The following is a 1,153,433-nucleotide window of genomic DNA, read 5'->3' on the forward strand; positions in this document are numbered from 1 at the left end:
GGATCTTGGCCTTTCTAATTATTTTTGATTAGCTGCTAGATACTGCACTTTGTTGAGTGCTTAGATTTTGTCATCTTTCCTTAAAGATTGTTGTGCTTTTTCTGGAAGACAGTTTAATTATTATGGATCAGTTTAATCCTTTTGAGGCCTGTTTTTAGATTTGACAGGGTAGATACTGACTAGTGTTTAGGAATAATTTATTTCTACTACTCAGATATAGCTCTCTGGAGTCTCTACTGACTGCTCTGAGGATTACCAGGAAGAGTCCACTTGGGGCACCTGAGTGGCTCACTCTGTTAAGCGTCTGCCTTCAGCTCAGGTCATGATCCTGGAGTCCTGGGATCAAGCCGCATGTCAGACTCTTTGCTCATCAAGGGCCTGCTTCTCTCTGTCCTCCCAACTTGTGCTCTCTGTCGCTATCTCTGTCTCTCGCTCTCAAATAAGTAAAATCTTAAAAAAGAAAAAGAAGGAACAGTCTACTTCAGTTAGTCAAATTGAATGTCTCCTTTTCCTATGTGAGCTCTGGAAATTCTGCAGTTTACAGTATATTGGTCATTTTTTTGCACGGCTTCACAGTTTTGCTGTATGCATGTACAGTTTAGCTTTAGCAAAAGACTCAAAGGGACTGCTATGCAGATTCCTAAAGTTCTTTTTTAAAATTTTTCTTCATCTGGAATTTTGCCTTTCAACTTCTAATTACTTTACATTCCTGAAACTATTTTTTCTTCATTCCATGAGTCACCATGCCTTACTTGTGATTGTCTTCATTCTACTACAGTCCTGATTGTGCCTCTGGAAGGAGAACCATGGTGCTCGTCAGGCTCGTTTCTATCATTTCTCTTTTTTTTTTTTTTTTTTTTCAGGAATCACAATTTTACACTGTGTATTTTCCAATATCTGAAAACAGAGGTTTCATGTATTTTGTCCAGTTTTCTAGTTGTTTCCAGTAGGAAGTTCAGTACAGACCCTGCTATTCACTATGATTGGAAACAGAAATCTTGTTACATTTTTAAAATTAGATTTTATTTTTTTAGAGCTACTTTATGTTCACAGCAAAATTGAGTGAAATTGGGAGATTTCTCATATACTCTTTGTCCCCACACATGCATAATCTCCACCATTATCAAATCCCCTACCAGAGTGGTACACTTACTGTAATTGGTTGTAATATATATAGTATAACCTACATTAACATATCATTATCACCCAAAGTCAACAGTTTACATTAGGATTCACTCTTGGTGGTGTTCATTTCAGAGTTTGGAAAAATATATAATGACATATTTGTTGTTAGTGATCCATATTCAAGGCTACTTCAATAGGTGTATATAGTGATATTTGTTATTTTAATTTGTATTTCCCCGATGGCATATGATGTGGAGCATCTTTTCATAGGCTTATTTGTCACCTGTGTAATCTTCTTGGTGAAATGTCTGTTAAGCATTTTAGCTCATTTTTTAAATTGAGCTGTTTAGTTTCTTAATGTTGAGTTTTAAGAGTTTTTCACATATTTTGGATAACAATATTTTATCATATATACCTTTTGCAAGTATTTTTTTCCCAATCCGTGAATTATCTTCTATTCTCTTGGCATTATCTCTAGTGTCTCTAATTTCAAAGTAATCCAGTTTAACAAATCTACAGAAAGAGAAATTAAGAGAGAGAAGGAATATGTGTGTTGATTCCTTGTTGAGTAATTTATACAGGGCTTATGTTGATGTATGTGGAATCATCATTAAGCAGCATATTTATTGACATAGACATATGTTTTCAAGTGAAAAGAATAATATGGTATGAGGCTATATACATAAAAAATCATATGCCAGTCTTTCTTTTAGTTCTGTAGCATTGGGCAAGTTTTTTTTTTTTTTTTTACCATATTTTTGTTGGTTCTCACATCTGTAAATTAGGAGTAATAATAATAATAATAATAACCTCCTAGAATTTTGCAGAATTCTGTGAGAAGAGACTTGTTGCTATGAATTAGCGATCTGATCTTCTATCTCAGCTTTAGAGAGTTTAGGGGTTCTGCCAAAGTCCCTCCAGGGTTGGGCAGGAGATGAAAGGAGAATGAGTGTGAGTGGGGTCCAACACTCTTCTCCTTTTTTTTTTTTTTTTTTTTTGACTTAGGCAACTTCATTTTATCTGTTTTATATAGTACACTTCTGAAAAAAAAAACACTGAAAAAATTGTAATGGATCAAATAGAACATGTCCTACAAATTTTTGAAGTACATCAAGCCTTATGAAGATGACTCATTTGAACAATGAGAAAGATATGTGCAATGAGCAGAAGAGACTTTTCATGGAACAAACATTATTTGTCAATTTCATTAGAATGATTAATGAAAATCTTTTTTAATAAGACCAAATACCATGATGACCCAAGATCCATTAATTATTGTAGAAAACTTCTGAATTTTACAGTGACTTTCATCAATTTTCTTAGTCTACAGACAAAAATTATTATCATATTGCATCTCATGTTCTTAGAATTTTGAAATTGAAGGAACCCTGAAGTATGTTAGTGCCAATTTTCACAAAGCAACCCAATTTTAAAAGAACCTGTAGAATTTGTTGTCCTGAAAGGAGAGGCTTTTCCAGACACGACTCACTGAAACTCATTTGCCAGCTCAAGTTGGAGTCTCATAGCCTCTTTGTAATGCTAAGATTATAAACCAGATGCCTCCAATCAAGACCAATTCCAGGAAATGCTGGCCCAGCTTATACTCAAAAAAATGCTCAGAACTTTTTGGATTACGCTCATCTATTCATGGTGAGTTAGAATTAGAAGGAAAAGGATCTTTCTTTAGAAATCATTCGGTATTTCTTAAAAATCTTCTTTTGATATCACATGTTTATTTACCCAGGAAGTATGAATTAAAAGTGGATTTATAGAGGTGGTGATTTTGCAGGGTTTCTGATTCAGTTGAGGCCTTGGTAAGTGGCAGATGCTTTATCATGAAGGCTAGGGGGCATGTTGCAGAAACAGTAGGATTTCTCCCTGGTACCAAGTGAGTGCCTTTCTGATGATGCAGCCTGGAAGCTTCACACTTCAAATCCGAATGATGGGATCTTCTAAGTGGCAGATACATAGCTCTTTCTATCTTTCAAATAATGAGTGCAAAGCAACCACAGAGAGAAAAACTCAGATGGAAGTTTTAGGGCCTGTGCATAGAGACATACCAACAACAATGTGGGTAAGCAGTGATGTTAAAGGAAGCAACAGTAGTATGAATAGAAGGTTCAGGGGAGGGCAGCCCAGGTGGCTCAGTGGTTTAGCACCGCTTTCAGCCCAGAGTGTGATCCTAGGGGCCTTGGGGCTCCCTGATGGAGCCTGCTTCTCCCTCTGCCTGTGTTTCTGCCTCTCTCTCTCTCTCTCTCTCTCTCCCTCTCCATCTCTCATTAATAAATAAAATATTTAAAAAAATTATATTAAGAAAAAGAAGGTTCAGGGGAATTAGAAAGGAGCAGAAGAGTTTCATAGCACAGAAACCAAAAAGGAAGAAAAATGAAAAAAAAGAAAGAAATCTCCTAAGAAGTGTACATGAGAAATTGTTGTCTTCTAAGTTATTTGCAGAAGGATAGTATCATTTGCTGCAAAATAATACTGTAAGAAGAGAAGTACAGCTTAGTTGGCAAGAACAGGGACCAAGAAATGAAGATATAGACTGAGATAAAAACCCAGTCTCCATACCAGAAAACTGTTTCCATCTCTAGGGTAGAGGGAATCATGGTTAAAATGAACCTTAAGTTGTATAATGTCTTATCTATACTTATAATGAAATGGAGTACATTTAAGTGATTGTTTGGATAATAGTTTATCCATACTTCAGCAACTGAGAAATTCCAAAATCATTCATTTTTATCTAAGCCCTTGTTTAAGAGTGCTAAAATAGCTATTTGTTTTTAAGGATGCTGTCATGTTGCTGCTAATAACATTTCTATTTGTAATAGAAACAAATGAATATAGTTGGGCCCAAGCTTTTGTTATGCTCTAGAATATTGACCATTTACCTTTTTTTAGAAGTAACTTGTGCCCCCCTTCTATTGAATTAACTAGAGTATTTTATGTTGTGACATTTTTATTGGTGCCTGGAACATAGTAGACAATAAATGTCGATAGAATAAAGATTGGTTGCTTTCTCAACCACCTGCAATGTTTTCCATACTATATATTAAAAACTGGTAATTAAGGGATCTCCAAAAGATCACTAAATTTAAATAAAAATAGTACTTGTGTTTTCCTTCCTGATTGGGTTTTCTAGTCCAGAAATTTAAACTGCTTTACTTCTGTATGAATTTAATAGACTAAAAAAAAAAATGAAATTCTTCTAGCATTTTCATAATTTCAACCTAGTTCCAAAATTCACATTGTTGGAATTGACTAGCCAAAAGCAAATTGATGCCTGGCCCAAGTTAACATGATAAGCTTGATTTAAAAAAAAGTAGTCAAAATAACATAATCAATTGTAATGGTAGGCATGGTTGATAATTGCTGTGTTCAAAGTCTAATCTTAAATTTACAAATGGTTTAGAAACAAAAGTACAAAAGCCATTATTTATTAAAAGTACTGTACTTCAAGAAGTGTTGTTTCACCCATTGTTTCCGATGATTAGGGAATTGTGATCCCCTCATTGTGTTAGCTGTCCAGATAACTTCTCCTGGTAAATATAACTTTCTGTGGTCTGGAGACAGTGTTACAAGGTGAGATAATCATTTCAGAATGTCAATAAAACTATATTCCCTAAAGGTAAAACTAATGAGGGAATCTTGCATGTCATTCAGCTTTTACCCATAGGAGATAATGTACCATGAAGATCCTACTGCTTCTTCATCACCAGCGAAGACCTCCTTCTTACCTTTGTCTTCGCGTCTTATTCCATTTTGAAATACCTGCATTTGTTGGCTTCTCTGCTACTGGGCAGAGAACTTCCATCACAGCATGCATTATCTCATAAGAGTAAATGTTAGTCGGCAGCCACAGTGTCAAACATCAGCCCCTGTTCTGTGTCTCTGTCATGACATTATGACTCATCTTCCTCAAGCATCATTTTCATATGGTTGGAAATATCTTAACTTTGAATGAAGCCAGGGTTTGGCCCTGGTGCCTTTGTTAATGATTTTCCCAGCTTTCATAACTCATTTTAGTGAGGGACACAAATTTGGTGCAAGAAGTTTAATGTAAAATCTATTGCAGCTCCTCTCACCTGGTGCATCCTTCGCACAGCCCTCAACTTGAGGTCTTCATATGCTAACATATTGATATTTTATCATTACCTAACATATTGGTATTTTATAATGATGCTAATTCAAAGATAATTAAAATCACATTGTTACGTTTAATTATGACCAGAGGCTCGTGAACAGATTCATATTTTATATTAAATAAGGAATTAATTCCTGCAAATAATAATAAATGTTCTAGGTTATGCAAATAACATTGTGTTTGCAATATTAAATTAATCATACCATCCTTTTGGTCATTTTTTATCAAACAACCAGTTATGAATCATTCCACTAATAGATTTTTGTTTTTTGAGGATGGGATCAGTATTATGGGAAATTAAAAAAAAAAGATTAATGTATGAACTCTATCTTCAGGGAATTTAGAATCTAGTAAGTAGATATATCAAATAAACTTACAAGATACAAACACAAAACAGAGAGGCCAAACATGGGCATAAAAAGGAAAAATTATATCTGTTTTAAGGTTTCAAGTATAAGCGACCTAGAGAATTGAGCATTAATGAAAAAGACATGTCAAAAGAAGGAACTGATTTGATGGGAAGGAGGAGAGGATGAGTTTGGTATTGAGCATATTTGAACGATGTTTTGATGTAATGGTTATCAAAGTTCTTGGTCTTGGAACTCCTTTGCTCTCTTAAAATTACTGAAATCTCCAAAAAGAACCTTTCTTTATAGGAGTTTTCTCTATCAACATTTACAAGGTTAGAGAATGAGAAATTTCAGAAATTCGTGTTAAATAATTTAAAACAACAGTCAAGTCTTATATATCAACATAATTAATATATTTTATGAAAATAACCATATTTCTGAAAAAATATTAGTAGAGTGATAGGTATTATTTCAAAAATTTTTGAAAATATATTAAACCTGTGGATTAATAAAAGACAGTTGGATTCTCATATCCATTTCTTCAATATCACATATAATGTAGATTCTGGAAAACTCCACTTTATACTCATGAGAAAATGAGAGTGAAAAAAGGAGCAAATAGAGCCTAAGTATAATTATGAAAATAGTTCGATCTTGGTCAGAGGACATGCTTTATATGGCTTGATTCCTTCATATATGTTGATACCTGTTGTATTGCTCAGAGCATAGTATATTTTTGTAAAATTTCCATTTGCATTCGAATAGAATGTGTATTCTTTTGTATTTAACTGGGATTTTCTATAAATGCTAATAGGTCTATATGGTTGATAGGATTGCTCAAATCTGTATTCTTACTGATTGTATAATCACTTTATTAATTAATTCTATTAATCATTTTAAGAGCCTTTCTATAATTATTCTATTCATAAATTCTATTAATTATTATGATAGGGTTATTGGTGTATCATTATAATTGTGGATTTCTCTATTTTTCTTTGTACTTCTATCAGTTTTTGCCTTGTGTGTTTTGAAGCTCTGTTACTAAGTGTGTATGCATTCAGTATTGTTAAATCCTCTTAAGAATGTAACCCTTTATCATTATGAAATGACCTTATTTATCCTTGTCATTTCTTGCTTTGAAATATTAATTTGATATTTATGTAACCACGCTGGGCCTTTTAAAATTACTATGAGCATGGAGTATCTCTTTTTCATGTTTTAGATTATAAACTTTTTTCTTATATTTAAAGAGTGCTTCTTGTTGGCAACATTTAGTGGTGAGTTATTTTATACTCAATCTAATAATCTCTCTTTTTAATTTCGAATATTTAGACCACTTGCTTTATTTTTTTCTTTTTTTTAAATTTATATTCAATTTGCCAACATATAGTTTAAGACCCAAGGCTAGATCACTTGCTTTAAACACTTTTTGATTGATGCTGTTAGGTTTAAATCTATCATTTGCTATTATTTTCTATTTATGCCACCTGCTCTTTGTCCCCCTCATTTTCATTTTCTGTGCTATTATAGGTTAAATACATGCTCTTATGATTCTTTCTCCTTTGTTAAATTATGAACTATAATTCTTGTTTTTTTTTAACATTAATCCTTGTTTTAAGATTTACAACATGCAGGTGTAGCCACAGTGTATCCTCAAGTGATGTCATACCACTTAATATATAGTGTTAAAATCTTACAATAGTGTATCCATTTCTTCCCTCCCAACCCTTATTCTGTTGCCAACTATTTTAGTTTTACATATGTTTAAACCACTTACTGTATTCTTTTTGTTTAAACAATTTTGTTTTAAGGGGCACCTGGGTGGCTCAGTTAAGTGTCTGATTCTTGATCTCAGCTCAGATCTCAATCTCAAGGTCATGAGTTCAAGTCTGCATTGGGCTTTACAGTGAGAGTGGACCCTACCTAGAAAGGCAAAACACAGTTTTATTTTAAAGAGATTTATACAAAATTTAAAAGTACTTATATGTTTATCCATGTAGTTACCACTTTCAGTGCTTCTCATTTCTTCGTGCAGATTCATATTTCCACCTCGTGTCATTTTCCTTTATTCTGAAGACTGCCCCTAATTCCTGTAGTATGAATCTGCTGGTGATGGAAACCTTCAGGTTCTACACATCTGAAAAAGTTATTACTCTTCCTGCATTTTTGAGAGGTATTTTCATTGGTTATAGATAAAAAATTTATTTCTTTGAGCAATTTAAAAACATTTCTCTCTTATTTTCTAGTTTACATTGTTACAAAAAAGAATTTTACTTTCCTACTTAATTCTTCTATACATAATGTGTTTTCTCTGACAATGTGAAAAAAATTCTTGTTTTTTATCATTGGTTTGGTTTTTATATACTTTGGTATAGTTTTCTTCATATTGATTGCATTGCCATTTGTTGAGATTCCTTTATCTGTGAGGTTTAGTTTTTATTTAAACTTGAAAAAAGTTTGGTCATTATTTCTTCAGTTATTTATTTTGTGCCTCTCCCCAGAACCTCCCTTAGGAACTTCAATTATACATGTAATAAGTGATTTGGAGTTGTTCTGCAATTCACTAATGCTCCATTAATTTCTAAAATGCTTTTTTTTGTATTGTTTTGTTTTGCAGAGTTTCAATTATTTTGTCTTCAAGTTTAGTTAATTTTTCTCCAGTAAAGTCTAATCTCCCATTGATACTATACTGTGCATTTTTATCTTCAGCCATTGTGGTTTTCATTTTTAGAAATTCAATCTAAATCTCTTTTGTCTCTTCCACGTCTCCACTTAATGTTCAATCTTCCCAACAGTTTTTTGAAAACAGGGAATAAAGCTATAATACCTGTTTAAATATCCTGATCTTCTAATTGTTATAACTATACCAGATGTGACTTTGTTTTGATTAATTCTTTTTTATACTATAGGTTCTATTTTCCTGCTATTTTGAATGGCTGATAACTTGTTATCGGATGTTGGACACAATGAAGTTTTTTAAATAAGATGTCAGACATAGTGAAGTATACCATATTGGCTCCTGGATATTTTTGTATAACTCTGTATATTATTTTTTCCTATTTATTGAGATCTAATTGACATATAACACTGTATACATTTAAGATATACAATGTGATGTTTTCATACATGTATATATTGTGAAATGTTTATCACACTGCAATAAGTTAACACATCCTTCATCTCATATAATTACCATTTTGTTGTTGGAATGGTGAGAATATGAAAGCTTTATTCTCATAGCCACTTTCAAATATGCAGTATGGTATTGTTAACTGTAGTCACCATGCTGCACATTAGATTCTCAGAACTTATTTATCTTATAACTGAAAGTTTGTACCCTTTGACCAATATCTACTCCATCTCTTAACCCTTGGTAACCACCATCCTACCCTGTTTCTATTGTAGTCAATTTTTTTTTTCCTTTAGAATCTATGTATAAGTGGTACCACAAAATATTTGCCATTCTCTGTATGGCTTTTTTCACTTCCCATAATGCCTTCTAAGGCCATTCATGTAATATATATATATATATTTTTTTTTTTCTTTAACCATTTTCTTTAACCACCTCTCTGTGAACACATAGGTAGTCTTTGTCTTGATAAATAGTGTTGCAATGAATAAGGGAATGTAGATCTGTAAATTTCCTTCAGGCATGTATTTCCTTCAGGTATAGACCTAGAAGTGGGATTGCTGAATCATATGATAGTTCTATTTTTAATTTCTTGAGGAATTTCCATTCTGTCTTCTACAGTGGTTGTACCAGCTTTCATTCCCATCAGCAATCTACCAGGAATTCTTTTTTTCCACATCCTTGCAAGTAATTATTATCCCTTGTCTTTTTGTTAATACCCATTCTCATAGGCATAAAGTGTTATTTTGTTGTGATGATTAGGGATGATGCAGGATATTGAGCTGATTATTAGTGATGTTGACCATCTTTTCATGTACTTGTTGGCCATTTGTATGTATTTCTTTAAAAAAAATGTGTATTCAAGTCCTCTGCCCATTTTAAAATTGGTTTGGGTATTTTTGTGTTTGTTTTGGTTTGGTTTTGGTTTGCTATTAGGTTGTATGAGTGCCTTAATATGTTTTAGATATCAACCCCCTATCAGATATATAACTTGCAAATATTTCTCCCATTCCATAAATTGCCTTTCATTTTGTTGATTGTTTATTTTGCTATGCAAGAGTTTTTAGTTTGATGTAGCCCCACTTGTTGATTTTTGCTTTTGTTGCTTGTGCTTTTGATGTCATGTCCATAAAATCATTGCCAAGACCAATGTCAAAAGGTTTTTCCCTATGTTGTCTTCTAGGAATCTAATAGTTTTTGTTCTTACATTTAAGTCCTTCAACCATTTCAAGTTAATTTTTGTATATGGCATAAGATAGATATCTAATTTCATTCAATATCTAATTTTCCCAACACAAAATATTGAAGAGACTGTCTTTCCCCATTTAGAATTCTTGGTATTCTTTTCAAATATTAATTGACCATATATGTGTGGTTTTATTTCTGGGCCTTTGATTTTGTTCCACTGGTTTCTCTGTCTGGTTTTATGCTCCTGCCATATTGTTTTGATTAAAATAGCTTTTAATAGAGTTTGAAATCAGGAAGTATGATACCTCTAGCTTCATTCTTTTTTGAGATTGCTTTGGCAATTTGGAATATTTTGTAGTTCTATACAATTTTAGGATTTCTTTTTCTATTTCTGTGAAAATGCCATTGGACTTTTGATGAGAATTGCATTGACTCTATAGATGGCTTTGGATAGTATAGACATTTTAACAATATTAATTCTTTAAAAAATTTTTAAAAAGATTTTATTGATTTATTCATGAGAGAGAGAGAGAGAGAGAGAGAGAGATTGAGAGAAAGAGGGGCAAAGACATAGATAGAGGGAGAAGCAGGCTCCTCACAGGGAGCCTGATGTGAGACTCTGATCCCTGGACCTGGAATCACACCCTGAACTGAAGGCGGACGCCCACGCACTGAGCCATCCAGGCGTCCCTAACAATATCAATTCTTCTGATCATGAACAATTTATAAGTATTTTTTTTTCTCCTAGGATGCAAAGTTATTTGGAAAGATTTTGATCTTTCTGGGTCTTGCTTTTGAGGTTTGCTAGTCAGGACTCTTTGCTCAGTCTAGAGCTAACTATTTTCTGCTACTGAGGCAAGGTTTTTATGAATACTCTATACAATACCCTGTGAGTGATGAGGCTATCCAATCTGGCTGTTGGAACCAGCACTATTTCCAGCCCTATGTGACTGTTGGGCACTATTATTTTTTAATTTTTTTTTCTTAATTTTTTCTTCCTCAGTCATCGGTGTTCCTTACTTATGTTCTGATTAACACTCAGCTGAATACTTGATGGGGATCCTCCAAAGATCTCTGGAATACTCTATTTGTGCAGCTCTATTCTCTTTGATAGTCATTCCTGTTAACTCCCTAGACTCTCAGTTTCATCTCTTTATATCAGGACATCTAACAGGTACTGACTCAGCAACTTTCCCCAAGGAAACTGGCTGTAAATGTCTTCATAACAGTAAGCTGAAGCAATTGTAGACTCCACATCATTTTTTCCCACTTTGTCAGGGATTGTCCTTCATTTCCTGATAGCCAGTAGTCTTAAAAATTATTGTTTCATCTAATGTTTCTACTTCTTTTGGTCCTCCATCCCTCCTTTTAACTTAAGGTGGCTAGTTAGACATAGGAAAAATTTGGGTAGGAAAGCAGTATCCTTAATCCATTTTTTGCTACCAGTCCCACAGAAATTTCTGTGGGAAGACACCCATCTTGTCTCTTGCTATTGCAGCTCCTTTCAATTGCTATTCCCACTTCTGGAACAAATCATAATATTGAATAGAAGCCAGGAACTGCAACCGGCACTCTTCTGGTTTGTTTATGGAAAAGATGGTTTATCACCAAGTGGTTATTGATGTAATTGAGATGGCTAGAGAAGCAGACTCCAGTGAGCATCTAGCAACAACTCTTAGGCCATAGTATAACATCATTTCTATTTGAATAGGAAGGTTGTTGTTACCACTGCAGAGAAATATCAAGTCTGGAAGTGCTAACTACAAAATAAAACCGTCTGTGCCATAATCTACTTCAGCAAAATGGGTTCCTCATATTTTGTGTCTCCTTCCCTCATTTCAAATCCAATTCATAAGGTAGTATATTTAATTAAGAGATGATTTGACATAGTGATTAAGAACATGGAACTTGAAGCTGAAATTTCTGGGTTTAAATTTCACCTTCACTACATTGCCCCCTTCTGTGCTTTAGTTCCATTGTCTACAAAATAGAGGAAATATTATACCTATCACATAATTTGTGAGGACTAAATGGTAAGCACTTAGAACCCTTCTGGTACTCACAAAAATGCTAAATAAAGGTTATGGATTGTTTTATTATTGTTGTGAGCAGCAGCATCAAGGATGTCTAGCTTCATAGCATTTTCAGCATAAAAAGATCCACCAATAGGATGTCAGAATATCTATCCTATCCTTAGTATTGGGCCCCATTGTTCTAGATACCAGAACAGTTATAGTCATTGATGTAAATGTAAATTTTACATAGCTGTAGATATTAATTTGAGTACCCTCAATTTATAAAACCCAAACAGATAAGTTTTTGAAACTAAAACACTGTGGACCACTACCTATAGTGAACTCATCGCAATCATATTGTGTAGGGACCTATTCTTGAGGTGGCATTTCCTATATCTTATTTACTTCTTCCCTTTAGCCATACTGTATGTAGGTTAGGTAGTAGTAATACAATGGAGCATGACTGAGATAAATAGGGAGGTGAAAAGAATTGTAACCCTGAGTACTAAAAGCAAACTTAGAAGGGATGGGAAAAATGGCATAAAAGGACAAAATTCTATATGGTTTTAAGAATATGTATTTTCATAAATTAAATAGTTTCAGTTGTTGACATTTAACAGTGGAAACTAACATATAATTAATTGCAACTTAGTGTGATGATTACCATTGTATTATACAAGATGCAATGGAAACAGAGAAGAAATGCATTTCATTTTCCAGAGGGAGTCAGGACCAAGTATACACGAAAACAAATCTTAGGAGATATAGTCATTGGTTTTGAGGAGATTAAGGATCTACAAGGCTAAGGTACTGGAAGATATACTATTAGTAATACTGAATGTGCTGAAGACAATGTTAGATAAAAGAAACTATTTTTTTTAAGCAGGAAAAATAAATATAGGGCTCAAGGAATATTTTAAGGGTTATTGCAAGAAATGTCACAAGCAGTGCAAAAGTAATTGCTAATGCAAATAGTTATGTAGTTCAAAGGAAATATATGTGTAAATGTAAAGTTTGACTTATGTTGAGTCAGTGTAGTAATGCAGAGACAGGCAAGGTGAAATCTAAATAATTAAAAGAGAAATCAAACTAAAGCAATGAATCCTATTTTAGTGCAAAGAATCTTTTATTTAAAATATTTTTTTATACCTGAAAATTGACCCACGCACATATTATGACAATAATATAAAGCAGTTCTCCTTACCAGCTGCTGAAGATCTTTTTTCACTTTTTACATAGAAGAGGTCAAGGGCAGCAGAACTGCTAGAAAATAATACCAAGATGAGGAATAAGTTTAAAGATTGCTATTAAATCATACAAGGTGTGTTTAATCAAATGTAAAAATGTTTTCCTCTTTCTGGGAAGAGTATCATAAATGATGCAAATGAGTAAATTAACATATCCATTCTAGCATAAATAACCATATAGTGACTTACTGTGGTGAGAGACTGGCAAGAAAAAGGTAAAATATTTTTGCTTAAAATAATTATAAACGCTAAAAAATGTATTTGAGTATTCACAACATGAAAAATATAAAAGTAAGGAAAATCATTCCCTCTCCCTCCCTTTCTTTCTGTCAGAATTGAAAGATTCTTCTCTCAGCACAGATTTTAAAGCTAGAGTAAAGTTAACTTTGGAGCTAGAATTGGTCAGGAAAATGGCTACTGGGACTTCATTATACTTCTATATACTCTATATACTTTCTCAAGGGGCCCCTTGTTTCTAAATCTCCTAGTTAGATCTTATTCATTATTTACCATTTACTTTATTTTTCTAATCCTAAGTTTTTGTACATAATGATAAGATTTCATTGTCTTCCAGTTTTTTTCTTTTTTTAAAGATTTTATTTATTAATTCATGAGAGACACACACACACAGAGAGGCAGAGACACAGGCAGAGGGAGAAGCAGGCTCCGGCTCCCTGTGGGGATCCAGATGCAGGACTTGATCCCAGGACCCTGGGGTCATGACCTGAGCCAAAGGCAGATGCGCAACCACTGAGCCACCAAAGTGCCCCCTAGTTTTTCTTTTTAATCTGGTGGGCACTTTTCATATATTGATGGTTTATCTCATTTATCTCATGTTGTCTGTCCTTCCTTTCTCCATGTGTCTTCCCTCCCTTTCACACAAATGTTAGACATTGTCCACGGTTGCCTGCTCTCAAGTCCCTTCTGTCTCCTTTATTTGTGCACCACGTTGCGTTTCTCAAATTTACCTAAGTCTTCAATAAATTGTCACTTTTGAGACGTGATCTATGTAAAAAGTTATGCCTAGTTTGATGAGTTTTGATAATTGTATAAACTTGTGTAACTATGACTCCAGGAAAGACAGAGATAATTTCACTCCAGAAACTTCTCTCATGCTGTTTCCAGTCAGCTTAACACCTTTGAGAGGTAATCAAGAACTATTGTAAAACTGTGTATTAGTTCTACTTGTTCTTAGCTTTCATAAAATAAAATCAAATAGTATGAACTTTTTTTGTGTCTAGATTCTTTCACTAAGTATAATATTCTTGAGATTTATTCCTGTTGTTGAAATTACCAGCACTTTGTTCATATTTATTCCTGAGGAATGTGCTGTTTTGTGAATATATCATAATTTGTTATCCACTTACCTCTTGATAGATATTTGGGTTATTTCTAGGTTTAGCTATTATCATTGAAGCTGCTATCAATATTCTTATATAAGTCTTTGTATAAGCATATTTGTTCATTCATCTTAGGTAAATAGTAGAATTCCTAGATCCTAGGTTAGATTTATGTTTAACTCCATGAGAAAATTTCAAACAGTTTTCAAAAGCAGTTGCACCATTTTATACTCATACCATTGAAGGATGAGAGATTCAATTGCTCCACAAATTTGCGAACATTTATATTATTATTTTCAAGTCTTACTTATCCTACAAAGTGTAGAATGATGTTTCAGTGTAATTTTAATTTGTGTCTTCCTAAAGATTAATAGTGTAAACACTTTTTTTTGCATGTTTATTGACCATTTTGTATCTTTTGTGAAATGAAAATTAAAGTCCTTTGACCATTTAAAAAAATTTTAATTTTAACTCCAATAGTTAATATACAGTATTGTATTAGTTTCAGGTGTGCACTATAGTAATTTAACACTTCCATACATCACCCTGTGCTCATCACAAGTGTGTTCCTTAATCCCCATCCCCACACCCACCTCCCCTCTGGTAACCATCAGTTTGTTCTGTATGGTTAAGAATCTATTTCTTGGTTTGCCTCTCTCTTTCTTTTTCTTCCCTTTGTTGGTCTGTTTTGTTTTTTAAATTCCACATTTGTGTGAAAACACATAGTATTTGTCTTTCTCTGATTTATTTCACTTAGCACAATACTCTCTAACTCCATCCACATCATTGCAAATAGTAAGACTTCATTGTTTTTTTTAATGGCTGAGTAATAAATACATATAATAAATAAATACTAATTCTTTATCCATTCATCTATCATTGGACACTTGGGCTATTTTCATAGTTTGGCTATTGTAGGTAATGTTTTTGTATTATTTGGGTAAATACCTACTAGTGCAATTGTTGGATCAAATGGTAGTACTATTTTTTACTTTTTGAGGAAACTCCATACTGTTTTCCAGAGTGGGTGCACCAGGTTACATTTCTTTTGGCCACTGTTAAAATAACTTCTCTCTTTATTATTATTTATAATTTTTTATATTTTTGTATATGAGTTCTCTTTCTGATATGTGTTTTGAAAATATATTTTCCTTATCTGTAGATTGACTGTTTTATTAGTGGTACCTTCTTTCTCCAGCTTTATTGTAGTATAATTAACAAAGAAGATTATAAGATATTTAATAAGTATGCAATGGGATGATTTGTTGCAGACACATTGTAAAAGAATTATTAAAGGTACATTTGGTGTTCAAAATTTTTACTTTAATGAAATAAAATTTATCAATTTTTTTCCTTATAGTATATCCAATTTAAATTGTGTTTAAGAAGTCTTTGTCTAGAGAGTGACATCAGAAAGATGGTAGAATACAATATCCCCAGCTTGTATCCTCCTGTAGCAACAATAGTGTGTCAGCCATCCACAGAAAAAAGTGCTTTCTGGATCTAGGTAGGAAGCTCCTCTGGTGTTAAAACCAAAGAAGGCCATTTCAAGAGAGGAGGTCCATGTCTAGCTGGCAGGCTTGCAGACCATAGTCATAGCTATGGATCTCAAAGTTGCTCTGTCTCTCTGTGGGCTCAGCTATAACAACTCTGTTTGGCCTTGGTCTTGCCACCAGCACCAATTTATCCCTGATATATAAGGAGGCTACAACACGTCAATAAATGTGATGCACCACATTAGCAGAATGAAGGGGGACGCCTGGGTGGCTCAGCGGTTGAGGGTCTGCCTTTGGCTCAGGACCTGATCCCAGGGTCCTGGGATCAAGTCCCACATCGGGCTCCCTGCAGGGAACCTGCTTCTCCTTCTGCCTATGTCTCTGCCTCTCTCTGTATCTCTCATGAATAAATAAATAAATAATTAACAGAATGAAAGATAAAACCATTGATTATCTCAATAAATGGCAAAAAGAATCCCCACACATTTAACAAAATTCAACATCCTTTCATGATAAAAACCCTCAATAAATTAGGTGACAAAGAAAATACTTCAGCATAATAAATATCATATAATAAATACAATAAATGCCACATAAAGTAAGCCCATTACTAACATCATAGAAAGGCTAAAAACTTTTCCCCTAAAAACAATACACAATACCACTCTCACCACTTCTATTTACCATAGAACTGGAAGTCCTAGCCAGAGAAATTAGGCAGGAAAAATAAATAAAGGGCATCCAAATCAGAAAGGAAGAACTGTTACCATTTGCAGATGAAATGAACTTATGTATAGAAAATTCTAAAGATTCCACCAAGAAACTATTAGAAGTAAAAAATGAACTCAGTCAAGTTGTAGAATAGAAAAACAATATACAAAAGTTACTTGCATTTCTCTACACTAAAAATGAACAGTCTTAAAAAAATTAAGAAAACAATCCTCCTTATAACTGCATCAAAAAGAACAAAATACTTAGAAATAAATTTGACCAAAGGGGTAGAAGATCTTTACATTGAAACTAATAAGTCGCTGATGAAAGCAATTAATCACAAATGGTTGGAAAAATATCCTGTGTTCATGGATTAGAAAAGTTAAGATTGTTAAAATATCCATACTATCCAGAGCAATCTAGAGATTCAATGCCATTCCAATGGCATTTTTCTCAGAAATATAAAAACACAAAAGACTCCAAATAACCAAAGCAATCTTGAGTAAGAGGAGCAAAACTGGAGGCATCATACTTCCTAACTTCAGACTATATTACAAAGCTATAGTATTCAAAACAGTATGGTACTGGCATAAAAACACAGATGGAGACCAATGGAACAGTCTAGACAGCCCAGAAGCCAAACTACACATACACACTGAACTGATCTGTGACAAGGACAGCAAGAGTATACAATAGGAAGAAGATAGTTTCCTTTAAAAAATGGTGTTGAGAAAACTGGATATCCACATGCGTAAGAATGAAATTGGACCTTTATCTTACACCATACACAAAAATTAACCCATGACAGATTGAAGACTTAAATGTAAGAGCTGAAAAAAATGTAAGACCTGAAACTTAAGATTCCTATAAGAAAACATTGGGGAAAACTTCCAGATATTGGTCATAACAATGATTTCTTGGATATGACACCCAAAGCACAGGAAACAAAAGCAAACAAAAAAGTGAGATTACATCAAACTCAATGAAAAAGCAACCAATGGGATAGAAGAAAATATGTACAAGTCATATATTTGATAAAGGGCGAATATCCAAAATGTATAAGTAACTCACATAACTCAGTATTTAAAAAAAAGATTTTAAAATGGGCAAATGATTTGAATAGACATTTTCCCCAAAGACATAAATATCCAACAAGTAATAAAAAAGTGCTCAACATCTCTAATCATCAGGGATATGAAAATCAAATTACAATAAAAAAATCACCTCACATCTGTTAGGACATCCATTATTAAAAAAACAAGAGATAATGAATGTTGCTAAGGATGTTGAAACAAATGGAACCCTTGTACACTGTGAGTGGGAATATACATTGGAAACTATGATAGTGTTATGGCAAATATAATAGATGGAAAACATTATAGAAATCCTTCAAAAAATGAAATTTCTGTATGATCCAGCAATCGCACACCTGGGTTAATATCTAAAGGAAACAAAATTTCTATTTCTAAGAGATATCTGTACTCTTATGTTCATTGCAGCACTCTTTACCATAGCCAAGATATTGAAAAATACCTAACTGTCCACTGATGGATGAATGGATGAAAAAAATGTAATACACACACACACACACACACACACACACACAACTGAGTATTCTTCAGCCATATAAAAGAAAGTCTGCCGCTTGTAATCACATGGATTGAACTTGGAGGATAGTGTGTTATGTAAAATTAGTTAAACACAAAAAGACAAATACTATATGATCTCATTATATGTGGAATTGAAAAGAGTCAAACTCATGGAAACAGAATAGAATGATAGTTGCTGAGGGCTGGGAGGTGTTACGGGGGAATTGGATACTGGTCAAAGAGTTCTCAGCTATAAGATGAATATGTTCTGGTGGTCGAATGTACAGTATGGTGACTCTAGTTAATAATACTGTATTACATATTTGAAATATGCTAGAGAGTAGATCCTTTTTGCTCTCCCACTCAAGAAGGTAAATATATGAATTGATGGTTGTGTTAGTTATCTTGATTGTGGTAATTATTTCACAACGTGTATGTTTATCAAATCTTTGTACACCTTAAATATATATTGGTTTTGTCAATTATACCTCAATAAAGCTGAAAAACAAAGAATATATAAGGGATCGTAAGTACTAGAATTATGAGTTTCATGCATTTCCAAGAAAATGTTAAATCAAGTTATACATTTTACGCATTTCTATAAAAGATGACATAAATGGAGATAACAAAATTCTTATATTATGTGCACATAATGAGAACTTTGACAAAATTGTTAATGCATGCTATCATTTCAAAGAATATTTAAGATTAGGTGTTGCACAAGAAAATTTGAAATGTTCTAAAGTCTTGCGGGTCTTAAATAAAACTGAGATTTTTTTCCCCAAATTTAAGAGCAATCCTAGAAATTGATATGACATTACCAATAACAATCTGTGAAGCTGAAAAAAATGTCTAAAAAGAAAAAAATAGAAATGTTTTTCAACTGTAATAGAGGAAAGTCTAAATTATCTTTGAGTTTTTCCTATAGAAAATATTGCAAAAATTGTCTTTTGAGACAGCAAATTGCAGCTAGAAAATATTTGGGAAAAACTATTATATAAATATGCCAAGAAGATAATTAATGATGTATCTATATGTTTCCTTGATATTGTGATGCTTGTAGTACTTTTGGCATTTTAAAACTTATTTAATTTTCATTCTGAATGCATATATTCATTCACATGTAAAAAGGAGAGAAATTTCTGCCTTCCCCATGTTTATAAGACTATTTTCCTATAATTTCTAGTAGGAGCTTTATGATTCCAGTTTTACAGAAGATCTAAGATTCATTTAAAAATAATTTTTGTAGAGTGAAAATAGGGGTCCATTTTGGTTTTCATAGAAATTTACAATTGTTCAAACACCATTTGTTAAAAGAAAAAACCAAAGCTCTTTTTTTCTAATTGAAGTAACTTCATATGTTAGCAAAATTCATATATGTGTGTATTTTATACATATTTTCTGGACTTTATTTTATTAAGTTGATCTTTAGTCTATCTCCACCATTTCTACACTCACATGATTACAGTAGCTTTTAAAATGTTTTAATATCAAGATTTATAAATCCTCCAGATTTTTTTTTTAAGATTTTATTTATTTATTCATGAGAGACACAGAGAGAGAGAGGCAGAGACAGACACAGGCAGAGGGAGAAGCAGGCTCCATGCAGGGAGCCTGATGTGGGACTCGATCCCGGGTCTCCAGGATCACAGCCTGGGCCAAAGGCAGACGCTCAACCACTGAGCCACCCAGGCGTCCCAATCCTCCAGATTTTTAATTCTTTATATGATAATTTTTTTCCTGTTTCTTTTTAATCTCCTGCTGGTACTTGCTATTGGCTGAACTCAAGCCAAAGTCAGTGAACAAGAGAAACAGTAAATATAAACAATGAAATTGGTCTTATGGGTTATAGACCAGGATGGAGAAGATCAGGAAAAGGATGTGAAGGGGCAAATAGAGGATATCCAGCATAAATTATTTATCTGATTTTTGTCTTGGCCACTTAAAAACAATTATTCTCTTAAATAAATTGAACTAAGTTCTTTGGCCTCATGTTCTATGTATCCAAAGACTTTGCAACATATGATAAACTCAACCATCCTACAACTCCGTAGTTCTAAACATACAGAACTACCTCAATTTATACATGTTTTTATTCCAATACATAATTTTGCATATATAGTAGCTATTTGTTCACTCATATTATTTAAAATAGAGAGGAAGCTTTATAAACTCAAACATTAAGAGTTTAGCCTCTTATTTTTATTTAGTGGCTCCTTAATATATATGCGCAAATTCAATATATGTACTCAGTATATTCAAATAACAATAATAGATATGTTTTATTAAAAAAAGCCTTTGTACAAGGTACATAGCATAACATTTATAGGTAATTTTCTTGTTTAATTCTCATAATACCATATAAGAGAATTATTTTCATAATTAATTTCTCAATGAGAAAACGGAAATTAAACTGATTAAGTATATTCAGAAGGATCATATAACTAGTAGTGGTACTTGGATTCAAGTGCTGGGCTTTCTGACATGAAAGCCTGCTCTCTTGTTGCCTTTTTCTGCCTTGATAAAAGAACACGAAACAACACAAGTTTAAAGACTGTCTTTATTGTTAGAATCCAGAAGAAAAAAAATGAAGAGAAAATAATTCACATTTTCAATTCCAATATGAAGGTCAACCTAAGTGCTCCTTTAGGCAACTTGCCCAGGCTCTACTGTTTCTTCTCTGTAACTGGTTCTTTCACTCATTTGGCACCTCTCTCATATTGAACTATGAGTCCACTTTCAACATTTTTCTGTTAGTGAAAGAGAGAGAGAAAGAGAGAATATTGAGCTTTGAGCCTTTTATTTAGTTATAGTTATTGAAATATTTTCAGGAATAAAGGCTGCAAATCTGTACTCAAAAAAGGGCTGTTTGGTATTCAAAATACCATCCATGTCAAGGTAAGAGCATGTTATTTACAAATTTTTCTTAAGACAAATGCCTACGATGTGTCAATGTCATCTTAAAACCAAAATGCCTATTCCTGTTTTTGATCTGCTACTGCATTAGAAGTGACAAAAAATTAAAGAGCATGAATCTCGCTCTGACTGCCCATGCATTGTTATGTATAGATGGAGAGAAGCCAGCTCCTTCCATATTAGCATTATATGACCTCACTGATCTACTTACTGGGGCACGATATTTCTTCTATCTATTTGTTGGGAAGAATCTGTGTGTGTGTGTGTGTGTGTGTGTGTGTGTGTGTGTGTGTGTGCATGTGTGAAAATCAGAAATAAAAGGAAAATAACAGGGTAGATAATGAACTGGAGAAAAAAGAGAAAACAGCACCCTTTTTTGGATCTATAATCACAGAGCAAGAAGGAGAGGAGCATTTCATTATCTTTACGGTAAAGTCTCTAACGGTTATCATCTTAAACTGACATCAAAACAAATGTCTCGAACAAGTCATAGGACCTGTTACAGCAAATAGGCACATAGATGTCATTATTAATGAATTCTCTGTCATGGGAGATGTTCTAGAATTAAGACAACTTTGAAATATATTGATCATATGGTACCAAAGTAGAATTTTAATGGAATGCACTCCGAGATCCCTTGCAACTGTTATTTTATAATCTTAAGAGTTGCAAGGGTTAATAAGTGATTCCATCTATATAACGATGAATTTCTGAGATGCTGAGAGAAATTTCTGACTGTCACGATGACAACAGTATAAACACATAGCAGATTTCTGGTCTTTCCATTGTAATTCACAAAAGAAATACAATTTTAGAATCGTAATATTTAAAAATCATTATATTCAACAATCCATCTTACAGATGAAAAACAGAGACTCAGAGAAGCAAATCGACTTATTCAGGGCCCCAGAGCTTCCTATTCATAGACCTGGTAATTAAACCATGGGTTTAGTCCAGTGTTCTATCTTCTATGCGCTAAAGATGGTTTGTAGTTCCAGTGTGCAAGAAAGGGCTACGAAGCTTACTACTTCTTAGAACATCACTGAGTTACATTAGCTATTAATATTTTATTCATTTCATTGCTCCATCAATACAGTGAATAAACTAATATCTTCTTCCCAGAAGTCATATAAATGTTGCTTCATATTTGTAGTATTCAAATGATTATATGGAAAGAAATCCATATATTTCTCATATTTTACACTTTTATATATGAAGAAAGAGATAAAATAGAGAATTTTCAAAAACAAAGCATAGGCTCACAGGAAACTTGAAGTTTATCTAGATATTTAATAGATGGTACTACTACTACTAAGTATGAAGAATATATACTCTCATAATTCAGTGGCGTTAGTAGCTGGTTATCGTTAAACGCTCCACATCAGTAGGTGGTTGCAAACATTTTTAGCTGTAGAGTTGGTCACCTGAAACAAGGCTTCCTGATAATCCATAATAATCTGCAACCAAAGCATCAGGTGAGAAGCCCTCTGCTCCTTGGAGTTCTATGAACTGTCTATAAGACCTCAATTGATCTCCATGACTTATCCAAATCCAAAACTCTCTCGAACTTTCTTCAGATATGCAGGGGATTTGAATTCTCATGATCTCCTCCTCTATTACTGGACCTCCTATTTCCACACTCTTCTCTCTTAAAAATGCAACTCCCTTGCCTATTTCTGCCCACAACCACAATCATTAACTACAACATCCGCTTCTCACAAAATATCCACAAATATGGCATGACTAAGGTATTTCTGATGTGTGGAAGAAGCTGAGTAATGGGAAAAGGTGGAGTAGTCTCTGTCTCTCATGCAGTCAACACTGTAAGATTGAAATTTCTGTAGTTCTGTGGGTTCCTCTCCTGGCTGCTTCCCCATGCAGGAGTTACTTCCTAGGTCCCTCTCTTCACTGCCCCCTATTTCCTCCTCACCTTCCTTTCCCCTTATCTCTCCGAAGGAAAAAAATAATCTCTGCTTGTTCCAAACAAAGAAGTTCCATTCTTTGCTCTCTTTGGATACCCTGGAAGTTTATACTAAACAGTTATGATATTTCTTTTCTAATCTGAACAAAGGCAGTGTTCCTTAGCAATTCTGGGGTATACCTTTAGATAATCATTAATTTGCAGGTTTTCCAGTTCTAAAGTAAACTTAGGGAGGCTACAAGGGGGCTAGATATCTAGAATCCGCTTATGATAGACCCCAAACCACCAGGAGGATTTGCTGGAGCGAATTCTGAGCCTCTACATTTAGGTGAAAAGATAAAATAGGGTTTGCAAATATCCATTCCTCCTTGAATGTTATTCGAGGTATAATTTTATCAAGGTTATTGTGTGTAAAAATTTTAACTTAAATAATCCTAATAATGAAAAGTACAGCGCTTGAGAGTTGCTAAGTCATTTTATAAACATCATTTCACTTAAGCTTCACAAAAACTTTCTAAGATAAATAGGTAGGAAATATCATTAGTTCAGGTTTTTCAGATGCCAAGAGAGTGAGTGACTTTAAAATGGGATTTTAACCTGAGTCCTTCCACATTTGGTTACTCAATTTTACTTACACTTTTCCATGTCTCACCGCCACTGTTTCCTAAGTGGTGATCTCCCTCCTGTTTTGAATTTCTCCAACTTCATCCCCTCTTTGCAACCAAAGGGCTATTTTTAAAATCCAAATCTTCTCACTTTATATTGCTATTAAATTGTTTTAATGCCTTCCCATTGGCTCCTTGATTAAACTCAACACGGCTTATAATCGCAAGCTCTGTCTCCAAGGCTCTCCCACCCTCCTCCCCGATGTTCTCACAATTCTAAGTCATGTACAATCATGTAATTCCTCAATTATACCAACTCCGTCTTTCTGTTTTAGGACTTTGGACAGGTTGTTCTCTCTCCCTAGAAATTTTTTACTTCTAATCTCCACCTCCTCTACTAACCCATTTTATCACAAATTGTCTCACTTTCAATGTCTGGGTTGAGTGTGGCAAACCATACAACATCGCAGCACCACACACATTGCGCTCCGACTACTTTTTCATTCATCTGCTTCAGCTGGTTTCATGAGGGTGGTGGCCTTATCACTTAAGAGTCGCTGAATGAATTAATTCAGGCGTCAGCAAATGACACCTGTGGGCCAGATGTAGCCCGCAAGCTAAGGAATTTTAAATTTTAAAGGATTTTGGCAAGAAAGAGAGTAAGAGAGAGACAAGGAAGAGGGGGGAATAAGGAGAAGGAAGAGGACATACATGGAACTCAAAGGTAAAAAAAAAATAATTTCTTACCTATTTTTTTTACAGGGAAAGCTTGTCCTTTGTAATACACTGAAACAATTAAGATAATTTGATTCTAAATCCTTGACTCTTAACGAATCAGGGTCCTTCTTAAACATCTTCCAAATACCTTTAAAATCTTTTGATTACAGGGGGAAAGTCACCAGTTATATGCACATTCTAAATGTCAGTTCACCTCATTGATTAATAGAAATAATAAAAACCTCGGCTGTGTATTGCCAGGTAACAGTGGCTGCTAGTAGCGTTAACCAGCTTCATGAAACGGATTCAAAAGAGGTGCCTTACATCTGCCAGAAGTATGATGAGCTTGGCAGACTACACAAAAAGTGGAAGAAAACTGTTTTTGAGAGCAAAATCAACCTGGTAATTTTGACTCTTTTATGCTTTGTTTCCCAAAATATTTTATACATCAATTGAGAGGCCATATGCGAAAGAGGAGAAACAAAGCTTTCATTTTAGTTGGCGGCATATCCTCTACTGTTTTTACAAGAAAAGTGTGGTCTAGGTAGTTGTCAAAGGAGGAAACAGTTTTTTATTTCCGCTGCCTTTTAACATGCTTTCAAAGTTGTTATTTAAATAGCTGGCATTCTTAACGTCTATTATGCAGCCGACCACGTGCAGTTTTATGTGTTTTGCTGCTAACAACCATAGTTTCTTCTTCTCTATCCAAATGGAGATCCTTACCCAAAGGTTTTCACTTTCCAATCTCTCTACTTAGCAAGTTTGTTGCATGCTTGCTGATTCTCCAACACAGCAATTTACAGATTGGGTGATTAAATAAAATAGACTTGTATTGGTCATTGATAATTCTATTTTTTTTTTTTAAGATTTTATTTATTCATGAGAGACACAGAGAGAGAGGCAGAGATATAGGCAGAGGGAGAAGCAGGCTCCCTGCGGGACTCGATCCGGGGACCTGGGATCACAACCTGAGCTGAAGGCGGATGCTCAATCACTGAGCCACCCGGGTGTCCCTGATAATTCTATTTTGAAATATTTTGGCCCCAGGGTTTTTGTAAAATCCTATAAAGATAAATTATTGTACACAGACATTTCATGATGGAGTGTTTTAATAGGCACTGGACAATAGATTATGATAGTTTTTGGTTAATTTTCTTTGTAATATGCATACATTTACTTACATAAGTCATGTCCCTGGAAACTATAGCCCAACAGTTTTACAGTGTAATTTGTGAAAATGTATCCTTTTTTCACTGGGTTGCGTATTGAAAGTCTATCAGCTTTAGAGTGTGATTTATTCCCTGTTAAGCCACAGTATGACCATTCAAAATGATGAACAGCAATCCAGTCAAATCTGACCTATCAGAATTGGTGGGGGGTGAAGGGTCAAGTTATTTGAAAAGAGGGATGAGATAGGCCCTTTTCCGAAAAAAACCTATTACTTTACTTTTTATGGTGGGAATGATTAAAATATTGATTGCCTGTAGTCTTAACATATAGTGAGCTAATAAGAAAAATAAAATCAGAATTCTTGATTCTCAGTTAATTTCTATATATTACTTGCAGTAAGCAATATGTTAGTCTAGCCCTAAGCCATCGGTCAGTACCCTTGACATATCTTTTACTGGGAAGGTAATAGAAAATGCAAAATCTATTATTGGTTAGTCTGGAGAACTTAAATCATAGATTCACCATTGAGGAATTAGGTGCAATTAGGGCTCAGAATACAGTAACTGACTTTTATTTTTTAAATAATTCTCATTCATTTACTCAATCACATAGCATGTGGAGCACCTAATATATACTATATTTCAAGATAAATAAGATGGTGTCTTTCATCAAGGAACAGTTTAATTGGGGAGAGCAACCTGCAGTATTATCCATGCATATAGTGTTAGAAGTATAAAAAATGGCCCATAAAAAATGCAGACTAGTTAGGAAATAAGTCTATCTAGTGCATTTCTTATGAGGTTCATATTGGCAAATCACCAAATAACTGATGAAAGGATAGAAGGAAAATATGTTTGAACTTAAAAAAAACACCTCACAATTTTCCAAAGAGAACATTCAAACACTCTAAATATTCTTTTGGTGTTGTTGTTTTGTTTTGCACCTGGACAGGTAATTAGATTAAAGGCAAGAAAGACCTGTCAGAGGTTAGTATCATAACGTTTAGTTTATAGCTTAAGCTCCTATGATAAAATGTATCGTACACATTTTTGTTTAGCAAATTGATTTCTAGAATATAGTGAATAGTTGTTAGATGTGAATGAATTAGTTTAATAATAATAATAATAATAATAAAACTAATATTACCTACCTTTAATTGAGTTTTAGTTAAACCCTACTGAGTGTCTTAAATCTATTTTTTCCATTAAATCCTTTCAACAACATGTTGAGCTGGATGCTATCATTAGCACTACTTTATAGACGATGGAACTAAAGCACAGATGTGTTAAGTAACTGGAAGGGCAGATAAGCAAGGTATTGGTCAAAGTTGATTGACTCAAAGATATACTTTTAATCACTGTATTTTACATAGGTAAAGGCAAAAGTAATTATATATGAAAAGTCAATAACAAAGGACGTAGGCTTAGGTTGATACACTATCATTTGGGCATATTCATTCACACATATTTCTTTGAAAGTAAAATTCAAGATCTTTTGTTGTTTTCCCTGAGTTTTTGACCTGCTAAATCCTAACTGTGCAATTCTGCTCTATTTTATGTGCTCATCTGAACTTGGGTCAAATCAGGACGGAGTAACTTTAGGATAAAGTGGGAATGCATTGTTCGAGACAAACCAAGATGGGGATTGATGAGCAATAATTAAATACTAGATACAAAATGTTTGTGGGTTAAACTATATGATATAAAGTCAGATTCTAGCTGATAAATAGTCATTTTCCTCCTTATTTCTTGGAAAAATTGTATATAACTGTTGCCAAGAATCACACACTTGGGCGAATTTTGAAGTTAAATGTCCCATTTTCTTTTCTCACACATACCTCTTGGACTACTTCTAGGAGACCATGTGTCCTTAGCACCTTTTTAGCCCCTTGTGAACTTTGATTTTAGGATGCCCTGTGTGGTCCATCCTATGAGTAAGATCACTTCAATATTCCCATTTTGCCTGGACTTCTTGGGGCCTCTCAGGACCCAGAAGCCTAGTTTTACATTTTCACCAAAAACTGAATTTTGATTATAGTATCTGTGTTAATTTCCTATTGCTGCTGTAACAAATTACCACAAATTTGGTGGTTTAAAGTTAACACAAATTTATTTTCTTACACTTCTGGGGATCAGAAATCTGAAATGGGTCTTTTGTGGCTAAAATCAAGGTGTCAGAAGAGCTATGTTTTTTTTCCTCAAAGCTCTAGAGGAGAATCTGTTATTTCTTTGTCTATCTTCTAACAAGCTGCCTGCATTCATTGGCTCATGGCTGCATCAATTTGACTTCAGCTTCTGTTGTTATATCTGCTTCTCTAACTCTGACTCTTCTCTCTCTTTCCTGTATAAGGACCCTTGTAATTACATTGGATCCATTTGGATAATCTCTCCATTTGAAGATCCTTTACTGAATCACGTCTGCATTTTCTTTTTTCCAAGTAGGGTTCTGGGATGAGGATGTGGACATCCTCGGAGGAACCATCATTCTATCATAGTATCTTTTATTTGGGACAACATGTCAAAGCAAGCTCTCCTTGTTTCATATATTCTCTCCCTCTCTCTCAAATAATAAAAAAAAAAAAATCTTAAAAAAAAATCTATGGTGTGAAACAGTAATCAATTTAAAAAATGACCAGTCCTTCCTCCCTGTGCAAAAACACAGTTCTGCACAGAAACTATGAAACAAGCAGACCTTGCTTTGGGTAGGTTGGTGCTCCAACACTCACTAAAGGTTTGTAAAATATCATTTGATTATCCTTACTTTTATTTTCTTAGGGAATCATTGACATGTAAAAGCCATTTTATTGTTATAGAAACAAGTAAGAAAATTTTTGTTCTTAAAAAAAGTTGCAAAACATATTTCATTTCTATATTTTTAATTTTAATTTGATTATTATTTTTTTAGGGAGGGAGGGATGGCAGTGGAAGAGGAAGAGATCATTATCTGATCCAAAATTAAGAGTTGGCTACCTGACTGAGCCATTTAGGTGTCCCTCTTTTTAATTGTTAAGATGAAATAATGGACATCTGTGTATAATGGTTTTGATTTTATTTAAAAAGAAAAAGATGAACTTAGCTCCTTTCTGTGAGCTATTGTGCCAATGAGCCTTCATCAACTGAGCACTATGAGACCCTGATATTACATCTTGAAAATTGTCTAGATTTATCATAAGAGAACCTCAACATTTATTTAGTTAGGTGCAACCAACATCCACTTACTGCCTGCTGTGAACTGGGCATTACACTACAAACTAGCACTGCGAATATAAATGAGATATAAACCTTGACTTCAAGATGTTTATATTTCAGCACAACATTCAAATTCTATTCGGATATAAGAAGAACACGCCTGCCTAGTGGTAACACCTACATAAATACATTTGGTTCCTGTCCTGGGGAACTCAGAATCTAATGAAGAAAGCAGGCAAGTGAACAAGAAATGTGTGTTAAATGGAAGAGCTTTAGCATGGACACAATCATCAGGCAAGTGGCCTTGCAGGATTGGTGGTATGGGCCAACTTACTGTACTCCAAAGTGTGTTTGCCACCCTTGTTAGATCCAGAAACTGGGCAATATCGATGTAATCAGGGGGAGATGATCAACCTTTCAAAAAGGAAATAATGACTAAATTCTGGACACTAATGGATAAATCACTAAAGATACTCTTTTGCAATGGCCGGAATAGAATCTTCATATTCCCTTTCCAAGATACTGTCCTTTCTAATGATGAGGAATAATATCAGAGACTTATACAGAGCTTCCTCTGGGCTACATATTTACTTATTCCATCCTCAACACAACCTTATGAAGCAGAGTAATAAAGATGGGAATCAAGTGTTATGGAAACAAAAGAGTCAGATGTAAATGTTTTAAGGCCTTATCAATAGACACATGTGAATTCATGAAACTCATGTTTCATTCCAGTATGGCTTATAGTAAGATTCCTCCAAGTGATGGAGGTGATCGCATATATAGATAAGAACATATTTAATTTCTCTCATTTCAGGATTTATCTGAAAGATCTCTCAGTGCCATCCAGTTGTAAAAATGGTTATGATTCCATAAAGAACCCTTCCATTTCCGTGTATATAAAGTTTTTGTCTTAATTGCAGAGTTAATGTTATTTCCCGATGTAGCTATTAGAGTTAATCTCTATGTACAATTTGCTTATTACAGTAAAGCTTGGCTATCTGGAGACCAGGCATCCTAAAACCTCAGGCTTTGGTCCAAATCTGAAGACAACTGGAGAAAACATGCACACACAGCATCACCTCTGCCCATTTCCTTTCTATCATGGAGACTTGTTTCCTGTAGACACTTGAAATAAACAAATGAACAAGCCTGGATAAAATGAGGATTGAACATTACAGCCTCATGTTGTAATTGATTAGTTCTTCAACAGGAAAAGAGGAAGATTAAAGTCTAGGCAAAATGAGATTTGTGTGTGTGTGTGTGTGTGTGTGTGTGTGTGTGTGTGTGAAAGGGTAGCATGTATTATGTAAAAGGAAATAATGAGATTAAAAGGGAGAAAAGAAGAAAGAAGGGAGAGAGCAATGGGAATTAATAGGATCTTTTCTCTTACTGATGTTAAGGAAAATGAGAATTAGGAGAGGAGGGGTCTGTAACTGATTCAGGGAATCCTAATTAAAAACAATGTAATAATAAGGCCTGAGGGACAAACTAACCCAGAAAAATCTTCAGTAGAAAAGGTCTAGATGCTAAAGATGAGTGGAAGATTAGGAAAAATGTTCAATCTCCTAGAATTAGAGGCCAAAATCAAAACTAGAATGGATCCCAGCATTGAAACAAGACAGCAAGGTGAAAAACAAGTAAACTGAGATATAAAGCAAAGGAGAAAAGAGTTCTGTGTAATAGTTTATAACTCAGCAGCACTTGGGATTTCCTTTTGGATAAGCAGGAAGTCTTTGCAATGGTGGCTAAGTAAGTTTTAAAGAGTCAGCCACGGATTTACCTGCTGTCATGATTACATATAAACAAACCTTCAATTGAAGGTTATGGACAGCAGATACTGAAACAGTGATGAGCAAGGTAAAATAAAAAGGCAGCATGAGATACTTTCTAAAGCTCAAATGTTCATTTCTTAACAGGATAGCGTATTACTGTGTGTGTGGGGAGCATTAGGCAGCATCTATGCATCATCACTACAGACTTCCTGACATCACTGACACTTCAGTGCAAGTGGTTTTGAAAGGGCTCTGTCTCCATTAAACTGTTGAAACCACCCATCGCAGGAACCATTGACCCTATGAAGGGTGAGATCACATGTTTGGTATCTATGGCTTAAGACCATCTCCTATTAAGTGTGAAGTGCCACAAGGCCTGCCTGACTTCCCACCAACTACCCCAGGCTATGTCATTACCCATATTAAATCCTGTGGTTAATCACTATACCAACTCCTGTATACACGCTTGATTCCATTGGGTTCTCTCCCTTCATCAGGGCAAAACTACCATCTTAGTTATTATTTTTTTAAAAGATTTATTTATTTATGATAGACATAGAGAGAGGCAAAGACACAGGCAGATGGAGAAGCAGGCTCCATGCAGGGAGCCCGACGCGGGACTCGATCCCAGGACTCCAGGATCACGCCCTGGGCCAAAGGCAGGCGCAAAACCGCTGAGCCACCCAGGGATCCCCTACCATCTTAGTTAAACCCAACTCTTTGCCAGCTTCACGCCTGTCTCTGTATAGCTGAATGTGACTGAAGAAAACACATAACCACACTGCGTTAAATGCATGACTCCAGCCTCAACTGAGTGCTTACTACCATGTCACGATAATATCATACTTCCACAATTTGATTGCCTTCTCACTCTTCAGAGTGAGAGTCATCTAAATCCTTGCTACTCAAAGCCTAGGCCATGGGCCTACAGCATTGTTATTACCTGGGGGCATTTTAGAAATGCAAAATCTCATTCCTCATGCCAGACAATTCTTATGCACATTAAAGTTTGAGAATCACTGATCTTCTGACTTCTCTCTTACTCTGCTCTAACCACATTGGCTTCCAGCTATTCCTAAAACATTACCAGGCACACTTCTGCCTTAGTGTCTTTGCACTGACTCTTCCCTCTGCTTACAATACTCCTTTCTCAGGTATCCATGTGCTAATTTCATCATTTCCTCAAGCTTTGTTCAAATATTACTATCTTACTGAGTTCTAACCTGACCATCCTATGTTATTCTAACTCATTCTCCTTGTCACAACTGATTACGCCCTGTATGCCCCACAGTTTTCATTTCTATTGTACCCGTCACTTTCTAGCATACTATGCTATGTTGTTAGCAAAGCTATTTATTATTTATTATCCCTCTTACCTCTCTTGAATAAGCACAACAGATAGACATTATTATTCCTGCTACAAACAAAGGAGTCAGAGCTCTGCAAAATTAAGTCATGTGTATACATACATATGGTGGAAGTTTGGTGGTATAAGTGGTACACAGAACTATTTGCTTCTTTTTTTTAAGATTTATTTATTTATTTACTTATTTATTTATTTATTTATTTATTCATTCATTCATTCATGAGTGACACCCAGAGAAAGGCAGAGACATAGAGGGAGAAGCAGGCTCCCCAGATGAAGCCTGATGCAGGACTCGATCCCAGGACCCCGGGATCACACCCTGAGCCAAAGGCACACGCTCAACCACTGAGCCACCCAGGCCTCCCTATTGGCTTCTCAATGCCTTATTCTGATGGCCTTCCTTCAGTCTACCATCCTTGGGCATGTGGAAATAAGAGACACCACCTCCTTTCTCAGAAAGTTCATAGTCTGGTAAAACAGTCTAACTATATCATTACAACAATATAGGATAACAGGTAAACCAGAGTTAGAGAACTTTGTTAAAGGAGCACATGTGAAGCATCTCGCCTGGTGTATTGGACTAAATGTAATAATCGAAATATTTCTATTGCAGGTGAAGACCATTTCTCTAGCAATAAGCTAAGCCATGAAACATTATAGTTAAGACTCCTTCTCTCATAAAACGCTCTGGGCACGAGCAGCATACTAGTTAGGTAGCTCAGGGAATTCATTCTACATCAACAATTACAAAGGAAAGCTGAAGAGCCACAACAGAGAAAGATCGGGCTAATTTTGAAACCAGAAAGGAGAAAAGCAGACCGAGGAAAGAAAATCTGTACTAACATCTAAAATGGCAGCTGTAAAAAACTGATAGCAGCAAATAAATACATTAAATTCAAAGCAAACAAACTGATAGCAGGAGGCCTGGCCCGGTGTGATAGTCCAGAAGAGCAGGCCAGCCCTTAAGAGTCAGACTGAACACATTCCAATCCCATTCCTACAACTCCCTCACTGTGTGAATCCTTCAGGCTCTCCAAGCTACGTGTTGAAAAACAGCAACAATAGTGAATGTGTAATTGTACTGCCAAACTCACAGCGTTGTGGTGAGGATTAAGTGCTAGGCACTTTGCTTATCATGTATTCATTTATTTATTTATTTATTTTTAAAAGATTTTATTTATTTATTTGTTTTTATTTATTTATTCATGAAAGACACACAGAGATAGAGAGAGGCAGACAGAGAAGCAGGCTCCCTGCAGGGAGCCTGACGTGGGACTCGATCCTGGGACTCCAGGATCACACCCTGAGCTGAAGGCAGGCGCCAAACTGCTGAACCACCCAGCGATCCCCAGGTTTTATTTATTTATTTGACAGAGAGAGAGAGAGAGAGAGAGAGAGAGAAGAAGCAGGGGGGTGGCAGGCAGAAGGAGAAGCAGGCTCCCCACAGAGCAAGGAGCCCCTGTGCATGGCTCTATCCCAGGACCCGGGAATTGTGACCTGAGCCACCTAGGTGTCTGCTTAGCATGTATTTAATAATAACAGCTGTTATTGTCAATCAATAAAATCTGTATCTGCCTAATGCAGACATTCTTGAGCTCTCTATCAGAAGCTTTCGGAAGCTTTAGTTGTGAAGACTCTGAGTCACTATGGGTCTGGGGTCTGGGACAGGCATTTGTATTTTTTAAAAGCTCTGCAGAGGATGCTCATGCATAGCCAGCATAGAGCTAACTAATGCAGCCTCCATGTGCACATTGATTTTCAACTTCATGCCTAAGGAGCGCCTAATTAGCAGGTTGCAAATGCAGATTCTCAGGCCTCTCTCCACAGCATTTGTGATCAGTGGATCTGGAGGGGGACCCAGGAATGATAGGATGAAGCAGGACCCAGATTGTACCTGGAAATGCACGGGTCCCAGCCATCCTTTGCGTTCATGGTTCTCCATGAACAGATTTGAAAATCTGCCCTAAACTCACCAGGGGGGTGGGGGTGGGGGGTAAAATATTTTTAAGAACGCATGTGGACTAAACCATGTGATTTTTGAAAGGATATTTTAGTATTTTAGTGATTCAAACATACACATAACTTAAAAAGTCAGATTTTGCTCTTCTAAATCATCCAGAAAAGTACTCTAAGACTGTGGTATTTTTTTTTTTCCCTCCACAGAAGCATTTCTACCTAGAGTCTCCAGAAAGCACAAACAGCTAAGCGGTACAACCTGGGTAAGGGAGGCTGGAAGTAATATCGGGTGTTGCAATCAAGTAATCAGGGCTCCACGTTTTCTGTGCAGAAAGGGATCTTTGTGAGGTGGGACTCAAATAGGAAGCTCCAATAACATTTTGTTGAACAGAAATGGACCAAACTGCCCTCTTCCTGCCAGAAGGCTTAATAAGCTAGCCTCTTACGCCCTCGCACAGTTCAGAGGGGCCCAGAGAGAGTCAAAAGGCACAGAGAAGAGAGCGTGCAGAGCGGAAAGGCCATTCCCAGGCAATAAGTGGCTGTGGCTGGCATTTTTCAGAGCTGTTGCAAGAAGAGCAAATCTTCTTAAATCCCAGAATTGTGCAGACAATGGAGTAGCTACAGGTTATAGAAATACCACTGATAAAGCCTCCAAAGAATGTGAATGTAAGGCAGCTCTCTCCAGGGAGTGTGAGAATTTTCTGCTATTAAAATTAATAACCTTGGTTCCGATCTAATACGGGACATAGAAAGTGTGAGATGCAGAAGAGGTCAGCAGATGGCAGCACCAGATGAGGAGGAAGAGGATCCCCAGGGCCTGGCAAAGAACCATTTCCCTTATCCCCTGCACCTGGCAAGAGGGAGCGCACATGCACACTGTGCTCATTTATGGGTTTTGATATACATCCATACATTGACAGGGGTTTGTTTTTGAAAACTGTTTATGGCTTTTTCTAAAATCCACGTGTCCTCTTACCTTATACTAATCCTTTTGTTTCTTCACCTGTTTCCACATAGATGGTTACCTTAAAAAAGCTTACTCCTTGCTACGTGCACCTTACACACGTACAGTCCAGCTGTGGGGCAGTTTTATAGAGCTAAGGTAGTCTCTTTGGCAATATTAAAAGAAGAAAAAGTAATCTCCTTTCTTTGTATATGATTTTTGCTTTAAAGTTCCATACTCTTATTGGTAGTTGCCAGAAAATAGCATTGTTCTAGAACTTTCAATTATGGCGCGTATTCGTAAGAATCTTGGAGGCTGTTCATGCAAAAGTTGAAGATTTCTATGATGGTGGCAAGGGTTGTAATGGAAAAGAAAATCATGAGCCATTTTACCAAATGTCCAACAAACAGAAATAATCAGAAGGTCACTGGGTGACAGCAGAAAAAAAAAATTGGTACCAAAAATCACACATCAAATGAAGAAAGATTTTGCACTCAAGAAAAAAAGTTAATACATGGAGAGGCAGCAATGGTGAGCTAAGAGAGTGCCAAAGTGCCTTTTGCTCTCGGACGTAACAGAACCAAGGTGTATGAGTGTGAAGAGGCGGTACTTGGCTGGTCTCCAGGGAGGCTATGCCCTGGCTTGGTTTTGGTTAGTGTGAGGAGGCTTGAGGAAACACTGCGTGAAGAAGGTGTAGATAAATATGTTCATCACAGAACTAGGATTCTAGAGAGTCCCAGGATTAACTGAAAGGAAAATCAGCCTGAGTCGAAAAGAAGAGCCCACTGACGTGTATGGATAATGGGATTGACAAAGTCGTGTCCTACGGTGTCTTGCATTTGTCCAGTGGCCAAAGTTAAACGTGGGAAGGGACATACTTAATAATGATAGTTTTTGACGCTGCATTTCAGGAAGATGTGGCTATTAGATTCAGCATGCAGACGGTATATTCCTGATTCTTTCGCTATGTTGGTTAGGTGTGGTTTGCTTTAGGATTTGGGGGTTGATGGTGATTTCTCCCTATGGGCAAAGCCAGGAAAATATTTGCCTGTTGAGCTCTTTAAGCTTCAAGTGTAATCCCAGCTGCTCGATAAGATGAAGAAGCTATTGAGGGCATTGAAGTTGGATAAAAATGGTCCTTAAATACAATTTTTTTTTTTGTCGGTGGTTGTAGGATATTAGTTCAATCCTGAATTCTTACCTCATTATTTCATTTAATCCCTAAACAATCCAGCAATTTGTATATGATGAATGATGAGGCTGAAATAATGGTGAGAGACCTGTAAGCACGCCCAATTTCTTCTCCACCGGAGGAAGACATGGGGAGGTCATCACTCGTACCTGGAGTTCTATTAAAGGTGGATTTAGGGAGAGTCTGAAGAAAAGCGTGGCCCACTGTCACATTAGCAGTAGTACAATATCTTCTTCAGAGAGGGATCAAGGCTTTGGTGGTTCAAGAATATACTTTTCTCAAAACACTCCAGCAAATGTTTGAAACAATGAGGAATATTTTATTTTCATATTCATCACAGAACACATAAATTTGGATAAGTCTGCAGGCTGATAATGAGGTATACGGTCATTGTGTCATTGACATTAAAATTATTGATAATTTTTTAAAAAATAATGGCAGTAAAAGCCCAAGGGGTTATACAGCAGCTGTGAAGAAGGTGATTGCCTAAAGAGTAAGAACAACATCACTTGGCAAGATATGGCCCTTTACTTGATCGCTAAACTTAAATTACATTGCCCAGGAAGTCATTCAGCTTTATGCATTATTAAATCTTTATTTTAAAAAAGAGCAAAAGATCTACAATATGACATTAGAGGGGAAGAAATGCCAGTATGCTGTCACACTTATAGCTGGCATCATCTGCAATGGAGAGCCCCCCCCCCCACTATCTTCTATCCATCTCCAGGGGCGATGGGCCTTCTTCAGCCTGCTCTGGGGGTGATGGTTTTTGCTGCCATTCCTTCAGTGGCTTTTGTTCCATAGGATCTGGCATCTACGTTTGGGGGGGCGGGGTGCTTCCAGCTTTTCCTACAAGAAGGACCTCTTCCTTCCTCCAGGGCTGCACCACTGGGTGAAGCTTTCTTTAGTCACCAACCCCGCCAGGGCTCTTTCTCATTAGCATCCGTTGGAAGCCTGTAGAGAAGAGACGGGTAAGTGGGTGCAAATTCCCCTTGTGTCTGGACTCCCACACAGTGTGTTCTCCTGTGAATTGCCTTTAGCAATTTATGACCATTGTAGTTGAATTCTTCTCACCCCCTTGTGTGCACCTGGCACCCACCTCTTTCTCTTCTCACACTCTGGACCACAGGTCATGTGTGTTCACGTCCTGTCTCTGTTGGAGAAACCTGACTTTCCTTTGACTTCACGCAACTTCACTGTCTCATGGGTTTAAGAGAAGTTATGATTCTGTAGTTTGTCAGGCGTTTTCTTGTTCTCAGGGTAGGAACTATACTCTCCATGTCTCCATGTCCTAGGCAAAAGTGCCAGACTCTGGAGCTTTTTTTCAATATTTAATATTTGCTGTCTTGCTCTTTCTTTTCTATGTTTTGGGTGAAGTCTTCAATACTGCCTCTGAAATTTTCCAGTCTGGAGTTTTTCTTTTTTTAGTTGTTTTTAGTAATTATAATTTTCTTCCAGGACTACTTATTTTTTCATACATTTCTGTTCTTCATTTATATCTGTTTTTGATTCCTAGTTTTTGTTTTTTATGGGTGTCATTTCTTCTTCTATCTCTTTGATAATATTAAATGTACTTAGGTTAAAGTGATTTTTAGATTGCTCTGTTATTTTCAATTACCGTGAGTGAATTTGTTTCTTGGATTGTAGTTTTTGTTAATTGATTTTCTCAAATAATAGTTTGGTTTTTTTTTTTTTTTGAATACTAATTTGCAGCCTTTTTTTGAGGAGTTGCTTTCTGTGTGTGTGTGTCTGTCTGTCTGTCTCAGCCCGTTGCCTCTCCCAAGTGATTTTATTGGTCTCTTTATTCCCTGGGTTCTAAATCCAGAGATGATCTCATTTCTCTAACATGGAGCTCTTGCTCTATATACAGCAACACTGCATATCTCATCTCCCAGCCAGAGAATGGCTTGACCCACGTCCAGGTGGCACAGCTGCCTTTTGACCTGCTCACAGAAGCAGACCTAGGTAGGGGTCACTCTTTTTTTTTTATCAGTTCCAATCCCTAATGTCACAACACAACCTGGCTCTGGTCCTTGGCTGTATGGGTAATACTTTGAGTCTCTTTGTTTGCAGGAGTTGACTTCCTCCTGGCTTCTTGAGTTCTTCCAGACCTGGAAGCCAGCAGCCTGGGGCCTTCACCCTTCCTACCACTGTGTGTTTCTCTCTATTTTGAACTAGTGGAGACATTTATCATGTCTTTGAGTAGCACCGCTGTATTAGTGTTCTCCAGAGAAACAGAACCAATGGAATGTTGGTTGTCTCCCTGTATATATGTGTGTACATAGATTTATTATAAGGAATTGGCTCAGGTGATTATGGAAGCTGAGGACTCTCAAGGTTTGCTGGAGACCCCGAGACCCAACAGTATGGTTTCAATCTGAGTTTGAAAGCCTAAGAAGTAGGAAGGCTGATAGTAAAGTTCTACTCCAAGTCAGAATCTGAAGGAAGGAGAAGACTGGTGTCCCAGCTCAAAGACAATCACGTAAAGAGAGATAATTCTCTCTTGCTTACTCTGCCTTTGTGTTCTACACAGGCCTTGAGTGGATTTGAAGAGGCCCACTCATGCTGTGGAGGACAATCTGGTTTTAAATTGTTAATTCCTTAACATTAAAAAAAAACATTTTTTAACATATTAAAAATATATTTGGTTACTGATATAAATTTGATGCAGGGGGAACCCCTTAAACATTGATCTCTCAGTGCCATTTTGACCAGAAATCTATATGAGATCAATTTTATTTCCATTTAGTTGTACATAGTAAACAGTGTATGGTTAAAAACATGAATAAGCACTAGGGCCAGTAATACAACTTAGATAATGGTACACAGTAAATAATGCAGGAGATTTTACCACAAAGGTATAATTAGTATGTGCTTAGGATAGAGGTAAATACAGATCCTAATCCCAGCAATTGCTCATTCTGTGGTAGTTCATGACTTCTCAAATTTTTTTCAAGTTCTTTAAACTCAGTGCGTCAGTCTCCTCAGAGATATAGGGGAGATAGTAAATAGTACCTATTTCATAGGATTGTTGTGAAGATCGTACAAACATCCTTGTATTTTTTTGCCCTGTATGTTAATTTCTTCATCTCAGCTCTCTTGATGGCAAATCTTGTGCATTAAGTTCTTTACCTGCAGCCTTACAAACCTAATTCTGTAAAATGGTCAAGTCCACTCACACACACACACACACACACACACACACAGGGAATTTGAATATGTCTATTAATCACATTGTATTTAGTTTCTAGTTTTAATGACTGTTAAGTATGTATACATATGCTGCTTAAAATATTGATTGTTTGGTCCTTTCAGATGTTCAATACTGCTCTACAATACACACTTACACAATTTATAGCTGGCTTTGAATCTCGCATCACCAAACAAACAAAACCATCCAGCAGAAACTCTTTTGACTTCCCAGGAAATCTACAAGTTTACCTGTATCTACTCATCTCCTTGTTAGATGGGTGATATCCTTCCTCTTAGCTTTACTTTCCAGGGCCTTCTGCCTTCCTTAAGAACCATAGCAATCTTCCCCCTCTCTGTGATCATCAGCCTGAACTTCTCTACTAGCTTCTTTCCATCAACATTTCAAAATAATCTCTCCAATGGTAAAAACAAAGCCCAAAAAACAATAGCCCTTCCTCTGACCCAATTTCCTTCTTAGGCTACAAATCTATCTCTATCCTCATCTTTACAAACTTCTTGAATGAATTTTCTGTAATTGCTGTTTTCATTTTCTCTCCTCTCACTGACTATTCAACACACTTCAGTCTGGTTTCTGCTCTGAATATTCCACAGAAACCATTTCCACTGGAGAAACCGATGTCCCAGTTGGACTCTGTTCAGTCCTCATTTTGATCCCTCTCATCAGGATCTGATGCTCATTACGCCTCTGTCCCTCAGCCACCCACTACTCAGCCTCCAGGTTCCTCTTTCACCTGGACTCTAAAATGCTGTTGTTCTTCTATTCTAGGCTCTTCTCTTTCCTGTTTACTAACTGTCCCTAGTGATCTTTCCCAGTCACTGGTACAGCTCCAATCACCATGCACCTGCTGACAATTCCAACATGTATATCCACACTGTCTCCTGAACTTCAGACCCATAATCAATCCCTAGTTGTTTTTATCCACTTGGATTTCATAGGCACTTAGAATTCAGCGTATCCAAATGGAATGAATTCTTTTCCTCCCCTGGTACTGCTATTTCTTCAGAATTCTCTATTTAGTAAATGGTACAATCAACTGCTCATTTCCTCAAGCAGGAAATCTGGAAAGAATATTGAATTCTCTCTCTTCCTCACCTTCTTCTCCACATCCTATCAATTCTAGCTCCTGGATAGCTTTCACAATTTCCATTTCATCCATTTCCACTTGCCACTACCCTAGTATATACTGCCATCATCCTGGTTTAAGGGTGTGAACACCACTGAATGGCTATAACAACTTCTTAATCGCTCTTCTTTCTAACACATTTATTTTTTATATTATTTATTGTTCATTTTCATATATTTATGTATTCAAAAATGTTTATGCAGTATTTACATGTGCATGATAACTCAGGTGCCAAATTTTTAAAAAGGAAAAGAATCTGGAATGCCTGGGTGGCTCAGTGGTTGAGCGTCTGCCTTTGGCTCAGGTCATGACCCCAGGGTCCTGGGATCGAGTCCCACATTGGGCTCCCCCTGCATGGAGCCTGCTTCTCCCTCTGCCTGTGTCTCTGCCTCTTTCTCTGTGTCTCTCATGAATAAATAAATAAAATCTTTAAAAAATAAAATAAAAAGGGAAAGAATCTGCAAATCACTTTTCCAATAGGGTAGATGAGGAACACATAAAAATCACTATGAATCACTTAGGGATGCCTGCAATGAGGGTATAAAGTGCCAGAGAAGTTCAGAAGAAAAGTACTACTTTCATCATGAGGGGAAAAGAGAGGAGGTTTCATGCAAGAGGGGATATCTGAGCTGAGCTTCACATTTTTTGTCTTGAGAATATTGGGTTGGAAATGATGAAATGATAAAGGGAAGGAAGTGCATGAAAAGGGAATGCTCCAGGAGGAGAAAACAGAATGAAGTTAGACCTGTAGGGGGCCAGTGTGCAAATCATCAAGTCTGGTTACCAGGCAGGGTGTTAAGAGGTGTTTAGTAGAAGATGAGCTGAGAAATAAATGCTTAACATAATTCATGGGAATGCATTGTTTCCACATTCCCTCCCCCTCTGCACACTGCATTTTATTAGGAACATATAGAGATGGAGAGGGCCATATCTGTAATTCTTAGCAAATTGCAGCAGGGAACAGATCCCACTGGCCTCTACAAAAATGAAGTGTGACCCAGAATAATGAAATGACCCTTCAACGCACATTACTCATCAAGTCTAACAACTTCTGAGTTACATTTTACGTGGTTCCTCCTCCCACATGCAACCTTTACAAGAGAAAATTTCTATCAGAATCCTTCTAGGCTTTACATCACCTCCCTGTATTTGCAGGGGCAAATATCTAGCACCTTCTAGTGACCAAAATGTTCTAGTTAGTTCTAAGGGGCTGCTACATAAATAAATGAAAATCTTAGCATATAAGGATATGGTAAGGTAAAGCCTAAGATTCCTTTTCATAATGACATCACAAACATCCAGTTCTAACGCATTTCCCATTGTGAGAGCACTAGAATAAATATGAACCTGCTACTAGAGGCTGGCGATCGGCTTCACGAATTTAGAAATTATAATTATCATTTTAGGTATCAAAGACAGTACTCTTATTTCTCTGAAACAGAGAAAATGAGAAAGAAATGTGAGAGGGCAATTGTCTCCAACTTGAATCCCAAGATACTTAAATCATCTCTTCTTTCCTTTACGTTAAATATTTATATTGATTTCCTAATACTGTAAGGGACACTTAACACCTCTATTTATATATAAATGACTGGAAGAACACTTTTAAACTTTCGACTGAAGTAGATTATTAAGAAATAGGCACTAGATATTGTATGAGGAAGTATTTTGTTACTTTTATGTAGTCCATAAATTACCATCGAACAGATTTAAAACAAAACACAGTAATCCATTATAAACAGGAAAATCTGAACTAATGTTTGCCACTTTAAAGTTAAGCCTATCATTTAAAAAAAGGTATTTTCCTATAAAATCTTTTGTTTGGTTTTGGTTTCCTAAGACTATTTAAGATTATTTTTTTTTCTTAAGAGATTTGCCTTTAAAATTCCATTTATTTTCTGTATCTCATTCTCTTTGACTTTTCTTTTTTTAAAATATTTTATTTATTTATTTGACACAGAGAGAAAACCAGAGAGCACAAATGGGGGGAACAGCAGAGGGCGTGGGAGAAGCAGCAGGCTTCCTGCTGAGCAGGGAGCCCCATTTGTGGCTGGATCCCAGGACCTGAGGTCACGATGTGAGCTGAAGGCAGGTACTTAATGACTGAGTCACCCAGGCTCCCCATCCTCTACTTTTCTAGACCAAAATCTTACATTGAACCATTTTTTTTCTTAATAAATTTGGTATATCCTATTTAATATTCCTCTTCTTCAAATATGTTCAATTCCCTACCAAAGAAGGGAAGGAAGGAGGGAAGGAAGGAAGGAACAAAAGAAAGAAAAAAAAGAAATAAAGAAGTCATTTCTTGACTCCACTACCTTTTAGAATTCAGACTAATCTTTCTTTATAGGTGATCTAAAATTGAAATGCTTTATCTGTTTCTTCTTATACCTCACTCATTCACTTCTTCATCTACTCAATTCAAATAAATACGCATTGAATTTCGATCACTTTTAAGAGCTAAATCAAATACTTGCACTTAAACAAAGCCTTTGCTGAAATCTATTTCCCCCTTCTCTCAGATACGCTTCATCCTTTCCCACTCTGAATTCCCTTTATTTTTTTGTATTCAGTGCATTGTTTTGTTTCGTACTTTGGTTATTTGTGTTTTCTCTAACCTCCTAATCAAAGCTCTTTGAGGTTAGTGACTCTGCCCTGTGTATCTTCTTGTCTCCTGAATGTCTAATGAATTACTTAGACAATTCCCTACAATGAACATTCATTAAACACCTAATATATGCAATGCATTAGCTTCTAGAATTTATATTTAATCAGGCAGGTTTAGGGGAGGAACTCAAAGTAGCATAAACAAACTGAACAAAGACTCAGAAATTAGGAAGCATGAGATGTGGTTTTGCAATAACTAACCCGCTTCTGCTAGATAGAAGGAACTGGAAAGGACCTAACGGGAGAAAAAAACTAGGAGCAGCATGTGGCAAACCGTCATCATGACTATAGAGTAGGTCTGCCCGGAAAGGCTTTTCACCTTTCTTCTGGTAACCATTCTAGGCTTTTCCTACATCAGTCTCCACTACTTGTGTAAATCTTGGTGGGCTCTCTTACCTGGTGTGTCCTGGGCTCCATTGCCTGTGACCGAAAGGAATGTATCATCCAAGCAAAACCACTTCAAGTCCTTCATAAGATTTCTTTCTGGAGTTAACAAAGCAATTCTCTCTGAAAATGCCAGGTTGAAAGGTAGTATCTGGAGTTGCATCTTGTCCCAGGAATGAAGAGAACCTGCCTGAAAACAAAGCAGAGGCAAGCCAATGAATGAAGAAAAGGTAAAAGAAAAATTTAATGACCTCAGGTAAAGCCTTTAGATACAGTCATGGTGAGAGTTCAATACAGCCTGAACTTCTCAGTTGTATAACCCAATAAATTATGGTTTTTGCTTCTCAGGAATTTGCTTGTTTTACTTAATTGGGCCTGAGTTGAGTTTCTGTCAGTTGCATTTTAAAGAGAGTCGATTATGTTGAAAGGTAGTCACTGTTTCTACTATAAAGATGGAAGAACATTGAAAGTCTTGACAAAAGTGTTAGGTGATTAAAGTTATATCCGCTACGTATCCATTCTCTGATTAGTCTTCTTAACTCCAGAGGGCTCCCCTTTTGCTCTCTTCACACTGATTCCTGCAAAAATGTTGATAGATTCAACGGTGCTTTCTCAGTTTGCTTTTTTCTTGATTTCATTACAGTGTATGATGATACTGAGAATCTATTCTCTCAATTGAGTCTAAGGCTAAGAAAAAAAGGAGTTTGTGCCAGAGTTTAGCTTGAACCTGGCTTTACTGTGTTTTAGTTGCATGATCTTCCACAGTTCACTTAAACATGGCTTCAGTTCCCTAATCTCTAAAATGAGGGTTAGTCCACTCCCCTCATCATTTAGTGGTGAGGATTAAGAAAGATCATACATGGAGAGGGATAGAAATAAATTGTTCGGTGTGGGGTAGCTATACAGTGTGGAAAATAAAATGTGTAATTTTTCGCTCTGTCTCAACAGGTAAACACTGATAAAGTTTTCTGGCTAAATGCTTTCCTATCTTATTTTTACATTCATGTACAACATTTTAATTTCTTTCCTTTATTAGAGAATAATATCCCAAATAATTAGTATCTCCTTTTGAAATATTTCAGATGTATACTTACTTTTCCATTCCAATTGCTACCATGTAAGGTTTGACCTGATGACCCAGAAAGATTTCTTAGCCCCTATCATTTCCTCTTCTAGTCTATCATGTATTCTGCTGTTAGATTAGTCTTTCTAAAGCATGAAATTTTTTTTAATAAATAGGAAGCTTACATTTTTTTCCTACTGCCAACTGTACTAAGTGCAGGTTCCTTTGCTTCATTTGCAAAATCTCCCACATGATTTCACATTAGTTTTTCAACTACATACCATTTCTTCGTTTTACTTAGCTCTCTGAGGGTATAATTTACATATAATAAATTTTCTCCATTTTAAGAGTAGGGTTTGATGAATTTTGGCAATTGTGTACAGGCTTAGAATCACAGCTACAATCAAAGTATAGACATTCCCACTTGTCTCAGAAGCTCCCCTGTGACCTTTTGCCATCACTAGCTACCCAGCCGTGCCCTAGGCAACCACTGATCTTCATTACTATAGTTTTGCCTTTTCTAGAATTTCTTATCAGTAATATTATAAAGCAAGCAGTCTTTTGTGTTGGACTTCTCCCACTTAGCATAATGTTTTTAGATTTGTTTTTGTAGCATATGGGTTTTTTTTTTGAGATTTATTTATTTATTTATTTGACAGACAGTGTGTGTGTGTATGTGAGCTGGGGACAGGGCAGAGGGAAAGGGAGAGAGAATCTTTAAGCAGACTCCCTGAGGAGCATGGAGACAGAATCAGGGCTTGATCTTAGGACACTGAGATTATGACCTGAGCCAAAATCGAGACTCAGCCATTCTACTGACTAAGCCACCCAGGTGCTCCTGTAGTGTGTTTTATAATACTGTGCTCTTTTTTGTTGCTTTGTAGTTTCCAAAAATATGGATGTAACACGCTTTGTTCATTCATTCATCATTTATGAGTATTTAGTGTGTTTCCAGTTTGAGGTCATTATGGAAAAGTGTTGCTACAAATGTTGTATAGGAATCTTTGTTCGGACCTATTCACTCATTTCTTTTGGTATATGCTTAGGAGTAGCTTTGGTGGGTCCTATGGTAAGTATATGTTTATCATTTAAGAATCTGAACTATTTTCCAAAGTGGATGCACTTTTGTGTATCACTGGCAATATGCGAAATTCCAGCTACCATTTATTACTCAAGTATTTTTTGGCTCCATTCTGTTGTTCTCCTTTTAAGATTGGCTTATACCATCTATTTTCTTTCAATTTTCTCCGTTCTTTTCTTTGGCTGATATCTATTGTTCTACCTTCAAGTTCCCTGACTCTATGGTCATTTCCATCATTTCACTATTAAACTCAACCAGTGAAGTTTTCATTTGTAATATTTTTCAGTTCTAGAATGTCCTTTTTGTTCTTTTTGTCATGTATATTTCTCTGCTTAAATTTCTTATTTTTGGGGAAGCCTGGGTGACTCAGTGTTGAACATCTGCCTTTAGCTCAGGGCATGATCCCAGTTGGAGATCGAGTCCAACATCAGGCTCCCTGTGAGGAACCTGCTTCTCCCTCTGCTTATGTCTCTGCCTCTCTGTGTCTCTCATGAATACATAAATCTTTTTTAAAAATTTCCTTTTTTTTTTTTTTTTTTTTTTACTTACTGCAAGTGTATATTCTTTTTACTTTAAAATCCTGGTTGGTTCATTCCAACATTTAGATAACCCAGGATTTGGTCTCAGCTGATTTTCTTTTTTCTTAAGAGCACATTCTATTTTCCTGAATTTTTGTACGTCAGATAATTTTTGGATCACATCTTGAATTATATGAATATTAAGTTATGGAAACTCTGAGTTCCATTGTTTTTCTTCCGAAAAGTATTATTTCTTTTATTTTAGCAGGTAACTATCTGATTTGGACAATGACTCCAATACTAACTCAAATAAGTTCTTTAACTGAGCTACTATGAATCTCTTGCACATGGATGTGGTTTAGGGGTCAGCCAAAGATGTGGGCAGATAGAAGCTGAGCATCTCCTGCATGTCTATTTTATCTTCTCTGAGATTTTTTTCCCTCTTTCTCAGTTTCCCCTGGATTCGGTCTTGTGATTCCCCAAACCAAGGAATCACAGGTTTTCTCATCACACTGACTCCTCCTGGCCCCAGGCTAATACCTGCAAAAATGAGAAGTCTCTTTCTGCAATTCCTCTTCTGTGTGTGTGTATTCCCTAAAAGAATCTGTATGCTGCTGTTTGCTTTAAAGGACCTTTTCGTAGCTTTTTTGGCGTTATGTCCACGGTTTATAGAGATCTTTGACTTTATAGCGGTTGTCTTCAGGAAAGCTCAATCCTCAATTCTGTTTCTCTTGCTGTAGCTTGGATTGTTACTCTCTTTCTCTGCTTTTTCTCTCCCTCTCTCATTCTTTCCCCCTCCCCTCTATGTTTATTGAAGTTTTACACAGTTCTTGACATCAAACAAACCACCTTCTTTTTAGATTAACAATATAGAATGCCTAAATTTCAGACATTGACCAGTAATCTTCCGCTGAAATAGTTTTTTCCTGAACTTATATTAACTACAAACTTGAGTATTTGAAAGCCATATTTTCATATCTATTAATACCTTTTAAGTTTAGGAGGATAATGTGTAACAGTGTTAAGTTAATTGAATTGGAATCAGAGGACAGAGTTTCAAGTTTAAACTATTTTGCCTTGGATCTAGTAATTTTACCACTGGGTTTTAGGTTTTCCATCTTGAAATAACTTTACTAAAAATATTCCTGTTTCATAAAGTTCATATAATTGACAGTGCCATTTACCTAGCTTAAAAAATGTTTTAGACTTTCTCTCACATTCCACAGCCAGTTAGTTTCTAAGTTTTTCTTGTATTAATGCACTACTCTAAATTACTTTTTTGTTGTTTTTGTTATTGCTGCATAGTTGAACCACCTGCATCTTTTTCGTATACTATTGCACTAATTTCATAACTGGCTTCCCTGCCTCTTGGCTTTATAAAACTCTGCTTTCCAATCCACTACCTTCGCTGCTACCTACAGACAGACTTCTCTATAAAGCAAATGTGATCACACACCACTAGGGGCCCTGACTAAGGGTCAGATCCAAACTGCATTGCCTGAATTAAAGTCCCCTCATTATCTGACCCTGCTTACACACAAGTTCATTTTTTGCTACTCCCTATAGACCTCACATGCTCCAGCTAAACAGAACTGCTTGCCTTTAATAATATATTTTGCACTCAAGTGATCTCATGCCTTTGTACATGTTGCTCCTCTGCTTGGAATGTCCTTCTCTGGAAAGTCTTTTTTATATTATACACAAAGTCACCATATCATGTAGGTATGATCCTACCTCAGAGACACTGTACAGGTGGAGAAACACAGTGTTTAGAATCCTTTTGATCCTTCAATAATAAGGTAATAAGTACAGACAGGCACTGAAAGGATGGGTGAGTGAGAATTCATTTACCCAATAATACAAAGCAATCTTAACTTGTTTAAGAACCAAATACATACTATATTATAAAGGTCATTTTAGGTTTTTATCACTGTTCCTATAAATTTCAAATTTTTAAATAATTATCAAAAAAGAACTTTAGAGCCTTTGAAAAAGAACATTACCTAGATTACGCAGTTTAAAATCATTAAAATCTGGGAAATGAGCAAATGCAGAATCTAAGTCATACATAATAAAGTATCATTGGCCCTTAAACGACCAGCTTATTTTTGAAAGTATGGTATAGTATCATTGCTTTATGAACACATTCGGGGCTAATATATGCCCATTCTAAACATTATCTCAAAAAAGTGGGGCCTGTGTCCTGTAATTACGGCTTTAATGTATTTTAAGTAAGACATATATTTTTAAGAAATGTCTTTCAAGAACATCTGAGCAAATTCTTAAGTCTTTATGTGCAATTGTTGGCTGACGTTAGAGATAGTCAGTAATCATGCCTCCAAAATTGCTATTAGTGAATCAAATTAACCACCTTCATTCATTTATTCATTCATTTATTCATTTGTTTAAGTATGTATAAAGCGCCATAATGCATCCGGTATACTTCTAGGTATTTGGCACAGAGCAGTACACAAAACAGACTAAATCTCTGGTTTCATGAAGTTTACCTTCTGGTGTGGAGAAGCAAATAATAAACAAATAAATACAATTAGGTCACAATAAGTATACTGAAGCAAATATAACAAGTTAAGGAGACAGAGTGAATGAGGAGAATGTTATTTAGATAGCAGTGAAGACAACCTTTGAAAGTGACATCTGAACAGAGATCTATAGGAGAGAGGGACTCATATAGCCATCAGGAGGAAAAGAGAGTTCAGGACAGAGGGAATGGTAAGTGCAAAGGTCCTGGAGTGAGAGATTGTTAGGTACCCAGTAAATAAGTCAGGAGGAACAAAAGATCTAGAAATAATGGTAACATAAGATAGACTGTGCAACTGCATTATGGGGGATACGTATTACTTGTATTTAGAGTTAGGGAAAATAATTTCTGGCTGAAAGAATCTTTGAGGTAGTATTTTTGATAGTTCAGTTGGTAGAGATGGTGATTTGGCTAGCCCAAGAGAAGAAATCTTGAGAACTGGGCTTGGAGACCAGTGAATTACATCTTTTAGGGGAAATAGATTAGGTAGAGAAGTCGTGGGAGAGAAAGCTGAATAAAGACGTGTAGAATTGAGAGTTAACTTTGGATCCTGGGATAAGAAGTTTGTATTTCACATGATAGGAATTACAGATTTGTTACGGATTTTCAAAAATGGTTTGACTTGGGAAAAGCTAGATTAAAAAAAAAAAAAAAAGATGAATTTGGCCATGCTGTATAAACTGCATGGGATGGAGAGTTGGTTGTGGACAGACTATAGAGTTGGAGACCAGATGGATTGTGGCCAAATAGATAATACATACAACCAGACTATGCTGGTACTCTTAAAAGTTAGGATTTATCTTTTCTGCATTAATAACATCTATATCTTTTGTCTAGGTTATAACAAAAAACAGCCAGGAAGCTGTGCAGGTGGTATACTTGGCAAATGCCATAACTTGACAGATTATTCAGCTCCATTTTTTATTTCTTTCAGAGCTGAAATATGAACTTCTACTGCCCCTATAAAATCTTTCACAGTATATTATTTATTTTTAGCCCATTTTGAGTAAAATACATATGATTTATGAGGAAAGTTGAAGTAAAATTTCATCCAAGCATGATATTTTATTAGTACTTTTCCTTCTGAAGCCCCTTGGAAAAGAAAAAAAAAAAGTGCTAATCTCCTGCTATGAGTCTTCGGGATTTTCCAAAGAATGAGTAATACTCTTGCATTTTTTTTTGAACTTTAGGAGAGTATGCCATTTAATTTCTCTCTCTCTCTCTCTCTCTCTCTCTCTCTATATATATATATATATATATATATCTACTCGGAGAGAAGATGTTCCCACTTAATGACTTTCTGGACTAAAAGCAAACCGAGTCTATATACTACTGCACTGAGGTATCTGAAAATACACTATAATGTATGCCTTCAAGCCTAACTTTCTTTTCCAGTATTTTCATTTTTTTTTTTTCTGGAAAAGAAAATTTTACCATCATGACAATTAGGTCATAAACATATAAAGGTGATTTCACTACTCCTCTAGTGATATTTTACCCCTTCCCACTTAATAGATTAGCTCTTCTGAGCCAATATTTTCAGAAAATGTTAATACTTTATGTGTTATATTAGGATCTCCTTCCCAATCCACAAATGAGCAGATGTGTTTGGGGAAATTTCACAAGGTTTTTTGTTTGTATTTGACGGTACAGAAAGTTCTAGTATTCATTCCAAACTGTATCTGACTGGTTTAAGGCAGCAAACTAGAGCCCAGTTAATGGCACAACCTAGAAGATCACATGATCAGTTCACACTATGAATTGGATTCAATTTCCTACATTTTATTGGTGCCTTCATCACTTTTTCATGTGTTTAATGTTTTCTTTTCTATCTCATTATTCACCTTTAGTATGATCCCCTATACAAAAATTGGGTCACAGAACACAGATACAGGACCATAAGAAAAAGAGAAGGCTGGGAGAGTCTAGCAATTACTCTGTAACCACTAATGGCTTCCATGCTACGTGTGCATCCAAATTTCATGATCAGCTTTTAGTGTAAAGCCCAAATATCGCTACGTATACTAGTGTTTGAATCAGAAAAGACATCACATAGACACTAAAAATAGAGTGAACACTGAAAAATCACCTACTCATGTCAAGCGCTTTACATGCATTATTTTGGATAATCCTCACAATATTCCCATGGAGTAGGTACTGTTATTATCTCTATTTTGCAGAGGGAGAATTTGAGGTTTAGGGAGATTAAGTAACACAAACCAGGCAATAACAAAGTTGGTGAAGATCCAGGATTCAATCTCAGGCAATTTGATTCCAGAGTATCAGCTCTTAACTGCATACCCACAAAAGAAAAACATAAAAAGCAAAACTTCTTGCTTTCATTGCTTTTGGCTTCAAATGATATAGGGTGGGTCGATTCCCTCAGGGTGTTTGATTGAGAAAGTGGGAAAGATGGGCAAAGGGAGTGTAGCTCATTTGCCTGTATTCACAGATTGTGGTAAGTGCTGTTTATAAGGCAATTCTATTTTGTTAGAATTCTTGGGATTTTTTGGTAAGACTTAACTTATAAAAATGAGATAATAGTGCCCAGTTGATAAAGTGTAGTAGCTGTGAAAAGAATAATGAAAAAGCACAATAGAACCTATTTAGGATTAATCTCATACCATAAATACCAAATATTAGAGATGAAAAACGTTCAGTCTATTTTCCCTTAGGGTTCTGATAGTAACCTCAGCTGATGCATTTAGAAAGTGATCCCTACAATCTTGGGATACAAGAAAGTATACAGAACTTTATATTTGTAAATTACAATCAGTTTTATTACATTATCTTTATTTCTTTTTAAAAAGTTTGATTCTTCAGTTTTTTTTTTTTTTTTTTTTTTTTTTGGATTCTTCAGTTTTTAAAATGATGCCTGGTATCAGGCTACCTCAGCTGTGTAGCCTCCTGAAAGTTGAAGAAATTGAATCAGGCACTTTTATTGATACTGGAATAGATCCTCATTTCTCATTTTTCCTAGAAAATTCCAGTGAATTTAGAAATTTCAGAGAGTTTTTCATAGGATGTAGACTTAGACAGCCTGGGGCAAGGCAGATCTTTCACCACGAATCAGCCCCATGTTTTAGTTGGATGAGATTCACTTTCCTAGGAGCAATAGTGAAATCTACTATTTGTCAACACATCAACTAAAGGTGACTTAAAAAAAAAAAAGAAAAAACAATGACAAGACAGACTGAATGCTAAAACTGTCAGCAAAATGTACCAAATTCCTTCTAAGAAGGAATGATATGCCATCTTGAAGATTCTTTCTACAAACCTGGTTACCTGTGCTGGAACTCTAGGTTTCTTATTTAGTGTTATTAATTAATTAACGAGTGAGTGATACTTCTGAGCAACTGCGTTGGAAGCGTTGATTTTAAAGTTCCTTTTCTTTTACCTACATTTCACAGATTATAATACACAGGGAGATTTGAGAACTTGAAGCAAGCGCTTTTGCAATAAGAAAAAAACCCAGTTCTCTAGGCTAAGCGTCACTGATTTTTTCCTAGCGATTTCTCTCCTGGTGGATTTCTTGTTTGTATCATTACACCTCGCCCTCGAGTCCCCTGATGCTTGGGCTGTCAGGGCCCTGGCCCCCAATTCAGTGGCATTTAGAAATCCCCGGGGGGGAGGGGGGCAGCGGATCGGGAGGTGGGTAGGTGTGAACAGTGTGAACAGTGTGGTGCAGGAGTCCCTCCCGTCGCAGAAGCCAGCGCTCATTAGCTATGATGAGTCTTTTTTTTTTTTTTTTAATCCCCTTTCGGGGGCGAAGATGCTGGAGCAGCCGGGGGGACAGGCCGGAGCAGTGGCGTTTCCTCGACCCCGTGCCCACGGTCGGGCCCGCACCTTGCGGGGCTCGGGAGCCCACTCTGCCGCCGGCTGGCGGACGCCGACACTAAGGGGGACTTGGTGGCCAGACACCTGCCGAGGGACAGACCCCGAGGAGGCGCTGGGAGGCTCGGCCTCCAACCGTGAGCTCTCAGTGGCCGAGCCCCGGCGCCGGGAGGGCAGCGTGGCGACGCCGAGGCCTGGAGGCCCGGCCCGGTCCCCTTGCACCTGCTCCGGGGGGCTCGGTGCACGTCACGCGTGACGCCCGGAGCCCTCCCCCCCCCCCCGCCCCTGCAGCCCTGAGCGCCGCGGGCGGTGGAGGCTCGGCGGCCGCGGGCGGTGGAGGCTCGGCGGCCGCGGGCGGTGGAGGCTCGGCGGCCGCGGGCGGAGGCAGGGAGGAGGGCCCGCACCCCGCACCCCTGCGACCGCGGCCTGCGCCGGGGGGAGGGGGGGTGGCGCGCAGGGCGGGGACGGGGGATGCTGCGCCCCGACCCGGGGGAGGAGGGGTGGCGGCGGGACGGGGTCCGGGACGCGGGTGTAGCCTGGCTCCGACTCCTGCACCCAGCAGCGCCGAGCGGGGGGCGGGGGCGGGGGCGGGGGGAGGAGGGCGGGCTGCGCTGTGTGTGCGCGCGTGTGTGCGCGTGTGTGCGCGTGTCTACAGGTAGCAGCGGCGGCGGCGGCGGGGACCGGAGCAGGGCCGAGCTGCAGCCACCTCCCCGCCCGTGATCTTTGGAGGCGACTGCTCACTTAGCGGGCGGATCTGCACCCTCGGGAGATCGTCTCATCCTCTCCATTTCCACGCGTCTTAGGCGTCTTCCAGTTCCAAGTGTGTGTTTTGGGTATTTCATTAAAATTTTTTTTTTCCCCCTTCTCCCTCTAAATCTCCTCGGGAATTCTGCGCATCGAAGCAGGTGGCTCCTGATAAGAGATCTTTGGATGTACTGGGCTCGCCAAGTTTTTCCCCTCCGCGTCCCCTCCCTCCCCGGAGGCATCCGCGGGGCTCCTCTTTTTTGGATTTCGATGCAGAGAACGTGTATATGTGTGTGTGTTCCGGCCGCGTAAGATGTAAATACCCAGATGCGCGTCCCAGCGCCGGGTCCTCGCCTCTCCTGCCGACCGGGCGGCATGTGTCGGAGCCGATGGATAACGAGGACACTATTAACATTCTTTTGAGCCGGTTTTTTCAAAAGGGGAGGGAGCGCGAAGGATCGCTTAACATTCGGCCATCGCTTGGCTGCACACTAAGCATCACGAAGTATTTATGGTTGCAGAGCAGGTGCAAACGGGGCTTAGAGAGAAAGGTAAGGGAGCCTCGTGCGTCCGCCGACCCCCGCGCCCGCCGCGACCCGGGGTCCCCGGAGCGTCCCGCCGCCGCCTCCCGCCCCCTCCCCAGCCCCGCGGCCCTGCCCTGCTGCTCCGCCGCGCGCTGAGCCCCCTTCCCGTGCCGACGGGGGTGGGTGGGGGGGCTGGAGGTTTAACGGTCTGCCCGAGCTCGAACGCTTTGCCCCCTCCCCCCGCACCCCGCGCACCCCGCGCACCCCACCCCGGCCCAGTAGCCGAGTTTCCCGGCCCCCCGCCAGCCGTCCTAGGAAACCCATTCTGCCTCCTGGACAAATAGTGCGCCCTGGAGAGCTGCTGCGGGCGGCTCCCGGGGCCGACGCCGTCGCCTCCGTCCTCCGGCCAACACAAAAGCGATGGTAATGACAATAATTAATAAAAATGACGAACTTTAATAAACCGGGTGGTTTCATTAGCCTTACGGGGCCGGGTGGGGGTGTCCTGGAGCCTCCCCGACGCTGGTTTTCCTTTCAAAACGCCCCAACACCCCAGGAGAGCCCCCCGCGGAGGAGAACCGGCGGCCGGCCCCGCGCTGAGCGGATTCCCGTTCCCCGGAGGGTCGCCGGCCCGGTGCGGGGGGGGGGGGGGGGGCGGGGTGCGCGGAGCCGGGGGCCGCGTCCTCGCAGTCGACCTTTGGGGGGGCTGGAGGCTCGCCCCCATCCCCGGGGCCTCCGCGCTCCGCGCCGCGGGTGGGGGTCCCTGCTCGGCTGCACTCTGCTCCCCCGGCGCTGTCGGAGCAGACGCGTCGTGCCCCCCCCGTCCCCTGCCCCCACCTGCCCCCACCTGCCCCCACCTGCCCCCACCTGCCCGCACCTGCCCGCGGCGCCGTGAGCCCTCCATCCCGAGGCCCGGCCGGCGCGCAGGTGCAGGGGGTGCTGCGCGCGGGGCGAGGGGGGCCGAGGGGCACCACGCGGTGCCAGGAGCAGGGCGCCGCGCAGGGGGGAGGCTGCCCGGGGTCCCCGGCTGGCCCGCGGGGGGCGGGGGGCGAGGGGGGCTCCTCCCGCCTCCTAGTTCCACCGGGTGAGAAAGTTGCTGCGCCCCGCGCGGCGCCCCGCGCGGCTCCCGGGTCTGCGCTCGGGTCGAGCCGGGTCCCCCGCGCCCCAGCCCAGCGCGGAGCCCCGGGGGCGGTGGGGGGCGCGCGAGGAAGCCCCGGGGACGGGCGCCCGGCCGCACGGTGCAGGCGTCCCCCGGGGCTCCAGGCCGTCCAGCTCCAGGCTTTGTGAGTAGACGTGGAGAAGAAAAGCAAAAAAAGCAAAAAAAAAAAAAAAAAAAAAAAAAAAAAGCAGCCCACCTGCGGGGAGCCCAGGAGTGCGAGAAGCGCGGGGACCGCGCATCCCGGGGCCCTTCCAGGTGGCCGCCGCCCGCCGCCCGCCGCCCGCCGCCGCCACCCCGCTGCTTTTTTCCGTTTGCAGGACCAGGGAGGGAGAGAGGTCCGCGCAGGATTTAGGGAACAGGGATCCGCGCGGCTAACTCAGCCTTGTGTCTGTCACTCTGCATTTTCCTAGGTACTTCTAGTCTCATTTTCCTTTTTCCTTTTTTTTTTTAAATGCTGGCACTCCAGTGGGTGATGGGTTGCTTAAGGGAATTCTCAGGCTGCATCTGAAAAATGACACGATGCATCCAGCCCTCACCCATGCATGGGTCGTGCTTGATTAGAAGTAGGATCGTGGGTAGGGAAATATCCCTAAGGAAAGGTGTGTGGGTACCTGTGTGTCAGGGTGAAAGCTGTAAAAAAAAAAAAAAAAAAAAAAGGTCTCGGCGGCATTTCATTCCGTCAGCCGTTGCAGCCCAGCGGAAGAGCAGCTCTCTAAAGGAGCTCAGAAGCGAAGGGCCGGGCAAATATTTAAAACAGTAAACGTTAAGTGCAAAAACATGAAGTTTGCCGTCGCCCTCGGCCGAGAAGGAGCTGCCGGCCTGCTACCTGCGCTGCTGGGGGATGGAGCGAGGGTCGGAGGAAGTGGAAGTTAATCATCAGCCAGGCCTTCTGATTACAGGGTCTGATTAAAATAAGTAAGTGTTTTCTGGAAGCCTGCTCTCCTACGGTTAGTCTTTGCAATCCTCCTAACAGAAGCAGGAATTGAGGGAGCCGGTCTTCTGGCAGACTCTGCCAGGGTTCTGCAGTGTGGGGTAAAGACAGCCTTCTGGAGCTCCCCTTCCTTCCACGCGTGCCCTCCGTTCACCCCCAGAGTCCTTTCTGGCAGTCTTCCCTGCATCCCCGTGGGGGGCTTCATTTGTGAAAATTCTCACTTCTGGTTCCGTAGGGCATAAATGTGTACGTTTGAGTTGCTTGGAAATTGGAATGTATCCTCGCAGCAGGTAGGCAGAGGGCTCCCCACCAGATGCTGGGGGGGGGGTGCTGGAAGCCTCCAGGACCCTTTGGCAGGGCCAGGTGACTTCCCTGACTTTCTGGAGTCTCTTCCAACTCTGAACGTTTCATTTTTTCCCCCACTTTTATTATTTCTGCACGGTGATCCAGGGACAGGATCCACATCTTCCTTCAAAGTTCCTTAATTTAGTTAGGATTTTTTTTTTTTTTTTTTTTTTTTTTTTACAGCATGATTAAATAGCTGTGACTACAGACTACGGATATAAATCTAAGCTCTCTCTGAGTGAAAACAGTTCCTTTCCATACAAGTTATTGACAGCTTTGCGCGTGGGGTAGGACTGATACAGATTTAGGCGTGATTGACAGATGCCTCTCTGGGTTTCCACCTATTGAAACAAATAATTTTGAACATTTAGAGCAAAGCACTGTAATCGTTTATTTCTAGAATCCTTTCTTAAATTCTTTAAACAAAGGAATTATTTTATGAATTACCTAACGGAAACCAATTTGTGGTTTCTGTAAGCAAAACACAATTGGCATTAACAGTGAGATGTGAGGCCGCAACAGCTCAACACTACGCTTTTGTCACATTTTAAAGTGTTTTGAAGTGAGGTTTGGGGTCTCTTTCCATCTTACTAGATTGTAAACAGGAAGATATGATTCCTCAGTCATATTTTAATTATTTGTAGATGGAATCCTCCAAGTCCAGTTCACCACACTTATTTTGTTTCCTAAAACGCAGGTCTGGTCTTGCCAATCTCTTGTTAACAGTAGCCAAATGGTTCCTTATAGCTTGAATGTTAGTGTCTCGAATGCAGATGGTTTGCTATTCTTTGTACAATTTACTCCCCAACTTTACTTTTTAGATTAAAATACTTTCCACCTAGAACTCCTCCCCAACTTACTCTTTATTTCATTCACGAGGCTCTTACTTGTTATTTTCCTCAATAGTACAGGACATTTTATCTTCTGAACTCCATTTATACTAATGTTTCTTCAAGGATGGCTTCCACCCATCCCTGCCACCCCCCCCCCCCATTGTAGGATAGAACATTTTATTTCCTTAGAGTGTTCTTTCCTGCCCCATCCTGCTTCATTCCTGAATCCTTACTCTGAGTTCCCACAATGTGTTGTTTACACCAGGAGCAGCCCACCTTTGCTTGGCCTGATGCTTGGCTTCCTCAGTGGATAGTAAGTTCCCAGAGGTAAAAAAACAAAACAAAACAAAACAAAACAAAAACACCAAACTGTACCTGATTTATCAGTTTATTCAAAATGTTTAACCCCATGTCTGAACATAAAGTGGACCATAAGTGAATGACAAATGTATTATTTAGAAATACAGTTTGGCTCTGAGGCAACAGAAAACCTGGCTACCCGTGGTTTAAGCAAATAAGGGTTTATTTATCTCACACAATAAAAACTCAGGAAGAGACAGTTGCTTAAATAAACATTTAGTCAAAGAATAAGACTTCTTTCTTCACCTTGGTGCTCTTCTCCTTATGGTCTTAGGATCGCTGCTGTGCTTCTTGCTTCTGTGGCTGCTTTCTAGGCCCAAGAAACATGACAAGACTGCTCTAGGTTAGGATTTTTCAGCTGGCACTATAGTCATTTGGGCCAGATAAGCCTTTGTCTTTATTGGGGGACAGGGATTATCTGCTTCATTTTAGGATGTTTTAGTAATGTTTCTGGCTTCTACTCATTAGGTACCAGTAGCACACCCTACCCATCCAGTTATGACAACTGAGACTATTTCAGACATCACCAAATGCCCTCAGAGGTAAAATCTGCCTCAACTGGCAACAATTGCCCAAAGTCAGAACGGGACAATTCCCTGTTTCCCATTTCCTTTGTTTCTTTGTGTTGCAGTGGTGGTGAGGATCTTTTTGGTTTTTGCTTGATAAATTGTAGAAGACTCTTTATGTGATTCTTGAAAGAGGTGAAAGAAAGAGAAGAAAGAAGAAAGAAAGAAAGAAAGAAAGAAAGAAAGAAAGAAAGAAAGAAAGAAAGAAAGGGGGAGAGAGAGAGAGAGAGAGGAAAAGAAAGGGCCAAACAAGCCTTCTCCTTGAGCATTTTCTTTTTTTGTGATGTGGACATTCTTTCTAGAGACTTCCATTCTCCTATCACTGCCAGAACTGTGTGAAATGGCTACTTCCAGGTACATGAAAGGTTGGGAAATACATATTTTTATTTTTAAGTATTTTATCTTAGTATTTTATTACTGGCATACCAGTACCTGGAAGAAAATCAGAATCTGATAAGAGAAGGGGAAGTGGATGTGCAGTTGGAAACTACAAGTGTTTACCATTACAGCAGGATAAAATAATATGTGAAATTCACCTAAATACTTTAGAAAGGAGAACAAGAAAAAAAAAAAGGAAAGCAAACAGTCATAAAAGAGGGTAGATATAATTTTTCACGTGCTATAAATATTAACAAAATGATTTGGATCCTTCTGGGTGATATTTTCGTTGGGAAATAGCTGGGCAGGATGGGGGCATCTTGCTCTTCCTAACGTTTGTGTGTGTGTGTGTGTGTGTGTGTGTGAGTGTGAGAGAGACAGACAGACAGCACCCCATCTCCTTCAATCTACTGAAGAAAGCAATAAAGGTTGCTATTCGTATTTATAAATTAGGTAGTGGTCGATAGTGAGATGTGTCGTCAAAGAAGACAAAAATGTGAGTGTGGTTTCAACACTCCCTTCTAATGCTTGCACGTGCTAGTAATGGCATCAGGTAAGGTAATTTCTTGTAGACCTATGGTAACACAGGCCATAGCAACTACATTAGATTGCTCAAAGGATGCCTGGGTGGCTCAGTCCGTTAAGCATCTGACTCCTGATTTTGGCGCAGGAGGTGATCTCAGGGTCGGGTCCAGCCTCGCCCCACAGTGGGCTCCGTGCTCAGCAGCGCGTATGGGATTCTCTCCCTCTCCCTTGGCCCCTCCCCGGTTCACATCTGTGTGAGTACTCTCTCTAAAGTAAATACATATTTTTAAAAATTAGATTACTCAATTATTTACCTCGCTGTGGTAAAGGCGTACCGTTGGGCATCATTATAGAGAAGAGGTCTACCTTCCAAAGACCTATCAACGTTGCTGCGATGGCCAGTAATCTTGTCTGATTGATTGTTTTTTTCCCTGCTTTTTACCCTTGTCACTCATTCTCTATGAATCTATTTAATGCCCATATTTGCTCAGATTTGTGTAGAATATAGAAATATAAAATATGGTGTCGATTAAGAAACTTTTGCCTTCAAGTTAACAGAAGACCCAATGAAAGACTTTAGGAGTAAAGACTTATTATCTCATAAAACGCGGATTCTGGAGGTATTGCAGGTCCAGGGTCAGCTAACTCAGCAGTTCAGAGATAGATGTCAGGGCTCTAGGACAAACTTGCCCTTGTTCTCTTGGCTCTCATCTTGGAGAGAAGATCAATAGTATGGCTACTAGAGAGCCAAACAGCCCCAGTCAAGGCAAAGAGTAGCAGTCTTCTTCTATGGAAATGAGAAGGAGAAATTTTTCTGGAAGGTTTCAGTAGACTTCCCTTTATGCCTAATTGACAAAAGCTATGACACATCCCACTCCTAAATGAATCAGTGGCAAAGAGGTGATGCATTGACTGATGGATTTTGATCAAGCATGGTCGTTCCCCTAGGGCTGGAGGAGAGGTCTCCTTTCCCTGTGGATATGGCAAGGCCATACTTAAAATCAGAGCTTTTGTTAACTGGGAGGAAGGAGGCAATGGCTGTAACCCAGGGTACCTAATAGGGTGTTTTGTAAACATCATGCTCTATCTTCCTTACATTTCTTATAATATGGAAGACTTATCTTAGAAAACACACACACGCATTACATAGTCTTTGAATCCATGGACATAAACTGAATACGTGTCAGCTGCATGTTTCTGATATAGAATGATTCCTCTCATGAAGTTCCAGAGATTTAAAAAAAAAAATTACTGCCTGGAGATTCAGAAAATGTAGGAATGGGACCTGGATAGAAGAATTACAGACACTAAATTATACTAAATTTCAAGTACTATATTATGCTAAATCCAAAACCCTACCTTTTCAACTTACACCTATATTGTACAAAATAACCACAGTTAAACTGTTTCTGTTTTAAGTAGATTGTGTTTGTCACATGATCTTATCATCATAATTCAGGAATAATGTGAAAAATGGCTGAACCCTTTTGCCAATTACTCTCACGAAGAAGGACTTGATGTCAGTTATGCCCAGATTAAAATGACCTCGCTGCTTTTGATAACTGTTTCCTTGGAAGGCCTAGGGGAGGGTTTTCGGTTCACATGCCAGTGAGTGTCTCTCTCATTGAACATTGTGAGTCTTTTTTTTTTTTTTTAAACAAGGAAAGCTTTATTTTCGATCTTTTGTCTGACTTCATGGAAGCACAGAGCCAATTTTGTGTTCAATTGAACAGGGGTTCTTAACCATCTCCTTTTACCCTGGCTCATTATTTGAATCTGTGTTTTTAACTTAAACTTTGCTCTAAGATTTTATTGTATTGGGGCTTTTTATCATAGATAATTTGTGCTTCAAATTATATTTGGAAGGAGGGAGAATGTACATGTATTTGTAGGTATGCATGTGCAAACATGCTGTCATACATCACTAGATAAATGTCTTATGCCTTAATGAATGAATCTATGTTAAAAAATTAGGCAATATTGAGTGCAATGAACTGCTGAGTCTTGCTCCCATTAACATGTGCAGTAGGATTTCATGAAAAGGGGATATCAGCGGTGTTTGAATCATTTTGATAGAGAAAAACATTGTAGTTCACAGATTGATGGTAAACTAAGGCAGGGAAGGCAGAGAAAGTATCAATAAACTGAACTCATTATACGTATTTTGCTCTGCGATCAGGATCGAAGTTGTTTTTCACCCTCCCCCTCCATAGCCCAAGAATTTCTGTAATCTCATTACTATCCAATAACTTTCTCACCAGTGTAAATGGGCAAATATAAACTTTAACACCGAAGCCACCACGTAAAAGAACCATGAGCTAGAAAAGAATGGATTTGATCTCTCCGCTTTATTTCAAAGCAAATGTCGAGATGGGCCCAGGCTATCTTCTTGGTTAACCGCCAGCTTTTTAGAGTGCATTTTCAATGTCTCCTCTTTCTGTTGCCAGTGCTCCATTTCTGAGCTCCACGCCTGAAGCCATTTGTGCCACAGCAAACCCCTCTGACCCCGGGCTGCTCACCTCCAGGGGAACTAATATTTGAATCAAGCGTAAAATGATAGTTAGTACCTCCATCTGTGTTTAGGCTCAGAAACCGATGCTGCTTCTTTTTGTTTTAATAGAAAGTATGTTTGAAAGTGAGAGCATAGTGAAGTTTGGTTTTAAATAGATCCACCTTTTTTGGGCACTCTTGAATCAAGTGAAGACCCCTGGGAGAGCATGTTTTCTAAGTAGGTGTCTCTCTGACCTTCTCTCCTCTAGACCTGGGCAGTATCTCATACTTCGACATCCACTGTGAAATCATTTTAGTTCACAGCATTGACCCTAGATATTGCAATTTCCTAAAACTTTTCTCAGAGTATGAAATGGTTAATTATATATCGGATACACTGTGTCTCATCAAAACTAAGAAACACCTGGTTACAGGACATATCCTGATTTTATGTACACCTTTGAAAGAAGAAACACCTCGATTGAATCATTAGATGTTTCTTTCCTACCATTTAAAATTTTTATTTTATGCTTTTGTAACAAACAACCTAGACTTAAAAGATGTATCTTTTTATTCTATATCAATCTTGTACACATATAAAAAGTATAATATTAGTAAATATGTTGGTTTAAGAATGCAAAAAGAAACCTTTGTTCTATTTAGATTCTCTTCTGAATCATTTTTTTTCTGACTCAGAGCCATCAATATTCATATTTTTTCTGACAATAGTCTCTATGTGTTGGTGATATGCCATTTCTTAAGAGTGCTCCATGATCGTCTTCAGCATTTTATTCCAAGCAGCTGATACCTTCTGAAAGGTTTAATGCTGGTGTTTTGTTATTACAGAAGGTGGCGACTGAGAATTTTCAGATGACAATCTCATATTTCTCTCTTAAATTGTCTAGAAGTGTCAAGAGCAGTGGTTGTCTGGTTATGGCAAGAGGAACACAACCAAGTTTTACGTACAAAGTTAATGGCAGCTATGCCTCCACTGCTGCTTGCTTGGCTATAGGAATTATAAAGTACATCCTGATTTCAAAGATGTTAAAGGTCAAAAAAAGTGTCAGAATCAATGAAATGTGGCAATTTTAATGATACACGTGTCCTCGTTTTTTAAGCGAGCTAATGCAGTAATGATTATTAATTAACCAACTATTTAATTAATCGTTAAGCATTTGGACGTGAGAGATTGCTACATAATTCTTAGACAGAATGATTAGAGTCTAATTCTATCCCTTCGTATTCTCCACCTCCCCTCCTAGTTTGTAATATATAAAGTATAGCTAGTCTTCTAAATAGATGATAGTAACATGAAAAAGCATAAGACTAGGAATAAGAGACCTATGTTTTATAGAGCAGACTCTTCTAGTAACTTTCACTTTTACAATTCATTTACTCTCCCTGGGCCTCAGTTTCCATGTTTAAAATGTATAGTTAGACTAACTGAAATTAAATGTGTCTTTTGGCTCTCAGGACCTGTTTAGGGTAAAGATAATTGTTAATAAGGAATGTCCATAATACTAATATGTATTTAAGCTGTTTTATAAACATGTAATGATAGAGAGGTGTCACTTTAAACTAGTCAGTTTAATATATATCATAGATACTGTATAGCTTTAAGGTTTATTGTATGGCTTTAAGATTTTACAGTTTGGGGAGGTTTGCACACACGTATCTTATTTGCTCTCTAAAACAACTGTGAGCAACGCAGAAGGGTCAACAGAGCAGTTAGGATTTAGGACCCTTCTCCTCAAATATACTGGAAGAAAAAGATTACTGAATAAATCAGAGCCAAATAAAGCACGCAAAAGTGGGAAGAGGCAAGGAGAAAATGCATTTTCCATCAAGAACAAAGAAAACTTACACAAGGAATTAACTATCACTATATATAAATGTTCTGCTTAAAAAGAAAGTCATCAGTAAAAAGCAAGAGAAAATTGGCAGGTAAAAATGAAGTTTCCTTTTTCTTTTTGTTTTATCATTACTCAACCACATACCACCGATTAAAAAATATGAATAAAAGGAAGAGGAGTCTTGGGTTGGATCAGTCAGATGCTACTATTTGTGGATCTATCTTGACAGTTCTTACTGTGCAGTTCCACAGACAACAGTGTTTCTTCTCTGTATTGTATTTGAAAATTGCCACTGCTCTTAAGTGGCCAGAAAGCTGGGTACTTACTTTCTGATGAATAACAAGCTCTCCAGAGGTATGCCACTCTCCTTTCTCTCATTGTAGTATAGTCACCACAAAGAAAACACTGTTGCCTCTCGCCTACCTATTTTGCCATAAAAGTGAGTTGATTTCTAGAGCATGAAGACAACTCTTTTTTTTTTTTTTGCTAGATATTCTCAAAGCTCCTGTTTAATACAATTAAAGTATAGAATACATAATATAGCTGAAAGTAAGTGGATTTTTGTTGAATTTGATTAATTAGACTTTTTTAATCCTCTATCTAGGCCACTTTGTCTACTAGAAAAATATCCAGGGGCACCTGGGTGGCTCAGTGGGTTGAGCATCCAACTCGTGATTTCAGCTCAGGTGGTCATCTCAGGGTCTTGAGATCCAGCCCTGCCTCTGACTCCCTGCTCAGTGGGGAGTCTGGTTGAGATTCTCTCTCTCTCCCTCTGCCCCTTCCCCTGTTCTCTCTTTCTCTAAAAAAAATAAATAAGTCTTTAAAATCAAGAAGAGAAAAATAACCATGATACTAGTATTTAAGATGGAGAATATGGTTTAATGGTTTATAATCTTAGACCATTAAATAGAGTGTTGAGATTATAGTCACATTGAAATCAGTATTTTATGACCGAAGGGGAAAAGCATAATTTTGACCCTAGAGAATATGTAAAACATATTGTAAAAAGGAATAATTCCTTTTTTAAAAAATTTTAAAATAAATATCCAGTAATGTTTCCATGTGAGAAGCTGAAAGGACCAACATGGTTTTTTTAGTCAATTTTAGGCCAGCTTCTTCAGTTTGCAAGTGACAAAGTAGGCCAAGATAAGAAATGCCTTGCTGAGTTTATTACAGTGACTGAACTTGGACCAAAACATCCCAATCGTCATGTAATACTTTCATGCATCAGTTTTACATACAGGACAGTAATGCGTATATCAGCATCACACATATATGTGATTATAGAATTATTAGTTTAGAAATACAGGGAGATAATTGACAGAAGTCATAAAGAAGGGTGTTTTATTTTTAGAAAGATTTGGTAAAAATAAGAGATTGGGGTGTGAACAAATGGAGAAAAGAGAGCAAAGCATTACTTAAAGAAAAGCAATAAAAATTAGGAATATGACATGTAGCAGAGGTAATTGATCACTTAAGACTTTTTCAAAAGTAAAATAAATAAGTAAATGAGACAACCCACATTAGGAAGTACTATTGTAGAAAAGAGAGGTGCTTATTGAAAAGATACATCGGATTCTGTGTTTAGTAGTTTGGTTTAGGACTTCTGCAAATCACAAGTGTCAATTATATATTTACCTCGAGATAAGCAGTTTGTTAGGAACACTGTTCACGTCACTCATATCAGAAGAAACTCATTTTACCAGAGAACAAATTATTTGAAATGGAAAATATAACTTTCTGAGTATGTGCCTATTAATATAACTGATTAATACGAAATCAGTTTGAGATCACTGATTGATTGTCAGTAAGCAAGGAGATTCTTCTTTTCATAGTCTGTCCCAGGTACTGTTTTCTTTTTTTTTTTTTTAATTTTTTAAATTTATTTATGATAGTCACAGGGAGAGAGAGAGAGAGAGAGAGAGAGAGAGGCAGAGACACAGGCAGAGGGAGAAGCAGGCTCCATGCACTGGGAGCCCGATGTGGGATTCGATCCCGGGTCTCCAGGATTGCGCCCTGGGCTAAAGGCAGGTGCTAAACCGCTGCACCACCCAGGGTTCCAGGTACTGTTTTCTTATCTGGGTGGCCTCTGCCCAAAATATACTGGAAACACTCTGCTGCCCAAAACACCTTCTTTCCCTTCCACTATTGTGCTCTGATCAGTCTTTTCAGAAGCGCTGATTACAGGACATTTATAATCAAAATGTCCCATTTGCTTAAGAGAGAGAGGCTCTTGCTGGTGCTAACTTGTCATTTAACACCCAGTGACCACCCTCATCATTACTTTAAAAATTATAACATTTCTATGGCCTAAGAATTGAAATTTCAAGTGAGACATATTCCTCTGTTTCTACTAAATTGAACATGAAATCAATACGTCCCTCCCAACTCTCCTTGGAGCCACCTTTTGTGAAAAAAAAACAGCAGCTCATTTTGGGAATCAGTGCCTAGAATAACCAGCACCTGGAGAGCAGACAGTGACTCAGTTAGAAGACCATGTGCATGTTTTCTATAGAACTCCATAAACATGGTCACAATGTCTCGTGAATTCAGTGCATTTTGACTCTGCTGGTCAGAAATACACTGGGTGTTGTCCTAGTATTCAGTGGAGAATGTCGTTCCCCCACCTGTCTTCTCTAAAACTCCAAAGAACCATGAGACCTCCCAGGACCACCTCTTATGGGGCCTTTTCTTTACCATGCATGCCTGAAAAGAAAAAGGGAGTGAGATGATGCTACTATAGGGCAGAAAGAAGGCCCAATCCCTGGACTGGGGTAGTCTGTTAGGGAGATACAGACAGTATAAAGGGCATCTTTAAGTTTGCAATATCCTTTAAGTCTAAAGCAATATTCAAGCTTGCAAAACCATTATATATATGTATATATACATAATATGTTTGCATATATAATATATATTTTATATTTATTTGTGTGAGTATGTTTGTCTGAATTTTTTCCTTCCGCATGTGATGCTCAGCTAACATAAATGAAGTGTAAAATAGAAATGTATTGATGGAGAAGGCCAGGAATATTAGTTTAAAAGCAGGACCATTGCCAATGAGATGAAGCCTTGGTTCATGCCAATTGCTTACCAGAAGGATGCTTTAGCGTCCCACAGGGAGGACAAGAGGCAATCCCTGGAGAAGGTGGGGGATTGAGAAGCTGCGTTGTGAGAAAAGGACTGTAAAATAAACAAGAATGGGGCAAACTTTTCTGCCTCTCACGCTTTAGCCCACAAGGTGATCCTGTTGCTAAGATAGTATTAACATGTGTGATTCCGTGTAACCTTCACGTTTTTTTTTTTTTCATGGGTTGATGATGTCAACCTTGTAGGGCTTTGTGGGATTAAATGAAATGATGTATTTAATACCTTGGCTTGGCACATAAAAAAATGTCTCAGAGAATTCTTGTTACCATGATAACCCTCCACACGTGTACACAAACACGTTCTCTGCTCACTCAATAATAACAGTTTATCCCACACTTTTGATATGCCATGTGTTGCTGGGCACAGTGAAGAAGGCAAAAATAAGGCAAACCTTGTCTCAAAGATCCTGAGGATCCTTGTTTTTCTCCTCCCACCCCCAAGCCGTCGAAATGAAGATATATAGGATGCTCTACATTTCTGTTTTGGCTAATGCGGGGAAGATGGGACTGTTTTTATTTTATTAACACATGGAAGGAAGGATAAAGCATTTAGAAATGGTGAAATTGGCAGCTTTAAAAAAAAATTCAAGGACTCTATCAGCATTAGAATGTGAAAACATTTGAGTCATAGGCTTGCTAGGGAGTGAGTGTTTAATAGGCGCCTTTGTAAAATCTCCAAACTAAGCTGTATCATTTTCTATACATGCTTAAATCTCTTAATTACAAAGCAACTTTAATTATACATAAAGTATGCCTCTTCAATCATGTTTTAATCACACATGAAAAAAAATAAATTTATACCAAAGTTATTTTCTGCATTCCAATTCTGATTTTTAAACTCTGGCATATTCCGAACCAAAAAATTGCATTAAGCTAATGTTTATGCTTGCACATAATCCCACACTTTCAAGGCAACACTTAAAATATTCAGAAGAGCTTCATAAGAGGGAGTAGTTTAATTCTGTTGTTGACTCAGAGCCATTGTTCTTCACAGTTACAGCTCTGCTGGCATAGGCTACATATGGTCACTTGTTTTCTCAGTGTACAGAGTGATAATGCATTAACATTCTGGCTGGCGGGAGAGGATACGCTGTGTTTTAGAGGAATCTATCAGGGAGGATGTGCTGCCTCCTGGGCGGAAAGGAGGACGAGATCGACAGGGGAGATCCTGCAGAAGGCCTTAGAAGGATCCCCGTGGCTTTAATTGTGGCCACTGACCTAGGAGCCTACCTTTCAAGCACTGGCCGTCTTTGGATAGGACTTGATCCTGCAAGAGGGGGCACTGGAGACAACTATGGATCACAGCCATGGAAGGAGATTTTTGCCTGCTTCTTCCCCAGCGCCTTTCAAAAATGCTCTTCTGCAGCCTTTGGATGCCTTCTGCAACGCAAATTTTACGACCCCACTTTTGCTCTAATTACTGCTATGCGGGCTGTGGGTTAAAGTGGAGCTTTGGGCTGGTGACTGATGGACTCAGAGGCCCATTAGAAGCACTTGAGTAGTTTCTTGGAGCATCATTCAAGTAGTTTCTTAGGGGCTCTGGCCAGGGTTTAGTGAACATGACTTTTCTTTTATCTTCTACAGTTTCCTTCGGTGTATAGGAAATGAAGAAAAAAAGGCCAAGGAAGATAGTGTATCTATTCTTATATCATGAAAGGTGTCACCTTTCATCTCATTTTATTCCAAGTGGGATTGTATCCCAAGAGACGTTTCTGGTGATGCAGGCCCTGTGGGCTTCTACGCACCTTTCCCAGCTAATCTGGTTTACATCTGTGATCGTGAATAATACAAAACAAAACCACTAACACTAGTAGCAGCACCAGAGGGAGCCACTTACACGGTTTGTCTCGAGCATCAGCAAAGCTAACAATAAGGGTTGAAATGCAGAAATATTAAGATTTTTATTGTATTTTCTAAAAAAGAATGGCAGAGAAGTTGATGATATGTAAAATCTGTTAGCGGCGATTCCAAATTACGGGACTAGTAGCAACCACTTCATTTCTCCCACTTGAAATATTTGTGAATGGTAATTGCCTGGCTGCAGTCCAGAAAGTAAATCATATTTCAAAATGTAAAATTGTATTTGGAGCAAGAGGCATTTTCTCTGATCCTGCCATTGTCCCTTTGGAGAATACTATTAGCAAGTTGGTGTGTTTGAAACTTATGCCAGTTTACTGTTTTTGTAATGTAAATGATGCTACCAAAAATAAAGACGAAGAATAAAACTCTTGAGATGCACATGCCAGGACTGAAACACATTCTCTTTCCCCTCTCTCTGTCTCTGTTACACACACACATGCACGCATGCACGTGCCTATTTGCTCTAGTATTTGTTGTAACCCAGTAGAAGAAGCATTGCTGTAGGGACATCGGGTAAGCTTGTCTTTGGGTCCCTTTGGGTCCCTGATTTGGAAAAATCAGTCCACCTAAAGAAAAAAGAGGCACGTGTCTTTATTAGCACCCTGACCTTTCTCATGCAGGAGCAGCCGAATGCATACAGTCCTGGGGATACTCTCTTAATTATCACTCTGAAAGGATATTTCAGGGAAATGTATTGATTCCAGCTGTCTGTTCTTGGAAGGGAGGTTTCTAAGTCTTCAGTTGTTTTGTCTCGACAAGTTCGAACTCAAATCATAAAAACATTGGAAAGGCAGATGGCTATAGTTCTTTTAAACAAAAGGGCTTTATTCTTATTACTCCTCAGCCCCCTCCAGCTCTGATCGAATCAGGTGTATCTTCTTATACACAATCACACGAAAGAATGTTCTATAAAGTAAAAGGATCTCCACTGGCTCATGGAATGGCACTTCACTGACCTGATTACAATAAACTCCGTAGTGCGTAATGTCGGCAAGGAATGCTTTTTTAGGTTCCTGTCCGTGTAACAGTCCTTCTCTTCGAGAAAGCACTTGATTATTTGTGGTGTGTGCTGCAGATGGAAAGGAGAAAATGAGAGTGAAGATTAGTTGCACTTGACTCTGGTGGTGTTTATCTTTCTTTCTTTATAACAGTCTTTCATTCTTTCCCTGCATTGCCACCCAGCCAGACTGCTCCCCTTAGGAAGAGCCTGTATCTCGGCCATTTGTGAGGAAAGTGGTTGGGGAGGGGAGTTGGGGGCATGTGGAATGACTGATCAGGTGTCCTGCCCATGGACTTGAGGTATCCACATTGGCCTCCTGAGGCAAAGCCACATTTTTGTTTATCTTTTGGTTGTTTGATCTGCCTTTCTTTTTTCTTTTTCTTTTTTTAAAAGATTTTATTTATTCATGAGACACAGAGAGAGAGAGAGAGAGAGAGAGAGAGAGAGAGAGAGGCAGAGACACAGGCAGAGGGAGAAGCAGGCTCCATGCAGGGAGCCTGATGCGGAACTCAATCCCGGGTCTCCAGGATCACGCCCTGGGCTGAAGGCAGACGCTAAACCACTGAGCCACCTGGGCTGCTCTTGTTCTGCCTTTCTATTTATTCTTCTATCCATGCATCTGTCTACTTTATGTAAATTTTTAAAATAGTACTTCTCAGTGTGGAAAGAGGTACCATTAGGGAGGAAAGGACATAGAAAGTTTGCCAACTGCCAGGAGTCTGGCAAGCATGGATTAGCCCTTCTTCAGGGACGCTTGGTCCCCAGATGTCTGGAGAAGTGCTGTGCAGGGACAGGAGATCAGTTGGGAAGCCCTGTCCCTAAAGATAGCAGTTGATCTGTCCACCCCATGGGCAAGAAGAGAGAAAAATACCTCTTCTCCCTGGGAAGAAGATGAAGGAGAAAACAGTAGTGGTAGTGGTATGGAAGGCCACCATCAGAGGCCACCATCAAAGGCATGAGCTTTGCACACAGAGGGTGCCCCCAAAGTGCCTCAGTGGTATTTCCATACTGCGTTTGCAATGAGATGTGACCTATTTGAACAGGAAGCCCAGAGAGGAGAGAGGCATGTAGGACCCGAGATGGTCATTCTCACACTGCTGTCTGCAAGCTCTGCCTGGCAGCAACATGGTAGCCGTATCACTGGCTTGAGACCCGGGAGACTGCCTGAACATTGATTGAAGTGTGACAAAGGAGACAACGTATCCTACTTGTCTTAGTCCATTTGGGCTGCTATAACAAAAATCCCATCGGCGGGCAACTGAAACACCATTTTCCCCCTCATACTTCTGGAGGCTGTAAGCCCCAAATCAAGTTTTCCAGGAGATTCAGTGTCTGGGGACATCCTACTTCGTGGCTCATAGCCATCTCCTTGCTGTGTCCTCGCATGGCAGGAAGGGGAGGAGACCTCCCTGGGCATCTTATAAAGGCACTAATTTCATTCATGAAGGCTCCATCCTCCTCACTTAATCACCTCCTGATGTTTTCACCTCCAGATATCATCACACTGGGGATCAGGTTTCAACATATGAATTGGGGTGAGGGACCCACAAACATTCAGTTTGTAGCAGTAGTCTGCTTGGTAGTCCCTAAGAAGCCAGGCAAGGGCGGGGGACAGGGTGCGTAGAAGATCCAGTCCTGCCCTGGAATGATTCAGTGGCTCCCCTTGAGTTAGACCAGAGAAGGAGCCATCCCCAGGCAGCGAGGGTACCAATGAACTTAAGGGATCCGTGGTCCTTTCTTTGTAATCTTCCCAGAATTACCACCATCCTTTGTTTAGCAGAGGGCACATGGAGGCTTAGCTTGCCACCTCAAAGGAAATCAGGAGCTTTAGATAAGAAATTAGAAGAAGCATTGTGTATTGTGTAACATAATTAGTTCTGTCTTCCCCTCTATTATTTTTCTCTTGTGATTAAGAGTAAAACCCTGGAGGGGAAAAAGACCCGAACATTTATGTCTTTAGGGGGGAGGCAAAGAAGGAAGATTTAGGGAGCAAAGTCTCACGTTGAAGTCGGATTTGTTGGAGCTGGACCACAAAAAGTGGAGCAAGTGGTGTTGAGAAGGCCGAAGGGGTAGGACCTAAAAAGATAAACAATGAGCAACAGTCTGATATGGAAGCGGATTCTAGGACAGGGCAGTGGAGACGCCCTAAGACCCACATATGAAAAACCCTATCAAAGAGATCCACTTAGAACCCCTAAAAAATAAACTGAAATAAGGGCTCAAATAAGGTGCAGAAGAAGACCAGGGGCACTGATGGAGGAAACTGCAAAGTGAGCAAAACTTCTCCTTGGTCTTTGACTCAAATGTTTGTCAAACAAAGTGAGAACATTCGGAACGAGAACCGCATTTGTTTTTCAAGCTAATTATGATTAAAGGGTGATTTCGAAAACTTAGATTTAACATTCCTCCAAATAATTATAGTAACTCAATGGTATATGGTTAAATTCTGGACCTTCGAGCAGTGCTTTCAGTGAAACATCCTTTGTCAACTGCAAAATAGGCAAATTTATAGCTCCCTATAATATAGGGATTGCTATTTAAATCTAATTAGATGGCAGGGGTGGGAGGGCTGATTATTTAAGGCCATTGGCAGGCATTATATCTCTTTCCTGATGCTTACTTATTTATTTATTTTTAGTCCTCAACCAGTAATTTAGCAGTATGAAGACGAATCTTGCTTGTTTCTGGAAGAAGGATGGAAAGAGCTTGATTTAGTGGTTAGAGCTTAGGACTTGAAGTTGGATCATGTACATATAAGTTCTAACTTGTGCGCCATGTGTTGATGATTGGTGGAAGCTGCTTAACCAGGCTGAGTCTTAATCTTTTTTACCTATAAAATGGGAAAGACAACATAGCCTTGCCTGTTTTATAGCACAGTTGTAAGGATCGAATGAGTCAAAATCAGAGTCTGAAAAGGCATTTTATATACTATTAAGCTCTATATGAGTAGAGGATACTGTTGAATATTACAGAGCAGAAGGCACCATCCTATAGAGGAGTCGGGCAGTGGAGGGAATCAGGGCATGTGTCTTTTAGTAACAGGGGCCTATCTAGGAATCCTAACTTTACAGTCAAATTATCTATGCCTCGATTTCCTCATTTATAAAGGAAGATAAGGGGAGCTCTTCCTTTGGGTAGATAGCACAGTAATGAAGAATAAAGGAGAATGTACGTAAAGTGCTCAGAACAGAGCCTGATGCCTAAGGAGACATAAATAAAATAAGTATTAACTAGCTGTGATTATTGTGGTCGACTCCGCTTGGAAATAATAAACCCATGAGCTTCACAGAAAGGGATCCCGAGGTCCAAGCACTCTATTTCTATATCACATTCACATCAATTTATCTAAGTATGTAGTTTGAAGTAGCAAAGGACTGAAATCTGTATATTTTACAGCTAACAATGTACGGGAAGTACATTAATTTTTTTTTTTCACTCGGGTGATTTGGTGACCCAGAATTTAGCATTGCATTATTGGGATCTATCTATTATCTATCTGTTTTGTTTGGTGGCTTGCTGCATCCTTTAGCACACATCTGTTGTGTCACATGGTCCTCAGGAGGGTGAATGAAGTCTGACCCCAGTGAAGAACTTTTGGAGTAGGCCTCTTTCCCATGCTGCGGCCCCAACCATGTTTACTAAAGCCATGAGGCAACGAAATCCACGGGTTCACAGATGGTTTATAGAAGAGAAGGGCAAGAGATGTTTCTTTTTTCTGTCTCTCTTTCTACTCTCTGCTGCTTTTTACTTTTTACCTTGTTTTCTATCCTAACTTAGCCCTGTCCACATTTTCCCCATCCTTTCTCTTTTTTTCTTTATTATTAGCACAGATAATTCTCTTTCAAGGACTGTTGTGGGTAATATTTAGATATTTTGAATAATTGTCAGGTTTTTTTTTTTTCTTACGGTTGCTCATGATTGGGCAGGATTGCAGATGAATACTTAGAAGCGTAATGAATGCAAACTTTACTTTTTACCCTGATCTGTGTTGACCACCCCCAATTCCTAGCCTCTACAGTTCTTTCCCAAAGCTAACGTAAATAGAGCAATAGCTAGAGCTGTAGCTGTAGCAAAATCCCACCTTTTCCAGACAGTGCAAGGACATGACATAGATTCATAAAGAGCTCTGGAATTTGGAGATGCACCAAGTTAGTGATAATTTGACTTTTTGGTTGGCTTCTGAGACCTCATTCTTATTTTGCTGTTCTCCACTTAGGAAATGGATATCTGCTGGATTCTCTGTAAATAGGTGCTTTGACCGAGCGTGTGACCCTGAGCCTTACTGAGGTCTTGGCACCCCTTCACGATAGCTCTTTGTCTTTGTGTGATTGTACCTGCTTCTAACTTCCCTGTCACCATGTCTGCCCTAGCATTGGATGTTTTATTGGCCTCGGTTCCCTCCCAGCCCTGTGCCATGGCCAAGGCTGGCATCTCAAATACCGCCCTGAGCTTTTGCAGCCCATCATCTTCTGTTTCTGTCGCCCTATCCAGACTCCGTGAAAGGGAGGCCGTCTGGTCCAAATGTCTTGTGTCTCCCCACTGTCACCGTCACATTTGTATGTTGACGTTGCAGTGTCCAATGTGATGGTATTAGGAAATGGGGTCTTTGGGAAGTGATTAAATCATGAAAGTGGTGTCGTCCCCAGGAATGGGAGTAGTGATTTTATGAGTCCCCACAGAGCTCTCTTGCTCCTTCCTCCATGTGAGGAGACAAAGAGAAGTCCGTGACTTGGAAGAGGGCCCTCACTGAACCCATCTGGCACACTGATTTCAGATTTCCAGCCTCCAGACTGAGAAATTTCTGTTGTTTTTAAACCACCCAGTCTGTGGTATTTTGTTATAATAGCCTGAATAGACTAAGACAGGAGGACTTGTGGTTCTTTTGCTGTGTCTTCCAAGTATCAAGCAGATTGAGAGCTTAGCCCCAGTGGGCTCTCAGTAAATGTTTGAAAGACTGTTGGACCACTCTGATGCCTCCCCCAGTGGTTTGTTCCATGCTACTGGAAGACTTCCTCTCAACCTCTGCCGGTAGGGTTGCATAGACAGGGTAATAAATGCTGTGTTTGAGAAGTGCAGGTGATGATCAGTGATAATGTGACAAGGGGAAAAATAGTAGGAGGGAAAGGCACCTGAATTCAGTCTCCGAAGAAGAGTAGTTTACCAGTTATTGGGGTCCTGGAGTGGGCTAATAAGACAAGTAAAAGCAGGGATTTTTCAGGATAGGTAGTATGGTAGACAGTGTTTTTTGTTTTTTTTTTTTTTTTTCCCAATTGTGTTTGCCATTTGGCTCCAAAAAGTTTTGCTTTGACCTATAGCAGAGAAAAGGTATTGCTTTTTTAATTGCATGCATTGAGCTTTAGAATCAGGTAAATATGGTTTCTAATCCGATCTCTGTTTCTGGCCATTTTATGGTCTCAGTTAACTAACCTCTTTGAGCATCAGCATGTTACTAAATTTGAAATACATTGGTATAGAGTGGGTTCAATGAAAGTTTGTTGCCTTTCATTCTTAACCCTGCTTTTCATGGACAGATAATTGGCTTGTTTTTCCAGAAAGTTTGCAATACCTTTTACCAGCAGTTTGATAGGCTATTTTTTTTTTTTCAGGTGATGGGACTTCTACCCTTTCTCTTTTATTCTTATTCCTCATGCTTTTGTAGATTTTTTTTTTCACAATACAGACTTTAAAAAATTAATTTCCATGTCATGGACATACATCCTTGTTGAGAAGCTTTTGTAAATACTTTTCCTGTTTATCTTTGCATTTATTTTTCATTCTATTTTTTTCACCAGATTTTGTTTTCATACTCCACCATTTTACATTTATTTTATTTCGTTCTTCTTCTCATGTGTTCTTATTCCCTAAGGTTCCTGTAGGATAAAGAATTTAGACATTAAGATGGGAGTCTTTGGAAAAAATGGCTAATAAAAATTCAGTGAAGGATGAGCACATTTTCATATTGTGATTTGGATTGGCAAAGACTTGGCGTGTTTCTTTGTGAGGATTCCACTGCAATTGAACAGTCAGATGTTTATAGAATTTGTGATAATCAATCCAGGGATATTTAAACTTAGGGCAGAGTCTTCCTTAGTGAGAGACAAGAAGGAAGGAGAAGTGTGCTGAGATAGGATTGATAGTCAATAGTGACTAGAATCTCAAGTTAGTTTGATTCATTCATTTTGTTGAAGGTATTTATGGTGCCAGGCTCAGTTCTAGGCTCTTGGGTGACAACAGTGAACTAAACAGACCAAAACCCTTGTACTCATGGAACTGACATCCTACTTTAGGGGAAACAGACTATAAACAAAATGAGTGAGTGATTTTTACAATACGTTCAAAAACGGTAAGGGCCACAGAGAAGATAGTAAAACAGAGAAGGGGTGTGGGGGATGTTGGGGCCTGAAGAGATCATTTCTAATTCAAAATGAATTGGTCAGAGTAAGCCTCACCAACAGGTGATAGTTGGAAAAGACTTAAAGGGAGTAAAGGAACAAGCCATATGTGCACCGGGGAGAAGAGCTCTTCAGGTGGAGGGAACAGTCAGTGCCAAATTCCTACCGTGAGAGCACGCCTGGTTGAACACCAAGGAAGCAGCTAAGGCTGGAGTTTGGATGATGTTGGGAGTTGTCTCCATACAGATGGTATTTGAGCTTTGAGACTGGGTTAGATCACCAAGGAACCAAGCAAAGAAACTTGCCCAAGACATGCATTCTGTTCCCCAAATTTATAAGCCTTCAACAAGCTCCGTATCCCTCTGAGCCTCATTTTCATGTATAAGATGGAAATAAAAGTATTTTCCTCATAGCATGGGAGGATTAAATGAGATAGCAGGTAGAGAATATGTGACACTTCATTGGTGTGACTTCATTCTGTTCTTTCAATGATAGCCCACCCTCCAGAGATGGCATTGAAGGACAAGCAGTGCACCAAGGAGCGTCTTCGTCCATGCCATGAATTCTTTTCTTTAACTCACATTTCTTTTTGTTTTCTAAATTTCTAAATGATTGATTCAATGAAGAAAATATTGTCTTTGATCCCCAAACAGACCCCTCTCAGGTATTATCTTGAGACTTTGCATAAGAAAAGCCGTGTGAAAACTTACATGCCAAACCACGTGTCTACTGCTTACTTGGATATCATACTAGGTAGGACATGTAGGAATCAAGACTGGAAATGAGGGGTGAGGAGTTACATGGTTGAAAATAATAATTGTATCCTTTAGAATTTGATATGATTAAATGGTTCAAACACAAAGACTACGTCACCTTAAAATATATAGTTGAAGTGAGTCCAATGCACTTTGATAGAGATCTAAGAAAACCCAAGGGTTTATTCTGAAGTCTACAAATATGTTCTTGGAATTTCTATAGAATAATCTCTTTTGTTGTCATGTATTAAACTGCAGCATTTCACCTGTCTGTTTTAATTCCACGCATGTCTATATCAACATGTGCTCCTACCACCCTAAAATTAAGACTTTTTGTGAGTATAAATTGATGACTTTGGGGATCCATTATTTGGAACTGGTACTTGGTGTTATTTTACTTTTTATCGAAAATGATCTACCTTTTTGTATTAGGTATCAATCATTTCAAAGTTCACTAGTGAAAATTATTTAAAATAGTTCTTGATATGGGGGTCCCTGGGTGGCTCTCTCTTTTTTAAAAAGATTCATTGATTTATTTGAGAGAGAGCTAGAGAAAGACAGCAAAAGAGAGTGCAGGGGGAGGAGTAGAGGGAGAGGGAGAGGGTCTCAAGCAAACTTGGTGCTGAGCCCTGAGCCCAGAGTCTGATGTGGGGGGGCTAGCAGATCTCATGACCTGAGCCAAAATCAAGAGTCCAGCACTTAACCGACTGAGCTACCCCAGGTGCCCCCAATAAAATAAAATCTTAAATTAAAAAAAAAAAAAAAGTTCTTGATGTGATAGTCAACTCAATTCTCTAAATAATCTGTTTATATTTAAAAAGAATGTTTTCCTATTTTGTTTAATTATCTGAATCATAAAAGCATTTTTAATTTTATAGAAACAACTGCTCTCTCTATAAGTTAGTAATTCACATTTTATCATTATGTAGATTTAAATTCTGTCTTAGAAAATATGTATCAAATATTATTGCTAATTCTTTTTGGTTGCTTAGTTTTATATTATACACTACAGGGATCCCTGGGTGGCACAGCAGTTTAGCGCCTACCTTTGGCCCAGGGTGCGATCCTGGAGACCCGGGATCGAATCCCACATCGGGCTCCCTGCATGGAGCCTGCTTCTCCCTCTGCCTGTGTCTCTACCTCTCTCTCTCTCTCTCTCTCTCTCTGTGACTATCATAAATAAATAAAAATTAAAAAAAAAACCAAAAAAATATTATACACCACATAGTAATGTCAAAATTTATAACAAGATTGCTTTCAACGACTTGCCATTTTAAAGATACAATATTGGATTTTTATCAGTTATACAGTTCTTTTGTAACTAAGTGGTTCTGCTACATGGAAATTGTATAGCAGATATTATAATACAAAATATGAAGAGGAATGTATAATATGAAAAAATTAAAGTAACTACATTCTTTAGATGCTTCCTTTCTTCTTTAATTAAACTTTTTTTGGGGTAAATTTTCTCCCTCCTTATGAATTCTCAGATTGTTTTTCCCCACAACTTTCATAGCTTTTATTATTTTTATTAAATAAGAAACACATACTCATCTTCTCACAATTAGAAAAGAAATAGTTGTGCAGATAGAAAGAAAAACCCCAGAATCCTATCATCCTGGTATAATTCGTTTTACCTATTTTCTTTCTCTGATTTTATTTTGCTAATTCTTTCCGAGAGAGTGTGTGTGTATAGTATTTGAAAATGTGTGTGTAAATACACATCCACTCTAATTTATTTTATTTTTTGAAGATTTATTTTTTATTTTTGAGAGAGAGAAAGTGAGAGGGCAGCAAGGAGGGACAGAAGATGGAGAAAGAGAACCTCAAGCAGACTCTCTGCTGAGCAGGGACCCCAAATCAGGGCTCCATCCCGAGTCCCTGAGATCATGACCTGAGCAGAAATCAAGAGTCAGCCACTCAGCCCAGTGAGCCACCCAGGTGTCCTCCCCCCAATTCTTTTAAATACAAAGATGATCTGTTAATTCTCTCTCATATATTTACTTATCATATTTATATGTCCAATACCAGATGACATAATTATTAGCTCATTGTTTTAATGACATAATTTGATACCTAATTACTTCATTTATAAAGTTGTTTCTAGTACCCCCCCCCCCCATTATCAGCAAGAAACATTACATATGCATTGCACAGTTGTTTGAATGTTTCCTTAGGGACATTTCCTGATGGGGAATGCTTGGGGTGAAGGATATGCACGTTTTCAGTCCATTGAGTACGGGTTCCCAATGTGCCCTCCCTAATGGTGGTGGCCATATGTAATCCCGCTGGCAAAAAAGTTTGTTGTGCCCTCTTTGAGACTGGACATTACATTTTTAGGTGTGATCTTCTCTTTTACCACCTAAGTTGTCTGAACTATGATTATTAATGATTTAGACACTTTAAAATATATTTATTTGCCGAATGAATTCCATCTTTGAGACTTGCCTAATTTTTCTAATCTATTGTCTGTTTATTCTGTTTATGGGAATATAGATCTCCTTTATGGTTTTTTCATCAACATCAAGCCTAGATTCTGTGACACCAAATTACATGTATATTAATCTACATTTTCTTTAGGTAGTTTTATGTTTTGAGTTTTTCACGATTAAATTTTCATGTCACCTAGAATTTATTTTGTTGTGCGGTATAAGGATTAAATAATAGTATCGAAGAGCCCATCTTTCTGTAGTAATTTGAAATGTTTTCTTTATTATATACAAAATACTGACATGTACTGGCATCTTCTGGACTCCTTCAGCTTCATTAATCTGCTTATTTGGAAAAATGCCATTTTGTTTTAATTTATTATATATTTCTAATGTTTCTAATATAAAGCAATACAGGTCCTGCATATTAGTCTTATTTTTCAAATATTTTCTCGCCTTTTTGTCCACTCTTTCTTCCAGATGGAATGTAGGATATTTGTTAAGTTAAAAATACTATTATTAGAATTTTATTAACCAAGGAGATTTTAAATAATCTCTGTGCTGTTGAATTCCTGAATCAGGAACCCAGTTTATCAATTATTTTTTTCAAATAATTTTTTGTTAAAGACTTTTTTATTTTGAAACAATCTTAAACTTATGGGAGAGTTGCAAGCAGAATACAAATGCCTAATTTTCCCCTAAGCCATTTGAAAGTTACCCATCTCTCCTTCAAATACTTTAGTGTACATTTCCTGTAGCCATCTAAATCAGGAAATTAGAGTTGATACATGACTCCATCTAATTCTCAGTCCCTGTTAGTTTTTGTCAATTTTCCAATAATGTCCCTTATAGATAACAAAAGGGTCCAGTTTAGAATCATGTTTTTAGTTGCCATGTTTCTTTAACCTTGTTCAATCTGATATACTTTCTCAATCTTTCTCTGAATCCATAAACTTGGTGCTTTTAAGGATTACGATGCAGTTGTTTGGTAGTCAGTTAGTTTGGGTTTGTTTGGCGTTTATTCATGTTTAAAGCATGCATCTTTGGGAGGAACATCACAGACGTGATGCTACACACTTCTCATTGCATTCCTCACAGATGGTATTTGAATTAAGGTGATGTTTGCCAGTTTTTTTCCTTGTAAAGTTCTTCTTTTCCCCTTTGTAATTAATAATTATTGTGAAGGAGATCCTTAACACTGCGTACATATTCTCTTCCCAGCTAACTTTCAATTAATTAACTATATTTTTTATCAGGATGTACTCATGATATTCCATTTTTTAAATGTGTTATGTTGTTCTCATTTTTTTTCTTTTCATATTCAGATTGTCTTGTATTTGGCCAGTAGGAGCACTTTAGGGTGGATCTTGAGATCCTTTGACATGGCCCTATCATGCCTGGAGTAATACCTTCCTTTCTGGCACAGTTAGATGTTCCAGGTTAATCTTGTACTTTCACTTCTTCAGTCCTGGAGCCAAGCAAGCATTTCTCCAGGGAGAGTGGTTTCCTTTTTTTCCCTTATTATTTTATGATTACTACTTTGGTTATTTATATTGCATTTTGTTTCTTTAAGGAAAAGAGCTGTTTTGGGCGAGTAGGAAGCTAGTATCTGGTTTTAGCCATGCTGATTTTCTTATCAAAAATCTAGCAAATACATATACAGGTTTCCCTTGCTATCCAAAAATAGAGCATTCCTATGAATTTTTTTGTAAGCTGAAACAGCATAAAGTGAAAGAACATTACCATTAATTGAATGGAAAAGTTTTTCAGTGTTCCCAGACCCCAAAAATAACCTCTTGTAGGCTTTTCTGATATTTTAGGATACATCTTGCTAATGAATACACAAAACAAATAGAGGGAGTGCTCAGATGCCCACACAATTCACTGTGGCTTGATGCTGGGTGTAGGTCCTGGGGAAGGAGCTTTGGTGGGGCTGCCCTCGCTGCTGCAGTACGTGCTGCCTCCCTGACGGCCCACTGCAAAACAAACGCTGAATATTATTTTCACTTTCACCATTTTTCTTAAAAGCAAAAGTCCTCTTCAGATTCCTTTCAGTTAATGAACACAGGTACTAATGCACATCTTTCATATCAGTGAGTTGCCATAAGGTGAACGTTTGAAGAGTGGGGGATACCTGTAATAAATAAAATATATAAAATATTTATAATATATAATATATATATAAATGTTTTTATTTGTACAGCATATTTAGTGACAAATCTAATTAAATCAATATCTGGAAGGTTTTTGTTTTCCTTTTTGGTAAATAATTATTTTGGTTGAAGTTTTTTGATAAAAAATAAACTGAAGGGCACCTGGATGGCTCAGTGGTTGAGCGTCTGCCTTCAGCTCAGGACCTGATCCTGGGGTCCTGGGATCAAGTCCCGCATTGGGCTCCCTGCATGGAGCCTGCTTCTCCCTCTGCCTGTGTCTCTGCCTCTCTCTGTGTGTCTCTCACAAATAAATAAATAAAATTTTTAAATTTTTAAAAAATATATAAAATAGGCTGAGTTTTAGAACAATCTTAGTGAAAAATTAAGTGGAAGGTATACAGATTTCCCATTTAGCCTTCTCCCACACATATATAACGTCCCACATTTTTTTTTAAATGTTAGAGTGGAGGAGGGACAAAGGGAGAGGGTGGGGAGAGAGAACCTTAAGCAGGCTCCATGCCCAGCATGGAGTCGGACACAGGCTGGATCTCACGACCGTGAGATCATGACCTGAGCCGAAATCTAGAGTCAGATGCTTAACTGACTGAGCCACGTGGGCTCCCTAACCTCCCACATGATGAACATCCTCCACCAGAGTAGTACATTTGTTAAAATCAATGAACCTATGTTGACAAATCATTATTTCCCCAAGTCCGTTGTTTACATTAGGAATTAATTCTGCGTGTTGTACATTCAATGGATTTTAACAGATGGGTAATGATGTCTGGTCACCATTGTAGTGTCATACAGCATAGTTTCACTGGCTTAAAAATCCTTTGTGCTTTGCATATTCAGTGTTCCCTCGCCACTGAATTCTGATGTCTCTTGATCTTACTACTAGGCTCCATAGTTTCGCCTTTTCCATAAAGTTATAAAGTGGAAATCATACAATATGTAGGATTTTCAGATTGTCTTTTTTTCATTTTAAATTTTTTTCCCATCCTTTACTAGCTTTTTCTCTTTTTAATGCTGAATAATATTCCACTGTCTGAATGTAAGACAGTTTATCCTACTGTCCTACTTCTCCTACTGAAGGACATTTTGGTTGCTTCCAGGTGTTGGTAAGAATGAACAAGGTTGCTATAAACATTTGTGTAGACCCAAGTTTTTAATTTCTCTGGATCAGTGCCACCAGCATGGTTGCTAGATTGTATGGTAGGAGTATGTTTAGTTTTGTAAGGAATTGATAAACTATCTTCCAAAGTAACTGCATCCTTTTACATTCCCATCAGCCAAGAATGAGACTTCCTATTGTTCCACATCCTCAATAGCATTTGGTGTTAGTGTTCTGATTTTGGCCCTTCTAATAGGTATGGAGTAGTATCTTGTTTTAATTTGTATTTCTCTGATGATCTATAATGTGGAACATCTTTTCCTGTATTTATTTGACATGTGTATATCTTCTATGGTGAGGTGCCGATTAAGGTCCTTGGCCCATGTTTTAACCTGGTTGGTTATTTTCTTGTTGTTATTAACCTGGTTTGGTTATTTTCTTGTTGTTGACTTTGGTTAGGTTGACTTTGGTTGGTTATTTTCTTGTTGTTGAGTTCTTTGTATATTTTGGGTAAATGTCCTTTATCAGGTATGTCTTTTGTAAATATTTTCTTCCAGTCTGTAGCTTGTCTTCTCATTCTCTTGGCAGTGTGAATGCTCTGCACAACATAAGTCTTTAGTTTTAATGAAGTCCAGCTTGTGAGTTTTTTCTTTCACAGATTGTGCCTTTGGTGTTGTACTTAAAAAGTAATTACCATACTGAAGGAGTGACTGTGTCCTTTTAGAGGAAAATAATATTTAAAAGCCAGGATCTGGGCGCTAGGTGCTACTACTGGAGTGTCCCTCCTTTAGGCTTCTCAATGGACACAGCTGGGGAATACACCTTTACACAAATTTACAACAATATTTCTGTATCTTTCTATCTAAAGCAATGAGTTTATGTTAACAATTCAAATTCTAATCAGACAGCACAGAATCCGTTCTAGTTTTCTCCCTTTCCATATTTGTAAATTTCTTTTTAAAAAATATTTTATTTATTTGTTCATGATAGACACAGAGAGAGAGGCAGAGACAGAGGGAGAGGGAGAAGCAGGCTCCTTGTAGGGTGCCCGATGTGGGACTCAATCCCTGGACCCTGAGATCACCATCTGAGCCAAAGGCAGATGCTCAACCACTGAGCCCCCTAGACGTCCCTCCATATTTGTAAGTTTCTTATCTATTAATCAGAAGCAAAGCTCTCGGCACATTATTTCCTCATTTGATCAATTCTCCTATGTGAAACCAGTCTCCCATTGCTGCCACCACACCTTCCTCTGCATAGACGCCTTCCTTATGCCTCTTGGGCCCCGAGAGTGCTCACTGGACCCCCCACCCTTCATGAACACCCTCCTCATCCAGTGTGGGCTCTAACATCTCATGTCTGCGCTGACCCCTCCGTGGATGCCCTCCTCACCTTGCTCGTCTCCTGATTCCCCACAACTTCTTACCCTGCGGGTCTGACACCTTGTTCTCGCCCCTCTTGGATCCGTGCCCTGCCCTATGAGGATGCTATCTTTAGGTTTTTTTAATCTTTTTTTTTAGGTTTTTAGTAAAATGACCCCATATGTCTTACCTCATTACTTAATTGTTTAATAAGGAAAATAAGAGAGTCAGATCTCTCGCATCCTTCAGTAAAATGTCTACTTCGTTGTTAGTTTTCTTGTGCAATTCTTAAGCACCTTGTGGTTTTGTTTGTATTGTGAACATCTATTTTTTGTTTTCACCTAATTTTTAGCATATAGGAAGATTTTATTTATATGCTGAGTGTTTAGTTTATAACCAACCAAGTTCTTGAGCTCTTCTATATAGATTTAATCATGTTCAATTTGGGGATTGCAATTTTATCTTTAAATAGTGATCATTTTGCTCCTTCTTCCTATATACTTAAGTGGACTTTTCCTGTAACATTGATTTCCATATCACTTTATGCATAATGGAAATTTTCTTAAATAGATCAAGATTCTTTGCATTTGGGAAGCTCTTGGTTTAGTTGGTGTAATTTGTATTTGTAGAAAAGAGTTATTTAAATAAAAATGTCTATAAAATTAATTGTTTAGTGTTAAGAGATTTCTGATTTATATTATGATTAATGTATCATATTAAAATATGCAAAATGAAGAAATTTAAAAGAATGAGGTCCTTTTAAATATATTTAAGAATCAGCTAACATACTGATTGATATTTAAGCTTATTAGATTTTTTCCTTCCAAAGAAGTAGAAAATACTCAATTGCAAAGAATTCTAAAATCAACTTTAATCCAAAATCCTTAACCAGATGGTAAGACCAGGTAGGATGGGGAATTATGAAAATAAAGCAATTTATCATTGTTGATTCATATCAGAAAATTTTAGGCCTACTTGAGTTACTCAAAATGTTTTTCCTTCAAGTTTCCATTCATTTCCTAAAATCTTCTAATGTTATCAAAAGCAAAGAAAAGTAGATCCTAATTTTCATATTCTTGCTCCTGAAATAATACATGATCTCTTTGTAGCAGTGATTTTCAAATTTTCACATGCATATGAATTACCTATGTATGGGGGCTGGGAATTTGCATTTTAGTCAAACACTCCAGGTGAGTCTAGATCCATGGGCCTCATTTAAGAAACATTGATTTAGAGTGAGACATGTTTAAATAAACATTTCAACTAGTTCACTTTTGTTCTTTGTGGAGACAAACCAAAGTATTTTTTCTAGCGAGGATATCAGCATTCAGGGAATAGAGAGCATCGTGTGGTCACAGTTAACTGCATGCTATATATATACTTCAAAGAGTCTGTTGATGTTCATCATTTCTCTGGGACCAAGACCTAAGTTACTTGAATGTTCCTATCCCCCTTTTTTTTTTTTAGGTTTTTAGTAAAATGATCCCATATGAAATAGTTCTAGAAGGAGTTGCAGAGCTCCTTTGCTTTTAGTTATTGATGCAATTTTCAGTATTTAAGAAGCCTTCTTCCGGGCAAGAGTAAGTTTACAATTACCTATGAATAGCTACAAAATCGTGCTTGTTCCTTGTAAGCTCCTAAGTATAGCACATGTTTTGGAGGAAATTATTTGGTCATTTGGTCTAATGAAAAACTGAAAAGGTGGCTTGAAGTTTGCCCAACAATCTAAAATATGTTGTTGTTCAATTCTGCATAGCTAATGCTCCACTTTCTCTGTTGGTCCCTTTGCTTTCTGTCACTTCTGAGGATCAGAACTGTGAAGCTTGAGGCCACTCAGGTTCCAAATTTGTGACAAATCCTCCAGGGCTCATTGGACTGGCAGTAAGTTTTCGCAGTTTGATTTTCTTTCAACCATTGAAGTGTTAGAAAAGTAGTAACAAAGGCTCCCACGGAAAATAGTTTTGTTTCCTGACTATCCTCAGTAGCCATGACTTACCTCTTTTGTTCCATGGATTTTTTTTTTTTTTTGGTCAAATAATTTTGATAGTTTTCTCCATGTCATATATGGCATGGTTTTCACAAATTGGCATAAGCCTTTAACTGCTTTGTGAGTGTAAGCCACTACGTCTCACATTCTTCCTCCTTCTATTGCCATCATCTGCCATAGGAAAGTTGATTTTATTTTTAAAAATCCTTTAGCCTCTTAAGCTGTTATTTTCACTTTAAATATATGGTGTTTTATGTTACAAAGTCAGATTCCTCTTTTAAAATAGTATAGATATGTATAAAAACCCCATGCTCACTGAAACATTATTTTGTTATATGTTAGCAACAGTTCAATAAAAGACAGTCATTTTTAGGGAGAAGTGTAGTGTAGTCTATTCCATTCACTCATCAAAGAAGGAGGGTAATAACATTTTAAATGAAGGAGAGATAGTATGAAGAGAAAATAATGGTTTTGGGATCAGAAAGAAACACCAGTACCAAATTGGCATTGCTTTTTGTAACTATTATCCAGAAACTAACTTGATTGAAAGATAAGAACAAACTCAAACAATACGTGATCTCCATTACTAACCCTATTGTTCTTCCTTTATTTTTGTCCTGCTTTTCAGCATGTCTAAAACTCCCTTTTTATTATTATTTTCATTATATATATTTTTAAGATTTATTTATTTATTTTAGAGAGAGCAAGAGCAAGAGAGAGAGCACATGTGAGTAAGAGGAGGGGCAGAGGCCAGAATCCTAAGCCGACTCCCGTGGAGCCTGACGGGGGCTGGATCCCAAGGCCCATGAGATCGTGCCCAAATGGGAGCTATCTGTCAACTGACTGAGCCACCTAGCACTTACTAAAAAAAAAAAAAAAAAAAAAAAAAAAAAAAAAAAAAAAAAATTATTATATAGCTCTCACTGAGAAAGAAATCAGGTTTTTTTTTCTTTCTTTTTTTTAGCATTTTATTTATTTATTCATAAGAGACACACAGAGAGTGAGGCAGAGACACAGGCAGAGGGAGAAGCAGGCTCCATGCAGGGAGCCCGACATGGGACTCGATCCCAGGACCCTGGGATCATGACCCGAGCCAAAGGCAGATGCTCAACCACTGAGCCACCCAGGCGTCCCTAGAAATCAGTTTTAAATGACCAACATTAAAAGCAAACTAATTTTTCATTGCTGCTACTCAAAATGTTAATGAAAGCATCTAGATATATTTCTCAATATTCAAATTATTTCACAGCACTTAGAAGCAAACCTAAGACGGCTACTCATTACACATTTTCTCTTTGCTATGGTTAGTTGCTCTCAGTCCTTTGCAAAGAATGCATGGCACACATAGGAGTTCCGGGATATATTTTAATGACTTTGAATTTCCCACCACTCATGTTCTAGCTCTTGTAATTCAAGGATTTCATGCTATCGGCAAGACACGTGGAGAGTATTCTATTTTTGTGGCCAGGAGAATTCATCTTTAGGCATGGTTTAACTCTGTCCCAGTAATGCTGTCGTGTATCTACTAGTTATCATCTGTTTGTGACCCTACCCCACCCAGATCTACATTCTCCCTTTCTCTGTCTTGCTCTGTGCCCTGGAAGGCTGACTTTGATGAACATTCACCAGGCTGCCTTGACAGCTAGCTTCCGGTTTAAATCCGACACATGCTAGTCAGCGGCAGGGATGGAGGGTAGGAGAGAGAGTGGGTAATTTTTTTGCCATTCTTTCCCACCACGTGCCATGGTTTTTTTCTTTCTTTTTTTTTTTTAATTTTATTTTTTAATTTTATTTTTTTTTATTTTTAATTTTAATTTTAATTTTAATTTTTTGCCATGGTTTCTATTAGTGACTGCATCCTCCCATGACTACCACTTGGGCTGGTCATGCGTCCATGCCTCCAGCTCTAACTGTACTTCAGGAACACTTTTTTCTCTTTCCCCATCTTGCCCTAGGGCAAGAAACAGCTTCTTTCAGTTGCTGTTCTCTGGGTGCTGAAACATTCGTTTTTGGTTGCCTTCACTCTGCCTACACCTCTATCAGTGGTTCCTTTGTTAAAATTCCTTGGTTCGGATTCTGATTCCTGCATGACTGACATAGCATGTAATAGCAATAAGATACACCATATAACATATTTGATTGTCAAACTCTATTCTTGGATATAGAAATAAGGTGGGAAACCTAAAGAAGATCCTTAAGATGTGATCTGTCTAGAAAGTACTTACATTTTTCTCAGCTCCTGCTTTTCCAGTTATTGCAACCAGATTCTCAGCTGCTGGCATTACCTATTACCTCCAATGCCGCTGCGCTTACTGTGGCAATAGGTACTCTTTTACCTTCACTCCTATTGCTAGGACTCCATCACTTACCACGATCAGAAGCTCTTTTTTTTCCTTTTTTTTTTTTTTTTTTTTTTTAGAGAGAGAGAGAGGGAGAGGGGGGTAACAGAGGGAGAAGGAGAGAGAGAGAATCTTAAGCAGGCTCTACACCATCGTGGAGCATGATGCAGGGCTCTATCTCATGACCATGAAATCATGACCAAAATCAAGAGTTGGATGCATAAGTGACTAAGCCACCCAGGCACCCTGATCAGAAACTTTTTAAGGTGGGATGAGGGAAGATAAGGCTTTTTCAGGAACATAAGTGAAAGGCAGTTGAAGTTGCAATAAAATATGCATTGGAATTGATCCAGCACTCCCTTTTACGAGGGACCGTTGATGGATATGACATTATTTTTAATCCCAGTTGTGTTCTCTGGTTCAAAGCTTGTAACTGGCTTTTCCTACTCTGACTTGACTCTTTATTTAGTTTTATTGGACTTAGCCACTTGTTTGGCTACTCACTTTTGATGCCCCGTAAAGCTCCCCCAGACTACAATATGCCAGGTGTCAGGTGAGAGCCACCATCTTTGTCTCCCCCTGTTCCCAACACCTTTAGTCTTGGTTTGGCTTCTGCTAATCCCTTTACTTTGATCATTACCACCCCTTACTCATCACACCTTCCTCCAAGCCCACCACACACCCTTGCGCTACCATCCTGCTGCTTTTTGGTTTGCCATCTTTGCCTTCCTTGACTCGGCCTTCCCTGTTATCACTCACTCTTCAACTATTGCCATCATCATCACCACCAACTCTGTATTTTCCACCAATTGCCAGTTGAATAGTTTGTTTCCTTCTCAATTGCAGCCCTTACACTGAGCTCCCAAATATCTAATCCCCACCGATGATGAAGTTTGGTATTTTGGACTTTGTTTTTAACACTAGGGATTTAATATAAAGAGAGGAGCTTACTCCTCAAAGATTCATTGTTTGGGGTTATATCAGATGCATATGGGTGTATTTTTCTCTTGAGCAAATAGATCACTTTGGTTATTTTGATTACTTGGTTATTTTGAGAAAATTTCACTTTAACAGTATATTTTTTCTTCCTTTGGACTCTATTTCCAAACCAAACCCCTATGTATTTGCCAGTGGAGAAAATCTTATATCCCAGATTCTTAAATGTTTTGTGCAGTAAAATTTCTATAACAGAAATCGAATTTCCTGGTTAAGATAGGAGTAGAGTTTAAATAAGGTGATGAAGAAAACATGTGTCTTATATATGTTGTCTTTCCTACTAAAACTATATAAAAATTATCACAAATTACATCTTTATCTCCTATAGCTCCACTTTGTGATAATTCCTTGTTTATTTGGATTCTAGTAAGACATGATGGGTTAAATTATCTGCTTATCAACTTTTTTGTGTTGATTTGCTTATTTTCCCCTCACTTTTTCTCTGACACTATGGATTTCAATCAAATTACAAAATAATAAAAAAACCTTAAAAATTAAAAAAAAGATAACTATGAAATGAAAGAAAGAACCAAATGAAAGATTTTCCAACTTTCTTCAGAAAATTCTGATCAAATTTTGATCAAAAAATTGGCTCAGTGGTTGAGTATCTGTCTTTGGCCCAGGTTGTGACCTTGGGGTCCTGGGATCAAGTCCTGCATCGGGCTCCCCACAAGGAGCCTGCTTCTCTCTCTGCCTGTGTCTCTGCCTCTCTCTGTGTGTCTCTCAGGAATAAATAAATAAAATTTTTTAAAAAAGAAAAATTTCCCCAGATTCTGGGTTAATATACCACGACTCCTGGGATCAAAGATCCAGTATGCAGTCTTTCTTAAACAGTGTATAATATGAAACTCTTATTTAAAAATAAAATTAACGTGATCCTGAGATCTCCTAATAATTAGGAATCATTGAGAAAAAAATTATTTATTTTTATAGTTTTTTTTTCCAAGTTTAGGGTTACCATGTTTAAGAAAGTCATATACAAACTGGATTATTTAGGGACCATTTAGTGACTAAAGAGTTTGAAAATGGGACCTCTGATGAAAGCTTAAAGGAATTAAATGATTCAGTACAGAGAAAAAATGAAGGTACACTTGCCTTTGGGGGTTAAGTTAAAATCTTCCTTTTTCTTCCTTGAATGTTAAGAAGAGGGAATGTTAAGAAGAGTAATATATGTTAGCAAGAAAAGTAAAAGCCATAGTTTCTATGTGGACATTTTTAGAATTCTCTTTTCTGAAGTTCTTCAAAAATAGACTTAACCTGGAGAAATTTTCCAGCATTTTCCAATTTACAGTCAGTAGAAACATGGTTTTTCAGTTATATTTATTTTTCTAAGGTTTCTTTGGTCAAAGATGTTTGGGAAATGTAGCATATTATACTCCCTTTTGGATATTGGCAATACACATTAGCATATTGTAGGCTCTGAGAAGTCCTGGAAAGGTAGGAACTTCTTGAGGTCTGTTTAATGTGTAGGCAGCAAAGTTTCTTTGCAGAAGGGAAAAACCCCCTTTTTCCCCATAGTACACATTACATTCTTTACTTTGTTCTTAAAGAAGATCTGTTTAGGGAGCACTGGTTTAAAGCCTGGAGAGAATGAATTTCCAAACCTGTTGAGGCTCACTGTTGACTTTTTTTTAAATTTTTTTATTTTTTTATTTTCTTCACTGTTGACTTTTAAGATTGTATTAAGAAATGGTTATGAACTTGTGGATGGAGTTTAATCCACAGGATGAATGGGAGTTAAATGAGAAATATGTAGGAAACTATACAAGGGAATTACCTTGAGGTTGAGTAAATGCTTTATGCTTCTATTCCCATGAAATATGGGTACCAGGATGTAAACACAAGGGAAAATGTACTGGTTCCACGTATTTGGAGAACCTGAGGTTTATTTTATACTGTTAAAAGTATTCTTCATGCTCCTCCAGAATAATGTATATGAGGTGTATGTTAAATCCATTAAACTACCAGGCCGTGATGTAAACGCCTGGATGCCTTGCACATTAATCTTAGTATTCTGAAATAAACCTCAAGAAATTTGTATTATAGAAAGTCGAGGTGCATCTTATCCCTTTTAACTTCAAAATCATGACACTTGCATTCAAATTATGTAAAAATATGTGTAAACACCAATTAGCTTAAATTTGGAGGAATGAAAATGTCCTTGTAGGTTGGAAAAATGCCAACATTTGGGAGCTTAATTCTGTTACCGGGTTTCCCCCATACAATGATTTATGTTGAGTACATTGTCAACTTACTCTTGCTTTAAAAATTGTTAAATATAGAAAATCGTAAGTCTATAAAGAACCAGAAGGGATTTTGAATGTATGAAGAGTATTGAGTTATTGTAGTTGTATTTAAAGTTTGTTAAATGGTTATTTTTCCCTTTGAAATATTAATCCTATTGCATCTAATTCTTTCTAATTATTTTCATTCTAGTGTTAACTTGGTTTAGTCCTTCTTTTTAATAAAGTAGATTACATTTTTCTTGTATCCAACTAAAAATAATGTGTTACATTCAGCTATCCATTCTGTGTGTGTAATCCAAGGGAGGATAGACATCTACAGACTAATTTTTATAATTGTACTTGTTACCTCATAAATGATTGTGTACATATGTCTGTATCAAAGAGTTTAAATTTGATTTCAGGTTTCTTGTATATTTTCGGTAATTAGTAAGTCTTAACATTAGACTTAAAAGCTATAAAATATTATTTTCATGATTATATTTGAAACTTCAAAACATTATATTCTTTTTGAAAGGTGCTTGATTCATTCTGTCAAAGTTTTATAAGATTTCATGATAAGCACTTTGGAAGACTGTGTAGCCAAGAGATCCTGAATGTAAGGATATTAATAACTTGGCTACTAGCAGTAGTTTTACAAGTTTTAAAATTTACAGTCTGCCAGATTAATTATAGTATGACTTGGTTGAATCACTAAAACACACACACACCTTTGATTAAGCCAGAAACCTTCAGGATTAACAAAATATAACTTTATGAGTCTATGTAACGAGTTTAGAAGAAATGATAGAGTGGTTTGAAGTCAGCGTATAATAAAGCATTTGCATCACTTATCTTTCTAGGGGAGGCAATTAGTTGTGAATTTTAAAGTGGAAACACAAGATTTAAAATTGAATGCCAAATTTTAGTTTTTTCTCTTTGATGACACAGTACTCATGAAAAGATAAAATGAAGCTTTTTATGACTAAATCATTGTTTTTTGAAACTGTGCTTTACTCCCAATACTATGTTATACAACTTTATCCTGATTTCCACTGCCTTGAGATTTTTCTAAACATTGTTTGCTAATTAGGAAAGCATTTAATGAGAAGGGAGAAAAGAGTAAGTGACATATATTTGTATTTTCAGTATCCATAAGATTTGGCCTCAAGTCTCTGTATAGACTATGTAGAAGTGCTCTATTTTTGCTGGTTTATAGCAGATCTTTTAAATTTACTTCCAGACTTGGACTTTGCATATTTAATTTCCAACTTTCATCAGTATTTACTTTTCTCAATTTAGGAATTTCTGTTCCTTTAGGGGGAAAAAGGTATAAACATTACTGTTAGGTTATAAATTTTTTTCTAGTGAACAATTTCATTGTATTTTCTCAGTGGAAAGGCTATTATGCAAGTTAAACTCATAACCATTAAGCACTGAAAATTGTAATGCTATAAAGAATCAAATTCTTTCAAGGTAGTGCAATTTTGAAATAGATCATTTATACCTACTCATACTCGTTCATTGACAGCATGCCACTTTGTAAATAACAACTCACTTAACTGACCAGTGAACATACTTTCTTGGGCAAGAAGCTATATATGATTATATTGACACTGGTATTAATTTGCTCATAATTTATGCGTCAGTTTGTTTTTGGTGATATCTATCTATATATTTTTTAACTTGAAAAAATCTGCAAAAAATCCAGTTTGAAAATAGAGCGCGTACAGGCACCTTTTTAAAAGCATTGGCAACATTACAATATGAAGGTTCTAGAAATTCAAAATTACAGTCATGTTTATAAAACTCCGACTTAAAACATTTTTTTCAGAAAGTCCAGTGCTTGTTTTTTTAAGGTTATTATAGAATCCATTTCATATTTGATATTATGTTGTATGCTTAGATAAAACGACTGATGGATTTCTGTGGCTACCTGTCCGTGTAGCAGAAGGAGAGCAGGTAATGCTGCTCATCTAAGTGGATAGGCTCTAATATCCATAAAATGGAAGATAAAACTTAGGCTTCTGCTTGAATTAAATGAGCCACTGATGTAATTTCATGCAAGTCCGGTATACATTTATTCCACCTTTACTTCTGCCATTTTTTTCTTCCCGTCTTGACGAGGTGACTTTTGCATAGTTGATTTATGATCTGGATATTACAACTGTTACTTTAAGTGCAGATGTGTCGACTTTGGTCTTTAAAAACTGCCTGCCCCTGATTCTTACCATTCTGTGAAAGTAAAGTCCAAGACCAAAAAATATATATTCTTCTTTTCACTTCCTTCAGTTTGGTTGCCTTAATGAAAATGGATAATGATCAGAAAGACTAAAATTTGAAAATACTCTTATCATATCATTCTTTATATTCCCTGCCTTCAAAGGCTAGATGTTCACAAATGTAGGCTTCAGGATCACACTGAGATAATTAGTTCATTTTTCATACACCTACACACATATACACATATATACACACAAATATTCACATATATATACATCTACATTACATTTTATGGTTTTTAAAATCATAAAAACCTGCTTTTGGTGTTTTATTCTGCTGCTTTAGAAATGTAAACTATAAGGAAATATATAAAAAGCTCATATGAAGAATCATCATGGGTTTTTGTCAATCAGTACCTTTTCTTTTATCTGATATTACGGTAGAATTATCTCTTACATATGTATGACCTTCCCAGCTTAATTAAAGCTTAATTCCCAAGCCCAAAACAACTCTTCAAGGAAAGCATACGTGTTTCAAATTATAGAACTGAAATCGGAGACTTGGAGAGATTAGGTAATTTGCCAATGATCACACAGCTAGTAAATGGCAGAACTGACTCCAATTCTAAGCTTGTTGCCTTCCCCATGTGGTGAGCTCAGTTGTTATCCTTTGCACTAATACACTAATGCTTTTAGAACCTGCTGAGGTATGTTAGATGATTTTCTTCCACACTAAATGGCTTCATATGGCTACACCTTTGCATTGTGCTTTTTATAGATCAGCAGCCTTCTTCCCCATTCTTGGTTGATTCCACTAGGGTTTATTTTCTTTGTGCTTGCACCAGGGCAGCTGAGCACTGTTGGAGGAAATCAGAAAACAGGGAAGTTTGGGAACACTTTAAATTCACACTGCCCAACTACAGCTGAGCCCTCAGCACAATCTAGCCTTTCTCTGGTCTCCCCCTCTGTGTAATGAGCAGCTCAACTTTTCTACCTTCGGCAGACGTGATTTATTCACTTCTCCCTCACTATGAGCAGATGACTCCTCTTTCTGCTTTATAGAGAAAAGAAAAGAAATCAGATAGAAATTTGGTCAACTTTCTTGCCAGCATTCACATTCACATTTTTTTATTGCTCCATTAAAATGAAAGTCATGCTTTGTGGAATACTTACACTATGTAAACTTTCTTCTAGATGTTGTGTATGATGTGAACAAGCCAAACTACTTTCTTGGTCTCATGGAGCTATCATTCTATAGCAGAGACAGTAAACTCATATACAAGTTAAATATAGTTGGCAATTAAAAAAAAGATAAGTTCTTGGAAGAGAATAAGGCAGGTGATATGAAACACAGTGGCTTGGGTGGGAAAAGGCAGATTTTACTAGGGTGGAAAGGGAAGATGCCTTTTGGGAGGTGGTATTACACGGTGATTAAGAATGTAGACTGAGATCTGGATACTACCAGTTACAAGCCGCATAACCCCGAGAAGTTTACTTCAACAGTTTCTGACTTTCCTCATTTGTAAAGACCTTTATAATGGGATTAATATGAAGATTAAATATAAGTAATGTATTTAGAATAGTGCCTGCATTATAGGAAATGTTCAATGATCATAGCTATTGCGTCTTCCAGATACCACTCAACGTACCCAAAAGCGTTCATTTGAAGAGGGTGTAAGGAAGGGGCCATTCACAGAGGTGTGGGCTTAGCAAGGAGAATGAGCAGGAGATGGCAGATCACCCAGATAATGACAACAGTGGTAATCCATTAATTTTTACCTTTATGTCTGACAAACAAATAGTGGTGTTACTTGCCAGGGCCTGGTGGGAAGAAACAGTAGCTATAGCACAGTGGGTCATGTCCCTAACATGCACTGTGGTCATGGGGAAACTTGGCCACTGTCTAAAGAGTGGCTTGGCAGGGGGGACCCTAGGGAGGGAGAGAGTGGGTAATACCCTGACCTCTGTCTTCCTGTTTTTTAGCCTTTCAGCAGTTCTTAGTATCAGGACACTCTAGCAGAATTCAGAGATAAGGGAGTCTAGGTGAGGCAAGCAGGGGAGGTCATCCTTCCAAGGCGCAGAGGAAGGAAGAGGAGAGGCAGACACTTGGCAGTCAGATACCATCCGATGTTTGACCTGAGTCAGATCATTCTGAGATGAGAGGGAATAGTGCCAGAAAGAGAGGACATCAATGCCCAGAAGCAAGGTCACTACATGTTATCGTGCAGATGTTGTACCACATAACTCTAGGGCTGGTATTCGTAGGGGCAGTGTCCACAAAAGCAGAGATAGGAGTGTGGTTCGAATGAAATAAGTAAGGGATATGGAGGAAGAGATGCAACTGGAGAGATGGGCAGGACCAGATCATCTAGGTTTTTTGTTTTTTTTTCTTCTAGGTTTTTGTAGATCATGCTAAGGAGTTTGAATTTTACTTACATGTAATATGAAGGTCTTAAGGATTTTCAATGAGAAAGTGGCTTGATCTAATTTGTATTTATCAAAAGACAATTTTGGTACTACCTGCCGATTGAATTGTGGGCATGCAAGTGTAGAAGCAGGGAGATTGTCATTTGGTGAGAGATGAGGGTGGCTTAGGCCAGAGTGGAGGTCATGGGGAGATAAGTGGACTGAATATGGATATGTGGAAGGAAAGGCCCTAAGGTTTTCTGGTTGACTGCATTTGGGGGGAGTTAGCAATGATGAAGAAAGAGGAATCATGGATGATTCCAGGTCTTTGGTTTAAGCAACTACGTGTATGAGATTGGCATTTCCCAAGAGTTAAAACCTGTAAGTAGAAGAAATGTATGTGTTTTGCATGTATGTGTTGGTGACGGTGTAGGGAAGTTGGAGGGAGTGATAGGTGGTAATTACAGAATCAAGAGTTCTAAGGTGTCCATGAGGCGAACAAGTAGACATATGAAGGAGATAGTCCAGCAGTCGGTGGTAAATTAAGGCCTCAAATACATGTTAGATGTCGTCAGTATATTAATATTAATGATATTTAATGTTATGGAGAGGACTTTAAAGAAGAGGATTAAGGCTTGAGCCCTGGAGTCTACCTCAATGTTGAGGGATCCAACACAGATGTAAACAGCATAGAAGAGTGAGAAGAAGCTGATAATGAGGTAAGAAGGAAACCAAGAGTGTCTATGACACATAAATAAATAAACACATATAAATATGGAAGTGTCTCTAGAAAGATGGAGCGATATCCAGTGTCCTGCAGAGCTGAACATGCCGCCTCCTGCTTTCATTCTCAGGAAGCTCACCCTGAAGATCATTCTTTTTCTGTATTGTGCATCTTCTGCTTTATATTGGATTCTTCCAATCATCACTTAAATATATTCAACTATTTCCTCTCTTACAAACAAAACCCAAACCAAGTCAAACCAGAAACCGCAAATCTCTCCCCATCTCTCCAGATCCAGCAACTTCCCCATCCTTCAGTATTTCAGTCATTTCCAAGAGCTGTCTAAACTCTCAGTTTCTAGTTCTTTATCACCTAGACAGTTCTTAATCCACTTAATTGAGTTGTGATTCTTTGGATAGCAAGTTACAAAATGCCCGGCTAAAAGTTACCTAAAAATGAAGATTTACTTTTCTGTATAAGAAGAGACTATATGTTTAATTCAACAATTCAGGGCTGTTGATGCTTTGTGATCTTTTTGGGCTTTCTCTCATGGGTACAAGGGAGCTACAGCTGTTCTGAGGGGTTGTCTTCACATAGGACTTGCGAAAAGTTTCACATTTCATTAAGGAAGAAAAACCTTTCAAGAAGTCATCAGCAGAGGGCACTCAGGTTCCTCTGGCCAATGCTAGAACAGGTTCTCTAGCTGCAAGGGAGGCTGATAAAGTGGGGCTCTGGCATCTTTAGCCTCGCTGGTAAGAGACAGGCTCTGTCAACAAGAAAGAAGAGGACAGTGACTGTCAGGTAGGCAATAGAATGCTGGCTGCCACACTACTCAAATAGTGCTTCTACTGGATTCCCCGAAAGAGCTCTCACATTCATTAATGATAGCAGCTCCATTGTGATTTTTAGTTCTTTTTTGTTTTAAAGATTTTATTTATTTATTCATGAGAGACACACAGAGAGAAAGAGGCAGAGACCCAGGAAGAGAGAGAAGCAGGCTCCATGTAGGAAGCCCGATGTGGGACTTGATCCCAGGACCCAGGGATCACACCCTGTGACAAAAGGCAGATGCTCAACTGCTGAGCTGCCCAGGCATCCCTGATTTTTAGTTCTTTCTTCACTTGACCTCCCTTCTTTTTGGAAAAAACAAAAAACAAAAAACAAAAACAAAAACAAAGCAAACCACAAACCTTCTTCTTTGGATTCAGGAGCACACTCTCTGCATTCCTTCCTTATTGTCTACTTCTCAATGGCATCCCATTGTTCTTAGGATAAACCCAAATTCCTATCCTAGCCCACCAGCCTGTGCATGTGTCGTGCCTAGATCCCCTGCCATTCCTACTCTGCCAAACACCACATCACTCCATGATTTCTGCCCTCCAGCTACTTGGATCTTCTTTCAGACACTTGGACTAGGCACCCCTCCCCAGCCCCAACCTTAGAGCCTTCCTACGTGCCATTTAGTCTTTTCCCCTGGAATGCTTCTTATCCCTTCATCCAGTTTATGCCTGTCTTCCAATTTCGGTTCAAAAGTCACTTCATCAGGGAATTACTTCCTAAGTCTTAAGTGTGCCCAATATTGCTCCCTTTTGCAATATTATGGTTTCCTGTACTTTCCTTTTGTTCCTTTCATCAGTTTGTATATTTATGAGATTACTGATGAATGTCTCCTCCAGTAGACGAAACTACTTGATCCTATAGTAGTGTCTGTTTTGTTCATCATTTTATTCTTAATGCTCATCTCATTGCATATCTCAGTTAACTATGTAGTTTTTTAATGAGTGAATGAACAGATTTCATGTCTTTCAATTAACCACGCCCACAATCCTAATTTCCTGTTTCCACTTTGCTGGGAATTAAGCAGATCCTCAAGTCCTTTCAGGTGCGTGTGTGTGTGTGTGTGTGTCCCCTCATGTATGTGTATATGAATGTCATAGCAAGTAGGCTTGGAAAGAAGTATTAACAGCTCTCTGGTAACTGACACATAAACTCTATGACATTTATTTGGTTGATCAGAGCCTTACATGCTAATTTTCTGGTTCCTGAGTTTGTTGTGGTAAGCAGAGACTAACAAATAGGTGGCTTCTAGATCAGTGAGATATTATTTAATTTCTTATTGAAAATAAGATCATGGGAAATTATGGCAGAGTTTTCTTTCCTCACATTTTTCCCTCATAACTGAAATATTCTGAAGAAATTACTATCTGCTTGCACTTAAAGGAGAAAAATAAAACTATTACCATTACTATATTTATGATAATTTTGTGCTCTAATGATAAGCCATATACAGACCCATTTCAAGAGAGTCCTTATAATAGGTTTGAGTGAGAGCAAGTCCTAAATAATTTGGAGTTAAACACCATAATAGCACTCTTTGTAAAGGTGTCACATACATATTTTAATTTTATTTAAAAAGCAATTATAATCAGGGATTTTATTTATAAAGCTATTACCCAAGGTTATTGGGAATTTTTGAGCTTTTATTTAAAATAAAAATATTGTGTGAGAAGCAATTATTTTTCTAGCAAATGTAGATGAAAGTTGGCAACACAGAATTATTTTTTGCAATAAGAATTCTTAAATACATACCTTAAACAGTAATTTTAAAAATCAATATTTATTAATTACCATATTAATTAGCACGTATTTAGAGAACTAATGTAGGCTAGAAACTGTGGCAGTAAGTGTTGATTACAAAAATCAGAGTTGGAATACTTCTATAAATCATGTAGGAATTTTTATGTGCTATAATTATCCTTTGGACTTATAACAGTGTATTATAGGTATTCTTAGTTATTTGTGAAATATTCCTAAGATTGCTGAAAGCAGATCAAAGGAAAGAAACAAACAACACTGAGTTAAAGGATCCAATGTGTTTCATAATTAAGACAACCAATGTGGCCTCCAGAAAATTAAGGGGGCTTAGTGCTTAGTTTAGGAGAACAGACATATGTAAAAATGACAAAAAAAAAAAAAAAGGAATAGTCAAAGAAAGTACTCTCTAATCCTTTTCTTTTCCAACACTGGCATCCCTTCCTCTTGTACCAGTTCAACTAGTTAAGATTGAAATATTAAAATGTTGGATGATGTGACCCAAATATTACCGCAGAGCTCAAGAACCCCAGGTGTGATTTATTGAGTTTTCCTGGGGACCAATGGAGGTGGAAGTACTTATCAGTAGGGTAAGCAGTTGGCTGTTTGTATTTTTTTTTTCTTTTTTGCATTGTATTGTTTGCTAAAAGTGAGATATAGTCTATATTACACATTTCTATTTTCCTGGCCCAGGCAAAAGTTGGATCTACAAAGGGTAAATAATTTTAATTTGGTTGTAACCAGATATTTTGGTGTCTACATGACAATAAAAGAGAGGTTTCAGGTATAAACAGTTTTAGGGGATAAACACTAGCTCCAGGTGACTTTGATGCTCCCACAATATAAAGAGCTGCCTAGGAATTCTCTCTTTCTAGACCTAAAGCATAATTCCACTCATTCTGTTACCATCTTACAGAGTTGGGTTTGACAGGGACTTAGGAGGTTACCCAGAGACATCTAGACAGCATCCCCAGAGAACGGTGGACCAGAGAGAAAGACAGCAGTAGGGAGAGACAGGAGTTTACTCTAGAAATTATTGAGTGCCAAGGAGGTCCATTACAAGCAAGTCAGATACATCTCCCAGTCAACTCCAAGCAATTAACACTTATATGAGCTTTGATGTAAGGAAATCAATCAAACAGATTGAACTGTCTACGCATGGCTGAAATCCTTGATTCTGAATTAAAAGGATGGTAAAGTACCAAATTCAGCTGGAGCTTTTAGTGAACACTTGGGGAATTTTATACTCTAGCTAACCGTATGGGTTTCTAGTTCCTTTGGGAAAATAAAGGCTCCTGGGTGCACTTGTACCTGTCACCTCAGGTGTTTCTGTTTTCATTTTTTAAGTTCTTGCATTAGCCAGACATTGGGCTATCTTTGACATGGATCACATCGCTTAATTCTCAAATGGGAAAGATTCTATTATCGTGACCATTATAGAGATATGGGAACTGAGGCTTAGAGAAGTTGTTAACTTACTTAATTTCACCCAGTTAGAATATCACTTGGCCCCAGTGCTTGCTCTTTCATAAAACCATGTCATACATGTAGTAGTAATTTTTTAGTGTGTATTTGAGGAAGAAAAATAATAACTCACAAGTTAGCATTAATACCTTCCTTTTAATATTCAAGTTGGTTTTGGGATTGTTCTATAAACATTTGTGATTTGATCCACAATTATTATCACACCACATGTCACATACTCACAAAGGAAACTAGAAAATTTCTCTCCTCAAGTGTTTTCTTTATATCTTGAAAGTATACTGTAATGTTGTATGAAAAATCCCTCTCCTTCCCTCTTTCTCCTTCCTTTTTCTCTTCACTCATTGTTTTATTTTATTTTTTAAAATATAGGTTGAATCTCTTTTAAATAATTCATAGTTGTATGAGTTTGCTCAGTGCCTCAAGTCTTCTGTAAAGTGGGCATAAGAATAATACTTCATGGAATAGCTATGAGAAATAAATCGGATAAAGTATGTGAAGTGGTGTTTCTCAGACTATCAATGGTGAAATGGAAGGACCATTTTCCATAAGGAAATTAAAAATAAAAATTATAATTAAATGTCAAATTGCTATAAACATTTCTTAAAGCTTACTCTCATTTTGTACTGGTTGCATCGTAGACTGATAGAGGATAGCTCTCGGAATGGCAGTAGTCCATTAGCCATGTTTTGAGTAACATTGATGGGAAGTCCCTGAAAGAGTAGCCAGCATAGGTGAAATACTCCACATGTATTTGCATTTCCATTGCAAAACAATGTACCCATGACACTCTTTGTTCATACTTTTCTTGCCCTTTGTCATTCAAACTACTCTTTTCTTCCTCAGGTTTCTCCCTTAGGCTTTTACCATTTCCTCCTCAACCACCTTTATTGCTCTTTCTCATTTATTTTGAAAGTCCTTTAAAGTTTAGCCCTTCGATTTGAATCTCCCTTTTTGCATGCATCTCATTGGATTGTTCATTTCATTAGAAGGTCACTTCTAATCACTCCAAGTGTGATCACCAATTCACTCCTCCTGGCATCTTTGGCTTCCTCCCCTGGTTTTGTGTTCTTCCCATACCCAGTCTCCAAGTCCGGTAACTCTTTCTTCAAGGCGACTTTAATCTTTAGCCTTATTTATTGTACTCCCAGATTAAGACAACAACTTCCTACTGGTGTCTCTGCCATCATTTTATTTGTTTCATATTATTTTGTATGCAGTGATTATTCTTCACCATTTTAGTACTACCTCTTCTCTGCTTCAAATGATTGACATTTATCTATTCTTTTTTTTTTTTTTTTCTTAAATTTCTGTCAGTAGTTGGTAACTTGGTGTTTCCAAAACAATTCCAAGAGGTGTTTATGTTCTTCTGAGGTTTAACTCCAGCAATAAGTTTGGTACCCAGCACTTCTGTTCAAAATTCAGAATCCATCTCTTCACTTCCTCCACCCATCCATAGTTCATCTCTCACATTTTCTGTTAGGACTGTTTATAACTCTGGTCATGCACAATTGTTTTATGTAGGAGAGGCATAATCTCCACCTCACCCTAGTCCCACTGGGATGCTTAAATCTAGCTCTGAGAAGAAATTTGTCATTCCAAAACTATAAGCTGAAGATCTTTGGGGAGTGCTAGAATTTTTTCCAGGTGGTCTGTGACTCTGTATGTACCCCCAAACATTGGTATTATTAACTGTTCTGAATAATTACAACTCCACCTTCACTAATAAGGATTATCTTGCTCAAAGATTTCAGTAGAACATTATTCATTCTAAATAATTTGAAAACAAATCATTACAAAATATAAACCAGAGTATGCTTTTTCCCAATTGCATTCAGAAGTTTTCATAGTCCACGTTTCCTTTGCCCTTAAAACCCCTTATTCATCTCTATTTTTTTCTCCAATCTATTCAGTACAATTCTATTACTCCTGCTGATGTAATTTTCTTATGATATTTTACACTGGGCACCTCCAGTTCCACATTTCAACCTTAACCACAGATGTTGATGGTATCACGGCCTAGAATTTTATCTTGATTAGTATTCATTTGTTATTGTTATTGCCATTGTCGTCTTCACCATCATCGAAGTTGGCAATACAGCTGTCTTACGTTAAGCCTAGCATTAAAGACGCTTACAGAAGTGTAAACCAATACTAGTCTTCTCACCGAATATTTTTGTTTTTAAAAATATGATTTTATATAAAATATACTGTTAATATACAGTAGATTCATTATTGTTACTTAAAGATGTGGGAATACACAAATATTATAAATTTTTTGAAATTTAATTTCCATTATGGTAAATACCCATATATTTATCCCAAATACAGGAAAAACTCTTTGGAGTATAGACATACCTCATTTTATTACACTTTGCTTTATTGCATTTTGCAGATACTGCATTTTTTTACAAATTGAAAGTTTTTGGCAACCCTGTATTCAAGCAAGTCTATCTGCACCATTTTCCCAACAGCACTTGCTCATTTTGTGTCTCTGCATCACATTTTGGTAATTCTCAATATTTCATATTTTTTCATAGCTGTATTTGTTATGGTAAGCTGATCAGTGATCTTTGATGCTAATATTGTACTTGATTGGGGGCCCATATATGATGTCAAACTTGGTCAATGTGTATGTTTTGACTGTTTCACTGACTGGTTGGTCCCCTGTCTTTCACACTCTGGGGCCTCTATATCCTGAAACACAGCAGTATTGAAATTAGGCCAATTAATAACTCTACAATGATCTGTAAGTGTTCATGTGAAAGGAAGAGTGACCCATCTCTCACTTCAAATAAAAAGCTAGAGATGAGTAAGCTTAGCGAGGAAGGCATGTTGAAAGCTAAGGCTAAAAGCTTGGTCCTTGTACCAGTTAGTCAAGCTGTTAAAGCAAAGGAAAAGTACTTGAAGGAAATTAAAAGTGCTACTCCAGTGAACACATGAATGATAAGGAAGCAAAACATCTTACTGCTGATATGGAGAAAGTTTTAGTGGTTTGGATAGAAGATTAAGCTAGCTGTAACACTCCCTTAAACCAAAGCCTAATCCAGAGTGAGGCTTCACTCTCTTCAATGTGTGAAGGCTGGGAGAGGTGAGGAAGCTGGAGAGGAAAAGTTTGAAAAGGCTGGTTCATGAGATGGAAGGAAAGAAGCCATCACTATCACATAAAGTTCAAGATGAAGCAGTAAGTGCTGATGTAGAAGCTGCAGTGAGTTATCCAGAAGATTTAGCTAAGATGAAAAGTGAAGGTGGAAACACTAAATAGACTTTCAATGTTGATGAAACAGCCTTCTATTGGAAGAAGAGACCATCTGGGAATTTCATAGCTGAAGAGAAGTATATGCTCACTGCAAAGGCCAGGCTGCCTCACTTGTTAGGGGCTAATGCAGCTGGTGACGTTTACTTGAAGCCAATGCTTATTTACTATGAAAATTCTAGGGCCCTTAAGAGTTATGCTAAATCTACTCAACCTGTGCTTTATAAATGGAACAATGCAGTCTGGATGACAGTACACTTCCTTACAGCGTAGTTTACTGAATATTTTAAGCCCACCATGAAACCTACTGCTCAGAAAAAAAGATTCCTTTCCACATATTACTGCTCATTGACTGTGGTCTTCCAAGAGCTCTCATGGAGATGTACAATTAGATTAGTGTTGCTTTCAGGGATGCTAGCACAACCTCCTTTCTTTAGTTCATGATTCAAGGAGTAATTTTGACTTTCAAGGCTTATTATTTAAGAACTACATTTTGTTTTTAGGCTATAGCTGCCATAGATAGTCATTCCTTTGATGGATCCAGGGAAAGTGAATTGAAAACATTCTCGGAGGGATTCTAGATGCCATTAAGAGCCTTTGTGATTCATGGGAAAAGGTCAAAATATCAATATTAACAAATTAATATTCTTCTGGAGTTTGGAAGAAGTTGACTCCAACATTCATGGATGACTTTGAGGGATTCAAGACTTTAGTGAAAGTAGTAATTGCGCATGTAGTATAAATAGCAAGAGAACTAGAATTAGAAGTGGAGCCTGAAGATGGGACTTAATTGATGCAATCTTATGATAAAACCTTAATGGATGAGTAGTTGCTTCTTGTAGGTGAGTGAAGAAAGTGGTTTCTTGAGATGGAAATGACTCCTGGTGAAGATGCTGTGAAGATTGTTGAAATGACAGCAAAGGATTTAGAATATTACATAAGTAGTTGATAAAGCAGTGACAGGGTTTCTTTTAGAGGATTGACTCTAATTTTGAAGAAGCTCAACTGTGGGTAAAGTGCTATCAAACAGCTTCATATACTACAGATAAATTGTTTGTGAAAGGATGAGTCAATCAATGTGGCAGACTTCATTGTTGTCTTGTTTTTAAAAGTTGCCACAGCCGCCCCACCCTTCAGCAACTGAGGCAAACCCTCCATGAGCTTTCAATTCACTGAAAGCTTTGATGGTTATAATTTTTTTTAGCAATAAAGTATTCTAAAATTAAGATGTACATTATTTTTTAGACATAATGCTCTGGCATACTTAATAGACTACTGTATCGTATAACTTTTATTTGCACTGGAAAACCGAAAAACTTGCTTGACTCATTTTCTTGTGATATTTACTTTATTGTGATATCTGGAGTTGAACCCACAATATTTCTGAGATATGCCAGCACTCAATAATTCTTCAAGAGCCAGAAAAATGTCCAGAGACCAAAAAGCTTGAGAACTATTTCTCTAGGCATTAAGATGTAAGGGCCATTTTGCTACTATATATCTGCTCGTACTTCCTAGCTGCATAAGTAATAACAGATATCCTTTACTGACAGTACTATACTATAGAGAGTCATGTTTTATACGTTATCTCGAATCCACATAGAAACCCTATAAATTAGCTTTCTTATTCTCATTTTACAGGTGTGGAAACTGGGGTTTAGAGAAATTAAAGAATCCTTCAGATTTTCCCAGAAAACTAAGTTGTAGAGTCAGATTGCTGGTTGACCCCAAATTCTTAGTATCTCTTAATATCTAACACTACTTTTTATAAATGCATATTATTCCTGAAACTACTTCCTGGACCATCAGTTGCAATTTCATACACAAAGAATTAATGAACAACATGATTATTGAATAGATAAGGACAGCCCATTTTTCAGGAGCCATTAATGGCAAAGGTTAATCTTCAAATGATCTATTTATCTTTAGAGCTTTTTTTTCTAAATTATTTTCAGTTCTGGATTGCCTCCTGTAGCAGTGAGATATTGGTTTTGCAAATCAATAGGTTTCAAAGAATGAACACAATTCACTCAATCTCTACTTAAGGTAAGCTCTCGAAGCTTAATTCTTTATTAATTCACCAGTAGATCCTTAACTTGATCTGGAAACATTTCATAATTCCATTTCCCGATAATATACTTAGTCATTTCTCCACAGAGGAATTAGGATTTTCATACTTATCAGTGCATAATTAAGCTTTGTTCAATTAACTGGCCTGCTGCCATGCTTGCAGGGTGCTGTGTCCTGTAACTCAGGAAACTGACACAGCATCACAGAGGATGCTGGCTTTTGTAGACTGAGCCAATGTTGAAGACAGAATGCTTAGGGAAAAAAAATGAATAATTGATTTTATTTGTTCCTGAGAACTTCTCGGAGGAAGGAGCTCTGCAGGACAACTGACTCATCTTGTAGCAACCTTATATAAACTTTGGGAAAGATCTTGGTAGGTAAGACCTACCAGGGAAGCAGAGAGCCAAGAAACACCTCAACCTAGCATACAAAAACACAGGAGTAATCTAGGGAAAGGGATTTGTAAAACAAACAAACAAAAAAGAAAGATAACAAATTTAGTTTAGTCAACTTTGATGTAAAGGCTAGACTTTCAAACGGAAATGTCAAATAGAAATTTCTGACTGAGCATAGGGAAAGAACAAGATGGAATTTATAGAAGGGAATGTTTTAAATTAGAGGTGAGAGATGAAGCCATGCTTTTTTTGAATGGAAACCACAAAGAAATGAGCTTAAAAAGATGACTGCTAAATCTTGTACAAATCCCATGTCAGACTGAGGAAAAGAGGATGATAAAAAAATGGCAGAAAATAAAATGTGGTAGAGCATACAATTGGAATATGTGAGTGCCTCCAAGTCTAGTGAGAAAGAAGTTTCAGAAAAGAATCTTCCACCAACAGTATAAAATGTTCCAGAGAAGGCGGAATAAAACAAGAAAAAGAATATCATACATGTCAAGAAGGAGGTCATTGGAGGTCAACAACTTGTGAGTCGTTGGTGTAGGACCTAGATCCCATGTCGGGATCACACAAAAATGGAGATAAGATAGCTTCAGGATCTAATGGAAAGAAAACCATTATAAATGAAGAGATGAAAATAGACGAGTTTCTAGAGAAGGCTGATAAATGAGGTGAGGGTGATGCATGGCTGACTGGAGAGAAAAGCTTCGTCATCATCTTCAGGTTGTCTAATCAACACATGAAACGTATGTTCATTGAGCACCTATGGCATACAGGCACTGTTCCAGGTGTCTGACACACACCAGTGGAAAACGTAAACCAAAATCTCTTTGCCATGAAGCCTGACATCTTTTTTTGGATACTTAACGAGTTCTTGGCCCTGAGGCTAAGTGAGCACCATTATCGAAGAACCATACTGTTGTGTATGAGCCATGGTGTGCAAAAGACTGGGGAAAAAAAGGTAAAAAATAAAAAGTCCTGAAGTAGTGTTTAAGGACTTCCTAAGGGGCAAATATTCCCTTCTGTTTTGAGGTACAAGGTGATACCATGCTGTCTCCAGGTCCTGGAGTGTCCTGTTTTGTTTTCTAGGTATACTAACACATCTCTGCCTTTACGTGATTTGTCTGTAAAATTGAGAAACTATTTTTCAGTTATTATGGGGAGGGAGCTTATTGTTGAATAATTTTGGTGGAACCAAAAACTGGAGAAATGTAAGCTATCAAAAAATCACCATAAGTCATAGATCTTTATATGTGAAAACAATTTTAAATTTAGATGTGAAAAACCACAGAAAATTAAAAAAATAAACTCACAGATGGCAGACAACTTTTAGAAATACTGTAATAACACCTCACTTATCTAACATCATCAGGGAATTAGCTGTTTCACATAAGTGAATTTTCCTATTAAATAGAGCTTACAGATTTAAACATCAGGGCTTTTTAATTTTAAACAAGTTTATGTAGAAACTTTTAAAAAATGGGTTAGAAAATTCCTTGCCTTCTCTATTTTTATAACATATATTTTGAGTTGAAAAATAATGCATGATCATTATATAACACTTTAAAATAGAGACATATAAAGGAGGAAATAAGTCCATTCCTAATCCTATCATCTAGAGGTAATTAATATTAACATGCTGGTTTATTTCCTCTCCATCTTCTTATTTGCAGTCCTATTTTTGAAAAGTTGAAGTATTTTGTATCTAGTATATGACACATGAATTTATTTGTGAGCATTTTTCCACATCATTAACTATTCTTGGAACATATGACTTTTAATGGCTGCATAAGATTTCATCAAATGGATATATTAGAATTATTTTAAATATATGTGTACTGTTAGTCATTTAGGTTGTTCCAATTTTTTTATAATCATAGTTTGTGCTACAATGGATGACCTCATATATCTCTACGTATACCTATGGTATTTCTTTTTCTTTTTTACTAGTTAAATGAAATTTTATTTTATTTTACCATGAGTGGATGATGCATCTTTCCAATTGCTACTTTTTAGAAGTTTTTATTTAAATTCTAGTTAGTAAACATATAGCATAATATTAGTTTCATGTGTACAAAATAGTGATCCAACACTTCCATACAGCACTCAGTGCTCATCATGAGTGCGCTCCTTAATCCCCATCACCTATTTCCTCCATCCCCCATCCTAGTTCTTTATAACAGTCTGTTTCTTGGTTTGTCTCTCTCTCTCTATCTTTTTCTACTTTACATTTGTTTTGTTTCTAAATTCCATGTATGAGTGAAATAATCTGGTATTTGTCTTTCTCTGACTGATTTATTTCGCTTAGCATAATGCTGTCTAGCTTCATCCAGGTCATTGCAAATGGCAAGATTTCATTCTTTTTTATTCCTAAGTAATATTCTATTATATATGTGTGTGTATATATATATAAATAAATAGAATCATACTATATTCTCTATAGTAATATCTATATTACTATAGAATAGAATATAGTAATATTCTATTATATAAGTATATGTGTGTGTGTGTGTATATATATATATATATATATATATATATATATATATACACCTTCTCTTCTTTATCCATTAATCAGTCAATGGAAACTTGGGCTGTTTTCATCACTTGGATATTGTAGATAATGTTGCTATAAACATTGGGGTACATATATATCCCTTTGAATTAGTAATTTTGTATTTTTAAAAAAGATTTATTTATTTATTTTGGAGAAAGCGAGAACATGGGAGGATGAGCAGGGGGAAGAGGGAAAGAGAGAATTTCAAGTAGACTACCAGCTGAGCACTGAGCCTGACATGGGGCTTGACCTTATGGCCCTGGAAACATGACCTGAGTTGAAATCAAGAGTCAGCTGCTTAACTGACTGAGCCACTTAGGGACCCCAGCATTTTTGTGTTCTTTGGGTAAATGCCCAGTAGTGAGAATGTTGGATCATAGTGTAGTTCTATTTTTAACTTTTTGAGGGATCTCCATACAGTTTTCCAGAGTGGCTGCACCAACTTACATTCCCACCAACAGTGTGAGAGGGTTCCCCTTTCTCCATATCCTCACTAAAACCTGTTGTTTAATGTGTTGCTGGTTTTAGCCATTTTTACAGGTGTGAGGTGATATCTCATGGTAGTTTTGATTTGTAGTTCTTTGATGATCAGTGATGTTGGACATCTTTTCATGTGTTTGTTGGCCATCTGTGTGTCTTCTTTGGAGGAGTGCCTGTTCATATCTTCTGCCCATTTTTTAATTGGAGTATTTGTTTTTTTGGATGTTGAGTTTTTTAAGATCTTCATGTATTTTGGATACTAACCCTTTACCAAACATGTCATTTGCAAATATCTTCTCCATTCTATAGGTTGTTCTTTAGTTTTGTTGATTGTTTCCTTTACTATGCAGAAGTTAGGTATTTAATAGTAAATTTTTTGGAGGTGGAGCTAGTGAGTCAAAAGATAAGGTTATTGTTTAAATTTTTAGTGCAGTTGATTAAATTTTAGTACAAATTGTTCACATTTTGACTTTAGAAAGATTATGAGCACTAATATTTATACAAGAAATATATGAGAGTAGCCCTTGTTCTGTGTTCTTGCCCCCAGCGAGTATTACTGTCTTTGCCATTGTTTTCAAGCCATGTGCTGCATATCATAGTGACTCAAAGTCATCATTGTATATGTGAGATAAATGAAATAATGTAAGGGAAAGCAGCTAGGATACTGCCTGGCACATAGTCACTATTTAGTAAATAGCTACCTAGGTCACAGTTGTGGGTTGATACAATAAAAGTTTATTTATTTATTTATTTATTTATTTATTTATTTATTTTTCAAGATTTAAAAAAAATTCATTAGTGTGAGAGAGAGATCGAGGCTGAGGGGCAGAGGAAAAGAGAGAAGCAGACTCTGAGCTGAGTGGGAATCCTGACATGGGGCTTGATCCCTGGACCCTGGGGATCATAACCTGAGTGGAAGACAGATGCTTATTTTTCATTCACATTTCATTATGAGTCAGTGAAGAATCTGTTCCATGCAATCATTCAGATATCCAGGTTTCCTCCATCTCTAGGCTCCACCATCACTTAGAGTCTCAGAATCCTTTTTCTTTTCTTTCTTCCAGATTTATCGAGATATAATTGACATATAACGTTGTGTAAAGTTAAGGTGTACAATGTGATGAGCTGATACATGTTTATTGAAAAGTGATTACCATAATAGGGTTAGTTAACACTTCCATCACTTGACATAATTGTGTGTGTGTACGTGTGTGTGTCCAGAGTATTTAAAGTCTCTTTTAGCAACTTTCAAGTATATAATACATTATTATAGTGAACTATAGTCACCGTGCTGTATTGTGTACCTATAATAAGGGAGTTCTGTCAATGCAGTTTCATATCATGGTAGAAAAAACTAGATATAAAACTTCTGAATGTTGTCCACTGCAATTGAATTAAAGATTAGTGCGTAATATGGAAATTCACTGGAACTGATTGAGGAGGAACTGATCTGATTTGGTGTATAACTGGGTTATGGTAAAAAAAAAAAAGCACTTTGGATTCCATTACTACTAGATGTATGGTCTTAATCTGAATTTTTTTTAAAAAGAGTTACCTATTTATTTGAGAGAGAGAGAGAGAGTGAGCAAGTGGTGGGAGGGGCAAAGGGAAAGATAGAGAGAATCTTAAGCAGATTGTCCACTGAGCAGGGAACCTGATGCAAGGCTTGATTCTAGGACCCTGAGATCATAACCTGAGCTGAAATCAAGGGTCAGCTGCTTAGGTGACTGTGCCACCCAGGTGTCTCTAAAAATGCTTTATAATATAATATTCTGTCTCCGTCATAAGGTTATCAGGTTAGGTGAGATAAAGTATTCAGAAGAAATAAAAAGTGTTATTGAAACTTAAAGTAACGCTGTTTTATTAGTATTTTATTAAATAATATACTATACTTTTTTGCAAAGTCTTCATTTGTAATCAGTTTTTCTAGTGTTACTGGTTTGCATATATTTTACACAAAACTACAGTAATTTATTCTTGACATGACAATAGGTAACGCATCTTTAAATAGTTACTAAAATATCTCTTCAAAGAGAACAATTTTTAAAATTTCCAGCCAGGCTTTGATCAGGAGTAGGCCAAGAGAAACATAGCAATACTTCTCTGACTGTCAGTTTTGCTACATCCACTTATACTGATGGTTGCCTCTCGTTCTCCGATGGTAGCTGGGGAAGCAGTCCCGTTACGTAGGCTGTTGTATATTTAGTTAGCCAATTAATAACTGTGGCATTTCAAAATTCTTCTTGTAGCACTTGTACCTGTAACCTTTAAAGATTCAGGAGAATATTCCTAGGATAGCTGGATTGGAACTGGCATTTGGGGGATATTTGTGAAGCAAAATGAAGTCTTCCAAATGTTGGTATATATACTCTGAAATACTTCTTTTTATTTTTTCCTCCAAAGGAATCCAGTAGCATTTTGTGCGTTCACAATGTCATGTAACCACCACCTCTATCTAGTTCTAAAACATTCTCATTACTCCAAAGTAAAAAAACTCTTACTAAGCGATTTCTTCCTGTTTTCTCTTCCTCACCCTAGATTGTGGCAACCACCCATCTGAATTCTGTGCTTTTTAAAACTTTTTACTTGGAAATAATTTCAAACTTATGAAAAGTTGCCAAACAAAAATAGTACAAAGGGCATTTACATATACTTTATCCCGATTCATCTACTGTTAACAATTTACCCCTTTTTCTTCAATATTAATTGTAAATGTGTTTATTTTTATTTATAGTTATATATATGTACATTGGTATCATTTATCTTCTGAACCATTTTGAAAATATCCCTCAGACACCTGTGTGATGTGGACAGATTCAACTTGAGAACTGACTCACCTTCTTTTACAAGCCACCAGGGCCGCATCTAATGCTCAGATATGGCTGTGTCTCTCATAGGCTCAAAACCCAATGAAGACTCCCTTCTTTTTTTTTTTTTAATATTCTATTTATTTATTCATGAGACATACAGAGAGAGGCAGATACACAGGCAGAGGGAGAAGCAGGCTCCCTGCCGGGAGCCCGATGGGGACTTGATCCCAGGATCCTGGGATCACATCCTGGGCTGAAGGCAGACGCTCAACCTCTGAGCCACCCAGGTGTCCCAAGATTCCCTTCTTGTACAGAGTAATTACAAACTGCTTTGCAGGGCACGAGCATATTCTACACTCTGCCTTCCATCTCCTGTCCCTCCTAGTCCTCTGCACCACACCTCAATCTGTCATCAGCAGCTCCTGTACTGAACTGCTTCTGATTGCCCATGCCTTCTATCATTTTTCTGGGGAGTTCTTCCTCCAGATAGATCCATCTTTTTATCTCCTTGCCAAATTTGCCCATGGTTCAGCTTAAATAGTTTTGTTACATCTTCCTGACCTCCTTCCTCTACCCCCGAATACAGATAGCACTTATAGCATAAGGACTAAAGCATGATATTGTCTCTTTGAATCCTGGTTCTGTCACTTTTGAGCCTTGTGAGTTTATCAATTTCCTTGTATTTTTTCTGCTGCTCACCTGTAAGGTGAGAATAATAACAGTACCCGTTTCCTGAAGCTGCTACCGGATGAAATGAGATAGATAACACTTCTAAGTGTTTAGGACAGTCTATGGAAAACAAGAAGCGTTCTATAACATGTTAACTACAGTTTTTACAGACAGAGCTCAGGATATTTTGATTAGTTGTTTATGTATCAGTCTCCCATGTCAGATTATGAACCTCTTAATTGTTAAAACTCTTGTTTATACATCTTCCTCTCTCCAGCCCAGCCTTCAGTACAGTTTGCTCTTGAATAATAAATACTGCTAATTCTATAGGTAATGCCTTTCTTAGAGTAGGCGGGAGGTATCTCAAGATGACACAACTTAAAACAAAGGTGAAGTCTGCACTGAGGAGTCTTTAGCTCATCACTACTAATGTAATCTGTAATGAGCAAACAAGAATTGTACATTTTTATCTAGGAAAAAAAATCAAGTGAAAGAATAAGTTGATCTCCAGAAAAAGGAATACAAGCCCTTGTCATTTCAGCAATTTATTGAGGGAAGACATTACACTTTGGGATACATCTGTTGGTTCAGGTCAGCCCCAAGGAAATAAAGGCAATTTCCAGGAAATGACTCTCGTGCAGTGAAGGTGGCAGAAATGTGAAGGAGACCGACTACAAAGAAACACATCCATTAAAATAAAAATTCACAATGAGCCAATAGCACTTCAGAATCAGACAGTTGCTAAGGTCAAAATCTATAGTAGATATATTCGTTTTCTAGGACTGCCACAATAAGGTAGCACAAAGTAGGTGGCTTATGTAACAATTAATTGTCTCAAGGTTCTGGAGGCTGGAAGTCTGGGGTCAAGGAGTCAACAGGGTTGATTCCTTCTCAGGGCTGTGAGGGAGAGTTTGTTCCATGGGTCTCTTCTAATTTCTGGTGATTTGCTGGCAATCTTTGGTGTTCCTTGGCTTGTAGATGCATCACCCCTCTCTCTGCCTTTGTGTTCACATGGTATTCTCTCCAGGGTGTGACTGTGTTTAAGATTTCCGTGTTCATAAGGGCACAGGTCATATTGGATTAGGGCCCCTATCTAGTGTAGTGTAGTATGACTTGGCTTCATCATAACACACCTGCAAAAACGCTATTTCCAAGAAAGTTTACGCTCTGAGATTCTAGAGGGTTAGTACTTCAACATATAAATTTTGGAGTGACATCATCAAGCCAGAACAATAAACTTAAGGGAATATGTCTAAAGTTCATTAAAGGCAGAATTTCAGCATTATTTGATTTTGTTCTACTGAGCGTTCAATGTGACTGTTTTTAATGCTGCTTTTCAGAACTCAAAGCTAAGAGTAAATACACTTAATGTTTCTAACTTGTATCTATATCTAATATTCCTGTGGATTATAGAAATTTCCTATCCAAATAGATAAGTTTATGATTGCTTAGAGATCATGAACCTGAACTTTGCTGAAGTAGGCAGGTTTGCAAATTTTAGTAGTGTTGACATTCGAAGAAAGAAGGTAATGAATTCCAGCTTCCAGAAATTCAGTCTGATTATTAATGGAGAAGTGTTTCGGGTTATTATAAAATTCACCAAAGTAAAATATTTAGAGAACTGTGGAGGTATCATAGAATTTAGGGACATGGGGAACATGCAATCCTTCTTTTAAGAAAAGATAATTACATCCAAAAGAAAGAACATAGCATTCTTACTCCCTAAGCACAGAGACAGGATGCTGGTTACACTGGTGTAGAAGATAAATTTGAAAAAGCTTAGCTTCTTACTGTGCTCAGTAGTAAGATCTCTTAAAAAATGTGACTACAAACTTCAAAATATGTTTTTCTTTCTTTTTCTTCTTTTTCTTAAAAAGAAAAATCTCTATCCTTTCTATTATTTTTCCTTATTTATAATGTCTTTTTGAATAATTTCATTCTTTTATCTACTAAATCTTGCCCTATATAGAACGTTTATATGTGAGCTATACAGGAAATGATGTCCTTTGCCCAGAAAGGATGTTTAAGAGTAAAATTTGTAGCTAGGAATTATATTAAATACTTAAAATGGAGAATAGCTTCATTTAGCAAATTGTATTTGAGTTAACCTTGAGGAACTTCCAGTATCCAGCATTGTAGATATATCTAGCATACCCATGCCTTGGGTAGAAGGAATTTATTAATATTGCCAACCACCTTGGACTTATTAAAATTAACCTCTACTCAACATTTTTATCTAAGAACTAATATTTTGCTCTTTTATTATTACTAAGGAAAGAAGAGTCCTTACCTGGAATGTTGAACACATAAAGAATGTCACAAGAAGACAAGTTATGATGAATTTAATTATTGTGCCTGCAGTATTGTTCTTAGCATTTTCAATCATCAACTTAAAAAAAAAATCCATTGTTTATTCAGTGTTAAGGCATTTCTGTTCAACTCTGAGTTGTTGGCCCAAATAAGATAACAAGTTGTTTTTATCTGTCCTCTTGGGAATCTTTTGTTTGATGGATCACTCATCATGAATAATTAAACAGTGTTGGATTGCAAATTCTATCAAAACACAATATGTCAAAGACTAGTATTTATATCACAAAAGACAGATATACTGAGGAAGCAAGTCTGCTAAATATAAAGCTTATTTTTCAAGTATGTAGTATGAAGAATTTTTCATATAATGAGAAATCCAAATCCTTGGTAGCCCAAGAGTCAGTAAACACACAACAGAAATCCATGAAAGGCCTGTTATCTTTCCTTACATTAAGATTGCCTATGAAAAATTTAAATGTTGTCTTTAAGTTTGAGAATTTAAGCCATTCCAAAGTAAAATAAATATTAAAAAACAAAAACCAAAAAATGGTTGTGGCACCTGTGGCTCAGTCAGTTGAGCATCTGCCTCCTGGTTTCCACTCAGGTCATGATCCTAGGGTCCTGAGATCTAGCCAGGGCTGTGCCCTGTTCAGTGAGGAGTCCCCTTCTCTCCTTCTCCCTCTCTCATTGCCCCCCCCCTCCCCGCCAACACACTCTCAGTCTCTCTCTCTCAAATAAATAAATCTGAAAAAAAAGGAAAGTTGTATTTATAATTACTGCAAAGTGAAAATCAGTACTGTTTCAGAAGGAGCACCTGGCCTCCCTAGAATAATGAAGCAAAGCTTCAAAGAAGGCATTATTTTCTCTGTTCATTTTGGATATTGGCCATTGGGTTAAGAGTAGAGATGAATTCTCCACTGTGAAAAATGATCATTGAAATTCTATAAATGCTGACTTGCAGAAAAGATGTTTAGAATATACTCCGCGTTCTCTGCCTTGACCTTCAAATATGGACCTTGAATTCCAGGAAGAAAAAATCATACACCTGAAACTTTAGTGAAATAATTGCCACTTAAGAAATTTGAACCTTGAGTACCATTCCTTTCAGATACTGATACAACATGGTGTCTTCCAGAAAACTATGTCACTCCTTTTCTTCAATTTTCCCACTTGCAATTGTCTGTTTGTAAGTAGGACTATTATATAATAAAGTATATATTTCTTTTTTGCATTGGGCAATAATTCCTATTGTCTTTTACTGTGTGCATTAGCTATTGAGTCCCCAAAGAAGTATTCTTAAGTCAGCTTCTCAGCATCTTTTTTTCTGGTCAGGAGGACAAGCCTGCTGTGTGCTCTATGGCTGTCAGGATGCCAGGGGGCTAGTAACGCAGCACTCCCTTTAACGAGGTGGCAGATTTCCTACCTCCGAAATTAAGAATGTTGGTTTCTCTGGTAATTTGCCTTTTGCTTATAAAAATTCTTCTAGTAGCAACAGGAAGAGTGCCACTGTTAGACTCAAACCTAGAACAAACTAGAAGTAAAATGTATTCTTAACCTGGGCCAGGTCTCTGATGAAGTTTAGTCCTGGGTGTAAGTTTTCTTCTTCTTCATCACCTGCCCCTTCTCCTCCTTGATCAGAGTCTTATTTTGAAGTTTAGTTCGTCTCCAGCTAGCATGACTTAGAGTCCTCTGTACTTTATAAAAGAATTGTCCTTCTTCTACATGAAAACAAACAAAATAAACCTGAATTAATACTTTGTTCTATGAACTATTCTGCAATACATAGATTGGAAAAGTACCACATATTCTGCGGAATACTACATCATTTTAAAACAATTCTATTTCATTTTCTTAAAAAATATATCTAATTTTCTTAAAAATATGTGTATCTAGGGGCACCTGAATGGCTGGTTAAATGTTTGAGTCTTGATTTCAGCTCAGGTCATGATCTCATGGTTGTGAGATTAAGCCTGGCATCAGGAGCCACGCTGGTCATGGAGTCCGCTAGGGTTTGTCTCTCTCTTCCTCTCCCTCTGGGTCCCATATGCGCCCTAAAAAAATATGTATCTATCTTCATAGATATAGATAGTTCCATGTAAGTATAGATATAGATGATACATACATATATAAATATATATCCACCCATAAAAAATACAACTTATATAGTCAAGATTGTTTTTAAGAACAGAACAGAAAAACTTGAGAACCACTTGCTTAATATAATATTTTAGGAGTTAATCTGATATGGTTTGATTAATATATGCATACTAATTGTCACAGTTTTCCTTGGTTGTGTATTTATATGCATATGCACATAATTTGTTATGTGTCCTCATGAAATGGGATAAGTTATGCATAGCAAGTTAACATGGTTTCTGATATTCTAGTATTATATGTAATCTTATTTTATTATTTATTTATTTATTTATTTATTTATTTATTTATTTATTTATTTATAAATAAAGAGAATGAAGAGGGGGAGGGGCATGGAAGAAGGAGAATTGGGATCCCAGGACCCCAGGATTATGTCCTGAGCTGAAGACAGACACTTTACCTGACTGAGCCACCCAGGCACCCCTACATGTAGTCTTAATAAAATGCAGAATCAAATTTACTAAAATGAAGTTACACTCTGGCTAATCAATTTTCAAAAAAAGGATAGAAAATAATGACACTTTGTTATTTACTAATTAATTTAAACTGTCAGATGATCACCTCTACAACTATTAAAATTTATGAAAAATGGAAGATACATGCAAATGTAATGTTATTGCAATAACTTGACCATGTAAATGTCAATGCCATTTACATATGTAACATATTGTGCTAATGCTTTAAAATTTTTCTTAAATGAATTTGTTGTTTTTTGATATTAATAAAATCCTTTATGTGAGATAACTATAGCCTCTGCACGTATGTATGTGTATGTATTTATGTATTCATTACTTAGCATATGATTTCACAACTCACTTACCTGCCATTTAAATATGTAGAGTTGTTCATTATTGGTTTTATTTCTCCAACAAAATGTAGGAATTAGAATGAGCTGATCAAAAGTAAAACATCTCATATGCTATGCTAATTTTTGCTTACTGACTGTATTAGAACAAAACTTTTTGGGAGCAAGCTCCTCAGATCCTTACATGATGACTGATATATGATGAAAATTTTACAAATATTTGCAGCATGCATTAATGAGTGATTGATTTACTTAATGAACAAAAATTATTACTAGTCATTCTTCAAGTGTATGTTTCATCTTTTTTGACTGAGCATGTTACCCTTAGCAAAATTAGAAAATTTTGAAAGTGTTGTAAATGCTTTAATCTTTGTATCTGAAACAGTTTCTAAAATAAACCAACTGCTAAATGTTGTTAGAAATCAGTTAATTGGGTCCATTTATTAACTAAACAAGCACTGTGCTTTAAAAGGATTGGCGTTCAGTCCAGCTAATGGGATGAAAAGCAGGAAGGGAGTCATTTTCTTCTCTGAGAAATTAGTGAAGTCGACATAGTGTTATGATATTTTATGACTGTAGTTCTCTGCCTCCAGTGTCTCATAAATATTGATTACTTGGGAATAGAGTGAGATAAGCTAGAGAATTACCTAAGGAGAAGGCCAAGAAGAGAACAAAAACCCCATGTGGCCGGAAGACATAATTCAACTCAGAAATAAGCTGATGTCTCCCTTTGACCAGCAGAGCACAGCCTGAGCAGGGACTTTGTCCTCTAAAGATGGCAGGAATACTAAAAGTTGAATATAGGTTACTAGGAAGATTTTAACAAAAAGTCAGAATTTTCTAATAAGCTGTATAAAATGATTTTTAATCTATTAGTTTGTAGTGGAAGAAAGGTTTGAGTAAGCTTTATATTGCAGCTTTTAGGACTTAAAATTATTAGGCAAGATAACTGCATACATAATTACAAATCTATTTATTGACTGCTTGAAAAATTATTAAAAAACTGTTGGGTTTTTGGATCTTTGTGAGACTGCTTGTCTCTGAAGTCGGGGTTCCAGGAAGCATAAATAGGATTGGTAAAGACCTAAAGGCATCCAGCATCTAGAGAACTGTGTAATAAGTGGTTATCATAGGTGATGGGAATGAGACTGAAAAAGTAGGAAGGGCTAGAAGATGAAAGTTCTTGTATGCTTAGTAAATATATATATGCCTTATCCATCATTAAAGTGGAGTGGAAAAATAAAGTTGTATTTTGAAGGGTCATTCTAACATCTCTATGGAGGGTAAATGAATAGGGCTTTACCAGAGATAGGCCAAAAATAAAATATCAAATGTGGTGGGGAAGAGATAGAACATTTATTTATTTACATGTAGAACATAGAATCCATATACTATTGAGTTGGAGAAAGAGGGAGAAATCTAAGGTGTTATCTGAGTCAAGGTTGTGGTGGGAATAGATGGTGGTAACATTGACCAAGATAAGGAAGAACAAATTGGGAGAGAGTTTGGCAAATTCATCTTTTTATTTGTTGAGGTTGAAGTATCTGTGTAGCATCTATGTGGAATGAGCATTGGCAGCCAATTGGGTATATTACTCAAAATTCAGGAGAAGTCTGGACTAGAAACGTGGACATGGATTTCATTTACATATGATGAAGGGGGGGGGGGGAATGAAGCCATGGAAAGTGAGATGAAGCCATGAATGAAACACTAAATAGTGATACATTTTAAGGGATAAGCAAAGAAAGGGAGCCCCTGAAAGGACCTGTGATTGAATGACAAAAGAGAAAAAGCAAAGAGAAGGGAAGCATGGAAGACAAAGGAAGAGTAAGTTTCAAGGAGTTAGTAATCAACAATGAGATTGAGTGAAACAAAGATAGAAAAATGAAAACTGGATTTGAAAAAATAGTATGTCTATTTTGACTGTTGCATAATGCATTTCAAGAGAGTAAGCAGGGTTGAAACCAGTTTAGAAAGTGGAGTAAACAAGTATAGACTATACATTCCAGAGGTTTACTTGTAAAGGAACGCAGAAAGAAAAGGAAGTAAGTAAGTCAGGATTATGTCATGGAACTGCATGTGTTTGCATGCAATAGAAAAAACACAAAATTGGAAGGCATCATTTGAAGACGTGGAAAATTAAGGTTATGATGGAATGATTTGGTGTGGTAAAGTTCCTCAGGAGATGGAATGAAATCCAGACAGGTGAATATATATCTAGCCTTGGGTAAGAGTGAAGACAAAGGAAGTAAGAAAATAAAGAAGGAAATGGGGAGGGGAAGGAGGAGAAGATGGAACTGATATTATAAATAAAATCTTAACCCAAAATATCACAAGTAAAAAAGGGAATTTATTGACTTTCATACTTGTGTGTTTCAGGGTTGAAACTGGCTTCCATAGAGCTAGATCCAGAGGGTCAGTCATTGCAGCTATGACAGTCAGGGTCCCTCATGCTGTATCATTAGTTTTGTGGTCACTGAGATGTCTAGATTCCACTCATCTCAGTTTAGCAACCTCATGGGAAAAGACTCTTCTACTCCCAGGTTTTGGATATCAAACCAGAGAAGTGCTCTGCTTGACTTTTTTGGGCCATGTTCCTGCTCCAGATCACAGACAAGGTATAGGTGGGGAGCCATGGTTGACAGCCCAGTCAAGACTACAGGGCATGGGATTGGGATGGGGAAGGAACTGTCAAAACCATAGGGGACAGGGAAAAATCTGTCTCAGTGAAGAAAAAAGATCTGATATGATATGAGAGTGGGCTTAAGATTGAGGTAATAAACACACAGTCATCTGTATTTTAATTTTTTTTATTATTTGTTTATTTTGTATGTGTGAAGTTGACAGAGAAGTTATAAAAGTGAGACAGACTGGAGTCAAGTAGAGGGCAGTGATGGAAATTGCAACTCAATTTGCAACTAAAGAGAACTAGAAAGGGATCTGACCTGGATATGTGAAGTGAGGGATGAGTTGTAGGGTGTTTATTATAAAAGATCCTTATAAAGATGCAAGAGTTGTTTCAGAGGGATCAGTATATTCTAGTGCTGCCACAGATTTTTTTTTTTTGTATGAACGTAAGGCAACTCCTCTTCTCTGACCCACTATTATTTTCTTTTTTTCATTTTGTACGATTGAAATGTGTAAAGCATATGAATCCCAAGGCTGGCCGCAAACTAGGAATTACATTACGGATTTGCAGACTCAGAATCAGATGAATGACATTAAAGTGATGTAGAGGACAAATGCATGACTTGCTTCTTGGAAGAGAAATGAAGAATAGGTTTCCATTTGAAATTAATATCTAACTTCCACTGAACAGAAAATGTGAAATAAACCAAAGTTCACTTTCCATTCTCCAGTTTTGAAGTATAGTAAGGGTGAACCTGCTATATTGGTGACGCTCCACACACAAGCACTCAGATTTAAATAAACTGATGGAGACTATGGGAAGAGGAACAGGTCCAAGATGTTACTGATGGGGTCTGGATAGATACTAAGACAAATTTATAGCAGTTATTTTACGTATCTCATTACATAATTACCCCGTCAAGGACATCAAGAGGATTTAGTCTGATTAAATTTGTAGTAAATGTAGTAAATTTTCCAATTTATCAATAGGAAATCTCTAGATAACTTGGCTAGGTGATAGTTCTTGCTTTTTAATTATTCCACTTAATTAGTCAATCACTTATCTAGGTCTCTAAGCTCTTTCAATAGATGTTACTTGAATTTAGTAACTATGGAATCTCTCAAACTACCTAGACCTCAGCCAAACTCCAAACTGTTTAGTTCATTTGTTCATCACGAGAGAGAAGTAAAGCAAGATCAATTGAGTAATTGAGTAATTAGTGTTTTATGAGCACAATGAGCTCGTGTGTACGTGTGCGTGAGCATCTGGGCATACTCCAACCCTTGTATTGTATTAATTATGTGTCGGTCTTCGAAATACTTCACATGTATTAACTCATTTAACTCTTAATGAATATGCCTTGAGATAGTTACTAGTGTCATTATTATTAGTCTAGTAGTAGTATTCTTATTTTTCAGGTAAGGAAATTAGGGCATGGAAAGCTGACATTTAAACCAAGGCAGTGTGGCTCCAGAATCCATGCTCCCAATGACAGAGTAATTATGTTCTAAACATATGCACTAGTAGTGAAATTTTATATAAAAAAATTCATTTTTTTCCACACTTGTTAAGATTCACTAGTGATTCATAACGACTAAAGAAATATTTGCGGGATGCCTGGATGGCTCAGCGGTAAAGCTCTGCTCTCAGCTCAGGGCCTCATCCTGGAGTTCAGGGATCGAGTCCCACATCAGGCTTCCTGGGGGAGCCTGCTTCTCCCTCTGCCTGTGTCTCTGCCTCTCTCTCTGTGTCTCTCATGAATAAGTAAATAAAATCATTTTTTTAAAGAAATATTTGCAGTGGAGTACCTCCTGTTTTAAGACATTTATTATTTTTCTGACTCTAAGGTTGTAGGAATCATGGAAAAGATGAAAAAGAAATTAAATATTACACATACACTGTTGTGCAGAGCTAATAGCTATTATCAATATGGTCTATTTTGTTCTGGCCTTCTCATAAAGATAGTGATTTTTTTTTTATGTTATGTACTTTGGATCACATTTTAAATAAATTTTTCTATTTTACTTCTTTCATCTAATATTTGATGAGAACCATATATATATGTCCCTACATATTCTTTGAATCAAGTATGTTTTTGTATATAACACTTCGTACGGGTGTATCGTGATGTATTAAATTGGTCTTTTATCGTCAGGTATTTTCTGAAGCCAGGATTTTATTATCTTAAGTAATAATGTGATGATCATTGTTATGTATCTTGAAAAAAATTTAAAAATAGTTACTTGGATGTTGAAATACTCAATTAGAATATATGAAGATTTTTAAGGCTCTTGGAAGACACTCCCAAATTGCTCTCCAGTAATATTATTATGCCAGTTTACATTCTCACCAGCAGAGTGTGAAAGCACTCATCTCATCACACTCTAATTAGCATGAAAAATTTCAATTTAAAAATCTCTGGCACTTTGATAAGTGACAAAATTAAATTTCATTGGTACTTTAATTTTCATTTCTTTGATGTTAATAAGATGAAACACTTTTTTAACATTTGTTAGTCATTTTTATTTCTTGGATGAATCGCTGAGGTCTTTTTTTATTATTTATCTCTTTCCTAAAAATTTAAACATAAGGATTTTGTTTTTCAAATCCCTTTCCACCCTCTCTAAATTGCCATTGGTCTTTCTGATGATGTTAGATGATATTTCACTTGTTTGTACTCAAATCAAGTGGATATTTATGTGTAATTTTAAATTCTGAGGGCATATATGGAAATGTCTTTCTTATGCTTAGATTACATTAATCTCTATACATGTCTAGTGGTTTTATATTTTCATTTTTATAATTAAACTTAACACACCTGAATTTTTCTTCTCTATAAGGCGTGAGGTAGAGCTTACATTTTGTCCGAAAGTACTTTTGAAATTACTAACTTATCATGCAATGCACTATTTCATTATATGTGATTTTTTCCCCCCCACATGGATTTGCTGTTTCTTCTGGTTTGGGTTATCTTTTGTACTCCTAGCCGTCATTGCCCTCATCTCTACAGCTTCAATCAGAATTGTCTGGGGTGTGTGTATAGGCTTTCCTGTCTGCGTGGATTGTAGGAACATTTTCGGTTTCCTTAGAATATCACACAGGAATTTCAATTAAAAAATGTACTAAATCCCTTGGCATTTTGAATGAGATCTGTTGAATTTTAATGTTTCTCTTGGAGGCTGTTTTGGAGAGGGTGGTCAGGGAAAGCCATTCCCCCCATCCCATCCCCTACCCCCAACTCCTTGCCCCTGGGAGTATCGCCTGCTGGTTGGGCATCCCTCATGTGGATGGCTGAGATGACAGCCCCGATAGCCCCAGGCAGCCAGAGTGAGGGAGTGGGTGAACCACAGCAAGGAGAACAAAACCCAAACAACACAAACTCATAGAAAATCTATCTTGTTCCACAGAATAAATGCTCCGGTCAAGGCTTCACTCTTTTACAGAGAAGCAGTATTAGGAGAAAACATCAGATCAGGGGGCCCATGAATATATGAAACAAAATCACATTTGGTCTATTATAATCTCATTGAATTTTAAGATTTCTTTAAATAATGAGTGTAGACGTTCTTGCTGTATATATCGCAGATGTTTTCAGTGATAGCTATCACAGATGTTTTCATGCCGTTTATAGTTGGAGATACCTCCAATCTTATTTCTGCTTATTATTTTGGAATTACAGTCAGTGCTAGCCAGCAGCTATCATATTTAATGCCTTACTTTTTTAAAAAGCATACACGGTGCTGTATCGAGAGTTTTAAAAAATGTTTTGATGGTTGAATTTCAATTTGACTTTTTTCCTTTGTAATGCTGTATTTTATTTACTGTATTTTTTGATATTTTGAGGTGAGATTTATAGGCTTCACCAGACTATCAAAGGGGTTCATTGCACAAAAAAGCTAACAACCTTGGATTGTATTTAACCAGTGTAGGGATTTGGAGCAAAGGTTGTGGAGAAAAGACTTCATAAAGCTTGTTAGTCCCCCTTCTATCTTTTATCCCTCTAGAGACAAAGGGCTCCTGTACCCCCCTGCTGTGCTTCCTGGATACCCAGCCCAGGGCTCTGAGTCACTGAGGCTCTTAGAACAGGCATTATTTAGCTCTAGGCAGTGGTAAGAGGGAAGCAAAAATATAATACTAATTGTTCTTCGCTATTTTATCCTCCCACACTCATGGCTGGCTGTTTCCTGCTGAAGATTCATACCTGAGCAAAAGTGCCCTTTTCAGTTTTAGAGTTTCTGTTTTCTGTCTCTTTACTAACAACAAATATCTGATTTATTCCATTTTAACTAATTGGGATATATTTGAATTTCTGTTCAAATAAAATCTTCTTCCTTTTAATAATTTCAAGTTAATATTATTTCTTAAAACTATTCCTAACATCATAAGTTACAAATTTAATCTTTTCTGATATATGCATTTAAGCTTATGAATATGCCTCTTAGTACTGCTGTAGATATATCCAACAAAACCTATATAGGTAGCATTCTCATTTATCATTTCAAATCTATATATTTAGTAATTACCTTTATGACTTTTTCTTTGACCCATACATTATTTAAAAGTATATTTACAAATTTGCAAACCATGATAAGGGGAACTGGGAATTAAATTTTTTGTTATTTTGTTGCAGTGTGGTTTGTATGATTTCAGTCCCTTGGTGTTTGCTAAGAGCTGCTTTCTGCACAATTTTCGTAGATGTTCTATATGGGTTTGAATTAATATTAACTCACTAATTGTTCTGGCTAGGGTTTCCTACTTGTTCATTAGATAAAATTATTTGTCTTTTCTAAAGCCTGTATGTCTAATATTGTTTTTGTTTGTTCTTTTCTGACAAATATTAAGACATTTATGTTAAAATTGACAAATTCTGTTTCCATTTTTGTTAATTTCTCCTTGTAAATCTTTCAAGGTTTTTAATTTATTTTGTAACAATATATTGGGAACAAAAAGATGAAATATTATTATGGCTTTCTAGTGAATTGTTCTTTTTTATCATTATGTAATGACTTATTTTTTCTCTAATATTTCTTTTTTCCATGTACTGTATTTTCTCTGAAATCAATATAACTGCACCAGCTTCTTTTTCTGAATATTTGCCTAATGTCTTCTTTTTAATTCCTTTCTTTTATACTTTCTCTATGTTTTAGTTGTCTCTTTTTAAAATAGCATACAGCTGTCATTTTTAATGTATTGCAAGAGTTTCTATCTCTGAACTGATGAATTTATTTAAGGTAGATTCATTGTGGTTTTTGACTCATTGAATTTCTTGTTTTTTAACTATGTATTTTATAATTACAAGATTTTGTTTTATTTTATTGTTGTTTTGTGTGTATATGTGTGTGTTTTGTTGCTTTTTCATTCTTTCCTGCTTTGTGTTTGATGACATTTTATTTATTCTATTTTGTACATTTTACATTTATATTTCTATTTTTTTCAGTATTATACTTAAATTTTTTAACATTCTTACTTGCCAAAATAGTACCCAACATTAAACAGTAACTACAGTTTTCTTTCTAATGATGTTAGAATCTCAGAAACTATTTAACTTTAATCACTACTGCCTCACCATTTTATGTTTTATTTCAACTTGTTATAGAATTTTAACTTGTTTTGATACATGTATACTTCTTACGAGTCATTAAAGCAATATGTGACTGCAGAAAGAGCTGAAAGTTATAAATGATAGCATTTGTTACTGTAGGATTTTCTGTATATTTGGATGTTTTCTGGACAAGGCTAAAATTAGTGTGCTTATAGCTGGTTTGTGTTTCTATTAAAATTATTAAATTATAAAGAGTTTAGAATATAGTGGTGAATAAGACATAATTACCTAATAAGAAATATGGTTGACAAGGGAAGATTTTTAAAACATATTAAACCAGAATTCATAGCAAATATAATAGTTCACTGTATCTGAGAGCCTATAGAAAAGTAAAAAAGGCTGAAAGAATACCAAAGAATAAAGGAAACAGTAACCTCTGATTAAACTATTTGCACTGAATTATTAAAGAAAATGATTGCATGAATAAGTTGATTTTTTTGCACTAAGCAACTAGACAATAGGATGGTATTTTTCCAAATTTGTTGTTGGTAGTAAAATGCACAGACTTTTTAAAAAATGCATTCACACCTCTCAAGATAAATATACTTCATTTTTAAATTCTGGAGAGGCAAATAAATTACCCAAGAAGATGATACCAACTCAAAGTAATAAAATATTCAAACAATATTCATATGAACTATAGTGTTCTAAGCATAATTCTTCTATATTTCTCAGGAATTTTCAGTCATTTCATATTTCTCTCTGCAAATTACTTACACAGCCTTTTGGTTTGTTTTATAAAAATAACTTAGTAAAAATGCAAATACAGTTTTCTATATCTGAAAATTCATTGCGTTAATGCAACCCTCTGTTTTGGGCTTAAAACCTGGAATACTGACATTCTAACATAGCAAATATGAATATCTCTCTAGGAGTCTTGACAGAGGAACTTTCTGGATCTTTATCCTTATCCTCTAGCTGCAGGTCATTGTCAGTGGTCCCTGAAGCATCATATTATCATACATAAATGAGTATTTCGCAAATAGTAAAAAAATAAGAATTTCACTTATTGAGTTTATGTTATATGCCATACTCTGTACTAAAGTTTTACCTATAGTAAATTTCATTTACTCCCCAATATATGCCTATGGGTATTATCAACCTCATTTTAACAAATGAAGAAATTGAAGTTCAGCAACATTAAATATCATGCCCCAGGTTACGCAGCTGTTGAGTCACTTGTCTGAGAATTCAACCCAGGCGTGTTTACGAGGTATGAACCAGAGTCTCTGCCTTCTGGATATGTGCCATATTTTGCCTAAGTAGTAAAGGGATTCATTTTTACATGCTCCCTGGTCCAAAGAATATAAAATGGCATAATTTCAGCATCTAATAACAACCTGCAATTTATGTTAATCAGTTGAACCTGCTAATAAAAATGGAGGTTAGTTACTCAACAACTTTACTGTATATTCTTGTCTGTTGCAAATATATATGGAGCAAGTGATGTGCATGAATTAAGTATGTACGTAATAATATTATAAAAGCTGATGTTTTCAAATATTTACCTTGTGACAGGCAAGGTAAATGCCTTACATGCTGAAGCTCTTTCAATACTTATAACAACCAAATGAAAATGATACTCTTATTATTCATATTTTATAGATGAGGAAATTGAGGTATAATGAGGTTAATTATCTTGTCCAGGTCCACACGACTAGCAAGTGCAAAACTGGAATTACAATGCAGGCAGTGAACCACAAGAATTTAGATCTTCAGCCACTACTCTATAAAACAAATACACATAGAAAAAGATTTAAAACATGAATAATGAATGATTACTTTAAATATATAAAACCCCAGCATTTCCTTGGGGTTAATATTCTTATTTTTTACTTTTTTGGAAGCTCTAAAGATTTATAAAAGTTGAAAGATAGCTATAATAAACTTGCCTATAATCACTTCCTAGATTCAGCAATTACAGTATTCTTCTATACTGTAAACATTGATCTACAAAATGTTCTATGAAATCCAGACTTGTCTGTTTGGTGGCTTATGTGTGTTTTCAACCTGTTCATCTAATTTCTGTTTTTTTGAATTCCTTTACATCTTTGTCAATTTTTAGTATTACTAGTTGTGTGTATGTGTGTTTGGTATTTTGTTGTTGTTTAGTTTTAGTCATTCTTGTAAGTGGGTTTAATTTGGTTAATTTATGGTTAATTTGGTTAATTGTGGTTTTAATTTTCAATTTGTCTTCTGACTGATGATGTTGAGCAATTTTTCATGTACTTCTTGGCCATTTGTGTATCTTCTTCAGAGAATTGTTTTATTTCAGATCTTTTGCCCATTTTTAAATTGGTTTTCTTTATATTATTGAATTGTAAGTGTTCTGTAATATATCCTGGATTCTAGTCCTTTGTCACATATTTTTCACAAATATTTTTCTCAGTTTATTGCTTTCTTATTTATGTTCTTAGGTTTTTTTTTTTTTTTTTTTTTTTTTTTTGTAGAACTTTTGATTTGATGTGTGGAACTTTTTTTATTTTCTTTTTTGGTTTGCCTCCTGTGACCTACCTAAGACATTTGACTACTCCCAAGTTATACAGACATTCTGTGTATTTCTCTAACAACTTCTAATTTTAGATTTTATATTTAAATATATGGTTTAAATTATGTTTATGCATGATATCAGATAGGGTCTGAAGTCATTTTTTTTTTCCATATGGATATCTAGTTATCGCAACACTGTTTCCTGAAAAGGCTTTCCTCATTTGGTTGCTTTTGCATATTTGTCGAATATTAGATGACTAAATAAATGGAAATTTATTTCTGGGCTTGTTATTCTGTTCCATGGATCTATTTCTCAATTCTTATGCTGCTACCATATAGCCTTGATTACTGTAGAATTATGTGAGCTCTTGAAGTCAGATAGTGTAAATCCTCTCAGGTTGTTCTTTTACTCAATTACTTGGACTATTCTAAATGCTTCACATTTTCATGTAAGTTTTATAAGCAGCTTGTCAATTGTTTTGGCTGTTCAGATCCTTTGTATATACATATAAATTTTATAATCTGCTTTCAATTTCTACAAAAAAGGCTGCAGGGATTTTATTAGGGATTGTATTAAATCTATGGAATAATTTGGGAGGATTGATATCTTTTAATTCATGAACATGTCATATCGCTCCATTTATTTAGAACTTTCATTTCTGTCAGCAGTGTTTTGTGGTTTTCATTGTCTTGCATGGATCTTACACATCTTTTGTTAAATTTATTTCTTTATATTTCACACAGTGATGTTATCATAAATGGAATGGTGCCATATTCATGCTGTCCCTTTTCTGTGCTCTGGAGCACTGGTATCTCCTGGAAGGAAGCTTTTATACTTGACTAGTGCCCTGATCTTTGTGACTACCACTCAAGGGATACCTTTTGACTGTCTGGCTCTGAAGGTCAGGGGAGCTTGAGCTCCTGGTCCCATGGGACTGCAATAATTGATGTTGCCCAGAAAGGAGCTCATACCTCTGTCTGGCACTCCAATTTTTGCAGCTGCTTCCAGGGGCCACTTCTATATTGTTTGGCTTTGGAGGCCAGTGATGCTTATGCCTGTGGGTCCCACAAGACTATATAACCAATGAAGAAAGAGTTCTTAAATAGCTAGTACCGCCAGAGCACAGTGAGAGGCAACAGAGCCTGGAGCTTGTCTCTCTATGAAGAGGACCTATTAACTAATCATCATCACTGAATTCTGAGGGACAGGCTTCTAATTAAATATGCATCTAGGGGCAAATCATAATCCTCTCAGAGACGTTGGAGGGCAGGCACTATCTTTGCACTCTCCTTCTGCCATATTTCAGAACACCACTATCTCTTAGGAGGGAGCCTTATATATGACTGGTACCCTGGTTTTTACATTTGGTGCTGCAGTGTTTGCAGCTCTCTGGGGCATGCTCCTTCATTACCTGGCTGTAGGGCCAGTGGTAGGGAGGTGAGTTTACATTTCTGTGCTTTAAGAGAGAAAGTTCTTGGCAAGCTGCCACCCCAAGGGCACTGCCGAGGCAGCAGACTGAGCCCCAGTTTTTGCAGTTGTCACCTAGAGAACAAAGCCAGATCACCTGGCCAAGGGAGCTTATGCTTGCAGTTCCGTAGGACTGTATATATTTGCATTAAAAGCTGCTGCCTGAGGGTCTGGCTTCCAAGTAGCCTGAATCTCAGTGCTCAGATTTCCTCCTAAGGGACACTGACAGGTCTTGGCACATCCACAACTACTGGAAGCCATTACAAATATAATAGGCTGCTTGGATAAACACAAAAGTTTCAGAGATAGCAAAGAGTTGGGACAAGGTTGAATTACTACACAAGCCCAGTACTTCAAGATTGGGAGAGATGACTGATCTTCTGTAAGAAACTACCACAGAGTGTTGAGAAAAATGAAGAAATGGAGGAATACGTTTTAAATGAAAACAAAACAAAACAGGAGAAAACCTTAGGAAAAACTCTTGATAAAACAAAAATAACTAATTTATCTGACAAAGAGTTCAAAATCATGTTAATAAAGATGCTTACTGAAATTGGGAGAAGAATGGATGAGCACCTTGAGAACTTCAACAAAGATACGCACAGTATAAGAAAGTACTGAACCAAAATCACAGACCTGAAGAATACAATAACTAAGCTGAAGAATACATTAGAGGGAATCAGCAACAGACTAAATGAAGCAGAAGAAAGGTTCAGTCAACTCAAAGACAAGGCAGTGGGATGCACCCAGTAAGATGAGCAAAAAGAAGAAAGCTGTGTGAAGATAGCTAAAGGGCTTCTAGGACAACATCAAATACACTAACATTCCCATTGCAGAGGAACGGAGAAAGGGAAGAGAGAAAGGGGCAGAGATATTGTTTGAAAAAATAATGACTGAAAACTTCCCTAATCTGGGGAAGGAGACAGACATCCAGATGTAGGAAATTCTGAGAGTTCCAAACAAGACGAAGCCAGAGACCCACATCAAGACATAATAACTACAATGTCAAATGTTAAAGACAAGAAGAAGATCTTAAAAACAGCAAGAAAAAAAAAAAAAAACCCATCGTGTTACATATAATGAAACCCGCTTCACTTCCATAAGACTATCAGGAAATTATTCAGCAGAAACCTTGCAGTTCAAAAGAGAGTGGCAGGATACATATAAAGTGCTGGAAACAAAACAAAACAAACCAAAAACAAAAAACGTTCCAACCAGGAATACTCTACTCTATCCAGCAAAGTTATCATTCAGAATTGAAAGATAAAGAACATCTCAGGCAAGCAAAAGCTAAAAGTGTTCATTGTCACTAAAGCGGTCTTACAAAAAGATGTTCAAGAGATTTTTTTTTAAGCTAAAAAGAAAAGGTACTAATTAGTAACAAGAAAACATATGAAAGAATAAGACTCACTGAAAAGGTGAATATCTAAAGGTAGTGAATTAATCACTTATAAAGCTAGTAGAAAGCTTAAAAGACAAATTAGTGAAAATAACTAGATAGCAATCATAATGTTAAGGAATACACAAAATAAAAAGATGTAAAATGTGACACCATTTTAGATATAGAGACTCATTTTAGATATAATAGCACACATAGTGCTGAAAGTGAAGAGACACAAAAAGATATTCCATGCAGATGGGCACCAAAAGAAAGCTGGTGTAACTATGCTTGTATCAGACAAAATAGACTTTAAAACAAACACTATAATAAGAAGCAAAGACGAGTTTTAAATAATGGTAGAACGATCAGTTCGACAAGAGGATACAAGAGGATATAACATACAGAAACATCTGTGCACTCAACATAGAAGCAACTAAATGTATAAAGCAAATATTAACAGACCTAAAGAGAGAAGCAATAGACAGCAATACAATAATAGTAGGAGATTTTACTACCCCACTTGCATTGATGCATAGGTCATCCAGACAGAAAATCAATAAGGAAATATTGGCCTTAAATGGCATGTTAGACTAGATGGCCTGACAGATACATAAAGAATACTTCATTCGAAAGCAACAGGGTACACATTTTTCTCAAGTGTCCATGGAATATTATCCAGGATAGGTTATACGTTAGGCCACAAAACAACTCATAATAAATTTTGGAAGATTGAAATCATATCAAGCATCTTTTCTGATCACCAGAGTATGAAACTAAAAATTGATTATACCAAGAAAATCTGAAAACTTACAAATATGTGGAGGCTAAACAACCTGCTACTGACCATCCAATGGTTCGAAGAAGAAATAAGAAGAGAAATAAAAAAACATACCACTAGACAAATGAAAGTGGAAATATAATGTACCAAACTTTGTGGGATGTAGTAAAAACAATTTTAAGAAGAAATTTAATAGCAATAAATTTCTATCTCAAGAAACAAGAAAAGTCTAAATAAATAAGTTAATTTTATACCTCAAGGATCTAGTAAAAGAAGAATAAATGAAGCCCAAAGTTAGTAGAAGGAAATAAATAAAGATTAGAGCAGAAATACATGAAATAAAGACTAAAAAATGATAGAGGAGATGAATGAAACTAAGACTTGGTTTTCTGAGAAGATAAACAAAATTGACAAAGTTTTAGCTAGACTCACTAATGAAAAAGAGGACTGTAAATAAAATCAGTAAATGGAAGGAAGTTTCACAACTGATTGCACAGAAATACAAAGGATTATAAAAGACTATTATGAACAGTTACACTTCAATAAATTGGACAACCTAGAAGAAATGGATAAATTCCTAGAAACATACAATCTATCAAGACTGAATCGTGATGAAATAGAAAACCTGAGCTGACTAATTACTAGTAAAGAGATTGATTGAATCAGTAATCAGAAACCTCCCAACAAACAAAAGTGTAGGCAGATGGCTTCACTGGTGAATTCTACCAAACATTCAAAGAAAAATTAATACCAACTGTTCTCAAGCTCTTTTTAAAAAAATATTTTATTTATTCACTTTAGAGAGAGAGACTGAAAGAGAGAGCAGAAAAAGGGAGAGGGAGAAGCAAACTCTCTTCTGAATAGGGAGCCTGACTCAGGACTTGATTTCAGGACCCTTGAAATCATGACCTGAGCTGAAGGCAGATGCTTAACCAGCTGAGCCACCCAGATACTCCTCCTTTTCAAATTTTTATAAGAAATACAAGAGGAGGGATATCTTCCAAACACATTTGTGTAGGCCAGCATCACCTCAATACCAATACCAGGCAAGGATGCCACAGAAAGGAAAATTATAGGCCGATACCCATGATTAATAAACATGCAAATATCCCCAAGAAAATATTAGCAAACTGAATTCAATAATATGTTAAAAGAATCATCCATACACCATGATCAAGTGGAATTTATTCCAGAAATGCAAGGATAATTCAACATCTGCAAATCAGTGTGCTATCCACATTACCAAAATGATGAAAACCATAGGATCATTTCAATAGATGCTGAAAAAACATTTGACAAAATTCAACATCCATCCATTTCTTTATTTATTCATTTATTTTAAAGATTTTGTTTATTTGTTCATGAGAGACACACACACAGAGAGGCAGAGACACAGGCAGAGGGAGAAGCAGGCTCCATGCAGGAAGCCTGATGTGGAACTCGATCCTGTGACTCCAGGATCACACCCTGAGCCAAAGGCAGATGCTCAACCGCTGAGCCACCCAGGTATCCCTCAACGTCCATTTATGATTAAAAACTCTCAGCAAAGTGGGTATTGAGGGAGCATACTTCAACATAATAGTGGTTATATATGATAAGCCACAGCTAATACTATACACATGGGGAGCTGTAAGCCTTTACTCTAAGGTTAGTAACAAGACAAGGATTCCCACTCCTACCATGTCTATTCAACATAGTACTGGAAATCCTTGCCAGAACAATTAGGCAAGAAAAATAAATAAAAAGGATCCAAATTTGGAAAGGAAAAAATAAAGCTGTCACTATTTACAGAGGACATGATGTTGTATAGAGAAAATCCTAGAGACTCCATCAAAAACTGTAAGGTTGCAGGATACAAAATCAAAACACAAATTATGTTTTGTTTCTATACACTAAAAACAGACTATCAGAGAAATTCAGAAAACATCTCATTTACCATTGCATCAGAAATAATAAAATATCTAGGAATAAATTTATTTTTATTTTTGTTTTTTGGTTTTTTTTTGCTTTATATATGTATTTTTAATTGAAGTTTGATTTGCCAACATATAGTATAGCACCCAGTGCTCATCCCGTCAAGTGCCCTCCTCAGTGCCCATCACCTAGGAGTAAATTTAACCAAGAAGGTGAAAGGAATTGAAGACGAATAAATGGAAAGATACTCTGTGCTCATGGACTGGAAGAGTCAAAGTTGTTAAAATGCCCATACTACCCTAAGCAATCTGCAGATTCAGTTGCAATTCTTATCAAAATTCCAATGGCACTTTTCAAAGAACTAAAGCAAATAGTCCTGAAATGTGTATGGATTCACAGAAAAAAACCTAAATAGCCAAAGTGATCTTGAGAAAGAATAGAGTTGGAGGCATCATGCTGTCTGATTTCAAACTCTCTTACAAATCTATAGTAATTAAAACAGTATGGTATTGGCGTAAAAACAGACACACAGAATAGAGAGAACAGAATAGAGAGCCAGAAATGAACCCGTATGTATATGGTCAATGCAATCATGACAAAGGAGCCAGGAATATACAATGGGGCAAGGACAGTCTTTTTAATAAATGGTGTTGGGAAAACTGGAGAGCCACATGCAAGAGAATGAAACTGGACCAGTATCTTCCCACATACACAAAAATGAACTCAAAATGGATGGACGACTCAAATATAATGTCTGAAACAATAAAACTCCTAGAAGAAAATGTAGGTGGCAAACTCCTTAATATAGGCCTGGGCAATGATGTTTTGAATTTGATGCCAAAAGCAAAAGCAATAAAAGCAAAAACAAGTAAGTGGGGACTACATCTACCAAAAGCTTCTGCACAGCAGTAGGAACCATCAATGGAAAGGCCACCAATAATAAGAGAAGGTAAAATCATATATCTGATAAGGGGACTAATATCCAAAATACGTAAAGCTCTCATATGACTCAATAGCAAACTGAAAACAAAACAAACAAAAAACAATACTATTACAAAATGAGCAGAAGATCTGAATAGAAATTTGTTCAAAAGGGGGATCCCTGGGAGGCTCAGTGGTTTAGTGCCACCTTTGGCCCAGGGTGTGATCCTGGAGACCCGGGTTCGAGTCCCACGTTAGGCTCCCTGCATGGAGCCTGCTTCTCCCTCTGCCTGTGTCTCTGCCTCTTTCTCTGTGCCTCTCATGAATAACTAAATATAATCTTTAAAACAAATTGTTCAAAGAAAACATGTAGATGGCCAAGAGGTACGTGAAGAGATGTCCAACATGCTCCACATTCGCATGAGGAAAATGCAAATCTGAACCCTGATGGGCTGTCACCTCATATCTGTTAAAATGACTGTTATGAAAAAGACCAGAAATAACAAGTGTGGGTGAGGTTGTGGAGAAAAGGGAACCCTTGTCCACTGTTGAGCTTTTATAAACTGGGAGCCACTGTGAGAAACAGTACTGAGGTTCCTCAAAATCTTAAAATGAGAACTACCATATGATCCAGCAATTCCACTTTTAGAGATTTATCTGGAGAAAACAAAAACACTGACTTGAAAAGATTACGTGTGCTTTCATGGCCAAGATATGGAAACAGCCTAAATGTCCATTAGTGGCTGTATGGATAAAGAGAATGTGGCTTGTGTGTACAATGGAATATTATTCAGCCATAAAATAGAAACCTTGACATTTGTGACAATGTGGGTAAAGCTTGAGGGAATTATATTAAGTGAATAAGTTAGGCAGAATAAAACACATACCGCTTGATTTCTTTTTTATGTGGAATCTAAAAAAAAAAATCTGAAATTAAAAAACACAACACGCAAGCTCCTATGGATAGAGAACAGATGGGTGGTTGCCAGAGGTCGGAAGTGGACAGGGAGGGAAGGGGATGAAGGGGATCTAAATAAATAAATAAATAAATAAATAAATAAATAGTAGGGAATGATATACTTTAAACATGAAGTCATGTGTGAGAATGATAAAAAAATAAAAAGATAGAAAAAGAATAAGTCTCCAGTCATAAGCAAGGACATTGCCCGTGGTGTATATATATATATATATATATATATATATATTTTACTGCTTTTAACATTAAATCTGCTGCTTTACTCAGCCTATGGAGTGTGTATCTTTTCAGATTCTCTAAATTAAACTTCAATATTTAATAATGAAGGTAAATAATTATTTATTTAAATTGTTTTGCATACCAGTCTACACACACTGATAGTCAATGTAAAATAGAACGGTAGATCATTTCTGAGTTCCTGAAAAGGTTCGTCGTTAAATGCATTTATGTAGGAATCTTTCTAGTCAATCTGGAAAAAAATTATACGTTTCAATGGAATTTGGTAGATATATTGTAGTCTCTTAAATCAGTTACTTTAAGAAGTAGTTTTAGAGGATGCTTTGAAATTAGTGGAAATTGTTGGTGCTAAGTATATATTTGTTAAAAAACAACATCCCGTCTTTGAGTGTAAAGCTAAACTTATAAACTGAGGCACCTTGTATTCATTCGCAGACTCTATAAGAAGACAAATATCAGATCACCTATAAGCCTTACTTAATTCCTGTCTAGTTTCTCCCCATAATCTGAGAAAAATGTACCAAAATCAACTATTATTGTGTGAATGACCATATTCCCCTCTAATTCTGTTCATTTTGTTTCAGCATTTTGGAGATTACTTATTAGGCCCAAATTTCTTTGTGAATGCTTTGTCTTCCTGATGAATTAACTCGTTTATCACCAGTAAGTGTATCCATGTGTGGATATACTTATTGTGTATCTCCCTTTGAGTTGAAGTCCATTTATCTGATATATAATGGAAAATCCCCATTATGCTTATTGTTTGCAGGGTATATTTTTCTGTATGCTTCTATTTTATATTTGAAGCATATCTTTTGTGGCTAGCATTTGGTTGAGTCTCTTTTTTATATATTTAGGTAAACTCTACCTTTTAATTGGGAAGTGTAACCCATTATCATTTGATGTAGGAATTACGGTTGATCTGTGAATATTATTTTATTATATTTCTGTTTTTCTTTTCTTTTTTTTTGATTCCTTTTTCCCTCTTTTTGGCCTTCTTGATTATTTAAAATATTTTTAGATTTTTAAATTTAATTTCTTTGTTAGTGTTTTTTACTAAATCTCTTTGTATTATTTGTAGTGGCTCTAGGGATTCAAATATATACCTCTTCAATATATGTCTGCTTAGAGTTAATATTGTGTCACTTTATAGTGACACAAAAACATAGAAAACTTGAATCCATATAGGTCTATGTACCCTTACCCTCCCACCTTTTAGATATAATTGTCATATATATTATATCTACATATGCTATAAACTCCACAATATAATAATATGATTTTTACTTAAACAGTTATATATTTTAAAGACGAGGAAAAATGTCATGATTTGGCATTGGTTCAGCCTCACTTGTTTTTTCTCTTTTTCTTCTGCTCCCTCCATTTTTGTCTCCATTATGTTTTCTCTCCTATTTCCAATTAATTCAAATAATTCTAGGAAGATTTAGTTTTATTACTTATTTATTATCTTTCTGCCATTTTGTTATTTCTTATATTGCAGATTCTGGCTGCAAAATTAACTGCTTCCTTATACCTACAAAGTTCATAGTTCTAGACATCTTTTTTTTTTTTTTTTTTTACAAGACAAATCTCTTTGTGCTCTTGTTCTCTTCTCTTCTTAACTTCTATGGATTTTGTTGTTACCAAGTATGCTTAGATTTTCATATCCCTAGGCCCCTTCTTACGTTTCTCTCTAATAGAATTCTATTCTTTCTTCATCACCCAACTTTGAGAATAAAGACCATGTCTTCATCCTCCCTATGCTCGTTCAGGCAGTCCTTTATTGGGTACCTATTTTGTGCCTGTATAATTTTGAGCATCTAGGATAGAAAGATGCATAAGCTGAAGTGTCTGTTTTAGCTTTTATAGAGTACACACTCTTTCATCCCTCATCTTCACTCTCATCAGTCCCTAAGTTGATACACTGCAATAAACAGTGAATCACTTAATTGACTATTAATTATATAAATAGTCTATAATTAGATGCACCTTCATTTAAAAATTTTTGTTATACTGCAGATTCTTTCTAAAGCTGTAGTAAATTATCATCTATGCAAAATTCAATCTATAAACTCCCGGCCTCTATTCACATCACTTTGTTTAATGTCTTTTTCTTATTTAACCCATAATCGTCACTACTTCTAGCAGTCCATCAATAGTTACCTTAAATCTGGTGAATGAGACTGTTGTAAAATATCTTAGTAATTTCTAGTTTATAGTAGTAGCCAAAGTTCTCAGAATAGTGTTTCATAAACTTTAGTGTATGGATGAGTTCCCTGAAAATCCTGTCCAAAAGAAGATTCTAATTCAGGAAGTTTGGACTGGGCCTGCATTTCTGCATGATGGCTACTAAGTGATGCCTATATTCCTGGTTCAAGAATTGTATTTTGAGTAGACAGCTTCTAGAGTATTTTGGGATATTGAGGACAGGTAAATGTTAGATCAATAAATATTTCCTCATCTAATAAAAACTAAAAATGTAGTTTTATGTAAGCATACAGAGTATTAAAATTTATATTCATTAAAAAGACAGCATATACTGCAAGAGAACAGGACTAACTTGAAGATGTATACACATGCACTAAACTTTATTTTTCTTTATTTTGCAGAAAATTGGAACTAAGTAGGTATTTGGATTATTAAAGAGATAAATATTTTTATGCGGACATGGAAAAATCTGAGATACATTGAACTCATGAGCAATGGAGAGACTAACTACATGGATCTTCAATCGGGCACATTAATATTTAGCTTTTCTGGTGTTAACTCATCACAATTGGCAGACATGCTTTGATTTTGAGGTTGGAATATGAATATAAATGTGACTGGTGGAGAGAAAGAATAGAGGATTTTTCTTAATGAAAGTATATAAAAATAACTTGGTATGGCTAATTAATATTATTTGTATTTAAACAGAAAATAGAGTAAAATTTCATAAGAAATATGATTTCTTGTTTTAACTAGAGTTCTTGTTAATCTTTATTGATTACTAAATCCCTTCTTAATCCAACTCTGAAATTTTGAAGACTTGGGGTTTCTTTTAATCTACCAGCAGCTTTTTTTCAGCTTTTCTTATTCTATTCTTTAATTTTTTTTTTAGTATAGAGTACCATTACTTCTAATGTGGTAGGGAAAGAAGGCACTTCTTCCCACACCACAGTGTGAGGGCACTGTTCCCCACAAATCATCATAAATACATTTTCTTTACACAAAGGATATTTTCTGACTTTGTCATTGTTTCTTCAGAGTCCACTTTATGTCCTATGCTATACCTGTATAGATACTCGATAAACCAGCAGTATCTACTCATAAGATAACTGAGACACTTTGTCTGAAAATCTTGGTTTAAAATTATACACATACATATATATATCTATCTCATAATATAATTTTTAATGCACAATAAATTTATTAAACAGTCACAAAATGATTTGTAAAGTACAGAAACTGTCTTTGAATCATTCATTCTCTGGAAAAATCTGGAAAAAAATCTGGAAAAATCTTGAATATGAACTGGTCAGAACTTTTGACAATTTACAAGTCAGTCATAAAATGAACTTGTGTTAGAAAAAAAAAATCTGTATCCAAGGCCTAAGTATCCTAAACTGTTTTAAACGTTTGCTTAAAATAATGATCTTGATTAACTGTGTGCTCTTGCTTTATTTTACAATGTCTAAAAAATTAGTCTACATAAACAATGTTGCAATAAATATCTTTATGCATATAATGATATATCTGGTAATTTTAATAATACATACTCTTTTGTTGGTCAGAAGATGGGCACGTTTTATAAGGCATTGGCTCTGATTAACACCTCACTTCCTTTTAAATTGGCACTAATTTACAATTCCCACACTGCAGAGTGGTGTGTGCCAGTTTTCTTAAGACCTCCCCCAAAACTAAATAGGATCATTCCTTTAAAAACCCTTGTGGAGAGGCCTTCTCTAACTCTTCAGCTAGGGTTTAATCCCCTTGCTACAAGCTCCCAGGAGAGCTTACTCTCCTCATACTTCCACAGGTTCCAGAAATAATTAGGTAGTAGGGTCCTAAAAAATATTAAAAATAAGCAAACAAATAAATAAAACAAAACCTAGAGTCTACTTCTCCCACAAAACTTCTCCTTTATCATATTGCAGTAGTTCTGTTTATTATCTTCCACTTATGTTACTACTGTTATTAGTGATTTTTAATGACAGATTTTTGTCCAGTTTTGACAGATGGGGAAACCATGAAAAATGGAAGATAATTCCAAACATATTAAAAATTTATTTTTACTTTTGGTGCATGTTAAGAAAAACCCTCATAATGTAAAGAATATAGATATAAAAATTTTATTGAAAGAAAGTTGGTTTCTCCTTAGCTCATTAAATAAGTGCTGAACAATCATTTAAAGACTATTGATTGGAAGAGTTCCAAGTTATTAGCCTACCCAGGGCACTCATATACCTCAGTATAGTGTTGGCCTTATAAATAATAAGACATCATGCCTGAGGACCCACAGTTTGCAATTCCATGGTAGATCCCAACATTGTATCCTCTCACTCATTCTTGATTTAATAATACCTGTCATGACCTAGACTTTGAGGTTGCTAGACATTTACGACTTTATATTTTAATGCATGCTGTAATAATTTTTTTCCACAAATATTTTTGCAAGTTTAAACGTTTCAAGTGGTGAGTAGTTCATTTTGACAGCAATCAAACTCTATTATCAAGAGTGGATTTCTATTCTTCAGTGTTCTGAAGTGATTATTAATTTTTTTGGCCATAAACATTAAAGTCTAGTTCTTGGCAATTTTCCTAGAGACTTGGGGAGAGAGTATCTTATGTCTCAAACCTCTAAAGTATATAAATAAATCTCCAGGTCTAGAGGAGTAATTTCAATGAAATGTGATACCTTTATTCATGTGTGAACTCTTAGATGACACAAATTAAGTTGATTTGAGGTTTGTGCCATGTCAAGCCATGTATTTAATAAATGCTTCCAGAGAATATGAACTACTATTCTCATGTTGCCGTGATTCTTTGTTTTTTACAAGAGAACTACATACTTTAGCTAATGTTTTCCTCACGTGCACACATGTTTTAAGTTCATCTGTGTGTTTGTTATGCCAAATATTTATTATATTCTTTATACTGAAAAGTATATGTAGGGATTTTTTTTACATGAAATCAGTCACCTGCAGAAGAGGTATTAATAATTTGGTGCAGCATATAAATACTAAGTGTACAACAACTGGGAAAGAGAAATCGCAAATGGCACATATCACTGAATTTTAATTGATATTCTGTTTTCCAGCAGAACTTATAAGTTCCTATAAGATTTTCACAAAGGGGTTTCTTGTTAAAACATTTAGAGGAAGCAGTGATCAAATTAGCAATAGAAGCTAAAAATGTACTTCCAGGTGTTGGAGACTTGTATTTTTGTAAACTAAAGCTGAATTATAAATGATTGCAGTATATTTGTGAATTATATAATTTTATAGACCTTTCATGACTTATGATGCCTTATGTAAAGAATCTCCTTCTCCCCCACAATTAATATAAGAAGATATGTGTGTAAGCATATGTATACACATACATATATAATCAACATACATCTATGTGACATATGCGATTTATATATGTATACGCATGTGTATGTGTATAATTAACCCTAGTTTACAAATGAGAAAATTGAAACCTAAAGACATCAGATGACTAATCAGAGGCTTCACAGCTATTAAGATCCATATATAACAACCTGGATACTTAGAATCTTGGGTAAAGCCTATCAGGTACGTATATATGAGGCAGTATGTAAACAAATAGAACAAATCCATTTGCAAATATTTGCAGACTGCCTACTGTGTGCAAAACAGGGAAGGAAGCCCATTTTCTCGTCACTCAGCTGCACTTTCTAAATCCCTTGGCTGTTTTATAGTTGCATTTTCATCATTATAAAGGCATGACCCTCTCCTGGGCTTCAAGCCAAATACTGAACAGCATGAGATAATGTGCAAAGGCTTATTCTTGTCATCTGATAATTTATAAAAGCAAAATTGTCCATAAGAAAGATTTCTATAAATGTGTTTTATATAAAATAATTTGTAAAAGATTTTACTTTTTGAATTAAACCATTTATTTTCACTTATATTTTAAGACTGTTGATCAATTTGGCCTACAAAGTTGTTATAGAAGCAGACATTCCTAGTGCCTGCCATTCTCCCTGGGAATGCTTGTCACTTTGTGGGAACCACATTATCTTTTCGTGGCCACCTGGGGATAGTTTATTAATTTGTTGGTTTACCAGTCTCTAATTATCCTGAAATACTTAACTGCCATTTCCAAAGGTGCTACAGGGAACAGCACTGTAAATCTGATACTTGGTAATTTTCACTTTATGATATCTTTCATGGGAAATTCTGAATGCATATCTTGAAGGGAACCTTGGCTGGAGTTCCTTTCTCCATCACTTATTATCCCTCATTGAAGACACTTTGTTTCTTTGCTCGCTGAAGAGAAAAAAACAACACACTTGAATTATTGGCAGCAAAATAGGAAAATAGCAACATGAGAAATGTGTTAATTAGGAGGTCTACAATGACACATATCTGTCATAAACTGCCAATTAATCTTGATGATAAGAAATATAGTCAACTTTAGTTACCAATAATTCCTGCTTCCAGAAGATCTTGACAACTATCAGTGGTCAATGCAGTTTCTGACTTTGCTTTTGTTTCGTTGAATCATCCTTTTACCTCACTTCAAAATTTTCATCTGTAGACTATAGGGAATATTATTTCTAGTTATTGAGCATGATCCACGTATTTGCTTATTTGTACATTATATAGAACACGCATATCGAGCATTGGGTGAATTCATGAGGAAATGTGTGGAATATGTTCCAAGATTCCTAAACTGATAGATCGTGCTATCGTGTGCTTCAGCATTTCCAGAAGTGGTGTTTTTGTTTCCTTTGCGTGAAATTTATTTCAAACTCATTTTCTCATCAGCTTCAATAATTCAAAATATGGCTCAAAAAGGGGAAAAAAGGAGTTTGCAAAGTGCTTATCTTGCAGTTCAAATGTTCTGATGGTATGAGGACCCTTGAAGTCTCTTGACCTCACACTTGCTCTCTGCACTGATCTGCTGCCATTCACAGCCCAAGGTTAAGAAAGACCTGTTTACACTGTTTTCATTTCTCCGTTTCCGTTCACTCTTCAAACCACTGTAATCGGGTTTCACATCAACTCTGCACCAAAATAGAATTGATCAGACCTCGATGTCACCATACATCATCTCTCCTTTCTCCTAATTCTTGATCTCTCAATAGCATTTGACCTAACTGGCCACTTCCTCTTTCCCTTATCTTTTCTTCCTATCACTTTCATTTTTTTTTTCTTTTAGAATTCCCTGCAGGCTTGTCCTCTAAAATGTGACTATTTATTTCCAGAGTTCCTCAAGACTGAAAACTCCTAAATAGATACATTCTGAGTAGGGCCCCAATTCTAAGCGGCAGGCTCAGAAATCCAAGAGCCTGCTTGACATCTCCAGCTGGATGTCTCCTAGATGTCTCCTGTCGAACAAGTCTGTACCTGAACAAAGTGTATCTTCCTCTGGTGTGCCCCACCCTCCCTTCAGATCAGCCTTTCTTCCGTGTGCTGAGTCTCAGTACATGGTATCCCTCTTCAGCCACTGCTTGAGTCAGAAAACAGAATCAGGCTGAACGTCTCTCTCTTTCTATCTCCTTTATCAAGTTAGCACTTTTAACTTCTGAATCTGCCTTGGATTGGCCTATTTCCAGCTTGTAACCTGAATTCACATCACTCCCGTCTTTCTCCTGGATTAGGTCTGCGTTGGCAGGTTCTCACGGAGGAACCTACATCTAGTCTAGCCACCACGTGGCAGCCAAACGTGAACTCTCAAGAACACAGATCTGTCCTGTGGCTTGCTGCCCTACTTAGCACTCTGCATGGGCGTCCCATAATTCTTGGGAAGATGATCATATGTCTGATGTAGTCCATGGTGCCCTCCGGAATTTAATTCCTGCCACCTTTCTAGCTTTATTTTGTGCTCTTCTCCTTCCAAGTGTCTTTTACTATACCAAACACCTTTCTGCCTCAGGACTTCAGCACATTGCATTTGTCAATTTTGAAAGTCCTCTGTACCCATTGAACCTCATCTCGTTTCCCTTTACCATTGGGTAACCACATATTCTTCAAAGCTCAGTGAAAAAGTCAGCTCCGCAGAAGCCTTCCCCAACCATTCAAGATACTCTTGTTATACAGTCTCATTGGCAGTATGTTCCTCTCTGTTGTTGAATTTAGTGCAATCACTAAATAATGGCTGAAATAACTACTTGTTTGAAGTCTTTCTCACCTGCTATAATATATGCTCCATGGGGAAAAAAACAAAACAAAACAAAACAACTGCATTTATGTTGTTCTTGCTGTGCAACATTCAAATAATACCTTGCCATGAAAGCACTTTCATGTATATTTACTTAAAGAATGATCAAATGAATAGTAGCAATTTAAATGATAACTGACACTAGGTATTGATAAAACTACTGGCACATAGTAGGTACTTTAATGTCTTTATAAATAAATCAATGAATATATTTTTTAAAATATATATGTTAATTTTTTAAAAGATAAAATTTTTTAAAAAATTTATTTATTTTTTCATGAGAGAGAGAGAGAAAGAAAGAGAGAGAGAGAGAGAGGCAGAGACACAGGCTGAGGGAGAAGCAGGCTCCCTGCAGGGAGCCCGACGTGGGACTCGATCCAGGGACTCCAGGATCACGCCCTGGGCTGAAGGCGGCACTAAACCACTGAGCCACCTGGGCTGTCCCTAAAAGGTATAATTTTTAATAAAAAATTATTCTTGTTTAAATAAAGGGTGCTTCTGATAAACATTGAACTCTGACCAGCTTATTTACTATACCTTTTATTATCAAAATGATGTTTGTTATCTTTTGGTTTGGCAAAGGATTTTTCTGCAAGGATTTTTTTAAAGTAAGCTTTATGCCCTGTGTGGGGTTTGAAATCACAACCCTTAAATCAGGAGTTGTATATTCTACGGACTAAGCCAGCCAAATGTCTCCTGAAAGCATACATTTCAGAGAAAATAGTTTTGAATTCTTGGATGTCAACATAGTAAAGCTTATAGTTACCATTTTATATCCAGGAAGTTTCTTCTCGTCAGAGTCTACATATTTTAGATTTTAACAAAGTGAGGTTGAATAAAATTTTCCGCAGCTTTTACGTCTAACTTATTTTGTTATTATGTTATTCCAGAATTGTTGTTGTTGTTGTTGTTTTAAACTCCCAAGAGTTCATGGACAAATTCAGTATCCTCTACTGAATTGTAGCATTTCCTCTAATGAGGAATTTAGACAACAGACACACTGGTATAGCTCTAACTGTGACTTAACTACAGAAATTAAAAACTTTCTATATCATGTTCTAGTTGTTGCAAACTTTTCAAAATATCATTTTATGTGATCTCTATTTTGAAATTAACGGTAGTTTTTTGACCTGCTACTATATATTTTTTTTACTTCATGTGCTCATATGCACATACAATGCCTTATTATATGTTTGATTAATTTAAAATATTGATGAGTGTAGGATTGATTGGTTCCTTTGGAATTCTATGTGTTTTTAACATGAATTTTAAAATATTATTCTGGGAAGAGGATTCTAGGTTTTACCAGACTGTCAAGGATTCTATAGCACATAGATGCTAAAGCAAAGCACTCTTGCATTATACTATTTTTTTTTCAGTTGTGTCATTCATTGTGTTTAATGTTCATTCAGAAAAACTCTTGGAGGAGACTCCAATCTTCAAAAGAAAGATCAAAATGTAAAAGAATGCCACAGATCCTACATTCAAATTCTGTTGTAAAACTTCATTTTTTTCAAACTGTTTTGTAGGTTAAGTTCTTTGTCTTAATATGCAATATTCTTTTCCATCTTTATTCTGCTTTGTGCCCAATGCTTTACTTGTTTCAGGCTGAAACTGAGGTTTTGAAGTAGAATTGGGTCCCTGAAACTTGCTACTTCACACCTCTCTGCAGGGAAGTAATTCTTTTGGATTAAATTTTTCACTTCCACTGTAGGGAATAAATATGTGTTTGCTGATGATGAGAAAGAATTAACCTCAGGCTCACTCTATTCTGAGCCACACAATCTATGCTTCTGAATAGAAGGAGATTGTAAGAGGCATCCTTATCATTTTGTCACACTGAGAGTGGAGGAGTTGATTGAGGAAACTTTTCATGGTTGGTAAAGGACAATCAAATCCATCCAATTAAAATTAAAAAAAAAAATGAGACCACAATTGCCCTTTGTCTTTCAAACTAAATTTTGTTGTCATTTGAGCTGAATTTTCCATTTCTTATGGTCATTAACCACCCAATAAGAGATAATATGGTTCAATTCTAGGATTGCCGTTGAAAGGCTATTCCAGTATTTCCATCATGATATATTGGCCTTAAACAAACTAGCAATTAACTATCTGTTTTAGTGAATTTTACAAATAATTGTTGATTATTTTTGTAAGTGTAGGAATTTTGTTTCATATATTTTGTTAATGAAGTTCTTTTTTAAAAAAAATTATTTACTTTATTGAGAGAAGAGAAAGAGGGAGAGCACAGGTGATGGGGAGGGGCAAAGGGAGAAGCGGAGGGAGGGAGATGCAGACTCCCTGCTAGCAGGGAGCCAGAACTGGGGCTTGATCCCAGGACCCCGAGATCATGACCTGAGCCTAGGGTAAATGCTTAACTGACTGAGCCACCCAGGCGCCCCTAAAGTTATTTCTAAATACATGATATCTTTTCTTGCTTTCATAGACACACACGCACACACATCTGCATTCTAAAAATTAATTATGACGATAAACACTGCGTTCTGTCAATTATGGTCCACTTTTTCTGACACTTTCAGATTACTAATGACAGCAAGTGTTGGTATTGGAAAGGACATTGGCTTCAAAGCGAGAGAGAGCTGGGCATGATTTCTGGCTCTTTTGTTGGGTATGTAGTTTTGTGATCATGGGCAATTTATTTAACCACAGCTCAGTTTACTCAACTGTAAAAAGAGTGTGTTCACGCTACCTCATTAGTTGAATGAAATAGTAGATGCACATTGAGAGGTACTTATCTGGTACCTAATAAATGGTAGTGATAGTATTAGCGTGTTGTAGAAGTCTATCATCAAGACAACTGAATACTTTGTGCTCTTTCCTCGGTGAGGTCGACTCTAGTGTTCTTTTGTCTACTTTTAGTGGCTAACATATCATTGCTGAAAAGGAAAAGGGTATTTGTGCTTTGTAGCTCCTTCCTTATTTTTGCTTTGGCCTTTTCTTCCTCTGTGTAATTTTGGTTCATAATTTTTAGTGTTATTATCAGCAGTTCTGTCATTTTATAGACAGGCTCAAAACATTTGATCAGTGAATTAGTGAATCATGTTATGAAGAATGTGATTATTTTTTTTTCTCTCTCACAGATCCTAATGTCTTTTGGGTGATTTTAGGTTTGTTTAGAGGCTTTTTCTGTTTGGTCTCTTTTGAGATTATGGGAACTGCCATGAATAAACAAATTAATCAGGGCTGTTTTCCTGTATAATCTGCAATGTCCCCTAGCATCTTTAGGTCATACAACTATGGGGACATCTTTCTATCTTTGAGTGTTCCAGAGGGTAGTGAGTTGGGCAGGGATGCATGATTTTTCCCATCCGGGTTCCTTTAGCTTATAGTTCCTCTCCTCTGGAGCACACTACTCCTGCTTTCATCTGTGACTCTATGCTGGAGCTGTGGGGTACTTGTCAGTTCCCTGAGCTATTCAATATGCTGTTCGTGTCCTGCTTGCTAAGGGAGAAGTCCACAGCTCTTCAGTTTTCTCCCCGCAGGAATACAGTCCTCTAGTCATATCGAGCTCTCCTCTCTAGGGCAGACTGCCGTAGGGTGAGATTGAAGGAGGCAGTATGAGTCCTGGTGGGGTCGAGCCCAGCCTAAACTGTAGGCTTGGATGGACTGCACCTTCTGACACCCTGACCCTGTAGCTCTAGTTCAACCAGCCTGTCTTCACCAGATGTCTTCTTACTCATTTTCCCACAAATTCCCTTGAGAGGCTTGCTGCCTTCCTAACATTCTCACTTCATAGATCCATCATCCCAAGATCATCAGAAATATGGTGCTTCTGAAATAGGTCAGATTTTTTTTTTCCCATAGGCCCATATTTATGAATATTTTGAGGGGCACTTGGATGGCTCACTCAGTTAAGCTCAGGTTATGATTTTGGGGTCTTGGGATCGAGCCCTGCATTGGGATCCTTGCTCATGGAGAGCCTGCTTCTTCCTCTGCCCCTCTCCACTTGTGCTCTATCTCAAATAAATAAATAAAATCTTAAGAAAAGAATATTTTGAGACAGGAAATTCATCAAATATCTCTAATAGTTAGGTTCCCCTCCCTCTCTGGCCCCCCACTCTAAACAAGGCACAAAGTTACATTCTAATATAACTTTCAGCTCTGGCTGAGCCAAACCATGGCTACAAAAATAAGTTTGGCAAATCTTGTTACTTCAACATTTAGATATTTTGAAGAAAGATTTTAAAAGTCATTTTCATCCTATTTGAAGTTTTTACCATTCACTATTCCTGTTATCCTATCTTTGTGGATTTGCTATTCTTTTAGTCAATTTTTTTTTTACTCTCAAAGATATATTTAAATTATAAATAATATTTCTACGTTACTGGATTTTTCATATTTTTATTTTCACCAGCAAACAGTAAGTCAAGATATTTAACTAAACACCATATCTATATGGTAGCAGTTATAAAAGTTTTAGGCAAATTTGTAAACATAAGAAATCATAGTTTACATGAAAATATAAATTTCATGTAGAACTTTGTTTGAATTTTAAAAATACCATAATTTACTTTCTTTTTCTCTGAATACATTAATTGATTGCATTGATGTGTTTTTCATCAAAACTTACTCTTTGGAGAATGGATTTGCTTTAAAAGAATTGTGAGAAATATCTGACTTTAATGTTAAAATGACCCATGCTATGAAGGAGATAAGCACAGGGAAGTGGACTTCAGTACACAAAACAGAGTTTTTAGTCCTAGGAATGGATTTGATAGGAATCACATTCAGCCATAATGGGAATTTGTATATAGAGCAATGTAGCAAGGTAAGTTCTTTACTTAAGGGATGAAAATCCTTTAAGCAGACTTAAATAGCTTCTAGTTTTGCTCCATTATGATTATGGTTTTAGTTTATCATCATTTGCTCCTAAAGTTTATTTTATGTCTCTGTGCGAAGGATAGATTTTGTTGTTTGTTGGTTTTGTTTTGTTTGGGGCCTTTTTTGCTATTATTTGTTGTAAGCTATTTATTTCTTAATGTTTCGCAGTTTCATTCAACATACATTTATTCCATGCCAAATCTGGAAAAGGCTTTGTTAGATACTATGGAGTGACAGAAATGAATAAGATATGAACTTGTATTAGCTCTTAAGCTACTGAGGCAAAAAGACCTATAGGTAGCTAATTTGTACAGAGCAAAGGAGCTGAGAGCTGTCGTGAGTATGCAGAGGGGCAGTTTGACAGTGTGGAGAGGAATATTTTTGTATTTCATGAGCAGATTCTTAAAAAAGAAGTGGGATTTTTGGTTGCTGGACCTAGCATTCCATTAATAGCTTGTGAATAATATGGATTATTATTAGAGATCTATTTCTTGTATTCAAGTATGATGAATGGAAGAAACTAAACATTTTAAATCTAAAAATTGTGGCAGGTGAAAAACACATAAGCTCTGTATCGTAGGCGCTTTTCTTTGGGAAGCAATATAAAATGAGGTCAGAGAACAGGGAAGCGGCTTCATCTGAAGGCTTCTCCTAGAATCACTAACATTGGAGTTAAAATTAGATAATTATTTCAAATAAATATAGCTTTCATCTCAATGACTGTGCTTAACAATTAGGCAATCTATCTAGTCAAGAGAGACATGAAGTTTCACATTGGTAGGCACAGATAGGCGCTCCATAGTTGCTCTTTCTTGCCACTGTTTGCTGTTTTGGACAAAACTGATTACCTGAATCTGAACGTTTTTGTTTCAATTTTTATTTATTTATTTTTTTGGGGGAATGAATCAAACAGATTTTGAATGGCTTAGGAAAAGACATTTATTTTTATTTTAATGTTTACTTTTTTTGGTCAAATACTCCGAGTGTTTTATGGGCTTATGAGGGGCCTATTTAGAAATCAAACAGAGAAAAGGTTTTAATAAAGCCATGTTTCACAGCATCTTTCTAAATCTCTCACTTACCCATTAGCTCCATTACCAAAGCACGTGCCATTTTGTTTTTGTGGAACTTTGATAAAAGTGTCCCCATTCCCTCTTTTAATTGTTGGGTCTGAGCAAAATATTAATCGTCTTCAGTATTAGGAAATTTGCACGAGATGGTAAGTCAGGTGTTTAAATTTAGAAAAAAAAAAAAAGTAACAACCCCCAAAATTAGAGCCATGCCTTATTATTCACTCTTCCTCTCCACAGTACTGTGGGAGTTTAGCATATTATATTTATTTCTGTACAGATTTTATAAATCTATATGCTCTTTTGGTGGTAGAACTATCTTTGTGTTTCTTGCAACAGATACGTGGTCCTTGCATATGACACTTGATAACTATTGGACTAATTAAATACATTGCTATTTGTCTAGAGTCGTATATAATCAAATACTCATAGTGTCATATGGTTCAATCTAAATTCACTGAATGAATGAAGAGATGAATGAATGTTCTTCCAACTATAGTCTGTGGGGTTTTATCACATAACCTAGAACTTTCACTGCATAGTGCACCTTACTAAACCTTGTCAATTGAGAGCATTGCTCTCTAAGCTCCTTTGGTCATGAACCCCTGTTATGAAGATATTCTTACAATCCTGTGCATCATCCATTAATCACCTGGGGTATGTATCACTGCCATTTTGGAAAACACCATTCACGTCTGAATTTTCTGGTTCTCTCAGACAATTACAAGTTTATTTTAACTGATCTTCAAAGTCAATACTTTCTGAATAATTTCATCCAAAAATATAATTTCTGCGTAAAGATTTAGTGTGGATTCCAATCAAAGTTGGGGATGGGGTGTTTCTCATATATACTAAACACATTAAGCAACAAAGAGAGGCCTCATTCATTCAAGCAAATTCTTCCTTTTGCAAATCAGTTTTATTCTATTTATTATCATTTTTTTTAAGATTTATTTGTTTGAGAGAGAGAGGGAGAGCAAACAGGAAGAGGGGCAGAGGGAGAGGGAGAGAATCTCAAGCAGACTCCACACCAAGCAGAGTCCAACCTGCAACTTGATCTCATGATCAAGTGCCCCTGCAAATCTATTTTAGTGCAATTAAAAATTGCCATTTTTATTCTAGGTTATGTTGTTCCAATTTGTATCTATTGAAACTTTCATAAATTGCAATATATTCTACCTAGGATTTATGATTTACAGTTTGTTCTACCTTGTAAAATGTTTTTATACTTTAGCCTACATTTATTTCTCCTTAAAAATCCTAATAGCATGTATTACCTAATTTGTACAGCCATAGCCATCAGTATGTACTGTTTTTGTTGGGAAATCTATGGGAGGGGTAAATGTTTAAATGGGATGATCTCTAAGTTTGATTCTAAGATCTGGTGCTTCTTAGTTTATGAAGGCTTTAAGACTTGAAAGTGGCCTTTCTCAATCTGTGTAAGCAATAACCACATAATCAAGATTATTTTTCTATTTAAAAGAAATAAAGTAAAAAACAGCTGCTGGAGGAAAATTAGAGAAACTGAGACTCTCAGTTCTTCCTTTAAGTTTGGCTCCTTTATTCAATGTGTTGATTGATATCACTCACCTATCACTTAACTTGATACTCTACTCTTGGCAAGGGTTACCCTCCATTAGGCTCAGAGGGTGATATCATCACTGTCCATATGATTAAATGACAGTTACTAATATGGATTTCCCAAATTGTGTAATATCTTCCTACTATGTCATCACTATCCCCATTTTATAGCCAGAACACAGGCAAATTTGGCTGTACAGTGAAGAGTTCAGATAGATAAATACAAGAAGGGGAGGTTTTAATTTGGCATTGGCATTGTTTAACATTCATAAAAAATTGTTTTACTGCCCAGATGTTGGAAATTTATTAATTATCATATTGGCTCTTGGGTCTGGTTCTTGCAAGAACTATAGTAGATGCCAGAAGCTAAATAACCTTTTGTCATTCTGCTGAATAAAGGATTGTTTGTGCTCTCCAGTTGATGAATTATCTCTGTGCCTTGTCATTATAAAAAGAAACTCATCTTGTTCACTGGCCTGGTAGGAGATGAGAAGGCCCTAGAGAGAGCACAGAGAGCTTTTCCTCTCACAAATCATATGTAGGATGCATGCTGTAGGTCCTGTCTGGAAATAAATGTGGAAAGAACTCAGGACAAAGCATAAAACTTGCACAGTTACTACTAGTTGATATATGATAGATTATTACAAATTTACAGAATTAAACATCTGCTTTTACCCAAACTAAATTATTTTAAGCCTAGCAATCAATTCTAGTACAGATACTTGTGCTTTTCTGTATGCTTTGGAAGTAAGGGGAAGCTTAAAATTCTAATGGAACTGAGACAATGCCAATAGTTTTATAATTATTAGTGCATGACAGAAATTTATGGAAACATTTGCTATCAAAGTATATTATGGTGTATTGAAGAGAAAAATTAACTTATGCCTTTAAATTACTATGTTCCCACTAAACAAAATGTGTCAAAATCTGCAAAGTGGATAAACTGTTTTGCTGTTTTTTTTTTAATTGAGTAAACTTTATTTTTTTTTTGAGAGCAGTTTAAAGTTCATAGTGAAATTGAGCCCAAAGTACAGAGAGTTCCTATATAATCCTTGTTCCTTCACATGCACAGCTTTTCCCACTATTGATGTTCTGTCCCCACACATGCATAGCCTCACCCACTACTGATATCCCACACCCCATGGTACATTTGTTATAATCAATGAGCCTACACTAACACGTCATTATCACCCAAAGTCCATAGTTTGCTTTAGGGTTCGCTCTTGGTGTTCATTATGTTGCTTTGAACATATGTATAATGGCTTCTATCCCCCATTATAGTATCCTACAGAACAGTTTCATTTCTGTAAACCCTCTGTGCTCTCCTTATTCATCTCTCCCTCCCCACCCCAACCACCGGCAACCACTAATTACTGTCTTTATAGTTTTGCCTTTTCCAGAGTGTCATGTAATTCGAATCATAAGCATTTTCAGATCCGCTTCTTTCGCTTAGGAATATGCATTTAAGTTTCCTCCGTGTCTTCTTAAGGCTTGATAGTTCATTCCTCATTGTCTGGCCGTGCCACAGTCTGTTTGTCCATTCACCTCCTGAAGGACACCTTGGTTGTTTCCAGGTTTTGATAAGTATGAATGAAGCTGCTATAAACATCCATGTACAGGTTAGACGGACCTGTTTTCAACTCCTTTGGGTAAATACTAAGGAGCATGACTGACAATTATACAATAGGAATATGTTTAGTTTTATAAGAAACTCCCTTGCAAAGTGGCTGTACCATTTAGCATATCCAACAGCAATAAATGAGAATTCGTGTTGCTCTGCTTCCTCATCAGCATTTAGTGTTGTGACTGTTTTCTAGTAATCCTATCTACAGGCTTATCTTTTTTTTTTTTTTTTTTTATCTTTTCAAAGAACCAGCTTTTGGTTTTGTTGGTTTTCTCTGTTGGTTTCCTGTTTAGGATTTCTTTGGTTTTGGGTCTAATTTTTATTATTTCTTTTCTTCTGCTTTCTATGAATTTAATTTGTCCTTTGTTATTGTTGTTCCTTTTCAGTTATTAAAGAGAAACCTAGATTATTGATTTTAGATCTTTCGTATTAAATACATGTATTCATTGCTATAAATTTTCCTCTAAACTGCTTTCACAGTATGCCATAAATTTTAATAATTTATATCTTCACTTTCATTCAATTCAAAATATTTAAAAATGTCTTTTGAGGGAAAGGAGAAAAAATGAGTGGGAAATATCAGAAAGGGAGACAGAACATGAGAGACTCCTAACTCTGGGAAATGAACAAGGGCAGTAGAAAGGAAGGTGGGTGGGCGGTGGGGGTGACTGAGTGTCGGGCACTGAGAGGGGCACTTGATGGGATGAGCACTGGGTGTTATTCTATATGTTGGCAAATTAAACACCAAAAAATAAAAGATAAAAAATAAATAAATAAAAATTTCTCTTGAGATTTTTGTTGTTGTTGTTGTTGTTTGGCCCACGTATTACCTAGAAATATATTGCTTAATCCCCAAGTATTTTGGCAGTTTTCCAGCTATCTTTCTGTTATTGATTTCTAATTAATTTCCATTGTGATCTGAGACCAGGCATTAGGTGATTTTTATTATTTTAAATATGGTAAAGTGTCTTTTATGGCACAGAATGTGGTCTGTCTTGGTGAATGGTCCATGAGATCTTGAGAAAAATATGTAATATGCTATTATTGGGTCAACCAGTCTGTATATGTCAATTATATCCAGTTAAATGATGGTGCTGTTGAGGACAACGGTGCCCTTACTGATGATCTCCCTGCTGAGTCCGTCCATTTCTGATAAGAGGAGTGTTACATCACCAGCTAGAAAACTGAATTCCTCTATTTTTTTGTAGTTCTGTCAGTTTTTGCCTCTTATGTATCTCAATGCTTTGTTGTTAGGCACATATACATTAAGAATCGTGGGCCTTCTTGACGTCTTGGCTCCTTCATCATTACCTATGACCCCTCTTTATCCCTTATAATTGTCCTTGCTCTTCCATTGCGAGCTCCTAGTGCCTATTGAAGGAATGAGGAGGGAATGCAGGAGTTAGAAGGGGAGAGCTCTGAAGTCTTTAGGTGGACTCCCCACACTCATTCCTCAACCAAGGTAATCATGAATTCTGCACACATAACTCACTAATGAAATTGCTTGTTCTAAATCCAGTGAGCTAATTTTTGTCCTTATCTGTCCCCTCAACTGTATTTGATGCATACAGACTACTCTCTTCTCTTTTAAAATATCCTCTTCCTTTTCCTGCTGTGTTACTACAAGCTCCTTATTCTCTCCCCCCACCCCCGCTTAACTGTTTCAGATATTTCATTCTCTCTTACCCCATAAACTGTGGTTTCCTTTACAACATTACTTTAAAACCTCTTCTTTTCTCCCTTTGTGCACTTCCCAGAGCAATTACATTCACTCCCATGGCTTAGGTTTCAACTTTTACAGTTAAAATTTTCACATCTATCATTTCAGTTTGGGTCAATCTCCATAAGCTACAACCAGCATATTTAGGTGTTTACTGGAAAGCTCCACTGGGAAATCTTTCAGACACCCTAAACATAATGTATAGAATATTAAATTCAAAGATTTTCTTTATTACTTAGTCCTTTTTCTGTATTTCTTATTTTAGTGCATGATGTCAGTCATATTATGTTGCTCTAGTGAAGAAATTTTGAATAATTCTTACCTCCTTTTCCTTCTCACTTCCAATATCCATTCAATCACCAATTTTTGTATTTGAACTCCTCAAAATCTCTTGAATCGATTCATTATCCCCCTTTTCAAATCCATGTCATTATTATATTTCATATTTGGATGGGGTTGCCATCATTATCTCCTAATTGTTTTTTGTCTCTCCAGTCTCTACTTTCAAATATCTATCCTCTAGCAAATTCTTTATATGTCCTTGTTGAAGTTTTAACCATGTTCATCTTCTTTCAAAAAGGGCAATGGATTTTCTGTCCTGTCAGTCTACACTCAGGTTGTTTTCCTTGACTGGAACTCATTCTTATGATCAGTTCTCTCCTAGACATTTTTCTTGGGTAGCTTAAATGTTACTTTCTCTGGAAATCACTTTATGGACATGCAAAGTGTGTGTGAGGGGCTCCTTCTACAAATTCCTATATCTTCTTGTATATTCTGTAGTATGAGGCTTATCACACGGTCCCTTTAGTTGTCTGATTAGTTGTCTCCTCCACTAGACTGCAAACTCCATGAAAGCACAAACTTTGACCTTTTTCACTTGTGTGTCCCTGGAATTAGACATGGTATTTGGCATGGATTAGGTAGTTAAAAAGCATTTTTTTAAATTTTTTAAAAAGATTTATTTATTTATTGATAAAATATTATTTATTATTATTTATCATCTATCGTCTATCAATCACCTATCAATCATGTCATTAGTTATATGACATTACATTATAAATAAATAAATAAATAAATAAATAAATAAATAAATAAATAAGACAAACAGAGACATAGGCATAGGGAGAAGCAGGCTCCATGCAGGGAGCCTGATGTGGGACTCGATCCCAGGACCCTGGGATCACGCCCTGAGCCAAAGGCAGATGCTCAACCACTGAGCCACTCAGGTGTCCCTTAAAAGCATTTTCTTAAGGGAGGAATAAAAACTGAGACAGCAGTCAGAAAACAATAGGAATAATTGTAGAGTTTTATTTGTTTGTTTGCATTTTTGAAGTTCTCCCTTACAAAGATTTATGGTGTTTAAACAGAAAGAAAGGAGAGGCTACATTTGAAGCTACTGGGAAGGAAGAGAAGGAAGGGGAGAAGTATGAGGCTGCTTCTAAGGACAAAGGTAGGAAGAAAAGCATTTGAGAGAAGGCATACCTCTTACATTAAATATTTAAAATTTTTTTTGTTTATCTTCTTGATCTAACGTATACCCATGGTACAAAATTCAAAAGTACAACAGAATGTACAGTGAAAATTTAACCTTTTGTGTCTCCTCTCATCCAATGATCCTTTTCCTCAACCTTGGGGATAATCATTGTGATCGATCAGTTTTCTTTTTATCTTTCCCTATACGGTCTATGTATTCCTAAACATCTATATGTGTTTATGTATGTGATTTTAAAAATGTATCTTTGAGTCAGAAGCATAATGCACATTTTTTTGTTTTCCATTTTGCTCCTGCAATTATCTATCATCTATTATTAATCTATCAGTCATCTATCACCTATCTATCTATCTATCTATATCTATCTATCTATCTATCTATCTATCTATCTATCTATCTATCATCTATCTATCATCTATCATCTATTTATCTATCATCTATCTGTCTATCATCTATCAATCACCTATCAATCATGTCCTCATTAGTTATATGACATTACATTTTTCTTTTTAAACCTTCACAGGGTTCTATTATATGGATGGGTCATATTTTATTTACTCTCCTCCACACTGATGGACAATTCTGTAATAACACAAAGCACCACAGTGTATATCCTGTACAAGCATCATTTTTCTCACATGAAAAATAAATAATACTTAAAATTAAAAATGTTAGATCAAAGGGTACATATATTTTTAATCTTGAAATATCTTACTAAGCTGCCTTTGTTTGAAGCTGTGCTAGTTATCCTCCCACCAGCTGCATTTTCAACTTTTATAGGCACTGCCACCAATGCAGTATATTGGCAGACAAGTTTATTTTTGCCAAACTAATGGATTAAAAATGTCTCATCTTAGTTTTAATTTAAATTTCTGCTAATATAACTGGGATACAGTGTCCTTTTCTATGTTTAAGAGCCATATGTTGTTGATTTTTTTTTTGATAAACAGTCCATATGCTTTGCTCATTATTTTTAGTGGGATGGGTCTTGTGATGATTTACATCAAAGTTATATATTGTTATAAATATTTATATATAACATAATTATATTTAAGAATTTACAACTGTAACTGAATATCATAGTTTTATATATATAGTTATAATCACATATCACAAAGTTATACCTACATGAGTGTGCATTGTCTGTGATATGAGTTGAAAATATTTCCTCCATTTATCTTTAATCTTCTGACTTTGTTCATGGAGTTTTTCCTCCCTTTGGAGAATCTCTTAATTCTCTGTAGTCCTATTTATCGGTTTTTATGCTCCTGCATCTGAGTTTTGTGTAATTCAGAAAGGTATTCCTCACTCTAAATTGTTTTAAAAATTTTGTTTTATTTGAGTTATTTATTTTACATTCAATTACTTAATTCAGCAGAACTTTATTTTGTTGTAAAATATATGATTATATCCAACCTTTTTTTAGATAGTTTCCCAGATTGTCATAATACTATTCATTGTATGATACATATTTTCTTCACGGACTTGAAATGCCATTCTTTTCCTGTGTCATTGATCATTTGCTAAGTTTTCATCTGTGATTTATCTATAGGGTTTCAACTCAGCTTGGTTTGATTCCTCTTCCTGTCTACTTCCCTGCAAGGACATCAGTCTTTTAATTATCAAAACCTTATATATATTTTTTTTATTTTTTTAATTTCTATTTATTCATGATAGTCACAGAGAGAGAGAGAGAGAGAGAGGCAGAGACACAGGCAGAAGGAGAAGCAGGCTCCTTGCACCGGGAGCCCGACGTGGGATTCGATCCCGGGTCTCCAGGATCGTGCCCTGGGCCAAAGGCAGGCGCCAAACCGCTGCGCCACCCAGGGATCCCAAAACCTTATATTTTGATATCATTATAATATAGTTCTTTCTCATTGCTCTTTATTTTTTGCTAGCTAGTCATATGTGGTCTTTCGAGGAGTCTGTGAACTTTAAAAAATTCTGTCAAATATTTTTATTTAAGCATATTAATTACATAGATTAATTTACAGAATACTAAGAACTTAAGGAATTTCTATCTTCCCTGACAAGAATATAGTTTCTATTTCTTTTAATTTTCTTTGTTCCTTAGAGGTTTTACATTTTTTCCCTTATAGAGAACTTACATGTTTCTTGTAATTTATTTCTACGTAACTGGATTTTTTTTGCATGTATGGGAGTTATTGATTTTTGCAATTAATTTTTCACTGTCATTAATTATCTTTGGATTTCCAGACAAAACAATTATATCCATATCAAGCGATACATTCACCACCTTCCTTCCAATTTGTATTTCTTTTCCTCATCTAATTGTATTGGATAGTACCTCCCTATCTATGACAAAAAGTTTGTGTAAGGGTGGGCATTGCTCTCTTGTTTCTGACATTAATGGGAATGTTTCTAGAGTAAACTCATTAAACACATGTTGTGGGCTTATTGTTTCAGGCAAGTATATTTCATCATATTAATAAAAGAATTCTCGATCCCTTATTATTAAGAATTGTAATTATCATCAGGAATGGATTATGATTTACATAAAATGTAACATATTATACAATCTCATATCTAATATACTATAAAGAATCGTATGTTTCACCTTATATCTATTATGGTAAATTGCACAGATAATTTTTTAATATTTAAATTTCCTCACATTTCTGGGAAAAATCCTACTTAATCTTCTAACATGCTGGTGAATTCCATTGTACTTAGACTGCTATGATAGGAATAGATACAAAATTATGTTGAGGTGGGATTACGCAAATGCGGGACCTTATTATTAATAAACGTGGTCATTTCACTAAAGTAAGGGAATGATAATCTATTTAATTACCAAGAATTTTAAAAGCTCATGCTACAACAAGGTAATGTTTATTGGGGTTAGGAAAATGAATAGGATGTTATTTTTATCTTCAAAGACCAACACATAGCCAAGTGTGAGGAAAACATTCAGCAAATCATAATTCAGTGTAGTCAGTCTTTTACAGAGATGGAAACACAAGGATGTTTGGAGGAGTTGAGGAGGGTATCACAGGTGGTGACATATGATCTGGTTTGGAGGAGCAAGTTTAAGTTTGCCATGAGAAGTGGAAGGAAAGAAATGCAAAGCAGAGGGTGGCACATGGGACATTTCTCAAGTCCTGATGACATGTTGGAGACTGAAAGCTTAATGTAAAATATACATGGAGCATCAGCTAGATGTAGTTTGCTAGAAAACAAAACAAAGAGATGGGTTTTCAGGTAACCCATACATAGAAGTACCAACTTGAATTTAAAACATAAGCTTTTATAGAATTAAGTTTACCAGAATTACTGAATATAAAGGCTGCAAGGAACCTTAAGACTCCTTTCATTTATATGGCCACCTTGGCTGATAGAGAAGGCCTCCTTCTCTAGCTTGAGAGCTAGGGATTGAGAGGGTACTAGAAGCAACCAGGATATAAAAAGTCATAACAGAAGCCAGTATGTGCAAGAGCCTAAGGAGTTTTAGGGCATTATGGACATTTAGCCCAGAGAAAGATAAGAATTACTCCACTACATAAAGAGAGGCATTGAGAATAAACACATTCTGATGGTATGAGACAAAGAAATAAATCAGATAAAGACACTGTGTAGCTAGTGTTTAATAACCACTTGCTGAATGCATGCCAGGCACTCCTATATATAATATCCCTAAACTTCCCAGTGGCCCTGAGAGACAGGTATTTCATAAGTGAAGCATCAGATACACTATAGAATATGCTTAAGTCACAAAGTTGGTAAATGATAGAACCAAGATTAGAGCCCATGCCTAGCTGGTTCTGAAATATAGTGAGAGAACAAAAGCATCAAGCACAACACCACAAACTTGAAGTGATGCCTTCTGATATCACAGTCCTATATATGGCAATGCCAATGTGGGACTTATGGGAAGCCAGAGATCAACATGGAGAAGTGTTGAAGATCTCCCTGGAGGACTAGTCTTTCATCCCTACAAATTTTATCTATAAAGCCCAGTCCTCCTTGTGGCTATGATATGCCTATGAGCATTGGACACTACATGTGGTAGTGACTCTCAAAAAAAAAAAAAAAGTGGTAAAGCCTAGAATCAGTAATGAACCTATGGGTTGATCGCTTGTTCTTTACTAATTTTTAGGGTCATTAATTCTTGGCCCCTTTTCTGATCATCCTTGTTGTATCTGTTTTTATAGAAAACTTGACCTCTGTGCTTTACATATAAACTCCTATGCATCAGGACTTTGTTATTTCCATAACCTCCCTTAGGAATTGTGAGCCTAGGATGCCTGGGTGGCTCAGTGGTTGAGCATCTGCTTTTGGCTCAGGCCATGATCCCAGAGTGCTGGGATTGAGTCCCGGGTTCGAGTTCCGCGTCAGGCTCCCGGCATGGAGCCTGCTTCTCCTCCTTCTGCCTGTATCTCTGCCTCTCTCTCTCTCTCTCATGAATAAATAAATAAAATCTTAAAAAAAAAAGGAATTGTGAGCCTAGTAATAATAATAATAATAATGCTTATGTGGCACTTAGTACTTGCTCATTACTGATCTAAGCAATTTACATATTGTAACTTATTTAATCCTCACAGTAATATTATAAGGTAGGTACTATATCCTCAGGAATAGAGCCACAGAGCTTCTAATGGTAGAGCAGGATTTGGTCTCAGATCTTCACAATGAAATTAATTTGTAGAAATTAATGTAGAAAGAATTTAGTTAATTACTTAATGTAGAAAGAATACTTCCTACATGCCAAGATATACTAAGCACTCTATCTGCATTGTTATATATACTTTACACTTTATATATGAATACTTTATATTCAGTAACTCTGTGAGGTGAGTATTATTATCCTCATTTGGTAAATAAGACAAGTTAGCATCATAGAGTTTAAACAAATTGCTAGGTGGATCTGGGATAATTTTGACCCCAAAAATCTGTGCTCACTCCGTCTGTTCCTGGAGCCCATCCCTTATTCTGAGCTAGCTCCACTCATCCATGTTGGGTTGGGTCATGAGAGAGAGAAAAGAATAAAGGACACCGATAGGTTCATTGTGCTGTCATCCCTGATAATGAAGAGAGAGAGCACGTGTGTGGGGGGTCCGGGGGGCGGGTGATGAATGGAACAAGAGGCTAAACTTTCCTAAGGGAGAAATCTTCCCAGCTGGACATTAGTAGATAATACCCTCTCACACAAAAGCTATTTATGAGGGTAATTTCCAGAGGTGAGTTTAGTTGGATTACTTCCAGATATTAACCATCTGAATGAATTAAGAATTACTATAATCTTTACTTAATTTAGCACTTTTGACTGAGAGCTGTTGGTGTTGGTCTTTTATCAGCAGAAAAAACATTATTGAGTTAATTGTCACTTATGGTGTTAATCTGCTGGTTCTTTAATTTCTCACCTTTCTACTCATAAGTCTGATTTGATGATAAGCAAATGCCTGCTCTTTTGCTTTAATTCTGAAAATAGGGTCTAAATAATTACTTCGTAGACTATGTCTTTACACTTCATCACTTTTCCTTTGTCGTTTGCTTAGCGTATAATTATATTTAAAATATTTTTTGGTTTTAGTTGAGATTATTTTCACTGCTTGATGCTCTTCTTAAAACAATAGATTTCTTAAAGTATTTTTGATTATCTTGGATTTGCTTTAATTGACATGCCCTTCCAGTTCTTCAGATTGCTTGAACCTTTCAAAGCTTTTTTTCTTACAAAATCCTTGCTTGTTTTTGGTATTCTATGACTTACGCTGCTCCTCACTTTTAATATATACTATTCTGTATTACAAAAATTATGTGTTAATCTATTGTGACAATTTTTGAAACCTACATACATTCCATAAATTTGTTTACATATATTAACCTGGAGAATTGACTTTGCCTTCATAACTTTTTATTTGATCTTGTTATTTTTCCAAACACCTTAATGTCAAGATATTTGTGAGAAAATAAGTGAGAATATACAAGAGTATAGTGCTTGCATAAACTTGACTTTTTTTTTTTTTAAGAATTTTGGCTTGGTATAAACTTAGAAAAATAGTATGTAAGCAAAATAACATGGTACTGTAATGGGTATTCCAAAAATTTCTGGATTTTCATATTATTACTTATTCTGTAGGATATTTAAAAACACAAGCATTTATGGTATTCAGTTTTAAGAAAAAATTCAATTTTTAAAAAGTTTTCTTCCTTTTTAAGTTATTTCTAGTTCATATGATAAATTGACTTTTTATTCATTTTTATTTTTCCTAAAAATTTTATTCATTTTTACTTGTGTTAAGAAAAAACATACATACTTCTATAGAAATCATGTTATTTTTCAGTCAAGTCCTCATTTCCTTTATTCCCCACTAAACTCACAACTACCTGTAAATCCCATGCTTTCTTTCATTCAAAGTCAAGGTAACCAATTATTTAAACATGTAATTCTCAATAGATCAAAGATTTCATCTTTGATTGGCAGCCAATCTAAAGCCCTGCCTTACATTTTATTCCTTTAAGCCTCCAGATAGGGTATTTGATCCTTGTCTAAGTCCTTTGCTCTTTTTTGCCCTCATGCCACTCATCTCCTTGTAAAATCCTGCATTTCATTATTAGCTTCACACAGACCCACAAATGGCTGTTTTCTCTTATTAAGTTTCCCTGGGCTCTTAAGCTAAAATGGAGCTCTATTTTATAGAAGTGCATTTCTACTCATACTATTACTATTGCCTTCCATTCATTGCTTCAATTTCCTCTTCACTAGATTTCTTTTGAATTTTCTCTAATTTGGTCCCTTAACTCATGAACTCACCAAAGCTATACTTCCAAATGTCACTAATAATCATTTCTTGTTAAAAACCCAAACCTTTCACACTGTTCTTGCATTTCTTTTGCTCTTGATTACTTCAGATATATTTAAAACTGTATTCATGGCTTGTATTTTTTTTCTCAGCTCCAGGACCTATGAGTGCTAGATATTTGATGTGATCTCTTTCAGATATGTCTTTCAAAGTTGTTGTTGTTGTTGTTGTTTTTAATCTTTTATATTATTTGGTCTCTTGAGGAACAACTGTGGATTTTTCAAGGTATAGCTGAGCCTTCTACTCTTCTATTTTCAGGAACTAGCAAAGTGAAGGATAATTAGAGCTACATTTATATTCTTAATGTCCTGTGCTTTCCTTGTTCTGTATTTTCTCATTGCCCAGAGGACATATCCACTAGGATAACCCATTGTTATCTTCAAGCAAAACAACGTATCAGCTGTCTCCTATTTTCAAGTCATTTGTCCTTTGTATGCAGTATGTTTCTTGAGGAAATCTTAGTGATTAATTAGGTACTATGTATTGTCTGAATCACCATGATAAGCAAAATCTGCTCTGTCCAGTACAGTAGCCACTAGCCATTTGTGGCTATTGAGCACTTGAAATGTGACTGGTGAGTAATTTCACCTTATTTCTTTGTGCATTTTTAAATGTAGCTAGTAGAAAACAAAATTTCATCTGTGACTCACATTTTTCTTTTTCTTGGACAGTGCTGGGCTAGGATAAACTACAGTCACAACCACAAAATCTTAGTGACTTTCACCTGCAAAGATTTAATTCTCCCTCATGCTTCATGACTGTTGCAGACTGACTGAAATTTATGTTCTGCATCCCCTCACTTTTGAACTCCGCTTGATGGGGCAGCCGCTATCAGACTCAACCAGTCAGTGGGATAGAGGGATAGAGAACTCTGGGGATCTTGAACGAATAATGAAATGCTCGAACTTGGAAGTGACATTTTATACAGCTACTCCTGATTCATTGACCAGCACAAGTCACGTGGTCCAACGTGGCAACAGTAGGATCAGAAAATGTGTCCAGGAGAGGGAAAGCCATGGAAAGTGGCTCTAATAAATACTACACAATCCTTTGAAAAGTTCTTTCTGATTGTTTTTTTTTTCTCCATTGATGATAGTCTCTTAATTGCAAGATTGCCTCAATATCTGTTTCCCTATGCTTGGCTATTTGGAAATGCTTTATGGCAACTATGCCATTTTTATCACATAATGATAATTAATAGATAATCTTTATAGGTAGCCTGAATTATTTTCAGTTTCTGTTTAGAGCATAGCCATTGTTGGAAAAGCCATGTGAAATTGTCATAGTTCAAATTAAATAAGTATTAAAAAATTTAAAAAAGGAAACATTGGAAAGTTATCATTTATTCTCTTTGCTTACATATTGCTTTCTTCCTGTTTTTTTTTTCTCCAAACCTAGGGACTTTGTATTTTTCAGAACATACAGAGATATATTCCCAGTTTAGCAGACTTCATAGCAATTAACACACTGTCAAGATCTGTAATCACTAGAAGAACAGAAAATCCTGAGTTTGTTGTTACTCCATGAGTGTGAGGGCAGCCACTCTTTGTATAAGACACTGCTGGTGTTGGTGTCACTTGGTTCTTCTGGAAAATAAAGCCTGTATCCTTATTTATTTGAATTCCCATTATGCCTTTTTTCAGAGAATTAATGTAAAATCCTATATGAGGGGGCCCACTCTCCATGTAAACAATCAAGCCACATTTTTGACCCAGGCATCAAAAAAGATTCTGCAAAGGATGATAGTGAGAGGGGCACAGGCTTTGGAACATGGACTCTGTAGCCAGGAAGCATCTCTGTGCCATCATTTGCTAAGTGACTTTAATCAAAGTATTTAAGCATATTAAACTTCACCTTTTGCTCTGGAAAATGGGGAGAATCCTTACCTTGCATGATTCTTAGGTATCTAAAAGACTTCTGGCACATATTAATTCTACAGTAAATTCTGTTGTTATGAGAAGAGCCATAATGTAGCATCATATCCTAATTGGTGGCAACATAAAGAGCGTATTACTTTTCACAGAATGATTTCTTTGCAAAAGCAGTGTTCTCATTATTAGTTTCTTCTCGATAGCATTTTCATTTTACTTTGAAATTGTACAGTCTATTCCAATTTGTCCTTCCACCTGAGTCTTGATGTAGCTTTACTATATGTTCTCGAACACATTAGGTAGCCTTTCATTTAAATCACTAGAGGCTTTTTTTCATGCTGACCCCACAGCTGGGTCTCTGACTTTGATCATTTTTCTCTCTGTTCCCTTTACCCCATAACACTTTGCATATGTCACCTTCAAGGCATTTGTTACATATACCCTCAACTATACTCTTGTATGCATGACTTAACTGCTCTATAAATCTCAAGTTTTTTGGGGAAGAAACTGTCACAATTAAAAATCAAATAAAGTGAATAGAAAACATTCTATACTAAGTTCTCTAATGCCTTCGTCTCAAGTTAAATTTCTAAAGGACATGAAGAGGGAGATGCTATGTTAATCTTGTTTTATAGATAAGGGACATTGAGGCTCGGGCAATAAGTACAGAAGGTGATACCATGAGGAAGGATTCAAATCCAAGTCTGCCTCGATCTGAAACTCAGATTCTCAACCTCATTTCCTGCTCTTACCCTGCCCACCTCCTGTGGAACTCTCCACCCCTGTGATATTCAACATAGCTTTGATCCACACTTTGACTTGAGTAATAAATTAATTCAAATTTTCTTAACCACTAATGCTTTTATTAGTAGGCAACTCTTAGGTTATTCGTAAAAACTGAAAGTATCAAAGTATTCTTAACTTAAGAACCTCAGAAAGTATACTCCTATCTCCCATTATCTTAGTGAAAAAAGACCAATCACAGGACATGGTAAGAGAGTCTGTTTCAGCTGGCCAGGAGTTGCTTTCTAAGCAGCAATGCCACCATCTTGAGTTTTCCTCATGGCTCATCCACATTATAGATAACATTTCCTCTTCTATCTCCTTTTCTATCTTTCTTTATTGCCTGCTTCTTACTTACACTTTCTTTTAGCTTCATTATGTTTTGAGGTATCTCATAAAAATACATACAGTTTAACAAAATAACAATGAATAGATGAAAAAAATGGAGTAAAAGAAAATAAGAGTAGAAAAAATATTAGAGTTTTGCTCACAAGGATGCAAATGAATGGCACTAATGAAGTGGGAAAGTGTGGGAAAAGACTAAATTTGACTCTGGTTTTCTTTAGATCAAAGTAAAGTTGAAATATAATCATGTATAAAGTTTAGTGTTACTAATATGGGAAAGACCACTCGCTCAAGGAAAATCTGCCATACACAGGCATGTTTTGCTATAATGAAAAATATCTTGTATTACCTTCAACATTACTTTTTTCCATGGTTACTTGATAAGTTTTGCTTTGTGACACAGCAGCACAATGAAACTTATTTATTAAAAAATGTGTATTTGGTCTTTCCACGAAATGTTTAACTTATTCTCTACCACATTTAGACCTCAGGCTACAAAGGACTGAACTGGGGAGGGTACTTTGAGTATTAATGAGATGTAAAATGAAGGGAAAATATAAAAGTGGGATTGTGTTTAGGCTACCAAAGCCATGAGAGGCCCAAACTGGAGTGAGATGGTCAAGCCAGTTTGGGCAGTCACCACCACCAGTATACGACTCGCTTCTTTTTGTGATGATGGACAAGACCTGTTTTTCATAACAGTTTCATATATTTTTAATACTTGCTCACATTTCAATATAGTTTCTCCGGCAACCATTGCTAGCCTTTGGTTTTCTGTTATCAAAATAACTAGGAAAAACAGAAGGTCCAAATGGCTAAGGCAGTTTTTTGAAATTTCAAAATATAGCATGAGGTTTCAATATAGCTGAGGCCATGTACAGATGAGTTTTGGCAGAACTGAGAATATATTCACAGTCATCAGGTCAGTTGTCATAATCTGAAACTGATTAAATGATTTGCAGAATCATGTGGCAAAAGAAAAGAGGAAGCCCAGGTCCTGGAATTCTTACAAAGCAAGGCACTGTGACTAGACAGCAGCAGGCAGTGCCCCCCCTATCAGGTGGGAGAACAGAAACCAAGTTGCTTCTTGGAGTGCTCCTTTTGAGTAGTGTTGGGGCCACAGGAAATTTGATTGCCTTGGTGAATCCCTCTCTCCATGATCCCATCTGCCTCTCCTGGGTATGTCTCTGGGAATGGGAAGATGGCCATTGATCCAGCTGGCATCTGATGAATCACCGAGTTCTTTTGAAAAATGACCAGCATAACCTCAGGTTCCTGCTATGTTTTAATCACAGTCAATTTTTGTGATGGTTAATCCTCCCCGATAAGGATTTAATTCTATTTTAAGTGTGATTTTGACTTCATCTTAGTTTCCATTTTTATTACTGTGTTTCTTGAGTTAATCACTGAGTGATAATTTGGGGGACAAAGTAAACAATCTTTTGAACTGTGATGTATAAATAGTAAAACATTAAGACAATATTCCCAGTGGGTCTAAAGATTATCTTCAATTGTCTGTCAAAATGCAAATCTCTGGTTCCCACTCTGGACCCACTGAAGTTTGAGAATTAGTACCTTATATAGATTAGAGCAGAAAAGTGATTCTTCCTTAATCATTATGGTTTTCATTATTTCATGTTTTATTCTGGTATAACAATGCTAAAACATGGCTAGTTGTCTTTCGATGAATTACCGTACCCCTTATGGGAGCTATAGGCCAAGTAGGCTTTCTCAACTGGGGCTTCATGAAGAATTAAGCCCTGATGACATAAGACTTCTGTTATATGTAAGGAATTAGCTTCTGTCTTATGCCTCTAGAATGATACTACTTATGTACCACCTCAGGAGAATGGAGAAAATAATTACTCAATTTTCTGTGTTCTGAAGCTCAGAGAAAGAACCCCATTGAAAAGAATTAAAATCATTCTATCGAGTTTTAGATTTGGCATTAACAAAGACATGATATTCATATTATTTAGGACCAATTAGAAGCTTGCTATGTCTTTTGATGTTTTAAAATATCTTCTTATCAAAGTAAGTCATACACATGTGAAAAAAAATCAAATGGCATTTTTGCTGCAGTGACAAGTAACTCCAAAATTTCAGTGGCCCATAATAGCAAAGGCTATTTCTAGTCCATGCTGTATATCATAAGTTGTCAGGGGAATAGCTTGAAACATAATTCTCACTCTGGTACTCAGGCTGATGATTAGCCACCAAAGATCCTGATGAATGTTACAGAGAAAAAAAAGGAGAGGGTGATGAATCGTGTACTGGCTCTTACAGTCACATGCCACTAGAAGTAAGGACACGTGCCACTGTCACTCACAAGTCATTAGCCATGACTAGTAATATAGTTCCATGCAATCTCACCAGGACCAGGAAGTGCAGTCCTGCCATGTTCTCAGGGGGCAGAGAATTGGGAATTTTTGGTGACTAACACTAATAATTACAAGTTACATTGAAAAGCAAGTGTTGATTGCCAAAGTCCTCTCTCTATGCAGGCTCTATCCTCAAGTGACAACTATTTCTATATTTGTGTTTAGATCTTCTGATGCATATTTTAAAATGATATATTAATATCTCTTTTTTTAAAATAAAAAAAAATCTACTTCTGCATTGTGCATTGACTTCCTGCTATGAAAGAAGAGTGTAGTTCATTCATACCATCAACCTTCTTCCTGCTTCCTGCTTAGACCCTTCCGCTCCTATTATCTTGCCTTCTGAGAAAGTTAATTGAAGATGTGCTATAGTAGGAAGAAGGTATACTAAGAAAGATGAATTCATAATATCAAGGAAAGAATGATTTTAACTTAGAGGCACAGTAACATGCCATTCCTCTGTGATAGCCAGACACTGCCTTAGAGAGCAGTAGGACAAAAGGTTTTGGACAGAAGGCTCTGGGTAATAAGAAGAATCTATAAAATATGAAGAATGATTCCAAATTGCACAAAATTGAGACTATGGTAAAGGCATTTGGTATGGAAGATTTAAAGAGAATTCATTCTAAATGACACAAGAAGGTATTTTTCTTCTGGAAGTATTGGACTTCTAGGGGATGAAATATAATCCCAGTATGTGACTCAAGGTTCTGACAAACTACATTTGCTGCAACAGCAGCATAGTAATAATATTTATTCACTTTAAAAGTTTGGAACTAATCTAACTGTGTAAAGATGGAAGTAAATCTAAGGCTATCAAAGCTTGGGTAGAGCCAAAGAAAGGACGAGGAGAGGGTGGGAACCTTAATATAATTTCTCATTCTGCAAAAAAGGGAATCAGTAAATATTGTCGATGATACGTGGCATTTGAAATGGAGATTTACCTATGCTGTTTGAAACTACAAAGGTATCAATAATCATATGTAGATGGGAAGATTAACTTCTTGGGAAAGAAAATAAGAATGGTAAACATCCTGATTTTTGCATTTCTAATAATGTCTTTATTATACTTTCATAAACAAGCAATAGTTTCATTTTACATAGAAATCTGTTTTTTTTTTTCATTTGTAATCCAATACATGACTTTGAAGGTTTTCTTCTCTTTCTTTTCATAATTTTGTTATTACTGTAATCCAGTTTAATTCTTGTTTCTTCATGGGTGACCTTTTTTTTTTTTTCTCTTTAAAAGAATTTGTGATCTCACCCTTGAACTTCATGTTCATTTTTACATAGATAGATCTAGATTTTTTTTTTCATTATTTTTGTTGGGCACTTTTTTTTTTTTAAAGATTTTATCTATTTATTGAGAGAGAGAGCACAGAGGGAGAGTGAGAGGAGAAGCAGACTCCCAGCTGAGCAGAGACCTGATGCAGGGCTCAGTCCCAGGACCCTGAGATCATGACTGGAGCCAAAGGCAGCTGCTTAATGACTGAGTCCCCCAGCTGCCCCTTTTGCTGGGCACCTCATGGGCCTTTTCAATTGACAGGTCATATCACTCAGCCTGGAAATTCTTCTGATACTTCCTTGATAATTTTACCCCTATTCTCTCATTCTTCAACTCTGGCAAATCAGACAAAGGACTTTCTTGTTTGACATATTTTTGAAATATGTTAGACACATTTCTTTACATTACATATTTTCTCTTATTTCATCTTTTATATATATATATTTTTTTTTTCTTTTTCTTTCTAGAATATTCCTTAAATGTGATTTTGATGTCTCCTATGTAAAATTTGGAAATTTTACCTTTTCTAAGAATTCTATCTTGTGGTTTTATTAGTCCATTTTTGTTGAATCCACTACTTTTTCTCTGCATGCAATGTCTTCCTAGATCTTCCCAGATACTAGTGAAAACTTTAAAAAATCTTATTCTGTTTCTAAATTCTTTTCTCTCTTTTGAAGTTCACTTTTCTGTTTGCTTGGTTTGACCTTTTACTTTTTTCCACATTGCTCGTTTTCTTTAAATGTCCACTAATCATTGGTCACCTTTAGTGGTTAGAAATGAGGTAAGTAGGGTTTCCTAGAAGTTCTGTGAATGTGGACAGAATTGATCATTAGCTTTCTCTTTATGGTGAACAGCAATAAGCCAGCCTTTTTACTGGGGGAGGAGAAATGTCAGATGCTCAGTTTTCTTCTAATGCTTCCTTTAAAGAAGAGCCATGTTTTGTTTTTGTTTTTGTTTTTGATCTGAGGTAAGTGATGAGCTACTGGGTGTTTTGTTAGATCAGGTCTTCTATTTAGAAACCCTCATTCAGTCCCCCATTTTTTTTTTTTTTTTAGTTTCATGTCTAATCCTTTAAGTGTTATTTTATATACTATTGCCCTTTAATTTAAAGATGTCTTTAATACATCAACTAATACTCTAAGTTGGCATTACATGCTACATGTCTATTGTCCTTTCCATTCTAATAACTATAGAATACATCCTTTCATGTCAATAGTTGTAGCTGGTATTAATTATCTCTGGAATTCTGAATATTTCTTCTAACTTTACTCCATCATGTTCAAATGACCTGTCTTCAGCTCTTAATTTGCAGTAGATGGTCTAGTAGAATGTACTGAAGAAAAACTCAGTATTTAAAACTCAGTATTTACTACAGCATTTTATCTAGTTCTCTTGCTACACTGGTTTTACACACCTTAGGTGAGAATATTACCTAACTTAATTCTGTCTGATTTCTTAATTCTGTCTGAAATATCCATTATTGGTTGTTTTCCTTGCACACTAAAATGTTAGAAACTATGTCTTTGAACCAGAACTCTTCATCCAGAAAAAAAACAAAAAAACAAAAAAACAAAACGTTATTATATAGCTTCCAGCTAATTTCACAGCATATGTTCTGATTTTCTACTTTTGTCTATTAGCATAGCACTTAACAGTGATCGACAAAGATAGCAAAAACGGATGTACTGCTAATGAAATCTGTCACTGGATGTGGGGCTTCCCTGGCACAACTTAGTAAAAAACTTTGAGCTTCTTCAAGAAAATGATTCTTTGCCAGCAGTGTTCTGTTTTTTTAAAGCAGTAGATGAACTCCTGATATATACGTAGGAACATGTACATTAGCATCAAACCAGTTCTTGGACAATTGTTTTGAAAATTCTTCATGACTTTGACAAGTGTTCCTTGAGTGGAAAGCATATCATGTATTCTGAAACATGGCTAAAATATATTAAACCAAGTCAGATATCATAAATGAAATTCTTATAAGAGTAGCCAAGGAACCTTGGATTTCTGAGAATAAGACATTGATAAGATTGATGATGATGATTCATTAATTTATATATGAAATTAAAAATGTTTATTGAACTAAAAAATCTATGCTAGTCACTGCATTAGAAGCTAGAAATAAAACGGTAAAGGAAATGGATGCAATCCTTGCCCTCGTGAAGCTTAGAGACAAGTAAAGAGTTATAAATCACTGTGATAAATGTAACAAAATATTACTTGACAGGGGAACATTGATGAGTGACAGTAAACAAAGACTTGAGTGGAGAAATAGAGATCAGAGAAGTCCTCCCATTGTAAATAATGTCTTAGCTGAAATCTAAGTGGTGTACAGAAATCAACTAGGCATGAGAGCTCAAACATGTGTGTTTTAGAAAAAAAGACATGTGGAGAATTCCAAAGCATGGGTAGGAAAATGATATAATTGAGTAACAATGATTTTGAGGGACTGAAGTATTGTGTTGAATTGGGTGTGAATGTGGAATTGGGTGTGAGTGTGATAAGTCACAATAATGTGCTAAGTCATAATAGGGACATTGTCTTTATCTGAAAAGTAATAGAGAACTCTTAACTTGATTTTAAGTAGGGAAGTACCATGAGTTTGTGAATGTGTGTTTATTACTCTGGCTGGTATATGGAGAATGATTTAGAGAGAAGTGGCAACAGAGGGCAGGGAGACAGAGGGCTATGCATTTATTTGTGTAAGAGATAAGGAAGTGGCAATGAGGACAGAGAACAAAGTAGATGTCATAGAATTTGTATATTCTAGTAATTTATTGGATATAATGGATGAGGATTAAAGGTCTCAGGAAGCACCATATTTTCTTGGGCATCAAAATGGTTATCGGTACCATTCTCTGAAAAAAAAAAAAAAAAGATATGTGGAAAGGATTGGGTTTGAAGAAATCCCTTGAGTCAAGTTTGGGATATACTGAGTTTAAAGTACTTGTGAAACATCCAAATAGGGGTATGTGGCAGTTAGAAAACTAGTTTTAAAATAAGATTTGACCTAGATATATAGACTTGGAAATTTTCAGTATGTCGGTGGCAAAAGAAGGCCCAGAGTTCATGACACAATCCAGAAAGAGACTATAAAATGAAAAGCGAAAGGGTCCATAAAAGAAAACTGAGGAATCCCAACTTTGAAGAGAGGGTAAACCTAGAAGGCCCTAGCGTTAGGAGAAGAACAGGAAGGAGCACTGTCATAAAACCAGGAAGAGAGAGATGTAGGAGGGAGGGCGGGCATAATCAAGAATGTGGAGTCAGGGATCCCTGGGTGGCGCAGTGGTTTGGCGCCTGCCTTTGGCCCAGGGCGCGATCCTGGAGACCCGGGATCGAATCCCACGTCGGGCTCCCGGTGCATGGAGCCTGCTTCTCCCTCTGCCTGTGTCTCTGCCTCTCTCTCTCTGTGAGACTATCATAAATAAATAAAAATTAAAAAAAAAAAAAAAAAAAGAATGTGGAGTCATACTGACAGGCCAATATACGATGGAGTGTAAGTTATCTTTTAGATTTGCTACAGGATGGTCATTGCTGGCACTGCAAAGTTTGTATTGTCAAAGATGAACAGAAGTCTGGGAGGTAGTGTAAAGGCAGAGATGGAAACAAAGGTACATCCCAGAGGACTAATAACTGAGAAAGTATGTGAGCAATGGCTTTCTTTGAAGCTCTGTCAGGTAAGAATGGAGATAGTTAAGCGAGGTTGATAAATAGATTAATTTTTAAGTAAAATTTGATGGTTTCTCACAAGAGTAACAATCAAAGAAAAATGCAAATAAATTAGATTTCGTTAGATTGCTAAGGTCCCTGATTCTTGTCAGGCTATAGTTGCATGATTCCATTATATTTCCTCTCTCTGTTATGCGTGGGCATGATAAGCCTCAGCAGTTGGGTTGTGCTATCAAATCTCTGCGTTATTGTTCAACTGACAATGGAATGATAACAAATGTCCAGTATCATTCCTTTACATGTTATTTTACTTACGCGCAGAGAGTTGAGCAATGTATACAAATCTGCAAACAATTATTTTGCATCTTGAATAAAGAAAATACTTAAGTATCTTACAGTCCTCAATGTAATGAGCAATACTCTTTCTTTTTAAATGATATTTTAAAATTAATGCATCAATATGCTTTAGAAAAAGTAGACAGTACAAAATTAAAAGGTATAAAATAAAAATGCAACCTCTTCGTGTAAGCCCCCAGCTTACTTCTCAGAGGAAACTATCTTCTCAGAACTTTTCCCTGAATCTGTAAGTAAGATGTGCATTCAGGGGAGGTTTATCCACTTTGGCGGCCCTTGTTAATTGAATTTGGGGCTAGAGTGACTTGAATTATTTAAATTGTTCTTGGGTACAATAACTATTTTCTCCTGTGAATATCTCAGTGAATATCAGTGTGAATCTCTCCAAATCTTATTTTTGTACTAGAAGCCACCCCACCATCAGCTGTCATTTGTGTTTTGTCTCATTCTAACCTATAGTCTTGTATTCACTCAACAGGATTATAGCCCATACTTTGAAGGAAGTACTTCATCCTAATTAGTTCCACAGGTGCCTTTCTTTTAAAAGGGAAATAGTTTCCATACTGTCTCCAAAAGAATGTTTTTGGGTCATTATCCCTTTGATAAATGAACTCACTGCTGAGCGGGGGTTTCCCTAAAGGGTCTCTGTGATGCACAAAAATGCTGTGTTATAACTTTTGATCCATTATTGCCTCAATTTTCTCAATTTATCCAATATTATATCCAGATATGCAGTCCCAGATCTCCGATGAGCCATACTGATGCTTCCTTGTTGATTTTATGTACTTATTTTTCCTCAGGTTGCTACTAAACATAAGTTCTTCTCTTCATACTAGGTATTATGTGTCAGCTTTTACAGAATTAGATTGTTTATGGCATTGGTATGAGAATAAAGTGCTTACAGACAATGGATTAGTGGTTTGAAGCCTTCCCAAGCTATCAGTAGTCAAAAGTTGTTAGTACTCTCTTGGGGTCTATATAAAATGAAGGTGGTCTGATTACAATTCCGGGCCAGCAGGAAGGAGCATGATTTCTGTTACAAAGGGCAGGAACAGAAGTCTTGGTAAGGAGACCAGATGTCTCCTTTGAATGGCTTATAAAAACAAAATCTGAGCACATTTTAATTTTTTCCCAAAAGCTCTATCCCCCGGAGTAGTCGATAGTGTTTCATTCCCACTCAGAAATCATTTTCTCCCACTATAGTAGTTCTTTAATTTATTAACTTACTCATACACGGCTTTCTCCAACAGTCAAAAGCTCAAAAAGTTCTTTGAAATTGTTTCTATTCTCCTTCTTCCAGAATAAGGCCTGCTAGAAACACCTTTGTCCCCTCACTTCACATCTGCAACCACCTTGTTACTGATATTTCTCTGGACCCCATAGCTTATCACCTTGTCAAATGGGATCTATAAATCTATCTTGCTTCTCTAAAATTAATTGGCTGGCCGATAAATCAAGGAAGCTTTGTGCACATTTGACTAAGTCAAGCTAGGATATAAAAATATATATAAAATGGTTTTTAAATGCTTCCTATATGAGCTAGACTTTCAAATTTTGCATTCCTTAATATAATAAGAAAGTGAAAGTATTGAGGAAATTAGAATAAACTGAAAACTGTGCTTGAAAAGTGGAGTGTTTATGTAATACTAGCACCTAAACTTTTCCATCTGGATCATGTGATGGTTCTGTGGTGATTATAGAAATCATATAATATATAATATGATCTGCCTGTAGACCTAATGATGATTAGTTAATTTTAAGACAGTTCTCTGAAGAAAGGTACAATATATGATTTATTTTTAATGATAAAAAACAGGATTTAATATTATTTATTGAAGCAGTTCTCAAATGTTTTTGACCAAGGCCTATAAAAAGATGTTTGATTTTATATTAGGATCCAATATACAACAACATACTGGCATGTGTGTGCATGCATAAATAAATAAATATATATATATGTGTATATATATATAAATATAGAGAGAAGTTTGTTATGTGTACGTAAATGGCATGAAATACAGATTTTATTAAATGATTTTTTAAAAAGATTTTATTTATTTATTCATGAAAGACACAGAAAGAGAGGCAGAGACACAGGCAGGGGGAGAAGCAGGCTCCCTGTGGGGAGCTCGATGCGGAACTCGATCCCAGGACTCAGGGATCATGACCTGAGCCAAAGGCAGACGCTCAACCATTGGGCCATCCAGGGGCCCCTCATTAAATGATTCTTACTTTATTAACTGCAGCACCTTCCAACATATTATATTCTTTTCTATTCTGCTGTGTACCATTAAAAAATACCTGACCACATCCCATTAGATTTATTTGATGTCCAATTAATGGGTCATACATTGTAGTTTGATAAACACTAATTTATCGTGACTCCTTGAGAATCATGAATATATATTATGTCCTTCCTACCACAATTGCTTTTATTTCAAACAAAGATTTGTGATAAACCATGTTATGCATTGGACATTTTTTTAAACCACTAGCAGTGAATTTCTGTTAGATTAAATGTACCACATTTTATTAGTGAAGACTAAAATTATGTTCACCTTCGTTGTGGAACCAAAGAGTCTGTAACTATCCCCCTTTCACACAAGTAGAGAATAAATCCAGATAAATTATGTGTTTGAAAGGAATATCAGGATTTTTCTTTTACTTATACTTATCTGTTTCCTGAATAAATGAAAGATTGCTTTCTAGAGTCTTATTCCAGCCTACTTACAAGCTCTAAATGTTCCTTAGCAAAAGACAAAAGAAGACATTTCAAATTTTGGTTAAGTAAAGTGATATATAATATGTTTCATTTTGTATACCTATTTTAATGTAGTGTCAGTGAGCCATATAGGCTGTTTCCCTCTGTTTACCGGTCCATATTCTTGTGTCCATGAAAAAGTCGCCTCTCATTTTATCTTAGAATTTACTTTCTCCCCGAATGAAAACAATGCTTCCTCTTTTTTTATTAGATTAAATTATTTACAGGAGGGATGGTAAATCATGCAATGCTTGTGATAAAAATTGTTTGCACCAGTTCTTTATGATGCTCATATTACTGGTGGAAGATGACCGTGCATATTTCTGAACCAAGTTTAGCCAGCTGACAATGTTAACCCTTAGGATTTGGAGGACAGCCAATCCTTTGTAAATTATACTCATATTTCCTCTGCCTGCAAGTTACCAAAACTGTTGGTAACTCTATTATAGAAGTCAGTCACATAGTCTTTTCTAAAAAGCTAACCTTTCCCAGTGGGCCATGATTGGTGACATAACCTTATCTTCTACCTCAATGATGAATTCTACAGGTCACTGGCAGGTGATGGTATTCGAAATGCAAAGGTGATGAGGAGATTATGAGGATCTGTGTCACTTGAGTTAGACTCTGAAAGCTGGAAAGGAGTCCTGAATCCTAAGATTTGACTTTTAATATTCCAGTTGAACTTATCCATGGTGTCTGTCCTGTACAGTAATGCAATTTGTTGTAAATTTTTCTTTAGCAATCTCCCAAGTGAAGATTTTTTCCAGGTTAAATATGAATAAGAATTATATTTGGACAATGAACATGGAAATAATTTTGTTTTTAATAAATACATGCAGAGATTTAGAGCAAAAATCATCCATGATGTTCTCTTCTGCCCTTGATAAGGTATGGGATCCAATATCTGCCACAGTTGGATGGACAGCACATTTCGGCACACATGCATATCAAAAATGCCAAAGAAGGATCTTCTCTTGTTATTATGTCCTCCATCAGTCTTCACAGAGGACTGAAGTTCAAATAGAATAAGGGAGTAAACTAAAGAAAGGACTTAAATGAATTCATCAGTAACAATTATGTTAGATATTTACCTTACATTTCCCCTTCCACACACTCATCACAGAAAATTTGCAAGTAACCTGGGAGTCACCATAATTGTCATATGGCCACTTGGTATTTAAGTATATTTCTAAAACTATTGAAAAAAATAGTGAAAGCATTTGCTAAATTCTCACTTTACAAACCTAAAAACCACTTTTGTAACCTGCAATATCTTTTCTTCTTTTTTCTTTTTCCTTTTCCTTTCCTTTTCCTTTTCCTTTTTCTTTAATAAAAGCACTTGTTAGCATTTAATGAACCTCCCTCCACCTGGCTTCAAGCTACCAGAACACGGCACCCCCACCCCCCATCTTAGAACTTTGTAGTAGCCCAATCACACCACATCAATGATAGGAGCTTCTCTAGTCTTGTTTTTGGCAGCTTTTACCCATGTCTGTTCCCTTACCAAGGTCTATGGTTTATCAAGGTTGACTGTTGGGCAGAAGCTCTGGTTCCTCTTTTTTTTTTTTTTTTTTTTTTAAGATCTTATTTATTTATTTATGAGAGACACACAGAGAGAGGTGGAGACATAAGCAAGGGAGAAGCAGGCTCCCTGCAGGGAACCTGCTGCGGGACTCATCCCTGGACCAGGATCATGACCTGAGCCAAAGGCAGACGCTCAACCACTGAGCCACCCAGGCATCCCTCTGGTTCCTCTTTAACTGGTAATGTCTCATCCAACTCTTCCAAAGCAACCTGGGTGATATTTGTCGAAGTTGGTCCTGTGGTGATGCATGCCACAAGCATTACCCAGGTATCCTGGGTGGTTCTGGTGCTTGTCTCTGCAGGTGTGGCTGTGGCTCCTGTGGCCCTGAAGTTTCTGGGTCCTCCTCAGTTTGGATGACATGGTGGTAGCCCAGACGAAAGAGCCCTGCAAAGTCTTTTTGAGGCCATTATGCTACTACTTAGTGAAGTTAATTTTACTAACACAGACATTAGTGTTAGACCAGTGACTTGAACAATGCAATGCAAATTGCAATTCTGTCATGAAACATCTTGACATTGAGAAGTTCTGACTCATTAAAAGATGCACCATAATTTAGTCACTTATAGCTATATTCTGTAAAGAATGCATTTCTATTTTAATTCTCTGACATTCTTAATTTTTCCTCCCTACATATGACGACTTCTCTTTTCTCATCTCAAGCATTTCTATGGATCTAATCAGATTTCTTCTTTTACTGTCCTATCACTTTATCTGAAAAAGGTCATTCTAGTTCTAATCACGTTTGTCCCACCCTCATCGATGACTTTTATAGTGTAGGGGTCACAGAATGAGTGGGCTGGAGTTGTGAAGATGAGTGGAGGTGAGGACTACAAAAGTAAAGGAAGTCCAGTGATAGGAAGTATAATTTTCAAGTTCTTACCAAAAGATTTACAAAGGAAATGGCAAGCGTTGGAGGAATTAAAATTAAGGATCATGGCATGTTGGGGCAAAAAAACTGCAGAAAAACAAACACAGGGCTAAGCCAGTCAATGTTAACTTAAACTAAACCCAGGAGCTCTTAGCTCTGCTAAGGTCTGTATTATGAATTCATTAAATTGGTTGGATGCTCTTTGCCACTTAGTTTATGTGTAAGATTTGACTAGCTTAAGCTAATTGTTAGAGTAATTGTTTTGTGTTTTTTAAAAAGCGTTTTTGAAAAATTCTTTTTTATGATCTCTGATCTTAAGAAGGCTTATTTTTATGCCCTGAGGATACTCAACATTTTAAAAGATCCTCTTGTCCTTTACTTATGCTTGGATCTCATTTGATGGAATCTCCCAATTTTAAAGATTGCTATAATTACTTTCTTCAAGAGAAAAACTATTATGTATTAATATGAAACAAATTTCAAAGACAGGCAGGGTTGTTTTGTGATCATGGAGCCAAAATTATCTGGTTCCAAACCTCAATTTAACCATTTACTGCTCAAGTAACCCCCAACCAAGCGATTTCACGTCTATCAACTTCTGTTTCTTCATCTGTATAATGTTCTCAATTATACTTACTTATTTAGAATTCTGTAAGCATGAACAATGATAGTACTTTTCATGAGATGAGCACTCAGTAAATGGTAGTAGTAGCTGTTTTATTGTTGTAATTAATAAAATCTCTGCATATAGTTCTTAGGTGCTATAGCAAATTAGTAGTAATTATAATTTATATAACAATTTATATAATTATATAAATTATTATAATTCCTATTAGTAAATTAGTAGAAAACTAGGTAAAACAAATGTATCCAAAATGACAGAGGATACAATTTGTAAGCCAGCCATAAGAGGATGACTATTAAGTAACAGGTGATCCTTTTCTTCGAAGAGAAAAAAAATTACTTATTCCATATTGAATTAGACTCACCATGGAATATTCATGTCTACAACACATGAGAAAATTTCTGTAGTATGTGTGCCTAATTCCCTGGAGAATAAATTCATTTTCACCTTTGTGAAAATGGAGAGAAGGCTTTTTGATAGTAAAAGTGAGAGCCGGCCAGCAGGGAGGAAAGGAAGCCTACGGAAATTAGACACTTAATTAACAGGTAGAGGGTTAGAAAAGTTATGGTAGTTTTAATTACCACACAAGTTTTGAACAATTATTGGCCTCTATATTATCCAGGATAACTAGAGAGAATATCTTTTTTCATAGCTCAAAGCATCCATGCACCAAATTATAATTGTTAGTAGTGGAGAGGTAATATAATAATATCTTTTTTCTACATTTTTCTTGCATTAAACAGCATCACTTGTGTTTGTGTGTGTGCGTGCACGCACATACTACTGTTAATGTTTTGCCTTAATTATGTGTTCATATAAAATATAGTAGTGTAGAAAAGCGTATTATATTTTTGAAATTTAATGAAACCTGTATAAGAAATTCTATTTAGATCCTGTTACTCAAAATGTGATCTGTGGACCAGTAGCATGGAAGCTTGTTTAAAATGCATACTCTCAGGATCTGCCTCAGAACTACTGAATCAGATATTGCATTTTAATAAGGTTTCAGGTAATGCAATACGCATGAAAATTTGAGAGGCATTGGGTTAGGTCACAAAGCCAGTCCTGACTTCGGAGGTTCTTCTACCTCCAAATTATAAATACTTGGAGGGTTAACCTTGCAATTCCAAATTTCTAAAGTGATGGGGATCACCACGTTTAACTAGTACATTGAGAAACAAACCTAAAAAAAAAAAAAAAAGAGAACTAATTGCATATAGATATGTGGGAAAGGAAATTAGGTTGTTTTCCAAGCTGATACCAAAATCCAAAGAATTGACATGAAGCTGTAAATATGTGGAGGACTGTCCAGGAGATGAGGAGTGGAACTAACTTACATAGGTATGGAGAGAATTGCTAGGATTAATGAATAGATTTTACAGCAAAACATATTTTGGCATCAGATAATTGAACTGTGCATGTGAGCAATACATTATCTCACAAATGATATCTGCTCATCTCCTTTCCACAAGCAAGAAGTTATCCAGTTATTGGTCAGGAGCACTGTTGAGTCTGGTAAGAGGTTTAAAAATGAAAGATCTCCAAAGAATGACCTCAGAGATGACTTTCAACTTTAAAATCCAAGGATTTGTCCACCCCGGTACTAACAATGCCTGTGAATAGTTGGATACGTATGACAAGTGAAAAGAGGACTGTTTGAATGAGCATAAGTAGTGGTTAAGTTTAACAACTAATAAGAATAATCATCTCCACTGCCTATGCAGATTTAAGAGGCAAATTACATGTTTAACAAAGCCAAGGAGCAGAGGTGCTCTTAGCTATTTTGTAAGGACCTGGGAATTCATTCATTGAGCCCTCTGCTGGCTGATAAGCCCGGCAGCATTGATTTTTAGACAGGAAAGGAGACTAAGCTTCCTCCTTGGGCATAACTGGTTGCTGTTTGTACATGAAAGAGAGGTAGCAAGAGAGAGCAGAGAAAAGTTGATTAAGATTGCTTCTGAGAGCTGCAACTTGTTTGATTCTCAGAAGCTTATTTTTTACTACCTTGTTTTAGCAGTTGATTCAATTGCTGCCGTATGGTGACACCAGCCACTAACTTTTACCTATTTACGCAGAATCAACTTCATTTCCAAAACCATGCTGAGAATTAGAATTCTGTAAAGCTTCAAAAAGTATAATTGATTAACATTAGTTTCCTAAGCTAAAAATGAAAGATAATTTAAAAGTACTTAAGAAGAGAAACAAAACCCATCTAAAGTTTTTTCGCGTGACTCAAAGTGTTAAGAAGTAGGTTTGTTTAGAACTGAATCAACAATGAAGTTCAACTCGTTATTGTTTTCAGGCTGTGGTGGTGATTTTGAGGTTAAAATCCATCATATGAGAGAAAAATACTCCATTATGGAATATTTCTGCCATCCCTAATGGAATATTTCTGTTATCCCCCAAATTCTTATTGTGCTTTTTTTCCTAGTCAGTCTCCAACACCTGCACATCCCAGGAAACTACTCTTCTGAATGTAATCACACTTTAATGATCATAGATCTATATTGCTAAGCATTAGCATGATTAATAATCTATACTAATCAGAGATTAATATAATCTTTAGGATCATTAATATAATCTATACTAACCTATTAGTATATAATTACACTAATCGGTACTGATTATAGATTAGTATAGATTAGTACAGATTAGTATAGATGAGTATTAGGCAATACTGAAATAATTTCAACATAAATGATATGTTTGGCTTCTTTGGGTCTGAAAGACTCACCCAGATTGTTGACTTTATCAGTAAACTGTTCCTTTTTTGTTGATGAATGCTATTCTAATGAATAGCATTCTCTATTTGTTCTCTTGAAAATAGGCACTTAAATTTGTTTTAAGTTTTTGGCTCCTATAAATTTTTGCTATGAATTTTTCTCTTACGTAAGTAGGAGTAGAATTCTGGCTCTTAGGGTCAATGTGTAACTATAAAAAAGTGCCAAATTGTTTTTCATAATAGATGAATCTGTCTGTGCTCCTATAAGCAGTGTATGAGGGTTCCTGTTACTCCACACCCTTGCCAACATTTGGTATTTTTAGTCCTTTTAATGGTAACCGTTTTAAATTGTATTTCCTTGTGGTTTTATCTTGTATAACTCTAATGACTAATGATGTTGACGACCTTTATGTATACTAACTAGTCATTCATATGTCTTCTCTAGTGAGTGGTCTGTTAAAATATTTGAACCTTTTTTAATGTGCTATTTATCCATATATTTTTGGTTTCTTAGGATATTCTAGGTACAAGTCTTTATCAAACCAAGAAAAATCCCTGTTACTGTTGGCTTGCTTATATGTATTTTTAAATCACAAATGTGTATAGGATTCTATAAAGTTCTTTTTCCATCAATTGTGATGTTTATATGGCATTAACCTTTGTTTTTAATTTTTTAAAATATTTCATTTATTTACCAGAGAGAGAGAGAGAGAGAGAGAAAGAGAGAGAACATAAACAGGAGGAGGGGCAGGGGGAGAGGGAGAAGCAGACTCCTCACTGAGTAGGGAGCCTGATGTGAGGCTCTAAGGACCCTGGGATCATGATCTAAGTGGAAGGCAGATGCTTACTGACTGAACCACCCAGGCGCTGCCCCTGGACCTTTTAAAGTAATATTGACCTTTAACTGATAAATTATATTGAATGATTTTTGTTGTTGTTGTTGTTAAACTTCTCTTTAATTACTGCAGTAAATCCTACAAGTTAAGGCCTTTCTTTGTGTTGCTGAATTCACCAGTCAATATTTTGTCAACTACTGTTGCATCTATGTTCAGAAGGATTGTTAGTATTTTATTCCTTGTGATATTCCTGCCAGGTTTTGGTATCAGGATTATGTAGAATTCAAAAAAAATGAATTGGTATGGGTGACATAGCGGGTCAACTCAAAGTACAAAGATGCTGAAAGAGTATTCCCTCACCTTAACTTTCAGGCAGAGGAAAGAGTTTGCACTTTCAGATATTTGGGTTTATTAAATGTGGATCTATCCTTAGCAAAGCCCCAGAATCTAAGGTGGTGGAAATACTACACTGTATTTCTCATCCAAGCTGCATTTTTGGAAAAATCCATGTTGGAAAAATTCAAGAGGGAAGAATTGATGACCCAGACTATAGACATTTGAATCTCTTTCAGGATATGTATACAATCTACCTTTCCTACATTGTTGTCTGAGGCATCATGGCTGATTCTGACCTGTCCCTGAAAACTCTGTGGCAGACCCACTGTGTGTCTGCCCAGCCAAGCATTTAACCCAATATGTGGCAGCTACTGTGCTCATGGCTCACTTATTAAGTGTTCGTTCTTGTCTGGAATTTGCTTTATCAAGGATTCCTATGCTTCACTGACCACATAGAATATTATGATTTTTAATTTACTTAGTTTTTCCTTATTTTTTGATGGTAGAGAAGATGTTTTGATTTCTCTTCATCCTATTTGGAAGTAGAAGATCCCTGCCACAAGTAGATACTTTAAATGAAATTCTCTCTGCGTAGATATAGAGGTAAAGATACAGAGAGAAACTTAGATATAAATTTAAAGGAAGGTTTTAGCTTAATATGTGTTTTATGTTCCAAATGCTAGAATGATTTTATGTAAATTATATAATTAGAGATAAATATTAATGGATTTTAAAATAGTATATGAAATATTACTTTCCATCATGAAAAGAATACATCTGGTCATTAATGAAAACGTTAAAGTATATTATCATTTGACCTCAGTGATAACATTATTTTGTCTGGGTCAGCTTTATAGTAAATCTGAACATTATGACTTTTTGTGTAGGGATATTTAACTGTACAATTTTAACAAGGAAGTTGAGTGAAAGAAAGAGTAAAAGAGGAAGAAGAGGGTGAGGAAGGCGGGGTAGAAGGGACGGAAGGAAAGACAAAATGAGAAGAAAAGAAGGAAAGGGTAAAGGAGGGCTAACTGGTTATTTACCCCTGTGATTTTAAAGCAATCAACACATTGTTTTTTTGTTTTTTTCATTGTTTAAGGACCCTCCAGGTTTAAGTCACTGATAGCTTTTCTGCAGGTCTTAAATTTTGGATTAGACTTCCACTTTCCACTTAGAAAATATGATAGCAGACATTAAATATGTTTGGCAATAATATAAAATCAATTGAAATAAGAGACCAAGTACTGTGTCATAAGATAAATATTAGTTGAAGATTTTTCTCTGCAAAATAAGTGTGACATTGCTCAAAATAAACATATGCATTGCTTTATGTTAACTAATTCATTGAGTTGTTAAAAATTTATTGAGCCCATATGACATATTAAGCATTAAATTAGGTGCCATGAGAAATACAGAGATTATTTAAGACCTCTGTCTATAAGACATTTAACCAACCAGCAGGAGAGATGAAACAGGTACACTAACAAGTATAGTATAAGGTATAATCTGTGGAAGCCTACAAAACACTGCAGAACAATGTTTTAATAGTTCAGTTTTTTAAGTTGTGTTGCAAAAGGATTGAAGCAGGTGGGTCATGGGAGGTCAACACAGTTGGATTTTTTAAAGAGTGAGAAGTATGACGACATTCCAGGCAGCAGTAAGAATGTGAGCTGAAGAATAAAGGAGAACCATTGAGAAGCATGGTCATGGAACGAAAGCCAGTGCAATTTGACCAGATGCTGGGGAATGTGGGGGATACAATTAGAGATCATCCTAGAGAGAAGTAAACAGGATCAGAGTGTGTACATGCGTGCAGACATGTATGTCTTGGCAGTGGAGAATGCTGTAAGGGTGCTCAATTCGACCAGTAAAGATGACAAAAACGTAAATTTATGTAGCACTTTACCAATTATGAAGAGCATTTATGCATCATCTGACTTCATTTTCTCAGCAGCGACCCTCGCTTTTCACTGCTAAGTCTCCTTTGGTGGTTTACTCCTCTTCAACTAGACATTTTAACACTAGAGTGGCCTGAGGTTCCATTCTTGGTTCTCATTCCATGTTTTTACTCTCACTTTCTTGGCTATTTTATCCAGTCTCATGGCTGAAAATAGCATCAATATGCCATAGTTTTTCAAAGTTATATCTCTTTTCTGAGTTCTTTTGAATACCTGATTCATATTAGCAGATACAAATTAGTACTGCATTCTGGACATCTTGATTCAGATATCTAATAAACTTTACCTAACAAATCCAGATCTGAAATCTTTCTCTTTACAACCTGCCCACACCACATACACAGAAAGCCTACTCTACCCACAGCTTTCACTACCTGACATGATGGGGAATCTACTGTTGCAATCACTCTGGCTATGGTATGATACGTTGCAGTGGTAGAGAAGCCTGTTTCCGATCTGGGTCATCTGAGGACATGAGCTGGTTACAGCACAAGCCTGCAGCTTTGCAATCCTCAAACATTGTATAATGGAACACAATGCACCTGCTCAGAGTGAATTATTGTTAGAAATTCACAAACAACATGGGATTATTGATAATGTACATGCACTTGTTAGTTGAAAAACCTCAACTGGTCTTTTAGAGATGCTCTATCTTTACTTGAAAAGCCAATGCATGAGAGATTCTGAATAAATAAGTATTTATTTCTGTAGGGAAAGCTAAGGGAAGTTAAATATAGGTGAATGTGCACCAAAAGCCAAGGAATGATTTAAATTTATCGACCATCAAGAGACTTTTATTTACACCAAGTAGTAAAGTTATATTGCTGAAAAGATGAGAAAAGCAACAACTTAATCTAATTAGGGATCCCTAGCATTGCCAGAACTTCTGATTCTCTCCAATCTGCTTGTATCTGTTTGCCCTCAAATAGATTTATATTTTACAAAGATCTTTGAAAATGTGATAATGTTATGCAACAAGGTTACAAACCTTGGAGTCATCCTTGGGTCATTTCTTTTTCTCACACCCTTATATATTCAGGAAATCTTTTTGGATCTAAAATCAAAATTTATTTCCATTGCTGTCATCTTAACTAGAGGCATCAACATTTCCCATTAGGATTTCTGCAGTAGGCTTTTCACTGGTCTTTCTGTTTCCACCTTTGCCCCTCTACATCCACTTCAACAAAGCAACAGATTGAATCTTTATAAAAGAAGATTTACTCTTGTCTTATGCTCGACATCCTGCAAGGGGTTCCCATTTCACTCAGGATAAAAGACAAAAATCACTATAATGGCAATTGAAATTCTACTGATCTACCTGTATTACATACTGATCTCATCTCCTAAGCCCCCCTACTCTACCATCTGCAGCCACACCGGTCTCATTCCTGCTCATAAACATATGGGTATACCAGCCATACTCCCCTCAAAAGTTTGCTTTTTCATCACACCTTCCACCTATTGTAGGCATAGGTTTCTTTTTTTATTTAAAATTTTAAAAGATTTTATTTATTTATTCATGAGAGACACAGAGAGAGGGACAGAGACACAGGCAAGGGAGAAGCAGGTTCCATGCAGGGAGCCCGATGTGGGACTCGATCCCAGGACTTCAGAATCACGCCCTGAGCCAAAGGCAGACACTCAACCACTGAGCCACCCAGGCATCCTGCATAGGTTTCTTTAAACATCTCTGAATCTATTTCTGTGCTCTTTATAGACCTGAGTGAAGAAAAAAATGGGGATATAGGATTAATAATAAATAATACAGATTTCTATGTATCTTTCTTGTTTAAGTAAAAAGATATTTACGTAGAACTGTGCTGATCTTACTGAGAAATGAATATTTAAGGATATCATACTTTACTAATTGTGTTAAACATGACTAGTTCTCATTAAGACTTTCAGTTCTCTTTTCTATCTAGCGTCATGGGAGGATTACACTTCCATGACCTCTTGAAGTTTGTTACCATATAATTCATTTTGTCCATATGAAGAGATGTTAATAGATAACGCTGTTTGAATATTTAAGAGCCAGTGTTTAATTCTCAGGCTCTCCTTCACTTTGTGAATTCTGGGCTCATGAAGAGATAGCAGCATACCCGAAATGGTTCTACCCTCATTCCTTGAACCCTTCAATAACCACAAAGACCAGAATATCTACTGAATCATGTTGAACATGTGCATGCACAAAAAAATCAATCTTCATAGCTATAAACAATCTGAGATTTTAAGGTTGTTATTATAGACTTGCCTCACCTATTTTGAAGGATATATTTATTATTGCTTTAATTCTTTCAACTTATTTTACCAGAATTATCTCTTATGAAGAGGCCAGAAGGCTAACAGGAATTTCTGAAGAAAATCCATTCATTCACTCAATTAATATGTATTAGCTACTTCTGTTTTTTAGACATTGGGAATATAATGCTAAGCAAAATTTCCTGTTTTCATGTAGCTTATAGTCTAAAAGAAGTTGGGGTCAAGTGTTAAGTGGAAAGAATTATGGGGCCAACTCTTGCCAAAAGGGAAATCCCGGATGAAGAGGATGAGACACACTAGGATTACGGGGCAGAGCTAGAGGGGACGTCAAGCTAGGTTATAACAATGTGAGGATGGAAGGCAATAGAAGAGAGTATGACCAGTCCTGGGAAATGGGCCCTCTGAGGATGAGGAAGAGGGCAGGTGGCTGGATGAAGAATACAAGAGTAGTCACCTCCAGGTCTCCCAAGTAACTAACTAGAGTAAGACTGGCTGCCTTATAGGTGGAGGATGAAGTGGATGTGAAGGTGAAAGCAAGTATCAGACATTGAGGCAGCATGCAAATGGGAAGAGGGAGATTTTCCGAAAGTTACTGGCATTTGAGAGCCAAGCACCAAAATTTTATTTTTCAAACTCTACTAAATTCCAGGACTTGGACTGCTGAGTTCTACTCATTCTACTTTGTTGAAGCTAGAGTGCATTCAGAAAGCTGATGACAACCTGTAACAATTATGAGGGGCCTAGAGGGGGGTAGGTCCTAAAAAGTGGTAGAAGAAACAGGCAGTTCCCCAAAGAGGTAGATTTATTACTTAGCCAAGGGAAATAGAAGACAGTTATAAGATATCTGTCACCATAGATAAAAAAGGAGTGGTTCCAGAAGCATGGTTTTGAGACATGGTTTTTCTTCCTGGTCATACCTGTTACCATATGAAGGTAAACTGATTTATACCATCCCCCAGGGAGCTTTGACAGAAAGAAGTGTTCTGACAGACCTGGCAGTTTCCAATTCAGCAGATTTCGTTGGAGTGAAGATGAAGCAGATGTTGCAATGAGAATTTTATTAGGACTATAGATGTATGTACTGAGGAACAGTTCTTTTGATTGAATTAAAACAATATCAATTAAAGCTGTTTTAGGCGTATTAGAATTTGGTGAATCAAACTGATTTTTCCATTTATTATGAATAGAGATTTAATCCCTCACTGTGTTCATCCTCTTCAAACTAAAACAAACAGAATTATTCATAGAGAAAGAAGAAGGGCTAAGAATAGAGGCCTTATGTAAAGAATAGCCTATAAAGGTTGAGGTATAATGGAGAGATAGAAGCCTACAATTAATGGGAATGAGAGTTGGCTGGTGTTAGTTGTTACACAATAGTGCTTTATCATTTCAAATTGATCTAAAGAGATCCTGAAAATATCCATCAACATGTCTGGTTAGTAAATGGGTTACCTGAAGCACAAGTTTCATGAGTCATGATTTCAGTGAGAAATAACTTGAGGATGGATATTGAAGCTACAGACCCTGGCTTTTCCTCTAGGCTTTTAATTTTTAGGCATTACTGACCTTCCCTAGGTCAGCAACCTAGTTATAACCTAGCTATAACTTTAGCTTATAACCTTAGCATTAAGACAAATTGCTTCCTTATATGAGTTAGCAGGTCACCAAAACATGTATAATTAAACAAACCATATGAAATCAAGACTAAATTATTTGGGAATTAAATAGTGCTTGCAAAATTGGATTCTTTAGTGATACCCATTAATAAAGTTTTATGAAATCCTTAACTTTGGAAAAAGAATTTACTTTCTAAAATATTATTACTCTCTGCCCATTTTACACCAGCTACTCATCCTCCAGATTCAGTCTTTGTTAACTATTTGCCCAAAACTTCCTCTTTATAGGCACCCCACAAATGAGTCCACATTTCCTTGCTTGTGTATTATTGATATCTCTGCCTCAGCAGTTATCACATTGACTCATGCCTCTTTATTTATTTGGGTGTCTTCTTTTCTGAACTGCAAATCCTTTGAGAAGGGACTGTATCTTAGGCATCTCTTTATTTCTAGGACTAGGTATATTGCCTGGTATGTCTGAATTTTTAAGAACAAATGAAATGCAAAGAATTAAAAATTTCCCAAGAAAACGTAGAGATGGCCAACACACACGTGAAAATATGATCAACATCACTGATCATCAGAGAAAAGAAAATCAAAGCCACAATGAGATATCACCTTGTACCTGTCAGAATGGCTAAAATTTCAAAAAAAAAAAAAAAAAAGATAAGAAACAATGAGCATTGGCAAGAAGGTGGAGAAAAAGGAATCCTTGTGCGCTGTTGGTGGGAATGTAAATTGATACAGCTGCTGTGGAAAATAGTATGGGGGTTCCTCAAAAAATAAAAAAAAAATAGAAGTACCATATGATCCAATAATTTCACCACTGGGTGTTTACCAAAGAAACAAAAATGCTAATTCAAAAGATACATGTACCCCATGTTTATTGCAGCGTTATTTACAACAGCCAAGTTATGAGTGCGGCCTAACTTACTATTGATGGATGATTGGGTAAAGAAGTTGTGGTGTACATATAATGGAATGTTCCTCAGCCATAAAAAGGATGAGTTCTTGCCATTTGTGACAACATAGATGGACCTAGAGGGTATAATGCTAAGTGAAATAAGCCAGAGAAAAACAAATGCCATATGATTTCACTTATATGTGAAATCTAAAAACCCAAAACAAATAAATAAACAAAATACAAATCAGACCCATAATATGGAGAAAAAAACTGATAGCTTCCAGAGGGCAGGGAAGTGGGGGGATGAGCAAAATGAGTGATGGAGAGTGGGAGATATAGGCTTCCAGTTATGGGACAAATAAATCACAGGAATAAAAGGCTCGGCATAGGGAATATAATCAATGATATTGTAATAGTGTTGCATTAGGACAGTTGGTAGCTACCCTTGTGGTGAACATGGCATAAAGTATGGGGATGTTGATAAGCATAGCATGAGATAAAGAGACGTGTGTACCTGAAACTAATGTAATATCGTGTGTTAACTATACTCTAATTAAAAAAAAAAAACAGTGATAAACTAAAATTTTCCTGCATTTTTAACCCCCCCGCAAAAGAAATGTATCCTTTGTAAGTTAAATGCATAATGAATTATCTTTTTTAAGGTGGTGTCATCACATGACACTAATGTAGAAGAAAAGATTGGAAATGGGTTTCATTTTATGCCTCCGTGGGATCTTAAATTCATTTAAACCCTTTATCCTTATATATTGAAAAAGATGATTATATCTATAGTATCTTTCTTTTATAATATTGGTTTTCCTTATCTCTTTTACCTTGCATCATGGTTAAGAGAATTGAATAGTTGTGTGTGTGTGTGTGTGTGTGTGTGTATGTGCATTTTGAAAACTATGAAGTGGTATACATGGAAATTTCTATATCTACATTAAAAATGGTCATCTTGGATAAAATGAATAGAGATGAAGTAGAGAAGGCAGATTCAGCAATTTCAAGACACCTATTTGATGTCAGAGTTGAGTGTATGTAATTCAAAACCAAATCAATTTTCTTTTGGAGTACTCTTAATTTCCATAAATTTGAGATACTGATAGAAAAGAAGGAAAATTCTGTTTTTCCCTTTAAAAATCTTATTCAAATAAAACAAAAATTTTTATGTTCTTGTTCAAAATTCTTCAAATGTTGACATTTTTATGTAATTGAAATAGGAGCACAAATCTAATTCTGAATATTGTTGTGTTTAGTTAAGTTGTCTCCTGAACATTTTTCCCTGTTGCTATGTAATCTAATAATGTTTATTAAGTACCCTACCATAGTTTACTTAAATATTTTATTAATTCTGTATATTTTTATTGCTCCTAATTTTGCTCTTATAAATTATATTGCAATGAGCATCTTTTCATAGGTGAGTCTTTCTTCTTTTGGGTTATTGTTAATCCATAGAAGAGAAAATCAAATTGTTGGTCTAGGTTTACCTCCAGCACTCACCAACAGAAGAAAGGGAGATATTTTCCTTCAAAACAAAGAAATCTCTTGGACATCATAATCCTGAAGCTAAATTATTACAAATAACAACTTAAGATATTTCATGAATAATCAAAACTATTAAACAAAAAATTGTTTAAAAAAATTAGGGGAATAAATATAGCCTCAGAAGGAAAAGGGATTTCCAGGACTTACTTCTTCAACACTGTATGTTTCTTTTCTCAGTACTTTTGCCTGAGGTAAAAAATGCAAAAATACAATGGAAATATTATGATTCCTAAAAAGTACAGTAAAATTATTCTCCAACCAACAGTATTTTACACTAATAATGTACTGGGTTATCCAGTCAGTTTTATGATAGCGTTGTGAACAACTTGAAAATACTTTATTAAATGTAATTTTAATAAAATTATTATATTAACTTTTCCTTAAAAGCAACATAAGTAAAATAAACTAAGGGGGAAACATGGAATTGTGAGCCTTCATATAAATGTCTCTCCATTATGTATTCATTCTTAAAGGAGCTATTTTTACTTCATCTTTCAGTTTATAAATTATCCTGCAGCCCATGTGCATTTGGTTACTCAGAGCCTCTATTTACATTTTTCATTTCAATATTAAAGTTCCATAAAACCTTTTTTCTTTTAGTTGTGTTTTTAGAGGAACCTATTGGTTTCCTTAAGATAGCAGTCCCTTGAACTACTTTAAGAGTAACAGTTTAGGGACGCCTGGGTGGCTCAGTGGTTGAGCATCTGCCTTTTGACTCAGGATGTGATCTCAGAGTCACAGGATGAAGTCCCATATCGGGCTGCCTGGGAGGAGCCTGCTTCTCCCTTTATGTCTCTACCTCTCTATGTCTCTCATGAATAAATAGATAAATGAATGAATGAATGAATGAATGAATGAATAAATAAATAAACTTTTATTAAAGAAAAAGAATAACAGGTTGACTTTTAAAGTACATATTTGTTTCTTTAAATATATTTCCCTACCAGGTCTTCTTTTCCCATTTATCTGTTATTCCTTTTTAATGCTATTGGTTTTCCTAAATGCTTGCTGTTTCTGGTTTTCTGTTCAAAATTATGAATAAAGAATTAGATTGTTTAATTATAGGTATCTGGCAAGGTTTTTCTGCCATGGTAACAGAAAGTTCTAGAGCTGCAAATTGGAGTTGCTGAGGATCATGGCTGCCCTATTTTCTGGCAGTATGATATAGCATATGCAGCAAGTTCAAGTGAGGCCTGCTTTCCTGGAATATATACCACACTGTCCTACATTCATGTTTCTTTGTAAGAAATTACTTAGAAAATAGCATTTATTCATTCTTGCATTTCTTGTTTATTGTGACACTGAATAGTTTCAAAATAAAGGTGAATAAAGGTAGAAAAAGTCAAGACTCTCTCCTCAAAGAGCAATTAATGAAAGTACAAGTATGTTAAGAGGTAAAGAAAAGCATCGGTTAACTAAGATTGCTACTTAACTCAGTTTGGGAGTGGGGGAGACAGAGTAGGGTAGGGGCGGTATTGAGGGCTGGGGTTGGTGGGTAATGTTATGGAGGGGTCTCTAGAGTCAGTGCTGACTTCAATCAGATTTGATGAATCTGTGGAAATTAAAAAAGTGAATAGGTTGAGAAAGAGGGCATTCAAAGAGAGAACTTTCCAGACAAAGAGAAAACCATGTGCAGAAGTCTAATGCTTAATAAAGGGCATGGTAGGGGCAACTGGGTGGCTCCGGTGATTAAGCGTCTGACACTTAATCTCATCTCAGGTCTTGGTCTCAGGAGAATACGTTCAAGCCCCAGGTTGGGCTTCACACTGGGCCAGGGAGCCTACTTTAAAAAAAAAAAAAAAAAAAAAAAAAAAAAAAGGCTTGATAGATATGAGAAAACCACATGTAGTGTAGCTCATCTGGAGAAGTAATGTATGGCAGGAGGGATGGCTGGACAGGAAGGGAGGTGAGCAACTTAGAGATAGTGGACAAGGCTATTTATACCCACATGACCTTGAAGATATTATAACACAGGAGAAAGAGGATTTGATTAGGAATCAAGAGACATGAAGTCACTAACGAGGTGAGCTTCTCGGCCAAATCAGTTGCTTTCTGAGGCTTTTGTTCCTTATATATAAAGACAGCAAATAGTTGTCCAATGGTGCTGCAAGTTGCCCCCGTGGGGCCTGCTACCCATGGGGATGGAGGAGCATGGTGGGCAGGGCTCTTGGTCCTCTTCCTCTTTCCCTTCTACTGTATCAGCTCCGTTTTTACCTGAAATATTTGCTTACAATTTCATGTGTTTTGTTGTTGTTGTTGAAAACAACCTCCACCAAAGCATTTTGATTGCTACAAGAATAGGCTATCTGAGATCTTTCTGCCAATTTAGGAGAAACAGCAGTATGTGCTATTAGAATGGAAATTAAACTGGAAGTCCAAGGTCTGATTCCTACATGTAGCAAAGCGCTGAGTGGCCATAAGGAGGTCAATTTCCCCCAATTTATTCAATCATGAAAAGGAACAAATATTATCTGTTCTCTTCCTTCAAAAAGTTTTTCTTTCAATACTCAAATATAATTAGATATGTTAAAGTACTTCATGAACTATATTTTATGAATGATTGATATTCTTAAGGAAGATATTACCTATGCTGAAAAGTGCTTCATTGTATGCAAATCTCATATCAAAGATGCCCCTGGCATGAAGACTCTGGTGATGTAATGGAAGTGTCACACTTAGGTCACACTTTTCTTGGCTCAAGTTCCTATACCTAGAAATGAGTTAAAAATCTCTGTATGAGGGTTGTTTTCTCCACAGCTTTCAAAATGTATCAAAATGAGTTTTATTAAAAGAAGAAGTAATATTACTGAACATTATGTAATTCATTGGAAAGTGATAGTAACCCTATATCCCACGATGTTTCCTTGAGTTATTAATTCACTCTGAGCATGTATTAAGTTGAAATACTACGGATCTGCTATCCATCGTATGCTGCAAAGTTCTGGAGAGTAGGGTTAGGTGTTTGGTTTTCTGTTGGTGGTAGTGATGTTTTAACAGAGTATTTTCAAAAGCAGCAATCCTTTCTCCTATTAATCCCGGTCATCCCCAATAGCAAACTTAGACATGTGTTAAAGGATCTTTCTTTACACAGAGTGAATAGGGAAAAGAATAAAGATGGAAGGAAATAGATAATTCTGCTTTTCCACACATATTGTAGCCATTTCCATATTGTAGATGAGGAAAGAGAAACTCAGGGGGAGTCAAGTGTCATGAGCAAGTGAAATACTTAGGAATTGAATCCAGATCCATTTGATAGCAAATCCTATGCATATCACTTAAAAAGCTTCAATATTCGTATGTGGCATCTAAAATATACTCTCAAGGTCAGTATTCTTAACTTGGGCTACATGTAAGAACCATTCAGGAGTGTTTTAAAAATGTTGGAGACCTAGCACTAACTTCAGAGATTCTGATTTAATGGATTTGTAGGGATCAGAGAGGCAGGTCCCAACACTGGTATTTTTTTATTTTTTATTTTATTTATTTATTTGTTTTTATTTTATTTTATTTTTATTGGTGTTCAATTTGCCAAAATATAGAATAACACCCAGTGCTCATCCCATCAAGTGCCCCCTCAGTGCCGGTCACCCAGTCAGCCCCACCCCTACCCACCTCCCTTCAAACACTGGTATTTTTACCACTTTTCCCCTTAAGCGATTCTAGTGGGCAAATGTGGTAAGAACCACTAATCCTGGTAATAATTAATACAGAAGTGTGTCAACGAGATTTATTTTATAAACAGATGGTTTTGGTGTCTATGTGAGGCATAGATTGAAAAAAAAAAAAAAAACGGGTGAGGGGAGTGGAGGCCAGTGAGGAGGCTGGCAGGAACCATGCAGATGTGAACCTATTTGGGTCCATGTCAAGAAGACCAGTGTCATTTGCTGTTCTTGGATAAAAAATCTTGCTCTTACCTTCTTCTCTATGATCTGTTTCTTCAACCTTAGTTGGCTCTTCTGCGGTCGTAGTCAGCTTGGATCACACTTTCCTGGTGCATCTGACTACATCTTTCAGTGTTGGTCCTGCCTGTGGTTTCTAGGCAGCACCGTTTCCTAAATAATCAGAAACCAACTCTTCGGCTAGCAAACCAGAGTGTTGGCTGCAGCAGCCTGGGTAAATGTTTACTCTCAACGGGCTGGTCATTTAAAGAGGATTTTGCTAACTGCTCCCAAGTTGAAAGCTTGGCAATGCTCTTCTCTTGTAGCCCCTCACTTCAGTACATCGTTTTGCCTTCCCAGTGGGTGAAATCACCATGGTGTCTTGCTACAATGGAACACCCTTATCCTTTACTGCTCTCCAGAACAGTCAGCAGCATCGGCCCTATATAAGGCAGGGTGACTGAAGTTAACCCAATCTTGGCATTTTCCCTGCCTCTTGAGAGGTGCATGGGGCATCCCTTTACCCAGTGGTGACCCCTTTTTGTTTTGGGGAGTCCTTACAACTGACCATTCCATTTATATGAACTCCGGAGCACTGAGTCATTTCTTCAGGGTACAAACTCTTCAGCTCTGAGCTTACTTCCCTTCACAGTGAAAGGAAGTACAAGAAGCTTGGATTTAAATTTGAATGCAATCTTAGCTTAATCCTTTGTTAGTGGCAGCAGGACATTTAGTGTGATTAAGTTTCTGTTTTCTGTAAAAATGGGAGAAATTATATGTACCCTTCAAACTTGAAAGACATACATAAGAATAAGAACCAAGTACAGAAGATGCATTAAACAAATGAAAATTGACATTATTTTTGTTGTTATGATCATTAAATCTTCGTGCCTTCAAGAGTCCTTATGATCAAGGAAGTATGTAAAAATGTTAGTGTTTGTGATAACCACATGGAAATATATATATCCTTATTTGTATGTCATGCATATTTTGTGATATGTATATTAAAATATTTTATATATTTAATATAATATTTAATACTATATTATATATAGTTTATTTATATGTATATTAAAAATAAGGTAGAAAGGGGGGAACAAGAGAAAAGGGAGACAAGCTATATTGAGACTGGATTTTCTTTTCTGTTTTTATTACTATTACTATTATTATTACCATTATTATTTTGTCTGCTATATTGCTTCCTGATATATTTGGGGAGAGAGAAGATAGAGAAAGATTATCTAATTTTGCCAGGATTAGGAGCTAAAAAAGATTAAAGAGCATTGCCATTACATCATAAAAGTTCACTTGAACTTTTATGTTCAAAAAATTGAACATAAATTATGTTCAGCAGCCCAAATTAAGATTGATATTGAGTTGTATTGAATGGTCTTAAATTTAGATTGATTTTGAAGCTTTTATTAAAACTATTCTATTTACAACCCAAATTTCTTTGTAATTCAATTAAATACTATCAATAAGAAATACCTTTTGATAAAAATATGGTTGATTAATTAAATAGAAATATTTATATCAGTGAGTGAATTAAAAAGAAAGAGACCTTGGTTTCTATATTGCAATAGAGGACAGGGAATTTGGATGTCAAAATTTGATTAAATTGAATTAAAATTCAATTTAAAGTTTACCAATTAAATACTTTATATCAAACTCCTTATTTAGAAATAGTTTGAAAAAGCATCATTGAAAAACATAATTCCAAAAATAGTTAATGGCTTTAAGTAATCTATTTAAAAGTCCATGGTCTAAGGTAGGCTCCTATTAAAGCATCTCATTCATACCTATCATTAGACTAATTTGCTTAATGGAAAGGCTTGATTACAAAACAACTTCTTTCAGAAACTTTAACCCTCAAAAAGGGAAAAGAGAAGTGGACATCAAAGAACATTCAGCAGATGCTACAGAAGAACGATTGTTCAACTTTCAAAGGATCTACTCAACTACATCATTCAGCCTATACTTCACAGTTCTGTCTGGAAGAAAATTATGAGTTTTCTTTTTTTAATATTTTATTTATTTATTCATGAGAGACACAGAGAGAAAGGCAGAGACCTAGGTAGAGGGAGAAGCAGGTTCCCTCCGGGGAGCCCAATGAGGGACTCCTGGGATCATGACCTGAACCAAAGGCAGACGCTCAACCGCTGAGCCACCCAGGTGCCCCTATGAGTGTCTTTTTCTAAAAGGTTCTTGCATGAAGTCAATATAAACAGTTCAAACTACATTTTTGATCTGCCATTCCTATAACTCTAGTGAAAAGATTTTATTCATATTTGTCATACAGTTAGTGAATACATATGAACCCATACATGGGTTCTAGAACTTCAGTTAATGTCAAGAATAGTAAGCATCAGTTTCTGGAATTCTATTTGAAAACCAAGACACTTAACAATTTTCATGGCACTTTCCCATGGTGACTCAAAGATATTAGATATTAGTTCCAAGAACACATCTTCAAGTATTTTTAGTATCCTGTTAGGTAACTGATTTGGATCTGGAATCTTAAAACTAATTTAAATCACCTTCAGGCTTTCTTACCATTTTCTCACCATCATATATTTTTCCAGTTCAAACATCATTCTTCTCTATGGAGAAATTGGAAGCTAGGGCTTAATAGTTTTGCTTTTCTCTTGGTCATTTGTTCATATTACATAGTTGGCCCCAAGCAATGTCATTCTTATCCTATACCTGGTTATCTTTTTGCTCTGAAAATACTGGATAAATTTCTTTTCTATTATCCTTAGCATTTTTCACAAACATCAGTCAACTCAGTATCATTAGGTGATCATATTCTTCTTTCATGTTCTTCTTTTGTTTTTATTCCTCTTCTGATCTCTCTTAAGTGCATTTCTTAGAAAACTGGCTGTAAACATCCTGATTTCTCTAGATGCCTTTGTGATTCTTAGACTAGACTGTTCTAAGTAAGAGAATATCAGAATAATCTATATAATAATATATGAGTTTTCTTTTTATTTATTTATTTTTAAATTTGTATTTATTTATGATAGTCACAGAGAGAGAGAGAGAGAGAGAGAGGCAGAGACACAGGCAGAGGGAGAAGCAGGCTCCATGCACTGGGAGCCCGACGTGGGATTCGATCCCGGGTCTCCAGGATCGCGCCCTGGGCCAAAGGCAGGCACCAAACCGCCGCACCACTCAGGGATCCCTGAGTTTTCTTTTTAATTTGTTTCTTACAGTCTAAAGCTGTGCTATCCATTATGGTAGTCACTAGCCATATATGGCTGCTGAGCTCTTGAAGTGGAATCAGTCCAAACTGAGATCTGCTCTAGACACCTAGATATCCAATTATATACGTTTGATTTGGAAGACTTTTATAAATAATATAAAACATTTTATTAATAATTTTCAGTAGTGATTACATATCAAATGATTATATTTTTATATATTGGGCTAAAGAAAATATATTAGCAAATTTCATTTCACCTTTCTTTAAAGTGTGTACTAGAAAATCTAAAATTGCATATGTAGCACATATTATGTTTTTATTGGAGAGAATTGATTTTTCCTAGACTAGTTTTAATATTTTTAACTAAGTGCATTAGCTTACTTTTGCTGCTGTAACAAATCACCACAGCTTTGTGGCTTAAGACAATACAAATTTGTTAAATTGTGGTTCAGGAAGTCAGAAGTCTAAAGTGGATTGGCAAAGGCTGCATTCCTTGTGGAAGCTCTAGAGGAGAATTCATTCCTTACCTTTCCAACTTCTAGAGGCCACCTGCATTTCTTGGTTTATGACCCCTTCCTCCATCTTCTAAGCCAGGACTATTGCATCCTCAAATCTCTTTCTCTCTATCTGCCCCTGATTTCTGCTTATCACATCTATTTCTCTAATTCTGAATCTTCTGTCTTCCTTTTATAGGGCACCTTGTGATTACATTGGGCCCACTTCAAGATCCTTCATCATACTTGCAAAGTCATTCTTGTCATGTAAGGTAACATATCCATAGATTCCAGGGATTAGGATGTGGACATCTTTGGAGGGCCATTATTTTGCTAATTATATTAAGTCTATTAAATGCTGTGCTTTTGTTTGTTTGTTTGTTTGTTAACTGAAAATTTTGAAATTTGGTTGTCATCAAATACTTTAAGGATAATGACACTTTAATACCAACAACCAACCAAAAAAAAACCAAGTCTAAAGTGGCATGGTACAGTGGTTTCTCATCTAGCAGTGCCACTGACCTCGGTGTGGCCTTGGCTACTTTAGTTATTTGCTTTCTTAGCTTTTTTTTTTCCTATTTAGCAAAAGGAAATCTGTAATTGGACAGCCACGTGCAGAAGAATGAGACTAGACCATTCTCTTACACCAGACACAAAGATAAACTCAAAATGGATGAAAGATCTAAATGGGAGATAAGAATCCATCAAAATCTTAGAGAACACAGACAACACCCTTCCTGAACTTGGCCACAGTAACTTCTTGCAAGATACATCTATGAAGGCAAGGGAAACAAAAGCAAAAATGAACTATTGGGACTTCATCAAGATAAAAAGCTTCTGCACAGCAAAAGAAACAGTCAACAAAACTAAAAGACAACCTACAGAATGGGAGAAGATATCTGCAAATGACAGATCAGATAAAGGGCTAATATCCAAGATCTATAAAGAGCTTATCAAACTCAACATCAAAGAAACAAACAATCCAATCATGAAAAGAGCAAGAGAGATGAACAGAAATCTCACAGAGGAAGACATAGACATGGCCAACATGCACATGAGGAAATGCTCCGCATCACTGGCCATCAGGGAAATACAAATCAAAACCACGATGAGATCCCACCTCACACCAGTGAGAATGGGGAAAATTAACAAGACAGGAAACAACAGATGTTGGAGAGGATGTGGAGAAAGGGGAACCCTCTTGCCCTGTTGGTGGGAATGTGAACTGGTGCAGCCACTCTGGAAAATTGTGTGGAGGTTCCTCAAAGAGTTAAAAATATCTGCCCCACGACCCAGCAATTGCACTGCTGGGGATTTACCCCAAAGATACAGATGCAGTGAAATGCTGGGACACCTGCACCCCAATGTTTCTAGCAGCAATGGCCACAATAGCCAAACTGTGGAAGGAGCCTCGGTGTCCATCGAAAGATGATGGATAAAGAAGATGTGGTCTATGTATACATTGGAATATTCCTCAGCCATTAGAAACGACAAATACCCACCATTTGCTTCAATGTGGATGGAACTGGAGGGTATTATGCTGAGTGAAGTAAGTCAATTGAGAAGGACAATCATATGGTTTCACTCATACAGGGAATATAGAAAACAGTGAAAGGTATTTTAGGGGAAAGGAGAGAAAATGAGTGGGAAAAATCAGAGAGGGTGACAAAATATGAGAGACTCCTAACTCTGGGAAATGAGCAAGGGGTAGTGGAAGAGGAGGTGGGTGGGGGGTTGGGGTGATGGGCACTGAAGGGGGCACTTGACAGGATGAGCACTGGGTGTTATACTGTATGTTGACAAATCGAACTCCAATAAAAAATATACAAAAAAAGGAGATCTGTGGAGTTTATACAAAGACTATAAAACTGCAGTTCTTTGGGCCACAGTTCAAATGTACTCTAATGATTAGTTTGAGTCCTGGTAAAACTAATTTCAGCCGTAAGATTTTTCCTGTATCCTTTATCAGATTTGTAAAATGATGAGGATGTGAACTGTTAGATTTAATATACTACAGATAGTCAAGAATTATACTTTCCTTTGATCTTACAAATTTTCTGCTGATGTGTAAACCATCTGTCCGAAATGTATCAACTTTGTGACATAACAAATCTTTATTTGAACTTTTTAAACATTGTTTTCTCTGAATAACCTACTTAAATCTAGGGAAGATTTGGGAAATCTTTAGCGGAAAAGCCACAGTGCTTAGGCTGAGAGTCATGAATTTGAGAATGGATGGCTGGAAGGTTGAACAACTTCTTATGCATTGAGGATAATACAGTTTGACCTTTCTTTTTAAATATATCATTCTTATATGATTACTTTGTTCTATTTTTTTGTTTCTAGGTCATCAGAAATAATTTTTATTCATGTACAATCAAAAAGCAAGCTCTAAAACCAAATACAAGTGATTTTAGGAAAATTTATCATTTTGAAACATTTGTATATAATTTCTAGTTTGATGTAAATGATAAAAAATTAAAGAGGTGGACTTGTGTGTTCAGAGATTCTCAGAGACGGAGAGAGTCAAAGAGAAAGAGAAGCAAACACATGTACATATAAGGAGAGAGAGAGAGAGAGAGAGAAGATTGAGAGAAGAGAGAGATCCATTCTTTTTGAAGATGTAATTTAAAGGTCTTCTTTACTTAATATTTTAGGAAATATGAAACTAAATATTTTGGGATAGGTAGATGATGCTCATTAAATAACTAATTGAACAATAATGAAAATTCAGGCTAGTGTTTACTTTTAATTGTGTAATTAGCATAAAATCCTATGCAGAGAACGAAGAGTACCCAACCCATGTATGTGAAGTCAATGAAATGACACTGTATTAGAATGTAACAGAAGTCTTCCTTTTTCTAGATTGAACTACAGATCATTAATTTTCATGTGACTTTTCCATAATTAAGTCAGTTCATAGTAAACTTTACTAATACTGGCAATATTGATTCAGATAAACTAGTATTATAAAATAAATCTTGATGCTGTACAATAGGATGGTTTTCTGGTTTTATTTATTCAGTACTAACAAAATATTATGATTTTATATAATTTAACTAATTGTAGGCTACTCTTAAATGTATTAAAATCAATCATGGTACGATGGAATTAAAAACAGCTATAATAAAAAAAAACAGCTATAATAGAGAGTCTGCTATGAATTTATTAGAGGGTCAGTATAAATATTATTTGATTTCACAAATATATAAGAATCTGTGTTCTAAAATAAAATATTGTGTAAAATAATAATGTAGTAATCTATTAACAGCTAAACTCTTTGAACCTGGAAACGTACATATTTTCATGTAAGGAATAACTGTACCGATTAAATACATAGATGTAAAAAAAAGTGTTTCTTCAGAAAAGAAACAGAACAGATTCTTAATTATTAGTATAATAGCACTAAAATTCAGAAATTTTTAAGAGTTCAAAATGATTTAAATTTGTTTCAAAAATCTAGATTATTTCTGACTTTGACCCCTGAACTATGAAAATATGTTTTGGAATCTCAGAATAATCTTCATGAAGCCCCATTTCTCTAGGTGACAGTCTCATCCCAAAATATCTAGTCTTGATCATTACTTCCTTGGTTTCCATTACAGGTCTTCAAACCATGAAATATAAAAATGCATCTGGTAAATTTAGCATGCAAGCAGGTGTGTTCTCCCGATACATACCTGAAATATTCAGTATCAGTCAAGTGTTTTAAGTAGTCTTTTCTAATTAAGCAGGATTGTCTGAGCAGATTCTTCCCTGTAGAGAGAACCTCTTTATAAACAGCTACCTTTGCAGTAGTTAGGCCTGTGATGTTGCAATACTTTTTATTTTTATGCTTTTCATAATTCCCAGTTGCCATTCATTTAGATTCAAGTCTTGAGCACTTAAAATGAGGGTACATCAGGGGAGTTCTGAAGATGGTAGAAGAATATATTTTCCCAAGACTTGTTTTAGAAAATCTGTTTTACAGTATTTTATGTTACTTCTTTTCAGACATAGACCACCAGTCTTTCATAACATCTTAAAATGTTTACTACAGGCAGAACTTAATTGATTTGACCTGGTCACGAAAGATGTGCTGTTATATCAATTATCAAAAAAACCCATCATAACCTTCTTTTCATAATGACTTCTGTATTAAAAGCAACAATTAAATGCATTCTCATCTGTTTTTTAGTAGAACTATGCCATTTCTTTACAAGATCCATTTGGTATTAATCAATCATTTTTCATTTGTTTGTGTAAAGTGCAGAAACCAAAATAGGATGTGTAATTCCACCATAGGTTTCAGCAGAGCTGAAATTTTAGTGTCAGAATCAAATTGGAATCCCGTATTCCAACTGGCACTCAAATTTGCCCAGTCTTGGCCTTTATTTCCCATTATTGTTAGTCATAGTAATTTTTTACTTCCCTCCTCTCTTAATTTCATTTTCTGAAGAGATATTATATTAGCAAGCCTTTCCAATATAGAGAATGCATTTGTTTCCAATATAGAGATTGCAATCAACTAGCTTCACACGTTGATCTATTAAGGCATTCATTCACTAATCATTTTTACTCTGGGGGATACACAGATTGAGTAAGTTTCTGTCTTGTCTGTAAAGTAAATCACCAGGGAGAGAAATGAGTTTGATTCGTATTTTTATGCTCAGTCTTCTTCCTTTCCTTTACCTTCTCATCCTCTTGCCTCTTGTTTTGCTCTTCTTCCTTCATTGACTACTTTAACCTGTCACATCAGTTTGACTTAAGCACACTGAAAATGCACCTTCAGTATTATATTAGTGTCCAGTATCTCATTGTCAACATAGGTGGTGAAGGATTCATTCAAAATATCTACTAACCATTTCCAGTGAACAAATGAATTATCAATAGCTAACGAAGGGTTTGTGGTGGTGATTTGTTTTAATGTTACCTGTTTTGTGAAAAAAAAAAAAAAAAAAACTGTCTTGTGAAATGCTTTGCACTACGCCGGGCAAGTAGGAGGTATTCAATAAGTGGTTGCTGAAAGAATATGTCAACCTCTCCAAATTTTGGAAATATTAAATTTGCTTCTTCCCCCTTGTTTATTCTATCACTGAAGGACATTAAATTGCCCCTTCTCTGTGTCTATTACAAAGCTGCTTTGGCTATTGCCTAGGAATGCTGTTCTGAAAATTGATTGATGATGTGTCCAGGCATCTTTCTTGAGTCCAATGTGAGTTGAGGGGTATTAACTGCTAACCCAACTCATTTTACTTCTGATACTGGGCTCTAAAATATTTTTTCTTAATATTTGATATCTTCTCCAATTTTGAATGAATTATGAAAAATACTGTTTAATGATTTTGAAATGAAATTTCTAGTTCTTATATTTCATATCAACAAAACCTCCCTATTTGAATTTAGGTATATATTTCAAATATTCTGGAGGAATTCTCTTTTGTATTGTAGTTTGGCTGGCTTAGGGCTACCCTGGCTTTGATGGTTTCCAGTTAACCAGTCAGAACTGAACATGATCAGTTCATTACCTATTTTACAGTTTCAGAGACCTGGTTACGCTATGTGAGATCAAAGGAAGATACAAGAAAGAGTTAGTTGAGGATTACATTTTCCCCCTATTTCAACCACACTTTTCTCATTTAGGTGGTGGTTTTCGTCTGCTCCCTGAAAATTTTCATACCTATTATGGAAGTAAATAAGCATTGATCCCTTTCTACTTCTTAGAAATAAAAGGTACCACATACTTTTAAAAGAAAGCACATTATGATATTTCAGACTTCCATACTATTTCCTTTCACTTCTACATATATGTATTCTAATTAGAAATTTTTCGGATACTGTAACGGGTTCATGAAAGTCATCTAGTTTAAATAGTTCATTTTAATGAAATAGTCCAGACACACAATTCATATGTAATATTATAAACACTTGTGGACTCAAGATTCAGTCTGAGAAATAAAGCACTGAAGATTCAGCTCAAGCGGAATGTCATCCCAATGTCATTAACCTCCATAATTCTCAGAGATAACCTCTACCCGGAATTTCAGGTTCATCGTTATCATGGATGTTTATGTGCTTTTGCCACATATACATATGCTCAAAATATATGTAATTATTTTTGCATGTTTTAAAACTTGCTACATAAATGGTATCATCCCACAGGTATCTTTCTGCAACCTACTTTTATGGTTGCTGCTTCGCATTGCACTTTTGAGATGCATTCATGCTAGCTCAAGTAGCTATAGTGCATTCATTTTTCTTTTTATTGCTTCTAGTATCACAGTATGACTATTCCAAAAAGTACTTGTCCACTTATTTATCCAAAGGTGTTTATATTTTTTCTTCCTTTTCTTTTTTTTTCCTCTTTCAAGTAATTCTGTAATGGATATTTTTTGTACATGTGAAGAGAAGGACATAGGAGTAGAGACATTAGATTTTAAGAAATGAGAATCATCAGCTATCTCGAAACTGCTCTCTGAAATTGTTCTAATATGCTTTCCATGGTTTCTTCACATTCTCATCATTCTTTCTTATTGCTGGACTTACAGATTTTTGCCAGTTTCATACCTGTGATATGGTATCTCATCGTTTTAGGTTGTATTTTTCTAGTAACTAAGATATCTTTTTCAGATGCTTATTGGACGTTGAGAATTCTCTTATGCTAATTGACTATTCATCTTGGCACATATTTTCCTATTTTTTTTTTTTTGTCTATAGACTTGTAAGAAAGCTTTATGTACTTGGATACTAATCCCTCTTTGGTTATATGCAAAGCAAATATTTTCTGTCGGTTTATGCCTTGACTTTTTTGATGCACAAAAATTCTTAATTTTAATATATCAAAATTAAAATTTTTCCTTTATAGATTTAATTTTTATTATTTTAATGTTTAGTAAAACCTTCTATTCCTGTCTACCCCAAATCACAAAGCTTTGTATCTCTATGAGGTTTTTAAGTTTTGCTCAGTATCCTTAAATACATATTTAGGTGTGAATTATACTTTTTTCATATGCTTAATCTATCGTCTGAATAATTAATTTTTCCTCACTGCTCTGTAATGCCACCTGTTCTTTATCAAGTTTCCATAAATTCAGGGATATATTTCTGAGCCCCCTATTCTATTCCATTGAACTAAATTTCTATCCCTGAACCAAAGCTACATTGCCCTCAGTTACTGTCATTTTCTATTGTCTTAATAGTTAATATGGAAGTTGTTCATATCTTGCTCTTAATTGTATTGTATATAAAATTATGTTGACAGGTTTGACCCTTTGCTCCCACAAACACATTTTAAGATTAACTTTTCAAGTTCCATGAAAAATTATAGTGGGCTTTTAATAATAATTACATTAATTTTATAAATTAATTTACAACATTGAGTCTCCCATCCAGGACCAGGTACGTTTGTTCATTTATTTTGGTTTACTCTTCAGTTTTAATAGATAAATTGGCCGTGGGTCAAAAAGTGACTGCTCAAAGTCACATAGTCCATTAATAACAAAACCAGTAATAGGAGGAAGGTCTCTTCACTCCTTAACAGTTCAATACACTGAGAAGTCTTGATTATTAAGCCCTCTAAAGAAAAAAGATGGTGGAGTCCTTGCGGCCATTGCACCCACTCATGGAAGTGAATTCAACTTCCCAAGTTGACTAAGTCCTAATAATCAGGGTGTGGTCAGAGAGCTTGCTAGAAATGCTGAATCCCATCCCTTCTCTTCCTACCAGACCAGAATCCTCATCTGAAAGATTCCCTGGTTTCTGGTAAGCACAGTCAAGTTTGTGAAGTACTGCTTACCAAAGTGGAATCTTGAAATTCATTGCATTGGCTTTTTCTCTAAAACCTTTCAAAAATGCTAGTCGGAATCTTGAGATGATCGAATTGCAAAGGGTTCAGATAAGCAGCATTGAGGACTATGCAATGACCCCTGGGGTCTTGCTTTCTGACCACAGGCTCACAGTAGCCATGTCTGCTCTGCTGAATGAATATCAAAAGTCTGAAATGAGAAGGGATTTTTTTTTTTAAATATGTATCCATAATCCTATAACCTTAAAGAAAACAAAACATTAGGCTTTTTTTTTTTTTTTTTCTGAAAGCAGCGTATCTCAGGAAGAATAGGGTTTCTCCGAGTATCTGTAGTTATTCAGGAAACAAGTGCATTTGCTTTGAAATCACTAGCTGCTCCAAATTGGCATTTTAGCTACTAAATGCCATTGGGGAAAATTCTGCTGGGAAAAAAAAATATGGAATACTGACTGGGGAGACAGAAGCACAGAAGATTCAGTCTTTAAAGTAAAACAAAGGAGAAAGATCAGACGATGTTTTCAAGTGGTCATATACTATTCATGTTCATCTCCGTTCTTCTTCTCTAACTCCTGGAGCAGCCAGTTATCTACAGGGGGAGGGGGGAAAGGTGAGGAGAGGGGATTCAAAAAAAAAAAAAAAAAAAAAAAAAAGAAAAGAAAAAAGAAAAAAAAAAAAGAAAAGTGAGATTCCCTGCAATATCCTCTCTGGCCACTAGGGGTACCTTTGTACCATTTTTCATCCTGCACCGATTTGGAGTAGAAACCTCTATTAGGGGAAAAGCAGGGTCCTCGGCATTTTTTGCGAGCAGTGCACCCAGAATCCAAAAAGATTTTTTTTAAAAAAAAAGAAGAAGGAAGAAAGCAGCCACAGTTCTCCCGGTCACCCGAACGGGGCCACGAAACCGCTTCCCTGGACATCGGCGCCAGGGATTCGTTTTCGAGGTCAATTTCCCATCGAGATAAATCTATTGGATTAGTAGGATTATCTGATTGCAGCCGAAAGAAGTAACGTTGTTTGATCATTTGTATTTTCTTGCCTGCTGGTCGGATTTGCATGGAGGTGGTGGCTCTGGGTCCCGAGAATCCTGGATCGTGGTTTCATCTGGGGAGAAAAAAAGGATCAATCGACACGTTTTGGAAGTGTCCGTGGGTGAATTAAAAAAAAAAAAAAAAAAAAAAAAAAAAAAAAAAGGAGGTGTGGGGGGGTGGTGGTGGTGGTGGTGGTTTTGCAAAAACTGGGATTGCGGCTGCTTAAAGAAGAAAAATAAATTGAAAAAGGAAGCGTCTTGAATTCTGCTACAAGAATCCCCAGGGCTCAAGATCCAAAAAAAAAAAAAAAAGAGAGAAAAAGAAAAAAAAAAAAAAGGGGGAAAAAAAGCAGAAAAAGCGTCTAGAAGCGGATAAATACTTGGACCGATCGAGCCTGAATTTGACGGCGAAGTGGAAGGAGGAAGTGTCTCCTTGAAGGGCCGGAGGGGCACTAAGGGAGGACCAGGGGGCCTGCGCGGCTCGCTCCGGGAGGGTAAGTCGGGGGGTCGTGGGGGTCGCGGGGTGCGGGCGGGGTGCAGGCTGGGGGCTGGCGGTCGCGGGGTGCAGGGGGGCGCAGGCGGGGTGCTGGGGGTCGCGGGGTGCAGGCGGGGTGCAGGAGGGGTGCTGGGGGTCGCGGGGTGCAGACGGGGTGCGGGCGGGGGTCGCGGGGTGCGGGCGCGGTGCAGGAGGGTCGCGGGGTGCGGGCGGGGTGCGGGCGGGTGCAGGCGGTCGGAGCTCCCGGCCCCGGCTCGGCGGCGGACCTCAACTTTGCACCCGAGACCTCCGGCGGCCGAGCCCGGGCCCCGCGCTTTCCCGCGGGCGGCACTTCCCGGGGACCGAGCGGCGATGCCCGCGGAGCCGCCTGTGCGGGCTGCGCTCCCCCCGGGGCGGCCGCGGATGCTCGGCGGCGGGGACACTGGCCGCTTCCGCGTTCCCTGGCTCCCCTCCCCCTCCGCCCCCCTCCCCTCCCCTCCGCCCCCTCCTCCCCTCCCCTCCCCCTCCCCCTCCCCCTCCCCGCCCGCTGCTGCGCTGCAGGGCCCCTGCCCCGGGGGGACGCCGAGGTGCACGGCCGGCCGCGCGGGGCTCGGGATCCACTTGCAAGACTTCGGCGTAACCCGGCGCCGGGGAACTTTGTGGGAGTTGGAGGAGCCCGGCCGCCCCCGCCCCCGCCCCCGCCCCGGGTCCCCCGCCCCGCGCTGCGCCCCCGCCCCCGCCCCCGCCCCGGCCTCTCGCCCCACCCCGCGCCGCGCGCCCTCGCAGACCTCTGCGCGCCTCCCGTGCAGGCCGTTCCAACCCCTGCCTCCCTCTCTCCCTGCCTCCTTTTTTTTTTTTTTTTTTATTTTTTTTATTTTTTTATTCTCTTATTTTTTTTTTTTTTTTTTTAGGCCCTCCTCCCTATTGGCAGGGGGAAAATCAATGTCAGCGCATAGGATTACAATGAGGCCCTCAAATGAGTGGTGTTCACGGACTTAGGAAACTAAAAGTTGCTCCGCAATCCGGAAAAAAAAAGCCTGTTCTTGTGAACCGGTTTGGGGACCCACAGGGGTTCCGAGCAGGAGCAGTCACAGATGGACTGATGGGTTTGGAATGTGTACCTAGATAGGCTAAATATCTATTATCTAAGTAGGTATCTAACTATCTATTAATGAATTACTCCCCCCCCCCACCACCCCTTAGTACCTTCTGACACCTCAGCATTATAATTTTAGTTGGCTCTTCCCATTTAAGGCCAATTCGTTAGATCCTAAAGCTTCAGACATCAAGATCCCTTAGAATAAAATGGACCTAGATAATTGTTAAGATAGAAAATAGTGATTTTTTTTTTAAATCCAATTTTATCTCTTAAAGAAAAGCATCAAATATCTTTTCAGGGGTTTCTGTTTACAGATTAGGATATGAATGGAGATACTTTTATGGCCTTAACATTGAAGCCTCCCCATTATGTGTGAATTCATGAAAGGCCACTCTTCAGTGTCATCTGAAGCACTCATCATCCCCCTACTTATTTCAGCAATTCCAAATGCATCAGACATCCTGGTATATTAAAAGGGGAGCCTTGCCAAACTTTCTTCCCGGTTTCGTGTATGTATGTGTTTCCTAAATCTGAGTTCTGAAACAAGCACAGTGTCATTCCTTTTTTTTTTCTTTTTAAGAGGAAATAGCAAAATAGAAAACTTTTCTCCCAAAAATTCTATGGTGCAGAAATTAAGTATTTCCTTTTTTTTTTTTTTTTTCAGATTTTGTGTAAGCTTGTCTAAAGGCCACAAAAAATAGAAAACTACTTTTTATAAGCCCAACTGTTAGTTTCAGGGAGAAATCTGAGAGGCTAGATTTGCCTTTCTTTTACGCAGCTCTAAGTCACGTGGTTCATGTGCAGGGTGAGCTAGAAGAATGGATGGTCTGTGTATTGGTACATTCTAGCCACTGATCTTAGCCCCACAGTTCAATGATAGTGAACATCTTTTTTTTCAAAGTTTGAAGTAATAAAAAAAAATGTTAGCTGGTAAATAACAACATTAAATGATGACAGTAAATATTTAATGAAGATGAATGGGAGGTGAGCTGGAGTTGTTCCTTCTGGGCTAGTAGAGAATATAACGTTGGTACAAAGGTAGATGGAGAATATGAAACACGAGAAAGAAGGTACTTTTAAAAGTTAATTCGGATATTTCACAACCATTGAGCTGGTGGTCATGACATTCGCCATAGTGCTAAGCAGAAGACTCCGCTTAAAGTGTCCTTGTCCCCGCTGAGTGCTATTTTTCTCGGTCAGGAATCATCAATACTTTCTATTCTCTTTCACCAGTGGAAAAAGAAAAGGGGAAACTTTGTCTTACTCTTTGGTTTCTGTAAGCGGTTCCTGCACAGAACTCTGGTGACTTTGTAGGTAGTAGATCCACTTTGGAAGGTCAATAATGATGGAGATAAAAGTAAAATTACACACCACAGAATTTTTTCAGACTGTAGCCAATAAACAAAACCAAGGTACCCAGTTATAGAAATCCTCTCTACCAAGAGAGCAGATCACTCTATGAACTCCTGAAAAACTTGAGCATTCACTTAGAAAATTCATTACATCTTCCTCTATCTTATCCAAACACATATTTTTGGTTAAGATGATTAAAGCAGGATGGTCTTGATCAGCTTTTCCACTTTTGATTCAGAGTAACATAACATGTCGTAGTTTTGGATGAAGGGATGGAAGCTCTCAATTCCCCCAGAAAATTACAAACCCAGTTCCTGAGGTATGTGACAAGAAATAGCACTGGGTTCCCCAAAGCTCATGACTATAGAAAAACTGATGTTGCATTCATTGGAGCTTTGTTTGACAGCTGCACCTGCCCCTCAAAAGCCTTCCATGTGTTCTAACTCACCTAACATTCAGTAGGAGTGAAGGTATTTCCTGCGGCTTCTTTCTATGATTTTGAAACGATTAAATACAGTTAGTTACATACTATTCTACATTAATTCATTTTTTTTTGAAAAGCCTCTTAATTGAAAGTAAAATGAAAAGGGCAAGAGTTTTACATGAATTATTGAAATTTAACACATGGCATCCAAAACCGTAGATTTTCCATCTCTTTTGCTTTCTTGAGAAATGTCAAAATAAAACAAAAGTTTTGGTTAATTTAAAATTTCAATTTTTTAATATCTTAAATTTGTGAGGCCCAGAAAATTAAAAAAAAATAGTGAACATTCATGATGAATCTAGAATGTCCTTTTTAATACCTTTTATTATTTTTTATTTTTTTATTTTTTTTTATTTTTTTAATACCTTTTAAAAAGATAATTTAAAATATTTTGATGTAGCTACCATTCTCAACCGTTTGTAAGAAGAGTGATTCCTCAACAGTAACATACTTGATTCTCTTGGCTTTGTTATTAATGGAATCACGTTAATGATGTTGAACATCACTATGTTGCTATGAAAGGATATGAAGTATTTTTACCTTTAAAATTCTGCTCTTCCCACCCCCCCCATCAAAAAAAAAAAAAAAAAAAGAACCCCACCTATTTGGTAGCAAACCTGTGTGAGACAGAAAGATTACTAACTCCAAGCTTAAGTGAAGTCAGAGAAAACTAGTAAATCACTTCAGGGATTTGAAATTATTAGACATTAAACTTTTGGGGGATTTTATATGAATTCGTTTTATAACAGTCAATATAATCTCTTCTGTGCCTATTTCCGTTGCATGTAAGAGAAATTCTAGTCAATGGCAACACGCTTTACTGCTGCCATTACTGCAGACTTTATAGATCAGAGATGTGTCAGCATGTTAGCTTTAGCAGTAATGCCTCTTTTGTGTGAAACCTTATGGGCCTTGCAGGCAGTCTCTCATCCTGACACTCATAAAACGTTCAAGTCCTCATATTTATTATTTAATTTTCTTCCTATATATAGCAACAGAACACTTCAATATATGAATATGTAGCCAAAAAGAACCACAGGCAAGCGTCAATGGGACTAATGAGTTTTAATAATACACATATTAGGGGCTCCTAAAGGAAGTTTAATCAAGAAAAACAAGTTGAGCATGAAATTCATTTTGGAACAAAAGCAAGTTAAGTTATTGCTACAGATGTAAAATCAAAAACCACAGTGATCCGTCCCAGGAAATAAAGTTCCCGCCTGAGACTGACTAGACCTACTAAGTGCAGTTGACATCTTAGGACCTGCCTTTAAGTTGATGAGCTTGGTTGGGTTTGACTCCTGGAATTGAAGCATATATACTTTTTCACTTTTTTCTGGTGTCTGTAGCATTTAAGTATTTTACCTGTGTACCCAGTCACACTTTTTGTACATGATCCTGATGATCCTGGTTCCCTTGTGATAGGTCACACAGTAGGCTTTTCTTTGTCTGTGGTCTTCTCTGACTGCAGGTACGCCTGCACCTAGAGCTACCCCAGGAGCCCATGCCGTCCCTTTGGGTGTGCTGTCGTGGTGCTTCGGTTTCTCTATCAATTTACCTGCACCTGTAATTCTGCTTAATTTTTGACATAATTTAGAAAGTAAGCCGGCATTTGTTTGCCTGCTTATTTGTTTATTTGGTAGCGCCAGTGGGGAGAAGTAGGACAGAAGTCAGGAAGCAGATAGAATATTGGGCAGATATCTTCTTAGAGTGTGATTTTCTTATATTTTGTCTGTATCTAAATGACATAGTCATATTCTGAAAAGAACGGAGATGTCAGGCAGTGATATGAAGGTTTTATATATGTGCCTCAACAACTTCCTTTTTTTGAAACAAACATCCCATTGATGTACTAACTTATTCTTTTATACAGATGTTTGTCATCACTTAAATGTAACAGTACTTTTTTCTTCCTGGAAGCACCCAGTGAAAGTTGAGTCATAGAAAAAAAGAGGTTAATTGTAACATTTCATGGTGAATTGAAAATTCTTGCTGCCTTTTTTTTTTTTTTTAATAGTTTGGTGACTACTTTCATACTGTCATATGGGGGCACTCACTGTGCTTGGAAAATCAGCAAGGTCACCCATGAAATCAATGAATATTGTTTTGATAAAAAAAAAAAAAAACTAACCTGGAATTTTCACTGAGATAAGATTTTCCCGTAAGATACCCACTCCTCTTAGGATAGAATTCACCAAGAAAATAGTGATGATGGCATAGGGCATTGACTAATAGTTGTCACAATATTCACACCTAAAAACGGTACTCGAGCCATTTAATAGTTAACCATAGCTCTACAAGGTTCACTTCAGTAACCATTATGCTTCAAGTCGGTGCATCTGTCATTTGTGATTTAAATCTGTATTACTTAGTTGTCTAAAACTTTACACAAAGTGATAGTGTTATCTATCATTTTTTTTTTATGGGTAAAAAAACAATCACTGGGTTCCTTACATCTTTAACTATGCCAGGTATCCTAATGCATATGTTATCATGAGTATTGATATAAAAATTTCCCATTATTCAGACCCGCGGTCTTCAGTAATAACCTCTGAGCAGTTGTTGAGGATACAGAGGTAAAAAAGTTTGCACACTGAAACAGCACAGTAGTAGTAGTCTGTGTGACTTCCATGACTGCAAGGTTTTTGTCTTGTGTTTCAAAGCCGTACCTGGCACATAACTGGTAACCAATAAATATTTGTTAAGTGGGTGAAGAGATGGGCTCTAGGGCTTTGGACGTTAACAACTAAATATGTAACCTCTTGCTTCATCCTTGGTCTCTTCATTTTTGCCTTTTTTTCCCTTAACATCAGTCAGTTGTTCTTTTGAACAACATATGCAAAATTCCAAAAGTAGAAAGGAATATATTTAAAGATTGAATTTTAATCAGAGACAAATGATAATTGAGACTTTGTAGCGATTTTTATTTATAGGTTTTTAAAGAGATTTTGATAAATTATTTTATTAAGGCGTACAAGTACAATAGGGTTATTTCTGGTTGTAATTGACCAAAACGTGCATTAGAGTTATTTTCTGCCATGAAGAAAATGTGATCGCTCAAGGAACTTTGGAGGGAGAAAAAATTAGTCAAACATTTACAAACACTTAGAACATAGACAGTGAGTCTTAAACTACAATGAAGTTTGGTGTTTGGGCCATTATTCGAACCCTTTTCTCATTTTTTTTTTTTTTAATGCTTTATAATTCTGAGCTCCCTAGTCAATTTTATTTAAATGGTGAATTCATTGAGCAACTTAACGTTCCACATGTATGTTAAATTCTTGCAAATATTTATTTATCGCCATGCTGCTCATGGTCCGTGAATAGAGCATTTTTGGGGATTCTGTGATTACTAGTACTAATAGAACTGTAATATGAAGGGAAAAGAAAAGACGTGGACGTCTGAAGAATATTGCAAGTGTAATGTTTTTTTCCCCCTTTGGGGCACTGGTCAAGCTCTAAGCCGGGTCAGGAGTGACAGGAAGCCATTATCATTGTTTGGTGCCTTATGTGAAAGGAGTTGGTGGTCTTAGTCCAGTTCCTAGTAGACAGTTATTCCTTAAACAATAGTCACTATAGTGTTTGCCAATTCCAGCAGAAGCCTGGGACTGAATGGGCACAAAGGTTTAACTACCCCTTCTCTGCTAATCATCCTCCAAGAGGTCAAGATTGACACAGCCTGGCACAGGGCCACACCGAGAAACTTAGCACTGCCTCTGCCAAAGTTGTAGCTATTCTCTGGCAACAAGGGCTTTTTTTAAAGAGGACTTTAATTAAGCAGGGCACCAGGAATGGCAATTCTCTACTCTTCCCAGGCACAGCAACTCACTAGAAACAAAAATAAGCTTAGATAGCGACTTGAGAATGTAGCACTGCTCTTAGATTGTTCTCTCTTCTCCGTAAAGCTGGTGGCAGCCATAATTAAGTTGCTTCTGGAAGCAATGACTTGTGACCCAAAAGTGGCCCCTTTCAGACAAAAGCATCAATTTAATATCAAGGGAAGTAATCAGCCCTACCTTGCTGTCTTCCCTGAGCTCTTGAGTGATTATTCATTTTCTTCTAAAGGATCACAGGGTCGCCAATTGGTTTTAAAAATATGTCCTGCAGTATTTTACATATACATTAAAACTGTTGCTCACACTTTTTTTTTTTTTTTAACATCCTGTCTTATGAACTTATGAATTCCTGTCCCTCTTACCCTTTCACCTTGTTGTTTGCTTGGAAGTCAGGACTATTAAGTTAGATTTTAGATTTAATACTTAGAGATTCTGAGTGTGAATTCAAAGTATACAGGAAGTAAAAGTCATTTTATACAGTTCAATGTTAGATGGTTTGTTTCAGCCACCTCTAGGGCAAAAAAAAAGAAGGTCTGGTCTCCGATATTCAGCCATTAGTTGTAATGATGGCCATAGCAGAAATACTCAGATGTGAATGCAGAAGGAAACATTATCACTTTGATATCTCTTTCTTTGTGGTGTCAGGAAAACTACGGCATCTCAGAATCCCATTTTTTTTTTTTTTTTTTTTTTTTGCCAGACAGCAGTGGAATTAGCTACCAGTCTGCATGGCCATCCATGTACGCCCTTGCACGTTGAGGAATTTCTATTATACTCTAATTTGTTTCTACCTCTTCTCCGTCTTACCGTCTCTTGCTATAACTCTAATTAAGGTAATGCCTTTACAGGGATCAGACGTTACAGATGGATAACAGCTGAGGGTAGGGTTAATTGATAAAAAATAATGTAATAAATGAATGGGTTATTCTCGAAGACTAAGGACAACCTATTTATGGCATTATCATGATTATAATTCTTCTAATCATACTGGGGATAGGATCTTATATTCCTGAAATGGCCCGGAAATTCTTGAACGGTCAGCTCCTCTCCAGCATGACGCCCTACCCTGCCCTCAAAGTCTTCACTCTTTGTTCTTGAAAAGCCCCACCCTTCACAGCATTTTGGGCTTTCTCTTTCCCCCGTCCGTCCCCTGATTTTCACCTGCTAACTCTTACTCGTCCTTCAGAACTGCTTTTTAGGAAGATCATCCACCCTGGTCCAGACTCATTACATCTCCCCTCAGAAGCGCACGTGGTGGCTCAGTCGGTTAGATGTTTGGCTCTTGGTTTCCGCTTGGGTCATGATTTCAGGGTCATGAATTTGGGGTCATGGGATCTGAGCCCTGCGTGGGGCTCTGTGCTCAGCGGGGAGTCTGCTTGGGATTCTCTTTCCTTTTCCTGTCCCTTCTCTTTTCTCTCCTCTCTTTTCTCTCCTCTCTCTCTCTCCTTCTCTCAAATAAATGAATAAATCTTAAAAAAAAATCTTCTTTTTGGGATTCTCTTTCCTCTTCCTGCCCCTCCTTTTTTCTCCCTCTGTCCCTCCTCTCTCTCTTTCTCTCTCCTTCTCTCAAATAAATGAATAAACCTTAAAAAAAATCTTCTTTGGAGAACCCTGCATTATCCATCCTTCTTGGCGAAGTATTTATGACAATAGTTATTTGTGTGACAGATTTCAATAAACTGCATCCCCCCCATTGAACTTCAGTCTCCATGAGAATCAGCACTGTGCCCATCTTGTGTACGTGGGCCTCGCCAACGGCTACCCCTGAACAACGTAAGAGAATGAGGAGGAGAGCTATGTTATAAATTACTGTGATCGAAAGTACTACAGATTCAGTTACGAGAAGATAATAGGTGCTTTGAGAGTTGAGAGAAGGGAGTGTTTTTGTGGCTGGAAGGATCTGGGAGGGAAGTACTGATATTTGAGCCAAGCTTCAGGGGAGGCTAACTAGGGTTCCTCCAGGCAAACATTGTCCAAGCGAACACTTTCTAGGGAGGAAGATCTTGGTGAACAAGTTGGGCTCTCAGTTCACTGGCTGCTGCTCCCGGTGCTGTGAGCTGCCTTCCAGTAGTCTTGTGTTTGCACCGAGATAGTTGGCTAAGGGTGTAACCTTGGCAACATACTCCTCGTTTTTTCCTTGCTACTCTTGAAAATATTTTATTGGTAAAATTTTTTCTTCTGTTACTGTCAAATTTTAGTTTGCCTTTTCTCCTTGATAATGTATTCTCTCTGTTATTTTCTTACATCACTGGAGAGATTCATTTACAGTGGAAGTAGCTTAAGGAGAAAAAAAAAACAAATAGAACTGCTTATATTTTCTTTGGAGGAGAGGATGTTAAGTTTGGGAATCGACTGAAGCCAACCTACCCTCCTCCTCCTCCTCCTCCTCCTCCTCCTCCTCCTTCTTCTTCTTCTTCTTCTTCTTTTTTCTGAAAAGGATGCTCTGGAAAAAAAAATTGAGAAGGGGGCAGGTTTTATCTTTAGAGTCCATTAATTCTTAAGCCTTATCTCCTTCTATTTGTGAGAACTCACTAGGTTCATAAAACTGTGGCCTTGTTTTATTGAAAAATGTTTCAGTGGCTTTGTGTTCCTGATCTTCCATTTAATTATCTGTTACAAAGAGATGGTAATGATCTCTACTTCATGGTATTTAGAGACAATTAAATGAGATGATGCAGTTAGCTCACAGGCTGGCCTCAGTCTGTGCTCAGTTGGTGGTAGCTATTAATCAAGTTATTAATTAATGGTGATTATGAAAGAATAAGCTTGTCGCCACAGTGGTTCTCAATAGCTACATGGTGGTAGGGCCATGACATGGCCTCTGGCGTCCCTTGAAGTTTGATGTTCCCATCTCAGAGTAAACCTTCATAAATCCTTGGTTCTGTTTCTTACTTTTTCTCCTTGTACCCTTCCGGTATGACTTACCTTTCTACCTCGATGCAGTTTATCTATTCAACAATGGAATTACCACTTCTCATAACCTTTGCTCCTTGAAGCTCTAACATTCTTGACTTGTTTATCGCCAATCCTAACTTTTTTCATTTTCACTCTGGCCTACGTTATGGAATGTTGCTGGAAGAAGTCTCAATACCAAAATACTTGGAGATGCTCTAAATTGTGCTTATTAATTAACCCCAGCAGGCTGATCAACAGCCTTTTTATTTTCCTCTTGTTAGTGTCCTGTGTGTTTCACTTTCCTCAAATGCTAAAACTGAACATATGACTTAATTGAGTTGGTCTCATCAGGGAGCAAAGCAAAATGTCATGTTTCATAAAACTTTAGGGATGTTCTTTGGAGTTAGGCAGTCCTCAGCTTGTTTCTTGCGTCTGCCTTTCCCTAGCTTTGAGGCTTCAGGAAAGTTATGTAACCACTTAAATTATCATTTTCCTCTTCTCAAATAACAGTACATGGCTTGTAAATTGGTGGTGGGAACTAAATGAGACATGTGAAGTGGTTTGGACAGGGCTTGGCAAATAGTTGGTGATGATAATGTTAATTTGCTGTTATTTTTACATAAATGTAGTGTATTCGCCTATATTTTAAGTTGAACATGGTAATAAAATTGTTTCTGGTTTCTTTCTCACCATTTAGTTCACTAAGGTAATGGTCCCCACATTTTTGTTGTGATTATACAATCCTAGGTTTATAATAACCAAACCAAAAAAGTATAAAATATCTACATGCAAATCCTACATAAATATCTCTATCAGATTGTAAATCATACTCCAAATAGACATTAAAGGATGAGAAAAATAAAATCAGTATTTTTTAGTATCTTTTGAATCTTGATGCCTTCATTCCATCATTCATTAATATCCCAAGACGTAGAGATTCTAAGGGCACAGTTCACAGTTCATGAAATGCATATAACTCTGTATTTCAAATTGTTTTCTTGATGTTTTGAAAATCTTTGTTGTTTTTGCATGTGATTAGATAGCTGTGGTGTTGGGTCTTGCAACGTAGCTGAAGAGCTTGTATTAGAAGTTGGAGAAGTTTCATGTCTGCTTGTTTCTTGTTCTTATGATTGTGTCACTAGTATTTCCTTTAGCAAAAATTTATCTTTTGAGAGGCATTTAGTTCAGCAGTCCTTTCTGTGACAGTTACTTTAGTTTCAACATGATGAAAAACATATAAATCTACTTATCCAGTGATGTTACCAGTGATGTTAACTCTAGTATAAATCACCATACGGTTGGAAAGAAACAATAACAACAAAATTGTCTCCGTTGGCCAACCCACCATGTTATAGACTGTACACCTTCCCAAGAACATCTCAAGTGCTATAGGCATCACACAACCACGCGGAGATGCTGGTATTTAAACCATATATTCACATTGGCAAAGCTTCATTTCTTTATCTTTAAGCTTTATGTAAAAAAATTATGATACGTAGCTCAGGATTTACTTTCCTTCTCTCATCTGGTCATCTTGTGGTTAAGGTATGGGCACAGTGCTTTGGAGATCTCTGCTCCACAGCATTGCCAGCTTAATTTTCTTGTGAATAAATTTGATAATATTCTTCCCCTGTTAGGAATATTTAATGGCTTTTTATCATCCTGTGAATAAAATCCAAACTCTAGCTTTTTAATAAAGGGCTTGCTTGATTTGGCTGTAACCTGCCTTTTCAGTCTCATTTACTGAACCTCATTTACTCTGACTTCTGGCCAAACTAAACCATGCCCTCCTCAAACATTGCTGTGTCTTTCCTTTCTGTTGTAGGTCGGGGTTTCCCAGGGCAGAGGAAAAAAGACTCTGAGATGGAGGTTTACCCGCAGGAAGTTTATTGGGACATGCCACTGGGAGGGAGGGAGGGAATCACAGTCAGTGCCTCCCTCTGCACCCTTTCCCAGGGTGGCCCCTCGGAAGAGTTGGTCTGCTTTGGGACAAGAAAGCCAGGCCTTACACTGGTGTGGACCAGTCATTGGAATGTGAGCTCTTCCCATGGAGATCGAGCACTACAGTATCCACTCCATATCCTTTCCATATTTCTAGAATTTACCCTCTGACTGGGATCTCTTCCAAGACCATCCATGTTCAAATCTCTTTGCTAATCCGTTAACTAGAAGTAGACCTGTCTTCTAAAGTCTTAACAGCATTTTCTGTTGCATTTGTTTATTCATTCTATTTTTAAGTACTTACTAATACCCCTTAATTATACATTGGTTCCTTTAAGTGTTCAGGTACAGAAAGGACTCCTGGGACTCAAATATTTTATACTCCTTAGAAAGCTTGGTTACAGGGAACAGTACGAGAGAGCAACAACAGGAGAAGGATATCCATTGAATGGGTTCTGGACATCTCAGACCAGGCTTCTTTGTTTTGTTACTGCAAGTCACACAGGATAGTCTTTGTCTCCAAGTCACTTCTGGTAGGCATGTGAAACATCGTGGTATAGGAATCCCCACGTCTGCTGATGCTCAGATTCTCTTATAGTGAGCTGGTCACGTAAGCACATTCCAGTTACATGGGTGGTCTTGGCCATTGAGAACACTGCAGTCCACTGAAACCAGTTATTAGTAAATGCAATAATTATTAAATTATTAGTAGTAAAACCAATTCTTCAAACCACTGATTATGATTAAGCACTGGGGCAGGTTGATATATTCTGACCTCAAAATGAGTCATAGCCCCGTAGGTATAAAATATTACTTACTTTTGGATAATACAGCCAATCTTCATTATTCCTTGATCTGTATTTTCAAATTTGCTTATTTATTAAAATTTATTTGTAACCCCAAAGTCCATACCCAAGTGCTTCTGCAGTCATTCACAGATAGATACGGGAAGAGTAAAAACTTTGGGTTGACCTACGAGCATTTTTTTCAGCTGAGATTATTCAAGGAGATACCCTGCTTCCTTGTTTCCGCTCTCCTATAGAGAAGGACAGAGGACAGAAATGGGAGAGGTGGAGCTGTGCAGTGAAGAAGCCGGAGCTCTGGGGCTAGTTGGACGGGCTTTGAATCCCAACTCTGGCATCTGTTAGTGGGCTTGCCTCAGACAAGTCACTTAGCACTTTTGTACCTTGTTTTCTCTTTTGTGAAATAGAGAAAATAGTCTAGGAGGATGAATTGTTTTTAGGGTTTAAGATTATAATTTGCAACTATGTGAATCATTTATAACTGTTTAATTTGTAATTGAGATTATAATTTATAACTATGTGAATAACTTCCAGCTATTTCCCTAGGAGCAATGGATCTATGTTCTGTAATTTGGTATTTGCAGTGACTTTGTAGTACATAACAATGGCAAAGAACAACAATCAATTGTATGGCACTGGGCAAGCTCCACACCACTCTGGTGAGAAGTCCATACCTGCTGAGGTTTGCCTGAATTATATAAGGATTGTCAAATAGATTTTATTGTGGATATGAAGTATTACTAAGAAAACAACAAAATCCTTGCCCTTGAGTAAGAAATTCAGTAGTGAGGGGAACTGGGTTCAACAATAAAACAAATAAAAAACAAAAACAAAGCAAGATAGAAAATAAATAGGTAACACTTTTTTGAAAGACACATAGGAGGCTCCGTCACGTTATGAGTTAGTTACAAACTTCGTGCTGGTTCCCACTTCCCCATTCATCATTTATTTGTTGAACACATGTCACATTTCAACATGCATTAGAGACAATTTTTTTTTTTTTTTTTTTTTTACTGTGACTTATCCCTTTAAAGTATTATAACTCCTTAGGAGCAAAAAGTCAACTGTACTCTCAGAACATCAAGCACACTAGCTTATATATTGTAGATATCCAATAAATGTTTGTTGAGTGAGTAGAAGACTGGATGAATGTGCCACCCACCGTGATTATGTAAAGTTCCAGGAAGTTCTCTACTCTCTCCAGCGTCATCTCTTTGGTCTGGGTTACTCAGGAACAAACTAGTTCCAGTGATTATAATAAATGAATATAAGTGAGATAATCTATTGCCATTTTTGATGCCTTTTTAAAATATTATTTATGTTTAATTTTATTTTTTCTCAGTGGGACCACACATGTTGCAACCCAAAGGGAGAAATTTTTTGAACTCGTACTTGTGCAAACTGAAATGTCTGACAGAGCTAGTCCTGTATGATTTGATAGGTTCCCCTCCTTCTCTGGCCTGCTGAATAAGGTTTTCTGATCTTGTTATTTTAATATATTTATTATAAAATATTTCAAACACGTGGAAAAATACACTTGCATAATGAAGATGTAGTTGTGTGTGTGTGTATGTGTGTGTCACCTGACACTGTCAAATCTTAGATTTATAAAACTTGCTAGTTAATAGTTAATTAATTGTGGTCTTTTAAGGCCTCACCACAGGTTATAATTCATAGTGCCAATTAATTAATTACCAATTAATTAATAGCATTAATTAATTAACTGCTTGAGTAATTTCATACACTTTTCTCCTTATCCAGGAATGACAAGTATTCTGTTACTACATATTTATGAGATCTGTGAATAATATATAGCTTCGTTTTGCATATTTTATGCTTTATTTAAATAACATTTTACTGTCTCTGATCTGCAACTCACTTTTTTTTTTAAGATGTTATTTATTTATTCATGAGAGACACAGAGACACAGGCAGAGACACAGACAGAGGGAGAAGCAGGCTCCCTGTGGGGAGCCCGATGCGGGACTCGATCCTGGGACCCAGGGATCACACCCTGAGCCAAAGGCAGACGCTCAACCGTTGAGTCACCCAAGCATCCCTGCAACTCACTTTATTTAAAACTTTTGAGATTTATCTAAGTTGACATATTTAGGTCTGGGTCCTTTATTTCCACTGATGTATAGGATTCTAATTTGTGAATATATCGTAATTCATTTATCAATATCTATTAATGGGCATTTAGGCTATTAGGAAGTTGGAATTTTTTGTTACCCATTATTACTTTAGCATAACCTTGTGTAAACACATATGAACAACCAATCGCTGCATTTGATGTAAAACAAAAAGGTAGAAAATGTAAAGCAAAAAAGGTAACAAAATAAAACCTAAACTTTCAGTAAGAACAGGGTAATCCATTTAAATTTCTGTTTCTATGAAATTGTTGGAGTATTTACTTAGACTCTGTGCTTCTGAAGGAACATAAAACACTTTTGCAATTCAATTTTAAGTGCACTAGGATCAATTTTTTAAAAAGTGTTAATTGTGCAGTGAGAGACTGTTACCAGGTGCACTGATCAAGAGGACAGCTTTTAAATCAGATGCCATTGGGCTCCTATTGATTCACTGAGAGACCTCGGGCAGGGTGTTTAACTTCTTTAAGTCTCAGTTCCTCTCAGTAAAAAGCGGGTAACTCTTGAACCCATGTTATAGGGTTATTGCAAATGAGATGTAAATGCATAAAGCTAATGGTTTGGCATACAGTTATAAAGCACCTTAAATAAATAGGAAAAAAAAATCTGCCAACAAATTTGAGAGACTATATATTTAGACATATATATACATATATGTGTGTGTGTGTATATATGAAGACATATATAGACTTATTTACATAGATATTTAAAATGTCATTAATTTAAGCAAGCCATATTTTTACATTCGACTCAGACAACTGTTATTATTATAACAAAAGTCTCTGAAAAATCTTTGGGATCAATACTATAATTCCCCATACGAGTGAGCTGGCGTAAAATGGGACATTTTTGTGACCTCATTTTTGTAACATTATTAGAATTAGAAAATTCACCATGGCATGCAGAATTCTAATTCTTCACAACCTGTGTTAAACAAAGTATCACATCAGTGGGAGACAGGAGCCCCTTTCTTTTTAACACGGCTAAGGCTTTGCGAGTACAAAAAGGAGCATTATTTTGTTAATAATGAAACAAGTACTTTTTATTACAAATAAGATACCAAATGTATAAAGAAGGAATTTGTGGAAATCACTGTACTTGGAAATTGGGCTGAATGAAAAAGGGTGATGAGACTTTTAAGGTGCCACCACAGGGACTCTATTTTGAGTGTCAACATGATGCTTTTTAACACCAAAACGTGACTGGGAAAGACAGTCATGCTGTGGCCCACTGTGATTCTGCACAAGAATACGTATAGCGTCCTCTTAGCAGAAATGGGTTTGCGTAGCTAAATCCTCAGTCCATCCTGGAGTGCCAAGGCAGGAATGGGCTGGGTCTAAGCCTGTCTTTTGTATGTTAATGAGCTTTCACAGCAAAGGTTTATGAATTAACACAGAAGGAAGGATTCTTGAAGAAAGACATTTATCTCCTTATTGCCTTTTGTGATGGATTGTTCAGAGCTGAAGGAACACCGGGCCTGAACCAAATCTCCTGCTGCCCTATATAGTTTGTACAATCTCTTTTTCAATAACACCAAGTCAGGGCCGCCCCACTGCCAGACCAGCACTTCTTCGGGAATCTTCTCATAATATGACAGGGATAGAACCATCTGTAATACAAATCAACACTATTATTTTCAAAGTAAGCACTTTAAAAGGTTGCTTGAACAAGAAAAGATGAATTTGCCGAGTTGCATGCTATCTTGGAGTTAAAGTAAGACTACACCGTGAATTGCATTGCCCTGAGTGTTACGTTTTATCCTGATGGGTTTTAAGCTGAACTGGGTAAACAGTATGAGATGTTCTATTAGTGTTATTAATATGCAAGATGCAGTGATTAGGTATGATTATTTTCTAAAACTACTGCCCTCTATTTTTTTATTGTTCCTTTGATCTCTAGCGGGTAGTGAAAACAAAATTTGTAACTTAAAATATATTATCTTTGATGTAGAAATTAATTTTTGTGTTGCAGATTTACTGATTTGTAAAATGCTATCATTAGATGGTAAAAAAAAAAAAACTTTAGTCTGCAAAAAATGATGCCACTTTCTGTTTCTTTTTCAAAATTTGTCTAAAGCCATTTTATCTTTTAAAGTCTTGAATCTTAATTTAGGGTAAGGGACCTATATCCAATGACTTGATGCAAACTTTTGAGAAACAGCAAGGAGGTTGAACTTACAAGATATTTGCACTTAAATGATCATAGCTGAACTCGGATTAATTTTTTTATTCTAGCATTAGCTTTGTTTTCTTCTATATAGCATAGGATTGGGGTCTTTTTGTTATATATATATATATATATATATATCTCCACTCTTACAGTTTGTCTACATTCCACTAATTTCCTACTGATAATTTTCAAAAGATTTTCTGCTTTGAAATTCTAATTTTTAGTATGTTTGCTGATTAATTCTGTGGTTCCTTGTGATTGAAGACTGTCAATAAAAGGACAATTTCACATATAACCTTCAGCATTTTGAAAAGATGGTGTACTGTGAAATGCTCCTAAAACCGTATATTTTGACAAGGTCCACTTCCACTTAAACGTGTATAAAGTCAGCAGGCACGTTTCTCAATAATGTAATAATCAGTTATTTCACTTGTCATCTCACATCAAGCCGTCATTTTCCTATGGTAGCTTTTAACTTACCTGACTCTAGCTGCTGTGTATGTATTTCTGTAGCTTGTAAAACATCTAGTTATCGCTCTGTCTATTTTAGCTTTTTCGTTCTAATGATTTATTTTCATTTTCTTTAGGATGCAGACCTGCCGCTAACTGGATTTGATTTATAAGAGGGGAATCTACAGTCAATGGCCACTCTTGTCACGTTGCTACTATGGAAAACAGAGTGGTCAATAGGATATGGTCTGATAAATAGTGATGATTGAAGATGTTACTTCAATCCATGTGAAATCGATGGGAGATACTGGCTGCGGAAAGAGCTTCCTGAGCTTTTCTTGACGAGCTTGACTTGAAGAAGTCGGAGGTGTGAGCTACCACTAAACAGTCTTCTCAAGCGGATACAAATACCTTTGCCTCGCTGAAACCAGACAACTACACAACTAATGTGGGACCATGGCACTGCCCAGATGCATGTGGCCAAATTATGTTTGGAGGGCAATAATGGCATGCTTGGTACACAGGGGATCGGGTGCCTCATTGACTCTCTGCGCGTTGGGATGTTTGCTGCAGGCTGCCCATGTGCTTTCACAAAAATTGGATGATGCAGACCCACTGGTGACCACCAACTTCGGCAAGATAAGAGGGATTAAGAAAGAGCTCAATAACGAAATTTTGGGACCTGTTATTCAATTTCTTGGGGTTCCATATGCAGCCCCACCAACAGGGGAACATCGTTTTCAGCCTCCAGAACCACCATCTCCCTGGTCAGATATCAGGAATGCAACTCAGTTTGCTCCTGTGTGTCCCCAGAATATCATTGACGGCAGATTGCCAGAAGTCATGCTTCCTGTGTGGTTTACTAATAACTTGGATGTGGTTTCTTCATACGTACAAGACCAGAGCGAAGATTGCCTATATTTAAACATATACGTTCCAACTGAGGATGGTGAGTTTACTGCAGGAAAAGCAGGGAGATAAATTTATATTTTCTTTTCTATTCTAAGTTCTAACGATATTGATTCATGTGTACTGGTAGCATGCATGGCTTTTCCTGTTGGCATGTAGACATATTTTACATGCTTGCATGCCGCTCTTTTTGTTTATGTGTGTTAGTGTATCTGTTCTTATTTTTTTTCCTGTGCCTACTCATTTTTTTTCCTCCACAGCACGTATATTTAGGTAGAAATGGGTTCCTAATTTCCATTTCCTACCGAATGACTTCTGAGAAGATGCATCAACATGTCTCCATTGCATGTGCAGGCTCAACGAATCGGGGATCTTTCGCACTCAGTAAATGCAGGAGCATATTAAGTTAGATAGTGGTGTTGCATGTTCCGGCGGTCTGTGATGGAGCGCCATGTTATTTTCTAGTCTTCTATTCATTTTTCAGTAAAAAGAATATCCAAGGAATGTGCCAGAAAACCCGGCAAGAAAATATGTAGAAAAGGAGGTATGTATAAAAGTGGAAATAAAAAATGGGGGAAAAGCTTGCAGAGGAAGAAGATATTCTCCCTCAGGATGATTTGCTGATACTGGGAAGTGAATGGCTAGGTGATATTTGGAATTTCTTGAAGCCTGTCAAGGAACAGAAAGATGATCAAGGAGAGCTGTAGCTGAGTAGATGATGTTGACGAACCTCATTGGTGGTGCCTTGTGTGCTGGTGCTGGTGGCATCAACAGGAATTGAATCTCTGCTCTGAGTTGGTGTTTAGAGGAAAAGATACTCAGGCTATGACACTACCCGCAAGGAACCCAAATGATGCTGCCTTGCCAACTGGTTGATTTTTTCTCTGAACCCTGTTCTCCAGATAGCGATTTCTGTTCCTCTTAAAACTGATCAGTTCAGTCACAAACCTAGTTTTTTGCCTGTTTATTCTTAGCTACTTGTGAATGCCCTATGAACTTTCTCATATCGGGGTAAATTTGCCATAACTGCTGGGCGATTACCGTTATTAAGTAGTAGTATTTTCCCCCCAGATAGTCTATATTTTCAGTTCCTCTTCCAGAAAAGAATGAGATTTTGCAGATTTTTATCCTAAATGTTTACAGTCTTAAAATTACTTTAACATTTTTGTATTTATGTTAAACAATTTAAAACATAGGGAAGAACATGATTCAGAAGCTACAATTAAATCAACCTTCAAATCATCCTCTAGCCAGATTGAGCAAATGTAGACACTGACAGCTGCAAGCTTGCATCTGAATGTAGCTTGTCCACACTCCATTTTTATATAACATCCAGTAAATCACTCACAGGAGAGTATGATTTTCTATGGCAGTAAATCATCTAAGTGTTATTTTGACCTTATTCATAACTTTGTAGAATTTCCAATCTTCATACAGAAGTCATATTAATATTCTAGCGCTGTACATTCTATCTCTCTTTGCACTTCTCATCTGGCTGGACCAAGTCAGATTTCATTACAACATCCTTGTGGGGCAGGGAATGTCTAAACTGTTCTGTTTTACGAGGATTGCATTATATGGAAAAGCTTCATACAACAGAATTCTCAACTGCCGATCAGAGTATTTGCATTAAATTGAGTTTTGTTTGGTTTTGTTTTTATTTTTATTTCTTGGGCCATACTAGTAGAATGGGATTTGACCTTTGTTTTATTATTGATGCTGCAATTTGGGTTCAAAGCACACTCTACTTGAGAAGATGGATATAGAGGGAACAAAGTGTTTTAAACGACTAGAACACAATCTCTTGTTTTTCCCCAAATGAGAATAACTGCAGTAATTTACATGCCTTCAACTAATGTACAGTACTGCAGTGGTTATTATTATGCAGCTTATCAAGCATGTGTAATTAGCTAAGTGACTTTCACCTCCTATCACAAAGATGTTGATTCACAAAGTCATAAATAAAGATGCTATTGAAGAATGTATAAATAGAGCATAATACATGAAAATATGTACAATCAAGGAAATGAGAAGGATACCAAAAAGGTAAGCTAGTAAGCGAGAAAGTGACCTTTCCTCTCATATAACTTCAACGGAAAATAGCTTCATTAGAAAATTCTTTTTCATTGTTCTTTGGATTGTTGGCTCCATCGGCTATATGAGAGAGTTGGCAAAGAGTTGTGTTAGGTTGTGCTATTTACTTTGGCAAACTTTGAATTAATTTCTAATTAGCTTGAGGATAAAATCTGTAGATACTTCAGTCTGTGTGGTGTATAGTCTAAATCTATTGTGTTTTTATGTTAAGCAGCTTAAAAAATTATTTTGCGTGGGTATTTAATATATACTATTATTATTACATAATTTTTGTTCATCTACTAGCTATTTGTATGTTACCCCAAAGTCTAAATAACAAAGATTTTAAATGTAACTTTCTATATAAATGGCCTATTTAAAACTAAACAAAACTAAAATTTAGAGCTTGACTTTAAGCAGAGGTGTAACTTCCCCCGCCACCAAACTTTTAACTTTTTTTCTTCTCGATCATAGAGAGTCTTTTTTGGTCACTTCAAGAAATCATATTATTTTAATTCAAGAAAATACTAGTCATTTAATATCTATACAGATAGGAACATCTATTGCATATGGATTATAAATTCTTCAACAGAATTCTAGAAGTTTATAAATGATGATTCAGGAACTATAAGAATAGGTGTGTTGCATGTTACAGGTGTTAAAGATATTTTCATTTGTTATTATTTATCTTTTTTTAAAAATTGCGGATGGTCACCTTCTGAGGCAGATGAACCCCCACCCCATGCCAACTACACTAAAATCTGCACTTACTGTGTAAATCCAAAACTATTTCTTAATTGCCTAAATCATGTACTCTTCAAGGGAGTCAGTAATGAATGAAACAAAGATCCTTCTTCCTGCGGAACTTACTGCATTCAAGTAAGTTTACAAAGAACAAACCATCTTCTCCACTTTTGTCTGTATAACAGGAACAAATCTTTTACTTCCTCCAAGAGATGGCTTGCTATAGTATTTTTTTTTAAGGATTTTTTTGTTAAAAAAAAAAAAAAAAGGATTTTTTTGTTTAATTGAGAGAGAGAGAGAGAGAGTGAGTGGGAGGGGCAGAAGGAGAGAGAGAATCTCAAACGGACTCCGTGAACAGCTTGGAGCCAGAAGTGGGTCTTGATGTCATGACCCTGAGATCAGGAACTGAGCTGAAACCAAGAGCTGGATGCTTCACCGACTGTCCCCACTCAGGCACTCTGCCTTGCTATAGTTTCAAAATAGAGCTTTTATAATATTTTCCTGTGCAGTTGAAGAAAAAAAAAACATTTTTATCAATAGGCTTCCTCTCATTTAAAAGAGGTCCCAGTTGCACTTTTCAATCTATCTTTTTATATTTCCCATGATAGTTTTAGCCATATGTTAATTACTCTCTAGATATTTCTTCAGGGTTTTATCTTGCAAAATTGAAAGATGCGTGCTTAAAATGGGATGACGATATCAACACCGGGCCAAATAGGCAGATAACATGTGACTGAAACTGAAATTTGGATGTAGAAAAGATATTACTATTTATTTTACAAATAAGAAAGTAGGTTCTGGGGTTAAATGTTCTGACCTGCTTTCTATTGCTAGTAAGTGGTAGTTAGGTTTGGTCCTAGTTCTTGCTAATATCAGATGCATTACCATAATGTTACATTACCTCTTCTAGAGATTTCTATAGCAGAGGCTCATATCTCTCTACCTTCTTGATCTCCCTTTCTTTTTTTTCCCTCTTAAATATATTGTGAATTCTTTTTATTCTCCTGTTGACTCTATTTTAAATGGATTTAATGCTTGCTTTAATTGAATTGGGTCAAGTCCATGGTAGCAAATGATTTCCAGAAAACATGTTAATATCCTTTTTGTGAATATTCTAAAACCCTACAGATAATTTTCTTATTGTCTAGACCAAGATCCCAACATATCTCTCCTGGCTACTATCAGGAATAGCTTTAATTTGCTTATGTTTCATTTTGTTTCTCTAGTTTGCTGTCTTGTGAGAGTTGCCAACAAACAGAAGAGTGGTCAAATATTAGGCAATAAACATGAGAAGGAGGAACAAGGGACCCAGAGAATCCACAAACAAACTGATTGGTTCATGGATGCCCTAGAGTTGTGTAGCTTTGTGTTTCTCCCGCACTTTGACTACTATTTGCATATAGCTCTTTTGAGATGAATACAGAATTGATTTTCATTTCTGCAGTGGTGAGAAATTGCTAACCTACTTTTTTCATATACCCCAATTTTTAATGTACAGAAAGGTAGAATGAATATTAATAGGTGGGTCTTGCATAATTTTTTTTACTTCTTGAGCATTTCATTCTTGATTTTCATGAACTATTTTACATTTACATTCTCTGTTTAGTAGTCTTTTCCTGAGATAATATGGAATTCATTCAAGAGCCTTTCCACAACTTTAGGGTCTATCTGGTTGTTTGTTGAACACAGACACTGATTTTTTTCCCTGATTAGTTGTGTATAACAATACTCTTTCCATTGTTAATGTGTGTAAAAGAAGATTATGTTCCATAGTGCCCATCCTTTTTGCTTACACATTTTTAACCAATTTATCCATCTAACAAATATTTATTGAGTCCTTACTCTGTGCTGATGATATTAATGCTCTAGGATCCAGAGATAACAGCAGTAAAAAAAAAAAAAAAAAAAAAAAAAAAAGTCCTTAACATCCTGGGGCTTACATCTAGTGTGTGGAGACTAATTGTAGAAAATAAACAAAATCAACAGCTAAAGTTAAGAAGATGAGAAATCATCAACAGAGTATGGGGGATCAAGAGTGCTGGAGTGAAGGATGACAGTAATTTTAAATAAGATATTTAGCATAGTCTTCATTCCAACGAAGACCTGAAGGAGATGAAATGGATATTTCTCTCCAGAAATATTTCTCTCCAGACTTTCTCCAAGAGCAGAGTAAAGAGCTAGAACAAAGGCATTAAAGGTGAAAGTCTGCATTGTGTAGGTAGGGAACAACTAGCACTATAGTATATCTGGAAAGGGTAAAGGGAGAGAGGCAGTGAGATTCAGAATGATCTGACTTTTATTAAAGAGTCATGCCAGCGCAGCAAAGGAGTCAGTGAACAAAATGAAAAGGTAACCTACTGAATGGGAAAAGGTATTTGCAAATGATATATCTGATAGGGGTTAATATTTAAAATATATAAAAAACTGGCAACTCAACACCAAAGCACACACACACGCGCGCGCGCACGCAAAACACAACCCAAATAATACAATTGAAAAATGGCAGCCGCGCCTGAATAAACATTTTTCCAAAGAAAAGATACAGATGGCCAACAGACACATGAAAAAATGCTCAATATCACTGATCATCAGGGAAATGCAAATCACAACCACAATGAGGTGTCACCCTATACCTGTCAGAGTGGCCAGTATCAAAGAGACAAGAAAGGACAAGTGTTGGCAGGGATTGTAGTGAAAAAGGACCCCTTGTGCACTGTTGGTGGGGATACAAATTGGCACAGCTACTGTGGAAAACAGTATGGAGTTTCCACAAAAGAAATTTAAAACAAAACTATCATACGATCCAATAATTTTACCACTGAATTTACCCAAAGAAAACAAAAACACTACTTCAAAAAGACATATAAGCCCTATGTTTATTGTAGCATTATTTAAAATAGCTAAGATATAGAAGCAACCTGAGTCCATAGATGGATGAGTGGATAGAGAAGATGTGAGAGATATGTGTACGTATATATGGAGCCGTATTACTCAGACATGAGAAATAACGAGATCTTGCCATCTAGGGTAATATTAAGAGGGCTGGAAGAAGAAAAGAAAAACAATGGACACTGAAAAAGTGTTATGTACGAGATGGGAGGTAAACCAAGATTTTTTGTTGTTGTTGTTGTCTTAGAAACTAGGAAAATACATCAAAACAGTGATGACAGAGTGATCATATCTACCAGAGGAACTTTTGTGGGGTATATGGGTCTGACCACTGGAGTGGGTCTAAGAGAAAATGGGAGATTTGGAGTCTCTGAGCATAAATGGCTATTTTAAGAAGTCTTGCAATAAGAAGGATCAGGGAAAAAATGGGAATGTAAGGAAAATAAGTTGTTTTGTTGCTGTAGGCTAAGATGAAAGAAATAAAGACATGCTTGTATAGTAGAAAGGGAACAATGAAAAATATTGAAGATGATAGACTGCTAGAATGACATTTTTATAGAAATATGGGATCTGGTGCACAGTTGGGGGCTTTGGGTTAAAAAGAGCATAAACAGATAATTTAAATTAACAATGCTAAGAAGAGCACATGAGTAGAAATCCACGGGTAGAAGTGGTAGTGGGATTCTGTTTTCATCTGATTGTTTTTATTTTGTTTGATGTGTGATATTAAGGGGAATGGAGATAGATTTAACATTGGTGAGCTCTTAGTTTCTTCTAGAATAAGTGCTTGGCTGGCTCAGTCAGTAGAGCGTGAGACTCTTGATCTTGGGGTTGTGAGCTCAAGCCACACATTGGGTGTAGAGATTACTTAAAAAAACTTAAAAAATTTGTCCTAGAATTTAGCATTATTAATTTAATATAACAATCTGAGTTTTTTTAAAATTTTTTTAATTTTTTATTTATTTATTTTTTTACCATATTACAAATGCAGACATGGAGGACCAAAGAAGTTAAGTATCTTGTCTAAAGTTAAATACTTTGTTGGTGCCCAGTTATATTTCCTCTGAGGTGACTATTTGCGAACAGGGAATAAAAACCATACAACAGCCACAACAACGATCTGTTTGTGTGGGGTCCCAGATGGAAGAGAAAATGAAACTGGTGGTCAGTTTGCTAATAGAAAAAAATCATTATATACTGGAATGATGACCACATCTGCTTCATTTGGGGGTTTGAAGATGAATGGGAAACCAGATTGCACCAAAGATTTGGCTCCATATTTGAATTAGGAGCCTTGGACACATGTGGTTAAGTCTTCTAAAACCTAAACAGTTTAACTTGGAACTCTGAAATGAAGTAGATCTAAAGGGTTGTAAAGTTTTAAAAGAACAGCATCAATTGTGCCATTGTTTGCTGACAGGCAGAGAGAGTCCTCTGGAGCAGATGATTAAAAGACCATTATAGTTGTCCAACTCAATTTTTCCAGAGAATAAATACCTTTTTTTCTTATAGAAACTGGACTTGAAGTCGAAAACATTTAAGACTTATGTTACCAGCAAAAAGAGTTATGCCACAAAATAAATCCTGCGTAGAAATTGCTTTTCTTTTCCCTCTCCAATGTATAAAAAAATAATATCTTTCCTGTATGTTTTGTTTTCACATCTAGGTCATGCTACTGGCTTAGTGATTATGACAAAATGATTGCTTTAAATCATTTCTGTATTACTTAGCATTACAGATTTTGTTGATCATCTTTTGGCTTTTAAGATTTCTCCTGTGAATGTTCTTTTTCCTTCCTGTCCTGGTAGTACGTGCTGAAATAGTCTAGGAAGTGACCAATTTCAAAAGTCACTCCAGCATATAAATTCGCTAGTGCAGTCATACGAACTCATTCTAGATTTGATGATCTTAAATTTCTGGACTAGATGGGGATGCATACATTCGAATAATAAATTTTCTTATAACCATTTGGAAGAGGACAGAGTGCTTCATGTAACATTTCCTGTATTAGTTTCCTACGGCTGCTGTAAGGAACTGCACAAAATGCGTGGCTTAAAATAACAGATTTAGTGTCTCACGGTCCTGGAGTTGAGAGGTCCAGAATCGAGGAGTTGACAGGGATAATGATTTCTGGAGCTTCTGAAGGAGGATCTCCTGGCCTCTCTCTGAGCTGCTTTCTGGTGTTGCCCAAGGTCCAGGGCATTCCTTGGCTTGTAGCTGCATCACTCTGATTCCACCTCTGTTACTACAGGACTTTCTTCCCTGTGTGTCTCCCCATGTCTCTGCGTCTTCACATGGCTTTCTTGTAAGACACCAGTGACAGCATTTATGGCTCATCTTAATCCAGTATGACCTTCTCTTAATTACATTTTCAAAGCCTCTATTTCCAAATAAGGTCATCGTATTACTTTGCTAGCGTTGCCCTAACAAAGTATCGTGAACTGCGTGGCTTAAAACACAGAAGATTTTTGCTTATAGTTCCGGAGGCTGGAAGTCTGAGGTCAAGATGTTGACCGGTTGATTCCTTCTGAAGGCTGGGAGGAAGAATCTGGTCTAGGTCTCCCTCCTTGGGCTTACAGATGGCTGTCTTCTCTTTGTGTCTCTGCACACGACATTCTCCCTGTACGTGTGTCTGTGTCAAACTATCCCCTTTAAAAATCTGTTTATTAAACTGAGGTACAATTGATACATAACCCTACATTTGTTTCAAGTGTACAACATAATGATTTGATATTTCTTCGTATTGTGAAGTGATCACCATACCAAGTCTAGTTCACATCATCACCATGCAGAGTAACAATTTTTTTAGGATTAACTCTTAGCAACTTTCAAGGATGAAAGACAGTATTATTAACTGTAGTCATCAGCTATTACATCCCCATGACTTACTGGAAGTTTATACCTTCTGACCTCCTTCACCCATTTTGCCCATCCCTCACCTCCACCTCTGGTAACCACCAATCTCTTCTCTGTATCTCTAAGGCTGTTTCGTTTGTTTGTTTGTTAAATTCCATGTATAAGTAAGATCATACAGTATTTGTCTTTCTCCCTTTGGACTTATTTCACTTAGCACAATGCCCTAGGATCCGTTCATTTGTTAGAAATAGCAAGATTTCATTCTTCTCTATGGCTGAATAGTACTCCTGTGTGTGTGTGTGTGTGTGTGTGTGTGTGTGTGTGTGTCTGTATCACATTTTCTTTGTCCATTTAACCATCGATGGACACTTGCATTGTTTCCATATCTGGGCTGTCGTAAATAATACTGCAGTGGACATAGAGGTTCATAGACCTTTTCCAATTTTCATTTCTTCAGATACATACTCAGAAGCAAGAATTACTGGATTGTGTGGTAGTTCTATTTTTATTGTTTTCAGGAGCTCTCTTACTGTTTTCCATAGTGGCTGTGCCATTTATATTCCCACCAACAGTGCATGATGGTTCTCTTTTCTCTACATCCTCAACAATACTTGTCATTTCTTGTCTTTTTTATACTACCCACTCTGACAGGTGTCAGGTGGTATCTCATTGTGGTTTTTCAATTGCATTTCCCTGATGATCAGTGATGTTGAACATCCTTCCATGTACTTGTGAGCCATCTGTGTGTCTTCTCTGGAGAAATGCCTATTCAGAGTCTCTGCTCATTTTTAAGTTGGGTTGTTTGTTTGTTTGTTTGTTTTTTGCAATTGAGTTGCCAAATTACTCCTTTTTATAAGGACATCAATCAGATGGGGTACAGTCCATTCTAATGACCTCATCTTAACTAATTACATCTGTAAGGACTTTATTTTTAAATAAAGTCACGTTTTTAGGTACTCAGGGCTAGAACTTCAACATATGAATTTTAAGGTAACGCGATTTAATCTGTAAGTCACATTCTGAGATTCTGGTTGGACATGAATTCTTTTTTTTGTTTTTTTTTTTTAATTTAGATTTTATTTATTTATTTGACAGAGAAAGAGTGCACAAGAAGGGGGAGTAGCAGGCAGAGGGAGAGGGAGAAGCAGACTCTCCAATGAACAGGGAGCCCGATGCTGAGCTGGATCCCAGGAAGGCAGCTCAAGGAAGCTACTTAACTGACTGAGCCACCCAGGCGTCCTAGGACTGAATTTTTGAGGAACACTAAGCACACTTCCAATTTCTTAAACTGAATCCCCAGAAAGATTTCAAAATGATGTTATCATTATACTCATTTTATATACATTGAAAAATTATTACTTATTGAAGTTAAATAACTTACCCAAGGTCACATGGCTGCTCCTAAGAATGCTGGGACTCCTTTTCAAGTTAGAACTGAAATGTGATATTCAGGCCCTCCAACAGAAATAGATTCTTTCTACTTTCCTGAGAAGTTTCTTTAATTTGTTTTTAAAGTATTTTTCTACCAAGATAGGATGCTATGCATTAGTTTAGATACTTTTAAATATGCAAGTGTTGGACTCTGTGACAAAAAGTTTCAGGTTTTTTAACTTTCCTTGAATTTTAAACATTTTATCCAGATGGTTGCTTACATGCAAATATGGTTTTTGTAACAATTAAGATCCTATCAATTTAATACTGTAGTAGCATTGGTTTTCAATACTGTTTCATTTGTCATATTTAGACAATTGAACAAAGTTCTTTTTAAAATATTTTTTTAAAATTTAAGACCTATTCCTTTGCCGTAATCTGTTCATCTGGTATCTGTGTAATGATAGCATTAGGCCAATTTAATTATAGCCTTTAATTTTCATTAAAGCATGTAGAATGTTGCAAGAATTAGTTTTAAACAATGACAAAAAGAAATCTTAATAAAAGGAGTTGGGGGTCACTGCAGCCATAGTTATGATTTGGAAAATCATAAAATCAACAGTCTTAATTTTCTGCTCCTCATTTCAGGACTAAAAAAAAAAAAAAAAGAAGTTTTCATTTTTCCTTTCATCTCTTTTCTCTGAGGCAAAGACTTTTAGAGCAGTTAGGCCACAAAGGGAAATGGCTTGTTGTCGCTTAGTCTTAGGAAGGTGATACAAAAGCACTTTCCCTCTCTTCTCTTTCTCTCCCGAAAGATTTTCTATTCTGTTTCTCAAAAAAAAACAAAAAACAAACAAACAAAAAAACAAAAACAACAAAAAAAAAACCAACCCTGCAGAGCTCCTCTTTTAGAATCTTCTTTCCAATTTTCCCAAATTGGAAGGTGGAAGGAGGTTAAGGGGATAGAGGGATAACGAATGCAGGACAGGTATGACATGAGGACTAATGTAACCCTGCCAAGTGGATCAGAAGCGTTTGTAAAGAGAGCTATTCCCAGGAAAGGAAGAGGGAGGCCTGGGTAGAAACGCTAAGAACATGCATGCTTCTTCTGATCTGGATTCCTGGGCCTCTCAGGAATAGGTATGTCCCCGTGAAGGGGATCTCCGGAAAGAGGGGTGCCTATGGCTAGGGCTAACTTTGCATTCCTGCTCAGTTCCCACTCAGCATCTTCCCCAGCTCGTCGTCTTTCCAGGCCCTGAGCAGCTCAGGCCTCAGCTTTCACCAGGAGGAAATGATAGGAGTAACTTATAGGCCAGGCGATCCCGAGGTTTCTGAGCTCCCTCCGAGCGAGGCAGCCAAGCAGCCCAGCAGTGCCCCTGTGGACCTGCCCCCAGGCTCCCACCTGCATCCCCCCCCCACATTCTCACCCAACCCAACACCCCCAGGGCAGCTGGGCTTCCATTCCTTACACATATAGGCAGTCCACCGGTACTGCCCAGATACTTTTTTTTTTTTTCTTTAAAGAGGTGGGGAAACGGGGTGGGGAGGAGATTTCCTTTGTTTTTGAAAAAAAAGCTTGGCAGTCATTTATTTAGGGAATTTATTTCAAGGAAAACGGAAATATCTATAAATTTGAATTCTAAATAGAATTTTTTTTCTATAATGATCATGTAAATTATTTTGTATTCCAACTTGATCTGAAAGGCCAGGGATGAGATATGAGTAGTTTTTCTGTTTTTATATTGTAAAGACCTTTGGCCACTTGTGCAGTATAGCAAAGGCGTTTTGAGGGAAAAAACAAACAAACAATACCTTGTACAATGTTTACCGGGGCCTCAGACTGTTGTTAAGTAGAATCTTTGACTATCAGAGTGAGGGAGAAGGCGAAAGGCAGGAGAAGCAAGAGAGAGGTCTTTCGTAGGGATTTCTTTTATTTAGTCGAAGGAGGGGAGGCATTTTTGGAAGGAGCGGGATGGAGGGAGACTGAGGGCAGGACGGGGTGGGCCGCGGGAGGCGTGAGGATGAGGAGGGAGTGCGGAGGGCGTTAGGGATGGGAGGAGGGAGGCGGGCGGGAGGTATGTAGTGCGTAGGATTTTCTGACTTGAGTGTATTTTTCTTTCTTTCAGTTCGTGCAATTCCTTCCTCCCTCCCTTTCCTTCCTTCCTTCTTTCCTTCCTTCCTCACTTCCCTTCCCTTCCTTCCTCCCTCCCTTCCTGTCTCCCTCCCTCCCTCACTAGTGTTGTCTCTTTGCTCTGGTTTGTGCTCAATGTCCAGAAGGCACTGCCTGAAATTTCCTACCTGGCTGTTCCTTGTGTCTCTCTTGAGCCTACTGTAGGCAAAGGATCCATGTCCTAAACTACTGGAGGCTCAGTCGGCCAGGACAGACACACTTCCTCTTCGCCCTCAGGGTGCTTCCTTTGCCACCTTAGCCCTCAGGTAACGGGAAATCAGACCTTCCGTTGGTGGCCGTGTCAGTGAAAGAAAAAGTGAAAAGTGAAAGTAAGCCTTATTTGTAATAAAATCTCCGAACAAAATGAGGAGCTGGCCGTTTCTGGGGGGTGGGGGGAGCGAAAGGTAATGGTGCTGCTCTTTGGCACCGTGTGCCCTATAATAAAACATTTAATTAAATCTTTAAATGTCTGTGGAGCACAAAATATGCACATCAGAATAAAACACATCGGGCATAACCAAAACTATAATTATGTCAACCCTGTGCCTGAGCCCACCTTAGCTGCTCTGCCAAGAATCAGTGCTTTAAAACTTTCTATCCATCTGTTAAAAAAGAAAAAAAAAAAAAAAAAAGAAGCACCTGCATCGTACCTGTAGAAATCTCTGGCAAGGTTGGGGATGCTTTGGCCACTGACACGGCAGCTGCGGGGCCCCTCAGCCACGGGCCGGGCTTCTGCTGAGCGCGTCCTGCGCAGGGCCCGAGGTGCGCAGGGCCCCAGGTGGGCAGGGCCACAGGTGCGCAGGGCCCCAGGTGGGCAGGGCCACAGGTGCTCAGGGCCCCAGGTGGGCAGGGTCCCAGGTGCGCAGGCCCCAGGTGGGCAGGGTCCCAGGTGCGCAGGGTTCCCGGTGTGCAGGGCCCCAGGTGGGCAGGGTCCCAGGTGGGCAGGGCCCCAGGTGCGCAGGGCCCCAGGTGGGCTTCAAGGGCTCCGGGGAGCTGCCCTCCGAGCACCTGCTAACCCTCTGGCGGTGGATTCAGGAGCAGAAAGGAGCAGGGAGGAGAGTGGCCTGGGCGGGGAGCGGGCGCGAGGGGATACACGGCAGACGTGTCTGTGGCTCAGAGGTTTTGTGCTAGAAACTTGGGCCTGAGGTGGGTCCCCAGGAACAAATACTATAGGCCTGCGGTGTGTGGTGCGTGGGGCCGTTTTACTGACTTACTCCAGGTTATTTCTGTGTTTATTCAAAATGTGTGTTTGTGGGAGCCCCTGGGTGGCTCAGTGGTGGAGCATCTGGCTCAGGTCATGACCCTGGGGTCCTGGGATCGAGTCCCCCATTGGGCTCCCCGCAGGGAGCCTGCTCCTCCCTCTGCCCGGGTCTCTGCCTCTCTCTCTGTGTCTCATGAATAAATAAAATCAAAAAAATTAAAAACATAAAATAAAATGTGTGTTTGTGTCAGTGGGGGTGGGGCATGTCGTGTGTATCGATGTTTCCTCCCCCTTTGCTGGGGTTCCCAGTCCTCCCCCGCTCCTGCTCCTGCTTTGGGGCCTTTACAAACACCCCTGCCCGCTTCCCAGGGGCCTGACGCTGTCGGGGCGGGAGGACGGAGCAACCACATTTCAAAAACCCACAGACAAAATACTCGTTTGTGAGAGAAAAACCAAGAGGCTTAAAAAGAGTGTGTGCAGGATGACAGCTTAAATATATAGGTTTTGTTCAAGAATTTTTTTTTTTTTCAGTTTTATATTCTGAGTAACTGAGGCCGCAGGAGGGGTGGATCCTGACTGCTTGAGGTGAGCCCCTCACGTACTGATTTTGAAGCTGATGGGGCTTCCCTGGCAGAGGCCAACCCCCTCTCTTCACAAGGTGACCTCTCGGAGGTGGAGACGGCGCCCACCCTGGTGCTCGGGGCCTTGCAGACATTATCCTTCCACCCTGTGCACCTTCTCCTTCTCCGCCTCCCTCATCTTCATCGGGAGCCTCCGAGTTACCACAGTAGCCTCAGACCAGGTCTTCCCATTGCCCTTCCTGCTCCCGAATCCCACTCTACGCGGGCTGAGCCGCCAGTGGGATGTTTTCCTTTGAAGTCTGAAATCAGATCATCGTTCCCCTTTCTCCGTCCCTGGAAGAATTCCTGTTGCTTTTAAAATGAACGTAGGGCTCCGTGGCCTGTCAGAGCCTCCAGGGTGACCCCTGCCGCGTCCGCGGTCTCCTGCCCTCTATTTCCCGCTTCCTGTCTGCATCCTGGCCTTGCTGGTCTCGTCTTGGTGTCCAGTCTCTATCCCACCTCAGGACTTTTGAACTCGCTGCTTTTTTCTAACTTGCATATACGACGTCTCCCTCTTTGCCTGTCTAAGTCTTATAATTCAAGTCTTGGCAAAATGCCACTTTGAACGCTCTGCTAGGGTAACCTCTCTTCACCCAGGTATTCTTTTACATACCCAGGATTATTTCTTTCATTAAGTTCTTATCTCCAAATGAAATCATCTTGTTCATTCACGTGCTTACATATTTACTCTCTGTCTGCCCCAGAAGAGTTTTCTTCTTCGCTGCTTTGTCCCCAGTACTCCCAAGGGATCCGATAAATATTCATTGAAAACCTAAACAGCCTTAAGAAACAATGTACGTCGTTGGGGAGAGCCTTCATCTCCCACCATCCGCATTGACTTGAGCGACCCTACACCTGCTATCATTTCTCACCAGACAGAGCAAGGAAGACTATATTCTCTTCCTCTCTGCTCCACAATCACTATTTTGTTTATGGCTCCCAAAATGAAGAAAATTTCAAAGCCAACATCAGAGGCCTTAACTAAGAAATAACAATGTTCAGTGTCTCAGTGTCTGACAGATATAACCTGGACTCTGTTGCAAGGGCCCTGAGGGCTGAGTGGCTGCCAACAGCCGAGGCTCTTGGCTCTCTGCCTGTGCATGTTACTGCCAGCCTTATTGCCTCTGCACTGAATTTATATTTTAATACAGGACGCCAACAACGCATTTGTGTAATAGAAGCACAGAGAATGATTTTCCTTTTCCAGGCCAGAAGCTTCATTTTCCCTTCCCACCTTCTAATTTAATTTCCTTTTCCTCTTACCTAACCCCAATCTCCCTCCTGTGACAAATATATCTTCTCTTATAATTATTTTACTTTCTTTGTCCTTGTTACACCATCTACCTCAGTAATGGGACTTCTTGCCACTGTTTCTGCTAAGGCATGTCACCTGGGGTTAATAAACAGGAAGAACCTGAGCACTAGATGATCTAAGAAGAGGCCTAACTGGATCTGTGTAAGGGATTTTCTATATAACATGAAATAGTTCCTCCAGTGGTCTGTGCTTATGATTTAGCCTTTAGTTGGTTCAAATCACCATTACCTGTACATTTATCCAGAGGGTCATTTTGTTCTTTTCTTCTCTTATTAGATATTAACAACTACCAGCTTTCCCCAGGAAAGCCAGGAATCACATTATAAAATGGGGCGAACAAGAAAATGAGACGTTATTGTATATATAAGACCACAGGCAGAGCTTGTGAAACATGGTTGGTGCCCATCAATGGTTGATAAATGAAGGAGCATTTTGAGCCTGACAGATAATGGGCAGCTTAGGTTACTGAGATAAATGGAGAGGCATTGGCTTTTTTAGTGGACAGTGGAGGCTGGATCCAGGGCAGTTCAGGGTGGAGAGGGATGGTAAGTAAGAGCATTACAGACCTATACTCTGTGCTACAAGTCCAGTTGCAAGAGGTGAATCCAGCAGTAACATAGACCAGATTTGTGTCACAAAACACATTGCATAGAGGATGGAGGAGACAGTGTTACATTCCTGGCAGTGATGGCTTCATGGGAGGGCGATCTGTGCAGGCATACTGATCCCTGTGCTGAGAAATGGCTTCATACTTAAATGTTCCACTGTCTCCATCTTGAAATTCATTATTATTTTTGAACAAGGGATCCTACATTTTCATTTGGCACCGGGCCCCACAAATTACACAGCCAGTTCCGCTTCCTTTTTTGCTGGTGTTTTCCCCATGCTGCATGCCCACTGATGTTCATATAATTCTGTGAGATAGTAAAACAGAACCCCTCTGTGTGTATTGGAAAGTTCGATTAAAACTCTCAACTAAAACACTATGAACGCTTGCATTTGTACCCTTGCAGTCCCCTTCACATTTGAGAGGAACAATGAAAATGCTGTAACTTGGGGAAACAAAAGATCGTTTTTTCTCTTTTTCCTATTTTTATGCATTTGTCCATTTTCTCACAAGATGGTTATGAAGTATTTAATATGGCCTAGAGACTATGCTAGACACTAGGACAAAAACAACCAGATGTGGTGTTTACTCATAAGGGGTAAGCAACTATTATGCAATACCTATCAAGGACCAGCCATTGTTTTAAGGGTTTTATATAGTAGCTTGCTTAATTCCCACAAAAACTGTATGAAATCACTACTATTAATATCCTCACTTTGCTGATGAGAAATGTGATGCACGGATAGGTTATATACACTGTACGTGTTCCATAGCTAGAAAGTGGCATAACCAGGATTTAAAACCAAGTAGCTTAGCTTTATTGACTGTGTCCCTAGCCACTAAAGCAACACATGATAGAGGTGCTATGAGGGAAGGAGACAAAGGTTATGCATGGTAGGAGGCTGCCCAAAGGGGGGAATTGACAGTTCTATCTTGGAGGGAACCATTGAGGAAGGTTTTGTCACAATGATCTTACTTGAAATGGACTGTGAAGCACGAGGAAGTAGTGTCTGTCCATTGAGGGAGAGTATGTACTGGGATGAGGTGGGAGCTGGCTTGGCCAGGTGGAGAGCAGAGAGGTAAGCCTGGAGCTCTGGGCAGTCCCAGATCTTGGGTCTAAGGAGCTTGGAGGTCTTATATAGGTAATGGCAAATCATTAAAATTTTTAAGCAAGGATTTGACATGATCAGATGAACACTATAGAATATTCTCTCCGACATTATAAATGATAGAGTCTATGGATTAAAAAATAAAAGTAGAGACAAGTAGAAGAGTATTGCAGTGGTGTCTCAGTGACCCTGAGGGCCTTACTCAAAGCAATGGCTGGCAAGTAGAAAGGAGGAAATGAAGGATAAGAGATGTCTTTTGCCAGTTCAGTAGGATTGGGGTATTGGCTGGTTGTTGGGAGGGCTGAGGAAGGGATGGTGTGTAGGATGACTCTAGGATATCTCACTGCCCAGTGCCTTCCTTCTTGACCTGCTGTCCTTACCAACCCGAACCAGCCTTCTCTAACATAGCTTCTTCACCAGGACTCAAGAAGGGAGGGAAGGATAGAGAGTAAATTAAAATAAAGAAATGATGTCTGAGAAATGGAAAGTGTCCATGGCAAAGGAGAAAGAGAGAAGGGGAGGGGGAGCTCCAGAAAACAAATAGAAGGACAAGATGGAATAATGAACAAAGTTTTAATCTCTCAAATGACAGATTAAGGCAAACTCTTGAATATAATGCCACATATATGTATTTATTTTACTGAGTCATCTTTTAAAAACAGAACTTGAGGGAAAGATAAGAATGTCAGAACAAGACAGAGGCAGGTGACAGGGATGTGTGGCAACGAGACAGAGGAAAGAGTCATAGCTCTGTAACCTACCTTTGATTGGGGCAAGCTTGGAAACGAGAAGGAAGATATGCATGGACAGCAAATCACAAACTGTCAACTGGAAAGAAAGCAAAATCATCTAGCGAAATGTAAATTGCCAAAAAGAACAGACAGGTGCATAATTTATGTAGATTTGTATTAATGACTAGACAAATGAACATAATTTTTCAGAACACTAGTAACTCAGAAAATACATGTTGATTGAATTCAATGTGTATTTTTGGAGCATTTACCTTGTGGGCTGCTACATGCCACATACTGGAATACAAATCCAGTCTGGGCACATTAGTAACGCACACAGACATATACACACTGAGCTTAAGCACTTACCATCTAGTATGAAGGCAAATCATAAATAATCAGATATGGAGACTAAGACTAAAGAAGTCATTAGTGGGATGAAATGTTACGCATCTTAATAAAAATTCAGGAATTCATTCAGGTGAGGGGTGGACAGTGAGCAAGGAGGCACCGGCAAAGTTGAGTGCAGATTGGAGACTTCATGGATCAGAGGAAGGCGATGTTGTTAATAAATCATATTTCCAGATTTACTTGAGGGATGAGCTTGTGAAAATTCCAGCAAAAATTAATCATGTGGAATGAATTTACCGTCCTCTTTACGGCTCCTTATCAATTTGAAGGCTTAAAAAAACTGTTTATACCTTTGTAGCATGTTCAAATAAAATATTAATTTCATCAACACACACACACACACACACACACGCACACAAATACTCTGAAAAAATCCTGCATTCACATTTTACCAAAGAGGAGCAAAAAGATGATGCGTTTTCTGCACTAAAATTTCCCTATTGCTGTCATTTTTGAGCTGTGTATAGCTCTAGATTTCCAAAAGAGAAATGAATAGGGTACATAATACTATTCTCAGAAAGAGGCCACCCACTGCCATAGACTGTGTGAGTGTAATTCTCATTGACAAGCCAAGATTGAAGAATGTATATGAGGCCAATTGCACAGACTCCGTCTGTTTTTCCAGCTATTTAACTGTTCACATCAAGTGCTATGTTTGTTTGCATGGGAGGGGAATGGACCCAAAGAACTTGAAAGCAGAGAGGCCACATCGCTCGCTGGGAGAAGTACAGATGGGACTGGTGAGGCTTTTACCTGGGACTCCTACACCTAGCTCATTAAAACCACATAAACCTCAGAGAGAGCCTGAGAATACAGAATGTGGGACATCAAGTAGAAAATTATCTAAAGCAATGGCAAGAACATCTGGCAAGATCAGAGCATGATAGAATGTGCAAATTGCTCTTTGATGCTGACCTGCTGGAAGAGGAGAAATAATCCCGAGCAAAAGAGAGGTTAAAAATAATCCAACTCATTTGCAATTTTAGGGAAACCGAAGTTTACGTTTGTTCAGCGATCATGCCGGTCACTTTTCATATTACGATTCCAACAGGAAAATTACTTATTTAGGGAATTTCTGAAAAATAGAAAAGAGAACAAAGTTACTAACTGACCCAGTTAGTAAACACAGCAAGTTGCCATATTTCCTGCCCAATAACAGATGCAAGCCTTAGGGGAGCTGCACGCTGCCTTCCAGATCATTGAACAAATGACTTCTTCAGTGCACTAATTATACTGAAAGAGTTAAAAGAGCTTCTAACTGCATTCTACACCCAAGGGAGGGTTGAGTCCCAGGGAAGTTAAGCTAAATGAAGAACCAGACTATGACTATTCCTGAAGCCAAAAATGCCAGCAGCCTGTCTCATCACTATTTTATAGCAACATATGACATTTATTCCTCCCAGTCCACCTTGTTAGCCATGTCCATGTTGGTGGCCAGCCTCTACCGTGCCTCCCACATAAAACCTCAGTGGAGATTAACCTTAGTGAAAGTTAAATGCTTCTTGTATCTTCTGAAAGTCAACAAGAAAGTCAACAATGCCGAGTTGATGTGGGCAGCAGGGGTGCCTATTGACTGTGTCATCAAAGAGCTTAGGAAAGCTTGGGTTAGGACAGGTTACTTATATAATGTAAATGTAAAGGAGTGGGGTAAGTTTCACGAAAGACGAAAAACAGAGTCTTGGAGGGAGGGATGATACCTAACCATGGATGTGTTTTCCATGAGTTTAGAGAGTGGACAATCCGAAAATTTTTAGGTGACCTGAAAGATTTAAGGTGACCTGAGATAATGCAGACTTGTGATGGGGAGGTATGGAAGGAGACGATGTATCAAGAAGAAAAAAACAGGGCCCAGAGAGGCGTGGAGGTGGGAAAGAGCGAAGGCGTGACTGTCACATGACTGGAGTTGGGCTGGGAAAGAAGTAATGAGCATCAGGAAGGAAAGATTGATTGGGAATTTTGTGAAGGACTTTGAATGCCAGTGTTAGGATTTTACATTTAATTTGCTAGGCAAAGGGGAGCCACCAGATGTTTGTGCATAAGAGAATGACGTGATTAAAACTGTTTTAGGAAGATTAATTTGGCAGTTGTCTTTGGTTAGATTGATGTTGTAAGAGGCTGGCGCTTGGAAAGAAAATGGTTAATAGGCCTTTACAGTTGTGTTATCTGATAAGAAATTGAACAGTGAGTTCTGAGAGGAATTTCAAAGGAACTTGAGGAGTTGCAACGAGTTTTAATATAAAAAAGCAAAAAAAAAAAAGAAATTGATCAGTTGTTTTTAAAAAAATCTTATAAATATTTACATTTTCCTGAAGTCCCATTAATATCTATTTAAAAGGTACCAAAGATTTGGCAATAAGGAGCACTATTAGCTTTCTTTCTTTCTTTCTTTCTTTCGTTCTCCGGAGGAGGGAGGAGGGTCGGGGGGGGGGAGGGGGAGGGAGGGGGGAGGGAGGGAGGGAGGGAGGAGGGACGGGGAGGAGGGGAGGAGGAGGAGGAGGAGGAGCGAGGAGGAGGAGGAGGAGGAGGGGAGGAGCGGAGGAGGAGGGGGAGGGAGGGAGGGAGGGCGGGGAGGGGAGGGGAGGGGAGGGAGGTGGGGGGGAGGGAGGGAGGAGGGGCGGAGAGGGCGGGGGGTCTGGGTTGGAGTGAGGTGGGAGGAAAGGGAGTGAAGGAAGGGGGAGCGGGTTTATTGTGTGGTGCGTGGAGGGGGGGTAGTGGGTGGTATAGTGAGTGTAGTGTAGTGGGTGTTGAGTTGTGTTATTTGGGGTGGGGGGTTTTTTTTAAGGGAGGGGGAGTTTTCCTGCCTTTACTTTTCTGTCCTTCCTTGCCTGTCCTTCCTTCCTTTCCTTCTTTCTTTTTCTTTTTTTCTTTTCTTTCTTTTCTTTCTTTCTGTTTTTATTTCTTTTCTTTTCTTTTCTTTTCTTTTCTTCTTTTTTTCTTCTTTTCTTTTCTTTCTTTCTTCTTTCCTTTAAAGGAAAAACAGTATGCTGGAAGAACCACTATATAGGGTTAAAAGGGGGAAATGTGCTCCACCCTCCAGCTTCCTGTCTGCTTCTCAGCTGTGGAAAGAACGCTGGATACAGGGTGTCCTATTCTGGCTCTGTCCTTGCTTTGTTGTGTGACCTTGAGCAAGTCACACCTCTCTGGGCCTCAGTTTTCACTTGTGTGAAATGAGGGTTCAGGTTCCATGACCCCTAGAGTCATTTCCAGATTTCATGTTTTCCGATTCCTTGTAAGAACAAAGTGAACTGCAGTGGATAAAAAGGTTAATGTCTGTCTGCATTTTCTCCTGACTCTTTCGCTGACTCCCCAAGAACTCCAGAGAGGAGGATGAGTTGAGGATTTCAGTTCATGCATGGACTTCAGGTAGCATGAGCTTGTTTCATTTGTTGCCATAGCTTAAATGCCATCCTGTCATAGCTTAAAAGCTCTCTTGTCATTCCACGATTGCTGTTTTTCCCTGTTTACAAGAAGCTAAACTTTTGCAGATGCTTGCTCCCTTGTCTTACAAAGAATTAAGAATACATTTTCTTTATATTTAAGAAGACTTGGAATACCAATTTAAATAAATTAGCTGTGGTATAATATTGGTATATCTTACTTTCATTGGGAATAATTTAAATCAGCTAATGTACTGTAAGATACTTTACAAATAGGAATGCAACACAGTGAGATGCAATGCAGCGCGGTAAGAACAAACAGAAGCCATTTCAATCAATTGGCTAATTAATTAAATTAATTATAACAGAACATTGAGTATTAAGTAACCAATGGTAGTGTTTTCAAGATTAATTGATAGCTCACAAGTCGTCTGATTGTTCTTAACTAAGAAGATGATAAGGCTTATAATTTTCTTTCATATTCTATTCATGCTCTCTATTTGTATTTTTTTTTTTTGGGGGGGGCTTCCATATAATTTTGTAAAAGGCTTAAGAGGACACCACGGTCAATATATTCCAGCGAGAACCTTCTTGAACTCTACAGTAATTGTCAGAGATTTTATCCATGTCAATCTGGGTAGACAGATGTAGAGAATGAGTGAGTCAAATATTCTCAACTCTACCCACTTACCATTTCCCTGATAGTAATTAGAGAATCATCAACTTTCTGGATTTGCTCTATTATGTTTACATAGCATTTAGCAAATAGAGTTTGAGTCATCAGGGGACTGGGGATACCTTACTGTTAAAAGTGCCACTCCCCCACCCCTTTTCTTAATTTTGTAGAAAAATGGGCAGATGATTTAGAATGGTGAAGGATTGGGGTAAAATAAAGCCATTATGTAGATTAGGAAAAATACTCTTGGTATGGGTTTTGGAGATAAGGTAATGTGAACCATTTTCTGAGATGGTGGACAAGTTCTTTTGAACGAGTTTTTGTGATTATGGATATTGGAAAGACCATGCCTCCATGCCCACCCCCCTGCCCCAACTCCCACCCTTCCTCAGATATGCTTATGACCCAAAACGCCACCCTGGTACAGTTGAATAAAAAATTTGGATTTATTTGTTGGTTTCAGGAACCTTGGTTAAATGGGGATATGTGTACATTAACTCATGCCTCTTCATCTTCTCCCAAGTCATATTTCCAAGTGGGTGTGGTATGCTTGGGGAAAATCTTGGTCTGTCCCTACTTTCTTTGGGAAGACACAAAATACATGATTGTTTCAAGCTACAGCTCATGAACCATTTATCAAATAACCTGTTTTGCACTATTTATGAATTAGCTAACAAATGTATATCTTAGCTATTGATGAAATAATAAAAGATATTATTAACTAATCAAATAATAAGGTAATCAAGTAGTATTCATCCAACCTGCCTGACCTATTCACTGAAATCTGCCTAGAAAAATCTTAGAATGTTTAATGTAATAAAAGAAATATTTTTAAAAGGTCCACAGATACAAATCAAATGACTTTTACCAGAGTTACTAGTTTGAAAACTCAATACAAAATTATAATAAACCTGTTAAGACTATGACTTGCTTATAATATAAAAGATGATAGAAACATCTTTGAAATTTAGCATGATTAATTTTTTTTTGTAGCTAGAAATACAGCTTTGGTAATTGAATTTATATTAGCGTTTATATCAACAGTACATTCAAATGTATGAAGTTTCATCTCTGTGTACAGCCTGTAGATTGGTGCTAATAGAACTTTCTGCAGCCGTAGACGTATCTTAGATCTGGTCTGACTGACGTGGTAGCCACATGTGGCTATCAACCATTCACAACATGGCTAATGTGACTAAGGAATGATTTGATTTTATTTGATTTTTATTAGTTGCTACCATTTATGTCAGTGCAGCTACAGGATGAATGTTAGTATCACAAGAGGAAAAATAAAAATCATCTAGGATTTCCTAATATGAGTAAAAATTTAGTGTCTGTATTTTGATAATTTTTTAATGTAAAGGGAAATAACTAATTTTTTATAAGAAAGGAACTTATTCAAATACACTGTGTCAAGTATGATTATTTTTAGTTTCGGAGATTTTCTTTAAGGACAGAACACTAAAATTTAACTAGCTCTTTGTAGAATTTTTTTTTTCTGAAAATTGAATCTCAGTTTTTCAAAGTTAAAAGGTATTCAGAACAATTCGTTACATCAAAGACTATTTTATGTATATGAAAGGTTCTTACTAATATTTTTTTCAGAGACATATATAGCTAAGTTTTTTTGGTTTTGTTTTTTTGTTTCTGGACCTAATGTTTAGCATATTTTCTCCCAAGGATATACGCCAGTGTGACCACATGCCCTCAGCTATTCTAGAATTGACCCCTGACAGACAGCTTCATTATTTGGAAATAGTTTTATCAGCTGTGGGTTTTTTGTTTGTTTGTTTGTTAGTTTTGTTCTCAGCTTACAAATTTGTCATACAGGTTCATACAGTTTGTTTTCAGAGATTTTAAACTGACCATTATAACTGTTGACTTTTCAAATCATTTTCTAAGACTGTGCTTATGATTCATAATTTATTCTTCATTTTCAAAACCTAGCTGTTGCCAAAATAGCAAAGCTATCCCAGTGGATATATTTCCCTGGGGACCTCTTGAAAGTCACTGACAAAGACACAAAAACATTTCCATAAGACTGGTTCTTGAGTAAAATCATGTCATCAAAAGTTACGTCTTCTTTTCCTTTTTTCTTTATGCTGACCTCCCATGGTTTTATTCGAACACATTATATAGAAGCGTTTGCAATTCGTGATTTTCTAGCATATTGATCTCAGAGCCACAATGTTTATTGCTTGCATATTGCATTGTCTCACCTAGTATTGGGTATTTTGTTTGTTTGTTCATTTGTTCGTTGGGTTCACTCTTGCTCTTGGTACAAAACTTCTTACTTTTAAGGTCATTACTTCACTCGTGATTTTCTTAACAGCAGCTTGAGTTTTTCCTAATCTTTAGGAAGGTACATGTCGCCTACTTTGCATAGGTTTTTCTCACAAGCACTCATGCTTTAGGTTATTCAAACAGCTGGCTCTACATTTCTTCCAGGTGAGACTTTTTCTTTCTAATTTCCTGTTTTCTGTTCAGCAAAAGAAATCATTTCTGAAAATCTGTATGCATTGGCTGAAATCTGCTGTCTTCCTGTGAGGCTTTTGTTGCAGTTATACTTGATTCCAGTATTTGTCCATTGAACCTCTCTCTTCTCTCTGTATTTTTCTCTTTTATGTGAATGCTTGTTTCTCTTCCTGACAGATATTGCTCTCATTTTCTATCATTTGCATGGTGAGTTAGGCAGTAAAAAACAGTTTTTACTTACCTGAGCCTGGCTTTCCTGGGTGAGCAAGCTTCCTGGAGCCCCTTGGTCATCTGAAAGGGCTCAGATTCCTCAGGTCTGGGATGACCTTGCTCAATAACGTGCTCCTCGTGGTAAAGACTATTTTCTGTTCCTGTTTATAGATGTGAGAATGTCATTTGGCATTTACCTTAAAATACGCTCACTCAGGTGGGGAAAAGGAAACACACACATAAAACCTCCCTCTTATTCTTTGATTATTACAGATTTTTTTAGGCCTGGAATTCATGTGAAAATGCCTTAGGTTTTGCCTTTTGACAATAGTCATTGAGCATCCAAGCTACACTGAGCAATGTATTGGCCTTGAGCTTGGTTAGAAATGAAGAAATCCATGTAAATATGAACATAAGGAAAGTACAAGTCTTAAATATATATTCTGTCCATACGTAAAACATTGTGTGGTTTCTATCAAATAAAACTGGGATGCACCTTTGAGATACTTTATGCTATGTCTTCAGTTTTTAAGAAAACCACTTGTTTGGGGCTTGATGTAACTTTAAAATTTTGTAGTAATAACCCGAATGTAATATTTTAATTGCTTTCTCATAAGGTCAAAGCACTTTGCAGAACATTACACAAATAACCATTTTTACTGTATAAGCAATTTCAAGATTCCTATAATCCTTTTCTTTTTCTTTATTCTTTAATTTGATCACAACGGTGAAGGACATACCTGAGTTGTAGAATATCTTGTTGCCTTTTTATTTTTTTTTAATGAGTCTTTTAGATAGGAGGATGTAATTATTTCTTTGTGCATGTGTTTGGACCAAATTCCCAGACTGGGGTTGATCCAATGTTAATTAGATTGGCAAACACCATCTCTATGTTCCCAAGAATTAGACTTCCAGAATAGCAAAATGACCAGTAGACAATTATGTTTTAATTAAGAAATATTTCTCAAATTAAAAAAGAAATATTCTTCATTCAGACTTAGCTTTTGTTACCATTAAAAAGGAAAATCATCATTTAGGTTCAAAGGAAGAGCCATGTAACAATGGGTTATAAAATATCCAGTAAAAGGTTGTTTGAAACTTGGGAATCCTTAGATAAAGGGCTTTTTAGCAAGTTGTATATCAAGTTTCTATTAGACAACTCCCTTTGAATCATGTATGCATAACTAATCCCTTATCTCCAACCCCTTCACATCTTGTTTAATATTGCTGGTTTAATCATCTGTACCTTCATTGCTTAAAAAAAAAAAAAAAAAAAAAGCTTGACTGTGCTAAAACATTGAAGAAATCAATCTCTATTTCAGACTTTATCAGACTTGTATAATTATAGTTGAAAAAAGCTTGAAAATTCAATCAATTCTTTTTCTAACCTTTATAGAAAGGTGTTTTTTTTAATACTGCATACCAAAAATTTAGAACTTAAAAAATGCTGAAGGTTAAAGAAGGCAGGAATTATCTGAGAATGATTTTCTTTTTTACTGATAAAGGAAAAGAGAAAAAAATGCATGACTTTAGAGTAAACTATGTTTCTCAGTTACTTATGAGACATGCCTGAGAAAGCGAACAAAGGCACAGCCAGTCAAGTGTAATTGGGGAGCTAAGCTATTTTGGAAGGTATTACCAAATCTACACAGACAAGGAGAAAAGTATTTTCACCGAAGTGCTTAAATGGCTGCTGTTCTCTCCAAAGTCTGAGGAAGATTTTCAAGGTGCAGAACTAATGTTTCCTTCTAATGGCATCATGAACAGTGAACAGTAATCTTTTTTTTAAGTAGTGAATATGAAGTTCTATAATCCCTAAATATAATTATTCACATTCTTACCCGAATTTCTTTACTTGGGAGTATGTCTACTATATTTAAGAAGCTAGAAACCAAAGGCCATTTCAAAATAAAGCTGAATATAATCTAAGAAATAAATAAATTGCTATTAAAGTATGTGTAGATGACAGTGTTCTGCATTTTCCCCAAAATCAAGTAATCAAGTACATCCCTTTCAGGCAGATCCCACTGACCCTTTTATAATTAGATTTCTCCCTTTTCCCCCCAGTAATCCACTTTAACATAATTCTTATGTGGTATTATCATTCTTCAGAATTGTTTCTCTTCCACAGAAAGAAGGTGAGTCCTTTGCAGGTCTATTACATCTTCCAGGACATCTCTTACTAGGCACCAGTGTTTTTTAAAAGTTCCTTTAGTGCAAGTTAACGTAGAACAATATTCTTCTGACATGCCTTTTGCTTAATTTTTTTTTTTCAAGTGCCTTAAGCCTGTTGACTTTGTTACCCCGGTTAACATTGTATGCAAATACTAACGTGTTGGAGTTTGGAAAGGGAGACTCTTGGGATGGAACTTGAAGAGTATGGTTAGGAAATGGAGAAAAGGCATGTGGTTTAGGGGAAGTTAGTCCAGATGGAGAGCCTCAAAGAAAATTCCAAGATGAGAGCCAGTAGTTAAGTTGCTTTCTCAGGACATAAGGAGGTGTCGTGGCAAGCTGGCCTTCCCAGTGATCTTTCTGGTTTGTAATTGTGTAGGTAGTTGTAGATTTGAACGTTTAGAGAGAGACAAACTCATTCTGAAAGTGGTTATTTCAAATCAAATGTGTGGTTCAAATGGTTATTATAAGCAACTACCAGTATTAAATGATCACTGAGTAAGACCTATTCTGTTACTCATGCTGGTAGATGATCTCGCACGTGGAGAATATAGATTTCTTGTTTTGAGAAAGATTGCTTATGATGCAATTGGTCCATCCTTTTCATGTGTAGATTGAAAAAAATCTCGAAGTTTCCTTTTTTTGGTTTTTGTTTTCCTCATTTATTTTGGGACTTAACTCTTCTTTAGTCTTGAACAATCAAAAGCAACAGAAGACTGTGCTTGATATATGTGTACCTACATGTCTGTGTGCGTGGGGGGGGCGGTGGGTAGGTGAGTGTTTGTGTGAATTGATGGATATATGTGAGGAAGAAGGAAATGCTACCAGGAACAATGGTTTCACTTCTGTCTTTGTACTTCACAAACGTTGGGTTTTGTTCCAGAGTAATTTTTAAAGGATAGTATCATTTGACAATTCAATAAAGTATATATATATATTTGTAGTCACGTATAACCATGGTAACAGAGCAAATCCAGTCTAACTAGGAGTAAAATCTACTTTGGAATGACAGTTATTTACTTGAAGTTATTTTCCAACGTGCATTCCAAATAGGTGAGTATGGGTTGTCATTTCATAAATTTCTGGTCGTTATTTTTCTTTTGTTACGTATTAAAATTAAGTTGTGGCACAGAGACCTTAAAAATTATGTTTTTGGAATTTACAATTTCAAGATGGAGTTTAAAATGTTCTTATTTTGCAATAAACTCTAATATTTTTCTCCTTTCTTAAACCTACAAAACTTGATCCAGGAGCAGACTTTTTTTTTACAGCTGTTTTCTAAACCCTTGGAAAATGGTGTATATAAAGGGAATATTGCCATAACTTTAAATCCAGCAGTGCTGGAGGCAGCCTTCAATCTTCATGATTTTCTGATAACATAGAAGTTTGTTTTCAGATGCATCTGCAATGCCTGTCTAGAGGATTTCAGATTGTAGGAAATGAAGTATCTTACTGTTAGAGAAAAAACAAGACAAACACACACATTCATTTTACTGAGGGCAGCAATAATGGAAATGGGTTTAGTATGATGAACATATCACTTAGTGCTTCTTGAATTTTGTTCGATATTTTGGTTATAACATGGGGCTTCCCAGCTGGTGGTTGTAAAAACATTTGTTCTGCTTCATTTTTTCCCCAGAGTGTCTGGGAAACGTAGGTATGAAATTTTAAGGAATAAAGAATGTCATATTGCTTCCTTTTCAAAAATTTGGTACATCCTAGTGTTGTGGAAAATGCCTAAAGTCATCATTGAGCTTATTTATCTGAAGAGGTGGCTTTTGTTGATGGTCTATATATACACACATGAAAAGAATTGCCATAAACTAAGTGCAGCAGAAAAAAAATGACCTTGGTTTACTTTTAGCTCTTGTCATTTTATGCTTCATGTTCAGGTGACGGTCAGAGAATTCAGTCAATCAATTATTAGACACTTGAATGCAAGCTCAGTGCTTGAATAGTTGCGTGCCCTGCCTCAAGGAGTTGGGACTTTTCTTATAGCTGACTAGGCTCCCACTGTCCAGTCTTCCTCTCTTGAGATAAAGAGGCAGGGAAAATAGCCCCAGACATTTGTGCTTCTCTAATACTGCAGGTTCACCAGGTACGCAGACAGGATTTTAGATGACTACACAGGTTTTGCCTTGAAGGGTGGTCTTTATCATTGTTGCCTTCTCTAGGAGGGATGAGATGAGATTACTTTTGTACTGCTCCCGGAGCAATAGGAGTCTATAATTTGCTTCAAGAAAATTTTTTCAGTGGCCAAAAGTTAAAATGCCTTTGACTTTTGATAACCATGATATATTTATGAAAGAGATTTGTGGGAACTAAAATCTGAGAAATGGGGGAGGGAGGGCAGATCATAGAAAGCTTTGTAGGATACTTTAAGGATGTTAGCTTTTAGTCTGTTTGAGATGAAGAATCTCTGAAGGGCTGTGAGCCAAGGATTGACATGAGCTTTCTTTCGTTGGCTTCTTTCAATCTGTTCTTAATACCGCAGCCACAACTGGTATCTTAGCATGACATCTTAAACATAACCTGATTATTTGATCATCCTTTCACCGAGTCTAGTTAAAAACCCTTCTGCGGTGTTCATTTGGGGTTTGTATAATACCCTCCATGGTTTGGCCTCTGCCAACTTCTGGAGCTTGATCTGGTTTCTGCACTCACCTTTGCTAACTGGACTATAGTCCCTTTGTCCTTTTAGCATTGCTAATGATTCCTCCCTAGGGCAGTTTCCCCCACTGTGTGCTCTTGGCCACATCATATCTATACACATATGTGCAGCCTTCATAACAGTAAGTGACAAGATGGGTGTTTATAGTTAATCTTAGGAAATGGGAGATTTTGTAAGCTCCTGAAAAAGAGGAACTTTATAGCCCAGGGGCTTACACCTGGAGGGGAAACTCAAGAGGTATGTAATTCAAACATTTACCATAGCATTCAGAAATGGTAACACGGGTTCTCTGCGGACATCTCTAGCGATAGGCGGGGGAATTGCCAGCGATGAAGGAAGCCTAGTGCATGGAGCTACTAGAAACAGCTTTTGTGAGGAAAGGATGTCTGGTGAAGTCTTTTTGGTGAAGAAAATTAGGCTTCTAGGGCCAGCAACAAAAAGAAACTTTCTGATTCTTATAATTCTCACTTAACAGTACAATATTTATAAAAAAAGAGAGTATATTGGGCTGGATTTTTTTCTTTCTTATAACCCTTTCTGATCCCCCATAGCTTGTTAAACCTCTTATGCATAATCCACTTATATTAGCTTATACTCGCAATAACACTGCAAGACATTGTTCTGTTGCCCATTTTAAAAGAACTTTGAGATGGTGTGATAAATGACAACTTGTCTAAATAATTCCCTACTAGAATGAAGACGATCTGCTCAAGCCTTTATCTGCCAATAAAGGTAACCTTGCCTAAATCCATGCTTTTAATTAAAAACATCATGGGCTTTTAAATTTTTCAAATCACTAAAGAAATACATGTTCTGTTTTATAAGAAAGGCAAATAATATAGTGCTGGACAAAACATTAAGTCAGAATTCTGTTGACTTCTTTAATCTCACTAGATAATTTGTTGACAGTATACATAAAAAATATGGTTAAAAAACAACAAAAAGTAAAACTGCCTATGATATCTTGAATAAAAGAAATGAATGAGTAAATAAAATCTCCTCCCCCATTGTTCCTCATCTCATCCCACAGATGCGATCACTGTGAACAAATTCATAAACCTAAATATATTTCCATGTTACTGTGCCTCATATAATGTGTTTTTCCATACATATTTCAAATATCTATCATATGATAAAATATATCATTTACTCTTTTACAAAATGAGGTGACATAGGAAATGTTATTCAGCAATTTGCTTTGTTAAGAATTGACAATGATATTTCCCTCCCCCCCAGTAATTTTGTATACTTTTTTTTCTTACTAATTTTTAATACATATGTAAGAGGCAGAATGTACCATGATTCATTTAATCATCCCTGTGTTAAAATTGTATTTTCCACTATACACTAAGTATTATTTTAGTTAGTGCATTTATAATTCATTTATTATTATTTATAATAATAGTAAATAAACTATTATTAACAAGAACTATGCTTTAGGAAGATCATTCTGTCCTCAGGGTGTGGGAAGAGTTGGAAGTGAGAAAGTTGGTCTACAAGCAGAGCAATAAGGTGTTTTTTTTTTTTTTTTTTCCCTATAATGGTCCCAACATGAGGTGAAGTAAGATAGAGCAGGATGGGACAGAGGAGGGGCTGAAAGTGAGGGCTGGAGGAAACACGGTCCGGTCCATAAAGGAGCTCTTGAGATGACAAGAGAGCATCCAAGTGGACGTGGGGAAGACCAGAAGAGAGTGCTTGGCCACCTCATGTAGGAATGTTACTATGACGCCTGGATAGGTTAACATAATTTTGGATCTCCTCTAAACTATAACACACTTTAAAAAATAAAGTTATTTGTAGTAAAATTCTATTTTGCTTTTCACAGAGTCCATGAACATCTATTTTGCCTAAAAACACTAATAATCACATAATACCATGAAAATTAACAGGTAATGGGTTATCGTGTGTTCCCACCTGCCGTTTCCTTCTTATACACACACCATCCACTCTCTTCCATCCTCTTGTGAGTCAGGTATTGCCGCCCCTATTTTATTTTGTTTATGTGGCTCAGAAATGCTAAGTAATTTAAGTTTATAGTGAGTTATTATCTTTGGAGTTACTGCCTCAGCAGGTAAGGACAAGGGAACTCTGTTTACTATCAATTCTCACTAGTTCTCTAGTAAATATGAAATAAGGCATAACGGCATGGAAGTAGAGCCTTCGCTCCACTGTTGCAATACTATTATTTCACTGTTCTGTTTTGAATTTGAAAGTCTGGTTTCTTTTTTTTTTTTTTTTTCCTGCTTGTTAAAAGAAAAGCAATCACAAATAACTGTGTCTTAACTGTTTTCATATTAGGAATAAATAAGTTATTTCTGAAGAAAATGACTTCAGAAGATGCTTTTCTGGAAATGAATGCTCAGGCTACTCAAGGAACTGACTAAAATTAGAATTCTCTTTGTTTGGGTTCTTTCTATATTTCAAAATGATTTTCCTTTATTATCTTAAACTTCTATCTTTAGTGTTACTGATACAGGAGAGCTTGGTTCTTGTCTTACGGAGTCTCGTGGACACAGGAGAGTGAGTAAAGGGATAGAAGTTCATTAAGTAAAGATACAGAGAGAGCTCTCAGGAGTGTGAGGGGTCCCAACAAGGTTGCCACTGAGCGCTTGTAGGGTTGGTCTTCTATGGAGAACTGACTGGGAAGCTTGTGGCCTTGAGCTTCTTGTGCCGTCCTGGTTTTAGTTAGGACTGGTGAGAACATCTTTAATGGCTTAGGTCTTCTTTGGGGTCTGGTTATTCTCTGTTGGTCACAGAGGATGTCATAACAAGACACCCTCCCTGCCTACCCCTAGGGCAAGGTGGTCTGGCCTGCTCCTTTATCTCTGGTTTCCTTACATCTTGGCATTCTGGGGATTTCTGTGAGCCTGTGTCTGTGGCCCCTTACCTAGCCTGGCCTAGCCCTGTTTGTCCCTAATTCATTGTAAATTAGAAAACATATTTTATATCAATGAAAACCTTGAAATAGCATTCATTCCCCCCCCCCCCCCCGCCAAGTATTAGCAACTGTGTCTGGGGGGAGTTAATTGGATGACATGTTTTTGAAAGGACTGAGTCGTATGTTAATAAAAGGAGACTCACATTTCTATTGACTTCTTTTACACTTGAGTCTGTTACTAAACAAGCATGGAAGAAGGCAGCGATCGAGAACATTGGGCCGGCTTCTGACGTGCAGTTCGAAGTAGAGGAGAACTGTGGTTTACTTACTCGCCTTGCCACAAGGCATCAGGGGTGGCAGGCTTTTATTCCCAGCTTCCAAATTGTTTTAATGTGGTATGTGGTGAATTGCCCACCTTAGTTCCTATATGTCTACTAAGTAAACAGTAAGAAAAGAACTTAATCATGACATTTTTTCATTTGTTGACTAGTTGAGTATATTCAGTGGCTATAAGGGGAAAAAATGCCATACATCAATTTTATCTGTGATTCTGCCTACCTCAGCGGTGTATTCCTGCATAGAACTTCACATTGGATCATTTCCAGTGGTGCCGGAAGAGAAAAGAAAGGGGGGAGGAAAAAAATGCTATCAACCACCTTTTCCACTGCATAAGTAATAGAGCAATGAAGTGGTTTCTATTTCACTGGGGGATATTTCAGAGCCCCAGAGAAAGACTCAAGTGCAGGAGTTGAAAGGCTGTGATAAATCCCTCAAGGACATTATAACCATCGTAAAGATTGCAAAACTGAGGTTCAGAAATTAAGTGTCTTCCCTACGTTCACAATTTTTCCATGGCATTCCTCTCTCTCTTTTCCTTCCTTCCTTTAACTTTGTATTGTTTTATGAACCGGAACACTCCTCATAACTCATCTTCAGTGTATCCCCCGCCTCTCTTTTTTAACTCTATACTTTTGGGACATTCTTTGTTATGTTATAACTAAAAATTTTTAAGCCATGAAGATTAGGTTCATGATCTGAAACTTCAGAATATGATTATTATAAACTTTTTGTTCATTCCTGGGACTACTTGGAAAATAGTTCTATGGGGATTTAATGTTAGCCTGACATAACTTTAAGAATGGATGGAAGTTGTCTTCTGGATAACATAGTGACCCAGATATTTCTCTTGAATTTGCACACTAGTGAGGCCATTAATAAGCCTCACAGGAGATACTATAATAAACAAAATTAGAAATCTAAAATAAAGAATTAGGATGAAAATGATTTCTAGTCAAAAGAGGTAATAGAGGACGTTTAGGTGTCTCCTGACAGTGCTGTGCCTAAAGCTGTATAAAAAATATTTTAAAATATCAGTTGTTAACTTCATGATTTAAATTACAAATAAAGGATGCCTGGGTGGCTCAGCAGTTGAGCATCTGCCCTGAGCTCAGGGCGTGACCCTGGGGTCCTGGGATCCAGTCCCACATCGGGCTCCCTGCAGGGAAGGGAGCCTGCTTCTCCCTCTTCCTGTGTCTCTGCCTGTGTCTCTGCATCTCTCATGAATAAATAAATGAAATTCTTAAAAAATAAAATTAAGTACAAACAGAAGTACTACAAGTAGAAATTCTAGGAAATTTGCTTGTCTCTTTATATTAGTCTAATAGTGAATAAGATAATCGAGGTAACCTAATGATAAATTCATAAGAAAATTGTTAACTTGGCTGAACAGCAGACACTGGGTGATACGAAAACTCTTTATTCCCAGGGATGAACTTGGCTGTGTAGGGACTCACCTAGCTGCATAATCTGAAGGTCAAGGAAAATAATTAAAGAGGCCAGTAAGATGTTTTAGCATATTATACATGGAATGATTTGGTGACTGTATCTAACAGTTTATAATGAAATATCTTCAAAAATATGCAGTCTAAAATATTAAAAATAATTTTGACGTCCTCCTTCATTTGTTTCACTATTTTAATACATAAAGATAATGATCATAATAGCTTGTAATTGACCTCTGAATAACATGCAAATTGAATGATACACACTTGATGTGAGTCATATAGAAATTTATTATTTTTTTTAAGATTTATTGATTTATTTTAGAGAGAGTGCGCACAAGCAGGGGGAGGGGTAAAGGGAGAGGGAAAGTGAGAAAAGCAGACTCCCTACTAAGCCCAGCGCCTAAGAAACAGCCCGAGAAGCTGGAGCTCAATCTCACAACCTGGAGACAGTGACCAGAGACCATGACCGGAGCCAAAATCAAGAGTCCAATGCTCAACTGAGCCACCCAGGCGCCCTTAGAAAATTATTTTTACCACCACTCCTTCAGATGTAAGTTTTTGATCTTCTTTTGTTTTATTACTATGAAATGGTGGAAGTAGTATTTTAAAGAACTAATCTAATGACATTTTAGTTACTTAAGGCTGTCACTATAATCAAAATTTGGTTTTTATGATCCTTATTGCTTTCACAGGCTAAGACAATTGGGTTAAGATTTTGCGATACTGTGACATTATGAAGCATGTCTAGACAGCACAGGTGTTTGTTCTCTGGTAGCTGAGTTCAAGAAAATTTCTGTGATGTCTTAAAATACAGAATTGAGTTATGGGTGAGAAGACGCTGCTATATTATTACATAGAACAATGAAAATGGTCTTTGGTGCCAAATTACCATAGTATGTGCATAGGGTATAAACTTCAGTGGGGGATTTTGCTTCTCTGTATCTGTTTTGGATTTAGCCCCCTGAACCCAGATAAAAATCACCAGAGACGCTGTTTCGTTCTTTACCTTTCAACATTTGGAAGTAAAAAGCTGTGAAATTTGATGGTAAAGTACTCACTGCAGTTGAAGAGATACGGTAGTGGGTATATCTGTAGATTTTAGCAGAGATGTTTGCTTTCTCTACATCCTCCAGAAATCTAAAATATGAGGTATAATTCTTTTTTAACTTAGGATAAAACTCGAGTTTTATGCCACTTCATGTTCATCAGTAAGTTCTCTCTTTCTTTTTTCTTCTAACCAGTGAATAAATGGGGAAATGCATTTGTCAGAATATTTCTTTTATGTGACTAACCACAAAGCTGAAAAAGCCTAGCTGTGCCTCTGTTTTGATGTTCCAGGCTGAGAAAGTGTAATTGTGGCTGTGAAATGAAGTGAGTATAAAACGAGTTTGATGGTTCAGTCAACTTCAGTAGACAGATGTTAATTTTATCCTTTAATTTTAAAAGGTTATGCAAAAATCATTTTAAAATTAAAAGGACAAGGACACCTGGGTGGCTTAGTCAGTCAAGCCTCCGGCTCTTGATTTCAGCTCAGGTCTTGATCTCGAGGTGTGGGGTTGAGCCCAGAGTTCGGCTCTGCACTCAGTGGGGAGTCTGCTCGAGATTCTCTCTCCCTCACCCTCTGCTCCTCTCTCTGTCTCAAAATTGAATAAATGAGGGACGCCTGGGTGGCTCAGCAGTTGAGCATCTGCCTTTGGCTCAGGGCATGACCCCGGGGTCCCGGGATCAAGTCCCACATCCGGCTCCCCACAGGGAGTCTGCTCTCCCTCTGCCTGTGTCTCTGCCTCTCTCTCTCTCTCTGTGTCTCTCATGAATAAGTAATTTTTTTAAAAAACAAATAAATCTTTAAAATTTTTTGAAAAGCAAGATACAGATAAGAATTATTAAAAATAGATATAAGGAATTTTAAAATAAAATTTGAGATCATATTCTTCTAAATATTTTGCTTTTATGTTTTAACGGTTCTCTTCCATTACCCTAAGTATGTGATGTTAAGTCTTTAATCTCTCTGATATTGTTATTTCTCTTTTGTAAAATGACAGTGATACCTGCTACACAATTCATGGGTAATTAAATGAGAAAGTATGAGAGAATTTTAACGAGACCCTTTGCTGGTAGTAGTAAATTGTTTGATTAGTAGTAAATTATTTTATCAGAGGCAGAAGCTCTATGAAAGAAATTTTCTTTATGGAAATACTGATTTTTAAAATGTGACTTATAATTTCATAGTTATATGATAATTTCTCCTGTGAAAACATTGTGAGAAGTAGCCAGAGTAGCTTTGGAGGGAGGAATTTTTTTTCATGTATTAATTTTCATGTACTAATTATAGGCATTAGTTCCTTTCTGAACTGATAGAAGATAAGCACATAGTGCAGAAAGGTATTACCACACACAGAAGGCAATAGTCCATAAATTGGAGAACTATTAATAATAATAATAATAATAAAAATAATAATATTTAAAACTCTAAGAAGTGAGAATTTAATGAAAAGTCCAAACTTTGCTCCAGGTTTTATACCATCCATACTTTTGAATTCTATCATATTCATATTTACTGTTACCAAAGGTGAATTATTTCATATAAAATGAATTATGGGATTTTATTTTTTGAATAAAGAACAGAGAGGTGCTTATAAAAATAGAAAAATAAATCAAAACTTTAACATGAGTAATTGTTATACCTTTGTGTTATTCCTGGTCTGTTTTGTGTGCCAAATAGGAATGCTGAAAGGATCATGAGTGCTGTAGGGATGGGGGAAGTATTATTGTTGAGCTTGAATCTTTGATATAAGATACTTTTCTGAGTTAGAATTTTTTCATTATATTTGCATTCTGACTCTAAATGTGAATGGGACAGGACATGGCAAATAAAGTATCTAACCAAGAAAAAGTTTTCTGGCTGATATGTTCTTTCTGATCCACTCCAAGTGTTTTTTTGTAGTCACTCACATTCAATCTTTGTTTGATTATTTTTTCATTGTTAAATCAGTTTAGACATTTTTAGTAAGAATATTACCTAGGTGATGTTGTTTATCTCTACCAGAAGGCAAGTAAGGTCAGGATATACTACTAATAGGCAATGCTATAGATTTTGGGGGAAAAATACTATACATTTGGAGACTTCATGAAGATAGTGCCCATTATATGTGACCACTGAGATGTGGGATGGCATTTATCCAGCTCAGAAGTGGATAAACTAGAGCCTGTGAGCCAAATCCAGGCTTCTTCCTATTTTAGTAAATAACATTTTATTAGAACACCTATGCTCCTTTGTTTACATGCTATCTGTTGCCATTTTCATACTACAATGGTAGAATGGTTGCAAAAGAGATCATATGAATTGCGAAGTCGAAAATATATTATTATTTGAACATTTACGGGGAAAAAAAAACCCTCTGATTGAGATGCTTTTAGTGAACTGTTAGGAATGTATTTCTTTTTAAATGTCATAAGTTTACTTCTCTTCTGACCAAAATGAATAACAAAGACTAGCTTTATTTCCTGCCTAAAATAACCAAAAAGAAAACAAAATAAAACTAGATAAAGTATATGAAACAAGGAGTTATAAGACCATGTATGTCAGACAATAGTGAAAGAGAGCAATCCCAAAGAAACAGGAAACAAGCAAAGCGAGTCCTGCAACCATCCCAATTTATTGTTTTGGGAGAGTTCTGGACAACAGCATAGGGAAGAAAAACCCAGATAGAAGCTAACCAAGTCCCAGGGTTGGAGAGATGGAGTCCAAGAAGTCAAGGTGGCTTTGGCGTACAGAGGTGAGAGAGCCCCGAGATCTTCACAAGGCCTCCCTCAGGTACTCCGCACAATGATTAGAGGATGCATGTGAGGAAATATCAGAGGCCCAGGGAAGGAATTATCCCAAAGTATTAAAGTGAACAGTGCTAACAACAGTACTAACAGTACTAACAACCAGAGTGATATAATGGCCATATATAGAACATTCCACCCAACCTAGAGCAGAAGAGATTCTTTTCAATTGCACACAGGATATTTACCCAGACAAACCATATGTTGAGCCACAAAACAAGTCCCAGCGAGTATTAATCTTTTTAATTTTTAATTTTTTTTAAATTTTTATTTATTTATGATAGTCACAGAGAGAGAGAGAGAGAGAGGCAGAGGGAGAAGCAGGTTCCATGCACCGGGAGCCTGATGTGGGATTCGATCCTGGGTCTCCAGGATCGCGCCCTGGGCCAAAGGCAGGCGCCAAACCGCTGCGTCACCCAGGGATCCCAATTTTTAATTTTTTAAAGATTATTTATTTATTTATGAGAGAGAGAGAGAGAGAGAGAGAGAGAGAGACAGGGAATGAGGAGAGGAGCAGAGAGAGAGACAATCAGACTCCTCGCTGAGTGGGGAGCCCGACATGGGGCTCAATCTTAGGACCCCGGGATCATGACCTGAGTGGAAAACAAGAGTCAGACATTGAGCTGACTGAACCACCCAGGTGCCCCCTAAATGAATTTTAAAATTAAAGTCATGCAAAGTATGTTTCCTGACTTTGATGGAATTAAATTAGAAACCAGTAAGAAAAGTCTCTGGGAAGTTCCAAAATATTTCTAAGTAAATAATATTCTTTTTTAAAAAAAGATTTTATTAATGTATTCATGAGAGACACAGGGAGAGAGACAGAGACACAGGCAGAGGGAGAAGCAGTCTCCATGCAGGGAGCCTGATGTGGGACTCGACCCCAGGACCCCAGGATCCTGACCTGAGTCAAAGGCAGAAGCTTAATCTCTGAGCCACCTCGGCATCCCAAAAACTAAATAATATTCTTATAAATAACATATGGATCAAATCAGATAAAAATGACTGCCTCAAAGTATTTTAAACTGAATGCAAATGCAATATATCAGAATTTATGGACTGCCTCTGAGGCAGAATATAGGGGAACATTTACAAAAATAAACTCATATTAGAAAAGAAGAGAGATCTCAAATTCATGGCATCAGCTTCCGCTTCATGAAACTAGAAAAATAGGGGAAAATTCTAGTCATGTTTAACATCAAAACATGCTAAAAGATATTTAAGATATGTATTCTGAAAACTGAAAAATATTGCTAAGGGACAGTGAAAAAGACTGAAATAAATGGAGATATCCTTTGATCATTGGTGAAAAGACTTAGTATTGTTAAGATGTGAGTTTTGTCACTAATGATGATTCTATGTAATGCCAATAAAAACACCAGCAGGGTTTTTTTTTTTTTTTTTTTTTTTTATGTAGACATTAACACCTGATTTGCAAATTTATAGGGAAATGCAAAGAAACTAGGATAGCCAAAAGGAGCTCTGAAAAAGAAAAAGTAGAAGAATTAAAACTACCTGACTTAAAGAAAAAAAAAATTGGTAAGTTCGATTTCACTAGAATGTACAACTTATGTTCATGAAAATACACTGTTAAGAGCCTGAACAGAAGTGCCACACATGGGGAGAAAATATTTGCAAATCATATGTCTGTAGAGGACTCGTGTCCAGGGCGTATAACAAAAATCTGAAAATGCAATAATAAGAAACCAAAACACAAAAACTGGTCAAGATATTTGAATACTTCACCTAAGATTTAGAGATAAGCACATGAGAAGATGCTGAACCTAATTTCTCACTGGAGAAATTAAAATGAAAACAACGATGAGATACCGCTGCACACGTATTAGACTGGAAAGTGAAAAAGACTGACCATGCCAAGTCAGTGGGAGGTGTGAAAGAATGGAAACTGTTGTATATTGCTGCGAGGAATGTAAGATGGCACACTGTCTCTGGAAAACAGTTTGTCAGATTCTTAAGAATCTTCCCAGACACATACTATTTGATCTAATCATTCCACTCCTAAGTAATTAACCCAGAGAAAATAAAGCATGTGGTGTTCATGAAACAATTAGTATTGCATGTTCTTGGAGCCTTAATTGTACTAGCCAAAAATCTAAAACAACCCAAATGTCCATCAAAAGGTGAACAGATAAACTGTGGAATATTGATAAAATGGAAAACCACTCAGAATTAAAAAAAAAAAAAGAAAAAAGAAAAACTACTACTATAAGCAACACCGTAAGTGACTGCCTAATTTCAAAATGATTATGCTAAATGGAAGAAGCCAGGCTCCTCTCATTGAAAAGGGTATATACGGGATAATTCCACTTATATAAAACTTTAGGAAATGCAAACTAATCTATAATTACAGAAAGAATATGTGTGGTTGCAAGGAGTGCACGGAGGGGGCCCAGAGAGGAGATATAAAACAGAAGGATTATAAAGGAATATGGGAAAATTGTGGGGAGGGATGAATATGAATGCAAATGACCAAATTATACATTTAAGTACTTGCAGTTTATTGTGCGCCAATTATACCTAAACAAAGCAGTTAAAAAGCAATGTCGAGTTCGCGTTACTATCTCAAATTCAGATGCAATGCCATAGGATTCTTTCTCAACTTTCCACCTTCTGTGTTTGTATTTTCATTCTCTCAGGGTGAAAACCAGTTCTTTACAAGATCAGAATTAGGTACTCATTCTATTTTTCAACATAGAGAGAGAGTTCGTTTTTGATCACATCTACACTGCTAGGACCAAAAGAAAGCCCAGGAAGTTAAAAGTTTAATCTTACATCTCTGGTGTCTGATAAGCAAGACCTGGTCAATAAGTATTTGCTGAATGCAATGATGGGAATCATAAACCTTTATTAGCAATCTGTGAGTTTTCAAATGAAAACATAATTTCATCTTAAAAAGCAAGAAAAAAAAAAAAGAAATTTCTTGTAGTTCTTTTGGTCCTTAGGATATATACTCATTAAGATACTCTGAAGGTGTACAATTAGAAAATTGTTTAATTTACTTAAATGTTTATTTTTCTTTGTGCAGTGAGGCTGTACATTTGATAGATAGATTTGGTACATTTGTTTTTATTTGTTTTTAAGATTTTATTTATTTGGGCAGCCCTGGTGGCTCAGCAGTTTAGCACCACCTTCAGCCCAGGGCGTGATCCTGGAGACCCAGGATGGAGTCCCACGTCGGGCTCCCGGTGCATGGAGCCTGCTTCTCCCTCTGCCTGTGTCTCTGCCTCTCTCTTTCTCTCTCTCTCTCAGATAAATAAATAAAAAAAATTTAAAAAAGATTTTATTTATTTGATAACCGACTGAGCAACCAAGGTGCTTCAGTCTAGTACATTTGTGCTTTGATTGAATTTGATGATCTGCCTCTTTCCATCCTCTTTAATTTAATTCTTCAATGTGTAAAACATTTATATGGTCCACAGGGTAAAACTATCTGAAAACATATACTCAAATCTTTGTTCCATAATAATTCCCTTCATCTGCAAAGAAAGATAATCAGTTTCTTAATTTCTTTTTACAAAAAGAAGCAAATTCATATGTATGTGCATGTGTTTGTGTGCATACACACAGCCTCATTTTGTATTTCTCCTTTCTTACTCAAAAGGTGGCCTACTGTACAATACCTATCGACTCTCTTGCAGTTTGCTTTTTTACTTAATAATACACCTTGGATATAACATTCAGTTCATTGACATCTTTTTCATTCATTTTCAGCTACATACTTTTCTTTCATCATTTTTTACTCAAATCTGTTTTCCACAGATGACATTTAGATGGTTTTCCTATTTTGCCTTTGCAAATAATGACAAAATGAATAACCTTTCGCATATATTGGTTTTTAGTTTTGGAGGTTTATTTCAGGATGAATTCTTAGAAGCGGAATTGCTTTTGTTGTAGAAGATATTACCAATTTCCCCTCCATGTGGTTGTATACTTTACACTCCCACCAGCAATCTGTAGACTTACCATTTTCTTAAGCTCTGCCTTTGTGTGTGTTTCCAAACTTAGGAAGTTTTACCAATTCGACAGATTAGAAATGGTATCACATTTTTGGTTAAATTTCTATTTTTATGATCATGAGGTTGAGCACCCTTTAACGTGATTGTTTTAAAAATGACTACCCACTTGTCTCCACATATTTTGTTTAGAACGTCTTTTTCCTCAATGATTTAAGTAGTATTTTTTAGTATACACTAAATTTCCATATATTCTTGCGTATATTTTAGGTCTTTTATTTTATTCCATTGGAGCAGCATCCTATAGTTTTTATTGCAAGATTGTAGAGTATGTTTTCATATAGAGTAGGACTGGTACCCACTACTATTCTTATCTATAGACCTCCTAGCTATCCTCGCGTGTTTGTTTTCTTATATAAACTTTATCATCAACTTGTTTAGCTCAAGAAAATGAAAACAGCATTTCTATAGACATCAGGTCCAATTTACATATTGATAGGGTTGATTAAGCGTAGCTGAACATTCTTCGCTATTCATACATGAAGATGTGAAGTCCTATTCCCCTTTCCTTGAGTCTGGGCTGCCCATAGTGACTTACTCTTCTAGCAGAATCTAATCGTGTGACACCCTGGGGCTTAACAACTGAGGCAGAGAGAGCTGAGATACTTCATAGGTCTCTTGGGACCTTCTGAGATCCAGAGATCATGTTGTCCAGGAACATTGTTGTCGAGGAAGCCCAGGCAGCTCAGTGGAGTTTCCAGATGGGCAGGAATCAAAGGTCCTGGCCAACAACCCTAGCAGGGTCAGCAGGTGCTACCACCTAACCAGCCATATGACAGCATCTTCTTAGAAGTGGATTCCACAGCCCAATGGAGTTACTTTAGCTGATGCTGTGTAGAGCAGAGTTGAATCCTCCCCACTGAGCCCTATCAAATTGGGGATTTTTGAAGAAAATGAATAACTGCTAAAGGTCACTGCTGTTTTAAACCACTAATATTTGGTGTAGTTTATTACATGGCAGCAGATTGTCAGAGTAATCATGTTTGGGAGAGTTAAATCTAGATAGATAATATTTTAACTTCCCACCTTGAACTGAGATGGCATTGTAAACTCTTTATACTTTAATTTCCCTACCTTACTTTATCAGAAAAAAAAATGTTGGGAGGATTGTACGAGAGTATATTTGAATAAATGTTTTACCTTAAACACATCAGCAGTACTAGTGACATCTTCTAAAACATGGATCCCGAATAGCATAAGGTAAGATGGTTTTAGTAGAAAGAATAATTTCTAACTGTTAAAAGAAATTTGTTTATTACTTTTAATCTGTGTAGTATTCAGGGCAGTTAAAATGCTATATATAGATCAGATTCTTGTTATAACAAAATAGAAGGTGAAACCTATAAAAAGAAGAAGAGATTTAAGGATTACACTTTTTTGGGGGGGTAGTCTAAGTTTCTTTCTTTTAACATTTTACTATTTCTCAAGTTGAGTGATTGACATAGATGTTTGATATTGTGTTTCTCCTTTCCCCAAAACCTATTATTAAATAAAAGAAATATCTTACAATTGAGGAACCATGTACACATCATGAAGAAGTTTCTTTTATTTTTTTCAAAATAAAGTAAGCATCTATAGATAGGTGTCTAATATCTGCGAGAAGATTCTTCAGGCATTTTGTGTGAAATGGCAAGTCCAGATAGACATATATCCCAATTCACGTAGGAGGTGAGGAGTTAATACATGGCACTGTTTTTGTTTGTTTTGTTTTTGTTTTCTGTTAAGAGATTGCCTTAGAATCAGTAGTGTATGCAGTGGTCACAGATGCTGGAACCAGATTGCTTGGGTTCCAGTCGCAGCTCTTCCACAGTAGTGAAGTAATTTGGGGACATTTTGCCTACATTATAGTTTGCTATGAAGATTAAATGAGCTAAAATTTATAAAGCACAGAGGAAATAATCTGCTTACAGAAAGCACCAAGCAAGTGCTTAAATAAAAGGCAGGGAGGATCTTGGAAGGAGGGTGGATAGCTAAGTATTTTAGGGAAAGAGAGAAAAGAAAAATAGGACTGACCACATTGTAATAGGATTTATTTAAACAGCTGCTGTTCATTTAAGTCAACTCCTGTTCCCTCACATGTAGCATCTTTGAAGCAGAAATGAAAGGTGCTTTTTGAAAAGTTTTCAATCCCTTAGAAAGTTCCAAGGTCTAAATATATATGAACTTTTTATATTGTAGCAAGTTGTTCTGTTATGTACACACTTTGGTACAGATGGCTATTTTGAGAGAGTGTAAGCAAAACTGGTTATAACAAATGAATTTTGTATTCCCAAGATTTATTTTTCTCTCAACGTGTTATCATTTTGAGCTACATTTTTGGAAGCATATATGACAGGTGTACTTACCAACTGTGCCTGAAAGAATTATGTTTTGAAAAAAAATCTACCACTGAAAATCTCTAGCTCCCTGTTCTTCCTTCATGTTGAAATTATTCCTGCATGAATTTGTTTACTTCACATTTCTCAGGTATATTTATTTATAATTTATACCCTGCCTGCTTCTCACATGATTTTAAGATAGCTTTTTAAAATTCATGTATAATAAGACAATTAAAATAACACAGTTCAGACTCATATGAATATGTGTGAGGGAGGAGTTCTTGGTGGAAAAGTACATATGCCTTAATTCTTGGTAATTTATATTAAATTTAGTTCTGAACATCCTGATAGGCGAGATAAAAAGGGGCACTGATAAAAAGAAGGACTATTCCAAGTTAATTAGAGCGGATCACTATTCTCTTTTTCTTGTCCTAAATTCTGAAGAGTGTTCCTTGCATTATTTTTACCTGTCCAGGAAAAATATCCTCTATAGAACTTTTATAAAAGCTTCAGAGATGTTCCTCATATCTCCCAACACACCCTTAAGAATGTCTTTTAGTAAAAGCGTTAGTTAATTTTGGGTTCGGGGTCATTTTGTTGATTTTTGGTGCAAGCTGGCTAATATGATCCAGTTGTATTGACTCCTGCTCTGGTGAAAATTAAAATATTTAATAAAGTATTTATTAAAAGCCCCTTCACCACCTGCACTGGAATCACTAGAATAATGTGCTCTTTATTTTTTAGCTATTCGGGACCTCACCTTAGTCTTCCTCAATCAGAATTTTTGGGACTTGGTTATTGTAATTAAGCTCAAGGTTTGTTATGAGCACCAATGATGGCAAATCACTTTCTTGGAGAAGTAGAACTATGGGAAGAGATCTAAGGATAATTTAAGCTTTATAAGATATCTGAGATTTGAAGACTTTGGATGCCACTATTAAAAGTTTTACAACTACTGAGTTGATTAATTTTACCTCAGTTTCTTCCTCATTTAAAAATAGAGAAAACTACTTTGCATTACCTACTGGAGGCAACTGTGATGATTACATTAGATAACAAATGTAAAAAAATGCTTGAAAACCATGAGAAAAAGAGTTTTTATTATTTTTAAAACATGTGGTTTAATAATCTAACTACTAAGGGAGTTGTATGACACGGGAGCTTTGGGATCTCATGGTGTTTGACTCCTGAGTCCCATTCTTTATGGTATCTCAGGTTGAAGCCTTAAGTCCTGACGATGAGGGTATCTGGGGATCCTTCTGCTTCTTAAGTCGACTTTCAAACAATCTTGCTCTTTTTAGACTTGGACTCACCACCCTTCCAATTACTTGTGTTGCCAATTCCTGGGACATTTGGAGTTCTGTAGTGCAAATTGGATTGGTTTTTTACCTTCTCTACTGCCAATTTAGGAATCAACTTTCTTAGCAACTTTACTTCTTGGTTTTTGTTTGTTTGTTTGTCTTTGGGTTTGTTTGCTTTTTATTTGTTTGCATTTAGCTTCCAAAATAATACTATTGTTTGCTCTCTCCCTCTCTCTGTCATTATTATACGATTTTCCTCTTTCAAAGGCTCTGAACTGTCATTTTATGGGGTGTCAGGGAGTAGTGAGGACTGCTAATACAAGGTTTTTTGCTTTGAGTTTATTCTTTTAAAGTGTAAATGCCTTCTCTTTAAAATCATTAGTTGGAAACTTGATTCACATTCTTAGAGTGTTTTAAAATATGGTGCATATATTTTGCCTCCAGCTAAAAATATTAGAATTATCCCACTCACTCCAAAGCCCCAGGTCCATTCATTTCAGTCTCAATAACATTAAATAAGTAGGTAAATAAATAAAAACACCAAAGCTTTTCTGAAAGAGGGAGCCATGAATAATGGATGTCAATATTTTGAAAAGTACCAATTGATAGTCCTTGTTGGCTATGTTCTTCCCAAAAGTTTCTTATGATTTCATGTGTTTTTTTTTTTCTATAAAAGCTGATAAATAGGACAGCAGATGTATGCCTAAATCTACTACAGGATTGATAAACCTAAGTTTGAAAGTGCATAGACACTTTCACCAAAATCTAGTAGGGGAGATTGAAAGAAATGAGGTTTTATAAACCCTACCAATAAAGTAGATAATTAAGGAAAGAAAAGGGGCATAGCTTATATGTCGAAGTGAAAGCTCCTTAGCAGATGCAGTGACAATGTATACATTAGTAGATGCTGTGGGTGTACGTATTTATACCATAAGTCTGAGATATCACATCATACAACTCTTAGCAATCAGGAGGATCTTGGCCTTTGCAGAACCCCACTGTTTCTCATTTTCCTTAGGTCTGTTGCTACCAGGTGTGTGATTAGGAAGCTATAATGACCTACCATACTTTTTCATTGACTCTCTGTTGGGTGTAATTACATAAATTACTTTATGGAAAGAGAAGTCACTTGGGACAAACAAGTTTTGATGAGAAATAAACAGTCTGTATTCTTAGGGTGGAATCCAGGATAATGACCTAAAAGAATCTAAGTTTTTTTTTTTTTTTCTTTTTACAGCCTAGGGTCATCCTAGTCTAATCTCTATACTGAAATATCATTATTACTCTAACTTTTTTGGAAATAGCAAGGAACACTCCCATTTTATCAGATGGCTTCTGATATGTCTACTCTCAGTCGTGTATCCTCTTATAGAGCCCGCAAAAATCAGAGTGAAGAAGGTATCAAAATGCTCATCCTACTTTGCTTTGGTTCAAAACTAAACTAAGACTTTCTTGTGCTTTAATCTTGCTACCCACCTCACAGGGTCCTCTATCACTGTATGAAGCCATGGTGCTGATTCTAGTGCTATTACACAGTGGTATCTAAGTGGAGGCTCCCAGTAATCCACTGGGCCATAAAATCTCTGTGGTTTATAATGTGCATTGTAATTTACTCCATCTATGTGATATGTACACATGCAGGGGATGGAGGTCCATTCTCAAATGTTTGTACAACTATTTAATAAAGTTAGAAACTAATTCAAAGAGAATAAATATCCCAGGTAGCCTTATATGATGCTTCTATGAAGACAGGCACAAGACTATTGTAGTTCTTTTGCTCCAATAGAGAAATATAACAACGGGAACTTGAAGCCTCAGGTTGTGTCATTAGGCTGATGAGCCCTTCTGTTGCCTCTATTTTTATATTTTAACCAAAGAATCTTGGCCTACTATTAGTGTCATTGTGATCAATAACCAGTGAAAGTTATAATAAAATATCCGGTAAACATAAAACACAAATATAGAAAAATTTTAGAGTTCAGAAGAGAGCCAAATTAAGATATATCTATTCTCATATTATATTTGATGATGATGTATAAACCGTTAAAACCAAAGCAGATTAAAGAAAATGTGTTTGTACTATATATATATTTTTTCAAGTAAGCAAGTGGAGCTTTCTAAGTCTGTTCTATTTGCTGACTCCTCTTTTTGCTGAAGTGTCAACTCTTTGTGAGAGCTGAAATGACAATCACTGCGTGACATAACCATCTACCTGGCGTATACAAGGGTATGTCAGAAATATTAACCATGTGGGAGTCATTTAAAAAGCAAGTAAGTATGACCAGAATCATTTAGCACTTAGAAACTTCCAGAGCAGCAGTTTAAAAAATAGCCTTGGGCCACAGAGTCTTCTTTGCCAGCTAACATATTGGGTTTATTATATAAAGGGGACATTGTGATGCTTTGATCCCTGATTCACACATTTCAGAGCATTGCTGGCTTCAAATCTTGATGTATTGTTGCTATTTATTTGTGACTTTCTGAGCTTGTTTGTCTGCCTTTTTTGGGTGTCTTTTCTTCACTGCTTCATCATTTGCATGCTTGCGTTTGTTTTTAGCTAGAGGATATATTTGTGTGGTCCTATATTTTGTCAAAATTTCTTGTAACAGTAGGCCCCCACCTCAATATCAATATTGCGTATTAAGTAGGATGCCTGAAAATCATGTATTTCTGTTCTGGATTTACTTCTTGTATTTATTTGACAGATAAGCAGGTTTCCTCCTCTGGCATTCTGTTGGCTTATGTAGGTCATCTGTCCTAAATATATAGCAAGAGAAAATGCGGCATATGTTCTAGTAAAATGAGTGTCATTCTTGCCATTCTGTAGAAACCTCCATGACTTGAAAACAATGGAGGCAGGTGAATTATGTTTCACTGTGTCAGCCCCAAGCTAAATTGAGCTTTATCTTTTCCACACAGTGAAAGCATCTAGAGGGAATGCAAAGTAGTTTCCATTGTACAATGAATCACTCATTAAAGTTAATTGACATCCACGGAGCACTTGTTTCAGTTATCACAGCTATTGGGGCAAAATCTGGTTATCGAAAGAAGGCAGAAAAGAGCAGGATCCCCTCCGTCCTCGGGGTGTACATTCCAAGACCTCCAGTGGAGGCTTGAAACTGCAGATAACACTGAACCCAAATATACTATGTCTTTTCCTATACATAAAGACTTAATGATAGTTTAATTTATAAATTAGACGCAGTAGGAGAGTAACAATAATAATAACAAGACAATTATAACCATATGCTGTAACAAAAGTTAAACAAATGTGGTCTCTCTCTCAAAATATCTCCGTGGATTGTACTCACTCTTTTTCTTGCGATGATGTGAGATGCCTACATGATGAGCTGTCACAGTGCCATAGCATTAGGCTAGGACATAATGTTAGGCTACTATTGACCTTCTAAGGGTACTCAAGTGGGTCATCTGCTTCTGGACTGTGGTTGACCACGGGCAGCTGAAACCACAGAAAGGAAATCAGCTAAGGGAGTACTGCACTATGGCACTGGGCCAATTTTAACCTGCACTAGTTGTTTGACTTATCAAGGTTTTACAGTGGAAGGGAAATCCTGAGACATGCCTCTGTTGCTCACAGAACACTAGAGAAGAAAATAGGACCAACACTACTCTTAAAAAAGTTTCCCCCCTTTTTAAAACAAGCAAACAAACAAACAAACAAACAAACAAAAAAAATGTGGAAAGAAATAATTTCATATGCCGTGAAAAGGAAAGTTCTTGCGTCTATAGAAACCAGTGCCAATAAATAAATAAATAAATAAATAAATAAATAAATAAATAGCACTGGAAAGATACTGTAAAGAACTCTGCTGAACAGAAGAAGCTCCTAGAGATGTTAAAACCACCCACAAATGAATCAGGAAAAAAGAAAAAAAAAGCTGCAGTTGAAAGATGACTAGAAATGTATTGGTAGAGCTGGGAACTATTTCGACATGCTCCATTTCTGAATGTTTTGTCTTTTCTGTACTCAAATGTCTGGATAGGGTCAGGACCAGAAAATGTTCAAGTGTAGAGCAATGATCACATGGACTCCTGAAAGCTAAGTTCCTTGAAAATCATCCGTTTCAAATCTGTAAATCAGTGCCATTCTTTTCCATTTTGAGCAGTCTTTTTTCCCAAAGGAATCCTGCCTGATGAGTAGGAGTGCATTGTTTGAAAGAACTGCAAAAGTATTTCTTAGGTGTTTTTCCCCTTTAGCAAACCATTGGGAAGATGGAGGAGTATTCAGCATGAGGTATGCTGTCATTATATTTATTCTAGGCCTTTTCAGCACTGTAATTTATTTCTGTGCCAAAACAATATGAATTGTTAAAAAATGTACTTCTTCACAAAATGAAACAATTGGACGGGATTCTTACTAAATTATGCACATATCTTAGCTAAGAAAATAGTATTTCCTGAATAATAAAAATCATATCTTTTGGCAAAAACAAAATTCTTAAAATCCTTATCAGTACATTTTTAAGGGCTGTTCTCCCAGTTAGACCTAAAATAAACTTTTGAAAAATTTCAATAATTCCCTGAAAGCTCACCACATCTTTAATTTAGAATAGATTACGTCCACCATCTCTTGTTTTTTAAACTTAGATGCTTCCTTCTGGAAGTGAACACTTAAATGGAATCAGTGTCTAGTTTTTAGAAATACAGAATCACTTTATTAAACGTGGAGAGTCTTACAGAATCAGTATGGCCAGATCATCACATTTCTATGAAAAAGAAATGAGCACCCGGGGTAAGGGAACCATTAATAGTCTAAAAAAATGAGCACTATTTGGAATTAGCAATTGTCTGTCCTGTGATCCTAAGGCAAAGGATAAGGAAGTTTCCAGTCATTGAGCATCCATGGCGGATAAAGCATTTTTATGAGACCTTCACATGGATGTCTCAGAGCCACCGTGCCGGATGGGTAGAACCATCGGGTGTATATGTCATAGATGAGGATACTGAGCTGCAGGGAGGGTAAGCTCATTCAACTAGAGAGGAGGTCTGTGTATGAGCCCAAATGTAAGGGTCTCTACAGTTTAATGCCTTTCCCTCTAAATCACACTCCTTGCAGTATCTATTGTTCTTTCACAGTGTTTCTTTCTTTCTTTTTTTAAAAAATATTTTATTTATTTGAGAGAGAGAGAGAAAGAGAGAGGGAGAGAGAGTGAGGGAGAAGGAACAGAAGGAAGAGGGAGAGGGAGAAGCAGACTTCCCGCTGAGCAGGGAGCCGGATGTGGGGCTTGATCCCAGGACCTGAAGATCATGACCTGAGCCAAAGGCAGACACTTGCCCACTGAGCCATCCAGGCGCCCCCTCTCATACTGTTTCCATTTAAACATTTACCAAACTGCTTAGATTCCCAGTGCCATAGGAGTTCTTCAGTGTCAGAAGCCACAACTTGCACATCTCAACATCTCAGCGCTCATCAAATATTCAGTATTAGTGACGGGCATATGGTTGGTTCTTACAAATATTTGTTAAATACATGCCAACCGAGGTTGAAAACATTCGCCGAGTACATCTTCTTGCATTTGTCAAACAAAGGTGGTGGAATGGCATACCTGTCAAAGCATTTAGATATTCTGAAGATCAGTGTTAAATAAATGTGTAGTTCTATTTCTGCTGAAGTGACAAGGTTTACATAATTGACACCGAAGACTCCAACATGTGTAAACAGTGCTTAACTTACGTCTATTCGAGTCACCTTACCAAAAAAAAAATCCTTTAAGTATGTGCTCAGAAATAATACTGTCTAGAACAACGTGAGAAAAATTTTAAAAATATGTATTTCATTTTATTATTATTATTATTATTATTTTTAAGACATGTATTTTAAAGGAAAGCATTTACATTTACCAGTGTGGTGAGTGCATTTCCCAATGTGCAAAGGGAAAAAAATAAACCATAAGTAAGATTTAGGATAGTAGTGACCAAATCCTTTTGGTATATTGTTTCCATAATATGAGGTTTGTTATCATTAGATTCACATTTTGGGATTCATAATTGGTATTAGTTTCTAGCTTCCATGGATATTATAATGAGAGTGTTGCCCAAGTGTTTTGTTTACTTGCCTGACCTCTTCTCCAGGAGCACCTGGGGGCAAAGACTGACAATATTATTCATCTATGTAGCCCTGCAGGTGGTTAATGGGTGAATTCATTCGTTACCATACTTTGGTACTCATTGAGGACGCACATTGTAATATAGGGAAAAAAAAAAAAAAAAGCATCATGCCTGGATTGGAAACACTAGTCCCAAATCTTTTCTTAAATGTCTCTTGACTTTGAGTTCCTGATAAATAAAATCATAACATTGCAGGAGTTAGAAGAGTTTTTTCCCACTTTGACAGTCATATTCTATTGACATAGATAAACATAAGCTTAAGGATCTTCTTTTTAAAATTTCAGTTTCCTATTAATAGGACGCAATGATGTGATTCTGGACCAAACCATAAGCTCTGACCAAAATATGTATCATTTTAAATGAACTATATTTAGTAAGAGATAAAAGTTATACTATGAAGGTCGTTGAAAGCAAGCTTAATGTATTCATGTTAAAACAATTTACTGTTTTTGAAGGAAAATTGTGTTAGGTTAGAAACAATACAGTTTTGTTGTAATTAGAGGATGTCAGAGTTTAAGGATCTTTTCTCCTGCACAGATATATGATTAACAGATCAATCATTCCCTAACAGGAACTCTCTTGATGATGCAGACTTTCTTTGAAAATGATCCCTCTCTTTTTGGATGTGTCATAGATTCATTGCTATCCTGAGGGTGAAAACTCTGCTCCAGTGACAAATTTTTTAAAAAGTCTACATTTGAATGAATAATAACTAAAATTATAATAAAAATGAGCAATGTTATAATAGTAGTTTTTTTATGGTATCCATCACCAGAACATCTTGAATTGTAAAAACCTCGTTTTTAATTGCACTTAGAACTATTAAAAACACACATTAATGAACAGAAAACACGTTATCCTAACTCACATAAAGAGCAAATGTTAACATTTTATTGTATATTGTTCAAGATCAATTCCTTTGCATATATTCGAAAGAGAAACTTTTTGGACTAGAAATACAAAAATTTAAAGAACATGCACATAAAGTAATAATTACATTGTATTCTATATGTTTTTTATCTTGCTATTTTACACCACAGATTGCAAACATCTCTGCATGTCAGTAAATCTAAAGAAAATATAATTTGCATAGCTGCGTATAGCTTTTTATGGAGGTAACAATTATTTGTTGGGTATTTAGGTTATTTCCAATTTAGTTTTTTAAACAATGCCACAATGGAACACACACACACACACACACGCACGCACGCACGCATACACACATATAGCTTTATGGACTTTTCTGATTATTTCATTGGGATAAATTTATGGAATTAATAGGCATTCACACTTTTTTTTTTACATTTAGAAATATAACTAATTTAAACTTACAGAAACATGGTCAAAACAATACAAAGATTTCCCCAATATCCCTGACCCAGTTTCCTTTAATATTAACATGTAGTGTAACCATAGTACACTAAATGAAACCAGAAAATTACGTTAGTGTGATACATTATCTAAATCCTCTTCCCCTTATGTAAACTGTGGAGGCTTGTTGAAGCTGGCCTGTTTTCTCTTTCTTTTTTCTGTGCAAAGATCCTGTACGGGTTCCTACATTACATTTAGTTATTTCTCTTTAGCACATTCCAATCTGCAACACTTCCTCAGTTCTTCCTGTCTCTCATAATTTTTGACACTTTTGAAGAATGTCAAAAGTGTCAAAAGAATGCCAGTCAGTTCCTTCATAGAACGTTTGTTCCTCAATTTAGGTTTGTCTGATGTTTTCTTATGACTTGGATGAAGTTACACATTTTTGGCAAGAATATGGGAAAAATCACACTGCATCCGGTGCCTAGCACCAAGGGTTCTGTGATGCCCTTGGGTCTTCTCACTGGTGATGTTATCCACCTTGAACATGTGCATAGCGTGGTGTTTGCTGTGTTTCTCTACTGTAGAGTTACTATATTTACCTTTGTAATTAATAAATGTCTTTAGGGTGCCTAGCTGGCTCAGAGAGGAAAGCATATGACTCCTGATCTCAGGGTTGCAAGATTGAGCCCCATGTTGGGCGTAGAGACTACTTAGAAAAATAAGATCTTAAAGAAAATGAGTATCTTGGAGAAGAGACTTTGAGATTATGCAAGCATTCTACTTCTTCTCATTTTTTTGCCCACTAATTTTTAGCATCCAGGAGTGAGTCTTCTCTGTAACAATCATTACTATGGCATTTACCCAATACTGATTTTTCCGTTTTTCCTCTAGCCTGATGCTACACTTTTTAAATCATTTGTTTTTACTTTGTTATGGACTATTTCAAAAGTAAAATATTCAAAAGACAGTAAAACAAGTATCTATGCATTTCCCAACCTGATTTAATAAATTGGCAATATTTGGTACGTTGACTTTAGATCTTTTATTTCTGCACATGATTTTTTTTGTTTTGATTTCTTGTTTTAGAAATAAAACATAACAGGGCACCTGGATGGCTTAGTGGTTGAGCATCTGCCTGTGGCTCAGGTTGTGATCCCGTGGTTCTGGGATTGAATCTTACATTGGGCTCCTTGCATGGAGCCTGCTTCTCCCTCTGCCTGTATCTCTACCTCTCTCTAGGTGTCTTTCATGAATAAATAAATATCTTAAAAAAAGAAATAAAACATAACAGATATGGATAAATTCCCTCCTTATTGTCCCTTTACTCTCCATTCCTCTCGAGAAGTTGGCATTTGTCAACCACATGCATTTTAAATTACATACATGCATATATATTTGATCATAAATATAAAATATTATGCATTTCAAATTTTTATCTAAACCACATCATACATAGAAAACTACATATACTTTCTCTGCTTGCTTTTTATCTGTCAACATTATCATTATATCTTTACATTTATCAGTGTTGATACATATAGGTCTAGTTCATTTTAACTGTTGAATAGTACTCCATATGTTCTGGGAAATATGCTTACGATTCAACATTTATTTAACACATTTATTGAGCAGTTATGATGAGGTCAGAGGATTTTGTGTTCTTTGAATTCAGAGAGGATCCAGGAAAGGGAAAGAAGATTTACATTTTAGGACAAATATTGTGGCATTGTTTGTAATAGATAACACTTGGAACCGTGAAAACATCTTAATTTAATAATACATTATATTTTCATCAAAAAGAAAAAAGGCAAGGTAAATATGTGAGGAAATGGATGTGCTCACTTGAAGACAGGAGTCCTTTCACAATACAGATGTGTATCAAATCATTGAGTTATGCACTTTAAATGTCTTACAATTTTATTTATTAATTTTGCCTCAGTAAAGCTTAAAAATAATGTTTTATCTCATTCATTCATTTATATAATCTACAAATATGTATTTTTCATCTGCTGTAGGTACTAGGGACACAGTGTGCTTTCCTTAAGAAGCTTATAGTCTAGAAGAAAGATAAAGGCTTGTGAATACTTGACGAAATGCTATAATTGGCATCTTTCCAGATTATCATGAATTCAGCATATAGGCAGTGTTTCTCAAATTTTTCCTAAGAAGAAACTAACTAGACTTCACAGAAGAAGTGATAATTACCAAATCTTGATATTGGAAGATAGCTGGCAGTTTGGTTGGGCTTTCAGGAGAAGAAAAAAGAAAAACAAGGTGTTAGTAGAAGTAACGCAGAGGGACGCACACACAATTAAATTAAAAGGCACGTAATTTGAAGTGAGTGTGTAGGATGGCAGGTAGGGCAGTGAGAAGGATGGCTCGGAATGAAGAAATAATATTGAAGTACAGCATATATAGAAGCTGTATCTGGAGAGGACTTCCAATTATTGTAGTTTCCTGACAGAGGCTCACTATGCGTGCCCTAGAGGATGATAACCATGAGTGACAACCTGGCTTGGCCCTTCTTTAGTGGTATGATCCTAGCAATTCACTTCCTCACTAAATCCTTTTTTCATCTCTAATATTGAAATACTAATATTTGGTTCAAATGGATGCTATGAGGATATAATAGATATGACTAAACCCCATGCATAGCACATAGTAAGGCATCATGAATATCAAAGCTATCATTATATTTGCATGCCATGTTTAATTTTTTCCTATCAACGTGAGGAAGTCATAACAGTTATTTTATGTAATGAAATAATTACTTTTTTAAAAAAATTGGGACGGGTAATACTTTATTTTCATTTTGAGTTTCATTGAAAAAAATGATGTCACCTTTTTTTAATCCATTACCTTTCATATTTGTGGGTTTTGTTGGTAAGAACATAAGTTCTATTCTCATAGCAATTTTCTATTATATAATACAGTATATCAACTGTAGTCACTCATGTTATACAAAGATCCTTAGACCTTTTCATTTTACAGCTTTTAAAAATAAGTTTGCATCCTTTTACCAATCCCTCCCTATTTTCCCCACATCCAGGCCTGGCAACCACTTTTTTACTCTCTGTTTCTATGAGTTTGACTTTTTTAGATTCCACTTGAAATAATCCAGACAAAAAAGACAAAGATTGTATGGGACCATTTATAAGTGGTTTATTTATTTAGCATAATGCCTTTAAAGTCCATCCATATTGTGGCAAATGGCAGGATTTTCTCCTTCTCATGGCTGAGTAATATTCTGTTGTGTTTATATGACATTTCCCTTATCTGTTGATCTGTTGATGGGCGCTTAGGTTGTTTCTGGATCTTGGTTATTGTGAATAATGCTGCAATGAATGTTGGAGTACAGATATCTTTTCCACATCCTGTTCTTATTTCTTTGGGATAGAAAACCCAGAAGTGGGATTGCTGGATCATATGGTAGTTCTATTTTTAATTTTTTTAGGTACCTACATACTGTTTTCCATTGAGGCTGCACCACTTTACATTCCTGGAATTATTGCATTCCTATTTTAAGACAGAACAGTGTGGTAGCAATTTGCATAATGACTTGAAGGGACTTAAGAGACAGTAAGACTTCTTAGGAAGGTGTTACATTTGTTGAGTATGTAGAGGGCAATGTGGTATATTTTAATATATTTTTTGTATTAGTGTCTTAGGGATGTTGCAACAGAGTACCATATGCCGGATGACTTGGTGATTACTACCAGAAATTTATTTTCTCACAGTTCTGGACGTTAGAAATCTGAAATCAAGGTGTCAGCAAGGTCATGCTCCCTCTAAAGGTGCTAAGAAAAGATCTAGGTTGTGGTCATTCTTTGGGTTTTGGCAGCCTAACTCCAGTATTCTTACGGAATTCTCCCTGTGTCAGTATCTTGTCTCTTCACATGGCTTCCTTTTTATGACCCCTGTCATATTTGGATTGGGGGCCCACTGCACTCTAGAATGACTTCTTAATGGACAGCTTTTGTAACATCCCTATTTCCAAATAATATCACATTCTGAGATGATGGGGGTTAGGACCTCAACATATGAATTTGGGAAGACATAATTCAATGCATAGCATCGTTCTTTCTGACTTCAGGATCAGATGGTTCTTTCTAGGTCTTCCCCAGGACTATGGTAATGATTACAAGTAAGAATTCGTAACTACTTTTCAACTATAATGTAAGCTTTGTAACAGGACCAAATGCCTCTGCTCAATGGTGCTTCTCAAAAACAAACCTCACCATTCAAATACTGGGGCAAGTGTGAGATAGTATCTATAACATTTCTTTATTGATCCATGTAGTTCTTGGATCAGATAGTTTAATCAAGTGATGTCAGGTTTTAACAAAACAAAATATAAATTTTGTTTGCAATATAATGAAAGCTATGTGAGGAATATGCATGCATATGTATACCTGAAATTTAACATACTAAAAAGATACGTTGTTTTTATTATGGTGGTAAGATTATGATTTTTTTTTCTCAAAACTGTCTTTTGGTTGATTTTTCCCATAAATAAGGAAAAAGCAGATAAATCCAAAGTATCAGCTGATTTAGTAAAACTGATAGTTTTGACTCAGATCTTGGTTTCTATGCAGTTGAAAACTATCATCATTATTCTGAGCACATAGAAGAAGCTTAGAAAATGCTTGGTGTTGTGATGTGACTATTAATTCTACATCTCAGATGTGGCAGGGAAAGTGAGTAGAGTACTGGGTTGTTTTACCAAATCCATTTCATTTTTATGTTAACTACTGGCCCATTTCTTGAGGCTGACAGAGATAAGTTTAAATTTCCTTAGTCTCATTTTAACTAAGAGTGAGAATGAGGAGTGATACACACCTCATTCATTTCCAGGAGGATGATAAAGTTATCATGACAGTTTCTTCTTTCTGGAAAAATAACTGGACTCAAAAAATATCGTGCTCTTGAGAGTGAAGAGATGAGAATTAGAAGTATGCCATAATTATGAATTATTTGTGATATTTTCAGAAATTCCATAAGTAGCTCAATTTAAAAATAAAAAAAAACCGGACAAAGTATATGAAGTTATTTTGGAAACAAAATGTCATTACTGAAGGTGTACTTTTTCATATACTGAACTAATAAATAGTTCAGAAAGTCCTTTGCATATTTATCAAAATGTCATCTTCAGGTACTGGGTTGGAAAATTAGTAACTGCTGGAGTGTGTGACTGTTGAAAGGTGTTACTATATGCAGGGGCCTCAGTTTTTAGCTTCTGGCGTAAAGCAAAGATGTTAATCATAAGTGTTGAGATTTAAAATGTCAGAAGTTCTAAGCATAAAACTAAAGGCCAAAAGTTAAGCATCTATTGTACTATAAATCCCAATGCACAGAAAGAAAACAAAGCACTCTAAAAGTACTCCCATAAGTACTTATAATATTTACTATGTAGCTAAGAATCAGAGATAGCAAACAGCTTTATAGAATATAATGGCAGATTCCTTAATTTTATTCTTATAAAATGGTTTACCTTGGCTTTTTGGATTGTCTGAGGGATGGCATATTGTTAGTGCATGCTTCACACCTATACCATTTATTCTTAAATACATATGTGGCTATTAATATGTTTGGGAAAATAGACTTTTGTTTCCCTGACAAAATTCCTAGCAAGTGGAAGAAGTAGCATAAAACCTCTAATGAAATAATGTAGAATTGGATCATTTACCTTACCATTTACCATAACCACACTGGAAGAGAGAAGACCTAAGTAAGATTAGATTTGTAACCATATTTCTCTCTTACATTTTGCTTTTTGCTCAATTTCCCAACACTGTCACACATACTTTACTCACTTGCTCCTCCTCATAATGCATTATGAATTAGATAGAAAATCCCATTTCATGGGTGAGAAAACTGGGCCTCTAGTGTTTCTAAGTATCTGATCCAAGGGCAAACACTAGCTAATGCTTGAAAGACCTGGGACTAGAATATGGGTCTTCTAGAGGCCAGTGTTCCACTGTAGAGTCTTGTACATAAAGTGATATTTTGGATGAGGATGAGGACTTAGAGCCCAGCAGAATTCAAACAAGCAAGGAATAATTTGTTTGTAGTTATGAAGTCGTACTGGTCTTTCAGGTTTTAGCATATTCACACTTGAGTTTTATATGCTGTCCTTCTTCCACAGAGAATAGTGGAAATATTCACGTGTTACTAATCTATACCTGTGAGCTAGCACAGAAGGACTATTATAGTGAATAAAGACTGACCCAAATAATACTTCAGTGACTTGCATAAGATCGTTATTTACAGATGAGTCGGTTCTGATACCTGATGATGCAGAAATCCTTGGATACAAGGAGGTTAAATATTGCTGAGTTCTCCATGGCTGTGGACAAGTTATTGTACCTCTGAGAACCTCTGTGCTCCATTACTACAATGGGATGCTGGGGATACCTCTTGGACGGAATTGACCTAATGATTAAATGTAAATTGCCAAAGAGAGGCCTGTTACATCTTAGAAGACAGTCTTTCCCTTTCCTCCCCTCCCCACTACCTAAGACACTTCATTATTTCAGCCTAAGTTATGTTACTTCAATCAAACCCAGTCACTATTTACCTCATTACCATATTTATAAGTATTTTGTAGTTTTATCCTCAAATTTAAGCACCTTTCATAGTGTAGCTCTTTCAACTGTCTTGTTTTATTATCCTTGCTGAAAAATAGAGGTCATGTCACTATATAATAGCCCATGTGGTTACGTATTACTCATTATTCAGGGAACGTTTGAGAAGAAGACAGACCTGGATGGACTCACTGTAGGTTTTGCTCATTTTTGCCTTGTCAGTAAACAGTTGATATCTCAGAATTAAGGAATTTGGAATGACTCGAGTTATATATTTAAAAATTGTTATGGTGTGACAAGGGAGCTGGTTTGTGATAGATAAAGGTTTTCTTTAAAGGATTAAATGGAGATTTTAGGAAATTTTATGTGTAATTCAAAGATTTACACTATCAGTATCATTTTTTTCTCTCATGAATAATATAGAATAACTGTACGTGACCAAATTGGCATTTTCTTGATGCTATGAAAAGTACCCCTCGGTAATTGAGCAAAATAAATTGCCAAAACATGAAATGACCAAACTGTAAAGAATGTCTCCAAATACAGTGATTTCTGTGAGTCATATGGAGTCATTCCTTTGGCAATAATTAGGTACCTGTACTAGTCACTCCTGATGTGACCCTTATTATATAAGGATGCGTCATGTCATCCACATAGAGGAAGATAATGTCTTCCCATTTGCTATGGTAGATCCTTGTGCATTTACTCTGAAAGCAGTAAACATTAAGAGAAAAGGCATTAAAATATAGTCTATCTTACTATTTTTGAAATACTGGTCTGGTCAGTTATGGTAGCCTACCTATTGACTATAATTTTTATAGTAATATTAAAAAACAAATTTTTCAGAAAAAGAAGGGAGTATCAAGCATGGTGTCAACTATCTTACCTACATTATTGCATTTAGTTCTTAGAACAACCCTATAAACTCAGTGGTATCTCATTTTACACAAGATGACACTGGGGCTTGGAGGGGATAAGCAACATGTTGATGTCACATAACTAGTTACTTAGGCATCAGAATAAAGTCTGCAAATGACTATGATACCCATTTTGTTGTTTTGTTGGTTTTCAGTGATGTGTAATCAGCTAATAATTAGTAGTGTCTGAAGAGCTATGCTAAGTCTGAATATCTATGTTTCATTTTCTGGAGTGATAAGAGGTGAATGAAAAATATATACAAAATAACCTTTTGGCAGATTTCGATAAAAGATGAAAGAAAGTATAAAAGCAATCAATAGTAGAATGGTCTTGTCTAATATTTACTTATTTCACATATAAATTATTTATTTCTCACATCAAGAATATTTATTGATCCTTTATTGTGAACCAAGAATTTCACATTTGCATTATTATCCCAGTTTTACAGATGAGGAAACAGAGGCTTAAGAAATTTAAATAACTTACTTACCCAAGTCACAGAGCCCTGGAAAAGCTAAGCTTTGAATAATGTCTGGATGACTACAAAGTTTGTGCACTTATATCACTATGTTATATCTTGGGCTGAAGAGGAAACCCTATAGGGGAAAAATGTGGTAAATTCTGAACATGTTATCCAATGCTATAGGAACATTTCTTAAAGAAATAAAAGACTATCCTTTCAGAAATGAATGGATGACTTTATTTGCATAAGAAACCATTACTGATAAATTAGGACAATACTGTATTAAAGATGGAAGCCCATTAATTATTAGAATAGCTTTTAAAATGTCTAGTGTCAAGACCTTTCCTAAAATTATTTTTCCCACTTTATGGTAAATGAGACATGATAGAATTTAGAGAGTCCCAGTAGGGATGAGACACAGGTTCATAAAATTGGAGAAAATGATCCAGATTAGGATACATTTTCTGGCTCCCAGGAACTTGTAAATAGGGATTTGAGATCTACTCTATTATTACAAAAAACTATTTTTTTCCATGCTTTTACATCTTCATGTCTTTTTTTCTTTAAAAAAATTTATTTTTTTTCTTTCTTTAAAAAAATTTAAATTGTGATAGGAAAAACATAATAGAAAATTTACTATCTTGCCAAGACCAGACATTTTGATTAGCACATATATGCCTTTAATTTGTAAAATACATTGATTATTTATATATGGTGTCTGTTGGTCTTTAAGAATACAAAGTTTGGGATTTGGTGTAAAGGAGGAGAAAAGCAGTAAAAGGGAAGAAATTCATTAAAAGGGAAGAAATCCCTTAATCAGGATTTCTTCCTGTTGATTAAGTGCTTAGAAATGATTGCACTGATGTCCATGTGGATATTTCCTAATGAAATATTTTTATTCTAACATGGATAAATGTCAATAGAAAACTTTTTATTTTTTTTTCTTTCTTGGTCCTGTAAGTAGCTGATTTTCAAAATGCCAGAATCGGTAGGCCCATTTCATTACACATACATCTCTCTCACTTGACCAGCCAGCTCAATCTCCAGAACTGATCATTTTAATGCATTTGGGAGCTTCAGGTAGTAGAGTAAACTGAGCAATTTATTAGAACAAATAAACAACAAAATAAAGCTCCAAGAAATCCTTAATTGGAAGAACTCCTCTGAAAATCAAACCATCATAAATAAAAAATGTGATTATAAGTAGGAAGGGTAGCACTTTACCCAATAGTTTTAACCAATTCTTTTACTCTTGGTGGCTGCTAGCACTTTATTAACTACCATTTGTTATCAGGAACCAAGCTACATATTTTGTAAATATGTAATTTAATATTTACCAAAACATTAAAACAGGAAAAAAAAAGGTGTGTACATGGAAAAGGTTAAGTGACTTGTCCAAGATTATATAGCTTACTATTGAACCTGAGTTTGCCTGATGCAAAAGCCTACGATCTTGTCTCTTATGTCCTTATGCTGTAAAAGATATAGCAATAGTAGATGCCATGGCATACTACTCAGAGATAAAAAGTAATGAGTTATTGATGCGCTCAACAACTTGGATGAAACTCAAAAGAATTCTGCTGAGTGGAAAAGAAAGTCAATCCCAAAAGATTGCATACTATGTGATTCCATTTATATAAAACTGACAAATTTTAATATGTCAATTTTAACATGTCAGATGTTGATATGACAAAATTATAGAAATGCGGAACAGATTAACGGTTGCTAAGAGCTAGAGAGGGAGTGAATGTGGGAGGGGGTAAGAGGGAAGAGGTTGTGGTTATAAAAGAGCAACATGAGGGGTCATGTTGGTGATGAAAGTGTTCAGAATTTTGACTCTAGTGTAAGATACAAGAACCTGTAAATGTGATAAAAGTGCATAGAACTACATATACACACACAAGCACACATGACAACGCACATCTTCACATGTACATGCCCACATACATGTGCAATACACACATACAGAGAAGTACAAGTGAACTGGGGAAATCTGAATAAATTACATGAATATCCGTATCCCGGTTGTGATATCATACGATAGCTTGGCAAGAAGTTACCATTCGGGGAAACTGGATAAAGAGTAAATGGGCTCTTTCTCAATATTTCTTTCAATTTTATGTGAATCTATAATTGTCTAAAAAAAAAGAAGTTCAACTTTAGAAAGGGTAACAAAGGGAACCTGGAAAGAGAAACCTCCAATGAGTTTTGGGGTCTCCTGGTCTTCCTTGCTTTTCAAACAGCCAGAGAACTGAAGTAGTGATGCCTCCGATAGATTGTAGAATCTGAGCAGGCTAACAGGCAGATCAATAGGACTGAACATTAATAGGGTACAGATTGAAACTGGACTTATGGGGAAAGCCTGGTGGTGGGTTCAGAGCCCTGCGATATTCTAAATCAATGCAAATCCCATGTAAAGATTTTAAGCCAATCTACCCTTCTTGGTAGATTGGCTTGAAATCTTGGGCCTTGGGCCCTTACAGTAGCCATTCAGCCCCCAATAATTGCTAAAATATAGAGATTACACATGCTGTCTTCTCCAGTTAATATAGCATTTGTGTGTGTGTGTGTGTGTGTGTGTTTCTAGGTAAAGGTAACATGTTAAATGTATGACTGATTTTATGTGTATACCTTTGGTGCATTCTTCATTTAAACTTACATATTGCAAATAATTCAAATGAAATTTTTATTTTTATTTTATGTAGTAGTCACTATAAACTCTAGATATTAAGTGAATATCCACCCTTAGCGTTGAGAATGCCTAAACTTTCACTACACACCTCAACATACTTCTAACAAAGCAATTGTTATGCTTTCTTATAATTACTTGTTTTCATGTTTCTCTCCTGACTAGACATTGGGTCCTAGAACTGTAGAACATGTCTTCATTTGTTTGTATCTCTCTTCTTTTTTCCCCAAGCCCCATTGTCTAGCATAATACCATGCAAATAGTGATGCTTTATCAGTGTTGAAATAATTTAAAAATGAATTGGGGGGGGGAAGAGTAGAAGTCATGTGACATAGCATGCATAGCTGTTCAGAGGATATTAAATTTCCAAGAAAGGGGAAGCCTACAGAATGAGAACCAAAAGACCTAAGGCCCAGAGAAAGAATATTTCTCTTTTTTTAAAAGATTTTATTTATTCATTTATGAGAGGCACAGAGAGAGAGAGAGGCAGAGACACAGGCAGAGGGAGATGCAGGCTCCATGCAGGGAGCCCGATGTGGGACTTGACCCCAGGTCTCCAGGATCACGCCCTGGGCCGAAGGCAGGTGCTAAACCGCTGAGCCACCCAGGGATCCCAGAATATTTCTGTAGCCATCAAACAAGTACTTTGTTGAGGGAACAGAGCAGGAGTACAGATGTCCAGACATCAGTAGAGTGAAAGGCGGCTGACTGTAATCTGGGCTAGAAAGGTAACTTGAAGACCAAGATTCGCATCTAGCTATACGATTAGGAAATCAGCCAATATATGGAATGGGGTCTTCCACCAGACCCAACGGTAGAGCCATCTTCCATCTGCTGGAATATTTTTCCAACATCCAGACTAGTCCAGAAACATCTACAAAATTTAAGCTTTACTTGCATATTACTCCACCCATCTCATATTGCTTTTGTCTGCTTTCATTGCTTCATTTGCATATGTCTTAATTTATTAATAAGTTTACCATTTATTTTTTAAAAAGATTTTATTTATTTATTCATAAGAGACAGAGAGAGAGGCAGAGACACAGGCAGAGGGAGAAGCAGGCTCCTCCCAGGAAGCCCGATGTGGGACTCGATCCCAGGACCCCAGGATCATGACCTGAGCCAAAGGCAGATGCTCAACCACTGAGCCATCCAGGCGCCCCTAAATTTACCATTTAAATTTGCCTATAAATTGGCAATTTCTTCAAGTTGCCTCTAAATTGAAGAGAGAAGTTAAGTTTTACTTCTATAGCAACATTTTTGGTTTGTTTGTTTTGAACTGGGACAGTTTCTTCAGAGATGGACAGAAATACTGTTGCCCACAGACAACCTTATAGATTTGATAACTATATAACTGTGATATATAAAGCTTATGCATTCTGAACATATGATCTTTAAAAATTAATATAGATAGAAATATTGATATGGCTATACAAATATTTTGATCCATGGGAAAAACTACTATAAATGGACAATTTTACTATCAGCCAGACATTGTCTGCTAACCATTACATAATCTTCCTAACAATCATCCTTTCATTGTGCATTAATGTCCACATTTGGTAGGTTCAGAAATTGAACTTTGAAAACATTAATTGATTGAGAGCCATATACAAATACTTGAGATGTGATTAAATTTGATTGCAGATTTCTGTTCATTCTGTGATGCCAAACAGCTATTTTCAGCCTCCATTCCCTCCTACCCCCTCTCCCCAAAAAGACCTAGAGTAATATAACTTAATTTTCAGTTATATACAGATTCTGGTACAACTTTTTATTTATGACCAGCTCTGTGAGTGGAATTGTGTATGTGTAATTTCCTCAGTTTTTCCCTTATCTTGCTATATGTGGAAGCAATTATGATATCAGCTATTGAAACAGTTTCTGAGTTGAAATATATCTAGTCAACTTGAGTGCCCACAGGCCTTTAATGTGGTGAGAACACTTCATTCTCACAGAGACTCTGATGTATCATCCAACAAACATTTGCTAAATGCCGACTATTTATCAATACTTTTTCTATATACTGGGGAAACTGAGATGAAAATGATATGGTTCCTTGCTCTTAAGGAACTCATAGACTGGTAGGGGAGGTATGTAAGAAACAGTAATGAAGTAATTAGCAGACTAGGCAAAAGAAAAGGCCTTTGGTTGTACCAAGAAGGAGGAACTTACTTTTCTTAGTTACCATGAAGCCATGGACGAACTGGGGCAAACTTCAAAGAAAGTGATTCTTGACCTATGAATTGAAGGAGCAGTAGAAATTATCAGATGGAAAAAGGCTGGAATCACTCCAAATGGAAAGATCCATGCCATGGAGGTTTTAGGGCTACTATAATAGTTCACCATTACTATAGTGACTTATAAATAAAGAAGTAGAGGCCGTGGTTGAAGATGAGGCTTAGAAACATATGCTGAGGCTAGATTTTAAAAGACTTTGTACACTAGCCAAGAGACTTAGTCTTCATTCTCATGGTAATGAAAACCATTCATTTAATTTTTTGTTAGGATAGTGATGTGGTCAGATATGAATTTCAAAATGATCACTTTGGCAACATCATGGAAAAGAGATTAAAAATCTTGAAGGTGAAATTCTAGCTAGGAGACCATAGACCTTATCTTTGTGAGAAATACTGGGGCCCATCAACAAGCCATTGACAATGTGAATTGGGAAGATGGACAGATTTTCAAACTGTTTAGGAGAGTGTTGTTGCTTTATAGCATGTTGGAGTTGAAAAGCCTGTGATAACTGGGTGGTTCCATTAACTGGGAGAGAATATAGTGAAGTAGAGCAAGAATAGCTGGGAATTAAATAAATTTGGTCTAAGTATGTTGTTGAATTTGAGAATACTCTGGAAACCACCAGTTGGTATTGATTGACCCAGTCCGTCAGTTCAAAGATTTCCATTGTGCTATGTTATGTAGCCTGATTGCAAATTATATACAGCTAAATTTTAGAAGCAATCTAGAGTTGATGAAACACAAGTAGCAAATGAATTTATTGAGGTTTTTGGTCAGAGAAAATGTGATTCATCAGAACTAGTAAAAGATAAAAACAGGAAGATACGAAGATCAGTAGAGGAAACAATTTGAGGAAGGAGTAAAAGATGGTATAATAAAATGTGTTGGCCTCAAAGAGGACAGACTTTTTCAAGAGTGGATTTATTATATTCTTAAAGTTGAAGCCAGGAGCCAGGAAAATGCCTGAGATAGTCTCTGCCTCTGATTTTGTAATCATTACACCATGAGAAACCAACTGTTTGAACACCATGACTAGATACTGACCGCGGATCGCTGAGACATTGAATCCTGCTCTGGGTCCTAAACAAGACGGCATGTTTTATGTCAGAATTTCTTTGCAAAGTACTTGCTCAGGGAATGATTAATTATGATTAAGAGAAGAAGTCAGGGCATGTTCTATAAAAGAGAAAATATTGGATTAATACTTGGAAGGTATATAAGATTTTGGCCAAGGGAAAAAGAGGAAGGAGAGTCAGAGGGAAATGGTTTGGAATAGCAAACGTTTTGAGGCTAGACTGAAAAGAGATGAGGATAGTGATTTTCCTGCATGGAAAATGAGATTTTAAAAGTTTTTTGCTTTTGTGTTGTTTTTTTTTTCCCTATCAGGATTATGAGTTTTGTGATAATTTGTGTGAATATGCTGCAGGCTTTTTTAGAAATTTTACTTTGTATATTGCTTATTGATAAAATACTTTGTCTAAAAGTAACCTAGCATTGATTTGAAAAAGAAGATGCTATTTTAGGGATGATCAGAAGTATGCATTTAGTATAAAAAAATCACCACTGTCAGAGTTCTAAAAAATCCTAAAAGTAAATGCAAAAGTGAAAGATAATAATATAATTTTTTATTATTAAGTAAATAATAATAAATTTTTATTAAAATAAATAATAAATAATAATAAACTTTAAATATAATCATCATGTTTTTAGGCCGATGTTCTCTGGACATTAAAGGTGGCAAATTTTTAAGATTCTAAATAACTAAATTCATTTTAAATTCTAATTCCCTGAATGTCAAGTGGCGGGATGAATCAAGGTTATGATCTTTGTGTTTGTTCAACGACTCTATTTTATGACTATTTTATGGAATAAAAATATTCCAGCATACATTTGAAAGATGTTGATGGCAAGTAATTGAAGGGGGAGGTAGTTGGTTTTCGGTCCAGTCAGACCTCTGTCACTAGGGTAAGGAAACTGAAGTAACGTTGGGGGCTGAAAAATATATATAACTTAGGAATATATATATATGGTATATATATTATCAGAACATTCTTCTAACTGACTAATATCTACATATATATGGACTTTTATATATCACATATATTGATTATATAAAAAATATATATTTACATGTTTACATTATGTATACACTTGATATATATAAGGTCAGAGAATGTTCTGAGCCAAGAACTGAAATAAATGCACCCTTTCTGGTTCCAACGTAAGCAATTTGATGCCTTGGAATTGGAAATTGAAACATGGGAAACTGGGCCAGATTTTCTTTCTGCTTCAGGCTATATTAAAAAGAAACAACAACAAAAAAATCTAGAACAATTCATCTTAAAGATTGCCCGTTTGCTTCATGTTAAAACAATATTTTTCACGAGAATAATGTTTACCAGTAGGGATTTAAGCTACATATTTTTATTTGAAATTTGTTAGGCTATGAAATACATGATGACAGGATTGGCTGTTAACTTTGTATATGTTCAAACTACTCTCTCTTCAAACTATATGCAGCATTTTCTGCTCTGTGAGATGAGATAAACAGAAGTTGTTTTATATGCTGAGCACTATTTTTTTTAATATGGTAAGGAAATAGAAACATGAAATCTTTGTTCCAAGCCAAGGTAACAAAATGACTTTATGGTCAGTGTTTGGATATGAAAGGGGAATAGAAGAAGATTGATGTTTGGATGGATAATAATTGACTCTTAGCTGTTCTCACTCTTCTAAAGCAAGGATGAATTTGCACTGATGCTTCCTTGCTGTCACTCTAAATAATATATTTCTGTGGCTCAAGCTGTTATCAGTAATTGTAAGTAGGTATTTTCGTGACAGTCAGTCCTCTGGAGTCGGCATGATGAATCTGTCCTTGGCCTCTACAACCTTCCCTTGCTGATGTGCTTGAGGTTTGCATCTCTGCACTCTCTACCTCCCAGGGTGAGATGTACATGGTCTTTCTGGACCTTTTTTTTTATGGGTTGCTCCCTGAATAAGAAGCATTTGAATGATCTGATTAAGCACTTGGGCTCTGGACTTAGACTACCAGTAACTAACTACTTGATGGAACATCAAGGCAAGTTATTTAAGCTCTCTACACCAGAGTCTTACACCGAGGATGGGAATATTGACAGTAACCTGCCTCACAGGAACCTACCTCTCAGCCTGACGTTGTCAAACACCACGCATGTAATGCCCTCAGTAAGGTGCTAATAAATGCTCAATGAGTGTTCAATATTGTGTTTCCTATGATGTTTGGAAATTCATTTAACTACTCCAGTCAACCTCCTTACTTCTAAAACTATGTGAAATGAACTCACAAAGACCTGAGAGACGGTTTAGACCCTATTTCGTAGGAAAGTGGGCTGTGAAGTTTGTTAGACCCAATTTGAACCTGACTATGCCATTTACTAGTGTCTGTCTGTGGGCAATTTATTTAGACCTTCTTTGGTCAGTTGTTTATTTTCAAAATAGTGATAATAATAGTAATATTCTCCTCATAGGGTTTTGAAAGAATTAGATGGGAGTGTGTATATATACCACTTCACACAGTGGCTGATATAGTAAATTCAAGAAATGATACCTGTTACTGTTAGTATTATTTTGAGATTTTTCATTAAATGATTCCATTTATGACATCATCTCTGCCCATGTAGAATAACAGTAGCTATTACTACATATGCCATGATTCTCCATATTTAAGAGATCAGGTCTTTTAAATTGCTGCCTGAGGTGTCAATGAATTATATACTGGCAAGACACGGATGTTAAAACCCGAGGTTCATATCAAATTTAGATATCTCTTTAGTTGAAAAAAATCCAGCAAAGCTATTGTAATTTAAAGAGTTTGCTCCACCATGAGAGAATATTTAAAGATTTTTATTAAATTGTCATCCTGTATAAGTTGCTGTTCTTGCAACTGTTGACAGAGATTAAAGCTGTGTTTTTCATTACAGGGCATTCTGTATACAGCATGCATATTTGTGGTTAGTTTTACAAAAATAAATTTAAATTTTGCTTCCTTCCATTTAGTATTAATATGCAGCTGGCATGTATTTATAAATGATGTATAAGCAGCTATTTTTTGCTCCTTTTAAAATACAGAGATTTCATTTGATTTGCTTTTCTTTCATTTTTATCCCCTTGTGTCCTCAGTGGAAGAAACGATCATCCCTATAATTTCAAGTCCCCCTTCCTTTCCCCCTCCCCTCTCTCCATGATTTAATACTGCTTCATGTACTGTATGTCTGAAAACACCATGCTTAGTGAGTACTGGTCATACCTTCTTGGGGAGTAGATTTGAAATTTCTCCGGGTCCCACTAGGCTTCCCCCAGCCTGTCACAAGTGAGGATGAGGAATTAACTCTAGGTGAGGGAGTGGGGAGGTATATCTCCTAGTGACAAAACAATAACTGTTGCTGGGACTTGTAAAAGGTAAAGAATGGGAAAAAATACTGGGTTTGATAACCTAGAGGTAGTAATTCAAAATAATATTTCCTTGGCCTTTCCCCCCTTACTTTCTATTTCCATGGCAATAACTATTTTAATTACTCAACTTCTAGCTACTTACTTGTGAGTAAATAATTTGTGCTTACTCAACCTTAGATTCCTGTCCATACGATTAAGACACGGTCATTCCCTTTACTTGGTTGATAGGATCAAATAAAATAATATATATGAAGGCCCAGGATAGACTATAAAGTTGACATAAGGGGGTGTTTTGTACTATGCTTTATACTTTGCAAATATTTTCAAATGTAATTAGCATTTCAACCTTAAGAGATGCCTATTGTCATCATTTTGTAGATGAAGAAACAGAAGCTAAGGACACTTGCTAGTAACTATTTATAGAATTTGAGTTAACCAAGATCCAGTCAATTCCAAAGCTGGTGGTTTTTATTTTTTTAATCAAAATATGCAAATAGAAGATATTATTATCATTACTTAATTTTATATAATGGAAGTATTTTATTTTATTCAGTGTGTTAAAATGCAAACCTGCCAAAACAGATAATAATTGGGTGTGATTATTAGCTTTTCAAAAGACTTCTTTGCTTTGAAGACACAATAGTGTCTTTTTAAGCAGAACTTTTTTTTTTCTAGTGCAATTAAGATATGATTTGTTTTTCAGAGATTTCATTCATGTACAAATTTCCAGCAACATGTGTTTTGGCTAGATCAGTGTGCCCTTCCAGTTCTTTTGCACTTTGAGCTCAGGAAATAGATGAAGCACATTTACCAAGGATAAATGTGAAAGTTCAAAGTCAGAATTTACATAGTGTACTTTCTAAGTCTTCACAATAGTGTAAGTCTGAAGCATACCTGGGTGATAGGATGTGAAAGATGTTTATTGCCCTAATTTACTTATAGGCAAGCCATTAGCTTTCCAAGCATCTGGGCTTTGAAGAACTAGACCAACAGAAAATATAGTTGTGATGTTAAAAACTCAGTTTTTTAAATGTGCTAAAGTAGTCCAATTAGATCCTTGAGGTTATTTGATGTCCCATTTAGAGCATATTGGAAATGACAGTTACTGAATCAGATTGCTGTTTGCTTCTTTTTTAAGATTACATAGAGAGAATTTATTTTTTTTTTAAGATTTTATTTATTTATTCATGAGAGACATGGAGAGAGAGGCAGAGACACAGGCAGGGGGAGAAGCAGGCTCCATGCAGGGAACCTGATGTGGGACTCGATTCTGGGTCTCCAAGATCACGCCCTGGGCCAAAGGCGGCGCTAAACCGCTGAGCCACGCGGGCTACCCATAGAATTTCCCATGAAGTATGTCATGGAGAAGATACTTGGAATTTGAAAGTTGGATATAGTTTAATTGATTATTTATTCATCTCAATTTAGTATTTTCCTGGTCATAGTAGTTAAGATCATAACTAAACTATTCTAAACCTTAATCAAATGAGCAATGGAATATTCTAAAGCCTTTAAAGGTAAATAATCCTTGCCCTATATCTGATGATTCAGAAGTTATTATTTCTAATAAAGTTCTTTTGCATTGTAGATAATACATTACTTCATACTGATAGAACTTAATTTGTGTAACCATTTTAATCCTCTATGTCCCAGTATGGTGCCAGATGATTCTTTCCATGATGTTAGCCCTTATTATTAGATCTTCCAAGGGCTTTTCTCTTTAATAATGGAGACTCATTTAATAATGTATGGTTTGTGTTACATAAAAGATAATTACAGGATACCTAGTAGTTACTCCAGTTGAAAATCAATTTAAATAAGTTGCTCCCAATATTATAATAGACACAAAGTGAAGCTTATTGGTAATTACTCATTATGAGACAAAATGATTAAGAACCCCACGGAAAAGAAGAGAACAGATTTGAATCATTTTTTATGTATAGGTAGGACATACTCCCAGGTTTTATGAGCAATGTGGCTTGAGGTTACTAATACCTTAAGAAAATTAAGCGCTAAGTGTGTCTTAACTGCATCAATAATTTAAAGTGTCCTAAACACTATGGTAAAAATGCTCCCAAGATTCCTACTCAAACATTTTGAGACCTTAAGCTAATAGGTATTACTGTCCTCCCCCACTCCCTGCATAGAACACGGGCTACCAGGCAGATGTCGAATCTGAAGAAAAGAGGATATTAGGGCCCAATAATCAGAAATAGGTTGGCAGTCAATGATTCACAATGGTGAGCTCTAGGTTGATAGAGCAGGAAGATGGCTGTGTCAGATAAGAACTCAAATCCAGGAAATTCAGTAAGTCAACCTGAAAGTATCAAGATCGGGTGATCATGGGTGCTTCCAAAGCAGAGATTGGAGCTTTCTATATATGCTATGTCAGAAAGGTAACTGTGATGAGGAGGCTTAATGTGAGCATGGACAAAGCATTTCCCATTTCTTTCTTTTTTTTAAAAGATTTATTTTTACAGTGAGAGAGAAAGAGAGAGAGAGAGAGATTGCATGCTAGCAGGAGGAGGGGCAGAGGAAGAGAGAGAGTACTCAGCAGACGCTTCAGGGAGCGTGGAGCCTTTACCTGGGCCTTGATCTGTTGACTGTGAGATCATGATCTGAGCCAAAATCAAAAGCCGGATACTTAACTGAGCCACCCAAATGCCCTGCATTTCTGATTTCTCAGCCTCAGATGTCATCATTTGACTAAAACCAAATTAATACTCACTTAGTTGAGAGGATTAGAACTCATGAGGTGTGTGTGTAAGGGAGGGGAGTAGACCGTATCAATCTATAAAAGGTAAAAGGAAGAAGGAGGAAAAGAGGCACAGCAGATTCCAGCAATCATTGAACATGTTCAGATGTGGAGATGCTAATGACGAGCAAGTTATCACCAAATTTTAGAACATGTTATAAGGAAATACACAGACTTAAAACTCAGGGCCAGAACTTGTTCTTTTGGTCACAGTACACAATTGATTTTTCACAGCATAACTCTGGAACAACAGTGAGGTAACTGTGAAGCTGAAGAAATTTGAACTCATTCTTGAGTTGTCGAATTCAAAGTTCTCTTAATATTGTACTATAATGAGGAAGTGAACACCAAGTATTTGCTAAAACAAAACAAAATAGTCACAACAGTGTAATGAGTAGAAGTTCCTTTTAGTTTCTCTCCTCCTTTTTTTCATTTCAAAATGCGTTTTTTAACTTTATTTTTATTGAATTGCACTTCTTTATAAGTCAGATTACTATACTCTTGAAAATTTTAAATCCAAATTATGCTCCCTGGTGATTTCCTAAGGATGGCTAATTTTTTTGTTTTCATCCCTATGTAAATTTTTGTAAACTTCTAATCAGAAGTGTGTTGTTGCTTTACCCATGCTTCTCCCAGCCATTTAGATGAGATCAATAACCTCAATATCCTGCATGTAAATACACTCAAGGACCTCATATTAAATCTTAATGGTGTGTGTGGTATAATGATTTGTGTCAAGAAGGAGTGATTATTATGGGTGGGAAAGTGTGTAGTGCTGGGACAGTGGTAGTCTGATGTCATATCTGCTGTCCTTATAAAGAAATTCCAAGTGAAATCCATAATCAGATCGTTTTCCTTGGATTTTGGACTTAACTATATGCTTGTAGAACCATGATGAATTCCTCTGAAGTGGTAATTCTCAATATGATCAGACCCAGTAACTCGTTTGTATGAAATCTTTCGTAATGGATTTTTAATTATACTGAAATGAACTTGATAGATGATATTGTCTACCTACACATGCAAGTTTTAGAGCTAATTTAATAATGATATCTATTTATATAAATGCACGTGCATGGCTTCACTAGAAGCCAGTTCAAGTAGTTAGATGCTTATGCTTATACATAGGATTATTAAAATGAAAAGGTTAAAACGCAGACAGATACAGGTATGCCACGTTGGAGACTCAAATACCATGAGCAGCTCTCCTGTCAGTCAGCTGATTTTCCTATATGCCAACCGAACTCTTGATAATGTTCTGAAAAATAAAATACCAACTTCTCTGCATTTCTAAAATAGTTGTATTTTAGGAGAAAGCATTTTTATGTTAAACTGTGAAAAAATAAAATATATTGAAATATCGATATGTAAAAAAGAGTTAAGATATGAGCTTCAGTAACTATGCATAATTTTCTTGTTTATGTATGTCCAGCAAGGTACTTGAAAGCTGTGTAAAATGTAGGATAATTCTTCATTCTACTGGATTGCTCTTGAATGCAGAACATTTAGCAAGTAGGGCCCAACAATCAAGGAGAGAGACTCCTAAATTAGACAAACGAAACACAGGCTAATGGATACAACCACTGTTGCTGAGAGCTGTTGCTCTATACCAGTGTACTAGGTTTTAAAATCTTGATTAAACAAATAAATAAAATAAAATAAAATAAAATAAAATAAAATAAAATAAAATAAAAAAATAAAATCTTAAGTTTCAAGAAATATTAATTCCTTAAAAAAGGTCTAAAACAAAATAGAATGGTAGAGGATGTAATAAGTCATGCTAGTATCTAAAATGCTTGATACTGAGAACATTCTGCAATTTATACATTTAGGAATGTATGTATTTGTTTGGGTTGTAGACCCAGACCAGATCTGAGTGAGACACTGCTGGTCATGTGGCTTGACTTTGCAAAACCCTTTTCTACATATATTAAATGAGGCTACATGACATATTGTTATGTGAACATGCTTTGTGAACTGCTAAGCCAACTCTGAATGTTAGTGATTATCTTCTGGAGATTTCCTTACATACTGACACAGGGATTTGTTAATGGCTCCTGAGAAGGCAACGAGATCCTCTTAATTCATTTGCTCTCCTGGGGTAGTAAGTTTAAGTAAGCTTATACGAAGTTAATGATTCATTAGGCTTTGGATTTTGGCCTACCAAAACAATACTGTTTCTTTAGGATTTTGTGTTCCATGGAGTGCTACGTGGCTGTGCAGTGGAGAGCAGCTAAAAGGTCATTTACATTTTCTTCTTAATCTTTGCAATACACTAGAATCAAAGAATCATAGCTATTTAGAGAGTCCTTTAGTTGTTTCAGTCATTAAAATAAAGCCCTTTATCAAACACTAAACATATGCCAAACACCATTTATTAAAGATATTGTAGACAAGTCACATGGTTTGACTCTTACTCTAACTGGATGTGTAGGAAAACTATTCTACTGGCTAGAAATTAACTAAGTGTCCAATCTGCTTTAAACATTCAGAATTAGTCCTCAAAATCTCATGGATGACACTACTAATTTCTGAAATGAACTTTTCTTAAGGTCTTTTTTCTCTCCAGAATGATGTCGGGGAATATTTGGGAAGGTGTTATGCATAAGACTTGGTGAAAATTCAGGCTTCATGTCACTGTCCTGTTGTCACATTTCATCCCTGTACCTTCCACTTGGGTGTACGATTATTTATGACTGACATCTGCAGCTAGTACAGTTTACATTTTGCCCTGATAGACCTTGATCTGCTCTGACTTCTTATCTTCTCCCTATTCAGTTCCAAGAAAGTCAGACCCTACTTTATGCCCTGATTCACTTCCATCTCCTGCTTTGGAATCCTCTATTCTTCTATTCCCCTGGTAGACCACAGAGCAGGCCTACTGGTTCTCAGCTCAATATCTTGACCATATGGGACTGTGCTTGCAAGAAGGCAAAATCAAGCTGGAGAGCCTCTCTTTGCTTGGCCACTCCTGTGTCCATGGGTATAAGAGTTAGATGTATTGTAGGACAATATGGAGTAGCCCATGAGGTGGCTTCCTCCCAACATTGTAGAGAGTAGAGTAATGATAGATGGCTAGTAGAAGCCCAATCTGCTCTTCAGCTTATTCCCACTTCCTTGATGCCCCTCCCTATATTCAGACAGATCTGGGAAACTCAAGACACATCCCTGCTAAAATGGCTCTTCTACTTTCCTTTCCTCCTTTCCAGATAAAGGAGAGTGGGATTTGGTCCTATGGTCTCTTCCTGTTGGCCCTGCCAAGTCTGACTCTTGATATGCTAAAGGAGGAACCAAAGGGATTTTAACAATTATCTCTCAAGATAATGGCCGGGCTTGAAAGCCTCATATGTACTACAAAATCCTATTTTGAATATCAAAAGCTGAATTTTATCTTGATTTTTTTTTCTTTTTGTATTGTATCTGTAACAAATTCTAATCTTCCCATTCTACTTTGTCCTATTCATTTAGGTAGTCTGAATGAACTATAAACAAATAAACAAAAACCTGTTCTAAAAAATGTACACTAGAAAAGTACATTAATAATTTTCAAAATGTATCTCCAGTAAACTATGCATTTGGGATATAGAGGTGGAAGGGATAGATATGATTCCCATCCTTATTCTATTTGAAGAATGGGTACAAGATAAGTAAATAGAAAGAATATCAATTAGAATTAATGTTACAAACAAAAGTAAACAGAATGCTACAGTGGGAAACATTGAGAGGTTTGAAGAAATTGCTTGCTTCTGTTCTTTTTGCTTGTTTATTTTTGAAAGAGAGAGAGGTACCATGAGTGGTAGGTGGGGAGAATGGCAGAGGGAGAGGAGGAATCTTAAGCAGACTCCATATCCAGTACAGAGCCTGATGGAGGGCTCCATCTCACAACCCTGAGATCATGACCTGAGCTGAAATCAAGAGTTAGAAGCTTAACCAACTGATCCACCCAGGTGCTCCTATTCTTTTGATTATAGTTGAAGAAACTGAGACTTGGAACTTTCCAAATAGTAGTCTATTAGTTACTGTAAGAGTCATGAATGGAGGCATGACTCCAGAATCCTTGCTGAGTGGACCCATTTTACAGGTGATAGATACTTAAAAAATAATAAATAAAATAACATTTCTCACATGAGTCCAAGTCAGATTGGCTTTTATAAAATGTTATAAAATATTCACAAAGCCTTGGCTCCAACTAAACTAGGCTCCTCACCAACTGCACCATGACTTACATATGCCATTCCTTTGAGTATTTTGTTTCTCATTCCTAGAATCTCATCTTTTTTCACTTCTAGGCGTTATAATATTTTCCAGCTCAGACACATTCTTATTTATGGATTCAACTCAATTAACACATCTACAAATAAGCTCTCAGTTCTCAAAATCACCTCCTTTGGCATTTTTCACATACTGCCTGAATTACAGTTCAGTTTTCCACTAAAGTGAAACCTTTTTGTGGTCTAAATACTATATACTGTAAATGTATATGGTGCTTTGCTCACAGTTATCAGTGACTTTTTGGTGAATGAATATGTAAAGTGTGTGATTAAAGTCCATGATTCTGATTCTGGATTCCACAGAAATCCCTAGTATATAAATGGTTCAAGAACCTCATAATCTAATCTAGTTAATGAAGGACATGGTTTCTGCTTCTGTTTACAGCAACAATGAATGCATGTAAGAATAAAAGCACAATGAAGCATAAAAATAGATATCTGACTAATTTTGTATATGAGGAGATCAGAGCCAAGTGTGGGTAGTGAAGAGCGCCAAAGGCAGAAAGATGTGAGTTTAAACCACTTTTGAAGTATGGGCTGAACAGGTTATGGTACCTTAGGGAAAGTGCCTCAGCAGAAGCTGTAGGCATTACAGAAGTTGTGGAAGGGAAAGTACTAGTTCTGTGTGGACTATATTAAGTTGATATGCCTAATAAATATTAGCTGCAGAATCCAGGAAATGGGGGGTGAGGAAGCTTTGAGGTCTGTAATTAGGAGTCTTAATCATATTCAAAGGATAATCAAGAGCCATTGTTGGCTTCTGAGAAGGGAACTTGAAATAACAGGTAGTACTCCTTCTCTTGTCCTTTGCTCATACTGTTTTCTCATCTGGATGATTTCTTTTCCTTTCTTCTCAACCCCTCTTTAGCTCATTTTTTTCCCCAAGGATTAGTGCAGATCTTTCCACCTCTGAAGATTTTCTAATGATTCTAGTCAATGCACTCTTTCTCCATCTCTCTCTCTCTTTCCATTCTCCTCCTCTCTTTCCATACCCTGTGTTTATTGCATTCACTACAAAATTAGCACCCATTTTAATTCTTTCTTAATTATAAATTGACTTAATTATAAATTGACCCTTTAAAATTTTTTTTTGGTCTTTTCTATAGTCTTACTCAGGAGTCCAGAGATTCTTGTGTCCATATATGAAAAATAAGGTCCTTGCAGCCAAGAATTTTATATTATGTTCCTGTATATTCCAGCTAGAATAGATCTAGGTTTGTGGGTGTCTAATATGTATCTTTAACTTAAAGTGAGAGAACCTGGGACCCAAATATCAACTCAGAGATAAATAAGGTTTAAGGATTAGAAAGCACCTTGGAGTCCTCTCCAGAATTTGCATTGGGATCAAGTATAAAATCAGTACAAATGGTTTGTGTCACATTTTTGACCCTCAGTGGTGTTATCTAGCTTGATCATATGTTAGACTTACCACATTGGGCTCTGAGTAGTATTCATCTGCCCCCAAAATAAAACTAAATGAAACAATGACAAATATTCCCGGTGAAATGTTTTCACTATTGAAAAGTTTTGAAAGAGAGTTGTTGACTTTTATAGTAACTTAAATACAAGTTAAATCCTCGTTTGTGGAAGGATTTTGTTATGTGAAAGCCAAGATTGTCAAGCACAATGCATCTTTTTGTAACTGAGTGCAAAATTAATTTTATTGCTCTGAGGTACACATAATATTTTGCATACTATTGATTTAATATATCAGAAATTAGTAGAATATATTTTTTCTGCTGGCGATAATCAGTGAATAACATTCAATGTATAAATAAGATTCAATGTACTACCTATTCTATCAAATTCTGACATCATAATTCCCCTTGTATTTAGTTGCCAGAAATAGGAAATCCTCATTGAAAATTAATATTTAAAAAAAAGAAAATTAATATTTTGTTAAGTACTTTAATGTTTGAAGAAGAAGATTGTTCTGATAATAACTTGGTAGATGTCATTACCTCACTTTCATGGGTAGTCACTGTCTTTTCAGGTGTAAAAGGAGTAAGCTATAAACCTTATTTGGCATTTATCACTTCTCAGTGCATGGAAGAAGTTCATTTTTAATCAATTATTTTTTAAAAGCAATGATATACACTCACTTTTCTAGTATAAGGATTAGCTGACAATTATCTCTACAACCCCCAAATACTACGTGATTGCAATGTAATAAAGCCAGTGATCAGCTATGTCTTTGAAAATATAAGATACTATATAAGTGCAAAATATGACTTTTCAATCACATTTCTCTAAATTATACAGGTAAGATTGGACTTATCAAATATCTGCAGTGGGTGTCGAAAATCCTTGGTAATGTTCTAGTTTAACTTTTATATTGAGTATTTTAGAAATGTGTTTGATAGCTGAGATTTGGAAGTGCAGAGAAAGCTACAGAGCCCTGAAGGCAAAGATGAGCTCCTTGAATTTAATATGAACAAAAATGATAATACTTATTCTTAAGAGCTAACTTTTTTTTTTTTTTTTGCAAGATACGCAGAAGTCTTTAGCTGCATTACCTCTAATCCTCAGAGTACATCTGTGAAGATAGTCTCTGTGAACAGGGTTAAATGCATTGGAAAGGACATGGATAGAAATAAAGAGAGGTCACTTTCCCATTAACGGCTACTGTATGGAGTCAAAAGTACGTGACTGATTTCAGAAAGAGGCGATTACACAAATATCTTCTCCACCAGTGGGACAGTTCAATCAAATCAAGTATCCTTGCTGTTTCGCGTGGTACAAATTTGTGGCCTAGAGAACTTTGTTACGTGATTTCCTTGAGAATACACTGTAAGTGAGAGTAAGAACAAGAATTATGAGAAGCTGGCTAAGGAATCTTTCTAAGGTAATTTGATAAAAAAAAAGTAATAGAGTGATTTGACATCTTGAAGCAAAATGAGATGAAATGTTGAGGATTTTGCACTATTGGAGGCAATATTTTTTTTTTTTTAATTTTTATTTATTTATGATAGTCACACAGAGAGAGAGAGAGGCAGAGACACAGGCAGAGGGAGAAGCAGGCTCCATGCACCAGGAGCCCGACGTGGGACTCGATCCCGGGTCTCCAGGATCGCGCCCTGGGCCAAAGGCAGGCGCCAAACCACTGCGCCACCCAGGGATCCCCTGGAGGCAATATTTTGGATGGTGATTGGATCATCTGTAGTCAGTCCTATTAAGGACTGGGCATATGTTTTAATCATCAAATTCAAGGAGGAACTAAAATAAAATTTACCTACCTCTTGTACTTTTGTATTTCCAGTAAGGACTTAAAAAATTTACCTCTTTGCCATTATAACAAATTCCTTCCTGGACAGCTGGGTAGCATGAAAATATAAGTTATCAGAGTGAAAAACAAAGGAGAATATGGAGTATTTGGGGAAATAAACAATAAATGACCCACCCACAAGTATTCAAATCCAGTTGGGCTGGAAAAGCAAACATCTGCAGACCCAATTTTAGGCTGACCTTCTGATATACATCAAAAGGTTCACCCGAAATGCTGATTCTAATTAGTAAAAAATATTTAGTTCTAAATATTAGGTTCTAAACTACAAGCTCAAACTTGACCAATACTTCAAACACTGAATAAAAAGTCACCTAAAATATCAATATATTTATAAATTAAATTATTTATTGAAGAGAATTTCCCTCTCCAAGTATCACTTTGACAGTCTGGTTATATTCGTCTTTTATTAGAACTTTAGCTCATATTAACCCTTACTCCCCTGAATTTAGAAGCATGAATTAAATAAATTGTTTTCCTTCCAAAATTAGCTGTGTAACAGAATCACAGGTAATGTTTGCAGGGAGAAGATGGCATGGAAATTTATGAACAGAAAAACAGGAAAATGTGGTTAAGAAGCATTTAAAAAGAATTAGAGAAAGTTGGGAGTACTGGAATGCAGAACAAGATAAAAATGATTAGAAAACTATTAATACGGAGGTATTAGTTTAATACATGCTAAGGATGAAATTTGTAGAGGAAGAGTAGAACAACACGCTTAAGGACAACACACTGTCAAACATAAGAAGATATAAGAAAATAATGGGGAAAAAACAGCCCTTGGAAAGCACACAGAGTCCAGAAGAAACCAAATTCTAAAGTATCAGTAGGAAGTGGTGAGATAGACCCGCCCTACTAGAGATTTTGTGGGGATACACATTGATTGCTGCTGATTGCAATTGTCATGAAACTCAGTAGCTTTTCTCTTTGTGCTCTGAATGAAATCCAATCAATTGTCTGTTATCCTTCTATGTGTTTAAGTCAATGATCCATTGTGGGCAGGATAGGAAAAAAAAAAGATATGATAGATGAACCACCAAATAAAACACTACATAATGTATGACAAGTACATACTTTCGAGGTGCTAAACAAACAAAATGATCTGGACACTTGGGATGAGGTGCTGAAGGGTTGTGACCAATTGCAGCAAGGTTCCATTTAAAGTCTCAGGGTGGTTTGTTATATGGGGCACATCTATGGGTACATCATTGAGGGCTGTAACTAAATTGATGGATGAATTAATTCAGCAGGACACATTTCGTTATACTGTTTTGTGCTACTAGAGAGGCAACATTGCAGAAGTTTCTGTTCCTCTGTCGGAGTGTACGGATTGGATAAATAAGACTGTTTTTGTGTGTAGTTTCTGGTATCTAGAGTGAAAACCTGACGTTGAATAGGCACCACTGAAAACATTATTTGCTTGATTGGGAATTGAAAAGTAAGATTATTAACTTAGGGCCGACAACGTACTATACAGTGCTTCTGATCAGAAGATTGCATAGGTACTTTTGTGTTGCCTTTTATTGACTGAGACACAATACACCCACAGGATCTGCACAACGAATTGCTCCAAAGAATATTAAATAAAAATTCCAAAGGTGGAGAATGGAAGTATATTTTATTGGCAGCCCTCCACCGAACTGTAGACAGATAATTGAGATGTTGAAAATTTCTAGATTTATCAGATTTTACTAATTTTTTTTAATTAGTCAATAAAAAAAATCATACATTGTATGGCCTAAATAAAGAATTCATTTTAAGGTAATTTACTTTTTCAGGAGAAAAAGAGAAAAATATTTACCTTCAGTACCTAGACGTATTTTGAAAATATGACTGTAATTTTAAATATTCTATCAAACTGAACGTTATTAGAACAGTCAGTCCCCAAGTTTCAAAGAGGTTGTGTTCTAACATTCACTTCTTTGTCAATAGCTTGGAAAAAAAAAAACACATTTTATGTAGAAAATGGTGGTTAGGTTCCCAGACTGACCTACAAAATCCTCCTCAAGAGCAGTACCACCCACAGAGATACATTCATACTTAGGCTTTTATTACCATCCATTTATTGTTCTGGATTATTGATACAGTTTACTGGCAAAACTGGGCCTCATAGTCAAATCTTTTGATGCTGTGATTTTCCACTGCTATTTGCACCAGTATGCTACCTTTAAAAAGTTTTGGTTTTGCTTTGTTTTTTAAATATGATACCTGCTACTAGTTCAACAGTCTACTTGATAGTAGATTTTCTCCAAGCCGCTATCATGGGAAGCGTATTGAGCTTTATTCAACCTTGTGTTTATCACTTCCTGCAGTAAAACCTTGAGCAAATTTTCTCTTTCATTCAGTTTTTCTATCTGTAAAGTGTAGGCAGGAATCCCTGTACATAGGATGCCTTGTGAGCATTAGAGAAAGTTTAGCACAGTGTCCAATATATGTTGAAATACTCAATGTGATAGCCATTTATTTGCAATTCCTTCTGATCCCTGAAAAAAAACTAAGTTCCAACTCACTTTACCAAAAAAAAAAAAAAAATCTATTAGATTATACATTTTAAGAAGAGAATGAACAATAGGACAGTGACGTAGTATAGGAGCAACTGGTCACCAGAAATAACCACAACCAAGGATTGAAACATTCTCTCTCTCTCTCTTTTTAAAAAGATTTATTTATTTATTTATTTATTTATTTATTTACTTACTTGGGGGTGAGGTGGGGGGAAGGGACAGAGGAGAGAGAGAGTCCCAAGCAGACTCTCTGCTGAACTCAGGGAGGGGCAGAGGGAAAAGGAGAGAGAGAAGCCCCAGGAGACTCCTCACTGAGGATAGAACCCTAGGTGAGTTGGGGGTGGGGGGAGGGAAGAGGGAGGGCTGTATCTCATGACCCTGGATCATGACCTGAGCCAAAATCAAGAGTCAGATGCCGGCTTGGTGGGGGGAGTTGAGGAGGGGTCTGGGTGGCTCAGTTGGTTGAGCATCTGCCTTCTGCTTGGGTTGTGATCCTGAGGTCCTTGGATGGAGCCTGCTTCTCCCTCTCCCTCTGCAGCTCCCCCTGCTTGTGCTCACTCACTCTCACTCTCTCTTTCTCTCTCTCAAATAAATGAGTAAAATATTAAAAAAAAAGAGAGAGAGAGAGAGAGGGAGATCTTTAACTGACTGAGCCAAGCAGGCGCCCCTAAACATTCTCTCTTGATCTTCCTTCATGCTTGTCTCTGTGTCTTGACCCGCATGATTGCATCACAGTCTTTATTCACCTACAAGGACTTCTGCAGACATCATGAAGTGGACACCTAAATAAAGCAGTGTGTTTCACAGAAGCACTCAGTCAATAGGAACAGGTTTGTTGTGATGGAAAACGATAGGTTTGTCTTGAAAGTGGACAGTCTCCTGTGGCCTCAGAGTGACCCGAAGTATTATTTCTGGCTGTAATTACCAAAACATATAATCAGAAGTATTGGTCCTGTACTAGTTTTGACCACGGAGAAATTTAAGTGTTTCTCTTAATTTTTGTGCTGTCTCCTATTTGCCAACTTACAGATATGTTTTTTAATTACAGTAAAATTTCATGGATAGCCATAGAAAAACCGTATCAGAGTTAAGCAAAGGTTTGAAGTGGGCTAGAGCAGGGCTCAAGTCTTATTTTTATGGTCAATATTTCATTCTGTGTGTCCTTAAGCACTTTATTTTACTTTTCTAAGCCTCGGTTTCTACCTCTGTTAAAAAAGAAAGTGGAGGGGCACCTGGGTGGCTCACTTGGTTGGGTGTCTGCCTTAGGCTTGCGTCATGATCCCAGAATCCTGGGATGGAGCCCCAAATTGGGCTCTCTGCTCAGTGGGGAGCCTGCTTCTCTCTCTCCCTCTGCCTGCCTTTCTGCCTACTTGTGCCCTCTCTTTGTCAAATAAGAAAAGAGGGGGAAAAGAAAAGAAAAAAAAAGAAAAAGAAAAAAAGAGATGTAATTACAGTTACATCTTACCTTACAAGACCTCTTGTGAGAAATAAATAAATAATGCATGCAGAGTATTTAGCATACAGTATTTCGATATAGGTTAGTGATGATACAGATGATTGTAAATGAATTGCTGGACCCTTTTATCTTTTGTTGTCTGCTTTATGAAAATTTTAAATAAGGTTAAGAGGACAACATGCAAATGTCTATGTTATTTGTTAGACAAGGAGAGGGAGAAAGATTCTCCATCCATTTTTTTTTTATGCCAATTCTCCCTTATAGGTTGGGCCCTTTTTGTGATTAGAGGATTAATTGCTCACTTTTTTAGTGGCATATTAATTTTTTTTTCCGGATTCCTAGGACCATTTTGTAAATGTGCACTCCAGTGCATTGAATAGCAACCAGTGTCCTAAAAGAATTAAGATAAGGCTTAAAAAGCTGAGAAAAAAATTTTTTTTTCTGTCTGCTTCATTTCTTTCTGCCTTCTCATGTTTTAGTTTATCAGATCTAGACATCCTTAGGAGAATCATTGCTTTGTTGCAGAAGTTTGCTGATTTGTGGAGCCTTGTACTTGGTTCTGCAACTATTTAGAGGATCCATAAATGCTACTTGATGAGAAGGGTGCTGCTGTTGTTTTTCTAAGAAATGGAAATTCAGGAAAAAAGGCATCACATTGCAATCTTAAAATATCAAGTGGGAGATTTTTTTTTTCCCCCACATGCAAGTGAAAACAAAATCAGGGCTCAGGTGTTCTTCCAGATACCTATTCTTCCATTGATGAGAAATAAGAGACCTCCCAAACCGCTCCATTAAATAGATTCTGGTCACCTAATGGATTCATGCACTTTCTAATGGGAGAACAGCGATATCCCCTTTTGATGTGTAAGGGTTCACCCACTGATGGCAAGATGCCTTAAAATGATAGTTGCTTTTCAGATTCAGCTGGGTTCAATATTTGTTCAGTTCTCACTATATATTTTGTTGTATGCCATGCCCTGTGGAACATACAGAGAAATATGTCCTCAAAGAGCAAGATTTTTGCTAGGTAATTTTTTCCTAGATTCTTGAAAAAGTCTGAAATTCTGACTCTGCTGCCCATACACATGAGGCAAGCTTTCCTTACTGAGTGAATGATTAGTTTCAAAAAGCCTTCACTTTGCTCTCTGTTGGTATTAGTTGCCTCTTTGGAGTTAGGAGAATGCCGGTGATGAAATGGGAAAACTGTTGGACATAGTGCAATTAGAAAACTGAATTCTGGGCTCCCTGGATGGCTCAGCAGTTTACTGCCTGCCTTCGGCTGAGGGCATAATCCTGGAGACCCGGGATCGAGTCCCACATCAGGCTCCCTGCATGGAGCCTGCTCCTCCCTCTGCCTGTGTCTCTGCCTCTCTCTCTCTCTCTCTCATGAATAAATAAATGAAATCTTTAAAAAAAAGAAAAAGAAAAAGAAAACTGAATTCTTAGCAACAAAAATCTAGAACCCTCCATCCTCTTAATCATGGCAAAACCATTTCATAGCTTACTGGTCTATTTTTTCATAGCCGTAACAATGATTGAATCCTTGCAATAGCCAATGTTACGAATATCTATTCATTGTCTTGTGTAAAAATGAGAAAATTAAGGCAAAAGCCTGTTTAAACCAGTTCTAAATAACAATTTTAGATGAATTAATCATACAGTGAAGCTGACAAATACATGTTTTGACTGGAATTGTAGAATTACTTCAGCAGTCCTATGTGTACTTAGCTTAATAATAGTAAGATTTGTCATATCACTTGTCACCATGCTGCTTCTAATTAATTGAAGGCAATTAATATAAAATTAATCTAAATTTTCTTTTATTTGGACTAGTAGCATTACTTGTAACTTGTAACATACTGGTTTTAATTTTTTGCTTTTACATACACCCTTCTAGCCTTTCCTCTTTCATTTATAGTTGTAATCAAAACTGCTAATGGTGTGGATACTAAGATACATTTCCCTTCCAAAAATAGGACAAGGCCTTATAAGTATGGGATACTTCATTTAAAAAAACAAAAACAAAAACAAAACCACCTTTACAAAGCCTTCCTTTAAAACAGACACATATATGACTCTGATTTAAAACTTAATGGCAACTTGTGAACCATAGAGCTGTACGCCATTGATATTTTCAGTAGCTTGATTATTAATTGTTATAATGTGCTCCATTTTTTTATTTCCTGGAATATGAATAAGCATTTTCCTAGGAGAAAGGAGAGATTTAAAAAGTAGGCATCGCCTCTATCTTAATTTAATTCTGTATTCTATCTACCTTACCTATTTTTCCATTTCAAAGCCCAAATTTCACGATGATTTACCAAGTTTGAACATAAGATAAAAGAATCCAAACTGAACATTAGCAGTCCAGTGTTATAAATGTACATCCCTCAATTTTAGGGCAAATCTGAAATCAACCTGACATTAAATACGTTAGCCTCCTCTTGTCAAGCGCTTTTCTCTTTCTTGGCTTTGACCTAAATTTTCAACCTGATATTCTTATTCAAATGTGTCATGAGGGCAGCCAGATGGCCTGATTTTTCCAGGGCAGAAGTAAAAACTGTTCTGCTTTCTCGTGGAGTATTTGAAATATTTTGCTCTTGCAGTGAGTATAAATGTAAACTTCCTGTCTCCATGAACTAAGCAACAGAAATAGGTTTAAAGTCACAGATCTGAGTTCTGGTCTCCAGTACTGAGTCACCACGTACTCTCTGTGGCCTTGACTTCTTGGTTTTCATTTGTGAAAATGGGAATTATAATATTAGAGAGTATCCCATGACCTAAAGCTTGGGGAAAGAATAATGTAGAAAGGTATAGGAGTAACAGCAGGCGATTTTTTTGAAGACTGGTTAATAAGAGACACTGTAAAGTGTCTCCCAACAAATGAATTCTCTCCCACCAGTGGGGGGAAAATTGCCCACCGATGGAAGGTTAGAGGATGATAAGATGAGAAAAAGAAAAGAAAGGAACTTTGCTGGTCACAGAGGTACCATTTAGTAGTACTAATTTATTAAGCAGACCTTTGTGGCTAAAAAGAGCTAATTCACCTACCAAACTGAGCAAATTTACATTCTTTTTATCTGAAGGATTGAGACTCTGCATAGCCAGTTATTCATCTTTTGGGAAATAACTGGGTAAGACATGGGCAATGGAGTAAATCAGCAAAATGAAATGTATTCCCAAATGCCAAAAACCACAGGCTCCTGGGAAATATACTAAAATATTATTGTTAATTGTATATCTATAAAAATTCTTGTAAACGCAGTCATGTTAATCACTACTGTAGAAGTGCTATATTCCCTTACTTTTTATAATGTTCCATTTCTTGGAAAAATACAAGATAATTGTAAAAGCAATCAAAAGAGCCAGATTAGTTCGTTTTAATTAAATCTTACAAAAAACTGCCTTGTTAGAGATGTGAACCCTTGTTTGTGACTTTCTCGAGGTGAGAAGATATACCCAGACCTCTGTATTATGGTAATGTACTTTGTACTCTACAGGTAGAAACAAATAAATTCCACCATCATTAAGACTGTTTGAAAAAAGCTGAACAGTGGTGGTTTATGTTTTCATAATGAGTTTCTTGCATTGAGTGCAGAACTTCTGTTGTATTTTCATAGAGTTTTCATAATGTCTGTACATAATGAAACGCCTGTTTTCTCCTCTTCGATGAACCATCTTCAGGCAGAAACCTTCATTTGTGTTTTTGAAGTGTAACTATTACCTGGATCCAATCCAGTCTCCAAAGATTTCTGTCACATTTATTTTTTTGCGTGCAAAAGATTTTCTAGAAAAGCTATGACTGAAGCCAGACAACCCAATTATTTAGAAGCCAGGGTGGAGTGCTAATGTGTGTGTTTGGGAGTGGCTAATAGAAATCTTAAAATCCAGAGCTCACAGCGATGCCAGAAAATCCCATTACAGTTTATCTACATTTTTCTGAAGCATGTAGTCAGAATAATGGCCCCACGTCCCAATCAGGGGAATTTGTAAATATGTCACTTCATATTGTCCTATGGCAAAAGGGACCTTGCAGATGTGATTAAAGTATCTTCAGGAGACGAGGTCTGTAGCTGGGTGGAGCCAGTGTAATCACAAGGGTCAAGAGAGCCGGTCAGAGAAGGAGTGAAGAAGGAAGGAGAAGGCGGGATGGTGCAGCTTTGAGCCAGGAAAAAGAGTAGCCTCTAGAAGCTTTAAAGGGCAAGGGAGTGATTCTCCCAGAGCCTCCAGAAAGAAAGGTGCCCTGCTGACACCTTAATTTAGCTCAGTGAAACTGAATTTGGACTTCTGGCCTCCAAAAGTGTCAGATAATGAATTTCTGGCATTTTAAGCCACTGAAATTTGTGGTAACTTGTTAACGGGAAACCGATACGCGATAGTTAATATGACTTTTCAACTTTAGAATATGGAATTCTGAAGTCCAAATTAGAACACAGTGATTCAGACTCAACCCTGAGTCATACCCTCCGTCCTTTCCCAAATAATAGAGCTAGAATAAATCTTAGTGATGCAAGCCTCTTGCACTTGAGTAACCAAAGCCAGAGGAGATAAATGACTTGCTTTTGGTAACGTAGCTAGTTAGCAAGAGATGAGACTAAATTGGGGGCTATTCAAGGCCCTTAGACTACGGACTCATGATTTCTGTCATAGTGCCTCTGTCTCATGGTATGAAAACATTGGCATTCAAAAGGTCAGTATTTAAGACCTGTTTTCAAATGTTGTGATCAAGAGTCGGGGTAAAAGTGGGCATGGCAATGATGGGATGGAGCTGGGGAAGAGGTCACTTCAGGACGAGAACTTCCGTATGTCTCCTAAGTTCCAGACTAGGCAATCGGTCATGAACTGATTAGCCATGGCCCCTACCTTCTTGGTGCTTGTTAGGAAGGCAAAATAAACAAGTATAATTATAACTAATAACTTGCAAGGACAAGATTCTGCAAAGAAGTCTTCAATCACTACATCCAAGGGATTTGCCTTTTTATCTGTGTGGTCTTTCAATAAGATAATGACCAAAAAAGAATTTAGTTTCATCGAGAGGCCGCCATATGATTTTTTGAGCTGTTGTTCTTGTTCCTCAAAGATTTAATAATCGTCTTTTATTTGAGGGAAGGACATATACATGTGTTTTTCAATGTCTTTGGAAACATACTTGTGTATAGTTTAGAAGCCCTGGTTTGTTGATGACACTTTACTGCAATGCCATCAGTTTCTATGGAGACACTAACTATTGTGCAGTTAGGGGGAAAAAAAAGACTCCTCTGCTTCCCTGTGGCTTTAAAACTGTTTTTACTTGTTTTCCTATTCCACAATTTCAGAAACAAAATTAAAATGGTTTTCTTTCAAGCAGTATTACTCGAATGCCAGTAAGATTCTCTTTTATTTCACAAAGGCCATAAACATTTACAAATTAAATACGGTCCAACAGAAAAAGATCTTTCCTGACCATCCCATCCTAATGGCAAAGATAGTGTTTCCTCTTTGTGCTTTATACATCTAGAATTTTCTTGGCGTTATATTACTTAAGGTTTTTTTTTTAAATAATAACATACATTAAACACTACCAATAACTTCAACTTTGGTATTTTGCACAGCTGTGGTGTGTAGATAACTTCCATTTATATTAACTGAAGTTACATTTGCATGCTAGTAGGAAACTACCCTTTGCAGAACCAAATTAGTACAAAGCCATGTGAAAGAACAAATCTTTTCTACTTAGAAGAGGCATGGCGATTCCACTTAATAAAGAAATTCCACATAAACGTTTGTATCCTGGATTTTGATGGGTCCATTCTGCCTTCTATTGCACCAGTCATTTTAAATAAGTTTTTTTTTTAAACTATTTGGTAAACAGCAGATAGAATTCCATGCTCTGACTTCCCTTTTTACACTGGCTTTATTTACTGGGTGGATTTTTAAAAATTCATTTTAATTCCTCTATAAAATAGGGTTCTCTGCCTTAGTAAAGTTTTTTTTTTTTTAAGTTCTGTAAAATGCTGGATTACGTACATATCAGTAAATATTACAGTTGGCAAAGGCTTAAAACCATTCCTAAAAATAGTTTTAAGAAACTAAGGGGAAAAAAAAAAAGCCTGAATTTATACATCCAAGTGTCTTTCAATATCAGAGTTACATGTTAAGAGTTAACAGCGAATCCGTGGAGATGTTGTCGTACTTTGCCATCTACGTACTTTTAAGTAGCACGAGGTCTTTCGGCATAATTAGCACAGAATATTGAACCCCTCCAGAAATATGGGATTCGGCATTAAATTTACAGTCTTCCTTATCTTTCTGAGTCTAATCATGTGTGTAGAAGACTAATTGTTATTGGCATGGTCTTTATTGCTCATAGCTTTCTTTTATTTTAAATGGAATGGTCTGCTTTGTGAGAAATAATTAGGTTTTATAGGCCTACCTGCATAGAGCCTTTTGTTGAATGTCTTATGGTTTTGCCAATTCAGATCCTGAGAGCAATTAGAGCCTGTGGCAGAGCTGTTCCTTAAATCACGCACTTATTGTGTTATTGCCTGCTTTTTATTTTTTACCTGCAGTAGCAGATGCAGAAGCTTCAGTTACTTGTGAGGACACAGCGTAATTGTCAGCCATTGCAAAACTTGGTTTGGGAGGCATAAGCGATGGAGAAGAAGATGTTGTGTAAGTCTGGCACAAGGCAGCGTGTCCTGATGTCTGACATTGTCCCTCCAATAATTATGTCCTCAATCGTACCAGGAAAAGCCGTTATCCATTCTTCATAAGGTGGCGTGGTGATTTCATTGTCTAAAAGAATGGTCAGAATTGGCCATTTTAGTATGTATGAGTTTGTTCAACCTGAATAATTTATCTGCTTTCCATTGCCAGTTGGGAATTATTTGTTGCTCAGTGAGGTAAATAATAGAGGCACTTTTTAAAAGTGCTCATACCAGTTGTAGCAATCATTTCACTTATGAGAGAGATCAATTTATATGAGTCAGAGACTCACTGGTGAGGTCTGATGGAACTAGTATCTAAAATCTTGCAAATTTTGATAATAACTTTAATAATCCTGCAAGGGTTTTTTTTTTTTTTTTTTTTTTTTGGAGAGAAATTTGTGTTGTGGTGGAAGTTTTTCTGAATTATTTTGGACAGTTTGCCTACTTACATTCCCCATTATGTAGGAGGACTCAATCAGATTATTATTAATAATTTAACGATGATGAAAATTACGGTCATTTCCGTGCTAGAATGCCCCTAGAAAGTGCATGTTACCTTGGGGTTATTTGTCGAAGAGCGGTGATGGGTAGGTATTCATTTTTCCAGAACACTTTCACCAAGTGGTAGCAAACTGTGTGTATACTGTTCCACTGGAGTTGAACTTAATCGTGTTTTATCCTCTCTGTATCTTCAACATGTTAGCCAGTTACCATTTGCTCAGGTAACTCTACTTCTGCTACCATATAATCAATACCAGTCAAGGTGCTTTCAATCTTGACAGTTTTCTTTACTGAAAAATTACTTTGCATGGGATTTTTACTATTCCAGTTGACAGGCCGTCTTCTCTCAAATCTGTGATGTCAGGCATTATCAATCCCAAAAAGGCACTGACAACCTTAGACATATGCATGTACAAGTCAATATTATTTTTCAACTAACATTCTTTGGAAACTTTTTATTTTTTATTTTTTTACTGAAATAATAGAAGCTAGGAGAATTTGTGACCTAAATCTAGTGGCAAACCTAAAGCTAAGTTTGGAAAGATGCCATATGAATTTTCAGGATCCACAGTGAAATATGCTGTGAGGAGTTGGGTGGGCCTGTCATTTTTGATATATAGGTCATTGTGAAAATATTTTCATAGCAACCAGTGGTACTAGGATGTTTATTTTCTGAACTTCTTTTCCTTCTTTTGTTCTCCCGGTCGTTCCTTACTTCCTTTTGCGGCAGGCCTGAATGGAAGGGGAGGCCTTGGCCGTGACGTGGTTCCTTATGAAGGAAGCGATGAGGCTGCAAGGAGGAGGGCTGGGAGGAGTATGGAGTGCGGAGTCTTTCTTTTTTCTTTCGGTCTTTCTTTCTTTCTTTTTTTTTCTTCTTTCTTTTCTATTCTTTCTTTCATTTCTTCTTCTTTCTTTCTTTCTTTTTTTTTCTTTTTCTGTTTTTCTTTCTGTCTTCTTCTTGTTTTCTTCTTTCTTTCTTTCTTTCTTTCTTTCTTCCTCTCTCTCTCTTTCTTTCTTCTTTCCCCAAATAAAAGAAGAAACAGGGAAAATACCTTTATCACTTGGCAGATTCCATTTTGAGTAATGGATTTCAAACAAGCAAAAATGCGTATTGTTGCTTTGAAGGATACCTAAAATTTTTGAAATCCTAAGAAGGGTTTATAGTTGTATAAGAAAATGGTTAATTTAAATTTTATTAAAAGGTGATTTGAGGGATTATTTTCTTAGGAAGAAGAGATGAAGAAAATAGAAAACCCAAGAATAAACTTAGGAAATGGAAAGTTTTATTTGAAATACTTTGGCTTTTTTGTCATGAAACTGAATGGAATAATTACTCCGTCATGGAGAAAACCTAGCCTGTTTTCATTTTGTCTTATATGAGTGTAGTTTCCATTGAGAGCATTATCCTTTAAATCTGCCCATGCTGTTCTGGACATTTTGGCCACAAAAAAGCTTCTTTTGTATTCAAGGTATGTAGGCCTTAGGAAAATCAGTTGTAGTAGTGTTGTTTTGTGATCTCAAGAAGATTAAATATAACCAAGGAAAAAAATCTAAATGAGGTTGGGATTATTTGAGTAATTTATCCCTTTCATGCAGTACAGTTTGGTAAGATTTATATGCTATGAACTATGACAACATATAATAATTAAACCTCAAATAATTAAACTAGAAATAATTTGCACACTCCTTGCAAATATTCAAGCGATATTATTATTGAATAGAATTTGAAAATTTCTTGTAGTCCTATTTTCAGAAATAAATATTGTTTATGATTTGATATATATATATTTTTTTGATATATATTTTTATGCATATATAAATACATTTTATCTACTTAAATGCAGGCAAACTGTATTTACTGTTCCATCATTTGTTTTCTTTACTTAACAGTATAATGAGGATTTGTTAATACATATAGATCTATCATTTTTAGAAGTAAATGTTCTGTAATTTATTTAAACAATTCATTTGCTTAAGATTTGGACCGTTTTCAAATTTTCTCCATTACAAACACTGCTGTAATAAATGTTCTTATTCATATAACTTTGCATACTTGTCCAATTATCTCCTTAGCATAGGTTCCTGGAATTAGATTTGCTGGCTCAAAGATGTTCAGGCAGTTACTGTTTTACACCCCTACCACCAATGTGTTAAGATTTGGATTTCTCCATCCCTTGGTAACATTGTCTTTAACTATCTTTTTTTTCCAGTGTTGTTCTGACAGGTTAAAATATATTTGATTATTTTTTAAATCTGCTGCTAGTTGTTTTTAGTAGATCAGTTGTCTTTTCAGCCATACGATTTAACAGGCTTTAACTAATGTATATTTACCTATAGATATAGATCTAGATCATATAGCTAGAGATGTAGACATAGTTATAGATACAGGTACAAACCTAGATTTAGACATATGCAACACACACACACACACACATACACACACACACACAGGCTCTTTTTCCTATTGCAAGCCTTTGTTTATGCCATTTCATTCACCTTGAAACTTTGGTTTCTCCCTCTTGACCTTGATTCATCCTGGAGAGCTGAGCTCATAGTTCACTATTCCTATTAAGCCACAGCTTTTCTTTGATTACTCCTCTCAGAAATCTTATCTCCCTCCTTAGAGCATCTGTGATGCCTTGCACTTCTCTGGGACATTTATCCGTTTCTTTGCAATTTGGCTTAGGTGTATCTCAGCTTTAGCATTAGTAGGTAAGCTCCCTGGTTGCAAAAAGTATGTCTTGCCCATCTTTTATCCTCCATAGATATCTTATGATCTGTTTACTGATTTGGAGAGGGTAGGAAGTCAGTATTGTGCATCTACCAATTTTTATTGTTGTCTGCAACAAAAGGTATGATTTTTGTGAAGTATGATGTTCTAGTAAAGAACGTGGGATTTAAAGTCTGAGAATTTGCCCCTTAATTGCTATGTGACTTTGGGGATGTTCCTCATCTTGTATGAACCTCAGTTGAATTCATCTGTGAAATGAAGGTAATAATAATATACTTCACAAAGTAGTAATGAAGAATAAGCAAGATAACAGTTTGATGAGTGTCTTGTACATTTTTCTATAAGCAGAAATATTATTATTACAGCTAAGATGTGATCCTTTATGTAAGTAGAAAATAAATAAGAGACCGAATCCCCCTTTCCTGATGTGTACCCAGTTATGTGAATCTTAAGAATAAAAATAGATAACAAGGTTTTACATGTAAATGTTATAACCATATGCATCAATCAGAAAGCAAACAGGGTTATGCTTTCTTTCATGTATGATAGAAGAGTTAAATTAATGGCTAAATATAATTAAAAAACTGAAAAAATTACAGCGTGCCTGTTGCCAATACTAAGCCCAATGAACTGTGAGATAGGGATGTGGCAACACTAAAAAATCACCTCAACATCATTGAATATTAAGGCAATTTTGCTACTTATCCTTAGAAATAAAATAGCCCTTGCAATTACGTTTTGTAATTTGTTATTGGTTCAAAAATTAATGACTTTTATTGTAATAAATGGAACATCACAGGTGACAAAGCACAGTTTTAATTAACAGTGACGGGTAAAGCTCCTTACCATCAGATGGAATTTATACTAGCGGTTATATAAGAAGTTATGTTTTGATCATCAGTTTTACATTGAAGTTAAGAGCACTAATTATATAGTCCAGCCCTTAAATGTTTTGTAGGGTATGAGAAGACATATAAAAATTGTAAAATATAAAAAAAAAAATTGTAAAATATGTTGAGGAGGCTGGGTGGCTCAGTGGTTGAGCATCTGCCTTTGGCTCAGGGTGTGATCCCGTGGTCCTGCGATCGGGTCCTGCATCGGGCTCCCCGCAGGGAGCTGCTTCTCCCTCTGCTGTGTCTCTGCCTCTCTCATGAATAAATTTAAAAAGTCTTTAAAAAATTGTAAAGTATGTTAAGAAACTGTTAAGTATGTACTTGTGGCCTATCTTATAGATATATTTTCATAATGACATAGAATTCCAGGTTTGGTTTCAGATTTCTTCTACTCTTGCACTTCCACACCAGACCCTGGCTGAAGAACAGTCCCCTCATCCGTTGCCTGATCTGTTACCTTTCCACCCCAGGCTCAGTGCCACACGAGAGCTTTACCTCTAGTAAATCAGACTCTAAGCCCCTCCACAACAAGACACAACCCCAAAAGGCTGTGTCTTGGCCAACCTTCTGATCTAGGGAGATACATATTCATAGAAAGTTCTACCTTCAGGAGGATGGAATAGGAAAGAGGCCTGCACAGGTCCTGTATTGGGCTCAGGAGCCATCGGGTCTGGAAAGTTCAGAGTCTTAAACACCTGGAGAATAGTCTAGAAGATGGACTGTACACAGAAGATGAAAATAGCCACTTGGTTCAGCAGATTCCTTGTCCCCTGAAGAGTGCAGGATATCAGGGAGCCATTGGACATCTTACAAAAGTGCAGGGCCCAGGGGTCTGCCTCACATGGGTCTAGGGGTGGTAATGATCACACAGGAAGCACTTGAATATATTTCAGAGATGAAAGTTAGATAATGGCACACATATCTCAATGATGATGAGCACTCAAATATATGGGTTTTAAGCTTTATGCACTTGAGAAAAAAAGCTTTATATTTAAACCAATGAGTAGTTCAGTATATTAATTTTTTTAAAAAACAGGGTTCTCAATAATGTGATTTCTATTGTATTTTGGTATTGTTTTATTTTTAACATATTTGTACAGCATGTAGTTATTGAAAAATCTAGTTTCTATATGTTGGAGACACAAAAATCTCAAATAATCAAAACGTATGTAGCTGTAGCCGTGAGTATATGCACTGATCAGGAGATCCTAGGTATTTGCTAATAGGACCGATAACTAATCTGGGATACTGCACACATGTATCTAGAAAAACAGAAAACAAAACATTAGATGCACATGCACTAAATCGTTAACAGTGGTTTCCTTGAGAGTGGGGTCTATGTTTTTTAAAACTGTGTTTGTGTTTTTAGTACTTTTGTAATGTTTTTAAAACTAAGGTCTTATGACAGACTTCAAAAGTATAGATACCTAACTCAATACTTGCACGTTGAAAATTAAAATATTTGTCCATCTGACATTAATTTTGCTTTCATGCCGTGCCAAACTGGTGATAGACATCTCTTTAATTAAATTTGACACTAGGTAGACACAACTAATTATAGATTTTCCAAATATTAAGTGAATGGATATATATCTAATCTGACAACGTAAGAAAATTAAGATGAACATACTAGAGCTATCGTGGAAAATACCAGCCATACATAAAATAGAAAAGGACCAACAAGGTGCCCAGCTTGCCCTTCTTGACTTCTTTGTAATTGTAAATTCTGGAATCTCATTACTGCCATGTTTAACATTTAATCTAATACTCTATTATTATCCATATTCCTACTCACATTAAAAAAAAAATCTCTGCATAGATTTCCCTGGATCTATTTCCTTTTTACTTGACTATCTAGTACAGTCTAATTTTTTTCAGCATTCAATATGTAAACCAAGTTTTAAATACAATGTTTCTAAATTATTTCCAATTGTTGCCTACTAAAAGTGAGTAGTATTGCTTATAAGTAATTTAATTTTCTAAAAGTTGGTTTATGAATGTTAAGTCTACGCCTGCAATGACCATTGAATGGCCCACAGCACACAAGTGTAATGCCTTGAAAAGCAGGGCTTTTGTTAATGAAATTTTAATAATTAAATTTTTAATTGCATCTGTAAACTTTTTGTTAACTGAGCTTCTTTTAACAATAAAGTCCCTTTATATCTGAGACACTTTGGAGGTAATGTATACTTTGGAGGCATCAAATTCAGGCTTAGTGGACTTACAAACGTAACAAGAACCAGTCAAGTCTCCTGAAGGAGCAAATTGGGGTAATCCCTGCACAAGTAGGGACTCATGGTTCCTGAGATGACCTGGGAGCACATACATCGCTTACGGGGTTCAAGTTAAAACTAATATTTTAAAGTAGTATGTTAGTGAAACTAAATACTCTAATGGGCTAAATTTGACCATCTGGCTTCAAGTTTGAGACTCTAGAACTCAGATTCCCATTTTTCATACATTAGTTATTATTCATATTTTAGCTACACAAACAAGGAGGTGCACAGATTGCCATATTGGAGAAATAGGAAAAATATAAACTCATGAGATACAGACAATCAAATAACACTGACTTTATGCTAGGTAGCTAGTGTCGTTGAGCTGATACTGGCCATCTTTTTGGATAGAAATGATTCAGGATAATACCTTATAGATATTAAAATTTAGATGTTTTCTGGTTGAGAACCAACAGTGGGCTTTTAGTTTGTTTCTGAGAACAATGTGGGAAAAATCAGTGCGCCTTTGCTTTTCCAGTCAGAGACCCGGAGGTTAATCTCCCAAGTTGAAACCTGGAACATAAGGAAGTCCCCGATGAAGCCCGAGGTGTTGAAGCCATCACCTGCTGCGTGTCTGTGTTTCCTGTGCGAATGCATTGAAGGCAGGAAGGCTCATTATTTTTGTATTTCTAGGGTCAGGTCAGCCAAAGGCTTAAAAGAAAAAAATGGAGGCTGAAGGGACTTGTTCTCTGGCCAGGTGTGGGTCTCTCCATCATTCTTACCTTCTTTGTGCTCTTAGGGGAACCCACTAAGGATGCTGGTTGCTTATACTCGTTACTGGAATTGGCCAACCGAGGTGAGGTTGAGTCCCCATGAAATGCCAGCCCCGCTTCCCGAAGGGGGTGAGGATAGAGACTCGACCTGACTGGCCACGAGGCTGTCAAGTGCCACCCAATGTCTTGAGCCCTTTGTATTTCCCCAGAGCGGGGACAGTACTTTATCCGGTGTGGAGTGGCGCTGAGCCCAAGGCTGACCTCCACGTGAGTCTACGAGTGAGCCATAGACCACCGTGAGGGCCCAGAGCAGTGCAGGCCATTTTCCTCTCAGATCCCTTTTGTTAAGAACCACCTGAGCCATTTGGTTCCCACTTTCAAGCAGCTTTAAAAAGTGAACCGTTACCGGTCAGGAAGGACATATTCCTACGGCTGTACTTAATAATAATTTATAAGGTGTGTAATATAAGCGAACCACTATGCTGAGTTTTTTTGTTTGTTTTTGGCCTTTCACCTATCCGTATAGTGTGGTGTAGGTTTTATACTGAGATCTCCAGATGAGGAAACTGCGATTTGGAAACAGTGAAATGCTTGCCCAGGAGCACGTAGCTAGTCCGTAATCGCAGAATAATTTTCATGGTGTGATTCATCTCACTCATTAAAGAGCTTTGACGTTTGAGAGTCTTACTTTGCACCGTGATAGAATAAAGACAGCAAAAAGGGACGAGGTGAGCTATTTGGGAGGAAGGTTTGTGTCCCTTCTATTACAAACAAACTTGACTTCACTTTTCTCTGTTCTTTGCCCATCGAATGATATACAGAAGTTGTTATTATGCTTCCTGATTTTGCATTGCTAAGAAAAATTAAATTACTTAAACAAGTAGCATCCATCGTTTTTGCAGATAGATAGCTCATTAGTCAAGAATATATAAACTGTTCCACACGCTGCTTCCGCTGAATGTTTAAATTGAAAAAAAAAAGAAAAATAAAAAAAAGAAAAGATCCTTGTCCTGTTCACGGCATTTTTTATATCATGACACTAGGAAAACAGGGTTTCAGACTTCTTTTAACAAAACATTTGTTTATTTTTTTATTGTTTTTAAACTCTTCTGAACCACACACGTTTAAATAAAGTTAGCAATTGTATTTTAAATTATTGGAAGGGTTTTAAATGTGCCTAATAAACATGTTTACAATAGCCAGCGATATTCATAAAACAGTTCTCCCACTAACATAAGATTTTTGAGTTTTTTCGCAAAATAAAATCGAACGAGTCTACATTTTTATTGGTTTCCTGTCTAAACTGACTGTATATAAGATGGTAGGTACAACGACTTTGAAGGTGTAGAAGAGGGATTTAAAGGAATGATTCTTTGTGGATCTTTATAATTTCTGGATTGGACTAAAATATTTCTTATTTTCTAGAAGGAGGGGGACATTTTGGAGATATATTCCTTTTACTCCCTAAATACACTGGTGCTTATCAATAGGATAATTTTTGTTCGTGTATAATATATACCATCTATACGTAATGTCTGCCTTTCAGTTTGAAGCACCACTATATAATTTGTAAGAAAGTGACTTATTTAAACTCTAGTCTCTCTCTTACAGGGGCCTGTATGCTACTAACATATAGGAGATAAGAGGCAGCAGGGTCTTTGCCTCTAGAAGACCTTGGGATGGCACCCCTTTGGAGCTCATCAGAGCCCATTCAGGTTTATCCCAAGGGATCACTTGATGCACTTGTCTGATACTCCTTCTTCCCAGGGGCTGAATGCACAGTTTCCGCAAGACACCCAACTCCTGCTGGCTTGAGAAAAGTGTTATTTTAATGATGATTATAATGAGCTCTAGCGTCGCTGGGAGCCAAATGTATCCTTAAGTCCAAGAGAGAACACTGCAATCAGGGTGAAGTATAATGTAGCTTAGATTATTATTTGATAAATTGGCCTTTTAATTAGGATTTTTTCCTCCTTCTATACTCATTTATTGCCTACTCCTCCAAGGTGAATAATCGCTATGTGTCTTTATGAAGATATCACAGCAACGAAGGCACATTGGATGCACTGAAAAGAGGGGACCACCTCACACCGCTTATCCTGACACATTAATCAATGAAACCGTGCCTTTGATCCCAGCACCTGAATGCATTTCCAGTATTTGATTTCGCCTCCGGCAACCATCGCAAGTTACTTTTTATTAAGTGACTCCAGCCTCAGCAGATGGTATTTAACCACTTCCAAGCCCATCCCTGCACTGTATTGTCATGAGAGGTTCATTAAGGAAACATCTAATGAAAAGAAACTTCAGCCAGGCAGTGCAGTGTGATGGTGCCCCAGCAACCCTTAGAGCCGGTGGACTTTGAGCTCAGACTTTATAAAGTCTCTTAATAGAGTTTGATGTAATCTGGTCTCAAATTGCTATTTCATCTTCTGCCGGAATTTAATGCAATTGGAAGCTTTATGAAAAAAAAATTACAATTACATAGTTTTTATTTAGCTGTTTAGATCACTTAAGGGAAATACAGTGACTCGATGGTTGCATGGTTGCTCATTTCCATTTTTACAAAAAAAAAAAAAAAAAAAAAAAAAGGACATCAAGCCGGATAATATGGAGAGTACATGACAGGTAAGAGACTAGAAGGTTTGGTCCCAGCTTGCTATGTAACAGCACTTGACCAGTGGCTTCCAAACTGTTTAGGCTGTCATCCATAGTAACACATTTTCCATGGTGACACTGTATACATAGTGCATGTTAAGAACTGAAAACATGTTTCCCAGAATAGTACCCTTTGTGCAGACTGTGACTCTATTTTCTCTGCTACGCTATGCTATTTCACTCAAAAGAAATGCTGGTCACAGATCACTACGATGATTTCACAATTCACGAATGGGTCTCGGTTTGGAGGGAGAGAGATATACAATAAATTTCTAAAACTTCCTTTCAGTTGTAAAAATCTGTAACTCTGGAAAATGCATGTCGATACGACTCTCACATATTAGATTCAAGTCAGTGACTATCCTGAATGAGCCAGTAGATGCATTGCTTGCCTGTGTGATCCCATTCACTATATGGCTCTATCTGATGCAAATTGTTTCTAAAATAGATGGCAAGATGTAAGAATTTTAAAAATACTTTTTACTAACTATCAAAAAAATGCTTGTAATAATACTGAAGTTTTCCTTTACGATGCAGTAATGTGTAAGCATTAAGATTAGGGAACTGAATGTGAAAAAAACTTTTTCTTGAACCATTAAAATTAATTAGTTCCTTATATTGTTGAGCCACAGTTGAAGGTAACTTATACAATGAGATGCACTTTTCATTCTGTTATTCGCCTTGCCCTGAGGATAGACTAGGCTGGCATGGACACTTCATGAGGACAGAGACCATTTATGTCTTTCAGCCTTGTGATCATCCCCCCCTCCCACAAAAAAAAAAAAAAAAAAAAAAAAAAAGAAAGCACCATTCCAGGCTCAGTCCATGCACTTGTTCGATATTGTTTATATCAGTATAAATGGTTGGGCAGAGGGCAGATGGATGGATGGGTTCATTTTAGTCAGGATTGCCCTAGGTAACTTGAAAATAGCAAAGTTTTCTGTCCATCTCTGGCTTTCCTTTCTTTTAGTTCTTGGTCTTAGTCCTCTTAGTAAGTATACGTATTCTGGTCTCTTGTTTGCCTAAAAATCCTTTCTGCATCTTCCTGTTTACCTAAGCTTTTTGAAAATCTAAAATATCTGCTCAGTATCTGATTCCTGACACCATTTAGTTACACACTAATTAATTCATGCCAAAGAATGAAGAAATCTCAGTAATGTCTTATGGCGTAGCTGCTTCCAGGAGAGTTTGCATCTCAGCCAGCCTTCTGGGACAAGTCATTGTCTTGGACGGTGGTTTTACTAATACTGTCAGAAAGATATGGGAGAGTCAAAAGGGTCCGTTGTCAGTGTCCTCCTGTAAATAACCTCGTAGAGTTGATGTTGGAGCTTTCCTCAGAAAGTACTGAGGCTTATGCTGGGGACAGAGGTTAATGAGAAATACTGAAAATAGCAAAGTGTTCATATATATGTACATATCTTATCTATCCACACACACACACATCCTTTCTATAGCCTAGGATAGGGTTTTCTCAAACTGTGGTTGTGGATTTTGGCATGCTTCTAGAAAATGCCAATTTCTGAGTTGTAGTCCAGACTTGTTAAATCAAAATTTCTGAAAATAGTAACCAGGAATCTTTATTTTATTTTTTAAAGACTTTTGTATTTATTTGAGAGAGATAGAGAGAGCATGAGCAGAGGGAGGCATAGAAGGAGAAGGAGGGCGTGAATCCTCAAACATACTCCCCTGTTGCAGAGCTAATCCCACAACCCTGAGATCTTGACCTGAGCCGAAATCCAGAGCCAGGTGCTTAACGGCCACCCAGACACCTCCAGGAATCTTTATTTTAAAATAAACTCTCAAGTGATACCTATGCATACTAAATTGAAGATCCAAATTTAAACATGGTTTTCATGTTGAAAAGTATCTGTGATAACTTGTCTGAAGCTAAGTTCCAATGTCCCTTTATCCAGGTGACCCAAAGGTCATTTATATTTATATTTATATTTATATTTATATTTATATTATTTATATTTATATTTAATTTATATTGTGAATGGGCCTTGGGACCATCTAACATGGAAGGACAATTTATCCAATAGGAACTTCCAGAAAATTCTAGCCTACTTATCAAAAGTCCACCTCCATAATGGGCAGAGCCAACTTCCAGTACATCACAAATTTGCTTAGGAGAGACAAAAGATTTTATTTTCTTTAAAAATTTCATTTATTTATTTGAGAGAGAGAGAGAGCGCAGGCAGGAGAGCAGCAGGCAGAGGGAGAAGAAGGAGACTCCCTGTCCAGCAACTAACCCGATGCGGGGCTAGATCTCAGGACCCTAGGACACGACCTGAGACGAAGGCAGATACTTTACTAACTGAGCCACCCAAGTGAACAAGAGATTATAAATGAAAAGAGACGGTGGATGACTTTTTAATTTTGTTTCAGCTCAGAAGCAAACAAAAACAGCAAAACTCCCATTATACCACACATTATTAGGAAGTTAATTTCACTAAGAAGAAAACACAGCAAAACTAAATGTTTTATTTATATTTTTATGCAAATATATTTTGGATACTCTAGTCTTTTAGATTTTCCATTTGAGTCTCCCTGTAGCCAATGGTAACAGAGTTAAATTTATTCCCTAAATAAATATCATTATTGAATACCTACTAGATAGCAGACATACTGCTAAGATCTGGAAATGGAGGGATAAACAAAGACTTTGCACCTGTTCTCAAGGAGCATATGACAATGCGAAGGAGATAACTATTTGTGAAATTAATTTTAATGATATTGAAGTACAGTTGGAAGGAAGAGAAGTGCGTGAGAGGCAGACCAGGATGTCTGATCTGATCTTGGGGATCAGGAAGGCTGCCTTAAGGAAATGATATTTAATCATAGTGTTAAAGAATAAACAAGAAGGATTTGACCAAAGGGCCAGGTACACAGGCAGACAATGTGAGTGAAGAGAGTCTGTCTTTTCATTCTTAAAAGATGTGTTTTTTGAGCGTTCATAAATAGCACAGCTTATTTTTTTTCTAAATAAACTATAATTTCTTTTTAATCTTTTAAATATTTATTTATTTATTTATTTTTTAAACTCTAGTTTCAGTGGTACATAATCATTTCTTTACTTTCTACTTCCGAATTTTTCATTTCTGGTCACCAAACTCTAAAGTAAAATATAAGCATGTAATAATTTATAATAATAATAACACATAATAATAATAATTATTAATAATAATAATAATGAGTTCAGGGTACTTATACTGTGCAAAATACAGTTCTTCATGTATTTATGAATTATTTCATTTAATCTTTACAATAAATAGGCTTTTCTAAGGCAAAATATACTAGATAAATTTGATGTAATTATTTATACAGATTATTACAGAAGACCCAGAGATAGTAGAGGATTTTAAAAGCAATAAAGTATATTTATTGCTGCAAGAGGAATTATAAAATAATTTTGCATCATCTCTGCAATATCGTAGTCACTAAAGCATGGCTTGCTCTTCACTCTGCATAGTCATTTAATCATCTAAACAGATTGGAAAAGTGACCCCCATTTGGCCAGGAAGAAGTACCAGGCATGCACTGGAGCTGAGTAGGAAGCTGCTGTGACTTGATGGACGTCGTGAATATATGCTGGGCAAAAAAGAGATCCCAGTGGACCTGAGTTAAGTATTTAATAATTAGGGGTTTGGAGTCCTTGCATTTTTCCAGGATCTGCTACAAAATAGTAAATGTCTTCGAATGAAAAGATACCTTGAGCAATGGCACCCCTAAAGGATTAGTAAAATAACAGAGTTAATTGTAAAATTGCTCCCAAATTAGGTCCTATGGCTGGGGTGACTTTGCTATCTCAGTAGCAAGCTCTTGATAGCTTTCTGAAAGTCATTGTTCTGCACAAGCTTTCTTTCTTTATCTTCATAAATGGCCTCAGACCTGCACTCATATATTAAGCCGCGAGAGACAATAATTAGGAAAGGTTCACTGTAGACACACCAAACCCAAGGCCTCCCATGTATACTACCTGTGAGACCTCGACCTAATTAATTACTTAACCTCTCTGTACTTCACTCTCCTCATCAATATAAGGAGAACAATAATATTATCACTATCAGGGATAATGTCAGTAACTATCATAAGATTTTTGTGAAGATCTAGTTACTCACTTATTCATTCAGCAAATTCTTTTTTTTTTTTTTAAGATTTTGTTTATTCATGAGAGACACAGAGAGAGAGGCAGAGACATAGGTAGAGGGAGAGAAGCAGGCTCCCCACAGGGAACCTGATGTGGGACTCGATCCCAGGACCTGGGATCACGCCCTGAGCCAAAGGCAGATGCTCAACCACTAAGCCACCCAGGCGTCCCTCATTCAAGCTTCTTAAGAGCCCCTACTGTATGCCAGGCACTATGATGCTTTGTAATGGAGGAAAGACAGCCAATAAATAAAAGAATAAGAAAAGTACAAAATATGGAAAAAGTAATTTGAGAGATGCAGAGGTGTTTTAAATAAGCTATGTAGGGAAGACTTCTCTAACAAGATGGCATTTAAGTAGAGACCTGAAAGGAGTGAGCTAATGAGTCGTACAGGTATGTGTGCGGTGGGCGCATATCAGCCGGAAGGTACTGCAGAGGCAGAGATTTTAGCACGAGTGTTCCCGGCATATTCAAAGAACTGCAGGGGAGTCATTGCAGCTAGAACTATGTGAGCAAAGGAGAGAATTTTCAGAGATAAGTTCAGAAAGGTATCAGAAGGGTAAGAGCATGAAAGGGCCTTGTAGAACATTATGAGGACTGGCTTTTACCAAATAGCATCAAATTTAAGACACTTTTGAGGGTTAGTTTTATTGTTATTCCATGCATACGTTGGGGGGGGGAAGCTTTCCATGTAAACTATGGTACCATACTTTCTAATCAAGTGCAATTTTTTTTTTATTTTGTATTTATTTAAGGAGCTCATTTAATCTTTTTTTTTTTTTCATTTAATCCTAATGAGACAAAGATTCTTATATAGGCCATGCTGGTCTGCCACTGTCTTTTTGCACCCACACTAACTTCTAATTTCAATGTCAAATCACAGTGGAAGCTTCTTGAAGACATTAAACTCAAGATGTTTCAACAATGCCTATTAGTCGATTAAAGTGATGGCCCTATGAACAGCTATGTCCAAGCTTATGTAGGTAAAGACCACTGTCGTCCCCACAGAGAAGTAAGGCACATCTTACTTTCAAACATAAAAAATAAATGTGCATTATAGTAGGTTAAATATGGAATGTAAATGGAAATTCAGAGGAGGGTGTTGAGAAAGGAGGTAAGGATTTAATTCGGAAATCACTGTTGCTCCCTTGAAACTAGACTGAGTGAAATGAGCAAAGATGGAAGCAGAGAGCGGCCATGGCATTTATTTCAAAAACAATAATTCAGGTGGTGGAGTGTGAAGTGGTAGTTCGGAAGTGGTGTGACATGGTCAGGTTCTGATATATTTTGAAGGTAGGGACTGACAAGGTTGCTGATAATTTTATAGAGGGTTGGAGAGAACAAAGACATCAAAGTGACCCCAAGGTTTTTGACTTGAGATGGGGAAGACTATGGGGGGATGGATCGGTGTCCATAGAGAAAGTCAAGAGTCTGATTTTGGACATGATACATTTGAATTGCCTATTCTTCATTCAAGTGGAACTGTTCAGCAGGCGGTCAGAAAATGAGTCTGGAGTTCAGAGAAAAGAGAGAAAGTCTAGAGATATAAAATTGACATAAAATGACTCCATCATAGTATAGCTGCTGTTCAATACTGTGAATCAGGATGACATCAGCGAGGGTGGTGTTTCTCAATATTTTTGGTCACTACCCACACTTAAGACAACATTTTACATCAAAAATATGCACAAACTACACACCGGAAAAAAGATGTGTTATTTCATGTAATTTTATCTTGCCACGTATGACAAATTTTATTTTGTTCCTGCTTCTATCTTTGTTCAAAACCCAAGAGTCACTGCACGTTACTCGGGTTGAAAAACACTGGCTTAGAGCGTGAGTGAGGAGAGAGGAGGGAAGGGGTCCCAGGACTGGGCCTCGGAGCGCTCCAACGTCCTGAACTCCGTTGCCTTGTGTACAAAGATCTTCCGCAATGCCTAGCTTAAAAAAAATTAAGCACTCAAAACATGTTCGTTTTTATGATTAAAGTAGACTTCCTTCGCCAAATATCCCTTGACTTATTTTTATCAGTTGCATAGTTAGAGGGCTCGGGCCGTAGCATCCAGGCCAAGAGAGAGGTGCTGTGTTCGGTTTCTGCGGCTCATCACTAATCCCCACAAACCAAGATGCTGAAAACAACACACATTTTGCTGTGTCACTTTTGGTGGCGGAGAAGTCCGGGTACAACTGAGCTGAGCTTTCTCCTGCAAGGATCCCACTAGGCTACGGTTCAGATGCTGCCCATGGCTGTACTCTCATCAGAAACCTGACCAGGGAATGAATGATAAGCTTCGAAGGTCCTCAGGGATGAGCATCCATCTCCTTAAGTGGTAGGACTGAGGCCTCCACTGACCTGCTGGCTGTTGGCTGGGGCCTACGCTTGGCTCCCAGATGCCACCTCCTGCTCCCTGTCGTGCGACCCTTTCCCTAGACGGTTCAGAGCACGTCCTCTTACTTCCTCAGGGACAGCGGGAGAATCCGTCAGGCTTCAGTCCTTATATGGCATCACGTCATTAAATCAAGAGAGTAAAATCATTTTTGTCAGGCTCTATTGGGCAGTAGGGAGTCATTGGTTGTGTCCACTCTCAGGGAGAGAAGACTGCTCACAGCCTGACTTATTGGGGGTCACTTCAGGGTGTGTCCTTCCTCCTTTCTCCAGATACTCCTCACAGTCTGGAACTTGTGGCCAAGTGTGAAATGTCTGTTCTTCATCCTGATTATGAGATAGAATAGTTACAGACTAAGGGTAAAAAGAGTCATGAGCTCTATTCTTAGTGCTTTCACTTTTATGACATGAAGGTAACTAATCTTTAAACCTCAGTTTTCCCATCTTTAATTTTTTTTTTTTTTTTTTTTTTTTTTTTTATGATAGTCACAGAGAGAGAGACAGAGAGAGGCAGAGACACAGGCAGAGGGAGAAGCAGGCTCCATGCACTGGGAGCCTGATGTGGGATTCAATCCCGGGTCTCCAGGATCGCGCCCTGGGCCAAAGGCAGGCGCCAAACCGCTGCGCCACCCGGGGATCCCAGTTTTCCCATCTTTAAAATGGTGTTGGCAGCGTCTTTCCAGCATCTTTCCTCACAGGACTCTCATGAATATTACATGAAATAATTCATATTTTTATTTGGAGCTATAAAGTAGTAACAATATAAAAGACTATAGATTGACGTTGTTTTTTATTGTGATGGTTGCGCCCTGGTTCTCTGAGCTTTCGTTGGCTCTCAGGTAGGCTACAGCAGTGTTGTGAATGGCTTATAGCCTTTCGCCTTGCCCTAAACTTTGTCCGCAGCAAGCTCTCAAATATTTATCGAATGAACAAACCATGTTTTTCTCCATTTGGTTTATAACTAGTTTTGTTTATCTTGGGAGCCGTAGGTAGTTTTACCTTCCTTTATAAAGCCTGTTTGATTTTTAAAACAGACCACAAGTGTTGCAGTTTGTACTAAAGGACTACTTTATTGCTTTTTTTTATTACCTGAAAAATGCAACAAAAGTTTAAAATTAATAACAGTCAGTAACAGGGAATAGGGATAATAAAAGTTATGTTCCTTGCTTCAGAAGCAACTCGCTTTCCATTGCCTTATTAAAAAAAAAAAAAAGTCAGAAAACTTTCTGGTGGTTTATCAAGGGATTTTTTTTTTTTAAAAGAAGAGAGAGAAAGAAATAAAAAAAAATTTATAACTTTTCTACTCAGCATCTCTTCATTGAGAACAATATTGGGGATTTCCTTGATTTGGGTGGTTCCTCAATTCTGTGAAGGCCCATATCCGTATTTGGGAGGAGAAAGTAACAGTGAAACATCCGGGGGAAAGATTTACCAGGATGTAGCAGGTCCAGGGACCATAAATATTCATGGCACCAAGTCAGTTACTCAAAGTGACGAGTGACCGCTCCCAGGTCATTTAAGATAATATACAGTTATATACAAAGCTGGCTTTCGGGGGGTGGGGAGAGGTGCAAAAACAAATGTTTCTTTGCAGACTAATGTGTATTTTGCAATTATTTAAAAATATAAAAACTTTCATGAAACATAACTTCCAATGCTACTCATTAAAAATAATAGTCTTTCTAGTATCTTCCATTTATGCCCATCACCAACCATCTAGAATGCGAGTTTTATCTCTTTTTAGCATCTCAGTTGATCTTCTAGAAATTCTATTGACACAGTCCAGGCCTACCTTTCACCATCTGCTGGATATTTCCCAATGAATATTCTTTTTGCAATTAAAATTCACTTTGGTGAAAGTCCATTTCTAACCTTACAGCCTCGCTGCTGCCCGACCAGTTTCCCGTCTTTTATCCCCACAAGTGCATCAACACCTGGTGTATGTGGCCACTGCCCACATCAAATAAGTATTTATCCTCCATTCGGAGAAGACTTTCTCATGCACTTACAAACCCTTCCTACCTTGGCACATTAATGTGAAGTGCCTTTTGAGATTAAGGCAGAATTATTCTGCATATTTTTTGGTGTTGCTGAAAGGGAATTTGTATACTTACTTCCCTTACTAAACAAGAAGTGAATGAGGGCAACTGACCCAATGGACCAGACTTCCTGAAGATGAGGTTCTCTTTTTATTTATTTATTTATTTATTTATTTATTTATTTATTTATTTATTTATTTATTTTTTAAGTTTTTATTTATTTATTCATTAGAGACAGAGAGAGAGAGGGAGAGGCAGAGACCCAGGCAGAGGGAGAAGCAGGCTCCATGCAGGGAGCCTGACGTGGGACTCCATCCCGGGTCCCCAGGATCACACCCTGGGCTGAAGGCAGGCGCTAAACCGCTGAGCCACCCAGGCTGCCTGAGGTTCTCATTTAGTTTTAAAAGAAAGTGTATTTGGATGGGTGAGCAGATCATATCAGGAAAGTCTTTCCAGTTGGTTGAGGAGCTTAGATTCTGCCTAAAAAATGGAGAGGGGGTAACCCAGTAGGTTAGGTGTGATCTCAGCTCAGGTTGTGACCTCAGGGTCATGAGTTAGAGCCCTCTGCTCAGCAGTCTGCTTGAGACTCTCTCTCTCTGCCCTTCCTGCCCATTCTCCCTTCTCTCTCTCTCAAATCAATCAACCAACCAACCAATCAATCAATCAATCTTTAAAAAAATGGGGAGCCACTGATGGCTTACTGATCATGCAAAAATGTGAAAAATTAAGAAATTAATCCCCAGTGGGTTGTGTTACAATTCAAAAGTCTTGAGACAGTTGCTGCTTTAAAGGCGATTCTTTTCACACTGGTGCTAAGGTTAGGTAGACTTAGAAGTGAAAAAGGATGTTAGATACATGTAGGAGAGGAAAATTGCTAGACTTAGTGTCAGGATTTAAGTGAAAAATGGATAAGATGTGGCTAGACTATGTAAGTCCTAAGAAAAACAAAAACAATGACTTCAGTAGAAGTTCACTTAAAGGCACATTTTGGAAAATGGGAAAATTATATTTTTCACATGGTAGGTCTCGGTAGACATTGTATGTATGTACGAGAACATAATACATAGCAGAGGTGACTGTCTCTTTACATTCCATTGGTTTTTTGACTTTTCTCTTATTTTGCTTAAAGCCACATGAGCTTTAGAATTTGTTAAATATCTGTAGTTGGTTGAATAGTTCCCCCTCCAAAGTTCATTTCCACCCAGAACCTGAAAATAATGACCTTACTTGAAAACATGGTCTTTATAGATGTAATTGGTTAAGATGAGTTACGCTGGATTAAGGTGGGCCCTTTATCCATTGGCTGGTGTCCTTTTGGGACAAGGAGACACTATACAGAAATGCACATGCATGTAGGGAAGAAGGCCATGTGAAGACAGAGCCAGAGTTTGGAGTGAAGCAGCTGTAGGTTAAGGAACGGCGTGTATTGCTGGGAGACACCGGAAACTGGGAAGAAGCAAGGGATGATTCTTCTCTGGACCCTGCCAGGGAAGCGTGGCCCTGCCTGCAGCTCGATTGCAGATTTCAAGCCTCCAAAATCGACAGGATAAGATTCTCATGTTTCAAGCGACCACGTCTGTGATAATTTGCTGTAGACACTTCTTAGGGTTTTATTCAAACGAATTCACAGAAATCTGTTTTGGGGGGGGGACACGATTATTGTATTATTTTTAAATAAGCAGACAGAGGCTTTGAAGGAAGGATGTTTGCCCAAGGACACACTGAGGGAGCTAGGATTCTTAAAGTAGCCGTTGGACTCAGAGCCACCAAACAATGTACCTCTTCTTCATTCTTTCAGGTTCTGAGCAACTCATAGTACATGCATTTTTAAAGTTTAAAAGTCTCTGAAAAACATATTTTTTAAAAAAATATTTATTTGTTAGAGAGAGAGATAGCAAATAGAGGGGAGGGGCAGAGAAAGAGAGAGGAGAGAAGCAGAGTCCGTGCAGAGCCCAACTTGGGCTGAAATCCTGACCTGAGTGGAAATCAAAAGTCAGATGCTTAACTGGCTGAGCCACCCAGGTGTCCTGAAAAACATTTTTTCTTGAGTAATCAGATTCAGCAATAGGTCAAGGGTTCCTGCCCCAGCTAAGACATCTTATTTCTGTGTTTAGATTTCTTGGACTTCTTGTGGGCCATGAACTCCTTGGGGATTACAGTAACTTCATTCTGTTTCCATCTCTCCCAAGTCTTCAGACTTTGGTATCTAAAGATTTTTATAATCTTTCACTTTTTTTTTTTTACCCAGGGACATAAGTTGTGTGGGCGGCTTAAAATACACACATTCCCATAAGCTTGAAGTCACAGTGAAACAATATGCAAAATATTTGAGCTTTCCTAATGATTCTTCTTAATTTATCATAATGTCTTTGATGGAATGCAAATCTGCACTTTGGAGTTTCTGCTGTTCATGGAAGGTATACTTTGGCAAGTGAACTTTTTGACTTTCGAAGGAAAATATCAACGACATTAGATAGGAAGCTTTACAAATATCTTTTATAGCCATGTTTGTATATTTTAAAGGTGAATGCAATTTTAAATTTCCAGGTTGCCCACAAATGTACACATCACTGGACTCCTACATAGGTGGTTCTGTGATCTAATCATATACAATTCTTATTTATTGCCAATTTCTATATTATAAATATTTCAAAAGTCACATTTTTCACTTGTTTCATTTGCATGTCTCTTTGTTTCAAAGATTTCGCTTATGGGACTTAGAATTTCTGTGTGAGGCTGGGAGGCACAGTCTCCTCTGTTTGCCTTCTAACTCTGAATAGTATTCAGTGCTGGCAAAATATTGGTTTACAATACAGTCAACAATTATTTATTGAACACCTACTATTGGCCGATGCTATTCTAAATATTGAAAATGCAGCGTTGAACAAAAAAGTAAAATATGTGTACATGCTTATGAATATGTTTGCATAAGAGGTAATCTTATTAACGTTATGAGAAATGTTAGGGTATAAGAGAAACAGTAAAAAAATAATGTTTTAGGAAATATCTTGTAGGTAATATCATTGATTTCAGACCCAAACTTCCATGTCTCATGCTTTGTCTAACACAGTGCTGTCCCAAATAAATAGAATATTAGCTACAAAGTTCAGCCACGTATGTAACTTAAAATTTTTTATCAACCATGTGAAAAGAAGTAAATAAAAATAGGTGGAGTAAATTGTTACAGTATATTTTTCTAACTCAGTATTTCCAAATAGTATCATTTCAACAAGTAATGTAAAAATTCTTTATGAGATTTTATGTATGTTATATGAAATTCAATGCTTATTTTACACATATAATACATCTCAGTTCAGACTTAACCACATTTCAGGTGTTCAAAAGCAACAGGTCGTGACTATAGTGGGAGGTGCCTTGATTTTTTTCCCTTGACTTCTCCATTTGAAATGGGGACACTGGTTAAATCATATCTTTCTTTTTTTTTCTTTTTTGATCAACATTATGCAAGTGAAAAAGATGGGGAAAATAAAAAAAATATTTTCTATCATTTTCTCAAATATTCCAATATAAAATCAAAATATTGAATTTATTAAAAAGACTTTAAAAGTATAAAGCTAAAAATGTTCAGAGCTTACTTATAAGAATATCAGATTTTGATATCAGGAGTAAATAATAAGATCTTTGAAAATATTGAGCAATCAGATCTCTGATTTATTCTCTTTGAAAATAATTGAGCAAACAGTCGTTGATATGTTTAGAAAATAAAAAAAAAAAAGCAACCGTTTAAATTTGGAAAAGGCTTCCTCAAAGCCATGATATGCACCTAGAGGGTCCTTGGCCAGCGAGTGAGCGGTTCTGTCTCTTGAAGCAGCTCCGTGGAGTAATTTTAACACATAACCTGTGACTATTTTCATCACGGTATCTGCCACACTGAGTCTCAGATGACAATTTCTGTTTTTCTTTGGCAGAATTCAGTACTATTTTATGTATAATTTAGCTCGTGTTATTACTAGACAGCGGTAAGAAGAAATAGGAAATTTTTTGCAATTCTTAGTTTCATTTCATTCTTGTTGAGTTTACAGTTTGATGAGTTTTATACATTTGTTAATTAAATATGGCATGCTGGGGACTGAAAGGAGAAATGAGGTACTCTATAATTTTGTTCCTAATATGTTGTGAAATCATTTAAATATAAGATGGGCTATGTTCAAAAAAAAAAAAAAAGATGGGCTATGTTCAATTTTTACATCTTTACTTCAGAGATGCATAAATAGTATGAAAAATGTAGGAGGTTGGGATCCTGGGTCCTATTAGGATTGTGAGTTTCCTCATTGTGAGATGGGCACGTGCTACCTCTCCTGCGGAACTGTTGAGAGGATTAAATGAAATAAATATGTAATGTATAGCATGTGCGAGTATTACAGCAGGCTCTTAATAAAGCTTCGTTATTTCTTCTCCCTTAACCTCAACTTAGTTTATTTTTGTTAAAAAAATATTTAAAAAAACAAGTTCTTTCTTTAGTCTGAAAAACAGCAGATGAAACATATTTCCTTCTTACTTAAGAAAACTGATTAAAAAAAAACCACTAAACTTGGTTTAAAAAAACACATCAAGAAGAAAATCCGGCTCCTATAATTTATGTAGGCGTATAAATGTCTGAGCAAAAAATGCAAAATAACGTGGATTTAGTTACTTACATCAGCGTTGGTTACTTGAAGTACTCAAAAAACAAAAATTGAATTTTTTTTTTGGAATGACCGTATTGCTCTTTGCCAACAGATTAGTCAAAAGGTAAACTCCCTGAGGAATTAACTCAATAAAAATCATAAAAGAATAATCATTATGGTTTAAGAATAGCTAATGTATGTTTTTATCAAGAGAAGTACAGACTAAATTACTGTTTACATTCATTCTTATGCACACCTCCAATTTATCAGTGGTTAGGATAGTATTTTAAACTAGTTAAGATAAAATATTGTCTGTCATTTAAATTGCTTGAATCCCCTTCACTAGGACCCTAAATGCCCCAGTAGGACATCTTAGCATAACTAGATGTTTTCTGTCTTTTAATTACTATGACTAATTTTTTACAGCTCAGTTACAAACCCTTGAAAATAATGAATATGGTGACACAATCTTAATTATAATGGTGCAAATAACACCACTCTAATGCAGTGTGAGGCTTACATTGAAAAGGAATTTCCCTGGAATGGAAGCTCCTCTGATTGCTTTCCACATCACGTTTTAAACAAACACTGTGGTGCTTTAGCCATTACTTGGTTGCCTAGGATACACAGTTAATGTAGCCCTAAGATTCTGCTACTAGTTAGGCTTTGAGGCCATGCCTGGAAGTGCTGCATATAGCTGGTTTTTAATACATTAGAAAAATTTAACAGCAGTACTTGCGGGGGGCTGGGGAGTGGTGGTGTTTGATTTTGATTAATGAAATAACTATTTTTTGAGTACTTACATTGGAAACAATTATTTTTATTTCAGTTTAGTTTGATTTTCTGCGAGAGCGCTAAATATGACTGTTTTTAAAACAAATGCAAAATTGATTCAGTGACCTAATTCTAAGACACATTCTCCAATAATATACTTTTTTTTTGATTATTGAAATACTGGAAAAGATAACTAGCTAAATCACAGGGAGTCATTTCTATAAGTTTCTTCATTGGATAATGGCTTTTATTGTTAGATTTTTATTTCGTCCGTGTGGTTAAAACGGACCACAGGTTATTTCTTTTAAGATGCTGAAAGGTTCATATATTATCATAAAAGTATTATTACGAGAAAAATAAACGTTAGCAAGACAACATTTGTAACCTAGTAGCTAACGAGGGTATTGACGCAGAACCACAGAAACAGACATAAATGTCAATATTATGTGTATAGGTTATTATATCTTTCAGATTAATAACTTATCTTTCAATTCCTGTAGTAGTGAATTTTTAATGTTTCACCAAAAAGTAAGTTTGGGTTTAAATGTGAGTTGGAAACATAAAGCTAATTTTAAAACTTAGCAAAACTTTAGGTTGGCTCATTTAAAAAAAAAAAAATCAGTAGTTGTCTTGCCTTATTTATCCCTATGAAAAATTGAATTGCCTTCTTGACGGATTCGAATGCTGACCAAATTGGCAGTCATTAAGTGGGAAGATCCAGTCCTGAACCAGCAGGTGGTGCTTGAGTTATAAGTGCATTTAGAGTAGAGATTAAAATAAATAAATAAAAACAAACAAACAAAAAATCATGCAAAACCTTCATGAATGGTTGCTCTTAATCTTTGTATATTCCATAGGGGCATTGCATTTTAGAGGGGAAAATATCATTTAGGGCTTCTGAATTGTCACTGGAATCGATTGGCTTAACTCCTTTGCATGGTCTCACTGGCTCCTTTCCCTTCTCTGGGATCCTTGTTTCCTGTTCTACGGTGGCTTTCCGCAGGTGTACTGTCAGGGAGGAAGGGTGACATGTCCCCCCGACCTCCCCACCCCCCTGAGCAGAGCACCTGGGTGGTGGGAGTGGGGCTGTATTACTTCTACAGCCAGGTGTACAGGGGGAGGTGCAGGCATGTTACCAGCTCGTGCAAAAACTCTCTCACCTGGGAGCGATTCCAGGAGGCTCCTAACTTTACCTTGAAATCTTGGTGCGTGTTTATGGCTCTACTTCTCCAGTTCCTTGTTTCGTGCCTGCTGTCTCTCTTTGCCGGTGTTTGTTAGCATGCAGAGCTCCTCGTAGTGACTTCATTGTCTTAAGGCCCCAAAATACATGTGGTCTGAAAGGTAACAAAATCATGTCCTTTGACATTTGTCACGGTAGGAGGGGTTGGTGGTATTTATGTACTAAATCCTCCAGAAGAGTTGTTCATTCGGCCACATTCAACAAGAAATTAAAAAATCATTGCTTTTGGGCAGATTGTACATTTTCTATTTAGAGGTACTAATTCTAGCGAATGAGCATAGAACCTAAATAGCTGCTGGTTACCTAGTGTTAATTCCTTCCATCAGCCTATCAAGTGTATTTTACTGATTATGCTTTAATTATTAAATAGTACATCTTTAAAACGCCCTAGATGTCTGTTATTGCCACAGAAATAATCAGCGAGCAGATTATAACTGTGTTTCTTAACTTTAGAGAATCCCCTTTTTGGCTGCTTTTGTTGAATAATATTTTGTTTTGTAGTATTATACTTTGGAGGTCCTAGGGTCTGATGTATCTGAACCATCAATTTCTGATGCTTTAGTTTCGGATCCTTATATTTCTAAAGTGATAGGTGTGCTGTTTCTCCATCCATTCTGAATTTTACTAGATAATCATTCAACCGTAAGGATAGTGAATTCATTTTAATAAGCCATCTGAATAAATCATGTTTTACCCTTAAAAAAGCAATTTTCTCTTAGTTTTCCCTCAGTAGGAATTTTCCCTGCAAGAGTTAATATTTTTAACCAATTATTATAAGGGTTTCCTTCTGAACTCTGATTGGAAGTGGTTAGACCAGCTGGTATCAGCAATGGTAAAGTGGATAAAATAATAGCCCTTCCCTGAGATTATGTACAGACCTCCTTCTGTATGATTAACATGGTAGCATATCCTTTTTTGCAAAGATTTTTCTTTTCCCTCTAAGAATTAGACTTAATACAATATTTGTGAATTATAAATCAAGCTATGCAAATAGGGGTCTGCTAGGTCTCTGATAAAGGGAATGAATTTTGTTTGCTTGCGTGAGATCTACTGGTTTCTATATCATATGAATATTCCAGTTTCCATGTTCTTATGATTAGGAATACATATTAGATACAAAATGTAAAGATCATTTATTCAAATTCCAGCTGCTATTGAAAGAAATAATAGCCAAAATCCAAAGTCCACACAGTTTTGGACCGAGAGAGTGAATATTTTGTTATTTTTATGCATGGAAACTTATTGTCATGCCCTTTCTATGTATGGGTCTTGCACATCGGAGCTAGTGAAACAAATGTCTCCTTTCCCAGCTCATCTCTGGCCACTTGATTTCATTGCAGAACTAGAGCGAGACATGTAAACTACTGATGAAACAATTCTTAACGTCCCAGAGTGCTGCAAATAAAACTCAAAGGATTAAGAGAAAGACTCCTCTTACCAGTTTATAAAAGGACTAAAATTTCTTACCGGCTCATGAATTATATTTAACTTTTGATTCTTCTGCAGCATAGAATGCTTGTTTTCAAGCTGGCTGAGTCCTTGCTCACCAGGCCAACTCTCCTGTCTCAAATCTGCATAGAGATAAGTTTTGAGAGGAGCAGAGTCCCTTTGGGGATGAAATTTGCTTTTGCTATTTTTGTTATTCCTTTTTCACAGGAGGCTGTATAATAATTTTCTGCTCTAGGGTCTTGAAATGACATTAAAGATTGACAATTCAGTTAGACCTGTCGCTCTCAGGGCCACAGTTGACTCATATTGCACTGGGGAATGGTGACGTCCACATGATTTTTAAAAAATATCTTTTACATAGAAACATTGTTTTTCCAATTACAGGTGGCATTTCAAAAATGCTTTCCTGTGTTGTGTGTCATTCACACACGTTATAGAAATATATTTTATCTTTGCATGCTCTCCCTCAGGGGGGTTTGGGTCTTTGGAGTAGCTCTTAGAAACTTCATTCTCAGGCAGACACCAAGCGGATGGAAGCACAGAAAAAATGGAAGACCTCACGGTTTGAAAGATAGGCAGGGACTAAAGGGAGTGGGTGCCCTAGGTTAGAGATATGTGGAATCTAAGAAACAAAAGAAATAAGCAAAGGAGAAAAAATGAGAGAGAGAGAGAGAGAGAATCAAAACAAGAAACAGACTCTTAATGATAGAGAACAAATCTGATGGATCGGGGGCGGGTGTGGGAAGATGGGTTGAATAGGTGTTGGGGGGATTAAGGAGGACACGTGTGATGAGCACAGGGTGATGTATGGAACTGTTGGATTACTGGATGGTACACTAATATAACACTGTTAACTAGCCGGAATTAAAATAAAAACAAAACCAAAAAAAAGAAAAAAGGAAAAAGGATTGTGGAGATAGGTGAAAAGAAACTCAACTTTATTTTTAAACTTTATATTGGCTACTTAATACAACACATAAAATTGATGATGCTTTCCACCCACCTTCATTTCTTTTTGTCCTTCCTTCTTTCCCCCTGTGCTCATACATGGAGGTGGTTGCACTTCCTTGGGTGTTTGGCCTTCTTTCTTTCCCCTGCCTTGTCCATGGTGAAATTGCTCAGTGACGTCTGTGGCCGAAGGAGGAGGAAGTTTCTCCTGTACCCCACGCTTCTTCCCTGCAGAGCCTTACAAATGTGATCACTGAGCTTGGAAAAAGCATGTGAATTCATTATGTATATTTTATATGTAATGTGCTGGGAAGTGTAATATCCAGGGAACATGATTTACAGACAGGTATGCAAAACCAATATCAAAGGAATCGAGGAGAAATGAAAACCAAGAAACATAGTTATAGACTAGAACATAGTTATAGCTTGTGACTAAGCTTTCTCCCTTTTGTTTTTATTTCTGAACAAAATGTTTTCTTTCTCACTTCATAGAGACTTCTTTTTTTTTTTTTTTTTTTTTTCAGAGGAGTGGTTTGGGAGTGTGGGGAGGACTGCAATGTGAGAGAGAAGCCATTAGGTTACCAAAATGAGTTTTCACTTGGAAATTCATGTACTTCTGAAATATTTAGAGATGCTAGTAAACCATTTATTAAACTATAAAATAACTTTACAATCTCAACTTAATTCATCTACAATATAATTGTGAATTCAAAGTAGGAATACTCCTATGTATGTTGCATGTACATATACCTTAGTATTGGCTTATTATTGATAAATCAGTACTATAAACATTTGCATAATATTCTTGTTTAATAATGAGCAATGTTGGCACAGATGGCTCATTGTAAAGCTTATCTGAAATTTTAATGCTTAGCAGTAAATCAGAGGACCTATTTATGATTTCATTTTGCCTACCCTAAAATGGCTATTAATTTTTACAAAGAATCTCTCAAATCATAGCCATGTTACTAAACCAAACCTATTTGAATTAGCAGATCATCTGATAAGTACAACAGCCAAAATCTACTCTGAATCTGTTTGGAACTCAGATTTCTTTTGCTTGGAGGAATAGTAGGGATCTGTATTAGCTGAGTTTATACACTAGTTATCAAAAGACAACTTCCTGTACTGTAACATGATTGCTAATATAGAATATTAAAAAAAATGGGGGCTCCTGGGTGGCTCAGATGGTTAAGTGTCTGCCTTCAGCTCAAGTGATGATCTCTGGGTCCTGGGATCAAGCCCCAAATCAGGTTCCCTGCTCACATTTTTTACATATTAAAAAATGTAACAGCTTGATTGAGATATAATTCACATGCCACACATTCTTTTTTAGCTTTTGATTCAGTGGTTTTAGTATATTCACAGAGTTGTGTAATTATCATCACTGTCAACTTTAGAACATTTTCATTACCCCCCAAAACACCCAAATCTATTAGCAGTCCCTACCCATTTCCTTCCCAACTCCCCAGCCCTAGGCAACCACTAATCTTTTTGTGACTATGGATTTGCCTATTCTAGACATTTTCAAATAAATGGAATCATAGAATATTTAATTTGTTGACTTCCTATCAGTTTTTTCAGGATTCATCAATTTGTAGCACATATCAGTACTAGATTCCTTTTTATTGCCAAATGATATTTCATTGCATAGATATGCCATATTTGATTTATCTATTAGTAGATGGACTTTGGAGTCCTTCTACTTTTGGCTATCATAAATAATGCTGCTATGAATATTTATGTAAAAGAGTTTGCATGGAATGCATATTTTCATTTCTCTTACGTATATTCCTAAAAATGGAAGTGCTGAGTCATATGAAAACTCTATCCTTAATCTTTTGAGATAATGCCAGGTTGTTTTCCAAAATGGGTGCACCATTTTACGTTCTCAGCAGCATCGGGTGATGATGATTAGAGCTTTTCTGTGTCTTCACCAACCTTGGTTAATATCTGTCATTTCAACTACAGTCATCTTGGTGGAAGTAAGGCAGTATTTCATAGTGGTTTCAATTTGCATTTCCCTGATGGTGAATGATGCCGAACATCATTTTTACTGCTTATTGGCCATTTGCATATCTTCTTTAGAAAAAGATGTATTTAGATTTTTGCCCATTTATAAAGTTTTTCGATATTCTCATTATCGAGTTGTAAGAGAACTTCTTATATACTAAATACAAGTTCCTTATAAGATACATCTTTATAATTACTTTCTTGCATTCTGTGGATGGTCTTTTTATTTTCTTTTTAGTATTATTCACAACACAAAAGTTTTAAATTTTGACGAAATCCAATTTACTAATTCTCTTTGGTGTGGATTTACTAATTCTCTTTGGTGTCATTTGCACTTTTGGTGTCATCTAAAAGAGGTGTTGCCAAACCAAAGTCAACAAAGATTTACTCATATATTTTGTTCCAAGAGTTTCATAGACTTTGCTCTTACATTTAGGTGTGAAAAAAGGGTCCAAATTCATTTCTTTTATGTATGAATACTCAGTTGACCCAATACCATTTGTTGAAAAAATTGAAAAAAATTATTCTTTCTCCATTGAATTGACTTGGGCCACTTGTTAAAAATCAGTTACTGGAAATGTGACAATTTATTTCTGGACTCTTAATTCTATTCCATTGATCTATATTTCTATCCTAAGCCAAAACCACACAATTTTGCTTGCTAGTAAGTTTTGAAACTGGGAGTTCTGAGTCCTCCAACTTTGTTCTTTTTCTAGATTATTTTGGCTTTCCTGAGTCCCTTGAATTTCCATATAAATTTTAGGACCAACTCACCAATATAAATAAAATAGGTGGAATTTGGTGGGAACTGTATTGAAACTGTAGACCAATTTGGAAATCACTCCTGTCTAAACAATATTAAGCATTCTGACCACATGGACATGGGATGTCTTTCCTTTTATTTAGGTCTTCTTTAATTTATTTCAATAATATTTTTGTTTTAATTTTCAGAGTATGTTTTGCCACTGTTTTGTGACATTTATTTCTAAATATTTTATAATTACTTTTGAAGATATTATAAAGGAATTGTTTTCTTAATTCATTTTCTGATTACTCACTGCTAGTATACAGAAATACAAGGTATTTTTATGTTGGTCTTGTAGGTTGCAAAATTGACTCATTTAGTAGTTCTAATACATCTTGAATGGATTCCTTAGAATTTTATATAACAAGATAGATTATCTACAAATAGATGTAGTTTAATTTTTTTCTAATATGGTGGTTTTTATTTTAATATCTGGCCTAGTTGTCATGGTGAGAACCTCTAGGCCAATGTTGAATAGAAGTGTCAAAAGTGCTTGTCTTGTTCCTAATCTTATGGGGGAAAGCACTACTAAGTGCTTACAGTAGAAGTAACTGAGAATGTATAACTTCTCTGTTCTTTAACACAAGATTCCCACTTTCATCACCTTCTTAGGTGAGTTTAACACTTACAGAATGGATTATCTTTGCACATGGCACAGAATGAACACGGCTCTGTTGATGAAGTCAGGACCTGCCAATTAAAATGATGTCATTATGATATCATTAGTTCTGAGTATTTTATAGATCCCCTATGTAAGGTTGAGGAAACCCTTTCTATTTCTAGTTTTAGTGTTTTTATCATGAAGAGACATGGGATTTTTTTCAAATGCTTTTTCTTCATATATTGAAGTAATCCTTGGATTTTTGTCCTTTGATTGGTATGATGTATTACATTAGCTGAATAAAAACAACTCTCAAATTCTTGGGATAAATCCTACTTGGTCATGGTGAATGTTCCTGGAATAGCTTGCTAGTATTATGTTTTGGAGCATCTTTACCTCTACAATACAAACGCTTTGCAAAAACATGCTTTGCTATAAAAGATATAATCAGACCATATATCTGCTCTTGCCTTATTTCTATTCTGCATGTTTGGCATTAGCAGCAAAAATGAAGAGATACAAATTTGAAATATTTGCTATTTTTGGCACACTTTTACATTAGTAGCATGGCTAAAGAAATATATGAAATACCAAAATCATGCCAGTGCTAACTGGTGATAGCCAGAAAAAAAAAAAAAAAAAAAAAAACATTTTGAATCTGAATCTTGGTATCCCAAAGAGTAGATGTCCCTGCCTCCATTGTGCGGTAAGGGGGAAAAATTATAGATCTAGAAATATCATTTACCTAATCTTATCAATATCTATCTATCTATCTAGCATCTATCTGATCTTTTCACAAAAGGGAAGATCTCTTAACACATATTTGTTAAGAAATGCCATTTTCTAGGGGTCTAGACTTTACTTGGTAGGTGATGCAGAACCATTGCACTCTTTTGATTGAGGATGTGCAATAATAGAGGTTGTGAAATCTGGTTAGATGGAAAGCATGTGTATGGGTAAATGTTTTAACTTATACAAAAGGCTACCTACCAAAGGTCCTGGCTCTAACAACCAGCCTAGTAGATCTTTTGGAAAACAAAGGGAAACATTGTTTATCTTGTCAATAGAAGAGGTTTGCTTATATTAATTCAGGATTTAATAGCAAGCTAAGCCATAGGGAGCTGCTGTCATGATGAAAAACGCCACTGGAGTCCTCCCGGAAAAGGTACTTCTGATGTAAAAGACCTCAGGGAAAGGTTTCTGGGGAATCCATAATTAAATGTCATATCACGGCAAGGGCAGAGGGGAAAAAAATGACTCTACTTGGAAAACGGTAAAATACGAATGTCTGGTCAAAATATTTTTTACTTTGTAAAAAAGGCTGACTCTCTACCTGGTGGTTCTGGACTTCCAAGCAAGAAGCCTCAGTGAATAAAGTCTTTGTTAAGAAAACAAAGATAGTGAATACACTTCAGCATTGCTTGTCTTGATAATGATGATGGAAATTCCTAAATTCTGGGTGGAATTCTTTCTTTCTGGATTGATGGTCAGAAGAAAAATTGAACAGAATGATACAACAGTGACTTGCTTTCTAATGGAAAGTTTAAAATATAGTGGGGATAAAGTAGTTGCAGCTGCTTTTTTTATATATTCCCTAATTTAGTTTGTTCATTTAAAAAAATAAAAAAGCACAGGGAAAAAAAATCTACGTTGGCTTCTGGTTGTGTAGTCTGATAAGAGAGTGCTGTGATTCAAAAACAATTCATTTCTCCTGATGGGTCCAACTCACTGTGATAAACACATAAAACATGAATGTAGGTAAATTAACACACAATGCTACCCCTAGGGGCTGCCATGGAAGCCGGATAATTGAAATGGCTGGGCATCAGCTGAACAAGTTAGTTGGAAGGAGTTCAGTGGTTTTATACTATATTGGCTTAATCATACAGTAGAAGCAATTGAGAACGTATAACTTCTCTGTTCTTTAACACTGGATTCCCACTTTCATCACCTTCTTAGGTGAGTTTAGTGCTTAAAGAATGGATTATCTTTGCACATGGCACAGAATGAACATGGCTCTGTAGATAAAGTCAGGACCTGCCACTATGAGCTATATAAACCAGTATCCTGGTCACAGCTTCTCTTTAATCCTTCACGCAGTTCTCCTTTCCCAAGAAATGCTGATTGGAGAGAGAAGAAAATGAATCCTAGGCAAAGAGAAATAAAGGAATAGAAGTAAAAAGGAAAATCATTGAAGTTTAAGAATTGGAAAACACGGAAAACAAAATTACGGTGACAGGCAATGATGTCTAAAACGAAAATGTGCTTCTTTTGCTTCATACCACAGTTCATAGGCAAGGAAGCATCTATATGTTTAATTCTTGGATGATGGCAGCTTTTGGAATTAAAGGAGAAAGGGAAGAATAAACTGTTCTCAAAAACTAGAAACGGTATACGTAAGGTGGAAGAGGTAAAGGCTAAAGAACAGCACTGACCAACAAGAACCAAAGAAGAGTTGATGAGATACGAAATCAGGAAGGATTGTTATTATATTCTGTGGCACTTTCAAGACCTACAGAAAAACAGTTTTGACCTTATGAAACATACATTGTACTATTAGCATCTTAAAACAAGCTAGTAGACTTATGAAAATTCAGTATATGGTCATGCACTCAGTTATAAGAATGACTGAATACACCGAAAATTGACTAAGTCAATACTTTATAAACTAACGGAGTTTATTAAAAACAGTTATTAGTACATAAGTATTGCATCTTAAACGTCATAAGAATCATCGCAGTCATAAGCCATTCACTTGCTGCTTGACTTCATTAGTGGCCACCAACTGTGTTCTTGTGCACAACACAATGTCTGGCACATAGCGGGCAAACAACAACTATTTCTTGAGTAATGTATAAATAAGTTCTAGCCAGTGCCTTCACAGAGCTGGTGATCTTCTTGGACCAGCAGACACTTCTTCCATGCCTAGTATGTGCTAGACAAAAGGGACTCTGAGCTCATTAGCGTCTACTCTGTTTCCTGTGGTCCCTTTACAACAACTTTCCAGCTCATAAAAACATAATCGTGATCTAGTTAAGAAAGTCCAATATGCTTATGGCTGAGAAAAGCGAGAAAGCTTCTGTCCCTGAGATACTTGAGTGTGTATCCATATATACTGCCTGCCTCTGATCATGCTCCATTCTTAGAAGCCAGCATCCTTACTCCACTCTCTCTAGGTCCTCTGGTGAGTAAGCAGAGCTCAACCAAGTCACAGAGATGTCTTAATTCATTCTATGATGTTCCTATCTTTCCGTAATATGATTTATTTCTTCCTTCTCTCTCTTCTTCCAGAATTTTGTTCTACTTCCTTCTCTCCAAGGATAACTATATTATCTCTTCTTAGGGATGCACAGTATATCCATTTTCCTTTTAAAGGATGCAGACAGTTTTAGTGAAATTAAGGACAAGCAATCATCAACAGAGACCCTGAGGACTAAGAGGGAGAGGACAGAAGAACTGAGATTCTCTCTTAATATTAGGACCAATGTGGGATCCCTGGGTGGCTCAGCGGTTTGGCACCTGCCTTCCACCCAGGACGTGATCCTGGAGTCCTGGGATTGAGTCCCAGGGATCGAGTCCCATGTTGGGCTCCCTGCATGGGGCTTTCTTCTCCCTCTGCCTGTGTCTCTGCCTCTCTCTCTCTCTCTGTCTCTCATGAATAAATAAAAAATATTTAAAAAATTAGGACCAATGTCACTGTACCAAGTAGTAAATATGGAATTTTTTCTACATCCCAAGTGATTAAAAGTAATTAATGCCTTTTCCAAAATACTGTTTTTCTTAATGCAAGAAAGTGAGAGAAATGTTTTCAAGCTTCCACTGCACGCTATACATATACTACTACATGCTACATATATTTTATACACAATCTCTTATTTAATCTTTCAGTGATCTTTTTAGGTAGCTAGCACATTCCCTTCTTACAAGGGAGGAAACTGTCACAAAGATTAAGGTATTTCTTTAAGGACTCATGACTAGATATATTAAGGATATAGCTCTAAACTCATATTCTCTTTCAGAAAACATAATTGACCATATAAGGAAATCAAGATTTAATTTTTTATATGACATATTAGTGTAACAAATTCTACCTGAGTTCAGCATACATTTCTTCACTTTTGATTTGTGCTACATTCCTTTGCTAGCAGGCAAAAATTGTGATTCTGTTCTCATGAAAGAAATACCTGGTTTCCTCATTTTAGTTGAGATTTTAGAAACCTGTTCCCATTGGTCATCTCTGATGTAAGAAAAACAGAAAATACACTTAATAATATTCTGAATAAGTTACTTCTTTAGATTTCAGATGGGTCGTTTGTATTATACTTATAAAATCATTGGAGCATATTTGTATTTAAATACATCTTCCCCCAAAACTTCACTGTAGAAATTGCCTGGCTAGACCTATGTTACAATAGCATCGGCTTTGCTACTGTGGATCAATACAGGGCATCTTTTGGTTCCCTCAATACGGTGCGTCTACCAAAACTTATATACAACTATTACTGAGACACTTCTCCAGATGGGACTTCTCAGCTATCGACCCTTAAAGACTCATAATAAACCTACACTTAAGCAATATGTGGCAACAGTTGAGTTCTGCAGTCTAAATTTAATTTATTTTTGTCATTAATATTTGATAACAGCTTTAATATTTAAAAATCATGCCCATATGTAACGAGGAGTGGTGATATGTGTAGAATCCTGAGTAGCTTGTCCTGGAGTGTAAACTATGTTCTCCGTAAGAGAACATAGTTCTCTTAGTACTATGAGTACATAGTGACTAAGTACTCATCAGCTCAAGGGATAAATACACCATTTACTCTATCGTGTTATATTTCCTTCTTTGAATAGCTGCTTATTATTCATGATACTTCATGTTAGCACTTTGTATTATCAGATATATCAGAGCAAGTACTCATATCTTTGTTCTCTTTAACACAGAACTTGAGAAGAAAACAGGCCTTTGTTTTCTTTAGACTTTCTTCTTACTTTTTTTTTTTTTTTTTTTTTTCCAGCTTTGAAGCCATATTGCCAACATTCTGTTTTCTGTGTCTTAGGGAAAAAGGTTTTTTCCTGGCTGGGGTGCCGGGGATAAAATAAAAGAGACACAGCAAGCTGCTGGCCTGTGATTGGGCCATTGGATAGGAGGAAGTATAAATTGCTCAAGAATGAACTCTGAGTCTCTGGGTAGGTTTTCTGTCTCTCCTTCAGTGTTAACTCCAGCCTAGACAATTTCTTTGACTGCCTGCAGAATCTGATGTTCAGAGGTAGACAGATTTCATTTGTTAGAAGTTTAATGTTTAATATAGTAAAACCTGTCAAAGGAGGCTGTTGTCAACTATGTCAGATTTCTGAATACTGTAGCATCACCATTTTTTTAGACTTAATATAGTTAGGAAGATAAATTGCTTTAACATAAAGAGGCAGGATGATATAATAAGGAGTGGTGGAAAATGCATGAACTATGTCCTCACTGATCAGGTTTGTATCTATGTTCCACCCACTTTAGTTATGAAACCTTTGACCATTGGCTTCATTCTCCAAGATTCTGTGAAATGGAAATAATAGGACTCACCTTGAAGGGTTGTGAAGAGAAATATAGAACACATCAGGACAATAGATGCTGAGCAATAGGTGTACAAAGATTTTTTCCCTTATTTTTTTTCCTTTTCCTTTAAACAAACATTTATTGAGCCCCCAAACACTATGTGTAGGTCTAGGGGGTCAATGATAAGCAGAAGCAGATGTACTATCTGCCCATAGAGACACATACCTGAGTGAAAAGAAACTACAACACAGAATAGTGATCCAAATAGAAGCATACTTTCTCAGTAGAGCAGGTGCTGAGAAAGGGACGGAGAGATGAGAGCTTATTTTAGAAGAATTTAAGCCTGTTATGAAGGTCTGGGAAGACTCTGTAGAGGGTGACAATTGAGTTAAGATCTAAAAGATAAGTAGGATTTAACTAGGCAAAGTGCGGAGTGAAGAGCCATCATCATCATCATCATCATCACTACTACCACCATTATAAAATATGAACCTCCTTTCATTTTTTGCCCAGAGAAGTAAAATCCACCCCAAGTTTTGTAATCCATTGAACTTTGCTGTGCATGTGCCTCACATTCTTGTCTTTTTTTTTTTTTTTTTTACTTTTCCCTATGCATGTTCCAGCCTTTGGTCGCTTGTGGAAGCCACTAATCAGCAGTGGCACTGAAGTGGCTGTTATTATTCTTTTGTCTTCATTGCTCTGTTGGGATGAGACTGACAGATCTCCATCCGCTATTGCACATACCATCCAACCAATTAAAAATCTCTCTATCCTTCAGCAGAGTCCTATCAATCACTCTTTGTCCACATTACCAACTCCAGATGTTCCCGACATTGTTAACAGGCCACCTGTCTTTCCTTGCACTAAATTGAAACTGGGAGGTACAGCTGGATCAGTGGTGTGCATTCTTAATGGCCCATTCCTGACCAGGGCAGATGAGCCCTGTGTAAGAGCAGACACAATGGCAGTTCTCTGCATCTACCGTGAAATGTCTATGGAACTTAGTGACTTGATAATTCAGCACTTATCATGTTTTCTGTGCTTAGAGTTGCCTTGCTTGTGACTAATGACCTTATTACGGTTTGAATGAAGGGAAAAGGAAAATGGGAAGCAGATAACAGCTTTCTCTATGCACTGAAAGAACATATTTTTACTTCCCTATCTTCATGTACTCATCCAAATATGTTGCCAAATATCATTTCTTTAGGCAGTAAATCCTTGGAGATCCTATCTAGTTTATGCCTAATTGGATTGACATTTAGTAATTGGTTAATTTAATTAAATAAATTAATGATCTTATTGTCTATATAAGTACATCTAAAGTTTTTCTTTTCCCCCCACAGCAAAGAATTGGATATTTATTTATTGTAAACAGACATCAATTCAAGCAAACTTGGAACTGCCTGAGTTGCATCAATGATAAAAATAGGGAGGAAAATAATGTGCATTATTTAAGGACTAAAAAGGAATTTTAAAGATCACTGAGTCCACACATCTTGTTTTATAGATGATATTATGTGGCTTGCCCAAGATCACATGGCAGGCATTTATGGGGCTCTCCAAGAATAAGGTTAGATGTTTGGATGGAATGTGACAGTTATTGTGTGGCTTAGTTACCTATTACCTGGACATAGCTACTCCGGTGGGGGAAAAGAGCCAGATTTCTATTTATTTACTTTTGACAAAGGCTTTTTTGAATCATGAACTATTAAATTAGATTAAAAGAGATTTCCGAGCAATTATAAGTCAGATGTGTTCACTTTATAGACAGAGAAATGGAGACTCAGAATACTGTAATCGCTTATCCAAGGTGGGCAACTGATTTGCAACCAGGGCTCTGGACTCAGTCAAAAATAACTAGTATTCACTGAACGCCTCCTCTAAGCAAAGCATTGTCCTAGACAGTGGGTTATGGAAGTAATTGTAAAGTTTGCTCCCTGAGGGTTGATGTCTTGTTTTTCTGATTCCTAGGCAGCAGAAGGAATGGAAGGCTTATACTCATCCATTAAAAGTTGATCTCGTTAAGGGGACATTATAAAAATCCTTCAATTTTTTCTCATTATTCTCAAGATAAAGATTAAAATCCTTAGCCTAGAATCTACCTGACTTTCTACAACTAGCCCTTCCCTTCCTAGCAATTCTGACTCATCTTTTAATACACGGCTTTCCACTCACTGGGCTCTGGCCACAAAACCTTCACCCCTCTCTATAGCTACCCTTAGGACTTTCACATGCTGCTGCCTCTAAGTTACCTACTTCTGCCTTATTTTCAAGTCTGAGTCTAAATACTCTTCAGGAAAACTGTTTCTGACTGTCTATTCTATATTAAGTCTGATTTGTTATATATACACTTATTAAGCATTTTAGTTTGTCCTTCATAGTCACAGATGTAATAATAGTTATTTATGCGCTTAAGTTCTGTCTTCATCAGTAGAAGGTAAGTAATCCCCAAGAAACAAGGATCATACCTTTTTGTTCAGCATGTCATCCCTAGCACACACAGTGGAATGTGGCACGTAGTAGGCCTTCAGCAATTATTTGGCAAACGTCTGAATAGATGGATGAATCTCTCTAAGAATGACTTGTCAGTGCTGTATTTGATTGGCAAGGGAAAGTCCCATTCTAATTTCAAAGGTATGCCTTCTCACAATCCCTTCTAAATCCTTTAGGAGATGCTTCTTCACACACTCAATCATTCATTGACACAGATTTACTTGTTACCTGCTGAATAAGACTGGGTATCCAAAAACAAAATAATATACTTTTTGTTCCAAAGCAATTCACAGTCTTATTCATTTAGGGAATATTCTTAAGATATGTGCAAACATTGGGGTATGATACGAAGTCTATAAAACAAAATCATCTTTCTCTTGAAAACATATATTTAAGAACCCCAAAGCATATTATTTGTTGATATATTACTGATGTAGAAATAACTGCATTGTTTTACATTCATTGTAAGAATGAAGAAATATTCCATCTTGAAGTGTACAAGTAATAGAAAATTTCAAGTGCAGAAGAGAAAAAAGTTGTTTTTTTTTTTTCCTTAGATTTACTTTTGCTGCTGGGTTTCCTATTTTCACAAGAAGAACATTATATCTGGTTACATGGAAAAGTGGAAGTAACAATGAAGGAAATGGTATCCACCTAGTATGTGTAGAATAATCTTTGACTCTTGGTGGCAGCTTCTGGAAAGAGAATGCAATGGTGGGATGGGTTTTCCTCAGAATTATTCTTCAATATGTGTGAGAAGAAACTGGTTGAATTTTTCATTTTGGCATAAGCATTGACTGCCTTTCCACATCTAAATAAGAGAGGGAGAGTGAGGAAAGGATGGATATGAGGAATTAGCCTCATGGCAACTGAGCAGGTCTACATATTATCACAGCATCTAGAAAAAATATATGCACCTTTTCCTGTAAGATCACCCATTAACTACTGAACACTACTGGGCCTTATGCTTTTTACTTTTCATCTAGAATATTTAGCTTTGAAGACATCTACCTGTCTATAAATGTGGTCATGATAAGTCTGGGAAACATATTTAAAACAGTTGTAACTCAGTGTTGGGATATTGACATAGATCTGAAAAGTAATTCTCATGGTGGCTCTAAATTCTTCTCAATGTAAGTGGTAAAAGACTTTTTCCATAAGAATCTATCGTGGCTAGGTTAACTAGTTATTTACTGATAACACTAGTGTCTGATATTTGACTCGCCTTTGAAAGTTTACCAGGTGTTTTTATATACGTTTTCTCATTGCATCTCCACAGTAATTTTCTGGAGTATGTGAAAATAACTATCAGCATGTTGTCCTGATTGAATGACAAAAGTTAATAAACATTAAAATAGGAGCTCAAATCCAGATTTTCAGATGTCAGGTCTTATTCTCTGGGTGTAATATGATTCATGTCTATTAAATAAATAGCCAGATAGAAAATACTTTCAGAAACTTAGTGTATAAACTCTTAAGACACATTGTGCATTAGATTCTGCTGTTGCCAGGATTGTCCCATGTTACTACCAGTATCATAATGGTAGTATGAAATACTGATGCTAGTAATAAAGTCTTTAAAAATGATTTAGAAATATTTAATTTGCATATACATGTTAGTTTGGTGTAATTCTTAGTAAATAAGGCACATTTTATATACATATATATATAATATATATATTTACACATGCTATCTCCCCTTAGGATTCATATTATTGGCATCAGTTGCTACCAGTTTTTGGAAATACTTTAAAAGTTAGAGGAGAAATAATACTCTAATGATTTTCTGTCTAGCTAATAAATTTGTTTTATGTCCAATATTATTTTTTTCAAATATTTTTTAAAAAATATTTTATTTATTTATTCATGAGAGACAGAGATAGAGAGGCAGAGACACGGGCAGAGGGAGAAATAGGCTCCATGCAGGGAGCCCAATGTGGGACTCGATCCTGGGCCCTAGGATCAAGTCCTGCGCTGAAAGCAGATGCTCAACCACTGAGCCACTTAGGTGTCCCTGCATCCAATATTATTTTGAAATAATTTTTATTAGCATTTAATGCTCATCTCTTAATTAAATACTTATAAGTTGAAACTATTACTCTTAAAAATGAATTTTACTTGGTTATATATGGCCTACCTAGCTCTAGATTATTCCTTGTATTTAGCAGTGGAGAATTAGCTGTAACATGTACTTTGTACATAGATGTAGAAAAATGTGCCAATTTAACCTGAACTATCTAAAAAGGCTTTTTGGAACAAGTGGGAGTATAAATAAATAAATAAATATAAAAATAAATAGAGATGCATGCAAAGTAGAGGTGGCATTGAAAAAGTGTCACGACTTTAGCTTATACATATGCTTCAATATTTTTCACAGTGATAGAGATCATAGCATTTATATCATCATTTGAGGGAATGACATGTCCCCTAGAAAAATGATGAACTTAGGACTTGGACCTGTGTCTGATCCCCAGGTCCCCGACTCACTATATTTGTGACCTTAAGGAGCTTTTTATCTTTTCTATAAAATAAAGATGGCTGATCCCTTGGAATGATGGAGGAAATGAAATGATTTTGTGTATATGCACACATGCACACATACAGTGTGGTAGTGCCCAGTATAATGTCTGACCCTTACTCAGTACTTAAAATATATGAAAATATGTTCACTTGTCTTCCATTTAAAGGCAAGGAAGAAATTAGCATTCTTATAGCAATGGCAAATAGGAGGATTCCTTCATAATATAAAATATCAACTATAAGATTAGAAGATACAAAAATTATTAATAATACAATTCCTCATATATTGGCTAATTTATCCATTGTGTTTCAATTTACATAAGTAAGTAGAGCCTGAGGTGGAAATATCTTGGAGAGGTGATTATTGAAGAAGTGCTCATGCAAGAAATGGCGTGAGGGGAGCAGGCTGGGGTAGGAGATAAAGCTAATAAGCAAGGTGGTCTTAGTGGGAGCTGACCTTCAGTCTGATTCCACCAGGAGCCCTGGGAGCACTAATTTCTCCACAGAGCTGGCCCCATCTTGAGGTGAGAAGGGATGGCCTTTTGTCCCACATGTCCATTGTGGGGGAGGGACCTGTCAGGGATACAGTGTAATCTCTTGGGCAAGGTGGCTCTTGTTTTCCCAAATACAATTCTCCAAAGAAAGGGGAAGCCGTAACTATTAGCAGCCAACAACCACAGCAACTGAAGCAAGTTCACTTGCTTGATAAAGGACATGTGGGCAAGATTACCGCAGAGGCCAGAGCAGTATCTGATTATACCCTGTCCCTTATGTAGGCCAAAGAAGAGACACATGGAGCAGTGGCTGGGAGAGTTCCAAATTAGAAGCTACCATCATTCTCACACAGGAGTTACCATCCTCGCACTGATGTGTGACAATGCTCAAAGAGTATTTTCCACCAGGAAGCTCATGTGACCCTTTCATATCCAGAATGTTATTGAGGCTTCCTCATCTAGGCACAATTAATTTAATTATTGCCAACAGCGTTGAACTCCATCTTCTGTCCCTCTCATCTCCTTGGAGCTAGGTGAAGATATATGGCTCAAAACCTTGTGATTGGTCTTTTTAGTATGGCTGGCTCTTAACCCTAACATGCCTTGTTAGCATCAACTATCTGGTGTGCCCCATGGGGCCCTCCATGATCACCTAGTTAGGAAATCTAACAGGAATGAGAGGAGGGGCACCATAAATACAAAGGTACTTTTATCACTCAGGAAATTTCAGAAGATTAAAGGAACCAGGACAAGGACCAACCAGACCTCTCTATATGAAACCAATTTTTATACCATACCTATGCAATTCTTTAAAACAGCTTGCATCTTACTATGATAAATACATCGCTACATGATTTATTGGACCTGAATTCTCATGTACACTCCAAGTTCAGGTCTGCTACGAATTAGCCCAAAGTCCTAGCTCCTCTCTCCTAACATTACTATTCATGAATGTGATTTAACCTACCTCTACAATTCCCATAAAGCAAGCATCGGGAGAAACTCCAAAGTTTCCATAAAGGAGAGGATTTTGGCCGTAATACAGTTGGAAGAGTGAGAGATTTGTGTCTAAGTAACCTCTGAAAGCTACATTTGTAGATCAAGTCTACTGTTTGAGTAAGACTGCTTATTTATTTGCAGAAGTTTGGATTGAGGCATGAAAAGGCTAATTGAGATAATGAGGTGGCTACCCCTTGGTGCTGCCCCTGGTTATATAGAATCCTGCTTATTTGTGGCCCTGTGATTGCAAAACATATGAAGTCATGATGTGCATAGAGCATGATTGAGTTTTTGTGAATGAAAAAAAAAAAAAACAGGTCTGTTTAAATGCATGCTTATGTTTTGCTTGCATATGTGTAGCATCTTCTGTGTGGTTGATGTTATCATATATAAGTGAATATAATACCTGGGCATCATTCAGTTGGAGTCAAAAGTTCTGGTACGTGGATTCATTCCTTCTGTCTGCAGTCCCTGTTTTGGCACCTAACTGGATCTGTGCTCATCTTTTCTTGGTCACACTCTTGTGCATACTTTCCTCAACTCCCCCCCTTTTTTTTAATTCATTTACAGTCCTTCTGTTTTATTTTTTTCTTGAGGAAACCAAAAATGCTATAGTAGAGAAAGAAAAACCTTAAGTAGACTGTATTTTATTTTATGCCTAATTTGTTCTGATTAGTCAAAGACTAAAAAGCAAAGGTAAAAATATAAGGTAGAAAACCCTATGATTGAATTAAATGTGCAATGTGTCTTTGAAAAATGTTTTTCTCATTTGCTTTCTCTCTCTCTTTAATCTGAGCATCTTTTTGTGAGGATTTAGAAAGCAAACTTGGCATAAAGTCACAGTGAAAACCAAAAATGATTTACAGCCTGCTAGATCTACAAAGTCATTTTTCTTTATTATCAAATAATTTACTCGAAACACTATTGAACAGATACATCAGGAGCCCTATTGGCCCAGAGTGGATTAGTTTGTCTTTCTCGGCATAGTTGCTTCATCTAGAAAAGAAGATTGTCCTGACTGAAAGATCACTAAGGATCTCTTCTAAATGTAACATCATATATTTTACATCGGGTTACATAACTGGAGAATTTGACATAGTCCTGAAAAATTTAATTAATACAGACCAATAACTTGTGATTTAATTAACTGGAAAAGACACCCCCACCCCCAAACTCCAAAATAAAAGCTCAGCTTTCCAGTTTGAAACAATGCCAGTGATCCTTATTCCACTTGAAATACACCGTTCCCTTGACTTGTGTTTCTTCTCCAAAAATCAATTGATAGTAACGTGTATGTTCAAAACATTTCTCTTCCAACAAAAGATTGTTATAACCCATTAAACATTATAGTCACTGTGCGTCATGACCACTACATATTAACTAAAAACAGAATGAAGTGTTCCTTCAGTATCTGATTTTCTAGGAATAGCTCCGTTTGTAAAAAAAGAAAAAAAAAAAAAAGCTAACCATACTATAATAACAACTTCAAAAATTGTAATAAACTGGCCAGTGGAAATGTTCTTGGTAAATTTTTGTATATGCTTTGTCTAGTGATGGTCGGTTGAAAATAACGATGCCCAAACTAAGTAAACTTGAATTTTATCCCCATTCTCCTGCCCTTTGTTTTCCTCTGCTCTGGTCAGAAGTTGGTCCAGCTGGAAGTCTGCAGGCTACAGTGAGTTGACTCTGTCGTCCCATCAGAGGTCTCCTGAATGTGGAACCTGCCCTGCCCTGGTCTGCCTTGTACCAAACTAATCTTTATCCATTGCCCTTCTTCACCTCAGCACACCTATTCTCTCCTTCTACCTCTAGGAGCCTTGCTCATTATCTTGGGCTTTGTGCCGAGGCCTGTTTCGTGTTGTCCGGTCCTTGTGACTTTATTTTCCTCCATTCTTAATGCTATTTTATTACCACGCCAACACTTTTCTCATGCCTTAGACAATACTTTCATGCTTCCTATATTTGTTTTAAACTCAGGTAATGAAGTTCCTGGTGAGGGCGTTTCACTGGATGGCATCGCCTCTGCAAATTGGAGGTTTGCAATGAACTAAGATTGAAAACGAATTTCCTTGGCATAGTCAGAGTATTATCTTTTGTACTTAACAAAACTTAACAAGACATTAGCTTACAGAATGAATGGGATTTGCCGGTTTTCTAAGAACTAGAACACAGTGTGGTACAAGTAGTAGTGGATATGTACCAAAATAATTTTATATCTATTGAGAATTCAGAATGCACTTCTGTGCCTCAAAGGAATCATTATGCACACTAATTATTGTTGTACACTGCAGAAATAGCAGTTAGTAGAGGTTTCTTCTGATAGAAGGGCAGATAAATCAACTTCCCTGTAGTTTAATTCTTTGGATGGGGCATAATCCTTTTATGCAAATGTCGGTCTTCCTGCCGTTTACATTGAGGTCTAAATTCCAACAGAGTTATGATGTGTGGAAGAAAATTCAAAGCCAGAAAAGTTCTTTGTAATATACTTGACCCTGGGATCATTAGAACATTTCAGCACAACTCAACTGCCTGGAGAAAGAACAGTGCTTTAGAAGTACTTCAAGTATGGCATTTGGGGCAAAAATCGCAGTAAGCATATTAGTTCCAGAAGAACATGTTAGAACAAACAACCGAAAGGCCAGGTGTTTGAACATGTGACAAATAGGTTCCTTGAAACTGAATTCTTGCTGAAAACTGTGGAAGTGTAGCTTTGAATTTCAAACTATGATCCCGAGATGACCAAAATAGGGGCAAACTGCCCTGTAACAGGACTGTACTGGGTGATAAGAATGTTTAGGGCAAGGACTGACCATTTGCTTTTTTGACATGATCCAATTTCAAATGGATTAAATATTCTACATTTTCACTCTTGCTTGCCAAGGAGGGTCATAAAACCACATAGCATTTTTGTCAATTATCTAATATACATAAAAAAAATAGGCAAAACCGTCATAACCTGTCAATTTAATCCAATATTTGTTTATTGATTTTTTTAGTTCTTCACAAAGTGCTTTTACTTTGATCCATCTTTATTTGCTATATATATATATATATATATATTTATTTATTTATTTATTTATTTATTGTAAAAGTAAAAGCACGTGAGCATAACTATCACATCTCCCTAAATGCGGGCATGTCGCATCCATTTATCTGGTTCATTTAAACAGTCCTGAACTAAATTACCTCTGTGAGTGAGGGTCTGGTGTGTAAAGAATCGGATGCTGATAAGACAGTCTTCAGTGGAGGCATAAACAGTGTAGATAAGCAAATCAGCAACTCTGTTGTACACAGACAAAGACCATGTTCCTAAAAGAGAACACCCGGGGCAAAGTCATGGAGGTGGGAGCATTTAAGGAGATTTGGAAATGAAATATAATAATAGCTACTAATCACTGTTCCAGAAGCTATGCTAGAGCCTTGCGGACGTTCTCTAATGGGAGTCCCACAACCATCCTTCAAGTTAAGTTTACTCTCCCTAAGTTGCAGATAAGAGGCTGAGGATTAAGGGGTTAAATAACTTGACCAAGTTGATACATCTCGAAAATCTTGGAGCTGTGATTTGAATCATGTGTTCACCCCAAGGCGCATGCTGTTTAAAAACTCTGTCTTCGTGTGAATGCTTTGGCACAGCTGGACAGAACGGTCTGGGACAAGTGTAGAATGACAGTCTCTTTGCCCAACTGGTAAAGGCCTTAGGGACCATGTACATTCTATTTGTATTTTCCTGATTCTCAAAATTTCATCCATAAGTGTAAGTTCTTCCCAGGGTTATGAAGATACTGAATACCCCTCCTGCCAGGCTTTTGAGAAGCAAATAACAAATGTTCCCTGGTGTCTTAAAAATATAGATTCGAATTCTTGACTTGATGTCTCTTAAATGGAAAACATACCCAATTTTTTTTTTTAAATTTATTTATGATAGTCACGCAGAGAGAGAGAGAGAGAGAGAGAGAGAGAGAGGCAGAGATACAGGCAGAGGGAGAAGCAGGCTCCATGCACCGGGAGCCCGACGTGGGATTTGATCCCGGGTCTCCAGGATCACGCCCTGGGCCAAAGGCAGGCGCTAAACCGCTGCGCCACCCAGGGGTTCCAACATACCCAATTTGTAATATGTAAACTGTTGGCCTCCTGGACTTTTCTCCTCTTTTGCACTCCACCTTGTTATCAGTGACCCCTCCTACAGGCGCACCCTATACCTTAGCTTAAGCAGAAATCCCTCTAGGATCTTGCCTTCAAGCATTCCGTTCTCTACCTTGTTTTCCCCCTCAATGCTCCAAACATTACCTATTCTTCAATCCTACCCAGAAATACAGTTCTCGATTTAACCAACTTTTGTTTCTCATCCTATTAATATCTAATTCTACCTGTTTAGACGGCCTACATATTCCGCAAACCTGACAGGAAAAGTCACATACACTACCAACTTCACGGGGCTGCCAGTCACTGTATCTCAGTTTCTCTGTTCGTTCTCCTTCCTCCTTTCTTAGTGACTTTTCCTCTCCTCAGATCTTCAACAGTTCCTCTCTAGTCCTCGCTCTCAGCTGATCACCTTGCTCCCTATGTCAGTGAGAACACAGAAGCAATGAAAAGAGAACGTCCACTCTCCCCCCTCTACTTACTATCCATCCCCATTTCTGCCCTTATACTCCAAGAAAGGCCAAACCTTTGACTTGTATACTGGGCACCCTAGCCTTTTGACAGCTCCTGGGAATTGTTTCAGAAAATCTCACCCAAACCCTTTTGTAACACCATCCACTTACCTTTGTTAGATCATTTCCATCAGCATGGGTACATGCTACAGGGCTCAATCCTTAAATTTCTTCTCTTTAAAGCTATACTTCCTACCTTATTTATTTCATCTAGACCCTTGGCCTTAAATATTATCTATTATCTATGAATTTATGATGCTCAAATTTAAATTCCTGCTATAAGCCTCTCCCTCAATTCAGATTTGAATATTTTTCTTCATATTCTTCAACTTTAGTTGAGTATCCAATATTCATCTCAAACTTCAATATTCATGCCCAAACTGTTCTTCCTTCTACACTTGCTTCTTGGTCTTCTTCCTCTTAGAAGCAACTCCAAACTTCCAGTGGCTCAGGTCAAAAATTTGCAATCACCATTGACTTTCATTTTCCTTTCACATCCCATACCTTATCTGCCAGTAAATTGTGTTGGCTCTACCTTTAAAGTATATCTGAAACCTGATCTCTTGAACCAAACACCATCATCTCTCACCTGGATTATACTTTCCTTCCCGTCCTTGATCCTCTAGACCTATTCTCAATTCAACAGCCACAGGAATTACATTTAGCCATAAGTTATATCATGTTATTCCTCCCCTCAAAACCTTCCATGGCCTCTGTTCCTTCCAGAATAAAAGCTGACACCCACACAGTGGGCTACAAGGCCTTACAAAGTCTAGCTCCTGTTGCTTCTCTGAGTCATCGACCTACCCCCTATTCTTTTACTATGCTTCAGCCATACTAGCTCTCTTACTCTTCCTTAAGGCATGCTCTAGTCTTAAGATCTTTGTGAATTTCAATGTTTTTTTCTACAAAAAATGCTCTTCCTCTAGTATCTGCATGATGTGGTCAGTTAATTTTCTCATGTCTTTTCTAAAGTATAATCATGTCATGAGGCTTTTTCTAATTATGCTATATGAAATGGCAATACCCCTTTCCTCTAATACATTTTATTCTTTCTCTACCATATTTTTCCTCCAGGGGATGTATCACCATCGAAAATACTCTGAAGTTTACTTATTTACATGGCTTATTGTCTGTGTCTCATTAATAATTTTATTAGTGTAAGAATTTTTTTGATCTCTGTGCACTGATGCATCTGGGCTTAGTATATAGTAGGCATGCAACAAATATTTATTGATGAATAAATGAATAAATCTGTAGGAAAATAAATGATAATTCTTTTTTTAAAATTATTTATTTATTCATGAGAGACAGAGAGAGAGAGAGAGAGGCAGAGAGGCAGAGACACAGGCAGAGGGAGAAGCAGGCTCCATGCAGAGCCTGATGTGGGACTCGATCCCGGGTCTCCAGGATCAGGCCCTGGGCTGAAGGTGATGCTAAACCACTGAGCCACCCAGGCTGCCCATAAATAATAATTTTATCACAGATATAACTAGGGCAGGACAATAAATATTCAAACATATTGTCCAAATCTTAGCCCAAAATAGTACCTAACCTCCTTAAACATTTAAGAGTTGATGAGAAAAGAATTCTGTTAATAAGCTACAGAAGATGATACAACTAGGAAAAATCAACATTTTTTTCAATACCAAATGAAGTAATCATCAATAGATAAAACCATTGGATGAAAGATTAATGAGGAATCAGATGTCACCGTCTTGACCTACTGTTCAATCTTAGAATCATTAAAATCAGGACAAACCGACATTATGTGACATATTCATCCTGAAATGCTGGGAAATGAACTATATAGAATCACTTAAATATTCTTTATTTAAAAAATTGTACCTGAATTTAATGAAGTCTATAGACTTAACTGATGATTTGCAAGAAATACAGGTGGTTGAGGGGCAAATTAAATTACATTAATAAAATACATAGATTTAGAATATAGGACACTCTACTGAAAGAAATACAACTCAGTGTCTCAATTGACTTAATAATTAAAAAAAAAAGTTTAGTGAGGAAAGACAGTTATATTAAAAGAAATTTGAGATATATAACAACAAATAGTAATGTTCAGACGTTGTTTATATTCTGATTTAGATAAAGCAACAAAAAATAACATTTTAGAGATAATTAGTATAATATGAAAATGGTCTGGTTGTTAGATTATACTGAGAAATTATTGTTAATTTTATCAGTTGTGGAATAGTCAAGTGCTTACGTAAATAAAACCCCATATATTTGGAAATTATATACTGAAGCTTATATGTATGGAAGATCTAATACCTGAGACTTCCTTTAAAATATTTTATAACAAAAGAAGAAATAGGTTATATGATAAAAGAGTAGCAAAATCTTGATCTTTATCAAACTTGAATGATGAGTTCTGTGGACTGAACTGTGTTTCCTTCAAATTCACACATTGAACCCCTAACCCACAACAAGACTGTATTTGGAGATAGAGCTTTTAGGAGGTGATTAAGATTAAATGAGGTTGTAAAGGTGAGCTCTTAATCTCATGGGATTGGTGTCTTTATAAGAAAAGGGAGGGAGAGAGGTCTCTTTCTCCACATGCATGCATGCGCCAAGAAGGGGGCACATGAGGACAGAGGGAGATGGCGGCTGTGCAAACCTGGAAGAGAGTCTTCACCAGAAACTGAATCAGCTGGCCAGTTGATCTTAGATTTCCCAGCCTCCAGGACTGTGAGAAATATATTTCTGTGAAGACACCCAGTCTATGGTGTTTTGCTATAGCAGCCGAAGCAGATTAAAACAACGGATATATGGGAATTTATTACATTAGGCTTTCTAATTTTATGTATTTTGGAAATTAAAAAAAAATCTGCTGAAAGTTTCTGACCAGTGAATAAAATAAAATGTTATTTGAAATTAAAGTTGTGATTTTGTGCCTCTGCTCCCAACCCCCCCATCCAACTGACCTTGTAGCTTTCCTGCTACTGTGTTATTCGCAGTCCTTCAGGCTACAAGAGAAGTCCAAGATGCTTAGCCAGCCAGGCTTTCCCATAATTGTGCTCTAAATGAATTTTTCCAGAAATGTCTCCTTCTGTTCTCTGTAACATATTCTTCTACTTCAACTGAAAGAAACCTTACATCATCAAAAAAGCCCTTTCTCCATTTATATTTGTAATGATTCTTCTAGTTGGGCTCCATTTTTACATGAAAATAAAAGGCAACCAAACAGTTATTATACCCAGTTAGATGTAGCTAACTAAGTGAAGCTTTTGTAGGTTCTGATATCAGCCCTCAATTTTTCCTTCCTAGGAAAGTGGTAAATAACTTTGAATCAGCAACTGGGGATTCCTTCTGACACCATGGTAGGTCCTCTCCCATGGCTGTCACACTGGGTGCCCCATTGATGCAGGGTGGTTTCCTAGCTTCCGTGCCTTTATTATGGGTTCTTAGTTTTGCACATAGATACTTGTAAGATGTTCAGTCCATAACTAAGTGTTATTTTTCTTTTACCTTCCACAATTTCTTCTCCTTTCCCACCACCCATTTTTTTCAAACACACCCCTAGGATCTTGGTATTAGCATTCTACTTTGCCTTCTTCCATGTTCTTTTAATTCATGTAATTGCACATGCACAGAGTTTCAACTTTGATTTCCAAAATAGAAATATTTCATCTATACATCTCTGCATCTTGATTTTTCTTATTTAATAGTTCATTTCAGAAACCCATACATATCAGCTGATAGAGATTTGACTCATTAAAAAATAACTTCATCATACATTTCAGCAAAGATAAACCACAACTTATTTAACCATTTTCTCACTGACAGGCATTCACTTCTTCTTTTCTAGTGTTGCTACTAACACAGTACATCAATGAACATTCTTGAATATAGTAGTGGTTTTACTTCTTGGGAGTGAGATCACTGGTCTATGTGTTTTAAGTCGAACACATGCTTTCACATTGCTTTTTGAGAAGTCTGTGAGACTTAACATTTCTATTACGTGGGGGAGGATGTTAGGCATTATCTCGCTTTTGACCAAATGCCATCTGCATGAGAAAATTTTCCTATCTCAACAGTACCTTCATCTGCATTTCTCTCATTCTCTGAGTGGGCCACCGTACTTGCATGTATCTATTGGTCATTTTGATTTGCTCTGTATATTATCTATTCTTATTCTTTGGCCTGATTCTTAACTGAGATGTCAGCTTTTTGGTTATCAGTTTTAAGAGCTTTTAGTATGTTAAATATAATAATGCTTTCTCATTATCTGCATTATAAGTGTTTGTTTCACAGTCTATTATGTATTAACTTCTTAAGATATAGTTCTCTATATAGAAGTTTTAATATTTATGTAGCAAATATATTCATTTTTTGTTTCCTAACTTGTAGGCTTTTTAAAAAATATTTTATTTATTTATTCATGAGAGACACACAGAGAGAGGCAGAGACACAGGCAGAGGGAGAAGCAGGCTCCTTGCAGGGAGCCCGACATGGGACTCAATCCGGGAACCCCAGGGTCACGCCCTGGGCTAAAGGCAGAGGAAGCTCAACCCCCAAGGCCTCCAGGCATCAGTTTTTTATCTTATTTATAACAAACTTTCAAAGTTTCTAGGCTGTGTATATAGTCTCCTAAATGTCTTCTGAGATTTTTATTGTTTTATAATTGTACCTTTAATCAATAGGAATTGGGTGAGACTGGGATCCAATGTATTTTCTTCTAATGGAGAATCAGTTGTAATATCCATTTACTAAATTAGACCATTCTTTTCATATGAATTGAAATACCTCCTCTGTGATCCATTATATTCCACAATATACTGTGATCCATTTCTGAGCCATGTGTGCCGTTCTGCCAGTGGCTTTAAAATTTTATATTCATATAAAACCTTCTCTTGACTAGTTGGGAGTTCAGTCTTCTTGCTCTGAGGTCCCATAGCACTTTATTTTTACTTCTCTTAAGGCATTTACCACTTCCTACCTCAAATTACAGTTGCTTGTATACACGTCTCCTTGATTTCACTTATAATCCTTGAATGGAAAATGCCCGTCTAATTTATCTTTGCACCCTTCAGGTTTTTGAGCAGTTTAAAAACTTCTGACATAGCTATTGAATAAATACGCTAATAACTAAACACACATTGTTGAAACCATAATAGTTTCACACGGTTTTATTTATTTTTTGGGTAGTAACTCAGTGTTTATTCTGTGCTAAAGCAAATCACTCTTGGTACCTGTTTATCTCAGTTCCTTTTCTCTACTTCTTGAGAGAATGATCAAGGGCAAAACTCAGTTTGTGGTTAGTCAGTATTTTGCTCTGAGTTTCATGAAGTGGCTTCCAGGATCTTCCCCCACAGATGTGATACAAGTTTAAGAAATTTAGGATGTGTATTTTAGTTTTGCTTGACAGATATCTTTTTTAAAATTAAGTTTTTAAATTCCAGTATAGTTAACACACAGTGTTATTTTTAGTTTCAGGTATACAAAATAGTGATTCATCAATTCCATACAGTACTCAGTGCTCATCATGATAAAGTGCCCTCCCTAATCCCCAACCCCCATCACCCCCAACTCCGCTCTGGTAACCATCAGCCTATTCTCTATAGTTAAGACTCTGTGTCTTGGTTTGTCCCTCTCTTCTTTTTTTCCTTTGCTCATCTGTTTTGTTTCTTAAACTCCATATATGAGTGAAATCATGTGGTATTTGTCTTTCTCCGACTGATTTATTTCGCTTAGCATTATACCCTCTAGCTCCATCCTGATTGTTGAAAACGACAAGATTTTATTGCTTTTTTTTTTTTTAAGGATACAGATTCTTAGAGGAAATATTTAGATTTTTTTTTTTTTTAAGATTTTGTTTATTTATTCATGAGAGACACAGAGAGAGGCAGAGACACAGGTGGAGGGAGAAGCAGGCTCCCTGCAGGGAGCCTGATGCGGGACTTGATCTTGGGACCCTGGGATCAGGTCCTGGGCTGAAGGCAGACGCTCAACCACTGAGCTACCTAGGTGCCCCCCGGTTTCATTGCTTTTTATGACTGAATAATATTCCATTATACATTTTGTACAAATACATGTATGTATATCTATATCCATATCTATCTATCATCTATCTATTTATCTATCATCATCAATCACATCTTTCTTTATCCATTCATCTACCAAGGGACATGGGCGGCATCCATAATTTCACTATTGTAAATAATTCTCCAATAAACAAAGAGGTGAATGTATCCCTTTGGATTACTGTTTCGTATTTTGGGTATATACCGAATAGTGCAATTACTGGATCATAGGGTAATTCTATTTCTGACTTTTTGAGGACCTGCATACTGTCGTCCACAGTGGCTGCAGTTTCATACAATTTTAGAAATTCAGAGTGACAGTGATTCTAACCAAGATGTGGCAGGTCATTGTTCCTGATTTACTTCAGAAGTTCTTCCTGCAGTGAACAGAGTTAAAGAAAGAAATTTTATTTATATAATCTCTCAGTGTTTTATTCATCCACACATAAATCCAGACCATGTCTTCATGTATAGTTCTTTGTACTATATGAATATATAGCAGGCAGTTCAGTTAAACTTAGTTTTATTTAATACATTTTTTCTACTTATTAAAACCATCAATGATAGAGATAAGTTCATAGGTCTGTAAGATCCAGAAAACCTTGATAATATTAAACCAAACCAGATAAAAAGCATATAGAATGATTTATTCACTTTTTTTCCTTAATCACAGCTTTTGAGATGCCAATTTTGCTGTAATACAATAACAAATGACAATTATGGCAACTAAAATTTCTAACTCACTAATGTGTTGGCATTACACAAATCATGATATTCAAGTCAGCAAAATAGAGCAATTAACAGATGCTTACCTGGAGCTACCTAAAATCGTGCCGCTTTAACTCTGGGCCTATAACAATTTGTAGAGGAAATGTTTTTGGTAGCCTCTGGGTAAAATAAAATAGGAAATTCTACTTCATTCCCAGCCATTTTGTGCAGTACACTGAGAAATGCTGAATGCTGACTCAGTCTTGCCCTTTTTGACATAATGTTTTCTCTCTTTATAATCAGCATATAAACAATATAAGCCAGTTTGCAATAATTTTTAATACTCAAATTAGCATATAATGAGAATCCTGAGTTGCAGTCCTTATGTTAAAAAAACCAAAAACCTGAGTTGCTCGTTCTGATAGGCTACTCAAAGTCCATTGGGGCGACCTACTGTTTTCTCTCTATTGAAGAGTGAGAGGCTGTCTCCCTGCAGGTTGGCAGGGGTTCCAAACCTTGAGGAAAGATTGATCAGATAAGCTGCACTTAGTGGTACTGACAGATAGACAGGGAGCAATAGGTAAGATGTCAGGGAGCCAGTGTCAACAATCGAGTGTGACTCAAAAGTGCAGTTGCACTGGGGCAAAGCTGAGAGGGTTCTGATGAGGCAAGTCAACTGGAAAGGTTGAGGAAACATTGCCACCTTTTAACTACGGCTATTTCATTTTGGGCAGCACCTTCTGAGATTTCTTATTAAGTAGATCATCACATCTCTCATATCATGGGGCTCTTGATTATTTTAATAGACTTTTTCAATGATCACAATTTCCTTTAGAATTGTTCCTTCTAGCCTGGTGGCTTCAAATTTTGCAAAGTGCCCAAATAGGATTTTGGCCACTATTGTGTGTGTTGGATAGATGCTCTTTTTATATCCTTTACACTTTTTTTTCTCTGATTTAAGCTTCTTAATTGAGGTAGATAATGGAGATTTTTACCAGGAACAAATCAGTGACAGAAGGCCAACCGAATAATGAGCCAAGAATGATCAGTCTATGAGGCACCTGGGTGGCTCAGCAGTTGAGCAGCTGCCTTGGGCTCAGGGTATGATCCTGGGGTCCTGGGATGAAGTCCCACATCGGGTTCCCCACAGAGACCTGCTTCTTCCTCTGCCTCTGTCTCTGCCTCTCTCTGTGCCTCTCATGAATAAATAAACAAATAAAATATATTTTTTTTAAAAAGAATGCTCAGTCTAATATCAAAGTCTTTGATTAAATCCTTGGAATGGGCTAACAGTGACATCTAGTTCTCAGAGTTCAAAGCAAAGAAGTAATACCAGAAAGCAATTGAAGGATTAGAAGAGACGGATGGGCAAGAAGTTGTAATATTAGTCAGTAATATTCAGGCATTATTCCAATTCAATCCTAATTACTTATTTATTTCTCCAGGACTGGAAATAAGCCAAGGGGGGCTTGGGTGTTCCTGAGCTTAGAGGAGAGGCAGAGAAGTGACTCCCTTGACTAGAAGGGAAATAACAGAAGGTCAGTGTTACAGTAGACCCCAGAGAATGATATTCTCTGACAAGCAAAGGTGCTGGGTCTAACTTGCCTTCCCTGATAATGAGGCACTTTTCTTGTTTTTTTAATAAAATTAAAAGCAGTTCCCTCTAACGGTGGGTTGCTAAACATGGTGTCCATCATAAAAGTGATGATGCACATAAAAGTGAGGCAAACAAATATTTGTACCTTTTAAAAAGGATTATACATAAAAAAGTGAACAACAAAGAGTGTGAGTGATTAAAATATAAATGAGATAAAATACACCATAGCTATACAAGATATGCAAATGATGTGATCTTTTTACTCATTTACTATGTCTTAATGGTGGGGGAAATAATGTACTTCCAATTGATACTAAAAAGAAACTGTTTTATTATGTTTACTACACAATGAGCCTGCCTAAGGCATTCTCTAGTTATGTTATACATTATTAACTGTTATAAACCATTGCTCTGAATAGCACCCAAGAGGCCTGAAAGTTAATGTATCTCTTTAAGTGCTTTAGCTCACTAGGAGAGAGTAACTTAGACATTGAAAAGTGACTGCTTGTTTCTTGAGTCTGATTCTGCCAAGATTGGGGTAAAGTTTGGGGTGGGGTTGGAACACATTGAGAAACATGACAGGAAGAGGAAAGGAAAGGGTTAAATTCATTGAACCAGAAACTCCAAATACTTGTTTTATGATATGATAGGGTATCCATTTCAATAATTATCACAGATTTCTCCAAATAATAGGAGAATATGTCTCTAGATGACTCTCTCTCTCTCTCTCTCTCTCTCTCACACACACACACACACACACACACAAACACACATCTTTGGCAGGCATGAGGCATGTGGTTTCATGTTTCTCCAGACCACAACCTATTCCTGCTTTAGCTGCTAATAAGTAAATGGGAAAATGGGCAAGGTTTGGGGAACTTACTTCCTTTTTTCTCTTTCCCCCAATCTGTTAGACTTATGTGGTGAGAAAACTTGTCTATATTTCCTATACTGTTAATAAAGACAATAATTAACTGTTGATTATTTAATGACTGCTCTTCCAGCACATGATGTAAGATAAGCTCCTTTTCCTTTAATATTCCAGCCTCCACTAAGACTGTATAAATGCATATTCTCTTTTGTGGATTTATTTCTCCAACAAATATTTATTCATGCCTTTATTATGTGCCAGATAATATGCAAGGGGTAGGGAAAAATAATATATTATCCAGGTCCTTTTGAATAAAATTGGAAATTTAAGAAAAAATGAGGGAGAAATTAATGGTTTGGGTTTTTAGATATATATTACAATTACAGTTTTGGTTTGATAAAGCATTTAATATTTTTTAACTTACCTTCCTCTATTTCTCATTCATTCTGAATTTTTTCTAGATGTATGAAGCGCTTTTTTTCTTTTGATACTATGAAGTTTTGTATACTCTGAAGTTCTGTATTGCATTTATATACATGATATAGCTTAAAGAGTTTAATATTAGTTAACAGGTAATAGAATTGTCCCATGCCTTCAACTTGTTCTTCCTGAACTTCTTGCCAGCAAACTCTGCTTTCATGTATCATAGAGATACAAAAAAAAAAGAGAGGTGGGGGGAGATGAGGAAGAAAAAAATTGAAGAGGGAGCACAAAAATTGGAAGAAAGTTAGATGAAAAAGAGGGAAAATAATAATATGTAAAAGAAGACAAAGACTTTCAGAAGTGGGAACACAGAATCAATAATGTTAAAAACAGAAGCAAACTCACACTCCTTTATCTTTTACACATCAAGCATAGTCACTCATTGTTTCCTATGGGTAGATAGCCATTTATATCTACACATTTACAAGAACATCTTTACTATGCCCGATACTTTAACAAATGTCTGAGAAACTGCATTTAAGAAAATATAAAACATGGATGGGAGTTATGATGATGGAGTAGTAGAGGGACCCTGGGTTTCCTCATCCCTGGAATACAGCTAGAGCAACATAAAATCATTTTGAACAACTAGGAAATTGATCTGAAGATTAAGAAAAACAATTTGCACTGTTGGAGGGAGAGAACGAGTCAGATGCAAGGTTCAGAGACATGAAGTAGGGGAGAGAAAAACTGCAGTGCCTCAGAAGGGTGGGACACCTTTCTGCAAAGAGGTCACGAAGAGTGGAAGAAAGCAGGAAAGAGAGCAGCATACAGGGTTTGCACAAGGTGCTGTGGTGTGGGGATCCCATGAGTTGCATGGGGAGAAAATGTTCCCCTTCCTGGAGTACATTTGGACGAGGGTGAATTGCCTCTCCAAGGACAAAAGGCCTGCCACGTGCCATTTGAACAGCCATTCAACAGCAGGGAACAGAGGTACATGCAGAGGGCAGATAACTTGGTTCCAATTTTTCACTGTGCTTCCCAGAAACTCTGAACACTCATATAGGCAAGTGACTGCTTTTCTGGGGTAAAGCAGTGCTGGGCGCAGTACCGTGAGGCTCTCCTGGAAGGAAGCAGGTCCCTGCATCACAGGGTCCTTTAAGATTTGTTGTTTTGTGTCCTAGCTGCTGGCCAGACATAAAACACAGGAAACTTGTGGCTCTGGACATACTGATGGCCAGGGACACAGGAGAGAGAGTTTGCTTTTCTGTGAGAGCCTCTTGAACAATGGTGGTCACAATTCCCCTCTCAAGGGACAAGAGGGTGAAGTGAGACCAGATTCTACCTTCCTGTTCACCAGCACCATGGGACTTCAGAGAGAAACACAGTGTCTCCAGGGGAGGCTGGAGTCTCTTAGACTACTCCTCCCTCCATGCCTGGCAGGGGCATCTTTAAAGGTCAGGTCTTATTGCGAACCAGAGCAACGGTCCTATCCCTTAGAAGACCAATGCAGGCCTCCTGCATTCATCAAGGCTACTGACCATAGACCCAAAACATTAGCTTCAGTTCTGGTGGAAATAGGACCAGGATTTTTTTAATGTTATTATTATTTTTTAATTTTAAAAATTTTTAAATTATTTTATTTTATTATTTTATTTTTTTTCTTGGAATCAGGCTCATAGTTTTTGTTCATTTGTTGATTTGTTTATTTCATTTTCTCATTTTTGGGGTCAGGCTTTCTATTTTTTTAAATCAAGTTTATCTTAATGAAGAAATCAAAGCATACCTAGTTAAAGGTCCAGACACTCCCATTGCAAGCAAAGAGGAACTCTGCAGAGGATTGACCTGTGGGAAAGAGCAGCCAAAAGAAAAAAGGAAAATGCTCACAACATACACCAAAAACATTTCATGAAACACCAGGCCCTGGATAGTGTAGGACCCTTTCTTAATATAGTATTACTCTCAGAAGCAGGAAACATAATGAGCTCTCATAACATGAAAAAGATAGAAACCTAGACATAATGACAAGATGGAGGAATTCCAAGGATTTGTTCAAAACAGATACAAGCAGATATATCTGAACAAGAATTTAGAACAACAGTCATAAGAATACTAGCTGGGCTTGAAAGGAGCATAGAAGACACCAGAGAAACCCTTGTTGGAGAGATGAAAAACCTAAATAATGTAGTCAGGCCAAACTAAAAAATGCTATAGCTGAGATGAAAAAATCAAGTGAATGTAATCACATCAAGGATGGAAAAAGCAGAGGAATGAATAGGCGATATAGAAGCTAAAATTATGGAAAATAATGAAGCTGAAAAGAAGAATGAAAGAAAACTATTCAATCATGAATATAGTCATAGGGAACTCAGCAATTCCACAAAGTGCAGTAACATCCATATCCTACAAATCCCAGAAGCAAAAGAAGAAGAGTGGAGAAAAAGGGGCAGAAGGTCTATTTGAAAGCATTATGGCTGAGAACTTGCTAATCTGGGGAAGGAAACAGTCATTTAAGTCCAAAAAGCACAGAGGACTCCCCTCAAAATCAACAAAAACAGGTCAACACCAAGATATATCATAGTGAAACTTGCAAAGTACAAATATAAGGGGAAAATTCTGGAAGCAGCTAGGGACAAAAGGTCCTTCATCTATAAGGGAAGATACATAAGGTTAGTAGCAGACCTGACCACAGAAATAAGGCAGGGCAGAAGAAAGTGGCATGATATATTCAACACACTGAAGGAGAAAAATAGGCAGCTAAGAATGCTATATCCAGCAAGGCTGTCATTCAGAATAGAAGGAGGGATAAAGAATTTCCAGGACAAGCAAAACTAAAGGAGTTTGTGAACACTAAACCAACAATGCAAGAAATATTAAAGGGGACCCTGTGAGTGGGGGAAAAAAAAACCAAAAAAGCAATAAGGGCTGGAAAGGAACAGAGGCATTCTACAGGAGTAGTGACTTTACAGGTAATATAATGGTACTAAATTCATATCTCTCAATACTACTATGAATGTGAATGGACTCAGTGCTACAATCAAAACCCATAGCATATCAGAATGAATAAAAAAATAAGACCCATCAATATGCTGCTTACAGGAGACTCATTTTATTTATTTATTTTTTAAAAAGACTTTAAAATATTATATTTATTTATTTGAGAGAGAGAGAGAGAACACAAGTGGGAGGAGGGGCAGAGGAAGAAGAGGAAGGACAGACTCCCTGCTTCATAGGAGCTGGAAACAGGGCTTGATCCCCAGATCCTGAGATCATGACCTGAGCTGAAGTGAGATGCTTAAAAGACTGAGCCACCTTGGCAACCCCACAAGAGACTCATTTCAGACCCAAAGACACCTCCATATTGCAAGTGAGAGAGTGGAGAACTATCTATCATGCTAATGGACAAAAAAGGAAAGCTGGGAGTAGCCATACTTATATAGGATAAACTGATTTTAAATCAAAGACTGTAATAAGAGATGAAGAAGGGCACTCTATTATAATAAAGGGGTTTATTCAACAAGAAGATCTAACAATTGTAAACATTTATGCTCCCAACTTGGGAGCAGTCAAATATGTAAATCAATAACAGACTTAAAGAAACTCTGATAATAATACAATAATAGTAAGGGATCTTAACACCCCACTCACAGCAATGAAAAAATCTTTGAGCAGAAGATCAACAAGGGAAAAATGGCTTTGATTGAAACCCTGGACCAGAAGGATTTAACAGATATATTAGAACATTTCATCCTAAAGCAACAGAATACCTATTCTTTTTGAGTGCACATGGAACATTCTCCAGAATAATTCACACACTGGGTCACATATCAGGCCTCAATCAGTGCAAAAAGATTGAAACCATACTATGAATATTTTCAGATCATGTATTATGAAACTTTAAGTCAACCACAAGAAAACTTTTGGAAAGATGGCAAATACATGGAGATTAAAGAACATCCTACTAAGGAACGAATGGGCTAACCAAGAAATTAAAGAAGCAATTAAAAAAATACATAGACACAAATGAAAATGAAAACATGACAGTCCAAAGCCTTTGAGACAAAGCAGAGGCAGTCATAAGAGGGAAGTATGTAGCAATGCAGGCCTTTCTAGAAACAAAAAAGTCTCAAATACACAACCTAACCTTGCATCTAAAATAGCAGGGAAAAGAACAACAAATAAAGCCTAAAACCAGAAGAAGAAGGGAAAGAGTTAAAATTAGAGCAGAAATAAATGATATAGAAATTCTCAAAAACACAGTAGAACAGATCAATGAAGCTAGGAGCTGGTTCTTTGAAAGAATTAACAAAATTAATAAACCCTAGCCAGACTTGTCAAAAAGAAAAGAGAAAGGACCCAAATAAATAAAATCATGAATGAAAGAGGAGAGATCACAACCAATACCACAGAAATACAAACAATTAGAAGAGAAAATTATGAGCAATTATATGACAACAAATAGGGCAATCAAGAAGAAATGGATAAATTCCTAGAAACATATAAACTACCAAAACTGAAACAGGAAGAAATAGAAAAATTTGAACAAAGCCATAGCCAGCAAAAACTTGAATCTGTAATAAAAAAAAAAATCTCCCAATAAATAAGAGTGTAGGGCCAGATGGCTTCCCAGGAGAATTCTACAAGACATTTAAAGAAGAATTAATACTTATTCTTCTTCTGAGGCTGTTCCAAAAAATAGAAATGGAAGGAAAACTTCCAGACTCATTCTGTGAGGCCAGTATTACTTTGATTCCAAAACCAGACAAAAACCCCACTAAAAACGGGAATTGCAGACCAATATCCCTGATGAACATAGATGCAGAAATTTTCAACAAAATACTAGCTAATGAAATCCAGCAGTACATTAAAAAGATTATTCACCATGATCAAGTGGGATCTATTTTTGGGCTATGGGAGTGGTTTGATTTCAGCAAATCAATCAATATGACACACCACAATTATGAAAGAAGGAATGAAAATCATATGATCTTCTCAATAGATACAGGAAAGGCATTTGAGAAAATACAGCACACTTCTTGATAAGAACCCTCAAGAAAGTAGGGATAAAAGGAATATAAACATCAGAAAGGCCATATGCAAAAAAAAAACCAAAACAACAACAACAAAAAAACACAGCTAATATCATCCTCAACGGGGAAAACTGAACACTTTTCCCCTAAGATGAGGAACACTAGAGGAATATCCACTCTCACCACTCTTGTTCAACATAGTATTAGAAGTCCTAACCTCAGCAATCAGACAACAAAAAGAAATAAAATGCATCCAACTCAGCTAGGAAGATGTCAGACTGTCACTCTTTGCAGAGGACAAGATAGTCTGTGTATACAATCCAAAAGACTCCACCAAAAAATTACTAGAATTGATACATGAATTTGGCAAAGTCCCAGAATATAAAATCAACATACAGAAAATTTGCATTTCTATGCATCAATAATGAACCAGCAGAAAGAGAAATCAAGGAATCAATTCCATTTACAATTGCACCAAAAGCCATAAGATACCTAGGAATAAACCTAAACAAAGAGGTAAAAGATCTGTATGTTGAAAATTATAGAACACTTATGAAATAAGATGAAGAAGACAGAAAGAAATGGGAAAACATTCCACGCCCATGGATTGGAAGAACAAATATTGATAAAAATGTCTATAATACTTAGGGTGCCTGGGTGCCTCAGTCAGTTAAGCACCCAATTCTTGATTTCAGCTCAAGTTGTATCTTCGGATAGTGAGACCGAGCCCTATATTGAGCTCCATGCTCAGTGGGGAGTCTACTTCTCTTCTCCCTCTCCATGAGTCCCTCTCCCTCATTCGTGCACCCTCTCAAATAAATAAATATGTAAATATTTTTTAAAGTGGATATTCCTCAAAACAATCTACACATTCAATGCAATCTCTATCAAAATAACACCAGCATTTTTCACAGAGCTAGAACAAATAATTCTAAAATTTGTATGGAATCAGAAATGACCCCACATAACCAAAGTACTGTTGAAAAAGCAAAGCAAAGTAGGAGGCATTATAATTCTGGGCTACTAGCTGTATTACAAAGCTGTAATTATCAAGAAAGCATGGTGCTGGCACAAAAACAGACACATAGATCAATGGAATAGAATAGAGGACCCACAACTGTACGGCCCATTAATCTTAAAGCAGGAAAGAATATCGAATGGAAAAAAGACAGTCTTCTCATGTGTTGGGAAAACTGGACAGCCACACAGAAAAGAATGGAACTGGACCACTTTCCTACACTATGCACAAAAATAAATTCAAAACGGATGAAGATCTGAATGTAAGATAAGAAACCACCAAAATCCTAGAGGAGAAAACAGGCAGCAAACTCTTTGACCTCAGCCATAGCAAGTTCTTACTCTCGAAGTGAGGGAAACAAAAGCAAAAATGAACTATTGAGACCTCATCAAGATCAAAATGTTTTGTACAGACAAGGAAACAGTCAACAAAACTAAAGGGCAACCTATGGAATGAGAGAAGATATTTGCAAATGACATAACTGGGAAAGGGTTAGTATCCAAATCTATAAATAACTTATCAAACTCAACACCCAAAACACAAATAATCCAGTTAAGAAATGAACAAAGGACATGAGTAGAGATTTTTCCAAAGAATACATCCAGATGGCTAAGAGACACATGAAAAGATGCTCACCATCACTCATCATCAGGGAAATACAAATCAAAACCACAATGAGATACCACCTCACACCAGTGAGAATGACTAGAATAAACAATTCAGGAAACAGTTGTTGGTGAGGATGTGGAAAAGGGAATTCTTCTACACACTGTTGGTGGGAATGCAACCTGATGCAGCCACTGTGGAAAACAGTAAGGAGGTTTCTCAAAAGGTCTAAAACAGAACTTACCCTATGACCCAGCAATTGCCCTAGTAGGTGTTTATACAGAGGATACAAAGGGGCACATGTACCCCATTGTTTGTAGCAGCACTAGCACCAATAACCATATTATGGAAAAGCCCAAGTGCCCATGAATTGATGAATGGATAAAGAAGTGGTATATATATGCAATGGATTATTACTCAGCCATCGAAAAGAATGAAATCTTGCCATTTGCAATGATGTGGATGGAGCTAGAATGTTTTATTCTAAGCAAAATAAGTTTGTCAGAGAAAAAGAAATATATTATTTCACTCATATGTGGAATTTAAGACAGAAAGCAGATGAACATAGAGGAAAAGGAGGAAAAATAAGATAAAAACAGAGAGGGAGGAAACCGTAAGTGACTCCTAATATAGAGAACAAATTGAGGGTTTGTTGGAGGGGAGGTAGCTTGGGAGATGGACTCAGTGGGGGATGGACATTAAGGAGGGCACTTGTTGGGATGAGCACTGGGTGTGATATGTATGTGATGAATCACTAAATTCTACACCTGAAACCCATACTACACTGCGTGTAAACTAATTTGAATTTAAATTAAAAAAATTATCCGCCCCCCCCCAAAAAAAAGAAATACAAAGCACTATTCTTATGTTGTTTTTAAACTTGATTTTCACTAAGTATCATCACTCTTTGAAATTGCCTGGGAAATTTTTGTATTCTCACAGATGAGTTTCAAACAAATGGCACAAAACAAGCAAACAAGCAAGGAACAGTAACAATAAAAAACCACTTACTGTTAGAATGGGGGAAATTTTAGCAGGGATGCATTATGAGAAAGGTCTTGAGATTACAGTAGAATCTTAAATATGGATTAAAAGTGGAAAGTGCTCATCAAGGACACCGTATGATTTTAAGTGACATTTTGGAAACTTAATTTGCAAGAGAGAGGTGATAATTACACTCTACCTGCTTGGATCTAACTTAGGTTTTGCAGTCCCTGCAGAGGGAGGTGGACAGACTCTACTCAGTTCAGAGGGCATGATCGAAAGAGTGTGGAGCTGCCCCCTATGAGATTTGACTACTGATTAAGCAAAATGACAGCAGAACCAGGGGGGAATAACATGACTGCCTTGACTTACCTGAAGGGCTGCCACATGGAGTACGTAAGTTTTTTTTCCTGTGGCCCCAAGGGGTTAGGTGGAAAGACTAAAAAGTACTTCCTAGCTCACTTTTCAGGGGGGGTTTCTTATACTTAGAGATGCCAACAATAGATTAGGCCACCCCAAATTACCAGTAGTCGTAATTAATGTAATCTGGAAAACTATTTGGTAAAATTCTGTTGAAATGACTTAATTATCAGTCATTCATCAGTTAAATGAATCAATTTCTACATCTTGTCTCTAAAGCACAATTTTCTGAATAAGAATAGAAATAGAAATATAGAGTTCTCCAGTCCCTCAAAATATATATTTATTAGCAACTATTTTAGTACAGTTTTCCTGGAATAAATGATTTTTATTACCTTATGTCAATGAAGCCATCAGTCATTTAAATTATTTTTATAGCACCACATGATGCCGTGTGATGTCTCTTGTTGAATAAATTTTGTCTTATTCAGTTGAAAAATATCTTTATGTCCATCATTAGAGTTTTAAGATGGATAAGTGAAGACATGTGCCAGAAACTGCACATGTTGATGTGTGTGTACACATACATTTGTATGATGGAGGCTGTTTATTTAGGGATGAAATTCCTTCTGGCTCACAGAATTCCTTCTGGTTCATGAGGATTAAAGAGAATCAAAAGGAAAAAGAAATCCAGTAAAAACTAAAGTTTACTGGAGAATGATATATGGAACAATGTGTTGTCAGAATCTAAAATAATGTGAAGGGAAAATTCCATTGACTTGATAATAAAAGGTAATTGGACAGACATGAGCTATTTCTGCATGGCGGTCTAAGTAGATTGAGAAAAAACTGATAATGTTTCTAAAAAGATGGTAAAATGTCATGCAAAAAAAAAAATAAAAAGAGAGAGAGAAGATTTGCTGGTAAGACTACAGGAGAGAAAGGAAGTGGAATTCCTTGTCTTAGAATTGGGATCTTTCCTCCTATTGTCCTCTCCTTTCTCTAGAACCCAGAAGAGCCAGCAAGCATGTTGGTAGGAATGGCATCCTGCTCCAGAGAATTCTATTCTATATACTCTCTTCAAGCCATAAATTCCATTGGTCTAGTCTTATAACTGTAACTTTGTCCACCTTCCTCCAATTACTAGGGTTTTGGAATGACCACTGATCCCATGCAGAGCTGTACACTTAGGTCATGCGGTAAGAATAGCAAGAGAAGTTGTTTCACATGCTGTTATTATCTTCTTCAGTGGGAGAAAAAAGGTAGAATGCCTTCCATTTCCTTTCAGCACCTTTTATTCCAATATATATTTATTTTGTCAGGGGTCCCCTTCCATCACCTTGATAATTCCATCATTTAGTTCCTTTGGGGATAGGTCATGCTCAGGGTTTTAGTGGCATAGAAAGCCTTCGTGGAAGAGGAGAAAATCTTCTATTTTGTAAACCACGACACACATTATTATTATTATTATTATTATTATTATTATTATTATTATTAAAAGATTTTATTTATTTGTTCATGAGAGACACAGACAGAGGCAGAGACATAGAGAGAGGGAGAAGCAGGCTCCCTGTGGGGAACCTGATGCAAGACTCAATCCCAGGACCTGGGATCATGCCCTGAGCCAAATGCAGATGCTCAACCACTGAGCCACCCAGATTCCCCCAAACATATTATATAGATGCATATACACACACACACACAAACACTTAAAATTTCATTGTTTGTCTTTTCCTTCTTTTCCTTATATTTTTTCTCATTCATCATATTTTCCTTCCTCCTCCTATTTTTAGAATTAGTAGCAATATTAGTAATTGTAGTAGTAGCAGGAGCTATAGTATTATATTTTACTATTGAACAATGACCACATGTTAGTTGTGTGCTTGTAATCTTACATACATTATAGATTGTCCTAAAAATGGCCCTATAATGTTACTACCTCTTCATTTTATGGGAGTAGAAACAAAGGAAATCAGGTTAAGTCACATAGTAGGGCAGGAACCTTGCGCAGAATTATTCTAGGAGTCAGGGTAGTATTGAAGCTAAAAATTCACAATTTATAAAGTTAGGAACTGGCCTGAAAGAACATTGAAAGGAACAAAGGATAACACATTTTACATATGCAAGTAATAATAAACATTTTCCATTTGTGTAATTTAGAAATTAGTTTATAAATTAAGGCAGAGTATAAACTAAGGGTTATTTATAATTCTCATCTTGTGTAAATAGTGTCAGTAACTCATGATTAATTGAAAAAATGATTATTATCAAATTTTTATTTCAATAAATAATGATTTTGAGGGGCAGCCCCGGTGGCCCAGGGGTTTAGCGTCGCCTTCCGCCCAGAGCATGATCCTGGAGACCAGGGATCGAGTCCCATGTCGGGCTCCCTGCATGGAGCCTGCTTCTCCCTCTGCCTGTGTCTCTGCCTCTCTCTCTCTCTCTCTCTGTCTCTCATGAATGAATGAATAAAAATCTTAAAAAAAATAATGATTTTGAAATTTTGATTCAAAGTTATCTGTTACATCACTCCCTAAAATTATCTCCTTCATTGGTGCTCCGTTCTCTAGATCAGTAATGATAAATAGTAATTATAGTTTATCTTGCGAGGGTACTTTAAAACTTCAATGATAAGTGGCTGTAGATGTTTAATGTGTAATTATCATGTGGAAATAATAACCTGGAAAAACAAAAGAAGGGGCTGGTGTGTTTTCCTTCAGTGTTGAACATGTGTTTTCTAATAGACACTGAACCAGAAATGTGAAATCGGTACTTAAAGCAATAGGATAAGCCTACAGGGATTTCCCACACTTGATGACCAAGTTTATTTATAGCTTGCTTCTTGCAATAAGGAGACTCTAGCTCATACGTGGCACCAATTGGCATTGAACATATGTTGGCGAATGAATAGTGGAGAACATAAACTGGTAGTTGGCTTATACTTAGATTAAAAAGTATTTTCTTACATATAGGGAATGATGGCCAAGACTTGGAGGGTACAAAGGTATTTACAAAAGGAATAGGCGTTTTTACTGGAAACAAGTGAGAAACGAGAGTCCTAAAGAATTATTCAGTTTTTAATACTGAGTCTTTGAGATCTCTCCATGATAAATGTATTATTTGGTTTACTTTATCCAGCTAATTAATTAAATAATGCAATTGTTTTTAACAAGTAAGTACACTGTTAAGTAAACAAGAGTGGATCCAGAGTAAGCAATACTCACCCATTCAATTTGGAAGAGGAAGGCACACATTGATATTCTAATTTTATGTTTTAAAGTTTCTTTTTTTCTCCTCTAATTAAGTGATAGTTTCAAGATCCAGAAACTAGCTTAGAAAAATCAAGTCTTTTGTCAAAATTCAACAGCCTTCACAGTTGATGCAATTCCATCCATAATCACTTTACTTTATGCCTTTGAGTAATTAAATTTTTGTAATTTAAATAGTAATTTTTACAGTTTCCTTTGAACATTTAAAAATTAACTGTATTTAAATTTCTCATTTAATTTCAACATTTCATAAGTAGATATTACTCAGAAACAAGTTTCTATACTGACTTCTATTTTTTTCTATCTCAAATTCTCTTTCAAATTTATATTGTATTCATGAAATACTTATAAAATTTATTTTATCCTTTAGAAACTGGAGATTAGCTGGCCAGTATATAATCATTTGATTTTCTAATACCTGAGTTTGACCAAAAAATAATAGTTCTTATTTAGAGAGTTCTTACAGAATATCTGATTGTTACTATGGGAGAACAGGGATGTTTGCTGTGAAGCTGTCCTTCTCTTATTGAGAATGAATTTACTTATCTGTCATCAACTAAAGATGGTTCAACAGGAAGTGAGAGAAAAATTGCAATTGAATGAATGCACTGAGCAGTTTATTAATGCATAGATGAATAGCCCCTTCACCCAATCCCAGTAAATACTCTTGTGCAGATTTGCTTCCTAGGGTCTTGAGAAGACTTTGATCTCAAGGATACTCTTAAAAAATACTCAAACTTTAGGGGCAGCCCGGGTGGCTCCGTGTTTAGTGCCACTTTCAGTCCAGGATGTGATCCTGGAGACCATGGATCAAGTCCCACGTCGGGCTCCCTACAGGGAGCCTGCTTCTCCCTCTGCCTGTGTCTCTGCCTCTCTCTCTGTGTATGTGTGTCTCTCATGAATAAATAAATAAAATCTTAAAAAAAATACTCAAACTTTAGAATGGTCACCATTCATCAACTTACACCTTATATATTACATGCTAAATATTTCTTCAAGGCCACTTTATTTAAAGATTTTATTTATTCATGAGAGACACAGAGAGAGAGAGGCAGAGACACAGGCAGAGGGAGAAGCAGGCTCCATGCAGGGAGCCGGACATGGGACTTGATCCCAGGACCCCAGGATCATGATGTGAGCCAAAGCAGATGGTCAACTGCTGAGCCACCCAGGAGTCCCTCAAGGTCACTTTTTAATTAGCTCTTTCTAGCACTATGTATCAAAATGAAAATTCTATTAAATTGTATTTATATTTTAATTAGTTTTCCTCCTTTTAAACACATACACACACACACACTTATATATAATAGCCGATCAAAAATAGTAAATTATTGTCTCAGACAAAACAAAACAACAACCCCAAAACCAAAACCAACATTTTGATTGATCTAAGTAGTTTTCCATTCCATTTGAGAATCTTTAGGACCCAGAAAGTGCAAATTTGGAGGCAGAGTTGTGGAGGCATTAACAGTGAGCTTCCCTCCACTGCATCTATCTTTTTTCACAACTGATAGAATATCAAATGTACCATAAAACTCCTCTGCCTAAAATCTTTCAGTGGTTCATGGTTTCTTCCAAGAGAAAGGCCAACAGAATTAACATGGTTTACAAGGGTAGCCATGACCTGGCCCATTCCTCATCCTCTACAATTGCTTGAGTTATAGTGTATGCTCAAGTGACTCTAACCTCTATGCCTCCTGAACCCCACTCCACCTCCCCACATTCTCTCCAAACACACATAGTATGCCCCGTGTTTCCTGCCAGTCACACTCCTCCTCAGAACCCAATATTCAGCTCAGGAACCTCTCTTGAACTTTTCATCATGTGCTCCCATGACAACACACATATGTATGGAGTAATACATGCTGTGCATGCAGCTGTCTGTCCTTCTGGGTGCTTCGCTCTTTAAGAAATGGGTCTTTGTCTCAAAAATCTTGTATTTATGGTGATTTATCCAGTGTCTGGCACAAATAATGGAGGGCAGGATTAGAGATTGGCTCTAAGCTGAAGAGAGATACAGATTGGAAAGGCAAAAAAGTACAAGGTTGAGTTCATCTACTTAACTTTCTTTTATCCATATGCCAGTGAATGAATAAAAAAGGAATGTCTTATGGGTTTTGATTTCATCTACCTAAAAGAAGAGTTCAGAGTCATTTGGCTATTTCTACACTCTTCCTTCATCCACCCCATTGGACATATTTTAAAAAGGTGGCATTTCCCATACAAGACACTAGAAAAATATCCAATATTTTTTTCTTTTTCTTTTCAATGTTCTTTATGTTTTCCATATACAAAATTGACAATTTTCAAAGCTCAAAGCAATTAATGGAGTTTTCTAGTTTGTGATGTGTTCCAAAGATACAACAAAGCTTAGAAGCTATATTCTCTTCCTGGGGTTCTGGGAAGTGGTATACCCTAATACTGGGAATTCTCAAGCTGGTGGGAACCTTGAGAGGACTGGAGTGAGTCCTTATTTTACAGATAAAGAAATATTTTTTTTTCATTTTTCCATCATCCATTCTGTGGTTGAACATGCTAGGAAAATGTGTGGTGCTGGGGCGAAAATGAGTAAGCATGCTCTTCAGGGAGTTCACAGGCTGGTTAGAAATAATGACATATTGTAAGATAATTGTACAAGTAAAATGTTTAAAGAACTTGGAACCAAAGGGGTATGTTGATTTGCCCGAAGTTGTAACCACAGATAATTGTTGATGGGTCTAAAGTGTAGAGTACAAACGAATGTTCCTAACTCCTATCCTTTGCTCTTCCTAAAATTAATCATTTTAAAATTTTGTAACCTATGTTGTGATATATAAATATCTTAATTACTTCATGGCTACCTCCTGATATTTTACTTTTTGGGAGTATAACATTAAATCAATATTTACTGCAATATATCCAAAATTCTAGTTCAGGGTTGTTTCCCATGGATTCCTAATTCCTGTGGGAGGAAGTATGGTGTAATGATAAAGAGAACAGCTTTGGAATGAAAAAAAAAAAAATTGAATCACAGATCTAGTCCACTGCTGACAAGATATATAACCTCAGACAAATTAATTGACCTCTTTAAGTCTTAATTTCCTTACCTGTGCAATGGGCATGGCAATGTTCCTCCCATATAAGGCTTTTAAAGGAACTGTGATGCAATGAACATTTATCAACGCTCAATAAAATGAAAAAGAGTGTCTCCTACTTTTGTCATTTTGCCATGTAAAGCCCTTCAACCTTTATAGTAAAACTCTTCAACCTTTTTAGGACAGGTTATGAATCAGAAAACATACTACCAATAACAGAGTCCTTGACAACTGAACCTGGAGTTCATTTTTAAAGTAAAAATCCTTTGCTCACTCTCCTGCTCAAGTTGTATCCTCAGCTTCCAGTGGTTTTTCACTTCTCAATGTCTCTATGATTTTTCAAGTTTCATCTCAAATGCACTTCTACAAAGAAGCCTTTACTGAGACTGCACAGAGAAATCTAATCTCCTGTTTCTCTCCCTTCTCATAGTGGTTTGCTGTTACGTTCAGATCCCTTATTGCAAACATCTTGATTTTACAACCGTCTACATTTCTATCTTTCCATAATACAATGAGATCTCTGAGTATATGGAAGTGCTTAGCACATTTTTGTACCTAGTAAGTTCTTTAAAAAAAAAAAAAAAAAGTTTGTTGAACTAAACTGAAAAGAAAATGAAGAACTTTATTAATTTTGTGATTCATCTCAATTTTTGCAATTGTATGTCATCATTTAAAATCAAACCTATAAACTGAAAAGCAGATGTGATACTTAGGGTGCTGGAGCATGAGGAATATTATAATTCTAGACAACTGTAGAGGAAGTAGTTTTTTTTTCTTTTCTTTTTTTTTTTTACTGGAAAGCAGTGATAAATTCACTAATTTTTTATTGGTGGAGCAAAAGAAATATTCCCAGAGTGAATAAATACTCAAGGAAAAAACTGAGAACTTGAATCGTACAAGATTTGCCTGTGACATTGTACTTTTAAAATAATAAAATAGTAAACAGAAAGTTGGAGCTTCATTCATTCATCCGTTAATTTTTTTTCAAATATTTGTTGAGCTTTTAACAGGACTCTGAAATTCGAAAAATTATTAAGACTCTATGCTCCAAGATCTCAATATTGTTAAAATATGATAACAACTTTAGATTTATTAGTTAAAGTATTTACACTTGATTTTTATTTTTATAAATTTTGCTATTTGTTAAGCAAACTTATTTTGTACTTACGGTATTATAAGGATAGACTCCTTTTAAGAAGATGTGGAAATGGAATATTATAATTCTAAAATATATGTACATATATATGCACACATATTTATATATATACATACCTTCAAATGGCTAAGCATTTTAATTTTAACATTAATGCTATGATTAACTTGCAATCTTTTCAGTCTTGAATGTAACCAAGAATAACCAAGAATAAGATTAGTCTTGAATAAGAATAAGTCTTGAATGTAACCAAGAATAAGATTACAGAAATGTAATCTTATTTTTAAAAATTCTGTAATTCCCTTTGATTAATATACTGATCATTTCTGAGGGAACAAAACCCATGGTACATTTTTATTATTCACACAAAAATGTTTTTCAATAATCTAAAGGGATAAAAAATTTAAAAAATTACTGGCTCCTTTCCATTTTTTTCTTATGTGGATATTAAAGTTTTTGACCAAATGTAAGGTATTCTCACCATAAATAGTTTTTTTCTTTTAATTTGAAAGAATACTTTTATTATCCTGAAGTAAAAATCATCTTTTCACAATTTGTATATCAAATAATGAACTTTTAGAAGGCATCCAGTTTCACATTGCAGTTGGGAGTCATACATTTAAAGTACACATATAGTCACATACATAATGTGTATGATGATTTCAGAAGTTGATAAGTACTATGAAAAAAACATGGTAACGTGACAGTGACTCAGGTTTGAAATTAGATGTTTTGGGAGAGAAAAGCTTCTCTATAGAACTGGTATTTAAGGTGTATTAGAAAATAGAGTTAGTCGCGTGAGGAAAAGAGAAAAGAACATTCTGGTTAGGGAAAGTAGCCCATGCAAAGTCATGAGGGTGCCGTATAATTGCATGTCTAAGAAAGATGATGAAGGACAGTATGGCTGGAGAACAGCAAGGAAGGTGGAGAATAGGAGTTTCCTTCAGGGAGCAGTGCATGTGGACCGTGGTAAATGGTCTGGGTTTTTATGTTTTAAGAGATTGGAAGAAACTGGAGGGTTTTAAGCAGGAGAGGGACTTACTGGTATAAACTGATGTTGGTACAAGCAAACCTCAATGTGCGATCACCCTATTTATAAGGCTTTTAACATAGACAAAGCAAGAAACATTAGTGGCTCAAACAAAAAGGAGTAGAGGTGGAGACTCTCTACTCCTTTCATATAGGTATAGAAATATGTGAAATATGTGTTGGGGAAGAATAGAGCATCTTGCCAGAAAGGGAGCTTCAGTAGCCAGTCTTCTGCCCGTGGCCATCCCTAGTCTTCCTCTAAACTTTCAGCTGCCCAGTTATCCTATCTTTTCAACACAAACTCCATAATTCAACTTGTTTGTTTGTTTGTTTGTTTGTTTGTTTGTTTGTTTGTTTTTAAGGGACAGTGACTCCTATTTTCTGGTTTGTTTAAGGTTTCCCCAACTGCTGCAACTGTCATATCCCAAATAGCTATAGGGTGGGTTCTCAGGACTCCCTTCTACTTCTGGTCCTCTCTTAGTGCTGAACCCACTTTTGTGATAGTTTTCTGTGGACATTTTGATAGTGCTTTCTTTGTTCAATCCAACCTGTACCGCATCTTTCCAAGATTCCTTGGTGTGCCTAAGTACATTGGCAGTTTTATTCTATTGTTTTCTTGGAATATCTAAATATGTGGGAAGCGAGAGAGACTCTAGCTTTTATCTAATCCACTGTCCTGAACTCAAACTCCTCTAATATAACCCCCAACACACACATACACACACACACAATATGGCTTATCTTATATTGATTTAACATATTCCTTACTGCTACAATATTTAAACCCATTCACATCTTTTCACTGCTCCTTTAATGTAGTATCTCCTAGTTTTGAAAGATTTTCAGGCTTGGTCCTTTACTGCTGAGTCTTCCTCAGTAATTAAGAATGTTGTTTAAACTTTTATCAGTGTGTCCAAGTAGTGCAATCTTAAGTAAATAAAATCTATTTTTTAAATCTCCTAAATTGCCCATCTCTTTCTCATCACAATGCAAATTTACATAATTGAAAAATGCTTGCATTTTCTGAATATTTACAAGAACTACTAGGTTTTCTAAATTTGTGTTGCATTTATAATTAAAATATAAAATGCAAATACATAAATCTTTGAAATATGACTACTTATTACATATTCAGATTATATAATTTAAATTATTTTATATCTTTATATTCTTTGTTACTCTTATATTACCAGTTTTAAAATACATATATTTCTTCTTATGTATATAATCTTTTAATGGAAATATTCTATTCTCCCTTAAGACTTTGGTCTTTGGGGAAGCCTGGGTGGCTCAGCGGTTGAGCTTCTGCCTTTGGCTCGGGACGTGACCCTGGGGTCCTGGGATCGAGTCCTGCATTGGGCTCCCCAGAGGGAGCCTGGTTCTCCCTCTGCCTATGTCTCTGCCTCTCTCTGTGTGTCTCTTGTGAATAAATACATAAAATCTTTAAAGAAAAAAAAAAAAGACTTTAGTCTTTGGATTTGAACAGACTTGGATTTGAATCCTAGCTCTGCCTCTCGATGACCTGGGTAGAGTACTAATCTCCATGATACTTATTTTTCCCATCATAAAGTTGAGATCCTGTCTGTTTGAATGGGGTTTTGCAAATTTGCACATTTAAAGTTCCTTTTACAGTATCTAGTTCTCAGTACATTGTTCTCCTTATTGGTTTCATGTTGGATTTTCATTTTGGCATCACCATTTATTTGTTGTGTAATTTCAGATAAGCAAATTATTACTTCTGACAGCATACAATTTTGAGGTTAATTAAATGTGAGTGGACACTGGGGTACCTTAAAAACAATAAGACATTTAACAAATGCAAAGTAGCAAAAACAAAACTAGAGTAACACTTTTTTTTTTCTTTTTAACTTAGGTCATCAAAAAATATAGCATCATTACATAGTCATGAAATAAAGGGAAAGATAAAGAAAAAGAGACATTGATCATGAGGTAGGGCTGCACAGGACTGAGGCTACAGGGGATAATCATTACAGATAGTAGCACCCGGATGTGAAAACATCAATCCTTGTCTACCTACTTCAGGTTTTCTGCTGGGAGTTCTTTACTGTGGATTATAGTCAGTTTCTACCAGCACCATTACCTTGTCCATCCAACCAGTATTATTCCTATAGGTTCCTTTCCCTTCACTTCATCTCAAAAACATCCAGGTGAAGAGGTCCCACTTGTATTTTTCTTAACTAAATTTCTTCCTTGACCATCAAATGAATGAAATTCAAAATACCTGCAATTTCCTACAAATACGCAGGTACCAAACAATACTTACTGAGAAATTGTCATATTTTACTGTATCCTTTTGCTTGTAAACTATATCAACTGGTTTTAGGAAGCCCCTAAGCTAAATATAAACAAAATGACAATAAATGAAATTTCATTAATATGGATTATATGAGACATTTGGTAAAATATATTAAAAGAATCATGGCTTGGGATCCCTGGGTGGCGCAGCAGTTTGGCGCCTGCCTTTGGCCCAGGGCGCGATCCTGGAGACCCGGGATCGAATCCCACATCGGGCTCCCGGTGCATGGAGCCTGCTTCTCCCTCTGCCTGTGTCTCTGCCTCTCTCTCTCTCTCTCTGTGACTATCATAAATAAATAAAAATTGAAAAAAAATAAAAATAAAAAAAATAAAAGAATCATGGCTTATTTAAAATTATAATTGCAGGGGTGCCTGGGTGGCTCAGTCAGTTAGGTGTCTGCCTTTGGCGCCAGTCCTGATCCTGGGGTTCTGGGATAGAGTCCCACATCCGGCTCCCCACTCAGCATCTACTTCTCCCTCAGCCCATCCCCATGCTTGTGCTCTCTCTCTCTCTCTCTAACAAATAAAATTTTTTAAAATAGAGATAATTACAGTCTTATTCTTCTTAGTTTTAATATTTAGTGATATTAGCTACTTGAAGAGATTTTGTTTCCTTACTGTTAATAAATATAATCAGTTGACATTGATGAAAAAGTTCAATCCGTTCTAGTTTTGACAACCTAATCTAGCTATGTGTTTGGGGACATCCATTTATTTGACTATTTCTCAGCAATTGCCTTTGAATGTCACATTTTCAGTATTTTATTTATTTTATTTATGTATTATTTATTTTTTAAATATTTTATTTATTTATTCATGAGAGGCAGAGAGAGAGAGAGAGAGAGAGGCAGAGACACAAGCAGAGGGAGAAGCAGGCTCCACACAGGGAGCCCAACGTGGGACTCAATCCTGGGACTCCAGGATCACGCCCTGGCCCTAAGGCTGAGCCACACAGGCGTCCCAACATTTTTAGTATTTTAAATGTGAAAGAAGAAAGCCAATTAAATGATTAAAAAAGAATTCCCTTATATATGATCATTCCCTGATGGTATATCAGATTCCCCTGAAAAGCAACATGAGTGATGTGGTCATTATATGTTTATTTTCCTTTATACATAAATAATACAGGTGACCCTTTAGTGATTCTCTAATAAGAGTGGCTGCTTTTGGAAAGCTCAATGCAGATACTTCTCTGATCCTTTCTCATGATTCATTGAAAAATAACTCTGTGAGAAAGTTGGATAGATGGGTTTCAATAGCAATAAAATAGACTTTCATGGGGCAATATCAACTGAACGCAGACCAAACCTGTGCCTCTGACTTTATTACTGCTAAAATCTTGTCATCCAGTCCAGCAAACTGTGTGGACTGTGTAGATCACACAGATGGGTGCTAATAAATTCGAATTTTTAAAAATAAAATTCAGTCAAAATATAGTATCTATATAGCTTAGAAGGCAGTGATAGTGATTAAAACTAGTATATAAACTTGTCAAATAACCAAGTTGTACATCTGAAACTAGTATAACATTGTGTATCAACTATACTCAAAACAATTAAAGAAAAAAAAACCCTATAACACTGCTGTACATTCGGGTTCTTCACTTATTGGCTTAAGTTACTTAATTCTTTTTAGATGTATCAGTTTACTTACTTGTGAAATAGGGGTAATAACAGTACCTGCTTCTTAAAGTTATTGTGCATCATAAGTAGGCCATTCATGCAAGATTGTTTTCTCAGTGTCCAGAATATACTAGATAATAAATGTTAGCTTTATTTGATTTTATCCCAACCATAACACTGACTATACAGGTGACCCTTAAACAATACAGAGTTTAGGCACACCAGGCCTTCCCAGTCAAAAATCCCTTTATAAATTTTAACTCCTCCAAAACTTAACTACTAGTAGTGTGCTGTTGACCAGAAGACTTGCTGATAATACGCAAGTAACACATATTTTGTATGTTGTATTATGCACGATTTTCTTTTCAAATATATTTAGTTTTAATTGGAGTAAAGTTGACATATGGCATTCAATTAGTTTCAGGTGTACAACAAAGTGATTCAACAATTGCACACATTACAAAATGTTCACCACAATAAGTATATTGCCATATTACTAACTATATTTCCTATGCTGTACTTTTCATCCCTGTGACTTATTCATTTTATAATTGGAAGTTTGTGCCTCTTAATGCCCTTCACCCATTTTGCCCAAGCCCTACTCCCCTTCCTTTTGGCAATCACTAGTTTGTTCTCTATGAATCTGCTTCTCCCTTTGTTGCTATTGTTGTTTGTTTCCTTATTTGTTCGTTTTGTTTTGTTTTTAAGATTACACATAAGTGAAATCATAGGATATTTGTCTTTCTCTGTCTGGCTTGTTTTACTTAGCATAACACCCCCTAGGTGCATCCACATTGTCACAAATGGCAGGATATCATAACTTTTTATGGCTAAGTAATATTCCATTAAGTATAGTGTGTGTGAACTATATTTATATGCACTAAAACATAAAGTTACAATTGCAGTTTTATTCATCTCTTATTTTTAATATTTAACAATAATATATATGTGATATATATATATATATATATATATATATATATATATATATAAACATCTTTTTTATCCATTCATCTATCAGTGAACACTTAAGTTGCTTATATATCTTGGCTCTTGTAAATAATGCTGCAATAAACATAAGGATGCGTGCATCTTTCTGTATTAGCATTTTTGTTTTCTTCTGTTAAATGGCTAGCAGTGGAATTACTGGATCATATAGTATTTCTTCTTTCTTTCTTTCTTTCTTTCTTTCTTTCTTTCTTTCTTTCTTTTTTTTTTTTTTTTTTTTTTACCTCCATACTGTTTTCCAGAGTGGCTGCAACCAGTTTACATTCTAACAACAGTGCAAGAGGGTTCCCTTTTCTCCATATCTTCGCCAACACGTACTATTTCTTGTCTTGTTGATACTAACCATTCTGGTATCTCATTGTGTTTTTGATTTGCATTTTCCTGATGATTAGTGACACTGAGCCATTTTTTCATGTCTGTTGGCCACCTGTATGTCTTCTTTATTACGTACTGTATTCTTACAATAAAGTAATCTAGAGAAAAGAAAATGTTATTAAGGAAATCATAAGAAAGAGAAAATATGGCTATAGTGCTCTATTATATCAAAAAAAATCCATGTATAAGTGGACCCACACAGTTCAAACCTGTGTTGTTCAAGGTTCAACTGTATTTTGAATACCCAAAGTAGTGGTCTAATGGATTTTGGAGTGAATATTTGTAAGTAAGTGGTAGACTTTATTTCTGAACACTAAAATGACTGCTTTGAAGTTATTTTCCAAAACTCTTTTCCAAATTGTTCTGTAAGAGTTCATACAACTTCTCCAAGTATTTACTTCATATAGGAAAAATCTAGCACATTTATGTCTGATAATAGGAATAATCATCTCATTAAAAGACCAACACTTTACCTATATACATTCCTAAGTAGTACATTCTTAAGAAGTACAATCCTAGGAAGCACTAATCAAATTCACTTTTCAGTTGAGGTGTTAAAGTTCATCTCTATTCGCTAAAAGGCCATTTTTGATATAGAGACTGAGGTTGCTAAGGTGTATTTTTAAAATAGCATACAATTTATTTAGTGTCTATTTTTATTTACCACTTTTTCAGGGCCTGTGATTACACATTCATATTTTAAAAATGTGAGTGTTTTGCTCATGTGGATCCACTTTATCTTTTCTAGTTTGGGGAAATCTCTTATTTAGTTTGAAGGTAGACGACAAATTGCCCAAAGGAAGTACCTCAGTATCCCTATCACTGTTGAAAAGTGGAAAAGACTAGAGCCTTGGGAAATATGCAGCAGACTTTATTAGGCAATGGTTTTAGGAAACAGAAGTGAATTTTTTGTGTGTGCCAATATTTCCATCTTATTACAGATGGCTCTTTCTGGCAGAGGATAGGGGCAGAGGGAAGCCAATAAATTTGCCATCTTTTCCCTAAGAATATATGAATAATATAGCATATTGCTCTTAAAAATGAATTTTGCTGTCATTCTCTTAAAAATGAATTTTTGCCATTATTCCCTACTAATATTCGTTTTAGTTCCTCTGCAACCTTAACATTGCTCTACAAAGACAATATTTAAGCTCCATATTTCTTGTAAGGAAAACCATATATCACTATTGAGTAGATTTTTTTTCTCTCAGCCTTTCCTTTCTTAACAATGAAGTTAATGCTCCAAAAATGGATGGCAAAATCATTTTTAACTGGCAGTTGATGTTTATTCAATAAGCAACTTAAATCACTTCATGTTCTTTAAAAAAAAAGAACAAAATTAGAATTTAAGGTTACCTTACAAAGAATAATATGGGTAATTAATTGATATGATCAAAGATTATGACATAGTTTAATAATTTACAGTGGTAAAATTATTCTTGTGTAGTAAAAGCAATGGAAACGTGTGCAATTTAATATGCATGTTAATATATCACTAATACAATAACCAATTGAATGGGCTAACATCACATTTAATGTTTTATTCATTAAAATGGTAAATATTTTATATAACAATATTCTTTAAATAAGAACTAATCATATTCTACATAAATATTCTGTGGAAATAATAAGATTGTAGAAACAATAAGATTTTGATAAGCCAGAAACTTTGAGTTTTGATTTTCTAGTTATTTAGATATTAGTTCAAATATTCATTTTCTTTTAGCACTTTTAAAATAATCTTTCTAGAAATATTACTTGTTTTTTCTCTCTTGGTAAGTACACTGCAGTGAACACAGACTGAATATTTGGCTTCAATTTTATTTTTACCTTTATATAAGTATCTGAAAATCCTCAGGATCAACATTCTGAATATCAGTTAAAATTATAGTATATGGCACCTGTAATGATTTTATATAAAGAGAAGAGAGTCACTGGAATCTTTAGAATATTTGTTGCCTGCCACCCCTTATTTATTTAAAAAAACTTTTACTGAGTTTCTTAAATGTGCCAAACTCTGGGCAGGGCCAAACCCTGGGCAGCAACTTCAGGTATCAAGATGAATTTGACAGATGTTCAAAATCTAATGGAGAAACCAGATGAGCATCAAGCTAACTGAAAGTGGTATGACAGGAATGATTAATGTGGCTTAAACTATTATGGGACATAAGATAAATCTACATATTACCAAAAATTATAAAATTAAACTGATTTCATTTCAGTTTAAGGAGATTTTGAGGAGACCCATAAGCTATTATATAGGTCCCATGTGTCAGGTTACCGTCCAGATGAGTAGCAGAAAATGGAGTAAAATAATAAAAAATATTTTCCTAATTTTCCCTCATTAATGACAATTTTTGCAAGATTATGTAAACTGTCCATAAGCTGACTCTTCATTTTATAATTTCGTATAACCATTTTATAAAATTTCTGTCCTTTCTTTTTTTGCCAAAAATTGCTCTTCGTTTACCTACAAGGTCTGTGAGTCAGAGAATTAAAATACATGAATAGAATTTCAGAATCATGTGCACAAAAAACAAAACACTTTCTAGACAGCTTTCATGAAATCTATCACTTTTTATTTGAAAAGTCCATATTTAAACTTAAGGTTGACACTTTGTCCTTAATTCATGCTGCAGTGCTTCTAACTTCCCTACATAATAATGTGAGCTAAAGAATGTATTAATCTACGGTTCCTACTGGTGTCACGTGGTTCACGTACTTAGTGGTGATTCTTACATGTTTCTCTCTGGATACATAAATACATGCATACATGTCTATGTATATGCTTTTTGGGATCACAAATGAGTTAAAATGTCACACTTAGGTCTAAAATATGAACCTCAAATCAGATTCAGTAGTTTATCAGCTGAAATGATTTCTGTGGTAAGTGAAAATAACTGGAAGGCTCTAAAGGTTCTGAGAAGGTTTCATTAAATATATACACTCTTCAATTGCCCATTGGCACCTTCAATGTCACATGCACTGGTAATCAAGACAATGGCATGTTTCTTGCTAATCCAACCAGAATGTCATTCTGAGTGGCTATTTTATTGATGAGGTAAAAATCCAGTACATTTATCCCTGTAGTTTAAGCTCCCTGCTAGCTTTTTAATTAATTGGAGAAATTAAATATTTATCCAAAGAGTCAATAGATTTTGGCACAAATAAAGTCAAAGTTTCAAAGACTAATGAGTAATCTAAGAGAAGGAGACTTTAAAGATATGTCTAGAGTGTTTACTTGACTTGTCCAACTTTAGTAGCAAATTAAAAACCCTGAACATATGAGACTTTAAGTGATAATAATGATATATTCATGATTTTAAAAATTGCAAACATTAAGAGTGTAAGTGAAAAAGTACAAAGTTCCACCTATTTCCCCATATGACATACTATGCTCACTTTCTAGAGAAAACAGCTCACAGTAGTTTATTGGATATCCTTCCAGGAAATGTCTCTTTATATTTAACCATTTGTGTGGTTAATCCTTTTTCTATATAAATGGGATGATGCTTTTCGTTTATTATGAAATTTCCCTTTTTTTCCTAATTATATGTCTTAGATAACTTTAATGTCAGAACATATAGATCTATTGAATTCATTTTAACAATTGCACAAGACTGAATTTGTTCACCACTCTGGATGGATGAACGTTGATGGGTATTTTAGTTGCCATTTTGGTTTTTTATCATCCCCATTTTTGGACTGACTCAATGACTACTTTTTTTTATCAAGGCCAATTATTCATTTCTGGATTTGAGGATGGGTTAGGATGGTTTCCATGAGAAACATTAGGTCAAACTTGAACAGTAGAGTTGCCACCAGTAGTTAGTGATGTGACTTCAGACAGGATGGATTATCTTCCAGTGTTTCCATGATTAGATTTACAAGATGGATATATTTATAAAACAGGAACATTAGCCCTTGATTACAAAGTGCTTAGAAAACAGTGAAGCAATCTCTGTTGAAGTGTTTTCGTAAAAAGTAAATCTTTTTAAGATGTAAAGTAGATTGAACACCCATGCTCTTAGTAGAGTCATAAAATAAACTATTAGCTCAAACCTAAACAATGCTATGTGACTTGGTCATGGACAAAGAACTTAAGATAATTTTATTTTATTACCCTTAACTCATTCTGAGATTTAAGAGAAGTTTGAGATCTCACTGGGCAACAGGCAAGAGATAGAGTAGGTGCATCTGCCTCTCCTTGCTCCTTTAGTTACCGTGAACCCCACAAAAGCAATTCTACTCTCAGGAAGGCTTCTGAAGTTTTTAGTTATCTTTGCATATTGTTATCTACTGTATATTGTGGATAAAGATGAGTAAGGCGAATCAGCCATAAATTTAATTGTTTTGCCATGGGGCAATTGGGGAAGATTGGATCTTGCAAATACATATGACACCTAACAACATTCCTGACAGGTTTATAGGCACTCAAATGTTGTAATTCCCTGAAATAATATAGATAAGCAAATTAATTGTACTGTAGTAAAGACAATGGAATTATAGTAAAAGAAGTTCTCAGCAAGACATTTGTTTTACTATAAAACCATAAGAAAATTGTAAGAAAAACTGAGTTTACGTGTATATGTGTGTGAGTTGGTAAAGTTACAACTTAAAATGGTAGTTTGAGCAGTGCATTCTTTCCAAACGTTCAGATCCTCCTAACGGCTCTTATTTTATGAATGTTTGTATTCTATGGATTTTTGCCCCTGAGAGTAAAAAGTGAAATAAGTGTAGATATTTTATCTCTTTGTTCCATGCCTCAGGCAGCCCTTGGGAGGTCAGGAAAGGGAACAAGTGTGGCCAGATGGTTTTTACTGTGTGCTCAAAGTTTGCCTTGACCCTTCTGTTTGCCGGTTCCTCACCACCCATCAATTAAAATTGGTATGGGAACTTTTCAATATAACCTTATATATATATTTCTACTAAGCTTTATTCTTTCCCCCTCGGTTTAAGTGTTCACAACTAATTAGATTCTTTAAAAAAATATCTGAAATCGCTGTGCAGCTATAAAAAAGATGAGGAAGTTTTTCATCTACTGATATAGAAAGATCTCCCGGATATACTGTTGAGTAAAAAGAAAGAAAAAAAAAAAAAAAAAAAGAAAGGGGCAAAGCAGTGAATTTAGAATGTTATCTTTTATGTGAAAAAGAGAAGAAATTAAAATACATATATAGCTTATAATTGCTGTGTCTGTATAAATAATTTCCTTGAATTTGTGTAGAGACTATGGAAAGGACACATAAAACCAAAGAGTGGGAATGGGGCAGGCACAGGGGAGGGAGCTAAGAGTGTTTGAGATGGACCATGACTTTTCAATACCCTTTGTATTTATTGATTTATATTTTCAACTTTGTGAATGAATTACCTATTCAATAGATATGATTAAATGGAAAAAAAAAAAAAAAAAACAACAACCTTGTTTTAACTCCACAGTGCAGGTAGCAAAGCACACTGGAAACAGCATAGACTATAAACCTGAGGAGTGTGACATTTTGTAGCACATTTGCCTCCGGGGTCTATAACTTAGGACAAGTCGTGGAGACTCAATCTTCCTCCCTTCAGTGTCCTTACCTGCTGCAGAGGAAGAGGTTGCAATAGATTATCTCCTGCCCTGGCTGTCATTTCAAGCTATATTTTAATTGATCAACGGTTGTACATAATCTAGTGCTACTAGATTAGTGCCATAGGCCACTGAAAGCGTAGAAACAGATATCCTAAGGTATTTTCCATCCAAAAAGTTGTCCTAATATTTCTTAGAAGAGGTCCATTCTATACTCTTCCTCTAGCCATATTTTTAAAAGGTAGGGACGTTGCATAAAATAATCTCTCTTACAATTGATTATAGAGCAGTTTTCCTTAAAGGCGTTCAACTTTTCAACAAAATTTTAACCTAAAAATATGCCCTGATAAGAGTCATAGAATGATGAAGCACCAACTATGTGCTAGGTAATGTGCTAGGAACTTTACTTCTGTAATTTTCACGCCAGTCCTACAAAAGTTGTTCCTCTATCATCATTTGTACCTGAGGAAATAAGGCTTAGCGACATTTAGGCCATGGAATAGACAATCTATGTGTAAAACTTGAGTGTCAACAGAATATATTAGGAAAGGTAAGGAAAATGAGTATTAACATCTCTCTGTGGAATATGTTAGCCGTAGCCCTGTCTGGAGGCAATGAAAGACTAGATAATGTCCTTGAGTCTCTCCCCTGACAGACTGGGCTGGAGAGAGGGTGTGTCATGGGAGCTTCTCCTCTGTGCAGCCTCCCACGGGCGTGCCCCACAGAGGGACGCCCTGGGGCGCTCACTTAGTGATGCTCACACGCATGGGAGCAGGCAGGCAAGAAAAACACACACATAGGCCATACCCAGAGGCACAAAAAGAGAAGGAGACACATGTAGGATGTATGTGAAACCCAGAACCCGTGCCATCAGAAACCCAGATGCTGAGACACCCACTGTCAGGCCTCTGATACAGTGACGGAGGCCCACCGAGGAACACAGGGAGTGGGACCCCAGGTACCAAAGACACCCAGGAACAGAGAAAGAGTGTCCCTTAAGTGGAGACATGGAGACATGCATACAACAGATGGAGAAGAGCACGCCCTGGGCCAGGGGCACGTGTAAGCAGAGCCAGGTATGCAGAGAAGCAGCAAGACGCAGTTGGGCAGATCTCATATATTCAGAGCCATGGACACACAAAACAGTGAATGACGTCACTCCACAGAATGAAATCTGCTTAACTAGACGGAAATTCACACGCACTTAAACACACGGAGCAGAGGGGACGTCGGCGCCCAAAGAGATGCACACACACACACACACACGCACAGACACACACACACTAAGGAGGAGAGAGATGTGGATACCCCAGGCTTGAAGACAAAACGAGTAAGACTTTAGTTCTCACCAGAATAGTTCAAAAGCTTCCCTGCTTCCCTGGCTCCCACTCTAGGCAGGGGGCCAGCGATCCCTCTTTTCCCAGGACACAGATGGTGCCGCCACCCTTAGATCACTGTGCTATGTTCTTATTGTATTTTTATACTTCTGTTTATTTCATTATGTTCTGGGAGCATATTTCTCTCACTGTTTGACATTTATACCCCTTAGATATTCCTTGATAATTTTTACATCTTCCTTACATGACATTCCTTAATTTTTTCCTAGAAGTCTGTTCTGAACTATTTCAGGTCGAGTTCATTGCTTTGTCTAAAAGCTGTTTCTTCCTGCCAGCCCTAGTTTTACACATACAATGCATCCCTGTTCTATGAGACCGTGAGGTGAGTCTGCTCGGGAATACGTGAACCTCAAAGAATCCAAACTATTTCAGGATTAAATACATTTCAAACAAATACGATGCGAAATATTTCAAGATAGAGGTTATTTCTTGCCCAGATTTCTAAATACTAAAGCAAAGGGATGGAGCCATTTCTTACTGTCAATGCCATGTAGATGTATTATTATATATGTATACATGGGTTCATATGTATGATGTATATGTTTGGATACCTGTGTTTATAACATATCTATCCAGATCACTCATCTACCTATCTATCCATCTATCTAATCTGTCTCTCATCTAAAGTATTGTCACAAAATAAAGCTTTATTTGGGAATAAGCCACTGTGTTTCTTCCAGGTATTTTCTTCTCAAGGAGGAGGCACCATGTCAGTCACATGGGTATTTCTAGCTGGTGTGTGTGGTACCTAAGTATCCTAAGCATGTACGCGATGTTGTCGATTTTAGATCCATGTAGACCTTTTCATTTTTCTCCTCAGTGAGAATTAAAATAGGACAAGATTCAAAAATCCCCCAAATAGGAAAGGGGGCTAGATCCCAAGTTTTCCTCAAAGTGCGTTTCCTAGAACGCATTCATCATTCCTTTGCTGAACTCCAGACTGAACCTTGAACAATCTCAAGAGAAGAGGAACTCTAGACTGAGCCCTGAGCGATCTCAAAGGAAAGAGGCGATAGGAATTGTCATTTGTGATAAGATCCCTGAGTTTTTTTTTGTTGTTGTTGTTTTTGTTTTTTAATGTACACATGTTGGAGAAGCACTGTCTAGAGAACTGAATTTTACTGATTTTCTTACAGGGATTAATCTGAAAAATATGTTTAAATACAAAGAGAGGGTCATGAGGGAAAGGGCTCTGCTTTGAATCTTGCACAATGTAATTGTCCTGAATATTTCTATCTATTCATTTTTATTTCTTTCCTTTTGTTTTTAATGCTGAGCCATTTTAGTCTTTTCTATGTACCTGTCCTATTATGAGTTTTGTCACTGCTCTTCCGCTTAATAAAAAATTGTCTGCAATAATTAAGCTGCCGCAGAAGCAAATTTTCCATTTCGACAAAGTAATGTTGAAAATCATTCATTCTCAGTGCGAAATTATCTTTAGGTGAATCACAAAGGATAAATGAGCTCATTATAAGCAATTAAAACATTAGATACTATTTCTTAACATGAACCAGAAGGGGTGAGTTTACTACTAAATAAATACAGATGCATCCACATTCAAAGGAAAAAAATGTAGTAATGGTAACTTAGAAAACACATATTGGGGTGATTATTCTCTTATAAGAAGGATTTATTTATCCAAATAATTCACCACAGGGTGCCAACATTGTAGCCTTTCTTAGTGTATTTCAAATTTAGAAACTGATTCATGTGCAAATTTCTAAACACATCTCTTGCCTAAAGTCAATTGCATATTTTTTTTTTTTTTTAATTTTTATTTATTTATGATAGTCACAGAGGGAGAGAGAGGCAGAGACATAGGCAGAGGGAGAAGCAGGCTCCATGCACCGGAAGCCCGATGTGGGATTCGATCCCAGGTCTCCAGGATCGCGCCCTGGGCCAAGGGCAGGCGCCAAACCGCTGCGCCACCCAGGGATCCCCGCATATTTTTTTATTGCTTTAAATTTTAATACAGCTGTTTCTAGCTTTCTATATTAGAATAAAAATTCTGCAATATTAAAGAAGTGGCTGTTTATCTAAATGTGAAATATTTTACAAAATCGAGTGTGATTTCTATATATTTTTTTTAAAAAGTGCTTTCGTTGTAAAAATACTAGAGACCAAATGCAAAAGTTTTCATATTTATATAAGTAAATATTTTTTCTTCAAAGGCAATCTTAACTGCCAATAGCAAAATACTAGTATTGGATATGTTATCTTTGATAAATATTATTATTCCGGGTTATCTTACAAAAAGTAGCTTGATTTGAGGCATTTTAATAGCTTAAAGGAAGAATGAAAATGCAGGAAAGGAGAAATCAATAAAACATGGAGCCTCTTATCCCATATTGATTCTTATAATCCAGCAACCATTAAATACTTGAGAGATAAGCCCCTTTTAAGATCACATGTTTATATTTTGGAGATCAAATACCTTAATTTTGCTCATGGGCTTCCCAAAACACAATCCATGCACAACATAGGATGTAAGCTTTCAGTGGCCATGTTTCCTATTGCAGGTGCTCTTAAACTGAGCATCTTAAAGTCACATTGTGAGTGGAATCACTCTCAAGCAGCTATTTCTTGCACTCATTTTTACCTTCTACAAAAATTTTTGGTGTGTTAAAAGTATAAAGTATTAGATGTACTAGCTTATCCCAAACCTGTCAACTCTCTCCTTAACGAGTAATTATTACAATGGAAATAAAGAGCTGCTATGGCATTTTGCTTTTAAATTCTCTGCACTTTTTTTTTCTAATGCTACAAATTCAGACCTGAGATTTTGCCAAAAAAGAAAGTGTTTTTAAAATTCTCATTAGCTCGTAATCAATTTCAAATCTATAATGGCTAAATATTAAACATATTACTAATTACATCCAGAACCTTTACTTTTTCAAGGCACCAAGGAAATACCTATTTTTTTTTCCTCTTGCAATTTGTCAATTAATATAGTTTTCTAAATGTTGGATTTAGTGTATTTTAATACTAATTTTTAATAGACCCTTAAAATATGCCAGACGCTGTTCAAGAGCTACACATATATTACCACCTTCAATCTCAGAAACCATGCTATGAGCTTTTTCTTTCTTCTTTCTTTCTTTCTTTCTTTCTTTCTTTCTTTCTTTCTTTCTTTCTTTCTTTTCTTTCTTTCTTTCTTTCTTTCTCTCTCTCTCTCTCTCTCTTTCTTTCTCTTTCTTTCTTTCTTTCTTTCTTTCTTTCTTTCTTTCTTTTTTTTTTTTTTTTTTTTTAGCCTCCATACCTAGCACGGAGCCCAACGCAGGGCCTGAACTCATGACCCTGAGATCAAGGGTCAGATGCTTAACCGATTGAGCCACCCAGATGTGTTATTTCTGTCTTCAATCTACAGATGGAAAAATTGGAGGCCAAAGTTGTCAAGTGACTTTCCAAATGTCTGACAATGGGGAGGATGGTGGAGTCAGAGTGTGACATCAGGGATCCTGATTCCAGAACCTGTGTTCTTGATAGGCACCTACGGAAGCAAGATGATTTTAATTAGAAAAAAAAAAATGTATACATGGGCTTTATTCTTTAAGATAATGTAAATATTCTTCTTTTGAATACACGATGCAGCCAGTGCTTTGGTCAGTCTTGACATTTATAGTGAGCAGTCCCCAACTATTTGCAGCTCAGTTAATGCCAATAATATATAAAGCTTTCGTATTACACATGAAAGACGTTTGCAGTGTGTTCACAAACACCATATTATTTGATTCTACAGCAGCTTCCCTTCCTTCCTTTTTAGAAGACATCGCCTTCCTTTTTACAGCTGAAGGAAGGCTCAGAGATATGAAGTGACTTGAACAATGTCTTATACTTTATCATCTAGTTAAGTGGCAGGGCTCCAACTAGAACCCAGCTGTGTTATTAATTTGGGCTCTTACTTGAGAACCCGACAGCTGTCATTCTGAAATGAACCATCTCGTGCTGCTGAGGCCTCCGGCTCCTGCATGAGCAACTGCCTCACAGTCTGGGGCAGGGGCCTGGGGCCCACACCCTGGGACTAAGTAACAAACTGAGGTTCAAATTTCATGTTCTCCATTTGAACAAACCACATTTCCTGCCCTTTCTAGACTGTTTTGTGCCCTGCCTACTTACCCAATGTTAGGGACGAGACGTTTATAAGATTTGGTCCTAATGCAGAGCATATTACTTGCACGTCGTTTTATTTTATTTGTTGAATTCTGTATCCACAACCTTGCTTTTTTTTCTCCTCATACCATAAAAGAGTTACCTAGCATGGTTTTATACTTCCTCACATTTGTAATTGTTTCATTTCTATTTTTTTTCTTCATCATCTCAGCGAACCTAATGCCATGTAAAAAATTAACAGCGAAGTTTACTCTGAGTGGTTAGAGTCTCAACTATACATATCTACGTATATACATCACATAGATCTATGGCTATGTATGGATACACAACTGTGTGTGTGTGTGTGTGTGTATCCCATTAAAACACTCTTAGATTTTAACTGCTTTTCTATTAATCTCTGTAAATTTTATTGACATTTTATGATACCTTATGAAAGCACAGAATAAGTCTTTTTTTAAGATTTATTTATTTATTTATTTATTTATTTATTTATTTATTTATGATAGACATAGAGAGAGAGAGAGAGAGAGAGAGAGAGAGGCAGAGACAGAGGAGGAAGAAGCAGGCTCCATGCCGGGATCCCAACGTGGGACTCGATCCCGGGACTCCAGGATTGCGCCCTGGGCTGAAGGCAGGCGCTAAACCACTGAGCCAACCAGGGATCCCCACAGAATAGTCTTAATGGTGTGAATTCCAGAAAAATATAGAACTTGTCTCACATCCTGGCTCCTTACTTATTAGATAGAAGATACTGGAAAAATACAGTTTTTCTAAGCCCCAGATTCCCCTCCCAATCTCCCCACAAATGGAATAATAATTCTGAGACTGGAATAGTTGTGAGGAGTCAATAAGATAATCCTTATGGGGTAGTTGGGGCACCCGTATGGCACAGTTGGTGAGGCATCCGTCTCTTGGTTTTGGCTCAGATCTCACCTGGTCTTGAGATTGAGCCACCATTGGCTTCTCGCTCAGCATGGAGTCCACTTGGGTTTCTCTCTCTCTCTCTCTGCTCCTCCCTAGCCCCCACACCCTGTGTGCTCTCTCTCTCAAATAAATAAATAAATATTTTAAAAATTTCTTGTGGAGTGGTTAACATAGCATCAGGTTCTTTGAACAAGTTCATTAATTTCTATTTCCCAAACTGAGGTTCAAATTTCATGTTCTCCATTTGAACACGAAGATATGAAATGAAGATAATCACTGCCTATCTCATAGAAATAGCTAATACTTTGCTTGGCCGTTTACTTTGTATCATGTAAGCCATTTGGTAAATTGACTCATTTAGTTCTTACATCAGCTCTATAGGGAGGTACTGTGATTAATTATGTTTATTTTGCAAATGAGGAAATGAAGACAGAGAAATTAAGATCACAGAGCTTGTAGTAACTACAGACAGGATTTGAAACCAGGTAGCATATTTTTAGAAACTATCATTTTAATTACTGTGTCATATTCCTTGGCTTATAATTAAAAATATATGAAAATTCATTATATGCTAGACATGTAAAAATAGATGCTCAATTTATGACTCATTCAGAAAAATTCTTTCTACCAAGTTGTCCTTGTCAAAATGTGGAGTTATGTATAACTAGCAGGAAAATTATTCTTACATGAAGAAGTACTTGAACATAATCTTCCTGGAGATCATTGGTGGAAAATAATGTTTATATAGCTATAACTATTGCTATGCACCTTCTAGGATGCTTGGCGCTCAGGAGACTTCAAAAATCATACATACGATTATCTTCTGAGGAATAGTCTGGTAAATTTGTTTCAATACTTTTCAAAGTGAGTATGAAATACCATAATTACCTTTTTGTCAGAACGCTCTGGTAATAGACTATTTAGGGAGAATGATGAAATATTGGACTTTAATTAAATGTTTCTACATTAAGCAATGGGGGACTGGGTCAAATACATAAGTTCAGTGAAAATAGTTGCGATATCTCTACTTTAGACATTAGTACATATTAAAAGCAAATTAGTGTTACATTGAGACAATATGGTGATAATTATCATTATTATTTTTGTACTCTCTTTATACATCAGGCACTAAACTAGGTATTTCATGTCCATGATCTCAAATCCTTATAACATAGCCCTGTTAGGTGGAGATTGTCCACCTTTACATTTAAAGAAACTGAATAATACAGAGTTAAGAAAGTTACAAAAATCACATAACTAATAGCTGAGCAGGAACAGCCTAATTCTAAAGTCCTTTTTGTTCAGCACATATTGCACTAGGAGGCACATGTGTGAGTGGACGGGTGTGTGTTTGTGTGTGAGAATATGTTTTAAAGATTTGATTTGAGGCAATAAATAAAAGAAACATGAAAGGCGAACAAATACTTAATTTTACATCTCTATATTAAGCCCTTTACTAGGCACTTTGAATTCTTATTATAACAATATTGAGGGTGAAGTGGCACTGTGTTCCTGATTTTATGAAGTTAAAAATACATGTCCAAGTTTATACAAGTAACACATGAAAGAGCTGTTTCCTGACCAATTAGAACATAGTCACAATATTAAGTAATGTTAGTATATATTTTAGGAAATACATTTTAGAGTTATAGACCTCTAGGCTTGGAAATCTCTTTGAAATTAATCTAGAGGAAATATTAAAATACTAAAATTGCTAGTTATGAAGGATATCAGCCTATAGCACTCTAGGTGGGTGCTGGGAGCACCTGCTATGCCAAACATTAATTATGGTACAGTAAGGGGACCCGAGGAGTGGTTAGAGCCAAAGCATCTTAAGTGCTGGAGTAGAGGGACTTCAAGGTTCTAGACGGTAGTCGTATAACCGATCTATAGAGCATTTCACTGTCATCAGCCTCTACAGCCATCTATTCCCCTTAGCGATGGTTTTTCTTTGAAGTTAAGTTGATTACTTTAATTTTTTCATACTTTAATTATTCCATACATCATTCAGTTTAGCAATATATAGTACTGGGAAATTGTTTTAATAACTTTTTACTTATTTGGTTTAAACTCTAGGATCTTTGTTATTCCAACTCCGTTGTTTTGTTTTGTTTTTCCCTTTTAAAGTCATTTCTATAAATATCTGTTTGTTTTTTAAGATTTTATTTATTTGAAAAAGAGGGAGAGAGAGAGAGAGCACAAGCAGGGAGAGTGGAAGAGGGAGAAGCAGGCTCCTCGCCAAGCAGGGAGCAAACTTGCAGCTGAATCCCACGATCCCTGAGATCGTGCCCTGAGGTGAAGGCAGACACCCAACTGACTGAGTCATCCAGGCGCCCCTATAAATATTTATTTTTATTTCAATTTTAACCTCAATGACATCTAAGTAAAATATTGGTTAGAGGAGTACTAAAGGCTTTATAGTTATAATGATGGTGGCCCTGTTTTGTTTATTTAAAAGATATCTATGCTACATCCGATACCTTCACATTCATTTTTTTCCCCTTTTTCTCTGCTTGTCTTTGTCATGTGACTTAAGGTAAAGGAACTAACGAGATCAAGTGATAGGAAACCTGAAATCTAGACTAAGCTCTGCTTTTAACCAGCATTGGGGCCTGAGAAAAATGAGTTAACACTTTTTTTGAGGATTTGTGGAGTTTGGAGGACTGTGAGGACTTAGTCAGTAGGGTCCTTTCTAGCTATAGCATCCTATGACTCTGGGCATATAATCACTGGATTCATAGGTGGTTTTTTTTATAATAAACTTATCATTTGTTGTATCAGGCAAGCTTATTATTTATTGTATCAGGCAGGAGGGAGCACAGGAGATTGCATGGTAAGGGAGAATCAATCCATGTGGAATTGAATGCGCAAGGAGGAAAGAGAATGAAATAGTTCACTGAGGACGAGATATTTAGCGAGGAGAGACATGTTTGAGACTGGAAACTGTCCCAGTGTCACTTCAGGGGAACACACACAGTCTAGCTCGTTTAGGACTTTAACAGTAGAGGTCTTGACCTTACTGACTTATTTCCCAATGAGACGCACTTAGAAAAAAAAGATAAAAAATTACTGGCTCAAATTATTTATCTTATTTATGGAGAAAAAATCTAGTAATGTCCAGGAAGTAAGATATTTTCACAGTCAGGTCTTGCTGAGCACTATAGAACTGTCTCTAGTTCATATCTTGAAGACAACAGTTCAGGCCAAAACACACAACAGTACTCCTTCTTCTCAATATGCAAAAATATTTACAGGGTATATTAGATGAGGTTCCCTATTCTTATCATCCTCCTTTCCTCCTCTTTGAGGTGAGCTGACTGTAGCTAGAACTTTAAGAAATCAACTGTATAAGACAAAGCATACAAGAGGTGAGGGTGAGGTCATTTTTGTGCAACAGTGACAAGACTCGCAATGGAAAAAGATGTACTCTGTTTTTTTTTTATTATTTTCTTTCTTTCTTTTCTTTCTTTCTTTCTTTCTTTCTTTCTTTCTTTCTTTCTTTCTTTCTTTCTTTCTTTCTTTCCTTCCTTCCTTCCTTCCTTCCTTCCTTCCTTCCTTCCTTCCTTCCTTCCTTCCTTCCTTCCTTCTTCTTTCTATTGTGGGAGCATTTAGTTGTATACCTTAGCAGATTTTTTTAATGATTTTATTTATTTATTTATGAGAGACACACAGAGAGAGGCAGAGACACAGGCAGAGAAGCAAGCCCCATACAGGGAGCCCAATGTGGGACTCGATCCCCAGACCTGGAATCACACCCTGAACTGAAGACAGATGCTCAACCACTGGCTACCCAGACATCCCAGCAGATTTTGATTATACAGTACAACAGTATCAACTTTGGTAACCCATGTTATACATTTCAGACCTTACCTATTTTATAACTGAAAGTTTTTACACTTTCCCCCCAAATCTCTTCCCATTTCACCCACTCTCCAGACCCTGGCAAGCATTTGTTTTTTACTATTTCTATGAATATGACTTCTATTTTCTTATTTTTAATTTTTTTAGAATCCACATATAAGTGATACCGTACAGTATTTGTCTTTTTATATCTAGCTTCCTTCACTTAATGTTCTCCAGGTTCATCCGTGTTACTAAAAGTGAAATAATTTTAAGTCTGAATAATATTCCATTGTGTATATATACACCACCTTTTCTTTATCCATTCATTTGCTGATGGACGTTTAGATTGTTTCCATACCTTGGCTATTTTGACAATGCTGCTGTGATAGCTCATCGAGATCATGGTTTAATTTCCTTTAGATATATAACCAGAAGTGGGATTGCTAAATCATAATCATATTGTAGTTCAATTTTTAACTTGTTGAAGAACCTCCATACTGTTATCTACACCAGTTTGCATCCTTATCAACAATGTACAAAGGTCTGCTCTACTCCAGATTCTCATCAGCATTTCTTATTTCTCATCTTTTGGTAATAGATGTTCTAACAGAGGCGAGATGATATCTCATTATGGTTTTGATTTGTATTCCCTAATGATTAGTGATGTTGAGCACCTTTTCATGTACCTGTTGGTCATATGTAGGTCTTCTTTAGGAAAAAATGCCTAGTTAAGTTTTGAATGTTTTAAATTGGGTTGAGTTGTTTTTTTTTTTCTTTGCTCTGTTTTGTTTTACTACAGAGTCGTATGTATTTCTTGTATATTTTATGTATTAACCCCTTATTGAATATGTGGTTTGCAAATGTTTTCTCCAGTTCTGTCGGTTGCCTTTTCATTTGTTGATAGTTTCTGTGGTGTGGAGAAGTTTTTCAGCTTAATGCGGTTCCCTTATTTATTTTTGTTTTTGTTGTCTTTGCTTTTTAAAATTTTTATTTATTTTAATTTTTATTTATTTATTTTTTTGGTTTTGGTATCCAATCCAAAAAATTATTGCCAAGGCCAATGTCAAGGACTTCACTTACTATGTTTTCTTCTAGGGGTTTTATGATTTCATGTCTTACATTCAAGTCTTTAATACATTTTGAGATTATTTTTGCGTGTTATATAAGATAGGGGTCTAGTTTCATTCTTTTGTTTATTTCTCAGCATCACTTATTGAAGAGACTATCCTTTCTCTGTTCTATATTATTGGCTCCTTTGTTGAAAATTAATTGACCACATATGCTTAGGTTCATTTCTGGAGTCCCTATTCTGTTCTATTGATCTATGTGTCTACGTTTTATACCAATACCATAGTGATTTGATTACAATAGCTTTGTAACATAGTTTAAAATCAGGAAATATGGTGCCTCCAGCTTTGGTGCTCTTTCTCAGAATTGCTTGGGCTATATGGGGTCTTTTGTGGTTTCATACAAATTTTAGAATTATGAGTCCTATTTCTGTGGAAAACACCATTGGAATTTTTTTAAAGATTTATTTATTTATTTATTTATTTATTTATTTATTTATTTATTTATGAGAAAGAGAGAAAGAGGCAGAGACACAGGCAGAGGGAGATGCAGGCTCCATGCAGGGAGCCTGACATGGGACTCGATCCCGGGTCTCCAGGATCCCGCCCTGGGCTGAAGGCGATGCTAAACCGCTAAGCCACCAGGGCTGCCCACCATTGGAATTCTGAGAGGGATTGCATTGCATCTGTAGATCACTTTAAATAGCATCGACATTTTAACAATATTCTTTCAACTTATGAACATGGAATATCTTTCCATCTATTTATGTCCTCTTCAGTTTCTTTCATCAAGGTCTTATAGTTTGCAGTGTACAGATCTTTGCTTCTTAAATTTAGTACTTCATATTTTAACCTTTTTGATGTTGAGTGAGATTGTTTTCTTTTTGATCTAAGTGAGATTTTCTTAATTTTTCTTTCTGATATTTCATTTTTATAAAAATACAACTGATTTTTGTTTATTGATCTTTTTTTCCTGCAACTTTACTGAAATTGTTTATTAGTTCTGACAGTATTTAGGTGGAGTCTTTAGGATTTTCTACATATAAAATCATGTCACCTGCAAATAGAAGTTATTTTACTTCTTCTTTTCCAACTTGGACACTTGTTATTTCTTTTTCTCCCCTATTGCTTTGAACAAGATTTCTAGTACTATGTTGAATAAAAGTGCTGAGAATGGACATCCTTGTCATGTTCCTGATCTTGGAGGAAAAGCTTTCGTCATTTCACCATTGGCTATGATGTTAGCTGTGGACTTATTATATGGCCTTTATTATTTTGAGATACATTTCCTCCGTGTATTAGTTTGTTGAGAGTTTTTATCATGAAAATATGTAATGTTTTGTCTAAATGCCTTTTCTACATCTATTGAGATGATCATTTTAGCCATCATTTTGTTAATGCAATATATCATATTAATTAATTTGTTAATGCGGAACCATCTTTGCATCTCAATCCATCATGATATATGATTTTTTTTACGTATTTATGAATCTGGTTTGTTAATATTTTATTGAGTATTTTTGCATCTATGTTCATTGGAGATATTGGCCTGTGATTTTCTTTTCTTGTGGTGTGCTCATCCGGCTTTGCTATCAGGTAATGCTGCCTCATAAAATGAGTTTGGAAGCATTCCATCCTCTTCGATTTTGGGGAAGACTTTAAGAAAGGCTGGTATTAGTTTCTCTTTAAATATTTGGCAGAATTCAGAAGAGATGTATTTTGTAAAGCCATGTAATGAAGAGATAAAATCTGGAAAGATTGAGGAGAGTCTTACGGTTCACTCTGGGTCATTTAGCCTAAAATAATAAAGAAACAGTATAAAATTTTAAAGTAATGAAACAATGGAAATGGTGTTTAATGAACACTAATCTGAACTGCATTTTTTTTAAAAAATTGAAATGACTTGTTTCCATTTTGAATAAAAAAAATCTTTTTTTGCTCATGAATTTCTAAAACATCAAAATGAGTGTTAAACTATATTTAGTTTTCATCTGTCTTGTTATAGCTATTTTAAAATTCACAGTACAAGTTTTTTGTATACGCTCTTGAGTTCCTGTTCCCTTGGAACGCTTGCAATTTTAGTCTTAGAAGGAGTTGAATGTGTGTACATTTTAGCTGATGGTGATTAAATCTTTTTCTTTTTGGGTTTGCCACTATTATTATCTGCAACTTTAAAAACCTATGGCATACAAAATGGCTTGGGAGACAGTCTAGAGTCTAGATGACAGTGGGAGCAATAACTATGGGGTTAGTGCAATAATTCAGGCACGTGATAATATGGCCACAGACAAGGCCAATAATAGAGAGTTTTGGAAGAACATGACAGGAATAAAATTGGAGAAGCAGAGGGAAGTTATAATTCTGGAAGTAAAACCTATAGGGGAGGTAAAACTCACCTTGAAGTAGACCTGGTGGCCATTCCATTTATGCTGAGAAGGGGGCTGATATCCAAGTAAAAATCATCTACAGAATATCTATCTTTTTCTGAATATAAGAGTACTTAAGATATGTTAATTCTCATTTTGTTAATTTTTAAGCAAAATGAATATAACTTTAAATATGTGCTTAATAAAAAACTTTAAGATATTCATAAAATTTTAGATATGCTGGAGTCTTAGATTTCTCTTTTTGGTGATATTAATCTTATTTGCAAACAAGGAATAGAGAACAGTTATAGACTCTTTTTCCATCATCTAATTTCTTTTAATGAAATTATTTTCATCTGATAAGAATATAACGCAGGCTTCTGTGTAAAATATTCTCTGCCCTGTGATTTGGAGTGACTTCACCCATTTCTGATTTTCTCTTTAAGATTCAGATAGGGAAGAATTTGTCAGTGTGTGCACAAACCCTTTAAAGGCCTTTCTATTGATTTTAGGGTTAAGACAAAAATCCACAGGCTAGAGATGCTGCACCTCAGTCTCATCTCCTGTTACTCTCTGTTTCCCTTTGTCAGTCTCACTAACCCCAGACTCCCTCTAATTTTAGGGCCTTTCTTGCTGGAATCTTCTTTCCACCCTACCTGCCCATTCCCAGCCTCTTTGCTTGCTTAGAATGGAGCTATGCTTCAGGCCTCAGACTATATTGCACTTGCTCAATGAAGATCTCCTAGGTTCAGCTAGGTCACCTTGCACAACCTCTCAGAACACCAAGACTTTTTTTCTTAACACCATCTGTAAATATGTGTTTTTGTGTGTGATTATTTACTTAATGGCTCTTTATCTGACGAGATTAATTTTCATGAGGGCTAGGGTCTTGCTTGTGTTGCTCACCATGTACACTGGGGATCTGGAATAATATATATTTGGAAAAGCTGGACGACTAAATACTGGCAGCCACGCCAAGGAATTTGGACTCTTGGTGCCATCTCAGTCCTCAAGCCCTACTGAAAGAGCTCTGAGCATCTGGTGGCACTTGTGTCCCCACCATACGCAGGCACATCTCTGGATAATATGTGGAAAGGCAGGTCAGTGGAGACTATGATTTCACAGTGTGCAACAGGATTTATACAACATACAGCTACGTTGCTCCAAATGAGAAGGGGGCATTATTCTGACATTCTTCATGCTATAAAATACTGCATGTGCATTTTTTTAAAAAATCAAACAAATGTAGTGTTAAAAAAATAATGAGCTTGTGCAAATTTAGTGATGCTCAGATTAAGAGTTAGCCTATTTTACTTACTTTTTATCTACTTAAAAATATTTCCCCAGATCCTATCATGTTTGTTCTAGACAGGATTTGCTTTTGACTTCAAAGTATTGTAATAAAGATAATTTTATGAAAAAACAACTTGTTTTTCTTATTAATATGAATGAGCTCTTCTCAATGTATTGGATCCAAAATTTCTCTTTCCTTTTTTCCTGACCTTAACATCAAATTTTCTTTTCCCTAAAAGTCATGTTTTAAGCGTGCTCTGCCTCTGAAGAACTGAATCTGTTTTTTGTTCACGTAGGTGTTTTCTTCTAACACAAAAATAAACAAAGAGCATGTCTGCTGCTTTTATACCCTTGGAACCTGCTCCTTTCTACAGCATTTGAACCACTAGCCTAAACAGGTAGCTCTCCGAAAAGATACTCAAACATCATGCAGGGCATAGTAGAGCCACCAAAATTCACACAGATAGAGATTCTTTAAAAACTATGAATTCTCTCGAAGTTTGCTTCCAATATTTCATCACAGCAGTTTGCATTATATTTTTATTTTCTCAAAATGCATATTTGTGACATTGCACAATAGAAAAAGTATTGAGAAAATTATTTTCAGCTATGATTTCTTTATTCATACAATTGATGGTTTAAAAAGTGTGATAATCTTTAGTTAATATAGTAATATCAAATTAATGAGTATTACTCTGAATCAGTCACTTTCACTCATTTCCGTATTCTCAAGAGTTGTGTATTGTAGTTATATAAAATTCACCAAATTTCAATAGGTAAAATTTACTACCTTTTTAACAACTCCAGCTGTTGTGATAACTGATTTCTTTGAGTCATTGTATTTTAATGTTTATCAATTTGGAAAAAAATCAAATACAGTAACACACTACTGTCTTTATTGTCAATGTCCTGAATTCTGACATTGTCTTCCACCCAGAGTAGACATAATTAGATTCTTACATTATTGATTCTAGTTTCTTAAAGACTAAGAATATTCCTGAAAAGATTTAAATGGCCTCCAATGGCAACATCCTTAAATTTCCCCATTCTGTGGAAATAGCCTTAGGAATTCCATGGAGTCAGTTTACCTCCAAGTCTGGTGGGGAAAGAATAGAGCAAGGTCATTAGCCAGGGCTCTTCACCTATCACAATGGAACTCACAGGAGCCTGGAGCTCTAAATAATCCTAAAATTTTCAAAGACTTGTTCTCCTAAGAAGGACACATTTCTCATGGCCAGCTTCCTAAGTCAGGAGCTAATAATACCCTCAACCTGCTTGCCTTTTGCAGATATGTGTGACACAAAGTACAGATAATTTCTGCTGAATTGAACCCATAATGAAGGAATTTATAATCAGTTCTAATGTATTTGAGACCTAAAGTATATTAGCCCTTCATCAAAGAGAATGATAAAAAGCGGCATTAATATGGGTGGATAGTAATTATTTCGAGGCCTCATAATTATTCTCCGGTTAACTAGAGAGAAATGCTGATATTTTTATTCCTTTTTTTAAAAAAATAAAAGGCACTGTGGTCAGATCCTAAAATATAAGACTGCATCATAAGTCCTTTGTAAAGGCCAACATTTTGAATTATGCTTATATTAAAGGCAAAGAAACTCTTTGGGATTTAAATGAGTTCAGAGTTCATGGTTAGGAGTTCCCTTTACCTTCATGATTAGGAATTCCCTTTACCTTCCTAGTCCTGCTGTTTCCCCACTGAATCTATTTATTGCCTATAGGAGATATAAAATATAGTAATTACTCTCACTCCCTTTCAAAATGACATGAGGTCCACTTTCCTATTAACTCTAATGAGAGTTATGTGTGCATTCCTCAAGGAGGACAGATCCTATAGAGTTTCAAGGTAAAATAAATCACTTCTCCAGGTTTTAGAGGGCCCATTCACTTTATATTTTGGTGCTTTAAGATACCCATTTAAACTGCTAGTATTGAAAATGCACTGTTTGTAGTTTAAAAGAAGCATAAGCTATGGTTGGAATGTTGTTAATGATCGTGGCTGTGTATTTTTGCTGAAGGATAAATGATTTTATTTACCCTTTGGGGAAATAATGTTAATCAATTTATAGGAAATACATGGTCTCTAAAATGTAATTGTCTAATTTTCATAAGGAAATTAATGACAGTCACTTCTTACTATATTTTCCTTCAATTAAAAAAATTTAACATCAGTAACTATATCAAATTATGTCAGTTTAGAATAAACTAATAATGACCTAGAGTTGCTCATCTCCTAGAAAGAAGGGAGCTCAAAGCAATGGTTGTTTTCCTTCCAGCCTGGGAATAAGGAATCTTGAGATCATGTAGGCATCGGTTTCTGTGAACCGTAAACATATGTTTACTCTATTGGAAGCTTCCTTAGAGAAACCAATGTTGAGATTTTCAATTTGCAATGCTGGACACTCTCAAATATCTGTTCCCTATGCCTTTAGGCATATGAGATCAAGGAAATCTGGTGGTTTGTTTTCTTTTTATAACCATTTTTGCCAAAAACTGTTATCAGCCCTCTTCTTCCCGGGGAATCTTCAAAAAATCAGATGTGTAAACAACTCTCGATGTTAAGAAAACCCAGCCCAGTGATGCAGGAATTATGAAACCCATACTGTGGGAACAATTTAATATCATACAATAATGAGATTTTATTTAGTATTCAGTAAGTGAAATTCTTTTGTTGGGAGAATTTGACTTAATCTTTCTCTAAGATAATGATGTCCCCATCTATTTATGATGCTGAATATCTCTATCTGTTTTTAACTTTCCAGATTTACTACAGTAGAGCTGTTCCATACTGGGCATGTCTGTGATTATTATCCCACAAAAGTTAAGAGGCATGCAGCTTCCTGAGTAGGAAAAGTGATCATAAATAATGTAGCATAAAGGGTGATTCAACCATTCTATCCATGGAAGAGTTGTCTCATTGTATATGCAGTATCGTTTCCATGGCTTCCCTACTTATGCAGACCCAGAGTCAAATAGCAACTGAGATCTGTGTCCCACCTGCAAACAAGAAGCAGATCATGTTTTAATAAAAAATTCTCTTACTATTACATCTTGTGCAGACCCAAGAACCAGCAATTCTTCTTTTTAAAATCTATTTGAGGGAGGAAGGGTCAGAAAAGGAGGAAAAGGAATAGAGAGTCTTAAATACACTCCAGGCTGAGAGCAGAGCCCAGGTCAGAGCTCTATCTCCCGACCCTGGGATCAGGACCTGAGCAGAAACCCAGAGTGGGTGCTTGACCAACAGTGCCACCCAGCAGCCCCAAGAACCAGCAATTCTGTGTGTGTGTGCAAAATATGTAAAACTACTGCCTGCGTGACTGTAGAACCTGAATGATTTCATCAAGAAGTCCTGTAAATTGCCTGGGTACCCTAGGACAGGAAAGAAAGACACTTCATCTGAATTGTTCAAAAGAGGCCTGAACAAAGTGACAGGAGTGACTTAATTTAATTGTAATGGGTTTTACATCTGTCTCCAAAAGTTAGTGAACTGCTGACTCAGCAAAAAACATGTTTTGAACTTAACGCTAGCAGTTTCTTAATAGAGCCAAGAATTCAGCAAATTAAGTAATCTAACTAAAACCGGAAAGTAGATAGTGGTTTGGGCAGCAATAAATAACCACCACTGCATTTAAATCTGTGTTGCTAACCAGTAAATCAAACTATAACTTCCATATAGCAACTTTGAAAATAGAAATGCAAGAAATCATATGTGTTAAAGTCTGTTCATTTACTGCCTACAGTAGTTAAAGAAAAATAAAAAGCTTGAAAACATAATTTTCTAAGCCTAATATTTTGCATGATATTTTAAAACTGGAAATATTTCAAGTATAGTTTTTGATACAGTGATTTTTTTTTAATTCAAATAAAAACTATCTCTATTTTTCAGAAATGTAGCAACATTGTTGCATGGATATCCAGTAACACTCAGGGTATTTTTTGCACCAAGCAGGGTCATATTAAAGAAATGTAGATCTCTGTGAACTTGTGACTGAGTTCCAATTAACATAGACTTGTTTTCGTCTAGGTTTTCTCTTAATGGAATGATTGCTTGCAAGAGTGACTATAAAAGTGTATCATTCAATTTATTGTGTATAGCTCCTCTGTCTATATTTGGAATGACCTTGAAATGATGACCTTTCAATTGAGTAGTCAACGGGTCCCTTCAGTTACATCGTTAATTTCTCCATGTCCAATATTTTGATCTTTGCCAGTTACTACTATCTTTCAAGGCTGTTTCTCTGAGCTGATGAAACATAACTGGACTATGTCTCTTTTTATTTTTTTCTCCTTTCCATTTTCTGGGATGGTGTTTTTCATTCTTTGAGGGTTCTGATAATAGGTATAGTTTGAATTACAAACATAATGCACAGTAATCGCTGAAAAGACTCAGAAGTCTTTCTTGAAATGTTTAATAATCCTTCCCTAAGAAATATGCTTACAGTTAATGCCTGCTTCTTTTCTATTTATATTATTGAAATCAATACATGACTTTCGGTCTTTTTCCCCCCCTTCCTTTTTCTATGACTGTTATTTTATGCATGACAAAATTCTCTTGCTTACTGCTGTGTTTGGCTGTCTTTTAACTTGAGTGTCCTGTGTTTGTAATGATTGCTTTTTGCATGAGGATTATGAAATGTCATACAAATTAAATGGTTGCAGAAATGAAAAGAAATGTGGGGCTTCACTTGCTTTTTGTGTGTGCGGAATATGTCTATTATGTGACACTTAAAATTACTTTCAAATGGCCTTTGACTTCCCCTTTGGTGTGCTCCTTTATTTTAGCAAATTAGCATTGTTAAGTATAATAAAACATTTATTAGACATTCACAGTGTTTTAATACAATTATTATCCTAAAACATGATTCCTTTATAAATAACTATACTGGACATGAAATTGCTTGAGGGCATAATTCTGTTATATTACTAAATTGCTTATGAAATGTAAGCCCTGACTCTGTAACTAACTTAATAAGTAAATACTGACTTCTATTGATGGTACCTTTGCTCTACAGAGTGTTGAGATTATCTGTTCATACTTTTGTGCAGGTTGCAAATGTCTTAAATCCACAGCTAATATTTAATTAAAACACATGGGGAAATATTTGTTTAATGACAAGTAATTTTAAAAAGTCACAGTTTTGATAAATGTATGATATAAAAATGTGTAAAATCCAAGTGTTAATGCTCTTACAAAAAATTTAGGAGCAAAAAGAAAAAAACACCCTAAAAGTGTTCATATTTCTGTTTTCTCTAATGTTATTATATTGTCCCAAATTAAAGATGAGTTTGGCCTACTTTCTTTATTGTTGTCACCAATTCAAATTAGAAAAGACACTGAATAAATTAAGTTCTTTCAGCTAAAACTGTTTACTTTTTTGTATGCAGTGGATATTAAAAAAGAAATATCATTTCCTTTGCTTATGACTTGAGTTTCAAACCATAATGTATTTTTTTATGCTGGATATATTCACAAACCGAATCTTCTATATGATATTTTGGGGAAAGGGATTCTTTTTTTTTCTTAAAAAAAATAGATAATCAACTTTGACTTAATCACTTCCCCGCTCTTTTTGGAAATACCCTTGAAAATTTTAGTATTTACATTGATTTTTTTTTTCCCCTCAGTCTTGTTTATTCTTGAATTGTCTTTTTTTTTTCCCTCTATTTCTCCGTTCTCAATCCTAGGTCCCCTTACAAAGAAACAGACAGATGATTTAGGTGATAATGACGGTGCTGAAGATGAAGGTATTTTTTTTTCCACCAAATCTATTTGCATGACAAGGGCCTCAATCACTTTTTCCACCCCTTTCTATTTTTTTACTTCTTGTCTTTTTTTGAAGAGTTGTTTTTAATTCCCGTTTTTGATGTGTTTTGTCTTCTTGCTTGTTGTTACACATAAATAGACATTTTTAATTTTTTAAAAGAAATGAATGTTAAGTTTTACATTTTGATGCCAACCATTAAAATGTTTTAGAAAGAGGGGCATTTTTTTTGTTTTCTTGAACTGACTTTTGATATGTTTCATCCCATGTTTTGACTGAAATTTGTCCATATTCTTTGAACTAACAATCTTTCCCCCTGTAGTCTCTCTGTACCCATTCTGCATGTTTTCTAATCTATGTAAATATTTTACCCAATATCAAAATGTGTTTCCTTTTAACCTTTGGTATTTGTTTAAAAAGAACCCCATGCCCAATAAAATGAAAGACAACTAAAAGCTGATATAAAGTGTTTCTTGAGCAATATAAATTATCTGACAAAAAAATGTTTTCTATTGATTTGCTTAAATATTATATAAATAAATTCAATTGTGTAGATAAGAAAGACATCCTATCTATTTAGATAACTATGGTAAACACTGTGCAATCACTTCAGTACTCTGGGAAGATTTGATGGATATCCTTTCATTTCAAAGGTACATCATTTCTAGACGGGCAAGTGGAAGTGTTCTAATTTTCGAAACATTGCTGCTGTAAGCAATAAAATATTCCCTACTTCACTAATATCAAAATTGTTTTCTCTTTCTAATTTTCTTATAACATACAATTCTGATATATTCTGTACATGTAAGTATTTGCTAGATTGATTTGACATTTCTCATTCCTTTGTGTATCTTTACCTGGTGTTAGGTGGAGTATCCAGAGGGGCCCTCTGATATTTTCAGTTCACCTTGGTTCCAATTAGGACTTTTCTTTTTAATGCTACCCTAGTTATGATTCTTAGAGAAATGACTAATGTTATCATTTCAGAAAATGTTATCATTTTCTGATAAGTAATGTTATCCCTGGTTTAAAAGTAACTCCCAGCACCCTAGAAATTAAGTCTCATAAAGATATCAATAATACAGTAAGAATGGTTTTCCAAAATAAAATAATCTACAAGCTGGTCAGCAGAAATGTTAGTTATATTAGTTACAACTATGAATGAATATATCCTTACAAAACAACTTGAATTATTTTCATTGAGATATATATTTAATTAACGACTTCACTGTAGAAAATTATAGAGGTAAAAAAAAAAGAAAGAAAATTATAGAGGTGAAGTATTGAAAGCTTAAAAGTTATATTGTTAATATTTTTATAACATTTAAGAATTATTTTGATTAAGTAAAATTTATGACCTCTGATTAAAAATATATTTACCATGTACCCCAACAGAAAATTAAAGTTTAAATGCAAAGCAGTCATTAATATTTGAAATAAATCATTGTAGCTGTCCAAGAGTTATCATTTTGAATGCTAAATAGTTAAAAAATAAATGTATAATATCAAAATGTTAATTGTGTTTTTCAAAAAATAATTGTTGGAATAATCAGAAGTTTTCAAACATTCAAGACATTCATTGACTTTGTTCTCACAGCTCTAAGAAGACTGCTTCTACTCAGGGGCTTTGAGATTTGCTGAGCCCTCTGAAAATCCTTAACTACTAGGTATTTGTTATCTAAATAATACTTAAGTATGAAGGACTTCTTAGTGTGTAGCTTTGCAAACTCTAAATTTTCTGAAAGTACTCACAAAGTTAGTATACATAATTTTCCTATTTAAAAAATATTTTGATTGCAGATTTAATGTAGTTCTTTTCTTTTGATAAATAGCATCAAGTAAGACATTTACATGTTTACAAAAGATACCTCTGAGCCACCATAGTGAGCTAAGCCCTATAAATGTGAATCTATTTTACCTACTCATTTAGAAGCACATTTAACATTTTTAAATAGCCATTAAAAATGTACTAAACCTGTGTTTAAATTGGCAGGTAGTATTCAGGTTAAGTACTAAGCCAGTCAGTCACAAGAGTTATCAAATCAATAAATATTTTTAAATGCTCAGAAGTGTAGAATATAAGAGCAATCAATTCAAGTCGAGTTCATTCCTCTGGGCTGTCCTTTTGGATAATTGTTTAAACAGCAAAGAGAAGGAAGATAAATTCAAATATTCTTCAGGATTAAAAAAAAAAAAAAAAACCTTTGTAGAAAGGTCTGAACAACTTCAATTCCTTTTATAACTCTGTTGTAGACATGAGCATGAATAAAAACCAAAGACAATTTTCATATTTAATTTGTTCTAAATTATGAATCAATATCACTCCTAGACATAAAACAACACATATAAACTACTTGGTAAATTGCTCTTTTTACTTTAGTCAAAAATCAAGTTACTTATTCTCCGTTATTCCCTGATAACTCCAATCCTTTTCTCAGTTTTGAGGTCCCTATCTCAGCCACTGCATTCAGAGGCTACCAGAGGCATTGACTGGGGTGCCCACCATTCACTGAAACTCACCCAAGGCTTCTTAGGGGAGCAGTATTCAATACTTCTAATTCTTCTTTATGTCCCTACTGTTATTCTTTTGCCATCTTTAGGCCAAACACAATTGTATCACTTTTCATTTTTTATAATAACCAAAAAAAACTACATATTTCATAGGCTTTTTCCATAGTTTCAAAAAGACTAATCTGAAGTGATAAATATGGGTCAAAGCAACACCCTACATTTCTGCCAATTTATTTTGGGAATTTAAGAGATATTTTAATTTTTAAAATTGTGCTGAGAATATCTTAATATTAATATTTCAATACCCAAATGCAACTTTATATTCTAAATAGAACTTTTTTAAAATTGCTCTTATAGATTTTTGTATGTTTTTTGACTTAAGATTATATTTAGCCAACACTCCTATATTCTTTTGCTAGTTTGTAAGGAGGTTGTCACCTGAGTTTGGTAGAATTAGAAAAGCGAGATACAAAAATATCTTGAAATATCCTGAAATATATCAGAGAAATATTTAACTTAATGTGTTTTTTAGGAAATGGAAACCAGTAAGTGTATTTAAGGACTTATGTGACTAATAATTATTCATTAGGACCATTAAAAGGAATTGTGATTTCTAAACCCTTGTTGTCAGGCACAAATAAATCCCCATTAATTACTCTAGATCTATTGACACTTGCTACCTTGGCTTAAAATTTTGGTTTATCAGAAAGAAAGATAAAGCAGTTATTAAAATTTAAAATAGAGACAACTACCCAGTTCCCAAATCTATCACTTTTTTAACTTGAAAAACTTACATTCTTAGCCTAAAATATTTAGAAGGACAATAACCATCAGTGTATTATTTCCCTATTACCATCACACTCTTTTCAGAGACCTAGATGCTTGACAAAGCCTAAAAAAAATACACATAATAGAAAATATAAACATGCTTTATGAACATTTCTGTTTTTGCTGTACCTGAACTAGTGTTTTAGTCTCTGAGAGTGGTTTTAACTTTAGTAAGTCTGTAGCAGCTGCTTAGGCAAAGTCAGATATCTTAGGTGACATCCACCTTATTTATAGAGAAAAAAATATGAGACAAAATTTAAAGGCATGACTTAGCTCTAATAAATTCATCATAAATTACTAAAGTATGTCTAATATGTTTGCACTAAAGATATAATGGTTCCTAATTTTTTTAAAGTGATGGCATTAGCAGATGATATTCAACAGTAGGCTATATATTAGTTTATAAGATTCTGTTTTTTTTCAAATCAGTGTAAATATAGATGCAATTTAAACTACTATTTATTTCATATATTATATTTAAGCTATTTACTATTTATATTTACATCAAAAAGATCTGTATACTATGAAGAAAATTAAGTCTAGGATTGACCTCTGTGATAAAACACTATCATAGTACTCCAATTATCCTATAATAGAAATATGACATCTTTCTAAACTTTAATAGCAATTTTAAGGGTTGTTATATGCAAGAATTTTACTTATTTTGATAATTAGTACCCCTATATCATTAGCTTCACGATTACTTCAAGCAAAAAGAAATAGTGTTCAGAAGACATTGTTAGAATTTTATATAACTTTCTAGAAAAGAACTGCTTGGTATATTAAGTTTTTAAACAAGGCTGAAATCTTTGAGAAATTTGAAAAGACAAATTGGAAATTAGAATCAGCCCAAACTGTCAGTAATTCTTTCAAGTCTAATTTTCAAAGAAAAATAGATACCACACAAAATAGCTCCTAAGATGCATTGTCATATTTTCACTGTTTCCCAACAAAGTCCACTTCATTCTGTTATTAGATATAAAATGTGGCAAGTCTTCTCAATGTGTGACTGTATTGTTTTCCAGGTGAACAGAACGGTTCTACCAAGATTTCATTACTGTTCACAGTTGGTGCTTTGTAATTCTATGTAATTTTAATTAAAGAAGAATTCTGAAACAGCCTCCCTCTGTGCTACCTACAAGCATACAATTAGCAGAGTACAGTGTCTGCTGTGAACAGTCAGTTAATGATTTCAGTTTAATAATTTATTATTGCTTCTTCGGTTGCCAGCCATACTAGAAAAATAAGCTAAAACTGTATGTAGCAAACAGGCATTTAAAAATGGAGAACAGTTAAAAATGTCAAAAGGATTGTTTTCTCTGTGTAAGTCTAACTTCTCCGCAAGCCCCCAAATCTTTACAAATGAGTGGATACCATTTTCCCGCCCAAGGATGTAAGAAGAAAATAAATTTAGTTTTTACTTCTAAATGTAGTTCTGTCTAATGGATAGTTTCTATGTCAAAGTATCCTCCTCTCATCACTTAAAAAGCTAAGACACTCTTCTCAAGTCACCCTTGGAGGGAGGAGAGGGGATTATGGTAAATATATATACTGGTATTAAGTCAAATTTAAAATAATCCTTTTAAAAAGTCTCTAAATTCTGCAATGAGCTGTTTACCTAACTTGAGAATCTGGACAAATGAGTTGAGCTGCAATTCCTGATCCTAATAGAATTTTTAATATAAGGAAAGTATTTTATTATTACAGTAGAAAAAATAATCGCCCTTTTCACAGGAAATGTAAAGCAGCATCCAAATAATCACCAGTTTTTTTTTTTAATGATTTTGTATTATATTAGTCCATTCTGAAAACTGAAACCTCAATTGTAAAGATGTGGGAGATTTAAGTTTGATAAAAAAGGTCAAAAGCAAAGGAACAAAACTATACTTTTAAATGTTTTTTAATATTGGCATTAACAAAAAGACAATACACTCATCTAATTTAGTTTCAATTGTGGGTAGAAGATAAAATGGACTATTAATAGAATTGTAATGTTTTATATATGTATGCATTCATCATCATATACATACATATATAATATTTCAAAATTCAATAGTTAAAACAATGTTTGCCAATATAAAGTTAAGCATCTATTTCTTAATAGGGCATTTTTAATACCAATTAAAATTATCTGTGGTTCCCTTATATACTATTTCTAGATCCTTATGGAAAACTACAAAATTCGGGCAAAGTATCTTAGAAAAGTAAACACAGTTGATTAAAAGTCAGAGCTGTAGAAGATACTTTAATATCCTAAATTTGAGCACTTTGTATCTGGGCTTAGCTGTATAGATATAGTTAGTAATAGTGTTATAGAAATAGAAATAGTATTCTATTTCATGTCTATGTGACAAAATCATAGAGCCAAAGTGGGACTAAGAAGAATACAATAATTACACAAAGAGGGAAAAATATAGTTTAGTTTACTTTTTTTCTCCAGAGAGTAGAGTCATTGGAGTGAGCTGATAACCCAGACTCAACTTAAAAAGATTATTTAAGTGACGGTCCCCTAAGTGCATCAACGACAAAAGTACAGACTTTACTGCCTAAACATTCATCTGCCAGTTGGTACTTGAATAGTTGAAACAAAACTTCTTGCAACCTAAAACACAGTGTTGTAATTATGTTCACAAATTAGAGCATAAATTATTCAATTTAATTATGATGCATTCAATACAACCTTTATAGTAAATAAGAAATGGAAAAACAAGGTGTTTTATTCACAATAGCAGTGATAACATTGTCCTTAGCATATGGCTTATAAATTCCATACGAGGTCTATGACATTCAAAAAAATAATAATTCTAAGATCCATTATCATTTTTTCTTGTTCTACTGTCACGTTAGAAATTGATCAAAAAGCACTAAAATTCACACTCATTTTTAATTTGTCCAAGTTTTGTAATTCAATTTATAATTTTTAACAAAATTTTAGCCAGAAAACAGTGAATATCTATTGCTCTTTTCACAATAGCTCGTAATATGAATTGCTGAAGAAACACTTTAACAAAACAGCAATTTAAAGAACTATATTAAAATCATGCTCTTTTGTCCCTAAAATGGAAAATGTATTCTCTGCTTCATGATGTGTGTTTTTTGAGGATAAGGACAATTGCCAACCATTTGTTTTTCAGATATTCGGGACAGTGGGGGTCCCAAACCAGTGATGGTGTATATCCATGGTGGCTCATACATGGAAGGTACTGGAAATTTATATGATGGGAGTGTCTTGGCAAGCTATGGCAATGTGATCGTCATCACAGTCAACTATCGACTTGGGGTACTTGGTAAGAAGTCTCTTTTCTTTTCACCATTAATCCATGAAGTATGTGATAGTTTTGTTTTGATTTGTTTTGTTTTGCTTTGCTTTGTTTCATTCATTGTTCTATGCTTGTTGACTTTGTTTGAACCAAAATTTTTGATATTTTCATTAAATTCTATAAGTGTCCATAAATTGCTTGATGGAAGACAGCTAGGGTTGATTTTAAAATTTGAAAGTGAAAGGTAGTGAAATTATTCACATTGTTGAGTAATGTTTTTCCTGGTTTCACTTTAAAACCCTGTGAAATGCAGAGCCTGTCTAAAGAAGAATTAATCCCTGAACACATTTTTCCTTCTACTTTTCTTTTTTACAATGCCATAAAATGACCTGAAATTTGACATGAGTTTAGAAACAAGTTTATAATCCTCTTCGAGGATATGCATATGGACTGGTTTTGGGGAATGGTTGTTGTTGTGGTATAGGTTTGAGTTTTAAAAAATATGTCAGATCATAATTAGATATATTTGTCTAAATGTATTTACCCTGAATTATTTGATTATTTGATTTCACAAGGTGATAAAGAGTTCAAGTCAATAGTGTAGACATATGTGAAACCAAATCAAATTGGAGAGCCTTGGTTTAGAAGGAAACTAGAGAAATATTATTTGTGAAATAACATCAAGTACTCTGAAATAGGCATATTGCTTTATGTAATAACCCATTATTAAAAGATAAACTTGATATTTTACTTGTGTAAGTTTATATTTATAGTATTGCCACAACTTTGGGAGTAAAATTATCATTTAATAAAGCACCTTTATTATGCTATTTTAGTTAAGAGTATTTGTTAAAAGAGTAGAATTTATCACAAAAGATTTTTATCTTTTTAATCTTAGTTGTTCTCAAAGTCTTATCACATACTATACACTTTTTAAAGGCATATAATTTGTGTTCTTATTTGCAACAAAGAGGCACTTCATTCTTTCATTCTTTAAAAGATTTTGAAAAAGGAATTTGATTTATGTTCTCTTTTTTAATAATTGTTCATATCATATATTTTGGCCGTTGAAAATTGTTTTTTCCCCCTTCTATGTAATTATAAGCCTATGTTCGTGTCAATCTCGAAATATTAAAAAAAAGAATAACTTTAGCCAGTCAGGTTTGTATGTCTTGGGGAAGGAAATATTTTAGCAATACAAAGTGAAATCTTGATCTTTTTCTACTTTGTTATTTTGAATTTGAAGTATGGTAGACAACAGATATACAATGGCAAATGTAGGTGTAAAATACCTATGTAACATTTTCCAAAAACACGCTAGTTCCACACAGTGTCTAATCAGGCTTTTCTTCAAATGTTCTTATAATTTCAGTGGGCAGGAATGAATGTTTTCCCACCAATGAAAACTGTATATTGGAAAGATGTATAGAGATGTTCATAATCATCTTCTTAATTTTAAATATCAATGTTTTCCTTTGGTTTTTATGCAAGACTTTAATGTGAGAATTTTCAATATTTTAATAATTTGACTTTAATTATATTATTTAAGCTCAGTTGTTTTTATTGTTACTCTCATATTTTTCTAAATTTCTCAAGTTGAAAATCCTGAAACAGTGACCAATTTGCCAATTGAAAATTTAAAATTAAATGCCACATTCTGACAACAGTGTTTTCAAGGGCTTAATCATACATATTTATTTTATTTAAAAAATCCTTTAGCCACACCTTATGTTGCCTCACTCTGTTATTAGTTGTATTCACATAAAGTAAAATTCCATAAAATGAACTGTTCCATTAATAAAACTTTGCCTGTTTTTTAATGTATTCGGAATTGATGAAGGCCTGACTTTGATTCAATTTGAATCCTATATGTACGTTCATATCCTATCACTAAATACCATGCTTTAAATGACTGAACTGCAGGACAATAGACTAACTAGCTACAAAATGAAGAAACCAATCAATTGCTTGATCTGTATAATGGTAAACAGAGTTGGTGTTGATGATGGATGATTTTCTCAGTGCTAGCTAAATACTTGTTCTGCTCTACTGCCGTTTAGGATTTCACTTTCAGTTGGTTCCTTTGTTGCTATTAAACACATCATAGACTAAAAATCAGCATCAAGAAGCAGATGTTCCTTTCTAGACCCCTCAACCTGATAAAGTACAAAACTCTGTGAAATTTTTAAGTACATCTTAGAACACTAGTTCTGTATCCTGGTGTATGTATCCTGGTCACTGTCTTCCTGAAATGTCTTCACAGGCATTGGGCCTTGTGAAAATATATTTAAATGAAGTAATTCATGAGAAATAAGTTATGGAACCGTTTGTTTCAGCACACTCTGCATATGTGGTATACCACAACCAGATCAGCAGCTCATCTGGTAGGAGACCTACAACAATAAAGCCTATAGGGCTTTTTTGTTGTTGTTAATAATTTGTCTGACAGTAACAAGGTAAGCCGAGGCTTCTTGGGAATGGGATCCAAAAGCAATGCTGTTTAGTTTGCATTTGGGAGTGCTGGAAATTAGTAGAAAATAAGATCTGGTCCCACATTAGAGAAAATCTTGAGCTGTGCTTTGATTTGGATGCTTTGATGTGACGGATATGAATTTGGGGGTTCAATGTATAATTTGGCTAACTACAAGACTATTGCTCTCTGAAGACCGGCAGAAAAAAATCAAGATGTCTGAAACAGGTAATGTAATTAGTGTTGATTTGAATTTGCCATCCCAGAGGAGAAATATTACAGGTTTTATTTGTTTATTTGTTTGTTTTAGCAATAAGTAAAAATGTGATCATGTGTTAGTAATAAAATTCATACAGCTATCTAGAGGCAAGATTCCAGTTTAAAGTATTTCATGTTGCAAAAGAGATTTCGTTGACTGCAATGAACTGTTCCATTAATGAAACTGGCGTAGAAATGGCATAGAAGAAAATATACCTCCTATTATAGCATTGCTCTAACAAAGCTAGGGACGGGTGGGGGTTATTTTGTCAACTGAGACCCTTTTGTGATTTCCTGTGGAGTAGTAATATAGACTATCACTGTTATAATATTGGAAATGCTGTTGATGATCATAAGAAAAGCTGCTAAAAAGGTTGAAAAAAGGGGAGGGGTTCCAGGTCTATGCCTGTTAATCTCACTTACCCTGCGTCATCTGAGAGGTCTCTGTAACTGTGTCTCATTCAGTCTCACACACCCAAGTGAACATTTAGACTTTTTTTCACTTCTGGTTTTAAACATTCTTTTTTCTTCAGCCAGTTTTAACTCTTCATCTCTGTTATTTAGCATATTCTTGCATAGTTCCTTAAAGTATATAAAAAAACAATTGTGTTAACAATTATAGTGCATAGTTAATAAAAGTATTGTAATGGAAACCTAGGGAGAAATGTTTTGATTATATGTCCTTAAAGGAGGGAAATAATATTAAATATTATGCTTGTAAGTGGGATAAACATATGTGCTTATGGACAAGAAGTGGAAGGAAATATGAAATAAATTGCTCACTATTAGGATGAGATATTGTGCAATTAACAGTTTTGAAAATAGAAACTGTCCAAATTATATGTTTTCAAGTCTCAGAAATGAAAAAAAAAATACATTAACTAATTTAGTGTTAAAAAATGTGTCTCAACTGCCTCTTTAAATTTAGAATAAATTTAATAGTTATTTTTAGAGAAAATGAAAAAGTTTTATACCACTGTTCAAATCTAATTTAGGTAAACAAGGCTTTTATCAGATGGAAATTTAATGTTACTTTTATCTTGATATGGATATTTTGAAGGTAATTATGTTTTCATAGTTCTAGCTCATGTGATTTGACAAATTTTAGGAGTCTAATGCTGTACTTAGTAATCTAATGGCTATACCACTCCTCTCTGGGAAAAAAAAAAAATTGAAGTGCATCTACTGTATTTGAAGCATTACACTTACTTTATAATGCTGTTTAGAGCTAAATCATTTAAAACAAGCATTTTTAAATTTTTTTGACTTTACAGCATATCAATGTTAATGAACACAATTTTTATTCTATTAGAAATGGCTAGAGAGAATTGGTGACTTTTATAATTATATTCTCTACCCAATGGTAATGCTTCAAGTATTATTAGACAGGTGACAGGAGTAAATATAACTTTGCTGGTGGTCAGTCATCAGAAATATAATACTTGCTTCCAATAGCATACATCTTCTATGAAGGCCAAAAAGTAAGAACAATATTGTCCTTATCTTTAGACAGTTTTCAATCTAATTGAGAGGAAGAGTACTCAGTAGAGAACAATAGTTGATATTTTATTCTGTATTTTATGATAATTTATAATAATTTTAAAAAGCATAAACTATCAGATGGATCCCTATGGATGCAGTGGTTGAGATATTTGAATCTGAGCAGTCCAGCAGCAAGGAGATTTGGTTAAAAAATGCTTATGATTTTTAAGAGAAAAGTATATTGATTTCTGAAGTGGTACAATGTTTTACATTATTATTGGTATTTACTCTATCTTGTTTCTTTTTGCTTTGTTTTAATTTCTGTTTGGTTCTAAATCCTAAAACAAATAAAAAATCTTTAAATGTGACTATATATTTGAGAATAGTATGTAATAAAGTATTAAATTTTATAAGATGATCCAAATGTTTTCTTGGGAGGTAGAAGACCGAGTCAGGCTGTCCTTGGAGTCATAAATGTCTTCATGGAATTGGTTTTATTTGAGCAAGATCATGAAAAGTAGTTTGTCTCTGGGATTAACTGAAGGGAAGAGAGAAGCACTTTCTTTCAGTATCTCTTTATTCATACTCTTTCTGCTTCAGAAAAGTGGAGATAATATGTGACAAAAGCACACATATATAGGTTGCACATAGGAATACATATACTATAGAGAAAAGATACAGAAACTTAGGCCATGAATATGTGTTAGAATTGAATATAAATATATATTTCAATTCCTAGAGGGAAGGTAAAAATGATAATGGATTTAATTTCATAATTATTCTTATCAGATAAAGAAAATATACATATTAATCTGTATAAAAAGACACAGCTTTTTCTCGTAGTGTACTCCAGCAAAATTTATCATATGGCTTGTTTTTATTTAACAATGAACAATATTGGAACCACGTGATAGTTTTGATGTCATTAGAAGGTACAGATATATTCTCGATACCTGATTACCTATATTAACCTTCAACAATAGCCAAGGATATAATAATAAATGCCCACAATTTCTATAGTGTCATTTCAACAAAGACCTAACCAAATGCAATTCGAGGAAGATATTTGGTGATTTCACTTATAATAGGATAGAGCTAAAAACCAATTGAGAGCAATGGACAGTTTAACTTGGTCCATAGATTTATTTTCTCAAATATCTTATATCAACTGGGTTTTAATAAGGGCTGGATCGTAATCAATTTTAGATTGAGTGCTAAAATGAGCTACTGGAGTAGAGGTATCGTTTATCCTTTGGAATAAAGAAACTTAGGACAGATAATGCTACAGAGCAAAGTAAACCATTTGTTAACTATTTTTATTCCACTTGCTTTTTTCCAAACTGATTTCAAATGGTTTGCAATAAAAGTAATTATTTAGTTATGCCAACGACTTAGAAATAATCTGAAAGTAAACAGGTCAATTAACATAGGTGTTAAGTAAAAGAAGTTCATTTTTTTTTTAAAAAAAATGTGTTTTTGGTACAGTCACGTGTAGAACTATTCATTAATGTATTTATTCATTCAGTATAAACTGAACAATATTATATATCAGGCATTCTACTAGTTGTTAAGGATAATGTGAAAAACAAGACAGGCATGATCCCTGCTATCCAGTAGATTACTAGCCATTCGGGAAGATAGAAAATAAATGAATAATTATACAATGACATCTTTTACGTTGATAATGATTTAGTGTAAAGTCGATTTTCTTTACAATTACCTGGATGATAAGTACTAGGGAAATGACAAGTGCTAATCTTTCCTAGACACTCAGAGGAGGTTTCTCAGAGAAAGTGACATTCCAGTTTCGATTTCTCGTATTCTACTGGGAAAGGCCTTGTCAAGGTTCCTGAGGACCTCCAGTTTGTTGATTACATTGGCCACTTCTCTGTTTTTAACTTACTTGATCTCTCCATAGAATAAGAGACAGTGAACTAGTCCCTCCTTCGCATGCTGTTGCTTGGCATCACCCGGGATTGCCTCCTATCTCACTGTCTGCTCCTTCTCAGCCTCCGTCCCTGACTCCTCCTCTCTCACCCTGATCTCTAAATGCTGAAATGCCATTAAGCAGACTTTTTGGCTCCCTTCCTTTTCCTTTTCAATATCCTCCTAGGGGACTTCATGCATGGCTCTGAATCTCTTCTAAGTGACTTCCAAACTCTATCATAAAAGCAGAGTCCCGGCTGAGAAGGGAGCCTGATATATGGGGCTGGATCCCAGGATCCTGAGATCATGACTTGAGCCTACAGCAGACACTTAACCCACTGGGGCCACCCAGGTGCCCCCATATTTATATACTTCGGCCTGTCAACATCTCCATGGGGATACGTAGGAATATTTCAACTTTAATGGCTAAAACATGTTGATTTGCACAGGTACGTTTTCATTATCTTCTACATCTAGGTTATTATAATAATTGCAACAATAGCAATAATAATAATAGTCACACTCATTGAGAGTTTATTAGATTCCAAAAGCTGTTTTAAGCAGTTTATATTAATTGCATTCATAATTTTCTGCAATAAATCTAAAGAGGTAGAGTTGTCATTTTCCCAGTTTTGTAAGTTCAGAAACACGTGAGTAGAGAGGTTAAGTATCTTATTTGCAGGCATTCGGGTCAAATGGTTTTAAGTGGTGGAGCCAGGCTTCTAACCCAGGCAGTCTTCTCTTGGACACAACACTGTGCTGGTGGCATTGGCACTGCCATCCTTCTGGATGATCAAGGAAAAACTCTAGATTTCCATTTGTCTCTCTACACTCAACAACCAGTTCAGCTTCTTTTACTGAGTTGTTCCAACATGCATCCTGGATCAGTCTCTGTCTTTCCATTTCCCCTTTTACCAAGCTAAGCTAAGGCTCCTTGAACCTCTTATGTTATTTTCCTCTTTCACTTTTGCTCCATGCCTATGATCCATTCTCCATTCAGCAAAATCAGATTATCTTTTTACAGTATAAATTATACCAGCCCACTTTCTGCTCACCACCCTCCAGTGGCTTTCCATTATTCACTTAAAATAAAATTCAAACTCCTTCCCTGACCTAACAAAACCTTTCATAAATCTGTATCATGTATCTATATCTCTCAGTGTTCTTACCTCTTATACCGGTATCTAAGCTCATTTCAAAATGTTCTTCCTCTCAGTTCCGGCCATCTTTTGTTCTTTATACACAACAAACTCATTCTCATTTTTGATATTGTACACTTGCTATTCCCTCTGTCCCAGAGCTGTGTGGGACTAGTTGTTGCTCTTCTGATCTTGATTTGAACGTCTTTTCTCAGAGCAACCATCCATGTTCAACCAATGTCCTTTTTAAAATTCTTTGTAATCATACCTGGTTATTTCCTATTTATGTTTGGTTTGCCTGGCTCTCCAAAGCCTAAATTAGTCCCTGACACACAGGATTTGCTCAGAAAATATGTGTTGAATGACTTTAATGTGAATCTGAGCAGTCCATAGGTACTAATCCAACATGGTCGTTGAGTGGAGGGTGAAGCGGAGTTTCAGGAGGAGAGGAAAATCTGGGTGAAAGCTAGAGGAAGAGGGAAGTTTGTGGTGTTGAAGGGGCTGAGCAAACCCAGCTAGAATGCTTGGAGCAAGGGGTAGACAATGGCAGATATGGTTGAAAATAGGCACCAGGCTGGGCAGTGTCGCCTCAAAGATGTAGGGCTTCTAAGAACAATGAGAAACAATGATAGGACATGGAGCAGATAAGTGATATGATTAGATTTGCATTTCAAAACGTGTGTCGAACAGGCCCAGACGTTGATCAAAGTTGACAATCTGCTATGGATACAAAAAAACGTGGCTAGTGCCTCATTAAAGTGAGATGCTTGGGAAAGTCTGTGAATAAGGCAGATATTTTGCTCATAGAAGATTAGAGGACCAGCTGAGCTTTGGCTGACTCAGGTGAGTATGGGGATCTGTCTTTTATACAAAAAGCAACATAGAGATTTTGCCAATAGTCGGTGAATGAGAATGGAATGAATCAAGACAACATTTTGCATTTTTACCACAGCTGCTTATGACTTATTTTGTTTCTAATTATCTTACATCTTTTAATAATGGAATGAATTGGACCAGTATTATGGAGAGCTCTTTTGAATTCCTATTTTGAAAAAGTATGAATCAATATGATCTGTATTATTCCAGAGACTGGCCAATATAAGAGACTGTAATAATATAATGTCTCCTTATTTGTCTTTCCATGTTATTAATATAGCCTTATATAAGCTCTTAGTTGTCCTAGAAAGGAGTTTTGTTTTGTTTTTTTATTAGTTCTGGGAGGAAGTTGGGAGTTTGTGGTTTATGATTTTCTTGAGGCATTAAGATCAGTCATTTGGAAACAGACCTTGGAACATAGAATAGAAATTTCCCTCATTCCTAGTCAAGGTGTTCTCTGGATCCAGAATTGGACAACTATTTTCCAGCACTCAAAAGCCTGCAGATAACAAACCATAAACAAAAAGATAATCAATTTCCTTTTCATCTTAATTCTGTCATTCATTTATTCATTCATTAATTCATAGGCATTTGATAAGTGTCAATATAGGTTCCCAGTAGCTGGGGGTCCATGTGTTCACAATGTTAAAAAAAAAAAAAAAATCAGACTCTATCCTTCCTCTCTGGATTCCACAGTACATACGGAAGATTGACAATAAGCAAACCAATGAAAACTATTAGTACAAATTTTGATAAGTTGTGTTTCCAAAAGGATCAGGGTATTAAGAAAAAAGAATATTTGTGGAAGTTAAATGCAGAATGAGGGCCTCAGGAAACGCCTCTTTGTACCTCTCAGGCTAGCATAGTCATGGGTTTTGTTTTGTTTTGTTTTCCCCCATGCATTTACAAGTTAAATATTAAAAGACAGACAAAATATTTTGAAATAGTTTCAAAAGATGCAAAATTAGAAGCCCAATAAGCCACTTAAACTAGCAACTGTGGTAAAAATGCAAAAATCCAAACAAACAGACCACCCACAAACAACAAGGCAGGATTGTCTATTTGAATTTAATAAGCAAAACTGGTTTGTGAAATACACCTGCACAGGGAAAGGATCCCTGGGGAGCGACTAGCCCTTCACTATTGATCTATTGAATGAGAGTATACCTATAGGATTGTCCAGAGGCAATTAACGGTTTTCACCCTCACCTGCCCTAAGTTGCCCAGAAAAGCCATGCAGTATTATAAGTTAGTCACACATCTGATTTTTTTTTTTTTAAGGGAGATAGGATTATCTTCTTCATCAGTGTCAGGTTTTTTCCAGTTTGTTCCAAACCAAGTGAGGCCTTGGATTTTGCCTTTTAGTGTAATTTGTTTTTAAATGATCCTTTCCTCCCTCCGATGATCCCTCAATAAGAAACCCAACGCCATACTCCTCTCACTTTCCCATGACGTACGAAGTGCCATGATCTTTGATATTCCATCCACTTTTACTACTTTGTCTTAAAAAAATATGCTGCAATTTCATCTGCCAGGACACCTTGTCATGCCTTTCTCTTTCTAAGGTTCTTCTTGAATAATTTACTCCCATAAACATTTGGAGATTGTTCCTTTTTCCTTTGTCTTTCTATTTTTAATCGACACAGTTCAATTTTTTAAAAATACCTTGTATTTGTCTCCTTTTTCCTATTCCTGTTGCTCCTAACTACTTTCCTTGGTTACCAGCTTTTCCAGCTGACCCCTGGGCCTCCAAATCCAAATTTACGTGCCGAAGTACATTAAAAATACTTTAAAAACGTAACAGATTACCAGTTTTCTTCTTGTTTTTTTGTTTTTTCCCTGTGCTCTGTATCTCTAAATATTTCTCACCAACTCTGGGACCCATTCCAGATTTTTCCTGCCATTTTAGGTCTGCTGAAGTATGTTGCTTCTCTTCTTAGCAAATTGTATTTTCTATTAGTTTCTGGAAAGTCCCTTACATTCAAGCCAGGGTAGCCTCCTCCCTGCCTGCCAGGATCATTTCCAACTTCTCACTTGCTAAATGTACCCATCCTGTTCAATCTACATAGCCCAGCTATCGCCCTGCCTTCTACGAAACTACCTCAGGCCATTTTGATGTACCTCTTCCATCTACCTCCATAGCGTGGGCAGCCTACCCTTGACTTTGGCATGCATAAAACCAGCTCCGCTTGTTATTTTGCATGTATTAACTGCTTACTATCATAGATGCCTTGCCACCCAAACTAGAAAATAAATACAAAAAAAAATACAATTTCAGTTTTCAAATATCCTCAAGACTGGCAGTGTGCTCTGCATACATAATTCAAGAGCCATCAATAAACATGCAAGTTAATTCACTTTGTCCTATTCTTTTTTTTTTTACTTTGTCCTTTTTTAGCATATTCATATCCTAGGGTAGAAAGTAGGTAGAAGGAGCGATTGATAGAGAGAATGTGGGTAGTAAGGAGTACTAACAACGTGCACGCAGGCCTCATGTCTGATCCCACATACATAAGGTGAGGTCTTGGTGGTGGTAGCAATACTTAGCCCCCAATAGCAGTAGCACTAAAACCCCTCGATCCTCTGGGGAAATGCCCTGGGTACTGGGGCTGTAATGCATGACAACAGTAATTTATTTCAAACTGAGTAGCAGTTTCTGAATTTATCATTCCTTAATGAGTTGCATTATTCTGTTTTTCGTGTAACATATGATGAGTGAAAATGTTGGTGCTCAAGAGCGTTAGATAAACATGGAAATGATGAGACACAAGTCTTCGAATTAAAATCTATACAATATTAAAGAAAGGATTATTATCGACTATGAATGGGATGGGCTGTGAAATCTGTTTGGAAATTCAGTTTAAGGTTGTTATTTTGTAACGTCAAGGGAGAAACAATTTTGTAATTTCTTTAATTTTGCCTTTTGATACTTCACCTGTTTTGTTTTGTTTTGTTTTGTTTTGTTTTTTACTTCACCTGTTTTGAATTTAATTACAGCTGCTCGATTGTTGCCACAGAGGTTGGGGTTGCGGTTAGGGTGAGAGAATTTAGACTTGGCTATTGATTACACACACATCCACCCATTTTATCTAAGAGAATAATTAGGACTATAGATTTAATTATTTTTTAGAAAAACTTTCCAAATACAAGACAAGTTGTATTTCTCAACTGATTTATGTATTGACAAAGTCACCGTTTAAGGCTTCTCTTAGGAGTTGAAGCATATTCCTGAGAAGAGACACATCTAAGAGAAATACTAATTTCTGTCCTCGTATTTGCAAGCTTCTTGCATTTGAGCTTTGCAAGAAGTAGCTTTTCTATAAAACTCAGTTATCCTAAGAGACTATGTAACATACTCAAGTAGAAATAAATTATTAAAAATATTTGTGTTAACATGATTATAATTAGCCGCATTTTTTCTGACAGAAAAGATGTGGCAAATTATAATAATAATATGTAATGATTTTTTGTCATTTAATTATGCTAGAATTAAGTTTTTTTGACTTTGAATGATAATAAACTTTAAGTAATATGCATGTTTTTTTTAAATACAAATAAAAAGATTGCCCAACTAGTTTTCCCTTGAAATATACCATAGATGTATCTGCTTTAAGTTAACAAGAAATAGGTTTTTCAGAGTGTATTTTTGACCCTTCTGTTTTAAAGCCAACGTGTAATATTTAGCAAAGCAGACAGTTTTTAGTCTACAGTTCATATTTGGGTTTATTTTCTAGAAAATGTTTAAAGGGACCACAGGCATGTGTAACTTTTCCCTAGTCCCAGGTTATTCTGCATTCAAATGAGTGCTGTCCACATATTCCCTTAATGATATTTTGTCGCAATTTATATCATTGTACTATTTAGAAAGGCAATGAACTACATATTTAATAATCTTACATATTTTTACCCTTCCATTGTCTAGAAAGTATTTGTAACTGGTTATGAGAGTGTATACAATAAAATTATGGTCAGGTATAAACAATGAATCAAGTCTAGAGAAAAGTGAAGTCCTGGCAAAGACAAAAAAACGTGATCTCAAAACATTTCCAGAGTTGATGATTTGCACTCTGAGCTGGAAACTCTACCAAGAGTTCTCTATTTCTTATTATCAGAACGGGTGTAAAACATGGCAATTCTTCAGAGAAATCGAAGGTAGTATAAGCACCAATTTTTTCAAAAGAAATTTCTAACGTGGGATTTCATATTAGGGAACAATTATAAAAACCGAATTCTATGATGAATTGCTTAAAAGTAAGCTGCTAACGCCTGTTGTTTACGCTTAGTCATCGTCATCCTTAGGTGTGCTTATTTACCTGCAGTCACCTACCTGTGGGTTGCCTCCCCTCTGCTTGTCGCTGGAGTCCAGCAAGAGGGATCTTCCAGAGACAGAGCACATGGGGGCAGGGGAGATGGAAAACAAAGCTACATAGAGAGGTGGGTCTCCATGCTATGTGTTCTGTAGGTGAATTTTCTAATGGGATATTTGTTTTGTACGAGGAAAGCTACCAATTATTTTACTTTGTTAACCCATTAGTATGGGAAGGCTGAGTCAGTGGGTTTTCATAAAAAAGAGCTTTTCTGTGGTTGGCCCAGATCATCTGCTATTTTTAAGAGGAAAGGATAATTTACTTAGTTTTTTAAAATGGAATTATATGGTCAAGAACCCAAATTTGTTGCTTTCTGTCATTCTCTTAAAAAGATCAACTTGCTTTTTTATCCTTCTTTGCTCTTTCCCGGCTTTTGCTTTGGGTTCAGTTTTTACAGAGAAGCAAAATATCTGCTATTTTTCTGAAAGAGAATTAAAATTGGGTAACTATAATGTAATATGGACGTTAACTCCTATGTCAGTAACTGCATTAAGCTCAATAAATCCCAATAAAAAGTATCTTCACATTATGTTAAATTTGTGTGTATTTGTGTACCATTTATAGGTTAAAGAATTGATCTATTATTCTAGTCTTGAAAGCTAACAAAATTTATAGACCTATTCTTTAAATATTCCTTTTAGAAACCTCCGTATTTACTACTTTGCTTCTGGGCCAGATGTCCAATAGAAATATAATGCTGTCATACATGTAATTTTAGATTTTATAGTAGCCATATTAAAGAAAGTAAAAAGAAAGACAAGATTAATTTTAAAAAATATTTTCTTGAGCCTAATATTCCATTCAACCAAAATATCATCAATTTTAGGTGGAGTCAACATAAAATTATTAATGGAACATTACACATTTTTCACTCATTAAAATACTTTTATGCTTATAGAACATCTCAATTCAGCTACTACATTTCAACAGTTAAAGTGGTCCTGCCAAAATAATACAGTTGTGTCAGAAAAGAGTACTTGACACTGCTCCACTTTTAAAATTTCAAGTCAACTAAAATTAAATAAAATAGAAAATAGAGTTCTTTCATAACACAGGTCACATTTTCAAGTGTTCAATAGTCTAATGTGGAGAGTGGCTACCTACTGGAAAGTACAGCTTCAGACTGGAGTTACTTTCTTTTTTTTTGATTATACTGACCAGTTAGGTGAATTTTTAAAGCAAGAACCCTCAATTCATTAATATATTAATAAATTATATTCCATATACTATGGTATTAATGGATTATATATTAAAAAAATACACAAGACAGAAATTTTGAAGGCAAAACAGCACTTTAAAATAATGGTTATTTTGGGATCCCTGGGTGGCGCAGCGGTTTGGCGCCTGCCTTTGGCCCAGGGCGCGATCCTGGAGACCCGGGATCGAATCCCACGTCAGGCTCCCGGTGCATGGAGCCTGCTTCTCCCTCTGCCTGTGTCTCTGCCTCATTCTCTCTCTCTCTCTCTGTGACTATCACAAATAAAAAAAAAAAAAAAAAAAAAAAAAAAAAAAAAAAAAAAAAAAAAAACCTTAAAATAATGGTTATTTTACCTTATTCGTCTTTAAAAAAAAAATTATTGCCGTGTAGTTGACTCCTAATGTTACACAAGTTTTGAGTGCTTACTCATCTTTTTAAACACATCTTTTAAATTTAAAGCTGTATGCTTAAACAAGCCTTATCATTTTTAAGATACTAGTTTTACACTTTGTTATCCAGAGATTTGGAAGACTGTTTCTAAGATCATTTAAGGTTTAGTTTTAATGACTTATTAGAGCTGAAAAAGATGATTTACAAAGACACCAAAGTACACATTTAAGGAGAAGTTCAATGTTATCATAATATATTCAAAACCATATAATAGTCTCCCTGACAGTTCTGAAGACTGAATTCTTGTCAATTATGATTAAATTGTCATGATTTCCACCTTGGAATCGAGTTGGTTATGAGCTCATTCTTAACACGTACACACACACAGTTTCGGCTTTGTCCTTTTTGTGACTTATTGGTACCTGCAACACCTTCAGTCTGTGGTTTGTTTGCAGGAATCTTTTGAAGCCACTGGTGCCCAGTGAGTGCTAGTTTTATTAAAATTAGATGACACAAATGATAAATCTACCTGCGCAGGCTCATGTAATCTGCAGCATGGTTTGCAACAACGGCAGCATGCGAGGCTGCCAGGCAATGTCCCGACTGCCCTCAGGAGTCCTCATGCACCATAGATGACAAGTTTATATGACATGTGCCCTTAAATGACATATTTCCTTCATATACTCAAGAAAGGCTTTCGTGGTCATTCTATGTGTGTTAGAAAAGTTAGATTTCTTTGTTTTTCTTTTATAAAAGATAATTAGAAATATATGTCTTGCTGTTTTCTTCTGACACTCCTTTAGATCATGTGACTGACCATGGTCACTGTGACTCCCTCGGGTCACCACTTAGCATTATGAAGACTTACTGATAGTAAAGTCAAAATATTCCTTAGCATCAGGAGTATGATTTGATATTGTTTACTGATATTTTGGTTTGAGGATTTTTCTCTTATTGGACATTGGGAGCAGTTTCAATATAGCTAATATAAGTAACTAAAAATATCGTTCATTCTCTAACATTGAATACCAGAATACACTTTTTTTTCTTTTTACAGATTTTATTGAAGTATAATTGACATGCGGTGTTCTATTTGTTTTAGGTGTATCACCTAGTGAGTCTACCTTTGCACACATGGCAAAATGATCACCTCAATAAGTCTACTTGTTATTTATCGTCATACAAAGTGAAAACCATGTTGGTGACTATATTTCCCCAGACTGTCCATCACAGCCCCCTGACTTATTCATTTGATAAATGGAAGTTTGTATTTCTTGGTTCCGTGCTCTCATTCCACCCTCCCCATTCTTTCTCCCCACTGGTAATCACCAATCTGCTCTTCGTATCTGTGAGTCTGGTTTTTATTTTGTGTTGTTGGTTTGTTTTGTTCTTCAGATTCCACACGTGAGTGGAAATCATACATATTTGTCTTTCTCTGACTTATTTCATGCAGCTTAATACCCTTAAGATTCACCCATGTTGTAGAAAATGGCGAGATTTCAATCCTCTTGATGGCTGAGTAGTATTCCATTGCGTATACGTAACAATCCTTCTTTACTTATTCACCTATCAGTGGACACTACCATTGCTTCCATATCTTGGGCTATTGAAAATAATACTGCCATGAACACAGGGGTGTGTATATCTTTTTGAATGAGTGGTTTTATTTTCTTTGGATAAATATCCAGGGGTAGAAATGCTGAATCATATGGTAATTCTATTTTTAATTTTTCAGGAGCTTCCATATTGGTTTCCATAGTAACTGCACCAGTTTACATTCCCACCAACAGTGCATCAGGGATCCCTTTCCTACCTGTACTCAACACAGCTAACATTTGTTTCTTTTTGATGATGGCCATCCACTGGTGTAAGGTGATATCCCATTAAAATTTCCCAGGGATTAGTGATGTTATGCAGCTTTTTGTGTGCCTATTGGCCATTTGTATGTCTTCATTGGAAAAAAAATGTGTATTTAGATCCTCTGCCCATTTTGTAACAATCAGATTGTTTGGAGTTTTTTGTTACACGGTTGTATGAGTTCTTTATGTATTTTAGACATTAACTCCTTATTGGATATATGATTTGGAAATATCTTCTTCCATTCAACAGGTTGCCTTTTCACTTTGTTGATGGTTTCCTTGGCCATACAGAAACATTTTAGTTTGATGTAGTCCCATTTGCTTATTTTTACATTTGTTGCCCTAAACTTTGGAGTCAGATCCAAAAAACATCTCTAAGACCAACGTCAAGGAGCTTACTGTCTATGTTTTCTTCTAGGAGTTTTATGGTTTCAGGTCTTACATTCAGGTCTTTAATCCATTTTGAGGTAATTTTTGTATAAGGTATAAGAGATTGGTTCATTTTCATTCTTTTGCATGTAGCTGTTCAGTTTTCCCAATACTGTTTATTGGAAGATAGCAATGTTCACCAGTATACCACCGATACCCAACAAATACCATTTATTAAAGAGATCATCCTATTCCCATTGTATATTTTTATTCCGTTTTCACATATTAATTGACCTTATATGCATGGGTTTATTTCTGGGCTCTCTATTATGTTCTATTGCTCTATGTGTCTCTTTTTATGACAAAAAATACTATTTGATTACTAGAACTTTGTAGTGTAGGTTTAAATCCAGGAATATGATACCTCTAACTTTGTTCTTTCTCGGGATTGCTTTTTTCACTGTTCCCTTTCTTTTGTGGTTCCATACAAATTTCAGAATTATTTGTTCCACTTCTATGAAAGATGCCATTAGAATTTTGAGAGCAATTGCAATGAATCTGTAGATCATTTTGTGTAGAATAGATATTTCAACAATATTAATTCTTCTAATCTATGAGCATGAAAGATATTTTCATTTGTGTTTTCTTTCATTTCTTTCATCAATATCTTTATATTTTTTCAGTATATATGTCTTTAACCTTGGTTAAATTTATTCACAGGTATTTTATTCTTTTTCATGCAATTGTAAATGGAATTGTTTTCTGGATTTCATTGTTAGTGTATAGAAATACAACAGATTTTTTTATATTAAGTAGTTGATTGTTTGAGATTTTCCTGCTCTGGATCAGGCCTATATTGCTAGGACTTCCTCTCGAAGTGCTTTTGGCTGCATCCCATAGATTTTGGTACATCTTTTCTCTGTTTTCATTTGTCTTTACTTATTTTTAAAACCCCTCCCCCTTTGATTTCTTCAATGACCCAGGATTTGTGGGTAGCATGTTATTTAATTTGTACATATTTGTGAGTTTTCCAGTTTTTTCCCAGGCAGTTGATTTTTACTTTCATACCTTTGTGTTCAGAAAAGGTGCTTGCTATGACTTCAGTATTCTTGAATTTATTGAGACTTGTTTTGTAGCCTTGTTTTGTAGATCTATCCAGGAAAATGTTCCATGTGCACTTGAGAAGAATACATATTTTGCTGCTTTTGAATGGAGTATTCTGTATGTATCTCTTAAGTCCATCTAATCTAATTTGTCATTTAAGGTCAGTGTTTTCTAAAAGGAGAGAGAGAGAGAAAAGAAAAAAATAAGGCCAATGTTTTCTTATTTTCTGTCTTGATGATCTGCTTATTGATGTAAGTGGGATGTTAAAAGTCCCCTAGTATTATTGTACTATTATCAGTTTATAGCTACCCTCTCTTTCTTTCTTCTCTTTTTTCTCTTCCTTTGAGGTATGATGTTATTCTTTAGCGGTATATTTAGATTACTTTCTCACTTTCTTTTGTGTGTTTACTATAAATTGTTGCTTTGTGGTTACTGTGAGGTTCACATGTAACATGCCATTTATATAACAGTTTATTTTAAGTAGATAGGAACTTAAGTTGAAACACATTTCAAAACTTGATATTTTTACTTCCTCCCACCCATATTTTATATTTTTGGTGTTGTATTTTGCCTCTTTTTATTTTATATATCCCTTAATTAATTATTATAGTTTTAGTTAATTTTACTTCTTTTGTCTTTTAACCTTCATACTAGCTTTATGAGTGACTTCTCCACCACCTTTACTATATATTCACTTTTTGCAATGAAATTTTTACTTTTGTGTGTTTTTCTTGTTAATTTATTTTCAGCTTAAAGAAGTCTCTTTTAAACATTTTTTTTTTACATTACCAGTTGAGTGTTGACGAACTCCTTTAGCTTTTGCTTATCTGAAAAATTCTTTATCTTTTCTTCAATTTGAATAATCTTGCAGAGTAAAGTATTCTTGGGTGGAAATGTTTCCTTCTAGAACTTTGATGTGGCATGCCACTCTTTCCTGGCCTGCAAAGTTTCTGCTGAAAATTTGGCAATAGCCTTACAGAATTCCCTTGTATATGATAATTTTTTTGTTTTGTTTTGTTTTGTTTTTAAGATTCTCTATTTTTAAGTTTTGACATTTTAATTATAATGTGTCTTGATGTATATCTCTTTGGGTACATTTTATTTGGAATGCTCTAGGCTTGAATGTCTGTTTCCTGCCCTTTATTAGGTAAGTTTTCAGCCATTATTATTATTATTTTTTAAATAAGTTTTCTGCCCTATTCTTTCTCTTCTCCTCCTGGGACCCTTATAATGAGAATGTTATTCTGCTTGATATTTTTCTATTGGTGTGTTAACTCATCTTCATTTTTTTTTTCTTTTTTCAATTATTTTTTCTTTTTATTGCTTTGACTGTATGGATTTCAGTGTTTTATTTTCCAGTTCACTGATTTGTTCTTCTGCTTCATCCAGTCTACTGTTGAACCCGTGTAGTGTATTTTTTATTGCAATTATTATATTTTTTATTTCACTGACTTTTGTTTGGTACTTTAAAAAAAATATATATATATATAATATATAATATATATATCACTGTGTTCATCCATTCTTCTCCCAAGTTTGGTGAGCATGTTGATGACCATTACTTTGAATTCTTTATTAGGTTGATTACTTATCTTTATCATTAAGATCTTTTCCAGAGGTTTGGTCTTATTCTATCATTTGGAACATATTTCTCTGTTTCTTCAATCTGCTTGATTCTAACTGTGTTTGTTTCTGTGTATTAGGTGAAACAGCTACTTCTTTCCATCTTGATGTATGGAAAACCTGAAGTCTGTCTGTCAGGCTGAAGCTCCAGGATAAGTAACCAGGCCTTTCTCACAGGAAGACTGGGGGCATGTTTCAGTTTACTGTCTATACAGTATCCTGGGTGTGTTGGCCTACCAAGACTTTTTCCCAAATGTTATAGTCCCTTGGAGCTCAGGAGTTGAGTCAGCCTTTTTTGCCACCAGGACCAGGTGAACATGGAGCATCCCCAGGGTGGTTTGTGCATATCTCTAGACTTTAGCAGGGTAGCTGGGAGAGGGCATGCTTATCCTTGTCAGAAAGGGAACAGGAAATGCCTTGGCTGCACATACCCACAAACTTCAACAGTGTTGCTGGCAAGTGTTCTTTCGGTGTGCATGTGCTCAACCCTGGTTTTAAGGCAAGAGAATGCCATGACCATTTGTGTTCAACCATCTGAACAGGGGAATCGGGAATCACTGCAACTGCCATGTTTTCCAGCTTCAGCAAGGCATCAGGACAGTAAAATGACTGCTTGCCCCCACCTATCCTAGCAAGTCAGTAGGAAATGCTTTGTCTGAGTGCACTCCCTTGTACTAGCAAGGTTAGTGGAGAGCACACAATTAGCATCCACCAGTACCTCCAACTCTGGAGAGACCCTAGTTGTTTCCTGCCCATCCAGCAGGTGCCCCCAGATCAACAAATGCATCTCCTTCAAATACAGTCTAGGAGTTTTTTAAACTGATGCTTTTGCTCTGGATCCCTAGGTGAGTCAGGCCATATATGGTCCCTTTAAAAGGGGAATCAGTTTCCTATAGCACTTCAAGTCCCTAGAATATCAACCCATTTTTTTTCTAAATCAGGCATTTTCGGAAGCTCATCTTTCCAGTACAGATTCCAAGAGTTAGTATGCCTGTTGTGGGGCATCAACCCCTTGTTCCTCCAGGGAAAGCTCCACTGATGAGATTTCTCCCTACTGTGGGCCCTAGTGGCAGCAGTAGGATTTTTTTTTTGCTGAGATTGTGTTGCTGCCTCTCATACCCTTCTCAGTGTGGTCCTTTAATCCTTTGTTGTGGAGAGCAGTTCATCTAGTTTTCAGATCTTTTTCAGAGGGAAATGATTCATATGTAGCTGTAGATTTGGTGTGTCTGTGGGAGGAGGTGAGTTCAGGATCTTCTATGCCTCAATCTTGGAACCCCCTCAAACACCATGATATTCTTAAAGCAGATTCAAAACTTTTTATGGGTTCTTTCAGCTTTGTGAATATATAAAAACTCCATCCAACAATCTGGCAGTCTTAAAGTAGGCCCAAATAGCCACTTAGACCTCCTCAAACTGTGCCCAAGAGAAGAGCACAGAAAACTGTGCCAACTAAAGAACAAATGTAAGAGTGGAGGAATTAAGATCTCTATTTTAAAAATATTCCTCATTTTCATTCACTTCATAAGAATTCAAATTATGCTTTATTACATTTCAGACTATGATACTCTGCTGAAAGGGACTGAGAAAGCTTTTTAGTAAAAAAACATTTTTAAGGAATGCTTTAAAATGTTGATAGTATGATTAGTTTTTATTTTTTAAAGCTATATTTAAAGTCTGACCTTTATTTTTAAGTGCCATGATGATAATGAGTGATAGAAAATATTGGGTTTCATATTTTGTGATAGGAAAAAATGTAAAAATATGACATTTCTCTCTATTGCAACTTGATTATGGTTTTTATATCATTTGTTCAGCCTTGCTATTTTTGTAGTGACTAATATCAGTAAAATGTATTCTGTATTTGGAATTTTCTTTTATTCTGTTTTTCCCAAAAATATAAAGCCTTTTATTTGTCAAAAATAATTGATATTTATACCCTGTTCTCCAAAGCTCAGGAAATTCCCAGCCAAATTAGTTGGATGATGATCTCCATTCAATGTGATTTTTATTTACATGGTACTTGATATGCTGTCCTCCGCTAATGAGAAATAGATCTGAGAGGATTAGATACAAAGAATGGTAAAATTGAAAACATCATACTCCTCATTTTCATCTTTTCTATCAGATCCTAAAAGGCTTGAGGTGTCCCAGGTGAAAGATTAGCAATCTTCTACTATAATGTATTCTCTCCAGGTAGCTGAGAGAGCCTGATCTTAATCTGTGGTTTTGGCTTTTTAAATTTGCCTGTGGTAGAGCAAAATGCAGTGCATTTGAATCACAGCTCTGCTGAAATAGGCAAGATTACCCCCACTGCACTTAAGATGGATGCTCATCTCCTAGTTTTCTTATATACTTGAACCCATGATCATATCAATGCACAGAACTGACAAATTCATGCAATTTAAGTTAGAGTAAAAATGTAGTATTTTTTTTTACACAAAAAGTACATATTGTGTGTATGTGTGTTGTGAATGGAAGGATGTTTGTCTCTTACAATAAGCTAAATTCTTCTGCAGGAATAAGAAGTTCAAAATATTAGTGGCTTAATATGACAAAATTTCTTCTTTCTCATTAAAATTCTTCTGGAGATACAGATGACACTCTTGATCAATTGTCCTCCATGTGACCTTTCTGTAACTCAGACTGCCTTGGTCTTGATCTTATGTTTCTGCCATCTCAATACATTTCCCAAAGAAGAGGAAGATCACAGAATTGCATGCAGCCTTTTCATTGCCTCAACTCAAAGTAAACATAGGGAAGCAATAGAACATGTGATGGATCATTACTGTTTCTGCCATGGTGCCATGGTCATTTAAGGCAACATTTGTACTTCATGTGTCTGATTTCTCAGAGATTTATTCTGAGGTTCCATCTGAATACTTTGTAAAATCGAATTTTCAGTGTTTTGAAAGTAAGATCTTCTGGCAGAGGTGTTAATAGGATTCATTCATTTGAAAAATAATTACTAAATTATCAATTTACCCCAGGTAGACACTGAGGATAAAGAGGAGTAAGCCATAGTCTTTCTGTTTTCAGGAATCTTACTTCTTTGTGAAAAGGACATGTAAACTTCTAAATTATACTGGTATATACATTCTCTCATTTATTCAACAAGTATTTATTTATCACTTATTAGGTGTTGGTTCTTAAAATAAGAATCAGGACAAAATTTCCAATTTATAGTGACTACATTCTAGACTAGGGTAGGAAGAGGTATATAGGGAATAAATACACCAAAAAATTATGTTTAGAGACTAATAAGTACTATGAGGAAAATAAAGCACAATGATGCTCAGAGTTGAAGCTAGAAAGGCTACTTTAGATTAAGTAATGCACTAAAATGGGGCTATGGATGCTGAGCTCTGAGGAGCCAGCCATTCCAATATCCAGCAACACAGCATTCTAAGGTGAAGACCCAGGAGGACCAAGTTTCTTAAATTGTAATTAGTCTGCAGAAGGCTGACCAGTGACATTGAGCATAATATAGCAGGAGAAAAGTGGTAAGGAATGAATTTGGAGATGGAGGCAAAAATGCAGATTTTATAAGAACTGTAAGCTGAAGTAAGGATTCTCGCGAGGAGGTATAAATAAGCAAATTGGTCCTATTATCTTAGAGTCGGGCAGGGGGTCAGCTAGAAAAACTGTTTTGGAAAGAGGATGCCTGAGCAGGATTTTAAAGAATGGACTATGAGTCAGCTGGCCCAGAAGAGTTGGGGGTCAGTACATCCAAGGTGATGGCACAGTGTACATTATTATTAGAACTGAAAATGAGAGGAATAGAATAGTAAAGATATATCTGACTGTGAAGAGAATTTGGAGGCATGGGCGGCAAAAAGACAATACCTGAAGACCCCCCACATTGTCTTTTTGTGCCGCACAAAAATGTAAAGCAAACAAAATCATACCATTTCCCACACTATAACATTTCACTTGCCTAAACAAAAGAAAATTAAAGGATATCTTATAATTTTAATGATCTCGAGCTTGCTAAAATTATTTCATTTCTATGATTGGAACTTCTTCATTATATGTATATGCAATGGCATGATTTGAGTTGCTGTCATATCATGTAGACACTTATTGAAACATTTATTAATTTTGACATTGCAGATTTCTTTCTTCAGTATGAACCTTGTCACAGTTTTCAAGACTTCAACCACTTTGTAGACCCTTTAAAAGCTTCTGAGACTCTTTTTAAAAGGGAGGGCAGGGGGAGCTGAGAGTATGTGACCTGAAACAGAGGTCTTCCCTTTTTGTGATTAAAGGCAGGTGATTCTCAAGTGGTAAGAGCTCTTCAACATTCACCCAGCTAATAATCACAGGATACTCTTCCATGATAGATGCCATTAGATACCAGAGACACAGCAGCAAATCAAAGAGGCAAAATCCTCTTCCCTGTTGTGCCTCCTATCCTAGTGAGAAGAGAAAAGCAATAAACAAAGTAAAATAATGCATTAGATACTGATAGGTGCTAAGGAGGAAAATACATCATAGAAGGTAGATGGGAAAGTTGGAAAAAGAATAGCAGATTTTGAGAGGGTAGCCAGAAAAGGCTTTCAATAAAGCCCTGATGGAGATATCTGGGTGAAGAGTGTTTTAGGAAAAGGAAAAAAATAAAAGCTAGGGAGATGAGCTGAGAGGGACTCAAGTGTTCAAGAAATGGCAACTCAGACGGCAGGTGAGTCAGATACGGCTGGAGAGTAGGTGGGGGCAGGTGATGTAAAGCTACCTCTAGAAGGATTTGGTGATTTTCTTTTTTTCTGAGTAATATGGGAAGGCATTGAAGCGTTTTGAGCAACAATGTCATGACCTGAGTTACTTTTCAACTGTCATCCTTTGGCTTCTGTGTTGAGAATAGATTGGAGAGGAGCAAGAGGGTACACAAGGACACCAGGTGAGAGGCTACTGCAATGATCCAGGCAAAATAGGGTGGTGGTTTGGACCAGAGTGGTAAGTGTAGAGGCTGTGAAAAGTGGCTAGATTCTGCATGTTTTTAAAGCAGAGCTGACAAGAATTGAGGGATGGATTAGAAGAATCAAGATGGTTTCAAGGTTTTTGTCCTTACCCACTGCAAGAGAGAGTTTCCAAATCCCCAGAAGGAGAAAATGGTGTGAAGAACAATTTTGTGGTGGCAAGACAGGAGCTCCCTTTTGGAAATCAAGTTTAAAACACCTATTAGGTATCAAAGTAGAGGTTTCTACTTGGTTAAAAAGACTCTACAAATTGAAAGGAGAGGTTTGGACTAGAGGAGAACAATTAGGAAAATTATTGGGTTTCCATAATCTAAATAATCATGATTTTCAGGGTTTGAATTTCTTGGAGGATTTTAACTGATTTGTTTTCTCAAATCCTTTTCATTTAGATTTCCATTTATTCTTCTGCCCCCTTATGTTCTAACAGTTAATATTCAGCCCTTTTTACCTAAAATTTGGCCTTGAACATAAATCATATATCTAAAGCTCTTTAAAAGCTACTATGATGTTTTCTTCTCTACCTGCAGCAAATAGTTAATTCTTCCCAAGATGCCCTGCTGAGTGCTCATAATATTTCCAGATGATTTTTAGCAGGTTATAAAATTATTGGAGTTGATATATACACATCATTTTATCAATATGTTTCCCTGTGTTTAAATTATGTTCACTTGGACTTATCTGAACATGTTAGAAAGGTACCTTTTTAATATGGTAAGCTATGCATACAGCCCAACCTGGACTTATCAAGATTTATAATTCTCTAATTTCATAGGTCAGTTAATAGGATTCCCATTCAGCTCCCAGGCTGTCATAACTTATGACATTCAAGTGTATGTTTCGGTACGGTTTTAGCCAAGGGAAGTCATGTAGCTAGTGAAGCAGAGAGAGGAAAGAAGATTGCCATACTTGAATCTGTACCATCAAAATGACAAAATGGGTCTATAATAAACAATAGGTTAGTGCTTGATATGCCTACAGCATCAATTGCAATGCACAACAGGCAAGTTATTTATGAAATGAGCCTCTTGAAAATATATAGCTCTTAAAATATGAATCTCATTTCTATGTCCTTTCCAACAAAATAGATTGACATTACTCATCTATTTAGAACACATGGTTGCTTTATTATTTTTTAAAATATGATGACATCGTGTAGCTAGAAAATATTGAAGAAATCTAATCCATGTAATAAATGGAACACAATTTGTTTAAAAAAAAAACCCTCTGTTGTGATATTTAGTTTTTACAATTTAGGAAAAATGTGATTTTTCTAGAACATAAAGCAATCTATGCTAGTGTTATTTGTCTATTATTTGCATTATATAAAGAAGTAATACTAATACTAATGATGAATTAACTGTCAGATGCATGTATTGACTCTAAATGTTGGTCAGTATAGCAAACACTCTAGGAGGAGCATGTGAATAACTAGTCCATGTCTACCTTGTATTCCGGAAATCTGTATTTACTTTTATTTCTGCACGAGGATTGAAATTCAGAACTTTCAAGGAGACTGATGCAGAGTAACATGAATAAAGAATATACTGGACCACGAGCCTTCTTTAATAGGAATAGACAGATCATTTCAGGTTTGATCTAGAGTTATAGTTCTCAACTTGGTCAGTCCCAATATCTACCTTAAAAGCCAAAGTTCGTGATCACCCTAACTTTCCTAGAAAAAAAGTCATGTTTAGTGTTGTATTGCCTACTTACATATACCTTTTAAAAAATATATATAACAACCCAATCTTCTTTCTATAAACTAAGAAAGGAGATAAAAGGGGAGTAACTTCTAAAGAAATATGTGTTTCAAAGTGCAAGTTTTGCATCAGGATCACGCTTCAAGACATAGTGAAGTATTCATATGTCTTCCCCTATGAGTACAACCACTGTGACCACACAACTACAAAGGCAAGCGGACAGATACTGGTGTATTGTACTGGTGTCTCAGACACCATTAGTGGCGTTGCCATTGGGTAATGCCATTTTCTGAAATAGAATAAAAGCTTTGATAATATTTAAAAAAAAAAGAAGTATAATATTTGTACAAAGTGTCATAACTGTCGTTTCCTTTGTCATGCGGAAAATAGAGCAATTTTTCATTTTACATGGTAGTGCCATGCGTTGCGTGACTGTCTAGCCCACTTCATATCAATTAAAAATATATTTACAAATTTGTCAAATCTTTAAATTGACAACAGTTGATCTAGAATTTTCAGGGACTTACTGTAGATTCTTGCTGCATGTCACAGCTGTACATCATTTCTTGTAATTCAAAAGTAATACATACATAATTTGAACAGAAATACTTAGATTCCCTTTTCTCTTTGTTGTTTTTCTTATTTAGTTTAGAATGGCCAACTCATCACTAATTCTCAATAGTTTCATACAGCTTGGTCTATGTTCTACTTTATTCTTAAAAGAAAGAGATTTCTCCTGACCATTGCAGCACTAACTTTCTCATGTTTCTTCCAACACGTATACAACATTCTATTAAAATTGGAAAAAACTTCCCTTACGTTGCCTATTCAGTGTATTGTTTTTTCCATATTTCACTACATCATCCCTCCTCAGTTGTTTATTGAGGATTATTATCTTCTATCTTCTATAGGATTATTATCTTCTATTATATGCTAGTCTTTAGTTATGCCAATTTTTGTATTTTTACTCCTGCAAAAAGAAATGCCTCAGTTTGAGACCAGTATTTGCTAGAAAAGTTTATATAAATAGTAAACAACTTTATTAAATTTACATTTTTTCCTTTATGGTTTCAATTTTCTGTGCCTTCAAAAATCAAGGTTATTTGGTCTTTTTTAAAGATTTATTTATTTATTCATGAGAGAGTGCACACATATGAGGGGGAGCAGAGGGAAAGACTCTCAAGAAGACTTCCTAATGAGTATGGAGTCTGACATGGGGCTGGATCTCACGACCTCGAAATCATGACGTGTGCCAAAATCAAGAGTCCAATGCTCAACCCTCTGAACCACCCACACACCTCATTTGGTCCTTTTAAATCAGTTTAATAGGGGATCCCTGGGTGGCTCAGTGGTTTGGCACCTGCCTTCTGCCCAGGGCGTGACCCCGGGGTCCCGGGATCGAGTCCCATGTTGGGCTCCCTGCATGGAGCCTGCTTCTCCCTCTGCCTGTGTCTCTGCCTCTCTCTCTCTCTCTCTCTCATGAACGGATAAAATCTTTAAAAAAAAGTTTAAATCAGTCTAATATTATTTTTAAATAATACTTTATAAGTAATTTTTAAAAATTTTCACTATTTTTATGGTTTATTTTGCAATTAACATAAATGTTTTAGGATTTATTTTGGTATATAGGAAATAAGACTTGCTTTAGACTATAGAAAATAAAGATCAAGCTTTTCCCCTCAAAGCCATGTTTTCCTCAAATGGTGGACCCAATGTCATTTTGATTAATTTATCTATTTCCCTCTAATTTAAAATGCTGACTTTTCATATCACAAATGTGTATTTTAGTCACACGTGCATTCATATTCTGGACTTTCTGGTCTATCTTTTAGAATAACTCTGTATCTATATGCCATGTCAAAGTTATTTATTGTAGTTTTATTTATTGTAGTTTTATTATATATTTTGATGTTGGGCATAGCTATCTCTGTCCATTATTCCTCTGTATTTTAGAAAAATTCTGACTCTTCTCCTTGTACTATTTTTTCTATGTGAACTTTTGAATCCACTCATCTAGCTTTAAAATTTTATATTTTTGTTGGGATTGCATTAAATGTTTACTTAAGAAAGAACACCTTTCATCATGTTGAGTTATTCTATAGAAAACGGATAGAGTTTTCCATTTGTTCAAGTAAAGCTTATTTGTTTAGTGAATTTTCACATTTCCAAATAACCTAAAATTCCTCTACATTCTGTAACAACAGTGATTACCCCTCAGGGAGCTTGTCTTTTCCAAACACCATGCTACAAGTTTTATGCGTTTTATCTCATTTAATTCTGGCACCATATATTTACTTAAGTGAGGAAATTGAGCATCAGAGAATTAACTTACTTACCTTCACAGCGAAGTAGGAAGTGGTGCTGATTATCACAGCCAGGTATACATGAATCAAAGCTCATGTTCTCTCTTACTACAGTGAACTTTATTTACCTCTGCTTAATCCCTCTCACTTACCAACGGGACAAAAAGGCAAAGTGTATCTACAAACTGATCAGAGGATGAACAAGGAAGAAATCTTGTGTGTCTCACTTGAGAAAAAGTGCATCCCTATGCCCTGTGTTGTGCCAGAAGCAAACCAGAATAAAGGTCATTCGTTGCTCTGGAGACAATGAATGTAGGTAGGCTGCCCTATGCTGCCAGTGGATGCATACCTGCATGTTCTGAGAGCTAATAATTTCCCTTAATATGTCACAGGAGGAAATATTTTTACTAATAAGTAGACCTTTCTCTACTATATTTGGCTATTTGTATCACTGTGGTTTCTCTTGAAGTAGGTAGTGATTTTTCAATTACTGAGCATTGTAAATATTCTTTAAAAAAAAACATTGCTATAAATGTTTGCTGCACCTTCATATATGGTTATTGTTTCATTATTATATCATCCAAGAAACCATTAAGTATTGATAATGCATAGACAAAAAGAAAAGGTTCTCAGTAAAAGAACGGTTTAATTCCTTGCTAAATTTTCTTGGAGTGATAGTTTAATTTTGCGGTAGAATTTAAGTCCAAATCTTTTCTTTGGGAAGACATTTCATTGTCAATGATCTTAGTCAACCGACTATTCATTTTTGTAAAAATATAGTATATATTGAGTAATACATGTGTTGTATGTAATATATAAATAAACAGAAAATAATATATTCACCATTTTACACACACATATTCTTTCATCTATTCCTTCATCTATCTCTAAGAATGTGTAAATGCAACAGATACATAAAGCTTGAAGTTTTTATTTTATTTTATTTTAAAGAATTTATTTATTTAATTGAGAGAAAGATGGGGGGGCAACAGGAGAGGGAGAGAGAGAATCTCAAGCAGACTCCACATTGAGGGGCAGAGTCCAACACGATGCTTGATCTCGGGACTGTGAGATCATGACCTGAACTGAAATCAGAAGTTGGACACTTAACTAAGGTACCCAGGCACCCCCAAACCTGAAGTTTTTAATATTGAATTAAAGTTATGAATCATAAGACCTTTTTTTCTGGGAGTAAAAGAAGTTGTCTCTTGTTGAATCTTGGATATGAGAAATTTAGAACAGGAGAATAAATCGAGCTCAATAGACCTAAGGAATTATAAATATAACGTATTTGCTTATAGCTTTGGCATTATGAATTGTTTTCACAGTTCTTATCTCATTTAATCTTATAAGATTTCAGTACAGTTGGCAAGGTATGCATTAATTCCATTCTGCTTTGTATGTGGGATGTCTGAGACTCAGCGACGTTAGCAAGGATACCTCCACTGATAGTTCTTGCCTGCTAGAGCTGGACCTTGAAACCAGGTATCCTCACACAGCCTCAAAATGTAACTTCACAGTAAGATAAGTAATTTTATAAGGTTAAGATAAACCCATCACATAATCTATACCGTCATGATTATAGGGGATATTAAAGACACCGAGATGTTTTGGAGTATAACCCTAACTTTATGATGACTTTAAATCAAGTTTAACCATGGTGACAAATCATTAATGATTTAAGAGTCTTATAACATTATTATAAGACATGTTAGAATTTTAAAGTATTAGTCATACTGTGAGTTACTTCTCCTTTGGGATTAGTACCATATTACCATAACTACTATTTGTGTTATTGCTACAACTAATACTATAGAAGTAATAATTATTATTCCAATGATAACAGTAATAATAATGGTCTTTTGATTTATAGATCTCACTCTACATGCAAGGTGGAGGATTTTATGTTTGTTTTTTTTTCCTTTTTTTAATTTTTTTTTTTTCTTTTTTATAAGTTTGCTTTTTAAAGAACAATGTGTAATGGTGTAATGTCCTGACAATACATTCTCACCAATGGAAAAATTAAACTTAAGGAAAGAAATTATGGTTTTATGGAATTTTCTTTAACAACTCCTTCTAGGAAATTTAAATTCAACTGGCCTTGTTAATTTTATACCTTAATATAGTATTATGATTTATGAAAGAACTTTCTAGACTTCTGAAATTTGACTCCCATCTCCTTCATCACTGAGAAAGAAGAGTTTTCCAATCCTTATCACTATCCCTGTATCATGATTTTTCTACATTTAGACTGTGGCATCAAAAGTTAGGACAGTATAGCATTTCATGTAACTTTGAGTTAAAGTGAACATTTCTTGTCTGGATTTTTTAAAGGCTGTCAGCAAAATGATAATGCTCACATGGAAGAAGGGATCCTGAATATAAATACTTGCTAGATTGATCTAAAGGCCCTATATCGATCTGCTGGGTAACACGGTATTTATTTCTGAAAAACACCATAATGTGTGCTATGAAAATCATCTAAAATATATTTACATAAAAAATGTAACTACTGCTTTGGAACTTTTGAATCCTCTTAACATATTTATACAATGGACCAGATAATTCAAAAGATGTATGTTGAACAAACAATTTTCTTCTTGTTCCCCAAACTATAGCTGAAAGTGATAGGAAATAGGAAATTAAGAATATTCCATTTCATTTTTAAGTCACCTTCTTGCTGGCTCATCCTATAACCAGTTTATTTTTTGAAGACAAAAGCAGGTTTTTAAGTTCTTAACGCATTTAAAATTAAGTAAAATCATACATATACTTTAGAATAATATTCCTATTAATTTTTAAAAGTTTCTTATATTTAAATGGTCTCATAGAAATTTTAGAACAAAGGAAAATCTGCTTCAGGACAGTAAACATAGACAAGTTTCCATTCTTTCTGAGGCAATCTGAATTATAAAAGAATGTCTATTATAAAAGTATCTGAAGACTCTGAAAAGCCTTTGTTCCATAATGATATTCATTAATGTACAATATGCTGAGCAAAAGGAATAGCTGTCACCTGAGGTAGACTCTCTGGTTATCTGAGCTCAGCACAGAAAAACAAACTCAGTGACATGCTGAACATTCAAATTCAAATTCCACTGTATAAGATGTTCTACATTTGTATCCATATATTGAAGTGCTAATTACTTCTTTCTACTGCAGAGCATTTTCCCGGCATACATTAGTATACATTTAAGTCATTTTTCTTTTTAACTGTGGCAAATCAGAAAAATCTGAAAGAATAACTAGCCAAAATGTATGTGTGTAGCTCTAGTGAGTTTCCATGCAGAAGAGGGAGATGGGAAGGGAACGGAGAGACCGAGTGAAATTCAAGACAACAGGTATTTCTGACCTGAAACTTTTATATACTTTGAAAAGTCATTAAATCAACTTACATCTTCGAGTAGGTTTATTGAGGTATAACTGGTATACTAGAAACTGGACATATTTATTATATACAGTTTGATGAGTTCGGACATACGAATGCAACCACAAAACCAGCCCCACAATCAAGGTATCACTCAAGGTGTCAATCATATCCACTACCTCCGAAAGTTCCTTTGTGTCCCATTTTTGTTGTTGTTGTTTGTGGTAAAACACTTAATATGGGGTCTACCATCTTAATCAATTTTTTAAATGCAATGGGCACTATACTGTACCACAAATATCTAGAACTAATTCATCTTACGTAACTGAAACTGTATGCCAATTGAAAAACAACTCTTCATTCTCCTTTCCCAGCCCATCCCTAGTAACCCCATTCTAGTCTCAGCTTTCATCACTGTTTTAAAAACCTCAAATAAGTGGAATCATACAGTATTGTCCTTTTGTGATTGATTTTTCACTTGACATAATGTGCTCTAGGTTCAACCGTGTTGTTGCAAAACAATTTCCTTCTCTTTTAAGGCTGGATAATATTTCATTATATATATATGACCCATTTTCTCTGTGCATTCATCTGTTGATGGACACTAAGATGGTTTTGGCTGAAAAAATTTTTTACTAGTTTGACTTTGATTTGACAAAATAGGAACTAGTGCTACACAGGTAAATGATAGGGAATGATGGGAAGATTGAGTCTAGAGCCAGATTTTTTGATTCCCAAGTCAAAGCTTGTCCCTCTATATAGTGCCAAGTTGACCTGAGCATTTCACTTAGTATGAACATTTGAAATTACGCATCACCTGGTTAACTTCCTAGTTTGACCAGGAAAAATGGAAAGACATATTTTAGTCATATACTATGTAAGAACAAAATTTTATTTTTATCTGTTTTAACGTCAGATTTAGCCAAGTACACAGCCTTATAAAATAGGTATGACCCCAAATTTTGGATACTTTAAATCTATCATATTTTGGATAATTTACATTTATTTTATTTTGTTTGGCCAACTGCAAATTCATGAAATATTTTATTTTGAAAGTTCGCTTTTACCCCAGTAATGTTTATTCAGTTACTGATTTAGGTCATCATATTTATCAAGTAAAAATTTGCTTAGTAATTCTATATCCCACTGAACTCTTAAGTTCTTGATTTAGTACGATAAATAACTTTTGGGGCAGCCTGGGTGGCTCAGCGGTTTAGCGCCTGCCTTCAGCCCAGGGCGTGATCCTGGAGTCCCAGGATCGAGTCCCACATCGGGCTCCCTGCATGGAGCCTGCTTCTCCTCCCTCTGCCTGTGTCTCTGCCTCTCTCTCTGTGTCTATCATGAATAAATAAATAAAATATTTAAAAATAAATAAATAAATAAATAAATAAATAATAAATAAATAACTTTTGTCAACCCTAGGCATAAAGTCATTCTGCTAGAATGTAGGTTTAATATGAACTGGGGATTTGTCTACTTCATTCAGTGCTGATTCCCAGCCTTAAATTCCTTACTGTCATACAAGAACCTTTCAAGAAATATTTGCTGAATGAATGAATCATTCACTGCTGCTTTTCCATGGAACTTGTTGTTTTTGTGTTTTTTTTTTTAAAGAGGCTAATGATGTTGGTAGAGTTTCAGAATATTTCCAAGAACTTCTGAATTGCTTAGAGAGAGAGAAAAAAAATGGGACTTATGATTGCTGAGGCAATGGATTCTATACTCATAGAGTGAAATTGTCTCTATGTTTGGAATCCTGAGAGTGTGCGAATAAAAATATGATGTGCAAGCAGTCTAGTTTGACTGATGCTTCACATGAAAAGTCTTACTGATATTGAACTATATTTTTTCTTCTGCATATATTCATCTGGTTCAAGATGTTAGAGTATATGTGTTATTTTTGTTGTTGTTGTTCAGGAAACCATTTTTCTTAGTTTAATTTCATATTATCAGGAATTGAATTTTAAAGAGAAAATTAAACCTTCACAGTATTCTTTCTTTAACTTCTTGAATCAGATGACAAATTTTTTTTTTTAACAGACTAGGATACAAGCCAGTAAGTTACTTCACCTTTGGTTAATGTGAATAGAAAAGAAAATCCATCAACATTTTCTTAATTCGTTGAACTTAAATCCTATAAAACAATAGTCATTGCTCTGTCTGTCACTTGTTACTTTTTTTTTTTTTTTGCCTAGTTTCAATTTAGAATTTTCACAGTGTATAAAATTGTCATATTCTAAAACAATGAGTTTTTACCCAGCGATGATCTTGGTCAAGTCATCAGCGAAGATGACTCTCTGAGAAGACCCTCTGAGAAGCTTTAAAAACTAATGTGCCCCCTTTTTTTTTTTCAGTAAGAACATTTAACATGATATCTACCCTCTTAACAAATACTTTAGGCTGTGTGGATAATGTTTAAGTAACCCAAACATAAATGACAATTGGGGAGGAGAAAGTTTAAATGAGCTGATAAAATCAGTGCATCATTTCAGGAAATGTGTTATTACGGCTGTAGCTAATAGCTTTACTATTTTTTCTCCCCACTTAACTGAAAAGCAACAGAGGCACAGAAAAATAAAAGTAACTTGAAATATTCACACTGCTAGTAAATGGTTCATGTGGATATTTGAGCCCAGAGACAAATTGAGGCAGATTCCAGCCTAACTAACATGCTGTTTTACAAATTAAAACTTGGTTAGGGTGTGTCTTAATACTGAAGTTGACAGACAAATTGAGATTGGAAATCTAGTGACAGTTTTTGAAGCAAAAATATGTGCCTGGACTATTATTAAGAAAATAATGGTAGATAATAACTAGGTACATAATGGTGGGAAATGAGGAAGAGAATGCATGGTTCCTGCAAAGAAGGGTAGGAGAAGGCATTAAGACTATGGACATGGTGGGGATCCCTGGGTGGCTCAGTGATTTAGCTCCACCTTCAGCCCAGGGCATGATCCTGGGGTCCTGGGATCCAGTCTCACGTCGGGCTCCCTGCATGGAGCCTGCTTCTACTTCTGGCTATGTCTCTGCCTCTCTCTCTCTCTCTCTTTGTGTCTCTCATGAATAAATAAATAAAATCTTTAAAAAAAAAAAAGACTGTGGGCATGAAAAGGAGGGGGGTTTGTCACTTGTGAATGACATTACAGAACACCTCAAGAATAGATGGAGGAAGGAGAAGCCAAAGATGAAACAGTTTTTTGATATGCCCCACCTAATTTTTAAAATTCTCACAATTTGACTTCAACTTAACTGTACAACTTCATTTCTTGCAGCATCTGCATGAGTATCATAGATGCTTCACTCTAAAACTTACAACCATGGAATTTCACACCGTGAGCATAAAAGCGATTAGGTTTATAATTATATTTCCCCACTTTTTTTTAGTATCTATGCAATTCTAAAATTCTTGGACATATTTGAAAACTCTCCCACGTTAGTTATGTCTGTATATCCCAAATCAAATACTAATCAATTGTGATTACTTCATAGTAGCCCATAAAACTGCTTGTTGTAATATTATAAGAGGATCATTAATTTCATTCCTTTCAAATGGGAACATATTTTTCCATTAAGATATCTGTGGAAATTTTGTACCTAGCACCTGAAATAGTCGAAATCAGGACTATCTTGGCATTTTTCAATTCTGTGGGACAGGAGAAGGTTGTTCCAGGGAAGTGAGGGATGAGTTCAGTCATTAACACGCTTGTTGATTTAAGTTTATGATGAGATAGTGAGGCGGAGATGGCCAATAAAAATAGTAAACACTGATCTGTAGTTCTGGAAAGAGCTTTTGGTTGAAGATGTGCATGTGGGCAGCATCCACAGAGAGCATAGCTCAAGTCTTGGGTGCAAGTGAAATTGCTGAAGGAGAAAGACTGGAGAATAAAGCTTATCAACATAGAAACTTTGGAAAACCTATAGACATAGATGGAATCACAGCAAAGACGATGGATCAGCGTAAGTGAGAAGAAACAGAAGTGAAGTGATAGCCAGAGGTTGAAATTCTGTGAAAGGGAGTGATTTTTTTTTCTTTTTAAAAAGTGGTTTCTTTGTTCTAAATTCTAGATGTTTAAGTTCTCCATTTGAAGCTCCATCCAATGTTGCCAAGTAAAAACTCATTGAACAGAAAAAAAAAAAAAATTGTCCCTACTGTGTTAGATTCTGTGGCCTTCCTGGGGTGCATTTTTGGCAAATTAATAGATGATCCAGGGCTCAGTGCTCTCAGATTAAGGCAAATTGGCCCTGGTTTTTCAGGGATATTTTTGAGAGGCACATTCCCAAGTAATTTAGAGTGGGAGTTAAACATAGTTATAGGGGGATGTCTAGGTGCCTCAGTCACTGGGTTTCTGCCTTGGGCTGGGGTCATGATCTCAGGGTCCTCAGATGTGCTGTATCAGGCTCCCTGCTCAGCCGGGGAGTCTGCTTCTCCCTCTGCCACAAACAAACAAACAAACAAACAAACAAACAGAGACGGGGATTACCTGGGGTATCAGAGATCAGGGAAGATGAGAAGGGGATACAATGGACCCAAGCCTAGAAATATTCATTAAGGTCCCACCAAACTTGCAAATGTCTTGATTCTCCTGATGCTACTACATTCAGGACTCTTAGCTGGAGAGATGGGGAATGTGACTTCACACTATGCCATCCTCTCCCATTTGCACAACTATTCCCAGCCATAGAGCATCCTACTAGGGAGAGACCAATGATGTTTTACTTTACTGAGGAGGAAATTGAGACTTGGGAAGCTTAAATCATTTACTCAAGGATAAAATGAGTTAAGTGTGTTCACAGTTTTACCCCAATCTGACTCTCTACTTTCCAGATGTCAGCATCACTGAACTCACACCAATACATTCCTCTGCCCTCTATGTGTTACTAAATTAGATGGAAACTTCTCTCCTAATAGACATATGCATAGTGGGGAAACATTGCCCTTCTGTCTAAATTAATCAAGAACCACTCTAGTAAATATCTCCCTGAAGTATCAGTAATTGAAAAATTTTAAAGCCTTCCTTCAGTGAATATTTTTTTTCTTTTCTACTGTTCTGTCTATACACAAGAAAGGAAGATGTTAAATTGCCCACACTGCTTAATAATATTCCATAGTAGTCGCCTTAAAATATATATATTAAAGGTGCCTCTCTTAACACGTCTTCCTTTATCTGATTAAATGTTTAGAGAACAACTGTTTGAAAAGATGAACTCGCAAAAGACAGTTAAATATGTTCTTGCTTAAAAAAATACTGCAATGAGAAGGTTATTTAAAGATATCTTGGGATTGCATTCTGAGATGACAACTGATGAATAGCTTTGTTTTGCTCTTTTTTTTTTTTTTTTTTTTGCCAGAAAGACTGTTCATACATTACTTAGATCTCCCAATGCATTTTTCTCACATCTTAAAGATGGTAGGGTTTTTATATTACTTACCAAATGCAAATTAAACACAAAGGGAAAACAGACATTTTGATCAAGTCCTCAATTCTTCAAATACATGTTTCCCACCATGACTGCTACCAGCTGTATTACAAATGTTATCTTCAAAGAGAGTGGTTTATTCCAATGAGGAGTTTTTTAAGAGCTATATTATTGTCTTATTTTAGGTGCTCCAAAAAAAGATTTTCATTATAAAATTGTAAGTATGTAGAAAAAGTAAAACTTTCTTATATTATGAAATTCATCCCACTTTTACCTTTTCTTACATTTTTCTAAAATCCATCCTTAGCTGCATGGGCACATTTTTTAGAAATGATAAAAGGTAACTCTACCAATTATTTCCTTAAAAATAATTTACTTTCGTTCAACCAGTGAGAATAATAGGAGAAAAACTTTCATGCAGTGCTCTTTACTTGCATAATTCAAACATTTAGTGAGGATTTGAAACAGGTCAGGCAAATACAATGTCAAAGAGATAAATGACAGTCATTCAATAAACAAAAGTATTCTGCTCACCATGAGCTCGTGGTTTAATGAAGGAAGTTAGCAACAAACATGTGTATTAGTTTCTCCTGTACTGAATGCACATTTACTATGTGCCATCGATCTTGTTAATGGAAGAACATGATTTCCCGAGTCATTATCACCCAGATTTAGATTATAAATTCTCCAGTTACTAGTTGGAAGACTTTTAGCCTGTTACCTTAATCCCACTTTCCTTTTCCGTAAAATAGTGGTCGTTGTAATATCTAACGTAGTCATGATAATTTAATAAAACAATGAGGCTAACAATCCTAGAAGAGTGCTTGGCACACAGTAAGCATGAAATCAATATTAGCTATTAATAACTTGAATCCTCCACCCACATCTATGAAGTAAGTGTCATAGTCTCTGACAGAACTTCAGAGAGGTCAGATCATTCTCTCAAGGTTGTATCCTATAGAGGAGAGCATAATTCATCCTCATGTCAGCTCACCAGACTCCCAATTTCACTGGTCTTTCTACTGGTTTTCAAAGGAATTTTAATATTTAGAAATCTTCCAGTCATTTATCTCACAAGGCAGTAATAATATAAAACTATATTTGGTTTTTTTTTTTTCTTACTGCAAATGTCATCTTTGTGAATGCTAAAATGTCTTATTTTTCCATTGCTTTTAACAGTATGAAAAAAAAAATGCCATTTTCCCCTAAACGGCTAAGAAAGAGAAGATTTAAAATAGCCAATAAGCCTTCTAGAATACTGGCCTGTATTTATTGAAGTATAAACATCATCTTCCGGTCTGAAATACTTTGTTGATTTTCTCAGCTATTTTTTCTTCTATTTTTACTGATATTTTGTTTAATCTTAATGTGGATTGTTTTGCCTCCTATTGGGTTTTAATGAGATGTGACTATTTTCTAGCTGTTGTAAGATTAAAAGGTGTCTATTGATATTAAAATTAGTTATAATTACCTGCAGTTGATTTCTTTTTAAACAAAATTCATATAGAATTGAAAAGCCATTTTCCAAGGTGTGTGCATGGGGGAAGCAGGCAGTGGAGAGTTGCATATATAGATGAGAAACTAGTTGAAGAGTCCATAACCTAAAATGCATCAGAGACGTAGGACATATGTAATGATTTTATATACTGCTTACCATCAATTCTCCGTAAATTATAGACGTTCTTAAAAATATATATTATATAAGCTTTACAGTAACTGCCATAGAGTGAAAAGAGTTTTGTTTTGTTTGTTTTTTGTTGTTGTTGTTGTTGTTGTTTTTGCATTCAGGGAAGTGTTAAAGTTTTTTTTTTTTTTTCTCTTCAATTTGATAGACACCATTTCATTTGAACGACTTTATATTTGGTACCAGATAGATATACACTTAATTTTAATTCACATTGGTTAGTCACTTTTGTAAGTCTCTACTAAAGTTGATAGACATTAAGGAATTAAAATGTTTGAGAAACCCTGGTCGCCTTATCAAGAAACCAGAACTCTCTGTGTGACACTCAGGCATTTGAATTAACAACGAATTAGGCAAAGCAAGAGACTGCAGAGTGACAGTGGGTCCTTCATCCGAGTGTGTTTGAACAATGGACAAACAGGTGGGATTCATATGTTACTAGAAGTTTGTTTGAAAATTCATACCATTTAACTAATATAGAATCTGTGGTATGCAGAGTGGGAGGTTCTTTTTAGGATTAGCATAGTGTCAGGTAGGTATGAGTTCCCTGCTGTCTTAAAATACTGCTTAAGCCATTGCTAATTACTTGTCCCTAGTCAAGCCCTATGGAACAGTGTGGGAGCAGGGACGAGCATAGTGTGATATAAAGGGTGCTGATTTAGAAATGATCTTTATTCTGGCTTTAGCCTTTAGTGTGGATTTAGATAACTCATTTCCCCTACTTGAGGCTCTTTTTTCATATGTAAAATTATGACAGCTAAATCAGATGACTTCTGTGTTCCTCTACTGTGATAGAATTCCCAGAACGTATGACTATGAAAAATTTCCACTTAATAGATGTATTCTTTCAGAAGTGTGATTCATTGACACCCCCAAGTGTATATGAGTTCAAATGTAATAGAGTTATATATATGAAAATGAAATATACTTATCCGAGCTTAATATCGTCTCTAGATTAATGTGTTTGCTTTAATTATATATACTACATATCCATGTAATACCTGCTGTAGAAAACTGAAACAATCCAGGAAAAAAAAATATAATGAAGGATATAAAGATCCCTGATGTCCCTTTTATATTCTCTTGGATCTCTTTCAGATTCTTTTTTCTGCTCTGTTTGTCTTTTAAACTTTGATATTGCTTATACCATGGTATTTTTATTTAGCTTTATTTTCTTAAGGCTTTATTTATTTATTCATGAGAGACACAGAGAGAGAGGCAGAGACACAGGCAGAGGGAGAAGCAGGCTCCCTGCAGGGAGCCCAACGAGGGACTAGATCAGGGACCCCCGGGTCATGACCTGAGCCAAAGGCAGATGCTCAATCGCTAAGCCACCTGGGCTTCCCTATTTAGTGTTATACTATGCATTAATATCTGGTTGGTCAAGACTTCTTTACACATATCCATTATTTTTGTTCATCATTTTCCTAGTTATGCTATTTTTCCCAACAAGTTTTAGAACATCTCATCAAATCCAACCTCCTAAAATTCATGATAGGCTTTTTATTTATTCTGTAGTCAATGAAAGTATTAAATTAATGAAGATAAACAATTTTTAGAATGTCGAGTCCTTCATCTCTAACAATAAGGTTTCTCTTATTTTCAATTCTTTGATGTTTATTTCAATAGACATGTATATCTAGGTCGTATAAATTTGTGGTTATGTTTATTCCTTGACTTTTATGCTTTTGGTTACAGGCATATTTGAGACTATTTTTTTAAATTATATGTTACAAATGGTTACTTTTCTAAGGTAATTTATAACCAGCCATGTTAAAGAATAATCTTATAATTTCTAATAACTTTTCTAATAACAAATTTTCCATGTAAACAGCCAACATATTTGAAAATATCACTAATGTTATCTCTTCCTTTCTCTGCTTTTGTTAACTAAATTGGGACCAGATCTAGGTCTATTTACTGACAATATTATCCACTTCATAAACAATGCCAGTTACCTGGAAGATACCCAATAAGAAATTGTGAATGTATTGAAGATTTATATCTCGTGGTATGGATTTAAACAAAAGAAGGATCACCCTTCTGTTGTGCCTAATTTCAGGGATGCCTCAAGAATGCTATCATTAGGATAGACTCAGTCGTTTGGTCGGCATAATAACCTACTCATGCCAAAATGTTAAAGAATCACTCATCCACTTCTGATGTGTAGAGTCATTAAAAATAGCTTTAAAATTTTATCAGATGCAATATGATTTTGTTTAGCATTTTTCCCCCTTTATATCTGTTAGTATGATAAATTAGAGTATTTCCAGTTTATGTAGGGCCTAAATCTTCTACACTTTGAAAGGCCCTGAAAGTAACTAGTTATTCAGAATGGTAAAGAACAGCCACAGTGGTAGGGTCCCTTAGGAGTACAAGATACTGAATTGAAAGCTTCCTCAGATTCCTAATGAGTCTGTGTCTTGGGGTGAATTATAGAGAATTTCTAATACTTAACTAACCTTGTCTTTCTGAGGCCAATCTGTTGGTCATGACCTACTATTTGTGCGGTGACCCAATCAGGCGGAGGCCCACGGCACAGAGCAGTAAAAGAATTCACTCAGTGCAGGACCAAGGAGGTCGAAGTTTATGGAATACACTGCAGGGGAGCAATGGGCAAGATAGCAAAGGAGAGACCACCTGGAGGCCGTGGTGGGAGGCTGTGGTTAAGGGGAGAAGGTAAAAGGTATAGGAATTGGTCAGCTCGGGCTTGTGGATATTTTGAGGACCGTTGCCTAATGGGCTTGTTGCATTCAGCCTCTAAGTCACTGTGGGCCCTTTTACATTCATTACACAGGTTTCCAACGCTCAAGCTTGTTGCCTAAAAGCAGCCTCTACACTATTCACTAAATATCTTGTTTAATTCTATTTATTATTAATACATTTATAGCTTTTGCATCACTGTTCATGTAAAATTGTTCTATGGCATCATTTCTTTGTGAGACACATTTGTGAAGTTGTGAAGCTTATAAATCAGTAACATGTTGGTTTGGTAAAAACGAATAAGAAATTGCCTTTTCTTTCTTTGCATTTTCTGTATTCCAGTGGAGTTCAGTGTTCTTGCTTACACTTATAAAAGCCTTTTATATTCTTGAACTTATCAATAACAACCTGACTAGATCTATTTGGTAATTTTTTTTATAAATAAGAGCAATATCACTTTACTTTGAAAAAGGTCATGTTTTTAATCTCATTGCGCCGATACAGATAAAGCACAGAGATAAAGATGCTTCCAGTAGTCTCAAGCGAGTTTATTTGTGCCTATATTATTGTTATTTCAGTATGATCACTGGTCACAGATTTAGGAGAGATGCACCAGGTCCTCTGCACATGTATATCCATGTCTTCTTCACTTTGCACACGATTCTATTTTTTAAAACACTATTGTAATCACAAGCAACTCATCTCATTAGGCAATGCCCTAAATTTCTCCCCAGATTTTAGGTATGGGTTGTCAGCGTGGTGGTCCCATTGTAGACAGGATAGCAACAAATGATACCTTTATGGGTTGGTTGGTGGCAAATTAGTCTGTAGAGCGGAGAAATAATTTATCTCTTTCATATCTCGTAATGCTCCCATTGCTGAGGCTTATGGGGCTTAAAGAGAAAAATTGAGTTTAGGTATGAACTTCATATGAAATAGTTTCAGCACACCAGAGAAGTCAGGAGACACGGTATGACCTGATTTTTGACCAGTGGTAACTACATTTTAAAATAATAGCCTTAATGACTTCTTCTTCCAAATCCAGTTGCCTCTTCAAACGATGTACTTTTGTATTCAAATGAATAGATCTAACATTAGATCCAATATAAAATAAATATAACAAATACACAATAGAGTGTCTAACGTGAGGAAAATCGCATATTAGCATTGCAACATGATGGGTAGCTGAATTTCATAAATGGATGGAATTAGATTGACACACTTCTTGTATGTATTTACTAGGTGCATTTTTATCTTCTTTGACATGGTACTTAATACATGTCTTTTGACAAACTAGTATAATCTTAAAAATTTGCATTACTTAAAAAGACAGACTATATAAGCCTCATGATTTCTGCAGATTTTTAGTGCCATTAGAAATATCACATTATTGATAAATATTTGATAAATATCATATTTATCAAATATTTGATAAATATCAAAATAATCAATCTGACAGTGTGATAGGAACTCAGGGGCATCAGTAATAATATCTTTTTTAAAAAAAACAGTTGAAATTAATGAAATAATAATTTTTACAAGTTAGTTATCAAAATGTGTCTACTTCCTAAAAATTATTTCTAAAGATTTATTTATTTATTTGAGAGAGAGAGTGCTCACAAGTGGAGGGACCGGCACAGAGGGAGTGAGAGAAGGAGAGAAGCAGACTCCCTGCTAAGCAGGAAGCACCAGGCAGAGTCAATCTCAAAACCCTGAGATCAAACCAGAGCCAAAATCAAATGTCTGATCCTTTACCGACTGAGTCACTCAGTGCCCCAAAATATGTGTGCTATTGATGGTGATGTATCTTTTTTACATAATTGATATATAATAGTTAATATATATTTAATATAATATAATTAAATATATTCATATTGTAATGTATCATTATACCCTAAATATTTTTACTCAATATGTAAAATACTGTCTTTAATGTATTTGTAAATGTTAATTATAAACACATTATTATAATGATCATGTGTTTAAGAAATGTAAACAAAAAAAAAGGAGGTAAATTTTACCATTCAAATATCCAGTCTCATTTTATCACTTTATGTTAGTTTTTTTTTTTTTTTTTTTTTTTTTTTTTTTTTTTTTTTAGGTAACTGTACCTTTAATATGGGGAAAAAAAAAAAAAAAACCTCCATCCATAATTCAAATATCTATTTTCTTTACAAAATATATCAGTATAGCTTTTAAAAATGATAGCTACTTAGGCATTCATTTTAATTAATCAAATTATATTTACTAACTAAATTAAATGTCTTATAACCATTCTTCCATTTCAATATATAAAAAGCAAAACAGTGCAGAAGGCCAACTGTAAGCTTTATTTTTTTGGCTTTTCCCAGGAAGATCATTTCCTATGAAGCACATAGGAAAGTAATGGAAATTGTAACGAAAAAAAGGTGGGCTATGTGAGTATGAATCTGTTCTAAGTTTCTGTGTCTATGTAATACTCACTCATAACCAGAGCTAATTTAGCTATAAGATGATGAATAACTTATTTAACTCTTTTTTAAATCAATGTCTGCATTCATTATTTTATTATCTCAGTGACAGCCAAAGAAGAATGTGCATAGTTAACTCAAGATTATTGACTGATTAAGGGGCCCCTGGGGGGCTCAGTCGGTGAAGCATCTGCCTTCTGCTCAGGTTGTGACCCTAGGCTCCTGGGATCCAGCCCCAGGTCGGGCTCTGCTCGGTGGGGAGCCTGCTTCTCCCTCTGCCTTTGCCTGCTGCTCCCCCTGCTTGTGCTCTCTCTCTGTGTCAAATAAGTAAATAAAATCTTTTAAAAAAAACATTGACTATGAAAAATTAGGAAGTTTAGGGGTCGATTAGCATTGAAAGTGCTATTTACTGGGGAAAGATACGGAGAAATTGATACCTGACCTGAGGCTTAAAAATATATATAGTCTTAAAACAGAGGGGACACGGGCAAAGGCATTATTACCATTTTGCTAAGATGAGGTTCAGCAAGATTAAGCTACCTTCCTACTCATATCCAGTGACTTTGAGAGTCAACAAGACCAACAGCAAAAACAAAAAGAATCTTGGATCCCCACCAGGTTGCTTTTTAACATATACACTGTGATTACAAGATCTAAAACCAGAACAAAAGAGACTAAATATTTTGTTCAAACTCATGAAGAATTATTTTCAGTAGAACAAAGTATCACAATTTGCCTGTTATATATTGACATAATATCCCACATTTTTCACTGTTTGAAGGAAGGAATAACAAGTTTGTCACTTTAGATTGTTTAACAAACACTATTTTCCAAAATGTGGGTGAATATTTTAAAAACCATTATTATTAATGGTTGATGATGGTGTTTATAGGAGTGGTGGTATTAAAAACTTATATTTTAAAATGTAGTCCTCTGTATGTGATGCCAAGTTACTGACTAAAGCTGACCCTTCTGAAGGGCTCAATAACATGAAAACATTTTTGATGCTCAAGTTATTTTTCTTAGAATGCTTACATATTGTCATTCAAGTGTGTATGTCCGAATAAAAATACAATTATGTTAAAATATTCATGAAAATATCTTAAATTTTTACAAAGAGCTGTACCCTATTATCTTACAGATGCTTGTTTTGGTAAATGAAGTAGATGCCAACTAATAACAAAATATTCCTGATTTTTTAAAGTTGAGACTATGTACTTGGCAAAGGAGTTTTCTGCAGTAAGCCCTACATATTTGAAACATTAATTTTAGATGCCTCTATGGTAACATAATGTATTCTTGTAGTCTTCCAAGATGTGCCACATTTTGGAATATTTCCTAAGAGTCACAAACCAAGAGACATGTCGTAAGCAAAGTAAAGGATGACCATGGTCGTTTAGAGAATTGCCAACACTAGCACTTTCACTAAACTTCTTTTATTCGACACACTTAATTTGAATGTCAAGCAACACTGTAACTATTTTTAAATGAAATTCTAGATAAATTTGAGTATTGCCAGTCCCCTCCAGTAGAGGCAAGGCAACATCCTAATTCAACTCTATAAATACATATGCCAAATCTTTTCTAATTTGTATCGCTACTGGTGCCTGGGCTGTAGATTGGGACCATATACCACCACATCCCTATCATTTAAGAAACCATGTAATTTAAGTTCCCCCATTACATTATTAAAAATAACAGAATGATACTGTTCAGAATCTTTCATCTCCCTGGATCTTTACCACCAGGTCTTATTTATCCACTGAGAGCAAAAAAAGTCAAGATGTTATTTCTGTTACTCAGTTGGGTCCAGTATGGGATCTTGAGGCATCTTGGGGTATTTGTCAAGGGTATAGCCTCTTGTTCTTAGGATGGATCAAAAACAGAAGCTACTTTTTGAATGTTATAGAGACTTCGCCTCTCGGGACTATTATTGCAGCATGTTCTGGCTATGGCAGTAGTAGTTATAGTCACATAACTAATAAGGAATCAGTAGCATTTTGTAGCTCTTTTACTACGTATTATCTACTGTACCCTGCACTTTGCTTAGGCCATCTCATTTAATCCTTACAACTACCTGTGGAATAGGTGGAGTTACTCCTATTTTGCAGCTGAGCATAATCGTGCTTTCAAAAGGTCTAAAAATTTTATGTAGTCATATAGTGGAAATGGGACTATAAGGCAGATGTCTCTCAGGTAAAAATTACCTGCTTATCTACAGATCACAAAATCACTATTTAGGAACTGTGTTCGCCAACAAGAACTCCCTTTGTAGTCAGGAGCTATTGTCCAGCAAAAGGAGAAATGAGTCTGTATGCGGCAGGTGTGACAGCCAGGTTCAAGCTGGGATTCAAAACCAGCTCTGCAAAAACTAAGAGGCTGATGATCTTTCCTGGAGTTTATTTGCATAAATCCATATGCATGGAGACTGTTCCAAGGAGAGTCTGAATAAAATGAGAGTTGTTTTGTTACATGGAGGTCAAGGGAGTGGGACTAGAGTGTGAAGCAAATGTCATGAGATCCAAATATCACCCGAAAGCCAGAACTTGACAAATACAATTTCATGATTGTCTTTGAGACTCGGTGTAAGATGAACTTCGGTGCCCAAGTTCACAGGGACGGACAAATTGCAGTGGAGTCACCATTCTTCCACACAGAACTTGATAGGGCCTTGACTCCTGAAGCACCCAGGGGGGACTTGGGAATCTAGAAAAGATTCTTTTGGCATTTTCCAAGGGAGTTAGTCAGAAAGAAAGAAGAAAAAAAGAAAGAAGAAAGAGAAAGAAAAAGAAAGAAAGAAAGGAAGGAAGGAAGGAAGGAAGGAAGGAAGGTACGGAAGGAAGGAAGGAAGGAAGGACTGTAAGAATAAAGAAAGCAAGCACGAAAGCCAGACTACCAATCAACAATACCATAAAGAACTAAAGCCATAAAGACATACTCTAAATACCCGAACGACACACGCACTCACTCAATCCGACGCAACTCAACTCAGCCCTTCCTCCCTCTCCCTCTTGAAAGAGAAGAAAAGAAAGAGAGAAGAAAGAAAGAAAGAAAGAAAGAGAAAGAAAGAAAGAAAGAAAGAAAGAAAGAAAGAAAGAAAGAAAGAAAGAAAGAAATCCAAGATTCTTCATACAGCTTATGTTCTTATTATTTAGGACTCCCTCTTGAGCTCAAGGAGAATTTCATGTTAGAATTACTGGCAAACATTCTGGAAACATGTAAGGATAACTACCAAGGGCTTTGAAGTGGGCCTTGGGTGAGGGTACTTAAGCAGATGGAAGCTGAGAGCCATGATAATTTGGACACGAATTTTATTGTTGATCAAATTTGAACCCAGTGACTGCTGACGCCTGGGATCTTGGCACTCCCACACTATTTGTGACCAATATCTTAAAAGAGGAGATGCCTTGATGTCTGAACTTCTGCCAATTTCAGTGTCTATACAAGGTCTTCTTGACCTAAAACTCTCTCCCATGTTTGTCTTTGATATTTTTATCATTTATTTTTCAAAACCTAAGTCAACGTCCAATTTTCCTGACTGATTTTCTGCCTCCCCCTCTTTTCCATCCTATAGAGTGGGTACAACATAAATACTTTTGGAATTGGCAATAACAATATTTAACAAGCTCTGAAAGGAACTCACAAATATTTAAAAAAAATCATAGGAAATTGTGTTGCCACCTTGGAAGGAGAAAAGAGATAAAAATACTTAAAGACTGGCCCTCTGAAATAGATTCTATTTATTGATCTATATTGAGTAGCTTCAGGATGTTACTATTTTCTTATTTTATTATCCAATGACTTCAGGGTCCCTCTATTCCCTATCCCACACAATTTTTTTAAAAAATCAACAATGACCAAGAGTTAATAATAGAAAAATTATGAAAAAATCCATATAAATCTCAATATTATCTTGCATGCAAAAACAACATGTCTGTGAAAAAAAATTTTTTTTTTTTTTACATCTTGCTGTTTCAATGACCTCATTTTGCAATTACCTCTTTGTTATCATCTCCACATGCACAGTGAGCCTGGAAAGAGATTTTCAACCTCTTCTCTTCCATTTTGAATTCCCAGAGGACAATATCGTGCTGGATTTTAAAAGATGCATGAGTGAAGAAAAATGAGCTCTGTCAGATTTCTCTGCTTTGGACGGAGTCATATATTTTCCTATATCCATACACCAGACAAAACAGAAGGATAGAATGATCTGTCATTTCCTGTTCTGGAATGTTTAATTTCAGATACCTTCTTCAGGGTCTGAAAAAGCAGTTACCTTCTGTTTTAAAATTATAATCTAGCAATCAAGCCTATGTGGGGCCTTGGTAAAAATGCTAAGATTTGATTTACTTCAGGGAGTGCTGCCATTTGAATAGGTTTCCAATTTCTGAACTCTCTTATTTATCAGAGTGGTTGATTAAAATGGGTCATGATTTCTAACACTGGTTATCCCATTGTAAACACACAACTTTAATATCAAAAGGAGTTGGCGTCGATGGTTCCCATGATGATTCTTAACTCATGCGTTATTTGATTTCATTTATTTGGAATGCCAGTTTCAAACCTTTGAGTACTGAGCCCAAATGAAATTTTTATATGAGACTCCTTATTCATCATTAGTACTAAATTGCATGTATAGTTCATACGAGTGGCTCTGGATTTTTCATTACTACAGCATCCCGGCAAAATACTTATTCTAGGTCTAAAAATGATCTTCAAATCATTTATTCATGTCTTCTCAACCGTAGAAACCACACTAGTAATGTCAGTGGTTAATTGAAATCGTGGATCATGTCTTAGTTTGAAAATGTCTGTACAGCTTTTGTCTACAGGAAAGCCTTTTACAGTGTTGGATTGGAGAAAAATCATAGTATATATTAAGGCTGTTTTTCTTCTTATTAAGAATATGTATATTTGCTGTTCTATTTCAGTATGGTTTAATTTTCTTTTGTTGTTGCTGTTGCCTTGCTTTGTACAGCAATGAAGTGTGAAATACTTCAGGGACAGAATAAAAAGAAAAGAGAAACAAGAAAAGGAAGGAAATCTTCTCAGTTCAAGAGATTTGGTATTTTATCTAGTTTGACAGTAAAATAATGAGGTATTTTGAGCATCTTCCTAATAACTAACACTATGAAAACTATATTAAGTTCTCAAAGAGCTTACAATCTAGTTCTACCTTAATAAAGTCACTGTCTTCCTGTTTGTGTTCGAACAGGTTTGCTTTGGGGCCTCCTTCATTTTCTTAGTCTCCCAAGCATATATAACTATGATTTAGCAAAGTTGTTTGGGCTTGTTTGTTAGTCAGTTTCCTTGTACCCATAGCTGGCCACACCCATTGCATTCAGAGACCTCCTTGCAGGTAGGAGTCGTGCAAAACATGGTGAAGGGCTCTTATTTTACTCTTTAGGAAACTATACTGTCATGGAATGTGAATTAGGGAGGTAACAATAAAAGAAGCACTTGGTAACATATTTTAATCCATTGATATAGTAAATAAATCAGTAAATTGAAACAGCTTCGCCCCATTGAAAATTTGAGATTTCTTGGGGCATCTGAGTGGCTCAGTCGGTTGAGTGTCTGACAGGGTTTTGGTTCAGGTCGTGGTCTCAGGCTCCTGGGATTCAGCCTCAACTTGGGCTCCCTGCAGAAAGTCTGCTTCTCCCTATTTCTCCCTCTCACTCTGCCCCCCCCCCCCGCTTCTCTTCCTCTTCTCTCTGGTCCTCCCTGTCCCGCTGTTACTCTCTCTCTCAAAAAAATACAATTTTTTAAAAAACTGAATTTTCTTCTCTAGGTTTCGGTTTTCTCATCTGTATATTTAGGGAGTTGAACTGGATAATATATAGATCGAGATTGGGTCTCCTAGTTTACATATTTGAAAATTTTTCTCAAAATGTCATATGGAACACATATAGTAAGTAAACTTGATTTCATTCAAATTTTTAAATTTTTGGCATAAAGTTGGTTTTCTCTTGATATTTCCAAGTCTCAGTTATACCAAGTCACTTTTACTTTTTATTCCTAATCTTTAAAAATGTGTGTTTCTTCTTTATTTTCCTAATCAAAACTGCTAGAAGTTTGTTTATTTTATAAATCTTTCAAAGAGTCAACTTTTGCTGTAATTAATTCTCACCATTTTTTTTCCTTTCCCTTGTTTTCATTATCATTAGTTATAGTTTATGTTTACTTTCTATTTCTTTTTATTATTTGGGGTTTTTTTGTTATATTTATGATTTTTTATTAGAGTCTTTAATTCATTAGTTTTGGTTTCTCTTTCTTATTTTGTATTTACCATTAGTAATATTTCATTATTTAACATGAACCTTTAGATGTGTCCCAAATATTTTTATAGATAATATTTAATTATTATCCAGTTCTAGATATTTAAAAATATCCATTATGATATCTTCTTTGATCCTTGCATTATTTAGATGTGCTTTTTGAGTATCTAAATTTCTGACAATTTTTAGCTACTTTTAAATTTCCTTTTGATTAGTTTTTCTAATCGTAGTTTCTAGACTGTCAATTATTTTGCATTTGTTTAAATTTCCTTTTGTGGCCCATTGAGGATTAGAAAGATTATTTCATCCTATAATCAAAAATATTTTCTAAAATTAATAAATCAAGGTAGAGATACAAATATAATAATAGCAGGAGGAAAAGTGAGTGTCGTTAGTACGTTAGTTAAAATGCATTTGAAAGACGCCTGTGTGGCTCAGTGGTTGAGCATCTGCCTTTGGCTCAGGGCATGATCCTGCGGTCCTGGGATTGAGTCCTGCATCAGGCTCCCCGCAGGGAGCCTGCTTCTCTCTACCTCTGTCTCTGCCTCTCTCTGTGTGTCTGTCATGAATAAATAACTAAAATCTTTTTTAAAAATGAATTTAAAAGGGCAAAGAAAACTGTCTTTGTGAGCAGTGTGAATCAGGTTGATTCATTAAAAATTCCAAAAGGCAGGGATATTTGCACTCAGCCTTCTATTCTCTTATAAAGAGAACTGCTCTCTAGGGAGATGAAATGTAAATATTTTTAATTAATTATAACCTTATTCCTAAAGAAGGATCTTCCCTAATGTCTGCCTGCCTGTTCTGCTTTGTATTAAAATATTAAGAAGGGCTTACCCATTGATATGACATAAATGTACACATTGCTAAGGAGGAAGACACATTCAAGGGTCAGGCCTGTGGGATAGAAGCTTTTAAGACTGTAAAAGAAATCCATGTTAGATGCCTCTACTAGCCAAAATGAACACAAATGCACAGCCAGAGAGTACTTAGACATCTTCGTTGAGCGGGCAAAGTTTTGATGATATAGGCTTATGTGTCCTTCTCTATCGTTCAGTCATAACATATGATTAATACATTAATACCATTGATCTGTTTTAGTGTTTTTTGGTTGGTGGTTGTTGTTGTTGTTGTTAGCCTACTGCCAGAGCTAATTGAAAACTTCATTATAACCCCAAATTTAAAATGCACACTAAACCTTGACGATATAAAAATAATAATAATTATAAAGTAACAAACTGGATGTTAAAAAAGGGAATGAGAGTTTGAAAGAAAAGTATTTCTTCTTGTCTTTCATAATATAAAGTCAATAGACATGTTACTTGGGCAAATCAAGAAAAAATAGTTAAAGTATAAAAATCTTAAAGTCCTGTGGCAACCACAACACATTGTTTTATAATGATAAAAATATTTTATAATGATAAAAGAAATAGCAGATATAGAGCTTAGAGATGCAGAGGAAGGGGAGATAGTGTTTTAGTCTCTTACTAAATTCCTTATTTTTCATACTGATAAGTTAATAGATACTGTTAGGAGTTGGTAAGTCAAGTGATTGGTGTATATGTGTAAATAACTTGTATATATACAACTATAATAATGTAACTATACAACTATAATAATTGCAGTATTTAACAAATAATAAAAATTAAAATGAGTGCCAACAGAACAAATGAAAATAGAAACTTTAGGATGGTGAGATGAGAGACTGGAGACTGTGTGTGTGTGTGTGTGTGTTATTGAACTTTTAATTTTATATCCTTTTATGTGGTTGGAAATATTTAATCATGGACATGACTAATAATATATATTTTTTAAAGATTTTATTTATTTATTCACGAGAGACACAGAGAGAAGGAGGCAGAGACATAGGCAGAGGGAGAAGCAGGCTCCATGAAGGGTGCCTATGTGGGACTCAATCCCAGGACTCCAGGATCATGGAGCTGAAGGCAGAGGCCCAACCGCTGAGCCACCCAGGCGTCCCGACTTATAATAATTTATTTAATATCCTTTATTTGATAAAAGAAACCCCTTCATATAAATAATTAGCTACATCTGTGTGTATTGATAAGGAACGAGAAATACAATGCATTTGTAAGTAAAATAAATACATAATACACACAATTGTATACATTTAGAAATGGTAAAGATGCATTTATTTGTATTAATCAAGCATGAAAAACATTCAGAAATGAACACATCAGACTAATAACAGTGACTTTTCGTGTAGTGTTTTATTTTGTATTCCATAGTATTGTTTATAGAAATGCTTCACTACTATAATGCATTGATTATACAATAATGTTTTAATAGTAAAAGTAATTGAGATCCTAGATAACTTTGTTGGCAGGATACCCAACTTAACTCAATTTCTCTGGGCCCCCAATGTTCAGATTTTCAGGTCTGTGGGTACAAAAATTTTCTGCGCCTTGCTCACTGCTCTAACCCCTGCTCAAGTTAGTCCCTGAACCCATAATATAAATCTTTTCCATATTTCTGGAATGAATTAATAAATGTAAACAGAGTGCTTAATATAATATGTGACATATGGTAGGTATGAAATAGATGAAAGCTCGTTTTGTTAGTCTATATGAGCCAGTAAGAATTAATAGCTTTTAGTAATTAAAATTAAAAGTCATTCCGATAGCAATGTGAGGGAAGCTCGATGGAAAACATTATTCCTTCCATTATTTTCCTATCTGTAGATTTTAATTTATCTGTTTGTATACACATTCCATTTTTTAAATTAGAAAGCTATAAAAAGTTAAACGCCAGATTGCTTCAGCTCAAGATGTAAAATGAAACATTTTCATTTGTGCCTTTATATTTTTCTCAATGGCATATACCTGTCTTTCTTTGTGGTTCATATTTAATCCAGATTTCTCCAAAATGGATAATACATTTCCTAAAGCTTCTTCATTATCATCTTTCATATCAGCAAAGCAGCAGCAAATCTTTGCTTACTTTTAGGTTTCAGAATTCTAATAAACAAAGTAATGCTTCTTTTTTTTCTAAGTCCTATCTACAATAAAATCCTGTTGAGTACAAGAGTATATAATGGCATTTACTTCCTCAATTAATTTCATTGTGAATGTGCTAGAACTTGTGTCAATGAAGTCATTCTGAACATCTTTAATAGACAATAAGCCTCAGTCATGACCAGAATGAAGAAAAGGGAAAATATGCACATGGGCTGATTTCATGGCTATGGCTTCACGTGAGTTTCCATTTCCCTTCAGTGTTTGGACTCAGGCTGAAACCAAAAATAAAATTCAAGATGCTAGAGGGACTTCCCTGCTTTGACTTAGCTGTAAGCAACTCAACAGTGTTCCTGGCAGGGCTGGCACGTCACAGAATGGTGGTGACCCTGTTACTGAAACCTAGAAGATGAGGTCTGGAAGTCTTCGGGCTGAAGAGAACTCCATGAGCCATCGATGAACCTTCATCTTCATCATTCATCATTAATATTCATCTTCATCTTCATCATTAATGAAGGAAAAATGATCAGCCTGTTGCAACAGACATAGATAATTCTCCCTTCAAACCCAAAGTACAACCTGACATAGCTGCTTCTGATATTTGGATGATGGTGGGGAGAGGAAAATTGGAAGAGTAATCATCTGTCTCAAATGGAAAAATTATGATTAGAAAGGAAAAATTTAACCATTTGCTTTGATATAAATAAAGTTGTCAATCCAATGATAAACTGTTGAATGGCTTGTTTAAATGCAAAAATTTAGCATCGTGTTAATGAAATACGATATTACACTCCGTAGTCTCACAAGCATTAAATATGACAGGAAAAATAACCTCTTGTCTCCATTTTAGAAATGAGGTATAAGTAACATATTATAAATTTGTCCTAGTTCATGGATGTGACAGCTAATAGATGCAAATATTGGCAATTTGCTTAGTAGATTATCATTTACTGTCACTTTTTTAATTAGAATGTGATCTTCCATTGTCTTTAATCTATTTACATCAGGGATGACAAATTTCTTTCCCTTAAGCAAAATCTTTATTTATCATAAGGCAATTTTACCAAAACTGTTACACGAAGAGGAAACCATTATAGGAATCATTTAACTTTTGAATTTTCAGACTACTTGGCGTCTTCAAAAAATAATAAAAAACATTTTATTTTTAAAAAGAATGAATGAATATGAATGTTCTTGGAGAGGCAAGGGTGCAAAAATAAAGCTTTTTTCTGTTTATCTTAAATATATAATTATTTTGCCATTATTTTTATAATCATGCCATGAAAAATTTGAGTAGACTTAGGCCTTGTTTATGAAAACAACTAAAACCGAAATGCAGGTATAATTAAATATTTCTAGTCAGCTCTGGGGGCAGGTATCATCTCCATGTTTTTAGCAGTGGCACACAACAGCTCACTAACCCATTAAGGGGCTATTAAAGTAAAAAAGTTCTACTGGTAACGAGTTATTTGTAAAGAGGCTTGAGAATGTGAGTGGTAGGAGAGAGATGGAAAAAAGAAGTTCAGGCAGTCTGAATCGTCTTTTGAGAGTAAAAAGACTACATGGGATTTGGCTGGATATGATTTGATGTCTTGCTATCAGACTCTTTTGCAAGTATAACAGAAAGTATATAGATGATGCTTAACTAGTGAAACTTTGTTTAAATTATTTCTGATCAGACTCTCAATTTAACGGTATAATTAGCTGGTACTAATTCCAGAGTAAGATTATAAATTCGGTATGGTCAAAACTAAGTGCTACTCCATATTAGGTGACGTCTTTTAAGTTTATTTTAAATAAATAAATAAATAAATAAATAAATAAATAAATAAATTCTTCATTTTTATTCCTCATGATAAATATGAGGAATATAATCAATATGGGAAGCATCATCAATATGAGGAATAAAAGTGAAGAATTAACACAATAAAGGTTATATTTATAAATTTTATTATTTATGTAAAATAAGCTTAACATAGCCCACTATTCATAAAAATGTTTCCTTAATTTCTAAATTACCTTCTGCCCTTTGATTTCCCAAGGACCTAAAATCCAGGTATATTATGTGATCAGTTATTTATTGTTGTTTCAGTGTCTTTAGGAGACACATTTCCTCACCTCCAAAATGCTCCAACCTCATCTGCTGTGCTTAGTTCTTATGTAGACGTCATAATAGTCCACATTTATTGGAATATTATGTGACAAGACCATTCTAAGTGCTTTATATATATATTTTTTTTTTCCTGAATGCATCCTCATGAGAGAGGTACTGTTATATTTGCAAGCTTACAGGTAACAACCTGGGGTGCAGAATGGTGAAGGAATGTGATCAAGGTAGCCCACCTAAGAAGTGGAAAAATAGAAAAGTTGGGGTTTCAATCCAGGTAGTTAGACTCTAGAAACATTTTCATGAATCTTAAATATGGAGCTTTCATATTTTGAAATATAGATGATCCTTGGAAGGATAACCCCAAGGGTTAGCCATTATTTATGCATCCCAGTAAATGACATGAAGGAAGTCTTTGATGACTATACATTTAACACTGGAAGAGAGATGGCTTTTTTTTGGGGGGGGGAAGAAATATGGCAAAGAACCAAATGCTAATATCTTAGAAAGCGAAACCCTTACCTCACAATTTTGATTAGAAAAATGTGTAAGAGCTGCCCTATGTTGTTAGCCATGCAGGCCTGGAGTCTGAGAGAAGTAAGGTACGGCAGGCTTCATCTTCAGTTGACTCGTCTAACAGCATGAGGCCTGCACCAGTGATAGAGCTCCCTAAAGGAACCACACACCTATCGCATATTTTTTTTTTTTTCCCTTGGACCTGACATCTTTTTCTTCATCAGGGTAATTTTATAGCTTGAGAGGATGATTGCGGATGATCTTTGCAGAATGCTCTGCAAGTAAATAACAAGGCCGCTCATTACTTTGACAATTACTTTCTTCTATTTCTTTTTTTTTTTTTTTTTAAGTAGGCTCCCTGCCCGATGGGGGGCTTGAACTCAAGATCCCGAGGTCAAGAGTTGCATGCTCTACTGAATAGCAAGCCAGACACCCCAACTTTGACAATTTCTAATGGTGGGGCAGGCAGTTGAAAACAGTAATGACAGCAATTAGATAGTGATTATTTTTCTACATTACATAACTGATATTAGCAAATGTATATTGCTCTGTACATGAATGAATGAATGAAGAATAGGTAATGAGAGGGGGAAAGAACATAATGATGTTTTGCTGAGACATTGGTCCTATGTTTACTATCATCTATTGCGAGTAAAACTATATTAGAAATTGAATTTTTGGCAATTGTTTTACATAGAGTTGATTTTATAATCTTAACTAAGTTGTAGTCAATATTGAATTTGAAACCTCAGCAGCGTCCAATTGATTTGTTGGTTTTAGGTGCAAAGAAATCTCATAGAGGATATAGTACCTGTGTTAACACATAGCTGGTGAAGAGACCTCTTTTTCAGTAAAGCCATGTTTTCTGATTGAAGAATATCCACGAGGGTGGCAGTGGTGGTGGTAGTTATATAGCACTCGTCTAGAGATAGCCGCCCTCCTGAACTTAGACACCATAGGGTTTAACTTATTCCAGAAAGATGTGCAACATTTCTAAAACTTTATGAGGAGAGAGAGGTAAAAATGGAGAAGAGCTAAGACTTAGAAAATTATACCATTTGTAATGATGTTTGGTTGTTTGATTGTGTGATCCCTGAATGTTCATGGTTTAGTCACAGAACCGTCTTCCAACAGTACAGTCTGTCTGTATTGCTACGAAGATCTGAGCAGCACTTTAAGGTCATTTTGTGATCAATTAAGCTCCCTTAAAACTGATTTATATAAAAAGTGTCAAATAGAATTTGAAACGTAACCCTCTCTGGACCAAAATCTATGGAGATGTTGTCAGATTCCAGAAGAGCAGTCAGTCATGTGTTTTTCCCAAATTTAGTTTTAACCTAGCCACAAGTGAATTCCCTGTATCTAACCAGAAAGTAGAGGCAATCATGGCTGATAGCTTGAATGCCTACATCTAGTAAGCAGGCTGTATTAGATGAAAAAAAGAAAAGTGCATTTTTCTGTTTTTGCTAATCTAAAATTCTTTGCACAAGATTACTGACCCTGCCAATATGCGTCAATTCTAGGATGGTTCTGGCTTTTGTTTATCTTTATAGGTAATTGGTTTTTATGGTAATTTGCTTTATGAATCGTTCTTTTTCAAATATATTATGAATCTACTTTCCAGAAATTAAAAAAAGCTGTATCAGTTATTAAAGAAACATGCAATGCAGGTTTATTTTCTCACTTCATTATTTGTTAGTAAATTAAAATATTAGTTACTATTATCAGACAACTACTTATTACGAACATTGTGAACAAAGGTTGTTTATCATTATTACATGGTGCTGATTGAGAGGATACTTAAATCAGTTTTTCTTTTTTTATGATTTTATTTATTTATTCATGAGAGACACAGAGAGAGAGAGAGGCAGGGACACAGGCAGAGGGAGAAGCAGGCTCCCTGTGGGGAACCCGACATGGGATTCGATCCTGGATCTCCAGGATCCCACCCCGGGCTGAAGGCCACGCCAAACGGCTGAGCCACCGGGGCTGCCCTAAATTAGTTTTTAGTTTTATTTATATATTTATTTTTAAAAGATTTTTTTTATTTATTTATTCATGAGAGACACACACACACACAGAGGCAGAGACATAGGCAGAGGGAGAAGCAGGCTCCCTGCGGGGAACCCAATGTGGGACTCATCCCAGGATCCCATGATCACGACCTGAGCTGAAGGCAGATACTTAACTGGTGAGCCATCCAGGTGCCCTATTTTTTCAATTTTAATAATGCGGACACCTTTGACCCTAGGAAAATCACCTGAAAAGGCAGAGTGATGTGGACATATGATAGGTTGAGAAATTTCAGATTCATTTATTAAGAATACATAAATGTCTGTATATGCGTTTTAAAGTGAGGTGGGTCACTGATGAATTTGTTTGAACTGAGGGTTGCTCTTGCTTTAAGTAGACCAGCTGTATCCCTAGAAAATGTTCTTATGTGGCTATTCCCATTAAAAAAAAAAAAGCTACTGTCTTAAAATCTTGATCCTCACATAGACAATAGTCAGACCTTGGGGAGTCTGGGGGGCTCAGTTGGTTAAGCATCCGACTCTTGGCTTTTGCTCAGGTCATGATCTCATGGGTCCTGGGACCAAGCCCCTCATTAGGCTCTGTGCTCAGTGGGGAGTCTGCTTGGAGGTTCTTTTCCTCTGCTCCTCCCACTACTCTTGCTCTCTCTCTCTTACTTTAGAGCAAATAAATAAATCTTTTAAAAAATAGTCCAGATCTTATATACATATCTTAGCTTTCTCATATGCATTGTGAAACTGTAACTTTCTAATATTTCCCAATTACACTTGTAAATGCCATCCGATTCGTATTTGTGGTTTCTTTTACATCAGTAATTGGTAAGCGGTTAGTGAAAGTGCAGCGGTTGGAAAGTCCTAAACTTTTCATCAGTTACAGAACTCTGTTGGTCTGATGACTGAGTGCAGGGAGAAGTAAGTGAAGTGGGTGAGTCTGGGCAATAAATAGAGAAGGTGACTGGAGAACCATGGGAGCTGGGTCACCAAGAGGTTAAGGGAAGATATAGAAGTCAATAATATTTTAATTGTTTGTGCGTATATGTTCAATCCACAACTATAGCTTTATCAATATATTAGAGGCTAAAAAAATGCTGTTGTAGCTACCAAGAGAGTCTGGTATATATGACATTATATAGAGTTTACTCAGGTTGTTTTCGAGTCATTAGAATACAGTAGATCACAGAGTCACAGCAGCCACCACTCACTTATTGGTGAATAACAATGCACTTGGGCATCGTGTCCCTCGTAGTGGTGGTTTCCACATCTTTGAGTGAATATAGAATGATTCCCGTTGTGGTGAAAGGAGAGATGCAACTGGATATCAGGCAAGGTCTGATTACTTAGAAGTTCTACATGTGGCCACGTGGGCTGTGGCTGTCAGACTTCACCAGGGATATCAGCCATTGGAGTCCTATCACCCCCGCCCCCCCCCCAAAAAAAAAATGATGCAGTAGTTCTGTTGGGACACGACTTACATTTTAGCAAGCAGTGCAGGGGATCTAAGACAGGTGTTCCACTGACCACATTTTGAGGTATTATAGTTCCTAGTTGGACTAAACCCATAGTATTCTCTTCAAAGTATGAAGAGAGAGAGGGGGAGAAGAAGTGGGCGAGAGAGAGCACAAAGAGAGAAGTAAAAGAAAAACCTTAGAAATACCCTCAGTTGAGCTGAAAGGCAAAAGTTATCAATCTATTCTCAAAAAGCACAAGATACCATCTTCTACACGTAAATGTCATTTTTCATATTTCTGAACATATTTTTACTGACTGATAATTCAGACTTTTAAGGAACATGGCACTAAATCAGAAAAGTTAATTCCAACGGCCTAGGATATCACTTGGCCACACTGTTATTGTTTTTCAAGTGCAGATAAATGGTGAATAGCATTAAATATGAACTTTCTAGTTTAAATGGCAGCAGTGTGCACTGCTATTAAAATTGCAACCAGATTTGGGAAGAAATAAAAGTAATTCCTTTCAATTAGTGATTGCTCATATTTGATGAAGGTGAGCTGCTTTCTCAACATGGAGATGAATATATGCCCTTAAAACTAGTTCTACATATAAAAATGCTACTAAAGAAAATCCATAAATTTAATGAAAATGATAAGCAATCCTTAACTTTGTGATATGATCATATTTAGGATTTCATATGTATGCTAACCAATTGCCTATGGAAAATGTTAGTTGGTCTTATTCCCTGGACACTAGAAACCTATAATCTTTTGTTTATAGGAAATATGAAGGTCTGCTTTAAATCCATACCCAAGAACTACACTTAAGAGGACACTTTATTTTCTATTTTTTAAATAGGAAATGAATGAAAACATCAGTCTGTGGGAAGCCACATTTGCTGGTGGTCAGGTCATTAAGCTCACCTGACCATGTCGGTGAAAATCCCGGGTGTGGGAGAAGGAGCCCTAGAATGGGCACAAGAGAGAAGCACTTCCTTCTACTTCTACCCCCACCCCACTTGTTAAATTGGTCCTAATGGAATTAATTATATACACTATGTGTTATATTATATATAATTCCTATTATAATTTATAGCATATGTATCGCAAACAAGGCTCTAATTCATTGTCCTTTTGACTGGTGTTTTTGTTGCTGTTTGCATCAGATGCTTAACAGAGAACAAATTACAATTTCAGTCTGTATCGAGAATTCCAGCCGCCAGAGGCATCTGATTCAGATAAATTGAGCACACATTTGAAAGAAAGTCTTTTATTCTAGACACGGCTGACTTCATTGCTAGCTGTGATGTTCAGCAATAGATCTAGAGGCTGGAAGAGAGGAAGTGCTGACCAGTACAAATACATTTCGGTGTGCGAAGCATGCTAGATGATCAGAAAGTCCAAGTCCTCCGAGGTTTTAGTGGAGATTCTTATTTTTGTATTAAATAACCGTAGGAACTGTGATACACGTGACCGTGTGTCTCTTCAGACCCGTGACTGATTTGCATATTTATACTTTGCCATTATGCTTGTATCTTATTTTAAATCTGAGCTTTTAAAGCAATTGTGTAAACACTTCAACTAGGTGGTGACTATTTGTTGAAAGAATGAATACTTGCCTAGTTTGAGGCAATTGGAGAAATTAAAAACACCTAAAAAGACACAAAGGTTTACAAGCTGGTTTTAGAGAACGAAATTTCGTACTTAACTTAACTCAGAATTTCTGATAGTTCCAGCAAAATGGGAACTGGTTTGGTGTTGCTCTCTGTTTTGTTTTGTTTTGTTTTGTTTTTTGAAAGAAAAAAGAGCACCCAGGATAAGAGACTTACCTGGTTCTAAATTGAAGATCGTATCAGGCTGGAATGTAGTTGAAAATATATCATTTTCCAAACGACACAGAAACAATCCTCATGCTTCTTATATTAGCCCACAGTGTAAAAGGAGAGAGTGAAATTTTGTGTTTACTCAGTGAGGATTTTACATTGAGGAGCCACCAGAGGCAGGAAGATCTTTTTGATCTTTGTTTCCCTAGGATTTAGCAAAATACCTGGCCCATAAGAGGGTCTCGGGAAGTGGTGCTTGAATTGACATATCTCAGTCTCAATCAAAAGCAAGTTGGAGACAGATCACCGTTTTTGGTTCTCCAAAAGAACAGTGTAGCCCTACCAGTAGCCAAACATACGTGTGACACCTGAAGCTCAGAAGTGACATCATAGGCCATGGTGGGACCAGGGTCTTGGTAACTTATCCCGCAAGTCCTTGACTGGGTAAAGCCTGCATGTTACTACTTTTATTACTTTTCATCTGGTAGAAGAAAGGTCTAGAAGCCATGGCTGCGTGCCTGCCTTTCTGCTCCAGGCACTATGTGAAATGGCCAGTCGCTGTCTTGATTCATCCAGGAACGTTCAGGACACTGTGTAGGATATAAAAGCTTTCAAACTTCAAGATATTCAAATAAAATATGAAATATTTATTATTTCCAGGACCTTTCATTTGCAAACACTCTGGTCTGTAATCGAAATACATGAAGCCTGGTTGGGTGACGCACCGGCCAGGGGTGAGGTGGTGCCAGCAGCTGCAAGGCGGCTGGGGCACCTTGCGGCCCCTCTCGTGGCCTGAGAGAGGGTGGGGGACAAGGTGGGCCCCTCATCTACGCCACGCAGCCAGGAGGCCAATCCGATTGACCCACTGGCCCACCAGCTGTTCACATGAAGGAGCCGGTGGCCATAGGGGGTCTCTGGTGTGTCTCCACGGGGCCTGTGCTGGGATTGGGACGCAGGCGAGCTAGGCCGCGGAGCTGAATGAAAGGAAGGAGAAGAGCGGGAGTGGCACCGAGGGCCTTCTGTACGTCTGCCACCTTCCCTTTATCTCTGCAGGCAGACAGGGCCCTGGGCAGGCGCCCAAGTGACCCCTGGATTTGTCCAGTGGTGTCTTAGCTAAGGAAAGCAGCTATTGTTTTTTTTTTGTTGTTGTTGTTGTTTGTTTGTTTTGCTTTGTTGTGTTTTTAGGGAATTTATTTTTCTGCTACTTTTACTGTAGAAAATTCTTTCACCAGATGTGTGTGTGTGTGTGTGTGTGTGTGTGTGTGTCTGCCCTCCTGAAGCTCCTTAGTTCCCTGAGGCTGAACAGAGGCCCCAGTGCACAGAAATCTTCAGTGTTTGGGGTGAGCCCAAGTGGCTTCAGGGCTATCAGAATGACTGCTTTTCTTTCCCACGGAGGCCCTGAAGCTTGCTTCAAGGGTTTTAGTGTTCTGTTTCTATTTGGCTTCTCTAAATGTTAAGTTTTGAAGTGAGTTTTAAAGCTTATAATCTCACTAAGTATCTGTAGTTTATATCTCTGCACAAAGGGTTTTCATTTGAATAACGTCTGGAACTTCCCTTCATCCTCCCGCAGCTTTGTCTTTTGTTCTTGATCACACAGAGAGACAGAGAGGATCTAGGAAAAGCAGGTGAAAGGAGACTCGAGCCAGTTCTTAGAGTCTGATGACATGATGTCACCCACTGTGTACACGATGAAATGTCCCCAGACCCCCGGTCAACAATGCCTAGCATATGAAGGAACTCAATAACAACTTGGTAAATGCAGGAATGCATGTGTGGCGAATCTTAAAATATTGTACTTTTAATCTAAAGAATGCTTTCAAATCTTTTTTTCTCTCAATATCATGAAAATTAACCTCTAACTATTCAAAGCGTTGCCTATAAACTATTTTAAGATATGGAGCTATTTGTAGTTCTTGATGGTTTTTTGTTCTTATCTATATAAGAACAAGAAACGAGAATAAGAAATATTTTTAAATTCTTATTTTGTTTCATTGTGGAGATTATATATATTATATATATAAAATATATATATATTTATATTTTATATGTATAAAATATATATATATATATTTTAGTAAAAGGTCCTCCTATATTTTGCAAATGTTTCTAAAGTTGTCTCTCATTCAAGTTATCATGGCCTGGTCATCTATAGAAGTTTCATCTTTTAAAATTATCACCACCTGAGTACAAGCCAGGATATCCCAAGATGCTCTGTGCAGGGATACCCTGGCTGGACAACATGTAAAGATGCTCAACATCACTAATTACTGGGGAAATTCAAATCAAAACCGCAATGAGCTATCACTTCACACCTGCCAGAGTGGCTAAAATAAAAAAGACAAGAAATAACAAGTGTTGGTAAGAATGTGGAGCATGATTTATAATAGCCAAGACATGGAAGCAACCTAAAGTCGTTAGATAGATGAATGAATAAGGAAAGGTGTGGTACACACACACACACACACAGAAGTATAACACAGCCATAAAAAAGATAAGATCTTGCCATTTGTGACAGCATAGATAGACCTAGACATTATGCTAACTGAAATAATCAGAGAAACAAAAATATCATATTGTTTCACTCAACTATGGAATATAAAAAAAAAGAAAATGAGTGAACAAACAAGCAAACAAAAGGCAGTCCCTATAAATACAGAGATAGACCTCTAAGTACAGAGAACAAATTAATGGTTGCCAGGAGGAGGGGTGGGAGGATGGGCAAAATGGGTGAAGACGACTGGGAGATACAGGCTGCTCACTTGGAATGACTTGAATAAGCCATGAAAGTGAAAGATGCAGCATAGGCAACATAGGCAATATAGTCAATAGCATTGTAATGGTGTTGTGTGGTGTCACATGGTCGCTACGCTTGTGGGGGGCACAGCACGATGTACAGAGAGGTTGAATCACTATGTTGTACCCTTGAAACTAATGTAACTTTGTGTAGCAACTATACTAAAAAAAAATAAAATTATTATCACCTGGATTCAGACACGGTATTTTCTTTCCCCAGATATATATCCTGCTTCTTGGATTGCAGACTTTGGAATCATAAATTTTGCAAAGTAGAGTGGGGTCTTTTTGTATGAGGATTTGCTTGATTTTCTTTCTTTCTTTCTTTCTTTTCTTTTCTTTTTTCTTTCTAGGGGCGGGAGGCTTGAGGGGGTTAGGTATTTCGTTTGATTGCTTTCTTTCTTTCTTTCTTTCTTTCTTTCTTTCTTTCTTTCTTTCTTTCTTCTTCCTTCCTTCCTTCCTTCCTTCCTTCCTTCCTTCCTTCCTTCCTTCCTTCCTTCCTTCCTTCCTTCCTTCCTTCCTTTCTTTCTTTCTTTCTTTCTTTCTTTCTTTCTTTCTTTTCTTTCTTTCTTTTTTTTCTGTTTCCTGTCTTTGCTCCAGATGTTTGTTTTGTGGTTGCCACGATGAGATTTGCATAAAGTGTCTAATGGATAAAATAGTGTTTTTTATGCCAATAGCGATTTGTCTTCTTTTACTTATATAGGTTCCCTTGCGTCCCTCCTCCCCTTTTATATTTTTGTTGTCACAAATTATCCCTTTTTATGCTATGAGTTTGTTACCAAGTCACATTAGCTATAGTTATTTTAACACTTTTTTTCTCCTTTTGCTTTTATCCTACAAAGTTTAACCCTCTGTTCTAAAATAGAGCTACAGTCTTCTGATTCTAGCTATTTACTGCCTTACTCGAAAATTTTAGCAGTTTTGGTTTTTCTTTGTTTTAGCTAGAAGAGCTCCTTTCAACACTTCTTGTAAGACTTGCCTTGTGGTGATAACTCCCTCAGCTTTTGTTTTTCTGGTAAAGCCTTTATTTCACCCTCGTATCTGAAGGATAACTTTGCTGGATAAAGTATTTTTTACTGGCAAGTTTTCTTTCTGAATAATTTGAATACATTGTTCACTGGCCTGGCCTAAGAGTTTCTACAGAGAACTCTGCTGAGTGTCTAATGGGAGTGCCTTTGTACATTACTGCTACTTCCCACCTGGCTGCCTTTAGGATTCTTTTTTATCATTGACTTTTGAAAGCTTAATTATAATGTGTCTTAGGCAGGGTCTTTTTGCATTGCAAAAGCAACGTGATCTATTCGCTTCAGAGATTTATATGCTCATTTAGTTGTTTCCCCAGGTTTGAGACATTCTCAACTATTATTTCTTTAAATAATACGCCCTCCCTGCCCCTGCTGTCCTGTTTTCTCTTCTCCTTCCTGTATGCCCATTATCCTTATGTTGGCTTTCCTAATGGAGTCTGATAGCTCTAGCAGGGCTTCTTCACTTTCAAAAAATCTTAATTTTCTCTCCTCTTCCACCTGAATCATTTCCAGATTCCTACCTAACAGATCTGCTCTACCTGAGATCTACCTAACATCTAATCTGCTCTATTTCCAGTGTTTTCTGGTGCATTCTTCAATTTCATTTATGGAGTTCTTCACTTTTAAGATTTTTGTTTGGTTCTTCTTTTAGAATTTCAGTATCTTTGGTAAAGTACTCCTATTCATTAATTTCATTCCTCACTTTATTGAACTGCCTTTCTGAGTTTTCTTATAGCTCATCACATTTCCTCAAAACAGCTATTTTGAATGTTTTCACGTAGATCGCAATCTTCCATGACTTTGAGTTTAGTTACTGGAGAACCTGTCACTTTCCTTCTGTGATACTGTATTACCATGATTTTTTTTTAATGATGTTTGATGAGCTGTCTCTCTGCCCGCGCATTTGAAGCAGCAAACATGTTTCTTATTTAGGTAAAGTTTTGCTTACTTTGGTTTTAATAGTTCAACAGGTTGGCAATTAGAGGCCTTCCTTTTGTTTTCCAGCAGGTGGCACTAAAGCACAAGTTTTTGGTTTCTCTTACCAGTGCTGCCTTGTGGCTACGTTCAGGAGCCTGCACGTTCCACCCTCTACCCCATCTGCCAGAGGGGTTAGAATAGTTTATACTGTTTATACTGCCACGGTTGGGGGGGGGGCACTGCCAGGGTCATGGGGTCTCTGGCATCATCGTGAGAGGAGGTAGGGTGTCACAGAGGCTACCACCACTGCCAGGGTCATCAAGTGTCAGGGTCCTAGCCCCTGTTGCTGAGGTTGACAGGGTGGCAGGATGTGTCCTCTGCTCCTGGACTTCCCTTGGTTCTAGCACCTCCATTAGATCCATTCCACCCATTCACAGATGTGTGGTGTGGGAGTCCTGGTGTTCTGCGCAGAGGATCCTTTGCAGGGCTATGGATGTCCTGTGCCTTAAAGGGGAGAGACAAAGGGAATGATGACTCATGCTGTCATGATGCTGATGTCACTCTTATAAAGGTAAGGATTTGAGACTACCTAATAGGATGTGCTGAAAATAAATTTTCAGATTTATCCTATATTCCTTGATCATTCCCCTTGTGACTAGTGGTATGTTTTTGAAAAGTAATGGAAAGGAGGGAGCAATCTGATTACAGATGGAAAAGACAAAACAAACAAACAAAGAAAACCTTGATTCCTAAGAAAGTTGCCCTTTTAAATTAGTGGCTTCTGAGGTGTGTAGGGAGTATGTACACTACAGGCAATATAACTACTCATGTCTAATAACTTTAGCAGGTCATAGGCTGGGGTTTTCAAAGACAAAGCAATACTGAGGGTATAAACCATGCTCCCTCGTTTACTCCTGGAGCAAAGCGAGAAATTTTCCTCCTACTTCTTCATGCCCTCTCTGACGTTGACATCCAGGACATCACCATCACAAAGAATAACACAGAAGGTGTTTGGCAACCACTGGGATGTGTGCTTTGGTGGGGCAGCACTCTGGTCTGAATGTCTGTGTTTCCCCGGCCCGCCCTAAATTCACACTTTGGAAGCCTCATCTTCAAGGATGACAGTATTAATAGATGGGGACTTTGGGGGTGATTAGATCATGAGGGTGGAGTTCTCATGAATGGGATTAGTGCTCTTATGAAAGATGCCTCAGGGCTCCCCAGCCCCTTTCCCCATGAGAACACAACAAGAAGTCTGCAACCTGGAAGAGGGTTCTCTGTCGACCAAGCAGCAGTCCTGAGCCTGGACTTCCAGTCCCCCTGAGCTGTGACAAATAAATGTATCATTTTATAAGGCCCTCGATCTGTGCTGTTTTGTTACAGCAGCCCAGGGGGACTAAGACAGGCTGGATAGAAATTCATGAGCCCTTGGTAATTGTCTGTTGTACACATGACAGTGACTTTCAGCTCCCCCTTACCGTCATACAAACCTCACTCTGTGAGGCAAAATCTGAGTCTGGAGCCTCAATTCCTAGGATCTGTATTCAACTCTTGCCTCTGAACCGTGCACCGAGTTTCTCTCACATTTAGTCTTTTCATTTATAGAATGCATGTAATAAAAATACTCGTTTTGCATTCTAAAAAGATCTGTTTGAAGCATCGGATGGTAATAATACATGCAAAAGCCATTTATCATAAATTGTGAAATGCAAGGCAAATACAAGGTAATAATATGATAATAAAAATAAACATACAGAACATTGTACTAGCAAATGAAAATTAACTCAGCAAGATTTTTTATTTATTCAACACAATTTTAAACAAAAAAAATGCACCACTGTTTTTTTAAATGAGAGTCCTAATAATGGCCTAATTTTTTGTAGTTATGCTTTCAATAGGTTTTATAATATTAAACAGGTTAGAGTCCCTAAAATATAAGAAAACTTCTGACTCTGTAAAATTCTAATGAGAGTTCAGGGTTTCAATTCAGTTCCTAATCTAATGACAGACTTTTATTCTCATCTGATTAGCAAGTAGAACCTCAGATATGTTTGTAAATGAATCTAACTGCCCAATAAAACTTAGGCTACACTTACAAAGCATTTAGGACAGGTCAGGCAGTGGTAGGTAGGAAGATTTAAAGCTTACCACATACCTTAAAAGCCTCTCAAAAATTTTTGAGAAAAATTTAAAACTGAAGATACTGATTGATGAATACGATGGCATTCTAAGTATAATAATGGTGATAAAAAGCTGAAAAATCAAATTGATTCCCCTGGAAGGCAGGGGCATATTAAGAAATGTCAAGTTAGTAGGGGTTCTTGGAGGAAACAAGATGTATAATTTTTGAACAGTAGGTTATGATGGCTGTGGAAATCGGTAATTCTGACAGTGCATTGCATCAGAATAGGTTAAGTCACTTCTACAAACTACTCTTTCCTCCTCATAACTCAACCTTCGAATATCTGTATCTGATAGTTTAAAATTTGGGGGCAGTTTCATTTTATTTTTACAAGTTAGCAAGAATCAATTTTAATTAACTAAAAATAATGTTCAGGAATTTGCGTGGATCAAGTTAATTAATGAGGAGACTCAAAGTCAACAATAACTAGAGATTTTTAGAGGGATGTTGTTGGCTTACATTATTATAAAAGAAATATAGAGCATTGCTAAAAGTAGTGTGATTTAAAAGCTATTATACATTTCCTGGGCACCTGGGTGGCTCAGTCAGTTAAGCATCTGACTCCCAATTTTGGCTCAGGTCATGATCTCCACACTCAGTGTAGAGTCTGCTTGAGATACTCTCTCTCCCTCTGCCTCTGCCCCTCCCCCACTCTCTAGCTCTTAAAATAAATTTTAAAAATAAAAATAAAAACTATTATACAATTACAGAGCTGGGCAGGAAAACATAAGGTATACCTGGTGCATCTTGAGTTATCAAAAACTAAAAACTACTAAAAAAATAAGGAAGGGATTTATAAAAGGCATAGTTGCTAACCTAAAAGAGCTCCCAGTGGCCAAAGTTGGAACAATTTAAGCAACAAAATAAATAGCATAACCAAATACATAGAATAAATGAATCAATAAGTAAATTTTTATTATTTTTTAATTTTTATTAATTTTTATTTTTTTTAATAAGTAAATTTTTAGATTATGCCCCCAAACTAAAATAAATACCCATGAGTCCATACTGACACAAATACGTAAGTGAATCAATATATAAATGGGGTTGAAGTGATAGCTCTTTCTACAGAAGAATTGCAGTGAATAAATGTGGAAGGAATGAGAGAAATAGAACATCCCCATTGGAACACCAAAGAGATAATTGCTTTACTCAAGATCTACTGATGGATCCCAAAACTGGTGAGTAAAAGTCTAAACAAAAACTAGATACTTGCAGTGGCAAAGTATCTCCCTCCCCAAATGTATAATCACAAAAGGAGAAATAACATTACAGTGAAGAATCCTGACAAACACGACATTTACCAAATGGTCAAGGTTAACATCAGTGGTAAAATACGTGATAAATTCCAGGGCGATGCCCTGAGAAGGGCACATCACCTTTCTGATATCTTTTCAAATAATATCTAAATTCAGTCTAATAATTAGGAAACATTAGATAGACTCAAATTATGGGACAATATATGAAGTAATTGACGTTACTCTTCAAAAGGGTCAAGGTCTGAAAAGACAAGACTGAGGAACATATTGGAGGAGACTAAGAAGACATGACAAGTAAATGAAATGCAGGGTTCTGGAATGGATGCTTGAATGGGAAAAAAAAAAAAAAACATTAGGGAAAAACACTGGAGACCCTTGAATAAATTCCATACTTTAGTGAGTATTATGCACGCAGGTTAATGCCTTAGTTTTCATAAATGGTCTATGTTTATGTAAAATGTTAACATCAGGGAAAGTGGGTGAAGGATCTATGGTCATTATACTATTTTTGCAATTCTTCTACTAAGTCTAAGATTATCCTAACATAAAAATTGGAAAATAAAAGCTATGATAACAAAACTTGCAATGCGACGGTAAGGTAATGACTAGCACTCATGTAGCAACATGTGTCAGGCACTGCTTTAAGGGCCTTACCTATTCTATATTAACTCATAAGGTTTACAATATTACCTTGTAGCTGTTATTTTAAAGATGAGAAACCCAGGCAGAGATGGTATGTTTGTTTGTTTGTCTGTTTGTTTTTTCCTGAGGTCAGTTGATAGTGGAGCTGGGACTTTAACCTAGGATTTTTGTCTCTAAAGTAGATATTCCACTGTCTGATGGTCTCTAAGATAAGTGACTGACAAATAGTGATGCTATCTTTGCTTTAAACATCTTGGTAATTTATTTCAGAATTTGTGACACATCCTTTTGGATATCCTGAGTATTAGCAAATGCTTGTCCTTTGAGAATGTGTTTGATCTTTAAAAATCATTTGGGGCCAAATAAGCAAGGTAGTTTGAAATAAAAAATAAGGTGTGGTCATACAGGAATGACTCTAGCAGTCTTTTGTCTTATTATAGGTTCTATTTTTAAACTTTAAAGAAAAGGTTTTAATCATCTCACTCTATTAAATATATAACATGTATATACTGTTTTGCAACCTGCTTTTTTTTATTAAACATTAGATCATGGATATTTTTCCTTAGCTGTGATTACCCATCTGCCTCATTTTTAATATGAAGAACATTTAGTTCTGTGAATATATTAGACTTCATACAATCAAATATCTATCTTTTGGTATTTAGTTTTATTTTATTTTATTTTTTTTAGAAACCATACTGCTGTGAGCATCCTTGTACACACATTCCTGTATTATTTTTTATTTATACATTTATGAATTTACCCATCCTTTTTCTCCTTCATTAATTCAAATATATTTATTTATTTTTCCTACTATGTGTCAGGCACTCTTCTAAGTGCTAGCGATACAGCAAAGAACAACAACAAAAAATGCCATCTCTTTCTCTCAAGGGCCTTATGCTCCTTAGGATAAATTCTTGGAAATGGAATTGCTAAGCCAATAGTTTTATGCATGTTTACATCTCGTGGCCCACTTGTCATGTTATTGGCTAATGAGGTTGTAGCAGTGTACAAGCCCCAGAAACGTTTGAGAGTCCGGGTAAACCGATTCCCCACAAGTTCTCTGTTTTTCTTTTGATTGGATACTTTCTGTTAATCTACCTTCACATTCACTTAGTCTTTTGGTATCTTCAATCTACTGTTAACTCTAGCGAAATTTTATTTCAGATATTGCATTTTCCAGTTCTACAGGTTCATTGTTTGATAGTTTGTGTTTTTCAGCTGACGTATGTATCATTGCGTTAATATAGACCACAGTTTTCTTACTCATTCCAACACCTGGGCCACTTTACAATCAGGCTTTATTGGTTGTCTCTTTATTGAATATGGATCATGTTTCTTATTTCTTTTCATGTAATTTGGATTATGTTGCGGACATCATGAATTATATGGTGTGGAGACTCTAAGTTCTTTGATATTCTTCCAAAGATGTGCATATCTTCCTCTAGAATCTGTTGTTTCGCAGCTATTGTCCGGTGTCTTCAGACAGTTGTGCGCATTTCCCAGAGTTTATAGTTGTCATCTTTGGGGCATCAAGAGGAGCCACTTGGCCAAAAACATAATTCCAGGTAAACTGATTCTTGAAGCATTTGCTACTGTATTTTAAAATATTTTGACCGTATCAGAGTATTATTTTGTAGGCAGACCATTACTGGACATATAAATTCTTTGGACTTTGCTTAAATTTCATTACTTTGTGGCTGGGTCTTATAAGTAGATATGCTTTTTTTTTTTCCTTGCTCATTTTTAAAACTATTAATGTGTTTGGTAATCCAAAGAGGTTTTCTTTCTCATAAATTAAATCAACATTTAAAAATAATAAATTTACATTGCCTTTTGCTAGGAATTCTCTATTCTGTAATTGATAAGAATTCTCTGGAGCAGAGGGAAATACTTTTAATTTTTAAAAATTGAAAATTAGTTAGAAAACTCAAGACATCAACTGCTATTTATGATTTGTTTCCTAAAGCCTAATTTCTATTTCTGGACATGCTCAAACCACCTGTCCTAGTCTTAAAGTTTTATCTTTATGCACTATTTGTAATGAGGCACAGTAGAATATAGATGGTTTCAGATTTATGATGTGCCCTACATCTGTTCATAGTGATCTTCATGTAAGAAAGATAAATATAACACTTTCTGTACTGCTAATACACTGGTAGCAGTGAGTGATGGGAAGTACTGATAGGTTACTTAATGCTGCATACTTGGGAATGAGTTGAAACTTTTACACCCATACTACATGTGCATATACGCAGGACCCTGGATTCTATCTGTATCTGTGTATATATTTTTATCCCATATGAATTAAAATCAGATTATCTAATGATCTACCAATACAGTAAGATTCAGGTAAATTGTCACGATGTTCATGGATTCTGAGGATCTTTCCTGAGGATTCTAGTGAGTGTTAATGTTTCACTGTGAAATTATGTTGTACATTGGTCCCTGCCCTCAGTTATATGATTTAATATAATTTCTATAATCATCTCCACACATGATTTAAAACAACACTCATGCTTTGTATTCTGTTATTTTTTTTCACAAATATATCTGTCCAGCTCCTTTGAAGTACTTTTTATAAGTGAAATTCAAAGTGCTTGTGCTAGATATAGTACATGATAGAGAAATGAGAAGAATGACTAAGTCATTTATTGTCACTACCATATTAGAGTTTGAAGGAAAGGAAAACATTCTAAGATGTATTGTAAAACTAAAAAAATAGTGCTATTAGTCTAGAAATATATCCTGTTATATATAAGAATTTGATAAGAATTTGATAAACTGTATGTTAAGTGTAATAAATAGCGTTGCAAATCATGGATAAAAAGGAAGGTCATTCAATAGATGGCTAAGCGATAAATATCTAGAAGAGATACAATTTATAATTTCACTATTATCAATTCACTAAATATTCAGTTATGCACTTTGAATTTTTCTAAACTGCTGAACATGGAAACTAAGGAAACAGAAAACACAAGGAGGAAAAAATTTTAATTATCTGATAGATCATTTTCAGAAAATATTAAAAACAATACAAATTTTTATTAGCTAAAGGATTCATAAATCCTGAAAATATATTAGCACCCAGCAGATACATGGACAAAGACCAAAAGTGAGCATTATAAAACATGTGAATAAATCTATAAAAAAACTAATTAACTCTTCTTATATTTAAAGCAATATAAATTGAAATGACATTAAAGATCTATTTCCAACCCCCAAATTAGCAATTGTTAAACAATAATACTGTCATTTATACTATCAGTTGCATTTTGAGTGGTAAAATTTTTTTTTTAATTTTTATTTATTTATGATAGTCACAGAGAGAGAAAGAGAGAGAGGCAGAGACATAGGCAGAGGGAGAAGCAGGCTCCATGCACCGGAAGCCCGATGTGGGATTCGATCCTGGGTCTCCAGGATCGCGCCCTGGGCCAAAGGCAGGCACCAAACCGCTGAAACCCAGGGATCCCTTGAGTGGTAAAACTTTTGTAGAAAGTAATTGGAAGTTTGTATCAGGAACCATATACATGATAACATTATTTGTTATTATTTCCTTGACAAAGAATGTATTAAGAGGAAAGAATCCAAAATATGAAAACAATATACCTCTGTAGGGATGTTTGCTTCAATATTATTCAAGATGGAAGTATTTCACGCCACTTAGAGGCTCATCAATGGAAAAATATTTAGGTAATTATGGTACATCCACACCGACTCGTAAGCAGGCATTACAAACCATGGTCACTTGAATCCTATAAGGTCATGACAGTGTGTTTATTGTATACTGTGAAATGAAATACCAGCATAAAAACTATAAAAATAGTCTGATTATACTGTGTAATAGGACACTTACAAAAAGGAAATGAAAGTAAATGCTTCAAAGTTGTAAGATTTATATGCATTATGAAAGAAAGATCATGAGTATTTTTTGTTCTCCATCCTTTACTCCTCAAACTTGCTGTTAGATGAATATTACTTTTTAAATACAAAAATAAATGTTAAGATATAAAAAGAAAAAGACAAAAAAAAGTGCATCTTTAATACTAGGAATACCCTACTGTGCATTCTACATCTTTAATTGTTTCATCAATTTTTTTAGTCACTATTTTTCCTTTTTCACAAAGACAAAAAGGTTTCAACAGGGAGCAAGTGCAAGCGTTTCTCTGGTCCTCGGGATTTCTATAGCTCTTAAATTATAAACTGAGTCCTTATGCTGTATACAAGGCAAAATAATTTAAAACCAAAAATAATTTCAATAATGCATTTTGTCAATAAAATCTAAAATATGGATTAGTGTAAAAATCAAAATGATGGACGAAATACTTCAGTTATATAAATATCAGCCTGGTGTTTCAACTCAGGAAATTCCTGGGGAAAAAGTAGCCTCCTGACTCCATGGGAAATATAACACATGCATGACCATAGACCACTGAAACCAATAAAAATAACCATCAACCCACCACAAGCCTTTGCAATCACACCATTATGATTCCCCTCATACTATAAAATAGACTAGATATAGGAGAGTTCAAGAAAAAAAATGGATTTTTAAAAAATATGGCTCTTTGATTAGATTTTACAGTGTGTCAGAGGCAAAATATTTCTGTTTCCTCGTCACCAGAGTCAGTCTTGAGATTTTCAGCTTCCAGCATGTTAATCAAAATTCATCACTACCATTAATTTTTTTAAGGCATAACTCTTTCATCATGTCTGGGACAAAGTGCATTTCTTTATAATCTTTAAATGTCTATTTTTTTATTTAAAAAAAACTTGTAGATCTCATTCAAGAGTGAGATACATACCTCTCTTATTGTTAGGACTTGATCACAATTAAGAAACTTTAATTGGGTGGAGGGCGGACCTCAGTTTTGTTTCATGGATTATAATGGCCCTGGAATCCCTAAACAGTTCAGAATCCAGACCTCAGACAGGTTATCAGACGATTTTGTCTTTTTTGAATTCTTGTACCATCGTAGCTCAGCACTTGATGCAAAGATAAAATCTTGTCGAAATATGAACTTAACGTTTTTAGCATAGTGATCGTGATAAAGAATATTTGGTAAATTTTGTCTAAAACATCAAATAAATATTTTATATTTAGAGCTGGAGAAAGTCTTGAAAACCGTCCTCCAATTCCCATTCTCCATCTCACTAAAATTGAAAGCTTTGACTTGCTTTAGGGCAACGGCTAATTAGAGGCAGAGTTCTGACAGAAACCTGTCTCTCAACTCCTATTCGATGCTCTATCCAATACATAATGTTGCAATTGAGGATAATTTTAATTCTAATGTTCCGTGGTTACTTTTAAAACACAATCACTTTCTAAATATACTAGTGAAACATAGTTTTTGCTTTCTAAAAATAACCAGCTCCGAAAGCAATCATTTCAAGTTTTATCATTATATTAATAACTGGTTTTTAAAATTGCCAACCAACCTGTATTTGTAAAAATTTTACTCAGAAGATCCAAAACAACAAACACAACAGCCACCACCACAACAAATCACCACCACTGTCACCAAAATGTGGGTTAGATTCAAGGAGATAATTTAGGAACTTTAGTCACAACTTTCTGTCTTTTAACTGACATTCTAACTGCATCCCATTTCTTAAAATAATGTAAATATTTAGCATTATAGAAAATTCTTATTGTAAGTGACAGTAGCACATGTTAGTGTACATGATCCACGTACATAAGGCAAGGAATAAAGTTTCTGTGAACCACAATACCCTCTTTATTTTATTCCTGGGACTCTCAATTATAAGCGTATCTAAACCATCCAGTCCAATAACAATTGATTTAATAATGGAGATCCTAAAGCAAAATAAGATACTGGAATGCTTCTGAACATCAGAGATAGAGTATTGAACCTATTTCTACATTATGCTCATTTCAGTATACGTGAATTTTTTGAATACATAAAAAACGTATATTATGACAACTTAATCAAATGAATGTTTGATTCCCCAGAATGCCACCTAAAATAATAGATTGAAGAACGTTTATTGTGAAATATGTGTTCCCCCCCCCCCCCCCAGATTGTATACCAGTATAGTTTTTTTTCTTTAGGTGTTGAAGAGGACATTGGGTTTTTTGGAGTATTTCAACTCCGCAGTGTCCCAATTAAAACCAAGACTCAGAGATCCTCATTTTGTTACCTTATTTGTCATTTGCATATGGATTACTGACAGCTTACCATGTACAAGACATGCACAAAGACAGGCTTATTATGATTTAGTTGTTAATTAAGTGTTTTGGCTGGAAACTTTCGATTATTAGGGTAGAATAGTACGTTTCAAACCCGCTCTAGATTTTTTCTGTTTGTGTTCACTATTTGCATGTAGAATGATTTTGAAACTAAAATTGAAGGCTTCTAATTTTATGCAGAATGACAGCTATGTATTTCCATAAATGTATGAGCATTTTGATATGAAACTGTTATTTCTCATCTGAAGTCATAATTGTTCAGTATGAAAGTAGGCCATGGGAATGAATAATAATAATAATTTGCCTTTTTGAGATCATGGCAATAATAAGCATAATTTTCGGAGCTGCATATAAGCAAAAGGAGCTTTGCCTGTAGGCAGTATGACAAGATGGTTATTGAGGGGAGGAGGATTGTGAATTGCTGGCAGGTGGATTACCCATCTTTGCAGCCATCTTGCTTTCCTGCCCTTTCTTTCTGCATAACTGTAGCTCCTGGCTAGCTACCTGCCACTGCTTTACTGAAGACTGTGACAAAGAGAGCAAAATAGAGGTCAGTGTAGGAATCCCAAGGGGTTAATACCTCTTAGTATAAAGTTCGGTGGCATGACCATTTAGTTGTGACATGCCGTTTCTAAAGCAATCTGTTTCCTTTTAGAAGAATCCATTCCTCTAGATTGTCAAGAAGTAAAAAGGTTTTTTGTTGTTGTTAAATGATGTTTTAAAATCCTGCCCAATTTATATTAAAGAAAGTAGCTAGGATGGTTGAGACTGAAAGACAGTGATACATGAAAAGGAATAAAAGAACACAGCAAACATAAGGTCTGGCAACAACTATGATAGTTGTTTGGCTGCCAACAGCGGTAATAAGAACTAGTTGTGCTAGTTGAGAAAGCTGTTTAATTCAGATGCATCCAATAAAATACACATCCTTCAAAAGAGATACGGTGTTATGAATTTATACGTCGAAAAGCACCATCACCAATTCCGAAGCTGAATGACTTAAAAAAAAAAAAAAAGAAAAAACCCACACACTTAAATTCTTTAAGCTCATAGACATAGGAAAGAATGTGTCAAATTGTGGAAATCAGTAGGGATTTTGCCAAAAATAAAGGGCTTACTGTTCGTGTGTGTGTGTGTGTGTGTGTGTGTGTGTGTGTGTGTCTTTGATTAGGTAAAATCACATGAACTCGTTTGGTCTCTGGAGCATTTTCTGGTGATCCGGTAATCATTTTCAGTTACCCCACTTAGCTGTAGAGCATAGGGTAGGAATCTGCAATCAAAAGCCGTTCTATTTAAGACTGTGCATGTATTAACCCGGACGGGGAGAGGAAACACAATTATAAAAGCAATGGTATTATCATTTACACAGGGGACTCTCTCTCGTGTGTTTGGACCATGATACTAACCTTCATTTCTAGGACCTCCCCTCTCAGTTGTTTTTCAGATAATGGTGGGACGTTTGTTCAGAACCACCCACACACATTTGTCTAACTCCTGGGTGATCAACAGAATGCATTTGTGAAGAGCCTGCCTGGATCCGAGACACAGTCTGCGCCTCTAGTGCAGAGATTTGTCTCAGTGCAAAATCGAACTGGCCTTTATGGATATTGCATTAGCATGGTGCACAAAACGTTCACCTGCCTTACTTTTGAACCCTCTTTCCTGACCCTAAACGAATGCTTTTTGGAGATATAAATGTGTGAAAGGTGGTCATTTATATAAACCTGGAGAAATACAAGGATATAGCATTGGAAGAAAATTGTTATTGCACTCTGATCTTGAAGGAAAATTGATTTATTATTATGAAATAACAAAGTACTCTTAAGGCTAAAACCTTTTTGCCCTATTTCAACCTGACAAAAAGGTTTACTTCCAAGTTATAAACCCATCCACAGCGTGGCCTCTAATGGAAAATCTGAGAGCTCCTTCACACATGGCAATAGAAGGCACTGTGCTAATAAAAGGCTTCATTAAAATATGGTCGGAATCTGTGTGCTATGGCAGTTTTCAGCTACAGATTGAAAAAGAATTGGTTACACCTGTAATGAGAGTTCAATTACATGATCTTGGGGGAAAAAAAAAACTAGAAGGAAATTAAATATTGAATCCTTCATCATTGAGTGTTTATCTTGAAGGAAATAATGTATGGACTGGAGAGGAGAGCAGTGAGGACCCACAGACATGGCCCCTCCTCTGTTGATTCTTTACTGCTAAGTAGCTTTTTTCCAACCAAACCATTTCTCCCTCCATGTTTAGGTCCATGATGAAATAGGATGACACAAGACCACTTGCTCCACACAACGCAGAAGTGTTGGAAAGGTTGACAGGTAGAGCCAGAGAAGAACTATGAACTCTCTTGACACAATAGTCATATTGTACACTGCTCATTCTCTCAACTATTGATCGGGTGTCGTGGCCTAAATAATGGAGACCAGGAATACGTACCTTGATCTCTCAGTCCCCAGCTGGGAGCATTGTGGGCTAATAACAATATCTCCCTAGATTCTCTTTAACTTGATGTGGTATTTTGTTGGATTTTCAAGTTACCTGAATAATCAGAAAATCATTTAAGATATTTATAGAGCAGAGGGTTTTCAAATCCCCTTCAGAGAATTTCATTTGATGAAAGCCCAAACCTAAAATAGTTTCTTTTTCAGGTGTGCTCTGCCCTTTGCCCAGCACATCCTTCCTCCCCTGTATACCTCCTTTGACCTTTATTTCTGCCTCCAACATTCCCAAATCCAGTCTTGCCTAGCTGAAATATCCACAGACCTTGAACAATGGGGGTGATTTACCTCTGGCCAGCGTCCAGGGCCATTCACCCACCTCCCCAACACGATCTCAAAATTTACCGGGACGGTGGGTGTGAGTGGCTGCCACAGAGGGATCCTGGGGACTCCTCGAATCCAACATATTCAAATTTAGAAAAGTTGAGCCTTTCTAATACCTAGTGCTCAAATGAAATCTAATTATACTATCCCTAAATAAACCCTCCAGCTCTGTCCTAATCAAGTCACAATAATGCCCATCATGCAGAAAAGACAAAATTGCTTCCTGCACACCGCCTCACACCTTGCAGTGAGTAATAAATACTTGATGAACGAATGTGCAGGAAAGTGCGCTAAGTGGCCAAATGCATATTCTATGGCCAAGGTCAGAGCAATTATGTTTTTGGAAGTGGGCTTCACAGGGAAGGAACAGTTACCTGAATCACTGTTCTACTTAAACACATAAATGAAAAGGCTTTATTTCTTATGGAAGCTTGATATTTGAGAGAGGTCATTTTTACTTTATTAGTATTTACCTCTTTTAGGTATATTTTATATCCAGACAATATTTAAATGCCTTTTTTTTCAATTCTCTTATTTTTCTGTATCTTCATATTAGTTTCCCTTTTCTGCTTGGGTCTGTGAACACATACTACTCTATGAATCTCTGTGTCATATCCTCCAGTAGTTTCCTCATCTCTGTCCTCTGTTTTCACTTTATGCAGCTTTTTTCCCCACCCCCCAGATATGCTGTATTCTTTCTATTTTTTTTTTAATTTTTATTTGTTTTTTATGATAGTCACAGAGAGAGAGAGAGAGAGGCAGAGACACAGGAGGAGGGAGAAGCAGGCTCCATGCACCGGGAGCCTGACGTGGGATTCGATCCCGGGTCTCCAGGATCGCGCCCTGGGCCAAAGGCAGGCGCCAAACCGCTGCGCCACCCAGGGATCCCTGCTGTATTCTTTCTAAACATGAGTTGGTAAGATGAAAGGAGAGTGGAAAAAAAACATGATTGAGATTTTCCTGCGCGTATTCATTGTACATCACTTCCTTCTCACCTTCAGAATAGTGCAGTTGGGTAAACCTTAGCTACTCCAGTTTACGGATGAGAAAACGAAGTCTCAAAAAGTGTGCACCTTCCCACAGACTGGTAAGGGTCAGCAACAGAAAAGGACAAAACGAACAAAACATGACAGTTAAGTGAAAAATAAGACGTGATATTAAAATAACCTTTTTAGAACTACATATTGGGACGATTTGTCAATTGGCTGGACACTGAAAGGGTCTCACCGAGCTCTTTATCCCAATTTTGGTTCAGGAGCCACAGGGCAGGAAAACAGGAAGTTGCAGAGGAAGGTGACTTCAGTAAGAGAGGCGAAGAGGAGGTGAGGAGTGCCTAAAACCTACGGCCTTAACCCTGTGGTTACATTTCACGCTGACTCAAGGTCTGCTGCCCTTGACAGCCACCATGGTAGGTGGCGATGTTACACTATCCTGGAGATTGGAGGAAGCTTTATTATAATTTTTTTTAATATCTGAAGTTAATCTGTAGTATGGTTGTGTATTTCCTGCCCCTTGTATACCTGCTAGTTACGTTAAATTTTGACCCGGCATGAGAACCAGGCAAGAAACGGGAATGGGCCATTCGTACCTCTCTGAGAAGTCAGATCCAGAAATCCAAGAGCCCTTACGCCTCCACCTAGATGCCTCTTGCGCTATAAACCCGGCATGTCCCAAACTGAATATCTTTCCAACCTCTGGCTATTCATCTTTCTGTTTTTTACTTTTTAAATGAATGATAACCCCGTGCACCCAGTCACCGAAACCAGTAACGTGGGAGTAAACCTTGGGAGGCAGTGACATAGCGGCTAAGCATAAAGCTTGTGTAGTAGGTGGGTTCTAAGGTCTGCTGCTAACAGTGTAACTTTGAAAAAGTTACTTTATCTCTTTAAATCCCAGTTTTAAAAATAAAAATAAATAAAAATAAAAAATTAAATAAATAAATAAATAAATAAATAAATAAATAAATAGTAAATCCCAGTTTTTTTCATTGGTAAAAGGGATGTTACAATCACGCCTTTTCCCAAGCATTATTGTGCAGGTCACTTGACATAACCTAAGTGAACTGCTTAACACAGTGGCAGGCATCCATAAAGACCCAGCAAAAATGGATTATGGTGATGACCATGTTAATTAATAATGATCTTTGACTTTTTTCCTCAACCACCCTTTAGGAAAAGTCACCAAATCATGCACATTCAAAGCACATTCAGATCTTCACTCTGTGTCTATCCCTTTACCGCAGGCTCTAATTATTTTTTGCATGACCATTATTGTATAGACCCCTAACCTGTGTCTTTATTTCTTGCTTCACCCACCTCCATTCGTCCTTCATGCAGCCCTAGAAGCATAAATACAATTTTGTTTCCCTCTGCTTTAAATTCTGTAGTAGTTTGCTTCGTGTTTATAAATCCCAAACTCCTTTGTATGTCATAGCAAGTCTTGCATGATATGGACTCTGAATATTTATCTCACCACATCTTTGGCCTCCTGCCACTCACACCCTTGATTCCCGTTGATGCAAAATATGAATGAGAAGGAACCAGAGTCATTTCACTTCTTCGTGCCTTTCCTGGTACCCTTACATCTGTCTGAAATGTCCTGCTGTTTTATGCAACTTTCAAACTACTCACTGGATTCCCATGGAGCACCTCCACCTCCTCTTTACTACCATCCCTAATCCCTCAAAATAAATCGGTTGCTTTCTCTTTTATGACAAGCTATCTTTGGTATAGACTTCCGTCACAACACAATCACAGGTCACTGGAGTAATAATCATTCAGCAGCGACAGTAATAATATATAGCTAGTCTGATCCTACTGGATGCCAACATCTATCACACCACCTAGCAGAAATCTGAGTGGAAGTCTTGGGGAACCAATGGAGAATAGCGGGCTTACCAAGAGGAAGAAGGAAGGCATTCAAGCTAGTTCGTTGCCTAGTGTAATTCATTTCCAGAGACCCAGGTTTATAGGGATAAAAGTCTTTGATAGCCGGCACGTTTTGGGGGTGGGAGAAGGAGTATCCAAATCATTCAATCTCCTGGAAGATTAGGTAAATGGATTCTCATTCTTTGGTGCTCATTAAAGACAAGCTTTCATAGATACTTCAGAAGCATATATAGTATATTAGCTCTCCACTGTGGCCCTACAAATTACCACTAATATACCAGTTTAAAATAATACACATGTGTTACCTTAAATTTAAGTCCAACGCAGTCTCACTGGGTTAAAACTAGGTGCCAGCAGGATTGCATACTTTACTGCCGGCTCTAGGGTAAAATCTGTTTTGTTTTGTTTTGTTTTGTTTTGTTTTGTTTTCAGGTTATTGACAGAGTTCAGTCTCTTGCAGTTGTAAGGCTGGTGTCTGGTTTCTCAGCCTAGAGCCGTCCCTAGTTTCTAGAGCATCCCACATTCATTTTGAATTGCTCTTGCTTATGCTTCCATCTTGTATCTCTCTCTGATCACAGTCTTTTAAAGAACTAATATGATTAGATCAGGCCCATCTGCATATCACATCTGCAAAGTCCCTTTTGCCATGCAGGTAACATATTCACAGGTTCTTGGGATTTGAGCATGGTCCACACTGGGGGAGCATTATTTTGCTCCCTCTATATAGAACCCAATAACTACTGTCAGGCTGGCCCTTCTGAGAGCAAGAAGACTTATGATATGTAGAATAAAAGTCTCCCTGGTTCTGGGAAATAGGTCATTTCTTTTAAGTTGAGTCCTCTGAATATCTTGCTGTGAGGTATCTGAAAAACCTAGAGGTAGACTTGCATCTCTAGTGTTGCAAGTTCTTGAGATTGCTCGAGTGAGTTTCTCATGCCCTGGGAAGGCATTTTACTTCCCTAGTACTTAGGGCTTTATCTGGCATGTGTTGGTTTGATTTACAAGACAATGTCTCCATTAGGAATTCTCTGACATTGCCTCTGCTTTTTCATTCTCCTTTCCATTCCAGTCTCTGATCGCAGTTCCCATTACCCAACAGACATTGGCATTCTTCATTAGAAGGTGCTATCCAGCCCTGAAATCTCCAGCTTTCTCCATCCAGCCTTCTGATCTAACATCATTCCCAACCTCCCTTCTCACCTAGCAGAAAGTCACCTTCTCCCTTAGCTAAAGACTGTGACTCTCAACTCTCATTTTACTCAAACACTCCTTTCTTTGTCACACTCCTTTTTCCTCCTGCTTGAACTGGACTGTCGATGGGTGTTCCCCAAATGCCTTGATTCTCGAGCCTACAGCTAAACATATCCCATCAGATCTTCACAATAAACTACTCTGATGTTTTACCAAAAGCTCTTTCCCGGGCCCCCGGGTCTTCTTTGTCAGAATCAGCGTTCTTTCATCCAGAAGCAACTATCTTACTTATTTTCTGCAATTGGCTACTACCTTCTTGAAGCTCTATTCCACTGACCCTGTAGTTTTTCACTCTTTCAATTTTCACTTTTTTAAATTCCTTACCGTCTTTCTTGGCTTTTTTGCCTCATAACAAGATCCCCCAAGATTCAGTTCTATTACTTTTCCTTCTGGCAACCCTAGTAGAGGTCATCACCTGAGTGACACCTGGATGCTTTTGTAATAAAATCGTCGAGCACCCACTATCTTCCTAAATAATAACCTCTGCATTAAATTGAGGTAAGATTTGGAATTGGAATCTCCTCCTGAAGGGTACCTTTTTTTTTTTTTTTTTTTTTTTTTTTTACATTTCTGTTGCCTTCTTCAGGTGCTACAGATCTCTCATTAAACAAACACCCTGGCTGATGCCCACTGCAGCTTTGGAGAACCTTGAAATTAGAATCTGAATCTGAATATTGAAGATTGGATAAGTTATTCAGCTACCAAGGATAGTTTCAGTCACCACCAGGCACGGCTCATCCTAAGAAGAGATTTTACTTTTAGACTGTGTACCTTAAATCCAGTGGCAATTTACATTTCTATCTCATTATGTCTAGGTTAGGTATAATGTCATACTGATACTCTCATTTGAATGTAAAACAAGTAAAGCATTCTTGCTCTAATAGAGAAACCAAGATAAACAATAGATATCTTACAAGAGGAAAGCTTGTTCACTGAACTGGATAAGCTTTAGGGACTCAGTTCTATAAGGAAGCCATAGATTTTTTTTTTTTCTCTCCTTGCTGCGAACATCTACCACTCATGTTACAAATCGATATTAATAGAATAGCATGATGTTCTTGCCCCCTTTAGACTACATGAGTCATTGCAATCAATCAGATTTGCATTCATAAAAGCCATGGTGTACTGTAAAAAGTTAATATTGGGGAGAAAAATGAATTTAAAAGTCATACATAAAAGAAATGCATTTTGAGATTATACTTGAGTTGCCATGAACATAGAAAAAATATCTAACAAAAGGTTATATCTTAAAAATAAACTTCAGCTGACATTTATAAATGATCATTTCTCTGCTAAATTTCCCTCTCATTATGTAACAACTTTAAATCTTGCTAAAAGATGTAAACTGTCAAGACCTTTATTTGTAAGTTATCTTGAAGATGTGTTTTAAGTCCAATATTTTGGCATATTTTAATCATTTAGAGGATTTTATTTTTATTGTTTTTTGGTGCAATTATATTTCATTGTACATTTTTACTTTGCATTTTGCTGAAGTAAACATTGGAAGTTTAGTTTTTCAGTTTCTCTTTGAGACATGAGCAGAAAAAGTACTCTGATTTCTTAGTACAGTATATACTTTGATGTGCTGAAACTAAGAAGAGCCAAAAGCATGCATCTTTTTCCAATTCTGCATTCAAAGATGGCACATTGGTGGCTTAAAATGGGCTGCAGTTGGGAATATTCACACGATGGAAATCAGCAAATGCTGTAAATCAGGGCTTTTCTTCCCAGAAAGCTGGTTAATAAGCATTAGCCAGGAGGCCATTGATATTAGTGTATGTATAGCTCCTCTAACAATACAATTAGCTGCTATGTCTGGGGAGCACTTGTACTGGTTCCTTGTGTTTCATAGTGTTGTTGTCTTGTGTGTCTTTGTGGTCTGTTTTGTGCTGTTGCTTATTTTGTTTGTTCTGCAGTTAACTAGGAACTTACTCATTTCTGCTGTAAAACTGTCACCGTGAACTGTGAATCCTTTTTTAGTAGTAGGGTGGCATACTCCTTTGACAAGGCACCAACTACAAATAGTCACTGTAATAAACATACTATCAGCCACACAATCAATACACTTTCAGAGAGATCCAAGGACATTGAGCATACCGAACCTAAAAGAAAAAATGAAATTGTCCTGTGAGTCATTCAAATAGAGCTTTAAGAGAACATTGAAAGTGATTGTAGCAATAAAAATCAAGTTTGATCAATGGGGAAAGAAGTCAGTTGTTTCCAAAAATAATAGAGTTATTTGAAAAGGTTAACTATTAAAATAATTAAGCATAGAGAAAGAATGATAAGACATATGCATCTCTGAAATTTTTAACAAAATAATATTGACAAGGAGCCAATCCCATTCCTTCTACCTTTCCTTCAGTGCCTCCATCCCAATCTCCATCAAACTGTGGGTTTTGGTTAGTTTAGCAGAAGCAGAAAGCTTTAGAGGTTTGGGAGGGCATAGCTTACATAATATAAAGGATAGTCCCAAATAACAAAATTTTTGCTGAACGTGATTCAGAAGCTGGAAGAGAGTCTGCGTTTATGATTCTTGCAATTGAAAAGAACACATTAAAAGTTTTCAAACTAAATGGTCAAAACAAAAAAAAAACAAAACAAAAAAAAAACAAAGTGATGTGCATCAGTAGAATAATTAAATGCTTTCTCAGAAACATTTTGAATAAGCCTAAAATATGTTTCTTCTCTGAAACTCTAATTGAGAACGTAAGTGAACTTTGACCACCATTTAGCAATTCCTAGTCAAACTGGACTGGCTAGGTGAAACCAGGGCCTGACAAGCTATGGCTGGTAGGCCAAACCTGCTTGCCATGGATTTATATAGCCCCTAAGCAAAGTATGATTTTTACATTTTAAGTGAGAAAAATCAAAAGAAGAATATTTTGTTACTGGTAAAAATTACATGAATTTTAATTTCCATAAAGTTTCATTGGAACATTGCCATGCACATTCTTTTACATTCCTTGTGACAGTTTTCAGGCCATAATGGCAAAGTTGAGTAGTTACAACAGAATATAAGGCCTGAAAAGCTTAAAACACTTACCAAATGTCCCTTAACAGAAGTTTGCTTAAGCATGGGCTAAATTACACTTTTTTTAATGTGGTGTTTGATTCCATTCCTTTGACTTGAGTCAAGTTAACAAGATCAACAATTTTCTTAAGGATATCAAATAGCTACATAAGTTAATTATACAACATATAAACAAGGAAATAAAATGATGTGTATGCAGTCCACTGAGTTCATCAGAGATCATGTGTTCAGATTTTCCATTTCCTCTCAATCGTCTCCAGCCAAAGGCTCTTCAGCAGCTGGTAGATCTTCTCCTCGTGTTCCCTCCTCACCCAAGCACAGAGGATAAAAGGGCAAAGCTTTTTGGAAGTATTTTTTAAAAAGGTCAGTATAGATAATGCTCAAGGCAGAGATAATATTAAGAGGAGACCTTGTAATTTTATTGTATTCTATTTTTCCGTGTATTATAAGCATTAATTTATCAAACATACACTTTTAAAATATGTCCACGTTTTATAAATTCAATTTTGGCATTACTTTATTTTTTAATACCAACAGCCTCAAATGATTGAATCATCTGGACCTTCTCAGAGCCGGGCCGTTGCTCTGAGTACATCTGCTACACTGTACATGTGAACATACCCTAATGTCATTTGTCCTGCTTATATGCAAACGCAGGTAACCAACCAGAGGAAGAGAACTAATTATCTCCAGATTAAGGCTAGCCAAATATAAACAAAAATGGATTTTGAAAAATCATGAATTTCTCCCCATGAATCCTTTTTTATTACTTTCCTTATATTGCTAAATATGGTCTTGAATAATTCTCTCTCCATCTCTGTTCCGTGTAGGTTTTCATAACTATAGGTACAGGGAGAGAGGCAATCTAACTTCTCATTTTTAAGAGACAAGATTTACTTAGGATTATCGACCCAAATCTCAAACTATCTTGCGATCTTCAGAGTTTCAAGGGAAGACAGACATGCAAAGTACAAAGATTTGGGGATAGAATTGACACTGAGAAAGGATAGCGTTCATTTTGACCAATAAACTAATCCTAATACATCAGTGAGACAATTCAGATTTAATTATCATTTGCTTAGCGTTTTATCTTGATAGGAGAGCACGTGATATATCCTCCGTATTGTGGCAGAGAGAACTAGGTAATTATGAAGTGACTATTTTAAGGTCACGAAAGCAATCACTAACAAAAGCCCCGTTTTAAGACTGTCTTCTGACTCCAAATTCGTATCTTTTGCAAGTGCTTGTCAAGTCTATGGTGCAGAATTCAAGCAAAGCTCCTTAGAAATTCTCTTAGGACTTTTCACGTCTGACTTAAAAATATTCAGTTAATGTCATTTGGCCCATCCGAATCTAGAGTATAGATGCATTTCTCCTGGCCTCCCAGGAAAGCCTTCTCCGGGGCTTCGCATGGCCCCGTGACGGAGAACACAGTAGGAATCCACGTGAGAGTGCTCCCTTAAGATGTGCAGGTATCGCTGTGGCCCACGGTGTCACGTGGGGACGGAAGAGAGAAGCACAGTAAATACATAGACTCCCTTCTGAAATCAATAACTAAAAGAAATTGAAACAAAATGTTTGGAAGCTAGTATGGTACTTTTGTTGCTGTTTGTGCAGATTTTGAAAAATAATGTGTTTTCTCTCAGAGGTTTGGCATTTCTTGCTATTGCGTCTTAGATTTGAATAATATAAAATTACATTTAAACCCATTTGCAATCTCATTTTGGAATTGATTCTGTTTGTTAGCTGCCCCCTACAGAATATTTCTTATTTTGCTTATTCAAAATTTGCATATTCTGTATATAAAAGTTAGCTAAATGAGATCCTCATTTCTCAGGTTCCCTGCAAAATGATAAAGGGTTTTGTTTTGCAAAACTGAGGTAGGAAAGAGTGGTATCCCTCTTCAAGGTACTCAAGACATTTTGAATTGATCATTTCATTTTGCAAACTAAACTGGGAAATAATCTGAATTTACACAAGGGGCTTAATTTCTTTTTGTAGACTAGGCCTGAAAATGCTGTAGAATTTTATTGATTTGCTTCGAGAATCACCGCACTGTCCTTCAAGAAATCCGAGCTGAATCGGAAGGACGTATTGCAGTTGCTGTGTCAGAGATGGAGCCATTTGTCTCACAACATTACACAGTATATATTGAAACTTCAGATACATTTTGCTTGTCTAAAATACAACGTTTATATTTAAGTCATCTTAATGACAAGCTAGAATAAAAACTAATGATCAGATCTTCTGGTGTAGATTTGATTATGACAGCTTTGCTCTTTGCTTGGCATCCGAAATTCAGTTCCTTATTCAGATAGCCCTTGACTGGGTATTATTTGATTATCCTAATCAGTGTTTATACTTTTTAAAGAAACCTTCTCATGCTTCCCAGTCTGCAGGACCCCATATGTTCTACTTATGGCTTGGGTACTTTGTCTTTAAATTTTTCCAAGTCTCCCAGTTTTCCTCCTCCTCTTGTTCAGGACCCACCCACGACACAGTGGGTTTAGAGGATCTCAGCTTCTGTCCGGGGTGTTGGCCTTCCCACAGGGATGGACACATGACTCACCCATGTCCTCACCTCTCCCCTTGATGTGTGAGGATTTCAGGATTGACATAGAAATAAAATAGTAGACTCTTGGCACAAAAAAAAAAAAAAAAATGTAATTTTAAAGAGAATTTGTATAAGGGTAAAGAAAAATGTGATATTTCAAATTTATAGGTCAGCTTGATTCCTAGGAATTATTTGTATATAGACTTGCTTTTCAAAAGATGGAAGATTTTAAGATTGTATTTATTCTTATGTATGACCTTTCAGTAACCAGTGGCTGTTCCACACAGTTTTAAAGCTGGCAAGCCTCTGGCAGCTATATTTTCATATTTGATCATTGGATATTTCAACAGATTGGACAGCGTTACTCTTTTTGTTTGTTTGTTTGTTTCTATTGAGGTAAACATAGAGTAGGCATGGAATAGTGCCTTCTGGCTTGTTTCTAGGCCAGCTGAGAACATGATTTTAGTTGTATTTGACTATGACTATTCCGTGAACCCACAACATCAAGTCTAGAGATGATATCAGGAGCAGCCATGTCACAAATGTGTGTTTTGTGACTACTGTGTGCCGGGCACTGTTCTGGTGTTGGAAACAGAGCATAAGTCTCCATATTTACCCTGAAGGGCTTTCATAGCGAAAGACACATAAACACAAATAAAGCACCACAGTTAGTGCTATAATAAATATACTATAAGAACTCTAGGGCTTACCCCCTAAATTAGATTTGGTGGATCAGGACATTCTGTGCAGATGTTCACTCAGTGTAAAGGTCTAGGCTTTCCACCTTTACACCCGCTTAGCACAGAGAAAAGCCTCATGAAGGAAACAGTGGCCAGGTCAGAAAGGGCATTGCATGGTCTATCAGAAAGTTTTCCTGGGGACGGGACTTGGGGAGGCACCACTGATGGGCTTTTAGGAGGACTATGGCCTTATCCGATCAGATCTGCAACAATCAAGGAGATTGGTGATTCGATGTAAGGGGAAGACATTGAAATGTAGAAAAGACGACGATTAGGAGAGAGAACAGACCTGGCTACTGAGGGAATGAGAGGAGTGAAGGAACCAGAGACGTCAGGGTTAATCGTGGCCTGGACAGATGAGGAATTTGACCTCGGGAACGCGTGCTCTTATGTTAAAAAATAAATAAATAAATAAATAAATAAATAAATAAATAAATAATAAAAACCTTTTGCACGATAAAGAATGATTCAATCTTTGTATTTTGACTATTTAAAAAAACATAGATCTAAATATTTATATAAAATATAAACAAGTTTCTTTAAATCCTTTAGCAAGCAAAGCTCTCTACTACTGCGTTTTCATATTTCCTTGCTCGAAGGGACAGATGGCAGGTGCAGATTGGGAAGAGGTGATTAAAAAGTGAGAATTATCTATCGGTGAGGCCAGGCTTACCTCATCCAGGCAGCTGTACCGCAGGTAAAGGATTTGGAGGAGAAGGTAGGACACTATACCTGTGGGTATATCCCTTCTGAAACAACGAAGCAGTTGCTGAAAGCTAGGACAGTTTGTCTTCTATTTTAAAGTCTCAAATGAGAGTCAGTGTCAGTCTCAGCCAAATTCCTTGAAATACTGTCATACATTTCAGGGAGCTGTAAGGAGATCTTTTATTACATCCTTTCAAAGCCTGATGTGCCTTCTAGAAGTTGGCTTTAAAACACTTGTAGTCCTTTCTTCCCCCCCAAGCACAGACTCAGAAGGCTATTTTTTTTTTTTTCATTTTCAGGTAGCTACAAAGTTTATTTTGAAGTAGAAATTTACTTTCCCAAGAAATATTGAAGGTCTTCTATATAGAAGTACAATTTGAACTTCAAGAACTTTGTAATATATTCAACTTGTGCGACTTTAGGCTGCCGATTTTATTTTTTGAAAAGTCCAACTATCTGAGGTTTTTCGTCTGCATATAAATTCTTATGGGTTCCTTTAGGAGCTACCTGTTATTTGTTATTGCGTGGCCTTTTTAAATAAAAGAAGTATGCTGTAAAAATCTCCTTCTAATTTTTTTTTCTATCTCCTTTTCTTTTCATCTCTCTCTTCTATTCATTTCCAGTCCAACAAACATTTATTCTTAGGCCAAGACATGTAAGTCATTGTTTTAACCTGGAAACGTGAAGAGAGTAAGAAAGCTCTTCCTACGGCCACATGGTTAGACTCTCTCCCTGCTTCTTTCTGTGTAACATCCACCTTTTCTGTTGTGCGCCTCACTTAATTCTTTCTTTGTTGTCTCGTAAATGGACTTTTTTTTTTTTTAAGATTTTATTTATTTACTCATGAGACACAGAGAGAGAGAGAGAGAGACAGAGACCCAGGCAGAGGGAGAAGCAGGCTCCATGCAGGGAGTCCGACGTGGGACTCGATCCCGGGATCCCAGGGTCACGCCCTGGGCTGAAGGCAGGCGCTAAACCACTGAGCCACCCAGGCTGCACTGGACTGTTGTTTATATGGGAGTAGATAGCATTTTTTTTTCCATTTAGCTTTCAAGTAGACAAGCCCAAATGTGTGACATGCAGGCCCCCAGAATGTTTTCCTCTTCAGCCTGGCAGCTGGAGGGAGGTGTGATGACACACCTTGTCATTGCTTCTGGATCACTTCTTCTGGGAGGGAATGCCTTGGACCAGGTCTGACTATATATATTTATAGTCAGATATATCTATCTATATCTATATCTATATCTAAAGACACGTTTGCATTTGTGTGCTGCTTGGTAGTCAACAAAATCATGGTGATAACATTTGACAGAAAAACACCAACAGGTGCAGAACAAGAGTGAGCCATGCTCAGGTAGGTGAAGGATGAGCTTGCGGACACAGACTGTCCAAAGCTGGAGGCACCACTGTGCTCCGTGAGGAGGCCAAGCCGCTCCGGCTTTCCAGGCCCCATAAAGACCCCAGGACTGTTGCTTCCGCCATTTTCTTGAGATGACAATCCTGTAAGACCTTTAGAAAAGCTCCCCTTTCTAGCTCCCCATGGGGTTTTGAACCCCCTTCGCTCCTCCTCGCAGTAAAGGCAAGCTCTGGCTGCTGCCCGCTGCAAGTGATTGCTAACAATCCCATCACAATCCCAGCATCTCCCTGTGGGCCTGCCTAAGCCCCCTTTCCCGCCTGGACCATCCCTATAACAGACTTAGGTCTCAGGCCTGCTGAGATCTATTCCTACAAGTTTCAAATTCTCTGATTTTTTTTTTTTTTTTTTGAGAGATGAATAACACTGCAGACTTCTTGGTTATTTTTTGTTCCCACTCTGTGCAGTTTGAATTGGCAACTTCAGCCCAATTGTTAAAACAAGTCTAAGGTGAGGAGAGCCAAAGACTTCACGTTCACTTCCAACCCCCATCTGCACTGCCCGTTTAGAGCCATGTGTTGAGGAGAATTCCAAAGCTTCACGCTGGTTCAGTGAGAGCGAGCGAGCTCTGGTCTGGAGGGATAACTTCCGCGGGCGACGGAGGGGAATAATGGCATGTGTTCCTGACATTTCCCATCCCTGGCCTAGTGCTATCCTAAATCTTGAAAAGAGAGGAAGACGTACCTCTCGTGTGGCCCTGGGGGGGGGGGGGGGGCACACCTCGGCCTGTTGGATGCCAGCTGTGACACTACATCTGCCAGCGACGATGGATGTGATGCGGAGCACATCACTGGGGGCATTTCGAGCAAGCACAAAAATGTTTGGTAAAAATAACAGAAGACTTGGATCCAGCAGCACTTGCTCCGGCAGATGTGCCTCTGTGGTTGCAAGGAAGTCTCAGCGCGTTGCCCGTCCCCGCAGCCAGATGACGTCCTGACACGGTAGGATTTGTGGCGCTCTGGGAACTCCTGCCGTAACAAAAATAAAAGTCAGGGACAATTGGTATTGATGTCATTACTGAAATTATATTCTTAAAAAATAGATATTGCTTGTAAATGAAGAGAAGGAATAGAGAAAAATAGAAATCATTTGGTTTGTAGGAATAGTGGAATTGTGCAATAATTACTTTTCTTTCATTTTTAATTTTGTTAACATAATGTCTGTACAAACATTTTGTAACCTCTCCCGTCGGTGTGTGAGTGGTCCTCGCGATTCCGTCACGAGGAGTGTATTCCCGTGGAACACCACGGACGTTGAACTCCGCAATGTAAACAGGTCGTGGAATTAAAGACCCCTCGAAGGGAGGAGGGATGCTAGGGACTTGGCTCCCACTACCCTTGCTCTCTAGTTGAGGGGTGAGGAGACAGAGGCATCCTGACTAGTTGGAAAACCAGTATCTATCCTCTAGTTACTACCAACTGCCTTATAGACTGGGAAACTCCAAAGTAGAGAGGTTGAGTCAGGTGTTTAAGAGCACACGAAAAAATAAAATAAAATAAAATAAAAAAAAAAAAAAAAAAAAAAAAAAAAAGAGCACATGGCCTCGGCCCAGATGCGCTTTGCACAAGCTCCCCGAGTGCTCTGCGTCTTAGTGTCGTGTTCACCATCCACCACCTCTCCTGACAGCTGCTCCCTGCCACGTTAGGCCCCGCCAGCATGCAGGGAACCAATGTGTGTCTTGTGCTCTGCTTCACGCCACTCAACGCCTCATGGAACTTACGCACCTACTTTGTGGTGGTCCTCAGAGCTGTGAAAGGGAGACGGCCACTGCCCCGAACTGCTCCCAAATACTACCGCACCACCATCTGTCTAGACAACCTATCGCTTCTCGTGAACAGATTTGTGATGGATTATGACTCTACTTTCCATCATTCCCAACACTGAGCCACTGTGTTCTCTGGGCTATTTCGGGTCTGCTTCCTCTGTAGCACTACATTTCTTTCCTTTCTTTTTCCTTCTTCTTATGAAATATTGAGAATGTCCACCTTTCGAAGGCTCTCTCGGATTAATTAATAACTGCCTGAAAAGGTCTTTGAAAACCTGAAATACTAAGCAAACTGTAAACTATTTTCTTCTATAGCTTTTGTCATTTTTCCCCCCGAGGGCATGTGGAGGGGTTCCCCATTGTCCGGGCCTAGTCATCATTATAACCCAAAGGAGTGGAATTGGTGGCAGGAATTATCTTCTTCTTATTGTCCCTGGTCGGGTTCAGCAGGCAGGAGAGATTCAAATCCCAGGAAGCCTAGAGCTCTGCTTCATTATAAAGAAATGCCACCACCTGCATTTCTCAGCTCACTTTCTGAAAGGATATTTAAGTGGAAGAGCCTTTGTTATTGCTGTTGTTATTGTAGTTTTGGGGTTTTGTTTGCTTGTTTGTTCGCAGCAAGCCCTTATTATTCACATCGAAACATACTGTCGGGTGATACCCTCTGACTTTGAGGCACCTTGTTCAATAAGTATTGTTCCTTCCAGTTGTTGGAGAACATTCATGGCACCTCCAGAGTCCAGATTCCACAGACGATTCCTTTAGCACCAAGGACAAACACTCTTCTTCCCCACCTCTTGACATTTCTGTCTTCAAGCTGAGTCATTTTCTCTCTTCTTATCCCATATAAAGTGTTGGGACTGACAGTAAAAGAAGAGTATCCTAGAGAAGGTGTAACTTGTAGCTGCTTCAATTATTTTTCACCTTTCCACCTACTAGAGAACTAAAAGGAGAAAACAGGGAACATTCTATGGAAATATTGATAAATATATGTCAGTTAAAGCTACTATAGTAAAGAAATCAGGGAATATTTATATCTACTAAATTAGGGGGGCAAAAAGCATTAAATGTGGATACCCAGACTAGTGTGCAGTGAAAACATCACACTCTGTAGTTGCTCTCAATTCAGGGCTGTACAGTAGAACCCCGTGGGCGGTTTTTCTGACTTACCGATGCCAGCCGTCCACCTCCACGTCCAACCCTCAGGGATGGAGCAAAACATGCTTTTTGAAAGTCATTTTCATAATATTTAAAGGACTCCAAAAATGTTTGCATTTCCAAACCTCATAATCACACTCGTGGTAAATTATCCTAAAGAAATAACTCAAAATAAAGGGAAATGACATGAGAAGCATTCACAGTTATTTATTATACATAAAAATTTAAACAGCCTAAATATTTAATGGAGGATAATAATTTCTGTCCCCATCGCCACACACCCACCAATATAACACCACCTGCCTGTGTTGGGTTTGAAGTGTAGAGTTGGTTCTGGAACCAGGCCGAAGGCAGCCTATTGGCAGCAGATTATCTGTGACTCTAGTGGGGCTGGCAAAGTCAGGGACAATTGGTATTGATGTCATTACTGAAATTATATTCTTAAAAAATAGATATTGCTTGTAAATGAAGAGAAGGAATAGAGAAAAATAGAAATCATTTGGTTTGTAGGAATAGTGGAATTGTGCAATAATTACTTTTCTTTCATTTTTAATTTTGTTAACATAATGTCTGTACAAACATTTTTAATGGGAACTATTGGCAGGCTGAAGAGATTTTGTTTTAGCTTTATCAATTAATCTAAAGATTAAAATGCAATAACATCAACCGGCCAGACTCAAGGAACTTCAGCCCAGGGCCTCAAGAATCACCATTTGTTTCAACTATCACAGACTATCTCTTCGTACCAGTGAGTGGAAACGGGAAAATGGATCATTCTTCCATTACTGGCACACATTTGAATTAAGACGTTGTCTCCCAGGATTAATACTATTCATTTTTAGGAAATGACTAGCATATGCATTTTGTTCTATTAGCTAGTTACTAAGTCAGGAAGTCCTTATGGAATGATTCAAGGCAAGAAGGATTTGATTGAGGGCAGCAGGGGAGGCTTCATTAAGATATAGTAAAAGCCCAGACTTTGGCATCCGACACCTGGGAAAGAGAAGCATTGCAAACTTTGGTTTAACCCTGGGCTTGACTAGTTAACAAGGCTAACAGGCTGTTGGTCTTCAGTTCCCTTCCAGATACTTTTGTTGACAAATTGCTCCCAGGGGCCTGCATTGCAGATCATCCTTTATCGTAGGACTTGCCCAGACAAAGCATTGCATGCTTTGGGACTTTGCCTTAACAAAGTTTAATTTAAAGTGTGTGTGTGTGTGTGTGTGTGTGTGTGTGTGTGTGGTTTTGTGCCAGGTACAGTCCCCGACATCCTAGACTTTATTATCTCACATCAAGACTCACTTGTTCAGTCTCCACTGTTGAGCAATCAATTCGCTTGAAGATGCTGATTATTGCAAATGGATGATATTGTTGTCTCATCTACAAGGTCAGGGGGTAGGTGAGAGATTTCGGAGCATTAAACCCGAACGTCAAAAAAAAAAAAAAAAAAAACAAAAAAACCCGAACGTCATTGTAGTCTTGATCCAGGCACTTGAGACCACCGGTGTTGGTGGTCTGTATGTCTCCTCTTTTGCTTCCTGACGGTTAGTGAAGGTTCCAGCGGATGCAGTGCTTCTCAAATGTGGGAATAATATGGGAATGCGCCGAATCACGGGGCAGCCTGCTAAAATGCAGATTCTGGTTCAGTGGGGCTGGGGTGGTGCTTCGGATTCTGCAGTTTCTAACAGGCCCTCTGATGATACAGGTTGTGTCACTTATCCATGGAATAAATATACTTTGAAAAACATGGACTAGGGAATGAGATAAACCCTGATGAACACAGGAGGAGAAATGTAATCTTTTCCTGCCACTATCTGAATATCAGCCTTCATTCCCCACTTCCAGTCATTCTAAGTCTAAAATTTGAAATTTGCCACTATTTTACTCTGCTCCACAGAGATTTTCTTTTTTCTTTCTTCTTTTCTTATTTCATCCAGGAAAAATTATGCGGATAATAATGTAGATAATTCCTTAAATTGCTTGTATTCATTAATAGCCTTTTATTTGGGTTTTATACGTGGTGTGTGCAGATTTACATGCAACCTAAGTATATATATTTCACTGGATTTAAAATTTTAAAATTACTGAATTTTTATGAATAATATATGATGCTTTCAGCTAACGTGGGTATTATGTAAATACTTATATGGAAAAATAGAGATGATTATTTTGGTAACAAAGTAGCTTAAAGATTCTATATTCAGAGTCAGATACTTGATTTTCAGTTTGGGCTGTTTTAATGTCATTATAACTTTGACAATTTTCTTATCTTCTCTGATCGTTCTTCATCATCTGTAAAGTGGGTGTGATAACATTGTGAGGGAGTGTTGAAGGTGAAAGAGAAAATTTATGTGAAATACCTTGTAAACTGAAAGCATATTATACATAATTGCTAAATGTTAATTAAGTTTTCATAAATCTTGTCTGGAATCGTGGCATGTTTTATTACATTTCACATGCCAATATCAATGAACTGTATCAAATTTAAATTTAAGTATAAGAGACAAAGAAAAAAAAAAAACACCTCCCAAACTCATTGAACCTCTAGAGAGAAAATAAACTGTTATAATATCGACACAGAATTTATTAAGGAAGTAATCCCCTAAACAATAAAAATGTGCTAATTCTTGAAAAATAATTATTTAAGCTATTACAAGCTCCAGTGCTTTTATAGCTAACATTTTTTTCTCTAGTTTTGCTAAATCTAGTAGTTTATCTCAATTATTAAGTGACACTAATACATAAGTATCTAAGAGGTGAAATAAATCCCTATTAACCTTGCAGAGAAGGGCTTCTGAAACAATGATCAAACTTCCTAAGAATGCAAAAATACTCCTTCACTGTGATAATCATTCAGAAACAGTGACACATGTATCTAATGAGTGAAAAATATTAATTTCCTTTTACTCTCCCCCAATATATGTAAATGTTAGCAAGCCTGCTGAAAAGGTTGAATCAGAGATTAGCTCAAAACTGTCAAGGAGAATATCAAAACGGCACCTTCTAGGGCATGTAGGCAAACCAAATACTTAGTGGCGACAGGCTAATTTATCATAGTGCAGTCGCCATGGCAACAACAGTTCTTGGTGCCATGTGACCTAAAGCAGTGTCTGTTGACTGGCTCTAACTGATTGTCAGTTCAGCAAAGGTTCCACTGTTTCCAGTGAAAGGGAAGAGAGAGCATTGATACTTGTTGAAAAGGCATAATAATAATAGTGTATCTCAAACCATGAAAGCGTCCCTTTGTCTCCTTGACATTTATTTTTATTCTGGTTAAAGGGACCCCTCTAATTTTTGCTACACAAAGGCCCCTTATTTAGTCACAGATTAAATATGTGTTTCTCTGTTTACTAAGAATTCCATCTATGCCAATAGAGCTGCAAACAAATATCTAGGTCTTCTATGATCGTAATATTTTATTTACCATGTGCTAAATTTGAGCAGCATTTTCCCCAATATTTTTCACAAAACCATAAGAAATCTGCTGCGTGAAATATGAACTAATCACTAAATTTCCCCGCATATAATTTTCTCAGATATATAAAAGGGAGCCCGGCAGTGCTCCCTTCTGATCCGAAAGAGCGTGAGATCTTTGGGAAAGGTAGACAATAGGTTTGCACATAATTTTTCTTGTCTCTTTGTCACCGTTATTTTCATTGATGGGTAAGTAACAAGGCCCATAGAGGTAGTCACACTCTTTGATTCTACAATTCGACTCTTGGGATTATATCTTGGGGAAATTCCACTAAATAAAGAGCTCTAGACATAGGGGAGAAAGAATGAGGTCTGGAGTCAGATAGATATGAATTTCAAATCCTGGTTCTGCCACATGCTCACTGAGTGCCCTTGGGGAAGTATTTTACCTCTACGAGACTCAAGTGCCCTCATTTGTAAAACAGACTTGAGAGTATCCACCCTGAACAGTGATTGGGAGCCTTATAAATCATATGTGCTCAGTGTCTGGTCTCTGCCTCGTGCATCCATCAGAGCTCTCTGGCTGTGGTACTTCTCGGGGCAGCAGCATCTATGCAGCAAAACCTCGGAAACAATCTGTAGGCTCCAAATTCAAAATGGGAGTCAGTAAATTCTGTATTATTAAGTTGGGCATATAAACAGAATTACATATGATGTGATCATTAAAATTTTTACTTTATTTTTTGGAAAAGATTTATTTATTGGACAGACAGGGAGAAGCACAAGCAGGGGGAAGGGCAGGCAGAGGGAGAGGGAGAAGCAGGCTCCCTGCTGAGAGGGGAGCCTGGCACGGGGCTGGATCCCAGAACCCTGGGATCATGACCTGAGCCCAAGGTAGGCACTTGACCCACTGAGCCACCCAGGTGCCCCTAAAATTTTGATTTTTAAGACTGACTTCTGGAGGGACTTTGATGAAGAAAAAATCAGAGTATTACGAAGAGCGGAGGGAGGATGATGGGCTTCATAATACACTATCATTGCATTACGTATACACGTAGGAGGAAGGCAGTTCGCCAAACGAAAATAGTATAGGTTGCACGGTTATAATTTCTGTGTTAGTATAGAAAACCTCTTTTAAGGCACATTACTATCTTTTCAATTAAAAAGGACCATGAAACGAAAGAATGTAGAGGTTGGAGCGGTGAGGTGAGCCCCTCCCGGAGTCTACAGCAACTAGAATGCATCCTCCAGTCCCTCTTTCTCTTTGACAAAGAATACTCATTCACTCAAGCTATGGCAGACAGGAAAATGTAGTTCTGCTAACACTTGTGAACATTTCCTTTATGTCCCCAGAGCAGTGCTGCTTCAAGTGAGAAACAGAAAAGAATTTGTAAGAAAGAATCCATGTGTGAAAGAATTCCAGTTTATGTACCAAGGAGATAGAGTAAGTAGAAGAGAAGTGGAAGAGCGAAAGCAATTTGCAAGGTTGCATAAAAGGTGTGGCTTGCATTTGGAATACATTTTCTTTCGAATTTACTATTTAGACCTCAGATCCCCTGGCATATGGGAAGAACAGCTGTGAGGCCACATTCTAGTGTTTTCCATAGGACTAAAAGTTCATTATAGCCTCAAACTAATGATCACGGGAACTAAGAGACACATGATTTTCTAGCCGAGCTTTTTTAAGTAGCAGTAGAGCAGTTCATTGAGTGCCAGGTTCAGTGCTGACAGCCCAGGAAGGAGTGAGGAAGACAGATAAGAAGGCATTGACAGAGGCAGCTGGGGGAGTCTCGCAGTGAATGCTGACATGTTCTCCTCTCTCAACATTCTAGCTACACTGGCTAGAGTCCAGGTACTATTATCTACTCTGGCAAGGACAGGCCACATTTCACTTCATGCAAAAAGTATGTCAAGCAGAAGAAGTCAGTAATAGCCAAAGAAAAGTGCTTGGTGCTTTTTTTTTTTTTTTTTTTTTTTACAAAATTCTTATCAAGACCGTTCTGCGTCTAACCAGGAGGTGATTCTTGATTTACATGAGGAGTGTCAGTTAAATTGCTGTTGTTGCTCTTTTAGAACAGAAGAATATGTATTTTAAAAGATTGAAAGAGTAAACTGAACCCCTCTGGTGCTGGTTTTAGTGAAAAATCCCCCCTCATTCATTGCTGGGGGCCTCTCCTGAGGCCGCCCTCATGCCAGGCCCCAGGGGACCTACGTGGTATGATCAAAACAAGGTTGTGGTACTAAACCTCTGTCAGGTCTGGTGGCCGCCAGCATTCTCACTGACAAGCCAAAGTGGCCTCTAGAAATTTGGTGGCCCCCGTGCTTCCTTATGGTAATGAACGGGTCATATGTTGGGTCTGTGGTTTTGCCTCCCTGGTTCACCCAAAGACCCGGCCCTGAGTTCTCATTGCTCTCTGACCCGTGGCTCACTTCCCATCGCAGGGCTAGCCACAGACCTCTCCGCCTTCCCAAATCCCTGGGCAAATTACCTTCAGGTCCCAAGGAACCTGTGCTCCACTCCAACCCTTCCTCTCCCCATTGCCTCTTCTTCAAAAGGTTTAGGCCTTTGTGAAGCAGAAGCCAGTAGGACTTACCGGCTCTGCCTAACTTGTGGGCAGCCTTCTTGATCCCCAGAGGCAGCAACATGGAGGCTACCCGAGTAGAGAAAAGGAAAAGGAGAAGAGACAGAGAGAGAGATAGTGTCATCCGCTCAGGTGTACACCTTTATGGTCCAAAGTACAAAGTACAGAAGTTTTGTGTGTGTGCTCGTGTGTGTGTGGTTATTGCTCTGTGCGAGTGAAAGCATGGAAGCACAGAGTCATTGAGACAGGGAGAGATTGAAGCAAACATGAATCAATAACCACAAGATCACCAGGTTGAGTGGAGTAACGATTGGAGTTGCCTGCTACAGGCCCTGGGCACTAATGCTCGGTCAGCTTTAGAGATCACTGTTTCATCAATCAATAACTGTTTCAAGTTTATGTGTTTTGACTTTGTTTTAAGCTAAAAGAATGCCATGCCTTGTTTGTGGTGATGTCCGTTAGATGGTGTGCCTGTATTTGGATGTGGCGTGAGATTTTACTTCGGGTGACGTATACTCTTTGTGCATTTTAAAATAATTGACGGAATTATTAACAGCATTACTTGTAACTTTTTAAAATCATTTAGGCCTTCAGTTCAACTTTGGCCTTTAGATAAGCTGGTTTGGGAAGCATATTCACAGGGTCCGGATCACAGGCATGGATTTCTTGGGAGCTGGCTAACCTGACTCCATTCCGTGATTATAGATTGTACTTCTAACCCCAACCTGTCAGTTTTAAATGCATTTTTTTTCTGTTCTCCAGGGGTATTTTGTAAGAGTGTGTGAATAAATCAATGGAAATCGATTTCCAATTGGAGAAAAACCTCAAATTTCATGGCCTACGTCTTAGGAGTAACCAGTACCTTTGCATACGGGAGATGTAATTAATTCATTCATTTTCAAAGGTAGCTGTCTACATGGATGTCAAGATTAAACAAATTTACATTAAAAACATTGTTTACTCTTGACAGATCAGTAGACTGAAGTCTACTTCTGCAGGCAGGAAGTTCATTGCTCTTGAATGATATCCAGTTAAACTTATCAGCATTTTCCGAGATGATTCAAGAAAGAAAAAATAATATATATGTATATATTCTCCTGCTAAGGATTCTTTACAACTAACCGGGTAACTTCTAGAGTTATTTTCCACCCTTGGTAATACAATCTATTTAAACTAAGAAAGTAAAGAAGGCCCATTTTGTTTGTTAAACCACGCAGATACTGTTGTGAATTGGAGGAGACGTGTCAGAAATAGCAATAGGGACTGCAGTTTAAGAGGCTCACGTCATGTAACTTGTCATCCACTGCTCCTTCATTCTGGCCCTGACTAACCTTTTAATTTTTTTTTCCCCCAAGAATCATAATGCTTACGTTTTCCTCTTATTTTACTTCTGCGCCCAGTTGCCTTTCGGCTACCTCACTATTGCTGACTTTAATGTGCGAGCTATTGAGAACTGTAATGATACCTGATAGCTATGCCGTTTCACGTTGCAACACAACATAAAGCAGTAAATAAGGACAGTTAAGGTCCCATATGAAATACATTAAAACCTTGATAAATCCCATACTTTGGAAGATATTAACATTGTATTGAAGACATTGGATCTATTGTATTATGGATCTCTAAACCCAGTTGGTAAAATGCACCTGTGGCATCCTAGAACTATTCTGTTCATCACTGACCCGTCCACCTGTTGATCACCATCAGTGGAGAGACATTGGAACAAAGAAATAATAAGCTCTAGTTTGAGGAAGTACGTAGGGGAGGCACTTAATTACAACGCCGTCTAATTACAGTTGACCCTTGAATAACACGTGTTTGAGCGACACGGGTCCACTTATACACAATGTTCTTCATAAATGCAGTGAAGTGCATTAAATGCACGTTCTTCTCCTTGTGATTTCCTTAGTAACATTTTCTTTTCTCTATTATAAGAATTCAATATTGAATACGTATAACACAAAAAAATATGTGTGAAGCTACTGTTTATGCTATATAGGTAAGGCTTCCAGTCGGCAGTGGGCTATTAGTGGTTAGGTTTTGGGGGACTCAAAAGTTGTAGGTGTATGTTTGACTGTGGGAGGGGGATTCAGACCCCTTAACCCTGTGTGGTTCAAGGGTCAGGTGTTTTGTATTTACTATAAAATAATTGGATACACGGAAAAAGTCTTTGTAAGCATTGTTATAATGTGACAATAGAGAATTGCAGGAAAGTCTTTGGATATGATGACCAGTTTATCACTGGTGACTCTCACTACAGCAGTTTCAGTGGAATGGCTCTTGTAATGCTATTTTTTTTCTTTTTGCAGAGCCTAAAAATGTGTATTTTAGTGAGGATTACACAAAATATATGGAAAATGGAGATAAGGCTATCTTTTCATAAATGTGCTTGAGGTTGATCAAGTTATAATATAGAATGAATGTTTCACTTTATCCATGAAGGATATCCTACTCTTGTGAGGTTGAGGCCTCATTGCCTCCTCAAGAATGCTGAGGACAAATCTGAAAAACTTTAATAAACGTAATTTTTTTGAAGATAAGAGCAAATGAAATGTTCTGGATGGTTTCAGTGATTGGACCAAACTGTCAAAGGAAGCAGAGAGCAGGAAAGCAGACTTATTTGTGACAATTTAGGTGCTGGGTTTTTGTTTTTGTTTTAATGCCCCAACTTCAGTCTACAATTGCAGAAGAAGCTGATTTCCAGCATGCTATTTTTTTTTTTTTTAATTTATGATAGTCACAGAGAGAGAGAGAGAGAGAGAGAGAGGCAGAGACACAGGCAGAGGGAGAAGCAGGCTCCATGCACTGGGAGCCTGATGTGGGATTCGATCCCGGGTCTCCAGGATCGTGCCCTGGGCCAAAGGCAGGCGCCAAACCGCTGCGCCACCCAGGGATCCCTCCAGCATGCTATTTAATTAAATGAGAATAACTTAGAAAGGGAAGAAAGATAGACAGTGCTTAAAAACTAGTTTTAGCAAAAAAAAAAAAAAAAAAAAAAAAATCTGAGTAAGGCACTCGAAAAGGGGATTTGAGAATCTATATGACAATATGTAGGGCCAAATTTAGAGATGAAAGATCTAATTCGGGGCAGCCTGGGTGCCTCAGCAGTTTAGCACCTGCCTTCAGCCCAGGGTGTAATCCTGGAGGCCCGGGATCGAGTCCCACGTCAGGCTCCCCACATGGAGCCTGCTTCTCCCTCTGCCTGTGTCTCTGCCTCTCTCTCTCTCTGTGTCTCTCATGAATAAATGAATAAAATTTTTTTTTTTTAAAGACCTAATTTGCAGAACCAGCTACTGCCTCACTGTATGAAGAGCAAGTGCATGGATTTTATCATAAAGGAAGAGTATAAGGAGAGAATAATCTTTTGGATTATTTTATATTTTTCTGGGTCAATACCTTATCGTGACTATTAGAATTTGTCCTACTAGAAAAAAAATAATTTGTCCTACTTGGAATTAAATTAACTGTGTAATTATGGACAAACTTTGTAAGGCTTGGATGCCTCTTTTGTAAAAATGGGAACATTAAAATACACAAAATATTATATGTGATAGTGATTGATTGGCATAAGACTAGGCACAAAATCAATATTAATTTAATATTAGTTTAATGTTACTTCCATTTCTTATGTAGACATTGTTTCTTCACTTCTTAAGAAAATAGCAAGAGCTAGAATATAAATTGAATACCAAAGCAATCTCATGTAAAATTTTTAAAAAGTAAACATATATATTTTTTTACTTCTAGGTTTTTCTAAGCTCTGGCCTAAACTGCCAGTCCTGAGTTCTCTACTGATGGTTGGGTCAGTTGTTCCCTATTAAAAAACATGTTCAGACCAAAAGTAAGGCAGAAATGGGGAGCCTGATGGCCTTCACCCTGTTCAAGAAATCTCATCTCTATGACAGGTTGAAATATCATCTGAAGTCAGGAAGGAAGCACTTTAAAATTCTCGCAGAGCAACCTCTTGTTCTTGTTTTGTCTTTTCTGTTTTTGTTCTTTGGTCTCTTATTTCAATGTATCTTTTGTGAATGACATGGGATTTTAAATCAACAGACTATGGTTCAAATCCTTTCCCTTTTGTTTGTCCTTCTGCAAGTTAAACATAAATTTAGTCCGTTACCAGGGCACCTGGGTGGCTCAGTGTTTGAGCATCTGCCTTTGGCTCAGGGCATGATCCCGGGGTCCTGGGGTCGAGTCCCACATCAGGCTCCTCAAGGGGAGCCTGCTTCTCCTTCTGCCTTTGTCTCTGCCTCTCTCTCTCTCTCTCTCTTTGTATCTCATGAATAAATAAATTTTAAAAATCTTAAAAAAAATAGATTTAGCCCCTTATCCATAAAACTACAGTATGAACACCTATCTCTAAGGGTTGATTCCAGAATTAAATGAAATAACATATGTAAAAATGTTTGTTTTATTGACATAGTAAATATTCAGTCAATTATAGTAAATTTTTAAATTATTTATAATATAAATAAGACATTATTACCTATCACAATGTGTGATTTGTAACTTCTAAATTATATTTTGCATGGGATCTTAACTGTATTTATTTAATGCTGCTTGATGTGTTACAACATGAAATGACCTACTTATCAGATACATCACAGTTCTCTGTAGCTTGTTATACATCTCTAAAAATATTAGACAACAGAATTTTTAAAATTTATGGAGCATTCTTCTTCTAATTCATTTCTAGTCTTCACTGATTCTATCAGTTTTCTATTGAGGCTTTAACAAATCACCACAAACATAGAGGCTGAAGACAACTTAAGTTCATAATCTTGCAGGACATCAGAAGTCCAAATATCAAGGTGTTGGCAGGGTTGTACTCCTTTTGCAGACTCTGGTGGGAGATACATTTCCATGCCTTTCCCATCTCCTAGAGGCTGTCTTCATTCCTTGGCTTGTGACCCCTTCATCCCTCTTCAAAACCAGCGGCCTAGCATCTTCAGATGGCGTTTCTTCTCTCTGATCTTTGCCTGTTTCATCACATCTCCTCCGATTCCCACTCTCCTGACTCCTTCTTTCTCTGACAAGGACCCCAGTTATTTTACTTTGTCCATCCACATACTCCAGGATAATCTCCTCATCTCAAAATGCTGAATTGAATCATATCTGTAAGATCCCCTTTGTTAGTAAAGGCTATGTATTCAAGATTCTGGGGATTAGGAAGTGGAAATCTTAGTGGAGTCCGTATTTTGTCCACCACAGTAAATTTAAGGGAAAGGTATTTATTCCTTTAGAACATTAAGGGCATATTATGAAAAAGACTCGAGTTTAATGTTCATATTTTCCTTTCCAAGTATAAATCAGAAAAGATATAGCAGAAGAAATTCTGTTGGATTTTTATCCTATGACAGACTCGTGCAAGGTAATTTACATAATTTACTTAAGTTATTTAAGTCACATCCACTTTATTAGTCAGTTTGTCATACCCTATTTCATAGAAGAGGAAACAGGATTTATAGGACGATTTGTCCAAATCACTCAAATCGTGATAGAATCAAGAATTTAGAATAAGCCAGCCATTTTTAAAGTTTGCATTTTTTTTTAATTTTTATTTATTTATGATAGTCAGAGAGAGAGAGAGAGAGAGAGAGAGAGAGGCAGAGACATAGGCAGAGGGAGAAGCAGGCTCCATGCACCGGGAGCCCAACGTGAGATTCGATCCCGGGTCTCCAGGATTGCGCCCTGTGTCAAAGGCAGGCGGCAAACCGCTGCGCCACCCAGGGATCTCTAAAGTTTGCATTCTTAACTAGATCATGATTTGCCTCTAATTCCCTAGAAAGGCTTAAAATATAAATATAAATATATATTTAATGTAAATAAATAAAATATAGAAATAAATAAAATATTGAGATTCCTATATTGCTTTCCATGGCTAATCACTTATCCATTTCACCTGTGATTTTATCTTCTACTGAACTAAAAATGAAAAACACGCAAACAGAAAATATTTTTCTCTTACATACATAGCTATTAAATATGAACAATTTTGCTAAAAAAGACTAATTTTTCTTTCATAACAGCTAATTAATAATTTTACTAAGATATGCATAAATCTTAGAAGATATTCAGTCAAAATTAAAAATGTTAATGTGGATTCTCAAGAGCTTTATAACTTTATTTAATCAAACAAGTATATGAGATGCCATTTAATGTTTTTAGGTTTCATAGAGGGACCCTACATTGCAAGCTGCCCAGAGTAGAAATGAAACATTGAGAAATGAGAAGCAAACCTTATGATGTGGGCAGTTTCGATGCTGATCTTCCAGTCTGAAAAGAGAAGCTAAATACAAGTACTTTAAGAGGAAATGGAAATTAAAATACTGAATTATTACTAATGGTTTTCAAGGTACTACTCTACTATGTAGTAATATAGTCTACTACTGGGATCCCTGGGTGGTGCAGCGGTTTGGCGCCTGACTTTGGCCCAGGGCGCGATCCTGGAGACCCGGGATCAAATCCCACGTCGAGCTCCCGGTGCATGGAGCCTGCTTCCTGCTTCTCCCTCTGCCTCTCTCTCTTCTCTCTCTCTGTGACTATCATAAAATTTAAAAAAAATTAAAAAAAAATATAGTCTATGACTATTTTTTTAATGCCAAATGAATGATCCTTTGAATTGCATGTTTCATTACTTCCTAAAGCAAGTGTATTAGAAAGACAGTGGAAGTATCAATGTTATTTCACCATTGAGAGTACTCATTTGACAAGTATGACCAATCTCAATTAGAGTTGAAAACTCTAACCTTTTGTTCCCTTTAGATCTGGGCTAGATCTTCTGACACAAGAAAACCAGAAGGCACATTCTAGTAGAAGGATTACTCAATGTAACTGGAGCAGATTGTTCCACTGAAGGAGCAGCTCTTCCATAACACCTAACAGCTTACTGATTTTGCTACTTTCATCTTCAGCCATCTTCAAACTTGTAAGAATATATACGTGCCATCTCCTGTGGCATGTTACTCCCTCCCAAATTCAAACTAGGAGCCACTAGGTCATCTCACATTCTCAAAAATTTGCCGATCTGTAGACCAAACTGTAGATTTTTAATTGTTCACAAATTCATTTAATAGCAACCTAAATGAAGGAGGAAAGATTATTGAGGAAAGGAAGAATTAAGTGCTCCAGGCTTCCCAACATTTTATATTTTCAGTTTGTTTTGAATAACAGAGAGAGATGCAAGGAGGGAACAATGTCTGAAAATCATTGTTCTAGCACTTTATATCTGGTTGACAAATGCATAAACATATTTAAAATTAGAAGCTTGTAGTTTCAAATATTGAATTATAAACTCAAGGAATATAATATAAAAATGAATTGGGTTTCAGCATATGTATTTCAATTTCAAGATCTATTGTTGACTTATTTTTCAACTAAGATGCTTTCAAGTCTTGAGAATTTAAATTAGTTCAACCTGAAAAATCCTTCAAAGCAACTTGGAATTCACATAGAGTTCATACCAACAGATTCCATTTCAATGTGATGCTTAATGTATATACAGTAGAAAATAATGCAGTTAACTTTAGTAATCTATTGTTTTGTTTTTAGTTATTTATTTTTTTCTGTGTTTAAGTTCAGTTGATCCTGGCAATGTGTTTGGAGACATTCAAAATGGCTTTCTTTCATCAGTCTAAAGGCTGAATGTCTTTTGTTTTGATTGTGATCAAATCTCATTTATTTTACTACAGGAAATAATCATTGCTCAGCAACTCAAATTTAATTGGATTTATAAATATGAATTTTCAGTTCATTTAAGAGATTATCAAAGTGTTTTTCCAAAAGGATTGCATTATCCTCACTGAAGGAAGCAATTAACGTGTGTATGAATTTTATGAGCTGTCCCACACCATACAGTAAGTGACTGTCAAGATGAGAAAAGAAACTGAAGACTCTTAACAACTAGTGTGTATTCTCACCATGGCGTTCCTTCATCTCTATAAAAACCTTGACAATACAGGTATCAGAAATTGATATCATGACGAATTAAGTGCTGTTGATCATTACTAATTGTAGTAGGTGGGGTTATTTGAATCACTTGATTGACTGAAACAAACCCCAGGGGCATTACTAACCTTACTTAACACTCATCTTATATCATAGGCAGCACATTTTCCCCTGTGCCACTCTGAATGCATTATACCAAAAGCTACAGCAGGGCCAAGCTCAGAGCCTTAGAAACCAGGGTGGTGCTACTCACTTCCTAGTCTTATTTAAAATGTCTTGATAGTGGTTTTCCTTGATGATTTGCTAAATTTATCACTTAAAAAATAATGTTGTAAGGAAACAGCCACATTGATCCAAATGAATACAACCAGAAATCTTTAGGGAAAAATATAGAAATGGATTTCCTTTTTGACTTGGAATATAAACCAAGTTGTATAAAGAACTAAATATTTATTTTTATATATTTTGGATCAATTTACATTAAGAAAGTCTCTTTGGACTTCAAATGGAAAGGATCAAGCAAACATTGGTTATTTGTCAAGACTGATAAAAGAAAAAGATATAAATACAGTTCAGGCATATGCCTCCAGTTGCATGTTTAGTAAAACAAATTCAAAGAGAATTATTTAATAATTTGTTTGCACGGCATCGTCAAATGAGTGATTTAAAGTACATGGCCTAAAGGTTTGGAGGAATTGTTTCCTGGAAGAATACAATAACTTTAGATTTTAGGGGGGAATTGGGCACTCAGGGGAGAATTTGATGGCTTGTTAGACATATATTTGTGAGAGGTAGATTTGGAATGACTAAGTAATGAGGCAATTATTTCAATGAAAGTCATTGTCTTCAGATAAAAACAAAAACACACTGAATTGGCAACATGTGCTAATCAAATATATATTAACTTACCAGCAAATTATAGTAACCATTTTAAATAATTTAATTCATATTTTCATTTTTGTCTAATATCAGTTCAAATGGTAAGATAGCTCAATATGAAGAAAAGAAAAATAAAATGTATTTTCAGAACTCTTCCCTTAAACAATACAATCAAGATAATAAAATAATTTAAAACACCCAAATAAAATGATATTTTGATAAAATTTTCTAGATAACCAATCAATCCTGGAGGTCAGTGGGCTACAGGCCAGTAGATCCGAGGTCACGAACTTGAGACCCACGGGCACATTGTTTGCATAGCCAACATCGTGCCTCTTCTGATTATTGATTGCTGCATAACAACCCAACCCAAAATGCAGTGGCTTATGCAGCAATTTACTTTTTGAGCTGTCTCATGATTCTGTGATTGAGCTGGGCTCAGCTGGGTGGTTCTCACTGCTTCTCATGTGTTTTCAGTTAGATGGTCTCCTGGTTCCAGTCATCTGAACAGTTGGGTGGGATTCACACCTAAAATGGCTTCTTCCCTCAAGTCAGAGGCCTCTGTGATCCTCTGTGAGGCCCCTCTGCAGCAGAGCAGCCTGGACCTCTTTACAGTAGCCAGAAAGCCGAGATAACAAGTCCTATTTAGGGCCAGCTATGTCCTCTGTGAAGGCCAGTGCAAAATAAAAATGTAGGCCCCACATTCTACCATGATTATAAATTTCAAGATGAGGAGAGCACAGCATTCAGCCAAACCTGAGGCCCTTTGAAGCACAGGATCCTGTGTGACTGTGCCGTTCACGTGCTCACGAAGTGGGCCTCGGCTCTATAAAAAGGTATGTCTGCTGCTGACACAGTGTCACTTGTGCCAGCCCATTGTGGGGGAGTATTATGTACAGATAGGGCCTAAAGAATTTAGAGTGGCCATCTTCGAGGTAAGCTTACATGGTACTTTAAAAAGAATTGGAGTCAGTGACCAATATTGAAAAGCAGACTATTTTACATTTTTTAAAACTCCGTATTTTTGTTGTTCATTAAACAATGGGAAACTCTGGGAACAACTATTTGTAGTTAAGAAATGGCTAGCTCTTTCAGACAGACCATGAAAGCTCCATTCCCCGCAATGTGTACCTGACACCTTCATATTTACGTTATGTCTCTGGCCGCTGCAGGCATTTGGGTTTGAGACCTTTTTGTGTTAGAAGCAAAAATGTTGTTTTATTTTTTTTAATGATGTAAATATATACTCCAATAACTACTGTATCAAACCATACACATACTATTCTAGTTTTCTGTTTATTTTAAAGTTTGATTTTGTACATCTCTTTTCCGTTTTGATTTCATATTGATTTCCTTTTCTGGAAAACTATGGGTTTAATTCAATAAAAATACAGTATGATTTACTTAGACAAAACATGAATAAACTACAGAGCGTTGTATTATCTAGCAAGGGCTAATTCATACTTAATTTCATATAGTAAATTTTTTATCACAGTGGCATAGATTTTATCTAATTATTTTAATTATGTCTGGTCTTATTTATGGATATTAACCCGTAACAGTATAATGAGCAAGAGAAATGAGCAAGAGAAAAATTCCGACCAATAAAAATCTTACAAATCATATTCTACAGATTTTGCAGAGCAATTTGATGTGGTGAGATAATTAAAAGAAACCAGGATTTGGATATATTAAAGCTAATGTTGCTATGTTAAATAATCCTTGTTAATGCCAACTGATTTACGAAGATTTATCATAATTAATTTAGCAATTATATTCACTATTTTTTAATATATTTAATAGTACCTTCAAAATAAAATCTCTGTATAGATGTTAAGGAGATGCATTTTTTAAAACATTTAACAGTATGGAAGCACAATACTTTACCTTTGTAATTTTAAGTTAACTATAATTCCCACATAATTATTAAAATTGAAAATGCAGTCCAATTGAATTGATAAGAAAATTAAACATCTTACAAATACTACATAATTCATTTTAAAACCAATCAACTCACAATTTAGTTGCTGTGGCTAATTATTTCTCAACACATTTTCATATATAATGTTGACTTTTTAAGAAATAAAGCTCAAATTTTAAAAAAGGCACTTTTCTTCATGCATTCAAACATATTTATTCTCATTCAAAAATTGAGGCATTAACCTAGGAAATAAAGACATTAAAGTTATGTTTTATAAAAAAATTAAATTTAAAAAATTAAAATCATATTTTATAAAAGCTATTATACCTTCATCAAATTATTTAAAATGTCATCCTTCATGAGCATTGACCAAATTTCTCCAAGATGGTTTATTTATATAAATTTTGCACACTTCTTTAAGTCTATGGAGTTTCTTCTCAGAAGAGGGAAGATGGCAGATTTGAGTAAAGTACTGGCATTTCTTTACTGGGAACAGCTAACCAATTTGCCTTATTTTCTAATACTGGGTATCTTCACTAGCAATCAATTGTATTAACCAATAAATGATGGATTGGCTTGGGAATGTGCTTGTGGTAGAAGTATTATGCTGTGCCCCCTTTCTTCTTTTATAGCTGCACTTCATGAAGAATGGCATCCTTCTCTCACCCCCTAAAGTTTACTGATGTCTATGACTTAAAAATCTCAGGGATAGGGATGCATGGGTGGCTCAGTGCTTGAGCATCTGCCTTCAGCTCAGGTCCTGATCCCCAGGGTCTTGGGAGAGCCTGCTTCTCCCTTGGCCTGTGTCTCTGCCTCTCTCTGTGTGTCTTACGAATAAATAAAAATAAAAATAATAAAATAAATAAATAAAAATATCAGGGATAGGTTAAACATCTTCCAAGATGAAGCAATCTTGAGGAAATATTTGTAAAGTATTCTGAGTAATATATGATATAATCACCCTCTTCCAGCTCCTGGAAATCTTCAGTATATATCTGATAAAAGATTAAAAACAAAAAAAATATTCAGTTGCAAAAACAAAAACAAAAAAAAAATAGGATATTGGTAATTGTATTGAGAAAGAAAATGGCTGAATAAAAAACTCCTTTAGAAGTCAGTTAATTTTAAGTTCTTTCTTTTCAGTAAAATTGAAGGTGATGCTAATTGAGTTGTCAGCCAGGAGATCATTAACAGTAATTTTTTATTATACATTACAATGTGATTTCTGGCACATAATTTGGAAGGAGTTCAAAGAACTGAATGGTATTTTATAACAAAACTCCTGAGATTCTCGTTTTCTTATATATGTAACTTAGGTTTTTTAGGACTAACATATATAAAAATAAAAACTAATAATTAAATTTATGTTGAATACTATCTTACTAAAATAGATAGGAATTGAGATAAAAATTCAGTTATGAATACAAGAACTAATTGAGAAACAAAGGTCATTTATCTCATTAAGAAACATTTTTATTTTTATGTTTAGTAATTATCAAAATACATTCATTTTGTTCAAATATATACTAATAAAATAATACAAAAGCTAAATCTTGAAGGAAAATACTGACACTTGGATTCTCATGATCACAGAAATTTTTTGTTTTTATTTATATACATATTTTTGGAAGAAATTTATAAGAGGATCTTTCATATGTAAAAAAAAATATTCCATTAAAATGCAAGTGTTATGGAAGAAGTGAAATAAAAGTTCAAAGAGAAAAAGGAACAATGCAAAATATCTTAACTACTTATTGTATGATGGTGCTTATTAATAAGGTGACATTTAGAATCAACTAAATACAAATTAAAGTTCAATCCTTTTCACCTTCCAATATTTATGGTATATTGGAAATCATATATTTTCAAATTAAATTTATGAGGAAACATTTTAGATGTTAAATGTATAAAAGTATATACTTTTTAAAATACCCTTTTAGAAGGTGTATGGGCAAAAATGCTTAAGAACCACAGACCAGTGAAAACTGAGGTAATCATCTGGTTCAAATATGACATGATTATTTGGAAAATTAAGTATGTACTCCATGTATTTCATAAACATTTTTTTTGGAATCTTATCCAGAATTGCTTTAGAAATATTTAGTGTCATGATCCTTAAAAACCTATTTTTGGGGCACCGGAGTGGCTCAGTCAGTTAAGTGTCCAGCTCTGAATTTCTGCTCAGGTCGTGATCTCAGGGTTATAGGATCAAGCCCTGTGCGAGGCCTTGCTCTGTCTCGCGCGCTCTCTCTCTCTCTCCCTGCACCCCCACCCCTCTAGAAGAACAACAAAACTATTTTTAATTTTTTGTTTTTGGTTTGTGGAAATTCTCTTTGACAAGTTGGTATTCCTCTTAAAAATTAAAAAAGAAATAAGACCACACAGCATGTAGAAACACACTAAGGGCCAGAACTTTGGAAGTTTCTTGGGAGGATGCTAGAGGAAGGAGGAGGAAGCCAGAGATATTAATTACAACACTATTTACTGTACCACAAAATTCCCTTTTGTAAATGTTAATAATATAATCCATTTTAAGTACTTAATTAAAAGGTGACATTTTAGAAAGCTGCACGTGGATCATGAAAGTAAGCCATGGAGGTTTTTTGACGATGTTGGTATTTCGATGTGAGTTTTGGACTAACAGTATTTTTAAGAAAAAAAAAAAAGAAAAAGTTCATTTAAAAAAATTCAGAGTGGGAACTCCATGATTGACAAAGTCCTCCTCAATGCATTCGAGGAGGAGGAGAGAAATTTCTGAGGCAGCTGCTTTATTTCCCCAAGTCAGAATAATTAAAAAGGCATCTACCTGGACCAAATTTTGGGTAGTAACAACCATTATTGCTGAAATGTTTTCCTTAGCAGTCCGCCTCACAGAACCACGGTGCCACCTCCTGCAAACTGGAGAAGTGGAGGCCTTACGGTCCCGATTCTTGATGTGGAACAAAAATAAAGAAAGCCTGCTTTCAGTGCAAAGCCCATCTGCGCAATGGGAACGGGGGGTGATATTAGATTCCCTCCAAAATGGATCTGTTGACAAATACATATTTGTAAATATGTTCTAAAGAGACAAAGGTGAAGCATTTCTATCTTTAAATTTTATATTTTAAAATATACCACAGATATAAAAGGGTGCAAAATATATATTCATAGTTTGCACAATAATAAATGAGCCCCAGATTAAGAAGTAGAACATGACAGTACCTTTAAAAATGTATTTCTTTTTTTAAAAATAGCATGTATGTCATTGTTCTGATTTCTCCCATTCCACTTAGGATGCAAAAATTTTCAAAAATTATAAGTGTCATTCAAAACTTCTTTAGCTGTCATTCATTCTTATTTTAGTGCTGTCATTTTCATTAGAATCAAGCTGTATTAAAAACTCTAAGATCTTACTATAATCTAATTCCATTTAAGAAAAAAATTTCAAGTGACTATGCAATGAAATACCTCTAGATCTTCAGGTCTAAAGACTTTTTTTTAAAGTATAATTTCATCCTTTAAGTGGTGTGGGATTTTTTTGTTTTCATGTTATCTGTGAAAAAACAAAGAACTGTGTCATAAAAGATGACTATTCTGTCTGTAAAAGAGTTGGAAAAGATGCTTTAATTTTACTAATTGTAATTTAAGTGTACTATGAAGCCTCAGAAAAAGGCTAGGTTTCCAATCCTAGTTTCCCTAAGATATTACTGCTTTACTTCATCATTTTCTAATCCTAAAATAAAAATTTAAAAAAAACCGTCTGTAGCCTCTCAGAGAATAAAGATCACCTGAGTCTGTTTTGCAGGGATTTGCACAGACTGATCCCAACCTTATCTCCCCCTAAATTCTGAGAATAATCTGCTTCAAATAAGCCTCCATGTTTTATATGTTCACATGTCCCGCATTCTGGACCACCCATCTAGAGTCTGTCCACATTAAAACAGTTCTCTTTCTACATTAGCACCCAGTGAATTTCATTTATTTGATCACATGAGGTTTTGATCACCCATACTATCTTTGGTTGTGTCCTGTAATATTCTTTTACTTTCCACATGTATATGTGGCTACATGCTCCATGAGGTCCAGGAGCAGATCCATATTCGAAATTTTAAGACACTGTGTTTGGCGGGTGGGTAGAGACAGTGCAGGTATCAGTCCCGACTAAGATAGGCCTTGAGCTGGTGTTACCAAACCTCAAGGAAACCCAGTACCACCTTCAAAATGTCATGAGGGCTCTATTACTGTTTTATTGCATGAGTTGATTTTGATTGGGGATAAACAAAAAAGCCAACCGAGTCTTTCTTACCTCTTCCCCTTTTAATAATCTCTGACGATTCACTTTTTCTCCCCATCATTAAAACATTCCTCATAGCTTTTCCAGACATTTTGTGAACTAATGAATTTTATCATTCTAAGTATTTCAAGTCTAGCATAGTCTACTGTCAAAGCTCAAATATCCCATCAAATTGCAATTCTCCCCTTCTCTGCCCTTGAGCCCAACCCAGGCTCAACTACCTATAGGGGGTCGGGGACGTGGTCAGTTACTACTGTACATACATCTCCCGCCATTCACTGTGCTACTCCTGGCTCTTCCCAGAGAGGAAGAGTAGGAGAGGGCATCCAGGATCACACACAGACTTCCCAGAGTATACCCAGTGTAGATGGATTTCCACTATTTATTTTTGTCACTGTGACCAAGGAGGAGTTATTCTAAACAACTGAATATAGAAGGATGTCAAATATAGATTTGACATCTTAGTTACAAGTTACCTAATGTTAACCTTAAGAATTGGAGGGGCGCCTGGGTGGCTCAGTCGGTTGGGTGTCTGACCTTTGGTTTTGGCCCAGGTCATGATCTCATGGGTCATGAGATTGAGCCCCGCATCAGGCTCCGTGCTCAGTGGGGAGTCTGCTTGAAGGAATCTCTCCCTCTGCCTTTACTCGCCCCCAAATAAGTATATAAATCTTTAAGAATTGGATAGTGTTCTTTTCCTTTTATATGTGGAAACTGAGACTCAGGCAAGTTAATTAATTTGCCCAGTGTCACACAGTTGTGACAGAGCATTCTGACCCTTTATTCTTTGGAATCACCACATAGCCTGTTTCAGGAAGCCAGTTAAACTTTGATAACTTCCCTTTTTGTCATGTGAAGAATGCTGTGAACCCCTACGGAGTGGTCATGATCACAGAGGGCAATCATGGACAAAGCACTTGAACTTCTTGAAACTCAATGATCTCATCTGTTAAAATAAAATAATATTAATAATGCCTACCTCAGAGACTTATTGGAATAATTAAGATCTACAATACCCACAGGCAGGGACTATATCACATAGTGCATGACACATAAAAGTACTTAACGTTGGTTGAATTGAATTAAATCTCACAGATAATATGATTTTTGCCTTGATTTTCAACTTAATGTTTGTCTTGTTCCTCTCTCTCTACAATTAACACAGAGGCATTTAGAGGTACTCACAATCAGGAGGGTCCAGTAACTTTAGAGGGGAATCGAATTTGAAAAGAAGAGGTCAATTATTATTACGAACCTTATTCCTATAGAGTTCCGTATTAAAGAACTAGATTTTCTTGTGAAAGTCAAGTTCTACATATCCCAACGAGAGGTTTTATATCAACTTGGCAAATTAGATACATCCCATTTATTTCATGTTTCATGCACAAAAGTTTCATGAAGTTTTTACTTTCCTCTGATTGGAGAGGAGCAAAATGCTCCTTGCATAATTCCATGGCTCACAATGGCTTCAGATGGAAGAAAAACTTGTAACAGTTGCAAGATGATCAGCTATCTTCTTGTCATCAGGGGTTTACAATCTGAGCACCATATGGTTGGTGTCATTTATTTTACACTCCTGCATATTCTTCTTTCTTGCAAATTACCAGCTAAGTTGTATGTTCACCTTAAAGGAATTCAAAGTATATGGCAGGTTGTCAGATTTGCCCACACGGTATCAGATGTCAGACCACCCACTGAGAGTTTTAATTGGAGTTACCTTTTGCTGAGTGGATGGGAATTATGTGACTTTTGATTCTGCAGTTATAATGGAATATTTTATAGACGATCACTGTCATTTACGCAAAGAGAGAAAAGAGCAACTGAAAGTTTCCTTTTTGGGAGGAACAAATCTTTTTATCAAAGTGTAGGTCTAGCCAGTAAGCTCGTTTAAATTAATTCTTCCTTAGGACTCCCCCCGATGACACCTGATCACAAGAGAACTAGCAGGTGCTTCCATGGTGAGAAGAGACGATCTGTCCCGGCATCTGCACTTGATGCTTTTAGAAATGATGAATGTTTTAGCTAGGAAACTCTGCACCTCCTGGGAGATTTATACTTCAATGTCATCTATCAAAAATGCAAATTGCATATTACTTCAGGTTGGGGCTGATTATTCTAATTATTATTATTTATTATTTTTGAGCACCATCAGGGCTGCACTGGGCGACTCTAGTGGAAATGTTCCAGTTAGAGGGAGGAACTGTTATTTTCGTATTTCTTAAGCGACATAGATTTGTATGGCTAACATTTTAGCAATAAAAAGCAAAATGTAAAACTGCAGCCCGCTGTGAAGGGAAGTCTACACATTGAATGAACACTGCAGGGACATACTCATAAATATTCATTAAACAGGGTTTCATTGAAAATGAAATTTAAGTACTTAAGGTAATGCAATACAAGTCAGTGAATAGCTCTTCCACCTCAGCTGAGGAAGCAGGAGAGAATGAGATAATCTAAGAAAGGAGGATAAAGTTTAGACCATGCCTTCTGTACTCCAAACTCTGAAGTAGGAGAATGGAGCGTTAATTCAATTGTACTTACCTGGTGCTTCTGATGGCCAATCTTCGTAATAGAAAGTAACGGTGTTTTTTTAAGCATGCTCTCATCATACAAATTGGGGAGATGGTTTGAAGGTCTAGAGAGTTCCTGTAGTAGAGGCAATGACATGTGGTCTCCTGGAAATAGCATTGCTCAACCACTCAAGGTGACTTGCTTCTTAAAATCTGCTTGGTGAGCGCTATGATGTTGTTTCCAATCTATAAAATGAAAATACTGCTAATCCTCGCCTCACGTGGTTTTGTTACGGAGAGTGTGTGTGTGTGTGCAGAGGTGTTTTATACATGATAAAGCACCGTGGAACTATCCATTGTTATAACACCTTAGCATTCACTTCAGTATACTTGTGGAATGTAGGCCCGATCTCTATGATTACTTATCTGTACTGACATTTTTTCATCCATTGCCTCTATTCTTTTCTCTTGTGAGTGATGGATTGATAAATGAATTCAAATACCTGATCAATAAATATTAAACAAGAACTGATTATATCCCAAGCATCATTCTAGAGGCTCAAGATAAAACAACACACAAAACAAATGCAATACCCCACCTGTATAGGGCCTATGTTTTATTTAAAGAGTGTCAACAAGAGGCTAACATCATAACTACAGAGCAGATTAAATTTGTTATAGATGAGAAGTGCTTTGGAGGAAAACAGTACGGAAATGGGTTAGAGAGTATGGAGGGTGGCAGAGGTAGGGGGAGCTGGGCATATAGTATTTTCAAAATTGATCGGCCATGGAAGACTTCAGTATGGAAATATTTAAAGACATACTTTGAAGTAAGTGAGTAAGCAAGTCCTGTTAATATCTAGGAAAGAGCATTCCAGGCAGAGAAATCAGCAAATACAAAGGCCCTGTGGCAGAAGTATATCCCCAGTGTGTTAGGAGCATCACTAACTCCTGAGGGATTGGAAAGAATGAATGAGGAAAAGAGTGGGTAGAAATAGGGTCAGAGAATAGGAATCCAAATACCATATGGACGTTTAGGTTGTTGAAGAATTTTACCATTTGCTATGCTTGAGTAGAACAGAGAGTTTTGAAACGACATGTGACAGGACTTGACATATTTTAACAGAATCAATTTGCCTTCTTTGTAGAAGAGTTAGATGGCCAGTTAAGAAATATTGTAAGGAGCACCTGGGTGGCTCAGGGGTTGAGCATTTATCTACCTTTGGCTCAGGTTGTGACCCCAGGGTCCCGGGATTGAGTCCCACATCGGGCTCCCTGCAGGGGGCCTGCTTCTCCCTCTGCCTGTGTCTCTGCCTCTCTCTGTGTCATTCATGAATAAATAAATAAAATCTTAAAAAGAGAAATTATTGTAATAATTCAAATGGTACATTGGAGGAGGATAGTAACACTGAGAAGAGTGAGAAGTGCTAAGATTCTAGGTGTCTTTGAAGATACTTCCAAAATAATCTGTTCATAGTTAGGATGAGTGATGTGACAGGAAAAAAAAAAAAAAAAGGAGTCAGGATAATTCCAGAGTTCTTCACCTGAGCAAATGGAAGAATTGGTTTCTGTTACCCGAAGGTAGATTTTGTTTTGCTTCATTTTGTTTTGTTTTTTAGTGCATTTGTGTCTGGGTGAGCATGTGGGTACATAGGGTCAATATTAGACAAGTTACTTGCTTATATTTTTTCCAGTTATTTGTAATGAGTTTTTCTGTTCCTGCTGTTATCAAGCAAAAAGTAGTACTATTTCAAATTGATTTATGTTGTTGTGGCAATAGGTTAGTCCTTAATTTTTTTTTAAAGTTGATTCATAAGGAACAAATTGGGCTATAACTCCTCTTCCTATATCATTTTTTGTTATTTATTACTAAACTATGTATATATAGGGAAAAATAGGTTAGTGTGTTTTGATTAATTCCAGTATACTGGTGAGCAATGAGTTCTATCCAGTCAGAAAATAAACTCGTCCTCAATTAGGTGATCTGTGAGAGAAAAGGAAAGTGTGATCCTTATGTAAAAAGTGTGATCAGATTTTTCTACAAATTAAATCTGGGAGAAGACTAAGAAGACAAAACAGCGGTGATATTACAGGTCCCAGAACCGTTGAGATAGTAACATCACCCGTGGTGACCCTAGTATGTGTGCGTGAACGGATTCTTTGGGGGTGTGGCAGTGGGTGGAGGGAACGAAACTGCTAAACCGACAGGACTACGAAAATGGTTTTTTGTCATTGACTTTGATGAGAATGATGGTTTCCTCACATTTCTTCCAGGCTAAGGAGAATGAATGAGGTTAGCGCTCTTGAATGCTGTCTGGGTAACTGGCTGAGGACCGGCGAACGACTGGTAGGCATGCAGGATGAGTCAGGTAGATGTGACTCATCCCGACACTGGGTGCCTCGGGGAGCTGCTGTGTTATAACTTTAGCTGATGTGTAAGTGTGGGAGTCTTTGCGAAGGTTCTTTTGGTATGAGCCACCTGAAAGCAAGGGAAATGAACTTAAGCTCAAGGTGGCTGGTGTGGGATATATTTGGAGGACACTCAGAGAATCACAGGAAGTCCCAGACAACAAAATCTTGAGGACAGGTGACAAGGAAACTCAAGGAGCCTGGGGACCGGTAGTAGAGCCACCAGGTATGAGCAAAATGTTGGCATCTTGGGGAGTCATTGATTGATTGAATGGAACTCCTGAAAATCAATGCTCAAAAACATGAGAAGGAACGCACTCAACTTCCAGAAGGACGTTGGAGTCATCCAGGGCAGTTACAGAGCTTAGACTAGAAAGGACCATGGAGCAGATGGTGAAGTCTTTATAAGTTCAGTAAATGGCAGGAGAAAGGGGCACAGAAGAATGGTGGTTTGGAAGCCGCATTGCGGAGAGAAGGGACGTGCTTGCCCTCACGGGACTTGAAGTAAGAGGGAAATGAGCCTCGCTAGCAGAGCACCTCGCAGTAGAACACGATTTGGGTAAGACGAGAAGTTAAAAGGAACTGTGGATGAAGAGAGTTTGATGGCTACAGATGGGGATTCTAGAGAGAGGGCATTGGGAAGGAAGTGACAAGAGAGGGCAGAAAAATAGCTACCTTGGATGCTGAATAAAGGGAACAGGCATTTGAGACAGATTATTTAACTGGCCACAGAATTGCAGGTGACTCAGACCTACTGGTGCTTGGGAGAACCTCAAGCACTTAGGAGGAGTCAGATTTGATGTAATTAGTTATTGCTCCTTCTGGCCTTTTCTATTTCATCTTTCAGAAACATATGATGAGACGATAATGACTATCAGATAAATCAACTGAGCTTTCTTGTGAGATATTATTTACTTTCCCTTAGTGTAGACACAAATCCCATTAGGCAGTGACTAGGTTGTTGCTGTGTTCAGAGTGACATCAAGGAGACTCTCAGTGCACTCCCTAAATGTTCATCTCAGATATTTCACCAAATTCTCAAAGGTTCAGTTGGCTTTTGATAGATTTTCTTTCTTTCAAGAGACTTGTCAGATCTCAGTCTTTTTTTATAAGTATATAATGTAATCGAGTAAGGATGTTTTTGCTAAGAACAATATAATAAACAAATATTTCATTCATTGAAGGAGAGATGTTTAACCTGAATAATGTATGACACTGTTCTCGGTATGGGAGGTGGTACGGAAGGCATTGAGTCACTTTCTAAGACCTTCCGATGTCCTTAGAGAAAAAAACATACACAAGTAAAGCAACTATCTATAAATGAACAATTTTAAATAACATCTAACGATTTACCAGAATCGTGAAAGAAAAAGTTGAGACATTTTACAGCCTGTGGCAGATAAATAAAACGATGAATACCTAAGTCCTTCATTCTACTTTGTTGTTTTATGAAGAGGTTGCAAGAAAAATTGAAGAGCAATATAAATACTACCGATATGCATTTGAATTATAAGCAAATATTTTCGTTGATTATATGCTAACTATAGATTGCATTAATATTATGATAAAACTCAAAAAGTTTCTTTTTAATGAAGGATAAGAATTACTTTGAACAATTATTCACTTCTCATTAGATTGCTTAGCTTTTGGGCACTTTCTGCAGCAGAGATCACATTGTATACTTTATCTTTATTCCCAGTAATGAAGCTTTTCCCCTTATCTTTTATATCCTGGAAAAGCACACTCTGTAAATAAGTTACAGTTTTCTTGTTTTTAATCAGTATTCTCAAAGTTGTTTTTTTTTTTTTTTTTTTCTCTCTCCAGAAAACCTCTTCATGGATCAGTCTTTTTTTTTTTTCTTTTTTTTTTCTTTTTTTTTTCTTTTTTTTTTTTTTTTTTTTTCATGGATCAGTCTTGATCACAAAATTAACCTTTAGGTAAAGATCAAACCACAGGAAGGGTTGAGGTTATAGCTTTGCCACCAACACATCACTGTTTAATTATCTGATGAAGTTGACTTCAAAGCTCAGGAATATCTCTTTAAAAGATAAAAGATTATGCATGCCTGGGGTGAATTTTCCAATAAAAGAGCCAACACTTAGTGAAGGCTTATGGCCAGTTCCTATTCCTAGGTAAATTTTATTTTCAGGATTTCATTGCTCATAGTAACCTTGTGAAGTAAATACTGTTATTGCCACTATACAGATGGAGAAGTGGGGCTTAGTGGTTATTGGTCTGTCCTAGACCTCGTTCATAAGCAAAGCAAATTTTTCAGACAAGCCATTGCCCTTAAACTCTGGGCTCCTCCCAAGAGTTCTGGATTCTTTTCCTTTTTAACCCCACTGCCTCGTCATTTGGCATCAAATACAAACTAGCTGTCGAGCACACAAGTCTTTTCATGATCTTGCCCACATCAGCTAATTTACAGTTAAACTATCCAAGTCTTATAAAAGTCAAGAGACTCGCCTAAGGTCCTACAGCTAAAAAATATCAGAGATGGGATTTAGCTGCAACTTAGTGAATGAGAGGTATGGTTCTTGTTTAAAAATCTTGGGACAAGAATCAATAGTAAAAGTCTAATCTAAAACTTTTCTTTTATGCAGTCTGGCATGAAAATATGGATTTTTGTACCTGCCCTAAAGGTCAGTAGATGCTAGTCTTATTGGAACCCAGGAGAAACAAAAAATCCAATAATGCCACTCCTCCACAAAGTTAGCCAAGTTGTAGTCCCTTTAAGTTCAGAGAGGCAGGTTCCATTTATGTTATGAGAATATGGAGTCTACATAGTGCTCACATGCGTAAGTGCACACAAACACACATCCACTCACATACATTTCATTAAATTGATTCGGACCCAAAAAAAAAAAAAAATCTGTTAAAACCAGAAACTAGGTTTTCAATGGACCAATTAGTTTGAGGTTTTGTTTTGGGTGTGTGTACATGTGTGCTTAAGTTTCTTAACCAGCTGTTAGTGTTCAAAGCTTTGTTTAGTAACCAGGACACAAAAAAAAATTATTAGAATTCGTAGACTAAAAGAAAATATTGAATTATACCATGTGGGAAGGTTATGACTAATGCAGATTTTCAGACTCCAAAGATTTATCTATCCCCATGGACAGTGTAAAGCCTTCAGCAAATGCTGTTCTGAGCAAGTTAAAATTTCTTAAGCATATTTTTAAGAGTAATACCTCAGGGAAAACATTGAACTAGTTGCCAGAACTTCTCATAGACATGGATTCTGTTGTGCAAAATTGTCATTTACTTCATAAAGATTTTTGGATTCACACATTACTATTAACCCTGTAAAAAGAATGGTTTCCTCTTTTTTATCTTATTTTTTTCAAATGTTTAATATTTTCACCTGCAACTAACACGAGATTTTATTTTTTAAGAGTAGAATCATCTTATCTTAGATGTAAAGATAGTAAAATCCACCGTGTAGGTCAAATCCACGATGCTGCCTAGCTTTGTATGGCCCACAAACTAAGAACCCTTTTTACATTTTTATGTAGTTGAAAAACAATCAAAATTGCATGCAATTTAAATTTCAGTGTATGTAAACTAACTTTTATTGGAACATAGCCCTGTCTGTTCATTTAAGTATTGCTTATGGTTACTTTTGTGTTATAATGGCAGCAGGGAGTAGTTGAAAAGAGACCCCGTGGCCCTCAAAGCTACCAACATATTTAGTATCTGGACTTTTACAGTAAAAAATTGCCAAACCCTAATCTAAGACAGTGGTTTTTAAGTTTTCAAAAGTACTTTCAATGTGAAAGACATTTGTTTCCCTTTTTTTTTTTTTTTTTTTTTTTTTGCCAAATGTGAACCCCTGTTCATTTACTTTTATCAGGTCTCCCTCAAGGTCTGGAGTACTCATAATGTCAGTAAAGTTGGTAACTTCAGCTATCAGGATGATTAAAATACTTAAAACAGGAATATTTTCATACAAGTAAATTTTCTAAGCAGAGGCCTCTGTTGAAAGGAAGCTTCTGGAAATCTCATTCTTTAAAGAAAAAAGTTGGTCTTCCTCAGGCTATGTATTATAATCAAAAGAATATGAACTTTGATTCAAATTCTCATGAAGGATATTTAAGCTGTTTAATACAATGAATGGGGGTAATTATACCAACTTCATATACTTGAAGTATAAATGTAATAATGAATCAAGGTTTTGAGGATAAAAATATAGTATTTCAGCTTTGTGATAGATAGAAAATGCATTTTAATCCCCCTTTGCTGTGTCTACTCAATGCTGGGTGGGCTCTCTGACAGCTTACGGCAAAAACTAGATCTAGAATCATATGTAACCGCTCTCACAAAATAGGCTAGGAGTGAGTGGTTGGATTTTGTGCCGTTTTTATACATTTCATTCATTTGTTCTACTTTTGTAGTTTATAAATCCAGGCTCTACATTTGCTTCCTCCTTAAAGGCATCATTTTTCATCTTAAGCATGGCCATATAGGTGTCTGCCTCCTACACTTCCTAATAAGTACCATGCATTTCATGTTTATTACACTGTGTTTAATTTGCATTATTTCAGGTCCCTACACCAGGAGTTTAGAAACTTCAGGTTAATAAACACTATAAAAATTATTTCTCTCATTTATTCTGGCATTATAAGGGTAATTACATCTAAGCACAGTGACACTGTTGTGGACCTAGGTGGATGACCAGAGTTAAAATGGCAGATGGCAACCCATGGACATAGTTATTGGTGTTCGCTGCAGCATTTTCACCAAATTTAAATTGAAATTCTCAGTTGAAAAGGTATCACAAGATCAAAGAAAAGACTCTTAAAACAACACTTGCATAAGCTTTCATGAATTAGTATATCGACTCTGTCATTCTTTCTATGCCTTATTTTGTTGTATCACAATGGTGATAGCATGGCAGCCTGGAAAGGAAGACTCTTGCCTCAGGTTTTCACTCAAACCTTGGTACTCTTGCTTCAGAATTCAGCCATCATATGTTAGGCAGTGAGTATTTCAACAAATTGGAAGATTTTGAAATGACTCTAGTTTTACTAGATCTGTCCTGGATTAATATATTTCTTGGTTTAAAATGCAATAGAAAAAATAAATAAATAAATAAATAAATAAATAAAAAAAATAAAATGCAATAGAAAATAAAACAGTTTTTTTTTTTCTTAATTACAGGAGCATGTAAAATCATCTAAAATCAAACTCATGTGAATACAGGGACATACATAGAAATATAATGCAAGTTTTATGAGTTTACTTGTAAGATAAGCTTTCAGATTTTGGAACTAATAACTTTCTTTATTCCTTTTCCATCTGCTTCCTCTGATTCCAGAGGAATATAATGAGCCCAGATCATATAATGAGCACAAGACCAATGAGATTATTAGAGATAGGAGCAAATTTAGGATACATTGACTCTAAGTAAGGGCGTAAACTATTAGTTATGAATACATAACCTTTGGTTAATGGTCTGTGACTACATTAGCTGCTCGGGTGCCTTTTGTTTTGTTTTGTTTTTTAATTATAAACTGAATTCCTGACTACTGAGCTTTTGAAATAATTCACCCACCAACGAGGGGTATTGAGATATATACGGTGAAGAAAGGTTCTGACTCACAGGACAAAATCAGTAGACTTTATGAATTGTAGTAGTGGCTTAAATTGGGAGATGTGATTTATCAGAATCCACAAGTTCTCAATAGTGATATTACAAACAGCAGGCATACCTGGATCAGGTCTTTATATTGCAAGTGATTTATTACTGCTGAGAATTAAATATCCAAAGTTACTAAGTTTTTTCTTAAATTAGAATGCAAAGGGATGGGGCTAGTATACAGGAAAAAGCATATAATCTGTGACTGCTCTTATCTGTGCCATATCCCTTAGTAAGCAATTGCTAGAGATGAACCACTAATAGCTTCTATACCCTTGATAGCAATCTATCTATGATAGATATCATCTATAACTATTTATTTATATCTCTGTACTGTTGAGATATTGTCAAAATGCGGTTAGCCCAAGATAGGGTAGTAGGGGCAAATGTCTTTCATCAAATAAAATGAAGCAGTTGCTCTGGTCAATTAAGAAGATGTATGTCAGTGTTTACATTTTACAAAGTCATTACTAAATTACTCTGTTAACATTCCAAAATCTGAAATATTATTTTTGTAGCTGTGATCTAATAATATTGTTGCTTTGGTGTTAAAAATAACCCTTCTAGGAAAATATAGCACTAAAAATAATTAAACATAAATCAATCATTAAGTTATCAAATATTTATTGAGCATCTGTTAATTGCCAAACACTGGGATACAACGATGATTAAAAGATTCTTCTCCTCAAGGAGTTTGCTTTCTAGCACAGGAAACAGAAAAAAACAAACAAAAAAAAAAAACAAAAAAAAAAAGCCATAAAATTCTGAATACAATTGAGTAGTCACTAGTGCAATGCATAAGAATTCTGATTCTCTTTCTGAATCCAGAGTAGAATTATACTCCCCGAGGTGTGGCCACTTGAATAGTCTTAACTAATTAAATGTAACCAAAAATGTCTCCACGTGAAGAAAATGTAAGAACCAGAGTGACTCACCACCGTCCCTCCCATGTCAGGCTGAGCACCGAAGCTCAGGTTCCTCAGAGGACCTCAGCCACAGTGGCCATGTTACTAGAATGAGCAGCTGGACATGTACAATAACCAAAAAAAATACTTATTTGTTGTGTTAAGCCACTGAGACTTCAGAGTTCTTGGCTACTGCAGTGTAACTTAGCCATCGTGGCTGAAACTACTATTACGTATAAAATGTCAAGGAAGCACAAAGGAGGAAGGTCTCGGAACACTTACTACTTTTAAGAAATAGCACCAAATGAGTAATTAATCATTAGGGTAGTTTCCCCAATGCCATAGCTTGACAGGAGGCCTGGAAGAAATACTTTCTAGATTGGACAAGTCTCCTACCTCTCCTTTTCTATTTTGCATCCCATCTGATCACCTCTGCAGAGGCAAGTGCTAAGAAAAAGTGTCCCCTCAGAAGCTCACAGCATCAGTGACTTATGAAAGAGGTCTTTGGTGGCAAGAGCAGAGTTTAGGGATGGTGAGCTAAACCTCATGCAACTTTTACCTGCCAGCTAAATCGGGGATAATATCTGGGCGTGAAATGAGTACGTCAGTGTTTCCCAATCCTAGCTGCTCAATGCAATGGCCTGAGGAACAAATTTTAAAAGTGAAATTTCCTTTTTTTTTTTTTAAGTGATATGGAGCACAAGGGAAATACAAGCCAAACCAAAAGGTTATGAGATAAATAGGATGAATCTCTCCCCTCACTGGACTGTAAGTCTTACTCCAAGAAAGGATTAGCGTAAAGAATTTTCGTATGCATCCAAAAATATGCAATGTATTTATGTACTTGTGTAGCACATGAAAAAACATATACACAGTATGCCCTTTTAATCTTTTATTTCTGCTAAGATATGTTTACTGTTCATACTCTTTTGCTTGTTGCTTTTCATCTTATTGTCTCTGCCTGAGGAGCTTCTTACAGTTCAGATTGCCAGGCCTCCACAGGCTCTGACTGAATATATCTAGAAGAAAACTCCAGGAATCTTTATGTTTAAAAAGCTGTCCAAGAGAACACCAATAAAAGATAAATTTATTATTAAAAAATAAAAAAAAAAGCTGTCCAAGGAAGTCCAGGGGTCAATGGTAATGGACACTCCTGCAGTAGGTGATCTGTAAGATTCCTTTCAGTTCTAAGAGGTTTAGATTTCAAGATATGTCCACAAAAACTATAAAACTGCAACATCGTCATGGTCTATTTAATCTTGACCATTGAGTAACTTTGACCTTGGGCCCTCTCTGCACCTTCCTTCACTGTTCTTTACACTAGGGAAGCATTGTGTGCCTTATACAAAATGGGCTTCTATCAATGAATTGTTAGCAGGATATTTTGTAAAAGCAACCCCCAAAATGTCGAATATGCACATACTAGGAAAATTACTGTCTAAACTATAGCTTAAAATTTCAACTAGAAATGTTTATCTAACAGTTCTTGTGAGCAGAGCTCAACTGTGTTGGCCTCAACCAGCAACATTGATTTTCCATGTTCTTCTCCCTTCAGCTGAAAAGAATCAAGTTAAATCTGTAGGGAATGAAAACTAAACAGCCCTTAACATGAAGGTCCACGTCCTATTGCATTTATCTCGTAGGTTAAAATCATTCATTGATCGCTAATCACCTGTGGTTGTTTACACACAACAGGTTTCCTGGATAACACAAAACCACAAGGAGGATTATACATACCACAGGAAGCAATCAATAAAAAAGGCTCATAATGATCTTCCTGAGAGGAAACTGAAAGATTTTCCCTTTGTGACAGTCTGTATATGTGTGATAGGATTGTCAAAACAGACATAAGGGTTTCCAGCTGGCAGAAAAATGTTTTTAACATTTTGCTTTCATATTCACTTTTCTTGTCTAACTATAATGATATTAAAAATGAAAAAAAAGTCTCCTTGAAAGTTTCTTTTAATAGAGAATTCAATTCTTGCTTTGAATTTTTGCCCAAATAATCGTGACATATGCCTTTGTCACCTTTGGAATATTACTGAGTTGTTGTTGTTTTTGTTTTTTTGCCTTGCGAATGTCTAAAGCACCTGATCCAGTCCATTTTTATCATCTAAAAGAAGTTGGATGATATTTATCTCAGGGCTTTAGAAGTGGTTCTTGAATTCAAAAAGATTATTTGGTCTTAAACTTAAAGCACATTGTGTGAAGTCAACGAAAATATATTGAAACTTATGTTTCAAGCACCGGTCTAGGAACAAAAATAAACAAATAAGGCCACGAATACATTAAAACTCATTTTTAAAAGTTTCACATTCCAGTAGTTTTATCTTGTTGATTCTGGTCTAGGTCTGTATTTTACCTAGCTCTCATTGGAGGAAATAATGGAACCCATTAGCTCAGTCAACATGAGTTTATCTTTCCTGAATTTCGTCCTAAAACTGTTAGCATCTATTTAAAACTGCAGATTTGATGTGCTCCATTTTGAAAAGGCTATCTGAACAAACTAAATTTTAAAATGAAGCATTCACTCCAGCTCCCAGCAACAAGGATGAAGAAAACTGACCCATCTGAGAACACTTGTGCCTAGGGAGACGGACTATCTAATCTGAAATTCCTTGAGATCTTCCAATAATATCCTGTTATTTCCTGATTTCATAAAGTAGCCTCACAATTTCTCCCCAGATGACACTTGGTAGTCACATAATTCTCTTAAACAGTTTAAGATTATTAAATCTCTGTGTGTATTTATCAACCAGGTGTTCTTGGAGCCACCCAGCTGCTTATTCTTATACATTCCTAATGATACCAACCTCTACTGTATTATCCAAATACTGACTATATGGCTTCAATGGTCACCATTTACTTTCCCTGCTTCTGAAACTTCACAAGTCTCACCACATTTTCCATAATTACAGAAAATTTTAAAAGTTTTAATGTTACACTTGGTATAATCTGATAACGGGGCTTTTGAGGAGCTTTCAGGGTTTAATTACGGGGAGAAAACAGTGGAAGTTCTCTAATTGTTTAAATGTGTATAGGCTCTGAGAGCGAATGTCAATATCTGCGTGCCAGAAAGTTTTGCTTGCTGTTCCAATTATACTAAGATCACAGTATGGAATCATAATTTGCTCCCCAAACTACCCAGGCCTTCCAGAACACTGCCTAAAATTAAATCTTTCGCTTGTGCATGGCTTATGAAAAATTGAATGGCAGTTCATTTTCACAACACATGACAAACATAAAAGAAATTATGAATTAATTTTAAACTCTGCTTAGCAGAGTCTTATCAAATTGATGGCACCCTTTGTCTCACTGAAGTCAAGCATCAGAGTTGATATGCTTAATTAGAATCAGCCATCTCTAAATATTTTAGAATGACAGCTCGGATCATCATATTGGACCCCCCTCCCCATGGTTTGAAGCCTAAAACAAAACAATTGGCTTAAAAGGTTGACTGGATATGACTTTCACTTCATGCACTACATTAAGCACATCAAAATGTATTATTATGCTAGATGTTCGAATAAACAAAATCCAAAGGCTTTCCAGGGCTTATTTAGACAGAGGAGTGGATAGAGATTAGGTGGGTAGATAGATGTAGGTAGGTAGATAGACGGATTTAAAAAAATTCTGTACAGACTTGTGTGCCCTTGGCTCTCAAATAATTTTTCTTTCATTTGTTTCAACAGAAAACAAGCCGGAGTTAGAGCTAACTGTCCTTCTGCGATAATCTTTGGATTATTCAGGGGCTAACTATGCATTCAATGCATTTATTTAGACTTTGCCTCTCCCATTTTGACCATTTTGCTACTCATTAGATGTCGTTGTCACCTTCTCATTGACTAAACATTATGGTCAGGAATATTAGGGGGTGGGTGGGGAATTATACATATGAAATTACATATTTTGGCAGTTTGTAAAGACTGTTCTACTCTTTTAAAGCCAAGAGCTATGACAGGTCAAGTTTAGTCACGTCTGCTTAATTAACTCATTAAAGTTAACACCAGAAAGAGAAACTCATTCTCATGGTGTTGGTTCGAAGTAGAATAAGAAATGTGAACCTCAAGTGTATTATTCAGTGGGGCCATCATAGGAGCCGTTATAAGATAAGGGTGAGATGCCTCAGGTTGGCTCAGGTGATTATCACGTGGGTCAGATTTTACTGTATTTCCAGCATATCCTTGTCTCAGAATAGCACCAAGAATTACTGAAAGTGTAGCATGGCTTAATAATTCAAGGTTTAGTTTTATAGCTCTTTTTTTTTTTTTTTTCTAATTTAGAAGGGGGGAAAAAAATTTCACCTCTAGGAGCAAAACGTGACCAAAAGAGATGTTAAACTCACATGCCTGTGAGAGCCGAGTTGTATCTGTTTCCCCTTTTTCCCCATACTTTATCACAACTTCTAATATTACCTTGCATGACTGACTTTAATCTTCTACAAAAATAGTCATAGTCAAGGCAACCATGAATGATACAGATCTGGGCGTTAGAGGTAAAACTAAATTTTCATATATTAATTTAATTAAAAGTGTTTTTTTTTTTTTTTTCTTCTCTCAATTCGCTTTTTGGACTGACACTTTAGCATCTTGGTTGCCCCTGAAAGTAATAAAAGACATAAAATACTTAAACATTTTTCCTTTGGAAGCACTTCCTTATTACTTTTTTAAAGGGACCTTAAAAAAAAAAAAAAAAAAAGGACCTTAATACATTGCTCTGCTTCTTGTAACCGCAACGGGATCCTTGCTGAGTGTTCTTTCTTTGGATTTCAGAACTAGACATTTCTTTAGGTGCCACCCTCATGAGAAAAACAAGGCAACTCAGGAGGACACCTGAGGCTAGAAATTAACTGTAGTGAAAGAACGTTCGCAGGCAATGATATTTGAACTCTTTTTCCTTCCTCAGATATTAGCGTATCTGCTTGCCCTTGAGGTGGGTAACGTTTTGTGTCTTCTGCTTTGTATGGATGGGCACTCTAAGAAATTGAAAATGAACCGATTTTTTTAAGCTTTTTGGAGGAATTCAGGTTTTTAGGGTTGGGGGGGTGGTTTGTGCTTTTGTATTTTACAGACAAATTTCCTTCCCTACCATCTGATTTTTTTCACATCTCCTATTATTGCCTGTAAAAGTGAGAACAGCCTTTAAAGAGCCCAACAAAGCTTTCCAAGTGTGAAGCTGTGACATTTTGTTATTCCAGAACCACTTCAGAAATCAATGTTGTATTTCTACTTAACATTTAATGTTTTGCAGCTGCTAAAGAATTATTCACTAAGTAGTAAAACAGAGGAAAATCAATCTCTTTCTAACATTATTAGTAATAAGTATGTTTGCTTATGTTCTCCAAGAGAAGTGACAGGAACCGCAGATAATAAGCAACTATTTGACAGACATATATAAATATGCCAGCCGATATTAGAAAAAGCAAAATACAAAATAAGGGACTGAAACATTCCATCATTTCTTATTTAAAAACACCATTTTGTGTCCAGTTGATATTAATGGAAGGGTGTGGTCTCTGTGCCAGGGGAAATAAAATAAATATCCCAGGAAGGAAACACTGGATCCCCATTATAGAGGCAATTGGTCCTTGTAAGATAATGTATGTTCGTAATTTATTTTTGATAATTCCAAATTGAGCCCAATTAAAATGAATTGTGAATGAGCCTATGGAAGAAAAATACCTTATTAAAAAAAGGACAAAAATGGAACTTTCATCTGAAGTGTCATTTACACGGGCCCTAGAAATGTGTGGAAACCTTTCTCTGCGGCATCTCCTAAAGCTCCATGTTGGGCTGCACAGAGCATCTGGGAGGCGAGCCTTCTGGTCCTGGAAAGGTTGACTGGGTTGACGTGTTAGCAGTCGTCTGTCCCTCTCTGAAACCTAGGGCGTTCACTGTTTGCGGGGGGGGGGGGGGGGGGGGGGCGGGTTTGCTGGCAAGGCTAAAGTGGAAGTGGGATGTGATTCAAGCTAGAAAGGAAGATGCCCCCCCATCAAGTCTCACTGAGTCTTCTTATTACCAATATTAATTTAGCTGGAAGGTTGTGGAAGTCCCTTGCAGTCTTTCACCTTGCTCGATCATCCCCCTGCTATTTGACTACACCTTGCTCCTTTCTAGTGCTTTCCAGATTAACAACTTGATGCACTGTATTTTTTAAAATATTTATGTACGTTTTTAAAAAAAATGTTTTATTTACATATTTGAGAGAGAAAGAGAGCAAGAGCAGGGGTGGGGAAGGAGCAGAGAGAGAAGGAGGAGTGGACTCCCCCCTCGAAGGCTCCCAGGACCTGGAGATCATGACCTGAGCCAGAAGGCAGGCCCTTAACCAACCGAGCCGCTCCACTGGTTTCAAATTGTTGTTCACCCTCCTGGATTGTTAGTTCCTTGGAAGAAATGGCCATGCCAAATTCATATTTGTTGTCCAGGGTTGCTATTGAGTAATCATTATTTGTATAAGTGAATATATGTGTATATAATAAAGAGAAGAATTTAACCAAAGCTTTTCAGTTGCTCTGTCTGAGAGTTCTCTGGGTAACCTTATATTTGACAAACTTTGATGGTGAGGTGAGAATGAGACAGAGGCCACTTTCTGAATAATTTCGATCCTTAAGCCCCCTTTACCTGGACTTAAATGGAAATTTGATTGGATTGCTTTCATCCAATCTGGGCTTCATTTGACCTGATTTGAAAGTCAATAACATGATCTGATAGAAGGACTCTAATCTATGCCTCATCTGCTTGATTTCAGCAGTCTTTCAGAAATTCTGCGATAGATGGGTATTTTTCATCAGATCTCTGCTCCCTTCGGAGGGGGTGGTGGGAACAGGAATCAGAAATCTCTCTCCGGTGACGTTGGTTGCATCTGTGCAGCTAGCAGCATTGCCTCCCACACCTCTATCCTAACAAATACATTTTTTGATGTGGGTGTAAACCTAATTTCCCTGTGCATAATGTTAGTGCCTCTGGAGTGTACAGAGCTGGCTGGAATCTGCACTAAGTGGTTTGGAAATAAAGGCTTTCCTTGTCATTATTTGCACAGTCTGTAGTACTCAGCTGCCAGCCCATGCCATATTATTTGTGTGATGCTTGGTGACAGTCTGTGTTGAGTTTTAGCTATGATTCTTGACATAATTTAATGAGCTGGAATGCCATTTTCCCTTGTAAGAAATATGCACATATTTTCAATGCCAATGAAAAGTTGTTTATTCTACACATATATTATTTTTCTGAATCCGAGATTTGACTCTTAACACATATTAACATGATACATTCAGTATATAAATTTACTTTTTTCCCCACTTGTGTTTACGAGATGTTGAGTCTTCAGCGTAATTGAGGGAAAAAAATGTACCCACTTGGTTGCACAAGGCTTGCTTTTTTCCTTCTCTTCCTAATTAGCTTTTAACAAGCTGTCAGTCTTCCACTCTATATGTTGCATTTGTAAGGAAAGGACAAGGATGGGCTGCAGTCTCCGTATAAGGGTAGACCGTACTTCTTAAGGGAAGCATCTCTGGGCTGTCAGGGTGGGTCTTGGCACGACAACTTTGAGTCAAACACAATATGATTTTTGCCTGGTGCCATAAACCAATGCTGAGTACATATTTATGTGTCTGTGTCATCTGTCCCTTTCCTTAGAGATGTCACCAACCTCTTCCACATAGACCCACTTTCACATAATAGGAAAAAGCCTGCTCAATGTTTCTCCTTCTGTTAAATTAGATTTTTAAAAGAACATTTTTTTTCTGTCTGATAATAGAAGTCAGATAGTCAGATAGTCACTGATTCAGATAGTCACTGAATCTAAAGAAAAGTAAGCAATTCAAAAAATTTTAGCCAATAAACCAAAATAACTTGTTCATCCCCCCCGCAGATAACCGTTTTAATACTTGGGTGCATTCCTTTTGTGGATTAGGTAAGGGCTTCTGTATGGTTGTGTGTGTATTTAGGGGTGCATCTATATACAGATATCTATTGTGTTCTTCACAGAAAGGGTAGCATTTTATATAATATTTTTGTAGCATGCATTTGTGTTTAATGTTTATGAACCTTTCCATTATCAGTAAGCATTTTTACAGCATGACTTTTGTCACACTCTTTCACGTGGCCCTTGTGATCATTTACCTAGCCTATCCCCCTATTAATGGATATTTAGCTTAGTTCTCAACTTTGGTTATGCATAAATTACCTCTGTGCTTTTCCTGGATCATGTCTTTTAGGGCAGATTCCTAGGCGTGGAATTACTGGATCGATGGCTATGTACATGTTGGATCTTTGATATTTATCACAAATTGCCCTGCAGGAAGATTAAGTGTTCTTATATTCTTCCCTGTGCACAGGCTTCATCTCACCGAGACTCACATTGTCTTTAATCATTGCCATTATGACAGGTGAAATATGGGTCCTTTTTAAAATTTACACTGGTGAGTTTAAATGGTTATCACATGTTTAATGGTCACTTCATTTTAGATAGGAAAATTCAACTTAGGTAGCAGCTCGGTGTCTCGTCTGGGGAGCAGCACCTAAAGTCAGGTGCCCTGGTCCTCGATAATGGTGCACCCAAGTCTTGTGACCCTTGGCAAGTGCCTTCACTTATCTGCGTAATGTGGACAACAGTGGCAGCCCTCTCACAGATTGTTAAGATTCATATATTCCCACATTTAATAATAGTAAGAGCAGTAATAATGTCATAAACATCTCTGTAGTCCTTACTATGTGCCAGGCATCGTCCTTAGCACTTTTTATATGTTAACTCTTTTACTATATCATGGAGGTGTATATAAAGCATTTATCGCAATGCATGGTACATCATAAACCCTCATAATTGTTATTTTTTTAATTATTATGCTTTTCTCACAGTGTGTACTGCACATGGGCTGTTATGGATGAAAAGTCATTTTATTTTTTTAAAAAGATTTTGTTTATGTATCCATGAGAGACAGAGAGAGAGAGAGAGAGAGAGGCAGGGACACAGGCAGAGGGAGAAGCAGGCTCCATGCGGGGAGCCCGATGCGGAACTTGATCCCAGGACCCCAGGATCCCGCCCTGGGCCAAAGGCAGACGCTCCACCACTGAGCCACCCAGACGTCCCAAAAAGTCATTTTATCAAAACATCTTCAAATTATCCACAGAAAATTGCCTTAGAGTATCCAATACAGATGTTAAATAACGTGAGCGGCAACTTAAAATTTGTTTCTGCTTAATGTAAGACAAATTTATGAAGAGAATGGATGTTTAAAAAATAGTGTATTAGGTAATATAATGATTGCTGACACATCCAGTGCCAGTATTCGACGTTCATACTCATTGCTACATTTGGAATATACGGATAAATGAAAAGAATCCAGCAGGTATCTAGTGAACCGGAATGGTGGAGGCACTCTATCTGGACAGTTAAAAAAGCAATGATTTCACCAATTTACTCAATTGTAGTTATCTATTAGTATTAGAAACTGAGCAACTAAAAGTTTGAACAGGTAACTGGGTTCATTTGCTTTTCAATGCCCAACATGTGGCGTCAAGTTGAGATGAGGGACTGTGTTTCAAAGTTTATCATTAACATCTATGGCCCTCTGAGGCGATAGTAGGCAGCGTAGGGAGGTGTCCTATGAGCACACATTTTGTTTCAGTAAATCCTGTCTTTAAACCTCAGATCCACCACTTAGAGTTGGTTGGCACTAGGAATGTTGCTTAAATTCTCCAGATTCTCATTTCATCTACAAAATGAGAGTATTTACCTGAGAGGCTGATGTGGAAATTAAATAAGGAATATCAAGCACATAACACAGGCACAACTAACCAAGTGTTAGTTGTTGATTTTATAATTACTGCAAGGACAATGATAGATTATCCAACGTGTGTTCTGTTGATGTGTCAAGGTTTGACTTTGAGGCATCTGTAGAACATGCAGATGTTCTATATGTCCATACAGGTCTGGTGGAGAAGACCAGAAGTAGGTGTGTTTGCCTGCAACACAGAAGAAAGATCTGAGTTTTAGAAATCAATCTGCTTGGTAGGAGTGTATGGGCGAGTAAATGCACAGAAATAAAAGTTTCAGGAGAAGGATGGTCCTTGAAAAAAGTGGGAGGGAATATGACCAGGATATCAAGAGAACACTTTCCATAGGTAGGAAAAGTATTATGGTTATGTCATGAGAGAAGGCAAAAGGTGGGTGTAGACAGATGCATGGATATTTACATATTTGTCTTAAACTGTTCAGGAAACCTTAGTGCCACTTCTTTTTTTTTTTAAGATTTTATTTATTTATTCATGAGAGACACACAGAGAGAGAGAGAGAGAGAGAGAGGCACAGACATGGGCAGAGGGAGAAGCAGGCTCCATGCAGGGAGCCCCATGTGGGACTTGATCCCGGAACTCAGGGATCACGCCCTGAGCCAAAGGCAGATGCTCAACCACTGAGCCACCCAGGCATCCCTCTAGTGCCTGTTCTTATGAATCTTAAAAATTAATGTTTTCCATCCTGATTCTTCCCATAGTTTTATTTTAAAGTGATCCCGTGTCCGTAAGTTTTGGTCAGTTACAATAAACTGGCTTGGAGTGGCAATCCAGAAAGACTCATGCTAAAATAAGGCCATTTGGGAAAATTTACAATTAGTGTGTTTTTAAAAACATTTTTTAAAAATGGAAGATACAGTTTGCTCAAAAATTTTAAATCATGGTTTTATATGCTAGTTTGTTCTATGTGTGGACAGTTCTCTTCACTCTTTTAACTGTAGTCGACTCCTGTAAAAAAAATAAATAAATAAAAAGGTAATCACTCAGAAAGAAAAAAAAAAAAAAGCTAAACAATTAGATAATCAGTCCTTGGAATTTGCACTTGGAAAAACAGCTCCTAGCACATTCTCTCCAGACATACAGTTCCCTTTAAATAAGGACAAGATGTCTTTAGATGTCTTTTATTATAATTGTAAATCTTCAAGGTATAAATATTTTTTTCTGAGCATATTCTTAATTTTTTTAATAATTGGCTGCCAAAAGAAGGGTGCTTTAATTAAGTATGATGCAGCCTTTAGTCATTTTTCTCTCCTAGCACAAATAATATATTTAAGAAATATAAGACTTCTTAATCTACAGGGTAGAAAAGAGCAAGACTGCACATAAAACATAATTAGGAAGATTTATCTTCCTATATGACTTGGGGCATTTTGTAAGTCCTACTCTGCTTATTTATATTTTCAGAAAAATCTTCTTAATAATCAAGGCTATAAATGTCAATTTATATACTCTGAAGTAAAAGAGGCATCTGAATTGTGCTTTTGAAACCTTGTCTTTACTGCTTTCAGACTAAATATGATGAATTGTGAAATAGTCTTCAGTTGGTAAAACCAAGTCTTAAAAAGTGAATGCATCCTATAAACATTCAGCTTAAAAAATACTAGAGAATATCTGTATAATATTATGTCAGAAAGTGAAGCGTGACATTGTGATAATCCTAAAATGAAAATTATATAAAACTAGAATTTATAAAAATTTATCACAGTAGATTTGCCAGAGTGTCACTAGACTTGAAGGTGTCAGGAGGAAATCATTATGTCATGCATTTCTGGATCAATTACTTTTGTGGCTTCTAATAAATTTCATCTTCTGATTTTTGATGGATATTTAACCATCTGCTTCTGGAGTGATTTCTGTTTACAGACCTGGAAAATGCTTCAATGGAGCGCTTATTAAGTCTTAGCAATGGAGAGATACAAAGAGTTGTTGTGTTGTTATTGTGGCTAAAACAACTGTTCGGACCATATGACCACTTTATATTAAGCCTTGATATCTTTTTGTAACTAAGAAAATTAAGGGAATTTGGTAAAATTATTGTTTTCCTCTATTACCTATAAAATGCTCCAAAGAATAGTTAACAGAGTCATTTATGCTAAACTTTTAGGCTGCTTTGAACAAATGGAACAAATTAGTAAATACTTTAAAAATTTGTCTCTGTGAATGTAAGACTTTTATTTAGCCAAGTTTGGCTTCACTTACAAATATTTAGGTAAACATTTGCTGACATAAAAATACAATTACTGAGAACTATAAAATATTTTTTCATGGGTTAAAAATTATCTGGAATTGGAATGCTTAGTGTATGTTGTAAATTTAATTTTATTAAATATATATTTTTTATGCAAAGGACAGTTTAAAAAAATATGCTCATGTTCAAACTTATTCTTAAGAGGTCTTCAATAATAAAAAATAGACATGTTAATATTTATAAAACTAGATTTTATTTTTTTAAGGAGATTTCTTTTTCTTTTTTTTTCTTTTTTTTTTTAAGATTTTATTTATTTATTCATGAGAGACAGACAGAGAGAGAGAAAGGCAGAGACACAGGCAGAGGGAGAAGCAGGCTCCAGGCAGGGAGCCCGACGTGGGACTCGATCCCAGGTCTCCAGGATCACACCCCAGGCTGCAGGTGGCACTAAACTGCTACACCACTGGGGCTGCCCTAAAACTAGATTTTAAAGGGAACTATATTTCCATCTAACTAGAAAAAATAAATATTAGAAAATTTTCTTTGGAAAATTGGTGGTGGTTTTGCAGTTTATTGAAATTAGTCCAATATATGTATATATTGTCTGATAAAATCAGACTATGGCTAAGACTTTTGCTTGGCATTTTTAGTGGTATTAGTTATTATATTAATAATACTGAAGCCACAGCATAGGCGATCTTATTTCTTCTCTTCCTAATGGATGTAACTATTTTTGTTTTGTTTTGTTTTTAAAGGGGGGGGGAGGAGTAGAAAGAGAGGGAGAAAGAGAATCCCAAGTAGACCTCACAGCAAGCCTGGAACCCCAGCGGGCTTGATCTCACAACCTGAGGTGAAATCACAGTGCTTAAATGACCGAGCCACCCTGATTTCCCCAAGATGTGGTAACATTTTTGAGAGCAAGTATCATTCTCTGTATTCTGTGTGGTATCTCATAGCATTTTTTACATTTTAATGCATGTCTTTATGTATTCACATAATTTCACCATGGTTTAATGTTAAACCATTTTATGTAATTCTTCTCCAGGATGATTCCTGCACAGTGGAGTAGAAAGTACATGTGTCTGTAAACAAGGGTATTTTGTGATGGGCCTCTACTGTCACACCCGACCTTGTATCTAGCCTGATTTTCCTTTCTTTACCTAATGACACTATTTTGGCAGGGGCATCGGGGTATGTTAGGAAAACACCTCTTTCCCATTCCACATGTTTTAGGCATGTCGTTTCCTCTGTACAAACCCTAGATGGGCATGTGGCCCTGACCTAGCCAATGTCTGTTCCACCCCCCAGAGACAGGTTTATGGATGGGCCCACGTCCCAATCAGAGCCAGTGAGTCTCCTAAGTCCCAGACTTTGGTCTGACTCTTTCCACTGAGTCACTGAGATGGAAAATGTAAGCCTGGAACTACTGGTAGCCATATTGTCCACAAGAGGAGAATTCCTGCAAGAATATTTGGGACATGGTTTGATTCTTGAATCCTGTCCAATTTAATCTGGTGATATCCTTGATTTTCCTTTATATCAGCTAATAAATAACCTTATTTTTGTTTAAGTGTGCTCGAGTTGGATTTATATTGCTAGCAATTGAAAGAGGCTTGAACAGCAATCTATGTCATAATAGGTACAGTGGTGAGCTACAAAGCAGGTGGCTGCCATGATATTCTATGACATCCCTCTCAGAAGTCAGAGACTTTATTTACAGTCACATGGACTTGGTTATAGAGAGCATATTATGTTTATTATATCAGAAAGACCATAAGTATTTGTTGTTACCCTTCACTTTATTTTTTACTTAAGTATATTTCAAATACTGTAAGTATTTTTTAAGGTTCTTAAAATTTCTTTTCTAGAGGCAATTCACTGTATTTAATCATATGATTGCGAAAGAAAGCAATTCACATTTATAAATCAGGTTACGGTAGTAGGTTCTCTTACCTAATTTTTACCCTAATCTTATTATCATTATTAAAATTGTTTTACCACAAGACGCACTTTGTGTAAACAAAAGTGCACTTATTGTCTTACAGAAAGAGTTTTATAAAAAAAAAGAAAATGCACTGTCATTCTCTGAAGTAAGTTTTGTTAACTTTTAGAATTGTTATCAAAATGAGTGTGAAACTAGGATGATATCCTGGTTAATGATGGACAGTTTTGAATTGCTTGGGTCTGTTTCAATTTATATATGTTTTTATGATCCAATTATTAATGATTCTTCATTTTACTATGAAAACTATCCCAAATAGGGAAAAAAATCATATGGTCATGGCCACCAAAGATACCCTAAGGCCAAATGGTAAAGGAAAAGAGCTTGGTGATGAACTTGTAGACTTTTTGCCAATAAGTGAAGTATCTGAAAGACATTTTATAACTACAAATAGTGTATATGGAAACAATTTGTAAATTTTAAAGTATTATCATCATTATACTACTATAATTTATTGAAGAGAAAAATAAAAGAAATGTATATGCTTGTTGCTGAATTTTGCTCTCCTTACTAATCTTCCACAAACTATTATTCTTAAAAAACAAGAATCAAATAGGTTATGGGGATTAAGGAGTGCACTTATCATGATGAGCACTAAACAGTGTATGGAATTGTTGAATCACTATATTGTACAACTGAAACTAATATAGTGCACTGTATTTTAACTATAGTGGAATTAAAATGTTAAAAAAGCTTTAAAAATATAGATGACAAATAGATACAGTCACAATGAAAAAAAAAAAAAAAGAAACAAGAATCACATCTGACCCACATCGGTTTATCTACATCAGTGCATTCTATAGCATTCTTTATTATCTACATCAGTAGTATCAACCACCATAGAGAAGAGATTTGAAAAGTTTTTCAGTAAAGGGCCAGATAATAAATGTTGTAGGCCTTACAGGTCATATGATCTTGGCTGCAACTATTTGATTCTTCCATTGTAGCACAAAAGTAGCCATAGCTAAAAATGTTAACAATGAGCATGGCTCTGTTCCAATAAAACTTTATTCATAGTCGCAGAGACTTGATTTGTATATCATTCTCACAAGTCATGAAATAAAATTCTTCTTTTGAATGATTTCAACCATTCAAAATATAAAAACCATTCTCAACTCATAGACTTCAAAAAAAAAAATGGTCGGTGGTCTGAATTTGACCTCTGAGCCATAGTTTGCTGACTCTGTCATAGAATATAGCATTAATACTGTGTTCTCTCTAGAATTAAAAAAAAAAAAAAGAAAAAGGTAAAGCATTGTGTGTGGCATTCAGCAAACTCTTCCAAATGTGCTTCAAGATACTTATAATATGTCTGAAAAGAGGTGTTACATTTTTTTCCCTTAAAAAATACAGATTATTATAGTACCTGGAAAATTCTATAAAAACAACAGCTTCTAATTGGTTTTTACATAAAGAGTCCATGACAAATACACTGTCAAAAGAATGCTTTATTATGCAGAGATATGATGTCAGTTTCATGTATAACCAGCTTCCTTGCCAATCAAATAATGCTATAGATAGGTGTGACATCATGTCTGGGCATAATCACAGTTTGACTGATAGGTTGGAATATGAAATATAAACAGGAAACTGGAGAATAATTGCTTGACTTAAGCTTTCAGGTAAAAATAGTTCAAGAAGAATATTACTAACATATGAATGTATTAGGAACTATTTTAAAATTGTTTCTTCTATAGCTGTCAAGATACGATCTAATAATGAGAGAAACAACGTTGGAAATGTTTAATATCATTTAATTTATGTTTAGTCAAATAGTTCATCTTGAATCCATTTATGTTACATATATCAATACTATTAACACAATTAGAGACCATTCAGGATGCTCAAGAATAAATATGGCTTATCAGATGGAAGTAAATTTAATGTGATGCCAATTATTAACAAAAAATAGAATTAATGTTCTATTTTTTACTAGTGAAGTTAATTTTCTTTTTTAATATAAAGCTACAGAGAAAATGCTTCTAGAGCTTATGGAGATGTGAATGACATTAAAATAAAATCACCCAAATTTGATGAGGTAGAGTTTTTTTTTTTTTTTTTACCTTATTATAATACTATTATCTAACCTACAGGTCTTATTAATATTTTATCAATTATCCCAAGATACATTTTTAATTTATTTTTAAATGTATTATCTAGTACTTGATATGTAAGAATATTTGAAAATTATGAAGCATAATAATAAAATGATCATCTGTCAATCGATCATTAAACTTAAGATCTAGGACGACAGTCAACAAACCGTGTGCTGTATTTAGATAGTAGGTCAAATCCAGTCCACTGCCCGTTTTGGTAAATAAGGATTTATTAGAACAGTGACTTGATGGGACAGAGGTTAAATGCATTGTTACATCATGTGGTTTGTCTAAGCTCTTCTTAGAAACAAGGAGATTAAAAACAGAGTTGAAAAGAGACTTATTTAAGGTCACACAGCAAATTAGTGGTAAATCAAGACAAAAATTCAGAATTTTTTCATAACAGTATTCTACAACCAAAGGAAGCAAAACAAAGCCAACTTGTGAACTGAGGAAAGAAAATAACAATATCTGAAATTGGCCAAAAAGTCCTTTATTGTTGTCATTATCTCCTTCTTCTTCTTCCTCCTCCTCCTCCTTTTGTAATAAGCTAGTTGTAAGTTATTAATGTTGCAATTTAAAAGAAGTTAAATATTACTTGTAGCTTTTGCTATCCTATAAAAATGTATTTTATATATTTTCAATTAAACTATATTTTATGACACATTAATTCCTACATGGAGGTCCTCACTGTTTATTTGAATATTTCTGAATATTTCTTACATACTAAATACACTTAAAGAGTTGTATTCAGTTGTATTTATTTTATTCCAAATAAAGCATGATTATATTGAAACTTCTTATTGATAAATAACATTAAACATAATCTTCTCGCTCATGAATCCTAAGGAACATTTGTAAAATCTTGCATAGTAATAAACAGCTTACAGATTTCTATGGGGATGAGAATATTCATTTTTCCCACTGATTTGAGCATATGGCAGACTTTCTTCAGAAAATTCACTATTTCCTACAGAGCTCGATATATTTTTCAATGAGTTGATAATCTGGTGAGCATCATGAAATGATGATTTTAGGCCTCTGTGTGAAAGGCTATCAATAACAAAAGATATTAGAGATATAGCTATAAAACTATGATTAATGCCATAAAATTACCAAAAAATTATCATTTGAAGGGTAAAGTCATTTAATGAGAATTAAATATTATGTAACACAAATCTTTTAAGTATCTTAACATTAAAAGTATATGTCTTTCTGAGAGAAACAAATGTGTTATTTATTTGTATAGAAAAGTTATTTTGGTTAGACCAACACTAATTAATTATTGTCTACATTAAGGCAAAAAAAGGCAATATTATGAAAATTTTCTCCCCCAAACAGATGCTCAAACCCTACAGATCATAATGCATATTTAAATATCGAAGCTCATTATATTTTAGATATAGCTATGGTATATTGGGAACTTTTGAAATATTGTTGTGGTTTTTTTGGTTGGGGGAAGCTCGTGGGTTAAAGTCAAATAGTGACAAGTGAAAGAAATGTGATCTGAAGCAGATATTGCTATGTTTCCTAATATTCATGCATGTCTTCTTGAAGAACCCCTGATTTTTTAGCACAGAGTAAAAGCTGTACTATTTAAGTCCCTAGACAATCAGTACTCTCATTTAAATGCTCCTACATAATTAATACATCAGAAAAGTAGTGGTTTCCTAAAAGTTTGAAAGAAGTTGCTTTTGAGCCATTTTGGTCCTCAACATTTTTGCCAATTTTTCTAGTTTCTTCTGTGATTATTGATATTCCAAGGCTTGTGTTGTTGTTGCTTTTGGTTGATTTTGGCTAACCATATATATCTAGAAAATCATCATTTCACTGAGATTTGTGTTAGGTTACATGGATTTGTATATCACATTCTCAAACTTTTTCTCAGATTCTGTATCTTTTTTCTTCAGATTATACTTTCTTCTTTCTTTTTCTCAATATTACATAAGGCCAGAAGTCTGTCTATTTTATTACTTTGTCAAATTATTTTCACTGATCTTTTTGGCTTTATAATTCATTAACTTACTTACTGCAACACATGTCTTTCCCTGTTTTCCTTGTTTTTTTTTTCTTTTATTGAATTATCAATTTATTTTTTAAGATTTTTTGCTTAATAATAAAACACTTGCAGATAAAATTTTAAAGTTAAATCTTTGACCATGCTTCAATTTTTCAGTATGTAGTATTCTCACTGTGACAGGGTTTTTTTTACTAATATCTAAATGGAATTTTCAACTCTCGTTGGCTGCAGCAGTGACTTTATGGAAGGTTTTTTTGTTTGTTTAATTTCAGGGGATTTTGGAAAGGTTGCAGTTCTGTAACTAATTTTAATTTTTACAGTGTTGGGTTTTAGAGAATGTGGCCTACGAACTGTCTACCAATGGAGATTTATTTAGATTTTTTATATTTACATATATTTGCATGAAGATTTTTTAAAAGACATAAGATATATCTTTTAATTATAAATTATATAAGGAGAAATATATTACACATATGTATTAATTGTTTTTCACATCCTTTGCATCCTTCTATGTTCAGATTTAAAATAGACAGTGAGGCAAGTTATTTTTTCACCTCTATTCTAATGTTTCTATTTTCCCTTTAAGTTATAAAAGTTTTTTTTCTTTATGTATGTAAATATATTATTCATTTTGTACATTCTCATGTTTTATCTATCTTTAATATATATTTATGGATCATCAATGTTGCAGTGTCAATGTCTGAAATACCACCAAAATTTATAGTATGCTTCCTTGTCTTCACATTGAATTTGGATGATTTAGCCTTAACAGTGTTTTTATTTTTAATATTCTTATGGTTCATTCTTTAGGTGTGGTTTTATGGATAGCATTTGGATTTGGTTTTGTGAACCAATTTGCCAACCTAACTTCTACTTTTGTGATTCTTTGATATTTCATATATATGCTTTACATTACTTATATGAACTAGAATATAAATTCCATCAATTAATCAATCTATCAGTCTAATGATCTGTACTTTTCCCAGCCAATCTTCTTCCCCATTCCTTCTTGCTCTTTTTTTTTATGAGACATATTAGCTCTGTATGTATTTTTTATATAAATTTATTTTTTATTAGTGTTCAATTTGTCAACATATAGAATAACACCCAGTGCTCATCCCGTCAAGTGTCCACGGGCTCTGTATGTAGATAGAAATATCATCTGATGGAAATACTTAAAGGAGAACCTCAAAAAATCAGTATGCAGAACATACACCAAAAATAATGTAGCACATCTTGAATTTAGGGAGAATTTTAATCTACTCCCAACTTTACCAATCACAATATATTGTAATTTGTTTTTTTTTTATCTTTATTTTTTATTTATTTATTTATTTATTTATTTATTTATTTATTTATTTATTTTATTTATTTATGATAGTCACAGAGAGAGAGAGAAGAGAGAGAGGCAGAGACACAGGCAGAGGGAGAAGCAGGCTCCATGCACTGGGAGCCTGATGTGGGATTCGATCCCGGGTCTCCAGGATCGCGCCCTGGGCCAAAGGCAGGCGCCAAACCGCTGCGCCACCCAGGGATCCCAATATATTGTAATTTGATTTCCCCTTGCATCTCAGGGCAATGTAGGAGTTTTATGAAAATACTGTTTGTACAAGTAGACTATTTTTCGAAAGATCACAAAGTAGACGAGTCATCTGTAATAGTTGGAATATATACACATGTGATTAATTCACTTTTGTGTGCTACTAAAGATGATGAGAGAGAAGGCCATTAGATACAGATATGAAGTATAAGGTGGGTGCAATTTTTGTCAACCTAAAGAAAACCCTATGACAGGACAGAGGACTCAGAGTACAGAAGAGATGGGGATGGCAGCCTGGATGCAGACAGGGGAAGGCTAGACTCCACGATAAATGGAGGGTCTGAGGATTCAGGGCCTGTGATGATTCTTCCTCCCTTTCGAAAGAAAAGAACTTCACAAGCTACCCCCAGTGAAAGAAGCCTCATCAACCACTTCTGCCTTAAACCTTAACAGGGGCTGACCCTGCTGTCTGCTCAGCTATTCTGAGCCCCAGAAGTGACCCCCACTGCTCTGTCATCCATGGAGATCTTCCTTAAACTATCTCTTTTGCTTCTTACTTTTTAACTTTCTGCTGATCTGAGTAGAAAGTGACAGGGAGACAAAAACAATAAGCTGTTCTGAAGCGCCTTGAACATTTATACACAGTTCATGAACAGTTTTAACTGGGAAAAGAGTTTTAAAACTGAGATCAGACTCTGGAAATGGTCTGGGTTTACAACAAGGTGAAGTTCAGAATAAAAACTATATATAAAAATATGTGTATATGGACGATATATGTATATGCACATATGTTTAATTTACGTCAGTTAAAAGTTAGCAGGAGTTCCTCCCAGAGGCAGGCAACTGATGTGTCAGGCATAGTTGGGATGTTTTGTTTTCTGTGTCTTTGGAGGTCATTGTAGGGAAGGGTCACTACATTTCTTAGTCAGGTACCATCTTACCTTGGAAACCCAATGAAAGGAGCATTTTACCCTCTCTCCTACAATACGATGTGTTAAGTCAAACACCCCTTTCAGCCTGGGCTTACTCACCCAAATGTACCCTTGGTGAAACCTCTACCACGGGCTGTCACATTTTAGTCAAAGCTTTCAGCCTGGACTTTTTTAGTGCTCGCTTTTACCTGAACAAACTTGAAAATGATTTCGTATTCTGAAACACATGCTAGAGTGGCTCAAACATTTCCTAAATAGTCATTTCTTCTTTCAAGAATTTAGGGAAATTTAGTCCCACAGGTTAAAGTTCTGAAATGATAAAGAATTTGCTATGCCATCACTAGGAACTTTTCTATTAATACCAAAGCGTGTGTTAGTCTCATTAACTAACAAACGCATTCTTGGATTTGACTCAGTAACTACAAAGTTATTCTTCTGATATAGAATAGCCTAAGGGTGCTTTCAATTAAAATTTTGAAAGCTGATGCTCAGTATACCATATCCGTCTACAATTCTAAATTAAGCTGGGATCTCTCATGTTGAGTTAGTCTGTAATCTTCCCTTTCACTGCTATGTAGCCGTTGAAAAATGTTAATTTAGTAAATCAGATTGAGTTCAACCCTAAACTATTATTACTATAGGAAATAAAGTTAGTGGTAGTTATGATCGAGTTACAATTTATGGAACCTCATAATCCTACTAGTAATAAAAATAATAATTCCAGCAATAATAATATTCTATCATTTATTGCACTCTTGCTGTGTTCCAGGCCTTTTAAACGCATTATCTCATCCGACTCATGCCACAGCTGTGTGAGAGAGTTATCATTTCAATTGTACAATCAGAACAGCTGAGGTGAGAAAAGAGTATGGTTTTAACGAACACAGGGATGGGAGCCAGCGAGTTGAGTGGTGGGGTAAAAGGGGTAGTTAGAAAAAGGGCTCATTAAAGAACTTTTAAGACCTCACAAGTAACATTTTTGTAGGTTTATAAATTACTCTAGTAATGTAGGTATGTCTTCGATAGTGTGGAAAGGTAAAGGAAAACACAGAAGAAAATAAAAAGGACCAATCCCATTTCATGCTTTTGTGCTTAACATGATTGGGAGATTTCCAGAAGGTGATTAAATATATTACTTAAATGTAGGAGTTTGGAGTTCAGGAAAGGGATCTGGATTTTAGCTTTGAAATCCTCAGTATGTAATTGAACTTGAAGTTTTGGATATGAATAGGGTATTTTTTATTTTTTTATTATTATTATTATTTTTATTTATTTATGATAGTCACAGAGAGAGAGAGAGAGAGAGAGGCAGAGACACAGGCAGAGGGAGAAGCAGGCTCCATGCACCAGGACCCCGACGTGGGATTCGATCCCGGGTCTCCAGGATCGCGCCCTGGGCCAAAGGCAGGCGCCAAACTGCTGCGCCACCCAGGGATCCCTGAATAGGGTATTTTTTAAAGAGTTTTATAGAATAAGAAGAAAACACAAAAGATAGGATTTGGAGAACATTAATACTTAAAAAGCAGTAAAAATTAGAGATGATATGACAGGACAGGGTATTATCACCAAAACTAATGGAAGAGAGATTTTATGATATAGAAAATAGCCAATAATGTTGAATTCTGGGATCAAGTAAGAAGATAAGGCTTGAAAGTGTCTATTGGGTTTGCCTATCAGTTCAAAAATGAGCAGAGTGGAGGTAGGCAGGCTTGACAACCCAGGGCTCTAGTGCATTTAGGAGTGAATGGTAAGTGACTAGGTGAGGAAGGAAATGGAAACTTTATAGAAGGCCAGGCATGTAGAGAAGCAGATTAAGAGGTCAGTCGCTAGAAATCAAGAGAAGAGCTTTATTAGAGACATTTAGACACATTTATCTGTAGATCTGTAGAGAGAGAGATAAAAGTAAGACAGAGAAAAGGGGGATGATACCAAAATGAGATCTCGATGAGTCAACAGGATGCCCTCAGAAGGCTGCCCAGATGGTTGTGTAGGGCCCTGAGTAGAGGGAAGACTGGATGCTGACATCAGCTTGAACCCTGCTGGACAAGCCACATCAGCTGGAGAAAGAGTGCTTGTTTGTTAATAGTCCCAACAAATGGGACTTTTTCTTTTTCTGTTGAATCTTCTCAGAAAGGACACCTTTTACAATCTACCCTCCCAGAAGAGATACTTTTTCTTTTTCTCATTTTCACAATTATTTGCTAGAAGCAGTCAAAATTTTAGCATTAGGCTGGCATTGTTTTACGTATTCTGAATAGTGATTGAAACACAAAATCCTGCAGTTCCTCTCGTTACCATACTGAAATTGGAGAAGGCCGAGAGGACCCCCAGATTGTCTGCCGCAACTCGGACATGTTACATTTGAGCACATTCAGGGAGAGTGGAACTTGCCTAGGGCCAGGGAGGTAGTCAGGGGCAGAGCCAAGACCAGGATTCACTTCTGATTTCCAAATCAGTGTTCTTTCCACTGTACCGGAATAAAAAGACTATAAACCTCACGGTTTTGGTGGTCAGATGTCAAAGCACGTTTTGATAGCACCCTGGGTAGGGAATTCACCTGGTAGGAGGTGGAGGCTTGAAATACATTCCTCTTACTTTCTGAATTTGCCCTGCTGTGTGAACCACCTGTAATGCTGACTTTTCATTTTTAATAATGGTTCTTTCTAAATGCATTTTTAAAAAGGGCATATGGCGATTTGATTTTTTTCTTATGATTCTCTTATACATGTATGGCCTTGAATCCACATAATTACTTTTTTGGAATTTTATGCTACGGCTTTTAAAAAATAAGAATAATGTTTGAGTTACAGTAAACATTTTCAAGAAGATGGGATTGAGAATCACGTGGATCAAATTTAGAGAAAATTTTGGATTTTGTGGTAATTGTCGAGATACGAGATCTGCGTGACCATTCTGAGTAAGAACATGCATAATCGTAAAAAGCTATGTGAGACAACCCTGAAGAGTAGCAGGCTGCCATCTTGGTTTATATTTTCAAACTTTGTTTTCCAAATGTATTTCTTAATTTATTGATAGGTATTCTCTGAATAAATAATTCTGTGGTCAAATGGTGCCAGGCTTTTAGTACGCTGTCCCCAATCTCACCTTGAAAATGTATAACGCAAAGTTAAAGCCCTAGATAGTCTTGCAGTAAAGAACCCCTGTTATCTTTATTGAACCACATTTTCCAAATTTGTTTGATCACAATTTGTTTTCCTTTTGTTTTGTGGAACATCCATTAGCATCCCAAAGATAGAAGTGTTCCTCAATTAGGAGAAATTTTTCAAATTTTCTTGTTAGATTGTTTTTTCCTTTAGGATCTTTCATTAAGTAGCCACATTTTTAAGACATTTTTGAACACAAATATCTGTATTGCCCTCAAGTAAAGGTGTGTTTGATGTCCTAAAAAAAAAAAAAAGAAAATAACTGCTAAGCAAAATAACAAAAGAGAAAACATGACATATTTTGCTGTTGTGCATGTAAATATTATCAATACTGACACTGTTAAAAAATAAGTATTGAAAAATACATATTTTTTGCTTATGCATTTTAAGTAAGCTTTATGTCCTAACATGGGGCTGGAACTCAAGACGATGAGATCAAAAATCGCATGCTCTACCGACTGAACCAGCCAGGAACCCCTAAGTACACATATTTTATTTCATACACATGCATATTTATGTATGTAGATGTTTGGGGGAGGGAAAAACAGTACAATTATCCGTCTTTACCTGGGCTTGTAATCTTGCAAATGCTTTAATTTTGTACAATTTAGTAGTATTTACCTTACTTTCTTTATGAGAATGAAATATTTTGACTTTGGATGGCATCAGCTGATATTTGAGATAAAGATTATTTCCACTGGAATTTGATTTCTTCTCCCTTTCCATAACAATAGTGACAGTGATCTATTGCCTAAAACCTCACCTTCCCTCCATCCCATACTTACTATATGATCAAGTAAAAAGTCCAAAGCTGTGCATTTCAAACCTCACTTCATTCACCTTGTTAGTAATAATAGTATGTTTATTTGTTTTTGTTTTTTATCAAAAAAGTGTATGACATGTAGTTAATCTAAGATGCCAAGATAAATATATATGTGAATGATTTGTTTTGATTTGTAATACTGTCGTGAAGTGGAAGTTCAATTATAGACGGGCTAGCATCAGAAATAGTTATGTTATCAAAGGACATAAAAATAATTTAAAAATAAACCAACAGAATATGTGAATTATTTGTACTACCTGTTTTTTACATTACATAAAAGAATGGAAACCTGTTGATATTAATTTAAGAATGTTAAGATGCCACAAGTGGTTGCTGAAAGCATATATATTCCATACACTGACTCCATCTGTTGTGTATTATCAGGGTTAGTAATAAGCAGACGTTATGAGTTGTAATGCTTATTTGTTTCGCAGAATCAACCTTGAAAATCTAATAGATTTAAAAAGACAAAAATTGAAAAGAACACTATATAAAAGAGATGAATTATTCCCTTAAATAGTGGCTCTATTGCCGTCTCAGTAGTAGACCTTGGTAAGCCCCCAAATTGAAAGTGGCTTGAAGAACTACAATGCATTTTGCAAGATAAACACAGCGACGATGTGCTCCAAACATGTAGGTTCATTCAAAGGGAAAAGTCTAGAATGAACTGCTAACAATGCCAGAATCTCTCCAGTACATGAAGACTAACATTTTAAAAAATTAAAAAGAAAAAAAAAAAAAAAAAACAAATCGTACAGGTTCTGGAATAGCTTCATCACCTTTGCCTACAAGTCCTACTTAACATCTAACGACAGGACAAGGTCAAGGACAGCAGGATCCCGGGGCAGCAGCGTGGAAGTGGAGCTCACTGAGACGCAAGCTCGCCGGGGGGCCCTGGATGGGAGCTGGTACCAGTGTGGCCGGATGGCGACAGAGCCCCCGGAATGGAGTCCTTGTAAGCACAGTGGGCAAAAGGTGCTCTCCATGGCCTGTAAGCCTGGAGGCCTAGCAGCGGCCAAGGGAGCAAGTGGCGCAGCAGGGCCCGGGCCCCCTCCCAGGCCCCATCCCGGGCACCTCCCCCCGCCCCCCCCTACCCCCCGCACTCCAGAGACAGGTGCACTGGCATCCTTTCTCTTTGAAATAGTTTACATAGAGATGGGTCTTTATTGTATTTGTCCAAACAATTGTATTACATTGGATTTATTGGTGACCTTTAGTGTATTGTATTGGTGACCTTACCACCAAGACTTGTCACAATCTGTGCTTTGACATCCTCTCAGGTGCCTTTTTTTTTTTTTTTTTTACTCTTCAGTGGCCCCAGATTTCTCTATAACCTCTGTTTAAGTTTTCATATTAGTATAGAGTTCAGGGTCTTAGAAATGTTGACTGACTTTCTGTCTCCTTCAGCATGTTCTTCGTCACCCTTACCTCTTGCTCTCAAAGTCCACTGTTGCCCTCAGTCCTTCCGAGAAACATTTTATCCCCTTTCCTTCTGTCTTATCCTAGCTGTGAACTCACCAGCCACATGAACCCTTACTTTCATAGGAGCCAAAAAAAAAAAAAAATACAAAGGTTCTGTAAATATATATCATCTTTTTTCATCCTTGTTTCCATTTCTCTAAAGACTTTTTTTTTTCTTTTTTAAAAACTTGACATTGGGATGCCTCGCATAAAACCTTAGCCCTAGGATTATGTATTCCCAAACTAGCAAAGTTGATTAGAACACATTCAAGTTCAAGTTTCTTATACTAATGAAGCCAGGGGTCAGGGCCTCACAAGCGTTGCTGGCAGGTGACGTGTGCCCCAGTAATATACAACTCAAATGTGATATGAAACTTACTGGGGTTTTCAACATTCACTTGTCCCTTAAAAGTTGAGTGGTTCACACTTGTGTGTTTCCTATAAATAAATAAATCAAGTGTAAAATTACATTTTAAAAATTCCGCAATCTTTGAAAACATCTTGGAGACTTTCAGTTATGTAATATTAGAAAAATAGGTCATAAAATGTATGACATTCATTTGTCATGGCCACCATATCTAAAACTCTGGTTTAGGAACCACCCAGGGCATGACTTCCCCTTACAGAAATGCATCCTTTAAATACTGACTGAATTCTGAATTGCCATCTTACCTGCGACATATGCTATATGCTTACTGGGCTTTTCTTTTGCCTTTCAAATGTAGTTCAATCTAATTTCTTTTAACACTAGATATACGATATACTTCTGTTTCTATTTCTGTATCTATATGTTTATAGATATCCTCAATTTCAATAGCTTTGAAAAATGAGTGAGTGACAATTTTTAATTCTTTGACACAATACTTACTGACACTTGTAATAAGGTGTACTAACCACATACACACAAACACACACAAAAAAAACCCTTTATATCCAGAAGATATTCAATGAATACTTTATTGAACACTAGGCTTTCTGCAAAATTATTACAGTGTGAACTTTGATGTGTTCACTTTCCCTAATACTCTACAATTACTTAGAAATAATTTTTGAAATGACCAGATTGTTGACTGGATGAGACAAATATGTAAGGACATTTTAAAAACTTCTTGTTACTGTCAGCTTGTTGATATATACTTTTCATTTCATTTTTATCTCACAGTCTAAAAGAAAATAAAATTGAGGATAATTTCAACATCAAAATGTGACTAAACAAAGGGAACCAAATATAAATTTTAAGAGGCTTTGGTTTTCCTGTTGTCAAACACAAGGACGTTATGCCATACAATATGATTTTAATTATTTGATAAAGGAATACACACTAGTTCATATGGAAGACAGACTACATCCTAGTATTAAATTTTATATAGAGTTTATTGTACGAAGCCAGACAAAGGGTTTGTAAGTAACATAACTGGCAAATGTATTTTGCAGGAGAAGTAGGGTATTTCTTCAAATGTTATTATAATCCTTATTCATAGAAGCCAAGAATTAAATACCATTAGTAAATATATTTAGTATTATCTAAAAAGTAGATAGTTTAGATTCTAAATTAATACATAGATGACATAGAGAAAACTAGAGCAAGAATAGGGCTGTCCCTTGAGCAGTCTGTCCCAAAGATCCTTGACTTAAGTGAGCTTGTTTTAGGATTAAGCTATAGGCACTTCAGGGCTGGATTCAGTGACGAGTCTCCGAAGTACCAATTTTCTATGATGTTAAGTCAGTAGAAATCATGTTCTTAAAATGTAATATGTCAGCAGAGAACTTACAGTTGCTACAAAAATTTGGGAACTTGATTTGTGTTTTCACCACTTTTGTACAGAAAGATGCCTATGGGTAAAATACAAATCATTACAAAAGGGAATTTTGACTCATCCCAAGTAATTGCCCAATAATTTATTAGAAATCTCAGAGTCCTGTGCCATGAAGCACGATGAGGATATTTGTGCTAAAACTGTTTAATTATGAAATAAAACCTTTTAATGCCTATTATATCACTATAATATTTTACGTTAGGTATATAGTCATTTTAATGTATTAAATATAGATGCATATCTTGTGTTTCATTTATGACAGAACTTCTCTTTGAACTCTTTTTAAATAGATTTTGATACGTAAAACGGTAGGAACAATTAAGGTTGACTTTTCCTAATACAGATCTCTAAATAATACAGATCTCTACTGAGCACCCATGATAAAGAAAACGCAGTCCTTTTTGCTAGAGTCCAACAGAACACTCACTTGTGTTTAGCGGAGGGCGAGACAAATTAAATGTAATGCTCTGTGGTAAGTTCTACAAGAAAAGATGTCCAGAGTGCTTTGTGAGAACAGAGGAAAGTCATTTGTTAGGTGACGAGCATTTGAGATAGAAAGAAAGGCATTTTAACGAGAGTTGAATCCAAATGCAAGACGTTCGGTGTGGCTGCAGTCCAGATGTTTTAATGGGTAAGTAGGAAGAGATTAAGTAGGAAGGGATGCAAAAGCCAGATAATGAAGGACTTTGCATATAATGGAAAGAAAGTTGGAGTTTACCTGAAGCTATGAGGCATGAATTAAAGTTGAGGATTTATAGAAGGGAAAGATGCCAGAGCTATTAGAAGAACACAGCATAACCTAGTGACTAGGAGGACCCATCGAGATCTGGGTTCAAATCCTGACCTTGTCAACTAAAAGTTCTATGATTGGGCACATTATTCAGCCTCTGAATCTAAGGGCCCTTATCTACAAAATACCCGCCTGGTACATAATTACTGTGCAACAAATGGTAGTTCTTGCTGCTGATGCTACCTGCGACTTCTCCTTTTTAAAAAGTGAGATGAAACACTGAATACTAGAGGTAATGGAGGAATTGAGTGCTACTGGAGAATTGACGGAAAATATAGGAAGAAGCGTGGGTTTGGAGTTTGGTAGTTTAAACATGTTAAATTGGAGATGGCAAGTGAAGAGCTAGCGAACATCAGTTTATGAGTTCTTGGCAATGGTGTGGTGAATGGTGAAACTGCCTAGGAAGAGGAGATAAGCAAGAAGATGTCAAAGGCAAAGACCGGGGTACATACTCTAATATTTGTGGAATTGTCCTCAAGAAGAAATGAAGTCTTGGAATTGAGAGAGGAAACCATAAAGGGAACTAGAGAAATGCAGAGTCACAAAAGTCAAAGAAAGATTCCAGGAAGGGCATTGCCTATGCTATGGATTGCCAGTGGAAGTCAACTTTGATAAGGGCTGAAAAACATCCATAGAAAAGAGCAAGACTAGGAAGTCACTGGCCTCCTTGAGAGAGGGAGAGGGACTAAAATCAAATTTTGATGGGATGGGGAGTGATTGAAACATGAAGAAATGGAAAAAGAGAGATTTGACTGGAAAGAAAGAGAGAGGCGTGATGCCGAGAGGGGAAGTAAATGATGTGTTTTAGTGTGTTTTAATTTGAGTGTGTTATCACACCACAGGGGAAAGAGCTGATTAAGGAGAATAAGTGCACAAGAAAGTGGTGAATAATTTTGTAACAGAATTCTATGTGTAAAACTCCCCCAAAACACTGAGAAACAGGAGTTGTAAAATTCTAAAGTGAGGCACCAGATTCTTTTGTAGAAATGTCAGTTTAGGTTTCTTGGGCTTCCCTGGGGCCATGATACAGGTGCCTGCCCATCACAGGGACAGACGACTGGTACCCAACTCACATCAAGAAGGTTAAGACCCTCCTTTTCACATCTAGAAAGTACCTTCCAAGAGTTTTTCAGGGCCAAGGATGTGTAAGGATGACCTCTGGACCAGATATAGACTGCAACAGAGGAAGTCAGAAGCCAAAAAGGGAGCAGTTCGTTGGCCACAGAATGAGAGTTACAGCAGAAAGTGCTCAGCTGAGGAGTTTCTGAAGATCCTACAAATGTCCCCCATGAAGAAAGAAGAATCCGCTTCCAGCATGTAAGAGGGCTAGAGAGCATAAGGCATCTTAAAACAGCGTCAATCAAGTAAGCGTGTCGCCCTTTCCCTTTCCTAGTAAGAGACCAGAGAGTAAGAGCAGACTAACATATTCCTATCCTTGATGGCAGGAGATCTTCCTGCCTGCTGTAGGAGAAGCTTCTACTTGGATGAAAGTTCAGAGTTTTGATTATTATTTAGGACTGGATTACTAGTTAGTGATACTCTATTTATTATTTAAAGTGATCTGCTCTCTCTACTGCCTACAAGTGACCAGAGAAGTCATGGGGCTGTTTGGATTTTTATGGTGGTGATGGTGATGGGGAGAGACTCCTCCACTGAATGAATGTAAAGGGACAAGAGGATACAAAAAAAGGTGTGTTTTAATGATACGTAAGTCCTGTTTATTTGACCTACTGGTACATAAGGACTGGCTAAATGAGTTCCCAAAGGAGTGTGAGTGATGGCGTCCGCATTTAGCAGAATAGACCTTGAACAGCAAACCTTCACATATATGGAAGACCAGGAGGTAATGGGAGAGGATGGCGATAACACTGAATTGGATGGAGGAGGTGGGAAAATGGAAATGGGAGAAATTTGACTTCTGGAGCCTCATCTTCTCTGGGAGGTGGTGAGCTTCCCTGCTGAGAATGAAGAGTAGTGGTGAGACGGGGGCGGACAGGAGGCTTGAGAGACTGGGGCGGTTTGAAGTATGGTTGTCAAAGTGGGGTCTGTGGATTAAGGGCATCAGTATCTCTTGGGAACTTGATAAAAATGCAAATTCTCAGGCCCCAGCCAGACCTACTGGAACCAGGAAGCTCTAAGGACAGGTACGTGTTTCGACAGTCTACGTTTTAACAAACCCCGCTGGTGATTCTCATGTGCACTGCAGAGTTGGAGAACCACTGGAGAAGAGTGGTTTAAAAGCACAAGTTCTGGGGTGTCCGGGCAGCTCAGTTGCTGCCTTCAGCTCAGAGCATGACCCCAGGGTCCTGGGATCGAGTCCCACATCGGGTTCCCCGCAGGGAACCTGCTTCTCCCTCTGCCTTGTCTCTGCCCCTCTCTCTCTGTGTCTCTCTTGAATAAATAGATACAACCTTAAAGAAAAATAAAAGCACAAGCTCCATGTTTACAGCACAGAAATGTCACTTATTAACTGAATGCCTCTCGTAAATTATTCAACCTCTCTGTGCCTCAGTTTCTTCAGTTGGAAAATGAGGATATCTCCGAACAGCCAACGCAGAACTCTTGTGAGGCTCCATGACCCGATGCATCTTAAGTCTTTAGAATAGTCTCTGGTATACCGGAAGTGCTCAACAAATGTCATGAATTCTTGTTATTGTAGGAAAATGGGATAAAATGCTGGTACCTCGGTAAGAGTTGGTAGTTCTGATCAGGCTGGTGTTGCTGTGCAGCGTGACATTTGCCCCGTGAGTGGCACAGGCTCCCTGTTTTGGTCTCTTGCCACAAGACTCTGGCGCAAGAGCTGAGTTGTCTTTTCCTTTTCGTGCAATGTCTTCAGCAGCAGGAGGCATGTGCTCAGGGACTGCTTGATGAGGGAACAGAGGACGGAACGGAGGGAAGTGAAACGAGGCGCGCGGAGCGATGCGTATGGAATCAGTGGAACTCTGTAAGGGTCGTGAATAACTATATGGTAACTCATTTTTAAGGAATAAAATCATGTTTTGACTTTTTTTCAAGCACCTGAAGGATTTCTTTGAAGAAATACTGCTAGGAGACCAGCAAATATAGTGGTGTGGTGAAAGACAATTTGTGTGTTGACGAGAAAAGTCTGGTTTCCAGGGTATTTGAAAGGAAATGTCAATTCGCACCGATTATTTTTCCATTTACTTAGATCTACATGGCTTCATTTTTCAAATGTTTAATAATGTTTCCCAAGACCCATATCCTTTGATCATGTTAGCCACCTAGATGAGTGCCTGGCACTTCTATGCTTAGTAGAGATGATGAAGCTGCATTTGAAAATCTCCTATTTGTCTTTTTCTGGTTACCCTCTAATAGGCTGGAAATGTGTAATAAAATACCCTAATGACTACACCTTGAGAACTAAACCCCATTCTAATTGTTTTGATGCTTGGGCTAGCAGGATAATTGATTGACACTAAGACCACTCCGTAAACAGCCAGCTAACAGAATTAGATTAATGAAAACATATGGTAATTACCACTGTGCAGAACAACTTAGAATCTACAATGTAGCCTCAGGGTAAATAATCAAAAGTCTGATCAAAGAGCAATTAGAGTTAATAAAAGTCTTATTGTGCGGTTAGGATTAAGAGAGGCTGAAAGATAAAATTGTAAAGTTTTAGGAGGGTATTTGATGAAAGATTTACTTCACTCCTGAAAGAAAGTTGTGGTGTTCTAGAGTGATCATTCAGTTTTTAAAAGAGAGCTATCATGTTTGTTTTTCTTTCCATCGTGCTTAAGAAACATCGAAGACTTTTCATACACAATTGATATTTTTTATAAAACACGTGTACTTTTATTTAAATGAGTCCTCAAACTCTGACTCATTCATTCATCTGACAATTACTAAGCATTTACTATATGCGAGGCTTTAAATAAAATCTCTTGAAAAGAGGTAAAACAGCCACAAATCCTGACCTTTAAGATTAGAGCTCGGTGAAGAACTAAAGTGTGTTTTTAAAAATCTATGATTCAAGGTGAAGAGGAGTGGAAAATTCTTTAAGAAAGGTACAGATAAAGTACTCGCAAAGTTAAAAAAAAAAAAAAAAAAAAAGGCGATTACTTTTGCAAGGACTCCAGAGAAGGAATGCTTCCTCATTCTTAAAAGTTTGAAGAATCTGTGTTGGTAAAGATAGGGATGTTTTGTTTCACAGTACTCCAGAGGGCGGGCCCTACTTTACGTTTTGTCAGCCTGTGTGCATTTTTTTTTTATACACATATATTTGATTTTTATAGTCTAGTCTTGTTTCCTAGATGAAACTAGAAGTAAAGCCATGGATTGTAAATTGTAAATATTAGGCTTTCCTCTCTTATTTTGATTCAGGAACAAATAATGATCTTCTCACAGGCTCCCCTGAATATTTAAGATTAGGTTCAATGAGCTCAAAAATATAGTGGTGACTCATGGTCACACTTCTCTAGAAAAAGAAAGAACATTGGCTAATGGAATTTATGCATACCCAGGGCTGGGCTTTGAAGTGGTGTCAGCAGTATAGAGTGCTCACTCCTGGAGAGGAGTATGTTTATACCTTCCCATTCTTTAGATACGTCCATTGTTTTTTTTCTACATACCTTCTGCTAAAAATGATCTAGTTTTTGTCTCATCCATTTGGAGATTTGGGGTGAGTAAAGGAATGAGTTTACATGAATATCTGTGGATGAGGCTCAACCCAGTTCTCCTCCAGATCTCTCCCTTTTTGCTCCTCCACTCCTAATTGCCTCCTTCCTTTCCAATCAGACAGTAGTTGGTTGGGGAAAGCGGTTATGGGAGGGATAGAAGGACAGGACAAGAATTATTGATCCAAAGAAGGTGGCAATTTGATGCTATGTAAACAATGGGATAATACTGATTGCACAATGGCAAGCTTATTGATTTCCAAGGAAGGTGAATATCCCAACAAAAAGTTAAAAGTGTAGTAGTTCTTTGAAGTGTGAAAAATAGGGATCCCTGGGTGGCGCAGCGGTTTGGCGCCTGCCTTTGGCCCAGGGCGCGATCCTGGAGACCCGGGATCAAATCCCACATCAGGCTCCCAGTGCATGGAGCCTGCTTCTCCCTCTGCCTGTGTCTCTGCCTCTCTCTCTCTCTCTCTCTCTCTCTCTCTCTCTGTGACTATCATAAATAAATAAAAAAAAAAATTAAAAAAAAAAAGACTTGAAGTGTGAAAAATAAATGTAGAATGTCTTTGAAAAGATGAGAAAGTGGAGATACAGAGAAAGTACCTGACTTCCTCAAGGTTGCACAGCTAATAGAAGTTATTATCTAGAGATGGTATCTTCTGACTCGTATTCCAGTGCCCTTTTTACTCTGAATGTTCAGCCCTTCCTTGACCACCCAACCAACTCCCTCCCACTGCAGCTACTGTCTATCGTATTATCCTTTCTCTTTTTTGTGCTATTTTCTATTTATGTCACTAGGGCTGATTTTCTTAAGTTTGCATGTTTATTCACTGTTTCTTTCCACTAGAAATTAAGTCTCCCGAGGACAATAATACATCTTGTTCATTGTTGTTTCTAAATCTGGTCATCACTACTGTATCCCCAGCCCCTGGTACACAATTGGTGAATCCGTAAGAAATATTTTGATTGACTACTCTACAAAGTGGGGTAGATGGTGATACATCAGGATGATCCCAACTGAGTAATATACATTGAGTGCGACAGGAGCTCTGGAAATAATATAAACACTCAATAACTCTACATTCGGGTTTTTTAAATTCTCTTATCTGACTATATTATAAGATTCTGTTCTTCTCCCTCCCAGAAAAATGCACATCCAACCTACCATAAAATTTTGCATATATTTTTATAAGAGATTTATACGCTCAAAATATTCTTGTGGATATACTATAGAATAAACAATTCAACCAATTAACAGCACAGCCTACTAGCAGAATATCCCATGCCAGACCCTGGGGAGTACAGCAGTGAGTAAGATGTGGTCCCTTCCTTTGGGTAGTTTATAGTTTCATTTCATGTAAGACTTTTCTGGAATAACAGAGTCAGAATTTTAGAACTATTGTAGAAGACATACGATGAAGTCATGGTCAGCATATTTAAGTGATTAAGCTACTCAAACTGTGAGAAAATAGTAGTTAGGATTAAAACACAGATTTTCTGGTTCTCATTACTTTTTTCCACTTTAAAAGGCTATGAACTCTAGTAATTGTTTTACTGCTTCTCCAACATGCATAAGTATGCCTTCTTATGAGACAGTTTCTCTAATTTTCTTAATTTCAGTAGTTTTTCTGGGCAACACTAAAAGTGTGATTCTATAAGCCAATGACTCTTTCCCTGACATGTATCCTTAAGGAATCCAGGACCTTTTGTGTTTCTTAACTCATTTTCTCAAGTAAACATTGGCAGTTTTTTTATCTTTCCTACTAAGTTCATTTTCAGCCTCTTATTAATTTGATTCTTTTTAGCCATTTGTTAATTTATTAAGTGTGCATATGTATATGTGTATATATATATATATATATATATATATATATAGTCATTTTACTGATTTGTATCCAGGTGCTAACACAGTATTCTAAACTCAATCATCTGAGCACTATAGCAAAGAAACTCATTCATTCATTGTTTCATGCATTCCTTCTTAACAAATTTATATTGAGTATCTACCATGTACCAGGCAGTATGCCAGGTATTATGGATATAACAGTGAGAAAATACAGTCAAAGTCTCTCTTTTGTAGAGTTTCCAGGCTAGCGGGGTGGAGGAGAGACATACAAACAAACCCATGTATTTACATCTGTGATGAACACTAAAATAGAAAGATATCCAAGCTATGTGAACCTATGACAGGGCTATATGACATTGAAAAAAGTACATTAGGGAAGATTTCTCTGAGAAAATAACACTTCACCTGAAATCTGAAGCATGACCAGATGGCAGTTAGACAAATAAGGGAAGAATGCTTTCCAATGGGGATGCTGGGGAAGGGGGTGGTACATGTGCACAGATTCAGTGATGTGAGGGCAAAGGATAGGCAATACAGCAGTGTAATAGCGTAACCAGAGTGCAAAAAGTGAAAAAGAGCTTTATCTGAGTTGGCGAGGTGGATAGAGATTGGACCATGTAGGATCATGTACAACACATTAAGGAGTTTCTTAATTCTAAATGAAATAGGCAGCCACTGAAGCTTTTAAAGCAAAAATTAAATTTTTTTCATATTGGAAGATGAGAGTGTCAAAGATGAGGTTAGTGATCTTGTTTGTACTCCTCGAAGTCTAATGGTGGTATTTACTGAGAATGGGAACAATAGACAGGGTCCAGACTCTGGGAAAGTGAGGAAAGGAAAATCATGCATATCAATTTTGGCCATGCTGAGGTTAAGATGTCTTTTGAAATACCCAGAAGGCAATGTAAAGTAGGCAGTTGATTATACAAATATGGAACTCAGAAGACTATTATTGCCTAGAGGTATAATTGCATGAATCAGTTGTGACTAGATGATAATTGAATCCGTGAGCATGGATGAGATCACATAGGGAGAAAATATCAAGTGAAAAAGGAGAGAGCTAAGGAGCAATCTTAGTGGAATGTCAGCATCTTGTGGCTTGAAGGAGGATGAGCATGCTAAAAGAGTAGAAAGGAGCAGAAAAAACAGAAAAAAAAAAAAGGAAAACCGAGTGAAAATTGTCTTGAAGCCAAGGGAAGAGAAAGTACCAACAATATCAATGTTTATGAGTGACGAAGCAAGGTCTAAAAGGTCATGAGTCAAGTAACAAATAAATGGTACTTATTGACTCTGGTAATTATAATATCTCTCACTGATCTGGCTTTATGCAAGCCCTGATCAGACAATACCAATAAGAACCACATGTCTTCTTCAGCCTACTGTGACATTGGCTTATCTTCATCTTTAACTAATTGGATGGAAGGATGAGTGATAAAGAAATATTACAGGTAGATAACAGACCTCAGCTGTGCAACTGATCATAGATTGGCATTATTAAGATGAATAATATATAGGAAAAATAGTTTGGGAGGGAAATTTTTAGTTTAGTTATGGGCATTTTGAGTTTGAGAGATATGTGAGTCATCCAAGGCAGATGTTGAATAGGCAGTTAAAATGAAAAGAAAGTGCTAAATAGTCATGAAAGTGCATGGAATTACCTATAAAGTCATAGAGAAACGGAAGAGTGCCTAATACCTAGCATTGAGGGACTCTAGAATTTAAGGATTAAGTACAGATGGAAGAGCCATCAAATTAAGAACAAAAAGTAGCAGTCAGAAAGAAGAAATATCAAAAGAATATTCTATCACTGAAGCTAAAGGAATACAGATTTTTAATGAAATGGCCAACTTTGCACATACTCCCAAGAATCAAGTAGAATGACAACAAGTAAAATGAAAACCAAAAGTATCCAATTTAATTGACAATGAAGGACACTGATGAAATCAGGAACTGTTGCACTGATCAACGATGGGCAAAAGAAAGTAGGGAGGGGAGGATTAAGTCAGATGGAAGTGCATCAAAGAGTGAATGGAGGGGCACCTGGGTATCTCAGTCCATTAAATGGCCCACTTTTGACTTCAGCTCAGGTCATGATCTCAGGATCCTAGGATTAAGCCCTGAGTTGGTTTTTTGCGGGGGGGGGGGGGGGGGTGTCTGCTTGAGCATTCTCTCTCTCCTTCTCTTCTTCCCCCTATGTTCTCTGTTTCTCTCTTTCCTCCTCTCAAATAAATACATAAATCTAAATATAGAATAAAGAGTGAATGGGGAAATAAGAACTGAGGAAGGATGTTAAACTGTAAATGCAGATAACTCTTTCAGAAGACTTCACTGTAAAGAGGAAGAGATAAAGTAGTAGTTGAAGGAGAGGTATCAAAGAGGTTACTGTGTTTGATTAGAGAGACACCCGGGCATGCTAAATGTCGATAGGAATAATCCACTAGAGAGGGAGAAATTAAAGATATATATATATATATATATATATATATATATATATATATATATATATAAAATAAAGGAGATATCAACAGATGGGAAGGAATAAAATTCAGAGTACAGATTTGACAAGGTGGGTACCAACTACAAGGTCAGAAGATTATTAAATGTAAGAGTTTATTAAAATAATGACTCATAGGACCTAGACTGAATAGGGAAGGTGTGACGATAAGATGTATTAATTAAGATGTATTAATACATCCTAAATTACATCTTAAATTAAGATGTATTACCAGACTACATTGAACAAAAATAACATCATTTTGAAATGTGTTCTTCACGTTTCCATCATGTTATTTTTGCCTTTAATTCTTATTTTCTATTATTTAATCATAAAATGTTATATCTCATTTCACTTTCCATTATATCATAAAAGTATTCCATGTGCTATATAGTCTTCATATTTATCATTTTTAATAACTGCACAAAATGCCACTGGCTTGATGCATTATAATTTACTCAGCTATTCCCCTTTTGTTTGACATTTAGTTTATTTCTATTTTTTCCTCATTATACCTTAATGAACATCTTTGGGAATATAGTTCACTCTTGTCGGATTGTTTCCCTAGAATATATACCTATGAGTGAGATTTTAGATCAAAAGATAAAGACATTAATGCAAATGTTGATACACTTTCAGAAAAAAAAAGTTGTATAATTCCATATTGTTCCAGACTCTTCTCATCTTTGCCAACATCAAGAATACATTTTTTTTTAAATTATATGTAAAATGACACCCCTGCTTCAATTTGCTTGGGTGGGGGTGGGAGGTATTTCATATTAGTGTGAGTATTTCTCCAATGTTCGTGTACTATGATTGCTCCATTTTTATTTTGAGGAATATCAATTATTTCCTAACAATTTGTTTTTTTTTAAGAAATAAATTCTTTATAATTTTATCTGTATATTCTTTCCAGTCCACACTTTCTCAATGATTATAATACAGTTAAGTTTATTATATGCAAATCTACATAGAATACTTAATTATGCAGTTATATCCTATCTCTATTTAAGCCTGTATTTCAGAATATATAATGGGCTGAGGCCGTAGGGATTGTCATCCTATAAAACTTGATTTGAAGCTCAGCTCTGAATCTCTAGTCGTGCTGCTGATGACTTACACCTCAGAGTTTCCTTGGCTGGGGGTAGTAACAACTACAGTATAAACCATCGAGGATTAAATATAAAGCACTTAAATGCTATTTTTACCAGTTTGGCTAATCAGTGATTTAGATCATCAACCAAGCAAGTTAGGGTAACTGATTTTATTTTAGCTTATTTTACTTTTATCATTCTGTTGTAGATTCAGCAAGAATTTCAGTTGATAGTGTTTAGATGGTTTCATGGCAAAAATAAAAATATAGAATGGTAAAATCTTTAGTGGGAATGCTGACCAAATATATTTCCATACGAAGTTGTATTAGCACAAACTGTGAAAAAGTTTAGGTCATTGCCTCCAGTTGTTACTAATGGATCATGTAATTCCAGCTCTTTCCATATTATATGAAAGCAAGAATCTTTTCATTCAGTGGGTTACATCTACTATTCAGTAGCATTGGCTAAATAATATCTTCTGTTTCTTATTTTGCTATTTAAGGTCATGGTTTGATGTGCTATTTATTTTAACATTCTTGGGTTTCTCCTTTATTAAAAAAAAAAAAATTAACACACCTAGGTAGTAGTGTCCGTTCTTTGCATTGGATACCTCTTTGTGTCCTTTATGGTGGCAAGCATATTTTCTTACATATAAGCACATTCTAGCAATAACACACTATTTATATAGCACTCTTTAATTTTCAAAGCATTTTATAAGCATTCATTTTTTTTGATTAACAAATGTTGACTAGACTCATACACATATGAGTGTCATAATGCAGAAAATCAAATAAATGCCATGCTGCTTTTTTTTTTTTTGCTTTAAGTAACATGATTTCAATAGCTGACACTTTTGAACCACATTTATGATCTTTGAAATATCCTCACACTCATTTTTAAAAATGTTTTTGCTTTGATTTTTACTTCAAACGTGTAAAGGATAGAGAAGAGATATTAGCGTCCTTAATTTATGGATGGGAAAACTAGACATAAATGACATGTTGTATAGTGACATGAATATAAGGTAAAATAACTGAGACTAAAGCTCAGCTCTCTAACCATTAGCTAACCATTCACGTATGCCACTCTTTGGTTTGATATAAATGTAAATGCCAAGAAAGAGACTCTCAAGTTTCTGAGGATTAAAAGAAATAGATAATTTTGCTGAGAAACATGCTAAGAAGCCTTATCTAAGAGAATAAAGAAAAAAGAAATTGAATAATTTTATATTAAATTATTCCTTGTTTTTGTTTTTTGTTTTTCTTAGGGAGAAAAAATATGGCTAATGGGGGAAAAAAAAGAAATCCAATAGCTTTGCTGTCATTCTAACTCCACCGTGTATTTTTAAATGCCTGGTCTATAGAGCTAAGGAAGAGCCCACAGATAAGAAGCCAGAGGATGTCATGGATAGTAAATTTAGAGTAAGGGCAGTTAATTCTATCAGGTGAAGGATTAGTGATCATTCGAGAGAATAAGAAAGTTTAGAAATGATAAGCAGTGAATGAATTGATTGATGATCACAGCCAGACATACCCTGTATCAATTTTTGAGTCAAACTGCTACCTGTCATATTGGTAAGGCTGATCCAGTTTTCATCTCTGGCGCTGCTGTGAGTTGCAGCGGGAACAGTGCTGACACGTACCTAGAACAGTTAAGCACCTCATAAATACCAGACACTCTTTTTGAAGTTAAGTTTTGATTGCGGTTTACTTTAAAGTATATATTCCAAATTTTGGATCATGCATTACATTCCCTTGACACCACCAAACTTTTCTTTATTACACGGCAGCGGGATGGCACCCAAAGATGTTGGTCGCTAGACAAAATGAGTAACATGTGAGCAGTCATTAAAGATACTGGATAGTGTCAGAACAGTGGAAAGACTACTGGAACTTTACTTTTTCCTCGTAAAAACATTTTTGTTTCTATTGCTCTTATTCTTTCTGGAGAAAAAAAGAAACCAAATACAGAATAATTAAATTTAAAAATATATGTAATTCAGTTCTTCTGTTTTTTATTATTATTTTGGATAAGCGTTTTATCATGTTTGCCGTAAGTATTGTCAATTTTCTTATATTTCCCCTTCATATTTGAAGGCAGCTAACATTACAGATTTCCCCTGCTATCTGAAAATCGGGCATTCCTATGAAAATTTTCATAAGCCAAATGGCATAAAGCAAAGAAGCAATTACCATTAATTTAGATGGAAAATTTTTCTTTAGCATTCCCAAGCCCCCCAAATAACCTCTCTTAGGCCTTTCTGATAACTTACGGACACATCTGGCTAATGGATGCACAGGATAAATTGAGATAAAGCACAGATGCTCACAGACATGTTTCGAAGCTATCGTGTCTTGATGCTGAGGTAGTACCTGGGGAAGGAGCTGGGAGGCACCACCCTGCCTCATACTTCCTCTCTCACGGCTTGCTGCCAAACAAATCCCAACCAGTATTTTTACTTTTTGCCTTTTTTCCCTAAAACTGTAAGTCCTCTTTGTGGCTCAGCGGGTTAAGCATCTGACTTTGATCTCAGCTCAGGACATGATGTCAGGGTCCGGAGATCAAGCCCTGAGTCAGGTTCCACACTGGACTGGAGCCTACCTGAAATTCTCTGTCCTCTCCCTCTGCCCATCCCCTGTGTGTTCTCATTCTTTCTCTCTTAAATAAACAAATAAATAAATAAATAAATAAATAAATAAATAAATGTATGAAAAATGTTGGGTATCTTTTGCTTAGCTAAAACCGGTACAAATGTAGGTCTCTTGTGAAAGTGAAGCGTCATAATCGGAACTTTCTAAAGTAGGGAGGACACCTGTGCTTGGTCTTACTTGGGCATGACAGGAGCATAGCCAATTGGCATGTACTACAGACACTAGTAAGTTATTTTACACCAAACATGACTATAGATCACCCTTTCTTTAAATTTCCCTGAATCAGTTGATTTGTTCTCAAGTTGCCCTAAATATAGAGGCCGTGAGAGGAGAGCAGTGGTCCCTCTCTACTCAGCAGATGCTTCTGTATTTCGGTGTTGAGTCTAGCATATGTCCAAAGAATCAGTACAAAATTTTAAGTGCTTTTCGTGGATTTCCTGAATCAGAAACACCTGGATCTTTATTTGAAAGGCGGATCCCTGAGTCTTTCTTGGACCTAACAAAGCAAAATTCTTGTGGGATCTCAAGAGTTGGATCTCAATGCCCATTTTTCTTTCTGCCCCTTGATGTCTGTGCTCCAGCCTCTTTTAGTGTCGGACTCATGCTAAGTATGTCTCCACCAGAAGCCATGCCCGGCCGTTCTTCTGCCTGGGTCTCCCATTTACCAATTTCGATGAGAGGTTCCTTCTCCTCATTCATGTGGCAATTCAACCAGTTTTATGGTCTCCTCCATAGAGCAGATCCAATGACTACCCAAAGTAAGCCCCTACCCTCCCAAGATTTTCTTCTCATCAATATGCTTTCCGTGTGTCAAAGTATTTAACAGTGTCGCATATTATCTCTTTACTTATTTTTAAATAAATTTACGTTTATTTTTAAATATTCATTATTAAAATTTAACTATTAAATTTAATTATTAAGTCAAATTCTTTTCTGCTAAAATTGAAATTCTACTAGCACCAAAACGTGTCTCTGCTTTGTTCACTGCTCTATTTGCAGAAGGTGCTCCAATAAATACTTGTAAAATAAATAACTGAATTTTTGGACAAACTTCCCAGGTTACGTCCCAGATCTTCAGATTTGACACTGTGGGACTAGAAGAAGTCTCAGGACTAGTATGGGTCTCTCAACTAAAAACAAAACAATGTGATGGTTCCGGTTCTTCTGAATAAGCAAATCTTCTCAGAGGCAAATCAAATCTTAACTGAAGCCCCCAAGAGTGCTCAGTTCTGTGGAGAGGCCCTGTGGCAGTGTGGAAGGTCACTGGCTGGGGTTAAGACCTTGGCTTTGGGTCTTGGCTCTGATAATTCATCGTGTATCTTCATTTGGCCAAATAACCAGAGATTGTAGTGGTAGGACTTCCCTCCTGAGGACTTTATCTCAGAGTCTACATTTCTGCATATGGAAAACAAGGGAATGAGACCACACTGGTAGCCCATACTAGGTTCTACAGAATGCTAATGCTAGTAAGCTAAATATTGGCTCACTGAAAATAATGCAAGAAATTTCAAAAGTTTGTTAGTACAAAAATGTAGGAAATTCTGAGTACTAGATCTCTCTTGGAGATGCACAATGCACGTTTGCCATTTTTAAATACTGAAAACCCTCTGGGGAAAAAAAAAAAAACCATTTACATTTATTTAGCCCGGCATTCATTAAACTTATCTGATCAAAGCATTCTTTTTTATTCTGCAACAACTATGAATTCCACAAAATTCTGCGTGAGAAATGTTGGACTAGATCATCCCAAATCTATCTTCTGGCTCGTGTGGTCCAAAATTGTCTGGCATCACCCTTCAAACATGCTTGCCATCCCCTCTATAAACTCAGCAATTTTCATCTGTCTACACATCTGCAGTAAGAAAGAAATATGGAAATTTGAACCTTTCTGCTTTCTGTGCTGAACTAGCTAGTCAACATCTGCAAAGCTTGGAGCCTTCCAGGATGAGATCAGCCCCCTTCTTTTAGAGAATATGTAGGCAGCCTTCCTACTCCATCCCGGCCTGTCCTGAATCCCAGAAGCCATGCAAAGATGAAAAGGTTCAGGACAAAAGAACCTTTATCTTGGTGGCAGGAACCCATTCTCGTGCCAGATAATTGATAGAGAAGATTTTGCCTTTTTCTGTAGAAATTGTGTTAGAAAAACAACAACAACAAAAAAAGAATTTGAAAAGTTTCCCTTTGACTGTCATTGACACAATATCTCCGTATTTCTGATAAGTTGAATGAATCTGCTCAAGAAATTTAGGTAGCTCTAAAGTTGTGCGTTTGGTAATAACGTGATTTTGGAAAGAAATGTTAGAGCCCCTTATGGGTTGACTTGTGCCATCCCAAATGTATATGTTGAAATCCTAACCTCAGTACCTCAGAGCTGGAAATAGAAAGTGGTTTGGAAAGAGGATCATCACAGATGTAATTAGTCGAAAGTTAAGTTAGTAAATTTTATGTTTTGCTTTGTTTTGTTGGTTTTTGTTTTTTTAAGTTAGTAAGTGAAGATGAAGTCATACAGAGTAGGGAAGGATCCTGATCTGATATAACAGGTGTCCTTATCAAAAAGAGGAATTTGGACACCAGGCCAAACACGCACAGAGGCAAGGCGATATGAAGAGATTTGGGACTAAGACGGCCACCTACAAGCCAGGAGAGTTCTGGAATAGATCCTGCCCGCACAGTCCCTCAGAAGGAAACAACCCTGCCTACACCTTGATTTCAGATTTACCACCTCCAAAAATGTGAGCTACACATTTCTTTTCTTTAGCCCACCCAGCTTGTGGTACTTTGTTTCAGTAGCCCTAGCAAACAAATATAGGGTCTAAATGTTGGAATCAGTTCTCTTGGTCCTAAGTGGACACTTATCCGATGGCCAGACAAATTCCTCCCTCCAGAGTACCAAATGCCTGAGTGGTCCTCGAGCATGACAGAGCAGGTCAGTGAGCAATCTTCCTTAGAGCACTTTCCTTAGTACTTGTGCCCTGGAATTACGGGTATGACTCAAGTCTTGGAGCAGATCCCTTAATGACATTTCGGCAAAGCCTTCCTTTACTGTTCTAGTGTATTTTGCTTCAGTCAAAATAAGCAAAGATTGGAAAAAATTACAAATATTTGGAAAGATAAAAGGCAATGAAATTACTTTGAAACCCACTTTGTACAGCTCCATAAGGTTGAGCAAACAACATTTTGGGCAAAACTGCCTAGATTTTGAAAGTGGATGTTAGAAGTAGGTAATACAGAAAATTGAAGCGAATTTTCCTGAAATCCCTGCTGCCACTGCCAACGTTCTTTGAGGATTGGTCTAATGCAATTCCTGCCTCTTCAGCCCAACACAGAGACGTCAGGGCTTTAACATGGCAGTTGTGACAAAGAAATAAGTCAAATTGTTCTTGTCACTAATTAGTTCAGATGTTACTTCAAATTCACTGAGGCCCTGTTATTGAATCAAGAAATCTAAATCTGAGGGAATCAACTGTGAGAATGCTACCTCAGTTGGGAAAATGAGATCACCATTTGAATTTTTGCAGTTGGAAAAGGAATTTCATGTCCTTATTTAATTTCTGTTTGGCACCAATCTCAATATAAAGGGGTTGACAAAAATATGGAAATAATTATAATATGAAAAATATCAAGGCTTGAATCCAAAAGTCCGTAAAAATTGCCATGGCTTGTCCTATGTTTTGTTTCTCTGTTTACAGTTCCCTCCCATACCTTAGTGGAATGATTTGATCTACAATACCACCATCATCACCTTTGCCTTTATTTTCACCAATAAAAGTCATTCAGTGCCTTATCCTCCAAAAATTGTGCAAAGAGCAATGTGCAGACCCCGCTCTGCCCAGTGGTTATTTATAATTGTATTGTCGTATTGAGAATATGCCATACTGTGATTCAGTTGGACTTAGCAAATGACTTAATAATTCTTTTTGGTTTTATCAGCAAAGGAAGGTCTTACTTCCTAATTCTCACTTGCTTTGAGAATTAATGAGATTGTCAATTAGTCATGGCTTTACTGTCAAATGTTCCGAATGTCTTTCCTTATCAATGCCAATAATTTAAATTATATTCCCATTTTATTAAAGCTAATAGTTTCTACTCAGATAATGTGACCAGAGCGACAATAAAGATGCACAGCTACTTTTTTGGGAAACGTCACTTTTTTGTACCATGTAGGTAGAAAGATACCCAATTATTGAATAGGCCCACTTTTGAAATGTAGTTTCATATACTCAAGAATCCATTTCTTATTTCATTTCCAAATACTTAAAGGATTTGGAGGCACAAACAGTGGAGTAGACAGGAACAAGTCCATAAAGTATAATCTTTCTAGTCTGATAGCTCCAGTCAGGGGTCTGGGACTCAAAGTCATCCAGTTGGCTTTTCTCTGTTGGAAAAGTTACAATAAATGGCAGGCCTTATTTTAAATGTTTGTTCTTTGTGTGGAATAAGCATTCTGTCTGAGTTAGGGGCAAGCTCATTCTCTATAATGAGGTAAAAGTGCAGAGTTTTTTATTCTCTCTTCTACCGTGTTTTCGTCAATCCTTTATAATAACCTGCTGTGTCTTTGCAGGGCTTCTCATAGCCACATTTTCCAACCAATTCTAGGATAAATGAAGAAAAAAAAGCAGGTTGCTTTGATTTTAACTGGAAAAATCAAAGTGGAAACACTTTACCTTTTTAGCATAAGTCTGCCTATCAAGGAATATTAATATTTGTTCCAATAATTATTAAAAATGCTTTCTGGAAGCACAAGTTTCCAGGCAGAAGTTAACCTTTCCTCCTTTACTTTCTTTGTTCCCTGCTCAACTTTCCCGATTTCCATATACCAATAATTCTGTTTTGAAAATGCATGTATCCTAGATAATGATAATGCTTATCTATTACCTTCTCCCTTCCAGATGCAGTCCTTGAATAGGGAGTCAGGGTTTATTTTATTTTTTCTCTGTTCCTTTTTCTGCACTTCCATGTTGGAGCAACCTCCTTTATGATTGACACATTCTTTTTAAAATTATATTGATGCATTTAGTCAAGTTATAGTCTAGTGTAACTTTAACACTACTTGGCATATCCTTAATCTCATCCACTGTAATGGTTAGAATATGTATAGCCAAAAGTAACCGGAAATTTCACTCACCTTAGCTTAAAATATAAGGACATTTAAAAAGAAGCCCGAGAATTTGTAGTCTCAGGGCAAGTGTAGCAAGCAGTTCAACTATGTCATCAAAGACCTTCTCCCGTGGCACCTGGGTGGCTCAGTGGTTGAGCATCTACCTTTGGCTCAGGTTGTGACCCCGGGGTCCTGGAATCCAGTCCTGCATTGGGCTCCCCGCAGGGAGCCTGCTTCTCTCTCTGCCTGTGTCTCTGCCTCTCTCTGTGTGTCTCTTGTGAATAAATAAATAGAATTTTTGAAGAAAAAAAAAAAAAGACCTTGTCTCCCAACTTCCCCTTCCTCCATGCTCAGTGTTTTCATTTTGCATCCCATGATCCTCACACCAACAAGTCCTCTTGGAGCATTGTCTTAGAACCATTCTGGCACTCCAGCTCTCCGTTACATTTTACTTCTCTTCGGGCAGACCTGGTTCACCAGCTCAACTCTAAACAAATTATTGACATAGAAAAATAGAAGGGCAAAACTGATTTAGAATGATCATGATCCATTCTCAGTGGCTGAGTACATTACCCAGGATGAGAGTGGGGGATGGGTTCTCTTAACAAGCCAGAAGTAAAAATGGCTGTTAAATAGGCAGCCAAGGGGTGCCTGGGTGGCTCAGCGGTTGAGCATCTGCCTTCGGCTCAGGCTGTGATCCTGGGGTTCTGGGATCCAGTCCCACACTGGGCTCCCCGCAGGGAGCCTGCTTCTCTCTCTGCCTGTGTCTCTGCCTCTCTCTGTGTCTCTCATGAATAAATAAATAAATAGAATATTAAAAAAAAAATAGGCAGCCAAAAATGACTGCCACACCAAATCCCATTGGATAACTATATTCTTATACTTTCAGGAAAATACGACTTCCATTATTAACAAGTTTTTAGAGTGAGAGGCAACCTTAACAATTTTCTCCATGTACTGCTTATATTACCTTTCTCTTTCATCTAGACTCTACCTGTTGACTATTCTCTTTACTTTCTCTATCATGAGTGAACAGATTTTTTTTAAGATTTTATTTATTTATTAATGAGAGGCCCAGAGAGAGAAAGAGAGACAGAGTCACAGGCAGAGGGAGAAGCAGGCTCCATACAGGGAGCCTGACATGGGACTCGATCCCAGATCTCCAGAATCAGGCCCTGGGCTGAAGGCAGCGCTAAGCCGCTGAGCCACCCGGGCTGCCTGAGTGAACAGTTTTAAAAAGGGATAGGTTAACAGTACCTTTATAGAAAAATATATTTTGTTGATACAAACATATTGAGATTGCAACTAGTTTGAAAAGTTTTGCAAATAAGCATGCAAATGCTTATTTGCTGTTATGACTTGCATAACAATTTCAGTTTACAATGTTCCATTGCCTTAAAGTTTTATTTTTCAGAGGGTTTTAATCTATTCTGAATATTATTTGATGCATCTAGTATCATGAAAGTTGTTTACTCTATTGGCAACTTGATTATAATGGCAGTTCAAGCAGTATGTGCCTTCTTGAGATAATGTCATTATAATTTAAAGGGAAAATTAGTAAACAACTCACAGCTGTTTGATATGAAATGTGTGTGTATAGTTATGAATATTCATAAATATTTTATTCTAATAAAATACATTAATTTTATTTTCTCCTATAAAGTGGTAAATGATATTAGAATATAAAAATCCTTTTTGAACACTTTATTGTTAAAATATTTTTCTAAGCATATACTCATTTTTTTAATAGACTTGATTGATTTTTAAGAGCAGCTTTGGGTTCATGGCAAAACTGAGCAGAAGATACAAAGCTTTTCCTAGATCTCTGAGCTCCTACACACATATAGTTTCCCCCCATTATCTATATACTACACCAGAGTAATACATTTTTATTACAACTGATGAATATACATTGACACATCATTATCATCCAAAGTCTATAGTTTACATCCAAAGTCTATAGCGTAGTCATGGTATTGTAGACAAATGTAAAATGGCATGAGTCCACCATTATAGGATTATACAGAGTAGTTTCACTGCCTAAAAATCTGCTATGTTTACCTATTTACCCCTGCCTCACCCATGTGTTTATTTTTGAAATATTAAAAAATCTTAATAATTGATATAAATTTAACAGAAAATAACTTTAAAATCAATAAAAATATACTGTCTGTGTCTTATATGCATTTGAGAAATGGTATATGATTCAATAGCCTAGATCTGTATGAATGCATTCAATGTCAAAGCATAGTGCACCAAATTCTATAATTAACTGAAAACCTCTAGAGCAGAGCTGTCCAATTGAACTTTGTGCGATGATAGAATTGTTCTATATCTTCACTATCTAGTAACGTAGCGACCAGCCACGTGTGTCTTGAGCAATTGATATGTGATTATTGTCACTAGGGAAAAGATTCCTTAATTCTATTAAATTTCAATTATTTAAATTTAAATAGCCATATGTGACTAGTGGCTACCATATTGGACATCACAGATCTAGAAGGAAATATAAAGTAGAAAAAAAATACTTCCTTTGGACATAATGAAGGCTCTAGACACCTCGTCTTTGTGTGGAGATGGTGTCTAGTACAATAAGCCAAAAATAGCAGAACACAGAAGACTTACCTGGAGAACCAGTTTTACATGAAGAGGCTCAACACAGACATACTTGTTCAGTAGGCTTGGAGTGGGGATTAGGATCAGCTGAAACTGTTAATAAATGTTCTGAGAGCCATACTTTGAGAATCAGTGTGCCAACATCTGCCCATATCCTTTTCCCTGACTGGCCATGAGGACTAGCATCAGCAGCTGCTCTCACTTGAATAGCGACTTGCAAACATTTTTGACTTTTTGCCACCAACTTATAGTCCGAAACAAATTGATCATTTCCCAGAACACACACACACACACACACACACACACACACACACACATCCAATATACATATTTATGATCATGTCTGTTAATGTTTGTTTATACATATGTATATTTATTTGTATGTATGTTTGTAGACTACTCATAAATAAATACACATAATGCATATGTAATACACACAAAATATATACATTTCACAAAATCATATTTGTTTTTATCAGTGCAATGAAATCTAGTCTTTTAAATCATATTTCTCTATTTTTAAAAAAAAAATCTGGTCATTATCCATTAAGATGATTTACCACTCAATAATGTGTCAGAACCCAAATGGACAAACATTGTGCTGGATAATTATGATTCAGTGCCTGAAGCTGTGCCTAGGTCTGGTCAGCACTAAGCTGTGGGCACCCCCTCATGGCTAAGAAATTTCTGACTTTCAACAAATGCACTGGTAGCTTTTTCTTTTTCTTTTGAGTGATTCAAGAATAAACCACCTATTTATGGTCTAACTGGCAGAAAAATCAAACACATATGTCCCATGTTCGAATTATTTGCATAAGTAAAACAGGCTTACCTTTTTAAAGTATGATGATGAATTTTTCCAAAAATAGATATTGTGGTGACTTTTTTTATGCTAAACAGTAAATGAATAGCTTTCGCACACGCTAGGGGTATGTTATGTTAGTTTTTAATATATTCTTTAATTTTTGCAGAAATATAAGAATATATTAATGTCCTATATATAGTCTGAAATTATCGTAAGAACCTAAATATTTATCTTAAGCCCTTAAGCCAATTTTGTGCTTATTTGTTTAAAAAAATAGCCTGGAAGATATTTCTTTGTACAGCAATCTTAGTCTATTTTTCTCACCTTTTGGAATGGACCCTAATTCTATCCATGTGGGTTACAAATCTGAAGCAATTAAAATTAATGATTGTGTACTATAATAAGACAAGAGGCTATTCAATCCCTGGCGGACAAAAGGTTCTTCATTATCATTTATTATTCCTCCTGTTTCTGGTTAAAATATGTAAATAAACAGAAGAAGGACACTTTACAGGCATTTTCATTATTTTGATGTCACTAGGACAGTTTAAGACTCAAAATGAGTGGTCTACACACGGTTGGATCCTATATTCAGTGATATAACCCTTTCATTAAAATATCTAAATTTTGTTGCGGAGCATGCAAACTTTCTTAAAGATCCAGTGCTCCAAGGTTTCACTTATGTGCGGCTAAGGCAAATCACTCATTTAGTTTTTCATGTTGCTACTTTTGGTTTGCAAAGGGTATACCATGTGTGCACTAAATGGTCCATTCTGTGCTAACTGTATTTGCAGCATAATGTCAGATCAAATTTGGACATATGATTCATGCCTCTTGCACAGAGCAGACAAGTTATTATAGCATGAAATGAAAAGAGCTACTAGGAGTTAGGTCAAACATTGAGAGAGAGAGAGAGAGAGAGAGAGAGAGAGAGAGAGATGAGAGAGAGATGTGTGTGTGTGTGTGTGTGTGTCCGTCCCAAGAATGCTATGGTAACTTTTGGTCAGTAGATGGAGTTGCAGATCCCAGACAGTATTTTCTTTAATCCTTTGGCCTTATTCAAAGTAAAATATCTGTAGATGTATATAATCCAAGGGCCAACTAAGAGTAGCACAGCATTTTCATTCAGTAATTTAGTAGTAACATGTGTGTGTGCGTGTGGATGTGGGTACACACAGACATATATGCCCAATTTAAGAGAAGTACTTTTTTGTTTCATATTATTATAGGTAAATATTTTGCTCAATCATGTAAGTAGATTGCCATAAAGGATTTTGGATGTTTAACTTCTATGGAAAAAATAAATTTAAAAAAATGAGTTTCATATTTCACTTGAAAAATTGTAAAACACTTGGGCACCTGGGTGGCTCAGTTGGTTAAGTGTCTGCCTTTGGCTCAGGTCATGATCCCAGGATCCTGGGATTTAGTTTGGCATCAGGCTCTCTGCTCAGCAAGGAGTCTGCTTCTCCCTCCTCCCTCTCCTCTGCCCCTGCTCAAGTGTTTGCACGCGCTCTCTATCTCTCTCTCTCTCTTAAATAAATAAATAAATAAATAAATAAATAAATAAGTAAATAAATAATAGTGAAACACATAAATTGATATGTTGGTAGATATTACGCAGGGAGAGATTCTTTTGTGCGAAAATTTTTATATTTAGCCTTGAGAAAAAGCAAAAAAAACCCAAAAAACAAAAAGTCTAATTAGTAACATATTAACTCTGTTTTAATATCCATTAAAATTTAGTTCTCTATCTTATATCTGATGGCAAAATTTTGAGGTCATGTGTGATGCATGCCTCTTTTACACTGAAATATTTTGTTTCGCAAAGACATATGCAAAATTATGTGACAGCATTAATCCTTTATTTCTTTCTACCAGCATCTAATTTCTTGGCTTTAGGTTGTCACTGGGGACAAGTGCTTTCCCTAAAGGAGACTGATATTTTTGTTTTTTAAATTCTGAACGGTTTTGGGAACACCATGAGCACTTCACAAATGTCAAATAATTGTAATAATTATTTGTCAAATAATTGTAATAATACAAAGCAGAGGCTAGACTAACATCAACAGCTTTCCGGAGGAAATGCCTGAAACTTTACCCCTGCATAGAGGAAACAGAAAGAGAGAGATAAAGCTAAAGGAACTGGGCACCAAACCTTCAAATACTATTAGATACTTTTAAAAATAATATGGACCTTAAGTGAAAGTTTCTAATGTTTGTGTTTATCTCCCATTCTTTCATGTTCATCCTGTGGATTTTCATGAACCAAAGAATTTATCTTTGCTACTCCTGACTTCTTAAAAATTATCTAGCAAGCAGCCGAATGTTTGCAGCGTTTGAGTGCAAGTGAGAGAAACTAAGCAGAGCTAGTTTAAGCTGAAAGGAGGTTTTATTAGAAGATGATTCAGGAATCATGAAACCCAAAGGCCAGAATGCCATTGTTCCCAAGAAAGGAACTGCACCCGGTGACTTAGAGCCTGATAGAGTTTTCTGCTTCTCTCTGTGCCTTTCCCCCTTCTTTCTGGAGACCAGCTTTCTCTCATTCAAAGGCACCTGGAAGAAAACTAGGCCACTCCTTAGCTCCTGAATTTATATGGTTCAAGCTCAGCTACATAAAGACAGAATGAATAAATCTCTATGAATCCCAATCCCAAATTCCTGGAAGGGAGATTCTGAGCTAGACTAGGTCAGATGCTACCCCTGGACCAATCAAACATGCCATCCCATTGTACAAAATGGCTGCAAAGAACCTTCTACCATAAATGAAGTGAGGACTAAGAAAAAGATGACTGTGAATTGATCGGTCTTCCAAAATGACCCTAATTAGTGATAGGCTGTTCTGTGTTTTATTTTTAATCATAACAGACTTTAATTAGTTCCAAAATATCAACAAATGTGTATTGAATGCCCAAGAGAGTACACTATCAATCTAAGCATTAGTCATGTTTTTAATTGAAAGTAAAATTTAGGATCACAAATTGATGTCAATAGAAAATCTCTAATTTCTGCTTTTATTTGGTGGTTGTGGCTGGGCATCTACACTTTCCATAGCAATTCCATAGTTTCTTGCCATTCCACATGTCTTAAATTATTTCTACTTCTATTTTGAGGTGCTTATCCCATATGTAATAACAAAGAAATGTTATTTTCTAGAAATGGGTCTTCTCAAACTTTCTAGTGCATCAGAATCACCTGGAGTGTTTGTTAAGTCTCAGTCTCACACCCAGAACGTCTGATTCAGTAAGTTTGGAGTTGGGTCCCAAGAATTCCTTCAAGGAATTTCCTCAGGAAAAAAAAAAAAAAAACTTACAAGATATAATATAAGCCCCAAGTCCATACAAGGCAATGTTTTTCCAATAGTGGGTTGTGATATATTAGTGAGAGGGGAAATCAATTTAGTAGGGTATATCCATCTTTGGGGGGGATGGAATAGGATGAAATATATCTTATATGCAAAGTAATTATACTGTGAAACTTTTGTTTCACAAGAGAGGTCCTAGCCATAAAAATGTATAATAAACTGCATTAAATCATTTTTAGAAGTGGGTAAGATATAAATGATAACAAAACTTCATTATCTTAGAATGGGGCTTTAGGGTACTTTCATACAAAAGTATAATGGAGAAGCAACCTATCCTGTAGCCAACATAGAAGTAAGTGATCCAGCAGAGGAGACACGGGAGAGCCTTGTTAATTGATAAGATTCTCCATCTTTGGAGTGTTTCAAAAGCCATAGCACTTTTATGCTGGATGGAACATCCAGAATCAAATATTACAGTGACTTTTATTAATCTATGCTTCTAGACTTTTCGGAGTACCTTAAGGTTTCAGTGGCTGCTGAGAATTGCTAATAAAGGCCAAGAGAGTGAGGCTCTTGATCTCAAATCCTACTTCAATTGAGCTATCAAATGGGTCCTGGTTAAGTGTGTTTATTGAAAGATTTCTATATTCCTAGCACTGTTCTAAGCACTGTCCTTCTTCATAACTATCCGATGAGGATGGTAATATAATCATGCCCTCTTTCAGTTGAAGAAACTGAAGCATGGCAAGTTTAACTTGCCCAAGTTTCCAGATTGTGTTCTTAATCATTACACCATAGCTACCTCTCATAGCATAACTCCCCCAGAGCACAAACAAATAAAAATAGTGAAGGGTTATTTCTGCCAAGTGACTATCCAGCGAGGGCTACATTTGTCACCCACACCTTTGCAGTTAAATAAAATAATGTGATTAGTTCCTGCGGTAGCTTGAATAATGGTCCCCAAAGTTACCTACTTGTTAGTCTGTGGAACCTGTGAATGTTAATTTTGTGTGGCAAAAGGGACTTTGCAGATGGAAGAAAATTAAAGACCTTAAAAAGGGGGGAGGGCAAAAAAAATCTATTTTTAAAAGATTTTGACCTAATTCAACCACCTAATTTAAGAAGGAGACTTTTATATCCCAGTGAAGTAAAATACTGGAACTAGGCTACAGGAAATCCAGAGCAAGAACTGGGACCTACAGTTCCTTCAATGCTGTTCCCGCTAAATGAGGATTCAGCCAAGACCTTGCCCATTGAAAATATACTTTGACAACTACATGTCCTGGTGAGCAACATAATACCATGAGTATAAATTTCCTCTACGGATCGAGCTATACTGGAGATCCGTTGAGGGGATCAGCAAAACATCCTGGTGGGTACCCTTACTGTACTCATCTGATGCAGGGGGAAAGTGAAGTACAACAAGGATAACAGTTTTCCCTGTGTTACTTCTTTAGGAGGAAGCACATGCAGGCTTTCCACCCACTCAGGACAGTATTTATCCCTTGCAACGCATCCACTGATATTTCACTTGCCAGGTACTCCATTGTCATGTTACTTTGCATTTGGAACATTCCTACCTCAGAGGCAGCTTTCCCATTTACATGTAATTTATCTAAGTTTAAGGCACACTCTTACACCTTTGGAAAGAAACTCTGTGTGCCTTGAGTGTTTAAGTGGAAGAACTAATAATGTTACGACTTCTCTTTAGCAGGCGGCTAAAATATGTTAAGGAGAAATGTCAAAGTGTGATCTCAAAGTCAGGCTTCACTCGACTCTGTGTATGAAATAAAAATATCACTTTTATTAAAGCCCAAATTATGACAATTTCATCCCTTCCCTGCCCACCAGGGATTAGCCACCTATAGTCCAATTATTTCATAGAGTCCCCAGAACACTGACATGTGTTCAGAATAAAATCGACTCACACCGTTTTATTCTCATCAGGGAGTCACTGCCTATCCTACCACAGTTCCCCTTGGAACACCAACGGTCCTACTGATTTCAGTGCAGCCGACCCCTGAGATATTGGTCTGATTCTCAGCTCTGGACAAAGATGAAGGGAACATCATTCACTTATATGCGCCCTCCAACTGCACTCTGAATGCTATCGCCTAAGTCTGAAAGTGTGATTACTCATAACACAGTCTATGAAAGGTCTCTTGCAAATAGTCTGCTGCTGATCTTCAGCCTCTAATTTCCTCTCCGTGGCTGTACACACCAGTAAAGGAAACATGATTACTTCTACAAGGGCCACCAGCAGTCTTCAGACGTAGAGCGTGCTGTCTCCATGCTAAGGAACCTGTCTCTGTAGGAGTCATTATTTCCAGAGATGCAATGCAACTCTTTTTGCCCCATAAAATAACCTTTGTTACCTAATGGAACAGTCGAACTCCTTAGAGATACAATTGACTAGGTATATCCACTTCGGGGGAGCTTGGCTTCTTCATATTCTCATAATAGAAAGTCTGGTTGGTAGTTTTCCCAGAACACAAGAACACTCTGCCCCAAAAGGGATTTCGTGGAGTTTTGAAGAAAACTTTAAGATGACATTTTCTCCCCAAGTTCTACCCAGCAGAGTTTTAAAAATTCTGAGACTGAATTTCATTTGAAGGACTTGGTTGGAGATAATATTAGTGGAATTCTAAGAGATGATCTTACCTTTGACATCTCTGAATCGACGTCATAAATAGCTAGAAATATAATTTCAACTGTACATCTTATATTAATGGAAAAAATTACTGAGAGTAAGATACTGTAAATAATAGAAGTTTTATAGAAAATAATAAAAAGAATTAAAATCACTGACTGGGGGCACCTGGGTGGCTCAGCAGTTCAGCGTCTGCCTTTGGCTCAGGGCATGATCCCGAGATCCGGGATCGAGTTCCACACTGGGCTCCCTCCAAGGAGTCTGCTTCTCCCTCTGCCTGTGTCTCTGCCTCTCTGTCTGTGTCTCTCATGAATAAATAAAATATTTAAAAAAATAAAATAAAATCACTGATTTTAAAGAATTAAAACTGATTAAAAGAATATAAAAATTTTCAAGGGTTATAGCTGAAGAATATCTTTATTTGACTACTTCCACTTTATATTTTAAAATCCTAATAACATTTTGGGAGTTTACCTCTTTATTTGCCTTTTGAGCCAATTTATAAGACAAAGAGATCAATTTACTTTCTAGTTATACCTCATTTTTGCCTGAAGCTGGTATTACCCAGCAGGATCAGTATTTTATTCACAAAAGTAGTTTTAATTGACATTTAACTAATTCCAAAGAATTGAATTCACCCTTGAAGAATAAAAATGTATCACTAATAAGTACACAGGACAAAACATTTCAATGTACAATGGCATCTCCAAAAGAAAAGTAAAACTTACTTTAAACAATGTGGTAATTGCATGGCTTCCTAGAGTTATTAATTTGGGGAATTAACAGATGTTTTCTTTAATAATATGGCTAGATGTTTAAAAACTCATTCAAGCAGGGATCATAATAAAGCATTGCATGAATGCCTTAAATAGTTTATCTCTAAACGTATAAATACTACTGTGCCATTCTTTTGATGTCGGACCAACAAATTGCACTTGTGTCCTGGTCCACTGATGTAAATTCCTCTCATTCTTTCTCATCTATAATACCCCGACTGTTTGGGGACCCCTGGGTGGCTCAGCGGTTTAGTGCCTGCCTTTGGCCCAGGGCGTGATCCTGGAGTCCCAGGATCCAGTCCCACATCAGGCTCCCCGCATGGAGCCTGCTTCTCCCTCTGCCTCTGCTCTCTCTCTCTTTCTCTCTCTCTCTGTGTGTGTGTGTGTCTCTCTCATGAAGAAATAAATACAATCTTAAAAAAAAAAAAAATACCCTGACTGCAAATTCCCAGCTTCCATTTCTTCAATGGGGAGTAAATCTTCAAGAAAGTTGCTCATCAATGTAAGAAAAAAATTACTTCTATATTTTTCCTATTTTGAATTATTTTACTGCCATACCTAATTCGCAGCAACTTACTTGAATTTTTTTCAAAAAGATACAGGCACACATATAAGAGATCATATGGTATTTGTCTGACTTATTTTACTTAGCATAGTACCTCCGAGGCCCAATCATTCTGGCAAGATTTTATTCCTTTTTACTCTTTATAATGGAATAATATTCCATTATATTTATGTGGGATATTATGTATAATATAACATATGCCATATGTGTGTGTTTATCACACACGTGTGATATATATCATAACTTATTTACCCATTCATCTATCAGTGGACACTTACATTGTTTCCATGTCTTGGCATTTGTAAATAATGGTGCAGTGAAAATAGGGGTACCTTGTGTCTTTTTGAATTCGTGTTTTTGCTTTCTCCAGATAATTACTCAGAGGTAGATTTGCTGGATTATATTTTAGTTCTATTTGTAATTTTTTGAGGAGCCTCCACAACACTGTTTCACAACAAAGAATTATCCAATCCCAAGTGTCCAAAATGCTGGGGTTGAAAAAGCCTTATGAAGAAGAAATATTTTAACATGAATAAAAAAGATGCCTTAGAAATAAAAATGAGGGAGTTTGGAGTGAAAGTGGATGAGTTAATTTTATAAAATCACCTAAACATATTTTTAAAAATACTAATGCTCAGGCCACTCTCAATGGAGTGGGACTCTGGGAGTGAGGTTAGGGTCCAGAATCAGCATTTTTTAAATGTTTCCCAAGTGATTCCAGTGGCATTGCCAGTTGAAAACTGCTGGCTTAGATGAAACCACGAATAGGTAGAAGGAGGTATGAAATTGGACCATGAATATGTGTTCCCCAGAAGCAGAAAAGTGCTAAAGACCACAGTGAATTTCACATTAAACTTGCTGTCTGGTGAGAAGTCGTTCTACATCACCTTCTGGAAAGAAATTTCAAGGGGCAATGGAGGTATGCAGCATGGTGCTGCCCCAGCTTTTCTCATTCATGGCTCTGTTTGGGTCAGAAGTATGACTGTTCATAGCAAGAAGTTGTTTTGTGATTTTTTTTTCTTTTATAGGTCAGGATTTTAAGGTGGGTTGGGATAAAGATTTTTGAGTAATTCATTTAAACACAGAATATCAATACTTTAGTAAAAGAAGATTAGAGAAGTATATGGAAGACCTCTATCTTAGCTCAGGCTGTTATAACAAAATACTATATACACTAGGTGGTATATAAATAACAGAAATGTAGTTTTTGGAGGCTAGAAGTCCAACATCAGGGTGCCAGCAAGTCCCTCTAACAAACTCGTATAATGAAGAGCAAAGCAGAAGAAGCAAGTTCTCTAGAAACTCTTGTAAGGGTACTAATCTCACTCACGAAGGCATCATCCTTGTCACCTCCCAAAGATCCCTTACCCTAGTACCATCATATTTGGGGTAAGATTTCAACATACGGATTTTGGAAGGACACAAACTTTCAGTCTATGACAACCTCAAAGGCCTATGAAGAAGAGCATATAACATAACAAAGGAAGTAGCAGGGAATTGAGGAGGAGTGAGGCTAGAATGGCAATCTCTGAATAAGAGACAAGTTGGTGGGCTTTCTACGGAGGAAGGGCCTCGCCTTTAAGGTAGAGGAGGTGGGAAGAAGGCCTCAATGTTTCAAAGGAAAAATAATGACATTACTTAGAAGAATAGCGTCAGCAGTGAGTGCTAAGGACTTTCAAGGAACAGAAAATTTCAAATTTTTTTTGTACGTTTTTGAAAAGAACTTCTTTAATTTTACATGATATGTTTAGCAAGAATTATTTCAGAATAATCGATAACAGAAAAACACAGTTCTTTAAATCCTTGTTAGTCAATGAGTGGTCTGTGGACCAGCAGCATCAGTATCACCTGGGAACTTGCTAGAAATGCATAATCCGAGATTTCAACCCAGATCTACAGGTATATTGTATGCACATTAAAATTTGAGAAGTACTGCTTTGAATTATGGAGTAGATGTACATTAAAACAAAATGAATTTTGAAAAGCCTTTATTTTATATTCCAATTCCTGCTTAGCCTGAAAACAATTTTAAAAGATTATTTTACCTAATAGATACCTTTTCCAACAAAAATGCATAAAGAATATTTTTAAACTCTATCATATCTCTTTCTGTAAATTTCAGTGTAAAAATAAGGTTTGTTAAAAAGAAGCCAATGGAAAATAAGACTCTTGAAGAAAAAGAAAAACATATCCGTCTTTCTCATCTGTAAAGCCTAAATGATTAGATGCCTTCCTCTGAGTTAATATGATAAGAGCTGGTATTGTTATACAATGGAATTTATCAAGATAATAATTTTGTTGAAACTCAGATTTTAGAAGTACTTTATATAATCAACGATTATATGTACTGTATTTAATGGGATTTGTTTGATACAAGCATGCTCTGCAATAGCTTATACTTTGCATGGAATCATAGTCTTATAAATGACCTAAAATAATTCACATTCAATTCTGCAATTTCTTCCTCTGTGTCTATGGAATTAGGTTTTGATTATCAGTGTCAGTTAAAATATGTTTCTCAGAATTGAATCAAGCACCAGATCCATAAGCGATGATCACTTTCTATGGTCTGGAGCCCATAGCCCAAAGAGTCCTGTTAGCTTTGTTATTATTATGTCTGTATTAATATTGTTTAATGTCATTTGTTTAAAACTATGGTTAATAAAACTATCAGAACACTCTTCCATAAATTTTTGCTAAGAAAGTTCTCTACCAAGCTAGGCTCCTACAGTTAACTTTGTAAAAACATAACCGCTCACTGCATTACCAGTAGCTTGGGTTTAGGATTAGCTTGTTAGTATTTGTCAGGATAAATTTGCATCTTGATTCTGTTACTTCTCATATCAGCTATCCTTCCGTGTTTGGCGTCATCTATAAATTTTATGCATTTCTTATTTCCTTATTTAATTAACTGACCAAAGTGTTCAAATCTGAAGAAGTGCTCTGCTCACGTCAAGATATCCTTGGTGTCTTCTGTACTAATAATAGCAACTATATTAAAATTAAATTAGTTTAGAAGAAGGTTCTGTGTGATCTATGCAGGCTTCTTCTATTTAGTTTGTTACTTGCTGAATACAAAGATGCTAATTTATAAGCAACCAGAAAAATATAGTTCTACTATACCATTTAAAATGATATACCATTTTAAATTCCATTTAAAATGGAATAATACTCATTAGGATTTCAAAATGCAGAAATACTTTAATGCATTTAGTCAGACAACAACTCATTCCAAGTATTAGCATCTATTGTTTAAATAGAGTAAAAGGCTGCATCACAAGAGGGAGAAGTGTGGGCGAGTATGGATACTGCGGGAGTCATAACAATGTCTTACCTTATGCTCCTGTTAAATCTCAATCATGACATCATTTTACTGTAAGATTTTTTTATTTAATTAACTTCTGATTTTATAAATTATAGTTTTATTACTTCTGGAGAAAATGATAAAAGCCTCTAAAGATTATTGAATGTATTTAAAATAACAAGCCTGCCTGGGTCAAATCCAATAATTAATATTTCCCTAATGAAAATAAAATGAAGATTTCTTATTGTTAAACAGTATTATATGCTATCTTCACTTATTAATATTGCTTCACCTCTCCAATGTACCTTTTATTCAAAGATATAAAAGTCGTTATAATTTGATCTCTATTTCATTGATGGACAAACTGGGATATCAGAGGTGTAATGACTTTCCTTGAATTGTGTGTCCCATTAATGATAAAGATAGTTTTATTATAATCTATGACCTCTGATATCAAATAGCTAACTCCATTCTTTACCAAATTGCTGACGGCCCCTGAAAGTGTTTCTAGCTGGAAAATCCATAGGTTCCGGGACCAGTTCTGTATTTTTTTTTTTCCTATCATATCTTTAGAATTCTAGCATTAAGTGCCTGGAATGTAGTAGAGATTCAATAAATATTTGTTGGATGAATGTACCCATGAAGTTTAATATATATGACTCTTCCATTTAAGAAATGACTCGTATTGCAAAGTCCAAAGGCATAAACTTTATCTATTCCTTCAACTTGACCCTTTTTATATCTTCTGATGAGCACTCACATAAACCCTCTGCTGCATTTGTGCTAGTCTCAGTATATACAACTCTCAGCTTTTCACACACAAACACATGCTTTGCTCAGTCTTATCCACAGGAAATTGCTCATGCTTGAATTGTCCACCCCAAATGAATTCCTTTTTACCATCAAACAAATCTACATAGAGAAACAAAATGACTATGAAAAATGTGCATTATGCAATTAGATGCCCGAGGTCAGATCTAGCTCTTTGATTTACTGTCTATGTAACATTAAATATGATATTTTACCTTTATGTCATATTTCTCCATCTGTATGTTGAAGATTATGATAGTGTTTACCTCGTAAGGTGTTATAAAAATTAAGTGACCAAATACTTAACAAAGTAAACTTTATTGCATTTTCTACTATATGTAAGACCTTGTTTTTATATTCCCTGTGCTGTTCAACTTCCTTGCCAGCTTCCTCCTTCATCTCCTCTATAACCTACCCCGCTTTCTTCTAGACTGATAAGATTATCGATATTTCCCCAGTTGCCAAATCTAATGACCTTTCTCAGACTTGCTCTTGTTTACCTCATATACAATTTTAAAGACCCCACTGACGTTGTGAAAGCTTCCTCCCCTAACTTCATACTTTGCTGTAGGATCTCTTTCTACTCCTCGAGACTATATTTCTATTTTCAAGGCTTCTATTTCTATTCTCTTCAAGATTCTTACCTTTTTGTGGCCCTTAGTATACAGACATTTGGTCACAAAAACAAAATCAATTTTACTTTTGTTTTCATTATTTATTCTGTCTCATATTTCCTACCATATGTATACGCCTCCTTCCACCCCCAGTGGCATTATCTTTAATCAGGTCATTGGCTGTTTGTATTTGAAAACATCTGTCCAATAGCTTCTCATCCTACAGACCTCACACACAGACATGATCTATCTAAATCATATGTTCTAATTGTGTGTCCTTCTCTTGATCACAGATTTTCAGTTCTTTCCAGTTGCTATCCAGCCTCTACTGTATTTGATCTATTCACCTTGTTATGGACTGAATTATATCCCTCCCAAATTCATATATTGAAGCCCTAACTCCCAGTATCTGGGAATATGAATGTATTTAGAGATATGTCTTTCAAAGAGGTGAAAATTAAGATGAGGTCATTAGGGTTGAGCTCTAATTTGATAGAACTGATGGTCTTATAAGAAAAGGGCTCTCAAAGAGACACCATGGATGCATTTGCACAGAAGAAAGATCATATGAAGATACAGTGAGAAGGTGGCCATGGACAAGCCCAAGAGAGAGGCCTTAGGAGAAACTGAACCTGTTGATGCCTTCCTCTTGGACTGCTAGACCCCAGAACTGTGAGAAAACATTGTTTAAATGACCCAATCTATGGTATCTGTTATGGCAGCCCTAGCAGACTAATACACATCTCTTATGTTCATCATTCATGTTAAGTCCCATGCTTTAACCTAAACTAGTTACTATTTCCCATTCTGTGATTTGAATCACACCATTTGCCCATTCTCAAATGCTATGACTCTCTTCCTATCAATTAGCAATTATAAAAAGCGCTTCATTGTGGAACATTTCCCAAATCTGTCTGGAGTGTGACTTCCCAGAGCACTTTGCTTCACCCTCCTTTATGGCACATGTTGCTTTATACCTTAGGATAGCTTATAGCTGATCATGTGCATATTGATGACCCTAGCTTGGAGGTTGATATCCCTGTTCACAGAATCCACGTCCAGCAAGATGTATGTGTACGTGTCGTCCTCTGTACTTAGCATACCAACTTGATGAGCAAAGCATTGCTCAGTGTAATGAAATAACTACTTGTTCAGGTTCCCAGAGTCTCATATGTATAATCCCATCAATATTGTAAGCTCCAGAAAGCATCTGTGTTCTTTTCCTAACCCCATAGCAGAAGTGATTCCCTCTTGGCTCTTCAGGCAGGCGCTCAGGTTTGCTTATACAGGCATGCCCATCACTAGAGGAGGAGAGCATGCTCCAAATGTGTGCAAAATACTGATCTTCACTCTATAGTACAGATAGCACTTTGCAGAGTTAGGGAGAAACTCAGATTGATGTAAGACAAAGGGACAGAGGTATACCCTTCCTATGTAATCACCGACCCAATGAGGAAACTAATTTTCTTCATAAAACTTAGGGTCCTTCCACAGTTCTAGATGCTCAATGTTCTTAGTTAGAGTTGAAAACTCCTTTTTAAATTACAGCCTTTTCTTCCTTTTTATTGACTCAATTTTATTAATTTATTCAGATATTCATCCAGGAGTATTGAGCATCTTCCCTGTGTTACTGTGTTTGATTATGAAAGATACTACTGATTATTAATTAAAAGATCTAGCCACCTGTGTGGCTCAGTCAGTTAAGTGTCTGACTCTTGGTTTTGGCTCAGGTCAAGATCTCAGAGTCATGGGATTGAGCCCCATGTCAAGCCCTATGCTCAGAGATGCTCTCTCTCTCCCTCTACTCTCTTGCTGTTCTCTCTCTCAAATAGATAAATGAAATCTTTAAAGTAAAATAAAATAAAATAAAATATATAACAGCTACTGAGTATTTATTATGTGCCAGTCACCATGATACATGCATTTTGTGTTGCATGATTTCTTTATATCTTTACAAAACCTAAGAGATACACACTATAATTTTTTAGTAGAAAAGAAAAAAAAAAGCTTAGAGAGGTTACATAACTTTGCCATATTTGCTCAGCCAGAAATTAGTGAAATCGGAGCATGAATCATGGTCTCTGACGTCTGGGCCCAAACTCTTAACAACTCCGTGTACATAGTTTGCTTTCTTAGAAATCTTATTATCGGGATCCCTGGGTGGCACAGTGGTTTGGCGCCTGCCTTTGGCCCAGGGCGTGATCCTGGAGACCTGGGATCGAATCCCACGTCGGGCTCCCGGTGCATGGAGCCTGCTTCTCCCTCTGCCTATGTCTCTGCCTCTCTCTCTCTCTCTCTCTCTCTGTATGACTATCACAAATAAATTTAAAAAAATTAAAAAAAAAGAAATCTTATTATCTAGTTGGTAATGAGAGGACTCAGAGATTTCTAAATACCTGGGTTAAATGAAAGTAGTATTTGTAAGCTGAGTTCCATAGAATAGAGAAAGGTAGAAGTGAATCATTCTAACAGGCAACAGAAGGAAGTCATGGGAGTCCTTCATCAAGAGGGCAGTGAGCATGGAAGATGAGTGGGACTTCCATAGGCAGAGGGCATCTGTGACTCAAGCAAGGTAAGAGAGATGTGACCGAGTGGACAGGACCGGGCACAGAGCTGGGTGATGCTACCCGAGTGGGTTAGAGAAGGTTGGGATTACAAAGGACCTTAGTGACTATGCTAGAGGAATTTGAACATTTCTGGGAAAGTTAGTAGGGAACTACTTCCCCCACTAAATCAGCTTTTTATGGATATGATAGAATGACAGCTTTAAAGATGGCTGAAACACAGGCCTTCAAAAATTTTTTTGTAATCAAAACATGGTGCCTTGAGAACCAATTCTGTGATGCTTAAGGCCAATTCAGTCTTTGAAGTTCAAATGAGCATGAATGCAATTAGCTGTTTGCTTCTTTAAAATGAGGATAGATCTGTCTAATGTAGCTTGTAATTTGCCAATTGTTTGTAAATCATGTTCTCCTGAAAATCACTGAAGTTATACAAAGGGAAGGTCCTTTCAGCATGTTCAACCCACATACTGACAGACACTGTTTTCCAAAATATTATTTTATTTTTTAAAATTTACAACATAATACAAAGGCATGAAACTCTTCAATCGAATTAAATGTTATTTAAATGCTTTAGGAATAATTCTGTTAAGGCATCTACACATAGTATTATCTGTTCCATACACCACGTTTCTTCCCACATGTAGTCACAATCTTTCCTATATCAGATTTTGCATATCAATTTGAACTGCTTATTAGTTCAACCTTTTATAGAAGGTAAAATGTTAAATGAAAAACTTGAATTTGTGAATTAAAGTTTGCCTTCCTCAAAATTTTTTGCTTCTTTATGCAAATGGATGAGTTTGTTGATGATTCATTGCACTTTCCATTCAAAAGCATTTTACTTAGTGCCATTAGATTGCTGTAAAAAAATAAGAGGCTAGAAAAATTAATACCATATCTCTCTCAGATTTGATGATGGGACATGTAGGTAAAATCTGAATCTCAGCCTTCAAGGTCAAAAAGGGATTTCTTGCCTGATTCAATTACTGCTCAATTTGATAGCAATAAAGGAGTTAAGAGCATCTCCTATAATTTGGCTAGACTTTCATTATAAAAATAGAACACATTAACAGGAAACCATTAAACACAATTTACGTGTGAATAGCCCCCTCAGTGGAAGCTTTGTTTCTGCCATTTACAGGATAAAGTAAAGGTAACTGTTTCACATCAATTACCAGTCACTGCAGACAACATACTTTTATTAACTCTGTGGTAAAAGCATTCATATTTATATTTCAAGAATGACACAAATCCATTCTTTCCAGAATTAATCCACATCCCGCACAATTACTGCCCTGACATTTATTGGAGTAATAAATTGGCTTTAGTGTTTGTTGGCTTTTCCCCTCCTTTGACCATCCTATTTTGCTGTATTGTATAATGTGCCTTCATTTTTTAACTGACTAGAGGGAAAATGGTTTCAATTTCACATTAGTGAATGTGGCCCATTTATTTTAATTTCCTTGGTACCCTTAAGAGAAAAAAAAAAAAAAGTATCTGTATTCAGAGTTTCAATTCAGAACAGTAGCTATAAATGCAAAATGCAAACTAGCTTTGCAGTTTAAAGCTTCTATTTATTATCAAAGTTTTAGGTTATGTTCCTTGGATCCGTAACTGCTGAGATGAAATGGCTGTAGCTGTGTGCAATGAAGAGATCCAGGTTCAAGTCTGGACTCTGCTTCTCTCTCTTCCTCTCTGAAACCACAGGGCCCTGGTAGTTCTGTTAACTTCTCCAGATCTTATCTCCTCATCTGTAAATTTTGGATTCTGATGTCTCCTTTCACAATTATCATAAGGGTGAAATAAATATATATATATATATACTGAAGCTCATACTGTTCCAGACACTGGTCTAAGCACAAATTACCTCAGCGAACAAAACCTACAAAAGTTCTTTTCCCCTGGGACTTCTATTTTGTCATATAAGAAAAACTGCAATTTTATGGTATAGAGTAGGTTCTAATGATTTCCAGACCTTTTCAAACTATGACTATAAAGTGAGGTGGCATTTCCTTTAAATGCCAAATTTTGATAGATGTCAGACAAGAGCTTCTCTTCAAAGCATCCTTCAGTGCTTCTCTGAGTCCCCAAGGACCCATCTGGTATAAACTAAGGGAACTTGTTCAAGTTCTCCCCTTAGGTTATTATGACAGTTAGCTTGTGCTGCTGAGCTTGTGCTTGGCACAGCCCTGTACACCCATGGTCCTCCCACCACTTCCCTCCCTTACCTATACCCCAGCCTCAGGCAATACCAGGTCCTCATCACCCTACTGCCCAGTAAACAGAAAAAGAATTTACCCCAACTCCATTCTTGATGAGGCCCATTTCTCTAGTTGTTACTTTCAGTCCCTTAATTTCATCTCTCTCTCTCTCTTTCTCTCTCTCCTCTCTCTCCTGTCTGTCTCAGTTTGAATGTCTGGGAAATCTCATGGGTTTCAGAGAAAATACCTTTTCCTACTCAAAGGCCACATGCCCTTATCCTCAGCTTCTCTCAGAGTAATTAGCAGAATGTAACAAAGCATCCTCCAATCATTCATTCTTGACAAACACTACTAGGTGTCTATTGTCTAGTCCACCTCCTCTTTACCATTTCTCCTCCAGTGAAGGAGTTCTCCAGTCCTTCCCACAATCCTTACCTTAGCTTCTTAGCTTTGGAGTCAGCTACTTAAAGATTGCAATTCTTTCTTCATCATCACAGTTTCAAAGAAACTGGGGTCAAAGTTTGATCATAGCTCAGCTCTAAGATAAGAGCAACAGATGGTCTACTCCCTTGTACAGATCTTTGTAATGTTCAATAATTTTTTTTTATAATGAGCTTGGAATTGTAGATATCATTTTCAAGGGATGTAGTAGAGATGCTAGATTTGGATATAACAATTAACAATTAAACAAGGGCTCTTCTTCAGTCTTTTGAGGATGTTTGATATGTTGTTGTAGAGGAGAAAACAATTTCCCATCGCCTTTCTGAGCTCTTATTTGAAACCCTTGTAATAAAAGACAAAGTAATAAGAGAAAAACAAACAAGTTGATTAATAAGTATACATGAATACATGGAAAATACCCAGAGAAAAAAATGAGTAATTGTTTTGGTGGCTTAGAATTCCACTTTATACAGCATCTTCAACAAAGAAAGGTAAACCTGTAGAAAAATGACAGGACAAAGCAAAGTAGTTTCTGCTTCAAAGAGCAAAGATAAGGCTAATTAGTACAGTTTGTTATATAGATTCCTCTGGTTCTTTCTCCAAGCTGATAGGGTCTAAAGTTTTCTCTGAGGACTAATTTTTGTCTTTCTTGGTAGAAAGGAGACAAAAGACACCTGCTTTGAGGTGTAAATGTATATATAGCTTTTTTTTTAGGCAAATGGAAGAAGGAGAAAGCTATTTTTTTGTATCTACTTTTTCTCAATTACTTTTAATTCAAAATAAACCATAACCCAAAGTGACATATTTGGGGGTAGCACAATCTGCTATGATAAATTACCAAATAGAGCACAAAAGTTTAGATTAGATCAGTAAAAGTGAACCAGATAGTGAGGAGGGAAAGCAGGTGCTGTATTGATCTTTATATATGGGGAATAAATGCATCAAAATTGTTGTCTTCAAATATAAAGGACAACTTTTGCAAAAATATGAGAGGATACTAAATTCAGAAATGAGAATAACTTTAAGTTGTGATACACGTGACAGGTGAAGTCTTTCAAATAACTCCTCCAGATTTTCCACAAAGCAATGCATATTGAATGAGTCCAATTCTTGGTTAAAGGTATTTGGGGAGGATAACAACAGGCACTTCAAATTTTGAGTGTTCTTGACTAAACTCTTTATTTCCAGCAGTCCTTGCCCTGTGAGTATTTCATTGTGAAGAATTTGAAACTTTCTAATGCTGCATGATTTACAGATACCTCTTTTCCCCTCAAAATAACAACACAGTTGAATTTAAGAGCAATATGCTCAAAATTGGCCAAAATCATCTTTTATAATATTAAGATAATAGTATTTTAGTAACCCAGAAGCAATTATATCAGTGAGTGAATTTATGTTTAGGAATATCAATTCAATGCAATGATGTAAACTTTGAATTAGCTACAAGGTCATCTAGCAATTGTTTAGTATTATTGGTAATTGAACAGCATTTAAAATTCCACAATAAAAGAATTCAAGACTATGTGATGCCTCAAATACATTCTATAAGGCAGAGGAATCATAGTACCTCATCTTCGATGAGTGTTTTCTAAAGATATGGTTGATACTGCCACATGTTTTAGGCAAAGTGAAACTATTGAAGATCTTAAATATTGAAAAATTAACAAGATAGTTAACAGTGCTTCTCAAAGTTTAAAGCAACTCAAGCCCCATGGGAAATATAAAAATAAATAAATAAAAATAGCATTGAAACATCTTAGAATAGGTAATCCAGGGGTGCCTGGGCGGCTCAGTTGATTTAGCATCCAGCTCTTGATTTTAGCTCAGGTTATGATCTCGGGTTCATGACTTCTAGAACTGTGTCAGGCTCTGCACTCAACGGGGAGTCTGCTTCCCCCTTCTCCCTGCCCCTCTGCACTTCCCCTTACACATGTGACAGCAGGATCTCTCTCTCTCTCTCTCTCTCTAATAAATATTTTTTTTTAAAAATAAGTAAGCCACATTGTTCAACATAAATGTATAAACATATGATTTATTATTTTTTGTGCTACATAATAAACACCAAACTTACTAACATACTAAACTTTGTATTATATCATCCCAACCTACCTTTTCAGATTTTCCGTTTTAAGTTTAAGTTACATCTGGCAAACTTGTCCTTGAGCCCATCTGTATCATTTCTCCCTTTCTACCATCTGTCAACATTCCATTTACTGTTCAAGGCCTTATTTGTAGGTTACCACTTTAAGAAGAAATAATCACATACCCCTCACCTGATACACTTGATGCATACTTTTATTAAATACTAATTGCTGTCTTTCCATATGATTGCATTTCACTCTTTACCTTCACTCCTGAAATCGTTAGTTTCCAGAGGAGAGAGACCAACCATGCTTTATCCCTCTCTTTAATCTCTTAATGTCATAAAAGATACAGCTTTTGGAGCCAGACCGACAAGGTAGGATTTTGAATCCTAGTTCACGAGTGTTACACCCCAGAGCAAGACCCTCTATTTGCTCATTTATAAAATGAAGGTATTAGCTTACCTCTTAAGCTTATTATGGCAATCAAGTGAGATACCACATGAAGCACTTGGCATAGTACGTAACCCTGAGTAGAGGCTTCATAAATGGCGATCACTGTTCTTGAGGCAAAGGTAGTAGAAAATAATTCATTTCCAAGTCTATCAGAGAGGTGGTGAAAGCGAAAATGGTAAGTAATAGGGACAGGGCTGGCGGACAAACTGAGTAGCTGAAGAGAATTTCCACCAACTCACATATTTGAGTTGTGAGTTGAACTCACATACTTCTCACAAAGAAAAGAGCATAGTCTTATCCTATGTCTTAGAGTGGCAGTTTTATTGTTCTAAACTACATGTTTGCTCTTTATTTCTGTAGTTCTTAAGATGAAAATATGTTAAGCCATTATTTTAATTTTTGGCCATCAGTTTAGAAATCACACATTATATTCTTACAGAATCTATTATCTAATTATAGGCTATATATAAAAAATATTTGAATATCTAATCATAAATTCAATGTAATCTCTTTGTGTCTTGGATTCAAGGATGCTCCTTTTCTTTGGGTATAGAGAGAGCACCTCTTACATGAGAGTTTTACTACTCATTTCAGGGAAAAATCAGAAAATCCTTTCTGTACATGTCATCTCTCAAATTCCTCCAGCTTAAAAAATTCAATGAGCCAAATTGCCCGATTTGGGAGTAGTGTGTACTGAACCCTGTCATCTGCTACCCTATTGTTAGGGGCCTTGAAACTATACTAATTATTGAAGGATGAATTTAGTTGAATAGATGAATAGATCATGGGCTCAGAGTGTTAAGACATTATTTAGCTTGTTTTTCCACTCTTCTTTCTGCTAATGTTGGGTCTAGAGCTGTTTTGTTGTATTTGTTGAAAAGCTGTTTATTCTTCATTGTTGTCTAGGACTTTAACAGAAGACTATGGTTGCTCCATGAACATTTTATTCAAAGTCAGGTTTATGATGCAAATATGTATATTTAATCTCTGGAACATGTATCATTTCTTTGACAGCCTGCCAAAGTATTCTAGTTGGTTGAGAACCATACATATGAGTCGTATCTTTAGCAGAAATCATAAAGATTGGTACAGTTTGTAGTCATTTTAGAATGGGCTTATTTAGAAGGCTCTACGTGATGTCTCAAGCAGTGACAGCAGTTTCTAGATTCATTTAAAAAACATTCTTAAAACAAAATTAAAATTGCCTTTAGAGGACATACACAGAGTTCTCCATTTAAGTCTATGAAACAGTCAAGTGATGCTAATTGGCTTCTGCACTTTTTCTTTTCCTCTGCAACCTCATTTTCAGACCAGGAAATACAGAATTGAATATTATCTTTAATTAAAGTAGCCAAATACTCCTATGTATAATTTAGATCCCATACAATGTGGATTGTGTGTGTGTGTCTATTAAGTTTAATATATTTTTTTAAGGATAGGGCCAAACCAATAAAAATATATATGAATTCATTTTGGAATATAAGAAAGAAAAACTGAAAAATAGTCCTAAATATAAGCAAATATTAGCTAAAAGGATGATGGCCATCATGATGTTTATAGTATCAAAAAAGAAAACTTTCAAATGTCATAAAAATGGAGTGTTAATTAAATCGTATATTCAATAACACCATATATACAAGTAGTAGTAAAAAAAATGTATATTGTTGAAGTTAAGCAAGGAAATGTGTCACCAGTACATCTATATGCTATACAAGTAGTTTACAAAATTATATGTACAGTGTGATACTATTCTGTTGCAGGTAAACACTTCCAAATATACAAATATAACTAGAGATAGGTAGACAGAAAGGCACCATTATCTTCACAGTGAGAATCCCTGGATGGTCAAATTATCTGTGATCGTTTTTCTTTTTACTCATTTAGGTTTTCTACAATGAATATGTATCACTTCCTACTAGGAGAATGGGAAAAGTTAGTTTTCACAAAAAAAAAAAAAAAAAAAAAAACAACTCCATAGGTGCCTGGGTAGCCCAGTCAATTGAGTGTTCTACTCTTTGATTTCTTTCAGGTCATGATCTCAGGGTCCTGGGGTCCAGCCCCAGATTGGTCCTGCTCAGTGGGGAGCCTGCTTGTCTCCCTCTCTCTCTGTTCCTCCCTGCCACCCACTCGTGTGCACTCTCGCTCTCTCTCTAAAATAAATTTTTAAAAAATATTCTTAAAAAAGAAAAACTCCAAAGAGCTTTATTTTCTTTTAGTATTTGATCTAAACTGTTTACATAGTTATGCACTAGTGCAAATGATTGACTGCAACCGTAACAATAACTGGAGAATAGGAAGCATGATAGAAACCAATCGAACAATAAACCTTGATTCTCACTGTAACTCAGCCCTCAGGGTCTTTGTCACTAGATTGTATATGATGAGTTTAACAATGTTCAATGGCTTGCTCCTAAAACTTGAAGTAATAAAGCTTCCAGGTTGGAGACTTCCTGTTACTGAATTTTCTGCTGTAATATATTGTGTTACGGTAGCTTCTGTTCCACTGGTATTTTAATGCACATATCTTCTTGAAATTTTTGTTAAAAAGACAAATATCTTGGATAACATAAGTTTGTAGGTCACACATCCATCCGAACCTGTCATTTACCCAAATTGCAAAGCCATCATGTGTAATTTGTCTCAATTAGCAATTTTATAGTTTGTAATTAACTTTACTGTTAATTGATTCTCTCTGTAATAAATGCTTGAGGAAGTAAAATGAATATGATCTGATTTTTTTTTCTTTTTCTTTTTTTTTTTTTTTTTTGGTCAAAGAGAAAAAATTTAACTCGAGGTTTGAGCAAAGCTGCTTTGCCTTGGAAGGACGAATTTTTTTTCCTGCCAAAAATGACTGCAAGTGATTGATGGGAATTTGTACCAGCTCTTTTTAAAGATTGGAAATTATGTAAATAATTTTAGTATTGTTTTATTTTCTACTTTTTAAATTCTTTTTCTCATTAAAAATGCAATTTTACCTAATTCTTTAAACGTTGATGTCTAGGTCTTGATGTACTACTCTTCCTAAAAGATGTAATTAAATGTGCTTTCATAAAGAAATCTATTACAGTAACAGTTTGAGGAAGCCTGTATAAATTTGTAAAGGATTAATTTTATATTATATCTGAGTCATTCACTAATGCAAATGCTAATTTGAAAGCTTGGCTTGTTGTTGAATGACTGAATATATTTCAGTGAAGCAGTTTGGGTTATGCTCTCTAGCAGAGGAGAAGAACTTTCAGTTTAAAGACCTCGTTATGGTTATGAATATATGGAGGGACGGGTAAAATGCAATTAGAAAACAATACCAGCAAATTAGCATCCATATTCTTACATGAATATTTGGAATTTGAAAGTAATTTTGTATCCTTTAATTGGCACTAAACGCCAAGATTTAGGGGTGTGGTCCATGTTTTTATGTTGTGTAGCAGATTGGAAGACAGAAAAGGATGGAAACGACTTACTCCAGAAAGAGATGAAGCACATGTAGGGAGGAAGACATTCTGCTCTTAGGGTCCCAGACTGGGTCTGCACATTTCACTGATAAAAAGAGGGGGTGAACAGGAGAAAAGCATGCAAAGTTAGTTAATGTAAGTTTTATGTGACACAGGAGCCTTCATGAGGAAATTAAGACCTGCGGAAATGGTTAGCCTGAGCGTTTTTATTCCAGGTTTGATGAAGAGTGAGAAGTGGTGGAAAACCGTGATAGCACAGCAGGTAGGAGGGGCCCCTGGGGGGCTCAGCGATGGAGAGTCTGCCTTTGGCTCAGGGTGTGATCCCCGGGTCCTGGGATCGAGTCCCACGTCGGGCTCCCTGCACAAGGCCTGCTTCTCCCTCTTCCTCTGCCTTTCTCTCTCTCTCTCTCTCTCTGTCTCTCATGAATGAATAAATAACATCTTAAAAAAAAAAACAAAAACAAGACAGAACAGAACAGAAGGTAGGAGCTAAGGGCACTACCCCAGGGGAAGCAGCAAGGCTTGTTCATTCAGATTCCTCTAGGTCTCTTCCAACTTTGGAAATAGTATGTTCCTTTCCTCCGGGTCTAGGGAGGGCACCTCTCCCATGAGGGTCTTCTGACCTGCTTCAGGACCAAGAAGAGGTCAGAGAGGCCTCTCAGCACCTGCCATCTCTATGACCTACCTCGGGGCAGGGGATTTATGGCAATTGAATTCCTTTGGAAGCTCTGCTTTTAGGCAGATAAGTGATTTCAGGAACTCAAATGCCTTCAGTTCAAAATAAAACTGGTGTGAAAGCGGCTTATTTGGACGGGGTGTCATATCCTGATCCCCTTCAAGCTCCATTCCTTTCCCATAACTGACGTTACCGCTGTGTGTATCTCTTTACTCAATCATTGCCCCTCTGTTGTTCTTTTTCCCTTGATTTCTTGCTTTTGATGAACCTCTCTTGGCTCTGGTCTCTGGTAGCTAATGGATTGAGAAGAGTGGGCAGTGGTGACAAGAAACTTAAAACAGGATTGTGTGGGGAGAGGGATACGTGCACACTGTAGGTCCCCAAAAGCAGTGGTCTCTACCTCCCCGTATCTCCGAAGAGGGATTTACAAGGACTGATACTGGTCAGTGATTATGCATTCATGGGTGAAATGGAAAAACAGTAACTGTAATCTCATAATTTTTTTTCATGAAGTTAAATATATTCCATTTAAAAAAACTGTCCTTTATTTTGAGGTTACAAAGCTCTCCCCTTTAGAGTTAAAAATATCCCTTCATTTAATGAAACGATGGTGTTGGTAAAAGAAAGTTTGTTTTGTGTTTTCTGGAGAAAGCAATGCGATAGAAATTCTGTCTTGGTCTTCTAAAAATACCTATGTGTATATTTTAATCTCAACTTGACTATTCTACAGAATACAATAATCTTGGAAGCAATGTAACAGAAACTAAGAGAAGAAAGACAGTTCCTCTCAGCATTCAGGTGAAAATGTGTGCCTGGAAACTGTCAGCCAAGGGGATTCCAGCCTTGTGGGTAAAGCAGATCAGAGAGTAAGTCCTTGCAGAGAAAAGCAGGGGATCGGGGAAGAGAAAGAGAGTGAGAGAGCGAATGGGCTTGAGAGAGACTGAAAGAGAGATTAGGAAAAACAGAGAGATCCAGTGGTCATCGCATGTCTCGTTCCTGATCTCGGAGTCCAGCTCTTCTCTTAATTTTAGTTACCTGAGATAATTTATTCCCTTTTTGCATGCGGTAGTTTGAGTTGGGTTTCAGCCACTTGCAAACAAGAGTGTCCAGATGAAGGAGTTTCTAGAAAGGGCTATTTCTAGGTCCTGGGATGGGTCTTTGGATGTTTTCTTTCAAGAGCAATACCCACAGGCAGATCTGGGAATGAGAATCCCAACCTAGTTGGGTTGGTTGGCACAAGACTGAGGGGGGCCTTCTCTGCTATCTTCCTCTTACTTTTATAGGTTCCATTGCTTGGTGTTCTGCAGATGGCTAGTAGGTGGTGGTGTCGGCCACCTTTGACAAATTTCTGATGCTCCATTTTCTCTCTAGGTTTCTTGATGAATGCTTGGTTGATTTTCAACTTAGAACAGACCTTTTTTGACTGCCAAGCACGCCCTGGCAGTCAGGTGGGCAGCTCCTGTCTCTCCTCAACCCTAATAAAGCATTCTCCCTTTGTTTATTCAGTTTGCTTTACACAGCATTTTGTTCTGGGGCTGAGTTGGAATTTAACATGATTGTCACAGTGACATAAAACAATTTCGAAAATCCCAGAATTGCAAGGTAAGAAGGGAGACATGAACATGTAATTTTTCAAAAGCTATAAATACAGGAGCAAGGAGATTCAGGGCTTGTATGATTTTTAACACATTATTTTCATTTACTTGTCTGAAATCATATGCTGGAAATCCTTTCTTAAAATATGTCTGGACTTCCATTTTTCTGCCTTCCCTTCTAATGACACATAGTTCTCATATTTCTCTTATTTTAAGGTCAATTAAATAATAAATCCTCCTTTATTCAGATTCAAGTAGTATACAATTTGCCATAAGTCAGATAGGAAATTTTTTTGTAAATTTATGTATATTTCTCCTCGTGAAGTAGAAAATGTTTTTTACAGAAAAAACCAATACTGTAAGCATGATTATTAAGGTAGTATCTAATTTTCGAAGTACTTTAAATCTGCATATACAGGCAAACAATCGGTATGCTAATTTTAGAACTTTCAGACTTCTCTTCTGAAGCACCTTTCCTTGATAACAGGCTAGTAATTATATATGCATTGTCATATTAATTAAAATTTAGATTTTTCAGTCATTCTTACTGAGTTTACCTCAAATAGAACTAAATTGCTAGGTTTGCACCAATATAAGTTTACACCACATAAAAATCTTAGAGTTGTTTTCGAAATAGATCCTGATGGTTAGAGGTTTTTAAATTCTTTTCTAAATGACTTAACAGTCTCACATCAGAATGCATCTCTAATGAATGCCATTAAACCAACATTTTTGGCCAGCAGTAGGTTATCTCGCCTCTAGAAGGATAAATTTCCCATTACTAAGATACCATTTATGGAATTGTTTGTAGGGAGATGAGGCATCTTTTAAAAACAGCCAAGAATATGGACCCTGGAGAGTCAGAAAAGAACTCTCTGGAGTGGAAGTCGTGAGGTCAGTTGATGAAACACTGCTGACCACGAGTACTAAGGCAGAGCTAGACACAGGTTGGGGAAATTATGAGTCTAGATTTTCTTCTGGAAGAACATTCATTTGACATATAACATATTATTTGTCCCTGGTACAAAGCATCTCAAGATCTTTTGAATCTGCTAATATATTCCCACTTGCTATTGCACTTCAGAATCTTATAGGACCTGGAAGGGGGCAGAAAGGGATTTCTGGTGCTGCTAGTGGTCTCTTTTATTTATTATTTATTTATTTATTTATTTATTTATTTATTTATTTATTTATTTTTTAGTGGTCTCTTTTAGATCTGAGTGTTGGTGTCACAGGTTTTTCACTTTGTGAAAGTTCATTAGGCTATAATTTAGGATTTGGGCGCTTTTGATGTATATAGTATATTAAATTACAATTTCGCTTAAAAAAGAAAAAAATCTAGAAGGAAGCTCTAGTCAATATGGAGGAATTGCATAAATTACTAGGAGAGGGAGTTATTGATGAATATAGAGGAAAAGGCAAAAAAAAAAAAAAAAAAAAGAATGTAAGAGAGGCAACATGCCGCTGCCCAGTGTGGCTCCCTGCTGCGGCTCACATTTACTGAGCATCTACTGAGTGCCAGGAATCTGCTCCGTGCAATCTATATAACATCTCATTCAGTTATCCCCAAAACTCGGTGAGTTAAGTTTATTATGTTCAATATACAGATGAAAAAATCAAAGGATTCCAGGATCCCAAACCTGGTGTCTGCCAGAGGTGGGAGTCTGCTTGGAGACAGGCTCCTTCTCCCAAGGTCCATAGAAGACTCTTCGGTAAGCTTAGGAGCCCCCTCTTCCCGGGCCTCTATAATGCTGGCATCTGCTTGCTGTTTGCAAGGCTGAGAAATGGGATATGGGTAGAAAGGCATAGACCGAGTGTCGTGAAATCTCGAGGGGATTAATGCCCATTAGTTCCTTTGAGGTGGAGATGCATCACCGCAGCGTGGAGAGGCGCTGCTGTTGAATTCTGAGCCCTCTGCCAACAGCCATCTGCCTGAGCTCTCCCCGGCGGGCCGCCGTCCAGGACGGCTGTGCCGCTGCAGTCTCCGAGTGGCTGGAGCACTGTAATGTCTATGTTAATCGCTGGGAAATAGCAGCAGCAGCAGCCAGACCACTCCAATGGAACAATCCGAATCAGGGTAAGTTTGATTGAGCAAAAAAAGTCATGCTGACTGTGTGATGAAGGGATGAAGGGGCAAAACAGGTAGCAGTGACAGGCCCTGCAGTCAGCTGCTGCGGATCTGATGTGAAGGGCGTGGGAAGAGCCAACTGTCAATAACACCCGGGGTGGGGGGGGTCAGCACCTCTCCCCACACTCCTTGTGTACCACCCATCGCATGTAGAAACTTCGGAAATGAGACACACTCCTGACATCGTAAGTCACAGGTTAGTACACGTGTACTAACTAATGTAGAGACAAGAGAAAACGGGTTTTTACTGCAAACATCCCAACAGGGCAGCAGGGGCTTTCTTTGTTCACCACATGCAGAAGTTCATCACTCCCTGGGTGTTCCTAGCATCCCTGTGATAATGACTCGGACTTGACCGTAGGTAAACTGCCACAGTAGAGCATAGATCATCGGTAAATCAGCAAATATTGTTGAAGTATCCGCGGGGTATGAGGATTGGAGTGTTGGGTATTTGGGGGAATAGAGAGAGATCCCAGGATTCCTGCCAGTAAACGTTAGCCTGTTAAATGAGTACTACTGGTAATGAGCATTACTAGGAGCGCCACGTCTCTCTTTAGGAAAATAGGTTATCTTCTGGGCAGAATTGATTACTTTTTCAGGAATGAGAAAGAGGCTAGGATTGGGAGGACTTGAAGTTTATGGTACATATATAACAACTCACAGAGTTACATTTTCCATACCCACTGAGAAAAATTTGCTGTTTGTACACAAGACAGTCATTTGTATTTGGCCCTCCATAGATCACCGCAGGGTATTTCTGAGAAAAATAAAATAAAACAAAATTTTAGTTATCATTCAGAGCCATGCAAGAATCTGAAGTCTTCTATCACACACTGAAAGGGCTGGTAAAAGTCGGTTTGCCCACCAAAGGATCACCACAAATCAACTCGAAAACACCAATGGCTCTTTGAATCCTTTTATCTGCTTATTGACAACATAAGATCACCACTGTGCTGTCAATCCAGCCGTCATTAAGTAGTTGGCCCTGCAGTGCTGCGATTTGGATTTTGTGGCATCTTTCGCTTAGAAATCTTTAAGAGAGAAAATAAGCACATTTCATTTTCTCAGCATTTGATTGCATAAGACAAACAAATAAAAATTAAATGTCCATCTCCAAATCACGCCCATTGTTTTTCATGAGCCCACACTGTTCTTTCCTCCTCTGGTTCTTCCTGGCCAGTAATACCTCTCCTCATAGTAATATTGGTAACTGCTACTTAGTATAATGCCTCCAGTGGGCCTGGAATTAGAGATGCTTTACCCATATTATTTCAATTTAACTACATTCTCAGTTCTGATTAATAATAAAATTCTGCAGATTTTTCTAGGAATGTAACTTTGAAAAACCTGATTAACAAGCATGTAGGCCAACTTAGGTTTTCCAAATGAGGACACCAATACAGAATCATTAAGTACCTAGTTTATAATCTTTTGATTTAGTGTTATGAAAGTATGACTTCTACATGACTCAAAAAGCATAACCAAAAACACAAAGCATATACAAGAAAATTCAGATACTCTGTCCAATGAAGGCTATTATACACAAAGCTAAAATAAAGATGGCAGTTCAAGATGGCAAAAAATGTATTCAGCATTTAAAAGGGGCAAAGGGGGTTGTTATCTAGAATATACTAGGAACTCCTTCAAATCAACGATGTCAATGACTCCAAGAGAAAAAGGGCAAAGTATTTAGAAAAGGAAAGTGCCAAAAGAGAAGCCCGAATGGATATGCAGATAAAAAGGTGTGTAAGTTCACTAGTAGCTGGGGGGAAATGCAAATTATAACAACAAAAAGGCATTTTATATCAATCAGGCTGGTAAAAACTGGAAAAGTGAATAACTATCGAGATTGCTAAGGATGTGGGAAGGTGGCCACATTTGGGCACTACTGATAGGAGTGTAAACCTGATTAGCCTTTCTAGAGAAGAGGTTATCACCGGAGAGAAGGATTTATAAGACTGCCATGATGTTGGCTACACAGCAGAACTGAGCTACACAAAACTATATTTAAAAAATCACAAAGAGCAACTTGTATCTTGTGGGAAATATTTTCTTTTAGGTGAGAAAAGAGGCTATTTTATCAGTGGTTTCAAACTCTTTCCTAGAAACTGAAACCAGTAGAAAAATGAAAAATATTTTTCAGATATAGTTATATGCTTAGTTCTCTATTCCCAGAGGCCAAAGACTGTGTCCATTATTGTGCCTTGAATGTATTTGATGCTAATAAATAGTTTCAGATGAATAAGTGAACAAAGTTTTAATGGAGAAATTATATATATATATAATATATATATTTATATATATTATATATATATATTTAGAGGGGGAAGTGGGAGGAGGTGTAGGGAAATTGAGAATCTTTTTTTTAAGATTTTATTTCTTTGACAGAGGAAGAGAGAGAGACCACAAGTGGGGCGAGGAGCAGAGAGGCAAGCAGACTCCCCCATGAGCAGGGAGCCTGATGTGAGGCTCCATCCCAGGACCCTGAGATCATGACCTGAGCCAAAGTCAGATGCATAATGGACTGAGCCACCCAGGGGCCCCAGAACAAAATCCCAAGCAGGCTCCTTGCCCAGTGCAGAGCCTGACTCGGGGCTCGATCTCACAAACCTGAGATCATAACCTGATCAAAAATCAAGAGTCAAATACTTAAGGAACCGAGCCACCCAGGCGCCCCAAGGAGATAATTTTTAAAATTCTAATATCCTATGTATACATACAACCACTGTGGCTAATCTTAAAAATAATGATTTTTTTTTAAAAAGGAAAAAAAAAAAAACCCTCAGCTAAAATGTAGACTACATCCCAAGCACTAGCCATATCAATAAAGAATAGATGAACATGCAACATTATTACATATTTTACAAGCATAACTCAGGTCGTATATCAGCATAATAGAGCATGAGGTGGGGGAATTTGGATTAAGGAGACAAAAGGAATGAGTGAATGAAGGAAGGAAGGAAGGAAGGAAGGAAGGAAGGAAGGAAGGAAGGAATAATAAATAGCATTAGAATACTTGTCGTGACCACGTGCCATGAACTATGAGTTGGTGGTTAACCCAACTCTCTGCACTTGAGATCCAAGAGCCACACAGATCCCCTCCCTTACACAGCTTTTAACAGCAAAGACGGAACTTGAAGCCAAGTTACAAGACTCTCCGTCCCTAATCCTGCCCTCTCCCTATATCGTGTACCGCTCTTATACTAAGTAGTGCCACACTGCATAATTTAAAGGCACTTATTAAGCGACATTTGTGTACAAGAGATGGATTGATGGAGTCCTAAGTGTTCAAGAAGAATATAGCTTAGGAGGGTAAGCCAAATAGAACTTGGCTAAGTGAGGTCCAGGTCCATTAAAAGAGAGAAAGAAAAAGAACCCCCTAAAGACAGAAATTGATTTTCACTAAACCTTTAAAGCAACATAAGCCTATGCGAAGGTTTCCACATAGCCTGAACACCCAGAAGGAATTCCAGAAAACGTTATTACCCAGTGGTGTGCCCAACAACTATTCCTCCTGACAACTGCTCCCTCCTAAAATTCATCTTCCTTATTCTCTCTACAGCTCCAACCTTTCTCTCTCACGCTCTCTCCTCCAACTTTTGGATTTGTTTTAGGTTTTCCTCTTCCTATCAGAGCTACTTCTCTTTCTTATTTTGTGCTCTTCAGCTCCACTAACGGGCAAAACAAAAAGCTAGCAGGTAGGGTTCACGGGGAAAGGTTATAAATACTTACACAGGGCCACAATCCCTTTGGAGCAAGAGGTATTTCAGAATTTCACATTTTTCAGGTTTTTGGAAGACATATGGTCCATAAAAAAATATGACTAAGGAGACTGGACTGCACTAATGTCATAGCAATTACATTATTCTTTTTTCTCTAACAAAACATACGAATATTCATACTGTACGGGGTAGCGATGTTAGTTCAGGTCAAGCTTTGCCCCCAGATAAACTCAGGTTGGGTCAAGTTTTGCTGCAAAATGAGTTTTTAAAAGCTTGACTTTTATCGCTTTTTTGAATCATGAAATCGATACGGGAATGTGGTTCTGTACATGAATCTCAAGGATCACCATCATGAGTTAATTTGTATAAAACAAGCATTCACATGCTCGTTTAAAACCAGAGGGGGAAAAAAATAAAAAAATAAAAAAATAAAAATAAAACCAGAGGGGGCGTAAAAATTGGGGGGTGGGATGCGCAGAGAGAAAACAAAGAACAAATGTAACAAGTAGAGAAGGCAGACAGACGAACCCAACAATAAGCAGTCATGACTTCAGTTGTGGATGGTCTGAACAGACCAATTAAGGGGCAGGTGCTGAGAGTGGATTTTAAAAAAATAAAAGCAAGACCCTAATATATGTGACTTTAAATACGAAGGCTTGGGTCACAGTTACAGGGTGGAGGGAAGCAGGCCCTGCTAACCACGACCTCAAGGCCGCGAGGGTGGCAGTGTTGGTTTCAGAAGTAGGCCACCGCAGGTCGCGGGACCTCACCACCCATTAAGGGGAACGTTACGGATAAAGCACCTACTACGTATCTTACATCTTGACCAACCTTTTTTCCCGCCTCAATTATCTCATTTATTCCTCATGAAAATCCAACTGGTATATGGCACCTGCTGCATGTTTGAATGCAAAGATGAATAAGACCGCAAAACCCAGCAGGCGCCACTTTCCTTTTATTAACTCATCAGAACAAAAAAATCCGCATTTGACACCTGCGAGCGGGCGTGTTTCTGGTCTCGTGTCCCTTCGATGATTGCTGTGACCCGAGGCTGCTCCAAAGCGCTCGGCCTGTCGCTGTCCACAGCCTGTCCCACGTAGGCCACCGCCCGGGCCCCGAGCGAGGCTGCTGCCTTGGGGCCTGCCCCACTGGGTGCCCACAGACGCCCACCCCCTCCGGCAGCGTGGAGCTGCACCTGTCCCCCAGACTGGGGACCCGGCTGGCAGCTCCCCATGAGCTCGTCTCCACTCTGTGCCCCTCGGGGTCCTGCAACCCTCTGGGCCTCCAGCCACACGGGTCCTGGATCCCTTTACAACCATGACAGACTTGGTGTCCCCTCATTATTGAGTGTCCTTAGCAATCCATGAACTTATGCAAGACAGCAAAACAGTAATTCCGTGTTATAAATACTGTGTGGTTTGGGGTTTGGGTTTTTGTTTTTTTTTTTTTTTTTTTTTTTTTTTTTTCATTGTTAATCAGCTATAGAACCCTAGCAAATATAACCTGGATCAGACTCCAAAAACAAAAGGGAACAAATCCAGTGGCATCTGGACATCAGTGCCATGGGCCTTCTCTCCCCTTCTTGGCTTGGGCTTTTTTGTGCATTTTAGTTTTATGTAACACACTCTTATTTAGTGATTATTACAGGGCAGCCCTGGTGGCTCAGCAGTTTAGCGCCACCTCCAGCCCAGGGTGTGATCCTGGAGACCCGGGGACGAGTCCCACGTCGGGCTCCCTGCAGGGAGCCTATTTCTCCCTCTGCCTGTCTCTCTCTCTCTCTCTTTCATGATTAAATAAATAAAATCTTTAAAAAATAATAAAAACGTAGTGATTATTACAGGCCAGGTACTCTTTTAAGTACAAGTATGAACTCATTTAATGCTCGTGACAACTGTGTGAATCAAGTCCTTATTTTATTGACAGAAGCACAAGAAGCTGAAGTAGTCACAGGCGAAGTCAGCCCAGTTAGAGAGTAGCAGAGCCGAGAGTCCAACCAGGGCAGAGGCGCCGCACAACTGCAGTGGTGACCCCCTCGGTCTTATGTCACCTGACACTCCATGGGCCATCCCCAGTGGCGAGTTCAGCACTACTTGGAGCCAGACTCCTACTTCCACAGAAACCCTTTGCTACCCTCACTAACAAAGCATGGTAAGGACACACTAGATGTTTAGTGATTGCAGAGGAACTAGACAAGGCATAAAAGGGTCCAGTCCTGACCCCAAACTAACAGTGAAGTGGGACAGGGAGGTCTTGTGAGTGGTTCATGGAAGCCAAATGAGATTTACAGTGTTAGGGAGGAAAAACCTGGCAAAAATGATATTCCCCGGAGTCACACTAACTTAACAACAGCATCAGGTGAGCGAGGCGGCCTGGTGCAGGCAGAGGACACGGGCTGGGGCATCAGGTGCCAAGGGCTGGTCTTTGTCCTGTCCTGGAATCATCATAGTAGTTGAGGCGTCGGGGCCGTAGCCCTATGACCAGAATATCACCCTAACTAACCCTTTAAGCCCCGGAGTCAGACACCCCCAGGCCCCCCGGGCTTCCCCTTCCCCTCTGTGCCTCTCTGAGGGGTGAACACAGGCCCTTTGCTTCCTCTCTTTCATCCCTTGAAAGTAGTGAATGGCGTCAAGCTGGGCCATGAAACCCTCCTTGGATGCGCTGCTTCCCACTGTGGCTGGGCAGTAGGTGTGGGCCAGGCCCTGGGAGTGTGGTGAGGGGTCCAGATTCTTGAAGCCTCAGGCTGGCGGGAAGGACCGAGGTTTGCAGGGCATGGTAGTGGAGACTGGCCAACAGAAGCAGCGGCTCGCCCTGGGGTTGGAGGGGGGGGACCTGGGCAGGATGTGGGGGCCAGGCCCAGCCTCAGCCTGCTCAAGGTGGCCTCTGCCTCACCTGGCGGGGGTGGGGGGGCTTGTTACAAGTGCATCTTCCCTGGGGACAGCAGTGAGAGCCCCCAGGGAGGGGATCCGGGATCCACCATGGCCCGGCTTCTGCGGGTGGTTTCAGTGCAGGTGACACCAGGACGGGGGTCACCTCCTGGCTGCTGTCCTCCCAAGGTGAGGCCTCCTCACCCCCAGCTGACTCTCCCCAGGTGTTCTGTTCCTGCAGCTAGTGGCCTGCAGGACAGCCCCAACCCTGGGTAAGCATGGGGAGGGTTCAATCAAATGCCACCAGTCTGGACGCCGAGGGTGCCTAGAGCACCCAGGGAGCCACGTGGAAACCAGCTCCCCCTGGTGACCCCTGGCCTCATGGAAAGAGGCCTCCAGCTGTAACTCACGCTCCACGGGCCTTCTCAGCTTCTAGACCGAGTGTTGTAAGACATGACTTCTCTCCTCTGCTCCATTGGGGAACAAGCGTGTGTGCCAGCTTCCCGTCAAGGGGGTGACCTCCACCGGAGTGACCAAGTTTGAAAAAACTCTGTCTTGATGTTAGACATCACCGTGTTGATGAAAGTGAGAGCAATGTATGCTCCTCTGAGCCAAAGGCTCCCTCGCAGAGAGCTCATGGGGCCCCTGGGGGGCTCAGTCACGTAAGCGTCCACCCCTTGATTTCCGCTCGGGTCACGATCTCAGGGTGACCATGGGGCTCTGTGCTTGGTGGGGAGTCTGTTGAAAGATTCTCTCCCTCTCTGCTGCCCCTCCCTTCTGTCTCTCTCTCTCTCTCTCTCTCTCTCTCGTGTGCCCTCTAAATACATAAATCTTAAAAAAATTGCATAGAGCTCATAGGACAAGTATATTAAGACAGCGCCATCGCACAGAATGCTATGAATTAGTGAGTACGATGAGGAAATAGGAAGTGAAACTATTTGGATATTAGCTAAAGTTGTTAGTTGAGGATAACCTTGATTTTATTTATTTATTTATTTATTTATTTATTTATTTATTTAAACTTGATTTTAGTGTGTGGATTTGGGGCAATACGGTTTTTAAGGGTGAACATGTCACTAGTGCTATTTTCTGCATTTGCTGTACCTTTTGTTTCCTCCGGGATGAACACGTGAAAAGAGTAATTAATAGCCAGAGATGGAGGCTGAGAGAGTGGTTTTGAGCACATTAATTGGGTGGTAATTCCAACAATAACAAAGCACAACCGACAGTGTGATGAAACATTATTAAAGAGGGATGTTATGAGGACTGTGGTTTTAATAGACTGAAGGAGGAATTATTGATGCAAAAAGTAAGGGCAGAGACGATGCCTGATATTAATGCTTCCAGTAATGATAAAAATATATTGAATGAATTTTATGGCACAAATACATTTGCAAATGTGGAAAATTATGTTTCTTATTCAAAGAATGTTATGAGGCATGAAGCCTCCTGAAGAATATTAACTAAAATAAGGTAATAAAGAGAGAATGTGGTAGCCAGTGTGAATCCCGACAGTGTAATTCTCATCAGACTTTAACTCTGTAAATCTCATTTGGCTTCTATGAGCAACTCATGGAATTTCACCATCCCCACTGGGCTGTTAGGTTTTAGTCACAATTGACATTTTTCTAAATGCAATGTCTAATTATTCCGTTGCTAGTGGACAGCTGTTGTTGTTTGGTTTTTGTTTTTTTCCACTCAGTGTTCTAAGCGGATTCATTGAGGTGTCAGCCATTCCCTCTCCCCCTTGGCCCTCAACTCATTCACCGTATCTGGAAGGAATTAAACTATATCCTTTGCCTTTCTTGTGATGTGGGAAATGGACCCTACTTGAAATACTTCAGAAAAAGATTCTCCACAGTGAACCACTTCTGTAACTCATCCTAAGGATGGTCTTTGCATCATGTAGGGCTAACTAATAATGCCAAGCTTCTTTTTATCTTTCTTCTACAAGGACTGTTCAGGTTGCTCCCACCTGTGCCTTATGTTATGGAATATTACCTCTAAGGATACCTCGCGGTATCTTTGGTTAATTTAAGGAAATCCCTTTCTTCCAAAAAACTAAAAATAGCTACTACAAAGAGTTAAAGATTTGTTTGGGGGGAAAAAAATATGTTCTGGGTCTGCGGCCATCCTAAATCTCTTACGTTTCTTTTCCTGAGTGTCCAGGTTACTTTTCATAAGTCCTACATATTCTTTTCTTTTTTTTTTTTTAAAGATTCATTTTAGGAAGAGAGTATGGAAGAGGGGGGAGAGACAGAGACAGGGGATGCAGAGTCTCCGCTGAGCATGGAGCTGGAATGGGGGACCCAAGGGGGAGTTCGATCTCACAATTCTGGTATCATGACCCCAGTGGAAACCAAGAGTTGGATGCTTAACAGACTCAACCATCCAGATACCCCAACTCAATACATTTTTTAAAAAGATTTTATCAACTTATTCATGAGAGACACACACACACACAGAGTGAGAGGCGGAGACACAGGCAGAGGGAGAAGCAGACTCCCTGCGAGGAGCCCAGTGTGGCACTCGATCCCAGGACCCCAAGATCATGACCTGAGCCAAAGGCAGACACTCAACAACTGAGCCACCCAGGTGCCCCCTAACCCTATACATTCTTGAAGAGGTCTTCCTTTTCCTTTAGGAAGCCTAGAGAACTAAGGAAATGTACTCCAGCCCCCTTTATCTTTTTCTGTCCATATACACACTACCCCAAATTGACTAATTTTGCATTTTGAATTGTCCTTGAACCTGTATCATGTACACAAGTCTTTGGGTAAAGGACACATGGCATTTTTCTTTTATAGGCTCCATACAGCCTATCATAGTCTTGAGCATCAAAAATTGCTTGTTGTGAATGTAAACATAATTCTCTTAGCTAGCTGTAGTTTCGACCGAAGTTGCTGCATATGGTATGAGACTCCTCGGGTACCAGAAAACAAGAGAGGATCCCTCAGAAGCAGGTCATTTACAAAGGAGGCATCCAGCTTCCAGTGCCAATTACCTCATAATTTTTACCTAAAGATCCTTAAGATAATTACTTTACCTCAAGAAAGGTGATCTATGGGAATAACTAAGATCCTTAGGCTGATATTTGTATTTTCAAAGCCTGTCCATTGGCTCCAAGTGACTTTTTTTTGTCCTTTGAGGATGAAGCGTTAAAAGGCATCCGGTAAGTTGCATTCGGTAAGTTGGTGGAGCCATTGGAGCTTACTCCTTGCAAAAGACAAAATATATACACCTGAAAAATGAAAACAGCAGTAGAGTGCTTTCCAGAACCAACAAACACAGCCCGGCTTCCTGGCAGTGCGGGTGCCATGAGCCTGGAATCATTTGTGTCCATGGTGCCTTTGTAGGCCTGTGACCGCCTGTGCTTGGGAAGATAAGGAACGTTGAGAGGTAACAATTTTCTGCTTAAGAATGTGAGAAACTGAAGCAAAATAGGCAGGACCTTCATATTGCAGCAACGGTAGCTAGAAAGTTTGTTGAATTTGAGCTATTGATAAGCCCAGAATAGAAATAAGGCCAATCCTCTGAGGTTCCGACCACTTTCCTGAAAATGATCTCTCTGAGGGTCAGTATTCACAAGTCTCACAATACAAAGGCTTTTTCTTCTGTCCTAATTCTCCTTGACCTTCCAGAGCAGTTGACATCGGCTCCTGACCATTCAGGAGACTCTCATGTGACATGTGGTCCACTGCATTCTTGCATTTCCTTATTTTGTTTGTTTTTGTTTTGTTGGCTCCTTCTCTCTTTTGAGAGAAAAGGGGTTGGAGGCCCAAAGAGGCCGACAGTCCACTCGGATCTACTGATGAGCTCCGTGTGTTGTGAGAGGACCGAGGGAAAAGAAGGTCTGTCTCTGGGAGACGTCAAGGATATCCTTCAGAGGAAACTCTCAGCAAGTGACTGCCAACCACGTAGAGGAGGATGAGGAGCTGAAAGTAAGGGTGGAGAATCTAAGTGGATTGGAGACTCCTCTGAACGGAGCTTCCTGTGACCCTGACGGGGAACACAGGTGAAGTAAAGGAGGAAAGAACCAACGCTCATTGGAGATCAGTGTTGTGCAGACCACTTCATTCATTCATTATAAAAGGAAAAATTGATAAACTACATCAAAATGTAAAACATCTACTCATGAAGGGCCACCCCTGAGAAAATGAATTGGCATCTCACAGAGCAAGAAGACATATTTGCAAAACATTTATCTAAGATGTCATTGTCTCACTTTATCTCTGGAACACTTTTAGGTAGTAATTATAATTACCCTTTTTTAGAAGATGAAAGAACATCAGAAGGTTTTCATTTTTTTTCAACAATTTTTTAATGAAAATTTCCAAATGTCAATAAGATTGACAGAATTTTAGAGCAAACATTCATATATCTATTACTATTTCCACCCTTTTAATTGTTGAGTAGTATCTGTCCCAGTATACCATGGTCTATTTCTTCATTCTCCTGTTTTTGTGTTTGTTTTTTTAAGTAGACTCCACGCCCAACGTGGGGCTTGAAATCACAGCCCCGAGATTTAGAGTCCTGTGCTCTTCCAGGCAGGCGCCCTCACTTTCCTGTTAATGAACACCCTGGCTGTTTACAGTTTGAGGTTATCATGAATAAAGTTTCTGTGGACATTATTGTAAAACTCTTTAAATAAACATATATTCTTATCTTACTTGTGTAAATACCTAGGAATAAAATTGCTGTGAGGGATTTCTCCCAAGTGACCGTACCATCTCTAATTCCTATAAACAATATGTGTGAGTTGGAATCGTTCCACATCTTTACCAAAATAGATGTGGTCAGTTTTTTTGTTTTTTTTTAACATTAGTCACTCTGATAGGCATTAGTAGTGGTATCTCATTGTGGTTTTAATTTTCATTTCCTGGTGACTAATGATTTTGAACACTTCTTCACGTACTTATGGGATATTCCTTTATCTTTTCATGTTAAAGGTCTGTTCAAATACTTTGCTCATCTAAAAAATTAGATTATTGGACTTTTATTATTCAATTGTAGATCTAAGAAACTCTTGTCTAGCTCCAAATCATATGAATATCCTCCTGCATTTTTCTCTAAAAGCTTTAGTATTTTAGACTTTACAGTTGGGCTAATGTTCAAATTAAATTTTATATATGGTGTGAAGTAGGTGTTGAAACTGATTTTTTCCATGTGGGTATATAGTTTTCTATTACCCTTTGCTGAAAAGACTTTTATTTTTCTATTTTATTGCTTTGGTTCTTCTTAGAGACTTTCAGATAAATTATCCAAGAGTTCACAGTTAGTAAGCCAAGAAAACAAAGAAACTAAAGTTGAAACTCCCATTCGACTGAAAAAGGTCACTTAGGTACTTTTCCCCCAAAATTGTGGCTAATGAAAAATGATGCTAATAAAAATAGCCGAAAATTGATAATTAAGTTTCTCAGCATAGATTATCTCATTTAATTTTCAGATTAACTCTAGTAAATAAATACTTACGTGATGCGCACTTAGAAATAAAGAAACAAACTTGGAGTGGTAAGATAATTTGCCAAAGTCACACAGCTCATAAGTGACAAAACCAAAAATCTTGACCCCAGGTCTGTTTGAATCTCTAAACTGCCCTCCTAACCAGTGTGTAGATTGTCCCATAATGAAGACCAGTGTGCCCATCATACACTATTCCTGGTGGGGATTGACTTAGCATCAGCATTGTTCCCACTACTTAGAAAGCAGGCACATTTGAGCCTACACACGGTCTTGAGAAAACTGTAATGCAGACTAGCATTATTTTAAATGGTATCTTAATGTCTTTAAAGACTTCTGTTTTTATCCTTTCATTATGCCTTATCTTATATTTTACTGAAGGTGTTTGAATAAATCTACTTGCAAATGTGATTTAAAATTGTGTAGCAGAGAGTAAGTACGGAAAAGCTAAGCTTTTAAAAATTTTTTTTTCTTATCAATTGAAAAAAGGCAGGCTTTTTAGTCTTCTGAAATGATTTCTCTAACGAGAGTTCTGATCTCAAGTCAGATTTTCTTACTTTCAGGAAGTCTGAAAAAAAGACGTCATGATGTAGAGTTACTACTAGGGTAAAAACTGCATGCCTTTTGGAGAATATTTGAACATTATACTCTCAGTGTTTCAAAAATGACCTAAAGAAAAGGTGCTATCTCAATATGTGTGAGATTTATTGCAAGCACATTAATAAGAACTGTTCCTACTCTTTTGCAAAAGCATGTGAAAAATTGAGGCTCCGCACTTTATTTTCTTAAATATAATTTAGCAGTGACTTGAAATTGCTTTTATACATAAGAAGATGAGAATAGTATTTCTTCAAATGGACTCTAATACAGGAGTTTTGTGCTTTAAATAATAATGGAAAATTGGACATTGGTAGTATAATGTGTTTTGTCTTGCTTTATTAAGAGCAGGCACTATTGGCTCTAATGGAAGCCAAAAAGGTTTTTCTTTTTTTTAATTGTTTTGCTTTGTCTGCTTGTTTATGCATCCTGTAGCTCTGCATCAGTGCATGAGAAATGGGGCTGTGCAGAAGGTGTGGGATTTACTCTCGTAATCTAATAGGTACAGTGGCCCCAGTGTGGACTCTGTGTACCTCCTGTTTCTGTGTTTGAGCCCATATTGGTAGGTGCAACAAACATGCTTTTCTCTATTTACATGGAATAAAGAAAATAATTTCAATGTAACTTTGGAAGTATTTGTTTCCTAAGGATTATATTTTAAGAAATATAGACGTACTTTAATTCATAAGGCATGCCCTAACTCATGCTGCCTACTTTTTTAATACTGAGGTGAAGAGCAACAACGTTGTCAAGTTAATTATATGTTTGTGAAGTATCAGGGGTGGATTCCACTGCTAAACAAGGTATTGGTTTTTCATTCCTTAATTTTATTTAGTGCAGTTATCATCCATCCAACAAATTTGATAGGAGCTAATAGTAAGTATCTAAGAAATCTGTAGTGTATTGGAAGGATTTTTTTTTAAGTTTCTGAAAAATTAAAACCAAGTCAACCTTGAATTTAAAAGTATAATTATTAAGATAGTCATTGATGATAAATAGGTGGGTGTTCTAAATTTTTAAATATTTCTACCTTCACATTGAAAGAAGTACTAAAAAAAGAATAGAATAGATTTCATTGGAGCAGAGATTCTTCATACTTTTCTACTTACTATGTTTTCAATATTTAGCCTATATTAAGCACAAAACAATATCGCTAATACTCTGAATATTAATGTGCATTTAAACATTATTGTGTTGCTCTAATTTTGAATACTGGCTGCCTTATATACTTTTATGAAGTGCATATTTTTCCATTTTCCCCATGTTAGGGAGAAGACCAGATTCCATTAACAGAAATTTATTTTACAATAAACCCTAAGATTACATATCTATTCTGTCAAGTAAAGGATTACAGTTTTAGCCAAGGTCAGACAGACAATTCTGTATATAAGTGAGATGGTGACTGAGAATTGAGATATGAGTTAGGATTTAGTAAGATTGAGAATCATCCAAATCCACTTATTGAGTTGCTGCCATATGCACATACTATTATATTTGCTTGAGAAAGTTGCCAAAAAAATTTTAAGACAATTTCTGTCCTTGGGGATTTTGCAAGCTGATAGAAGGATATACAAATAAATATTAATAATATATATACAAATACAAATATATACAAATAAATCTTAAATACACACACACACACAGGTACACAGCAATACATATCAAAAAAAGAGAAAGAAAAAAAGAAAGAAAGAAAAAGAAAGAAAGAAAGAAGAAAAAAAGAAAGAAAGAAAGAAAGAAAGAAAGAAAGAAAGAAAGAATAAAGAAAGAAAGAAGAAAGAAAGAGAAAGAAAGAAAGAAAGAAAGAAAGAAAGAAAGAAAGAAAGAAAGAAGAAAGAAAGAAAGGAAAGAAAGAAAGAAAGAAAGAAAGAAAGAAAGAAAGAAAGAAAGAAAGAAAGAAAGAAAAGAAAAGAAAGACCAGAAAAGTCATGGTGTGCTATTGGGAGCCTAGAGACCTTATATCTAGTTCAATCTCTATCCTATTTTACTTATATATTTTATAGTTTTATTCTGTTTTATTCACCTAAAACATTCAACATAGTCCAAAAATAGATATAATTCACAAGTTATTTTTTTAAAACAGATGATGAAATTTATGTGAAAGGAAAACATTGGTAGGAAAAAGTAATTTGAAATCAAAAGGGAGGGATACGTGGGTGGCTTGGTCAGTTTGGCATCAGACTCTTGATTTTGGCTCATGTCATGATAAATTGAGCCCTGTGTGGGACTCTGTGCTGAACGTGGAGCCTACTTAAGATTCTATCTCTCTCCCTCTGCTCCTCTCCACCCCCTTCTCCAAAAAAAAAAAAAGAAAGAAAGAAAGAAAGAAAGAAAGAAAGAAAGAAAGAAAGAAAGAAAGAAAAAGAAAGAAAGAAAGAAGAAAGGAGGAAAAAACCAAAAGGAATGCTAGGGTTCAAAAAATAGATGCTGTGAGGTCTTACACACTTGCTATATGTGGGCAAAAACTGGAATATCAACTTTCTAGAAGGCAGTAAGGAGATATGATCAAGTTTGTCACACAAAGTGTAACTAAAGCCATTGCAAAAGGAGCAACCCATCTATTCTCAGAACTCAGCAAGGAAAGAAATGGTTTTTATGTATCTTCAAGAAGAGAACATTGTGAGAGAGAGTCGTCATTCTCAACATTATTGTTCTAAACACGACAAATTTCATAGGGCTGTTTTAAGACATCCTGTCAGATGGGCTGCTGATTCAGTATTAACTTGATCTGCAGATCAGTTGTGTCGTGTAATTTTGGCTCACCGAATGCCCTTTCTAAGCTTTAGTTTCCCCACGTGCACACGAAGACGATCAGATTGATTAGGTGATTTAGAGAAGAAATCTTGGCCTAATGTGCCAAAGGGAGGTGAAGTCATTTGTGTAGATGATGGAAAGGAATCTTGGAGGAAGAGGTACTAAGTTTAGTTACATATAAATTGACATCCTAGCAGAAATTTTAAGCAGTCATTTGGAATCAAGGCAACAGAGAATGATCAGGGCTGAAACAACAACAAACAACCTTGAGGTTAGTGTCATGTGTCACAAGGTAGAGCTATCAAAAAAAGAATTTCTCCTTGAGGGTATACATATAGGGTAAGAAACAAGAACCAATCAATGGAATGCATGTGCTAATCCATAAGGAATGCAAGAATTAAGAATTTTAATTAATTAAGAATTAAAAAGGGGAACCAACAACAGTGATATAGAAAAATAGAGTTCAAGAATTTAAAGAGAATACAATGATAAATGATGATTTTATGAATTGTAATGAAAAATAGTACTTGAGGATAGGATACATTGAGTATGATGAAATACTATTAATGAATTCAAGATAAATACATACAGAATTTTTATTAGAAACGTAATTATAGACCCTAAGTAACGCTGAAGGTTTTGCAAAATATAAGGCAAACGGTTATTGCTTTAAACAATTTTATATTCCTGAAAAACTATTTTATATTCCATGAAAAGTGATTAAAAACAAAACAAAACAGAAGGTAAATTAGATGATCACAAATGCCAAAAGGCAAGTACAATTTTCTGCACCTTTGAAAAAAAAATAGGTTACATACAGCTAGCAGATCCAGGATGGAATTCATGGAAGTAAAATATTCAAAATGATCCCCAAAGTGACAGGATCAGATCAGAAAAAAAAGGAGACAAGCGTTTCTGAGTATCCGAAGGGGCATAGGCAAAGACTTGGAAGTGGGAAAGTTTGAGGCTTTCAGGGAAGAGCTAGTAATGCGTTGGTCAAGTAGGGTATGAGAGTATATATGAGCAGTCATTGCTATATTTGAAAAAGTTTGGGTTGACACCCTCAGATGCTGGTGTAAGAAAAGTTAAATTTAATTTCCTGGGTGACAAGAAGCTATTGAAGGTTTATGAGCCAGTAAGTGGTATGATCAGAGAAGTTCCTCAAGAAGACACCTCTGCCAATAATGGACAGGACAAAATAGGACAGCATCCAAGCAGGGAGAGTCTGGGGACGGGAGGTCAGTAGGAAGTCTGGGCACGGCAGTCCTCGAGGTGGCCTGAACCCGGAGAGCTGCAGGGGGAACGGACAGAGCAGGACTGAGAGAGCTAACAGACTTGACCAGCAATTGAATGTCAGTCTGTAACTACTGGAAAATGACAGCACGACCTAAGGCTAATTCCCTATCTCCAGTGCCATCTTTCTTACTTAGGAAAAATGGATTATGGTGTTTTGCTTCTACCTGTCTCAGAAATGCTGTCAGAATTGATTACACATATTTCCCCTAAGTAATTTAAAGTGCTTTAATTCATTGGAACTGGACAGTATGTAAATACGATTATTCATTATGTATAAAAGAGGATACAGAATGATGGATGTGCCCAGGCCAACACGAGAGAACTGTTTAAGCATATTGAGAGAAAAGCTAGATAATCAATATGATGCTTAATGTGAGGGCTAAAGATATTGATAGAAGGATTCTGAGTAAAAGGGAAATAGAAGAGGATAATGCATTTAGGAGTTAAGAATGATGAAAGAGGGCTATGTTACCTTAAATACTTTCAAGAGAAAAAGTGAGTATTTTAGGTTCACTGCTCAGTATTAAGAAGAAGAAAAAAGTTTGAAATAACAATTTGAGGCCGTTCGTAGCCCTTATGAAAAGGGATAGGAAAAATTATGCATATAGGTGTACATGCTGAATTCTATACCAAAAATGATCAATACTTCTACGTACAGCTGCGTTATAGAATAGCCTGGTATTTTAAAGACTAATCACTAGAGCTCTCTAGATCCAGAGGTCAGTGAGTAGAATTCAAAGTGTGGGCGCTGTTATAGGCTATTGTGGCATTGATACTAGGGGGTAGCTACTTGGAATGCCCTGAAAAATCACACTTGGCTCGTGTTTTTAGCTGATCCCTACATTGAAGACCATGAAAAGAGTGAAGTCCCACTCAGTAAAATTTGGATTGTGAAACTTTTTTTTTTTTTTTTGCTTTTTCCCCGGCATAATTATGGATCAGATTGACCTACTATTTATCACAGCTTGAAAGTCTATGATAAACCATTAGAAAACAGTGCATCATTTTGCATAAAATAAGCAATGCTCGGTTTGACAGCTAACGTGGTGCAGAGAGGAGGCCATGCTGTGATTTGAAGGATGAGGTTGGTCTCCAGGGCCTTCCCTGGCCTTTACTGGAACCTTATCACCCCAGCTATTTGGCCCTTTCCTCACCAAAAGTTTATTGATTTATTTTTCTTTTACTCAGCTCATAGTATCTTTAGAGTAAACTCAGAAATATTCAAGAGCAAACAAACAAACAAAAAAAGAAATGTTGAGGAGCATTCTTGAATTGGGAGGAGGGAAGCTCTAATGGTGAACCGGGGACTAGAGCTATTTATTGCTCTAAGGGTCAGAAGTGTTACTGCTGGAAAAAAAAATTTAAAAAAAAATTAAAAAAAAAAAAGAAGTGTTACTGCTGTCCGGGTGTCTGAGTGGATCATGAGGACTCCAGGCAGAGAGGAGAGAGCTCTGGACTGAGAGGTCAGATATTGGGAGAGGTTTGGTTGTAGAATTCTAGAACCAGTGAAGCATTGTCAAGGGATGCCTCTGGTACTGCTTGCAGGCATGTGGTCAGTACAATTCCTAGGAACCGCAGGGGCATTTCACAGGAGGTTAGGATGTGGTGGGTGTATGAAATTGCCAAGCCCAGAGTTTTCAGACCAACTTCTATGAGAATCCAATGTTTCTCAGACTTCCCTCATGGCCAAGTGCAGGACGTAAGAAACCAAGAAGGAGGGCCTCCAGGCCCCCACCTTCTCGTTCTACCACACTGGCTCTGCTGTTGCTCGTTACATATTGGGGTTCCAGGTATTAGGAAACAAGAGATTCTACTCTTAAAGGATGTTTTCTGAGCTAAAGTAACCAAGATTCATGGGGTCAAGTGACTCCCCTAAAGCTGGTTTCCAGTTGCAGGTGCCTTAAACAGTGTTATGGTGCTGAATTGTGAAGAGTCCCAAGTGGATTCAGTTTCGTAGCCCCAATTTAAGAGACAGACTAAATGAAGATTTGGCACGTCCCCTCTCAAGGGGTCGCCAAGTCTGGGCTTTTGCTGATGAGATGTTCCCGTCTCTCCTTTGTGTGCTGGTCAGCCACCACCTGCGCCGAAGAGAGCTCCCATTTGCCTTGTGTGCATCGGCTTTCGCTATAGCGGACTTCACTGGCTGCAAGGCAGATTTCTTACAATCAATTCAGAAAGGCTCTGACTTCCTCTTACCCTTATGTACGGCAATCAACTCTACACGGATGCCTGGAAGAAGCTTCAGGGATTGGAGGACGTGAATGGGACTGAAAAGCTTACAAACCAGGGCATGTCACAAAAACTGAAGGGAGGGGATAATCATGGAACTTGGGGTTAAGGGGAGAACTAATGGGATCAAACTAATGAAAGGAAATGTTCCTCGAGAGTAAGTGTCATCAACTTCTGTGAGAGCCTCGGAAAGACTGTGGAATTATGCTTTGTGTTATAAAGTTTTTATCCCACCCACCCAGATGGAGAGTGTACCCCGGCAGACAGATGAGCTTCCTATGCTTTGGCTCGATAGAATTTTCCATTTGTCTGAATAAAGATGCGATGCAATACTATTGAAAAGAGATGTAGATTTATGTGCTTGACAGTAATAGCTCCAGACACTTGGGTTCTCTGCCTTTCCAGTGCCAATAAAGATCCTCTTCCTCTGTGGAGAAATTTAGTTTTTCATGTAGCATAATCTGTTTTAACACTTAGCTCGAGGCTCACAAACTCCAAGCAACTCTTCAGTAAGATGTTAAGTTCTTCTTTTACTTGCAGCCTCACACTCATATTGAGATGTCACTGGCTTATTTATTTATTTTTTTTCCTATGAACCAGTTTGTGAATGTTCCAGGTGGGAAATGTAAAATGAGAGTATCATTTCAAGCTGGGCCAAAGGGGGGGGACATGTGTTGGATAGGGGCACAGTTATTCAGTGCATTAATCTGTAATACATGTGTAAGACTTACTGTGACATTATTCTGGGCTCTTTTGATAGCATGTTTTGATAGCAGACTTTTCCTTTTTTCTCAGTAAGAATATTAATTATTTTCTCTGGGAACTTCATTGAAGAGTTAACAAGAGAATTGATGGGCTTTTCTTTTAATTAAGCAAGGGATATATTTTAGAATGCATACTTTATGATAAATAAGCATCAACACTCTAAAAAGCCATGAAATAAATAAATAAATAAATAAATAAATAAATAAATAAATAAATAAATAATAAATAAATAAAAGCCATGAAGCAAAGTTCTCTGGGACCTGCTCGTTTTTCAACTTGAATACATTTTTGTGAATGGCTGCATTTTTATAGCACATATTTCAATGCATTAAGTAGGGTGATATACAGGTATATTTTAATAAGGCAATACAAATCAAACAGAACTAACCAAATTTATGTGATGGGGAGCCTTGAGGCTAACATATCACTGTATCATTTATTTAAACTCTCATCTTAGTAGCCCTTAGTAGGATAAAGGTGAGGTAATTGGGTGCTTCGATTAGAGGGTGTACAGTTTTAGCATCTGTGTCACTGATATTAATGGCAGAGATCTGTGAGGTTTTCAGTACTGTGGATTTGACAACGAAATTCACAATCAGTAGGCTTCTGAGGAGATCCCCCAATTTGGCTTCATCAGGAGGGATTATTGCATTGCATTGCCAAATGCTTTGTGCGAGGAGCAGCAAGGCTCACTCTATCAAAAATGCTTCTGACGAAACAGATGTGGCAGTAATGTTTCAGAGCTAACTAATTGCTGCCTTATCTGGGGAGAACCATTTTGGAGTGGGGTTATTTGTGCTCCATGCCTATCCTTGTGCAATTCCCAAAGCGCACGGGTAGGACTCTGTAGAGTTACTGCATTTCATCAGCTCAACGCTGCCTTGTAGCAGGATGGCGGGGTGTGCAAGGAAGTGTCCTGAGGTGGATGCTAAAAAAGTTGGGTGGGTCTCTTGCCTTCAGGATTTAATATCATGTAATGAGGGGCCAATTCCTCAACATCCCTGAGTTTCAGTGTGCTCATCAATAACACAGGAGTAAAATTCCTTGCTTTTTTTCCAGATCTCGGTGTTGTTATGATAACCAAATATGAGGATGAAAATGAAAGTATTTTGTAAACTGTGAGGCAAAAGATGAATGATCATTGTTATTTTTTTTTAAATCTATTCTCTTCATGGTCTTAACACAATTTTACTGACTCTAAATGTGCCATTTTAAACTGGCTCCATATTTATATGCAGTTTTGACATCTTAATTGATTGTACTTTTTTTCAGCTGGCTTTCCTGGACTTCTATTCATTTGAAACCATTCCAAGTAAACCTTTGTACACTTTTGAAGTCATTGTTTTTGATGGATTCACGTATGGAAAAAGAACAATAGGGCGTGGGTAAAGCTCAATGATCATTGAGCTCCAAATGCTAACAGAATTGTTTCCCTCTCGGCTTTGGCCCCTCCTTTTTCGTCTTTTCTCCCCCTGGAGCCATCTGTCTATAACCTCTTTTTCTGTTCCCTAAGCTTTGTCTTTCTCTCCCAACCTTTCCTCTCCAGTTCCTCCTTTGTTTCATTTTGCTGCTTTTTCCTGGGGTGTCTAGTTATCAGAAAAGAAAATTCACAACATTGCCTAAAATTGATTAGAATTTTTGCCTTCCTTTAGTATTATTGAAAATTCTGAAATGTTCGATATAGGGAACATATTAATGCCAAAGTTCTTAAATATTTTTGTCCCGTTCAATACAAATCTGAACAGCTTTCTGAAATTTAAGCAGTCTCGAACAGATCACTGGAACTTTTAGAGGCTAATTGATTCGAAGTATGACCTCACTGTGAACTACAGGTATGGCTCCTTCCTCCGTGTCCACTGACACAACTTGACAGTAGAGACAGGGTCCATTTCATGGCCATACTATCCCCAGTGCTAGCTTGGAGCTCTAAGTCACCAAACAAAGTGGAAAAATGACAGATTAGACGAATGCATCACAAAAGTCCCCACTGCTGCATGGAACCTAACTGGGCTGTCAGTATGCAGGAAGGCACACACACGCACAAACAGTGTTCAAAAGTATTCGACAGCACAAACCTGGACAGTTGTGGGGAATACAGAGTTGCCTAAGTTAAACTCAGTCATCGACAAAGAGTTCATGATCTTAAAGGATAGATTAAGTGAATTCTATAATAAACGTGTTCCCTTGATCATCTGGCCCTCCCTCCCCTCTCTTGGTTTTTCGCCATCCCAATTTGCTGTGCATCAGGTGTTCTGAATCAGCGCTTCTCAAACTGGGTTGTACAACCTGTTGCTTTTGTCTGTTTTGCTTCTAATCCAAGTGGACACGTCCATGGGCCTCCTGCAGGTGACAAGTACGGTGCTCGTGCCACATGGGATTGGCTGCCCTCGTTGAACAGTACAAGAACTGACCTAACCATATTCAGGGCAACAGCGAGGCCACTGGTGCTTTCCTGTCACAGCAGGGTCAACTCTCCATAAATGTTTCTGTTCGCTTACTCCCAATCTCTGATTTTATTTCTCGCAGACAGTCTGCCAGTGAGGTGGTGGATCACAGTTTTAAGTAACACTCTTCTAAATTAGTTGCAATTTGCAAACTGTGTGCCACCCTCTGCCATTCCACTGTGGTGTCTCCTTCCTGGAATGAGCCTGACTTCTCCTGACTAATCTCTGACTTGCCTGTCAAAACTCAGAATGTCAAGCTACCTCTTCCAGAAGGCCTTCCAAGACTTTGACTCCAAGCCCCACTACTCTGCTCATCTTCTGCCTGTATCACTTGCATTTGACCAAGTCGGCTCACTCTTCTGAGTATGAACTTCTCCAAGGCCTGTTTCTCTCTCCAGTGTCTAAAAATGCTTGGTGGTCGTCACTGACATTTAACATGGGGGCACTGAATAAATGAACACCAAATGGACCAAAGGGCATATAAATGGCTCTGCCAACACAGAATAGGAAGGTATTAATTCTTGTTGAAGAAAATAGAGAAAATTTCACTCAAGAAGCAGTATTTGAACACGCCCGAGAAAGAAGAGGAAGGTAGTAGGCATTGGAAGGAGAAACGTATTTTAGGCGGCAGCAAGGGAAAAAAAAAAAAGGCATTGATCATGAATTTGTGATCAGATCAAGAAACTGTGACTTGTCTTGTACAGCTAGAATTGTGGGCCTCTGGCAGATAAAGCTAGAGAGAAATCTGGAGAAGGAAACATTTGGATTTAACTTGTAGGATGTGTGAAAACATTAAAGATTTGGGGCATTTTAGAAAGATTCATTCATGTGTTCAGTTCACAGCTCGTAAGCAACAAATGAATGCCACGTATTCTGTTCTGTCCTGCTCCTAAAACATAATCCCCATCCTCACACAGCTGGTGGGATAGCCAGACAAGCAACAACGGAAACTATCTCAAGATTTTTGACGAGAATTTAATGATTTAACATGTGTAAAACAGTTAAACCTCACTTGGCACGTTATATGCATCCCGTAAGTGTCATCAATAATTCATTGTCCCCAATCTTGACTTTTTGCCTCTTAATGTTATCAATAAAATCACAACATTCTTAGTGTCAGGTATGTCCATTCAGCAAAATCAGACATTGAATTTGCTTTGTTGGCCTCTGTTAGAAGTAGGTTACAGCCAGTTGTATCTGTCCCGATAGAATCTAAGTATAAATTGTGTTTTTCTGTAAGTACTAATATGTGTTGAGAGCAGATTACATGCCAGGTATTGTGCTCAGGGCTTTATATGTGACTCTTCTACGATTTAATCCTCACATCCCTATGAAGCGGATACTATTATTACCTTCTTTTTAAGGTGAGGAACCTAAAGCTTAAATGAATTAAGTAATTTGTGCAAGAGAATTGGAGCACAGGTCTATCCCCAGAAATCAAGCCCTAACCCTGCCATCTCAGAGCCTATTTATCCAGAAATGCGTTTGGGTATTTTTCATAGGTATATAAGGGTATTGAGCGATTCTTCATGTCTGTGATTGCCCCCCTACTTTGTGTTTCATTCTCTGAAATGTATTTTCTTACTAAAAGCAGAATGGGTTTGCTTTCTCTCTTTTTCAAGTTTAGGTTCTGGGGATTCTGAAGGCAGTTCATATGGATGGGAAGAAAGTTGAACTGGAAGATCTTTTTTAATTTTTTCCTTCTAGGAATATTTTTTTCTCTTTCTTGAATTATAGGTCATATTAAGTTATTATCAGTCACATGTCATTTAAGCAAATAGTCTATTTGGATTCTCTTTCCTACTAATTCAGGGTGATAATTTTCTTAAAAGATGAGTAAATCATAAGCCTTTCATTGGAGGAGGCTTTACTTCCAACAGAAAGAAGAATTCAAAAGTCTCACCATAGACGTTCTCTTAGACCAGTATATATAATGGGATATATAATGGGATTTTTATAGTCACTCCTCAAAGATAAATGGCCACTTCTGTTTTTATTTTCCTGTCATGAAACATTTAATAAAGCATTAAATTTCTGTATGTCATTTGCAGTAAGCTCAAGTGCTACATTTCAGACTAAAGGAAACCATTCTCCTTTCAGACGGTTTTAATAAATTGAAAAACCTTGTCATTTATTATGGTAAACATGAACTTGATCAAATTAGTAATAAAGAGTTTCTAATTCATCTTTGGTTGCTTTCATTCCTCTGGGGAATATAGATTTTTTTTTTTTTATAAAATGGCTTTTAAGGCACGTATATGTATTTTTTTTTCATTTTTCTACCTTAAGATTAATTACTTACTGATTGACGTCTTGAGTTGGGTCCTATTTCCCTCCCGCCTAATTACATCCAATCATTTCGTTATCCTTCCGTGATTTCATGACAATTCTACTGAAAGTATTGTGACTGTAGATTGATGTTCCACAGCTTCTTATATTCTCGTAATTCAGGGCCTATTAATGGCAGACCGGGGAAAGAAAACCTAAGAACTTAATTGGTTTTAAATTGCCCTTAGATTGTAATTAGCGGAGAAGAGAAGTAAGTCATAACTTAGGTATTTTTTTTTAATCACAACAGAATTTAGAGGTGTTGATCTGTCAGGGCACTGTTTTTGGTAGGAGGGAGGGAACCTCCTGGTAATTAGACATGGGTTACTGCTACAATCCTTAGCAAGAAAAAAAAAAAAAAAAAAAAAAAAAGCCAGCACCTATGGACATGGTGATGAACCTCAAATATGGCAGCAGGGACTCCTGGCAACCCATGCTAGCAATCTTGTCCCAGGTCTAGGGGTGGCCAGGGGGAAAGGTAAAAACTGTAATTGTCTAGACACGTGAAAATTTTCACGAAGCCACAGGGCATAGAAATGAGTTGCTTGGCAACTGGATTTGAGGAATGCCCTTCCATAAAATCTTCTAAACTTCCACATATATTATCTTGACCACGAGAAGCCAGCTCTGGCTAAAAGTGACATTGATCCTACCATGACCTTGGTGTGGATGTTGGTGGGAGGGCAATCTGGCTACCATCTATCACACCTACTATTGATTTTTCAGAGTTGGTTGTGGTTATCTGACTTGCCAGGTGCAGTCCCTTTTTTTTCCCCCTCTCAGTTCTCCATCTGCATCCCTCTTATAACTCAGTCAAAACGGGTGACCTTCCCAAGAAAGCATCTTCAGGCAAGGGAACTGAATGAAGTGTTTGAACTCCCTGAGTATATAATTATGGATCTGGCTCTGCTTGTGGAGGGTAAACAATTTCCTTTAATTTGCTCAGTCCCTCTACCTCTTGTACAATAAACAGGAGATGGTGTTGGATGTTGAAGTGGCATCTTTGTGAAGTCGGATGTGGAAGGAAGGGTAAAAGATGTGGATTGGCATTATCCCAGGGCATTGGTTGTGATTTTGAGAGAAAGAGTTGTAGCTAAGATGATTTCTTTACATTTGCAGTGAAGTGACTGTAGAATGCAGTAACAATACAGATGGCAAGTGGTAACAAGGCAGGTAAGAATATATTTACCAGTATTTTTTATGCCTCCTTTGTCAAGTGAATGAGTTCAGAGCCTTTTGTATTATTATTCATGCATAAGCAGTCTGTGCATGGGGAATTAGCTAGAGAGGCAGTTTTTATTTTCACAGTTGACTTTTTAGAGTTATGAAAATTTAACTTCTTTAACTCCATTTACTGGTACACCGTTTTGACACCTTCTGTAATGAAATTTTATGGCAAAGTGAAGCATTTGTACCGAAGAGTACCTGTTTCAGTTAAATCAGATAAAAGTGCATGAATTGGACACACTTCCCATCTCATTGCAGATGAATCTCACTTTTACAGATTTTGGAAAAGAGCATTAGGAGTCCCATGTTACAGCACTAATAGAGAGATTCATGTATATCAGCCTGCCTCTTTCTTGCCATTTCCCAGGGCCCATCAAATTGTCTGAAATTCAGTAAGTAGATATTCATATATTTGTTGAAGATTTCAAAGGTAAATAGATGAATACTAATTTAAAAAAAACAACTTAAAGATTTTGTCATAAATCAACCTGCATATGTTTTAAATATTAACAAAAATATTAATAAATCTATTATTATTAATTTTACCTGACCTACCTCTGCCAGTGTATGTAAAAATGGTTTAGAAGTGGGCATGTACTTTGTATAGTTATTACGAAAACAATGTCTTACTTACAGAAATCAAAACTATTTTCTTAAGATTTTGAAGCAGTAAATTTCAATGGGGAAATACATAAAGAATTAATTTGTTGATATCCTCGTCTATAGATAATTTTTATTGCCAAAAGCTCAGCATTTTCTTGGACAAGATTTTGAGGACTCTTAAAGGAAATGCCAGGTCTTTCACATTTAACCCTGCAGGCTTGAGGATGAAATGTGAATAATCTCAGCTACAAATATATTCACAAATGTGTATAACAGCTGTATGAAGAGAGAATATGAACAGTTTCCCATTGCTGTTTAATACTTTTCCGAGCTTTCACAATGTGCCTGGTGCTAACTGAGCACCTCAATTATTCTCCATCTGTGCTCACTACCAAGGCTGCCAGCAGTCATACTGCATAGGATCCAGAGCCTATGGCAGACAGCCTGATGGAGTAAATGGTGCAATCTAGTATTTCTTCCCAGGCTAGCTCAGCTAGTTAATCTAGTAAAAGGATCACTAAGCATTGACTTAGACTATGAAATAAAGCCATGAGTCGTCATGGCCCTCAAAGGCAATTTTGCATGGAAAAGATAGTGTGTTACAATGCTGTATAGAAGTATTTTCAGTGCCAATGGGAAGGAATGGCAAAGAATGGAGCTTACTGTGAAAGAAAGGTTTTGGTGGGAGTGTGGGGGAAACTTAAGTAATCAAATTTTTGGATTGGTTAAAAAATGTATCAGCTTCTATTCCTAGTTTTATTCCCCATAAAATACTGTGTTAAACCAAATCAGGTGGCCTTTTCTGCAGAAAACCATTCTTGCTCTTTAAGCTGATAGTCATTTTTTAACTTATCGAGCCTCTTGGTGAAAATGAACATCCATGACTTCTTGCAATATCTGAGTCAAGTCATATGCTTTATGACGATCACCATTACCATTTAAAGAAAATCCATTAAGTAGCAAGCTCTGTGCGAGAAACTCTATATGGATTAGCTCTGTGTGCTATTACAAATTGACAGGAAGGAACTGAGACACAGAAGTAATTATGCCCGATTCACATGGCTAACAAGTGTCTGAGCTGGAGGTTTGAACTTGGCTGCATTGGCAACATAACCCACATTCTTATTTCAATGTACACACTGCATCTAAGGGCTCAAGGCCTTCATGAGTTTAGAATCAGTTTTTGTGGCTTCTGAACTCCCATCTTTGCCCTCTATAAAACTACTGCTTGATGTGTGAACTGGAGGAGAGGCACCCGTAGAAATTACTTGGCGTTTTTTAGGCATCGAGTATGGTCATCATGGTACTACCAATGTTAGATTGGGGGGGGGCGTGGGGAGTGTCTTCAATTCAGAGACTCCATTATTTTTCATTTAGTTTTCACATGGTTCTCAGTATATACTCTATCATAAAAATTTGAGTTGGGGGACAAAAGTAGGAGGAGGAGCAGTGAATTGGACTGTTTCTCCTTTTCCGATTAAACCTGGACAGTCCTCTCCAACTCATATGCTAGCAGATCACACAGCTTCATTCATGTATAGTATAACTTGGACTTTTTGAATTGATGTGAAAAATAGAGAAAGAAGAAGAAGAGGTAGGATAGGAAAAGAGAAAACGGGAACCAACTCTGCAAGTGATTTAAAATTGCAAAAAAGAGAACCAGATCATATGTTCTCTTTCACTCTCTCTTTGAGCAATAAGCTTTAAAGCAAGTGGAACTAAGCTTTTTCTTGAGGCTCTTTCCTTTTACTCTCTTCCTCCTCAAGCAAATATTCATTCTTCCTGAAGGAGATTACTGGTAAGAATCAAATTCTCCCTTCTTCTTTCTTACCACATCCCATTCCGTCCTGAATTCAACTTGCTTGCTCCTAGGCCTTCAAGATTCCTCCACTTTCAATCAATCATGTGAAGAGCTATGCTATAATTTTGTGCTTTTCACATTCTTAACTTACTTTACAATGGGATTTGGAGGTGCTTTTTTTTTCTGGCTCAAACTGATAAGAAAAAATATATAAAAGTGTTGGCTTCTTGAGCTTACACCAATGTTGTGAATTATATAACGAAACCTGTCTGGGTTGGAATTCTAAAGCTATTATCCTTCCAGTACTGAGATAGGACACCAAAGGAGCCATTTAGGATCCCTAGCCTTTTTATATAGCTTGAGAAATCAGGTTCATTTCTTCTAAAAAGAGGTTTTTTGAAGGTATTTAACTTATCACGTTGTCAATATTTTGCATTCTAAGCCCTTGGGAGACATCCTGAATCCTAAGATATGATTTCTCCATAAGGTTAGTCTGCCTCTTAAATGAGTTCTCAATATCTATTCTAGTGGTGTTTGAAAAGTTTTCACTTGGGATCTTCTGTGACCTTGGTGTTGTGTGCCATTTGTGCATCATTAAAAGGTTGTAATGAAGTTCCGCCGCACACAGATTGTAAAAGGTCAAGCAGAAAGTTGGGAGCCAATGAGGTTGGGAAGAAAAATTGTGCTTGCTGCAGAATTTGAGGGATTCATTATATTGATGCTATGGGGTTTTCAGCAGAGTAATAACTGGGTTAGCAATAGAATGTAAATCTTCTCAGCCACTTAGTCTGAATCTGCTTCTTCTTGATTTGTGGGGATATATTTTTAACAGAGTACAAGGAAAGTCATTACACTCCGAGGAAAGCCAGTGGAATTGGTAAATGCATTGTAGAAGGGCCAGCCAAAAAGAAGAGTAGAACCAGAGGGATAAAGCATATCAGCCTTCCTGGTTGCCAATATAAGAAGTATTGTCAACCCATATGAAATAATTGTCTCAGAAGAACATTGCATAAGTGATTAGTTTAATTCTTAAAGGGACACAAAGAATTGTTTTTAGCTTCAGTGGTTCAGAGTTATGAGTATAGCTAATTAAAAAGCTTAAAATAGCTATCAACAGAATTAATTAAAAGGATTTAAGATAAAAGTAACATCAACATAGCAGCAGCTGCAAGCCAATTTGTTTACTAAGGACCAGCAAGGTAAGCTAATAAGATCTTGGTGCTCTAAAAGGGGAAGAAACACTGAAGTTACCTGTTCTCCGTTGAATATTCTTTGGATGCATTTTTCTTAAAATGGAATTCTAGAAATTATGTGCAAAAGTGCAGCAGTTGATTGCACATCTCACAAGCGTACATATGGAGTGAGATAATTTCTTCTTTAAACAAGCCCCAAACCATCTGTTGACTTAAGTCAACTCTCTGAATTTTACTTGGAAATAATTGGAAGCCTAGATATTCCACAAGACTAGTTCAATGTGTTTCTTTAATTTATACATGGGCTTTTAGGAGTACATGTGAAGGAAAAGGGACAAGAAAGCTTTTCTAGAGAAGGATAGAATCATTAACACTATTAGGAGTTTCAACTTGATTCAGATTCATTGATCTAGATGGAGTGATTAAAAATTTTAAAAGAAAATTGACTTTTTAGAAAGCTTTTGAAGTTTGGGAGTGTGGGACAATGAGAAATTACTGATAATTTTATCCCAAAAGCTTATTTTGTAACTATCAAGTGTTAAGGCCTATAACTTAAGATTGAAGAACTTCCTATTAATTCTATTTTCAATACGTGGCATTCTATTCTATATGGAAATTGATTTTTTTCTGTATCAATATCTGTTAAGTGACCTCCTTGGCCCAAGTAGAGTGGGCCTCTTATTGTTCACATATAACAATCCCAACATTTCTCAAATCTTTGTTTCCTAAAAGTTCTAACTGACTAAAATATCAACTAAGACATTATAATTGAGTGGCTTGAAAGTATTCCTTGAAAGGAAAACAATAGTTGTATGAACTGGAATGTTATAGCACAGACCCTTGAAACTAGAATGATTTCTGTATGTCATTTGTATCATTCATTCACATGGTCTCATTGTTCAGAGAAGAAAACTAATTTTCTATCTGCTTTTTTCTTAAAAATGTAAGTATCACTGAAATCACTGCCTTTATCAGGACAGAAACAATTATTTTCTACTATGTTATTTTAATCACTTTAAAAACTGCCTTTTCTATTAATATATATATACTAAAAACATGCTGGCTACTAGTTTAACAATTTTAGTATGATAATAATGTATAATAATTATTACATTTATTTTATTTTCTCCTAAGTATAACCTTACATTAGATACTGGTAACAACAACCAGGGTCTTTGTCTTAGCAATAGTACCTATCTTATTAATTCATTTATTCATTCATTCACTTATGCATCCAACAATTTCTTAGCAATTGTTGTATACCAGGCTGTAGAAAGTTTCCTCAGTAAGAGCGTCTTATCTAGTTTAGAAGCATATATTTAGGAAAATAATTACAATCCAACATGGTAATGTGTATAATGTAAATGTATAGTAGTATATATAGCAAGTAGAATAGTTAATAAAAAATTCTTTGTTAGAGGAAGTCAGGGTGATTATGAGAAGTAAGTGTGAAATGTTAAGGGTATGGCATTCAGAAAACACTCAGGGCTCTTAGAATTAATTGATTCACCACTTACCAAATAATCATTGAAGCTTCCTATGTGCCATCTGCTGTATAAGACTCTTCAGATGTAAAAGTAAAGAAGCTTGCCTTCACAGAGCTTACTGCTCGTAGAGGAGGAAATAAAACATTACAATCCAATATGATAAGTGCATAAGTAAAACCCTGTATGATGCTTTTGGTAACCTGGAGGGGAGGGACTAATTCACTTCTTAAGTGGATGGGGAAGACTTCACTAAAGGAAAAAGGTAGAGGAAGAAGCAACTGGTGTAGATGAAGTGGGTTTTCTGGACAAGGAAGTTGATCCAAGCAGCAGGACTAAAAAATATACCAGTAAGGTGGTCGGAAAAGGCACGCCAAGGGAGTTTAATATTAGAGTATGCATTTCAGGGAGATGTTTCAGGGTGAGTTAAGAGATAGATAAGGTTGGATAATACCATGAAATTCCTTAACATATGGGCATGCAACTCCTCTGAAAGACATAGCTCTTTCATTTTAATTTCTAGTATTGCAGATCTAAAATAATATGGCAAATCTTTGCAACAACATGGATGGACCAAGAGGGTGTTATGCTAAGTGAAATAAGTCAGACTGAGAAAGACAAATAGCATATGATCTCAGACATATGGAATCTTAAAAAAAAAAAAAAACAAATAAATAAATAAACAGACAAACAGAGAGCAGAACCAGACCTATAAGTACAGAGAATAAACTGATGGTTTCCAATAGGAAGGCAGGGTGGAGATGAGGTAAAATGAGTGAAAGAGAGTGGGAGATAGAGGCTTCCAGTTTTGGAATAAATAAGTCATGGGAATAAAAGGCACAGCATAGAATAGTCAAGATACTGTAATAGCAATGCTTACTGACTGACCGTAGCTACACTTGCGGTGAGCATAACATAACGTATAGAGAAGTTGAATCACTAGGTTGTGCAGTGGAACCTAATGTAACATTGTGTGTCAACTATACTCAAATAAAGAAAAATTTAAAGTAAATAAATAAAATGGCAAAGTTAAAGAAGACTTTAATATGTCATTCTTTCTCTAAGGACAAAATGACACAGAAATAGAAGAACAAAATAACATAATCAGGTAGATATAATAAATATATATTGAAATTTACATCATGGTAATAGAGCATAGGCATTCTTCTCAGGTACTCTTGAAACATTAATAAAAATTGACCATTTATTGGGTTATAACAAAAACTTTAGTGTGCTACATAAAGCTTTAATAATATCAACATTTTATCAAAACATAACAAAACTAAAAACTAATTTAAAAAAGCTTGTTCTACCTGAAATATTCGAATTCTCTATTAAACAACTTTTGAGGAAAAAGGGAAATACAAACCGTAATTTCATAATTTTCAAAAGTTAATGCTAATATATCACGTATTCAAACTCATGTGATACAAATAAAGCAGTGAACAGAGGAAAATTCATAACCTTAAATATTTGTACCAATAAAGATGAAAGACTGGTATAAATTAATTTATTTCTCAACCCAAAAAGGTAGAAACACAACAACAACTCAAGCTTGGGAAAAAAATAAAGAAAGAGATTGAAGTTAATTAAGTAGTAAAGGGAAAAACAGTAGAAATAATAAGCACATCGAAAATTTGGCATTTTGAAACATCAACTAATTAACTGAACCACTATCTGCCTTGATTGAAGAAAAGGAGGACAATAAAAATAAAAGGAAGCAAGATATATCTTATGATATATTAAAGCAGAAAAAACTAAAAATCATGAGATTACTCTGCTTAACTCTGCAAATAGATTAGAAAACTGAGAGAGCATGGATAATCTCCCAGGAATCACAGTGTGCATGAACTATTATACATTCATACAATGGAGTACTATGAAACCATGGAAAATATTGAGAAATATCCTAATATAAAGAATGGTTTCTAGGATATATTGTAGATTGAAAAAAGCAAAATTTAAAATTGAGTTTTTAAAAGTGTAATTTTAAAGCAAATTTGAATAACTAGATAGCATAATAACAGATTTGAATAACTAAAAGAGCATAATGAGATCTTCAAAGGGCTGTTAAACAACAGACTTAATGCTAACTTCACCACTACACAAGTAATTCTTAGACTAATGATTCACGGACTCCCTAAAAAAAAAAAATTTGCAGAGACAGTTTATTTTTTTTTCTTCTGTTCCCCTCAATTAGAATGCATAATCTAGTAACTAAAGTAATTTAAAAATTAGGACAGTTTTTTTTTTCTTTTTAATTTCAGAATTGTCCAGCTCAAAAAAAAAAAAAAAAAAGTGAAGGTATATCAAGATAGGATATTTGACGTCCAGTCAGTTTATTTCAAATATGCATAAGGAATCTGTCAATTTATTCCAATGTATTCCAAACCTTTAAAAAGTGTCTTAATTAGCTTTTGCTGTTGACTCTTATATCAAGTCCATCTAAATTCAGTTTTTAAATGGATTATGGAGCAAATCTGTGTATGTGTGTGTGTGTGTCTCTCTCTCATAGAGAGTGTATCTCACTATTTTGGTTGTTTTTAGGTCATGGATAATTCTAATGTAGTAAAATAAGTAGTGTCTTGTTAGTAAAGATGGATTATATGATCTGGAGGTAAAATCAAGTCTCTGTGACATACTTTTTCTTTAAGTGATAAAGTTAAATTGGTCCTTGCTAGGAGCAAGGTATGTTTTGGCAGGACTTCATACCTGAATGATTTGTTTATGTGGGAAATTCTGACCTATACACAAAGGATCAGAACCAGCAATCTGTTCAAATGACTGTTCTGATGTTTGATAGAAGAGAGATTTGATAGGAAGTAAATTTTTCAAATATTCTCACTGACACTAATGTGTTTTCCTCAGATTGTGATGCTCTTGGCCATAAAAGTAATAACACAAAGAAACTTATTTGACACACCTAATCTAAAACCTTTTTATTCCCTGTATTTCTGAGTTCTTTTCCTTAATAAATATTATAACTATTTCTCTGGTTCACTGGAAGAAGTTGCCTTAAGTAACTACTTCAGATAAAGGGGGAAAAAAAACGCAGTCACAAAGGAAAATAGGTAAATAATGATGCTGTGTTTAAAGTTGTCAGAGTTGGCAAATCTTGATCTTTTTTCTCTACAGCTGAGAGAATAAATTTGATAAATCAACGTTTCTACCTCCCAAGTCCCATTAAATTAATCATAGTGCAAATGGGAATTTAGTAAAACTAAAATGTATTTTGAGAGTGTATTGTTACTGATTGTCGAAGCAGAAGTAACTTTTACTTCTACTGAGTATTAAGAATAGTATATCGATAATTGTAAATTCAACATCTAGAATTGATTCTCTTCTGTTTTGTATTAGAAGTTTAAATGCTGTTTGTTTAGAAAATGTGACTCAAAAGCCCTTGTGGAAAGTCAGTGTTACTTTTCTTCTCAGTAACATTACTGAGTTAGATGAAGTTTTCATTGGGTTAAGGTAGGCAAATCTAAGTAGGTTTCTGTGAAAACAATTGTTCCCACGTCTCCTCTATATTAATGGGCACGCAGTGTTCTACCAGAGAAATTTCAAAGTTATACGTCCTGTGCAGACCAGCTCCATTGCTGAGTTTAAGTCATCTGTTACGACTTGTGCCCGGCCCCCAAATTTCTGCCCTCAGACACCCTTTAAGAAATGGGATCATTGCATCTGTCTATTTGAAGAAAATAGTTTGGGGCATTTGGGGAAAAATGCAAAAAGACAAATATTAAAGAACGTCAATGTGGAATGTTCTTCAGAAAATGATCTTGAGAATCAGGACACAAAAGACCTGAATAGCACATTCTAGTCCTTTACTTTGAAGCTCTATTGGATTTCCTCTCAGCAGGCTGGCCCGAGGCAGTACTGGGAAGTAGGTGAGGTGTGAGGACGTTTTTCCCCCTTGTGTTATTCTTTCTAGCAATGTATGTGCATTTGCATTTTAACTGGGCTCTTGGCATTGGCGTTTCTGGCACCTTAGAAATAGCTGAGAGGAAAAGTGTTTCTGAATAGGATGGCCTTTTAGAGCTCCTTTAAGTTCACTATACAGTACCATACAGTACACTATGCAGTACAGCACTGTACGGTACTCTAAGTAGTCGGGGGCCCTATGGTGACCATAAGTTAGGTGGCACAGCAAAAAAGTTGTATGGAATGAAAATATTGTATGAAATACATGGACATCTATTGGCAAGCTTCGTCTGTCCCAGGCTGCTGCCATGAACCCAGTGTTACTAGATACTCTGACCTCTACCTATATACCCTCATTTCTAAACCACATTTGTGACTGATTTGAACCTAAGTAGATTTTGCACTTAGAATTAGCAAAACATTATTTGCTTATCAGAAATGTTTACCTTACATTCATTTTACTTGTAGGCTTTCTTAGTTCTTTTTAAAAATTTTATGGAATTAGAAAACATTGATATACCTGAAAAGAAGTTATATTTGATATAGAAATGATCCCAGCCACAAGTTTATTTTAATGGATCCTAATTCCACTTCTTTTAAACTTTTTAACGAGATATATATCTAAGATAATAGATGGGGTAAAAACACATTTTTTAGTTTTTAAATGTGAAATGTCAAACTAAAAAACATTTTGTTGAACAAGTATGTTCCATATTAAAGTGCATGGTAGATAGAGTGATGTGATACTAGATATTTACTTACACCTATCACATGCCAGCTAGGGAAAAAAAAATGAGTTGGTTGGGAGAAAAGAGTTATTGCTATATGTTATAGCAATATAATATAGTTATGTTATATAGCAACTATAATATAGTTATATTGTATACATTATTATATATACATATATATTGGGATGAAGTCAAGGAGGATATGGAGTTGCAGAGAAGATCACATTGGAAGACGGGAGACTTGTATTAGCTTTGGAGACGTAGAAAGAATGGGGCTTAATGTTTCTGAGAAAGTAAGGAAAAGCCTTATATAAAAGTCAGAACACATGCAACTTTGCATAAGGCACAGAGTAAGTAATATGTTATCTGTAGCAGAACCTCATGGTGAAGTAAGGTTAAATACTTGGGAAGAACTTATTGCCTTGGATGCTAGGCCAAATAACTGAAAGCATGTCCTGAAGGTTATGATCCTGGATGTAATATATCAAAGTAGTGTCTTGGAGATGTAACCCTGACAGATGAGAGAGACAAATTAGAAGGCTATCAGAGTGACCAGACCAGTGGTGATAATGGGAATGACAAAGAAGGGAATATCCTGGGAGACATTTTAAAAAGTAATTAATGAGACTTCCTGTTAGTATAAATATAGCACATGAAGAATTTGGAGGGAGGCTATGATAGGAAAGGTACCTACCCACATGTGTATCATACATTTTCTTCTTCTATATGGTGAAAGTAAGACCTTTACTATCTATACATACATCTTCTGGAGCAAGGGAGTACGTTAAGGTTGGATTGGAGGAGAAATCCAACCAGTTGAGTTGATAGTAGTATATGGAGAAGTGAAACTGGAGCACATGCAGGGAGCTCACTGGTGGTACAACTGTCTAGATAGCTTCTGCACTGGAGATCAAGAGAAGATACAAAAAATATATATATATAACCATCCTAGTGGGCCAGGTAAGCTACAGGAAAGTAGTTTGAACCTGAGTCTTATTATTTCTGAAAAAGCTATATAATAGAATGGTTATTACCATAAGATTTGGAAGCCGAAGACCAGGTTTTGAGTTCTAGGCCTAAGGCTTATTAGTTAAATGATCTGGGTTGAGTGGCTTAAACATCACTGAATCTCAGTATCCTCATCTATAAAATGAAAACAACAATAGAACAGCCTTATAGGGTGCTTAGGAGGATGAAATAAGACAGCTAATGTACATTATTTACTGTAGAGTTTGTCATATAGTAATAGATCATTGACATAAATATTGTTACTGTGGTGTTGGTAAAATATGGACAAATGAGCAAAACCGATGACTTGGTAGGTGGTTAGAAGCAATCTGGAAGTCTGACTTTTTCTGCAACTCTCAAAGAGAAATACGACTGTGAAAAGCTGAATTTAAAAAAAGCTAGATAGAATATTCTGCCTATGATTTTTTTTTATTAAATTGAAGACAAAGGACTGTAGCTATGGATTGTGGTTGGTTATTATTTGCCAGATAATTCATAGCATGCACCTCACAATCCCTGACATTTTAATACAAAAGTTTGTATATTAAATATCAGAACTTTAATTTAAAACTATTGTTATTAGAATGTCAGGAATGGCTAAATATATAAACTGATAAATTACTATGAAGTTGTACTCATCAAGAGTAAAGGACATGCCTAAGATTTGAAATTTTTTTTAAAAATGAAAGTCTAAGTAGGAAAATGTTTTTAATTTCTTGGTGACCATGTGGAAGAGTAACAGGAACTTGAGGCAGCTTTCAGTTTTCTGTTACTAAAATATTTGATCAGAATTTTGTTAAAGGCAGCTGAATTTTTGATCCTGGAAGACAGAGAAATATTCATAGAATATTAAAAGATTTAGGTATGTAAGGAAATAGAATCAATGAAGGCAGAGGTGATGAAAGCTTAGGGTTTTTTTGCACGGAATTTAAGGCAAGAATAGGCTATTCCTTCTAAGAAGGTGTCAGGTGGGCATATGGAAATATAAGTCTGGCAAGCAGGTAAGAAATATTCTCAGTTTATTTAGTTATTCTTTCTTAGAGAAACCATGCTAAGAATTTCTGAGGATATAGAAATAATTTTCTGCTTTTAAGTATCTTACGTACAGGTTACAGAATCAGGAAAGCCTTTTGAAGGAGCTGGCAATGAAATGACTTCAAGAAAGATTTTTGATAGGCAGAGATTAAAGAGCATTCCATGTGGAAGGGATCCGAATGAATAAAAGGATGAACGAGGTGCATGGTTGTGAACACAGAAGTAGAAATAATTATGCTACTTGGCTGTAGAAATGGACAAATATAACATCTTTGGAAAGTAAGTCTAGGGGAAGAAAAAAACACTTTCATATTATTGTATCTAATCCTCACAGTTACACTGAGTGGTAGTTGGCTCACTCTTGTCATTCTACAAATGAGAAATTCGAGAATCACTGATTTATCTAAAATCACTTAACCAGAAAGTATAATAGGAGGACTTCCAATCCTGAAGAGAGACACTATGTCCTTGGGGGAAAGCAGCAAAGGAGAAGGCAGTTTTGATCTTGGATGAACTGAAGGATGGCATTGTTATAGAGAGACCGGAGAGAGTCAGCGGAAAACTGACTTTGGCACAATGACGAACAGTTTATTCTGAGCTGGTTATGTAACACATGACACTAGGACATCCAAACCGAGATTGGAAAATGTAGACTCAGGAGTTACACGTTGACAACCTACAATGATAAAGTGATGAAAGTTGTAGACACATCAAGGGTACTGATGGCAAAATAGAGCCTGTGCTACGATGCTGAGGTCTGAGCCGAAATGCGGCAACACCGGTGTGGATGCTGCTGGCTCGGTAGAGCTGTCTAATTGCTTCCCACAGTATTTGCAGTCCAGGGCAGGCATAGACAAAGAGGACATTGTGGGTGAGGGGAGGGTACTGGTGTGGCTGCTTCAGCATAAAGGGTCAAGTATTGGTTTGGGAGCCCCACAGAAGGAATTGACCGTGGAGTCCAAAGTGAGTTCATAGCCAGAATAGCTATGGGGAAGCTACTGGTATTATTCAGTCTTCATTCTGGTTAAGTGTATTTGAAACAAAAATGACTCAAACTGAAGATGACATTAAGATATATTGCTGCTCCCAATGTAAAGGGTATTACATTCCCTTTATTAATAAAGTGAGTGACTGAATGAAATTTGCCTTCTGGCGTGGAATTTTATCCAAGTGTCAAATAGCTTCATTACCTAAATAATTCTCTATGCTATGTTTGTATAATATTAACATAAAATATATAACTCAACTATTTAATTAGATTCTCAAGAGAATAACAGATGAATAAAAAATAAAAATTTTAGATACAATGCATTCAAGAAGCATTGGCTGTCAAAGCTGGACCTACAAAAAATTTAAATCCATCTCTTTGTTTTGTTTTTCTTTTCAAATGAAAAAAAAAAAAGAAAAGAAAAGAAGTGAAGTTATACTAGGGGTACAGAGGACATTCTTTTAATACCAAACAATGTTCTAATAATTATAAAGTTTATGTGCAACTTTTACACATTTTAGTATTTTATTTCATTCAGATTAACTAAGATTTATCCTGCAGATATCTCAATTTAACTTTTAAAAGATAGAATTTCAGAATTCCTAGATGTGGAGGCCACTCTAGAGCACCTGATACTGTCAGGATGAATGTTTAAGAGTGTATATTTTAAGCATAGAGCTAATTAAATTTACCTAAAGTCATTTCCTCCACTGGTAGAAAATTCTAGACCTTGAAATCACTCCTTTGGATTAAAACACTTATTCTCTGCTTCACTTGTCTTCCTTCTGGAAGTCTGTATAGGTAGCAGTGAAGCCTAAAAGATTATTTTCAACATTTTGGAAATCTTCGTGAAAACCTTAATTTACTTCTTCACATTTGGTTGAAAGTATAGCAATCCTAATTTCATGCTAATGAGAAGCTCAGATTAATTTTACTGGTATCACTGAAATTTCTGGGATGTGATTGGTGGAGCTGACACACTCACCGGAATCACACGTCTGGTCATCACAGCATCCATTTTGATGACTTTCTTCCCCAAAAATTAAAAGTGGTAGTCAGAATCTTTCAAAACCTGCAGCTGAAAGAACAAAGCAATCCTTTGTAGTTTGAAAAAAAAATAAGAACCTCTATTTTTTAAAGCGTTCATAATATGCTGACTTAAAATGTAAATGTGGCCTAGATTGAAGCAATAGTAAACTGTTGGGTCCCACTTAATTTAAAAGCAAAGATCGGTTTAACCAATAAACTAGTAGAAAGCAGAGATGAATGCAATATGCAGAAAAAAAAGTGTCAATCAAATTGAAAGCAGTGGAAAGGTCAGGAACAGGATTCTTCTGGGAATGTTTGTAGCATTATTTAGAGCCAGTGTAGATGGAGCATCTCAAAAAACAACGTGACTCCAAATGGAGGATTGGAAGTGTCAATCATAACTCTCAGATGCTTCTGCTCTAGGACTAGCTCTGTTTAAATACTTGGAAAAATAAAGAGAATTAACCAGATCTTATGAATCACCATTATTGCCCATTTCCTATTGGCAAAGATGATGGCATGCTAATATTTATGATTAAGCTCCTATGGTTTAGGTGTTGCTCATGATTATAATTTTCACACTAATTAAATGGTATCTATTTTAGTAGAAACATAGACATGAAAAAGGAAATATTTAGTTCAAAGCTGTTTCTCATAGTTATAACCAATTGAAAGATGAAAAAAGTGAGTTTGACTTCTGGGTTATTCCTTATTTTCTTGTCAAAAACATATTGAAAATATGGAACAAAATGCAAGTTGTATTTAGGATGAGACGTGGTTTTAACTTCGTGTTTTAACTTTGAGCAAATGACACACAGTTTACTTTTGTAAGTGATAGAAAATAAGGTCAGCACCATCCTAGTGTTGACAGCAGAGAACTAGCAGCGTTGTCCTGTGATGAACGTTGATGTAAGCTCCTGGGCTTCCCGGTGAGGCATCATTAGGGGAAACGGTTGCGGATGATCCTCAATAGGGATCACATCATACTTTCTGAAAATGCAATGATTCCTTTTAGCCAACGCTTCCTTTTTGGCTTGGAGTTAAGCAGGCCAAGACATAGCCTTGCCCAGATATCACCTACCCCCGAGCCAGCAGCTTTTAATCAACCTTAGGATTGTACAATGCACAGTATTATTGCAAGCGTAAACGGTTACCTTGTCCACTTAAATCCGAACCAACCTCATCCATCACTCTAGGGCTTCCCAAGATTACTTCACCTGAACCAAGGCCATTCCTGAATTCCTTAGAACCAGAGAAAGTTTAGCTACCCTGATATCTCTTGGAGTGAAGCTAGTAGACGTAAGAAGAGCTGTAAGCTATTTGACAGAAGAGTACAGAATCTACCATGAATATTTATCCTAAATTTGAGCGACATTTAAAGGGTGTTTTTACAGGAGTCTAAATGTTTAACTTGTCTAAAAAATGCATACAATTCTATTAATATTTGAAAATGTATTATTTCCATGTCCTAGGATCTTAGGGAATTTAAGATATAATCAATAATTTATTTTAGGGATCCCTGGGTGGCGCAGTGGTTTAGCGCCTGCCTTTGGCCCAGGGCGCGATCCTGGAGACCCGGGATCGAATCCCACGTCAGGCTCCCGGTGCATGGAGCCTGCTTCTCCCTCTGCCTGTGTCTCTGCCTCTCTCTCTCTCTCTCTGTGACTATCATAAATAAATAAAAATTAAAAAAAAAATAATTTATTTTAAAGATGTATACTGTCAAGATAAGTTATTACACGAAGACAATGATTTAAAACCCCCTAATATTGGCTGATTGTGTTCCTTAATCAATCAGTAAACAGCAAATCAATTTACATGATAATCAGAGCCCCCAGATTAGACACAATTTTGATTAAGCGGTCCTTTAAAGTAAATGCCAGACATGATTGAAAATGTCACAAAATTTATTTCTGATACTCATGCTAGCGTGTAACTTGTCCAGGAGTTACACATTCTAATTAAAGGCAGAATGGAACCACATATGAGTAGACATTTCTGGAAATTAATATGACTTTTCCCTTAGTTCTTACCTTTTACAAATACTGGTAAGCATTTGTATTAAGGAATATCTTAGGAGAAAAATAAAATTTACTACAAGATATTAATTTTTTACCATTAGAGATGAAAATAAAGAGAACATAGAAATAATCTATATGTGGATTATTGATTCTTATAGATACCAGTATTTAGATATTAAGCTTCCGTGGAACTGAAAGTAAGCTATTAGGATCTTAATTTCATTGGTTTGGTTAATCTGATCAATATCAAATCATGCATAGAAATAGCTAATTTATACTGAGAATATACACTTTACATTGTTGTATGAAGAATCATTGTGGGTGTAACAGCATCTGAGATAGTAATTAAACTAAGCAACAGCACTTTATTTTACATATCTCTGCCCACACTGTACCATTCAATTAGCTTGTAACTGCTAACTCAATTAAATTATAATTTATATTACATATAACATACTATACATTATATTATTTGTCTGCCATATATATTTTGTGTCCAAAATTTGCCCAGCGATCTTGAAACAAAATACTTTATAATTTTAAGAATAATTTCCTTTCAAATGCATATTGGTTTTAGAGGTGATAGAGGCAATGCCATTCTAAGTTTCAGAACATATTTAAGTCTAATCTTCAATCTTTAGACTCAATTTCCTTTTATTCATTTAGCTGCTTTGTGGGCATCTACGTAGAAAGCTTTAGCCTTCTTCCCATCACTATTCACACAGCAGTGAGATTCTCTGAAAATTCACAATGGCTAGATCTGCGCCAGATTACAGTCCTTCCGGATGGGTCAGAGAAGACCCAGACAGACTCCATCATGTTCAGCCGAAGCTTTTATCTCAACTGGAAATACTTCTCTATGTTCTCTTTGCTTAACAAACTCATATGCATCTCTTGCAATCCATGTAAATTGTCCTATCTTCTGTGAAGCTGTTCTTGAAGCTGCCAGGGAGAGTTAGGATTAGTTCCTCCACCCCCTGGGCCCATAAAGTATGAGTGTGTGTGTGTGTGTGTGTGTGTGTGTGTGTGTGTTTCTATTTATGCTCACATGCATGCATATGTATGTGTCTGTAGAACAATTTGTGGTTGTGGATTTAAGGTGGCCAGCCCACAGATTTATTACCAGGGATAACTTGTGATATTACTGAAGTCCATTTGAGTCATCCATGCTTTAAGTAATTTATATGATGCTAAAGAAGCTAAATATTCAGGACCTCTTATTTGCACAGGCCCCTTGTGAGTACTGAGAGTTATTGGGAGGCATACGATGTTCTAAATTGAGAGGGGCGGTTGAGTTCATGAACCATCTGCCTAACGGTGTTGCTGGCAGACATTTCAGAAATACTGAATCCCCAAGATCTCAGTATTTGTTGTGTTTTATTTTCTTCTTCTTCTTCTTTTTTTTTTTTTTTTAGCTTTTATTTGTTTATGTAATCTCTACACCCAGCGTGGGGTTCGAACTCACAACCCTGAGATGAAGAGTCTCATGCTATTCCAACAGAGCCAGCCAGGTGCCCTTTATTTTTCTATTCTAAATAGTATTTATTTTGTACCTAAGTTAGGGTTTTGATTTTTGTTATTTTCTTGTTATTTGTTATTTCCCAAATAATATAAGTTTCAGAGACCACAAAACCTCCTCTCTTGAAACTGCAGAGAGGGTGCAGGAGAGTGTGGCCCTGAACCAGTGAACGAGCTTAGCATTTGTTTTGCATTGACCACGACGTTCAATAGGGTCTCAGTGGGTCTTGCTGAGATCCCACATTAGAACTATAAAGGCCTTTGAGATTATTTTGGTTTTCCGTCCACGTGTAATTTTTGCAAAAAAATTACAAAAAAAAAGTGAAGTTTCTAAGGATTCAAAAATAAAGACATGGTAGTAGGGAAGAAACAAACACACTGAAGTCGAGGAGATCAGACTTCAAGGTCCAAGCCACACGCCTAGCCTTCGTTAGCTGGTATGATCGTGATTCTAATCAATTTACGATTTCTAATATCTTCTTTCTACATGTGTGAATTGTAAGTAATGATACCTCTCTGGCAGAGTTTGGGGAAGATTAGAGATACATATTTAAACTATTTCATGTATTCGAGGAATCAAAAAATAACGTAACTGCCTTCAGGATGACTTGTTCTATCAGCAAACATGTTTTGGGAAATGGTTCTGCGCATCTCTCTTTCGTAATTGCACGTGTAGCCATGAGAGAGTCTCCGTCTAGGGCTAATATACCTTTCTCAGCTCTCTTTATAGCAGGTAGCTTCTGATCTCATCTGATAAGCTGGAACTACTAAGTTCTATTTTGATGAGAAAGACCTTTCATAGCATAAGATATTTACCTTACCCACTGAGAAAATACCAGGGAGAAGGCTGGAGGAGGGCAGAGAATATTTTAAACCAAAACAATCAAACACGTGAGTCAAGAAGATTTCTTGTTTAATAACACTTCCCCTGCCTAGCTGGCTGTGCATTTCAGATGGGGAGTAGGCTAGTGTCCCCTCTCCTCACTGCCCCTTGCTTCGAGAGAGCACCACCACTTCCCTGAGGAGGCCAGGAGATGGTTGGCAGCTCAAGAAATCATGGACGGTGGGACCTAAATAATTCAAATTGCTTTTATGCACAACAGCTCTGGGTATGCCTCTTATGAACAGTTAGCCTACAGAACTCCCCGCAGCTATTAACAAAAGCTACTGTCTTCAAACTATGACATTTTAAACTGATTTCCAGGAGAGAGTTTACTTCATGTACCTTGTATGCTCAGTTCACTGCTAACTCAGCACTGACACATCAAGTGACAAATTACAGAAAAAAAAAAAATAGTTTTGTTTTGTTTTGTTTTCCCAAGGAAAAACATATCTATTCCCATTTTCAAAATGAGATTATGTAGAACATACTGTTGGAGGAAATAAGGCATTATACGCTCAGAAAGTGTTACTCGGAAGGCATCAGCCTGGATACCCAAACTTTACAAGGGTCTAGTGCCCTAGTAGAACAGTGAAATCTGTAAAAACATGTTCACTAACTCGGTTATGAAGTGAAGCTTGTTTAAGGGAAGCAGTTGACTTTCTAAAGTGGTGATAATAGATCAGATAAAAGTAATTTTATAGATGGTTGCAAATGCTAAGATAATAGGCATGTAACATAAAGAAAGTTGGGGTGTTTAGGCCTTTGTCTTCTTTGCTCTGTTTCTTTGTTAACAATCGTCCCGTAAGGAAGGCTTATTTTATATAGCTCAAAATAGCAAACATTTGGTCTCTAGAGAGAAAAGCCAGAAAAATCTCACAGATGTGCAGTTACTCTCTAATGAATCATAAGGCTATTTCCTAAAGCTGAGGCAGTGAAGGTGGGGATGGAGGAACAAAACCCAACCATTGAGCATTCGTGCTGTATATGATTTATAGACATATGTATGCTACCTAAAGACTTCCGTGTACAGAGAGAAAACACTGCTGAAAACCTCTTCAGTAAAATATTTTTAAAATCTAATACGATGACTCCATCGTATTTTGAGAAAAAGAGCTACTATTTAGTGAGGTTTTCAAAGGAGAGCAACATATGTAAGAAAGGCCATTTTCCTAATTGCATAGCACGTAATGTTGGAAAAGGATGACTAGCATGTGTTAGATTCATTCCCGTTGGAGTAAAGTGTAAAAAACACCCCGTTTTGTTATGTCCTGACTGAGCACAATTTGCTCGATGAGGAAAGAGAGGAATTCGACAGCACTTATTTAAAGTATTAAAAAACACACTTATTTAAAGCATCAATAGTGATCAATCGTCCATCGGAAGAGGTCTGGGCAGAAATTTAGACTATGTGGTTTCTGAAGTTCTGTGTTGTCTTAATTTTGTTTTCCTATCCATATATAAATAGGATTCCTCTTCACAAGAATGCATATGACATTTCAAACAAGCAAACTTAAAAAGTCGTGCCTAATGGAAAGAACTTACCTTCTGGAGTCATGGAAGGGCCAAACTTAAATCCCAATCGCTGTTTCCAACCTAGGCAACAGAACTCTGGTTCTTTTTTCACAAGCTCAGCTTAAGGCTGGAAATTACTTTCCCGGTTTTGCATCATAGTATCTGAAAAAGGAAAGGACTGGCAATTTGTTTACTGCTGTTTTACATTAGAAATGATGTTCGTTGTGTTATTTGAAGAGGAACTTCATTTCAATCATTCTTTAATCTTGCAAAACCCTTTCCCACCCTACAAATCAAAAAGAATGTTTATTTCTAATAGCTGGATTTCTTCTTTTTTTTATTTTTTTTTTAAAAAAAAAGAGTTTATTTATTTATTGAGAAGAGAAAGGGGGCAGGGGGTGAATGAATCTTAAGCAGATTCCATGCTGTGCACGGAGCCAGATGCGGGGCTCAATCTAGTTTAAGCCTGTGTTACTCTCCATGTACTACCTCAGATTCTTTTCACTCTGTTGGCATAATTTCTGTCCAAAAATTATTTCACCTCTGCCTACATCCCCAAATATACAGCCGATAAAACAGAGATGCTCAGTCACAACAGGCAGAATAAATTAACCCTTTCCTATAGTTCCTGTAGCAATTAAATGCCAGAAATCTGGCTGCTGTATTGGGTGGGCTGCTGAGATTGAAGATCATTTTCATCGGTAGGTAGGCTGCATCCTTCTGCTACACACTTAACCATGAGTTGTAAACTGCATGAGAAACAAAAAAGTCTGCATTGCTCCATGTTGGTGTGATCAGAGGGCAAAGGCATACATACTATTTATTTATGACTTGGGGAAAAGGGGATACTTAAATTATAAGCACTTACCTCGAATTATTTAATCAAATTTCAGGATTTTCTGCTTCCCAGTTTAGCCCATACCGGAGAGCAATTGAGGGGTCTAATATGAGCTGTGTAGGCTGGAAGACTGATATTGAAAAATGCACGATGGCCACAGTATTATTATTATTATTATTATTATTATCATTATGACTAGTGATATGCACTAAAATGAGGGTCTAAGAAATATATTTTATTATTCAAATTATACTTTTGTACCTGTTTCTCTATTTAAAGTGAAAATATTAAGCGACTTTAATAAAAACTTCAAGTCAGGGATTTTCTGATGAGGCAGGCAAGCCACACATTTTTATGAGATGTATCCATATATTACCAATACTTTCTTGATATGACTACCCAACCCTCCATCCTTATATATCCAAACATTCTTTTTAAAATATAAATATTCTTTTACCTAAACTCTTATTTAAAACAGGTCATCAGGCCAGTAAGAGATTCATTTTTTTTTTTTTAAGTAGCCATTTAAAAAGAAAGATGGTAGATACTTTCAACCTGCAGCAATCATTTTTTTTCTGTGACTTTTGGTTTAAAATTAGGCCAGGATGTAAGCAATGGTGGCAAGTTATTCCACTGATAATTATTAAATACCCGCCAATATTATTAAATGATCATTATTAAATATAATGATCAAAAAGACTACAAAATAGATTGGGGAAGAGTTTTTGAAACATAGTCAACTGAATGAAAGGATATACAATATACACAAAATATAATTGGAGCTTTGTTTTAAAGTGCTATGAAATGTTTTAAAAATAAGAAAGTGCACCAAAATATTAACAGTTTATTTTCATGTGTATGGAAAAACTTCTGGCCATGTGTTTTATGTTCTTTTCTATTTATTTATTTATAGTTTTCCTTAATGAACATAGATTATGGTCTTAAGTGAAAAATAACAGATCCATGACATGCATGGGTTAACGTAGATTTGCGTGGTATAACAGAGTGGGTAAGCCTGTAGATTCTGGATCCAGATTGATCGCGCTTAACTGGTGACTCCTCTTCAGCAGTCGTCTCAGTTCTCTCTGCCTCCCTCTCTTCATCCATAAAATGTGCATACTTAGGCTTTTAACTCCCCTGTCCATTATAACAGATGTGTCACTATATAGAAAGCAATGGAGACAGTGCCTCATACATAGTTGGGAATCAACAGTATCAACTATTATGATTAAATTTGTAATTAAAAATACATCACAAATCGAGGACAACCTAACATTCAACGTTCTCTGAAATCACATAACTGAGATTTAGAATTTGATTTATAATATTCAGTTACACCCCCTATTTTGAGGTCACTTCCTTAAAATCTTATCTATTTGGAACATAGTTAAAAATATAGATTTTAAGCCTTGAATATTAAAATGGATGTCAGAGTTCATGTACTGATGCTAATGTAATCCGTTCTTTAAAAACTCTCAAGCCTTCAGAAGATTTCTTCCTATTCTCCACCTAATGCTGATACTCTGGTCACTGTTTTCCCCCCATCAGCACAGCAGATAAGGAACCGATGGAAAGATGGTGGCCATTAATACCAGGCTCTCCCAATGGGAATGAGGAGAGAGAACCAAGAGCCACATAGTGAGGTCAGGGATATATCAGCTGTACATTATGAAGCAAAACAAAACAAAATGAAGTAACAACAAAAAGCCTAAAAACTATTCATTTATGGAAAGATAAACAGCTTCTGAAGGAAAAATGTAATTTTGTATTTTTTTTGCAGTATGGTGAATATGAAAAGTTGATGCTTCTGCTGAGCTGTTATCATTAAGCTGCAATTAGAATTCACTATCTGATAAAGCAGGAACTTTTTTTCACACATTTTAGAAGTTTTTTTTAATTTAGTACTTTTGTGTGGGATGGGATGTGGGAAGAAATAATTACATGAAATAGCAGATTCCTTAACAATTTCAGATAATTGAGTACTAATACAGAAATTCCAAAACCACAGGTTTTTTTTTTTAAGTTTTCTCCTTTTGAGTATCTCATGTTTTTCTAAGACTGCGCACTTACATTACAGCTATCGTCAATTAATATAACTAACCTGTATATAACTTGAATATATATAACTTGAATAATATAACTCGAAGAACTAAGTAGTTCTTCAAGAAGATTTATGAATAGATTATAATAAAAGTTTATATATCTTCTTATAGGACTTTTCTCCAGGTTTTACTTATTTTATTTTTTTCAGCATGCTTCTTTCCACTTTCTAGAAAGATGGTACAGAGTGAAAAATCAGGTGGGGGGTGGGCATCAACAGAGATTGAATGTATAAATCATATTCTCATATTCTTTGTTCTCTAAAAATTCAGAATACAAAAGAACCCAGAAAACCAAAATAAGGGAGTTACAATGGTTGTGTTTATCAGTATTCAAAGATTAAAAAATAATGGAAAAGATTGTCTGGCCTAAATAAAAGGATAGGGATGTCACCCTGTTAATAACTTCCCTGAGAAAATACTGTTCCTGACATTTAATGCTCCAAATTCTTCCTGTAATCTTTGTTCCACTCTTTCATATGCTATAAAAGTCTATTCCCCTGTAATTCAAACATGATTCATGTTTTTAATACTGGAATGATGAGCTTCGTCTTGAAATCTTGCTAAAGTTAACACCAAATATTTAAAAACCGTGAAATATCTCTTTTTAAAAAACTCTATTGGATGACTAAATAATAATTCACCTTTTTTGTCAAAACTAAAACTGTTTTCTCATTTATTAACCCTTTAAAAAAATCACCACCACATTAGAAACAATCCTTGAAAGAAAAACAACATTATCATATTTAACATATACATTGGTTGTGAAATGCAATTCAATTTCAGGAAAGTTACAATTATAAATATATAAAAATTATTTCTTAAAAATTGCTCCTTATGAATGGGTGGATGAATACATATGTGATAAATGTGATAAAGCAAGTGTAATAAAATGTTAGGTGTAGCTGTTTTGTGAATGCTTATTGTAGTCTTTTGACTTCGCTGTGTATTTGGAATTTTTTCAAATGAAATGTTGGGGGAAACACACTTCTTAGAATAGACCAGTTAAAAACTCCTAATTCAAATTAGGAAAAAGGGCATTATTAGACCTTCAATTGCTTCACTGAATTTTCTTTCTATTATCACTCATTTACAAATATGTTTTTGTGAGGTTATATCTTATAGATTGAGTATGATCCAAATCATTTCTTGAGCAAAATATAGGCTCTTCAAGTGATTTGGCTCTTATCCATTGGGACTTGTTCAAATTTTCTTCTTCTCTGATACTCAGCATCTCCTCCAGGATAATTTTCATAGCACGTAGCTCTTCTCCTGTAAGGTACCTCCCATGTTTTACGTATATAGCGGTCATTGTGTCTGATTCTTAACATTTTGAGGGAAGATTCTTTGTGTTTTGTCTTCCACGGCAGAGAATTACAGAGTACGAAGGAAAGATAGCCTGAGGAAGAAAGGAGTGAGGACTTTTTTTTTTTTTTATCATTTTTTATTCCTTGAATTAAACTTCTAATTGGTAAAGTTTTAATTTTAATTTATTGCTAGACAACTTATTGAAAAGTGAAATAGCTAGTATACCTGTTTGTCATCAGCAAATAGATTTTTAAATTTATCTGAACCTAAGTTCAGTTTTTCAAAATCAATGTATTTTTTTCATAATTTTTAGCACACATTATTTGAGGTCCTACCAGAGTTAAGAAAAATCTTGACTGTTTAAAATAGTCTTCCAGTTTCCAATACAATAGTAATTGTCAACTATTTTTGATAAAAATGAGCATATTTGGGGGTAAAATCATTAATATTCGTGATTTTTAAAGTCAACTTGTACAAAAATATACATATAGTGGAGACTTAGTCCTTTCTGACCAAATGTACCAAATATCTCACAATCGCCTAGCTCAACTGCTATCACTTTTTTCCTTTCATAAATATTCACTGAAGCACATTTATGTATATGTTTATATATGTATATATACAGGTTTGGATTAATATGTGATTGTTCAACAAGTGATTTTTAGTTTTTTCCTGATCTTGAGACATTAACTTAATTATTAATAATTTGAATATGCACTCTTAAGGAAAAAAAGTCATGTATGTAAAAATACTCATGACAGTCTGCAACATGACAGGATAAAAAGCCTTAGCAGAACTGTAGAGATGTGAATATAGCATAATGTTAAATTCAGAAAACAATGTAGATTTTGGAACTCTATATGAACAATATAAGCCATACACTTATTTAAAATAACTGAGAAGGGCAGCCCCGGTGGCTCAGTGGATTAGTGCCGCATACAGCCCAGGGGGTGATCCTGGAGACCCATGATTGAGTCCCACGTCAGGCTCTCTGCATGGAGCCTGCTTCTCCCTCTGCCTCTCTCTCTCTCTCCTCTCTGTGTATTCTCGTGAATAAATAAATAAAATCTTAAAAAATAAAATAAAATAAAATAAAATAACTGAGAAGGAAAACTGAAAAAAATTCTTTTAAGTCTTTATTTTAATCACTCCGAGCTCATCGTGACAAGTGCACTACTTAACCCCGATCACCTATTTCATCCCCCCCACACTCTCCTCTCTGGTAACCAGCAGTTTGTTCTCTATAGTTAAGAGTCTTTTTCTTGGCTTACCTGTCCCCTTATTTTTTCCCTTAGCTCATTTGTTTTGTTTCTCCAATTCCATATGTAAGTGAAATTATATGGTATTTGTCTTTGACTTATTTCACTTAGTAGTATACTCTTTAGCTCCATCCATGTAAGATTTAATTCTTTTTGTGGCTGAATAATATTCCATTGTATTTGTATACCACCTCTTCTTCATCCTTTCATCAACTGATAGTCGCTTGCACTCCACCATACTTTGGCTATTGGAAATAATGTTACTACAAACATAGGGGTTCATATATTTCTTTGAGTTACTGTTTTTGTTTTCTTTGGATAAATACTCCGTAGTGCCACTGCTGGGTTGTAGGGTAGTTCTCTTTTTATTTTTTGAGGAACCTCCATACTGTTTTCCAGAGTAGCTGCATCAAGTTTATATTCCTACCAAAAGAAGGAGAGGATTCCTTTTCTCCACATCCTTACCAACACCCGTTGTTTCTTTTGTTATTCTTTTTAAAGATTTTATTTATTTATTAGAGAGAGAGAGAGAGAGGCAGAGAGAGAAGCAGGCTCCATGCAGGGACTCGAGTGGGACTCGATCCCAGGTCTCCAGGATCATGCCCTGGGCTGAAGGCAGCGCTAATCCGCTGAGCCACCAGGACTGCCCTCTTTGTTTTTCATTTTAGCCATTCTGACACTGAGGTGAAATCTCATTGTAGTTTTGATTTGCATCCCCCTGATGATGAGTGATGATGAGCATCCTTTTATGCATCTGTTGGCCATCTGGATGTCTTCTTTGGAGAAATATTTGTTCATGTTTTCTGCCCATTTTTTAATTGGATTATTTGGTTTTGGGATGTTAAGTTTTATAAGTTTTTTAAAATATATTTTGGATACCAATCCTTTATTGGATATGTCATTTGCAGATACCCTCCCCCATTCCTTTGGTTGCCCTTTAGTTCTGTTGATTATTTTCTTTACTGTGCAGAAGCTTTTTATTCTGATTCAATCCCAATAGTTTATTTTTGTTTTTGTTTCCTTTGCCTCGAGGACACAACTTTACTGAATTAGTTTATCAGTTCTAGCAATTTTGGGGGCAAGTCTTTCAGGTTTTCTATATATAATATCATGTCATCTGAAAATACTGAAAGTTTTATTTCTTCCTTGCCATTAAAAAGCAAAAAGTTTTATAGCCTCTGTACTTTTGTGGTATAATACATGGTCTTTTCTCCCACATCCTATTCTCCAAAAAAAGTCTCAAAATTTTTCAAAATTCAAAGTATTACCTTATTTGAAATAAATTTTGAAAAATATAACAAGATAACTTATAATATAGGAATCTATTGTTTTTCCTATTATAAGTCAAAAGATTTTGGCAAAATCCCTTTGAAATTATTTATATTTTATAATTTTTTGTGTAATTACACAACCTCAAAGACAAAATTCAGAATATCTTTTAGCATCGCAATGTAATTAATCTGGGCATATGATATGAATTTTTTTTCTAAAAGACACTATTTTCTTTTCATAGACAAACCATTGTTTTTGTCTTCATTTTTAACAATCATGTGGGGATTTGAAGAACCAATCTCCTTATGGCCATTTTGTTTTATATCTAGCATAGCAAAAACAAGCTGATCTACCTTTTTATGGTAGTTAAATGTAAAGTTACAAAACTGTCAATGCATACATAAATTGCTAAAGGCATAAAATGCCTCTATTATCCTGAACGACAGAGATAGCATGAAAGAAAAAAATATATATATATATATACTGTTACCAAGTTTTTCGAGATTTAACTACCAAACATTCCTTTACTCTCCCACTCTTCAAAGCCAAACCCAAATATGAATTTTAGATCTTCTCATACATTCATTCTCTGGGATTTTTAATGACTCTATATCCTGACCTTTAAATATAATGAAAGTTCTATGCCACAGCTATACCTAGAAGTCACTGCAAAATTAATGTTAGCATGCTCATATTTGCCCACGTTCTTATAATCCTCTTCATAATTGATTGTGGATCCATTGCCATTCTTTTCTCATTTGAATAGTTGTGAGTGAGAATTGTGGTGATGTATGGAATTCTCTTAATCCCCAGCTACATAACAGGGAAAGAAAGCAAACGGGTTCTCCATCCCAGGAAGGCTTTTTGTGTGTGTGTCAGCTTTGCTTTTGTATTCCTGCAGTCTGGTACCATTTGCTGCTCAGGGCAGAGACTTTTAAATCATTACGAATGCAAGCAAAGTTTTAATAGGTTTTACTACATGATATATATTTAGCATTCATTACATTTTGTGTTTTTCCCTATAATGTCATGATGTAAAAGAAAGTAATATCCTAGAGTAATGGAAAAAGACACCCATTTTGTTTCAAGATTCATTTCGTATTGACATTAATAACATAAGTTAATGGTTCATTTGAAGAAGAATAAGCAATTCATTCCAGGGGCCAACAGGGGTTCAGATACTTCCGGAGAGAAAGCAGTAAGATTCAGAGGCAAGTGAAAGTAAAAAGGTGACTAGAAGGGAAAATAGATTACTTAGAGGCCTTGAGAGAATATGCAAATGAAAGACATGTTAAAAATGTCTATTTTGCAAACTTTATTATCACAATCCAGCACCTTGTTTATCGAATTGTCAAAAGAAGGGGCTGGGAGGGGAATAGGGAAAATCATTCATCAAAACAAGATTTTTTAACTCCTTAAAATTAAATTAGTATTCAAATCTTCCCAGACATATTAAAGAGGGAGGCTAAAATGCACCACCAAGCACCAGACCCTCTGTACCGGATACCCATTTTATGACAGATTTGAAATAGAAGTTGAGGATAACACAGAATAGGACTACGATCTCTTTTTAAAAAATCAATAGCTTTTAAAATCCCAAATGCTCTCACTGCTGAGATTAATAAAGACTGAGAATCCATCCTGAACACACACAATGACTTCTATTACAAAACGAAAAATGAAAACGCTGCTATTACTGACACAGTCAATAGATCCCACCTCAATGCATACTGTAGTTTCCAGATTTTTAATTTAAATGCATATAGTTCCTGGGACTGGAGCATGATCAGCATTCATTCACTTCAGAAAATAATGGAAGATGTGGAAGTCTGTCCCATAAATAAACATATAACCTGCTTTGGGTACCATTTGCTTAAAATATTTTCCCTGGAAACTTATCTAGCCATTCTCAGTATGTGGTTCTTCCTCTAGCCTGCACTTCATTACAACTTTCTTTCTTTCAACTACAACTTGATCAGAATATCCTGCAGGTTTGAGGACGTGTTGTCCAGAGTCCATAGAAACAGCAGGCTTGTTCAAAAATTAGAGAGGATGAGGGCTCCTGGGTGGTTCAGGGGTTAATCTCCTGACTTGGGCTCAGGTCATGGTCCTGGGGTCCTGGTATCTAGCCCTGAGTGGAGCCTGCTCTGTGGGGAGCCTGCTTCTCTCTCTCTCCCTCCTTTCCCCATCCCTCACTTGTGTTCTCTCCCATGATCTCTGTCTCTCTCAAATAAGTAAATAAAATCTTAAAAAAGAATAAGAGAGGATCTAAATATTTGCATTCAGACTTTCATAAGTTCAAAGAAGTGCACAATTTTATAAACACACAGTCTTTCCCAAGTACCTGAAAATATTTCTTACCCTTTGTGTTTATGAGATTTTGGGGTAAAAGAAAACTCTACTTAAAAAAATAAAGAAGAAATTAATATATATTGATCTAAAAGATCTTTCAACAGCACTTTTATTCTTATTATGAAGGGTGAGGCCACCAATAAATCATTCAAGAGAGCTCGGCAGCATTCACATGGAGTGCGCAATGGATCCATTTAATCCAATTAAGTTCAAGAAGTAATTCTCTCACTGATAGGCATCCAGAATTTCTATGTCAAAGTCACAAATGCATTCAGAGCAAAATATGCTATGTAATATTTGCCTTAGAGACTGTATAAACAGGTCATTTCTTTTTCTTTCAAGATAATATGTGGGGGACCCAGGTTCTTGTAGTGGTGCCTTCACTATATCTAGATTTATCACTACTTTTATTTAATCTGTTACGTTAACTCTTTATCAACCAAAAAGCTATCCAATAGATAAAGATGTGCTTTTCATTAAGAACCAGCCATCATTTGTCTCATAACATAGACATCCACTCAATGCATTCATCTCTGAAGTGAGGAATAAAGAAAAAAAATTCTACGCATGAAAGATAGACTCAATGTCCACGTGGGGAGAAGTCAAGCTGCCTATTCTAAGGGAAGAGCATGCATTCCTATGTGTAAGAAACAACATATTCTATATACTTAATGAAAATTAATTTTGCGTTAGAATTTTAAATAGAAAAAAAAGAGAAAAACAAAATTACTTAAGAAAGGAATTGTTGGGGTGCCTTAGTGGCTCAGTGAAGTGTCTGCCTTCATCTCAGGTCATGGTCCCAGGATCCTAGGATCAAGCCCCCATCAGGCTCCCTGCTCAGTGGGAAGCCTGCTTCTCCCTCTCCCTCAGTCCATCCCCCGGCTCATGAGCTCTCTCTTTCTGTCTCTCTTTCACTCTCTCTCTCTCTCTCAAATAAATAAATCTGAAAAGAAAAAAAAAATCTTAAAAGAAAAAAAAAAGGAATTGTTTATAGCTTTAGAAAGACTCACAAAGATATTTCAGGGAGAAATACACTCGGATCAATTCATACAGAATGAGAGTTGGTCATTTGGGAACCAAACTAAAAGGAATTCCCCATCACCAAACCAGTAGAATTCAGTTGGAATATAGGAGCACATAAGGACAAGAACCTTAAGAGGACTGGCAATATTTGTACATGACCCTCAGGGAGATTTAAGAGAACAAAGATTTTTTTTTTTTTTTTTTGGCTTATTACAGCAATCTTCCAGAAAGCTCAGTGATCTTTGGCCCCTTTCTACTGAAAGCGTGGTCCTCAGACCAGCAGCATAGATCTCTTGAGGGGGCTAGTTCGAAATGCCCATGTCAGGCCCTCATCTGTCCCATCCGGGTGACTCTTCCTCACTCTAAAGTTAGAGCAAGAATGTTTAGCTTTCAAAAACACTTGCTTTTCCCTCCTGATTTTCACGATTGTGGATAATTTTGCAACATTGCTAGACCACGAGCTGTCGTACCCGGAGGAAGTAGAGTGCTGAGGCAGTGAGGTAGATTTGTGCTTTTCCAGACAGCTCTGACCTGCCCAGAGCAATGATTGATCTTGGTTGACCAGGTGCCTGAAGGAAATTAACCTGGAGTTGTGAAGCCAAGATGAAATTTGTGGTGATCCCTAATCAATCTGGCAAATGGATGATTCAGGGGCTTCGGTTGTGGTCATGTCTAGTTAAACCTTTTAAAACAGCTATGGGTTTTTATTGCTTTGTGTTTTGGTCACCAGTGCTTCCTGTGGCTTCTAGATTTATTTAACAGTTGCAGAATGTATTTTCTCTCTGTGAAATTTAAAAAAAAAATATTTGGGTGATTTATGTTTAATTACACCTGATGATAGGAAATACTTTCCAATTACTTTAAAGGAAACCTCACATTAATAATAAGCTTGCCTTCGCTCTTTGCCTATTGCAGAAATACATTCTTTAGCCAGTGTAGTATAGTATCTAGCCAGGGACCGTGCTAGATGCAGAACTATTCTTTGATCTTTCACAGTGTTTTCTTCTTTAAAACTAACAAAGAGATCATGCTGTGGTTACTATCATTTTTAATCTAGAAATATCATCCTTTAACAGTAGCTCATTGAATCATTTATTTTTCCTTGCCCTGGGAACTGGAAAAACATATTCATGAAAGTGTTAAACTTTGGTTTTCTAAAAGGAATACATTTGTGGGTTTGCAGGGGCTTGAGGGGAGGTTCTTTTGCCTTTAAGATATTATGAAACCTTATGAAGCTTACCTAATTTCAGTTAACTTTATAAATATATTTAAAAGGATATTTCTAATTCATTAATTACTAACCGATGGTTCCTCTGCCTCTTTCTGCCATCTAGACTTTAATAATACCAGTCCTATTATCAGCCTCCTCAAATATGGCCAACTCCCCCCCAAAAAAAAATTAATTGAATCTAAGAATACTGTACTAAGGAAGTCTTGGAATAAATTAGTTGAAAAATAATTCTCCCTCTTGGAGCTTGTAAGTCTCTTATAGAATAGAAAAGTTTATCTAAATTATAATTATAAATAAAAATGCATTGAATATAAATAAGAATGAAGAGAGAAATAAAATTAATTTTAATGTTATATAATATTTGTCATTAAAATTACTATGTTTTGTGCAAAGCACTCCTCAGGTACCTAGTAGCCACATGAATATGTGACATAAAGTGGAGTTGTTCTCAGAAGAAATCAAAACAGGTAACTCTTCCGAGCTTGTATGAATAGTGGACTAGCAAATGAAAGAATGAAACTCTGATCTGGGGAAAGACACATGAGATAAACCAAGGCAAGAGGGTCAGTGGAGGAAAATAGACAAGTAGGAAAGGAAAGAGAGAGAGAAAGTAAATTCACCAAAAAAAAAAAAAAAAAAAAAAATGGAGGACAGGTACCATCGTATGACAGATAGGATTTGTTGTCTTTTTAGCAATCATAAGAGGAAGTGTTGTGGGAGCTCATGTGAGAATTTGGGGACCTCAATACATCTCTTTTTTCCATAGGTCTCTAAGAGCTGTGCTTGCCTCCCATTAAGAACTATCATCAAGATAAGTTACCATCTGATAATGTAAAGAAACTAAGTGAAACTGATACCAATAAGTGGGTCTTTGTTTCACATTTTTTAGACAAACCAAAAAATGACATTATTCATTGCATTTCTCTCCCTCTCTCTCTTTTTTCTTTCACTTCAGAGAGGAAAGTGGGTCTCTGTTGCCACATAAGCACTTTAATGCACGGCAATTCTGGTCATCTCATGAAGATATATAGTGAGTCCAGTCGTGGTGTCCCTAAAGAGAACTTGAACATTCAGCTTTATGGTTATTCAGAAGTTATGGACACTTCCCAATTCAAATGTGGCCCATGGTTTCTAACTTCGAATCTGTGGTCTAGCTCCCTTCCCCCAATTTTTAATCCATCAAGTCTTTAAATTCTCTGAGTCATTATAAGATGACCGGGGTCTGTACCAGGATTCTAGAAGGGAGCAGACCCGCAGCTCATTGTTATTCCCCTGAGCTAGCCAGTCCCAGGGACCATACCTAACAACAGTGACTGCAGAAAATAAATCAAACCCTGGGACAGCTTTAAAAAGCTTACTTTTCTTATGAGAATGAAGCTTTAACCTTGCCTGGCACATCAGGGATCTAAAGGAATACAATCTTCCATTTATTTGCATTAACCAGAAAGGCATTGTGCCAACGTGGAGCCTGATTTTCAGCACACAAGATTTTGCAGAAAAGAAGGAAAAGGAAGTATTGAGATATTATCTGAAATAAATTTAACCAGATACCAGAATCCAGTTATGGCTAAAAAGTGCAAGCAATAAGGGTACATGTTTTCAAAATAGTACCTTCTTTAATAAGTGAGATCCCACATAGCCTGTTAGGCGATGAGAGCGGTTTAGAGGTACAGCTTCCAACTAAGCAGCTGCAAATGCATACGCCAGCGACAGGCGAGATACTGGTTAGAGGAAGGAAATAAAGGCAGATCTGAGTGTAGTTAAGAAAACAAATTAAAACAGTAGTTTGTCTTTCTGAAGCAAACTAATTAATAGTCACACACTAATTCATCAATAATGCTAATGCCTATCAGTAGGTTAATGCAGCACGTTAGCCAGTTTGATATAAATGAAACCATGGGAAACATTTATTTAAGGTATGTGTTTGATTGGGATTGCCTCTTTTTCAAATTTGACCTTATAACTAAATTATCCACACTTCGAATACAATTTTTTTCTGCTAATTGGTTTACATGTAATAATTAGACAATCTTTGTAGCCAATGTCAGACTAATTTAGTTAGTATCTACTATTATAAAGATAAAGTTTGTTTCTTCTCACCCTTGAAATATACCCATTCTCAAGTATTTCATAAACGTATTTATTTTTCTCACCAATGACCTTTCCTCTCTGTGTTCTCATGCCTCTAGAGAGAGCAATAGAATTAAACTTAGTATTATGATCCTGGAATTTAAGTAAGGAAACTCTGTTTCCCATTGAAATTAACTTGAGGAATTTATCTATATAAAATATCATACATTTATATAATGTTAATATAATAGCTACACATTATATATTCATCTAATATAAATAACATATTATTTAAATATGTTTAAATATTATTTTATACATTATTGGTATCATTGTATAATATATTTTAAATTATATATAATTATATATGAATTTCATATATAATAAGGATACACGAATATAAATTTTTATATATTTATAATATATAAACATATTTATATATTATATAATATAATAAGGATACACAAATATAAATAAGGATATTTATATTATATATTATATATAAGATATATTTTATATTTATTTATGATATATAAATATTATAAATGTATTTATAATATATATTATTTATATTTGAATATGTTATTTTTATTAAGTTATTTAATTATATATAAATAATATATATCTTATGAATTATATAATTCTATATAAATATGTTTTATATTTTATATAAATAATATATATTTCATAAATAGAATGTTTTCCATCTAATATGTATAAGCATTTATATTAATTTATAATTAATTTATATTTTAATTATAATTATATTTTAATAATTTATAATTAATTTATATTTTAAGGATGCATCATCTCTTGTGAGGCCCTGTAGGTACAAGGTGAAGTTACCATTTTGCAGCTTGTTGGAAGTGTGTGTGGCCAATGACCTAAGTCCTTCCAATGGCATTATGCCTTTGTTTTCCCACAGAGGAATTGAGGCTTACTCTTATACCATTTGCCTTTTAAGATTTAACAGCTATCCATTGGGTTTTGTTTTTGTTGGGTTCACATTTGAAGGTTACACTTTCTATTAATACACAATAAATCTCTCTGGGAAATTCTACATGAAGCTTTCATTATAAAGCATAATTATCCCGTGGAATGAAAGTGGGATTTTAGTAGTATCTGGACTATATTCATCTGCAAGTGTAATGTCCAAGAAATTTTCTTCTCTCTGAGCCTCAGCTTCCTTTTTGATAAAATAAAAATAATAATAGTAACATCTACCTCGCTAGATTATTTTAAGAAATAAATGGTTGTGTAGAGAGCTCTTTGTGAATGGTGAAGTTGAGGTGTGTATGGTCATCAATAATTTCACCCTAAAGATTGCTATTACCAGTTTTGTTTTATAAAGAGCAAATAAAATTTTGTATCCCCATCTGAAATGACAGATCTTAAAAATATGCATTCCTTGTTGACTAGTCTTTCTAAATACAATGCTTCCCCATTCTCTACCACAACAGAGTTCATGTGGACTTCACCTTGCTTGTCTTGTAGTGCACATCTACTTATCTGGTGAAGGATGACTCCTGCATTTTCTTCAGTGGACTCCTGCTCTGCTTCATTTAACTGAGATGCTTCAAAATGGGAGGAGGAGTAATATCAGTTAAATGCAAATCAGAAAAACGTTTATAGTTTCAAAGGAGTCCTTCGTTCTTTGTAAACTTCCCTCCCTGTTCCAGTCACTGGACAAAACTGGCTTCTTACTTGACACATCCTTTAGCACTCCTTTTAGAGGTCTCTTGCATTGCAAACTTACCAAATCTACCAATGTCATCTCACACCACATTGTTCTTGCATTCCTAAACTTGACGCACTCTTATGGGCCTCAGGATCTATAGATATGTGCGTTCACTTTGCCTAAAATAATCTTTGAATACTCAATTTCTTTTTATCTTTTGGGTCTCAGAATAGATGTCACCTCCTCAGAAAGGATGTCTCCGAATCAAAAACACGTCTCCCTATTTTACCCTTTATTTTCCTTCAGTGCATCTCACTTGTTCTCACGTTGTATATATTTGTTTATCTACTTATTTGTTGTTTGCCTCCTCCAGTTGGACTATAATTCCATGAGAAAAGGTTACCAGGTCTCTTCTGATCCTCTCCATATAGCTAAAAGAGCGCCTGGTTCCTAGAAGACAGCCAATAAATACCTATTGAGTAAATGCATACATTAATAGAGAACAGAGAAGATGTCATTTTAAGTGTCTTTGTGGAAGTTCCATTTGTCCAGAGACACATCTCAGATGATTGGATTAGATAGTTTTAATTGCTGACAGAGCATCTCCTTGCAGAACTCTTGCTAACATATCAGCTCAAGGAGCCTTAACCTCCTCAGCTCATTGTTCTCTCCTCCCTGTAGTCTCCACCAAAGCTGCTTATCCTTATGCACTGCCTGTCTCTTGGAATGACTCCATCCACCTCCTACTCTAAGAATAAATTTGAGGATCATATTTAGGTCCTTCATCTTTGTCACTCTCTACATCCAAATAGATTTCCCCATCTGAAAGTCTCTCAGATGCATTCTTATTTCATGTTCATTTGTCTCTTACCTGAAAATCTGCATTAACTTCTGGCACACGTCCATGTCTCCTGTTCCTCCATTCTTATTTACATGGTAATATCTCTTATTAAATTATAAAAATCTTAAGGGCAGGTATTCTCTTAGAGATCATGGTTCCTAATGTAGCAACATACACATGGCCAATTCCTGCTTAGCTTTCACTTACTTATCCTAAAATTCAGTAGTTTCCATCATTCATTGTAAAGCCAAGTTATAATTTCTAGTAATTATGACGTATATTGGAAAAGTTACTTTAAAAATATCACAAATATCTTCACATCCTTTGTCTCATAATTTAGCTGTAATTTGGTAATCGTTCAAACATTGTCATTGTAAAACCTATAAAGCCTGATTCTTCCCTCTTTCAGGCAATATGCCCTGAGAGTATAAACAATAATATCTGTTATTTATTCTTTAGGATTCCCTTGTTATACCCTATTAAACATCTATAAATATCCTCCCTCTGTGTTTACAGAGAAAATAAATTGCTTTTCTGCTCAACATTCCTTGGCTCCACGCATAACACACACACACACACACACACACATACACACACACACACACACACAAATGAGTTGAGTATATATTTTCATCTAATAAAAGGAAGTGTGGTGAGCCAATCACAAACACTGTAACTTAAAATCTCAGCAGCTTTGAGACTAGGTGAGCAATAGTCCCTCCTTTTGAAAACTAATGAGAATGGGAAGAATCAGAAGGCTGAGGCTGAGCAAAGATTGGCCTCTCGCACCCAACCATTTCTCTCTGCCCTGGGGAAAGGGCAAAGAGAGTCAATCAGGCACACGGCCATTGTATCAAAGGTTCTGGACCCCTTTGGGACATTTGCGTATTTATGACTAGACAAGCCTTTCCTGCCTCAGCACCCTTGTCATGTTGTTTCTTCCCCGTCACCGTGACAGATGTAAGATAATATATAAGGGTCACTTACTGGACAGGGTCTGAAAAATGGACAAAATAGATCTTGAACCTGGTGAGGAAGTTTCAGAAGTAAAAGTTTTAAAGGTGCTTTGTGGAAAAGAAATTACATCAGGATGGAGCTAGATTAAGCTTAAGAAGAAAAACCTAATTTTGGTAACAAACAAGTAGCCAATGAAAATCAAATTAAGGGTAGTCCTTACACAGCTTATAGATTACCTTCCTGGAAAGTCACTAGAAGTTGCAATGATGTATGCTAAATCAGCCTGCATACACAGGATTGGAGAGTCACTCTCCGTGCAGGAGCCCATATACACATATAGTGTGTGTGTGTGTGTGTGTGTGTGATGATATTTTATAGACACTACCATAAGCACCACCTGTAAGAAATCAGTTTTCAGACGTTTTTAGTAGTAGTTTTTCATGTGACACTTTTAATGGATCCTGAATGAATAAAATAGATAAAAATGGAACTAGTGTGATTAAAACAGTTAATGGGAAATATTTGGAAGCCTCACACATTAGGTCTTTCCCTCTCTCTCCCTTGGTGACCCTTGAGTGGTCCTTCGTGCAACTTGGGCTGATTTAATCAAGAACAAATTATATCACCTGTATACATTAACAGTATAAAACTTCCTAACATGCATGAAGTATTAATTACCTGTATAATGTTTATATTTTTTGCAGCAACAAATCAGAGAGTAAATAAATATTTTCACAAGAGATATTGAATTCAGGAAGGTTTTGAGGGAAATTTGGTAGGTGTTTTGAAGAAAATGAGACACATAGTGACTTATTTGCATAAATTTTCCTCAGAGGGCATGGGCATTAAAAGTCAAATGGTTCTTCTGCATTTAGCACCAGAATCCCATCACCCAGAACTTGGATGGCAAACATATTATGACCATAAGGGTCACAAAGAATATCACAAGGGTTATGTCAGATTTTGGTACATTCACAGTGACCTTAGATTAGAATAGTCTCAAATTAGAAGACAAAAAAAGACCCAATCATGCAATTAGGGAATGCTATTTTTTTTCTCGAATTATTTGGTGTATCTAGCTCTATTAATTTCTAAGTACCCAAATGTGCAGTTCTTTGGAAATTTTACTGAAGTAAACGTCTATTAATACATAGAGGTCTGAATGGCAAAGCTGGGAGGTCAGCATTTATTCTCATCACCTCCACTCCCAAAGAGAAGGAATGAGAAGGGTGGTTTTGAGGGGTCCCCAGTAAACTACAAATACTTGAAGGCAGAGACCATGTAATATTGTCACCATAGCATCAACATTTAGTACAAGCCCCGGTTCATTGGAGGTTCTCAATTTTACATTAATATAGAAACATTAATTTTATGAATGGATAAACTCAAATTGTGCCAACAATTAGAACTCTTGATAAATAAGCCTATCAATAAAATGTTGTGGAACACAGTGGCACCAGTATTTTATGTCTCTGCTTTAAATTAGATCACACCCTCAAATACTGATGGGTGAGCAGGTGAGCAGAGGGCATGGTTCCCCCAGTCTGTGCCTGAGAATGACTCCTAAGGAAGCCAGTTCTACAATCACACTCGTTTATCCAGATTTACTTGCTTTCTTTTAAAATCCAGACTTCCAGATGACAGTCAGCTCATCTAATCGACTAATACATAAGGATTAATAAATAGATGTTAATACCAACAGAATAGCTTAACATCGAGATCTCCTTCGTGCATAGAGAGAAAATATGCATTTAAAAATTACCCGTAAGCCTTATTCAGAAGCAATCCTAACTGGAATGATAGGAATCATGGAAGACAACCGCAAGAGATGATATAACTAAATCTCTACTTTACAAAAATAGATAGGAGGTCAGGTTGAAAATGGATAAATTATAAATGTGGAAACTCCCAAATAAATACCTAGATCATGAAGAACGAGCCCTTGGCTGAGATAGTGTTTATAGCAATATTTTGTGACTTTTCAAATAACAGAACTTAACAACAATGGAAAAACCAGGAAAAACCACCTAGTCTTTTTTGTGTTATTCAGGCTTTTGTTAGCAGTGATCATTTTTGAGACAATTTATTGAAATCTATTACTTCGGTGGGCACTCTCAACATTGTTCATCTTAATTGAGAATATTTGTTAGAATTTTTTTAAAATGTGATTGCATTTGTAGAAACCTCAGTGACAGTGGTATTTAGAAACTCTGAGACTTTCAGAGGTGATACCTTACAAGGCAAATAACATCTTTTCGGAAACAATATCCTGGAGTGAATTAAGTCAGTAAGTAAATAGCGTGTACGTGTGTGTGATTTTTTGAACCAATGACTTTTGCCACCATATATTCGAAGGGATTTCATTTCTCCATTCTGGGAATGATTTGAGGGTTAATGAAACAGTGGGTCTATGAGCACCATTGTAGAAAGATGCTAGCTACATATAAATGATTATAATTATCCAATTTTCTGAATGTTTTCTTAATAAGCAGATGGGAAATTTCCGTTCATGGCAAGGAATTTCAAAGGCTTAATCATTTCATTTTTGTAACTATTCAGATTTTCAAGTATAGCTCTGCTTAGAACTCAAATCACTTTTAGAAATCATTCATATCTATTCCTCAGGGCAAAAATCAGTGAATGGATGTGAATAACTTTGGATGGTCTACACACCAAGCACCAAAGTGAAAACTTGGCAGTTGTTCAATTTATTTGATCAGCGTAGATTGTCAGATGGAATATTCATTGCCCAAAAGGGAGCTTTTAAAATTGTTTGGATTTGGATCTGCAAAGAATTGTTTTTATGTATTAATATAAAGTACGTGAGTCATTTCTATCAAGTCTGTGTTAAAAACAGATCATTCTCCCAGTCACTCACTCAACCTTTTGAATAGTCAATCATTAAATCCCAAATTATTTCAACGGATATGAACATGGGGCACAATTATGTAGTGTTTTGGAGTCAGCGTACCCAGCTGTGAATAAAAACATAGTGCATAATGGAGAAAGTCTTTGCTCTGAGTTTACAAAGAAAGCAGTTACAAAGAGTAACTGAAATAGCTCCTGGAGTTTCATGGAGAGATCAAGTGCTGCTGGAAGTGGTCAGAGGGGTGGCACAGCTCTAATTAGCAACAAGGACACCCGCTCATTATCACTCCACACCACTTCCCCCTAATAAGGTGGTGATTCATAGTCAGTGGGTAAGTGGTGCGGTCACCAGCAACTGCCCACCACTTCACCACTGTAGCGCTAAGCATGCGCCTGGATGAGCCGTTTTCTCTCTCCTCCAAGTACTTTCTTTGCTGAGGTGGTATTAACATTCACCTGATAAAATCAAACCAGTTCCCCATAAATGTCAGACCAAAGCAGACACAGTCACAGGAAAAATAAAAGGAAATTTAAATACAAATCGCCTTCATAATGATGCTAATTTGTTGCTACTTGCAGTAAAGCTCTTAATGAGATTATCTAGGATTGAGCCTGTGTCCATGGAGAGTTTCATTAACCTCCCCAGACATTTTTCCTTCATTTATGGCTATGTACTTAGCATGTTTGATTATCTAGATTTCACATCTTGTAATTCATAGTTTTTGCACATCTGCAAAATTTGTTCTTAGGATAAATGAGAGAAAAGTCGAAGTATTTATGGGCATGATAAATTTTTCTTTATGTAATATATGTATGCTTTTGTGCATGTGCCTCTATACCCACCCAGCAGATTATCTGCTGGAGGTAGAGGAGGTGCAGTGGAGAACATTTTTATCAAATTCAGGAAACTAGCTACCTCAAGTGCTTTTTCAAGTATGGTGGACAATAAGAAGATATAAATGTCGGATGTCTGGTGGCGTCTGCTTTCTGTAGTCCTATTCAGCAGTGATACTCCATTTAAACTGAGTGCGGAACAGTATTTCTCAGACTTTCCTGTGCATCCGGATCACCTGGGCATCTTATTGAAATTTAGATTCTGATTTAGTCAGTCCAGTGTGAAGCCTGAGTCTCTGCATTTCTAACCAAATCTCACGAAGGCTGCTGGGCCATAAATCAGTCATACTCTGAGTAGCAAGAGTATGGTATACTAAAGCTATTAATAGGTAGACTCGCATCCCATTTAAAGAACTGAATATAGAGCCTATGAGTCTTATAATGAAGACCCAAAAAGAGAGTAATCCCCTCAAAATACAGAAGCCATTAGAAAATTCATTAATAGGAGCCTTTATGCATATATTAGAAACTTTGGCTCTGTTAACTTAAATAGGATCTCATTAAATGAGTGAAAATGCCGGAAAATGAAGATATCAACTAAGTCGGGTTCCCTGCTGTGAAATTCTGATAGTTAGTCATGTTAAAGATAAATTACTTTATTAAAACTGGACATTTCTATTAAAACCAAAAGCAGCCCTTACAAACAACTGTATAAATCAAAAAGTGATGTCCAAGGGAAAACAGTAGGAGTTAGGAAGCGGACTTTTTATCCCAGCTCTGCCATGGAAACAGCTTTCTTTATCTACAAATTGAAGATGATAAACATCTGGCTCAAATCTCATAAATATGTAGTGAGGTGTGAATATGAAAAATCCACATGTATGCATTTTGAAGTAACTTATACCTAAAACATTATTTAAATTGCAAATATTATTTTCTGCTGTAGACAACAGATCATGATCTAGGCCACGCTAGAGCCTATGCTAATTTGCAGTGTTTATTGTTTGTTTATAATCTCCAGGTTTTCATACATGGGAGGAAGTGGGAGAGGGTGGTCATTTTTTTATTTGGCAGTGCACTTTTTTAACTGCCCTGATTTCACCTGAAAAATATGCTTACAGTTTCCATAGGCTCAGATTTCTTTCATTCATTCATTCAGATTTTTTTCTTTCAGTTTATTGAGAAATAATTGAGATACAGCACTGTATAAGTTTAAGATGCACAGCACAATGACTTGATATACATATATTTTGAAGTATGTATATGATGGATGTTAACTAAACCATAAGTTTAGTTAACATCCATCATCTCATATAGATACAAAAAAAAAGTTGTTTTCTTTGTGATGAGAACTTCAAGGATTACTCTCACCGAACTTTCAAATATATCCTACAGCAGCCTAACTAGTCCCCATGCTGTAACTTACACCCCCAGTACTTAATTATCAGAAGCGTTTACCTTTTGACCACTTTCACCCAATTCCTCCTCACCTTCTCACCTCTGGTAATCACAAATCTGATCTCTCTCTTCTCTCTTTCTCTCTCTCTCTCTCTCTTTTAGATTCTACATACATCTAAATTAGGTTGCCCAGTATTTGTCTTTCTCCCCCTGACTTTCACCTAGCAAAATGCCTTCGAAGTCCATCTGGGTTGTCACAAATGGCAGAAATTCCTTCCTTCTTTATGTCTAAATAATGGCCCGTTGTGTATATATCCCACTTTTTTCTTTACCTGTTTATCTGTCAGTGAACATTTAGGTGGTTTGCATGTCTTGTTTATTTTAGATAATGTTGCAGTGAATGTGGGCATGTATCTCTTCAACATAGTGAATTTGTGTCACATACATACCTACATACATAGAAGTGAAATTGCTGGAACGTATGGTAATTCTACTTTTAACCTTTTGAGGAACTTCCATAGCGTTTTGTTTTGTTTAGTGACTACCACTTGACAATCCCACCAAGAGTACACAAGGGAGCCCTTTTATCCACATTGGCGCCAGTGTTTGTTACCTCTTGGTTTTTTGAATTTAGCCATCCTAACAGGCATGAGATGTCTCCTTATAGTTTTGATTTGCATTTCCCTAGTGACCCAATGATTGGTGATGTTGAGCACCTTTTCATGTACCTGTTGGCTATTTTAATATCTTTGAAAAAATACCTATTGGGATTCTTGGCCCATTTTAAAATGGGGCATTTATTTATTTATTTATTTGCCATTGAGTTTATGAGTTCTTTATATATTTTGGTTATTAATCTCTTACCAGATGTATGGTTTGAAAATATTTTTTTTTCTTATTCTGTAGGTTCCCTTTTTCATTCTGTTGATGGTTTTTTGGGTTTGGTATAGCCTCACTTATACTTATTTTTTATCCCATTGCTTCTGTTCTAGGTATCATAACAAAAAAAAAAATCATGTCCAGGACAAAGAAAAGCATTTTCCCTATGTTTTCTTCTAAGACTTTTATGGCTTTCAATTTTAAAGTCTTTAATCCATTTCAAGTTAATTTTTGTGAGTGGTGTATATGATATGGCTTTCAGTCTTTACATGTGAATATCCAATTTTTCCAACACCATTTTTATTGGAGACTATTTTCTCTCTCTCTATTTTTTAAAAAGATTTATTTATCTATTTGAAACAGAGAGTGTGTGTGTGTGTGTGAAGTGGGGAAGGGCAGAGGCAGAGAATCTTTAAGCAATCTCCCTGCTGAGCATGGAGATGTGACCTCACTCACTACCCATGAGATCATGACCTGAGCCTACACCAAGAGTCGGGCACTTAACCAAGGCCCTCCTGTCTATCTATCCTTTCTCCATTAAGTATTGTTGGCTTCTGTGTCAAATATTAGTTGACCATATATGCTGAGATTTATATCTGGGCTCTCAAATTTGTTCCATTGGTCTGTCTTTATGCCAATTCTATACTGTTTTGATTACTCTAGCTGTAAAACATAGCTTGAAATCATGAAATGTGATACTCCCCCCACACTGCCTCCCAGTTTCCTTTGCCCTCAGGATTCCTTTGGCTATCTGGGGTCTTTTGTGATTCCATAAGTTTCTACTTCTGTAAAAAAATGTCATTGGAGTCTTGATAGGAATTATATTGAATCTATAGATGGCTTTGGGTAATATGGGCATATTAACAATATTAATTTTTCCAATTCATGAACAGTGAATATTTTTCTGTGAACTCTTCAGTTTATTTCATCAGTGTCTCAGAGTTTTTAATGTAGAGATCTTTCATCTCCTTGGTTAAATTTATTCCTTGGTACTTTATTCGTTTTGATACTATTGTAAAAGGGATAATTTCCTTTATTTCTTTTTTGGATAATTTGTTAGTGTGCAGAAGCACTACTGATTTTTGAATATTACATTTATATTCTTCAACTTAACTGAATTCATTGATTAGGTGTAACATCAGATTCCATTTAAATATGTGGTAACATTACTAGTTCTTGTTGAAGGCTGTCTATGGAGTTCTGGGATTAAAGGAGAGAATACATTTCTATATCTGGGTAAACAGCCACAGAAAATGATTAAAGCTTGGGGCACCTGGGTGGCTCAGTTGGTTGAAGCATCCAACTTTTGGTTTTAGCTCAGGTTTGATCTGAGTATCATGTGATTGTGTCCCACATCCAGCTCTACACTTAGAGTGGGGTCTGCTTTGGTTTCTCTCTCCCTCTCCTCTGCCCCCCCTTCCCATAAGTAAATAAATCTTAAAAAAAGAAAATGATTAAAGTTTATTTAGTCATAGATATCATTGATTATTCTAACTTGCAGTATATATGCCATCAATTTAATTATTTAATACAATACGTGAAGAACTTAAGAAAGAAGGCTTTAATTAATCTCAGAAGTAAAAAGTTCAGAAGAATATGCTAGTATGAAATAGGCTCTATTGTGAGAGGAAAATGTATTGTTAGGCAGCTTGTGTATCTCAAAAAATGATAAGCTCTGAAAATATCTGTAGAGCTAATTATCTCAGGCAATGAATTTTTGTTCCAAAAGTTACAGTGTTTCTCAATGTTCACTTATGGGATGGGATGCAGTTCTGACATTTTTGCTGAGTCAGGAACATCTCAGGGCAACTGTCAAGGTTGATACATCATCTTTAAAGATGTGCCTTAAACCTTTGCTATGACCCATGTTGACTCTTAGACATTTCTGTGGGTGGAAGATATAATTTAATTTATTCAGGTTTTGCATTTACTGAGTGTGGGATTTGTCTTCTTTGTGAACAAAAAATGCGAAGAAAAATCTTCCTTGAGCTTTCCAGGGTTCTGCTAGAAATGAAAACCCACAATGTGACCGCAGGCTCTTGTTGCTGTTTCTGTCTTGCCATGCCACAGGAATGCAACTTTGGAATCTTTTAACGGCCTCACATCTTGCATGAATCAATAAATTCTGATGTTAAAAGGGTTTATTCTAATTGCAGTTATTCTATTATGACCACCGTGAAGTATAATTATTTTCATGAATTTAATTTAACATACTTTTATTAAGCTTTGTCCCACTGCTGGAATCATCTTCCAAAAGTGCATAGCTAATCTCGTCTCTCGGTTTCAAGTCCTGCAGTGGCTCTGCTTCCCAATGCTTTTGAATGAAGTCACACCTCTTTAGTGTAGCATACAAGGTTCCTCAGGATCTGGCCATACCTACCTGATTTACAATTCAATTTCTTGACTCTCACATCTTGGCTTCCAGGCATATTGAATTCTAAGCTTGGTTCTCCCAATGGCCATCCCCTCTCAAGCCACCAGTCCTGTACACAAGCTGTGGTTTATATCAAAAAGTTATTTTTTGTTCTTTCTTCAGAATCTCCCAATTTCAGTTCAAAAGTCATTTCTTGCCAAAAACACTTGAAAATCCCTGGAAGGGTAAGAAGGTGCCCCCCTCCATTTCTCCTGGTTTACTAGGCACTCCTAACTATGTCTATTTTCTCAGCATTCCATTTGGGTAGCGATCCCTTTACCTGAAAGTACAGTATATTATCCCAATTTGAGTAATACGAGGCCATCACACTTCTAGAGATTCCCTTGGACAGCAAGTAAGAGGCAAAAAGCATGACTGTTTTTAAGCCACCCACTTTCACCTTCTATCAACTATGTGATGTGAACACAGGTACTTACTTAGCCCTCTTTGACCTTGATTTCCTTACTCATAAAATTAGAACAATGATAGTCTACTTGTAATAGTTTGGGATTTTAAATTCAGTTATGTGTACAAAATGCACAGCTTAGTTTCTGGTACATTGTAGGCTCTCAATAAATATCAGCACTTTTTTTTTTAATTATAATGGCTCTATATTGTAATTACACATTACCTCCTTCACTGGACTATGAACTTCTTGAAAACAGACTTGTGTATGTCGTTTATCTATTTTTCCTTGAGGCCTAGCATGCTAGCTGCCACGCTATAGATTAATAGTAAATGTTTATCAAATGGATGAATGACTAAAAGAATGACTGACTCACTCACTGAATGAATGAATGAATGAATGAATGAATGCATATTACCTGCCCTGAAGGGAAGAAAAGTGCTTTTACATGAGCCATAGTATATATCAGAAGTGCCCTACTAAAAATAGATAATGAGATTAGTAAAGAAATTCACTTGTGTCCACCGGGGTGATTAGAGGGTATTCACAGAGAAAATGGCACTTGAATAAAACTTCAGCGTGTCAGAAAGGTGTGAGAAGAAATGGCATTTCAGACGGAGGGCATGGCCACCATCATTTTCATTATACAATGAGTAGCTTAGTAAATAATATGTCCTGTAACTTTAAAAAAAAAACAATAAGGAGTTTCTAAATTTGAAAGCAAAAGTTCAGACTTTCTACCCTCTGAAGGCCTTTTGTGGTTGCCATTCTGTTCGATGACAGAGGTGTTGCTCACTGTGATTTCTCCTATGTCGATATGCAATTAAAAACACAAAATCACAGTCAGTCTCTTTTTCCTCTTGGTTGAACTGCAGAATGTTTGTGTATCTGTGCGGTGGGGGGAGTGAAATCTTCGTTTCCCCCCTTTTGCTTTTTAATATGATAATCATCTCTTAAAACTACAGGAGAAATTAATAAAGATCTTCTTGCTAAAATTAGAAGGATCTATTTGCTTTGACAAGTTCTAACTGTTTATAGTGTCAGATTATTTTCAAAATATTACAGATGTGGAAAAGGGGTAGAATTAGTTTTGAGTAAAATTATGGCTTGTCGGCAGATAACACAATCAACCTTTCAAAAGCAAACACCTCTTTCCAAGTGGTATAGTTGTTAGGAAATGAAAGCCTTATTCAAATGCTAAATAAGAAAAAAATGATGATAGGAATAGAAGCTCCTCTGAAGAAAAAAAATAGAGAGAGGAGGATTTTAGGCCTGGTTTGCAAAGAAATCCCCACTTGCAGGTGCTACCTCGTTGTGGATTGGGTGATTGGGTGGCCTTGACGGTGTTGACAGCCGATTGGGGGGGGGGATTCCAGCTAATGGACAGCTAATATCATGATTGAACGGTGCCCGATCCATTTAAGGATAGAAAATCAATAGTCTATTAGATTCGCAGTGTTTGCCTTCATCGCCGCGGCTACACTAATTAAGCGCCGCCTTAAGATGAAGAGGAGCCTGGAGAATTGAACTGGTAATGAGATTCAGGCTTGAAGTAAATGAAGCAACTTCACCATAAGGCACACTGACAGACAATTAAACCTCTTTATCAATGCAGCTTTCATCCAGAAATAAAATCTCATATGGCAGCTATAAAATAAATGGGGGCCCGGGAAGATCTCTAAATCTTTTTCGCAGCTTGCGGTTGTACTTCTAACTTCAACACTGTTTTGACATTTGGTTTATTTGCATTGGAAGTTAGTCCTAGTGAGTAACATTTCATTTTTCTACATGGAAGTTCCTAGGGTGTCGCATTTGTTGAAATGTTTTAAGAAAGGTTTTGATTAAGCATAAAACCGATTAGAGATAAAAAGCAATTTGCTCAAAAATTTTTGGACTGCAGAGAGGGGATGTTCTAGGGGGTAATAATTGCTATTAACATTTTAAAAATCCTTTCAAAAATATTTCAACGTGGTTAATTTTACAGATAAAGACTCATTCCTGCTTATCCGAATATCACCTCTTCCACAAATTAAAAATTTACTGTGGGGAAGGATCAGCACCAGGAGCCAGAGCATCGTCTCATCTGAATGTCTGGAACTGGGGCAGATTTTATTTTAAACACCATGATGGGAGTTGGCAGTTAAATGTTGTGGTGAATGGGCAATTTTCAAATATGCTGTTACAATACAGTAAAATAATATAACCCATCTGCATTTTATAAGAAAATACGCCTTTGAAAATAGGCCTTTTGTTATGTTGTAGCGTATTAGTGGTATGGTGAAGTGCTGTGCATAACATAAAAAATATCATTACCTATTAGAATCAGACCTAAATCCCTCACTTCCAATGTTCTGGAATATAGTTGGTACTGAATGGCATAGCTGTATGTTTACCTGTTAAATTCCATACACACGTTCTAAGAATCTGAAGGGAAATGACCAGATCATAACTTCTTTCTTTTTCTCTTTTCTCCGTGATGACTAATTCTATGCACTCCACACAACTGATATTTATTATATTTATTATTTTGCTTTTCCTACATGTAGGTTATTGGTAACATTTCCTAGTTTATCTTCTGAGTAAAGGCAGAAGTGTAAAAACACCTGCCTGTTTCTTCGCATCTCGTAATGATATTTCACTTTATCTTTTGTTTACTCTTATATATTTAGTACCATTTTCCATTTCACAGTCTTTCACAATGGCTTCTCATTTCTTCTTTCAGCGCTACAAATCATCTTTCTTTAGTCTTTATTTCCTTATTTTTTCTGCAGTTGCTTGGTTATTTTTCCCTCTATCCATGTTCTATGGCTTGGCTTTTTGAGCTTCAAAAATATTATAGCAATACTTCAATCAAATTTACCATGTGAACTTTAGAAATATTATGATAATATTTCACTCAAAGCTGTTTTACTCAGCTTTTACTGATCATATATTAGATATATTGCACTGGGGTATATTTGTAGAAGGATACAGATGTGTGCAGTCATCCACCTATTTACTCAAAAAATATCTGTTGAACATTTAGAACGGAGTATCCTGCATGTATCTAATACCATGGAGCATTATTGGAAATTGAAAGATAGTCTTACTAGCTATAAATTGTGTCTTTGAGTATTTTATAATATTTATTTTAAAAATTCAATATATGACATGATGCAAGTTAGACACATGAAAATTAAATATAATCTAAAGGATACAGGAAATAATGGAATGAATATATATTTGATGAGCTGTAATGGTACGTAGAAAGCTGAGAGTTTTTGTTGTTCTAACTCAGATTACAAGGCACTTCAGGGAGGAGGAGTGCCATCTTGCAAGTGAGTAGGATTTTTGTAAGTGGTGAAGAAGTGGAGACATATCATATACTCATGTTTGTGAAGATGTGCGAGTCAGCAGAGTTGGAGGTAACAGTTTCTTTTGGCAGGATCGCAGATTGTGTTGAGAAGGATAACATGAAATTAGGTGCAGATCATAGAGGGTATAAACTGCCATGGTGAGGAGTTCAGAAATTATTCTGGAGCCAGTGTGAATCTAGCAAAGTTGTCTTTTGATTAGGAAATTACATTACTTGATCGGAGTTTTTAAGATATGGCTTGTGCAAGAGTGGGAGATGACGAACAGCGTAATAAGTGTTCTCAAATTGTAACCAGCAGCAAAAAAGGAAAAGAATGCAGATTCACAGATTTTGGCGAGGAGGCTATGGCATGAACATGGGTTTAAAAAAAAATAACTTGTATTTTGGAAAGTAGGGTAGAGCTAAGGAAAAGGAGAGACCAAAAAGTATGTTAGAAAGTCTCATTTTTAAGACTTAAGTTTTGACTCTGTGTGAAAGGTGCAAAGGGGGAGGAATTGAAATGGAGTTTCTAGCTTGATTGTTTGGATCAAAGGATTTTGCTGTTCACTTAAATCAGTGACACCAGATCATTTTCATTCTGGGCAAGTGTCTTCAATCTACTGAGGAGATTGTCGGTTGCTGTTTTCCTCTTGAGTATATATGTCAGTGAAGTTGGTTTGGGAGCATTGTATGAGTGGGCGCAATATTCCATGGCCACAAAATGTGGCTGGGTCACATTGGTAATCTGCTCAAGAAGGTAGAGGATTAGTCTTCGCCTAGGATGCTTGAATCCCTGAAATTAATGCAATAACTGCCATCGATTGGGAATCTGAATTGTACGTGACGCGGTGATGAGATGTTTACATTAAAATATCTCATCCATCTTTTGATGGACACTTAGGTTGCTTCCTTACTTGGCTATGGTAAATAGTACTGCAGCGAGAAAGACAGATACCATGTTATTTCACTCGTATGTGGAACCTGAAAGACAAAACAAATGAATAAACGAACAAGAAGCTGAACAGATCTATAAATACAAAGAGTAAACTAATAGTTGCCAGAGGGAAGGGGGCGGGGAGTGGACAAAAGGGACAAGGGGGAGTGGGAGATACAGGCTTCCAGGTATGGAATGAGTAGGTCATAGAAATGAAAGGCTCAGCACAGGGAATAGAGCCAATGATACTGGTGTAGTGTTGTGTGGTGACAATTTGTGACGAGCACGAGATAACGTAGAGAGAAGTCGATGCACTGTGGTGTATACCTGAAACTAATGTAACGCTGTGTGTCAACTATACTCAAATAAAATGATTTTTACAAAACCAGATCTATCCCTCACACATGAGCACGCATGCACACACACGCACACACAGATATCTCATTCAATCCTTGATAAGAATCGTTAGTCTTCTCTTTACAAATGTGTAAAATGAAGTTCAAGAAGTTCAGATCATTTGGCCAAAGTCTCACAACTAGGGTCATGAGAGAATAAGTTTAACTGATGTTAGAATCTTTAAGAATTATTTTGCTGCATTTCACCTACTCAAGGAAATTAACAGCCACGATTGCTGTAACACTGTATTTTTTAATGCAATGTTTTACTTGAGATAATGCTAGATATGCATAGTTGTTAAGAGATAGTTGTTGCCCTTACCAATTTCCTGCCATGATAATATAGCAAAACTACAGTAAAATATCACAGCCAGGATACTGATGTTGATGCAGTCAAGATGAAGAACAATTCCATCGCCACAAGGGCCTTTCATGGTGTCCTTTTCGTAGCCACACCCCCCTCCCTCCAGCTCCACTGCTCCTTGCTCCTTACCCTTTGGCAACCACTAATCTGTCCTTAATCTATAATTTTGTCATTTCAGGAACATTAGTATCATGTAGTAACTGAGATTTGGGTTTGGCATTTTTCACTCAGACTCAATCTCTGGAGATTCATCCAGGGGTGTGTGTGTGTGCACGCGCATTGTGTGTGTACACATGAGTTTTGTTTTTTGTTTGGCTAAGCTTTTAGAAATAACTGATTTGGAAAGGGAGAAATGAAGAATGACTAATAGCATTACATAATCTTAAAATAAGTATCTTCTAATGGTCTTAACTATCATGATTGTACGTTGGGGCTGATTTATCCTTCTGGAGAAATTGTTTAAGATTATAAAACTCCTTATTTAAACTTTCAAAAGTATTCCCCCCTCCCATATCTTTTTGCAGCCTTCTATTAACTGGGCATTATTTCTTGTACATCATTTTCTAATGTGGATTTGACCAGCTTTGAGAAGTCGCTGTCGTATGCTGTCAGTTGGCCATTACAGCTTTTGGAAGTTGCTTCTGAATTTTTATTCTCTGTTCCTAACTTAGAAGGACTCCATCCTCTTTTTTTTTGACCATGCACATTTTACTAAGTCACCTAATTTTCATAAACATTTTATTTGTCCTACTCTGTCAAAAAAAAAAGTTATCTCTTCTTTCCTTTGATGGCATTTTTCTCCCGGCTGACCTTAAGACTCCATAAAGAAACTGACATATTAAAAATATTCTTTTATCCTTCTTTATTTTGGATTCTTTGAATTTTTATCCAGGGTGGAAAAAAGTATTAGCCATTAATGGGTTGTACCTTATTAGAATATTTATGATAAGCAAAGATGTGAAGATATTTTAAGCATCTAAAAATCCATTCCCCAGGTTACATTTGGTGTTACTCTCTAGGAACAAATCCTTTGAAATTTAAATGTGGATCCATGTCTGCTGATGCCGTAGCGTTTATGTCTGAAGTAGAATCAGAAGCTGTCCACGAGTTTCCTAAACTGCTTCTCCCTTGGTCGATTGAACAGGGAGAAAAAATGCAAAGACCTTTTTGTGAATTAGAAACATGTTCAAGAACTACAAAAACCTAAAACACCGCCTTCATTGAATTCCGTGGAATGCTCCACTTTTTTTGGTTTTCAGAGTGGTACGCAGCACTTGATTTGTCATTTTTAGAACCTTCTCCCAGTACAGAACTTCCCCGACTTGTTAAAGCCTGAAACTACAGATGTTCACTTGGGTGGCTTCTCCTGCGTGAACATTTCCCTGATTTGTAGTTATTTAATTCTCTATTCCATTGAATACTGTGCTACATTTCCCTGTAGATTTGTACTTTCTTTTCCACATCTCTACCTCCCACATGAACTAATCACAGCATTCACTTTGGTTGCTCGCATTTTTACTGTATCTTGGTTTTATTTCTGTCTGGCTGTTTTAAAGGGATGTTTATTTCCTTTTATTTTCTCAGATAAGGTAAGATACTACCTTATCCAACATCTAGGAAAAAAAAAGCCTAAAAACCTGAAACTACTGTAAAACAAATGGTTTTATTCCTTTCTAATTAGCTTCTCAAGCGTTATTCCTTTGGGTTTGAGTACTTTCTAAAAATTAATGATTGTTATCAAAAGAGAGTTAGCTATTATGACACCAACCCCAAGGACGATGCCTAGCATGTAGTAAATACTCAAGAAATATCCAGCATAGGGAATTTCCTCAAAAAGTTAAAAATAGAACTACTTTATGATCCAGCAATTGCATCACTAGATATTTACCCAAAGAATGCAAAAATATTAATTCAAAGGGATATATTTACCCTAATGGTTAGAGTAGCATTATCTACAATAGCCAAACTGTGGAAACAACCCAAGTGGCCATTGACTGATGAATGGGCCTATTCCATTCCATCAGCCGATCGATGAATGGAATATGCCCATACATATTCCATTGTGTATATATATATAATATGTATATATATGAATATATATGTGGAAAAAATATATATACATTATATATACACACACGCAATGTGTATATGGAATTTGACTCAGCAGTAAAAAAGAATGAAATCTTGCCATTTGCAACAAAATGTATGGAACTAGAGGGTATTATGCGAAGCAAAATAAGTCCGTCAGAGAAAGACAAATACCATATGGTTTCATTCAAATGTGAAATTTAAGAAACAGAACCAGCATAGGAGGAAAAAAGAGAGAGAGAGGCAAATCAAGAAACGAAACTCAACTATAGAGAACAAATTGATGGTTAGCAGATGGGAGGTGAGTGGGCAAAATGGGTGATGGGGAGTAAGGATGGTGATGCACTTGTGATGAGCACAAATGAATAATAGTTAGGGATAAAAAATGTTTACTTAATGTAGGCTACCAAATATGTCATTTGGACCGAAGAATTATTTTCTAATATTATGATTCTTTGCTTAAATTACCTGGACAAATACTTCAATTTTTCAATATATTTTGACTATATAAACATAGAGCCTTGGAGCATTTTCTTTTAACCCAGAGAGACCTAGGGTAAAATGTGGATAGGTTAAACAAATTTAAAGCACTAAACAAGAAATACATTATTCCAGAGAACAATCCTTTTCTGGCTTTTGGTAAATAGTTACTGCTGCTTTTTAAAGGTCGCATTCAGAAACACCCAAGGCAAGTGCTGAGAAATATTTATTGTCAGTCTTTCTTGTACATGCTTGGGCACCACCCGGCACTAAGAAGCTGTAACTTTGTCCTCATGGGTCAACCAGAGCAGATTATTTTTTTAATTTTCTTTTTTTTTTTTTTTTGAGAAAAAGTTATTATAAAGGGTTGAGATTTTATGGTTTTCTTAAGGATTAGGTATTGCTTTTGTTAAATTCTCATCTCCAGTCTAAGAAAGGAGATACCAACTCATATTCCCTTGTATTCCAGGTGAGGTAGTGAAATGGACAGAGGGTGGGATGTAGCAAATGGTGTGGCCTGGAAAGCACAGTCCCAAGGGAAAGTAGTAGCTGCTTCTTACCTCTGGTCTATTGTATGTAAAACTTCGGGCCAAATATCTCCAGAACTTAACATTGCTTAAGAGAACTTCAGATTTTTAAGAGATACTTTGGATTTCTCCCAGTCTCTAAATGGTGGTAGCTATTTCATGTGTTTTTAAACCCACTGTGACCAAAACAAATGGATTATTTTAATATGCAAAATACAAATGAAACTTAACAATATATTAAATGAAAAATAGAATTGCCAAATATTTCGTTTAGCCTTTTTATTTTCGTAAAGTTTAAAGTTACAAAATCTACCTTTCATAAATACATACATATTTAATAAGACTCCAGGAAAAGGAAATCAATGGCTTGATGAACACAAGGGATACAGAATGGTAATTGTACTTGGTGGAGGAAGGAAAAGAATGAATTATTGGATACAGGTTATTATTAAGGTCTTATGATTTAAGTGGGAGACCGATTCCTGAGTGATATTACATTACTAAAAATAACCAATTAAATGAGAACTAAATAAATGAGTGCCACATGCAAACTTACAGGGGAACTATGTAATGAAACAAGGGTCAAATTCTGTGCATATTAAACCTAAATAAAAATATATTAGACTACGCCAAATACATGTACTGTTAGATTTACCAGTGAACCCAGTCCTAGAATCACCAATTTTCAACTCCTGTTCTAAGAGAAGGACCCAGCGAGCAAGATGATTATTATGTAGGTGAGAAGTTGATACATAAGACAAACAGCAATTTAATAGAAGGACCCAAGAAATGTCACAAAGTAATATCTGAACAATTGCCAAATTAATATATAAGCCATTGATACATGAATTAGCAAACTCCCTAATGGCTTGGAAAGATTTGTAAATGAAGTATGAAAACTAAGCCTTTTGATATATAGGTAGCTCGTATATAGGAACTTCACAAGGTCAAATTTTCCAATTGAAAAATAAAGTCACCTGGATAATGAAATAGATCAATATCAATTTAAACTTTCTTTTACTCTATTACAATATCTATAAGTTAAAAAAACTCCCTTGTACTTCAGAAAACTGTTATGAATATGAGAATTAATTCACAAAATAGAGTTTGAACTCCTCGCAGGTAATCATTAAAATAAATGTGGGAGAACTCAGTATTATGACTATTCTGAACTGATCATTGCAAGTCCTATTTCTCTTTTTTTTTTTTTGACCCAATGCCATTTCTGTGATATTTGCTAATATCACTCTGTTCTGCTCACTGTTCAATAGATCCACGACACAGATTAACGGCCCAAGTCAGATGCAGAATGTACTTTATATCTTCAGTTGTATTGAAAAGTCGTTCTAAAATGTCACTCATTACTCCTGCTTCTCTATTAAAATGATGAATTCAAACAGTAGAAGACAAAAGCAAATTGATTTAGAAGTTCTTATTTACAAACCAATAATACCACATTTTTAAGATATGTTAGCCTGTCATGCAAATATGATTTATTCTTTATTTTTGGCCTGTTATTGATGAATCTTGAATATGGCACACTGGTTAGCATATAGTAGGCACTCAATAAATAGTCAGTGAACAAATGAATTAATGGGTTGGCCTTTTTCTCTTTGAATTGATCCTCAAAACAACTTGATACAAATCACAGCATTTGTACAGCTAAACATAAGCATGTAGTTCTGTGTATGCTTTTCATAAAGTGTATATAAAAATATGCCTACATGCACATAGTACCCTCTATAATTTCTGCATCCCATTTTCAAGGAATATTAATGTTATTATAGGATAGAAGCATTAGAGAAAGAATATGAGAACCGTCAAAAAAAGAAATAATCTCACCACTCATACAAGATTTTTGGTGTTTACTTTTTATAATCTATACCACAAGTGAGTGCTTTGACATCTTTTTCCTCACTTGGATGCATCACTCCTAAGAGCATTTGCTTATCAACAGTACATAAGCTCCAAAAGACACATTTTCACATGCCACTAGATTAGGATATTAGTTTCAGATACTTTCAAAAAGCTGGTCTTCAAAGAATCAATGCCATACAGTGATTTTGAGCCTCAAATGCTTCTGAAGAAAAAAAATGATAAGGTAAAAGCAATGCAAATAAGAAGGATAGGCTTTATTTTCAAAATGAGACAAAGTTTCATGAGACATACTATTTATTATTCAATTCAAATATATTCTACTGTAGTGTTTATTACTGGAAAGCATCAGTAAAATGTGATTTAAAATGTTGTGGTGGGACAACTTTCTTATCATTCCTGCCTCCCTTATCTAGAGTAAATTTAAATCCCTTTCTGTCTCAAGGGCTTTGTAACAATTACTGTTTTAGTGACAGCCACTGGAGATGCCCTGTGTTGTTTCGGATCTGGTAACAAGAATTAATGAGCTTAACATGTACATAGCTAAACAATTGCAGCTAAGGATCACCCTAGCTAGGTTTCTATCCTCCCCTTGCCATTTATCAGCTGTGCAACCTTGGAGTAATCACGAACCACTCTGAGCCTCAATTTTATTATTTAAAATGTGAATACAAAAATAATAAAATAAGAAAATTAAATTATTAAATTAAATTAAATTAAAATAAAATAAATAAAATAAAATAAAATAAAATAAAATAATAAATAAAATGTGAATGCAAAGGACAGTTCTGCCATTGACCTGTTGTATAGATTTAATAAAATGACCTGTACACGTCTTATGTGCCTAATATTTAATAAACATATAATATATACATAACAATAATCCTTAAAATATTTCTAATATCTTGATTAGCACAGTTAGGTTTGTATTATCAGTAGCTGAACGTGCATGAATCCACTTAAATCCTAAAGGCTGAAAATGGGAAGGGTCTGTATCAGCCTTCTGATACAGTCTGTATCAGTATAGTCATACTATAAATCATTGGAAATCAGGATTTATAGCATCAGCTCAGAGAGAACTTAACTACCACCCAGCAGTAGTAGGTGCCACTCTAATAGAGATAATTTATCATTTTGCCAGAAGCTCTCTTCTCCAACTTCATCTCCCCCTCCTTCTCTATTTTTAGATTGAGTGGTACAAATATTAGCTAGGAATATTCAACATATATTAAATGGGACTACTCTTATGTAACAGAAATATATCTCTGCATCATATTTATTGAGACCGAGGCACTGGTTTTAATTTTTCTGTGTTGTGCATGTACAGGCTCTGGTTTTTATGCCACGTGATCCAAACTGCTGTGTTTCCTGGCTGTTTTTACCCACATGGCTTTTAGGGCATTTAAGTTCCTAGAAACACAGCTTGCAGTAACAACCATATGTCATAAACATTAAGGGGGAGACTTTATGTAACTCATTAAAATACCAATCTACAAATATCAACATAAAGCCCCTAGTAATATGACTGAAGTTGTAAAAATGATCTCTTCTCTCATTTTGCATAATCTTCCATTTTAAAATAGCATATAAACAATTCCAAAACTCCCAGGAGTACTCTAAATATTGTAAAGTGGATGCTTCATACCAGTTTAGCTGATGCCTCACTCAATGAGGCTTTCAGTATCAACTAGACCAAGTCACACAAATAATTAATCTGTCAAAAACAAAGCAAAACAAAGCAAAACACTCCACAAAAAAAAAAAAAAAAAAAAAAAAACATGACTCTGTTCTTTTGAAATCTGTTTCCTCTTAAATTACAAATTCGGGAAACATGATTTTGCTCACATAGCTTCTAGTTGTGTTTGTCAAATTTGTGTTACGCCGTGTACTTTCCACGCACTTCTGTGTAACCTGCGAAGTGCTGTTATCATTGTCCACCTGAGCAGAGGTACCCTGCCAATGCATCTGTCTCCCTGTGGCCCATTTTTACCCCAGCTGGAAGGTTCCCCACAAATCTTTTAAGTCTCCCCCTCTCACACCATAAGGACTCCTGAGCCCTGATCGTCTCTGGCTCTCCAGAGTCCTTGGTCTCAGAACCATTTTACAAAATAGGAAGCATCATTATTCTCCTTTACAAGGCAAGGAAATTGAGGTTCAGAGTAATTCACTCAATATTATAAAGCCAACAACAACAACAAAAAAAAGCAAAAGTTGAACCAGAACCTCGGTTTTCCAAACCTTGATGGGAACATCCATGCTGCCTGGTTAGCAAAGGACTATTGACCACGCTGACATTTAGAGTGTTCCCAAGATTGTGGACTGTCTCCTATGATTTGGGTTTTGCTTATTTGCAGATTAAATGCCAAAGTCAACCGAGTATGAAGTAGAGGAGTACCTGGAGTTAGATTTGGGTTCAAATCCTATAATGCTGTTTGCTAGTTCTGGGACCACGGAGAGTGATTTAATCACCAGAATTTACTCAGTTTGCCAATCGAAAGATCAAATGAGATCACTAAAGTACTTAGTTAAGCACAAAGACCGACATTTAAGCTCCATAAGTGATAGCCATTATTTTGTAAAAATTAAAGCACATGGGAAAATAGGTTTAGCTATCAGGCATTGCTTGGGCTCCAATCCTGGTTCTTCATGTCTCTAATGGCTGCCTGACCTTGAGCAAATCTTACTTTCTGGATATTGTTTTCCTCATCTGTTAAACAGATATACGAAACCATATTACAGGATCCAAATAAAGATAAATGATTCACGGAGAAGTCCTTGAAGCCAGCGAGCCCAGAGGTCATGGAGATAACTTTTGAATCTCTGATCCAAGAAATGAAAGGTATGAGAGTCTAGGACTAGGTGATAAGGGAATGGGTAGCAGGATTAACTTGAACACTGGACAGAAATAAAGGAAGCCTGGGGCTATTCCTATGTCCCAGATGACATAATGAAAAAGTCATAGCCCTAGATTTAGAAGATTGGACGGATAATTTCTCCTCTACCACTAATTTGCTGTGTTGTCCTGAAGATGTCACTTCAGTTCTTCGATCTTCAAAGCCCCCTCTGCTCAGTGAAGCTGTGGAACTGAATGACGTGAGACCATGGTCATCTCCAGCGCTAAGGTTCTCTGTGTCGATTCATTAGACAACAGCATCATTCATACAGTATATTCCACTAATTACTTAATATTCCACTTGATGCTTTGGGGTGAGGGAATGAAATGTTTCCATAGAGAATTCTGTATGTGCCATTTATCTTCTGAAATTTTACAGTGAAAACCTCTGGGGAATATTAAACCTCTAGGAAGTCCAATAAAAAGGAAAATCCTTAACCCCTCAATTTTCAAACTTAATAGCCTCCATGGAACCTGTATATTCACTTTTATAAATGCTGTGGGCTTTGGACAATTCAAAGGTTTAGACAAAAGTAAGAGATTTTTATCATCACCATCCTCATCACCACTGTTACCACCGACCGCCACCATCATCATCATCAAAACTCAACATTACTACCATCGTACATTTATGAAAACTAGCTCCATAGAGTGCACAATGAATTGAGACATGTAATATTCTGGGAATACATGAGCAAAAATAGAATTTGGAAACTGTAGACTCACATACCAGAAAGCTAAATGTTGATTTTTGGATTTCAATTTAAACTTGGTGCAAGTGTAGAATTCAAATATTCTTGGATAATGGCAATTGAAATAGAAGGCAGGTGAGCCATAATCCAGTCAAATTTCATTTTAGTCATGAATGACTGTCACTTATAATATTTTCTCATTTCTTCAAAAAATTAACAAAATTATATATACAAAGTGATTTCTATTCCATAGAAGGGGAAAGTGTAAGCTGCCATTGACAACTTTATAATTTAATAATACACAATGCTTGAAGCACTTTAATATCCCTTATTTTATTTAATATTTGTAAAAATCATATGAAAATAAGCTTGGCAGATATTATTTTATACATTTTATGGACAAGCAAACTAAGGATGAAAGAAGTTAAGTCACTTCTTTAAGGACATAGATAATTTTGAATTTTTAATGATCATTAATTTTTAGACTTGATGTCCTATTTTGTTGTGCTGCCATTCTCTTCAATTACATCTATAATAGGCATTTATCAAAAAACTGGTTCATGTGAAAGAATGAAGATTTCAAATGACAGTAGATCAATGTTTCTCAAGTCTTTTATATCATAGCACACAAGGAAAATCACTAGGACAAATGAACCAGCCTGCTTCTGTCTGGTGAGGAATGGCCACGAGGGCTGCAGGAGGTCAATATCTAATATACCTGCAATCTCTTTGCAACACACTATCGCACTGCAGCCCACCAGCTTGGAAGCTCTGAAACCCCTACAAAAGATGTGATTGATTTAACCAAAGATTAGAAGGAAACTCTATTACTTTCATTTCCATAGATTATTTTATTTTATGAGACATTACAAATGCCCTTTATTTAACATATAATCTTAACACATACTCAAGTCCAACACTCTCTTTCAGGAACTGATTCTAATCTGGCTTCAAAGGGAACAAAGAAATCCTTTATGCAGGGAATGAATAAATTTGTTTCGCAAGGAATGTTTTCCTTTTTTTTCCCCCTTTCTCTTTCTCTGATAATTAAGGTCGTGCCATTAATAATTATTTATTTTTTTTGCTGATTTTTCATCTACTTTTGAAACTGCTAATTTTCTTCTTTTAACTTACTTTAATTTTTAAAATTCGCAAATGGCCATTTACCACTGTTTGGCAATTTTTTTCGGGCAAAGAGAACTGCATTTTCTCTAAATTCCTCTCAGATTCTAATCACTTTTTTCTTAGTATCATACTTATTTGTACACATGTCACTTACTTTCCTAGAGGAAGCATCTGGGCCTGTTTCAGCCGTAGAGCCCTCAGAGAGCTTACTATAGTACCTTTCACATTGCATCCGAGCTTCACGACCAAACCCATCCATTTTCTTAACACTTATAATTGGACACTGACTATGAACCCTGCTGTATGCAGGCTCTGGGAATTGAAAAATATATAAAGATGTGTTTTAAAGTGTATATGATTTAGTGATAAGATTAAGGTTATATAATAATTTCAATGCATTGAAGAGTTCTAAGGTTCAAGTCTTTAAAAGTATAATTTATTCACTTGTGGTGGAGAAGGAGCTAAGTCAGGAAACATTTCATGAAGGAGTAAAACTCCGAACTTATTCCTGAAGGATTTTTAGATGTTGAACAAGCACATGGGAGTGGGATGGGGAGTAGAAAGAAGGATGTTTCTCGTGTCCGCCTGCCCATGTGATCTAAAAGAAAGAAAAGAAGATCTCTAAGCATTTGGAAAGTTCTGGAAAGAACTTACATACATGTGGAATGCAAAGTGAGGTACTGGGGGTCTTTTGTTCCATACCAAAAGCAACGCTGTGGGTTTTCCCACTCACACCCCTGGCTTGTATAAGGTACATAGTTGGATGTGAGCAATGCCTGATGCTTTCCAAAATCTACAGTAAATAACCCTATGCATTCTCAATCGTCTTCTCTATAATCTTTTAAAAGACAGTAATAATTGATATTCCATCTCTAGGTAAGGCAAAGGACATGGGAAAAGACAATAACTGGAATACGTTGTTTTCCTCATGCTTAAAATATGTATGATTCAATTAAAATAAAATTATTACAAAAGTAATGCATGCCAGTTACTGAAATCTCAAATAACACAAAGGTTCTTAGGGTAAAACTGAATGCCTTCCTTCACCCACACAACTCATAACCCCATGGTTCATCTTCAGCCGACACCATTGCGTGTTTTGTATGTCATTTCTATGTCTTTCTAAATGCACATGTTTCTCAGCATTATAGTCATTCTAGAACGTGCTTTCTTCAGTTCGTTTCCCTGCAGCAGTACACATGGGTCTAACCTCACTGTAGTTAACCACTTCGTAGTACTATATGGCTTGGATTTATTATAATTTCTTTTTCAATCCTCTTTGCCTTAACATTTTGTGCAAATCCATTAAATTAGACAATATTCTAATTTCGCATGGATCTGGGAAAGATTTGTCAGGTGCCTAATTTTTCTGTGGATTTGCATTAGGATCCTCTGTTCTATACCACATGCTCTTGCTCGGGGCTCTAAGACTGCTTCAGAACAAGCATTTCTTCTTAGAGAGATTACAAGATTACTACATGACTTACTTAGAAGCCAATCCTCAGGTGGTAGCAAGCTCTTTGTGACTTTGAAAGTGCTCTGGGAATATTTGCCAAGGACTCATCGTTCTAGGATTTATTTATCTAAATTAGAACTTCCCCAACTGTGTCCTGTGGAGTACTGATACATCTCAACAAGTGCTCAATCAAAAAGAATTCCTTGTCATATGATGTAAGTAGCACCCCAGTTTCCCTTGGACATTCGTGGAGCACCAACTTATAATAAAAGTCAGGAAGTTCCTGTAATAAAGAAACTTATTTATCTCTGTTTAATCTAGTTTTTCTTAGTGTGAATCCTAAACCTTTTAAAAAATAATAGCTCTATCTCATGAAATACTGTAGCCATAGTTCGAGAACCACTGGTTCAGATGCCTAGATATTTCATGGAATGTCCATTAACATTAAAAGTAACAAAAGTTGAGAAACTAGATTCCAAATAACACAAAATAGAGCTAGGAATAGCATTAAAGATAAGTATGTGGTTGTGAGGATGAAATGAAATGATGATATGAAGCACCAGGACATCAAGTGTACAGGCCAGTGTTCAAAAACTGCTGTCTTATGATTATTAGTTCTACCTACCTTAGTCATCTCATTGAATCGCTTATTAATTTGACTCTCTAGAGAATAACCAGTGACCCATTTTAGCTTCTTTAGGAATTTAAACTTTATCCTGTGGTATTGAATAATAATTGGTGATTTTTTTTTTTTAAGATTTATTTCTTTATTTGAAAGAGAGAGAGGGAGTATGAGTAGGGGGAGGGGCAGAAGGAGAGAATTCAAGCCAATTCCCTGTGGAGCCCAGCATGGGCCTGAGCCAAAACCAAGACTTGGAAGATCAACCTACGGAGCCACCCAGTTACCCCAATAATGAGAGATTTTAAAGCAGGATATGACATGGTCGTGTTTCAGTTTTAAAAAAGATCTCTTCCTCCCTTTCTCTCTCTCCCCATCTCCTCCCTCCTCCAGAGTGGAGGTGGAATTGATAGAGGAAATTTAAACCCCCACGAGGTAGAGTTTTAAACCTCAAAATATCAAGCTTCTTGACCAAGGCACCACACTTTAAAAGTGCTAGACCAAGACTAGAACGCAGATCTACTTAACTCTGAATCCAGGCTTCACTTCATACCACTAGGCTGCCCAAGTTCCCGGCTTTGGGTAAGATAGGGCCCCGCAGTCGTTAGTCGGCCTGCAACGTGTCTGACTCTGACCTGCAATGTATCTGAATCTTCAGAGCAACAGGCCTTGTTATGTTAGCTTTTCCCTTGAGTAATCTAAATAGTCTGAAGCTTTCAAATTCCTGTAACTTATGCACTAGGAAGTGCCTCAGAGCCACAGAAATTCAAGTGCAATTTGAATGATACCTTTAGAGTCAACTGGGTAGCCTTGCATGTGCCCTCCAGTTGGTAACACATCGAGGGTTCAGGCCAAGCACATATGCTCATTATTTTTGCTGTTTGGGAGCAGAGACTAGTGACAGCATTTGAAAGAGCAAAAGCAGTGAGTTCCGCCTGAGAGCCACTTGACCTTTTCAACTCTACTTGGCCTCCCCTCTGTCCATAGGTCCTGAGTGGAATGAGTGTGCCTGAGAGTGCTATTGTCTACAGCAGCATTTTATTTTGAGATCACTGACCAGACACACTTTTCACCCAACAAGGTGACCTGTGCTTTGTGTGAAAATGCTGTGTGCACAGCACAGGGCAGCACAGGCCACATTGATCCACATTTGTATTCCAGACAAGCTGGCAAGTGTATAAAATTAATGCAATCAGCGATTGGGGCTTGAGCTTCAAGTAGCCCTAGAAATTAGTTCTAAGGTAGACTTTCAGCACAGTAAAAGAAGAAGAAGGAAGAAAAACAACAAAACAAAACAAAACAGGAAGAAAGCTTTGTTCCTTAGCTAGGGGGATGAAATTTAGTTCTGAATAGATTCATTTCTGGATGCTCAATCTCCAGTTCTCACCACTGAATTTTTCATCAAATATAAACAACTCCTACACCTCCAAGATCTCACACAATGAGAATTATACACCCATATATTAAAGCACCCATCATCTAAGGTACATAGGATTTTATGGGGACAAAATCATAAACTAGAATATACTACCTGAACATATGTTTCTAATTTCTTTCCTTTGAAGAGCTGGACCTACATGTGCATATAAATATGAAAAACCAAACTCACTATTCTTGCACTTGTCATTTTCTTCTTTAAATCAAGCAGACTTTCCTGCTTCTAATTTATACTCACACTCTCCTCCGTCTATTCTTTTACCCTATTTTATATAGGATTTTCCCATCTTTTGTAAGTAAAGACTTCTCTTTCCCCTCTTTGAAATCACTTCACCTCTGGGCCAGCTCTTGATCATGCTGCCTTGGAACATCCTGTGGAATTAAGAAAATAGATGAAAAGAAAAGTGAGTAAACATATTTCCCAAGCCTAGTGATATTGCCCATTTTCAATCTCCGTAAAAACACTAAGTTATTTAATATCACCTGCAACTAATTATTTTTCCTCTTTCAGGAGGTAACCTCCTTAAGAGTAAAATTTTTCACTTAAAGTTTTAACCCATTTTGAAAACTGGCTTTCTGCATGTTCTATAAGAGCTTGAGCATGAAGGTTTAATAACCATAACATAAAAATAGCAGGGTCATACAAAGGAAATGTAACCTTGCTGCGTTCTTTCTTGCTTTAGCTGAAAGAAGGCTTGTGCCCTCTGTTAGCTAAAAATCCACCAGGATCCCTTAGTCTTTTATTATCTTCTACCTAGAGGGGAAGATTATTTTTTTCCATCTCTCTGATGACATTTTCAAAATAATTCTTGTTCTTTAATAACCTCTTCAGGGAGAAGGGAAGAATGCAATTTACGACATCCTCGTGATTATCATGTGGCAAATTTGCCCTTCAGATTTAACAATGACATTGTTTTTAAGCCAAAACCTAGAACTAGATCTCCAAAAGCAAAGATCACTTGCTCTGGCTTTGCCCTCACGTGGAAAATCGTTCCTAGCCTTGCTTATTTTATGGTTTTTAAATAACAGAAGATTTTTCTCTCTCTCTCTCTCTTTCTTTTTTTAATAGCTGGGTCTGTCATGCCTGCATACACTGGTAGCTTTTGTATTAAAGATGTATAAAGAAAATTTGTTTTAGCACCATGTTATTTAAAGACAAAGAAATAAATAGATAAATAAACACAAATAAATACCTCATCCTTCAAAAGTGATAAGGAGAAGGCTTTTCAAGATAGTAAGCATACATGCTTGACCCTTGAACACAGGAGTTTGAACTGAATCGCTCAAATTATACAAGGATTTTTTTTCCTTAGAAATACAGTACTGTAAATGTATTTTCTTTTCCTTATGATTTTCTTAATAATATTTTCTTTTCTCTAGTTTACTTTATTGTAAGAGTACAGTATAAATATATACACAAATGATGTTAAGTGACTGTTTATGTGATCAGGCTTCTGGTCAGCAGTAGGCTTCTGGTCAACTGTATTAGAAATTTAAGTTTGGCGGAGAGTCAAAAGTCATAGGTGGATTTTTGGCACCCTAACCCCCATGTTGTTTAAAGATCAACTGTATTCAAACAATCACTAATATTCGAGCACAATTTGAAAACACTAAGGATGAGAACATCAAATGCTACTGGTTACGCATTTAAGTAGTGGGGAAATGGAACTACAGACAATTTACCTTAAGGTAAATTCACCTAACATGAGGCTCTTTAGTGTAGATTCCAACTGTAAGGGAAAATTCTTTTTCTCTTCTATTCTCAGTGTTTGTGATAACAGATATGTAGAGATTTTCCCACACCAAGCAGTTCTTTGATTTTCAGCTGACAACGACGGGGTATCCTACTAATTTACCTCAATTCTGATACTGTCTACCTGGAGATAGTATCAGATCCTACTGGTTAGATCAGTCCCTTAAGACTGCTCCCACTGAAGGTGCCAATCACCAGTTCACTTTCTCACCCATACTTTGACCAACCAGCTATAAATCGGGATTTCACAATCGCCTCCTCGGGTTTGATAATTTGCTAGAATGGCTGATGGAACTCAGGGAAATATTTCATAATTGATTGTAAAAGGATACGACTCAGAACCAGCTAGATGGAAGAGACACATAGGACAAGGTTTAAAGAAAGAGGCATGGAGCTTCCCTGCCCTCTCTGAGTGCACCACTCTCACCACTGCCATGACCCAGAAGCTCATCAAATCCCGTAGTTCAGTACTTTTATAGAGCTTAATCTCCAGCTTCTTCTGCCCCCAATTCCTTCCCAAAAGTTGGTGGGTGATCTGAGAATTCTACTTTCTAAACACCTCGTCTTTCTGGTGATCAACCCCATCCTAAGTCACTTCATTGGTATAAACTCAGATGTGTTTAAAAGGGGCTCCTTATAAATAACAAAAGACACTTCTATCACTCAGGAAAGTCCAAAGATTCTGAGAGCTCTGTCCCATGAACCATGTACAAAGACCAAGTATATTTCTTATACCATGTCATCTCATCAGGATTCACAATGGAGAATCACAAAGTAAAGAGAACTATTTGCAGGCAGGTTTTGGAAGTGAAAACCAATAATAAAAGGCAGAAAAAAAATAATTGTCACCTGAGTAGAAAGAGCAGTGATATTTGTTGCTCTGAATTATAGGAGAAATAGGTGAATTATAAGGTGATAGACAGCTGGGAGTCTATATAGTCAATATAATACGGTAGTCAAAGATTTCTGCCTGTGAGTCATCAATGCTGAGATTGTGGTCAACCAGCTGTTTTCCTTGTTTGCTACCATTTGTTGAACATAAAAAAAAATCCATCAACAAATATTTATTGACTATCTATTTTGTACAAGGCACTGTACTAGAGAGTGGGGATAGACTGGCACTGGTGAATAAAACCACATAGTTTTTGTTCTATGAAGCAATATTCAGGAGAAAGTGGAAAAGAAACAAGTATATTATACATTATATATTATGTATAGTATGTAATATATCATGAATATTGTAGGAAGTAGAAACAGAGTTCTTGTGAAAGCATGTAAAAAAAAATACAGATCAAGTTTAGTCTGGAAGTTACTCTGAGAAAGTTTAAACTAAAATTTACAGTTTAACCAGCAATTTACTGGGCAAAGATGTAGAAGGAATAGCAGGTACCAAAAGCTTGACCCAGGAAGCGACTTGGTGCATTTGAAGAACTTGACAAAGCATAGTCTAGCTGAAGATTATTGAAGGTTATAGAGAATAAATAGTATGAGGTGAAGCTGGAGACATCCTTAAGTGGCAGATTACAGTGTAGGCAAAGATTAAGACTTTTGTCTTCATTTTAAAAGCAATAGCAACCCATTAAAGGGCTTAAAGTAGAGGTATGATATGAGTAGATTTTCAGTTTTGAAAGAACTTTTTAATGGCTATGTGTAGGATGACTTGGATCAAAAAATAAAAAGCATATAAAATTCTATAGTTCAGTCTGGAGGCAAAGTTGGCTTGTACAAGAGTGCAATGAGGGAGGAGAAAAAGCCAAAGTTTTAATTTAAAGTGTATTTAAAATATATTGTGAGAATCTTAACAATCAATTTGATACACGGGGACAGAGAAATGAGGACTAGGAAAGATGACATCTGGCTGTCTGGCTTGAACAACTAGGAGTACCATTTACTAGCACAGGAAAGTAGTGGAAGAGAAGATTGACTGGGGGCGTCAGTGTGATGTAGGGAGTTCAAGATGTGGACATGTTCCCATTGAGATGCTGGTCAAGTAAATAGACAGTTGCATAATCCAGTTTGAGACTCAATGGGAAGTCAAAGTCTGAAATGTCGCCTACGGAGTTGTTGGAATATATATGTATATGTCACTCTTGGTTGTACATGAGATTGTACAGAAAAAGAGTATACGGTGATAAAAGAAACAGGCCTAAAACTGAACCCTGAAAAAAAAAAATCAAAGAGTAGCCAAAGAGGTAAAAGAGAAACTGGAATCTCGGGCCATAGGGAATGAGGTTGTTTCAAGAGAGCTGTCACCAGTTACCTTGACTGAAACCACTGCAGTCAAATAATGTGAGGCAGGGAGGAAAAAAAAAAACAAAAAAACAAAAAACAAACAAAAAAAAAAAAAGAAAAAAAAACTTCTTGAATTGAATAACATAGAGGTTTTACTTTGGGACAGACACCAGACGAAGGTGCTTTACCTCTAACTGTAATTCTCACAGTGCAGTAGGTATTATTGCCACGGGGTAGATGGGGAAGCAACATCACTGTTCAAGGTCACACATAAAAAGTGGTGGTGGAAAATCTAAGGTCCAACCGCAGGTCCAGGATGGAGAGATGGAGCCCTATGTTCCTGCTTTGCCGCGTAAGCCCTTGCCCGAACTAGTTTTGTTATTTCTCTTGTTGCTGTTTGTTGTTTTGGTATTAAAATCAAGGGCACAGAACTGGATTCAGTTTATTCTTTTATTGCTTTGTGTGTGTGTGGTAGCCTTGCCTCTCCCAATAGATTTATGAGTTTGCTAAGGGCCAGCGCCAGAGCAGAGTGTAAAGAGGAAAGAAAATAGACTTTGCAACCTGACAGACCTGGGTCATAGTTTAAAAATTATAATGTCCATGAAGTGTCTAGTGGAGTGACAGGTACAGATGAGCCAGGTGGCGAATGGATGTGATTTTTATTATTATTTTTTTGTTTCCCTTTCTGCCCAATGTGCTGTACGGGACAAGATTAAATAGATATCAGATTTAATTCTTAACAAACTATGAAGTGCTAATGCATTCTTCATCCGTTAATTGTGTCCACCATAATTGCTAACATAGTTTAGGAGTCAATCAACTGCTGGTAATGGAAACATGCCCTACCCTGGGACTGAGAAGAGAATAGAAAATGAGATACTCTGCTTTCCCTTAACCCTCCGCAAATGCCACACTGGAAAACGAGACCTCTGCAAATCATGAGCTCCTCAAGGACAAGTTCTGTGATTTCTCTAAGCTTCCATTTCCATTGTACTTAATCTAGCATCAGGCACATGGTATTTACACAGTACTTACTAAAATAAAATAAATAAATTGGATGTTGATGAAGAGGAGATTTCTTGGCCTCCAAAGACATTAGAAGTTTTCTCTCCTGAACTACAAAATGTCATGTGCTAGCATGGCATTCTAACTCCTTAACTACTGCTCTAAACTCTATTTGTAATATAGTTATATATAGTTTATGTGCATATACCATACAATATATCTTACCATCCTTTCCAAAAATGTCATGGGAATTATATGATTTCAGAGGTTAAGCTTGACACATGAACAAGCTAAAAATACTTCCTAGACGGAAGCCAGGGCTTAATAAATATTTTCATCATGATGACTCATCAAGCTTAATAGGTTGGAGTACTGTGTGAGAAATCTCATTTAAATGGTTCAGTCATGCCCAAGAGTGTGGGAATTTATGTGGGCCTAAATAATGTAGACATTTAAAAACTTCTCAATCGTCTGTTTCCCCCCTTTTTAAAGCTTTACAAGTATAGTAACAACCACATAATCCAAGTGTGTGCTCGTTTTCTATTCTTCAGGCATTATAAGACCATAATATCTTAAAACCACTTGATTCCATGTTATCCTTCTGTTATTTTCTGGAGTATTTGTTTACCTGTAATAGCTAATTCTATGAACAGAGTGGCAGCAGCACTTGCACCTTCTGACTCTCTAGTATTGTGAAATAGCACGCTTCTCTCCCTTGTCCCATGCCCCTGCCAAGCTGGTCTCTTCAATACTTTTGAACAGTTCCATTCTCTCACCTTACCCAGACGTGTCCCTTATGCACCGCCCCTCACCCCCCAACACGTTCTATTGTGGAAATTCCACTCCTTTCAAGGCTCAATTCCAGGACTACCCTATTTATTTATTTATTTATTTATTTATTTATTTATTTATTTATTTATGATAGTCACACACAGAGAGAGAGAGAGAGAGGCAGAGACACAGGGAGAGAGAGAAGCAGGCTCCATGCACTGGGAGCCCGACGTGGGATTCGATTCTGGGTCTCCAGGATCACTGCCCTGGGCCAAAGGCAGGTGCCAAACTGCTGCGCCACTCAGGGATCCCCAGGACTACCCTCTTAAAGAATGTACGTGTAGCAGGTGCTCTATAGAGGCTTGAGTTGACTTTAATAACAGCATTTTTTTTTCTAATTTAACCTCTCATGTACTATTATTTGTCATGAATACATTTGGCCCATTAAATATCTCCTTCTAGAGAAGAGGTGTGTATGAGTAAACTGTGAGTGTATTACAGGCCTCACGAACACCAGTGTTCACAGGGATCAAGGCAGGTAAAGGAAATGAGTACAGTAGGTCTGGTGTTCAGGATATGGACGGGGGGTGGGGGGCGGTGTTGTGATGAAATAGAGAGCATGTACTTGTATACAGAAGCAGCTGCTGATATTTTTAGCTGATTTTTGCCAGATCTTTCTCTGTCATCTTCTGAATACCTAGAAATGTGCCTGGCACATAGTAGAACCTCGATAAATATTATTGAATGAATGACTAAATTAGTGCTAAAAGAAAAACCGTTGCTTCCAAATTTCCCAATTTCTCAATAAAGCAGAGAAATCCAAGATTTTTGTTGGAACTATTCTGAATTTTTAATTTTGATGACAACTCTCCATTAAAATGAAAAGCCATTCCTGGCCAACTACATCTACAAGCTTGACCTGAGAGCCAGTAATTTCCTACCCATCCTATATTTGTTTTTTTTTTTTAAGAGGGAATTCATTTATAATAATTTTACAAAAGGGTAATAGCTCAAATATTACTTCTAGCTTCTCTCCAGCTGGAGTCATCAAAAAATACTAAAATAATCATGGAAAAGATAATGTGGAGGATAGATAGGAATTACATTTAACATCTTCTGAAACGTTTTTATTTGGATTCTCACTTGATCCTTACAACAGCTCAGTTAAATGGAAAGAAAGTAGCTTTCAACTCCATTTTACTGCTGTTGAATACATCCAGTCTTTCCACTGCTGTTCTGATTGAATGGTGATTATTTATTGACCCATTTTAAAAGCAGCCCCAAAGTCCATGTAGTTCTCGTCTTTGTACATTTAGTCAAACTGACTGACCTCAGAGAACTCAGAGTGCAGTGCTTTTACCTGCTCAGTTGGTAGCTTGTAACTTGTCCATTTTGGGATGAGCTATTTCAGTGGGCTTCATAAAGGAGCCACCTGCCTGGACATTCAGGAAGGCTGGGTTCTTTAGATATGGTGCTGCATAAAGCAACCTGAAAAGAACATCATAAAGCATGTCCTGATTGTTGCCTTCCTCACAGCCTCATCTGGAAAATGTGTCTGCCTGCCAAATACAGCAGGCTCAGGAAATCAAAATAGAAATGGGAAACAAAGGAAATTAGAGACAAATTTATTTTCAGAGTGTGTCCTTGTCCTGGGAAGAGCAAAAGAATGCCGCATCTGTTTGAGGTCATTATCTAGACATTATAGGTAGCAATCTTCAATTCAAACATGTCCAAGCATGTATAGTTAGCCCGCTGTCAAATCTGGAGATGCGAGACCTAATACAAGCCGACAAGTGTCATGTAAAAGTGGATGACTTTCCACTCCTTATTAAGCCTTCATTTGGCTTTAGATGTCTTAGGCTGCCAGGAAAATTTTCTATCCTGTACCTTCAAGACGTAGAAGTAGTGGGGCCCGAACAACCAATTTTGGGGTTTAGAATTTAAAGAGATAAGAATCCCAGACTGTGGTATGGAATGGATTCGTAAATATGTTTCAACACACCCCCTACCATGTACACAACACATGCACGCACACACACACACACACACACACACACACAAATGCACACATTCATTAATTCACTAAATCTAACTAATAAAAAGTGTTAAGTGAAGCTGAAAATGCATATATCCTTAGGAAATGAGAATTTTCTTAAATTCACAAAGGTGAATTTAGCAATCAAGGTGGATATGGCACTTAGATTAAGATGGTCTTGTTAGGTTCGTTGAGGACTTTGACATTTTTATAATTTGCACTGGCTAGACATCGGCTGTGCCACTGGCTGGGAGGGGACCCTTGCCAATGAAATAGTAGAACTTTACCTTTAAGCCTAGGACTGGGAACTATGTCGGTCTATACCACTATGTATGTAATGAAATATTTGTATTTGATTACAATTGCTTAAAAACATGCAAAAATAAAGGAACTAAGGTGCTTCATAAAATATCTAAATATAAGTTATACAGGTCTTAAGTATAATTTTTCCATGTCTACCCCAACACACATTTGCCATTCAGAAATCATGTGTGATTTTCACACTATTTTCCAGAGTGGCTATGTGCAACTGATGAATCTCTAAATTCTGTCCCTGAAACTAATAATACACTCTCTGTTAATGAAATTGAATTTAAATACAAAATTTTAATGAAAAAAATCATGTGTAATTTTAGAGTAAATAATGTCTCTAGATTGCTGTGCACAATTGCCGGGTAGAGGGCAGAGGATACTTCCTTGAGGTCATATTACTGGGTGGTGGACCCACCACATGCCCCTACATCTTTTTCCAGTGTCCAAACCAAAATCTGTTCCTTTCCTGGTAGCTGTAAAGCCTGGAAAATCCAAATGGATCAGATAAAATATAATAAATATATAAAAATGAATATATGCCTTCGTGCCTTTATTCATTCCACAGTCTTGAGAACCTGTGGTATGTCGGGTGCTGTGGTATACAAGGGACAGAGAGATAAGAGAAAGAGCTGGGAGGTGGTGGCTGGGCCACAGCCTGGCGAAAGGTGTGCCAGATGGAGCAGCCAACAAGAAGTAAAGTAAAGGGACAGGACGATATGTCAGCAGAGTTGTCATTCATGAAGACAGGAAAATGGGGACTAAGGAGAAGAGAAATGAGAAAAGACAATAAAAACTGAGTTTAACAATTTTATCTTTACACTGAAAGGTTAGGGCCTGCAGAATAGCCCTCAGTGAATAGCAGAGAATACCTATTCTGAAACTACTGTGTAGAAATTGTGTTTTGTAGCGTCCGGCATTCAGCTCCTGCCACATGCTTTCTGGGACAATAGTTTAAAAATTGTCATGAGGATGTAGGGTATATATTGAGAAAGATCTTCATGTGATTCTTCATCATACCCTCTTCCTAAGAAGAGAAAAAAAAATAGTGTGATGAATATATTAATCATTCATTTGTTAAGCTTCATCTCTTTATTAAGCCAGGTCACCAAGAAGCTTTTAAGCATCATCATGCATTTTAACTCCTCCTGGAGATAGCAGGAGACCCTGGCCTTTCTCCAAGGCTAATAGCAGAAATAATCATCCATGGGAACATCTCTGCATTGTTCAAACTATTAACAATAAGTGCATTGTCTATTACATTGTCCAAAATGATTTTTATATATGTTTTCACACGTATTCCTGTTTGTCCTCCAGATTCTTCTATTAGCCATGAAACCTACATAACCCACAGTGTTTACCTCTTTATTGTGGACATTGAAAGCCCAGAGCCAAGTTTTGATTTACACAGACATAATTTTTTTTTCATATTAGTTGTAGGATTTGGAGCAAGTTACTTAAACTCTGAGCTTCAGTTCTCTCATCTGCACAATGGGAATAATAGTGATAATGTTAATAGAAGCAATAACAGTTATACTTTCTGAAGATAATTTACTTTTTAAAAACTCTAGTTAAATTGTGGGAATGTGTATATTCCAATTTAACTAGAGGTTTTAAAAAGCAAATGTGTGTATGTGTGACTGTTTAAATAAAAGATAAACTGTTCCCTAGTCTCTGAAAGGCCCTCATCAGGAATCCACATCCCAAGGTAAGCACTTCACATATTATTGATGAAACTAACACCAGAAAGTTCGCCAATCAGGATGAAGGATGTTAGACATCGACATAGTGAAATGACAGGTGTTTAAAGTTCACTGTTGCCTGGAAAGACGGTCGGGACATCACTGCCCTTTCCTAAGCAAGTATTGGTACACAGGAAACCCAACATCTCAGTACTTTCAAAATTGTGTTCCAGATCTGAACCTCCATGTAGCACTATGTCAGTCCCATTTCATGGAGCATTTTGTTGCCAGAGCCAGCTCAAAAATTGGCTGGTCCTTCCGGTGCTGCAGTTGCCTAGAATGTAAAAGAAAAGGAGTTTTCATTCACAGTTTTTTCTAAAGTTTCTCAGGACAGAGAGAGAGAGAGAGAGAGAGAGCTGTCTTGAACTTACAAGAAAAGGATATATGATGTTTGTGTCTGCTTACCAGTCAATCCTTGTGAAAGAATTCGGTGTAAGATTTGCTATCATCGCTATAAACCACCTGGCAGCCTGGAGATGTATAGAACTCCACTTGCCTCAGATTGGAAGGCTAAAGATATTTACAAAACAACTAGACAATTGAGGGTGAAGCCATATCTAGCTTTCTGGTAGATTTATGGAAGCTGAAAAGCAATATATGCTAAAACGTTCTAGAAACTACATTTAGGCAAAATAAAACTAAATAGTCAGATTTGAACAAAACAGAATTAACCAAGGAGCTAAATGTGCAGCAACAAGTAGATTAGAATGTACCGCACGTAGTACAATTTAGCAATTCTACTTCTAGAACTTTTGAGAAAATCACATGACTAAATAAAAATTGAAATACAGTTATGATCGCTGTTGCATCGTGCACAACAGTGAAAGCTGGCAATTCTCTGTTACTTTCAACAGATTATTATGTAGTAAACTGTAGTACATCTATACAATGTGATAATTTCCATCATTACAGTGCTAATATAAAACTATATTATTGACAGAAAAAGATGTCCATAAATACATTAGATGAAAAAGCAAATTATAAAAACAGTGAAACAGCATCACTGTATTTTTCTTAAAATATACATGTATGGAAAAGGTCTTGAATGATGCACAATAAAATATCAGTAAAGAATATACCTGAAAAGGAGTAAATAAGGGACATTGTTATTCTTTTTATGATTTTGTATGTTTTGCTAATGACATAATCAATATATGTTTACTCAGAAAAAAACAATAGAGGAGAATTTCATATTTCTATCTCAAATCATAGGATAGAAAATCAGCTTGTGAAGCCAAGCAGACAAAACCACTTGGGTAACTCTCACTCACAAACTCAGATCTGCAGATGAGTTGTGCTTCTTAATTACTCAGGGAGCCTCCAGCCCTTTGTACTCATTCAATTCTTAATTTTGACAGCGTTGAAATGATCTGCACTAGAGAAATTAAGAAATTCTTTCCACTTTTGAAGATCCAGTTGGTCTTTCTAATTAAACCTACTTTTACAATCTTACTATTCAGACTTCCAAGGTGTTTACCGTTTGAGTTATCCCCCCACCTCTGTTTCTTGTTTCTTGTTAGGTGATTCTAGCATGCTTATCAAACTGTTTCAGATTCTCTTAAAAAAAAAAAAAAAAAACATGAATGAAGACCACCACAATGTATATGGCAAACTATGAAGGTTATCCTCTTCAAACTTACTTAAATCTGTTAACTAATTTTCAAGTATCTTTTGCATAGAAACAAATATGTTCTGCAATGTATTCAACATATCCCATCTGCTATCTGTTTATTTTTATGAGGATCTGGAGGCTCCCAAATGAGTTCAAGAAAACACATTTCTATTATTGGTTTGGCTTCCTTTTTGTACTTCCTCTAGGATGTCACTTAACTGTGTTTATGATAATAATAAAAAGTGCTGAGTAATCCCCAGTGAAACAATTGATTCTATTAATGGATTACTGATGGGTACTGAAACCATCATATGAAAGTTTGGGTGGTTAACAGAACAATCGTAAGGTTCCAAAATATTACCCTACAGATTACTTGCTAATTACAAATGGAAAAACTAACCTTTACTTGTGAAAAAATTCTGGTGGAAACCACCTTAATCAAGAGACTAAATTTAACTTCTTTAACTGTGGAAGAAGCTGATTATGTGCTTTCTGGAGTAATATGAAGTACAAAGTATTGCCCGTAGAGTAGTCTTATCAAGACTGTTGCACTTAAATCTAACCAAGCCATTGGATATAACTTTCAGTTCATGGGAAATACAGAGGACAGAGCAACGGGTCCCTAAACATGAGGAAGAAACAATATGAGAAATCCAAAGTGTAGGCCGTTCTACAAAACAATCACCCTGGTCTCTTCAAAAAGTCACTGTACTGGGGGAAAGCAAGTGGGAGGATGCTTAGACATAACAAACAAATGCAATATGGAAAGATTTATTGGATCTTGGTTTGAAAAAAAATAGCTATAATAGACATATTAGGGACAATTGAGAATATCTGAATGTGAATTGAACATTGAATGATATTGCAGAATTACTGAATTTTTAAGTGTGATCATGATATCATGGCTACAAAGGAAAAATATGCTTGTTCTTAGAAGATGAACACTGATTTAGTTGTGGACAAGGCATGTTCCTCTCAAAATGAGAGAGAAGAGAGCAAGCAAATATAGCAAAATATCAATAATTGTTGAATTTAGATAGTAAACATATGAACATTCATTTTACTATTATTTCAATGTTCTGTTTGAAATTTCTCATACTAAAATGGGGGATCAGAGAAGTTAAAACCAAAAAAAAAAAAAAAAGGAGACAAGCCCTTTATATGAATACTTGGCATTCGGAATGCACTTGCAAACCCATATCATAAAATTAGGGTATTTAGAATTTTCCTTTCATGGTTCCTTTCTTCTAAAACTGCTTCAGAAAAAACAGTTTGAATACCCTTGTGAGACTGGCCCTGTCTCGGGGGATTTATGGATTTTTTTTTTTTCAGTCTGTTTATAACTTCCTGTAAAGCTTCTGGAACCTTTTGGATTAATCATCAATAAACATTTACTAAGCACTTCCCAGAGATCAAGGCACTCTACCAGTCACAGTGGGCTTAATAGTGTTCGGAGTAGACTCAGTCACTGCCTCGGGTGTCAGCAAAAGGATTCTGTTTTTTATTTAGTAATGAGATTAATTTAAGTGATCTCAACTGGGAAATTCCATCTAACAAATGACTGAATATGTCCCAGGTATAAGATTCTGTGCTCTCTTCCAAGAGTGTGGATGAGATTGCTTTAATCCAGGTAATGGAGGTTGAGACAGTTATAGGGGAATGTTTACTAAGCGTGGGATTCAAAAATCTGCTAGGATCACTCTGTCCTTTGGCCACAGGTAAATTAGGCTCCATCTTTACTCCCTGATGTGTGGAAAGTCCAGTGCCCTCCCCAAGGTTGTCGTAAATTCCTGGGTGCCGTAGATTCTCGTGGTCTTCTCAGGCTCTACCCATCTGATGGTAAATTAATTCAGTTCTTCTATTCATATCAGCTCAATCCCACTCCTTGATTTTCAATAGGAAAACAAGGATTGTATATACTCATTAGAATTTCCTGAGAGATCATGTGGTCAGTAATGTTGCCAGGTGGATTGAGGAGACCCTTGGCCCCTGAGGCCTTCCTCCAGCCCATTCTCAGGATGTCACCAAAGGTTCTTGGTCCCCTCACAAGAAAGAATTCAAGGATGGACCAGACACAATGGTCCGATGGTACAAGTAGGAAAGTTTATTAAAGTGAGTGTGCGCTCTTTTTTTTTTTTTTTTTTTTTTTTTTGAGTGTGCGCTCTTGAGGTGGAAGAGTAAGCGAGCTGGAGCTCAGGGGAGAGCTGTTTGCCCCAGGGTTTGGGTGTCTATCTTTTATTAACAGTTGTTAACTAGGGAGTAGAATATTTATTACTTGGGGAGGGGATTTCTTTGAGAACAGGGTTTCATGCCTGTTCTTCTTCACATGGTCAGGGGCTCTGGCCTTCTCTGTCTTGGGCCTGTCTGGTTCCACCAGGCTTCTGATGGCTTTGCTTTTGGAGTATTGCCAGGACAGGTCTCTAACTCTCCCAGTCGCTACCCATGACTCTCCTTTTGCTGGTCTCCAAGCATCCTGTTAAAGCCAAGTAACTGCCTATTCTAACAGTGACATTAAAGGATGAGGAAGGAGTCATATGTAGCCAAGAAGTTAAAACCTTCACAGGTCATAAACAATTCCAGATTCTATCCCGTTTCCTTATCTTCAGGTCGAGCCTCTGTGGGAAAATGTCTTTCTAACCTTTAACATCCAAATTTCCAATGACCTTTTAGGAAACTCCGTCCATTTAATCTCTCCTTCAGGATCCATCCCCCTCTTCCCAACAGTACAAGTTCCAAGTCTAAGAAATTCAGTGTCAATTAATGCCCAGGTCACTTGTCAGTCAATTTTTAGAGGGTTTTGCCATTTGAGTCCAGCACAATTTTGACTTTTGTTGGGAGAGATGTGGAGGGTAGAGTGTTCTTCTAGGGTTTCCTGGGCCCAGTTCCAAAGTGGGAAGAGGGTTCTCCCACACATAGCTCCAGCAGGCATCAGATTCCATAGGTTAAGGGCTCAGTCCTACAAGACTGTCCCCCACTCTCCACTTCAGACCCCAGTGGCAAGCCCCAGCCTGCTTCCTATGCTTCTGACAGACTGGCTGTAAATCAGAGGTTCCCCGGAACTCCTCCTTGGGTTTGATTATTGCTAGAGGAGCTCACAGAACTCAGAGAAACATTTATATACGAGATCACCAGTTATATCATAAAAAGATATAACTCAGGAGCAGCCAGATGGAAAGAATGCAAGGGCAAGGTATGAAGTAAGTGCCCAGAGCTTCCGTGTCCCCTCCAGGCACAGCCATCTCCCGTATCTCCACATGCTCACCAACCCAGCCCTTTCAGCTATTTATAGAGACTTCATTACATAGGCCTGATTGATTAAATCATTGGCCATTGGTGATTGATTCAACCTCCAGCTTCTCTCCCCCTCCTCAAAGGTCAGGAGGTGAAACTGAAAGTTTCAACCCTCGAATTACCTGGGGTTGTTCCCTCAATCCCTCACCCTTAGGTTACCCAAGAGTTTTACAAAAGTCGCACCATTAACATAGAAGACACCTTTCATTAATTGATTGATTAATTAAAAAGCAAGAAAGTAGATACCTTTATTGCTCTTATCACAGGAGATCCCATGTGTTTTAGGAGCTAGGAGCCCTGGATGAAAACCAAATACACATGAGAACTATATTTTGGGCCTCTGAAATGACATATGTATTTCTTATAAATCATAAAATTGCAGGTATCAAAGAGATGGAGAATGAGGGACGCGGCCTTGGTACTCTCAGTGAGGTGAAAATAGTCTTCGGTGAACAAGACCTCCCCGTCGAGTCCCCCTGAAACTCTTCCCTCCAGTGTGAGCTGTAGACATTCTGAATTACTGTTCTGACTGTGAGATGGAATTCACATACTTCCCAAAGAGAAGCAATAGCTTAATGGGGACAGATTGTTAAATCCCAAGAGAGAAAACCTTGCCCTGCCTGCCCTCTTAATTAGCAAGGCCATCTTCCTCACAACGGAGTGAATCTATCTTGTTATCACACAAAACAGTGCAAATTTTAAATCTCTGCCCCACCGTACACCCCAAGCACGCACACTCCTTTATTTGAGCTTTTATAAGACTTGGAAACAGACCTGGGCAGCATTCTTGGTTTTCTTATACCTGACGAAGCTTCGAAGCCAGTACCAATAAAGTCTGAGACAGTAAGTTCTTAGGCAAGGCCTTCCTCCTCTTCAGTTTGTTTTTTTTTTGTTTGTTTGTTTGTTTGTTTTTTCTCTTCAGTTTTAATCTTGAAGGTGATGGGTGAAGGAAGAGGACAACTTGTATTTTACTGTAATCCTGAGACCAAGAAGGAATGGTTGTGGTTAAAAAACAGAAATCGAAGAGTAACAGAGTAAAAAGAGAATCAAAAAGATCATTATAGAAAATGATGGGTGGTTGGGGATTCCTGGGTGGCTCAGTGGTTGAGCGCCTGCCTTGGACCCAGGGCCTGATCCTGGAGACCCAGGATCGAGTCCCACATCAGGCTCCCTGCAGGGAGCCTGCTTCTGCCTCCGCCTGTGTCTCTGCCTCTCTCTGTGTGTCTCTCATATTTAAATAAGTAAAATCTTAAAAAAAAAAAAATGGTGGCTGAGAAATCCAGTTTGCAGAACACAAAGGAGTGACTAGAACATAAGGAATTGGTGAGGTAAAAACCAAAAATTCTGCTTTTTTTTTCTAAACATTTTATTGATTTATTTGAGAGAGCCCATGAGCAGGGTGGACCTGCCCCACCACCGACACCGCTGAGTGGGGACCCCGAAGCGGGGCTCCATCCCGGGACCCTGAGATTCATGACCTGAGCCAAAGTCAGATGCTTGACTGACTGAACCACCTAGTGCCCCCAAATCAAGAGCACTTTTACAAATTCTAAGGGTAAAGCTGAGCAACATGGGAGAGCAGCATGGCCCATATGTCTGGTTATCAGTTCAATACTTTCATGCACATAAAGCAATTTCCTTAGCTTTTTGATTTGATTTTTTTTTTGAATTTTGAAAAAATTCAAGAAATCGTTTAAGGAATCTTTATCATTTAAATGATATCTCCATTTAAGACTGTGAGGATAAAATAAAAAATCTATATTCCTCTGTGAACCTGAATGAGATGTGCCTTTATTGAGCCCTTGTCATCCTTATACGAAGAGGCTGAGAGACCAGCCCTACGGTGGGCCCCCAACGTGACGTGACATGAAGAGCCTGAGGGGTATGAAGTAGTAAGAGAAGCCTGGTTATCCTGCTCTTTCCACAGGGCCCCAAAGGAGCTTGCAGCTTGTAGGTAGGTGACCTGGCGCCTCAGAGGGAAAACTCGTGTGCCACCAGGCCAGTGGGCGCTGGACCCATTGTCATCCACGGTGACATGCGTCCTGGGCAGGCCTCATGGTGGGGGCCCAGGGGGAGGCAGAGCTGGGTCTGTCTGCTTCTGCCTCCCAGAGAGCAAGCGAGGTCCCGAGGGGCCCCCACACACCTGGCTGCTCTCCTGGCCTGGCCGCAGCCCTCCGCGCAGAGGCCTACTAGTTCTTCTCTCTTTTGAGAAGCCATGGCAGCTACTTCTGATCCAGAATAAAAGGCAATTTAACGTTCTGCCAAAGTTCTGAGATCATTAAAACCATTTCCCTAATGTCTTTATTGTAATAGCTATCGTTCCCACCGTCCCACATGTAACATTATTGTTTCTTAAGATTTCTAATGCGTCTTAATCAGACATTTCGTTTCCTAAGTTAACCATTTTTGAGGCGATTGCATGCAGATTATATTTCTCAGAACCTTTATCTTATAAATCATTTATTAAGTAAATGTCTGAAAATACTGAGTGGATGAGGCAAAACTTTTATTTTTGTGTTTTTTGGCAAATCAAATCGGGAACAGTTAGCTAGAACCTGCAGTAGGATCATTTTCTTTTACATCCTACTGATAAGCAGATGACGTTAAGGTGTAAAGTGGTTCAAGATAAACAGTGTTAAATATGCTTGGAGGAGAGTGGTAGTTGCCTAGACAGTATGTGGCTTAAAGCAAATATTTTTCTAACATTCAGAGGGTTTTAATGATTTCTGTTAATAACCCAATTATATTTCATTATTTACTCTGGTTCTAGATGCATGGCTTTAAAGTTCTGTTTTGACTTTTAAAAGGCTATTTTGTCACTTCCAGATTTTCTCTGGAACAGAAAGGGATTCAAAATATGGCCTATCGGGTGGCAGGGAATACGAGAGCCAGCGCAGCAATCGTCACTGTGGTCATTGGATGCTTTAGCTTCATTTAGAATAAAAATTAATGTTTACCTATGGCTAAGTATGTAGCAAAAAAAAAAAAATACAGAAGATGAACTGCCTTGACTAAGTAATTATTAATGATTTTAAATTTTAAGTAGCTTCTGAAAAAGCCATTTCTAAGATTCAGACGTAGATCAAATCTGGTGAGATGAAGAAATAAACGACTGTTAGAGCATCATTGAAAATCAAAATTCAGGGATCCCTGGGTGGCGCAGCGGTTTGGCGCCTGCCTTTGGCCCAGGGCGCGATCCTGGAGACCCCGGATCGAATACCACGTCAGGCTCCCGGTGCATGGAGCCTGCTTCTCCCTCTGCCTATGTCTCTGCCTCTCTCTCTCTCTCTCTATGTGACTATCATAAATAAATAAAATTAAAAAAATTTAAAAAAAAAAAAAAAGAAAATCAAAATTCAATAAAGTGAAAAGCGACTATAATTTACAGGCCATTGTTCTTAAATTCTAAAACTCTACCCTTCTGTTTTCTCACCAAGTACAGCTTAATTTCTGTTCTAATACGTTTAAAGCTATACACACACACACAGAGGGCTTTGATCTTTGCTCAATCTTGAAATAATTCCCAAAATTGCAAGACTGGGACAGTCTTCAATTACTGAATATTCTGCAACTCATGGGATAGGGCGGATGTCTGTAAGCTACAAAAGCATATCTCCGATGTGTTGGTGGGATGTTCACATTAATATTCAGAACAGGAAAACGAAGGCACATAGCAATACGTGTCATGTTACCGGCGTCTGTTACCTCCACTTTGAGATAGGCAGATGAACACCGAAGCCTGTCTTCATGAACCTGTTTTAGTGTGTCTTGGGATTAACAGATTTGGTGTTTGAATTGTGAGGTGGCAAAGCCAGATAAAATCTAGGGGGAAATTTTGCACTTTTTGGGGGTAGACACGGGAACATAGCTCTAACAGTGAAAATTACCCAGATACAACGTTTTAGGAAACGCACACCTCGTACAGACCATCTGATTGAGAGAAACCTGGGGAGGGGGTTCTGATAGAGGCAGAGGAGACATACCGTTTCCTTGACATTTTTCTCTGGGTTCAGGGAAAACAGCTCAGTTGACATGACTCAACTAGCTCTCCTCCATTTGAAAATATGTCTGGTCAAGGCAGGTCTTCACAGCAGCTTTGTCTGAGGCTTTAGGGCAGGGAGTTGGGCTCCTGCGTTAGCTGAGGTCTCTAGGCTCCTTAACTATCTCTAGAATCAAGTACTACCAATGGGGGGGCAACCATTCGTGACCCCAACAGCACCCAAACCGGCCGTTGGGGCCCTGGCTCAGACTTCCCACGAGCAGAGCTTACAGTGATCTACCCCTGCAGGTCTCCTTCTGTGCACCCCACGCCTGAGGATTAACTAGGATACACATTATTGTGCATGAAGTCACCGTTTTTCGACTCTTGGTGAGGGGGTATTCTCTGGCAAACTCATTCAGGGCAAACAAACTACGAGAAGAAAACAGTAGGAGTTTGCACCTGAAGGTACTCTTCACGCTATGGTCCAATGGAAAAACTAGTTGGATTGTACCAAAAAGGGCAAGATCAGTCGTACACTCATGCATTTGTTCCACAAACGTCTGCCTATGTCAGCTCCCAGCCAAGTTGCAGCCTCCGGAAGGTTAGAGGTTAGTCCTGACATTCTGTGAACGATGCGGAGAATGTTGTACTCAGTGTCTGAGATCCACTTGCTTTCCATGCTTTCGATCATGAACGTACTCTTCAGTCAGGACACTGCCCCAGCGCGGTGATCCTTTGGGCTTCTCTTTCTTAAAAAGTGTGTGTGTGTGTGTGTGTGTGTGTGTGTGCGCGCGCGTGTGCGCAATTTTAGGCTATCCCGTCAACAGTGGAACTAGTTTTCCCCTGTTCAAGCTGGGGATTCGCAGGGGAACTACGATTACAGGCTCTTTTCTGTTCCCCATCAGAACAGAATGCATTTGTAGTCTCATCTGAAAAGAAGAGAAATATCTCAAGGTTAAAGCTGTAATCTTTCTTCTTCATCACTTACTTACTCAGTACTAGGAAAATCCCTACAAATTGGTCATGAATTTAGTTTTCCTCATAATGTAATAGCACCTTACTCATAGCAACTCAACCCAGGTCTGTCGAATCATTGTCCTCATATACAGCTTACCAGTTTGTGTCCAGCAATTATTAGTTAGTAGGAGGTAAGAGGATGACTAACATCCAGGCCCTGCCCGCTGAGTGCTTAAGATGACGAAAATATTCTCATTAACCCAGAGCAGAGTCAAGGCTTTAACTAGAAAAAAGGAAAGTTAAAGAAAAAAAACTGCAGTGATTTGTTTTTCATTTCATTTTCTTTTAAGAAGTATTTCAGAAACTGTTCCAAAGTCAATTATACATTAATTCATTCCATGAGAAGAAGATGATAAATCAACTTAGGTTATATTATAGGTATACAAAGGCTACGTAACAAAGCTAAATAGGCAACTTCACTGCAGGGCTTAGTACATCGACGGTTCAGAGGATGCTAATGTGCTGGGTTTCCCAAACTAATTTAACTATAAAGTCTTGTTTTTCTAGAATACGTATTGAGTCACAGAGAACACATGGGTTCCATCGAATAAAGTTTGAAAAACACTGCTCTAAATGATATTTCTCTGAATAATATCTCCTGGAATGTGTTTTTTTATGTAATTGAAAATAAAATGAAATATACCAGCAAGAGAAACACAAACATTTATAAGTAGATATGAACTACCCCGTTTCCTAAGGCTGCTTAAACAGACTTTAACATTAAGAATGAAAACGCTTTGTAGTTAAGAGGACTGGTTTAGGGGTCTGGGTTTTAATCTAGACTCTATGTCACTTATAGCCATATGACCTTGGGAGAGCAATACCAAGTCTGAACCTCACCTTCGTCTCTTCGATGGGAATACTATCTACTTTGGCAACCTTGCTGGGTCATTGGAAATCCCAGATGAGGTCATGGATATGAAACAACTTTTAAAACTCCTACATGGACGGACTATTACTTTGATCCACCAGAAATACTATGTGTCAGTTAATGCCTTGGGATAACAAATAAAGACACGTAACGAATCGGTACAGACATGTTAATTTTGACATTTCTTTGGGTAAAAAATATACATACCTCTGAATCATTTCACCTGTTTTACATGTGGGGAAACTTAGATTTTGAAAAGTTAATCATTCCCTCTAGTCTTCTTGAGCAGAAAGGAATAATACCAGCTCCTGATTTCTAGAAAGATAATAATAGGTTTATTTGTACATATGGTGTCCAAACTGTTTAGGGTCTCTTGGTAAGTAGCTTCCAGTTACGAGGAAAAAAATGTTGGTTGTCAAAATTCATGCAAATTATTTTTAATAAGATTGCTCTTTATCTGCTCAAGGTTGAACTCTAAGTTGCAATTTACAATGAATGAAATCATTGTTTTTACTTTACAATTTATTCTTTACTTACTACTATTACTACTTCTTACTACTCTTGGATTAAGATTTATTTCATTCTGCATGTAGTTCTAAGTGTTTTTATAAGATAATGAGTATATTGCTTAATTATAAATTTGTATTTATTTTCGGCTGTTCATAAAAAGACAAAAAAGGGAGAGTGGGCTGCTGATGGTAAAACAATTAAATCATCTAGTTGTTCAATTAATTCAGGCAGCAAATTTGAAACATTTTTGTTCAGTTATTTGAACTTCATTCTCTACTTGTTTTATAATCCTGCTAAGGAATATATAGTCCACATGTGCTTTTGTGCATAGTTTCAAATTCTTGTTCAGAAAAACTAGATTCTGTATTCTACTAACATTACCGTATATAGCTTACCGTATATAGCTTATATTTACATGCTAGATGTTTTTTTTTTTTAATTAATAGACTTCATGTTTTCAATGGTTTTAGGTTCACAACAAAATTCAACAGAAAGCACACAAGATACCCATTAACCCCTGTCTCCACACATGTGCAACTTTGGGTAAACAAACATCCTGCTCCAGAGTGGTACATTTGCTACAGCTGATGGACATACACTGACACATCATTATTTCTCTACGTCCATGGTTTAATTAAGAGTTGCTCCTGGTGTTGTGCACTCTATGGGTTTGGACAAAGATATGATGCCAAGCATCTATCATTGTAGTATCATATGCAATAGTTTCACTACCCCCAAAGTACACTGTGCTTTGCGCCCATAATCCCTGGCACCACTGTTTTGACTGTGTCCATAATTTTGCCTTCTTCAGACTGTCACATGGTTTAAAATTATAGGGGTGGAAAGCTTTTCCTTTTTTCCCTTCTAGATTCTTTGGCCGGTCTAATAATTAAATTAACAAAATAGATTAACAAGAGAAAAAAAAAATATGGGAAACTCAAAGATAGGAGGATCCAAGAAGTGACCAAGATAGGCAGCTTTTGTATCTTTTTGGCCAAGAAAACAGAAGTTCGTGAAGAATTGACAAGACAAAGAAGTTTGGACTTATGGTGGTAAACAAGTGAGGAAGCAGCAAGATTTTTTTAAGCAGCCTTCTCATCCTTGAATTCCCAATCTCTGACAATAAGGATCCCTTCTACTCTCCTGGTATAGGAAGGATACCCTCGCACAGGAGATTTAGTTTCTACTTCCAGGAGGAGAAGGACAGTCTGAGGGCCCTTCTTAACCCAGATATTTCCCAAGTAACTTTAATTTAAAATAAGTAATATGCCAAAGGTGGCATATTTGCTCCCCTTCAGAATCATAAAGATGTACAGCTTTTTCAGATTGGCTTCTTTCACCTGGTAACATGCATTGAAGCTTCTTCCATGCATTTTCATGGCTTGAAAGCTCATTTCTTTTAATCATTGTATAATATTCCATTATCTGGATGTACCACAGTTTATTTATCCATTTACCTCTGAAAGACATCTTGGTTGCTTTCAAGTTTCAACAATTATGAATAATGCTCCTGCAAATACCTGTGTGCAGGTATTTACTTGTGGACATAAATCTTCCATTGATTTTGGTAAATGTCAAGGACCGTAATTAATGGGTTGTAGGAGAAGAGTACTGTAGTTTCGTCAGAAACTGTCAAACTGTGCTCTAAAGTGGCTTACCAGTTTGCATCAGCAATGGCTGACATTGATCCACATCCTTGTGAGCATGTAGTGTGGTCAGTGCTTTAGATTTTGGCTGTTCTAATTAGTGGGTAGTGATATCTCATTATTGTTGTCATTCACAAGCCCCTGATCTTTTCATATGCTCACTTGTCATCTATATATCTTTTTTACTGAGATAGCTGTTCAGGACTCTTGTCCATTTTTTAATTGTGTTGTTTCTTTTCTAATTGTTGGGTTTTGAGTGTTCCTTTTTACATTTTGGATAACAGTCTTTTATCAGATATGTCTTCTGCAAATATTTTCTCCTAGACTGTGACTTGTCTTCTCCTTCTATTGACCAGATAGTTCTCCTCTGTAGAAATAGTAGCTATATCTCTAAGGTGCTTTGTTATATATTACTTATTTTATCCAACTTTGAAGAGGTTTGATTTTGGACAAGCCAAGATTTATTATAAGACTTTAAGCATCAAATTGATCCATGGTTTTTTGCCAGATGAATTTTATGCTAAATTGACTATTTCTAATGTATTTTCCAAGTTTATTTTAGACACATTCACTGACTAGAATTAGCTAATATACTTTGTAAGGTACCTATCATTTCTTTCACACAGAACTTAAGCATCAAATAAATTAATCTTTACACTCAGTTTCAATTTAATATAGGTAGTGGTAAAACGTATACTATATGCCGGGGGTGTCTCAAGTATTTTATATGTATTATTTCATTCAACCTTCAAAATCTTATGAGGCAGGTACTATTATTATTATACCCATTTTATGGATGAGGAAACAAGGCAAAAAGAAAGTAACTTTCTGAAGGTCATATAACTTGTGCGTGGGTGGAAATACCATTCAAACCTAAGAAATATGGTCCAGCAACCCGGACTTACCTATTACTTCTCATTACTGTAGGTCATGCTCCTCCTCTCTGGAACATTAAAATTCATGATTGTTCTTGGTTAGTCGCTACCTCCTTCAGTTTTCTAGCTTGTAGATTTTTCTTTTTTAAGCAAAATATCAGGGTTCTGTTTTGTTTGGTTGGGTTTTTTTGTTTTGTTTTCTTTTTTTATTTGTTTGTTTTACAGAGATTAAATTTTGAGGAAAGAACCGAGGAGGAAGAAATCATCCCAACTAGGTTATTTTTTTTCCATAAGTGTTTATAAATTGTAGAGCCAAAAGTTTAAGGATTTTTTATGACTCTGTGATTGGAAGAAAAATTATATTAGCTAATGACTCAATTCTTGAGAACGATGTTAGGAATTTATTTTTAATTTCTACATTAAAGTATTATCCTTTATTATTTCTAAAATAATTAAACAGCCAAGTAGTACCATTTGAGTAAAGGCAAAATTTTAAAATACATATGTTAAATGTTGTTTAATGGCTTCTTGGCTCATTTTATAATTGTTGTTACACTTCACTTAACATTTTTCTGGTCTTTCTTTGGTAATTAAGTACTTCAGGCTTTTCTGTGCCATTTAAGTAATAGTTTCTACACTGTTTTTCATTAAGAAATTAACAAGAAAAAGACATTCCTTTAATACAAGCAAATTATTTTTCAGGCAGTTAACAGGAATAGGATCATAGTCTTTAGGAAATTCATGAGTAATTTTCCTACCCAGTGATGGAATAGATGAGAGGAGTGTTGCTGAAGCACTTCCTAATCTTTCATCTTGTCACATTAGGATTCATTAAATGCCAAAATTCAAATGCGTCCTTTGGGGGGGAAAAAAAGTTGCACATGTCCATGGGCAGCTATGCAAGGAAGAGCAATGGGTACATGTACAAGAAAGTCGGTTTGATGAGAGAAAGTGGTTTGACTCACTGGAGATACGTAATGTTGAACAAATCCACCTAAAATCTAAGAACTTGAAGAGGAAGAGCATGAAACATATATACCTAAAAATGTCCCCCCTCCCCAACAATGCTCCACAATTAATTTGTATAACATATCTGCTGGTGATTCCTGAAAATACCCGATAAGTATATGTAGTGCCTACTAGGTCTGAGGCACTCTTCTATCTTGAGCATTGAGCCAAAGAGATCAGGTGCCAGCCTCTATGAAGCCCACAGTCCAGGAGGGAAAGGGAAAGAGACAAACAATAAATGGGTCAGCAATAAATGAGTATAGTAATTTCAGATAGTGATAAGCTCTAAGAAAATAAAACAGGATGAATATAAAAGGACTGATGGCCTGTTGTTTTAATTTAAAATATTGCATGCATAAAAATGTTATTATTTAGGGACGCCTGGGTGGCTCAGCGGATGAGCATCTGCCTTTGGCTTGGGGCATGATCCTGGGGTCCCAGGATCGAGTCCCACATCGGGCTCCCTGCACAGACCCTGCTTCTCTCTCTGTCTGTGTCTCTGCCTCTCTGTCTCTCTCTGTGTCACTCATGAATAAATAAAACCAAAAGAAAGTTCAAAAAAAGTTATTATTTAATACTCTTATTATATTATTTATTGCATGTATATACTGCATATGTAAAACTAAAACACACAGGTCCTTAAAATCTGGATTCAGAAAGAAAATATCCGAAGCCTCTATGTACCCTTCTGATCTCAACGCCTCCCTTCTCCCTACATCTAGAATTTGCTACCATTTGAAATGTGTGCTTGTCATTTTAGTTTCCTAATGATTTTACCATACACATGTATACCTGAAAATATCTTATTTTGCATGTTTAAAATATTACCAAAAAATAAAATGAGCTATTTTTTGTAACTGGCTTTTTGTGAGTCTACATTTTGTTCTGATGTGCATCCAGGCTGGTGCCTATTCATTTATTTTCAATGTTCTGTATTAAATTTCAGTGTGTGAGTCCATTATGGCGTATTTATCCATTCTGCTCTCTATTGGCGTTTGGATTGTCTCCAGGTTGTTTGCTTCTTATTTGTTTGCTATTACAGCAACCATAGCTCTGATCATTTTTTATGATACGTTTAATCTGACACATATGTATTTCTTTATGGATATGTGCCTCGATGAGGAAGTTCTGAGTCACAGGCTATGTTAGTATTCAAATTTCCTAGATTTCTTTTCTGTGTTTTTAAGTAGTGGTACTTAGGCACACTGGAAACAGGACGCCTTGCATGAGAATATTCTACACAAAGAGAATACAAGCGAGGTTCCAAAAATGGGATGAAATTTATTGTTTTTTTTTTTAATTCAATTTGCCAACAGAAATGTATTGTTCTAAGAAGAAAAAGAAGGGCCAAGAAGCCAAAACAGAGAAAGAAGTCTAAAAGTTAGGAAAGGGATCAAGTGGAGCCCTATATGGCCTTTGAACTAGTGACCCGGAGAAGGTGCACATGATTTTATGCACCATACCAAATTGTTGGTAACTTTCAAATGTACATGCGTTTATTTTAATCAATAATATGAGAAAAATTTTAAAATAAAATCAAATAATAAATAAATAAATAATATGCATTGATGACATATTAATGTATAATATATAAAGTATAACACATATTTATATAACATTGATATAAAATGATTTATAATTATAATTTATAATTTTATAATAATTTATAAAATAAAAAATATTGCATATATATGCGATTTACAAACTGCTACCGGCTACCTGGAGTATGGAGAAAACTGTAACCAGCATTAGCTGCTGGGAAATTTGTGTTTTATAAAATAGCTCCAAGTTATGAAACCAAAGGGAAGATAAAGCAAAGGTACAATGAGGGATGTTTGGCCATAACTTTACAATTATTATTCCTCCAACATATGATGCCGTTGAGCTCCCTCAAGACGTGCCCCCTAGAATCTCTCTGCTCCAAATGGACTCCGTGGCTGTGGAGCCTCACTATGCAGCAGCCAGCAGAAAACACTGATGTTAGAGCAAAACTCACTTTTCTCTATTCAGAGTTGACTTTGCAAGGTGCTAATGGAAACCACCGAGGTCCAAAGCCTCTCTGCAACACACCCCTTGGCACAATCCCAGGGAAACAGCTTAAGTATGACAATATGGTCAGTTATGTCAGGCTCCAATGTGTCTATTTTTCTCCATCAGAAATGAGCTCAAGGGGCCACCTGGGTGGTTCAGTTGGTTGAGCATCTGCCTTCAACTCAGGTCATAATCCGGGAGTTCTGGAATCAAGCCCCGTGTCAGGCTCCCTGCTCGGTGGGGAGCCTGCTTCTCCCTCTCCCTGCTTGTGCTCTCTCTATCTCTCTCTCTCTGTCAAATAAATAAATAAAATCTTTTATAAAAAGGAAAGAAATGAGTTCAGGATTTGATAACAAATTCTTCACAACAGAAATTAATTACTGATTAATAACATCTACAGAGCTGAATAAAAACAATGTCGCCTGATTAATGTGTCTACCTTGTATCCACAGAAGAAATAAGGTGTTTAAAAGAAAACAGTTAGACAACACAGTTAAACAAAAAGGCATTGACAAAACCTATATCACACTCTTTTTTGAGTCATCGGCCTTGAATCTCTTGAATCTCTGACATTGCTACTTGCATTTTGTAGCACATTGATTCTGTTCCAATAACATCCCCCTTTTTTATAAGACTAGTCAGTGCCCTAAAATTCTAAGGTGTGACCATTGTTCTTAGTCTGTAAAGTTACAATACATATTTGTGAATTTTTGCATTGTAATGCTTATGGGACATAATGTGTTTAAAAAAGATGTTTACATCTAAACTCCACATCCACCTGAAATATGAGTATAATTTCATTAAATGTTATAAGCTCTAGTAGGAGGAGACAATAGACTATAGTGCAGTGCCTTTAAACTTTTTTTGATCAAATTTCACAGTAAGGAAAAATATATCATTTCTAGTATGTATGCACACGCGTGCACACATGGGCTCACACACACACACAAACCTTGTAACGGAAGGACCTTGCACGGAAAATTTCAGAATCAAAATTTATCATTAATATATGCATGACCTAGATACAACTAACTCTATTAATCTATTCTATTCTATTCTATTCTCCACTACTCTGTCCTTCCTTCCACCCTTCTTTCCTTCCTTCCTTCTTCCTATCTTTCTCTCCCACGGCTACAGCAGTTAGGAATGTGACTCTGAAATCAAACAAAACTGGCCTCAAGACTTGATTTCACTACTTTGAGACGTTAGGGAAGTTATTTAATCTCGACCTATAAAATTGGATTAATAATAGCAGATACTTCCTATGTCTTTTGTGAGATTAAATGAAGTAATGCCTATCAAGCAATCAGTACAATTTTATAACCAATAGTAACTGCTCCGTAAATGTTGGACATCAACAAAAGGGTTAGTAGTTTTAATTTTAAATCAAAAGCAAATCCTTTTGGATGTTTAGGATGACTCAAATAAAAATTTATATAAAATAACTGACACAAATCTGAATTACAAAGTGGACCTTTTAACAAAGTCATCCGCAACGTATAGTACACCCTTTTCTTTAGTAGGATTTATATAAAGCAGGTTCAGGAGAAACAGAAAATCCATGTCATGGAAACGTCTTTTAACAAGGGTGAAAAACATGTTTTTTAATAGAACTGGAAACCTTTTTCATAGGGATGGTTTATGGATATCCATAACCAATGAACCCTGCTTGATAGTTGAGATCAGCATTACCATCCATCCCCAGGTACAGAAAGGGCGTTCACTCTGTTGTCACCAATATTTTTTATTCGTGCTAAATCCACAGACAATCAAATTGAATTGGGCTGTGTGTGCCAGGACGTCAGGGGTAGCACGCATGCACGTTCCCAGTGCCTGGAGAAGTCCTCTGTTGGCCAAGACAAGGCAAGTCATGTGCAGTGGGACCTGCGTGAAATCAGACCACAGAGGCCCTGATCTAGGGCAAATTGTTACAAAAGAGGCTGAGAATCTGAATTTTGTGGCATAGCTTTCTATTTTTAGATTCTGGCAAATAATTTTTTAAAAATTAAACACCGTGTGAGCAAAACACATTGCTGGCTTGATCTGGCCCATAAGGTGCCAGTTTATAGTCTGTGATATAATTCAGCCCAAAGATTCACACTTGCTGAAACCAGAGGAAGGGAGGTGTAGGAATTAATTAGATTATTGTGAATAAGAGTTTCTTAATATATTTGGAAAGACCTCTACTTCAAACGCTGCATATGAATAATACATGATAATGACATGAATATTATTGTACTTTAAACATAAATGTACCACCACATAAATTAAAATAGCTTCTAAATCCTCCTCTTGTTCTTAGTTGCAGAACAAATTTGCATGCCCCAATTGCCAACATTCTGGTGTGCTTTTAGCAGAGCACTTCTACAAAAGAATGTGTGTCATTCAGTGAAGAATGTGACATAACAGGGTTTCAAGCTACTAAACTGAACAATGAATTTTTAATTTTGTCAGTGACAAACATCAGCTATTCTCCAATTTGATTAAGGCGTATAGGTGTTTTCCCACTTGTAGACGTTGCATCCTTTTTCTGGTTTAAAAAAAAAAAACAGGAAGAACTTAGAAAAATGTATCTCTTAGGGATATGTTGGTTTTCTGTTCAGTTTCACTAGTTGAGACTACATTCAAAAGTGACATAATATGTCCCAGATAATACATTCGTATAGAAGCCATACATTGCCTGTGGACGTGGAAGGGTATAAGTAATTATTCCCAAAACGTAGGTACTTCTGCAGGTGCATAAATAAGTAAATATAAATTCGCAACACTTTCCTCTTTGCTAATTTGGAAATGTATGCCCAATTGCCACAAGCTTATACCTACATTTATAGTTTTTCCTTTCCTTCCTATTCTCTCGCCTTTATTTCTCTGAATCCATTTTCAAGGAACCTGAATTAATTCTCAACAGCATAACCGAATCTACTAGTATTTAATTGTGTCCTCCCACTTAAGTATATAGATCTGTTTGATAACAGACACCATTTACACTTCTACACGTGTTGTAAGAAATTTATACGTGTTATAAGTTCAAGTAGGACTTATTATTAAATAGAGGTAAAAGATAAGCTATTGAGCATTGCTGATGACTTTATAATAACTATTTGTGTGGTTTCATCCTTTTGTTTATTCATCAGATGTTTACTTAGCACCTACTCTAGGGCCTGACCCCAGTATAAGTGTAGACAACACAGCAGCAAAGCACATATTATTATATTACATATTTCCACAGTTATATTATTCTGTTGTTATGGACCCTTACAGATCTACCAAATGAAGTACAAGCTGCCAAAGGATACCATTCAAAACCGGTTACGATAGTATTCAATCTCTTTCTGACGTGATTCCCTACTTTCCTTCTATGTGTATTAATGACCCGATCCCATCTGATTATGTCATCACTTCAAATACGTTTATTTGCAAGGGCCCAGGGAACAAGGAGGCTGTAAAAGTATGACTTCATCCAGCCGTCATGACCTCATCTAGCACTCAGACTTTTATATTCAACAAGGAGGAAAAACTTCCAGGATGGCTTTAAATTCACCCTTGATTCCGTTGGTCAGAACTGGATCGCAGTCATGCTCCAGCCAAAACCACTGAGTAATCCACCAGCAGTGTCCGACACAAATGCTTATTTTGTCACCCAAACAACTGTTTTCTCTTAAATGTTCATCTTCTCTCGTCCTGTTCCTTTGAAATATCTTCTTCCTCTGACATCTCGACCTGGAAAGAGTCCACATTTCAGTAGCCTGCTTTATCCCGAAGCCTTCGTACTCCTTCCCAAATAGGAGTAACTCCTGGATTTTGAGTATTTAGTGTCTCTTCCTCTCTAGCTTTTCTTCTTTGTTTAATACTTATCAGCAGCTTATCAAATCATAAACATCCTTCAGTGTGACGACAATTTGGTTCTTCTGTTTATGACCTTCAAAACCTTTTATCACTTTCTTAAGATGATATGGGCACTGAACAAATATTTGATAAACTGAATAGAATTCAAAAATTTTAACCCAAGGATCTCTAAAAATATTTGAAGTGATTTACAAGTCAAAGCTAGAACAATATCTGATAGGTAATAGTAAAACAGAATAGAGACTAAAGAAAACAAAATTGAGTACTACAAGAAACCTGGATAAGCAGATCGCAGAGGTTGGGTAATAAATTTATTCGAGAGCTTTTGAACAGCTAGGCAGAAAAAGGAAAACATGCTGAATTACACAGATGTTGCATGCTGTCAAATGTGACTTACGACCTTGTCTTTCCTTGTAAATAAACTCAAGACCTAGCTATTCAATATATGGATAGCTTTTAATCCTTATTGATGGATAATCTCTACTCTTTTGCCAGGAAAACTTAAGAGCATTATTTTCCCCCATCCTCTTATACTCTGGAACTGAAGAGGAGCAAAACAGTCACAATGTAATTAAAAATATAAAAGAAGGAACACAGCTATTAAGTTGGATTATATGTAGTCTGGACAATCCATTAATATAAACTTAGTCCTCTAAAATATCAGAAATTGAGTCACGTATTAATATTTTAAGTACAAATATTTACTAACGCCTGCAAAAAAAAATCCCCCCCCCCTTTTTTTCATATTGAGAGTCATGTGTTTCAGCACAGTTGATTGACAAACAAATGCCCCCAGAGCAGTTTCTTCTCAGTCTCAGTACTATTGACATCTTGCGCCAATGTAATTATTTGTTGGGGGGGGGGGGGTGTGCATTTCAGGATGTTCAGCAGCATTCCTGACTTATACAGCCTTTCTGTTGTGACAACTGAAAATGTGTCCAGACCTTGTAAATTGTCTCCTATAGGATAAAATCTGGTTAAGAACCACTGTTCAAAGCCAGTTCCGTGTCCCCAGGGTTATGCTGGGAGCATGGGCTGCAGGTAAGTCGGAACTAGGAAAGTCACACAGCCCGACAAAACATGAAACTATGTGCCTACTGAGGCCTCTTGTGTAATTGCTGTGAAGGCTGTAGTTAGAGGATATGCCCAATCTCCAGAGATTGAGGAGGCACATACGGGAAGAGATGGCAGATCACTGGTTCTCTTCGGAGTCGAAACTGTAGATGGAAAGAGATTAGAAAGTTCTAATATCGGAAAATGCAATGGCATAAGAAAAGATTAAATAGTCAGTGATCCAGTTCTTGCTAATCGAAATTCTAAACAAAAATGGGTTCTGTTGTCTGTTATCGCTGCGTCACATCAGTTATGCCACTTGACACAGTCCTGGCAAACTAATGGGACTTGGTCTGGCTGGGCATTTGTCCCTAGTAGCATTTTCCCCTAATAGAAGAACTCTCCCCCGCCCTTGAATTCCTTGGCCATAGACATGTTTTTCTCCAAGTCTGGAAACATCTCTATTGCTCACCTAATTCCCTCTTTCTTTTTTTATCTGAGTGCGTGTGTCTAACAGAGCTGGGCTGCAGTGTCATATGCCGACAATTGGCCTTCACACATAGAGAACAACAAAAGCGATCTTCATTTTGAAAGACTGAGTTATATAAAAGAAGTTAATTCCTTACTCTCACTTTTAACCAGCTTTTAAAAAGCTGTTTTTGTATTAAAACTTGGAAAAAGGGGTTTATCAAACAGAGAGGTTATTAAATAGAAAGACTGCTATCTCTTGATTTATCAATCTATGCTTGTTAATAATTTAAAATTTTACTTTTAACCTTTATTGCCTCCTGCCAACCTTTGCAGGCTGGAATGGTTGCTGTCATATTGAACATGCTAGTCATGAGCACCATTTTTTAACAAAATTCCTCCAACATCGCCATCATAGTTTATGTTTGTTTACATTTCTCTGGAAAGTTGAATTGTCCTCAGGCCTCTAAGTTAGAACATATTTATGTTCCCAAATAAATTTCTCATGAGAACTTATCGCAGACAGATTATATTTCCATGAGTCTCTAGAATATTTGTTCTTTGTAAACCCTTACAGCCTTCAGAAAACAAGCACAGCTTGGTACAGACTTTTTCAGATCATTGTGTTATGTTGATGGATTTCCTTTGTGAAACCTAGTTCTTAAAAAGGTTTTGGCATTAAGAGCTGCTTGACTGATTTAGACCAAATATGTTGCTGAACCATTTGTGTATTAAATGAGATCCAGATATTCCTAGAGTATTTCAAATTGTCAAGAGTTCATCGTCAGCTCTTTAACTGATTCCCACATTACACATGGACCAAAATATTTATTTCAGAAATCCGTTTCTAAGTTAAAAGTTAGCTGAGGAAAAATATCCTATGAACACTTATTAGCATTTTGGGGAGACCTCATAATGTGAATAGAAATGAAAATGGCTATGAGGGAAAGAATACAAGTCCCCGAACACCTTCTCGTGTCACAACATTGTGAAAAGGCTTTAATCACAAATCACATGCAAAAGCAGCCAACCAGAATAGGTCTGAATTTTATATTCTTCTTTATTGCAAAATACAGTCGTGAGAAATAAATAGTATTAACTAAAACTCTGAAATCTTCAAAAAAAGGCAGAACTAAACATTTCATCTCTACTTGTCCCAAGTGTACCTTACACTATTCATATAGCAAAATTTATATGTAAAATATACTTATCTATCTGCCTGCCTGTCTATATGCGTAAATATACCCTCAGAATCATAGTTAGCGTATTTAGGATTCTTCACCAGAAGGGGAGAATGGATGTTCTCAATTTCAATGAAGCAAAATAATTTAAAGATGATTGGTACTTTGCTTATCAAATATATTAGGATATACCTACCGTTCAGGCCTGCACATAGTATTCACTGCATCCTGTGAGTTTTACCATATTACGGGAAAGCTGCTTTTTATTTCATATTCAACTAAGAAAATCCAGATAATTAATATAAATGAAGATCCTAAACCATTTACTTCTGTGTACCACATGCCACCACCACCACCTTATTATCTGTGCATAAGCCTGTATGATCATCTCTTAAAGTTTATCAAATTATTTTTTTTTCTTTTGCATTTAAGACTGCAATTGGCTGATAGGCATTAAGGAGGGCTTGATGTGATGAGCACTGGGTGTTATACACCACTGATGAATTACTGAACCACATCTGAAACTAATGATGCACTGTAGGTTGGCTAATCAAATTTAAATTTTTAAAAATCCAATCTAAAAAAAAAAGAGAGAGACTGCAATAGCCTTTCACGCATTCAGAATACAATACAAATTCTGTTTCAGTCTCTGCTAGGTTTTGTATGATCTAGCCCATGCCAACTTTCCAACTTTACCTCATTTCTCTCATCTCCCTCTCTCGCTGTGCCCCAAGCAGCCTTAAAGCACCAGCTTAGGTCCTTGGTATGGGCAACGCGACTCTTCTATTAGTGGACTTCCTCATCTTCAAGTCTTAGTTTAAATGGCACCTCCTTGAAGAGGTTTACCTTAATATGTCACTAACTTATTAGTCTTCCTCAGCACTTCATAGAACTTACCACAATTTATAATTTTGACACTTGTGACAGGTGCATTTTATAAAACAATGGTGAATGTGATGAGTATACTTAATGTAAGCTAGGCTATGCTTCCAGGATGATTTTAACTTCTATTTCACTCCGGTTTGAAAAAAAAAAAATGTGAAAGTAAACATGGAGATACTTTCCCACACACATTTAAAATACCCACAGGTGTAGAAATGTGGATGCTCTTCAGCAAGTCGCACTGAAAATGGCGTATAGTTTGGCTAGAGGTCTTCACCATTCCTTCCTTCACCTTTAATGTCAACTCTACAAGTTAATAATCATATTCATATTTATACTTAACTTTTTACGATTTAAAAAATCTTTGAAATGCTTGTGATTTTATTAAATTTAAATTGAGCTAAAACTGGCATAGCATCACAGAATAAAACCACAATATGTGGTAGCATGAGGTTTTTCTTTAAAATCAGCTGCATTTTGAACCTCTGGGATTTTAAATTTTTACTCAAACATTGTTCTATGTTTTTTTATTGTTGCATTTCAGTTACCAAATTTCAATTACCAAATGGTCGTTTTTAAGGCTATTTTTAAAACAGTCGTAGGGGGCGCCTGGGTGGCTCAGTGGTTAAGCATCTACCTCAGGCTCAGGTTATGATCGCAGGGTCCTGAGATCGAGCCACACTTCAGGCTCTCTGCTCAGTGGGGAGTCTGCTTCTCCCTCTCCCTCTGCCTTTCCCCCAGCTTGATCTCTCTCTCTCTCTCTCTCTGTCTGCTCACTCTCTCCCTCAAATAAATAATACCTTTAAAAAATTAAAAAAAATAATGAATAAAACAGTACTAGATTACACTGGCTTAAAATGTCTGTCTATATCAAATTATCAGAATAATTTGAATAAGAAACCATGAATGGATATGATTTAACTACTGAATTTATAAATGTAGATGATTTGAGTGAATTTTTTCGCCTTAAAGCAGTCATTGTTTTTCCAGATGCTGGCCAATTCAACATGGCTGTCAATGGTTTTTTGGGTTTTTTGTTTTTTTTCTCCTATAGGTGTTTTCTATTGTCTTTGACATTTACAAAAGTAGGAACCACAATGTAACCAATATAATATGTAACTGTGATTCATTTCCATAGGTGGTTAGTGGCCCATGGAAAATTTTGAAGGTAAATCCTCTTTACTGAATTATGTTAGGTTATTGCAGAATCGAGAAGGAATCTAGAAGTACCTTTAGTTAAGATGGGTATTTTTTCTTCTCGAAGCAGAAGTCAGTGGAAGGCATCTTGGCCAGAAGATGGATTACAAAAGAGATAGTTTGTGCTTCATTTTATAAAGATCTCCAATATTAAACTGATTTTAAATAAATTTCTTTATTAGGGCGATAGTAAAAATACACTTTAATATGCTATAATGGAAAAATGAGATTGCGTTTCTGTCGAAGCAAGTGGCAGTCTTTCCAATCCAATCTCGGGCTCCGGGTCCTCAAATAAATTGTTCTGTAGATGACATAAAGTAAGTGGTTTGGTCCTTTCTACACAGGATTTTTCAGATCAGGCTTTTATGAAGGAATATTACTACAAGGAATTTTACTGAACCAGAAAGTGTAAATGAAGGATAATTGATGAAATGTGTTGAGAAGAGAGCAAAATGTGAAATGCTGCTGAACTAAAATGAACTTTGTTTTGTCTCCAGGGCAGCCATGACTTAATGAAATACAGCTATGAACACAATAAATCAAACTTTGTGCAGAAAGTTGACGATGAAAGCAGTTAAAAAGAGACTGCAATGTCCCCAAAATAGAATATATGTGTGTGCATATGTTTGTGTGTCCTGTATAGGTTTGTTATATATGTGTTGTGTGTACATATGTGTTTTACATATGTCATATATCCATACATAAAATAATATGTTTTTTTTTCATTTTCCCTTCCTAAATAAGTCCAATAATTTTGGAATATTTTTGTTCCGCAGTTATTGAGAGATCAAAAGTCTGTCATTTTAACATCAAATAGCATAACTTGGATTTTTTTTTTTTATTAAAAAAACTTGCCCTTACTATGTCTTTTCTCAAAGACAAGACATTGGTACACTAGGTGGAGGCTGTTTATGTTTCTTTCTTTCAAGAGAAGCTTGACAGATGCTCCCTGGAGAGAAGCTCGGACTCTTTAAATTTTTATTAGGCTCCAGTATTTGAAATTTGGAGAGTAGACATTAGCCTTTGAGGTGCAGTGTTTGATGGTATGAATCTTTTAAGCTGTAGTACTGCAAAAGAAGATTTTAGAGATTTGCTACAGACCATTTATCAGGGGACAGTGAAGCATTTGTGAACAATATACAGTGAAAATATGCTTGCAAACTTTTCATTAAACAATATAGGAAAATCTTACTGGTATGTTTTTCAGGTTTCAATGATATGTCAAATAACATAGCTACTTAGGATGCAATGGATTTTTTTTTCTCCATTTAGTTCTTATTTTCAGACAAAAGAAATGTCTCCCTGGCTAGAGTTGCTTTATATTATAGAAGTCGTATATATGGCATAAATTGCAACAAAAATAAGCAAGAGCATACAAAGTGAATAAGGAAGTATCAAAATCAAAATGAATAAAGAAACGAGGACAGCAAGAACTAGAGTATGTATGTGTTCGCTTTTTTTTTTTTTTTTCCTGGTAATGTAAAGAAGACCTTCCAGGGTTTCCAGAGAGCAAAGTAAATCTGAAAGAAATCCCTTTTTATAAGCCTTACAGACAAGAAAGTTATTCCTTTAATTTTTTTGTCCTTACAAGTGTTTCTGTCTTCATTTACAATCTGGCTACAATGCTTTGGAACACCCTTTCCATGACAAAGTAAACCAGCAGGAGGCCAAATTTTGGGCACATGTTGGTTATTTTAAGTAGCATGGTACACTGGCTCTGAGGGGAAGACCTACCAGCTTTAACCAGTCAAGGCATAAAGAGCAATGGTAGTAGCTTTGGTGAAAAAAAAAACTGTTTTTCTTTAATAATTAGCATCACGCTCTGCTTTGTTTCTGCTCTAAGGCCTGTGTGTCATTATGGCAGCTCAAACTCATTGTTTGCTGGCTTTGACTTCAGGAATCTTTGAAGCCAGTCAGCTGCCTTAATGCTGTAGTAAACCTTTTTAACAGCTATTCCCAGAACAGTTCATTTCTCCAGGAAATCTGTCTAGGAAATATTTCAATCAGGGTCTTTGGACTCCCAGAAACATGTTCATCCCGGTGGCCTGACATCTTAGCTCAGACTGCCATAACCAAATAATCACAGATGGGGTGGGTTAAAGGGTAGATAGTTATTTCTTACAGTTTTCGAGACAGGGAAGTTCAAGATCAAGTTCACAGCCAATTTAGTTCTCTGATGAGGTCCTCTCGCTGGCTTGCAGCTGGCCACCTTCTCACTCTGTCCACAAGTGGAGAGTGGGGAACGGAGAGGGAAAGAGAGGGGGAGAGGGCTTGGGAGGGAGAAAAGAGCTGTCTGGGGTCTCTCAAAAACACTAATCCCATCATGCGGGTCCTACCCCGATGACCTCAGCCTAACCTGATCATCTCCCAAAGGTGCTGTCTCCAAATACCATCACACTGGCGGTGAGGGCTTCAACACATGAATTTGGAGAAATGATGCAATTTAGTCCAGAGCACCCAGGGTTTTCTTTGAGGCTTATTTTGTTGTTTTGTTCTTTTAATGCTCCTAGTTTCCCAAATAAAAATAAGATGATTTAATTTAAATGGGATATTTAAAACCCCTTTTAGTGCTCGCTTCAGCAGCACATTTACCAAAAATCAGAAACCCCTTTCATTCGGTGACTTTATATAATTACTCCTCTGTCAACAGAGTGAGGTTTTCATGTAAAATTATGTTATGAATTACATAGATTTGGTACCTGCGTATCAAAGATAATTGTTTTAAGAATGATGTTAATTAGGATAGTCTAAATATAAAACCTGAGGGGGTATATCTCACTTAAGGAGGTCCTCATACTTAAGAGGTAAATATAGTTTGCAATAAGCAAATTTGAAAATGTGTGCTATGGTAATATTAATGGAGTCTGAGCTTTGCACAAAATACACAATCAATGCCAACATTTAAAACAAAATCATCAAAAACAACATAATCGCAAAGCTAGCTGACCAAGTGAATTATAAACTATATTTTACTGCATTATTTCTTTTTTTTTTTAATATTACTACATTATTTCTACACTAGAGTACCACTTGAGCAGGGACATAGAAATATCTCACTATTATGTGTAAGGATTCATTTTAAACATGATTTAAAAAATTAAGCTCTATGTTCTTTAAATAAAATGGAAATGCCCTGTATTTTAATTACAAATTACGTTAACACAGGAACTTAAAAAACACTTGGTGAGCAGTAGACCTGGAGGTGTGTTGGAGAGAAAATGGATATTTTATTTCAAAGCCCGTTTGACCACAATACTGTGAAGATTTTTAGGTCATTTATATTCAAGGATGCTTCTTAACAAGATGCTTATTAAATGGATGACACAAACACAATGACCAGTGTAACTGGTAATCTTAAAATCCTTTTTCTTTCCTCTTTCACATTGTTGTGTATTAGCATATTAAGAAAAATAAACAATGCACTGCATATTTATATAATATGCATGCGTTTGCTTCTCAAAAAGCATAACAAGTAATATTACTAAATATGTTTGATGAAAGTTCTTTAAAAATTTCTTTCCTGTCATTAATAGGTTTAGATAATTCAGACATACTGTTAAAAAGTATGACTATGCTTTGAGTTTCCCCACAGGCATTAGTTGACATAACCACTCTCCCCGTTAAAAAGTAAATAAAAAGAGACAAAATGCATAATGCATTGGTGGCACTCAAAAAATGTTAGATATTCATTGTGAAAGTAGAATAAGCTTTTTAAAAATTGCATGACATATATCTACATATAAAGAGAGATACATATATATCTATATATACACACACACACTTTTACTTGCACCTTTATACATATTTCTACTTGCATGTTTGTACTGGATGATTGCAAATATCTCTTACCTCTAAGTGATCCCGAGAACTTTTACTCCCAACCCAACCCCCTCCACCTCCTGGAAAGAGATTGCCATGGTCATGATTTCCATCCACCTCTTCAAGCATAAGGAAGAAGCAAAGACCGAGTTCTGAAAGGAGATTAAAGATGGGGGGGGGGGGGGAGAAGAAATCAATGCTTTTGGAAAAATGTCATAAATGTTAGTAAATATTTTTTTAGATTACATTGGGGTTTTCTTTTTCCTTTCTTCCCCTTACAACATTCTTATTCACTTCTATATAATTTTTCTTCAAAACTCTTTAGCCTTAATCAACAATCTAAGATTGTAATACCACTCATCAAAATTGCTTCTTTACCATTGCCCTAAGTAGAACACACATTTTCCACGCAGTAGTCCCTCTATCGTCAGGCTTCTGGAGGATTATAAGTGGGAGAGAATATCTGTGATGAATAAAATGCTATGTCTAAATGGCATTAAGATTAGACAAAGAACAACACTATGTTTTGTATTTACGGACTTTGTTAAGTGCATTTTCTCTCCTCCAATAATAACAAGTATTTTTCTGCTCTTATTTTAAGGGACTAACCATCAGCTTTTCACACATGAGTTTCTCTTGTGCGAAGAAAAAAAAAAGTTATTCAAAGATTGTGTGAAGTGATACAATTTAAAGTGGAACTTATATGAACATGTGTTTATTGGATGCCTACTATGCATCTGGACCTCTAGGTCATTTTTTTAAAAAGGTTTTTATTTATTTATTTATTTATTTATTTATTTATTTATTTATTCATGAGAGACACAGGGAGAGAGGTAGAGACACAGGCAGAGGAACAGGCTCTATGCAGGGAGCCCAATGTGGGACTCGATCGCAGGACCCCGGGATCACAACCTGAGCCAAAGGCAGTTGCTCCACCACTGAGTCACCCAGATACTCTGGGGACCTCTAGGTTATTGACCAAAAAAAAAAAAAAAAAAAAAAAAAAAAAAAACCAGCTATTTGTCATCAAAACGTGTTTATTTAGGAATAGCAGAGAATTCCAATTCAGAACAAAGTGTGGTGAATCGTAGGCAAGTCCAGAGAACAGAAGAGAGGGGCTTGCTTTTCTGGAGCGAAGGAGGAAGCTGGGAGGGATTGTTTCAAAGACTTCAAGGTGGCGAAGACGTCCTATTGGCTAAGTGTGGCAGTTGCTCATTGAATGGACTGTTGCAAGGAGAAATCCTTTCTTCCTCCTTCTGGGATATATAAAGTAAGCTTTCTGCTGCTCAGGGTCTGAGTGATGGCATGTGAGAGCTCTCCCTTCAGGGCTTCCCAATTGTATTCTTAATGAAGCTTCCTTTATTTCCAAAGTGTATAATATGTGCTGATAAAATATAAGTAGAAACCAAATTCCAAATAGTTTATACATTTGAGAAGGGGGTGGGGACAACATTTATAATCACATAAACATTAGAGACAATCTAAAGTAGAAAAGCACCAGAAAGTCATTGCAACGTAAAGCCTTGCTACTCAAATGGTGGTCTACCCCCTGGAAGCCCTGGGCACTCTTAGATGCTTATTAGAAATGCAAAATCTCAGATTCCGTCTCAGATCTATGGAGTCAGAATTTGCATTTTTGCAAACTCCCCAGGTGATTTATGTGCACATCAGTGTTTGAGAAACACCTAGTAGAACAGTATTTACTTACGTGGGTGTGCATGTTATTTTGTAGGGCGAGGAGCTGGGGAGTTGGGAGGGGGATGAAGGGAGCCAGGACAGGAGATATGTACTATAGTTTGAAAAAGCCGTTAACTAGACGATCATGGATTGCTCAGTACTGACATCGGGCTCATATCTGAGCTCCTGAAAGCCACCTTATAAACCAGCCCTCTTCACTCTTCAGGCCTTTCCCATCACCTTCTATGTTAATCCAGGCCATGGAAACAGGTGCTCATAAATACTAGGTGTCCTCATCTTTTTTTTTTTTTTTTGGCTTCCCTTTATAAAATCTTGCTTCTGAAGTCTTCACGATATACGTGAAAGATATAATTTTTTTTTTCTGTAGGGTAGAGAATTCTTTACTGAATAACCACTGGGTCGACTCAGGAATAGCCAGGCTGAGATTCATCCAGGATACACTGGGTACCATTGTATCTGTGGTAAAAATAGCTCCACTAGCTCCTGGGGAACCGCACTACCATAGAATAAGATGTATTCTTTACCCACGGTTCTCTGGACGCGTGGTGCTCTGAAGCCAGGTATGAAATAAGATATTTGAGAGATTTTTTACTCTTGGTATCTATCCTTATATGATGACTATTAAATTTCAATCCATTTTTGAAAATTAAGGGTCACTCAACCACCAACCAACCAAAAAAATCAATAAAGGGCCAAATCCAAGGAAATAACCATTTGAGGGTGGTTTAATCACAAGAAACATTTTCAAACTTCAGCTTTAAATATAAAACATTGAGGCTTACATTATAGTTACCAAAGGCAACAACTCAATTTTTGTTCTGTTTGTTCTGATTATAAAGACAGGAATGGATAAGAGAGACACCAGCAGGATCTAGTACAAAGTTAGAGGAGACAGAAAAGAAAAGGGAAAAACAATAAGGAATGGGATTCTCTAAGAGAGGTGGAGAGACAAGAAAATTTACAAAGATTGCACAGAAAAGGAAAAATGTAGAGGCAGCAAGGGACCCAAGGGACCGTTCCCTAGGACTGGGGTTGATGTGTTAATTGAGTTAAGCTGCTGGTCCGATTCCACAGTTAACTTGTAGGATAGTCATCAAAGTCAGTGTTCACCTGTTATCCTTATCCTTTGAAATTCCAATGAGCTTTTCTGCAGTTACCCACTAGCCACTACTATTCAACTATACTTATTATGCTTCCCCTTCAGCAGGCACTTAACAGGATGCCATGACAGCTTCCATGGGGGATTGATTTTATTCTTAGATGCAGCATTACAACCATAGCAATACTATTTCATAAGTACTTGGAATGGGCCAGATGAAATCAATTTCTTACGGGATTTTCTTTGTCATGCAAAACACATATTGATTTTGTTCCCTTATTTTTAGCTTGGAATTTTTCCTTTCATGCAGCTCCAGGATCCCCAGATAGAAACACACACACACACACACACACACACACACACACACACCAAGCTCTACGAACACAAACCATGACTTTTTTTTCTTTTTTAATTTGTATTTTAAAATAATTTCAAATGTATAGAAGAGTTCTAAGAATTATAGAAAAAAACTTAAAAAAAAACTTCATTGAGATTTTCCAGATGTTAATATTTTACCATCTTTGCATTTTCTCTCTGTCTTATTTTTTTCTCCTGAGCCATTTGTGAGGAAGTTTATAGACCTATAGTTCCTGATTTCCCTTTCTCCTAAATACCCAGATTTCCCCCCACTCAAAAAAAAAAGTCATTTTACATTTGACCAAAGTAATCAGTTATTTAAAGACTGCTTCTGCTATTAAAATTGTTTGGAATCCTCCACTACTGAATGTCTTATTTACCATAAAATCAGGGGTTAAAAAAATCTTTATTTTGCATATTTCTTTTCAGGATAGTGTTTTTTCAGTTGCTGACATCTCATTTCTGCATATTCATTCTTATAGTTTTGTGATGTATTTTGGAGGAGATGACTGCAAAGCATGAAGCTTTCAGGGAACACTTTGCTTTTCCTCCAAATATTTACTCCCACCTCCTTCCTAAATTCCAGACTTGACCCTACACATATTGCGATGCTAAATCACTTTCAATCATCCCAGTATAATATACTATACATCTTTAACAATGGTGTCTTGAAGAACTAAAAATGTTTTATTTTGGTCAGCCAATGTAAAATTCTAAAACAACAATCTTTGCATTTCTAACTTCACTGAAGTCATGGCAACGTGGATATCTACCATGTAAGGTTTTCGTGGGGATTAAATGTGTTAATTGGTGTAAAGCATTTAAAAACAATGTTTCCTAGTAAGTATTGCTTAAGAGCAACTATTATTATTTTTATATCCAAAAAATCTTCAAAACCATCTTTCCTTTTTCTGTTTTGTTTTCTGTTATTTTCTTATTATTCTCCATGGTTATATAATATTCTTAACCACATAGATTCAATTTCTTAGAGTGATAATCAACTTTCCCTCCATTCCACTGCCACCCCAGTTCCTACTCCTACCCCTGGGTGAAAGCATCTGATTGTTTCTGCTTTTGTAATAGCATTTGTTCCCATCATTAGTGCTACTTGCCTGGGCCAGGACTTCCCGTATCATGCCTCCCCCATTTAGTCTTTCTTTCTTTTTTTTTTTTTCCATTTAGTCTTTCTATACCATATTCTATACACATATATATTCTATCTAGATACTATATTCTATACTAGGGACTATATTCCCAGGTTAACCCCTGCCTACACTGCTTGGAAACAAGGCATTTTACCTCAGTCACTTCCTACCCCAATACTCCTGCTGACTATAATCTGGTTCTCTTATCTATCCTTTAAAAGAGAATATTTGTGAATGTACTTTGTAGGGTATAAAGTTCTCTGTGGAATGTTATTGTTATTGCTATATTTTAATTCCAGAATTATAAAATTCTCTGATTTTTAATCAGTTGTTAGTAAAATATTCTATTTATTGTTATCTATAAAATTCCCTTCTTGAACCAATGTGACAACACCGAGAATTATTGTCCTGAAGGACAATTGTTAACTAAATATCAATTATAACACTTTCTATACATATATAAGCGTATGTAATATATAATATATAAGCATATGTTATATATATAGCTACTTCTATTTTCACGAAGAAAATAGTGATCCATTTTTTAACAGTCTGATAATGTAGATTTGTGTTTTCTTTATCTTTCCCTTTTTCTACTCAGTTGAGTAAAGCATTGTGAAATCAACTCTGAGTCTGTGATGGAAAACTATATAAATGATATTCAGGCAATGGGTCATAGTTTAGAAATGCAATAACAACCCAAACAATTCACCTGAAAATCATAACTCACTGTCAGACACACAGATATTGTCAGAAACTACGATATTTACTCAGGAAGGAAAAGGGTATTTTATTTGGACTTCACAAAGACTTAGATAGTGTCTACATGAAACTTCTGGAGGAATCAAGGAAGAAAAATATTTATTGAGTACCTATTATGTGTTTGATAAATATGTGTGATTATATTGCTTGTGTAAAAAGTCATTTTCGTATGATTCAAGGGTTTCATCATTGTGAGCCTCAACTTCCATCTGTTCCCACAGAATCAGGAATTCTAGAGTTGGAAGGACCTTACATGGCTGGTCCAAATCTCCACCCAACACAGGAATCTTCTACCATTTGATTTAACAAGCACAGTTGGTCCCTCAGAAGTCATATAAAAAAAGCAGACCGACCTCCTTCTAGACAACTTATTGTTTTAATTGAGGGACAGTCTGGTCCCCCAGGATCTTGGACCCATGTGCGCTAGCTGTGACTTTATACACATGACTACTTTTACCCCTCACTCACAAATACAAATAAGAGTACTCATATTCTTCTTTGGTTCTTTTTGTCCCGCTTTCATTGGCCCTACATAGTAAATTTTTCCGTGTCTTCCTAACATTAGATGGTTTCCAGACTCTAACATCATTCTTTATTTGTTCAAATGAAACATCCAGAGACACATCAAGTAATCCAGGTATGGATTGAGTTTGATGGGACTATAAAGTCTAGTTAAAGCTGTTGCCATTCACATAAAGCAATTACTTTAGGGTTTTTCATTCATTAACAAAGTAACTGACAGGATGACCCCTTTAGTCTCAGTAACCGAACCCCCCAAAGGGACAGGAGGATGGGAGGCATGGGGTGGCGATACTGGGTTTACTAATATAGGAGGAAGGTTGACGTGACCACATTTTTACCCAAGATGGAAAATATTACTAATAGTACCTCTTCCCTGGGCCATGGAATTATAAAAGGATTGTAGTTTCAAAAAAACAAAACAAAACAAAACAAAAAACCAGTGACCAATGAAACCATTATTTTTTGTTCTGCCTTTTAAGGTCAACTATATCAACTGAACTATATCCAATTCTGTATTATACGATTGATTTCTTGAATATATTCAAGGCTTTTTATTTGTTCTGGTAAATTTTACTTTGCAATTTCCTTAAGAAACAATTAGATTAAAAAAAAAGAAGAAGAAGGAAAGAAACAGATTGCCCTCCATGGGAGAATGGGTATGGAGACTGACTATGGATTACCACTAAGAAATGGGACAAATTTTAAGCATCCTTGTGGCTATTCTAACATCTTGCGAATATCCAAGCTCTCTCTGAGTTCACATCTAGGATGTTATAATGGCCTATAATTCAAGGAAAAGGCATGTAATTAAATAAAGATGAGGGAAAGGAAAGAAAATAGATGACTTTTGATCTGTATTTGCTCTTCACCTGTCACCGGATTAAGGGTATGAATTCGGTTTTTATTGACACTAAGCGGTAGATATATACAGACTATTCTCCTTGTACACTGCCACGCTGGATTTCAGGTCCAGAGACGTTGGCTCACGTCCTTTATCCACCATCTCCTAGCTATGCATTATAAGCAAGCATTCTGAAACTTCATCTTCAAATGGAGAGCAGATGAGATCAAACTTTACAAAGAGAATCCTCGCTGATAAGTGCCATCTGTATGAAGTTTTACTAACTACAGGGCATCTCTGTCTGCTAGACTAGAATGTTTTCCAGGTAGGACTGGAAAGAAAAGCATCAACCTTCTGCAGGTTAGAAAGTCATCTTTTTTTTTTTTTCTTTTCTCTCCTTTTGTGAACTCATCATTCACTGTCACCCTTCACCATCATTCACGTGGACTTTCCTAAACCCTATCTCTCTGATCAAACTTGTGCTGTTTCCTTAAAATATGCAAAGTAAATTCCATTTGGGTCAGAACCTAGGGAACTTTTCTGTTTCCTCTTCTGTGACACCTTAAAATTTGTTGAATTAGTCCATCAACATTTCTCACCTCCTCCAACCTTTAATACCATCCTTAAAATGGGGGGAAAAAAAAATATATATATACACACAGCTTTACCTGGAATTCTTAGTTCTTTCAAAGCTACTTTGCTTTTGGGCCCCAGTAATGGTGCATTACAGAGCAGAGTGGCACACGATGATCCACTGCTGTAACCCATCAGGGGGCTCCCCCGGCCCCATGATGGATTATTGTATTACATCACCAGCCCAGGGGCTGACAGGAAGGAACGTGCTTCAACCAGACCTCTTTCATAAATTGTTGTAGTTCTAATGAAAGAAAAAAAAAAAGGTTTGAAAGGGAATGGATGAGTAGGAAAACTCACTATACCTTTCAGCTATATATTGAATTATATACATGAGAGAGCAAGCACCAAATTTTCTTGCTTCCTAAGATGGAATTTTCTTTTTGTTTCAAAAGTCTGGTGTCAGGTAATGTACATAGCAGTGACTGCAGTGTTGGGCAATATCCTAAAGGGACATTTGGATCGATCATCTGAATTAGAGAAAAGATTTAAGTAGTACCAGTAAAAATGTTATACTATGTGCATTTTGGTTCCTCAGTAATGTAGTCTGTTGCTCTAGGAACTCAAATGTTTAATGAATTACGTGTTGCATTCCGTATCCTTGTCGGATGGCCGAAGCATCTCTGAACTTGAACGTACCTACCTACACATTTATTTACGTATTCACATACATGACACATGGGAAACAAAAACTTTCATTCTTATTAAGGAATACCAGTCATGAACTCCGTTAGCTGTTTACTCAATACTTGATATTTTGTAAGGTTTTAATAAGTTTGTGGAAAGAATAGACAGGCAAATACATGACCAAACCTCTAAGGTCACATCTCTCTTTTTTAAAAAAATCAAAAAACAAAACAAAAAAGTTCAGTTTGAAATGTATAGAAATGCCATGTTTTTGTGAGTAATAACATAAGTCAAGTATATCTGCCAACAAATTAAATGCATGTCTTATGCAACTCTGAAAAATAATTTAAAATCAGGTGTCACTATTGGTAATCATCAGAAAGTTGTGTGGAAAACATGGGCTTTGAAAGACTTACTATATATTTTAATTTACCTACACTGTTCTTTTTTGCTGCTGAATTAGAAAGCATCATGAACAAAATGAATTTGAGGCTACAACCTGCTGTATCTATTATTCTGACTATGTCCTGCTGTTATCACTTTTCAATGGTAGGATTTGCCGTTCAAAAATAAATAGTGGCACACTACGTTATGGGCAAAGAGAACTCTGATCTAGAATATGAGCTTTTAAACTAGTTTCTATCCTTTTCTAATAACTCACTTAGTGTTTTAGAAAGATGTTTTATGTTGAAAGATTAAATATTAAAGTCTTTAATTTCCTTGTGAGGCCACTAATAAAATTGGGTAAAATGAGTTCATAAGCATTTTCATGGAGCTCTCGTAATACCAGCACACAAATCATACTTCGGGACTTTGAATTTTTAGATATTACTTTACTCCCAGATTGTGAAACGTTTAGTCACATTAGTTAAGGTCTTCAACAGTCCCAGGACTCTATCCTTCTCACTGGTTTTCCCACCGCTTGATCTGAGTTTTGTGACCTTGAGAAGCTCATATTTCACATATAACTCGATCTTTTTATCTCCCCTCAAGTTTTAATTTTTCTGCCAAGCTCATCGTTCTGGTTAATATAATAACCTTTCCCCAATTTCCTTGCTAAGCCCCAAATTCCAATGTAATCTTTAGATAGGATTTAAACTCAGATCTTTGAATCTTTGGATGCTTAGTTTTTCCCAAAGCCTTCTCTATCATGCTAAATATATTTTATGAAGTTCTCCCCACCTTTAAACCACCCCCCTCACACACACACACAAACACTTTAATGGCATGGATTTTTGCATGGAAACTTATCATAAAATTTCACTCCCAGAACCCTGTGGCATCTATTCACCCCTTCACCTTGCATGTGCAGAGGGCTTTAGCATTTATGAAGTGTCCCAATATTTAATTATTTTAAAAGATTTGTGAGGTACCACACATATTTCCCACCATTTTCAGAGTGAAGGAAACAAGACTCAAAGGAGGACGAATAGGGGCACCTGGGTGGCTCAGTGACTGAGCAGATGCTCAGGTCATGATCCCGGGGTCCTGGGACCAAGTCCTGCATCGGGCTCCCCACAGGAGCCTGCATCTCCCTCTGCCTGTGTCTCTGCCTCTCTCTCTACGTCTCTAATGAATAAGTAAATAATTTTTTTTAAAAAGGATGAATATTTGCCCAACATAATCCTTGTGAAGAGCCCCAGCAATCCTGGGTGGCTGCATGTTAGAGATAGCTCAGGGCTGTCAACTCAGTCACGGCCACCACCCATGTGATTGCCGCTGAGAGTGTCTTTGGGATTATTTCTCTTCTCCCACCCATGGTGAAAATATTAAAGTTGTTCTTCCCTTCATCCACTGAGCATATGTTTTCCATATTAAATCCACATCCACTAGCAGTTCAAAGAATATATTATTAGGAGGATTTTTGGACTTGCCATCCATCCATCCACGAGTTGCTTTCAGGCCAGATTTCTGGCTCTGATATCAGGTGTTTTGAATAATATATTTTACTGTAGAGTTTACAAGTCATGTTGGGAGATGGGAACATACCATTGAATATTTTTTAGTGCAAAATAATCTTCACTTTTTACCTTAGAGCATCCCACGGAGCCTCATTTAACATATATCTATCAATTAAATATAGGAAATGGTCAAATAAGAATCTCCCTAATTCCGTTATGTACACACACACTCAGGACTTTTACAATAAAAATCTTCCAAAAATATTTAAAAGTTTATTGTCTTTTGTCACCTCTAGCTATGCATAGATATAAATGAAATAAATCACCAGTGGCATTTTAAAAGTTCCTACCCTAAGATATAGAACAACAGAAATTTGCATTTACAGTAAATAGCTTTTCTGTGGGCCAGATGTAAGATTCCTTTTTTTCTACTGAGTGTTCTTGCCTCCCTGGGAAGGAGAGAACCAGTATGGCTTAGTACTCTGAATTTTTTTTTTAGAAGGATTATAAATTGTTCTGTGTGTTCAAGTGTAGAACAGTGAAGAAACAGTGAATAACTACAGATTGCTGTCCAAAAAGAAAAGGACAGAGGCCAGTAATACCATTTTAATTAGACCTAAAGATCAAAAGCATCTATCTTTAAATGCAAATGTGTGCATGCAATCATACTGTCACTCACAGACACTCACGGTTAATATAATTTGGCCATAATTTAGACATATTACACTCGGACAGAAAAGAGAGTTCCTAGTCATGTGTGACTTGCCTCAGCTGAAAGTTGCCTTAGTTTTGCTAACTCCAAGAATTAACCCATGCATGCTGCTAATTGGGAGGTGCTAGATTTAATAGAACACACAGAATCGTTATCTGGTCAAGGCCTAGAGTAAGATTTTTTATAATCTGACAAGCTACAAATATTTAATTTAAAGTGATGCTCTTTAGAACATCCGAGTTAATTTAGAAAATATGCTGTTATAATTTAATTGTGCCCTTGTCTATGTAAGACACTAAAAATTTGGAAACTATTTCAGAATTTCTGGCTGTATGGGCACTTAGCTTCAGTAACAAACAATTCCTTATCAAAATCTTCAATAAAAATTTAGAAAGAAATATGTCGGCCCATTATTTTCCTCCAACTGTAGTTATTATATGTTATTTTTCACCTTCTTTTTCACATTTCCTTTCTCCCAAATTTCCTATATTAAGTACCTATTTTATGTTTTGTTTGTTTGCTTGTTTCAAAAAGCTACTCTAGGGAGCTTCCTGGGTGGCTCAGTGGTTGAGCATCTGCCCCTAGCTCAGGGCGGAGTCCCAGGATGGAGCCCTGCCTCGGGGTCCCCGTGGGGAGCCTGCTTCTCCCTCTGCCTATGGCTCTGCCTCTCTCTCTCTCTCTCTGTCTCTGGTGAATAAATAAAATAAAATCTTTAAAAATAAATAAATAATTAATTAACTAAAAACTACCTTAGGAAATCATTCAGCAGAGTACCAAATTTTAATAATTACTGAAAAACCTAACATTAGTTAGTATTCCAATTAGAAATCATGCCCATATAATGGGTGATTGATCCTTTTGTTTGCCATCTCCATTACTGGGTTGACGTATATGTCATGTATGATAAATATGAAGAAATCACTAATGAAAGTCAGTGTCTTCAGCAAAGGAGAACATTACTGAAGTTCATGGAAGACAGTTCTTTTCATTTTTAGGAGGAATACTCATTTGGATACTAAGTAAAAGATGGTCCCTTGACGATCAAGTCTCAATATAAAGAAAAATGTAAGATTTTTAAATTCAACTATACCTGCCTATAGTCAAAATATAATCATTTACTTGCGATGTCTCTCTGGGTCATCTTCTCAAGAAATAGGAGTAGTCCCAAGAATGGACACAGAAGCATAGTCACAATTCATAAATTTTTTATTTATTCTTCATGTTGGAATTGGTCCTTGACCATGATGTGCAGACAGCCCAGACAACAGTGCTGCTCGGTGAAGCGTCTGGCTCACCATGAGAACAGAGGAGCCAGAGGTGGTGAGAGTCGGACCCGGGATGGACTGTTCCTTCCACCACTCACTAACTTTATGAATTTAATCTCCCTTTACCTATATTTTTCAGTAGAGCAAACCCAAACCTCCTCTCAGTTTTCTCATCTGTAAGAATGGGAAGCAGGTGGGCAAGTGCTTCCTAGCGCCTGGCACGGTAGAAAGTTCATAATAAGGATGAACACCGATGATAGTCATCATTCATGATCTCTACCAGTCATCGTCATTGTCAAAGACAACTCATTCACACCACGTGACCCACTCACACATGGTCTCTAAACAGGTGGTGCATTACCTGCCTCTTGTTTGCCACATAAAAGGCCGCCTCTGCACCTCCAGGATGCAGTGGAGAGGAGAGCAAACTAGCTAATCTCGGGCAAAAGATTCTTTGCCTTGATTTATTCAGATAACTGACCCCTGAAGTATGCTTGAATTATAGTTATAATTTTCTCCATTCTCCACACAGTGTGTGTAGTCAGCCTAGGTGTTATTCAATAGACCTGTTCCAACATCTCCTGTGATTGATTTATTTAGAAATACCTCCAGGCCAAAATGAGAATGAAAATAAATGGAACAGATGAAAGCGCCCTGCTGCAAGCAAGAGCTACAAATTGAGGTTAAGAGTAATTGCTTTGGCATAATTGTTATTTGTAATCTTAGAACAAATGCAAATCTCCCATTAGGAGCAGTAAATCTGGTGCTTAAAGTAGAAGATGAGTATTTCACTTGCCCGGCCATGGGAAGCCCGAGCTGAATGCTAAATGCAGTGACATAAAGAGTCCCTCGGGGCTTTCGTTTTGACGAACAGCGCAGGGGAAGTGGTGGACACAGGAGCACCTCGGAAAATGAGTCTCAAGACGTGATTTATTCGCTCTATGTGTTTTCTTTTTCCAAGCCACTTGATAAAAACTTCATCTTTGCATTTACAAACTCTTTGCGTGCTCTCTTTCATAAATACTTTATGTTTATACTGAGTCTGGCTTGCAGAAAGCCCGATGTGCTTTTTATGGTTATTAGTCTTCCCACCTTCATCACTGAACTAGGCAATAAGGTGAAGTCATTATCTTTATTTTAAAGAGATGAGAAGTGCAGAGAGGTTCAGTGACTTTCCCAAGGTTATAAAACCATTCTGTGATATATCCGGGAAGACTATAAAGAATTTATAATTCAAACTCATTTTACCTACCACATCATTGTTTTGTTGCTTATTTTTGAAGTCAGCAGGTTATTAATGCCCCCGGAGGCTACGATCATCAGAGTGATAAATCAAGGGTTCTCGTTGGATTCCTCAAATAGCCAATCGCCGGGCCAACATTATGACATAAGAAACACCATATTTATTTTGAAATGAATTGTTTGCCTCACCAGAGGCATTTTCAACCTTAGTTAAAGCCTAGATAGGATTAAATTGACTTCTTGGTTAGTAGCAGGTTACCTCGGGTCTTTTTTAATTCTGGAGACAAAATGAGATTCCAAGGTCCATGAGTATCGGCAAGAATATTGAGAGAAATGAGAAGTTGCAGGGGAAAAATAGGTAAAACGGGATGTGTGCATCGAGAAGGCGATGCACTCGGGGGGAAAGAAATACAGTGTAGGGTTGCAATAGAATATTGAAAGACATCAGTATTCAGGTTCTGATGTATACCTCGCCGGGGTCAAATACCAAGCGGACGTTTTTAGTGTCCCTGACAGAGATTATGCTACCTTAGTATTACATGTTAGATGTTGGCAGGAAGAAGGGTTAGTATGGTATAAGTGTATTTTTAGCTTACAGCTTTTATTCCGTATATTTTTAAAGAATACCTGGTCAACCCTGGGCAGGAAGGGGGACATGTCCAGGCATATAGTCCATTGCAAAACCAGAGTCGTATATCCTGCTTTAGACCAATGAGTATATTTGCACTCTTGAGACATTGAACATTTCTGGAGGTTATTACCCTCAAACTGCTATCCAAAGGTGATCTCTCCTTTCTCACAGGCCCTTAAGAGCTCAAGAATAGTTTTATTTATTTATTTATTTATTTATTTATTTATTTATTTATTTTATTTTATTTTTTAAGAATAGAGTTTTAATTTGGAAATCCATCTCTAAGGAGCCACGTCCACAAAGCCACCCTCCACTACACTTGTTTGAACTCGTGACCTCCTTCCGTAGAACCCACGTAGTGACGGCTTTTGATCTGTGCTCATAGTTAATCATGTATGGTGCCCGGGATTTGGGGGCGGGGGGGATGTTCTTTCCAAAAACAGAGACAGAATTATAGCAATATAATCCCAAGCTGATTCAGTGAGACCATCTATTTTTCTTTAATAAAATAAAATAAAAGGGCTGTCAAACCCTATTTATGCCCCCTGCTGCCATTGCTATAGGAAAAGAAACGCAGCCCCTTCTTTCAATTGAGTAGGGAGGCAGAGGAGTCACGGAAGAGCCAGAGATGAAAGAAAAATTAAACACGATGCAACAATGAGAGCGCCTGTTAGCACACATTAGGGAGAGGAGGGCAAGATCGCAAGGACACCGTGTCACCGCCAATCCTTCTGTCACCACAAGAGCCTGCCGGCCACTGAGAGAGTCTGTGGCTTTATCACTCCTTCCTCTTCCCTGTTGTCCAAGTTCAGTGGGAAACTGGCCGAGCTGAGTGATCGCATCGAGCTAACAAAGAAAATTAACAAAGTGCCGATTTATTTTTGAGCCGTTCATAGAGTGTCATGCAAGTATGGCCAAAGCAGAGCTGGAGTCCAGAGATATTTTGCAGGTTTTAGTGAGAGGTCACAGATGGCTAGTCTCCCCCTCCTCCCCCTCGAAGCCCAGTACTACGTTACGAATGATTTATACATCTGAAGCAAATTTGGGGAAAAGACTTACTTCTGATTTTATTCTTAAAAGGATGGTAACTCTCACCTTCATACCCAATTACGCACCTAGGTCAGGCATTAAAAATGCGGTTGATTTGAGATCATCAAAGCGCTCTTTGGAGGCCTCCTCTCTGCCAAGCATGATGTCCATAACTGAGATATTTATAAAGATGCACAAGATCATATTCTTGACTTCCTGGAGATCACAAGCAGGGGGAAGCCTCAGACTTTAAGGAAGCTAAAGGGCAGTCCCTGAAGAATGAGGGAGAAAAACTTGGGAACTGTAGGAAAGGGAGAGAGAATATGGGTCGGCTTCTTTCAAAACAAAACAAAACGAGATATCTAAATGGTTTTTGAAAGATCAGCAGGATTCTAACAAGTGATTGGAGTGCAGAGAAAACAGATTTAAATCTGATTTATTTCATTACCGACAAGGAACGAGGCTAACACTAAGTTGCTGTGGTTTCCTTGCAAGAGACACGGTTTGCCAGAAATCACTGTGTACCTTGATCTGCAATAACCAGATCGGTGACAACTTTATAACATCATTTACCTGAATTTTTCAACAGAGCAAGCCTCCTGTTGGCACAGCCTGCTGCTGCTGCTGCTGCGTGGAACAGTAGAAGTTTCCCGAATAAACCATCCACGCTCTCGCTCCCAGGCCTTCCCCTCCTCGGTTTCCTTTGTGCATGAAAGCCCCCCCCCCATCTCTTTTTATCCAGAGTATTTGCATATATACCTGGCTATCGGTTAGGTTCAAGGGGTCCTTGTGGGAGTCCCTTCTTCTGAGAGGCGTTTTCTGAGACCATCCACTCTAGGTTACGACTCCTCCTCCGGGCCACGTAGCCCCTGGCTCCTCCCTTTATCACAGCTCTTCCTTCATGCCCTCCTAGATGCCAGTTTGTTTTTCTATCTCTTCCATTAGACTGTAAATTCCTTGAGGTCAAAGAACAAATAATATCAGATGAGCCTTTTTATCTACGACACCTGGGAGAGAGCCTGCCCTAGAGAAGGTACCAACTCAGAAAATGTTTATTGACCAAAGGAAAAAAAAAAAAAAAAAAGACTGATGTAGGGAAAAAAAAAAAAAAATGTCTGGATACAATTGAAATCCTAGCCAGTCTTCAGTTGGCCAGTAAAATCAGTAGGTGATGTCCTCACCTCACCCACACATCCTATACTTCCTCTCACCTTCACTTTTTATATTTGCAATTATCAAACCGACCGATCTTTCTTTCTATGTATTTCTTTTCCATTGCCACTTCTTCTTTTTTTTTTTTTTAATCTCTACCATCATTGCCGTAATGCAGCACTTCATTTGTCACCTAGACAATATTGCAATAATCTCTTAACTGGTCTCCCAGTTGCAATAAATGTCTATTAAAGTGAAATGGTTGAATCATTTAAAGTAACATCCTTATTTTGAAAATAAATCAACTAGGAAGTACCTGCTGCCCACCTGCAGGATACACTATTATGCGCTTTGGGGGAGTCAAAAGAAGCAGAGCATAGAAACTACCACTCTACCCCCTCCACCCCCCCCAAAAAAAAAAATCAGTGTGGGCATAGAGAACTGAGAAACATGCTTCTCATATGCATCATGCATACGAATCACCTAGAGACCTCACTAAGATACTGACTCAGACGCCTGAGATTTTGCATCTCTAACAGGTTCCTAAGTGACGCAGGTGCTGCTGGCCCACAAACCATCCTCTGAATAGGAAGAAATTAAACCCATTCAGTGCCTTGGAGTGGCTTCATCGTGAAGATTGTAAGGGCAGGCAGGCTTCACGGAGGCAGTAGGACATTTAATGAAAGCCTGGCCACGTCGAGGGAAGAATGTAAGCTGAGAAGATGGAGGTCCATGCCCTAATCCTATAAGGCTTGCTTCACTTCTCATCTCCTCCCCAGGACTTCCTGAATCTCCTTGGCACAGTCACACTGCTGCTCCTCTCCCCAACCCCTTTCTCACCTATCCTCTAAGGTACACTCAGAAAGATCTTTCTAAAATACCGATCTGGGGCAGCTCAATGGGTTAAGCGTCTGCCTTCAGCTCAGGTCATGATCCCAGGGTCCTTGGGCTCCCCCGATCAGCGGGGAGACTGCTTCTCCCTCTCTCTCTGCCCACCCCCTGCTCATGCTCTCTCTCTCTCTCTCTCTCTCTCTCTCAAATAAATAAATACAATCTTTTTTTTTTTAATTAAAAATAAATAAATAAAATAAAATACAAATCTGACTTTACCACTCCTGGGCGGAAAGCCCATCAGTGTCTCTCCATCACCTGCTATTTACCTTCCGGACTTGCAGGCCCTTCCCACACTGGCCCTGCCCACCCCATCGCCTCACCTGCCACCACTGCTAGCACACATAACCTGTACTCACGTGGGCTTCACCACGTGCTTTCTTACCTCTTTTCCAGGCGGCCACCTTTGCCTGGAAAGCTCTGTCCCCAATCCTTATTAGGCAAACTGTCCTCATCCTTCAAAGTAACTCCCCTCTTCCTGAGGCCTGCCTTGACCCAGCCAGGCAGAGTTAGGTATTCAGTGTTCTTTTGAGCTCCTTTGCACATAACACCTATCTGAATCTCATCTTTCTTTGCATCTTCTACCATAGGGTTATGTGCAAAATTTAAAAGGTGTTTCAATAACGACTGCTAAAAAAATGAATGAGTGAATAAATCCTAACTAGCTACTTACCGAGGAAGAAAATGTTGAGGTGAAAGGGCAGAAGAAAAGGCGAATAGAGGAGAAAAATGGTAAGAAACACCACAATAAGGAGGGGAACACATATTTGTAACTTCCACGTTAAGTCACTGCTCCCTTGCACATGTGCACGTATTCATAATTTACGCTGCCTTCAAAGATTTTAAGCCCATCTCCAGAATCAGCAGAAAAGATAGAGAAGTCTTTTCAAATTTTAGCCCATCACCATAAATCAGAACTAAAAACAGAAAAAAAATGTGTGAATACTCCTCCTTTTCAAGTTACTTCATTATTTGCCTCGGTCCTGTGAATTGTGTCTTGAATATTGGGCTGAACTGAAGTGAAAGGCCTCCCGGTGAGAGCAGCCAGTGTTCCTCCTATTTACAAATGGCCTGTCTGTGTGTATAGACAACGTATGTGAACTATTATTTTTCAGTTGAAGGCAAAGCTCAACCTTGAATGTCAGGGAGCAATTCAGAGATGATCCTGAATGAAAATAAATCATGCCCCATAGCAACTCATGAGAAAGGCACATAAATGATCATATTTTTTTTAAAAAAAGAAGGATATCTTTAGCATCTTTTCTAAACCAATGCTCAATATAAAAATATGAAAGTCAAAAGGCACTAAACAAAGTAATAAGCGATCAAACAGATGGAGAAAGTTTAAAAGATTACTTGTCGTTTACCCAGAATAAATTGTAAGAATTATTGTCACTCAGAAATCTTACATTGTGAATATAAATAAAAGGAATTTGGCAATGAAGAAAATGATTTAAAATACTCATTATATCTCACCCCAAACAAAAACCACTAAACCAAAAATTAATATACATAGAAACATCAATGGACCGTTGTTCATATCGTAAAGAATAGGCCTCAGCATATTCAGCTGTGGTATGTGTTCAACAAAGTTTTATTGAATAAACGAACGGTCAAATCTGAGTGGATCCCAGTGTGTATGTGACAACGTAGTGAGAATAAATATTAGACTCTGTGGAAAAGTTACAGAGTTTTAAGGGCACTTAAAAATAATTACTGAAAAGTACTAAGGGAAAGTAATGGTACGTGAATGGAGTTCACATTTAAGAAATATTGGCAGGGACCCCTGGGTAGCTCAATCAGTTATGTGTGTGAGTCTCTGTTTTGACTCAGGTCTTGGTCTCGGGGTCTTGAGTTCTAGCCCCATGTTGGGCTCCATGCTGGGTGTGGAGCCTAGTTAGGAAGGAAAGGAGTAAGGAAGGAAGGAAGGAAAAATGAGAATATCGATAATGGTGGCCTCTAATAGAAATTGGCTAAAAAATCTGCTGAAATATAATTGCTATGTTTATGCTTTTTACCGCATCAATCCCCCTATATTGGACTCTGTTCATTGTGTCCACGTCTTCCCACAGTAGACTGTGACCTCTATGAGAAGAGATAGGGACTTCTAATCTCTACTGTATCTCTAGTTCCTAATGTAACATCCAGACCATAGTAAGCACTCAATAAATGTGTACTGTGAACTCGGAAATCTTACATTGTTAATATAAATAAAAGGAATGAATGAATGATAAAACAGAAAACAAACTATTTTAACAAAACTAGCAGAGTTAATGTTCTGAAAGAAAAGACAGTCATTGCAAAGGCCCCAAGCGACTATGATCCATAAAACACTCTGCAACATCCACGTTATATGTGCATTTACACCTTGTGCTTGAGGTATCTGTAAATGTTATTTCCAAAAATCTTTTCCCAAAACAAAGTCACAATTGCTTTTTTTTTTCTGCCTATCCCCTACCTGCTGTTCTATACAGTCCCATCGCTTTTAGTTTTACATTTAGCTTTCAACCACTTTGGCTCTCTCACTCCTTTCTTTTGCTATTTCGTGACCTCAAGAGAGTTGTGTGGAGTCTCTTTTACATTCTTATGGTAGGAAGGTAAGTTTTGTATTTTGCATATTTATGAAATATGGTATATTCGAATTTGAATAAAATAAGTATCTGTTCACCCAGATGCTTGGAGAAATGAAAAATATAAAATAATAGCCAATAAAAGTAAAAAAAAAAAAAAGATAACAACTAAAACATCGAAAATACGAGCTACCATTCATTGAGTATTTGCTATGTTTCAGCTAATACAATGAGCACTTTCCATGTATCATCTTACTTAATCGTCACAACAACTCTATGAAATAGGAACTATTGCAAGCTCCCCGCTACTGTGGACGAAACTCAGAATCAGAAACCTTAAATGAATGTCAAAGATCATACAGCAAGGAAATAACAAGACCAGGATAGGAGCACCATCTGTCTGCCCCCAAATTCCACACTCTTAACCACTCCTCTCGACTAACTCCCCAGTCCCAAATGACAACAAGAACAGCAACGAATAGTATTTAACTCATCCCATGTTCTACATATTGGATCTTCATTGCCTTACTTAAGCTCAGAGCAAAAATAGGAAGTTGTGAGTTTGGTCATCCTATTTCCCAGATGAGAAAACTGAGGCTTACAGAGTCCTGACTGCTCTCCCGTGCTTACAAAGCCAGTCAGCGAGAGAATGAAGAATGAACTCAAGTTCCCTTCAAAAAGCCAGCAGCGTTCTCCATCACCACCTTATACTAATGGTAATTAAATATTCTGGTTGGGAGAAAATTATTATATTTAGAGTATGTGAGTTTTCACTATAGCTAGAATAAAAGAACGTACATATACTTAACATTAAAGTCATAGCAAATATAATTTCCTCTTTCTACAATGATGAGAAAGGTACTTCAGAATCTTGAAGTGCCTCATGATCATGCACATAATTAGCATATAATAATATTTTTAAAGTGTGGGTATTTGAACCTTTGGGTCCGTTAGCTCCTGAATATGTGGGAGTTTGCTTGAACCATTTTCCTTTACTGTAACAGTGTCTGGGTAAATTATTTTGAAATCAAGTCTGAATGGAAGACACGGAGCAAAGAGTGCTTTTAATCCAAGCCCTACGCCCTCACATGAGAGGAAAAAAATACCACTTTTCCCTAGTGGGATGGAAGCATTAAGGGGGAAAGGGAGCATAGCTGTAGTGTTTTCCACCTTTTAAATTGCTCTTCAACACCTATTTCATTTCATTAATAGTGAATTCAACTGACACCCTATTTGAGTAATTGCTGATAATCAGGAAAAGTTTCCCCATCCTTCAGATCTATTTCATGAAAGCAAAATCTTCTCTAGCACCTTAACAAAGGGGGAAAGAATCAAGTTACATAATGTGAAAATACTTCCCATTTCGTTTGAGGTACTGGGATTTAAATTATGTATACGTCCATCATTCTTCAGCATGTTTCAAAATCTGCTGTGTATTGTCTTTTTCACAACTAATAGAACTCATTACACTAATAGTCTAGTATTATGTAAATGTATTTTATCCAAATATCTAGTATCCATAAGTAGTTTATTCTCTATATCCCTAATGTAATATATCAAACAATAACTCATTTGTCAAAGGGAGACAGTTCATTAAAATTCAACAACCATTTGGCCAGGATAAAACAGCAACAGTATAAAAATTGATGTCGCGAAACTTAACAAATGAGGGAATAAGGAAAGTGCAAATCAGGAAATTGCAGGCCTGCCCTCTAGGGCCATTTTTGGGTCACTTGTCTGAATTTTAATATTACAATTGTTTTACAAAAAAGTCTCCAAGTTATTAGGCTGGGAGGGAAGCCAATTTACAGCTAGGTGACTTGAATATCAGGGGCATTCAATAAATGAGAACATGATGCCACTTGAGAGTTAAGAGTAGAAAGGTACAACACGTGAGCACTGTGCTACAACTCAGTTTTTAACAGTGAATTATTATATGATTTAGAAGGCACATTACCCACTGTGTTGAGTTATATTTAAGTGGCATGGCGAGTAAGAGTTTTAGGCTCTTTTGTTTATGATTTCAAATGCAGTATTTTCTCCATATTTTTCTTTTTTTACAGAAAGACAAATCCCGGGGCAGAAATAGCACTTACCAAAATTTTGCACAATTTAAACAGCAAAGAAAATAAACCTGCTGATTAGCTGCCACTCACCCGATTGTAAAACTCACAGTATTAGAAAAGGTCATCAAATGATTAAATTTTCATCTGAAAAAAAGATGAAAACATGTAACTTTTTAAGTCCTCAGAGAAATGCATTTGTTTTTTTGTTCTACATCTATGAAATTAGTTTAACAAAATATTTTAACTAAAAAAACATCAGATATTTTTATTTTTATTTTTGTTAAAGATTTTATGTATTTATGCATGAGACACAGAGAGAGAGAGAGGCAGAGATACAGGCAGAGGGAGGAGCAGGCTCCATGCAGGGAGCCTGACGTGGGACTGGATCCCGGGTCTCCAGGATCACGCCCTGGGCTGAAGGAGGCGCTAAACTGCTGCGCCACCCAGGCTGCCCCATCAGACATTTTTAATATGGATTATGTTCACTAAGGTCATTTTTTTCCAACCATTAAGATATTCATGTATGCACATAGACACACTTAAGAAATCTCTTCCTCATTACATGCAAGTACTGGATTGCACACGTGTGCACATTTATTCCCTGTTTATAACTATTACCTAAGTGAGTTCCCATCTCATCACTTCACTGTTACCACACACTTCAGAATCCCTTCCCTCGTGTCTAAACAGGCTGTTTACGTACAATCATCAGGGAATCTCATTTTTGATGCTTCATGTAGCCAAAACAACTAATTTTCCAGAAATCTGTCTCTCCAAAGGCAAATATTACGAGTTTGAATGGAGGCAGGAATTTCTGATATCTGGGATTTTATTGGAGTCTCTCCCTTTTCTGTTTATGTACATATATAAAAATATATATGCATATGTATAACATATATTTAAAACCATATCTTAATTTATACGTTACTCATAAAATTTCTATATCATTTATATATCAATATAGTTGCATACTTCATATTTATGGATCTTATATAAATGTATCTTTATATTTAAACAACAAATAAATATCTTTTATTCTCTCGCATGCACCCAATACATTACATTTATTCCTTCACTTAACAGAAGCCTTTGCATGCGGTAAATATGGCCTACATTGTGAAAGGAATCCGCAAAGTTGCCAGGCTTGTCTGGCCCACTAATGGATCTAGTCTTCCTTAGCAATCCACCTTCTGGTGTCAATGAGTTTACTGTAAGGAGATTTTCCTATGCAAATAAGCAGACTTGTATAGTGATCTCCCTAAAGTATTATTGCTTTATCAAAATTACACCTGCTGCTAGAAAGTAGCATTTGCTGTCACAACCACTGCTCTGTTATGCACGGGAAATGAAGTAATCAAAGTAAAGTATGTGGTTGTTTATTAGTACGTAGTGGAGCAGTACAGCTACGCTTCCTTTTAAGCTGTTAGTCAAATCGTACATCTAATAAGCAAAAGACAAATGAGCAAAGCTATTTTTGCTTCTCAGTTTTGCTCTTGACAGCAGAGATCAAAGAGTGAGGCTGGCTTGCAACTCTCTGACTTGTCATTATGTGAAAAGTGTGTGTCTCTTGCCAAAAATGAAACTACAAATCACACGTCGTGTGATGATGTGCATACACTTGCTTGAACAGGCCACCTTGGTCAAGCAATGAAGAAAGTGCTGACAGGTGTTGTCTGCTTAGCAAAATTATAATTGTGACGAAGCATCAAGAAGTAGAATCATTAAGATTACTTAAATGCTCTCTCCCAGGATTTGGGGCTTTCAGATTTTTTTTCCAGTTCTGAAGGTCTGTCTTCAAGTAATATAATCTGAACGTTTGGGCATTTTGCTTACCGATAAAGCTTATGTCAAGTGGGTTTCTTATTCCATTTCTTTTTCTTTTTTTTTCTCTTTTTTTCCTCTCTTTTTTCTTCTCTTATTCCATTCTGCAAATGAAATCCATTAGAATGTCATGTATGCTGTTAGACAGAAGTTTATTAAAACTAACAAAAATGACTGTGGCTTATTCCAAGGCAATAATACTTCTACTTCATTCAGTCTATTGAGCCTAAACCCCAGAAACACTGTTGTGCATTCACCACATAGCAGTAGATCCAGAGCAGACATATATGTTTTGTTTTTGACAGTGTCAGAGGGTGAAAAAAATTGCTTTTTTTTTTGAAGAAATTGCCTTATTTGAAAACAAAAATGTTTTATTTTATTGAAAAAAATTGCTTTACTTGAAAAAATTGCTTTATTTTAAAAAAGATATGCTGTAATAGGATTGTTGAAACACATTAGAGGATTTTTATCTTTAAAAATTCAAAATCTTATACAGAAAACCCGTGCGCTCTAAATCTAGGTTCTGAAAAACAAATTAGACCAAGTCACAAGGTGTTTTGCCTGCTTGATGACTAATCTCTTCAGGTTACATTGCCTTTGCAAGCAGTTGCTTTGGTGTCCTATTGAAGATGCCAGTAAAAGAAGATCAAATTCTTGTAGGAATCAATGATTCTGTGTGGATGTCATAACTGACGAATGTCGTTCTCAGCAAGTTAACGGGGCAGATATATTTATGCATGCATTCTGTCTCCATTTATTAAGTGCCTGCTCGGAGCTTAGCACTGAAGTAGGCACCCAGAAATACACCATAATGCAGACGATGTAGCTCCTGCCATGATATGTTGCTCAGTTTTTATGTGTTTTTTGTCTTGTCTTTGTGACTGGCCTATAAGCTCTTGGGGAAAGCTATTTAGTCTTCTGTGCTCCCCAAAGTGCTTCCCACAGAGAACTCAATCAATAAATTTGGGGGGTTTTTTATTTGCCAATGAGAAGGATGTGTTATGGCCTTCTTTCCTTCATTCTTTCCTGGGACTCTCTTCCCTTAACCCATGGGACTGCTCCATACTCCCTAGACTGACATGTGTTTCCACATACCTAGCACAAATAGCACAGGCTATTTCTAGGTTCCTATTCTAAAAAGTTCTATGCCCCTTTGTCCATAAACTTTGTGTATTCCAGCCTCTACCCTAAAAGTACTTTAAGTATGTTGACTTTATTAATCTTTACATCAACCCTATGAGTAGGAACTGTTATTATCTCAGTTTTACACCTGAAGAAAACTGAAGGTTAGGTAGCTTTCTCAAGGTCATTCAGCTTGCAAGTGGAGAGGTAGGAATCCATCCCAGGTGGTCAAGTGCCAGAGTCTGTGGTTTTAACGAATACTTCATTCTGTCTATTTAGAACAAAGTCTTTTGTAACAGTTCTTATTATGAGGGATACATGAATGGCAGAAAAAAAAATCACTCTCCTTTTTAGCTGTGATTTATATCTGAAATATTGGGTAGGCCATGCCCACAGAAGGTGAGAAAGTTTTATGGACCCAGTTTTAACCAATAGAATTGAAAGGACAAGGATAAATTTCAACAACATACCGTATATGTTGTGTTCTAATGATAAGCCAAAATCTCTATATGTCTTGGAACTAACTTATTTGTGCTATTAACTAATAACTTTATGAGTTTTCATCTAGCCATTTCTTTAAGACTGTAGATTAAGTACAAGTGAAGTGATCTCTGGTTGCAAGCCCTAGAAGACGACGCTGGCTACCCTAAGCAAACAGAAATGTACTGAAACAATAGTGCGAGGCCACAGAATCACAGGAAGTCTAGAGAGCCAAATTGGAAACCTGCAGGGACCACATCAACTTGGTGAAGAAGGAAAGCAGAACTATAGGTTCAGTTTACATTAGGTACAGAATGGTCAAGAGAATCATACCATGATGAGTGAATTCCAAATACTTTCAATCTGTTTGTTGCTCTACTCAATTCTAGATTCAAATTCTAATAAAGGAGGACCCAGTTAGTCTGGCTTCGATAACGCAACTCTTCCTTGGGGACTGGAATACAATCCTGGTAGACTGTTCAGTGAGGACAATGTGCCTTTCCTAAAGACAATGAGCTTGCTGTTAGGAAATAGAAATAGATTTGGGCAGTCAAAATTCCACAAATATCCATAGTTGCAATCTTCAAAACAATTGCCATCATCATGTGTGTGTGTGTGGGCGGGGTGGGTGTGGGTGCAGGAGGTGTGGTTTAAAATAATCTGTTGTGAAAACTGCTTTAAAATTATATTTAGTCCAGGGCACCTGAGTGGCTCAGTTGGTTAAGTGTCTGACTCTTGATTTCAGCTCAGGTCATGATCACAGGGCTGTGGGATAGAGCCCATCGGACTCCTACTCAGTGGGGAGTCTTCTTGGGATCCTGTTTCTCTCTCTCCCTCCCTTTGCCCCATATAGATGTACATGCACACATATTATCTATGAACTATATAATTTTAAAAATCGTGATAATTCCTGTGATTTTGTCCTGTACATTTGTCACTTCGTTGATTGTTGTCACTTCTAAATATCATTAATCTTGAAAAACAAGATTTCATTAAATCGATGATTATATACAATACAGCCATACCACATTGCTCTACATTGAGGTTAAAAAGTAATAATGATAATAGAGAAAATAAAAATAAAATGGTTAATATTTGTTAAGCACATACTGCATGTCAGATATTCTACAGGGTGTCTTACGCACAGTCCCATTATATAGAAGTAGAAACTGAAGATTAGGGACATAAACTTCCCAAAGGTCAAAGAGTTAGTGCCTGTAGATTGGGATTTGAACCCTGATGTCTTTTGAGTCTGTATTTTCAGTTGCTACCCATAACTTTGTGTTATTGTTGAATATATTATGATATACATCCTTACATATAAGTATTTTGTGTGATTTACTTATTTGAGATAAATCCCTAGAAGGGGAATCATTGAATCAGAGAGTATGAAAATGTCCAAAGCTCTTGATACATTTCCCCTCTACAAATATGCTAATTTATACTCCTCCTCCCAGAATATGAGAATGCTCATTGCACAACACTACTCCCAACACTGAAAATTATTACTTAAATTTTCAAATTTGAGAATTTTAAAAATATGAGATCTTTTATTTGTATTTTTTAATGAATAGTAAGACTGGCTATGTATCCATTAATTACTTTTATCTTTATAGTAATTAAGAGACATTCCCTGAATCATATTTATCTACTGCCCATATTTATCTAGTTCCTTCCCCTGGGGTATTATCTAATGACAAAGGTAATGTGTGTGGAATCCTTTCTGATGTGATCACATGCTGGACTGCATATCATTAGGCTGATTTTATGGAACAGCTTTGTGGGAGTCAATTTACCCTTGCTACACTGAGAGCATGTACCTCTGTGACAAGGGATATAAACCATGGGTTCCTCATCTATAAAATGATGATAAGAATTGTCCATATCTCATAGGTTTATTTGAGGATTAAATGAAATAAGACATAGAGGCATTAGGACAATGTGTGACTCAGTAGGAGTGTTCATAAGAGTTAGCTACTACCAGTAGTAGTGGTGGTAATAGTATGAGCGGTGAAGGTGGATATGTGCTCAAGGTTATATTTTCTTAAAAGCAGTATTTTCTAATTCTAGTTGTTCTGCACTAACTCGCAGAGAGAAACAAATCTGGACGGGTTAGAAGGGCTCAAAATTGAGAAGAGCTCCTCTCAGGATTGTCCTCTTGCTGGGCAGATACTGTGTCAATGAATGAGTATGACAATCAAGTGAGATTTGCCTTGCAGTTAGGGCTGGAGAGGAGGAGTGTTGAATTTGTGCTCCGAACCACAGATATATATTGAGGCGTGAACGACAATAATTGAGACACAGAGTAGAAAGTGGTAAATGTTTCAATAAGACAGATTTTGGAGAAAGTGCTTTCAACGTTGAGGAAAGATTTCCACGTTATGCTTGTGGTGCCACAAATCCCACCATTCAACTTCTCTGCAGAAATTCAGATTCAAGTGGCATGCACTGAGGTCCCTACTATGTGCCCACACACCGATCTAGGAGCTTTTCAAGCATCACATTTTAACACAAAAAGGTACTTATCAGCCATGGAGGAAGTACTGTTATGCTCAGAGTAGTATCATTTGCAGAGGAAGAGGCAAATGCCGTAGGAGTTTAAGATCAGCCCAAGCCCTCACTTAGAGTCAAGCTACTCTGGCATTTTTACCCTTGCTCCTGTCCTTTTGTGGTCTACTCTACGTGGAGAGCCCTCCCTGGAGTCCCAGATTTAACAGAGAAACTTTCATAATTCCCAGTCTGACCAGCAGGGGCCTTGGGTCCAGAATTAACGCACCAGCCACCCTGAATGTGAATTCAGGCCCTCTGCCTGGGCCTTTTCCTCAATGTGTCACCTTGGACCAATTACTTAATTCCCTGTTCCCTCACTTGCAAAATGGAGACAAGAACGGCTGGCTCGGTGTGTTAATTCAAGGAAGAAAGGTAACTGCTTTAAAGATCCTAGTACATAATTGCAATTCCACGGTTATTATTAATAATGACTCAGACACTGGCCGTTCAATTTCTAAGGTTTGAATACCGTGTTCTCAACTCAATTTCCTCAAAATTAGCAATACAATTAGAGATAAAGTCATAGCTTAAGTCTTTATATATCCTGTCCCAGAAACAGACCTCCTTGACTATTTCTGTGATTTATACACCAAATGTAAGCTGAGTGTTTCCTGTGCACCAGATTCTATGGAGGCATTAAGACTAACCAGACAGATTCTACACCGAGAGTCCTTACAGTCTAGCAGACAAGATGAGGTGTGAACGTCAACAACTGGTACACATAGTAGAAAGGGCTGAATGCTTCAATGGGATAGATTTCAGAGAAAGGTCTGTAAATGTTGAGGAAAGATTAATTTCAACTTAGAGACGTCGCAAGGTAGTAATATTAACAACCCTTTCCTTTTATCTGGGCTTTTATCTGGGCCTAAAATCTCACTCCCACCTCCCTCTCAGCTGTTAAATTGTTAAATCCTCAACAGACCAAATAAATAAATAAAATAAAATAAAATAAAATAAAATAAAATAAAATAAAATAATAAAATAATAAAATAAAATAAAATAATAAAATAATAAAATAAAATAAAATAAATAAAATAAAATAAAATAAATCCTCAACAGACCTCTTAGGCCTCCTCACTATCACTGGCCTTAGCCACCAGGTGCGCATATTCCAATCGCATGGGGTAAGAAGCCTCTCTTCTCACCCCAGAGCCATAACGTCCTCAGAATCTACACGAGTGTACGTCCCGGGGGTAGAAATCGGCTCGGGTTTGTTCTCTGTGTTAGTGGCACTGCTGAGAATAATTCCAGGTCTCCTGCCTGTCGGGTCCGCCTTCCCCTTGCTGCACTGCATCACCTCCCCTTCCATGGCAGGTGGCCAACAGCTTGCTCACCCGAGGCTGGGGGTGACAGTGGCAGCCTGGAGATCCAGGGACCGCACATCTGATCGGATGTGATCTTACCAGATGTAAGGATCGAGATGTCAGGAGCTGCTCAAGCTCTTCTCAGAGCTTAACTGTAAAAGGAGAAGACGACACCGAAAGTGGTTTCCCAGTTAGAAAAGTCTCCCATCAGGACTGCCAGGTGCTCCCCAGTAAAGATTGTGTCGTGGGGGCGAGGGCACCGAGGAAAGGAGCCTCATTCCGATGGACAAGATAATGAGTCTGAGATGATGGTCACATTCCACAGCTCTCGCTTCTTTCCATGGTCCCACTTTACCCAATTTGTCAAGGCCTTTGGGTGAAGTCCTGTTAAAGGCAGGAATTTTCTCTCTGTGTTCTCTTTTTTGATTCAAATTTCTTTCCAATTATATCCCCCTCTCTACATCTTATTCTTTGATCTCTCTCTCTCTCTCTTTCTTTCTCTCTCTCTGTCTTTTATGCTTCCTTCACTTCCCAGTTCTTTCTCTGTATTTCTTTTTTTTCTTAACACTTAACACCAGTTCTTTCTTCTTGTTTCACTATCTTGACATGTCCCTATCCCTTGATGTCTCTCAGCCTTTTTTTTTTTTTTAAATCTTCCCCCCACCACCACCTCCCGAAACACATCTTCCATACACATTACCCATAGTACCTGATGAATTTGAGATAAAATGACCTGGATCCAAATACAAACCCTCTTGTCCAATAAACTAAATGCAGAGAGTTTGGTATTTCATTTTTTTTCCTGCTTCTCTTAAATAGCCATTTCTATTTCCAAATGAAAAGATGGCTAATGATCTAGCAGGTTCAGTGTAGATGGAATCCAATTATCTGCTGTTGGGTGCACAATGGCCTTTGTGTCTGCCAGCGGTGCACCAGGTGGTGAAAATGCCATGCTTCCTTTGTTCCTAAGCATGAGGGTGTTTTTCTACAAACAAACAAACAAACAAACCCTGGAAAAGAGTTTTGAAACAGAGCATTTCATCTACAGGCTTATTTATCAGACATGCCACGGAATTCTATTTTCTTTTTCTCATTACTAAGTTGGCATTTTTCTGTAATATTAGCTGTGGTGTGCTTCCAGCCTGCATCCTCTCTGTCCCCTACTATTAGACTTTGCCTTAAACTCATAATCCTGCCTGCTTTTCAGAATGTTCATTTTTCCATGGCAACAGGGATGCAAATGAAGAGTGCTGGTGTTACTGTGAGGAAGAAGTAGAAGAGAACCTGAGTGTGACTCATCCAAAAATCTGTTACTCGAGAATAAATATCTGCGGCAGTAATAATAGAGGTCAGCGCTCACCCAAGTCAGGGAGTCGCCCGCGAGTGGTGCAGGGCAGGCTCTTGAGCCCTCGCTGAGTGCGGAAACGCGTCATGCAAATCGCCCCTACCTTCTGTTAGAACTTCTGGATTTTGTTTTCTCATCAAAGGGAAAACACTTGCTTCCCAAGTTTTATGGGGTTTATTTGGACAGATTTGAACGTGTCACTGAACAGCTATGTCTGTATGAAGCGCTTGCTCACTGAACACACTCTTCAGATCTCTTCTCCCACTATTGGAGCTCTTGGCCATGTCTACACACCAACCCACATCCCTGGCGAGTAGAAACTTCCTCATGCTGCAGAGACCTAGACAGGAGGAGGAATTTTCTGCTCCTTCCTGTGCAGGCCAGCAAAGGTTACTATTCCAGTTGCTACTAAGGATTTCCTTTGCTGAGAGATGTTTAGAATTCTCACTGGAAAGTCCTGCCATGGGTAGAAGGGTGGGGGGGCACGGAGGCATTCACCCCTTCTGATTAGTTAGCTGCACATTTGTTCTTGGACAGCTGGAGGCTGGCGGATCTTAGGAGACAAGGAAGCCATGGAGAACATGGTCTCCTGTAGTGTTTTGTCTCAGGACTTTCTTCTCTTGCCCTGGGCACTGTCATTCCATCACGAGCCATGCTGCTGCAGCTGCAGAAGGCAGATACAGATCTGATCCAGCAGGGCACCAGACGTAGGAAGGAAATAGATGAACGACCAGAGCGCACCCTCCCGTCCCCTCTTCTCCAACATGACCACCATAAGATGCCCTGTTGCATGCATATGGCCTGTCAGGTGTGGAACTGTAGTCAATGAAGCAGGATCTTAAAAGAGGCCGATTTTTAAAACTGTATTTCTACAGAATATCTAGGATCAAATGATAAGAGTCGTGGCTATTCTATCCCAATTAGAGACTTAATACAATCTTTGTTTATTAAAAAAAAAAAAAAATTCTCATAGCAACACAGACACAGAATAAATTTCCTAAAAAGTCAGTATAATTTGATTCACATAATATAGAACTTCTATTAGAGTCATTTGAAAATTATAGCGATGGTACAGATATTTTTCTCAAGGCATTAATATTAAAATTTTTAGGGAAAGGAACTCATTTTTATAAGGAATACATTTTTATATCTTTCTATTAAACATAGGAGACAACAGACTGGCATCCACGTAAGTCAAATTAAATCAGATAGTAATTATTAATTAAATACGAATTATTTCTCCAAATCTCTCATTTTTTTCACAGCGGTGGGGGTTTTTGTTCTTTTTTTTCTTTTTTACGTTTACAAAATTAGCATATCTTTCGCTCAAATCTTTAATAACCTCTAATGCCAGAGTAGTTTTGTTGTTCTTCAAGGACAATGAATCAGAGTGTATTTTAACATTCCAGAACACTCTTGACGTGTTTCCAAAAGGAGAACTGTTCTTTGCCCATCAAAAAAAAATTTTTTAACTTAAAATTTAATTAAGCAAAAGATTAATTGTGTTTCTGCTGATGTAAAGAACTCTTTATTGAAGGTTCTAGCTCATCAATCACTGGCTTAGTTCATAAGATAGATTCATCCGTGAATGGGAACCGAAGTCCTTGTGGTCTCGGTGGAGTGTGTCAGATTCTGTTGGTATTTGCTCTACTAAGCATAGGTGGGTTTTTTTTCTTTTTATTTCCCTAAATAATGAAGTTTGGGGTGAAAGTTCTGAGGCAGCCTAAGCTCAGGAAGAAGCAAAAATGTAATCTGATTAGCAGGATTTGTATCCATGCGTGGTACATTTTCAGGAGATGGTGGTGTTTCCATGACTAATACCCAGAAAAGCTTGAGAGATGAAGACTTTGGTTGTTAATGTGGGCACGCCTTCATCTCTAAGACAGCTTGGTATGCCATCTACCACAACTTTCCAACTTTTGAATTCGTAGGCAGGAAAAACATAAAGATGCATATTAACTAAACTTCAAACAGGTTTTTTTTTTTTTTTAGATGCCACCTGTAAGTCCTTCTGGATTACCCACCTCCACATATCATATTTTAGCCTGCCGGGGCTTATTAAAGAAGGATTTAAATGTGATAGCCAGCAATGAGTTGGCAGAGATGGAACATAGAACACTGGTCGCGTGCTGGTGTGGTCTCTGGATCGGGGATTTATGTAACTGTGCTTGACACAAATAGTAAGCAAATCGTCGTGGCACTTGTATTAATTTCAATATAATTCCAAATAAAAAGCCATTTTTTTTGTGTTCAACAAATATCTCAAGTGACATGAAAATATAATTGCGGTAATTTTACCCTTAGGAAATCCACTGAATTTCCCTCTTTAGAAAACTACGATATTCAAAACAAAGCACTTGAAGATTTAACATCGATTCTGTTGTATTCCCTTTTCAGGATACAATTAGCCTGAGGTTAAAGCTAAATATTATATCATTGCAATTTTCACAAAGAAAAGGGAGATGTTTCAATTCCATTGCTCACTGTTACTTCAGCACGTCTTTCAAATTAGTCTCTACAAGTCTCCAAATTTAGTACTCGATGAAAACTTTAACTTCACTTAACATTGAAAAGTCAAAGTAGCTGGATTTTTTTTTACTCAAAATAATATTTTAGGGACACCTGTGTGGCTCAGGGATTGAGTGTCTGCCTTGGGCTCAGGGAGTGACCCCAGGGTCCTGGGATCGAGTTCTGCGTCAGGCTCCCCATAGGGAGCCTGCTTCTCCCTCTGCCTGTTTCTCTGCCTCTCTGGGTCTCTCATGAATAAATAAATGGAATCTTTAAAAAAGAAAAGAAAAGAAAAAAGAAAGAAAAGAAAAGAGAAAAGAAAAGAAAAGAAGAAAGAAAAGAAAAGAAAGAAAGAAAAGAAGAGAAAAGAAAAGAAAAGAACAAGCAAATAAAAGAAAGACTAATACACTTTCCTGTCCTTCCTTGGTCCTTTCCTTTCCCTCCTTACCTTCCTTTCTTTCCTTGCTTTCCTTGTCCTGTTCCCCCTCCCCTCCACGCCCTCCCCCCCCCCCATCCCCCCCCTCCCCCCCCTCCCCTCCCCTCCCTCCCCTCCCCTCCCCCCCCTCCCCTCCCCTCCCCCCTCCCCGCCCTCCCCTCGTGCCCCTCCCCGGACCTCCTCCCCTCCCCTCCTCCCTCCCTCCCCTCCCCTCCCCTCCCCTCCCTCCCCTCCCCTCCCCCCCCGCCCTCCGCCCCGCCCCCCCGCCCAGCCCCTCCCCGCGCCCCTCCCCCCCGCCCCCCGCGATCATTTTAATGCTTATAATGACAATCATTTTTAAAGTTTTCAATACTTCAGGACTTTCAGTCTCCAGTCACAGTATCTGTGCACAGTTCTTTTGTATTTCTTTTTAAATTGTGTTAACAAAGTCATTTGGAAGTTAAGTTTTACAGGAGGAAAATGATAACTAAATCAATCAAAGGTATAAATTAGAATTTTTGTCCTTCTTTCTAATTTCTATGATTCTGCATTTTAAAGAATACTGAGATAAGTGGCCTTAAGTTATATATATATATATTTAAGAAATACAGTAGCACTTAAATTCTGATTAGAAAATGTGTGCTCTTTTAATTTTAATGTTTCCACACTATATTCTAGAGAAGGACTCTACAGTTTTAAAGGTCGTGTCCCAGAACTTCTAGGTTCAACTTTAGAAGGTTATTGTGAGGATCCCTGAGGCAGCTCCATGCAAAGTGCCTCTGACCAGTGCCTGGTACCCAGTGCCCAACAGACTATAGTCATGATTATTTTTATTAAATATTTTAAACAACATAGATGGAATGGATATGGAAATTGTGTGGTTCATTTGCTCAATCTAGAACCACCCCCCCCACACACACACACAAAAAAAAAAAAACAAATGGAGCAACTGAGCAAATATCTCAATTGTTAGAGCCTGTATAAGTCTACCAAAACTCTCCAGCTATGATAACCATACTTGTTTGACCATATGGCCAAAAATTAAGAGCACACGATTTGATTTTCAATGAAGAAAATAATCACAGATCATCCCCTGAGCAGGGAGTTCCAAAGGCCTTAAAGCCATATTCCTTTCCTCATTTAATCACCTCTCTGTGGCAAGAGGAGAGAAATCAGGTGGTGGCTCAGCACTCACATCAGCTTTCAGCCTCCAAGATCAAGAAGGCAGGTGCAGGTCAAGGAGGCATTATCAGGCACCCCAGAAGCAGGGCCATTCCTTGACAAAAATCATAAATTGTGTTTTAGCCAGAGCACCTTTCCATCTTTCTGGAAAGAGCCCATCTTCCACCTCACACCATTCTTGTGACTCCTAGATTTCCCCTCAAACCTTTTATTTGCTCAAGAGTTCTTATCACTCCTCTCCACCGGGACCCCAGCCCCAGACAAAGAAGAAGCACCCTGTGTGTAGACTCATCCCCTCATCACTCGCATTTCCAACTGCTCTGGAAACCTGTCACTGCTCTCTAGGAGTGACTTCATGGAGCTGCTCAGGCTTTCTTGGCCTCTCCTGGTAAATAATGTAGGTTAAGCTCTTCTCTGCCGCAAATTCTTTGCTGGACTTCTCATCGTAAATGGCATTCAGAAGACCTGTGTGGAATGAAGAAAAGAGCTTTAGAACCCAGGCAGCACCGTATGTTCCTATCTCTGCGAAACTGATAGGCTGCAGAAGGCAGAGGTGTGCCTGTATTTCCCCTCAGAGACCTAGTGGGTCTAGGGAAAAAAAAAATAAAATAAAGATACTCAATTGGCGTGAACCTTCTAGATTATCCAAGAGAGCCTATTTTTAGTTAGGAGTGTGGGTATGATCTCCTGCACACTTGCCTTATCCTCCCTTTCCCCAGACCCTGGACTGTTCTCAAAGTTACACTGGAAACACATATACATCAGAGTCACCAGGGCTAACACAACCCCGCCCTGCCCCAAGGGACCCTGCCGGTTTATCTTTTGGGAGAAAAGTGAAAGGATATGAAGAATCCTTTTTCTCTTTTCTCTTCTTCTGGAGTGGTGAGATGTTAAAACTGAGTGGTGCTTGTGTTTCGAGGGTTTGGTGGGGTCCAAAAAAGAGTAGGAACAGTAAATAAGGACTACCTGGGTGCTCAGACCTAGTAGATTAATATTGAGCCTTGCGAGATCCGGGGGATACAGGAGGACTCTACATTGTTTTGTGATGAAGAAGGCAAGGTCATTATATGTTCTCATTCATTTGGGGAATATAAATAATAGTGAAAGGGAATATAAGGGAAGGGAGAAGAAATGTGTGGGAAATATCAGAAAGGGAGACAGAACGTAAAGACTGCTAACTCTGGGAAACGAACTAGGGGTGGTAAGAAGGGGAGGAGGGCGGGGGGGTGGGAGTGAATGGGTGACGGGCACTGGGGGTTATTCTGTATGTTAGTAAATTGAACACCAATAAAAAATAAATCAAAAAAAAAGAAATAAATAAATAAATAAATAAATAAATAAATAAATAAATAAAAATAATATCTAGGTTTGCGCAGAAAAAAAAAGAAAAACGACAAACCAAGAAAAAGGCTTAATTATCAAGAACAAAGTGATGGTTACCAGTGGGTGTGTGGGTTAAAGATGTGATGGGGATTAAGGAGAGCACTTGTCTGTATGAGCATAGGGTGATATATGGAAGTGTTGAATCACTATATTGTACACCTGAAACTAAAATAACACTGTGTGTCAACTAACTGGAATTAAACACTTTTTAAAAAGGTAAAAAAAAAAAAAAGAAAAAAAAAGAAGGCAAGGTCTCGGAACAAAGTGATAATAATGAATACAGATAATGTACTTGGCCAGAGCACCCCTCAGTTACGTCTCCTGGTGCAACAGCCCTACACAGGCCCTCCCTAGGGGAGCACTGCAACAGGCTCTCCAGCCACAGGCACTGGGCCCGCCAGGTAGTAAGTGCTCAATATATATCTTCCCAGCAAATACACAAGGATCTGGACAGAATGCGGTTCTGTTCTCAGCTCAATTAGACATAAAATGATTATTTTTTTCTATTCCGAAGACATCGATTCATACTCTCTTGCCAAGCTGAGTGTGTGAACCGAGTGAATTTTATTATAATCCAAGTGTATATGGTTCCTACACATGGATGCCACAGGCTCTCAGAAATTTCCACCGCAAGGATATTTTGCACTCCTGGATCCTTTTCTCATAATGTTCTTCAAGGAAGACGGCAGGAGTGACCGTCCCCAAAGACACTTGCTTGTAACTTGTCATAACTATTAATAATTCTCTCTGTGTGTCTGGTGCCTCACCAAACCATAATCTTGCCCGTCTCTGAACCCTTCATTGGGCCAAGCACGGAAATCTGCACATTTCTAGGCCTTCGTGAACGTTGAATTAATATTCTTGCTAGAGACGTACAAATGAATTTCTCTTAATTCAAATGTATGCAAACTAGAGCTGCTTGCCAAATTCTAATCGGTAAATAATGCAAACATTGCATGTGTTTGCTTTGCTTTCTTGAATACCGCCTATATTTTTCAAACCCCTTGACACATTCTAAAACAAAGCTTTAGCGAAAGGCGAATCAATTTATTTCAACAGAGACTTCTTAAGAATGCCTTTTGGGGACATGAATGAATGAATGATATATATAAAAAAAAAGGCATCCGCTCCCCATTATTTCCAGATCATGAAAATAGCATTCAATTCCAATTCTGTGCTTCCTGCATGACCACCCAAAGGAGAGCATCGGCCTGACTTTGTATTCTCATTTCAGAAGGAGAGGAGCCTGTGGGAGGTGGGGGGACCTAGCTGAAGTCAGTCAGGTTCGACTGTATTTCTTTTAGCAAAGTTTGTACTAAGCCTGTGAAGCAAAGAGCAGAAATGGGGTGGAGGGGGGGTGTGTGTGCGGGAGATCTGATTTGCTGCCACAGCTCAACAGTGAGTCTATTCACACAAGAAGAGGAGACTAATGGTGTGTCACGGTAGAGGATTCACCATTGCTATAGGTGACATGACCCCATTCCAAAGACCAGATTTAAATCTGATCAGCATTACTTGGGAGAGCCAAGTGTGGGATCAGCTAGTCTAGACCCTCCCGGAAAGTCCCGTAACCCCCTCCGACGTTGCTGGCACACAGCCGGCCTGCAGGAGCCTGCATTTATGAATCTGACAGCCTCCCCAGGTGTTGCCTTCCGAGGTGTACCATCCCCGCAAGATAGTGCAGGAAAAAGGTAAAGGATCGTGTATCAATCATGAGAGCCGAGGGACTAAGCACAAGGCCTAGAACCTCATCCAAGCAGCAAAGGTCCCGAGGAAATCCGCAGCAGACTTAAAGGCACTGCCTGCTCCTCTTTCTTGCCTTTTCTGCATTTGTGAGGGTCTTTAGCATTTTCCAGCAGGGAGCAGGGGGTGTGTCAGCCTAGTGATGCAGGCAGGTGGTGGTAGTTCTAGGTTTTTAACTGAGGGGCTGCTACTTTCATTTTGATGATTTCTCAAGTCCTGGCTTCATCCCTTCCTGCGCCTGCAGCAGCCCTGGCCCTCCCTGCGGTGCTCGGCCCGGACTTGGGAAGAGCAGCGTGGGGCTGGCTGCCTCTCTCCACGCGTGCGCCCTAGGACCAGCGTTTACCCTGCATTCCCCAGGGCATCACTCCACCACACACTGGTACCCACAAGTACATGCCTACTAGAGTGGTTCACCCAGATGACAGCACGTGTGTATTTGAGTAGACGTAGTGTCCCTCTGGAGAAGGGGACATGGTCTCTTCCTGGGGCATCTCCTCTGGCTGTCTGTCTGTCTGCATTTCTGCCTTCAGATCCTTCCACCTTGCCCTAGATCACCATGTCTTAGACCCCCTGGAGTTCTCTTTCCATATAGACCCACCAAGGTCACTCTTATTTGGGGGACTTTGTGTTGCCTCTTCTTGGAATGTTCTCCCCCTGGCTCGTCACATGTCAGGCTCCCTCCTCGTAGTTACCTCTGAGCTCATATATCACTTCCATGAAACTGGTACCGTCTATACTCCCCGACCTCTTCCCCACACACTAGCCTGGGTTTTTATATGTCACTTGCCCTTCGTTTCGTGTGTTGCCATCTAAGTGTATCCTGCTTATCTCTTATTTGGCCCCCGTGTACTTCTCTCTTCTCCACTGTCAAGATCTATGTAACATTAAGGGTCCTGGGTCCACCCCCACGGCTGTCACTCCAGCTCCTTGAGGAGTGCCTGGCTCGCAGGAGGTGGACAACAAATATCTGTTGCATAAAGTAATGTGTCCTTCAACGAGTATCGTGGACACGATTAATAAAGGTGACCGGTGTTAGCAGAGGTAGTGGGGGAACCACCGCATATTTTCCCTGACGGCCAAATTTTCTAAAGGCCCTGAAATGTCATGGGATTTAAAAGCCGAAAAGAGCTCGAGGCCCAAAGAAAATGAGATCCTCGGTATCCTGGCTCATAGTTAGCAGAGCTGAGACCAAGTCCCAAGTCTTCGCATTGCTTTCCTTCTCCCTTCCAACCTCTACTTCACATGTTGAGGCTCTAAACGATACTCCCCTGACCAGCTTTATTACAAAAGGCATTTTTAAATATAAAGAAGTTTATTAGTTTTCCATAGTTGCCAAGTTACCTCAAAGGTAGTATCTTAAGGCAACACAATTATTATCTAATATTACATGTGTCGTGTGTAAAGTAGCATATTCACAAATTCTGGGTATCTTTGGGGGGGGCGTTATTCATCCTACAAGAAACAATATGAACAAAAATATATTTTGATAAGTCTCCCACTTCCAAAATAATTATGGTTTACATTTTGGAGTATGTGGTACCATTTGGGTGGCAGGCAATTTTTGGTGCTAATAAATTCTGCTGAACTGTGCTAGTTCATTTTTTTCTGTTAAAATATACTTTATCAAAAGTTAAGAAATAGACTCTCATATAAGATTTTGTTCACCTTATTAATAATAGAGTCACGATGATTACACTGGTTCAAAGGAGCGTATGAGGAGCAGAGATGTATATATTCCATCAAAGAAGGCTAAGTGGTTTTGCTAATACTAAAAAACAAACTGTGCTATTGGACCATAAAATTATAAGCTTTTGGATTTATCCTTTTCTGCCAAACAGAAATCTACTAGCGAAGATGTCATTTCACAGTGTCTACTCTGTCATCAGACTTCTAGGTACATTCTCTTGGATAATTTTTTAATCCTCCAATGTGCCTGTTAAAATAATGACACTGAAAAGAACTACACTCATTCTGTTTTATTTCTAAATCTTAGGTCATTTTTTAACGTTTTAGAATAAAATTCTAAAAGAACTATTGAATTAAAAGCTGTGCATAATTTCAAAGTTACAATTTACTTTTGAAAACTATTACATTTGCTAGTGATGATTCATAGTGTCTGTCTCCCTTTGATTGATTGATTATTTATTGATTTTTTTCTCTCTTAGATTCAAATTCAAGAAAGAAGCACCAGCTTTGTGATGCTATTTTATCATAGCTAATTTACAATTATTTGTGGAAAGGGCTTTTTTAAGGATTAGCAAGTTAATATATGTAAAACATTTTATTTAGCACTTTAACAATAAATCATTTATGACAATGTTACTTGGAAGATTTTGACCTACTCTGGAGGTTTTTTTTTTTTTTTTTTTATTACTCTAGTTTATTAGCTACAGTTTTGTGGCTTTTAGAATATTTGCACTTTGTTTTTACAGACACAAATCAGAATCCAGATTATCAGAAATGAAATTTAACAATGCCTGTCATGTCTTCAGAATTTAAACATTCCCACGATTTTCACTGTTTCATCAGACTCATTGTGTTTGCCATGTATCCAGTTTCTGTATTATGCAATTATTTACCTGGGTTTGCATTAGCTCTTCTGAAATGCTTAGTAAATTGTTGTGAAACTATCTTAGAGAAACAGACTGCTTTTAGTGAAGTCTCAGCTTTCTTTGCCATGCAGTCACAGTGGTCCCTATTAATCGTACTAATAAGTACTTAACATATTTATGGGCACACATTTTAGTCTCTTCTGAGACAAACCTAGCTGCCTCTTTTGTTAATTCAAAATGGCAGATTCCAAAACATCCAGCTACTGAGTTTTTTTTTTTTTTAAGATTTTTTTTTATTTATTCATGAAAGACACAGAAAGGCAGAGACGTAGGCAGAGGCAGAAGCAGGCTCCAGGCAGGGAGCCTGATGTGGGACTCGATCCTGAGACCGCAGATCACGCCCTGAGCCAGGGGCAGGTGCTCAACCACTGAGCCACCCAGGCATCCCAGTTACTGAGTTTTTAGAAAGTTTTTTGCTTTCTTTTGTTTTGTTTCAAGCATGGCAGTAGCACAGTATACAGTTAGAATTGGTCTTAGCTCTATAAACTAATAGTTGCTCATAAAATAGATGATTATTTATTTCTCAAGTAAAATAAGTTCACAGATGATAAGTAGGATGGACCTGTGGTTACTAAGGGCCCATGATTCTATAAGCCTAGCCCGGGCTCCTTGAAAGCCATCTTCTAGTCCAAGATGTCAAAGTCTTAGAAAATGCACCAAACTCTTACACTTAAATGTTATTGTTCAAAACTTACCTGGAGAATGCAGCTTTTTGGTGGGATGCATTGATACTGAGAACAAAATCAGGGAAAGAGAAAATCAAATATTCAGTGGCAACAAGCAGTTTCTATTATGCTTATTTAAACTATTAGAATCTGATGGAATTGACAGGGAGCTCAAATCAAAGTCAAGACCTCTGAAATTCAGGTCCAAGTATTATTAATTAGCAGTTTCCCTCTACACTTGAGCCTCAAATCATCAAATGACTTAACAGTGAACATATCCTGGGTTTCTTCCAGTTCCAAAATTCAATAATTTTATGATATATTGCAATTTATATTTTCCTATTCATGTTTCTTGGTCTATGAAACAAAATTAGGGGTGGATTTAGCCATCATCTAATGTAGGTTCCTGGTATGCTCAAGACATAAGCTAAGAACTTTTTGGAGAAATATTTAAGCATACAGAATGCCATGTGCTGTCCCACTAATAAAAATGTGACACTTCCAGAAGCTGTGGATAAGCCTCAAAGCAGAAATACCTATTTAAAATTATATCTCCTGCCTAAGATTGAGCCAAGACACCGAATACTTTCCTTCATCTGAAACTTTGAAGACTATTTGCATACAAGGAGTATAAATCTTAGCTAATCCAGCAGGAGGGAAAGTATTTATTTTGTACTGAGAAAATTTTGTTTCAGGCAGAGTGAAGATATTTGACTGATGATTGTCATCTTTTATATGCCTTGTAACCGTGATAGATGGTCTTGAGCTTCAGTGATTCATAATGGCATTTGAAGGCATGTAAAAAAAAGCAGCTAATTCAAATGAAGCAGTCAGTAAAACATTACAGCAAATGTAGGTCACACAAAACCATGGAAATCTAACAGAAGGGCAGTGTGTTGCCGATGAATATACTTGAGGACAGTAAAAGAAAACTATTTCTACACTCATCATTGGCTCCAAATAAAATGGTGTTTTTATCTTTTCTACTGCAGCCTCCCAGCGTGACAACCTTCCTCCCTCCATTCCTTTCACTCTTCCAAACCCCCTCACCCCACAGAGCCAAATGGCTTTATGCTTGCTTCCTCTTAAATAGTCAAATCTCCTTAATATTCCGAGGAGAAAAATGTGACCCACAGGAGAGTCATGACAACCCCATGGGGTGAGTTTTTGGCAGTACTGAGATTAGAAATCCAATTTTACTGGTTTCCGATCCACTTTCAATTGCATTACTGTGTTCTTTAATAATTCCTGTTAAATTGTGCCCTGTCCAGGTTTGGGTCTGGTTAGCAGCCGAGCTGAGGCCAGAATCCAGACTCCTCCCACTGGCTCCCCAATACCTCCTTCTGTACATCCTGCCATCAGCAAATGGATCTGTGTCCTAAGCTTTTCTTTTAAGAAAGGCTTCATGGAACCTTGGGATAGAGAAACAAAGGAGCATAGGGTCCTCCAACACATGAAGCCACAACAAATGGTGACTCCTTGTCACAAGGATAAGCCAGTTCAGGCTCCTAGACTGATTATTATTTCATTCGTTCATTCAAACACTTTTGAATACATACTTTGTACCATGCATTGTGCAAAGTGCTAGGGATTTGAGGGGAAGAAAAAAAGTCTCTGTTCTTCCACCTTCCAGTTATGTTGGCCTTGAGCAACTGGGTAGATGGAAGTGCCCCTTCCTGCAACAGAGAAGACTGTCTGTGGAGCAGCTGCAGGGAGGGAGCAAGGATATACCAAAGTGCCTGATACTTTAGACTCTGCCAGCGATAACTACCTTCCTTGCCATGCCCTTCTCTGTATTTGCAATATTTAGGAACTGAATTCCCACAGGATAGTTTAAGTGTTAGGTTGTGATGCTGGGTCAGAAATCAGAATCTGTGTGTAGCCGGTGGATGTCACACACACACACACACACACACACACACACACACACACACCTTTCCATCTCAAAATTCCTTTCCCGTAGACCAGTCAGGTCATTGGTAGTATTGCATCTGCTGTGTCATTGTCTACTGAAGGCCTTATTATAATAAACATATGTAAATTACTCAGAAATAGCACTTTGTGGCGCCTGGGTGGCACAGTCGGTTAAGCATCTGATTCTTGGTTTTGGCTCAGGTCGTGATCTCAGGGTCGTGAGATCGAGCCCCACCTTGGGCTCCATATTCAGCACAGAGTGTGCTTGAGATTCTCTCTCTCCCTCTGTCCCTCCCACTCATGCTCTCTCTCTTTTAAAAATACATAAATCTTGGGATGCCTGGGAGGCTCAGCAGGTTAAGCATCTGCCTTCGGCTCAGGGCATGATCCCGGGGTCCTGGGATTGAGTCCCGCGTCGGGCTCCCCGCGTGGAACCAGCTTCTCCCTCTACCTGTGTCTCTGCCTCTCTCTGTGTGTGTCTCTCATGAATAAATAAATAAAATCTTAAAATAATAAAATAATAAAATAAAATACATAAATCTTTAAAAAAAAAAAGAGAGACATAGCATTTTAACAAGTTAGACTCTGCATTAGTGTCCTAGGGCTGCCATAAACTCTGTTGTTTAAAATGGCAAAAATTTGTTCTCTCACATTCTAGAGGTTAGAAGTCTGAATATAAGGTGTTGGCAAGGTCATGTTCTTCCCAGGGCCTCTGGATGAGGATCCTTTCATGTCTTCTCCAGCATCTGGCAGCCTTAGGTATTCCTCAGCTTGTGGCGCCATACCTCCACTCTCTGGCTCTGACATCTCATGGTGTTTTCTTTTCACATGCCTGCTTTTTATGGGGACCCTAGTCATATTGAATTTAGGGCCCACCTTAACCCAGTGTGACCTTATGTTAACTGGATGGCAAAGACCCTACTTCCAAATAAGGTCACACTCTTAAGATATTGGGGGTTAGTATTTCAACATTATCTTTTGCAGGGATGTAATTCAAACCATCACAGTCTCCATTAACACATTAAGTTGTTTATCAGGTTAGTTAGACCTCGCCTAGCAGAAAGGAAAAACCCTAAAAAGAAAAAATTTAAACAAAGCAGCTAAACTTTTGTGAGGTTAAGGTGGAGGGTGAGAGGTTAGAACAGAGCGGGAGGGATGCCAGGCCCAAGGGAGGTAGAATGACAACAATCCAGGATCCACATATATAAATATGTGAGGCATCATGTGGGTCGGGGACCGAAAGATTGCCAGCTTGAAGAGTAAGGAGGGCTGAGGAAGACAGACTTTACCTACTTCATAAGTTTGCCCGGGCCAGAAGATAAATGAACTTTAGAAGCAGAGTTTTGCAATTTAAAGTAAATTAAGTCAATGAATAATTTCCTCAGAAAATTGTCTTTGGCCCTCTCACAGCTCTTTTATGGCTTACACCATTTTTTTTTCCATGGGAAAAATTAATGCTTTAGACGAGTTGAATCCATACCACTTAAGTTCCCTTTAAATAATCAAGCAAGGTTAAAATGAGAATATTCATGGTAATAGAATCTGCCACCAGGGGAATATAGCTTACCAAGAAAACTATGACTAATGCCATTCATTGACCACCCCTTACCTTCCCGAGAGTAATAAGGTAAAATTGCATTAGGGAGGATTTAAGACAGATAATAAAAATGCTCCCGGTAGTTTTTTGCAGTATTGCGGCATCATCTTTCCTTAGGGAGATTAAGGAATAGGAAGGAGATTATCAGAAATGGTTTAAGTTCAGTACTGCCTTACTCCACTCAGTCTTATAAGTTTTTCTTAGTTTGACCAAAATCTTTCCTCCTTTTCTTTGCCTTTCAACACATCCAAGGACTAGCTTTTCCAAGAAACAGCACTTATGTCCTTGAGACCCTTACTCCGTAGTAGTATCGGAGCCGAGGTCCATGCTGTGGACCTCCTTCAAAACGAGATGTGCTCATCTTTGGAAAATTCCTGGATGGGAGCTGAAGTGACCCTTTAAAACAGGACCACTCTGAAGAGCAGCGTACAAGAACCGCATAGCTGAGGCGTTGCACACTGAGCCTGCATCAGATACGTCACCTACATTGCTCAAGCTTTATTTTCCCTCTCGGGCTCCGTTGTAATTGTAGTTTCTTGGTTCTTGGCATTCTCCAGGTCTCCCACTCTGTTCAGGGATCCGGCTGACAGTAGCCCATTTTCTATTGTTTGAGAGCATTTCATCAGTTCCCTAAAGTGCAAGGATTGCCTCTGGGCTGTTATTGCCATTTGTCAAGATCGGGATGATGCTCTGGTTCTGACAGAACCATCCTGGTTTATGTTCAGCTGGTGACTCATTCTGACCTAGATCATTTTCTGCCATATTTGTTCACACTCAGTGCATACTCTTTAAAATAAGTATGAAATGTCCAAGTTTATTTCAGGCAACTTGTCAGGATATCCAAAAAGATGGCTCCTTGTTTTCGAAAATGCTGGAAAATGCTATTTCATTAGTGAGGGTCTCCCAGAGAAACAAAAATAACAGGAGAGATTAATTGGCTCATGCAGTCATGGAGGCTGAGAAGCCCCCAAATGTGCAAACTGCAAGCTGGAGACCCAGAGGAGCTGATGTGTAGTTCCCACCCCAATGCCAGCAGGTTCAAGACCCAAAAAGAAGCAGTGTTTCAGTCCAAGACAAAAGACCAGGAGAGACCAACATCCCAGGTCAACAGTCAAGCCTTCCTACATGGCCTTTTTGTTCTAGTCAGGTCTTTAGTTGATTGGATGAAGCCCACCCACATTGGGGAGGGCAGTCTACTATAACTGTGTATGATTCAAATTAATCTTGTCCAGAAATACTTTCCCAGATACTTCCAAAATAGAATATGACCAAAGGTCTGGGCACCGAATGATCCAGCCGAGTTGACACCTAAAATTAACTATCACAGCTGTCCATAATACCAGCTATTAATATTATTATACAGATTGTCTGGGAGACCACTCTGGAAGGAGAATCAAGGACCCACAGATAAGAGGCTCTGTAAAGGAGTAGAGTAGAAATGACAGGGGTTTTCAATCTATATATATATTGGGTTTGGTTCATGCTTCTTCCACTCTTCAGTTGGAAAAGTTACATACCTTGCCACTCCTCTCCAATAACTTCATCTGTAAAATGAGGATTATGAAACCAACTCCATAGAGTTGCTATGAGAGTATGTCTCAAGGCAGGTTCCTCAGATGATCTGCTACATAATCACGTAGTCCTAGGGGCTGCTTGCTGAGGCAGATTCCTTGACCTCACTCGTGAAGATTCTGACGCAACAAATCTAGAATGCAGTGCAGATCCTTGACATTTTAGCAAACTTCCCGGATGACTACCAAGTCAGTCACACCTAGACAACCCACAGCTGTGAGATTTAAGTGTAAACCTCCTATAACATAGTAGGAGTACAACAGAACCGATCTACCCTGACAGGCCATTCGCTCCTTGAAAATGGGGACAAGTGCCTGTTCACTCTCGAAGCCCCAGTGGTCCAATGCCTTGGCACATGGCAAATGCTTCATAAATGTCTGTTGAGATGGATCGTTAGAAATCCTTGGTCGGGCTTGGAAGTGGAAACCGGGAGGGTCGGAGGACGTTTGGGTCAGGTGAAACAGCATAAAAGCAAGACACACCATCAGCAAATAAGCAGGATTGCTGACTCCAGTTCAGTTTTTCCAGATGACGGCATAGGTCAGAAGAGCAGCCATCTGGAGGAGAGTCAAAGGAAGAAGTTAGAAGACAGAATGGATTCGGTGGCAGACAGAGATGATGCAACAGTGACCGGCAGTCAGGAATAAGATGTCCACAGAGTCTGAGGGGCAGAACACCACAAGCTGGAGAACAGAGATGTTGTCCACAGACTCTGAAGCAGAAAACGTGGGCAACTTACTGAGTTGGAGAGTTTGTCTACAGGAGGTTCTGCTGAACAAATCACCGGAAGTATGGGGTTCCAGGTACCACACTAAGCCAACACTGAAAGCAATGCCGAAAGTAACTAGAAGCATCACTAGTCGTATGATAAAATCAGACAAATTGAGCAGACCTAGTCAACCAGAATTTTGGGTGTGAATCAGTATGGAGATCTTCTGAAGAGCCGCGCCTACTGAGACGCTGGTCCACACACTCTCCATCTCTGATCTAGACCTGGGAATATGCAATTAGTATTTTATAACTGGAGCCAAATGGTTGTTACTGGGATCATAACCAAGCAGTGATTAGAATATTCTGACAAAAAGTACTCTTCGGCTTCACATACATACACCTGAAGACAAATTTAGACAAAGATAGCATTATTTATATGTTGTCCAATTGAATTTAAATCAAAATAAATAGTGAATTGACCATGCAAAACTGATCTTGCAGATTTGAGAAATGTCTTCGACGTGTGTATACAGAAAGCTTTATTCCTCTTTCATTTTACATCTGATTGCCTCAGATATTACCCATAACGAAGTATGGCTCTATCTTCCTAGTGTCAACATAATACAGTTTTCTAGGACATCACTTTACGTGACTGTGCTTTCTCAGTACCTGAGCCATAGCCCTCTATCTTATCACCCATATGAAATATTTAGGCAGCAATTAGCCCAGCGATTCAGTGCCCTAATTACTCGCTTTTTGGAAAGTCACATGCCAGCAATCTACAAAGAAAATCACGAAATATTCTATGGTAATACAAGCATTTGTGTGTTTTTACAGTTAAGTCCATTACATAGAATCATTCACGGGGAATAAATGGCAAGCAAAAATAGGATTTATCAGGGTAGAACCCCAAGGGTTGTAGAAAACACAGGAAAATCCAATTAGAACTGCAGGGAGTTGGTTCAATCTCTTAATCGGCACTGCAGCACAGCAGATTAATATTATTGCCTACTATTTAAACTTTATTACTCCATTTTTCTGTCTGTGGTCCTCTGCTTTGCCAGCCCACCTTGAAAAGATGGCAGGCGGAACCATATAATACTTTTTATGGCCTTGGCATCAGCACTGTTTTGTGGCTTGAAAGATAAGTACCATTCTAGAAATGATGAGGTGAGGAAGCAGACGACACTTTAGCTTGTTTTATAAGGCAGAGTGTGGGGCTGTTTGCCCTGCATTCCAATCACGAAAACCATCAGCACGAGCGCTTGGCCCGCTCCTCCTGACGGACAGTGGAATTTACTGGAGTCATTTTTCTATAGAATTATCCTCGTAAAGTCAGAGGCAGCAAGAGACCGTGACTACCGCAAAGACTTCAAGTACTTGGTGGTCTTGGGTTCCAGTGACAACAAAGACACATGTACCAAATGACCTTGGGCAAGTCACTCAACTTCTGGGCGTCATGAACAGTCCTTGAGGTTTATTAAAGCCAGATTTCTGAGCAAGCAGTACTTATGTACTGCTAACCTAACCACTTTTTCGAAGATAGTATTTCATTTTGCGGGGGAGGGGGGCTCCCATAATAAATTACTGCAAACGAGGTGATTTAAAACAACAGAAATGTGGGGGCACCTGGGTAGCTGTTGGTAAAGTGTCTGCCTTCGGCTCAGGTCAGGATCTCAGGGTCCTGCGATTGAGCCCCCCATCAGGCTCGCTGCTCAGCAGGGAGTCTGCTTCCCCCTCCACCTCTGCCCCTCCCCTTGCTCTCTCTCTCTCTCAGAAATAAATAAATAAATAAATAAATAAATAAATAAATAAATAAATAATAAAATAATAAAATAAAATAAAACAGAAATCTATTCTAAGTTCTGGAGGATATAAATCCAAAATCAAGTTGTTGGCAATGCCATACACTCTCTTTTAAGATTCTAGGGAAGAGCCTTCCTTGCCTCTTCTGATGGCTCCCAGCAATCTTTGGTGTTGCTTGGCTGGCAGCACATCTTTCCAATTTCTGGCTGCGCTGCTTCCATGGCTTCTCTCCTGCATGCTTGTGTCTGAATGCCCCTCCCTTTTATAAAGACACTAATCACCGGATTTGGGGCCCACCCTAAACTAGTATGACCTTATCTTAACTAATTATATCTGCAAAGATCATATTTCTAAATAAGCTCATATTCTGAGGTCCCCAGGGGACATAAATTTTGAGGAGACTCTATTCAACCCCCTATAAATTTAAATTTATGGCCCTAAATCTTTTAATATTTTGAGATGACTAGACACGAGTATTCAAATAATTTCAATCGTAAGTCTTTCATTAATGGGTTATTGCATACATGTATTATACACAGACACAGCCTGCTTGATTTTATGGTATGTTAACTTATGCAGCGAGCATTTATTTTATTAGAAATCGCTTAGATAGCTATAACAGAGGCAGATTGTGTCATTCTTCCCCATACTTTATTTTGCGAATACTTCAAACTAGCAAAGGACTTTTAGGGTTAAGAGTTCATTCTTTTACTTTATAGGGAGACTCAGTAGGCAAAAGTTAATCTAATTTAAAGGTTAGAAGACTTAGAAATGAGCGGATTCTCCTCGCCCCAAATCAATGCACACATTATTTCATATAGTAAACAGAGGTAATATGTGGCTTACAAAGCAAATAACTCACTACTTGACAATCAACACGGTTCTCTCTCACTTAATCATTTTTAGGATGAAAGGTTCCTAGGTTAGGTTCGGAGTCCTTTTTGCATTGGCACAAGAACTCATTAGATGCAACTCAGTCAATATATCTGGCCAAATAAGATTCCTGTTTGGGCAAGCAAAGTTTTCTTTGCTCTGAGTTTGCAATTCTCTTCCATTTTTCAGGTTCACAAGACACATGTAAATGTAATCTCCCTTCGCACACCACTGGCTCATTTCGTTCATCCATTTCTTTCCGGGTGTTGATTAGACTATCCTAGCTGCCGTTTGTATCTATTTTACCATATGGAGTTGTTGAATTGATATAAATGGAAGTGTTTATTTGAAAATACATCTTTTTTTTTTCTTCTACTTTTACTATTCTGAGGTGGTACTTTACTTTTTTGAAGTGTACCACTAATTTTTTCACATTTTCAAAATCAATTCTCACATTTCATCTGATTTATTTGCTTTGATTCTTGCATGTTTTGTGCCACCAGAGAAGAGAGTAGCTCCGGGGTTTTATATATCTCTTCTGTAAATCACTGAGAATACTTTCCCTTCTGCTCACAGGGTTCTCACATTGATCAGAGGAGAGCTGACAACTTCACATTGTTCTTATCCCTCGCACCACCTCCCACATCTCCTCCTACCCTTGCCATCCTAACCAAATATGTGCTCTATCCATCTTACTCTCCCTTTGGGCCAAGTTAGTGTGCCTAGTATGCTTTTTATCTTTATTGTGAAAGTGGCCAGTGTCGTTTTGGTACTTGATGCTAAGTTCCTACAGGGAAAGTTCAAATCTATGTCATTTTCTTGGCCTAAAACCTAAGTATCACACCCAATTAGCTTCCTAAGAAGCTTGGTCCTCTCTCTTCGCTTTCAGGATACTTTCCTAGTTTCTTTTCCTGTCTCCTTTTCCTCTGTCTATCCCTTACTGTGAGTATTCTCCAGGGTTTCTTCCTTCTCACTTTTCTTTTGCTTAATCTCACCCACTCACCTGCCTTCAACTAACCTGCCCACTGGCAACTCTCAAATTATTGTGCACAGCCAGATGTCTTTTTGCTGACTTCTAAATATGTATCCTATGTTGAGAACAAGTACTTTGTTGACAGCAGACTATCTCATGAGTATTTCTTTAAGAAATGTTTCTCAAACTTTGCTGACTGCTGCCCACATTTGGCATCTTAAATCACAAAGGGCACCCAAAGACACAAAAGGGCCACAAGGCTCGGCACCCCCAGTAATATGACCATAACTTAACAAGTCATCATCATTACCTCCCAAATTGCTCCTCCTTCTGTATTTCCTCTCCTGGTTAATGACACTCCAATACAGAAATTTGAAAGTTATTTTGGACCCTCCTCCCCCATCTTTCCGGCCAAGTTGGCCTTGAAGTCATAAGCAATATGCCTCTTGACTATCTCTCAAATTTAATCCCCTCTCTCTGTCCCACTGCATAGACAATCACTGCGTGACAGTCCTGACATTCTGCTTGTCTTTTATTTGACTCGAAAACATTGAATCCGTCTTCCATACCACTGTACCAGTTATTGTCCTTCACCTTCGGTTTATCTTTCTCCTGTATAACAACTACTTCTCACGTTCCAGAGACGGGCAAGAGAAAATGCCTTTCTTGAGTCACTGACAATCCGATGGAGGAAATAGAACTGTAAACTAATAATTACCATACTGTATATAAATGTTCCCCTAGAAGTCTGAGCAATTGCAACATCTCCAAAAAAGGAATGGTGTGAGCATCCAAAGGAACCATCTAACAGAATTTAGAGTTGTTAGCTTGAAAATGTAAATCTATATACTAGACCTTACTTGGCCTCTACCACTCTTACCTTTCTCTTCAGGAGGTGCATGAAGCTAACTGGGCTTTTTTGCACTAGTTTTTCGTCTTGGGAGGGTCATAAAATACTTCTCCAGACTCCCAAAGCCCCTAGGACGTCATGAAACATGCTTTGAACATCACTGATGTAACCCAACACATTAGAGACCAGGAATCTGAGGCCAAGATGGAACAATTGATAAGTACAAATTTGGAGAGCTTCTCATGGGTTAAATCAAAAGGAAAATCCGAACCTTCTGAGTAATAATCCATGTTTTTATTTTGGGTTCAACATGGGCTCTTCCTGTCTTTCCTGCCCACTTCTTCTCTCCCAGAACAGAAAAAGACAACTGTCTTTTTTATCTCATTAATTCCATACCTGAATTAGGAAGAGCTCTCTGTGTAGCTTGAGATGTTAGTTATAAAATAATATTCTTAAGTAATCCAGATACAAAAGTTTGGAATCTCGTTTGAAATTTTAATGAAAAATATGGCCTTTTTCTACAGACAAAATATATATATATATATATATATATATATATATATATATCTGGAATTTTGAGGATTTTCAAATCCCAGTAAACCCCCTTTCAGGGAACCCTATCCTAGGGTTTGATGGGAATTCATTTTTTTGTGTGGTAGGCAAGGGAAGGAGAAAATTCAATGGCCAGCATCTGGCCCAACCCAACTTGTAACACAGATAACCAAAGTGATACAACATGCCTTGTACTGTTGGTTTATCCCTGTGCTATTAGATTATTCTTGGAAATCAGAAATATGAGGGTGGAGAAAAGCAAGGTTTATAATTAAGACTATGAAATGTCTTTACTTTTTTTGGTAGTTGGGGTTGCTTTTGTTTTGTATCATTATAATTAAACTCTAGACTAGCAAAGTATATTCAACAAGTCAAGGAAACGATTTCTAGAACAGGAATAGCAATGTGAAATATAGCAAAAGAGCAGAAGGATCTTATTTTATTAAAATTTGTGCAGACATGATCAAAATTTCTATATCGTTCTCTCCTTTATACTGAATGTCATGTTTCCTTTATGAAACAAAATTAAAACTCACTACTGGCCACCTAGACTTAATTATCCCCTGGATCATCAAAATATGTTCAAAGAGATGATTAAGAGACAGATGGCTGGAATCATCTCAGCTACGAAGAAAGCATGGAAGTTCTTTATGAGTACAGCTAGGAAATAACTGTAGATGCCAAGAATGTATATGGTTTCTAATTAAAGGCACATACTGCATCATAGAGGGACTCATAGAGGGAAGAGATGGACCATTAGCTGCTCCCCTCTGGTTATCTAGGTGTATCTGTGACCATCCATCTCTCACACAATGCAAGAACTCAGTATGAAGAACTAAACAGGTCATTATTTAAGAGGGATTTTCTCTAGAGTTTTGTTTTATTTTTTTTTCCTGATTCAATTAGCATGACACTGAAGTGGTAATTTTAAGTGCTAGTTTGTGTGAGATTTCCGTATTGCTATAACATTGGGGTGCTATTACAGACAATCTATGCATAAGATACTTTTAGGCTAGTTTTTATTGGACTTAACTTTTACTAGACTCATGATGCACTGAATTTTATAGTTACTTCATCTACTTTTTAAGTATCTTATGACATAAGAACCAGGTGCTATATGTCTGTTACTCAATTTAAAAAGGGCTATATACCATCGACCAAAATTTAAAACAACACTAAAATGAAGAAGTGACTTGCTGAAATATTCCTTTGTGAATATTCCACCTATTTCTTAGGCTGCCTGATTATAGTCATCCCATCCAAATTGGCAGTTCAGGGAATTATTCACTTCTGGAGGTGATGACTTTTTCCATTTGTCCCAGCTGCAAAGTAGCATATGTAGTTTAATGAAGCTATAGCTTAAAGACCTGATTATTTATCACTGGTACACAAGAAATGAAAGCAAGGAGAGATAGGATCCTTGACTTCTAGGGATCCAAATATTAAAAATAATCCTAGGCCTGATCTAGGAAGCTTATAATAGGCAAGTTGTTAAGAGTAATGAGAATTAGCTTCATAGGCTTTACTTGAATTTATGAATGGGAATGAACAATCCGTGTACTTACCTACCAGGCTCACACAGACTTTATGTGAAAAGCATAAATCCATGCGTATTACCTGTACAAGTAGCTAAATGAACACTTAGATAATTTCAAATACTATGGATTCATTATAGTAACCAAAATCTTGTGAAATTTTAAGACTAAAACATAACCACCTGAGAATTCTCTCACTTTTCGCACTTACTAGGGGAAAACAACTTATTTTTACTACTATCTCCATTTTACAGATGAAGACTCAAAAACTCAGGAGGTCACAAAGCTCATCAGAGTTACAACAGGAATTCAACCGCAATTCTCTTCTATTCCTTAATCTCTTCTTGATTTTTCAAAGCACACAGTAGTCATACCTCTTAATAGAATTATTTTATTTTTACTTTTAATCACATTGCAATTCATCAGTGCAGGCATATTTCTTAACAGTATAATTTTTATTAAAAAAAAAAGCCTCAGAATTCATCTAGTTCAACCTATTTCACAGATGAGAAAACTGTGACCACAAAAGGCAAAGAAAATGTCTTAAAAATCAATAGATGTCTGGTGGCAAATATGTCTGGTAGTAGGACCCTGGTTTCCAACAATCTTTCAAAATACTTATTAAATAGCATTATTAAATTAATCCAAGTGGAATTATATTTTAAGTACAGAGATGGAGAAAGAAATTAATGTTGGCATAATCTAAGATGTAGTTGTCCTATGCAGTTATACCAAATGTATTAAAATTTAAGTTGGTTAGTTGCCTGTAAAATGGCCATTGAATGAGCCCAAATAACAGAATCAAACATGACAATTTGCACATTACGTATGCTTACGTGATATTTGAAGTATAGTTGTACATATACTTAGGAACGTCTCTATGCCATATATGATGGTGGTAGGAAGTTTAATATTAGCTCAGAATTATTGTGTTTTGTCTCTTTCTACTTCCTCATATTGAAATCATTTCTCAATTGGCTTTTCCACAGAGAATTCCTCAGTTAATTATGGAAGTATTTATTAAGATAATTGATTCATGAAATTAAGATTACCTTTGTTCATTTGATTTTGGAGGAGCACTACTGTAACAAATAAACAACCTCGTCATTTCCTACTTTTTTCCAGTGAGTGCTCATGAAAGAAATTAAAATGATAGATCATCAGTGTATCTTCCTGTAAAGTCAGATGGAACAACTTTTGCAAATCAAATGGCATGAAGTTCCACATAACAGAATTTGGCTCAATTATGAGTCTAATCATGGTTCTATTAGCATAAACCATTTACCTTAATCCCCAAAGGCATGCATTTGCAGGATACTACTATGCAATAGGGGCTAAGGAAACAGAACCAGAGATGCCAATGTATTTTCTTCACTGTGCATATAAGGGGGAATTGGAAATTTCTAAAATATGTTAGAAAATAACTGTGGCATAGATGCTATTCAGCACAGGATAACTATATAGTTGCATTTTAATTCCACCAATAATATGCTCCTGCAGATAAAATTCCAGCTGCCCCTTATCTACGTTAGGTGAAAAAAAAATTCCATTCCAAACTCTAGCATGAAACATGCTTTCTTTTCGCAGCTCTTCTTTTGAGTATGTCCTGCCCCCAAATAAGCATTCTTTGTACAAATCCATTGACGAGATAATAACATGGTGTTTCTAGTCTAGTAGCTTTCTGTGGGAACCAAGAAATAGTACAAATATTCATCATGCAAATAAACTGTTACATTATATCGATTATAAAGCAGACACTGATAATCTCCTGGAGGGTGTCACATGGTAGAAATTAAGCTGTAATGTCATATTTCCACTGAAGATCATTGGTTCCATCTACTCTCCTAGCGTGTCAAGTGGTAGTGCGGTGTTGCGATTCAGTGTACAGACTCTAGTCATCAGATTGCCTGGAATTGATTCCTCCCTCTGCTGCTTACCAGCTGTGTGACCTTGAGCAAATCCCTTACCTCTCTGTGTTTTCATTTCCACACAAATAGGTCATCAGAGCTCCCATCATATAGAAGTAATAAAAAAATTAAAAGAACTACTAGACCTCAAGGACTTATACCAAGAGACAAAAAAGCGAACTAGAAAGAACATGGGCTTTGGTGCCAGGCAGAAGCAGGTTTTAACTGTGAGTCTGCCATTTTTTAACTGTGAGATCTTGTGTAAGTTTTCTAGAATGGGTAAATCTCTGTTTCCTCATCTCAAAATAAGACTGAGATATCCATCCATCCTGGCTCATGATATACATGCACCCTATTCCCTTGCCCCTTTGCCTCAAACTCTTTGTTTATAAACTTGCAACAAAGTCAGATTATGTAATGCCAAATTAATAAAATTCAAATGATAAGTTTCTTTTAGTAGCTTGATTTGAAGCATAATAGATTTTCTTTCGGGTCTTTTCCTTAAGTGAAAGTTTTCTGCTAATGAATGCATAAAAAAAAACAAAAAAACAAAAAACAAAAACAAAACAAAAGCCTAACAGATATATGCATTTGTAGGATTTCCTAAATCTCTTTAAAATACTGTCAGAATTTTGGTGAATTAATTTAAGTATTCCATTAGAAGAAATCAAAAGAATAGAATAAATTTCCATTTTATTGTAATTGTGATTATGTGATGTCACTTTTAAAAGGATTTCTTAGGTCTGGTTTACATAAACCTGTTACTGTTACTGTTTATTGGCCTGTTTGTGGAGATTTGTCTACACATTCCTGTCTGAACAGTATACACTGGAGCCTCCAATTCTTGTATAATACTAATTTCACAAGGAACACACTCATCCCAAATTGATAAATAAAAGAAGTTCAGAAAAGTCCTTAAATCCTTGTCATCAAAACATTTTTCCCCATTTCACTATAGTCTCCAGATACATTTTTCCCCATTTCACTCTTGTCTCCAGATACATTTTTCTAGAAGAATTTCTAACCAGTGAAACTGTTACATGTTCATTCATGTAAATATAATGAGATGCAAATAAGGCTCTCACCCTGTTCAATATATACACCCACTATGTGCACAGCCTAAGAGCCTTAGGAGACCCATCTATCATTGGAGAGGAAGTATGAAATTGAAAAAACACTATGTTCAACTTCAAAAGATGACTGAGAATTGAGAAAAGTGTTTTCCTGGGAAAATTTCAATCAAGGAAGCTTAAATGTATTCATGAACAACATGAGAAAATTTGCAGCCTCACTAAAAAATCTAAGAAATACAGATTAAAAGAAAATGAGCTGATATTTTCCCCCATGAAATTATCAGAGATGATTACAAAAGTTATAATACCTGGTGCTATGGGTAATAGAATGATATGGATCCAACATTCAGTGGTATTAGCGTGTGAAGTGATATAAACTTTCTTGAAAGAAATTTCACAGATTATATCTGCCTTAAAATATGAGTAGAATTTTCCCCAGTACTCTCATTACTGAAAAATCTAAAGATGATCAGGATACAGAAAAAAAGGATTTATGCACAAAAGCATTCACCTCAGCATTCATGGTTTTAATGAAATATTGGCATCCATATAAACATCCAAATATAGAGAAATTATTAATATATGATAGTACATTTATAAGACAAAGTGTAATCCTGTTATTACATATTACATTTTGAAGTGACTTTAATGGCATAGGGAATTATTTCTGATACAATGTTGAGTGAAAAAAGCCACATGAAAGTTGTACACATTGTACACACAGGTGCAAGAAATTGTCTTGTTTAACAGTAGATATTAAGGTGAATAAATTATGGGTGATAATTCTTTTCATTTTTTTATAGTTTTCTTTTTTCCAATTCTGCAACAATGGCAGGCACTGCTACTATCGTCACTAATATGCCTTTGAAAACTACAGAAATCAGATTAAAAATGACATAAAACATAGCAAAATATCTTAGGTATTAGCATATTCTTGGTTTATGAAAATTAATTTAAGCCCTAATCTACACGGCAGGAAGTTCTTTACTGAATCCAAAGGGAAACACTGATCTCTCTGCTTTCATTTCAGGGTCAATTTGCTATATCCAGCAGGAACACCCAAAAGCGCAGCTGACCCATTTCTAATGTCTACACTGCTCAAGCCTTAAGGGGAGCTTTGTGAAACCCTCTGCCAGCACAGTCACAGCTCAGCTAGGCAAATGGACTGTCCCGCCCTATTAGCTCTGTCCCTCTAGGAGCTCAAAGAGAATCGGTGCATGTCCAAAGGATGAGCAAACTAGAGCCACAGAAAGGTGAAAACACCGAGAAATCACCTCCGTAGAAAGTTAGTTGTCAGAGCAAGTCTGGAGGCCGCTACGTGTGGTGTAGTTTTGTCTCATAGTCACAGCTGGGAAATTTTGCATATCTGCCCTCTATCTTCCAAAAAAGTATGTTGAGTTAGGATTCCACAGGGCAGTTCTTAAAAGTTGACCACTTATCCCTTGGACATTCTGATATGTTTGTCCTTTCTACCCCCAAATGACCTCTGTGAGTCCACCACGAGTTTCTCAAAACTAATTTGAAAGGTTACCTGGAATAGTCTTGGTTTATTTACACCACCTCTCTAGATGTCGTTGTTAATAATGCCCCCTTTCACTCTCAAAAATGTCTTGGTTTGGTGAAGGTGTAATCCCTGATATTGCACAAATAAACCTCAAAGAATAACAGATTAAACTATTATTATAGAAAACAAACAAACAGCTACTATTTCCCCCTTCTTATTAAGGCTTTAATTTTAGTTGCCATCATTTCACACTAAGAATAATCCAATAATCTTTCAAATAAATGTCCTCCCTCCCTCTTATACTTCCCCAATGTACTTTCCATGTTGCTGTCAACTAGATAGATGATCCATGTAACCTCCTGTTCTCCCCTGCACGTTAAAGCCTTGCATTGAACTTTGGTGTAAGATTAGAAGATAAGCTTTCAGAGTGACAGATATGATCCTTCATAATATGGCTCCTACCAACAACATAGAAAATACTTAATAAATGCCAGTTTTTGTTGTTATTATTATTATTATTATTCCACAACAACTAGCTATATCATTTCCTCTAGGAAGTCTTCCTTAGATTTTCTTGTGCTACTGCTCTGTTTTCTAGATTTTTCTACTGTTCGACTCTTCTTTCTTTCTTTTTTATTTTTTTGTTTTTGGTATACTTTTTTTATTGGAGTTCGATTTGCCAACATTAATATAACACCCAGTGCTCATCCTGTCAAGTGTCCCTCTCAGTGCCCGTCACTCAGTCACCCCAACCCCCCTGCCCACCTCCCCTTCCACTACCCCTTGTTCGTTTCCCAGAATTAGATGTCTGTTCTACTTTTCATACTATATTTTATTACCAGTCTGTGTTCCTTATTGACCTGCTAAGACTGGATCTTACTTGTCTCTGTATTCCCGGAGTGCCTAAGAGTAGGTGCTTAAAGATATATATTTAGTCAAGTGGAATTTCATTTTTGATCGATGTTTGAGTCCTTCAAAGGAAACTGTTTGCAATTTATTGCCTGCAAATGGAGATCTGCTTGCTGAGGAAGGATTTATAAGGGGAGGTGAGAAAATTAGGGCCTTAGGAGTCTAAGAGGTGGAGGACTAGCTCATGACAAACAGGAGATGCTGATGGGAGCATAAGCCTCTGGAAAATAGACTCTTCTGTGGTTTTTCAAGGCAGTGTGTCTGCACGGCTGAAGGTTGCAGGCCACCAACAGAACTGGTATTGGAGGAACGAACAGTAAAATAAGTGGACTTGCCTTACGTAGTTCCCAGCTTCTCTGCACAGTAGCGCTCTTCCCAATCCAGGTGTCTCTGGCTTCATGATTCCCAAAGTCTGGAGCTTTCATGCCTTTCTATCATCCCAGAACCCAAACAAGGATGTTGCTCTCCTGTTAAGCTGGCCTGGTGGTTGCTCACATGCTCCACACCTGACTCTTTTCTCATTTGGACTCCACCCCGGAAGCACCTCTTCCAGGAGAAATGACAGTGCCTTTCCCTCTGGGTTAATCCTCTATAGAATCATGAAGTTGCACATCCCCTGATTTTATGGCATAATAATACTGGAATATTGAGGTGCGTATCCTCTGGAGCCGTAGAAGTGATTAGCAAATTGAGGAATTTCAACAGAGGGAGTTCTGCATGGAAGATGGCATTTAGTGAATCCCGAACCTCTGAAAAGTAGTCACCATTACCACCCTAGTCTTTAAGTTCTTTAGTAATAATGCAAATTCAGTGTTTATCACAACTCAGTATTATATGCTAATTTGTAGCTTATATTTGGTTGTGCCTATGACATAATGACATATAGTTTCTTTTTCCTTTTATCCTTTATGTAGGCATTTAACTTTAATTTTCTATAGTTCTTTTCAGTAACCTACTTTAAGTTCCATATGAATAAAAAGAATATGAAATTTAGTCATTCCACACTAAATCACTCAGTTATGCTTTTAGCACCAAATTAATGTAAAATAAAATTGTGCAGTTTATAACCTCAATTTAAAAATATATAAGAAAAATCTTCTCTTCCCAAAATTATCTTATATTTTGAATTTTAAAATAATTTCCCTCCACATTTCTTCTCTTTCATGCATGTTTTTATATCCTATCCTTCTGGGTTTCGTTAAAAAAAAAAAAGAAATTATTGCTCTCACTGTTTTAATGATAGCTAGGTGTTTTGTTTGCTTGTTTGTTGTTGTTTTAGTATTGGCATAAAATGAAACCAACACGTAGAGCATTTGACCTGAATTTTCCCTACCTTGTCCCTAAAGTTTTACATGTCCTGAGGTTTTAAGGATGTCTTCATTTAGAAGAATGAATTTCAAATTCATTTAGAAATCTACTCATGAGAACATTTAGCCCAGCAAAACAGGGAATTGAGTAAGAAGTGTCACCTCCTTATGCCCCTTTGGAACATGTAAAGTATATAACTCCCAGTCCTTCTACAGCCCTTCCCTGGAACTTTTCCTCTGGGCTCAGACCTCTGTCCTGGGGAGTGGTAATAATTAACTTCAGTGAGTCTGGTGTGAGGAAAAGTGAACAAAGGAGAGCACACACTCCTTAATACAGTTACGTGTTCACACCTCGGTACTCCTCTATATCCATGTGAGATAATGGGACTCTAGCTCAGTGGTTTAACAAACCACTTTTCAAGTACATGTCACCCAATCATTCTTTTATAATATCCTGGTCAGATGCATAATAATAAGGTCAGATTCCTAAGACCCAGAGGAAACAAAATAGAGAAACTGATTTAATTAAAAATGGAAAATCCTCCTTAATAGGCTGGATATGGATATTTTAACGATTTAGTTCTTTGTGGCTACAAATAGGATTTATGGTTGCTACTTACATATTAAAATTGTGGATTTGTTAACTTACCTTCCATGCTATGGTCAGAAAGCTTATATAAAATTATAAAAGGCTTAATTCTAAACAGAATAGTGTTGTCTTAAATAGCAGAACTAAGATTAGCCCAAACCCCCCATAGGTTTGAGAAAAAGGACCACCCTCCCCACCCCCCCGCCCCGGCAAAAAGGAAGCAACAAAGTGAACTCTTCCAAAATCATCATCCTTCATTCCCCTTAGCCTTCTTTATTTATATACTACCTTCCACCATCTGATATATACAATATATTTACTGGCTTATTTGTTTATTCATGTCTTTCCCCCACCCAAACTTAAAATCCAAGAAGTCAGGGAATAGTCTGTGCTATTCACTAATATATTAACAATACTTGGAAAATACTGGCTCACAAATATCGAGTGCTGGTCTTCAATAAATAGTAATAAATAATTGAATGAAAATTATTAACGTGCTTTTTGAAATCTATAAAAGTTTAAGGCCTGTTGTATAATCAGTTTTGGTAACGATGACATAGTTGCTTGAAAAGAACTTATATTCTCTATTGGGTGCTTGTTCATGACAAGATTCATGACAACTATTTTCATTACAGGTTATAACTCTGATCCAAAAAAAAGTCCCTCTTTAGAAACAGAAAATCAAGTCATTTCATATTTTCTTTCTTGTCTTTTCTGTGTCAAAATTTAGTGCCACCCTCAGTGATTGCTTTTAGTTTGTATTCACCTTACAAAGTTTTTTCATCATTGATTTTTACATTTTTTTAATGTGTTGCTTGCAATCACATTTATTTAGATTTTCCTTCCTAACTGGTCAAAATTCTTTATCTTCATCCCATTTGCATTTTTTAACATTGCTACTCTTCTTGGTCTTCCCCATTTTAGCTTTAGTTGTTTTGTTGTTGTTTTATCTTGGTTGTAATTTCTGGCTGTTATCTTCATTTTCCTTGTTTTGAGTTTTTGTTTTGTTTTTTTTTTGATCCTTGTTTTTATTATATGGATTCTGTGGGTTTATTTTTAGTTTCCCAGTGAGTACAATATTTCCAAATCTACAAAAGTAAACGCATATTTATATACACTGTGCTTCTAAAAGTAAGTTCATTAATTCATACAACCCATATTTATTAAGCACCTATTATGTGCAGGAAATGTAGGCAGTTGAGGTATGTCAGTAACAAAAACACAAAACTTATGGAACTTGCATTCTAATGGGTTTCTGTGAAGAAATTCTAGAATAATGTTATAGTCAATTCATTGGTAAAGTCAACAAGTAAATAAAATCCTTTCTGCTTTCCCAATTTAGTGTTGGAGATTTCAAATACTTTATCTTCATTTTTATTTGCTGCTGTCTCAATTTAAAGGCTTTGTTAACATATTCTATGTATTTAGACCTAAAAGTTTGCATTATTTTTTATTTATGGCTTATACAGATCTTGTTTCAGTAATATGTTATGTTTCATTCATTTGCCTACCCAAATCTCCAATTATTAGAATATTAATTATGTTTAACGATTTTACATTACACTAGTCCTTTAGGGATACAATTTCCCTATTTTTAAATTCTGAGTTTTAATTCATCAGTCAGGTAAAATGCATCTTTAAGTAACATTTACAAAATGGGCATTATTTGCTGAGCCAAGCATACATGGAGTTATCATCCCATTGTTTTTATGTTAGGAGAATTTTTTAAAAGATTTTATTTATTTATTTATGTATTTATTTATTTATTTATTTGAGATGGAGAAAGAGCACACAAGTGGCGGGAGGGGAGGAGAAGGATGAAGGGGAAGGAGACTCCCTGCTAAACAAGGACACCATTGACATAGGACTCCATCCCAGGACCCAGGGATCATGACCTGAGCTGAAAGCAGACGTACAACTCACTGAGCCACACAGGTGCCCTTAGGATAAAATTTTTAAGCCATAAATTGATATCCTGCCCTGAAAACTCTGTAGTACCTTTTCTGTTGTCTCCAGGTATTTTATGTCTCCAAGTTGTCAGTTTCTAGTCAGAGTTTTATTCCTTTGTGGACAGCTTTTTTACCTGTATAGTTGACAGTATGATGTATTAATTATCCTTGTGATTATAATATTCTGCTCAACTAGGTATCTATCTATTCATATCTTTTCATGCTAGCCCATTGGAATACTCAGTTGTTTTGTTTTGTTTTGTTTTGTTTTTAAATCAAGTACAAGTATCCCTGTACTTGATATATTTTTTTTCCCCTTTGGTAATTTGTGCTTCCTAATTGCGTGCTTTGTAACTGCCCTGATGATGCCTTCCTCTGGAATGTGTATCTATAATTCTAAGGTTACAGAGCCATTTTCTCAATATCTAATTTCTGTTCTTTCTTTGTTTTTGTATCTTTGTCCTTTTATTATCTATCCTAGGGAGGCTTCCAAAGTTTTTCTTTCCCTTTACAGACTCCATTTTCAATGCAGGCTTTATTTTATTCTTATGACTTTCTAATCCAATTTCATAAACTATATATTTTTGTACTCTACAGAGAATGCAAAATAATACTGTCTATATTTGTTTTCCAATCCCTGTAGTAAATAATTTTAGAGATAAAAACTCATTCTCAGTCATGCAGATAATTCTCTCTCTCTCTCTCTCTCTCTACCAATTTCTTTCTTTCTTTTTTCTCTACCAATTTCTCTTTAATTTTCTTTACTGATCCTCAAATGAAATATTATCTACACTGACTGTGTAAATGCTACTCAATAGTGTGGGTAGAAAATATTTTGGTTCCAATCATTGACTATCTACCTGGTAGCTGGTTAATACCTATTTCATACCTACAGCTGAAAGGCAGATGATGGTATGCTGCTTAAATCTGAGTACTTACATCTTTGGGTTTAGTGTGTTTGTCCTGTACTGATCTTTTCTTGACCCCTTGTATCTAGAACTATGCAAAAAGGGCCGTGATGGTGGGAGTGAAACCCTTGTATTCAACTGTGCCTGATGCCAGTTAGTTTTAGTTTATTTCAACATATGTCCCAATAAATTCCTTCTATTATTGTTATCTTTTTTGCTTGATTAATTTTTTTAATTTTCCCTCTTTTACAAAAGAATCCTGGCTAATGCAATAATTAAGACTTTTTTATGTGGTTTAGCATGGCAGAAAAAGAGCCCATAACATTGTAGATGCTAAAAACGTGGTCAAAGAAAGTGTACATTGACCAACTAATCAGTCTTAGTTAGACCTAAGAAGGGAATTTTGTCAGTTGAAAAGTTGACTGAGGAGAACTAAGAAAAGTCAAAACTTGTAATTTAACAAACTCCAGGTCTAAATACGTTAGACCTGTTCAAGATGGAAAAAAAAAAAAAAAAGAAAACACCAAAAAATTTAAAAAAATATATATTTCCTGCTTTAAAATATTATCAAGCAAGAGAAAGGTATCATTCTACAAATAAAGCAGACCTCTGAAAATGATATAGAAACCAGAATATAATTTTAGAAATTTGACATTTTCCTAGAATATATAATACATTACCTTTGAAACAGAGGTATAAATCAACTTGGAGAACACAGATTGAAATAAAAGGCAGCAGGCTGATATTAAAAAATGGGTGGTGAGATAAGGAAGGATATCAAGAGAATTAAATAATAATGGCAGATTTTAAATTCACAATGATTGATGTCGATTCATCGATGTGGAGGTCATACTTTAAAAGCTTAGTCATAATACAGAAAAAAAAAAGGAAAATAGCACTGAAATAAGGAGGGAGAAAACACTAGGTGTGATATTAAAAATATGGAAAGCTAGCCTTAGAAGAGTTTTCTAAGAAAGATATAAAAATTAGAATTGAAGCATAATGAAATATATTGTGGAAGAATTTTTTTGAGCTGAAAAGATGGCTTGAGAATCCAAACTCTCATTTTCCAGCACCCCCCCCCAAAAATAAAGTCCATAAAGAAGACAACAGCACCAGGGGCACCTGGGTGGCTCAGCAATTGAGCGTCTGCCTTTGGCTCAGGTCATGATCCCGGGTCCTGGGATCGAGTCCCACGTCGGGCTCCCTGCATGGAGCCTGCTTCTCCCTCTGCCTGTGTCTCTGCCTCTCTCTCTGTGTCTCTCATGAATAAATAAATAAAAATTAAAACAAAACAAAACAAAAAAAACAACAGAACCAACACACAATAATATATCTAGAAAGGGAAAAAATCACTGCCCCCGTCTCTGAGACTTCATTCCAGAAGATGACAGAGCAGCATCCGTAGAATTTTAGGCAAAGACATTGTGACCTGAGGATATTATTTGCAGCAAAATTCTTATTCTCAGATATTCAAAGCTCAGAATATATACCACACCTGCATTAATCTTGAAACAAAAGTAAGGATTCAAGCATCAGGTATATATAAAAGGATAAGGCTCTTTCCACACCTTTGTTTGGCCCTAACTCAGGAATCCAGGTGGATTATGTCTTGTTAAGGGAATTTTCCATCCCTGGGGAGAAACTGGGGTTCATTTTTTTCCTCAGGGGTTTCTCTTCTGCCCCCACACTCCCACCAATTTCCAAAAGGTGTTTGTGCCACACCTTCCACTTTACAACTCAGATGGCCTCTCTTGACTTATTTGGTGACAACTTAAAATAACAGGAGCTAAAATAAAATAAAATTAAATTAAATTAAATTAATTAAATTAAATAAATAAGATAACAGGAGCTGTCCTCCTCTCTGTACTTGCTAACAATAACAAAACAGGTTTAAGAGCTACACACGATTGTGAATACTGAATATTTTTTTTTTTTTATGTTTAATTTTTTTTTTTATTGGTGTTCAATTTACTAACATACAGAATAACACCCAGTGCCCGTCACCCATTCACTCCCACCCCCCGCCCTCCTCCCCTTCTACCACCCCTAGTTCGTTTTCCAGAGTTAGCAGTCTTTACGTTCTGTCTCCCTTTCTGATATTTCCCACACATTTCTTCTCCCTTCCCTTTCACTATTATTTATATTCCCCAAATGAATGAGAACATATAATGTTTGTCCTTCTCCGACTGACTTACTTCACTCAGCATAATACCCTCCAGTTCCATCCACGTTGAAGCAAATGGTGGGTATTTGTCATTTCTAATAGCTGAGTAATATTCCATTGTATACATAAACCACATCTTCTTTATCCATTCATCTTTCGTTGGACACCGAGGCTCCTTCCACAGTTTGGCTATCGTGGCCATTGCTGCTAGAAACATCGGGGTGCAGGTGTCCCGGCGTTTCATTGCATTTGTATCTTTGGGGTAAATCCCCAACAGTGCAATTGCTGGGTCGTAGGGCAGGTCTATTTTTAACTGTTTGAGGAACCTCCACACAGTTTTCCAGAGTGGCTGCACCAGTTCACATTCCCACCAACAGTGTAAGAGGGTTCCCTTTTCTCCGCATCCTCTCCAACATTTGTTGTTTCCTGCCTTGTTAATTTTCCCCATTCTCACTGGTGTGAGGTGGTATCTCATTGTAGTTTTCATTTGTATTTCCCTGATGGCAAGTGATGCAGAGCATTTTCTCATATGCATGTTGGCCATGTCTATGTCTTCCTCTGTGAGATTTCTGTTCATGTCTTTTGCCCATTTCATGATTGGATTGTTTGTTTCTTTGGTGTTGAGTTTAATAAGTTCTTTATAGATCTTGGAAACTAGCCCTTTATCTGATATGTCATTTGCAAATATCTTCTCCCATTCTGTAGGTTGTCTTTGAGTTTTGTTGACTGTATCCTTTGTTGTGCAAAAGCTTCTTATCTTGATGAAGTCCCAATAGTTCATTTTTGCTTTTGTTTCTTTTGCCTTCGTGGATGTATCTTGCAAGAAGTTACTATGGCCGAGTTCAAAAAGGGTGTTGCCTGTGTTCTTCTCTAGGATTTTGATGGAATCTTGTCTCACATTTAGATCTTTCATCCATTTTGAGTTTATCTTTGTGTATGGTGAAAGAGAGTGGTCTAGTTTCATTCTTCTGCATGTGGATGTCCAATTTTCCCAGCACCATTTATTGAAGAGACTGTCTTTCTTCCAATGGATAGTCTTTCCTCCTTTATCGAATATTAGTTGCCCATAAAGTTCAGGGTCCACTTCTGGATTCTCTATTCTGTTCCACTGATCTATGTGTCTGTTTTTGTGCCAGTACCACACTGTCTTGATGACCACAGCTTTGTAGTACAACCTGAAATCTGGCATTGTGATGCCCCCAGATATGGTTTTCTTTTTTAAAATTCCCCTGGCTATTCGGGGTCTTTTCTGATTCCACACAAATCTTAAAATAATTTGTTCTAACTCTCTGAAGAAAGTCCATGGTATTTTGATAGGGATTGCATTAAACGTGTATATTGCCCAGGGTAACATTGACATTTTCACAATATTAATTCTGCCAATCCATGAGCATGGAATATTTTTCCATCTCTTTGTGTCTTCCTCAATTTCTTTCAGAAGTGTTCTATAGTTTTGAGGGTATAGATCCTTTACATCTTTGGTTAGGTTTATTCCTAGGTATCTTATGCTTTTGGGTGCAATTGTAAATGGGATTGACTCCTTAATTTCTCTTTCTTCAGTCTCATTGTTAGTGTATAGAAATGCCACTGACTTCTGGGCATTGATTTTGTATCCTGCCACGCTACCGAATTGCTGTATGAGTTCTAGCAATCTTGGGGTGGAGACTTTTGGGTTTTCTATGTAGAGTATCATGTCATCGGCGAAGAGGGAGAGTTTGACTTCTTCTTTGCCAATTTGAATGCCTTTAATGTCTTTTTGTTGTCTGATTGCTGAGGCTAGGACTTCCAGTACTATGTTGAACAGCAGTGGTGAGAGTGGACATCCCTGTCTTGTTCCTGATCTTAGGGGAAAGGCTCCTAGTGCTTCCCCATTGAGAATGATATTTGCTGTGGGCTTTTCATAGATGGCTTTTAAGATGTCGAGGAATGTTCCCTCTATCCCTACACTCTGAAGAGTTTTGATCAGGAATGGATGCTGTATTTTGTCAAATGCTTTCTCTGCATCCAATGAGAGGATCATATGGTTCTTGGTTTTTCTCTTGCTGATATGATGAATCACATTGATTGTTTTACGGGTGTTGAACCAGCCTTGTGTCCCAGGGATAAATCCTACTTGGTCATGGTGAATAATTTTCTTAATGTACTGTTGGATCCTATTGGCCAGTATCTTGTTGAGAATTTTTGCATCCATGTTCATCAGAGATATTGGTCTGTAATTCTCCTTTTTGGCGGGGTCTTTGTCTGGCTTTGGAATTAAGGTGATGCTGGCTTCATAGAACGAATTTGGAAGTACTCCATCTCTTTCTATCTTTCCAAACAGCTTTAGGAGAATAGGTATGGTTTCTTCTTTAAACGTTTGATAAAATTCCCCTGGGAAGCCATCTGGCCCTGGACTCTTGTGTCTTGGGAGGTTTTTGATGACTGCTTCAATTTCCTCCCTGGTTATTGGTCTGTTCAGGTTTTCTATTTCTTCCTGTTCCAGTTTTGGTAGTTTGTGGCTTTCCAGGAATGCGTCCATTTCTTCCAGATTGCCTAATTTATTGGCGTATAGCTGTTCATAATATGTTTTTAAAATCGTTTGTATTTCCTTGGTGTTGGTAGTGATCTCTCCTTTCTCATTCATGATTTTATTAATTTGAGTCTTCTCTCTCTTCTTTTTAATAAGGCTGGCTAATGGTTTATCTATCTTGTTAATTCTTTCAAAGAACCAACTCCTGGTTTTGTTGATCTGTTCCACAGTTCTTCTGGTCTCGATTTCGTTGAGTTCTGCTCGAATCTTTATTAACTCCCTTCTTCTCTTGGGTGTAGGATCTATTTGCTGTTTTTTCTCTAGCTCCTTTATGTGTAAGGTGAGCTTTTGTATTTGAGTTCTTTCCTGTTTTTGAATGGATGCTTGTATTGCGATGTATTTCCCCCTTAGGACTGCTTTTGCTGCATCCCAAAGATTTTGAACGGTTGTATCTTCATTCTCATTAGTTTCCATGAATCTTTTTAATTCTTCCTTAATTTCCTGGTTGACCCTTTTATCTTTTAGCAGGATGGTCCTTAACCTCCACGTGTTTGAGGTCCTTCCAAACTTCTTGTTGTGATTTAGTTCTAATTTCAAGGCATTATGGTCTGAGAATATGCAGGGGACAATCCCAATCTTTTGGTATCGGTTCAGACCCGATTTGTGACCCAATATGTGGTCTATTCTGGAGAAAGTTCCATGTGCGCTTGAGAAGAATGTGTATTCAGTTGAGTTTGGATGTAAAGTTCTGTAGATATCTGTGAAATCCATCTGGTCCACTGTATCATTTAAAGCTCTCGTTTCTTTGGAGATGTTTTGCTTAGAAGACCTATCGAGTATAGAAAGAGCTAGATTGAAGTCACCAAGTATAAGTGTATTATTATCTAAGTATTTCTTCACTTTGGTTAATAATTGATTTATATATTTGGCAGCTCCCACATTCGGAGCATATATATTGAGGATTGTTAAGTCCTCTTGTTGAATAGATCCTTTAAGTATGATATAGTGTCCCTCTTCATCTCTCACTACAGTCTTTGGGGTAAATTTTAGTTTATCTGATATAAGGATGGCTACCCCTGCTTTCTTTTGAGGACCATTCGAATGGTAAATGGTTCTCCAACCTTTTATTTTCAGGCTGTAGGTGTCCTTCTGTCTAAAATGAGTCTCTTGTAGACAGCAAATAGATGGGTCCTGCTTTTTTATCCAGTCTGAAACCCTGCGCCTTTTGATGGGGTCATTAAGCCCGTTCACATTCAGAGTTACTATTGAGAGATATGAGTTTAGTGTCATCATGATATCTATTCAGTCTTTGTTTTTGTGGACTATTCCACTGAACTTCTTCTTAAAGGGGAATTTTAAGAGTCCCCCTTAAAATTTCTTGCAGAGCTGGTTTGGAGGTCACATATTCTTTTAATTGCTGCCTGTCTTGGAAGCTCTTTATCTCTCCTTCCATTTTGAATGAGAGCCTTGCTGGATAAAGTATTCTTGGTTGCATGTTCTTCTCCTTTAGGACCCTGAATATATCCTGCCAGCCCTTTCTGGCCTGCCAGGTCTCTGTGGAGAGGTCTGCTGTTACCCTAATACTCCTCCCCATAAAAGTCAGGGATTTCTTGTCTCTTGCTGCTTTAAGGATCTTCTCCTTATCTTTGGAATTTGCAAGCTTCACAATTAAATGTCGAGGTGTTGAACGGTTTTTATTGATTTTAGGGGGGGATCTCTCTATTTCCTGGATCTGAATGCCTGTTTCCCTTCCCAGATTAGGAAAGTTTTCAGCTAGAATTTGTTCAAATACATATTCTGGCCCTCTGTCCCTTTCGGCGCCCTCGGGAACCCCAATTAAACGTAGGTTTTTCTTCCTCAGGCTGTCGTTTATTTCCCTTAATCTATCTTCATGGTCTTTTAATTGTTTGTCTCTTTTTTCCTCAGTTTCCCTCTTTGCTATCAACTTGTCTTCTATGTCACTCACTCGTTCTTCCACCTCGTTAACCCTCGTCGTTAGGACTTCTAGTTTGGATTGCATCTCATTCAATTGATTTTTAATTTCTGCCTGATTAGCTCTAAATTCTGCAGTCATGAAGTCTCTTGAGTCCTTTATACTTTTTTCTAGAGCCACCAGTAGCTGTATAATAGTGCTTCTGAATTGGCTTTCTGACATTGAATTGTAATCCAGATTTTGTAACTCTGTGGGAGAGAGGACTGTTTCTGATTCTTTCTTTTGAGGTGAGGGTTTCCTTCTAGTCATTTTGCTCAGTGCAGAGTGGCCAAAAGCAAATTGTATTGGGAAAAAGAGAAAAAGAGAGGAGAGAAAGAAGCAAAGAAAAGAGAAAGAGAAGAAAAAAAAAAGGGAAGAAAAAGAGAAAAAAAAAAACGGAAAAAAAAAGAAGAAAAAGAGAAAGAAAAAGAAAGGAGAAAAAAAGGGGGTGGGGGAAGGAAACAAATCAAAAAGCAAAACAAAACAAAAACAAAACAAAACAAAACAAAACAAAACAAAACAAAACAACAAAAAAAGAACCACCGGGGAGTATCTTCTGATTCTGTGTACTTTAAGTCCCTTGGCTTCTCCTGGAAGTTGTCCGTCTAGCTGGTGTTCTGGGGGAGGGGCCTGTTGTGCTGATTTTCAGGTGTTAGCACTTGGGGGAGCTGCTGTGCCCCTGCCTGGTGCAGGGCTCGGTGGGGGTTGTTTACCCCGTGAGGCCGCAGGAGGAACAGCCCCAGTGGCGGGGCAGCTCTGGAAACCTGGATTCAGCTCCGGCAGGAACTCCGTCTGCAGGGCCTGGAGGCTCCGGGCGGGGCCGCTGATCTGCTCAGCTGGGGCAGGAGCGTCCTCGCTGTCCTGGGCCCTCCCGGCCTCTGCCTGTCCCGGGGGAGGCGGGATCCTGGGCTGTGTCCCGGCGCCCTGTGCTCCGGGGCCTGCGCTGTTGGATTCACGCTCCCGGGCCGCGCAACCCCCTCCGCGGAGCCGCCGCCCGAGCCCCTCCGAGCTGCTCCTGGAACCGCGCAGGCCCCTCCGCACGGAGCCTCTTCCTCTGCCCGAGCCCCTCCGAGCTGCTCCCGGGGCCGCGCAACCCCCTCCGCGGAGCCGCCGCCCGAGCCCCTTCAGCTGCTCCGGGTCCCGCCGGGTCCCGCCGCCCGCGCTGCAGCCCTTAGGGAGCTCGGCGCACTCTCCTGGGCGCGCAGTTGCTCTGTTAGTGTCCCCGGGAACCCGAGGGCATCCCCGCCCTCCTGGGTCCTGCTCCACCTCCCCGCGAGCCCCTTTCCCCCGGGAAGGTCGGTGCAGCTCCTGCTCCTCCGGGACGGGGCTCTCCTGTCCTGGGGACACTCGCCCCGGCCTCAGCCCGGCTCCTCGCGGGCCCCTCCCCCTTGGAGGCCTTTGTTCCTTTATTTCCTTTTCCCCGTCTTCCTACCTTGATAGAAGCGCGAACTCTTCTCACTGTAGCATTCCAGCTGGTCTCTCTTTAAATCTCAGGCCGAATTCATAGATTTTCAGGATAATTTGAAGGTTTTCTAGGTAGTTTGGTGGAGACAGGTGATTTGGGGACCCTACTCTTCCGCCATCTTGCTCCTCCCCCCTGAATATTTTTTTTTTCTTCATTTCCCTCCTAGAAAAGTGGAGGTGAATAAAGTTCGATCTTAATAACTTTAAAGTTTTCTTAAGATTTATTTTAGAGAGAGAGAGACAGAGCACGAGAGAGCGCTTGAGTACAGGGCGAGGGCAGTGGAAGAGATTCTCAAGCCTACTCTGCCCTGAGCCCAGAGCCCCAGGGGCTTGATCTCACAACCTATAAGATCATAATCTGAGCCCAAACCAAGAGTCAGGAGCTCAACCGACTGAGCCATCCAGGCTCATTTTTAATCATGTTACTTACTGGAAATTTTGATATTTCTCTATCTTTTTAAAATTCTTATCCCATGACCTAATTTATGATGTCTCTTTCTAGTATGAACCAAGTGATTTATTTTTTTCTCTATTTTATGTTTTTATTCTTGTTGTTTTACTTTTTAGGCTCCAAATTTTCTTTTGTTTACTGATTTCATGATTAAAAAACAATTGAGAATTAAAACTGCAAAAAGCAATTCTCATGCAATAGAGAGAAAGATGCTCAACCAGGTGTTGATCTTGGACTTTTGAGCCAGGAATCCTTGGAAGCCATTTTGTAGCCATCCTTCAGGTATATATGTATCTACCAATAAAAAATTTATTTGAACACCTTCCTGTTCCTGACATGCATAAGGGAACAAAATCAACATAGCCCTTGTCCTCAAGGATTTGAGTCTTTAGGGGAGACAGGTACTAAAACAATAAACCTACCTGCACACACATTCTCATCAATTCGAGTGTGTCCACAGCACAGCACAGCAACTGTTTCCCAATGTAATCCTTAATCTAATTTCCCACAGCTACAGAATAGAGTGGTTTTGAGAGGACTTTGGAGTCAGAGCATCTGGGTTCAAATCCAAGCTCTACTACTTCACCAGTGGTGTGAGCTGATGTTCATAATACTTAATAATCTGACCTAATAGGATTAGGGGATTGAACGAGTCAACATTTGTAAATTGCTTAGGTTGCTTGGTACACTGCATGTGCTCTACAGATGTTAAAGAAATCAAATCTAGCTTGATCAACTTACCATCAGTTCTAAGTCCTCCAAGATGCTTATTAAATATCACTCCCAGCCTTGACTTCCTGGTCCTTTCACGCTGTTTATCTCTCTCTGTGTTTTTTGTTATTCGAAGGAAGTTGAGAGAGTGTATGTTGGGGTTTCATCACATACCTTTGTTAATCACAGATCTTGCAGAGCTCAATAGAATTATCTAAACAGGCCCATGCCACTGGTGTATTTAAAAATTCACTTACAAATATTTCTAATTTCTCAAAAGATATTATGCCCTTTGCCTATTGCTTTGATAGCCCTTTGCTTCAAGAAATCCTCCTTTCAAATGTGTCTGTCTTCCCAGATCCAGAACTCACAGAAGAACTTAACTTAAAGCCTTAACTTTTCAGGCTCGTGGGTGGGCAGGCTGGAGACTTAGTCACTTTGGCAATGACAGGTTTAAATAAACAGTGTCAGCAGTATAAATAAACTGCTGCCACAAAGCAAGACTTCTAAACCAAACACAGGCAGGACCACATTTTAATGACTATAAAATGCAGAAATTTTTAAATTTAACTTTTTAATTTTTAAATTGCCTAGATCTTTTCTTTCTTGAAATCTCTTTAAAAGCTAACTTCTATAACTCTTTTTCTATCCCAACTTTTTTTTTTTTTACTTTCCTAATATGTCCTCTAAAAGTCCTATTAGGCTGGTGGTATTGCAGGTGCTCACTAGTTACAGTATATGTGATTCCTTACTCTTAAAAAAAAAAAAAAAAAAAGGACCACGGAATACTTATTACAGAGAGAAACAGATAGAAATGCCTCAGGTTCTCAGAAATATATTAGAAATTATTCTGGTGTCCTGTTTGAACAGTACCCTACAGAAATGACAACTGCCCTTACTACACAGAGTCCACGTATGCTCATACACTTCATCCTCACAACAACCTACTGAGGTATTGTCCCATTCTTCAGAGAATCCTGTTTCACAGAAGTCAAAACGTTCAGCCAAAATTCATACCACTAGTAAGCAGTAGAGCTCACCATAGGACACAGATTTCCTGACTTTATTAGGTCCCAACTCTTTGACATTTCCATCATCATGGGGAAAAGCAAAAGGTCATCTTGCTTCAACTTGTGTTTAATTTTGCTCTTTTGTCTCTAAGAGTAAATTACTAAGTGGACCATTTTCTCTCCTAATGAAATAAATGTGAGTTTTCTTTATGTTTCAGTTTGTTTTTCTTCAGATAATAACTCAAGAATAGAAAGGGATGGTTTCAATAAAGCTATTTTTAGTTCTTTTTCTTTAATTTACTGTTTCTTAGCCATGTCTCTAGACACTTCAGAAAGTACTGATTTGAGAACCGATAATCAAGTGGTAATCCTCCTGCTTAATTCGAGGAGAGTTTAACATATTATGCACAAAATTTTCTTCATGCTGATCATCTACTAAGATTTAAAATTTGAGTTTGAGGAAAACAGTAATTAAGAATCTGGTTTCTCTTTACTGCAAACACCGCATTTTCTCATTGTTGAAAGTTAGTTATGTATGTTCATTGAGGTGAAAACACAATCCAGAACATTTGAATAACAATGTTATCCAAAAAATGTCTTTTTGTTGCTACTTTATTGGGGAAAATGTCCTTTAATGCTAAGTAAATCCAGAAGTACCAAAATAAAAGAAAACAGTGTAGGCAAAATAATAGAAAACGTGGGAGATGATTAAAACTGATTATACTACGAAACAGTTGTGTGAGACCCATATATTGAGTTTTTTAAAAGGCACATTTCAAGTGTTGCTAGTTTCTGACCAGATATTAGGACCAGAGGTGACAGAGAGACCCCCATTAAAATGCTTGGTGAGCACTCCAGAGGCCGCCTTTGAGTTAATCGGTAATTTTTCACAGACGACATCTAATCTATGAGTATAAATTACTTTGCACTCTTATTATTCCTTAATTGAAGTGCACCAATGTGAAATTGCCATAGATGTTGCAGGAATGATTCTAGCCTCAATTAACTGGGGTGGAATTGAAGCCCTTTTTTCCCTGAACTGGGACTATTGTCTGACATCTTGTATTTATTTAAATTGTTGCTAGAAAATTAGAGGGAGACTGGTGTGTGACTAGGTGTTTTATAAGGATGTTCTGGAGTCACAAGAGCATCTACACAATCTATTTCTATTTTAATCTATACCCTCTGATGCAGCTGTTTTGTGTAACAGATGTGCGGCCAACAGCAGCTTAATCTCCCCGGGTTCCATTTGGGAAGGGTAGATTAATAGCACTCATTTTTTTCCAAAGTGGCATTTAGAGTCTCTGTGATTTTTAATTCAAAAAGCAACTACCTCTATTATTTTTGAAACTAATTCTCCTACATAGCTTCTGTTGTTTAATATATAAAACATGTTAAGCTTTCTGTCTAGATGGCGAGGAAGGGCAACACGAATGAACTCAATACTAGGCATTCCACTCGGCCAATTCTAAAAACTGTTGGGAGAGCGTACTGCCAATAGCCACTGAATATTAATAGGTAACTGATTTAAAATGATGGTCTTCTGTTTTTTTCTTTTTCTTTTTCTTTTTCTTTTTTTTAAGATTGTACTTATTTGACAAAGAGTTGAGCAGAAGCAGAGGGAGCCGCAGAGGGAGAGGGAGAAGCAGGCTCCCCACTGAGCAAGGAGCCCCGTGTGGGGCTGGATTCCAGGACCCCGGGATCATGACCGGAGCTGAAGGCAGACACTTAACTGACTGAGCCACCCAGGCGCCCTTCTTCTGTTTTTTTCTTCATCAGTATCATTTGGAAAAATATTCCTCGTTTATTAGTTTTTACCTGGAATTAAAAACCATGAAGACAATAAATCGTGTCTCTAAATACAATGGTAACTAAACAGATATAGATATAATTAACTTTACAAAAACTATAAAGCAATGATGAAATTGCTCTCCAATTTTCCCCAGTATTAGCAAATATTATCAATATCATGGATGAAACCTCCAGGTGTTTTCTAAAGTTAGTGTTGTAAATTCTCTATAAGAACAAATTGATCAATGTATGTTTTTTATTAAAAACTCTGCCTCCCCCCAAAAAATAAAAAAAATTAAAAATAAATAAAAACTCTGCCCAACTACTTTTCATATTCTTAAACTTATACCCAGGCCTGAATGACGTCTCCAAGAGTCCCCTGTTACGTGAAAATGTTCCCTGATATGATATGATATCTGATATGGAACCTAACTGGCATTACTTGAAGACTAATATCAAAGGTGATAAGAGAATTTAGCCTTGACAAAATTGTGCCTATTTACAATTCACTGGAGTGTGTATTTATTTATTGGGTGCCCATTATGGGACAAGCCCTAGGGATCCCCGTTAGGTGACTCTTACACATTCAATAGTCATTCATGAGATTAGTTATGTAGTCCCAGACAAATTTATTATGAATGAGAACAGTAGCGCTGGCCCTGGACAGCACTGGGTACCAGTTGAGGCTAGAAGAAAGCAGAAAGGTCTAAAAGAGATGTCAAGATCCCTACCACACTCTCGCTTATTTATTTTACCTAAGTCGAGTTTCATGAAAGTGAAGTAATTGATCTTTCACTGTGTTGGTTGCTCTATGTAGGATCTTATCTTCAACTCCATCTGATGATCATTGCAAAACCAGCTTTCTACGTGCAGATGAAATTTCATGGGGAAAGTGAGCAAGGACATGCTTTCGATTAAACTCACTGGGATGACCCTCGTTTCATTTTGAACAAGATCCTTTTCTGGATCCTGGAGGAAATACACTCAGGAATGAATGGGTGGTTAAGTCATTTGCAGTGGGGGAAAATGGCTCTTGATAATCAGCAGATGTCCACACTGATGGATGGGATCAGTAAGAACCAAAAGGAGCACTGGTAGTCTATTGTAGGGAAATGACTAGTAATTGAGCTAATCCAACTTAAATGCCCATGGATTCTTATCCTTGTTCTGTTATGGGTCAGATAGGCATACAGAAGAGAATAATTCTTAAGAGCCAATAGCAGAAGAGCCTATCTAATTGGAGCGTTTCCAAATCTAAACCCTGATCCGTCTTAAGCATTCTCTAAATTATCGTGAGTCATACAGTAGGGAAGGTTGCGTGTGTCTCTTTCTAATGTCAGTAAAATGTGTGAGTTGTCATTGTTTCCTTGGCATTAGAGGCCAGCATCGAAGGTGATGCTCTAGTCTTGACAGTACCGTGGCCGTTTGCAGTTCAAGTCGTGGATCCAGAGCCCCTTCTGTGGTTAGCACTAGGAGTCCACATCACCTGAAAACTACAGAAATAATCCTTGACCTCAATGGGCTCACCACTCAGTGAGCTTCTTCCTAACATGGCTTCTCCGCCTTTAGCTGGCAGAAGGTATATTCAGTGTCTGAGAGAAAAACCCAAGCTCCCTTCCTCTGTTAAGAGTCTGTCTCCCAAAACCCTCGTGGAGGGCCTCCGTGACAAGTCTTTCTGGTCCTGGCTATCTCTCGACTCCACCTCTTACTCAGACTTCTCATCTAAATGATTTTATCAGTGCAGCTGAGAAGTCTCTCCCATCTTTTAACTTTACTTACAGTTATCTCTAGCCCCTCAGCAGTAGACAGCTGTCAGCCAGACCCAGTTGCATTCATCATTCACCAATCAAGCAGCCCAGCTCGGAGATGAGATAGGGAGCCTAAGCCAACAGGCCATTACCACTATCTCCGAAGTCACTAACAGCCATCTCAGCTGGAAACCGCCCCGGCTGTGAAAGAGGAGCCCTGTCAACCTCTCCAGGGATGGCTCCTCCTCTGCTTTGCTCCACATCTAACCCCATCTGAGTTAGGGCTGAGAGCGTCTATAAAGCTGCCTGAAAATTTGCAGATGTGTGATGTATGTAAATTATGGATTCTTGAAAAAAAATGATCCATAGGACATGTTTTTAGCTTCTGTCCATGCACAAGGAAATAAGCAGACCAGGCAGGCCTCCTTCATTCCCATTGGCCCTGCTAGCGAGGGATGTGGATCACTGCACAATTAGTCCAGCTTCCAAACTGGTAAATGCCAGGCTTCTAGCTCCACCTTCCGATTTGTAAGTGGAGCTCACCTAGATGAGGAGCAAGTGAGGGGATGGCAGAGCCAAGGCTCCCCTGGGGGTTAGGAGAACTGGTACCCAGATTCGACAATACCTTCTGCGCTTCTATAAAATGTGACCTACTGTGTGCCACAGACTGGCAGGGGATACAAAGATGAATTCTTTTTCTCTCTCCTCAATTTCCTCCAAATACTTACAGCCTAACGTGGGAAAGAGTTGTGCACATAATTATTTATAAAGATTATCCGAAGTAGGGATCCCTGGATGGCGCAGCGGTTTGGCACCTGCCTTTGGCCCAGGGCGCGATCCTGGAGACCCGGGATCGAATCCCACGTCGGGCTCCCGGTGCATGGAGCCTGCTTCTCCCTCTGCCTGTGTCTCTGCCTCTCTCTCTCTCTCTCTCTGACTATCATAAATAAATAAAAATTAAAAAAAATTGATTAAAGATTATCTGAAGTAAATATGTATGGTCACCAATTCAGCAAGCACTTATTGAGTACCTGCTATTTGTTAGGAAGTGTACTAGGGACACTAATTGTATTATATAATAAAGAATTCTCAAGTATCCCGGAGCCCTTTCCAATCCATGGACCAAATGGAGACAATAAAGCTTTTGGCAGCAAAATAAATAAATAAATAGATAGATAGATAGATAGATAGATAGATAGATAGATAGATAAATAAATAAATAAATAATAAAATTTTAAAAAATAAAGAATTTTAATATAAAGATTGTATCTCAGATCATAGTGTGGGAGCTAAGAACCAAAAGTCGACTCTAGAATCCTATATACGATGTTTATAATAGAGTTCTTTCTATTACTTCCACACTGTCATTTGCCCCTTGCATCCTTGCTTCTCTGACCCCCCACCTCCATGGCCAGGAGATTCGCAGTGGCCCTACATACATTCAGATGGGGGTTGTAAGGAGCCCTAAAGGAAATACAGCAATTGCGTCAGTGCCCATGTATCTGTCTCTTCATGTTACAGCCTTAGACTCTGAATAAGATAACGCACACCTGAAGTCTTATTTTCTAGATGTTAAAAAACACTCCTATTGTAATACTGCCCTTCTCTCATCTTTTATGTCATGTCATGGCTCCATTATGGAGAGCAATAAGTTAAGAACTGCCATTTCTTCCTTCATTTCCATTAAAATGTGATTGCTCTACGCCTCTCGAAACTCAGTGCCTAGTGCTGTGCCTGTCACATGCTCCAGTAAATCTTCCATTGAACTAAACTAAATGCTCTGAATATAATTAAGACACCCCCACCCCCTCTCCCTTCCAACTACATGGTCTGAAATGATGAAGAATAGAGCCCTCAGGGCCAGGATCCAGTGCCCACCTCTTTGAGCTGTATGACCAGGGAACATGGCCCTTTCTTGAAATAAGACTAGACAGTTCTGTCCCCAGGAACTCTGACAGCCTGCTTTCTTTGAGCTGAGTGCTCCTATCAAGTGGAGCTAGTTCACATTCCCTTTAAAATTAATGTAGAATTGAATGAGTACTTTATCCACTTACCTCCTTTATGAAAAGTGAGTCCTATTCTACTTAAATGAAGACTGAAGAAACCACAAGTCATTAGCCTGGAAATACTTTTGATGAAAGACAAATTTTCCATTCAGTTATGTTTAAAACCAGAGTAGTTTTCTCTCACTTTCCTTTTTTGCTTAGTTATTTTTCTCCTCTCTGATTATGCCTTTGTATTATAAGAAGGAGGCTGCTGTGTTTCATTGTCACAAATGGATCATACATTTGTTCCAGTGTGTGACCTATGGAAAGGAGAAGATTATATTATCAAGGAATAGAAGGAGGTTATGTAGGCTGGATGATTTGTTAAGGGAGAAAATGTTAAGTGTTCAGAAGAGAGGTGCTTAGAAGCCCAGGGAAAGTCCGCCTTTTATGTTGCTCTAGCAGACGAATATTTTGCTTAAAAAAAGAATCATACAATAAAGACGTACTTCATTATCAAAATATTAAATGCATACTTTTTTTTTTTTTCAGAGCAAAGCCCTTAAGTCTTACTCTGCCATTAACTCACTAGATGACTTTGAACTCTTAACTACTATTCAGGATTATTATAGAAGTTAAATGAAATGTGGTATGCAAAGTACTTAACCAAAGTGCCTAGTATTGTGTGAGGCTCTCAATAGATTCTAGCCATATTATATAGGACTAATCACCATTACTATTAATTGTTATTTTAATAGAATAGGCATTACTAAAAATTGTTCAATTATTCCATATTCCATATATAGTTTTTTAACTGAATTTTGTTTTTATTTATTTGGTTTGAAATAAAGGTTTATTTTTATTCAGGGGAAAAGGTTATAAAGAAAAAAAAATGATCGTTTGAGGAATGAGAATCTGATACAGGGAAACTTTAATATGGCAAAGGAAGCACAAGCAGAAGGACACTGGCATAACTGAAAGCCTGGAGGAAGACTCTGGAAAAGAAAGTAAGAAAAGTCGGCCGAGGCTGCATCAAAGAGGCTGAAAGTGAAGAGGGAGAAGGAGGTCATATTAGTGGAGCAGACTTGGTGCAAGGCCTCCAAGCTGAGTTTGAGAAGTTAACGTTCCTTCCTTCTGATTGTAAATAATTTAAGAACCATGGTCCAGCTCAGGGAGAGGAGCAGCTGTGACCTAGGATATACAGATAATCAAATATTGATCACCCCTTCTACCCTCAGAGCCTTACTTGTTCATGTGAGCAAGGTTTCTCTGGACAGAATCTGACATGCTGTTTTTAATAAAGAAAGGGATTTTTTTTTTTGTTTTTCCATTGAGTACAGTATGATTACACTAGTTCAGCTTAGTAGGAAATCGAGCTTTGCTCCTTTGCCAAACTTAGAGTTAGCCTACCAAGTTGCTTTTGTGGAATTCTTCATCTTAGATGAGAGCGATATCCACTAGTTCCAATTTAAAAACAAAAAAACACAAAAACAAAAATGAAAGGAAGCTACATACAAAATAGAAAGCTGCTAATTTTAGAACTCTAAAATGTTCACAGAAATGGTTACGAAGAAATGAAAACTTTTCAAACGAAGTTCATTCAACGTTGGACCAATTTGTAGTATACAATATATTATTTGTATTTTTTCTTTGTAAGAACGGTGGGAATGGCCTTCTCTCAACATCTAGAAGAGTCTAAGCCTGTTGACCCACAAAGACAATGCTGAACAACTGGCAGAAGCTTGCTGTGGACCAGTCTGGCGGCGGCCTCTAACTCCTAAGGCACGTTGCGTAAATTAGAAAAAGGCACCTGTGCAGGCTGCCTCCCTTGTGCGATGATGATTTCCTCACCATGAAGTTATTTATGGGAAACCCTATGGCACCTGGTAAAAGCTGGTCAGATGCAGTCTACAAGCCAGTGTTTCCTCCTAGATAAGTTAAAAAAGAAATTCTTAGCATCCTGCATAATTATATTTTCTTTTGGCATGGGTAACAGCTGAAAAACCTAAAAAGCAAATTATTTTCTGTAGAATTTATTAACATTGCTTTTGTTATAATTAACTTTATTCAAAGAAATTGCAAATTAAACTACTATAACTTGGCTCTGATCAACAAATACCCATCTCCATTATGCAATTTATCCATTTGTATAAGAGTTGGAGAATAGTTCCATACAACGTAGACAAAAAGGAATTGGATTATTTTGCCTGAAGAGTAAAGATTTTCCTTGAATATCCTGCCAGAAGAACCTGCCAGATGTTTTCCATCTTCTCTGAGCACAGAACAAAAGGAAACTGGCTTAAGCTACATAGATATTTCAGCTCTGAAAAGAATTTCCTAGCAAAGCAAATAATAAAATTAGTTTATAAAGGAGAGCTTTTTTCCCCCAAAGTTGTTAGGACCTTAAAAGTGAGATTAGATATTTTATTGCCTCACATTTTAAAGTCCAGTTTTTCCTTTCCTTTGGAAATATAAGGATTATTTGTAAATAAAAATTAATCATTTTTAACTGCAAGAAAAATTAATAAAAGTATATTAGAATAGGCCTTGCATGATCATTTTTTTGTTGTTGTGGGAGATCTAGTTTTAGCATGGGAAAATACCCTTGGTTGTCTAGATAGTTACGGATGCATGAAAGGTAGTCTGGAGAAAAGGTCAAAAGTGTAGAGAGTTTCATATACCAAACTTTCGTCATCATCATCCTGTAACACAGAATTATATGGAAATAGTTGATGAGTAAAGCAAAAAGAAGAGCAAATATATACAATGTAATGAATTGCTTGAGTAAAGAAATCCACAACCAATTTCTTACTGTTTTCAAATTTTAGTGTGCAGCAAAAACACCTTGCCACTTGCTAAAAGTACATATTCCACCCGCCAGAGATTCTGGTTAAACAGGTAGAGTTCAGGGACTCTTTCTCACACACTCTTTCTGTATTTGGTAGGTACCTACCATGAAACCTAACTTTCTGAAGCACAGGGGACAGGTCCTACTAGACTTTGTGTATTGAGCAGCTAGCAGAGTGCCTGGAAAGAGTAGGTATCTACCAAATGTGGATTGAATGGACCTGTTTTTGTCAAAAGATTCGTATTTGTGCTAATAATTGGTCTTCATGATTATTTGATTCCCTAAGAGAAAGAAGGAATACTTCTAACAGAGGTAAAGTCTATATAAAGGTTCCTCCGTAGCCTTTATAGATGCGATAATAGACATGGTTTATAGATCAACAAATATCTATATTTTCTCTATCTATATAGAAGAACCTGCAGGTTCTTCTGGCAGGATATCTCACACCTTCTCTTCACTCTAGCGCCCTTCCAATCCTCAATGTAAAGGAAAAAATTGAATCCTGCACTTGTATGCCTTTTACTAAGTGCCGTAATGACAGGATGCTCTTTTTTATTCTGCAAAAGGACTAACTCTTTCCATTAAAGTGCTAGAAAATCAAGCTGTCACTTCAACCCACGGCAGCTGTCTCCTGCACCACCTCTGCCAAATGTCACCCTTCCTCTGTGGGGTTTGATTCTGCTACTGGATCTGGGGGAGTATGCCTCACTGCACAGCTTGTAACATCGGTCTCCATGCCTTCGAGTCTCAGATTCTTTCTCATTTCACCTCATGTATATTAATACAGAGATTAGTTTCACTTTTTTCTTGAATAGCTAATCACTTGGCAGCCAACATCCTACTGTGGCATTGCAGGTCAAATCAGCTGAAAAGGACAGTGGCTTCAAACTGGAAAATATAATGCTTAGTGAAAACTGCACCCAGAACAGGACCTCAGACTTGTCACCCAGACATGAAAGATTTATTTTCAATTACAAATCCAAACTTAATGTGAGGGCACCCTGGGGGAGATTCAGATCACTGCTTCTTCTAAATTGACCTTCTACTTGTTTCAATATTTCCTTCACTATGGAACAGCATTCCATGACCCTCTGAGCTGAAGATCCATATTAGCTACCGTAGGAATTGCTGGTCTAGGAAAACTTTTGAAAAATTTCTCCAACTGAAGGCCAAGTTGCATGAGTAATTTCTCCTTGGTGAGCTTTCACAGATTAACACAGCAATAGATTTGGGGCTCCAGACAACACTTCTGATGGATTGCAGGGGCCAACATCCCCATGTTACTTATGCTTAAGTACAACTCAAAAAGTCATTCCAATTTTCAATATTAGGTGGATTTATTGCTAACATCTAAGTAAAACCTATCATATATCCCTTCGGCATTAGTAAATGAGATTACCCGAGGCCAGCCGCTGGTGCTACCACATTGGTCTCTGGGATTGGTTTGCCTCAGGATATTTGGAGTCCGTTCTAGTGCCTTTATGTACACTCAGCAGCTGCTCCAAAAGGCATGCCATATGGCCCTAATCTAGGGTTCACAAACTTTTAAGAATCACTAATTGAAACTTCCTGGGAAAAGTTGATTTTAAAAGAAAACACAGACAACTTTGTAATTTGAAATTTGAGAGTGAAAAATAAATAAAATTAAAAAAAATAAAATTTGAGAGTGGAAAATTTGGATTCATTCAAGTTTCATCAGAGATCTATTAGGAAGTAGTTTAGTGTAATTTTCTTTATACTGTAGCTTTGGCTACTGTATATTGTAGATTTTCACTGTAGGTAACTCATGTCACCATGTTCTTCCCATAATCTGTATATTTTGAGGCATTAAAATATCTTTAGCTAGGGTGAGTCGCAAATTTGTTATTGCCATCATTTTTGTTTGATATGTAGATGTGTGTTTCTGTGTGTGTGGTGGTGTGTGTTGGTACTTCATATGTGGTGTTGGTGACATTATTTAGTATTGTTCCAGATTAGTGGTTTCAACCTTATTATGTGACACTTTTTCACAAATGAGATATCCCTTATTCCAAAATTCCAGGATAAGCTTGTTTCTGTTTTTTATAATTACTAAAATGTTTTGTCATTCTAGTAATTAATTTTCATGATCTTAATTTACTTTTACTAAATTACTTTGTAAATTTAATTTTCACAATTACTAAGAAAAAATTTTATTGCTTTTTATATGAAAAGACTATTCAAAAATTTTAACCAAAGGGAGGTCCAAGACCCCAAAAGTAGTAGGGGTTTCTTATAAAATAATGAGAAGTGAGGATGTGCCCAAAGATGATGGAGACATGTCAAAATGACATAGCAGCCACCATGGATGGAATCCTACTGGCAAATAAGGGATAGCATAGGCATCAAAATAAATGAAAGGAAAAGATGATAGCCCCTAGAATAAAATAAAAATCTCTGAGTCCATAATGATATGAGTAAATGAATGAATACAAATTGGGGAGAAAGGAAATATTTTTATTACTGCCAATTCCAACTGAGAATAAAGTAAATAATGAAATTAATATTTGTTTCAGATAAGAATCATAAAAGATGCCAGAATTAGCCAATGACAGTATGGTAAGAAGCAGGACATGTACCCACGATCAACATAATCCGCCTACCTTTAATTTATTAACTGCAAAGGGAAAAATAGTAACTTAACTGAAGAAACATGGAAAATTACCACCTTACCCAAGTGGTCTTGAGACAAATCAACATTGTGAGCTCTTGTTTTGATGAACTGAGAAATACATTCCTTCTATGGTCCTTTTGTCAAAAATTCATAACCTGAGGAAATATAATCCTCAAGAAATTTCAGACAGATCTTAATTAAGGGACTTTCTACATAATAACTGACCCGTATTCTTTGAAAAATATCAAGGTCAAGAAAAACAAGGAAAGACCAACAAAACCGTTTACAATTAAGGAGTTTAAGTGAAAAACTAAATTCAACATGTGATTCCAGATTTGATAGGGGGAGGGGAGTGAGAGCTGGTGGAAGGAAGGATAAAGCGGAGGGAGGGAGGGAAGAAGGAAGAAAGAATGAGTAGGAAAGAGGGCAGGAAGGGAGAGAGGAAGGGAGGGAGGGAGGAAAAAGGAAGGAAGATGTTAGTATGGATGTTAGTATGGAAATCTGGATGACAAAGTGCATGGTAAATTTTTGTACTATTTATGAAATGTTTTGGTAATTTGGAAGTTTTCAAAAATAGAAAGTCTTAAAATGGCCAAATCAGGCAGATGAGCTTTTAATAGAGAAGAATATAATGAAAGAAGTGTTTAGTGACTATCAGATTTTACTAGTCATACCTTAGGACAATATTTATCTTCTCAAAAAATCCTGCTATGGTAGAAATAAAATATTTAAAACAATCTTATTTGGTCAATATTCTTATGAAATTAGTTAAGTTGTCTTAAGTTAATTAGTTAAGCTTATTCATTACCCAGACTTTATCTCCTACCCTTCTTTTTTTTTTCTTTTTCTTTTTATTATTAGCTGTGTCTTTCTCAGGGGCAGCTGGTGTGGGATTGAAGAACACAACATCTCTCCTTCCCACCCAGGTCTCAGCCACGTGCAGTTGACTCCTGCCGTCTGTAATAGTCAAAGTTATTCATCACTCATCTTTTTCTGCTATTTTCTTCTATATCTAAAAAAAGTACTACTATGATGTTTTAACCATTTTGCTAACTATTCTAAAATAGTTTTTGAGTGATCAAATCAAGCTCAATGTCTGCTATTTAATCATCATCACAGTAATTTGGCTTATAAAACTATTCGTATTACAATACAACCCAATTAAATGTTTGAGTTGAATTCTAAGGAACTATCTACAATGAACACAAATATGCTTTCTACACTTAAGAAGATTCACTAAATGCGTTTATGTCATAACAAATATCCTCATTACCCAATTAAAATTTAGAGGGCGACATACGTATTTTTAATTGTCTTGCCAACTACAGCCTGTAGAACAATTTCAAAACCTCTATGACAGAGCACAGACTGGTGGTTTCCAGAGGGAAGGGGGTCTAGGGGCTGGGCAAAATGACTGACGGGGATCAAGTACAAACTTGCAGTTATAAGATAAATAAGTCGTATCTAGGTGTAATGTATAGTATGGGAAATTTAGACAATAATATTGTATTAACTTTGCATAGTGATGGGTGATAACTAGATTTACTGAAATGATCATTTTGTAATGCACACAAAAGCCAAATCACTATGTTGTACACCTGGAACTATTATAATATTGTATGTCAGTTACACTTCAATAAAATAAAAAAATATAATTGGGACATTTGGGTGGCTCAGTCAGTCAAGTGACTGACTTTCAATTTTGGCCCAAGGTTTGTGAGATCTAGCTTCCCGTTGTGCTCCACACTGGGCATGGAGCCTGCTTAAGATTCTCTCTCTTCCTCTCCTTCAGCCCTCTCCCCCACAATTCACTCTCTCTCTCCTTCTCTAAAAACAATTAAAAAAAATAAAACTAAATAAAAATAAAAATAAAAATAAAAATAAAAATAATGGGCTCCTGGATGGCACAGCCAGTTGAACATCTAACTCTTGGTTTCAGCTCAAGTTGTGATCTCAGAGTTGTGAGATCAAGCCCCATGTAGGGCTCCGTGCCCTGCACTCAGTACATTCAGCATGGAGTCTGCTTAAGACTCTCTCCCATTCTCTCTCTGCCCCCCCCAAATAAATAAATAAACGTTAAAAATATTATTTTTGTTAAAGTTTAAAAAATAAAATTAAATTAAAATAAAAACCTCTGTGGTAAATTTAACCCTGTTGTTTATATACATACATTTAACTTTTTTTGTGATTGAAATTTTTTAATTCTTTTGAAATTCATTTTTTTCAGTAAAGACTGAAGAATGTTTTTAATGAAATAGGTGGTGATTAGGAAAATAGTTTTAATGAAATAGGTGGTGATTTTCACTGGCCCTGAAAATAGGTGGTCAAATTTAGTTGATTAAAACCAGAGGAGTTTTACCCAACATATATTAAGCCACCCTGTGTACCAAGATGCTATCTTTTAATTATGAGAACTCCATAGGGCAAATACTACTATTAATATTGTCTGTTAGGAAGCTGGGGCTCCGAGTGGCTAACTAACTCACACAGCAACTTGCTTGTACACCCAAGTTGTCCTGCTAAGTCTGGTGCTCTTCTCATAACATTACCTACTGAGAGAATCTCAAATGTCTCTCAAACATTGTGTTCTTAGGCCAACAATCTGGGTGCATATTCTGGGTCAGTTTGCTGGCCAGTGTGTCCTCTTCTCCCTTCCGGAGGGCCCTACCCAGGACAGCCCTAGTTTCCTCCTCGTAAGGATGCTACCACCATTCTATGTTTTTCCAAACAGATTGGCTGCTGAGAGGCTCCAAAATTCCTACTTTGTTGCCGTCATCAAAGAAAGACACAGAGACCTCCTTCATTTGGAAAGTTTAATTGTTGATCTCCATATTGTGACAATCATAACACGTTAACGTCCGCCTTTATTCAGAAAATATGTACAGAATGGCCATTGGGGGAGGGGGGCAGGTACAGTGAAGCATCCAGGGCAGAGAAAATAAAGAAAATGAACACATTATAAATACAAGTGATAAATTACAACACACACACACACACACACACACACACACACATCTTAGAACAGGAGCACATAAGAGAGACTGAAATATGCATTAGATAGATATTTGTAATATTTTATACTCCTTACTGCTCCTGAAGCTATGTAGTTCTGAACTATGTAGTTGCTGAAGATTTTTCTTATATGGTAGCCACTGTGGCTCCCTGAATGCCATGCTTTGAAGCAAATTATGCTTTTAAATCATTAGACACATTCCTGCATAATCAGAGCAATTAGAAATTAACAATGTGACTTCTTTCCTCTAAGTAGCTCTTTCAGAAAGGAAAGTTCTCGTTTTTCGCTTCCTTGAGAACAGTTATTCAGAAAGCACAGGAATGTTGTCAGTTTTGATACCAGGTCTGTTGTCCAGATTCAAATAGGCAGGAAGTACACAATAACCTAATTCAGGGAATGTTCCATAAGCGTTTCTTGACACACAGTCCAAGAAATGTGAATGTTAACAGCCTCAGGTTGGAGTGAAAAATAGCATAATGGTGTGGGATCCGGGGTTGGGAGTGATTTTTTTCCCTAGTGTCTTGGGCCATTCTTGAAATTGGAAAAATGAACACAATTCGAGGCTAAGAAAACTGGGGTCTTTTTTTCTCCACTCCTATTTATGGGGGAAGGAGTCACAAATGTCAGCATTGGCTATAATACAGAAGGATCAATCTCATCTGTTTACCTTGGCAATGACAAAAATATGGGAAATTTGGGGGTTGAAAAATAGAGAGACATCTACTGGTATCTTCTCTTCAGGAATGTTAGTAGTCACTTTCACCTTCCCCATGTCCAGCTGTCAGCAATCAGGGGAGTTGGCCTGTAATTCAGTTTACTTTTCCCAAAGATGAGCCATTAAAAAGCAAATTATCTCACAATAAATAAATAGGTAGATGATGATGATGATGATAGATAGATAGATAGATAGATAGATAGATAGATATTAGATAATCAATAGATAAATGTATGAAAATATAAAATTTTGGAAATACTGCCAAGTTATATGATATTAAAAGATCAACCATTTGAGAGTAAATTTTTTTTCCAGAGGATACATACAAAAAGGAAATTATTTTGACTTTATCCTTTGTTGTTTCAAAGAAGAACAAGAGCTCTCAAGAGAACACATTAGCAAGGATGTTAACTGGAGGTGATGGGTAATTAAATGATATTATGTGTGTTCTTTTCCCTACACAGACCCCAAATTGTCCAATTTGAGGAATTTTAAACCGTCTTATTTTAAACAATCTTGACTCAAAGAGTAATGAAGGGAAACTGTCCAATGTGCGTTAACATAGGGATGTTATTTCGATATTTCAGTGTCCATCATTGGAAGATAATATCTTTCAAAATTTGATTCTGGTGATGAAATAGAAGAATTGTTTGCTATTTTTTGAGTGACTAGTTAGAAGGATTTCATGAGTCTAAGAAGAAAAGAGGAGACCTAGAATAAGTCAGGAAGATGAGTGGAAGGCAGGAAATAGAGACAGAGCACAGAGCAAGAACTGGATTTGATGGCTAAGAAGATAAGGAGAGTCAGCACATGGTCTTTTCAGTTGGATTTTTAGTTGGGAGAATTTGAGATATTAATCCCACATTTTTCAATCCTTTTATGTTTAAGATGCAAAATCCTTAATGAGTTATTTTTCTGATCTGTAGTCCCAGGTCCCTAGAAGGATGCCTACCTATCATTCAAAGTCTCATGTCTGCAAGGCTGGCCCTTTAATGCTCAGTATGGCCTCTGCTTTGAAGTTCTTATCAATTTGCCTCAAAGACCAACCACAACCACCTGTATCTAGGCAACAGAATTGATAAACACGGAAGATTCTTTCCTACTTTTTCATAGCATGAACACAGACGGAGAACTCTAAATATATATATATAATCTTTCAGATATTAAACACCATAAGCACAGACATTCAAATCTGCCCCCCACATAAAAGAAAGCACATGTACAGCACCTATAGTACACAATCACTGACATCTTCAATTTCTGATATTCTAGATGTAATCTCAAGTATAAACAGTCTGCATTTTTCCTAGTCTCAGTTTCCTCCCTGAATATGTTTAAATCCTTTTTTCTACTGAGAAGCACTCTGCTTTTCTTTTGGTTTACATTGTAAACATGTTGTCTATGCGGTTATACTGAGACTTGACTAGAGAATGGATCAACCAATCAGCTGCAGGGCTGCGGCCAGACAACTTAACTTAGCTTCTCTCACATTCCTTCTGGTCTGCCAATCTGAATTTGGTGGACATCAGTAGCCCAAACCAATACCTAGTTACAGTGATTATCTATTTTTATTTATTTTCCCCTTGCCAATTTATTTTACGCCTGATCTGATTTTTTCCCTTCCAAGGGCCTGTGAGCCCATGTTCAGTTGCTTGGTTACTCACTAACACCTGCAAGTAATCCTACTTGCCAGATTAGGTAAACATCAAATTGATGCCAAACCTGCTCAGTAAATTTAATCAGATCAGTAGGACTAGTGGTCCATGTAGGAAAAACAATGATTGAAGACGCTTTTTAATAGGATGAATTTTTAGATGGGAAGAATGGTATTAAATAAATTCCATTTGAACACATAGTCAAATGAGAATTGTAGTGTATTATGAGCCACTGAAATAATTCTTGGCATACTTGTAATTGTGAATTTTGAAAGTTTACCATGAGTTTCAAAGTAATCATTTTTTCAGGGTTCTATATTCATGAGTCAAGGAAATTAAATAGTTGAATATTGTTTTCTGGAAAGTTCTTTTGCTATCCCCCCCAGAAGAGAAGATCTTGTCATCATTATTGTTCTGTCTTACAAAATATGTGTCCTTGCATCAGGACATCGATTATATCGTAGGAGCTTATACATGAAGGTCAGGAGAGGCTAGATACAGTGAGTGACTATAGAGAAAGACTTTAAGTGTCATTAAGGGAAAATATTGTTCCCAAAGTAATCATGAAGGTAAGCAACACTTTAGGATCTTTGTAAAATTGATTTCTGCCATGGCTGGACTGCAGTTGAACAATCCAATGTAAAGTTCCAGCTAGAGTGACCTGAAATAATTCTGCTATTAAGAACACAGCAGCTAAGTCAGTTTTCAAAAGAACTTTAAATGACACCTCACTGGACAGCTAGGTCTAAAGAATGCTGCACATCACTTGGGTAATTAGCACACTGTGTCTTGTAAGGCCATGATTTGCTCAACATTCCTCATTTTTCTCCCTTGGCTGAGACTCAAAGTTTTGCTTGAATATAGCATCAGAAAACAAAGAATTCATACCAGCGTATAGTATTACTTTATCAGGTCTAAAAAGATAGACATGATCGATTGATTGACCTTAACAAAGGCAGCAGGCATCTATTATTTTTTCTCATGTAAAACTCATAGTGGCTTTCTGAGTTCATGCTAATGATCATTTGCTTTTAGTTGGATAGATGATACATAGATAGATAGATAGATAGATAGATAGATAGATAGATGCCATAATATGACCTGTAAACTGTGTGGTTTGGAAGAAAAACAATGATATTGGTACTAGTGCTCAACACAAATTTTCTGGTTGCCTCTGGGTTAGACATGCTCCCTTGTTTAATGAAATCGGCCATCACTGCCCAAGTTGGCAGGCACCTGGGCCAATAGCCTGAGGCTTTCACCAAACAATGTGGTAGCAGGTTGGCTGCAAAACATGGGGAGAAAAAATTGATAGAATGAGAGAGATAGCTGGATAGATAGATAGATGACATAGATACAAAAACTACAGCATACACATGAAATCAAAATCAACAGTGAAGGAAACTCAGGAATGAAAGGTAAAAATGAAGTTTGACAGAGTAGCATGGACACTCCAAGCCTAGGACAATATCTTCTACCTGAAAACGTGCTCCATTTTCCATGCTATGACTTAATAGTGCAACCTTGGAATTGAATTGATTTGGTTCAAAAAGTTTTTTTCTTGAAAATGATACAAGATTTCTTTAAATTATATATAAAGTAGAAGTTGCTCTTCAGACAATTGCTTTCACAAGTTTGCTATATCAACACAAAATTATTTGGCCAACCTACCAGAGTGCTTAAAATGGTGCTACTAAAACTGGATTTTTAGAGTGGATTTTTTTTTTTTTTTTAGTTACAGTAGAGATAATCATCTTATTACTATGGTTCTCCACATGCTACATATTGAATTATGATTATTTTATTGGGAAGTCAATTTTTGTGTGAATATAGAGATTCATTTGAATATTACTGGAATTACTCAATATTATTTCAAGAGGAATTAAATACAAATCCTAGGGTTTGCACTGAGTGGCATGAGCTACATTCAGAAATCAAATTTCTATTTGAATGTATTTGTGATATAGAAATCTAGGTAATAAACTACCTAGAGTGTGCTCTCATTCTCTCATTCATTCTCTCTTTCTCTCTCTCTCTTCCTCTATCCTACACACACACACATTTATACCTCCTTTATCCTTCAAGAGTCCTTTGTATCTAACACACCATAATCCTTCTATAGTGTTGTTTTCAGGGTTAATGCCATCAGTCCATGTTTATAGATCAAAACATTTGTAATGGATCCCTTAAGGAATTTAAACCAATGGTTCTGTCTTATGCCAAAATTCACTTAATACCAAGTAAAGTTAAAAGAGTTCTTTGTCATGTTTTTGTTTTGTATTTTAATATGCTCTCATTATATGACTACTGAGAATTTGAAAGTGCTTCTTTTTTTGAGAGAACACATAAGGGGGGTGGGGAGCAGAGGAAGAGGGGGAGAGAGAATCTCAGGTGACTCCATGCTCAGCACGAACCCAAGGGGCTCAATCTCATGACCCTGAGATCAAGACCTGAGCAGAAATCAAGAATCGGCTGCTTAACCAACTAAGCCAACCAGGTGCTCCTGAAAGGGCTTCTTTGTAAGAAGATACCATGAAAATTCCTTAAATTGTTATGTAGATTAATTTTAAAAGTAATGAATATGACCAGAAAGATGTATTCATTTGGATACTATTTTTTAAAAGTTAACCTTCATCTCAAAGGTGATTGATTTCCAGGGTTCTACACACACATATACACATACACATACTCATGCACATGCACATGCACATACACAGTGAACTAGAGATCATGTTTTTGTTTCTTAGAATTTTTGGTCTTGTAGGAAAACAATGACTAATCATCTTCATTTCTTCCTTCCTTTCTTTCTTTCTTTCTTTCTTTCTTTCTTTCTTTCTTTCTTTCTTTCTTTCTTTTTCTTTCTTCCTTTCTTTTTTCAAAATTATTCAAGATTTGTCTTCATCTATTGCTCCCTACAATGACCCTAAAGAATTTCTTGTCCCTATATTCATTTTGAGTATAGATTGATTGACTCAACTGATAGATACTGTTATCACTAATATAACTGACTTCCTGGTATAGTTATAAAATAATTATATTCAAAAAATAAAGGTGTATTTCAAATTGAACAAAACAATTTATACTTTTTTATGTTGAGTTTCTATAATGGGTCTGCAGTAAGAGAATATATCTAAAGAAAAAATAGTTCTCTAAACATGGTGAGATTGGAAATTACATCCATGAAAATAATCAATTTATATGTCATATGTCTCTAAATATTTTCTACACAATATGTGAATAGTCAATAAAATGGAATCTTTTATGAATTGCTTTATATCTTCTCATTTATACCAAATGTGGAAATATATTAGAGAGTAGATATTTGTTCTATAAATTATAATAAGTGTATTATAAAGGCTATTAAGTCAGTGAAATGAATGAATATGTTTAAAGTATTATTAAAGTAATATCTTTTACTTCTCTCCCTAACAACCTCCACATATAAGAAAGTCACTCAGGGATCCCTGGGTGGCGCAGCTGTTTAGCGCCTGCCTTTGGCCCAGGGCGCGATCCTGGAAACCCAGGATCGAATCCCACTTTGGGCTCCTGGTGCATGGAGCCTGCTTCTCCCTCTGCCTGTGTCTCTGTCTCTCTCTCTCTCTCTCTGTGACTATCATAAATAAATAAAAATTTAAAAAATATTAAAAGATAGTCACTCAGTTCTTAGAGCCACAAAAATGTTTTCTCCTTTTATTCAATTGCCTTTACCACTCTGTCAATTCAGATCCCTGTAACCTCTTCTCTACCTTTGTTTTTATTATGCAACATATATCCCTCCTGATCATCAAATTTACTGTAAAACTGGAGCTTTAAATATCCCAGGTATATGAGTCTGAACCTTTCAAAAACCTCCAATTAGTCTATGTTATTTTCTAATTGAGCCAATATGCTCAGTTTAGCATATCAGGTATTCCAAAATGTGGTCTCAAATTATCTCTAACACAGTGATTCTTTCTTAAGCCTGGACCATCTTTGATTAAAATGCACTTAGACACCTACGTGCAGAGTTGCATATAATTTTATGCACAAGCCTTAGAAACCCCTGCTCTTGGGACACCCAGGTGGCTCAGCCGTTGAGTGTCTGCCTTCAGCTCAGGGCGTGATCCTGGGGTCCCGGGATTGAGTCCCATATCAGGTTCCCCGCAGGGAGCCTGCTTCTCCCTCTGCCTGTGAATCTGCCTCTCTCTGTGTCTCTAATGAATAAATAAATAAATAAATAAATAAATAAATAAATAAATAAATAATCTTAAAAAAAAAAGACACCCCTGCTCTTCACCCTCACATCCTGCCACTCTGTGACCCATTTCTTAAATTCCAACCATGTTAAACTATGAGCACCCTGAGGACTGACACAGTGTTTTATGCAAAAGCACCTTCTCGTATGCCCTGTGGTACTATCCCGAATGTCTCCAAGTAACCTGGCTGGTAGTATGTCTCTCCTGAGGTTTTACAGAATGTTTTCGTTCTCTTTACCTGCCCCCTGTTACCTTCTGTTACATTCTGCTGATGGTTTTTTACCTGGGTAACTGGGGAAGATAAATGTCATTCTTCAGTGGCTACTATTCTTCCTAAAGTATATTCTTTTATTTTGATGGGAAGTAATTTTTTTATTAAAGAACTTGGACTCAAAAAAAAAAAAAAAGAAGTTGGACTCTACTCACCTTGATGAGCACATGCTTCAATTCTATTTATATTGAATGTCTATTTGATTCATGTCAACTCAAAAAGGTGTTCTAAGATATCTTTTCATTTTGGTCTTCCAGGTTTCTTGAGCACAGGGGATCAGGCTGCAAAAGGAAACTATGGACTCCTTGATCTCATACAGGCTTTAAGATGGACTAGTGAGAACATTGGATTCTTTGGTGGTGACCCCTTAAGAATCACTGTTTTTGGATCTGGCGCTGGGGGTTCATGTGTCAATCTGCTGACTTTATCCCATTATTCTGAAGGTAACCGTTGGAGCAATTCAACCAAAGGTATTATGCAGGTTGCAAATTTTGACAATTTTGGTGTCTGCATGCCACCACCATCAGTAGTATGTGATGCTCTGTATATATTTCTCTGTTCAAACTGAGTGTTAGGTTGAGCTCAATAACTGTTTAAAATTTTGTTTCTTCAGCTTTTCTATGCATGTTTCAATTTTCGTCAAACTCTTTTCTTTGTCTCCTGTGGGGCTTGGTAAGGATGCCCTTTCAAGCACACTTCAGAATAGTTAGCATTACAGTTACTTTTCTTTCCTCTCAAAGGGTGATTTTGGGGAAAAATCAAAGATGTTCACAGTTCTGTCGTCTCTGTTTATTCAGTAATCAAAAATCAAAGACAGGTTCTTTCTAAATGCAAGGATTGTGTATAATCTATTTTCAAGACAATAGACATGTAAAACCTTTTACTGGTAAAAAGATAAGGAGGCAGTCATAAGCTGGTTTGTCCGGAAACAAGGTTTTCACTTGTTGTCTGAGTACAGAATGGATGTTTGATTATTTTGCATGCATGATCCAAAATTGTCAAAGCATCAAGGTCACTAGTAGAGCTTTTCATTAAAAGGAAAATTAGGTTTGAATCTGTGCTTTTTCAACTTCAAAAGTGTTATTCCCCCCTCCCCACCCCCAAAAGCTTGGCTTTAAAGCAGCATGAAGTACTGAAGCTGCATAAGCCCATGAAATATTTTTCTTGTCTCCATTTTCTGGCCTTGACACCCTTTTTCCCAAGTGCCTGCCCAAGGCTCATCATGTTGGGTATTTTTATGAATTCCCATTTTACCATGAATTTAAGTCACTCATCCTAATTGCATTCATTATTAACTTGAAATATCCACCAGAACAGAAGTGGGTTTTTTGGAAAAAATCTGCAAAAGCAAATACTTTTTCTCCATTGTACATAATAGATAGGGAGATAGAGAATACACATCAACATAGACCATTTAGTGTTTTCTGCTTTTTTACTGTCATTTTATATATAGGAAGTATACCCCGTCGATTTGTAAGACTGAGTTTTATGATATGAGCATCAGACATAGAATATTTATTTTCAGTATCAAAGATACACTGATGTGGAATTTCTAAAGAACAGCATATCGTTAAATGAGTATATATATTTGGAGAATCATATATTATCATAGACTTAATTTATATTATAGTTTATGTAACATCTCATTTGTGTTAGTAGAGTTCTGGTTTGAGATGACAAAATGACACATATAAGAACATTCCTAATTATATAGAGATTTTGGTCTGTAATGAAGTGACTTATTTTGAAATAGCAAACTTTGTTGTTGTTTTTTTTTTTAATTGAGGAGATTATATTGTTCTAGCTGAAGACTATACTAGTGCCAATATTTACGTAGGTTAACATTAGACAATGTGTTCAGACTTCATAGGGTCACTTGATCTCAAAAGTTATTTCTTCCTATTTATTCTAGAAGTTTTTCTAAATGTAGAGCAAAAGTGGGCACCAAAGCCAGTCAACGAGTATAAAACTAGCAATTGATAAAGAGATAAACCAATTATTTCATTGGCTAGCATTGCTTTCATCTGTTGATATTTTGGTAAACAGTGGCCAATTGCTATGCCAACAGTTGAAAATATAACATTCCATCACACTCTTCTGTCCTTGTGGGACCAGAGAAATGGACTTACATTTAGTTTAGTCATAAGCTTATCTCCACAAAAAAGGCTGCTTGATTTTTACCTGGAGATGCCCGGGAGATACCTTAAAATCATCAGGTTAATTCTGTCTCCTACACAGACGCAGATTTAAGACTACAAACCCCCCAGAGCTGCAGCAGTGTTTAGCCCCATATATACCAGGAGTCAGCCACAGCTTGAATACACATAATAAGCATTTTCACTAATGATAAAATATATGGTTTTTCCAATACTATCCAGACGGCATATCTCAGACAACATTTAATATGACGTGCATCTTTGCCACATCTTTTTTGGTATATTTAGTTAATATCATTGAGCCCCTGAAATGGGAAATAACCTCCAGGTTTATTTTAATTGTAATTAGTAAAATATTTCTCTGAACAAATGTTAACAAACACACACATAATTTTTTAAAAATTATCTGTATTTATATCATTCGCTCTAGCATACTTTGCTCTGGCAAACTAAAAATATGTTCATAAAGATGTCAGAAACCAAAACAAATTTAATTGGTACTGTTTGACTTTTTGAATATTTTTAGAATTATCTAGGAGCATATTATAGACATTTTGAGTACATATACATGTTTGGAGAAAAATCTAAAACTTTGCTTCTAATTCAGACACTGCTTTAGCACCTTTGTGAAAAGAATTCTTATCTCATTAACACATATGAATAATTGAGCATGTGTTTAAATAACTGAACTACAAAGCTATATTTGGAAATTGATAATAAGTATAATTTTTAAAAGAAAATAGACCAATTATGTTTTTAAAACAAGAATTTTATTTGAAAATACCTTAATGGGTAGATAAAGTGCATTTGTAAATTTGAATGGCATGCAGCTCTTATCAAACTGCATATGGGACCATGATTTATAATTCTTAAATGCAATTAAGTTAAAAGCAGTGGACCATGTATTTTTCATCTTTTATGATAAAATATAGCAGTGCACATTCAACAGTGGAAAAAGTTAAATCACACAACCCCACCTCCCCCACTGAATCCTTCTGCTGATGGTTTTTCCTTTAACCTAGTGAAAACACTTCAAATGTTATGTCTTCTTCTGAAAGATGAATATTCAGCACACTATGTCTGACATGAAGAGCTGGAAAGAGTATGTCTAAAGTGATATTCTGTTCTGTGTGACTTCAGGGCCATCCCCAGGGTATTAGCAAATCCCCAGCCCCAGTAGCTATGTAAGCTCCCAACAATTCTTTTTTTTTTTTTTAAGTAAGTCTGAATAAAACAAACATACAGAGCCATTTTGATGGAAGACACATGCAGCCAAATTGGAAAAAATATTCTCAAAAAACAATACAAAATCTAATGAAGAGTAAAGGGGGGAAAACCCATCTGGTTGACTTTTATAATAACCTAGGTGTTTATATGTTGAGTGAAAAAAAATATTTGGGACTTTGTACCACTAATATTTACACATTCTCCATTTCTCCTTGCTTATTGCCTCCTTGATCCCTAAAACAGTTGCCATTCAAAGCATGAGACTTAGTCTACCTCTCCGACTCCTTATACCCTGGGGATGACTTAATGTACCTTCTCTTAAACAAAAATGTCTCTATCTTCCTGTTTCTTGAGTTGTATATGGGTTTTTATATACACACCTAAAAAAATCAGATGTTACTGTTTTACCACAATGTTATTCAAAAGTCATCTCAAACTCTTTGTTGTTCTTCCCGTAGGACTTTTTCAGCGAGCAATAGCTCAAAGCGGAACAGCCCTTTCCAGCTGGGCTGTTAGTTTCCAACCTGCAAAATATGCTAGAATGTTGGCCACAAAAGTTGGTTGCAATGTTTCAGATACAGTAGAGTTAGTGGAATGCCTACAGAAGAAGCCTTACAAAGAACTTGTTGACCAAGACATTCAACCAGCACGATACCACATAGCCTTCGGACCCGTGATTGATGGCGATGTAATACCAGATGACCCTCAGATATTGATGGAGCAAGGAGAGTTTCTCAACTATGATATAATGTTAGGAGTTAACCAAGGGGAAGGGTTAAAATTTGTTGAGAACATAGTAGATAGTGATGATGGCATATCAGCTAGTGATTTTGACTTCGCCGTTTCCAATTTTGTTGATAATTTATATGGATATCCTGAAGGCAAAGATGTTTTGAGAGAAACCATTAAATTCATGTACACTGACTGGGCTGACCGTCATAACCCTGAAACCAGAAGGAAGACATTATTGGCTTTGTTTACAGATCATCAGTGGGTGGCACCAGCTGTAGCTACAGCAGATCTTCACTCAAACTTTGGTTCACCTACATATTTCTATGCCTTTTACCATCATTGCCAAACAGATCAGGTTCCAGCTTGGGCTGATGCAGCTCATGGAGATGAAGTTCCCTACGTACTAGGAATCCCCATGATTGGACCTACAGAGTTATTTCCTTGCAATTTCTCCAAAAATGATGTGATGCTGAGTGCAGTTGTTATGACATACTGGACAAATTTTGCTAAAACTGGGTATGTATCTAATGAATGAAGTTTTCTATAATTCAATAAAAATATCCTTGTAAGCATTAAAAAATAATACAAATTTTGTGTCCAAATGATTTAATTTAATAAGTTCATGCCAATAACATGTTAGGTTTCTTTATTCAAAATTCTACATGGTGCTATTTCAGAAATTGTTGCTTTATTAGTTCTTACTTTTTAGAAGTTTGTTAAGAAAGACTTATGGGGTGCCTGGGTAGCTCAGTTGGTTAAGCATCTGCCTTTGGCTCAGGTCATGATCCAGAAGTCCTGGGATAGAGCCCCGCATCATACCAGGGAGCCTGCTTCTCCCTCTCCCTCTGCTACTCTCCTTGCTTGTGCTCTTTCAAATAAATTTTTAAAAAGTTCTTTTAAAAAAAATAGAATAGTGGGTTTAAAAAAAAAAAGGAAGACTTAATACCCCCGTTGGATTACTCAATAATTAAATTTATTTTGTGGTTTTTATTACACAAGACTTGTTATTATTTAGTAGTGATGATTATTTTATAGTGCTTTCCAATGTATTGTTTACCCTTTGGTCCTTCTAACTTCTTTGTTAGGTGGACAGGTCAGGCATTGCTCATCAATTTTGCAAATAAGGGACTGAGGTGATGAGAGCCTAGCCTCAGGTAGATATTCATATGTCTAGTATGTAGCAGTGCTAGGACTTAAAACCTCATCTTCCAATTCCGAAACTGAAATCTTTACCACACTATTCCATCCCATCCTTGCTAGCTTGCCTAGGAGAAATACATACACATATGAATTTTAAAATCTTTGGGTAGATAGTAGCCCATCCCAAATGGACAAAGAGATCAAGAATGTGACTCTTACTCTCATTACATTATCATCCATCTAAGCTGCCCGCAGTTGGATCTATATTTTTAAATTGACCCCAATTGTTATTAAAACACAGTCTAAGGCTTTGCTGACTTGCTAAGCTACCTCTTCAGTCCGATGTTAAGCTAATACTATTTTGATTAAGAAAAAGAATTAAAACAATTTTGCTCTTACAGTGCTTTCTTCTTTCCTAGTGACCCAAATCAACCAGTCCCTCAAGACACGAAATTCATCCATACCAAACCCAACCGCTTTGAAGAAGTAGCATGGACCAGATATTCCCAGAAAGATCAACTTTATCTCCATATTGGATTAAAACCAAGAGTTAAAGAACATTACAGAGCCAATAAGGTGAACCTCTGGTTGGAGCTGGTACCTCATCTGCATAATCTCAATGACATTTCCCAGTATACCTCGACAACAACTAAAGTGCCATCGACTGACATCACTTTCAGACCTACGAGAAAGAATTCTGTACCTGTCACATCAGCATTTCCCACTGCCAAGCAGGATGATCCCAAACAACAACCGAGTCCATTTTCAGTGGATCAAAGGGACTACTCCACAGAGCTGAGCGTCACTATTGCAGTTGGAGCCTCGCTGCTGTTTCTGAACATCCTCGCCTTTGCAGCCCTATACTACAAAAAGGATAAGAGGAGACACGATGTTCACAGGAGATGCAGCCCTCAGCGCACTACTACCAACGATCTGACCCACGCACAAGAAGAGGAGATCATGTCCCTCCAAATGAAGCACACTGATTTGGATCATGAATGTGAGTCCATCCATCCACATGAGGTGGTTCTTCGGACCGCCTGCCCCCCAGATTACACACTAGCTATGAGGAGGTCACCTGATGATGTTCCCTTAATGACACCCAACACCATCACAATGATCCCCAACACTATACCAGGGATTCAACCCTTACACACATTCAACACATTCACCGGAGGACAGAACAATACTCTGCCCCACCCCCACCCCCACCCCCATTCACATTCAACAACCAGGGTATAGCCAGATAAGAGAAACAAACTCTATTTTTTTGATGGATTGCAGTAAAAGATTACTGAAGATTCCTTGGCTTTCAACCTACAAGACTCTTACTATTTAAATAAGGAGGAATATTATGTGAATATACATATCAAGAACTTTGGGGGTTTTGAAAAAAAAATTCAATTGTACATATATACACAAATCAACTTTAAAAATGAATTTCAATTGCTTGAGGCAATTGTTCTGAATGATACTTTTTCATTCACATTCAAGAATTAATTTTTTGAAGATTTATGTTACATAATGGAATTAGGCATGTGGAACACCAAACGGGAAAGAACTATGTCTGAAATATAAAAAATAAAAATAAAAAAACAACCATGAATATGCACAAGGGACACACCAATGGAATGTCAGATAATTTTCACCAGTTTTTATTTGGAGCCGTTTTATTGTGTAGACCATATTTACATATTTGGATAAGTACACAAAGCACCAATGCTGTTAATGGCCTTAGCAGAGGCTCATGCTGAAATTTGCCAGTAAAACAAAGAAGTTTAAAGACTGGCAGGTACAACATTATCACATAAGTGCTGTCAGTATAAAGTTGTGGGGATAAAGGAAACTGGATATTTTTAGCACGATGTGCATGATAATTTATATGCTTGGTGGCTGTGCTGCTGATTAAGCCGTAATTAAAATTCTTCTCATCCCATTGGAGTCTTTAATAGAAGCTTCCTCTATCAATTGGCAAAACCTAAAGAAGATTTTAAGGGGCAAAAGTAATTAGAAGTAAATAATTCACAGTAGTTTTGATAATAGGAAGAATTAGTTATTAAAGGTATTTGAAGAAACTATAGGTATAGTGGTGAATACTCGCTGATATGAATCCCAGGAAAAAAATTCCTGTGTTTTTAATGTTCTTTTCATTCCAGTCTAAATAATTTATAGAAATACAGCCCTAATTGGACATGTGTTACAGGATCTATAATTTGCTGTGGTTTTTGTTATTCTGTATTTTGTTCCTTTTGGTAAAGGTGAAGTGTGTCCAAAGAGTTACTTGCAACAGTCTTTTATGATATGAGGATATGCCCCAAATTACCACTCTGATTACAGTTCTCAGTTAATTGATTTACTCATGTTGCATGACAAAATGTTTACTAATAAGAATTCAATATACAGTCATGTCCCTCCTCATATCACTTATCTTTCTCACTGAGGTTCATTCACTGGAATTTACCCACGCGATCTCAGTAGAGTACAACATAGATACAGAACCTAGAAGGAGAGTCAACACCTGGAGGATTTTAGTCTTACACGTATGTGTGATTTTAAATGAATACTTTAAGACCACAGGAAACTCTTCATCCCCCTGTTGTTTACCAGTAACAGTATATCACAGACCTTTCCAAATGTTTGTATATGTAATCAGATGTACATTTATATTAAAAAAAATTGAGATGGACTTAAAGAGCACATCCTGATAAATACTTTCTCTCTTACCTGTACTATATTTCTATTAGACTAAAGTTATGTGATTTTTTTTTACATTTTTTCAGATGACTAGCAATTTTGATAGTTTGTAAGATAATGCAAAGAACTTTCTCTGACAAACTAACTGCAGTAACAGAAACCTTTCTTTTCAGTTACTCTTTTTCAAGAATGAAAGCTTATTATACAAAAAAAAAATTGTATACTACTTGATGGAAACAACTTTGTACATCTTGGCCATGTCACTGGTCATTGCGTGAAATAAAGATAATCTGGATAATGACTATTAGTCCAATGCTAAGAGACATGATCTTTGCTCATTAAAGAGCTAAAATGTTTATTGCTGTTTTGTCTTTTTTTAAATAACAAAAGAAACATGACTGTCTCAGAGAGTCATTTTTCTAGACCAAGTTGGGTTTTTGAAGACACGTAGGTAACTTCTATAGAAAACACAAGTGTATTTGAAGGCAAGTCGCACCTAAGATGAAACTGATGAAACTTTGACATTATGAATTTATAAGCCCAGGAATCATGGAAAGTATTAGCTTTGTATTTTTAAATATCTCTTATGTACAAGTGTCGTAGAAATAAAATGTGCCAATTGTTTTCAGTTAGAAACACAGGTTCCAATTTTCATCATCAGAGAAAAGCTCTATTGGAAATAAATGTGCAATATTTAATGGAATGAGAAGAGCTAGGTTCATAGTAGAAGGGTGATTAAACTATCACAAAGTAATGGATAGAAAGTTATCCTCCTAAGAGAATTAAAAAGTGCCGAGCAAGACATTAAGCTGACACTAAAAGATAAAACCTTCTCTATCAAGGAATTTCTTTGGTTGTAATTCCCCCTCCCAATTATTAACTATCAATTAGATGTAGATATTACTCTATAACTTCAAATAAAAATCTCTGTGAGAAACAAAAAGTCTTCAAAACCCAGAGCGGTCTACATGCAGTTTTTGCCTGACGTGGTTGTGCTTTTCGACTGTGAACTGCCAATGTGAGCCAAGACAAAGAATTGCTTAACATCTGAAATACTGCTAATCTGAAAACTGTCTTTTAATATACTGATTAAACAAAAGATAAAAAGAAATAGAAATGGCAACAAAATAAGACATGAGTGAAATCTTTCATGTACATTATTTCACTTGGCAAAATCAAGCATTCTATTATATCTTAATGATGGCCATATTTATCTCTCTCTGCATATCTGTTGCTCTAAATTTACCTATCAATCTACCTATATATGCCATAACTGACATCTTTGTCATATTAATTTAGGGAAATGATTTAGGAAAACAAAGCATAGTCCTGGTCTTTTTTCTAAATTAATGTAGTATCAACTTTGTGGAAGATAAAAAAAAAAAAAGCAGTTCTAGGTTTTATTATTATTCTCAAGTCGTGATAAAGTCATTGTGAATGAGTGTTAGTTGTTAGTTTTATAATTACAGCAGCTAGTTTTCTGAGTGTAAAATGATTTCCCACAATAAACAGAACATTAAGAACTGTTTTTAAAGCTGAAACATACTTTTTAAATGTAAGAAATATTTTGAATATTGTTAAATTTTAACCAATATCTTTAAAATGTATTTATTCAGACGATTTTCTTCAGAAAAAAAGTAAGTCACAAAATTAAAGGAATATTTTTGGCATTCCTTATTAATTCAGATTTTCCTCCCTCAGATCAAATTGCAGATCGTCAAGGCTGCTTAGAATTTATACAAACATTAGGTCAAAATGGACTTTATTTCATTGTTTTGTTATCAAATAAAATTATCGCCAGGTGTTTTTCGCCAGATTCAAGTTGTTCCAGAGTATGAGGTTAGAAATATGAAAGTGACAGATTTCATAGTTTTAAATCTCTACTGAATATGTTGACTCTGAACAAAATCTGGCTGACTGCTACAGATGTATCACAAGGTTCATCATTATCTTTATGAAAATTGGAAAGTTATTTGCTCGAGCATTAAAACTATCCAATTTGAATTTGGAGAGATCGTGCTAGCAGCTAAAAGAGGAAAATCTGAGCAGAGTATAGATTATTTCATTTCTCGTTTCAAATTTAAAAGTTGACCATAATGATGCATTAATTCTGATTTTTTAGTTCTGTACAACATGAAAACTGCAACCAAATTTTTTAAAATAAGTTACCATATGTAAAACAAAAGAGAAAAACAATGCACTAATTTTCTTACAGAAAAGAAATGCCAAAACTCAATTGTTATATTCTTCTCAGTTATTTCACCTGTTGACATACTCAAACTGACACACATACTAATATTGTGAAAAGATGCAAAGAAAGTGGCAAATGTGTTTCAGCTTTAAAGGCACTGCTACATAGAAAATACTGGGATTTTTTTCTTTGGCGAGTTTCACTGAAAGATTTTCAAAGCGCAAAACGATGAATGGAATTTTTAGGAAGCTGTCAAATATCATGGCAATCCTTTGATGTTTGTTTTCTTCTGTGTTATTGGTTCAAAGTACTGGCCTTTTTCTTCATTTCTAGTAATTAGTTGTTATAGACTATCAGTTTTTAATGTGAGTGAAAATTAGATAATTTGGCTATACTTGTGAAAACATGCTCCCAAATAAATTCAATTAATGGGCATTTCCCTGCTGAGATTTTGTTATCATTCATTTAATTATCTTGTCAAGCTTTACTGTTAAAGACAATTGTGTTGGCTTTTTAGTCAATAAACTAAGGGAATTTCTCCAACAGCCTTATACCTCTCCTGCACGTGATATGATACCATACACTTCAAATTTCCAACAGAAGCCTCTAAAGAAATATCCTGCTGATACGAAACATTTGGTAGCCACCTTGATTCTCTTTCAAAAGCATTCCGATTTGACTCTATTCTGGCCCTCTGATGTATTTGTACACAGGCCAGAAATCAATTCCATTTGACAAAGGTTATGGAGTACACAGACTGGACTAACCGTGTGCAGGGTGTAAGTGCCTTTCTCCCTGGGATTTAGTTTTACTTATCAACCTTATTGTCTCTTTTAAATTTGCAGATCCTGATAATTCAATTGAAAAGATACAACAGGATGACCATGTTACAAATTTCCAGTAAGAAAATCTTATTTAGAAAGGTCTCTTCTGGCATTCAGTTTGATTTTTGTATGGCAGCAAATGGGTCCAAACTATTCCTAGGAAAGAGTGAGGTGAATTTTTGGAAAACAACAAAGAATCTTTTAGACATCAAATTTAATAGTATTTAAGTATAGAAACTTAAATCTCTAACAAACTTTAACTTTTTTCCAAATAGGTAAATTTAACTTAAAAGGAGTCTGAAGTTGTTAGAGACAAACATAAGTTAGAAAGTATATCGTTTTTCTTTCTAGTCAACCGTCATATATACCACATGGTATATATATATATACACATTATTTGGTACGTGGTTTATTGGATGTTTGTGAGGGCCCTTTCAGACTCACACATTTACAAATGACTCTGTATATCTTACGACATCTGTACTAATGTTATAGACTTTAATCTTTTGTAGAAGGTCAAGCCAAAGTGCTAGCAGTTTTGGTTGAAGCGAACGATAACAATTAAAGCTTTAAAGAAATGTGTAAAGGTATAGTAACAAAAACTCAGCAGATGAAGTTAAGGAAAAGGGAACATTTTAGAATGCCACGTCTAGGGTTGATGTCTATATTAGATGGAATGTTTAAAAGAATTTTAGTGTTTTTGATTCATTTTCCTGCACTCATCTCATTTAGCAAATTACTGGGACATATGTCATGGTTTTTGTAAAAAAGGCCATCGGGTGTCATGATTCAGTTTGTGTTTGGACATCCGTGGGTTTCATTAAAACACGTTTATTATCATGAATAAATATTACCGTGTTTTCCAAGTTGTGTTGGCTATTTTTAAACTCAGAAATAATTCCTTCTCTGTGTGACACACACAAAAACATCTCCAAGATAAATGTTCCTTTCCAATTTCTTTGTGTTGCCCACACATGTGGTGATAGGTCCAATTTGATGGAAACAATGACAGTTTCTGGTCTCTTCACCTCTGGTGAATGCAGGGAAAGAATCTGGAGAGTAAATTTCAGGGACTTGGGCTCACTTATTGCACAGCTTGTCAGAGAAGAAAGAAGAAAGAGGGAGGAGAAAAAAGGGAATGAGTGAAGAAATGAGGAAGGAAAAAAATGGGAGAAAAAGTTCTCAACTTTAAATTAATGACTTTTTGCCTCCAAATAGTTCTTTTTGTAGAGATGTATGGCCACTTCTTAAAAAGAGAGAGAGAGAGAGAGAGAGGGATATTTAAATAAATCTCTTTAAGCCATAATCCATTGTCCTTAGAGAATAAGATTAATAATATTTAGGATGAGACAATGAATTTAATCCTTGATCCAGGCCTCGTTCAAATTGTGTCCCTGGAAACAAAGAAAAATAAAATCTAGAATGATGTATTTCTTGTTCTTGTTCTATTTAATCAATAATGATCTCGGCAGGGAGGACTGAGTGAAGTGTGGGCATCGCTCATCTGTACATAGCCCCGGGTAAGAATACAGTTAAACAAATAAGACATCATAGAATTTCCCAAAATATGGCCTAAAGATCATTATTTCCAAGTGGCTAAATAAAAGAACTGTCACTGTTTTGCTGGTCTCTGGCCGCACAGAGCCATCAGTACCAAGTAAACAGTTCCAAACAACCTTCAAAGAATTTCACATTCCACAAAAAGGTTTAGATGTTTTCTAGGGTTTGATGTTGTTTTACATGATTACATTTTTACTATGTTTTTTACAGGTTGCAGAATGTTATTTCTGAGTTCAAAAAGCAGTCCCAAATATATTCTATAAATGTTTACATGAATACAGTATTTTCCAGCAGAGTGCCATAATTTGAAATACGTCCTACTCCCCCAATTCAGGAGAATTTCCTTGAATATCCCCTTAAAACATTTCTCTCTCTCCCTGAAAATATTCAGCCTCAGTCTTGGAGTTGACTTCCTCTGTACCAGAGGAGACCTTCCCACCACCCCCATTTGCATTTCCGCTCCCATTGCTCTTTATGCCTTCTTCTCCTAAAGGCAGAATTTGTGGGGACTGTGTCCAGGGGATCTAAAGAAGTTGCGCCTTAGGAATTGGCTCCCTCCATTCCTCAGGCAAGCTATCAGCTAGCATCCTCATTAAGCAATGGGAAGAATTAGCCATTCATGTATTCAATAAATGGTTTTCACCATGGGCCAATGTGCTGAATGTGAAACACAATAGGCTTAATGTTAAACACTTACCAATAAAATACAACTATTGCCATACTTGGACTAGGTTTAAACACGTAAGCTATTCAGATTTCCTTCTGTACTACTCAGCATACCAAATCATTATACAATAGTTTGTTTTAGCTATTTAATATGGCTCAAAATAGTCAACATAAAACAGTATTGGCTGAGTTCACAGCAATATTAGTTGAATGCTATTGACCAAGTCCATCAATAAACACAGGTGTGTGACAATCCTTCCCAACAATAAATATAGCCATATCTGAAGCCACACCACACTATGCCAAAATAAATCAAACATGAAATATCCAGCTTAAATTTCATCTGATCCAGCCACTTAGCTGATTCCTTAATCCTCTACCACAGTCCCAAAATGTGGTTGTGAACCTTATTACTGCACGACACCACTGGTCTGCAATTCTAAAGCAAGTGGTTACTTTAGAGACCATTTGAATTTCTTCCTTATAATCATCTGTTATTCTATCTTTTCTTTTGAAAAATCATAAAATCTCCATCTCATGACTTCCTTTTAAAAATATGAAGACAACCCTCATATCTTCCATGAGTCATTTTCTTCTCAGAGAAAAATTCCCATTTTTAATACAAAATAGCTTAGTCTTCACCATTCTGATCACTAGTTTTTTTAATAGTCTCTCAAGCCTGTATTTCTTAAGATGTGTGATGTCTAGGATTGTATATAATAAATCCTTCAGGTATAGGTTGATCCCTATCTAATACAGCATTATTAACAATCTCCTCATTGTAGAAACTGTATTCTTTTAATATAACTTATCGTAATGTTATCTTCTTTGGTGGCCATAGCACACGAGTAATTTAGATTGAGACCTACTCCCTATTAAAACTCCTGAAAAAAAAAAAAAAAAAAAAAAAAACTCCTGAAAATTTCCACACGCCCTGCTGTTGAGCAAATTATGCCTTCATCCTGTCCTTAATCATTTGAGTGTTATCTTCAGGATATTGGATACTATTAAATTCCACCTCATTAGATTCATCACATTTTTCCAGGTTATGAAATCTTTCTATCCATCCCAGACTAATGAAATCCAATAAAGTGATAAACATACTTTTTTTATTTTTACCCAGATAATTTAAAAAAGATACTATTGCAGAATCAGGCTGAGGACAAAGTTTTGGAACAATGGTAATAGAAATAGTATGTATAATACTGAGAAAATTAACAACTAACATTTACTGAGCACTAACTATATCCTAGATTCTGTATCATACCCCATAACAAACCAGTAATACCACCCTCACAAGCTTATCAATACTTTTAGATATACTTATTAAGGATCTATTATTATGAGTCACTGAGCTACCAATGATAGAAAAATGATAGCCTTTGTTCTTTAATTACTAGCAAGCAACTGATTAAGTCTTCGTTTTCTCTATACACATAGCACAAGAGACATTATCAGATAAATTTAAAGACTGTTTTCTTCCACTTAAAATATTTGAATGATGTAATAGTCATCCTGAGTAAGAAAATTGGGATAATTACCTTTAGAACCCCTATTTAAAAGAATACATTAAAAAATAGAACCCCTATTTAGAGGTTTCTGAGTTACTGGTGCTTATTAAATGAAAGAAATTATGGAAAAAGAATGTGCTTCTGTCACTATGGTATTTTCCCCAACTCTCACAACAATCACCTGTCATAATTAAGAGGCTGATATAGGCCATTCAAGTGCAGTCTTCAAATGGGATTGCTTAAGAGAAAAAGTATGCACAAGGTTAAAAAAAAAACCCATATATGATAAAATATTTTATAGTGAAAAGTAAAAAACCTTCCCACCTCAGATCCCAATTCTCCTCTCCCCTCCCCCTTCCCCACTGACAGTTGCTAATTTGTATACCTATTTCTACAAATATTCTGTCCATATACAAACATGTGCAAATGTGTATGCCTACATATATATGTTGGGGTCACTATATGTATATATTGTGTATTTTTAAAGATTTTATTTATTCATGAGAGACACACAGAGAAAGGAAGAGACACAGGCAGAGGGAGAAGCAGACTCCATGTAGGGAGCCTGATGTAGGACTCGATCCCAGGACCCCAGGATCACGCTCTAGGCTCAAGGCAGGTACTAAACTGCTGAGCCACCCAGGGATCACTATATATTGTTTTTTTAAAATTCTTCTCGACATGTTCCATGAAAGCACACTAGATATCTGCTTTATGAGAAAGTTGAAGTAAATAAAAATAAGTCTCAAATGTATCCATAAATCTAAAGCTATTCTAATCAAAATTGCCACAGATTATGTTTGTTTCTGTGTTTGTGTTTAGACCTTAGATGGGTAAAGGTCAAGATTGGCCAAAATCTTTTGAAGCAAAAGAATAAGGAGCAACTATTTCACCTACCGCTATTAAGCTACTGTCATTAAAACTGAGTAGTATCAATTCAAAAGAAACAAATGAAGAATAATAGTAAACTTCTAAACAGACCTAAGGAAAAGGAGCAATTTGGTGTATACTAAACATTACACATCAAAAGGAAAGGATAAACTTTTCAGCTATCTATATGGGGGAAACAGCTCTCTGTGTCATACTATATACAAAATTAATCCTACATAAATTGCAACTATAAATATGAAGCAAATTTTAAATGTTTTAGAAGAACACATAGGATAATATTGCCATGTCCTTGGAATAGGAAAGAATTTATTAAACAAAACACAAAACAGCATAACATAAAGGAAAGAATAAGAAATTGAAATGAAAATCTCAATAAATTAAATAATATTTTGAAATGACTGGTACATACTAAAAATAAATATTTACAATATGTATAATTAATAAAAACTTAACTATTGAGTTGGATAGAGAGCTTCTATAAATCAATAAGAAAAGATAATCCACAAGAAAACGGGGCTGATTAAATATTGTGGATTGAGAACATGTCTTTATTTCTTTCCTTTCCCTAACCCTCATAAAAATATAAAAGGTATAAAAAAAAAATAAGCCTACCAGAACAAGAAGAATAGAAGGAGAGATAATAGCTAAGTAGTTCTAAAACATTTTTGGAAGATATAAATTAAATAAACTAAAAGATATTAAGGAAATAATACAACCTATGAATAATAACATAAATCAGAATTTGAAAAGTTAAGAGATGCTTTAACAAAACTGAAAAAAGATTTATAAATAAAAGAATGATTTCAAATGTAAAGATTAAATTACACAAGACCAAAGAATGCCTTAAAAGGCTTAAAAAATACTTAAAGAGAAATAGAAGGTAAAAAGGGCAAAATATCCAGAAAAGAAAAAGAATTCAAGATTCAAATAAAAAGACAAAAAAGACTCAACATATGTATATGTGGAGTCTTCAGAAAGGAAAATCAAAATGAGCCTGAGTGAATACAATAAAAACTACAATTATTAGAAAACATTCTCAATAATAGAAAAATATTTAAAATTACATTTTTTGAAAAGGTGCACTCAGTATCTGAGAAAACATTTAAAATGACCACTGTTAAGACATATTTAGGAAGATTATTGAATATCAAAGAAAAAATTATTGGAGCATTCACATCCAGATTAAAAAGGCTGAATCTCTTATAATGGAGACTCCCATAATATAATTAACCATCAGACTTTTTGAAAACAATGCTTTATGCCAGAAGAAAATTGAATAGCATATGAAGAGGCTCAAGAAAGGAGAATGTGAGACAATGATTTTTATATCTTGCCATAAACTAACTTTATTTAGGACACAAGTATGAAGGCCACAACAAACTGTTAATCGACATTCAAGAGCACAGGTAATATTGTTCCTATGAACACTTCCTGAGAAATTTAACAGACCATCACCCTTGGCCAAGCAGAAAGGTGACATTGATATAAGGACTGGTGATGGGCAAATAATATATATTTGCTCAAAGAACTATGACTAAATGAGGGTAAGGTGAAAGCTCTATGCTTTGACAATGTAGACACAGTACAACTATTTTAAAAATGTGAGGAGAATAGGGAAATCACATATAAAAACCATCATTATAGTCATCATATTGGTTTTGATAATAGTGTTATTGCTGCCCTGAGACTGTTAACCCATACAACAAGAATTACACAACATGGGGAATACTGTGATTTGCTAATTCTATCATCTCCACTGTCTTGAGAACCAGCCATCTTAATGCAGAAGAAAGGATATTCTGATGCAAGATACAAGAGGTCAAGTTAAAACCCCATGGTTTGGATTTTAAAATGGAAGTGTCAGAATAAACACTAAAAATGTTATGCAAACAATAACCAAGCCTGGAGCAAAGAGCATCTCCAGAGCTCAGATCGTGGTCTTGAAATGACATTCCCTATGCACGTGTGCACATGGGTACACACACACACACACACACACACACACAGAGTGAGAGAGAGAGAGAGAGAAAACCAGGGGACAAACTATACAAGATGAACATGGAACATCTTGTCAAAGATTTCTTTGGATACATAAAAAAGACTCAGAAGCCAACTTTCATATCTCACTATCTAACTATCTAAAGATAAGACAGTTTGAGCATCAATAAGAATAATTTCCATTAATTAAAATAAATCAAGTTAAAATCCGTAATTTAGTAATTGTTTAAAGGCAAATTCTTCTGTCACTTACGGAGGATAATTGGAATTCAACTCGTTGTTTGGAAAACTGATAACTAAAAAGAAGCATTAAAGAATTTGCCCTACTACTCCTCTATGAACTGTATAACTAAGTAGCCAAATAGTGGATGAAAAGAATTTACACTTTATAGAAGCTATTTCAGCTAATAAAATAAGGAATCATTGTATTAGAGTTGCACCCTTTCTCACTCCTAATGAATTAATGGATCTAACTGTTGCTAGTGTCAACGGCTGGTATCATCATAAAAAACAACCAGCTACCATGTGCGTCCTGAATAGAAACTCTGAACATTACCTCTGAAGAGGTCTTGCACCCCAAAATGTATCCAATGAAGTCTGTAGGTCCATCAATCAGGAAATAAATACAACAAAGGAACAGGTTAAAATACACCATGGGGATGAAATCAACAAAATTCAAACTACAGAACATTTTACCAATTACATCTCTTGGTTTCCTCAACAAATAAATTAAAAAATATGGTGGGATAATATGTAAATTAAAAGAAACTTAAACTTAAAAATTACTGCTTAGGGTAGTACTTTTGGGTGATAAATTATAAAGAAAAGCAAGGTGGATAACAAGCCCCCAAGATGGTGATTATTTATAGGAGAGGAAAGAAGATGTGACTGAGATGGTGCATGGGGAAGACTTTAGGGTGATTTGTAAAGTTCTATTTCTTAATCTGAGTGTTTCTCTCCAGAATATTTCTCTTATGATGATGTTTTCAACCAAACATTTATTCCATAAGTTTTCTCTGTACCACTGTTATGATTTTACAATAAAATAAAAAGGATTGTAATAAAAGAGATAATACATAAAAATGTTTTGGATTTAAAAGATATGAGTTTATTAAGTGAAAGGGCCTTCCAACTGCCTTCTATAACGGATTAGAAAAAGCATCCTATCAAGCCCCACCGTCATGAAATGTCAGGACATCAGAAGAGAAGTTCCTCACAGCTTCCAGAGAAGAAGACAAGGGGTTCTCCACACCAGCCCTGGAAGCCATAAGAATAAATGCCTTGAATAAAGGCTTTCATATTTTTTTAAGGAGAAATTATGATCAACCTATAATTTTATGTCTAAGCAAAATATGAATGCAGTGCTATTAGTCCAAGGAGATATGGATCCTGTAGAAAAATCAAGGGAACACCCGAATGTCTGATGAGAGACAGCCAGAAAACAATCAGTCCAGCTTCAGCATGTGACGCTGGGGACCCAGGGAGAGACGGCTCTAGAATAAAATGGAAAGTGATAAAGTATCTGACAGATTTCCATCACGTGAAAAAAAAAAGTGTGATTTGTATAACTTTTATAATTCTTGTGCTGAATTTGGCAAGGATGTAAAAAAAAAGCAACAAAAAAAATCATTGTTAATCAGAGAAAAACAGAAATTTCTATAAGCAATGGAATGTTATCCTTGAACATTGTACACATGAGTGGAAGTACATTTAAGGAATAATTCTTATAAATGGACAGGTTGGAACAAAAGATATTCTCTTTCTTTCTTTCTTTCTTTCTTTCTTTCTTTCTTTCTTTCTTTTCTTTCTTTCTTTCTTTCTTTCTTTTACTATTTCCTGACTTATTTTTCAAAATGTTATACAAATTTACATTCCCACCAACATTGTATTCGAGTGCCTGTTTCCCTCTACTCTGGCCAAAATTGTAATTATCACTTTTTTAATCTTTCCATTTTAACATAAAAGAAATGTCATTATTGTATTAATTTGCATTTTTAAATTGAGGTAAAGCATCTTTTCTTATGCTTATAAGCCATTGTATTTCTTTTTATATTAAATGTCTTCCTTTACTTTGTATATTTTTTCTATTTGTTTTTTAATCTCTTCTTATGGAATTATAAGAGCTGTCTATAGATAAATAAAATCAGTACTTTTCGTCATGTGTGTTGCAAATAATTTTGCTCAAGTTTCCTTTGAATTTTTTGTTATTTTGTGCAGGGCAGAAATGCTTGCGTTTTAGCATTTAAATGTATTGGTGTTTCCTTCCTATTTTCTGGATTTGGTATCTTGCTTGGAAAGATGTTCCTTATTTCAAACTTAAATCTAATCAAATTTTCTTCTATATTGACAGCCTCACTGTTTATAGTTAAATCTTTGCTCCATCTGAAATTTAAATTGTCATAACAGGTAAGGAGGAGGTTAGCTTTATTTTATCCCGAACAAGTCAAGATTTTGATATGTTTCAGACTTGAATAAAATGGACACATTTTATTGTAAAGATAAGAACATTTTATTTTCAGCCATTGAAATCTACAAAACTGTAGAAAAGCAAGATGGTAACTAAACCATAGTGCACGGTCACGACCTCTGCCTGTCTTCTTACAGGCCTGTGATTTAAACCTGCCTCCTCCTTAGTTTGTGACATCTTTTTTCCAAATAGGAAGCTGCCAAAAAGTTTAAAATTATCCATCCAGTGAGGGGAAAGTCCTCTGGCTTAGGATCCCAGTCTTCTCACGTGCGCCGCCACGGGGTTTTGGGTTATAAACTATATTCCTATCTATAACCTTAGTTTCTAACCGCCACTCAATATCAAAATAGCTTAAGAATAATAAGTTTGCTGAGTCCTATAATCAGAAAATAGCAGCAAGAAAAGAACTCTAGTGGCTGAGTATTTTGGTCTAGATTGGAGTCAGGAAAGGGCAACAACAGGAGTTATGCCTCCATCTGCTCCTGGACTTAGAGACCCAAACCAAATGCTTGGTAGAGGCCACCGTAGTGCTGCCAGGGATTTCTACCATGTACAGCGTCTTAAAAATAAGTGGTTGTCTCGGCATCTTCTAGGTATCTTTCTTGGTGGCTGTGGGTTTCTTCCCAAATTGTATGGCAATAGAGTAGACTGTCTTCTGATTCTTTTTTTGAGAGACCTGATTTCACTCTGACTAATTTCCTTATCCATTGCCCAAAACACCTACTGCATCTCTGATTCTCTGGCCATAATTTTTTTTTTTTTTTGAGATTGAGTCTCAGGGCCCACACTTTGCTACATGACTTATTTCTATACTTTTTCACTCTAAGCCTTAAAAAGCCTAAGAACAGCTATTAATAAAAGAGAGAGAGAGAGAGAAAGAGAGAGAGAAGAAAAACCTAAAAGGAAGTAATAAAAGGCTGCACATTAGAGTTGAAGAAAATTTAATGGAAACTACTTTTGTTCAAATTCCCACGAAGGCTTTTAGCAAAGATGAATGAGCTCATGCCATGAAGCTCTGTATGTTTTAAAAAGTGATAAAAGGTTAATTGGGTACCATGTGAGCAAGACTGTATATAGAGAAATCCTTTAGTTGACGGCCCAACTCCACTTAACATCCATCTATCTTGTGTCTACATCAGGTTGCCATTCTGCACATCGTCTACACAGTGTCTTGGGAGACAAAACAAAAAAGCTTAGCAATGTGTGCACAGTTTCCAACAAAACATTTTTGGGAAGGGAAGGAGGAAAGAATTGGACTGTCCAGCAGATGTGAACACACGTGTTAAGGAGAGAGAACTATGAGTATTTTTTTCTCCTGGCTACCAAAAAGTTCTTTGAAAAATAAGCTGATATATTTGTTTCAAAGACTATGAAAACTACATGGGGAAACATGGGGAAAGATTGAGAGCTCTGATAATGAGAGCTAAAGCTAAAGAATTCATTATTTACAGAGAAAAATCTTAAGAGGGAAGAAGCAATCAAGACAATAATCATCAATAAGAGTCAGTCTTGTCAATTTCCCCTGGAATTTTCCACAGTTAAAATCCATTGTTAAAACTACATTTGCTTTCCCTCTCCTAAATCAGAAAATTATTTTCACCCAAACCCAAGAATTGTCAAACTATAGATTTACATACATTTGACGTGAAGGGAACTATGTTCACCTACAGGAAATATGATATCCTTCTTCGCCGCGTAGACCAACAAAACAGAAAAGTGGAGAGGTGATTTGAGGTTCATACTATTGTTTCTTTCTTATGAGGATTCAGCCTTAGATATCTTGTCCAAATCATCTAACCGCTCTTCTGTACATCAGGTAAAAGGACTCATCAAGGTGCATTTACCCAGCTAAGGTGACTTCGTTACAAAGGCTACCCTCTACCTACATTTGTCTCTACTAGCCTCTTTGAAAAAGAACAGCTCATTGCAGATCCTAAGTTTCCTAAGTTCCTCCCTCACCTCTGCCCTCCATGACCCCAACCTTTATTTTTCTATTTGCAAACTTGTTCTATCCTTTCTCCTTTGATGTACCACCTTGTCTTTCTCACCTTGGCTTTATTCCTAAGTATGACTACATCACTCCTCTATAGCAATACATTCATAGTGACTTCTTGTGGGAAAACCCTTCCTTAATAAATCGGGTTTCTGGGGATCTTCTCTCATGGATCTCTTATCTATCTCATATGTATTCTCTTATTAATCCTCATTGACTTTCCGTAGTTTTGATCCTCAACCATTCTGATCTGGATGTTAAAACAACCTCCTCCCTAACCTCCAAAATCCTGTATGACCCAGTTGCTGTTTACATCAATAGGCTTCCTCATCCTCTTCCCATAAATCCTGGATTCCAAATACAAAGAAACTTTCTGAAGTTCCTCAGATGCATCATGTTCTTGGCCTCCCTGTTCTCTACACACACTCCTCCATCCTCCCTCTCTTTACTTGGCCAACTCAAAATCATCCATCAGGACTTCCCTTAGATGGTACCTCCTCTGGGTAGCTTTCTCTGGTCTTTGCGACTTCCAGGCTAGGTTAAAGCTGGGCAGTCTGTTTTATCTCAGCCACAACATAAATCACGCTTTACTGTAATTGTCTGCTTCTCTGTTCCCTTCCCAAGGACATAAACTCCTGAAGTCAGGGACTGTCTTATTTGCAGTTGTATTCTCTGAGCTTACTGCTCAGTTCTGATTTAGGGACAAAAATAGCAATGTACAGTCTCTGAAAAAGCCTTGACTTTTCTACCTCCATGATTTTGCACATGCTGCGTTTTTTGGTCTGAATTTCATTCCTACAAATTTACCCTCCCTCTAGCCCTGTGTACATTCCTCAGTCTATTGTAATCCTGCTTATTCTTAAAGGTCATATTGAGGCATTCTCTAATTCATGAGCATTAGCCTAATCAGACCCACTAAAATTGATCTGATCTAAATCCTAACCATGTAATATGAATCACATGGTTTTGCAATGGACTCAGTATCTCTTTCTTTCTTCCAAAACAGATGGATTAAAAATAGGAACTATGTCTTAAAATATTTGTATTCTCTATATTATCTATCACATGGTTTTACAGTCAGTGCTCAATATATACTGAATGAATTATTATGAAATAATTTCCCAAAGCTATAAACTTTACTGTTCTCTCCAGAAAATATTCAGTAAGAATACTTTCCCTCTTTTGAATTTCTTAATCTTTCCCATTCTAACAAGGAAGTATGTGATTTATTTCTACATATTTTCCTCACCAGATTGCAGGAGAAATCCTCCTGAATACCTGGTGAGAGCAATAGAAGTGCGTGAATAATTCTGTTCAGTAGAAGTGAAATTGGAATTAGAATTCACATATCTTTGACTGCTGTTTCAAAGACTCAAAGATCTCCAACAGGAGCTATTTTGTCCCCTACATAGGAGCAAAGTGTAGTGTGTGCCCCTTTTTATGTTTTCTCTCATCACCAACATGGCCAAAGCCCAACCACCCATCCTTAGACACTCCAGCTCAAATCATACATCATTTATGAAGTCTTTCTTGCTTTCTTTAAAGCTCAAAATTCTTCTTTCCAGCCCTTTATACACATTATACTATGTATCGTTCTTATGATAGTCATTTCTTTCTGCCTCATATTTTTGTGAATATTTATACCCAAGTCTTGAATCCTTTCAAAAGCGTGAGTTTTCAGAGAGCAGAATTTGTGTATGATTTTGCTCTCCCCCTTTGCCCATAGAAAAGTGTCTCGCACATACTAGTTAGCTTTATTGCTTATCTGTTGGATGGCATATGATATATACATAAAGACTATGTATATGAATATAATATGTTTATACAGTACCAGTATTTATAATTTTGGAGCATAACTAGTATCTATATAAGCCAATCTGCTCACCACTGTAAAAAGGAATCAGATTGATTGATTTTATTGGACCCTAAAAGGCTGTATCAAACTTATTTAGTGTCATTATCCTCCACCCTAAAATGTAACAAGAGTCTCAAATGGAATTTTAATCATGTCTTACATATCACTTCTTTCCAAGGCCTTCCCTGATCCCCAAGGATTTCTGATAGCTTTTATTATAATTCCATAACAGTAATTATAGTATATTATAGCTGCCCAGTCATTTAACTGCTTTGTCTTTGATGCTCTTGAGGGCAGGGACTGTATCATCATATTGACTTTTATGTTCATGCTGCTTAGGAAGATAGCTATGATAAACAGAATAAAGCCTCTCTCAAAGATGGCCATGTCCTAACCCCCAGAAGCTGTACATATGTTACCTAATGTGCAAAGAGTGACTTTCCAGATGTGCCTAAACCAAGAAACTTGAGATACTATCCTGGATTATACAATTGGGACCTAAATGTAATCACCAGGGTCCTTATAAATGAAAGAGGCAAGAGAGTCAGTAAGAGGAGGTAAGACAACAGAGGGCATGTAGGAACAATGTAATTGGTAGCTTTGAGGGTAGAAGAGGGACATAAGTCAAGGAATTCAGATGGTCTCTAGAAGCCAGAAAAGTCAAGAAAATGGAGCCGTTCAACCCCCAAGCCTCCAGGGGGAACACAGTTTAGCCTGCACCTTGATTTTAGCCTACGAAGATCTATTTTGACTTCTTCTGACATCCAGAAGTCTATAATGAATGTACTGTTTAAAGCCACCAGGTTTGTGGCAACATATTACGGCAATAATATGAAACTGATACAACAGCCAACACATGGCAAATGATTCATAAATATTTTCTCATTAGAAGAACTACAAGATATTAGGTTTAAAAAATATCAGAGAATTAATGGATGTTGGTAGCATTTGATGATGGGCTTGAGGAAGAAGGGCAGGTAAAGGAAAAATTGCCCATTCCTAGTCGAAGATGGGCTTTAGAGAGAGGTGCAGGTAAAATAAAAATTCCCCATTTTCTGGTTTAGGCAACTTAGTGGACAGTATGTATTAAAAAGCTTATGTTCTTAGTTTTAGATATGTTTGATACTAGGGCCACTATGGAACTACCAGTTGGAGCTGTCCAGGAGACATTGGAAAATGTGGTCCAGGAACTCAGGATATGTGATTTAACCAAATAGCCTTGAGATGTAAGAAACATGGGAAACAGCTGGAGATAAGGCTAGAAAAGCAGCATGATGTTTCTTAAATGCCAAGGGAAGCCAAACCTAATTGATGAGAAGGTGGGGATGAGCATTGAAGGAATTTGAACTGAGAAATGATATAATCAAAGTGATGCTCAAAGAAGATTAATCTGGTGATCTTATGTAAAATAGATTGGCAGGAAGTGAAACTTAAGACAGAAATACCATTTATACTTTACAGATCACTTTCAAAGACAGTGTCTTATTTGATCCTCACAGTAATCTTGTGAGACAAAGCATCATCTCTTTTTTTTTTTTAAGATTTTATTTATTTATTTGAGAGAGAGAGAGCATGAGTGGTAGGGAGAGGCAGGGGGAGGAGCAGACTCGCCACTAAGCAGAGAGCCCTATGCGCGGCTCGATCCCAGGACCTGGAGATCATAACTTGAGCCGAAGGCAGATGCTGAACCAACTGAGCCACCCAGGAGCCCCAAGGCAAAGCAGTATCAATTATATCATAAATCACTTGTATTATATTGACAATTATTTCAATCTACTTTTAAAGCTTTACATATAATTTGCACTGTGCTCAATTTCTTACTACTTTAATCAGTGTATTAGGGGTTTTGGTCAAATTTATAGCCCCATGGGGGAACCTAGGAGGCTCAGTTAAGTATCTGCCCTCAGTTCAGGTCATGATCCTAGGGTCCTGGGATGGAGCCCCACATCAGGCTCTCACTGCTCTCAGGGGAGTCTGCTTCTCCCTCTCCCTCTATTCTCTCTCTCTCTCAAATAAATAAATAAAATCTTTAAAACAAAACAAAACAAAATAAATCTCTAGCCCTTAATAATCAGGAACCATTTATCAGTAGAAAATCAACAGGAATGAATGAAATTCATCTGTACAAAATATTTCAGTACTTACCTATGCCAAATAGTGTTAAGAGGAAGGAGGGAGACCACTGTATTACTAGTAGATGGAATAACAAAATGTTCCTCTAAAATGAGTTGGACCAAATACTTTCATCACAATTAACCATTGTTATGATACAACCACATTAATCCAACATTGTTAACAGAGAAAAAGCATCTGGATGAACCATTCCAAACCTTCTCTAGAAGGTTCCTCACATGGCACTTTGAGATTTCAAAATTGACTCTAATATCCATCTGACAAGGCTTTAAAATTGCAGAGCTTAAAAATCACATACCATAATGAAAGAGTCTCTGGGGCTAAATTTAGGTGCTGTTAAATCACTAGGAATGATTTGGTCAGAACAAGAGAAAGATAACTGAGAGAGTGCCCAGGTATATCAAGTAGGAGCTCTGAATTTCTCACCATTATAATTCCCAATTCATTTCTCTTCATTTGATTTATAGAGAGCTGCTCTGAAGCATCCAAATGAATAATTCAACACTTAAAGACACGAGAAACAATGCAGACCTATCTTCATACGAATTAAAACAGATTCAGAAGCTGATTTCACTGTCACTCAAGCTCGCCCAAAAAGTTCACTTTTGACTCGTGATTTGGCCCTTCACCATCATTAATCCAGATAAAACCACCATTTTTTGGACATATTTACTGCTGGCAATACCTTTTTTTTTCAAAATACAAATATTAGTAACTATTTAGAGGAGCTCAGTGTTTCAGCAAACCAGAAATGGTCAACATGGTCTAAAGTTTCCTGCTCAAAAAAATGGTCCATGGACCAGCAATATCAGCACACTTGGGTGCTTATTAGATAAGGAAGATCTGGAGAATTCCCAGGAACCCACCAAATGAGAACACACCTTTTCACAAGATCCCCAAGTAATTCATTTACACATTAAAAACTTGAGAAGCTCTGATCTAAAGCAGATACACTTCAAAAATTGTCTTTTCATTGTATTCCCTAAAGTCCTCCCAGCGAACATTTCTATGACATTATAGGAATGCCAACCCTTCTAAGGTTTCCTATTTCTTTTATTTCGGATCAGCTTCCAAGAGAGCATAAATATCCAATTATCTAAAGTGTTTTCTGACTCCTTGTACTTATGCATAGTGGTTGTAGGTGAGAGTTAATTGTTTTCATTATACACACTTCTAGCTTGACTATACACCTGCCACATTTCCTTTTGTCTGACTTAGTTTGTACAAATCTTAATAAGGAAAGAAGAGGGAGCACAGCTAGCAGAAAGCATGTGTTGAGATGAGTGGAATGCTTTACAGCTCAATATCTATTTCTTGAGTTGGCCTTAAATGACAGGTTAGAGATGACTAGATAGAGAGGAGAAAGAATTGAAAAGAACTTGAATGATTTGTTATTTCAATCATGCCTCCTTGCCTGACCCAGTTTGCCTGAGTGGAATTGTACAAACAATCCTGGAACATCTCTGCCACCATGAGTACATAGCACCCTGGTTAAGTTTAAAAATGCATGAAATGAAGCATGCTACAATGAAATAGAGTGTTTTTCAGTTTGGTCTTTAAAGTTCTTCCTTACCAATTTATACCTTCTCTCCAAAAGCTTAGAACGAATTTAAGTTCATGGCATTTATGTTCACCTTTTTCTTTTCTTTTTTGCTCATAGTTCAGTGTGAAGAGTAAACTTAAGGTTAGAAAATCTGAGAACTGATATCTGAATTTTAAGGATATTTTTATGGCATCATTAGTTCTTTATGAACACATGCATGCACTTAAAGAAAAATAATAGTAAATAATATCAGAAGGATTAAGTAGAAATATAATGAAGCCAATTAAAGTAGCTCCTAAGTGACTGCATAAGGATAATACTGGAACACTAACTAAATGATCTGGAAAACAAATGAATGTTAGTTAAGCCTATAAAGTACTATCGGTAGGATATAGGGTATTTTTGTGTTTTATCAATAATCAAGTTGATAAATAAAACTTTATTGTATTAATAGGCAGTATTAATTACATTTAACTTTTAAAAATACTTCACTGTTCAGAAATAAATGAGAATTTTATTAGTTTAATTATTTTTTAGTCTCTATTTTTCACTTCAATAATTGCATTTGTAAACCTGAATCTGAGGTCTTTAAGCATAGTCCAATCCCTTTACTAGCAAGTGGGACAGAATGTGTATATGGGCCTTCTCATCTGCAAAAGACAAACCATCTGGAAGGAAAATAAAATTGACCTTAGAGAGCCAGCTTAGGGGTGTCTGGGTGGTCAATCAGTCAAGAGTCTGCCTTTGGTTCAGGTCATGATCCAGGGTTGTGGGATAGAGTCCTATATTGGGCTTCCTGCTCAATGGGGAGTTTGCTTCTCTCTCTGTCCTCTGCATCTCCCCCAACTTGTTCTCTCTCTCTCTCTCTCTCTCTTTGTCTCTCTTTTTCTCTTTCTCAAATAAATAATATTTTTTAAAAGAAAAAAAAAATCAACCTAACCATCCCAAAGACAACTTTCCTGTTACTGAGGTCTAGGTCTTCCCCTAAACACCAGGAGGGATAGTGAGTATAGGAAAGAAACCCAGATTCATGTTCTGCTAATGAGCTGGTAGGAGAAAAGCTAGATACTCTAAGGATTTCCCAAGTACAACTAGTCAAAAACTGAAACATGGCTAATATGATGCAGGGTATGCACACTCCTCACTAACAGCTCAAATGTTGGCACCTCATACAAGATATCTTCCTCCCCCAAGACCCATTTTGCCATTTACCAAATCTCCCCCTGCAAACCCATGGCATCACCCTCTATCTTTTTGCCTGTGTCTAGATGTCCATTTCCATGCATTCCTTCATCTAGCCCTGGCTCCTGGAACCTCAAGCAAGGTCTATAGCCCAAGTTAGCCAGGGTAAATCAAGAAAACAGAGCCTTTGGCAGGTAGTTCAAAGGGGACTTTTAAATACAGGAATCAGTTACAAAAGTGTTGCAAGAGATGTAAAATCAAAAGAGGTAATAAGAGAACTTTTAAGTTAGCAACAGCAGAAAGCCACCATCACCCCTTGAGTAGTTGAGATTAAAAAAAAAAAAAGAAGAAGAAGAATAGGAATTATTAGAACCCAGAAGCCAGGGATACCAATAGAAAATGAGACCACAGAAGGAAGAACTGAATGGTAAACTAGTACCACAAAAAGAGGCATGGGCAGTACCATAAATCTCTCCCAAGTCAGAGTAGGAGGGAACTGTACTTGACTACTTGACTGGCTACTTGACTTCTCTGCCTTCCAATCTCCTGCCCATTCCTTCAATTGGCCAAACTAAATGCAAGCCAGCAGGGTCAAACCCTTATAATACAAAGCAGAGCAAAAGAAGGCTGGGAATGGATGTGAGAGCAAACACTGAATGACTGTCATGAGCTGCTTTTCACATAGAAATAACATCAGGCTGTCATTTCACACCCCCCTCTCCAGGGATCTTCAGGATGACATCTGAGACCCACATACAAGAACATTCTAGAGTAATATCTTTCATGAGCCTCTCTGTATCCTTAAGTTAGTGATTTTTCCCTCTCTAAGGAACAACTCAGATTTATGACACAGCTTGACTTGTGGCAGCTGCTGAAGGCTCTCACCTATTTCTGTCAACCAGGAACCTGATAGTCACAGAAGTGGAATCTACTGTCTTGCTTTAGAACTCAGAACCCTTAGCCCACAAGTGCCTCTGAAGTCACTAATGCCATTGTAGTGGTTCACTGTGGACCAGAGATCTTCCAGCTCTTTCTCCAAATCATATTGCATTTAATGAGGATAATCATTTCTAGCCGCCATAATAAAGATACACCAAATTCTCAGTCTCGGTGGCGGCCCAACATAATAAAGATTTTTTTCTCTTTTGCACAAAGACTGATTTGGGTCAGGATCTCTCCTCCATCTTGAGCAAAGTCATCTGGATCAATTGGCCTCCAAGGCAGCTCAGGCCTAAGTTGCAGCTTTTGACAATCTATACGGAGATGGCCACTCCAGGACATTTACCGGCTTTGATATGTGGCAACATCAGTGACAGATGAAACTGCAGCTCTGAACCTCAACCAAGAGCAGCAATAGAATAACAGAGCAGATGAAGAGGACTTGGAGCCCATACTCACTGGTGCCAAGATTCAGAAATAGCCAGCAGCATAATGGTCCAAACCTTGGTCGTGTAAGGCTAATTTCCTGTTGAAATTGGTAATAATTCTCATTAATTTAGATGTAGAAACTATTTCAACCACTTAGCCCTATCACCCACCCTCTGCCCAAGCTACTTAAAGGGTCCAGTGTCTGCTCTGGCTATCACCAGACTACACTTTTTTTTTAAGAGATCAAGGATGAGGTCATTTAAAAGCACATTGATATAACCTTTGGAACACAGAAGAGTATCATCAGGATTCCCTCTCCCCTCAGGCGACCTCGTGTTTTTGTTAAACAAACAACAATAAAATAAAACACAAACATTAGAATACTTATTAATTTTCCCATTACAATCAGAAAATGTGAAGTATCTCCTCTACCCCTAAGAGTATCTGGTCTCTTCAACAAGAACCACTAGTTAGTAAATTAGATTTCTAGGACACCTACAGCCTATCCAAGAAACCAAGGGGTATAGAGACAATGACCTTTAAGACATAGTAAGTCAATAAATGCATTTACTGATTTCATTTAATCTGTGAAATAGCCAATCATGTAATTCTTCATGAATAAATAATCCTGTATTACTTCTTAAGAAAGATTGAATTGAGTGGCCATAGAGAGTCTTGTCCCCTCTCCCGACACTCAGATTCCTTCTATTTCACCTTTGATTTACTCTCTCATATGTCTATTATCCTCTTCTGGGGTGATTGTATTCTTTACTGAGATGCGGGGTTTTTTCCTCTTATACATGTAAATAAAACTCTTCCAGCATATTTATCAATGAGTTTTCCAATCCCATGAAGCATTTGGAAATCTGATCTCTCAATTTGCCTATTTGATTTTTTTTTCCTTTTAAGGGTATTGTTTAGTTTTTGTCAAAGTAATGTATTCAGTTTGTTTAAAAACTAAATAGTACTAAAAAGAGTATAAGGAAAAACAGCAGTCAGATACTTTTATCAGATAAAATTGATAAATTGATTCCAGAGACAATTTCAACTCTTGTGATTCTTTTATGTGGCATTTACCTTCACATTTATAAATATATTTGTATTATTTCTTTTACTCACCAACTTTTATTTTCAAAATTCTCAAAGCCACAGAAGCATTGAAAGAATGGCATCTTTCAGAGATTCAGCAATTTTTAACATTTTTCCACATTGTTTTATCCTTCTCTTTCAACAAACTATTTGGATATAACGCACACATATTATGATACTACAGCCAAATACTTTAGCACATATCCTTTAAAATTAGGGTATTCTTCCCCAAATGTCTCCTGGCTTTTGATGACATTGTTTAAGTAACTCACCAGCTATATTAACAAATCACCTACTTAGAAATTAAAATCATGGCCTAGTGGAGCATATCCCTTGATCTGTATTCCTCTACTGCCTACTGGCCCATTCATAGCACAACTACCCAGACAACACCATAGAATTTGAATATGGCTCCTTTCATTTGTTTACTCATAATATAGCTTCCACGGAGATTATGAGTTGCTTTTCCATTCTTTTCTTCAACCTTCAGTGCCACATCTTCTTTTACATCTACTAATAACTTCCAGATAATTTGTATAACTGATGACCTAGAAGAATCTGAAATATACTTGTAATCGAGTAAGAATTACACTAAGCAGCACCAGGCCATGGTGTGAGATGTTCTTTGGGCCTTCCTCCAATATCCACACTTACCTTTATCTTAAAAGCAGAAAGGACTAAAGATGATAGAAGCATCTATCTTAACAATCCTATTTATCTTCTTCCACAGGCATATCCATACCATTGTTCATGAGTGCACGTATACCCCAAGCTCCAGAGCCCCCAATGAATGATGTAGGATGAGAAACTACCATGTTTACCCAGAAAATGGTGCTCTCTCTAATGGTTATTCCTCGAGGACCAGTAGTAAAAGGCCTTCTCCTTCCACAATGTGGAACACCCCTTAGAGGACCATAACATTCCACAAAGTAATCTGATTTCTGCTATATCTGAGAGGGGGTGTCAGGAAGTGGCATATGAGCTAACATAGGGACCCTGCACTGTCCTTCATAGGTACCTCCTGAACTGTCCTTTCTCTATATACTCAGGAATCAAGGCAAGGGCGGGGACCAACAGAATCATGATTCCAAGAGTCTGAAATACATCTCTAGTGAAAGCAGGAAGCAAGGGCTTGTTTGGATCTGGTCTAGACCAGAGATGAGAAGTAGGATGTGCACTGTTGGGATATTTAGGAAAATAAGTTGAGATTTTAAATCTCCCATGTGAAGACCCTTTCATTTGGAGGCCAGCATGGGCAGTCAAGAAAAGGGCAAATCCTTAAGCGTGGTTTACAGGCAGAAAAGTTGATCTTTGGTTTCATTTCTCCATTCTTTTGGAATGTTTGGTAACCACACATCTCAGCCTGTCAGACTTACATGTGTGGTCAACAGAGATCCAAATCATTAAAATCAAATCCAAATCTGATGCCCACTGAGCATGTTTTTCAATGTCTGTTTAGATTTTCTTGAACAGGGAAATCTTTTATCTCCCTAGTGAGAACCCCTGCCTACTTACAACTTATAAAGGAGACATCATTAGCTGTTCCTCACAATGATCTTTCTACTCCAAGAATTTTGACCAAAGGTTAGCTTGGCTTTTAAGCCTCTCCCCTCAACTTTCATTTTTCTGTGTCTCTCTTCATGAGCAGAGTCAAAAGTGGAACTAGAGCGCTCAAGCATTTCTCCATCGGAAGAAGAATAATTTTCTAACTTTTCTTTAACTAATAAGAGGAATGCTATTTTATATTTAGCTGCTGTTTATTTTTTTCTGAGAACCCAAATTTATTTCTTCCTTCCCAGAGAGCATTTCAGCAATGCAATTCATAAAATTAAATAATAATTACCATGGCAAATGTAGACAGGATCAGAAACAATGGCTTTCTAAAGCAAATATCTCCTAAAAGAAGTGATAAAACCTCAATTTATATGAGACTATAACATCTAGATTTTACTTACATCAGACTTAAAAATCATTTAAACTGAGAACAAATGTAGAATCATCATGAACGGGAATGGCAAATAGTGTTATATTGATGAATTCTAAATACTTATGATGAACATAGGAAAAAAACCCTTAAAAGTGGCCTTCACATGAAACATTTTCCTTTTGACTTCTCCAAAATACTTTGAAACTCTAGTATAGGGGCAGCTCAGGTGGCTCAGTGGTTTAGCGCTGCCTTCAGCCCAGGGCATGATCCTGGAGACCCGGGATCGAGTCACGCATTGGGCTCCCTGCATGGAGCCTGCTTCTCCCTCTGCCTGTGTCTCTGCCTCTGTTTGTGTGTGTGTGTGTGTGTGTGTGTGTTTCTCATGAATAAATTAAAAAATCTTAAAAAAAAAGAAACTCTAGTATAAATTTCTCCAGTCATGCCTTTTAAAGTGGACTCCACAGATCAATAGTATCAAAATTTTCAGTATGTGTATTTAAAATGCATCTTCTTGTGTTCCATCCTAGATGCTTTCCTAATGATTCTCACTTGTACTAAGGTTTGAGAACTATTATGCAAGAGAAGAAAAAATGGAATAATTATTTGAGAGAAAGGATTTTACAAACATCAGACATCAAAGATAACTATAAAAATAACAATAAACAATATATTTGGGAGTAAGTGCTGACATGTTATTCTAAGGAAAGGACGTGGTGCCCAGGTAAGGCATCAACAATCCTGAGTTGCTCATTTTGAGGGTAGGTGATGGAAATATGGAGCCATTATTATTCTACTTTTGAATGTATTTTTAATTTCCAATACTACAAAGTCTTGAAGCTTGTTACATTTACATATGATTCTCAAGATAAGGAAGAAACATTGGCCATACGGTGACTTATCTTTTTCACATGATGAACTAAGAAAGATTAATTCTATGTGCCCTGAAATCAGGCAGTGTACATTTGGCATTTAATCTAATTGTAACTGAGCTTGATTCAATTAGGTACATACAAATTTGTATTTGAAAATATTTTTTCTTCTGAAAACAACATTCTAAGTTACAATAGTCATCTAAAATTATGTTTTTTTACCTTCTTGACATTTCTTGCAGTGTTTCCAGTAGCACTTATTAATTATAACTACTCTGATGTGACATCACCTTTCATTTTCTGATCTTATTCTTTCCCACATGACCCTGTCTCTCTTGAAAAATAAAACTCTTACTTTGGAAAAGCAACTTTAATATCTGGGATCAGTAGAAAGGGTCATGTCTCATTTATTAATGTGTTGGAGTCTTTGTCCCTTTAGTCTTTTTTGATCTGAAGAAAAATAACTTTGTTTTTTTCTACTAGCCCCATATACTCTGAGGCATTGAACTCTTAGCCTCGCTATGCCCAGAAGCCACTTTTTAAAGGGCTAAACTCTTCTTAGATTGGTTTGTACAACTAAAACAATTTGAAGTACATCCATAAGTTTTATGAGATCAATAGTCTGGTCTACACAGGAGATGGCAGAATGGTACCAAGAGCGGTCCAAGCCACAACTTTCTTTCAAATGGCTCAACACCCCCTTTCAGGCATCAGCAAGATTGAATGAAACGATGTCTCCAGCTTTTGCCAATCACACTGTTGTGTAGACAAACAGCAATTAGTTAGCTTAATTAATCTAGTCAAGGTTGGAACCATCTACAGTCATGAGTGTAGACATAGCTCAAGATGCAAAAACAAAACAAAACAAAAAAACCAACAAAACTATTATGAAAATAAGTTTTCATGTTTACATCTAGCCACATTTTTAAAGGAGCAGTAAGATTAAAAGGAGGAATCAAGAGAAAAAGAACCTAACTGGGAGAGAATATTGTTTAAAAATCTATTAACTTCTTGTTAATAAAGACATAACGAGGCTTGTTTGGGAGAACATGCTTTGCCTCTTATACTGTCATTATATCATATTGACTTAATCAGCACCAAGTGGTGATGACCCGGGCTTCCTCATATGGCAAATTATTTCTAGTCAAAAAAATATTATCTTCATAAACAAGCAAAACTGAATTCTCTTGTTTAGCAATGCAGCCTTTGGTGTTAAAATTATAAAGCAAAACAAAGACATGATTACCATAGAAGCTGGATTAGTGGTTATTTCTCAGAGGGAGACAGTTATAATTGAGGGGTACACGGAGGGTTTCAGAGGTGCTAACAACATTCTCTTTCTGGAACGGAGAGGTACTTAGACAAATGTTTGCATTTACAATAATTCCTTAAACTGTATATTTGTGTTTTATGTCTTTTTTAGTGTGTATTATATTTTACAATTTAAAAAAATGTTTAAATGATATAGCTACTCAAGGGACTGTAATTTATACATCTGATTTGCTCACCAGGGTTCTAACTAATCTTGAACAGAAACCAAACCAGAATTTCCAATAGGAATTTCCCCCTATTCAAAAATATAGAAAGATACATTACATATTTATATTAATCTGTGTTTGAATATACACACATTTTTGTATATTGTTTCATTTCTCCAGTAAAGATATACCTGAAGCAACATTTCTAGCATCTGGTTAAATCTAGAGGATCCTACTTTCAGCTAATATTTCAGACTAAACCTTTTGGCTTGAGTACCATTAGAATCTAAATCTTTTTTCAGCTTTATGTTTTTCAAAATATGACCTCATATTTCCTAGTCAACTTCTCTAGCCTGTCTTTATATAATAGTCTCTAATCAAATTATAAAGGCCACTTGGTGCTCTCTGACTAAATATGGGGCAATGTGACTTCTAGAAGTCTTCCCAGGCACTCCTCAATCTGGGCTAAAGTAGAATTTAAACTAATGCTCAGATAGCGATGGGATAAGAACTGGGTTTTATGATGGGATGAGCACTGAGTGTTATACTATATGTTGGCAGATCAAAGTTAAATAAAACAAATGTAAAAATAAATAAATAAACTAGAAATAATAAAAAAAAAAACTCTGGTAGCACAAATGACTTCTACATGACTACAAAACTATAGAGATATGTTCTTAGAGGCCAAAAAATATCATATCACAACTTCAAATAAATCCTATTTGAATAGTCATATGATCCATTTAATTCTAGGCTTTGACCTTTTCTAAGAATCAATATCTGTAAACTGTTCAATAGAACTCTTAACAGTCTTAAACTCGAACCCAGACATGCTCAGGGAAATCTTGTACCACCAATATCACACCAAATGAGAAATTTAAAAGATGAAAGCAGGAGAGAGAGAGAGAGAGAAATACTGTGTTCTAAAGAATGCTGCATTTGTAGTTGTGGTGGGAGGCTACTAAAATGAAAGAGATGTGTGGTGTTAGCACAGGGCTGGACTAAGCTTAGTGACATAAGTTACCACTTACTTACTACTCACCGCCCTAACAACATCTCCTAAGCATCTAACTCGGTCGCTGTTCCCAAGTTGTCTCCAAGCTTCCCACAGTCTCCTGACTCTAACCTTCCCACATCCTGCCCCCTCGCGTGGAGTCAGCTTCTCTCTATTTTCCCCAATTCTTTGCTTAGGATTTTTTTTTTAATCCTTTAACTCTCAACATTTTTTTTTTTTTAATTCAATGCTACTTCTGGACTTAAAAATAAGACCCTTCTGGAGCCTGGATTCAATTCACCCAAGGAAATAAGGAAAATGTGAAGATTTTAGGGTCAGGAGGGTGCCCACGCAGAGGAATGGATGGGTACCACTCCAGTCCCATTAGGGAGGTGCTGTCTTCTCTGTGAGTATGTGGACTGGCCAAGGATCCAAACCTTGACGCAACACGGCCTAGAATTCCTAGGACCCAGGCAGCCAAAAAGTAGCCTCATGAATCTCAAATAAACTTAAATATTTTTTAAATCCTTAGAGAAAAATCCTATTTCCCCAAAATAAGACCATGGTAAACCGTCGTAAACAGTTTGCTTGGAAGATAAAATATTTGTCTGAACCATCAGTTGAGACAAATTACAACCAAAGGCCTGTGATGGTATATGGCACAGAAGTACTGCTCCAGGTAATAGTGATTTTAGCCTTTATTGATATTCTGAACAAATCTAACATATATGAGAACTCTACAAAAAAAAACAAAACAAAACTTTTTTACACTACTTTTCAGAAGTGATATCATGGTAAAGAGCTGACCCTTTGAAAGTGATTAACAAGGAGTCCTAAAAGAAATAGTTGACCCTATGCCATTACAGAATGCTACTGCAGATAGACTCCGTATACCTTCAACTGAAACATTATAATACTGCTATTACAAGCTTTAAAAGATCTGGAGGAAATTCAAGTGCCAGCTACTTCAGTGCTGGCAATAAAGTCTGTTTATGCATGGAGGTATTTGTTAATTGTTAGGGATTGGTTAGCTTGTTCCAGGAAGTCAGATGCATTTGCTTTTCTTCTCAAGGCTGAATGAGATGCTTCATAAAACACACACTGAACAGAACAGGTAAATTCCTAACAGACTATCTACAAAATGCTCCCTCGCATGACCTGAGGTCAACTGGCACCTCTGCTATACACTTGAGCTGAGTGATGCAGGAGAAATTGCTTAACTTCTCTGACCCTCTGAACCTCTTATGATGAAAATAATGAGCTGAAGACAAAATAGGATGTGTGAAAAAAATATATGAAAGCATTTTGCAACCATTAGGGCAAAATTTTTGTAAGGTGTCAAAAAAAAATTCCAGTATTTTGGTCCTAGATGAAACCATTGTTTTCCTCCATTAATTTCTCTTATAGTATTAAATATGCTATTATTCTGGTCAGGTTCAAGAGAGAATTATCATATGATTGACCATCAAAATGGCATGTGTTAGGTACATCACATGTTTAAATTCCTTGGGTATTCCTGGGATCTCTATTTATGATTAGTAGGAACAAAGCCTTGCCAAATTAGACGCGTAAAACTTAAACATAAGGCAAAGAATAAACAGGCATAAACAAATGCCTCTTCTGGTAACAAACCAGAATAAATAAACTTATGATGGTTTCAGCATAGAAATATTAGGTGAAATGTGCAAAAATGTAAAAATTAATATTAAAGCAAATTGTCTTTGAAATATGAATCAAATAAAAATACAATATCATACATTGATTTTACAAATTTAAACATGCTTTGATTGCCATGGGCTGAACAGTATGAGTAAGTGACTGATATATATCAATGTTCCAGACTTCTTTCTTTTCTTTTTCTCTCTAGCCCACTGTCTACTCTTAAACTTCTTCTAAAAATTTTCTAAAATCTTTTATTTCATTAAGGGAAACAACAAAACAACAATACAACATTCTGAGAATTAAAGGGTCAGCTACTTGCTTTATTAGAACAGAGGCTTGTGCTCAAATGTGGTGCTTCTCTAGAGCCCTAAAATTATCAAAATTCGTATTGCCCTTGAAGAGAAAAATAAAATATAGCAGTTGCAAATAGGATGAAAACTGACAATTCCTGTGTTAGCTGCTCTAGGGATATGGTAGGAAATTACCTTTTGACATGAAGGGTTATTCATGCCTTCACACATGGGATTCCTTCTTGTACCTCCTGGGGTTAAGACAGGGATGGCACTCTCTCCTTTCAAAACATCATGATTCTTAAACTTGTGCTGGATTTTTTAACTCCACATTTATAGCATACAATTATTCCTGGCACACATTCTTATTGATTGGAGGATATTAAAATACACCTGACACACAAATATTTACATCCATTAATTTATTTGCTGATTCAAGAAACATTTACTTACACCCATACACCACCAGACACTAAGCTAGGCTGTGAAGACTAGATGAGAATGTACTTTCAATGTAGTCACAATCCAGGATGCTGTGTACATTTGTGTGAGCAACTAACTATTAGAATGGAGTGTGATGTGGATAACAGTTGAAATGTGTACAGGATGCTGCAAAAAAGAAAAGAGTTGCTAAATGTGCCACAGGTATGCAAGTTAAAAATAACCAACCATAAAAGCCATGTACACGCCAAAGCATTCATTTAAAGGCCCATGACATATACATGGAAATTAAACAACATGTTCTTGGACGACGAATGGATTTTTAAAAAATCAAAAGAGAAATTAGAAAATATCTTGAGACAAATAAAAATGAAAACACAACATACCAAAACTTAAGGAATGCTGCAAAAGTGGCACTGAGAGACAAGTTTATAGCAGTAAACACCTATATAAAAAGAGAGGAAAGATCTCAAATGAAGAACCTAACTTTATACCTTAAGGAACTAGAAAAAGAAAAACAAATTAATCCCCCTGTAAGCAAAAGGAAAGAAATAATAAAGATTAGAACAGAAATAAATGAAATCGAGGACAGAAAACAATAGGAAAAATCAATGAAACAGAGTTGATTTTTTCAAAAAGATAAAATTTACAAACTCGTAACTCAACTTACTTAGAAAAAAAAAGACTCGATATCAGAAATAAAGAGAAGACATTAAAAGTGATGCCACAGAAATAAAAGGGATCCTAAGAGACCGCTATGAACAAGTATATACCAACAAGTTAGATAACCTAGAAGAAATGAAAAATTCCTAAAAAATATACAACATACCAAGATTGAATCATGAAGGAATGAAAAGTCTAAATAGATCTATAACCAGTATGGAAGTTGAATCAGTAATCATAAACATCTCAACAAAAACCAATCCAGGACCTGATGGCCACACTGGTTAATTCTACCAAACGTTTAACAAATTAATGCCAATCCTTGTCAAACTTTTCCAGAAGTTGAAGAGGAGGGAACATTTTCAAACTCGTATTTTATGAAGCCAGAATTACCCTAATAGCAAAGCCAGGTAGGGACACTACAAGAAAAGAAAACTACTGGCCAATATCCTTGATTAATATACATGCAAAAATCCTCAGCAAGACTTAACAAATTGATTTCAACAGTATGTAAAATGAATCACACGTGATGACAAAGTGGGATTTAGGCCTGGGATGCGAGAATGGTTCAACATATGCAAATCAGTTAATCTAATATATCACATTAACAGAATAATGGATAAAAATTGCATAATCATCTCCACAGATCCAGAAAAAGAGTCAAAATTCAACACTCAGTAATGACAAAAACTCTCAAAAGACTAAGAATTGAAGGAAAGTATCCCAATATAATAAAGGCCATATATGTAAAACCCAGTTAGCAAGTAAAAGCTTTTCCTCTAAGATCAGGAACAAGGCAAGGATACTCCTCACACTTTTATGCACCATAGTATTGGAAGCTTTAGCCAGAGCATTAAGCAAGAAAAACAAATAAAACGCTTTAAAATCAGAAAGGAAGAAGTAAAATTATCTTTGAAGTTGACATGATCTTCTATCGAGGAAATCCTAAAGACTCTAATTAAAAATGTTAGCCTGGGTGGTCCAGCTGTTTGGCACCTGCTTTCAGTCCAAGGCGTGATCCTGGAGACCTGGGATCAAGTCCCACATCAGGCTCCCTGTGTGGAGCCTGCTTTTCCCTCTGCCTGTGTCTCTGCCTCTCTCTCCGTGTCTCTCATGAATAAATAAATAAAATCTTTTTAAAAAATAAATTAAATAAATAAAAATGTTAGAACTAAAAAATAAATTGAGTAATGTTTCAAGATACAAAATCAATTGCATTTCTATTACGCTAATGATGAACTATCTGAAATGGAAATTAGGAAAACAATCCCATTTCCAATAACACGAAGGAATAAAATACTAGAGAATAAGCTTAACTACGGAAGTGAAAGACTTATGCACTGAAAACTACAGAAACTGACATAAGAAATTAAGCAAGACACAAACAAATGGAAAGATGTCGCATGTTCATGAATTGGAAGATTTAATACGATATTTGTCTCATATCTCAGTTCCTCTTCCTGAGGACTAAAGTGACAGGATTGGAAAACTTCCAATCATGTTTTCTGCTCTGAGTTAAATGGAAAAGACAGAGATTAGTAGAATGGATAAAAACACACTATCCAACTATAAGCTGTCTACAAGAGATTCACTTTAGATCTAAAAACACAAATAGATTGAAAATTAAAGGATAAAAAAAGATACTCTGCACAAATAGTAACCAAAAGAGAGCAGAGGTGGCTATGCTAATATCAGGCAAAATAGCCTTTAAATCAAAAACGATTCCAAGCGACAAAGAAGGACATTATATATTAAATAATGTTATATATTTTTAAAAGTAAAAGGTTCAAGGAAGCCAGAAGATAGCAATCATAAATATGATATACCATCAAATATATGAAGTAAAAACTAGTAGAACTGAAAGAAAAAATAGACAAGTCAACAAAAATAGTTGGAAACTTCAATCCCACACTCTCAAAAATGGTTAGAACAACCAGACAGAAAATAAAGAAATAGAGGACTTAAAACAATATAAGAAACTAACTGGATCTAACCAACATATGGAACACTCTACCCAACAAGAGCATATACCTTCTTCTCAAGTGCACATGGGGCATTTTCCAGAAAGATCATATGTTAGGCCATAAATTAAGTCAATAGATTTTTAAAAGATAATATATCACACAAAATATCTTCTCCAATCACGATGGGATGAAGTTAGAAAGTAATGATCTATTAAACCATAAAAGACACAGAAGAAACTTCAACGCATATTGCTAAGTGAAAGGAGCTGGTCTGAGGAGGCTACAGACTGTACGATTCCAACTATAGAACATCCTGAAAAGCCAAAACTAAGGAGTAAAAAGATCAGTGGTTTCTAGGGGTTAGAAGAGAGGGATAAATGTTAGGTCCAACACAGGGGATTTTTAAGGCAGATAAACTTCTCTGCATGATACTGTAATGATGGACACATGACACCAGTCGTTTGTAAAACTCTTAGAATATCCAACACAAAGAGTGACCCCTAATGTAAACTAAGGACTTTAGTTAATAATAATGTATCAATTTTGGTTCATTACTCATAATAAATGTACCAAACTAATGCAAGATATTATAATGGGGAAAACTGAGAGAGGCGAAGATACAACACACTCTATGTATTTTCTGGGAAATTTTTTTGTAAACATAAAACTGCTCTAGAAAATAAACTTCTACTTAAAAAAAGAAAAAAAATTGGCAAAATTAATTTTAATAATATGTTCAATAGATCCAAAATATTTTGATATGTAACCAGTATCATTAAAGTATCAATAAAAATTTTATACTTATATTCACACTAAATATTTGTACTCCAGTATGTATTTTACATTCATTTAGAGTGCTCATTAGTCACGTCTGGCTAGTGGCTATGATATTACACAGGGCAGGTATCAATAGATTATGTCCGAATTGATACCTATAATCTATTTATAATCCAGGTGTGTACAGAATATAATAAGAGTGGGGAGAGAAGGGTATTTAAGGCAGCCTGTTGGACAGGACAGTCTTCACAATGAGAAGACTGAGTTGAGATTTGAAGGAATCATGGGAACTATGGGTTCAGCACAAAACACCAACAGAGCCAAGAGACCCAATCCATGAGGATATAAGGAGATCCAGAGAGCTTCTTACTTGCATTGACAGTGAAAGGAAGAAGAGCTGAAAGTGCCAGCTCCCTGATTCTGTGCTACACACCAAGAAAGGTTGACAGGAAAGCAAAAGATGCTGTTGACTGCAGTAGGAGTTGTGGGATACCCCCTTGTGGAGGAGTCCATTCCAGACTGCGGCTAACTGGTGGCATGGTCTGCAGCTCTGGTCTGAAAGAGACAGGACTGGAAGCATCCCCCCTCACCAGTACTTGGAAGGCGATGAGAAACGTAAAGGCCTCTCAGGGATTGTGACAGAGGGGTGAGTGAGAGGCAGCTTCACAGCGTCTCCTCACAAGCCTCCTGGTCCTCACATCCTGGAGGGGTCACGAGGTGTTCTTCCAAGCGTCAGCTGAGTGTGGCTCAAGCCTTTGCCCACATAACTTACGTAGACGTGTGCAAAGCTGCCAGGGCGCCAGGCACAGCCATTCCCTCCATTGGGGGGGGGGGGGTTGCAAAGAAGAGGGGGCATTGAAGAACACTGAAGACCATGCAGGAAGGCAACAGAGTAATGAGTCTCACTAGAATACGGTGGGCTTGCGGCAGAATGGGACAGGGTCACCTGAGGAGCAGGCACAGACCAACCTCCAGGGCCTTAAAAAATCACATAAGCTCTTTTCTAGGAGAAGGCGTTTTGGCAGAGAGCTGGGTCACATCCAGGACCCTCTGACAGCGCTGTAGACGAAGACTTGAAATAGATGTGGACTGGAGGTACAGCTGGGGCCGGGCTGCAGTAGAGGCATCTTAGGAAGCAGGGAAGGGAACACATCATCCACTGGGTATACCCTCCACTCATGGTTGCAAAAGAAACACTCAACGACCCATAGCACGGGGTCATCTTTAAGTAAGGAGAGAAGGCAAAAGGCTGCACGTCACGTGCTTCCTGTTCCCTTTGTTGATGACCCAATGTGTCCTTCCTTTTCATGCTGTGCTTTTTGACCTATTCAGGGCTGGGTTGTTTGTTTTTTCTCCACTTTGTGCTAATTAAGGGAATTTTTTTTTTTTAATTTTTTTAAATTTTTTTTTAATTTTTTTTTAATTAAGGGAATTCTATCAGTTGGTCATGAAAAATGAAAGTCCAAGCGACAGGCGAAGAAGCTCTCCACAAGAAGGGGCAACTAGTCTATTCCCACAACCTATGGAGAATCTGGTGTTATCATGTGTTATTAAGTGTCCATGAAGGGGCACCTGATGGCTCAGTCAGTTAAGCATCTGCCTTTGGCTCAGGTCATGACCTCAAGGTCCTGGGATGGACTACATTGAGCTCTCTGCTTAACGGGGATTCTGTTTCTCCCTCTCCCTATGCCCCTTCGCCCCCCCTGCCCCCCCCATCTCTCTCTCAAATAAATACATAAAATCTTTTTTTTTTTTTTAAGTGTACATGAGAACGTGATTTCTGATAGAGGAGTCTGACAAACACCCAGGTTAGGTCTCGCTGCCTGCCCCCAAGCCTTTGCTGCCCTCTTACTGTCATCTTTCTTGACCACTTGATTTGAAAATTTGAAATTATAATCTTCCCTGGCCCCCCTGGCAACATACTCTATCTCCCTGCAGTTCCTCTCCATGGTAATCATCACCACATAACATATATCTTACTTTTATCATTTGGGTTTATTCCTTCAAAAATATATTCCCATTTATTTAGTACTAGAAAAGTACTAGTCACATTGCTATTTAATTTTTCAAAAAGAGACTATATACTGTGCGATTCCATTTATGTAAAGTCTCAAAACAGGAAAAACTACTCCATGATGATAGATGTCAAAATGGTGATGGCCTTTTGGGGAGAGGGTTAGTGACCGGTACATTGCGTGGCAGGGATTTCTCTGATGCTAATGATTTTCTCTTTCTTGATTCAATTAGTGGCCACACAGATATGTGCCGTACCCATGATTTCTGCACTTTTCTACGTCTGTACTACTTCAACTAAAAGCTCATCGAAAGGAGTTGGGAAGGGGGCAGTTCAGCCTGGCAGCTGTGCATCATTCTTCCTGCTTCTCCAGGCGTGTTGCCTCTGACGTGGCCATTCAAAGCAGCCCATCCCTCGTGGGGCTACTTCTGTCCTCCCCCCAAGGAAAGGACTGAAAGGCGAGGAGCGAAGGACTTTTTCCCAGTGACAGTTTGCTTTCTGTTATGAAAGGAAGCCCTCCTGGGGACTTTCACCTACACATCACTCGGTTACACGGCCCCCCTGCCTTAGATATTCACTTTCCGACCTCTGTACTGGAGAGATTCAGAAATGGATCTTGAGGGGCCACATTGTGTTACTTCTACACGCAGAGGAGAAATTTGAGAACAATGCGAATACCCGAAAATGGTGAGTATTTGTAAGGTCAAAGAAAGATATCAGGACCGAACAGACCTAAAACCACAAATCATTAACTCACCCCACATTTGTTGTGTACATGTTAGTCCCCAAGCTACATATAACCCTTCACTTCCAACTGGTGCATGGATCCGAGTTCTCATCAGGTCTTCTCTGATGAAGACAAATGGACCAGGTATGAGCCCTATGTCCCAGGCTTAGAGTAACAATAGGCAAGTGTGGCCCTCGCTCCTCCTTCCTCTGGACACATCCAGGCTATTGCATGGCTTCTCGTGTTCTCCCAAGCCCTACCCTACCACGTGTCACAAATGCTAGTGAAAGAAATCAAAGAGCCCGGGGTAAGAAAGATTTAAGAGAGTGCCCAAAGAAGGATGCAAGAAAACGATCAAATGAATCCATTTAATTTGTTTCTAGATTTGAGAGATTTATCTGTTTGTTTCTTACCCAACTTGCTCCAGAAAGTATTCAATGTAGATTCACTTTTACTTGTGATATGAATATTTCTCCCACAGAAAATCAAGCCCCAAGCCATTGGCCTGAGATAACGTGATTGATGGTTCCATTTCGTATTTGTGTCTCATCTAAGTTACTCTTCCTGAGGATTAAACCGGCACTAGGTATGGGTGGGGATGCTTCAATTACCCTTAGATATTAAATCTTATAACCCACATTCCCAATCACATTTTCTTCCCTGAGTTAAACCAATGTATTTGTGAGTCTATAGCCTTTTCCTGGATGTTTTTGTCTTTTAAGGATTATTCCTGAAAATGGCCTGCATCTTTATGTGAATGATTTCCAGTTTTTTCTTCCAGCCTCAAAGTCATTTTTAAATGCTGCTCGATATTACTCAGAAGCCAGAGAAATATTTCAAGTGACCTTATCCCATCTTAGATACTAAGTCTAGTAGTCACCCTTAGACTCTTCCCAGTTCTCAAAATATTACTGGCTCTATTATCTGACTACACTAGCACCCTATTTAAAGCTAACATTGATTAATTACCATGTGTCAGGAACTATGCTGAGTATTTTGACAGACATTAATCCATTTGATCCTCATATAACCCTATTTAGTAGATGCTAGTACCATTCTCATTTTATAGATTAGAAAACACATAGGTTAAGTAGCTACCTCTAGTGAATTTATCCATTAATTGAGGGAATTATAATCCATGCAGTCTGGCTCCAAAGAGTTAGTGCTTTCCCTCTACACCATCTTCCCTGCCACCCCCGCCAAAAAAAAAAAGTAGTATAATTTCAATTCAGATAAAACAATATACAGTTGTCTGACACTTCGGTCCATAAAATTTAAAGCTTCAAACCCTATTTGATGTTCAAGCCAGAGAAATCACTTAATGTATACTTTTTAATTACCTAACTATACATAAGCGACCACCACCTGCCCAACTTTCTTCTGCTGAATCCTACACAGAGGGTCACTGGGTAGAGTCTGGACTTCTCATTTAGCAGCTACAACTAGAATACTCCTCCACACCCTCTATAACATACATGACTTCAGCTCCAAGACTCCATTACCAACTTCATGTTTTCCAAAGTCAGCGTATGTTAGCACCACATCCACAAAATTTCAAACACACAATCAGTCCCAGAACAAAAGTAATAACTTTTAACAGCTATTAATCTGTGCAATTCTTCCAACAGCCAGCGAGATTGGCAGAGGACCTCGAACTTCAGGTAGTACTGTAGTCCTTGCTGAGATCCAAATCTCACGGGGTGAGATCTTGACCACAAGCCCCAGGTAAGCCATACTAGGATTCCTGACATATGGAAACAGCAAGATAAGAGATCTGTGTTGTTTGTTAGAGATTTTTAAAAATTTATTCATGAGAGAGAGAGAAAGAGAGAGGTAGAGATACAGGCAGAGGGAGAAGCAGGCTCCATGCAGGGAGTCCAATGTGGGACTCGATCCTGGGGACTCCAGCACCACGTCCTGGGCCGAAGGCAGGAACTAAACTGCTGAGCCACCCAGGAATCCCCAAGATCTGTGTTGTTTTAAGCCACATACTTTGAGGCAATCTGTTATGTGACTACAAATAATACCTGTGGTTTTGACAGTGTTATTGATAATGTTGACATCCCATATGGCTTGTTTGGTACCGGAATAGAATATATTTCACATTTACATTACATTTCAAATTAATTAATTTTTTGGTAACACCTGAGAGGGCACAGCTACTTAGAGTAAGGAATAAATGAACTAACAGCCACTCCATTTTTCTTTTTTTTCCATCACGATCAGTGATCTCATTCATATAGCAGTTGGAGTCTGAGGGCCACTGGAAAAGAATTAGTTTTGATCTTGTAGTCGACAACATTTTGTGCTCAACAAATATCCCACTTGCTATTCTAAAGGGTCATAAGACTTTCTACTCAATGAAATGTGATTGAAATCAACTTCAATTACTTCTAGACTGAGACAATGAAAAGTCATGAGCAATCTCCATTCCTTATCTTCTCTGGCCAAGCCATCTGAAGAGGCCATGTGTGTCAGATCATATAAATACAAGATGCTGAAGCCACCATCAGCCTAGGTCCCTGAGTAACTATCTGAAGCAATACCCCACATTAATTCTCTTGTTAAACATGTAGCATGAATGAGAAACAAACGTGTGTCATTTAAGTATCTAAAATTTCAGAGTTAACGTGTTACCACAGCAAAACAAAGACTATACTGACTGACGGATGGGTTAAATAAGTACAAATGAATTGGGAGGGGCCACTCATTTCAAATTCTTTTTTTTCTCTGTCCTCAAGATATCTTTCTCCTCTTCCTTATCTAATCTGAACAGTTTCATGACATTGAGACTGATGGGGCTTTCTGCTTCACTAACTCCCTTCTCACTAGTAGGTAAACCATACAACCGGCTAAGTTTGATCCTTTAGATTCACATATCTTCCCTGATAGTATGACTAAAGCCATAGCATATAAGAAAAGGTGTCTGCCTGGCTATCATATTTCACATGTAAAAACTAGGGTAGACAGTAGCAACTATATCAGCAACTGCTGATTGGAAGAGATTAGAAGACTCCAGAATCCCAGCTATATTTCCTTTAGAAATGACAACCAAAAGCCATCCTTATCTTGTTCATGATTTTTAAAGGCAGTCTTCTAAACATTTCACATTGAGTGTGACATGAGCTATTGGTCAAAGTAGATATTGTTTATGATTTTAAGTGAGCATTTTTCTTTCTGAGTTTTCTTAGAGATATTCTCAGCAAATAATATTTTTGGACTCAATTGGGATGATCATAAGACTTCTCTTCCTTGACAGTTTGAAGTGATGAATTATGTTAATAGATTTCCTAAGCTTGAATCATCTATACTTTACTGGAATAAACTGTACTTGTTCATGATAGATGATATTTTTTTTAATGTAGAGCTGAATTTGACCTGCTAATATTTTATGTATAACTTATACATATATATTTCTAAATGATAGTGACCTAGAGTTAGCTTTGTTTTTTGTCAAGTCCAAAACTATCAAGGTTTTCTAGTTTATAAAATCAACTTAGCTAATTTTCTCCTTTTAGCTATGTTATGTAACACATTATATAATATAAGTATTATAGGTCTTTTGGAGTTTTAAACAATTGGCTAATAAGCCATCTCACTCCAGTGATAAGCTAGGAATAATTATTTTATAATATTATCTATTGGGCACCTGGGTGGCTCAGTGGTTGGGCATCTGCCTTTGGCTCAAGTCATGATCCCAGGATCCTGGGACAAGTCCCACAGTCTCACATGAGGCTCCCCACAGGGAGACTGCTTCTCCCTCTGCCTGTGTCTCTGCCTCTCTCTGTGTGTCTCTCATGAATAAATCAATAAAATTAAAAATATGCATATTATCTATTTCCCTATATTGTACTAATTATATCTTTTAAATTATTTTGGATTAAAATTTGGCAATTCATACTTTGCCAGAAAACTACCCATTTTATTAAGATTATCCAATTTATTAAAACTTTTATTCTTTTTGTAGTCTTTCTTAATTTTAATTTATTTTTTTTTCTTGGAGTCATTAAACAACTCACCTTAGTAGTTAATCTATCAAATCAGAATTAAAACATGCAAATTGTTGCATCTGTGGCAATACAAGTAATGGCTTTTAATGTTATATGAGCTCCATTTCCAAAGTATCTGCTGATAACATTTCTAATCCAATCTTTCTGCAAAAGAGTGCGTATTTTCAAAGTGATACTTTATTCAATTATAATGAGTGAAAATAACTCAATGTGAAAAGAAAATTATTTTGGGTTTGTTTTGTGGGATACCAAAAATCATGCAAATTATAGTTGAAATAGGGAGAGTTCAAGGAACATACTGTGCTTATTGTCAAAGGAATCCTATTCCGTGAGAATGAAATGAAATAGAGGTAAACACGAGCATGACTCTAAATCATAGTGTCCATTTTATATATATCCTTTTCTAAACAGATCTAGAGCATAGAGCAAGACCAAGGTGTATCATAGTTATTTAAAAAAGTCAAAATGTGATGTTTTACAATAATATTATATTTAGGTATAATGCAAAGAGTAAAATGAGAAATAAACTCTTACTAATCTGATCAAAGTATAACATAAATGGATTGGCAACAGATACAAAAAAATGATTTATTTTTCCCAGGAGTGCTATTCATAAGAACACAGTCCTCTACAATGTCTGGCAATATCATTTATGGAATATTATCTTCTCAATATACTAAGATAGTAATTTGTAATCTGATTAAAAATTAGCTTCTTGATCTCATCACACTCTTTTCCACATCACAAAGACAGAGATATAGTCTTGTGGGTATTCAATCCATTTTCATGGAACCAAAGTATTATGAAAGCTCATTTAAGCTATCAAAGCTATTTTCTGATATTAGGTAAAAACTTCTAAAACTACATTGAACAAACTAAAAGATTCAGAAATACCTCAACAATGGTTCAGACTGCATGCTTTCAACAAATCAAAAGATATTAAAGAATTCCTAGGAAGGTGATATGGTGGACTAGAAATTGTGATATTTGATGTAGAAGGGTCAATACACATAGATAGTAAAGTATTCGCAGTGATGGAAGAATTTGAAATGGAAAAGAAAAATGTACTCTGTGCATCTAAAGCTTGGACAGATGTTGGGAAATAACCAGGAATTTGGTCAATGATAGCTCTGAGGCAGGATAAAGTGGGCCATATACTTTAGAGAAGTGAGACTTTTTATACTAAGAGTGAGGAGCAGTAGTTGGTGACTCCTAGTGATGTGTAGGATGAATTAGAGAAATGAGTGGGTGCAGAGAGTCTGAGTCTATTATAATTGTCCATGCAAAAAGAACAAAGAACCCTTGATTCAATTCAATTCAACATATATTTATTGAGTACTGACTATATATCATATAACCTTCTTGATGCTTAGGCTAAATTTGTGAACAAAGTAATATAACTTCCCTACCTTCTTGTGACTCACATATAAGCAATTGAGAACAAAAACAATAGGAAAGAAGACTTATGACAGCGAGAGACACTGCAACGATGGAGTTTACAGAGCCTCTTTATATTGATGGTCAAGTAAGGAAGAATTTCAAGAAAATGGCCTTAAACCTAAGTAACAGGTAAAATACAAAATCCATTGATAGAGAAGGGGTAACTTATTCAGCATATGTTGAATTCTTCCCAGTGCCAATTGGGAAGTAGGACAATCAAGATGATCAGGAAGGAGCACCATTCTGGAAAAAGTTACTGGTATGATGATGGTAGCAGTCCTGGACAAGCTGAAATTTTGATTCAGACAGGACATCCTTGTGCAATATCCAACAAAACAGCTGAAGAGGTGGTTTTGAAATTCAAGAGAGAAGTTAGGCCAAGAGAAATCCGATTAGGAAGTAAATCTCCAGTTCTTATCATATATGAAATTACCAAGAGAAAGAGAATAGAATAGAGGCGACATACAGAAATTGAACACTGATATTTATAAATAAAACTGTAAAAGTGAATGAGACTAAATTAGAATAGTGATAGAGATGGATATAAAATAATAGAAAAGAAAAATACTAGAATATCATCAAAGTGATATTGACCTATATAAAACAGTTTCCAAAGGGATGGGGTCATTAGTATCAAAATGAGTAGCATTCGACTAGAAAAAGACCAGAAAGAGAAATGTTTTAGAAAGAAAGTGTGAGTTTAAGGAAAAAAAAAAAAAAAAAAAGGCCAGAATACAAGAGATTGTTAGTTCAAGATTAGAAATGGGGAAAGTTCATGTAGACAGACTACCCTTGTAAGGAAACTTGGTAGCAGGATGAAGAGTCAGTAGGTTGGGGTAATCTTGGTTCTTTGTGGGAGACTTAAGAGATGCTTGAGTGTTTATAACCCGAAGGGTAGCAGATTGTGCCAACCCAAAATATGCCTCTTTGGCATTAAGGATTCTCTTGAACCAACTATTTTGAGAAACTGCAGGCACAAGAGAAGTTCTGAAAACAGTAAAAATTCCCCTTTTGTAGAGAAAATTTACATTAGAAAGGGGGCCTGTACAAGGAAGGGAGTTCTCATCAAAGATTATCGTTTGTTTGTTTGTTTGTTTGTTTGGCCTGAGACATCTGCGAGGCAGAGCAACTTTTACCCAATATTTCCTTTTCTCATCTTCCTCAAAATTACCTCCCCCCACTTAAGATCCAGACCCCTGTGCCTTTCTTGAGCTCAGGATGGTGTATAAGCCTCAATTGTCTGCCTGCCATCTGAGTCTCATATCTTTGTGAGGTTCTCATACATTACATATGTAATTTTTTTTTCTATTGTTAATCTGTTTTTTATTATAGGGCACCTTAGCCAAGAACTCGAGAAGGGTGGAGGGAGAAAAATTGTTTTTCCTCTCCTACAAAACTGAAGAGAAAAAGTTAGTGGTTAGACTGAAGATCCAAAAGCAGGTGGCGATAGAACAGTTCTCAGAAAAGACATTATCATTTGGAATCTGGACCAGAGTCAAAGGCATTAGCATTAATATACTATTGCATTAATGCATTCCTCCTGTCAGGCAAGCAGAGGAGGCTATACGAATATACTTTGAGTTGCGGAGAAAAATTCAGAAGGAGTGTATGTGTGAGAGCTTAGATTTTACTCAATAAAATAAGAGGAAGATCATATGCTGTTTTTAGGTGATAAGGATGATGAGAAAGGTGATGAAGATTATGGAAATTTCGTAAAGTAGCACCTTTATCTTCCAACACCTCAGTGAAATTCAAAACCCCAGGAATTTAAACCAAAAAGGAAAAGAGGAGAGGAAATAGAAAAGAAAGGGACATATGCCTAAGGGAGATATTGAAGAAAGATCTGAACTTGAGGGAAAAAATCTGCCCTTTCAGTCCATTGAGGAATTACTTTAGAGCATGTAATTAAAATAATAATGATAAAGAAGAAAGAAAGAAAGAGAAAGAAAGAAGAAGAAAAAGAAGAAAGAAGAAAGAAAGACGAAAAACAAGAAAGAAAGAATACGAAAGAACACAAACCGACACAAGAACGTAGCAAGCCATAGTTGGATCTTGAGTTGGATTGGACGTTGCTTACGTGAATGCCGTTCGTGCCGGCTACTGGAAGCAAGCCACAAATAAACAGAAAAAGAAAATTATTTTTCCAGAAAAAATTTATATGAAAAGGCAGTACAAAAAAAAAAAATAACCACTATTATATTGCTACATTTCAACATAACTAGCTGAAATTACTATGTTTTAGAATTCACGTGCTTTGGTGATCTTTAAATATTATCATATATTTTGAAATTAGTAAGTTCAGTAATAATATAAAATATTTAGATGTCAAACAGAACTCTGGTTTTAAAAAGCCAAGATTTTTATCTAATAGTAGAATTAGCAGGCATAAAAATGTGATAAATTTATGTTATACTGGTTTATGTGAATGGGTAAGTACAAGTGATGCTGGATATCTATATTCATTTATTACCGCAATCATTGCGGCTAATGGCAATTGGAAAGATTTATTGGCATTTCACCAGGTAAGACAAGGTAAGCATTTTATATAAATTACAATTCCTAAAGAGAGTATTTGAATTTGTAGCCACTACATTGTTTTTCAAAGAGAGGCATAATCATGAAGGAAACTCACTGCCTGCCTGATTGCAAATGTTAGTCGAAATGCACAAATCTCTACTTTAAAGTGTTTAATACTTTCCAGAGACAAACAGGGTTTAATTTAATGATGGGATGAAAGACTTGTGAAAGTAAAATATGAATAAACTGAAGTCACTGTAATTAAGAAAAAATGAAACAATCCTATGTTCAGAGTAATTCTAAAAAATTGTTCCCTAAAAAAAGCAGTCTTTTTGACTGTGTTGCTTATGATGATGCTATTTTTCATTCTTCATTTCTCATTTCTCTTCATAAATCAAGACTCTAACTCTGCATTTAGACTTTAACCAATGATCCCAAAATACAATGTCTATTTCAGCCGGAGTGCACAATCTACTGCACTTTTTTCCTCATGTTTTGCTCCATGATCATCATTATGCATGAATGAAAGCAAAATGCAGTCAATATTCATGATGCTTCATCTCAATGCCTACTGTAAACCTAACAAAATATAGCGCGGATGAAAAACATGACATTTTCTTTTTTTTTTTTTTTTTTTTTTTTTTTTTAAAACATGACATTTTCAATGATGACACTCAAACAACATTAAAACTCTTTTTTGAAGCAATTTCTCCATGATATTTGGTGGCTTGTGGGTTTTTTTGTTTTTTTTGGCTGTTTTATGTCTCACATCCAAAGTTGTTTTACATTAAAATAATTTGTCATTTGCAAGAACTCGATAAAGTGAATCTCAAATTTAGTCCTCAAATATTTTCAGAAATCTTAGTTTTCAAGTCTAAAAACATGCTGTGTACAGCAGACTAGGAGTAGCACAGGGGCCACTAGACGGTCAAGATCACTACACAGTCTTGAGCGGTGTTCTCGTGACCGCACACATCGGAAGCACCGCTAACGTGTATTATCTGGAATGCTCTCTCTGACACCTGTTGATTTGTAGCACCTTAGGAGTGCTGCAAATCTAAGAGTTTTGCCAGAGGATTCTCGCGCCCTAAGGTTTGGGAGCCATGGCCTGTTGTCATGTCATGGTTTGGCAGTTTCCGCAGTCCTTGGGAAGGGAGGGCAGCGGTAGGCCGGCAGGTAGAAACAGAGTCAACGGCAGAGGGATGGCTGCTTTGCCTGCACTACAGGCCCTTGTAGATGTGGCCACTACGTTTAGGTGAAGGAAAGGTATTGTCCTGCCTGATGTAAGGCATGATTTTAAGGTGATTCCCCCCAAGACACCTACTGCCGTATCACCCGCATAACCCCTGAATCTGTGCATATGATGGATCTTACTCCACGCTTAGGTTTGGTGTATGGGGCAGCTGATTGTCAGGAAGGGGATTCCCTGGGGGAGCCCACCCGCAGGGGGGACCAGGCTCTTCCTGCAGTCAGAGGTCAACACCAAACGGAGGTTGGATGAGATTTCAGTCAACAGCCTCAATGGACATGGACCTAAGGTTCCTCCCAAGGTTCCTCCCGCAGGAAAACAGGGCTGGCCCAGATTGTGCTGGTGGGTGGGCAAGGCCCTGAGCAGAGAGTCCCGCCAGGAATCCAGTGTCTGGTCAGGATTTCCGAGCTGCACCCCGTGGCCCATCAAAGAAGCGGGTGTGATTTCGGGCTGCTGAGTGCATGGTGGCTCAGTTGGCAGGAAGGGAACCCAAGTGTTCTTCTCACACTGTAACACCCCATAACCCCATACATGCTCTGCCCCAGAGCGCTCCTGGCCTGTGCTGTCAGTAGGAGCCAGCCTGGTGAGCCCACTCCTGGGAGCCAGGGGGGCAGCTGCACCACGGGAGTGGTCTCACGGTGCAGACCTTTTTTTTTTTCTTTTTAACAAGCCCAGTAAGGCTGATTTATCATTAACCGGGCTGGCTCTTCAATAGTCTTGTAGCAAATTCCTATAAAAATAACCGTCTTGAGGCGCCCAGGGGGGCCTCTGGTTGAGCGGGATCCCAAGCTTGACCCTGGGGTCCTGGGATCGAGTTCTGCATCCAGCTCCCCAGTGGGAGCCTGCTTCTCCCTCTGCCTGTGTCTCTGTATCTCTCATGAATCAATAAATTATATATATTTTTAAAGTCTTAAATATGAAAACAAGTTGTTTTTCATGTCCAGCTTGGAAAAAAGCCCTCTGAGGTGCCGCATGAATGGGAGGTACTGTCTGTCCCAGGGCGGCTGCAGCGCGTGTTTGGAGGTGGGTCGCAGCCACAGGGGCACCCCGCCCCCCGCGCGTGTTCACCGAGCTCAGCAAGGCGAGGTCCCCGAAACGAGGAGCGACGGGGCTGCGCTGGCCTGGGGTCCCCGCTGCACCGCCCGCTGGGGACGCGCATCCTCCGCTCCACCCTCCGCGTCCCCAGAGCCAGCTCCGTCCCCACCTGGACCCCGCTTTCCCTCTGCGTCCCTCCCCCCGCCCCCACCCCTTCACCTGCAAGGGCCGCGCGGTGCAGACCAAATGGGCCCCGGAAGTCTGCGCTCCGGCCCTGAGCCCGCGCCTGCACAGCCACCATCGCCGCCCCTTCCGCGGCTGCTTCTAGGCCTTTCCTCGCACCAGCAGCACGTGGCCTGGGTCCCCTGGGCCGCATCCAACGGCTTGTTGTTGATTGTTGCCGTCGAGGAATTTCCTGAGGTTCTGAGCCTGGGTGATGATGGTGAGGACACGGCCGTAGCCCTGCAGCCAGCTCTGGGGGGGAGAGCTCGGCTCCCCCGGGACGGCTGGGCTCCCCCCGCCCCCCGGGATGGCTCCAGCTGCAGGTCGTCTGGCACCCCCTCCTCCTCCGTGCCCGCCTGCCCCCCTCCATGCCCGCCTGCCCCCCCGTGCCCACCTGCCCCCTCTGTGCCCGCCTGCCCCCCTCCATGCCCGCCTGCCCCCCCGTGCCCACCTGCCCCCTCTGTGCCCACCTGCCCCCCCTCCGTGCCCACCTGCCCCCTGTGCCCACCTGCCCCCTCCGTGCCCGCCTGCCCCCCGTGCCCACCTGCCCCCTCCGTGCCCGCCTGTCCCCTGTGCCCACCTGGCCCCCCTCCGTACCCGCCTGCCCCCTCCGTGCCCACCTGCCCCCCTCTGTGCCCATCTGCCCCCTGTGCCCACCTGGCCCCACTCCGCGCCCACCTGTCCCCGCCGTGCCCGCCTCCCCCCTACACGAGTAGGGATTCAGCTCCCACAGGTGGGCGCCCCTCGCCACCCGCACGAGGGTCGGACCCGGAGGCTCCTCGGCCACGAGGCGGGCAGGAGAGGAGCCGAGCTAGCCGGTGGGACGCAGGTGCGCGGTTCGGGCAGGTGCGCGGTTCGGGCAGGTGCGCAGCCCGGGCCACGCCGCCCTAGGAAGCTCCCACTTCCCGGGCCGTGGGGGTGCTGAGATCCGTGTGATGAGCCCGCAGATTTTATGGGTCCAGGTTAGTCTTACAGAATCACCAAGGGCTGTTGTGTCTCAGTTAAAAAAAAAAAAAAATTATTAAGAAATCCTTGGTAGGAAAAGCAGAAGCCCCAAAAGTTCAAAATTCCCCCCTCAGAAGCGATTTTTAAAAACTTGGAGCAAGTTTATATGCTACAATCAACATTGTAAGGTAATATTTTAATCGCTCTTAGCAAAGGGGCCAAAGGGCCTAATTGGAGTCGAAGGCTGGGGCGGGAGCCCCAAAGCTGCCAGCACATGCCTCATTCCCGGAACACGTGTTTTCCTCTCCAAAGGGAAGCTCCTGACTCCTTCTCTTCAGCCAAAATAAATCAGTTTTTTTTTCTCTTAATGTGTCCAGAAGCAACATGCACTTTCCATTACTTCTTGTGGTCATACAAGCATTTCATTGACTATTTCCATAAATAGTTCCCACATGCCCATGCCTCCTCTAATGACTTTGTGATTCTAATAAAGGGACTAGAACTCCTAATCCCTGCTGTGGCCTCGGCTAAACGATGTGAAAATACCCCTCCTGCTGGGGTTGCCCCGCCAGCAAAATCCAAATGACCCACCAACAAGTACATCTGGTGTGATTTGACTTTCTTCGCCCTTGTTACTTTTTCCTACTATTCTATAAGATCTTTAATTTTCCCCTTGAGGCTCTAAATTCCGCTTAAATTATTTATTTGTACAGATTCTCTTCTACAAATAAAATCGGGTTCACTGGTCTTCTGGTTTTCCTTTATGGGAGGTTTAACCTGTCACTTGCTCTCTGAAACCTCGCAGCGTCCCTGGCCAATATGCGCTCAGACTTGACGGGGTCATTCGGTTCACCTCACGTACCCACCGAATGTTCGATTATGGGTCCCCAACGTCCTAAGATCTGTACCGAGGCGATCTTGCTGGGGAGAACTGTAGCAGTGTCAATCTCCGCATCCCCCAGGCAGTAAGATGTTGGCAGGTAGCTTTGCTAAACCCAGGAGGTAATTTCCAAGGGCAGGACATTCAGGCCAAAACTGTTCAATGTTTTATCAATCTTCAAGAAACGTTAAAAACTGGGGCGCCCGGGGGGCTCAGTCGGTGAAGCGTCTGCCTTTGGCTCAGGTCCTGATCCCGGGCTCCCTGCTCCGTGGGGAGCCTGCTTCTCCCTCTGCCTCTGCCCCCTACTCCCTTGCTCCTGCACGCTCTCGGTCTCTCCTCAGATAAGTAAGACTGAAATCTTTGTTTAAAGAAAATGTTAAAAACAAAACTGGGGTTACAGTGGACAAATTTCTGTTCTTTGGCCTTTCTGACGGATACTTTACACACTAGGCTAAAGGATACTGGGTCCCTTGCTGGGTGGGACACTTCAGCCTTGTCCTCTGGTGGCAGCACTGGTTCTTCCTGTGGGCAGACAGCCCCTTTCCCTCTGATTCCGGGCACACCTGGGACCTGGCCCAGCTGACCCCGACCACAGTGGGAAATTCATTGCCATCGTGGGCCAATAACTATCTGGGGTTTTCATAAAACTGTTGAGAACTCTACACTGTCCTTTCCCCCCGGGGTTTCCCCAGGGACTGAGAACCCCCCGAACCTGCTCTGGACCACATTTGCTCAGTCACCTAGGAGAAAGCAGACCTGAGAAGAGAGCGGTCATTTCAGTATGCCGACCTTTGAACCCTGCACCTGGCCAGGCCGAAGGTATACCAGCCCCAGCCTTTTCAGTTACTCAAGCCAATCAATTCCCTCTAATGGTTAAGCTCTTTTGGGCCTGGGTTTTCCAAGTGGCAACCAAAAGAATCCTGCCTTATAGGAAAGGTCTCTTTCACAAAAGTTAAATTAATTCAAGACTCTACCCTTTGAATTTAGTAAAAATGACATTATAAAGCTAATTTATTGACTTAATAATTTTTGAATGGAATACAATCACACTCCCGAAATATACCTTTGGTGATCATTTTAAAGCCATAACCATTTACATAGTTCGAATTTTTCCAGTATTTAAAGGTACTTCAATGATATAATCTCATTAATTCTTACAATGTCCTTTTGAACTAGCCAGGGGACAGGTATGCTTATCTAATAATATAATAGTCCTGTTCTCTCTTGCACTTCATGACACATTTCCGTGAAGGTTGAATAACAAAGCACGAGGTCACCTATGTAAGCACCTAGAGAAAACAGTAATTACTTCCCCAATGGTCTAGGTAGGATATCGCTGTGGAAATCAGAATAAAGATTATAGCACAAATTCATCACCTGTGAGGAACTGGGTGGCCAATAGAACTTTTAATAATGTGGGTACAGGGAGATAAAATTTACGTGGTACGCATTATGTGCACTCTATAGATATTTAATCGACACATTTTAATGGAAGCCCGTCTACTTCATTATGTGTATATTATATGTAAGATAATTACATAATTCATAAATATAATAATATTTAACAAATGGTTATTATGTGTAAGTCCTTGCGAACTGTATATTTAAATATATGAAAATATAAAATTGAAATATGCTAAAAGTAAATTTTAATGTTCCTCGTATTTTTCCTCATTATATAAAAAGATTGTCGTATTTTTTTTTCTCTGAATAAAATAGCAGCTATTTAGACTCTTTAGTAAAGCAAGATTGGGGTAGAAGTTACCCCCACATTGCTGAATGTTTTACTTATTAAGATTTATATTAATTTGTCAATAATTTTTTTTCCTAAAGTATATTACACAACCCTGACAATTTAATTTGCCCTTAATAACTTAGTGGCATCTTCATGAGCAACCTTCTGGGTTATAAAATTTAAAATGCTTCTATTATAACATGTCAAATTATTTAAACTCAAGTGTGTGCTTTGTGAATTCGTATGGCTTCTTTTGATAGCTTCCCATTTTTTTCAAATTCTGTGGCATTTGTGCACTTTTCAATAAAACCTTTCTTATTTGGGTGGAATCGAGTGAGTTGCTATTCCTCATTAGATGTTTTAGGAGTGTTTACAGGAGGCATTTTAATATGTGGCCTTAACAAACCAGCAACTCTACCCCCTGGATATAATCCGCTATAAGACCTGTTCAAAAATGTTCAGAGAAGCACGATTCACAGTCGCCAAAAACTGGAGATAAAACCCTAATGTCTATTAACAGTGGAATTGGCAAATAGATTTGAGTATATTCATACAATAGGATATCACAAAGCCATGAGAATGAATTAACCACACAAAATACTGGGGATGAACTTCCAGAATAAAGTGTCCAGTTAGTGAAGTTGGACACAAGATACTTGGTGTATGGAGAGCTGTAGTAATTTAAGAAGAATGGGGGTGCCTGGGTGACTCAGTTGGTTAAGTGTCTGACTTTTGATTTCAGCTCAAGTCACAATCTCAGATTCCTGGGACTGTGCTCAGCAAGAAGCCTGCTTCTTCCTCCAGCCCTTCCCCTGCCTGTTCTCTCTCTCTCTCTCTCTCTCTCTCTCTCTCTCTCTCCCTCTTCCTGTCTCAAAGAAATGAGTATATATTTTTTTAAGAGAACAGTATGGAGAACTTTGGGGTGCTGGGTGCCAATAACACTCTTTTCCTTAATCTCGGTCCTGGCTGTGCAACTATGAACACATGAAAAGCCACTGAACTGTGCTATGATGCATGCACTTTTCTGCGTGTGTTCTATAGTTTAGTAAAGATTGCTCAAAAAGAAGATAAAAATTAATTATCATATATGCCTTTCTATGTGTATTGAGCACCACGTTCAAAGCACGTGCATTATCTTCCAAAGCACATGTATTACCTCATTTCATTCATTCATTCAGTAATCATTTATTTCTTTTCTGTCATGATCGAGGTAGTAAGCAAGGGTCTGGGGGTGCAACACAGATTAAAGTATCTGTCATCCTGCGTACGTGGAGTTGGTAGCCACGCCGGCCTAGGGCACCCATAACACTCCTGTGAGGTAGGTACAGAAGGAAGGGTCTTCTGAGTTTTGCTTGTTTATCTGTTTGTTTGGTAAGATGGGAGACAACTAAGTATGCTTAGAGGCGTTAGAGAAGAACTCATTTGAGAGGCAGCAGATGCAGCATGTGAGAGGGAGGGAAGGATTTAAAAGTGAGGCCCCCGAGGAGGATAAGGGAAAGGAACCCAGAATGCAGGAGAGAAGAAGAAAAACCCTAAACTGGGAACTGTCAGGGGCCATATGCTGTTTGTTAGCAGAGCATGGACTAGAGCCAAGAACCTGACACTTCAGCCACATTAAATCAAACTTCTCTGTACTGCTGCTTCTAGAATGCCAACAAATCCCTTTTATACCTACACGTGCATGCGTGCACGCACACACACTTTAAATAATGAGCTTTGGTTCTACATATGTAGCTCCCCCATCAGCTGTTGGTGATGTATTGTATTTCTGTCAAAGGAGGCATGCAAGACACATTCCATGGCTTGGAACGATGGTGGAGTTTTTGCTTTCTCTGGCAGAGGGGAGCACGGGAATGGAAAAAAGGGAAATATGTGACGTGTGAGGAAAGATCAGAAAATAGAATAATGGGGACGCCTGGGTGGCTCAGTGGTTGAGCGTCTGCCTTCAGCTCAGGGTGTGATCCCCGGCCCGGCCCAGGATCAAATCCCACATCGGGCTCCCTACAGGGGAGGGAGCCTGCTTCTCTCTGTGTCTCTGCCTCTCTCTGTGTCTCTCATGAATAAATAAATAAATAAAAAGAAGAAGAAAGGAAAGAAAGAAAGAGAAAGAAAGAAAGAAAGAAAGAAAGAAAGAAAGAAGAAAGGAATGAAGGAGGACTGGAAGGAAGTGAAGTGCGGAAGTAAGACGTAAGCATGCAGCACGAACCGACACTCCCCGCACTCCTAAACAACACCCCACTAAAGAATCAGCCCTAACTCATCAGAACTCCTCCCCCCAGAGCGAGAGAGAGAGAAATAGAATGATGGCACTACATGAAAATATGGGAGGAGGTTCCTCTTTGGAACTCATTGATTTGGGTGGTGAATTTCTGAACACCTTGGGATTTGTCATCAACATGCTTTCCAGAAAAGCAAAGACCTGAGCAAGAGACAACGTCATGGGCCCTAGGGAAAATATTCCTTTACGTATTAGTCCAGGTTCTTTGAGAAGCAGACAGCAAGATGCGATTAAATGTGGAGAAGATCTACAAGGGGGGAGCGTCTATGACGGAAAGAGAGGAGGAGGCTAGGGGAGCTTGGAGGAGCCAAGAGACGGCACTGTAAGCCTGACTCTTGTAAGAGAGACAGGGAAGGAATGAAGGTCAACTGGAAGAGTCTTGGATTAGGGTGCAATTCTAAGGGCTTCAATAATGTCAGTGGGGAGTCCTTGCGCCAAAGCTATCTGGCCAAAAATGGCACCTTCCTCAGGATTGGGCCTGCCCCGGCTTCCCTGTTGCACTCAGAGGAGTGCTTGGAGCGGCCCCCAGAATGCAGCACTGTCATAAATGTGATGTCTCTGAGGGTGCAGCAGTTGGGGTCATACATGAATTATATTCTCCCTCATTAGCGACCTGAGCTAGGCATTTCCATGGCCACGACACCTTACTTGTCCTGAACTTGACATTTGGGGTAAAAATGGGACAAGATTCACTTTGAGGATAATAGAGTCTAGGGATTATTTTTCCATTTTTGGGGGGAGGTGGTATATTTTTTACTGGAATTCAATTTGCCAGCATATAGTATAGCATGCAGTGCTCATCCTGCCAAGTGCCCCCCTCAGTGCCCGTCACCCCGTCACCCCATCCCCCCGCCCCTCCCCTTTTCATGTTTTGTCACCCTCTCTGATTTTTCCCACTCATTTTCTCTCCTTTCCCCTTTAATTCCTTTCACTACTTTTTATATTCCCCGTATGAGTGAAATCATATAATGTTTGTCCTTCTCCGATTGACTTACTTCACTCAGCATAATACCCTCCAGTTCCATCCACATTGAAGCAAATGGTGGGTATTTGCCATTTCTGATGGCTGAGGAATATTCCACTGTGTACATAAACCACATCTTCTTTATCCATCACCTTTCAATGGACACCGAGGCTCCTTCCACAGTGTGGCTATTGTGGACATTGCTGCTATAACATTGGGGTGCAGGTGTCCCAGAGTTTCACTGCATCTGTATCTTTGGGGTAAATCCCCAGCAGTGCAATTGCTGGGTCGTAGGGCAGATATTTTTAACTCTTTGAGGAACCTCCACACAGTTTTCCAGAGTGGCTGCACCAGTTCACATTCCCACCAACAGGGCAAGAGGGTTCCCCTTTCTCCGCATCCTCTCCCACATTTGTTGTTTCCTGCCTTGTTAATTTTCCCCATTCTCACTGGTGTGAGGTGGGATCTCATTGTGGTTTTGATTTGTATTTCCCTGATGGCAAGTGATGCAGAGCATTTCCTCATGTGCTTGTTGGCCATGTCTGTGTCTTCCTCTGTGAGATTTCTCTTCATGTCTTTCGCCCATTTCATGATTGGATTGTTTGTTTCTTTGCTGTTGAGCTTAAGAAGTTCTTTATAGATCTTGGAAACTAGCCCTTTATCTGATACGTCATTTGTAAATATCTTCTCCCATTCTGTAGGTTGTCTTTGAGTTCTGTTGACTGTATCCTTTGCTGTGCAGAAGCTTTTTATCTTGATGAAGTCCCAATAGTGCATTTTTGCTTTTGTTGCTTTTGTTTCTCTTGCCTTCATGTATCTTGCAAGCAATTCCTGTGGCCAAGTTCAAAAAGGGTGTTGCCTGTGTTCTCCTCCAGGATTTTGATGGAATCTTGTCTCACATTTAGATCTTTCATCCATTTGGAATTTATCTTTGTGTCTGGTGTAAGAGAATGGTCTAGTTTCATTCTTCTGCACGTAACTGTCCAATTTTCCCAGCACCGTTTATTGAAGAGACTGTCCCTTTTCCAGTGGATAGTCTTTCCTGCTTTGTCGAATATTAGTTGACCATAAAGTTGAGGGTCCACTTCTGGGTTCTCTATTCTGTTCCATTGATCTATGTGTCTGTTTTTGTGCCAGTACCACACTGTCTTGATGACCACAGCTTTGTAGTACAACCTGAAATCTGGCATTGTGAGGCTCCTGGCTCTGGTTTTCTTTTTCAATATTCCCCTGGCTATTCGGGGTCTTTTCTAATTCCACACAAATCGTAAGATGATTTGTTCCAACTCTCTGAAAAAAGTCCATGCTATTTTGATAGGGATTGCATCAAATGTGTAAATTGCCCTGGGTAGCATTAATTTTTTCACAATGTTAATTCTTCCAATCCATGAACATGGGATATTTTTTCATCTCTTTACATCTTCCTCAATTTCTTTCAGAAGTGTTCTGTAGTTTTTAGGGTATAGACCCTTTCCCTCTTTGGTTAGGCTTATTCCTAGGTATCTGATGCTTTTGGGTGCAATTCTAAATGCGATTGACTCCTTAATTTCTCTTTCTTCAGTCTCATTGTTAGTGTAGAGAAATGCCACTGACTTCTGGGCATTGATTTTTGTATCCTGCCATGTTGCCGAATTGCTGTATGAGTTGTAGCAATCTTGGGGTGGAGACTTTCGGGTTTTCTATGTACAGTATCATGTCATTGGTGAAGAGGGAGAGTTTGACTTCTTTTTTGCCAATTTGAACGCCTTTTATTTCTTTTTGTTGTCTGATGGCTGAGGCTAGGAGTTCCAGTACTATGTTGAATAGCAGTGGTGAGAGTGGACATCCCTGTCGTGTTCCTGATCTTAGGGGAAAGGCTCCCACATGTTTCCCCATTGAGAATGATATTTGCTGTGGGCTTTTCGTAGATGGCTTTTAAGATGCTGAGGAATGTTCCTTCTATCCCTACACTCTGAAGAGTTGTGATCAGGAATGGATGCTGTATTTTGTGAAATGCTTTCTCTGCATCTATTGAGAGGATCATATGGTTCTTGTTTTTTCTCTTGTTGATATGATCAATCACATTGATCGCTCTACGAGTGTTGAACCAGCCTTGCATCCCAGGGGTAAATCCCACTTGGCCATGGTGAATAACCTTCTTAATGTACTATTGGATCCTATTGGCTAGTATCTTGTTGAGAATTCTTGCATCCGTGTTCATCAGGGATATTGGTCTATAATTCTCCTTTTTTGGTGGGGTCTTTGTCTGGTTTTGGAATTAAGGTGAGGCTGGCCTCATAGAATTAGTTTCGAAGTATTCCATCCCTTTCTATCTTTCAGAACAGCTTTAGTAGAATAGGTATGGTTTCTTCTTTAAACGTTTGATAGAATTCCCCTGGGAAGCCATCTGGCCCTGGACTTTTGTGTCTTGGGAGGTTTTTGATGACTGCTTCCATTTCCTCCCTGGTTATTGGCCTGTTCAGGTTTTCTAGTTCTTCCTGTTCCAGTTTTGGTAGTTTGTGGTTTTCCGGAAATGCATCCATTTCTTCTAGATTGCCTAATTTATTGGCATATAGCTGCTCATAATACATTTTTAAAATAGTTTGTATTTCCTTGGTATTGATTGTGATCTCTCTTCTTTCATTCATGATTTTATTAATTAGAGTCTTCTCTTTTGTTTTTAATAAGGCTGGCTAATGGTTTATCTATCTTATTAATTCTTTCAAAGAGCCAACTCCTGGTTTTGTTGATCGGTTCCACATTGAGTTCTGCTTGAATTTTTTTAAACTCTTTTTTTTCTGCTGGGTGTAGGTTTTATTTACTGTTCTTTCTCCAGTTCCTTTAGGTGCGAAGTTACCTTGTGTATTTGAGTTTTTTCCAATTTTTTGAGGGATGCTTGTATTACAATGCATTTCCCTCTTAGAACTGCTTTTGCTTTATCCCGGAGATACTGAACAGTGTATCTTCATTTTCATTAGTTTCCATGAATCCTTTTAATTCTCTAATTTCCTGATTGACCCTTTCATCTTTTAGTAGAATGCTCTTTAACCTCCACGTGTTTGAGTTTCTTCCAAATTTCTTCTTGTGATTGAGTTCTAGTTTCAAAGCATTATGGTCTGTAAATATGCAAGGGACAATCCCAATCTTTTGGTATTGGTTGAGACCTGATTTGTGACCCAGTATGTGGTCTATTCTGGAGAAAGTTCCATGTGCACTTGAGAAGAGTGTGTATTCAGTTGCGTTTCGGAAGGAGAGTATATATCTGTGAAATCCATCTGGTCCAGTATATCATTTAAAGCCCTGTTTCTTTGGAGATGTTGTGCTTAGAATATCTGTCATTTGCAGAAAGCTCCAGGTTGATGTCTCCCAGTATTAGTGTATTATTGCCTAAGTATGTCTTTACTTTGGTTATTAATTGATTGATATACTTAGCAGCTCTCCATTAGGGGCCTAAATATTCATGATTGTTAGGTCCTCTTGTTGGATGGATCCTTTAAATATGATATAGTCCTCTTCATCTCTTCATCTCTTACTACAGTCTTTGGGATAAACTTTATCCCAAAAGATATCCCAGATTTAAATATCCCAATTTATCTGATATGAGGTTTGCTACCCAGCTTTCTTTTGAGGACCATTGAATGGTAAATCATTCTCCAACCTTTCATTTTTCAGGCTGTAGGTGTCCTTAGGTCTAAAATTAGTCTCTTGTAGACAACAAACAGATGGGTCTTGTTTTTTTATCCAGTCTGAAACCCTGCATCTTTCGATGGGATCATTAAGCACATTCATGTTCAGAGTTACTATTGAAAGATATGAATTTAGTGTCATCATAATACCTATTCAGTCCTTGTTTTTGTGGATTGTGTCTTTGGGTGTCCTCTTTCTTGTACAGGGTCCCCTTTAGTATTTCTTGCAGAGCTGGTTTGGTGGTCACATATCCTTTCAGTTTCTGCCTATCTTGGAAGCTCTTTATCTCTCCTTCTATTCTAAATGAGAGCCTTGTTGGATAGAGTATTCTTGGCTGCATGTTCTTCTCATTTAGGACCCTGAATATATCCTGCCTGCCCTTTCTGGCCTGCCAGGTCTCTGTGGAGAGGTCTGCTGTTAATCTAATATTTCTCTCCATATAAGTTAGGGATCTCTTGTCTCTTGATGCTTTAAGGATTTTCTCTTTATCTTTGGAATTTGCAATTTCATGATTAAATGTTGAGGTGTTTAACAGTTTTTATTGATTTGGGGGGGGGGGGGCTCTCTATCTCCTGGATCTGAATGCCAGTTTCCCTCCCCAAATTAGGGAAGTTCTCAGATATGATTTGTTCAAATACACTTTCTGGTCCTCTGTCCCTCTCGGCGCCCTCTGGAACCCCAATTATATGTAGATTCTTCCTTCTGAGGCTCTTATTTATTTCCCCTAACCTTTCCTCATGGTCTTTTGTTTTTCTGTTTTTTCCTTAGCTTCCTTCCTTGCCATCAACTTGTCTTCTATGCCACTCACTCATTCTTCTACCTCATTAACCCTCATTGTTAGGACCTCCAGTTTGGATTGCATCTCATTTAATTGATTTTTAATTTCGGCCTGATTAGATCTAAATTCTGCAGTCATAAAGTCTCTTAAATCCTTTATGCTTTTTTCCAGAGCCACCAGTAGCTTTGCAATTGTGCTTCTGAATTGGCTTTCTGGCATTGAATTGTAATGCAAATCCTGTAACTCTATGGGAGAGGGTACTGTTTCTGATTCTTTCTTTTGTAGTGAGTTCTTACTTCTAGTCATTTTGCTCAGTGCAGAGTGGTTGTATGAGCAGGCTGAGTCAAGAATATCAACCACGACCTAAGTAAATTTCACCCTGATTCTGACGAAGTCAGAGACTAGAAAATGAAAACAAAGATCAGAACGAAATAAAACAAAAGGACCACTAAAGTGAAAAACAAATTTTAAAACAAAATAGTAAAAAATAAAAGGCCAAGAATCCCAAAGAAGAAGAAAAAAAAGAAAAGAAATAAAAGGAAGGGCACTGGGAGATGGTGGTGGTGACAAAGTTGTAGTGGAGGGAGACTGTAGTCTACCTGAGGGGTCCTAGAGTGTGATCCTCTTGGTTCTGAGTATATTAAGTTCTGTGTATTAGAAGAGCTCAGTCCCAAATTTATATAAACCAGCAATACTTGTAGAAAGCCCAACATTGACCACCAGAACATAAACGAGATAAAAGAGGGGGTAAGAATGGGAAGGAAGAGAGAATATAATCTCACAGAATGAACCAGCCCAGTGTACCACTTGGTTCTGGGTGCGTGCTGGTCATGTTTTAGAAGGTATTAACTTCCACTATCATAGAACAAAATGAGGCAGAGAAAACAAAAACCACAAAACAAAATCCCATATCTAGTATATCTCCCAAAATTAAATTGAGTACATTGAAGGGAATGAAGAAGTGAAAAATATATCTAGGACCTGTAATTATAGAAATAGGAAAGTCAAAAAGGAAGAAACTTAAACATGAAGAGGTGGTAAAATGTTGTAGTTAAGGTGGGAAAAGAAAAAAATATTGGAAATTTTTAGTCTGATATAAAAACGAGTTATACTGGGAAAAGGGGGGAAAAGGAGGGTACCCTCTGGTTCTATATACTGTAAGTCCCTCTCCCTGGAGCTTCCCTGCACTGTTTGGTCGAGACCTTGCTCCTCCCCGTCCTTCTAGCTGGTCTCTGGGGGCAGGGCTGCTGTGCTGACTCTCAGGTGTGTGCATCTGCAGGGGATTCCCCACCCCCACTGGGTGCTGGGCTCAGGTGAGCTGTTGACCCCGTGAGGGCCCTGTTCCCCTGGGGGCCCCGCCCCTCCCAAGCACAGGGTGACACCAGGAGGGACAACAGCACTGGTAGGCGGCCAGGTCTCCAGCCCTGGAGTCAGCTCCCCCAGTAACCACCTGCAGCTGCCAGTCTGCACTGGCCTAGGTGCTCCAGGGGTGCAGGGTGGCTGACCTGCACAGCTTAGGGGTGCCCACAGGAAAGTGTCCTCGCTGTCCTGTGCCCTCCCCTGCCCCCACCCAGAGGTCCCCCCTCCCCGGGCCCCTCCTCTCCTGGTGACCCCGGGAATAGAGGCGTCCCTGCCCCTCCTGCAGCCCTGCCTGACTGCCCTGCTGAGCACTTTTCCATTGAGGAAGAATCTGGAGGATTTTTAAAGTTCCTGCTTCTCCAGTGGGACTTCCCCGCCCCCCTTGGCCCAGTTCCTCGGCCCCTCCCCCACTTGGTTCTTTTTTATTTTTTCCAGCCTTCCTACCTTGTTAGAAGCAAAAACTCCTCTCTGTAGCTATGGGCTGCCCTCTCCTGAAGTCTCAGGTCAAGTGCATAGGTGTTGGGGATGTTTTGACAGGTATCCAGATGAGCTGGGGAGCCAGGTGAGCGAGGCCCCTGAGCCTCCACCATCCTTAGAGAGTTGATATTGTGTGTGTGTTTTTTTTTTTTTATTGTAAATGATCATCTGGACGCTGTAATCCCTGGGGATATAACATATGTATCACTATTTTCAGGGAGCTGTCATCTGATAGGTGACATCAGGCAATGGCTTGAATCAAGTGATTCACTTTGGTATCTGGGAGGGAACATTCTAGGCAGAGGGAAGAGTAAATGCAAAGCTTCCAGGGAGTGAGTTTGCTTGTCTTGCTCTAGGAAGAGCAAAGTCAGATCAGAGAATTTGCTGGGGACCGGGTTGTATAGGCTCGGTGCTGTGGGAGAAGCTGTAGATTCAGTCCCAGTAACACAGGAAGTCCCTGGAGAGCCTGGGGTAGAGCAACTGTGTAATCTGACCCATGTCACTAGGGCCATCACTCTGGTGCCTGAGTGTGAAGGTTCCACTGTAAGTAGAAGTTCCAAACCATGTCTTCTCAGCTTCTCAGGATTTATCTCTGCATATTCATCATGGTCTCAACCCTTGTGAGTTATCTTCTGCAGGGGCTTCTTCCCGATAGGTGACACGTTCGAAGAGGTAACTGGAAAACCTTTAAAGAATGGATGGCATGTGAGAAAACATAGAGGGGAAAGGGAGACCGTCAACAGAAAGTGAGGCTTTCCATTCTCCATAGAATCTGAAGGAGAAAGAAGAAGGGACAGTTACCAGAAGGCAGGAAGAGAACCATTGTGGTAGGAGAGGCCCACCAGACAAAAGCTGGGGAGAACATAGCCCTGCTAACCCATCACCCCAACGGAGAGGAAAGCCAAGGAATGCATGCCTTGATCTTACTTTTGGACAACCTTTCATCTTCTGCTGGTGCCTCCCATTGTCCAAACCTAATCAGAAGTCAGAGAGCAAGAGAACCCACTGATGCCCTTCATGCCTGCCAGGCTCCTGAGGAATGCCAGAGAAGGGTGCTGAGGGCAGTGGCAGGGGCACACAGCAATCAGTCACCACAGAAATGCACAAGTATGGATCTTTGAAAAAAGCTGTCTGAACCCCATGAATCCCATGTGCCTCTATTGTCTTGTTACTCTCAACTCCTTCTCAGGGAAGCTTCTTGAATCTACTCCTTGTCACCATCTCTTCAATTTATATTCTTCCCTCTGCTCAGTTCCACCTGGATTACACTCCCAGCACTGCTTCGAAAGGGCTCCGCTCAAGGTTAGCACTAAATTCCTGCTGGTCGCCTCCAACAATCTCAGTCTCTATTTTATTTGACCACTTTTCAGCATTTGATCATAATAATAACACTCTTTTTCTTGGAGTCTTTCCTATTGATCCCTTCTCTTCTTCGTCTTCTTCTTATTAGTCTCCTAGGGCCACCGTCACAAACTACCATGAAATAGGTGGCTTAAAACGAAAGAAATTTATTCTCTACAGTTCTAGGGGCCTGAAGTCTGAAATCAAGGCATCAGTGGGGCTGTTTCTAAGAGAGAATGTTTCCAGCCTCTCTAGCTTCCAGGGGCTGCTGGCAATCCTTGGCACTCCTTGGTTGTGGAAGCACCTTTCCAATGTCTGCCTCTGCTGTCACATGGTGTTGTGTGTGTGTGTGTCTATGTATCTGTGTGTGTTCCTTCTTTTTGAAGTCAAATGCTCTACACCTGTGTTCCCTCTTTTTAATGAGATACCAGTAGGAACGCCCAGGGGCCTCAGCAGTTAAGTGTCTGCCTTCAGCCCAGGTGTGACCCCGGGTCACCCCAGGATCAAGTCCCACATCGGGCTCCCCACAAGGAGCCTGCTTCTCCCTCTGCCCGTGTCTCTGCCTCTCTGTCTGTCTTTCAGGAATAAATAAATAAAATCTTTTTTTAAAAAGAGACACCAGTAATACTCACTCTCACTGGGTCCATTCTAATCCAGTATAACTTCATCTTAACTTGATTATATCACATTCACAAGTTCCAGGTGAACATGAATTTTAAGGGGACACGACTCAAGCCAGTGCAGGTTGCTTTCTTAGATCTTCTTCCGAAGAATCCTCCCCTTAAAGGAAGCTTCTCCAGGGTTTCCCTCATCCTCTACTCCCTTATTCTGCACAGATTTCAATCACAAATGCCTCCAAGGAAGCAAATATATGACAAAAATGCGTGCTGTGGTTCTGTTATAAGGAAAACTAACAAATACCTTCATGATAAATAGCAACTGACCCTCCAGTTCAAAGGTAGACTAGGTGGTGTGGCCTGTGTTTGATTGGAGTGAGCTTATTGTATTCTAAAGGTGACGCGCTATTCAGACTCATCTGAGCATTGTCATTCAGAAATGTAAGCTTGGTGTTGGATTTTTATATAAAACAAGTTAGAAAATGATTCCAGATATATGAAAACAAACAACAACAACAAAAAACCAATATGTGGGGAAATAGTATTCAGACTAAACAAAACCCATTTATGCTTCTGGCCTGTGGGGTCCAGTTCATAACCGCTATTCTATATACATTTCTCTGATGATGTCAAGAGTTACTTAGGATCAACAGTAATTTGTTCTTTAGACCACCTGTCTTTTTAGCTTTAGATATGTAGAAAGACTATCATAATGGACGGTTACATTTATCTACCCACAGGAATATCAGGCTTCATATGTCAGATAGTGTTTCCCACCACTTACCTGCCTCTCTCTTAGTCTTTTTCCTCAAAAAATGGCAAAGTCAGAATTCTGAAAGTCATCTCAGATTCCTCACCATCCCTTAGCACATCTATCCATGTGCTATACCCGTCTAGTATCTTAAAAACTCTCAGATGAATCCCCCAACTCTCTCAAATGAATCTCCTTCTCTTCATCCCTACTATCTTGATTTATGTCCCGTTCTAATAGCAGCCTTTATCTACTAAGGACTAAAATGCTTTTAAGCAAATATCTCAATCTTCATAGCAAGAGTATGATAGTGACTTAAGTTAGCTTCTAAGAGCACAAGAGAAGCCTCAGCTAGAGAGCAGAGGTGAGGGAATGGGAAGGGAAAGCCAATACCAGGTGCATTGTCATGATTGCTGCCATAAACAACAGAAGCTGGACTACCTGAGAAACGAACAGAATGCCCTCCAAAAATGACCACTCAACATACGAAAGTCTGGAACATGTATTATCGCTGCCTCCCGCCTTTCAGAGGGCTGACTCTGGGCTATTTTTGCATTGATTGAGGGCTGGGAGCCCAGAGACAAGAAGAGAAAAAATACACAGCACTCATTTGAGCTGGAATACTAGCAGGGCAAAGTTGAGTCTGAGCTCACATGGAACTAAATCCAAGGTAAGCCAAGGGGAGGTGACACAAAGCACCAAAGTCATCTGCTTCTCATAAAGAAAGCTTTTTTGAGAGGTAACACAGATCACAAAATAACCACCTAGGATTTATATTCAGGTCTGACTCCAAAGCCTGTGTTTTTAATTACTATACGCAAAAAGTTTTAGCCAACTTTGAAGTTAGAGGGCACAGTCCCCAAGACTGCCCTCAATTTTACAGCAGTTGCAAGTTTCAGGGGGGTTCCCACCTTTAGTTTCACTAAAGCAATTCATAAAACTCACTGAAATTTATTATACTCATGGTTGTAATTAAATACAGGGAAACCTTCGAGATTAAAATCAAAGGAAGCGACGCCGAGGGCAGAGTCCAGGGGAATTCCAGATGTTAACTTCCTAGGTTCCCTCCCCATGGAGGGCAATCATGAAGATTGCCAACCCCGGGAAGCTTACTCAAGAATTCAGAGTTTTCATTGTAGTTTCATTAAACGGGATTGATGGATTATCCATGTGGTCATTCTCAGTTTTGGAGTTGATGATATAGCATGACCCCACCCTAAATCATATAATTAGTCTCTTTGACATAACTCTCACCCTCACCCAAGCACCCCCTGCCCTAAGATTATCATTTGTGACTGGCTCCACCCTAAGATCTGGTCTGGTCATCCCCCCACCCTGAACAAAGATAATTCTCTCAAGTTTGAGTAGACGAACTCCCAAGCTGAGGGCAAAAGCCAGACCTCTCTCTGGGCAATGCCAAATTCTTAATTATATTCTACACAACATGATTAATCATGTCTGTTACAACTGTCTTTCCCCTCCTTGAATATTCGTTGGCTTTTACCACCTTCAGGATAAGATCTATTCTCTTTAGAATGGCACACTAGGCACCTCACGCTCTTTCCCCTCCCTACCTTCCCAGTCTCATTCTTTTCATTCTTCTTTGTACCTTATGGCCTCTCCAAATTCCTGGCACTTCTCATGATGATCCTGTTTCCTTCCCATCAGCTGCCTAAATAGTAAAAATCGGTGATAGCACACAGACACTTAGTCAACACAAGAAAGAAAAAAGAAAAAGAAAGAAAGAAAGAAAGAAAGAAAGAAAGAAAGAAAGAAAGAAAGAAAGAAAGAAAGAAGGATCCCTTTCTTCTCTTCCCTTTGAGCAGTACAAATAGATGAAGTCAAAGTCCTGAGACCTGTGGATGATTGTAGAGACTGTCTCTTGATGAAATATCATTTGAAGAGTAGAGAAGATGTGATAAGATATAAGAGAAAGAGGAATAAACTCTAGTTTGGCAGGTGAGTGAAAGAAGTAGGATTGAAGCTCCATTTCTCATCTACAATTTGGAGCAGGGACAGAAAGCTCAGAGCTCCATCAAATTCTTCCACGTGGCCTTCTAGCCTCAGGATTTCTGCAGATGCCGTAACTTCTCCCAAGAAAGTGAGTGCACATGCGCATAGCTGCACACAGCTGTATTTCAAGACTCAACTCAGAAAGTCTTCCCTGACCACTATCCCCTCCTTCTCTCCTCGCCAGTATTTATTGCACAACACCCTTCAAATAGTTACCAAGGCGTCATATTACTGTTGATATGTATTTTATTCTCCTGACTATGAGTTCTATGAGAAAAGAAACCGTATTATTTTTATCTATCATCTAGCACAGGGCTGAGTAAGACTGGGACAAAAATTTATAAACTACATGAGCAAACAAAGAAGAGAGAGATGGAGAGAGGCAGGAGAGAAGGGAGAGAAGAAAAAAAGGGAGGGAGGGAGTGTTGAAAATTCATTTGCTTTGCAGATATGCAGAGGAGTTCATGCCAAGTGTAATAGAATTACTACCCCTTCAAACCCCCAATCCTCACCCCCAAGCCGCAACCCCGGTTCTGGTGGCAGAGTTTAGTTAGCTTAAGGATAACACACGACATAAGCTGAATGACATTAAACTGCTCATGGGTTCCTGCCCAAACCAATTCCCTCTGCAGGAAGGTAACATTTCTGTAGGCTTCTATGATACTTTTAGAATCTCTCCAGGCTATGGTGGCAACAGATTTAGTAGACCAGAGGGATCGAGCAGCACATCACGTGAACTGAACTGGAAAATGTCCTGGCCAATTAACAGCAAATGTCTGTGGCAATTAACAAACAGCCTGGGAACAAAGACTCTCTCTGTTGTTATTCTCAGTCCTGGAACGTTTATTGTCTCTTCATGTCTTCGATTTTATAGTTTCAACATTTGAAAGATGTATATTCCATTCTTTTCCTGGCTTGTAAGCTCCCTTGAGGACCCAAACCCATCTAATCCATCTTTTTATTCACACGACACCTAGCACAGTGTTTGACTCAAAGTAGGAAGGCCATAAATATCTTTTAAGATAAATTAAAAATTCTACCCTAAACCTGAAGCTCTAATTTAAGTCCCCGGCTACTAGGTGTCTGCAGCATGGCATGGGCGTACATGTTAAATAGGGTGCTTATGCATTTCTCCAGGCTTTTTAGTTGCCTTTGTGGAAATTCAAACTGATAACATTAGGTTTGCATTAGGAAGGACAGTTAGAGGTCATTCAGTTCAAGTATCCCTTCCAGATGAGAAGCCTATTAAATTGGCTTGTCTAGCATAACGGAGCTGGACATATGGCAAGACTGTAATCAGAAGCCCATCTCCAGTGTTCCTTTTACAGCAAGCCTTTTCTCATCACTTCCTTCTAGTAATCAGGACAACAAGGTGTATTTATAACGATGCTTCAGAAAACAAAGCACTCTGGTACATTGGGGTAGCTTTCTCACTAATACACGTCAACCAGGCTTGAGTTGTTGTTAGCGGACGTTCAAGAGCCACTCTTGATGGTTTGTCATTAACCCTTCCCTCCTGAAAGAATGGAGGCCATCAGGCAAGGTCCCGTTTTACTTCTGATTCCTTCTGATCCACAAATTTATCTAATGTCCTCTCTATTAACCTTCGAGAAAGAGATGTTTCTTTTCCTTTTCAAGGCCAACATTGCTAGCCCGGCATTTGATCTAATTCTCGTCAGTATCCAAGCGATTTGTCCTATGGTCTGTCTTCTCTCTCTCCCCAGGCTCAGCCCTCCCTCTAGGTGCTGGCACCACGAGTAGGCTCGACTTTCTTCCATCTTAAAACCATGTGACCCTGTGTACTTGAATAACTGCCTCCAAATTCTATCCTGCCCTTCTCATGGAAACATTCTGAAAGAATACATTCAGTATTCTGACTTTGTTAGCGTCATTCCGTTCTTATTATGATCAGCTCTCCACCCCCAGAATGCTACTAAAATGGCTCTAACCAAGGCCACAGATCGCTGCCTAATTATCAAATGCAGGGGAAATTTCTAGTCATTTGTTACTAGCTCATTTCTTTCTTCTTGAAACAACTCCCTATGTTTTAGTTTCCATGACTCTGCACTCATTTGATCTCCTGAAGTGCTTTTGATCATGATCATATTTTTCCTATTTTCCATGTGGGTTCTTCTTTTTCTGCCTACTCTTAAAATGTCAGTTTCTCACTATATATATATATATATATATATATATATATATATATATATAAAATCATGATTTCAAGTACCAAATATATGCTGATGGCTACTAAATCTCCATTTCCAGCTCAGTTTTGATATTGAAACAATATGTATTCACATACCTATTTAATGGGTTCCATTTCCATGCACGACAAGCACCACAAACTCAGTATTAAAATTCATTTCAACATCTTTGGCACTATCCCCCTCCTATGCAGTAGAGCCCCACCAAAATACCAAATGTGGTGTCCAAAAGTTGTGTCAGCTAAAATTCAAGGTCACATTATTGCAAGGTTAATTAAAAAGTTATGCTATAAAATTGTAATAGGAACAAAGGTAAAGATAGTGAAACATATATTGAATATAGATGACTATACACTGAGAAAATCTCAAATGAGCACAAGGCACTCAGTTTCTAATTACTCTCTGCTCTGCTTTCCTGTCTCCTGATTTTTTTGCCCTCATCTTTCCCTGCTTCAGAACTAAGCCTGGGAGGAAAATTAGAACCAATCCTAAATTCCATTATATCCAAATTCATGTTACTGAGCAATTTTACTGAATTCTCTATCTTACCTAATGGTATCACCATCAACCTAAATGGTACCGCTTAGAATAAAACCTGGGGCTGATTCTTGTCTCCTCCTTTCATTACTCTCTACGTCCAATTAATCAACAGTTTTTGAAAATTATCCTTCTTTAAAGTTGTACTTCTTTTAAATTATACTTCTTTAAAAGTACTCAAATTTGCATAGTGCTTTCATGTTCCCTAATCCCTACCTTAGTCTTTTCCTGGATTATCCAAACTCCCTCTATTGGGTCACTCTGGCCTCCAACTTGTCCTACTCAAACTTTAGGATTGATATTCCAGATAAAATTTAAGATACTAAGGCCCTGTCCCTGCCCTACATCCCACAATCCCACTTGTGATTTCAAAATATACTAAGATTTTTCACATGTCAGTGGTTTGCAGCTTCTCTGTCTAGAATTCTAGACTACTTGATTGTTCACTTGGCAATCACTCATTGGTCTGTTAAGACTCTCCTCTAATTTTATCTATGAAGGCATCCCTGTCCTTTCCCTCCTCTCTCCAATGAACACAATTAACTATGCCTTGTTTTGGTATTCACTCTTTATACGCAGGCATGGGTCTTTTAAAGTATCTATAACACTTCATTACATTCAGTCATTCACTGTTTCCACTTTTCCACTAAAGTTGTAAATTTATTGAAGAATGGACCTAGTTGTGATTCAACACTGGGTGTAGATGTTGATACAAGGTATATATAATCATTTTTTAAGTGACAGTACATTTTTATGCATTATATAAGATAGCTCACAACTTTCAAAATAAAGGGAAAGTGAAAAAGAGACTATTTAGAGCCATTAAGATCATCTGAAAGGCAGAAGTAAAATTAAAAACAAACAATAGGTAGGAAAAAGAGAAGTATATGAACAACCGTAGATAAGGCAACGAGACAAGCACAGTCTGTTCACTATCTGTCACTTTCCAAATTATGACCACTCTTGAAATGAATCTTTTGCCTTGTTTCCTGTTGCTTTTTCCCATCCAGAGTGAAAGAAAGCCCCCAATGGCCAGAACCATTACACAAACATTAATCAGTCTAACTCAACATACAGATAAGAAACAAGTAAAAACATGGAGTAAAAGAAAAAAAATTCCCCCAAGTTTATAAAACCCTCTAAAATTGCTTCAAGTGAATATTGTTACGTACAAATGACCTTATCCATCCTTTTATTCTCTTTGAACAGTTTTTATCCCAGACCTCTTAGGGATCTCATAGAATTCTGACTTTCTCTTTTTGTCATAATTTAAATCACAGACTACTACAAATAATAAATATCCGGACTTACTATTTTTCTCATCCTCTGAGATTATCTTTGAAGAAGCAGAAGGTTCTCATGAGAGCTAGGCATTCCAATGAAAATGTAACCAGAAGCAACTTGAGAATTTCTATATAGAAAGGACTCGGGAGAAGTAATTTGGCTGAAATGAGAGGCTCAGAAACTTTTGTGAGAGATATATTGGACATACGTGCTCACTGTTTTTTTGGAGTGTGCTTTGGTGGGGAAGCTCAAGGAAAAGAACACGGTCAACAGAGATTGTGAAAGGGATGAATCATCTCAAACCATCCATGTGTGCTGACACTGAACACCATGTGTACATGGATCAGTGGGATTTCTGGTTTTGTTTTTCATGCTATAAACCCACACCCCCAAAATAAGCAAAGGATTTAGAATTAAAATATCTGATGATGAGACTGAGTGATCTCAGTCATGGCTATTCCTAAACCAGAAAAGTTAAAAATGTACAAAATGACAATAGCAGGAATCAGTTTAAAAGTTTTCTTTATATTATATTTAAAGGTGCAGAGAAAGCAGTTAATAAAATGTTTTTAAAAAAATTTTTAAAAACCCTCTTCTACCTCCCTTTGTATTCAAGTATTATGTGTAATGACTAGGCAATAATATCTCTCACTTCATGTCACCTGACTTACCTGAAGGACACTATTGCCTGTTCTGCCTGAAGACACATAAAATTGTGGGATTCAGTGTCCTAAGTTTCATTGAAGTCACAATAATATGAGTGGAATATCTCATTTATCTTAGTTTTTATTTGAACAGAGTTTGAAGTGTGTGCCATCACACAACCACACATTTTCCCTAAACAACAATTTTTATCCCCTAAACTCTTTTTAGTTGTAGGGTGGCATAATGTGACAGTAAGTGTCTCCAAGTACTAGTAGAACCAAATTATACTCTTGAGCCTGTGCGTGCTCTGCCTACTGATGGCAATGTCTCTGTTCTATCGTCCTTCCTCATCAGCTGTCTGGCTAAAGTGTGCAATGAGTAATGATTACGGGGTGATATTTAATGAAAACGCTACTTATGACTCTGAGCCAAATGTGACCCCTACTATTCTTCTACTATTAAAGAGTAATTACCCATTCCCCATGCAATTGCAATTGCGGGCAGCAGAGATCTTGAGTTGCCAAAATATGCCAGTAAACTATTCAATTTTAAAAATTTCTCAATATACAAAATGCTAATATTAATATAGAAATACATACGCAATAAAAAGTATGGCTCTTGGGAAAATTAAATATAAATAACTTTGCTTTCACTAATTTGGGTGAGAGTTGCAAGATCTTTTTAAACTAGCTTTTATATAGGAAATGAAATGAAGATGCCAAAGATTAATGCTGTCAATTTCAATGGCCAGCATGTATCCACAAGGCAAACATATAAATCTAAAGCAAATAGAAGTGCATTGCTTAATTTCTGCTTATCATTCATTACACAATTGCCAGGAAGTTAACCATTATATTTTCAATTCCATCACATCTTAAATTCATCTTGGAAAAGTTCCTTCTTCCATTATTGTATTGGGCTTTTATGGATCTTTGATGGCTCTCACAGTAATCAGCACTGAAGGATCTACAAGATTAACGTGGACTAAAGTTCTGAGAAAAAAAATAAATGTATTTTACATTATACTCTAATTTTTTTCAATGCCTCAAAACTAAGAGCACGAGCTCTTAATCTGCTTTGACACTTTGCTTTCAATGACCATGTTTCTAGCAAGGAAAAAATAAGTTTAGAATTTTCAGTCACCTGTTACTCAATAGAAACAAAATAGTAAGCAAATGATAATTTTTCATAATGCCCCAAGCCAAATGCTTTTAGCATTGGAAGAAATGGTTTAACGTTATTTTTAAAGTAAATCTTCTTTGTAATAAATAAATTTATGGTACTGATAAGCTTCACATATGTTCTCATATTTCTTATTCAATTTTCTATTCAATTCATTAGTTATTCAATTAAGGATCTTCCACCCCCTTTTTTTAGGCACTGGTTTAACCAAATGAGCTAAAGAGGAGAACATAGAAATAATTGCTGCCCTTAAGAAATGTATATTTTAATAGGTCAGATAGTATGGAAGTGATGAATCACTATATTGTACACCTGAAACACTGTATGTTAACTGACATGAATGAATGAATGAATGAATGAATGAGATCCAAGTAAACATATACTAATATGGATACAAAAAAAGATATCATACATATTGTAATAGCAATGGGTACAAGGAAGAGTAGAGGTACAGTGGAGCATATGGTCAATTTGAGAAAGGGAAGGAGACAGGTGGAGGATGGTCATGATCCAAAGGCTTCATAGTGAAGATGACTATCAGGAGGAGTCTTGAAAGATAACAGGTATTTGCCATGTACATGTGGTGGTCTAAAAACGTATCCACATTCTTTGACACTCCTTCCATCAAGGGAGGGAGTCTAATTCACCTCTTCTTGAACATGGACTGTCCTCAGTGACTCACTTCTAATGAATAGAATGCAACAGAATGAATTGAAATGACTTGCAAAAAACAAAACAAAAACAAAAATAAAATTAAAATTAAAAAATTTTAAAAATAAAAATAAATGACTTGCAAGGCTCATCTAAAGATGATAGAGCTATAACCTGACTCTCTCACTCTACTGAGACATGTATTTTGAAGGCCCAACCAACGTGTAAGATGTCTAGCTCCCCAAATCTTCCATGATGAAGAAACCTTTTCAAGAGATCACACAGAGAGACTCCCAAGAAGTCAGCTATTCCCGATACCAGCTGTTCAAGACCTCCAAGCCTAGCAATAAGATATGTGAGTTGGCAAGTCTCGGACAATTCCAGTTCCAGCCATCATCTGACTACGTTTATGTGAGAGACCTCAGTGGAGCAATAACCACCTAGCTAGGCCTTGCCAAGTCCTAGGACCCCCACTCAGTGTTGGCATAATTTATAACACAGCAGTCGGTAACTACAACAGTAGACAATGGGAACAGCCTGTGAAAAACTGTGGAGGCTTAAAACATGCTGGTGTTTCCAAGCAAGACCAAGAAGCTGAGTATGGGCAGAGGACAGAATAGGAGTCGGGGCAAGGCAAGAGTAAAGACTAAAGGGATCAGCAGAGGCCAGGTCATGGAAGTCCTGGTAATGCATGCCAAGGAGTTTGGTTTTTGCCCCGGCGTCAATGGATGCACATCCATATTTTGAAACATACCTATTTGTAAAGATTAGTTTATTTCTTGTGAAAATGTTGTCAGAATATTATTTGTTTAAAAAAATAACATTACTTGTTAACTTGTGGACACACACATACCCTATACATTGTCAGTTTAGGGAATCACATGCTCTGTAAATGTGCTTGTTTCGTTGGCATGTATCCTCCTTAGTCTCCGGGAACTCAGAAGAACTAACTGCTTAGATTAGCACTTCACTTTACTGAAATCAAAGCAACCCATCCTGGATAATGGCTTGTCCAGACATATTATCAGTCAGGGGTGATTTTCTAGTCAGCAGCTTCAATGGCTCTGGCTTTATTTAGAAAGATTTCAGTGCTTCGTTGAAACGGTTCATCGAAACACTATGTGCGTGGTTAACCTTTTGTGGCCATAAAGATTACTTAGTAAGAGTCTTTAATTATAGGAACCCTGAGTGGAAGGGAGGTTAACATATTTGCCAGCCTCATACAGCTCTGTAGCACTAAGGCCAAGAGTAAGATCTATATCTTTTTTCAATTAGCAGTTCTTTGCAGAACACTTTTGACCAACCAACTAGTGGGTCGGGGTGGAAAGAAACCAGAATAAAGTGGTAAATTCCCTAATGCTCGATTGCAACTATTTCCATAGAAATATTATTGAATTTAGCAAATACTGACATTCTGACAATCTATGGCTGCAATTCAATATATTTGCAGCAGAAAACACATAACTCACACTCATAAAAGACAATAGAGATAAAACAGAGGTTCAGAATATAAAGTCTGCTTATTTTTTATTACATAGATATTTATTGTCCTACTGAACTTCCAGATTAAGGGAGGGTTTTAAAGAATATGAGTGGATCCACATAAGAAGAATTTTGGGAAACGGCATATCATAGTGAAAAGGCTAGGAACTCTAAAAATAGTATAAAAGGGTGTTTGTTAAATGGTTTTGTCCTGTTGCCTCTGATTTTCAGCTAAAGTCCCAAAAAGGAGAATAATGGGTGATAGGTACTCCTCATATTTTTTAAAAATTCTATTTTATTTTATTTAAATTCAATTAATTAACATTTAGTATATTATCAGTTTCACAGGTAGAGTTCAGTGATTCGTCAGTTGCATATAACACCCAGTGCTCATCACCTCACGCCCTCTTTAATGTCCATCACCCAGTTACCCCCTCCATCTAGCAACCCTCACTTAGCATAATAATACCCTGTAGTTCCATCCATGTTATTGCAAATGGCAATATTTCTTTTTTGATGGCTGAGTTATATTCCATTTTTTATATAGACCACATCTTTATCCATTCATCTGTCCATGGGCATCCAGGCTCTTTCCACAATTTGGCTATTGTGGACATGACTGTTATAAACATTGGGGTGCAGGTGCCTCTTTGGATCACTGCATTTGTATCTTTAGGGTAAATACATAGTAGTGCAATTGCTGGGTCATGGGTACCTCTATTTTTAACATTTTGAGGAATCTACATATATTTTCCAGAGTGGGTGCACCAGTTTTCATTCCCCTCAGCAGTGTAAGAGGGCTCACCTTTATCCACATCCTCACCAACATCTGTTATTTCCTGTGTTAATTTTAGCCATTCTGACAGCTGTGAGGTGGTATCTCACTGCAGTTTTAATTTGTATTCCCCTGGTGATGAGTGACGTTGAGCATCTTTTCATGTGTCTGTTGGCCTTCCGGGTGTCCTCTTTGGAAAAATGTTTATTCATATCTCCTGCCCATTTCTTACCTGAGTTATTTGGTTTTGGGGTGTTGAATTTGATAAGCTCTTCATAGATTTTGAATACTAGACTTTTATCAGATATGTCATTCACAAATATTTTCTCTCATGTTGTAAGTTGTCAATTAGTTTTGTTGATTGTTTCCTTGCTTGTCTGTGCAAAAGCTTTTTATCTTCATGAAGTCCCAATAGTTCATTTTTGCTTTTGTTTCCCTTGCCTTTGGAGTCATGTCTAGGAAGAAGTTGCTGTCGTCCAGGTAAAAGAGGCTGCTGCCTGTGTTCTCCTCTAGGATTTCAGTGGATTACTGGCTCACATTTAGGTCTTTCATCCATTTTGAATTTATTTTGTGGATGGTGTGAGGAAATGGTCTAGTTTCATTCTGCTGCCTATGGCTGCCCATTGTTTTTTGAAGAGACTGTCTTATTTCCATTGGATATTCTTTCCTGTTTTGTTGAAGATTAGTTGACCATAGAGTTGAGGGTCCATTTCTGGGTTCTCTATTCTGCTCCATTGATCTATGTATGGGGTTTGTTTTTTGTTTTTAAGATTTTATTTATTGGGATCCCTGGGTGGCGCAGCGGTTTGGCGCCTGCCTTTGGCCCAGGGCGCGATCCTGGAGACCCCGGATCGAATCCCACATCAGGCTCCCGGTGCATGGAGCCTGCTTCTCCCTCTGCCTATGTCTCTGCCTCTCTCTCTCTCTCTCTCTCTCTCTGTGACTATCATAAATTAAAAAAAAAAAAAGATTTTATTTATTTATTCATGAGAGACACACAGAGAGAGACAGAAACATAGGCAGAGGGAGAAGCAGGCTGCCTGCGGGAAGCCTGATGTGGGACTTGATCCCAGGATCCCAGGATCCCAGGAACACACCCTAAGCCAAAGGCAGATGCTCAACCACTGAGCCACTCGGGTGTCCTGATCTATGTGTTTTTTTCCTGCCAGGACCATACTGCCTCCATGATTAAAGCTTTATAATACAGCTTGAAGTCCAGCATCGTGATGCCACCAGCTTTGGTTTTCAGTATATGCAGAAAAAGCATTTGACAACGTACAGCATCCTTTCTTGATTAAAACTCTCCACAGTGTAGGGATAGAAGGAACATACCTCAATACCAAAAAAGCTGTCTACAAAAAGCCTACAGTGAATATCATTCTCAGTGAGGAAAAACAGAGTTTTCCCCCTATGGTTGGGAACACAGCAGGGATGTCCACTCTCACCACCATTGTTCAACCTAGTACTGGGGGTCCTAGCCTCGGCAATCAGGCAACAAAAGTAAATAAAAGGCATCTGAATTGGCAAAGAAGTCAAACTTTCACTCCTGGCAGATGACAAGATACTCTATGTGGAAAACCCAAAGGACTCCCCCCCAGAATTGCTAGAACTCATAGAGGAATTCAGTGAAGTGGCAGGATATAAAATCAATGCACAGAAATCAGCCGCATTTCTATATGCTAACAAAGAAACAGAAGAAAGAGAAATTAAGGAGTCAATCCCATTTCCAATTGCACCAAGAACCGTAAGATACCTAGGAATAAACCTAACCAAAGAGGAAAAGGACCTGTACTCTGAAAACCATAGAACGCTCATGAAAGAAACTGAGGACGACACAAAGGAATGGAAAAACGTTCCATGCTCATGGATCAGAAGAACAAATATCGTTAAGATGTCAATGTTACCTAAAGCAATCTTTGCATTCAATGCAATCCCCATCAAAATACCATCAACATTTTTCACAGAGTTGGAACAAATAATCATAAAATTTGTATGGACCCAGAAAAGACCCCACGTAGCCAAAGGAATGTTGAAAAAGAAAACTCACATTTTAAAGAAAGGTGTTAGCTGCATCTATGGGGGATCAATGTAAGGCAGCAACCTCAGGGCAGCATTTGACCCCTACCCCTTAGCTATATAAAAGTGCACTATCAGTGAGATTTATTGAAGAGGTTAATCCAGGTAAAGAGTTATCAGCCTTGTTGAAGTATTCCCCTTCATACACATCAAGACAAGTCACAAGGAATAAGACAATTGGCATCAATATCAGGAGTGTCTCACGGAGGACACTGGAAATCTCCCTCCGGCTGGCTATTGGGAGAACCTGACATATATTCCTAGGGTCTGTACAAACATAGAGCTTGGCACCTGGCCCTCCCCCAGACGGTGCTGAAGGTGGGAAGATGGCAAAACGGGTTTGAATGGCAAGACGGGTAGAGAGGGCAGCAAGAAGCAAACTGCTTTGTGAAACAAGTTGCTGTGAGTCTCCTCATGCCAAATGGATATCTCAGAAGATAGGCTCTAAAACATATTGATGGACCCCAGCCAAAAGGGCATCCCACAGGAAGAAGCTGGAAAAGTGCCTTGCTGTAGAAGGAGTGAAGTTTCAAGAAGCCAGCCAGAAAGTGACTCTCCTGTGTCAGCCAGCATCTGGAAGCTTGCCATCAAAGAGGACACGGGGAAGGGAAGACGAATTACTAAAGCCTGCTGCGAAAGAGGCCCTGCTACCCCCATCCCTCATCAGGACCCCCCACTCCCAAACTCTGGAGAAACCAACTACAGAGTAAGTGGGGAGAGGGAGTGACAAAGCTGCCATGGGCTTTGTCACTTCCAACTCTTGTGCCCATCTCAGGCCTTAGGGGAGGCAGGAGAAAAACTCTGAATTAGTTGGATGTTTGGAGCTTTGTTTTAGGAAGGATTAGACTCTGGAACACCTGAAAATCAAAAGTATTGGGACCCAAGGAATTTAACAAAAATCCCCTACCCCTGGACAAGCAGAGCAGTACTAACTGAGGCACCCCCACCCTAGTCAGGCTGCTGAGCACACCCTTACTAGAAACGGGCTCATATAGGAATGAGGACCCCCTAGCCGCCAGAGAATGTAAACCCTGCCTTGTGCCCGCCAAACCTGCGCACCAGTTCTGACCAGAGTGATAGGCTAGTGCAAACGGTCACTATAGGGTAAATTGTAATTCAATTTACCACCTGCGTGTGGACTGACATGACTGTGCAACTTTCTGTGTGTTACAATCTCATTGGCCACTGGCCCCTATAAAACTGCGATGCCTCTTAACCTCGGGGCCCAAGTCCCTGCTCCACTGTGTCGGGTGCACTTGGACCCAAGCTCGAGCTTGTAAATAGACCCTCGTGTGCTTGCATCGGTGTCGGCTCCTCGGTGGTTTCTCGGATTCGCAATCTTGGGCACAACATCCTTAAGCTGAAAGTGAACTTAAAAGCTGTGCAACCTCCAGATCAAGTAATGAGTGGGGAGACACAAAAAACCGTTTTCAAATGTAAACATGGAAGAAAGAAAGATGTACCCTGGTTATGACCTATCAGAATATTGCTTTTTCTATAAAATGGTTATATACAGAGAAGTCTGAATTTCAATGCTGTCACTTCAGATCTGTTTGAACTGAGCTTCATTTATAAAAATGGGTTGAGAAGCGCTACATCATAGGCTGTTGGGAGGAATAATGAGGTAATATATATATATATATATATATATATATATATATATATAACATGTAATACATCATTCATAATAACATTCTATTTCTTTTCTTTCTTCTCCTGGTTACCATATTAAAACAAAAAGAGCTAAGGCCACTTATAATTAGGTTGCTTATTTAGAAATTGAAAAGCAAAATAATAAAAAAAAAAAGTTGAGTGGCATATAAATCAACAGGGAGTCAGATTTGTAATATGATTAGGCCTCAGATTTGAATTTATTAGAGACCAGAACAAAAGAGTGATAAAATTCTTATCATCTGATTAAAGAAAACTTTCCAGTTCTTCAAAGAGAGATGTTCTTATGGGGTACTAAAACCTAAAAACAATTTTATTATATTTCTTTTTTTTTTTAAGACTTCATTTATTTATTCATGAGAGACACACAGAGAGAGAGGCAGAGACACAGGCAGAGGGAGAAGCAGGCTCCATTCAGGGAGCCCAATGTGGGACTCGATCCCAGGATCCCAGGATCATGCCCTGAGCTGAAGGCAGACGCTCAACCACTGAGCCACCCAGGTGTCCAACAATTTTATTATATTAAGCATTACCCAAAAGACGCTCCTTTTACTTATGCTGTCTATAAATTCCAAAATTTATAATCCAGTTATATCATAAGCACTTATTATTTTTATCTATAATTTGAAATTCAGAAAAATGTTCTCTCTAAGTCAGTCCATAAAAGCTGTTTAAGCCACGATATAGCTAATCCGTATGGTGCTCTTGGCATTTCCTGAGTTCTACTTCCTGGCAGAACAGAGATCTTGAATATAGCCCGTGCGCGTGTCTGTCTGTGTCTGTCTGTCTGTGCACAGAAGAGAGAGGGTGCTTTTATTTATTTATTTATTTTTAAATCTCTATTCTTGGAATTAATACCTTTCTTTAGTATGTCTCTTGTCGCACGATGTTGTCCATCCTGGTCTGCAACAACCCGAGTGTCACGCTTTCAAATGATTTCCTTTCTCCAAAGACTCCTATTGCCGTGGGCCGGCTGAGTTTATGAGGAAAGTCAATGCCTAAAAGCCGTTTGCTATTCCCAGAAATGTTTGCAATTTTATCAGACTCTTGTTTTTGTTTTTTTGTCCAAATATTCTATTTATAGGAATTTCAGGTAGCATAACAAAACGAAACAACATCAACTACCAAAACCCAATCGACATGGCCTACGCCTTAAAGCTCTAAGTCTTCAGACAGCGCCCAAGCAATGGATTTCCTGTGCCGGGAGGATGGAGTAATGGAAATAGCAGTCAACGTATATAATGCAGAGGCTGAGTATGAAATGGGCCGTTCCCATTTGAAGGTTGACTTCCTTTATGAAAAAGAAAAAGAAGACTGACTTCCTTTATTACAAAATCTCATTCAATATATACCTCTCATCTATATTGTATTTTTAATTAAATTGGATCATTTGCAGCATTTGTAAATGTTTCTAAATTGCTAATAGCCAAGCTAAATGAGAAAGAAAGTTCTGCAGAAAGATAATCTCAACTGAGAAATGTACTTGATTTGTCAAATGGAGATGAGCTCTGAGTTATCTAAAGCAGGAGCCAAGCAGCCTCTTAAGCTGGTGCGGTCCGCCCAGCAAAGACTCTACAGTCTTCAAAGAAACTTGGTGTTCTTGTTCTTTTCCAAGATTTTCAGTGTTTTGGAAATCGCAATCAGGCTGTTTATTTATGTGTGATGAAGGATTTTCAAAGCATCTCAGCTCTAAATCTAGAGAACTTGGAAAGGAGGAAACTGTCCCTGCGGCCAGTCATGCTGGACCGGCGGGTTCCAGGATGCAGAACAGAAGGAGCCACCCGAGAACGTACCGTTTTCCCTGTGAATTAAGACATTTTGTCTAATAAATGTTGATATTTACTTGGTTGGGGCAAAGCACTGTTAAAGTGATTTTCAAACAAAGAATTGACTTAAATTTCTCTAAGCTTTCCTCATTTTTTAGAGGCTAACAGTTATGATGGCTCACAAGACAGAAGTCTGAATTCCGATACTATGTCTGTTAGTAAACCCTTGCTGTGACTTTACTGAATCCACGGAGGACTCACTTGCCTTTATTTTTTAAAATATGAAGAGTTGCTAGACTTCATATGCCCCCCCCCCACCCCATGCAAACTACTGCTACCCCACGAAACCCACTTCTGATTCAAGTGATTTTTTTCGGGCTTTGCTTTCAAAGCAGTGTAGCTAATCTATCTCCCAATGAATCAGCAACCAAGTCCTGGCCTTTTTTATCTTAATACCTTAACTTCTCTGCTACTCATCTCATTTCGCCTCTTTGAGATTTGGTTAAAGCATACTTTATAGCTATTCTGAAATCCCGATGTTTGGTATTGTTTGCTAGTTCCTCTCTCTACACCACAAGCAACCATACCGAGAAAATTCCATAACATGTCATTCTCTGTTTTTTAGTAGAAGCTACTGGGAAGTTATAGGCCAAGAATTCCTGCTCCATCCAAAGAAGAGAGAGCATCTTTGAGTTCTCAAACACTATGATGACTTTTTGATCCTAATTTTAGTGATCCTATTTCTTGTACAGCTTCTGAATTTAGTGCTTTCCTTTTTTTTTTTTTCTTTAATAGCTAGAGCCAGTAAATCTATTGTAATTGAATGTATGGAGTGCTCTTTCAGAATCTGCCTAAAATTATCTTTCCGCTTTGATTGCTCAGAATGTACACTTTTTCTTCTCAAAGTAGTCCAACTTTTCTTTGTCTGGTCCATTTAGATTTTGGATTCATCAGCACGGGAATGGGTGCTGTAGCCCTGCTAATAGATGGGATCACTCAGGATGAGCACAGATTGAGAAGAAGGCTGGGAAGAGTAGACCAACACGTTAGGGTCAGGCAATAGAGGACACATTGAAGAAAGAGCTCAAAAGTTGTTGTTAACAATAAAACCAAAACAAAAACAGTTTAGTAAAGAAAAAAAAATAGAGCAGTGACCAGGAAGCGAAGAAAAAGGAGATACTTCATGTGGGAAATGGGGATGGGGCACAGACAGGGAACAGAGCTCATGTCAGAAGACAATTTAAAGAAATCTGACAGGGGTGCCTGGCTGGCTCAGTTGCTAAAGCATCTGATTCTTGATCTTGAGGTTGGGAGTTGGAGCCCCGCATTGAGAGTAGCGTTGATGGATGCCCCGGGTGGCTCAGCGGTTAAACTCTGGGATCCTAATCTTGGATCCCAGGATCGAGTTCCACATCGGGCTCCCTGCATGGAGCCTGCTTCTCCCTCTGCCTGTGTCTCTGCCTCTCTCTTTGTCTGTCATTAATAAATAAATAAAGTCTTTAAAGAGAGAGAGAGAGAGAGAGAGAGAGTTGACTTTTAAAAAAATAGATTATTTCTTAAAAAAATTAAAAATAAGGAGATCTGACCATATGAAGATAATAATGAATCAGAAACCATTGCAAACAGATTGCGAAGGATTTAAACATGAATAAAGTAAAGGAGGTAAAGTTTCACCGTGTCTGTAGGTGAATGAAAAAGGAGTTACAATGCAATAATAAGAAGGGAAAGGTTCAGAAGAAGGTGTTTTTTTAATTAATATTATCTAAGAAAGTTTATAAAAGTAGCTAGCACAGAGGAGAAGGTAAGATGATATAAGAAAGAGGGTAAGGGAGGTAAACCTGCTAAAAGTGGAAAGAGAGGATAATATTTGGAATCCAATTATGATGTGAGTAAAAGTCCCCTCAATACAGGAGACATTTTTACCAATTATCTTTTCAAAGTTATACGCCTGTTGCTATCCTTCCACTCTAGTTATTTAACGACCCCTTCTACGTTTGATATTTGGTTTTCCTAGTCCATACCTAAGTGCTAGCAGTACAACACCCGCTACCGTTCTAGTGAGCTAGTGTATCAGACTGTTTATTACACATCAGTAAATATTTTAAAAAGACCTGCTTTAAATATAAATAATTAGGTTCTATATTAGTATGCTGCTGATTAAGCTGGTATTTTTACCTTGTTCTCTTCAGATTCCCAGGTAAGAAATAAGAAAATATGTCCCCAAGTGATAAGAAACTTTAAAAAGCAGAGTTATATTAGAAGTCCCCTGGAAATAAAACACACCATAACAGAGGTTTGATGACGGGAAGGACACACTTTGAAGTATTCATTTCTCAAAGTGTCTGCTGAAGCTTTGATAGGAGATAAAGCTACCTTAAATTGAATGATACCCTCCCGACAAACACCAAGAGGGTAAGGCTGGGTTTTACTGGAGTGTGATACCTGACAAAATGATTGGATCAAAGACAATAATTAAAATCATAAGCTACTAAATTACACCGTGAAGAGTGTATATAGGTCTCGGTCCTTCAACAGGAGGAAAAGTCGTCTCAGTCAACTTGCCAATCATTTACTTAGATGCAGACTCTCATGTTGGACAAAATGTTACAAGTAAAAAAGGATTGCAAATTGAGCAGCAGCTTTGTTTACAGAAACAATACTTGAATGGCCATTAAAATATAATGTAGGGGCACCTGGGTGGCTCAGTGGTTGAGCATCTGCCTTGGGCCCAGGGCGTGACCCCGGGGTCCTGGGATCGAGTCCCGCATCGGGCTCCCTGCATGGAGCCTGCTTCTCCCTCTGCCTCTCTGTTTCTCTCTGTGTGTCTCTCATGAATAAATAAATAAAATCTTAAAAAAAAAAAGTAATGTGACTTAAATGTGACATCTGATGGAATTGGTTATAGAGTCCCATCACAGACATCTCTTCGTAGTCTCACTCCGAAACAATTCCAGGTCAGCTTCTATGGGACGCCCCATGGTGAGTTAAATGCTAAGCACCCACTGAGCCTAGAGCAGGGAGCCTATAGTGTTTCTTCCCCACTGGGAACAAATTAGCCCTCCTAGTTTCAATCGTCCATGGGGGTGAATATAGATTGTTTTTGTTTATGTTTTTTATTTAGACCTAATGCTGCGTAAGCCACCCCACCAGTGGCTCTTAGCTTGTCTTAGGGAAGTCAGCACTGCAGGGCACCCACTGACCGCTTCCAGGGCAATCTCACAGCTTTGATCTACAACTCTTGTAGATCAGAAAGTCAAGTCGATCTTAGGAAAAAAATTCAGACTTGATGAAAATACTTGCCTTTCGATCTATAAACAACCTATTCTAAATAAATCTGGAACCATTTTGGCTTTTAGATGAAGCTATGACAGTAACTGGAGATACACAGAGGCTTGTGACCACAATGGGATGGAATAAAATTAAAAGGAGGGATTCATGTCAGCAGTTGGGGTCTTATTTCTTAAATACATGCATGGAACACTCAGGATTAAAACTGGAAATATGTATTTTTAACAAGTCGATTTCTTGATTATCAGGAATAAGTCAGGATCATGAAAATAAAGTTTGAAGTCATCTTTGAATATTTTAATTTTTGCCTGTTTCTGCCACCTATATGATTTCAAGAATTCAAATTAATTAAAATCTCATCTTTTAGAGACAAGGGATAATTTTAGATTTTATAGAGGTAGAGATTATAGTATCCCTAAACATTATCTATCATAAATGTCCCTTAAGAAATTAATTAAACAAATTTCCTATTAACTAGTCTATACTGAAAGATATTCTTAAAATTCCTTATTATCTTTATTGTAAAGATGGTGTGAAAACCCAAGAAAGAAAGCTCTCTTGAATCTCATTTTCTTTTTTTTACTTTATTATTTTTTAAAGATTTTATTTATTCATTTGAAAGAGAGAGAGCACATGTGAACATGAACAGGAGTGGGGAGGGGCAGAGGGAGATGGAGAAGCAGACTCCTCACCCAGCTCCCAGGACCCCAAGATCACGATGCCAGCTGAAGGCAGATGCTTAACCAACTGAGCCAACCAGATGCCCCTTGAATCTTAGTTTCAAGAGATGCTGGCCCTCCTCTGAACAACTAATTTATAGTTGTCTTATAACTTGCTTCATTCTCTGATTTGACTACTAGGAAACTCAGATAAAATACTCAGTCCACCACATGAGAAAGTTTGAGAGAATAGTATGAAAATTTTGTACTAATTTTACTATAGCTTTATATTATTTATTTCTTCATTTCAAATTCATCATCTTTTTAACATTTATATCCATATGTTCTTATGGATATTTATTTTATATGGTGTGTTATAATCCAGAACTACTTTGCTCAGATTTCCTCAGTCTTGGCCCTAGAGAGCTCTCTCAATTGGCTCCTGTGTTCCGTTGACATATCCTTATTATTGTAGATTTCGATTTTTCTTTTTAAACACTTTTTTTTTTTTGGCACTACTGGATTCTCCAGGATTGCCTTATATATTTCCGGCTCTAGTCCTAGAATCAGCCGTTTCTCCAAGCCGCGCTGGATCCTTTTACTGGAGAATGGTATTAGAAATAAGATCTGGGCACTAAGTATGTCACTGTTTCTAGGTCCTCACAGCTGACAGAGCAAGGAAGGAAGTTAGGGTGTGTACATGAACTCATAAATACGCGCATAGCTATAAATATTTCTGTAAGTAATAATATCAATCTCGTTCAACTATAAGGTTTGTTTAGTCATCTCTAATCCATTACCACATGGGTTATTCTGGCTTCCTTCGCTTGCTCGTCTGTACATTCATACTCCGATAGTGAGACATCTGGCTCCCTCTACCTACCATTCATTTATGTATCTGGTCAATTCCAGTATACATGTATAGAAATTTCAGGGTTATTAACCCAACCTCTCATGGGGAAAAAAATTTGCCAACTAGAGAACAGTGCTGTGTGCATTTCCCTTTGCTGTTAGTCGTACAGACTCCACTCATTTCCAAAAGCACTGAGGTCAGCTCCTTTCCCTCCCACCCCCCTCAGTGAGGTTATTTCATACATTCGTAATATGGTTACAGTCTCTTGTCGCAGTGTGCAGTCCTTCCTGGGAAACTATAACCTCCTAAAATTTTTAAAATTAAATTTATATCCATTAAGGTTCGACTTTTATGCTATAAAGTTCTATGGGTTTTGACAAATGCAGAGTGTCATATGTCCACCACTATAGTCTTATACCAGATAATTTCACCACCCTAAATGTATCCTCTGTGATTCACTTATTTCCCTCCGCCACCGAACCCCAGAAAAGCACTGATATCTTACAGTCACTACAGCTTTGCCTTTTCCAAAGACATTCAGTTGAACTCCTACAGTATGGAGCTTTTTCAGATGAGCTTCTTTAACTTAGCAATATGCAGTTAAGATTCACAGGTGTTTTCTGTGGCTTGAGAATTCCTTTCCTTTTATTTCTTGCTCAGTAGTATTCTGTTACATGGATGTACCACCCACTTTTTATCCATTTATCTATTGAAGGATATTTTATTTTTTCTAGTTTTTAGTAATTATGAATAAAACTGCTATAAATATTCATGCGTGTCTATACCTAACCTCCACCAATTCATTAACATTCTCACTTAAGCATTTCTACCAGTTTACAGCTCCAGTTATTTCTACTTTACGTGAGGAGAACTTGGCTGTAACTCTGGATTTATCCATCGCTACAAATTTCTGGGTAGCAGTTTGCCCTGCGATGGGTTCAAGAAGAATGGTTGATTTTCCATTTGTTGAGCTTCTTCATATAAGGATAAGGGGGCAAACTTCCAAGCTTTTTAAATGTTGGAACCATAAGTTCTATTTACTTCTTATCCATTTATCATAGCTATTCATTTTATAAGTTTTAATGGAGAAAAGTATAGAGATGCAGAGGAAAAATTAACACATAATTCTATTACTTAAAGCCACAGTTTCCTCCTCAAGACTTGTTTGTGTTCAATTTCTTAATCTCAGAATTATATTTCCCCTGTTTTAAAAAATCACCCACAAATATTGCTTCATTTTATCTTGCATAATGCAGATGCCAAGTTCTGTTTCATGTTTTGCAGAATGTGGAGCTAAGCATGTATTAGTATTTCCTCTCCTTTAATTTTGCAACTGATAGAAATTCCTACAGGCAGTGCCATATAAAGTAGAAGGTCCTTACAAGTTCTTTTCAATCAGCTACCAAATTTACTAGAAATATTCATTCACTTTGTAAAACTTACTAATATTCCCAGCATATGAACTCTCATGTCCAGTAAGCTACTCAGCTCTAACGATTGAGGCATGTAATAGCATAAAATAAGGAAGCATGAATATGATATATGAGTACAGAATGAATGAGAGTTGATGTCTCTGAAGATTAATTTACATAAAAACTAAGTTGAATACTTTGGGAAGAACTAAGTAAAGATCATTAAATGAGGAATAAGCTGTGGAATGGAAAGATTTAGCTAAAAAAAATTCTAAAAATATAGAAGAGTCTGCAAGTATATTTTACTGAAAAAAAACTATAGCAAATAGTAAATAATTAAAATTTTTGTATTATTTATGTTACGTCTTTAAATTATGTTTTTACTATGGCTTTCTATTATGTCTATGTAAGACTTTCAACTTGGAATCCAACATCTGGACATACTCTATGAAACAGCACAGTTCTAAGTGTTTTGCATATTAACTTTAAGTCTTACAACAACACCATGGTATGAGTTCCCATTTTATAGATGAGGAAACAGAAGAAGAAGTCACAAGAAACTTACTCAGGCTACACAATTTATGGAACTAAAGATGTAGTTGTTGATGTTTGTCTAAATGAAAAACGAAATTATGAAATAAACAATGTAACAGTTTCATTAAAAGTTCAATATAAGTTTGCCATATAACCTGGTAATTCCACTTTTAAGATACTACCCAATAGAAATGAAATCACATAATCACACAAAGACTAACATTTGAATGTTCAGAGCAGAATTATTCATAATAGGCAAAATGTGGAAACAACTCAAGTGTTCATGAGTGAATGGATAAACAAAACATGGTTTATCCCCACAATGAAATCTATTCAGAAAAAAAAAAAGGGAATGAAATACTGACACTTGCTACAACATGGATGAACCTCAAAAAATATTATGCAAAATGAAAGAATCTGAAAACAAAAGATAACAATTCATCATGATTCCATGTATGTGAAATGTCCAGAAAAGACAAATCTAAAAAGACAAAAAGTTGATTAGTGTTTGTCTGGGGCTAGAAGTGAAAATGGGAGTAAAATCTAAATGGACATGAGGAATCTTATTGGAGTGATGGAAATGTTCTGAAACTGGATTGTGGTAATGGTTGTATAACTCTGTAAGTATACAGAGGCCTTTGAATGGGGCATTTTAAACGAAGGAATTGTATGGTATGTAAATTATATCTCAGTAAAGCTGTTTTAAAAACTTATGGACAGGAACTGGATAGAGGTGATGGTTGCACAACATTTGAATGTACTAAATACCACTGAATTGCACACTTTTATTTTATTTTATTTTTTTTAATTTATTTTTTATTGGTGTTCAATTTACTAACATACAGAATAACCCCCAGTGCCTGTCACCCATTCACTCCCACCCCCCGCCCTCCTCCCCTTCTACCACCCCTAGTTCGTTTCCCAGAGTTAGCAGTCTTTACGTTCCTTTCTGATCCTTTAGTCTCCCTTTCTGATATTTCCCACACATTTCTTCTCCCTTCCCTTATATTCCCTTTCCTATTATTTATATTCCCCAAATGAATGAGAACATATAATGTTTGTCCTTCTCTGACTGACTTACTTCACTCAGCATAATACCCTCCAGTTCCATCCACGTTGAAGCAAATGGTGGGTATTTGTCATTTCTAATAGCTGAGTAATATTCCATTGTATACATAAACCACATCTTCTTTATCCATTCATCTTTCGTTGGACACCGAGGCTCCTTCCACAGTTTGGCTATCGTGGCCATTGCTGCTAGAAACATCGGGGTGCAGGTGTCCCGGCGTTTCATTGCATTTGTATCTTTGGGGTAAATCCCCAACAGTGCAATTGCTGGGTCATGGGGCAGGTCTATTTTTAACTGTTTGAGGAACCTCCACACAGTTTTCCAGAGTGGCTGCACCAGTTCACATTCCCACCAACAGTGTAAGAGGGTTCCCTTTTCTCCGCATCCCCTCCAACATTTGTTGTTTCCTGCCGTGTTAATTTGCCCCATTCTCACCGGTGTGAGGTGGTATCTCATTGTGGTTTTGATTTGTATTTCCCTGATGGCAAGTGATGCAGAGCATTTTCTCATGTGCATGTTGGCCATGTCTATGTCTTCCTCTGTGAGATTTCTGTTCATGTCTTTTGCCCATTTCATGATTGGATTGTTTGTTTCTTTGGTGTTGAGTTTAATAAGTTCTTCATAGATCTTGGAAACTAGCCCTTTATCTGATATGTCATTTGCAAATATCTTCTCCCATTCTGTAGGTTGTCTTTGAGTTTTGTTGACTGTATCCTTTGCTGTGCAAAAGCTTCTTATCTTGATGAAGTCCCAATAGTGCATTTTTGCTTTTATTGCTTTTGTTTCTCTTGCCTTCATGTATCTTGCAAGCAATTCCTGTGGCCAAGTTCAAAAAGGGTGTTGCCTGTGTTCTCCTCCAGGATTTTGATGGAATCTTGTCTCACATTTAGATCTTTCATCCATTTGGAATTTATCTTTGTGTCTGGTGTAAGAGAATGGTCTAGTTTCATTCTTCTGCACATAACTGTCCAATTTTCCCAGCACCGTTTATTGAAGAGACTGTCCCTTTTCCAGTGGATAGTCTTTCCTGCTTTGTCGAATATTAGTTGACCATAAAGTTGAGGGTCCACTTCTGGATTCTCTATTCTGTTCCACTTGATCTATGTGTCTGTTTTTGTGCCAGTACCACACTGTCTTGATGACCACAGCTTTGTAGTACAACCTGAAATCTGGCATTGTGATGCCCCCAGATATGGTTTTCTTTTTTAAAATTCCCCTGGCTATTCGGGGTCTTTTCTGATTCCACACAAATCTTAAAATAATTTGTTCTAACTCTCTGAAGAAAGTCCATGGTATTTTGATAGGGATTGCATTAAACGTGTATATTGCCCTGGGTAACATTGACATTTTCACAATATTAATTCTGCCAATCCATGAGCATGGAATATTTTTCCATCTCTTTGTGTCTTCCTCAATTTCTTTCAGAAGTGTTCTATAGTTTTGAGGGTATAGATCCTTTACATCTTTGGTTAGGTTTATTCCTAGGTATCTTATGCTTTTGGGTGCAATTGTAAATGGGATTGACTCCTTAATTTCTCTTTCTTCAGTCTCATTGTTAGTGTATAGAAATGCCACTGACTTCTGGGCATTGATTTTGTATCCTGCCACGCTACCGAATTGCTGTATGAGTTCTAGCAATCTTGGGGTGGAGACTTTTGGGTTTTCTATGTAGAGTATCATGTCATCGGCGAAGAGGGAGAGTTTGACTTCTTCTTTGTCAATTTGAATGCCTTTAATGTCTTTTTGTTGTCTGATTGCTGAGGCTAGGACTTCCAGTACTATGTTGAACAGCAGTGGTGAGAGTGGACATCCCTGTCTTGTTCCTGATCTTAGGGGAAAGGCTCCCAGTGCTTCCCCATTGAGAATGATATTTGCTGTGGGCTTTTCATAGATGGCTTTTAAGATGTCGAGGAATGTTCCCTCTATCCCTACACTCTGAAGAGTTTTGATCAGGAACGGATGCTGTATTTTGTCAAATGCTTTCTCTGCATCCAATGAGAGGATCATATGGTTCTTGGTTTTTCTCTTGCTGATATGATGAATCACATTGATTGTTTTACGGGTGTTGAACCAGCCTTGTGTCCCAGGGATAAATCCTACTTGGTCATGGTGAATAATTTTCTTAATGTACTGTTGGATCCTATTGGCCAGTATCTTGTTGAGAATTTTTGCATCCATGTTCATCAGGGATATTGGTCTGTAATTCTCCTTTTTGGTGGGGTCTTTGTCTGGTTTTGGAATTAAGGTGATGCTGGCCTCATAGAACGAATTTGGAAGTACTCCATCTCTTTCTATCTTTCCAAACAGCTTTAGGAGAATAGGTATGGTTTCTTCTTTAAACGTTTGATAGAATTCCCCTGGGAAGCCATCTGGCCCTGGACTCTTGTGTCTTGGGAGGTTTTTGATGACTGCTTCAATTTCCTCCCTGGTTATTGGCCTGTTCAGGTTTTCTATTTCTTCCTGTTCCAGTTTTGGTAGTTTGTGGCGTTCCAGAAATGCGTCCATTTCTTCTAGATTGCCTAATTTATTGGCGTATAGCTGTTCATAATATGTTTTTAAAATCGTTTGTATTTCCTTGGTGTTGGTAGTGATCTCTCCTTTCTCATTCATGATTTTATTAATTTGAGTCTTCTCTCTCTTCTTTTTAATAAGGCTGGCTAATGGTTTATCTATCTTATTAATTCTTTCAAAGAACCAACTCCTGGTCCTGTTGATCTGTTCCACAGTTCTTCTGGTCTCGATTTCGTTGAGCTCTGCTCGAATCTTTATTAACTCCCTTCTTCTCTTGGGTGTAGGATCTATTTGCTGTTTTTTCTCTAGCTCCTTTATGTGTAAGGTTAGCTTTTGTATTTGAGTTCTTTCCAGTTTTTGAATGGATGCTTGTATTGCGATGTATTTCCCCCTTAGGACTGCTTTTGCTGCATCCCAAAGATTTTGAACGGTTGTATCTTCATTCTCATTAGTTTCCATGAATCTTTTTAATTCTTCCTTAATTTCCTGGTTGACCCTTTTATCTTTTAGCAGGATGTTCCTTAACCTCCACGTGTTTGAGGTCCTTCCAAACTTCTTGTTGTGATTTAGTTCTAATTTCAAGGCATTATGGTCTGAGAACATGCAGGGGACAATCCCAATCTTTTGGTATCGGTTCAGACCCGATTTGTGACCCAATATGTGGTCTATTCTGGAGAAAGTTCCATGTGCGCTTGAGAAGAATGTGTATTCAGTTGAGTTTGGATGTAAAGTTCTGTAGATATCTGTGAAATCCATCTGGTCCAGTGTATCATTTAAAGCTCTCGTTTCTTTGGAGATGTTGTGCTTAGAAGACCTATCGAGTATAGAAAGAGCTAGATTGAAGTCACCAAGTATAAGTGTATTATTATCTAAGTATTTCTTCACTTTGGTTAATAATTGATTTATATATTTGGCAGCTCCCACATTCGGGGCATATATATTGAGGATTGTTAAGTCCTCTTGTTGAATAGATCCTTTAAGTATGATATAGTGTCCCTCTTCATCTCTCACTACAGTCTTTGGGGTAAATTTTAGTTTATCTGATATAAGGATGGCTACCCCTGCTTTCTTTTGAGGACCATTTGAATGGTAAATGGTTCTCCAACCTTTTATTTTCAGGCTGTAGGTGTCCTTCTGTCTAAAACGAGTCTCTTGTAGACAGCAAATAGATGGGTCCTGCTTTTTTATCCAGTCTGAAACCCTGTGCCTTTTGATGGGGTCATTAAGCCCGTTCACATTCAGAGTTACTATTGAAAGGTATGAGTTTAGTGTCATCAGGATATCTATTCAGTCCTTGTTTTTGTGGACTGTTCCACTGAACTTCTTCTTAAAGGGGAATTTTAAGAGTCCCCCTTAAAATTTCTTGCAGAGCTGGTTTGGAGGTCACATATTCTTTTAGTTGCTGCCTGTCTTGGAAGCTCTTTATCTCTCCTTCCATTTTGAATGAGAGCCTTGCTGGATAAAGTATTCTTGGTTGCATGTTCTTCTCATTGAGGACCCTGAATATATCCTGCCAGCCCTTTCTGGCCTGCCAGGTCTCTGTGGAGAGGTCTGCTGTTACCCTAATACTCCTCCCCATAAAAGTCAGGGATTTCTTGTCTCTTGCTGCTTTAAGGATCTTCTCTTTATCTTTGGAATTTGCAAGCTTCACTATTAAATGTCGAGGTGTTGAACGGTTTTTATTGATTTTAGGGGGGGATCTCTCTATTTCCTGGATCTGAATGCCTGTTTCCCTTCCCAGATTAGGAAAGTTTTCAGCTAAAATTTGTTCAAATACATATTCTGGCCCTCTGTCCCTTTCGGCGCCCTCGGGAACCCCAATTAAACGTAGGTTTTTCTTTCTCAGGCTGTCGTTTATTTCCCTTAATCTATCTTCATGGTCTTTTAATTGTTTGTCTCTTTTTTCCTCAGTTTCCCTCTTTGCCATCAACTTGTCTTCTATGTCACTCACTCGTTCTTCCACCTCGTTAACCCTCGTCGTTAGGACTTCTAGTTTGGATTGCATCTCATTCAATTGATTTTTAATTTCTGCCTGATTAGCTCTAAATTCTGCAGTTATGAAGTCTCTTGAGTCCTTTATGCTTTTTTCTAGAGCCACCAGTAGCTGTATAATAGTGCTTCTGAATTGGCTTTCTGACATTGAATTGTAATCCAGATTTTGTAACTCTGTGGGAGAGAGGACTGTTTCTGATTCTTTCTTTTGAGGTGAGGTTTTCCTTCTAGTCATTTTGCTCAGTGCAGAGTGGCCAAAAGCAAGTTGTATTGGGAAAAAGAGAAAAAGAGAGGAGAGAAAGAAGGAAAGAAAAGAGAAAGAGAAAAAAAAGGGAAGAAAAAAAAGAAAAAAAGAAGAAGAAAAAGAGAAAGAAAAAGAAAGGAGAAAAAAAGGGGGTGGGGGAAGGAAACAAATCAAAAAGCAAAAAAAAAAAAAAAAAAAAAAAAAGAACCACGGGGGAGTATCTTCTGATTCTGTGTACTTTAAGTCCCTTGGCTTCTCCTGGAAGTTGTCAGTGTAGCTGATCTTCTGGGGGAGGGGCCTGTTGTGCTGATTTTCAGGTGTTAGCAGTTGGGGGAGCTGCTGTGCCCCTGCCTGGTGCAGGGCTCAGTGGGGGGTGTTTACCCCGTGAGGCCGCAGGAGGAACAGCCCCAGTGGCGGGGCAGCTCTGGAAACCTGGATTCGGCTCCGGCAGGAACTCCGTCTGCAGGGCCTGGAGGCTCCGGGCGGGGCCGCTGATCTGCTCAGCTGGGGCAGGAGCGTCCTCGCTGTCCTGGGCCCTCCCGGCCTCTGCCTGTCCCGGGGGAGGCGGGATCCTGGGCTGTGTCCCGGCGCCCTGTGCTCCGGAGCCTGCGCTGGTGGATTCGCGCTCCCGGGCCGCGCAACCCCCTCCGCGGAGCCGCCGCCCGAGCCCCTCCGAGCTGCTCCTGGAACCGCGCAGCCCCCTCCGCACGGAGCCTCTTCCTCTGCCCGAGCCCCTCCGAGCTGCTCCCGGGGCCGCGCAGCCCCCTCCGCGGAGCCGCCCCCGAGCCCCCCGAGCTGCTCCGGGTCCCGCCGGGTCCCGCCGTGCGCGCTGCAGCCCTTAGGGAGCTCGGCGCACTCTCCTGGGCGCAGGTGTCTGTTAGTGTCCCCGGGAGCCCCAGGGCATCCCCGCCCTCCTGGGTCCTGCTCCAACTCCCCACGAGCCCCTTTCCGCCCGGGAAGGTCGGTGCAGCTCCTGCTCCTCCGGGACGGGGCTCTCCTGTCCTGGGGACACTCGACCCAGCCTCAGCCCGGCTCCTCGCGGGGCCCCTCCCCCTTGGAGGCCTTTGTTTCTTTACTTCTTTTTCCCCGTCTTCTACCTTGATAGAAGCGCGAACTCTTCTCACTGTAGCATTCCAGCTGGTCTCTCTTTAAATCTCAGGCCGAATTCATAGATTTTCAGGATAATTTGAAGGTTTTCTAGGTAATTTGGTGGGGACAGGTGATTTGGGGACCCTACTCTTCCGCCGTCTTGCTCCTCCCCCCCTGAATTGCACACTTTTAAATGGTTAACTTTATGTTATAGGAATTTCACCTAAATAAAAACTAAATAACTAACAAGTTATGGACACTTTTGAAATACGTGGGGTTTTTAATGTATTTTTAAGTTTGTTTTATTCATATATTTATTTTTATATATGCAATTCATATTCATTATATAAAAAGCAGGAAGTGAAAAAGAAAAAGCTTCTTAATTGTCCATTATTAAGTTGGCAATAACCTTAGTTACTTTTTGGACATATATCTTACTAGTCTCTTTTCTGTGTATTTTTACCAAAAAAAAAAAAAAATGTACTCATACTATATCTATAGTCCCATAATACACTTTTGTGGCTTAATATATATATATATATATATATATATATGAAATATATTTATATATGTGTGTCATATTATGCCAAAAGATGACATGGTTTTAAAGTTTGAAAACCAACTGCTCGCCTTATAAATTTTTTTTTTTTTTTTTTTTTTTTTTTTATGATAGTCACACAGAGAGAGAGAGGCGCAGAGACATAGGCAGAGGGAGAAGCAGGCTCCATGCACCGGAAGTCTGACGTGGGATTCGATCCCGGGTCTCCAGGATCACGCCCTGGGCCAAAGGCAGGTGCCAAACCGCTGCGCCACCCAGGGATCCCCATGCCACCCAGGGATTCCCTGCTCGCCTTATGAAAGATGAAACCCACTCTATTGGGGGATATGATAAAGAGTCCACCAAGTATGGATAGGTTGAGTCACCACCCTCTATCTGCCATGTATTATAAACTAAATTGTGTCCCCCTAAAACTCACACACTGAAGCTCTAACCTCAGTGTGACTGTGTTTGGACAAAGGACCTATAAGGAGATAATTAGGGTCAATGAAACCATAAGGGTAAGCCCCTAACTTCACAGAATTAGTGTCTTTATAAGAAGAGATACCACAGAGCTTGCTCCCTCTCCACCGTATGAGGACAACAGTGAGAAAGTGGCCATCTGCAAGCCAGGTAGACGGCCTTCACCAGAAACTAGATTGTCCCATGCCTTGAGCTCACACTTCCTAGCCTCTAGAGTGGTGAGAAAATAAATTTCTGTGGTTGAAGCCACCCATTCTGAGGTACTTTGCAATGGCAGCCCAAGCTGACTGACAGGCCGCATCTTCTAGGCAATCCTAGTTCCTGGACTAGACAAGAAACTATGCAAAAGCCTTTCTTGAGTGTGAAATGTTGTATTTCAGACACTGTATTAGGTACTTTAAGTGTACTTCATTTTATTCTTAGAACCCCATGAAGTCATTTTACAGAATGAGAAAACCAAGATGCAGAAAACCAACTTGCTTAAAGGTACAGCTAGTAAATACCAAAGTTTCAACTTGAACCCAGGCATTTGTCTGGCATTTGTCTGGCATTTGTCTGACTGCAAAGACTGCGCTTACGCCCTGACATTTTGCTGCCCAATGTCTCCCAACAGGACAAGAGACTGCTGGAGTTAAGAGACTGTGCTAGAAATTAATAGTGCAGGATATATTTCCAGCATAAATTTTTACCTAGATTATGCTTTTATTGATCACCTGCTACATACCAACTACCATTTATGAAAGGCCATAAATGCCAGACTGTAGAGTTTTTATTTTATCCTGTAGTCCAGAGGTCAGCTAACTTTTTTCTGTAAAAGGCAAGATAGTGGAATTTTTAGGCTTTGTGGGACATTCGGTCTCTATGGTGAGTACTTAGCTACTGGAGCTGAAAAGCAGCCCTAGGTGGGATATGTAAATAAATAAACATGCCTGTGTTATAGTAAACTCCATTTATAAAAACAGTAAGTTGGATTAGGTGGTCCAACTTCTGCTATAGTCAAATTGTAAGTGATTGAAGGTGCTTGAGGAGAATTTGATCAAAGATGTGTTTTTGAAGATGGATTTGGTAATAATATATACTTAAATTTAGAGGAGGGAGGAAATAGAGACAGAGAAACCTTAAGAAGACTAAGACTGAACAGGCATTTAGGACATGAAGAAAAAGGACCGGTGTATATCAAGTATGACTATGTTAGGTTTTTCAATCATATGTTGATCTCCTTTAGAATTCAATCTTAGAAATTAACCTTTTGAAAATGCACAAGAAAAGATTATGTGTCAGTTTAAGTCAATGATTGGGGTTTTTTTCTTCCTATTTTTCTTTTCTGGCCAAAAAAATAAAATAAAATTCAATAACCAAAGAGGTTAAAGATATTTAAAGCAAATCTCTCTCACTTTCACTGTGTGTGTGTGATACTTGTCCAAGGAAACACACAAACCATGGAACCCAAGAATATCCATCAAGTGTCTTTATTTGTAATCATATTACTTAGTGAATCAACCCAAAGAATGAGGATGTGAAAATAAGGATGATGCTGAGGATTTCATGACTCACAACTTGCCATAACTCTAACAGAAAGCTGGGTTGATAAATCAGAAGAGAGTTACTTACAAAATCTTCCTTGGGAAGAGATAGAAACTAAGCCATTTGGTCCTCTCTCTCACTCCATAAAATCCTCTTTTATGAAAATCCTGGCATGACGATTTCCTTGTGAGGCAATGAGTGGGCCGAGGTGACTATACTGTTCAGCAGATGGAGAAAAGAAGACCCAGGGAGATTTCAATTTACTTGGTCAAGATCACCCAATTAAACATTGCCTTATCTAGGAAAAAGACAAAACACCATGAATTCCTGTCTACATGAACGAATAGCAACAAACTGGAAAGTGAACCATCCCGTTAATGAGCCAATTTTTGTCTATGTGATGACAAAACATTGGTTTGACTCATATTACTTTTAAATTAACCAGCTGTTTAAGTAACATGTTACAAAACAACTGGCACTCCAAACCACCCATTACTTCTTCCAATTAAATTGTATTGCTTATAACTGCTAGCGAAGGAGCATTCACTCATTCGTTCATGCATTGTTTACTGGTTAAGCAGTTAGTAAGCACCAGCTGTTTCCCAGGACAAAGCACTGTGCTTAATAATAAAGGAACTAAAAAAACAAAAAACAAAAACAAAAACAAACCTAAAAAAATAAAATAAAATAAAATAAATAAATAAAATAAAATAAAATAGGGATCCCTGGGTGGTGCAGCGGTTTGGCGCCTGCCTTTGGCCCAGGGCGTGATCCTGGAGACCCGGGATTGAATCCCACGTCGGGCTCCCGGTGCATGGAGCCTGCTTCTCCCTCTGCCTGTGTCTCTGCCTCTCTTTCTCTCTCTGTGTGTGACTATCATAAATAAAAATTAAAAAAAAAGATTTTAAAAAAAATAAAATATAATATAAAATAAAATAAAATAAAATAAAATAAAATAAAATAAAATAAAATAAAATAAAATAAAGGAACTACAGATAAGGAAGACACAACGTCCACCCGAAAAAAGTTTACAATCTCATCAGTGACATAAGACAACATAGCAAACAGTGATAAATAAGTGGCAGGATATGAAAAGTGTCATATGCTGACAAAAAGTCAAGTGCTTACAACCTACTGAGCTTCTATTTTTAAAGGACATTTGATGCAACTCAGGTATGTTGGATTCAGGTCCCAGTAACCGCCACTAACTAGTTGTTTGCCGTTTGCTTACTCACAACTTTTCTGGGCCTCCTCATCCATGCAAGGATAGGTTGCATTAAATGTTAACATTTTTCCTTCCAGTTCTTTCCTAAGCTTCAATATTTTACGTCAGGGAAGGACAGGAATCAGTGTACATTATAACGAATAAAGGAAGCTATGGTGAAAATATAGATGTTCTTGAAGACACAGCAATGGATCTTAACTGGTGCAGACTAGTTAGGCAAATTTTCTAAGAGGAACAGAATAGGTTGGCTACATATATAAGAAAGAAGTCTCTTCTCCCTGAAGACACTGTTAAAGAAGAAGTAGTAAGTAGTTCCGTGATGTGCTCTGCTTCACCAAGTTTGAAAATAGAGGATCTGGTGAGGGATAACTCTCCCTGGATCTTCTAGAGCACGTGACCGGCACCAAGCACTAGGAGGTGTTTAAGCACACCAAGGTGCCTAGTGTACAATGCCTTAGTGGCATGAGGAGGCCAGAAAAGAAAACAACCCCTTGTTCCCTCCTCCTTAGCGTGATCCTAGAAACACCACGACCTGAGCCCAGTCTTTCTGCACATTGTGGTGTCTTCAGCATCTGAGCATAAGGATGGATTGAGGTAAAAATTGAAGTCAACCCCCGCAAGCCTGGCTGTGGGAATATGCCCAAGGGGAGCAGCACACCATCCTCTTAAATGACTCAAGGGCATTTCCGGAACAATCTAGGAAGATTGCTTGGTGAAAGATTAATTACCTGAGGGATCATGTTAAAGAGCTGTTGGCTAACAGGATCATTACTGAATCATAGCCCATGTGCCTCTCCAATTTGGGTAGTGAGAAAGGAGTCTGGAAAAAAATGAGTGTGTGAATGATCATACTGTTAATAGCTGAACTAAGAGTGATCAATAGACTACTTGGAAAGAACGCCTAGAGTTCACCTTGTTAGATTTGCCGAATGGGTAGTACCTGATCGCAGTTCCAGCTGACGCAGATGAAGAGAGGAGCACTTTTAGCTGCAGAGAAAGGTTTCACCCATCTGCAATGATGCCTCAGGGTCTCTCAGGAGGCCCTGCTGTCAACATTTAATAGAAAAGGTTGTTTGTGACAAGAACTAGCTTCAGGCATGTTCTTCTCTTGATCAGAAACATCTATGTTTCTTGAGGGTAAGAGGTGAATTACTTCTCAGCTTCTGTTAGCAAAGGCCCCAACTCAAGGAGCGGTTGCTGTTCCTGTCCCACCCATCTATCTTCTCAGTGCTCCCCTCTAAGCTGAAGGCTGCTTACTCTGAACACGTACAGCTCCCTACTGGAGGGCTGCTTTCCCCACCTGCCCTGGCTTGTAGCACAATAGGCTGGCTATCAAGGCAGGACAAAAATGATTTAAAAAATTAATTTCCTTAGAAGTTTTCCAATAAAGAAAACTTATCCCTCTCGAGATAATTCTATGTATGGGCTGCACAAAGTTCCCCAAGGGAATTAAGCTCCAGTTGCCAACAGTTGTTGGTTGATAATTTACTCTCCATTGGCCTCCTCTCTATTGGCCTCCTCTCCTCTATTGGACTTCCCTACTCCCCTGTGGGTGTTTCCTGGGACCACCTTCCTATTGAACCTCTAATTTTGTCTCAGTGTTTGCTGCTGGGGGGATCCAAACAGAGAAACTCAATAACAAACCAATCTCAAAATATTTTTGCTCCTGGTTGTACCTAAAGATTTGGAAAACAAACATATATACACTTCTACATTAACACAAAGACTTCCATCTTTTTTCACTCTGTGGCCCAAAATAGGAAGGGAGATCAGGAAAAGTCTATAATTTCAGGACACAACTCACATCTTACCTATCTGGTCATCTGAGCATCCTAACTGAGGGAAAATGGGGACTAGAAGCTCAAGTTTGCAGCCTCTAGTTCCTTTAAAACTTGCTACTCAACATTTTGTCCCCAATGTTACTCTGGACCTTGTTAGAAAAGCAAAATGTCAGATCCTGCTGGGACCTACTGACTAGGAACTGACATTTTTTAAAAAATAAGATCTCCAGATGATTCATATGCACATTATAGTTTGGGTGTCACTGCCCTCAGATATAAGATTTTTGGTCTTTTAAGAGAAAGGAAAAAGTATTTCCATCAGCAGATCTTAGCAGCTGTAGGTCTCTGCTTAGTCATATAGTGTATTACTGCTGCATCAAGTAACCCAAAGAGGCATCCTACAATTTCCCTTTATATGGAATTACCTGGATATAGATGAGATTTTACCATTTGCCAGCAGGTGTAACAAGCTGTCAGGTGTAACAATGCCCTCCGGCCAAAGACCCAAGAAGAAGTAATTGAACAAGTTGGGTTTATTATTGGTTGCCTGAAGAGAGAACACGCATCATGAGGAATCCTGGGGTGTCTCAGTTAGAGGATGCCAGAAAGGAATTATTAAAGGATTTGGATTTTGGTTGAGTGATTTTGGACAAGGTCCAAGGAAGTAGGGCTTTGCTGTGAATTGTGTGCTGTCAGAAAGAAGGGATAATTCTGTAATTGGGTATCTCAATAAATTTTATCAATAGGACAGACTAAAGTGAGGCTAACGCTATAATTGGAAAAACCATACAGTGAGAGTGAAACAGAAGATATGAATCTTCTTTTTCCTTTGTAGGTCTCAGACCCCCTATGCCACATTTTATCACTTCAATTTAGATTAAAGATATATACTATTTGTACAATGTGGCCTTTAAACAAACCAACTACTCCCTTGAATGTTCAACCCAAGAAATAGCAATGAGTCTACAGAAAAAAAAAAAAAAAAGGTTTTATTTGACTTATTGAAAGATTGTATCATTCAATCATTTATTGAAAAACAGTTCTCACTGTTCGGCAACCACGAACCACACTGTATTTTCCTGTTGCCTAGAGATACATGATGAAGAAGACAGATCATGTCCCTACTCTAACAGAGCATGTACATAATGGAGAGGAGCAGACAATAAACACATAAGATAAAATTTCAAGTAATGAAAGTGCTATGAGTAAAATGAACCATAGTGGGGTCGAGAAAAATGAGAAAAATGAGAAGGGGCTGCCTTATTTAACTTAGTTGGGGACAAGTCCTTGAGGATATGACACTACAGCAGAGGCCTGAATGATATGTGAACAAGCCAGCCAAGTCCAGGTCTGAGGGAAGAAGAGTCCTCAGGGCAGAGAGAACAGACAACGGAAAGTTCCTGAGTTTGTCACAAAATGGATGTTTTCTAGTAATAAAAGGCATTGTGGCAAGAATGTTATGAATCAGGAAGAGAGTGGTACAAAAAATAGGCCAAAGGTAGAGAGATGATGCCTACAATTTTGTTCGCAATTTCTGAACCTGATAAGTTCGAGATGCCTAATAAACAGTTGGATGAAGTTGAATAATTGAGTTTGGGATTTGAGTAGAGAATTCAGACCAGAGATATAAATTTGGGAATCATCAGCTAAATTGTATGCTCCGTTGTTCAATCCTGACTTCTGCTTAGGCTTGGTCTTCAGTATATAAATTCTAGAAACCAGGTATAGCAACTGGTAGTAGAGAAGATAAAATAATGGGAAACTACTGCTGTAGACCTAAGTAGATATCCTTGGAATGAAGCAAAAAAATTGAGGTCTTTCTTTTTTTTTTTTTTAGGATTTTATTTATTTATTCATGAGAGACACAGAGAGGCAGAGACACAGGCAGAGGGAGAAGCAGGCTCCATGCAGGCATCCCGACATGGGACTCGATCCCGGGTCTCCAGGATCACGCCCTGGGCTGAAGGTGGGGCTAAACCTCTGAGCCACCCGGGCTGCCCCCCAAAATTGTGAGGTCTTTGAAATGTTTTTCAGGTAGCATTGGGAGAGGAAGCCTTCTAGTTAACAAAATGTTGAAGAATAGCATCCTCAATCTCTGGTTAAGGTGGAGAGTGGCTGAAACTAGAGGATGGAAGACACAGTTCTCAGAGGGCAGCAGGATTGGGGCGGGGGGGAGGTGAAAGGAGAAGGACTCTTGGGTATTATCAGGCCGGGTACTGAGATAACACCCCTATGCACTGACAGGGATGAGTGAGCTAAATATAGTACAAACTGTAATGGAGGAAATAATTGCTTAATACTGGAGCAATTAGCCTGAAAGTGTAGTAGGGGTCCTAAGTGTCTTCAGATTTGGGGACTTTGTTTATGTTATCTCATTAATATGTTCTATCTGTCTTTCTGGTATGTCTGCGAGTTGGGTCTTGCTCTTCCTGGACTGATACTTGAATTCCTTATTCTAATTCTCTTACTTTCTGTTTTTTGTGTTTTTGTTTTGTTTTGTTTTGTTTTTGTTTGGTTTGGTTTGGTTTGTTTTTTGTTTTTTGTTATTTTGTTTTTGTTTTTTTTTGTTTTTTGGTATTTTCCACCTATTATACTACTTTTCTGAAAAAATCTTTTAAAGTACATATAAATCACATATGTAATTTTTAAATTTTTGTGTATGAACAGGAAAGTTGAAAAAGATGGTTGTATTTAGGAATATAATGAGGTACTGTTCTGTGCCTATTTTTAAAATATTTTATTTATTCATTTGTTTATTTGAGGGCTGAGGAGGAACAGAGGGAGAGGGACAAGCAGACTCCAATCTGAACACAGAGCCCAAAGCAGGGCTCAATCTCATGATCCTAAGATCGTGACCTGAGCTGAAATCAAGAGCCGGGCACTTACCCAGCTGAGCCACTCAGGCACCGCCTGCCCTGTACATTTTTACCATGTGAATGGTAAAAAACTTACTTCCCTTTTTTTCCAATAAATGTTTTAAAAGTCAAAGAGACTGGCAAGTGCATAGTGAGGAATGGATACAAAACTCCTACTGTTTGGTCAAAAAGTTCTACTTTCAGGAAATAATTTAAAGAAATAATCAGAAATACAGATGGAGTTTTTATACACAGATACTCAGTATGACATTATTCATTCAGCATATTCATTAAGCTAATTTCTTTTTTGCCCACTAAGTTTCAAGTGTTATTTTTAGCTGGATTGCAGAATAGAAAAAGCATCTGCCCTCCAGAATATTATATTCTTGTCTTATTTAAAATATGTAAAACTGTAGAAACAGTCTTAATTTTCTATAACATAGAAATGGATAAATTATACCCATGTGATGAAATGCTGGGTGGCTATTAAAAATAAAGTTTACTTACATGTAATAACTTAGGAAGTTCACCAAGATATATTATGAAGGGTCTGAATTGCTCTCCAAAGCTGAGCATGTGGTTTTCCAAATACACTATCTGGCATACAAATGAATATCTTTAAATATAAATATGTATTTTGTCATCTTTGGGTGGTTAAAATATAGTAATTTTTATTTTGTTAGTTATATATTCTGTCTTTTTAAAACACCACTACCAGGTATTGTGTCTATAATCAATAAATGCATGTTAACAAATGTTAACAGTAAATAAGTAATATTACTAATATTTTAAAGCATTACTAATAAATGCTTCCTTCTGGTTATAAATGAAAAGTCTAATATTAACCTGGACAGGAACTAATATTCACAATGACTTTGAGAGAACTTCTCTAAAGCATTCAGACCATTTTGGGGAGAGGTCTTCTTTCTTTGTGTTCTTACCAGCATCTTTCTCCACAGGTGAATAATGGGTGTATGTTTTAATACTTGCCCATCCTCGGGATCCCTGGGTGGCGCAGCGGTTTGGCGCCTGCTTTTGGCCCAGGGCGCGATCCTGGAGACCCGGGATCGAATCCCACATCGGGCTCCTGGTGCATGGAGCCTGCTTCTCCCTTTGCCTGTGTCTCTGCCTCTCTCTCTCTCTCTCTCTCTCTCTCTGTGTGATTATCATAAATAACTAAAAAAAAAAAAAATACTTGTCCATCCTCTCTGTTATAACTCAAGAAGAAAATCTAGGAGTATTTCCTTTTTTTACTTGGGACTCCTTATAGGTTAAAAACAGAAAAGGAAAATAAAAATCTCTGCCATCTCACATAAAAAATGTTTATGGTTAGATTTTTGAAATGATGACAAAATACAATGACTTACATATGATGGGGGCAATGAGAAGCCTGAAATAATAATCTTAATTTTAATAATAACTATAATGAATTAGGTTCTAAACATATTCTAGGATTTGTGCCTTGTCCATTACATGCATCGCTATTTCTTCTTTTTCTTCCCCCAATTTTTATTTAATTTCTAGTTAGTTAACACATAGTGTAATATTGGTTTCGGGAGTAGAATTTATTGATGCATCACCTACAAATCACACCTAGTGCTCGTCATAACAAGAATTCTCCTTAATACCCATCACCCATGTAACATCCCCCACCTGCTTCCCTCCATAAACCCTCAGTTCTCAATTGCTAAGAGTCTCCCATGATGTGCTTCCCTCTTTCTTTGTTTCGCCCTTTCCATATGTTCATCTGTTTTGTTTCTTAACTTCCAAATAGGCATTAAATCATAGGGTATTTGTCTTGCTCTGACTGACTTATTTCACTTAGCATATATTTCACTTATTTCACTTAGCATAATACACTCTAGCACCATCCTCATCGTTTGTTGCAAATGGCAAGATTTCATGCTTTTTTTTTTTTTTCTTTTTAGAGGGTGAGGAAGGGGCAGAGGAAGAGAGAGAATCTTAAGAAGGCTCCACATCCAGCATGGAACCTGATGCTGAGCTGGATCTCACAGTCCTGAGATCATGGCCTTAGTTCAAATCAAGAGTCGGACACTTAACATCTGAGCCACCCAGGTACTCTAAGGTTTCATTTTTTTTTTTGATGAATGAGTAATATTCCATTATGTATATAGGCCACTTCTTTATTCATTCATCAGTTGATGGACATCTGGGCTTTCTCTGTAGCTTGGCTATTGTTGGTAAAGCTACTATAAACACTGGGGTATATGCACCCCTTAGAATCTTATTTTTGTATCTTTTGAGTAAATACCTAGTAGTACAATTGCTGGGTTATAGGGTAGGTCTATTTTTAAATTTTTAATGAACCTCCATGCTGTTTTCAAGAATAGCTGCACCGGTTTTCATTCCCACCTGCAGTGTAACAAGGCTCCCCTTTCTCCACAGCCTTGCCAACATCGTTGTTTCCCGACTTGTTAATTTTAGCCATTCTGACAGGTGTGAGGTGGTATCTCATCATGGTTTTGATTTGTATTCCCCTGGTAATGAGTGATGTTGAGCATGTATTCACGTGTCTGTTGGCCATCTGGGTGTCTTCTTTGGAAAAAATGTTTATTCATGTCTTCTGCCCATTTCTTACCCGGATTATTTGGTTTTGGGGTGTTGAGTTTGATAAGCTCTTCATAGATTTTGGATACTAACCCTTTATCAGATATGTCTTTCACAAATATCTTCTCCTATTTCATCAGTTGTCTATTAGTTTTGTTGACTGTTTCCTTCACTGTGCAAAAGCTTTTTATCTTCATGAAGTCCCAATAGTTCATTTTTGCTTTTGTTTCCCTTGCCTCTTGGTGACATGTCTAGTAAGAAGTTGGTATGGCCGAGATCAAAGCAATTGCTTCCTGTGTTCTCCTCAAGGATTATTACGGTTTCAAGTGTCACATTTAGGCCTTTCATCCACTTTGAATTTATTTTTGTGGATGGTGTAAGAAAGTGGTCCAGTTTCATTCTTCTGCATGTGGCTGTGCAGTTTTCTCAACACCATTCATTGAAGAGATCTTTTTCCCGTTGAGTATTTTTTTTCCTACTTTGTCAAAAATTAGTTGACCATATAGTTGTGGGTCCATTTCTGGGTTTTCTATTCTGTTCCATTGATCTATGTGTCTGTTTGTGTGCCAGTACCATACTGTCTCCATGACTATGGCTTTGTAACATAGCATGAAGCCCAGAATCATGATGCCTCCAGGTTTGCTTTGTTTTTTCAGGACAGCTTTGGCTATTCAGATCTTTTGTGGCATTGTTATTTTTTGAGCCTTCAAGAAATTTGTTACACAGGAATGACGATGTTCTACCATTCTATGGATGAAAAAAAGGTACAGTGGTTTTTAATGTCTAGCTAGTCAGTCGTAGAACCCAGATCCAAATCAAGGTCTGTCTTACTCCAGAACCAATGGTTGCAACCCTTCTGCTTTTGTGCACATGTGAGGTAATTCAAAGCCCAAGCTTTTGAGGTTGCTAATTATAAATTGCTTTTAAAAAAGAAGATAATACTCTTCCAGAGGAGAAAAGTCATAAGTTCTCTTCTCCTGACTTTTTACCTAAGGGAGGTTCTGACTGAAACTACTGGATATGTTAAGACCCTATATGGCCAATGTTGGGTTCCCAGTTCCAATATCCCAGTTTACAGAAGACTGCTACTACACACACTAACTAGCGTTGCCAGGCTGCGAATCCCACAGTCTCTGCCCAATTGAGTCGTTTCAGTATCTACAAGACTCATCATCACTAGATCCAAGAATATGTAATTAGTAACCAACTCAATAAAAGATGGAGGAAACAAGCCTGATTAAGTGGAAAAATCAGGGAGCAGGCAATCCCCTCGAGCAGGGAGTCAGGATTCAGAAACAACCCCAGGGAAAGCACAGTGTTTATTTTTATTTATTTGTTCCCCAAGTTGTTGCATAAAAGAACTTACAGAGCACAATATATAGACATATATACACACATATATATTCATGCACACACATACACTGACAAGATTAGAGAAATTAGATGCAAATCAGAGTAAGCCAACCATTTCAAGTATTTTTTTTTTTTTTTCATTTATTTGAGAGAAAGAGCACAAGTGTGGGGGCGGGCAGAGGTAGAGGAAGAGGGAGAAACAGACTCCCCACCAAGCAGGGAGCCAGTTGCTGGGCTCCGTCTTGACCCCAGGGTCAAGACCTGAGCCAAAGACAGACACAAAACCAACTGAGTCACCCGGGTGCCCCGAGCCAACCATTTCAATCTATAAAATTCAAATAACCATTAAAAAGACTGTCCAATTTAGGTGAGGGCCTACAGACAGCGCATCCAGAGCATTTTCCTACAGACTGGTGGGTAGAGGAATCTAAGGACCCTTCTATGGCAAATGATGGAGAAGTATGAGCTACTCTCTACCTTGAAACTTGGTCTGAAACCTTGGGAGTCCTTGAAATCCGACACTGGGCCCTGAACACAGAGGGCAGGGAGAGACTGAAGAAGGAAGCAGACCACTACAGATTAGTAGGCTGCAGATTTCAGAAGCAAAACAAGGGACCTGACAGACAAGGCCTCTCCTGCGTGGCCGTAAGTCCTGTAAATCTCCGTGCCCGCCAGCCAGAATCTGGAATGTTTATAGAGGCCTTAAGTGGGTTCAGCAACACATCGCTCTCTCAAAGCAGCGTCCTTGAAAACTGCTTGAGCCCTAGAAACAGCAGGGGCAGTTCGTTCCAAGAACAGCTGCAGTGTGGACCTTCCCTCTGCCTCCCAGGGTTCAGCTCCCGGGTCAACTCGCAGTCACTTCACATCCTCTCCACAACCTCCTCTAGCAGCTACTTAACCACTAATAAAGCTCCATTTTCTCATCTGCTCAGGGAAGGTAAGAATAACTACCTTAAAATACCGTGTACATTGCAAAAGATAACGCATTAGGGGTGCCTGGGTGGCTCAGTTGGCTGAGTTGCTGACTCATTATTTTGGCTCAGGTCATGATTTAGGGTCATCAGATGGGGCTCTGCACTCCTCATGGAGCCTGTTTGAGATTCTCTCTCTCCCTCTCCCTCTCTGTATTTTTCTCTCTCTCTTGCTAAAAAAAGAATAAGATGATGCATTAAGCATACCTAAATACCGCCTGGGACTGTGTAAGTCCTCAATATTTGAAGAAACTTCTTCAGACCTCCGGAAGCATTATCTATGAATGTTTAGTCTTTTGGACTAATAAAGCTAAAAATATAATGACAAATAAAAAAAGTATAATATTTCTTAAATGACGATACAAACCAGTCATCTCTCTCTCCAGGCTGGATTACTACAACTATGACAATTAACATACTTGCGCTACACAATCTTAACAAATATAAACAAACAAACAAACAAAAACCCCAGTAACTCTCAAACTTATATTAACATAAGAATCTCCTAGATAGTTTGTTCAACTGATAAAGTCTTAGGTAACATGCAGAAGCTTGCATTTTGAGAAACACTAGCATAAAGGTCTCATTTTCTTGTAACAACTATAGTGAAATGATAAATGTAATTGTTCTACATGGGCTGATGCTATCTCTGTTGTAAATAGTTTGGAGCTGATAATAAAATGACAATTCTTTTCTTTGCCATTCTATACTTCAGAGCTCTCGTGAATTTGGATAAATCTTTAATAAATAACATCAATGAGTGAAATTTTACTATTGACCCAAATTCTGTGTTAACTATTTATTACCTTAAGTATTTCATAATTATAATTTCAAGGGGTGTGAACTTGTGGTTTATATAACTGATGTATTAGTAGCTTAGAAAGTAATATTCATTCCCAACTCTCTTAAAGTGTTGTTCTGCTGTGAAAGCAGATTTATTGTTTTTTGGTTGTTATATAAATACACGATCATTGTAAAATAGTTGAGTAGTATATAAAAGGCTAAAGAAAAAATTAAACATCACCTAAAACCCCCAGCCTGAGGTAAAAACCATTAGTCATTTAGCCACTGTGTATTAACGTATTTCTTTATGAATATAAACCTACACACATCCATAAGTAGTTATGTGCATATATTTGTAAACATACATATATAATTTTATATAAAAGACATATTATCATAGATGCTCTTTTATCTTCAAGTTTCCATAAAGCTGTCTTTTGTGGGGTTTCTTTGCTTGTCTCTCTTCTTCCCCTCTACTCCCCTATTCCATTTCTATGCACCCCCAGTATTACATCTCTCCCCCACCATGTAACCAATTCGTAATGTAATGTAATATTTAGCCTTCTCATAAAAGCATGTAGGCAAATGTACCTACCATAGCTTATCTCACACAATTTTAATCATCTTATGTGCAACTCTTGAATCTTTCTCTTTGCATTCTCTTGAATCCTAATCCAACACTCAGTAGTTATTGGGCAAATCATTCTGTTCCTGAGTCCTCAACTGTAAAATGGGGATAATTATGGTAGCTAATTCCTTGGGTTGTTATTAGGTATAATAAATATATACAGAGTGCTTAGAAGAGTACATTATTCAAAATAAGCTCTATAAAAGCCTTAACTTCTATTATTTGCAATAGTTGCAAAATATTACTTCATGGCATAGATGCTCCAAATGTTTTCAAGCAGAAAACCTCTAATGAAATCATGGATCTAGGCAATGATCATCAAAGGATGCTGATACTTTTGGGTAAAGAGTAGGTTGGTCATCACGTAGACCATAATTGAACTAATTAATCAATGTTAACGTGAAAAATGGCATAACTAGATATTATATGCTTGCAAATGTGATGCAAAGGAAGTATTTAGCATCACCTATGACTTATTTCTATCTAAACAATTTAACTAGACCCTGGAGACCTTAAGTATCTAATGACTGACTAGTTTTCAAAAAAGGGAGGAATTAAATAGTATGTTAAATAAAACATACTAGGAAACAAAGAACTAAATCAAGAATGTAGAAAATGCTACAACATAACCAAATTCTTTCAACAAATACATTGCATGAAGAAACCAGAGGGAGAGAAATCTCATAGGTTAAAAGAAACTTGAGAAATACACCGACAAAATGTAGTGTGTAGATCTTGTTTGGATTCTGATTCAAATACACCGATTGTTAAAAAAAAAAAAAAAAAAAAAAAAAAAAGCGCTTTTGAATCAAAGAGGAGATTTGAACACCAAGTAGGTATTAGATATTAAATAACTACTATTAATTTTCCTAGATATAGCAATGTTGTGGTGGTTACTTTTTAAAAAGAATTCTGGTTTGAAGTGTTCATGGGTGAAATGACATAATACTGGGATATGTTTCGATATTCCAAGAAGAAAAAAGTGAAGGGATAGATACATAAAGTAAAATTGGAAAAAATGTTGATAATTGTTTGATATGATTTATGAATTTGTAGGGATTCATTATATGATGCCATCTACTATTTTACTTCACATTTTCCATACTAAGAGGTTTTCTCTTTAAAATTGTGTTCAAACATACCCATATCAAGGGACATTTACTTGCTTCTGTTTTTTTAACATAAGCAGTATATATATATATATATATACTGTGTTACATACTAATGCTTTCTTTCAGTTCTACAGAAGAGATTTCAAAAAGTAGGGTTGCTAGATCAAAGGTGTATATACATTTTTTAAATTTAACATCTATTGCCATATTTCTTTCCAAAAAATTTGTAACCTTTTACATTTCCATCAGCAAGGTATGTAGCTTTATCCTGTCATGCTTACCAACATTTGAGGTTAATACTATTTTTAAAGTTTACCATCTGGTAGATATAAAATAATGTAGCTCATTGTTTTTTAATTTGCATTTTCCCTACTACTAGGGTTGTTTAGGATATTTTCAGCGATGAGTAATCATTTAGATGTGCTCCTTTGTGAATTGCATTTTAATATTCTTAACATTTTTCTTTTGGGATATTTATTTTCCTGTTACCAATTTATGAGTTCTTTGTGTGATAGACATTAACTTTTTATTTGTCATGTGTGTTTCAAACGTGTTTTATTTTCTATAATTTGCCTATAAACTTTGTTGATGGCATGTTTTTCTAGGCAATATATCTTAACATATAGATAGCTAAATATGTCTATCTTTCCTTTAGTATGTTTCTGGTTTCCCATCTTGGCTAAAAATTTTTCTCCAAAACCTAAGTCGTACATATAGTCCTCAAATTTTTCTTCCAAATTTATATTATTTAGTCTATTTTTAAAGATTTTTTTATTCATTTGAGAGAGAGCACAAGCCAGGGAGGGGCAGGGGGGAGGAGAGGGAGAAGCAGACTTCCTGCTGAGCAGAGCAGGGAACCTGATGCTGGGCTCCATCCCAGCACCTGGAGATCATGACCTGAGCTGAAGGCAGATGCCCAACCAACTGAGCCACCCAGGTGCCCTGTATTATTTATTCTTTAAAAAAAACTATTAAATATTCCATCAGGAATGTATTAATCAAGCTTCTAAAGGATTTATTTGTTTTACTGAGCCCTTTAAGAACCAAGTTTTGGATTTATTTATCCTATTTATAATTGCTTTTTTTTCCCATTTTACTAACTCAACTTTTAGCTTTAAGCATTCCCTTCATCTATTTTCTTTTGATTTTGTGGCTAGTTTTAAAAATGCCTTGACTTGGATACTAAGTTCCTTTTTTTGTACTTTTAACCATGAGGACATTTAAAACTAAGTATATTCCCCTGAGTATTTTTGCAGTGTTCCACAGGCTTTTGAAACTCATGATTTATTTCTGAATAGTTTGTAATTAAGGTTTTGTATTATCTTTGAGCTAAGAATTATTTAAGATATATTCCTTCATTTTCAAGCAATTAGGGCTTCAAGGTAAACTTCTATTATTTATTTCTAATTCTATTGGATTATAATTATATTATAAAATGTATGGTAAAAATCTCTCTTTGTGGTCAGGGAGGAATTTGTTTTTGCAATTTTTTTGGCTTATGAAATATTTTCTTATAAAGGATCTAAAGTTATATATGGGTATACATACATATATGTATTTATAATCAAGTTGGTTGATTATCTGCTTTTTCTATGGCTATGCATTGTCTTTTTAGTTAAATTTCTGGAAAAAAATATGTATTAAAATTTTCCACTGTGGGACATCTGGGTGGCTCAATTGATTAAACATCTGACTTTGGCTCAGATCCTGGGATTAAGCCCTGCATCAGACTCCCTGCTCAGCAGAGTCTGCTTCTCCCTCTCTCTCTGCCCTTCAACCCTGTGTGTGTGCTAGCTTTTGCTCATTCTCTCTCAAATAATACTTTTAAAAAAAAATCTAAAATTGTCCACTGCAATTGTTTTTGCTGGGCCCTCATTACATTTTTAATATTTTGTTTCATTCATTTTGCTGCTGCTACATTATTTGATGCATAGAGATTTACTGTACATCTATTCACTAAAACATGCCTTTCTTCATCCTCTTAACTTTAAGTTCCAGATTGATTAATACTACACCTCTTGCATGTTTTGGGGTTTGTTTGTTTTTGACAGATTTCTCTTCAACTATTCTTTTCTTTATCATATTTCACCTTATCACTGTTGCTTATAAACAACATGTACCTAATTTTGTTTTGTTTTCTTAACTGCAATTTCTGTTTCTTAGTGTCATTTCTATATTTAAAGGAGAAAATTCAGTACATTCATATTTAGGTAATAACTTTATAATTGACATTTCTCCTTTCATCTGACTTTGTTTTCTTCCTACTTTACTATTTTCTCTTTTTCCCTGTCCTTCTACTTATTTTTTCTGTTTTTAAGTTACTGTTCTCTCTTTACTTATTTTCCCCTAATTTAAACTTTTATTTCATTTTTCTATAGCTATTTACTAACTATTGCCATATTTTTAAAGACAACCATAATCATATATATCTTCCAAATTATGAAAACAGGATACTGGTTATTCTTCCTCAACAGAGACACAATATTCCCCAACTACTGCATCCTCCCATCCCATAAGATGAGAACTTAGCATGCCTTGACTTCCCACCACACATCCCTAGCCAGCCAATCCCTACTTTTTCCTGAGATGGTTTGGTACTATTGACAAGCCAGCACCCTAGGGGGGATCGCATGCTCTACATTCAGGTGTCTGTGGTGGTAACTCCACCAGCTTCTGCTCATGGGAAGAGTTCAATGTCAATCTGACATTTTTTAATTTGGTAAGCAATGTTTTTCTTCCCATCTTTACTTTGTAAAATACTCTCCTTATTCTTAGGCTCCAGGGATTTTATCATGAAATGTCTGATCTCTCTTCTCCATCAATCTTGTGTGGAATTTGCTCAATCCCTTCAATCTACAGGCTCCAACCTAGCTTCAGAATAGGCCATTTTCTTCTACTGCTCATAAAATTAAGTAATTTCTCCTTCTCTAACTATTGCTCTTTCTCCTTCTAGTACCCATATAATTTGCATTTCAGTGTTCTTGGATTTTTATCTTTTATGATTTCCCTCCTTATTTACATTTTTTTCTGTTTTGTTTTGTTATGAGAATTTTTTCACTTCATCTTCAAGACCACTCAGTCAACTCTTAACCGTGACCTTTTTTCTTTAAAATCATCTATTAACTCTTTAGTTCAAATACAAAGTTTTCGAGAGAGAGAGAGAGAGAGAACATAATTTATCTCCTGATGTGCTCATCAGTCCCCTCCAGCACTACTTAGCTAAGAACCATAATTGGTGGGGTTTTAATTTTCTCCATGAGAGTTGGGTATAGCTTCTAATCTAACTTAGTGGTGATAATACCACAGGTAAGGGGAGATACAGTTGTTTCTGCCTCTGTAGACTTCTCAAACTTTAATGTGTTTATAGGCCATCTGGGACTGCTAAAATCCTGGTTCTGATTCAGTAGATCTGGGTTGGGGCCTGAGACCCTGCATTGTTATTAAGCAACCAGGTGATACCATTGTCACCGGGGTCAAGGACCACAGTAAACATAGCAAGAGATTAGCATGTATCAGTCAGCAGTCTGTCAGTCCCAAATGGAAGCATCACAAAAAAACTTCTTTCTCCTTGCACCCCCCTTCTGTTCAAAAGCCAGTGTTTTGCAGGCCCTAGTGTCAGCAAAGACCAATACCATCTGCTTGGTTTCTCTGATGGATAGGGATGACCAACTGGTTTCCCCAAGAACATTCATCTTCCCCCCAGGGGAAATTCCTCCTGGGGATTTGTGGGCTTCTATAAAACAAACTCTCTCCAGAATACAAATAATTTTTATCAGCATTTCATAGCTTTCTCCATCGTTGGTCTCCAAAGGGATCATAAAACCAGAAGGTCAAAGGTCTACCATTTCTTTTCATCTGTCTGGAAGAGCTGAGACCTGGCTCGTACTCTGCAGGACCTCAGTCGGTTGGTCCAACAGCTATTTGGCTCAGGAAAGATTGTCTACTACTGATTTGGATTTGGAGCACATGTTCAAGTTGCCATATGCCTCCACTATATTTCTTTAAGCCAGGAAGTTGTTTTCATGATAATAAGGAATATATACATATTTTTTAAGTTTAATATCTGTGAGTCTGATCTAGGCTTCTATAAAGAGCCTGGATGTTAAGCAGAAAGAAGGGAAAGATCAGATGAAATTACATCACTGAGCTTCAAGGAGAAAGCACTAGCATTCTGTTAAAGGAGACTCCCTTTGACATTCCACTGAAGAAAGTCAAGATGGTGTTTTATATCTTGGGGTCCTGGAACAACTGAAAAAAAAAGAAAGAAAGAAAATTGAAAAGTGCACAGAGTCATCATATTCTCTAGTCCCTCTGTCTTCTATGGGGGGATGCCTGACAGTGTTGGCCATATGGGTAAATGAGAATGAAGTTTGTACGTTGGGTTTTTCCCTCCATGAAATCTAGGGAGTGTGGCATCATCTTTTTGTTCCTTTCCTTTGCACCACAAAAGAGAAAGCCAAACGTCCACGCTGTCAAAAGCTGGCAGTCTTATTTATTTTTATGCCTCTTCATTCCTGGAGATGTCCAGATACAACTTGTAAGACATTTTCTTTTTTTTTCCCCAAAACTCAAACTATATTTTTTATATTTATAATAGCTGGTTAAACCAACAGTGATGCGCTTTCCATAAGAATCATTTTCCCCCTGTTTTAATAAGGTTGGTCTGCGTGGAGTACAAGGGAACAGAGCAGCTGCAGGCAGGATAAACGGGGCTGCTGTGAAGCAGGGAAGGTCTCCCTTAGGAAAGAACTGTTCCTTTAACAGTGTGACCTAATGGAAGAGCTCCAGACATAAAAACCCAGCCTTCCCAAGGCACGAAGCTTTCATTCTTCTGTAACTGCTGTGGTGAGAAAAACTCCCAGAGAGACTATAAAAGAGCAGTGGTGTTGTCATTATCATTCCTGTGTAAAGGAAAAACCTTTTACTTCTAAAGGTGGTTTTTTTTTTTTTTTTTTTTTTTTTTTTTTTTGATAAGATGTCTCTCTTTGAAAACTTTTAAATATGATTTTAGGACTCTGCTTCTAACCAATACACCAGGTCTAATACAGTAAATACTCAATTTCGGCTACTCCGTGCTGCGCTACTTAAATTATTTTCTTATAAAAGTTCAAAAGATCGTCTATTTCCAGCCTTGATACCACCTCTGGGATGCTGTGGCACATGTGTGAACCAATAGCAATGCAGTAAAATTTCATGAACCTATAGGTAATAAACTCTACAATGATAAGAATTCATGTGTTAAGCTATATTTCACCTACTACACTGGAGACATAATCATAAGACTATGGATCTAGAAGAAACCGCTAGAGACTCTCAGATTTATCCATTTCCCTCCAAATATCTCAATACCATTCCTGACTGATGGTTGTTTGTTTTCTTCATAAACATATTCCAGAACAGATATTCCATAATTTTCAAGCTCTTTATATCCAACTTATAAGAAGGGCTTTTATTTATCCATCTAAAATCTCATTTATTTTAATATGTATTTTTTAAAACCAGTAGGATTTTTATTTTCTGGGGTCACCAGGGATGTAAAATGAGGAAACTGAGTCCTGAAGAGAGTGAGCAAGATGAGAACTCTGTCTTCTGACTACTAACCCAACATTCTTTCCAGTATAATATGCCACTTCAAAAGTGGACAAAACGTAGAATGCATATGAGGAAGGACAGAATTTGTCCCCCCACCCTCCCCCAAAGTCTCTTGGGCATAAGGATTATCTTGAGCTGATTATTTTTAGGGAACTGCAGATGCAGGAAAGCTCTGAAAACCTAGTAGAATTTACCCTCTTGTAAGAGACATGTGCATCGATAAGGGAAATCTCTGCAAAATGTCCCCCTCTCTGTGCTAGGGAAGAAAAGGATGACCAGATCTGAAACTCTTAACAATGAGGAAGACAACAATTTCAATCTGCATAACAACCTTAACCTTGTTTAGTGTGCTTTACCTGATAACCTCCCATAACTGGACCCCCAACCCCCAACCCAACATCTTTCTTTTGTGTTTAGCTGGAGCTGATATTTAAGGTGGTGCTGTGGGCCATTTCAGGGAGTTACTCAGTTTTCCTGGAATCTCTTGTGTATTCAGCAGGTATTCATTTTATTAAAGTTGTTTGTTTTACATCTGCTACTTTATTTTTTTATCAGAGTGTTGGGAATGAGGGATTGGGGGAGAGTTCTCAGCCAAGAACCTAGAAGGGTAGAGGGAAATTTATTTTACCTCTTCTACATATGCAATAATATTTTAAAATACCTTCATCCACTACTATTCAAAATGACTTTGTCTTTTAATTTTTATATCCTGAGTGCTGTCCTTGTAGGCAAAATATAAGAAGAGGTTGGAAGAGGAACATATAAATCTAATAAAAAGTTTTTAAGAGGTATGCTGTGATTGGTTAACAAGTTCTCATGAGTGAAAGAAAATTGTTTAATCCAGACTATTTTACCCATAAGCAAAATGAAAAAATTGAACTAGATGATTTCTAAGATTCATTTTACCACTATTTGCATCATTTTAATCTTATTTTATGAAAGTTTTCCTAATGCTTTCCACATTAAATGTCACCCATCATACCCACCATGAAAATATCCAGGGCTCCATGATATGTACCTTCAGAAAAGGAAACTAGCGTGAACGTTACAATTTCCAGTAGTGATCTCTCAGAAACCAGCCTATGTTTCCTTAATGATATAGATGTGGGTTTGCAATTATGATCTTACACTTTATGTCTTCCAGTTCTTTTTTGAGATCCTAAAGAACTTGGGAGAAATCAAGGTTAATCAATCCATCAGAGATTAGTGTGACAGTCATCTACAAGTTATGATTCCTTTTTATACTTCAAAGTTCCTTTCCCACCCTCAGGAATACACTATAATTTCAATGACATATTCTTTATAAACAGAACACAGAAATGAAGGGGACTTGGGGAATGGATAAGAATTGGTCTTTGCAAAATAAGAGGCTCTCAAGTTGCACATCTTATGATAATCTGCACTCAGTGAATACTATTGTGGGTCTCTTGCATCCTGCGGCAGGATTTCTTCTGCTAACGTAACTAAGAATGGAATGGTATCTCATCCCTCTGGTACTAGGACAAAGAGTAGAATGAACAATGTCAAAATCATCACAACCTCCTTCAGTTTCCCCCACTGTACTCAGGGCTTCAACTTTACTTATCTCCATTAATCCCCTCTTGTCAACAGATGGCTCCGTCTTCTAATGTTGCTATAATAACATTTCCTCATTATAATTTCCTCAGCTTCCACCCTTTTTCCTACCTAAAAACCTCTATCATCACTCATTTTACCGTCTACATTATTTGGAGGAAGCTGCTAGAGTTTAACAGACAGCTTTTCTTGGGTCTGTTACTTACTAGCTAAGCAACCTCTAAATATTATTTAGATAATATTTAATTATCTAAGTAATTAAAGTTATTTAATCTCTGATCCTCAGTTTCCTTAAAATGATAATATCAATGTTTCTTCCACAGGATGCTGTAAGGATTGGAGATACAGAATATTTCTCTGTGTAAGTGTTTTTAGTAGAGGTGCTCTACTTGGCACATCATAGGTACTCCATAAATGGTTATTGCAAAGTGTCTTTCCTCTCTGGCAAGGCTAACTTCTTCCATCTTTACACGGCCGCCACTCCAGCTGGGCCCTTAATGGTTAAAGCAGGGCTCCTCTTGGACTGACAAACATGGTCAGGTCTATCTTTTTTTTAGAGGCTTTAGTGTATGGCTTTGTGAGTTTTAACAAACATATATAGTCATGAAACCACCATCATCATAAAACTAAAGTTCAATCACCCTCCAAAATCCTCTGTGTCTTCCCGTCACCCCCAGATTAGGGCAATCACTGATGTGCTTTCTGTCCCTATAGTATTGCTTTTGCATGTATGTCACATAACCCAACTTCTTCCATTTAACATAACACATTTGAAATCCATCCACATTGTAAGCTGTATCTGTCATTTCCGCCTCTTAAGTTTTATTCCACTGAACCAACACACTACCATGTATTCTCTAGTTGTGTGTGTTCTCATTCTATAGTTGAGAGGTATTTGAATTATTTCCAGTATTGGGCAATTATAAATAAACCAAAGGTGAGTTTTACACTGCCTTTGTTGTTCAAATTATTTTTTCATTTTTATATTCAACTATTTGAGATTGAGAAGTAGTCGCCTCTTCCATCCCTACAAATCTATAAATTCACAGATTCTATTATAGTCCCCTTCATTTCTGCTTACAAAGTGGCAATTTCTATCTGAACTAACTTTCTTATAATATCTTGCCTGACTCAGGTTATGTCAGCCAAAGCTTGCAACTATCATTCTGTTTTCTAATCTTTTCCCCCAGGACAAAAAGTTCATTAGATATATAATCAGTCATCCACATCCTTGTGAGCAACAGTTTTATGATAAGTTTTGCTACTGCAGAGTATGAAGAAATATTCCAACTCCAGTAATAATTTTTCCCTACCTGCTTCCCAGCCTCCATGCCAATGTAAGGAATTTCAGGTTTTTATTAAAATATCTCCAGTATTCTAGATAATAACTTTTTATGTTAATCAGTTGATGTCATGGTGGCAAACGCACAAAAATCTACTTTTCCCTTGTGCATCCTGTCCAGGCAGGCAGGTAGGGGACATTCTGCTTATATGCCACTTAAAGATCCAGGCTTACGGAGGTATTATCTCAAGATGCACTTCAGTTATCACTGCAACAGCAGGAGAGGAAATGGTGAATTGCACATCCACTGCCAAGAACAGACACACATTACTTCCAGCAGGAAATGACACCTCCCACTTATGCTTATATCTCATTGGCCAAAACAAGTCACAAGACCATATCTAACTTTAAAGATGGTGATAAAATACGGTCCTACTGTGTGCCCAAAAATAGAGAGCCAGAAGTATGTGAAGGAGAGGACTAAAGACTATAACAGGGCCTAATTTTCCCCCTAGCATTTAGCCAATTTTTCTTTTTTTTTTCTTTCTTTCTTTTTTTTTTATTGGTAAGCTGAATATAATTTTTTTTTATTTTATTTTTTTATTGGTGTTCAATTTACTAACATACAGAGTAACACCCAGTGCCCGTCACCCATTCACTCCCACCCCCCGCCCTCCTCTCCTTCTACCACCCCTAGTTCGTTTTTTTCTGACACAATTTATTAAAGATTACATCCTTTGCCCAGCAAATTCACATGCCCCCCTCTATTATCTGCTAAATTCTCATATGTAATAATTCTGTTACTGGACTCTATTCCATTTAGCTCCTTTTTGCTTCCTCTTATCGTACCTCAAGAACCACAGCTCTTCAAAACCTTTCATAGTAAGGCAGGTTCTTCCTCACTATTCTTCTATTTCTACATCAAAACTTTTACCAGTTGTCCGTACAAGTCTTATTTTTTATCAATCCTAAATACACGAGCGACCTATGAATAAATGTAATCCAACAGCAAAGAAATACATATAAATAAAGCTTCAATGTTCCCCTTCAAATCGCCTTTCATTCTCATTCTCCTATTCTGCTAGAGGTTTTTTTTTAACATACATCACATGCATATTTTGTATATTTACAGCATGCCGATTTGTGTGATCAATATTGTTTAACATACATAGGATTAGACTATACACATTGTTCTACTACTTTTTAAATTTTAACTTGATTGTGGACAGGGAACATGATTTCAAGACCTTCGAAATTCGTGAAGATTTGTTTTATGACTCAACATGATTTATCTTCGTGCACGCTCCATGTGCTCTTCTGAGAAATGTATATGCCGTAGTTACTAGATAAAGTGTTTCATAAATGAAACTTACATCAAGTTGATTGACAATGTTATTCAAATCTTCTGTGATCATCTACATCGATATTTGGCCTACTTATTTTATCAATTACTGAGAGAAGTATTAAAATCTCCAGCTTTGGGGACTTATCTATTTTTCCCTTTAATTCTGTCCATTTTTGCTTGGTAAATACATCTTTAAAGATATTATTTTTAAGTAATCTCTACACTCAATATATGGCTCGTAACTCACAACCCTGAGGTCAAGTGTCAGTTGCTCTACCGACTGAGTGAGCCAGGTACCCTTTGCTTGGTGTATTTTTAAATATTAAGTGTATTCACTTTAGATTGTATGTCTCTGCTCAATGAATGGACTCTCATGATTATAAAAATGACCCCTCTTACGTCTGATGATGCTCCTTGTCTTGAGGTCAGTGTTGCCTAGCACTGACATAGCACACAGCTTTCATACGCTTAATGTTTGCACAGTATATCTTTTCCATCTTTTGTGTTCTGTCTTTTTCATCATATGTACAGCAGATCTCTTGTAGCCAGCAAATAGTTGGGGTTCTCTCTTTTGTCAGTCCGATAAACTCTGAATTCAAATTATTGGTATAATTGAGACTGTCTCCATTATGGTATTTACTCTCTATTTGCTCCTTTTCTTTGTTCTTCCTTTCTGTCTTTCTTTGGGTTAATACAATTTTTATATCCCATATTTTCTTTTCTATTGGCTGTTCAGCTAATACAGTTTTGTAGAAGGTTTTTGGTTTGTTTGTTTGTTTTGGTTTTGGGTTTTTGTCATGCTACCTCTAGAGGTTACCATATTCATCCGTAAGTAATCAAAGTCTTCTTGAATGATTATTATGTCACTTCACATGTTATGTAAGAAGCAGTGGTAAAATTGAATTTGTACTGCTCCTATCTTTTGCGATATTATGTCATATATTTACTTCTACATGTGTTATAAACCCCACAATGTATTTTTTTACTTTTGTTCTAAGTGGCTTATGACTTAAAGAATTTAAGAAAATGAATAAAAGGTTTTATATTTGCTTATGTAGCTTGTATTTCCAGCATTCTTCATTCCTTCTTGTATATCTGAATTCCCAGCTAGTATCAATTTTCTCAGCCCGAAGACATTCCTTTAGCATTTCTTATACAACGGCATATTTTGCCAGCAACAGGTTCCCTCAGCTTCCATTTCTCTGAAAGTATATTATTTTTTCCTTCATTTTCAAAAGATATTTTTGCTGGATCTAAAATTCTAGGTGAAACTTCTACTTATGACCATGAGGGAATAGGACAGTCTAGGATTACCTCTTGCTATCAACTAGAAAATGGAAAAATTATGGAAAACAGGTATTTTCAGATAGTGGGCAAAAGGTAGCACAGGACCGTGACCCCTAAGAAAAGGAAAACAAATGAGATGAGTCCTATCATGGCTTTGGCCATCTGACTGGAAGTTATTGCTAAATTTTGGCACAGGGAAGGCAAACCCCAGAAGAGTCCAATACTCTTACTAAATTGAGGAGACAGATTGGAGATCAATGCAGCCGGAATTTTCAGAATTCAGAATAAGGAGATTCAACAGAGAAATTTTTGTCAATCTACATGGGGTCCCTTTCTCCACAGTTCAAACTCCCGCCAGTTTCTGTATGATTTTGGTTGTCTTTGAACCATCTTATTTCAAATGTTTTCCCCAGATTTGTAATTGTTATCAGCAAGAAGATGAGTCTAATACTCCTTTGAACCCAGAACACCATAGTTTTGTTTTTTACCTACAATATGTCCTAGAGATCTTTTTCACCAATGTCTCATACCACATCTCATTCTTTTTAGTGCCTGCATAGCATTCCATAACACACGCGTAGCACAATTTATTTAACCGTTCTTCAGAGAAAAACAATCAACTCTAGGAGTTTGCCATTAGAAAAGATCTTATGATAAACAGACTTACAAATGTTTCTTTTCACTCATTCTAACAATTTTATAGGTTAACATCTCAGAAGAGGAATTACTGTGTCAAAAGGCCTAAATATTTAAAATTGTTATACTTAAAAATAGGCTTTACCAAATTAAACTTTATAGTATATATTTTCCTGTTCCATTTACTCCTTGAGAATCAATTTATCAAATTCTCCTTATATACCATTAGAATGTAGTGCTCACATTGGCAGCACATATACCATTAGAACGTAAATTTAGATTATTTCCTTATTTTATGTATTTATATGTTTTACACCTATTTTTGTTTTTTCTTATATTTTTAGCTCAGAATTTTTGTTGTAGATGGTGCTGTTAGTGCTTAGTTCTACTGTTAAAAAAGTTAAATTTCCAGTATATTAATAAAATACTTATTGGGGAAATTTTTAAAAACACAAAAGAAAATGTTTTTCTTTTGGGATAAAAGGGATAAAGCATTCCTTTTCTTTCTTCTTAGGATATCTTCTTCCAATCTTTTTTTATATGCACAGGTTTTGATTTTAAATGATTTGATCATATCGTATACAAAACATTGTAAGATACTTTTCCACTTAACATTACATGAAAAGCATTTCCTCTCTTGTTAAATACTCAGATGCTTTTCAATTTTGATTATTTTAAATAGCACTGTAGTGACTTCGTACAATTAATTTATAATAATTTCTCAGAAATGGAAGTACTTGGTTAAAACTCATTGATACCTATTTAGTCAATATTGCTAAATTGTTTCTTAATATGTTTTAAACTTTGCACTCATTATCTATTCCATTACAACCTTGACAATTATTTTTTTAAATCTCTGCTGATTTCATAGGCAAAATAAATGGTTTCTCATTTCTCATTTCTCTAATTTACAGTTATTTTATTAATTATAAATTCAGACTGTTTTATAGACTCCTTAATTAGTTAATTTTTTTTCTTTTGCAAATTATTAATGTCTTTCTATCAGTTATTTTTTATCCTTACCAATACTATTCTCATCTACTAACATACTGATCACTGTCCCTCACTTATTAAAGCCTTCATAAAATCACTCAAACTTCCTTAAGTTCTGCAATTATTCTGGTTATCTATCAATGTCTATCTAATATCTTTGCCTCTCATTTTATTGACGTTCTAACTTCTAGTGACTTCCATCCCAATTTCACATTTGCCACACTATCCTGCCTCACTTATCATTGCAAATGCTTTATAAAGTCATAAATTCACAATTTTTCTGACTTTAACTTCCCTCATCCTATCAACTTTCCTAACACTTTGTCTTCATTTAATTTCCAAGTACTTATGAGTCACCAACATTCTCTCCGTCCATCAATACCTATCTGTAATCTATCTGTAAAACAGCCCTTATCTTCAGATCCACATCAACTCCATGAAATATTTCCAGAATCATAGTGTAGACCCATCACTCAGGGCCCATTTGTCTTCTATTACATATTTTCTTTAAAACACTCAACCCAGGTCAGTTCACCTATCCTCCTTCTGCCTAAGTTTTGCTTGATGAGCACAGCTGATCATTGGCACCATTACAAATTCAAGATCTTTTCCTCAGCTGGGCTTTCGGGGTTCCTCAGGAGTCCTTTGTATTTCCTCTAGTTACTTCCACTTCCTCCAACTGTCAACAATTACTGCCGCCGTTCTTCACTTTCTTCAAACTACCAACATATCTCTTCTAATGCCACTTTTAGAATATAGTCTCCATCATTACCTTCATGGAAAACACCAGCCAGATCTTCCTTGACTTCCTGCCACTTCATTGTTTAACTCTCTCCCTTCTTTTTTTCCTTCTTCTTTGACACAATTAGAAAGCCATTCTTCCTCCTAACTAAAGTTTATGACCTCCATCCTTGCTTTTCTACTTTCTCTGCTCCATTAATCATACCAATCCTCTCCTGAATCTTCAGTTTCTTCAGTGATCGGATACTTTTGTCAGAATTTAACTTTACTCAAGTTTCTCTCATATTAAAAAGAGATAGAGAGAAGGAAGAAAAGAAGAAAAGGAAGGCCTTCAAGAGGTCAGAAAGAGAACTTAATCCAGGACTCCACTAGCTAATATCCTTGGCAGATAAAAGATCGTGATAAGCATTTCTGGAGTAAGTGTTTAAAAGCATTAAGTTTCGGTGAGATAAAACTGCTCATGAGCTTCACATTGTCAAGAAAGAAAATTATACTATATCCTTCCATAACTCTAGAGATCAATCAAAATAAAGCCTTAAATGACATACCTAACCTCTCTCCCTATTTTGTGTCATAGCAAAATCATGTAGAAATATAAAATTAAAATGGCATGCATGTATATGTTTTCTAATCACATAATGTAATAAAAAATAGTCTTTTCAGCAGAGAAAGAAAAGTTACTAAAGGAGAGATTCCTTAATTGAATCTTAAAGAATTTCAATATATAGATTAGTTTTACTTTCTTGTTACCTTATAAACATATTATATATGTGCATTTTTTCCGGTTTCACTGGTTTAGGTTAGAAAATAAATTATGTACTTCATAAACCCTAAAAATCTTTCACTGTGTGGCAGATTTAAGGGGAGTAATTTGCATTAAAAATGCTATTATTAGTACATATCAAAATAGCATTTCTTCCAAAATCTATTTATCGGTTTAATTACTTGGTTTTATCGATTATTTAAAAGGGTTCAAGAATTTTATTCTCAATTTAAGTGCTCAAAGCAAATATATTTTGTATTAGTTTTAATATTAAAAGTAGGAACTGTAAGCTCAAAGTACATATGGATTCTTATAAGACTTTATACTACCTATGAGAACAGATTTCTTTAAAAATTCCAAATATATACTAAGACCTGAAATTCATTATTTCATGCACCAGATGTCACTGTTTCTCCATGCCAAAAAAATGGACCAACAGATTTTTGGCAGGTAAAAATACCCAACTTTCTTTAGATTTCTATTCTTAAGTGTATACCAACAGAAATGTGTAAGTGTATAAATGAAAAACTAAGACTGCAAATGTTCACAGTGACATTATTAACATTTCAAACTAGAAACTATCCAAATGCAAATCAAGAGCAGAATGGATAAATGCATTGGGTGTATATATATACACACACAATGGAATACTATACAGCAATGAGAATTTAAAAAACTACAACCATACACAACAAATCTCAAAAACATGTTAGCAGAAGTCAGATTAAAAAAGAGTATATACCGTAAGATTCCATATGTTTATTAAGTTCAAAAACATTAAAAACTATTCTATGATTTCAAAGTCAGATTAATAGTTACCTCTGTGACTGGAAGAGGGCAAGGGGATAGTTTCTGGGGTACTCATAACATTCTGTCTCTTGACTTGGATGGTGGTCATAGGGGTTTACTCAGTTTGTGAAAAGTTTTTGAGCTAAAATTTTACAATGTATATGATTTTATTTATATCTGTTAAACTTTCATTTCAAAGTTCAATAAAAAATTCAAGTATGAAGAATTAATTGAAACTACTTAATAAGTTAATAACCCCCTGAAGACCTACTCAGAGTATAATTCAAATTTAATTATTACATATGTTGAGTAAAACTTAAGAATTCCCAAGGTTTTCCCTTCAATTGATTTCAAATCCCCAAATACTTTGGTTAACTCCCATGGCTGCTGCTTCCTGTAATTCAAGAGCAATTCCTTTACCATGGATTCCTATTTCATCCTGTTGTGTATCCAAGGAATGCACCTTCATTGATCAGCTCCATTTTTCATTATCTCAGCAATTTCCTTGATATTGACCCTTTCCCCTTACCCTGTAAATCTGTTTAAGTTTCTTCCGTCTTCAAAAACAAACAAAAATCCTCTTTGCTCTCAGCTTCCTCTAGCTAGTATACCTATTGTCAGAGTAGAAAAAAAAATGTATTCTCTACCCTCTTATGTTCAGTATCTGGGGGCTGCAAATTAAACTGACAAGAGGTAGATTAGCAAGAGAAAAAAAATTTTTTTTTCCCTTTTCACAGCTAGGCTTTCTTGGCTCCATATCCTCATCTCCTAAAGACATCTCCTCTGGCAACATATAACTTCATGAAAATTGTTCTCCCTTAGCTCACAAGAATTCTCAATGTTGCAATTAATTTTTTAAAAATATTTTATTTATTTACGAGAGACAGAGGCAGAGACACAGTCAGAGAGAGAAGCAGGCTCCATGCAGGGAGCCTGATGTAGGACTCAATCTTGGAACTCCAGGATCACGCCCTGGGCCAAAGGCAGGTGCTAAACCGCAGAGCCACCCAGGGGTCCCAATATTGCAATTAATTAGCCTTTGTGTTTTCCCCTAAGGCATTTCACACTACTGATAATTAATATTTTGGGGGCAGAGCTAAGCTGTCTGGAACACCAAAGTCCTCACCTAATAGGAAATGGGGGAGAAATTGTAGTCTTATGTAGTAAGTTAAGGTACATTCTTAGGCCTCATTTTCTCTAGGTAAAAAATCCTGGTTTCTCAGATAACCTATTGCCATTCCAGAAACCTCTCCAAGATGACACCTCAGCACAGAGTAGGGAGTTCCTTTTTATTCTTGGCAGTGAGGATAAATGGAGATCCTTTAATCCCTTTAATGTACTTATGTTATTTTGGCACTATCTCTTCTTCAGAGAATACTTCTTGTCTGTCTGATTACTACTCCCCTAATAGCAATTGTGGTTGGAATCTGCTGAATATAAACCAGTGGTTTTCCATGGAGGTAGTACTACCCTCTAGGGGATGTTTTGGAAATATTCCGGGGGGAGGGGGAGAATTAGTGTTGTTTGCAACATTGATCAGTAGATGATACTGGTATTCATTGGGTGGAAAAGGGCTAGAGGGTTAGAGGTTCTGCAAAACAAAAAATTGTCCTAAATCATATAAGACCCTATAATGTCCCACCAAATGTTTCCATGGATATAAAATCTCTTTATAATAATCTAACCAGAAACCTGACTTCATTTTATGTGTTGAAAAATATATTTCTTGCAAGTTTAACATACACTGAATTTTCCAACAAAGCAATTACATTGAAGACCTTGCTGAGAGTGTTCATCATTGCTGCAATTCACAATGACATTCCTAGTTGTAATCCTTGATTTGGTATTAAAACATGTTTCATCAGCCTGTATGAGTAGTTGCAGCATTCACAGTGATTGCACACACAGGTGCAAACATTTGTACACTTTATTATATATTCTAGTAATCAAATTGGTGGGATATTTACATATTGGAGTACATATTCATGAATTGTATTCCTCTCATTCTTCCTTTATATTACATTAAATATATTGACTTTTATTATTGTGTAGATAGGTTGTATTAACTACAAATATAACTTTCGCATGATAAAAAGAGTATCACAAAATCTTTATTTGAAAAAGGACCCCCTGGATACAGTTGAGAACCACTGGTATAATTTGTAGAACAGCCACTTTTTGCTTGGTGAGGGCCCCGTAATGCTCCCTGGATGACCACTACTGCCTTCTAGTTTCACAAATAATCCATAATAATGGCCAAAGGGCTAAATAGAGACTTACTTACTCAAAGAAGATTCTCATTTTGAAGCTGATTAGTCTCTTCTGCACCCCCAATTACGTTGGTCTGTCCAGTGCCTAAGGTGCGTCCTAAAGGAATACTTGCAATAACTCCTATCATTTGTATCTTTTCTGCGTGTCTTGCCTATCACCAATAATCATGCTTTTATAAAGACTCAACTCAGTCTAACTCTGGCATTTAAACTATTAAATTAGCTATTAAGCAAAGAAGTTGAGTTTTCCATGGATAAATAAGTAAAATAGAATTGTTCTTGCTGTGGTAGAAGGTGTGTGACAATAATTATCTGTTCAAGGCACAGGTCTAAAACTTCGTTCTATTCCCTCAGCTTATCTCTGCTATGAGGGAAATACAAATTTTCATCTCATTTTATAGATGAGAAAATTGAGACACTGAGAAGCTAGGTAATTTGCACAGGATCACAGAAATAACCTTTTTTAATGAAAGAGCTTTGGGAATGTGAATGCCCAGAACCCCACTTATGTCTAGGAATATTCTTACGGTGAAAGCCAACATTATGTAGACATCTAACACAAACAGTAAGTTAGGATAGAATAAGACTAAGTTATGATTCCGTATCAAATGCGGTAACGTCTGTTGTCATATTATATGGGAGCAGAAGGGGCCCCTGGGTGGCTGAGCAGTTAAGCGTCTGCCTTCAGCTCAGATCATGATCCCTGGGTCCTGGATTCAAGTCCTACATTGGGCTCCTCACAGAGAGCCTGCTTCTCCCTCTCCTGTGTCTCTGTCTCTCTCTTTCTGTGTCTCTCATGAATAAATAAATAAAATCTTTCTAAAAAATGGGAGCCTAAGATGTACCTGGCATTTTCAAATCCAGTTTCTGTTTTTGCTTCCTGATTTTTTTTCTTTCAAGATTTCTGCTTAACAGGATGAGAAGATGTCTCATAGTATATGCATCTATCTCCAGATGCAAAAATCTGAGCAGAGATGCTTCAGCAGCCCTGCGAATGGCTTCAGAAAGTCTTTTTCTCTTTCATCTCCAAATGGGAATCCAGAAAAGAAGTTAGTAGAAAACTACAGCCTTAACCACGCGGAGCGACTATTCAGTTAATTACTTTCATCATTAAGATCCTTGAAAACTTATACCACTTTCAGACAACCACTTTTTTTTCAGTGTTACAACTCTTTTCTTAACCCAAAAATATTTTAAATAATTTTTAATAAATTTTCTACATGAAAGGATAATCTTGACACTATGGTTTCAGGCAAAGACACACCAACTTATTTATCACAAGATTTTCTAGTGAGAGAATATCATATGAACGAATTTGAATTGTGCTCTATGCTTGGATATCCACAAAAGGAACTCAGAGGTGGGATCGTCTTCGATTTTTCACTCTGTTGTGAACTTGGGCTATTTTCACATGTTTTGTTGCACTCAACATTTTTGCTCTATTTTGTCCTAAAGTTTTTTGCCTGAACTATAATTTAAGTGAAGTTTTATATAAAATAATAATGAGCCTCAAGACCAGGAAAAAATGGTTTAAAATGGAATAAGAATACACTTGCCAAAGAATGAGTCGTTTGCTTGCACCCCTTTCTCCACACTCTCTTCTTCACCATCTTCCATCAACTCTTCTCTCCCTTTATTAGCAGGTGAAATAAACCATGGGCACAGTTTAAGCACAAACTGCATTTAATTTCAAAAATTTTTATTATGATTTATATTGGCTTGTTTTGCTGTTTAATTGAAATGTCTTCTATTTATAAACATTCTTTGGTGACCTTGGAATGAGATAGAGCACATCATAAAATTTCCCCTTTAAACTAGTGGAAAATTGGTTTACTTTAAGAGCTTTTGTATTACAGTTTTCAGGAAAAATTCAAATTGTTTGGCGAACGACAGATGTGTTTATCCTTGACTTCTAAACACAAACTCATTCCTTCTCTGCTACCCTCCCAGGGCCGTGTCTACAGAGCTCCCATCGTACAACATGAATCACAGGGAGATGGTGTGACGTGCAACTACAACTGCTCTTCAGTCCTTTGTTCCTACCCAGAAAACACAGAATGAAAAGAAGCCTCTATAAATATGACACTTTAGTTGAAAATTTTATCCCTTGTTATCCAACAATCTCAGTCAGGAATTTTGGGTGATATCTTGTATGTTATTATAATTATCAGGAATTTTATAAATTTAGGAGAGAATATATGAGGATATTTAGGACCAATTAATACTGCCCCTGATAAATCTCGTCTCTCCTAATAGAAGTGAAGAATATAAAGTATTCTAAGAGTTATAAAGGCTGTGAACACAAAAGCTTGGCAAATTTCCCCTCTGTAGCTTAATTTTTTTTTCTTTTATCCTCATCTACTACCTGCCTCCTCATCTCCATTTTGAAATAAAAATCTCAAGGGAAAATTAATAAGGAGCAATATACCAACGTATGTGTATGAAAACACTGTTAAACATCCTACCAGATATTCAAGTTTATATCAAGGAAAATTCTTAAAAATTTCTTTCTGTGCAAGTATAATAACTTAGGCACTGTCCCTATATCATTAAAAGCTAATTCTGTCTTGTGTGGGGAAAAAACCTTGCCTTTTATATCTGTTCAACTGCAGTTCAACAAAGAACTTCCCAAACCCCATCTGTCACCCTATCCATCCTTGTGTAACTTTTCGCTTAACTTTGATGGCAGTTTATTAGATTAAGTTGCAAAATAAGTCTTTTCTTCCCCAATTTAAGAAAAATGGATAGAGGTAGTATGAACTCATGTGAATGCAATGGCTAGAACTACTAGTTGTATCTCATTGCACAGCTGTCAACAAAGTTACTGAACATCTGCAAAGCACATGGCATAGTGCTTAGCGCTGAGTATTGAGTAAAAACCAAGGCAATTATATCCTTCATGAATTCTGAATCTTTATGATTCATATGTCCCACCATGAATCCTGGATACTTTTCTCTCATCCCTGATACCTCTGCTTTACTCTATCTTCTCTTCCCCTCCCCCCACCAAAGCTCAAGACAAGTCCTTGGAATACTCGTCCATCTTTCCTTCCTTCCTTCTTTCATTCCATCAGTCAGTCACATAAGAAATACTCATTATTGAGCCTCTATTCTGTGCCAGTTCCTTTTTTAGGCATTGAAGATATAGGAAACAAAACAGGCAAATTTCCTAATCTCAGGGGAATTAATAAGATACTATTCAGGGATATAAACAGAATAGTGACCGTCAATGTTTAACAAAGTATCTGTTATTATAATTATTTCATTGCTATATCTACTTGATGCCCAAATGTAATAAAGTAATATTAATTTCAATATATGTACAAGTAAACCCAAATATTTGAGACTGAATTTTTTTTTTTTTTTTTTTTTTTTTTTTTTTTTACTTTGCCCACGTGTGAGATCAGGTTTTTCTTCACTATCTTGCAAGTGAGCAGTGTCACTTACCTTGGTAACTAAAAGTCTGCTCCCCCAACATTACCCTGGATTCAGTGCTTGCAAGGTCTTTTCTGCTTGTTACCTCTCCCTATGGCAACAATATCTGCAGGTCCTAGTGTTGCCTGGTTGGCCAACACACTCCCCATTTATAAATGTATCATGCACTTCTAGGTTGGTCCACCACGGGTACCACTATCTGTTCCTATTGCTTGAGGCCCAAATTTTCCTCTTTCTGTGCCCCTCTCCTTTTTAAAATTTTTAGCCAAAGATGAATGCTTATACATCAGATGATTTCACTCATGCTTCTCATCTTAAAACTCAAGCACCATCCAAAACGTAGATTCTTCTCTGTTCTCTCATCTGAAGATTTACACTACCTACCCCAACCTCTCTCCCAATTTCTTGTTGTTGACTGCCACCCAAAAACTTTCACTTTGCTCTTTGGAGTCTCATTTCATTGTTAATTATTTTTTTCTGTATATTCAATCCCTTCAGAGAAAGTTCTCTTCACCTCCTTCTCTAAAGTAGTGCTTCAAAGATGCTTTCAGGCTGTTCATTGGATAAATAGTTCAATTCTAATAATTACATTTTAAATGTTATTAGAAAAATATGTTATCAGAGTCATCTTTGCACACATGCTATTGCTTAGGTCAAAATTAAAGGAAGCCCTTTGATTTAAAAAAAGGAGATCGTGAGTTGATTTATCTATTCTTGTAAAATTTTATTATTTTATTTGAGAGACAGTGAGTGCAAGCAAGGGAGTGAGAGAAAGCATGAGCAGGGGGGAGGGGCAGAGAGAGAAGCAGATGCCCCGCTGAGCCGGGAGCCCAATGTGGGCTCCAACCCAGGACCCAGGGATCATTATCTGAGCTGGAGGCAGACACTTAATGGCTTAACCAACTGAGTCAGCTGAGGCACCCACGCGGCCTGGTGAGTTGATTTAAGGAAAAATACTGAAATAAAAAACCAGCAGTTTATATAGAAAGTAGAAATGGCAACCATCCCAAATGACTGCAATTTAAGAAGTGCTACCTTAATTTTCCATGGAAAACTTCATCATCTTATGGTCTCACTCATATGTGGAATATAAGAAATAGTGAAAGGGATTATAAGGGAAAGGAGGAGAACTGAGTGGGAAAAATTAGAGAGGGAGACAAACCATGAGAGACTCCTAACTCTGGGAAACACACAAAGGGTTGCAGAAGGGAAGGCAGGGTGGGGGGACAGGGTAACTGGGTGATGGGCACTGAGGAGGGCACTTGATGGGATGAGCACTGGGTGTTATATGTTGGCAAATCGAACTTCAATAAAAACAAAAATCTAGGAATTAAAAAAAAAGAAAAAGAAAACTTCAATTTCAGTGTTACTTTTCTCCAGTGTGTGTGGTGCTTTCTCTTATATCCCAGCTACCATAAGGCCAGGAGATGTCAGTTCCATTCTCTCATTATCTTTCCCAGATCTTGACTTTGTTTGACTTCATCTGGAAACATCTTCAAACTGTAATGCTCTATAAGCCCCAGCTATTCTCTGTGGACTATTGTCCTTCAGAGGATCCACATCTTATAGACATTAAAAATCCTCAGCAATCAATTCACAGGCTTATATTCTTGTGGTTAGTCTGTGTACATGTGGATGTGTATTACTAATAAAAGTAATATTTCTCCATTTGTGAAAATTTGGTAAATACAGAAATTAATGCTGTTTATCATTGTTAATGTTTTTTAGACACTGCTAATAGTTTGTCATATTTTCTTCAGATTATTACTGATATTACTTTGCTTATACTTAATCACTTAAGAGTACATCTTAAGAGTTTTTATGTTATTAAAGTTGTCTGTCTTTAGAGTATAGTATGACTAATCCTTAATAACCTAGTATAAATAAATGCCATCATTTAATCATCCACCTATTGTTGGACACTTACAAAGTAATAAAATTTTATTATTGTATAATTTTTGCAATGAACATCTTTGTACCAGTTTGAATTACTTCATTGGGCTAGATTCCCAGAAGAGGAGCTTCTATGCCAAAGTCATAAAGGTCATGAAATAATTTGAAGTGTAGCTGGATAAACTGAGGACTCTCCAGGGGCATTCTAAAGAACAAAGAAAGTAGCTAACAACCCCGCCTTTGGCGCTTTTGTTGTCTAAAGCTGTTCCACCAGCCAGCAGCCTTTTATTATGCTGAGTGGGCTTGGTGAACTGAATGGACTTTTTGAGAAACTCGGAGTTCTGGAGGAGGGAGGAGTGAGGAGGGAGGAGTGAAGCAAAAGTAGAAGAGGAGACAGATGTGAGAGTAACCAAGAGGAGTGAAACTTTGTGAGAATGAACAGGGATGGTGAAAGGAGATCTAATGGGATTTGGGAAAAATCTTTTTATATGGAGCCTACATTCTCTTTCACAAAAAGCTTGTAATGTTTGTTCACACTCTGTCTTCAAGAAGTTCAGACAGGTCACATGGAAATTTACAGAGCCTGGTATACAAAGGCTTATAAATGCAAACTTCAAAAGAATATCTGCAAAGCTTGCATGCTATGAATCTATAAAGTAGGTATCTGGGTTAAGGCTGTAAGCTTCTAGAACACAAAAAGCCATAAAAGAGGCTTTTAGCGGCTGCCTGGTGGTTTTGAATTTGGGAGGTGCAGGTGGAAGTGGGGCTTATGGAGAACCCTGGAATGATTTTCTCTAAGTTTACATTTTAAGAACTAGCTACAAACAGATGCAATTTTCAACTACATCACTCCCCACTCCCCACCCCCTACCCCCATCACAAAAAGATTTGGTAATTTCTGATGGAAGCAGTTTCATTCTAGCATTTTGTTTAAGATCAGGGACTGAAGAACCAGACTGCCTGGGTTCAAATCCAAAATTCAAAACAAGGAAATGACTGCACTAGATCAAAAAATGTCATATATATATATATCACATATATATACACACACATATATATGATTATATATAAATATAATTTATATATACAAATCCCTAACTTCATAATTATATTAAAAAAGAAACTCCTTGGGCAGCTTTGATGGCTGCTAAGACAGGAACTTGTATGAGTAAAAGAAGAAAAAAACATTTACTTATTCTATCCTCTCTATTCAGATTGTATTTAAGAATATTCCCACCAAAAAAGATGGCAGTTCTTTTTACAGAAGAATGAAAACTAGCAAATTCAGGAGGAGTATTAGAAGTGGAACATCACCATTTCGCCACTCCTAAAAAAATAATAAATGTTAGGGTTATTTAAGAAGAGCTTAAGAAGAGAGAGAGAAGAAGAAAAGCAAAGCCGATCTAATGAAGTCTGGGTCTCTTGCCAGATTACTGCAAAAACATGGGTGTGGATGAACATGTTAATTAATACCCCACATAAGCAGTCCAGCGAAAAATGTGAGACATTCGGAAGTACCAAATAATCTGGTAGGTTGAGCGACAAATGGCATAAAGGGGGTGAGAGAGCCGTCAGCATGCAGTACAGAGATGCTCACACTGCACACCCACGCGCAGAGGCCTAAACACGAGCCTCTTTCCTGGGCCTCCTGGACCCCAGTTTTCCAGTCATGCTCCTTCCAAACTTCTGACCAAACAGCTGCCCCACTCACCGCTGCCTAAGGTTCCAGGTGGGCCCTGGCTGTGGACCATGTCCGCCTCCACACCAAGTGCACGGCTAGATGAACCGCCTGGGGTTCTGGCCCTGCAGTCCATCTCCTTTTCCATCTGTCTTTCAGGGCCGTTCTTGAGTAGGGGACGCACTTTTAGAAAGTTTATTTTCAACTTGCAGCCATATACCAAGACGATCCATCATGAATCAAGCTTTAACTTTCTTCCTCCAACAGCTGGCATTGGAGAGCCCCTCCCACAGGGCTGAGGGATAGCTGTTAATGCGAGCGACCCTTGCAGCTGGCCTGGGGGTCTGAGCCATCTGTTCTTTTTTCTTTTTTTTAAGATTTTATTTATTTACTCACGAGAGACACAGAGAGAGGCAGAGACACAGGCAGAGGGAGAAGCAGGCTCCCTGCGGGGACCCCGATGCGGGACTCGATCCCTGGACCCCAGGGTCATGCCCCCAGCCGCCACCCAGGGATCCCCAACATACCACTTCCATCTTACAAGAGATTGCTGTCAGGCTTGCCCAATGTTATGACTTGATGGGTCTGACCCAAGATAGATCGTTTTTACTACATGGCTATTTGATGTTCTTGGGTCAGAGTCCAGTACTATGCCGGGGACTGTTGCTAGTGTTGCCAGCACTGTTGTAAGTGCTGCATAGCTTTCTTTTGCAAATGGCATATCCGTCTTAGTCTTATTAAAAGAAAGAAATGACGGAGTCATTGGAACAGGAAAAGCTTAATACAAAGAGTTATTATTATTATTATATATTTTTTAGATTGTATTCATTTATTCATGAGAGAGAGAGAGAGAGGCAGAGACACAGGCAGAGGGGAGAAGCAGGCTCCATGCAAGGAGCCCAACGTGGGACTCGATCGCAGGACGCCAGCATCACGCCCTGGGCTGAAGGCAGGCACCAAACTGCTGAGCCCCCCAGGGATCGCAATACAAAGAATTATTAACCAGAAGGATTAGAATAATGAGTAATTGATTAGTAAGAAGTGAGAAAACTTAACAGAATATAGAAATAGCAAATATAAGGATCATCCAGTATAGCCTGGGGCTGAGATCAAGTAACAAGGGAAGAGTCTCACCACTCCACCCCAGAGATGAGATCCAGGCCTCTGTCAGGAACTGAGAAGCATTCGATATTTTGTCCTCCTTGTAGGCTAACGGATTAGCCTGCCACAAATTCATAGAGCTTGGAGAAAAACACCAGACTCTGGAGTTAAAGACAGCTTTGTTACTCACAGCACTGACTGGAGGTAATTTCGCACAAGTCCCCACGCTCCTCCCCAAGGAGGGATACTGGGGGAAGATGCTGGCCACTGGGCGATGACAAGGCCATGTGCGATGCAGGAGCCGGGCACTGGAGAAGAGGCAAGTGCTGCCAGAGGCCGAGGCTAGCGAAGGCCTCACAGGCTGTAGTAGCCCTGGGACATGACATGCGCTGCAGGAGCCTTCCTACTGGGGCCAATGGAAGCAGGAGGCACACCCCCTTGTCCTTGCAGGGTCTCTCTGGTGCCCTCAACTGACAAGGCTCTCGTGCCAGCTTCCAAAAGGTAGTTATTTAAAGCAGCACAGGCAAATGTGTGAATTCAGAACTGAGAGCAAATAGATTGACAATCAAGATGACGTGGACCAAGATCCAGAATGTCGGGGTCTACGCACGGACTCTGCTTCTCCTGCTTACCAGCAGTTCCCCAGAGCATCGTCCTCTGCCACAGATAACTCTAATGTCTTTGTGTTTGTGGGGTTATATGGTCCAAGTAGATCTACTGATACTAGAGTATGACAGAGGGTGTGCGAATTAGCATGGGCTTGGGGCAAGACCACCAACATACGCTGTTGTCCATTCAATGAATGCATACTGCCTCTGACCCTTCATCCTGGTGGGACTGGAGAACTCATTCCACGTGCTAGAGGCTCTGGTAATCTACCTTGGGAAGATACCGCAGCTGGTGCAGCAGCTACGGCACCGATTAGTGCTACCACCACAGAGTAAATTTGAAGCAGTTTACTGCCATCTGCCATGATCCGTCCAGTTTTTGCAGTAGCCAACCAGGGAAATTAGATGGGGAGTATGATGAGAATTTCTTAGTACAGTAGATTTTAGTTTAAGTTCAGTCAACCAACATGTGGGATCTTCAAATTGCTAGGTATATACATTCTAATTTTACATTCAGGACTGGGGAAATTATCGCCACTTGGGTTATTGCCCCAGCTACAAGATGGACCTTAACCAGATCTCCTATTCTAATTGGGGGAATCCATGATGGACCTCTGGGTCCAGCAAAAAATTCATACCCTGTAGCCAAAAGTCCCCAAAACATGTAGGCATTCCTCTTTTCCTAGTGTATGTTTATCTGAGTAAATAGCCATAGGTCGCTTTGGATAATGACAGAGGAATTACGACTGCATACATTTGTTGTGAAATTGTTGAGTTATTCCTCGTGAGAGGCCTCTTTTTAGATGAATGAACTGTGCATCTGAGTGCTGGCTAAGGTCTGAAAATTGGAAATGAAATTAGAACTTTCTATCAGATCAGCTGATCTTGACCTTCTGGTCATTCATTTTTGAACTGTTTGATTATATATTTACATATCGATTGTATATATTAAGCTCGAACTTTATATTGGCTGCCCATCAATATCGACCTTAGGAACCATGTTTCCTGAACCATTTTCATAAAGTCCTTTAAATTAGTCGATTTAACTAACCAATATTCTAACTTTGCTGCTCATTAAAATAATTGCATCTACCTTGCTTTTCGGTGGCTAAATGCTGCCTCCCAAGTCCTATTCCAATACCTATCACCCTCCCACTTCCATTGCTACTAGGAAAGCCCACATCTCCTACCTAATAATACTAGTGACCCTTCACCCATGCATTCTTTTTTTCACTTGATGGACAGTGTCCTCCAGGCCCTCCTAAGGAATATGGTCAACGGGTAGATATCTTTTAGCTTTATATAGTTGATATACTCTAACACCTTAAGACTTCTTAAGACTTCACTTAACACTTCAGATTCTTTCCTCCACAATTTACTTCATTCATTAGGGAACACTGCTTTTTTCAAGCTTTGAAAAGATAACCCACCAGTAAACTAGAACCATCATTTGGGGATCTTACCAGAATAATAAATTCTGCATCGTGGGGATGTTCCCCAATATCAACAAAATTTCACTTGTCCAATTTTATATTCTGCTACTCACTGCCCCACCCCCAATTCCCCAGCTCCTGACTCCCACCCCATTCATCATTCCTGGGAACCACACTCAGGCATATTTTCCCCACACTTGCACGCATACATGTTAGCCACATCCTACAGCTATTTTGGTGTACAATTTCTTCCCACCTGTTCAAGTCCAGCACTTCTTCAATTGCGTTATGCTAAATGCTGACAAATTACCCTCAGCTGAGCTGACAAATTACCCTCAGCTGAGCGTAAGTAGTCTTCTAACACACTGGACTCATTCTGCATCATCTTTAAGCATGGGAAGGGGGTTCTCTACAATCCGATAGGAAGAAGGGGCCAATTCAACGAACCAAGAGGTTTCCGAGGATCTGAGCATTCAAAATTTTCAACATCTATCCAGACATTTCTACCGCAAGTTTCAGAATTCCAGTTCTCTATCAAAACTCTGACTTTGGTGATAGGAGACTCAAATTGTGAATTCAGCCTTTTCTGAAGTTTTAAAAATTAAGTCTTATGCTTCATTTTCAGCTTTGTCTGTATCCAGCTGCAAATGAGTGGTTTCTTTATATGCTGTCAAGAAGGCTCCTTGATTCTCATAATTAGCTTTAAGTTGTTGATTAATGGATCTGAACTTGTCGCTTTCCCTATCAATACATTAATATCTATTTTTTTTTCAGTATGTCAATGGCATTTAGCAATAGCCACCAATTCCACAGTATTTAACTGCCATTAATCCCATACCTCTAAAATTCCTGAGAGAGCGTATCAGGAATTTGCATCTCCTCCCATAAGCTTGGTCAACCATAGGTGAAAGTGTTAGCAATCACTTTGCTATAAAATACTCTACCTCCCATCCATCTCTGGGTCTTCTGTGCCACCTAACTGTAAGTGATCCAACCCCAGATTCCAGACTTAAAGTCTGCTTCCTAGCACAACTCTTAGTATTAACTATTTTAGTTTAGATTAGAAGCAGAGCCTAGAACAATGATTTGTGTTCACATGATTGTTCAAAACAATGGGCGAGTGTCTACTGGAGAATGAGGGAAGCAGTCTAGGCCAGTGAAAAACAGCTAAGTAAGAATGTGGCCTCAGCTAGAGACAAGCTTCTACATGATGTCCGAAGTAGTTCTGGAGAAACTTTTGAATGCATGTGTCAGTCAGTCATTAGATCAGCCAAGGTTATTCCCCTACTTGGGTGTGTGTGCAGTGGGATGGGAGGAGAGAGTGGGTGGTGATGGGAGGCACAGTCTCCTTGCCAAGGTAACTCCAATTTTGTCAAAGGCAATTCTCCACTAAAGGGAAGAGGCTGTAAGGTATTAGCCTACACTCACAGAACCTGAGGGGGTACACCAGCTGGTGAAGGGTATCTATGTGGAACTCCAATGGGGAAAACATGTGATACCTAAGATTGGCTTTAAAAGATTCCAATAAAAAAAAAAATAAATAAATAAATAAAAAAAAGGAGAGATGGAAGAGGGATAGAAAGAGTGAGGAAAAGGAAAGAAGGGAAGGAAAGGGAAAGATTAATGGTAGGGATAAATAGATAAAACAAGAGCAGTCGAAATTTTGCAGTTCTTGAAGTGAACTGAATGGTACATAGGGGCCCACTATGTTATTTTTTTGAATGTTGTTTAAAATTTCAATGATGAAAGTCTTTTTCATTTTCTTTTGAAGTCAGTCTCCAGCATTTCCTAGCTATACAATTTTGGGCAGATTACTTAACATTTCTGTGGAACAATCTCCTCATCTATAGAATGCAGATCATAATACTAAATAGCTCAATGGGTTATTTTTAGAAATGCCTGAGTTAAAATCATTGAACATACATCTGAAACTAATGGTGTACTGTATGTTGGCTAACTGAATTTAAATTAAAAAAAAAAAAAAGAGAAATGCCTGAGTTAAACACATATAAAGTAGTTTTGAGAGTTCCTGACATAGAGTAAGCACTGTATTAGGATTTTTTTTTTTTTTAAGTCTGTGCCCCGCAGCCCTTTAAGGAGGACTATGAACTTGTCTGATGATAAGGGAAAAATTCTCAAGTCAATTTCTGCATCCACTAGATATGCTTCCCATCAAGTTCTAGTTGTCTGCCTGGACAATCTGCTTATTAACATGGAGAGAAGATGCTGTCTTGGACATCTGATAATGAAGGCCATCCTTCGACCTTGAGACATTGGAGGACTCCAGCATGGTAAGGGAAGGGAGTAGTCAACACTGTGTGACTTTCCTTTCCTTTATAGTAAAAATCCCCAAGACTTGTGATAAATCTAAGAGGCATTAAAAGATTGGTCTAATAACTCTCCTTGCCTTTCCCAAGACAGAAGATTTGGAGGAATTTTTTCAGTGTGAACGTGATGCTGTCTTCATTAATACAACCCATTTTCTTTCTTTTTTTCTTTCTTTTCTTTTCTTTTCTTTTCTTTTCTTTTCTTTTCTTTTCTTTTCTTTTCTTTTTTCTTTTCTTTTTCCTTTTCCTTTTCTTTTCTTTCTTCTTCTTCTTCTTCTTCTTCTTCTTCTTCTTCTTCTTCTTCTTCTTCTTCTTCTTCTTCTTCTTCTTCTTCTTCTCCTTCATCAGTGCCTTTAGAATTAGTTTCTTGACTTTTTGGGTTTTGTAAGAATGCTAGACTGTCCTCAGGATAGATTCAGGGTAAGAGCAGAGATTGACAAAGAGGCCTAGTTATATTTAAATTATATAAGGGTCTTCATCCAAATTACCATATTATTGCTGGAAAAATAGATTATTTATATTCTTCTCCCAATAATGTGTTAAGATTCCAGTTTTTAAGTGTCCTCACCAGCACTGTGAATTATCCATTTTTCATCGTTGTTCCCTTGATAGGCATATGACCATATCCTTCTTTTTATTGATAAAAGAGACATGACTTGTGAATAAATTCCTTAAACTCTCTTTTTCATATCTTTAAGGCTATCTATAATTATGCTTCTCTTTATCTCCTCCCCTTACACCTTAAAAGTTGTTGGCATCCCTCCTTCTCTTCGACATGAACTTATTGTTTATGATCTGATTCCTATGCCCAAACATTTTCTTCTAGAACTTGCTACATTAGTTTCAGTCTCTCACTGGTAACTTCAACTCTTTCTTCTCCACTTGTTACTTCCTTTATGCCTGAAATATAATTGAGTCTGTACCATCTTAACATTATTTTTTCCTGATCTTGCATTACCTGGAACTTGCCACCTCTTTGTTTCTGTCCTTATCCAAAGTTCTTTTAGAAGTAGAAGTCAATCACTGAAATAAGACTTCTGTGTGTAACTTCTCACTACAATTATTTTGGAAAAAATATCTAATTACCTCCCTTGCCGAGTTCATAATTCTAATTGCCACCTGCCATTTGATACCATATTTCATTTCTTCAGATTATTTGGCAACAGTGGCACTTTTTCTCAAATCCTGCTCTCCTTTGGTTTTTGTGCCAGAAATTTTGTTATTTTTTGCTTTATTTTGTTATTTTTGCTTTTTGTTAACAAATATTCATCACGTCTCCTTTTTTATTCTTTTCCCTCTTTGCGTTGCAACTAGAAACTCTAGGACCTGTGTTTCCCAAATTCCCTTTCCACCAGAGTGCTGAAGTAATTTACATTGTAATACAGAAAATTTGCTCAAGATTTGAAAGACAGAAAAGAAGCAAAAATCAGTGATCCTTCCTGTGAAATCAGTGAGTATGTGCAAAGGCTTCTGCACACATGTGTATAAAATGTTGTGACTATTAGCAGCAATTCCTGGCAGTTCCTGACCCAGGCAGCAGTGGAAATTTCCTGCTTCCCTGGGGTAAGGCCTTCTCTGACTTTACCCCTTTTAATTGTTTTGTATCTACCTAAGTCCTCCTATCACATTTCTTTTCTTATAATAATTAGAGGTGTTTAAGTTGTTCTGACAAAAGACTGACTAGTCAGCTCCCATGAGGAGCACTTTGGTGTCCATTCTGTCCCTCCACAATGTTTCAGCCTGTTCATTCTGATTCCTTTGTGGTATTCATTACCTTTCTGCAGTCCCTACATATTGATGATCTTTGATGCTCCTCTCTTCTTATTCTACGTTGTCTCTTTGGTCACTATCTTATTCTACACTATTTCTACCTCACTGTTCCCTGTACCGTCTTCTAAGGCTCCAAATTCATATAAAATAACATTCATATTTATCAGCTTTGCCTCGAAATAAGAGATGATCTCACAGTTTCTGTACCTTAAAACAAACAAGAAGGGTTTATTAGTCACTTGGATTTCATGTCAACTGTGGGTCACTATGAGTTGGATGTGAGCCTGAGCCCCTATTTGGGATATGCTGTTGTCATATAGTTCTCAAAGGTTCTGCTTAGCTGTGGCCCATATCACATGTCACATTGATCAAGCATAGCATGAACAGGGTTGCTATGTATACTCTTCCCAGGGAGGCCCTTCATGGATCACAATTATAATTGTAGCAATTGTAGGAATATAAAAATCTTCCTACAAAGTTGTGGCAATGAATATATAGGGACCATAATTCAACCTACTATATCGATATTAATAATACTATTGATACAAAACAGCTGTAACATATAACATTCTCTCCATGGAAACCTTCAGAATACTTTTTATGTGTTACTTCATCTAATATATATAAAAGAGATAAAAAGATAATAGGAGGAACATCATGACTTTACTGCTGTTTTCCTTTCCTTCTTTTCTTACACTTCAAGTCTGAGATATAATTGATATGAATAAGCAACTGGGTGTTGGTGAAGCCTGGGATGTCATCGAGATCTGTAGCAGATTTTTGGTTGTCTGTTATTATCATCCTCTTCTTTCCATGCAATAAAGTTTTAAGTGGCTGTATATCTGCCCAACTAAAGATTATAGTTTCCAGATATCTTGCAGTTAAGGGTGGCCACATGACAGAGTCTAGTCTAAGGAAATGTAAAAAACAAGTACTCTGAGTCAGCTACTAAAAATAATTGGGCACAGGCTCCCCTTTCCACTGGAAAATGGCAAGCATTGGAGCATCTTCCCTGAGTTATGTGCAGAGGCGTAAGCCATGAGCTAAACATGGCAGAGATGACCACAAGGCCAAGACTATCTGCTTTACATTTGGACTATTTACATGAGCAAGGAATAAACTATTATCTCATTGGAGCATCCGAGGTCCCTTTGTTACAGTAGCCTAGCTTGCAAACTAAATAATACTGGCTCTTGTGGAGAATAGTAGTATGGCATGTTTCCCCTTCCTCTATCCCTGCTCATCCTGTTGGTAGACACTTCTGAGACAGAGCCGGGCAGTGAGGACCAGAAATCTCTGGATCCCATTAGAAGACTGGCATTCAGGATGAATGGACCCTGGAGGGAGAAGTTGACATTGACCGTCCATGAGCACATCAGGTCCCTAAGTTAATGCACAACCAAACTCCTAGTCTCCTTTATCCTCATTTCTTTTTTCTTAACCTTTTGAATGAATTTATAAAATCAGAAAAGCTTGTATGAATCTAGGCATAGTTTTAATTTTTAGAAGTCTTTAGAAATGCTAAAAAAATAAAAATAAATGGAAGTATAGTTTGTAAAAAAAAAAAAAAAAAAGGCAGCAAACTATAAATGTGACCCATTTAATCTTAGGAGAAAATTGATAACAAAGCTTTTCATGTTAATTATTTGCTTAAAACCCCAATGTTCACATTATCAGGAAGTCCAGGATCTCCTTAAGGGCTCCTCCCCTGATAAGTGGGCCTAAACCCCAGGCAGAGAGAGAAACGGAAAATGTGACCAGTCTCCTGAAGAGGACCCACATCGGGCTTGCCTTTGTCTCCACCGTCTCTTAAACTGGTTTGTAAAACATTGTCCCGTGCAGACTGGAGCATCACTGCCCTCTGTTGGCTGCTCTCAGTTTTGTAGCTCCCAACATAGGCTTACCGGGGTGGGGTATGTGCACCAAGCCTAGGCCCCCAAGGTGAGATGCCCAGGATCAGCCATTGGGACCAATCTGCACAGCCAAATGAGGTCATTTGATATTGAGACAACGGATCCAAGCATCTGCATGTGCCCAGGCCAGGGAGAAATTCAAAGTATATCTTGATGTTACATAAATGAATTATGGCTTTAAAAAGCTTTCAAAATCTCCTAGATGTATAGACATCAAAATATATCTGTTGTTGCATCTGCATGTTGAATTTGTGGTTGATTTTTATTTTCCTTTCTTTGCATCTGTATTTTCTAAATATCTTCAATGAAGATGAATTACTTTTGTAGCTAGATTTTTAATGCTGTGAATTGATTTAAAAGAATAATGAGAAATGGCCATTAAAAGAAGAAGTTACTTGGGCTGGAGGTTGGACACATGAGAGAACGTGGAGAACACAGGGCAGATATCCACCCTGTAAGCTATAGTCAGATATATCCAGGGAGATAAATCAGCAAATATTTGTTTCCCTGGAGTAGAAGCCAATGAACTTCATAAACTGGTAAGAACATTTCAACAATATCATTGAGAAATTGCTGGAGGCTTAGTGCATGCTCGCATGAGAGTGGAAGACCTCCAGAAGTTAGAGTCATAGGAAGACCGCACACGCTTGCAGGGTTTTCCTCAGGAGCCCTGCCAGATTCTCACAGGAGGAAGCCAGAAAGGCCCTACGTGCAATTGCCAGGGCAATAGAAAGAGTAGCCATTGGGAAAACCTCCGCAACTTTTCTCCCCGACAAAGGAGAGATGCCCATCACCCTTTTAGCCATCCCCCACCCACCTCCTCACCAGTAACCCTCAGTTTGTTCTCTATAGTTAGAGCCTCTTATAGTTTGCTTCCCTCTCTTTTTCCCCCCCTTTCCTCTACATTCATTTGTTTTGTTTCATAACTTCCACATAGGAGTGAAATCATACAGTGTTTGATTTTTTTCTCTTATTTCGCTCAGCATAATACACTCTAGCTCCATCCCCATCATTGCAAGTGGCAAGATTTCTTTCTTTTTTTTTTTTTTTAAGAGAAGGAGCAGGGATAGGCAAAGGGAGAGGGAGAAAGAGAATCTTAAGGCTCTGAGCCCAGCATGAAGCCTGATGCCAGGCTGGATCTCACAACCCTGAGTTCATGATCTGAACTGAAATCAAGACTCAGGCGCTTAACTGATGGAACCACCCAAACACTCCAAGATCCCATTCTTTTTTATGTCAAATAATCCATTGCATATATCTCTATCTCTATCTCTAGCCGTATATCATCTATCTATCTATCTATCTATCTATCTATCTATCTATCTATCTATCTATCTATCTATCCCTACCAGGATAAATACTAGTAGTGCAACTGCTGGATCATAGGGTCGCTGTATTTTAACCTTTTTAGGAACCTACATACTGTTCTCCAGAGTGGCTGCACCAGTTCACATTCCCACTGACACTGCAAGAGGGTTCCCCTTTCTCCACATCCTCTCTAGCATCTGTAGTTTCCTGTCTTGGGTTCGATTTATTCCTAGGTATTTTATGGCTTTTGGTGCAATTGTAAATGGGATAGATCTCTTGATTTCTGTTTCTGCTGCTTCATTGTTGGTCTGTAGAAAGCAACATATGTTTGTAGGTTGATTTTGTATCCTGCAACTTTGCTGAATTCATCTACCAGTTCTAGAACTTTTTGATGGATCTTTCAGGTTTTTCTACATAGAGTATCATGTCATCTGTGAAGAGTAAAAATTTGACTTCTTTGCCAATTTGGATGCCTTTGATTTCTTTTTATTGTCTGATTGCTGAGGCCAGCACTTCTAGTACTGTATTGAGCAACAGTGGTTGGGCTGGACATTCTTGTCATGTTCTTGACCTCAGAGGGAAAAACTCTCAGGTTTTCCATCCCATTGAGGATGATTACCTGTGGGTCTTTCATACAAAGCCTTTATGATGTTGATTGCTACTTTGTTGAGGGTTTTATCAAGAATGGATTCTGTATTTTGTCAAATGCTTTTTCTGCATCTTTTGATAGGATCAAATGACTCTTATCCTTTTAAAATTAATGTGTTGTATCGCATTGATTGATTTGTGAATATTGAACCACCCCTGCAGCCCAGGAATAAATCCCACTTGATCCTGGTGAATAATTCTTTTAATGGACTGTTGGATTCAATGTGTAAGTATTACATTGAGAATTTTTGCATCCATGTTCATCTGGAATATTGGCCTGCAATTTTCCTTTTTAGTGGAGTCTCTCTGATTTTGGAATCAAGGTAATTCTGGTCCGGGATGCATTTGGAAGTTTTCCTTCTGTTTCTATTTTTCGGAACAGCTTGAAAAGAATAGGTATTAACTCTTTTTTAAATGTCTGGTAGAGTTCTCCTGTGAAGCCACCTGGCCCTAGACTGTTGTTTGATGGGAGATTTTTGATTACTGATTCAATTTATTTGCAGGTTATGGGTCTGTTCAAATCTTTATTTCTTCCTGTTTCCATTTTGGTAATTTACATGTTTGTAGGAATTTATCTGTTTCTTCCAGATTGCCCAATTTATTCGCATATAATTTTTCATAATATTCTTTTTTTAATTGTTCATATTTCTTTACCATTGGTTGTGATCTCTCCTCTTTCATTCATTATTTTATTTATGTACGTGCTTTTCTTTTTGATAAGTTGGCTTATGGATTCTTTCAAAGAGCCAGGTCCTAGTTTCATTGATCTGTTTTACTGTTTTGTTGTTGTTTCTATATCATTTATTTCTGTCCTAATCTTTATTATTTCTCCTCTTTAGCTGGCTTTAGGGTTCTTTTGATATTTCTTTTCTAGCTCTTTTAGGTGTAAGATTAGGTTGTATATTTGAGACTTTTCTTGCCTCTTGAGATAAGCCTGAATTGGTTTATACTTCCCTCTTATGACCACTTTTGCTGTGCCCCAAAGGTTTTGGATTGTCGTGTTTTCATTTTCACTTGCTTCCATGTATGTTTTTATATTTCTTCTTTAATTTCCTGGTTAACCCACTCATTCTTTAGCAGGCTGTTCTGTAATCTCTAAGTGTTTGTGGTCTTTCCAAATTTTATCTTGTGGTTGACTTCAAGTTTCATAGTGTTGTGGTCTCAAAATACGCATGATGTGATCTCAATCTGTTTGTACCTATTGAGAACTGATTTGCGACCCAGCATGTGATCTATTCTGGAGAATGTTCCATGTGCATTCGGGAAAACTGTGTACTCTGGTGCTTTAGGATGGAATGTTCTGAATATATCTGTGAAGTCTATTTGATCCAGTGGGTCATTCAAAGCCATTGTTTCCTTGTTGATCTTCTGCTTAGATAATCCATCCATTGCTGTAAGTGGGGAGTTAAAGTCCCCTATTATTATTGTATTGTTATTCATGAGTTTCTTTATGTTGGTTATTAATTATACATCTGGGTGCTCCCAAGTTGGGGGCATAAATATTTACAATTTTCAGATGTTCTTGTTGGATAGATCTCTTTATTATGATGTAGTCCCCTTCTTCATTTCTTATTACAGTCTGGTTTAAAATTTAGTGTGTCTGATATAAGCATGGCTACTCCAGCTTTCTTTTGATATCCATTGGCATGATAGATGGTCTCTACCCACTCACTTTCAATTTGCAGGTGTTCTTAGGTCTAAAATGACTCTCTTATAAGTAGCATATAGATAGATCTTGTGCTTTTTTAGATTTAAATTTAAATTTAAATTTAAAATTTTTTATCCTTTCTGATATCCTGTGTCTTTTGATTGGAGCATTTAGTCCATTTACATTCAGAGGGATAATTGATGAATATAGAATTTAGTGCCATTGTGTTACCTGTACAGTTGGTGTCTCTGGAGATTTTCTCTGTTCCCTTTAGCCTTTTGTTGTTTTGGGTCTTTCTTTCCCACTCAAAAAGTCCTCTTCAATATTTCTTGCAGGGCTGCTTTAGTCATAACAAACTCCTTTAGCTTTTGTTTGTCTGGGAAACTCTTTATTTCTCCTTCTATTCTGAATGACAGCCTTGCTGGACAAAGTATTCTTGGCTGCATATTTTTCCCATTCAGCACATTGAATATATCATACGTTTCTCTTCTGGTCTGCCAAGTTTCTATGGACAGGTCTGCTGCCAACCTGATTTGTCTTCCCTTGGTTAGGAATTTCTTTTCCCTTGCTGTTTTTCAGGATTCTTTTCTTATCTATTTTGCAAATTTTTTACTCCAATATGTTTTGGTGTTGGCTTGCTTTTGTTGATTTTGATGGGAGTTCTCTGTGTCTCCTAGATCTGGATGTGTATTTCCTTCCCTGAATTAGGGAAGTTTTCAGCTATAATTTGCTCAGAAAAACCTTCTACCCCTCTTTCCCTCTATTCTTCTTCTGGGACTCCTAGGATATGAATGCTGATACACTTTATGGAGTCACTGAGTTCCCTAAGTCTACATTCATCATCCAATATTTTTCTTCCCCTCTTCTTTTAGCTCCATTATTTTCCATAATTTTATCTCCTATATCATTTATTTGTCCCTCTGCTTTTTCCATTCTTGTGGTCTTGTGGTCTTTACATCAAGTCACTTTTGCATCTCAGTTACAGAATTTTTTATTTTGGCCTGACAGGTTTTTAGGTATTTTATCTCTTTTTAGGTCTTCTGGTGTTTTCTATGCTTTTCTTAAGCCTATTTAGTATTCTTATGATTATTGTTTTGAATTCTGGTTCAGGCATCTTACCTATATCTGTTTTGATTAGATCCCTGGACATGACTTTTTCTTGTCCTTTTTTGGGGGGTGAATTCCTCCATCTTGACATTTTGTCTAGGTCTCTGTCTTCTCTGTGTTAGTAAAGTCTGTTACGTTTCCTGCTTTTGAGAGTAATGGCAATATTAAGAAAAGGTCCCGTACTGTCCAGGGCCTGGTCCTTCAGGAGGTGTTTCTGGTGTATGTGGTGTGCACTCTGCTGTTGTATTTTGGCTGCTTTCTTCCTCAGGTCACCTCTGTGGAGAGTTTCTCTTTGCCTACAGTTGGGAGTGTTTGGACCTTGTCCAGTGTGTGGGGAGTTTTAAATAAGTGTGTTTTGGTCAGCTTGTTAGAAGAGGCTAGATCCTATTTTCCCTACAGCTTAAGTTTTGTAGCACTCTCTGGTCAGTAGACTTGGTGTGTGGAGGGGGCTCTCTTCTGGGGGAGGTGCCTGCTGCTGCTGCTGTGACTGTCAAACACACTTGCCCTAGTTCAGAAGCACTTGAAGAGCACAGTAGGGGAGGGCTTGCTGTAGTATCTCAAGCTCCACCATGGGACACAGTGCTGCTCACTGCAGTCCATCCATGGTAACATGTAGGGCTGGGGTGGAGGGGTGAGGGGATGGTGATGGGATCAGCCTGCTGTCTTCCTTGGAGAGAGCAGTTTGAGCTTGCTGTTGTTGAGGAATTCCTCACAAAAGGGCAAACCATTTCCTCCTCATTTGTCCCAGGTATGCCTCAGATCCCTGTCTTCACCCTCTGTGTCTGAACCAACTGTCTGCTTGCCAAGTGCAATACTCCTGTGCTTTGTCTCAGGCATGCCAGCTGGGTTTCAAACTCTAATAAACTTTATGGACGCAGCCCAGCATAGGCCCATACTGATCCTCTGGTGGAGGGTGTTGCCACACCGTGACTGGGACCAGTTTGTCCCAGAAGGCAGTTGCACAAATGCACAGGGGCTTGGAGTTTATGGTAAAGCTCAGCAAAAAAAACTGGCATCCAGGTTACCTGCCCTTAGCAGGTATCTCTGCTCATATACTAATAGATCAATGGTACCCACTGGTACTTGTGTCCTCGGAGAGGCAGTGCCACCTTTCCCAGATGGATTCCAAGAAGGGGAAGTGTCTCTCAGTCTGACCCAAGGGATTCTCAGATCACGCTGCACAATCCCCAGCCTCTGCCCTCCTTCTCCATAGGAGCACCTCTATGCCCACCAGGCTCCACTGGGCAACTTCTAAAACTTTATTCTTTGAGCTCCACTGCTTGTGAAAACTTGCAATAAATCAGCCCCTTTCATTTTCCTTGTCAATTGGGGAAGTGTTTTTCTTGTGCAATGCCCTATGTTTTGTTCTCTTTCTCCCTCTCTCTTTCTCTCCTCTCTCTCTCTGATCAGGGCTCTGTCCCTTCCATAGCACTGGTGATTCTTTTCTCCCCCAAATCATGTCTGCACATGTCCTACCTTCCACAGTGTGCCCTCTTTTCTCCCTCTAGTGCATTTTGTTTTCTCAGTCCTCAGATCGATTTCCTGGGCTTTCAGAATGATATGATATGTATCAGTTGCGTTTGCAGGATGAGGCAAGGAGTAGGAAGCATAGGATCTTCCTACTATCCCGCCATCTTAACCAGAACTCCACTGCATTTCTGAATACTCTAAAATGGAAGTTAGAAGGCATGAAGAAATAAGCAGTGGAAGGGTGGTAAGCGAAAGCTTTAATTTCTGGATTCTTGGTTGCAAATGACAGAAATCCATCTGAAACCAGCTTAAGGAAAATTGGATACGTGGCTCACATACCTGAGATGTGTAAGGCTATGGGCAGAGCCTAAAGCTGCTACAGCTTTAGCTGTAAATAAATTAAATAAATAAATAAATAAATAAATAAATAAATAAATAAATAAATAAAATCTTTTAAAAAATCTTTGTTTTAATTGGTGTTGGTAAAAAGGCACCTGGAAGGCAACTGTGTAATGATTCATTAAACTTAAATTTGGTAGGGGCACCTGTCGTGGTGTAGTTTGTTAAGTGGTGGACTCTTGGTTTCAGCTCAGGTCATGATCTCTGGGTTATCAGAGCACTTTATGTCTCAGCTTTGCTTTACTCTACAGACTTTCCATGAAATGAAGAAGCTGGCCCTCAGCTGCTCTAGGCCTAGAGCCTGCGGGGCTTTATAATTTTCTCCTTGCTAAGAATTATAATTGGTACTTTTGGGTCACGAATTTGCCTCTATTGATGGAGGCAAGGCCTTCCTTTCCTAGGTAGTCCTATCCGTTTCATATGGATGGATAAAACCACTTCCCCAAAGGCAACGGAATAAGGCAGGGGGAATAATGAACATGCCCGTTGCACAGACTGGATGGAGTGTTTGAATGGAAGATGTTGAAAGTTACATTAGTAGATAAAATTGTATGTTTAGTGGAAAAAATAATGCTGAATTGAGGAAATCTCAAATATATAAACTATACGAAGAAGGTTGGAGGACCAATGTTATGTAATATTTGGGTGGGTTATATAAGACTTGTGAAGTCATTGAAATCAATCCGTATTCTAGTAGTCTTTTTTCCCCTCTTAATCATTAAAGAATCATTTTATTTCTATATCAAAGAGGACTTATATAATATTTAGGACTATTTTTTATAGCTATTTAAGCCATACTGTAGTATGGAGAACTCTCACAGTTACTCATGCTAAGCCATCCATCCAATAAACAGAGCTTGGGCTGCACTTGCCATTTAACATTTTTTTTTTCCTGGTTCAATTGGTATATTTACAGAGCAGGAAAGAGGAATTCTCAAGTCTTTTTTCCACCTTTAGTCTAACCACGTACCAATAAAAAGTGGATTTTCAAGATGTGGTCATATTTTAATGTGTTTGTAATATGGTGAAAAAGAAAATTGGCAATCATACAGTTATTCTTTTAGTTAATAAGCCATTTGGGAATATCACATATAATAAAGAAACAAATTATACTGTGCATAAGAGGAAAAGAGGAATCAAGGTAAAGAAAACTTGACTTTAATTTTCTGCATAATTAAAATTTTGATTTTATATATAGTCCTCTGATTTTTTTAATGAAACATGTCTTTTGGACAGGGAGAAAGAAACCCTTTGAACTACTTGAAATATCAATATTTTGAAAGAAAGTTAACCAACAGTAATAGTAATAGTGTTAACAGTAATAGGAACAATAAAAAATTTAAAAATATTATCCTCGTTATTTCAGACATAGAAAACAATTTTTTTTAAAGATTTTATTTATTTTTTCATGAGAGACACACAGAGAGAGGCAGAGATATGGGCAGAGGAAGAAGCAGGCTCCCTGTGAGAAGCCCAATGTGGGACTCGATCCCAGGACTCCCGGATCACACCCTGAGCCTAAGGCAGATGCTCAACCACTGAGCCATCCAGGTGACCCAGGAAACAATTTCTGCATGAAGAAAGAAAACTCAATGCTCTCCTACAGCCTACAGTCTATGTTTTGAATACATACGATGCTGTTTCTCCAACATCAGAATGTATGGCTTCAAGAATCAGGAGGGAGAAATATGAATAGCTCGTCTCACTAGTACACCTAATTATTTCTTTGCAAAAGTTTGCTTCCCATCTTTGAAGCTTTGGACTTTTCTGATCTAGTGATCTCAGTTCCCAAGGAACTAAGGAATGTTCCCATCAGGGTACGTCACCACTGTTCCATTTAATTGAAAGTTGAGACTGCCATCTGGCCATTGTGAGCTTCTCATATCACTGAATTAATTGTCAAAGAGGAACATACTTTACTGACCCTGATTATCAAGGAGAAATTAGCCTGCTGCTCTACACGGGGCACAGAGAGGACTACATCTGGAACTAAGTGGATTCTTTGGATTACCTCTTAGCCCATACATCTCTAATGGTAAAAATTAATGGAAAACTACAGAAATGCAATAAAGATAGAATTGCTGAGGCATCAGATTCTTCAGGAATAAAGATTTGAGTCACTCTATCAGCCTAATATCCATAAGCGGCAAAGATACCGGCTGAGGTCAGAGGAATACGCAGCAGGTAATGGAATAAGTTGTAACTATAAACTTTCTTCTGATTTGTTACAGAAACAATGACTTTAGTAATAACTGCTGCATGCACTATTTTCCCTCTTTTTCCATTACATTCTTATTATAAATCAGGATTGGTAACAACGGTTAGTGCTTTTATTTTTGTGGTAGTTATAGAGTATCCGAGGTAGGGTTATCATTGGACCAGTAGAGGAACTAACCTGACCAGTGAATCAATAGGGTGATGTTGATGTTCTTGTGCGTGTCTTCTCTTTTGGGAGAGAAGGTTAAAGTATTTTCGTTGGAATAAATGCAGAAGCATGAAGTTGCTACAGAGGTTTAAAATGTGGGAAAGGATGTGCACAGATGCTGAGATGACAAAGGTAAGCAGTCTTCTGGGTATGGGCTCTGCTCCCAATCCATCCTTCCATGGTGTCTCCTGCAATGCTTATAGCAGCACTAAAGGGGCTTTGCAAAGTGGAAAAGGAGAGAAGAGACTTTCTTTCTTCCTGTCAGCATGGTTTGAAGAGCAGCAGTCAGACAACCTTCAAATATGTTTTGTCACCCTCAAGACTGGACTTGCAGTGTCTCAGGGGTATCAGCTGCTGCCAACTTTGCACCTTGTTAAGAGGTCAGAGTACCACCTCCTGAAATCCCTCCTCTGAGTTCCTGAGGTGTAATCAGTAGCTGGGAGACATGTTGTAATAAAGTCTGATTTCATTTTTTGATATTTGATTTCTTTCTTTCTTTTTTTTTTTTTTTTAAGCCTCACTCCCCCTTTCCCATTTGGCCCCACACTTGAACAAGCTAACAAGAAGGCCTGAGCGTGGCTCCTCCTTTGGCACTGGTGAGGAATTCAAACCTTGCAAATCTCCATCCCAGGCACAGGAACTTTTTCCCAATCCCAATACTGGAGCCACTCTAAAGGCCCAGCCCACTCCGCCTGCCTCATCCAAGTCAGCACGGACCTACTTGTGCATGCTGTTCTTTCCCCAGGAGTCCTTGTCTTAGTAATAAGCTTTTTCTCAAATTCTCTTGTTGTGTAGAGTATCATCAGCTTCTCTATCTTACCTATAATTGGGAGGGAGTCCATCCCACCTTTAAGAGATGACCATAAATATAGTTCCTCCTCAGTGGACTGAGAACCAAATTACATATGGTCATTCTGAGTTTTGGTATCTCATCTGTTCCCTTCTGCTTCCCTGCTGGATTTGTCATTATTACTACATAACAAATTACCAAAAACTAGTGTCTTACAGTAAACACATATTTCAGTTTCTGAGTATTAGCGATATGGACACAAATTAGCTGGATGCCTCTGGATCAAAGTCTCTCACGACACTGCACTCAAACTGTTGGCAGGCACTGTGGTCTCATCTGAAGGCTTGACTGGGAGAGGGAGAAATCAGCTTCCAACTTCTATGTGGTTTTGCAGGCTTTGCATCCTTGCCATGTGAACTTTTCTCTCTAAAAGACTGCCTCACAACTTGGCAGCTGGCTCTCCCCAGGTAAGTAACCCAAGAGAGGATGAACGAAATCATGCCAAGAGAGAGACCATGGTATTTTTCTTTTTTTATCCTGAACTTGGAAGTGACATTGTATGATTTCTGCTTTATTCTTTTCATTGTGAATGTCTCTATGTCTAGCCCATTTTCCAGGGAGATGAATACCAGGAGGTGGAGGTTTTAGAGGCCCTTTTATAACCTCTTTATAACACCCAGCCCTAGAGGTGGAAGTAGGTGCCTGCAATTATTTCTGAGTTACCTGGAGGTTCCCTTTCTGCTTCTGTTTCACAGATTACACACTGTATAATCATTGCCCTAATATCATATCTCTTATCTTTCAATAACGTGGTTCATTTTTACTAACTTGATACCGAGGGGTATAATACTTAAAGTCCTCTGTTGGAATTTCTCCAACCACCCAGCTCAACAACTAAAGAGAGCATGGCACCCTTTTGTCCACATTTCATTGATCAGAACCCAGTCATATGACAAACATAACCACGAGGGAGCCTGAGAAATGTATGGAGTGCACAAATATTAGTGAGATTAGCAGTTTCTGTCACACTGCTTAATTTTTAAGAAGTCATACACACATTGTCAACACCTCCTGGATACCACTTTCTCAGCTAAGTAACTTTTTCTACACAAATAAATTCCTGCAAAAAATCAAAACACTTGTAAGCAGAGTCATTTGAATTTCTTTTTTTTCTTCATTTTCATTAAGTTCCTCACATTGAGGCCATTAATTTCCCAAAAAACATTGGAAATAACAGGAATTTTATATAGGCAACACTTAAAGAAAGTCTATGATTGATTCAAAGGTATTTATGTTAAGAACGATCCTCTTCAAGCCATTATAGAATTAAAGTATTAGTACTTGCCACTGCACAGTATTTTCAGCAAAAGAATAGTGAACTGTAGAAAATTTGGATAATTCATTAGCATAAAATACACTATATTTTATGCATCAATTTCTCTATTACTGGGGACCTCAAAGTTCTTAGAAATGAAAATGAATTTCATCTGTGTGAGGAGGTTTATCTGCTATTTTCAAATACTATGGATCTTTATACTCAAAACAGATATAGACAGAATTCACATTTGGTTAGCAGGAATTCCTAATAGTGAACTTTAGTACTTTTGGAGTAATGACAGGGAGATTATTCAACTTCAGAATAAGTTTTCAAACTTTAAGTCTTTACACCTAATGGGTACTATCTGATATTTGTTTTCCCTTTTAAAAATTAATTTTCAGGGATCCCTGGGTGGCACAGCGGTTTGGCGCCTGCCTTTGGCCCAGGGCGTGATCCTGGAAACCCGGGATCAAATCCCACATCAGGCTCCCGGTGCATGGAGCCTGCTTCTCCCTCTGCCTGTGTCTCTGCCTCTCTCTCTCTCTCTCTCTCTCTGTGACTATCATAAATAAATAAAAATTTAAAAAATATATATATTTTTTAAAAAAAATTAATTTTCAGGGGCACGTGGTTTGCTCAGAAGAGCATGCAACTCTCGATCTTGGGGTCATGAGTTCAAGTCCTGTGTTATGTGTAGAGATTACTTTAAAAAGTCTAAAGAAATAAATTAATTTTCAAAAAGGTGATATACTAAGATGGCCTTCCAACGGAAAAGAAAACAAAACAAAATTATGCAATGAAGTCTCCTTTGCCCCTGTTCCTCAGTCCAATCGATACATTTGAGCACCCCTTTATGTAACTACTATTGTTAGTTTCTTATGTTCCCCTCAATTTATGCATGTACAAAAAACATAAACATATCTCCTCTTATTTTACACATTATTCTGTACTTTGTTTTTTGTACACCTTGTATATCTCATATTTCTCAAAACTGTTTACAGAAAGTTCATTCTATTTTTCTCCCACTACAACTACAGTTGCATGTAGTACATCCCAGATGAATGTACTATAATTAATTTAACTAGTCTCCAATAGGTGGACTTTTATGTTATTTCCAAACTTTTGTTGTTATAATGAATAATGTCGTACATGTGTTGTTTCTGTAGAATCAATTCTCAAAAGTCATTTGCTGGCTCCAGGAGAATATAATTTTGTTTTAATTTTGCTATTAAAGTGTTCTCTGTAGGGGCTGGTAATAATAAGAAATGTATGTGAATGCTTATTTCCTACAATTGGTTATTTTTCCAATGAAAATTTTACTTACCTGAGAATCTGCAGTTGTGACATTTTCCAAAAGCATAACTAATCACTCTTCAACCCACCTCAAATCTGTAGAAAAGATCAGAGTGCTATAGATTTGAATAATTTCAAGTAGACCTCTTCTAAAATATGTACAATAGACTTCATAAATACTTATAGGTTGTTGTTAACAAAAGAGGACAAAGATCTGTATCTTTAAGATTGTCCTGCCTCGTTGAGCTGGATTAGCGAGCAATCTTGTAACACAATGTTCACAGCTAAAGCTCAAATTTGGCTCGAGAATCTCACTTCAACTTTGATATAGTCTGCAGGAGCATGCCTGAAATTAGTTTCCAAAACTAAATTTGTTGAGGCTGTTTAACTATTGCTTGCTTCTGTTATGCAGTGATTTAGCAACAGGTAATGTCGTAAGTGTTTGGAATGTGGCATGAAATCTTCACTACGGTGAGGTTTTAAGTTAGAAGGAACAGCATTGTCTTTTCCAGCCCAAATAATCCTTTCCAATATAATCTTCTACGAAATCTTAAATAAAAATCATATTAGCACAGCAAGGTTAAATTCTATTGCGTAAAAGGAACTTGTAATGTCCAATTGATATAATAACCTGTTTTATCTATAAAACATTAAAAAACAGGTTTCTCTCTGTGCTTTACATTATCAACATTAATTAATGATGGCTTTAAAGAGTTTTAAAAGCAAACACTTATTAGTCAAAATCCACCTTTGGATAAATTCACAAAATGCTCACAGGCCCATGAGCTAAGGTTTGATTCACAACGGGCCGTGAGTCCTACTAAAAAGTATATTTAAGTAGATTTGGTGATTGAGATATTAATGGGGATACAAATCAGGTGGTGAGTCTTTGTCTCTACCTAAAATGAACGTAATTATCTTCTGGGACCAAAACATTTCAGGCAAGGTAAGCTTTTTTATTTGAACTAACCAGATCTTTTTGGTTTCCAGCTTTAGTTTGCATTTCCCATTTATCTAAAGCACAAACATTCATATTTCAGCCAAAAGTTCAAAGGTTCCCCTTAGGAAAGCTTCCTCATCTCTCTATCTTCTGGGCCTCGGTCTAGTTTTCTTGCTTCTTTTAGTTTATGGGCTTCACACCATTTAAGATTTTATCTCTTTGTTTCACATTAATAAAGGTTTAACGATCATGTTTGCCTCAGCCTGAATGCTTAGCAAAACTGAAACAAAAGAGAGTGGGATTCTTATCTTACTTAGAGTTTTCCCCAATTCTTGCAGAAATTAATCCCCTCAAATATTTTGCTAGTATTTTTCCCCTGAAGGACGCACCTCCAAGTCTTTTACCCTGCAGGAGGCCGCCTACAAAATAATTTCAAGAATCTGATAGAGTTTTTTGTTTTGTTTTGTTTTACACTTCTCTCTTTTCCTTCCTTTGTTTCTATTTGAAAGGCTGGGTGGTAAAGCAAGGCACCCAGTTTTCTCCATCTGCTAGAGAAAAGCTTCCTCTGGTCTTCGGTGCTTACGGTAATTAGGGGATGGAACAGTTTCTGCTTCCTATTTCATTCTCTTTCATTTCAATCCTTTTTCTTGTCCGTCTAGAACAACTTCTGATTTCACATCTGCCAACTTACCCTTGGTCTCATTAAAACTTCAACCGAAAAACCTTTCTTTCAAAAAGTTTGACCCTACTCAGAGAGGCCTAGCTAGCATTCCTTCCATGCCTGGGTATTAATTAAAACCACGTTTCCCCTGGGCGGTTCCATGGTACAAAAGTGATAGAAAGCAAGGAGATAAAAAGAAATACACTGAAAGCAGAAACAAAGGGGAGGGAGATGGAAAGTGGGAGAAACGGTTGCTTGGTGTGTGATGTCTGACTGGAAGCTCACGGTGGGTGGATACTCCTGGGTTAAGAGACTAGGCGGGCCTTTGTGTGCAAGCTCAGGGCTCCGTCTTCACCCAGATTCCTTGCACCCCAGTGCACGGTGCGGGAGCATCTCGGGGGACCAGACTCCGCAGGACGGAGGACGGAGGGAGGCTCCTCATTTTGCACAACTGCCAAGTCTCCTTCACGGGACCGAAGCCTCCTCATTTGAGGCTCATTTTTGGACGCTTGTTCATCTGTTTAAAAAAAAAAAAATTTTTTTTTTCTTTTTTCTTCCAAATCTCGCTCAGCAGAGGGACTTTGTCATGGTTTTCTAAGCAGCAAATAAACACCCTCCTCCACCCGTTCCCCATAAAGCTTCAGATTTTGGGTCGCTGCACCTAGTTTTCTTTTTTTCTTTTTTTCCCCCCTCCTTCTTTTTCTCTTTGTTCTCTTGGCTTGGTTTATATATTTTTTGGAGGCTCCACTTCTTCTTCCATGGGGACATCCGTCTGATTGACGCCGCCTGCACGAGTCCTTGCCTCGTTTGTCGCTTCCTCCCCGCAGGCGGCTGCTGCCGGCTCCTCCAGGCCTGGGGCGCGTGCATCTTCCGACGGGACCCCCGGGTTCCCGGGGCGGGGGGGGGGGCACCCGTGCAAGGGCTGCACGCCCCGCCTCCGGCTGCAGGGGTGACGGGCTTCCGAAATGCAACTTTTAGAAAGTTTTAGTGGACTCGGGGGGCCTTTGCAAAGTCGGGGCCGGCTGCACGGGGAGCAGCGGGGTCCCGGCGTCCCCCCCCGGGCCGCGAGCCGGGTGCGGGCGGCGGGGCGGTGCGGCCGGGCCGGGCCGGGCCGGGGCGTGTGAGTCAGCGCGGCCCCCGCCCGGCCGCCAGGGCTCCGCGGGCTCGCGCTCGCCGCCCGCTTTACGGCTGCTGAAAACCCGCCCGCGCCCGGCCCGCGGCCGCGCCGACACCCGCCCGCCCGCCCGCGCCGCTCAGGTAACGCGCTGCCCCCGCGCCTCGCCCGCCCGCGCCCGCCCGCGCCCGCCCGCCCCCGCCCCGGCCCGGCCCGGCTCCGTGCTCGCGCCCTGCGCTCCGCCGCGCCCGTCGGCCGAGCGGCCCCCTCCCCCCCGCCCCCTCCCTCCGCGCAGGCCGGCGCCGCCGCACCCCTGCCCGGTCCCGGGGCCCCGTCCCCGTCCCCGTCCCCGCGCCCTCCCGCCCGCTCGCACCTGCGCGCACCCGGCCGCTCGGCAGCGGGACGCAGGGGGAGCCCGGCGCCGCCCCCCCCGCCGGCCCCGGACGCTCGGCCCCGCCACCGCGCCGCGGGCTTCCCCGAGGGAGTCCCCGACAAAGTGCGGAAAGAGCGGCCGAGCCGCCTCCTGCCCCAGGGCGGCCTCCGCACACGTCCGCCCCGCCCGGCCCGGGCCCTTGGTCGTCCCCACACACCCCCCCCCCCACCTCTAGGAGCCCCGCTCATCCTCTGGGTTCTCTGTTCCTGCTGTTGGGATACCCAGTACCCGGGCTGTGTTAGGATACCGAGTACCCACGCTCTGTTAGGATACCAAGCACATGCGCAGTGTGCTTCTGGTCCTTCTGTTAGGATACCAAGCACACGGGCAGTGTGCTTCTGGTCCTTCTGTTAGGATACCGGGTACATGCGCAGTGTGCTTCTGGTCCTCGCTGTTAGGATGCCAAGTACCACGCAGTGTGCTTCTGGTCCTCCTGTTAGGATACCGAGTACCCACGCTGTGTTAGGATACCAAGTACACGGGCAATGTGCTTCTGGTCCTCGCTGTTAGGATACCAAGGACATGCGCAGTGTGCTTCTGTTCCTCGCTGATAGGATACCAAGTACCCGGGCTGTGTTAGGATACCAAGTACACGCGCAGTGTGCTTCTGGTCTTCGCTGTTAGGATACCAAGCACATGCGCAGTGTGTTTCCGGTCCTCGCTGTTAGGATACTGAGTACATGCGCAGTGCGCTTCTGTTCCTCGCTGATTAGAATACCAAGTACTCGGGCTGTGTTAGGATACCAAGTACACGCGCAGTGTGCTTCTGTTCCTCGCTGATAGAATACCAAGTACCGGGCTGTGTTAGGATACCAAGTATACGGGCAGTGTGCTTCTGGTCCTCACTGTTAAGATACCAGGTACGCGGGCAGTGTGCTTCTGGTCCTAGCTGTTAGGATACCAAGCACATGCGCAGTGTGCTTCTGTTCCTCGCTGATAGGATACCAAGTACCTGGGCTGTGTTAGGATACCAAGTACACGTGCAGTGTGCTTCTGGTCCTTGCTATAGGATACCAAGTACATGCCCTGTGTTAGGATACCAAGTACACTGGCAGTGTGCTTCTCTTCCTTGCTGTTAGAATACCAAGTACGCGGGCTATGTTAGGATACCAAGTACACGCGCAGTGTGCTTCTGTTCTGCTGTTAGAATACGAAGTAAGTGCGCTGTGTTAGGATACCAAGTACATGCGCAGTGTGCTTCTGTTCCTGCTGTTAGGATACCAAGTACACGGGCAGTGTGCTTCTGTTCCTCGTTGCTAGGATACCAAGTATGCCACGGTGTCCTTTCGTCCTTGCTTGCCTCGGTGCTCGCTGTTGCTCGTGCGCCCAGAGCACAGCGATTAATAGATGCGGGGCCTGCATGCGTCCCCTAACCTCGTGCCAGAAACTGGACGCCCAGATGGTGCTGCTTGCTGACGGACTAGGTCTTGACAAACAAGCAGCGCTGGTACGGGTTCCTGTGCCGTCTACTGTCTCCAGTCAGTCCCATCCAGGGGGTGTTCTTTGAACGCCGGTCATGGGTAGTGGGTGACGGGTTCAGACACAAACAAGGGTCAGTGCTTGTCCGACAGCAGAGACCCTATGTCCAGGAGAAGGGACCGTGATGAGTCCTGCCACCGCAGTACTAAGTGTTCTGGGTGAATGTGGGGTGGGGGGGAAGGAAAGAAAAATTAAGGGAAGGGATGGGTTTTAAACTGGCTTTGATGTTTGAGTAGGATTTTCCCCATTTCTTTAAACCTTCCTAAGGATGCTTACTAGAAGGAGGAGCTCGTTCAGCAGTACTTTCACCTGAAACAACTCAGAGCTTTTTCTCCCCTGTCATTGGCAGTCATTTCTGCTCTCTGGACTTCTGGGAAATATGAAAGTAACTCTTCAGAGGAGGGATCTCATGTATTCCTGGTACCATCCAAAGAGTACTGTAGACTTTACAGGACCCACAAGGATGGGAAATGATCAATTTATTACTTACAAAAGCATCAAATTCACATAGAGACCTCAATACTTATTTATTCATTAAGTCACCAAATTTATCAAATGCTTGATGTGTGCCAGGCATTGTTTTGGGACTGGAATAAAGCACTACCTTCTTGGAATACACATGCTAGTGGAGGGAGACAGTATGTTGTGGTACTATAACAAGTGCTATGGAGAAAGGATATGTGTGTGTGTGATGTGTGTGTTCAGTGGTTTGAAATAGGACTGTAAGGGAAGGCCTCCAGAGAAGGAGACCTTTCAGTAGACTTAGAACAGGTGAAGGAGTCAGCCATGTGATATTTGGGGCAAGAGTTTTCTAGGTGGACAGAAGAGAGAATGCAGAAGCCCTACATATGGGTGTGTTCAAAGGTCAGCAAAGAAGCCAGTGTGGGTGGAGTAGAGTGGAGGAGGGAAGGATGTAGGGTATGTGGTCGTCAATGAAATAGAGGCTACGTTGTACTAATGGTCTAGTGAGCTACTGTTTGTAATGACTCTAGATTTTACTCGGAGTGATAGGGGAAGCTTTTGAAGTGTTTTCATCAGAGCTGACAACTATTTAACCATTAACACCATTACTCTGCTGCTACGTTGAGAACAGTGAAGGAAGAAGGCAAGGGTGCCAGTTAGGCTATTATAATAATCCATGTGCAGATGATGGTAGATCAGACTAGGATGGTGACAGTGAAGGTGGTGACAAGTTCAGATTCTGGATGTATTTTGATGGTGCAATCCATAGGATTTGCTGACAGATTGGGTATGAAGTATGAAAGCAAAAGAAATTTAGGAGAACTTAATTACCTAAGCAATGGAAAATATAGATTTCCATTTACTGAGATGGGAAGATAGTGGGAGAAAGATATGATGGGGATTAAGAATTTGAATCTGAACACATTAAGGGTTAGATGCATTTAAAAATCTAAGTGAGGACCAGCAGGTAGTCTGAAAGGCTAATGATATACATTTGGGATTCTTCAGGAAATAACTGATTTAAAAAGTGAAGAGATTGGATAAATTCATTAAAAATGTATGGAATTAGAAAATTGAAGAGGACCAAAGACTGAGCCTCGAGGTACTGCCACAGGTGAGACAAGAAAGAACCATTCAAGGATTCTAAAAATGAGCTATATGCTTGGTAATTGGAAGAGCTGGAGAATGTAGGATCCTGGAAGCCAAGTAGAGGAAGTGTTTGAAGAATTAGGGCACTCGCTACCTGTTTTAAGGATGAAGGTTGAAAATTGACTTAGCCAAGGAAATCATTGATGACATTGATGATAGCTCTTTCCATGGAGTGTTGGGTGGTGAAAGCTTTTTTGGAATGTTTGAAAAGTAGAAGAGAAAATTGAAGGGGTGATCATATACATCCTTTGAAGATTTCGAATGAAAAGATAGAGAAATAGAAGATTCGTTGGAGGGCTATATGCTAGACAGTTTTAAAGATGTGTGAAACAGTGGTACGTTGTTATGCTGATGACAAAGAGCCCATAGACCTGGGAAACTGATGATGCAGGAGAAAGAAGGATAGTTCTCCTATTAGAGAAGATGCAGCAGGAGAGCTATCTCCTAATAGGATGGGCTACTTATCAGTAGTAATAAGAGAGAAGGAAACCTGTGGACAGAGATGCAAGTGGGGATATGTGTAGATGTTCTCTTTGGATCACTTCTCGTTTCTCATTGTGATGAGTGGCAGACAGTTGTGGTACATTAGAAGTTTGTGGGAAATGTTATCCTTTCTCCCCATTTGGTTGGTGGTATATTTGGTGAGCATATACTTTGAGATCCCGAAAATTTCTTTAAGCGAAGAAATAATGTGTTTGTTGAGGAAAGAAGAAGGGGAATTTCAGCGTTGAGTTCTGTTCAGGAGAAGACTCGGAAAGAAAGTTGAGATTATAGCATAGACGTGAGCTGCATACAGTGAAGGAAGAAATAAGGAAAGCAAGAACATATCACAAAATCTGCGAAAGGCTGTGATGAGGAAGGTAAAAAGTGCACTTTACCTCTAGTGCTGTTAGATGACTACAGTGCAGTTCTAAGGGTATTACCATCATATCAAACAGATGCTTAAATTCGTAAGTACCAAGTGTGACCTAATGGAGAGCAGTATTGTTGCTGGTGGTGACTCTCCTTATGGATAGGTGGTGTTAGACCTGGAAGGAGATGTTGGCTAGAAATAGAGTTCAGGCTGGATTTTGAAAATAATAATGAGACTGGATTGGCAACAAATCGGATATAGGGCAAGATAGCATTTTGACAACATTGCCAATGGATATTGAGCAGTTTGACAAGATGGAGAGAATTGTTGGAGTTGGAAACAGTACTTGTTTGAGACAACTTTCCATCACTTATTTAGGGACCATTTTTTAAATTGAATTCTGATTATAAAACAGGATTCTGTATGAGGTCTTGGCAGGAGATGGTGACACCAAGATGCAAATGACATAATCCCTGCCTTCAAATTACCATATCCAGTAGAGAAGAAACTGGAATAGTGTACACAAATATTCTAAGAAAATTGATAAATGCCTTGAGAGGTTTTTAAAAAAAATTATTGTGGAAATTGTCAGACACTGAAAAGTAGGAATAGTATAATGATCCCAGTGTATTCATCACCCTTAAAAATCTGTCAGTTTTCTGTTGATCTTGTGTGTTGTGAGAGAGTAGAAAATGGAGAGATTGTTTCTATTTGTAGATCAGAATATGAAGACTTCATGGAGCCTCATGTACATGGATAAGTAAAAAGACAATTGACCTGAATTGTGGTTGGTTGTAGTTCTGTACCTGCCACTGGCTTGCAGGGCAAATTTCTGTTACTCGTTTGATCTCTCTAGTCTTCATTTTCTCAGTAGAGCGTGGTGTTTCTCTATATCAGGGGGCTGCATTACTACAGCCCTCAGGCCAAACCCAGCCTGCCACCTGTTTTTATAAGTAAAGTCTTTTGGAACACAACTACATCTATCAGTTTATTATCTGTGTCTGTATTTGTCATAGAGTAGAGAGACATAGTAGAGACAGAGATGCTGTGGCTTGAGAAGGCTCAAATATTTATCCTCTGGTCTTTTATAAAATGTTTGAGAAACCCTATTCTATGTGATCTCTGAGGTTCCTTTAGTTGCAATATGTTACTCTATTAGCGAACCCAAAATGAGCAATAATAGCTAATATTTTTTGAGCATTTACTAAGAGCTAGTAAGTGTTGTTTTGGTTAGTATGTACTGACACATTTAGTTTTCCCTGAAGCCCTATCAGATAGGTCTTAATAGTTCAAAAATTAAACTAACCATAAATGGGTGAGTAACTTGCCCAGGGTTACATAGTAGTAGTGGACCAGGCGGTCATGTTAGATCGTCCATATCCTTGACTATAATGCTACATTCTTTTTAGATACATAGGAAAAATATATATGAAAAGAATTTTAGCCAGTGAGAGGATGGAAATTAATTAATAAATCAATGATTTGCAATTAAAGGCCTACATTGTGATTTTATATATATATATATATATATATATATATATATATATATATATATATACATACATATATATGTGTAAAGCCTGTAAGAGTCTGACTAATCCTGAATGTACATTACCCATTGAAGAATATGAAATGTGCCTGGAGAGAAAATTCTAGTATGTCATCATTTTCTCATTAGGCCTTTTTTTTGAAAGAATACTTTAAAATTAAGTAAATTAAAAAAATTAAATTAAGTAAATATAAAATAGAACAATAGAAGCAAATTATTGTTTCTTCTGACCATATTTATCAGTTTTTAGGAGTTCAGACGTTTGATATATGACATGATTATTTGGTGCAAAAAATTAGAAGTTAGGAGCCCAGAGTTCTAGTCTCAGTTCGGTTCCCAGATAGCTTTTGTGTCTGTGTCCATGTCTTCTTTTGTCTTTAAGGTTTGTTTTTTTTTTTTCTTTACTGAAAAGTGAAGAGGTAGCTCAGGATCATTTTAGTACTTCTTACAGCTCAAAATCTGATTGTATATAATTTTTTACATGGTACATTCAAAGAAATGGATAAGATAGCAACATAGAAGAATGAAATTTGTTAAGATAAACATTCATGCTCTCCTTTTTTCTCACTACGCCCACATAAACACATATATGGATATGTATACACATAAATAGAAGCATACACACCTAGTTATAAAATCAATGTGATTTTAAGAAATATGTGATTTATAGTCCTATTTGGTGTATAGGCAGTTAAATATCTGTTCTTATGTCTATTTTTGTATTTGTATGAAGGAATAGGTAATTTTTCTCCTTGAAAAACATACAGTTACATAGAAAGTGAGTCTTGGGCAGCCCAGGTGGCTCAGCGGTTTAGCGTTGCCTTCAGCCCAGGGCCTGATCCTGGGGACCTGGGATCGAGTTCTATGTCGGGCTCCCTGTGTGGAGCCTGCTTCTCCCTCTACCTGTGTCTCTGCCTCTCTCTCTCTCTCTCTCTCTCTCTCTGTGTTTGTGTCTCTCATGAATAAATAAATAAAATCTTAAAAAAAAGAAAAGAAAAGAAAGTGAGTCTTGATGAATTCCTTGACCTCTGTGATCTGGCATATTGTCTCATGTTTTCTTTTGCAAAATTTGATTCATTGCTCAATTTGTTTGCCATTTAAAAGCAAATGGTATGCTTGAAATCAGGCTTGTCTGTTTTGCACTGTTGCATAGGATATTGATGTCAGACAAAATTATAATTTAATTGTTTTGACATTTTGATCTGAGCAGTTCAGATAAGAAAGGTGATTTGTCTTGCATAGAAACCTAATATTTTGAGCTCAGCATGATTTTCCCTAACTACTTGTTTCTAAGTATGGTTTCAATGTTTAAAAAGTTAAGCTTTAATGATTATGGGAATTTATGCTCTTGATATTAATTACCAAAGTATGGTTTGTTTAGGAATATGTCACAGATATTTTATTTTTTACATGTTTAGTCATTAAAAACTTTAGAAGATCCACGAATCCTTTAAAAACAGTGAAAATTCTATACTTTTGACTTTTTCCATTATATATAATACCACCTATCAATGTTTTCTATATTAGAGAAGGCTTTTTTTTTTTTTACAACTGTGACATATGCTTATTAACTTGTTCAGTTATAAAATTTTATTTATTAAATTGTTCCAGCCTTATTTATTGGTAAATTTATGACTCTGTATGTGCTATGCTTATTCCTGTGCATTGTGTCCAGTTATCATTGGTGATAAAATAACCTCAAAGGATGCATTCTTTTTTTTTTTTTTTAATTTTATTTATGTATTTGAGAGAGGGATAGCTTGAGGACGGGAGAGGAAGGGAGCCTTGCCGAGCAAGGGAGCCTGATGTGGGGCTCCATCCCAGAACCCTGGGATTATTTATTTTTAAAGATTCTATTTATTTATTTATGAGAGACACACTCAGAGAGAGAGAGAGAGAGAGGCAGAGACACAGGCAGTGGGAGAAGCAGGCTCCATGCAGGGAGCCCGACGTGGGACTCGATCCCAGGGCTCTGGGATCACGCCTGGAGCCAAAGGCAGACACTCAACCGCTGAGCCACTCAGGCATCCCAGAACCCTGGGATTATGATCTGAGCTGAAGTCAGACCCTTAACCATCTGAGTCACCCAGGAACCCCTCAAGTAATGCAGTTTTAAATGTACTTTGAATTTATCTTTTTACACTTAGAAACTGGAGAAAACACAGGAAATAGAAACACTTTTAACAAATCTTACTCTCTAAGTAATAATTTTTTTTGCCTTGTTTTGTTTTGTCAACTTAACACATTATTCAGTGATTTGACAACTTTTTGGGCATCTCCTGGTTTTAAGAAGCACTTACTTAAAGCTTAGCTACCAGAGGGGACCATTCAGGTGTGTGTGTGTGTGTGTGTGTGTGTGTGTGTGTGTGTTTAACAAAACCTGAAACATATTTCCTGCCAGGCTTCAGAACTCTTAGACTGTGTTCAAACCAAAGTAAATACCTTCTGGTGCATTGTAATACTTTTTTGAAATGCTGGTTGAAGAAGTCAGCTTGAGATTTTAAATTGCATTTAGGTGATAAAAGCTTCCTTTATCCGACCTTCTCAAGTGATGTGAATCTGATTGGGAATGACTAAAGGAGTCTTACAGTCTTGGACCCTTTCCCTAAACTTAATTTTGTTACATTCCCAGAAAACTTTAAGATAAGAACTAGGTATTTTTAAGCTAATTATGCAGGAAGCCTACTCTTATGTGTGTATGTTTGTGAAAATGCCTCAAGGCTTTACCGCTTCTTGTTGAAATGAGACAGTGTGTGAATGTTGTTTCCCTGGAGAGGCTGTTTGCCGGAGGTACATGGCTCCTAGGATAAGCCCATTTTTAGGAAGTCATAGCTGAAATGATTGCAAACAGTTTCTCCTAAGAATTTTCCAGAAGATGGCTTAGTCAACAGGGGTCTAGTGGCTATTTCTGAATTGACCAGCCAAAATGATTTGTAAATCATGACCTTGTAACTGGAAAATAAAATGATAATCCTCTAGTTGTGATACTGTGAGTTGTGTTGGAGGGTTCCAAATCACAGAATAAATATGGCTATCTTCTATGAATGTCAGATTTACTACTTTTCTTTTTTTTGCAAGGAAGTGTTAACCTTAAAAATAAAATGGCCAGTTATTTTTACCAGCAAAATGAATTTATTTGGGAATAGCAATTTAGGACACAAAAGTGATGGCAAACCATGGGCAAGTCTAGAGGACATAGGCAGAGGAACTGTTATTTTATAGAGAAAATGGGAGGAAGTTGGGAGGGACTGCTTTGAACAAAAGCCTGCTGGAGAAAAGCAAGAGTTCAGGGTAGTGCTGGTTTCTCATCGGCTGAGTTGTGGCAGTTTGTCATGGGCTAGGCTGTTGCTGGGCAAGGAGGAAATCTTCCTTTTTCCTGCTAGGGTTGTAAAGTGAACTTCCTTTTGCTCAGGAATTTGATGGGAAGTTTTGCGTGAGAACTCTCCCTTAAAGGCTCCCTGACTCCATTTTAAATGAAGTTTCCCTTTACTAATTTTCAAAGTAGTTAAGTAATTTAACTGGTAAATTAAATGTCTAAAAACATAAACGAATGTGAATATGACATTGGTGCAAAACACTTGATTTTTAAAATAAAACTCAAGACGTTGAGATAATTTCTTGCTTGTAGTAGGTCTGTCAAATGTATTTTCAGACCCAATGAAAGGATATAAGTTCAGATACAGATAGATAGTTTGTCATGTTCACAGCATGTTTAGTCCCAATAAGCTTATTATACACTATCAAATACTTAAATTATTTGCTATTGTCTACCTACTTTGGTTTACTTGGTTTCCTGGTATCTGCCTACCTTGATATCTTAATTTGCAGGAAAAACATTCTTCTTTATTCATCTATTTTTCTCCTACACTCCTGGCATTGAGATATGATTTCTGTGAGATGCTTCTCTCCTTTTTTTTTTTTTTTTTTTTTACTTTTTATTTTGGAACTGTAGATATATAGGAACATGCACAGCTAGAACAGAAAGGTCCTGTGTCCTCTTTATGGTTTCTCCCACTGATAGCATCTGATTTGACTATGATGCAGTATTAAAACCAAGAAATAGACTTTAGTATAACATGTATATAAAATTTTATGTCATTTTTACCTCAAGTGTAGATTCGTGCAGTTTATCACCATAATCAAGGTATGGAAGTATTCCATTACCACAAAGATCCCCTTACAGCACCCTGCAAAAGAGGTAATAAAAGAATCAGAGATATTTAGCTTAGTTAAGGAATTATTCACTTTCTTCTCTCTAGTTTTTGAGATGTATATAGTAGATCATTTCATATTTGGGCCTATGTAAGAGAAAGATGAAATATGATCAGTACACTTCAGGATATCTTTAAATAGTTAAGATATTCATACATAAAAATATAGATAAAGTCATTTGTGAAAGTTTTGAAGGCTCAAAACTTTATACATTATAAAAACATTATATCTGGGATCCCTAGGTGGCTCAGTGGTGTGGTGCCTGCCTTTGGGCCAGGGTGTGATCCTGGAATGCCCAGGATAGAGTCCCAAGTCAGGCTCCCTGCATAGAGCCTCCTTCTCCCTCTGCCTCTCTCTCTGTCTCTGTCTCTCAATAATAAATAAATAAAATCTTTAAAAAAATAAAGGCATTATACGTTCATAGGTCTTAAGATAGGAAGCTGGATATGTGTCTCTATGACTAATCCTTACTTGTGTACTAGAATTGACCAGATAAAACTTAAAAGAGAAAATAGTGGAACACATAGAAAGAGGGGTCCTTGTTGAAGTTCTGGAGTACCCAACCAGCCTTCTATTTTCCTGTGAAACTTAGAGTTGGAGGAAAATAACTTATTTTTTTTTTACAAGTATTTATTTATTTATTTATTTATTTATTTATTTATTTATTTATTTATGACACACAGAGAACAAGCAGGGGGGAGAAGCAGAGGGAGAAGGAGAAGCAGGCTTCCCACTGAGTAGGGAGCCCCATGTAGGGCTGTATCCCAGGACCCTGGGACCAGGACCTGAGCCAAAGGCAGACACTTAACCAACTGAGCCACCCAGGCACCCTAAAAATAACTGTTTAGCATTATCAAAAGTGCTCCTAAATGACATTGTGCTACATTTGATTTTATAGGTATTAATATCTACAGCCACTACATGAGGTCACTTATTTTGTTTCCAATACTCTATGAAGATAATTATTCTATTACTAGGGCCTCAGAAATTCTTCTTGATCAGTTTTCTCAGATGTATTTTCAGGAAATCATGATCTGGCATTTTAGTGTCACATATTGTCATATGAATGACATAAATGTATTGTTAAGGTACATTTGTCATATATCTTATTTTAATTGCTTTAAAGATTTTTAACTTTGCTTTTTTGGGAAAATTTGTGATTTTAAATATTTAAAATAACTACCTTCTCTTTAGTTTTCAACTGTAAGGTAGCAAATTAAAGTCTTTTTGGAGTTTTAGAGATACAGTTGAAATTTTGTACTGTTAGAGCAGTATCTGCTTTTCCATTAGCCCTTTCCCATTCTTTTTAGGTTATCAGAATAAAGCAAAGAATTCCTATCTGTCTTCTCAGTGTTTGCCCTGTTATCTGAATGTACCCCGTAACTTTGTTCTTATAGTGATATTTATGCATTAGGTCCAGATTACTGTCATCTTCATTATGTTCCTTATCAATTTTCCAAGGTTAAAACATAAATATAAATATATGTATATATATTTTTTCTTCCCTTGCTTTACTAATTTTGAGTTGTATGCATAGAAAGGACAAGGCAGAGAGTGAGCATATTCATCTTGTCAAATATATTTTATTCTTTTCCACCAGTTGAAATGATGTAATTTTTCCCTAAATCTTTAATTTCACTTGGAATGAAAAAAAAAAAAAAACTACTTTAATGTTTATAAAATGTGCAACATTTTTTAAGTTGGTAAAAAATCCTGATGCTCTGTATGTATAGAAAGAAAGGGTGGCTTGGTTTTTACTTTTACCAAGGATGACATGGTATGTTGTTATCTGTCTCTTACCTCTGTATCTACCTCAGTTTGGGAATGTTGTTGTGGATTTAGAGTATTGAGGGTTTACTTTATTGTCAGTATTAGAGATAGTGACATTGGCGAAATTCAAGTGACTCATCATCACCAATTCTTCCCTTAAATGGAGAAAGTTGCTCTTGGCTACATTGCCCTCTGGTATATATCTATAAAAAAGCAGCTATTCTCTTATTTGTTCAGTATCAAATATAAAAATCTGATTGTATGGTTTTTCATATCATTTAATTTTAAAGCAAGCAGGAAACCACATGATAGAAGCTTGATGTGTTGTATTATAATCTAGACATTTTCTTAGTATTTATCCAGTTTGAACTCCTCTAAGCATTTTAATGCTAAAAAAAAATCACAATGTATTTAGGACAAAGTAGTTACAAAACCTGTGAATTAATGTTTTGTCTCTATTTCTGATTAAAGAGTTACTGTTCCTCATGTCTTCTTTTTGGTTTACATATTTTGGGGGGTGGTGAAAAGGAAATCTCTACCCATTTTTACAACACATATTTTATCTGCATTATTATTCTTTCGTTTGTTTTTTTTAAAGATTTTATTTATTTATTTATGAGGGACACACAGAGAGAGGCAGAGACACAGGCAGAGGGAAAAGCAGGCTCCATGTAGGGAGCCCGACGTGGGACTCAATCCCGGGACCCCAGGATCAGGCCCTGAGCCAAAGGCAGACGCTCAGCCACTGAGACACCCAGGCATCCCTATTCCTTCATTTAATATAAAAACAAAAATAGGGTGCCTGGGTGGCTCAGTTGGTTAAGCTTGGGACTCTTGATTTAGCTCATGTCATGATCTCAGGGTCCTGAGGTCAGGCTCTGCACTCAGCAGGTGGTCTGCTTGAGATTCTCTCCCTCTCCCTCTACCCTTTCCCTGGCTGATGTGTGGGCATATTTGCACCTGAACTCTCTCTCTCTCTCTCAAATAAATAAATCTTAAAAAAAAAACCCAAAACAAAAATCACATTGAAACCAATAAAACATTGTTCATTAATGCAGTGCTAAGGGTGGTGGAGGGATTAAGGAAGGGTCCTGTCGCCTTGGTATCTGTATTTCAGTAGCTCACTTTTTTATGCAGTTAATGCACCCTTCTAGGACACCTGCATTACTACATCTTCTCCATGACCCACTTACTATATATATATATATATATATATATATATATATATATATATATAACCAACTTTCAGAATTTTAATTTCTTCATTTATAAAGTGATACTAATAATAGTCCACTATACAAAGGTTATTGTAAGAATAAATTAAAATAATATGTGGGGAAACAACATTATCCTTACATACATGAATATCTTTGGAGTTAGTTGAGTCCAGGTTTAAATCCCATTTTCCACCTCCATATTCTGCTCTGTGATACTTGACAACTTGGTTGGCTTCTCTAAAAATGGGAATGATTTTATCTGCTTCAGAAGGTTGTTTTGAAGTTAAATCTGAGAATATACGTGAAGCACATAGTACATTGCCTGGTACCTAATAATAAATGCTATTTCTTCTTTCTTCCTTCCCTTTTCCCCATTTTCTCATTCTCCAACAGTCCTGGTGAAGGAGATCTGGTGAGATCAGCTATGGACTAGGTTGAAACTGTTTTCTGAGTTCTTTGCCAAGCCTCAAGGAAGGGGCTTTCCTGTCCTAAAGGAAAGTCTTTCTTGAGGTTAGTCAGGGGATTTCCTCGTGAGTGAAGGACTGGGGAGATTTTACAAGTCACCATCTGCCAACAGTTGTCTTATATCTGATTTTCTAATACTGCCATTCCTCTGCTTAAGTCTCCTCACTGCCTTTTAGATGAACCTGAACTTAGGCCACTGAACAAGACCCTTTTGTAATCAGCCTCCATTATAGATTCCACGTTCATCCCCTGTCCCTTATTCTCAACATACTTTTTGATTGTTCCTCTACCCCTACCACATACTTAGGTGTGTGTGGAGAACCGGGCACTCTGGCCTGAAGATGCTGAAGGAAGAGGGGTGTCCAATGTGCTTGAGGGATGTGTTGGCACTGTTTCGTGTCCACTCATGTTCTATGCCACTTGTGTGGATGCTCTGCCTGGAATGTTTTTTTCCTTTCTCTAAAGGATAGATGCCTTTAGATCCAGCAGTAACCAGTTAAAGTATCTTTTTTGCCAATGGCCACACCGTCAACCCAGAGCCAGTCACACTCCTTCCACTGTGGTTCTGTGTTCTCTTGTATATATGGCTGCTTTTATTAGCAGTTTCCCTGTATCTTGCTTTTACCCTCATGTTCTATTTGCCATATGAGCAGAGACAGTGTCTTTTAATCTTTGCCTCCTCCTTATTTATCATTACATGCCCAGCGTGTGCTTACTAAACTTTTTTTTTTCTTACTAAACTTTTTAAATGAATTTATCTTCATGACAATAGCTATGGGCCCTATAACAGACTAAATATACTAAATGTACTAAATATAACAGACATAGCAGGCTGAACCAGAATTTTAATTTCTTTTCCTTGAACATCTTTTATACTCTCTGCCCAACTCCCTATGGGTGGGGAATTGCACCCCCAACTCCTTATGTGAAGATGTACTTCCACAAGTAGATTGTAATCTCATGAGTATATTCTATATTTCTCCTTGCCAGGCACACAGAGGATGCCCAGGTGAATAGCAGATAGGGTTGGTGGTTGAAAATACAGTTTCTTCTTGCCATTTCACTGCCTTTTGCTGCTTAAGCAAAGTTGGTGTACTGAAAGAAGATAGATTCATAGATAGGAAATTATAGATAGAAGATAGATTTATAGATAGGAAACACTTTGCCCAAAAGTGTCTGAGAATAGCCAGTAGGGCCAGGTTTTGCCCCTTTGCAAGCTTATAAAGGAGGATAATGTACTGTGTGTGTGTGTGTATGTGTGTGTGTGTGTGTTGGGGGAATGGATGGGTGGGTGGGAAAGTGGGTCAGGAGTGAGTAAGATGATGAATCCTAGGGTCCTACAGGGAAGTCTCACTCTAAGTAGTTCTCAGAGACACTTGAATTGTGAGTGAGAAGCAGGAAGCTTGAGAGTATAAAAGATGTTCAAGGTAGAGCTCACAGAAAGGAATGAGTGAAGGTTAGTAATGGAGTTGAAATTATAAATGGGTCACATGTAGGTCTCAGGAATGGCATCTACTGGGCCCATGTTCACCCTTTGGGGTATTTACTGTCACCAAGTTATACTGCACAGTAGGGAGGCATGAGGAAAAGTAGAGACACAGAAAAATCAAATCAGTTTGGCCATGTTTTTTCCCCCCAAATGAATATTGGGATATGTGGCCTGAAACATGGCTTGTGGATAGATCTAGGAAAGCAGGGTTTTTTATAGTGATCATAGAGAAGTAAAAACCATTTGGACATAGGATTCAATTCAGTTCAGCTAACTTCAGTAAACACTGAGACCTATTCTTGATAGAGAAAACCAAAGAAGAATGTTTTGATTTGTCCTTCATGGAGGTTGTGTTGTAATTGGAGGAGTGAGAAAATAATTACTAAAATGTAAAATAGTGTTCTTATTTTTTTTAATTTGCAAAACTATGGTTGTATCTGAAACACTGATTTTATTACGTAGATTGAGGAGATTATGACTTGAAGCTGATGTTATTAGATGGTAGTACCTTATTACGTATTTTTAGGATTTGCTTTTTCAAAAGTTTATTGTGCTTACTCTGTTTTCAGATTGCTCTGTTTCTTCTGTTGATATTGAACATGGGAATGTGAAAAATGAGTTTGTTAAACTTGAAAAAAATATAATAATTTTAGAACATCAACTTTTTGTTATAATAGCCTTATTTTGTATGTCCTTCATTGAAGCCACATTACGTCCTTTTTTGAAATACATAATTATATAAAACTAACAAACACAAATATTGGGATATACAAATCAACACTAATTTTATATTTGTTTTATTCTCTAGAGAACATTATACGTCTATTCTTAGAGCATAAGTTACCTTAGGTGATCATCTAGTTTATCCTTTTCATTTTATAAAGATGCATTAAATGACCTGCTCAGGCTCACATAGGCTTGACTCAAAATGAGACTAAGTTGGAACTAGAAATAGGTGTTCTTGGTCATAATACAGGTCTCTGCTACTATCAAATTCACGTATTGGTGTTTAAAAAAAAGCCTTTGTTATATGTAACGGCCTTCCCATTTTTTTCATTAAGATGGCAGATGTACTCAGTGTACTTTCATTCATTATTTTGTGTTATTCTGGACCTACTCAGGATCGCTTCCTAACTTAGTTAATATATATTCAAGTTTCTGTTATTTCGGGGGGCTTTGAAGATGAGAGTAGCAAGCCAACATTCTTCTAGCGTAGAAGGAAACCTGAAGGAATGGTCAAGAGAGTAAGGCAGGGGTTGGAGGGAAGGGAGATGGTCCAGAGGAATTGATTTCTGAGTTTTTTAGGGAATTCCCACTGTTCTTTGACAAAATGAGAAAGTAAGAATTATGGTGAGTTTTTCTACCATCTTTTGCTTTGTAATTATATCCTACTCTTCTGAGTAACATTATTGACAAAATAAAAGTTGGTAACACTATGCTAATACATATTATATACTTTTTTTGTGTTTGACTTTTTAAAAAACTTTATGGGCCCATGAAGCCCAAAAGATGTAGGAGATACTCATCCAGAATCTGTAGTGCTGTTTGGGGAGAAAAGCCCCAGGTGAAAACCAGATGATATGAGGGACTGAATCCCTATGGCAAGAGAGTTGCCAAAAGACCAGTGTGTTTTAAAATGGACAATAGGGGTGCCTGGGCGACTTGGGGAGTCTGAGGGTCTGACTCTTGGTTTCACCTCAGGTCGCGATCCATGGGCCATGGGATTGAGCCCTGGCTTGGGTTCAATGCTCAGTGTAGAGTTTGCTTGGGATTCTCTGTCCTCCTCGGGCCCTTCCCCTCCCCGTTCCTTGCACACACTCTCTCTCTTTCAAATAAATCTTTAAAATGGGCAATATGTCAAGTTTGAGGATAGTGGGGAGGTGGGGAAAATGAAAATTAGGTATCTTTATTTAGTTGGTTCTCAGGTCAGTGTTAAATGAGGTTTGCATATGAAGAACATGTAGTAGATGGTCAATTGGAAGAATGCTTATTTGGAGTTCTTGGTGTCTATGCTGGATTCATTCCATAGTCTTAGCCCAAGTGTAGAATCACTGAGTGCGTCACCCTTAAAATGGGAATTAAAAATGCTGGTTTTTAAAGCACTTTAGGATCCTCAAATGAAGTATACCATTGCGAGCTTCAGAGAGAGTTTCTTCACTTACAGTCTTTGAAATGGAATTCAACTGCAGCTTTACAAAGTGGTATTAGGATTCCTAATGACAGCAATCTTGTCTTTTGTTCATGTTTTCAAAACCCACCTGCATGTTGTATTGTACGTGCTCTGTAATTATGAAGTGATGTGAAAAAATTATTTAATTTTTTGGAAAGTTGCCTTAACATGTTAATGGGACACTGGCAACATTACTAAGATTAAAAATGCAAACTACTTTACAGAGATCTGAATTTATAGGAACATAAATGCATGCTGCTAAAGCAAAATGTATTTTGCTAAAGTAAAATGAAAAAGCAAAAAACCCACAAAAAAACACCAAAATGATGATCCTCCTTCTCCTCTACCAATACCTCCTGTGAACAGTCCCCAGCAAACAAGGGGATCTATCAGGGAACATTAAGAATCATGTCATCTGGAATCAACATAGGGAATAAAACATACTGAGAGCTATTTCTCATTTTTTTCTTCTTCATATCATATAAGCCCTAAATGTGTTTTCTTCTTGGATCAGGAAGAGAAAAAATTCAAAGATCAATTTTGTATTGGTTTAGCATTTTTGTTCATTTATAAAAACAGTGTGAGGAAAATGGAAACATTTAACATTCATTCTTGTTTGAAGTTTGAATAGAAAGATCCCAGTGATATAAATCATGTATTTAAGACTTGTTTCTCTATTGTATAATTTTCTGAAAGCAAAGTAGTTGACTCCAACAACTCTACAGTTGAACTCTACAGCTCCACTTATGCACAGATTCTTATTTTATAGTACAGTATGGTATATTTTTTAAAAGATTTTATTTATTTATTCATGAGAGACACAGAGAGAGGGAGAGGCAGAGACACAGGCAGAGGGAGAAGCAGGCTCCATGCAGGGAGCCCAATGTAGGACTCGATCCCGAGTCTCTAGGATCATGCCCTGGGCCAAAGGCAGGCGCTAAACCGCTGAGCCACCCGGGCTGCCCAGTACAGTATGGTAAATGTATTTTCTCTTATGATTTTCTTAATGACATTTTCTTGTCTTTAGGTATCTTTATTGTAAGAATACAGTATATAATACATATAACATACAAAGTATATGTTAATCAACTGTTAATGGTATAGGTAAGGATTTTGGTTAACAGTAGACTATTAGTGGTTAAGTTTTGGGGAGCCAAAAGTTTTATGTAGATTTTTGACTCAGGGGGGTTTGTACCCTTACCTTCTTCATGTTCAAGGGTCAACTATAAAACTATTTAAAAATAGAGCATCATTCTGATTTATTAATTTCAAATTAACTTTCAGGGATTATTTTCTTTGAAAAATATTTATGTTTATAAAATTTTTAATGATCAAAATAATACAGAATCATTGCAAAACATTCAGAAAGCCTAAAAACATATAAAGAAATAGAAAAAAAAATCTTCCATTAATTACTAACCAGAGATACCCTCTTAAAATATCACCATTTTTTCTTCTGATTTTTTTTTCTATTTTATTTTTTCTTTACATTTTGGAGATCATACTAGAAATTTTAACATTCTGCTTTTTCAACATAATATATCTTATATAGAGTATATTACAATATATATAAAATATATAGATTCTATATATATTATATAAAGAGCATTTTGAATATTATTTTAAACCTTGAAAACATAATTATTGATTACTATGTAATGCATTATCTGTCTTGGACACAATAAATCAATTTCTCTGTTGTTGGACAGTTGTTTGCTTAAATCTTTAAAGTAATGCAAGTTTTTTTGAAGCTTTCCTCTTCAATTGAGCAAGCTTATTGATAAAACTCTACTTAAGATTAGATTTTTTTCCTTTCCTTCTTTCATCCCTTCAGTTACATGCTGGCTAATTCCTGGGCTTTTTCCTCCCTGTTCTTTGTAATCTGAAAAACTCCATGTTTTCTGTTACTGCTGTGACATCTTTAGTTTAGCTGTGATTGATGTATTGTGATTGTAGGTGGGTAAAGTATATATGCTTCTTTTGTAAAGTTACCATGAGTCTCAGCAGGGGGTCTTTATACAGCTTGAGAGCTATTAATATACTTGAGACATTATATACAAAGATATTAAATAGAATATAAGGAATGAAATACTAATTCACTGTACAGTTTAAATTTTTTTCTATTATGAAGCATTTTACCTCAGTTGTATGTAAAACGAAGTATTTTACACCAATATTAATACTGATGGCTGCATGAATTAAGTATTGATTTTTTTATGTATAATTTACTTTTTATTGATCTCAAGAGTGTAACAACAGTTTGTCAGTACTATATTATAAACATTTTATTGGCTGTAAGGGGCATATCTGAGTTTAATAATTATATTCTTTTCAATAAAATTTGTCATTTTGTAGGAAAAGATAGATAGTGTTATGGACAAGATTATTGAACAAAATGCTTGGTCTTTAGATTCCTTGATAGGGCTATGTGGATTTTTCCCTGGTTTAAGATTGTTTTATTCACATGGGAAAAAAATACTACCATTCTATGCAAAAAGTACATTTCTAGTCAAAATAACATATGTTTCTGGGAGAACTTTCTTCAACATTAGTTTAACTTGATTGAAATTTATTTTAAAAATAAGCTTGCGAAGTGAAATTTAATTAAATGTTGAAATTAGTTCTGGAAATAGTCACAAAATATAATAAAAACCAAGGTCTACATTTTTATTTAACAAGCTGCTCTTTGAGAGCAGTAGGCTTGCTATATCACAGTTCTTTTATATAGTTTAAAGAACTCTAATACAGCACTCTGTGTATGTGTGCACGTGTGTATGTTTAAGTTGTTTATTCTTCTAATACCTGTATGCTAAGATTATTTTAAACAATAACTTACCTGGCATTATATGCTATGAATTTCACATCTCATTACAAGAATAATTTGAGGTGGCAATAATAAATTGTATGTTTTATGATTGAATTTCACTTACATTATTTTAGGAGTTTGTCATTTAATAAGATATGATTTATTAGTTCTCAGGTTTTTTTATTGCAAAAATATCTCTAATTTTTAACATTCTATTTAATACCATTGTTTTACTTAGAAGGCATGAGAAAAAATAGTTTTCATATAAAGAACCCTGATTTTTGTTTTAAAATATTTTCTCCTTAAATATTTCTTCTTAAATGTTATTTCTCATTTCCATAAAGAATAGGTTATTATTAGAATTTTATCTTTGTATATTGCAAAATCCTTCTGAACTCAATGCAAAGACAGCTTTAATAATAAAATAAAACGATGCAGTCACTATCTTTCTAAATGGAAATCAAATAAAAATACATAATCTCTCTTTTTTTTAGGAGAAGAATAATGGGGAGGAGGAGGAACAGGAGAGGGAGAGAGAGAATCTTAAGCAGGCTCCCCACTGGGCAAGGGGATGATCTCATAACCACTGTATCTCACAACTGTGAAATTATGACCTGAGCTAAAATCGGGAGCTGGATACTTAACTGACTGAGCCACCCAGGCACCCCAAACCAAAGTATATTTTTGAAAGTAAGAAAATGCAGAAGGTCTGTTTAGAACTAACAGACAATGAAGTTAGCTAAAATAAGCCAGTTCATATTACAGAGTTATAATAGGCAAGGCCCTCACAAAATTAAAGGTTTATTTTCTTTTTAGCTGATTGAGTGGTTTATAACGTTAGGGGTGCTAGTAGAGTGTAGTTAAAGAAAATGGCAATTCAGTAATCCTATTTGCTTCATTGTCAGTGTTCTCTCATATCATTACAAAGATACTCGTGAGCAGTCTATACATCTCTGGGCTTTAATTAGGGATGGGGACATGCAGAGTTTAAAAGTAAAAGTAATTGCTCAGCCTCTGATAACTTGCACACAGTGAATCACCTTCTTTAAAAGAATGCTATATAAAACAAACCATTGTATAGAGGAGACAGGAAAATATAGTTTTGTTGCTGGGTCTGCCGGGAGGGATTTGCAGACTTTGTGAGATCCTGCAGAGAGTCAAGCAAAATCTGCATTACAGCACATTATCTCCTGTGGGGAAGAACCAGCAGGACTGCTTATGGTTCTCGACTATCTGTACTGTGTATACTTTTGTCCCACTATGTAAAAAGCCTCCCATTTGCTAGAAACAGTAAGAGTGTTATAACACTGAGAGAAAAGGATAAAAAAAATAATGAAAAATATCAACTACATGAGAAGGACCTTTATGGCCTTCTTATGTCAAGTTGAAGGGTGGTTAGATAAGCTAATATGATTCTGCGTAAGGTCTTTTAAGAAATAAGCTAAACAGTAATAGGTTTAATAGAAAAATTTTATAAGTTGAACTCTAATCATTTTAAAGTTAGTTGTTGGATTCATTTGTGTATGTGTGTGTGATTTTAACCTAGTTTCTTATATTTACTTATTTAATTTCTGGCACTTTTCAGGAGGGAGGATGTCATCTTATCAATAAACCATTTACATTGTCTTAAACAAAATAAAAGCTTATTTCTGCTTCAAATAACAGTGGTAGGGTAGTTTGTAGGCTTCAAACAATTTGTAAAAATGAATAAAACCATTGCGATTATATTTCCGTATGATAGAATTTGTCTAAAATAATAGTTGCTCCAGGATTTTAATGCATTACAGTGAGTTCAAACAAATAGAATGATTGATTTTGACAAAATTCCAAGTGAATGTTAAGTTAGATTAATATATACATTACTTTTAATTGAAGTAAATTATTTGTCATTTTCAAGTAGATAACTCTTTAAGGTATCTCATTAGGATTCATTTTTCAGGTGAGAATGTTAAATGAAATTTCAGCGTTTGCCAATATTTTTCTTCCTGTAATAATTAGAATACATAATGTAGAAGAGAAAGGAAGAAGTTAGTGACTATGCCGTTACTTTTAAGCATTTTACAGTCTTTACTCAGTGGTTCGTTTGTGTAAAAAAGCCTAGGAATCTTTTATATCTTATTTCTGCAATAATGCGTTAATGATGGAAAGCTTTTGATAATTTTAAAGTATGTGTAGTATAAATTTTCGTTAAAGTTCAAAATAACTTTTTTATTTTAAAACTCATTTTTATACACAATGAAGACTTTTTCTTGAAGGGTCCTTGTATTAGACAGATTGGGTATTTGTGTATGATTCTCTGTGTATATGTACTTTTAAAAAAATAATTGGTCAAGTCATTGATATTGGAAAAAGTAATTTTGACACAGTTGAACTGAAAAAGCTTTATCTTTATATATCAACACAATTAATGAAATTTGCTAGTGATCTTTTCTGAAACAGAAACTATGTTTTATTTACTTTGATGTCCCTACATCCACTTCTGTGTTGTCTAGTGCAAAGTACATATTTAATAATGTTTAATGAATGCATTTCAACATCTCTTCTCATAGTCTTATTTTTCACTATTTAATCAAGCTAAGATGCCACATTTGTTATGTAATCTACCGAAAGTTTAAATGAAGTGTTCCTAAATCCACTTGTTAATTATATTTGAAATACTGTGCTTTTTCCCTGTGAGGAGTAATCATTTGAGTAGAAAAGCAAGGTGTCTGAACTGACATGGGAAACAAAGGCAAAAGAAAAAAAGCAAATCTCCTTACTGTCTACAGCCCATTGACAAGTCCTCAAAACAGGCAGAGTGACCTTCTTCTGGGAGCTCAAATGCTCGCTTCCATGTTGACACCTGCTAAGGGCAAAAGGCAATCTTTGCCCGACCCCTCAGGATCCTTTGAGTCTACTTTAATATAAAAATTCCTTTGGAAACGTCCGTTATCTGTACTCCCCAAGACATGTTAGCAATCAACCTCCAAGCATATGGCCATTGATATGTGTCTGAAGGGTCTGCTGACCACGTTTTTACTGAACAGTAGTGAATGACCTTTTCCTACCAGTAGCTAGCCCCTTCACTAGCCCCTTCAAGCTCCTGGAAACCTTGTTTCAAAAAAAACCTTGGAAGCTTGTGCTGTCCCTAACTCCCCTCCCAAATTGAAAGTATACAATCAGTCACCCCTCAAAACCCCGGTGCAGCTCTTTCTGCCTGTGGGTCCCATCCCTTGCTCAATAAAACCACCTTTTTGCACCCAGGATTCTCAAGAATACTTCCTTGGCCATTGGCTCTGAACCCCAACATTTCTACATCATGAACAATAATGCTTTTTTTTTTTCTTCTAATGCTTTTTCCCTGTTGTATCAATGCTTTGATCATAGAAAAGGTATTTCTGACATCAGTCTTCTAATTTGGTCATTTCTCTAATACTTTCTTTCTGTTCATAAATTGTAGTCATATTTATTTCTTAGTTGTATTCTTACACACTGATGCCTAAAAGTGAAACACATTTTTTCCTTTTATTTTTAGTTCCAAGTTTTCACTTCAGTACCTCCACGGTCCAGGCGCTAAGGTGTATATGCCCACGTGGTTGTATGTGTTTGTATATGTATATATTTTTAGAGATTTGTATATGTATGCATTTTTAGAGACAAAGATACTGTAGGAAAGTGACCCAACACTTACATTGGCTTAAATAAGATAGAAGCTTATGTCTCCTTCACACAACAGTGGTAGGGTAGTCCAAGCTGTCAAACTGGTTAGCTTCACAAAGTTATCAGTCCCACGTGCCTTATATGTTACTGTTCTGTAGTCTTGTAGGGCCTTGTTCTTGTCTGCAGGGTTAAATCTGGATCACTGCCATGTCTGTATTCTGGAGAGAATACAGGGAAAGAGCAGGAGCAGAAGAGCAGGAGTCAAATAATTTCCTTTAAAAAGTATCCCCCAGGGGATCCCTGGGTGGTGCAGAGGTTTGGCGCCTGCCTTTGGCCCAGGGCGTGATCCTGGAGACCTGGGATCGAATCCCACGTCGGGCTCCCGGTGCATGGAGCCTGCTTCTCCCTCTGCCTGTGTCTCTGCCTCTCTCTCTCTCTCTCTCTCTCTCTCTGTGACTATCATAAATAAATAAAATTTAAAAAAAAATAAAAAGTATCCCCCAAATTTTCACATTCCATTCCAAATTTTCACATCTACACTGGGGTTGCAAGGAAAGCTGGAGAGTGCAGTCCCTAGGGGTGGGGGTGGGGAGTGGGGGGAGCACTCATTTAGCTAAATCTCTGTTACTATGAAGTAGAGGTAAAATGGACTTCATGACCACTACTAGTTGCCACAATGCATTTAAATTGTATCATGCTGGTTGGCAGACCTGTTTCATTTATGCAATTAAGGAAAGGATCAAGGAAGGATAGAGTGTTTCTGGCTTTCTGCACTGTGTTGATAGAGACCTAGCAGCATCGTATGTTAAGCATAATTAGGACTTCTAATAAGAAAATTGAATCTTAGTTGTGCTTAAGGCCCAAGTGACCACATGCACAGACTTTCCCTTCAGTATCAACCTTAACAGAATTTGGTTTTGAGGGGTTTTATTAAGGAAAGTGGGTTTCATACACAGGACATCTGGGTGTCTGTTTTTAAATATAGGGCTTCTTTATGTTTATGTTGGTTATAATTTGCTTCATTTTTTTCTCCAGCACTTTGGTGAAGTCATAATTCCCAATGTTGCTTTTCATATATTGTCCATTCTCTTAGTTTAATGAACGCAAACCCCTATTAGAACATGTAAAAATAAAATGGTTTAACTTCAAATGTAAAGACTTTTCACCTTAAAAGACTGGAATTTGCTGCATTGTTAAAGCTGAGGGAATTCAAGGATCCTCATATATTGCGGGTGGAAGTCTAAAATCAGTTCTTTGGAGAGCAATTTGTTAATATTTATGAAATTACCAAAACATACCCGTTTAATTCCATTTCTACAGGTATACTTATATATGTGGCGGGATATATTTATAAGGCTATTTGTTAGAACACAGTAACAGTAAAGATTTGAAACATTCTGAATCACTACCCCTTAGGGACTAGTAAAACAAACATATATATTTCTATAAAATGGAATACTATGCAGCTATATAAAATGTCGAAGCAGTTTATGTACTAACATGAAAAACTGTCTGAGATTTATTATGTGGAAAAAGCCCACAGTGTAACCGTGTGGAACAATATGTGTGATAAGACTCCTGTGTGAAAGGAAGGGAATAAAATGATACATTTTCAAACATGCTTGTAAGCACATAAAATATCTCCTACAGAATTAAAAATGCACACGGTGGAACTGAAATATAAATATTTTTAAGAATTACACTGGAAACACCCTCTTAGGAATCCTAGCTTTCTGATACTGTATCTATTTTGACACAGTGAAGGGGATTTTTCTTCATTAAGGTAAAAATTGCAGTATTCATTTTAGAAAAATACAGTACTGATTGGCCAGTCCAACGGTCTCTGATGCAATTGTTTTCTTCTACAGTATCCCCACGAATTGGTTATCCCCCATGCATCTGAATGTTACCGTTGATGGGACTCTATTACCCTTCCAGAGTAGCTATTTCTGTTTGTTTAGCTACAATGAGAAAAGATCTGTCTGGGGTAGGACAGAGATCTGGGAACCGGACATTACTAATCTGAAGGTACTGAAAAATTCAAATTCATTTCTTGAAATAAAGGGTCAGATTGTTGTAAGGAATGTTGTTGTAAAGAGTGTCCATTCCTCCTATTTGAGGCAGTGTATTCTCTTGCCAAGTAGTGTTAGAATTCCTTTTTATGTGAGGCTAAAATCCACCCAGATTTACCTCTTGCATGACTTTTATTTATTAGATCTTTATTCTTTGACTGTTATTTAAGTAAAAACCTTTTAGATAATTTGAAAAGAGACATTAGATTAAAGATCCTTTGTTCTTTTGACTATTCTTCACATTATATAATTTTCATATTTTTATTATCCCATTTTTCCTGTGGACATTCTTCAATGGAAATGTACGCAGAAGTGAACATCAGTTAGATAGGATGTGAATATGCAAAGGACATGCCTCGTTTTTGATTTGTGTGTGTGTACGTGTGTGTGTATTTAAATGCTAAGAGTGTATTAGTTCTTTTTGGTACTTAAGGCACATTTTTGTCTGACTTTGAGTTTGAGGTCCATTCTAGTACCAGATATTTTTCACATAAACTACTATTAATTATCGTCTCTACAGTTACTGTCTCTTCTTTTTATTGTTTATATAAACTATTCTTATAATTCTCATTTTTCATCATAAAAACTTTAAAAAGAATTAGAAAAGCAAGAAAGAAGTTCCAAATTGCACTCATTATGGCCTCTCTTAATACTGCGTTGTGTATCCTTGCAGGGATTCTCTAGAATAGTGTTTTTTAAACTCTAGGATGCTACCCAGTAGTCACCTATGAAGTCAAGGTAGTGAGTTACAATTAGAATTTGTAAAAAGAAATAGATTGTATGAACTGAATATGTTGTATAGCATTTGGACAGAAAGAGTAAATATTGTTCCATGACAATATCTTAAGTACTTTTATATATGCATCTGTGTAGTGGACCAAGATGTACAATATATTTGTTAGTACTGATCACATTGAGAAAAAAAGTTTATCAGTGGATAAACTGTCCTTTCACTTTTTTCTTTCCTTTTCATTTCTTTCTGTTTCACCACTTTAGCAAATGTTCAGCCAGCTTTGAAAATACCTAATTAAAAGATCACCCAGCCCACTGTTTTCTTTCATTTCCACAAGAATTCCATGAGAGACTTACCAATTTTTTTCCTGGATATCTTATATGAGGCAACATACACAGTGATTATAAGAACAAAGCCTCTGGCAGGAGGCTGTCATGAGTTTGAATCCTATACCCATAATCAACTAGCTCCATGTCTTTGGATACGTTGCTTTATCTCTTTTTGACTCAGTTTCCTCATTCTTAAAATAGCATGATTTGTTTTTCATAGGGTTATTATAAGGATCACATGAGATAATACTAAATTAAAAAAATTAAGTAAAGCCAGCATTCAGTGAGTTTTGACATTACTGTTAATAACTTCAGTGTGTCTTTAATTTTCCAGGTTAGTAATTCTAATAGAAGATTATTAAAATCTGACATGGCCTCTTAACGAACTCATGATAGCTCTTGATAATCAAGTGCTTCCTTTTATAAGAGCTCACAAATCATCTATTAAATAATTATTTTTAACAGATGCATTCTATGAGCGCCTGGGTGGCTCAGTGGGGTGGACATCTGACCCTTGATTTTGGTTCAGGTCATGATCTCAGAGTTGTCAGATTGAGCCCCGAGTTGGGTTCCCTGCTCAATGGGGAGGCTGCTTGAGATTCTCTGTCTCTTCCTCTGCCCTTCTCCCCTGATCTCTCTCTTTCTCTGTCTCAAATAAATAAATAAATCTTTAACAGGCATATTCTAAAAGTTTGCTAAGGATTATATGACAGTCTCCATTGTCGATAATTTTTATCCTATGCTTTTTGGGAATCAGGATTTATTTTCCAGTCTCAATTTTCTGGCAAAGTCAGTGATCATATCTGTACTTTATGAGAAAATTTTGAATTAGAATTTGTCTGCGACTGAAGAGTTGAAATCATTCATTTAAGACAACCGGGTATTCTTACTGTCTGTCTTTCAGGCTTCAGTTAGCTGTTCACCATGTTTATTATACGTTTTCCAGTTTGAAGATCATTCTCCTTGATAGAACTAAATAGGAATCAAATAGTTTCACTCTCTCTATCATTTGTTTCCATTCATTTGGCAAGTATTTGTTGAGTAGCTTAAGTACATAGGATTGCTCTTTGGTGTTTGAGAATCCAGACTCTAGAAACAAGACTTGTGTGTGTGTGTGTGTGTGTGTATGGGTGTGTATAGGGGAGAATTGGTGAGTCTCAGGGAAAGGAGGAGGATCACAAAATTCCATTTATAATATTTCTTTTTGTTTTAAAATTTCAGGGTCTCTCTGTTTCCGTGCTTTACTGTATTTATCACTTCATTAAACTTGAGGACAGAATTATTGTTCTTTGCCAACCATGTAATCTCAGTCTATGCCACTAGATATAAGTTGCCTCTCACAGTACAATGAATCCCAAGTATTGTTCAGAACCAGATGTTGCTCTTATAAAGCTATCTCTACAACCAGATACTCCTTTTCCATATTTGTGTTTATTTTCCAATGTCACTACTTTCGGTGGGCAGGAGAAATGAAAATACCTAGATCTCAATGTCCTGTAACTTTTTTTTTTAAAGATTTTATTTATTCATGAGAGACACAGAGAGAGAGAGAGAGAGAGAGAGAGAGAGAGACACCGGCAGAGGGAGAAGCAGGCTCCGTGCAGGGAGCCCGATGTGGGACTCGATCCTGGGTCTCCAGGATCACGCCCTGGGCCAAAGGCAGGTGCTAAACTGCTGAGCCACCCAGGGATCCCTCCTGTAACTTTCTTCCTAGGACTTTTTAGAGTTCTCCTGATAGAATCATGGGAAGGTGGTACAGTGGAAAGAGCATGGTCTTTGGAATTAGAAAAACTTGTGTCCAAACCCTGACACTTCCTCCAGTAATTTTCTCTGTGTTTCTTACAAACTTCACATCAAAATTTCCAAATATGCAGAGTGGGGCTAATAATACTTATTTTTGTGAATGTTAATTATCTCCTACTGTTCACCCCACTCTGTCATGCCTGCCAACTCGAATCAATAGACCTGGTTAGTGGTTGAGGATTGCTGCCACATATGATCTCAGCCAGAATGCCAAGAAGCAATAGGATTGTTGAGTATTGAAAGCCTCTCTAGCAATCTGAAATGATCTGCTTCAAGAAAATAACACTTTTTGCTTAACTAAGTCAAAGCTGCAGGGGATCATTCATCTCTAGACTCAGTTTTTGGAGTGTCAGTCACCACCACGTTTCTTCCTACTGTGGAGAATAACAGGAGTCCCCTAATCTTAATGAAACCTTTTTCCTTCCTATGAACTCTCATTTTCTGTGTCAGTGGAATTCAGTTTTTCAGAGTTGGGAGACTTGGATCCTTTCCCTTTTATGACTTTGTTTACTTGCCAACCTGTTGTTTTTACTGAAAAGATAATAATGTGCCTAGACGTATTTAAGAGTCATTATAAGTTAAATTAATAATTAAGAGATTACCTTACTTCATGAGAATTATATAAAAGTTGGCAGAAATTTTTCTGGGGTGGAGTGGGGTGGAGTGGAGAGGAGTGATAATGATAGTAACAACTTTGGGCTAAAAAAGATAAAATATATATATTTGTTTTAGAATTCACTATTAGATGTTATTTGAAGAATGCTTTTCTGATAAATTCATATTTCGAGGCCAGTATAAAATAGTGTCTCATCCTTTCACAACTCAGCTTAATGGAAAATTACATATGTTCTCTAAATAATGCCTCACTGAATTTAACATATTTCTAGTGAAAATTTCCTCAGGCCATTGATTCACAAATTTTAATTAACAAAGTTGAAATTAAAGTTCCTTTAAAAACACTGAATGTAGTCATGAGGTTTCAGACTTTGAAAATTAGGATCACACGGTTTCCATTTTTAAATGGAACATTCTCAAGTCAAACTAGAAATGAGATTTTTGATTGAGGAATTAATATGTACTAGTTAATAAGGAACGAGAACTAAAGTGTATTTTGCCAGAGTGATTTTTGTCATTACTGAAAATGCAAACCAACCTAATCTAACCTATAACGGGGAGTTATTTGAAAATCTATAATATTTACATAGTAATTGGTGTGAATAGTGAGTTGATAAAATATGTACCTTGTAGTTTTGTGTTTCTCATAAAATTTTTCTACTGCTTACTTTCTTCCATTTACTTGAAAATATCTCCCATCTTCTTGCATTTAAACCTTCTCTCTTCTTATGAGACTCTTTTTCAGTCTTCCCATAATTAGCGTTCACGTCAGCAAATGCTTTGTCAGGCGCTCTACATGTGGGATCTGAAAATGAGTGAGACAGGTGTTTTGCATTAAAGGATCTGCACACTATGGGAGAATGACATATACATTTTTTTTGTTATATTTAGATCTCAGAGCAGATAAAATACCTGAGAATTTTGTTGGTAGGAAGCACTTGTTATGTGCCTAGCAGTTTATTCCATTGTATTGGACGTAGCACACACACCCGGTGTTAATAGGTGTGAGTTACTCTGTGTTAGTTATCACAATCTGATCTAGACCTTGCCCGTAGAATAAGAACTAGTTATATGTGTAAATATAAGATATTATCAAAGAGCTCTAGTTTGTGAGGAGAGAAATAATATTTAATAAATGGTGTTTGGACTTTTTCATAGGGATTAGGAAAATTGTCACCCAGCCGTTCATGGCAAAATAAATTCTAACTGTGGAGTAGTAAAATTAAAAAAAAAAAAAAATCAAGTCACTGATGGATTAGAAAAAGTAAAATTGCATATTAAATACTGGGAAGGGGGCACCTGGGTGGCTCAGTTGGTTAAGCATCAACACCTTTAGCTCAGGTCATGGTCCCAGGGCCCTGGGTTGAAGCTCCATACCCGGCTCCCTGCTTCTCCCTCTCCCTCTGCCTGTAGCTCCTCCTGCTTGTGTGCTCTCTGTCTCTCTTTCAAATAAATAAATAAATAATTAAAATTTTAAAATATCAGGAGGAAAAGTAATTTCAAAGTCTGAGAGCAAAGAAATATGACATTAAGGAAAAGATGAGATGATTTGAATAAATCAGCTTTTTTTTTAACATACAAAATCATTAAAAGGGAAAAATGAACTATTTGTAGAAAACAAAGTAGACCCTACTGATGTTGCAGCAAACATAAAATACATTTTAGAGAAAATATTAAATTCTTGCATAAGTAAGGTATAGAAGGGATGATCATAAAAATAATATATATAACATTTTATATAATTTTTGAAATTAAGTCTCATAGAGAAGTAGTTATGGGGTCTAAAGTTAGAACAAAAGAATAATTTATAAAAGGATTGACTAAATTTCTAATTAATGATATAAACTGTTCTAAGAATCATATACTCAGTGAAATTCCAGCATGAATCAGGCACTCATTCATTCTGCAAACAGTATTTGAAGAATTTAATATGTGTCAGATACTGTACTAAGTGCTAAAATGACAACTATGAATAATAAAGAGCTCTTTCTCAAGGAATTCACAGCCTAGGGATAGAACATTTCTTTACCCCCTTTCTTCTCTTCTTTTTGTAAGGCTAGTCCATCAACCCAGCCACTCACCTGTCCATATAAGAAAACAGTTAATGAATCTCTGGAATGTATAGGACTTTATGGTAGGTGCAGGGGTATTAAGATAAAAAGTGGGACTGTGTCATTAAGAAGTTTGGTCAAGGAGATGGGCAGGAGAAACAGTGGGTAAGAGACACCAGAGATAGATGCCATTCCAGAGAATAGATACCTCTAGCTCTTGAGGGGAAAATATACACTGGTTGGCATATCTTACAAGTGAATGCCAAAATATTAATGCAAATTATTCAGATTCTATACTTTTAACACAATTAAAATGCTATTCTTTCCAAATATAATACTTAGTGAAATAATCAAATCCTTGTGAGAACAATATCATTACTTGTCAAAGACCTTCTGCAAGTTTATTAAGGTGTGAGCAGATTTTGCCAACTATCTGTCCTTATGATTTGTTAATGGTTATTCAAAGGCTAAAAATAGAGAAACAGCCTTCTTTTTGACATAATTATTACTGATAGAATGAAGCATGTGCAGCAGGCGAGGAGCACAATATCCAGGAACTTTATAGAGATCAGTTATGATGTATTTTTCCCATGTAGGCCCGTTTTCATGTGATACTCTTTGTCCTGTGGTATTTTGCTCTTCCAATTTTTAGTCTTTCTATCTTTCCTTTGGTGTTATTTCTGTTTGGTGGTTCATTTGATCACTCCTCCAGTGTTTCATTAAAATATTTTAATTTTTCTCAGAGTTTATTCAAGTGGTTCATTCATTTTACACTTTTTAAAAATTTTCCTGGGCAGCCCGGGTGGCTTAGTGGTTTAGCAATGCCTTCAGCCTGGAGTGTGACCCTGGAGACCCGGGATCGAGTCCCACATCGGGCTCCCTGCCTGGAGCCTGCTTCTCCCTCTGCCTCTCTCTCTCTTTCTCTCTCTTCTCTCATGAATAAATAAATAAAACCTTAAAAAAAAGAAAAAAAATTTCCAGTGTATATAAATGCTCGTAAATGAGTATGGTTCCTAAAAAATGTTTGTGTGCTATATAAACTTTGAAATAAATTATACATGTTGCATGTTAGGGAAATACTAAAGTTAATTTTTAATAATTAAATGTATTTGAAATAATATATTTAACATGTATATTTAATAAAAATATTTGAAATAAAAATAAATGCTCAGAAATTGGTTAATTTGTATAATCCATTACTTGTATTGACTAAAGTGACTTCATGAATTATACCCAATTGAACTTTGCTTTAAGTAACTTAAATATTTTTAAATGAGAATTACTGAGGGGAGAGTTATTAAGTATTAGTCCAGGGAGGGAATGGAAACTTTAGGAACCAGATGTCTTTTTGAGCTAGGTCTCTCTAAATACTTCTTGTTGAAATTGACCTCCAATAGCTTATAATCAGGACTAAAGTTATGAAAATGAAAGAGCAAAATTACTCATATACAACTTGGTTTCAAAATGTGCATAAAGAATTTATGAAATAGTCTTCTTTATGGCCATCCTGTCATATATCTTGTGTTTGGACCAAATACGAGTTTCTCGATTTAAAGCTTTGGGTGAGAATCTCATTCTGATGGTTCATAGCTCTGTGCTCTTCATACACATTTTTCCAGTTTTGTTTATTATAGGACACTGAAGGAATAAAACCAAATGGCAGAGGTAGGAAGTAAAAAAAAACAAAAACCCTCATACTTAACATATGCATCCCGTTGGAATGTTTGTATAGGCTCCTTGGGTCACTTTTAAACAGTCACTGCTGGAGATGTGCACTTAAAGATTGACATCTTAAAATCACAAAACATCATGTTGGGTATAAGTAAGGGGCAGCGATTTGCATTAAGTTGCTGCCTAAATTGATTAATTGGCTTTCTACAGAACTCCCTTGTTTAATTTGTTTTTGAAATAATAACAGTTACAGCATTGAAAAACATGCTTCCAGAGCAGGAATTTGCATGCCATAGTTTAGCTGCTCAGTTCTTATTATCAGGAACCAATCTGCAAGTGCCCTAGAGCGAAAATTATCCATACGTTGATTTCCTCTGGGGAAAGATTGAACTGGAAAGTCAGTGAGCCAAAGAGATTTAGCATTCTTGTTGTATAAACATCTTAGAATAGGTGAATGATTGTTCTAAGGAGGTATATAAGTATTTTCTCATTGTTATCTATGAGTATCTCTATGGGACCTGATAAGGAACAACTGTAGTGTGAAGGTGGTAAAAAAGAAAAGGGACTTCATAGATTAATGGAGAAAAGTCATTAGCTTAATGAGGAGTGTATACTACATTTAGCTGAAAGAAAAAAATGCCCATTTACTTCAATTATTGATTGTTTAAAGTAAACTATGATTTGTTATTTTCCATTTTACATGTGGAAATTTTGAGATTTATGATGCAAAACTTAAAGTTACCTTTAACAATCTGTTTACAAATATTGATTGGTTTTGTTTTTCAGAAGCTTATGAGTGACTTAAAAGGGGATATACTGTCTTGTGTCTTGGGTTGTGTCTTCTATTTTTATATATAGATAGATATGTGTTGCAATTGTAAGATTTGTGGTAGTTTAAATTTAGACTCTGGAAAACAAGACTTCCCCCTAGTGACAGTCTCTAACAATGTTTCTGAGAATTTAAGCGTTAGAAAAACAGTATTATCTTATGTACTTTGCAGTTACACAAATACCTAGAGTCCGTGCAGATTGCTTTTTAAACTATCCGTAGTATATATGGAAAAAATAATGTTTATCATAAAACTTGTTCAAACTGTGGTAAAAATATGACTCTGTTTTAGAAATCAGATGTAACGTGGGGTATCATTTTTCCCTCTAATTCCACAAAAAATATAGTACTCACCTGTAGCCTCATTAAAATATATTAACAAATGTGTATTAGCTATCAGTTGAAAAGATAATTCAGTGGTAGTATTCATTTCATGGGTATTTACTAATACATATATTTTTACTATAGACAATTTTTTTTTTTTTTTTTTTTACAGAATTGCCAATTTTTGTCTTAATCTTTTAAACCATTTATCCCAGCAATGTATGAGAATACATTTTTGGTTCACCTGTAGTTATAATGCCTGTACTATTTGCTAGTCTGATAGGTATGAAGTGATAGCTCATTGTTATTTCAATTTATAAATCTGAGTTTGAGCTTCTGTTTAAAGTTTTTTTTTGCCCTAATTCGAATTTTCTCTTATGTAAATTGGTACTTGATTGCCCATTTTTCTTTTTCTTTTTTTCTTTTTTTTTTTTTTTTTTTTTGATTGCCCATTTTTCTTTTGGGTTGTTTATATCTGCCTTATCAAGTTTTAAGGACTCATACTATAGAGTTTAATTGCCCTCTTTAATGTTTTTCCAAAATATATGGTTTGTTGATTTTGTTCATAATGTTTTTTGTCACATATAAGTTTTAAAGTCAAATATATTTTATAATTTTATAATATATTCACTTTTGATCATAAAAGTCTTCTAAAGCTCTACATTATGCATACAATGTACTTTATTTTTTTATTTTTTAAAAAATAATTATTTATTCATGAGAGACAGAGACTGGGAGAGAAGGCAGAGTTACAGGCAGAGGGAGAAGCAGGCTCCATGCAGGGAGCCCCATGTGGACTCAATCCTGGGTCTCCAGGATCACGACCTGGGCAGAAGGCAGGCGCTAAACTGCTGAGCCACCCAGGCGTCCCATGCTTTTATTTTTTTAATAGGATTTTGCTGTTTTATTCTTCTTTAAGTGTTTAATCCTAAATTATTAAAGATACGAGGTAAAATAGTCATCTAATTGTATTTTCTTCCAGATTGATCAATTCATTGATCTCTTCTAGTTTTGCCAGTACCATTTATTAAGCTATGTACTCTTTTCTCCTTACTGGTCTATTATTGGTGAGATTATCTATCTGATAATAATCACATTCTGATCTTTGTCTGTTTTTATGTTAATGCTATGATTTGATAATAGAGGCTGGTTTTCAGTAAATTCTGATGTGTGCATGTACTTTCTCGCATTTTTTTTTCTTCAAATTTTGGGCATCTACTCTTCGATATAAATTTAAGAAAATTTTATCCACTTAAGGACAAAAATTGGAATTGTAACTTAGATTTTATTAAATATACATAGTAATGTTGAGAGGCAATATTTTTAATATTAGGAATTCTTATTCAAAAGCATTAACTAACTTTTCATTTTTGGGAATGTCATTATATCCTCTCATGAGATTTTAGTGTTTTCCCTATAAAGGTTCTCTAATCATTCTTACTGAGAGTAGTCCTAAGTATTTTGTTTTTTTGAATACTGAAAATGAAATTTTTTTATGTTCTAGTAATTTTCACTAGAACTTTGAATTAAGTGAGTCTTTTTTTTGAAGTAGTGTGTCTTTCACAGGTTTTCATGTTCCATTTTATGTGTGGTCTGATAAGTTTGGCAATAGGCTACTATTTGGAGGCAGTGCACATTAGGATTTATACTACATGACGGGATCTATTAATTAATTAATAGAATTCTAATTCTATTAGAATTAGCTTTTTTTATTAAAGCTATTAAAAGCTTTAATTCACACAGAGTATTTGAGGTGGGACACTTGCTTCCTGGACTGGTTTTGCAAGCTTAGGCAACACCATAGTTGAATTAGTTATATTATTAACTTAGCTCCACATTATGTTTTGTTTTCTACTTAACTATGTTTTAGGCACGTCTTAACCTCATGCGTGATCAATCATTAACTTTGCGTTTTTCAACCCTACTCTGTTTACCTACTGATCGTAGGAACTTTATGGTGACTGCATGGTAACATTTGTCTTGAAATTATTGCATATATCTGACGATACCAGATCCCAAATGGTGAATTATTGTCCAGAAGAATGTGTACCTCTGGACTGTTTCAAGGCCCACTCCCCCAAGGTTTCAAGAGACCTGTCACTTCTCAACTCAACTCATTCCCAAAAATATATAAGCTGTCCCTAGGTTTAACAGAGCAAGGCAGCTTTGAGAACAGTCCTCTGCCTCCTGGTTGGGCTGCCCTTCTGATACTAAATCCTTCTTTGCTTCAGAACCTGTGTCTCAGATATTGGCTTGCTGCCCAGGTGCTTATTAGGTAAGTTTGAGCTCAGTAACATATGTACTTGTACTTCCCCATTAGTCTCATTGTATCGTTTTATTGGAAGATATTTTTTTTTGTGGATAAAGATATAGAAAATAGAATGAGAAATATCAATAATCAATTATTTGACATCGCATTATTCTTCTTTACCCATACCATATAACCTCCTTGGAATATTACTTAAAATAGGAAATACACATATTTTTCCCTTCACGTTAACTAACCACCCTCACTCCATATCCATAATCTTAGTTTGATTGGTTTGTTTAGTACTGCAGAAATAATAAACACTAAAGGATCCTTATGGGAAAATAAAGAGGAGTGCCTGCATTGCTTGAAGAGCTATTCGCACTGGTTCTTTATATCGGCAGAATGTGTATTGATGCTTCTGCCTTGGACATAATGAAGATCATAGAGATCACAATTAGACCCGTGGGCTACTCATGGCTTTACTACTTACTAGATGGTACAATCAGTGATTCTTCCAAAGTATCTTTTCCCTTTTTTTTTTTTTTTAGTCATTTTGGGATTATGAAATTCTTTTTGACGATGATGAGAATATAAAACTCTTCTCAAGGGGATGTCCACACGTACATACACACAATTTTGCATGCTATACAATTTGCGGGAATTGGCATATGTCTTGAAGCTTGCCCATTGACCAGTCTGATTCTGTTATTTCTAGGATGCATGATTTTAAGTATTTGTTCTAATACTAACCATTTATTTCATCTTTTGCTAATTACTTAAACTCTCTGACCTTCGATTTCTTTTTTTAATCTACAAAGGAGTAGATTTGATCTAATGACCTCTAAAGCCTGTTTTAGCACTAATATTCCTTGAGCTGCAGGCAAAGGTTATTGCAGTATCATAGTCTAACTTGATGAAAGCAGTGTACTCTTATTATTCTGCAATTATAGAGCTCATCCTAATTAGTGTTTGGTATTGATTGAACTCTTTTGCATTCATAAATTGTACTTAATCTGACTTAACAGATGTTTATCGAGTAGTAAATAAGTACAAAGCACTGTGTAGTGCTTATAAAGTTGAGTCCTCGCCCTGAAGGATTATGAAATGTAAGTTAAAAGTATGAGTAATATAATGAATGATGCTTAAGAGAGATATGAAGTGTGGGGATTGAAAAGAATAATTTCCCTTTTAATAATTTTCCTGAGATCGGAAAATTTCATATGTAAAGGGCAAGATAGTAAATACATGGTTATTTGGACCATATAGACTGTCGTAATTATACAACTCTGCCATGGTATCACAAAGAAATAGACAACACCTAAATGGATGTGTATGGCTGTGTTCTAGTAAAACTCTAGAAAGAGGCAGCAGGCAGGACTTGCCCATTCCTGAAATAAAGATTATATTCATCAAGGAGCACTTTGATAGAGGTGATAGGGTATGTTATGAAGGAATGAAAAGCTTTTGGATGGAGCAAAAGCAGTCTGGCAAGAATTCCAGGTGGGGGGAGGATGATCCATGATCCACATGATCCACAACTTAAGAATGTTTCAGAAACTGTTGAATCATTTCAGATGGAGAACCAGTTTTATTTATATTATTCAATATCAGAGAGACTTCGTGAGAAAGTTTATCCATTATCACGAGCCACAGGACATTCAGCCTCATTTTAACATTTTTTTCAAAGATCTTATTTATTTATTTGAGAGAGAGCGAGTGAGTGAGAGAGGGAGAGCGAAATAGCACAGAAGGAGAGGGAGAAGCAGACACTCCGCTGAGCAGAGAGCCCGGCTCTGGGCTCCATCCCAGGACCTGGAGATCATGACCTGAGACGAAGGCAGAAGCCCAACCAACTGAGCCACCCAGACGCCCCTTATTTTAACATTTTATTTTATTTTCTTTTTTTCTTTTTTTTTTATTTTTTTTAAATTTTTTTTTAATTTATTTATGATAGTCACACAGAGAGAAAGAGAGAGAGGCAGAGACACAGGCAGAGGGAGAAGCAGGCTCCATGCACCAGGAGCCCGATGTGGGATTCGATCCCGGGTCTCCAGGATCGCGCCCTGGGCCAAAGGCAGGCGCCAAACCGCTGCGCCACCCAGGGATCCCTATTTTAACATTTTAAATGTTGTTTTACTGCTGTTTGTACTGGGAAATTTGACAAAGGATGGATGGATGACTCGGAGAGAATTGTGGGCTGTTGCTTTGATTTAGATTTGACATTTACTTTTGGTTAAGGTAATCAAGAGAGAAAGCTCTTTCAAAAATTTTCCATCCTATGTTCTTGGATTGTCGAGGGATCTGTCTCTCTTAATAGTTTATTGAGATATAATCGCATATAATATAATGTAATATACAAAACCTACTTAAAACGTACAATATGATAAGTTTGGATTTGTTTATATGTTGTCAAACATCAAAACAATCGGGGTAGTAAACATACCCATCTTCTCAGGACATTTCCCCGGGCCTCTTGGTCATCCCCAGCCCTCACTTCTCTTGACCCCTTTCTTCACATCACCAGATGACTACTGCTCTGCCTTCTGTCACTGTATCATTAGTTTGTGTTTTGTGTAGTTTTATGCAAATGAATCTTCATGTACTCTTTTTCGGTTCTTTTGAAATTCATCCATGTTGTATGTTGTGAAATCAGTTACAATTTCATTCACGTTTTGGTCTTTTAGTTGTTAACTAGTTTTTGTTTTGTTGTTGTAATCTTAACATTCTACAAGCATTTGTATACAACTTTTTATGTTGCTATATGAATTTTGTTTTTTTTTTTTTTTTTGTCTTGGGTAAATACCTAGGATTGAAGAGGCTGAATGTTATTGTAGGTATATGTTTCACTTTATAAGAACCTGCCAGACTGGTTTTCAAAGCGATTGACCATGTCACATTCCAGTCAGCAGTGTGTGTGAGTTCTAGTTCTACCGCACTCTTGCCATCACTTGGTATGATTAGTCTTTTAAACTTTAATCATTCTAATTGGTTTATAGTGGTGGTATCCTTATGATTTTAATGTGTGTTTTCCTAATGTCTAATGATATTTGGCATGTTCTCATCTGCTTATTTGCCATCCACATATCTTCTTTGGTGAAGTATCTGTTCACGTCTTTTGCCACATTTATTGGGTTGTATGTTTTCTTACTAGAGAGCTTAAGAGTTTGTTGTTAAAAAGTTTTAAAAATTCTTAAGGTGTTCTGTATACAAGTCCTTTATCAGATATATGATTTGCAAATATTTTCTCCTAGTCTGTGGTTTGTCTTTTTATTATTGTGTCTTTCGAACAACGGAAGTTATTAATTCTGATGATAGCAAGTTTATTATTTTGTTCTTTTTGAATTTTGCTCTTAGTGTCATATCTAACCTAACCTAAGGCCACAAAGATTTCCTCCTTTGTCCTCCCACTTTTAAAAAAGATTTTAGTCCCAGAGCTTATATGTAGGGGATATACTTTGAGCAAATTTTTGTAGATGTTACAAAGTATAGATTAGAACTTTTTTTGCATATGAATGTACAATTTTTGTAGCACCATATGTTTAAAAATCTGTTATCTACTGAATCAGTTACTTTTGCAAATTTGTAAAAAAAATATTTTGTCCATATATTATAGATCTATTTTTATAATCTAAACTATTCCATTAATTTGCTTATTATTATACCAGTAGTATACTATAATAATATAGCTTCCTAACAAGATAGGAAATCAGGAAAGATTAACTTAAACTTATTGTTTTCTTCAAAGCTGTTTTGACTATTCTAAGTTCTTTGAATTTCCTCATGAATTTTAGAATCAGTTTTTCAATTTCTATTAGAAAACCTGTTGGAATTTTGGTTATAGTTATATATACATTAATTTGGGGAGAACTGATTTCTTTTCACAATTGAGTCTTTTGACCCATTAACAAGGTTAGAATTGATACATTAATGCTATTGAGGTTTTTTTTTTTTTTAAGATTTTATTTATTAATGAGAGACAGAGAGAGAGAGTGAAAGAGACACAGGCAGAGGGAGAAGCAGGATCCATGCAGGGAGCCCGACGTGGGACTCGATCTCAGGTCTCCAGGATCAGGCCCTGGGGCTGAAGGTGGCGCTTAACCGCTGAGCCATCCGGGCTGCCTGCTACTGAATTTTTTAACCCATAAACAAATTTTATCTCTTTATATGTTTAGGTCTTCTTTAATAAAGTTTTCAATATAGTTCCTTCATGTATCTTACCAAATTTTTCCCTAAGTATTTTATTTCTGATGTGATTGTAAATGCTATTGTTTTATTTCAGTTTCTGTTATTTATTTCTTGTATATGCAAACAAACTAGATTCTTAAATATTAAGTTGTGTCCTGGAACTTTTCGAGACTCATTTATTTATTGGTGCTAGTGGCTTTTTTATATATTCTAGCAGTTTTCAACATAAATGAACATGTTGGTAAACAAAGATATTGTATCTAATTTAAATGCCTCTTATTAGCTTTTTTGGTCTAATGTCACTGGCTGGAACTTGCAGTACCATGTTGAATAGAGGTGGTGAGAGTGGACATTCTTGTTTTGTTGGTGATCATTCAGACTTTCATGCAGACTTGTTCTGTTAAGTATGATGTTAGATGTAGATTTTTTTTGTAGATGTGCCTTATCAGATTGAGGAAATTCATTTCTGTTACTAGTTTCTGAAAAATTTTTATTAGAAAGGGAAAAAGATGTTGGATTGCTAAAATCTTGTTTAGAATTCTATTACCTGTGCTCCTAAAGACTGTTGGTCTGTCATTTTATTGTAAGACATTGTCTGGTTTCGGATCATATACTCTGTTGGAAGGTATTCCCTTTTTTCACTTCTCTAGATAAGTTTGTGTGTAATTGATAATATTTCATTCTTAAATATGTGGTAGAATTTGCTATTTAAACTGTCTGGACTGGGAGTTTTCTTTCTTTCTTTCTTTTCCCCTATGTTTTCTTCTACAGATTTTATAGTTTTACATTTTACATTTAGGTCTATGATTCATATTCATTCAATTTGTGTGAGGTGTTTAAAGTCTGTGACTAGATTTTTCTTTTTTGGCATGTAGATGACCAGTTGTTCCAGCACAATCTGTTGAAAAGACCATCTTTATTCCATTGTATTGCCTTCCACTTTTGTCGAAGATCAGTCGATTTTTTTTTATGTGCATATTTTTATGGGTTCTCTATTTTGTTTCATTGACCTGTCTGTTCTTTTGCCAATACCACACTGTTGTTAGTTCTGTAGCTTTATACTAAGCCTTAAAGTTGGGTAGTGCCATGTCTGTCCTCCAGTTTTGTTCTTGTCCTTTGTTATTGTGTTGGCTATTCTGGATCTTTTGCCTCTCCATATAAACTGTGGAATCGTTTTGCTGGGATTTTGATTGGGATTGAGTTGAGTCTATAGAACTAATAGGGAAGAACTGATATCTTGACAACGTTGAGCCTTACTATCCATGAACATGGAATGTCTTTTCACTTAGATCTCTGATCTTATTTTCTTTGTGAGAAGCTTTTTAAGTAATCTCTTTAATAGTTAAAAGTCTATACAGGGTTTCCTATTTTTCTTGAATAAGCTCTGGTAGTTGCTCTTCTTGGGAGGTTTTCCATTTCACTTAATGATACCATTAAATGGTACTACTGTCTTTTTTAATCATCATTTTACATAGATGTTTATCAGTCATTTTGATTTTTCTCCCAAGAATCAGCCTCTGATTTCTTTCTTTTTTTTTTTTTTTAAGATTTATTTATTTATTCATGAGAGACATAGAGAGAGAGAGAGGCAGAGACACAGGCAGAGGGAGAAGTAGGCTCCATGCAAGGAGCCTGATGTGGGACTTGATCCCAGGACCCTGGGGTCATGGCCTGGGCCGAAGGCAGGCGCTAAACCACTGAGCCACCCAGGGATCCCCAGCCTCTGATTTCATTAGTTTTCATTATTGTTCTAGATTTCTATTTTGACATTTTTTACTCTGACTGTAATGAATCTGTGACTATAATTATGGATTTATCTATTTTTCCTCAATTTCTATCTATTTTTGCTTTGTGTATGTTGACATTCCCTTATTAGATGCATGAATCTTTAGAATTGTTCTATTTTCTTGATGAATTAATCCTTTTATTATTATGAAACTCTATCCCTAGTATTCTTCTTTGCTCTGAAATCCTATTTTTCTGATGTTATATAACCACTTCAGCTTTCTTTTGACTAGTGTTAGAATCATTTATATTTGTTTTTACTTTAACCTATTTGTTTCTTTATATTTAAAATGTGTTTCATGTAAGCAATACATAGTTGGGTCTTTTTTTTTTTCTGAATTTTTTAAGTTTTAAAAACTTACCTTTTTGTTACAGTGTTTATAATCAGTTTTCAACAGTCTACCCTCAAATGATATTATACCATTTCACATGTAGTATAAGAATTTTACCGTATTCTGCTAATATTCTCCTCCAATTCTTATGCTGTTGTTGTTATATATTTTACTTATATACATTATAATCTTCATAATACCTTCTTCTTTTCTTTCCCGTCTTTTTTTTTTTTTTTTTTTTTCTGTCTCTTCACTTTCCTTGTTTTGTCTTGTCGTCTCTTTTTGGTTCACTTTCATCTGAGTTATGCTTTGCAAAATTTCTCTTGCTTTTTTTTCAAGTTCACCGTTTTTTTTTTTTTTTAATTTATGTAATCTGCTAATAAACTGTTGTGTACTTTTTACTTCAGGCATTATACTTTTCATTTTTATAGCATGATTTGTTTTTTAATATCTTCATTTTTCTTAATGCTTAAGGTGAGGTTTCTTTCCTTTTATTTTCTAATATAAAATATATTTCCATTTGCTTCCTCATTTCATATGGGGTTTTTATCATAGATCTTATTTTTATATATGTATAGAACCCATGTTACATTGTTTGTTTTAAAAACTCAATTATATTTTAAGTAGATTAAATGATAAAATATCTTTTACCCATATAGATTATTAAATGATAAAACATCTTTTACCCATATATTTTGGCATCCATTTTTATTTTCTCTGCTTTTTCCCAACATCTACTCATAGTTGTTTCTATCAGAACTACCCTGCTGGTTCTTATATCTATCTACTTCTTTTTTGACAGGAATTGACAGTTGACAATTACCTTGACCACTAAATGCTTGATTTCCTTCTGTTTTCTCCATATCTCAGTTTATGAGTGCTATAGAGTTATTGTTGTAGTACATGGCAGACCATTTGCTTTTCTTTCCCAAGCTCTAATAACTAATAAATTTGATTCCAACTGGATCTCCTAATAACAAGTTTATTATTTTTTTCTCACTGTTCCACTGATGAGTCACAAAGCACCTCGAAGGCTAGAAACCTGTGATTAAATAACAACAAATGAGGACTGTAGAAATTCAAAGAGGAATCAGTATGGCTGGTAGTAGATTTTAAATGCCTTCATAAAGAGGATTAAATTGAGCAGTTTAAACATTTAAGTAATAAGGAATAAATGAGAATGACAATAAATGCTGCCTGTGTGATAACTTTTAATATTATATGAAAGAGCATCTGTAAGAATGAATTGATTATCCATTTGACTAACGTCTTCAGTGATCATTTTTGGAATTACATTTACCTAATGCTTCCCATTAGCGAAAGAAGAATAGTTCCTAAAGTAAATGTTAAAATTTTAAATAGTGTTTTAATGGACTAAGACCAACATTTTCTCCTGGAGAATGTAATCTCTATAATTAGAATGTAATTAAAAAAAAAATTAGAATGTAATTAATAGAAAACTGTGATTTGATTTGCAAATCATTAGTTTTGTATGTTAGCATTCATTCAATGAGAACTTTTGAATATATCTACATAGGATATGAATTGGAGGTCAAATTTGACCTGCAGATTTGGTCTGTTTGGCCTGTACAGCATTTGAAAAAAATATTTGAGTTGATGGCTCACATTTAAAAAACAGGAAGTTTCATATATAACCCTGACTTACTGGAATTTTTAAATAAAAAGAACCATATGATTTCACCATACTAGTTTGCCTTTTTTCAATGAAACAGTTGGCTGGAGCAGCATAGCAGTTGCTTACTTTAAGTAGGCACTTGTTAGATCATTGTATTTCTTATTCATTTATGTTGGTTTATTGACCATCATGGCCACTTGAGACTACGATCCTTGATGGCCTGTGTGTATGATACTCTGAGAGATACATGATGGATATTTCCAACAGTGACATTAGAGAAGATAAATGTCATGCAGGGAAGAAAATGATAAACTACATAAGATAAGCTAAATACCTTTCAGTTACATTGTTTTAACCATTACAGAATGCTAGATTCCCAAATAGTTATGCTAAGCTGTCATTTTCTTTTCCATATTATGAATGGAAAACTTTATGAATAGTTTAACTATAAAACCATGTCCAAGATCTGAACCTGCTCATATAAGAATGTTGGAGAAAGAACAATAATATGAGGAATGGGAAAGCAAATGATGCAATGTGTATCTTTTTCTTTTTTCTGTGTTCCAAAATGTTGTTTATAGACTGAAAGACTAACATTTTCCTTTCATTTTTTTTTTAAAACTCTACTCTGCATTAGTTAATCAGTTAATCAGAAACTTTTAGCTATAGTGGGCATCAAATACTTTCTCCATATAGTACCTCTTTCTGCATTTTCTGAGTAAGTTAGCTCTCCAAAAAAAATGCACACACATATGAATACCTCACTTTATCCATGAAGCCTGAATAGGAGCTGCCACCTTCTTATGCTCAACTTTTGGCCATAGTCATTAATTCAGTGATCTAAGCTGGGCCAGTAAGAGACTTTTTTTTTCTGGTATTTTTAAAACAGATGCAGGGATAGGGATGAGTGTTATAGAATATTCCTTTCCTTTCTGTTCCTGAGGCTCAAAAAATGGAAACTGGGAAGCTGCTGGTGGCCATGTCCCTGAGAAGGTAGGCAGGGTCAGTCTGTAATAGGTGGGAACAGAGTCATCCCAAGGGAGAAGCATAGTGATATAGTACACAGTCCTGTCAGTATCTGTGTTATTTGGAGGCCAGCCTATCATTTATTTTCCATTGTTTGTTCACATGAACCAGAAATAATTCCTCCCCCTTTGGTCTCAGCTATATGGAACACCCGTCATTTGCAGCCCAGATATTTCTAATTAACACACCACTATATTTTTTTCAACTTTAATAATAGTTTAACAATTATTTTTTTAATGCCCATAATTTCAAAGAATCTAAGTGTTTATGGAATTCAGAGAATAATACACAGGCTTTGCTTTCACTGAAGTCTAGAAAGTGAGATTAGGAAAATCCACAAAGCTAGAATAATTTAGGATCATATGAGCCATACAAGAAAAATATAATTAAAAGAGGAAGCAATTGTTATGTTGAGGGATAGGTTTCTTGTACAATGTGGCGTTTGAGATGGATTGCATTTCTGTTAGCAGACATGGGAGAGGCATTTCATGGCCAGGAAAAGAATGAATAAATGCATTATTTTGGAAGCATGGGATACTGTTAATGATAATAACGATTTTATTTATGTATTCATGAGAGACACAGAATGAGAGAGAGAGAGAGAGAGAGAGAGGCAGAGACACAGGCAGAGGGAGAAGCAGGCTCCATGCAGGGAGCCCGACGTAGGACTCAATCCCCGATCTCCAGGATCACACCCTCAGCTGAAGGCGGTACTAAACTATTGAGCCACCCGGGGTTGCCCGTTAATAACTGTAACCAGGGTTACAATTTGTCTGTAGGCAGCTAAGATGTCTAGGCTGGATGGGGAAGACATGGCTATATTGTAGAGGTTGGAATGTGAAGGTCAGTTTGCTTTTTTGATTTGATGAACATGAGGAGAGAGTATTGAATATTTTTGAGTGTAGATATGCCATGATAAGAGCTGCATTTCAGGATTAGTATTGGAATAGTGAATTACCTGATTTATGTAAGGAGAACCAACATATAGAAAAATTAGCTTGGTAGATCTTACAGTTACCAAGTTTAGGAGTGATGATGACCTGAAATATATCTGTGAGAGAGGAATGGACAGGAGATGGAGGTCAGGTAGAAATGATATGTTGGCTAAAGAAGAAATAACAGAAAGCTCAGAAGTTTCTAACATAGGTGATTAGTTTGATGGTAAAACTAATAGCCAATGACGATTAGAAACTCTATCAACTTCTAGCCACATGCCACTTATATATTACTCTAATTAAAGGACTAAGCTTTTAGATCCTGATGCAGTTTTTCTTTATCTTTACCTGTATAATCAGAAGACCAAATAATTTGGAGTCACCTAGATCTGGCTTTAAATCTAGACTCAGCTGTTTTATAGTTGAGAGACTTAGATAAGATATGTAACTTTTAAAAAAATCTCAATTTTATTACCTGTAATACGAATATAACATGGTTTTAACCTCTTATGGTATTCATGAGAATTAGGCAAGGTAATATACATGTAAGAGAACTGAGAGAGTGCCTGGGATAGTGCAAGGATTAGGTACGCACTTCTTTGTTGTAGGCATTGATGTGCTGCTACGTCTCTTTATACAAATCTCTAAGTCATTCCTCACCAGAGAGACGGTGTGTGAAAAGCTTCCTACACAAAGTGTGGAAACTATTCTCAATTTCTTATCTCGGGTGTCTGGGGGTATATTTCTAGTCTATTTTTAAAAATCTCATGACATTCCTCAAGCTTCTGTCACATTTGCCTTGTCTGTATTAGTTGGTTTCCACCTTTGTTTCTTGATTAATATTCTCCATTGGCTCTAAAGCCTATTCCGAATCAGGCTAAGCAATTGGTTTCTATATCCTGTTTACTTCCTATCATTCACATTCCCAGACTCTCCACCTCATCCTCTGAGGCTGTTCCTCATAGGAAAATCTTCAAACTAGATCAATTACATAAAATCTTTCCATAGCTAACTACTTGCCTTTGCTCATTATTATGGCTTATAAACACTTGATATCATTGCCTGGGAGCTTTCAGCTTTTTCCTCTTAGTCCATTATCACCTTTGTTATTGATGTAGTTAGGGTCAGTGTTTCGTTGATACACTGAATCTGTCAACTCGATGTTGGCCAGTCATTTCTCCACTTCATTGATGGTTACTGGCTAAATTTCATATTATTTTACCTGAAAATTTTCAGGTGATCTTGTCACTTAAATTTTATATAATTAGAGTTTATGGTCAATTTTTAAAAAAAATATTTTATTTGTTTATTCAGGAGAGACACAGAGAGAGAGAGGCAGAGACACAGGGAGAGGGAGAAGCAGACTCCTCACAAGGAGCCCAATATGGGACTCAATCCCCGGACCAGGGATCACAACCTGAGCCGAAGGCAGATGCTCAACCACTGAGCTACCCAGGCATCTCTATGGTCAATTATTTTTTGACAAGGGTACCAAAACAAAAATGAATAAATAATTCTTTTCAGCAAATTGTGCTGAGGCAACTAGATGTCCACACGCAGAGAATGAGGTTGGATAGCCTTACTTTACACCATATACAAAAATTAACTGAGAATGAATCAGATACAAAAAAAAGATATAAAACAAAACAAAAAACAAAAAACCCACAAAAAAAAACAAAAAACAAAAACAAAAAAAGAATGAATCAGATACCTAAATGTAAGATCTAAAACTACGGAACTCTTAGAAAAAAAATATGAAGAATCAAGACCTTGGCATCTGCAGTGTTTTTTTTTTTTTTTTATAGATGACACCAAAACACACACACACACACACACACACACAAAAGGTAAATTAGATTACATCAACATTTAAAACTTGTGTGCTAGAAATTATACCATCAGAATACTGAAAAAGATGATCCGTATTATGGGAGGAAATGTTTTCAAATTATATATTGATATGGGACTTGAATCTGAAATATATAAATAATTCCTATAATTCAGTACTAAAAAGACAAATAACCCAGTTGAAAATGGGCAAAGAATCTGAATAGACGTTTCACCAACAAGGATATACAAGTGGCAAATAAGCATAAGAAAAGATGCTCAACATCATTACACATTAGGAAAATGCAATTCAAAATCAAGTAACATACCACTTAACATCCACTAGAATGATAGTAAAAAGTGAGAACAGACAAATAGAATGTGTTGGTGAGGTTGTGGAGAAATTGGAACCCTTGTAGAATGATGAGGGGGATGCTAACAGGTGCAGTTGTCTTGGAACACAGTTTGGTATTTCTTTAAATTATTCAATAGAGTCTTTCTATATAATCTAGATGTTCTACTGCAAGCTGCTTATCTAAGAGAAATGAAAACTTATGTCCATATACACAACGGTTTGTACATGAATGTTCATAGCAGTATTATTCATAATAGCCTAAAAGTAGAAACACGCCAATTTTTTATTAGCTAATGAATAAATAAAATCTTGTGTATATAGTGGAATGCTATTTGGTCATAAAAATTGAATAAGGTATTGATATATTCTACTACATGGATGAGCCTTGAAAACAAAGAAGCCAGTTACAAAAGACCACCTACTATGTGATTTCATTTATATGAAATATCCAGAATTGGTAAATCTCTATAGAAACAGAGAATAGATTATTGGTTTACTAAGGCTGGGAAAGAGGGGAATGGAATGAAAATGAGTATGAGCTCTTTTTGGAAGGATGAAAATGCTCTAAAATGAGTGTTGTGATTGTTGTACAAATCTGTGAATATACCAAAATCCATTGAATCATACACTTCAAGTGAGTGAATTCTATTTTATGTGAGTTATATCTTGATGATTTAAAAAAAAAAGTCAAGAATCTTTGGTTTCAAGTTTGGAGGAAAGGGGTAGTCTCTAATTTTCAAAACATGTGGAGAATATAGAGGAGGAAAGCTTAGATGAATTGAGAATAATTCAGTGAATTAAATAAATAAGGGAGGAATGTTAGCCCCATCCCAGAAGTGTTAAGAGACTTTCTATTCAGAGAATACACCCTTGAGAACCCGCCCCCCCCCTTTTTTAGTATCTCAGTGAGTAAAGTGGGAATTGGGTTTTTATTTCATGATGAATAAAATAAGCTGGCCAGTTAGTCTCTTCATACTTTAGACTAATGCTTATAAAATAGTGCTACCTCCAATGTTTTTTTTTTTTCTGTCACCTCCAGTCTTAATTAAAATTTGAAATGTGGTTTGCATTATGAAAGGAAAAGGAGAGATAAGTACTTTAAAAGTATTTTACAGGTATGTAAAGTACTTATATTTTCCAGGGCTATTGTCAGCAAGAAGGAGTAAACCATTCTCTGGGAGCACTTAGCCATAAGAAGTGAATCAACCATATAAGAACATTGAGACACTATCTTCTAAGAAATTACTTGTAGAATGGGGTATTGCTTAAATGGAAGAATTACTTTATCAATTTTGTGTGATTGGTGTACTCTCAGAAAGTACATTATGAACATCTGATCACAATAACCTGCATTAATACTGCTGGCCTTCTTCTTTCAACCCTGTATCATTTTTCACCATTATATCAATTACTGAATCTTATAACTGTAGTCCATGATAATATAGCCATCTCTCCCATGCTCTCCTAACTCTACAGTACCTTTGACTATCCAACAGCAGCAGTCTGAGCAAAATTTGTAAATCTTAGAGGCTTTAGGTAGTAAAATCTAAGCAACCCTCTTAGATTTAAGCTGCTCAGTAACAGCTATTTTTTAAAAACCCAAACATGCATTTTATATTCTTATATGTTCCATCTCAGTAGTACTCTCTAAATAATTTATCATGGTCATTGTTAAGTGTTGGAGATTGACCGTTGGTTTTCGATGTCAGCTCACTTGTCCTTCTCTAACGTGTATACTACATTTAAATGAATTAATTAATGTCAGTGTAATATATAGCTGATATCCTCAAGGATTAGTCTCAGCTGGTAATTTTACATAGATGTCCCTTCTAAAGGATTCTTTGTGTCCTAAACTAGCTTCTGAAATATTGGAGTTCTTTTTTTCTTCTAGCATTGGTGTTGTGTCAAATTGTCCTAACATATGCTATGGTCATGTGTTGCAATATTCCGTGAGTATTTCACAAAGGGAATGTTTATATGAGTCATTGTCTTTCAACACATTTTTCCAAAACTTTTGATCATTATGCTGTGTGTCAAACTTATAAAACCACTTTTATCAAGAGAAATGAACTTTTTTCTTTCTTTCTATATATACATTGTATATGTATTTGTGTATATATATATATATATTTTTTTTAAAGATTTATTTATTTGAGATAGAGAGATACAGTGAGCAGGGGATAGGGTAGAGGGAGATAGAGAATCTCAATCAGACTCCATGTTGAGTATGGAGCCCATTGTGGAACTTGATCTCATGACCCTGAGATCAGTATCTGAGGCAAAACCAAGAGTCAGGTGCTTAACTGACTATGCCATCCAGGTGCCCCAATGAACCTGTTTTCACATGCATGTTTCTCCGTGTCAAGAAAGACTATTTCATTGTCTTGATTCTGTTGTCACTTGGTGTATTTAAAATATAGATAAGGTGATGCATACTTTTTAAAATTTAGTAATTCAGAATACCTGGACACCATTTAGTAAATGGACAATTAGATGCTTTGAATTTTATTATATAGAATCTAAGAGCATCCTAGGAAATTTTCATAAATTAACATGTAGTTGAAGTCCTAGAACCCGTTGTGATAAGTTCTAAATTTCTGGGACTAATTTTCAGGAAGGGAAGACTGCTGGAATACTCACCCTTGATGAAAATAATTTTGGAGTAGCATAAGGCATGCGGGATACCTACCATAGGTATTTTTGTGTACTGAAAGCAACATTTGTGTGCATTCACAAATCCAAAAGCAGTCTGTCCTCAGAGAATGGATGAAATTTGTGTAAGAAGCCTGGAAGTTTCATGGTTTTCAGCTGTGCAAACATTTCCAAACTCAACTGAATTTACATTAATCTCTTCTTTTAAATAAATGTTCTTGTGTTATTTGTAGGCCACCTTCAAGTGCCAATTGCTGTGGCAAAATAAGACGAGGTAAAATCTGAGTCTTTGGGCTTGTAGAGTTGCAGACGAATTCAGTCCAATTACTTCCTTTTCCAGGCGGAATTGAAGTGTGCATTATTTAAGTACTAAGTACAGGGCAAATTCAGCGGTTAATATCTGAGCCAGGACTAAAGTAAGTCCATTTGTTCTTTTGACTTTGCTGTAACGATTGAGTTTCAAAAACATAGTTAGACATCTTAGGGACTTTTTCTTAATATAATGTTTTAAAGGTAATAGAAAATATTCTGAAAATATGGCTTATTATTTAGAAATATTCTGCAAAGACTGGAAAACATAACTATAATGCAACTATTTTATATGTGTGAGGATAGACATTATGGGCTGAATTGTGCCCCCCCCCAATCATGTTGAAGGTCTGACCCCCTATTCTATTTGGTGATAGAACCTTTACAGAGGTGATTAGATTAAAATAAGGTTATTAGAGTGGGCCCTAATCCAGTATCACTGGCATCCTTTTAGGTTTGGACATAGACACAGACAGAAGACCATGTGAAGACAAAGAGAAGAGAGCTGTCTATAAACTAAGGAGAGAGGCTTTAGACAACTGTAAAGTTAAAATAAAATTCTTGTAATTGTTTTCAACAAATGCCTTTGGGAAAGAGGCTTTTCCCACTGAGTGAGATCTGATTTAGGTCAAATACAGAGAAGCTTGAAGTGCTCTTCTAGGAACCACAAAATAGGTCACATCATGACGTATCTCTGGGAATGAGAGTTTGAAGATACTCCAGACCCATGCTGCTTTTTTAAGAGGTGGCCTGCCAGGGCACCTGGGTGGCTCAGCGGTTGAGCATCAGCCTTTGGCCCAGGGCGTGATCCCAGGGTCCGGAATCGAGTCCCGCATCGGGCTCCCTGTGTGGAGCCTGCTTCTCCCTCTGCCTGTGTCTCTGCTTCTCTCTGTGTCTCTCATGAATAAATAAAAAAAAAAAAAAAAAAAAGAGGTGGCCTGCCTTCCAGTATTCACCACACACGTGACCTCTTAGTTTTCAACTAATGGGGGAAAGGAATAGTGCAAATTCAAATTCCACAAGATTCACTGTTTTTACTGACATCAGTTATTTTTCTTGAATAAGCACTCTAGAATGCTACAAGCCTTGGATTAAGCCTTTGGTTTCCTGAGTTTTGAGAAAGATCCTAACAATTTTTGCCAGTTCTCTTGCTGGCTTTATGTAAGAAAGAGTTTTTGAAGGTTTTCACTCTGATTTTCATTGATATCACTCCATCTCATGAATTTTGTATAACATGTATTTATGACCTTTTAATATAACATGTTTCCTAATTTCCCCATTATTCCTCCATTGACCCATGGGGAAGTTGGAAGTTGGCATATTTGGGGATTCTAGACAGCTTTTTGGTTCTGCTTTTTAATTGACTCATTATATTCAGGTGCTATATTTGACTTCAGTCTGTATATTTCATAAAATATTGTTTTAAATGTGCTGATAGAAATATGGACAAAGTGCACTAGATTGGAAAGCAAATAAATGTATGTGGAGGAGATAGGTAAGATTTTTTGCAGCCTTTGCTTAAGCCATGAAGGATGGGTAGCTTCTATGCCAAATGGAAAAAGCATCAGCAAAAGCATTTTATGGAGTGTAGGTACATATGCTATAAGTTAAGAAAATAAAAGAAACCAGGCTGACATGGAGAACCTTGACAAGGTCTCTAAGCAGGTTTAAAAGAACCTGTAGGAGATGTTATGGGTTGCTGCACATGAGAGTGGAAAGGACATCAAATTTTAATTACCAAAAGCCTTATATTTTAAAGTAAAAATCTGAGTTACTTTAATGCAGTAGGAAGCCACTAATAGGTTTCAAGCACGAGTGAGAAATGATTAGATTTACTTTTTAGAAAACTAATCCTGATGTCGTATGAAGGAAAAACCAGAATGGGAACAATTGAGGGTAGAGAGAGAGAGCTGTGAGTTCTGGCTCAAGCTGTTGCAGGCCTATAAGAAAGTAGTGACCATAGGAGCAAGGAAGTTGTGAATTTGAGATGTTTATGAGTTATATTTGGGTATCCTTATTCAGTAGATGTTTTAGGTAAGAGAGAGGAAAGTTCAGTAAACTTTTTGGATTGGGGACTAGATAAATTATCATGCTCCCTATCACAATCATTAATATAGGAAAAGAAGCAGGTTTTGGAGGGAAAACCTTTTAATTAGATTTGAGATGGAGAATTTACTTTGTACAAACTCCTGTCCAGTCCAGTGGCAGCTTGCCCAAGTCATCAATATGTTTTTATACCCCAAAGACCACTGTTAAAACATCTAAAAGTCAGTCTAATGGTGTTATTAATTTGATGAGAGATTCTTATTAGAGAAATACCTTATGGAGAGATATCATTTATATGTATGTATATCTATATATGTGTGTGTGTGTGTGTGCACTAAGATAAAGTTTTATCAATTTACTGAACTTATAAAGCCCTGGTATCTACTTGTAAATTCAGAGCTATTTTGGAATAACTGAAGGATTGATCAATATATATATATATATATATATATATATATATATATGGCGTTTTTTAAGGAAAGCTAGCTTAAAAAAACAGCCTTAGTGTACTCATAAGAGAGGCAATTTTGAGAAGAATTTTTCCTCATTTGGGAACGGTGAGGGTGACCATTTGTTAGATAGTTTTACACGTTGGTTCAGTTCAACAAACATTTGCTGAGTATTAACTATGCACAAGGCAGTGTAAGTTACTGCAGAGCTTTGTCCTTGAACACTTATATTCTCAAAACCTGTTTGTATCCTTTAATTTCTTCCTTGGGTGTTCCAGCAGACTATATTTGGTCTCTGAGATGCCAGGAGGGCATGAGCTACTCGTGTCCGATACCGATTCACTTGACGGGCCGCCAGAACACAGGTGTCACACAGGTTATGTTTGGCGCTTCGACAGGAAGGGCAGTATCAGTGGGACTCGTGGAGAGTTGATTGAATGATTACACAGGGGATATTGAATATTTTAGAAAATCTGGGATTAGGGATCACAGCTGTCTGTCATTATCTGCTGCAGTTAAGATTTTTAACGCTTAATAAGAGACAACTTGGTGCGATAACGCAAACAAATAATTGGGATTCAAGAGATCCTGTCTCTAATTTAGGGCTTGTGAGCGGTGATTCAGTTTCAACGGAACTGTTTCCCCATCCATTACAGAAATGATTGAACCACATAAGTGGTTCTTCTGCATGTGTACACAAGCCCTTGCATATAATTTCAAGAAGTTCATAGAATCACCCAAGTGTAACCACAATCTACAGATTTGCGGGCACAGTTAGTTACTGTGTGGCCTCGTTGATTCTTTTCAGCTCTGACATTTTCTGATCGAGTGACACGTGTGCTCTTGAACCCCAGGGATGCTTTCTTTTGGTTCGGCAGCTGTTGGCAAGGAGATGGGGCACCTCTGGCTCTTTTAAGGTGGCTAATGAACAGTCAGCAGGCAAGCTGCATCGGTTTGATCCATAACCTCGTTAGGTATCCCTCAGTATTTCTCAGCTCAGTCTGTGCACATACTGTCTCTACTACCTGAGATTTTCTCATTTGATGTACTATAAACATATTGGACATTCTTGTAGCACTAAATATGCCAAGGAGAAAATGTAACTTCCATTAGCACTTTGGCTCTCTCGGTGTTGACATTAGATGTTGACAGTATTTGACTCATTTCTTGGCTATTTGCATGATCATAAAACTGTAAAGATTTATTTTACCTTTGCCTAGACTGTGGGACAGAGAATTCTCTCCTCATGTTAAAGGTATGTATTCATTGATGCCAGCTGATTATACATATTATATATATAATATAAATATATACATATATAAACAAACATATACCCTAAAACATGTGCATACTCATCGATGCCAGCTTATGTTGTGTGTGTGCACATGTACAAGTGTGTGTGCACATACATATACATGTATCCCAACACATGTTCATATTAGAATTGGGAAAATGAAAGGGTTATTTGGGCATCTATATATTTAGATGGGATCTAGTCAATAATCAAGGTTGGAATTATTAATCTTTTAAATGTCCTCAGTTAAATTGGTGTTATATTCTAGTTTTTTTTTTTTTTTTAAGATTTTATTTATTTATTCTTGAGAGACACACACAGAGAGAGGCAGAGACACAGGCAGAGAGAGAAGCAGGCTCCATGCAGGGAGCCGGACATGGGACTCAATCCCGGGTCTCCAGGATCACGCCCTGGGCTGAAGGTGGCACTAAACCGCTGAGCCACCGGGCTGCCCTATATTCTAGTTTGCATTTCAGCTTATCCTTGACCTTGATGAGATCAGCTATAGTTCTTTTATTTTGATGGACACCACAGTAGTCAAATAATGAAATAACATGGAGTCCAAATTGTGTTACAATAGTTCCATTACTATATTTTACCTTTTGTAAGTTCCGTAAGAATTGTGGAATTCTTGGAAACTCCTCAAGGCCTATAATACCATAAAAAATTAAGCATGAGTCTATTGTTAGTAAGAGTTAGACTGCGTATGTTCTTTAATGAAGTAATTCATCCTAAGTGATCAAAATAATAAGGCCAGCAAACAGGTGCATTCTCTGCCCTAGCTGCATTATTTACCTGTTCTGTTACTTGGCCATGAATAAAAAAGTAAATTATTTATTAAAGCCATTTATAAAAACCTATATTTTCAGATTCTTATCTAGAATCTTTTCTTAATATTTTATCATTTTGCCAAAATATTTTAAAAAATTGAAAACAGATGATATGAACACAGGTAATACCTTTTAGAATCATTCCTTCTCTTTACTTTTATTTTTTCTATTTTTTAGTTTTGTCCTTCTCTTTACTTTTAAAGGGCTATATCATTTCCATATATTCACCTTATAGTGATATCTAAATCTGTCCAGTCCTGGAACATGTGTCAGTAGGTCCTAAGAGGAAGAGATTTTTCTTTGTAACTAAATTATCATTTATTTTATTTTTATTATGTGATTTTAATGTTATGAATTATATATAGTTTAGAAGTTTCTTTCCTTTGGAAAGTTTCCCTCCCCTAGCCTGCATTGTTTCTTACCCACAACTCATTAGATATGCCTCCTCCTTGGTCACAGTATGCCTTGAACACATCTCTGCATATCTTTATCATTTCACCTGCCACATCTTTTGAACATCAGCCTCAAAAATGCCTCTCTTCCCCGTGAGACCATGACTTCCTTGATGGTGGGGACTCAGTTTTATGTATTTTGTTATCTTATTACCTGGCACAGACTGTAACACTCAGTAAGTATTTTTCGAATGAATAAATAATTCATTGCTGATTGCCTGCTGATGATTACGAAAATTAGAGGACTTTGGCTAAAATAAGTGTCAATGTATTAAATCCTAACATTTTTGAGTGTTAGAATCTTTTATGTAAAAAAACTAAAAGATGAACCTGGCAAATAGTACCTTTGAATGAAAATGAACATTTTTTAAAAGATTTATTTATTTATTTGAGAGAGAGAGTATATGAGCAGGAAGAGGGACAGAGAGAGAGAATCCTCAGAGACGCTCCCTGCTGAGCAAGGAGCCTGATGTGGGCTCAATCCCAGGAACCCCCCCCCCCAAAAAAATCACAGGACCCCAAGATCATGCATGACCTGAGCTCAATCAAGAGTTGGCCGCGCAACAGACTGAGCCACCCCGGGCAGCCAAAAATGAACATTTTCAATATATACATGTTTAGTGGTCAAGTGAAAAATCACTGAATCCTAACATTTTATAGGCTTTGTTTCTTTCTTATCTTTAGAGCGTTTTTGAGGCATAATTGACATGCAGTAAAGGTTTTATTTATTTATTTATTTATTTGTTTGTTTATTTATTTATTTGCAGTAAAGGTTTATATAATGTATACAGTTTGTGAAGTTTTGACATGTGAATATACCAGTGAAATCATCACTACACTATAGCGAACACATCCATCAGGCCCAAAAGTTTCCTCATGCCTATTTGTAATTCCTCCCTCCTGCCCCTCTTCCCCCTTTCAATTCCTGGGAAACCATAGATCTACTCTCTGTTACTATACATTGGTTTTCACTGATCTGCTTTCTGTTATTACATATTGGTTTTCATTTTCTATAATTTTATATAAATAGGTCACACGGTATGTGCTATTTTTTCCCTCCTTAAGCATAAAGTTTTGGGATTCATGTGTATTGTGTGTATTAATAGTTTATTTTTTTCTTTGTCACACAACATTCCATCATATGAATGAATGCACTGCAATTTATTTCCCTCTTAATAACCATTTGAGATCTTCAAGTGTTTGGCTTGTAAAAACATGTTGCTATGAACATTCCTATACAAGATTATATCAGGACTTAGGCCTTCATTTCTCTTGGGGAACTATCTAGGAGTGCAATGGGTGGACTGTATGGTAGGTGTATGTATAACCTTTTTTTTTTTAAGATTTTATTTATTTATTCATGACAGACACAGAGAGAGAGGCAGAGACACAGGTAGAGCGAGAAGCAGGCTCCATGCATGGATCCTGATGTGGGACTTGATCCCGGGTCTCCAGGATCATGCCCTGGGCTGAAGGCGTTGCTAAACTGCTGAGCCACCGGGGTTGCCCTGTATACCTTTTTAAGAAACTGCCAAACTGTTTTCTAAAGTGATTGTAATCATTTACATTCCAGTCAGCAGTGAATGAAATTTTCAGGTGCTCTACTTTCTGTGAATTAATTTTAGCCTTTCTAATAGAAGTATAATGGTATATCTTTGTGGTTTTAATGTACATTTCTCTTACGATTAATGATGTTAAGTGTCTTTTCATTTGCTTATTTCTGCCCATATATATTCATTGACGGTGTGCTTGTTTTAATCCTTTTTCCAAATTTTGAATTGTTGATTTTGTTGGATTTTGAGAGTTCTTTATATATTCTAGATACAAATTCTTTATCTTATAGAGACTTGCAAATATATTTTCCTAGTATGTGACTTGTCTTTTCATTCTTCTTAATAGTGTGTTTTGAATAGAAGTTTTAAATTTTGATGCAATCCACAGTCTGTCACTTTGTTCTTTTATGGATTATACTTTTTCAGTATCATACTAAGCAATTTCTAAAAGTTTTCATTTTTTAAAATTTAGGTCTATGACCCATTATGAATAATTTTCATAAATGGATTAAGGCATAGATCAACTTTCTTTTTCTTTTGTTTGTTTGTATATTGACTTTTGGTTTTTCCAGCATCAATTTTTTTTCACTTCAAGGTTTTATTTAAATTGAAGTTAGTTATCATATATGGGAAGTTGGTTTCAGAAGCAGAATCTATGATTCATCTCCTACATACAACAAACACCCAGTGCTTACCACAACAATCCAGCATCAGTTGTTAAAAACTGAATTGCCTTTTTTCCTTTGTAAAAAATCAGTTTTCCATATATGTGTGTATGTGTCTCTTTTTGGAATGTCTGTTTTGTTCCATTGATCTCTTATGTCTGTCTCTGCTGAGCCACTACTACACTTTCTTCATTAGTAGCTATGTAATAAAGTCTTCTAATCAAGTAGCATTAGCCCTAGAAATTTGTTCTTTTTCAAAGTTATTTTGGTTATTCTAGGTGTTTTACATTTCTACGTGAGTTTAAAAATCAGCTTTCAATTTAATACAAAAATCTGGCTAGGATTTTGTTTGGGATATGTTGAATCATATCAATTTGGGGAGACTTGACATTTTAACATTGCGTTTTCTGATCTTTGGACGAGGTATGCCTCTCTGTTACAGATATCTTTAATTTCTCTTAGCAATATTTTATAACTTTTTATTTCACAAGTCTTATACTTTTTTGTCATGTTTATTTTGTACTAAATATTTCTTATTTTTGTTGTTTTAAGGCATTTTTTGGGTAAATTTGAATTTCTGATGATTCATTACTAGTTTATAGAAATGCAGTTGGTTTTTACATATTGTATGTTGATCTTGGATTTTACAACTTTGCTAAATTCATTATTTCTAGCATTTTTTGTTATAGATTACATTGGGTTATTTCTATAGATTATCATGTCCTATAAGATTATTTGCAAAGGCAGTTTTAGTTCTTCCTTTTTCCATTTGAATACTTTTTATTATTTTAAACTTCCAATCCCCTCAACACACACACATACATGCACGTGCATGCACACACATGGGCAGCTGCTTTAGCTAAAATATCTAGAATAGTGTTGTATATAAGTGGTGAAAAACATCTTTATGTTTTCCTGATCTTAGGAAGAAGACGTTCATTCTTTCACCATTAAGTATGATGTTAAATGGAAACTTTTTTGGTAAATGCCCTTTATTAGGGTGAGGAAGTTCTCTATTCCTAGCGTGCTAAGAATTTTTAGCATGGATGGACAAGGGATTTTGTCATGTGATCTTTCTGCATCCATTGAAATGATCATGTTTTTCTTTTTTGAGTCCAGAATATTGTGAATTGTATTAATTACCATTTAAATTTTAAGCCAACATTGCATTTCTGGAATAAATGATCATTATATATATATTGTTGGATTCATTGGCCTGAATTTTGTTTTGAATTTTTGCATTTATTTACCTGAGGCATATTGGCTTCAAATGTCTTTTTCTTGCAGCATAATGATGGTAGGGTAATGATAGTCTTATAGAATGTGTTGGGAAATGTTCCTCCTCCAATTTCTGGAAGATTTTGTTTGGTGTTGAGATCATTTCTTCCTTAAGGATTTAGGACACTTTTCTAGTAAAGCCATCTGTGTCTGGATTTTTACTTGTGGATAGAGTTAGCTAAAAATTCATTTTCTCTAAAAGGTACAGGGGTTTAAATGGCTATTTGGTCTTCTTTCTTCTCCTCCTCCCCCTCCTCCTCCTTTAAGAAAGGATGAAATGGGGGGTGGGGGCAGGCAGAGAGAGAAAGAATCTTAAGCAGATCAGAGCCTGACATGGGGCTTGATTTTACAATCCTAAGACCATGGCCTGAGCCGAACTCAAGAGTCAGAAGCGTAACCAACCCAGCCATCCAGGTGCCCCTCCCTAAATGGCTTTTTCTTCTTCAGTGAGTTTTGATAGCTTGAAACTATTTTTTTTCTGTATTATCTAAGTTGTAGAATTTATTGCTACACAATTTTTCATGATATTCTCTTAATTAATAACTGTAGCATTTGAAGTGATGCCTTATCTCTAGTTCTTGGTAGTGCAACTTTGTATCTTCTCTTCCCCCCAGTCTATTTTTTTTTTGATTATTCAAAGAATCAGTTTATGATTTCATTGAATTCTTTTATTGTTTTCTGTTTCATTGATTTCTATTATATTCTTTATTGTTTAACTTCTTTTACTTAAATTAGTTTTAATTTTCTCTTTTTTAAAGGAGTTATTACATTTTTAAATTAAAGATTACTCTTATAGGACAGATATTTTGTGATCATGTTGATTTTAATTAATTTGGTTTGGTTTTATATTACAGTTTAAGAAGAAAATTAGAGGTTACTTGTTTCTCCTCTGCAGCAGTATAGAGGACTTTAATGCATGCTTTAGATCAGGGTTTTCCTCTCTGTGGATTTTCCCTACCATCTTGAAAATAGCTATCTGTTAAGTGAAATGTACTATCTGATTTATAAAGTATATATGCTGTTAATGGTGGGGTTGGGGGTGGGGGGGATAACCTGCAAGAAAGTAGAGGTGGTTAGAGCATCAGAAACTTCAGTGAGTTTCAAGATCAAATGTATCAGGAGGAATGGAGTAAGATTTTTGGAATGATGAAGGCTGTAATCAGTGTGGAATTTAAGCTGTTTCAGGTGATGGTGGCCCAGGATGTGGTCCTGGGAATGGGGTGGCTGAAGAGGATCAAAGGTACTGGCTGCTAGAGATAAGAAGCTCAGAGTTGAGATGTCTCACGTATATTTAGACCTGTAACTTAAGAAACTATAATTACTTTTTAAATGAATTTTTCATTTGTCCAGAGCCAGAGGGGTTTGTTTCTTCCCACAGCTCAGCAAAAGTGTTGGTGGAATTACTTTGGTGAACATCTCTTGATTAACTTTGGCTTGTTAGGTATTATTTAATCTGCAGTGTTGCTATGCAAAAATGTCCATGGTTGTTCGCAGTAGGTGAGACAAAGAATAAAAAATGCCACTTGATTATCATATATGAATCTTTAAATGTATTGTTGTATTTGTTCTGCTAGTATTTTGTTGAAGATTTTTGCATCTGTGTTCATCAAGGATATTGGCTTCTCCTCCCTACACCTTCCCTCCCTTCCCCTCCTCTCCTCTCCTCTCCTCTCCCATTCCCTTCTTTCTTTTGTTATATCCTTGTCTGGTTTTGGTATTAGAGTGATTCCTGGCCTTGTAAATTGAGTTTGAAAGCATTCTCTCCTTCAGTATTTTGGAAGCGTTTGAGAAGGACAAGTATTAAATCTTTGGATATTTGGTGAAATTCAACATTGAAACCTCTGGTCCTGGGCTATCGCTTGTTGGATTTTTTTTTTTTTTAATTAGAAGTAAGATTTATTTATTTTTAAAAACTTACTTAAATTCAATTAATTAACATATAGTATGTCATTAGTTTCAGAGGTAAAGTTCAGTGATTCATCAGTCTTATATAATATCCAGTGCTCATTATGTATGTCTCTCCTTAATGTCCATCACCCAGTTATCCCATTCCTCCACCTCCCTCCCCTCCAACAGCCCTCAGTTTGTTCCTTTTTTTTTTTTTTTTTAGACTTTATTTATTTATTCATGAGAGACACACACACACAGAGGCAGAGATACAGGCAGAGAGAGAAGCAGGCTCCATGCAGGGAGCTGGATGCAGGACTCGATCCCGGGTCCCCAGGATAACGCCCTGGGCCAAAGGCAGGCGCCCAACCATTGAGCCACCCAGGGATCCCCCTCAGTTTGTTCCTGTGATTATAAGTCTCATATGATTTGTCTCCCTCTCTGATTTCCTCTAGTTTTATTTTTCCCTCCCTTCCCCTATGCTCCTCTGTTTTTCTTAAATTCCACATATGAGTAAGATCATATTATAATTATCTTTCTCTGATTGACTTATTTTGCTTAGCATAATACCCTCTAGTTACACCTATGTTGTTGCAAATGACAAGGTTTTATGTTTCTTGATGACTGAGTAGTTATTCCATTGTATATCTGCATACCACATCTTCTTTATCCATTCATCTGTCCATGGACATCTGGGCTCTTTCCATAGTTTGGCTATTGAGGACATGACTGTTATAAACATTGGGGTGCAGGTGCCCCTTTAGATCACTACATTTGTGTCTTTGGGGTGAATACCTAGTAGTGCAATTGCTGGGTCATGGGTAGCTCTATTTTCAACTTTTTGAGGAACCTCCATACTGTTTTTCAGAGTAGCTGGCATTCCCACCAACAGTGTAAGAGGAAGGTTCCCCTTTCTTTGCATCCTTGCCAACAGCTGTTGTTTCCTGACTTGTTAATTTTAGCCATTCTGACTGGTGTGAGGTGGTATCTCATTGTGGTTTTGATTTGTATTTCCCTGATGTCAAATGACTTTGAGCATGTTTTCATGTGTCTGTTGGCCATGTGTAGGTCTCCTTTGGAAAATGTCTGTTCATATCCACTGCCCATTTCTTGATCGGATTATTTGTTTTTTGGGTGTTGAGTTTGATAAGTTCTTTATAGATCTTGGATACTAGCCTTTTATCTGATAGTCCATTTGTAAATATCTTCTCCCATTCTTTTGGTTGTCTTTTGGTTTTGTTGACTGTTTCCTTTGCTGTGCAGAAGCCTTTAATCTTGATAAAGTCCCAATAGTTCACTTTTGCTTTTGTTTCCCTTGCCTTTGGAGACGTGCCTAATAAGTTGCTGCAACTGAGGTCACAGAGGTTGCTGCATGTGTTCTCCTCTAGGATTTTGATGGATTCCTGTCTCGCAGTTAGGTGTTTCATCCACTTTGAGTCTATTCCTGTGTGTGGTGTGAGGAAGTGGTCTAGTTTCATTCTTCTGCATGTGGCTGTCCAGTTTTCCCAACACCATTTGTTGAAGAGACTGTCCTTTTTCCATTGGGTATTCTTTTCCTGCTTCGTTGAAGATTAGTTGACCATAGAGTTGAGGGTCCATTTTAACAGTATTTGTTCCTCTAGTCCATGGGCGTGAACATTTTTTCCATTTCTTTGTGTTTTCCTTAATTTCTTTCATGAGTGTTTTATAGTTTTCAGAGTACAGATCCTTTGCCTCTTTGGTTAGGTTTTTTCCTAGGTATTTTATAATTCCTAGGTAATTCTCTTTCTTCTGTCTCATTGTTAATGTGTAGAAATGCAGCTGATTTCTGTGCATTGTTTATATCCTGCCACTTTGCTGAATTCCTGTATGGGTTCTGGCCATTTTGGGGTGGAGTCTTATTATTAATGTGTTTCTTTACTTTTGTTATTAATTGGTTTATATAATGGCTGCTCCCATTTTGGGGGCATAAATATTTATAATTGCTAAATCTTGTTAGATAGACTCTTTAATTATGATATCCTCTTATTACACTGGTTAAGCTCCTGCCTACAGCTCAGTGCGTGATCCTGGAGTCCTGGGATCACATTCCATGTCGGCCTTCCTGCATGGAGCCTGCTTCTTTCTCTGCCTATGTCTCTGCCTCTCTCTCTTTGTGTCGCTCATGAATAAATAAATAAATAAATAAATAAATAAATAAATAAAATCATTAAAAAAATCTAATATGTTTGGTATAAGAATTGTTACCTCAGCTTCCTTTTGATGTCCATGATAAATAGTTTTCTACCCTGTCACTTTCAAATCTGGAGGTGTCTTTGGGTCTAAAATGAGTCTCTTGCATACATGGATGGGTCCTGCTTTTTATGAGATTTTATTTATTCATGAGAGACACGTACAAACACACACACACACAGAGAGAGAGAGAGAGAGAGAGAGAGAGAGAGAGAGACAGGAGAAGCAGGCTCCATGCAGGAAGCCCAATGTGGGACTCGATCCCAGGACGGGTCCTGCTTTTTTATCTAATCTGATACCCTGTGTCTTTTAATTGGAGTATTTACCCATTTACATTCAGAGTAACTATTGAAAGATATAAATTTAGTGCCATTGTATTAATTGTAAAGTCACTTTTTCTGTGTATTGTCTCTGTTTCTTTCTGGTCTGTGTTACTTTGGGCTCTCTCTTTGCTAAAAGGATCTCCTTTAATATTTCTTGCAGTGCTGGTTTAGTGATCACAATCTCTTTTAGTGTCTGTTTGTCCTGGAAGCTTTTAATCTCTATTTCTATTTTGAATGACAGCCTTGCTGGATGAAGTGTTCTTGGCTGCGTATTTTTCTCATTTAGCACCCTGAATATATCCTGTCAGTCCTTTCTGGTCAGCCAGGTCTCTGTGGAGAGGCCTACTGCCAGGCTAATGTTTCTCCCATTGTAGGTCATGGATCTCTTGTCCTGAGCTGCTTTGAGGATTTTCTCTTTGTTTCTGATATTTGTAAGCTTCACTATGATATGTTGAGATATTGACCTATTTTTATTGATTTTTAGGGGGGTTTCTCTGTGCCTCCTGGACTTGCATGCTTGTTTCCTTCCATGGATTAGGGAACTTCTCTGCTATAATTTGCTCCAGTACACCTTCTGACCTTTTCTCTCTGTCTTTCTCACTTTCCTCTTCTTCAGGCATCCCAGTTTTCCTAATATTGTTTCACTTTATGTTAACACTTATCTCTTGAATTCTCCTCTTGTTTTTCAGTAGTTGTTCATGTCTCTTTTTCTCAGCTTCTTTATTCTCCATCATTTTACGTTCTATATCACTAATTCTCTCTTCTGCCACATTTATCCTAGCAGTTAGAGCCTCCATTTTTTATTGTATCTCATTAATAGCCTTTTTGATTTTAAGTTGATTATATTTTAATTCTTTTATTTGTCCAGAAAGGGATTTGCTAGTGTCTTCTATGCTTTTTTCAAACCCAGGTAGTATTTTTATAATCATTTTTCTGAACTCTAGTTTCAACATCTTACTTATATCCATACTGAATATCTTCCTGGCAGTCAGTATTGCCTCTTGTTCTCTTTATTGAGGTGAGTTTTTCCTTCTTGTCGTTCTTGCAGGAAGTGGTCACTTTTCTGTTTGTAGAAATACAGCAGTTCTTTTCTTAGATCACCAGTTGAGTTCACAGGGTTCAGAATGATTTGATAACTATCTAGATGAATTCCTAGGACTAGAGAAAACTAAAGGTCTCCTATTCCTCTGCCATCTTAGATCTCCTCTATTTGGAGGTTTTTGATTATTGATTCAATCTCCTTATTAGAGATTTGTCTACTCCAAAATGTATTATAAGCCAACCAAGATAAAATGACTCTATAGACTATGCTTTGGTGCAAGAACCAGGTAGATATTTGATTAGATTAGAGCCTTTTTTATTTTTATTTTTTTTAGTTTGTAAAACAAGAATGGAATTAAATAAAATATGGTTAAATTATAATTGACTTCTTTCCCTTTGCTTTTTTTTTTTTTTTTTTTTTTTAAGAGAGAGACAGAGATGGGCGAAGATGGAGAAGCAGAGAGCGACTCAAGCAGGCTCCATGCCTAGTGCGGAGTCTGACATGAGGCTCAACCTCATGAAGCGAGCTGAAATCAGGAGTTGGTTGCTTAACCAACTGAACCACTCAGGCAACCCTGCTTATTTTTTTTTTAAATTTCAGTTTCTGGCAAGGGATCTTCAAAAGATGTTCATACTCAGGAATTCATGCGGAATCACTCAAAGTCAAATGCAGTGATCAGTGAATTTGGCTAAGGACAGACAACAGAGGATGGATGGGTGTGATTATGGAACCTGGCAAGTCCAAATCTGTGGTATGGGCCAGCAGGCTTGAAGCCCGGGAGAGCTAATGGTGCAGATAAAGTCTGAAGGCAGCTTGCTGAATTCCTTTTTGATCTGTGGGAGGCTGATCTTTTTTTGTTCTATTCAGGTCTTAAATTGAGTGGATGATATCCACAGCAAAATCAGTGGCAAATCTTTATGGTTACTTCCTCCAGGTCCCTATGCTTCTAGGTTTCATGAAGGCAACATATGAACCTCTTTGTCACCCCTCTTCTCACACGTGTGACACCTAGGAAGATGCTAGGTAGAGTTTTGTTATGATTCATTTATGCCATGTACCTTCAGTCTCTGCAATCTCTATTCTCACATTTCTCCTGCCTCAGATCTAAAGCTTCAGTGTCTATCTCATCTATGCTGAGTTATCTCATAGAGAAATCCCGAAGTCAGTGATTTCTAAAGTGTAGTTCATATAGCAATATCAGCTTTACCTGTGCCTTGTTCAAAGACTCTTTTTTATTTTTTTAAGGGCTCAGATTTTTTTTCCTGCTATCCTAACTAAAGTACTCCTTCTTGAATGCCATTGTATACATTTAATAAATATATTATGATAATTTATTTAAAACTGATACAGCATTTTTGATACACATTATTTGTGGTCATTAAATTATTCCGAATCTTTTTTCTTAGCTCCATTTTTCATTAGTAAATCATTTTCAGGGCTATTATTAGCTATCACCATGTATATATAGTATATTTTGCTGTTTTGAATGAGGGAACCTGTTAATTGGGTAGAATAATAATTTTTCCAACTTCTCAGTGACATGCTATACTTTTCAAAGTGTTATGCATAAGCCTGAGGCACTCAAAAGACTTAATATAAATAAAAAAGAATTTTGGTATTTTCATACATTCAGAAAACTTCGACAGTGCGTGAAACATGGTGTGGTCAATCCAAAAGCAAGGGAAGTTAAGGGAAAATGAATGCCTAAGCAGCTAAGATAGGGAAGTTTCTTGAGTTCTAATCACCTCTCTCCAGGCTATTTAGTTCTGGTGCTACTTAAATTTAAGCACTCTTGTCCATTTCACAAATCTTCATCGCTCTTGTTACATTCAGAGGAAGAATGCTGTGGCTTAGTTTCCGGTAGTACAGTCATTTTAGCATTGAGCCTCTTTGTGCCTTAAGAAGTGAGTGTTGAATGATAAACCTATACTTGAGAGAAGACTGATGTTCAGAGAAATGTTTGGCTTTGGCTGAGATTTCCTTACCTTCCCTTGCTTTTCTTTAAAAAAAAAAAAGGTGTGTGTGTGTGAGGGAATATGGAAATATTTAATATGCTTAATCTGTCCAATTTCTGAGAGTTAATGAAAAAAGTTGTAGGGCAGTAAGGTCATGAAAGACATGATACAGTGTCTCCTACCCCTCAGGTGGCAGGCCTCAGTACTATAACAGTACCAAGGAGGTCTGCTATATTTCTGCATCTACATAAGGATTTTCCGGGTGCTATAAATAGTACCTTGATATCACTCTTTCTTGAGAAAATCTAACCATAACTTAATTATATTTTCCTATTACCTCAGTCAATAATAAAAACAAAAGTTTGTTACCAAAATGAACATTTATCTTAAAGGATAGATTATATTTATTTTTTGATAATTTATATGTTTATCCTATTGATAAGAAATATCCAAACTAATTTTCCTTAAAAAATACCTTTTTGGAATTTTAATTTAATAATTTGACTACTTAAAAACAACTAAGATTTGTGCTTATTTCCCTCAATATTAGAAATGCTACTTTAAAAAGAATGCAATTTTGGAGAAATGAAAGTATCTTGAAGTGGCAAACATTTATGGATTATCTTGCGATACAAGAACAACAAAATGAATTGCCTTTAAAAATTTAATAATTTTACAAGAATAAAAAGATTTCCGTGTTTTGAGTCAGCATCATCCTTTTATTATTAGAATATAAAGTACTCCTCTTATAGTAGGTTTTCTAAAAAAATATACACCATCTATGTTTCCTATTACTACTAGGATGAGTGATTGTATGCAATTTAGTCTTTAACTTTTCAATATTTTCTGTGGAAGAGTCAAATCAGCAATTTTCAAAATACAAATAACGAATCTTGGTGTTATTTTTCAAAGATAGGAGATCTTAGTGGTAGATTTCTCTGTTAGTTCTGTTCCAAATGCTGCTACCTCAATGTATAGCAAATCTGGGCTTTCTTTTCGGAGCTACCAGCTTTCATAGAGGAGCAAACCAAACTACTTCACCTTTTGCTTGAAATGGGGCCTGCCAGGTAGGACAAGGGTAGACCTGATTCTAATCTATGGTACATTGTTATTTGTGTCTCTAGAGCTTTAGAGAAATAGAGAAAGAGCAGTCTCTTCTTTTTCTCTTGTTTCCTCTTACTTTTTTTCCCCCCCTTTTTTCCATGTCATAGGCTTCCACTTTGTAGAGGAAACAAATATCTTATCAACTATGTGCTCTTTGATAGTCTATTTGCTATTAGTATTTATAACAGAAAAACATTTTATTAAAAATGTTTTTTATTTATCTTTTTGGGAGAGAAAGCATGTGAGCATGCTTGCATGTACTTGTGCATGAGCCGGGGGAGGGACAGAAGGATAGGAAGAGAGAGAATCTTAACCAGGTGCCCCACCAAGCACATAGCCCAATGCAGGGCTCCATCTCACTTGATCACCCCCCCTGAGATCATGACCTGAGCAGAAATCAAGAGTTGGACGTTTATTATAAAGCATGTTTTTTAAAACATCTAAAAATTCATTAATTCATTATGTTTAAATTTTTTTTTGCTGTTCGCCTTTATTATTTGTGTTAAAGTAACTTGTTTTATCTTAATCATGTTTCTTAGAACTTCAGCCTGTACTGTATATTGCATAGATTAATAGAGATGTATATTTGATATTATCATTTTTACCAGTCCTCTTTTTTGAAAAGTAAAGATTAAAAACTTTACCTTTTAATCTCAATATAATGATTAACATCATTTCTACCTATCATTTTGGAAATTCTGTTAAAACAAAAATTTTACTCTAAGTTCGGCCGTAAAAGCATCTGATTAACTCTAGGATACTGTAGTCACTCAAAGGAAGCTCTTTATTCTGCAGCTCTTCTGTCAATTTACATATTTTGCCAGTGGTTAGACAAAAAAAGATCAATTAACAATCTCATATCAAAATCATATTGTGAGGTAATCATAATGTTCTATGGCTAATTACTGGATAGCTCAGTTTTCTTTAGGAGAACCAAATATTTTTATTCCCACAATTAGATACAAGACCCCAAATTCAGATGTTTTGGAGGGAGAGTAGCAATTTAATTTTCCTTTTAAGTAATATTGTGATGACACACATAAAAAACTTAGGGAAGAACTTAATGGTTTTCCTAGCAAGTAGCTGTCTCCAAGTTTGGTATTCCAGCTTGACACTACCCTGGGTGCAAATGGATTCTAATGATCAAATCTAAAATAAAGTAAGGGAATTGGTGACTCAAGTAGACATTTCTTCATTTTTTCAGACTAGAGGAGACTGATCTCTAAGTCTCCATTCCAAATACCCATTTACACATGGTCTTCTGACTTAAGGAATATTTCCAAAATCTGATTTATTCTGCAATTTGCTATATTCCCAATTATAATATTCTTTATTTTTAAAATGAATTTTCTTTCCTGTTTTACTTGAGAGAATGGCAGCTTCTCTATTTAGTGCCTTTTATAAGCTGGTTAGTGAGTAGCGCGCTGAAAGGAGATCCTGAAAGAATATGGATATAAGTGGTCATCAAATTATTGGCATTGATTTATGGAGGTAAAGAAGGGGGAAGGATGCACCAAAAATAGTTACCACCTTCCTAAGATTAGCTCTTAATCTATTAACAGTAGTACACATTTATTTCCAATCTGTGTCACTGGACATCTCTCTATATGAAGAAGTGTTTTCTGTTTTCACGGACATTTTCTTTAATCCCAGCAAACAATCTCGTGAAGGCATGAAGTTGTCAAAGAAGAATCAGCCCAAACCACCTCCACTAAGGAAATGTTTCCAAGTATATAAATTGATCATAACATCAACTCTATACACAGAAGGCAACACTTTAAAATAATTTAAAATGTAGTGTAGGGTCATTTTTGTTATCCTAACAGTCTGATTACGTGTCTTCAGCTGATAAGTTGTCTCCAATAGAGATCCATTTTGTAACCTAATATTATGGAGGGAGGGGGGAAATCCCTTTGTAAAAATTCTCCACTACTATCTCCATAATCTCTACTTCACTGAGTTTCATCCAAGTGCGAAAATGAAAAATTATAACCTGCCAAGCATCAGTGGCAGAGTGAAATGAAAAAATTGCGAGTTAATAACAGTGATGCCTCAAAAAAATTTCCTGGCCAATTTAACGTTGCTTCATCCAAGGTCACTTCCCAGAGCTGATTATTTTTAGTAATTTGCAGATGAGACCATTCTACCTTGGTCATGGTTAGTGAAGATCAAGAAAATGCCAGGGAAGGTTTAAGACTCAAGGTTATCTATCTTTCTCAAATAAGATGCAAACCACAGTTCTGGTTTATTTTCTTAAGACCTAGCAGAAAATAATTTTCAAAGAAACGAAACTTAAAGCCTGAAGATCTTTTATTGGAGATATGAAGTTGCAAAGTAAAACACTAGGGGTAAGGATAGCAGAAGGACCCTATTTAGTAGATGCTCAAGTAGCATTTCATGTGGGAGAGAAATCCTCAAGGTATTTTCCTATAATTTTTTAGTCTAGTGCTTAAGAAAAACAGTACAATCTACTTACTGTAGATTATATTTTGTGTAAACAAACATGGATTTACACTTCTAGAAAATTTCCATTAGTTTAGCCTGCCCAATTTAAAATTTGGAGTTACATTGTAAATAACCCATTAAACAGTCTTATTTTTTACACATAAATAATTCAGATAATACAAACAAACAAGAAAATAAGGCTTTTCTTTAATTTTGCTAAAATCAGATAACTTTCCAGACCTGTGTATCTCCGTGTGTATGTCAATATGTGGGTAAGGGGAGAGACAGATGATTAGGAAGATAGGTTTTTTGTTTTAAGTGAGCTCAAACAAAAGATATATTTTATTTAGCACCTTGCCATGGCTATCTTTCTGTGTCAGTAGTTATTGCTTGTATGCTTATTTTCAGTGGCTTCAGATTATGTTTGCAGCATCTGATATTTCTGAACATTTAGATAGAATAGATTTCCTCCTATATGAACAATTCTGAAATAAATACAACTTTATATATATATATATATATATCAGAGTATGAAATAAATTTAAAAACTGAAAATGATGAAGATTTAGATATTTGATACTTACTGTAAAATACTCTCCAGGAAAATGTTTAAGTATGTACTTCTACTAGCACTACATTCTTACAAGGGTATTCTTTAGTTAGGTAGGTGAACTTTGATATCTCAGTATTATTTTTGTTTGTTCATTTGTGATGTTGAATATATTTTCAGATATTTAGTCGCCATTTCACTGTCTTTTGTGCACTTGTTCATTTCTTGCTTTTCCCCCTCCATTAGTATAATCTTCTTTTTCTTATGACTATTTAATAATAACTATATTTTTAAAGGATTTTAGTCTTGTGTCATCCATTAAAATTTTTTTTTCTATGTTGTCAATCCTAAGTTTATTTGTGTTTCCCTCAGTATTTGTTAATTTTTTCCTTATGATTTCTGGATATGGAGCTATACTTACAGAAGCTTGCCGTACATGAAGTTATATGACTAATTATTTAAAATTTTCCCTCTGTTACTTTTTTATGTTTAATGTTTAATTTATAAGGAATTTAATCTTAGGTATGAGTTGAGACAAGAGTCTAGCGTATTTTATTTTCACATGGCTAGCCTATTGACATACTACCATTCAATGAATAGCCCAGCATTCCTTATTGATTTGGAATGGCTCAGTTATCATAACATATGTTTACTAACTCTGTTCTGAGGAGTTTTAGGCATTCCATGATGTGTTCTCAGAGGATATTGTTCAAGATCTGGAAAACTGGGACACCTGGGAGGCTCAGTGGTTGAGCATCTGCCTTCAGCTCAGGTCGTGATCCTGAGGTCCTGGGATCGAGTCCCCATAGGGATCTTCACATGGAGCCTGCTTCTCCCTCTGCCTTTTTTTTTTTCTTTTAAAAAGAGACAAAAATCTGGAAAACTAAGTAACTGGCATTCTCTTCTTACCTTCCTTATGTGTTCACTGAAATATTTGTGAATTTTTTCTAACTCATTTTTCCATATTTTAATGCAGTTTGTTACTATGGTACAATTGACATAGCATTATATTAATTTCAGATGTACAGTATAATTGATATTTGTAAATATTACAGAATCATGGTAACTCTAGTTAACTTCCATTATCATAGATAGTTACAAATGTGCCATTCCTTCTTAATTTTTGAAAATCAGTTTTATTGAAGTACAGTAAGTATGCATACTGTATAATACATACAATCAGTAAAATTATATATGCCACGACTATGTTCAAGAAAGAGAACATTTCTGTCCCACAACAAACTTCCATCTTGCCTTTGCAGTTGATCCTTTTTCTCTACCGCTGGCCCCTGGCAACTATTGGATCTGCTTTCCACATATAGTTTAGAATTTTTTTAAGAGTTCATATAAATTAGGCAACATAGCAGATAGTCTTTTATGTCTTTTTTTCACTCAGCATAACACTTGTGAAATTCATCCATGTTGTTTGTCTGTAAATAGTTTATTCTTTTTTAATCATGTGTAGTATGAGTTATATAAATATACCACAATTTGTTTATCCACTCACATATGGGTATCTGGGCCTCACGGATATAGCTGAGTTTTTGGCTATCATCAATATAGTTACTATGAACATCCTCATACAGGTCCATGAATGGACATGTGTTGTATTTCTCTAGAGTAAATACCTAAGAGTGGGATTACTGGGTTGAATTTTAAGTATGTACATAATTTTTTAGAAACTTCTAAGAAACTGCCAAATGGTTTTCTTAAGTGTCTGTGCCATTTTGCATTCACAGCAGCAATATATGACAATTGTAGTTGTTTTATATGCTTGCCAACACTTAGTAAGATGAGTCTTTTCAATTTTGCCATTCTACTGAGTGAGCGGTGGTATCTCATTTGTGGTTTATTTTGTGTTTCCTTAATGGCTAATATTTTTTGCATTTCCTTTTTTTTAAAATATTTTATTTATTTATTTATTCATGAGAGAGAGAGAGAGAGAGAGAGAGAGAGAGAGAGAGAGAGGCAGAAACAGGCAGAGGGAGAAGCAGACTCCATGCAGGGAGCTCCATGTGGAACTGGATCCCAGGTGCCCAGGATCACGCCCTGGGCCAAGGTGGTGCTAAACTGCTTAGCCACTTGGGCTGCCCTATTTTTTTGCATTTCAATAGAACTTATAGAAGCAGTTTAACAGCTTCTACAAAGAAACTTGCTAAAATTTTGACTTTCATTTTCTTGAACGAATTTGGGCACAGTTGACATTGAACAATATGGAATCATTCAGTTTATGAACATGGTATGTTTTTATTAATTAAAATATTTGTTTCAACAAAGTTTTATAGTTGAGGGGTAAAAGTTTTACAAAATTGAAAGTAATATCCCTAAGTATTTCATATTTTGACATTACGATATTTGAAGTGACACTAAAATTTAAATTTCTGATTTTTATTTCTAGTGTAAAAATACAATTTATTTTTGTATGTTGCATTTATCTTGTTTATTTGTTAACTCATTTATTAGTTCTAATAGTTTTGTGTAGATTCCTCAGGACTTTCCAAATGAACTTTTTTTCTGGAAAAAAAATGTTTTTCTTCTTTCTTTTCAAGTTATGTGCCTTTATTTCTTGTTTTTGCTTTATTTTACTAGCTTAATTGTTCAGTACAGTATTCATGTATACGTGGTAAAAGCAGACACTACTTTTTGTTCTTGATCTTAAAGGGAAAGCATTCGGTGTTTTCAGTATTTCACCATATAAGAATGATGTTAGCTGTACATTTTTCAGAGATGCCATATTAGTCTGCTCGGGTTGCTGTAACAGAATGACACAGGTTGGATGGCTTAAACAGTAGAAACAGCATTTTCTCACAGTTCTGTAGGATAGGAGTCAAACATCAAGGTGCTGTTAGAGTTGGGTTTTGGTGAGGGCTCTCTTCCTGGCTTGCAGATGACTGTATTCTTGCTGTCCCTGCTTGGCCTCTTCTCTGTCCAAGGGGACAGATGGAGAGAAATAAGGAGGGAGAGGGAGAGAGAGAAGGGAGTGGGGATGGGGATGGGGGGAGAGAAATTTATAATTAGTCCTACATAATTAGGGCTCCACTCATGACTTCATTTAATCTTAATTATCTCATTAAAGGTCCTATCTCTGAATACAGTCATATTGGGGGTTAGAGCTTCAAGAAATGAATTTTGAGGGAATACAATTCAGACCATGACATAGATCCTATATCAGATTGAAAGGTTCCCTTTAATTTCTAATTAGAAATAGGTGAATAAATAAGTGCTGAATTTTGTGAAATGCTTTTTGGCATCAAGATGATCATTTTTTTTTCTGTTTTAAAAATTATGTTAGTGTAGGGAATATCTAAATTCATTTTTTTGAATGTTGAACCCTTCTTGCATCTACTTGATCACATTTTTTAAAAGATTTTATTTATTTATTCATGAGAGACACAGAGAGAGAGAGAGGCAGAGACACAGGCAGAGGGAGAAGCAGGCTCCATGCAGGGAGCCTGACGTGGGACTTGATCCTGGGACTCCAGGATCATACCCTGAGCCAAAGGCAGATGCTCAACCGCTGAGCCACCCAGGCATCCCTACTTGGTCACATTTCATATGCCTTTCATATATTGCTCTTTAGATATTTATTATATGCATTTTATCTAATTCATTATTATGCATTTTAAATATCAGAGAATGAGATTTGCTAACACTTTAAAAAATATTTTGTATATTATTTGAGAGAGAGTGAGAGAAAACACAAGTAGGGAGGGGCAGAGGGTGAGGGAAAAGCAGACTACCCACGGAGTAGGGAGCCTGACATGGGGCTCAATCCCAGGACTTCAGGATTTTGACCTGAGCTGAAGGCAGATATTGAACTGACTCAGCCACCCATGTGCCCCAAATTTACTAAAATTTTGTTAGGTATTTATTTTCATGTCTGTGATCATGAAAGACACTGATCTGTAGTTTTCTTGTAATATATTTGTTTGGTTTTGGATCAAGGTAATGTTGACCCCATCACATGAGTTGGGAGATGTTCTTTCCTCTTATATTTTATGAAAAAGCTTTTGTAGAATTGATTTTATTTTTTACTTGAATATTTGATAGAATTCCTAGTGATGCTGTCTTGGCCTGAAATTTTCCTTTGGAAAGATTTTAAAATTTGAATTTAATGTATTTGATAAAGGCAATTTGGGTTATATATTTCATTCTGAGTCCTATCTCTCAAGGAATTTATTTTCATTAAGTTTTGAATTTATTGCCATAAGATTGTCCATAAGTTTTTCCTTATGGATTTAATTTCTGTATAATCTGAGTAATGCTCTCTCTTTCATTCCTGATATTGGCAATTTGTGTCATTTTTCTCTTTTTCTTGATCGATTTGGAGTTTTGTCAGTTTAAAAAAATATATTTTTATTTATTTTAGAGAGAGAAAGAATGTAATTTGGGGGAGGAGCAGAGGGAGAGGGATAAGCAGACTCCACACTGAGTGTGGAGCCTGACATGGGGATTGATCTCACCACCCTGAGATCATGACCTGAGTCAAAATCAAGAGTTGGAACTTAACTTGCAGAGCCACCCAGATGCCCCTGGAGTTTTATCAAGTTTATTGATTCTTTCAAATAACTAGCTTCTGGTTTCATTGATATTCTCTATTTGTTCATATATCTTCTATTTCATAGATACCTACTTTTACCTTTGTTATTTTCTGCTTATGTTTAATTTCCTTTTTTATTTTTATTTTTTAGTTCCTTAAGATGGAGGCTTAAGGAAAATGATTTTATTATTTTCTTCTCTTCTAATATAAACATTAAATGCTACAAATTTCCTTCTAAGAACTGTTTTAGTTCCATCTACAGATTATGATATTGGGTGTTTTCATTTTCTTTCAATTTATATATTTCTTAATCAATTATGATTTTTTCCCTTTTGACCTATGTGTTGTTTAGAAGATTATTATTATTATTAGGTTAATATTAAAGTCTAATATTTTGGAGCTTCCTGATTTTTGTTAATGATTTCTCATTTAATTCCATTATGATACTTTGTATGATTTCAATCTTTTTCTTATTGAGGTTTGTCTTATGATCTAGAATATGCCTCATTGTGTTGATTGTTCTACATGCATTTAAAAAAAAATGTGGAATGTTCTACAAATCGTAATTAGACCAAGTCAATCCATAGTATGACTCAAGTCTTCTCTATACTTACTTTTTTCCTGTACTTGTTCTCTCAATTATTGAGAAAGATATGTTGAAATCTCTTGCTGTAATTGGTATTTTTGTAGTTCTCTTTATTAAATGCATAAAACTTTAGAAATGTTATGTCTTCTTGGTGAATTGACCCCCTTAACACTTTATAATTATCCTTTTCATCCTAACATTATCCACTGCTTTCAGATCTTCTTTTCTCATGTTGATATAGCCATTCTAGGTTTCTTTTGATTAATGTTTGCATGTTTTTTTCCCATCTTTTTAATTTTAATCCGTGTGCCTTCATGCTTACAGGAATTTTTGTTGGTAGGTAGTATATAGTTTTTATTCAGTCTCTAACTTTTAATTAGAATGCTCAGACCATTTATATTCTAAGTTATTGTTCCTATGTTTGGGTTTAGTTTTTTATTATAAGATTAATTTATTTGAGAGAGTACAAACAGGGAGGAGGAGCAGAGAGAGAGAAGCAGCCTCCCTGCTGAGCAGGGAGCCCGATGACTTGGGGCTCAATCCCCGGACCCCAGGATCACGACCTGAGCTGAACTGACTGAGCCACCCAGGTGCCCCTCCTTGTTTGGGTTTCAATCAAATGTCCTTTTTGTTGTTGTTTTTAATCAACTGTCTTGATACTTGTTTTCTCTTTCTTTTATCTGTTCTTCGTTACTTTCCTCCTCTTTTTTAGATAAAGTGAATATATTTTATGATTCCATTTTGTTCACTATTTCCCATCTGTACCTTTTTATTTGTTTAGTAGTTACTCTAAAGTCTGCATCATTTTTAATTTATCAAGTCACCATCAAATATTATGTTGCTTCATGTAAAATGTAGGAAGCATGTAAAAATAAAACTTCCATTTCCCCATTCCTTCCTGTTTTTTTCTTTATTATTTACCTCTCCATATGTTTTAAACATTACTATAACGCACCATTATTTTTGCCTAAAATGATTATCTTTTAAAATGATTAAAATGGGAAACATTATACTCTATATTTTCCTCTGTATTTACCATTTTCATAACTCTTCATCTTTTATGTAGATACAAATTTCCATTTATATAATTTTACTTTTATCTCAAGAACTTCCTTTAGTGTTTCTTAATGCTGGGAAAGAATTCTCAATCTTATCTGAAAAAAAGCATTTATTCAGTTTAACTATTGAAAAATATTTTATTGAGCTTAGATTTATGAATTGATGGTTTTATTGTTTCTGTTTTTTTTTTTTTATTTTTATTTCAGTGCTTTGAAGTGTCTGCCATTGTCTTCTGCCTCTCAGCTTCTGATGAAAAGTTGGCTGTAATTCTCATCTTTGTTCTCTTGTAGTTAAGGATGTCTTTTTTCTCCCCTCTGGCTGTTTTCAGTAAGGTAAGACTTTCTGGAGTTTCTTCTGGATGTGTCTCAGTATTTTTTGATGTCGCTCTAGTCTAAATGGTGGAAACTTTTACCCAAATGCTGAGTTCTGAGAATTGTTTATTTTTCCTTTCTGGTAATACTTTCCCTGGCCTCAAGTGATTTTTACTCACATAGGACACATCAGCAGCCACCGGACTCCTGAAATAGGCCTCCATGCAGATTTTTAGAGCTTTCTCGGCTTGTCCAGTGTCAGTATTCTTGGTATTTTTTTTTCCTCAGATTCAACTGTCTTGGCTTTCCCAAACTCTAGTCTATTTCCTTAACACAGTGAGACAACTAAGTTGTATTTGGCCTTTTCCTTCCAAGTTACTTCTTGGAAACTGCCTCCAAGTAACAAACTGGGGCAATCATGGGACTCATCTTTCTTGTTTCCCTTGTATTAGAAGCTATAGTCCAGTGTTACTATTTTCAACGTCTGAAAACACTGTTTTCATATATTTATTCTGAATTTCTTATTTGAAGTGTAAGTCTGGTTTCTGTTACTTTATCTTTAATGAAGTGGATGCTTAGAATTTTTTTTAGGCATTAAGATAAATAATGCCAAAATATAAGCTTGAATTCCAGTGATATGTTGATGTTGTATATACCCCCATCTATTTATTCATTCCAAGTATCTACCTTGAGATTATTTTATTTATTTGTCACCAGTGCTATACCAACTTAATTATTTTATCCACTTTTGAGTATTCTATATTTCAGTTATGGTTAGTTTTAAAATTGTGTAAGTAGCATGCTTCTAACATCATTTTATTTCTAATGTTTCTTAGGGTATATCTTTTTTCTTTTAAATATTGGTAGGATCACGTGGAGCTCCAAATCATGTCCTGTGGAAGTCCGTAATCCTTTGCAGAGATAGAGTAAAAGCTGTGTTTCATAGTGTCACTATTGTTTCCTATGAGCTCCTGTTTTTATTGAATAAGTTCGGTTTAGAAATCGTCTTGTCATCTGTGCTTCCTAGATTACTCTCTGCTGTGTTGACTCAGATGTGAGACTCAACCTAATTTACAAAATCCATTCACAAAAGTCTTATTAGATTACATTTTATTAAATGTCTGGGTTTGGAGGGCCAGCATTGTGATGTCATAATACAAACAATTCCACATAAAATTTGAGATATCCCTGTTTTTAAAAGTCAGTCTTACTTCAGTATCAGAGTTTTATTTTACCACTGTTTTCAACCCCATGCCCCATCTTTGCCTAAGTAAGTCTTGCTAATATCTCTTTTACTCTGAGTTTCTCTTCCAAACGCCTGTCTTTCAATGCACTTGTGTTTAAAATTTTGATCACTTGTGCAAACATGTTAAGCTGTCTTTTTGACTCTATTGGAATGTACTGTACTAGACCCTTTGGTTGCTTTTACCCAAAGTGAATCATCAATTATTTATTTCTAAATTCTGGTGCCCAATGTTAAGATAATGAATTTTTCATCTGGCTGCATTTGTAAAATGATGCTTTATAATTCTATTTTAATTTTTTAAACTAGAAGATGTATATTATTCCTAGGAGATTTGATGGCTGTGGTGGCACTCCAGATGCTCCTGCCTTAATCATAGTCTTGTGTAAGTTTCATAAGAAAATAATTAATCATGTGAAGAGCCATATGAAAAATATCTGCAATATATAACCAATTGCAACATAAAGATTCTAACAAGACCTCTAATATGAAATGCATATGTTTAATTATGCCCATGGATTTAATTGAGGGTTATTTATATTTTTACTTGTTTGACTATTAATAAAATAGGTTAGTTACTAAGTTGTTATTCTCAGTGATCTTTTTTTTAGGGAAGTTACTATGAGTTATATGCATGAATAGGTTAAATTACATATTATTCATTGAAACTATCTCAAATTTGGGTTCTTTTTTCATAAGAGAGTATATCTGCTATCATCTTACTGCTTATTGGTTTTTCAAAATTATACAAATGTCATTTTTTATTTGATCACATTATGTTTCATTATCAACTGCTGGACAGAATAAATAACAATTTGGAAAATAACAATAATGCTCTTTTACTCACTAATATTGCTATTTTATGGATTTTTACTCCCCAAAGAATTACTTATAATTCTTTGCAATTTGTAAATTACTAAACTTGGTACCATCAGATTAATAGGAAGAAATAGTGATTTAGTACATATTTCAAAGACTATTAATATCTAGTTGTGCTCATAAAATATTCACATGTAAAATTACTTAGAATGTTTATAAATGAGTTCAAATAATACTCTAAATAGATTTCAGAAATGCATCAAAGGAAATGAACAAAATGCAAAGGCATTCTACTGAATGGGAAAAGGTATTTGAAAATGTCATATTCAATAAGGGGTTAATATCCAAAATATATAAAGAACTTATATACCTTAACACTAAAAAAACCTAAACAACCCAATTAAAAAATGGGCAGAGGACTTGAATAGACATTTTTCTGAGGAAGAAATACAGATGACCAACAGATACATGAAAAGATGCTCAACATCACTAATTATCAAGTAATGCAAATCAAAACCACAGTGAGAGATCATCTTACCACCTATCAGATTGTTTAAAATAAAGAAAATTGGGATCCCTGGGTGGCGCAGCGGTTTAGCGCCTGCCTTTGGCCCAGGGCGCGATCCTGGAGACCCAGGATCGAATCCCACGTCGGGCTCCCGGTGCATGGAGCCTGCTTCTCCCTCTGCCTGTGTCTCTGCCTCTCTCTCTCTCTCTCTCTCTCTGTGACTATCATAAATAAATAAATAAATAAATAAATAAATAAATACCTTTAAAAAATAAAATAAAATTAAAAACACACAAAAAATGTGTCGGCTAGGATGTGGAGAAAAAGGACTTATGCACTGTTAGTGGGAATATAGATTTGTGCAGCCACTGTGGAAAACAGTATGACAATTTCTAAAAAAAAAATTAAAAATAGAAATACCATATGATCCAATAGTTCCACCACTGGATAATTACTCCAAGAAAACAAAAACACTGATTTGAAAAGATATACACACTTCTATGCTTATTGTTGCCTTGTTTATTTATAACAGCCACGATATAGAAGCAACCCAACTTTCCATCAGTAAGTGAACAGATAAAGAAGATTTACACACACATGCAAATACACACACACACACTCACAGTTGAGTATTAAGCAGCCATAAAAAAGGATGAGGTTTTTGCCATTTGCAACAGCATGTATGGTCCTAGAGGTTATTATGTTAGGTAAATATGTGAGCCTGAGAAAGACAAATACCATATGATTTCACTCATGTGGAATCTGTAAAACAAAACAAATGAATAAATAAAAAAGCAGACCAGACCTATAACTACAGAGAACAAACTAATGTTTCCCTGAGGGAAGGGTAGAGGGAATGAACAAAATAGGTGAATGGGAGGGAGAGAGAGAGGCTTCTAGTTATGGAATGAATAAGTCATAGAAACGAAAGGCACGACATAGGGGATACAGTTAATGTCACTGTAACAGCATGGTGTGCTGACAGATGGTAGCTACGCTTGGGGTGAGCCTAGCATACTGGATAGAGAAGTTGAATCACTATGTTGTACACCTGAGACGTATGTGATACTGTAGTCAAGTCTACTCAAAAAATTTTAAAAATGGCAGGCTGATTCAAGTACCTCTTTTGCTATCAAAATATAGAAAATGTATTGATTGCATACCAATCTACAGTACTGACCAACAGAAACATATTTTAGTGATCATGGTTTCTGTATTGTCTTCCTTTGTTTTCTCTTAGTGGAGCTTTGTAAATGTTACATTCCAGCAGCAAGAACCCCTAAAATACTGACTTCCCCCACCCCCATGCTTCTTGTCAGTGCTCTGATAGCAATCTTAGTTATAGGCAGTTATTATATTTTAAAAACAGTGTGCATTCAGACTTCAGTTATGAATCTATCCATTTGTTCCATGGCTCCATATATCAAAGGGAACACTATCTACCCTTAGACTCTATTTTTTCTTCCTGAGGAGAAAGGAAATTACTACTTTGACATCAGAACATAGTAGCTTACCTTCTGTTTCCAGACACTTCAGTCCTACCCGATAATTCCACTTTACTAACCAAGAGTTGTTTTTGAAAGAGCTCACCGGGTCTCTATGAAATGACTGGGCCAAACAACTAATTTCTCACAGTTGCTCTAGGAGAACCACCTCAATGAATATATATCTTAGTAGAATTCATTTGGATTAATTTGAAACTATTCCTGTGAAACTACTTATTGAACAGAAATGATTAAAATTGATCTATGTGCTATAGTCTAATAAAAGTGGTTTATTTTTATATTACCTGTTTTTTTATTTTTTACAATTTTATTTATTTATTCATGAGAGACACAGAGAGAGGCAGAGACACAGGCAGGGTGAGCAGCAGGCTCCATGCAGGGAGCCTGGTGCAGGACTTGATCCCAGGACTCCAGGATTATGACCTGAGCCGAAGGCAGATGCTTAATCGTGGAGCCACCCAAGCATCCCTATTACCTTTGTTTTAAATCATAGATGTGTACAGTTTGGGAACAACCCCTGTGATCTATAGTTTTCTTTTTACCAAGTTTTTTTTTTTTTAAGACTTTTTATTTGTTTATTCATGAGAGAGACACACAGAAAGAGAGAGAGAGAGAGAGAGAGAGAGACAGACACAGGCAGAGGGAGAAGCAGGCTCCATGCAGGCAGCCTCACATGGGACTGGATCCTGGGTCTCCAGGATGACGCCCTCGGCCGAAGGCAGACGCTAAACCGCTGAGCCACCCAGGGATCCCGTTTTTGCCAAATTTATACAAATTTTTCACTTGATTAAAGGAGAAAATCATTTGAATGTTTTTATGCTTAATGGGGATGAAATTCAAACTGAAGTCATTTTAATAAATGTTATACACCCAAAGAATAGTAACTTCTTTTTGAAATTTGAAAAAAATCACAAAATTTGAGAAAAGGAGAAATGAATGAATTTGAAAACCTAATATATGACAATAGTATTTACAATTTCTAAATTATTCCTTAGGTTTATTTTTAATGTATATTTTAAAATGTAAGTATTAGCTAAAATTAATTGTGAAAAGCTCCCTTGCTATGATTACTTTAAAATTAATTTTTAAATTAATGTAATTTTTCTCTAGTAAAGTCCATATGCTTTCATTGTTGATTATGAGGTGAAGTTGTTTTTACCCTGAAGATGGTTTTTTAATTTTCTATATTATTCGAGAAAATGAACAAAATTTCACATTGCAATTAAGATTTGGATTTTTTTGGTGGGGGTTGTTGCTAATTACGTATTATCTATTGATTATTAAATACTCTATAAGGGAATGCTCATTTATGCCAGTGAAACATTCTTTTGTCAAGAGCAAGCAATATGATATTTCATTTTTAATTGCAGTATTTCCAAAACAATTGTCCTAGCAGTTCCTTTTCATATTTTTGAAATTATGTTTTCTAAATGGATTTAATTGAAAATAGTGTTGATACATATATTACGAGTTTTTTCTAGTAAAGTAATATGGCAGATGTTTCTGCTTTTACGTTGGATATTCTTTCTTTTACTGTTTTAAAAAATTATACTTGAAGAAAATCCAGATGAGCTATTTAGCTAATAAATAGTTGATTTTGCTTTTGATTAGTTTTTAGAATTTTTAAATTCAAGTTGAATTTTTCAAGTGTTTTTTCTTTTTCTTTTTTTTCCTTTAAAATTTTTTAAAGAAGATTTTTAAAAAATATATATTTGAGAAAAAGAAGAGAGCACTCAAATAGAGGAAGTGGCAGAGGGAGAGAGAAGCCCCATTTAGAGCTTGATGCCAAGACCCTGGCATCAGGACCTGAGCTGAAAGAAGACGCTTAACTGAGCCACCCAGACGCCCCTGTGTATTCTTTCTTGATGAGAAAACACTTGATTTGGTTATAAGACCAGATTGAGACAAATTGATATGTGGCAGCTAGCTAAAATAAATCCTTTTTGATAGTCCAGTGGATTATTATTCCATTATCTTGCTTATGTCTTTGTACACGTTTCTTTAATGACTTTCCAGTTTATTTCTGTCACTCTCTGATTTCCTCCTGAAACCAGAATATCATTTAAGAAATAACTGAACTCAGAAGCCTACAGAAGCCACGTAGGTAAAATAGATGAATGAAGAATAAAGGTGATCTCTGGTAACTAACACAAAGCCTTCAGGTTGGTGAATAAGCGGGGAGTTGTGGAGAGTCTCTAGAAAACTGGAGAACAGATGCTCTCGTAGTCACTAACCAGCTTCAGCCAGGGTTTACTATGTGGGTATGATGGCCCACAGTTGTCAAATCTTGCACTTCTATAGAAAAGCTAAAAATCTCTCTCCTCTCCTTCTGTGTGTGTGTCCGTGAGTTCCTGATTTCTGAAATTTGGCAAATCATTTTTAGAAAACACCCTATGGGCCAGTGCTGTTTGACATGTCAGCTGCCTTGAACAAATTGGATTTGAATCTCTCACTTAAAGTTTTGTCTTTAAGAATAGGACTTTCTGTCCAGTAATGGTTTAGGCTTTTTTTTTTTTATGCAAAATGATTTTTAAAAATATTTTTGATTGCCACCTTTTCAAACTTATCTAAATATAAACCAGGCCCAAGGTAGACAGGTTAGATGACAGGCTGGTTAGAGACCATCTTCCTTTCTTCAACAGTTGCATTAAACAGATGAAACAGGATGGTGGACTCAATGAAAGAACTTGAGATAGATGTAGAGATGGATATCAAATCTGGAAATGGATGTCAAAGTGAATAGATATGAAAGATATGTTAAGAAGCAGAATTATCGGGACTCCTGGGTGGCTCAGTGGTTGAGCGTCTGCCTTCGGCTCAGGGCGTAACCCCTGGGTCCTGGGACCGAGTCCCATGTCGGGCTCCCCGCTGGAGGCCTGCTGCTTCCTCTGCCTGTCTCTGCCTCTCTCTCTGTGTCTCTCAGGAATAAATAAATAAAGTCTTAAAAAAAAAGAAGGCTTGAATTATCTAGACATGTTAATTAACTAGTTTTGAGGAATAAGAATAGCACAGCACATCACGTACATGCACAAAACAAGGATATGGACTTAGAGATGTTAAGAAAGCAGACATTTTAAGAAAGCAGCCCTTACGTGGTAGGTCTCTTTGGATTCTGAGTTTTTTCAAGGTAAAATCTTAGTAATTTGAATTATCCAGAGTAGGAAAATTTCTGACGTTACAAAGGAATATAGTAATTTCTCTGAGTCAGCAAGGTATCCCACTTCTTCCCATTGTTATTATCTCTGTCTCTGTTTCTTTTTCTTACACACATATTCATACAAAATGCCAAACAAAAATATATTAAGAGAGTTTTATTAGAAGAAATAATCATGGCTCACACCAACGTTTGGAGAGAGAACTCAATATAAAGGTATTGTATCTTTAAACATAAAGATAACATTTTCAAAGGAAATAATTTCCTTATAAGTCGTTGAAACAAGATCATCCAAGATTTTCAATAGTAAGATCAAGGTTAGCCCTTGGCAATTTGTTGAAATGAGTGAATGAATAAAAGATTTTGTCGGTTTCTTTTTCTGCTTCCTGTCTTTCTTTCCTTGTCTTTCTCTTATCTGCCTGTTTTCAGTATCCCTTTCAAAAAATGCCTCTGTGACCCATGACAAACAGTGGAATCATCATCTTGTGTGTCCTCTACTTTGTCCTGGTATTAATGTTGCCAAAGGTCGAGTGAACTGTCTTTGTAATCACATCACACTGACCGTGAACTTAAAGGCAACTAACCCTGTTAGAGGTTAGTTAAATCTGATGAGATTTATATTGAGCGAACTCTCATTTGTTTTATTCAAAATGCTTGAACAGTAGCAGTACCATTGAGATCAGTGTAGAGTCTCCATGAGGAAAACAAATAATTTATATACATAAATGCTGGTTACATATAATAAATTCAATTTTTTATAGCCCATAACTCATATTCTATCATTTCAGTATAATTTTGGTTTATTTCACATCAAAAATAACTTCTAGGGATCCCTGGGTGGCGCAGCAGTTTGGTGCCTGCCTTTGGCCCAGGGCACGATCCTGGAGATCCGGGATCGAGTCCCACATGGGGCTCCCGGTGCATGGAGCCTGCTTCTCCCTCTGCCTATGTCTCTGCCTCTCTCTCTCTCTGTGACTATCATAAATAAATAAATTAATTAATTAAAAAAAAACTTCTAAAGGCAGAGATCAATGATGGTCACCTAATGAAGTATTCTACCTCTCTCATGCAAATGTACTTTGTTTAAGATTTCTGGTAACAAAGATATATAATAGGTTGGTTAAGGTTTAAAAACAACCCAAAACAGGATGACAAAAATGGGATGACAGGAAGAATAAGTACTTAGTGCTAGCTGGATGATTTGAAAACAGATGAAAGATAAGTTCTGTCTTGGGGATTTTGCTGTGTGCCAGAGCTAATCACATTAACTAACCCACCTGAGGTTCTATGCTGCCTATTTATTTCATCTGTGGGATACTTTTTATTTATGACTTTGCTACCTTTATATTGACAGATCATTGCCAACTTGTGTTTAAAACTAACAATGTTATTATGTTTCTTACTATTTCAGTCATCATAATGATATGATGATATCATTATTTTGCTTTTCCCTCTTTTTAAAGTTAGTTTGGGGACAGAGTAGAGCACAGCATTATATTAGTTTCAGATGTACAAGATAATGATTTGATATTTGGGTATATTGCAAAATGACCACCACACTAAATCCAGTTAACATCAGTCACTATACATGATTACAAAATTCTTTATCTTTGGTAGGAGGATTTTCAAGATCCACTCTTCTAGCTACTTTCAAATATGCAACACAATATTATTTACTCTAGTCACCATGGTGTACATTACATCCCTATGACTTATTTAACCCCCTTCACCCATTTTGCCCACTCCCTACCTTAGGCAATCACTAATCTATTCTCTATGTTTCTAAGCTTGTTTTTTAAGATTCCACGTACAAGTGAGATTATATGGCATTTAACTTTTTCTGTCTGACTTAATTCAATTAGCATAATTCCCTGAAAGTCCATATATGTTGCTGCAAATGGGAAGGTTACATTCCTTTTTATGGCCGAAAAGTATTCCATTGTGTATATAGATTTATATATACCTACCACATTTTCTTTACCCATTCGTCATCTGTGGATGGACATTTAGGTTGTTCATTGGGCTTGGTATAGTGTAAATAATGCCACAATGAGCATGGGGGTTCATATATCTTTTCAAATGAGTGTTTTCATTTTCTTGGGGTAACTTGATAATAGTATTATAATTCCATTTTTAATTTTTTTGAGGAACTTCCATACTGCTTCCATAGAGAGGCTGCACCAATTTTCCTTCCCACCGACAGTGCACAAGAATTCCCCTTTCTTCATATCCTCACCAACACTTATTTACTGTCTTTTGATAATAGCTGTTTAACAGGGTTGAGGTGATATCTCATTGTGTTTTGATTTGCATTTCTTATGCTTAGTGATGTTGAGCATCTTGTCATGTGCTTGTCCAACAAGTTGGACATCTGTACACATTGTTTGGAAAAGTGTCTATTTGGACAACTCTGGTAAGAGACAATGCCAAAACAAAAAGGCTTTGTTTCAATGAATATGATTGGTCTCTTTATTCCATTTTTTGTTCATAAGTAGGTCTTTGTGTTTTTTTCCTCTCTTTTGAATTAACAAAAGCTCTTTGAATACGATCTGCTTCGTTATGATTGTGCCCAATGTTACATAATTAATATCATGTAAAATTTTTAATGGCATATGATTTAGCTACATTAAAATATGTTTGTCACCACCTCATTTAATCACAAACATATCAGAAAGCATTCAGTAATATAATTCTTTACTATCTTTGGTGCACACCTAGACAGAACAAATGACAGTATTTCTATGGCACATTGAGGAAAATGGAAGAAGGAAGTTGCTTTAAACTAGAAGTAAGCAAAAGTGAAAAGGGATCTTCAACCTGCCTGGCCCTGTAAGGTTTGCGGAAGTCTGAAGGGATTATGAAAGCATACTGTAGTCACAGGCAAGGTAGGAAGCTCTGTGAATTGAAGTAACGCAGTAGTTGTATACATGTAATATGTTCAGATGAAAATGAAAAATTTAGTTTTCTAGAGAGTTTGTTTCTATGACTAATCACAACTGTTTTTTTTTTTTCCACCATGTGTGATTTCTAGCACATACGAGATAATCAGTAAATTTTGAGAAACTGAAAGTTATATAGACAAGCCATTTAAATGTTTGGATACATTTTTATCTTTCTATCCAGATGTCTGCTGTTTTTTAACATAGCCGCCATTTGCCACTTCTGTGATTAAAAACAAACAAAACCCCGAATAATAACAGCAGCTACCATTTCGGGGGCACCTACTACATATCAGTCCCTTATTACCTTATTTAATCTTCATTACATCCCTGGAAAACAGTTATAATTGTTATCCTTATTTTATATAGGGAGTCTGAGTTTCATAAATTATAAATAAACAAAAATGACCTAGTAAGTAGTGTGGAAGTAGATTTAACAGACTAATTCCAAAGTCTGAAATAAATGTGTTTGCCATGTTTATGAGAAGGATTATTGACCTATAGCATTTGTTGGATAGATGACTTGGGTTCACCTGTTATAATCTTTCAGGAAGTTCCCTCTCTCTGATCATCATCTTTTGGCTTGTACACCTCCACTTCTTGTTTTATCATCTTTGCCGGGGTGACATTTTCTAGAATGTAGAGCATACTGACTGTGCCAGTAGACTGGCATTCCTATGCAGATGTTGAATTATGGCCTTGACCTCATTTGGAGCCTAGAACACTTGCTTTCAAATCCTAGCTTTGCTACTCAGTAGCCAGGTGACTTTGGACAAGCTATATAACCTCTCTTTGGCAGTTTTCTCTTTATTGTATAATGAGAATAATAATACTATCTGCATTGTATAGGATTGATTTGAGTATTAAATGATTTAACAAATGTATCATATTTGAAATATTGCCTGGCCTATAATAAGGAATAGTTATTACTTTTATTTTTATTATGTGTGAAAACTGGATCATGATCACTTTTTATAACTTTCCTGTAGGAAACAATAGAGAAGTAAATCTTAGTAGGCTGAATTTTTAAATAGCTAGCTAGTGTTTACAAGTTGTATTTTATAGCATTGACATTTTTATTAGTGGTTTATCACTGGAATAATTGAGGACCATATTACAATTACTAACATTTTCTCTTCAGAAGTTTGAATGTGTTGTAATGTATTACATGATGGGAGGTGGATTAAAAGGAAAAAGTTGTCAGTGATGCTTAAGGATACTTGTACTTATTTAATAATTTGTTCTGTTCTACTTTCTGATGCAGTGAAATATTTGGATTTCTAGGAAAGAGGTAGAAAATTGGGGCACATCTGAGTGATACAAAACTGTCTTTTATTTTTATTTTTTAAATGTAAGCTTTTAATTGTCAAAATTTGATGTGTAGACTTTTGTCAAACTTATTTCAATTACCAAAGAAATTCAATGGCAGGAAGAGTTTTATTATCTATTGGTGGGTTCTAAAGAATCTGTCCTACTCATGGCTGGAATTTGCTTGGATCATATAAGACAATAGACAATAAAAACATCCATTAGATTTTTAAAAATTATATTAAATATAATTGTTTCTGATGCCCTGGGATTTCAGGGTGTATCTATAAAAACTTTACCTGTTATTTTTTTGTTTTCTATTTCATACTGAGAATAGAATCCATCACTTCTTAAAATGATGAACTGGACTGCAGATTGTTATGTTCCCCAGGCCACATCTGGCCCTCCAGTTGCTTTCATAAAGAGTTTTATTGGAACACACAGCCATGCTCTTACATATTGTCCACGGCTGCTTCACAGAGCTGAATAGTTGCATCAAAGATGGCCTTCAAAGCCAAAAATATTTACTATCTGGACATTTGCAGAAAAAGTTTGCTAAAAGTAAAGTAGACAGATCTAAATATGCACATGAGAGCTTGTTTCGACTTGATGTTTCATACTCTCTGCGGGGAAGATTACCTGTCCTCACTAGATTTTGCTAAGAGCATCAATAATATTGACTAAAAACAGCTATTGTTTCATGTGTTAGTCTTTTCCTTTCATTTATCTTTTAAAATCCTTTAGCATGCTTTGCATTGTAGGAATATCTTTATAGAAGATAGAAAATATTACTGGCATAGGAAATAGGAAATCGGACTATTAAGATATTGAATGGGACAATTGATTTACCTCTTGTATGATCACTTATTTTGTGAAACTATTAACTGATTTCTTAAAGCAATTTATTGCAGTTAAGCACATTGACTTAGATAATTCATGTGACTTGAAAAGAAGACATAGAATTATGAGTATTAAAAAGCTATGAAACAAATAACAAGTTATCATGAACGTCATCTAGTTAGTTCCCAATTGCATCATTAAAAATAAACCTATTGGTGTTTGTACTTATTTGGCCTTATGTTTGTATGCAGGGTTGCTTTTTCTCGGAATTCTTCACCAATTTTCATCACATTTTCTTTTACTTTGGCTCATTTAGTTCTAGTCTTTTTAGTTATAATTTCTGTGACTCTTTGCATAGTTTTTAGCTTTCTTTTACTTCTGTCTTAGTATAGAGACCAGATGTGAGATCAGCACTCAAATAGAGCTCTCATCAGTACAAGACTGATAGTGGGATTACCCTCTAACCCTTGCAATCTTGTGAAGAGGCATTTTGCATCATCATTATCATCAGCAAATAAAATCCTTATAAAGGCCACTTCCCTAAAGTCTCCTTTCTCTTTTTAAATGTAAATTTGAATAAACACTAGGAGTGGAATTTACTAGAAGCAAAATCCAATGAGAGTTAGTCTTCTGTAAGGATTTCAGAACTCCTTCTAGTTCATTTGCAGGTAAGTATAGTTTATCTGCTTTGGGGAGATGGTGCTGATTATTTAAAAATCAGAGATGAAAGAAGAAGCCCCAAAGCAAGGTGATTTATTTGCTTTTTGGTAAACTTGATTCTGTTTTGTAACCTTTGAAACATGGATTTTATGAGTGATAGTATTAAAATTTATACTCCCTCTAGAGTGTGTTGTTAATCATTATTGCTCTGCTGGGCCTCAGGATTACCTGTCTGCATTGTAATGCAGCTTTCCTTAATATTTACAATTGAAATACCAATGGTTCTTAAGACATCTCATATATTTCTACGAATGAAATGGGATTCACAAGAAATAAGGGCTTGCCTCCAGAAATAAACTACAAAATATGAAATTCCTCTTAAAAATTTGTAGCACTTTTTAAACCAATGCTAATTTTATGATTCTGAAATGAAATATCTGATTTTAATGGTTTTCCTTTAGTGCTCCAAAAAAGTAAATGAAATTATTATCTAAGGATAGTTATAATATAAATAAAAACACTAAACAATATATACTTGATTTATACCTTAGTTCAATACTCGAGACACTTATTAAGCTTCTATTTTGAAGGTCCTTGCAGAGATGATGTCAGGTCCCCGTTCTTGGATGAAGAGGATTGATGACAGACATGAGTATCTATAGCTTTCTAGAGTGTGCAAGATCCATTTGTGTGTTCTTAGATGCTCCCATCTTTTGCTAAGTGAAAAAGACACCAGAAATGGAACTTGGAGTTCCATTTGAATTTTAGAAAAACACACTTTTGGGGAAATTTCTGAGTCTTATCAGAAATTATGAGTAGGGCTTGAGGAGTGGGGATGCTATTCTAGGCCCTCCGATAAGCAGTAAATGATCTGAAGATACAGGGATGACCTCAGACCGAACTTGCCCATGAGGTTTTCAGTTCTGCCAAGTTCTTAGCACTATTGAGAGATCAGTCTTATTTAATTATAGGAAAGGACAATTGGGTATAGAGCTTGCCTAAATTTGTAGCGGACAAAAGACCCTTTTTGGAGGAGCTTTCCCATTTGACTCAAATTCAGTCATTTATTGAGTTCTGTTGTGATTCAGAGAGTACAAGATCACATTGTTCTCAGCAGCACCTAGAATTCTGAGGGAGGAAAAGTATGCACTAGGATTTCCCAGACTATACTGAGGGAAAATTGGCTTGAATATGTTTCACACCCTACTCTATTCTGGAGGAGGGAATGTTCTCAGAATTTCTGCCCTTCTTTTTTTCACAGTACTCTTTTCCTTCTTCTTTGAATCCACTTAGTTTCAGCCTTTTTACACTTAATTGGTCCTGCACTAAACTATTTCTCCTATTGACTTTCACAAGAAATCCTTACATTTTACGTGCCATGACAATTATAAATTTATAAATTGATTGGATATTTGGTAGGATGCCTGAGTGAGTCAGCAGTTAAGTGTCTGCCTTTGGCTCAAGATGTGATCCTGGGGTCCTGGGATCGAGTCCTGCATCAGGCTCCCTGCATGGAGCCTGCTTCTCCCTCTGCCCATGTCTCTGCCTCTCTCTCTCTCTTTCTCACGAATAAATAAATAAAACCTTAATAAAAAAAAAAAAGATTTGGTGGATTATGTGGGAAGAGATCAGGTCATGGAGATTTCCATCAGCTCCACTTCCTGTTTCCTGGTGTCTGATCATTTCTGATGGCTCCCAAAAGCTCAGATTCCTAATACATTAAGTTTTCTTCTTTATGCGCAAAGCTCATCTACCAGCGATAGTCTGGTTTCCCCCTTTTCCACAAGAATGCTGGTGACTTTTTATATTATTGAATAAATAATACAGAGATTGCAGATGGGATGGAGAGAGGGGGAAGCAACACAAAGGAATTTAGAGATTTTGGAAGCATCCAGATTTAAAATGTCAAATAGGGGCATGGTGATTATAGTATATGCCACTTTAAAACTTCATAGTAGATCTTGGAACAAATCCCTTTTAATCTCATTCCAACTGTGTGGTTGACAGTAAAGTATCATTCCAAAGTATCCCTAGTATTTTCTGGGTCAGGAAATTACTACTTTAGGAAAAGAGAGGACATTTTGGAACCAAAATTATGATCTGGACATTTAATAATAAGCTGTACTATATTCAAGAAATGCAAGCTAAAAAAAAATGAAAGCTACATATAGAATCAATTAAAAGCAAAAACAGAGTTATTAGGAAATCATGTGATTGTTGTGGTTGGATATTAAAAACCATTTTTTCTTCACTTTAAGCACCATATGGTTGGCAACAATTTAAAAAAGCAAACACATGCATGTATTTATATATATGTGCTGCAGAAAAATATATTTTAATTTTGAACATTATGTTTGTGTATAAAAAAAACTAGAACAAATTAGTACTTCTGAAAAAAGTATTTGACAGATTCTGCTATTAAATTTCTTATATCACATATTACACAATGTTTCTTAGTAAAAATAAATGTTATAAAGCCATTTAAATAAAACCAAGAGTTGTATAGTTTGTAAGAAAACTGTTACATTTTTCACCAGTTGGTTTAGTTCATAAAATATTTCAAAATATAACCAATCAAAGGAATTTTTTGACCTAGACTTAGGCTTGGGATGTAGTTCTTTTTGTTTGCTTAATATTGTTTGGAATACTATGTAAGTACAGAGTGCCTTGATGCTGCTTGAATTTATTTCACATGACAAGTCCAGAAGTGGGACAAATTAATGCAACAGCTGAATGACATTATCACAGACTCTGTTTCTTTCTATCCTTCTGCTCTGCCATCCTCAAGATGTTAGCTTTATCCTCAGACTAACTTCCTTCATGCCCACAAGATGACTGCATCAGTTCTAGGCATCATATCCATATAGAACAGCAGAACAGAAAACATTTTGTTAGGAGGGTGGAAACTTTGCTAGGAGCCCAGAACACCTTTCCTTCTATCTTTGGCTAGATATGAATAACGTAAATGCCTGTAAGTCAATCCCTGGCAAAGGGATTGGGACCAGTGTGATTCACTGAGCCTAAATCAAGATTGTCCTGAGTCTGGGCATAAGCATCCTCTTCAGAGTTTCTTAGGAAAAAGATACATAAGGAGAATCAGAGGCTTTGCCTAACAAAGGAAAGGAAAAATGGGTAAAAAGCCACAGGCAGAGTCTGTTGGAGAAACTTAGTATCCAGCTCTAGGCCAGTGTTCTAAACCCTAGGTCCACATTAGAATTACCAAGGAAACTTAAAAAAAAAAAAATGTTTTGAATTAATTGGTCTGGGTTGCACATAGAAATCAGCATTAAAAAAAAAAATCCCCCAGATGATTTTAATGTATAAACTAAGTCTAGGAACCAGTGCTATAGGCAAACTGAAGATAGAGTAAGAAGACATAAACTTTCACAAGTCTGTACACATTTATCTGCTCAAGCAGCTTTTAGCTTTATTGAACATTAACTGAAATTAAACATTGTCCGGCTGGGTAAAATTACCAACCTGAAATCTTAGACCACATTTAATTTGCCAACCTTAAAGGGTGCTCCCTGCCATACTCACTGGCCGTATTCCAATTTATGTACTTAAAGTACCCAGACAGCTTTCATAGGCAAGCTTAGTTGAGGTTTCTATGTAAAAGTAGGAATTTAGTCCCATTTTTGTGATGAGAGAACTGAGTTGCAAAGAGGCTGTTCGTGGAAGAGACAGAACCAAAGTTCTTAAAATAGTATCCTGACAGGCAGGGTTTCCTCCTACTTAGTGTTTCTACTTATGTTCTTGTTGTATTTGAGAAAGATATCATTCTTTTGGAAGATTTTATTTATTTATGTATTTGACAGGGAGCACAAGCATGGAGGGAGTGCGGGGCAGAGGGAGAGGGAGAAGCAGACACCCCACTGAGCGGGGAGCTGGACCTGTGGCTCCATCCTAGGACCCTGGGATCAGGACCTGAGCCAAAAGCAGACACTTAACCTACTGAGCCACCCAGGCACCCTCTTTTTTTTTTTTTTCCTCATTTGTTTTGATCAAAGTAAAGCTTCATAATCATAACTGGCATACCATTTATTGGCAACTTACTGTGTATGAGCCGGAACTGTGTTAGGTGCTTTATCCCTGCTCAGACATTTGTTTAATCATAGCAACAATCACATGTAGTAAATACTATTAACTCTACTTTAGGGCTAATGTAATTGGAAATGAGAGCTTGTTACTTCTGCAGTGTCTCTTAATTACTTCACTTCTCTGGATCTAGAATTTGAACCCGTGATGCCATGTGTTGTATGGGCACATAAAATGCCAAAATGTGTGTTCCTTTCATTTTGCAGTTCATAGAGATTTGATATTGTGCAGCTTCCCAGTTCAGTAAATACCTATTGGTTGACTAGTAGGTAATAGCAGCTGGGCAGCCCTGGATTGGATTGCATTTTCCCTGCACATTATAATATACAATTTTTTTTTTAGAAGTAAGTTTTTGCCAGTTGCTTTGCAACTACACTAAGTACTGAGCATATGATCAAAGAACAATTGAATGGATAAATGAAATGGAATCTTTCAACCACTTAGGTTAGAGTCGCTCAAATTATAAAGACCAGTGAAACTACTTTGTTGGTAATTTCCTTTCCTTTAGGAACTTAAAATATTAAAATCAAAGACTTTTTAAGATGTAGCTTAAATTGTACTCCCTAATATTTCCAAACAGATATCGAGTTACTGGAGAGTGTGCCTTGAGTTGTTTAGTCATGCTCCATATTGTCATTTTTTATAAAAACAATACTCTTAATAAAAAGACATAATTGGTCGGTATGGCTGACATTTATTTAGATGCTGGCCTTTTGTTTTCTTTCTAATTGAAAGATAAGAGGAAAATAAACTTGGCAATGGTTATTAAGGACTGGCTTGTTTAGTTTTTCATAGAGATAACATTTTCCAAATTACTGAATTATGATACTGAAAATGAAGGGCAAGCTCCTTGTTGGGGGGAAAGTGTTAGAGTAGCCCTAATGCAGGATCTCATTAAAGCAACTGTCAGGATTCCTCTATTTTACCATCTCCTCCTCTATTCTGTAAGAAGCAGCTGTCGTTTTGAGTGAGTGTACTGCCAAAGAGGCATTTACAAATAAATGAAAAATGTCACAATTGATTTCACTCCTTCCAGAATTCTGTGTGTCAGCTTTGTCACAAACTGTCGTTGTTATTCTCTGTTTTAGATCTCCCAGCTGGACGTTGGAAATAACTTTTGATGGTTTAGGGCCTCTCCCATTTGACCCCAGGTAAGCCCTCTATTGGTGACCTTTCACAATATTTGTAAAACTGTTTGAACAGTTAGAGAATATAAAACCCTTTCCCCCCCTTTCTCTCTCTGTAACTGCTGTTTTTGTCAAAAAGTATTCAGATGTCAATGTTGTTTACTTACACTTTTGAACATTGCAGAGAATTATTCCATGCGTTACAAAGCACTGTAAAATTATGCAATTATATTTCATTTCTTTCTTTCCAATACAATACTTTGTTATTATAATACTTAATCTAATAATAATGCTAACAACCAGATTACTTGCAAAGAAGATATATGACTGTGCATTTCCCATATTTTGGAATAGGCGTCTAAATTTTTATCACTTTTTGTAAAATTATCTTGGATACAGAAGTCCTTCATATAATTTTTATATAACATCATCGATACACATTCATTATTGCCATCACCATTAACCAGGCCACTGTCATTGCCGCCATCATGCTAACATTATTGAGGTCTTATTCTGAGCCACATACTGTGCTAAGCAATTATACGAATTATCTTATATAAATGTATCGCAGTGGTACTTGAATCCTAAGTTAATATGGATTTGGAAAAAAAAAAGCAACTAATTAGAAATTGCTAGCAGCTTTTTTATTATGGATATTAAATTAAAGGAAAGTAAATCTTCATATAATTATACTTTAAGAGATTTTAATCAGTATAATTAGTTATAGATTGTGCCATCATTTGAGATTATTTAGCTTTCTACTTGAAAGATCATGGAATGGACCAATTAGCAATATTCAGTTTCTCTCGGAAAATAGAGGTTGGCGTAATCACTCATTCATTCAACAAATATTTATTGAACACTTATTATGTGCCATTTACTTCACATTGAGGATAGGATGGTGAAGAATATGTCTCTGCTTCTAAAGGCCTCACAGTATACTGGCAGCCAGTCAAAAAATAGGCAGGTACCAAGTACTGAGATGAATGAAAACACTAGGGAAAAGCATGAGGCACAGTAGGAGAAATGAAGTGAGCATGTAAGCCAGACTAGGGCTGGATGCCCAGGGGGTGATGTAGCAGTAGATGGTGGAGAATATTAATTTTTTTTTGCAGTCGTCAGTGAGATCTGAAGCATAGTGTCTAAGAGAGGAAGCTATGTCTACAGAACGAAGGAAGAGGCAGATCGTTAATGTCCTCAGGAGCCATACTTAGGAATTCAGATGCAGTTGTGAAGAGTGGCAGTTAGACTGGAAAGACTTCACCTGACATTGGACATTCTCTGCAGGTCAGGCTGGTCAGGTTCCCACAGCACTAGCTACTACATATAATAAGGAAGGCAGGCCCTTCCTGCTCCTTCACACCTATATACCTGGACTGTCTTGTCTATAAACAAGATTCAGGAGCAAGAACCCGGGTTAATGCACCTTGTTTTCTCAGGATCTATTGCAGTTCTTTGCACAGAGCAGACTCTCCACATTCATAATGTAGGATAACAGAATTGAATGTAAAACTCTGGAAAATGGGTAGGTTGACCTGCCAGAGGCTCCCTTCAAAGACTGACTACTCACAATCACGTCTTCTTTCCCTGATCAGTTGTCACAAATGGCAAAATTCTTCCCACATCTCCTCCTTACTTTTAGATTTGTAATAAGAGGCTCTATCAAAGTAAATCAATATGAAAAGCAATTTTTAAAATAACATGTCAATTTGTAAATTTAAAATGTCAATAAGTTTTCTTTAGGAAAGATTTGGAGGAGACTAAGTGAAGAAAATTATTTTTAGCAAAAGAAATAGCAATATATCCAATTTTTATTTATTCATTTCTTAACTCAGAAAATATATAGTCAAAATACATTGTAAGAGCCTTCTTTTGTAGTGAGAGGGATGAAATAGTAACTATATTAATTATTTATTAATTATATATTAATTATTAACTATATTAACTATATTAATCATTTATCATAAGATAATGTATCAAGAAGATAAATTTTACTTGTTTGGTAAGCAAAAATAATTTAATAAGGAGCCTTTAAAAATTATGGTAATTGGGACACCTGGCTGGTTTAGTCAGAAGAGCATGCAACTCTTGATCTCAGTGTTGTGAGTTTGAGTCCCACGTTGGGCATAGAGAGTACTTAAATAAATATATAATTTAAAAAATTATGGCAACAAACAAATCACAAAATTACTTTGATCCTGTATGGTTGACCTAGGAGAGTCAAACCCTGAATGGTTGAAAATATGTGTATAACTTTCAACTCTCCCAAAACTTAACTAATAACCTTCTGTTGACTGGAAGCCTTACTGATAATGCAAACAGTCTGTGACCAGGTATTTTGTATGTTATAAATATTATTTACTGTATTCTTACCACAAAATAAGCTATAGGAGAGAAAAGGTGATTAAAATTATAAAGAAGAGAAAATACATTTACAGCACTGCGTTCAAGTGGGCCTGTGTAGTTCAAACCCAGGTTGTTCAAGGGTCGACTGTGTATTATTATATAGTGTGGATGTTTTGGGTTCAATTATAAAAAATAGATTCTGTATTTCTGACCATTGTAATGTTCTACATTCTAGAGACTTTTCTCTGACCAGCTTTTCTGCCATTATTCCTCTAAGTGTGTTGTCCTATGGTTATTTTCCTCCTGGATTGTCCTTAGGACCAATGGGATATTTCTGAGAATATTTTCGGGTGTGACCACATGTGATTCTGGAAGGACTGTGAACACTCATGCAAAGCTGCACAGAGCAGGATATCAATTTTCATGTCTTTAGGATAAGGAGACACAAACTGGTAGTTTCAATAAACCCAACAATTTTGGCAGGACATTTGAATTATTTTTTCCAAAATGAAAAAAATAACTTTTAAAAATATAAAACATAACTTATAGAATACGTAAGGCATAAAGAAAGTGTAAACAAGGATACCAAGTTGCATTTACAATCTGTCAACCTTAGATAACCTGTTGTCCTTTGGGTGATGGCAGCATTTTGCAAAATGAAGAAGAGGCAGTTCTCAAATAAATATTGCCTAGTGTTATGGAATAATTTATCTGGCTTGCTATCAGTCAAAATACAGGTGAAGAATAGCCTAATTAAAGAAAATAAAATGAAGAGAAGGAATCGAGAGTAGAAGAATAAATGAGTAGAAAAGAAGCAGAAATGAGAGCAATAAAACTGGGGAATGTTGTGAAGGGGATCAGGATATGTCATCCCTAAATTTGCCTCTTTGGCATAAGAATTGCCTTGAGCTGAAGGTATTTGAGTTCCTGAAATCCCTTATCTGCCTAAAAGCAGAGCCTTCCAAAGGAACTCAAAAGTCATTAAATCCCCTTCTGCAAAGCATCTCTAAGCTTACCATACCGAAACAGACATTACCACAATACTGTCATATCTTCCATCTGTTTTCCTAAAGATATTTTTATTTTTACAAAAAGCAATTGCTTTTCCACAGGTGTCCTTTCTCCGCCTCGCTTTCCCTTAGTGAGTTAAGTATATAGACCCCAAATTCTAACCTCCCCTTTGAGCGCTTCCCTGTAAACGGTTTTTGTGTGGTTTTCTCTTATTGATCTCTCTATTGTCAGTTCGATTTATAGGGCCCTGATCAACAACTTAAGGTGGGTGGAGGACGGAAAGATTTCCTTCCCTACAACTGAGGCCCAGGGCTTCATAACACACAGACATAACTATTACAGATTTTACTTTAGGCGTGTTTAGTGTAGGAATTTGCTTCCCCACACCTCCTAGGTCAACACTCGGTATAAGCTAACTCTTGTTATCTGATCTCAATTTAGCAGCCCTGCTTAAAGCTGGTTCAAGTGAAATACGCTAGTAATGAAGAGATTGAAGGTGAACCATGAAGCGTTCTAAATGTCCTCATACCTCTAAAATGTCTCTTCTAGCAAAAACATGAGTTTCTATCTTTAAAAACAACTTTAGATTTCTAATATATAAAATAAAAATTTGGTTACAGATCTTCACTTAGGATGGGGTTTTTATCCCAACAAACCCATCACTAGGTTGAAAAACGTCCTAAGTCCAAAGTACATTCAATGTACTTAATCTAATCTATCAAACGTCGATGACCAAACGTCATTGCTTAGCTAGGCCTACTTTAAATGTGCTCAGAACACTTGCATTAATCTATATTGGGGCAAAATAATCTAACTAAAGCCTATTCTATAATAAAGTGGTAAATATCTCATGTAACTCATTAAATACTGAAAGCCAAAAACAATGGCTGGATGGGTACAAAATGGTTGTAAGTGTCTGGATAGATCACTTCCCCTCATGATCCCATGTCTGACTGGGAGCTTCGGCTTGCTGCTCCCGTGCACAATCACAAGGGAGTATCATGCAGCATATCGCTAGCCTGGAAAAAGATCTAAAATCAAACTTTGAAATATAGTTTCTACCGAATGTGTATCGCTTGCTTTCAAACACCATCTTAAAGTTGAAATACTGTAAGTTGAGACTTTGTAAGTCATGGATCATCTGTACTTCTTTTCATGTCAGAAAAAGCCCAAAGACATCAGCCCCAAATCCATTATATATATATTATATATATATATTTATATATATATAATATTTATTTTATATTTATATTTATATTATAAACATATAATATATATGAATAAATATATAAAATACATAAAAATATATAAATATATAAATATATAAATAAATATATTTATATATATAAATATATATATCACTTTTAGCAATGAATAAGAATTTCTAATAAGACGAAAATGATTATTTCCTTGGCTGTAAAGTAAGAGCTCCAACAATTCAGAAAAATCACTAACTCCTTACATACTTAGAATAGGAAATTAAATCAGGAGTTCACCAAATAGAATTTCTTCTAGTAAAAAGGCAGACTATGTAGGCAGGCCTCCCGGTGGGATGTGTAAACAGCTGCAAGCTGGACAAGGGACCGGAGGACAGCTTCTGGGTGGGCCAGGTGGTGGTAGCAGTATGAAGCACAGGCGGCCTTGTTTTGGGGTCATTTCCCACGCTCATTCTGTCTCCTGGCTTCCTTCTTTTGCTTCCACCTTCTGACTCTGACAGCACCTGTTCTATACCATTACCTTGGCAGGCATCCTTAACGTACATTTTAACAAAATGTCTGTGCCAAATTTCCTCCTTAAGTTACCAAAGGCAATTGTTTAAAAAAAAAAACTTGCTGAACAAGTTAGGGCAAGACAAAACAGTTTTCTGTGAAACCTATGAGAGTCAAAAATGCTATTGGTACGAAGACCTCCTGTGAATTTTACACACAATATTAGAAGCTGGCTGTCAACTAGGAAAACTTTGTTTTTAATTGTCTCCATGAAGGGGTGTAAATCCCCTCCATTCCATTGCTGTTTATTGAACGTCTGTTCATGCTAACATGCCCAGTTTGGCTTTTCTTTTTCATTAATATAGCTATGTAAATTTTCAGGAAGTGAGACAAAGGCAGGTGTTTCTTTTCTTTCTTTTTTTTCTTTTTTTTCTTTGTTACATTAGGACAAGGCCTTTTTCCAGCCACATAGCAGGGCTCATGACAACTTGTTGCCTGGATACTAGGGACGTCACATGTGGGTTTTCTTAATAATAGGTATCTTGAGTTTTTCCATAGAAAATTCGATAGACTTTTCTTCTTTTAGTAGTTGTGGCCCATCTATGTACCGTTTGCCAGATGGAGATGGAAGGGGAGAATTAAAATATCTCTCAGAATAGGAATAGAATAACACAGTTTCTGTTTGGGACACATATTTGTTCTACTGGAAGTAGGATTTTGCATACAGTAGAACCAAAGCTTTTCTCACATTTCTTTCTCTTACCATATCGCTCTTTTTAAATTCCAAACTCTTACTGGATATTCATTCCTAAAATATTGAAATTCAGGTAATGTGAATTTCAAAGAAAACTTTCAGAGCCTTGTCCTCTCAGTATCTATTATATCATGCTCTACATCTCATTTGTTTTAAAAACTATTTAATTTTGGGCAGCCCAGGTGGCTCAGCGGTTTAGCGCCGCCTTCAGCCCAGAGCGTGATCCTGGAGACCCGGGATCAAGTCCCACATCGGGCTTCTTGCATGGAGCCTGCTTCTCCCTCTGCCTGTGTCTCTGCCTCTCTCTGTGTGTCTCTCGTGAATAAATAAATAAAATCTTTAAAAAAAAACATTTAATTTTATCTAGGAATGAAGTAAATTAAAAATTATGAGGAGAATTTAGTGAAGAATTTTATAACAGATTATTTTTTATTACTATATACCTGAGTAATCTTTTATAAATTTTTTTCATATTGGTCTAATTTCTTCTAGATTAGAAAATTGGAATGTGTGCCAACATTGATTGATACATGCTAAAAGCACAGATTCAGGTCAGAAAGATGAAAGGCGATAATTAAGTAACATGAACATCAATAGTCTAGGGATATGACAACTGTATAAGTACAATATATTTATTTCAGTAAATTTAAAGTGGGTTAATCAATCAACTATTCAGCATATCCTGATTACGTGTTACATGTATAAAAATGCATGGGGTTCTGTGAAATATATTTTTTAAGTAATTGGAAAGCTGTGCTGGACTCCATTTATGATATTAGGTATTATGGACTGTATGTTTCCTGCTGCAGGATCGTCATCTACAATTATAGAAAAACAAAATTGTCACTGAAAAAAAATAACAGGATAAAATTAGGGAATAGGATCATATTTCAGTAGGTGCTACTGTGAGGTGAAACCGGTGTTTGTCAGAGTCATTAGAGAAGGGCTAAATATGTGCTGTGGAATTTTCAGAGAAGGCATGTGAGAGCCAATAATGCTTGACTAGACTGTGACTGTGATGGGGAGAATTTTGGGAGATGAAAGAGGTAAATACAAACCTTTCTGGGGTGATCAGCATGAACTCTAACAGAGGTCCTCTGGCAGGTAGCATCAGATGAAAATGGCAGTGTAAGAAGGTGACCGTAGTGACTGGAACGGAGGGTTTGTCTTGGGCGGTTACTGGAGTTGAGGAAGTAAGGAGGGTCAGAGTCTTCACAGCCGTGCAGAGTCCTTCAGCCCTAGACAACGGACGGTGTTAAGTTGTTGAGCTGGAGCTGTGGCTCTGAGGAGAAGTCTTCTGTGGAGGGAACCTCGGCCAGATGGTGGGCTGGGAGGGAGGAGAGGCTATCGATGCACAGGAAGAGGAGCTGAAGACGGTGTGTGGGGGGATGAATGAAGAAATACGGTGTAAGTAATTAAGCCATATTTTACTGATGCTTATTTCTTATTTACAAATATAGTACAATAATTAACACATTCCAGAGACAGTAATTAGCAATCAGGTTGAATTACTTTGATTACTTCTTTTGCATTTAATGAAAAGCACTTTGGGAAAGCTACTTTCTTTCTTTCTTTTTTTTTTTTTTTTATGGAAAGCTACTTTCTAAGGTGTTTTATGGGTCCTCTCAATATAGTGTTTCTTTCACTTTTACTTCATTCTCTCCCTCTCCCTTTCCCTTTCCATCCCTTAGCTCTTTTTCTCTGTCCTCTCTTTCCAAGTTTTCCTTCTAAAAGAACATGATTTTAGGGTGTGTTTTATTAAATTATTTTTTATTTTATTTTTTATTATTTTTTAAAGATTTTATTTATTTATTCATGAGAGATACAGAGAGAGAGAAACAGAGACACGGGCAGAGGGAGAAGCAGGATCCATGCAGGGAGCCCGATGCGGGACTCAATCCCAGGACTCCAGGATCGCGCCTTGGGCCAAAGGCAGGCGCTAAACCACTGAGCCACCCAGGGATCCCCTAAATTATTTTTTAATTAATCATTTTATGTAAGTTAATCTAAACAGTTTAGAAATTCTATAGGCTTAAAATGAAAGAAAAATAACAATCTTCTAATATCGCTCTCTAGTCCTACTCTTAAGAGACAAGTTTTAGCTGTTTTGATTTTTTTCTTCTGATAATTCTATGCTTATATAGTTATTTCTTAATTTATAAATCATCATTATCCATTGACTTCTTGTTTTTTTGGTTGAGACTTTACTTTTTCTAATATTACATGCCAGCCATCCACATTATCCTCCATTTTAATTACCAAGCTTACATCACAGTTGTTTGTTAAATTAATGGTTTTTACGTTTATAATAACGGAGTATCATTTACTTCTGAATCACTACATGTATTATGATTGGCTTCTTTTCTTCCTTACATATTTTTTTCTATGTATTTGTTGCTTTTGTTCTTTGACAGGTCTATTAAGTGGCAGTTACTACCACTTTTAAACAACTTTTTTGTTGTTCTCAGGAAAGTATGCCCTTTAATGCCTTTATTATTCAAGGCAGAGGCCCAAGTGAAGAACTTGGTCTTTACCTTAAGAAGTGAGAACAGTCACAGAAGCTAGAAGAAACAAGGAGAAGTGTTTCACTGAAACACCAACAAAGAAGACCTCTTTTGAGCTTGATGGGGAGAGAGAGAAAGGTCAGAGTGAAGAAAGGGATGGATTTAGACGGAACTCATAAAATAGTCTATTAACTTCATTAAAATGTTTTTGTTTTTGTCCTGGGATTATTCCTGTTGTGTCCCTTCCTCCTCCTGCATTGGTTTTAACTGTTGTTTCTGGACCCGGTACAGCTGTCATCCCACAACTTTTCGTTCCTGCCCTTGATTTTAGGATCCCATGTTACCTTTATCTCATTTCTGCTCTGGCTTTCTCAGAAACGGTGCCTGGGAAAGTTTTTTGACTCCTCACTTGTTTGAAATGTCTTTACTCTCCCTTCATGCTTGATTGGTAGTTTTGGTGAGCACGGGCAGCTTCTTCCCAGAATCGTCAAGCCTCTGTTATTTGTTATTGTCGTGTTTCTGCTGGGAAGTCAGAGGCCATTCTGATGGTTGATGTTAATATCCTCAGGAAATTTTACGATCTCTTTTTTGGGCATAGGTATGCTTTTTCAAATTTGTGTTTCAATTTGGTAACTTTTTTGTTCCTTATATTATTGTCATTGTTACATTATTATTGTGATTTTTCTTTCGTCTGATTTCTCTATTTCTGCAACTCCTATTGGAAAAAATGCTAGCTATCCTGGATTAATTGTCTGATATTTTTCTCTTTTTTTCTTGTTACTTTCTTCTTGTGACTTTCCATTTCTTTTTGTTTCTGATGTTTTTAATTTTTGTCTTTTATTACTGTTTTTGTAACTTTTAAGAACTCTTTATTCTGTGATCATTCCTATTTTATGGTATTCTGTTCTTGTTTTATGGTACACTATATTTTGTCAAGATCTTTCTCACTCTGCATAGTCTTTTTCCTTCTGCTCCCTCCTCCCCCTCCTTTTTTTTTTCTGTTTTATTCTCATTTATGTTAGAAGCATTCCTTTATTATAGATTTAATAATCTATAAAGGACTACTTTAAGAATGAAACACTAAAAGCTAATAACTATGTTCTTCCTAGAAGTGGTATTTGAAAAAAGAAAGAAGTAGGATTTGTTTCCTTATGAGCTTCATTATAGAATGTATAGAATGGGATGAGCAAGCCTTTTTGTTTTCATACCTGATAATCTCTCTCTCTCTCTCTCTCTGTCTGTCTGTCACACACACACACACACACACACACACACACACACACACATGCACACACTTCATATAGTAATCCAGAAAAGTAGACATGTCTCCCATTTTAGTGTTGAAGAAACAGAGTCGAATGATATAGAACAATTTTCTGAGGTTAAATATTATTAGGTGTAATTATCTGTTTTTTTTTTCCCTCCAGGTCTATATGGCTGAAAATCTCACACTCTAAGATATTGTTTAATTTTAATTTTTTTCTTTTTTGAAACTACAGTCCTGAGCCAAGTGGTCTTATGGTAAAATTTGGTGAAGATAGTCACAACTCTTTAAACTGTAGATTACGAGTAATTTAACATAAGTGTAAGTACATTTTGAAATGCTCTCTGAAGCTTTTCAGTTTATAACATTTAAACAAAATGCTAAAATAGTAAATTATAAAGGAATTAGAAATGCTTCACCAGTTTGTACTTCACTGATGTCACCACATTCGTGAAGCATAAAGCTAGAAGTAGAAAAGGAATCATCTTCATAAACTGCCGAGTCAAATAAAAATATGTGTATTCCTTTGAGAAAGTAATTTGGTGATATGTATCAGTAGCCTTTAAAAAGTTGATACTTCTGACTTAGACATCTAATTTTAGAAATCTTTTTCTACAGGAGGAAATCAGGTGTAGACAAAACTATATAAAATCTTCAAAGCTATGTCCATTATTAAATCTATAAACATAAAATTAGAAAGAACCTAAATTCCCTACAATGAGAGAACTTTTAAATAAATTATGGGGAAGCCATATGTTGGAGTATTATATAGGTCTTAAACATGATGCTTTCAAAGGGTACTTAAAATACCGTAAGGAAATGTCTGGTGTGTTAAGTGAAAAAGCAGAATGCCAAATTATACTCGAAGTACAGTGCAAAGTAGGTTAAAATTCATGTACATATGCATAGAAAAAAAGACTGGAAGAAAATATATCAAACTGCACATAGTATTTGTCTCTAGATTCTAGAATTATAGGCAATTAAATTTTTCTCTTTGGTCCTACTCTGTAATTTCCAGATATCCTAAAATAACTGTGTATTACTTGAATAATAATACAAGTGTGTAGTCTTTTAAAGCACTTAATGGAAAGAGAAAAACTCTTCTCTGGTCTTTTTGCAGTTGAGAGAGAGTAAAGCTAAGGGTTCTTTGGTTCTTCCCTATGATTATATCATCCTCTGGGGTGGGGATAGTGCTAATGGGAAAGAATTGGGCTCTACTGTGCCAGGTTGTCCTTAAGAATTTCCTAACTTAGGAAAAGGGGCTGACTCCTGTCATCTCATTTATTACTTCTTTTCTTGTATTTCCTACCTATGTTCTTCCATTTTCTATAACCTAACGACTCATAAATTGTACTGTCATAAATATGATTTAAGTCACTAATGTACATTTTTCAATTTGGTACATTTTTATTTACAGTATAATTTAAATGTGAATCATACACAAATTGGAGCTGGTTTCTGAAATATTTTGTAAAAAATCTATTAAGGGTTTCCTTGTGACAAATGTTATATATGAGAAAAGTTAAAGGTGTGTAACTGGGTTTTATGAATAAACAGTAAGGGGAAAATCATTCTGATTACCTGCAATTAATACAGGTCTAGCTTTTAGACTTCTTTTTAGGTAAACAGTCATTTTATGTAATTTAATTACTAATTACAGTGATTTTAAACACCTGGGCTCCCTTTGTACTATCTATAAAAATCTTTAGGAAATTAGAATTAATACATGCATCATGTTGAAATGGATTGAAAAGGGTGGGAGCTAGACATTGCTTGCACTTTTATGAATCTCAGCTATACTGAATTCTTCTTGAATAGAAATGTTACAAGCAGCATTGCCAGTTTTGTGGACACAATTTTAAGACAAAATTTTTTTGAATGATGATTTTAAAATGTATTTTTAAATTCAGAGCACACATAATTTGGTTAAATTAAATAATTCTCGTAAGAGTAGGCAGCAGACACTGTGTTCTTGAATATTCAAAAAGAATGAAATGTGTATTTTCTTTCCGTAATCACTGTGCAAACATTAATTAAGCATTTAAGAACTAAAGTCTTCCTCACTTTATTAAAAATGGATTTATAAAACATATTGGCTGGTATTTGATATGAATATAATGAAATTTTGGCAGATTGCTACTATTAAGCAGCAATGGAAAAATATTGCTCAAGGTCAGAGAGAAGGAACATTTTAGCAGAGCGTCATTTATACAATATGGTAAATTAAGTGACACAGATTTCTAATATTGACACCATCTCCCCCATAGGTTAAAGGATTTTTTGTTGGGTCTAACTGAATTCATAATTAATTATCATGTTTGCTAGTTTATAATTTTAGGAGAATGCTTTTAACTTTCATATTTCATGTTTCACTTAGATGATCTTACGTTTTTATTCACAGAAATGAGGTGAACCAAATAAGTGGCCTCACTGCAGTGGGGATGGTTTTCTTAGATGCAACTCCTGGTCTGCCTCAAAACTGTCCCCGACTTTGGTTCTTCCTTGACCCAAATCCCAAATGTGATGTTATTTTCCCATTTGGTAGTCTCACATTTCTGATGCTGCCTCATATATACTGTGTTTACATCATAAAAGAAGAAAAATGTTTCTAATGGTCTCATCCTATAACAGTTACTGCTGATCTGTGTTATGCTTGGTAAAGGCAGAGACCAACTAAGTCTTTAATTGCGATGTATAAATGTATACGGTATGCTTACAATGCATCCAATTGAACTTTTTTTTTTTTTCCCAAAAGAAATTTTACTGTATTGTTCATCTTTCTGGGGCAGACATTCACTTTTTTTTTTTTCCTTAAATAAGCAGAGACTCTCCAATAGCTACTTGACAACATTTTAAATAATTGTAAAATGTATGTGATAGTGTGAATGCTATTTGGTACTCGATATTTTTATCTATTAATGTTGGATTGCTTATAAAAACCATGACTTGAAAAATATAGGATTTTATGACATGTATGTGTTTATTTTTTTAAATTAAAAAAAAAGATTTTGTTTATTTATTTATGAGATACATGGAGACAGAGAGAGAGAGAAAGAGAGAGAGAGAAAGAGAGAGACAGGGACACAGGCAGAGGGAGAACCAGGCTCCATGCAGGGAGCCCAATGTGGGACTCGATCCTGGATCCCGGGATCACACCCTGAGCCCAAGGCAGATAGATGCTCAACCGCTCGCTGAGCCACTCAGGCATCCTGACGTGTATGTGTTTTAAACATTACATACTTTATTTTTTGACAAAAATCTAAATCTTTCATTCTGCCCTTGAGTTTAGACGGAAGTAAGTTCATTCAGTTTTCTACTGGTGCATTACTTTATGACACAGACTTTTTTACTGATGCATGATATGAAAGGTGCTCCTGTTAAATACCTCCCATCTTAATATATCCTCAGTGCATGGTTAATCTATTCTCAGATGCTGAAGACTTTTACATAAATGTTCTTCAGGTACACTTTTAGCAGACGTTTACACAGGAACAGTTTATATTTATCTAAACCTAACACGTGATTGTTGATAAAATCATGTCTGAGAACAACCTGCATATAATTGTTAGAATATCAGAATCAGGTACAACCTCACCAGAAAACATGCTAACAAAAGTGATGTGCCTCTTGAGTGTGACTGATGCTAAAAGGCCATTACTGCATCCACATCAGCTGTTTGCTAACTGTTGTATTTTTTTTTTAATTTTTAATTTTTTAGCTAACTGTTGTAATAATCACCTGGTAATCAGGAAGCAATGTTTTAAGCAGTTTGTATCCTACTATGATAGTTTGCCACTTGCAGTTTTACTGTGTTTTATGAAATATATTGCATTTTGGGAGGTTAATGTATAACACATACTAATATTTCCTATTTTATGCAGCAGGGAAATAAAAACACTAGTTAGCTTTTCATGTCTGACTTTCAGGAGCTTAATGTCAACTGAAATTCAGTGGGAGATGCCTGAACTCTATATTGAAAGTTGATGTGATGGGAAAGACAGGCTTTGGCCTCCATAATCCTTGTTTTGAATTTTGCTGCTGCCACATTATGAATAATTGGATCAACTTCTTAAGTGTTTTGAGCCTGAGTTTTCTCCTGTGTAAATGAGGTAACATTAACACTTATCTAGTACAGTTGCTTTGAAGGTTAACAAAAATATGCATAAAATCTTTTAGTGTCTTACACATCATAGTCACTATGTTAGTGAAGGCTATTATGATTACTGATACTCTACAGTTATTAACTATGTAAATGTTAATAATACCACATTTTTTGAAATTCCTTCTAGTTGATGGAGCACTTTCATGTTTAATAAATGAAACATATTTAATCTTTTATCTTGAAGCTCTGAAAGACATTATTATTATTATTAGCATCTCCTATATATAATGGAGGGAGCTAAGACTCAGGATGGTTAACTGATGTGGCTAGTAAATGATGAAGTAAAAATGTGAGACTAAACTTTTGATTTCAGAGTGTCCTTTTTAATATATATGTTTCTTTTTAAATGATTACAAACTTCACATTCCGGATGACAAATATATTTTATTTGGCCTTAAAGTTTTAATTGGATAGATAAATAGTTACAGGAATAAATGCCTCACAGAACCAGGTATTAGTTTTTACTAAAAATTAATAATGTATGATGATTCCCCTTTCTCCACATCATCACCAGCACCTGTTGTTTCTTGTCTTGTTGATTTTAGCCATTTTGAGAAGTGTAAGGTGATATCTCATGGTAGTTTTCATTTGTATTTCCCTGATGATGAGTGATGTTGATCATCTTTTCATGTGTCTGTTGTATATCTGCACGTCTTCTTTGGAAAAATGCCTATTCAAGTCCTCTGCCCATTTTTTATTTGGATTATTCATTTTTTAGATGTTGGGTTTGATAAGTTCTTTATGTATTTTGGATACTAGTCCTTTATGGGATGTGTCATTTGCAAACATCCTCTCTCATTCCATGGGTTGCCTTTTAGTTTTGTTGACTGTTTCCTTCACTGTGCAGAAGCATTTTATCTTGATGAAGTCCCAATAGTTTATTTTTGCTTTTGTTTCCCTTGCCTCAGGAGACATGTCTAAAAGGAAATTGCTACAGCTGATGTCAAACTGGGTTACTGTTTGTGTTCTCCTCTAGGATTTTTATGGTTTCAGGTCTCACATTTAAGTCTTTATTCCATTTTGTATTTTTTTTTTTTAATAAGATGTCAGGAAGTGGTCCCGTTTCCTTCTTTTACATGTATTGTCCGGGTTTCCCAACACCATTTGTTGAAGAGACTGTCTTTTTTCCATTGCTTTATGAAAGATTCATTCACCATATAGTTGTGGGTTCATTTTTAGGTTTTTAAATTCTGTTTCATTGATCTAGGTGTCTATTTTTGTGCCAGTACCATACTGATTTGATTACTACAGCTTTGTATTATAATTTAAAGTCTGGAATTGCCATGCCTCTAGCTTTGCTTTTCTTTTTTAAGGTTGCATTGTTGATGGGAATGCACACTGGTGCAGCCATTCTGGAAAACAGTATGCAGGTTCCTCAAAAAGTTAAAAACAGAACTCTCATATGATCCAACTATTGCACATTTAGGTATTTACCCAAATAATACAAAAATACTAATCCAAAGGGATATATGCACTCTGATGTTGACAGCATTATTGACAATAGCCAGATTATAGAAACAACTCAAGTATCTATTGACAGATGAATGGATAATGAAAGGGTGGGGTGTGTATGTGTGTATGTGTGTGTGTGTGTGTGTATACACACATAATATTACTCAGCCATAAAAAAATAATGAAATCTTGCCATTTACAATGACATGGATGGAGCTAGAGAGCATTATTTCAAGTGAAGTAAGTTAGCCAGAGAAAGGCAAATACCAATATGATTTCACTCATATGTGGAATTTAAGTAATAAAACAAACAAGCAAAGGGAAAAAAAAAAAGAGGCAAACCAAGAAACAGAGTCTTAACTATAAAGAACAAATGAGTGGGTTACCAGAGGAGAGGTGGTTAGGAGATAGATGAAATAGTTGAGGGGGATGAAGGAGTGCACCTGTGATGAGCACCGGGTGTTAAATGGAAGGGCTGAATCACTATATTGTACGCCTGAAACTAATATTATGCTGTATATTAACTAGAATTTAAATAAAAACTTAGCAAACATCAATAATGTATAGAGCTGTTAAAACTTGATAATTCCTTGTACTGCACAGTGATTTATGATTCCCTAGTGTTTTCATAAGCTTTAATTCACTTAGGCACCTTTAGGGATAGAGTGGGAATCTACACTACAGATCTTGCAGATGATGAACCTGAGATCCTGAGAGGCTGTTTTCCTGAAGGTGACTCTGGTAGTAAAAAATAGAATTTCGTGTCTTCAAGTAACAGGTTTTGCACATGAGGTTTTATATGAGTGATCTAAATTCTGTTTTATTTGGTACTTACTGAGTAGCTGTTAATGTGTAGAGTAAATGTTGTTAGAAATGCGAAAATAAATGAGGCAAATTCTTTTCCGTAATAAATTTTAAAGCTTGACCAAAATCTATACAAATGACCATAATGGAAGGTTTGATATTCCAATCATTAAAATAATTAGAAACAGGAGTCAAGTATGGTGAAATGTAGAGGAAAAGCAAAACAAAACAAATTTAGATTATATATTTTGCCATCGAAACTCCTAGAAGGTATTGCACTTTATGTGGAAGAAACTGGAAGTGACCATATTTTTCTTAGAATATAAAGCTATCAAAAACTGTATTTTTGTTCCTGAAAGGATTATGGATTATAATGAAGGCACTCTACAATGTCCCAAAATTTATGATAAGAAAAAACAATTAAGATAATATAACTACCTATTGATGCTTACTGGAAATGCTTATGTATTCATTAAGTTTAAAAAATGGAGAACCTTGTTCTGTGTTTACTTAATTCCACTTATGTTTAGGTGGGATTTAGGTTTAATGAGTTTTAATAATATTCTTGAATTTGATGTATGTATCTTCATCTATGGTATTTAATGCCATAGTACTTTAGGTGGTGCATTTACGAAAGAGATAAAATTCTTCCTTTGCTTTCCTCTGTCCCTGAGAAACTATGTGACTTGGAATTTTCCATTTCTTATAATTAATTAATGCCCAGACTGCTAGTTTCCTGAGCAGTCTGGGCATTCTAGGTACATTCTTCTCAGTAATGGTGATTTGTTGTTGTTGCTGTTTGTTTTACATTTAATGGCGTTAGTTTCAGATGACTGTTACGTAATTCTCTGACAAACACAGTGGAGACTTTTTGCTAAATTGTTCATTTTTGTTTAGTTAATACTCTCCTTGCTATATTTTATTTATGTATTTATTTTTTTAGAATATTTATTTATTTGTGAGAGAGAACAGGCAAGCATGGAAGAGGGTAGGGGTAGAGGGAGAGAATCTCAAGCCAACTCCCTGCTGAGCAGAGATCTGTATGTGGGGCTCCATCCTAGGACCCTGAGATTATGACCTGAGCCAAAACCAAGAACCTGATGCTCAACCAACTGAGCCACCCAGGCACCCAACTTTGCTATATTTTACATGTAAAGTAGAAATCACTTGATTATAAAAAAAAATATGAACTGACATAGTTCATGACATTTTACAGCTGGATAGTAACTATCATGTTCTAGTTTATGTAATGTACAAATACTTTAAATGTATCTATATGTTCTCTAGTATACAAAATAATAAATGAAGAATCAACCATTCTTTTACCACCCATTATGTTATTTATCCTTCCTCTCTATGTATAAATAAAATGTTATCAGGTCTTCCATGGTTTTCTTTTAGTTTAGTTTAGTTCTTTAGAATATATTGTGAATATCTTTTAATATTTTTAAATTTTCTTTTTAAACATATTTTATTTATTCATGAGAGACACAGAGATGCAGAGACACAGGCAGAGGGAGAAGCAGGCTCCCTCCGGGGAGCCCCATGTGGGACTTGATCCCAGGACCCCGGGATCGCACCCTGGGCCGAAGGCAGATGCTCAACCGCTGAGCCACCCAGGAGCCCCTAAATATTCTGTAATTTAATGCCTGTAATGTAATTGATATATTGTAAGTAAATTGTGCCACAATTCATATACCTTTTTTTTGAACATTGAAGCTTTCTTTTCTTTCTTTTCCTTCTTCCTTCCCTTCTCTGTCGTTTCTTCTCTTCCTCCCTCTCTCCTCCCCTCTTCCCTCCCTACCTCTTTTTTCTTTCTTTCTTTCTTTCTTTCTTTCTTTCTTTCTTTCTTCTCTCTCTCTCTCTCTCTCTCTCGCTCACTCTCTCTCTTGTTCTCCCTCCATGCCTCCCTCCTTTCCTCCCTCCCTCCCCCCCTTTCACTCTCTTTGCCATTAAAACACCACAAAAATTCTTTTCAGCAGAATCTATGGGCACATTATTCATTCATCTACATTAACTTCTTAGAAGTGGTGTCAAGATATCAAAGGATACTACATTTTTAAGGATGTTTAAAGTCTTACTGCATTTTTCTCCAAAAAGGTTGTACCAATTTATGTGCTTATATTTATGGTGCTTTTTTGTATTTAAAACCTTATTTTTATATAATCATCTCTCTTACAATTTCCTTATGTTATTTCCTTTTGGTAGTAACATGGTTAGAGAAAACTCATCTTCCCTCTGTGTGTGAACATATATATGTGTATATGTATGTAAGTGTGTATATATAATTTATAATATATATTGATAATTTTATATATATAATTTTTCCTTCCAACACTGTAATGGTTTGATCTCATATATCTATATATTTTTTAAAGATTTTATTTATTTATTAATGAGAGACAGAGAGAGAGAGAGGGAGAGACACAGGCAGAGGGAGAAGCAGGCTCCATGCAGGGAGCCCGATGTGGGACTCAATCCTGGGTCTCTAGGATCAGGCCCTGGGCTGAAGGCAGTGCTAAACCACTGAGCCACCCGGGCTGCCCTATATCTATATTTCCATCTCTATTTCTATCTCTATCGGTATCACTATAGCTATAACCACAATTCTACTCCTTGATGCAAATAGAATCTATTCTGGGCTGCTCTTTAATACTACAGTGACTGCTGCTGTGAGAATGCTCTTAGCTAACCAGAGGCTCAGGGGGTTACTACTTTCCAATTATGTGTTTTATAAGCATAGTCACCTATGATACAGAAGCTTCAATGATTATCCTGTTTTTATGGATAAAGAAAGTGAGACTTAGTGACAGGAATTAAAGCTAAGTATCTATGGCTTCAATACCTGTTATCTTAACCAGGAAACATACCGACTTGGTTTAAAAAAAAAAAAAGAGAGAGAGAGAGAGAGAGAGAGAGAGAGAGAATGAGAGTGCACTGCGCTGTGATTGAATACTGTAATTAGTATAGTTGAATAGGAGATTTCCTGAGGAAGAGATTGACTTTGAGGATTGATGAAGAAACTCAAGAGGAAAAAAAAAGGGGGGGGTGGAGACCAGAGTGTTCCTTCCTTGTCTTATTTAAGGCCAAGCTGCTGCAGGTTCCTAGATATACGTGACTACTTTCCTCTGCCTCTTTTATAGCACAGTTTCATTCAGATAGTTTAACTTCTCTGTCATCAGGTAACTGTAGTCGAATAAGATTTTCTCTTAGTATAATAAGATTTAAGGTGATAGGTGATTGCATTCCTTATGGAATTGTGAGCCATTTTAGTTTGGGTGTCAGGAAAAGGAATCTGTAGCAATTGAGGCTGACAGTCCTGTACAACAAAATGGAATGATGCACCACCTACTTGAGTTTTCTCTGTGCTTCTGTTTTATCTTTCTACAAAAAAGAATCTGAATATTTTAGGAGATTGATGATGAATTTTCTTACATCTTTAGCAAATTGGTATCACAATTGTGTTCTTTTTCCTTATAGTTAAGTATTTTTATCTGAATATTTAAAACCATTAGACAAATAGATCACATTCTTTTTTCTTTGGTAGCTCTTCTCATCATAAAAAAATATTTTCCTGTCTCTTAAATAAAAAAAGCATTACCTTGGTTAAAAAAAAGAAGTAATTAAAGATATTATCTGACATTCAAATGTGATACTTTTCACAGATTATAAAATTTATAGTGCACTTTATAGAAATGTTTGATTCTATAACAATCTAATTATATTATAAAAACAACTTTTGAAACCTTATGTTTTTATGTTTGTTAAATATTAATAACGATTCTTAAAACATGTTGCAAATCACATTTTGTTTTGGCCTTTTTATCCTACTGACAGAAACTCAATTTTCTTAATCATTGACCAATGTGAAATCATACATCTGTAAGCAATATAAACCTTGTGTATTGACTTAAAATATACATTTTTTATTTTTTGATCGCTGAAATATTGCCACTTTGAACGTAAGAATTTTTTTTCAGCAGTTTCATCTCATAGAAAATCTCTCGAATTAAAAAAAAGTGTCTCAAGGGTTTGTTAGGCTATTCTTCTGTTTGATTAACGTAAATAAGATTTCTATGTTAAAATGTGAGGTATCTTTTAAAATCTGACAATCATTTTCTTGATTTATTTTTTCATGGTGTAAATATTTTGTTATAGTAGAATCTTTTAAAAGCTACTTCTTCATTAGGTTTTCAGTACATATGCCATGGATTTTTTTTTTTTTTTCTCGTTTGTCATATTTCCTTATGGAGAAATGTTTTCTCCCAGTCACAAACCAATTTCAAACATTATGTGGTAGGAGTCTGGAGGAATCTGTACCAGTGATTGGCACCATTTTTGTACTTTTAAAAAATATATCTCTTTGTCAGGAGGATGCCATTATCAACACTTGGTTTGATGATTTCCTAGGAGGACTCACAGGATCTCAGCATATAGTCATACTCATGCATGGCTAGGATTTATTCCAGCCAAAGGAGCAGGTGCATTGGTGAGTGTCTAAGAGAAACCAGGCACAAGCTTCCAGAGTCTTCCAGTGGAGTCCACACGCTCGATTCCTCCAGCAGTGAGTTGTGACAAGTGACAAGTTGTGACAAATGCTGCCACCCAGTGAACTTCCTAGAAGTTCAGCACCCAGGATTTTTATTGGGGGGTGGTCATGAAGGCACCCTCTGCCTGGCATGCATCAAAATCACTCATTACCAGAAGAAAAGCCAATGTTCAGCATAAAGATCTATACAGTATACTATAATTATACACTTTAGGCACAGTGAGCCTTTTATCAGTTCTGGGAATGGTGGGAACCCTCCTGAAATCCATGTTCCATCTCTAACCACTAACACATTATGTCTTTGAGCAAACCCCTTTTCCTTTCTATATCTTCTCTCCTAACTAGCAAGATACGCTAGATAATATAGGAAATAATCTCTAATTCTCCATTTATTAGAATCAGTTTGATTTAGGATAGTTTTATATATACTAGTTTAAATAGAATAGAACAGAGTCAGTTATGTATAGATTTATTTCTTAGTCTATGATGATCAATGGGATCCTTTTTAAATTACTTTCGTCTCTAGCCCCCAAAGGTGATTTATTATATAGATGAGGCCACAGGCTTCCATTGTTTTGATTTTTCTCTACTTTTATAATTGTTACATGCAAATGTAAAGTTATATCTTAAATGTTAAAAACCCAAAGGGAGAAATTAGGTCATGGACTCCATAGTCTTAAAAATAATAGATAAGAAAGGTGACAGGGCAAAGATTTAATCCCCATTTAACAGAGGAAGGCACTGTAACTCAGAATAATTAATATGTAAATGCCTGCACAGCTAAACATCTTAGAGTCTAATGGAATGCAGTTCTAACTACTCAACAGGATGGTTTTTGAGGGCAGGTACTGACTTTAAAGAAATTTATTTCAATATGGTTGACCCAGTACTGACATTTTCTCATGTTGAATTTTCACTGATTGGAACGTAGGAACGGCTCAGTAAATATTAGATGGATAATAGTTGCATGAAACTGAAACCATTTATTCATCCTCTTATTCAACCTTTTTGAGGACATAGTTCTCAAAAGCTTTCTCCATTCTGATATTCTGATATTACTGTTTTTTTTATAATTAGCTTTGGTGCTTCAGTTCCCTTGGGACCCAGCTTTTGTTATGGAAACGCCAGCCTTTCTCTTTAGGACATTAGTTTCTGCTTTTTTCAAACAGTTTCTTCTTTTTCTGTTTTTCTCAGGTTACTGGAGGCTACTTGGTAAATTATAAATTTTACTTGGTCCCCTGGTCCACTTTCCAGTACCATTGTAGTCTAGAACAGAGAAATATCTTTCATTGTCCCCGCTCAAGCCATCACGGTGATAGATGCTCCCAAACAGCGCCATTTCAAAGAAAACTGTATGATAGAATAAAATAAAGCAATTTGCCATTTTCAGTGAAGATCAGTAACCACTCTGGTGGGAAATGTGTTCAATTGTTCTTGTAAATGAAAGAGAATTATGGTGCTATTGTATTATTTCTTATAATGCTTTATATATTCTGTACTGACATTTTTCTTTTTAGTTAGTTGGACTTAAAGTATAGCTCTTCCAAGTGCATTTAGAAACTTTTATTTTGTTCAGAATTCTTTTGCAATTTTGGATAATTGTTCTTTAATAATTTTCTTTTGAAAATATTTTTCTAGAGCTACATGGAAAATAAACACTGTAACTGAAATTTTGGTATTAAAAAGTACCTGCTAAATTAATTCACAAGATGCATTTAATTAAATATAGAAAAATTATTCCATACTGAAAATATTGTATGTTGACAGCAAAACTCTATCTTTTGGAATTATGTCTTTATCATTTCAGTACAATATTTAACACATTTCATTTACAATTCTCTACTTAACTATTAGGTATTATAGAGAGGAGGCATTTTTAATTACCAGTAATTTGAAGTTTTATGATTAAATCTATTCATACAAATTCGACGCTTTGAGATTGTGAAAGAACATAATTAGCTTGTAATTTGAAATACAGGTAGCCTTAGAGTTGTTCTACTGAAATGGTGATATTTTTGGATCACTTGAAATAGTAGATTTAAGGGATTTGAAAGCAATAAGTTAACACAAAAAGACACAGAAAGAGAATAATATGTGAAATATAAGACATATTTTCCAGTGGAGCTATGGAAATAGATGACACAGTAGTGCTGTAAGATATCTAGGCGTGAGTGGAAGTACAATTTTAAATGTATATTTATGATTTCTATGGTTCAATCGCATTTATTATTTTAAATCAGTAACAAATCTGCAGTGCTTTCGCACAGATGTCTATCGGTAGGCCCACAGTATTGCACTCATCAGAAGTGCTATTCTCATTGGAGTCTATGTAAGAAATGCCTCTGTAGCTACTCAGGAGGAAGTGGTGATGGTGGAAATATGCTATTTTGTGTGGCACCTGGTGACAGACTATCAAGGATAGAAGTAGACCTTATGTAAAGTTGCTACGTGTAAAGATCATATGAATACATCAGTAGCGTTATGGAGGAAGTTTTATAGTATTCCCTATAAAGATTTACCATTTGACCCTTGGAAACCAGGTGACAATTCTAAAGTGTCTTGAAGTAATCTGTCTTCAGACTTCGCTGAATTGCAGGCACAAGCACAAAGTCATGTTTCTGGATAACTCAGTAATTAATATGGAAGAAATAACAACTTTATTTATATACGGACTCAGCAATTTTTAAAGCAGATTTAACCAGATATTTAAAGCAAGTACGTTGTTTTGGCTGAAGTTATTTAATGAATTTTCTGTTTTCCACTGAATTTTTACATGAAAGGACATCTGTATATTGAGTCTTTTATCTATTTGCACGTTAATTTCTAATTTATAAATGCTTAAATTACAACTTTTTTTTTTCTGGTGCTATAGAGCGTATCTATAGCATGCTTTTATTTCTTTCCAGATATCTGTAGGTGTTTGGAATATACTTTTTTGGCAATATCACAAGTATTTCAAAAGAAAAATTTTGGGATCCCTGGGTGGCGCAGCGGTTTAGCGCCTGCCTTTGGCCCAGGGCACAATCCTGGAGACCTGGGATTGAATCCCATGTCGGGCTCCTGGTGCATGGAGCCTGCTTCTCCCTCTGCCTGTGACTCTGCCTCTCTCTCTTCTCTCTGTGTGACTATCATAAATAAATAAAAATAAAAAAAATAAATAAATTAATTAAAAAAAATTTCAGTGATAAATTTAGGATATACTCTTAGAAACTTTATGATAATTTAAAAATTAAAATATACTAATATTTTTAAAAAAATAGACTATTTTTGAGCAGTTTATGTTTATAGAGAAATTCAGTGGAAATTACCAAGAGATTCCATACATCTCACCAGCCTCACCTCTAGATTCCCCTATTATTATCATCTTACATTAGTGTGGTCCATTTATTACAATCGATGAGCCAGTGTGTATTGACACATTATTATTAGCTAAAACCTGTAGTTTACATTAGAGTTCACTCTGTGTTGTTCCCTCTGTGATTTTTGACAAATGTATAATGACATGTATCATCATGGTATCATACAAAATAGTTTCCCTGACCTAAAAACTCCCCTGTCCCCTCCTTTTCCTCGTTCCTTCCCTTCTCCTGAACCTTCGACAACTCCTGATCTTTTTATTATCTCCAGTTTTGCCTTTTCAGAATGTCCTATAGTTGGAATCATAGTATGTAACTCTTTCAGATTGTTTTTTTTTTTCATTTAGAAATATGCATTTAAGATTGTTCCATGACTTGTCTGCCTGTCTGTCTTTCTTTTTTTTTTTTTTTTTTTGGCTTCCTGACATTTTTTTATGGTTTCATTGGTTATCTCTATTGCTGAATAGCATTCTATTTTATGGGTATTTTCATATTATGGATGTTTTTGGATGTTAAAACAAACACCGTCTATCTATTCACCCATTGAAAGACATTTTAATTGCTTCCAAGTTTTGATAGTAGTGAGTAAAGTTCCTGTAATAATTCATGTACAGGTTTTTGTGTGAACATGAGTTTTCAACTCATTTGTGTGGATACCAAAGAGTATGATTGCTAGAACATATTTTAAGTTTCTTCAGTTTTGTAAGAAACTACCAAACTATCTTCCAAAGTAACTGTACCAGTGTCATTCCCACTAGCAATGAATGAGAACGTCTGTTGCTTCTTCACATCCTTGCTAGGATTTAATATTGTTGATCTTTAAGGTTTTGGTATGCAACTAGAGTCCTGAAATTAGACATTTTCTTTTGTATAAGTGATGAATTATTACATTTTATATTTATTTTAATTCTTGTTTATCTTCATCTCCTTTATCTGTTCATAGTTCTACTTGAATCATTTTAGCTTCTTTCTTGCTTCATGTTGCATTAATGGAGTTTGGTTGTGTTTTTTATCACATTTTCTCCCTTCTCTGGTTTGGAACTATTATTTTTGTGGGTATTCTTGAGTTTTACTATGCCTATTTAAAATGTAAAGTAAATAATAATTGAGGACTGGGATGTTGGAACACTTTGATATAATCACTCTTCTGATTTATTTCTAATTTTCATTTTTTTAATTAGATTTTTAAAATGTCTGCACTTTTAAAAAATATTTCATCGGATATAGATACTATTCATATAGATTTATTTTACATTAATTCCAGAAAGATAGTTTATTAAAACACAGTTCTATATTGGTGATTATATTCTTTTATAATGTAGAGGATATTATTTTAAAGTTTTCTGTCTTTCATTATTGATGTAGAAGACTCTGTTCTAGTATGGCTGCCATTTGCTTTTAAGGATTTGATAGCTTTACACCTTTTCCTTTGCCTGTTTATCTCCAGTTTCAGCATAATATAACTAGGTGTAGATTTATTTACTTTATTTTACTATTTGAACGTTTTGAGTCATTGTCTCTTCAAATACAGATTCTTTTGTCTTTACACTCTCTGTTGGTTTTCTGTTTAAAATTATCTTAGGTCTTCTCATTCTCTCTCCTAAATCTTCTCATTTTCCTCATCGTTTTTATCGTGTTTGCTCATTTTTTCCTCAATTCTGTCTTCATTTTCACCAGTGTTTTATTTAGCTCATCTAATCTATTGTTTTGCACTTCCTTCTTGTTTTATTTTTAACTATTATATTTGAATTCCCAAAAGTTCTGTTTTGTTTCTTTCCCAATCTGCTGAAACTTTGGGAGTATAGTATTTAAGTAGTTCTACTTTATGATTAATTTTAAACAAAACGACAAATCAAAGGACATGTTTTATTGAGGATAGGTTTTACTGATTCTGAAATACATTCTTTCTTATAGGTAGATATAAGATGCTCAACAGTTAAGGCCACTTCCAGTAGCCATCTGATTTCCAATGTTTTGAGAACTGAGCATGTCATACTAGTACATACTATATTTCCTGCGTCTTTCATTGCAGAATGAAAGATTGGCATGGCAGATACACATGAAGGGAGGATAGTTTATGATATAAATAATTTGATGTTATTCTGGTTTCACTTGAGGTATGACTATTTATATGTTATTAAAATTTTTAAAATATTTTTGGATAAAATTAAAAATATAAAATCATATAAAGATTTACATTACATGTATTTTAAGTAAGAACTTAAGTAACTTTAAAGAATTGTTAACCTTAAAATCAATATGGCATTTCCCTGCATGACATTTTTTATTTTTAAAGTTATTACTAGCAATGAAAAAATAGACATATACATATTTTTATAGAGTACATGATATCAATTTTTCAATTATACTGAGACATCAGGCACTGAACATCTGATTAGAGCATTTTCCCTAATAGATCTTGTTTATGCTTAATTAAATTGCAAATTTCACAACATGTTTTACTTCTGATACATTTCAAGTATTACATTACTTGCATTTATTTCCAGAATTTCAAATACTTGATTCAGTAATACTAAATGAATGATCAAATTTGACAATGATATCAGGAGACAATTTAATGTAGTCAAGTGACTCAGGCCCAATTTTAAATCATACTTCTGCTGAAAAATGAACAAATAAAGTAATATGACCATGTCAGCTGTTTAGTTTTTTCGAATATCAATTTTGCCCTTGTAAGATGAGGATAATCATGTTTCTGTAAATATTTAAAAAGAGAATCTTTTTGTTTGTTTGTTTTTAAAGATTTTATTTATTCATGAGACACAGGGAGAGAGAGAGACAGAGACATAAGCAGAGGGAGAAGCAGACTCCATGCAGGGAGCCCAATGCGGGACTCGATCCTGGGACTCCAGGATCACACCCTGGGCCGAAGGCAGACACTCAACCACTGAGCCACCCAGGTGTCCCAAGAAATAACATTTTTGGATAATGTATAATCACTTACGAATTATAAATTTTGAATTGTTTTTCATATTTGCTTAGGTAGTTTCTTCTACATAATTTCTATTCATCTTCAGACTAAGTTGGGTCAGTTGATACAGTTTTTTGAGTTGTACTAGACACCTCCTAACAAGCTTTTTAAAGGAAATTCCAAGTGAAGGGATTTGAAATAATTTTTATGAATATAATAAAATTTTTGTTGCATCCACAATGTTATATAAAATTTCATCACTTACACAATGTTTTCATATACAGTGTATTTTTAAGCCTGTCTTATGGTCTTTGCTTCAGCTGTCCTTGCTGAAAAATGAAGATTAGACTGTTCTATTTTTTTTGTCAGAGTGTGTAGTAATGAACAGTTTTTCTTTTCTACAGATGATATAGATAAAAAATGTAATATGAGTATTATTTTTAAGCATTACATTTAAAGATTAGATGTCATTTAAAAAATCTGATCATAAAATAGTGGTGTTGTGGTATGCACTTATCTGAAAAATGTTTGTTAATTAAGATATAACTTATATACAGTTCTACATTCAGATATTCAGTATATCTGTCCAAATTTTATTAATGTATATCAAATCACAGACATCTATTTCTATCATTTTGTTAAGTTTCCTTGGTTTCCTTTCCAGTCTATCTTCCCCACAGAAGAAAATATCACAAGTTAGTTTGACCTGTTTTAGCATTTTTCAAATAAATGAAATCAGAGTGTGTACTGTCTTTTTCCTTTCACTCAACACAATTTTTTTGAGATCCATCTATGATGCTGCTTCTTATCAGTAAATTTTTTTATTTCCTAATAATATTCGTAGGAGCAAAGAAATTACTCTTGATGAATATCTAGGTTTTTTTCCAAATTGGTACTATTATGAATGAAGCTACTACAAACATTTTTATACAGGCTCTCTGCACACATATATTTTTATTTCTTTTGGATAATTTATTAGGAATATAATTCCTGGGTGCTAGGGCTGATTCTTAGCTTTTTGAGAAACTGATAGATAATTTTCCAAAGTGGTCGTGCAATTTTAGTTAATTGTTTAAAAAAATTATTTGAGCAACTGGGTATTATAAGTACTCGCAGGTTTCTATTGTCAGACCTCAACTTTTAACTCTTAAGAATAAATGAGAATCAAGTAGTATTGTGCTGGATAACTTAATAATTTGATATGAATTGAAAGGATAACAAAATTATGTTACTGGCAAAATTATGAAAGTTCTATATAAACAGTTAAGAATTTCTACTTAAAATATACATAACCAACTTTCTCCTTAGTTACTTCCAGTTTTTCAGTGGGGTTAGGACTTTGTGATCAATTCTTTACTATTTGGCTTTGTGACTATTAGGTTTAAAGCCCTGGGTTTTCCTAGGTAAGGAAAATTTTTGCTTAAGAATTCTTTATTGATTTTATATTATTGATTTTTATAATTATTGACTATTAAATTATAACGATTTTTGGTCTGATTTGAAGGTGTTAGCTTTTATGAATATTATAAAGAAATATGTAAATTGCTAATTATGCGCTATTAATGGGCCATTGCCCATTAATTATAGGGAAAAATCAGGTTATGAATCTTATGGAAAATCCTATATTTTGAAATTTGTAAATTTAATAACAGGCACTACTTATAATACTTTATATAATCAGAACATTTTTAGGGGCACATAGGTTCCTTAATGGGTTAAATGTCTGCCTTTGGCTCAGGTCATGATCTTGGGGTCCCAGAATCAAGTACTGTATCAGGCTCCCAGCTCAGCAGGGTGTCTGGTTCTCTGTCTCCTTCTGACCCTCCTCCCTGCTTATTTTCTCTTTCTGTCTCAAGTAAATAAATAAAACCTTAAAAAAAAATCCGAGCTGTGTAGTAAATTTTTCTTTTCTTTTGGTTGTTTTTGGAAGGGGAATTTGTACAAAAAAAACTTAGATAGGTATTTCAGTCACGTATTCACTTATTCTGTCCTTAATTCATGTTTATTAGATGTCAGTCATGTGCTAGCACAGAGGTAGGCAGTGGGTACACAGTGTTGAATGAAAAAGATAACCATCCTTGAATGCTAGATACTCATTGTCTAGTAGAATAGATGGAAATTAAAGAAGTAGATATACAAATAAAAATAGTGTAAAAACTTGGCATAAGTGCTATGAAAGAAAATTATGTGAGTGATTTCGATTTTATGGATGTGTTTACTTTTGAGTTAGATCACTGAGAGGGGACTGTGAAGGTATTTTCTTCACATATGTATGGTCTGTGGTCTGCAAATGATAGAATTCTTTTGAGTTCTATTAGTATTAAAATATAAACATGAGAAATGGAAGAAATATCTAAGTATTTCTAGTTAGACAGTAGCTATACATACTGTATACACAGTTTCACGTAGTTTCTATTCATATATATCTGCTCAATGCATAACACTTAAGCTGGGAATTATTTGTTTAATTGCATTATAATTCTTTTTTTTTTTAAGATTTTATTTATTCATGAAAGACACAGAGAGAGAGGCAGAGACATAGGCAGAGGGAGAAGCAGGCTCCTCACAGGGAGCCCCGATGTGGGACTCGATCTGGGACTCCAGGATCACACCCTAGGCTGAAGGCAGGTGCTCAACCACTGAGCCACCCAGACTTCCCAAATTACATTATAATTATTTTCTAATTTTAAACCTAAACCCTCAGGGAGTATAACCACTTTCTGTTTTGGTTGATTAATTAATACCTTTGCTGCCTTCCTCTGACGAGAACTTGTTAAATATAATACAATTATTATAATATTTAGATGATAGCTTATTCCATATCCTAAGAAAAGTAAACATAATTATGTTCTCATTTCATTTCTATGCCATTGCCTTTACTGTGATATTCAAAGGCATTTTGCAACGTGTTAGAGTAAAATACAGTGCTCGTAATCTGGAGAGACAGGTCTATTTTTTCAACTGGAGATACCTGAAATGCCAATCCTAAACTATAAAAACATTTGAGCATATATTAAACATTACAGAGAGCTTGGATAAATGCTTAAATTTCTCTTCATGACTCTCGCAGAGGTTAGCTTATGATTAGACATTCAACTGTCCAAATTGATTAAAACAAAACAAAAAAAAAGAAGTGTCTAAATGCTTTAGTATATACAGTACAACACGTTTGACTAGTAATATCTGTAGTAGAGCATTTAAACAACCTTATTCTTTGTTATTACGTATTTCTTCTTTAAAATAAAAGCAAATATCTTATTTAATAACAGTTTTTGAGGAATATTTACTTGAGAAATTGTAAGTTGTTATAAATAAATGTTAGTGTTCTGATAGTGAAATAAAATATGGTATTTACTGACTTGCCAGCAGATGTCAAATATAAATAAAAGCAAGTGTTGGAAAGTCTGAACCAAGTGTAGATAGAAACTAAAGGCTACACTTGCATTTATATGGTTTGCCACCGAAGGATATTTGTCAGTTTGCATACTGTAGGGTAGCTGGAGAATAAGAAGAAAGTTGTGTGTAAATCAAATCCTTGATCGACCTCTGGACTATACATAGTATGCCATGCTCCAGAAGATTTGGTGGAAACCAAAAGCTGAGAGATTAAAAGGATTTGGTAGAAATTTCAGATGTTGCTCAGTAAGAAGGTCAGATTTTTAATCTAGCCAAGTTAACAATCTAATAGAAATCTAAATCAACCTCTTCAGAGGGTGACAGTAGAGTTGAGTCTCTATGATATATCTTCCACAATTTATGTTACACAGTAAAAACTTACTAGTAATGTGAAAAAACAAGAAACTATTACCCACAATCAAGAGAAAAACCATAAACAGAAATAGACGCTGAGATGAACCAGATGTTGAAATTAGCTGACAAGAATTTTAAAGTAGCACTTAAAAGTATATAGGACTTAAAGGAAAATATGATTCTAATGAGTGAAGAGATAGAGAATTAGAGCAGAGAATTAGAAACTATATTTTTTAAAATGGGAATTGTAGAACTGGAAAGTGAAATATATAAAATTAATTTTTTTTTATTTATGATAGTCACAGAGAGAAATATATAAAATTAAATGAATGGCTTCAAGAGCAGCTTAGGAATGCAGAAGAAATTGTTGATAAATGTGAAGATAATTCAATATGAATTATCTAATCTGACAGAGAATAAAGGATAAATGTAGAATAGATTGTTAGTGACCTGTAGAATAATATTAAGGCTCTAATTTTTGTGTATTTCCTGCCTCAGAAAAAGAGGAAAGAAATAATGGAGAATAGCAAGTATTTGAAGGTATACTGGCCAAAGTAGTCTCACTTTGAATTACTCTTTTGTGAGAATAATTTATTTTCAGATTTAAGAAGTTCAGGCAACTCTAACAGGATATATATGAGATATAATACATATGGATGCATCATTGGCTAACTCTTAAAAAACAAATCCAAAGGGAAAATATTGAAAGCATCTGGAGAAAAAGAACACATTATCAAGAAGGAAAATATGGCATAAACTATTGCTGACTTTACATCAGAATTAAAGGGAGGCAGCAGACAGTGGAACAGCATCTCTAAAGCACTGAAAGAAAAAAAAAAAAAAAAAACTATTAATCCCCAATTTTGTTTCCAGTGAAAATATCCCTCAATTTGAAGATGGATCAAAAATATTTTTACTCAAAAAAAGTTTGAATGTATTTGTCAATAGCACATCTGCATTATAGAAGTGCTAAAGGAAATTCTTCAGATCAAAGAGAATAGCACATGACGACTTTGTTGTATAGGAAAAAATGAAGAATAGCAGAAATGGTAACTATGTAAGTGAATGTAAAAGTATGTTTATTCTTCATCTTTTTAACAGTCATATGGAAGCATAAGATACTTTCTTCATGGTTTGATTTTAGTCAGGATACCAAAAGCCATAATCATAAATTCTATAAATAAGATTTCATCAAAATAAAACTTCTGGTTTTCTCCCGGTCCCATTTAAAAACCGTATAGGCAAGCCATAAACTGGGTTAAAATATTCACAAAATACGTATTTGACAAAGGATATGTTGTCTAACTGAAAACAAAAGATAATTGAAAAATCAGCAAAAGATCCAAATATAAATGTCACAAAAATATGTGCACATGCACATTTAAGTAAATAAAATCAATTATCAAGGAAATGAGAATTCAAATCATAGCAATAAAAAGCCTTTAAAAACCGACAAAAAGAATGTTAAATAGCCTTCTAGAGCCAGTATTACAAAACTGATTATTCTGGAAAATTGTTATGGTGACTGGGTATACATATATAAGTATTTTTTGGCTCAGTTTTGTGTTAGACGGTGGTCATAGCTCAGATCTCTAGATGGATGCATGCATGACCTGTTCTTATTCAGACATAATGTTTGTTTCATGTGGAAGCTGAAGAACCCATGCACCTTATTCCTATTTTGTGATAACATGTCCACTGAAACGAAAAAAAAAAAAAAAGAAATTCCGTTTTTTTCTCTTAATGATGATTGCTTAACATTCCCATATATTCTAAAACTATTGTTAGAAAACACGTGCTTAAAAAAAAGAAAGAAAGAAAGAAAGAAAGAAAACACGGGCTTACACACCAACTTATAAATCAGTTGTCTCTCTGACCACTTGAATCTGTGAGATAGGTCACCTGTATGTGTCTCTCCGTGATAGCAAATGGGCTTGAGGACCAAGAGGACTGAGCACTAAATGAGATAAAGAGATGTTATTTGTAGGTTTTGTTTGATTCCCACACAGAGTTTAATAGTTTAATAGTTGTAAGGAGCTAACTTGCACAGAAGTCAATTTGCAAATCATTCTAATCCTAAAAGGAACGAGTCCATCTACTTTCAAAACTGGCATCTGAGTTACTCAATTTTCAGTGTTACTGTTATACTAATTTGACACCAGACCCATGCTTGAGTATTTTTTTTTAATTAAGATGACAATATGTTAACTAACTAGAATTTAAATAAAAATTTGAAGAATAAAATGACATAGCACAGTTATTCTCTATTTTGGTTGTCATTTTCTTGTAGATACATATAGTACCCATTTGATCTTAAACTAGGCTTTACAATTGGATTTATAAAATTGTAAACATTAAAATGTCAGGTTTTAAATACTTTTTTACTCTTTATATGATTATAATGCTGAATCCAAATAATTCAAGTTAACTTTGCTTTTGCCACAGTGGTGATTTTCTTTTTTCTATTTTTTAAAGTATGCTCCACACTCAATGTGGAGCTTGGAATCATGATCTTGAGATCAAGAGTTGTATGCTCTACCAGCTGGGCCAACTGGCACCCCCCTTTTTCTATTTTTGATAAAAATAATATGTTAATTTATGTTCTAAGTACATTGCCATTAGAAGATATTTCACCTTAGTGAGTCTGAGACAGTTAACAAATATATATTTCCTCTTTAAGCAAATAAAAGCTAAATAATCAAAAAGTTAAATTTTAGATATTGAATCTATTTTTTGCACAGATCATTAATTTTTACTGAAATAATTATTTATACAGTTGGTTCTAAAATCATCAAGTGTTTAAATCAGACTTAACTTTTGTATCACTGGACTTCTAAGAATTTCTTGTTTTAAATCATTGATTGTTCTTTAACATTTTTTTATGCAAAAAATGTGTTAGAATATAAACATAAGTATCTAATTTTGCAGAAATGTCTAACAGAAAAGAACCATTTAACTAAAAACATTTTATGGAGCTACTGAGTAGTCATGGTAACGAAAAGTTACACTCTTTTAAACATTTGTAAATTTTTTCATGTGGAAAAGCTTTTAGTTCTTAATAATTGCTATTTTCCTCTCAAAATTATGTCAAAAACATTTCCAAGATGAGAAACAAATGTATGGCTTATTTTAATGGTTTTCATTAGGGCATTTATTTAACTTTTTAAAAAGCAGACTTATGGAAGAATATTTGACCTATAATAAACTGCACACTAAGTGTATAATTTGTGAAGTTTTTACTCATTTATACACCTGTGAAGGCATCCCTACAATGAGGATAATGAACAGGCCCATCACTCCTTTTAATCCCTTGCTCACATCACTCCCTTTCCCACCCTTTGTCCCCAGGCCACCAACCACTTACCTGAGTATTCCCAATCTATCTCTGTCTTCTTTTTTTTTTTTTTTTTTTTTTTATCTCTGTC

General features: G+C 36.8%; 2 protein-coding genes and 4 long non-coding RNA genes across 13 annotated transcripts in view; 3 read left to right on the forward strand and 3 right to left on the reverse strand.

Annotated features, from left to right (window-relative positions):
• Positions 1-20,877: 20,877 nt before the first annotated feature.
• Positions 20,878-35,141, reverse strand: LOC111093953. Its single transcript, XR_005383601.1, has 2 exons — positions 34,926-35,141; positions 20,878-21,085 (listed from the first exon to the last, which is right to left on the reverse strand). It is a non-coding gene; the product is annotated as an uncharacterized LOC111093953 (long non-coding RNA).
• An 18,024-nt stretch (positions 35,142-53,165) lies between these two features.
• NLGN1 (neuroligin 1) lies at positions 53,166-869,448 on the forward strand. Of its 6 annotated transcripts, none has more exons than XM_038583931.1 (7): positions 53,166-53,802; positions 226,726-227,537; positions 424,310-424,369; positions 430,860-431,012; positions 857,876-858,088; positions 861,460-862,249; positions 863,293-869,448. In XM_038583931.1, the coding sequence occupies exons 2-7, from the start codon at positions 227,045-227,047 to the stop codon at positions 864,113-864,115; spliced, it is 2,532 nt and encodes an 843-aa protein (XP_038439859.1). In that variant the 5' UTR covers positions 53,166-53,802; positions 226,726-227,044; the 3' UTR covers positions 864,116-869,448. The 6 variants fall into 6 exon arrangements, with proteins under 6 accessions (XP_038439859.1, XP_038439858.1, XP_038439857.1 ...); XM_038583930.1 differs by lacking the exons at positions 53,166-53,802; positions 424,310-424,369 and adding exons at positions 208,631-209,428; positions 227,982-228,041; XM_038583929.1 differs by lacking the exon at positions 53,166-53,802 and adding an exon at positions 208,631-209,428.
• LOC111093902 lies at positions 864,413-889,207 on the reverse strand. 2 transcript variants are annotated; one of them, XR_005384027.1, is made up of 3 exons: positions 888,869-889,101; positions 887,267-887,846; positions 864,413-864,851 (listed from the first exon to the last, which is right to left on the reverse strand). It is a non-coding gene; the product is annotated as an uncharacterized LOC111093902 (long non-coding RNA). The 2 variants fall into 2 exon arrangements; XR_005384026.1 differs by lacking the exon at positions 888,869-889,101 and adding an exon at positions 889,111-889,207 and having other exon boundaries at positions 864,414-864,851.
• LOC102155924 lies at positions 887,360-911,223 on the forward strand. Of its 2 annotated transcripts, none has more exons than XR_005384024.1 (5): positions 887,360-887,858; positions 902,151-902,604; positions 903,126-903,230; positions 904,273-904,369; positions 911,069-911,223. It is a non-coding gene; the product is annotated as an uncharacterized LOC102155924 (long non-coding RNA). The 2 variants fall into 2 exon arrangements; XR_005384025.1 differs by lacking the exon at positions 911,069-911,223 and adding an exon at positions 908,028-909,988.
• A 110,218-nt stretch (positions 911,224-1,021,441) lies between these two features.
• LOC119867457 lies at positions 1,021,442-1,024,190 on the reverse strand. The gene is made up of 2 exons (XR_005383602.1): positions 1,023,824-1,024,190; positions 1,021,442-1,022,624 (listed from the first exon to the last, which is right to left on the reverse strand). It is a non-coding gene; the product is annotated as an uncharacterized LOC119867457 (long non-coding RNA).
• A 77,005-nt stretch (positions 1,024,191-1,101,195) lies between these two features.
• Positions 1,101,196-1,153,433, forward strand: part of NAALADL2 (N-acetylated alpha-linked acidic dipeptidase like 2) — a 1,187,116-nt gene continuing 1,134,878 nt past the window's right edge. Inside the window, exons 1-2 of the mRNA XM_038583938.1 lie at positions 1,101,196-1,101,235; positions 1,119,377-1,119,439. The gene's annotated coding sequence lies outside the window, so the exon portion shown is untranslated. The remainder of the gene's footprint in view (positions 1,101,236-1,119,376; positions 1,119,440-1,153,433) is intronic.

This window comes from Canis lupus, chromosome 34 (assembly GCF_011100685.1).
Source record: "Canis lupus familiaris isolate Mischka breed German Shepherd chromosome 34, alternate assembly UU_Cfam_GSD_1.0, whole genome shotgun sequence".
Taxonomy (NCBI): domain Eukaryota; kingdom Metazoa; phylum Chordata; class Mammalia; order Carnivora; family Canidae; genus Canis; species Canis lupus.

Bases quoted from the DNA above. Each gene is read 5' to 3' on its own strand.
- NLGN1 (XM_038583931.1), top strand. From the start codon at position 227,045: ATGGCACTGCCCAGATGCATGTGGCCAAATTATGTTTGGAGGGCAATA. The intron at 424,370-430,859 runs GTATTTTTTTTT...TTTGTTTTTCAG, and splicing joins TGACGGTGCTGAAGATGAAG to ATATTCGGGACAGTGGGGGT. The intron at 862,250-863,292 runs GTATGTATCTAA...CTTCTTTCCTAG, and splicing joins ACAAATTTTGCTAAAACTGG to TGACCCAAATCAACCAGTCC.